At 43.5% G+C, this 1,104,050-nt stretch overlaps 4 protein-coding genes, 1 non-coding gene and 1 pseudogene across 8 annotated transcripts; 3 read left to right on the top strand and 3 right to left on the bottom strand.

Annotated features, from left to right (window-relative positions):
* Window positions 1-210,245: 210,245 nt before the first annotated feature.
* arhgap42a (Rho GTPase activating protein 42a) lies at window positions 210,246-743,436 on the bottom strand. The gene is made up of 24 exons (XM_041199402.1): window positions 742,916-743,436; window positions 559,376-559,471; window positions 537,461-537,522; window positions 442,266-442,337; window positions 389,308-389,409; window positions 381,298-381,408; window positions 366,802-366,906; window positions 364,104-364,233; window positions 350,585-350,685; window positions 348,992-349,098; window positions 322,544-322,622; window positions 314,438-314,474; window positions 303,243-303,305; window positions 297,638-297,712; window positions 283,756-283,840; window positions 271,749-271,807; window positions 251,355-251,460; window positions 237,415-237,574; window positions 235,471-235,621; window positions 228,458-228,850; window positions 228,206-228,368; window positions 221,975-222,037; window positions 220,011-220,090; window positions 210,246-212,139 (listed from the first exon to the last, which is right to left on the bottom strand). The coding sequence occupies exons 1-24, from the start codon at window positions 743,067-743,069 to the stop codon at window positions 212,051-212,053; spliced, it is 2,643 nt and encodes an 880-aa protein (XP_041055336.1). The 5' UTR covers window positions 743,070-743,436; the 3' UTR covers window positions 210,246-212,050.
* Window positions 533,861-534,022, bottom strand: LOC121284520. Its single transcript, XR_005944495.1, has one exon. It is a non-coding gene; the product is annotated as a U1 spliceosomal RNA (small nuclear RNA).
* Window positions 714,311-715,145, bottom strand: LOC121284307 (annotated as a pseudogene).
* LOC121284306 (proteasome subunit alpha type-3-like) lies at window positions 716,843-726,512 on the top strand. The gene is made up of 4 exons (XM_041199692.1): window positions 716,843-716,896; window positions 719,214-719,329; window positions 723,225-723,349; window positions 726,109-726,512. Exons 1-4 carry the CDS (start codon window positions 716,843-716,845, stop codon window positions 726,510-726,512), a joined length of 699 nt encoding a protein of 232 aa, XP_041055626.1.
* Window positions 743,437-815,463: 72,027 nt separating the features above from the next.
* Window positions 815,464-876,086, top strand: khk (ketohexokinase). 4 transcript variants are annotated; one of them, XM_041199957.1, is made up of 9 exons: window positions 815,464-815,535; window positions 823,870-823,968; window positions 824,659-824,775; window positions 848,109-848,243; window positions 855,425-855,497; window positions 858,338-858,484; window positions 865,942-866,030; window positions 871,808-871,962; window positions 873,717-876,086. In XM_041199957.1, the coding sequence occupies exons 2-9, from the start codon at window positions 823,871-823,873 to the stop codon at window positions 873,800-873,802; spliced, it is 900 nt and encodes a 299-aa protein (XP_041055891.1). In that variant the 5' UTR covers window positions 815,464-815,535; window position 823,870; the 3' UTR covers window positions 873,803-876,086. The 4 variants fall into 4 exon arrangements, with proteins under 4 accessions (XP_041055891.1, XP_041055893.1, XP_041055892.1 ...); XM_041199958.1 differs by lacking the exon at window positions 815,464-815,535 and adding an exon at window positions 815,539-815,616; XM_041199959.1 differs by lacking the exon at window positions 848,109-848,243.
* Window positions 876,087-912,098: 36,012 nt separating this feature from the next.
* ccdc82 (coiled-coil domain containing 82) lies at window positions 912,099-1,008,463 on the top strand. Its single transcript, XM_041199488.1, has 8 exons — window positions 912,099-912,386; window positions 924,109-924,671; window positions 928,796-928,973; window positions 948,234-948,326; window positions 955,669-955,793; window positions 959,418-959,588; window positions 984,588-984,773; window positions 1,007,921-1,008,463. Exons 2-8 carry the CDS (start codon window positions 924,114-924,116, stop codon window positions 1,007,987-1,007,989), a joined length of 1,380 nt encoding a protein of 459 aa, XP_041055422.1. The 5' UTR covers window positions 912,099-912,386; window positions 924,109-924,113; the 3' UTR covers window positions 1,007,990-1,008,463.
* Window positions 1,008,464-1,104,050: the final 95,587 nt, after the last annotated feature.

Below are 1,104,050 nucleotides of genomic sequence, written 5' to 3'. Positions count from 1 at the left end.
GAAAATAAAAGTATATGCAAGGTCACAAAAATATTCTATTTTCTGTTTCCCATCCATCAAGAAAATGAAATGTTAAAATGGACTCAAAACTTGCTGCTTTTGGCAAATGAATGCATAACGTGATCACATAAATTTAATGACAAAAATATTCAGTACCATCCTTGAAATTTTAAAATTTTAACCAATATCTGTTGAATTTTAGGTTGAACTATGTTTCAAGAATGTTATTTATTTTACTTGGCTAATTGAAAAAATATATATTTAGCTTGGTTCCTTTATAATGCCACAGAGTACTTCCCGCTAACTGAAATATTTAACATTACAAGTTATGGTGCAGAATAAATTAGTTCCAGCTTAGGCAATGGGACAATATTCCCTTTGTACGCTAGACTTAGCAAAATGATCAGTCATTCATTATGTGTTTTGCTCCACCTGCTGCACAATGGGAATCTTCACCAATGTTTGCAGAATTGATTGCTCCCTGCACAAACAAAACTTTGGCCTCTAATTGTTTAACAGTTATAGAGAGTTCAAACTGACATGAGCTTGAAGTGAGCATATCTATTTTCAGTAGATCTTGAGCAAAAAAACACCCTGAAATTTAATATGAATCAACACAAAGGCAAAGATATTTCACAATTATTCCTCAGAGTAGTTCATCTTTATTTTGTCAAAATGTATCAAAAATGTTCTTTAAAGTCTATATTTATCCCTATATCTATGGATACATTTAAGTACTTGCAATTTCAAACACTTTATTTTGTGTAGAGAACTTGTAAATAATTAATATTTATAGCTTAGCAAATACGACTGCCTCAGTAATCCAAAAGTGCTATGGGGCTTGGTATCATGATCCTTGAATGCAATCATATTTATAAACAAGTCTTTGCTTGCAATGGTAACACAGTGTAAACATCTGTTGTTACATTGCTGCACCAAAAAGGTGGTGAATCTGACACAAAAGCATAAGCATTTCTGGGATTCTACAGGAAATAGGAATGTAGCTAAAGTGGTTCCCATAGTTAGATAAATATCAGTGATTATTAGCATTCGTATCAGTTCGATGGTCCAGACTGCAATTAAAATTAATGTTCATTTACTCTGGAATTCTCTTTTGCATTATTTTTGTTTTTTATCTAATCTTTGTAAAAGTACAATTCATGTGCACCAATTTGATAACATTATTTGCAAAAAACTTTGTCGTTCTTGTCATCTAGTGTATGTGTGTGTATATATAATGTATATGTACTATATACACACACATAAATGCTATGATACCTTGCCAGTTTGGTACTGCAGGTAATATAAAGTGCTGAAAGTTGACCCAATCAAATGTATAATTTTTGTACAATTTCTACCACAACTGGAATACAAATTTTTAATTCACATTTTAAATTGACAAACCAGTACTTGGCCCTCAAAAGGGAAACAAATGTAGATCATAACCTTTATCATAAATCTCTTTTATAAAACTCTTCAGATAGAGATCTTAATCATGAAAAGTCTAATGGATGTAGGGAAAAACTGCATTCAAAACTATAATTTAGGCATATTATGGACAATATAATTTCAGGTTTTCATTAAAGCTGCATTATGCTACACTTGTTCTATGGTGTATAGGGTGCAGAACAGAAAATAATCCATTTCCCAGCACGGTTGTCTCATCTTGGTGAACACATATGCAATAGCTTAATGAGTGGCATTTCAACCACTGAACAAGTATAACTGATTGCCTTGTCAATATTATCAAGTACACACATTTTCAAAGCATAGTTAATATGAATTATAATTAAGACTGACCAATATTATGTCTATGAGCTGAACTGTTGCCAAATCTTCTTTTGCATTGTCCACCCAGCTGAACATTTGATTTCATTAGTGCTATTTTATTCTGTGCTGTAACTCAAATCCATGTTGTTCTGGCACATTTTTTAAAAATCAGCAAATGGCATTCATTAGTCATTGCTTTTCCATCCATGAGACATACCTTGCAAGTAATGGTCACCTCCTAACCAATCAACAATTTTCAACAAGCTGCATGTAGCAGTATTCTATTTAATGGAAGCTTTGTCTTCATCAATTGTATCTTGTGCTTTTGATTGATATTTTCTGGCATCCTTGAATTGTTTTAATTGTTGATTTTTGTACATACCTGTCAGTTTGTAGTTGTTTTGTATGGAGCAACAATATGGCTGTTTGCTAATGTAAAGTTGACAGGTTTTAAAGATTAAAATCTTTGTTTAGTGCATGTCTGGCTCTAAAATGAAAACAGGTCAAAATGTAAAGGGTGTTTTGTGAGTCTGTTTCTTGTGTTATTCTCAATTTTGCTAAACCCAATGTTTGAACATTTATATTATCACTTTTACTTCACATTCATACCACAGTTCAAGAGGAAAGGCAAAATAATGTTGGTGTGTGTTGGAGGAGAACCATAAGCTTATTTTTCAGCACACCATGGAACATGTTTATTTCTGAGTTCAGTAATTTTTTAAATCTTAAAGTTATGTAAACAAATGTTACAATTAAGACATTTTCAATAACAGTAAAACAGCACTTTGAATGTAAGGGTAACCCAGACAGATAATTCTCATAATTTAGGATTTTCTTTTAGCAGCTAACTTTGACCCATTCATAGTTCTACTGTATCAGGGAAGGTAATTAATCCCAAAAACTCTACCTGTCTAAATTTTAAATGTTAATTAAATTCAGTTATGTGGCTAATGCATTGGGACTAATGCATTGTTTGGTAAGCTATTAAAGCCTTTCATCAGATCAGCAAGTAAAATTAGCTCATAGATGTGACCATTATTCATTTAAGTAAAAACTGTAGGATTGATAAAATTGGAATGCCGGAGTTATAAGTTTGCTTGAGATTACACAACCAGATTCTTCTCAAAGTTGGTATAATTCCCTTAAACACTGATTAATGCTAACTCCAGAACAGTACGAACAGAGAAGCAGCATGAAGGTATAAACCGCATATAGTTGACGAATTGTAAACTAGCCTAAAGGCCCATTACAATTGAATTGTCAATTACATCTGGAGGAGTAGTGGCATCCTCAGATTACAATAAGCCCTTGTCAAAAATCAGTGTCTTGCATCTTCTTGTGTTGATGCTTTGTGCCTAGTATCAGCAGGCATTGCTGCATCCTCAAATGTAAAGAAATAAAGAACTTATACTTGCAACAAAATAAAAGCAAAATACTGCACATGCTGGAGATCTGAAATGAAAACAGAAAGTGCTGGCAAAACTCAGCAGGTCTGGCAGCATCTGTGGAGAGAAACAGAGTTAATGTTTCGAGTCCAATATGACTCCTTTGGAACTTGAGAGAGTAGGGGAAAAAAAACTTGGCAGAAGAAAACTCAAAGTGGTCTGAAGTTGTTGAACTCAATGTTGAGTCCAGAAAATACCTAATCGGAAGACGAGGTGCTGTTCCTCCACTTTACATACCTGGGTAATTTTCCATATTGTCTGATAAATGCCGGTGTTGTAGCTGTACTGGAACAGCTTGGACAGGGACGCGGCAAGTTCTGAAGCAGAAGCCTTCAGTACTATTGCCAGAATATTGTCAGGGCCCATAGCCTTTGCATTATCCAATGCCTTCAGCCATTTCTTGATATCGCTTGGAGTGAATTGAATTGGCTGAAGACTGGCATGTGTGAAACTAGAGACCTTAGGAGTTGAGATGGATTATCCAATCAGCATTTCTGGCTGAAGATGGTTGCAAATATTTCAACCTTGTCTTTGCACTGGACTCCCCCATTGAGGATGTTCCTAGTTCCAAGGAAGAGTCATATTGGACATGAAATGTTAATTCTATTTCTCTCTCCACGGTTGCTGCCAGACCTAATGTCCAGCAATTAGTGTTTTTATTTTAGGTTTCCAACATCCATGGTATTTTGGTCTTATTGTATTGAGGATGGGGTTATTTGTAGAACCTCCTCCTCTGGTTAGTTGTTTAAGTGTCTGCCACCATTCATAACTGGATGTAGCAGGACTGCAGAGCTTTGATCTGCTCCATTGGCTGTGGGACCGTCATGTCTATCGCATATTGCTTCCGCTGTTTGACATGCAAGTAGTACTGTGTTGTAGCTTCACCAGGTTGATACTTCAGTTTTAGGTATGATTGGTGATGCTCTTGGCATGCCCTCCTGCACTCCATATTGAGTGGCTGGATGGTAATGGCATAGTGAGGGATATACAATTCTGTTGCTGCTGGCCCACAGTGCTTCATTGATTCACAGTTTTGAGTTGCTAGATTTGTTTTAAACCTGCCATTTAGCATGGAGATAGTGCCACATGACATGATAGAAGGTATCCTCATCATGAAGGTGAGGCTTTCAGTGGAATTCTTTGTGCTTGCATGGTGGACATGTGTGGACAATATGGTGGGAAGACCAAAAATCAGTTTCACAATGTCGTGAAACCAGTTTGCAATTGTCTGCTCCACCCGTCAATAGTGGGCTGTGTTTCCTGCCGCTGTACATCGGGAACGTCATTGTAATACACCTGCATATCATTATAAGCCTTTATAAGACATCTGAACATGTTGGCATGATTGCACGCCAGTGTGTTTCACAACAGCATTTATAAGGTATGCACCTGGCAACCTGTACTTTGAGGGGAATTCGGAGGTGAGTGCACAGTAACACTGCGCAGTACTCGCGAGGTTCGTCTGTTGGACCTCAAGTTTGATGTGCCGCACATTCAGGCAAGTCGCATTTTCCTGGCTGCTTGACAGTGTAGTGCCGGGGTAAGGCCTGCTCTGCAGTTGAGGCAAGTTGTGGGTGCAAGGGCTGCGCAGTAGTTGATAGTAGTGTACAAGCACGTGCGGGAAGGGAAGCGGCCACGCATTAGGGAAATCTTGTATAAAGTGACTATTCCTCTGCAGCTGAGACAGTTAGGGTTCAGCCACATTGACATGCTTGGAGTTGGGCCTCTAGCTTACCTGCCCACTCAAGCAACACAAAGGCATGAAAGTGCCACCAAATGCTCCAGAGCTTTTCATGCCTTGGACACAGACTGCAAACTAATGAGTGTTTTAGTGCACTGCAGAACAGTTGGACGACTGGGCACGTTGTACAATCTCCTTGCGAAAGCTGGCCATGGAGCAGTCACTGGTGGAGGCGCTCACAGACTCCTGCAATGTCCTCATTCAGATTTGGACCAGTCTTCCCCATGGTTCAAGCTAACAGTGCAGCCTTGCAGTACAAGTTAGGAGAATGCACCTGAGCCGAGGGCACAGCATGTAGTCCAGGGAGCTACAGCCAATCGGAGGAGAGTGACGGAGGTGCCTGGCTGGGCAGAGGGAGGAGCCGCACCCTCGGGAAGAAGGGGCAGCTGGGGCTCTCGCACACGCCACTGAAGAGCCACAGTGAGCCGTTGCTGGTAGGCACCTAACTGGACTCACGGTCTATAGATGGTGCTTGTCATTCCTGCAAATGACCAAGAACCAGTGTCAGGTCAGTCACATTTGCGAACTGCTGCGGGATTTGGCGCCACAGGGGCATGGAGTGCATCTGCAGCCAGTGGCCGTGAACGTGACCGCAGAACTCAATTTTAATGACGATGGCTACTTTCATGGTTCCACAGGTGACCTCTGTGGGATATCGCACACCTCCACACACAAGTGCATCCATGAGTTCATGGACACCATCTTTGTGAAGCCACACAACTTTGTGCATTTCGCCTGGGACCAGGAAAGCCAGGATACAAGACGTTTCCCACAGGTATATAGGGTGCCATTGACTGAACTCACGTGGTGCTCAGATCTCTGTGGCAAGAAAGGTCAACTACGTAAACCACAAGGGCTTCCACTCGCTGAATGTTCAGCTGCTGTGCGACCACCACAAACGTACTCTGCAGGTCTGTGTATGGTTCCCCGGGAGTGTCCACGATTCCTACATTCTAGTAGGTCTCAGATCCCTGACGTCTTCCAGGGGCTGCAGGGTTGGCTTCTCAGGGACAAGGGCTACCCCCAGAGTACACGGCTGATGATGTTTGTGTGGCCACCTCAGACTGCAGCAGAGTGATGGTAAAACAAGGCTCATGCTGCAACTTGCACCTTGGTGGAGCAAACAATCAAAATGTTGAAAATGAGGTTCCGGTGCCTGGACCGGTCTGGTGGAGCCCTGCAATATAGTCCACTGAAGGTGTCATGCAGCATCGTCATCTGCTGAGCCCTTTACAACCTGGTGCTGCAATGGGGAGAGGAGCTGACTGAGGCAGAGATGGAGGAGCTGCACGTCTCCTCTGATGAGGATGTCAATGGGATTGAGGGTGAGGAGGTCCTCGAAGGTGAAGATGACATAGTGAGGCCATTGCACTGGCCAGACAAGGCAAGCATTCTTGGAAGGCCCTCATAGCTGCTAGATTCATGGAGGATGGTAAAGACAAACAGTGAGGAGACACCAAAGATCCTCACATTGCATCTGTGAATGTTTGACTCCTGTCTGGCTGATGGCAGCGCACATATCCTCTTTGATAAGGCTCTGTCATGGAAATGCAGTCGATGCCCATTGTCCCTACATTCCAGGAGGATGATGATGACATGCGGTGAGGACACTCCATAGAGCCTCACATAGCTTATGTGAATGTCTAACTCCTGTTTGGCTGATAGCACCTTGCTTGCACTCTGTGAACAGGGGCATATCATGGAGATGCAGTGAGGAAATTTTAACTTCACCTGATCCTATGGCATCCTTTTGTGACCTTTCAGGACCACGTTGTCACAGGTCACAGATGCTGATGAGTTTGTGGGGGGCCAGCTGCACCTCAAAGGTGCTGGGAGCACACAGAGAGGATGACGGAACTCTGTGCTGCTGGCCCAGGACATTCTGGCAGCAATGATAAGCCCATCGAGGTGCAGGCATGATTGATGTATCTAGGGACTGTGAAGATGCACCATCATTGTGCTGGGAAGGTTGCACAAAGCACAGGAAAGAGGCCCTGAACTGAAATACCTGCCTTTATCTTGTGCAGGAACCAAGATTTCACATTTGAACTATGTGAACACTGCTCATCAGAACAAGAAAGCCATGGGATAGGAGACAATCTTGGGAGTTTACTAACAAAGTGAACATTATGTACAAGTGATTAACACCCATGCCCAGGTTGTGCAACTACATCTTCTTAACGCTTGGCCTGAATAGCCAAGTGGTTATGGTACTGGGTTTGTAACCCTAAGATCAAGCGTTCAAATCTCACAATGGCAAACTATAAAACAATGTAACTTCATCTGAATAGGAACAGATGGAAATGTGTTTGTACTCGAAAGAGTTACAAAAGAAACTTATGCTTGGCCTAAATAGCCAAGTGGTTATGGTACTGGGTTTGTAAGCCCAAGATCAAGGGTTCAAATCTCACAATGGCAAACTATTAAACAATGTAACTTCATCTGAAACAGATGGAAACGGGTTTGTACTCGAAAGAGTTACCAGCTCTACTAATTCTCTTTTGGTGGAAGATGGTGGCATAGTGGTAATGTCACTGAGCTAATAATCCAGAGGCCCAGGCTAATTGTTCAGGGGGTACGGGTTCAAATCCCACCATGGCAGCTGGTGGAATTTACAATTATTTGAAAAACCTTTTATTGATGTTTTGTTTGCACTTCAGCCCCACGCTCCTGATCTATGGGCACCCGGTGCGGAAGGGGGTCGGGAAGGAGGAGGACCTCCTCGTGAACCTGCTCCTGGGCCTGGCCAAGTTGGCCATTAACAGGTCCAGGCAGCGGGCGATCGATGGGGGAGTCCCGCCCGATTGTTTGTCCTTCTTCTGTGGCTACGTTCGCTGCCGGATGTCCCTGGAGAAGGAGCACGCGGTGTCTGCTGGCACTCTCGAGGCCTTCCGTGCTCGGTGGGCACCGCGGGGACTGGGGTGTTTTGTTGACCCCTTTACTCACATTTTGATTTAAAGTTTGTAAGTTTCCTTTAAACTTTGTTCTTGGTTTTACAGCTGACCTGAATTAGGGGCTGTGCTTGATTTATCCCAATTTTGTTGATTTGGTTTTCATTTAAAAGATTATCAAGAGTTCATTTTCTTAACGATCTTGTGGAGGCAATTGTGGATTCAGTTGGTTTCCTGATACTGAGGAGAGAAGGTGTGTGGTGTTGGTGTTGCTGCTCCTCAGTGTTTCAACTGTTTCTGCTGCTGCCTTTGGGGTTGTTGCTTCTGCTGTGTGCTGCTGCTGGACCTGCACTCGAGGGTGTTTGCTGCTGCTGCTGGACCTGCACTTGAGGGTGTTTGCTGCTGCTGGACCTGCACTCGAGGGTGTTTGCTGCTGCTGCTGCTGGACCTGCCCGTGTGGAGTAAAGGGAGAGAGAGGGAGAGAAGAAGAACAGTTTCTGTTGTTACAGGACAGGAAGGCCAGGACTGTGTCTAAAAACAACATCCTAGGTGGGTGTCCAACGTTATTGTTTGTGTAAGGTGGGGGCAATAAAGGACTGTGTTTTGTAGGGGGAGGCAAGAAGACTGCCAGAGGGGTTGGGGAAGGAAGAGAGGGAGGGTGATTGTGTGTGCTGAAACCATCTTTCTGCCGCCCCTCCCCCAACCCAGCCCTTTTCCCCGGTAAGGCCAGCAGTAGTTGGTGAAGACATCGCCTCCCCCTGCCTGAAGAACATCAGGCCCCCACCCACCGTCCATCCACCATCGAGGACACCCACCTGGACATTTACCTCTTTCCCTCCTGTGCCTCCCTGTCTTTTACTCCTCTCCCTCCTCTCCTCTCCTGCCTAAAAGAGGGGAGGTTGTTTCTACCTCTCTCCCCCACCCCCTTTCCTCAAACAAAATGGCCAATCCTTCCCAGAGTGGGCGTGGCTCTGGCCCTAAGGCCAATTCACCATCGCCGGTGGCCGGGCCCTCGAGGGCTAATGTGGAGGCGGTTTTGTCACCGGTGGCAGGGCCTCAAAAAAAGAAAACCTATGCGGGGGTGGCTGCTTCTGCAGCTCCAGCTGCTCCCGCTGCCCTGTCACCATTCCGCCTCCTCACCAGGGCCCTTGGGGTAAAGAGTTATGCTCACCCTGAAATGACAATAGAGGCCTGCGTAAAGGCTATGGCTGGGGTCGTCGGCCCCTCAGCCATTGTCGCGGCCTCTAAAATGTATGGGAAGGCCATATTCTTCTTGAGGTCCAAGCGGGCGGTGCACCTCACCCTGAAAAAAGGACTCACTGTGGGCGGGACTTTTCTGGCGGTGGATCCCCTTGAGGCCACCGCCCAGAGAATTATTATTTTGAACGTCCCACCTATTCTATCCAGTGAGCTCCTCCTCCCCCACCTTAATAAACTGGGGGAGGTCAGGTCGGGGGTTGCACCAATCCCGCTCGGCCTCAAAGACTTGGCCCTCCGCCATGTGTACTCCTTCCAGCGCCAGGTATTTGTCCGCTTGGCCCAGGAGGAGTGCCTGGAGGGGGCCTTTACTATCAATTTTGAGGGGACCGCCTATCGGGTCTTCTGGACTGTGGAGGGCGTGCGGTGCCATGCTTGTAAGGAGGCGGGGCACGTGAGGAAGAACTGCCCCGCCTCCAAGGCCACGAGCCCCACCCAAGCGGCCACAGCTGGCACCGCCCCTCCTTCCCCCGCCACCACTCCATCTCCCTCCCCGCAAGGGGAAGCGACGCCGGCGGCCACTGCCATCTCGGCTGCCGGAGAGGCGGGGGGAGAGCCCCCGCGCTGTAAGAAGGCGTGGAGGAAGACCCGCAACCTGGAGGCGGCCTCTGAAACGCCCCAAAGCCCCCAGACACCTGTGGGCACCGGCTCGGGGGAAAAAACATCATCCGGCCCCGGCGTCGTGTCCGTGTGTGCTCCCGGGTCCGTGGGCGCTAAGGCGCCGAGTGCTGGGCCCGGCGTCATCCCTGCGCGTGCTCCCGGGGCCGGCGGGGAAAAGACGCGGGACCCCGAGCCGGGGAATCAAACATCCAAAACCCAGAGGGTGGAGTGTCCGGGAGGGCTGGACAAGGAGGAGGGGGCCTCGGAAATGGAGGTCTCCCTAGCCCCCAGCCTGGCCCGGAAGAGACGTCACGCTTCGGAGGAGGAGGTGGGTGATGCCCAAACTGAAGAAGTTGGGTGTGTCCCTTCCCCCGATGAAGAGGTGGTGGCGTCTCCACCAAGTAAAATCTCGCCCTGTCCTCTGGGGGAACTCAAAACCCCTGCACCGACTCCCACCACTGTTACCCCCGTCAACCTGCTGCAGTCCCCTGAACAGGGCCCCTCGGGGGTCACTGAAGGCACCTCCCTTGAGGTGGTGCCCGACTCAGGAACCCTCGATACCCCCGAGGTACCTTCTGGCTCATCGGGGGACTGTAGCTTTCAAAATTTAACAAATGTTAACGGGTCATTGGGTGGCGGCGAAAAGGAGGGCCTTCCCGCTCCCTCCCAAACCTTAGCACCGGGCGTCCTAGTTTTAGGTCAGGAGCTTGTCCTGAGCTCCCCGGACGACCCGGTGCCGGGAGGAGAGCGGGCATCAGAACTGCCGCTGCCCTCTGACCCAAAACCTTTAGAGGAGACCAGAGAGGACCCCTCTGGCCTTGATCCTGGGGGTGGGATCAAGGTACAGGTGGGGCCAGCTGGCAGCCCCCGAATCAGCCCCCGTACTCAATGCGGGGGAGGGGTCGGAAGCTGGAGGCGACGACCTGGAGGAGGATGGGGTGTCCATGGTGAACGCTGGAGATTATGCTGAGTCGCTCTCAAGCGAGGCGGTGGATCCCCTGGTGCCCTCCACTGACTCCCCCCTCATCCCCCCAAGGGAACCCGGGACTTTTTGGCGAGTCATTGCGGTCGCCGAGACAGGGTTCAGTTGGCCTTGGACTGGTGGCATTCTTTTCCGCTGGTGTTCTGGTCCACTCGCAAGGCTCTCAAGTCTCCCGAGTTGGATAGGAACGCGCGGCAGAGGGTCCAAACGTTTCTCGCTGGACTCCTGAAGGAGAGGAAGGACTAAAAAGTCCTCTTCTTCTTTTTAATGACTTAAGGTGAAGGTTTGATGTACCTTTGACAATGAAGACGACTATAGCCAGCCTCAACATCCGCGGCAGCAGGGCCGCACAGCGCAGGTTCCAGAACTTCTTGGTCCTCAGGGACGGGAAGTATGCGTTGTGCTTCCTGCAAGAAACCCATACCGTTCCGGGAGACGAAGCCACGTGGCTCCTGGAGTGGCGAGGGGTGGTCTACATGAATCACCTAGCCTCCAATTCGGGCGGGGTGGCTATCTTGTTGGCCCCGCATTTTCAGCCGGAGATCTTGGGGGTCAAGGAGCCGGTGCCAGGCCGGTTGCTGCACCTGGCTGTGCGTCTGGGGGGGGGTGCGGTGCTTCACTTTGTGAATGTGTACGCTCCCCTGGGCACGCAGCAGCAAGCGAGCTTCTTTGAAGAAGTGTCCACTCATCTCGGCTCCATCGACGCTGGCGAGTGCATCGTCCTCGGGGGGGGATTTCAATTGCACCCTCGGGATCCGGGACCGTCACAGTACCCCGCACTGCACGCGAGGTGTGAGTAAGTTGAGGGACCTGGTCAGGTCCTTCGACTTAGTGGACGTCTGGCGAAATCTCCATCCTGACTCCAGCGTGTTCACCTTTGTGTCACCTGGAGTCGGAGCGTCCAGACTCGACCGCCTTTATGTTTTGAAGGCGTACGTGTCCTGCGTTCCGGCTGCTTCTATACAGCAGGTTCCGTGCACGGACCACCGTCTGGTGTGGGCGGAGCTCACTTCGTTCTGCGCTCGGACGGGGTCCGCGTACTGGCATTTTAATAACCTGTTGTTGGAAGAGCAGCGGTTCCTGGACTCGTTCCGTCGCTTCTGGGCCGGCTGGAGAAGGAAGCGGGGAGGCTTCCCCTCCTTGAGGCTATGGTGGGACGTGGGCAAGAATCACGTCCGAGTTTTCTGTCAAGAGTACGCGAAGGGGTCGACAAAGAGACGCAAATCCAGGGTCGAGGAGTTGGAGAAGGAGGTGCTCGACCTGGAGGCACGTCTCCGTCAGCCCGACGCGGACCCGGCCCTGCGGTCGGTGTACGATGAGAAGGGCACGCTGCGGGACCTGCAACTGGTCGGGTCTCAGGGCGCGTTCGTGAGGTCGCGGATCCGGTTCCTCGAAGAGATGGACCGCGGCTCCCCCTTCTTCTACTCGCTGGAAAAAAGGCACGGGGTCCGTAAGCAGCTCTTTACGCTGCTGGCCGACGACGGATCCCTTGTCTCGGATCCGGAGGGCATCAGGGCCATTGCCCGAGATTACTACACTGCCCTGTTCTCTCCGGATCCGTCCAGTGAGGAAGCTTGCAGAGTTTTGTGGGAGGACCTGCTGCAGGTCGGCCCGGAGTGCGCCGGAAAGCTCGACTCCCCTATAAGTCTGGCGGAGCTGACCGGCGCACTCGACGGTCTTTCTAGGGGCAAAACCCCGGGACTAGACGGGCTGACCGTGGAGTTCTTCAGGGCGTTCTGGGACGTCTTGGGGAGCGACTTCGCGGGGGTCCTGGGGGAGAGCATTGCTACCGGGGAGATGCCCCTTTCGTGGCGCAGGGCCGTGATTGCCCTGCTGCCGAAGAAGGGGGATCTCCGCCTTCTTAAAAACTGGCGCCCGGTCTCCCTCCTCAGCACGGACTACAAAATCTTCGCCCGAGCCATGTCTTCTCGGCTCGGCACTGTGCTGGACCACATGATCCACCCTGACCAGTCCTACACCGTCCCGGACCAAACCATTTATGATAACATCCATCTGGTCCGGGACATCATCCACCATTCCCAGAGGGCTGGTCTGTCGAGCGCCTTCCTGTCTCTCGATCAGGAGAAGGCGTTCAACAGGGTAGATCACGAATACTTACTCGGAACTCTGAGAGCTTTCGGGTTTGGGACGCATTTTGTCGTCCGGATCCGACTTCTGTACACCACCGCGGAGTGTCTAGTGAAGGTTAACGGGTCCCTGACGGCGCCCCTTCGCTTTGGGAGAGGCGTACGTCAGGGATGCCCCCTGTCTGGCCAGTTGTATTCTATTTGCGTGGAGCCTTTCCTGCGCCTCTTGCGGAGGAGGTTGTCGGGATTGGTTCTGCGCGGGCCGGGCATCGGGGTGGTCCTTTCGGCTTACGCCGATGACGTGCTCCTTATGTTTAGTGACCCGGCTGACCTGCGGAGGATGCGCGAGTGCCAGGAGGTCTACTCTGCCGCTTCTTCTGCCAGGATCAACTGGGGTAAATGTTCTGGACTCCTGGTCGGTCAGTGGCAGATGGATCCCCTACCCGAGGAGCTCAGGCCTTTCACCTGGAGCAGGACCAGCCTCCTCTACCTGGGGGTCCATCTCTGCCCTGCTGAGGAATCCTGGCCGGCGAACTGGCAGGAACTGGAGACGAAAGTCACCGCTCGCCTGCGGCACTGGACAGGACTGCTCCGAGTGCTATCTTACCGAGGTCGAGTTCTGGTCATAAACCAGCTGATCGCCGCCATATTGTGGTATCGGCTGGTCACTTTGACCCCTCCCCCGGACTTTGTCACAAGAATCCAGAGATTGTTAGTCGACTTCTTCTGGGACAAAAGATTGCACTGGGTCGCTGCCGAGGTTCTGAGTCTCCCGCTTAGGGAGGGTGGTCGGGTGCTAGTGTGCCTACGCACACAGGTGACGACTTTCCGCCTTCAGACCCTGCAGCGATACCTCTACGTCGAGCCTCCTCCTAGATGGTGTGCCCTGATGACGTATTTCTTCCGTCAGGTGCACGGCCTGAATTATGATGTGCAGCTCCTGTTTATAGAACAGCTGGGCCTCGGTGGCTCCTTGCAGGCGTTGCCCGTCTTTTACCAGGACCTGATCAAAGTCTGGAAAGTGGTCGCCTCGCGACGCAGCTCTCCCCCGTCAGGAGCAGCGGCTTTCGTCAGAGAGCCGCTACTCAGGAATCCGCCCCTCCGTCCTTATCAGTGGTTGGCGGAGAGGAGGGCTGTGGCCGCAGGGGTGACCAGGATCGGGGACGTGCTGGGTGGCGGAGGACTGGGCTGGATGCTCCCACAGGAGTTGGCACGACGCGCGTCTGTGAGTGTCCAGGTCGCAGCCGATGCCATCCAAGACCTGAGAACGGTCGTGCTCGGACCCGACATTATTTTGGGTCTTGAGGTGGCCCAGGTGCGCGGTGGTCTTCCGTCTGAGCGTTCCCCTGTTCGGACGGAATTCCACATTGGCCCCAAGCCCCGAACCCTCCCTCGGGTGCTGGTGCCCCGCAATATGAGCCGCCTTGGGGACATGCCCTCTGTGCCTTTTGGCACGGCAAAGAGGGGCTTTTTGTACGGACTGCTGCTGCACACCTTCCATTTTCTCGCCCTCGTCCGTTGACCGGACACGCCCTGGCATGCCTTGTTGCCGTCCGGCGGCGGAGGCCCCCAATGGGAGGCCCTCTACGGAGGTGTCCTCCCCCTTTCTATCGGGGACCTGGGTTGGAGGGTGTTGCATGCAGCAGTCCCTTATAATAAGAGGATGCATAGGTTCACGGACTCTCAGGACACATGCCCTTTTTGCTGTCTTGTGGAGTCCGTGGACCATGTATACATAGGGTGTTGTAGGCTGCACTCCCTTTTTAGTTATTTGAAAAACCTTTTATTGATGTTTTGTTTGCACTTCAGCCCCACGCTCCTGATCTATGGGCACCCGGTGCGGAAGGGGGTCGGGAAGGAGGAGGACCTCCTCGTGAACCTGCTCCTGGGCCTGGCCAAGTTGGCCATTAACAGGTCCAGGCAGCGGGCGATCGACGGGGGAGTCCCGCCCGATTGTTTGTCCCTCTTCCGTGGCTACGTTCGCTGCCGGATGCCCCTGGAGAAGGAGCACGCGGTGTCTGCTGGCACTCTCGAGGCCTTCCGTGCTTGGTGGGCACCGCGGGGACTGGGGTGTTTTGTTGACCCCTTTAATCACATTTTGATTTAAAGTTTGTAAGTTTCCTTTAAACTTTGTTCTTGGTTTTACAGCTGACCTGAATTAGGGGCTGTGCCTGATTTATCCCAATTTTGTTGATTTGGTTTTCATTTAAAAGATTATCAAGAGTTCAAAATCTCACAATGGCAAAACTATGAAACAATGTAACTTCATCTGAAACAGATAGAAACGGGTTTGTACTTGAAAGAGTTACATCTTCTTAACCTTCCTAACCCTGCTGCTACATCATGGTGCTATCCACAGTAGAGGTGAAGGCAGCCTGCTGATTGCTATGCCCCTATCTGTGATTAACTTAACGGGCGTCCTCTGGAGGGCCGAGACCTGGAGGACTCCAGCCTGTTTTCGGGGTCCTGCTGTGTGGCAGTGGCACCCTCCTTGGCCTGTGGAGCTGGTGCTGCTGGGTTCACAGGAAGCGGGGCCGGACACTCCTGGAGTCACCTGGGTGGATGGCCCCAGGATAATCACCTGTTGATCCTCCTCCCTATGGGTGCCCGAATGCCCCTGGCTGACTCCTTGAGGAAAACAGGAAACTGGAGTGAGATCGAGCTGCCTGACACCGTTCTCATGATGACACTGTTGGAGGCCAACTATGGCGTCAGCGATGGAGTTCAGCATGCACAGCAGTGCAGGACTGATGTCCTGGACCAAGGTCACCATGGTGGCCGCCGTCCTACCAACGTTCCTCGGCACGTTGGCATGCTGGTGCTATCACCTCAGCCTGAAGATGGACAGACACCTCCATCATGCCTTGCAATTTGAGGAGTGCAATGGACACCCCTCTCTGATGTCCCTGAGCTTGCCTTTGCAGCTCCAGCAACTGAGGTATGACTGAGTCTAGAGACTTGTCATTGGACTCGGACTCAATAGATTTCTGGCCGCCAGCAGTCCTCTGAGTGCTGGACATCTGGGAAGTCCCTGCCACCATCGACTGTGGATCAGACAGTGCGATATACTCACCAGATTGTGATCCTGAGGCTACTATAAAGTTAGGTCCCACCGAGGTGTGTGTCTCTACGCTTGTGGAGGGTATGGGTGAGCGCTGTGAAGGATCTTGAATTAGGGTTTCAGCAGATTCCTCTTCTGAGGTGTCTTTGGGGCTTGAGCCAAGGACCTGGGTCATGGACTCCTTCGGCAGTTTCCTAGCTGTGCCTGTGAAAACAATAAGAGATAATTAGTGCATGGCAGGTACTGTGGAACGGGACACATCACTCACAGCATGGTTCTCTGATGGATGTTGCGCTGCTGGATTCTCACTTGGTAGACCACTGCCGACCTTGCCGTCAGCACTGGAACAGTCCAGATCCTCGCTGGCCAGCTGGATGGCTCTGTTTTCAAACTCTGTGAGGCCCTTGATGTTGGGCATTCCTCCACCGCTCTGTGACCTCTCCCTTTTGTTGTGTGCCAGCTTGTCCTGCATGAATATCCATCTCGGAGAGAGTGTAAGCAGGACACCTGCCGGACCAGAAGATATGAACGCCTGGCATGTGTAGGTGGTGAGTGGTCCCATGGACAGGATGAGGACAATGGCAGTGAGTGTGGGAGAGTGAATGGTGATGTCCCTTGAACTAGCAGTGAGAAAGATCCCTGTGGATGTGTGATGGGTTTTTGAGTGTGTGAGCTGAAAGTGAAGAGAGGAGTGACTTACCCTGGAAGAACAGAGATCATTCATCCTTTTTCAGCACTGGGTGGCTGTCCTCTTTTGAAGAGCATTGGCGCTGACCACTACTGCCACCACCTCCCACATTGGATTGGTGATGTTGCTGCCACTCTTACAGCCAGAGCGGAGGTGGGGGACATCATGGTGGGCCTCCACGGAGTCCAAAAGGTATTCCAGGGACACGTCGCTGAATAGGGGGGCTACAGACTTCGTGCCTTTCAGGGCTATGTCTTCTGTGCAGCAGTCCTGGGTTGGAAGAACTGAGAGCTGTGCATGCAACTGCACTTAAAAATGGCATCCGGCATGAGGAAGCAGTCAGGTGACAGTGTGGTGAGCAAATGAGAAGCCCAGCGTGTTTCCCAGGAATATGTAATTAACGAGGCGGGATTGGGACAACAGGGAGTGAAAAGCTGCCATTGCGGCCAGCTGGTAAAACGTTCTGGGATAATTCCACCCTTTGTCTCCATGAGGACTGTGTGGTGGTCACTCCTACCTATACTGTCATTGACAGATGCATCGGTGACATGTAGATTGGGTGAGATCAATTAGGTTTTACCCCCTTGGTTCCCTCACCACCCGCTCTAGGCCTAGTCTAGCAGCTATGTCTTTCAGGATTCGGCCAGCTCGGTCAGTAGTGGTACTGCTGAACTACTTTTGGTGATGGTCTTTGAAGTCTCCAACCCAGAGAACATTCTCTGCCCTTTCCACTCTCAGTGCTTCTTCCAACATGGAGGAATACCAATTCATTATCTGAGTGGGGGAGTGGGGAGGGTGTGCAGTAGGTGGCAAATAGCAGGAGGTTTCCTTGCCCATGTTTGACCTAATGCAATGAGACTTCATGGAGTCCGGAGTCAATCTTGAGGACTCACAGGGCAACTCCCTGCTGACTGTGTACCATTGTGCTGCCACCTCTGGTGGACCTGTCCTGCCAGTGACACAGGATGTACCCAAATATGGTGATGGTGGCCTCTTGGTCATTGTAAGGTATGAATTGATGAGTATGACTGTCAGGTTGCTTGTCTGGTCTGTGGGTCAGCTCTTTCAAGGCCCCAGAGGGTAGTAAGGAGGGCTTTGAAGGGTTGATAGGGCTGGGCGTGCTGTTGTCACTTCTGGTGCATAGTTTGATGTTGGGTGATGCATTTGGTTTCACTCCATGTTGATTTTGTGGCAATTTAGTGCAACTTAATGGCTCATTAGGCCATTTCAGAGGATATTTAAGAGTCAATCTCCTTGCTGTAGTTCTGAAGTCACATGTAGGCCAGACTAGATATTGACAGCAGATTTCCTCCTCTAAAGGGGCATTAGTGAACCAAATGGGTTTGTATGACAACTGGGCTGAGCTTTTAATTAATTAACTAATTGAATTTAAATTCCACCAAGTGGAACCCATCTCCTCAGAGTATTACCCGAGAATTACTAGTCCAGTGGCATTATCACTATTGTCATGAAGCTATTAATGTATATAATAATATTGGAAAATATTTTTCTTTTAAAATAGTAGGTAAGTCTGTGGTTTTGTCTTGGTTAGATTGGGACCAGCTGGTCTGGGTGCTTTGACGTGTACCAGTTTTGATATGTAAGAGAGGGAGTGTACTTACATTTTTTGAATAGAGCTTTCAAGAAGTGGGGTGAATTCTGGCACCTAGTGAGCAGAGACCAAGCAATATGTTTATATTGCTAATAAAACTGGTACTATGAAAGGAGTTTTATTGTCAGAAGAGGCTGATGATACAATGAGAATTTACATTCAAAAGGCGGTGCTAGGTATAACTTCAGTAGTTTTGTGTTTGTAGAGCAGAGCAATGTGAGATCAAAAGCAGCTGTTAGTCTTCAACTGTTTCTACAGGTACCAAAGTGAAAAGAACCTCATTTTGAATTTGTGAGGTGAAAATGCTTTGCCTGGTGTCTGGTTAAGTCTATGGGTTGCTGTTGCCTTAATGGAGATTAGTTTGGGAATTTGTTAAAAGTTATGATCGTGGTAATTTATAGCCATGTGTATATGTTTAACTTGTGTAAATTAATAAAACGTTTCATTTAGCTTAATATAAAACTTCTCGAGGATGGCTGGTATGATTCCTGAATTTCGAGTTACATCTTAAACATAACACTTAAAGTTATAGGTTATGACAGTGTTTAAAGATTTCCTCTGCGGTTTTTTTTTAAATAACTCTGCTTCACCAACTGCTTGGTCAGAACAATTGGGATAAATCTTGCCAGGATAAATTATATTTCAAATTCCTTGACTGGTTTGGAATTGGTGAATCTTAAGGTTACGAGTACAAGAGGCACTTTGAATTCAGGAGTTAGCAAGGTTTTTTAGAAGTGGTGAGACTGCAAGCTGGCTTTGGCAATTGCTAAGACTTGTCTGGGAGTAGAAGAGATAACTCTGATTGGGTTGGAGAAAATAACCAAAAGTAAGCTAACAGTTGGTAGGTAAGCTAAAATTGGGGTTACCTGAGGGTGCTAGGAAACCAGATATGGTTAAAAATATAGCACAGCATCTACAGTTGGACGTGAAACCTGACACAGCTGGAGATAGTGAGACTTCAGATGCAAATGAAAAAGCTTGAATTAGAGAATTATAAATTGTGAAGATGGAGGAGGAATGAGAAAGAAAGAGAGAATTTCAACTGCAAATGTTGGCAGTTAGAAAATAGATGTCAGTAGATGAGGAAGAATTTATCTCTAGAGTAGAACCCAATTGGGATATGTTTAAATTTGTACAAGCTCTTCCAATGTTTGAGGAAAAAGATATTGAAGCATTCTTTATTTCATTTGAGAAGCTAGCTAAATAAATGAATTGGTCACAGGAAAACTGGACATTATTATTACAGTGTAGGTTGTTAGATAGAGCGCTTGAGGTATATGCTTCGCTATCAGAAGAAATGTTGGTGAATTATGATGTGGTGAAAAAAACTATTTTGAGTGCATATGATTTGGTTCCTGAAGCATACAGGCAGAAATTTAGGAATATGAGAAAACAGCCTGGGCAAACTTATATTGAGTTTGAAAGAATAAAACAAAGTAATTTTGACCAGTGGAAATGGGCATTAAAAATAGAGACAACCTATGCAGCTCTTAAGGAAGTAATTCTTTTGGAAGAATTTAAAGATTCAATCTCTTCGCTAGTGAGAACTCATGTGGAAGAACAGAGGGTTGATTCTGTGAGACAAGCAGCAGGGATAGCTGATGATTATGAGTTAGTTCAGAGAGCTAAACCCCTTTCCCGTCACCCTTTCAAATTGGAAAAGGATAGAAAGTGGGAAGGTGAAAGGGGGCAGGTAGTCAGGGAAGAGAAGGAGTAGCTGGAAGTTCCCAGGAAGTTTTTTCTCAGAATAAAAAGGAAGGTGCTGAAGGTAGAAGTGACATTCAAAAATTGAGGTGTTTTCATTATAATAAAGTAGGGCACACTAAGTCAGTGTGTTGGAGATTGCAGGAAAAATCTGTAGGAATTGTAGGGGTACAGAAAAGCTCTGGAAGTAAAAGTACTGGGGGTTCTGAGGCACAAGTCAAAGCAGTGTTTTGTGTACAGGTGAAACAGGGAAAATCAGTGAAAGGTAAATAAGTGAGAATGTGTTCACAGTTGAATGAAGAGAATTCTGGGAGCAGGTTGCAGGAATGCTTAAAGATTTTGTATATGAAGGGAAAGTCTTTCCGTGTGTACAGGGTGGAGTAGGTAAAAATCTTAAATTTTTAAGAGACATAGGGGCTAGTCAATCCTTAATGTTGTGGGATAGTGATATTTGTTGTTCAAAGGGAGTATTGCAGGAGAAGCTAATAATAAGTGGAGTTCATGGAGATGCTAAATCTATTCCATTGTGGAAGGTAAATTTAAAGAGCAAATGGAAGACAGGTGAAGTTATAGTTGGAGTGGCGGAAAAATTGCCCATTGCGAGGTTCAATTTATTCTGGGTAATGATCACAAAGGTGGGTAATGCCTATGGTAGTTGAGCAGCCTGTAGAAGTGTTTTCAACAGAGGTCTTATAGAAGGAACATCCTGGATTATTTCCTGATTGTGTTATAATGAGATCAAAGGCTTATTGGGATGAACAAAATAAACAAGATAAGCAGGGAATTCAAAGGCAAGAAGAGGGTGTTGAAATCCAATTAGCTGGCATTGTATTTGACAGCATTGTTCAAGAGGAAGGAATGCAGGACAATAATATAAAAACAAAAAAACTGCGGATGCTGGAAATCCAAAACAAAAACAGAATTAACTGGAAAAACTCAGCAGGTCTGGCAGCATCGGAAGAGAAGAAAAGAGTTGACATTTCGAGTCCTCATGACCCTCCGACAGAACTTGAGTTCAAGTCCAAGAAAGAGTTGAAATATAAGCTGGTTTAAGGTGTGTGTGGGGGGGGGGGGAGAGAGAGAGAGAGAGAGAGGTGGGGGGGGGGGTGTGGTTGTAGGGACAAACAAGCAGTGATAGAAGCAGATCATCAAAAGATGTCACAAACAACAGGCCAAAAGAACACATAGGTGTTAAAGTTGGTGATATTATCTAAACGAATGTGCTAATTAAGAATGGATGGTAGGGCACTCAAGGTATAGCTCTAGTGGGGGTGGGGAGAGCATAAAAGATTTAAAAATATTTTAAAATAATGGAAATAGGTGGGAAAAGAAAAATCTATATAATTTATTGGAAAAAAACAAAAGGAAGGGGGAAACAGAAAGGGGGTGGGGATGGAGGGGGAAGCTCAAGACCTAAAGTTGTTGAATTCAATATTCAGTCCGGAAGGCTGTAAAGTGCCTAGTTGGAAGATGAGGTGTTGTTCCTCCAGTTTGCGTTGGGCTTCACTGGAACAATGCAGCAAGCCAAGGACAGACATGTGGGCAAGAGAGCAGGGTGGAGTGTTAAAATGGCAAGCGACAGGGAGGTTTGGGTCATTCTTGCGGACAGACCGCAGGTGTTCTGCAAAGCGGTCGCCCAGTTTACGTTTGGTCTCTCCAATGTAGAGGAGACCACACTGGGAGCAACGAATGCAGTAGACTAAGTTGGGGGAAATGCAAGTGAAATGCTGCTTCACTTGAAAGGAGTGTTTGGGCCCTTGGACAGTGAGGAGAGAGGAAGTGAAGGGGCAGGTGTTGCATCTTTTGCGTTTGCATGGGGTGGTGCCATAGGAGGGGGTTGAGGAGTAGGGGGTAATGGAGGAGTGGACCAGGGTGTCCTGGAGGGAGCGATCCCCACGGAATGCCGATAGGGGGGGTGAAAGGAAGATGTGTTTGGTGGTGGCATCATGCTGGAGTTGGCGGAAATGGCGGAGGATGATCCTTTGATTGCGGAGGCTGATGGGGTGATAAGTGAGGACAAGGGGGACCCTATCATGTTTCTGGGAGGGTGGAGAAGACGTGAGGGCGGATGCGCGGGAGATGGGCCGGACACGGTTGAGGGCCCTGTCAACGACCGTGGGTGGAATACCTCGGTTAAGGAAGAAGGAGGACATGTCAGAGGAACTGTTTTTGAAGGTAGCATCATCAGGACAGTTCAGTTGAAATGTTTAACTCAGAGGTTAGTGGCGTTAGAGAAAATTGATTTTCAATTAAAACAGTTTTATATCAGAAAGCTTATTCAAAGACCCAAAGCAAAATGAATTCCAGTATGTCATTATCTTTGGGAAAGTATTTTGAAGAGAAAATGGAGGTCAGGTCATGTCTCAGCAAATGAATGCTGGAGGGAGGTGCATTGTTATCCCATCAGGGTATAGAAATGAGATTCTGAGGATTGCTCATGAAATTCCAATGGGGGGACATTTAGGAATTAGGAAAACACAGGAAAAGATATAGAGGGTTTTTTTTTGGCCAGGATCGCATAAGGATGTTGTGAAATTCTGTAGAACTTGTTATACATGTCAAATAACAGGAAAACCACAAGCAGTGATTAAGCCAGAGCCTTTAAACCCAATACGAGCATTTGAAGTACCTTTTACCAGGGTCAAGATTGATTATGTAGGACCGCTCCCTAAGACCTGACCCTGATCAATACCCATTCATTAATGTGTTATGATTCCAGCTATGAGAACAATGGACATGCCTGATACTTGTTAGGATCTGGCTTGATTGACCATAATCATTTAAAGGATATAATGGGCAGAATTTTTTGTCCCATGGGCGGGTGCGCACCCAACCCAATGGGAGTGAAATAGTGCGTGATGGCGTCAGGCGAGCGTCTCAACACCATCATGCACTCTTGTGATCTCGTGAGAGCTGCAGCGTGCCCACTGACAAGACGCCTATTAAGGCCCTTAAGTAATTATTTAAGCTGCATTTTTTGCCGCCCACTCAACCATTCGGTTGGTGGGTGGGTGACTAGGCCAGGCGGCCTTTGCATTTTTAACAAAACCTCATCCACTGGTGGGATGAGGTTTCCAATGCTTATTTAAAAAAACGATAAAAAAATGTTTAACCTTTTTTACATATCCCTCTTCATGTTTCTGAGTCACACATGTGGGGACATGTTTATCTCATATGTATAAAGGTTATTATTGCATTTAAAATCCGTCAGCTCCCTGAGGCAGCTCTGTGCCTTCAAGGAGTATCAGTGCGCATTCCTCCATGCCTGTGCACACTACAGCCCTCATGATCCTCCCGCCACCCACCCCGGCAGCACTGAGGCTCTTAGTGCGCCTTTCACACTGGCTGGCTGTTAATTGGCCAACCAGCGTGAATTCGCAGTTGGAGCCCAATCGTGGGCGGCGGTGGGTCTCGCGGCCATTCCTGGGCATGCTCGATGAGGGTAAAATCCTCCCCAATGTGTGCAAGAATCCAGGGTAGGGGAATAAGCGGCATGACTCCAAGAGTAAATTGAAACACCAAAAGAATCTTTACTATACAAACTTGAACACAACAAACACGAGCAGTAATGACTAAATAGGTACCCTAAACAAATAATTAAATAATTCTAAACAATATGAGCTTCTGCCTTAAATTCAATCCAACCGATTTAGCCCAGCTTAACCTTTTTACTGTGGCGTTCACGCTGATAGGCTTTTAAACGTTCTCATACTCTGGGAGGGAGTTACTTTTTCTCTGGGCCTAGCTGAGCAGGTCACAGCTCAGATCTATGGTATATTCCTATCAATATGACCTCCTGGTACAAGTATATGTGTTGCTGATGATCACACCCCACAACCCATCAGACACATATACACACTCCCTTGGAGTCTATTCTGTGGCTGGACTTCTGACTTTACAGAACTACTTGGTCCTACCTAGCTCTCTGGTTAAACACAACAGACTGGATGTGTGCAGACTCCCAGACCAGCTTCTCTCTTATCCTCTTATTTTTCCTTAAAAAAACTTTAGAGCAAGCCCTCAGCAATTTTTCCATAGCAGACTTTCAACTGGTCAACTGGATCAAAAGTTCAAGCATTGTTTATAAACACACAGAGGCAAACTAAACCAAACCAGAAGTACACAACCCCCAATTCACCTTAAACTGAAACCAAAACTCTACATTTTTAACCATTAATATAACCCACAACAAACAGTTATAACAAATGCCAGAAGTGCTCATGTGGGCTGCATGGAGTTAGATTCTCTGATGATACTTTCATGAGTTACACATGAATAATGACGACTTGAACAAAGTAAAGGTAGGGACCAACGCCTGTGAAATCATGACAGTGAGGAGTCAATTTATTCAGAAGAGAAAGAGAATGATGAAAATATAGTTTAAAAAGCGAAGGAAAACAGTGGGACATTTTTATCTCATGGTGTTTTCAGATATTCTAGAACAACAGCTTGCATTTGAATAGGGCACTTAAAGTAATAAGTGCACTATTCAAAAGTAATAAAAGATTCCTAAAGTAATAAAAGATCCCAAGGCATTTTATACTGGAGAAAATAGATCATGAAGTACTGGAAAAATTTAGACAATTGCCTGATTCATGATAAAAATGATATTTTTTGAGGAGACTTTTAAAAGCTGGTGATAAAAACAAAAAACTGCAGATGCTGGAAATCCAAAACAAAAACAGAATTACCTGGAAAGACTCAGCAGGTCTGGCAGCATCGGCGGAGAAGAAAGGAGTTGACGTTTCGAGTCCTCATGACCCTTCAACAGAACTAAACAGTTCTGTTGAAGGGTCATGAGGACTCGAAACGTCAACTCTTTTCTTCTCCGCCGATGCTGCCAGACCTGCTGAGTTTTTCCAGGTAATTCTGTTTTTGGTTTAAAAGCTGGTTCTGGACAAATCCATGTTCCTTGATAATGAGTGCAAGTTTTCTGGGAGGCTTACCAATCCACCAAGCTATCATCCGCCTTCTGTAATTGAAAAGCAGAATACTGGGATGCTGGAAATCTGAAATAAAAAGAGTTCTGATGAAAGGTTCTTGACCTGAAACGTTAACTCTATTTCTCTCTCGATCCACAGATGTTGCCAAACCCGCTAAGTATTTTCCAGCATTTTCTGTTTTGATTTCAGCGGCATGTAGCCTGGCCAATTGATGTGCTCATTAACCTCTCTGTAGCAAAAATAATGTCACGTCATCCTCTGGAGAATTGGGATCTGTGCAATCCTTTTCCCCCATCCTGGTTCCCATATATTTGTGCCCGATGTTTCACCATGTGCAGGTTCCTCCTTTATCCTAACCTCTAAATTAGGCGCAGGGCCAGTTTCTGACCTGGTGACAGTGATTTTAAGATCAAGTGATGTGCTTTTTCATCTTTATTGTTGTCTTCCTCTTCCTCCATTGTTTGGACACTTTCTAGTTCTAGGGCATTTGAAGTGAAACAGTCACAGGGTTGGATTGTAATGAAGGGAAGGAGAAAATTGCAAGTGCATTCTTACACCATTTGCAGCCTCTAAGAGAGACTGCGAGAAAAGGGAAAAGTGGGACGAAAGAGGGAGGATTAGAGTATGCAGATACCTTCATCAGCGAGCGCTTCAGTTCCATCTTATGATGATCCTTCCTATGATGATCAGTACTGTCTTCTTCATGAGAGTAAGGGTTAAAGTACATACTTACAGTTTTCCACAGCTCTTTGCTGCTGTGGCCTTTTGTTATGGGCCATCATCGCCTGCAAGAAAAAAGAAAGTGCATAGTGAATGACCTGCAATATGTTTGACTCAGGTGGCTAAATAGCTGTTAGTGTGTGTGTGCAGTGAACTTGTGTGTGCAAGGCTTGCAACAGTGCTAAATACGTGAGAGTACGGTAAAACATGAATTTTAGGGTTCAGCAGTGATTGACAGAGATTATTGGCAGATGAATAATGGGAGTGTAGTGAATTGAGCAGTAAATGAACCTTCAGTTATATAAGATATGCTATTTGAAGGTAAAGTCACTCACTATGATAATTCATAAGATATCATGGGACTGCACCCATGTTCCTGGAGCAACATTCCTGCATTGACCTCCACCACTACTTTTTTGCGCTGCCTCTTGAACATGTGTCTGGAGGGCTTCATGACTCCCTGTGGATCCATGCTATCATTCCTTCTTCCAGCCTCTTTCACTAAGACCTCCAGTGCAGTGTCTGAACAACTTGGTACTCTTATACATTCAGTAATTGCTCAAAGTATCAGAACAAAGATGCAGTTTTCACATGATCCCCACCATTTATTGCAGCTCCACAATGCCCCTTCCTTTAAGAGGTAGAGACTCCCTTTAAGTAATGCCAACCATTCAATATCATGCCCCTGGCTGATTTGTGCAGCCAATGAACAGCAGAGGGAGAACTAGCTGCACACGGCAAACATGGAAAGTGTCAGGCAGCTTGACTTTACAGTGCTGCCTGCAATGCATTGAATAATTGTATACCCGATCACCATGCCCATTTTCAGGCTTTTCCACCAAACTATTTCCTCTGGTGGTGGAAGTACCGAACAGGAAGATAAGATCATAAGACATAGGAGCAGAAATTAGGCCATTTGGCCCATCGAGTCTGCTCCGCCATTCAATCATGGCTGATAAGTTTCTCAACTCCATTCTCCTGCCTTCTCCCCGTAACCTTTGATCCCCTTACCAATCAAGAACCTATCTATCTCAGTCTTAAATACACTCAATGACCTGGCCTCCACAGTCTTCTGTGGCATTGAATTCCATAGATTCACCACTCTCTGGCTAAAGAAGTTTCTCATCTCTGTTCTAAAAGGTGTTCCCTTTACTCTGAGGCTGTGCACTTGGATCCTAGTCTCTCCTACTAATGGAAACATCTTCCCCATGACCACTCTATCCAGGCCTTTCAGTATTCTGTAAGTTTCAATCAGATCCCCCCTCATTCTTCTAAACTCCATCGATTATAGACCCAGAGTCCCCTAATGTTCCTCATATGTTAAGTCTTTCATTCCTGGGATCGTACTCGTGAACCTCCTCTGGACCCTCTCCAGGGCCAGAACATCCTTCCTGAGATACGTGGCCCAAAATTGCATTCTGATCCTGGTTTTCAAATCTTTCCATGGCCTCGCTCCTCCTTATCTCTGTTATCTCTTCCAGCCCGATAACCCTCTGTGATGTTATATCTTTATACATTATACTTTATACATTAATGATCTAGATGAAGGAACTGAGGGCATCCTGGCTAAGGTAGGTGGAGGGACAGGTGGTATTGAGGAGGCAGGGAGGCTCTAGAAGGATTTGGACAGGTTAGGAGAATGGGCAAAGAAGTGGCAGATGGAATACAACGTGGGGAAGTGTGAGGTCATGCACTTTGGTAGGAAGAATAGAGGCATAGACTATTTTCTAAATGGGGAGAGAATTCAGAAATCTGGAGTGCAAAGGGACTTGGGAGTCCTAGTCCAGGATTCTCTTAAGGTTAACTTGCAGGTTGAGTTGGTAGTTAGGAAGACAAATGCAATGTTGGCATTGATTTTGAGAGGACTAGAATCTAAAAGCAGAGATGTGCTGCTGAGGCTTTATAAGGCTCTGGTCAGACCACATTTAGAATATTAGGACTAAAGTTAGAGGTAGGCCATTCAAGGGTAATGTCAGAAAACACTTCTGTACATAAAAGGCAGAATGTTCTGCTTGTTGGGCTGGCCGTGTGGGAGTAGGTGCGTGTGGGCCAATTGAGGTGTGAAAGATGGCTCCCAAGGACAGTGGGAGTGGGCGGTTGGTGGCGGGAATGCTATGACCGCTGGGTCCAATGGCAACCTAGCGACTTGTTTAAAAGTACTCCTGCAGCCTTGCAAAGGCTGTCAATCATGGCCAGTGGAAGGGCTCCCCAGAGCGCTGCTGGTGAACAGGCCACGTAGGAGGGTAAGCCACTGTGCCCCTCATTTCTCAAACTATTGTCTTGCTGCCCTCCTCGAGGAGGTGGCAGCTCGGCGGGAGATCCTCATTCCAAGGGACGGGAGGAGGAGGTGTGGGGCCCCCTCTCACACCTAAGGGTCCTGTCTCTGACCCACCAGTGTCACACCAACTCTGTCAGGTAGATAATCGCATTTCGGTGGAAATTAGATCACCGGCTAGTGTCCCGGGGCACAGCGGTGAGAGCATTTCACAGCCGCTGGAGGAACTGGTGGAGACAGAAAGTGTCCATGGCACCAGCAGTCGGAGGACTGCAGGGGACCAGACACATGCTCAGTCGGTGGCTGATGATGTACCTCTGGAGTCGACCATGAGGCAGCAAATGCTGGAAGTCCAGCAGGGTGTGCGGGGAGATCTAGCGGAGATACATGAGGCTGTGCTTGGCTTGATCTCCATGGTGGAGTCGTCCACGGACCCTCGCCAATGCAATGAGCCTCATGGCCGAGCACCATGCTTCCTCCATGGAGAGAGCGGCAACTCTTGTGGAGAGGCTCCTCCAGGAGACCAATCAGGACTTCCTGGGGATGCGCACGGACCAGCAAGCCCTCACATCGGCATTGACCTCACCTGGTCAGTACCAGTGTGGGAGATGGTCTGGGCACCAAGTTTCCCAGCTGGGTGCCCATCCACCCACGGTGAGCAGGGAGTTCCGAAGCGACCTCACATCAGCACAGCAGCTGCCTGTTGTCTCTGCGGGCTCCTTTCAGGGCGCTCTGGATGAGGGCAGCAGCTCCTCAGCCACTCTGCCAGTGACCATTGCATCCAATGAGGCTGCCACAACTGGGGAGATGCCAGCTGTGGAACTGACTGCTCCCTCCTAAGTGTGGCCAGCATGGGCTCCACAGGCCAGAGGACGTCCGCCAAGGTCAACAAGGCCAACAGGACAGCACAACGAGCAGGCTGTTTCAGATGCCAGTGCCAGCGAGGGGATAGCACCTAGATGAAGCACCCGAAAGTGTAAATTTAAGGCACCTTAAGCACACCACGGGTTTCTCACTGGTGCTTTTGTGTTGTGCCGCAATGAGGTCATGATTAGTTAGTGTGGTGTTTAACACCTTTGTCATTTTGTTTCCTTAAGATCATTTTGTTATATCATTAAATTTAGACATGTGGCCATGGCTGAGGGTGCTTCTTTTCCTCTGCAGGTGGATTGTCACCCATGATGTTATGAGTGGTTTGTGTCATAGTGAGCTTTATTGACTTGGCCCTTAGTTAATGTTCCTATCCAGGCAGATGTAGCACTCAGGTATCGAGTTTGGAGCCTGCAGCACAGGCTTTTGTTGGAGGTCCATCTGTGGTGTTCTAGCTGAAGGTTTGTTGGATTAAAGCCTCCCGGGTATTCCTACCTCTCTGGAGTATGACCGGGTCAGGGTCTACCCCCTCAGCATTTCCCTGTGTGTGCTCATCCTCGGACTCACTGCTAGACTCATCGTGTGCAGCTGCAACAATTGTGTTTACATTTTCTTCGTCCACAGCATCGCCCCTTTCCAGCGCAAGATTGTGGAGGGTGCAGCATGCAAACACCATCACCGACACACGATCTGAGGAGTATTGGAGTGCGCCCCCCGAACGGTCCAGGAATTGGAAGCGCATCTTGAGAAGATCGATGGTTCTCTCTACCACAGCCCTTGTGGAGACGTGGCTCCTTTTGTACCGCTGCTCGGCTTCTGTTCTTGGATGGCGGAGAGGCATCATGAGCCACCTTCTGAGGGGATAGCCCTTGTCACCAGCAGCCATCCATCCAGCTGGGCTGAAGCACTGAAGAACCCCAGCACCTGGGAGTGTCTGAGGATGTAGGAGTCGTGGGAGCTGCCTGGGTACCTTGCACAGACTTGTAGAATCAGCATCCTGTGATCACACAATGTCTGCACGTTCATGGAGTGGAAGCTCTTCCAGTTGATGAAGGCACCGGGCTCACCCGCTGGTGCCTTGATGGCTGCATGTGTACAGTCTATAGCACCCAGGACGCGGGGGAAGCCAGCAATGGCTGCGCAGCCTCTGGTTTGCTGTGCCTGACTTGCCTGGTCCCAACGGAAGTGGATGAATGTCAATGCATGCCTAAACAAAGTGTCTGTCACCTGCTTGACACAAGTGTGGACAGTTGATTGGGAAACACTGCAAAGATCACCCACCGAGCCCTGGAATGAGCCAGAGGCGTAGAGATTGAGGGCAGCTGTGACCTTTTGAGCCACTGGCATGGGGTGCCCACCCACACAGTTAGCGGGGATCTCAGGGCCTATCATCTGACAGATAAAGTTGACTGTCTCCCTTGAGAGACGGAGCCTCCTTTGGCACTGCACCTCAGACATATTGAGGTAGCTGCTTCGCTGCCTGTATACCCTGGCAGCAGAATAGTGGCGTCGTCTGCAGCCCCTTCTGCCTTGGACTTCCTGTTGGCCCTGTGCCCCTTGTGCCTGCACCTCTCCTCCCAAAGGTGGCTCCCCTGGAGGCTGAATGTGGACTCCTGGCCTCCTCCCCCTTCTGGCCCTCCCTTCCTTCTCAGAGGAGGTGCCTCCAGTGGAGAGCACAACTCCCATTCCCAGGCTAAGGGAAGGCTTCCTGAAGCCTGCAGGCCCCACAAAGGATCTTCACTGCAAAGTGCTGACCTGAAGACTGTTACTCCTGTCCAAGCAGCTGGCATATGAGTTTTGAAGTATTTCTGCTCACACAGGCAAGTATCAGTAACTTTCAAAAATAAATATCTGACTGAGCACATTCGTGACCACACTGACTCCTCTTATCCCGCCCCTGGATGAGGAGTATATAAATGTGTCCTCCCACCTGCCCGTCGCACCATGTGATGACCTGAAGATCGCACAGGCCCCGAAAAATCAGCGTCAATTGGTGCCTCAAGGTTAGTTAATGGTGGGCGCGCATTGGAGATCATCGCGCACCCGCGATGGCGCGTGGTGACGTTGGGACGCTCGCCCGATGTCACTGCACGTCATTTGATTCATCAGCGTGCGGGGCCCACCCCCACACTCCAACAGGAAAATTCTACCCAAAATGTAGTGGAAATCTGAAATTTTCTTCCCCAAAAAGCTGCTGAGGCTTGATCAATCGAAAATTTCAAAACAAAGGATGGTAGGTTTTTGAAAGGTAAAGGTATTAATAAATATGGAACAAAGGTGAATAGAGGGAGCAAAGATACAACTGATTCAATTGAATGGAGAAACAAGTTTGAGGGGCTGAATGGCCTACTCTTGTTCTTCTAAGTCTGAAGGAAGTTCTGGTGGTAGAGTGGGAGGAGGACATGACTGATTTTGAATGAGGACAAAGAATTTAGGTCAGATCTTCAGTGGAGTGGCAATTACAGTCGGATGCCACTCTGCACGTTTTACTTACCCAGGCCAGGAGCTGCACATTTCTCACCTGACCCTCTGACCCGAGCCTCATGAGAAATGTGCAGCTCCAGAGTCCTTCCAGTGCAGGGCAGCAGAATCGGGGGAAGTGAAGCTACATCCCCTTTTTTACGGCAATAGCTTCCCTAAACTGGGTAAGTGTAACGGTGACAGCCGTTGAGAAGCCAGGGCAAAGGTAAGTGGGTGGGGGGGAGGGTGGTTAGGGTGGTCGGGAGAGTAGTCTTATAGTTACCCAAGAGTTAGTAGTGTTTTAAATCTTTCTGACTTTTGATAGATAACTATTCTGCTAAGAGAGTCGGAACCATCCGAAGTCTCCGATTTAAATAAGAGTATTGGATGACTGCAAGTGCAGGGTAGTTGCCCATTGGAAGTTTAAATTTCTGGGGCAATTCCTGTGCAGTTTAGACCAGCTTCTGGGGTACAAACCCCCCATCACCCAGGGAATGGACGTTCTGAACTGCCAGAGAATAGATAACCAGTTGTTAATAAGGACAGGCATGATGGGTACATAGGACATGTACATGGGACATGAGCTGGATTTTTGTGGAGTTGGGCTGACCCCCAGAGGCCTTTAAAATGGTGGTTGGGGCCTGATTCTGGAATTCCCAACCCAAATCCTGGCACTGGCAATTATTGCCATCATTGGATAAGGGTGTGGGTAGTGAGCCCACAACCTGCACTCCCGACATGGCCAGTTGCATTGTGGGGGATGGCATCTCATATCCCCACCACCCCCCTCACCGCAATTTTTGCACAGCTGGGCCAACTTCTTGAGGAAGTGTGGTTCTTTTCCTCTCAGAGGAGTTATGAGCCATAGTTTGAATTCAGGGATCTTTTGAAAGGTATGTTCAAAGGATCTTATCCATGACCCCTCCATGCCTCACATTCCCTACCATGGCCCCCCTGCAACCTCCATGCCTACTTACTCAATATGCACTAGTGAACCAATAAGCCATATAACAATAGCAAGTCTTGAAATGCATTTAAAGAAAATCTGTTTTAGAAAAAAAACTGCTTCTTCTACAACCCTTTAAAAGTATCAAACTGGACCATTTATAGTGTCATTAACAGAAACTTTATCTCATTTCACACCTCATAGGGGTGGATTTTATAGGGGGTTATATTAAATTAGGCATTGCACCAACCAGGAACCTGGCTTCCCTGCAACAGTAACACACTAGGGACAGTCTTATTTGATTTGGTGGGGAATTTCTACCCCCATCTGGGAGGAACTCCTGCCCTGGAGAGCTGCTGGCATATCTGATTGACCAGCAGGTCTGTAGTCTCAGCAGCACCAGAAGTTGATAGTGGCCATTGCTGGGCCTACAAGCAATCCACAAAGAATAACAGTGATGCACCCCAACTTCAGGTAAGTCCGTGATTTTGCACAGGCCTGCCTGATGGACCTAGCAAGGGGGAAGGAGTTTGGGTTTTAGAGACCATGGGGGAGGGATAAAAGGGGCTATTATCTTAGGGCGTGCCATGGATGGGCACAGGGAACCCCTCCCCAAAGGAGGTAGCCCCCCCCTCCCCCACTTTCTGCCCAGCAGCAGCCCACCTTGGCACTTGCCCGCCTCCATTGCTGCATCGTAACTGCTTCCAGGATCAGCAGGCCTGACTCAATTGCACCCCCATGGAGGAAAGATAGTGAGTGCAGGCACAATTGGAAGTAGACAGGTCTGCTGAGTTGGGAAATTTCCCAGGAAACATTACAGTAAGAAGCTCGAGTCAAAAAATTTCTAGACTAGCTTCTTGCTTCAATGACAAAAATCTGTCCCTTAATGCGGGACAGGATATGGTTATGCAAGGCTGGGTAGGGGCAGCTGGAGGAAGAGAATATAGGAACCATTCACCAGAAGATGAGGTCTCTACCTGGCAAATAATGTATTACTAGGGCCATTGATTTTTAATGACCAAATAAATCAAATTGCATTCTTAATGAGAAAGGAAATAAGAGATGCAAAAAGAGGGTGTGAGAAGAGATTGACAGTTAATATAAAAGAGAATCCACAAGTCTTCTAGGCATTTAGAGTAAAAGCTTAGTAAAAGGAGTGAGGCTAATTAGGATTTATCATGGTGGAAGAGGGCATGACTGAAATCATTACCAAGGAAGATGATATTGCCAAAGCCATAGCGAAAGAAGAGGTAGTTGAGACACTTGATGGGCTAAAAATTGATAAAGAGGATGTATTAGAAAGGCTGACTGTGCTTAACTGATAAGTCACCAGGACTATATCAAATTCATCTGAGGAAATTGAGGGAAATAAGGGGGGAAATTGCAGAGGTAGTGATCAAAACCTTCCAATTCTTTTAGATACAGGGGTGGGGCAAGAGGGCTTGAGAATTACAAATGTTACACACTCTCTCAAAGAAAAGGGTGCAAGGATTAACCCAGCAGACTGAGGCCCTTAAGCAGCCATTAATTAATTGTTTGTAATGGGCTGAGTACAGACCTTACTCAACCAGTCAAAACAAAACACCTGTTAGATGTGATTCCACAACAGGGCAGTACTTGCTGAGCAATCCTGAGTGCACTAATAGCTACACTAACAACCAATTTAAGAGAATCAGTCGAGCTCATAATGTGGCTCTTTTAGTCTTGCTAGAAGCGACATACATTCATATGAAGGACCCGTTTTCTGCAAGCAAAAGAAATATGTTCAAGCCTTGTGTCTTTTTTGAATTACCCATTTTGAAAATGCCTATAGTTTCCTGTTGCTTTCTTCATAGCAATGCCTCAGCCAGAGTCGACTTGCAAACCAATTAGCACTCTTTTCTCCTGTAGTATAAATTGTTGTGATCTTTGAAATTTGGCATTCTTCTGTTTGTCCTGATGAGTGCAAGACAAAAAGCTTCAACAACGTGTCTCTCTTTTCAGCAATGTTCAAAGAACTTTAGTAAGTTATAACTTTTTACTGGTTTTTGCACAGCAAGAATAGTTTCCCTTTCTGTTTCCATATAGCATCAAGCATGACCACCTTTGGTGTAGACACAGGCTGAATGCAGTAAAGGTCTCCTCCCATATTATCCTGGCAATCTGCTACAACGCCCACCTCAGAAAGCATATTTTGCTGACCCTTTCAATTAGATTTGAGTTTCATGCCAATTTTTGCTGAATTGAAGATGGTATTATGCTGTGGGCTTGATTGAGATCACCTAAACACATTCCAACTTGAGTGCTTAATCAGTATCAAAGAAACAAGGCTTTAATTCCATCTGTCTGGATTAGAAAGTGTTCACCTGCTATGACATTAACCTTCAAATGGGAAACATTTTTGAGGTAACGTCAATAGCCTTTCGCAATTTTAACAAACGGAACATATGCTGCACCTCCCTACAACAGTATGTTAAATTGCTTCCTTTCAGGTCAATGGATTGAAATATTAAAGTCTAAACCTCATCACAAAGATATTGTGTTTAACAAAAATTAAAAAATTATAATACAATTGCTTATTGCAAATTTAGCAAATCAGGACATTCAGTTAGAAGCAATGTAATGCTTCTAGGCAATGGAAAAATACTCCTTGTCAGTAGCACGGTAGTTATCAAGAGAAAAGGTGAAGAACTCCCTATGTAACCAGCAAAGGTTGACATTTTGGGTGGAATTTTCCATTTATGAGACTAAGTGTGGTGGCAGGCAGTTTTAGCAGTGCCTAACCCGCTGGATGGATTGGTGGGAAATCATGCCCGATTCCGCACTTGGCGGGTCATTAATTATGCACGGGTGAATATCGGGCCAAATCACCTGGCAGGTCGGGGGCCGATTCACCACCCACCGTCAGGTGACGGGGTTGAAGGTCCAGGTACCATATTTAAAGGCCAGTCCAACACACAACCTCACTCTCTTCAGACCACCTGTCTTCCGGACACATGTGGAGATGTCTTGCAGCCAGAAGAAGGCGGCTGAGAGCCTCAAGAAGAAGGCAGCACCCCACTTCACCCACTAGGCCCTCCAGGCCTTGATCAGAGGAGTGCAAGTGCACAGGCAAGTCCTGTATCCCAGGGATGGCTACAGGAGGCTCAACAGCCTCACCTCTCTGGCCTGGGAGGCCATCGCAGAGCAGGTCGTCACGGTTGGCAACCACATCTGAAATGCCATCCAGTGTAGGAAAATGATGAATGATCTCATCCACTCCACCAGGGTAAGTCATCCTTCAACTCCCTCCAATATAATGGCATCATGCACTCAAATGGCTACTCTCTTCAGGGATCTCACACACCATTCGTCAGGGACACATATCAACACTCATTCTCTCACCGAGACTTTCACATCACCCCCATCCCATCTTTCATGTTGCTCACACTCCATCCTCTGGCCCTACTGCGGAGGACTCACCACATACAGGGGATATGCATCTCACCCAGCCTCTGCTGCATCTTTTCTCATCACATGCCTTTTATTTTTTCTTCATATAGGCCAAGCTGGCACACAACAGGTGCGAGAGATTGCAGACTGTGGGAAAAGCTGACATCATTGCCCTCACTGAGTTTGAGGAGGCTGCCTGAGCTGACTGGGGAGGATAGGAAATGCTCCTGTGGGGAAGGGGAGATCGGCTCCTCCCAGCATCCTAGTACAGATCACAGCTCCATCACGTCATCAAATCCTGACATTCACAGTAAGTCACATGCAGTCTTATCTAGCTCATGTTCATTAGCTGAAACATTATTTTCCATTTTCTAGGCATCAGCAGATCAAGGCCTCCAAGACAGCTGAACACCAGTGCGAGCCCCCAGACCGCATCCGAGGAGGAAGCTCCAGAAGAACCATCATGGCACTCACATGCACCCTCCACCAGGGTGGGTGGGGCACAGGTGTAGATTAGGCTTGGGCTCACTTTCTGGAGAACACCTCACTGATATGTCCCTGCATCAGCCGGCAGCAATGACAGCCCAGGTCTCCAGCACTCAGAGGGCTGCTGGAGACCAGCCACCTGCTGAACCCTAGTCAGATGATGAGTCCCTGGAAGCAGCTGCCAACTCAATGCTGGAGATGCAAAGACAGGCAGAGGCAGAACATTAGGCAGCAATTCGACCATCACTCAGCAGACTAGAGCGAACAATGGAGAAGTCCATCAGGTTTCTGTCTGATGTGGCTCTGACATGTGAGCGCCTTGAGGTCACCATGGGAAGGCTGACGACCACCATGAAGACCTTGGTCCAGCAGGTCTTGCTAGATTTGCACTCGGCCCTGCACTCCATGGTCACACACCATGGTGGGCACCATCAAGATGTAGGCGACAAGGGAATGAGGCACCTTGACCTCCCTCTGGGTGCACCATCTCCTGCAGGAGTCAGAGCAGGACTCTCAGGCACCCACAGGTGGATGAGCATCAGCCGGACACCCCGGCGGCCTCCTTTCAGGACATTCCAAGGGTATGCAGCTGCTCACAGCCCTCTCTGCTTCTGACCCCATCCACTCCAGCTTCTCAGGTCACCGAGGGCACTTCTAGCAATGAGCAGGTGACCCTTATCAGGCCGGGGCACTCCAGGCCTTGGGCCACCAAAGGACATCCACCAAGGTCAGCACAGACATGAGGATGTAGCAGTCAGCAGGCTGCCTCCACCTCTGCTGCGGATGTCGGGGCTGCATCAGGCATCACAACAGAGTTAGGAAAATTAAGAAAAATGTCACTTTTAGGCCACAGGTGTGCTAGACATGTAAAGAAATTGCACTTTTGTGAATACATTTGATGTTTATGTGAATATTTTAGGCCACTGAAGGCGTTGTGATTTTTTTCTTTTGAATCCTCTTATCTTGAGGTTTAGTCATCCTCCCACTCAGTTGTCCCATTGTGAGATTCACATTTCTGCGATATCAACCTCAGCTGAACTAGTCTCCGCACCCTTGTGGGATGTCAGGGAGATGTGTTTAAATCTTTATTTGAAGAGTGTGAGGTGTGTTTCTAACCCTTCTTCCTCAAGGATTACCATTGATTGAGGGCAGCTCATCAGGATTGTTATTCTAGCAACATTTGTGTCTCCTCAGTGGTAGCGGCAGAAGAAAAGACATGCATGGGAGGAGGAGATCTCTAGGTATGTCTACATCTCAGTCGCAGCAGTGCTTGCATCATTAGATGGGCATCATCAAGTCTGCTCTTGCATCGCTCTTCTTCCTCAGTGGACTTTCAGTTCCCAGAGTGAGCTCACTCACAAGGCCCCATGGATCAAAGTACATGGCCAGATGATTCATGAGGCCAGAATGCATAAGTGTGAATGCAGGACTCATTCTTGCTGCAAGTGGGTGGACATCCCCTGAGATGAAAGTAAATGGCATTGAGGGCTAGGAGAGATGTGGCCATAGTCCCTCACTTAACTTTACTCTTCCTGGAATCTGTCGGCAATTAAAGTATTGGAGGCACGTCTCCCACGTCTTCCTTCCTCCATGGCATGACCGCCCTCATACTGACCCTCAGCAGCCTCCTGAGTTCCTGGGCCTCCAGATCTTCATCCCCTGGTAAGCACTCATCCTCCTCCAGTTCATCCTCTGGCAGGGATTCAGCTCTTTGCATTGCCAGATTGTGAAGGGCACAACACACTACGATGATGCGGGAAACCCTGTCAAGAGTGTATTGGAGTGAGCCACCTGAGCAGTGCAAGCATCTGATGCGCACCATCTTCAGAAGCCCTATGGTCTGCTCTATAAAGGAAAGTAGGGAGCTGTGAGCAGCATTGTACCTCTCCTCGGATGGACTCTGAGCGCAACGCACCGGTGTCATCAGCCAGCATTTCATTGGGTACCCCTTATCCCCAAGCAGCCATCCCTGCAGACATAATGGCTCCTCAAAAATCTCAGGCACCTGGAAGTGACTCAGGATGTAGGAGTCATGGCAACTCCCAGGTTACCGTGCACAAAACATGCAATATGTGCTTCTGGTGATCAAACACCAGCTGTATATTGATGGAATAAAGTGGTTTGTAAATATTAGGGGCTGCTGCCATCGAGCCCGTAAAGCCACATTGGTGTAGTCTATTGCACCCTACACTCTAGGGAAGCCTAAGATTGCGACAAAACCGGTGAATCTTGCAGCCTGGATATTCTTCATCCAGGGAAAACTTGACATAATGATGGATCTTCCTGTAAAGGGCATCTGTATCCTCCTTTATGCATCAATGTGTTGCGGACTGAGAGATGCCACACAGATCCCCTGTTGATCCTTGGAAAGAGCCAGAGGCAAAGAAATTTAGCACTGCGGTCACCTTCAAAGCCGCTGGTAGGGGATACCCTCCAGCTCCACTTGGTGTCAGGTCTTCACAAAGAATGTGCAGTATGGCAGGTAGTTTATGTATGTTGCACTCACCTCAAAATTACCAGTGAACTGAGGTCCAACTTGTGCATGCCACCCCTTTTCAAATGGGTTTGAGAGCGACATAATTTCCCGCTGGTGTGATGCAAGATTGGAAGGTGTGACAAGATTCCAGCGAGTAGCTGTTTTAATGAAAATTTATGAGATGTTAATGAATGCAAATGGCGTTTGCGCCACCAGTCAGCAGGATAACCGACCTGCCATAAACCCACCGTCGGGAGTATTGCAAGCTATTTTTACACTGGCGGATTTCCAACTTTTTACCTGTCCCTGGATTCTCCGCTCCTGCCCAACATGAAACCCGCCACGGGTGGGATGGGAAACTTCCGCCCTTTGTGTTTCATAAAACTTTTCTCAGAAAATGACAAACCAAACTGACCAGATATTCTGTAAGATAAATTGAATCAAAAAATCCCATTAGATATTATGGGATATATTTGTCGGAACAAATTTAATATAATTGTGTGAAATAAAGTGTGTAGGAAGTTACTACTTTAACACAATTAAATAGTGCCATTTCAAGGGGCAATGTTTTCAGGTTCTTTTTCTCTTTTTGTAGGTTACGTTAAATGTCTTACATTGTCTTCAGCACATGGTTATGATTACCTGACACTAAACTGTAGGAGAGTTATAAATGATGGCTTTAAAACATTGTGCATGTGTAATTGATTTTATGTTGTGCAATCCAAGATGCAATATAAATGTCAGGGAAGGACAGGGAATTCCACATTATCAAAGGACTCAAACAATATTATGGAATTAGTTCTTGAAAATGCTCCACAACACAAACGGGCTACCTGTCAAGAGTTACAAGTGGTTAGAAAGATAACAGCTCAAACCTGTAACTCTGAAGGAAATAGGAACAATCTCTTGTTTGTCCAACTGATAATTCATACAGTGTATGTATCTTAAATTGCCTGTATTAAAATGTCAAAGCACCAATCTATTCCTCAAATAAATATTGTAAATCATTACATTAACCCTGACCAAGTTACGAACAATATTTTCTGAGACTGTGACCTGAGTACATTATCTTTCTTTGTCCTCTTTTACCTTTTGGCAGCCTTCGACACACAATCATATGATCCTTCTTGCTGCTCTGTGGGGCTGTTGTTGCTTGGTTCCACACTTACCTCTCTAGTTGTAGCAAGAGAATCTTTAACAAAATTTGTTTTCCTATGCTCACTCTGTCACCATTGGAATGTCCCTAGAATCCATCCATTCTTGGCCTATCCTCATCCTGCCTCTTAGTGGCATGGGGGGAGATATAACCTGCCATGTTGGGTGGCTTTCTGTGTGAGAAGCAGGTTAAAAGAGTAGAAACTGTTGGTGTGTTTGGAAGCCAGCAGGAACCCATCAACTTCAGCATTTAACCCAGGAGTGTTCACTGGCAAACAAGAAATTCCCATGGTACAGAATTTTATTGAATTCAAATTCCACTATCTGCCATGGTGGGATTTGAACCCAGGTCCCCAGAACATTATCCTGGGTCTCTGGATTACTAGTCCAATGACAATACCACCAGGTGGATCTGAGATAGAAATACGTTAAATGACAATTAAATGCAGTTTCAACACATGATCCTGCCTTTAATTCTGAGTGTGCAGGATTCCTAGGTTTCTTGGAACTCTCCAAGTGAAACAAGTTGACAGTGCAGATTGAAAGGGCTGAGCAATTGATATGAAAGAAGCCCTTTAAATGTTAAGATATGACAGTTTTGTCCTTACCTGATTGAAAGGCTTTGCTTGCAGAATTTGCTCCAAGGGTGTGCTTTCACTGCTTTGGAGGTGATTTCCAACATTTGAGGTCATTTCTGCTCCCTTGGACATTTTAGCCTTTCATCTACATTTCCCAGCTGTTGGCCTTCGCTGCAGCATTGAGGCTCTTCATTGAGGCTGAGGAGTAATGAGGAGTAGCACCAGCTGCCTTCTTCTCAACTACCTGCTGCTCTAAAGGGCTAAACACAGAACTTTAGCTTGTAGAAGGAAAGACACCCAAGATAGGAATACAGTCAGAGAATCAGCTTTCTAGACATAACTGAAAATTGTTTTTCTCTGTTAATCAGGTTTTCCTTCAATTGCTTGTTATCAGCAATAAGCATCTCATTTTTGGCCACAGTAGTTTTCTGAAGTTGGTTAAGATCAACACAATCAATGCCTGCTGCAGTACAGGCATGCCATATTACTGTCTTTACTCATCAAATCATTACCTAGAATAAAATCCATCTCTCAATAGCTGATTTAGGAGTAATTCCCACCATGACAATTCCATTTACAAAGTCATTTTGTAAGTTAACTTTACACAAAGAAACAGGTTCATGAATTCCATTAATATCCCTTATTAATACTTTTCCCTTCAAGAAACTACCCAAAACACAAATTGTATCAGCAGCCACCATCAATGATTGATCTGCCCCTGTATCTCTCAAAATTTTTATCTGTTTACTTATTTTATTGGAGGAGTAAGGAACACTTCTCCCTTAGACACAAAACATTGAGAACCTCTGTTAGCCTGACTTCCTCCACCAGCAATCAAAGAAGAGTTCTTTGGAATATCCTGAACCATAACTCCCTTTCCTATATGTTCTGAGGTAACACGTTTCACCTGTATTACTGCTATAGTTTTAACAACGATTTCCTTTTCTGATGCAACCTTTCCTGAGGATTCCTTTGGCATTCCTACTATTGCAATAGGTCTACCATTTAATCTCCAACAATCTGCCCTAACGGGTCCCACATTGTTACAATGAAAACACTTAGGCTTCCAAATCTCACTTCCATCCTGAATACCTTCCTTTTTGGTCTGAGGAGAAATTTCCTGAGAATTCCCAACTGTCCCTTCTCTTCCCTGGCTACTTGCCTTCCTTTCACTTTCCCATCTTCTATCCTTCTCAGGTTTATAGGGATGATGGAAAAAAGGTTCAGATTTACGGACTAGTTCATAATTGTCAGCCATCTCCGCTGCTTGTCTAGCTGTTTTAACCTTCTGGTCTTCAACATGGCTTCTAACTACAAGAGGGAGTGAATCTTTAAATTCTTTCAAGATAATTATTTCCCTAAGAGCTTCGTACTTCGTCTCTACCTTTTAATGTCTGTATACAACGGTCAAAATTACTTTGCTTTCCCCTTTCAAATTCAGTATAGGTTTGCCTGTATGCCTCAGGGATTAATTCATATGTGCTCAGAAAAGCCTTTTTTACTGCATCATGATTCATTGATACCCTTCTGACAGCGATGCATAAACCTTGTGAGCTCCACCTACCAACCTAGGCTTGTAAAAGTAATATCCAGATTTCTTTAGGCCACTTCATTTGCTTAGCCACCTTTTCAGATGAGATAAAGAATGCCTCTACATCCCTTCCCTCAAACTTTGGGAGAGTTTGCACAAACTTAAACATCACCCCATGGGGCTTTGGGTTTGAGGTTTTTCATCATCTGAACCTTCCCCAGCATCTGGGATCAGTTTTTTTTTTAAACGTTCAGCCTTCTAAGCTGGCATTCCCTTTCTTGTTCCTTCTCTCTTGCCTGAAATCCCGGTTCCAGCTTCCTAAATGTCCTTTCTTTTTCTTCTCTTTCTCTTTCTTTTTCCTTTGCCTCTAGCCTTTTCAATTCCAATTCTCATCCTTTTTCCTTATCGGCCCTTTCTTTTTCTTATCTTTCTCTTTTGCCTCAATTCAAGTATTTCCAGTTCCTTTTTATGTTCAAGTTGCCTCATTCGCAACTCGATCTTAGCCAATTTAACTGACTCACCCCATAGAATACGTAGTCTCTCTGGTATCCCTTCTAGTTTTAAATGTTGTGCTATTATCTCAACTATATCTGCTTTCCTTACCCCTTCGGGCAATTCTAAATCCAGCTCATCCACCAATTCCATTAGCTTACTCTTGGTTAATTCGATGGACATTTTCCATATGTTAGAAAGCCTTAGCAACTTTCAAAGCCATTTTGAATTCCAACCTGTATAACGCACCTCACAGGAACTCCAATTCCTATATTCAGTACCTCTTTACCTCCATGTACTCATTTTAAAGGACTCACTGATCCCAATGTCAAAGATTTCCACCTTATAAATGATAATCCTGGACTAATTATTGTTCTGCGTACAAGCACCCGCTGTCTGTATTTAAAATCCCGCAAGAGCCCCCATTTTGTTATAATCCCAGCTGTGGATAAGCCTGATCCAAGGATGGAACTCAACTTGATAGATCCCAATTTTTAATTTGTTTGTTTAGATATGTGGAGAGTAGCTATTGAACAGAGTCACAGGAGTCAGCTGATGAACTTTTAACAAAAGAATAAAACATTTTCTTAACAAGAAAAGATGAACCATATTACAATACTCTTTCACCCACAACTATACCTTTACAGATATATACAGATTTGTAAGGATAACACAAGTTACAAAAGCTATCTTATACTCTAATATTCACAGTAAGTACACAGTCCATGTAAACCAATAGGCGACCTGTGGTCAGATACATCACACTCTGAAACCAAGTGACAGATGCCACCTCAAACAGATGCTATGGATCTCTCCTCAGCTCTCCAACCCCCCCAGATGATTGTCACACTGTGAGCCAACTGGTCTCACTGAACTCCGCCTTTCACATGAGGGTTTCCAATCTCCAAGAACTCATTTTGGAATCTTCTCCCAAACCAACATTTTCTCTCAGATGCCTTCCACAAGGGTTCGTACTCTCTTTCTGATGTTCCTCTTCCCTGGGTCACCACATGCATTCAAGCTGTCTTCCAGGCACTTTCTCTCACTGACTCAGCTGTTAACAGTACACCACTGCTTCACATGCCCATAGGAAAGAGTTACAGACCTTCAGCCATCTCTTTGGACCTTCTGGCCTCTTGCAATCTGTTCTCGCTTTCAATTGGCTGTCTGCAGCTTTTGTCTCTTTAAATCTGAAGCATGGAGCCTTTCTCTCTGCCCCTCACTCTTAACTTCACTTAACAGGAACTTTTCCAGATTGCTGTCCTTCTCTTTGAATAGAAGGTCTGCTTGGGACTTTTTCCTATTCCAATCTCCTGGATTTTGGGGTCTTTTCTTTAGCTTGGGACTTTCTATCTGTCCCCTTTGTTCCAGTCTCATTGTAGCTACTTTAAAACCAACTGAACTCCAACAGATTCCAAATCAACCTGCTGTTTCCTGTTTCTTCCATGAGTCTGTGGGAGGGATCTGTGTCTCTGTTGCTAGGCAACAGCCCAGTTTCTGTACTCTTGTTAGTTTAACTTAGTTGCAACAGTTATAAAAGTTTCATTAGAAATGCAGGCACCTTTTAAAGTGAAACTAAAGCTCAATTTGACTTCCCTTAACACACAAACACAGAAATGCAAATCAAACTTAAACAATCAAGCTAAAACTCATTCCTAACACCCACAAATACAAATATAACTTACTTAAACTATCTTTATTTCCTATGTAAAGTACACTTTGCAGACCTGATGAAAAAGACGTCTTTATTCCTCAAGACTAGTTTTGGTGAACTCAACAGCTGAATTCGTATGCCAAAGTCATTTTAGGATTCTCTCGAAGGGATGAGGTTTCGACAGGCCCTGAAGTTCTTGCATGTAGTTTCAGTACAGGGGTCAGTTTCAGGTGAACCTGAAAATGCACAGGCTTTAAGATCTTATGGTGTTACAGCATCCAATTCTTAAAACATAGTTGTTATTGCCCTTTCTGCTGCTGCGTCTTTCTGCAGTCAGCTTATAAAGATTATAAAGGGACAAGCAGGCTGCCTTACCTTGTGACTGTTCACAATTGCAGTTCCTTTTCCAAATATAGTGGTGGTCTTGAATTGATAACCACAACTTCTGAAGAAGAGTCATCTGGGCTCGAAACATTAACTCTGTCTTTCTCTCCACAGATGCTGTCAGACCTGCTGAGTTTTTCCAGCAATTTTTGTTTTTATAGTTGATTAACCACATCCTGCTTTTTTTGTTTGAAAACATTCATCCTGAGGAGGTTAAGACAACCCCCTTTGTTTCAAAAAGACCCATTCAATTCAGCAATGTCTCTTGTAGTCTCAGGATGTATAGTTGACATCTTTTCATCTGGGATATTCTCTTTTGTCTGTTAGACAAAGTCAGATTTTGAATACACAAGATAGGTCACCTGACCTTCGGCAGCATTCTTTGCAGCACATTGTCCACGTTTTAAAGGAAAAGTCAATTTCAAAGAGTCCATATTGAATAAAATTTGCTTAAGGTTAGGAATATGACATGCATTTACTGAGCATAATTGAAACAGTTACTTGAAACAGAATTAAAATAAAGCGGCTAAGTGAGTTGGAGTAGCTCAGTGGGTACTTCTCATGCCTCTGAGCCAGAAGGCCCTAGCTTCAAGTTCCCCTCCAGGACTTACTAGCTACAAAATAACCCGGGCAGCCAGTGTATATTGGTGTTGATCCCCAGCTTGGATAAATAGGGACAGTTAGCATTAGGAAGGGCATGTAGCTGTAAAAAAAGCACCTGCTAAATCCAAAAATGATGGTTGATTATGTTGGTGATCAAGCAATATTGTGGTGATCCCATGTAATGTAGGAAAGGTTGAAAGGGGAACCAACCATTAAGTTAAAGTGTCTATATGTGCTTAAGCATTTACATAAGAACATGAGAAATAGGAACAGGAGTAGATCATTCAGCCCCTTGAGCCTGCTCCACCATTCAATAAGATCATGGCTGATCTCTTGTGTTTCGATTGCCACATTCCCACCTAACCCCAATTAACTTTGATTCCCTTGCCTAACAAGAATCTATCTACCTCTGCCTTAAAAATATTCAATGACCCCCACCTCTATCACCTTCTGAGGCAGAGAGTTGCAAAGTCGCACAACCCGCTGAGAAAAAATGTTTCCTCATCTCTTTCCTCAAAGTGACCCCACCCCCTCACCACCCTGACCTCCCTGGTTAGCCTTAATAGATACAGTTAACAGATTCCATTTTTTTCAAAACAAATCGAAAAAAAGATTTTCCATATTCTCTGTAAAACATTACATTACAAGATGCCCCTCTTCTAAGAGCCCCAATTATCTTTTGGCACAAGCATTTCTTTTTGTGAAAGAATCAGGTAACTGTTGGCTTGCATCTACTCATTTGACCTTGGAGATTTCCTTTTTTCTTGAACATCTGTTTCATGCTAGCAAGGTCTTTATCTTTATCCTTAATCTTTTCTCAATTTCATGCTAGCAAGGTCTTTATCGTTATCCTAAATCTTTTCTCAGTTACACTTTTTGTTGAGTGAACATTATCCACAAGGAACAATTATCTATATAACATTCAATGGACTAATTGTTTTCAGTTCTCCCCTTGTAAAGAATTTCCCCTAAAATATTTGAGAAATAGAATCTCATATCCATTGCTTTCACAAGAGCCAGTGTTTCTGCAGCTAAAGTACTTATAACATTTTTAAATATAATTTCTTAGCTTCCCAGGTTAAAGGCCAGCATTTCTCACTTTCACCCACTGAAAATATTATGAAATCAGCTGTATTTTAATACCTATCAGAAAGACTGGCATAAGAAGCATCATAAAAATAATTTCATCGTTCTTGAGTTACCCAAGGAATCACAGAATTGTTACAGCACAGGAGGCCATTCAGCCCATCATGTCAGCACTGGCTCTCTGAATCAGCAATTCACTTAGTGCCATTATCCTGCCTTTTCCCCATAACTCTGTATATTCTTCCTTTTCAGATAACAGTCTAATTCCCTTTTGAATGCCTCCATCACATTCTCAGGCACTGCATTACAGACCTTAGCCACTCACTGCGCAAAAAAGTTTTTATCATATCTCTTTTGCATCTTTTCCAATTACTTTAAATCTGTGCCCTTTCATTCTCAATCCTTTCACAAATGGGAGTAGTTTCTCCCTATCTAATCTGTCCAGATTCCTCATGATTTTGAATAACTTTATCAAATCTCCTCTCAATCTTCTTTTCTTTAAGGAAAGTAGTCCCCACTTCTCCAATTTATCTTCATAACTGAATTTCCGCATCCCTGGAACCATTCTGGTGAATCTTTTCTGCACTTTCTCCAATGCCTTTACATCTTTTCTAAAGTGCAACGCCCAAAAATGGATGCAATACATCAGCTGAGGCCAAACTAGTGTCCTGTATAAGTTTAACATAACCTCTTTGTTCTTGTACTCTTGGCCTCTATTAATAAAGCCTGGGATACTGTATGCTTTATTAACCACTCTTTCAACCTGCCCTGCCACTGTCAATGGTTTATGTACATATACACCCAGATCCCTCTGTTCTTGCATCCCCTTTAGAGTTGTACCCTTTATTTTAGATGTCTCTCCATTTTCTTCCTACAAAAAATAATCACTTCACATTTCTCGACATCAAATTTCATCTGGCACCTTTCCACCCATTCAACCGACTTCTCCATATTCTTTTGAAGCTCTACACTATCCTCCTCACAGGTCACAATGCTTCTAAGCTTCATATCAGCTGCAAATTTTGAAATTGTGCCCTGTACACCAAGATCTAGGTCATTTTAATATATATCAGGAAAAGTAGCTGTCCAAAACTGACCCCTGGGGAATTCCACCACAAACCTTCCTCCAGCCTGAAAAACATCCATTAACCACTTTACTAATCACTATTAACACTAACACACCATCAATCTTTTTAGGATTTCCAACATCTGCAGTATTTTGCTTTTATTATCCATTAATCACGACTGTTTCCTATCACTCAACCATATCCATGTTCCAACTGTCCCTTTTATTCCATGAGCTATAACTTTTCTCAAAAGTCTGTTGTGAGGCACTGGATCAAATATCTTTGGGACTGCAGCCATTCAAGAAGGCAGCTCACCACCACCTTCTCAAGGGCAATTAGGGATTGGCAATAAATGCTGGCCTAGCCAGCAATGCCCACATCCTGTAAATGAAAGAAAAAGTCCATATACACCACATCAATAGCATTGCCCCTATTAACCCTCTCTGTTACCTCTTCAGAAAATTCCAGCAAGTTAAACATGATTTTTCATTAAGGAACCCATGCTGGTTTTCCTTAATTAACCCATATTTGTCCCAAATTATTGTTTCTAGAAGTTTCCCCACCACCGAAGTTAAACTGACTGGTCTATAGCTGCTGTGTTTATCTTTATACCCTTTTATGAAAAACCTTTGCCACTCTCCAGTCCTCTGGTACCACCGCTGAATTGAAGGAAGACTGAAAAATTATGGCCAATGCCTCTACAATTTCAAATGTCAATTCCCTCAGTATCCTTGGATGCATCTCATCCAGTTCCGATGCCTTATCAACTTTAAGTACAAACAGCATCTTCAATACCTCTTCCTCATCAATTTTGAACCCTTCTAGTGTCTGAATTTCCTTTTCTTTCACCTATGTCTGGATAGCATCTTCTTCCTTGGTAAAGACAGATACAAAAGTATTCATTTGATACCTCAACTATTTCCCCTGCCTCCATGCGTAAATCCCCTTTTTGGTCCTTAATCGGCCCCACTCCTCCTTTTTACCACTCTTATACTATTTATATGCCTAAAGACGACTTTGGTCTTCCTTTCTATGTTAACTACCAGTTTCTTTTCATACTCCCTCTTTGCTTCTTTTATTTGTTTTTATTTTGTTTTTTGAGCCTAGTTCTCAATTGTATTTTCTACCTAACATCTGCCATAAGCACATGTTTTCTTCTTTTTCTTAATTTCCATCCCTTTGTCATCCAGGGAGCTCTGGATTTGTTTGCCCTACTTTTCCCTTTCAAGGAATATACCTTGACTGTACCTAAGCTTTCTCTTCTTTGAAGGTAGCCCATTGTTCGGCTACCGTTTTTCCTGCCAACATTTGACTCCAATTTATTCAGCTCAAGTCTGTTCTTACCCCACTGAAGTTGGCCGTCCCCCAGTAAACTATTCTTACTCTGATTGTTCTTTGTTCTTTTCCATAGCCAGAACCTCATGATACAATGATCACTGTCCCTTAAATATTCCTCTACTGATGCTTGATCCACTTGGTGCACCTCATTTCCAAGAACCAGGTCTAGCAGTGCCTCCTTTCGCATTGGACTGGGAATACAATGCTGTAGAAAATTTCTGTGATCACACTCCAGAAACTCTTGCCCCTTTCTGCCCTTTACAGCATTGTAATTACCCCGAATATAGACAGGGTTTGAAGACCCCATTATCATTTTCACACCTTTCTAATTTCCTTGCAAATTTGTTCCTTTACGTTTTCCCACTAGTTGGTGGCCTATAGATTACACCAAGCAATGTAACTGCACCTTTTTTGTTCCTTAACTCTAGCCAAATAGACTCTGTTCTTGGCCCTTCTTGGACATCTTCTTTCTCCAGCACTGCAATGCTTCCCTTAATCAATGCCATCACCCTTCCCCCTTTTCTACCTTTCTTCAATACCTTGTATCCAGGAATATTTAACACCCAGTCCTACCCTTCTTTGAGCCAGATCCCTGTGATAGCCACAACATCATATTTCCACATGGCAATCTGCACCGGTAATTCACCAACCTTAATTGCCACACTCCGTCCATTCACATACATGCATAATAACTCTGGTTTAGATTTATGGATTCAAAACAAACTAAACACATTACTGGTCTCTACCAAGATCATTACAGTATGAAGAGAGAGTTAGTTAAAGTGGATGAGGAAATAGGTTAAAATGGTAGAGAATAGGTAAGATGGTAGAGAATCAGTGGGAGACATTTGAGGAAATATTTCATAACTCTCAACAAAGATATATTCCATTGAGAAAGGAGGGCTATGAGAAGGATATACCACATGTGGCTAACTAAGAAAGTTAAGGATGGTATCAAATTGAAAGAAAATATGTACAATGCTGCAAAGACGAGTGATGGTCTAGAGACTGGGAAAACTTTAGAAAAGATTATTTAAAAAATCAAAGTGGGAAAAGTTGGAGTATGAGAGAAAACTAACTAGAAACATAAAAACAGACAGGGCTGTAATTTCTGAGCTTCCCAGCATCGGATTTGGGGAGTGCCCCAAAGATGGGCTGGGGTACCCCTCTGGAACTTCAAAGGTCAGCATTTGCACGGCAATTGCCCAGAAGTGCAAACTTCCTCTGGGCAATTGCCCTGCTCTGGGAATCGCAAACTTTGGATGGTTCCGGCTGTGTTACACGAATAGTTACCCGGAAAAAAAGTTAGAAGAATTAAAACCTCTTCTAACTTCTGAGTAACTATTGTAAAGACACAGGCCGCCATCCCCTCCTCCAATGGGACTCACCCCACACTTCCAACCCCCCAGGGAACTTCCTCCAGAATCCCAACCCTCCAGGGATATTCCCCGCCGCCTGGCTACCCCACTACACTGTGTTTCCGCCCCCTCCCTGAATCCCCATGGGATTCCCCCTGACTCAACCAGACTCTGTTTACCCATTCCCTGTAGGCCAGACCACCCCGCCCCCTGCCGCAGGCCATACCCCCCTCTCAACCCAACCGGACCTTCCGAATGACCTCCAACACAACCACCAATGTCCAACCACCAACACCACTCCCCATCTCTAACCCCCCCTACCGCCAGATGTCCGACCCCCCCACTGCCTGATGTCCAACCCCTCCATTACATGGAGGCCATTGCAAAATGCACTGAGTTAGATTGACTCCAATGCGGGTCGTCATTACAATCTATAAAGTCCACACTGACCAGTCTTCAGTGCAGAAGCATCAGGAGAATAAACCAGACTGCAAAATCTACACTTCTGAGGCCACATGATATGATCCACTGGTGCAAGTCTAAGATATGCATTACTCAACCACCATGTTGTTCAAGCCAGAGGCTTTGCCTATGTCAATGCTGTGGACATACAGGTGATGCGCTGTAATGAGATGGTGCGAGACACCTTAGACTAGAGACACAATGGGTGATGTGTGAGGAGGAGGAGCATCTGTTACACTCGTATGACCTCAGAGCATTGCATCAGATCCAATAAATGAGAATTTCAGAGAAACACAATATATTTACAGAAGTGCAGAGTATATACAGTGAATGAACACTCGTGCCGCCTCTGCTGTCAAAATTTTTAAACTTTTCTTATCCTATTGCTATGTCTAGGTGCTTCCCTGACATCTACAGCAGAGGTGGAGGCAGCCTGCTGACTGCTACGCCCTGTTGTCTGTGATGACCTTGGTGGGCATGGAGGGCTGAGGCCTGGAGGGCCTGGGCCTGCTTTGGATCTTCTGCCGTGGGCCAGGTGCACCCTCCTCAGCCTGAGGAGCTTGAGTTGATGGGGTCACAGGCAGAGGGGGCTTGGAGCAGCTGGACGGTCCAGGAGAGTCCTAGGGGTGTCTGACTGACACTTCTCTGCCCTGTGGATGCCTGAGGACTCCTCCTGCTCCCTGAGGAGAGGGGGTTCCTGTCGATCAAGGTGCCCCATCCCCCTTTCTCCCAGCCACTGTTGGAAAGCTCTCATGGCTGAAGTGATGATGTACAGGCCAAAGAGCATATCCTGCACTGCTGGACCAAGGTCTCCACTGTGGTGACCACCCTTCCAATGGTCACATCGATATACTGGGATGTTGGTACCACAACATCAGATGGCAAGTGGACAGACTCCTAATCTTCCATTCTAATCTGGTGATGGTCTCTGACAACTCTGCCTGCTGTGCCCCTCCTGTCTTTGAAGCTCCAACATCTCTCTGAGGGCTGATTCTGGAGGCTCATCATCTGACTCAGACTCAGCAGGAACCTGGCCTCCAGCAGTCCCTCGAGTGTCGGTGAACTTGGCTGACATTGCCTCCCCTTGCTGTGGATCCGAATCTGTACTGTCTTCACCAGATTGTGACTCTGAGCCTGCCCTAAAACTAGGTCCTGCCGATGTGTGTCTCTACGTTGGTGGAGGGTGCAGGTGAACGCAGTCTATTTCTAGTGGGACCTCAGCATCTGAGATGGCCTGGGGGCTGAGGCTGAAGGGCTAGCTGGCAGTGTGCCTCCTCCTTTTCTTGCTGGTGGCTGTAATGGAGAGAAGGGATAATGTGATTGACTTGATAGTCACCTACATTAAATAGCACTCACAGTTTCAGTGGATGGGCAAAGAGTAGTGGACGGGGCCTCACTTGCTTGTTGGAGGGCATCGATCTTGCCTTTGGCACAGAAACAGTCCCTGTCCTCATCAAACAGTGCCTTCGCCTGCTCTTCAAAGGGGGTGAGTGGCCTGACCTCCAGCATGCCCCCTCCAGAATGTGATCTCTCCTTGTTGTGGCTGATCTTTTCCTGCATAAAGCCAGATGGAAAGACTGTTAGCAGGACAGATACCAAAGCGGATGATAGACTTGCCTGACATCTGCGTGTGCTGAGTGGACCTATGTAAGGGCTGAAGACGTGACTTGTGCAGAATGTGACAAGAGATTAAGATGTAAAAGTGCATGAGTGAGAATCAGTGATGATGTCCCTTGTGCTGGTAGGGTGTGAGATCCCTTTGGACTGTTACACTGCAAAGAGAGTGTGAGTAGAGGCTGAGGAGAAATTTGACTTACCCTGGTGGAGTGGATGAGATTATTCATCCTCTTCTTGCACTGGATAGCAGACCTCTTCTGGAGAGCACTGGCATTGACTACCCTGGTGACCTTCGTGGTGAAGTTTGTTGACTCCGGCTCCCAGAACGGGGGTAAAGAACCACTTGCCAGTCCTCTATTGCCTGGGGGAGTGCCGCCAGTGCTTTGTTCCTGAACTTCGAGGCACAGCGCTTGTCATTCACCACAAGTCCTAGGCTGCAGAGGGTGAATGTGTGCATAGATGTTGTTTAAATAAGGTGGCCAGAAATAGGGCTGAGGTAATGGTGGGGTGGACGAATCCCATCCCACCCTGCCACAAGATACGGTGTGCTGCATGATGAGCTAAGAAGCAGGCAATCTGGCATGGCAACCCGCCACAGCGGTCAGGGGGAGCCATGCCACCTTATCCTCCTACCATTGAATTTTGTCTCTGGAATGGAAAATTCCACCCAAAGAGTCTGCACAGGGATATGAAAAGGTTAAGTGGGTCAGCAAAAAATTGGCAGATGGAATATAATGTGGGAAAATGCGAGGTTGTCCACTTTAGCAGGAAGAGTAGAAACGCAAAACAAAAACAGAATTACCTGGAAAAACTCAGCAGGTCTGGCAGCATCGGCGGAGAAGAAAAGAGTTGACGTTTCGAGTCCTCATGACCCTACGATCGAAACGCAGGCTATTATTTAAATGAGTCATGCCTACGGGCCACAAGCCGGCCACCAAAGCTTCCGTGTGAGGCCCGCGGACTCCCAGTTCAAACCACAGGTTAAGCTCCATGAAAGAGCGGCAAAGAGCTATTCCTCCAATCACAGGCCGCTGCTCTCCCGCGTTTACTGATGATAGGCTTAGCAGTGAGCCTATCAGCAGCAAATTCGGGAAAGAAACATTCTCTGATTGGAGGAGCACGGAACAGTGGAACGGTGAGGGGCTTCTCTTTTGTTTTCACAGCGCGCGCGCACCCTCCCCCCTGAAGCAGCACAGGGCTGAGATCGCTGAGCTGGAAGGGGAAGCAGCAATAAACGAAGACTGTCTGAGGATGGAAGCTCCCTCCTTTGTTTTAGGTTTGTTATCTCAGGGCTCCATCTCCAATTAATCGGCTGTAGAACGTTTCGACAATGTGGCTGGAAGGCACCGGATTTCTGAAAATGTGAATGCATTGAATTTTTTTTTTAATCTCACTGGTATTCAGCGGGATGGGGGTCTTTTTAAAGTAAATTCAATAATCACACTCCTATGTGCATTGGTCTGGGAAGCCAAACCTGGGACTAAATCTTCTGTGGTGGACTGGTTACTATTTTTTTAATAGAGCCCTGTTGCAATGTTTGAAATGCAGGAAGAACTCATTGCTTGTATAACTTAATTTTTGGAGAGGATTTAAATCTAGATGGTTTGTTCTGACTGTCTGCTGGTGGATGAAATGTTTATAAAATGTTTAAAAAAAAACAGCGCTCCCCCCACCGCCGTGGAAGCTGCAGCTTCTGACAGAGCACTGAGGAAGTGCAATTTGGCATCATCAAGTATTTAAATCTGGTTCATTTTGGGCAATCTGTTACCACACAACAGCTAGTCCACAGCCTCCCCTGAATATGCCCCTTTGGCTGCGTCTTCCTCTTTGTTGTTGCTTGTTTAATTGATCACAGATATATCTTTTAAACAAAAAACTGAAATAAAATATCAAAATCTGGAAATACACACAGCTGGCTGAGAACATGAGATGAAATCATACGGCTCCCTGATGGTACTGATCAGCTGGCTGATCTGTAGGCCATCCCATGGGGGTATAGGGAGGTTATGGCATAGCGGTGTTGTCACTGGACTACAAATCCAGAGACTCAATGTAATCCTTTGCTTTGTTAGCCCATCCCAAGTGCATTGCCTCACACTTTCCTGGGTTGAATTCCATTTGCCACTGTTCTGCCCACCTGACCAGTCCATTGATATCCTCCTGCAGTTTACGACTATCCTCCTCACTACTTATTACCCTACACTATTTACCACCCTACCAATTTTCGTGTCATCCGCGAACTTCTTGATCATACCCCCTACAATTAAGTCCAAATCATTTATGTACACCACAAACAGCAAGGGTCCCAGCACCGAACCCTGTGGAACACCACTGGAAACAGACTTCCAGTCACAGAAACATCCCTCTACCATCACCCTCTGCTTCCTGCCTCTCAGCCAATTTCGGATCCAATGTGCCACTTTGCCTTGGATCCCATGGCTCTAACTTTCTTGACCAGTCTGCCACGAGGGACCTTATCAAAATAAAAGCAAAATACTGCGGATGATGGTAATCCGAAACAAAAACAAAAATACCTGGAAAAATTCAGCAGGTCTGACAGCATCTGCGGAGAGGAATGCAATTAACGTTTCGAGTCCGCATGGTACCTCGCCTGTAGCCAGAGAGGATTTGAAAATTACTGCCAGGGCTCCTTATATCTCTTCCCTTGCCTCCCTCAACAGCCTGGGATACATCTCACGCAGGCCTGCGCATTTGTCCACTTCTAAGGCCGCTCAACCCACTAGTACCTCCTCTCTCTCTCTGTTAATTTCCTCTAATATTTCACAGTCCTCCACCCTGATGTCTATAGCTGCATCGTCCTTTTCCATTGTGAAGACCAACGCAAAGTATTCATTGAGGACTGTAACCATGCCTTCTGGGACCACATAGATTACCTCTATGGTCTCTAATTGGCCCTACTCTTTTCCTAGTTATTCTCTTGCTTTTTATATATTTAAAAAAAACCCTTTGGGTTTTACTTTATTCTACCCACCAATGCTTTCTCATGCACTCTCAACTTTCCTAATTTTGTTTTTAAGTTCTCCCCTGTACTTTTTATACTCCTGTAGGGACTCTGCTGCACTGAGCCCTCCACCTGCCTGGGCTCATTTCTGAATATTAGGCCCAGAACTCCCTCCTTGCTTGTTGGGCTTTCTAAGTACTGGCTAAAAACGTTCTGGATGCAACTTAAGAATTTTGCTCCCTCCCTACCTTACACACTAAAACTATCCTAGTTAATATTTGGGTAGTTAAAATTCCCTACTATTATTGCCTCATTATTCTTACACTTCTCTGAAATTTGGTTAGATATTTAATCCTCTATCCCGAGTGTTTGGGGGTCTGTAGTACACACCCAACAGCATGTTTGCCTCTTTTGTGTTTTTTAATTCTACCCATATGGCCTCATTTGATGATCCTTCCAAGATATCATCCCTCCTCAATGCTATAATTGATTCCTTGATCAATATTGTGACTGCTCCCACCCCCCAGCTCTTCTATCCCCCTCTCTATCTCACTTGAATAACCTATAACTAGGATTTTTGAGCTGCTAATCCTTTTAGCCAAGTCTTGGTCATAACTATGATATCATATTCCCAGGTGTCTTTCTGTGCCCTCAGGCCGTCTGTCTTATTCCTCAGGCTCGTTGCATTAAAATATATTCCATTTAGCCCTGCTAAATTCATTTCTTTCTTATCCCGCCTATGTTTCCTCTGCCTTCCAGGCTCACTTACTAGCGTTTTAATTTCTAATCCCATCTCAGCTTTTTTCCCCTCTGAACTACTTTTCAGGACCCCACCCCCCCTGCCAACTTAGTTTCAAGTTCGCCCCAACAGCATTAGCAAACCTCCCCGTGAGGATGTTGGTCCCGTTCCTGTTCAGGTGTAACCCATCCAACTTGTATGAGTGCCACCTCCCCCAGAAATGGTCCCAATGCCCCAGGAATCTAAAGCCCTCCCTCCTGCACCATCTCTCCAGCCACGCATTCATCTACTCTATTCTTCTGTTCCTATTCTCACTGCTGCGTGGCACTGGGAGTAATCCAGAGATTACTGCCTTTGAAGTCCTGTTTTTCAATTTCCCAACTAACTCTCTAAAGTCTGCTTATAGGACCTCATTTCTCTTTATTCCTATGTCATTGGCCTCAACATGGACCACAACCTCTGGTATTCACCCTTCAGAATGCCTTGCAGCTGTTTTTGACCCTGGCACCCGGGAGGCAACATACCACCCTGGAGTCATGTCCACTCCCCTCACTAATGAATTCTCTACCACTATTGCCCTTCCACACTTCTTCATCCCCCGCCCTGAGCAGCTGGGCCACCCACAGTGCAATGGCCTTGTTTCTGGTTGGCCTCCACAGAGGAACTGTTACTCTCACCATTTTCCAAGGCTGAAAAATGGTTTGCAAGTGAGATGCACTCGGGGGATTCCCTCAGTACCTGCCTGGTCCTTTTCTTCTATCTGGCCATTCCATCTCTGCTTACTCTTCCTTAAGCTGCAGGGAGACCATGTCCTGTAATGTGCTATCCACGAATCTCTCAGCCTCGTGAATGCACCGTAGTGCCCCTAGGTGCCACTCGAGCTGTAAAGCCTGAAGCTCAAGTTGCTCCAGTCGGAGGCACTTCCTTCACACATGGTCATCCAGACTGCCAGGAGCATCTAGGATTTCCCACATAGTGCAGGATGTGCAAACCATGGGACTGAGCTCCCTGGACATAACTAAATAGAATATGGACCCTTGCTTTTATTTTACCTTTACTCCTTTTGAGTCTCACTGTTTTAACCTCCCTGTCCCATAGTCTCCCTGTTTTAACTTCTCTCTCATGAAGTTAAACTCAAGTCCCTGCCGCTCTCTGCACCCTTTTCAAACTGGCCTTTATTGGGAGGGGGATGGAGTATAAAAGTAGTGCAGTTTTTCCAACTGTAAAGTACATTGGTGAGACCAGAGGGTGTACAGTGTACAGATTTTGTTGTCTTACTTAAGAAGGGATATACTTGCATTGAAAGTGGTTCACCAGACTGATTCCTTCGCTAAGGGTTGAGCAGGTTGTGCCTATACCCATTGGAGTTTAGAAGAATGAGAGGTGCTCCCTTTGAAGCATAAGATTTTGATGGGACTTAGAATAGATGCTGGGAGGATGTTTCCTCTTGTGGGGGAATCTAAAACTAGAGGGAACAGTTTAAAAATAAGGGGTCTCCATTTAAGACAGAGCTGAGGAGGAATTTCTTTCCTTAGAGAATCGTTGATCTTTGGATTTCTTTTCCATAGAGAGTTGTGGAGGGTATCTGGTTATTGAATACATTTCTGAGTTAGAGGGGTTTTTGATCAACAAGGGAGCTAAGGATTATCAGGGCAGGGAAGAAAGTGGATCTAAGGCCACAGTCAGATCAGCCATGATCTTGTTGAGTTGCAGAGGAGGATCGATGGGCCGATAGCCTAGTCCTGGTTCTAATTCTTATGATCTTATTACTGACAGGGTGTAGAAGATTGCAGGTGACACAAAGAATTATGGTTGGGGGTTGCCCAGGAGGTCAACAGCAGAAACGTGAAAAGAAAAAAGTACTTGCATTTATATAGCACTTTCCACAACCATTGTATGTCTCGCTGTACTTTATAGCCAATCAAGTACTTTTTTTAAAAGTGTAGTCATTGTTGTTGTGCAGGAAACACAGCAGCCAATTTGCACACAGCAAACTCCCACAACCAGCAATGTGATAACCAGATAATTGTTTTTTTCTGATGCTGTTTGAGGGATGAATATTGGGCAGGAAACTGGGGATAACTCCCCTGCTCTTCTTCAAATTAATGCCATGGGCTCTTTTACATCCACCCAAGTAGGTAGATGGGGCCTCGGTTTAATGTCTTATCCTGAAGTTGGCATCGCTGACATTGCAGCTGTCCCTTGGTACTGCATTGGAGTGTCAGCTTGATTTTTTTTTGTGTTCAAACTGTGGAGTGAGACTTGAACCTGGAACCTTGGGACTCAGAGTCAAGAATACTAGCATCTGGTGATTGAATTAAATATCATGCAGCCACATCATGTACAATACTCAGTTGTGTTGACTTGATGCTAACAACTACTGAAATATATTCATGAGAAGAATGATAACTTCAAGTATTCTCATCTTCACAGTACTCATTCACCCCACAGGTCCTTGAAACATCTATCAGGAGCTGGTTGATGTCACCTATGACGATAATGACACCTCAGGAGAGGACACTGCAACTGGTGCACCATCACAGACTCATGCAGACCCTGCATCAGTTCAGATCTCACACTTTGGTAGGAATGGTAGAGAGTTGGGATTTCACATGGTAATTCATATTTCACAAGTGAGTAAGAGCATATGGTGGAGTGTCCGCTTCAGAGGACGCATGACACTCCAAACTCTGTTCAGCTGGATGCAGATACTGAGCTATGGGGGAAGTATGAACAAAGAGGATACCTCTGGAGCAGCAGCAAAGAATGTGCAAAGTACTGCCAGGCTTTCCAGTCACATGATTGGAGAAATCCATCTCAAGCTCAAGTGGCATGATGTTGCAGGTTTTTGCAATGATATCTCCATCCATGGAAAGAGTGGTCAACTATGTGAAGCATCGAATGAGGCAATCAAATAAGTGCGTGCAGGCCTTCACTGCTGAATACTACCTTAAATAAGATGAATGATAATATAACTTCAGTCATTCATTGCCCCACTGATGTAAGACCCTCTGCCTGGTCCAAAAGCCCTTGTCTTGGATATCATCAGCACACAACTTGGATGAAGTATCACCATGATACATCTTTATTAAGCCAGAGTACATACTCACAATAATACCGGTTGCTTAGCTAGAGTCTGTTAATCCAATGACGATGACTCCACGTACGTTTTCTGAGCAACTGACCAAATTGCTCTAACCCTGCAGTAAAGAATATTCTGTGGGCCCTTTCTTTATACCTTTATTCCTATTGACCTGTGCCATTTAAGGTAAAGCCTGCTTTTAGTCCATTTAATTGTTTTTTAATTACATCATTGTTTATCTCCATGCTTTCTCTAGATGTTCCTTCACTAGGCCCCCTTTGAAGGTCACACTTGAGGTACCATAGCCAGCTTGACTCTGCTTTGTTATCTCCAACACCGTTCTCAATTCCAGAACTTAGAGAAGGTGGCACATTTAGTGCCCTTTAATGAAGCTCACTCTGCTTACCTACTCTGATACGTGTCCTCCTACAGGTTAAGTGATTTTGCAAAACTTGTTGATTCTAGCAAGGCTTTCACTTGACTAAATTAACCATCATGCTTTGTGTTTGAGTCCACAATGCATTTCAGTACAGATCTTTACATATCTTTGGTCTGGGTTCTTTTATACCCTGAAGTTCGATGTTACCTCCATGAGACAGACTCCACACACACAGTTACACTACAGTCAGTCTGCACTGATTAATATAAAAGGAATAACAGTTACATAGTTAAAAAGTGATTGTACATTAAAAAGGGTAAATAATACATTGGCTTACACTGATCTTGGCAGTACATTGGAAGCCGTGAAGTGCAGCTGTGCCAAGAGAGAGATGATGGTTAAAGAAAACATATAAGTCGGGACTTCACTCAAAGCGCTCCCACTTCTGACCTGTTGAGCCCCTGGCTGGTCTTACTGAAGGGCGCCTTCAGATTTGTCCAAGAACCTGAAGTCCATCTTTAGCGTATCAATAGCTTGTTAATGACACACATGGTGCTCATATGACATTCATTGTATCAATCCATTTCCTCACATTTCTGAGAAGTTTTATCGGCCACATTTTAAAGTGGGTATGTTTTCTCTGAGCAGCCAGCCTGTAACGTTGCCCCAAATTGCAAAGAAATCGGGGAGGGTGGGCTGCTACATGATGAAAGCATCATAGCAGCTGAATGTGAATCTTGTACATGACTGCATTAAGAGATTTTCATGGTTGCACTCCAGCTGCACTTTGATGGAGTGGGCACCCTTGTTGATGAATTCAGATTGCTTATGCAAATTAGACACAATAGTAGCCTCAGCATTAAGTATTAAGGTATCCAACTCAGTATGACCCCTACACTTGTATAACACCTCTAACAAGTGCACATTGTATGCTGCGCTCTATCCAATCTCTTATCCAATCTATGGTTAAGCTGAATTCCAAAAGATTTGGGCTTAATTAATAGTCTGTCCTGTGAAATCTTGTGGAAGCTAAGGTACACAATACCATAGAGCTTACCCCGGATAACTTGGACTAGCTCTTCCTCAAAGAATCCGAAGAGTTTGGTGAGGCAGGATCTTCCATTCTCCATACTCCATTAACTTCAGCTCATCCAAAACTGCATTTCAATATCCTTTCCTACAACCAGTCAGCTCACCCATCACCCCTGTTCTTGTAGACCAAATTGTGTCTCTGTTCCCCATTGCTCCAAATTTACCTTTCACATCCTTGTGCTCAAAAACATCATGGCCTTGCCTTTCCCTATCCCTGTAACCTCCTCCAGCCCTACAATCCCTGTCTGAACTCTGTTCCTCTGACTCTAACCTCTTGTGCATCACCCATTTATTGGCAACTGTGTCTTTAGCTGCTTAGGCCCCACATTCTGCTATTTCTTCCCTAAACCATTCCCTGCATTTCCACCCAACCCCCCTCACCTTTCCTCCTCTCTTCCTCGAAGACTTAATTTCAAATCTACCCCTTTGACTAAGCTTTTGGTTTTTCCCTTCTAGTATATCCTCCTTTGGAGCAAATTTTTTATTAGACATCTGTGAAGCACCTCAAACTTTATCTACATTAAAGCACATTATTACTCCAATTATTGTTATCACCATCCTTAGCTGCCTTGAGAAGGTGGGACTGGGACCGTCAATAGCATTAGCTTTTACAGCTTATTAAGCAACTTCAGAGGGCATCAAGAGGGCGAAATTAGGATCACATGTAGTCCTGCCAGAGTCACAAAGCTGTGTTCTTTTTCATGAAGAATATTAATGCACCAGTTGGATTTTTACAACTGTTCAGCAGCTTTCATAATTACTTCTATTAATGCTCTGCCACAGTTGCTAGAATAATGAATTCAATTTCATAGCTTTACAGTGTGATAGGAAGCCACAACATCTGGCCTGCTCATCCAGAATCATAAACATTACGCTATCATAATCTTTCAGCTGTTACTTAAACAGTTCCAGATTTGATGTAGTGACTGTAGGACACTGCCAGAGATGCAAATGATTTCTCGTTCTTTTCCCTTGTGCGATTTGGATTTGCTTCATTTCATCACAATAAAATGACACATTCCATCTCACTTCCCTAAAAAAAAATAACTTTGCTGGGCATTCTTTATAAAGAAAGCGCTGCTTTCAAAATGTATGCTGATCTCCCAGAGCACTAAAAATTAAGAGTGCGCTGATGCTGTTAAATGACGATGAACCTGTTTCATATTGTCAGCTGCAGCTCCCAGTGCTGTAAAAATCACTCCATTTGTATCATCGAACAGATTCAACAGAATCAGATCTAAATCTGCATTACTGTCCGTGTTTGGGATTATGTTTACATTTGTGTTTTAAGATTGCAGCTTGCAGCATTTTGCCGGGGTTCTCTATTTTCCCCATATCATTGGAAGGTAGGAAATGAAATGGCTTCACTAACCTGTACATTGTGAGTACTCCAGCAACTAAGCTTGCCATAGTTAAAAAAAATGCCCCTCTGCATTCAATAGTAACTGATTTTATATTTCCATTGAAGCTGGTGTTGCTGTTGGAGGCTTGAGGTGAAACATTTTGACAGTGTGTGGTGCTGACATGCTAGCACTACATCTACTTGCTAACAACTTACTTGTGTCCTTAGCAAAGATGCAAATTAAATAGGGCATAAATTTCTATATCAATCTTTTAATCTTTCCATGCCTTTGTATTAATTACCATCTACACGGGCAGTGTTCATTAGTCAGGGACTTTTAAGTGCTAAGCCATTTTAACAGTTCCTTTAGGCAATGAAGACATTCATAATATATGCAGCAGATTAGCTGAATCCAAAATAAACTATCAGCACCTAATAAGCGTGCATTGTTTTGGCCCGAAAAGAGTGTCTGTTCTATCTTAGAGTTGCTAATCAACAGCTATTCTTGTATATTGTCACTGATGACAAATGATGTAGCTTCCTTTGCTTTTTAAAATATTTAACATAATTTGTAAAAGAATTTCAATTTTATTTGCAAAGCAAAGGAACATTGGGGATTTGTTGTCATACTGCAGGAGCAGTGAGGTAACAATTTTTCACAGACACAGTGGGAAAATAATTTATACAGAAGCAAAAGTGGAAAGATAACTTTCAGTAGAAGGTTCACATAGGCGTCCTGTGAAAATAAAACAGACCAAAACAGTCCAATGATCGACAGTAACTGCAGTACAATGTGGGGTGTTGCCTACTTATGGTACAAGGTTACAGACCTGAAATTGCAAGAATGATCCTGATACTAAATCTAGCAATTTCAGACTTGGAAATCAGTTACAGATAGGGCAAAAATAGACCAAAAGACTAGTAAGTGTAAACGAGGAGTGGAGCAGTTACAGGGACAACCCACTAAACAGATGGAAACTGTAAGTAAACAATTAACAGAAAATATTGTTCTTGCCTGAACATCTTCCAGTAAACTCTAGTTCAATATGGGTAAATCAGCAGCAACTTTTCATTCAAAGAATTATCCAGGATTTGTAACTGAAGGTGAACAGTTTGCCAGGGGCCAGATAGAAATAAGTTTACAATTGGAAGATCAGCGATGCAGCTTCAACGTGCAGCCAAATGCTTTCTTTCCTTTGATTACATGAAGCAGGATAAGCAGTTAAGATGGGTAAAATGGTTTGAAAGAGTTTTGATTTAGACAAGAAAAGATAATATGATAATGTTTGATAGGCGAGGAAGCAGGATATTTTTGCCCATTGCTGATCCACTTGGCAAGTCCTGTGTAAGTTCATTTACACAGATTATAACAAAGACCAGTGGTGCTGCAAGCCTGAGTTTCCCACTTTTATATTCCGAGTGTGCTCAGATATAATTAGAAGGGGAAGCTATCCCCAGGATCGGTTGAGATTCAGAACGGTTTGTGAGCCTGAAGAATGGGGAGAGTTTCAGTTCCAATTTCTGTAGATGGGAGTGATTTTGTGCAGCCTTTTTCTTTGCCAAAGAAAGTTTGTCATCCTCCAACCTGGGGCATTAATAATAATGCAGAGGCAGGATGTGAATTGGGGGAAGGAGGTGGTAGCATGTGCGAAACATGGAAGATCATGGGACTCATTTCAACAGGGATTTCTCATTATCATTTTACTCCTGAGTTTCAGTTCTCAATTGTGCTTGTATAAGTGTGATGCACACCCATGTGATGTGACTTCACCTCAACTATTTAAAGAGGCAATGCAAAGATGGAATTTGGAGGAGATGGAATAATTTTAAGAACGAGAAAAAAAATCACATATGAACTCAAAACAGCAGAGGATGAGGCTATGGAAATAAGCAACAGCATAAGATTGTGCCCCCACTTTAAGCATCAAAAAGGAGGTAGTATTACCAAGCAATGGCAAGAAGAAGCCTGCTGTTATGATCAAGATCCTATGGTTAGAAATGGCTGAGACATTCAGCAAGAAGCATATAGCTAGATTCTGAAGCAAGTGTTTTAATGGTCTGACCAGGTCAGGAAAGGTGAGTATAATTGCAGGTACACCTACAGTTTGTGGTGCCTCCACATCCTACTCTGCCTAGCCAAGTATACTCTATTCACGTCACTCCTTAAGCCCAATTAAGTTTCAACAACACCCATCGTTCCATTTTTATTCACTTCCTTACTTCTCCATTTGTCCATTCACCACTGCCATTCACCCCAATCCTTGCACAATGTGATACCGCTTCAGTCAACTCAGTTGATTCTCAGCTCATACCCTGGAATGATGTCAGTTCCACTCATGATATATCTGCTGATAAATCATCCTCACCAAGTACACTGCATCCATCAGCTGCACACAGGTGTTACAGTCACTCATGGGTGTTGTGCCTCCTTCTGGAAGAGAGCCAAAAATACAATGGAGAGGAAGGATAGGATCAGAGATGCTCCACTACTGATCATACAGTTGACATCTGCAGAAGATGTGGGTAAGGAAATAAGTAACATATTAGTGACAATGACCAGCATGGCGAGTCTCAGACTTGATGGTTGCATGGTGACAGCATTAACTATCGTTGACCCACATCTCATACAAGACCAAATTTTGTGACTTGGTTTCAGCACCAAATAAAATATGCTCACCTTAATCATGCTCAAGTGCAGCAGTTTTATAATCCCGTGAATAAATTATATTTGTCTCTTCTCCATTGCCATGACATGAAGAAAAGCATCTGTGTCCCTTGCTGACCACATTCTTCAAAGAGGCTGATTCCTGTTGAGATTGCACTGTCATAGGGCACGTGTTTACCAGGCACCAGTGAAGATATGAAAACTTTGGTAAGTCTTGGTAAAGTTAGGTGGGATTTCACCTGGTGAATCACAATTCATAAGTAAAGCATGAGCAGAGAGTGTTGGCAGTGTGGAGAGTCCACATTGGAGAGCATAGTCCTTTCCAAGCTCTGTTCAGCTGGACACAGATGCTGAAGCCTGGGGGTCCATCAATGAAGAGTCAGCAGCAAAAGTGCGAGGTAGTGGCAGTCCTGCTATCCATACTGTCCATTACAGCATAGAGAATAGAGGAGTGCATCTCAAGTATTTGTGGATTGATGTTATCCGTCATCGCATGTCTTCCATGGTTAGAGTAATCTCCACTGTGGAACTTCAATCATGGCATTCTTATAAGCTCCTGTAGGTCCTGACCATGCCAGTATGTCTGTGTCTTAAACAGAATGACAGCTTATCTGTGGCCGTACTGCACATCACTGATCTGTTATTGGGCCAGGAGACTAATTAATGTGAAAGGGCTGATGTGAATAGGAACCCCACTCGAAATTCTCCCAATCTCACCAGTTCTGCGCCCTCTGCGCACCCCCCCCTCTCAGTCAGTACTCAGACATGCTGCCTCCTCTCCTGATGACAGAGTTTGCCCCTGCACAGGTGCAGGTGGAGCAGGCTTTGGCAGACCCTCGCTGGCTCCATCAACCAGAGTTCATTGGCAGTGAGCGTCTCAGCAGTCGGAGTAGGGATCTGAGCAGCCTGCTTTTACCTCTGGTTAGGCAAAGGAAAAGAAAAGTAGAAAAGTATTTTAGTTCAACAAGCTCAACACAAGGGTGTTTGTGAAAATTTTTACTAGTAAGCTTCATTTAATCACAAAAAATTTATTAATGACACCACTTTTCCATGTTCTCCATTCTTGCCTGCTTTGTGACAACTCATGTTTTCTGTTACTTTGTGATGAATGTGAATGCCCCTCACCCACCTTTCGGCAACCTATATCAGCTGTGATTTATATCTCACTGTCACACACTTATCACTACTGGAAGTCATAGACTCACATATCAAAGCTTGCACATACTGCCAGCTATTCAAATATGACAGGCACATAACCTAAACTCACTGATGCACTTCCCTCTCTCTTATAGGCCAACGTAGCTCATGCAGCTAACTGGTGGGAGGGGGGCAAGCATCACTGCATATGTTGGGCCCAGGTGGAGGAGACAGTGCTGGAGATAATTGGTGTGGCGTCACTGAGACCATGACCATTGTCATGGCTAAAACCATCTAGGATGATGGTGTGGTCCTGCCTATTGCACCTTCTCACATCCCGCTTCACCTCATCCCGCTGTCTGTTATGAATTACAACTGCAGAGGGTGTACCATGCACCTTTTACAGTTCCCACTTCTCTCATCCTAACCCTCCTTGTGTCTTTTTCTTACTAATACTCAAGAACTGCTACCTGACCAGTCAGTGGCATCTGAGGCTGAAAGTGTAGAGGAACAAGAGACTGAGGAGAGAGGAACAAGAGACTGAGGAGGGAGAAACACCGTCACTCAGCCTGGCACTCACAGTCACCAGCTTAGACCGAGGCACTGGATGGACATCAGAGTTGGGATCTGCATGTGGTGAGTCACCCAGCATAAATGACCTGCAGCCAGACCAGAGGAAAAGGGTTGTGGGGGTGCTGGCACCCCAGAAGTTGAAGTCAGGAATGGGCCCTGCTGCAGATGACTCAATGGGTGGCATACAGAAAAAGATTGATGGCTATGCACATGGAAATACTTAGTGCATAAGCAAGCCTGCCACAAAGCCTGCGATCACTCAAGGAACATGAAGAAGCCTGGTTCAACTTGACATTGAGCTTTACCAAGAATTTGGAGTCCATCCTTTCCAGTGTGGAAGTAGTGGCCAACTCCATGAGAACGATTGTGGGTTGGACAGCACGTTTGATGGCTGATGTCTCAGCTTCCATTGCAGCACAGGCAGAAATCTACCCAAGGTCTGAGTGCTGCAGTGGAAGCTCAAACTGAGGCCAAGCAATCCCAGTTTATCAGCCTGCAAGCCCAGCTTGGTGTCATGTAGGCTCAGATTGCTGTTGTCATGGCTGCAGGTACCAGTACTCAATAAGGCAGTTCTGACTGTAGCCCAATCAGTCATCCAATAGATTATGAAGAATGCTAAGGTGCCATTCCAGGAGAGTGCCGGTGGTGCCATGCAGCACCAACCTGCTGTTGTCTCTCATGATGACAGCATTCATGCTCTAACCATTGCCACTCCATCTGTGCCAGCCAGCCCAGACTGCTGCCACCCTTGACGGTGTGTTGTAATCCAAAGCAGGGTCTTCTAGTCCCACAGCTGGTTGAGTTCACCCTGCAAGGCTATTTGCAGTCTCCCCCCCTTGAAAGTCAGCAGTCTTTCACCAACTGTGCTGCAACCACTGGAGTGGCTTTGTGTAGGAACATTAAGTGAGGCAAAGGAACTAAGAGAATGCACAGGGGTGACGAGTTGAGTATTGGGACAAGTATTGAATGTTTTATTGGATAAAGTTGGTAAGGCATTGCTTTGTGATTGTTTTTATTTCAGAACTGTGTCTAAGAGGGCACTGTAGTGGTCTGGAATAGGAGGATGATAAGATGAAGTACCTTCCATGACCTCAGGATGTCCCAATGTGGTCCACAACCAATTAAGTACTTTTTGAAGTGTAGCTACTATTGAAATGTTGGTCATGTATCAGCCAATTTGTGCACAGTGAAGTCCCACAAATAGCAATGCGCGATAATGACCAGATACCTGCTTCAAATAATGTCAGTTGAGGGACAAATATTAGCCAAGACACCAGGGAGAACTCCTCTGCAAGTTCTTCTAAATAGTGCCTTATCCTTTCCATCCATCTGAGAAGCCTAGATTTGGTGCCACATCTGAAAGATGGATGACCTGTAGTCCAAGCCAACTTTTATCCTTCAACCAACATCATTAAAACTGATAACTAAATAATTTTTCACATTGCTGTGGGACTGTGCTTTACAAATTTGTGGTCACATTTGCCTATGTTACAACAGTGATCATAATTTAAAAATGTTATTAGTGGTGAACTGCTTTGGTACATCCTGAGGTCACAAAAAGTACTGTTAAAAAAAGTGTGCTTCTTTAGTCGGAGTTGGACAATTATATTGGCAGTTATGATTTCTAATATTTTTAAAAATGATATAATTTCACATAACATTTAGGTTTAGCCATATATAATTTAGGCCTTTGGATTGAAACCTTGATGTTTAACCATCTGAACCATTTCAGTGTTTGAATGACTGCAATCACTCAGTCCTCTGATGCCACTGAAGTTGATTCTCATGTGCAGAGTGACTGCACATATTGAGAAAATGTGGTAGTATTGTGCGTAGAAAGCACTTTAGGTACAGTACATAAGCAACAAGATCTTGTTCTTACATAGCACCTTTAATGTAGAAAAAATTCCCAGGACATTTCACAAAAAGGAGAGAGAATACATACCAAGAAACAATCAGGAGAAGAGTTAAGACAGATGACTAAAGATTTTGTCAGAACATTGGAAGGTCAGGCTGGAACTTGTGAAGCTGGGAAGAGATATAGTAAACTGATTCGATGGGAATACTAGTGCACTGTTTTCAGAGTGCTATATATCAGTGGCAGAATCATCAGTCATTACTGAGACTGCTGGTAATGATAGGGCATTAGTGCTGGAAGAATACACAATGGACTGAGTTCAGAAGAAAAGGAACTGCAAACTAGAATGGAGGGCTGGAGGAGATTCCAAAGATAGAGCACAGTAAGGCCAAGGAAAGTTTTGCAAATGAGGATCAAGATTTCAATATCAATGCTGCATCATCTCATTGTGGGTGGTGCAGTCTGGCTGGGCTAGACAACAGCAAGGGCATTGGTGAAGTGGCAAGAGTGGGAGGACAATGCACTCTTCCTCAGACAGGACAGCAGGTTCATACTCTGTGGAGTCGATGCCAGTCCCCTGGCGCCGCGCCTCAGCAATCCTTGCAATCTGTGGGAGGACAGATTGCTGGACTGCTATGTTACCTTTGAACAATGTAACCTATTGCAATGGTTGCAGCAATCTGAGCTTGCATGATAGCAGTCTGACCCTCTACTCGAGCCCCCAGCGTGTGCTGCAGTGGAAGCTGCAACATTGCCATCAGATGTTGCATCATGGTTGAGTCCTCAAGTGTGCAAACAGTCACTACTTTCATGCTAGGAAGAATGAGTTCTTAGTTGTGCACAAAGCCATATGCCAAGTTGGTACTGAACATTTCCATGCTCTTAGACATTGACTACTGACTTTCTGACAACATTCTCCATGCACCAAGCATTTTGTTCTGCATATCCATCAGCATTTTTCTGTATCCCATACCTTAAAAGTCCCCATCTGAGTCCTCTGCTGTGAAACTTGTGTGTGATCTCACCCTCTGGTGAGCTGGCATCTGTACTAACCTTGCCCCCCACCCTGGCTGCAGTGCACTTGTGCATGTTCCGCCTCTAATCTAACTTTTAAGATATATGCAGTGCCACTGTTTGCAAAATCAAGTGATGGTGCTGACTCTTCACTGTGTCTCTCTTCTTAATGGCCCTCTACCGCCTGGTCAGGCTGCAGCTCTTGTATATCTGAAAAGAAACAGACACAAGTCTAAGTTTGTGTTGTGGGAAGGGAGAAATGTAACATGTGCATGCTAATACCATCCACAGCTTGTAAATTAGAAGAACATGTGTGGTGAGGATGAAGTGGGATGTGAGAAGGAGGTATGGGAATACCGTCATCTTCGGTAGCTTCAGCCCCACCACTGGCTGCAGCCTCAGTAATTGGCATTTCAGTAAAGGCCAACACCATCTCTTCCATGGGGATTAGGACAAGGTGGCACACCTGCCCACTCTTGTTAACTCCTGCTGCCTCCAGTTGTGCACTGCCTTGTCCTGGGTGTGTGTTGGTGAGTATGCTATAATCTGCTTATGTGATGTGACATTGTTGAATAGCTAACAATGTGGGTGTGAGACTTGCAACTAACTGTGTGACAGTGAGCTGAAGCATATGAATATCAGGTATTAGGCTTTATTGATAGTGATTGTTGGTAGGTGAGCAATTGGGGTGAATTCAGCACTGTCTGTGGCTACTGGTACAACTTGCAGGATATGGCATTTGAAGTTACATTCAACTGACCTTGACACTTGTGTGAGGCCATTGAACTTCTTGCAGGACTTCATCTAGGGGCATGATTCCTGATATTGACTTACATGGCTATTTTTTTCCCACTGTCTTTTGAGCATTTTTCTGGAGGTGCCCCTGGTTTCCTGGAGATGCTGGACATCCCTTCTATTTTGGAGCTCACGCTTCTCCATGTTGTGCCATTCTTCACTGTTTGCTAACTCAGATTCCCTTCCTACATGACTACCAGTACCTGCTCCAACCACAATGCATCTCCCCTTTCATAGGTGCAGGCTAGATTTAAGTGGTACTATCAAGTTACGATTTTGAGCCCCTTGCTGATCTGTGCAAGCAGTGAACAGTACAGTTAACATTGACTGCTTGCAGCAATCATACAAATGAACAGGCAGCACCAAATTGGCGCATTGCCTGCATTATAAGTTAATTGCACATTGCGATTCCCGTGTCCATTTTTGAAGGCTAACCAAATTAGACCTTGTATAATTGGCAAAACAAATGTTCATAATTTTTAATGACATCATAACAGGTTACCTGCCAAAAATTAAGTTTATCTTGGTTAGATTATTCCTTCAGGGTTGTGTTAATTTTAAGTACAGAATGTAAAAAGCAGCAATTATCATTAAATACTGCAAGATTCTGGCATATGTTATTACACAAATACAATAATTCAAAGAGAAAATCATCTCTGTAGCATTAACCAGTCTATTAGCAACTAAACAAGATCTGAATCTGAATAGAACTAATCTATGAGAAAAATCAAATCAATCACACACAAATGTAATGAGAGTTGAAATCAGATAAAAACAGAAAGTAAATAAAAGGTCAATATTTATAAAGTTCTCTATTGTTTAAATGATCAAGGCAATGCGCAATTATGTAAGAATACATTCAAAACATTAAACTCAGTCGGAAAAAGTATAAGTTGTGTGATATATTTCTTCAAATATGATATCAGCTAAATTCAAATAGGAATAAACAGAATTAGAAATAAAGCAAAATGTACACGTTATAAAAGAACTCGTAACAAGATACAGTTCAGAGTGCGTCAAAAGACAAAGGCTGAAATATCTATCCCCATAGAGCCTGTTTTTTCGACACTACTGACAACAGTTTGGGCGCAAAATGGCATCTATGCCACTTGCAGACTTACTTCTGGTGTTGGCCATGTTGGGCAACATTTGGGCAAGGGTGTTAACCCCTGCTTTATGAATGAGCACAGAGTAGGTAGGTAATGACGTCAGCGTATAATGCTAGTGTGATGCCGGCATTGCCATTTTCAACCTGTCCCAGCTAACACTCTCTCTTAACCATACACAGCTAAACACACGTTTTAAAGTGATTGTCAACAAATTTCTGGGTAATTGCTGTTTGATTTCTGAGTTAGAAGTGTTCTGTTGGTTTATGCTACTATCTAAGAATAGTGAAGTCGGCAGGGAATGGTGTTGCATTTGATGACGGTCTTGGTTCTCACTTCAAGAATTCTGCTCCCAGTCATGAGTGCTGTATTTGCCATCCCGTCATCCTGCAATGAGACAGGAGATTGAACAGAGGCAACACAAAGAAAGACATGCTGTTCAAAGAGGGAGAAGGAGGAGGGGAAGAAAGTCTCTCGGCAGGTGGCCATTTCCACCCAGGGTCTTAAAGGAGCAATGCTTCTACTTCAACCTCAGAGGAATAGTGTGTGCAACATCTCAATTTTATGAAAGAGGTGCTTACTGAAATCTACCATATGTTTCAGCCAGACCTGAAGCCTTACAGTAGAGCAAGGACAGCACTGCCAGTTTCCACCCAGGGTCTTAAAGGAGCAATGCTTCTACTTCAACCTCAGAGGAATAGTGTGTGCAACATCTCAATTTTATGAAAGAGGTGCTTACTGAAATCTGCCATATGTTTCAGCCAGACCTGAAGCCTTACAGTAGAGCAAGGACAGCACTGCCAGTGGCTGTGAAGGTGACTGTGGCTATGAACTTCTTTGTATCAGAACCCTACCTGGTTGGAGCAAGCGACATCACTTACATCTTGCAGTTTGCCATCCGCTGCTGTATAAGGGATGCTACTGATGCTCTGTATGTTAGGAGGGTCAAATACATTTCCTACTCCTTTTCCAAAGAGAAGCAAGCAGAAACATGCATGTGTCTTTGGGATAGTGGGCTTCCCCACAGTGCAGAGTGACAGTTACTGTACACATGTTGCATTGCAGGCACCCCATCTAAATGCAGCGATGTACGATAACCACAAAGGGTTCTACTCCTTGAATGTGCAGTTGGTGTCTGATCATGCTCAGCATATCACGCAGTCGAATGCCCAGTATTCTGGCAGCTGTCCTGATGTCTTTATTCTGCACCAGCCCACTGTCCCACTAGCCATCATGTCAAACCAGAGTGTGGCTGCTGGATGATGAGGAATATCTGCTGACCATCTGGTTCATGTCTCTGGTGTGCAACTCAATCGCAATTGAATGGCATGTGTATGACCAAAATGCTTTCACAGGGAATGCCATCAAGCTGATTGTTGGGGTGCTTAAGCAATGCTTCTGCAATACCCTCCAGAGTGTGTGTCACGATTCATTGTAGTCTGCTACATTCTGCATAACCTCAGCATCATGATGGCACCAGAGATACAGCAAACAGCTGAGGAGGAGAAGAAAAAGGAAGGGTGGAGACGACCAGCACATCCCTTTCCAGCCAGGCAGTCTGTGATCAACAGGCTGTGCTACCAGTGAACATAACTCTAAGTCCCATTCTTCAAAAGTCAGACTCTTTTACCTACATCTGTTATTATCCATGACATCTCTTGACCACAATGCTAAAATAAATGCCATGACAAAACAAGCATTCCAAACCAACTTTATCAAATAAACCATCCAATATTCCATACAAAAAACAACTAATCATATTTGTTTATTCCCTTATTGCTTATGTTCAGTGCGCCTTTACCTGTCCTAGTGTTCCTACAGTGTGCTACCCCAGTGGCTGCAGCGTAGCTAATGGGTGGCTGCTGACCTTCAATGGAGGAAACTGCAAATAACCTTGTAGGATGACCTCAAGCAGCTCTGGCCCTAGGAGGCTAGACTTTGGACTGCAGCTCCTTGGAAAGGGTGGCATCGGTCTGGGCTGGCTGAGCCACAGGCAAAAGGAAGGGCACTAGTGGAACGGCAGGATGAATGCTGTCATCCTATGGATGAAGTTTGCATGCTGCCTGCATTGGAAGGAACAGGCATGGAGCAATCACACATCGCAACCCCTGTGCCTGCTTTTGGATCTTATCCAATTTTTCCTCCATATCTTCCATCACATACTTCCAATAGGGACAGCATTTGAAGGCAACTTCCTCTCAATGTAACACCCTGCTGGTATTCACTATTTTATACACCCCACTACCATATGGGGCTAACTAGCAGTTATGTAAGCTAGTAGTGCAGCTGCCTCTTGGATATTTGGGGTATATCATCAGGTGAGCAACCCTCAGTCAGGTTTCCTGCCTCATAGACAGACAACTCCTTTCTGCAACCAATGTTTTAAAAACAGAGACTAATCATACTTGCTGTACAATCAGCTCGTTAATGCTTCAAAAACTATGCTAATTACCTGGTGCCATAATATTCTCTGTTCAGGTCTGAATTTAAGTAGCCATTAAAAAGAGGGCAGCCTTGATCTTATATGCACATGCATCTTTCAAACAACAGCAGGGGTAATGTTTACCAAATTTTGGAACCAGGGCAGTATCTTGTGGAGATCATGGGTGTCTTGGTTGTCAACTTGACAAGTTCCCTGTGTTACCTCTTTTCAAGAAGGGCCCCCCCCCCAAATTGTGCCGCTCAGGTACTTAACAGGTCAGCATCGGTCCTTCCCCCAGGTTTAAGGACCCTGAGGGCTGAAGTCCCACCTGTCAAGAGCTGTCAACCAATCAGGTCAGCAGCTCTTCTATACTCAGCAGTGCCACTGGGGAGGCTGTTAACTGTTGTATTCACTGACATTTGTATTTCTAGGTTTGGCTGTAGAGTTGTGACTTTATTTCGACATGAAGTTGAAACCCCATTATGACAAATCTTAATGTTTCAAAAGGAATCTGTGTGTGGACCCGGAAGACGTGGGTGTAGTCCTCGATGAATACTTTACGTTGGTCTTCACAATGGAAAAGGATGATGCAGGTATAGACAGCAGGGTGGAGGACTGTGAAATATTAGAGGAAATTAACATAGAAAGAGAGGAGTTACTAGTGAGTTTAGCAGCCTTAAAAGTGGATAAATCCATAGGCCCAGATGAGTTGCATCCTTGGCTGTTGAGGAGGCAAGGGAAGAGATATCAAGGGCCCTAGCAGTAATTTTCAAATCCTCTCTGGCTACAGGTGATGTGCCAGAGGACTGGATGACTGCTAACGTTGTCCCATTATTAAAAAAGGGAGAAAGGGATAAACCAGGAAATTACAGGCCAGCCTGCCTAACCTCGGTGGTGGGGAAGTTACTAGAAAGAATTCTGAGGCACAGAATATATCTGCACTTGGAAAGACATGGATTAATCAGGGATAGTCAGCATGATTTGTTGAGGGAAGGTCCTGTTTGACAAATTTGGTTGAATTTTTTGAGGAGGTAACCAGGAGTATTGAAGAGGATATTGCATTTGAAATAGTCTGTATGGACTTTAGCAAGGCTTTTGATAAGGTTCCTCATGGCAGACTGGTCAAGAAAGTAACAGTGCATGGGATCCAAAATTGGCTGAGAGGCAGGAAGCAGAGGGTGATGGTAGAAGAATGCTTCTGTGACTGGAAGTCTGTTTCCAGTGGGGTTCCGCAGGACTCGGTGCTGGGGCCCTTGCTGTTTGTGGTGTACATAAATGATTTGGACTTAAATGTAGGGAGTATGATCAAGAAGTTTGCGGATGACATGAAAATTGGTAGGGTGGTAAATAGTGAGGAGGATAGCTGTAAATTGCAGTAGGATATCAATGGACTGGTCAGGTGGGCAGAGCAGTGACGAGTGGAATTCAACCCGGAAAAGTGTGAGGTAATGTACTTGGGGAAGGCTAACAAGGCAAGGGATTACACTATGAATGGTAGGACCCTGCAAGGTACTGAAGATCAGAGGGACCTTGGTGTGCATATGCCTGAAGGTAGCAGGGCAGGTAGATAAGGTGGTTAAGAAGGCATATGGGGTACTTGCCTTAATAGCCGAAGCGTAGAATACAAGAGCAGGGAGGTTATGCTGGAACTGTATAAAATGCTGGTTAGGCCATAACTGGAGTACAGCGTGCTGTTCTGGTCACCACATTTATAGGAAGGATGTGATTGCACTGGAGAAGGTGCAGAGGAGATTTACCAGGATGCTGCCTGGGCCGGAGGGTCTGAGCTATGAGGAAAGATTGGATAGGCTGGGGTTGTTCTCCTTGGAGCTGCGAAGGTTGAGAGAGGACCTGACAGAGGTATATAAGATTATGATAGGGTGGATAGGAAGGCACTTTTGCCATCAGTAGAGGGGTCAATAACTAGGAGGCATAGATTTAAGGTAAGAGGTAGAAGGCTGAGGGGAGTGAGGAGAAGTTATTTCACCCAGAGGGTGATGGGAGTCTGGAACTCACTGCCTGAAAGGGTGGTTGAGTCAGAAACTCTTGTAACATTTAAGAAGTGTTTAGATATTCATTTGCATTGCCACAACCTCCAGGGCTATGGGCTAAGAGCTGGAAAATGGGATTAGTGTAGTCAGATCTTTGTTGACCAGCATGGACAAGATGGGCCGAATAGCCTCTTTCTGTGCTGTAAACATCCATAAGCCTATGAGAATGTGCCCACCTAATGGATTTTATATAAGGTGTGCTTATATTTGCTGCATGTATTTCGTGCTTCAATAATTAAAAGTACTACACTAATTCTAGAAGCAAGTTCACATAGAACAAAGTCCTTCTGAGCAATTGTTCAAATAACCAATGCATATAGAAAACAACAGTGGCATCACCATTATAGTGGCTTTATTGTCCCCGAGAAGGACTTATCCATTCTGTTTATCAATTTAAAAAGAAGTTCCAATTTTCCTTGCTGACGTGATAGAGAAATAAAAACAGAATGCAGGATAAACTCAGGAGGTCAGGCTGCATCTGGGGCAAGAGGAACATAGGGTTAATGTTTCAAGTCAATGACCTTACATCGTGCATTGTGGTAGACAAGCAAAAAGGAGGTAGCCAGCTAATTTAGGGGAAAATGACAGAGGCAAATATAGTCAATAACAATGAAGCAAAACCTTAGAAGTGAGTCCTTTGTCATTTCGATTTTGGATATGAATCAACCTGCTGCACAGTTGAAATGTTTTATGTTTGTAAAACCATAATACACATTTGGCTAAAAATGATGGTTGGAAATAATAACAAATATTTAACACATCGATATGGCATTGCATAGTCTGATGTTTCAATGCAGGTGCTAATCTACATAAAGTAACTGGCTGATTTGAATGGTTCTGACAGCCTTCAGGCTTGTCTTTCAATTGCCTTCAGTAGTAGATTGGCTGCCCAATATACACCCCATCAATTTTCCATTTGCATACCTTGAAACTTTAGCCTCAATCTAGATTCTTCATGTACTCCATTAAGTCGGCATCAAAGCTGTCTTGCAGTTTATACTAATTTCGCCTAACTACATGCAGAACTGCATGTAGTCAACTTGGTGTGCTGTGGACAGGATTTGTTTTGGTAGCCAACCATTTTGCAAGAACACAAGAAATAGGAGCAGGAGTAAACCATATGGCCTGTCATAATCTGCCATTTAATACAATCATGGCCTATCTTGGACTTAAGCTCCACTTTCCTGCCCACTCTCCATATCCCTTGAGTCCCTGAAAGACAAAATATCTGTCTAGCCCAGCCTTAAATATATTCAACGACAGAGCACCAACAACTCATTGGGGTAGAGAATTCCAAAGATTAACAACACCTTGAGTGAAGTAATTTCTTCTCATCTCAGTACTAAATGATCGGCCCCTTATCCTGAGACTGTGTCCCTGTGTTTTAGATTCAACAACCAATGGAAACAATCTCTCATTATCTATCCTATTAAGCCCCTGCAGAATCTTGTATGTTTCAATGAGATCACTTCTCATTCTTCTAAGCTTCAGAAAATATATGCCCAATTGTTACAGACAGGAGAGAAAGACAAACTGAACTTCTTTCCTCTCACCAACTGTCCATAAGCAGAAGTTGTTTTGAATTGTTTTTCCCAAACCCTCAGTTTACGTGTTCCTATTTACTAATAACTCGCAGCAAACTTATGTTATGATCAACTCAGAAGGTTCGTTTACTCACATTCAAACCTGGGGGAAGAGTGTTCTCAACATTCCACTCTACCCCACTCAGTAAGGGTAGATAGAAAAAAGGAAAGTTTTACAACTATGGGTAATAACAGTAAAAGAACTGCAGAAATGAATATTAACTCACATGATTATCACAATCCAGAGTCAAGAGTCAATGACGAGTTCTTTCACTTAGGAGCTTGAATTCAGTTGGCTTGAAGACCGGAGTTGTGGCGCTCTCTGTACAGCTGATAAAGAAAGATGAAGTTGATGCTCAGAGACTGGGTCAGTTCTGCAGGCGATAGGAAATTTTCCAACAGAGACAGACTTCGAGGAGCAGGTTATTGTTCAGCCTGGAGTCCTGCTTCTTGGTGTTCACAAATTGGATGTTAAACAGCAGACTGAGGATTTCTCAGTTCTCAAAGGAATATAGAAGTTTCAAAATGGTCACTTGAGACATGTGACCTTCTTTCTCCACAATGATTTCAAAAGGGATGCCTGGAGCTGGCTTTGATTTTAAAACTGATGATGTCCCAGCTATTAGCTTTTGAAAGAGTAACCATCCGTATTCAGGGCCTTGTGTTGGGAAACCATTGTCTAGGCATTGTCTGACTCTGCTAGAGGGGTAAGCTTATAAAAATGCAAATGAAGTCCATTGTCCACTCAATGGAGCCCTTTTGAAATGGACCTGGACAGTGCCAGGTATGAGATGAGTCTGTTAACAGCTTTGCAGGCATAACGAGTTTCGATCTGCGAGCGCCCTGGTTTCTTGATTATAATGTCTTTACAAATGGATGTGAGATTCTAGATGACGAGAGGAGGATTCTTTTATTCATGTAACTCCTGTTAGCTTCCAAACCAAAGGGCCAATCCTGTGGTCATGTGACTTGTAACAGCCACCTTTTTTGATTCAGCAGGAAGTCCATTTTCAAAAAATTAGCAAAAAACAATAATGTTTTGATATGTCCAGTTTTTGTAAATGTAATTTGTGATTTGTAATTTGTGATGAAAGGAAAAAAAGATATTTAAGGAAAGATGGGTACCTAAGTGGGGGTGGCTGTGTGAGGAAATGTCCTGAAGACTAGATTTGTGTGTTAAGAAAGTATGAAAGTTTTGAATTTGAAACAGTCACCCAGTTTCAAATAAGAAGACTCTTTGTTTTCTGAAAGCAGCTTGTTTCTGAACCTTTTTGGATTTCCACATCTGAATGGAAGTGTTTGAGGAGTCGTGTGGTATGTCTTTATTAAAGTGACAATAATTCTTTGCTTTGGGTAATACTACTGGATTTTTATGGTTAAAAATATATAAGGGGATTGTTGCCAAGAAGTTTACTTGTGTGTTTTGACCAAGTGGGCTTTTTTTTTAGGTGGTTCTGTAAGACTGTGTAACTTTAATCTTAATTTTCTTTCTTTTAATTTTTAAAATCCTAGAGGTGTTATTGGAGTTCTATGCTTTTGGGGGCAGTAGCTTTTCCTCCTTGTTTTCAAAATACAAAATAAAAAGTTTATGATCAGTGACATAAGTTTCCCTCTGGGACCTGGCTTGCTCAGCAATAACATTTGCTGTGGTCGTAACATACAATACTTTTCTAAATGCATTGTTAAGACTTCCCTAATAGTAGATACCAGCATTTTCCCAATGACTGATGTTAGGCTAACTGACCTGTATTTTCCTGTTTTCACTCTCCCCCCTTTCTTGAAAGGCAGTGTTACATTTGCCAATTTCCAATCTCGTGGGACTGTCCCTGAATCTAAGGAATTTTGAAAAATCATAGCGAACCATCCATTATTTCAACGGCTATATCTTTTAGAACCTTAGGGTGTTGGCCATAAGTTCCAGGGGATTTGTTGGATTTTAGCCCTTTAAGTTTTTCTAATACTTTTTCTTTGTTGCTATTAACTATCCTAATTTCCCAACTTTTTAGGCCTGAGATTAACTTTTCTTTCTGATATGTCTTCTACTGTGAAAACAGACATAAAATATCTGTTAAATATCTCTTTTTTATTGGGAGCAGGAAATCGGGGATAAATGAGCAGAAAAGTTCCATTGAAATTTAATGGGGCAGATCTTGCAGTCAGCAATGAAAGAACATCGCCAACTGTCTATTGTACTTAAGTTGGCCACAGATTTTCTGTGGGGCTTTATACTAGAACATCCTACAATTTGAAAGCCATTCAGCACAGCATCCTCTCCAGAAGATCTGGGACTTGTGTGAATAGGGCAAACACATGTGTTGCTCTTTAATAAACCAGATTGAAGAATTGTAGCTGAGGTATACAGGATGTGAACCACAAGGTTAAGCTGGAATAATTAAACTGTGAAGGAATGCACACTTATAAAATTTAATTTTATGTGCTAGAGAACTTGTTTGGCTGTAATTAAGACACATCACATTGTTAAAAAATTACTTACACTGGATTGGACAAGCCCTAACTTTTTCTGGTAAATTGAATGGGTAATTAGTAGAAAGTACCACAACTTCACACCATTCCATGAATTTGATTGCTAGTCTCTTGGCAGGATACTGTTATATTGAAGCTTCTAGAGGAGCAAGGCAAAAATTGATTAGCAACATCCAGATTTCCACGTTTAACTGCACATGTGGAATTGCTGGAAGCTGCTGTTCAATTTACACTTAAATAACAGTGAGCCCTGACAGCCTCACCATTATTTCTACAGTAAAATCCACAAACATAAGACAGTGCATGTAAGAGGAAAAGAATGAACAACATAACCCACCCATGAATTATGTCACAGCAGCTAAGGGTGAAGTTGAAAGAGATCGAGGTGTGATTGCATGCACAACCTACCAGCAATTGATGTGCAACACAGACAAACCATCAGCAACAGAAAGAGTATGTTACTCAGGAGGGCTAAAATTTATAGGGAGTTATTTATAGCTTACAGAGCAATTTTTTGACTCTGGAGTGCACCTAACTTCAGCAAGAATATACTAGCCTGAGATGGGTATAACACAGATTCACCAGAATGATATTAGAGCTTGGAGGGTTAATTTATGAGGACAGGTTTACATAAATTTACCTTGTATTCCTTTGAATGTGGAAAATTAAGGGTTCATCTGTTGAAGTGTTTATGATGACTGAAGAATTTGACAGTGGCTAGAAAGAAATTATTTCCTCTGATGGGAGAATCCAGAACTGGGGAGATAACCTTAAAATTAGAGTTAGGCTATTCAGGATGATGTCAGAAAGCACTTGCTCACACTAAGCATAGCGGCAATCTGGAATTCTCTTCTTCCCCTGCCAGAAGAAACTGTTAAGGATCAGGTGGGGTGAGGTGAGAGTGACTGCACTTGACATCAAAGCAGCATTTGACCGAATCTGGCATCAAGAAGCCCTAGCAAAACTGGAGTCACTGGGAATCGATGAAAGTTCTCCACTGGTTGGAGACACCTAGCACAAAGGAAGATGGTTGTGGTTATGGTCAATTATCTCAGTTGCAGGACAACACTGCAGGAGCTCCTCTGGGTAGTGTCCTAGGTCCAACCATCTTCAGCTGCTTCATCAATGACCTTCCTTCCACCATAAGGTCAGAAGTGGGGATGTTTGCTGATGATTGCACATTGCAGAATGTTCAGCACCATTCACGACTCCTCAGATAATGAAGCAATCCTTTCCAAATGCAGCAAGACCTGGACAATATCCAGGCTTGGGCTGATAACTGGCAAGTAGCATTCACACTACACAAGTGGCAGGCAATGACCATCTCTAACAAGAGAGAATCTAACCATCACCTTTTGACATTCAATAGCTTTACCATCGCTGCATCCCCCATCATCAATATCTTGGGGGTTTGACTAGAAACTTAATTGGACTGGCCATATAAATACTGTGACTACAAAAGCAGGTCAGAGGCTAGGAATCCTTCAGTGAGTAACTCCCTGACTTCCCAAAGCCTGTCTACCATATACAAGGCACAAGTCAGGAGCATGATGGAATACTCTCCACTTGCCTGGCTGAGTGCAGCTCAAACAACACTCGAAGCTTGACACCATCCAGGACAAAGCAGTCCACTTAATTGGCCCTCCATCCACAAACATTCACTCCCTCCACCACCGACGCACAGTGACAGCAGTGTGTACCATCTACAAGAAGCACTGCAGGAACTCACCAAAGCTCCTCAAATAGCACCGTCCAAACCCACGATCGCTAGCATCTAGAAGGACAAGGGCAGCAGACACAAGGGAACACCACCACTGCAAATTTCCCTCCAAGCCACTCACCATCCTGATTTGGAAATGTATCATCGTTCCTTCATTGTTGCTGGGTCAAATTCCTGGAGCTCCCTCCCTAATAGCACTGTGGGTCTACCTACACCACATGGACTGCAGTGGTTCAAGAAGCCAGCTCAAGGGCAGTTAGGGATAGGCAGTAAATGCTGGCTTAGCCAGCGATGTCCACATCCCATAAATGAATAAAAAAAAGTCAATTGAAAATTTCAAAACTGTATGGATAGATTTTTGTTAGTCAAAGGTAATAAGGGTTATGGAACCAAGGCGGGTAGATGGGATTAAGTTATGGATCAGCCACGATCTAATTGAATGGCAGAATGTCTTTGTTTAAAAGTACATGTGAAAATAAATTATGCTTTACTGTGCAATGCTCTTGTCAGACCACACTTTGAATACTGTGATCAATTCTGTTCACCAGGACATGAGAGAGAGATTTATGCCCTTGGTGCAGGAAAGAACCATAAAACTGAAGCTGAATCAACTAACAAAAGGCAAGTTTAGGACTAATGTCACGGAGTTCAAGTCATAGAGGGCTTCAAGGCGAAAATTCTGGGATCATTTAAGAAACAGTTGACTGCTGTCATGGGAGATGATAGAATGGATTCTCCCATCCAGTGGACTTAAAGTGACTGACTAGATGTTAGCTCTGGCAAAAGAGCCACTTCAATTTCAAGCCCAGAGGTCTCATTCACCTCTGCGGCATTGTGAAAAGTGAACAAACCTTAACATTTCGGCTCATTTTCACTCTGTATTCTCCATTCCTACTCTTTCTCACACTCATCTGGCTGTGTGTCAGTTTTGCTACTGGCAAATATCCAAACCTAACAGTGGTTTTTATTTTAATCATTTACAGGGTATGAACATCACAATTTATTGCCCATCCCCAAGAGCCTTGAGAAGTCACCTTCTTGAACCGCTGCAGCCTATCTGGTATAGGTACACACACACACTGCCCTTTGGGAGGGAGTTCCAGGATTTTGACCCAATGACAATGAAGGAACGGTGATATAGTTCCAAGTTAGGATGGTGAGTGACTTGGAAGGGAACTTGCAGGTTCTGATGAGCTTACTACCATTGTCCTTATAGGTGCTAGAAGTCACGGTTGGGAGGTGTTGTCAAAGAAGCCTTGGTGAGTTGCTGCAGTCAGGGTGCTTCACAGGCAATGTTCAAGGTGTCAATGGGGTGCCAATCAAGTGGGCTGCTTTGCCCTGGATGGTGTCAAGCTTTTTGAGTGTTGTTGGAGTTGCACTCATCCAGGCAAGTGGGGAGTATTCCATCACACTCCTAACTTGTGCTTCATAGGTGGTGGACAGGCTTTGTGGTGTCAGAAGGTGAGTCACTTTAGAGAATTCCCAGCCTCTGACCAGGTTTGCAGACACAGTATTTATATGGCTGGTCCAGATAAGTCTCTGGTCAATTGTAATTTCCAGGATGTTGATGGTGTGGGACTCAATGATGGTAATGTCATTGAATATCATGGGGAGGTGGTGAGATTCTCTCTTACTGGTCATTGCCTAGGCATATACATTGTATGCTACTGATCAGCCCAAACTTAGATGTTGTCTTGATCTTGCTGCATATGAGCACAGAATGCTTAATTATCTGAGGAGTTGTGAATGGAGCCGAATGCTGTGCAATCATCAGTGAAAATCCCCACTTGAAATATTATGATGGATGGAAGGTCATTGATGAAGCAGCTGAAGATAGTTGGGCTAGGACACTATCCCAATGAACTCCTACAACGATGTCCTACACTGAGATAATTGACTTCCAACAAACACAACCAGTTTTCTTCGTGCTAGGTATGACTCTAACCACTGGAGAGTTTCCCCCCATCACACCACCCCCACCCTTGAATCCCATTGCTTTCAATTATGCTAGAGCTACTTGATGCCATATTAGGTTAAATGTTGCCTTGATATCAAAGGCAGTCGCTCTCACAAGACCACTGATATCAGTTCCAAGCTTCATGTCTGCTGCAAACTTTGAAATTCTGCTCTATACCCCCAAATTAAGGTCATTAACATAGTTCAAAAAATGCAATGGTTCTAGTGCCAAACTCTGGGGAACCCTGCTACGTAGCATACTCCAGCCGAAAAACATGCATTACCATTACTCTCTGTTTCCTGTCACTCAACCACTTTTGTATCCAGGTTGCTACTGTCCCTTTTATTCCATTGCCCTTGAAAACATGGTGGTAAGCAGCTTTTTTGAACAGTTGCAGTCTAATTCTGGTGTAGGTAGACCCACAGTACTGTTGGGGCGGCTATTCGAGGATTTTGACCCAGCAGCAGTTAAGGAATGTTGATATAGTTCCAAGTCAGGATGGTGACTGATTTGTGGGGGGGACTTGCAGGCAACATTGTTTCCACGTATCTGCTGCCCTGGTTCTTCCAGGTGCTTTGGTAGAAGTTGCGAGTTTGGAAGGTGCTGTCGAAGTAGCCTTGGTGAGTTCCTGTAGATGGTACACCAAGCTGCCACTGTGTGCCAGTGGTGAAGGGAGTAAATGTTTGAGATGGTGGATGGAGTTCCAATCAATCAGATTGTGCTGTCTTCAATGTCAAGTTTCTTGAGTGTTGTTGGAGCAGTATTTGTCTAGGCAAGTGGAGATTATTCCACCACCTTCCTGACTTATGCCTTGTTGATGGTGCACTGGCTTTGGGGAGTCAGTTGGTGAGTTATTTGCCACAAATTCACTCTGTTCTATATAGCTGGTCCAGTTAAGTTTCTGGTCAATGTTAACCCACATAATGTTTATGGTGTGGAATTCTGTGATGGCAATATCATTGAATGTCAAGGGGTGATGGTGAGTTTGTCATTGGAATGGTCATTGCCTGGCACTGGTACTTGCCACTTATAAGCCTAAGCCTGAATATTGTCCAGGTCTTGCTGACTGAGCATGGCCTGCTTCAGTAACTGAGGAGTTTTGAATGGTACTGAACAATATGCAATAATCAGATAACATGCCCATTTCTGACTTTCTGATGGAGGGTAGGTAATTGGTGAAGCAACTGAAGGTGGTTGGTCCTTTGACATTACCCTGAGGAACTCTTGCAGCAATGTCCTGGGACTGAGATGATTGACCTCAATCATATCATACGACTCCAGCCAGGGGAATGTTTTCCCCTGATTCCTACTGACTTCAATTTCACGCTCCCAATTTTGACACAAATCCCCTGATATCACTGAGCAGGGTTGACTGGGCTGGTTATGCCTTTTATTATGGCTAGTGCTTAGCTCGTTGCCAGGTGGTTCCTCCACTTTTATTCTTCTTATACTTTTTTATAATATTTGATTCAACTGAGTTGCCTGCTAGGAGAGAACAGTTAAGAATCAACCACATTGCTGTGGGTGTGGAGGGTCATAAAGGTCAGATCAGGTAAGGACAACAGATTTCCTTCCCTAAGGGGCATTCATGACCAGATGAGATTTTACAGCAGCCTGCTAGCTACTTGGTCACCATTACAGATACTAAATTTTTAATTCCACATTTTTATTTAATTATCACGATTTAAATTCCCGAGCTACCATAGTGGAATTTGAATTCATGTCTCTGGATCATTAGTCAGGCCTCTAGATAACTGGTGCAGCAACATACTCGCTATGTTAGCATTATTATTGATTGACAATATCCTTTTGTCTTTAATTGTGGCGCATTAACATGTTGTAGTGGATCTTTTTAGACCTTATGCTTCGAATGCAGTTTTGAACAGGCTGCAATGCTATTGTGGCTGACCTTTCACCAGCCAGGAAATTTATGTTCTCTGACAGTAAAAGGCTAGACATACCAATTTATGTGCCAATTGCCATGAAACTAATGGGTTCTATGACTTATGGCACCTGTGAAAAGCAATTTCAAAGTGAAGACTGCTTAAATCTATTAACATAGGTTAAGCGTTGAAACAATCCCACAAAATAATAGTGTGAGGTGGGCTTCTTGGAGTGTTGGGTGTGATAGAATCAGCAGACAGTGGGTCACACCAATGCTAAAGTGTGCTGATTTCACACATTAACAGGAGGTCAGCCCCTTTTGGAGCACTCCTGGCATAAGGTGTACCATTGTGTATGAAGCAAATTTATATTCAGTTCCAGCTCTTTGTTAGTGAATTAAAAAGCAGAGTACGAAACAAGTTAATTTGCGAAAGGCAATGGAAACCTTGGGAAAGATATCATTAGCAAATCTTTATGGAAGTATGTTTCTCCTGATTTGTACTCGTAAGTAAATTGTAAACATGTAAATGTATGACAAATGAGTTGTTTAAAATAATAAGCCAACATTTGAATGAAAAGTGTGTCATGGTAATAATGATTCAACAGCGTGCACCATTAATCAAACATAAAACTTCTAGGAAATAATGGAGTGGTGGTGTTTTACAGTTCAATTTGCTGTGGCATTTTTACATGCATGTTGTGGCCTGGAGATATGGATAGTGATTGTAGAGTCTCCAACATTCTTTCCATCACATGGATCTCAAGGAATCTCTCTCACTCTTACAACCTGCCATTGACATTTGTTGGAAGGATTTTCAAGTTGATACTAAACCTGTTTGGCCACTTTATGATACTCAGCCTTCCTTGGCCATCAAGTCTTGGGATGGGACTTGAATACAGATGTGCTGGTTCTGAGGCAGGGAGGCTACCCACTGTGCAACAAGACCCGCAAAGTAATGGAGTAAGCTGTGGTGTATTGCAAGACCTGAGCATTTTGTTATATTGCCCTCTCTGTTGAGGAGGTGTAAATAAAGTCAATTCAATAATGGTTGCCTGCAGTTGAGCTTGTGCTAGTCTTACTCAGAAAGATGCTGACGAGACTGGGATGGAATTTTCTTTTGCATTTCATTTGAGAATTAAGGACTGAAGAACATTGTGACACATTTTTGGAACTTCTAAAGTTGGCTTTGAGGAAATTTGAGCAATTTGAAAGAGTGCTACGTGTGCACATTGTAATCAGGTACACAGTGAGTCAACATGGTAAATAATTGAAAAAAATGGCATATATGAGATAATGACGGAATCCAACCCTAACAATGTAATTATGAATGAAGGTTACACATGTGGCTGAAAGCAAACAAAATAGATGAGAATAAAGTAAATGTTTTCCTCGCCATGATGGGGCCAGATGCTTTTATGGTACAGTCTATCTAATGTTGCCCTCTAGGTTCCAACACTATGGAATATTCTGGAATTAATGAAATTCTGGACTCATTTTATGGTGCGACTAAGAATGAAATTGCATTGAGAATTGCATTCTGTCAAAAGAAGCAGTTACGAAGTAAGATTGTTGCAGATTACATTCTCAAATTAAAATAAATTCTTGTCATTATGGGAATGGTGCAAACTTAGAAGCCGACCTTAGAGTCATGTTTGTAGGAGGCCTAAAGAGAAATAAAATCCAGGGCAAATTTTTCAGTAAAGTCGATAGGCTCAGATGGAAGGAGACCATGAGGAGGCCGCAGCATGAAAATGGCAGAAAATGTTGGATGTAAATTGCAAGGAAGTTCTTTTCCTGAGCCAGCAGGAGAGACCCACCAGTTTTCAGTGGCGGCAGCCAAATTCAGAGCAGAAATTTAGATCTTACCATTGCCATGATAGCCACCAACCATTTAGGTGCCTCCATTTCCAGTCAAAGTGCTCTGCCTGTGGAAAGGTTGCACATATACAGATGGCGGGTAGGACTACTGGAAGCAATAAAGCCCCAGGCCACAGCCATGCACCAGGTCAAGGTCGTGGTAGATTAAAGCTAGTTCAGGGGTCTGGGAATTCTTGAATGTGCATAGACTGGAGTTGTTTTCCTTAGAACAGAGAAGGCTGAGGGAGTACCTGATAGAGGTATACAAAATTATGAGGGGCATAGATAGGGTAAATTGGAAAAAACTTTTCCCCTTAGTGGAGGTGTCAATATCCAGAGGGCATAGATTTAAAGTAAGGGGCAGGAGGTTTAGAGGGGATTTGAGGAAAAGTTTTTCCCCCAGAGGGTGGTTGGAATCTGGAACACACTGCCTGAGCGGGTGGTAGAGGCAGGAACTCTCATAACATTGAAGAAGTATTTAGATGAGCACTTGAAATGCCATAGCATACAGGTCTATGGGCCAAGTGCTGGAAAATGGGATTAGAATAGATAGGTGCTCGATTGCCAGCATGGACACAATGAAGGGCCTGTTTCTGTGCTGTATAACTTTGACTGTATGACTCAGTAAGTAAAGAGCAGAATAGATTAGAAAGTATAAAGGCAATTAAGAAAATGAAAAGCAGTGATTGAGTGAATGTATTAGTTCCGAACAAATCTGTCTACTTTTTGATTTGTGGAGATTATAAGCAATTGGTAAATAAGGTTATTGAAAATGATACTTAAGCAGTGCCGTTTCTTAGATTCTAATTATCAGTAAGACAGAGAAATAGTACATTGTAAGGATGCACAAAGCCCTAGATCAACTTCAACAGTATGGCATCAAAGCCAAAAAGCACAAGTGTTGCTTCATGATGGTGAAGACTGATTCATTTCTAGCTGCTCAGTTACTTGTGAATTACTTCAGTGTTTGCCAGCAAAAAAACAGTGAAGAAACTCACGAGGAGTGCTGCTTCGTAGAGTGCTCAATTATGTCATGAATAGCTGACCTAAAGAGTTTGATGATAAGAAGTTGCAGGTGTACTTCACACATAGAAATTAGAAATTAACCGAGTGTAGACCAAGGCTGTCTCCTTTGGGGGTTTAAGAGTCATTATTCCACCAAAGTTTAGAGAGAGATTGTTAGAGGAACTTCATTAAGAGTACACAGGGATAGTCCATAAGAAAGCTGTAGCAAGAAGCTAATTTTGGTATCCAAAGGTAGATAGAGATATTAAAGAGTTGGTGAAAATTTGTGGTGTGTCTTAGACTGAGAAATGATCCAACCAAGGTTCCTTTCATTCCATGGTTAAACATAAGCAAACAGTGGGAATGAGTACATGTTGATTTCTTTGAGTTGGAAAGGACCTTGTTTTGGTCGATGCCTATAGCAAGTGGATGAGTGTTGAATCTAGTGCCAAAACTATTGAGGTTTTGAGAAGTTTGCAAGTTGTGGGTTGCCAGAGGTGTTGATGTCAGATAATGGTCCACAGTTCATGTCAGAGGAACTTGAAATATTTCTGAGTAAGAAAGTAGTCAAACACTCTTTAATGCCACCGTATCACTCAAAATAGAATGGTGCTGCAGAACAAGTGTACAGATTGTGGTCTTTGCAGAAGTATTCGCTAGGTGACAAGCCAGGCAGTAATCTCCACGTTTCTCAGGTTAGAGAAATTTCTGTTCTCTTAGAATAACCCCACAGTTTACAAAAGATTTCTCGCGTTACAAGATGGTATTTAAACACACTTCAAGGACAAGATTTAGTTTGCTTAAGCCTGATGTCAATAGCAAAATAAGAGAAAAGCAAGGCAAAGTGAAGATGAGTCATGATCACAAGGCATGAAACTTAGGAGAGTTCAGTGCTGGTCAAAAGGTCATGGTGAAAAACCACCAAGGTGATAGGGAGATGTGTGCTATTGGAATTGTTGTAAAGAGACTAGGTGAATATGTGTATCTAGTAAAGATTGGAGAAAGACCCTATCAGTCTCATGTAGATCATTTGCTTGAAAGACGAAATCTTAGAAACCTCCTATTGTCCAAATCCCCCCTACAGTCCAAAGTGAATGTCAGAAAAGAAGTGAAAGTCAAAAAGAAACAAAGTCTGCCAGTATTGCAGAATCCACAATAGAACAAAGGTGACCTTTGAATTGCCATGTTTTATGGCCCTTGCATGATTAGGAGGTCAGCAAAGGAACTAAAGAGACAATCATATGCTCATGGGGTAGCAGGTGATCTGGTGGGCACCAAACCAAATAACAGGCCAGCTACTAGAGAAGGCACACTAGGAATGGCACCTTACCTCTGTGGTGTGGAAATCAGTGTCATATTTGTTTTCTAATTTTGTAGTTTTGCAGTCTATTCTTGCCAGTCTTGCTATCTAAGTCCTGTTGTTTTCATGACAGTTTCATGGAGCAATACGTTGTGGAACTGACTAGGGAGAAAGGTATCTTGGATCTAGTATTGTGTAACAAGGCAGGGTTAATTAGTAATGTCATAGTGAAAGATCCACTGGGAAATAGTGATCATAATAGCTTGCATTCCAAGCTAAGTTTAAAAGTGATGTACTCCAGTCACAAACAATAATCTTACACTTAGTCAGTTGCATCGGTATAACGGGAAAACTGGCTAAGGTTGATTGGGTAAATAGACTAAAGGGTATGGTGATAAACGAACAGTAAGAAACATATAAAGAAACAATTCAAAATGTTCAACAAAACTACACCCTGTTGGAAAAACAAAATGCAGCAATAAAGACCCATCCATGTCTCACACAGGAAACTCAGGATAGTTTTAAATTAAAAGAAGAGTCTTATAATATTGCAAAGTCTGAGCATTGGGAGTATTTTAGCAACCAGCAAAAGGCCACCAAAAAAATTCAGTTTCTTATTGGCTTTCACTTTGGACTGTAGGAGGAATTTGGACATTAGGAGGTTTATCCTGCTCTCCCATTGTCAGATTTCCTCTTTCAAACAAATGACTTATATAACACTGAAGGAGTCTCACTCCAATCTTCACAATGCACCAAAAAGGGAAAAAATACAATATGAAATTAAACCAGCCAAAAATATAGGTCTACATCTTCCACAAAATGGCAATCATTGTAGGATTGCTGCCTTGCTCAAACTTTTTAATATCCCAGTGATGCTTCCCATTTCTGGCCAGGTCTTCCAATCTCGGCTTCTTCAAAAATATGGAGCGTACAGTCCCTCAAAGAACTCCATCACAGTGCGGTAGTGCTGGGGAAGACAAGCTCTACCCCCTTTATACAGCATGAGCTGCCCTAAGGCAAGTTTAAATGTCCTTTGTGAATGGGTGAATTGATGATTGTTAGTGAATGGGCAGAGTTATAGGGTGGGTAGGTGGCTATGGTAAGTGGGTATGGTGGGTAATGTGGTAGGTTAATCGTGCGGCAGGTGGGTGAAGTGATGGAGGGGTAGGTGGGTGAAATAGGTAGGTGGGCCAGAGGAATAGTCAATTCAGGTTGGGAGGGTTGTCAGGGCTCCGTATGAGTGATTAAGCGTCAATTCTGTAGTTATCCAGGAGTTAGACTAGGGACTAATATTTCCTGGGTAATTAATCACATAACTCCCACAGAACTGTCCAAAGCCTCTGCTCAATGTCGGAGACTTCTGCAGATGACCCCAGGATCAGGAGAATTGTCCATCAGAAGTTCAAACTTCCTGTGCAATTCCCATGGAGGTCAGTGCGTCAGGACCTTTGCATGGTCCTGACATGCATCTTGGGTCATACACCTGATCTCCAATGATCCGGAGATCGGAAGATTTGGGCCATTAAAAACAGATTATAAGAGCTTTATAAGTATATAAAATGGAAGAGAGAAGCTGAAGTAAACATTGGTTCCTTAGCAGCAGAGACATGATAAATTATCATGTGAATGAGGAAATCACAGCAGAAGATATAAGTTACATACCAGGAATAGAGGGTAACCTAGGAGCTAAAAGAGTGAAGAAATTAAGGTAATTAATATCAGCAGAGAAAAAGTATTGGAGAAATTTAAAGGACTAAAATCTGACAAATCCCAGGACCTGATGGCCTCTACCCTGAAGTTCTAAAAGAGGGACCTGTGAAGAGTGAGTGCGCTAGCTATGATTTTCCAAAGTCCCTTAGATTCAGGAATGGTTAGAATTCGTTAGATTAGAAATTGGCAAATTTAACACCATTCTTCAAGAAATGAGGATGTGGGGAAACATGGAACGACTAGCCAACTATCCTATCGTCAGTGATTAGGAAAATGCTGGAATCTATTATTAAGGAAATCTTAACAATGCACTTAGCAAAGTATAATATGATTAGAACAAGTCAAGGTTTTAGAGAAGTGAAATCCTGTTTTATTTTTTGAGGATGTAACTAGTAAGATAGAGAGGAACTGGAAGATGTAGTGCACTTGGTTTTCCAAAAGGCATTCAATAAGGTGCCACACAAAAGGTTAATGGCAAGATAAGGGCTCCTGGAGTTTGGGGTACTATATTATCATGGATAGAGGATTGTTTAATGGACAGGAAGCAAAGAGTGGGCATAAACAAGGCACTTTCAAGTTGGCAGGTTATGACTAGTGGAGGATCAGTGTTGGGACCTCAGCTACTTACAATCTTTATTGATGATTAGATGAAGAAACAGTAATGTATCTAAACTTGCTAATGATACAAAGCTAGGTGGAGAGGTAGGCTGTGGGGAGAACACAAGCTGCAAAGAGATATAGACAGGTTAAGTGAATGGGCAACAAGATGGCAGATAGAGTATCATGTGCATAAGTGTAAGGTTATTCACTTTGCTCATAATAGAAAAGCAGAATATTTTTCAGAAGATATGAAAATTGTATATGTTGATTCAGAGAGACTTGGGTGTGCTTGTACAAGGAATGCGAAAAGTTAGCATGCAAGTACAACAAGCAATTAGGAAGACAAATGGCATGTTAACCTTTATTGCAAGAAGATTGGCGTACAGGAATAAAGAAGTTCTGCTACATTTGTACAGGACTTTGGTGAGACCACATCTGGAATACTGCGTGCAATTTTGGTCTCCATATTCAAAGAATGATACACTTGCATTGGAAGCGATACAGTGAGGTTCACTAAATTGGTCCCTGGGTGATGAAGTTGTCCTATGATGGGAGGCTGAGTAAATTGATCCTATATTCTCTGGAATTTAGAAGAAGTGAGGTAATCTCATTGAAACACAAGATTCTGAAGGGAAACAAAAACAAAAATAGCTGGAAAAACTCAGCAGGTCTGACAGCATCTGTGGAGAGGAATACAGTTAACGTTTCAAGTCTGTATGACTCTTCATCAGAACAGATGAAGAGTCATAAGGATTCAAATCGTTAACTATATTCCTCTCCGCAGATGCTGTCAGACCTGCTGAGTTTTTCCAGCTATTTTTGTTTTTGCTTCACATTTCCAGCATCTGCAGTATTTTGCTTTTATCTTAAGATTCTGAAGGGGCTTGATATGGTAGACACTGAGAGATTGCTTCTGCATGTGGGGAAATCTTAAATATGGGGGCACAGTCTCAGGATAAGGGGCCACTCATTTGGGACTGAGATTAGGAGAAATTACTTCACTCAAACGGTTGTTAATTTTTGGAATTCACTACCCCAGAGGGTTGTGGATGCTCCAACATTGTATACATTTAAGGCTGGGCTAGACAAATTTTTGGTTTCTTGGGGAATCAAGGGATATGGGGAGTGGGCGGGAAAATGGAGCTGAAGCCCAAGCTTAGCCATGATTATACTGAATGGCAGAGCATGCTCGATGGACCATACGGTCTTCTCCTGCTCCTCCTACTTGTGCTCTTAAGTGATTGGCTACCAAAGCAAACCCTGCCCACAGCACACCAAGTTGACTACATGCAGTTTTGCATGTAGTTAGCTGAAGTTAGTACAAACCCCAACACAACTTTGATGCTGACAGCTAGCTTTCTCTGTACCTCAGTTGAATCATTCCTGTTACTGAGGTAAATATTTTAACTCTACCTCTCTACCTTTTATAGTAACTCATTTCTATTCAATAAATATCTCATCCAGAAGATTAAGGAAAATTAAAATTGTTGGGAAATTATTGATTTAATTTACAGTAGTTGAATCTGACGTATAATGCAAGCATTACTTTTACCAAAAGGATCCATTAAGCAATGCACAATGATACTTAACAATTCACTTTGCAAATTAAATGAAAACTCTTGGTCCCCACGCAGAGCCTCAGCCAAGTTCATCGTGTTCTTTTAGATAAAAATATGTAAAAAGATTCATAAGAATACTCAGTGACCTTCAGAACTGACACCAGTAGGAAAATCCTTTTCATTTTCATTTAGGGTTACAAATTAAATTTAATGAAGTGTCTCATCAAGACACGGGCAAACTGGTTAACTTCTTGACTGAACAAAATGGTATTTTGTAACAACTGATGGCGCACATCAAATTAAATTCTTGCTGATGAAATACCTCATCAAGTCCACTTCCTCAAAAAAAACACAGAATTAAACAAAAATATTTTTTATCTGCTGAAGGTTGAACTGTGTCCAAGGCAAAGAACTATCTTTGTGTGTGGCCTTAAATCCAGACAAGCTTATTAAGGCAATTATACCTCTGTTAGGCAAGGGGTAGGACAAATGATGACAGAAGATGGTGGATGTGATGCCGAAGTCAGAAGAAAGGTAGAGATAACAGAAGTAATTTCATGAAGATGAAGGATGTGTTAACAGCGAGAAAACTCAAGCCTGTAACAAGGAAAAACTCATAAGATGCTACATTCTATCCACATTCCTGTATGCCTTAGAAACCTGGACAATAAGTAAAGGTCTGTGGAAGAAAATAGAGCCCTTTGAAATGTAGATGCTAAGAAATATGCTAAAAATTCTTTATACAGGCTATAAAACAAATGAAGAGGTGCTTGAAATTGTAAGAGCAAAAGGAACTCCAAAAAGTGATAGCCAGAAAGAAAAAAATAGTATTTTGGCCATTTGATCATAGCTGAAAATACACAGAGATCTCATCTAGAGGGTAAAGTGGAGGGCAGTAGAAAGAAGAGTCGACCTAGGCATAGTTGAATGATGGATGTCATAGAGTGGTTGCAGTTGAGCTACGGTGGATGTGTGAGGATAGTGCAAGACTGATGGGTGTGACGTACCATATGACAGCAGATCTCCTGGGAGGCGTAGTTACAAGCAGCAGCAGCAGCAGGCAAGGGTACTTAAAGTTACAGAACCAAGGAGGATAAATGGAGTTAAGATGTAGATCAGCCATGATCTAAGTGAATGGTGAAAACAGGCTCAGGTGGCAGAATGGTCAACTCTTATTCCTGTGTTCCAGATATTTCACTGTCTAAATGAATTCACTTCAGGCGCTAGGCCAACTAAACACGTGGAGCCAAATTTTCTCATCCCAGAGCGGGCGGGATTGGAGGCAAATGGGGGGAAAAAATGTTTGCCTTGCCACGCATCCAGAACTTCTGCTTCTGTTCCCACTGCCAGTGCCTTTTATGAAGATAGGGTTGAGTGGGGGCCTCAGAACCAACCCACACCTATTAAAAGGCTAATTTGAGCACATAAGGGCCACTTCAAAATGGGTGCACTCTTCAATTTGGCTACTTTGCTATAACTTGTATTATTTGTACATTACATTCAGCACACAAACGCTAAAGAAAAGTGAGAGAGAATGCAAAGGTCTGCACTCCAGTCATGCACAGTATTTGGAAGTCCTCTCTGAACAAGCAAGAAAGGTAAAACTGGGGATTTTCCAGCACTCAAGCAAAGTTCTAAGTGGTTTCCACAACAATGACTGCCGAGGCAGGCCTTTTATCTTGGAGTCAAGCCGCCCCTCTCCCCATCTCCTGTCTGACCTGTCCCTAAGTTCATTAAGGCCCCGATTCCTGCAATACAGTGGCAGTTTTCTGACAGAGGTGGGTTTGTGACCCAGAATGAACCCACCTCCCATATTTCCTGTCACTATTGAGAAAATCTGCCCCATGGTTCCTGAAAATCCCTGCAGGAGGACACATCTCAATATAAGTGAAAGGAGGTGTCTGCTCATAGTCTGTGCTGCTGATGTTGTGTCAGTGAGCTGCTTGTGATATTTTAAAAACACTTCTGCCCTCTCATCTAGTCCCAGTCCAATATGCCCATTGAAACCAGGGGCAGGATTTTCCCTATGGTGGGCAGGCTGGGCGGGAGCAGGTGGGCATGGAACCAATCACCACCCTTGATCTGGAGCTGCCTCAGGGAGATTGAATGGATATTTAAATAATTAAATAAATTATTTAAAAATATATTTAAATATGTCCCCTCATGTGTCACATGAGTGGGGACATGTTTTTATATTTATGAAAATGTACTTATTTAATAAAAGCTTCAGGAAACCTCATCCTGCTCATGGATGAGGTTTCCTGAAAAACGTGAAGGCGCTTGGGTTTTTTGCCTGCCTGTCAACCCTAAGGTTGGACGGGCAGCGTTCACAAATGGTTCGATTAATTTCTTAATGGCCTTAACAGGCCATTTACATTTCAGTGGGCGCACAGCCGACTCTGGCATACCCGCTGAACAAAATATCGCGATGACGTTGGGACACATGCCCAAGTCATTGTGCATCATTTTACACGTTGGTGTGTCAGGCCCCGTCCCCTCACGCCAACCGGAAAATTCCACCCCAGGAGAATTTGTCTACAGCAGGCCCTGATGAGCACAGAAATTCGATTTTGGATGTTCTTTCCCTGGTCCAACGCCTCTAAATCCCTTTTACATTATTGGCCTTATAGGGATAGGCAGAAGCTCTGCTCTGTATAGAAAACTTAATCTGTTACCAGGACTTGGTATATCTAGTTCCCGGACACATTTGGCACTGTCCTACAGAAATTTTGCTGTGGTTATGGTAGTTGTTCTAGGGCTATTAAGGGGAATTGTGTGCTATAAGGCTGTCGGATGTAGCTCAGACAATCAAGCAGCTTACATGGTTATTTCTCTGTACAAGCCTATATCTTGCCATTGTGAGATTTGAAGTCAGAATCATAACCACTAGGCATTGCACAGAAGGCCATATCCAGCGTGAATATTCAGGGAGTACTTCTCCTGCACTAACTTTACTCAGGAGCAATATATGAGATGCCTTTGCTTCACTAAGGAGGCTGGCACTGATCTATGTCAATTGCTGCAGCCACAACTTGTACTTCTGATGAAGAAATGGATAGTACTGTCTGTGGTTGTCAAGGTCACCTTTACCCTCAACTCTTATGCCATTGGTTCTTTTCAGGTTATAACAGGTGACATCAGCAACATCCCCCATTTAGTACTATAGTGATATAATGTCAGCAGAAACAAGCATTGTCTGCCCAATAGACAGAGTGAACCTGAATCAAATTTGGATTTTTTTAAAGGGAGCATGAATTAATATTTACTAGAATTGTAACTACACTTCTGTGATTTATTTACAGTGCTATTATAATGTAACATGGCTGCAACTTTCCTAGTGGTACCAGGAAATGATATCAGCATTGACAATATCTAACTTTTCCACCAAGCTTCACTATTTTTCTAATATACTCACACAAGGTGATATGTGGGCTGAGCACTGGAGTTGCACACTCTTCTTTTCCGATTGCCAAGAGTTTTGTGTTTTCAGATAGAAAAGCAGATTCCTTCCAGTCCGATAAGGTAAGTGTCACACATTATATTATATTTTTTCTTTTTAACTCACTAAGACTTGGGCTTATTCTGTACAATATCAGTAGTGCTTAATGCATTAGTTTTGGAACTCTGCAGTCATCATTCATATGGGCAACATGGTGACTCATTTAAGTTTTCATTTATCATAGATGACATAAATGACATCTGATAGGATCAGGAAGCCTGTCCATTGCATAAGCAACCATACACTCTACTGTTCACATAAGGCTTCAGATATATCCATGTTGGGGAATTTACTCAGTTATGGTCAAGAAGGAACACCTGTTATGCCTAGTACTGGTGAGCAGAAGCAAGTAGAGGTGGTAATAGGAGAGCAGGATCCAGTTAAATGGAATTTAGGTAAACTAGAAAAGTGTCAGAATATGAGGATGATATAAACTAACGTGCATAATCTAGCTTCAGAATGTATCATAAATGCTTCACTTTCTTTAGCCAGAAGCTCTCTGACACATTCTGCCATTGGTATTGAATTTGTACCAAAACACAGTTATTGAGCCTAAGCTAAATGAATTTAGTGGGAATGATTTTATGGAGCCCACAAGAGCGGGAAAGGAGACATGCGAGGATTACTCAATTAGGTGAGATGCGAAATTTTCATTTCCTTGTGGTGGGTTGAGATGCAGAGATAAAGTCAGTGCCGTGTTTGCAATGTGTCAAGCATTACATCAGCCTGTGGCAGGCTCATACTTGTAATATATTTGCATCCATGAATACTCATTGGCATAAAACTTTTTAAAATTATATCCTACATTCAAAATAAAGCCAGTAGCATGAGAATCTAGTGGCACCTGGTTCACAATCATTTAAAGATGGCGTGCACCAGTCAACTTTGTGCATGTGTGTGTTATGATCCCAGCTGATACTACTGGACAAGCCAGATCCCAGGGTGGAATCTGGCTTGATAGATCCTAATGTTTATTTTTTGTTTAGATACATGGAGAGTGGCTGCTGAACAGAGTCACAGGAGTCAGCTGATGAACTTTTAACAAAAGAATAAAACATTTATTAAACAGGAGAAGATGAAGTGTATGACAATACTCCTTCACGCACAACTATACATTTATAGATATATACAGATTAGTAAGGATAACACAAGTTACAAAAGCTATCTTATACTCTAATATTCACAGTAAGTACACAGTCCAAGTGAACCAATAGGCGACCTGTGGTCAGACACACCACATTTTGAAACCAAGTGACAGATGCCACCCCAAACAGATGCTATGGATTTCTCAACTCCTCCCAGACGCTTGTCATACCGTGAGACAACTGGTCTCACTGAACTCTGCCTCCCACATGGGGTTTCCAATCTCCACTTTCGAAAAACTCACTTTGGAATCTTCTCCCAAACTGACGCTTTCTTTCAGATGCCATCTACAAGGGTCCACTTCCAGGATTTCAAGCTCTCCTGGATTGCCACGTGCATTCAAGCTTCCCTCCACCCACTCTCTCTCTCTCACAGACTCAGCTATGCCAACTGAACACCACTGCTTCACATGCCTATAGTGAAGAGTTACAGATCTTCTGTCGTCCCCTTAGATCTCCTGGCTTCTTGCCAGCCTATATTGCTTTAAATCTGCATCCTGCAGCTTCTCCCCTTAAGCTTGGAGTCTTTCTCTGCTCCTCACTTTTAATTTCAATTAACAGGACCTTTTCCAGATTCCTGTTCATTCCCTTTGACTAGAAGGCTGTCTTGGGATGACCTGTTCTTTTGTTCTTTGGGGAAACCCACTTCCTGCAGCTCTCTCCTGTCTAGCTACTCCCGTAAACTCCTTTCAACTTTAGAGCATATTGACCAACTGAACGCAAACTGGTGTGTGTGTCTCTGTCTGTCTGTCTGTCTGTGGCACTGGGGAGGGAAGCAAGAGAATGATGGTTTTCATGGAGGCAATGTCCTTTACAATGCGAAGAAGGGAGGACCAGCTGAGCCTGCAAGTTCAGCCATTTCACGCAAGAGTGGTGAACACAACACTAAACACTAACATGAACATTCAATAAAGAGTGAACAGAAGAAGCACAGCATCAATTCTACTACAGTAAAAGAAATATCCCTAACTCCCCTGTAACCATCAATGTGCCAACCATGAGATGTGTTGGCTTGTGTAGTGCTCTGATTAAGCAAGTCTCAACAAGTAATGATGATGCACGCATGGGTAAAGTGAAACCAATGTTACAGAATTGTTACAGTGCAGAAGGAGGCCATTTGGCCCATTGCATCTGCACCGGCTCTCCAAATGAGCATTATGACTCAGTGCCAGTCTCCTGCCTTTTCCCTGTAATCCTGCACATTGTTTCAATTTAAATAATCATCTAATGCCCTCTTGAATTCCTTGATTGATCCCGCCTCCACCATACTTCCAGGCAGTGCATTCCAGAACCGAACCACTCAGTGTGAAGAGGTTTTTTCTCACAGCACATTTGCTTCTATTTGCAAATCACTTTAAATCTGTGCCCTCTCATTCTCGATCCTTCTACTAATGGGAACAGTTTCTCCCTAACTACACTGTCCAGCCCCCTCAGGATTTTGAACACCTCCATCAAATCTCCCCTTAGCCTTCTCCTCTCCAAGGAGAACAGTCCCAACTTCTCCAATCTATCTTCATAACTGAAGTTTCTCACCCCTGGAATCATTTTTGTAAACTTCTCCTGCACTCTGTCCAATACATTCACATCCTTCCTAAAGTGTGGTGCCCAGAACTGTACACTACCTCCAGCTGAGGTCTATCTAGTGTCCTATACAAGTTCAGCATAACCTCCTTGCTCTTGTACTCTATGCTCCTGTTAATAAAGCCTAGGATACTGTATGCTTTATCAACTGCTCTCTCATCTGTCCTGCAATCTTTAATGACTTATGCACATATACACTCAGGTTCATCTGCTTCTGCACACCTTTAGCCCTTTGTTTTATATTGTTTCTCCATGTTCTTCCTACCAAAATGAATCACCTCTCACTTCTCTGCATTATTCTTCATCTCCACCTATCTGCCCACTCCACCAACTTGCCAATGTCCTTTTGAAGTTCTACACTGTCCTTCTCACAGTTTACAATGCTTCCAAGTTTTGTATCATCTGCAAACTTGAAACTGTTCCCTGCACACCAAGATCTAGATCTCTAATATATATCAGGAAAAGTAAGGGTCGCAATACTGACCTGTGGGGAGCTCCTTTAAAAATCTTCCTCCAGCCCGAAAAATATCCATTATTCATTAATCCTGTTTCCTATTACTGAGCCAATTTTGTATCCATGTTGCTACTGTCCCTTTAATTCCTTGGGCTATAACTTTTCCCACAGGTCTGTTGTTATGTGAAATAATTATGTGAAACTTCATTTTGAAAAAGACGTATGCCAATTTTATTTTCTCAAGTTGATGGCAATGTAGTTGGACAGGGAAGTTGTGCCATGGTGCAGAGTCTCCCTGTTTGACCAGGAGGCTCTTTTATAGCCCACCTGTACCTGCTGCAGTGTCAGCTGATGGCAGGTTTCACTAATGAAAAGCTTCCCTGCTGCTGGATCACACGTGTTTTGCATGCACGCTGCCAGCACTTAGAATTTTAATCGTAATCACGTGGGAAACGAGAAAAAGAGAGACAGTATAAGTAGCCGACAGTTCTGATTACGACATCAGGAATGACACACTTTTGACAAAGTCCTGACCAAGGCCTCTAAGGCACCTATTTTCTTGCTTGCAAGTCAAAAAATTACTGACAGCAGACATTGGTGTGGCTACAGCCCCTGTTGATTTTGTCACCTACTTTTGAAGATTACGAAGAGGACAGCGGGCAGATAAAGTCCGCTGCAACTTTACAAAACGCATTGTGTTGGATAGACCTAACAGTGAAATCTCCAGCAAAAGATGTTCCTGTAATGTCCTGCAATTAAATCCATGTAAAGTTATTTTAGTTGAGCCGCTTCCGTCAACAGACGTTCTTCCTGCTACTATCTTCACTAAGCCTATTTTTATATCAACACAAGGACATTACTCATAACACTATTTATCATTGGAAACTTAGGGCAGGATTTTCCGCACCCACCCACCACCTTGATCTTCTGGTCCCGCCGCAAGTCAATGGACTTCTGGCAGGGGCGCTGCCTCACCCGCGGTGGATTCTGCCCGTGACAGGGCCGGAAAATCCCAGCCTTATTTTCAAGTTAGAAATTACCAAAAGAAAATCTTTAAGCTTGGCTTTATCACCAATAATTGCTTTGTATTTAACTCCCGCCATTATCTTTGTGAAATCCCCTTCCTTCTGCTTATGAAGTAATATCATCAATTATCATCAAATTGTTGTTGTGTTTGTGACACTATCAGAGATCTTCAAACATTTTATTTATTTCCATCCATTTTTTTATTTCCCATTTCGATCCGCACCCCCACTAGGGCCATCTATCACTTGCACATCCTGCTTTCTACCCTTAATGTCGCCATTAGCACATCCTTTAGCTAATATCACCACCGTCAACACCCTTTGACCTTTTGTTTATGACATCTTTGACAATCTCTCTTTGCCTCCACCTATCACTGGTCCTCTATCCAGCTCCACCTGTCCCACCCCCCCTTAAACAGTCATATGGACTCGAAACGTTAACTCTTGTCTTCCTCTCCACTGATGTTGTCAGAACCGCTGAGTTTTTCCAGCAATTTTTGTTTTTGTTTAGTTTTATATTTGTCTAGCCAAGTGAATTTCAGTTTATTCCAATTATTTTAGTTTGCCAGCCCATTTGTTAATTATTCTATTTGAATAAATAGGATATTTCATTGCTTCTGTACACTTATTACAGCGCTATCACCATTCTTTTGTAACTAATTCAGTTGTGTGCTGATGGTTTGAATATTCACACAGGCTGCTTCATCGATTACATAGAATCACAGAATCTTTACAGTCTAAAAGGAGGCAATTTGGCCCATAGAATTTGCACTGGCTCGCTGAAAGAGCATTCTATCTGATCCCACTCTCCTGCCTTATCCCCGTAACCTTGCACATTCTTTCTTTTCAGATAGCAATCCAATTCCCTTTTGAATACCTTGATCGAATCTGCCTCCACCATCCTCTCAGCAAGTTCATTCCAGAATCCAACCACCCTCTGAGTGAAGAGGTTTTTCCTCACATCACTCCTTTTGCCCATTATTTTAAATCTGTGCCCTCTAGTTCTTGATGTACTCTTGAGAGGGAACAGTTTCTCGCTATTAACCCTGTCCATATTCCTCAGGATCTTGAATACCTCTATCAAGTCTTCTCTCAGCATTCTTTTCTCCAAGGAAAACAGACGCAACCTCTCCAATCTATCCACATAGCTTCAGTTCGTTATTCCTGGAATCATTCTTGTGAATCTCCTCTGTACTTTCTCCAGATCCTTCACATTTTTCTTCAAGTGTGGTGCCCAGAGTTGGATGCAGTACTTCAGATGAGGCCTAACTAGTGTCCTATACAAATTCAACATGACCTCCTTACCTTTGTACTCAATGCCCCTATTAATAAAACCTAGGATACCATGTGCTTTATTAACTGCTCTCTCAACACACCCTGCCACCTTCACTCACCCCTGCTCTCATGGGCTGCCTGCAGCCATTAAATGTTCTGGGAAGCATTAAATGATTTGAGCCTGGCCTTCCACCTCCCAGTCCTGGCAGTTCTCTGGTCCCAGAGGACCACTGGGAATGATGACCGTGGCTGGGACTGCATCCAGACCTGAAGAAGAAGAGCCAGGTGACATAGTAAGTTGGGGGTTTTCTTGGCAAGGACAGGACAGGAGGAACCAGAGGGGAGAGGTCTGGTAAGGCTGGGATGCATAGGTTGGGAGATAGGACTCCTGGGGAAGAATTTTCCCCCCATTGGGGGGGAAGTTCAAGAGCGGACGTATGCAGGCATGCCTCCGATTGGCGCCCCCAATTGGGGGCGTGCCGCCATTTTACATCGTGATGTTCGCCAGGAGGAGCTAGGTGCTCCTGTGCTAGGTATTCCCTAAGCCGAGAGTCTATTCTTCTGCGCATGCGCATGAAAGAGCGCACTTATCTCCCTGCGGCTAAATGCTGCCTCAAGGACATCGGCGCCAAATTCAAAAATGTGAAATATAGAAAAATAAAATTTCCCTGACTTGCCCCTTCATATGACACTGTCACATAAGTTGGGACATGTCCATCACTTTTAATCAAGCTTTTATTAAATTTTTAAGAACCTACGTGAAACCTCATCCCGCCCATGGATGAAGTTTCATGCTTTTTCTGAAGCCCTCCAGGGCTCTGGCTTGCCCGCCAACCTTAAGGTTGGACGGGCAGGTCCTTTAAGTACTTCAATTAGTTTTTAAATGGCCTCAATTGGCTGTTGACAGGTTGGCGGGTGCACAACTCATTTGGCTGCCCCCCCCCCCCCAGCTGACCTGAAAATTGAAATGACGTTGGGTGATGTCGGGAGTCCTGCCCGACATCATCCCTCATCATTTGATGTGTCGGTGAGCGGATCCTGCTCGCTGAACTCAATATCCTGCCCCTGTTGTGGCTGGTGGGGGTGAGGGGGCGGGTGATGCGGGAGCTGTAGATTTCTGGGGCGGGGTGAGGGGGTTGGTGCTCCTATGGGAAAAGGAGGCCTTTGAAGGAGACACTCCCACGTTCCAGCCCAAGGCCCAAGTGCTCAAGCAGGCTTATCTGCTGTGCTTCCCACCTATTGCTGGCTGATAAATTGTGGCCAGGTGGGAAGTAGCCCTTAAGTGGACATTAATTGGCCACTTACAGCCTCAATTTGCGCAAACAGTCCAAGGCTTTGCCTGCTGCCCATTAAATTGTGGCCAGATCAGGGCTAGGCAGGTAAGTGGTGGGAAAGGCAACTACAGAATTTTATGGGCCCTCCCTCACCGCAGTCCCTGACTTATAAATACGCCTGCAGGGGACTGTAAAACTCTGCCCTGAGACAAAATGGGGAGTCACCAATCCTCTCTGCTGGTCATTGTCAACTAAATATAAAATTACCAAAAGGTGTGATATTGACTAATTATGTAGTCATGCTACCTGATGTACTATTAGTTAAATATAATAATATGATTAATTTACTGTATCATTATGTTATAAATATAATATTATGTCTGCAAATATCATATGCAAAAACCAAATTACTCAAGTGGCTTTCCAGTTGTTTTTATATGAGCAAGCAGCAGCCAATGTAAACGCAGCAAATCCACAAACAGCAAATAACCATAATAATGGTAGTGACATTCGTGTCAGAGGTTTACAGATTGACAATCTCTTTTGCACCTGCATCGTTTGATTGATTGAGGGAGTAACTGTGGCCAGGATGTCAGGAGAACTCCTTGCCCTTCAAATAGCTCTATGGGTTTCTTTTAATATTCATCTAAGCAGGAGAGCTATTCAATTTGTTTTAACATCTCACTCCTCAGTGTTGCACTGAAGTCCATAGGCAGCTTAAATTTAAAGGATGCAGATTTCATTTCTGTATTTCTGGCTCCACCGGTGCTATAGAAGCCTAGTGCTGTATTTCTGGGGCATGCCATGTCACCAGCTGCTCCCATTATAGCCTACATAGCAGCCTCTTTTAGAAGGTTCCCACTCCGACATCCCCAGAGTGCTCTGGAAGCCTGTGAAGGAACATTGTCCTGATCTCTCTCAGCCCAACTACTGGATGCAATGCCAGCATACTAAATTTGGATCACATCAGTCCATGCCATATATTTGTTCATCACACTGCAAATAACAAGCAAGTTGGGTCCTGTACTTTGCAGGTAAGGTCATTTTAAAGAATCTCTGTTATTGCAAGGTGTCAGAGAGTACTCTGGATTGTTTCTGGAAGTGTTGTGGTGAGTTCCTGGATTTGCCAGAGTTTGTTGCATCCACACAGCAGGGAGAGCAGATTAGGTGATCTGTCCACCCAAGGACTGTAACAAGTATGGAAGCAGCAGTTACAGAGCCTTTGGGTCTACAGCACAATACTGAGATGGAGCAGAGGCCACAATCAGAACAAGGTCTGCAGGATGCAGTCTGCCAATTTGGAGATGCAATCTTTCATGCTCCTTGACAGTGGCAGGAGGCTGCCTGGCACACCAGTTAATGCACACAGAATCTCAGTGTACATACCCATCATTGCTCTCTCGTCTGCACCTCCATCAAGATTTTCAGCTGAGTCTCTGCAGCACAACTCGTCTGTGACCTCAGCCTCCTGTGAGCTGGCAAATGGACCATCCTTTCCCCTGGTCTGGTTGCAGCCCATTCATGCCTGGTGATTCACTACATGCTGATTCCAATTCTATTTTAGCCTCCAAAATAGTTACAGCCCCAGTATCTGAGTTGGTGATTGTGAATGTCTCGTAAAGTGACAGGGTGTCTTCATTAGTGCTGTGCTGTTGCTTTATCTCTTTCTCAGCCTGAGAACTGGGCTGAATATGGAAAAATTAGAGGTGAACTGAAAAAGGAATAAGGGCAGCAAAAAGTATGAGAAGAGACTGGCAGATAACATTAAAGAGAACACAGAAGCCTTCTATAGGCAGATAAATAGTAAAAGGATGGTAAAAGGAGCAGTAGTGTCAAGGGATGTAACATTGTGTGGAATGTATGACTAAGGTACTAAATTACTAGTCAGCATTTATCTTTACCAAGGAAGAAGATGCTGTCAAAGTTATAATGAAAAATGAGGTAGTTTAATCACTGGGCTAAAAATTCATAAATACGAGGCATTAGAAAGACTTGGCTGAACTAAAAGTTGATAAGTCACCAGGACCGAATGAGATGTTTCAGCGGACACTGAGGGAAGTAATGGAGGAAATTGCAGAGCAGCCATAATATTCTAATCCTCCTTAATTACGGATGTGGTGCCAGATGTACAGGATTATCAGTGTAAAATTACGTCCTCAAAGTGATCACACTGTCAGTACCAAGCTTTCTAGAACTCAGCAACATAATACTGCATGGTTGCTATTGGTGGGAATAGAATATGATTGGGACACATGTCATTGTATGGGTACGTCACAGCACAGAGTCCCAAGACCTGAGAGTTCTCTCATGTGATTCCCAGACTTTCTGATCTCTAGGAAGCTGTTAGTGAAGGATAATGGGAGCACTGAGAAGGAAGTGCAAACTGAAAAGAGGCACTAACCTTCATATCAAATGCCATTTGGATCAGTTTGTAGACTTATTGTCTCTAAGTTAAAAGCTGTATGTTTAAGCCCACCCCACAAGTTAATTGCAGAACCTGAACTGACACAGTTTCGCAGTACAAGTACCCTGTGTTCCATGTGGTGTGTAAAATGGCTCCTGCCCAAAACCTTTATTTACGTATCATGACATCAGAAGCCACATAAGTGTGATAAGCCACAGTGTACAAAGGTATTTATCCAAACACTCACCTTTCTTATGTTTTTCTCATAAAAAGAAAAGAAAATTGCATGCACAGCGGGCAGGATTTTTACGTCCAGTCTGATCAGGCGTAAAATAGTGCGTGATGACATGGGGCGAGTGTCCTAACGTCATTGCGGACTAGCACCATATTTCGATTGGCAGGTGAGTGGTGGAGCCGCGCCCTCCATTAATAAAGATGCCACTTAAGGCCCTTAACAGTCCAATTACTGCTGGCCTTTCCTTGCCTGCGTGATTTTGTGCTTGTCGCACAGGCAAAACGGGCAGGCAGCCAGCCGACATGTTCCGAAACCTCATCAACGGAAGGGATAAAAAGAGTCAACAGCGTTGCCAGTGTTGAGTGGTGAGGAGTTTAGGAGGTAGTTTGCTGCTGGTTGCTTATTGGTACTTAGCAGCCCCAAGTCTGTTCAGGGCTTCATTCTTAGCATTTCCGGGCTTCACTTTAGGATTCCTTGCTTGGTGTCTGCAAGGCCCCCAGAGGATTCAGACTGTGTGGATCCTTACAGGTATCAGACGGCCTTCCATTACCCTGCTATTGGGGATTGTGATCTCTGCTGGAGGCACCTCCTCTGAGGAGGAAGAGGGGGCAGAAGGGAGAGGAGGCCATGTGTCCCAATGCAGATTCCAGGGGAAGGGCCTGTGGGAGGAGAGGTGAAGGTACAAGAGGCACAGGGCCAGCAGGAAGTCCAAGGCAGACGGGCCGCAGAAGACACCACTATCCTGCTGCCAGGGTTTATAGGCAGCGATGCAGCTACCTCAATACATCTGAGCTGCAATGCCGAAGGAGGCTTCGCCACTCAAGGGAGAGCGTGATCTCCATTGGCTCGATGATTGGGCCTGAGATCAGCTCCGACTCTGTGGGTGGACACCTCATGCCAGTGGCTCTGAAGGTTACAGTGGCCCTCAACTTCTATGCCTCCCACTCTTTCCAGGGTTAGTGGGGAATCTGTGTGGAGACTCCTAATTAGCTGCCCACAGTTGTGCCAAGCTAGTGACAGAAGCTCTGTTCAGGCGGGTCCTGACCTTTATTCTTTACCATACGGATGAGGCCAGCCAGGTTGAGCGAGCCAGAGGCTGCAAAGCTGGGTCCCTCCAGTGTCCAGGGTGCCGTCGACTGTACACATGTGACCATCAAAGCGCCAGTGGGTCAGCCGGGTGCCTTCGTCAACAGGAAGGGATTCCACTCCATGAACGCACAGATAGTGTGTAACCACTGGATGTACATTCTGCAAGCATGTGCAAGGTACCCTGGCAGCTCCCATGACTCGTACATCCTGAGAGACTGCCAGGTGCCAGGGCTCTTCAGTGCTCCAGCCCGACTGGATGGATGGCTGCTGGGTGGCCAGGGCTACCTGTTGAAGAGGTGGCTCATGACGCCGCTCTGCCACCCAAGAACAGAGACAGAGAATTGTTACATTACGAGTCATCCTCCACAAGGGCAATGCTAGAGAGGACCATGGGTCTTCTGAAGATGTGCTTCCGATGCCTGGACCGTTCAGAGCGGGTGTCACTGATCGTGGTAACATTCTGTGCTCTCCACAACCTGGTACTGGCAAGGGGGGGACCTATTGGAGAAAGAGAACCTTGATGCAGCTCCACAGGCCACAGATGATGAGTCTAGTAGTGAATCCGAAGATGAGCACATTGAGGAAAACATTGAGGGCATGGAGCCTGGCCTTGGTAACCTGCAGGGAGGCAGGGCCACCGCCTTAATCCAACAGTCCTTCCGCTAGCCTGCCGCCTCCATCCCGAATGTCTGGAAGGAGCCTTTCATTTGAACACAAAGAACACTCAGTGCCTGTGCAATGATGTTCAGAGTCACCTACGTCCAGCATTGCAATACTGGCATTCCACGCATCAATGAAACAAAAAGGTGAAGCATACTGAGGCCATGACAACAAAAACACAATTTATCTTATTCTCAAAGTTCAGTAATATTTACATAACTGTTTCTGGTCTTCAACTCTAGACCAGTGTATACAAAGTAAACATAAATGAACGTAAAATCACCCATGACCTTTCCCTCTTGTGCTCATGGTGCCTTTAACTTACGTTTACGGGTGCTGCATCTTGATGCCCCCCCCTTGCTGGCATCAGCATCGGAGACAGCCTGCTAACTCTGCTGTCTTGTTGGCCTTGTTGACCTTGGCGGTCGTCCTCTGGCTAGTGGAGCCTGAGCTGGCCCCGCCTGAGAGGCAGTGGCCAGTGCTACAGCTGGCATCTCCCCAGTCGCCACAGCCTCATCAGGTGCCACGAGGGGCGGAGGAGCTGCTGCCATCATCCAGAGCGTCCTGAGAGGAGCCTGCAAAGATGGCAAGTAGCTTGTGCACCAACATGAAGTCACTCTGGATTTCCCTGCTCACCATTGATGGACAGGCACCTAGCTGGGATACTGGGTGCTTCATCCACCTCCCACACGGTCACTGACCACTTGAGGTCATTGCCTGTATGAGGGCTCGCAGGTCTGAGCACAACCCCAGGAGCCCCTGATTCTGTTTCTGGAGCTGCCTTTCCGTGAGAGTCACCACTCTCTCAATGGAGGAGGCAGTGCACTTAGCCACCTTGGAGTCCTCCATCATGGAGAACATGACATGCATACCCTCATGGATCTTTGCCAGATCCTCCCACACATCCTGCTGGACATCCAGCATCTGCCGCCTAATGGGCAACTCCAGAGGCTCATCAGTCTTCGAATGAGCATCATCCTCATCCCCAGCAGTCCTCTGACTCTGGCTCTCTGGGCACTTTCTGTCTCCACATGCACCTCAAGCAAGTGTGACGTGCCCTCATCAATGTGTACTGAGATACCAGCCGCCGATATAGTGCACACCAGGGTGCTGGTATCTCTGGTGGTGTCTGCTTTAGAGACCGGGTGCAACAGAAGCTCAGTGGTCCTCCAGTGTCGGGAGTGGCCCTTCAGGATCAGCAGAATGCACACCTGCTGGCGAACCTAAAAGGGAGAAGAAGGACATGTCATTAGTTAAAGTCATCACGCTGTCACTGTGCATGCCAGGCACCCTGGTGAGACCATGGAGATCTGCATCATGGTGCCATCTTCTTTCAACGATTAATGGGAACTCCAGGTTCAAGGCTCACATCTTTGAAGAGACTACATTAGAATGATTGCACAAACCGAAAGTCTCACCTCTGTGCACTGCACTCTTACCTTCGTCTGGCACCCCTGCCTCTCCATGTCCAGCTACACAGGGTGCCTGCCAGCTCCAGGGCGTCTTGCTCATATCTGGAAAGGATTAGGAAGCTAGTAGGACCTCTGCTGGTCCATGACCTTTCAATATTGTTGTGGGCCGCCTTCTCCTGAAACAACAGAGGAGCATTGATTAGTCCACTCTGTACCTGGAGCACCATTGCATCCTGGCCAACCCCAGCTGAGGAGCACCAGGCAGGGCACATCCAAGTCGTGGCCTTCAAGCTGCAAGGCACTCAGTCCAAGCAATCAGGGCTCACCCCCTTGGCCAGCTAGGGTGAGATTGACAGTTGGCACTCAGACTCTAGCACCCCTGAGGTCCACGGGGGGACTGTCTGCCCTCAACACATCTGCACACTGACCCATGCCAACATGGTAATCACCCTTCCTGAGTGCAGCAAGTCATTGAAGCATTTCCGGCACTGCGCCCAGGTGCACCGCACCATGCCTGGCTGCTCACCACTGCTCCCACCTCCTCCCATGCCCTCCTGGTGAGGTGCGGTGGCCTCCTCCTCCCATCCCTGGAGACAAGGGTGTCCTTCCTAGCAGCCATTGCATTTGTTGGGGAGCAGTTGATCTCTGGGGCTGATGGTCATTCAGTTCTTTGCTCAGCTGGTGAAATCAAATCTTCCTCATCAGCTGTCTGTTTTGAAGGAGCAGCTTCTCTGGTTGCACATAGATGTCTGCAGTTGTGATGATAGATTTGGTTGTTCAATTTTACTGTGTACAATGGTGAGACAACTTCTCTGCACAGGTCCCAAGTTGCCAAGTGAGCTGATTTTTGTTGGGCGCGTTGAATGTTTGCATTCTGACCAGCTCTGGCAATGATTTGGTAGCTTTAACAAAGTTGAATTTGGCTTTCTGTTGTTTGGTCTTGTCACTCCTGCCTGCTCCTACTTCTGGCTTCAGTAGTTTTTTAGCTGTCGGAAAAGTAGTCTGGGTGAGACATGGCATTAGTTGCTGGACTAGACTATTTTCATCGCCTTCAGTCGGTGTGTTTCTCCACTCTGAGGTTGCCTTGTAAACATCTGTGCTGGATTTAATCGATTTCTTGATGATCCCTTTGGCAATTTTCACTGCTGCCTCAGCCTTTCCAATTGACTGGGGATAGTGTGGAGATGACGTGTAGTGCTGAATTTCCGAATAATTCATGAAGTATCTGAATTCCTCACTTGTGGATTGAGGATCATTGTCCCTCTTCTCAATGTCAGCAATGCCATGATGACGGAAGTGTGCTTTCAGGCATTTTACGATGCACTGGTAGTCATTGACATCAGTTGGTCTAACTCCCAGTAGTCTGTATTAATCGACTGTAATGAGACAATCAGTTCCTGTGAGAGTGAAGAGGTCTACCTCAAGCTCCATCCCATGTCTGGGACGTCATGAACCATGAATGTCTCTTTACCTTGCTTAGCTTGATGTTCATTACAAGTGCTACACTAGCTGATGTGGTCCTTCATCTCATTGCTCACTTGGCCAATAGAGCACTTATCCTTCCTACCTCAGACTGGACTCAATTCCTTAGTGGATGTATGGATGTGCTTCAGCATCTTTTTTCTCATCTCTTTACAGATAATTAATCTAGTCACTTTGTATAAGATACTATCTTGGTGATCACTTCAATTCTGTATGCCCAATACTTTGTTATAGTAACTGGTGTGTCCTTGATGGTTTAAGGCCATTCTCTCATCATAGTTTCCTGTAGCACATGAAGAGTTGAGTCTTGTTGTATAATTTGCTTGATCTGAGCAAGACACTTGTCTGTCGGGATCTGTTTGGTAGTCATTGGCTTGGTGTCATGCGAAACACTGCAAATCTCTTCTAGTGCACATTTGACTTGTTTTACCTGGGATGAGGGGATTCTGCTTAGTGTTCACTATCTGAAACTAGATATTCTTTTTTTCCCATTGAATTAGACTCTCAGCATGTTTTGTCCCGTTGTGGTGAACATCCTGCCATCATAGACCCTCAACTTTAAATTTGACAGCTTCATTTTTGGGTCACTGTCTTGAGCAAGTTCACACAAATCTGCAAAGCTCATGATGTCGCACGTGGCATTAGTGTCTATCTGACACTTCACATTCACTTGATGCTCGCCTTCTGCAGTCATCATTCCAACAGTAAAAGGCCATTTTTTACCTTGATTCTTGATGACCCCAACCTGTTCTAGAGTGTAGAATGATTCGTGAGGTCATTGTCCGACATCACTGCAGCAGCTATCTTTATGGGCTTGCTTTCCAGCTAATCCCTTTGTACAAAAGTGCTTCAGATTTTTGCTTTTGGAGCACTGCTTTCCCCATGTTGGACAGGCTTCCTTTTCTTTGTAGTGGTATCCTCCAACGGTTTTACGCCCAGTACCCTGGATTTGATCTTTCTGCTGGCCCTTCTGTAAATTGTCGTTCATTTCAATCATTGTCTTGTGCTTGGTAGTCTTGCACTGCCTCTCAGCATAGTGCAAAACTACGTCAGGTCTCCCATCAATACACCTTGGTTGATGATTAGCCACCTCAGAGATTGTGCACACGTAAATAATTTTTTGGGGTATGTTTCTCTTCTCTCAGCAGATGTGCTCTCATGGCAGGATCTTTTGTTCCTAAAATAACCTTCTGTCTGATGAGATCATCGTTTAGTTGCCCAAATACACAAGATTCACCTAAACATCCCCGTGCAGTCACATACTGATTAATATTTTCTCTCTTGCTTAGCTCTAGTGTAAACACATAATGTTCATTAATAATGTTAATAGAGGGTCTAAAGTGGGTCTTCAAGGCCTCCAAAATTTCACAAGAGTTGCTTTTCTGCTCTTCAGTGAGATCTAGGATGCAATGCAGCATTTAGCACTCCTCCCCCCAGCACTGATAACAGAGTTGCAACTCTTTATTTGTTAAGGTTTCTTGTTCTATTCTGTGGCAATCTCATAATTTTGCTGCTGAGACTGGAAACATTTCTAATTCAGTCGCAAATCTTCCTTCCTCTTGATTGGAGCAGGAACTGGAATATTCAAAGCTATAATAACTCATCCAGCAGACGATATCCTGCACAAGATTGCAGTCTGAAGTTTTAATTATTCTCTGTTGTTTTTCACAGCTGCTGGCTCTCTTAACAGCTATCAAAATCCCAACTCTGCACTTCTGACACCATAGGTGGAATCATCCCAGATTTTTACTAAGTGCAGTAGCAGGCGTGACAAAAGTCAGTTTACTTGCTGGCTGCAATGGTGGGTTTTTGCACCATATCATCCCATTCCCGGTGTGTCCTGCCTCATTAATAATGGAGTCACGGGAAACATGCCGGATTGCTGGCGGGGAGGCCTCTGATTCGTCTGCCCTGCCATCACTTTAGGCTTTCAAAAACCTGGGTACCATATTTAAAGGGCGCTCCCACATAGAGCTAGCACTCCCTAAGGGATCGGAAGCCGCTAGAAAGTCATGGCTGCCAAAGGGAGGAAACATGCTATTCCCAAATTTAGCAACGTCTCCCTTGGGCGCCTACTGGACGCAGTGGAGGCTCACCACGAAGTCCTCTACCCCAGTCTGGGCAAAGACCAGCAAGCAAGCTCACCAATGCAGCATGGGAGGTGATAGCAGCAGTGACCAGAGCCAACGCCCTGCAGAAAAGCTCAGCCACCCAGTTCTGAAAGAGGATGAATGATCTGCCCTGTTCTGCCAGGGTAAATCACTCTTTTTATTATTCTCAGCTCTCACATACACAAACCCGTCATTCACAACACAGGGATCTCGCTCACTGCCAGTTCAAAGGTCATCATCATTCACTCTCTCACACACACATTCATCTGCCTCGTGGATCGTGTCCTCATCCTGTCCATGGCACCAATCACCACCCACACGTGCCAGGCATCCTTATCATCTGGCAGGCGTCCTGCTTGCAGTCTCCATCTGTATTCATGCAGGACAAGCTGGCACACAACTAAAGGGAGAGGTCGCAGACCGGTGGAGGAATGCCTGACATCAAGGCCCTCAAAGACCTTGAAAATAGAATCATCCAGCTGGCCAGCAACAATCTGGACCATTCCTGTGCTGACAAGGAAGTCAGCGGTGCTCAACCAAGTGAGGATCCAGCAGTGCAAAATCCATCCAACAACCGTGCTGTGAGCAAATTCCCCTTTTCGCAGTCCCCTGCCGTGGATTAATTACCCCTCCTTGCTTTCGCAGGCACGTCTGGGAAGCAGCCGAGGGGGTACACCAGAACCTTGACTCAAGCCCCAAAGACACCTCGGAAGAGGAATCTGATGACACCCTAATTGAAGACACATCACAGTGCTCACCCACACCCTCCACCAGAGAAGAGATACACACCTTGGTGGGACTTCATTTTAGAGTAGCCTCCGGGTCACAATCTGGTGAGCACGGGTGTTAATCACTTGTACATAATGTTCTCTGTTGTAAATAAACTCCCAAGCATGTCTCCTTGTCTATTGCTCCTTGTTATGATGAGCAGTGTTCGTGTCACTCAGATGTGAAACCTTGGTAAGATAAAGGCAGCTGTCTCAGTCCAGGGCCTCTTCCCTGTGCAGTGTGTAACCTTCAGACCAAAGTGATGGTTTGCAAACTTTGCACTCACTGAACACATTAGTAATGTCTGCACATCGATGGTGCTTGTCATTGCTGCCAGAATGTCATGGGCAGATGTCACAGAATTCTGTCATTCTCTCTTTGTGTGCTCGCAACACCTTTAAGGTGGGTCTGGCCCCCTTCTCTTCAGCATCTAAGACTGGTGATGCTATGCTCCTGAATGTGTCAAGTGCTGAAGGCTGACAAAGGATCAGGTGCATTTAAAGTTTCACTACTGTGTCTCCATAATATGACCCTGATCACAGAGTGCAAATGAGCTGCCCTCAGCCAGACAGGAGTCAGGCATACATAGAGGCAATGTGAAGATCTATGGAGTGTCCTCACTGCATATTGTCATTATCCTCCTGGAATCTCGCGACTATTAGGCCTCCACTGCATTTCCATGACAGGAGCCTGAGCACTGGTATGTGCGCTGTCATCAGCCACACAGGAGTCAAATATTTACAGATGCAAGGTGAAGACGTCAGGACTGTCCTCACTGCATCTCGTCATCATCCTCCATGAATCTTGCGGCTGTGAGGGCCTCCTGAGCTCGCCTACCTCATCTGGCCAGTGAATGGCCCCATTGCTGGCAGCCTTGCCTTCGAGGACCTCATCACCGTCATCCCCTTCAACATCCTTTTCATCAGCGGAGACATGCAGCTCTTCCATCTCCTCCTCATGTAGGTCCTCACCTTGTGGCAGCTCCAAGTTGTATGGCACACAGCAAGTGACGATGATGCACGACCCCCTTGGTGAACTGTAATGCAGTGCTCCACTGGACCTGTCAAGGCATCGGAACCTCATTTTCAAAATGGCTATCGCTTGCTCCACCAAAGTCCCGGTCACAGCATGAGCCTCATTACACCGTTGCTCTGTTGAAGTCTGAGGCCACCACCCCGGTGCCATCAGCCATGACCTCTGTGGGTAGCCCTCATTCCTGAGGAGCCAACCTGGCATCCTCTGTGGACCCTGGAAGATGTCAGGGATCTGAAACCTGCTAAGGATGTAGGACTCGTGGACACTCCTTGGGAAACGAGCACAGACCTGTTTGTGGTGGTCGCACACCAGCTAAACATTCAGCAAATGGAAGGCCTTGTGGTTGATGTAGTTTACTGCTTGTTGCCAAGGAGGTCTGAGGACTATGTGACTGCAGCTGATGGGCACCTTGCACCTGTGGAAAACCAGGGATCGGCACAATCTCAGCATTCTTGCTTCCTGGCTTTCCTGATCCCAGGGAGAAATGTACAAAGTTCTGTGCCTTCGCGAAGATGGCGTCTGTGACTTCCTGGATACACTTGTGCCTTGAGGCTTGCGAGATCCTGTACAGGTCACCCGTGGATCCCTGGATGGAGCCACTGGTGTAGAAATTGAGTGCTATGGTCACTTTCATGGCCACTTGCAGTGGATGCCCTCCATGTCCCCACGGTCCAAATCCTGCAGCAGGTGGCATATATGACCAACCAGTTCCCTAGACATGTGCAGTCTTCGGAATCACTGAGTCTAATGAAATGCCTACAAGCGACGACTCTCTGTGGATCTTCAGCTGCCTGTGCAGCAGGCCCTGATTCCCCTCATCTTGAGGGAGCTGCTCCTCTGTTTGCCGAGCCAGGTGCCTATGCCGCTCTCTTCTTCTTCTCTGCTCTCTGTAAGCCATGAGGCATGCTGCTAGGTCACCAGGCTCCATGATCCTGATGTTGTCTTCCTGCAGGATCAAATAGAGCAAAACATGGGTTAGCATGTGTGTCCTAAGAACCTCTCTTAGTTAAGTCTGAAGGCCCCTTCATACATGCAGGAGAGTGCTGGCCAACACTTGGATGGCCAGCGTGTAGTGCACACATTGGCTGTCTGAAATCCCACCCAATTCCACTCCACTTCATTTGATCGATTGGCGGCCACTTCGGCCACTGGACTACATGCTGTACTCTCAGCTCAGGCACAGGCATTCTCCTAACCCACACCGCAAGGCTGCACTGTTAGCAACACACAATTTACAGTCTGCGCTTGAGGGGTGAAATGTTCTGGAGCATTTGGTGGCACTTTCATGCTTTTGCGTTGCTTGAGTGGGCAGAAAAGCTTCAGAGGCCCGACTCCAAGCACGTCACTGGAGCTGCAGCTGAATGGTCTCAGCTGTGGAAGACTGCTCATTTTTGACAAGCTTTTCCAAATGCATGGCAGCTTCCCTCATCTTCCCCTCCCCCAATTCCCTCTCCCTCCTGGCATGTGCTTGAGTACTTACTTCAGTCTGTGCTGCCTTGCACCCCAACCCCCAGCCTTACCTGCACTGGAGCCCTTGCCCAGCTCCGCACCAAAAGCCATTCAGGATAAAGTGACTTGCCTGTGCTCACCCTCCAAATGTGCAGCGCCTCTTCCTTGATGTCCTACGGGCAATGCTTACCGAGCGCTGCACAAGGTTGTGTGAACCCACCTCCGAATTCCCCTCGAAGTTCAGGTCACCAGGTGCATGCCTTTCAAAGGCAATCATGAAGGAAGGCATTTTGAAGTTTTGCTGATGTGACGTAAATTTGATGTGGAGGGATGATTCCGGCAAGCAGGGCTTATAATGAGATGCTAAAGTATTGAAATTAGGTTCCCGATATGCAGCGGCGGCAAATACGGCCCGCCATTGACCGGCGGAGTGGACAATCGCAAACTGGCTTCATGATGGTGTAAAACCAATTTTGGGCCTTCTTGCCATATTGTTGTCCCCCACGCCCGCCAATAACGCCCGACGCCAACAGGACCAGATGATTCCACCCCATGTTCCATGTGATGTGTTAGATGGCTACTGCCCAAAACCAGTTGTCAATGTTAAAATGAGGCCCCAACTGCCTGATTATTTTGGAGTTAAAGAACCCTTTGAGTTATGCAAAGAAGAGCAAAGCTCTGTCAGGTTTCCATGCAGCCTAGGCAGTAACTTGAGTAGCTGCCCACTAATGACCCTTTTAATGATTGAGATTTTCTTCTACAAGACATGTTTGAAATGGCAGATTAATCAGCTCAAAACTATATTACCATATAATTTAAAAAAAAAAATGTGTGGAACACTGTACTAGATAAAGGATTAGAATTACAAGTTGGCAGCAGTCCAAGATCAAACTGGATTCAAGCACTTTTCAGCACTACTGCTCCAATTTTCTAAAACACATATGCCAAGCCAGCTGAAATACCGTAATACCCACAACAGACTCATGACGATTCAGAAAATATAGACCAAATAAAAGAGAAGAATTTGGAGCTTTACAATTCGTCCATAGACAAAAGATGACGTGAATCGCCCTTTGTAATGTCTGGAATACAATTTATCACCTATGGTTTTGGATCTTTGCTGTGTTTGATTGAATGAATCTGTAAAGAGCAGAGATATGATCACTCTATTTACATCTTCATTTCCAAAAGGACAAAATGTGGGCTTATTTTATGATAATGTTTTTAATGGCATCTGTGTAATTTGAAATATGAAGCTTTACTAAGGTAAGGAAGAGCATATGGCCAAAATATATTTAGTAGCTTTTTTAGTGGCCCTCTATCGAGCTCTTCAGTCCTACCCTCTTCTACCAGCATATATTTAATCTCATTTCTATATTTCCTTAGCTCTGATGAAGGGTCATATAGACTCGAAACGTCAACTGTATCCCTCTCTGCAGATGCTGTCAGACCTGCTGAGTTTTTCCAGGTATTTTTGTTTCTGTTCTAGATTTCCAGCATCCGCAGTATTTTGCTTTTATATTTAGTAGCTACCATTTATGTATAATACAATCACCATTTATATTTAATAAGCTATCTTGAATTGCCTTCAAATTACACAATTCAGAGTTTTCCTCTGTTGTAGTGTATTAATTTTATTGTATAATCATATTAACTATGGTAGATTGAGAGAATTTTCCCATGACATACCACTAAATGCTACAACCATTAATACCCCTATTGGCTTGCACTAAAGTTTGCTAACTCTCCTTTTCAGTAGTATTGATAATATTACATTGAGTTAATATTCCTATTTATTGGAATTGAGTGTTAAGAGTAGTGCTACTACTGAATAGTGTTGAGACTGCTCCTACTGAATAGTATGGATATGACTGCAATGAGTTTAGTCTCTTTTAGGTAAAATCAAGTGAAAACCGACACTTCATTATGAATTAGCACAGTTCAAATAGATCTGTGAAAATAATGACCTAGTGTCTCAGTGTCATTTCCTGTTGAACATGGCATGCATCATGTGAGCTGGCTAAATTGAATGCCCATAGAGGATCTGGAGGCCTTTAGATTTCCCGTCAAAATGGATAAGTAGTTAGAGGAGCCGCCATGTGGCTCCACTGAAGTTGGCTTCATGAGGCCTAAATCACTTTCAGTCTAACGCTGTAGTTGGGGATAAATCGGAGGTTGAACTCGGGGTATGGTTAGGCATGGGCTGACAACAGCCTGAAATATTTTTGTAAAGACGAGGCCAAGGGATATAACTGTTCTGTTCCTCCTGGCCTCACAAAAATTTTCCCAAATAGATTATGAGGATCCACCACTCATTTATACCTGAAAATTGCAATCAGAGTCTTACAATTGGTGTAGGACCTCACTATGCATATTAAAGTACTGCCCAGAGGAACAAGAAGGTGTACTGCTCCAGCATATACAGCACCCTCATCTCCCCCCAACAATTGCATCAGGCAAGTCTTGGGCATCAGTGGGGCAGCTGGGTGCCCCCTTTCAGCCCACCCCAAATTTGCAACTATGGCTATCTTTTTCAGGTAATTAAGCAGGTACAATCTTCATCCAAATGTGTTTAGTGAACACTTTTTCTTCTGTCTGGCAAACATTCATAAGGTGATGCAATCTATATTAAAAAAAGTAGCATGGCATCACTTCAGTGTGGTCTCTTGATAGAAGTAACGTATGTTATCCTTCCCAGGCATAAAGACAGAAAATGTCTAATGGCAGGACATACTGTGCTGGTGATGAATGTGTTTGTGTTAAATAGTAACTTTGGCAATTTATGCTGGAAGATTGGCCACTAATTCAACCATTTAACATCAGTACAGTAATTGCATAAATGGTGTATACATCTTATGTATATTCTCTGTTCATACACATCATTGTTCTACTGCACTGACAGTGCAGTAATGTGTTAATATGCTTCATTGATAGTCTGACAGTACAGCAGTTTGATACCTCTCCCATATTAAGATGTACTGATATTTCCTCAATGTGCTAATGCTCGCTTTCAACCATCTACTGACAATAAAATAATTTTATAATGCTCTCCTCTCCAAAGATGTACTTACATAGATGGTATGCCAATAATGTTGAAAATTCCGCTTGTTTGCCTGCAGTTTTATATCATAAAACAATTACCTTTGAGGCCACGGTATATTTTGTGCTTCTCATGAAGTACTATAGGTTTAGGCACAGTTTAGAGTTCATCTTAAGTTGGTCTTAGTGTGTCTAAATGCTAACACAGAGCTCTGTTCTTCAGTCCTACAATGACATCTCTATGCCTTCAGACTCTGCAAATCTCAGATACCTTATGACATGTATATTTTTCTGTCATTTCTCATTGTTCCCAGTGGATTTAGGTTTGAATTTTGATGTTCATTTACCTAATACTTCCTTCAGTTTGAAAGTTTGCTTTTTTTAAATCACAGAATCACAGATTCACAGTGCAGAAGAGGCCCTTTGGCCCATCAAGTCTGCACCGACACGTGAGAAACACCTGACCTACCTACCTAATCCCATTTACCAGCACTTGGCCCATAGCCTTGAATGTTATGACGTGCCAAGTGCTCATCCAGGTACTTTTTAAAGGATGTGAGACAACCCGCCTCCACCACCGACCCAGGAAGTGCATTCCAGACCGTCACCACCCTCTGGGTAAAAATATTTTTCCTCATATCACCCCTAAACCTCCTGCCCCTCACCTTGAACTTACGCCCCCTTGTGACTGACCCTTCAACTAAGGGGAACAGCTGCTCCCTATCCACCCTGTCCATGACCCTCATAATCTTGTACACCTCAATCAGGTCGCTCCTCAGTCTTCTCTGCTCCAAGGAAAACAACCCAAGTCTATCCAACCTCTCTTCATAACTTAACTGTTTCATCCCAGGTAACATCCTGGTGAATCTCCTCTGCACCCCCTCCAGTGCAATCACATCCTTCCTATAATGTGGCGACCAGAACTGCACACAGTACTCCAGCTGTGGCCTCACCAAGATTCTATACAACTCCAACATGACCTTCCTACTTTTGTAATCTATGCCTCAATTGATAAAGGCAAGTGTCCCATATGCCATTTTCACCACCCTACTAACATGCCCCTCCACCTTCAGGGATCTATGGACACACATGCCAAGGTCCCTTTGTTCCTCAGAACTTCCTAGTGTCATGCTGTTCATTGAATACTTCCTTGTTAAATTACTCCTTCCAAAGTGTATCACCTCACACTTTTCAGGGTTAAATTCCATCTGTCACTTATCTGCCCATTTGACCATCCCGTCTATATCTTCCTGTAGCCCAAGACACTCAACCTCACTGTTAACCACCCAGCCAATCTTTGTGACATCCAAAAACTTAATAATCCTACTCCTCACATAGTCATCTATGTCGTTTATATAAATAATAGGGGACCGAGCACAGATCCCTGTGGTACGCCACTGAATACTGGCTTCCAGTCACTAAAGCATCCTTCTGTCATCACCCTCTGCCTCCTACAACTAAGCCAATTTTGAATCCACCTTATCAAATTACCCTGTATCGTATGTGCCTTTGCCTTCTTTATCAGTCTTCCATGTGGAACCTTGTCAAAGGCTTTGCTAAAATCCATATAAACTACATCAACTGCACTACCCTCATCTACACACCTGGTTACCTCCTCAAAAAATTCAATCAAATTTGTTAGGCATGACCTCCCTCTGACAAAGCCATGCTGACTATCCCTGATCAAACCTTGCCTCTCCAAGTGGAGATAGATACTTTCCTTAAGAAATTTCTCCAATAACTTCCCTACCACTGACATGAGACTCACTGGCCTGTAGTTCCCTGGCTTATCTCTATAACCGTTCTTAAATAGCGGAACCACATTAGGTGTTCTCCAGTCCTCTGGCATCTCACCTGTGGCCAGAGAGAAATTAAAAATTTGGTTCAGAGCCCCTGCGATCTCCTCCCTTGCCTCCCTCAGCAGTCTGGGACACAAATCATCTGGACCTAGAGATTTGTCCACTTTTAAGCCTGCCAACACCTCCAATACCTTGCCACTCCCTATATCAATTTACTTAAGAACCTTGCAGTCTCTCTCCCCAATTTTGATACCTTCGTCCTCATTCTCTTGGGTGAAGATAGAAGTGAAGTATTCATTCAACACTCTAGCGATGTCCTCTGGCTCCACCCATAGATTGCCCCCTTGGTCCCTTATGGGCCCTACTCTTTCCTTGGTTATCCTCTTCCTGTTGATATACTTATAGAATATCTTGGGATTTTCCCTACTTTTACCAGCCAGAGCTTTCTCATATCTCCTCTTTGCTATCCTAATTGCTTTCTTAAGCTCCACCCTGCACTGTCTGTACTCCACTAATGCCTCTGCTGATTTGTTTCCCATGTACCTGCTAAAAGCCTCTCCTTTTCCTCTCATCGTAACCTGAATATCTCTGGTCATCCATGGTTCTCTGGACTTGTTACTCCTTCCTATCACCCTAGAGGGAACATGTTGAGCCTGTACCCTCCCCATTTCCTTTTTGAGCACCCCCCCACTGTTCCTCTGTAGATTTCCCCACAAGTACCTGTTCCCAGTCTACCTTGGCCAGCTCCTGCCTTATTTTACTAAAATCCACTCTCCCCCAATCCAAAACATTTTTTTGCAACCTGTTTTTTTTTTCATTCATTCATGGGCTATGGGCTTCGCTGGCTAGGTCTGCATTTATTGCCCATCTCTAGTTGCCCTTGAGAAGGTGATGGTGAGCTGCCTTCTTCAACCACTGCAGTCCCTGTGGTGTACGTACACCCACAGTGCTGTTAGGGAGGGAGTTCCAGGATTTTGACTTATGTGAGATTGTGCCATCAGTACTAAATTATTGTAGTAAATAGTTAGAGAATGGTTTAAGGCTGCCTGAAACTCACCAAAAAGTGGGAGATACAAATAAAATGCGCTGTTCTATGCTCTATTGTTAATGTCCAGCCCACTGTCACAGGAGGAAAGAGGAAAGGTATCTCAGCATTGGATGGAAGCAAAATCAAGTTTGCACCTGACACAATCCAACTACTTGAATGTTTGGGAGTGTAACAGTATTTACCAATGTTTGGTAGAAAATTTCCTGTGTGGCTTCTTGACACTGGTGTATGGATTTGAAGAAAAAAACCTTAAGGTTGGACAGGCAGGTCCTTTAATTGTTAAAATGATCCTGTCAATGGCCTCAATTGGCCATTGACAGGTTGGCGGGTGCATGGCTGATTTGGCTGTGCCCCCGCCTTCCTGAAAATTTAAATGGGGTGGGATGACATTAGGGGGGAACCCCCAACGTCATCCCACGTTGGCGAGCAGGCCCCGCCCCCTGCTCACCGAAAGCAAAATTCTGCCCATGGTGTGTATTATAACACTATTACAGCAGAGCATCCAATGGAACACAAACAGCAATAAACGTGACCAACAACAAGCATACATTTTAACCCAAAGGAACACAATTCAACTAATTAGTCAGTTAATTTTTTGAAACATGGAGCACAGAAGGTATTTCATTGACCGAGTACATGGTGCCATGCTAGAAGGAACCAGATAAAGGAACAAAGGGAGTATACAATATTTGGGGCAATACACCTCTCATCCAGAAGTGTCTGGTGCAACAGCTGTATAAGGGAAACTCAGAGGTTCAATGATGTCTTCCAAACTAATGGCCTGGCAGAATGTCAAACGCAGAGATAGCATACACAAGAAATTTGTCCGCAACAACAATAAATGAGGTAAAAGCAAAGTACTGCGGATGCTGGAAATTTGAAATTAAAACAGAAAATGCAAGAAAAACTCAGCAGGTCTGACAGCATCTGTGGAGAGAGAAACAAAGTTAACATAGAAAAGCCACACAATCTGGTTGAGATGCATCCCAAGGTCCTGAGGCTGGAATTGCAGAGGCTGACCACAATTCTTCAATCTTTTCTATATATGGGTCTGATGCCAGAGGACTGGAGGATTACAAAAGTTATACTGCTGTTCAAAAAGGGAAGAGGCAATTACAGGCCTGTTAGCCTAACTTCAGCAGTCAGGAAACTTTTAGACAGTGGATAAGATAGCTCATTCAAAACCCAGCTACTCGCAAAGTTAAAATCAGGTCCATTAATCAGAGTCAAAATTTGTTGGCACGTGGCAAAATACAGACGAGTTAATTAAAGCCAGCACAGGTTTTATGAAGGCAAATCGTATTTGCCCAACTTGTTTGAGTTCTTTCATGAAGTAAGGTAAACAGTTGATAATGTGTATAAGGACCTTCAAAAAGTATTTGATCAAATACCACATACTTGTTAGCAAAATCGAAGACCCTGGAATTAAAAGGGAAATGGCTGTGTAGATATGAAATTGGCTGAGGGACAGAAAGCACAGAGTAGTGATAAAAGATTGTTTTTCAGACTGGAGGAAAGTGGAAGACCATTGCTCTTTTTGACTTATATTAATGATCAAGATTTGGAAAAACAGGGCATAATTTCTAAGCCTCAAGGTGACACAAAACTCAGAAATGTAGTGTACAGCGAGGAGCACAATAACAGACTTCAGAAAGAAATAGGGTGTAATTTTCCGCTCCGGAGACCAAGTGCGGTGGTGAATGAGAAACATGGCATGTTTCCCACTGGCTGGCGTAATGGGTTTCTGCACCAGATCATCCACTTTTTAGCTCATATGTGCATGCATGTGGAGCGCATGGTTGCAGGGCGGAATGGGATTCGTCAACCCTGTCATGACCTCATTGGATCATCTTTCCGGGCACCATATCTAAACCACACCCATGCACATCATTCACTGCAGCCCAGGACTGGTCATGGTAAGTGCTTGCCCGAGGAGGAAGAAGCTACTGCCTCCAAGGTCAGCGACAATGCACTGGGGGCACTTCTCAATGCAGCTGAGGAATGATGGGACATTCTTTACCCCTGTGACAGCAGAAGGAGGTCCACCAACCTTACTACACTGGCTTGGAAGCAGATCGCCAGGGTAGTAAGTGCCAATGCACCTCAGAGGAGGACAGCCATCTAGTGCAGGATGAGTGATCTCATCTGCTCCGCCCCAGGATAAATCGACCTTCTCACTCTTAACTCACACTCCCATAAGCCGATCAGACATTTGCAGGGTTAGAGTCTACAGGGATCTCTCACACTGACATCACAAGGAACATGATCACTGACTCTCTCACACACACTTTGACATCTTCATCTGTTCTTACATCCTGTGCAGCTCGTGTCCTCAACTCTTACACAGGTCCATTCAGCACTCAAAGAAGGCTGGAATGCTTATCATCTGCATTGCCATCCTTCCTACTCACAGTCCGTCCACTTGTCAATGCAGATGATCGCCTGCAACAAAAGGGTGAGATTCCAGACCAAAGGGGCGATGCCTGAGCTCAGAGCCCTTACACTGTGTGAAGAGCATGCAGCAGAGCTAGTCGACGAGGACCAGAACTGTGCCTGCACCGAGGGTGAGACCGGCGTCTTCCAAGCCAGTGGGGACCTATCACCAGCTCACCACTCACCCGTCAAAGCTGTTAATTATGCAGCCAATCATTAATTATTTCTTCACTCTTTGACAGGCACAAGCAGCAAAAGGAAGAGGCCCACTGGCAGGCAGCCCATCAACCCCAGCTCCCACACCACCTCGGATGAGGATCCTGAAGACACACTGGATGAAGACCCGTCACAGCGTTGACCAGCCCCTCCACTAGCGCAGAGGCACACACATCAGTGGAGCAGGCTCGGGGACACAATCTGGTTAGCACAGCACAGATTTGGGTCTGCAGCAGGTGGTGACAGGGACATCCAAAGTCACCGGCACCCTGAGGTCTGCTAGAGGCCGGGATTCTGCTGAGTCCCAGTTAGATGACGTGCCTCTGTACTCAGCCCTAACACATATGTTGCAGCTGCAAAGACATACACAAGAACATCAGGCAGGGTTGTCAGATGCCATCACCAAATTGAAACGGATGATGGAGGAGTCCATCGGCATTCTGTCTGATGTCGTTGCACCGACATGTCAGCGCACCGAGGTCAATACTAGTAGGATTGGCAAGTGCAATGGAGACCTTTGTCCAGGACATTGTACCTGATATGTGCCAGGATCTTCACTCCATTGCTGCAGGCATAGATGGGATACATCAGTCGCTAGGCTAGAGGGGGACGGGACACCTTGACCTCACTCGAGGTGCCCCTTCTCCTCAAGGAGTCAGGGAAGTGCCCTCTGGCACCCATGGAGAGGAGGACCATCAGCTGGACCAATCCTGGGACCATCCACCAGTTAACTCCCAGAGTATCCAGCTGATCCCAATCCCATCTGCCTGTGATCCCATCAGCTGCAGCTCCACAGGTCCAGGAGAGTGCACTTGCCCCACAACAGGAGACCCAAAGCAGGCTGGAGCTCTCCAGGGCTCAATCCTCCAGAGGGCACCCACCAAGGTAATCACAAACAACAGAGCGTAGCAGTCAGCAGGCTACATCCACCTCTGCTGTGGATGTTGGGGGTGCACAAAGACATAGTAGTGGGGTATGGAAAATTAAGGACTTGGACATGGGAAGATGTAGTGCTGAGCCAGAAGGGTATCCAGCCTCTCGTGACATTAACCCTGAACCAGCTCTCAGATGGACAATTGACGTGGCAATGTGCTATTTACCAGGCATCGGTGTGCCTGGTTTCCATGTGCATATGTCAGACTGTTGGAGGCCCCCAATGGGATCAGAGCAAAGCTCCAGTACATGTGATGTGTGTTCTTTATTATTAATGATTTGGGTCCTTAAGGCCTAGATGAAGCGTCAGCATTTTCAAATGCCACGGCTCGGCAGCCTGGGAAACTGGGAGACTTCAAACAGAGCCATGGTCATGAGTGCTTGACAGAGAACAGACAGTGCCTTTCGTGGCCCACTGAAAGGTGAGCTGAGGTGCAGCCTCGCCTCCACTCCTGAAGGTTATAGATGACTGTGTCCTGATGATATATCTAATGCTGGGGACTGCTGATGAGGCCTGAACGCTTGCCTTGCATGACTGATTACCTGTGTTGACAAACTGCAGTGCGGTTTCAGAATTAACCTCACACATGAAGGTGATAATTGTCCTCCTTGAGGCACCTTGCCAAACTGCAGGCATACTGCAATGAGAGCACAGAGGATTGGAGTGTAGCTCCTGTCTCTTGAAGGCTGCTGTAGGCAGTGAAATGTTATCAAGATGCGTAAAGAAGTTGCACCATCTCAAATCTGCTCACAAAACACCAAGTTGCAGTTGTTATCCCATAACAGGCCACATGCTCTGGAGGCTGCTACCTTCTAAGATGAGGACATCATGATGCAAGAGTGTAAATCCTCATTCGGAGATGCATGTGATGCATTGACCCTATTAGAATGACAACGAAGGTGGTAAGGTGGACCCAGCATGGAGGGCACTGGTCACAAAGGAATATATCAGCTAATTATCAACATCCTCCTGGAACCTGGTGGCTATAAGCATGTCAAGTGCATGCCTGCCTCGCCTAGGCCGTGCTATGGCCTCTTCCCCTGGAGCCTCCACTCCCTTGCCCTCATCAAGCTCAGCCCTCTTGACATCCTCATCATCGGAGGAGACGTGCAGCTCCTCCGTCTCTCATTCTGGCAAAACATCCCTTCTTTGGAACGCCAAGTTGTGTAGAACACAGCAAACCTTGATGATGTGGGATACCCTCTGGAGAAAGCATCTGACCTGTCAAAACATGATGCCAGTGGTGTGCTCAATCAATGAGGATGTTACAGAATGAGCAGTGTTATGCCTCTTGGGGGCATTTTGTGTCTGGTGAACAGGCGTTATCAGCCACGTCCTTTGTCATCGAGGAGCCAACCCTGAGGGCCCTGATATGCTGAGGGCCCTTGAAGATTTGTGGGACCTGCAAGTGACTCAAGATGTACGAGTCCTGGGAGCTTCCAGCGTACCTCACTCGCACATACTTGCGGAATCTGCTTCTGGTGGTTGTAGACCAGTTGAACATTGATAGAGTGAAACCCTTTCCTGTTGATGAATTGTAGTGGCTGCTGCCAGGGAGCTCTTAAAGCCAATTGAGTGCAGTTGATGGCACCCTGCACCTGTGGGAATCCGGAAATTTCTGCAAATCCCACAGCTGTGGCAGCCTGACTGGCTTCATCTAGTGAGGTGATACACTTTGGAAGGAGTAATTTGACAAGGAAGCATGACACTAGGAAGTTCTGAGGAACAAAGGGACCATGGCGTGTGTGTCCATAGATCTCTGAAGGCAGAGGGACATGTTAGTGGGGTGGTGAGAAAGACATATGGGACACTTGCCTTTATCAATCGAGGCATAGGTTACAAAAGTAGGGAGGTCCTGTTGGAGTTGTATAGAACCTCGGTGAGGCCACAGCAGGAGTACTGTGTGCAGTTCTGGTCGCCACATTATAGGAAGGATGTGATAAAAGCAAAACACTGCAGATGCTGGAAATCTACAACAAAAACAAAAATATCTGGAAAAACTCAGCAGGTCTGACAGCATCTGCGGAGAGGGACACAGTTGACGTTTCAAGTCCGTATGACCCTTCATCAGAACTAAGACATATAGAAATGAGATGAAATATAAGCTGGTAGAAGGGGGTTGGACAGGAGAGCTTGATAGGGGGCCAGTGATAGGTGGGGGCCAAGAAGAGACTGCCGAAGATGTCATAGACAAAAGGACATAGGGGTGTTGATGGTGGTGATATTATCTAAAGGATGTGCTAATGGAGACATTAAGGGAAGCAAGCTAGTGGCAGATGGCCCTAGTGCGGGTGGGGTGGGGGGAAGGGATTGAAATGGGCTAAAAGGTGGAGATGAAACAATAGACCTAAATAAATTTAAAAATTGGAGGGAAAACAAAAAAATATAGTTGTAAAAATATTATAGATTATTGGAAAAAGGGGGATTGGAAAGGGGGTGGGGATGGAGGAGAGAGTTCATGATATGAAGTTGTTGAACTCAATATTAAGTCCAGAAGGCTGTAAAGTGTCTAGCTGGAAGATGAGGTGCTGTTCCTCCAGTTTGCGTTGAGCTTCACTGGAACAATGCAGCAGGCCAAGGATGGACATGTGGGCATGAGAGCAGGGTGGTGAGTTGAAATGGCAAGCGACAGGGAGGTCTGGGTCATGCTTGCGGACAGACCGAAGGTGTTCCACAAAGCAGTCACCCAGTCTGCGAGAGACCAAACGGTCTGGAATGCGCTGCCTGGGAGGGTGGTGGAGACGGGTTGCCTCACATCCTTTAAAAAGTACCTGGATGAGCACTTGGCATGTCATAACATTCAAGGCTATGGGCCAAGTGCTGGTAAATGGGATTAGGTAGTTGGTCAGGTGTTTCTCACGTGTCGGTGCAGACTCAATGGGCCGAAGGGCCTCTTCTGCACTGTGTGATTCTGTGATTCTGATTCTGTAATTGTGAGGCTTGCTAAATAGGGTGTTGGTAACCTCTCGGATGCATTCGTGAGCAGATGCTTAAATCCCACAGAGGTCACCAGTGGAGCTCTGGAACGAGCCACTCATGAAGAAATCCAGAGCGGCCATCACATTGAGAGCCACTGGCAATGGATGGCCTCTCAGTCTCTGTGGTGTCAACTCCTCCCAGATAATATAGCAAATGTAAGCCACCACATCCCTTGACATGTGAAGGCATTGACGGCACCCTCTCTCACTCAACTGGAGGTATGAGAAGCGTCTCCTGAACACCCTTGGTCTTGCCAGATGCGTCCACTCAATGGCTGCGTCAGCCTCAGCTTCTGGGTCTGAGAGAGCCCGGCTGGCCCTTGTTGATGAGAGTCTTCCCTTAGCCCAGCCTGGTGGTGATGGGCCCCTCTTCTCCTCCTCCTTAGTTGCCTGATTGCCAGGATGAATGCAACATTGCCTGCTCCATCCATGAGGCACTCGTGCTTGCCTCTGCAAAAATATCGAACAGAAACATAAACCTGCAATATTCACCTTCCTGTCGCTAACTAGGGAGTCAGTGTGGAGCCCATGGGTCATTTTCATCTCACCCATTACATCCCCACTTAGTCCCTTGGAGCTCTATTACAGCCTTCTGGATCACCAGTAGGGCACCCACCCCTCCAACCTCCTCACCCACACCACCCCCAAACGCTGGGCGCATGACAGGGCTTTGACATGGTCTTGGAGTGACTGAGTCCTGCCAGGCGACAGAAGCCTCAGTCAGGGCACTGTCAGACTGTAACCTTTGGATTACACAACAGCCCCAGCTTGCACACATGTTATGAGAGTATTGGGGCCTGCGTCGTTGGATCAGCTTTAAAAGTGGTAATGTTGAGGTTTTACTACCAAACCAGCTTTTAGCGCCACCAACACTCCCTCCCCCCACCCCCAGCATCGAGAGCCCTCTCATCTTGCTGCAGGAGCAAGATGTTCAGGTCTCCCACCTCCTAATCACTCTCCTTCCTCCCCCTCTAATCCTTGATCCAATCGTTATAGTCGCTGATATCCCTGTCCTCCCCCAAGAACCACTTGATGTTGATATCCTGATGTCCCATGTAGACCTGACCCCTCCCCATATTGAGGCCCATTGTACTGTAACTTACAGAGACACCCCCCAAGAGACTATCAAGTTCCTATCCCCAAATTACCTGTTCCCCATCCACGGGTTGCAGATGCCTCCCCTGACTGTGACTGTGCCAACTGTGGCCCAGTATCAAGCTACCAACCCCCAGGACTGATGTGTGTGAGGGACTGACCACACCCTGCGCACCATGCTGGGCACAAATGACACAGGACTGACAGGCCCTCCCCCTCCCTGGACTGGGACCAGGACAGGCATGCTAAGCACGGCCCTCTAACTTATGGTGCACATCCATAGGACTGGCTTTGCTTTGTGGTCCTGACTACCCATTTCTTCATTGCCCAGGACTGTCAATGCTTTCTGGCCCTGAATAATTTCCCCATGGCACCCCACCCCAAATGTGCTCTCTTCCCCAGTCATTCCCCAACCCAGTCACAAGTCTGTGTTCTCTCTCTAACCACTGCCATGCCATGTGGCTGTGCACTCTTCTCCAGACGTCCCTCCCCAGTCATTCCCCGCAGCCCCAGTCAAGCTTCTTATCCTCCAACGCCTTCCCTTGCCTCTGTCTTGTCTCAGCACCCTCCACCCACAATCAAGCTTTTGCCCTCCAGCCCCTTCCACCACTCCCCCCAACGCCTTCCTGCTGGTCTCGCCTCGCATGGTAAGCCTTAGCTTTGGCAACCCCTTGAGTTCCCGCTGGTCTTGCCTGTGCATCCTGGTACAGAGTTGGAGCAGTCACGAACACAGTGCAATGAAAGATATGTGTGAATATTCCTCAGGGTCATGAGTGAAGTGCTGGTCGCCAGGTACGCGTCACTTATATCCGGTCGTGAATCACACCGGTCTGCTTAGCCACCAGCATGGTCATTTAACCTGGAATGGAGGCGTAATTCTGGTGAGCTGCCTTTTTAATGAGTATTCATAATATTCAAATAAATGCTGTTCCCGACATGGCGCGGCAGGTTACCAGAACAGTCATGAAAGTCGGGAGTGGAAAATCGCAGGCTATTTTTACGCCGGTGGGAAACAGACTTTTAGCCATTCTCAGCATTTGTCATGCCTGCCATGATGCCTGCCGCTGACGAGACTGGAAAATCCTGCCCATAGACAAACTGGATAATGGCAGATCAAATTGAACAGAAAGAAGCATGAAGTGATTCATTTTGTTTGGAAGAATGAAGAGAGCTAATATAAACTGAATGGTATAATTTTAATTTGGGGTGCAGGAACAGAGACCTGGGCGGGGGTATGTGTACACAAATTTTTAAAGGTCACAGGACAAGGTGAGAAGACTGTTAAAAATGAATACAGGTTTCTTGGTTGTGTAAATAGTACCATAGAATACAAAAGTAAGGAAAGTATGCTGAACTTTTCTAAAACACTGGGTTAGGCTCCAGCTGCAATATTTTGGCAGTTCTGGGCCTAGAAAAATGTCAAGGTTTTAGAAAAGGTGCAGAGGAGATTTATTAGAATGATACCACAGATGCAAGACTTCAGTTACATTGTGAGATTGGAGAAATTGGCTTTGTTCTCCTTAGAGCAGGGGAAATTTGATATTGGTGTTCAAAAATCATAGATGGTTTTGATAGAGTAAATAAAAAGAAACTGTTTCCACTGGCAGAAGAGTTGGTAACCAGAGAACATAGATTTAAGCTATTGGCAAAAGAACCAAAGGCAACATGAGGAAACATTTTTTTTTATGTACTGAGTTGTTATGATGTGGAATGCACTGTCTAAAATGATAGTGGAGAAGATTAAATGACAGCTTTTCAAAATGAATTGTATTATTAATTGAAAATGAAAAAATTGCAGGGATATGGGGAAAGAGCAGGAGAATGGAATTAATTGAATATCCCTTTCAAAGGGTGGACACAGTTAAGAGGGACTGAACAGCCCCCTTCTGTGCTATACCATACTATAATTATATGAATAATTCATATTTCTGCAGCAAACCACCACCCACCCACCCCATAAAGATGTCACAAAGCATTTCACAGGACAGTGGATGATAGTAATCGCTGAACAAAATACAACTGTTGGACAATGAAAGAATGGTTGAAGAAAAGAGTCTTTAAGATGTTCTTGAAAACAGGAGTTCCAAAAGAAAGAAGCAGCATAGAAGATGGAGAAGCAAGAGGAGCAGAGAATGAGAAGTAAACTGGTAGAAGAGAAGCAAATTTGAGCAGCTGTAGAGGAAATTGGAGCAAAAGTAATTTGGAGCAAAGTACACATTTAAGAAACAAGGCAACTCAAACATTTAGATTGGTGCCTCGTTTGCTAAACTTTGCTGCTACACTGGTGATTAGGCAAATAATTCCCCAATACCAGTTTCACCTTCTTCACATCCAAATTTTCATAAGCTGCTCTTCTTTCACAGTGAAGCATCTTTGTAGAGTCAAATATGCACCTTGAGCAGTTGATTATTCTTGAGGATTGGTTATGGGGATGAAGGTGAGCAGGAAGGGTTGCACTATTTTGTGACCCCTAATTAATCAAGACATCCTAAGTGTGTTTAAATGTTGTTTGGTGTCTCACTAAGAGGTCTGGAGGTTTGTATGGTTGTACATTAACTCCTTGGGCAGAATTTTACGGCCCCGTTTCAGTGGGGACGGGGCTTTAAAATACGGTGCGCCGTTATAACTCCCATTGACGACAGCGGGAGCGTAAAATCCCACTGCCGTAAAATTCTGCCCTTTATTGCTAACACACAACTATATCCATAGCTCCAAGGTATAGCCCCACCTAGGCACTATCTTCATGCTGACTTCTCTCAGACTCTGTACACACAGTCTACTATCGTGTGACTCTCTACATCATAATGTAGGCAGTACTGCTTCCCAGACCCACATTAACTCTTACTGATCTGAACACCCTTATACTGCACCTCCCCTAAGTCCTTACCCAAATATATTTACAAATAATATTTCCCTGCTACCTCTTCTCCCTGTTCTCCCCCCACCCACCCACCCCCCCCCCCCCCCCCCCCCCCCCCCCCCCCCCAAGTCTCAGACTTTACAAACTCAGACAATCTGGAGGCTTTACGACTCTTCCAGATCTCTCTTTTGTTTGGAGGAGTGGTAGCCTCAGTTGCTTTGAGCTGACTATTGATTTGGAGATGAAGTTGTAGTACTTGGTAGTTCAAATACTCGGGTTTCAACATCTGGTTTGCTTCTTGCAATCTTTAGTGCTATGTTTTTCTTTGTTGACCATCTATCTTCATCAGATACCATAGGCTTATCCCATTCCTTCTGGAGGGAATGTTCACTCCTGCCATTCATAGAGTGGACTCAGGATTTCTTTTTTCATGGGGTCAGCCATGTTCTTCCTAGAAGTTGATGTTTCAAAAATGGATCCTTCATTTTCACTTGCTTCACAATTTTAGCCAACTATGTGTGTACTCTCTTATTTTCCAGTTCTTTCTCAAGCCTAATAATCTTTTCATTCAAGCTCAGCAACTATTCTGCTGCGTTGAGTTGTCTTTGTTTCAGTTATCTGTGAAATTCTTATACAAGCTTAACAACTTCACATGACATTCAGTTCCTTTCGGAGTCTTTATTCTATGGTCATTAACTGCTCTTTCAATTCACTCGTTAAATCCCCAATCTGTTTCTTAGAATTTTCTTTATTTGTTTTTAAAGTCTAGATTTGCTTTTCCATGCTGTACATGTCATCTTTCATGTTCTTCAGATTGGATTGAAGTTCAAGAATTTCATTGCTTTTTTCACAATGATACTCCAACATTTCATCAGTTTTGGTAGGTAATTCTGCATTCAACCAACTGTTTTGATTTATCAGCAATTCCTTTTCCTGTTCCTGGCATTTTTCATGGTACTTAATAGAGACTTCTGATATTTGAAGTTAATCAAGTTTTAATTTTTCATTAGCAGACTCATCTTCCACATGTGAAAGGTGATTCTCTGCACTGAACAGTTTCTCTTTAGCAGAGCCTAACTCTTCTGTGCTAACCTTCAAGCTCACATTTTAAAAAATTCTACTTCTACTAGTTGTTTCTGAGATTCTTCACGCTCCTTTGTGAGAACTTCTACTTTTTCTTAGAACTGTTCAACTTTTTCTTGACATTCTAGGTTCTTGATTTTCATTTCAGCCATGTCATTTTTCAACAACTCAATGGTTCTCAGTAAGTTTCTGGCATCCAGTGCTTTTCCTTCTAGTTCCTTGATCTTCAGCATCAGGTTTACATTTCCCAATCTTATTTCTGTCTTTTCTTTCTCCATCTGCAGCAGAGCTTTGTCCTTGTTCTTCATTTTGGAATCACTGTTGCCAAGGTCTGCCTCCAACAAAGTCTTAACTTGTTTCAGTTCTGTAATCATGCTACTCATGGCTTTAGTATCTGCTCACAGCTTGAAAAGCTCTATGGCTTTTCCATTCAATGCCTTCTCTTTTCCATTCAGCTGGTTCTTCAGCCTAACTAACAATATCCATGTTCATCTTCTCTTTCAATTGGGTATGCTGCAAAAGTGGTAGAGAACTCTTTTTCTGACTGTTGAATTGGAGGTATAAGTTTTCTACTTCATGTTGCTCCTGTACATAACATTTCTTCATTTTTTCTTTTTTCTCCTGCAGTCTTTCATTTTGCAGTTTGACCTTCACATACTTCCTCATCATTTCTTCCCCACATACTCATCCTTTTCACACATAGCATTAACAAACTTGCTTTCCATTTCTTCATATATATCTTTGGAAATGTAATGTTTTCTTCAGTCTCTTTCTTGTACCTCTTGGTTTTCTTCTGAATATTGAACATTGCGGCGTCTTCTCTGCCAACTGGTTTTTTAGTTCTTTCAGAGTGATATTGAATTCATTTAGCTTCTCTTCATAATTTTCCAGAGGAACAAACTGCAACCTGAGTGATCCATGGAGTGTTGAAGCTCATTCAACAGGATTCTCGTTTTGCGAAACTCAATTGTTTCTTCTTGAGCTTTCTTGTAATTCAACAGAGTCTCCTTGACGTTGTTCTGCTGTTGTTCCATTCTGTTGTTGAAGGCAGTCTCCATTTCTTAATGCTGCTGAAAGATTATGTACTCCTTTTGCGTTTGATCTCAAAGGACAATTAGCTTTTCTTGCAGCTGTTTGTTTTCTTGTTCAACTCTTGTCATCTCACTCTGTGTTTCAGTGCATTGCTTTGTCACTACTGATAGTTCCACCACAGCTTTTTCTAAAGTAGTATTCAACATCTTTTTTAACTGCTCATGTTTTTCCAGGGGCACATATTGATTCTTCAAGAGTCTTTCTGGGCAATAAATTCTTTGAGTATCTTTTCTGCCTGCTGTTGCGCCTGGCTATACTTCTGATTGAACTCTTTTAACTTAGCTTTGATACAAACATTTTCCTGTGGAATAGCTTCATTTTTTTCTTGCAGGTTTTGTTGCTTTTGCGTTACGTCAGATAACTTTTCCTCATTCACAGACATCTGCTCACTTCGCATTTTTACCTGCTGTTGCAGTTTAGGTACTATGTCGACATTTTCAAAAAACATTTTAAAAGTTAATTCAGCCTTTTTCTGAACTTTGCTCACCCTTTTTGCGATCTAGATAGGTCGTTTGACTCTGCATTTGATCAGGTCTGGCAATAATATTTTCGCTAAATATTTAAATTGTAATAATGGCCTCAATTATTTCTTCAAAAACTTCCCTCAAGATTCTCTGTGGCAAACAACTAGGATCCAATGACGTTTTCCTCAAATATTTTTAATAACGTTTTACTTGCAGTAATAAGCTCCACGAACGGTTCTGCAGTTCTAGAGCAACATAGAATGGTTACAGCACAGAGGAAGGTCATTTGGCCCCTAGTGTCCATGCTGGCTCTCTGCAAGAGCAAATCAGCTGGACCCACTCCTCCATCATTTCCCCATAGACCTGCATTTGTTTTCTTCAGGTAATTATCAAATTCCTTTTTGAAAGGCACAATTGAATCTACCTCCACCCATCTACCTCTCAGGTTGTGCATTCTAGATCCTAACCACTCACTACATAAAAACTGTTTATCTTCATATCACCTTTGGTTCTTTTGTCATTCACCATAAATTGGTGTCCTCTGGTTCTTGACCATTTCACCAATGAAAGCAGTTTCTCCCTCTCCACTCTGTGGAGAACCCTCATGGTTTTGAATAACTTGATAAATTCTCCTCAATCTTCTCTTCTCCAAGGAGCCCAGCTTCCCCAATCTGTCCATGTAACGGAAGTCCCTCATCACCAACATTCAAGTAGATCAGTCCTGCACCCTCTCTAATGCTTTCACATCCTTCCTAAAGTGTGATGCCCAGAATTGGCTTACAGTCCTCCAGCTGAGCTGAACCAATGTTTTATAAAGCTTCCCCATAGCCTTTTTGCTTTTGTACTCTATTCCTCTATTTATTTGATCTAGGATACCTGTATGCCTTATTAGCTGCTTTCTCAACCTGCCCTGCCACCTTCAACAGTGTGCGCATATACCCCCAGGTGCGTCTGTTCCTGCACCCTTTTAGAAATCATTGAGATGTGGGAATTGCTGGAAAGACCAATGTTTATTGCCTATCCCTAATTGCCTTTTGTAAACTGGTGCAATCTTTATAGTGGAAGCATTCCCATAATGCTGATCGGTTGGGAGTTCACCCCCATAATGTTATTAAGTAGGGAATTCAAGGATTTTGGCCTAACAATGATGAATGAAATGTGGTGTTATCCAAGTAAGGATGATGTATGACTTTGAGGGGAAATTGGTGGTGTTTTCTTGCTCTGCTGTCCTTTACCTTCTAGGTGCTAGAGGTTATGGGTTTGGCAAGTGCTATCAAAGGAGCCTAGGCAAGTTATAGCAGAGCATCTTGTCGATGATACACGCTGCTGCCATGCTGCACTGGTGGTGGGAAGAACAAATGCTTAAGATGATAGATGAGGTGCCAATCAAGCAGGCTGCTCTGTCCTGTGTGGTCCTGAACTTTTAAAGAGCTGTTGGATCTGTCCTCATCCAAGCAAGTAGAGAATATTTCATCACACCCCTGGCTTATACCTTGTTGGAGGTGGAGAAGCCTTGGGGAGTCATGAAGTGAGCCACTGGCTGTTGTCCAGTCTTGCTGCATGTGACCATGGACTGCTTCACTATCTGAGGAATTACGAATGGAATTGAACAATATGCAATCATCAGCAAACATCCCTTTTTTTTACCTGAGCTGGCTTAAAGTGGCTTAAGTCACTGTGGTCTAAATTCTTGTTACATTCAAAATTGCTATTCCTTTTTTTAAAACTTTGAACGAATTAATTTACCTAACCTTTAATTAGAAATTATTAAGTTTAAAAGGAAAATTAATTCATTTTTAAACAGCAAAGTAGTTGGCAAAGAAGCAAATGACAATCTGACTTTTTTTCCTGAGAAACCAAGGTGAAGGCCCATTGTGTAGAACATCACTGAGACGGAAATAATGGCAGGATAGGATAACTCAGCGATTAGATAAAAGTGAGCTTGGCTTTAGGGACGATTGTATAATGTCATATGGAGTTCTTGGTAACAGGAAAGAATAACTTACACTAGAACATTATAACTAACCTTGATTTCAACATAGGGGAGGGTGTATGGATGAGAACATGCAGCTTAGAATATATAGGAAAGGAAATTTATAAAGAAAACTGACTATAATAGTAGTGATTAAGGAAGGGAAAGAATGCAATTGAAAGGAGATATTAAAAGCTAGAGGTTAAAGAGAGTTCACCCATCAAACCAGGAGTGCAAAGGAAACAGTACTGAAGCTGTCCAGAAATGCAAGCAGAATTCAAGGGCAGAATTTTGTGTTCCTGAGACTGAAATGTGGTGGTGGGCAAATTTCATAGTGTTTCCTGCTGGCCGGCAGGGCGGGTAATTGTGCCCGATTTCAGGCTCGGAAGCTCATTAATTATGCATTGATGAGTAGCGCTCTGAATTACATGGCGGGGTGGGCACTGATTCTTCTGCCCTGCCTTCACTTAAAGGGATCGGAGGTCGGGGCACCATATTTAAGTGCCACCTGAATCCCTTTGGACTGTCAGGTGTGAAGGGTGCAACAGACCATGATTATGGGGGCACCCTCTGTGGAGAGTAAACTGTGAGAGTACTGCAGAACCCTACCTGAGCAATCCAAACATCGGATGCGCATCTTCAGGATGTCAATGGCCTGCTCGATGATGGATCATGTGGAGCTATTCACCACATTGTTTCTCTCCTCTGAGGCACTCTGAGGATGACACATGCGCATCATGAGCCATCATTTCAGCAGGCACCCCTTATCCCCAAGCAGCCAGCCCTATAATGGCTGAGGCCCTTCGAATATGTGAGACACCTGGGAGTGCCTCAGGATACCTGGCACAAATGTGCATGATGTGCTTCTGATAATCGCATACCAGTCGAACGTTCAGGGAGTGGAACCCTTTCCGGTTAATGAACAGCAGCTGCCATGGAGCTCTCAAAGCCACATGTGTGCATTTGAAAGGAGGGAGGGAGAAAACAGTGAATTACAGACTGGTTAGCCTAACATCAGTAGGGGGAAAAATGCTAGAGTCTATTATAAAGGATGTGATAACAGGACACTTAGAAAATATCAACGGGATTAGTCAACATGGATTTATGAAAGGGAAATCATATTTGACAAACCTACTGGAGTTTTTTGAGGACATATCTAGTAGAATAGATAATGGAGAACCAGTGGATGTAGTGTATTTGGATTTTCAGAAAGCTTTTGATAAAGTCCCACATAAGAGGTCAGTGTATAAAATTAAAACACAAGGGATTGGGAGTAATATGTTGGCATGGATTGAGAACTGCTTAGTAGACAGAAGACAGAAAGTAGGAATAAATGGGTCTTATTAGAGTGGCAGGCGGTGGCTAGTGGGTTACCACAGAGATCAGTGCTTGGGCCCCAGCTACTCACAATACATATCAGTGATTTGGATGAGGGAACCAAATGTAAAATTTCCAAGTTTGCTGACGACATGAAACTTGGTAAGAATGTAAGTAGTGAGGAGGGTGTTAAGCGGCTTCAAGGCAATTTAGACAGGTTGAGTGAGTAGAAAAAAAATAGCAGATGCAGTATCACAGGGATAAGTGTGAAATTATCCACTTTGGGAGGAAAAACAATGGCAGAGTATAGTTTAAATAGTGATAGATTGGGAACTGTTGATATACAAAGGGATCTGGGTGTCCTTGTACACCAATCACTGAAATTAAGCATGCAGGTGCAGCAAGCAGTTAAGACCTTCATTGTGCATGGACTTGAGTACAGGAGCAAGGATATCTTGCTGCAGCTGAACAAGGACTTGGTGAGACCACACCTGGGGTAGGATTTTACGTCCATTGAGCAGGTGAGCACATGACACGATTGGGCATAAAATCTCGCACGATAGCGTTGGGTGAGCATCCTGATGTCGTCACGTACTCTCGCGATCTTTCGGTTGCCGGGCGCACACGAGAGTCAGCAGTGCGCCTGCCGACAATTAAAAGGCCTATCAAGGTCCTTAAGGTATTAATTAATTTGAACTTTTTGCTGCCCGCTCAACCGTTCGGTTGGTGGGCGAGCAGGCCAGACGGCCTTTGCATTTTTTACAAAACCCCATCCATGGGCGGGATGAGGTTTCCAATGATTAAGTAAAAAACACAAAAAAAGTTTCCACTTCATTTTAAACATGTCCCTCTCCATGTGAATGAGTCACATGTGGGGACATGTTTATATAATTTATTATAGCTTTACTTTCCTTTATCCCAGTCTTCAGCTCCCTCAGGCAGTTCTGTGCCCTCAGGGAGCAGTCAGCATGCACTTCCCCGCACTATCCCTCCTCCTGCTCCCACCCCAGCAGAGCTGAGCATTTCAGCATACCTTTCACGCTGGCTGGCCGTTAATTGGCCAGCCAGTGTGAATTCGCGGTTGGAGCCCAATCGCGGGTGGCGGTCCATTTCGTGGCCACTCCGGGCTCACCCACTGTGCCCGCCCAACGAAGGGAAAATCCTAGCCCTGGAGTATTGTGTGCAGTTTTGGTCTCCTTACCTAAGAAAGAATATACTTGCCTTAGTGCGTGTGCAGCGAAGGTTCACCAGACTGATTCCTGGGATGGCAGGATTGTCGTATGAGGAGAGATTGGGCTTTAGAAGAATGAGAGGAGACCTCATTGAAAGATATAAAATTCTGACAGAGATGGACAGACTGGATGCAGGGATGATGTTTCCTCTGGCTGGGGGGCCTAGAACAAGGGGTCACAGTCTCAGGATATGGGGTAGACCATTTAGGACTTAGTTTATGAGAAACTTTTTCACTCAGAGGGTGGTGAATCTGTGGAATTCTCTACCACAAAAAGCTGTGGAGGCCAAGTTACTGAATATACTTAAGAAGGAAAGAGTTATGTTTCTGGACTCTAAAGGCATCATGGGGTAATGGAGAGAGAGCGGGAACATGGCGTGGGGGTAGAGTATCATCCACGATCATGTTGAATGGCAGAGTAGGCTCGAAGGACCAAATGACCTACTGCTGCTCCTAGTTTCTATGTTCCTCAGTCAGAATCAGGAAGGCAGCATTGAGCACAGGCTCCATTATTCAATCCCTCTTCTCCCTGTGGACTGATAGATGCAACAGATTAATGAATAGTGGGCCAATATAGTAAAGCTCCCACTCGCAAACCAAAGCCACCGTCATGCCCAGAGCTGCGTCTGAACTACTAGCTTGTCGCTGATACAGTCTTGTAGCTAAGGCACAAACTCTTAGATCTAGGTGACCAAGATGCCAACCCTGATACTTGACATCACAATCCCACAGAGGTTGGAAGAGGTTTGGATGCATTCATGAAAAGTGCCACCTTACCAATCTCATGCCTGCAATCTCTGATCTATTATACTGATTAAGCTCAACTTGCACTTCAGCAATGACTGAATACCCTTTGGCCTGTTATCCATGGTAACTGGAGAAAGCACATTACAGGCTTTCACTAATGATCTGGTAGATATGCAGCAGCGGTGCTTCCTTCAAGGGTGCCTACATTTTCCATTCTCACATGCTCTAATTGAGCATTAACAGAGGGGTAAGTGTATTCTGAAGCCAATGACTCCTGCAGTCTCTTGTTAAAGCGCACCAAAAGGCACTGGCTCCAATTGCATCTTCTCAAGGAAGACTTCCTCTTTTCTCTCAGCTCTGACTCGATTTCAATGTAGTGACTCTAAGCAGTTTGAGGGTGCCCCCTGAAAGGGCCCCTTAGTCCAGCCGTGGGCTCCTCCCACTGCCTCAGGCCTCTCCTGTGCAGAATCTTTTCCTGTTTCAATTTTAAACTGCAATAATTTCAGGGTTTCAAGATGGTGGTGCAGCATTTCTACTTTGAGACCAGCTTTGACCCTCCCACTGTCAGTGTTTGGGTCCCTCCAATCTTCCTGGAACCTCACAATGTGCAGGTAGACCTCCCTCTGGGAATTCTCCAGCCTCCCCCAGTGATCTTGGATCCCATTGTCATTGTGGTGGATATTCCAGCCCTCCCCGTGAACCCATCACTGTTTACACCCCAATGCCCCATGTGGACCCCATCCATCCCCATCTTGAGGTTGCGTGCACAGTGATATATAGAGGAGAACCCCCAGGAGAGCTTGTGTACCCACCCTTTTGTTACATTTTCCCCACTTACAGGTTGCAGATGCCTCCCCTAATCATGACCATCCAATTTGCAGCCCAGTACCGAGCCAGACAACCCCATCACCATCGACTGTAAAACAATGAACATGCCCTGCACATCAAGCTGTGCCTTATTCCAAGGCACACAGGCCTTGCCCCTCCCTGGACTGGGACTATGATGTGCATGCTGTGCATAGCCCGCAAAGCCCCAGGACTACCTTTTAATCTATCACCCTGACTATGATGTACATAAAGCCCCAGGACTGCCTTAATCTCTCACCCTGACTATGAGGTGCACAAAGCCCAAGGATTCCTTTTAATTTCCCTCTCTGACCTCTTGGCTCCAGACCAGGAACTATAGCTGTTTTTCAGTGAGCTCTCCCATTCCTTTATGACTGACCACAACACGGTCTCCCTTTCCCACCCCACCCCCATAAGTCTGTGCAACCCACCCCTCTTGTGCCACACTAACATAACCTCCCCTGCTATTCCGGAGTATGTGCGCATCCCACACCCTCCCCGTGAATTCATACAGTTCGATTCCCATCCATCCCCTTCTGTGTCTGTGTTCCAGTCCTCCATGTTGGCCCTTAGCTCTCCCCTTCCCCAGTCTCCCATCTGCCCCCCATTATTTCCCCCACCCCCCAACCCCACCCTATCCCAATATCCCTCATGTGCCTGGCTTCCTTCCCCGCCCCCCCCCACTCCTCCAAACCCTCCAAACTCCATTGATTGTCATATCTCTGTCATCCATTACCACTGACCCTCTAACACTGGCCACAATGCTGGGCTCTGTTTCATAGCGCAGCCCAGACCCACAGCACACACTTGAGTGCTATGCTCCCAGCATACGGAGACACTCACTGTGAGCAGACCAACTCCACACCCTGCCAGTATGGCCTGTCACTGCATTGCTGAGAAACTGGAGCAGTGCTGTTGCAGGGAGGCTTTGAATGTTGTGCTCACCTCAAAGTCATGAACGAAGTGAGGGCAGACAGCTGCATGCCACTTATATCTGGTCATGGTCTAATTTCTACTGATATGGCACGTATTTGGGAGGGGGAGCGTGATTCCGGTGAGTAGCGTTTTTAATGAGTATTCATGACTTGATAATGCAGGCAAATGACATTCCCGACATGGATCAGTGGGAAACCCAACCCGCCATCGGCTCACCGTGAAAGTGGTGATGGGAAAATTCCGAACTGTTTCCCCACAGGCGGGATTCCGATTTTTGGCCTCTCCAAATTTTCTGCTCCTACTCGCCATGAAACCCACTGCTGGCAGGACTGGAAAATTCTGCCCTAAGTCTTGGATAGTGCTGAGTTTTTTAGGAGCTTAAAGGATATTGGTAGTTATTTTAACTTTTGGTGGCAGTGAAAAATGAACAATAGTGGATTGACGAATTTTAAAATTTATTTTTGGGATGTGAACGATAATGGTAAATCCACATTTATTTCCCATCCCTAGGTATCCAGAGAAGGGGTGAGGGAGTAGACTTGTTGCTCAAACTACTGAAGATGAAGCCATCAAATTACAGGATGTTCAATTAAAGATGCAGAACTTTCATGATCAAAACAGGAGTAGGCATGTCAGCTCCTTGAGCCTGCCATTTGATTAAATCATGGCCCATCTGTATCTCAACTTCATTTATCAATCAGCAATCAGATTGAGGATATAAAAATTAAGAGTAGATAATAGGGGATAGTAAAATTAAAGAAGTCTGAATTTTTTTCAGCAAATTAAACTCTAAGGCTTTTAGATAATAAAAGTTTAGTAAAAGAGATTTTAGTTAACTTTCCTTTGTTGAGGACAAAGCAGCCTACTTGACTGGCACCCCATCCACAAACATTCACTCCCTCCACCACTGATGCACAGTGGCAGCAGTGTGTACCATCTACAAGATGCACTGCCGGTACTCACCAAGGCTACTTAAAAGCACCATCCTAACCCACAATCCCTACTATCTAGAAGGACAAGGGCAGCAGATAGATGGGAACACCACCACCTGGAAGTTCCCCTCCAAGCTACTCACCATCCTGACTTGGAAATATATTGCCATTCCTTCACTGTTGCTGGGTCAAAATCCTGGAATTCTTTCCTAACAATGCTGTGGATGTACCTACACCACATGGTCTGCAGTGGTTCAAGAAGGCAGCTCACCACCACCTTCTCAAGTGCAATTAGGGATCAGCAATAAATGCTAGCCAGTGATGCCACATCCCATGAATGAATAAAAAAGAGTATAGGCCGGATGGGTTGCAGCTAAATGGAGCCGGGATCATTGTCTTTGTGGGGCAATTTGCTAATACTTTTGGGGAAGGTTTAAACTAACTTGACAGGGGGATGAGAACCAGAAGGTACTATTAGAGAGGAAAAACAAAACAGATGGTACTAAAGTAGGAAACAGTAAGATAGTAGGGGGATCAGAGCAGGAGGGAATATAAAGGACTAAATAAGGTTCACTGTGCATATATGTGAATGTGTGGACTGTGGTAAATAAGGTTGTTGAGCTGCAGGCACAGATAGCCACATGGAAATATGATGTTGTGGCGATAGTGGTAACCTGACTCATAAAGGGACAAGACTAGATCCTAAATAATCCTGAATACAAGGTGTTCAGGAAATACAGGGAAAGAAAGAAAGGAGGGTGGTAGCAATATAGCGAAAAGAGAACATTATAATGATGAAGAGAGAGGATATCCTAGAAGGGTCAGGGAAAGAATCTATCTGGTTAGAATTTGGAATGCACTGTCTCAGTGTGTGGTGGAGGCAGGTTCAATCATGGCTTTCAAAAGAGAATTGGACAATTATCTGAGAAGTGAAAAAAAACATTGCAGGGCTATGGGGAAAAGGTGGGGGAATGGGGCAAGGTAAGTTGCTCTGGCAGAAAATCAGCATGGATACGACAGGCCAAATGACCTCCTTCTGTACTGTGACCATAATAAGATTCTATGATCTTAACTCCTTGTTTGGTAAGACAGATTTCTTCGTATGTCTTAATACAATTCATTGGATAATGCATTGAGTCACAGTAACTACATTTTACTTTTTATGCTGACAAACTTGAATGTGATAAAGAACATGGATAGCTCTTCTCTCTCCCTCAATATAAACACAATGCCTCCCTCTAAGTTATAGTGGAGATAGAAATGGTCCACACAATTTCTCACGGATATCCACAGGCATTCAAAATATTGACAAGTTAAAATGACCTCAACTATGTCACTAATATCAGATGCTTTCTACTCCCCACTGCCTGTCTCCAATATAACCCCTCAGAGCAAAACTACTGGCTCCTGTCCCATTTTAAATCCTCATTACTAATTTGGATGAAGTGGTTATTATTGACTTTTTCAAGGGGATAAGAAATCTGTGAGACAGCTACAAAGCAATTAACCTAACAGTCATGTTAATAGTTTTTAATAGGCTATTCATCTCTGGCTGTCTGAGAGTGTGAAATCTAATAAGTAATTTAAAAGAAACACATGAATGGAGAGGAATCTTCCTCAATTCAATATCTGTCACAAGATAATGAATGAGAGCAATGAATGGTTACGACAGTGCCACAAACAGTGCACAAAAGAAGGTTCCTCTATGAAATGCAAACTAAGCACAGCAGAATGTTTAAAAACACCCAAACCCTCATCACTGAACACTGCCATTTTATTCCTTTAATTTAGGAAGTTTATATTTTATAATTTCTTTCCTTGTACTTTTTACTCAGATTATTATTTTTCTTTGACCAAATCTGTATGCTTCATCTTGCTTGCCTTTTCTTGGTTCCTATGTTAGCCAATATTGTTAATGATTCTCTCTCTTCAGGTGTTGTTCCTCTCTGCTTTAAATCTATCATTATCTTCAAAAAATTAACTGCTGCACCTCCAACCTCCTTTCTCTCGCTAAAGTCCATGAATGTGTTGTCACCTCCCAATTCGGTTTCCATCATTCCTGGAACTCTACGTTTGAACCCCTCTAGTCAGGTTTCTACCTGGGTTATAGTGACAAAACAGCTCCTATCAAAATCATAAAAGACATCCTCTGTGACTCTGACAAAGGTAATCATCCTTCTCAACTTCTCTGCAGCCTTTGGCACGGTTGACTATGTCATCCTCCTCCAACGCCTCTCCACTGTCATCCAGCTATACAGGACTGGTCACACCAGGTTCCATTCTTATCTAATCATAGCCAGAGAATAATTTGCAATGGTTTCTCTTGTTCCCACATAGTTGCCTCTGGTGTGCCCCAAAGATCTATCCTTGGCCCCTTCCTATTTCTTATCTACATGCTGCCCCTTGACGACATCATCTGAGAGCACATTAGTTTTCACATCTACGCTGATGACATCCATCGATACCTTACTATCACCTCACTCGACTCCTCCACTGTTGTTAAATTATCAGAATGAATGAACAGAAATTTCCCCCAATTAAATATTGGGAAGACTGAAACCATTGTTTTTGATCCCTGCTCCAAACTCTGTTCCCTAGCTAATCTTTCTCCCTCTAATCTCTCTCCCTGGCAACAGTTTGAGACTGAACCAAACTTTTCAACCTTGATGTCACATTTGACACTGAGATGAGCTTCTGACACACACTCACACCATCATTAAGACTGCCTATTTCCACCTCAGAAACATTGTCTAACTTTGGTCTTGTCTCAGATTATCTGCTGCTGAAACCCTTATTCCTGTCATCGTTACCTCTAGACTTGAGTATTTCAACACAAACCTGGCTGTTGGTCCACATTCTACCCTCTGTAAACTTGAGTCATCCAAAACTCTGCAGCTCGTGCCTTCACTCACATCAAGTCCTGTTTACCTAACAGCTCACTGACCTACAGTGGTTCCTGGTCAAGCAATATCTTGATTTTAAAATTCTCGCCCTTGTTTTCAGATCCCTCCATGTCCTCGCCCCTTCCTCAACTCTGTAACCTCCTCCAGCAGCACAACCTTTACAAATAATGAAATCAAAATGCACTTCAGTGTCTATAATGTAGGAATGGTGTACTGATTTGAAATTTTAATATGATTTTAATTCAATATTCCTCCTTCTAATACCCCTTTCACCACCTCCCTGTTACCTGTTGAATTTGTTTGTCTATTTTTGTTACTACCTGATTGTCACATGTTTCCATGTTTTTAACTTGATTACTTAGTACGAAAAATATGAATTTTCTTGTCGTAAGTCAGACTGCAATTCAGCCTTTGGGCTGGGAACATGTTCTTGAATAAACTATGATTATTTATTTATTTAAGCCTCCAATATACCTGCGCACATCTAATTTTGGCCTCTTGATCAATCCCAATTTTTATTGCTCCACCATTAGTGGCTACACCTGCAGTAGCCAAGGACCTAAGGAATTCTCTCCCTGCACACCTCTGCCTCTCTACCTTGCTTTTCTCCTCTAAAACACTTCTAAAAAACCTGCCTCTTTGACCAAACCAATGGTCAGCTGACCTAATATCACTTTATGTAGCTTGATCTCATATTTTTAAATGCATCTGTGAAGCATAAGGACACAAGAAAGATGAGCAAGAGTTGGTCATTTGGTCCATCAAGCCTGCTCTGCCATTCAATAACATCTGATTGTAGCCTCAACTCCACTTTCCTGCCTGCCCCCCAGACCCTTGACCCCAGTAGATCAAAAATCTGTCCAACTCAGCCTTGAATATATTCGATTACCCAGCCTCTGCTGCTTTCTGCGGTAGAGAATTCCAAAGATTAGCAACTCTTTGAGGGAAATATTCCCCCTCATCTCCACCCTAAATAGGATTATTATATTCCGAAACTGCTCCCTGATTCTAGGTTCTCGCATGAGGAGAAACATCTTCTCAACATCTTCTCAACATCTACCCTGTTTAGCCCCCTCAGAATCTTACATGTTTCAATAAAATCGCCTCTCATTCTTATAAATTCTAATACATATAGGCCCAACCTGCTCAACTTTTTCTCATAAGACAACTCCTTCATCCCTGGAATCAGCATGGTGTACCTTCTCTGAACTGCTTCCAAGGCAAGTAATGCCCTCCTTAAATAACGAGACCAAAACTGTATGAAGTACTCTAGGTCTGGTCTTACCAATACACCATACAGTTTTAACATGACTTCCCTACTTTTATACTCAAACCCCATTGTAATAATAGCCAAATTCATTTTGCTTTCCTAATTACTTACTGTAACTGCATGCTAACCTTTTGTGATTTATGTACGAGGACACTGGATCCCTCTGTCGGTAGCATTTTGCAGTCTCTCTCCATTTAAATAATATTCTGCTTTTCCATTCTTCCTATCAAAGTGGATGTTATGACATGGCAGATGATGTGTGCCAGGCAGACCAAATCCATAAGGGAAGCTTAATCACGCTATCACAACAGTTTTGTAATTTGTATTTATTTCAAGATGCATGCACTGAATTCAGAAGTATTAAGTCCACCAAGACTTTGAGATTTTTTTAAAATTAAATTAAAATATTTATTAGCAAAAGAAAAGACTTCAAGGACCATACATTGGACTACAAATTACTACTATAATAACTCCTAAAATCCCTAATTAACTTGTCTCCCAGTTACACCCCCTTTAAGGCAACAGCCCAAAAATTTTAGATTTTAAACAGATCCAGCAAACTAACACTATACCCTGGACAATGGAATTCCAAATGGCTTTCTTCAGCTTTAGTTTCGATAGACAGCACACTAATGCACAAATACTGGAGGCTTCGTTAAGGCTATTTCACACACTTCTGTTAGATCTCACAATGCCTTCTCCTGACACATAGCCTCATTCTCCTTTATATATGTTTCTCTCTTCTTAATATGTAAATTATATTGTTTCCTAAGTCTTTGAAACTCTAGCACCCACAAAACAAAAACTTTCATGTTTTAACTACATATTATTAGTAACCCTTGGGAATAATAAACACATTCCTTAGCCTTGCTTATCTGTTTAATTGCAAACACAATTTGAAACCCCTTTGAAATTCAAATCTCCTTCATCTATCTAAAAATGCAATTCCCTTCGCACCTTACATGCTAAGCTAGCATCCATGTTTACTCCCTAGCTTATTTTGATTAGTTAAACCTTGCAGTCTACTTGATTCCAAATGTAATTAAAATCACACACAGACAGACCCAACTACTTGCCCTCATAAACCGACTTTAAATAAACCAGAAAAATATTATGAAAATTATTATACTTTCATGACAGTGGACAACCTCACATTTTCTCACATCACATTCCATCTGCCAAATTTTTGCCTATTTGTAGACTCTGGCCCAGATTTTCACCATGAGGGGGAGACTCTGTATAGTGAAATTAGTGGCCTATAAATCCAAAGTCCTGCCCCTGAACATGGTAATTCCCATTTTCGCGGGAGTGGGATTGAGGTGGTGGGGCAGTTTACAAAGGAAGCTGACCACTTAAATCATCAACTCACCCCCGCCCCCCCGAAGAGGGATTTTGGTTGGCCAAGAGTTTGAAACCCAAAGTGTGCAGATTAGTCCAGATAAGAGCAGGTCTGAACTTAGTGAATTTGTTTGGATAACCAGGTTATGCCTTTGGAGAGGTAAGTTATTCCTTTAGATCTGGTCCTGGGACACCTTTGGGGGAGGTTAGGTGCCCTTTGTGGAGGTCAGGTGCTTTTTGGAATTGTTAAAAACAGGCATAGATGTGCATAAAAGACACATACATTCATTACTGTCAAACTCATTGGAACTGCCAACAGACTTATCAAAATCAACTCTCAAAATTGTCAGAAACACCTGTCAAAGGGATCTGTCAAGGGGAGCTGCCAAGGTTTTTAAAAGTCCTGCCCTTTAAATTTTTGGAATGAAAGTTCTGGAATGTTTAAAAAATAATTGCTTGCAATTTCACTGGTATCTTCCTGGTGGGAGATAGCACCCCCACCCCACCAACTAAGGCTGAGACCTGGCAGCTGCCTGGAGGTGGCTTACCTCGACTGACTAGGGGCCCCCCAGTCCTCTTTCAATTCCCTCTCAGCTGAGGGACAAAGATCAGTGCATTACAGCTGTGGACGTAGGCCTCCCATGGATAGGCTTCCCCTTCACGCTGGTGGCCTGGCAGCTTTATTGCACAAAAAATAAACAAACACATTCTTAAGGAGAGAATTTTCTCTCCATTGGGTCAGTCGGGAGTGAGTGTGGGCAGGCGCGGGGCTGATCACTGCCTGCGATCGGCTGTGTGCCGCCAGTTTATGTGGGTGGGCCAACGAAGGCCCACCCAGCGTGACACACACCCGGAAGTGCTCAACGCTACCTGTGCGGGCGGGGGTGGAGGGGGAGTTGGTGCACGCGCGTGAAAGCGCAGAAATCTTCCTGAGGCACGGAACTGCCTCAGGGAGATTAATTTAATTATGAAACAGTGAAAAACAGAAAAAAAATTCAGACATGTCCCCTCGTGACAGTGTCACATGACTGGGACATGTTTATGAATTTTCATAAAAATTTATATTTAATTAATGAAACCCCATCCCGCCCGTGGATGAGGTTTCATGAAAAACGTGAAGGCCGCTGGGCTCTTTGCCTGCCCACCAACCTTAAGGTTGGACGGGCAGCTTTCTCAATAGGCTTAATTACTTCATTAATGGCCTTAATAGGCCTTTGACAGTTTGGCGGACGCGCAGCGAAGTTGGCTGTGCGCCCGCCGAGTGGAAGAGCAGAATGATGCACGGTGACATCGGGATGCACACCTGATGTCACCACGTGTCATTTTACAGGTTGGCGTGTGGGGTCTGTCCCTGCACGCCAAACAGAAGATTCTGGCCTAAGTGTATTTGCACTCTTCAAATTTTGAATGTTTACAGCTTTTTTGCTGTTTTGTGCAACTAAATGTATGTTTGTTCAAAAGACATTGGACCTGGATATGAGTGCTTACTGAAATATGTTAATTTATTGTCCCCTGCAAAAAAGAAGTGGGCAGTGATTGCATTAGTACTTTATCTGACAGGAACTATATTTGGTATATCTTAAGTATTAATTTTTAAAAGTAAACAAACCTCATTAGAAGGTGCCTCTGGATGGAGGTGCCTTTGCAATCCTCATCCTGCAGGGTCTGTGCTCACTTCTGGATATGGAGGCAGCCAATTACTAGATCGCTTTCTAGAAGATTTTGCTGGTGGGACTGTTGGCAATAAGTGCAGGTTTGGTTCCCAGAAATGGTGCCACCCCACGACTTATCTTGAAGGGGATAAGATTCCACCCTTAGGGCATGGTACTGTACTCTAACAATGGTACAGTGGAACACAGTGGGAAATGTGGGGTGAATGCCAACTACGACAGCACTCCTTCATGTACTAATCAAACTGGCACCACTATGACCAACAGTCAGGGACAGACCTTTCCCATGGTGTACGTAAGAGTAATCAAATAAGAGGTGGTATCTTATTTTTAAGTGGTACGTTTCAGTGATTTATTCAAAGAACTTGCTAGAAACAGCTCTGTCACATAACATTTTATTCCATTGTGATTCTATGGGCAACACTTTCCTCATCTAGCAATTTCTGTTTAGGGTGAGAATTTTTTTCTCTGTCTCTATTTTGTAGATATTCTCACAGATTTTTGGCTTGTAGAAAATATCTTGTCTTTCAGCAGCTAAAATTCTGTGGGAAGTTATATAGCTTGGCCAAAAATATGTATTCTTAGAATCCACTGTGGTAAGTAATGGGGTCAGTGTCACCTTGGAATCCATAAATAAAACCTTTTGCCAAGAGTTCAGAATTCTCTGGCGCTTGTATAATTCAAAACAAATGGCAAATTATTTTATTTATGAGTATGTTTACCATTTTCCATATTATCATATGTTGTAGCACTTTTAACTGAGCATACAATCGAGCAACAGAATGGATTTTAGATGATGCAATTAAATATTAAATAAATCTAAACCAGTAGCCCCCTCCCCAAAAAAACAATGCTTGAAGGAAAACAATGGGGATTTGACACCAATGTTACAGAGAGATGGAACTTGGAATCAATCACGTCAGAAACATTGAGCACAGGCAAAGAGAAAAGAATGAAAGGGTAATGGAACTCTTGCTGAATGATCTCCTTGGTAAAGAATGTTGCTGCATTGCCAGCAAGGTGACAACCCTCTGATCTGCCTGAGTGTTTATTGATCACTGTCTCCGCAACCTGCGCTGAGCTGATGGCACATGTGTGCCAATGCCTGAGTGACCCTCTGTGCCATTCTCCCTTTTATGTGGCCACCTAATTTGTTGGGGTGGCCGTGACTGTCTCCCCCTTGTCTTGCTGCCTCCATGCCTCTGGTCTGTCCCTGACCCAGCCCAAGCGCCTTACCAAAATCTCAACTTGACCCTAGAAATGGTGACGGGAAACTGGTACACTGGCTACACAGGTATTTTGATCATCAACCAGCCTCCATTCCTGCCCTCGGTGAGACCTAAAAATTCAGTGTAACTCTTTCCTTCTTTATGGTGCTCCTCAAAACCCATCTCTTTAACCAAGCTTTTGGTTACTTGCCCTAATATCTCCTTATCTGACTTTGTGTCATATCTTGTTTTAGAATACATGTGAAGCACTTTGGGATGTTTTATTATGTTAAAGGTGCTATATAAACCCAGGTTGTTGTTGTTTTATAGGTAATCCATGTTTGCGTGTGGAAGTGGGCTGCATTTTAACAGGATAGTATCAAAACAAAAGCAAGAAATTGATGTTTGTTTAAACCAGATATGGAGGGGAAGAGAAGGAGAGTGTGATTAGTGATCTGCAGAAGGTGGGAATGGTGAAGGGGAACTTAAAAAATGTAAGTAGAATATAAATCCAATTAAACTTAACAGCCTAAGCAAACAATGAAAAATTGAAAGCCTAAAATAAAGTGTTTATACCTGCATGTGGAGGCATTGGGGTAAGATGGCATGCACTGCAATAGGAAATTGATGTGATTGGGAGTACAGGAACTGGCCATTCGACCCATCAATATCCTCTAATGGTAGCAAATTCAATCTGCTGAGATGTAGGATATTCAGAAAGAATAGAGAAGATAAAGAAGGAGGAGTAGTCTTTTAGGTTTAGGATAATTTATAAATTAAGGAAGCTGATTTGATTCAAGTTTAGGGTGATAACTATAGCTAGAAGTCTGTGATCAGTGCTCCAAATTGACTAATTAAACTGGGCATCAGTTTGTGAAATCTGAAACAGGTTCTTAATAAAATATGCTCCTGGTCATTTTCAAATTCAGCGTCTGCAAAAAATTATGACTGTCACAATCTCCTGCAACTCTCAGTCTTGTTTACCTATGACCTCGTAGTCTGTTTTTACCCCAAACAATCCACTCTGTTTCCCATGCTTAACAGATTCAGCCTGAGTTAGGTATTTTCATCATTAATTATCTGGGTATTGAAACCAAAAGCACCTTTTTCAAATTTGTTAATGACACTAACAGAAGGATAGCTATAGACTGAGGAAGCACAATAAAGATTTGTGGAAGAATTTAGGTCAGCTGTACAATTGGCAAAAAACTGCTGCTCATTGGCCAAAAGTACGTCCATCATGAGTAATAGAATTAATTAAATTGAATTAATCAAAGTGGCAGATGGAAACTTAAAAAATAATGTGACTACACGATTTATTAGTCTTGAAATTTGGCTCCATAGCACCACTGATATCAGCACTATTTGGAAGCCAGGAACTTCAAAGATGTTGACTGGACCACTTATGCCCACTTCCAGAAAGCTGCAACATGGATGTAAGGACTATACCACTGGTATGCTGTGGTAAAAAAACAGAAACATCCAGAGTGGGCAAATTCTGATATCAAACAGTGTCCACCACTGATTTGGTGCACAACCTGTCATTTTTGACACCTCACGTCCTGTTAACGCACTCTCTTAAACACTTCCAGTTGAACCTGCATTCAGTTGCATGACAGACCCCCACCAGCTTATTTAAATGGATCAACGTGGGATTCACAGGCGAGGTGCTTCAGACTTTCTTTTGCTGCTGCAGATTGAGTGGATGTCCTGGGTTGAACGTTGCTGGAAGAGTGTGAAAAAGCTTTTGAATCCACACAGGAGTGATGTGACAATTTGTTCAGAGGAATTGGAAAGCTCTTCAGGAGAAAGCCCATTTTCACTAATAGGGGCAATATTGCCCCTCAGGCTGCATTATGACAGGGCATGGAGTACAGGTAGCAGAAGGGGGAAGCTGTGTGCAAAGGGAGGAGGAGAAAGGCTCTGAATGGAAGTGCCTTCAGAGAGCACTTCTCCTACCTCCACCTCAACCTGAACAGGGTCTGAAGTGGCTATGTTTCACCAGTGAGGTGTCACTGAATTGTACCCCTCCTACAACCAGCCCTAAAGTCACAAAGCAGGACAAGGACAGTGCTGCCAGTGGCCATGAACATCACTGTCACCCTCAATTTCTATGCTAGCAAATCCTTCGAGGTGGTAACAGGTGACATTGTTAATTTTTCACAGTTTGCTGTGCATTACTACATCAAGGAGGTGACAATCTCTGTGTGCCAAGAAAGGGAATTTCATAGATTTCACTCTTACCAGACAGGAGGAGGAGGAGTGGGCATGTGGCTTTGCCAGGCTGGTGTGACTCCCCATGGTGCAGGGTGCAATTGCTTGCAGACACATGCTCTGTGGGTCCCACATATTAATGAGAAGGTGTGCCACAATTGCAAGGGCTACCATTCCATGAACATGTAGGGTGGGACATTCCGGTCTCGTCAGCGACAGGTGTCTTGTTGGACAGGACAGGAAAATTTGGAGGAGGGCCAAATGTCGGGCAGGCCACTGTGCCATGTTGGAAACCACATTTGCATTCACTTAAATGTCATAAATGTTCATTATAAAGGCAGCTGGCCAGAATCATGCTCCCACTCCATGGGTCACCCCAGTGGCTAATTAGACCAGCATAATTCACGAATGGATATATGAGAAGTGCATCTGGTGAGCATCACTTTACTTGTGACCTCGATTTGTTCGCCTGCTTTTCATAGTGCTGTGCTCATGCCTGTTCCAACTCTGTGCCAGGCTGTGCAGGCATGACCAACAGGGAGGCATGAGGCTAAGGCTTACCATTCCAGACCAGTGGGAAGGAGCTGGAGGGCAAAGGCTTGACTGCCGGGGCAGAGGTGCAAAAGACGGGAAGGGTGCACACAGATACGTGATGGGGTGGTGGGGGGAAGACTGGGGAAGGGTGCACACTGACACATGACTGGGGTGGGGGAGGTGTGGATCTTGAATGCAGTTGGGACCAGAAAGCTGAGTCAATTCTAGGCAGTAACACAAGAGGCAGTCGGGCCCAGAAAGCATGGTCATTCCTATGGATCTGTGCCACAATTTAAAGGGCTGTGCTTGACACACCTGTCCTGATCCCAGTTCAATGACAGGGAGGGTCAATATGTCCTGTATCGGTTGTGCCCAGTCTGGTGTGAAGGGCGTGGGTCATTCCCTCACATACCTGGTGGTTAGTGGCTTCATACTGGACTGCAGAGGGCACAGTCACAGTCAGGGGAGCCATTTGCAGCCTGTAGATGGGGAAGAGGTAATGTACGGGTAAGCACGCGATGGCACATGGGGGTGGTCTCTGTACATCACAGTGCAAAAGGCCTCAGGATGGAGCATCAGGACATCAACATCAAACAGTTCAGTGGGGAGGAGAGGGATAGCAACATAATCACAATGGGGTCAAGGAAGGAGAGTGATTGGAGGGAGGGAAACCTGTACATGATGCTCCTCCAGTACAATGGGAGGAATCTCAACAGGGGTGGGGGAGGTGAGGGTCGAAGCCGATCTGGAAGTAAAACCTCAGCACCAGCATTTTTCAAGCTGATCCAATGATACATTTGAAAAACAAACAATTTTTAAAATTGCCAGGGGAGTTCTCTCAGGGCTTGTGAGAGGAGTCGTCTACTGTGGGCCGATTGAAGGCGTACCCAAATAATTTCCACTTTTCCAAGTGGAGAGGAAGGCACAGCTGAGACTTGTTAAGAACAGTCAAAAGCCAATTTAGGGAATGTGGCACCTTAACTCTTGTGGTGCATTGATGCGCAAGTATAATCCCAATTGGAGCCACTGTAGGATTGGCTTGCAAAGACCCTTTGTCCTTCTTGTGGAAAATCCCGAGGGTCAGGAGGAACCAATTGAAAAAGGGCCATGGACCAAAATGCATCTGCCTAATAGCCCTAAGACTTCTTAATTTTGGAAGAGCATGTTCACTTTGTAAAAAACCCCTACCCTCCACAAACCCCAAAACTCTCATATCACGATTGCTAGATTGGTCTCCTGTGTAATTCAAAGCTTGCGGTCTGACAGTGCCCTGAGTGAGGCTTCTGCCAGAACTCACTGACATCCAAGCCCCTGTGTCAATGCATCGTTAAATGTGTGTCATTTTGAGGGGTGGTGGATGCTAGATATGCTAGTGGTGATCTGGAAGCCTGTAATAGTGCTGCAAAGCATCTTTGTGGAGATGTAATGGCTGGGATGATAGGCACCCATGGGCTTCACATAGATTGTCTAGTTAACAAATGTAAGGTGACCATTGCAGCCTTATGTTCATTCATGTTTCTATTCATAGCTTCCGCAGAGATGAGCAGGAGAACACAATGGATGGAACAGGAAATGTTGCGTTCCTTCTGGCAAACAGGCAACAAAGAAGATGGGAAAGAAAGCCCCGCCGCCACCAGGTTGGGCAAAGGCAAGATCCTTACTCTGATGATCAAGGGCCAGCGGGGCCCACTCAATATCCAGAAGTGGAGGCTGCTGGAGCGTTGTGTGTAGATGCCTGGCAAGACCTAGGGTGTACAGACGATACCTCTCATTCCTCCAGATGAGCAAGAAACTGACTGTGTCGTGAAGATGCCTTCACATATCTAGGGATGTGGTGGCTCACATCTGCCACATTCTCCAGGAGGAGTTGCTGCAGGGACTGGGAGGCCATCCCCTGCCAGTGGCAAAGTCACTGCTGCTCTGAACTTCTCCGCAAGTGGCTCATTCCAGGGTTGCACTGAGGACCTCTGCAGGATTTCTCAAGCATCTTCTCACAAGTGCATTCAAAGGGTGACAGACACTTTTTTAGCAAGGTGCACAATTACGTCCAGTTCTCCTTAGATGAAGCCAGCCATGCTGCAAGAGTGGTAGGATTTTCAGCTATCTCCAGATTCCCACAGGTGCAGGGTGCTATTGGCTGCACTTATGTAGCTTTAAGTGCTCCCTGGCAGAAGCCACTACAATTCATTAACAGGAAGGCATTACATTCACTAAATGTGCAGCTGTTCTGCAATCACCAGAACCACATGTGCAGGTATACGTGAGATATCCTGGAAGCTCCCACGACTCGTACATCTTGCATCATTTCTGGCTACCACACATATTCCAGGGCCCAGAGCATAGCCAAGGTTGGCTCCACAACGACAAAGCCTACCTGCAAAGGACATGGCTGATGACGCTAGTTCTGCAGACACAATTGCCTCTGAGGAGAGGTACAATGCTGCTCATGCTGCAACATGCTCAATTGATTAAGCTAATTATTGAGATTCTGAAGATGCTTTGCAGATATCGGGACCGGTCAGGCGGTGGACTTCAGTACCCACCCAAGAGGGTCTCACACATCATAGTGGCTTGCTGCACTCTACATAACCTGGCACTACAAAAGGGGATGTCTTGTTAGAAAGTGAGATGGACGAGCTGCCCATCTCCTCTGATGAGGAGGACACCGAGGGGGCTGATCTGGGTGAGGAAGCGGAGGCTCCAGAGGAAGAGGCTATAACAGAGACCAGATATACAGGCATACATGTGAGGTACTTATAGCTACCAAGTTCCAGGAGGAGGATGATGAATAGCCAATAGTAGCCTCTCGATCTGTGCCCTCCATGCTGGGTCCACGTAACCGCCTTTGTTGCGACCCTCATCATGTGAAGGCAGCATATCAATCTCTGAATGAGTAGTTACACTAGCGTCACAACGGCCTCATCCTTGAAGGTAATGCAGTCTCGGGAACGTGTGGCCTTTCTGTAATGGGATAATAACTGCAACAGGGGTTTGGTGAGCAGAGTTCGGACAGTGCAGCCTCTGCAAACATCCCGGTGACATCCCACTGCCTATGGCAGCCTTCAAGAGGCAGGAGCAGCACTGCAATCCTCATTGCTCTCGTGGCCGTATTCCTGCATTCATGCAAGGCACCTCAAGACAACAATCATCACTCTTTGGTTATCTACTTCATGCCTCAGGGACATTATGCAACTGCCCTGTGGTTTCTCCGCACAGGTAATCGTTCCTGTAAGGCAAGTGTTCAGGCCTCTTCATTTTACACACTCCCCAGTGTTAGATACATCCTCATGACACAGTCATCTATAACTCTCAGTGATGGATGCAATGCAGCAGTTTAACTCACCTCTCAGTGGGCCACGAAACGCTCAGGAGATGCATAGTCTGATATATGTGAAGCACTCATGACCAGGTCTCCGTTTTCAATCTCTCAATATCCTGTGCTGCTGAGCCGTGGCGTTTTTTTGGTCTGAAGATGCTAAACAGTCCACCTGGGCCTTAAGGACACAAATCACTGATAATAAAGAGCACAAATCACATCTATTGCAGCCTTGCCCTGATCCCATCTGAGGACTCCACATTCCCATTCCAATATTCTTACATATATACACCGAAACCAGGCCCCCTGATGCCATTGTAAGTCGCACATTGCCATGTTGATTGACCATGTGAGAGCTGGCAGTGGGTTAATGTCATGAGATGATAGATAGACCTTCTGTCCCTGTGCTACATCCTCCCATGTCCAAGTGAGCTTTCTGGGACCTTTGCAAACACATCCTAGGCTGTACACTTATAACCTTTCAGCAGGAATCACAAAGCTCAGCGTGTTGCTGTGAGATCCATTACTCTGTATCATGGAGGGGGGAAGGTGGGTGCTAATATTGGGGTGATGTTCTAATACACACGTGAACCTGAGATAACGCTGCAGGCAGACAGGAGCACATAAGAGCTGCCGGTTTTTGTTCTGAAGTCAAGCACACTCAAGCCTGTCGGAAGGTACATGGAGGCCAATGAAAGAAGCACCAAGTCCATGCGTGCCACCATTAAATCCTCTAGGATACACATTCATCACTTTACTGTGCAGAAGCATTGGGGGACTAAAGCAGCCTGCAGGTTCTGAACTCATGAGGCACCATGACATGAGCCTCTGAGACAGGACTCATTATTGCCTGGCCAATCAGAAAGTTCTTAGAGACTCACGCTTCACTCAAGTCACTACTGAGTGGAGAACGGGCAGACACTGTAATAAGGTGGTTGTAGAGACCATTGAGCTGAGGCAGACAATGGAACATCTGGAGGGGGTGGGGAGAGGTATCAGTGGCACTTGAGTGATGTCAAAGCACATCATCAGAAAGAAGAGGCATACAGAACATGAGAAGTGGGATGAGTAGAAATATATTTACACATGTGCAACAAACATACAAATATTGTCACCATAGTACCTTTGTGCTCCTAGTATTTCTTAATTTTTCTAAGCCTACCTCTACACCTTGGTACTTCCCCAGCATTCACAGCCAAAGTGGAGGCAGCCTGCTGACCGCTGTGCCTTGTTGTCTGGGATGCCCTTGGCTTGTGCCTTTTGGAGAGATGAGGCCTGGATGGCACTGGCCTGCTTTGGGTCTCCTGATGTGGGGCAGGAGCACCCTCCTCAGCCTGTAGAACTGCAGCTGATGACAACACAGGCAGAAGGGATTGGGATTGGCTGGACACTCTCAGAGTTACCTGAGTGGAAGACCCTGGGGTGTCCAGCTGGTGGTCCTCTTCCCTTTCAATGGCTGAGGGCCTCTGACTTCCCGAGAATGGGCACCTGAAGTGAGGTTGAGGTGCCCCGCCCCCTCTTGCTCAGCCACTGATGAATCCCACCTATGCCTAGAGTGACGGGGAGTGCAGGTTCTGTCGTATATTAGGCCATATGTCCTGGACAAAAGTCTCCATGGCGGTCGCATCCTATCAGTGTTGACCTCTGAGTAACGGAATCAGTCAGAACATGGACGGACTCCTCCATCGTGCGTTGCAATCTGGTGACGGCATCTGACAACCCTGCCTCATGTTCCCTTATCTCCCTTTGGAGCTCCAACATCTGCGTTAGGGCTGTCCAGAGGCTCATCATCTGACTTGGACTTAACAGAATCCTGACCTCCAGAAGTCCTCTGAGTGCCGGTGACCTTGGATATCCCTGCCTCTGCCTGCTGTGGACCTGAATATGTGCTGTGCTCACCAGATTGTGACCCTGAGCCTGCTCTAGAACTAAGGCCCACCGAGGTGTGTGTCTCTGCACTGTGGAGGGTGCAGGTGAACGCAGTGACTGGTCTTCATCCAGTGTGCCCTCAGGATTCTCATTTGAGTTGGTTTGGGGGCTGGGGCTGATGGGCTGGCTGCCTGTGCCTCTTTTCCTCTTTGTGCTGGTGCCTGTCAAAGAGACATGAGATTATTAGTGATTACCTACATAGTGATCAACATAATAATGCACCAAGTTTTGTTGGCTGAACAGTGAGATGGTGATGGGTCCTGACTGGTTTGGGAGATGCCAGTCTCACCCTTGGTGCAGGCATGGTCCCGGTCGTCGCCAGGCAGCCCTGCCGCTTGCTCCTTAAACTCTGTGAGGAGCCTGAGCTCGAGCATCCCCCCTCCGGTCCGGGATCTCTCCCTGTTGTGGATGATCTTGTGGAAGACAGATGGACATACTGTGAGTTTGACGGATGCCAAGGCAGATGATAAGGATGCGTGCCCTCTGAGTGGACCTGTGTAAGGTCTGAGGGTGCAATCCGCACAGGATGTGAGAAGAGATGAAGATGTCAAACATGTGAAAGAGTCAATGGTGTGCCACTGTCAATGCCCCTTGTGTGGCAGTGCCTGAGACCCCTGTGGACTGTAACCTTGTGAATGAGATCATTCATCCTTTTCCTGTGCTGGATGGTGGTTCTCCCATGGGCTGCATTGGCTCTGACAGCACTGGCAACCTTTTCCCAAACCGGAGTGGTGAGGTTGGTTGACTTGCGTCTCACATCATGGGGATAAAAGACTTCCTCGTGTGCCTCCTCCCCATCCAGGAGTACCCTAGCACTTGGGAGCCATCATTTGCCAGGACCAGTTCTGGCTTGCAGAAAGCCAATGATGTGTTCAGGTGTAGTTTAAATATGGCACCCAGAATGACAACCTGAAGAGGTCATAGCAGGGCGGACAAATCACAGTCCACCTTGCCAGGAGGTCTGACGTAGATCACATTTATGCATATATGATGAGCTGAACAGCAGAAGATCTGGCGCTGAAACCTACCACTGGCCAGCGGGAGATGCGCTGCTTTTCCCACCTGCCACCATACTTAGTGTCTGAATTGGAAAATTGCAACCATGCACAAAAGATCATGTTGGCGATTCTGGCACCAGCTATGATGCTTTCATCCTGCGCAGCCAGACACACCTGCCATCTTTTAGTCACCACAGTGCACCAGATGCTGGCTGCTACAGACCAACACAGCATCCTCTTGGCCAAAGAAATTCCATAATCACTTTATCCAACAACATTTTCAACAATACATAATAAATTGAACTGTCCACTTTTATGCATTTCCTTGGTGCCTGCCTTGAAGGTGCCCGGGCTTGGCCTAATGCACCTAAGCAATACTACCCCAGCAACCGCAACATGGCAGTGAAAGGCTGCTGATTTTCAGTTGAGGAGGCAAATGGCCTTGTGAAATACGCTTGAGCAGTTCAGCCTTTAGGGCCTTGCTTCGGACTGTACCACCTTGGTATGGGCTGACTAGTTGGATAAGCGGCAGTTCTTGAGTACGTAAAAGAAAAAATGCAGAAGAGGAAGGCTGGGGTGAGGAAAGGTGACTTGACTGCACAGTAAGAGGTCCATGGTCACACCATGTGCAGCATCCACTTCATGCCAAAAAGCAGGATGGAGGTGAAGTGAGATTTGAGAAGGTGCCTAAAACAGGAACATCGTCCAAAAGGCTCAGTTGATATAGGCTTGCCTGTCTCTGGTCAGTTCTTTGCTGCTCCCTGCACCTTGTCCTGCAAGAGAGATAAATATCAGTGAGTGCTTTGTGATGTGTTTGGGTGATGTGCCTGCCATTACTCAATAGCTGGAGGTATGTGGAATCTATAAGAAGTGAGAGTGGTAACATTGGTAAGTGTGTAAGGGTGAAGTGGAACATCTGCATGTTAAGCATGAATCTTGATTGCTGATGGGCTGTGTGGCATTGAGCAGCATGAAACATTAGTGGTGTGGTGGGCAGAAAGTGGCATTTGAAGATGCATTCAATGACTTTGACCACTTATGTAAGGTCACAGAACTTCTATTAGCACTGCAGCTAGGTACTCAGTGTTTCTACATTGAAATCCACCTGTCATTCAACTAACCTATTAATAATATCTCTTGTAATTTAATCTTCCAACTACACTGCTTAGAATGCCACCGATCTATGTCATCAGCCATCCAAGTCAATAATATGTTCAGTGAACAGTTGAGGTACCAATACATATCCTTGCACAACACCACTAGTCACACCCTGGCAAATGCCTGTCCATTATCCCTACTCTCTGTCTCTATCACTCAGTTGATTTTTTAACCAGGTCAATAATTTGCCTTCAACTTCATGAACTTCATGTCAGCTAACAGTCTCTTATGGGGAACTTAGCAAGTGCTTTCTTGGAGTCCATATCAATAACACCCATGGACATTCCCCTGTCCTCTAGTCACCTTTTCAAAAATTCTGTAAGGTTCACAGCACTTAACCTGCTCTTTACAAATTCATGCTGGCTCTCCCTGATCAACTGAAATTTCTCAGTGTTCAGTCAACTTATCCTTAATTAAGGACTTTAGTAATTTCCCAACAATAGATGTTAGGTTACCAGTCTCAGATATACTGGGTTTCTTCTCATCATTCTGAAATAGTGAAGTGACATGAGCAATTTGCCAATCTAAGGGAACAGTCCATGAATTGAGAGAACTTTGGAAGAGTATAGTTCAGACATATGCAATATTCTCACCTACTTCCTTTAAAATGCTAGGATACAAACCATCTGGTTCTGACTATTTGTTACTCTTTAGTGCTGTTATTTTCTTCATTACTTCTATTTTGCTGATGTTAATTTTGACAAGTCCCAGTTCTCAATTTAATATTGAGCATTCTTGAAATGTCCAGTGTGCTGTCTTCTTTTATTAATGCTGATGCAAAGTAATTATTCAGCATGTCCACCATTTCCTTATTTGCATTGGCATCATAACAATTATCAGTTGTCAAGTTGCCCATTTAACTTCCAACCACCTTCTTCCTATAATTGTGAAACATTTTTGTGATTTTGATATCCCTTTCAAGTTTATTGTTGCAATCCCTTTTTGTAGCTGTTTCTGTCTGTTTGTTACCCTTTGATCAACTAACTCACTAGACACTTCTTTTCAGACTCTAGACACTTCTTCTAAGCCTTGTCTTTTGTGCTTAAGCCAAAATTGTATTTCTCCCATTCACTAGGATCTATGCTTTAAAAAAAAATGTTTTTCTTTTAATTTAGACTACCAGTCATAGCTCAGTGGTAGCACTCTTGCCTGAGTCACAAAAGTCCTGGGTAATTCCCACTCCAGGGCTTGAGCACAAAAGACAAGGCTTATAAGAAGTATCTAGAGACTGCAAAGAAGTGTCTAGTGAGTTAGTTGATGCATTGGTTTTGATTTTCCAAAACTCCCTAGATTCAGGGAAGGTCCAACTAGATTGGAAGATAGCAAATATAACTCCATTATTCAAAGAGGGAAGGAGACAGAAAGTGGGAACTGCAGACTAGTTAGCTAAACATCATCTATTGTAGGAAAAATGTTAGAAGTTTTTATTAAAGAAGTTATAGCAGGGCACTTGGATAAGCTCAAGGTCATCGGGCAGAGTCAACATGGTTTTGTGAAAAGGAAATCATGTTTAACCAACTTATTGGAGTTCTTTGAGGAAGTAACGTGCTATGGATAAAGGGGAACTGGTGGATGAACTGTACTTAGATTACCAGAAGGCATTTGATAAAGTGCCACATCAAAGGTTATTGCAGAAAATAAAAGCTCATGGTATAGGGGGTAACATATTGGTATGGATGGAAGATTGGATGGTTAACAGGAAGCAGAGAGTAGGCATAAATTGATCATTTCCAGGTTGGCAAGATGGTGTTCCACAGGAATCAGTGCTGGGACCTCAACTGTTTACAATTTATATAAATGACTTGGATGGAGGGATTGAAGGGGTGGTTGCCAAATTTGTTGATGACACAAAGGTAAGTAGGAAAGTGAGGTGTGAAGAAGACATGAGGCTACAAAAAGATGTAGATAGGTTAAGTGAGTGGGCAAAGATCTGGCAAATGGAGTATCATGTGGGAAGATGTGAAATTGTCCAAGCTGGCAAGAAGAATAAAGGAGAAGCATATTATCTAAATAGTGAGAGATTGCAGAGCTCTGAGGTGCAAAGGGATCTGGGTGTCCTAGTGCATGAATCAGAAAAAGTCACTATGCAGGTACAGCGAATAATTAGGAAAGTTAATAGAATGTTATCATTTATTGCGAAGGGAATTGAATACAAAAGTAGGGAGATTATGCTTCAGTTGTACAGGGCACCAGTGAGACCACATTTGGATTACTGTGTACAGTATTGGTCATCTTATTTCAGGAAGGATGGAAATGCATTGGAAGCAGTTCAGAGAAGGTTTACCAGACTAATACCAGAAATGGGTGGGTTGTCTTACAAATTAAGGGGAAAGGTTGGCTAGACTAGGCTTGTATCCACTGGAGTTTAGAGGAGTAAGAAGCAACTTGAGTGAAACATATAAGATCCTGAGGGGCCTTGACAGGGTGGATGTGGAGAGGATGTTTCCTCTTGTGGGAGAATCTCAAACTAGGGGTCACTGTTTAAAAATAAGGGGTCGCCCATTTAAAACAGAGATGAGGCAAAATGTTTTCATTCAGAGAATCATGAATCTTTAGAACTGTCTTCCTGCAAAAGATGGTAGAAGCAGAGTCTTTGAATATTTTTAAGGCAGAGCTAGATAGATTCTTGGTAAGCAAAGGGGCGATAGGTTATCAGGGATAGGTGGGATACAGATTTGAGGTTGCTATCAGATCAGCCATGATCTTATTGAATGGCGGATCAAGCCTGAGGGGCTGAATGGCCTACTTCTGCTCCTTGTTCGTATGACACTCCGGTCTGGTACTGAGGGAGTGCCTCACTGTTGGAGGTGCTGTTTTTCGGGTGCCAACCAAAACCCCATCTGCTGCCTCAGGTGGATGTAAAAAAGATCCCGTGGCACTATTTCAAAGAAGAGCAGTGGAGTTATCCCTGGTGTCCTGGCCAATATTTATCCCTCAATCAACATCACAAAAACAGATTATCTGGTCATTATCACATTGCTGGTTGTGGGAACTTGCTGTGTGCAATTTGACAGCTGTGATTCCTACATTACAACAGTGAATACACTTTAAAAGTACTATATTGGCTTAAAGTTCTTTTGAGATGTCCAGTGGTTGTGGAAGCACTACATAAATGCAAGTCATTCTTCTTTCATTTTAGTTTTATGTTGTCTTCAATCACTTTAGTTGTCCATGGCTGGTTATTTTTGGGGCAAGTAGAGCTCTTGTCCCTTTGGGGATAAACTAGTTCTACATCACATCAATTCTTTCTGAACATTGCCCATTGATCTTGTGTAATTTATCCATTAACAGACTTGCCCAGTTAACTATGGACAGTCTGTCTTTTCACACCAAAGTCAGCCTTACCTAAAGCTAGAAACTTTGCAACTTTTTCATATTTCTCCCTTTTAAATACTACATTGATTTTGATCACATTGATCATGATATTAATCTTCACACACTTTTAGGTTGTTAATCTGGGCCATTACTCTCTACTAAATCTACTTCATGGGCAGGATTTTACGACCCTGCTGCAGCGTGTCTCCCCCTGGTGGATGCGGCGAGCCATTTAAATCCCCATTTAGTTCGGTGGGATTGTAATATCCCGCCAGGCAATAAAATCCTGGCCAATATTTCCATAAATTTCTAGCAAGGACTTGTTTTTATTAATGAATCATAGTAAAGACAAAGCTAAGAGAAAATACTTTTCTTTTTAAATTAATTCTTGGGCTGTGGACATCGCTGGCAAGGCTCACATTTAATTTGCCATCCCTAATTGCCCTGAGAAGGTGGTGGTGTGCTTTCTTCCTGAACTGCAGTTTGATGCAATAGAATGGCTTGTTCGACCATTTCAGAGGATAGTTAAGAGTAAATGTAGGGGAAATCTGGAACTCTCTTCCCCAAATGTCCTTTAGGGAAGGAAGGAAACCTGCCATCCTTACCTGATCTGACCTACATGTGACTCCAGTTCGACAGCAATGTGGTTGACTCTTAACTGCCTTCCATAATGACTTAGTAAGATACAGATCAACCTTGACCTGATTCAATAGCAGCTGAATGGCCTTTTCCTCAGTCCAACTACATTGCTGTGGAACTGCAGTCACATATAGGCCAGACTGAGTAGAGATAGCCAGGTTTCCTTCTCTGAAGGACATGAATGAATAAGTTAGGTGTTTCTTTTTTACAAAAGTCCAACAGTTCTATGTCCACTCTTAGCAGTTTTTTATTTCCAGATTTTTTAAAAACCAAGTTCATGTTCTCATAGAGGATGTCAATTTGCATTTCCTGGATAATTATTTCATGGATGCTTCTGGATTACAAGTTCAGTTGCATAAACACTACACTACCATACCTACTTTGGTCAAGTGTCTTGAAGCATTATTAAGTCCCTTGCAGTCAGTGTACATGATTTATGTACAAAGAACTATAAGGATTCCCATTAAAAATTGTTGCTCAAATTAAATTAGCTGAAGCTACTTTTGTGTTTAAACTGAGCCTTTCTCTATTTGTCCGTTATGTACCAAACGCATGAGCCCTATATTGACACTGGGAAGTCTTTGAAATGCTCATGAAGCAGTCAATAATATACAAAAAACCATTCAAAACTTCAAAAAACTATAAGACTATTATCTGCTCATAACACTGTCAATTGAAGACACAGGCATTCAAAAGGCCCTGAGAAAAGCTCACTCCTTTTAAGTGCTTACAAATCTATCAAAATTAACAAACAGCCATTCAAATACCTCTTTAAAACCTGTCACTGAATGAGACTCCCAATTTGGAATAGATTATGGGCAGTTTTATGTGTTAAGAAAAGGGATTAAGATTGTTAAAAATCTATTTCATGTAATAACCTTTGTATCCAGTCATTCATCAAGAACACATTTAACTTAAAGGGAGCTGATATTATAGAGTCAATTGACTGTGCTGCAAAGGTAGTTTGTAAATTGACAATTGTCAAAATTGGCCAGGTTTCGTATTCCAAGAACCAATGGGACTTTTAACTGAATCTTTAAAACAAGCTGGGAACTGTTACAAAATTATTCAGAGACACAGACACAATGGATTGCCTTCATCAATATATTAGCCAGGAAATATCTGGTGCGATCAGATTACACAATGATTTGTGTTTGTCCAGATTTAAGTGATTATCTTGACCAATGAACCCCTGCTGTTAGCAGGATTAACAAAATGACAATGACCATGGTTCCAATGAGGCTGGATCATCCTCCCACATCCTTGGAAATACTAATCTCAAAACTGTTTCAGAGGGTAAAACGCAATCATCAATCTGATAAATAGAACCATAGAGTGCAGAAGAGGCCCTTCGGCCCATTGAGTCTGCACCGACATGTGAGAAACACCTGAGCTACCTACTTAATCCCATTTACCAGCACTTGGCCCATAGCCTTGAATGTTATGATGTGCCAAGTGCTCATCCAGGTACTTTTTAAAGGATGTGAGACAACCCGCCTCCACCACCCTCCCAGGCAGCTCATTCCAGGCCATCACCAACCTCTGGGTAAAAACGTTTTTCCTCACAGGCCCCTTAAACCTCCTGCCCCTCACCTTGAACTTATGTCCCCTCGTGACTGACCCTTCAACTAAGGGGAACAGCTGCCCCCTATCCACCCTGTCCATGCCCCTCATAATCTTGTACACCTCGATCAGGTCGCCCCTCAGTCTTCTCTGCTCCAAGGAAAACACCCCAAGTCAATCCAATCTCTCTTCATAACTTAAATGTTTCATCCCAGGCAACATCCTGGTGAATCTCCTCTGCACCCCCTCTAGTGCAATCACATCCTTCCTATAATGTGGCGACCAGAACTGCACACAGTACTCCAGCTGTGGCCTCACCAAGATTCTATACAACTCCAACATGACCTCCCTAATTTTGTAACCTATGCCTCGATTGATAAAGGCAAGTGTCCCATATGCCTTTTTCACCACCCTACTAACATGCCCCTCTGCCTTCAGAGATCTATGGACATACACGCCAAGGTCCCTTTGTTCCTCAGAACTTCCTAGTGTCATGCTGTTCATTGAATACTTCCTTATCAAATTACTCCTTCCAAAGTGTATCATCTCACACTTTTCAGGGTTAAATTCCATCTGTCACTTATCTGCCCATTTGACCATCCCGTCTACTTCTTCCTGTAGCCCAAGACACTCAACCTCACTGTTAACCACCCGGCCAATCTTTGTGTCATCCGCAAACTTAATAATCCTAACCCCACATGGTCATCTATGTCGTTTATATAAATGACAAATAATAGGGGACCAAGCACAGATCCCTCTGGTATGCCACTGGACACTGGCTTCCAGTCACTAAAGCAGCCTTCTGTTATCACCCTCAAATCCAGAAAGTTTCCCATCAAAACATTTTTATATGCGCTGTTCACAAACCCAGAATGTGCAATTGATACAAGATTTAAAATGTTACAATCAAAAGAGAGAGATGTGTCAATCATTGTTCTTTGTTCTAAAAGAAGTGTGTTTAGGAACAGGAGGAGCAACTTGCAAGGATAACTAAGGGCGAGACATCACCCGCACAGATGGGACAAACTCCTGAGTGCTTGTTAGGGTAAGTACTGTTTGAAATTAAGGAGAGTTAAATTAAGGAGAACAGGGTATGTGGGTATGGATTGGAATTGAAAGGGGCAATTTACTGAATTTTGTATGTTATCCATGGTATAATAGACTGTTAAAAGAATACTGAGTTGTACTGAGCAGTGAGCCTTGGTCATTTAACCTGACCTGGATAGGTTCAGGCTGGATTCTGGAATTAAAATATGAGGAAAGGTGCTGGTCCACCTAACCACAACTCAGACAAAAGATATCGGTGTTGAAAGACATGTTCCACCAGACACTCATTTTTCTGGGAGTAAAAAAATGTTGTTAAACGACACTGATCAAATAAATTTTCCATTACCAAATATGGCTGCTTTATGACCCTAGCTGATAAATCTGATGCCTACCTTCAATTCCACTTAACAACTATTTGGAGTGTTTCTTATAAAATAATGAAGTAGACTTGTTATTTGGACATAAACCTGGAGTTCAGAATCATTTGCTGGTTACAAAAATTGTTCAATTTTCATTTCCATCACAGCAAATAACATTGGGCTTAAGGTATCTTGTTACGCTGAAGAAGAACTTATGGTTATATGACATTGTTTACAGTAATCTTTTCACAAGATAGAGTTTCTTCATGAATATAAGATTAGCGAAAAATTGTAAGGTAAATAAATTATATAGAATTACAACAAATTTGCCAGCATATACTGGATGAAGAAAAACAGCATATCATTTTTTTCATGCAAACTTACATAAGAGCTTCTCCCAAAATGAAAAGAAGTTATTCAAATTTATTTTAAATACGGTTGTGATATAATTAATTATTTATATGAAACAGAAAATGATTAATCTACCGCTGTCATTTCTCTTGGAAAAAGTTATTCCAACATTAGAGTTTTGCTTTTCTTGGCGGTTTTGGCTATTACACTCTCTCCTCTCCTGAAAGCATCAACTTTTGTAGAGGGTTCAAGCACCTACAGTCGCCATCCCAGACCCATTTTTGTCAAGTGGGATTACATTTGCTGCCTTCCAATCTGCAGGCACCCTTCCAGAATCTATAGAATTTTGGAAGATGACTACCAATACATCCACTATCTCTACAGCCACCTCTTTCAACACTCTGTAGAACATCAGATCCAGGGGATTTATCAATTTTCAGTCCCATTAGTTTCTCCAGTACTACTTTTTTACTAATACTCATTTCCTTCAGTACCTCATTCTCGCTAGTCCCTTAGTTCTTTAGTATTTCTGGGAGGCATTTTGTACCTTCCTCCATGAAGACAGAATCAAAGTAATTATTTAGCTTCTCTGCCGTTTCCTTTTTGCCCATTATAAATTTCCCTGTCTCTGCCTGTAATGGACCCACAATTGTCTTTGCTAATCTTTTTCTTTTTACATACCTATAGAAGCTTTTACAACTTGTGTTTATGGTTCACACTAGTTTATTTGATATTCTATTTTCTCTTTATCAATTTCTTGTCCCTCTTTTGCTGAATTCTAAAATACTCCCAATCCTTAGGATTATTACCTTTTTTGCCAACTTTGATCTAATACAATCTTTAACTTCCCTTTTTAGCCATGGTTGGAACATTTTTTCTGTTGGGTGTTTTGTCTCAAATGACTGTATATTTGTTTTGAACCAGGTATTAGTCAGAGCAATGGTGACTTAGCACAAGTAAAATGTAGGTAGCAAAATTTTGGATGAGTTGAAGTTTGAGGAGGGCAAAGGACATCCTCAAGGCTTGCAGAGGAGTATTTGGAGTAGTTGATATTAAGATAACAAATACATGAATTATTTCACTGGGGGTGGGGGGGCTACATGTGATCATGGTCTCACACCCAAGCTTATCACCATGGAGAACAGTTGTAACAAACTGATACATTCTCAACAACAGTAGTAGTTTTACCTTGGGGTTGGCAATGAAAAGCCATCCTTAATTAAATTTTGTAACATTATGTGCTGTTGCTGCTGATTATTTTGTGCTACTACTCCCTAGCACCACTTTTCTGACATTGTCTTCCTCCTTTGAAGGCATTGATCTATGTTGGGATTGGATTTCACCAGTACCTACAGGCCGCGGTAACCTCACCCAGATGTTCATTTCTCACATAAATGGTAGAAAGCTGTTTAACCTTCAGTTAAGTCCATCTCAAAGGCATGCAATTTTCAGCAAGTGTTACACGGCCCGGGATTTCCTGGGGTCCTGCCAGTGGCAGGCATGGTCGTGGGTGGGACAGGAAAATCCTGCCCCAGCAAATTGGGTTCTCACTGGTATTTGACTCTTATGATTTACTATTTTTAATTTGCATACATAATTGCTACTTTTGACTGACAGTGATAAAAACATAAATCTATAAGTCAGAAAACTTTAATATGAAAACAAATTACACTTATTCAGGATCTTTAACATAAATATGTCCCAAGACTCTGGGCTAAACTTTCAGGATCTAGTGCCAAAGATGGAGCTACCTGGAGATGACTGAGACCCAGTGCCAGAGGAGACAGCGACTCTCCAGGCAAATGGTCACAGACATTGACGCCCTTATCACCGAAGTCCTTGTACCTTGCAGCACTGGTTGGCATGCCTTGCCAGTAGCCATCAAAGTCACTTTGGCCTTGAAGTAATTTGCTTCTGGGTCCTTAGACAGATCAGCTGTAGACCTTATTGCATTTTGCAGATGACTGCATCTCGCGGGTCACTGATGCCCCCTTTGCCAGAGCTGGACAATACATTAATTTCACGACAGATAGCCTCACAAGGACAGAGTGCATTGGGTTTCACCGCTATTGCTGAATCCCTCAGATGCAGGGCATCATCAGTTGCACCCATATGGCTATCAAGGCATCCTGTGACTGCTCAGTAATATATGTCAACAGGAAGGACTTCTACTCTTTCAACGTCCACGTAGATCTGTGACCACAATAAGAGCTCCCTGCATTAGTGTGATCGTTTTCTTGGAAGTTGCCATGGCTCCTTCATCCTCCACCAATTAGGGCTGCCTTAGATCTTCACTCCAACCCTCAATATCCATGGATGGATCCTAGGGACAAAGGATATCCCTTGAAGCCATGGCTACTCACCCTTCTATGGGTCCCAGAGGCAGAGGCAATACAACCAATGCCACCTGCTCTGTAGGACAACCATTGAGCATGTCATCAGGGTTCTCAAGACGTGATTCTGGTGCCCAGACCTGTTGGGTAGCCCCCTCCAATATCTTACTGCAAGGGTTTCAGTCATTCTGGTGGTCTACTTTATTCTCCATAACATGGTCCTCCAGACTGGTATGAACTCAAAAACAGTAAGGCCCTGGAAGGAGACAGGAAGGGGAAGAGGCATTTGGTCACTTAAATAAGAAAATCGATTACTATGCTGGTTGTGGGACACAATTATAAAATTCAGCTACAAATGGGGACAGCTTGGACACATGCTTTTTCTAGCTGTCACAGAACTTGAGGGCCTAGCCAACAGACCTGAAAAAGGTCAGAGGTTGCATGAAACAAAAAGGCCCAAGAAATATTCAGTTTTTGTTTTTGTGGGTTCGGAAAAACCGGGTCCACAAAAACTCTGACTCTGACTCATTGCTCTTATGTTCCAGGATTCTGGAATCACTTGCCCCCAATAGACTGAGATCTAGACCAGATCCATTTGATAGCTGGCTGATTTCCTCCCCTCCTTGACCAATAAGCTGCAGTGACCCACTCATTGTTATCTAATCACATGGTGCCTAGCCTCTGGCCTGCACTTCAGTGGCTCTGACCTGCCTTCCTCCTGATGTGGTTCTACCTGGCCTGACACCTAGGAATGGTCCTGACTTACCTGCCTCTTGGTGCAGCTCTACCTGGCCCGTCAGCAGGATGCATCTGGCCTATCTACTGGCAGCTTGTGGCTAATGGTACCTCGCGTTTGGCCTGTGCTCTGGCAGTTCTGACCTGCCTGTCTCTTTCTGGCCTGTTGCCTACGGGTGGTTCTGTGTTGCATATTGGCAGCTCATGGCTGACTGCGCAGCTCCTGCTTCCCCACCTCAGGTTCGGGTCTCTGCGAACTATGTCACACGATTGCCGGATTTTCACCCTAACTTTGGGTGGTAAAGTAAAAGTACTCATCCACCTGATGCGTCCAACTGATTGGTTTCTCAGCCGTGTGTGGAGATCCTGCTTGCAGCGCTAACTGTTGTGGAGTATCTAACAAACACTCGACACCGAGTCAGTTGTAGGTAGAGACAAGCAGCAGTTTTATTCAGTACAAGTGTGCACACGGGGTAAGTGGTCTTTCAGAATGCTCTAAATGGCAACTGAAAGTTACACAATTTCTCTCGGTTATAGGTACTATCTTTGGGACTACTCATCATTAACTCACAATGTTTTTTATCTTGTCTGTCTAATTTGTTACATCCATAATTATAAATGAGTTTACAACATAACAGGAAATGACCTGTTCATCACATCCGCAGTTACTGAGGAATTTGTAAAACAATCACAGAATGACCCGAACTTTAGCACAAATGATGTCCACAGTTCATTCCAAAACATGAACTTTGCTTATCTATCCTGATGTTTCACTGCAGTGCCTGGTCATCAACATTTCTTAGCTTGACCCTGACATTAAGCAATTAAGTTTACGACAGCATAATTCATAGACCATTCATCAACTTATTTTATCCTGGCCCAAAGATCACATTCGTTAGCTTATCATGAACTGGCTCATAGGTGAGTTATCAATTTCCTGGCCTGGCCAAAAGATATTTATTCTATTTTTTTTTTACTGTAAACACTTCTAAAAACTTATATCCACAACTTGGCCAAGCCTGGGTGATCCCATGATGCATCCCGATATGCCGCTTCAGTGCCCCATTTTGGCGCTTGGCTACTAACCCCCTAGATGGCCAACTAATGCTAAATTATCCTATGATCCTCACCCCATCATTGCTGGCCAGGCAGGCAGTTAGATGCGCACGGTTGTATTTTTCTAAATTACATCTGGTATATTCTGTTTCTCCCCAGGACGGAGCAGTGCTTTGGTTACTACTTTAGCAATGGTTCTGTGCCAGTGTTGCCAGCACTGGGTAGCACATTCAATCATAAGTCCTATAGCAATTAGCAGTTGTATTACCATAAATATATGAGAGAAAATTCTGATCCAAGGGTGAATGTCCACCCTAATACCCCAGTCCCAAACTGCCCGCCAGCATGCTACGTCGTCCAGTTCATTTTTCACATCCTCTCCCAGTTGCTTGACTTCCTGTTGGATCTTGTGATGCTGCTTCATTGCTGCCTGGGCCTCTTTCCGCAACTCCAGTAGATGTTCTTGCAACTTCGGGATTCGCTTCCCCTCGGGAAGCAGGTATCTCAGTAAGTCCACCTTTAAATCGTCGGTCATTTTCGTCTGTTCCTTACAAGGAGCCGGATGTGGGTTATTGCCAAATGTCCGATTGTTGTAGGCACCTTGGGGTGGAAGCAGAAACTTGAGTTGATCACTGGACAGTGGATGTTACTGTACTGTTATCGAGGCTCGTTGGTGGTCATGCAGTATTCCTCTTCTCCACGGTATGCCACCTGCTTTTGTTCGTGGTTGATGCTAGAAATTTTAAGGAGACAGCTGAGGATGGTATTAAAACCGCATGTAGCTCTAGTCCCCATCCCAACAGGATGTGGGCAGGCAACATTATTCCCTGTCTCTTTACACCCAACTAGTGAGATTCCCATAAAGAGAGCTCTCCTCTAGGTTGCATATTTGTATACGGGGTAGTTCTTTAGCCAATTGCCATCCTTTATGATCCTGATATTTTCTACCTCATAGAGGAGGACCATTCCTACTAATCGCAAGTGTGTGGTGACAGTGTTTGGCTGTTGGGTACACTTGTATCAGTCCTCTCAGGGTACATAAGGAGCCATTTCCACCTTTGGGCATCCAGGTCTGTTATGTGTCATCCGTGATCGAGTCTGGCACATCTCCACTGTGGAGCTGGGCCAGATTATGGCAGATCTCTCCTGCCAACCATGTGCCACGGGGTATGCACACACAGATCCTGCCTGCACATGGCCTGCTGCAGGGATGCTGAGACCTGATTGATAGTGTAGGCATGGCCTTCTAGAACCTGTATATATCCTAATAAGGTTCCAGCCAGGCTTTTCTCCCCACTGTCCCTGCTGCCTTTCCAATTCATTGGCTTTTAACATAAGATCCCGCAAAGTGGAGGGCAGGTGATTAACTTTGTCATCTATCCCAGCTATGTCCAGGGAGCTAGTGATGGATGTCCCTGCACCATTTATGGTGGAGCGCATTCAACTGTGCGAGCGCCTCGGATGCTCGGAAGGCTTCGGAGACTTCGAGGAGTCAGTGATAGAAGGACCTCGGTCTGTGTCTTACTCCACTCTGGTAGTTCCATCTGACTAATATTAAATACAAATGAGACTATCTCGTTATGTATGTTCTCAAACAAGTTCCACTCTGGGGTACAGGGCAGACTTGGGGGTACTTTTTAAAGACTCCCTGGTGGTTGTAGTCTTGGTCCCAGAGGTTGAGGTTATTGGGATTGTGTAGGTGGTTGTGGTTGTAGGAAAGTCCGTCGGACACACCTTCCAGCTGCCATGCTCCCACTATATCTCCTTTGTACCATTCCCGTGACACATTCCCCAGCCCTTTAGGTTGATGCTCGGGGAATCTGAGATGGTGCTATCAGTTGTTACACTTGGTACACGTACAATATCAAAACATTTATCCCTGACACTTGATGCAAAGCTGAGGAATGTCAGGGACTCCTCATTTTCTTGTCCCATTTACTCAAGAGATTTCAAAAGTACTTCTCGGTGCACCATTGTTCCACTCCCAAGTGTCCTGGGATACATCTTAGGCATATCGGTTTGTTAACAGTGATATTTAAGCACACCTGATCACAGCTGGCATTGCTCCAGCTCTTGTAGAACACACCTGGCTGGGTCCCTTGGTCGACTGTCTTGGTTCCTTCTATGATTAAGTTAATCATGGTTGTCAAATATATTAGCAATATCATCATGGTCTTCATATCCCTGTAGGAAAGGAACATAATGAACATTAGTCATCACTGGTTGGTCCTTATTATTCTTTGCACTTCCACACTTCTTAACCTGTGTCCAGTGTTTCCACTGTCCTGTCCCTTTCATGTCCATGCATGCCCATGTATCCCCGGTCATCAGGGCCTCGTAAAGTCCTTGCCAAAGGTGTGCTAAGCCTGCTTTTGTGAACAGGGCCCTGACCATCACTTGATCCCCTACTTCTGGTAATCTTTCCTGTTCTCCTGCCTCATCGATTTCCATATCCCTGATAATCTGCTGGTCCCTAACTTCCTGTCTCAGGTCATGCAATTGCTTATACAACTCGTTTAACCCTTTCCTGATCTGGGCCTATATCCTCACTGCCTGTACAAATTACAAATGTAATTTGAATTTTAGCAGTTCTTAACTCATATGTTTTGAGCTCCTCCTCAAACCAAGCAATTTGTTGTGCACCTTCTTGTCTGTGGGCATTCCCTGTTTATGCTTTGTGTCTACCTCAATAGTCCACTCCACTATCATCTTGTAATCCCTCCCTACCGGTATTCCTAACTCCAGGACTTTCTGGTGTTCAGCTCCTTTAACATTTTCAGAAACATTGGATCACCCCGTTTGGTTTACTTAGGCCAGAGAAATCACAATAGGCAGTGTATTTCCTAACAGAGTATTCATAGGCACCTTTGTCTTTGTTTTGCGTCACGTCTATGACCGCTGACCAATTGGATCGGGCGTTTCTCAACCCTTCCTTGAATCGATTGTATCTATCTAGTTGTGATAAACCCTGGGTGTTCATCCATCTCCCACTGGTAACTGAATTATTCACTTGTAGTCAAATCTGGCTGGGCACTTTTGATCTTAATAGGATTTGTATATCTTCTGGGAGTGAGTGAGTGAATATCGATTATTTCTTCCAACTTGTTCCAGAAATTTGCATTTGCATGGTTTTGTCTCGAGGTTTTTTGGTCCCTAGTCATCGTTTGTCTCTTGGGCAGGATAAAAGGAACATACTTTACTATCGTTTAGGTGTTCCTCTGATCGTCCTGCCATTGTTCGTATACAACGGGGGCCATGGCCACTGGCCCTTTTGTCTCTGTCTCAGACGTAGCTGAGGGAGCTGCGGCATTATATTCCAGTGGCTGTTCCTTGCTCCAGTCATCGTCCTGTCTGGTACATTCGTCAGCCTGTTTTCCCAGTTCTCCCCAGCCATTTCTTCAATACTCTCTGGGAATGTAAATCTCAGGGCTGGTGCCTATATATTTTATTTTATTTTGTTTTTTTCTCAATTTGATTCTTTTACACATTTACTAAGTCCTGAAAAGCTACTATTAACAATAATCATGTCTTTCTCTTTCTTATCCTTATCCTGAGCATTCCACCCACCAATTCTGTTTTGCTAGGGGGGAGGGGTGTGGGTTTATCTGGATCCCATCCTTTCTTTCTCATTTTCTTGATTAGATTCTTATTTGTACCTGTTAAAAATTTAGTTATCGACCCTTCTGGTCCCCACTCATTTTCATTTGCTCCGGACATGTTATATGGTACCTCGCTTCTGGCCTGTGCTTCGGTGGTTCTGACCTGCCTATCTCCTGGTGTGGCTCTTCCTGGCCTGTTGCCTAGGGACGGTTCTGACTTGCTTCCTGGTGGCTCATGGCTGACTGTGCAGCTCCTGCTTCCTCACCACCAACCAGCTCTCAGGTTTGGGTCCCCATGAACAATGTGACACGATTGCTGGTCTTACACCCTATGGGTGGTAAAGTAAAAGCACCCACCCACTTGGTGCATCCAAACGATCAGTTCCACAGTTGCTGGTGGAGACCCTGTTGCAGTGCCAATTTTTGTGGAGTATCAAAAAGACACTTGACCGTCAGTTGCCCTAAAAGACAATTCAAAGTTACATGCTTTCTGTTGGTTATATATACAATCGTTGGGACAATTCGTTAACTTACAAATTTCTTATCTTGTACCTCTAATTTGTTACATCCGTAATTACAAATGAGTTCACAACATAAGCACGGATGACCGGTTTATCACATCCGCAATTACTGAGGAATTTGTAAAACAATCACAGAATGACCTGATCTTTAGCACAAATTATGTCCACAGTTCATTCCAAAACATGAACTTTGGTTATCTAGCCTGACGTTTCACTGCAGTGCCTAGTCATTAACCTATCTTAGCTTGACCCTGAGGTTAAACAATTCAGTTTATTATAGTATAATTCACAGACCATCATCAACTTATTTTATCCTGACCCAAAAGTCACATTCCTTAGCTTATCATGAACTGGCCCATTGCTAGTTATCAATTTCCTGGCGTAGCCAGAAAGTCATATTCATTCAGGTTTTTTTTTACTGCAAACACTTTTAAAACTTATATCTGCAACTTGGCCAAGCATGGGAGATCCCATGATGCATATCCTGACATACCATTTCAGTGCCTCAGGCTGAATTGTTACTGATGTAGTCTCACTGCCAATTCTCCACAGATAGGGCAGAAGTACCATTGGTTTTGTTAATCAGCATTTGAGGAAGTAAACTAAACTACATTGATATAACGCCACAACCAAAACCACTGAGGATCCATTTTTGCATGATTGATGTTTGTTGGCCAACCATCGTTTTTGCCTAGATCGGTCGTATTCATTTGTAAAACAACCTACTTGTTTTACAAATGTTAATCTGCATTAGCCAGAGCATTGAGAGCATGACAATATGGTAATGATTGAACGCTGCACTATCCAGTAAAACTACAGAAATTTAAATACACGAGGGTAGAGTTTCTGCAATCAGCAAAACAGTTGATTTTCTGAAGTTCAGGCTTTTCAGCTTAAACTTATTTGTACAAACACAAACATAAAATCTTCAATAAACCAGCAACAACGGGCAGCATTTTAGAACCAAATTGTTTATTTTTTCCCTTGCAATAAAAGATATTCCTGGATAAACTTAAAAGTGGTAACTTGGTGCAGTTTTATTAATCCAGCTGATGAGTTTACTAAGTGCCTAGCCACCACCTGCGAGTAACCTGATTTTAAATAACTGAAAATGATCTTTAAAAAATATACAGAACCATTTACTAGTTTCCTTAGTCAGTTTCTGAGTTTGTTTTATATTTAAAAACTTTAAAAAGGTGCCTACTAATGCCTTTGCACTGAAACAAATCTGCTTAATTTTGAAGAGCCTCCTTCAAAGGCCACAAATGGGCACAGTGCAGACTTGTCAGGCTTATTAATTTAATTTAGGGGTATAGTAAGTTGTCTGTGGGTAGGGCCATCTTACTACTGTGTGATTTTATTAAATCAGCTTGAAAGATTGCTATTGCTTAATTTGTGCTGGATGTGATTTACACCAGCAATTCCTCAATCTTTTATGCCAGTTTGGTTGATTTTGGCCGAGAAACTCACTCCACAATGACTAAGGTATTATTTGTTAATCCCATTATTGTGACTAAATATGTAATATTAGGGTGTTCAGGGTTGAAAGGGTTAATGTTTGGAACTGGAGAAACAGTACTGCCCACATGATGATGTAACAGACACATGACCAAGAGTTGGATAGGGAGAATGCTCATGGCTTAGACGTAGTAACACCTAGGCTGGGATTTTCCAGTCCCGTCTGTCATGGGACCGAAAATTCCCGCCTGAAGTCAACACACCTTTGGCTGGTCCATCAAATCTTCTATCCCACCCATGACGATTCCTGCCACAGGTGGAACCGGAAAATCCCGGCTCTAGTCTTGTATACCTATATATAGTTATGTTCATCCAATAAATCAATTATTGTCCAGATATATCTATATCTCAGCTATCATTCCTTAACCTTTCACAACCAACATACACCATGTTCTCAGAGGTGGGATCTTACAATATGATGGGAGTTGTGCAAGAACCCAAAATCTCTGAAAGTCAACTTTAAAAAAAGTTTGCAAGTCTGATCTGAAAAAAGGTGCCAAAACTGAAGACTTTGGTAAGACAGTTGAAAGTCTCCAAAAGAGCTCTGTAGAAGATGTTGAGGCTGAGAGGCAGAGAAATAAACTTACTAAGGGTTGCACCATAGCACGTGGTGATCTGTGAAAAATCCTGATCCAGAAGCACAGTCAAAGAACCTGGTGACGATTGAGGAAGGGTGAACAAACCTTGAAAATGGCTCAAAATCTTCAATTTAACAGCACAATAAACAAGCAACACTGGGCAAATTCCATTTTTAGCAAGTACCCAGGTCCAAGATCAGCGCCATTACACATGGTGACTACGAGTCAGGAAATGAAAAAAAAATTCAGTTGCTTAAAAACAATTCCCCAGTGAGAGGAAATCAGTGAACAGAGCTTAATAGTAAATTTCAGCAACTAGATTAAAAACTTTCAAAGTTAAATAATGATTAACAAAAAGAGTTAGCGACTGCTGTGAAAGGCTGGTCAGTGCGGGAAAACTCTACTAGTGCAATGGAAGGATAAAAAAATTAAGACAAACCTCCTAAAAGCTCTAAGTACCTATGGATTCCAAATTCACATTGGTTATAAGGAAGGACCAAATCAAACACAGAACTGGGAAATATGGAGTAAAAGATTTTTAAGGCTCAGAATTTTTTCTGAATTAGACAATAAATCTGAGCCTGAACAAGTCAATACATTATTGTACTCTATTGGAGTAATTGCGGATGATATTATAGCAAGGCAAGATATTAATGGAAAGTCAGCTAAATTCGATGAAGTCTTAAAAGCCTTTGATAATTACTTTAAGTTATGAAGTAACAGGATATTGGAAGAAAGCCAAGTTTAACAAAAAGGTCCAGAAACCAGGGGCTGAACTTTCTGGCTGGCAGGGGTGGACGGGGGCAGAGCGGGACCAGGCGCGGGTGGGCACAGACCCGATTGATGCCTGCGATCGGGTCCATGCCGCCATTTTATGTGGGCAGGCCAATTAAGGCCCGCCCAGAATGAATCGCAGCTCCCGAGGACAGCAGGAGTGGGCGGGCGGCGGAGGGTTTGCAATGACAGCTGGGTCCAATAGCAACTCGGCAGCCTGTTTAAAAAGTTGCTGCAGTCTTGTCAAGGCTGCGAATTATGACCAGTGGAAGGGCTTCCCAGAGCGCTGCTGCTGAGCAGGCCAGGGAGGAGGATAGGGCAGGGGGGCACTGTGCCCCTCATTTTTCAGATGATTGCCTTGCTGCCCTCCTCGAGGAGGTGGCAGCACGGCGATAGGTCCTGGTACCCCAGGACGGGAGGAGGAGGCCCCCCCACATGTCCAAACGTGCCTGGGAGGAGGTGGCAGAGGTGGTGAGCTCCTGCGAAGTGGTGCAGCCCATCTGGATCCAGTGTTGCAAGCCCTTCAGTGACCTGTTGCACTCAGGGAGGGTGAATTCCATGTTGGCATTGGTCACTCAACCCAGCAGATAGGCTTTCCCCCCTGGTGCTGCGCACCCCCCCCCCCTCCAAAGTAGTGACTGCATTGAATTATTGAGGGCATGTGTCCTTTGCTGGATGGGCCAGCAGATATTGCCCATGCCAAGTTCACTCTGAGAGGGTGGTGAAGAGATGGGTTCTGCCCCGCAGCATGTGGTACACTGGGACCAGCATTTGGCTAAGGGGGTGGGGGGGATGGGGATGGGTCTAGCATCTTTGTGTGAGTGTTTGACAGCAGCAGGGTGAGGAGACACTGGAGCCCTGATATGTCCTGCTCTGGTTGTGGTGGGCCATCCACGAAGAGAATCCAGGTACAATTAGCACTAATCAATGCTCTTCTCTCATTTTCAGGAGAAGAATGCTCATAATGCCGCCGAGTGGGTGAGGACTGGTGGTGGCCCAGCACGGTTAGCGATTCTCAGCCATTTCGAGCAGAAGGCCCCATGTTTGGAGAGGCGCCATACGCCAGGCCCACCAGTGTCGGTAAGGCTGGGGTGCTACAGGCAGGTATGTTTGCCCAGCAGTGAGGTCACCATTGTTCTCCCAGCAGCCATGGCCGTGCTGAATGTCAATGATTGAAGTTTGCAACATGGCTTGACCATTGCTTATGGAAGGATGAGCGCATAATGATCCAGGGGAATAGAGATACACATTGACATTGTCTCAACGTTAACTGATCCAATGTCCTTGTTCTTCCTTTCAGCACCAGTGGAGCAGGGCCAGGAGGAGGAGCAGCAGAGGCCCCCTCTCACACCTGAGGGCCCTGAGGTCTCACCAGTGTCACACCATCTCTGCCAGATACTAGCACCTTAGTGGGAATTAGAACATCGGCTAGTGTCCCTGGGCACAGCGGTGAGGGCATTTCACAGTCACTGGAGGAGCTGGCAGAGACAGAGAGTGTCCATGGTGCCAGCAGTTGGAGGATTGCAGGGGCCAGGCATATGCTCAGTTGGTGCCTGATTTTGTGCCTCTGGAGTCATCTGCGGCGCAGCAAGGTCACGAAATGCGGCCGGGTGTGCGGGAGCATCTGGGGGAGATACATGAGGCTCAGCTTGGCTTAGTGTCCGTGGTGGAGGCGTCTACATGGACTATCGTTGAAGCAATGAGCCTCATGTCCGAGCACTTTGCGTCCTCCATGGAGAGAGTGGCAACTCTTGTGGAGAGGCTCCTCCAGGAGACCCATCAGGGCTTCCTGGGGATGCACTTGGACGCTCATTGATGTGAGATCAATGCTCACATCAGCATTGACCTCAGCTGGTCAGTGCCAGTGTGGGAGATGGTCTGGGCACCAACTTTCCCAGCTTGGTGCCCATCCATCCATGGTGAGCAGGGAGGTCCAAAGCGACCTCATGTCAGTGCGCAGTTGCCTGTCGTCTTTGCGGGCTCCTCTTGGGGCGCTCTGGATGAGGGTGGCAGCTCCTCCGCCCCAGTCCCAGTGACCGTAGCATTGGGTGAGGCTGCGACAACTGGGGAGATGCCAGCTGTGGAACTGGCAGCTCCTTCCCAGGCGGGGCCACTGCAGTCTCCATGGGCCAGAGGACAACCACCAAGGTCATCGAGGCCAACAGGACAGCAGAGTCAGCAGGCTGTCTCAGATGCCACTCCCAGCGAGGGGTCACTACCAAGACGTAGCACCTGAAAATGTAAACATAAGTCACCTTAGGCACACCATGGGTTTATCACTGGTGCTTTTGTGTTGGCCCGCAATAAGGTTTTTGGTGTGATTTTTAACACTTTTTTCATTTTGTTTCATTAAGTTTCTTTGGTTGCAATATTAAATTCGGACATGTCACCATGGCTGAGATTGCCGCTTTTGTTCTGCAGGTGGATGGTTTCCAACAATGTTATGAGTGATTTGTGGAACATTCAGCTTTATTAACAAGGTCCTTAGTTAATGTTCCTAACCAGGCAGATTTTGCCTGGTTATCGAGTATGGAGCCTACAGCCCAGGCTTGTCCTGGAGGTCCATATGTGGTTTGCTAGCTGAAGGTTCATTGGATTAAAGCCTCCCGGCTGTCCCTGCCTCCCTGGAGTATGCCCAGGTCAGCGTCTACCCCCTCAGCATTTTCCTGTGGGTGCTCATCCTTGGATTCACTGCTGGACTCATCGTGTGCAGCCACAGCCACTACATTGACATCTTCATCGTCCACTGTGTCCTTTCCAGCGCAGGATTGTGGAGAGCGCAGAATGCAACCACTATCAGCGACACACGATCTGTGGAGTACTAGAGTGCATCCCCTGAGCCATCCAGGCATCATAAGTGCATCTTAAGAAAACCAATGGCTCTCTGTACCACAGCTCTTGTGGACACATGGCTCCTACTGTACCGCTGCTCAGCTTCTGTTCTTGGATGGCGGAGAGGCGTCATGAGCCACCTTCTGAGGGGATAGCCCTTGTCACCCAGCAGCCATCCATCCAGCTGGGCTGGAGCACTGAAGAGCCCCGGCACCTGGGAGTGTCTGAGGTTGTAGGCATCATGGGAGCTGCCTGGGTACCTTGCACAGACTTGCAGAACCAGCATCCTGTGGTCACACACTATCTGCACGTTCATGGAGTGGAAGCCCTTCCTGTTGATGAAGGCACTGGGCTCACCTGCTGGCACCTTGATGGCCACACGTGTGCAGTCTATAGCACCCTGGATGCGGGGCAAGCCAGCAGTGGCCGTGAAGCCTCTGGCTCGCTCTGTCTGGCTTGCCTTGCCCCAATGGTAGTGGATGAAGGTCAATGCACGCCTGAACAGAATGTCTGTGATCTGCTTGAGACAAGTGTGGACAGCTTATTGGAAGACACCACAAAAAAGAGCCAGAGGCATAGAAGTTGAGGGAGCTGTGACCTTTAGAGCCACTGGCATGGGATTTCCGCCCGCACAGTTAGTGGAGATCTCAGGCCCAATCATCTAACAGATATAGTTGACTGTCTCTCTTGAGAGATGGAGCCTCCTTCGGCACTGCGCCTCAGACATGTTCAGGTAGTTGCTTCGCTGCCTGTATACTCTGGCAGCAGGCTAGTGGAGTCTTTTGCGCTCCCCTCCACCTTGGATGACTACCTCTTGGCCCTGCCCCCTAGTGCCTGCGCCTGACCTCCCAAAGGTGGCTCCCCTGGAGTCTGAATGTGGACTCCTGGCCTCCTCCCCCTTCTAGCCCTCCCTTCCTCCTCAGAGGAGTGCCTGCAGTGGAGAGTTCAGCTCCCATTCCCAGGCTAAGGGAAGGCTTCCTGAAACATGCAGGCCCAAAAAAAATTCCTCACTGCAGAGTGCTGATCTGAAGGTTGTGAGTACAGACCAAGCAGCTGGTATGTGTTTTGAAGTAAGACAGATCACACAGGCAAGTATCAGTAACTTTGAAACATCAATATTTGACAGAGCACACTCGCAGCCCCACTGAGCCCTCTTATCCCATCCGTGGATTAGGTTTATACAAACGTGTCCTACCTGTCTGCTCGCTCCACCCATGCGCCAACCCAAAGATTGCACAGGCACTGAAAAATCATGGTCGATTGGCACTTCAAGGACCTTAAGTGGCTCGTTAATTAATGGTGGGCGTGCATCGGAGAGCATCTTGCTCCTGCCCAATGAAATATCGTGATGGCACGTGGTGACATCGGGACTCTCACTGACATCACCGCGTGTCATTTTACGCACGTGCACGGGGCCTGCCCCACACGCCAACAGGAAAATTCTGACCCAGGTGAACCAGTAAATGCCTTTATCGACGACCGGTATCGACTGCTGAAGATTGCGAATATGGTGAACTTAAAACTGAGCTGATATGAGACCCCATTGTAGTCGGTGCTACCGATGACACCCTATCTGACCGACTGTAATCCAAAGAAGACTTAACTTAGGAGAAGGCAATACAGTTGGCGAGATAAACAGAGGTCTGCAAACAAAATAGAGCCATTCTCAGGGGAGAAGACAAACTGTGGCTCAGAAAACCTCCAGTGATGGTACAGCTTATCAAACAAAAGAATGTTAAAGACACTCCAGGGAAGAAGGCACCTTATGGAACAGAAATTCAAGGCCCTATTAAAGCATGCCAGCACTGTGGCACCAAAAAGCCTCATAAGTGTGAACAGGGTCCTGCAAGCACTGCAGAACGCTTTCATTGTAAAAGGTTTGGACACTTCGAAAAGATATACAGAACCAATCCTCTAGCTACACAGAGGATAACCAGCGTATCTTCACACACAAGGTCATCAATGAAATTGAGGAATCCCAACAAGAAAAGGGAGAACAATTAAAGGCTCTAGATACACATTCTGGAATGCAGGTATTTGTGTCAACGGACATATCAATAATTTCAAATTGAACACAGGAGCAAGTGTAACAGTCTTGTCTGACAGGAACCGTGGTTAGTAACACTATGCCTGAAGCCACCTACAACCCAGTTGTATGGCCCAGAAGGGATCAATCTACAGGTCAAAGGTACATTGCAAACAATGCTCCAGTACAAGAGTAAACAGATACAGGAAACATTATATGTCCTTCACAACCAGGAATTCTCTCTTCTAAGTCATAAAGCCTGTGTCATTCTCAATCTCATCCAAAAGGTTGTGGAAATCAGCCAGCAAGGATCTGGGTCTGACTTCAAAAAGGATTTTCCAAATTCACTGATCTGGGGAGACTGAAGACTGAATACAGCATAATGCTGAGTAAAGTTGCTAAACCTATGATTCTTTTCACAGCAAGGAACTGCTCATGAAACAGGTTCAACAGCAACTTGACAAGATGACCAAGATGGGATCATCTCTCCTATCACCAAGCCGACCGAAGGGTACTCCTGTTCACAAACCAAATGGGTCCCTTCGCAATTGCGTGGGCCTGACTCAGCTCAACCAGGCTGTGGTGAGGGAAATCCACCCAATGTCCTTGGTGGACGACAGCTTGATCAAGCTCTCCAAGAGTACAATATTCTTGAAATGCGATGCCAACAGCAGCTTTTGGTATGTCCAGTTAGATGAAAAATGTAAACTATTGATAATATTTCTTACCCCATTTGGCAAATTTTGCTTTAATCATTTGCCATTTGGCATAACCTCAGCACACAAAATTTTTCAACAAACAATGTCTACCATCGTGCAAGGCCTTAAAGTTGTAATATGCCACATGAATGACATCCTTGTCCATGGAGCAACCACCGAAGAACACGACCAGAGACTTAAAGCTGTTTTGAATCAATTTCAGAAGAAGGACTGACAGTTAATAAATGTGAATTCTCAAAATGTCCATTCAATTTTTAGGCTGCATTGTGAATAGCACAGGCAGGCCCGCAAAAAACAAGGGCCATCAGTGAATCTCCGACCCCTTAAATCAATGATTCCTTGGTATGGTAAATCAGCTGGCAAAATTCCTGCAGGCCCTAGCACAAGTTCACAGGGCCCTTGAGTCACCTATTGAAGATGACTCAAGCATGGTATTGGGATGTACAACAAGAGCAGGCATTCCATCAGATTAAAGAAATGTTACTCCTGCCAGAGATCTTACCTCACCACAACCCATCCCAACCAACCACAATGGCAGCTGATGCCTCATCCGTAGAGCTTGGGTAGTCCTGTTTCAGCAGCAATTGAATCAATGCTGTAAACTATTCTATCATGGATTTTGGGCACTACCTGACCCATAAATGAGTTTTGCAATTATAGAGAAAGCCATGTTGGCTTGTGGGAAATTCTCCAACTATATCATTGGACTATAAGTAGTCATCGAGATGGACCACAAAGCATTAGCCCCATTACTGGACAAAAAGGAACTTGCCAGAATGTCCCCGAGAATCCAGAGATTTCTGCTTGTGACTAATGTGCTTCACTTACAATACACTGTATGTCCAAATCAAGTTACAAATTACTGCAGATATGCTGTCCAGAGCCACAATCCACCATCCTGCACCACAGGACATTAATGTAATCAACAAGATTGAGTCCTATTCCCAATTTGTGGGGGCACAGTTACCAGCAAGATTAAAAAAGCTACAGCAAATACGCTAAGAGCAGATGCAGGATGTGGACTGCATTCACCAATACTGCAAGGTTAGCCACGGCAGTAAACCGGTGGAACAGTAATGAAAATATACTTTGAACAATGAAAACATTTTACTATAATTGATGATCTGCTGGTGTACAACGAGCAGACGGTGATGCCTGTCTCACTCTGACTAGAGATTCTAGAAAGAATTCACCAGGGCCACATGGACATCAAACAATGCAGAGCGCCAGCCCAGACTGCTGTGTGGCGGCCGGAACATTGAGATCTATAGAAGAAATGATTTCTCAATGCCAGGCATGAGCAGTGCACAAACCAGACCAAAGGGCGCCCCTTATCCCCACTCGATTCCCTAATAAACCAGGGGACCATCTGGGAATGGATCTATTTATGTACAATGGGAAATTGTCGACTACTTCTCAAGGTGGATCGAAATGAAACGTTTATACACTACCTCTGAGTTGGTTATTAGATCGTTCAAATAAGTTTTTGCAACAGCATTCTAGACCAGGTGGCGTCTGACAATGGCCTGCAATTTGCCAATGACTTCTTCACCCATGTCGCTGAAAACTACAGATTCCTTTACCTCACTAGTTTCCCGAGGCATCCCCAGTCCAACAGCTAGGCAGAAAGGGCGACCACACTATTAATGCCCTCTTAAAAATGAATGAGGATTTTTCGATGGCCTATTTCCAAGAGAACCATCCTTTGTATATTTGGAAGAACAAGATGTTAAGAATCAAACTGACAATGCAGAAAATACTGCAACTCTTACCAAAAACCAACCAAGTCAAAGCAAAAAAGTCCAAAGGGAGACCACCAAACTTCTAAGTCTGACAAGCACACGATCAGGGAGAGCCGTGAAACTTCCAGGCTGATTGAATCTATGAAGTCAGAGTCTAGGGGGAGATGGAGTAGTATGTAAATATAAATGTAAAGTATATTTGGACAAAGACTTGGGGTGGGAGAGATGTAGTATTAGTGTTCAAGGTTGAAAGGGTTAATGTGTGCCACTGGAGAAACAGTACTGCCCACATGATGGTATAAAAGACACCTGACCAAGAGTCGGGGATAAAGAATGCTCATGACTTAGACTAAGTAACAATTAGTCTTGTATATCTGTATATAGTTGTGTTCATCCAATAAACCAGTTATCGTTCAGACATACCTATGTCTCAGCAACCGTTCTTTAGCCTGCCACAACCAGCACACAATATGGGGTGGAATTTTATGGCCCCTCCCACCAGTGGGATTTTCCAGTCCCACTGAAGTCAATGGGCTTTTGAACAGCTCACCACATCTTACTGCCCTGACCCCACTGCAATGGGGCTGTACAATTCTACCCATAGTCTCAGAGGTGAGATCTTGCAACAAACTATAAGACTACATTTATAATAGAAAAACTCACTGCCCGGCATATCCCCACTCTACCATTCCCATCAAGCCAGGGGTTCAACCTTGGTTCAGTGAAGAGTGCAGGAGAGCATGCCAGGAGCAGCACTAGGCATACCTAGAAATGAGGTGTCAAGCTAATGAAGCTATAACACAGGACTACTTGCGTGCCAAACAGTATAAGCAACAAGTGATAGACAGAGCTAAGCGATCCCACAATCAACGGATCAGATCTTAGCTCTGCAGTCCTGCCATATCCAGTCATGAATGGTGGTGGACAATTAAACAACTCACTGGAGGAGGAGGCTCCACAAATATCCCCATCCTCAATGATGGAGGACCCCAGACCATCAGTACAAAAGATAAGGCTGATGCATTTGCTGCAATCTTCAGCCACAAGTGAATGATCCATCTCGGCCTCCTCCAGAGGTCCCCAGCATCACAGATGCCAGTCTTCAGCCAATTCGATTGACTCAATGTGATATCAAGAAACGGCTGAAGGCACTGGATACTGCAAAGGCAATGGGCCCTGACAATATTCTGGCAATAGTACTGAGACTTGTGCTCTAGAACTTGCCGTGCCCCTAGCCAAGATGTTCCAGTATAGCTATAACATTGGCATCTACCCAGCTATGTGGAAAATTGCCCAGGTATGTCCTGTAAATAAAAAGCAGGACAAATCCAACTCGCCCAATTACCGCCCCATCAATCTACTCTCCATCATCAGTAAAGTAATGGAAGGGGTCAAGCGGCACTTGCTTAGCAATAACCTGCTCACTGACGCCCAGTTTGGGTTCCACTAGGACCACTCAGCTCCTGACCTCATTACAGCCTTGGTTCAAATATGGACAAAAGAGCTGAACTCCCAAGGTGAGGTGAGAGTGACTGCCCTTGGCATCAATGCATTTGACTTAGTTTGGCATCAAGGAGCTGTAGCAAAACTGGATTCAATGGGAAGCAGGGGGAAACTCTGCAATGGTTGCAGTCATATCTAGCAGAAAGGAAGATGGTTGTGGTTGTTGGAGGTCAGTCATATCAGCTCCAGGACATCACTGCAGGAGTTCCTCAGGGTAGTGTCCTTGGTCCAACCACCTTCAGCTGTTTCATCATTGACCTTTTTGTCATAAGGTCAGAAGTGGGGATGTTCGCTGATGATTGCACAATGTTCAACACCATTCGTGACTCCTCAGATACTGAAGCAGTTTATATCCGAATGCAGCAAGACCTGGACAATATCCAGGTTTGGGCTGACAGTGGCAAGTAAGATTTGCACCACACAAGTATCAGGCAATGACCATCTCCAACAAGACAGAATATAACCATCACCCCTTGATGTTCAATGAATCCGCACTATCAACATCCTGGGGATTACCATTGACCAGAAACTGAACTGGACTAGCCATATAAATACTGTGGCTACAAGAGCAGGTCAGAGGCTAGGAATCCTGCAACGAGTAACTCACCTCCTGACTCCCCAAAGCCTGTCCACCATCTACAAGGCATGAGTCAGGAATGTGATGGAATACTCCCCACTTACCTGGATGGGTGCAGTTCCCACAACGTTGAAGAAGCTTAACACCGTCCAGGACAAAGCAGCCCACTTAATTGGCACCACATCCACAAACATTCACTCCCTCCACCACCGACTCACAGTAGCAGCAGCGTCTACCATCTACAAGTTGCACTGCAGGAATTCACCAAGGCTCCTTTGACAGCACCTTCCAAATCCATGACCACGACCATCTAGAAGGACAAGGGCAGCAAATAGATAGGAATACCTCCACCTGGAAGTTCCCCTCCAAGTCACTCACCATCCTGACTTCGAAATAGATCACTGTTCCTGAGCCAAAATCCTGAAACTCCATTCCTAACAGCATTGTGGGTGTACCTACTCCACGTGGACTGCAGCAGTTCAAGAAGGCAGCTCACCACCACCTTCTCAAGGGCAACTAGGGATGGGCTCAGCCAGCGAAGCCCACATCCTGTGAATTAATATTTAAAAGTCATAAAATTGCAGTAATGTCTATTATTTAGTTATTCGTTGAGATAAGCAGTGGCGGTTTTCATCCCTCTCCCCAGTGTATTTTAAATGAGACATTAAACCGAAGCCCTGTCTGATCTCTCAGGTAAATGCAAAAGATCCCATTCCAAGAGCAGAAGGGAAGTTGACACTGGTATCCTGGTCAAAATTTATCCCTCAATTAACATCAGTAAAAACTGGCCACACCATGTTGTTGTTTGTGGAAGTTTGTTATGCACAAATTGACTGCTGCATTTTGGACATTGCAACAGCGACTACACTTCAAAACTACTTCATTGGCTTTAAAGTGCTTTGCAATGTCTTTCTTTCGATGGATCTGGCTTTGAGTTCTAACATGGCTGTTTGTAAGAATTCTTTAATTTCTGAGCCAGGTTACCTGCCGGCAAACTTTGTGATAATAGTCTTTATTCTTCTCTATGGGAATCCACCAGTGTTTTGGCACTACATCTTTCTCTGGTTAACTATTAAAATGTGTAGTAATGCCTTCGTTATCTCTTCTTGAGAATGATTTTTCAAGGTGTGCATGTAATCTGTCCGGATGAGGAATTTTATCCTCTTTGCTTAGTTCTTTTAATATTTCATCTCCTTTTATTTTAAATACAATTACCTTTGACAGGGTTTTCCTGCAGGTTTCTGAATCCCGCTGCTAGGTTCTAATGGGGGATCTTAAACCTGCACTGTGGGGGAAAGAGTCACTCACTTGTGATTTTCCCAAATTCCCAATTAGTGGCCAGAGGGCGGGCTCATCATCCAATTAAGGATGGTGGGCAGGCTCTCAAAGTTGGTGGACCAATAGGAGAGCTTTCAGCTTGAAAGCAGGATGCCATAGTGGGTCAATGAAGGAGACTCCAACTTTTTGAAATTTAAAAATGGCCTTTGCAACAGGTCATCGCTGTGCAGTGGTGGGGATTGAGAGAAACCACTTTTCCACAGCATGGCCTGCAGATGCTGTTGCATCCAGGCAGTCAGAGAGTGTCTGTAAGCCTGCACGAAGCACTGGCACTTGGTCTGCTGCCGAAAGGCTGCCTCCAGACAGCTGCAGTGTCCCCTGCCACCTGCAGAGACCTAGTGGTCAACTAAAAAATCCCAACTGATCTCCTTCAATAGGCCTGAAGTGGCCTTTAACGAGCTGAATTGACTACCCGCTGCTTGGGGCAGGATAATTCTGTCGTGCCCACAAACCGCCCCCCCCCATTCCATATCTGTGGAAAATGACCCGGGGCCAGGGTGGAGACTGGGAACTATCACAGTCTGGCGACATTATTTTACACACCCACCTGTCTCCTTTCCAGGCATTGGCAGGGGCTAAAAACACCATCCCTCATTTCTAAACTCATCATCCAACACCATGTCCACCTGTCCTGTTTCCCTGGTAAATGCTGAAGCAAAATAATATTTTTATAATAATACTCAACTTTTGATTGGCCAGTTTAAGGATTGCTAGGTTTATATAGAGGGTGGTGTTTAGCGCATGCAGAGACACATGGGGAGTGCAGAGGACTGGAGCGTGTGTTGCATGTGCTGCTGTCAATGGTTGGTGGCAGTGTGGTTTGGAGGGGTGGGTCGAGGAAAAATATCACTTATTAGAGAGATTGGTTACATGAGGGATGGGGTGAGATTGAAGGGAGGGATGGGGATAGCAAGGGAGGGATGGAATGACATAGGAGGGATGGAAGAAGTGGGGATGGCATGAGATGGATGACATTGGGAAAATGAAATGGAATGATGGGGATGGCACGTGTGGGAGGAGATGAGCTGATGGAATTGGTTAACTGTGGCAAAATGGCAGGGACAATTATCTGCACAACTTACTATTCCAAAGGTATGCTTTGTGCTGAAAACGAAGATTCCTAGATTTGAATGAAAAGGTTTCAGATAAAGCTGCCAGGTGAACTAAAAACTCACATCAGAGCTGATTCTATAGACAAAGATGACAAGTCTATACCCTCCAGGGTTTCGCCAAAGTCTAACTCTAATGTTGCTATGAAACTTGAATCCTAAACAACTTTGTCATGGAACAAGATTGGTAGTTAGGAAGCTGTTTTCTTTGGTAATAAGTGTTGGAATTAAAACGGGCAGATCTGAAGGAAAAGCACATGCACAGCTTTATGTAGCTTTTTCCCCAGAGCAAGAAGTTTTGATTATGTTTGTTTTTTGTGAAAGAATAACTAGAAATTCTTTATTTAAAGAGGTACTGTTGAAATAAAAGTATTAATTTGACTGCAATTTTTTTGCAGGTCTGTTAGTTATTTAATATTTCTGCCATTTCTCTACCATTGCCTATGACATTGTCCTGTCCATCATCAGGTGCCATATTTCTATCCCAACTTGCCTTTTTTCCCTTTATCTACTTTCAAGCTGGATGGCCTCCTATTTGCCATCCTAATACTTTGTTTTGAGTTCCCTTCTAATCTCTTAAATTCTCCCTTGTAGTGCTCTCCCCCCTTGACTATGTACTTGGTGTTTGTCTCTTTCCTTACATCTTTATTCATCCATAGTGACTCACTGGTGTTCAGTTTGCTCTTGTTTATAATGGAATATATACCTCCTGAATTCTGTTGAACACTTGTTTAAATATTACCCATTGCTTAAATAGAGGGAGAGCCTCTAAAGTAGGTGCAAGAACAGAGGGACCTTGGTGTATACGTACATAGGTCATTGAAGATGGCAGGGCATGTTGAGAGAGCAGTTATTAAAGCATATGGTATTTCAGGCTTTATTAATAGGGGCATTGAGTACAAGAGTAAGGAGGTTGTGTTGAATACTTATAAGACACTAGTTAGGCCTCATCTGGAGTATTGCATCAAATTCTGGGCACCATACTTGAGGAAGGATGTGAAGGCAATGGAGAGAGTACAGAGCAGATTCAGAAGAATGATTCCAGGGATAGAGAATTGTAGCTGTGAGAATAGATTGGAGAGGTTGGGACTCTTCCTTGGAGAAAAGGCTTGAGAGTATACTTGACAGAGGTATTCAAGATCCTGAGGGGTATGGACAGGGTAAATACTGAGAAACTGTTCTCACTCAAGAGAATATCAAGAACTAGAAGGCACACATTCAAAACAATTGGCAAAAGGAGTAAATGTGATGTTAGGATAAAAATTTCACCCAGGGGTGTTGGAGCCTGGAACAAACTTTCTGAAAGGGCGGTGGAGGCAGGTTCGATTGAGGTATTCAAAAGGGAATTGGATTGCTAGCCGAAAAGATAATGTGCAAGGTTATGGGGATAAGGCAGGGAGTGGGACTAGGTCGAATACTCCTTGTGACGAAAGTATAATAATTTTCATAATATTTTTCTGGTTCATTGTGAAGTAGATTTGTGGGGTTAAGTATAGTCGGGTCTTTCTGTGTGATTTAATTACATTTGGAGTCAAGTAGACTGCAAGCTTAAAATCATCAAAATAAGCTATGTGCTTGACATGCTAACGAGTAAACCTGGGCAGGATTTTCAGGTTGTCAGGCGGGCGAGGCAGGTGGGCCTGGGAGCGGCCGGGAAATGGTCTGCTGCCTGTGATCGGCCCCTGACTGCAATTTCACGCTGGCTGGCCAATTAACAACCAGCCAGCATGAAAGGCGCACTGAGAAGCTCAGCGCTGCCGGGGTGGGGACAGGAGGAGGGCAAGCGCTGAAGTCAGCGCAGACCCAGAGGAGTACACAATGAAAGCAGCGAGCTATCTCAAGGATCTAAAGTTTTTTAAACCAATGAATAATGTTTTAAAAATTCCAGAAAATATGTCCAGGTAGCAGACTCACTCACCTGACATAGATTTGACAAATTCTGCCCAAATATTTTTATTTTTTTAAATTTAATGACGGAAACTTTATCCCACCTGTGCATAAGGTTTCTTCAAAAATCCAAAGGCCGCCTGCCGATTTGCCCACCCGCCAACCGTAACATTAGACGGGCAGTTAATTAATTGATCAATGGCCTTAATAGGCCTCTTAATTGTCGGCAGGTGCGCTGCCGATTCTTGCACATGCCTGCCGACTGAAATGTTGCGCAATGAGTTTGGGACATTCGCCCAATGTCATCGCGTGCTATTTCATGCTTGGTCATGTTGGGTGCGTGCCCGCTCACTGAGTGGAAAATCCTGCCCATGGATGCTGGCTTAGTGTTATGACTCAGCAGTTTGTAAAGGCTGAGCTATTTAAAATCCCAGGGGGAAACTTTAAACAACTGTCATAACCTATAATTTCAACTGGTATGTTTTGAGTTGCAGCTCTAAATTCAGGAATGAGACCACCAATTCTCAAGAGTTTTTTTGTATCAAACTAAATTAACTATTTATTAATTTATAAGTAATTAAACACATACATATGGCCACAAATTACTACTATCATAACTTGTTAACAAATTCCCAAATTAATCTCCACCAAGGCAACAATAACCAATAGACTTAAGCAGACACCAGGCAAAGCATTTTTCACCTTACAAATTCAACATGAGGTTCCTTTCAATTTGCTTCCTTTGCAGACAGTTGTAGGCTTACAGCTGCTTAGATATTATATGCCTCTGCCTTGCACACACAAACTCCTTTCTGTTATACCCAGCCTTTCCCTTTTGATTGTAAATTCTCATTGTATCACCAGGCCCTTTGAACCCATTTCATAGTACCAATTTTATTAGTAATATAAACATTGCTTGGTATCTCCTAGTTAGGTGCAAGATTTCATCCCTGGTCTTTGCATGGCTTATTTTACAAAATGTAGATACACCCTTTATCTTACTGTTTACATCTCAAAACTACTATCCATCAAAGCACCCAGACTACCTGGCTTTAATCCAAGTAACACACACACACTCACAGACACATACTAAACCTCTATTTAAAAAAAATTCCAATAACATTACATACTTTAATAACGCTTCATGACACTTAGCATGTAAGGTGTGAGGGGAAATTGCATTTTTTAGATAAATGGAGGGATTATTGGATTTCAAAGGGATCTTAGTCTGTTTACAACTAGCTAGATAAGCAAGGCTAAGGACTGTTTATTTTTCCTAAAGGTTACTGACAATATTGGCAACATAAGAGTTTTTATATTATGTGGAAGATATGGTTTCAAAGACGTATGGAACAATAGAATTTACATATTAAAAAGACGGAAACGTATAAAGGAGAATGAAAGGCTGTGTGGAAGAAGGTCATGTAAGATCTAACAGGAGTGTGTGAAACAGCCTCAATGAAGCCATTTGTGCATAAGTCTGCTTTAAAACAAAACTGAAGTTGGGGAAAAGCCATTTGGAACTCCATTGTCAAGTGGGTATTGTGTTAAGTTGCTGGTTCTGTTTTAAATCTAAAATCTATTTTGGATTATTACCTTAAAGAGGGTGTAACTGGGGAGTCAGGTTAATTAGGAATTTTAAGTTATTATAGTAGTGAGTAATTGTAGTCTTATGTATGTGTTGAAATCTTTTTTGTTAATAAATTTTAATTTAATTTTTAAAATCTGTAACTGTCTTGGTTGACTTATTACTTCTGAATTCAGTGCACATATCTCATAATAAATGCAAATTGCAAAACTGTTGTGATAGTGTGACCAAGTTTCCATTGTGGATTTGGTCTGCCTGGCACACATCATCTGCCATATCATAACAAACTGGAGGGTCTTTGTGGGATATTCTAAATTTCTGATTGGTTTGGAGTTGATGAATCTTAAGGTTACGAATACGAGAAGCCCATTGAATTCAGGAGTTGGTGTAAGGGATTTTAAAGTGGTGAGACTGCAAAACGGGCTGTATCCATGGCTAAAACTTTTTTGTAAGCAGAAGATATAACTCTGATTGGTTTACAAAAAGTATCTAAGGGTAATTTAACAGAATTGGCAGATAAATTGCAGTTGGGGTTACCTGTAGCGGGGGAGAAAAAGCAGACATAGTTGAAGTGATAGCACAGCATTTGAAATTGGAAGTGATACCTGATACTAATGAGTCACAGCTGGAAATAGTGAGACTTCAGTTACAAATTAAGAAGCTTGAACCTGAACAAGCAAAAGAAATGAAAAAACTTGAATTAGAGGTACAGAAAGAGAAAGGGCAGAGAAAGAAAAAGAGAGGGTGTTTCAAAGAGAATTAGAGATGTGAAAACTTGAGCTTCAGAGGGAGAAGTTAGCAATGGAGGAGAGAGAGAAGGAACGAGAAAGGGAGTACATGCTTAAAAAGCTGGACTTTAAAATAGAGATCTCAGATGCTGAGGAAGGTTCTGATGATTAATAAAACTTCAACCTAAAATCCAGTGGCGAGATGTTCAAATTTGTGCAAGCTCTTCTTAAATTTGAAGAAAGGGATGTAAAGGCACTCCTTATTTCATTTGAGAAGATAGCTAAGCAGATGAAACGGCCACATGAAATCTGGACATTGCATTTACAGTCTAGGTTAGTGAGTAGAGCTCATGAGGTTTATGCTCCACTGTCGGAAAATGTGTCAGTGGATTATGATGTGGTAAAATATGCTAGTTAGAGTGCATATGAGTTGATTCCTGAAGCATACAGGCAGAAGTTTAGGAATATAAGGAAATAACCTGGGCAAATTTATATTGAATTTGAGAGAGTAAAACAAAGTAATTTTGACCAGTGGATATGGGCATTAAAGGTAGAGACAGCATATGTAGCTCTTAGAGAAGTAATTTTTTTGCAAGAACGTAAAGATTCAATTCCTTTGGTGGGGTTAAAATGGTAAGACAAGCAGCAGAGATAAGACCATAAGACATAGAAGCAGAAATTAGGCCATTAGGCCCATCGAGTCTGCGCCGCAATTCAATCATGGCTGATAAGTTTCTCAACCCCATTATCCCGCCTTCTCTCCGTAACCTTTGATCAAGAACCTATCTATCTTGGTCTTAAATGCACTAAATGATCTGACCTCCACAGCCTTCTGTGGCAATGAATTCCATAGATTCACCAATTTCTGGCTAAAGAAGTTTCTCCTCATCTCTGTTCTAAAAGGTCTTCCCTTTACTCTTAGGCTGTACCCTCGGGTCCTAGTCTCTCCTACTAATGGAAACATCTTCCCCACATCCACTCTATCCAGGCTTTTCAGTATTCTGTAAGTTTCAATCAGATCCCCCTCATCCTTCTAAACTCCATCGAGTATAGACCCAGAGTCCTCAAACGTTCCTCATATGTTAAGCCTTTCATTCCTGGGATCGTTCTTGTGAACCTCTTCTGGACCCTCTCCAGGGCCAGCACATCCTTCCTGAGATACAGGGTCCAAAATTGCTCACAATATTCTAAATGTGGTCTGACCAGAGCCTTATAAAGCATCAGCAGCACATCTCTGCTTTTATATTCTAGTCCTCTTGAAATAAATGCCAACATTGCATTTGCCTTCCTAACTACCGACTCAAGCTACAAGTTAACCTTAAGAGAATCCTGGACTAGGGCTCCCAAGTCCCTTTGCACTCCAGATTTCTGAATTCTCTCCCCATTTAGAAAATAGTGTATGCCTCTATTCTTCCTACCAAAGTGCATAACCTCACACTTCCCCACGTTGCATTCCATCTACCACTTCTTTGCCCATTCTCCTAACCTGTTCAAATCCTTCTGCAGCTTCCCCGCCTCCTCAATACTATCTGTCCCTCCACCTATCTTTGTATCATCTGCAAACTTAGCCAGGATACCCTCAGTTCCTTCATCTACATCATTAATGTATAAAGTGAAAAGTTTTGGTCCCAACACTGACCCCTGCGGAACTCCACTAGTCACTGGCCGCCATCCTGAGAAGGACTCCCTTATCCCCATTCTCTGCCTCCTGCCAGACAGCCAATCTTCTATCCATGCTAGTACCTTGCCTCTAACACCATGGGCTCTTATCTTTCTGAGCAGCCTCCTGTGCAGCACCTTGTCAAAGGCCTTCTGGAAGTCCAAGTAGATAACATCCATTTATCTAACCTACTCGTTACCTCCTCAAAGAATTCTAACCGATTTGTCAGGCATGACCTCCCCTTGATGAAACCATGCTGACTTTGCCCTATTTTATCATGCATTTCCAAGTATTCTGAAATCTCATCCTTAATAAGGGACTCTAAAATCTTACCAACGACCGAGGTCACACTGATCGGCCTGTAATTTCCTGTCTTTTGCCTCACTCCCTTCCTAAACAGGGGGGTTACATTAGCGAGTTTCCAGTCCTCTGGGACCCTCCCTGCCTTCAGTGATTCTTGAAAGATCACCACTAAGGCCTCCACTATCTCTTCAGCTATCTCCTTCAGAACTCTGGGGTGTAATCCATCTGGCCCAGGAGATTTATCCACCTTCAGACCTTTCAGTTTTCCTAGCACCTTCTCCTTGGTAATGGCCACCATACTCACCTCTGTCCCCCGACTCTCTTGAACTTTGGGGATGTTACTTGTGTCTTCCACCATGAAGACTGACGCAAAGTACCTATTCAGTTCCTCTGCCATTTCTTTGTTCCCCACTACTACTTCTCCAGCGTCATTTTCCAACGGCCCAATGTTCACTTTTGCCTCTCTCTTACCCTTTATATATCTAAAAAAACTCTTACAATCTTCTTTTATATTACTGGCTAGGTTACCCTCATATTTAATCTTCTCCCTCATTTCTTTTTTAGTTGTCCTCTGTTGGTCTTTGTAGGCTTCCCAATCCCCTGGTTTCCCACTGCTCTTCGCCGCATTGTATGCTTTTTCTTTAGCTTTTATGCTGTCCCTGACTTCCCTTGTCAGCCATAGTTGCCTCATCCTCCCTTTAGCATGCTTCTTCTTCCTAGGGATGAATTTTTGCTGTGTCTCCCAAATTACTCCCAGAAACTCCTGCCATTGCTGTTCCACTGTCTTTCCTGCTAGGCTTATCTCCCAGTCAATTCTGGCCAGCTCCTCCCTCATGCCTCTGTAGTTGCCTTTATTCAACTGTAATACCGTTACATCTGAATCCAGCTTTTTCCTCTCAAATTGCAGGGTGAATTCTATAATATTATGGTCACTTCCTCCTAAGCGTTCCTTCACCTTAAGCTCCCTTATCAAATCTGCCACATTACACATCACTAAATCTAGAATTGCCTGTTCCCTAGTGGGCTCCACCACAAGCTGCTCCAAAAAGCCATCTTGTAGACATTCCACAAATTCCTTTTCTTGGGATCCACTACCAACCTGATTTTCCTAGTCTACCTGTGTATTGAAATCCCCCATGATCACTGTAACCTTGCCTATCTTACATGCCTTTTCTATCTCCTGGTGCATCTTGTGCCCCACATCCTGATTACTGTTCGGAGGCCTGTACATGACTCCCATTATGGTTTTTTAACCTTTGCAGTTCCTCAACTCTACCCACACAGATTCTACATAACTGATGATTATGAGTTAGTTCATAGATCTAAACATTTTTCTCGCCACCCTTTTAAATCCGAGAAGGATAGAAAGTGGGAAGGTGAAAGGAAGGTAGTTAGTCAGGGAAGAGAAGGAGTAATTGGAAATTCTCTGCAAGTTTTCTCTCAGGCTAAAAAGGTGCTGAGGGTAGAAATGACACTTGAAAATTGAGGTGTTTTCATTGTAATAAAGTTGGGCACATGAAATCATTGTGTTGGAAGTTACAGGGAAAATCTGTTGCAGTAATTGGAATGCAGAAAAGTTCTGGAAGTAAACGTACTGTGGGTTCTGAGGTCTAGCCCAGGAAAAGCCAGTGGTTTGTGTACAGGTGGAACAGGAAGAATCAGTGATAGGTAAAGAAATGGGAATGTGTTCACAATTTACCCAAGGGAGTTTGGAAAAGCAGGTTGCAGAAATGTTTAAGAATTTGTATGTGAAGAGGAAGTCTTTCCATGCATACAGGACGGAGTAGGTAAAGATACTAAAATTTTAAGAGACAGATGGGCTAGACAAATCTTAATGTTATGGAATAATGGTGATACTGGTTGTTCAATGGGAGTATTGCAGGAAAAGGTGATAATAAGTGGTGTTCAAGGAGATGCTAAACCTATTCCATTGTGAAAGGTAAATTTAAAGAGTAAATGGAAAACAATTGAGGTGATTGTTGGAGTAGTGGAAAAATTGCCCAATGCAGTTGTTCAATTTATTTTAGGTAATAATATAGCTGAGTCACAGCTGTGGGTGATGTATATGGTAGTTGAGCAGCTGTAGAGGTACATTCAACAGAGAGGTTGCAGAAAGCATCCTGGATTGTTTCCAGATTATGTAGTAATGAGATCAAAAGCTCACAGGTTGAAACAAGAAGAAGAGGAAATTAAAAGGCAGGGAGAAGGTGTTGAAGTTCAATTTGCTGCTATTATCTTTGATAATATTGTTCAGGGAGAAATAATGGAGAGAATGAAACTGGAGTGTTTAGTTCAGTTCAGCTGGTAGAGTTACAACCAAAGGATCCACGAATAAAGCAGTTATATCAGACAGCTTACTCAGAGGCAGAATGTAGTCCAGAATGTTATTACCTTAAAGGTAATGTATTAATGAGGAAGTGGTGAGCGTATCAAGTTTCAGCAGAAGAAAACTGGTTGGAAGTGCATCAAATAGTTATATCATCTGGATACAGAAATGAAATACTAAGAATTGCTCATGAAATTCCAATAGGGGGACATTTAGGAATTAGACATCGGCGAAAATACAAAAACATTTTTATTGGCCTGGATTGCATAGCGACGTAGTTGAATTCTGCAGGACATGTCACACATGTCAGGTAGGGAAGCCACAAGCAGTGATTAAGCTGGCACCTTTAATTCCAATTCAAGCATTTAAGGAACCTTTCATTAGGATCATGATTGATTGTGTAGGACCCCCTCCCTAAGGCTAAGGGCAGAACTTTCCATGCCCACCAGCAGCAAGCATGACAGGTGGTGTGCACGGACAATATGGCACAATCTGTTTCATGACGGTGGGAAGGCAAGTAGTGATTGTCTGCTCAGCCTGCCGATGGCAGTCTGCATTTCCCGCCAACGGTTTTCTGAGAGCTTGTTGCGATATATCAGCATATCATTAAAAGGCCATCCTGCCAGGCTCTTGGACCCTCGCCGAATCGTCCGTCGACATCAGTGGAAAAACATGTCAACCTGTTTCACAACAGCACACAGCCATCGTGCACTTGACGGCCAGCACTTTGGGTGAACTGAAGATGAGTGAACAGTATTGTTCTGCAGAGCTTGCCAGGGCCGCCTGTTGCTTTGCAGGCTTCAAGGACACCGGGGGATCAGGGTTAAGTGCCATCCTGCCTTGGGGGCGACTCATAAGGGTGAGTGGAGGTAAGTGTCACCCTGTCTCAGAGGTGACTTTTGAGGGGGAGGGGGAGCAAGTGCAGCCCTGTCTCTGAGGCAATGGGTGAGTTGAGGGAGTGGGTGGGAAGCACAGTCCTGCCTCTGAGGTGACTTTTGAGGGGGAGGAGAGGCGTGCAGCCTTGCCGCTGAGGCGACTTGGTGGGGGTGGAGTGGGGAAAGTGCAGCCTTGCTGCTGGGGCGACTTGGTGGGGGTGGAGTGGGGAAAGTGCAGCCTTGCTGCTGGGGCGACTTGGTGGGGGTGGAGTGGGGAAAGTGCAGCCTTGCTGCTGGGGCGACTTGGTGGGGGGGATGGTTAAGGGTAGCCCTGCCTCTGAGGTGACTGGGTGGGGGGCAGGAACGCGAGGGCAGCCCTGCCGTTGAATGTAGTGCACAAGCATTTGGGGTGGGGGGATAGGACAAGTGAGAGAAGTGGCCAAGCATTTGGGAAACCTGTAGAAAGTGATCATTCCCCTGCAGCTGAGACAGTTCAGGTGCATCCACATTGATATGATTGGGTTCGGGCTCCCAGCTTATCTGTCCACTAAAGCAACACAGAGGCATCAAAGTGCCACCAAGTTCTCCAGAGCTCCCCCCATACCCCGCCCCCAGCACAGACTGCATATTCATGGGCACTTTAGTGGACTGCAGAGCAGTGGGACTGCACACATTGTACAATCTCCTCGCTAAAGCTGGCCATGTAGCAGTCACTGGAGGTGCTCACAGCCCCTTGCAATGTCAGCATCCCAGTTTGGACCAGTCTCCCCCATGGTTCAAGCTAACAGGGCAGCCTTGCAGCACACTAATCTCTGGCCATCTGAGTGATGGCCAGCACTCTCCGGGAAGCGTTAAGGGGCAGTCACACTAACCAGGACAGGTTCTTAATACACCCATGCTAATCACATGCCTCTCCCTTTCATCCTGCAGGAGGATACATCAGGATCATGGAGCCTGGTGACCTAGCTATATTGCCTGATGGCCTACAGAGTGCAAAGAAGACAGAGGAGAGAGTGACTGAGGCTCCTGGCTGTGCAGAGACAGGAGTGGCAACATCAAGAAGGGGAGGCTGGGGCTCCCACACATGCCACCCAAGAGCCACGGCAAGCTGTATCAGGCTGGCGCCAGTGACACCCACGGTCTATAGACACTGCCTTTCATTCCTGCAGATGGCCGAGAACCAGTGTCGCTGAAGACTGCAAATGTCTACGTAACTGATCGCTCACATCTGCCAGTTACTGCAGGGTTTGGTGCCACGGGGACAGGGAGGGCATCCACTGTCAGTAGCCGTGAAAGTGACCATGGTGCTCAATTTCTAGGCCAGTGGCTCCTTTCAGGGCTCCACAGGTGACCTCTGTGGGATCTCACAAGCCTCCACCCACAAATGCATCCACGAGGTCACAGATGCCATCTTTGTGAGGGCACACAACTTTGTGCATTTCGCCCCGGACCAGGACAGCCAGGATGTAAGAGCAATTGGATTCACTCAGATCTCGGGTTCCCACAGGTGCAGGGTGCCATCGATTGCACTCATGTGGCGCTCAGATCTCGTCGCAACACACATGGACTACATCAACCGCAAGGGCTTCCATTCTCTGAAGGTGCAGCTCATGTGCGACCTCCAGAAACGCATCCTGCAGGTGTGCGAATGTTTTCCAGGGAGTGTGCACAATACCTCCATCCTCAGTCGGTCACAGATTTCTGGAGTCTTCCAGGGTCCACAGAAGCTGCAGGGATGGCTCCTCGGGGACAAGGGCTACCCACAGAGAACGTGGCTGATGACACCCATGTGGCGGTCTCAGGCTGAGGCAGAGCGATGATATAATGAGGCTCATGCTGCAGCTCGCACCTTGGTGAAGCAGACCATTGGGATACTGAAGATAAGGTTCCGGCGCCTGGACCGGTCTGGTGGAGCCCTGCAATATAGTCCACAGAGGGTGTCACGCTTCATCATCATTTGCTGCACCCTTTAAAACCTGGTGCTCCAATGGGATGAGGAGCTGGCTGAGGAGGAGATGGAGGAGCTGCAGGTCTCCTCCAAAGAGGATGACGTCGATGGGGATGAGGGTGAGGGGGTTCTCAGAGGCGATAATGTCGGGGATGAGGCCCTTTCACTAGCTAGACAAGGCAGGCGTGTTCGGGAGGCTCTCATAGCTGCTAGATTTGAGGAAGATGATCACAACATGTAGGGAGTTGACCCCATAGTTCCTCAAATCACATTTGTGAACGTTTGACTCTAGTCTGGCTTATGATAGCATGAATACCCTCTGTGAGAATGCTCCTGTCATGGAGAGGCAGTGGAGGTCCTAATAGTCAATCCATTGCAGAAGGATGATGACATAAATTGAGAACACTCCATAAATCTTCACACAGTCTCTAAGAATGTCTGACTCCTGTCTGGCGCTGAGGGCAGCTTGCTTGCACTCCCTGATCAGGGTCATATCATAGAGGCACAGCCATGAAACTTTAGAAGCACCTGATGCTTTGTCCATCTTCAGCACATGAGCCCTTTGGGAGCTGGAGCACAGCATCAGTGGTCACAGATGTTGAACAGATGGGGGTCAGCCCCTCCTTAAAAGTGCTGTGGTGCCTGCCGGTTACATTCTTGGCAGCAATGACAAGCACTGCCAAGATGCAGGCATCAGAAATGTTTCCAGGTAGTGTGATGCCGGACCATCACCTTGGTCTGAAGGCTGCAGAGAACACAGGGAAGAGACCCTGGACTGAGACACCTGCCTTTATCTTGTGCTGAAAGGTTTCACATCTGAGTGACAAGAACACTGCTCTTCAGAACAAGGAAGGGAGACATTCTTGGGAGTTTATTGACAATAGTGAACAGTATGTACAAGTGATTAACACCCATGCAGGCTATGCAATTAATTCTCCTTAACTGTCCTAGCCCTGTCGCTATTTCCTGGTGCTCCCCGGACATCCACAGTGGAGGTGGAGGCAGCCTACTACCCACCATGCCGTCAGTGATGACTTTGGCGGGCGTCCTCTGGAGGGCTGAAACTTGGAGGGCCCTGGTCTGCTTTCAGAGTCCTGCTGTATGGCAGTGGCACCCTCCTCAGTCTGCAGAGCTAGAGCTGCTGAGGTCACAGGAAGAGGGGAGTTGGATGAGCCGGACACTCTCCGAGTCACCTGGATGGATGGGCCCAGAGTGTGCATCTGCAGATCCTGCTCCCAATGGGTGCCCAGGGGCCCCTGGCTGACTTCTTGAGGAGTAGGGGTAGCTGGAGTTAGATTGAGCTGTCCAGCACACCTCTCGAGTACACACTGTTGGAGGCCAACTATGGCATCAGCGATGAAGTTGAGCCTGCACAGCAACAAAGTCCTGGACCAATGTCTCCATGGCAGCCGTGATCCTACCAGTATTGACCTCAGTGCATTAACATATCAATACTATCACCTCAGATTGAAAGTGGGCAGAATCCTCCATAATGCCTTGCAATCTGAGGAGTACAGCGGATATCCCTTCCTGATGTTCCCGGGCTTGCCTTTGCATCTCCAGCAACTGAGGTATGACCAAGTCTGGAGGCTTGTTATCTGACTCGGACTCAGCAAATTTCTAGCCTCCAGCAGTCCTCAGAGTACCAGAAACCTGGGAAGTCCCTGCCACCGCCTGCTGTGGATCAGAGAGTTGCGATATGCTCACCAGATTGTAACCCCGAGGCTACTCTCAAACTAGGTCCCACTGAGGTGTGTGTCTCTGCGCTGGTGGAGGGTGTGTGAGCACTGTGATGGGTCTTCAAGGGGGGTGCCTTCAGATTCCTCTTCAGAAGTTTCTTCGGGGCTTGACTGGAGGTCCTGGGTTACGGATTCCATTGGCTGTTTCCCAGATGTGCTTGCGAAAGTAAGGAGAGAGAATTAGTGCATGGCAGTGGCCTGTGAAACAGGACACATCACTCACAGCATAGTTATTTGATGAACATTGCACTGCTCAATCCCCACTTGGTACAGCACTGTCGACCTCACCATCAGCATAGGAATGGTCCAGATCCTTGCTGGCCAGCTGCTTGACTCTATTTTCAAAGTCTGGATTGGTGATGTTGCTGCCCCTCCTGTGGCCACAGTGAGGCTAGAGAACATCATGGTGGGCCTCCACGGCATCCAAAAAGCATTCCAGGGATGAATCACTGAATCAGGGGGCTGCAGTCTTCTTGCCTTTCAGGGCCATGTCTTCTGTACAGCAGGCCTGCGCTGGAAGCACTGAGAGGTGTGTGCGCAGCTGCACTTTAAATATGGTGCCCGACGTGAGAAAGCGACAAGGTGACATCATGGCGGACAAATGAAAGCCCATCCCCATTGAAACGGTGTGATTCCCAGGAACGCATGATTAATGAGGCGAATTTGGGATGGTGTGAAAAGCTGCCATTAGGGCGGTGGGTAGATTGTCCTTTTTACCATGCGCTACTGCACTAAGTGCCAATCTGGGATGATTCCATGAGTAGCATGGGTCTGCTTTAATATGGACATACAAAGTCTTTGGCCTGAATTTTTGTTTTTGCTTCAAGCGCGCAGAGTCAGGAGAATTCCTGGCTCTGCGAACCTGACTCCTGATAAAGTTCCCTGGAAGTTCATTCTGGGAGAGGGTGGGGTTGTAGGTTTCCATTATGGGGGAGTGGGCAGAGTTTATATGGGAGTCAAGCCTCCCATCCATGGAAAGATTTCATGGGCAGCCAAAGTGCTGTTGCATATGGAGGTGGGCTGGGCATAATGTCCACGTCGGTGGCTTGGCACTTTGTCTCAACTGTAAAAAAAGGAATGAAACAAAAAACATCCCTCCAGCACTGACCCCCAAACTCCCCATGCCCCATCCATGCTCACCCAAGCCATCTCATGCCCCTCATCCACATCCCATGGCCCTTTATACCCTCCAATGCCAACCTAAACCCCTCCACCCATCCAACTTTTATAGCCAATATGCCAACCTAATGCCAGCACATGCCAGCCCATGCCCCCACTCACCACTCTTTGCCCTTGTGCCCTCCATGCCAACTCGCCCAATATCCATAGGACCAAGCTAAGATTAAATAAAGTCCTTAAGTGTCTATTGATTAACTCACTATGTAAGAAATAATTGTCATTGATAAAAACCCATTCACTACATTTAACTTCCTTTAATCCTTTATAAGAACAAGCATTTGTATTCATAGTCCTTATTCAAAGACCTTATAACCATTTGGAGCTATCAATCAAACTATGAACTGCCAGGCACCCCACTGTGATGATAGGTTGTGAAATCAGTTGTGCAGCGCTAATCTTGTAATGGTAACCCTCATGCTTATGTTAACAGGCAGAGTGAAATAGCAAGTACTAATTTTTTTCAACGCTACAGAACTAAATATTTTTCTAATTTTTAAAGGGGAGATTTCAATGCCTTGACAGCTCCCTTTGACAGTTCCAATAAGGTTGGCAGTTCCAATTAGTTTTTTTATGCACACTCATGCCTACTTTTAACAACACCAAAGGGCACTTGACCTCACCAAAGGTGGCCCTGGACCATATCCAAAAGGATATGCTACCTCTCCAAAGAACTCTGGTAAGTTGGAAAAACTCAGCAGGTCTGGCAGCATTGGCGGAGAAGAAGAGTTGATGTTTCGAGTCCTCCTGACCCTTTTCTTCTCCGCTGATGCTGCCAGACCTGCTGAGTTTTTCCAGGTAATTCTGTTTTTGTTTTGGATTTCCAGCATCCGCAGTTTTTTGTTTTTAACTCTGGTAAGTTTATACTTTGTCCTACCCATTCTAATATACGCAGTTGTATTTTCCACTCCCCCTTGCGAAAATAGCATCAGACTGAAGGCAGTTGTGCTCATGTGCAGCTGCCTCATTGAATCATGGGTGTCCAAACTTCAGCTCAGCTGTGAAAATGGTGAAGGTGGGGTTCAGGGTGTGAGGTTACTTATGGATCCAGGACTCTGGCGCCATGTTCACAAAGATGGAAAGCCTTTCAATCTGTGTGAAAATTCAGGCCTTTATTTCAAGGGAGTTATAAAATAAAGGAGGTCAATGTTTCCTCTGAGCTGCACCATTGTGCAGCCAGGCAGCAATTCAGACATACTGTGCAATGCAACAAATAGGCCGCATACAATCTGATGTTCATTTTAAGATATGCACACATGCGCCTGCACAACACTCTTAAATGCACTGAAACAAACAAGCTGCGGACTACAAAGATCAATTGGAGGAGGTTATACTTCAGTTATAAAGAGCCTTGGTGAGACCACATCTGGAGTATTCCATTTAGTTTTGGGCACCACACCACAGGAATATATTGGCCTTGGAAAGGATACAGCACAGATTCATCAGAATTATACTGGGGCTTAGATGGTTAAATTGAGGAAAACTTGGCTTGTACTCCTGTGGGTTAAGGCAGTTGCAGAGTCGTCTATTGAGATGTTTAAAATTACAAGGATTGTAAAGGGATATGGTTCAAAGACAGGTAAATGATGTTGAAGTATAGGTAAGTCTTAATCTCATTGAATGATGGAACTGGCTCAAGAGGATGAATGATCTACTCCTGTTCTTAAGATCGCAAAGTGAGGTTTGTATCAGGATGCTGTTTGAAACTGGCGATTTTAGAGTTTCATAATAATAGGGAAAAATAGTTGGGTACCATATCAGAATAATTTTTTAAATTAATCAGATTCATAGTTTTGTCACAGAGCTTCCTTGTGAAGACTTGTGTCCCATTACTTCGAGAAAGAGACTACTCCAGGTAGTGCTAAACATTGGGAAGATGTATATGCATTTTTCTGATAAAGGGCATCACAGAGTTTCTGTTCCAGGGCTGTATGAAATAATTAATCCCAAATTGTTATTTCTCTTCATTGGGCTACAGTTTGCATCTAGCTCAGACAGATGGGAGAAAATATAGTTTCTCAGATGGCTTTTTTTGGGTCTTGATGAAATGAGTTGCCGTGGCATTACTCCAGTTTCTGTTGAATAGGAGTCCAAAGTATGAATCTCTATTAAACTTTCGTATGATTATTTCCAATCTGACAACTTATCTAGTCACAATAAGGGTAGGCAGTTTGGAGAAAAAAGGAAAATAAAGAACTAGGCAGTTTTACAATAGTGAAGGAAAAGCTGAGAGCAGAATATCTTTGCAAGGATCAACTGCTGCTAATCACACGGAACAAATCAAATCAACTTTCCTCTGTGCAGTCATTTCTCAACTTGCGAAGAAAAATGCAAAATAATTAGAACTACTTTATATGTAACAAATTGTATAACAATTGTGTTAATTAAATGCAAATGGAGGACATTAATTGGGGTTTCAGTTGAGCACATATAAAGAGATACAAAGTCCATGTTCCATGTGTATATAGATTGTGCAATGTTGCAGCCCCCTTTTCACTATTTGAGTGGGTTACTCCTCAAGTTTTGTTTGCACATCAGCCTTAATGCTCTTAATCTTTGGCCACCTGGTGCAGAGGGGTGAGCAAGCAGATCACTGGATCTCCTTGCTAGCCCCCTCCTGGGCCTGGCCAAGATGACCATTAACAGGCCCACAGAGGGAATCATTTAATCCAGCTGCCTGCCCCTCCTTGGTTATGTCCACACCTGAGAGTCCCTGGAGAGGGAGCACGTGGTATGATCGGTACACTTGAGTCCTTCCCGACCCGTGGGAGCTGCAGGGGCTGGAGTGCATCATCAGCTCCAGGAATGTTATTTTAATTGGATAACTTTCCTTTGTCACTTTTGTTTTAGTTGCAGTACTCCCCCTTTAAGAGGCTGTTAATTAGTTAACTTGGCCATTTGGTTTAGTTTTCTCAAAAGACTATAAAGAGTCACTCACTGAAACTATGTGGTAGTTTAATTAGGTTATATGCTTGTAATGTACCTTCTTTTGCACAGATATTATTTGCAGGAGTTTGATACAACTGAAAGGCTTGCACTGCCACTTCAGACAGCAGTTAAGACTGAACCATATTGGTGTTAGTAATGAACTTGTTTAAAAAGTTTCTGTTTTTGTAACATTTTCCTCTAAATTATCATAAAACAGATTGTCTATTAATTGTATGGCAGTTATCACAAAATAAATAATCACCCCATCTCTAAATGATGAGCAGGATTTTAGGTCCTGCGGGCAGCCGTGCGCCCAGCCTGATCACTGCATGGTGACATGAGCGTGAGAGTTGGCAGCACACCCGCCAACAATTAAGAGGCCTATTAAGGCCCTTAATCAATTAATGTTAACCTAATTTTTGCTGCCCATCCAATCTTATGGTTGGCAGGCAGACAAATTGGCCAGACGGACTTTTGATTTTTTTAACAAACTTAATCTACAGGCGGAATGAGGTTTCCACAATTAAATAAAAAAATATAAATTATTGTGCAGAAGTTTTATTCTGTTGATATTATTGTGAGTGAGTCCCATGTCGGGACATTTTTTTCAGATTTTAAAAGTCTTTATTTTTGACCTTAAAATTGTTCAGCTCCCTGATGGGAGCCTTCAGTGCGCGCTCTCCGGACATTGCGCTCACACTCCTCCAGCCTCCCACCCCGGCAGCACTGAGGTTCTCTGTTAATTGGCCAGCCGGTGTGAAATCGCGGTCAGGGGATGACCGCGGGCAGCAGACTGCTTCCCGGCTGCTCCCAGGCCCGCCCGTCGCGCCTGTCCGACAACCCGAAAATCCTGCCTGAAGTGTATAATTCTGTGATTTACAGGATGTCTTAAGTACACAGAGTTGTGTAACAGTGACTAATAAAAGCTTTGGCAAGGAAATCAAAGGCTTGAAAAGAACAAATATACCTCTGTCAATATACTTAGTTTCTAAGATAACAACTTTATCATTTTTTGATAACTAGGAGAACTTTGTGTTTCATTCTTATTACAAAAGTTCTTAAAAGTAGTTCTATTCATTATTTGTATCAAGCACCATTAAAATGCTGACACTGGCATACCATCAATATTGAGCTACATGAAAATGGTGATATATTTTATACCACACAAGTTTTCAACACTAGTTTACATTCGTTAAATGTTACTAATTAATTATATGCTTAGAGATTTAGTTTAAGTATTGTAATTTCTCTTTCACCCTATCTTGAACACATTTTCATCAAAAACATGTTTTGCATTGTTGCTCAACAAAACTAGAGCTGACATTATCATTTAATATTTGATTTGGTACTAGTATTATTACAGCATTTCAGCACTACTTACTTCAGTTTAGTATATTAGACCAATTGCTATCAAAACATTAAACTCCTCCAGCTTTAAAACAAAGGGCCTGGAACGAGAGGTGAGCCAAATTCCCCAGGCCCCATATTTTCCACTTACATTGAAATATAAATCTGTTGTATCATTTCATATCCAATGGCCACAAAATGTAGTCATTATTTGTGAAAGACGTAGGTCTGCTAATCTACTACATAATCCCACATAAATATAATACATTATGCTACTGCATAAAATATCCTGTGACCACTGTGGCAATTAATATACATTGCTTCATATAGTATGAGCATTCACGTTATCCCAAAGTATATGAATTGGCCCAAAATCAGTTGGCTGTCAATTTCTTGTTCATAATATCATTCTTCAGTCTTTAAATACATGTCTAACTTTTTTTTAATACATTGTACTATAAGTACAAGCATTTTCAAAATGATAGCAAAATTGTATAAACTATATACCAAGCCATAGGTACAATCAGGTAATTTGAAACAAAGAATTTTGAATGAACAGAAAAAATTCAGTTGAACACCACTCGGCATTTTGTGACATAATAATTAAATACATTAAAACCAACTAAACTATTTGACAACATATACTTTAAACTATCAATGTAACCATTGAATGATATATAATATCTAGGAAAGGAAATCAACATTTAAAAAAGACACCAATACACCAGTGTACTGGAAAAAATAAAATTAGAGTAAAAAGTGCGGTTTATCCTCAAGGCTAGCACAATTTTCTCTCTGCCCTTTTCACAAAGTGTGGCAGTTATTTTTTTCTTTCAAAAAGTACTGAAATCTTGTGAGCACAATCATTTCCCCCCAAAAAAATTATACTTCAAATTAAAATTACAGAAATAAAATATTTTTTGATTTGTAGCACAATTGTGAACAAGTCATACATATATATTTACATAAATATGTTAACATTATTTTGACCTAAGAGAAACTGAAATTGCCTGAAAGGTAATGCATAGATCTCTTATATGCAACAAATAGATCATAACAAACACTGGACTGTTGGAACATTGGACATGCTGAGAGAAGTTTTTTGCAGATAACTGAAGATCAACACTACACTGGATGTTTGTATCTTATCACTACCTTAAATCTTTGGTGTCATTGGATTCATTAGTCCTCAAGTATTTTGGCATCACAACTACTTTGTTAACCAAAGTATGTTAAATTTACAATTCATACCTCTTCCCCAAATACAACAGTAATGTTTTTACTTGAATATTGAAATAGAGATATATTACTAGTTACCCACGCTAAAGTAACTGAGGACGTCTTTGGATAAATTAATCTTTTGAGATTCAAGAAAAGCATCCAATAACTTGTTTGAGTGACATCTAACCAAAAATGATCACCAGCATCCTATACTCTACTGCAAAGGCCGATCAATTAAGTTAATGGATTACTTATAATTAAAAATACAATTTGGGGATATTTAGCCTGGAAAAGCATCAGAAATTCTGCCCGTAAGAAAATCATGCCAGCTAGGTTCAAATCACAGATGTAAATAAATGCAGAATTTGTGTAGCTACGATGTGACAGCATTCCATCTTGTAAGATGATGGTTTACGCTGTGGTGATCAATTCTGTGTGAGGCATTACACCTAGTGTGGCTCGGAACCCTCACTCTAGCATGGCAGTCTTTGCCATATTTATTGCAGAGGAAGACAGCGGGCTGAGATAATTCAATATATATACATTTTCCTTTCTCCATCCAATGAGACATTTGCCTAACAAGTGCACAAAAATCCACAGCAAGGTAAAACTTCCATTGTTCATACATTTCTAATATAGCCCATATCCAATACTTGGTACTTAAAACAGGGAGTCTTGAAATACAAATGTTACAACTTTATAAAATATATATGTATGTATTTATATATACTTAAATTTGATCACTTTTTCCATTTTCAATACTGCAAAATGAATTGTTGTCAATAACTATGGCTAATAAGATTAGTAATTTTTATTAAAACAATTATTGATGTAGACCACAATCCTGTACTCCATACCATAAAAAGGCATATATTCTTCAGATGCAAATATTCCAACACTTCTGACTGCCTTACATCTGTTTAGCTGTGTTAGAATATTGCATTTTCAGTTTGTAACATTTTGTTCACCATGGATACCATGGAGATTTTCTAGTCTTGCCAGCAGTTATCAAAGAAAGGCAACATAATTTGCAGGTATCAGTCCAGTTTTGCCTTCATATGTTCCCTGTAGCCAGCCTGGTTCCACTGATGCATGTACTAGAATAAACAGAATGAAAATGATTTAATCATCATTAAAGTATACTGCATTTTAACATTAAACTTTTATTGCTGTTGAATCTAAGAGCTGAAGGCAACTTAAGCATTTCCAAAAACAAGCTTGTTTACTGTCAGTGCTTTTGTGTAACTGATATTGTACAAGAGCAATATGATAGTTTAGACATACAAAGTTCAAATAACCATGTAAAGGAAAATTCAAATCCACATAATGAAAAAAAACTGCTGGTATTCCCACAAATAGAATTGGTCTCAAAAACAAAACTCACTCACTCATTTTTCCAAAACTGCTTTATCCAATTCAAGGTCACATGGAATTGGAACCTATTCCGACAGGCAATGGGCACTAGGCGGGGTACACCCAGTCCATCAGAGGGCACACACTCACATGCGTACACACACAGATACACACACACGAAGGGGCAATTTAACTGTAGCCAATCTACCTAACCAGCATGTCTGTGGATGGTGGGAGGATCCCATGAATGAATTTAATAAAAAACCGAAGCACCTGGCAGAAACCTACTTGGACATGGGGAGAATGTGCAAACTCCACACAAACAGACAGCCAAGGTCAGAATCGAATGAAGATCTGTGGACCTATGAAGCAGCAATGCAAACAACTGCGCTACCATTGCCACCCAAAAGCAGAACTGAATGGATTTTAAAAATACGCATAAAACAATGTCTGGTGTTGAAGACTATATATGGAGCACCTTCACCCTGTCCTAATATTTACCTTAATTCATTCTTTTCCTGAATTTTGAAACAGGAGCTCCTTATTTTCCTCAGTCTTCCATTTTTCCTACAATGTGCATGCTTTAAAAACTCAAACTTGGTGGCACTCTGTATTTTGGGCCTTCGCCCATGATCTTTCTAAAACCAGAAACTTTTTCTAACAAGTAGATAAAATTCAAAATCCTAGTTATTTACTTGAAGAATCAAGTCACAAGATTCCATGATTTAAAACAAAAAAATTTACCATACAAAAGTCAACAAAGCAAACACAAAATACTATCTATCCTATACTCTAACATCTAGAATTAACATGGGTTAAAATGAATTAACAGGTAAATATAAACTATGAATTGCATGTTAAATGGAAGAAAATGACTAAGACAGATCTTTTGAATTGGCTCAGCAGTCCACTCAGAATTTGGTGATCACAGTCATAAAGTTCTTCAAACACTCTTCTTCACAAGGAATTTCAGCTTCTCTCCTTCTAAGAGCCAGTCTGATCGACAGCCGAGAGCAGCACACAACTAAACTGAGTTCCATGGGCATGGTCTTCACCACATATGGCACATGTCTGCAGAACCTGCTCAATTCAGCCTGGATGGTGTAGACCCACCAATGCTATCTTCCAGTAACAGAAACAGCCACAGCAACTTGTTCTCAGCTTCTGTATCTGGGCTGTCTTCTTCAGCTTGCTTGTTATGCACCAGTGGACTCATTAACTGCTACTGCTCAGCTTTGGCTGATCTGTGTCCTTACATATCTTTTAACCAGGGTCAATTTGCCCAGAAGGTTTGGTTCCTAAACTTCAGTTTGGTTTTTGTTTCCTCAGGATTGGGAGGGTCAGTTTCCTTTCAATGTTTACCTGTTCTGTTTCCTTTTTCAGTTCAGTATCTGTTTTAGTTAGGGTCTGCCTCAAAAAATACAAGTTCAATTTAAAGACACAGATTCCATCACACATGGAAACCCATTACCTGCAAGTTCCCCTCCAAGTTACACATCATCCCAACTGGGGAATATATCACCACTTCCTTCACCTTCTCTGGGTCAAAATGCTGGACCCCCAACAGAACAGCACACTAAGCATACCTACATCATAAGAACAGCAGCAGTTCAAGAAAGTGGCTCACCATCATCTTCTCAAAAACAATTAGGGATTGGAAATAAATGTTGGCCCTGCAACTGACACTCACATTCCAACAAAGGTTACTGACCCTACTGCCATTGGAAATAGTTTCCCTTTATTGACTAATAAATCCCCTTTGTGATTTTGAACACCTCTATTAATGTTAACCTCAACCTTCCCTGTTCTAACGAGATCACCAGCTTTTCTCATCTTTCCACTTAACTGAAGGTCCACATCCCTTTCTCACTGTTTAACTCAGTACTTTTCTTATTTGTCACTCCTGGTCTAATTACTTAAGTTATTTTGGTATTCCCTTCACCTGGTGCTTCAATATCAAGATTTGTGAATGGAACTCAGCTTAAAGATAAAAAAGGGTCAGAGCAATCATTTTTACTGTTGTATCTGACTGAGGTCTCCATTTCTAGTTTAAGGTCATTTTTATCATACTATTTATCCCTTCCACTAGGCATTGGTTTTCCTTCATTATCGAAGATGGTTGTTTTTTGCACTCGTAGAGTCATTCTAATGTGGCATTCTAATGTGGCTGTGGAGCCCGATTACAGACCTGCATGGCTTTCCACAGGGCAGGCAAGGATGAATTGTTTGATTTTGTTTGGACTTCCTGGTCTTTCTAGCTTGCCTTCTGTCCTTAGCTGTCTGTATTATTTGCAGTTTGAAGGAAACAACGCCACTATTTGTGATCACTCCCCAGGTTGTTCTTCCTTGTCCATTTTCTCCAAGTCCATGGTGGACATGCCACATTCCCTGAGTTCCTGAAACTTAATATCGATCAAACTTGCATGCTGTGTCCAAATTTAAGTTACAAGTAAATGAATACCTTAGGGATTTTATCAGTCCTATGATGAGTGCTCCCACTTCAGACATCTCTGCTCTCTGAGGCACTCTGTCCTCCCATTTGATGCCCGTGTTCCAAATACATCTCATGTGGAATGTGTCCAATTGATCAATTTGTTTAGAGTTGGGAATCTATGACTCACAGGGATATGGGAGGGTAGGTATTGCCACAGCTTTGTACACAATGGGCAGAATGTTCTGCCTACCGCGCATGCACACAAAAGAGCGCATATCTCCCTGAGGCTAAGTGCTGCCTCAGGGAGATCGCTGAAGGTTATACAAACATTAAAAATAGAAAAAAAAAATCCTTAACATGTTCCCATCATGTGACAATGTCACACGAGATGGGACATGTTAATAAATTTCACTAAAACGTTATTTAACTTTTTTAAACCCTACATGAAACTTCATCCCGCTGGTGGATGAGGTTTCATGTTTTTTCTATTCCCCGCCGGAGCTCCTGGCCTGCCCACCAACCTTAAGGTTGGATGGGCAGATCCTTTAATTGTTTTAATGATCCTGTTGATGGCCTCAATTGGCCACTGACAGGTTGGCGGGCCCGCAGCTCATTTTGCTGCGGGCCCGTCGTCCAGAAGATTTAAATGGGACGGGATGACACTGGGGGTTCCCCCCGACATCACCCTGCATCATATTGTGCGTCGGCGAGCAGCCCCGCCCCCGCTTGCCGATGGCAAAATTCAGCCCAACAAGTTTTGTTGTATGTTTGATACCTCATTTCCTCCACTATCTCTATCTTAAACGGGCAACTCTGAGCTTGCTACGGCAATTCTATTTGCCACATTGCTGTTAATACAGTGTCATGAAGATATTAATGTGTATAATGTTACTGGAAATTATTTTAAATTGGACTTGTAATAAGGTCTGTGTCTGTGGGTGAGATTGTGGGTCTTAATTGGATTAAAGCCAGCTGGTTTGAATGCTTTGATGTATAGTAGTTTTGAGATGTTAAACAGTAAGGTAAGGGTACATTTGCATTTTGTTGAATAAACCATTCAAAGACTGGGGGTGAAATCTTGCACCTAGCTAGGGCACACCAAACAATATGTTTATATTACTAATAAAATTTGTACTATGAAAGGGATTTTATTATTAGAAGAGGTGGAGTTCAAAGGGCCTGGTGATACAATGAGAATTTGCATTCAAAGGGAAGGCTAGGTATATACTTAAAAGAGTTTTGCAAGTAAGTCAGAGACATGTAATACCTAAGCAGCTGTAAGCCCTACCACTGTGTCTGCGAAGGAACAAATTGAAAGGAAAGTCATTTTAAACTTGTAAGATAAAATGTGCTTTGCCTGGTGTCTGTTTAAGTCTATGGGTTATTGTTGCATTGGAGAAGATTACCTGGGAGTGATTAATTTGGGGATTTGTTTAAAGGTTATTGTGGTAATAATTTGTAGACTTGTGTATTTGTTCAAATTTGTTGTCAAATTAATTAATGTTTAATTTAATTTATATAAAAAACCTTTTGAGGCTTGGTGGGTTTTATTCCTGAATTCAGAGCTGCATCTCAAACATAGCAATTGAAAATAGGTTATGACAGTTGATTAAAGTTTTCCTCTGGGATTTTAAATAACTCAGCCTTTGCCCTGCTGTGTCATAACAACAGACATTTCTGGAGATTGTGCTTCCGAGATAGGTAAAGTTAGGGCTGCGTTATTGATAGCTATAATAGGTGGGGTATAGTCAGGATTTGGTAGTGGAGTTGGTGAAGTATGTCTGTCTTCCTGAACTTGATGGTTAGCGCATAATCATCAGCTGCTTTTGAAAAACAATCCATAATTCACTGATGGCCATGCTCAGTGTGATACGAGGGCACAATTATCAGCAAACAGCAATTCCCGTATCATCTCTGATATCTTGGGTGAGCATTTCACTTGTCTTAGGTTGAAGAGATTGTCTCAGTTCTGAATTGAATATTCCATCAACATTTCCATCAAGTGCTCAGGAGAACATGGCAGCAAAGAATATAATTGAAGAGCACAGGGGCCATGACACACCGTGGCTTCAGTGTTTTGTCAAAGTGGTCAATGTATGCGCCACAGTCAGAAACTCTGGCCATCATTCCATCATGAAACTGCTAAATCAGATTTACAGCTCTATCAGGACATCTACATTTAGCTAAGACTTTCTGTAAGGTCTCTCTGTTTACTATTTTGAAGGCCTTCACCAGGTCAACAAAGACACCATCTGCTGTTTGCAGTAATTTTCTTATATTTGCCAAAGGGTGAAGATCATGCCACGAGTGTCTCTGCCTTTTCTGAACCCACTTTGAGTTTCTGGCAATACAAGTTCTATATGTGTCTTACCAGTCTATTGAGTAGAGCTTTTGCTAGAGTTTTACCAGCTACCACAAGCGACGAGATTCTTCTGTGGTTGTCACACACAAATTTTTGTCCTTTTCTATTGTACATATGAACAATTATAGCATGCTTGAACTCCTGGGGAACAGTTTGTTGATCCTAAATTCTTTGTGAGTTGTATGAGTTTAATGGCTAGCTGAGGTCCTTTTTAACCACACTATTTCCATTAGGACCTTGAATCTAATCAGGTTCAGATGCAGTCCATCTTGTTGATACAGCTCTCTCTTGCCCCAATACTGTTGCCCATGTCCCATGAAATGGAAACCCTCTTTCCCACACCATTTCTTTAGTCATGAATTCACATTCTTGATTTGTTTGTCTTTATTCTAATGAACAGACGGTTTGGGTACTAATTCTAAGATTACAAGTCTTGGGGTCCTGTTTCTTAGTTTAGCTGCTCACTCCCGATATTCCTTCAGCAGGTTTGTACATTCTGTGCAATTATAATTACAGCATAAGCACTGATGGGTAAAGTATTTCCCTTCTCTTGTTCAATGTTCCCTCTAGTTTCTATTTGTTGTGTACAGCCTGCTTGTTGCACTGTGCAGTTCTTTTTCGATTGCACACAACTTAAAGGGAACATTACCTGTTCATGACCTGTCCCATGTGGCATATTCTCAACTGTTTCACAGCCACATACCCATGCAGCTGAGAGGGAGGACTGGAATTGTTTATGCTTAAGAAGGAAGTCTTCTTTGGTGCACCAGTTTGTTGAAAATCATGTCCCTTTAAATAGCCAAAACATTTGTTGGAATCCAGAGGGACTACTTGTTTCAGATCTGGCTGTTCATCTGAATCAGAAGGTTATGACTGCACAAGTTAATGAAGGGTTGGAACGTTTAACCAACATGGGGATAATTGTTGTTGGGCTTTTCCCAGCTGAAGTCCAGTATTTTTAGGATATTTGATGCGTTTTGAGCTTAATGCACAAAAATGTTTTTCCACTAACCAGTAATTCAGGTAAGGATAGATGTGTGACTTTTGCTTTGCAGGAAAACAGCCTACTTTTGGTAAGCATAATGTAAACACTCTGGTTATGCTGAACAGCAGTATGTGGTTCAGTTGGTAGCATTCTCAGCAGAGTCACTAGGCTGCAGGTCAAGACCCACTACTGACTTGAGTATTGAGAGAATTATTTTGGACACAATGTTAAAAATGGATGTTAAAGATCCCAGAAATTTTCAAACAACAGCAGGTAATGTTACTCCCTTAACCATATCTGGTCATTCATTTGCTTGTAGCTTGTGGGGCCTTGCAGTGCACACATCTGAGTACATAACAACTGTGACAACGTTTCAAAAGTAACCCACTGGTTGGCAAAGCACTTTCGATGTTCCAAGGATATAAAAAGCACTAATTCTGTCTGTCCTTTTATGTTGATAAGATATAAACTCAAAGTGATATTCTATACATGCAGCTTGGTTGTTGAGATCAACTATGTGATACTATCTAAATAATCTGAGGGAGGGTAACCATCTTGAACTCTTCTTAAATATAAGAGTTCAAGAGTCTGAGAATTTAGATCAATCTGAATACCTGTGCTTTTGGGAACATAAGTCAATGCAAATACATTCATGGGGTTTGCTATCAGTGTAATAAATAAGAGTATAGCAAAGACTTTCTCAAGAATTCTTTCAGTCAATATTTTGTTTTTGAAGTAGCCGAATGAGACTGCTGCTTTTGATGGGAACATGTAGTTATGGAACATGTCTTACTCTTGTGCTTTGCTTTGGTACTTACCTGGAACTATATTTGAGCTTAACCCAAGTTTTCTATTTCAGTATGAAGATGAAAAACACTTTGACCACTAGCACAATTGACCCAATTGATTACTGAACATTAGTCTGCATGGGTTAGTGACTAGCGCTGTAGAACATTAACACCATGCAAACTGCCATAAAATACTAATTGACCACAAAATCCTTTTTTGAAGCATTGCTGAGAGTTGACATTGGATTCCGTACCTGATCTGAAGCTGGTGATACTTTTCAGTGCAGAATTGGAACTCAAGGTTTTGTTATGGCTGAAGGATATACTTTCATTCAATGTAGCATTTATTAAAATGGCTGTATCATGCTGTCATGTAGAGTTTCATAATTAAAATAAAAGATAGCAAAAACAGGTTGCAAATATCAGTAACTGGAAAGGTTAAAACCAATAATTAGAACTGGAAGCTGGCATTGACCAGAAGTCAAAGAGCAGTTAACCATGGCTGAGCCAACTAAGTTGGCACATCAATTCAGGAATGCAACAAACATTTGCTGGGAGCTTGATATTTATAAAACTTCACCAGAAGTTAATAAACTTGCAAACCTTTGTTTCTAGATTATTTTCAGAGCATAAAAACGTCCTAAACTGAGCAAATAGACCCAAGCAACCAAGAAATGATGCAAATGTGCAGGGCCACAGCAAAACTGAGTCACACTAAAAGAGACCACACTAAAAGAGATTGGCCTGGAACAAGACCTTGTAGACCACACAGATCACATGATCAAGATGGTTTATAGAGATGAAATTCCAAATCAATTGCTTTTTGCCCCCACTCCTAATGAGATGATGCAAACTCTTAATTGTATGTGAAGATTAGATGAATATGGAACAATTTATAAATCTGAATATATAACATGCATTTGAAAATATAACCTGTGTTTCCAAATAGATAAAAGCACCATCTAAAAATGAAGTTGTATTTGAACAGTTAATGATATAGCACTTGTTACAACAAGAATTCTAATATAAATATTCTTAGTACTCACCATTAGTAAACATTGCCCCCTGTGGGAAAGAAAGTTCATGACTGTGCTCTGCTTTACAAGCATACATAGCTTTGGCTTGGCTGTTTCAAAAAAATAACATAAATCATAAAGCACTTGCAGTACAATTACTAGTGAATCATTTCTTTATAATTCTTGTTAATAAGATAGCTATGAAAAGTAAATATAATACACAACCAATCCTATGGTGCTTTCTTAAGTAAAATACACCATCTCATGACATACTGTTACAATTTTTTAAAAACAAATTTGAATTATTCGAATGCCAATTTGTTAAATGCAATTATGGTCTGGAGCCTATCTCAGGTAGGTTTGCATGCGTCTTCTGCTGCATACAATGTACAGACTATTAGTGAAGCTTTGAGTTTGATGGATGATCAATGATAACCTTCAAATATTGAAACCCTTCACTCAGAAGTGATGGCAATGCTTTATTACTGCTTACAGATCTCACAAATGCTGTAAATCATGAGGCCATGGGAGCTTCAGATTTTTCTTCCTGAAAACAGTCAATTTTACAGAAGTGTTTAAATAATCAGCTAATGGCTAATAATATATGTGGACACAAGAGTATTTCCAAATATGGACTGCTACAAAGGCTTTGATTTTTTAAATGTCATTCTCACTTCAAGTAAAAATCAATCTATATACTTAATTTGCCTCAGTTGGTTCAAAAATATCACAAACATCTTCCCTATGTTGATGGCATTATATGCTATTATATAAGTAATACAATATTCACCTCTGCAGTTACAAGCATTAATCCTAACATTACTGAGTTGAAATGTAGAGCTTATCAACAACATTGGGTGAATCTTAGTTGTGAACTGGCCTTATGAGCAAGCTGCAAGCAAAGGTTAGCTTCAAGTTAAAATTTTGTAATTTTGCTCCAGTATTCCAAGCTTTTCCTCCACCAAGATTTGGCATATCCACTCTGAGTGGAAATTCATCACATTTTTTGTACACTTGGTTATCTTTCAGCTTACGTATTTAGCAAAATATGCTATCAGGTGTCAGCAATGTAAAGGCATTACATGTGTGATCAAGCCTGCTTGTTATTTGCTGAGAACCTACTAATTGACTGGAGTGTAACATAAGAAACAGTTAGCAGCTGATTTTAGTCAGTTTAAAGACAGTGGGTCTGAAATTGCTGGAATTTCCAGCTGTCACTATGCCCTGAAGTTGACTTTGCCCCAGAAGAGAAAGATGCTAATGCTCAAATAGCAAGTGCACATGACCTGCACCTGTAACCTCACCTGCACCCCCAACTCTACCCTGATGAAGCCAGGTCACAGTTCTTACAGGGTGAAGTTGTGACTGACAAATGGAAGAAAGAGAAGGATGGTGGGAATGGAGTGGAAGTTATGAGTAATGCTTCAGGGGTTGAGGGGTATTAATTGAACAAAAGTGGGAGAGTGCCAGCAATAACCTGGGGCGAGATAAATTAATGTTATGGCAGCGTAGACTGGGGGCAAACAGGAGAAAAGCTAACAGCTCGAATTGATGGGATGGGTGGAAGTTAAAAATACCAACTTGAATGGCGGGGGGGTGTGGTGGTAACAGGGAAACAGAACAAGCTTGAATGTAGGATAGAAATAGAATTCCAATTTGGAAATTGGTTAGATGTATGTCAGGTAAAGTGGGTGGGGGAGAATGCAAGAGAGAGAGAAAAGTGTTACTATAAACTGGGAGGATTGGAGGATCAGAATATCTTTGTTAAAAGGTGGGGAGTTGAATGAGTTAGTGTTTCTGTGAACTGGGTCCAGCGGGGTAGGGTGCCTCAATGAATTAGGTTGGGGGCAAAGGGTTACTCAATATTGGTGTCTAAAAGTATTTTAATAAGGAGTCATATGATTAACTGTGGCCATAGCATGCAAGCAAGAGAACTTCAATTATTCCATTTGAACTTTAAAAATGACAATGAGCATATAAAGTTAGGTTCTTACCGTTTGGAGGAAATTTGTTTCGGAGTACCAATATTTTCAAACAACTGAGCTCTGGAGGCAACCCTGGACAGGGGGTAAATAATTTAACAAATCAAGATAATTAGAAAGGATGACCTTTTGATATCACTAATTTAATTAGAATTCACCCTTTTTATATGATGTTAATGCATTGAAGTTCATAATAAACCATTAAAAGTAGACATGCCCCTTGATATAAGAGGACCAATAACATTTATTAGTCTAATAAACAGAATAATTTGAACAAATAAAAGCTTGGGATATAAAGTATTTTCTGTAATGCCCCTTCTTTCAATTTTAAAAAAGTACATCTAACTGTTAGGGGACCTCTCTATATTTTCACCTTGCATGGAGGTCTGCTATTTTCTGTCTTTAGTCTTACCCTCTCACTCACTTGTTCCTCCATCCAGCTCATCCCCTTTCAGCCCCTCAGCCCAAGAGTGCCTCTACATCAGAATGAAATTCTAACTTAAGCCATTGTGGATGCTGCTCCACTAAGCTTTGTTACTGCAGTAAATTAGGACAAAAATATGCTATCAAACAGGAACTGTCATCAATGGTAAGAAATTATACAGTGCTGTTAGGGAGTGAGTTCCAGGATTTTGACCCAGCAAAGGAACGGCTATATAGTTCTAAGTGAGGATATTGTGTGGTTTGGAGGGGAACTTGCAGGTGGTGGTGTTCCCATGCATCTGCTGCCCTTGTCCTTCTAGGTGGTAGAGATCGCAGGTTTGGAAAGTGCTGTCAAAGGAGCCTTGGTGAGTTGCTGCAGTGCATCTTGTAGATGGCACATACTGCTGCCACTGTGCGTCGGTGGTGGGGAGAGTGGATGCTGAAGGTGGTGGATGGGGTGTCAATCAAGCAGGATCCTTTGTCCTGGATGGTGTTGAGCTTCTTGAGTGTTGTTGGACTGCACTCGTCCAGGCAAGTGGACAGTATTCCATCACACTCCTGACTTGTGCTTTGTAGATGGTGTACAGGCTTTGGGGAGTCAGGAGGTGAGTTATTCTCTGCAGAATTCCCGGCCCCTGACCCGCTTTGTTAGAGTGCAACAGATTCCATCAAAATTGGAAAAAGTTAACATCCTGCAGAACTCTATTCAGGATCCCCTTACTCCATTGCTGCAATAATGTTTGAAGTGCTCAGGGATGGGAAAGGTGATGTTAGCAACACATCAGTAGCTTATGTACTGGTGAAGTAGGGCTGCTAACTCTGTTTGGAGGCATTTCAGGAAGCTTGGTTATGTGATATCTGAGCATGTGATGTCTACAAATGTTATTAGATTTGCCTTATAGAAGTTGAGTCCCCTGTAGTTGAGAATCTTTATTTGTGGTTTCACGCCAGCAGCTGTTGTGTGAGAAGCTCCAATAACTATGAGGCCACCCAAGAACAGATAAAGAGGGGTAACAAAGTGTAGGGAAAAGGGAAAAAGATAGTCTCCAACTCTCCCCAGTCTCCATCTTCCCCTGAGCCCCCATTCTCCAATCTCCCTCTCCCTGAACTCGAGTGTCCATAATTTCAGGCCTCTACCTCATGATTTCAGTAATCCCCATCTTTGATTCTCCCCACCTCACTCTTAACTGCCAGCTCCCGGCTTTTGTGTAATGTAAATCTCTACTCAGTATCAACAGCAGCAGCAAAACCTTCTATCCGTGATAGAACTGTGCAAACATTCAATCCTAGAGGAAAAGGGGTTTCTCTGCCGCTATGAATGCTGGGTAAAGAGATCTCCATTACACAAAGCTGGAAGTTGCCAATGAAGGGCAGATGGGGGAAGAATCAGGAATCTGCCTTGCCCTTACCCACTTTTCCTAGGTTGTAAACTAATTGATACATTGAAGGCTATCCATTATTCATAATTTGTGAGTGCCTGTGGTAAAGGAACCGTATCTATTAAAATACAAATTATTTGGCACTGTCAGTTGGTGTTCATTTTTGTTTGTTGAAGGTGTTACTTTGTACAGGTAACAATCTATGTATATATATTTTAAATTGAGAGCATTTCTGTTGTTAATTGAATAGTATTTTATTATTGAGACCAATATCAAATTTTGTACGAAGTAATGCAGCATCTGAAGCATTCCTGAGAGTACTGGAAGGGATGACCATATTTACACACCAGTTCACAGCAACTGCTTACAGTTTCAGAAAGATGGCTTCATGCATCCAATCTTTTCTTCCTAGCTTTCAAATGTTGTAATGTAATTTAAAGTAATATTCCAACTTTGTGCTACCTCCTCATTTGACTGATAGTAGCAACTCATGCTGCTGGCTCACATGCATATGACTAGCATGTGATACACCTAGCCTGCACCTCTTAAACAGGAGCTGCACTCATGATGGAAGCTGCTGCTGACTGCCTGAGCCAGAATTGGTTACAAGTGAAGCAAAATAATGAAGAACCGGGAAAGAGAACAGGCTTCCAGGCTTGGGAATAGGTCTGGAGGCCTTCATGATAGAGGTCAAGAGGAAGAGAGAGACACCATGCATTCATGGGGAGGCCAGAAGACGCTCAAATAACACCCTCTATAGGGAATCAGAGCAGGTGGCCAGGGAGGTCAATGCCTGCAGGCAAACCCCCAGGATTTGGCAGTAGTACCACAAGGTTCAATGACAGCATGCTGGTGGTCAAGGTCAGTGAATGCATCCAAAAAGGAGATTTCATAACTACCAAACCACCAACCATTCACACTGCTCAATGTTCACACCCCCACCACTCACCCATCAGCAGTTCCTAAAAGTCAAGACTTAGGCCTAACATTCAGATGTTCCATCTCATCCTCAACCACCTTCCAATCATGCAAGCCTCACACCCACTTCCCACTACCTCCAGCTTTCAGCTATGGCAGCAACATCAAACAAATACAGTGCAACAGATCACTGAGATTCTTCCCTCTCTCTTGCAGAATAAGGTGGCACACAATAAAAGGGAGCAAAACAGGACTAGCAAGGGGCAGGCACTCCTGCTAAGCTTTAGAGATGGTGCTTTGCATCATGGGACTGACTATGACACAGCCTGCTGCATCCAGCGACATCAAGAACATTGGGGATGATGGTATGTCCCTGCTATATGCGCCTTTTCAAATCTTACCCTCATCTTGCTATCTGGCATGAATTGCAGGTTGCAGATGGTGTGATCTTGGATCTCCTTTGCACCCCAGCTTCCCCTTCTGGTTTTCTGCTTTCAGACACCCAAGAACTGCTGCCTATCCAGCTACAGCAGTGTCAGAATGAAGGGAAAGAGCAATACCACACCATGAAACACAATCACTTGATCTGACAATCACAGTCACCACTCAGATGCTGGCATTGTTCATACCTTAGAGGCAAGTGCAGAATCACATCAGCATGTGGTGAGTCACTGGCACAATTGGACAGCAGGCCAAGAGACAAAGACAGTTAATGTGCTGGAGGGCAAGGTCGCATGCAAGTTCTGCTATCAGGGACTTGGATGAGGACTTCGGTGGAATGGCACATAAGAGAATGCTGGTAAGCATGCACCGAAGTGCTTGGTGTATTGACAAGTCCACCAGACAGCCTGTTGTTACTGTCAACGAGCATGAGGAATCTAGCTCCAACGTTTCAAAAAACATTGCAGAGCTTGGAGCTCATCCTTTTCAGAGGGAAGTAGTAGCCAATCCTTTGACCGTACCTGCAGACCCAGCTGTGATATTGCATCGGGTGGCCACTATCTCAGCTTCCACTGCAGCACAGGCGGATGCCACTCAATGCCCCGGTGCTGCAGTGGAAGTCCAACAGTCACAAGATTAATGCAGGCTCAAACTGCTGCTATCATGGCTGTGCATTTCAGTGTTCAAAAGGGACATGCAGGCTTTTAAAAGCAATCCAGGCAATGTGTCCTCCAAAGGATTATTAGGATTGCTGAGGCATGCCTCGGGAGAGTGGAACTGGCACCACGGAGCACAAACCTGCACAAAATGGCAGAATTAGTGTTCCTACTACTGCACTTAACAGTATTCTTGCTGGTGCCTCTCAGCTAGTGAGCCAAAACTTCTGCCATGCCGAGGTGATGCAGCTCCAAGCCAGGTCCACAAGGTCCAGAGTTGCTCAAGGACATCCTGGATGGCCACCTGCAGAATCCACCAGTGAAAGTCAAAACAAAAACAAAAACAAAAATACTTGGAAAAACTCAGCAGGTCTGGCAGCATTTGTGGAGAGGAGCACAGTTAACGTTTTGAGTCTGCATGGCTCTTCAACGGAACTAAGGAAAAATAGAAAGGGGGTGAAATTTAAGCTGGTTTTGGGGGGGGGGGGGGGGTGGGACACAAGAGCTGGATAGAAGGCCAATGATAGGTGGAGATAACCAAAAGATGTCACAGACAAAAGGACAAAGAGGTGTTGAAGGTGGTGATATTATCTAAAGGAATGTGCTAATTAAGGGTAGAAAGCAGGACGAGCAAGGTACAGATAGCCCTAGTGGGGTTGGGTTGGGGTGAAGGAATCTAAAAAGGCTAAAAGGTAGAGAAAAAACAATGGATGGAAATACATTTAAAAATAATGGAAATAGGTAGGAAAAGAAAAACCTACATAAATTATTGGAAAAAACAAAAAGGAGGGGGAAAATCGGAAAGGGGGTGGAGATGGAGGAGAGAGTTCATGATCTAAAATTGTTGAACTCAATATTCAGTCCAGAAGGCTATAAAGTGCCTAGTTGGAAGATGAGGTGCTGTTCCTCCAGTTTGCGTTGAGCTTCACTGGAACAATGCAGCAAGCCAAGGACAGACATGTGGGCATGAGAGCAGGAGTGTTGAAATGGCAAGCGACAGGGAGATCTGGGTAATGCTTGCAGACAGACCGAAGGTGTTCTGCAAAGCAGTCACCCAGTCTGCGTTTGGTCTCTCCAATGTAGAGGAAACCCCATTGGGAGCAACGAATGTAGTAGACTAAGTTGAGGGAAGTGCAAGTGAAATGCTGCTTCACTTGAAATGAATGTTTAGGCCCTTGGACGGTGAGGAGAGGGGAAGTAAAGGGGCAGGTGTTGCATCTTCTACAGTTGCATGGGAAGGTGCAGTGGGAGGGGGTTGAGGTGTAGGGGGTTTTGGAGGAATGGACCAGGGTGTCACGGAGGGAATGATCCCTACGGAATGCCGCCTGGGGGGGTGAAGGGAGGATTTGTTTGGTGGTGGCATCATGCTGGAGGGGGCGCAAATGGCGGAGAATGATCCTTTGAATGTGGAGGCTGGTGGGGTGATAAGTGAGGACAAGGGGGACCCTATCCTGTTTCTAGGAGGGAGAGGAAGGTGTCAGGGCGGATGTGCGGGAGATGGGCCAGACACGGTTGAGGTCTCTGTCAACCACTGTGGGTGGAAAACCTCGGTTAAGGAAGAAGGAGGACATGTCAGAGGAACTGTTTTTGAAAGTGGCATCATCAAAACAGATGCGACGGAGGCGAAGGAACTGAGAGAATGGAATGGAGTCCTTACAGGAAGCGGGGTGTGAGGAGCTGTAGTCGAGGTAGCTGTGGGAGTCGGTAGGCTTGTAATGGATATTGGTGTACAGTCTATCACCAGAAATTGAGACAGAGAGGTCAAGGAAGGGAAGGGAAGTGTCAGAGATGGACCATGTGAAAATGATGGAGGAGTGGAAATTGGAAGCAAAATTAATAAGTTTTTCCAGGTCCAGACAAAAGCATGAAGCAGCACCAAAGTAATCATCGATGTACCGGAGAAAGAGTTGTGGGAGGGGGAGTAGTCTTCGTCTAATTGTCAGCAGCCTTCCAACAGCCATGCTCCAACCACTGGGGTAGCATTGTGTAGAAGCACTAAGCCAGGCAAAAGCACCTGCAAGTCAGACACTGAGGGAATGCAAAAGGCTGAACAATTCATTTATGTTTACATAATTGGTTATATCATTGGATAAAGGTGTTATGAAAAGATTTATGATGGTGTATTTTATTGAAGGATCTTGGCCAAAAGGATGCTTTGACCTTGAAGGGGGCTGGTCCCAGATGGATGGAAGGTGGATAATATTGGAGTCATGGTGGTGCAGGGAAGTTGAATGTGACTAGGTACTCAGTGATGGTAAAGGGAAGGGAAGTGTGAATAGACACTCTGGGACAGCCCATCTGGAGTGAAGGAGTCCTGGCAGCCTCTTTCTCTTCCAACTTCATGGCCAAAGTGTGCATCAGTAATGATTCTTTGCACTCTAAGTTAGCTACTATTGCAAAGGATCTTTCACAAAAATAGTACTTACACTGATCCAGGTTTCTGATAGCCATTGCTCGTTGATGTGTCTAGTCTTCGTCTAATTGTCATCTTTGGAGGAAGTGCTGGGTTGGATGCAGTTTTAGGTGTATCTTTTAAATCCATTGAAGAAAGATTCTGAACAGAACTGCTAAAAGTTCTAGTATTAGTACCTGGAAAGAATTTAGCAAAAACTCTTAACTTTCTTTTTAATTTTGCAGTTAGCAATTTTAACCAGTTAAAAAAAGACCTGTGAACCTACCATCTGTTGTAGGGAGAGAAGTTAAGGAAGTCGTTACTGATCTTTTAAGTCCAGTATATTTATAGGATCCTTCACTGCACAGATTTAATGGCTGAGATGTGTTATCTACATTGGAAACAGATAACAGACTCTGAGAATCTGCCTGACCATCTGTTTTAACAGTGTCTTCACTGGAGCTTGATTCTGGGCTTGTGGTCCAGACGATTGTGCCCTTTTGTCCAGGTAATGACGCAGGTGCTGACACCCATTGTATTCCGCTATCTGCTATCTCCCTGTGCAAATGACGCTGGGAGGAGCTGGTTTTAGAGGAACTGTTTAGTTCTGATGAATGAGAGGACAGAGACTCTATGCTTCCCATTGGTGTACTGTCTGGGCTGCTGCTGAAAGTGTCACCTAAAAAAAGGGATAACAAGTATGAGAGTATGTCAATCCTAGAAAATGGAAAAAGATAACACTGCTTACATATGTAATTTTAAATTGCAAATATATGATCAACACAATGAGGCATAAGATTCTTTCTTAAGTATTCTCAAGCTTGGCACACCTTTTATCATTAGGAATTGGAAATGTTCCCTATATAACTGAAAAATTATTTCACAAATTAGTGAAGTGGAAGTATCATTTTTAACATTACCAGAACATTTTTGAAAAAGTTAACATTTACGCCAACTTGTAATATTTTGATTAGCATCAATACTAAATGTGAATCTTCAATGTCTTTCGCTTATAGAAATATCCCCATGGAACCATGGAAAATAACCATGTGGCAGAGCAAAATAAAAATGTACTGACAGACAGCAAAATATCAGCACCAACAAAAAGCTGGATATTGTCAAATGAACGTAAGAAATACGAGCTGGAGTAGTCCATATGACCTCTCGAACCTGTTCCACCATTCAATACAATCATGACTGGTCATCATGTTCTTTAATTGGTATCCAGGGGGAATCAACCTCTCAGTGCCTACCCTGTCAAGCCCCTTCAGAAACTTGTATGTTTCAATGAGATCACCTTTCTTTCTTCTAAACTCCAGAGAGTTTAGACCCAATTTACTCAACCTCTTATCATAGGACAACCCTCTCATCCTAGGAACAAATCTAGTGAACCTTTGCTGTACTGTCACCAAGGCAACTAATATCCTGCCATAAATCATAGATTCATAGATGTTCACAGCACAGAAGGAGGCCATTTTGCTCATCATGTCTGTGCCGGTCAACAAAGATCTGACTATACTATCCAATTTTCCAGTGCTTGGCCTATAGCCCTGGAGGCGATGGCAGGGCAAGCATGGCAACCAAAACTGCACATAGTACTCCAGGTGTGGTCTCACCAAAGCCCTGTACAATTCTAGCAAGATTCCCTTATTCTTGTATGCCAGTCTCCTTGCAATAAAGGTCAACATGCCATTTGCCTTCCTAATTGTTTTCTGTACATGCTTGCTAACTTTCTGTGTTTCTTGTACAAGTGCACCCGAGTCCCTCTGAACGTCAACATTTATAAGTTTCATGCCTTTTAAAAAATATTCTGATTTTAGATTCTTACTACCAAAGTGTATAGCCTCACACTTCCCCACATTATACTCTATCTATCACCTTGTTGCCCACTCACTTAACTTGTCCACTCCGTCCCTTCCTCACTAATCATGGCTCACAACCTCGCCCCCTGCAAAGTCTGCAAGGCTGACACTGCACCTGAGCTGAGTTTGCCTCATACACTAACACAGCCCTTACCTCGCTTAACATACCCACACCAGGTTAACAGATTTCTCACTGGTGATTTAACGCTGTATCACTAGAAGCAAAAGGAACCAAATTAGTGCCCTCCAGTTCCCCATTAGCAGGACATGGAAAGGCAGCCATACCCGGCCTGGCATAAGGTTGGGTGTTGGTTCCCCTGGGCCTTCTCTGGCCTCTTTACTAGTGGAGACGCCCTCCTTTAAAAATTTTTTTTGATTCTTCTTCTTGGCCTCCCGGAAGATGGCGAATGATTGGTGACAGTGCAGATGGCAGCCATGGGACCAGCCAGAATAACTGCTCCACCTCCTCCATTCATAAGCTTTCTCCCTCTTGTTCTTGCTACTCCACTAATCATGGAGCGGCAAATAGGTGAGAGACATAATCTGTTACTGGAGGAACAGATCCTCACAGATTCTGTCTCTTCCACCCATGCTGCTCCTCCAAACACAGCAAAGTTGTAATTTTTTTAAAGCACTGTACTAGTCCCAAAGGTTGGAACAAATATTTAAAATGGCAGATTTTCAAGACTCCAATGTTGGATATCCACCAAATGGTAGAAATTTCACATCCCAGAATTAGGGAAAAGCTAGGAATGGTGGATGCCCAAAGAGGTTTGGGGGTCCAGTTCCCCATAAGTATCATCATGTTAAAATCTCATATTGAGTTTGGAAACTATCAAAAATGCTAACAGAGTGCTGGCCTTTAGCTCTAGAGAACTACATTCTGTGGAATAGATCATGCTTCAACTTTACAAAGCCTGGGTTAGATCACACCTGAAATACTGTGAGCAGTTCTAGCCATCTCCCTTAGGAAGGATATATTGGCCTTGGAGGGAGTACAGCATAAGGTACCATGATATCTGGCCACCAACGGTTAAATTAGGAGGAGAGATTATACAAACTAAATTGTAAGCCTACAAGATTAAGATTTGATCCAAGTTTTCAAGATATTATGGAAACAGATAAGGCTGATAGAAGTAAACTATTTCTGCTGGTTGGGACTAGGGGACATACTCTGAAAATCTGAGACAAACATTTCAGGAGTGAGATTGGGAATCACTCCAACACAGAAAGTGTCGGGTTGTAGAAGTTTGGAACCCTCTTCTGCAAATGACAATTGATACTGGATCAATTGTAATTTTTAAATCTGAAACTGATCGATTTTTGTTGTTCAAAAGTATTAAAGGGTATGGGGCAAAGGCAGGTATATGGAGTTAGGACAGAAGGTAAGCCAAAATTTTGAGGTTTTAGGTGCGAAATGGCCTACTGATGTTCTGATGTTCCCAGAAGTACTGGGCCAGGCACCAACCCAGAACATAGGCACAAAGGGAATGCACAAGGATTATTAGTTGACTTTTGTATGGAATATTGCATGGTTTGTTTTGATAAATTTGGTATTGAATGTTTTTTTTGTGGTGGCTTTTATTTCAGCATTGTGGTCAAGCTGATGCTGTGATAATCAGTGACAGAGGGAAGACAAGGTTTGGGACTGTTATAGAATGGGAACTGTGGCTGTGTTCATTGGTACTGCAGTCTGGTGAACTGATCGTGGGCAGCTCAACCGGAAAGGGGATGTATAGGTTGCTTCTTCCCATCCTCCTTCTCCTCTGCTGCTCACCATATACCTGATGGCAAGGGCTGTGCCCTCACAATGACGAAGTTGTACAGCATATAGCAAACCATGACAAATCGTGTAACATGCTCTGGCAAGTACAGCAGTGCTCTTCCAGAGTAATCTAGGCATCAGAAAGGTTGTTTGAATACCTGAATGGTCTGCTCGACAATGGTTCATGTGGCAGCATGCCTCTCATATTCATGCTGCCCATGTGTGGTTGGGTTGCACACTGGAGTCATGCTCCAGGTGGTCAGCAGATAGCCCTTGTTGTCCAGGAGCTAACCTCTGGTTTGATATGGCAGCTCAAATACTGGATCAGAATAAAGCCATCCTGACTGCTTCCACCATACCAGACATTCATCTGCATGATATATTGAGCATGGTCATTCAAGCAATAGATGCTGCGCATACAAAGCCAGTGTGGAGCTGATAGCACCCTACACCATGGGAAAGCCTGTTATTCCAGATAGAATACATGCACACTTCATCAACTTCTCTGGTCAGAGAGAATGCTACATAATCTGCCTGTAAGAGGTGGTATATTCCAGTGAGCATCTCCTTTGGAAATTGGAAACATCACACACACTGGCATACAGAGTTTCAGTAATCTGCCTTACAGCAGTGGATAGCAAACTGTGAGATGTTAGAGATCTTGCCTGCTTCATCTTAAAAGAAACTGATGCAAAGAAGTTACTTTCACAGCCACTGGCAGTGCCGTCCTTGCCCTGCTCTGAGGTTCAAGTCTGCCTGTAAGAGGTGGTATATTCCAGTGAGCATCTCCTTTGGAAATTGGAAACATCACACACACTGGGGGGAATTTAATGTCCTCCTCCAAGGTGTGTTTGTTGACAGGCAACTAATGCCCGCTTAAGGGCCTCATCCTGCCGCAGCTGGTGTTAATCCTGCAGTGGGCAGGGGGCTTGTCATGCTGGGAGCATGACAACCAAACCTATCTGGGGTCGCTTGCGTGCTCCTTGTAGGGGGTTGTCCTTCATTCAGTTGAAACTTAGTGCCTGATCGAGGGACTCAGCATTGGGAAGAGAGCCACCCCCTGCCCTTGCTGCTGACCTCCATCCCCGCTTTCCCCAAAACACCCCTCTGCTGCCATTACTCACCTATGCTGAGATCCAACAATGACACTAGACCTCAGCTGCGTACAGGCAACAGCCACCACTTCACTGGTGGTGCTGCTGTTCAATAGAGCTGCTGATCTCTGATTCTGCCCCTGGGGTCGGGGTGAGACTCCCGTCACCTACATTAAATCCAGCCTACTGTTCCTTGCTGGAGCTGTGTTAAGAGAATTTTTCCCTGAAAACCCTGGGTGGATATGGCTTCCTGTGGAGAGCCTTTCTCCTCCTACTCCGCTGTGAGCAACTTATCCTCTTTTGTGTTGCCTCTACTGTACCTCACTTTTATGCTACAGGCCAAGGGGGGTAGTAATACAGCATTGATAACTGGATCATGTGTTCTGACCAGAACTCAAAGTCAGAACCAGGACTTTCACCACATGCAATACCAGTCCTTATTGTCTTCCCAGCTTTAGAAACTCAGTGCACTTCCACAAGCTCAGGCAGAGCTGGTAGAGATCAATCAGCAACCAACATGAAAATAATTGATGATCCTTTTAATTGGCACTGGTGGGGCCTCTTTCTTGCTACTGAATGCATGTTCAGCTGTGTGAGTTTGAGCAAAGGTGTTAGCTGCAGTAGGGTCAAAAATGATAGTGCCGGCCTCAAATCAGCATTATATGCTGACCGACATCACATCCATCTACTCTGCACACTGCATACTGAATGCAACACATTATAGCCCTCACTGAGATGTCATCAGGCAAGAATTGCACTGAAAGTGCATGCATGACACAGACATAATTTTACAGCTGAAGTGGTACCCATAGTGCTGAAAATATGAGAACTATGGAGCCGGATTTTGCTGCATTTATTTTTCTTATGAAACTTTCCACAATGTCAAGTCACCAGATGGACATTTTTAGAATTATGTATGTTTTCAAGCATTTGGAGGAGACACTAAAACAATACATGCTTGTGTCTTCTGATGGTTACACATCACATGGTACTGTTCAGAAAGCAGGCAGCATCCTGACTTATATTCTTCCCTCAATCAATAACATTGAAAGGGATTAACTGGTTATTCAGCTGCTTATGGTTTTCAGGATCTTATTATGTACAAAATGGCTGCTACATTTGTCTAATAAAAAAGCCACTGCACTTTAAAGTAATTCATCATACACGAAGGGCTTTGAGAAAATTCAGAGAAAGTGATAAAGCATCATTTAAATGTGTCTTTCTCTCTTTCTAAATTTTTAAAGTTGATTTTTGACTTCCGTTTTAGCTATTTCAAAAGGATTTTTGGGGAGTCGGGACGACTTCAGAGCCATTTAAGATTCTGGGATTCCTGCCCCCATTCCTGGTGCCGGCAATTTCCATGGGTTTCCACCTGTTCTCATTATGCATGGTTAGCTGAGAGCCTGGACCAATAAAGGCTTTATCTTAGTAGGTAATCTGTTTAGACAAGTGAAGTGAATTGTCGACTTTGCTTGTTGACAATATATTGTTTTTTCTTTGGGCTGTTTAGTCAATGTCCCAATGTTAAATTGGACAAGATTAAGAGGTGTGAAGTGTTTGAAGCCTTTGTTATTGACACTTTAATGGTCTGTCTGATTGACACTTTTATAGAATAGGAATTGCAGTTTTTTCAAAAAAATTTCTGGATTTTTTTTTCCCCCTCAGCAGTTTCACATTTGCCATTGTTATTATCTAGCTCATTAGTTATGTATATAGTGCATACTAGTTGAATGGGCATGGAAGGGGCATGTGTTAGCATTGAGTTGGCATGGAGAGTATGAGGGGCCATGGGGAATGGCTGGATGGCATGAGTTGGCATTGAGCTGATATGGAGAGTATGAAGGGCCATGGGGAATGGGTGGGGATGAGGTGGTGTGAGCTTTGAGGGCTAGCTGGCCTAACTATATTTATTTCAACAGGAACAAAGTCCCAGAAAACCCAGATGGGCCTTCTAACCAACCCGTCTTGGTACTCGTCCACTCCTGTGGCCACCTAAACTCTGCTTCCTGGGATGGCAGGCCTGACTCTATCCTGAACCCACTCCCAAACTGGAGCAAAAGGCGTTTCAAACTGATGTAGGACTACCGAGTCAGGAAATTTCCTAACTCAAGCTACCCGACTTGGTAGCGAAAATCCAACTCATAGAAGCCAAAGGCTCATTAGATATCTTTGCAATCAAACATCCATTAAAAATCTACTTATGTTGGCATAATGCTTTAGTGTGCTAATATGCCATAGCAGGATGAAGATGTGTGGTCATACATCCTTACATGCAGTTTCTAGCCTCTGTCAATCCTAACCACTCATTTTCTTGAGGAAGCTAGAATAGTCTATGTTGCAGAATGGTGCATTAACTGCATGCATCTGAAAAGAAGGAAATAATCTTGAAAGCAAAGAAAACTAATAAATTATTTGGTACCTATTCCTTACTATAACAAGAGGAGCCTCTTCCAATACATCTCTCAAATGTAGATATTCAGAAGAGTTTTGAGTTTGTGGTTTACATTTTTCATTTGAAGTCAATTTTATCAAAAAAATTAATATAGCTCTTTCAGAGTTAATCTGTATGTTGTCTTACTGTCTGCATCTGCTAGACACAATGTTGGGGTGTAGATGCCTCTCGGTCTTCTAGGGCCTGTCGACAGGCAAGTTGCCTTGCTTCGCCTAGATCCAGACCTCTGCTCAGGTTGAGGAAGAGGAACATTTGGGTCAGGTAGACTGTGGAATATCTATGAATGAGGGAAACAAAACATGTGTTTGTAGATCATTATAAAATAATATAACATGTATAATCATAAATGTAACTGAAATAGAAAATAAACTGCCTACATGGAATTCAGCAACAGATTATTCAATTAATGATTTTTTAAAAATAAGCTAACCTTTGGGAGTCACTGGCTCAGCCAGCATTTATTGCCCATCCCTAATTGCCCTTGTCCAGAGGGCATTTTAAGAGTCAAGCACATTATTGTGGATCTACAGTCACACGTAGGCCAGACCAGTAAGGACAGCAGATTTCCTTCCTTAAAGGGCATTAGTGAACCAGATGGGTTTTTACAACAATTGGCAATGGTTTCGTGGTCATCGTTAGAGTTTTAACACCAGATTTTTATTGAATTCAAATTCCTCCGTCTGCCCTGGAGGGTTTGGAACTTGGGTCCCCAGAGCATTATTCTGGGTCTCTGGATTACCAGTCCAGTGACAATACCACTATGCCACTGCTTCCCCAATAACCTTAAGATACACCAATTAGGAATTCCACACACACACATACATGGACACACACACACACAGACACACACATACACACACGAACACACCTACACATACACCAAGGAGACAATTTGACTGATAATGGCTCTTCCGTATCCTTCCTAGGACAATCTGAAACAAATCCCATTATCCCTTAGCTATTTATCTTCCAAGCCTTCAAATACGTAACCACCTCACCCTTGCACAAGTAACCCATGTTCCAAAGCAGACCCAAGAAACAACGGAGACCTCCCACCTTCCGTGGCCTACTTCGCAGCAAAGCCATGTCCATTAGAATCCATCCAGCATGCGAAGCATGTGTCCCTCCAGGGCCCAGTAGCTGTAGGGCTCCAGCATCTTCAGCTCCTCCGATGTCCACGATCTGACCAAGGCCCTAATGCCAAGTCCCGACTTCAGCACATCACACTTGTCCATACATGTTCTGGACCAGCATGTTTTCCCACTGGCTTAATGGAAAATCTGGCATTGGGGGATGATTCCGGTTGGACTTTACTTTGCATTCCATTAGCAGGTGTGAAACCAATTTTTGGCCTTCTTGCCATATTGTCCCCATGACGCCCAACACCAATGGGGCTGGAAAATTCCGGCCATAGTGTTTCCATAATAAACCAATCAAAACGTAAAATCTCATAACCTTCTTTGCATTACTCCAAATAAATAGTCCCTGTGTCCCAAGTTTAGAAAATCATAATTAAAAATAAGTTGGACCTTAGAGTAGCTATACTATCAAAACAGAAACTACAACCTTGCATTCAATATATACACAAATAAACATGAAGCATATAAAATGCAATGGTATAATCAACCAATAATGAAAACAAATCTTAAAGCCCCACTGCTAGTGCAGTTGCTCTCCATTTCAGGATGTGTAGAACAAAGACATTTTTGCTTTAATTGCATTGAATATTATCGTTACTGAAGACTTGAGTTAGATAGATTTTGATCTATAAGAGAGTTAAAGATTATGGGATCTGGTGGGTAAGTGGACTTAAGGTGACCATCAGATTAGCCATGATCTTATTGAAGGGCTATGGAGATTCGAGGGGCCATATAGCCTACTTTTAGTCCTGTTTCTAATGATCTTATGAAATTATATCAGTAGAAAGATAGATGGCAGAAAGAATATGAAACAAGCAGGGGGACAGCTAATAGAGGCAATTTTGTTTTATTTTTATCCATGACCAATGACAATGAACTACTTAAAATATAAAATACAGCCACTGAAAAAAACAGGCAACTCAAACAGTACCTTTTCATAATTCTCTATCAGAATCTCAACCACAATGTTCTGAAATTTAATGTTCATCATAGCTGCTACGGTCTCCTCTTGGGATCTCATTAATGTTGGTCCAAAAATAACACCCAAGTTGGAAACAGTCATCAGGTTTTTTTGACTGTGAGTGGATACTCTGCAATTACACAACATGAAAATGTTCACTCGTATTCAGCTGTGTCTGTAATTCACATTAATCGTTAACTCAAAAACAGGCACAAAGAAAATCTGACTTCGTAAGAATTATACACAATAGCATATTTTCTGAACTTGAAGCCAGTAGTACATCTGACAGTTCTATCTCTGCTTTATCTGGATATCATTCTTTACTTTACCTAGACCATTTTTTATTGGCTGAATGATCCCTGTTTCAATCCCTGGTCTGTGCTCAGTTAATTAATTTTAATCAGTCAAGATGCTACACTGGGAGTCCATTGAGCAAAGGCTCCCATCTCCGATCACTGTGGAGCAACACTTACTGGAAGTGCATTCTTGGATATTTCAAATGAGAACAGATACAAATGTGATGCCTTTTGAGTGAATAACTTACTGGCACTCATCATTAACGCTCACAATTGTATAATGGTCACTTTGGGCAGTCTAAGTTATGCGGCAGGACCAAAAAAGTGCATTTTTCTTGCCAGAAGACATTACATTTAGGGATTATGTGCAGATCAGCTCATTAGCTATGCATGCCTGGGGAAAACGGCCAATCTCACAGTGGGGTGGACAGTAAGTTGTTGGCTCCGCCACTGCCTCACGGTTTTGTAAAGTTCGGGCACCCAGACAGGAACTATCTGCAGCCCAACAGTATCACTGTTCCTGTCGTTCACGCAACCTTGGAGATATTTTCCCACCTGTGGAAACCAACTGCTGCTACCAGCTGTCTCAGACCAGTCAACGGATGCCCCCACTTTTCAGCAATGCTTTGCTGCAGGTTCTCCTCCAGGCTGTCAAGGACGGTGGGAGGTGCTCTTTCTCAGGAATGGCAACAGGAGTCCCTCCTGCCAAACCAAGACAGCCTGGATGGAAGGTGCAGTGCAGGTGAACTCCAACGGGACCCACAGAAGAACCTGACTCCAGTGCCACAAAAGGATAAACAACCTGCTGTGCTCTGCCAGGGCAAGTGCCACTGTCAACTCATATGTCAAGTCATACTCAAAGTGGAATCAAATATTTTAATTGTATGACTCCAGAGGGATGTCGCACAGGATTATGGGCGGATTGCATCACCATCACAGGGTCCACGTGTGCTGAATGTGTGTTGGAGACTTAATGCTCTGAATGATGTTCAACTTTCAGGACACTGTGGCTGGGTGTCAAACACATCAAGGGGAGGGCACAGGAGAATATGTAGCCACAAATGGTCATAAATGGCTCATGCACTCATGGGCAGCCGATGGTAAAGGCTGGGTTGTTCAAATCCCAGAGGGAAACTTGAAACAACTGTCATAGCCCATTTTTGCAACTTGTATGTTTCGAGATGCAGACTTTGAATTCAGTAGTAACAAGACCGAGTCTCAAGAGGTTTCTTATAAAACTAAATTAAACATTTATTAATACAAGATTGTAAACACATACATGCGTCTACAAAATTACTACTATAAGAATTACAAAAATCCCCTAATTAATCTGACTCTCAGTTACACCCCCGTTAAGGCAACAGTAAATCTTATAGATTTAAAGAGACACCTGGCAAAGCACACCCTGGACATTCACATTCAAAATGAGTTTCTTTCAGCTCTGAGTCCTTGCAGACAGCAGCCTGAGGTTTACAGGCTTGAGGCTGCTCACACTTATTGAATCTTAAAATGCTTCTACCTTACACACAAATCTCCTTTCTCCTTTATCTTTCTCTTTGAATGTAAATTTTCCATTGTATCACTAGCCTTTTAATTTTACTTCTTCTAACAATAATGTCCTTTCATTCTACTAGTTTTATTAAGAAGCTGAAAAAAAGAAACACATTGTCTGATGTCTTCTAGCTAGGTGTGAGATTTCACCCGTAGTCTTGAACGGTTTCTTTTAACAAATGCAAATTTAAACATTACCTTCTTCCCTCCTTATGTTTACCTAATTAACACCTCAAAACCACTATACATCAAAGCACCCAGGCTAGCTGGTTTTAATCCAATTAAGACACACATAGACACAGACCCCACTAGAACTATATTTTAAAAAATAATTTCCAATAATATCGTAGGCAATAATATCTTTTCATGACACATGTCAATCAATGCTTATCTTTGTCTGCTGGAGAAAACCACCAACAATAAAAGGGAGCATTCCAGACGGATGGTGAAGTTATGGACATTTGGATCCTGATCCCCTTTGAGAAGAAGGCAGCTGAATTAGCCAGTGAAGATTGGGAATGTGCCTCTGCTGAAGGGGAGGCTGGGCTTACCCAGCCATCCAGTGAGGATACCACCTGCTTGGTCTTCACAGCTGGACATGCAGCAATAATGATTTTAACATACTTGAGAAAACGGTCATTGATCAAGGTGCAACTAATTATTTTTATTTTCCACTGCAGCTTCTGGCATCAAGTTGCTCAAGAGGAGGAGACAGCTACCCCCCCACCTCCAGATCCACCTCTGAGGAGGATGATGCAGAACCGTCAGAGGGTGCACTGTCATGGCTTCATGGCTTTCTTCTGCACCCTCCACCAATGCAGAGACATTCACCTCAGTAGGTATCTGGAGTAGGCTCAGAGTGACAAACTGGTGAACACATCACAGACACGTGTAGGAGACTGTGGCAGCCTAGGTCTCTGACACTCACAGGACTGCTAGAGACAAGGCCCCTGCTGAATCCCATGTAGATGAAGAACCTCTGGAATTGACCATCAATAACATGATGGGGATGCAAAGAGACAAGCAGGGAAGCATTTGGCAGAGTAGCCAGAGTCCATACACAGGCTTGAACGAAGGGTGGAGAAATCTGTCCAAGTTCTGCCTGTTGTCATAGTTATGGCCAGTGAGCTCATGGCTCATGAAACAAGTGGTGGCTACCACAGCAAGCCAGGTCCAGCAGATCAATATCTGCCTGATACTCACTCAGACTTTCACTCCATCGCCTGAGCCTTGGATGCATTGAATCAATGGCTAGACGAGAAGGGGGCATGGAACATTGACCTCCCTCCAGCTGCTCCTTCTCCTCATGGAGTCAGGAAGGTGGCATCACATACCGGCAGGGAGGAGAAGCGACTGTCAGGCATCCAGGGGTCTTCATCCCAGGACACTTCAAGGGTCCCCTGACTCTCCACTTCCTCTTTGCCAGTGACCCCATCACCTCCAGCAGGTCAGGCTGAGGACTGCCACTACAGCTGTGCAGGAGACCCCCAACGGCCCAGGACCCCCCAGGCTTTGGAACACCAGAGGATGGCCTGCCAAGGTTATCTCAACCAATCAGCCAGAAGGCTGCCTCCACCTCAGCTGTGGGTGTCAGGGCTGCACCTAGGTGTCCTGGTAGGAAAAGAAAGATTAAAGGGTTTTGAAATCACACAGGGGGCCACAGGTACATGCAATGTAAATATGTAAAGCACTTATTAATTTAATGATCGTACTTTAATGTCATGTCTCGGTGTTTGCTTGGGCTGTTATTTGGTACTATAATAATGTTTATTGAAGGGCACCATGAAGCTTAAACTTTCACATCTGTTTGATGTGGATCTGTGCTCGCTGCACATGTTATGTGGCCCTATCTGATGCCCTCTTGGAGGAATTTCACCACGGGGTAGCCCAAACTTAGCCATCAATTGTGAAATCAGAGACTTGCTAGGCATCTTGTAACTCTTTCGAGTACAAACCCGTTTCTATCTGTTTCAGATGAAGTTACGTTGTTTCATAGTTTGCCATTGTGAGATTTGAACTCTTGATACTCTTTTGAGTAAACCTGTTTCCATCTGTTTCAGATGAAGTTACATTGTTTCATAGTTTGCCATTGTGAGATTTGAACTCTTGATCTGGGGGTTACAAACCCAGTACCATAACCACTTGGCTATTTAGGCCAAGCGCTAGGCATCTTGTAGGCCTGCAGCTGCTGTTCAAATACTGAAAAAAAAACCACAGATAATGATGCCTGAGAGCCATCTGCAGCTAAGGCATTACACCTGTAGGTATTTCTCTTATTAATGTTACCCAGGCAAGGCAATGACCCTATTTGCTGAATGTCTCACGGAGACTTGAGTGTATTGCATCCCATTGTATCCTGAGGCACCCACTGCAGCATGCATTTGTGATTTCTGATGGGAAGAGAAAGGGGCATTTCTCCCTGCAGATACGCACTGTCCAGGCGATGTGTGTTTTGATGCAGATTAAGAACCTGGACATGCTGCCACTGACAATGTAGTGTTGTTTGTGCAGTCCCCACTGCGTACTGCAGATTGCCGTAATCTCCAGGAGGCTTTGTCACAGAAACACAAAGCCAGTAGCTTAAGAGTCGCAAAGTAAAATTTATTGCAAAAAACAGATCAAAAGATCACTGAAACAAAACATAAAAGTCCAGCTCCCTCGAGGAAACCCATTTCTCCCAAGCATCATCAGAAAGGAACCCAAAAAGGTGAGTAGCTAAAGTGTTTCCTTATTCGGCCTCAAATTTTGCTGCAATGAAATTATCTTGGGTCTGTCTGCCGCATCACACCGTTGCCCTGGCTTCTGCAGCTTTGGTACCATCCCCTCCCTCATCGTTGTCATCGTCTTCCCCTTCGTCCTCATCGCCTGAGGAGGCATCTCCCTCTACAAATTCCTCAACCCTTTGCTGAGTGAGGTTGTGCAGGGCACAGCATACCACGACTATCTTGGACACATGGTCCAGAGGGTACCCAAGAGCTCCACCTGACCAGTCTAGGCACCAGAACCTCATCTTCAGAAGCCAAAAGGTCTGCTCTACGGTGGCCCTTGTGGATGCAGGGGCTGCGTTGTACCTCTCCTCTGCCTCAGACTGTGGATTCCTTAAGGGGGTCATCAGCCAGCTCTTTTGTAAGCATCTCTTGTTAGCCATGAAACAGCCCTGCAGCCAATAAGGTGGAGTGAACACTTGCGACCACCGGGAGTCAGGCAGAATGAAGGAATTGCGTGAGCTTCCAGAATAGCGAGCACACACCTGCAGGATATGTCCCTGTTGATCGCAAACTAGCTGCACATCAAGGGAGTGAAGCTCTTTTCTGTTGATGAATCTTGCTGTTACCTCCCTGATGCATTTATTTGTGGCCGATTGGGGTATGCCATATAAGTCCCCAGTCTTTGGAATGAGCTGCTTGCACAGAAGTTCAACATCACAGGCATGATATTGCCTCCCAATCCCTGCAGATGCAGTTCATCATGCAGGAGCTGGCATATCTGTGTGACTGCTTCCCATAATGTGTGTACTTGTCTTCAGTATTGCCTCTCACTCATCTCGATGCAGCTGCAAAGCCTCCAATGTATCCGGTTGCAAACGAATGCTTGCTGCCGCCGCTGCTGCCCTTGGGTGCCATCATCATGCAGAACAGGACCCTCCCCAACCACCACCACATGGAATTTGTTGCCCGTGACCCTGGACCTCCCTCTGTCTGTACCTCCCCAGGTGAGCCACAGCCAGTAGAGCTGCCGGATTGGCTACTGTTCTGTGGATCTGTGAGCATTTTGCATGGAATATATAGTCAGCTTTTTCCTGGAAAATGTCCCTCAGGCCCATAGCATTTGTGACCCTTGCTGACTGGAAACTGAACTGGACTAGCCATATAAATACTATAGCTGCAAGAGCACATCAGAGGCAGCGAGTTCTGTGGCGAGTAACTCACCTCCTGACTCCCCAAAGCTATTTACAAGGCAGAAGTCAGGAGTGTGATGGAATACTCTCCACTTGCCAGGATGAGTGCAGCTCCAACAATATGCAAGAAGCTTGACACCAACAAGGACAAAGCAGTCCACTTGATTGGCACCCCATCCACAAACATTCACTCCTTCCACCACCAATGCACAGTGGCAGCAGTGTGTACAATCTACAAGATGCACTGCAGGAAATCACCAAGGCTCCTTAGACAGCACCTTCCAAACCCATGACCACTACTAACTAGAAGGACAAGGGCAGCAGATGCATTGGAACACCACCACCTGGAAGTTTCCCTGCAAGCCACACACAATCCTGATTTGAAAATATATCCCCGTTCATTCACTGTAGATGGGTCAAAATCCTGGAACCCCCTTCCTAATAGTATTGTTGGTGTATATACACCACATGGACTGCAGCGATTCAAGAAGGCAGCTCACCACCACCTTCTCAAGGACAAGGGTTGGGCAATAAATGCTGGCCTAGCCAGTGATGCCCACATTCCATGAATGAATAAAAAACAAAGGCCTACTCCTATCTTTGGTGGAGGCCTGTTCTACACGCACCCCACAATGGTTAAGGCCATCTTGGAGGACCACGGACTAGTTCTGGTCTCCTTTTTGCAGACATGCGCTTGGAGACTGGATCTTTGACCTATATAATGGAAGCCATATATATGTAACCTCCTTCACTCACTTTGAGGTGCTTGCCATCACCCTTGAGATATCAGCCTTTACATCATTCACGACTCATCCAAACCTTTAGCAGCCAGGCCATTCCACTCAGGACACTGGAGGATCCAGTACAGCTCATTGTTGGTTGCCCCCACTAACCCTCCTACCCACCTTGGTGAACATGAGTTGTCCATCAGCATACACCTAAATGCATCACTCAACCTTGGCGGGATCATAGTGGGAGCCATGAAAGTGGGGGCAAAACTGGCGTTCTGAGGGATTCCATACCGAAAGGAAACCACAGCCCAGTAACATTCTCATCATGTTCACTCAATGTTGTGAGGAATTTGGCTTCAGTCAGCCCATGGAGCTGACCCTTAACTCCTCACATCTGAAGTGACCTTCCTCCCATTGCATGTGCTCAGTACTAGCAAGGAACTGCATTATGATCTTGAGGTAGAGAGAATGGTGAATATTACTTTTCGACGTCCACATTCGACCCGCCCCCATCACTCACTACCTTCCTCCCATTACCTTTAAAAGTCTGAATGTTATAATACCCCTCCTCTCTATCACCCTTGAGCCTCCCCCATAACCTTCGACCCATTACTGCCACCAATTATATGCCTGCTCTCCCCACCAACACACACCCGTCACTGTCCCCATTCCCATCCTGACCCTTCAACCGCCACGTGCTCCTTCACCCTCCCAGAACACCACTGTCCCCCACCCCTCCATGATGCCAGTGACCTCCCTCTTATGACCCTGGAACACCCAGCATATCATATTTCATTCCCCCTTATCACTGTTACTTGTCCCAGCAGCTTCACAGTACCCTTAGTTCAATGCCCAGGACCCTTACATTGACATCAGTGACCCCGCCCTTTAGGTTCATCCATCATCCAGCCTCCCTCCCCGCTAATCTGCCCCCTTTCTCAGCACTAATCACTTTAACTTAACACCCTTGTTGCATTCCCTGTACACCCTTGCCTGCACAGCATGCCTACTTCTGTGCACATTATTCCCTTCATGCCTTCCCTGGCCACACTACCTCCTTGGCCAGGCTCCTTGTCACAGATAGAACACCAACCTTGGCATGTCACCCCAATGGACTGCCCCTAGTCGATTTGAACAATGGGCTGGCCTGGACAAACGCTATGCAAAAAGATGAAAGCAGTGGGTACTCACCAGGAAGACGAAGACCTCGCCAGCTGCAAGCCACTTATACGTAGTTGGGTTTCTGAAGGCACTTACTTCTTGCTGATTGAGCACTTAATTGGGAAAGGGTACTTAATTCTGGCAGGCTGGGGTTTTAATGAGCATACATAAGATGCAGACGCCTGCAAAAGGGCTTTCCACCATTAAATTTTAGAGAACCTAATTCCAAAAGTTCATCCCACCATCGGGATTCCAAATTTTGGCCTCCCGCAGAATCAAGGTTGCCGCTCATTTTTTCTCACACTCCTGGCAGCAGTAGAAGATTCTGCACCTTGTGTTAGGCACAAAGAACCTATCAGCTTTCTGGTAATGTACTCCAGAAAGCATTTGAATACTTTATGAAGGAAAGGGGAAGACAAAATAGAAGTTCAAACTAAGACCAAGAGGGCCTAAATGGATGGGTAACTGTATATACCATCCTCTACAGTGACTGATCACAATTAAAACTGACCTTTTCATGTTAATATTTATAAACTGTCATGGTGTCAAATAAGGGGAGTCAAAACCAATTTATGCCTACAGGCTAGGGTAATTGAACCAAGACACACAGATGCAATTTAATCCCCATTTTAAAGATCTACATTCTGTCCTGATGTTGTATTATACTTTGCAATTTTATACATTTTGCAATTTAATTATAAACCAGGTTAATTTGGGAAGTAACGAAGTAAAGTTGGTCGGAGGATAGGCTTTTTTCTGCAGTCCAGGTTGAGGAGCACGCAAAACTGAGATGCCATAGTACCAACGCTGATGTGAGGTAGGTAAACACAAAGGCAGCTTTACAGTAGTTACTTCAACCATAAATTGAAATACAGAAATTCATAATAAAAAAATGGCATAACAATTTTGCAGATTCAAGATTTGTGAGATATTATAAGGATGATTTGTTACAGGACTATTTCCAAAGGAAACTTGAGCTAGCTATAGTAATTTCCATACAGCATAAATAGTTTATGAAATTGCTGAAGGCTGCATTTTGTTGAAGTTTTTTGTCTTGCACTTATCAGGACAATTCGCAAGAATACAATGTAAGGGAAAACAACAAATTTATGCTGTAAGAGGAGAGAATAATGCTTGGTTGGCAAATGGACTAGGATTGGCAGAGGATGCACCAGTTGATGGTGATTGGCAGTTAACTGCCAGGCATTGTTTGAAATTTAAACCAGGCAGTTTGACTCTGATTCATCAAAACATTGCCTTGAGGAATGAACCAGCAAATGGCTGTCACTTATTTTGTTTAACTGAAAAAGGCACAATGTGCGTACATGTTCTTTCTGTCTGCAAAGAACAAGGCCATGTGTATTAATATATGTAGCTTCCAGTACATGCAAATGTGCCACACGGACAATCTTAAACTGGTTAGGGGTAATGAGGGGTAAGGGATGAGGGCTAGACGGCCAATATTTAACAAATCAATTGGGATTAAGTAGAAAAGAACCAAGATGGGTCTTTTAAACATCCTGCCTCGGCACTTGGCAGCCCCTGTGGCTATCTTCAATCTGTGTCCAGGGATCACGGGCTTGACTCCATCCTGCAACAGTCCCTGAAACCCCCAGAACAAAAATCACTCCATTCAAGGCATTTTATCGTGAGTTGGGTGCGCCGAGCCAGGAAATATCCTGACTTGAACTACCCACCTTCGGGGCGAAAATCTGGCCCAATGTTTCAGGTCGATAACCAAAATGCCTATTGACCTGACCTGGCAAGACACTCAGTTGTGAAAGCAATCACTGTAGCAAAAGGCCTACAATTAATTGGCAATAAATGTGGCCTTGCCAACATTACCCACATCTCAGAACAGGTAAACTTCTTTATCAAGGGTCAGCAAGTTTCTTAACACATACATAAAGCATGCCAGTGGTTTGACAAGTGTTCTGTATTAGGACTATCCTGATCAGATTATGTTGTTAAAGTCTGGGTAATATATGTCAATTATTTCTAGATCTACTGGTGGCTGTTTATTTAGATGTGAGAGTTTGTAATCAACTGTATTGACTGTCTTTTTCCTTATCTACTTGATGCAAAAGAATAAAAGCCAGTTTTCCAGTTTGTAAGTGCAGAAGTCATTTTGAGGGCTCTTTCTTTCTTAAGACCTGCTTTTGAAGCTCATAAACTGATGAAAAAAACTAACAAAACTAAGGACAAAATTATTTAACTCAAGGCATGAACTCAATTGGTAAACTTGAATCACAAAAGGTCACCAACATGAAAAGCAAAGACTACATGTATTACCATAAACAAAATACTATTTTAGTTATAGCTTTGTAACTAGTTTCCAGTCATATTATTCTCTGTAACATACATACTGCATTTAGTAAACACTGCTAATTCATTAAGGAGCAAATATGAAGTGGCTAGCATTCTTTTTTTGAAGCCTTATCAAATTTGAGTCACAGTTTTTCATAGCATGGCCAAATGTCAATCAAGAAATTATTTCTAAGAGTATTTAAATTTTAACGTTGAAAGTAAAGTGAGGTTACTGATTAGGGTGGACGTGTATTCATAGCTTTAGAATAGCCAAATGTAGTTATAAGAGTTCTTTCTAAGTGTGATGGGAAATATAGCCAACACATAGGCATGGTGGGTTATCATACCGTGGGAACTCAACTAACAACCACAGGTCATAAAACTTAATGACTTTCACAGGATGGGTAAAACAATGTTAGAGTGATAAGTGCACAGACTTGGAGGCGTTAAAGCCGAGGCATTTCTCAGCCTCTCAGTGAGATGACAGGGACATCTACAGCCAATATAATTCTGCTCATTAGGATGTAACGGGCGGTTGTACTAGGCAATATAGTGAAATGTGATAACTGAAAGATATAAATTTGTAACGCAGCCTTTGTATAGGGGAGACACTCTGTAGAACCAGGCTATGTCCTCCCAGCATATGCTTGTAAATAAAAGTCCTTGGTTACTTCCAGCCTACAGATTCGAGTGGTTGTTTTTACCACAACAATTGGCAAAGTCAGCAGGATCCTCACAATATTGGTCATCGTCTCCAGATCAAATGTTGATAGCAGAGGACAAGTGAGTATATTATTTACCACCCATTAGATAGGGCGGCCAGTGTTCGAGACAGTAAGCTGGTGGGCTGGTTTGAGGATCTGAAGCAGAGTATGGGTCTGAGTGGAGTAGCTAAAGACAGTGTGGCGCCACTTAACCAACGGCCATATGTAGTACAAACCATTTTCTAGAAAGAGTTCTGAGAAAACTGGTGTAGTAAAACAAGTGACCAGTGTACTGAGAAAACTGGAGCAGTGAAATGGTATTGACCGCTTCCTACTGTCCGGTGTAGTGAGAAAACCAATGCGGTAAACCAGGTATTGACTGTTTCCTAGTGCCTGATGTAGTGAGAAAACCATGGAATGGGAAGGGATCTGTATCCTAGTAAGAAAGCAATAGTGGTCGGACTATAAACATATCAACCATGGCGGGCAAAAATTTAGAGTAGAGGCCCAAAGGATCCCCCGCTGAATTTTTGGCAAATAACTTAAAAGGAAAAAAAAATTAAGTGGCTAAGTCACTAAAGCTTTTCTTCTGGGGTGAGGGGGGAAGGAGATGAGGGTAAGAGAGAGAGAGAGAGGGTACCCCATGGGGATAATAAGCAGGGACAGGCAGGGGGCAGAGAAAATATGAGCTTCAATCATTTTGATTGTGCCTGTAGGTGGAACTCTCGAAGATCCCTTTATCCCCCCCCCAACTGTTACTTAAAATTTTCATACTTTGAATGAAACTTCAAGTTGTTACGATAAATGTTATAAGAATGGAAATATTCATATCTTTAGTTGTGTGATATATGTGTGCGTTTGTGTGCAATGAAGATTTTGTATGTGAGCTTTAATGTGTTTTCCTCCCTAAATTGTCATTTGTGTGCGGCGTTTCAGCACTTTTGAGTTAAAAAACTCACATTGAAACTTGTGAGTCAGATTAAAGGAAAGCATAATTAGCCAAACCAATGTATTGAGTTATAAGGTTCAAGTTGAGGTTTCCGGCCAAAAGTCACAAATCAAAGATATTCTAATGAAGATACAGCAGGTTCCAAACTAGCAGGGAGTTAACTCTTTCCAGCAGCACCTTCAGCTTTCAGGCTGCTGAATTAATCCATTACACCTCAAGCAGAGTGAACCCTTGTGCTTCTATTTAGAGGTAGCCACAAATGTAACAACATTTCTAGTAGCTTTAAGAATCTAAGAATTATTAATTATTACCTAAGGATTATTTTCAATGCCATAGCATTATCATGGTTTTATTTTACCTTTTAAAAAAAATTGACTTAACCCATTTAGGAACACACTGACCAATGTGTATCAGACCTTCTGGCAAGTTACTTTTGAAAAACTATGATGCCATCTAAGATAATGAATGTGTTGATAAACATGTGGGACTTTTAATCTGGATACAAGTTCATACACATGAGAGAGCGGTAGGCCGGGATTTTTATTGCACGCTGGCATTGGGCGTGTTCGGTAGCATGAGCAGACAATATGGACAAGGCCAAAAATCGGTTTCATGACGTCATGAAACCAGTTTGCGATTGTCCGTTTAGCCCGTCGATGGCAAGCCACATTCCCCACCATCGGACGTTGGGGACCTCATTGTAATACATGAGCATATCATTATAAGACCAGCCTGCTGAACTCACCCCCCACCGCTGGATCGTCTGCCCACATCAGCGGGAAAATACGCCGATGTGTTTCACAACAGCACATATAAGGCGTCCACTTGGCGGGCACCACCTTGCTTGAGACTTCAAGGTTTGTTTGCCTACCTTGCTTCAGTCAGCACTCGCAGTCATCAGTGCCAGACTTCACAGACAGCACTGCATCATTTTTAGAGGGGTTCACGGGCAGGTCTCTACCTACTGGATCAGCCATATGTGGGTAACTTATCGATGGCTGCTGAGCAAGGGCTTGCTTGAGAAAGGGGGAGAAGCGGCCTCAGGCAAGGGAAGAGGCTGCCGAACACACCCAATGCCAGAGTGCAATAAAAGGAAGGGGTGGAGTTTCTTGGGCGATGTAGAGGGTTTGTTCGGAAGTGCCAATTCAGCTCTGATTTCACTGCAAATCTCTGATATAAACAAAATATTTATGAAGACGTTGCAGTTTAATGAAATTATAGTTCCGGGCCAAGCTTAGGTCATTAGGACTTAGGCAAAGCTCTAAGAGAACAGTACGGTAACAGACCCGAAGCCCACTAGAATCGAGTAGGATCCCTAGAGCTACTGGTGGGCAGAGGGTCTTGGAAATATCCCACGTGAGCCAGATAGTACCTGACCAGGTGTCTAAAAAAAAGGACTGAACTGGGGTAACTGATTAGGATGGGCACGTATTAATAGCTTTAGGATAAACAAATGTAGTTATTAGGGTTCTTTCTAAGCACGATGGGATATATAGCCAACACATAGGCATGGTGGGTTATCGTACTGTGGGAACCCAACTAACAATCACAAGTCATAAAGCTAATGACCTTCACAGGATCAGTAAACAAATGTTAGAGTGATAAGAGCACACACTGGGAGGCATTAGAATCGAGGCATTTCCCAGTCTCCAAGTAAGATAAAAGAGACATTTGCAGCCTGTATAATTCTGCTCATTAAGTATGTAACTGCAGGTTGTACTAAGCTGTATAACGAAACGTGATCACTAAAAAGATATAAATATGTAACACAGCCTTTGTATCGGGGAGACACTCTGTAGAACCAGGTTGTGCCCTTCCAGCATATGCTTGTAAATAAAAGAACTTGGTTACTCACAGCTTAAGGATTTGAGTGGTTGTTTTTACCACAACAAAAGCAATAATATATGCTTTGAGGACTAACCCGCTGAAACAATAAATACTGCAGCTTTTACTTTAGAACAAACTTTAAAACTAAGACTTGAGCTGGCGACTTGAAGATTAATTTGATTGGAGGAAGATATGGACGTTACTAATTTACTCAAACCTCAATCTTGCCATTACTGACATTACCTGTATCCTTCGATTTATAGATTACACCAACCAATTCACACCAAGGTATCCTTTATCAATTGCTAAATATTACTGGAGTGATTTTCAATGTCACCAGACAGAAAAATTATGAAGTGTCAAGGAATAGGAAATTACATTTTAAATCTGTTAAATTAGATTTCTAAAATGTAATATAAATTAAGATTAGCATGATCGCCATTGGCAGAAGACTTGTAATGGCTAAAGAAAGATACAAATACTCACTTCACTAAATGCTTTAGCAAAAGGTCGAGCATCTCTCTGTTCTTTTCTGGCAGTTTATAAACCAGTGCGTGAACAGCACGAACTCTATAATTCTGGTCATCTGACTCTGTAGAAAAGTATAATAGATTCAGTGTATTAATAATTTTTGAAATGCTAGAAATATTAGGAGATAAATTAATATTTCAGTTTTACACAAATACCTGGAAAAGCTCAGCAAGTCTGACAGCACCTGTGGAGAGAAAAACACAGTTGACCCTGAAGGGTCATATGGACTTGAAACATCAACTGTGTTTTTCTCTCCACAGATGCTGTCAGACCTGCTGAGTTTTTCCAGCATTTTCTGTTTTTCTTTTAGATTTCCAGCATCCGCAGTATTTTGCTTTTACACAAATACCTTTTGTTTAAAGAAGAATATATTTTAAAATAATGACTATCTATGGCCTAATACAACCACTCGTTTCCTCTTGACAGGTACAACAATCTAATCAATTTACAGGAAAATGGAAATTGCTCAATAACCCATCTGCAAACTGACAATGGATGAACTACTACTTTACTAATTGAATTTTCCCCATGACACAATTATATTTGATTCTCCAGTAGTCGTCCCAAAGTTTTAGAAATGTTATCATTTCCAAAAAAGTTTTAAGTTAATACCTACAATATATAAATCACTGCCTTCTTTCCTCCACTACCAATTGCTTCTTAAAATCTCTCTGTCTTCTCCCTTTCCACAAATGAAATCTCATTTTATTTATTTCTTTTTTCATTCATCACCATCAAGTCAGAGAGCTCGTGAATATTGTTGTCACTAGTACTGAGACTATCCAAATCATTTGACCTTCCTATTTTCTCTTATTCCTCAAACCAAACCTGCCATAGGTTCCCCTTGATCTAGCTTTGCATCCACATCTCTCTCTACTTTATCTCCTGTCGTCACTCATATCCTCTCCAAACTCACTTAGTCTATAACAACCACCTCCTGTACCCTTGATCCCATTCTCATTAAACTGCAGATCCTGAAACTTCCTTTCCTGGCCCATATACTAGCTGACTACATTGGTTTCTCTTCAACAACTATCCCGTTCCCTTTCATAACCATTGGAATCACCTGCACCCCTAAATCCCACCTTTGACCCCTCTATCCTTACAAATATCCTATCTCAAATCTCCCTTTCCTCTCCAATATCCTTGAAAATATTGCAGTCTCCCATATGTGTCAATACTCCCCTCAAATCCCTGTCTGAATTTCTCCCATCAGGTTTCCACTCCTCCCACAGCACTGAAACAGTCCTATCAGGTGACACCCTCTGTTTTTATGGACACGGTGCATTATTTGTCCTCATCCTCTCCACAATCTTTGAGATGGTGACCATGGGCATCATGGCGGATGGGAGCTGAAAATATTGCGAGATCGGAAAAATCAGTTTACCTCCTTTGTAAAAGCAGTCAGGGATTGTACACTCCAGCTGTCAATGGTGGGCCGCATTTCCCGCTGTGGCATGTTGGAAAATTCACTTTAATATATTTGCATATTATTGTAAGGGCTGCTCGCCAGAAGCATCCTCCCATACTGGATCAAGAGGGCACATCGGTGTCCAATTAAACCAATGTGTTTCATCACAGTACATAAGTGATGTGCACCTGGTGACCTGCACTTCGCTCATGACTTTGAGATTTGTTCACCTACCTTGCATTGCCCAGCACTCCTGGCAACTCAGACTCAGTGCCAGGCTTCACACACACTGCTTTCAGCAGGGTATCAGAAGCAGGTTTCTACCTACCAGACCAGCAATAAGGCAGGGGTGGCTTTTAATGTGCTGCAGAGTAAGGTATCCACTAGGGAAGGGGGGAAACTGGCCTGAGGCATGAGAATTTGCTACAGGACAAGGGCTCCACTGGGGGTAAGAGTGGGGAAGTTTGCACTGACACATGACTGGGGGAGGGGGTGCAGTGGGAAAACGTCCTCAGTGCCAAGATGGGGAGAGAATCAGTTACTGAATGACATAAGCGACTTTGGGTCACAATGGGAGGATTGCTGAATGAAGAAGTGCTTCAATGTTGAGCTTGCAAATACTGTCCTTGTGCCAGTCCAGGCAGGGGGAGGGCATATCAATCCAATCTCAGTTGTGCCCAGGATGTAGTGCACAGGGCTTTGTCACAACATCACGCATGTTGGTTTGCAGGTTTCTGGCATCATACTGGGCTACAGATGGCACACTCAGTTAGGGGAGGCATCTGCAGCCTTTAGGTGGGGAAAAGGTATTGTGGAGGAATTTGAACATGTGGTTAGATTATGCAAGTGTCCTCAAGATGGGGAGGTCCACACGGGGCATAGGCACATCTACTTCACCATGTTCGATAACAAAGGGATACCCACCACAATCACAATGGGATCAAGGGAATACAAGGGGAGGATTGAGAGGTTCATGGAGGGAGGAAAACCTGAATATTAAGCTCCTGCAGGAAGATGGGAGGGATTTACACACTCACTCGGTGGAGGGCGGGGGGGGGGGGGCGCGTGGTGCGTGTGGTGGGGTGGTGGTGGGGGTGGTCAGGGTGCCTTGAAATGAACCCTCCACTGGCCTGGATTTTTGGGGCAATTAGTTCCTGACACTGGAACAAAGCCCTTGAACGCACATTCACTAACGAGTCACTGACAGAAATAGGACCTTTGCTGGCCGATGCTGACTCATGTCTGTTTCTCACTGATGCTGCGGAGAGGAGGCCATCAGGAAGATGGTGCCTGGATTTATTGTTGCCTGCATAATTACATACAGGCAGGAAAGAAGGAGAAGATTGCAACAGAGGCGCCAAGCTTGCCAAAGGGAAGAGTTAAAACCTCAAGACCAAGGGGCAGTAGGGACCCCTCCAGATGCAGAGGATGAGGCTCACAGAGGTGTTGTGCGTAGATGCCGAGGGTGTCTATGAGTCGCATGTCTTACCTGCAAATAAACAAGAGACAGTGTTGCCAACACCTCCACAGGTCCAGGGATCTGGTGACTCAAATTTGTCACATTCTCCAAGAATTGGCACCACAGGGACTGGGAGGGAATCCATTGCCACTGGCTGTGAAAGTAACTGCCGCTCTGAACCTCTACGAGTGGCTCCTTCAGGGCTCTATTAGGGACCTCTGTGGGATCTCTCAAGCATCCACTCACAAACGCATACATGAGGTCACAGACTCTCTTTTTGCCAAGGCCCACAATTATGTCAACTTCAACGGAGATCGAGCAAGTTAGGATGCCAGAGCTTTGCAGCGATTTCCGGATTCCCACAGGTGCAGGGTACCATTGACTGCACTCATGGCTCTAAAAGCTCCTTGGCAACAGGCACTCCAACACAAAAACAGGAAAGACTTGCATTCACTCAATGCATTCACTCACTGCTCTGTGACCATAAGAAACTTATCATGCAGGTTTGCGCCAGATACAAAGGAAGCATCCACAACTCATACATCTTGAGCAGATAGCACATCCTGGATATTTTAAAGGGGCCACACAGGATCCAGGGTTGGCTCCTCGATGACGAGGGGTACTGGCAAAGGAAGTGACTGATGACGCCCATGCGGCAGCCAGAGAATCCTGCAGAGAAAAGGTACGACGATGCTCATGCCGCTACCTGAACATTGGTAGTGCAGACCATAGGCATCTTAAAGATGTGATTCCAATGCCTAGGAAGATCTGACAGAGTACTCCAGTACAGTCCCCAGAGAGTCTCATGAATCACTGAGGCTTGCTACACTGCACAAACTGGCACTGCAAAGTGGGGGGACTTGCCAGACGTCAACATGGAGGAACTACATGTCTCCTCCCGAGAGGAGGACATCGAAGGGGACGAGGGTATTGAATTCAAGGAAGCCGACGCTGCAGGGGAATAGGCCACAGCATGGGCCAAACAAGGAAGGGGTGAGGCCCTCCTAGCCATCAGATTCTACGAGGGGGATGATAAGTTGCAGTGAGTACTCTATTGGACAGATGCCCTCCATCATGGGCCAACGTGAACACCAGCATTGCTATTCCTCTCATTTCAACCATGCACTTCAATATGAGAGTGAATAGTTACACATCAGGCTCACGTTGTCCTGATCCTTTGAAAGATGATAAAGCCTCGGGAGCATGTATCTAACTGGAGGTACTAACTGGAGGAGGGAGTTCCGGCATCAGACATCAGAAGGTGCTGCCTGTTCAAGCGTCATTCCAGCAACCCATTTGCAATGGAAGCCCACAAGAGCCAGGAGCTGTTCCACTAACTTCAGTGAGCTTGTAGCTTATGCCTTCAATTTGTCAAAGCTCCTCAAGGAGATCCAGCTCTAGCAGTGGGACAACGCATTCTGTGTAATGTCGATGGTGAAACTGATAGCTGCCTTGGCCCAAGTGTTACCTGAGGATGTTCCGCAGGTGTGCATCTAATCAGAGATGACTCAATACTCTGTATCACCTTCTTTGCTATCACTTTAACATCCAGTACTCTCAGTTAGGAATATTGGTCCGCTTTTATCTTCAACTTACTATGCATATAGATCACCTGAAAATGATGATGTTCAACTACTTGTGTGCCAGGTGTTAAAATGCCTCCTCTTTAAGACACACATTGTGCCCTTATGGCCAGCCCTGACCTTTGTGAACTCCAAAATGCTCAGACACCATGAGGCCCTCAACGAGTCGATGCTAATAAAGAACAGACTTCAGCTTCAGTACATCTCACTCCTATCCAATTGCTCCTCTCAACATTGTCTAAAGCTACAATGTGCACTTCCAGAGCATGTTCAAAGGCTCTGTTGACTGCCAAAAAGCAGCACTTGCAATTAGCATCACACGTATTGGAGAGTGCTTAGGTGATGGGATGCAGAGCATTGCATTTCAACACTGTGACAAGAGTCTTGTAGCCACAATGCAGACAACAAGGTTGAGAAACGATCAAAGTTGTATGCTCGAGCAACAAGGCAACAATGACACCGAGAGGGGCAGAGCTTCGGTACCTTGAGGTGGCAAGGTGCTCCCACTCATTGGTGAGCTTAGTAGATGTACACTCAAAGTTGGAAATCAGGTTAGCAGTTAGGAGCGCACACGAGGTCTGAGTATGGACTCATAGTGTGAAAACCCTGCCAGGAGACAGACAGCACATGGAGTTGCACGATATATGACCCTTCTCCATGCGTAAACACATCTCTCCTTGTACACTACACCTTCACCTTTCAAGAATGCAGATGGGATAGGCGAACACCTCTGTCTCAATCTTATAGAGACATGAATAAACACGACATGACCTTGCAAAACATGTGAACAAGGTTCCTTTCACAAGCACACTTAACATTAAGGTCAAGGCATCACTGATGTCAAGAATGATCTGAAAAAGGGGCACACTACATAGATGAGAGGCCCACAATAGCGACATCTGCGATAAATCAGGGGAGGCACCATGGTATCGCACCTGATTGACAACAACACAGCTCATCATAAAAAGGAGTTATACAGAAGAGATGTGAAATGGGTGCAATTCTATTTACATTCGTGAACATTATATACATATTGTGAACATCCGTGCCACTGTTATGCTCCTAAATATTTTTAACTTTCCTAACCCTAATCCTGTCTGGGTGTATCCCCAGCATCCACAGTGGAGGTGGAGGCAGCCTGCTGACTGGTACGCCCCTGTGATGACTTTGTTGGGTGTCCACTGGAGGACCCTGGCCTGCTTTGGGTGTCTTGCTGTGAGGCAGGTGGCCCCTGTTCGGCCTGTGGAGCTGGAGGTTTTCGCGTTACAGGAAGAGGGGATTGGGATCAGATGGACACTTGTGGAGTCAACTGGGTGGATGGCCCCATGGGGTCCATCTGCTAGTCCTTATCCCTATGGATGCCCAAAGGCTCCTGGCTGATCCCTTGAGGAGAAAGGGCATCTGGAGTGAGATTGAGATGCCCAGCCCCCTCTCACAAGGTCGCTGACAGGTGCCAACAATGGCTACAACAATGGAGGACCGATGTGCTGGACCAAGGTCTCCATGGCAGTGCCACCCTGCCAGTGTTGACCAGTATGCATTGGTGTACTGGCGCTATCACCTCAGACTGAATGTGGACAGACTCTTGCATCATCCGTTGCAATCTGAGGAATGCACTGATATATCTTTCTGATGTTTCCATGATTGTCGCTGCAGCTCCACCAACTGATTTAGGACCGAGTCTGGAGGCTCATCATTGGACTCGGTACCAGCAGAATTCTGGACTCCAGCAGCCCTCCAAGTGCTGGCTGCCTTGGATGTCCCTGCCTCCGCCCGCTGTGGACCAGACAGTGTGCTGTGTTCACCAAATTGTGGCTCAGAGCCTACTCAAGAACTAGGTCCCACCGAAGTGTGTCTCTCTGTGCTGGTGGAGGGTCTGGGTGAGCGCTTGTAGGTATTTTGCTGTGGTGTCCTCACGATCCCCATTCGAGTATCCTCAGGCTTGAACTAAGTGGCTGGCTGGTTGAGGTTGTCAGGCACTTGGCTGAGGTTCCTATGGAAGAAAGTTGAGATAATTTGTGCATGACAGGCAACTCTAAAACAGGAGAATGCACTCACAATAATGGTTATCTGAGAGCTGGTGCAAGATCCTGGGGGTGTTTGCCACCAACCTCACTGTCGCTGCAGGCATGGTCAATAGAACCATGGAAATGTTAGATCGCAGAAAGAGTCCATTCAGCCCATTATGTCTGCACTGGCTGATAAAGAAAAAAAATTAAAAACCTAGCTGCCCATTTTAATCCCACCTTCCAACACCTGGTCCATTGCCTTGAAGGTTACAGCACTTTAGGTGCAGATCCAGGTGCCTTTTAGATGAGTTGAGCGTTTCTGCCTCCACCAACAAACCAGACAGTGAATTCCAAACACCCACCACCCTTTGGGTGAAGAAGTCTTTCCTCATGTCTGACCTAATCCTGCTACCGATCACCTTAAATCTGTGCCCCCTGGTAATTGACCCCTCAGCTAGGGGAAACAGGACATCCCTGTCTATTTTATCTAGGCCTTTCATAATCTTGTAAACCTCAATCAGGTCACCCCTCAGCCTCCTCAGTTCCAAGGAAAACAACCCCAGTCTATTCAATCTTTCCTCATACCTGCAATTTTCAAACCCTCTTGTTGAATGCAACATTCTTGTAAATCTCCTCTGTACTCTCTTCAGGGCAATTATGTCCTTCCTGTAATGTGGCAGCCAGAATTGTACACAAAATTCAGCTGTGGTCTAACCAGTGTTTTATACAGTTCCATCATTATATCCCTGATTTTGTATTCTATACCTCGCCCAATAAAGAAAGGCATTCCACATGCTTTCTTTATCACCTTATCCACCTGTCCTGCCATCTTCAGGGACCTGTGGACATACCCACCAAAGTCTTTCACTTCTTCCACCTCTCCCAATATCCTCCCATTTATTGTGTATTCCTTAGCTTTGCCCTCCCCAAATACATTACCTCACACTTCTCTGGATTGAACTCCACCTGCCACTTTTCCGCCCACTCAACCAAACCATTGATATCATTCTGGAGACAACAGCTTTCCTTTATCCTATCAACTATAAGGGCAATTTTTGTGTCATCTGCAAATTTCCCAATAATGCCACCCTCATTCAAGTCCAAATCATTAATATATACAACAAACAACAAGGGACCTAACACTGAGATCTGTGGAATGCCACTGAAAACCCTTATCCATTCGCAAAAACATCCATCAACTACTACCCTTTGTTTTCCTGTTGCTGAGCCAACTTTGAATCCAACTCTCCACATTCCCCTGTATCCCATGGGTTTTTACTTTTCTGACCAGTCTGCCATGTGGGACCTTGCCAAATACTCTAGTAAAATCCATGTAGACAACATCCACTGCACTACCCCCATCAAACCTCCTTGCTACTTCCTCAAAAAATTTGATTAAATTCGTAAGACGTGATCTTCCCCTAACAAAACTATGCTGACTCTCCCTGATTAATCCGTTGCTTTCTAAGTGCCAGTTTTTCCTGTCTCTCAGAAGTAATTCCAATAATTAGCTCGCCTCAGGAGTCAGACTGACCAGCCTATAATTATTTGGTTTATCCCTCGCACCCTTTTTAAATAATGGTACAATGTTCACAGACCTTCAATCCTCTGGTACCTCGCCTGTATCTAGTGAGGGTTGGAAAATGATCCTCAGAGCATTGTCTATTTCTTCCCTGGCTTCCTTCAACAGCCTGGGATACAATCCATCTGGCCCTAGTGACTGATCCACCTTCAAGGATATCAGTCCCTCTAGTATATCCTCTCTCACTGTGCTTATTGTATCTAATATTTCACATTCCTCCTCTTCAACTAAAATATCTGCTTCACCCTCTCCATAGTGAAGATGGAAGCAAAGTACTCATTGAGAACCCTGTTCACATCTTCAGCATCACAGCAGAAGTTACCAGGTACTTCACTGATCGACCCTACTCTTTCCTTAGTTATTCTCTTGCTCTTAATGTACTGTAAAAAACATCTTTGGATTTTCTTCGATTTTACCTGCCAATATTTTTTCACATCCTTTCTTTGCTTCCCTAATTACTTTTTTTTACTTCACCCCCTGTACTTTCTATACTCCTTTAGGCTTTTTGTAGTATTAACTTTTTGTAACTGTTATAAGCTTTCTTTTTCTGCTTTCTTACCTTGTATGCTTCTAGATAACTGGTGACTCTAGATTTGGCAGTACTGCCCTTTTTCTTTGTGGAGACAAGTCTACACTGTGCCTGTAGAATCTCGCTTTTGAATGCCTCCCACTTGCCTGTCACTGATTTCTTTTCAAGGAGCTGTATCCAGTCCACTTTCGGCAGATCAACTCTCAGCTTCATAAAATTTGTCTTTCCCCAATTTGGAACTTTTACTCCTGTTCCATCTTTATCCTTTTCCATAATTATATTAAATCTAACTGTATTATGGTCACTATCTCCAGAATGGTCACCTACTGCTACTTCATCCACTTGCTCAGGTTCATTCCCGAATACTAAATATAGAATTGCACTCACTCTTGTTACATGCTGGCTAAAAAAGTTCTCTTGAATGCAGTTCAAGAAGTTTGTGCCCTCGGTGCCTATTACACTGATCATATCCCAGTTGATTTTAGAGTAATTGAAGTCCCCAACTATTATTGCCCTATTGTTTTCACATTCAGAAATTTGCCTACATATTTGCTCTTCTATCTTCCTCTCACTATTTGGGGTCTATAGTACACTCCTAGTAGTGTGGCTGCCCCCTTTTTATTCCTGAGCTTAACCCATATGGCCTCATTTGATCTTTCATTAAGTAGATCATCCCTCCTCATAGCTGTAATTGACTCTTTAACTAATAATGCTACCCCTCACCTTTTTTTATCCCCTCTATCCTGCCTGAAAACTCTATAACCAGGGATGTTGAGCTGCCATTTTTGCCCCTCTTTAAGCCAAGTTTCCAAGCAATGATATCATGCTGCCACATGTCTGCCTGTGTCCTCTGTTCATTGGCTTTGTTTGTTATACTCCTTGCATTTAAGTAAATACCTTTTAACATTGCCAAATTCCTGTGCTGCAAACCTTTTAATTTTTGCTTCTTCTGTCTTTCAGAGACACCAGCTAATCTTCTGTCTCTCACTCCCTGCTCTGAAATTGTCCTATCTGAATCTGGCCTCAGGTTCCCATGCCCCTGCCAATCTAGTTTAAAACCTCCCCAACAACTCTAGAAAATCCCTGCAAGGGTTTTCATCCATGTCCTCTCTGGCCAGGTCAATAGCTCAGTTTTCGAACTGAGACAGGAACTTGAGTTCCAGCACTTCACCCCTGGTCTGGGACCTCTCCTTGCAATTGTGTGCGATCTTGTTCTGCAGAAAGACAGATGGAGAAAGTGAGAGCAAGACGCATGCCAGGCCAGATAAGGATGTCTGGCATCTGTGGGTGGTGAGGGGAGCCATGGACGGGATGAGGACGCAATCTCCAGAGAAGCTGAGCCCAGATGGAGGCGCACCAGTAAGGCATCACTGAATTTGGGGGCTGCTGCCTTCTTGGCTTTCGGAGCCATGTCTTTAGTGAAGCAGTCCTGGGCTGCAGACATTGAGAATGCTGTGCACATTTAATAGGGTGCCCAGAGTGAGGAAGCGGTGAGCCACAGCAGGGCGGGCGAATCAGGTGTTTGTGCATATTCAGTGAGATGGGAAGCAGACGATATGGCATAAAATCCTGCTATTGCAGCCAGCTGATAAAAAAACAAATTTCACACCCGCCACCACACTTACTGCACTGAGGGGAAAATCCTGCTCCGTATCATTCTCCTTCATTTTTATGTTTTCAATTTAGCTAATAATCTCTTACTTTTATGAAATGCTTTCTGAAAGTCCACATAGACAACATTCATTGACACTCTCCCATGTTGCATATTAATGACCTCCTCAAAAATTCAACTAGCTTAATCATACATGACATACTCCTCAGAAAGACATGCTGACTGTCTTTGTGAACTTGGGCAAGTATGAGCAGTTCAGTCACTCCATTTCTGATTATAGATTTTACATAAAATCCCAAGAATTAATATTAAACTGAAAGTCCTGTAGTCACCTGGTTCTTACCTCCCTTCTTAAGTAATGGAGTGAAACTTGAAAGTTTTAAATCCAAAGGCATAATTCCCAAATCTAGAGTGTTTTGGAAAATTATGACTAATGTATCTGCATTTCCTCACTGGTATCTTCTGTAAATATTGTTACTCCCACTCCTTTCCCAATTCTCTAATTCTTTTTCAAGATCCTGTAGTCTGGAATATTTAAGCTCCCAATATGCTCATTTTGTGGTCAAGTCTCTGTAATGGCTCCTGCAGTATATTCTTATACATTTGTGTACAGAACTCTTATTTGAGTAACTTGTTCCCAACGTGTCCATATGTCACTTCCACCACTTTCTACTTTCTACTTTTGGCTTATTGTGGATTTTACCATCCCATCCTGCCGAACAGTTTAAATCTTTTTCCACTAACCTATTTATTCTATCCTCAAGGACATTAATTGATAGGGATTGCAGACTAATTGTTTGATTGAATGCAGTGATTATTACACAATTTCACTATCATTATAACGTGCAGTTAACAGGATGGCAGAAGGTTAACTAGATGGACCTTGGTCTTTTTTCCTATGTTCCTCTGGCAATGGTGCCTCTGAGGTTTAGGTGACGGCCATCCCATCTGTCAACTTTTCTTGGCCCCAAACATAGTCCCTATATCCCATGAGTCTTGAACTGTCCCTTCTACACAGTCATTTCAGCCTAAGTTAACATCTAAGAATAGTTAGATGGCGGGTTGAAGGAAAGCGGAATAAAGGGATATGGGAACAGAGCAATCACATGGGATTACTTCCACTGTTTTTGTTAGAAGAAGCACCAACTTGGACAAGCATAATAGCCTGTTGAAATTTCAGCATTTTTTCCACAATGTGCTGAACCTCCGTTGTAACAGCAGCTGTAGCCAGAAAGCACTCAGACTTAAGGGAAAGGGTGTGGGGAATAGTCATTTGCCAGCCTTTTTCATACTGAATCTTTTTGCCAGTCTATGATCACCTATCAACAGTCTGGCACTGCAAAGACACACACTGGACTGTCTTCAGGCAGCATCTAGCAGAAAACATGACCCACCTGTTCATCCTCTAACATCCTGATGACTTAGAGATGACTGCTATGCAAATGGCTGTTGCACTGGCTGAAGTAGAATAAATAGCAATACCAGTAAGGGAGGGGGGGGGATTCCTCATGATTAGATGTATGTTATACCCAAGCACAATACTAGATTGTTTGGCTTAAAAAAATAGACTGATGAGGGGCTCTATTAAAATGTAGCACAGGGAGACAAAAACGTTAATTATTTACAAACCAAAGTCCAACAGCTCCTCAAAGCCAATAAATAAATGAGGCCTTTCCTGCCAAAGATTTGAACAACAGCAGGATCTATAACCAATTTTTGTACTGGATTCAAAGATACACTGTATATAATCAAACAAAATCATGAGCAAGTCAACAATAGCTGTGAAAACAGACCTTTCCATCTATGCATAACCAGATCTTTTAAAATCACCCTTGCAAGTAACGAAGATAAGAACCCGAATTTTCACCTTAAGTTTGAGAAATGTGAGTAGGGCCCCTTACCGACTTCCAAAGTCTGAGCCCACATCTGAACCCCATTCCTGCCATATTTTTGACTCTGAGTGGCATGGAAGGAGAGAGGTTGTGTTTTGTGAGGCACGATGCTGTTTAGAAGGAATGTGGGTGTGGAGATGGTCTAGTTAAAAGGCCTGCCTTGGTTCTCAAATACAGCAGCAGAGCTCCCAACAACATTCTTATTCCTCCTAAACCTCATCCCTCATATCCTTATCTACCCCAGGCCCACTTCACGCCCCTTCATACACTCCATGCCCACTCATACTCCTCATGCTCTCTCCACAATCCCGATGAATCCTCCATTACCATTACCAAGTATCCATTACAGGCAGACATCATAATGTCTTTGAAATGGACATCAAAACGCAAGCTTCTAACAATCTAATAGAGCTGCTATTCAAACACACTCCATACTGAAAACAAATTCTCATTCGTAAATGCAATTCACACACACTTCATACTGAAAAAAATTCTCATTCATGAAAGCCATTTAAAAATCAAACCCCCTCAAGTGATGAATCTGATATAAAAACAAACACTTATTCACTTAGCCTGTCAAAGGCATTTGTTTAAAATTTATGGTAGCCTTCTATCTTGTAAAATGGTTTACGCTGTAGTGATCAGCTCTATGTTAAGCATTGCCTGGTGTAGCTTAGGAGCCCCACTCTGGTATGGCATTAAAGACAAATAGTCCTTTGATAAGCTCTTAAAAAAGGCAACTAACGTGAACACAGAACCCCCCCCCCACCTGCTGAAATAAGTGGTTCTTGAGATTTTGCAACCCAACAAAGATTCATAATGGGCCCAGGTATAATAATAAAAACCTGGGAAATGTAAACAATGGAGTCTATAGAAACTGTAAGAAGAATGGCCATGTTTTCTTAACTTCACCAGGTGTCCTGTCAATTGAAGCAGCCCAGGAGCAGGTGGCTGCTTTTCCTTTTCCCAATTTAAAAGGGCTTTGGACATCTAAATCATTTCAGATTATTATACTAGAGATTGCAAACGGAGCCTCCTTCAATTTTGAATGCATAAGAGCACTTCTCCCAATGGAAAAAAAAAGCTCTAATGCATCTCAACACTTAAGACAATGCTAGGTAATGTAATGGTCAACTTACTTTTTCAGGACAGAGCCCGATGATGAATTGCAGCATCTCAAACACATCTACATTACAATGCAGCTTCTAATAATGACTTTAAAGTTGTCAATACAGTTAACAATAGCTGTCAGATTATTCCTGACTTCTCAGTAGGCTTTCCCTAGTGGTCACGAACTTTCCAATAAGGTGGGTTTTTTAGGGCTTCCAAAACTCACACCAGCTCAAGGAATTAATTGTGGGGAGGGTGGTGGTGGAGTGGTGGAGAGGAGGAAATTCAAATTTCTTAGTGGGTTCATAAAGGCGAACCGATCTCAGAAGAGGTGTGTGCGAGGTGGTGACCCATGGTCTTCCCGACCCATGAAAAGACCACACAAAAATAACGCGCGGTCGGGAAGGCCCTGTAAATTTGAAAGTAATGCAAAAAGTTCTAAGTTTTTGTCACTCCCAACTCCATTACTGCCTTCATCACCCAACAAAATTCCGACTTAATGTATCGGAGAACAATGAACCAATCGTCTGCTGCATTTGCCCATATTACAAGATTGGCTATCTTTTAAAAGAATTTCATTGGCTGTGAAGAACTTTAGGATGTTTTGAGGACAGAAAGTCACTTTATAAATGAAAGTACCTTCTTTCTTTAACTACACTGGCCATGCAAAGCGCTGTTGCTGAACACCACTTAAGACTACAGAGCATGCAAGAGAAATCCTCAGGAGAGAATGGCATAATTTAATATATGCATGATGAGGCATTAAGCAGGATGCTGGCTGTGAAAGATGAGATCTTCACAAGTAGTTAATGTTGAGCTACTTATGAGACGGAGTCATTATGATCCAGGAGGCCATTTATCCCATCAAGTCCATGCTAGTTCTTGTTAGAGCAATCCAGTCAGTCCCATTCCCCTATCATAACACCTGCAGCCATGCAACTTTATTGCCCTCAAGTGTCCATCCAATTTCCTTTTGAAATCATTGATCATCTCCGCTTCCACCACCCTTGTTGCATCTATCACCCAAAGTCTTAAATCTGTGTCCCCGAGTCCTTCTATCATCAGCTAATGGGCACAGCTTTTCTTTGCCTACTTTATATAACCTGTCATGTTCTTGTCCACTCCTATCAAATCTCTCCTCAATCTCCATTGCTCCAAGGAGAACGACTTCAGCTTCTCTAACCTAAACTTGTAGCTGAAATACCTCATCCCTGGAACCATTCTGGTAAATCTCCTCTGCACCCTCTCATGGACATTCACAGCCTTCCTAAAGCTTGATGACCAGAACTAGAAGTAAAATTTTGCTTGTGGCCTAACCAGAGCTTTGTAAAGGTTCAGCATAACTTCCCTGCTTTTGGACTCAAAGCTTCTATTTATGAAGCTCAAGATTCCATATGCTTCGCTATCTACTCTCTCAATGTGTCCTACCACCTTCAATGATCTATGCACATGGTCCCCCAGCTAACTCTACCCCTGCACACTCTTCAGAACTGTGCCTTTAATCTATATTGCGCTTAGCTATCTCTTTTGCCATAATGCATCAGCTCATATTTTTCTTCATTAAATTTCATTAGCCACTTGTCTGCCTATCCCACTGCAGTCAACTGGTTTCATCCTTACTGTTTTCCACACGTCCAGGGTTTGTTATCATAGGCAAATTTCAATTTACTCTGTATTCTAATATTGGAGTTAATTAAAGCTTTGGGAAACACCACTGTCTACCATCCTGCAATCTGAAAAAGAAGTTTACTGCAACTCACTGTTTTATATCCTTTAACCAATTTTCTATCCAAGTTGACACTGACCCTCCCAATCCAGGAGCCTCAATTTTGTTAACCAGACTTTTATGTGGTACTTTGTCAAGCTTTCTTGAATCCAGAGGGACAGCATCATTGCCTTCCTTTCAACAACCTTCTTTGTTACTTCATCAAAAAATTCAATTAGATTAGTCAACTATGATCTGCCTTTTGGAAATCATTGCTGGCTCTCCTTAATTAATTCAACCCTTTCCAAGTGCCTGTTGATTTTTTACTCTGAGTATTATTTCGAAAACCTTTCTAAAAACTTCCTGAAATCCAGCTGTTGGTAAAGGACAAAGGGCCATAGATTTGAGATTAAATTGAAAAGATCCAGAACCAAGAGTTAGAAAAAACAACTTCACAGAGAGTTGTGTAAGTGTAGAATCCACTTCTCGGGTTAACGGTTGATGCAGAAACTAGAAACTATTGGCAGGATTTTCCCATCCATGCTCTAAGTGCAGTGGTGGGTGTGTAAATCAGTGTTTTTTCCGCCAGCCACAATGGCAGGTTTTAACGTTGTATCATCTGCTACCCATCTCATTAATTATGCACACACGGGAAAAACGTCAAATTGTGGACGGATGGCCTCTAATTCGTCCGCCCTTACCAGTACCTCACTCTGGGCACCATATTTAAAGAACAGCAGTCTCACTGCATGCAGTGCAGGACTCGCTGCACTGAAGGTACGGCCCACTCTGGCTGGAGGAGGTCCACCAACATCACCACTCCAGCTTGGCAGGTGGTGGCTGAGGCGGTCAGTGTGAATGCTGCACAGAAGAAATCAGCCATCCAGTGCAGAAAGAGGATGAATGATCTCAACTGTTTCCTGAGTAAGTCAACCAAGTTATCACTTTCAATTCTCACACTCACAAGCCTATCAGCCATTCGCATACGCTCCACAGGGATCTCACACACCGCCAGCTCGAGGGAGATCACCACTCATTCTCTCACAAACATCTTCACATCGCCATCTGGCTTCATATCCTCTGGAGCCTGCATCCTCATCCCATCCAGGGCTCCACTCAGCGCCCACACAAGGCAGGCATCCTTATCATTTGCCTGGCATGTGCCCTGCTCAGGCAATTTCCATCTGAATTTATGCAGGGTAAGCTCATGCACAGAGGGAGAGGTCCCAGACAGGGGGGTGGAGTGCCCGACAACAAGGTCCTCACAGAGTAGAAGAACCGAGTCATTGAGCTGGCCAGAGAAGAGTTGGACCACTCCTGAGTCAACGGAGAGATCGGTGAGAATCACCTACGTGAGAATCCTGTACCATCCCATCCTCAGACAACTATACTGAGTCAATTGGGCGTTTCTCGAGTCACCTGTGATGCACTAATCATCTCTACTTGATGTAGGAGTTGTGGCAGCTTCTTGGGTTTCTTGTGGTCACAGGACAGCTGAACATTGATGGAGTGGAGTGGAAGCCTTTTCCTGTTTATGTGTTGGAGTGCCCATTGCCAAGGAGATTTGGTAGGCACATGAGTACAGTTGATGGCACTCTGCATCTGTGGGAAACTGGAAATCGCAGCAAAGCCCAGTGCTCTGGCATCCTGGCTGGCTTGATCTCTATCAAAGTTAACATAGTTGTAGGCCTTCCTCTTCATGCCACGATGACATTCTACCAGCAGCAGGGAAGGTGGAGGACAGCCCTCCTGCACAGAGGCCAATTGTGGCACTTAAGTGACCAATTAAGGCCCTTTTGCCACTGCTGCTGGAAAGGTGGGCATTCCACCATGTAAGGAGACCACTTGGTAAATCTGGCAGCCTCCTTGAGGGCTTTGCGTGGAGGTGCCTCCAAATCTGGCATTTTGTAGCCCATGGAGAGGCTCTCCCGGCAGCAATGGCTGCCCCCACGCCAAAACCCAACCTGTCCTCACCAACTACCCTTCGATCCCCCGTGCCAGGGCCTGCCTGATTGGTGTGGGTAACCCCTAACAATAGAACCATAGAACACTACAGCACAGAAAAACAGGCCATTCGGCTCTTCTAGTCTGTGCCGAAATATTATTCCACTAGTCCCATTGACCTGCACCCAGTCCATAACCCTCCAGACCTCTCCCATCCATGTATCTATCCAATTTATTCTTAACACTTAAGAGTGAGCCCGCATTTACCACATTAGATGGCAGCTCGTTCCACACTCTCACCACTCTCTGAGTGAAGAAGTTCCCCCTAATGTTCCCCCTAAACCTTTTCCCTTTCACCCTAAAGCCATGGCCTCTCGTATTTATCTTTCCTAATATAAGTGGAAAGAGCCTACTCGCATTTACTCTGTTTATACCCCTCATAATTTTGTAAACTTCAATCAAATCTCCCCTCATTCTTCTATGCTCCAAGGAATAAAGTCCTAACCTGTTTAATCTTTCCCTGTAACTCAACTCCTGAAGACCAGGCAACATCCTAGTAAATCTTCTCCACACTCTTTCAATCTTACTGATGTCCTTCCTGTAGTTGGGTGACCAGAACTGCACAAAATACTACAAAGTTGGCCTCACCAATGTCTTATACAGCCTCATCATAACATCCCAACTCCTATACTCAATACTTTGATTTATGAAGGCCAGTATGCCAAAAGCTTTCTTTACAACCCTATCTACCTGTGACGCCACTTTCAGGGAATTATGTATCTGAACTCCCAGATCCCTTTGTTCTTCCACACTCCTCAGTGCCCTACCATTTACTGTGTATATCCTACCTTGGTTTGTCCTTCCAAAATGCAACACCTCACACTTTTCTGCATTAAATTCCATCAGCCATTTTCTGGCCCATTTTTCCAGTTGGTCCAGATCCCTCTGCAAGCTTTGAAAGCCTTCCTCGCTGTCCACAACGCCTCCAATCTTAGTGTCATCAGCAAACTTGGTGATCCAATTTACCACATTATCATCCAGATCACTGATATAGGCAACAGACGACAATGGTCTCAGCACAGATCCCTGAGGCACACAAGTCATAGGCCTCCAGTCTGAGAAGCAATCATCCACTACCACTCTCTGTCTTCTCCCCACACAGCCAGTTTCGAATCCAGTTTACAACCTCTCCATGGATACCAAGTGTCTGAACCTTCTGAACTAACCTCCCACGTGGGACCTTGTCAAAGACCTTACTAAAGTCCATGTAGACAACATCCACAGCCTTTCCTTCATCTACTTTCTTGGTAACCTCCTCGATAAACTCTACAAGGTTCATTAAACACAACCTACCACACACAAAGCCATGCTGACTATCCTTAATCAGTCCTTGGCTGTCCAAATAATTGTATATCCGATCTCTTAGAACACCTTCCCATAATTTACCTACTACTGATGTCAGGCTCACTGGCCTGTAATTACCTGGTTTACTTTTGGAGCCTTTTTTAAACAATGGAACAACATGAGCTAGCCTCCAATCCTCCGGCACCTCACCCATGGCTAAGGACATGTTAAATATTTCGTCCAGGGCCCCTGCAATTCCTGCACTAGTCTCCCTCAAGGTCCAAGGGATTATCATGTCAGGCCCGGGGGATTTATCTACCTTTATTCGCTGTAATCTCTATATGTTCCATGACACTACTGCTTGTTTCCCTTCCTTCCTTATACACTATGACAGTTTGCTGAGTAAATACTGATGCAAAAACACTGTTTAAGATCTCCTCCATCTCGTGAGGCTCCACACACAGACGACCACTCTCATCTTCAAGGGGTCCAATTGTGTCCCTTATTATCCTTTTACTCTTAATATACTTGTAGAAACCCTTCGGGTTTACCTTCACATTATCTGCCAAAGCAACCTCATGTCTTCTTTTTGCCTTCCTGATTTCCTTCTTTAGTATTTTCTTACATTTTCTATACTCTACAAGTACTTCATTTGCTCCTTGTTGCCTATATCTGCTATGCATCTCTTCTTCTTAACCAAATCGCCAATATCCCTTGAAAACCAAGGTTCCCTATGTCTGTTAACTTTGCCTTTAATCTTGACAAGAACATGCAAACTCTGCACTCTCAAAATTTCGCCTTTGAATGCCTTCCACTTACTGAACACATTTTTGCCAGAAAACAACTTATCACAATCCACTCTTCCTAGATCCTTTCTCATTTCCACAAAATTGGCCTTTCTCCAATTTAGAATCTCAACTCAAGGACCAGACCTATCCTTATCTATAATTAACTTAAAACTAATGACATTGTGGTCACTGGACCCAAAATGTTCACCTATACATACTTCTGTCACCTGACCTGTCTGGTTCCCTAATAGGAGATCAAGTATTGCATCCTCTCTCGTTGGTACTTCTATATATTGATTTAGAAAACATCCTGAACACATTTGACAAACTCCAAGCCATCCAGCCCTTTTCCAGTATGGGAGTCCCAGTCAATATGTGGAAAGTTAAAATCTCCTATCTCACCTACGTTTCTGTGAGGGTGGCATCTTTTGCTGCATCCCTTAGATGGGTGCAGTCCTAGCAGTGCCAATTGCTCCTGGTGGTGCTGCTGGGACTGAAGAGTTGCTGACCCTCTGATTGGCTTGCAGCTCTTGGAAATGGGCTCTGCCCCTTAAAGAGACTGAGCCTGGACAGCAGTTTATTAGCTGCATGGTGGGCATAATATCCAGACGGGGTTCCCTTAAACGGCTAAGGTGGGATTTCCTCTGGCTTTCTGGCCCTTGCTGCCGGAAAAAGTTCAACCCATGGAGAGTGAAAATATCATGGACCGATTGAGTCAAATGGCCTGTTTCTTTATTGTCATTTTAAGTATTTATATGGTCCAGAAACCAAACAAAATTTCCAATGCCCCCAGCAAACATTGGTCTGTCACTCTGCTGAAATGCCTAAGAAAGTCTAAACATGGCATGGTGACATTGGGTCAGTAATCCAATATCCTGCTAGCCTCCGATAATATTCAAAGCTGAGCGAGTGCTGAAATCGGAAACTTGCCCTTTTGAAAAAAATAATTAACAAACTATCGAGCTTGTTAAAAAGCCAATCAAGTGCAATTTACCATTGTCTGCTCCATTTTTCACTTGTTGCATGGCAAAAATGTTGGGAGTATGTCATGCCAGATAGGAGGAGGCGGCCTAAGGGCAGATGAAAAGGCCTGTAAACGGGACTATGGCTACATGTAGCAGTAGTCTGCTGCTAAAGCTGCCAATGTTTGGCTGTTAGTAGGCTTTATTTATTCAGTTTTTATAAGCTGACAAAGCAATTAAGAACAGGGTAAGAGGGAAGGGGAGACCTTTAAAATGGTGGTCAGAATCAACTTCCTCAGCTGCTAAACTGAGTTGCCACCAACATCATCATGAAAGAATGTAAAGTAAGTACATGACTTTTGAAACTTATGCACAAACAAATATTCAATCTTTATTCATAGGTCACGACAGCTACTCACTGACAGCTGCAATTAAATCCTTATGAAGTTTGTAAGTCATCAATGGTTCCACAAGGCATCTAGGATAGGAAAAAAAGACTTTTGGTTAGGTTTTAGACATTTTGGCAGTCTACAATATACAACTTTAACCTTATTTGTAATTTGATAACTAATTTGGCAACTGAATCAATCTAAATCAGAAGTACTAGTTATACCTGCAAAATATCACTATTTTCACATACGAACAAGGGGCAGGAGTAGGCCATTCAGCCACTTGAGCCTGCTCCACCATTTAATAAGAACATGGCTGATCTGACAGTAACCTGAAATCTGCATCCCACCTACCCCCAATAACCTATCACCCCCTTGCTTACCAATAATTTATCCACCTCTGCCTTAAAAGTATTCAAAGGCTCTGCTTTCACTATCTTTTCAGGAAGAGGGTACCAAAGACTCATGACCCTTTGAGTGAAAAAAATTTGCCTCACCTGTTTTAAAAGGACGACCCCTTATTTTCAAACAGTGACCCCTAGTTCTAGATTCTTCCAAAAGAGGAAATATCCTCTCCACATCCACCCTGTCAAGACCCCTAAGGATCTTATATAAGACTTCCCAAGTAGCAAAAATGTATATTACCATATACATTGCAATGAGCATCTTTTGTGTATTTCTGTAGAATGGTACCAGATAATATTGGAAAACAACATATATTCAGCCAGAGTGTTCTACTTTCTAAACCTTAATTTTAATCCTAACCCAGCTGTCCACAGCGTAATTGAAATAAAACGCAATGGGCTGAATTTTCCTAGCCCTTTGGAGACAGGCTGGAAAGGGGTAGGTCTGGCAATATGGTGGGGAAGGCATCGGTAGGGGAGCCCGATGTCATACCACCGTCACGGCATATTGCCAGCAGTGGGAACCTGAGTGGCGTGGCTCTAGACTGGCTGGCCAATTGAGGCAGTGAATTGCCCAGTTAAGGGCCACCTCCCTCCCCTGCCGACATTTTACTGATATTTCTGTGTGTTACGACCATCAGATAAACCCTGGCGGTCTCCCGGTAGATTACCAGGAGTCCTGCAAAGTGTACACTCATGGCCCACAGAGGCAATGGCCTCCCCATGGCCAAACAGTGCCGGCGGAATAAACCCCTCCCCCACATCCCTGAGGCCTGCCTGTCTACTCAGCTTCCTCAAAGGACTCGCTCAACTTTGGGGGCAGCTCAGCATTGAGGTGCCCTCTCCTTCATAATGCAGCCTCAGCAGTGGTCACCGCTAGCGTCGGTCCAACCGAGGCTACTGAGCTGCTAGTCCTCTGATTGGGCTGGCTGTTCTGCGGGAAAGATCAGTGTCAGCCTGTTAATTGGCCTCAGCTGGCAAATGCTGCCCCAGGTCCAGCTTCCTGCCAGAGCAAGGTCGACTCCCACTTTCAAGACTGGCAGTGGGACCTGATCCTCTTCAGGAAAATTCTGTCCAGTATTTCAGGTTACAATCATGATTTACTTAGCCAAACAAGATTACTTTCTTTGTGGCAATGGACAAGAAAACAATTTATCATTGCCAATGTCTTTGCCAAATATAGCATCAGCCAAAATGAAGGGAACTGCTTTGAAGTTCTACTAATTTGCTATTTTATCAAACATTCTGCCTGTAGCCTGATAACTGACATAGAAGAAAAATATGGGCCAGAATATTCCATTCTGAAGTCTAGGTTCGGTGGTGGGAAAGGAAGTTGGAAAGATTTCTGCAGTGGCAGGAGTGGATGGTGGGGAAGGATGGCTGACCATGCAAGGTCTTGTACAGTTCAGCTCTTTACCTATGAATCTCCGAAGAGCTTGCCAAATCTTGTGGCAGGGGCCGTCTCCACTGTTACTTCATGGGGTCAAAGGTTCGGGTGCCATATTGAAAAGACATCAGTACAGACAGACACTGGGGGTAGGCCTGGAGCTCCAGTTTACTCGTCCAGGATGCCCCCAGACCAAACAACATGTGGTCCCAAGGTTCAGCAACGTTTCCTCCAGGCAGTGCAAGAAAGGTGGGAGGTCCTTTTCCCAGGATTTAAACAGGAGGCCTTCCCGTCTGACCATGGCAGCCTGGACTGTGATTGTAGCAGAGGTTAGCGCCTCCAGCACAGAATCACCCAACAGTGCAGGAAGAGGACGAATGATTTGCTGCACTCCTCCAGGATAAGTGCACTGTCTACTCACTGCAAACTGACACTCAAAAGGTCATTAGGCAGTCTAAGTGTGCGAGTGCACAGGGATGTCAGGCAACAGTTATATTCCAAACACCTCAAGCCATTAATATTCTATCAGTTGCAGGGCATCCTGCTTGTAAATCATTTACTGGGGAGGGCTCAGCAGCTGCATAGGCATGCATGCTTTTGAACTGCTCATGGAACAATTGGGATGGCCATCAATCCTCTGTCGTTCTGCAGGATAAGGATGCCCACAATAAACGGGTCCATGATTCCGGTATCAGCATCCTCATCCTGTATGAGGTGCAGGCTGCTGAGACAATCGGGCAAGAGCCGAGATAGGACTCCCCCAGGAAGTCGATGAGGATGCCTCCAATCTACAGTTGTCAGCTGCTCCCTCAAAGTGAGACAGTGGGTGGAATCATCCCAGGTTTGCATTAAATGCTATAGCGGGGAGAAACAACGTTTTACCCACCAGCCGCAATGGCAGCTTCTCATGCCGTATCATCTCGATACCACCACATTAGTTATGCAATCCCAGGGAACACGCCGTTTCAATAGCGGGCAGGCTGTCATTCACCCACCAGGCCATCACCTCATGACGGATGCCATATTTAAAGTGCAGCCATGCGCACACCTCTCAGTGCTTCCAGCCCAGGACTACTGCACAGAAGACATGGCCCCGAAAGACAAGAAGGCTGCAGCCCCCATGTTTAATGACATGTCCCTCGAGCACCTTTTGGACGCAGTGGAGGCCCTCTGTGATGTCCTCTACCCCTCGCTGGCTGCAGGATGACAGCAACATCACCAATCCAGCTTGGGAGGTGGTCAGCGGAGGACAGCCACCCAGTGCTGATAATGGATGAATGGTCTCCTCCATTCCGCCAGGGTTAGTCACTCTTCTCATCACGCTCAACTCACACACTCACAAACCCATCACACATTCACAGGGATCTCACTCACTGCAAGTTCAAGGGACATCACCATTCACTCTCTCACACACACCTTCATTGTCCTCATCCCGTTCATGGGACAACTCACCACCTACATATGGCAGGCGTACTTATCATCTGGCTTGGCAGGCATCCTGCTTAAACTCTCTCCATCTCTATTCATGCAGGACAAGCTGGCACACAAGAGGGAGAGGTCACAGACTAGTGGAGGAATGCCTGAAATCAAGGTCCTCACTGACTTTGAAAACAGCCATCCAGCTGGCCAGAGAGGATCTGGACCGTTCCTATGCTGACAGTGAGGTTGGTGGTGCTCTTCTAAGTGAGGATCCAGCAGTGCAACATCCATCAGACAACCATGCAGTGAGTGATGTGTCCTGTTTCACAGGCCACTGCCATGCACTGATTATCTCTCCTTACTTTCGCAGGCATGACTGGGAAACAGCTGACGGAGTCTTTTATGACACAGCAGTTAGTAAAAGCTGAGTTGTTTAAATCCCAGAGGGAAACTTGAACAACTGTCATAACCTATATTTTCAATTGGTATGTTTGAGATGAAGCTCTGAATTCAGAAATAGGGTCAATGCCTCAAGCGGTTATTTTTATGTAAAACTAAATTAAACATTTATTAATCTAACAACAAATTAAACACGTTGTCTACAAATTACTATCATAATAACTTTTAAACAAATCTCGAAATTAATCACTCCCAGGTAAATCTTCACCAAGGCAACATTAACCCATAGACTTTAAACAGACACAAGCAAAGCACATTTGACCTTACAAATTCAAAATGAGGGTCCTTGCAATTTGGTCCCTTTGCAGACACAGTTGTAGGCTTACAGGCTGGTTAGATCTTAAGTGCCACTGACTCACTCACAAACTCCTTTCTGTTTATACCTAGCTTCCCTTTTGAATGTAAATTTTCCATTGTACTACTAGGTTTTTTTAAAAAAATTTACCTCTCCTGACAATAATCCTTTCATTCACCAATTTTATTAGTGATATAAACACATGGTGTCTCCCAGCTAGGTGCAAGATTTAACCTGTCCCTTGCTTCAGTGCAGAAGGATCTGGGTGTCCTCGTGCATGAATTGCTGAAAGCTAGTAAGCAGGTAATAAGGAAGGCAAATGGAATCTTGGCATTTATTGCTAAAGGAATAGAGTTTAAAAATAGGGAAGTGTTGTTGCAACTGTACAAGGCATTGGTGAGACCGTACCTGGAGTCTGGCCGCCTTCAGGGTGAGGTGAAAGTGCCAGCATTCTAATGCACCAAGGTCCAGGTGGGTAGGATGGCGGCCGCCATGGAGGCCTTGGCCCAGGACGTCGCTCCTGCACTGCTGAACTCCATCACTGACGCCATATTGCCCTCCAACAATGTGTACATGAGAGGTGTGGGGCGGTGGGGGGGGTGGGGGGCAGTTGGGGCTCACTCCAGCTTCCCCTTCTCCTCATGGAGCCAGCCAGTGGCCCTTGGGCACACATAGGGAGGAAGATCAGCAGGTGCACACTCAAGGGGCCATTCACCCAGGTGACAATGAGACAGTCCTGCCCACCCGAATTCCCTCTTCCTGTGACCCCAGCTGCTCCAGCTCCACAGGCTGAGGAGGGTGCCACTGCCACATGGCATGACCCCGAAAACAGGCCGGGGTCTTCCAGCTCTCACCCCTCCAGAGGATGCCCATCAAGGTCATCACAGACAGGCTGAAGCAGTCAGCAGGCTGCCTCCGCCTCTGCTGTGGATGCCCGAAGAGCACCAAGACATAGCATTAGGGTTAGGAAGGTTAAGAAGATGAAGTTGCAGAGCCTGGGCACAATTGATAATCACTTATACATAATGTTCACTATTGTAAATAAACTCTCAAGAATGTCTCCCTGCTGATAGCTCCTTGCTCTGATGAGTTGTCACTCAGATGTGAAACCTTGTTTTCTGTATAAGATAAAGACAGGTTTCTCAGTCCGGGGCCTCTTCCCTGTGTTTTGTGCAGCCTGCGGACCAAAGGTCATGGTCCAGCCTCACACTCCCTGGACACATTACTGATGCCTGCACCTCGATGGCACTTGTCATTGCTGCTAGAATGTCGTGGCAGGCATCATAGAGTTCTGTCATTTCCCTGTGTGCTCTCAGCATCTTTAAAGTGGGGCTGCCTCCCATCTCGTCAACATCTGTGACCAGTGATGCTGTGCTCCTGAAGGGGTCAAGTGCTGAAGGCGGACAAAGAATCAGGTGCTTTCAAAGTTTCTGAGTCTCCACGATCTGGCCCTGATCACAGAGCGCAGGTGAGCTCCCCTCGGCTAGACATTCTTAGGGGCTATGTGCTCTATGGAGTGTCCTCAAAGCATTTGTCATCATCCTCCTGGAATTGAGTGAATATTAGGGCCTCCGCTGTGTCTCCATGACAAGAGTTTGTGGTGGTCGCACACCAACTGCATATTCAGTGAATGGAAGCCCTTAAGTCGACATAGTTGACCGCTTGTTGCCACGGAGATCTGAGCACCACATGAGTGCAGTTGATGTCACCCTGCAAATGTGGGAAAACGAGATCTGGGCAAGACTAATTGGCCTTGCAGCCTGGCTTTCCTGGTCCCGGGCGAAATGCACAAAGTTGTATGCCCTCGCAAAGATGGCATCCATGACCTCTTGGATGCATCTGTGGGTGGAAGCTTGTGAGACTCCACAGAGGTCACCTGTGGAACCCTGAATGGAACCACTGGTATAAAAATTGAGGGCCATGGTCACTTTCATGGTCGCGGGCAGTGGATTCTCTCCATGTCCCCAAGGCGCCACATCCTGTTGCAACTGGCAGATATAACCGACCAGTTCCCTAGACATGCACAGTCTTCAGTGACACTGATTCTCAGTCATCTGCAGTAAATAAAAGGTAGCATTTATAGACCCTGGTCTAGCTAGGCACTGACCAGCGACGGCGCACTGTGGCTCTTCAGCAGCGCGTGCGGGAGCCCCAGCACCCCCCTTCATCTTGAGGTGCTGCTCCTCCCTCTGTGCAGCCAGGTGCCTCAGTCACTCTCTTCTCCGACATCTCTGCTCTCTGTACACCACAAGGCATACAACTAGTTTAGCAGGCTCCATGCTCCTGCAGGATGAAAGAGAGAGACATGTAGGTTGGCTTGGATGTTGTAAGAACCTTTCTTGGTTAATTCTGAAAGCGCCTTAATGCATCCCGGAGAGTGCTGGCCACCACTTGGTGCGCTGCATGGCTGCCCAAAACCCCATCCTCCTCCACCCCACTCCACCTTACCAATTGGCAGCAGCTTTGCCCACTGGATTGCATGGGGTGATCTCAGCTCAGGCACAGGCATTCTCCTAACCCACACTGCAAAGCTGCACTGTTAGTGTGAACCATGGGGAGACAGTTCCAAACCAGGTTGATGACATTGCAAGGGGCTGTGACTGCCTCCACCAGTGACTGCTCCGTGGCCAGCTTTAGCAAGGAGATTGTATAATGTGTCCCGTCGTCCAACTGTTCTGCAGTCTATTAAAATGCTCATTAGTTTGCGGTCTGTGCCCGAGGGGTGAAATGCTCTGCAGCACATGGTGGCACTTTCATGTCGCTATGTTGCTTGAGTGGGCAGATAAGCTAGACGCCCAACTCCATGCATGTCAATGTGGCTGCATCTGAACTGTCTCAGCTGCAGAGGAAGGATCAAAGTTTCCCTAATGCGTGGTTGCATACGTCTCCCCCCACCCCACATGTGCTTGTGCACTACCTTCAATGCAGGGCAGCCCTTGCTCCCCAACCTAAGTTGCCTCAAGCACAGGGCAGCTCTTGCCCCCACCACCAAGTCACCTCAAGCACGGGGCAGCCCTTGCCCACCCCCGACTAGGCCGCCTCAACCTTGAAGTCCAACAAGCGACCCTCGCGAATGCTGCGCAACATTACTGTGCACTCACCTCCGAGTCCTCCTCAAATTGCAGCCCGCCAAGTACATGCCTTATATGCTGTTCTGAAACACGTTGCGTGCAGTCACACCGACGTGGGTGAATGATCCAGCTTAGGGGTTGATTCTGGCGGGCTGGCCTTATAAAGACGTGCAGATGTATTACAATGAGGTTCCCAATGTCCAACGGTGGGACGGATGATTGCAAACTGGTTTCACGACATCAAGAAAGTGACTTTTGGCCTTCTTGCCATATTGTCCACTCGTGCCACCGAACATGCCCAATGCCAGTGGGTAAGGAAAAGTCCACTCATTGATTTAATTAAGGAGCCTGCTTAGGCAATCACAAAATCTTTCTTCTCTCAATTCCAGTTACCAGCAAGAAAACGGGGAGGCCAACAAGGCAGACCACGCACAGCACCATGTCCAACCCCACCTCTCAGGGAGGATGCCTCAGAGGATGCACCGTCATGGCATTCACCTACATTCTCCACCAACGCTGATACAGTCATCTCAATCGGTCCACATTCTAAAGTAGGCTTGGGGTCACAATCTGGTGAGCACATTGCTGACAGAGGTCCACAGCTGGCGGAGGAAGTTACAGTCGAGGTCTTTAATACTCAGAGGACTGCTGGAAACCAGGCCTCTGCTCAGTGCCACGCAAATGACAAGCCTCTGAACTCAGCCCTAAAAGAAATGTTCCCCTGCCTGACTCTGCATCTCCAACATCAGGTAGAGTTACCAGAGGCCATGCACAGACTGGACCTAAGACTGGAGGAGTCCGTCCATGTCTGCTCATGGCTCCAGCATGCAAGGGCTTGGCTGTCTCCTTGGCTGCCTCCATGGAAAGGATGGCTGCCACCTTGGAGACCTGGCAAAATGCACAATAGATATGTGCTTGGACCTGCATTCTGTCACTCTAGCCGTGGTTACAGTGCAACAGTGGTTAGGCAAGGGGGGGATTGGGCACTTTGAGGAGAAGGGGCACCCGGAGGGAGGTCAAAGAGTCATCGGGCACCCACATGGAGGAGGAATGCCAGCCAGTATCCCAGAGGCTTCATCCCAGCACGCTCCAAGGGTGCCCTGCCACTCTACCTCCCCAGCCATGACCCCAACGTTTCCAACAGGCCAGACAAGGAGGGTGCCCTTGTCTGCACAGCACACCCTTAGCAGGCTGAGGTCCTTTAGGCCTCGGGTCACCAGAGGACGCCTGCCAAATTCATCTCAGTCAACAGGGTGTAGCAGTCAGCAAGCTGCCTCCATCTCAGCTATAGATTTCAGAACTGTACTTAGATGTAGCAGTCGGCAAAGAAGGATTAAGGAGTATTGAAGGCACACAGGTGGCATGGGTGTACAACCATGGCATATAGTTTTGGCGCTGGTAAATATATATTCACCTGCACTGTGTGGAAGTTTCCTGGATTCCCTCTTGTTGCTAGTTGCTTTAATATTCATGGGCATTTCAGGGTGTGGAATTCTGGCCCCCAGAGTTAAATAATGAACTCCTATAGATTCTGTTTTTTATTTGGAATGTGGGCTTTGCTGGCTAGACCAGTATTTATTGTCCATCTCTAATTGCCCTTGAGAAGGTGGTGATTAGCTGCCTTCTTGAACATGTGGGTATGTACCACAGTGATGTTAGGGACGGAGTTCCAGGTTTTTGACCCAGTGACAGTCAAGGAATAGCGATATATTTCCATGTCAGTATGGTGAGTGGCTTGGAGGGGAACTTCCAGATGGTGGTATTCCCATGTGTCTGCTGCCCTTGTCCTTTTAGCTCGGTGATGGGCAACCTGCAGCCCGCATGAGACCCATTAGGGTTCTGAGTGCGGCCTGCAAGATATTTTGTGGACCATTGTCCATGTGTAGGGTTGATTTTTGTCCACGTTGTTTTTTTCCTACTGGTATTACTAAAGTGATATGCATGCAAAGCAAGGGCACGCGAAGTGAGTTGCATGCTGATTGCACACATTGACTGTGAGAGCTGTGAACTCCCTCTGCGTCCAAAGTGCTGTTATGGTTCAACTGGCACACCACGCAAATTCTTATTCATGGGGTCATGGTCAGTGCACGTGCCCGATTTCGATCTATCAGCACACTGAGATGAAGGAGGGCCACTCATGTGGCACACTCACTAGCCTAGGTTGCCCATCACTGTTCTAGATGGTAGTGGTTATGGTTTTGGAATGTGCTGTCTAAGGAGCCTTGGTGAGTTCCTGCAGTGCATCTTGTAGATGGTATACCTTGCTGCTTCTGTGCGTTGGTGGTGGAGAGAATGAATGTTTGTGGATGGGGTGCCAATCAAGCGGGCTGCTTTGTCCTGGACGGTGTCAAGCTTCTTGAGTGTTGTTGGAGCTTCACTCATCTCCAGGCAAGTGGAGAGTGTTCCATCACAGTCCTGACTTGTGCCTTGTAGACGGTGGACAGGCTTCAGGGAGTCAGGAGGTGAATTAGTCACCGCAGGATTCCTAGCTTCTGACTTGCTCTTGTAGCCACAGTATTTATATGGTTAGTCCAGTTCAGTTTCTGGTCAATGGTAACCCCCAGGATGTTGATAGTGGGGGATTCAGCAATCATAATGCCATTGAACGTCAAGGGGCAATGGTTAGATTCTCTCTTGTTGGCAATGGTCAGTGCCTGGCACGTGTGTAGCGTGAATGTTACTCATAAATAATCAACTTAGTGATTACTTTCGAATCCCACTTGTACATGACTAAGCACTGACTATCATTTGCGACTGTGAGGCATAACCACACATTAACCATTGCAAGCAATTATTTGCAGCTCCCCATGTTATGACCTTTGAAAATGTGTTCAGCAAGGTCACTGCAGCCCCTGCTGCTGTTGCCCTGATATGAGGTGTGGGTTAATGCCAGGAGTCCTCAAGGGAAGTTAAACAGGCTGTGAGTGACAAGGACCACTGTAGAAACAGGTTCATGGCTCAGAGAGTGAAGCTCTACACTGTCTACTTAGCAGAAAATCAGATGCTGCCCCACATGTCTGGAGAAAGCTGTGGTGGACAGGTCCAATCGTTAATGGCCTTCCTTGGTGTTATGTCATTTTGAGCTAACATGCAGGTGCAGGCTGCAAGTAAGGAGGCAATGGGCAAATTAGCCTTGAATGCAAGATGGATTTGAGTGTAGGATTTAAGAGGTGTGTTTGCAGTTGATTGAAGCCTTTGCCATGGAGATTTGTTTAGCCTGCTCATCTCCTTATCAAGGGTGGCAGTAGACCTTGTATAACAGGTTTGCAACCAAAGTGCATCGGAAATCATTGAACGACAGGGGTCTTAGTCCATGAGGTGAGAGAGAGAGAGAGAGAGAGTAGAATGGGTTGTGTGCTGGACTGTGCCAAAGTCTGTTATCCATGTGAAGCGTCAGCAGCTCTAATAGACCTCTGCAGGGTCGATGCACGACAGATGTTTATCTTGGCTGGGGTGTCCTCAATGTAGGATCAAAGTCTCACAGCAATACTAAGGCCATCTAAGACTGAGAGCGGGATTTTCCGGCCCCGGCCACTGCTGGAATTGTAAGTCAATGGACTTTTGGCTGGGCTGCCGAATCTCCCGTGGTGGGTCCTGCCACAACAGGGCTGGAAAATCCCGGCCTCAGACTTGCAGGAGTCTCGCTGATTAGAAGTACTGGAGTGATTGCTACTCAGCAATCCATAGTACAGGTGAGCCACTCCCAGTAAGTAGATACCAAAGTAATCTCGAAACTTCTCGGCCTGATAAGGATGTCAAGGGATATGGGTTTACTATGAGTGGCGATTGCAGAGCAAGAACATGATCCTCCCTATTAATTTGCATCTCAAGTGGCTAAATGGTGTTCTCATGCTGTTCCTTCTTGTGGATTCATCTATCTGGTTTTACCTGAAAGAACTCTTTTCCAACTATGTCCCCCTTTGGGAACAGGTGTGAGGGTGACTTGGGTGCATCCCTGCTGAAGTTCGATTTGATATTGTTTCCGAATTGCCATGCAGACGGATCTTGTGAGGACAAATCTCCATTCTACTTACAAGTGCCTGAGGTTGCAGAACGGAGTGTCATGCAGGTTCTGATGCACACATTTAGCACCAGGGCTCTATATATTAGCATAGCTTGGCTCATGCAAAGGATCAAACAACCAATAGGGCAGACAGTAAGTAGTGCAAATTAATTCAGCTATCATAAATGAAAGTGCATTACAGCAAAGTATAATGTCTGTAACCAAAAAGAAGCTGGGGCCCTTCCAGCCAGCTGAGGACAGTAAAACAAAAGTAAAGGAAATGTCTTGGCAGCTCACTCTGCCTGGAATCTGTTTGCTATCAGATGTGCATGGGCCCGTCTGCCACGTCGTAACCCTACCATCTCCTCTGCATGTGGCTCGGTGACATCCTAGCCCTCATCAGCTTCATCCCCATCACCTTCCTCATCGTTAGAGGAGACATCTCAGTGCTCCATGTCTCCCCAGTCAAGAATCCCCCCTTTGCACAGCAGGCAACAATGATCTGGGACAGTCTCTGTGTGAATATTGAAGAGCCCCACCTGAGCGGCCCAAACATCTGGCCCTCATCTACAGGGGACCTATCTTCTGCTCATGGACCTGGTAGAGGCATGGGTGGCATTGTAGCTCTCCAGTTTTTATAGGCTGACATAACAGTTAATGAGAGAGTAAGAAGGAAAGGGGGGCCTTTAAATTGGTGGCCGTAACAGGTTTCCGGTTCACAGCCTGACCCCTCTCCCATTGAATATCCTGCCCTAAATGCCTGATTGGACATGGAGCCCCCCCCCCATAATGCTAATTGGCTGGTGTTGCCACTGGCCGGCCACCTGCCACTTGGCTGGCTGATGCTTGATTAGACATGCTGAATTGGCAGGGGTGATAGCAGGAGCGAGTGAATCGTCACTTCCCATTCGGCCTCCCTTACCCTGCTGGAAACCATAAAATCCAGCCCCAGGTTAATACAGGTTTAGTTTTAATCCCGTTTCTCCCGTTAACCCATACCTGAGATAGTTTTTAAGGCCACTTGTAATTGTCTTCATGTCCCACAATTCAGTGTCAAGTTCCATGTCAGGAGCTGCTTTGGGTGCTACAGAGAGAAAAATGTATACATTAGGTATAAAAGATAGAATGGTTCAACTTTATAAAACATGCAGTAATTGAAGAAGAAAGACAAGGTAAACATCACAGACTCAGTCAACTAATTTGCACAGAGCAAATCATCTTCCAAAAGTCAAGTCTTTTCTGTAAAAAAGCTAACTGCTAACAGTGAAAAATCTACAGGAATACAGTAAATAATTTCTGAGCCATTCAGGATTGTATGGAATAACCTTCAGTAAAAGCAATGTAAAATTTTAATTTATTCAATTTCTTTGTATCGTGCAATGGTTACCCTGTGTAGCAGAATGCATGCAACCATCATCCAATGTTCATACTTAACTTTCAGTACAGCAGTGCAGACTTGAAAATGTTGCACAACAAAAATACTGGACGCAAATCAGCACCGAGTGAAAAGGTTTTATTGCAAGCTTGGCAGATGAAAATCCAAGTAGCCCTATTATATTTTGGCAATAGCTGACAATAGGAATATTGCTTTAGAGCAGTATGACCCAGTGCTTGGAGTTGAATTGTATCACAGTATATGGTCAGGTAATATTGCATAGCACTACTTTCAGGCAAAGTACAGATCAGTGCATACATGTTTAAATAAAAGTAAAAGTACATTTCACTTCAGTTGACAGTATAATGTATTTAAAGAAAGCCAAAGTTCTGTGAGACTTCCTGTTCAAGTAGTCTTGCCAGAAACCAATATCAATGATTTCATTCACCAAAAACGTTGGTATAACAGCTCCATCAAAATACCACCTGGGAGTTCAATATGCTTTGGCAATGTTTTTTTCTTCAATCAACAAGCACTCAAATTGAGGCCCAGCATTCATGTAAGATGCTACTCCAAAAACAGCAACATGCTGGTTGCATTCAATGACTTCCAGAAATTCAATTAAATAGGCAAATTCCTTTCTCCATTTCAGTTTTATACTACTTAGTTTCATAAATTTCCAAATCACCAATTTCATAAATCTAGCAATGAACGAAAAGTAAATGTATTTCGTTACTCAAAAAACAAAAAAGGTTATTCAAACAAGAGTTATTCAGCTTTAACAGGAAAAAAAATCCATATGAAGAATAGGAGGAAAGTCAATGGATTTCTTGTCTCTGACACAAGGATCATAATTAATGTTAGTACGTAACCATACAGTCACTATATTTGACACAGCGATAGTGAAGGAACAGTAATATATTGCCAAGTCTGTATGGTGTGTGATTTGGAGCGAATTTGCAGGTGGTGGTGTTCCCATGCACTTGCTGCCCTTGTTCTTCTAGATGGTGGAGGCCACAGACACAGGAAGTTGCTGTCTAAGGGAGCCTGGCAAGCTGCTGCTCTGCAATTTTAGATGGCACACACCTCAGCCACTGTGCACACGTGGTGGAGAGATGCCAACCAAGCAGGCTGCTTTATCCCAAAAGGTGTGGAGTTTCTTGAGCATTGTTGTAGCTGCACTCATCCAAGCAAATGGGGAGCATTCCATTACACTCCTGACTTATGCCTTGTAGATGGTGCAAAGGCTTTGGGGAATTAATCACAGCAGAACACCCAGCTTCTTGCCTGCTCTTGTAGTGACAGAATTTTGATGGTTGGTCCAGTTAAGTTTCTGGTCAATAGTGATTCCCCAGGATGTTGATGGTGGGGGATTTAGCAATGGGAATGCTATTAAATGTCAAGGGGGGGATAGTTAGATTCTATCTTGTTGGAGATGGTCATTTGCTGGCACTTCTGTGGCACACGTGTTACTTGCCACTGATCAACCCATGTCTGAATATTGTCCAGGTCTTGCTTCATGCAGGCACGGACTGCTCCATTATCTGAGGAGTTGTGAATGGAACTGAAAACTGTGGAATCATCAGCAAACATCCTCACTTCTGACCATATAATGAGGATGAAGCAGCTGAAGATGGATGGGCCTTGGACACTGTAGTATAAGGGTCTGGCACATACAGGGTTAATGAGGTACTGAGTACAGTACTGCTGCAGTGATGTAAAAAGGCACATGACAGACTCAGGGTCAGTGTTGTGTTGAGCCGAAGGGGGTTGAGACCTAATCATGGATATAGTTCCCAGCCTGTACCCTTCATTGTGCCTTGTAAATAGTTCTACTTGTTAATAAAGACTTACAGATATCTTACTGAAGACTACAAAAACTTCTTTAAGAGACTCCACTCTGTAACCAACCCCCTCCCAACAGACATTGAAAAACTCATGCAGCGATGTCCTGCGGCTGAGATAATTGGCCTTCAACATTGGCCTTTGTGCTAGGAATGACTCCAGGCATGGAGAGTTTTCCCACTGATTTCCATTAACTCCAGTTTTATTAGGGCTCCTGATGCCACAGTTGGTCACTTACTGCCTTGACATCAAGGGTAGTCACAATCATCTCACCTCTTGAGTTCAGCTCTTCTATCAATGTTTGGGCCAAGGCTGCAATGAGGTTGGGGCCAAGTGGTCTTGGTAGAAACCAAACTGAGCATTGGTGGGCAGGTTATCAGTAAGCAAATGTCGCTTGATAGCATGGTCGAGGACACCTTCCCATCAGTTTGCTGATGATTGGGAGTAGATGGAAAGAGTAATTTACTGAAATGGATTTGTCCTGCTTTTTGTGGATAGGACATACCTAGCCAACTTTTCATATTGTCAGATAGATGCCATTGTTCTAGCTGTACAGTAACAGCTTAGCTAGGGATGAGGCTAGTACTGGGGACAACTCTTCAGCACTACAGTAGGGATGTTGTCAGAGTCCATAGACTCTGCTGTATTCACTGCAATCACCCATTTTTTAATATCATGTGGAGTGAATTGAATAAGTTGAATACTGTGAAGGTGTGGATCTCAGGGGGAGGCCAAGATAAATCATCCATTCGGAACTTCAGATTGAAAATGATTGTAAGCGCATCAGCATCATCTTCGGCACTGAACTTGTTGGGCTCCGCCATCATTGAGGATAGGGATGCTTTTGGAGCCTCCACTGCCTATTAGTTGTTTAATTGTCCACCACATTCATCATTGGGTGTGGCAAGACTTCATAGGATTGGTTTGATCCATTGATTGTAGAATCACGTAGCTCAGCATGCTGCTTCTGCTGTTTAGCACTCATGAATTCTTGTGTTGTAGCTTCATCAGCTTGGCATCTCATTTTCAGGTACGACTCGTGCTGTTCTTGGCATGCTATTCTACAATTTGCATTGAATCCAGGTTGGTTCCCTGGCAGAGTGAGGGATTTGCTGGACCATGACATTACAGATTGTGGTACAATACCATTCTGCTGCTGCAGATGGCCCAAAGCACCTCATGGATGCCCAGTTTTCAACTGCTGCATGCATTCTTAATCTTAGTCATTTCTTAATCATTTAGCACAGTGGTAGTGCCACACGTAACGACAGTTGCCTGTTCATGCAAACAGGGTTACTAACATGCACAATAGTACATCCAGAGCCCTTGAAGCCAAATATATTACTAATGTGCATTAATATTTAGTCAATTCTGTTCTTCATGTTTAATTCTTTTATGGGATGTAGGCATCATTGGAAAGGCCTTTGTTGCCCATCACTAATTGCTCTTGAACTGAGTGGCTTCTAGACCATTTCAGAGGGCAATTAAGAGTCATCCACATTGCCCTGGGTCTGGAGTCACATGCAGGCCATGGATGCAAATTTCCTTTCCTAAAGGGCATCAGTGAACCAGATGAGTATATACAACAATCAATGGTAATTGCCATGGTCACCTTAACGGAGACCAGCTTTATATTCCAAGTTTATTAATTGAACTTAAATTCTATCAAATCCCTTAGTGGGATCTGAACACAGAGCATTAGCCTGGGCCTCTGGATTACTAGTCCAATGACATCACCACTACACCACTATCCCCCACCTATTGTGGAAGCATCAGTATACACTTTGGCAATGAAATGTGACACGACTGATTTACAAGGTTCACTGCAGGATTTTGATTGTTATTTTGAAATGTATTCTTAAATTTTTCTGGCACTCTCCTGACAGATTTCTACTTTGCACCCTCTGTAAATTTGAGCTCCTCCAAAATTTCATATCCCAAATTGCACAAAATCTAGTTCATCCATCACCCCAGTGCTTTCTGATCTACTCTGGCTCGCAGCAACGCAACATCTTTATTTTAACATTTTCATCCTTGTCTTGAAATCCCTCCATGGTTTACCCCTCCCTATCTCTACAATCTCCTTCAGCCTCTTGCGCACTTTTTCATCAATCTATCAGTGGCAGCCATGCATTCAGTTGTATTGGCCTTCAGTTATAAACCCCCTGCTTTTCTACTTCATTCTGCAACTGCAAGTTGCTCATTAAAACCTAATGCTTTGATTGAGCTTGATGTCAACATTTTATTTAATGATGCTCCTGTGAAGCACCTTGGGATGCTTTATTACATTGAAGGTACTGTATAAATGCAAGCTATTGTTTCTCTTAGCAGCAACAAATATTTGACACTGCTAATATTCCTTCAGATTGATTTTTTTTAAGGTAGTACAATTTTTAAAATATTGAAGCCAACATAAAAGGCTAAAGGTCATAGTGCAGAACACAGCCAATGTTAAAATAGTGAAAGGAAAGCCAAGATGAATCAGGATGCAGTAATTAGATAATATGAAGCTTGGGTTTAAAATACCTGAATATTGTAGGTGGAAGGAAAGAATGATTGAGGTAAAGGAGTTTGACAGTTCCATGGTCCTGGGAAAGAATGCACTAAATCACTGTCCAAGCCTGTGTGACTGTGATTGTGATACATCATTTTTCCTTAACCTCCCTACAGTCTTCAATATAGACAATCAGAACATACACCTCCAATGCCTTTACTCAATGTACAAATTTCTTCTCATCCTCAAACCATTACCTGTACAGTCCTCCAAGGATCCATTCTTGACCCCTTATTCTTTACCTACATGCTGCCTCTTGGCAACATCATAAGATGATGTCAGTTCCCACATCCAAAAAAATCATGAACCTTAATAAATGACCTCAAAAGTAAATATTCTGATGCAACAGTACTGCATAAGGTGTGGAACAGTCAAACCTTACAGAAGCAGGTCAAAGGTTATGCAGGGTTCAACAAATCTCACTTCAAGCACTGCTCCTAATTTAACTTCCACTTTTGGCCAAGTTTGAATATAGATATCACTACAGTTCACTCTTCCTACTTGTTAAATGTTATAGAGTTGATCTTCTAATAACTTTTCTTAGTGGAAACATTTGGCTTTATTTACCAGAAAACAGTAGAAACTACACACATTCATCAAACTCCATAACTAAGAAGTACTTCTCTCTGTACAGGCCCCCGCCTACCGTGCTGCTGACACATTGGTTTACACAGATAATGTGATCTCACATCACTGGATTATTCTTAAAGCTACAGTCCAACACTTTCCAAAACTATAATTACTACATTAAATTTCCCATCATCCTCGTTTATATCTTTCCCTTAAAAGCATTTTTTATATAGACTACTCTTGTCACATAATTTGAATGATTGAATAACTCTTGTTTTTTAGTGCCTAAGTATCTTTAAATGCTATGTTATTTCAATTATTTATTTTGAAATACTGGATTGTTTTTTACTGTGAAAAGTAACTGGATTAACAGGAATAGATTGTGTATGAATTATTAAATCTATTATTTAGCCTTATATTTGTTCTTTGGTACTATCTCTAGCTGCAAAAGCTGTTTTTAACTCTTAAACTATCCATCACTTTGAAAGCTTTGGCCTAATTCATGAGCGCCAGCATGGTTTTGTACATGTTTATTTTTCTGATAATCTTGCTGTAGTTGATTTGCACCTATGGGACTCTGTTCTTGACTACATTGATGAATGATGCATCATCGCCCTGCACATTTCCAAAGCTTTTAAAAAATCTGGCAATATGCAATAAGTTACTATCATATGGTCTCTCACCAAAGTTATGTTCGTAGCTATTCAGCTTCTACTTAAACCTATTTGGCCTGTACTGCAAGTATTTAAAACCTCTCAATAAAGCACTTCACACAATGACTGCTTTTTGAGGTAAAGTAAATGTTACGCAGCTGTAGTTGATGAATTATCCTCTGACATTTTTTCCATTAACTTTTGCACTTTTCCACTAACCCATTCTGCCCTTTCTTCATATCAACAATTTCCTTCATTCATCACCACAGCATGTTAATAATTTCAATTCACCTTCATAATGTATGACATCACAACTTGCAGTACTCTATCAGTACAGTGGCCTAATCATTACCTATGAATCTTCTCCATTGCCCCAAATGGGGAGTGATACTCTTATTTCTTTGAATTCTTAAAATGTATTCTCCATGTCTGGTGAGTCTAACTAACGGGCTACATTCTCTGCATCTTCAATAGCTTTAAACTAGGTCCTTCACTTCTCTCCGTTCTGAGTCACATCATTGCCTCCAAGTTCAAATGGAACTCTCAGATATTCTTCCTTGCTGAGATTGGCGCCCCTAGGTAGCAGCAACCATAATATGCTTGAATTTTACATTCAGTTTGAGGGAGAGAGGAGTGGGTCCAAGACAATGTCTTTAAACATAAATAAGGGCAATTATGAGGGCCTGAAAGCAGAGCTGGCTAAAGTGAACTGGAAAATTAGGTTAAGGGTTAGGTCAATAGAGATGCAGTGGAAACATTTAAGGGGCTATTTCAGAATACACAGAATAGATACATTTCAACAAGTAAGAAAAAGTCCAAGGGATGGACACACCATCCGTGGTTAACTAGAAAGGTTAAAGATGTTATTAAATTTGAAGAAAAGTTATATAAAATTGTGCAAAGCTAGGTGGAATGCCAGAAGATTGGACAGAATATAAGGAACAGCAAAGGATAACTAAAAGATTAACAAAGAGGGAAAAATTAGAGTATGAAAGAAAGGTAACCAGAAATATAAAAACAGGTAGTTAGAGTTGCTATAAATATTTTAAAAAGAAACGAGTTAACAAAGTGAGCCTTGGTCCTATAGCATGTGAATCTGGAGAATTGATAATAGAAAACAAGGAAATGGCAGATGAATTGAACAGGTATTTTGTATTAGCCTTCATTAAAGAGGATACAAGTTAACATCCCAGAAGCAGCTATAAATCAGGATATGGAAGGGAGAGAGGAACTCAGCAAATTTACAATCTCCAGAGAAGTGGTACTGATTAAATTGTTGGAGCTGTGGGCTGACAAGTGCCCGGGTCCTGATGGACTTCCTCCTAGGGTCTTAAAAGAAGTGGCTAATGAGATAGTCAATGCATTGGTTTTAATTAAACAAAAAACTACAATTTAGGATCTATCAAGCCAAGCTCCACCCTGGAATCAGGCTTGTCCATTAGTAACATCAGCTGGGATCATAACAAAATAGGGGGTCTTGTGGGATTTGAGAAGCGGACAGTGGGCGATTGGACACAATAATAACGGTCCAGGATTATCGTTAGAAGATGGGGGTGGAAATCCTTGAACATTTGTGAGATCTGTGAATCTTTTTTAATGAGTACGAGGAGGTACAGGGGTACTGGACATAGGAATTAGGGTTGCTTTGAAGTATATTGCATGGGTTGGAATTCAAAATGGCTTTGGAGGTTGCTACGGCATTTTTTATAGATGGAAACGTAACCATGACTGGTTTACAGAAATTAACCAAGAGTAAGCTAATAGAATTGACGGATAAACTGGAGTTAGAATTACCCGAAGAGAGGAGGAAAGCAGACATAGTTGGGATAATAGCGCAGCATTTGGAACTGGAAGGGGTAACAGAGAGACCACATTCTCCAGGGGGAGAGTCAGTTGTATTGGCTAAAATCCAGTTGCGAATGAAGCAACTTGAATATGAAACGGAACTGAAAAAACTGGAATTGGAGGCGAAAGAAAAAGGAAAGAGAATTGGAATTGAAAAGGCTAGAGGCAATGGAAAAAGAAAAGGAAAGAGAAAGGGCATTTCAAAGGGAGCAAGCAGAAAGGCAGAAGAAAGAAAAGGAGCAAAATAAAGGCAAGAAAACTCAACCTCCAGAGAGAGAAGTTAGCAATGGAAGAAAGAGAGAAGGAACGAGAAAGGGAATACCAGTTTAAAAAGCTGGACCTTAAAAAGAGGCCTCTGATGCTGAGTAAGGTTCTGAAGATGAAAAAACCTCAAACAAAAAGCCCTGTGGGGAGATGTTTAAATTTGTGCAACCTCTCCCAAAGTTTGAGGAAAGGGATGTAGAGGAATTCTTTATCTCATTTGAAAAGGTGACTAAGCAAATGAAGTGGCCAAAATAAATGTAGATATTGCTCTTACAGAGTAGGTTGGTAGGTAGCGCTCATTGAGGTTTATGCTTCACTTTCAGAAGAGATGCAGTGATAAAGGCTATTCTGAGTGCGCATGAGTTAGTCCCTGAGGCATACCGGCAGAAATTTTGGAATATATGGAAATAGCTTGGGCAGACCTATATTGAGTTTGAGAGGGTAAAGCAAAGTGATGTTGACCATTGGATAAGGGCATCAAAAGTAGAGACAACATATGAAGCTCTTAGGGAAATAATTCTCTTGGAAGAATTTTAAGATTCACTTCCTGCTGTAGTTAGAACCCATGTTGAAGACCAGAGGATTAAAACAGCTTAGATAGGCAGCAGAGATGGCAGATGATTATAGGCTTGTCCGTAGGTCTAAACCCTTTTTCCGTCATCCCCACAAACCCGAGAAGGATAGAAGCTGGGGAGGTAAAAGGAGGGCAAGTAGCCAGGGAAGAGAAGATACAGTTGGGAATTCCACCCTGGGATCAAGCTTGTCTAGCAGTAACATCAGCTAGGATCATAACAATTACAACGTTACCAACTGAAGCACGGGAGATACTAATGCGGGATTTTCTGGTCCCTCCAGTGGCGGGCATCATTGTGGGTGGAACAGGAAAATTTGGAGAGTGGTCAATTTTCTCCAAATTTTCCCATCCTGCCCACAATTTTGCTCCAGCTGGCAGGACTGGGAAGTCCCAACCTAAGTCTAAAATCTAATTATATGTACTGTCATTAACTTTTAAATAGGCTTTCAGTTGTGTACCTGTAAACCAGAGTGGTTACTGACAGCATTGTGTCAGTCAATTAGTTAGGAGTGGAGGATCTGAAAACAGTGTATTTTACAGCAAAGAAAACAAAGTTTATTTACTCAGCAAATATATTTGTATATAAAAAGCCTGTTTAAAAATGGGTCTTCAAACAAACTAAACAAAATTCATGCCCAAAACTGCAGCAACCCCTTCTGATAAAAACACAGAGTGATTTCTAAAGGAAAATGCAGTGTGAATAATATACATACTAATCGTCGCATGGTAGTATAGAACTTGAGCATTGCTGAGAAAAGAGTCATGCTGTTGAAGCTTTATGTCTTGCACTCATCAGGACAGATGCAAGAATGTCAAATTTCAAAGGGAGCAACAATTTATGTTGTATGAGAAAAGAGTTCTGGTTGATTGGCAAGTTGACTCTGATTGATCGAGGCATTGTCATGGAGAATACTATTGTACCACCATGCTTTTGTATAATTCAAAAAAGGCACAATGCCTGCAAAGGACAGGTCCCTGCAAATGAATATATGTTGCTTCTAGCGAGTGAAAGTGAGCCACTTTGTGAGCCTGACTCATAACTAAGTTGTTTGACAGGTGTAATTCTCAGCACACTTGGGGCTCTTCAAGAAGTGCTGTCCAATTGTGAATCATACCTAATGTTAAATATTATGTTTTGAGTTTTGCAAGCACTGGCTGGTTGAGTATGGTCAGTACTCAGCATATTGCGGACAGCTGAAGGGATGTGCTGTTTGAAACCATCGGTCAGTCATTGAGAAGTGCGGCCTACATACCTGGCATTGAACTGGTACTGAAATTCATAAACTACATTACACATTTGTGTGGTAAGCAGAACATCTTTTTGGCTTGACGGCAACATCGTGTTAGTCGAAAATAATCACTTTTGATGCTACTGCATTGTAGCAATGTGAAATGGCTGGCTTTGCATGATCAAACTTTTGAGATATCTTAACCTTCCAGGGTAATTTGAGGTAAATGGGGCACTTTTCAGGTCTGAAAGTAGCAGCCTTAAGCCTATTCGTGAGTATGCATGATACATAGTAAGCAATGATCTGACCAGGGTAGCCATTACCCCAGCGGATGGCTTTGATGCGCCCTACTTCAGGGTCAAGCTTGCATGGTGAACAAATGGCTTGGGTCCTATTTACAAGATTACCCATAAGGCCAATCTTATAGTGCGTGGAAATGTAGGAATCCCAAAGCTTATATTGAACAGTTTAGTAGGCTTGCTGTAGGTAGTAGTAAAGAACCCTTTAATGGAATTCTCAACTAGCAAGTCAAGGAAAGGTAGCTCATTAGACTGCTCCATTGAAATTGAGCGTAGCTTGGAGCACATTAAGGTGTGTAAGGGAATTCTTTCATGCAGCTGCAGATTCAAATATAGCAAACGCATCTTTTACGTATCGGATATATTCAAGGGGTAGTAAGTTAGTGGTCATTCCATCGAAAACATGTTTCTTGTGAAAACCTACGTGAATGTTAGCGAGAACTGAGCCTAGAGAGCAGCCCATGGCAACACCATCTATTTGGACATATATAGTGTAATTAAAGCTGAACTCTAATGTGTGCGTTATTAAGTTCATAAGTTCAACGAATACAGATTCAGAAAATGGTGCTGCGTGTGTATTGCCGTACTCTTTGAAATTGACTTTTCCTTTAAAAGTGGACAACGTGCTGCAAAGATGGCCGAAGGTCACATGGTTTACCCTGTATATTTAACAAAAGAGCACATCACTGATGAAAAACTATATACATCCTGAAATCATCAAGAGACATTCCCAAATTAAATGGGCTTTCTTGAAACAAAGGAGGTGACTGTATTAACCCCCTGAGGGTTAATGTCTTCAAACAATAAACCAGGATGTAGCTAATCAAACCAAGACCACCACCATATTTGGAAAAGGAACTGCATTGTAAGGAGTCACATGGTGAGGCAGCCATCATTGTCCCTTTTAATCTTGAAGCAGTGTCTGTAGAAAGACAAAAACAGCAGCAAAGGCAGTAACACCTAAGCCTTAAAAGAACCAGAGACTATAACATCGCCAGGTTTCCGAGCTGTCCTTACATTCATATAAAAGGGAGCTGCCCTCTGCAGATAAGACGGATCATGTCCAAGCATTGCAACTTTTCTTAATTAAATAAAAGCATGGGGGCCAATAGTTCCCTGGGGCAGGATTTTCAGGTCGTCAGGCGGGCATGGCGGGCGGGCCTGGGAGCAGCTGGGAAATAGTCCGCTGCCTGCAATCGGCCCCGACTGGGATTTCATGCTGGCTGGCCAATTAATGGCCAACCAGCGTGAAAGGCGCACTGAGGAGCTCAGTGTTGCCAGAGTTGGGGCAGGAGGAGGGTGAGCGCCGAAATCTGCGCATGCGCAGGGCAGCGCACAATGAAAGCTCCCTGAAGGTAGAGAGCTGTCTCATGGAGCTGAAGAATATAAAACCCTTAAATAGAGATGTGGAAAATGTGAAAAAAATGTCCCCACATAGGATTCACTCACATGAACGCAGACATAGTAAAAATTCAGTCAAAGCATTTTTATTTTTTTAAATTAATGGTGGAAATCTCATCCCGCCCATGGTTGAGGTTTCCTCAAAAAATGCAAAGGCCGCCTGGCTGATTCACCCACCCGCCAACTGTAAGGTTGGACAGGTAGTGAAAAATAGCAGCTAATTAATTTATTAATGGCCTTAATAGGCCTCTTAATTGTCGGCGGGCATGCTGCCAACTCTCGCGCGCACCCACTGACTGAAATATTGCACGAGTGCGCAATGACATTAGGACGCTTGCGGGTCGGGCAGGCGTCTGCCCGCTGAACATAAAATTCTGCCCCTGGTGTATTCTTCATGGCAATGCATCCACCAATCAGAACTCCTTTCTCATGCAGTATGAATTGTTGCTCCCTTCTGGTAAGTGCTTTGACAACATGTCTCTTTTTTCAGCAATACTCAAATTGAGTATTTTCCAGCAAGCGCAGTGAATAGAGGATACTTTCATAGCACAAATTACTTGCATAAAATCAATCCCAATCACTTAGAACAGTGTGGTCTCCAGACATGATTGACAGGGAACTTACCAAATTATTTTCATTTTGGCTAGGGAGGCAGCCCACGTACACACTTTGAACACAGTTCAAAATATTACTCATAAGTTAATTTATCTGGTTAATTCCCATTAACCACATAATTTTACCTAGTGACCTATTCTATTCTAATATAAAAATATAAAAACAAAAAAACTGCGGATGCTGGAAATCCAAAACAAAAACAAAAACAAAAACAGAATTACCTGGAAAAACTCAGCAGGTCTGGCAGCATCGGCAGAGAAGAAAAGAGTTGACGTTTCGAGTCCTCATGACCTTTCAACAGAACTTGAGTTCGAGTCCAAGAAAGAGTTGAAATATAAGCTGGTTTAAGGTGTGTGTGTGGGGGGCGGAGAGAGAGAGAGAGAGAGAGAGAGAAGTGGAGTGGGGGTGTGGTTGTAGGGACAAACAAGCAGTGATAGAAGCAGATCATCAAAAGATGTCAACAACAATAGAACAAAAGAACACATAGGTGTTAAAGTTAAAGTTGGTGATATTATCTAAACGAATGTGCTAATTAAGAATGGATGGCAGGGCACTCAACGTATAGCTCTAGTGGGGGTGGGGAGAGCATAAAAGATTAAAAAAAAATTTTTATTCTATTCTATTCTACCTGCTGCAGGCAAATATAATTTACTTTATTATATTATGCCAGAGTCAGTAGTTGCAAACATGTACAATAGCATATCCTTTCTGCTATACTTAATTACAACAGTGTAACACAGGAATTGATTATTCACAATGCCATGCAAGAATTACATGCATGCAGTATCAAGCATTTTAAGTTTTACTAGGAATATAAGTAAATGCTAAAACTATACCTGACAAAACTCCTCACTGAATAATGAATATGAGGAAAATATCTTTTCAATAGCAATTATGATCCATATTTCTAATTACTTCACCTCCTTTCCCCTACTTCCAAGACCTGATAGTTCAGGTTGGTAAAGGGCTTTAACATGCACTCAAGCTGAAGTCAGTTATTCATCACTGGCTCAGTTCGTCAGCAGCTACATTGACACAAAGACATCACCAGACTTTCAATTTCTGGAAACCTAGTCATAGTAATTAAATATTTCCATGTTCAATACTGAGTGTGGCTGTGTACTTTCCATCAGAATATCCTTCCATTGTAAGGAGTGAAAGAATATTCAAAATTAACATAGAAAGCAGCTAATCATTTCAGTTTTCGTTATGTTTCAAAGAGAAAAGTTAGCTGAAGCAGAAATTTACCTGACTTTAAAAGCACTTCAACTACTATTCCAACCACTTCATACTGTAAAGGAAATAGTGACATGTAGAAAAAAATCTAAAGCATTATGGGCTTATTTACATATAGGATGTGTTCTGTACTGTAGCTGTGTTTTTTGGGAAAATAGATCCACTTCCTTCTGTGGGCAGAAATCTACAAGGAATTAATCTTTACCTACTTACAGCTAGAACATATAATCAAGGAATTTGGGGAATAAATGAAACAGATTTATAAATCTATGTAAAACTTTTAAAGCTGTATTTAAGAATAAGAATTGAGAATTTAAGAGCGAGATGAAAAGTTACACAATTCCAGTATATAAAATGTCAGTACACAGTAAGCATATTATCTCTGCAACAACCTCTTGAGAATTAACACAAAATATCTTACCAAATACAGTGTTCATTAGCTTCTGGACTTTGGAATTTACTCCACTCATTCTGTACAATCCCATGGCATTAATACCTAAAAGTACATATTTCAAAGTTACACACATGGAGAAATCAAGATGAATCAAATAAGTCCGTTCATGTAAATTATAAACATCAAATGGAATTATATTAAATTCCACTTTGTAACCAGTGAAAGTGATTAAAAATAGATTGTGTTTGTTTTTCTCTGATAGAGAGTGGAATCGCCCCAGATTTGCACTAAGTGCTGTAACAGGCAGGTAAAACAGCTACAGTGGTGGCTTTTCATGTCGTATCATCCCAAACCCACTGCAGTAAGTATGCATTACTGGGAAAAACACAGTTTCCATGACAGGCGGGCTCTCATTTGTCCGGCACACCAATATCTTGCTGCTTCATCAAGCTGGGTGCCATATTTAAAGTCCAGCCACACGCGCACATCTCGGTGCTTCCAGCTCATGACTGCTGCAAAGACGACATGGCTCCGAAAGGCAAAAAGACTGCAGCTCCCAGGTTCTATGACACATCCCTCCAGTGCCTTTTGGACGCCGTGGAGGATCACTGTGAGGTCCTCTCTGGCCCCTGTTCTGGCCATATGATGGGCAGCAACCTCACTAATCCAGCTTGGGAGATGGTGGCAGCAGTGGTCTGCAAAAAAGGACTGCGATCCAGGGCCACTACAGGATAAATGGTCTCATCCGTTCCGCCAAGGTAATTCACTCTTCTCATCACTCTCAACTCTCATATTCACAAATCCATCCACAGGGATCTCGCACCTCAAGGGACACATCACTACTCCTCACACAGCTCCTCACATCTCTCTCAGGCTCATACTCTCTCGAGCATGCGTCCTCATCCTGTCCATAGCTCAGCTCACCACACATACATTCCACGCAATGCCATGTGTCCTGCTCACAATCTCTCCAACTGTTTCCATGCAGGGGAAGCTGGCTCAGATCAGCAGGGAGAGGTCCCAGACTGGGGGTGGAGTGACCCACATTAGGCCCTTCACCCACTTTGAGGAGTGTGCCATCGCACTAACTGGTGAGGACATGGACCATGCCTGCAGTGACAGTGAGTTCGCCGACAAACACCCTCGTAAGAATCCTGCATCACATCATCCCTCTTTCAACGCAAATGAGAGTGCTCTCTCTCCTGCTTTTGACTCTGCTGCCATGCATTACTTATCTCTACTTCAGTTCACAGGGGCTCTGCCAAGTGACCAACACCCTCAGTCAACCAGTCCCTCAGTTCCAACCACGTCCTCACCTCCAGCCAAGAGGACACCTCTTCCATCGAAGGGTTGGAAATAAGCAGCCTGGAAGAACCATCACACCGCTTAACCACATCCTGCACCAGCGCAAAGACACACACCCTGGTGGAACATAGATCTAGAGCAGGCTTAGGTTCACAATCTGGTAGTCTCCACACAGACGCATGTCCACAGCAGCAGGAGGCAGGTTTGTGTGAGCGCCCCAGCACTCGGCGGACTGCTGGGAATCAAGCATCTGTGAGATCCGAGTCAGATGACAAGCCTTTCAACTCAAGCTGAAGGGTCAGCAGAAGACGTAGGAACAACATGCAAAGCTGTTGGAAGCCCTCTGCAGAGTGGCACGTGAGTTGGAGGAGTGCATCTGCCTGCTCTCTGATGAAGTGGTGCCCACATGTGCGTGTATAAGACCATAAGACATAGGAGCAGAAATTAGGCCATTTGGCCCATCGAGTCTGCTCTACGATTCAATCATAGCTGATAAGTTTCTCAACCCCATTTTCCCGCCTTCTCCCCGTAACCTTTGATCCCCTTACCAATCAAGAACCTATCTATCTCGGTCTTAAATACACTCAATGACCTGGCCTCCACAGCATTCTGTGGCAATGAATTCCATAGATTCACCACTCTCTGGCTAAAGAAGTTTCTCCTCATCTCTGTTCTAAAAGGTCTTCCCTTTACTCTGAGGCTGTGCCCTCGGGTCCTTGTCTCTCCTACTAATGGAAACATCTTCCCCATGTCCACTCTATCCAGGCCTTTCAGTATTCTGTAAGTTTCAATCAGATCCCCTCATTTTTCTAAACTCCATCGAGTATAGACCCAGAGTCCTCAAATGTTCCTCATATGTTAAGCCTTTCATTCCTGGGATCGTTCTCGTGAACCTCCTCTGGACCCTCTCCAGGACCAGAACATCCTTCCTGAGATACGGGGTCCAAAATTGCTCACAATATTCTAAATGTGGTCTGACCAGAGCCTTATAAAGCATCAGCAGCACATCTCTGCTTTTATATTCTAGACCTCTTGAAATAAATGCCAACATTTGCCTTCCTAACTACCAACTCAACCTGCAAGTTAACCTTAAGAGAATCCTGGACTAGGACTCCCAAGTCCCTTTGCACTCCAGATTTCTGAATTCTCTCCCCATTTAGATAATGGTGTATGCCTCTATTCTTCCTACCAAAGTGCATGACCTCACACTTCCCCATGTTGCATTCCATCTACCACTTCTTTGCCCATTCTCCTAACCTGTCCAAATCCTTCTGCAGCCTCCCCGCCTCCTCAATACTATCTGTCCCTCCAGCTATCTTTGTATCATCTGCAAACTTAGCCAGGATACCCTCAGTTCCTTCATCTACATCATTAATGTATAAAGTGAAAAGTTTTGGTCCCAACACTGACCCCTGCGGAACTGGCCGCCATCCTGAGAAGGACCCCCTTATCCCCACTCTCTGCCTCCTGCCAGACAGCCAATCTTCTATCCATGCTAGCACCTTGCCTCTAACACCATGGGCTCTTATCTTACTGAGCAGCCTCCTGTGCGGCACCTTGTCAAAGGCCTTCTGGAACTCCTTTGTCTAACCTACTCATCACCTCCTCAAAGAATTCTAACAGATTTGTCAGTCATGACCTCCCCTTGATGAAACCATGCTGATTTTGCCCTATTTTACTATACACTTCCAAGTATTCTGAAATCTCATCCTTAATAATGGACTCTAAAATCTTACCAACGACTGAGGTCAGGCTTTTCGATAGGATGTATATCCTTGGATATTTAGCTCCCAGTCCTGATCCCCTTGCAGCCATGTCTCCGTGATACCCACCACATCATACCTGCCAATTTCAATCTGAGCCACAAGCTCATTTGCCTTATTTTGTATACTGCATGCATTCAGATACAACACCTTCAGTCCTGTATTTCCCATCCCCTTTCTCATTGTTGTCCCTTTATCTGATGTGCTTGAACTTAGATTCCTAGAAGTTAGATTCCTAGCCCTTTCCAAACACTCTGTCCTATTTTGAGTTCTGGGGGCTTTAATAGCCTCTCCTGGGCTCTCCGTTCTTTTCATTTTTTTCATAATTTTCCATGAAGTTGAATCCACCCCCCCACATGCTAACCTGCTGCTTTGTTTCCCATTGGTCATACTTCTTGGCGTTTTACCCTTCCTTCACCCTCCCACTTTCTAGTTTAAAGTCCTGTTGACCACTCTATTTACCCTTTTCGCTAGAACATTGGTCCCAGGTCGGTTCAGGTGGAGACCGCCCCAACGCTACAGAACCCTCCTGTTCCAATACTGATGCCAGTGCCCCACGAAAGAAATGGAACCCCTCTTTCCCGCACCACTCCTTTAGCCACATGTTTAGTTCCCTTATTCTTGCGTCCCTATGCCAATTTGCACGTGGCTCGGGTAGTAATCCAGAGTCTCTATGGGGAGGATGGTGGATGCCATGGAGACCTGGTCTAGCAGAACAAGGAGATGCACACAGACCTGCACTCCATTGTGGGTGCCATGAGTGAGTTCCTGCAGTAGCAGTGCGAGAGAGAGAAATGAAGCACCTCGACATCCCTTCAGATACTCCTTCCCCTCAAGGAGTCAGGCCCCTGGGCATCCGAAGGGAGGAGGTGCAGCAGCTGGACACCCCGGGGTCATCTAGTCAGGAATCTCAGAGGCTGTCCTCTCCCTCCGCGTCCCTTTTGCCTGTGACTCCCCCAACCTCGTCCTCTACCACCGCTGGCCAACGTGTGATTCTGGAGGGGGAAGTGTAAGTGTATGGCAGGGCCTTTTGGAGCCTCATGTAAGAACTCTCCCATGCATGGGGATTCTTCACATATCATACTCATCTCAATGTCCTGAGCACTTTGAATGTTGCCTGCTGACGTTTGCTTTCAGTTGTCCATCTGAGCTGACCTGCATCTCTGCATTCCCAATAATCACACACCCGTGCAGCACCGGATCTCGCCCACCACGACTGTCATTTCACTTCTGATTTGGACAGCATAGTCTGGATGCAGTTTTTTGTGCACCCCCCCATCTTTTTCCCTCCTCCAGTCACCCATTTCCTTTCCTCCATCACAGTTAACCCTCATGGCATCGCCTTCCGCCTCCCCTCTGTGACCTACCAGCCACACCCTTTTCCTTCTGGATGTCCAGGTGAACGAGCAGATTCCCTTCCTTCCCAAAAATCCCACCCCCATCCACATTTACCTCCCTGACCTTCTACTTCCCACCCCCAGGGTCCATGTCTGCCTCTGAGACCCCATCAACCACCCTTGCCATCCGTTCTACCACTACCTCACTCTTCCAACCTCACTCTGCCCTCGGTCATTCTCACCATTCCCTCAAACCACGTCCACCCTCAGTTTTGTGAACCAGAATAGTAACAAAACAAACACACTGAATTTTTATTAAAACTGCAACATGAACCTTTCAATGCAGTTTAGCAAAGCTTCCATGCACTTTGACATAGGGGTTAAACACCACTGCCTGACTGTAAATCCTCCTCTGAATTTTATAGCTACTCTGCATGTAGTTTCTTCCAGGTTAACCCTCAAAGAAATTCTGGAGGCCCTCCTCATGCTGGCAGCAGCAAGCATGTTGAAGTAGTATTTTGACCAGCTAAACTCTGCAGCACCTCTGCTGTTCTCAGTGCTGTTCTCCTCTTCCAACAGGTCATAGAACATGCTAATGTCAATCAGAACAGAAGTCATAAGTGCTGTCACCTATTTCTCCAAATGTGAGTCCTGCACTTTCATGAGCAGTTAAATGTTGCCCTCTAGCTGTAATCATCTTCAAGAGCTCAACCACACTCACCCACATAAACGTCTTTGGGACAAAGCCCTTGGAATATTTTCTAATCTCACAAACTCCATCTTCCCTACAGATATATTTTCAGAGCCCGTCAACCTCCCCATCTTGTATTCAGAAACAGAGGGTCTCACAACTCCCCTCCTTCACTGGGACTCTGCAGGGGTTTTGCCCCTCACTCTGCTTGTCACCTGCTTCCAACCATCCACTTCCCCTTTCCATGTTGCAGACCCTGTCACTAGCATCCTCACTTTTCCTCTTTCTTCCTCCTGTCTTTCTCCCCATTTCCTCTCTCTTTCTCCCTGCTCCCTCACTTTCTTCCAATCTAATTTGCCGCCTTGCCCCACTTGGTGCAATTAGCCTCACCCTGCAACACTTCTCACCTGAGTAAAATGCTTGTACTTTAACTCCGAATGCGCAATGTTATGGATAATAGTCTTGTTATTTTAATAAAATTACCATTTTAGAAGTCATTGCTTACAAGTATTAAGAAACAGCAGTCAGTCTCATACCTCTTGTCTCCACAGCTTCAATGCACTTCTTTACAAAATTAAAACCAGCCTCATTAAGGTACACTGCAAAACAAAATTGAGTCCCTTAAGTTTCACAACTAATTAAAAAATTAAGTCAGTAAATTCAGGGAAGCAAAACATTGAAATTACAGTGTCATTCTTGTTGGTCATGCATCTTAAATTAGATTTCACCAACATTAATTTGAGTTTTATTCACACTCCAGCAAATGCCTAGGTAGAATTTTTGAAATCTAAATTTTTAATTACTGAAATTCCCATGCCTACATGTGCTGTCAGTGCCTCCAGTTTTTATGGAATACAGCATAAAATGAACTTGTTAAATACTCAAAAAAGAGGCAGTTAATGCCTTTTCTTCCCTTTGATAAAAGTAATATTGAACAGGTTTTAAACATATCTGAACTGCAAATTATGTTTACTGCAACAGAATGTTACTTTGCCAGCATTCTCAGCCAATTGACTGAGTAAAAAATCAAAATACTTCATATGTAATAGATATTAAAAAGAAAGACTCAACATCAGTAATATCAAAAACTCAAAACATTTATAAAGAATGAATGAGATGGTTTCCCACTGGCTCACAAGCATTTTTAAAATTACCTCGAAGAGTCCTATCCTGTTAGGATAAAGACATAAGAGTGTAAGGGGTGTTGGGTGGGTGGGGAGAGGGGGGAGAGAAATTGAGCTCGTTCGCACGCATTCCTTGGGTGCTACGAATGCCTTTATAGCAATGGTGAGCGTGGCTTACATGTACATTTGTGAACATCTGCTGGAAGTGCAGATTTGACACCATTTTGGATTTCAACACTATGAATCAACAAGTGTTTGCTGTTTCTATGATTATTTCAAGTTACACAAGTCTACAGAGAGTGGTGTGGCAGGTGTTGAAGCCTTTTATGAACTTCAAGGCTTGTGCGCAAACTAATTGCTTCCAGACATGTGTGCACTGGTAAGATTTCTTGTTAGAATACAGCATGACTTGGAGAATGAATGGAGAACACAAAGATCAGAACAAGCAGAGGGAAAGAGGAGGGGCAGAAGGACTCTCAACAGGAGCCACATCCGCCCAGGCTGTTCAAGGAGCAATTCTCCTACAGACCCTCAGCAAAGAACAGCGTGAGAGATGTCTGCACGTCAGTAAAGACATCCTCACTGAAATCTGCCACCTGCAACCACAGAGTGGCTGTGGAGTGGCCATGATGATGAACTTTCATGTGTCTGGCTCCTTCCAGGCTAGAGTTGGAGATCTTGCAGTTTGTCACCCATTGTTGCATTAAGGGAAGTAACTAAAGCTCTGTGTTCAAAGAGAATAAACAACATTTCATTCAACAATTATAGATTGTAACCACCTCACCCATTTTGTTTCATTTTTCTTTGCTGCTTAGGTTTACTCTCTCTTTCTTTGCTTTTGGACGGTAGCTATCTGTGATCCTGCCATTCACACTTCAAGACTCATCTTTTGTTTCTTGTCACATTTACCTCTCCATTTTTCTTTGCGCCATGTACCCATTTCACACTTAATTTCTCCTATCATAGACATTCCCTTTTATTGTTTTTGCCAGCCTTCCACCTTTCACTTTCTCTAAACCTATTACATTTCTAACTTTTCCCAATTTGGATGAAAGGTCATACAGCTGAAAAGTTAACTCTGTCTCTCTCTCCACAGATGCTGCCAAGCGTGCAAAGTATTTCCAGCATTTTCTGTTTTTATTACATGTAATTCCCTTTTGCCAGAAACAAACAGGCAGAGTAAGAATGCAGCTTTGCTAGGATTGCAGGCATTCCTAAGCACAGTGCCATTGAGTGCACACTCATTGCTTCGTGGGCACTGCATGCCCTATACCGGAAATAAAAGGGATTCCATTCCCACAAAGTCCAGCTGATGCGCAGCCATAGGCAGCAAATGATTCCGGTCAATGCCCTGGCTGTAGTTATGATGCCTTCATTCTGCTGGAGTCCACTGTGGCAGCTAAATTTGACCCACCAGGGCAAGCCAAAGGGTAGCTACTAGGCAGCAAGGGTTATCCACTGACAACATAATTGATGATTCTGATATGCAAACCACACACACATGCACAGCATGCATATAAAAAGCCATGCCGCCACATAAAATGAGAGAGAGCTGGCCATTGGTCTGCTGAAACAATGCTTGGATCATACTGGAAGAACCTTGCAGTACTTGACAGAGGTTGTGTCAAGGTTAGGGGTGGTCTGTTGCCTGATGCACAACCTAATAGGTCAGATATTGCCATTGGCTGTAAGGCGAGCAGCTGAGGAGGAGGAGAAAGTAGAGAGCAGGAACAAGATGAGTTGAGGCAACCTAGACAACCACTTTCTGTCCAGGTCCTCCATGAAGAATTGATGCAAGTGCCATACTAGTAACTGAAATTCCAATTCTCCATTTACAACCAGGTCTATATCTTACTTTGCCTCTCTAACTGATGATTGCAGTATACACTTGGCCACAAGGCAAAAATAAAAGCCACCACAAAATACTTAATGCAAACCAAATTCATTAATAAAATCAAGCCATATAGTATACAAAAGTCAACAAATTACCCATGTCTGTTCCCTTATTTTATGCCTTCCATGGGTCTTTGCCTGTCCTAGTGTTCCTTTGTGGTGCTACTGCAATGTTTGCAGCATGGCTGATGGAAGTCTGCTGACATTCAGTGGAAGAGACTCCAGGTGGCCCTTAAGGACAATGCTGAATGGCTCTAGGTCCAGCTGTGGACTGCACCATCTTGACATGGGTGACAGCAGTTTGGACTGGCTGGCTAAAAAGCAATAGCAAGGGCACTGATAGAGTGGCAGGGGTGTGAAGACTGCTACTCCCCTGGGACCTCATAAATTCTCGTAATCTAATCAACCCATCCTGCTCCTCCTCTCTACTTTCTCCTCCTCCTTCTCAGCTGCTCGCCTTATAGCCAATGGCAACCCTAGTAATTTAATGAACGACAGAATGCTGGACTGCTGTGACACCCTGAAACTCTTTTGCATGCTGTAATTCACAACCATTAAAGCAGCAATTTTGGCTTGCATGGCAGCAAGGTGAACTTGCATGACGAATCTAACTGAATATTTTAATAAATCAACAGAGAAATTTGATGAAGGGAATGCACCAATGTTGTCTGAATGCATTTTAAGAAAGAGTTTGATAAAGTACCACATACAAAAACTAGTTAACAAAATTGAGGAATATGAAGGAAGATCATTGTCAGCTTAATGAGAAAAAAAATTGGCTTCAGAATAGAAAAAAACTGAACGAATTGGGTAAATAGTTGCTTTTCAGACCGGAAGATTTTAGACAGTGGTGTCATCGAAGGGTCAGTGCTAGGACCGCTGGTTTTTTGATGTAAATATAAATGACTTTGACATTGGAAAAAAGTAAACTTTTAAAATTTGTCTATGATATCAAACCTGGGAATGTGATAAACATTAAAGATGATAACAATTGACTGAAACAGGACATAGATAGTTAGCAGAATGGGCAAATAAGTGACAGTTACAATTTAATGTAAAATGTGAGGTGATGCATTTTGGCAGAAGTGTTAAGAGGAGGCAATATGGCCTTAATGGCACAATTCGGAAGGGTGTGCAGGAACAGAAAGCCCTGGGGTTCATGTTCATAGATCTTTGAAGGTGGCAGGATATATTAAGAGAATAGTTAGCAAAGCATATGCGATCTTGGGCTTCATAAATCACGGTCTTGAGTCCAAAAACAGGGAAGTTATGCTGAACCTTTATTTACCACATTAGGCCACAAATAGGGTATTGTGAGTAGTGTTGCTTTGAAAAAGAGGGTCCTTGAGAGTATGCAGAAGTAATTTATCAGAATGGCTTCAGGGATGAGGGATGAAAGCTACATCGTTAGGCTGGAGGAGTTGAGGTGAGATCTGAAAGGGGTGAGCAGGACTTTGACAGGTTTAGAAAAGGTGGACAAAGAAAAGCTGTTCCCATCAGCTGACGGTACAAGAACTAAAGGACACAGATTTAATGTTTTGGACAAGAGAAAAAGGGGAATGTGAGAAAGAACTTATTTTATGCGGCTAGCAGTAATGACCTGGAACTTGATGCCTATGAGGCTGGTGAGACAATCAATAAAGTCAAAAGTAAATTGGGTAGATATTTGAGGGAAATAAACTTGGAGGGCTATGAGGAAATGGCAGGGGAGAGGAGGCTGACTAGATTGCAATCTAGAGTCAGCATGGACTCAATGGGCCAAATGGCCTCTTTCTATGACATTGTAACAGCAGTGAATTTTTACTGCAACACTCAAGAAATGGGTGGTTTCTGCTTGAGATGCAACGGAAACTGCTACAACTTCCCCCAGACACTGCACCATGATTGAGTCCATAAGTGTGTGACTGGAACAAAAACAGAATTACCTGGAAAAACTCAGCAGGTCTGGCAGCATCAGCGGAGAAGAAAAGAGTTGACCTTTCGAGTCCTCATGACCCTTCGATAGAACTTGAGTTCGAGTCCAAGAAAGAGTTGAAATATAAGCTGGTTTAAGGTGTGTGGGGGGGTGGAGAGAGAGAGAGAAGTGAAGGGGGGGGTGTGGTTGTAGGGACAAACAAGCAGTGATAGAAGCAGATCATCAAAAGATGTCAACAACAGTAGAACAAAAGAACACATAGGTGTTAAAGTTGGTGATATTATCTAAACGAATGTGCTAATTAAGAATGGATGGTAGGGCACTCAAGGTATAGCTCTAGTGGGGGTGGAGGGAGCATAAAAGATTTTAAAATATTTAAAAATAATGGAAATAGGTGGGAAAAGAAAAATCTATATAATTTATTGGAAAAAAAAGGAAGGGGGAAACAGAAAGGGGGTGAGGATGGAGGAGGGAGCTCAAGACCTAAAGTTGTTGAATTCAATATTCAGTCCGGAAGGTTGTAAAGTGCCTAGTCGGAAGATGAGGTGTTGTTCCTCCAGTTTGCGTTGGGCTTCACTGGAACAATGCAGCAAGCCAAGGACAGACATGTGGGCAAGAGTGTGTGACTGGAGTTAGTCACCACTTCCATGCTGGAAAGGTTGGGTTCCACGGTCTGTGTAGAGCCCTGTGCCAACTTGGTGCTGTATTCTTCATGCTTCTTGACATTGAATGCAGCCTTTCTGGCAGGGCTCCCAAAGTAACAAGCATATCATTGTGCATACCCAGCAATGTTCTTCTGTAGGTTGCCCGATTACAGTTCTTATCCGCACCCTCTGTATCCGAACCTGTGTGTATTCTCACCCTACGGCATCCTGGCCACGCACTAGCCTTGCCCTATCCTAGCTGGAGGTCAGCCATGCCTGGTGTCTAAGTATCTGAGCTGGTGGCATCTTGGTATTGCTCTGCCTACCCAGGCTGTAACTCTTGGGAATCCATAACGGAAAAAGTGTAAGGGGGAGGCTGAGATGCAGTGTGGGGAGGGGAAGGGGGATAAGAAGTGCATGCTTACATCATCTGCAGCTTTTAAATCAGAGTTTGGGATGAGGGGTAAGTGGAGTGTGAGAAGGAATAGATATGAGGACATCATCATCTTCAGTGGTTTCAGCCCTAATGCTGACCACAGCCTCAACAATGGCCAGCAGGATCATCTCCACAGGGGCTGCGACATGCAGGAGTGGCTGTCTCACCCTGGTTAGCTCCTGCTGTTTGGTGATGTGGCTTTCATTGATGAATAGCTGGCTGTGTGTGCAAGTAAGCTGTGGAGTGTAAGTTGAGGCTTGCAAGAATGCTTAGTGTGTGAGGGTGAAGTGAAGCATATGCATTTTAGGTATGATTCCTGATTGATAGAGGTTGCTGGTGAATGTGTGATGTGGTTTGAGCAGTGTTTGAGGCTAATGCTGCAGGTAGTAGGATACGGCATTTGGAGATGCTTTCACTGACCTTAACTATACGTGCAAGGCCATTGAACTTGCGACACCAAAATCAAGTTTGATTTTTATTATTTAATGGGATGTGGGTGTCACTAGCAAGGGCAGCATTTGTTGCCTATCCCTAACTGCGCTTGAGAAGGTGGTAGTAAGCCACCTTCTTGACCGGCTGCAGTCAGTCTGGTGCAGGTGGCCCATGTAACTGCTGGGAAGTGAATCCAAATCCTCAAGGCTTAACTCCTGGGACTGACCTCCACAACTATCTGATCCAACTGCCTTTATAACTGTGTTTAGAGGGCCTGATTTTTCACTCCACCGCGCGCCCCCCACCCCCCCCCTCACCCCCCACCACCTCACAACCCCGCCAAAACACTGCTCTTGTGGATACAGGAGAACTCTCTTCATCTTCTCTAAGATCTCCCATGCAATGTCTGAAAATCATGGAAGCCTGCTCTCTTCCATATTCAGCTATCCAATGTCTTTCCCAGCACAAGCAAGACTTCCAATACCAGCTCTAGCCACACTACACTTCCCCTTTAAGAGGTATAGATAGCTGTAGAACTAGAAAGTATTGATTTTGGGCCTGTTGTTGATGTGAGCAGGCAATCAGCTTCAACCACCTTTTCAGGAACAGCGCATCAGTTCCTGACAATGCTGAGTAAAAAAACACTTCTCTCCTCTCCTCTCTACATCTTTTGCAAATTATTTCGAACCTATGACCTCTAGTTATTGATCCACTCACTAGAGGGATTTTTTCCCCTGTCATCATCTTGGGAACCTCTATTCGGTCACCTCTTAACCTTCTCTGTTCCAAGGAGAACAGTTTTAACTTTCCAACCTCTCCTCATAAGTGAGGTTCTTCAGCTCTTGTAACATTCTGGCAAACTACCACTATACCCTTTCTATTGTCTTTACATGTTTCCTGAATTGGTGCCCAGAATTGTCCATAATACTCCAGCTGAGGCTTAACTAGTGGTAAGGGTGAAATCTTTTTGCAGCAGTGATTGGGGCTTCCGTTCCAAGGCAGGACAGCTGGCCACGCACAAGAATGCTATATACATTCAGGGCACGGCCAATGGTGTGGCGGGGCTGGGCAGGAAGTCGTCAAGCCCACCATTACCTCACAGGCATCCAGTCCCCACAAGCCTGCAGCATCATTCTGGCTGTCTGAGAGGATTTTAAGTGTGAACTGCTTCTACCCCTCCCCACTTGCCACACTTGGATCCCTGGAGTTCATTACCCTGCACCCTCCCTCAGCCACATTTGACATTCCTTCCATCACCCTCGACCCTCAACCCTCTCTCCATCAGCTGCCTTATGTGACCCTCAAGCCACACACCATCATCCTTGATCAATTGTCCATCGAACTAGAGTTGCCACCCATCACCATCAAGTTGTCCCACAGCATCCTGGACCTGCCAACTGTCATACTATCACCTTCGATCTGCCCTCAGTTACCCTAAACTCTTCCAGCCTCAGTATTGACCTGCCCTCAATTATCCTTCTATCATTCTCTAGCTGCCTTGGCAGACACTGACCTTCCCTCTGTCAGGCAGCTCCCTCCCTCTGATCTTCATGACCAGAGCTCCCTCTCTCAGACAGCCATGCCACAGCCTCACTGGACAGCTGCCACCCAAGCTCAATGCATCAGCTTAGCCTCCTCCCCCCGGTCCAACAAAGTAACCCATACAAGAAAAACGGCTCTTTCGTACTACAAATCCACCAGGGAGACTACCTCGCCTGCAGAATGCCATCTTTAACCAGTCATGAATCTGAAGGCACAGGTTTCTAGTTTGCTGCCGACTTAATCGCAAAGGTACAATTTAATCCGGCAACCATGTGTTTTAAAGAGCTTGCATAAAAAATAACCTCCAGCTGCTAGCCGTAGGAAACCACAAACCATCTTTAATCCAGTGCCAACTAACTTCCCAACTTTCTTCCTGCAATTGGGAATTGTGCCTCCTGCACAATTTAGTGGCTCCACCCATCTCATTTCCCATTCCTGGGGGCCTTCACATGTTTAAAAATAAAGCTATAACTATGAGTTCTGTGTGAAAAAAATATATTCATTTGTTCCAGATACCCTTCACATAAGATGCTTTCACTTTGGAGATTATTGCCCATGAATGTCTGGTATCTCTACTTTTATATTCTATTCCTCTGTGTCTAAACCCATATGCTTTTTGACCATCTTCAAATCAACTTGCCCAGTCAACTTTAAGGATTTGTGTATGAGGACTAAATCTAAGTCTTTAGAAACGTTTTAAAGAATAACAGATCCAAAAATGAATTCTTGGAGAACACTGTCTGGACCTGGAAAAATTTATTAATTTTGCTTCCAATTTCCACCCGTCCATCATTTTCACATGGTCCATCTCTGACACTTCCCTTCCCTTTCTTGACCTCTCTGTCTCAATTTCTGGTGATAGACTGTCCACCAATATCCATTACAAGCCTACCGACTCCCAGAGCTACCTCGACTACAGCTCCTCACACCCCGCTTCCTGTAAGGACTCCATCCCATTCTCTCAGTTCCTTTGCCTCCATTGCATCTGTTCTGATGATGCCACTTTCAAAAACAGTTCCTCTGACATGTCTTCCTTCTTCCTTAACCAAGGTTTTCCACCCATGCTGGTTGACAGGGCCCTCAACCGTGTCCGGCCCATCTCCCACGCATCCACCCTCAGACCTTCCTCTCCCTCCCAAAACCATGATAGGGTCCCCCTTGTCCTCACTTATCACCCCACCAGCCTCTGCATTCAAAGGATCATCCTCCGCCATTTCCGCCAACTCCAGCATGATGCCACCACCAAACACATCTTCCCTTCAGCCCCCCGGTGGCATTCCGCAGGGATCGACCCCCCCCGGGACACCCTGGTCCACTCCTCCATCACCCCCTACTCCTTAACCCCCTCCTATGGCACGTCCCCATGCAACCACAGAAAGTGCAACACCTGCCCCTTTACTTCCCCTCTCCTCACTGTCCAAGGGCCCAAACACTCCTTTCAAGTGAAACAACATTTCACTTGCATTTCCTTCAATTTAGTCTACTGCATTCGCTGCTGCCAATGCGGTTTCCTCTACATCGGAGAGACCAAACGCATACTGGGTGACCACTTTGCGGAACACCTTCAGTCTGTCCGCAAGTATGACCCAGACCTCCCTGTCACTTGCCATTTCAACACTCCACCCTGCTCTCATGCCCACATGTCCATCCTTGGCCTGCTGCATTGTTCCAATGAAGCTCAACGCAAACTGGAGGAACAGCACCTCATCTTCCGACTAGGCACTTTATAGTCTTCCGGACTGAATAATGAGTTCAATAATTTTAGATCATGAACTCTCTCCTCCATCCCCACCCCCTTTCAGATCCCCCCCTTTTTTTCCATCAATTTGTATAGATTTTTCTTTTCCCACCTATTTCTATTATTTTTAAATGTATTTCCATCCATTGTTTTATCTCTGCCTTTTAGCCTATTTCGATCCCTTCCCCCCACCCCACCCACACTAGGCCTATCTGTACCTTGCTCAACCCGCTTTCTACCCTTAATGTCACCTATTACTTCGATAATATCAGCACCTCTTTGCCCTTTTGTCCATCTCCACCTACCACTGGCCCGCTATCCTGCTCTACCTGTCCCACTCCCCCTAAACCAGCTTATATTTCTCCTCTTTTCTATTTTTCCTTAGCTCTGAAGAGTCATACAGACTCGAAATGTTAACTGTGTTCCTCTCCACAGATGCTGCCAGACCTGCTGAGTTTTTCTAGGTATTTTTATTTTTGTACTGCAAATTACCTCCTGGTCTAAAAAGTATCAATTCACCACTACCCTTTCCTTTCTGTCACTGAGCCAGTTTTGCAACCAGACATCGTTTTCCCCTTAATTTCATTGGCTTCCATCTTCTTAATAAGCCTCTTGTGTGACACGTTGTTGAATGTCTTCCAAAAGCCTATACATACACAACACCTACAACACTACCTTCATCAGTCTTCTCTGTTTCCCCATTAAAGAATTCAATCACATTAGTCAGACACAATTTGCCTCTATCAAACCTATGCTGGATCGCCTTGATAACCCACATCTTTCCAAATAATAATGATTTACAATTTCCCAGCCCCAATGTTAGACTGACTAGCCTGCAGATCCTGGCTTATCCCTCTCCTCTGACTTGAATCGTGGAATGACATTAGCAACACTCCAATCCTCTGACACTACTTATGTATCCAATGGGAATTGAAAGATTGTGACCAATGCCTCTGCCATTTCTAACTTTGCTTCTTGCAGCAACCCAAGATGCATTCTATCTGGATCAGGTGACTTACCATCTTTCAGTATTGTTAATCTTTCTAGTAAGCATGCTCCATTATAATCCTGTCCATAACTAATTTGATCATTAGATAAAAATATATTAAATTGCAAACAACGCCGAAAAGGAAGGGTGGAAAGAAAATGAGGAAGGAACATCCAGGTTTAAAAATAAAACTGTAACTATAGGTTCTGTGTGAGCAAAATGTATCCATTTGTTCCAGATACCCTTCGCATAAGATGCTTTCATCTTGGAGATTATTTGCTTCTTCGAACAAAGAATAATGGGCCAAGTTGGCTCCTGCTAATCCCAGAAGTGATCAAGTTTCAGTACAGAAACATGAGAAAAACACTCAATGCAGTACTTCAGGAGCACTGCATTGTCATAGGTGTTATAGCTTGCCTACTCAGGTGGATGTAAAAGATCTCATGGAAGTATTTGAAGAAGGCTAGGGAGGTTCTCCTGGCCAACATTTATCCCTTAGTCAGAATTGATTACTGTTTAGCTCATTGTTGCTTGTGGAGCATTGGATTGTGCAAATTAGCTGCTGCATTTGCCTATGTAACCAGTGACTTCATTTCAAAATAATTTATTGGCTGCGAAGAACTCAGGGACATCCAGAGGGCTAGGAAGGCACTAAATAAAGGCAAGTTTGCTTTTATTTTTGACTGACTGATGTATATACGGTTTATCTATTTAATTTATAGAAGGGATTGGATGCTTTTGATATGCCGCCCAATCCACATAAGTTGGTATTCTACAGTTCAAAATAATTTGGATGAATTTTATGGCCTGAAATACACATTCTATTACGTTATTTGGTGTGTACATAATAACAATCTATTCCACTGCACTTTGATAGTTGATTATTACCTGGTAGAGTTACAATCTTATTTTGTTTGTATCCATTTAAAATAAACAGCCATTTGTTAAAACGCTAACAGAAGAGTGTGTGAGGAACAGTAAAAATGTGCATATTTATGAGAAACCAAAAGATTTCTTACATTCTTCTTTCTTGCTAAGAGGAGGCAGAGTGTATATCTGGAAAAAAAATGATATTATTAACAACTTGACAACTTTGATAAGATACCAAACTAACTGGTATTAATTTTTTTATTTTAATAGTTTGATCTAAAATCACAAATGGAACACTAAAAGCATAACATTAAGACTGGAAGAATGATTTACTGTGCAATATTCTGAGAATGAAGACAATTCATAGGGCTGAATTTTCCCCCATTGTGGGGGGAAGTTGAAGGGCGGACGCGCACAGGCACACTTCCAATCAGCACCCCCGATCGGAGGCCCAGCACCATTTTAAGTGGGCAGGCCAATTAAGTCCCGCCTAGCATGAAGTCCGCACAGAAGCGCTATGTGTTCCCTGTGCGGGGTGGGGGGGGGGTGCAATCCCAAAATCGAGAGTGCACTCTTTCGCGCATGTGCATGAAAAAGCGCACCCATCTCCCTGAGGCTAAGTGCAGCCTCAGGGAGATTGGCTCAAAATATTAAAAACCTAAAAATAGAAATGTAAAATTTCCCTAACATGTCCCCTCATGTGACAAACTCACATGAGTCAGGACATGTCCATAATTTTTATAAAACCTTATTAAAATTTTTTAAAACCTACATAAAACCTCATCCCGCCCGTGGATGAGATTTCATGTTTTTTCTAGTTCGTGCTGGGGCTCCTGGCCTGCCCGCCAGCCTTAAGGTTGGATGGGCAGGTCCTTTAATTACTTAATTGGCCTTGTCAACGGCCTCAATTGGCCATTGACAGGTCGGCAGGCGCGCAGCTGATTTTATTGCACCCCCGCCTTCCTGGGGTGCTGTGACCCCTCGACGTCACCAGGCGTCATTTATGTATCAGCGAGCAGGCCCCGCCACCGCTCGCCGACATGTAATTTCCTGCCCATAGAATATTTTTCATAATATACTTAAAATTTTGTTCACTTTGTGTTCCATCTTCCATTAAAAGGGAATAGGTCAATTTCATTCTTAAACTGAAATTGCAACAGAAATATTCCAATTATATTTTATTTCATGATATAAATAACAAAAAGTGTACTACAGCAGGAGTGCCCATTCAGGACTCAAACTTCCAGTTTGGCTTAATTAAAAGAAACCACTAAGCAGACCACAGATACCACTTCAGAAACTGAACATGAGTCCTCGGCACTCTGCTATCATTTTGATCTATAGAATGGTGAATTGCAGCTTCCCTATCCCAAATTTTTTGTTCTAATTTAGCCAGTGTTTTCTTAGCACTATTAACTATGGCAATTTTGTGCCATGTGATAAGAAAAAGTTTTAGAACTGTGTTTTTTGTGGATTTTAGGGTATTTCGAACTATTAACTTTGGATCTTGAAATACATTTTAACGGACCAGAACCAGTAATTTGCATTTGTCATTTACAAGTATGTTAATTTAAATGTGTCATACAATGCATATATTCTCATGTGCTGTGGCTGGGTGTTCCTATAGCCTGTCTTATTGAACTTGTAAAAGGCCAAAAGCATGGTGCTAAGCAATGTGTCTGAATTGAAAAAGCAAATGTGAGATTTAAAAATTATGTTGCATGATGAGGAAAATGGTTGTTCATTTGGCAAATGAGGCTTCTTTTTTATTCCTCATGTAAGGGAGTATGGCCACAGGAGAACTTTACTTCATGATAGCAATATGGATGTTTAGGTTCCAAGGATGGCTGGGCAAATGACTTTAATATCTGTCAAAGTTAATTGCTATTGTCTGCACCCTCTTCAAGTGCAAACATTAGAAAAGCCTGATAAGAAGCTTGTGAGAGTGTTTTTCAGGATGCAAAAAGGTGCTTTATTACAGCACGGCAGGAGAAAATCAGCTCTGTAACTTCTTCTCATCATTTCTCAATTGAAAAGGCAGCCAATCTAATGATCTATTCCTAGAAATATGTCCACACATACAGACCAACTTTGACTTACACAGTAACACACTAAGTATGACAGCAGGATACTGATAAATTTTCAGCTAACATTTAAATAGTTTTGTTCAACTAAATAGCAATATCTGCAATATATTAAACAACATATACCTATGTACACATACAGTCCACACCTGACTTACACAGGGACATGAGGAACAGGAACAAGAGCAGGCGTTCAGCCCCGCTAGCTTTTTCTACTTCGGAAAAGGCTTTTCAGCTTGCTCTACTGTTAAGAATAGGCATTCAGCCCCTCTAGCCTGCTCCACCATACAATTAGATCATGGCTGATTTGCATTTGCCTGTCATGGTTCTGTATCCCTTAATGGCCTCTGGGACATTGAGATTCAAATGCTTAATGCCTCCTTACTACATTCCCCTTTGTACTATATTTAGGCAGACACTAGCCCCTTTAAATTAAACCCTTTTGTTCTTAGGAAACAGCGAGGATTGCTGGGTCCTGGGGAGGTGGACAGAGTTTGTGCTGTTGAATTGAGACACAAACATTAGAAAATCTCCTTCCATTTAAGTTATATGTAAGTCATCTTGGGAGCTTTGGGGTGGAATCACAAGGCCCTTCACAGGTTGAGGGTAGGGCTAGAGCTTTTAGTGCGTCAACTCTCTGCATCCCGAAATTATTTTCCAAATACTGCCTTCAACTGAAGAATTCTCTGCAGCAATATTAGTCTGATATGTCTGTCTTTCTAAATATATCATGCACTTTAACTTTTAAAGAAACTAATTTAAGATGATTAGCTACAATAGATGGATTTCAACAATCGGCGTTGGAATTAATGTGTACTAATTTTCCAGGAATAATGAACTGCCCTCTGTTCCATAACTCTAAATGACTTAGATGGGGTGGGTTGGGAGCAAGCTTATGTGAAGCATAAACATCACCATGAATCTGTTGGGCCGAATGGCCTGTTTCTGTGCTATAAATTGTAGGTATTGGCTCAATGGAATTGGATGAGAATCCTTTGTATTCCTTTGCTTATAGGTGATTGAAGGATAATCTGAGTGAGGATTTCAAAATGTAAAAAAGGATTCATTGAAGTAGATACAGAGAAACTATTTCAACAAGTTACTTGTTAGCACAGAACTAAAATATTGCTAAAAAGACAGACATACTGCCAAAGCTTTACATCTTGCACTCATCAGGACGAATACAAGAATGCCAAATTTCAAATGATCGCAACAATTTATACAATAGTAGAAAAGGTTGCTGATTGATTGGCGATTCGACTCTGACTGGCCGAGGCACAGCAACAAGGAACTATAGGCTTCCCAAACTCCCAGTTAGTTCAAGTAAGGCACAAGGTTTGAACATATTCCTTTTGTTTGCAGAGAACGGGTCCCTGAGCATGAATATATGTCATTTCTAGCAAGAGTAAATGTACCTCAATACGAGCTCAGCTGATTATCTTAAATTGGCTGTTAGTGTATCTATTAGCTATTAGAAACTATTTCCCCTGGTGGGGGAATTAAGAAAGAGGGGTCACAATGTTAAAATTCCAGGCAGGTCATTGAAGGGTGAAACATAAAGCACTTCACAAAAAGGGGAGCAGAAATCTAGAAATCTCTCTCCTAAAAATGCTGTGGATCCTGGAACAATGAGAGCTTGCGGACTGAGATGGATAGATTTTTCTTGACTAAGGCTACCGCGGGATAGGGAGCAAAGATGAGCAAATGGATTTGAAGTGATGATGATGCCATGATCTAATTTAATGATGGAGCAGGCTCAAGGGTTTGAATGGCCTGTTCCATTTTCTGTTGTTCCCAAAGATGGGGAAGTAGGCTCTGTATCCCCATCCCCCACATCTTTCTTATCACTGCTCGACAGCCCATAAATTTCCTACCACAAGTATTGCTACTTTTGTCACACTTACATTTAGAATACATTTTGCCAATTAAATTCATCACTCGGACTGCACAATCAGGCCACTGTTTCCCACTAATCAATTAAAGTGCTTTCTGAAAAAAATTTCATGCTTCACTCTCACCATGACTGACATCAGGGATAAGAGGTTTTAGTTATGAGGGAAAATTGGAGAAATCGGGTTCTTTTCAGAAAGACAGAGAAAGTTGAAAGGAGATTCCAGAAAGGTGTTGTGATGAATATCTAGTTCATGGTTCATATTAATATTTTAGAGGTAATGTTTTGTTTTGGGAAGATTATTGTTGTGAAGGTAAAGTAATTAAAATGCTGGGCTTTAGAGATGGCCAGAACACCTAAAATAAAATGGCAGAGGTTATGCATCTTTGTTTAATAGAATCAAAATAGAAGAGATGGAGGCACAAGTAAGCAGGTGGGCTTACTTAGTTGGAGAACTGGAGACATGATGTCCACATTATTTGCAAAGAAGTGCAGTCCAAAAAAAATGTTTGTTTTGGGAGCTGGAACGAAATAAGTTTAAAAGCATTTAGTGAACCCTGAAAGGCTATAGTTGTCATGGAGATGGATGGAGCTCAAGGAGGTTCTCTGATTTCAATTTATCCATCCGTTTGCTGGGAGAGAGGGTTGGTTCCAGTCTGGACCTTGTATGGTTTGCAGCTCACAGGGAAGCCCTGGGAGCAGTTAGCAGGCTCTGGGTTCTTTGGGCTCAGAAAAGTCCTGGGAAACTGAGAAGGTGCTGAAAGGTTGCTGGTTCCATGCAAGGCAGTTAGGGCTCACAGAAGCCCTGGGAGCTATTTTTAGCTCAGTGCAGCCAAGAGATTGGAGTTCAGAAAAGCTCCGGGACACTGCCAGCTTGGTGGCCTGAGAAAGAGTTGGAAGTGTAATTAGAGATGGGAGTGTAGCTTTGTGAACTAAATGTAATATCTTCAAATTTGCAGATGACACAAAGTTGGGTGGGAGGGTGAGCTGTGAGGAGGATGCAGAGATGCTTCAGTGTGATTTGGACAAGCTGAGTGAGTGGGCAAATGCATGGCAGATACAGTATAATGTGGATAAATGTGAGGTTATCTACTTTGGTGGCAAAAACAGGAAGGCAGATTACCTGAATGACTATAAATTGAGAGAGGGGAATGTGCAACGAGACCTGGGTGTCCTCCTACACCAGTCGCTAAAGGTAAGCACGCCAATGCTGCAGGCAGTGAAGAAGATAAATGGTATGTTAGCCTTCATAGCGAGAGGATTCGAGTATAGGGGCAGGGGTGTCTTGCTGCAATCATACAGGGCCTTGGTGAGACCAACCTGGAATATTGTGTGCAGTTTTGGTCTTCTCATCTGAGGAAGGATGTTCTTGCTATAGAGGGAGTGCAGCGAAGGTTTACCAGACTGATTCCTGGGATGGCGGGACTGAGATATGAGGAGAGATTGAGTCGCATAGGATTATATTCGCTGGAGTCAGAAGAATGAGGGGGGATCTCATAGAAACCTATAAAATTCTAACAGGGTAGATGCAGGAAGGATGTTCCCGATGGTGGGGGAGTCCAGAGCCAGGGGTCACAGGCTATGGATACAGAGTAGACCATTTAGGACTGAGATGAGGAGAAATTTCTTCACCCAGAGAGTGGTGAGCCTGTGGAATTCGCTACCACAGAAAGTAGTTGAGGCCAAAACATTGTATGTTTTCAAGAAGAAGTTAGATATAGCTTTTGGTGGGAAAGGAATCAAAGGATATGGGGAGAAAGTGGGAGCAGGCTTTTGAGTTGGATGATCAGCCATGATCATAATGAATGGCGGAGCAGGCTCGAAGGACCGATAGGCCTGCTCCTGCTCCTAGTTTCCATGGCTAGAATTTTCCTGTCGGTGATTTGGGGGCAGGGCCCGCTCACCGACGGGAAAATGACATGAGATGATGTCGGGAGGAACCCCCGACATCATCCTGGTCCATTTAAATTTTTAGTAATCAGCTGTTCGCCCGCCAATTTAGGCCATTGACAGGATCATTAAGCTTATTGAAAGACCTGCCCGTCCAACCCTAAGGCTGGCAAGCAGGCCAGGAGCCCCAGCGGGTTTCTGAAAAAAGAAAAAACACCATCCACTGGGGGGTGAGGTTCCATCTCAGTTTTTAAAAAGTTTATTAAAGTTTCACTCATATTTATTAACATGTCCCATCTCGTGTGACAGTGTCACATGAGGGGGACATGTTAATAATGTTTTTTTCTCTATTTTAAAGCTTTTTAAACATTCAGCACTCTCCCTGAGACAGCGCTTAGTCTTAGGGAGCAGTGCGCTCTTTCGCCGCATGCGTGAAAGAGCGCACTTTGACCAATGGGGAATCCCTCTACTTGCCGCACAGAAAGCGCATAGCGCTTCCTGTCAGGCAGGCCACTAGGCCGGCCTTAATTGGACCGCCCACATACAATGGCGGCTGGGCCCCTTTCAGCAGCGGAATTCAGCTGCCCGCCTGCCACCAAGCCGCAGGGGCCCACCCACCCACCAAGGTCAAAATTTTGTCCTATGTTTCTATGAATCCCGTGGAACGCAGTCTCAGGAAAAGAGGTTGAACGATTGGAAGGTGAGCCGTTGTTGAAGCAGTTGGAATTGGAGAGGTTTTTGAGGGAATTCAGAGACTAGATCATCAAAAGCAAACTGTTTGAGTCCCTCGTGAGGGAGACAAAGTTTTAAAGAGATATTATGACCATCAGTGGTCAATGACATCTGGGTGGGTTGCTGAGAAGTCCGTGGATCTCTCCTGGTCACATCTGCCATTTAACATGCAGTGTGGAGTGTTCGACCTCAGTTTACCTGTCATGCTTACCTCATCCTTGTTCTGAATGCAGAGCGCAAGGTAGGTAGGGGAGATTGTTTTGCATTTCTGAATTTGTACAGTAAAGCTTATTTTGTTTGTTTAAAATTGTAGAATCTCTGGCTTTATTTTCCTAGTGGGTAACTGGGATTTCAAACTTTGTCTACTTTAAAGAAAAAGTTACTCTTGCCAGATTGTAAAGTGTTAAAAATTACGATGGGCCTGGATTTTTTCCTATGTTGGGTGGAAGCGGGTGTGGAGCTGATCACCGCCTGCGCGCCGCCATTTGTTCAGCGCTACCTGTGCAGGCGGGGGGGAGGAGGGAGAGTCGGGGCCTGCGCTTTTACATGCTTGCATGCCAAAGAGCGCAGCAATCTCCCTGAGGCACGGAGCTGCCTCAGGGAGATTGAATAGATAATAAAATAGTTCAATAAATGATGTGAAAATTTATTTAAGCATGTCCCCGCATGTGACAGCGTCACATGAGTTGGGACATGTTTGTAAAGATGGGAAAATCTTTTTATTTATTTTAGAAAAGCTTCAGGAAACCTCATCCCGCCCGTGGATGAGGTTTCCTAAAAAACTCGAAGGCCGCATGGGCTTTTTACCTGGCCGCCGACCTTAAAGCTGGACAGACAGCGTTCTTACATTCTTTAATCAATCCCTTAGTAGGCCCTTAACATTCCGGGGCGCGCAGCTGATTCTGGTGCCGAACGAAATATCGCGATGATGTCAGGGCGCACGATGATGTCGGGATGCATGCCCGACATCATCGCACGTCATTTTATGCGAAGGCATGTCAAGCACCCCCCCACACACCGACTGAAAGATTCTGCCCATGGGTTTGATAAGGCAATTAGAGGAAGAAAAACTATTCCTGATGGTTGATTAGTGTAAGGACAAAAAACTAAGATGATCAGCACACAAGCTAAATGATGGATGGAGACTTTTTTTTCAAACTGAAAGTATCGCTAGGGCATGAAGGGGCTGATATTTCTCTGCTTCGACTGAGCAATGATTATTTCTCTGATGCAAAACAGAAGTAACTGATACGAAGACCCATAACATTGCATCTCAAATACTTTAGCATTACCTTGAGATTGAAGAGGTTCCCGCACAGCAGGTACTAACATTCAATTAAATGCCACTTAAACGAACCAGGAATGATGTAACACTGCCTATCACCTCATTTTCTTCTCCCCATCTTAGGTGGTTGCCCATTTGAAGAAGCACCGAGAAGGACTAAGCCATAAATTCAGCACTACCCCAGCTCAGATTGCGGATATGAGGAGGGACTGAAGCAAGGAGGAGGGAGCCCAGAAAAATGTCCCCTCCCCAACTGCCCCCAAAATGATGTTCAGGGCATTAATAATGCTCTGGATTCTACAATGTGCAGCATAAGGATGAGAATGACAGTAAGTAGCACAGGTAACTATATCTCTTATATAAAATCTCATACTGGTTCCTTTCCATCCATTGCTTCTAACCAAAGTTTTCTGTTTGCTTCAGACTGAGCCTGGAGTGTAACGATGCCATGCCTGCAAAAGGTAAAAAAGGATATGAAGAAAATTAAAAATACTGAAAATGTTCACAAAAATTTCCTTTTTGTTGTACTGAATTTTCAATATTTATATTCAATGTCAGTAACTTCAAGATAAAAACAAAATACTGCAGATGTTGGAGATCTGAAACAAAAACAAAAATTGCCGGAAAAACTCAGCAGGTCTGACAGCTTCTGCGGAGAGAAAGACAGAGTTAACATTTCGAGTCCGTATGACTATTCTTCAGTTCTGGTTTTGTTTCAGTAACTTCAAACCCAATTACAACACAACTTAAATGCAAGCATTATTACTTCAGCTGTAATGATATGCTTTATCAATCATTCACCAAAACGTTCACTAAATGGCATGAGTATAAAGTTTTCCATCTCTCATATCAACTATTCTCATGTCTGAGATTATCCATCCCTTTATAGGGGAGGGCACTGCTGGTTTTATCAATCAAAACAATTACTTGACTACCCTCTTGGCATTCTTGTGCAAGTAGTTCCTAGCCAGTCTTCTATTTTTGCTCTGGTACAACAGCCAAAATTGCAATATCAGATCTGCTGACCATAAGGCGGCACTGCTTTTTATGGTTCACTCACTAATAATCACTTCTAGTTCTACAATCACTCCTATGGTTATGTCTTCTTATCACTGCTGGACGGGAATAACTCTAAATTCCTCCTGTACAACAAATTTTTGACAATTCAGTACTGTGAATTTTCAGTACTCTGACAAATTTCTACTGTACCCTCTCATCCTCACCTCTGACACCAAATACTCATTTTAGCCCCGTCAACCCTGCAAAGTCCTCCTTACTAGCATCTGGGGGCTTGTGCCAAAATTGGGAGAGCTGTCTCACAGACTAGTCAAGCAACAGCCTGACAGTCATACTCAAGGATTCATGCCTTACAGACAATGTCCCAGACACCACTATCACCATCCCTGCCTATGTCCTGTCCCACTGACAGACAGACCCACCAGAGATGGTGGAACAAAAGGTATACAGTCAGGAGGGAGTTACCCTGGGAGTCCTCAACATTGATTTTGCACCCCATGAAGCCTCATGGCATCAGGTCAAATATAGGCAAGAAAACCTGCTGATTACCACCAACTCCATCCCCTCAGCTGATGAATCAACGCTCCTCCACGTTGAACACTACTTGGAGGAAGCACTGAGGGTAGCTAGGGCAAAAAATGTACTCGGGGGGGTGGGGGGGGTGGGGGTGGGGGGGGGGGGGGGGGGGGGGGGGGGGGGGGGGGCGGGGGGGGGGGTGGAAGGGGAGGGGCCTTCAATGTCCATCATCAGGAGTGGCTCAGTAGTATCACTACTAACTGAGCTGGCTGAATCCTAAAGGACATAGCTGCTATACTGGGTCTTTGGCAGGTGGTGAGGGCACCAAGAGGGAAAAAGACACTTAACTTCGTTCTCACAAATCTACCTGTTGCAGGTGCATCTGTCCATAACAGTATTGTAGGAGCAACCACCGCACAGTCCTTGTGAAGACCAAGCCCCATTTTCACATTGAGGATACCCTCCACCGTGCTAAAAGGGATAGATTTCAAACAGATATAGCAACTCAAAACTGGGTATCCATGAAATGCTGTGGGCTATCAGCAGTAGCAGGACTGTACACAACCATAATCTGTAACCTCATGACCCGGCATATCCCCCACTCTACCATTATCATCAAGCCAGAGGATCAACTCTGGCTGTGCATGCCAGGAACAGCACCAGGCATACCTAAAAAATAAGGTGTCAACCTCGTGAAGATACAACACAGGACTACTTCCATGCCAAATAGCAAAAGCAGCAAGTGATAGACAGGGCTAAGCAATCCCACAATCAACAAATGAGATCTGTCCTGCCACATCCAGCCAGGAAGATGGTGGACAATTAAACAACTAACTGGAAGAGGAGGCTCCACAAATATCCCCATCTTCAAAGAAGGAGGAGCCCAGCACATCAGTGCAAAAGACAAGGCTGAAGCATTTGCAATAATCTTCAGTCAGAAGTACTGAGTGGATGATCCATGTCGGCCTCTTCCTAAGGTCCCCAGCATCACAGATGCCAGTATTCAGACAATTTGATTCACTCTACCTAATATTAAGAAATGGTTGAAGGCACTGGATACTGCAAAGGCTATGAGCCCTGACAACTTCCAGCAACAGTACTGAAGACTTGTGCTCCAACACTAGATGCGCCCTGAGGCAAGGTGTTCCAGTACAGCTACACACTGGCATCCACCAAGCAATGTGGAAAACTGTCCCAGGTATGTTCTGTCCCAAAAAAGCAGGGCAAATCCAAACCAGCCAATTACCGCCCCAACAGTCTACTCTCTTTCATCAGCAAAGTACTGTAATGGGGCCATCAACAATGTTATCAAGTGGCACTTACTCAGCCATAGCCTGCTCACTGATGCTCAGTTCAGGTTCTGCCAGGACCACCCAGCTCCTGACTTCATTGTAGCCTTAGTCCAAATATGGACAAAAGAGCTGAACTCAAGAGGTGAGGGGAGAGTGACTGTCCTTGACACCAAGGCAGCATTTGACCAACTGCAGCATCACGGAACTCAAGCAAAACTGGAGCCAACAGGAGTCAGGAGGAAAACTCTTCAATGGTTGGAGGCACACTTAGCACAAAGGAAGATAGTTGTGGTTGTTGGAGGTCAATCATCTCAGTCCCTGGACATCACTGCAGGCATTCCTTATGGTAGTGTCCCCAGTCCAACCATCTTTAGCTGCTTTATCAATGGCCTTCCCTCCATCATAAAGTCAGAAGTTGATGTAAGGTTGTTCTCTGATGATTGCAAAATGTTCAGCACCATTTTTGACTCCTCAGATACTGAAGCAATCTGTGCCCTCATGCAGCAAGACCTGGACAACATTCAGGCTTGGGCTGATAAGTGGCAAGTACATTCGTGCCACACAAGTGCCAGGCAATGGTAATCTCCAACACGAGAGAATCCAACCATTTCCCTTTGACACTCAATGGCATTAGCATTGCTGAATCCCCCACTATCAACATCCTGGGGGTTACCGTTGACCAGAAACTGAACTGGACCAGCCATATAAATACTGTGGCAACAAGAGCAGGTCAAAGGCTGGGAATTCTGCAGAGAGTAACACACCTCCTTACTCTCCAAAGCCTTCCACAACCTACAAGGCATAAGTCAGGAGTGTGATCAAATACTCTCCACTTGCTGGATGAATAAAGCTCCAGCAATACTCAAGAAGTTTGACACCATCCAGGACAAAGCAACCTGCTTGACTGGCACCCCATCCATTAACTTCAACATTCACTCACTCCACCACCACGCACAGTGACAGCAGTGTGTACCATCTACAAAGTGCACTGCAGCAACGCAACAACGCTCCTTCGACAGCTCTTTCCAAACCTGTGACCTCTACCACCTAGAAGGACAAAGGCAGCAGATGCATGGGAACACCACCACCTGCATGTTCCCCTCTAAGCCGCACACCGTCCTGACTTGGAGCTATATTGCTGTTCCATCATTTTCACTTGGTCAAAATCCTGGAATTCGCCCATTACCTACACCACCATGGACTGCAGCGGTTCAAGAAGGTGGATCACCACCACACTCTCAAGGTCAATTAGCAATGGGAATTAAAAATGCTGACCTAGTCTGTGATGCCCGTTTCCCTGAAAGAAGAATAGAAAAAATTGTCTAAAATCAAGGGCATCCATTCTGCTGCCTCTGGCTCTTATTCCGTTCAGCCAACACTCTCTTCCCCCTTCTTTAAGGCATTCATCCTACATTATTCCATAGCCCCTTCTCTTCTCCTGCAACCACCTCAGCAATTACTAATCTTATTCATGAAGACTCCTATAGCTCTTCCTATCCATATCCTTTACCATTCAGCATCCATTTCCCAGTCCTAGGTCAATGAAGGAAAGTCAGTGAACGTAATGTTACATGGACTTCCAGAAAATTATGTCGAATGTAGCACACTATAGGGAAAGCTGACGTGGCACAGAATTAAGGGAAAGGCAATTTTTCTAAAGTGGTTGGAAATAGGTACTGGTGTACTGGTGTCACATAGCATTCTGTTCTGGGATCTCTTCCATTCATTGTGTACATTAATGATTTGGATATGCAGATAGTGTACAAATTTAACAGTGTTAAATGGGAAGCTTGGCAAATAACGCTGAAAACCAAAATGCTGCAAAGGGATATTGATAAGATGGAGGAATAAGCAGGCATAATTCAACGTCAGAATGTACATTTTGATTTAAAAGCAGGTTATAATTATGATTCAAATAGGGAAGGCTTGGTGATATGTAAGAGCAGAAGGAATTGGGGATTCATATTCACAAAACATCAAAAGCAGCACAAGAGGAAAAGGCCATCATAAAGCAAAAGGAATACTGGGTTCTTCATGAAGTGTAGAATATGAAACTAATTATGTAATGGTGACTCCATATCAAACTCTAGCAAGACTACAGCTGGAATACTGTTTCCTATTTTGGGCTTCACACTAGGAAAGATGTTGAAAGAATAGTGAGGGCACAGTGCATATGCACTGGATACTGTCTGGCATGAACAAATAGAAATTCAAATAAAGACTTGAAAATTGAGCATTTTGTGTTCCAGAAGTTTTGGGGATGTTTTGATAGTTTAAAATTAAGACGACATGAAGCAAGATAGATAAAAGCAAACTTTCCAGTAATTAATAGTCCAAAATGAGGGGACATAGAAAACAGAGTCTAGCTGAGCTAACTGAGTGAAGACTCGATGTTTGGTGAGAGGAGGAGTTTGGTGAAGTTGGGTGGTTGGGGGGGTGGTGCAGGGAGGAGGTCTTTATTCCTTTTTCTATCTTTCTCACTCCATAGGAATTGGTTTTTGCTCTAATACAGGGGAAGGAGTTCACTGTTTGGTGAGTATCTGGTAAGCGGGTAAGTTCTATTCTATCCCTGAAGTTTAGAGTAGTACAAAAATTGATGGCAAAGTTAATAAAATATATAAGAAAGCAACATAAATAAGTGATTAATATAATTAAGTAATTATTTAAAACACATTAAGGATGGCAGGACAGGTGGTGTGTCAAGGCTGCAGCATGTGGGAGCTCCTGGATAACATTGTTACCCAGGACAAACGCATCTGCAGGTAGCGTAAGTGTGGCTTGAGGAATTTCGGCTCAGTCATTGAGCTGCAGACTCTGCAACACATCAGGGAGGGGTAAGTTATCTGGATGCTTTATACCAGGAGACAGACAGTCACACCACTTAGGATAGGGTCTTCTGGTTTGATCAGCAGTTAAGGGCAGGAGAGTATGACTGTGAGTTAGGCAGGTAAGGGGACCCAAAGGGCAGAAGTGTGACCCTCTGCAATTGCCAAATAGGTCAGAAGTTCTCTCAGCTTATTTGGATGAGAGCAGGGGCTACAGGGTGGATGAGCAAGGAACAGGAAACCATTCAAGTGGGGGGACCATAAAGGAACATAGCGGTTGTCGGGGACAATATAGTGAGAGGGATTGACACTATTCTCTGTAGCAAAGAGCGAGAGTCCAGATAGCTGTGTTGCCAGCCTGGTGCCAGGGTTCAGGACATCTGCTCAGAGCTTGAGAAGAACCTGCAGTGGGAGGGGAAGGATCTCGTGGTCATGGAAAATGTGGGTACCAATGACATAGGCAGGATGAGGAAGGAGGCTTTGCATAGTCAGTATAAGGAGCTAGACACCAAATTAAGAAACAGAACCTCAATGCTAATAATTTCTGGATTATTACCTGAGCCACATGCAAATTGGCATAGGACAAATAAAATTAGAGAAATGAATGTGTGTCTCAAACAGTGGGGTGGGAGAAGTGGGTTCCTGTTCCTGGGGCACTGGCACCAGTATTGGGGAAAGTGGGATCTGTACCGTTAGGCCGGTCTACACCTGAACTGTGCTGGGGCTGGTGACCTCACAAGCCTCATAATTAGGGAAGTAGAGAGAGAGTTTTAAACTGAATAGTAGGGGCAGGGGATCAAATTTGGGAAGATGTGGTAAACCAAAGATTAAAGACAAGGCAAGGGAGAAAGTTATTAATATGAGAAATGATAAACAGACTGTGACAGGAAGGGATTAAGAGTACAATGCTAAGAGTAAATCAACTGATAAGGTTAGATGCTATAAAAATAATGAAAGGACAAAAGTAAAGGCTCTGTATCTCAATGCATGTAGCACTCAAAACAAAACAGATGAACTGATACTTATTTCTATTTGTGCTAAGTACAATCTGATAGCCATTAAATGGCTACAGGGTAACAGATTAAGACCTAAGTATTGAAGGGTATATGACATTTAGGAAGGACAAGAAGTTAGGAAATGCTGGAGGGGTGGCTCTGTTAATTAAGGATGGTATTAGCACATTAGAGAGGGGTGACCTGAGTTCAGGAAACCAGGATGTAGAGGCTGTATGGGCTGAGGTCAGAAGTGATAAAGGCAATAAGTCACTTGTGGGAGTAGTGTACAAGCCCCCTAATTGTAAATACACAATAAGGCAGAGTATAAAAGAAGAGATAATTGGAGCCTGTCATAAAGATACAGCAACAATCATGGGGGACTTTAATGTACATATAGACTGGGAAAATTAGATGGGCAAAGGTAGCACAGATGAATGTTTTTGGGATAGTTTCTTAGAACAGCATATTCTGGAGCCAACCAGACAACAGGCTATACCAGACTTGGTATTGAGCAACAAGCTAGGATTAATTGATAACCTCATAGTGGAGGCACCACTAGGTAGCATTGATCATAATATGATCGAATTTTACATTCATTTTGAGGGAGAAATGAAAACATACAAGACTAGTATTTTAAACTTAAATAAGTGCAATTATGAGGGCATGAAAGCAGAGCTAGCTAAAGTGAGCTGGCACATGAGGTTAAGAGATAGGTCAATGCAAGTTCAGTGGCAGATATTTAAAGGGTATTTCAGAATACACAGAATATATTAATTCCAACGGGAAAGAAAAATTCAAAGGGGAGGACCTATCATCCGTGGTTAATTTAAAAAAGTTAAAGACAATATCAAACTTAAAGAAAAAACATTATAATTACGCAAAGATGGGTGGCAGGTCAGAAAATTAGAAAGAATATAAAGAATAGCAAAGGACCAAAATATTAAGGAGGAGGAAAAAGTTAGAGTACGAGAGAAAGACAGCTAGTAATATGAAGACAGATAGTAAGAGTTTCTTTAGATATTTAAATAAGAGTTAACAAAGTGAGAGGTGGTCCTATAGAAAGTACGTCTGGGAAATTGATAATGGAAATTCAGGAGATGGCGGATGAATTAAACAGGTGTTTTGCTTCGGTCTTCACTACAGAAGATACAAGTAACATCCCAAAAATAGCTCTAAATCAGGAAATGGAAGGGAGGGAGGAACTCGGGAAATTTACAATCACCAGGGAAGTGGTATTGAGCAAATTGTTGGGCTGCAGGCTGCCAAAACCCCAGGTCTAGATGGACTTCACCCTAAGGTCTTGAAACAAGTGGCTAGTGAGATAGTTGATGCATTAGTTTTAATTTTCCAAAATTCCCCAGAAGTTTCCATTAGATCGGAAAATAGCAAATGTAACTCCTTCATTCAAAAAGGGAGGGAAACAGAAAACAGGAAACCACAAGCCAGTTGGCCTAACACCGGTCATAGGGAAAATGTTAGAAACTATTATTAAAGAAGTTATAGCAGGGAACTTAGAAAAATTCAAGACAATCAGGCAGAGTCAACATGGTTTTGTGAAAGGGAAATCATGCTTAATCAATTTATTGGAGTTCTTTGAAGGAGTCACATGTGCTGTTGACAAAGGGGAACCAGTACTTAGCTGTCCTGAATGCATTTAATAATGGAAGTGCCACATCAAAGGTTATTGTCGAAAACAAAAACTCATGCTATAGGGGGTAACGTATTGGCATGGATAGAAGATTGGCTAGCTTACAGGAAGCAGAGAGTTGGCATAAATTGATCTTTTTCTGGTTGGTAGGATGTGATGAGTGGTGTGCCAGAGGGATCAGTGCTTTTTACAATTTATATAAATAACCTGGATGACGGGACCGAAGAAATGGTTTCTAAATTTGCTGACTACACAAAGATAGGTAGGAAAGTTAACTGTGAAGAGGACATAAGCAAACTACAAGGGGACATAGGGTTAAGTGATTGGGCAAGGATCTGGCAAATGGAGTATAATGTGGGCAAATGTAAAATTGTTCATTTTGGCTGGAAAAATAAAAAAGCATATTATCTAAAAGGTGAGAGATTGCAGAGCTCTGAGATTCAGATGGATCTGGGTGTCCTAGTGCATGAATCACAAAAGGCTCGCATGCACATACAGCGAGTAATTAGGAAAGCTAATAGAATATTATCATTTATTGAGAGGGGAATTAATTACAAAAGTATGGAGGTTATACTTCAGTTGTACAGGGCACTGGTGATACCACATCTGGAGTGTTGTGGACAGTACTGGTCTCCTTACTTGAGGAAAGATGTAAATGCGTTAGCAGTTCAGAGTAAGTTCACTAGACTAATACCAGGAATGGATGGGTTGTCTTATGAAGAAAGGTTGGACAGGTTAAGCTTGTATCCACTAGAATTTAGAAGAGTAAGAGGTGATTTGATTGAAACCTTTAAGGTCCTGAGGGGTCTTGACAGGGTGGATGGGGAGAGGATTCTTCTTCTTGTGGGAGAATCTAGAACTGGGGATCACTGTTTAAAAATAAGAGGTCACTCATTTAAGACAGAGATAAGGAGAATATTTTTCTCTCACAGTGTCTTTGGAACTCTCTTCCTCAAAAGGCGGTGGAAGCAGAGTCTTTGAATATTTTTAAGGCAGAGCTAGATAGATTCTTGATTAACAAGGGAGTGAAAGGTTATCAGGAGTAGGCAGGAATGTGGGGTTGTGGTTACAATGAGATCAGCCATGATCTTATTGAATGGCAGAGCAGGCTCGAGGAGCCAAGGGAGCCTACTCCTGCTCCTAATTCGTATGTTCATATATAGGATTAAATATGAGAAATTTAGGACAAAGTGCAGGTAAAGATTTTGTCACACAGAGGGTAATGAGGCTGTGGTATGCACTACTTGAGTTAATCACAGAATGGTTACAGCACAGAAGGAGATCGTTCAGCTTGTCATGTTCATGCTGGCTCTCTGTAGGTGCTACTAGCTCGGCCCACTTCACTGCCTTTTCAGCGGTGCAAATTTTCTCTCTTCAGATAATTGCCAGTTCTCTTTTGAAAGCCACAACTGAATCTGCTTCCATCACACTTTCAGGCAGTGCCTTTGAGATCCTAACCACTCACTGCATAAATAAGTTTTCCCTCATGCCATCGTTTTTTTTTTGACGATCACCTTCAGTCAGTGTTCTCTGGTTGTTGGCCCATCTGCCAATGGGAGAAGATTTCCTCCCACTGCCAATCTACTCTGTCTAGGCCCCTTATGATTTTGATCACTTCTATTAAATCTCCTCTCATCCTTCTCTTCCCGAAGGAGAATAGCCCCAGCTTTACCAAACTATCCTCAGAACTGAAGTCTCTCATCTCCAGAACCATTCTCATAAGTCTTTTCTGCACCTTTTTCAATGCCTTCACATCCTTCCTAAAGTGCGGTGCCCAGAATTGAACATAATACTCCAGTTGAGTCTGAACCAATGCAATATAAAGGCTTATCATAACTTCCTTGTTTCTGTATTCCATGCCTCAATTTATAATGCTCAGGATCCTGAATGGCTTATTAACTACTTTCTCAAACTGTTAACAATTTGTATACATCTAGCCCAGGTCCCTCTGCTTCTGCACCCTTTATAATTCACCATTTGTGCCTTTCTTTATTCTTCCTACAGATTGTATCACTTCACACTTCTCTATATTAAAGTTCATCTGCCATGTATTCATCCATTCCATCTGCCTGTCTATATTCTCTTGAAGTTTACCACTACCCTCCTCACAGTTCACAATGCTTCCAAGTTTTGGATCATCTGCAACTTTGAAATTGTCCCAACACACCCAAGACTGGGTGATTAATTTAGATCAGGAAAGGCAGTGGTCCTAATAACCACCCCTGGGAAATCCTACGCTATACCTTCCTCCAGTCCATTACTGTGTTCTGTTTACGGTCAGTCAGCCCACTTTGTACCCATGCTGCTACTGTCCTTTTTATTCCAAGGACTTCAACTTTACTCACAAGCCTGTTATGTGGCACATTATTAAACAACTTTGGAAGTCCATGTGCACCACCTAAACCATGTTACCTTCAAAAATGCTCTCTGTAACTTCGTAGAAAAATTCATTAAAATTGGTCAGACACAGTTTGCTCTTAATTAATCCACTCTGGTTCAAGTGAGTGTTAACTTTGTTCCAGATTATCATTTCTAAAATCTTTCCCACCACTGAGGTTAAATTAACTAGCTGCAGTTGCTGGACTTATCCTTACGTTTTTTCTAAACAATGCTGCAACTGTTGAAATTCTCCAGTCCTCTGGCACCACCCCTACAACGAATGAGTATTGGAAGATTATTGCCAGTGCCTCTGCAATTTCCACTGTTTCTTCCCTCAATGTCATCAGATACATCTCATCAGGTCCTAGTGATTTATCAACTTTAAGTACTGCCAGCCTTTCTGATAACTCTTTATCAATTATTACCCCATCCAGTGTTTTAACTACCTCGTCTTTCACCATAACTTGGCAGCATCTTCATCCTTGCTAAAGCCAGATGCAAAATGCTCATTTAGTGCCTCAGCCATGCCTTCTGCTTCCCTGTGTAAATCTCCATTTTGATCCCTAAATAGTGCTACCCCTGGGGGGAGAATTTTCTCCATCGGGCAGGCTGGTTGGGAGTGGGCGCGGAGGAAATCACCGGCCACGATCTGCTGCGTGCTGCCATTTTACCTGGGCAGGCCAATTAAGGTCCGCCCAGCATGACGTGCTCAGTGCTACCTGTGTGGGCGGGGGGGGGGGGGGTGGTAGGAAGGAGAGTCGGGAACTGCATTCCTTCACATGAAAGAGTGCAGAAATCTCCCTGAGGCATGGAGCTGCCTCAGGGAGATTAAGTTCAAATTGAAAGTTTTGAACAAAGAAAAATAAAAATTATTTAGATATGTACCCTCATGTGACAGTGTCACATGAGCTGGGACATGTTTACAAAAGGTGAATAAATTATAGATTTTAAACCTTCAGGAAACCTCATCCCGCCTGTGGAGGAGGTTTCCTGAAAACTGTGAAGGCCGCTTGGGCTCTTCGCCTGCCTGCCAACCTTAAGTTGGACGGGCAGTGTTGATAATGAGTTTAATTGGCTTTTTAATGGCCTTATCAGGCCTTTGACAGTTCAGCAGGCATACAGCTGCCTTCGGCGCGTGCCCGCCGAACGAAAAATCTGAATGACGCACGGTGACGTCAGGACACACGCCCGACATCACTGCACGTCATTTTACATATCGGCGTGCGGGGCCCGCTCCTGCACGCCGACCTGAAAATGATCCCCCTACTATTACAACCCTAATCATGCTGCAATGGAGTGCATGCTTTAAGTTTATAATTAAGAGCAGCTGCCACCAATTGGGTGAAGGTTAGGGATTTATTGCAAAAAACAATTCACAGTGGGTGCTGGGGGTAACAAGAGGAATCTGTGCCTTTACTGAGTTTTGGAAATAAACCTAGATTAAGGAGAAGACTGGCTTCAGATTTATCTTTTCCTCAATGTGTGAACAATGAGATTAACATGGTAGCAGAGGATGAACATTGAGATCTGATGATTGGAAGATTCACAGGAAGTTGTGTGTGTCTCTCCTCTTAGAGAAGAAAATAAATATACTAATCCTGGCAACCACAGATACAGGATGACTGAGACCCAATGCAAAATCTCAGGCTTTGGTTATCCAGTGTTATTTTTTGGGTTCTGAACCATATGAGCAATGGAAAAATGTGGAAATGTGGACATGGGTTACTTTGTTATCCCGAAGGAAGTAAGGAATGGCTTTGGTTTTGTCATTAACAGAAAAAAGTATGATTAGCAGTAAAGTATTTTTGGAACTGGATGTGGCTGACTTAGTTACTGAAGATGGATTAACCTTTCAATTGCAATTTTTGGATAGGTTTTACAATAAAGATGATTAGTTGGAAGCATGTGGTTGACTTTTGTTAAATTTAAGAAGATAGACAATCAGTCCATGTAAGAGTATATTATGGACTTTGGTAGGTGGTACAAGAGATTGATGAAACTTAACCTTAAAATCCTGGTGTCTGTGCTCGTATTCAAGTTATTGTGCAGAGATTTCACAAATAGACAGACTTTTGGTATTGATCAGGGTTCAATTTCATGGAAAAGTCACTCTCTTAGACCAAATGATTGGTGCCCTAAAACATTGTTGGGAAAGCAGTCATTTCCAGCTACTTTCCTATCAAATACAGGCAACTCTGCAGTGATGCAAAGAATGAAGGACTCCATGTTTGCTGAATTTTGAGATCGCCAAAATATTAGACAAAGGCATCAGTTCAAAGATGGGTTGCTGATAGGCGGTCTGAAGATGGCTGATGGATCGAGGCAGTTGTTTCTTACACTTTGTGGAAATGGCAACTAGATTTAGCCTATGATGATAAATGGCAAGGACAAACAGGCTGGTGTAGACAAGGGCCGGATTTTCCAGTCCTGTCTGCTGTAGGATCAGAAATTCCCACCTGAAGTCAACAGACCTTCTGCTGGTCCATCACATTTTCCATTCCACCCACGACAATTCATGCAGCAGGTGGGGAAAATCCAGGTCAAGGTCATGGAAAAAGTGGACTGGTACAAGACTAGGAACACCAAAGAAATTTTTGATGGAATGTGGAAAAGCATTTGCAAATTATGAATTTTGGGACATGTGTGAGAATTTGAATATTATAGTCATGAATACTGAGGCATAGAGCATGTTCACTTATGTTTCATGTGACAGGAATCATGCAGTAATTGACAAAATCTTAAGTAAGATACTGGCTGACCACCGAATTGCAAGTCGCAAACGGCACTGGCATAAGCAGTACATCCTAAAAATTCTTTGCAAATGATTGGGGGATATAGCCCATATCAATTGGTGTATGGAAGGAATCTGAAGTTGCCTTCAGTGCTGTCGGATGCTCCCCCGCTTCGAAAAAGAACTACCATTAGCTCTATTTTCTCAGTCCACTTGAATGCCTTACATGCAGACAGGAAAGATTTTATCAAGACCAAAGTTTCGGGAAGAATTAGGAGAACATTGCAACATCACATAAGACCATCTGAGGTAGGCTTTATTTCAAGTGATCTGGTTTAATACGAGAGGAGCAAAGGGAATTGAAAGGCCCAATTTATGGGGAAACTTATAGGCTGTGAAGGGATAATTGTGATTATCCAACATGGGAATCAGACAATAAAAGTCCATTCTTCACAGGTCATCAGAATGAATTTTGAATTTGCAGATACTGACAATGTGATAGAGGATGACTAAGCACCTTGTGCATTGCATATTCATATTTTGCAGGCCAGAGCCAAAGGAAAAAGGTATGACAGATCAGGGGTTAGATATCGGTAGAAAATCTGATGGTGGTGAACAGGAATGGGCTATTTTGTTTAGAGGTCAACTACCCCAAGTGGGTTCCCAGGTGTCGCACTGTCCAGAAGGATGGGATAACTGGAGGGATGCAACTGTTAATCTTCAATAGTTGTTTAGAAATGAAGACTGAAACCAAGACCAACTCCTTCAGGAGAGAGTTTTATTGCATGTCATAAAGCTCTTCACAGAGAGAACTAGTCTCAGCTGTTATTCCTTTTAAATAACCCAATGGGTACTTAGTTAAACCACCTAATAATTAGCAATTGAGCTTCTTTAGCTGTTTCCTTCCTTAACAGATTCCCCTCTTCTTAAAAAGAAAATAACCCATAAGTTTATATAATCACAAAAAAATCAATATATATTTTTTCATTCAATAAGTTCACCTTATTCCCCTCCTTGAAAAAGAAAAAGTGAACATGTATAGATATTTCCCCACAAAAGGAGTATTTTTCTTAAAGAAAAAGACATCCCTCTTTAAGGATCTTTAATAACCTCTTGCAGCTCGCTCCTCTTTTGGTGAAACAGTCAGATAATTGGTAGCTGCTAGCAACCCATTTGATCTTGGCAAACTCCTTATTCTCGAGCATCTGTTTTAAACTTGCAATATCAATTCGCAATCTCTTCACATTAACACACTTCGTAGAGTGAACATTTTCCCAAAGTGACTTATTACCTATAAAACATTCGATAGGTACTGTTCCTGAATACCCTTTTCTATTTAAAACTTCTGCCAGTATCTTTGATTTAAAGAATGTTATATCTATCGCTTCAACAAGGGTGAGAGTCTCCGCTGCCAAAGTACTTTTTACAACTCTTCGTATCTTTTTAGATTCCCATGCCAAAGGGCAGCATTTGCCTTTCTCCCCCATGAGAAATATTATAAATCCTCCCGCACTTGAAAATCCATAACATAAATTTGCATAACACGCATCACTGAACACTATCAGTTTCATTTTTTTAAGATCACCCAAAGATGGAAATTTCAAAACACATTTGCTCCATTTTTAATTTTGTCAATGTTTTGTTTGCCCGAATGATTTCTTTGACCTTGGGATTGTTAATTTTAGTGCTCAATTCTAAAATGTGAAAACTGACATCCAGTCTTGTTTGTTTGCCTAGCCAATTGAGTTGCCCAATTAGACTTCTGAGTTCCTGTTTCTGTTTCAGAAGTTGCTGTATCTTTCTGTGAGGTCTTACCACGATGAATTGCAATGGGATTGACGTTCTCTAAATAGGATTGCTGATGTTTGATCCACTCTGCCTGATTTCCAATCCAATGTACTTAAACTCACCAGAAACCTGGCTTCCAATTTTAAACTCTGTCCTGAGCCCATTATTGACAACTGTTTAAAATTTACTACTACCACCCCACAAATAATCATCTACATGCATCATAAAGATGCCTGCAAGTTTCCCTCCATAAAACATTGCTGAGCTCACTGAGAAATACCAAACTCTGAAGGTGTAATTTAAACCATATACACATTTATTTAGCTTCCAGAGAGTCCCTTAGGTGCCTCTTTTGGTGGACTGAGAAAAACTTCCCTTTGAAGTTGGTATCCCTGCAAAAAATGCAGCTTTAATATCAATGACTTTTATTCCCAAGCATTTATATCTAATAGAGCCAAAAAGATCTTCAGCACAACTTTCCCTGCCATAGGTCACCCAATTTTTCTTCAAACCGTCGTGCCATTAGCCTGGCTTTACCTTTATAAGTACCACCAGGACGGACCTTTTTTATGCATATCCATCTTTGAGACAGAGCTGGTTGTCCCCTATCTGGCTCCTCTGTGTATATCCTAAATTCTTTCCAACTATGTAGTTCTTGCTTTTGGCATCCTTTATTAATTTATTGTCTAATTTGTTTGAAGCTACTAAGATTTCTCGATCACATGGGCTTCTTGCTCCTTGTAGTGTTACCAGTCTGTGCCAAATACCTTGACCTTGTTAAGCTACGCCCTCTATCCTGCCTTCTATCATGCTCTGGACTGTTACTGTTTGATCGCCCCCTCCGTTTATAGATGTTCTTTCAACAGATCGCAATCTCTTCCTAGAGGTACGTCCACTCCCAGATCCACTGTGTGAACTGATACTGCATTCCTGTGTGTTCCATTTTTGTACTTCATGTTCCCAATCCATAGGCCTAACTTCCTGTCCTTCATCTCATACATTTAACAGTTTTTATATTTCCTAGTAGTCTTCCCTGCTCAACCTACAATCATTGCATCCCACCATTGACTGGTCCCTTCTGAAATGTATGTAACTTTAGTGCTAGCTTTCGGCAATTGTCCTCTGGAACAAAATGCCTCATCTCCTTTGTCCAAATTACTGTCTCCAACTTCAGATGCACTGTCAACTTCAGCTACCGGGTCCTCACAAAATCATGCAACATATGAGAAGTACATAGCTCCTCATCCCTTTCTACAACACTTTCCGAACCTGCAAATTTGTAGTCTGTGCCAACTAACCTTGAGGAGTGTACCCAAATAGTCTGGTTCCCATGTTGTAAAATGACTGTTTCACCATCTTTACATATAACCTTTCCTGGGCCTTTCCATTCATTAAATTCTTCTCTTTTATAGTGTACCATATCTCCCTGATTGAAAAGAGTTTCCTGTGGTCATACATTGTGTCTTAAAGCGCGCCAAATTCGTTTTGAAACTTTGTCTTTAAGGAATGCTCTTCTACTCGCATGGAGTGTATTTAAATGCTTAGAAAAGGTAGAGATAATCGTAGTTCCCTCCCAAACTGGGGGATGATCATTCAGGACTGAAGGAATTTTTGGGTTTCTAACAAGAACCAACTGATACGGACTATAGCCCCAACCATCTGCAATGAATTCTTGGCATGGACAGCCTATGCTAAGAGCTGATGTTAATTTACAGCTTGATCCCTCTGCCAATATTTTATGAAGCATCTCATCTATAAGAGTGTGATTCCTTTCACACACTCCGTTACTAAAGAGACTTTCTGCTGCTGTATTCATAACCATTATATTCATGTTTTCACACTTATCCCGGAACTTGTCGTGAGCAAATCCCCCCCTATTGTCAGTGAGGAATTTCACTAGTGATCCCAATCTGGTCCCTATCCACTTCTCCATTACCTGAACCACAATTATTTTCTTTTCTTTACTGTATGTGATTGTCAACTGGCTAAACCTTGTTGTCAAATAAAAATGTTTTCTCTATCCCACACCTTTAAATCCATTGCCATAACTTCAATGAAATCCCTTGGCAATTGGTTGTGACGGTGTCCTTCTGTATTTCTTACATATATCACATCTATCACTTTTCTCCTCTAAGTTTAGCGTACTCCCCATCCGTTATTCCTGCATCACTTAACAAAATTTTTGGTGTTTGCAAAGAAGGGTGGGCAAACTGCCGATGGAATTTTAACAAAATTTGCTTTTTGTCTTCTAAATTCCTATCCCCTGACGCTAATAACACTTCTTTAATCTCCTTAGCAGAAAAGTTAGGTTTCATTAAAGAAATAAATATAGTGCCCAGATTGCATAAATTGCAAATCCACAGTTTTTCCAAATACAATGGCCTTGTCGTTTTCCACGTCCAGCTTAATTTTCACTTTCTTCATCGATGGTCCACTCAACAGTAATGGTATTGCGCTAGCCATTACACCCACGCTGATGAAATGATTGACTCCAGCTATCTCACAGGGAATCACTACACTTTTTAAAGGTTTTAAGGTACTATCATCTCCAAATCTAAAACTGGTAGAACTCAAATTCTTTAACCTTATTCCGGTCCTTGTCATTTAAGGAGCCCAGGTAGCATTTTAACCAGTCTATTCAACAGCTTATAGATGTGCATCTGCTATCTAGCACCACACAGTTGAAGGACTTTGCCACCGAGACATTCATCACAGGGCTGAAACTTCTTGTAACTAATACAATGTCCTCTCTTTGGTCAATATCTCCATCTTCCTCTAAGTCGTGTGTCTCATGTTTAATTTTGAACACCTTATTATATTGTTTAGGTCAGTTCATTGCATAATGGTGTTTTGAATCACATCTAAAATACCAATTGACCACACCCTGGACATTTCTGGGATTCATTATTTTGTCATAAATCCCTAATTCTTTTCTCCTGCCATAATTGTCAAAGGGGTTTCTGTCCCCATTGTTTCTAGTTACAAATCTCCTATCGTACTGATGCCTGCGTTCTGTTTCTAAATGATCTCGCCAACCCGTTAACATCGTATCCCACATTATCTGTCTTACTGCTGAATGGCTCCATGAATGCTGCCGGAAAGGAATGTTTTCAGAGGAATTTTTTTTAGAGCTTCCGACATCTGTTCTAGCAGTGTGTGTCTTTCTGCAAACGTAACTCCTGTTAGAACTAGAAGCCTGTCCATATTCGATACTTTGGCACAGTCTAGTAACTTCAACGCCAGCACCGACTGGGGAACTTCTAGGCGGAACTTTTGCAATCTTGCATATAGTCTACTAAATTCCATTATGTAAGCTTCTATGGAACTTTCTTCCAACTTTCTAAATTTGTCAAAATCGGACCATGCTTCGTAAGCACTTAATAAATCATCTTCTTGATAGATCTTATCAATAAAATCTAATAATGTTTCCAAACCTTCATCTGTGTCCAAATGCTCACGCTTCAACTCCAAAAATACTTTGTATCTTATTTTGCTTTTGCATGGTAACAAAAGTGCCAAGGCCATTCCCTATTTTGTCTTTGGCAGGGACGTAACCCATATCCACAGTTACTTAATTCTTTCAATGCGCATACAGTTCACGCTCAGAAAACATAGGTGGGTATACCCCAAAACTCCACATTTTGATTCAACCATTTTCTTTTTCTTTTTGAGTGACTCCAAACCATTCTGCTCTTAACAGTTAGCTCCAAATACAGTCTTTTGTCTGAAGAATGCTTAGTTTCTAATCTTTTACTTACAAGCAGCAACCTTCCTCTGCTACCACTGCGAAGCTCCAACACTGTTTAGAAATGAAGATTGAAATGAAGATTGAAACCAAGACTGACTCCTTCAGACAGAGTTTTATTGCTTGTCATAAAACTCTCCACAGAGAACTAGTCTAAGCTGTTGTCCCTTTTATACAACCAAATGGGTGCTTGGTTGAACAACCTAATAATTAGCAATTGAACTTCTTCAGCTGTTTCCTTCCCTAAAAGCAACAATAGTGGGACAAGCAAGTAAATCTACTGGAAAATATAAGAAATGGTTGGATGCCCAGGATGATGGACAAGCAGTGAAGACCATGGACTGGGATAACGGAATACACCAAGTGTAGCTTGAGTTACAGTAATGGGGCAGGTGATGAATCCCGAGTGAGGAATCTTTCACGTACGGTGGATAGGGCCTCAGTTAGGGTACACAGTATATCTAACGGTATCAGCCTGGAAAGACTTCAACAGGCAAGTGTCGTAGTTTGACTCGATGACAAAGTAGAATGGAGAATGCAGAAGCATCACGACAAAATAGTAGAAGTCATCCCCATGACCGAGAGGTTTATGTAACAGCCAACAAATTAGGGGATAAAGCGTTATGAGAGGGTAAACAGAAGGAGTTGGATAGTTGGAGGGAGTTTGGTATGTACTCAGAGGTCATAAATGGGGGTCAGCCAACATAGGTAGATCTCCACTGAAAAGGTCCTACCAGATGGAACTTATAAGGCCAAGGCTAGGTTATTGGCCAGGGATTTTGAAGAATGCTTAGCAGATAAAGCAGCCAGGGTGGACTTGCCCATAGCAGAGAAGGTCATTTTGAACTTTTTTTTTGCCCTTTTGGTGACTTTTCTTGGGAATGTAAGTTGATAGATATAAAAGCTGCATTTCTGCGGGAGGATCACCTCCAGAGGGAAGAGTTTCTCAAGCCTCCGAAGGAGGAGGCAGAGGGAAAACTTTAGAAGTTGAATAAGTGCATCTATGGTTTAAACCGTGCTTCCAGAGTCTGGTATTCAGTTCAATCACAGAATTGTTACAGCGCAGGAGGCGGCCATTTGGCCCATTGTGTCTGCACCAGCTCTCCAAATGAACATCATGATTTAGTGCCATTCTCCTGCTTTTTCCCCATACCCTTGCACATTGTTTCTATTCAAATAATCATCTATTGTCCTCTTGAATGCCTCAATTGAACCTGCCTCCACCACACTTCCAGGCAGTGCACTCCAACTTGAACCACTCGCTGTGTGAAAAAGTTTTCTCTCACATCACATTTGCTTCTTTTGCAAATCACTTCAAATCTGTGCCCTCTTGTTCTCGATCTCTTGACAAGTGGAAACAGTTTCTCCCTATCTACTCTATCCAGCCCCCTCATTATTTTGAACACCTCTATCAAATCTCCTCTTTGCTTTCCCCTCTCCCAGCCTCTCCAATCTATCTTCATAGCTCAAGATTTTCATCCCTGGAACCATTCTTCTACACTCTCTCCAATGCAATCACATCCTTCCCAGAGCGTGGCGCTCCGAACTGTACAAAATACTCCAGCTGAGGTCTAACTGATGTCTTATATGAGCTCAGCATAACCTCCCTGCTCTTGTACGTGATGCCCCAATTAATAAAGGCCAGGATACTGTATGCTTTATTAACTGCTATCTCCACCTGTCCTGCCACCTTCAATGATCTATGCACATATACACCCAGGTGTCTCTGCTCCTGCACATGCTTAAGAATTGTACTCCTTATTTTATATTGCCTCTCCATGTTCTTCCTATCAAAATGAATTACTTCACACTTCTCCACATTGAATTTAATCTGTCACCTTTCTGCCCACTCTACCAACTTGTCTATGTGCTTTTGAAGTTCTATACCATCCTCCCCACAGTTTGCAATGCTTCCAAGTTTTGTATAATCTGTAAACTTTGAAATTGTCCCCTGCACAGCAAGATCTAGATCATTAATACATATCAGGAAAAGCAAGGGTCCCAACACTGACCCCTGGGGAGCTCCACTACAAACCTTCCTCCAGCCTGAAAAATATCCATTGACCATTACCCTCTGTTTCCTATTATTGGATTGTCTCCAAGTATTTTTTTAATTCATTCATGAGATGTGGGCTAGGCCAGCATTTATTACCCATCCCTAGTTGCCCTTGAGAAGGTGGTGGTGAGCTGCCTTCTTGAACCGCTGCAGTCGTGGTGTAGGTACACCCACAGTGCTGTTACGAAGGGAGTTCCAGGATTTTGATCCAATGACAGTGAAGTAACGGTGATATATTTCCAAGCCAGGATGGTAAGTGACTTGGAGGGGAACTTCCAGGTGGTGGTATTCCCATCTATCTGCTGCCCTTGTCCTTCTAGATGGTAGTGGTCATGGGTTTGGAAGGTGCTGTTCAAGGAGCCTTGGTGAATTCCTGCAGTGCATCTTGTAGATGGTACACACTTCTGCTACTTTGCGTTGGTGGTGGAGAGAGTGAATGTTTGTGGATGTGGTGTCAATCATACGGGCTGCTTTGTCCTGGATGGTATCAAGCTTCTTGAGTGTTGTGGGAGCTCCACTCATCCAGGCAAGCCGGGAGTACTCCATCACACTCCTGACATGTGCCTTGTAGATAGTGGACAGGCTTTGGGGAATCAGGGAGTGAGTTACTAGCTGCACGATTCCTAGCCTCTGACCTGTTCTTGTAGCCACAGTATTTATATGGCTAGTCCAGTTCAGTTTCTGGCTAATGGTAACCCCCAGGATGTTGACAGTAGGGAATTCAGTGATGATAATGCCACTGAACGTCAAGGAGTGATGGTTAGATTCTCCCTTGTTGTAGCTGGTCATTGCCTGGCTCTTATGTGGTGCAAATGTTACTTGCCACTTGTCAACCCAAGCCTGGATATTGTCTAGGTCTTACTGCATTTGGACATGGACTGCTTCAGAATGGTGCTGAACATTGTGCAATCATCAGGGAACATACCCACTTCTGACCTTATGATGGAAGGAAGGTCATTGATGAAGCAGCTGAAGATGGTTGGGCTGAGGACACTACCCTGAGGAATTCCTGCGGTGATGTCCTGGAGCTGAGATGACTGACCTCCAACAACCACAACCATCTTCCTTTGTGTTAGATATGACTCCAACCAGGGGAGAGTTTTCCCCCTGATTGCCATTAACTCAAGTTTTGCTAGGGCTCCTTGATGCCACACTCAGTCAAATGCGACCTTGATGTCAAGGGCAGTCACTCTTACCTCGCCTCCAGAGTTCAGCTCTTTTGTCCATGTTTGAATCAAGGAGCTGAGTGGCCCTGGTGAAACCCAAACTGGGCATCAGTGAGCAGCTTATTGCTAAGCAAGTGCCGCTTGATAGCACTGTTGATGACCCCTTCCATTACTTTACTGATGATGGAGAGTAGACTGATGGGACGGTAATTGACCGGGTTGGATTTGTCTTGCTTTTTGTTTACAGGACATACCTGGGCAATTTTCCACATAACCAGGGAGATACCAGCGTTGTAGCTGTACTGGAACAGCTTGGCTAGGGGCTTGGCAAATTCTGCAGCACAAGTCTTCAGTACTATTGCCAGAATATTGTAAGGGCCCATAACCTTTGCACTATCCGGTGCCTTCAGCCATTTCTTGATATCACGTGGAGTGAATCGAATTGGCTGAAGACTGGCATCTGTGATGCTGGGGACCTCCAGAGGAGACTGAGATGGATCATCCACTCAGCACTTCTGGCTGAAGATTGAAGGAAATGTTTCAGCCTTATCTTTTGCACTGATGTGCTGGGCTCCTCCATCATTGAGGATGGGGATATTTGTGGAACTAAAGATAGATCCTGCAATGTTTTATTGGTACCATGGTGGGAAACGTTCAGTAATCTTCATAATGGTTGATCACAATGTTAATGACAGAATCAGAACAGACTTTAAGGTTGGGAGTCAAGCTAATGGGGCCTTTAAATATCTTGCATTAAAGATAAAACATGATGGGTCTGAGGTTACTTTACACCAACTATCATATTTAAAAAGTGTTAGCCCTGTCACAGTCAATTGGGCTAGGTCCTCACAAAAAATGCAGATGTTTCCAAGGATGAGATGGAACAAGCTGCAAAATCTAATTGGACAATTAAATTGGCTGGGCACAGAGACTAGGCTGGTTGCAAGCTTTAATATCCTTGAACTGAGTACTACAATGAAACATCCCAAAGTCCTGGACATCTTAATGGCAAACAAAACATTGATAAAATTAAGATGGAAAAAAAGGTACCGAAGATTCCAGCTTTGGGTGACTCTAAGGATATAAAATTCATCGAGTTTAGTGACATCTCTCATGCAAACCTTGTTGATGGGTTTTCAAGTGCAACGGGTTTCATAATATTTCTTGTGGGGGAAAATGTGAGATGTTGCCCCTTGGCTTGGGAAGATAAGAAAATAAGGCAAATAGAAAAGAGCACTCTGGGTACAGAGACTCTCATATTTGTAGAGGCAGTGGATATGGCATTCTTTTTAGCTAAAATGTCAGAGGAAATGCAAATGAGGGGAACGATGAAGGAAATGTCCCAATAGAGTGTTATATTGGCAATCGATCCCTTTGGAATAATGTACACTCTGCAAAGTGCAAGTGAAAGATTACGAAATGACATCACAAGTCTAAAACAAATGGTGGAGATAAAGGAAATCTCTAACCTCAAGTGGATTGATACAAGCTACCAGTTCTCATTCTTTCACAAAAAGGAACACTTCTAGTGAAAACTTTTGGGGATTTTAGAGGGATAACTCAGGATGTGAGTCTTGAAAATGTGTGATTTATTTTTCTGTCTTCAGTTTTGTTGCCTGGAAAGAAAATGCACCTGCTATTTGTTTTCTTTAAGAAAGAAGGGAATCTGTTAATGTTGCAATGGAATGCATGCTTTAAGTTTGTACCTAAGAGCATCTGCCACCAATTGGGGATTTATTGCAATTATATAAAAAGCAGTTCATGCCGGGTCGGGTGGGGGGGGGTTGGTGGTAACAAGAGGAATCTGAGTCTTAGAAATAAACCTGGAAAAAAGGAAAGACTGGCTTTAAAGTCATCCTTTCCTCCAAGTGTGAACAATGAGGTTAACTTGGAAGACTTTTGGATTCCCTTTGCATTAGCTATCAATCTCTTCCCATTATCTCTCTTTGCTTCTCTTATTTGGATTTCCAGAAGGCATTCGATAAGGTACCACAAAAAGGTTACTGCATAAGATGGGAGCTCACGGTATTGGGGGTAATGTATTAGCATGGATTGAGGATTGGTTAACACACAGAAGACAGAGAGTCGAGATTAATGGGTCTTTTTCAGGTTGGAAAGACGTAATTAGTGGCGTGCCACAAGGATCAGTCCTGGGGCCTCAATTATTTACCATCTATATTAATGACTTGGGGGAGGGGGCAGAATGTAATGTATCCAAATTTGCTGACGATACAAAATTAGGTGGGAGGGCATGTTGTGATGAGGACATAAGGAATTTACAAGGGGATATAGGTTGAGTGAGTGGACAAAAACTTGGCAGATGGAGTTTAATGTAGGAAATTGTGAGGTCATGCACTTTGGTAGGAAGAATCAAAAGGCAGAGTATTTCTGAAATGGAGAGAGACTCCAAAAAAGTTCAACACAGAGGGATCTGGGTGTTCTTGTGCATGAAACACAAAAAGTTAGCATGCAGGTGGAATTTTGGCTTGTATTGCTAGAGGGTTGCAGTTTTAAAAAAAGTCTTGTTACAACTGTACAGGGTGTTAGTGAGGCTGTACCTGGAGTACTGTGTACAGTTTTGGTCCCCGTATTTAAGAAAGGATATACTGGCATTGAAGGCAGTTCAAAAGAGACTCACTAGGCTGATTCCTGGGATGAAGGGGTTGACTTATCAAGAACGGTTAAACAGGTTAGGCCTCTATTCGTTAGCGTTTAGAAGAATGAGGGGTGATCTTATTGAAACATACAAAACTCTGAGGAGAGAGAAGAGGGGAGAGGAGAGACTCTGAGGGGGCTTGATAGGGTAGATGTTGAGAAGATGGTTCCACTAGTGGGGGTATCTCTAGCTAGAGGACATAGTAAAAGAAACAGGACACTCGCTTAAAACTGAGATGCAAAGGAATTTCTTCAGAGGGTAGTGAATATCTGGAATTCTCTACCCCAGAGAGTTGTGGAAGCTAGATCATTGAAATTATTTAAAGAGGATGTAGATAGGTTTTTGAAATATTGGGGAATTGAGGGCTATGAGGAACTGGCTCGAAAGAGGAGTTGAGGCCTGGGGCAGATCAGCCATCATCTTATTGAATGGTGGGGCAGGCTTGAAGGGCTAAGTAGCCTACTCCTGCTCCTATTTCTTATGTTCTTATTTCTTTTTTCACTACCCATCCAAACTTTTTATATTCGATCTGGTTCTCACTAGTATTATCAACATGACATTTGTCATACACACCTTTTTACTGCTTCATCTGACTCTGTCTCTCTCTCTTTCTCTTTTATTATCCAGGGAGCTCTGGCTTAGCTTGTCCTACCTTTCACCTTCATGGGAATGTACCTTAAATATCTTCTCTTTAAAGGCAGCCCACTGTTCAATTACAGTTTTGCCAATAATCAAGATTCCAAATTACCTGGGCCAGATTCGTTCTCAGCCCATTAAAATTGGCTCTCCACCAATTAATTATTTTTAATCTGGATTACTCTTTGTCCTTTTCCAAAGCTAACCTAAACCTTATAATACTATAATCACTGTCCCTTAAATGCTTGGGCCTGGATTTTCGTTGTGTTGGGATGACTCGGGAGCCCTTTAAAAATAGTGGGTGGGTCCTGATTCTGGGAAGCCTGACCCCATTACCAGACTTTCTGATTGTCTTCTGCCTTGTAAGGGTCACAAGCCCGCAGCCAGTACTCCTGACCTTATCGGCTCCAATGTGTGGATAGGCATGTCCTCCTCCTCCACAATTTCCATGGAGTCCAGGCCAGGTTTTTAAAGAGTTGTAGTTCATGGTACCTCAGAGGTGTAATGAGCCATGGTCTGCATAAAGGAACTTTTTGGAAGTTAAATTCAAAAGGTTTTCCTCATGCTCCCATGCCTGTCTATGCCCCCCACCAACCCCCACAGTCCTTCAAGCCCCCCATGCCATGCCAATCCCATCCATCTCCATGGTCTCTCATAAACCCCCCCTCCATGCCAAGCTATGGCCCTACAATACCCATCGGCTCTATAAAGTGCATGGTGTGGCCAATGAACGCTATAGTGATGATTGGATGATTGAAACCTCTTAATATTGTGTAAATAAGCATTGGGCAATTGACAGCATAGCTCAGAGAGCAGAACTGTTAATCAAGCAATGTTTTCCCTAGGGCTTGAGTGTTTCTACAGGCTAATGAATTTCCGGGCTCTCAGTCAAGCCTCATTATATATTATTGGCTGACAGCCCAGATATCCATTAGAGTACTAAAACATCTGAGCCCCAGGGAAAACATTGCTTGATTGACATAGCTTGGCATGGGTGGCATGAGGTAGCATGGATGGTGCATGGGGAGTGAGTGGGGAGGTGAGGAACTGTGAGGGGTGAGGGCTAGAAGGCTTCATTTTTTATTGCCAACTCCCGGTACCTGCCTCAAAGATGAAAATTCAGGCCTTGATTCACATGCCCACCTTGTAGAGTCTATTTCAACATTTAAGAATAGGTTAGATAGGTGGTTGAAGGAAAGGTGGATAAAAGGAATATAAGAATGGGACAGGCACATGAGAAAAGAATTACTGCTCATATGCAGGACAAACACCAATATGGGCTGCTTGAACTGAAATGTTTGCTTTCATGCAATAAAACTTTATATGTATTGACTTTAATGAAACAGTCCAATCAGTATAAATTTAACTCACCTTTCCACCACTTCAATATCAAAACAGAAGCGCTTATCAATCGAGTCCGTCTTCCTTCGAATGCAAAATTTCAGTTTGAACATTTCTGAAGCTGTTACAAGGCCATTCTATTTAATTACAAATTAATAAGTCAAGACATTTTCAGGGTAAATACAGCATAATTTCAGACCAGCAATTCTATGACAAATCGATAGAGGTAAATCAATATTTGCGCAGAAAAGGATTATATTGTTCTTGACCTTTCAATGCATAACAAATCCCACAATCCTAATTCTGCTGAAAAGGTTTAATACAAACACTTATAATACCAACTACTAATAGTGGAACTAGAAAAGTTAAGGAACCACGAGACTTCCTTTCCATATCAGTTTTATTACAACAACTTACATTTATATAGCATATTTAACGTAGTAAAATAGCTGAAGAAATTTCACAAAAATGTTACCAAACAAAATTTGATGCTGAGCCACTAGGGAGGTTTAAGGACAGGTGACCAAAAGCTTGGTCAAAAAGGTACATTTGAAAGGAGCAACTTAAACATGGAGAGTGATAGAGAGACAGGGGTTTAGGGATGGAATTCCAAAGCCATGGACCTAGATAGCTGAAAGCAAGGCCACCAACTATGGGGTGATGAAACTTAGCGCTGCGCAAGAGCCCTGAATTGGAACAGCGCTGTGACCTTGAAGGGTTGTTCGGTTGGTGGGAGGCCAGTCAGGAAAGCATTGGAATAAACGGTCGAGAGATATCAAAGGCATGGAGGAAGGTTTCAGATGAACTGAGGCAAGGGTAGGGACAATGATTCTATGGAAGTGAAAGTTGGTGCTCTTGGTGATGCAGAACATATGGGGCCAGAAGTTCAGTTCAGGGTCAAATAAGATGCCAAGGCTACAAATGATCTGGTTGAGTCTTAAGACAGTGGCCAAGGAGATGGATCAATTCTGGTGGCTAGAGAACAGTGGCCAAGGAGATGGATCAATTTTGGTGGCTAGAGATTTCGTGGCAGGGATCAAGGACACTAGCTTTGGTCTTGTCCATATTTAACTAGCAAAGCTTCTGTTGATCAAATATTAGATTTGGGACAAGCAGCATGACAGATCAGAAGCTGAGAGAGGAAGTCATGAGATATAGCAAGGTGCTGTCAGCACACATCTTAAATATGCTGTGTTTTCAGCAGATGTTGCCGAAGCATAGCATTTAGATGAGAAAAAAGGGGAGGCCAAGGGTAGATCCTTGATGGACTCCAGAGGTAATGGTGCAGGAGTATGAAGGCAAGCCATTGCAGGTGAGGCTGATTACAACTGGATAGATTGGGCGAGGGTAGTTCTACCCAGCTGGACAAAGGAGGAGTCAATAGTGGAATTAATCACATCAAAGATCACAGATGGGTTGGGAAGGATGAGGACGGATATGACTACTATGATGCATAAGATATAAACTGTGCCTTTCAAGAGGGCCATTTCAGTGCAATGGCAGTGTGGAAACCTGATTAGAGACAAGCATGGCATTGCAAGAAAGATTGGCACAAATTACGTTTTGATAATAAGAAAAAAGTCAATTTTTCATCATTTATATTGGATAAAATTTTGAATTTACCAATTTTCCCCCTGACTTTGGTTCACATAAGGTCATTGAAAATGTCTTTGTTGCTTTGTCGTAGGTACAGTAGTGTTTTATCCATGCAAATCCAAGGGGTCCTAAAAAAAGAAATAACTGCTGGTTAAATAGTTTGCATATAACACAGCAATGCCAGTAAGAGTATAACTGCATCAAAGACTGGATTTTTGCTCCCAGGTCAGGAGGGCAGTCAAGACATTTCCCAACTTCGCAAACCCAATCCAGGAGAAATGCCTGGAAAGTTAGGGTTTTGTTCCAGGGTGACAGGGTTCTTGGAGAATTCGGCCAGGCAGCCCTGAAACAAGTGGAGGCTGCCGGGTGTGGAGGTGGGCTGAGCCGAAGGCCTTTCATTGTGCTATGGCATTACGTTAAAGTGTTAAAATAAACAACAAAACACCCCTGCAGCACTCACCCTTATCACCCCCCCACATGTACTCCCCATACCCCATCTATGCCAACACAAGATCCCCATGAACCCTCAAAACCCTCCATGCCCCTCATGTGCCCCAGCCAGCCACCATTGCCCCTCATATCTTCCATGCCAACCTATGCTCTTCTGCCTAGCCTTCATGGCATTTCAACCCATCCATGCTAACCCATGCCCCTCTGCCCACTCCCCATGGCTACTCATACCCTCCATGCCAACCTATGAACCTCTGCACTTCCCCATGGCCCCTTCATGCCCCTCTGCCCACCGCATGGCCCTTTATAGCCCCTATGCCAAATTAGTACCAACCCATAACCCCCATCACCACCCTTTGCCCTTACATCTACCATGCCAAATCCACCATGGGCAGCCCGCCGTGACCATGCTGAGATGAAATAATATAAAATTCTAAGTGTCCATTGAAAACTTTATTTAAAAAGCACAATCATTAATTAACCCACTTATTCCATTTACATCCCTTCAACTATATAATCCCAATAAGAGCAAATATTTCACTCAAGTAATTTTATTGTTTCATCTTATAAAAACAAGCAATGGAATACACAGTTCTAATTCAGAGTCTATAACTACTTGGAACTGTCAATCAAATTGTGAAATGGCAGGCACCCTACTGTGATAATGGAAGGTTGTGAAATCAATCATGCAGCATTAATTCAGTAATGGTAGCCGTCATTGAAATAGGCAGCAATGGGTTTTTTAAACACGCCAGGCACGTTTTTCAAAGATTTAAAGGGTAGGAGTTTTGAATGCCTTGACAGTTTGACAGCCCCTTTTGACAGTTCATTTTGATACTTTTGACAATTACAATGAACTTGACTGTTAATGAGTTATGCACTTTTTACGCACATTTATGCCTAATTTTAACAATTACAAAGGGCATCTGACCTCCCTGAAGATGTCCAAAGGGGGTACCTTAATGCTCCAAAAGGTCCCCCACCTCTCGAAAGGATACCATAAAGTTCAGGCCTGCTCCTACCAGGTCTAACCTGGTAGATGTGTTTCACACATCTGCCTCCCCGAAACAGGCATGCGCAAATCCTGACCCAGGCCCATTCCCGACCCCACAAAAATGGTAGGTGCTGTGTTCAGGACTTCCGAATTTTGGTCTCTTCCACCATTTTCACAATGATGGTGAGGCTCTCCGTCATTGCGAAAATTCAAGCCCAAGTCTTTTCTTAAATATAGCTGTTGCTTGAAAACCAAATTGCAAGAAGGCATAACTGGATAAATATAAAGGGATAAAGATGAAAGTAATTAGATTTTTATATGCATGTTGTATGCAAAATGGGAATGGCGATTAACCAAGTAATAAGGAACAACCTCTCTACTATAAATTCAAATGTAAAATATTTAAGGTGGTTAAGTAATGAACAAAGGGATTCTTTTCTATTTGGATTCCGTAAGCAAAGTCAGGCTCATGGAACTCAACACTGCTATCTATTGATGGAATATTTATAATAGACCTGTAAATGTATACACACCCAAATTGCTCTTCTCCTCACCTATATAGCATTCAACCAAGATTCAACTATCAAAATTCTGGATAATTGTACTCCACTGCAAATTAAGCTTACCATTAGCATTTGACAGTTCTCCCAATCTAGCTGGGATGCAGCTGAAGTTGCTGTGGGAAGCAAGGGTGGAGATAGTAGAAGCTCTGACTATAATTTTTCAATCTTGTTTGGATATGGGAGCAGTCTGGGAGAACTGGAGCACTGCAAATATTAGGATGCTATTTATAAAAGGCGAGAGGGATAAACCAGGTAACCAAGGCCAGTCAGTCTAATGTCATTGGTGGGAAAACCATGGGCGATCATCAACAAAATTAATTCTTATTTGGCAAAGGTGAGTTGATAAGGGACAGCCAACATAGATTCGTTAAAGGCAAAATGTGTCTAAGTAACCTCAAGTTTTTTTTATGAAGTGAGAGTGTGTTAAAGGTAAATGGTGCATACATACAGGTGAGGGGAGAGGGCAGGGCCAAGGATAAGTTCCAAAATCCAGCATGATGATTGTGATGCATAATTAACCTGCATCCATTCATTGCTATGCAGGCAACACAAACTTTAGGGGGGACTCGGATTTGTGTGGGTATCAGCACTTAAAGCTTGCCTGCACAATTTAAACTCAGCTTGCACCTTTTAAAGAGGCGGCGCATTCTGGCTGCAGCATGTACTGGAACTGCTGGGGAAGAATCTTTGAGCAGGAAGAAGAGACACTAATGGTGCAACAGGACAGAAAGCATGTTCTAAGATATAAAAACAAAAAACTGCGAATGCTGGAAATGCAAAACAAAAACAGAATTATCTGAAAAAACTCAGCAGGTCTGGCTGCATCGGTGGAGAAGAAAAGAGTTGACGTTTCAAATCCTCATGACCCTTCAACACAACTGAATGAATCTAAGGGGAGGGGTGAAATATAAGCTAGTTTAAAGTGGGCAGGAGCGGGGGGGGGCGGGGGGGTGGTGTGGTTGGGTGGGGGGAAAGAAGTGGGGGGTTGGTGTGGTTGTAGGGACAAGCAAGCAGTGATAGGAGCAGATAATCAAAAGATGTCACAGACAAAAGAACACAGAGGCGTTGAAGGTGATGATATTATCTAAACGAATGTGCTAATTAAGAATGGATGGTAGGCCACTCAAGGTACAGCTCTAGTGGGGGTGGGGTGGAAAGGCTAGCAGGGCATAAAAGATTTAAAAATAATGGAAATAGGTGGGAAAAGAAAAATCTATATAAATTATTGGAAAAAACAAAAGGAAGGGGGAAGAAACAGAAAGGGGGTGGGGATGGAGGAGGGAGTTCAAGATCTAAAGTTGTTGAATTCAATATTCAGTCTGGAAGGCCGTAAAGTGCCTAGTCGGAAGATGAGGTGCTGTTCCTCCAGTTTGCATTGGGCTTCACTGGAACAATGCAGCAAGCCAAGGACAGACATGTGGCAAGAGAGACAGGGTGGAGTGTTAAAATGGCAAGCGACAGGGACGTTTAGGTCATTCTTGCGGACAGACCGCAGGTGTTCTGCAAAGCGGTCACCCAGTTTACGTTTGGTCTCTCCAATGTAGACCGCACTGGGAGCAACGAATACAGTAAGTTGGGGGAAATGCAAGTGAAATGCTGCTTCACTTGAAAGGAGTGTTTTGGCCCTTGGATGGTGAGGAGAGAGGAAGTGAAGGGGCAGGTGTTGCATCTTTTGCGTGGGCATGGGGTGGTGCCATAGGTGGGGGTTGAGGAGTAGGGGGTGATGGAGGAGTGGACCAGGGTGTCCCAGAGGGAACGATCCCTACGGAATGCCGCCGGGAGTGTGAAGGGAAGATGTGTTTGGTAGTGGCATCATGCTGGAGTTGGCGGAAATGGCGGAGGATGATCCTTTGAATGCAGAGGCTGGTGGGGTGATAAGTGAGGACAAGGGGGACCCTATCATGTTTCTGGGAGGGAGGAGAAGGTGTGAGGGTGGACGCGCGGGAGATGGGCCAGACACAGTTGAAGGCCCTGTCAACAACCATGGGTGGAAAACCTCAGTTAAGGAAGAAGGAGGATGTGTCAGGGGAACTGTTTTTGAAGGTAGCATCATCAGAACAGATGCGACAGAGGCAAAGGAACTGAGAGAATGGGATGGAGTCCTTACAGGAAGCTGGGTGTGAGGAGCTGTAGTCGAGGTAGCTGTGGGAGTCGGTAGGCTTGTAATGGATATTGGTGGACAGTCTATCACCAGAGATTGAGACAGAGAGGTCAAGGAATGGAAGGGAAGTGTCAGAAATGGACCATGTGAAAATGATGGAGGGGTGGAGATTGGAAGCAAAATTAATAAATTTTTCCAAGTCCCGACGAGAACATGAAGCAGCACCGAAGTAATCATCAATGTACCGGAGAAACAGTTGTGGAAGGGGGCCAGAGTAGGACTGGAACAAGGAATGTTCCACATACCCCATAAAGAGACAGGTATAGCTGGGGCCCATGCGGGTACCCATAGCCACACTTTTTATTTGGAGGAAGTGAAAGGAGTTGAAGGAGAAATTGTTCAATTTGAGAACAAGTTCAGCCAGACGGAGGAGAGTAGTGGTGGATGGGGAAACCACTTCCTCCAAATAAAAGGTGTGGCTATGGGTACCCGCATGGGCCCCAGCTATGCCTGTCTCTTTATGGGGTATGTGGAACATTCCTTGTTCCAGTCCTACTCCGGCCCCCTTCCACAACTCTCTCCGGTACATTGATGATTACTTCGGTGCCGCTTCATGCTCTCATCGGGACTTGGAAAAATTTATTAATTTTGCTTCCAATCTCCACCCCTCCATCATTTTCACATGGTCCATCTCTGACACGTCCCTTCCCTTCCTTGACCTCTCTGTCTCAATTTCTGGTGATAGACTGTCCACCAATATACATTACAAGCCTACTGACTCCCACAGCTACCTCGACTACAGCTCCTCACACCCCGCTTCCTGTAAGGACTCCATCCCATTCTCTCAGTTCCTTCACCTCCGTCACATCTGTTCTGATGATGCTACCTTCAAAAACAGTTCCTCTGACATGTCCTCCTTCTTCCTTAACCGAGGTTTTCCACCCACGGTCGTTGACAGGGCACTCAACCGTGTCCAGCCCATCTCCCACGCATCCGCCCTCACGCCTTCTCCTCCCTCCCAGAAACATGATAGGGTCCCCCTGTCCTCACTTATCACCCCACCAGCCTCCGCCATTTCTGCCAACTCCAGCATGATGCCACCACCAAACACATCTTCCCTTCACCCCGCCGGCGGCATTCCGTAGGGATCGTTCCCTCCGGAACACCCTGGTCCACTCCTCCAACTCCCCCTACTCCTCAACCCCCACCTCCCCATGCCCACGCAAAAGATGCAACACCTGCCCCTTCACTTCCTCTCTCCTCACCGTCCAAGGGCCCAAACACTCCTTTCAAGTGAAGCAGCATTTCACTTGCATTTCCTCCAACTTAGTCTGCTGCATTCGTTGCTCCCAATGCGGTCTCCTCTACATTGGAGAGACCAAACGTAAACTGGGGGACCGCTTTGTAGACCACCTGCGGTCAGTCCGCAAGAATGACTCAAACCTCCCTGTCGCTTGCCATTTTAACACTCCACCCCGCTCTCTTGCCCACATGTCTGTCCTTGGCTTGCTGCATTGTTCCAGTGAAGCCCAACGCAAACTGCAGGAACAGCACCTCATCTTCCGACTAGGTACTTTACAGCCTTCTGGACTGAATATTGAATTCAACAACTTTAGATCTTGAACTCCCTCCTCCATCCCCACCCCCTTTCTGTTTCTTCCCCTTCCTTTTGTTTTTTCCAATAATTTATATAGATTTTTCTTTCCCCACCTATTTCCATTATTTTTAAATCTTTTATGCCCTGCTAGCCTTTCCACCCCACCCCCACTAGAGCTGTACCTTGAGTGGCCTACCATCCATTCTTAATTAGCACATTCGTTTAGATAATATCACCACCTTCAACGCCTCTGTGTTCTTTTGTTCCTTTGTCTGTGACATCTTTTGATTATCTGCTCCTATCACTGCTTGCTTGTCCCTACAACCACACCAACCCCCCACTTCTTTCCCCCCACCCAACCTACCCGCCGCCCGCACCCCCCCCTCCCCCCCACCTTAAACCAGCTTATATTTCACCCCTCTCCTTAGATTCACTCAGTTCTGTTGAAGGTTCATGAGGACTCGAAACGTCAACTCTTTTCTTCTCCGCCGATGCTGCCAGACCTGCTGAGTTTTTCCAAGCATGTTCTAAGGTTCTCTGATGCGACACTGGAGGCCTTAGGGCAGTAGATGATTGGAGGAGAGAAGTCCTCTATCCAGAGAGGGACAGGAGGCCCTCCAGACAGACAGCGACAAAGCAATGGGAGCCATTGCTGCTAATGCAAGAAGTCTAGCGCCAAAGACCTGGATTCAGTGCAGGGGGCCATCTCACATCCTCATACAAGTGGTAGGGTCAGTGATGCTGTGTGTGTGTATGTCTGTAATTAAACTAGAGATGATTAGATTGCAAGATTTCAATTATCAAAGAAGTGAGGTGTAATACAAGCATTTGAAATGGAGATGAGTAAGCTGGGGTGGGGCCTCAGCAGATACTGTATGAATGGAATTAGCATTTTTAGATAAGTGGAGAAGTGTTTGATTTTCAAAAGGACATTGAAGATTTTTACAACCAACAAGATAAGTAAGGCAAAAGTGATTAATGTTGATTTTTCCTAAAAGTGTTTGCCTAATGAGAACATTAAAGTTTTTTTATATTCTGGGAAAAGTAACTTCTAAAGACAAGTGGAAATGATGGGATTTACAAATCAAAAGGGATAAAATATATTTAAAGAAGGATAGAAGGCTGAGGTGAGGTGTGGCCATGTAAGATCTTGAAAGGTGACTACGTGAAACAGATTTGGAGAAAATGCCTCTAGCCACCTTGCAGAAGTTTGCTGTTCCAGTAACCAAAGTTGTGTTAAAAGCCTTTGGAAGTCCATTGTCCAGTGGGTGCTTGTGGGAACATTGCTAGATGACTTTATACATTTGGAATCTATTTGGACTGTTGCCTTAAAGGGGTTGTGTAGTTAGGTGTCTGGTTAACTAGACATTTTGGGAACTGTTATAACTGTGTAACTATAATCTTGTGTGTATTTAAGTTTGTTCTTCTGTTAATAAATGGTTTAATTTAATCTTTAAAATCTCAAAGGTGGTAATGGACCCTTTACTTTCGACTTCAGTGCACAAGCCTTCTCATAATAATTACAAATTGCAAAATTTCCATTGTGATAGCGTGGCCAACATTCCCTCATGGATTTGGTCAGCCTGGCAAATACCACCTGCCATATCATAACAACTTTGACAGGAACATCACCTGAAAACATTCACCGAAAATACTCACTGACTGAGTTCCTTCTCTTCTGCAGAACAAAGCAACACCAGCTACTCAGTGGATGACATGCTCTGCCATGGAGAAGACAGAGCGGCCACTACTGAAGTGGTGGCCAGAAGTGTGGATGAAACCATAGAAAATGATGGCATATTTCTACCTAATCCGGATTTTCACATCCCAATTTCCCGTCAACCCACAATGTCTTCTGATACATAAGCTGCAGATTGTGTAAGCATGAACTCTAGTTTTCCCCAGCTTCCATCACTGCAATCATGCCCCTCCATTTTTCTCCTTTCAGATACCAAAGAATTGTCACCTAGTCAAAACACCGGTGCAGGAATGTGAAGTCCAGGAGGTGCAAGACACATGAAAAAATAAACACTATCACCCAATCTTACACTTGCAGCCACCAGCTCAGGTACTGATATTGCACATACTTTAACAGGTAGTATACAGGCGGAATCTGAATGTGGTGAGTCACCGGCACGATGCCTGCAGCCAGGCCAGGGGAAAGGGTGGTGCAGATGCTGGCTCACGGGAGAACAAGGTCGCACACTAAAATTACTGCAGATAACTCAGATGAGGAAAGATGACAACTTCTATGGAGCAGGTGCAGAAAAAAGCTGATGGATCTGTGCACTGAAATAATTGGCGTATTGGCAGCTCTGTCAGAAAGCCTGTCAGAGAACATGGAGGAAACTGGCACCAATTTGGTATAGGGTTTTGTGCAGAGCTTGCCCATTTTTCCCATCATGGAATTGGTGACCAATTCTATGACAAACTTGTGAACTCAACCATGATACAACATCTGATGGCCGATGTCTTTGTTTCCACTGTAGCACAAGCAGATAAGTTCAGCAATCTTTCCTTCTGTCTAGGATTGCTGAGGTGCTGCACCAGGGGAGGGGCAGTGGTTCCATGGAGCATGAATCTACTGTCCTCTCCCACGATGACAACATTCATTCTCCCACCATTGCCCCTCTGCTTGTGGCAATGCTGTTGGTCAGGCAGCCAACTTAGGCTGCTGTCACCCAGGTCTAGATGCTGCAGTCCAAAGCTGGACTTTCTAGGCCAGAATCGCTCGAGGGCATCCTGAAAGGTGATCTACAGTTTCCCCTAATGAAACTTAGCAGCCTTCCATCAGCCATATTGTTTTCCTGCTGTCGTAGCACTAAATAGGAACGTAAGGCCAAGCAAGGGCATCTGCAAGACAGGCACTAAGGGAAAATCCAAGGGTAGTTAGTTGACTTTTATATGGGATATTGGACAGCTTGTTTGATGAAGTTAGTTTGGATTGGTGGCTGTGGTTGCTTTAAACTTCATAATTGTGGCCAAGAGGATGCAATAGTGGTCAGTGACAGACATAAGATAAGGATGTTGTAGAATGGGATTTGGTGTTGTGTTCAGTGGAACACAGCCCATCAAGAAAGAGGAAGTCTCCTCCCTTTCTACTGCTTCTCCTCTTTCTGAGATTCTTGTTGTATCCCTCATCGTAAAGTTGTGCAGGACACAGTAGATCATGACAAATTGGAAGGTGCTCTGGCTAGTAAAGCAGGGTTTCTCCAGAATCATTGTTTGAGCACCCCAACGGTCAGCTCTATGTTTCAAGTGGTAGCATGGCTTTCATTATATACATGCTGGCCACGTGTAGTTGGACTGTGCACCAGAGGCATGAGCCAAGTAGTAAAAAGATAGTTCTCGTTGTCCAGCGGTCACCCCCGCCACCCCCCCCTGTTTGTTGTGAAGACTCAAATACCAAGGGAACAGCATACTAACACAGAATAAATGCTTCAATGACTGCTACTAGGATAGCAGGCATTCACCTGCATGATGTGCTGAGCATGGCCATATTCAGGGAGTGGAATTCTTTGTGGTTAATGTACATTTACTCATTCAGATGCAGCTCTCGCAAAACCATGTATGTAACATCAATGGCATTCTGCATCATGGAGAAAGCCCACTATCCTGGCAAAGCAATGTCTGCTTCTCTCTGGTCAGAGAGCACAATGCACTTCTCTCTTGCTCTCAGCATAAAGAGAGTCAATCCCCTCCCTTGAGCAGCAATGGATGGCAAACTGGGAGATGTTACAGATGTTGCCTGTTCCAATCTATAAGGATCCTGATGTGGAGAAGGTCATGGCCATGGTCACCTTCATCGCCATTAGCAATACTGCCCTTGCCCGGATCTCAGGTTGCAGATAAGAAAAATGTTCCCAGAAGAACCTAGGTAGATATGGCCTCCTGATGAGAGCTCTCCTCCCTCTCCTCTCTCTCTCTCTCTCTCTGAGCAGCCTGTTCTCTTCCATGCTGCTTCTACACAATCTCCCTCTGATACTGAAGTCCAATAATGATGGTTACTACAGTACCCATGACTGGGAGCGAGTAGCATCACCAGAACTCTTGAAGTCAGAACCAAATCTTTCTCGATGTGTAGCACCAAACTTCATTGGCTTTAAGCAACTCTGGAAAACACCAAGCACTTCTGCTAACTTAGACAGAGGCACTAGAAATTAATTTGCAACTAACATGAGAGTGGTTGACGATCACTTTAAATAGGGCTGGTATGGGATCCTTTCTGTTGCTTAATATATGTTCAGCTGTGCATGTTTAAGAGTGGAATTTCTAGAGTGGCGAAGTTGAAAATGGCAGCGCTGGCCAATATTGCATACTTCCAGCATAAGGCCATGCTACTGACCTTCCCAAAATGTGCCCAAGTATGCCCACATCCCATGAATGAATAAAAAAAATGGTGCAGATGCCATTTTGAAACTAAAACAGCAACCCTAGTACTGCAACCACAGGCACAAGGGAACCAAATTTTGTGGCCACGGGCTTTCCAAAGGTAATGAATAAAATACCATATAGCAGATTTATTTGGAAAATAAAACTCAATAGGATTAAAGGTACGGTGGTAAGTTGGTAAGTAATTCGCTGACGGATAGGAGATAGCAAGTAGTGTTGTATGGATGTTTTCAACTGGAAAGAAGTATGCAGAGGGATCCCCCAGGTATCAGTATTACAACCGTTGTTTTTATGTATAAATGATCTGAACTTAGGTATAGGGAGCACAATTCTTTTTTAAAATTTATTCTTTCATAGGATGTGGGCATCGCTGGCTAGGCCAGCATTTATCGCCCATCCCTAACTGTCCTTGAGAAAGTGATGCTGAATGAACCTCTTGAACCGCTGCAGTCCATGTGGCGTAGGTACACCCACAGTGCAGTTAGGAAGGGAATTCCAGAATTTTGATCCAGTGACAGAGAAGGAACATTTCCAAGTCATGGTGGTGCGTGCCTTGTAGGGGAACTTGCAGGTAGTGGTTTTCCCAAGCATCTGCTGCTCTTGCCCTTCAAGCTGGTAGAGGTCAAGGGTTTGGAAGGTGCTGTCGAAGGAGCCTTGGTGAGTTGCGGCAATGCATCTTGTAGATGATACACACTGCTGCCACTGTGTGTTGGTGGTGGAGGGAGTGAATGTTTCTTTAAGGACGTGGATGGGGTGCCAATCAAGCGGGCTGCTTTGTCCTGCATGATGTCGAGCTTCCCGAGTATTGTTGGAGCTGTACTTATCCAGGCAAGTAGAAAACATTCCATCACAGTCCTGACTTGTGCTTTGCAGACGGTGGACCAGCTATGGGGATCCAGGAGGTGAGTTACTCACTGCAGAATTCCCAGCCTCTGACCTGCTCTTGTAACCACAGTATTTATATGGCTGGTCCAGTTTAGTTTCTAGTCAATGGTAACGTCCAAGATGTTGATGGTGGGGAATACAGCAATGTGATCCTATTGAATGTCAAGGGGAGATAATTACATTCTCTCTTGTTGAAAATGGTCATTGCCCGGCACTTGTGTGGCACAAATGTTATTTGCCACTTATCAGATCAAGCCTTACTATTGTCCAGGTCTTGCTGCCTATGGACTTGATCTGCTCTATTACCTGAGGAGTCAAAAATGGTGCTGAACATTATGCAATCATTGGAGAACATCCCCACTTCTCACCGTATAATGGAGGAAAGGTCATTGCTAGAACAGCTGAAGAAAGTTCGGCCCAGGACATTGCACTGAGGAACTCCTGCAGCGATGTCCTGGGACGGAGACGATTGACCTCTGACAACTATGACAATCTTCCTTTGTGCTAGGTATGACCCCAACCAGTGAAGGGTGTTCCCCTGGATTCCCATTGACTCCAGTTTTGCAAGGGCTCCTTGATGCCACACTCGGTCAAATGCTGCCCAGATGCCAAGGGCAGTCAATCTTACCCCACCTCTGGAGTTCAGATTTTTTGTCCATCTTTGAACTAAAGCTGTAATAAGGTAAGGAGCTGAGTGATCCTGGCAGAACCCAATTTGAGTGTCAGTGGGCAGGCTATTGTTGAGTAAGTGTCATTTGATAGCACTGCTGACAAACCCTTCCATCACTTTGCTGATGATGAAGAGTATGGGTGAAAGGGAAGCACTTGGTATAAGCGGGGCATAAAGTGATATCAATGGGCATGGGAAGGGTTTGGAATGTGGAGGGTGGGGGCTGGTAGGCCTTTGTGATTTTTTTCAACTGGAACAACGTCCCAAAGCACTGACATGGGCCTTTAATACAGTCCTGTGCAGGCTGCCTCCAAATTTCCTCCTGGGTTGGGCAACCCGACTCCAGCCTCCACCCACTCCCTCCCCTTCAGCAATGAAGATCCCGCTGTTGCAGGCATTTTCTCCTGAGGTGGGTGGGGGGAGGGGAAGGGGTGAAAATCCAGATCTATGTCTCTGGCAAATGGATTAGCAACCAGAGGCCATAGATTTAAAATAACTGACAAAAGAATCAGAAGGTAAATAAGGAAAATTTCTTTTCACGCTGAGGGTTGCTAAGATCTAGAACACAGCACCTGAAAGGGTGGTGGAAGCAGATTCCATAGGAGCTTTGATAGGGCAATTGGACATGCGCTTTAAGAAGACTAATTTGTAGAATTATGGGGGTGGGGGGTGGACACTGGCATGTGGGACTAAATTGGAGACATCTTTCAGAGAGCCTGCACAGGCATGGTAGGGCCAAATGGCCTCCTTTTGTACTGTAAGATTCTATAATTTGATGAATCCGGTCCATCTATATTTTAGTCCAAATTACCTCAATTGAACAGGTTTAAAAAGAGCTAATCATGTGTCAACCACTTCATTTACAAATTACAGCTTTGCATATACCCATTAAATTTTTTTTGCAAGGACTGATTAGAACTAAGTAGACAAAAATAGGAAATACATTTTTGTGACCACACAGACTTAACTTTTGCTAAAACTGAATCCCTCTATTTGTTTTGCAGTGTTTATATTGGCAGAGTAGAGGCTAAGGTTATGAGTCCTATAAATTGACCAGGCTTGCAAACACAATAATAAAATGGTACCCAATACATTACTTGAATCGGTTTTCATTTGGGGCAAGGAGGTATTTCACAAGCTGTCCTCAATATGATAAGCAATATATCTAACAGTCATCATAGCACCTAATGTGTTAAATAACTCCAAAGCTCAATAGCATTGTTAGAATTATGCATGGACTCTATTATATTCTCTTTTTATCACTTTTTAAATTTTACATTCTTAATGAGTTTTGGCACTTATTATTGCAAGGAATTTCAATGCTGAGGTACTTGAACACTTTTCAATCTTAGACACTCATTTGCAGAATAAAGTCTTAATTGGTCAGATATACAAGTTACAGCCTTTAAAAAGATCACTTTAATCTTCTAATTTCTTTGAACTCCAATCCCAGAAAATATGCATAATCTGCCAGTGTAAATATTTCTCCTCATATAGTAATAAGCTTTTTGGTCTTTGAGTAAAATCAACATTTGTGTTGAATTATGAGAAATTCAGTATTGTGGACACTTACATCCACCTCCCCATCCCACCAACACACCATTTAGGTGGTACTGGGGTGAGACTGCCCAATAGTATCTAATTTATAAATCATTAACCAGCAGAATGAAAAGACAGTTATCGCATAAATCTAAACTGCAATTGATTCAATAACTTAGAAGTGAACAGGCAATGTGCTACCAAAACACCAATAATTATAAGACTTATAGATATTTTAAAAACATAAAGAAATACAATTGAAAGACCTTTAAAAGGCAGCAGGAAGTCTAGTACTATTTTTTAAAAAGGCAATTGGTAAGAAAATGAGTAACAAGAACAGCTTTTGTGTACTTACGTTTTTCCTGTACATAGAGATATCCCTCCATTGTCCATTGGCCAGGTGGTTTGTAATCCTGAGGGGCTGACTTCATTCTTTGCATCAGTCTTTCCACTTCCTGTCTGGTACTTTCAAAATTGTTTCTGGTCTTAAGATAAAAAATCATAATAGGTTTTATAGCTTAGCAAGCAAAATGTGATGGAACTTTTTAAATATAGCAAAGCTAACTGTGCTCTCCACTATCTTCTCGAATGTGCACATGCGCAGTTAAGTACAAGAATCCGAAAAATTCTCTTGAAGATTGCTGCTCCTCCTTAAGCTAGGCAAAAAACTGTATCTCACCACCTGGATTTCCATTTAAATGTTTTGATAGCGTGAAATTCTGAAATTGTAAGTACGGACTAAACTCACAAGGGGAATTAAGTCAAGTCAAGAATTAAGTTCCAGTCTATGTATCCTTTTTCACATCATAATTACTCCCAAACTATCTCTTTGGCATTGCAAATTAACTTCGACAAGTATGGAATCTCAATCCTTTAGTGGCTTTTGGCCCATCAAGTCCAGGCCTGCTGTCTGGAGAACAAACCAGTCGGTCCCATTCCCCTGCTCTATCCCTGTAGCACTGTTAATCTATTTCTGTCAAGTGCCCTTCCAATTTTCTTTTGAAATTATTTGTTGGTTCTGCTTACCCCACTGAGTTCCAGGTCATTACCACTTGCTGCGAAAAAACATTCTTCCTTACATCCCGCCTGCATATCATGCCAAAAATCTTAGATCTATGTCCCCTAATGCTTGTACCATCAGCTAAGGGATCAATTTTATCTTGTCTACCTTATCTAAACCTGTCATAATCTTGTACATCTCTATCAAATCTCCCTTCAATCTTCTTTGCTCCAAAGTGCACAACTTCAGCCTCTCCAACCTAACCTCTAGCTAAAATCCTTCATACCTGGAATTATTCTGTTGACTCCTCTCACCCTCTCAAGGACCATTGCATCTTTTCTAAAGTGTGGTGACCATAACTGGATGCAATATTCTTGTGGCCGAACATAGTTTTCTAAAGGTTCACCATGACTTGCCTGTTTGTATTCTATGTATGAAACCCAAGATCCCATTTGCTTTGCCAACTACTCTCTCGATATGTCCTGCCACATTTAAAGAACTACACACATGCACTTCCAGGTCCCCCTCTCCTTGCACACTCTTTAGAACTTTGCCATTCAGTCTATAATTGCCTTTCCCTATCGCTTCTCCCAAAATGCATCACTTTGCACCTCCTTTTCAATTCCATCTGTCCCTGCCCATTCTACTAACCTATCAATGTCCTGCTGCAGTTGATTAGTGTCATCCTCAGTTTTTTCTTCCAAGATTGGTATCATAAGCAAATTTTGAAATTTTACCCTGTATTCCAAGATTCAAGTATCAGGGATTTTATGGCAGTAACTATTTTTCCAGATGGTGTAGTACAGGACCAAAAAATCATTATCACAGTAATGACCCTAATATACATATGTCTTTGATTTAATTACTATTAGCTGTAGCTCATTTGCTGATCTGCAAGGAAAATTCACTTATAATGTAGTTTTTTTAAAAAGTGGATCAAAAAGAATGTGTCTGTACATTTCAGGACATGTACAGATATGGATGATCAAAACAGTGAGAAAACATGGCCATGTTCTGCTGGGACCACAAAAGCATCAACTGTGCAGAATGAGGTCTCGAGATATAAAGAAACAATTCAAATTTTTACATAAAAATTTTGAGCACACCATAGGCTTTATAGTTCTAAGATATTCAAAGCACTGATACTGACTCCAGGGCTATTTGTAAATGTACTCAGGTGTTTTTCTTTGAAATAATAGTTTATTAATCTAAACATATTATATTTATATAAATCACTTATGCCCAATATAAAATTCAGAAAACTGCACAACTTTTTTTTAAAACACCTATTGTGAATTATTGAATACCATGCTTATATACCTTGTATCCATTTTATAAAATGCTCCTCCAGGAAGCAACAAAGAAAAAAAGAGCCTTTCAATTATAAATTGCCCATGTTAGGATGATGTAGTTTGAAACTGGATCTTCTAGGCCCAAACCTGCTGGAGGTCATCCTCCAAGGTAATCTGCAGCATCCTCCACAAAAAGTCCATCAGCACTTGGGTAGCACTTTGTAGGAGCATGAAAACCAGCAAAAGTACACAGAAGACTGCTTCATTTAAAATATTTATTAAGGTTAAGGAAATCAGGCTAAAATTGTTCCGCAAACTAGGCATGTCTTATTTTGAATAAATGATTGCAGAGCAAATCATGATTTTGGCTCAAACTTCTGTTTCTTCATCACAACCTTACTTAGCTATTTCTATTTCATTAATAGCACCAAGCTCAGTACTCGAGTAAACTTTCCGCTCTCGTTCCTTCTAAGTTCCAAATACATCAACATAAGCATTCTTCTTCCTCTTAACATCTTTACTATGTGAAAATTGAGGCACTGCATATTTCCTTAATCTTTTCATTGTTCCCCAGGAGCTTAAATATTGCAAAAGTCCTTTCTTTCCAAGTTATTCTTTCCTATTGAAATCTTCAGGCTTTAAAAACAAGCTTGGTATCACTAATTCCTATTTCCTAACTTTGTCTCCTTTTAAATCATGGTATTATCCTGCACCACTGATCTAAACCTTTCACCTTGTTTTTGTAATAGAAAAGATCTTACATTTTGCAGGTTGTACTGTAGCTGCTGTTTGTAAGGTGCAAATTCCTGTGCAAGCTCATAACCTTCATGGTAGAATGTGAATAATCCTTGAAGAAATGCTAACAGCTGTGGAAAAATAGGCAGATTTTCACAGAACAATTAATAAAAAGATAGTGCAATCTGTCAACAAATTGTAAAGCACAATATCTACCCCATTGTACTCCCGCACTTCTAGGGGAATTTATATTTGAAATGGTGTTTACTTATCCATTGGATCAAAGAGAATTACAGAGAACTTAAAGAAAAATACTATTATGAGGATTAATAGATAATTGTTTTCACATTTTCATAAGACATTAAACAGTGTATACAATTTGTCAGTGGGAATCCATTATTTCGAATACTATCCCAAAAACTGCTTAAACAAAACTTCCATATGTTATAGATAAGATTAAATAATACCAAATTTTAAGATGTGAGGTGTTCCACAAAAATCAAATACAATGAAGCCGATGGAATTTATAATGCAGCATATTATATAATCGATGCTATTCAAATCAAGCCATTCAATAATGAACAAAAATATTAACTTCAGATGATTGTGTCACTTGCAAAGTTCATTGGGTCCACTTTGAAAGAACAAGCTTTCATCTAGCACCTTTCATGATCTTTGGATATCCAAAGACCTTAGCAGCCAATAAAGTATTTTTAAAGTGTGGTCACTGATATACAGTAGAAAAAACCAACTTGCACACAGCAAGGTCCCACAAACAACAATGAATAAGCGACCAGTTTTGGTGGTGTTGATTTAGGAATAGGTGTTGGCAAGGACTCCGAACTCCCTAAATCTTCTCTATTCTAAACATTCACACCCTCTTTGTAAAGTTGTTAACTCTCTACAAGTTCCCTCTTGTAAGCTTGAGCCAATATCTTCTGGTTATAAGAATGACGGCAGTGTCAAATATATTTTCTATTCCCTTAAAGAGCTTAACATCTCTCTGGATCTTCATTTCACTGAAGTAAACAATCCTTGTCTCTTTGATCCTTTGTCATAGTTCAGTTATCTTAAACTATCTATCAGTTTGGTTGCCCTTTTTTTTCTGCACTGCTGCTAATGTTCAAACTTTATTATTATAGTGTAATGACCAGAATCTCACACAGATGTGATCATAGGTATATCTTGCACAGATCCATTCCTACTCCTGTGATTTGTACTCTGATACCCTACATCTCAAGATTCATTTAGCTTTCCTCAGGACTGCCGCAAACTGTGCTATTAAGGTTCAGTGAGCTAACCACCATATCCTTGTGTGTTGCGCCCTTTGGTCTAGAGACATTTATTTTATAATCCCCAGTTTATTTCCTTGACAAAATCTCATTACTTTCCATTTGACTACCTTAAATTTCATTTGGCACTCTTCAGCCCATTTCTCAATTTAAGCAAATCTCATAGTAATTGGTCTGCCTATTCGTAATCGTTTGAAATCTACTCCCACTAATTCTTGATGCCATTTGCAAGTTTAGACAGTTCTGTTTCTGTCCTCAACTATAAATCATTTATAGATATTGTAAATCACAAAAAATATCAGCAGTGATTCTTGTGACTCGCACCTGAGACTCCTCCAATTTAGATCCAGCGCCATTCACAGGATACTTTTGCATTCAGTGGGCGGAATAGTCCAAGACTAAATGCTGTAGCGGGTGGGAGGAAAATTGTTTTACCCGCTGGCTGCATTGGTGGCTTCTCACACTGTATCGTCCCAATCCTGCTGCATTAATTATGCATTCCCAGGAAACATGCCGTTTCGATCGCTGCCTCCTCATGCCAGGTACCATATTTAAAGTGCACACCTCTCAGGGCTTCCAGCCCAGGACTGCTGCACAGAAGACATGGCCCCAAAAGGCAAGAAAACTGCAGCCCCCAGGTTTAATGACGCGTCCCTTGAGCGCCTTCTGGACGCTGTGGAGCTTGCCGTGATGTCCTTGACCCCCGGTCTGACTGCAGGATGGGCGGCAACATCACCAATCCAGCTTGGAAAGTGGTGGTCAATGCCAATGCCCTACAAAAGAGAACTGCCACCCAGTCTGAAAAAGGATGAATGATCTCCATTCTGACAGGGTACATCACTCTTCTCATCAGTCTCAACTCACAAACCCATCACACATCCACAGGAACCTCACTCACTGCCAGTTCATGGGGCATCACCATTCACAGTCTCATACACACTTTCATTGTCCTCATCCCATCCATGGGAGAACTCACAACCCCCACATGCTAGGCATACTTATCATCTGGCCTGGCCTGGGAGGTGTCCTGCTTACACTCTCTACATCTCTATTCATGCAGACAACAAGAGGGAGAGATCACAGACTGGTGGAGGAATTCCTGAAATCAAGGTCCTCATGTACTTTGAAAACAGTCATCCAGCTGGGCAGCAAAGATCTGCACTGTTCCTGTGCTGATGATTAGGTCGGCGATGCTCTACCAAGTAAGGATCCAGCAGTGCAACATCCATCAGACAACCATGCTGAGAGTTATGTATCCTGTTTCACGGGCCACTGCCATGCACTAATTCTCTCTCTTTGCTTTTGCAGGAACACCTGGGAAACAGGGCCTCCAATCAAACCTGATGAAACCGCTGGTGTTGCAGGGTTCCGTGATTTTTTCTGTGTGCTCTCAGTACCTTTAAAGTGGGGCTGGCTCCCATCTCATCAGCATCTGTGACCAGTGACACAGGGTTCCTGAAGGGGTCAGGTGCTGAAGGCGGACAAAGGATCACGTGCTTTTAAAGTTTCATGGCTGTGTCTCCATGATATGACCCTGATCACAGAGCACAAGTGAGCTACCCTCGGCCAGGCAGGAGTCAGACATTCTCAGAGGCTATGTTAAGATCTGTAGAGTGTCCTCACCGCATGTCGTTATCATCCTCCTGGAATCGAGCAACTATTAGGGCCTCCACTGCATCTCCATAACAGGAGCCTTATCACAGAGGGTATGTGCGCTGCCATTAGCTAGACTGGAGTCAAATGTTCACAGATGCAATGTTGTCATCATCCTCCACAAATATAGTAGCTATGAGGGCCTCCCGAGCGTGTCTGTCTCGTCTGGCTATTGTGAGGCCCTCATCGTCATCATTGTCACTTTTTGAGGGCCTTCTCAACCCTCATCCCTGCCGACGTCCTTATCGAGGAGACCTGCAGCTCCTCCATTTCCTTCTCAGCTAGCTCCTCTCCCTGTTGCAATATCAGGTTGTAAAGGGCGCAGCAGGCGACAACGATGCATAACACCCTCTGTGGGCTATATTGCAGGGCTCCAAAAGACCAGTCCAGGTACTGGAACCTAATTTTCAGCATCCTGATGGTTTGTTCCACCAAGTTGCAATTCGCAGCATGGGCCTTGTTATACCTTATCTCTGCTGCAGTCTGAGGCCATTGCACGGATGTCATCAGCCACGTCCTCTGCGGATAGCCCTTGTCCTGAGAAGCCATCCCTGCAGCATCTGTGGATCCTTGAAGGCGTCAGGGATCTAGGACCAACTGAGAATGTGGGAGGCGCGGACACACCAAGGAAATTGGGCGCAGACCTGCAGGATGCATTTGTGGTAGCCGCACATTCAGCGAATGGAAGCCCTTGTATTTGACATAGTCAACCGCTTATTGCGTTGGAGATCTGTGCATCACAAGTGCAGTCGATGGCACCCTGCGGCTATGGGAAACCTGAGATCTGGGCAAATCCAATCGCTCCTGCATCCTGCCTTTCCTGGTCTTGGCTGAAATGCACAAAGTTGTATGCCCTTGCGAAGATGGTGTCCTTGATCTCATGGATGCATTTGTGTATGGGGGCTTGTGATATCCCACAGAGGTCACCTGAAAGGAGCCACTGGCATAGGAATTGAGGGCCATAGTCACTTTTACAGCCACAGACATTGGATGCCTCCATGTCCCTCTGGCGCCAAATCCTGCAGCAGCTGGCAGATGTGACTGACTAGTCCTCTAGACATGGACAGTCTTTGGCGATACTGGTTCTCAGTCATCTGCAGGAATGAAAAGGTGCTGTCTATAGACCCTGGGTCTAGTTTGGCACCAACAAGTGACAGCGTGCTATGGCTCTTCAGCAGCACGTGCAGGAGCCCAGCCACCCCCTTATTTCTGAGGGTGCTGCTCCTTCCTCTGCCCAGCCAGGCACCTCTGGAGAAGAGTCATACGGACTCGAAATGTTAACTCCTTTTTTTTTCTTTACGGACGCTGTCAGACCTGCTGAGTTTTTCCAGCGTTTTCTGTTTTTGTTTCAGATTTCCAGCATCCGTAGTAATTTGCTTTTGCCTCTGTCCCTATCTTCTCCGTCATCACCACTCTATAAGCCATGAGGCATACACCTAGTTCACCCGGCTCCATGATCCAGATGTACTCCTCCTGCAGGATGAAAGCAAGTGACTTGTGCATTAGCTTGGGTGTTCTAAGAACCTCTCTTGGTTAAGTCTGGAGGCCCCTTAATGCTTCCCAGAGAGTGCTGTCACCACTTTTGATGGCCAGAGATTAGTGCGCTGCATGGCTGCCTGAAACCCCACCCTCCTCCGCCCCACTCCACCTGACCGATTGGACTGCATGCTGTGCTCTCAGCTCATTTTCAGGCATTCTCCTAACCCACACTGCAAGGCTGAACTCCCTGGGGGAGAATGGTCCAAACCGAAATGATGACTTTGCAAGGGGCTGTGAGCACCTCCACCAGTGACTGCTCCAAATCCAGCTTTAGCAAGGAGATTGTACAATGTGCCCAGTCATCCAACTGTTCTGCAGTCCACTAAAACACTCATTAATTTGCATTCAGTGCCCGAGGGATGAAAAGCTCCAGAGCAGTTAGTGGTACTTTCATGCCTCTGCATTGCTTGAGTGGGCAGATAAGATAGAGGCCCGGCTCCACGCATGTCAATGTGGCTGCATCTGAACAGTCTCAATGCAGAGTAATGGTCACTTTATACAAGGTTTCCTTAATGCATGGTTGCTTCTCTCCCTCTCCATTCCGCATGTGCTTGTGCACTACCTTCAACTGCTGGGCAGCCCGTGCCCTCCTCCCCCACCAAGTCACCTCAATCGCTGGGGGCCCTTGCCCCCACCTGTCCCCCAAGTCATCTCAACTGCAGGGCAGCCCTTGCCACCCACCACACCCCACCCCTCCCCCCACCCCACCCCAGCCCACAACATGCCTCATTTGAAGTCCAGCAAGCATCCCTTGCAATCGCTGCGCAACGTGCACTCATCTCAAAGTTGCCCTCAAAGTGCAGCCTATCCAGTGCATACCTTATATATGCAGTTGCAAAACACGTCGGCGTGATGGGCGGATGATCCAGTGTGGGGGGCTGATTCTTGCGGCTGGCCTTATAACAATACACAGATGTATTATAATGAGGTTCCCGCCACTGGACATCTGGAAATGCGGCCCGCCATTGACCGGCAGAGCTGATGACTGCAACCTGTTTTCATGATGCCGTGAAACTGATTTTTGGCCTTCTCACTATATTGTCCGGCCAGGGCACCAGACATGCCCAATGCCAGCCGGCACAGAAAACTCCATGCAGTATGTAGTCCATTTCAGTTTTTTGACATTTCTAGTCAACTCGGGCAAAAGGAAAGACATAACTAGCTTGGATTTATGTATGGTAACATCTCATCATAACCTCAGGATCTCGCAAAGCACTTTACTTCCAATATATTCCTTTTGATGTGCAATCACAGCAAGCACCCACAAACTGTAAATGAAAAGATTAATCATTCAATTGAGGTAATCAATTCTTAATGATAATCATTGAGGGTGGAATACTGCACTGTTTTAATTCTACTATGGGTTATTTTGCATTCACATGATTAGACAAAAGTTACCTTAATTAAATGGCTTATCTGAAAGTTCACACAAGTGGTATTTTCCACTAACATGGTGCTGCTGTCAAGCCAAAAAGAAGTTCTGCCTACCACACAAATGTGGAGAATAAATTTCAGTGCCAGTATAGGTCCAAGTACTGAAAACTTAAGTCCCATTAACTGGTGGATGGTATCAAACAGCACACAATAGGCAGAGTACTGACCGGACTCAACCAGCCTGCGCTTGCAAAGCTCATAACAGAATTTTCCAGTCCCGCCAGTAGTAGAAATCATGGCGGGCAGGGGAACTTAATTTGGTGGGAAGCCAAAAATTTGTTTCTCAATATCAGGATGAAATGTTGGAATTTTGTTCTTGGGACTTAGTTTGCTGGGAAACTCGACCTTTAATGTTTGGAAGCCTATTTGCATATATCTCGTGCATGCTCATTAATAGGCCATCTTGCCGGAATTAAGTTCATCCTCCACATCAAGTTCCCCACCAGTGAGAATTTAGAACATTCAGTTTTACGACTGTATATATGTGTCGTTCACCTGGCAAGCTTCACTTTTCCCACAACTTTTGAGGTCAGTAGACATTGCCTTCACCTTCTTGGGGATCACTTGGAACCTCACTCATTTTGGGTGCCAACAGCAAAATTGTGCGAAGGCTGGCCACAGGAAGCAGGACCAGTGGGGAAAGGAGGAAGGGTATCGCAAGGGCAGGACACGGGAGGCAGGGCCAAAGGGGACGAGGGGAAAGGTGGAGCAGAGGATGGGCACAGGAGGCAGGACCAGCAGGGAAGGGTGGAGCGGAGGCTAGCCATGGAAGGCAAGACCAGCGGGCAAGGGTGGAGCCCAGACAGAATGGGGGAGGGGTGGAGAGGGCCAGAAAGAAAGATGGAGCAAGGGCAGGACAAGGAGGTAGGACCAGCAGGGTAGGGTGGGAGGCTGTCCTGGGATGGAAGACAGACTGTCCAGGGCATGTTTAGAAGACTGTGCTGCAAAGGAAGCCAGACTGCCTGTCTGACTGTTTGTAACCAGGAAACGGGCCCGTTCTTTCAGGAGTGATCCAATCCTGACAGCGGCCTCCACCCGGGAGACGGCACCTGGCATTTCAATGCAGATGGCTGCTGGAATTGTTCAAGGGGCAGCCGCATCACAATAGAATGTGGTGTACAGGAGTGCACCACCAGTTCACTGAGAGGAAGAAGTACATTCTGCAGGCAAATCCCTCACCCTAGCACTGAGGCGCAACCAAGTTAGTCCACCTCAAGCCTGCTTTCCCCCAGAAAGAACAATGTATTCTGTTTTTTGATTAATTTCCCTTCTTCCTTTGTGTTATCGCAAGCAGCAGTGAATCAGGCAATGGTTTCTATTATAGTATGTAGCTCTCACAATGCAGGTTTTTTGCTAAAGTGGCTTGAAAAATAATGATCAGTGGCCTACAGCAACAAAGAGGGGATGACTTGCCTGAAGGAGATGTGGAGGAGCAAGATGTCTCCTCCGACAAGGAGGACTTTGAAGGGGATGGAGCTGCTGAGGGTCAGGATGTCGCCAATCCACAAGCAGCAGCCAAAGCAGGGGTACGATGTGGCAGACACACCACCAATCTGATAACTACCAGATTCCAGGCAGAGTAAGCTGCTGCTACATTTGTTGAACTTTTTTGTTTTCCATCATTTGCTGGCTGGAAGGCCCCAGCACTTTTTTTTTTTACAGACATTATTTTTCTCCAATATTCCTTGATTTCTAAGAGCTGAATTAATAATCACTGCTTACCGTTTGCTTTGCAGTTAGTTTGATCCTTTGCAGGCGCTAACCTATGCCAAAATGCAGAACCCTGGCACTAAATGGCCATATTTGAACCTACACAGCACTCCCTTCTCCCGCCATCTCTGGCACCTGTAAGTAGAATAGTGATTTCACTCATGCCTTCACAAAGGTTGTATGCATGTCAGCTTGGAATCTATTTCAAGTCAAACACTGCCTGGGACGGATCCATGTCACCCTAACACCTGCTCCCAAAGTGGGGACAACCAGGCAGAGAACTCTTTCAGGCAGTTCCAGCTAGGTGGGTCCACAGGGAGGAGCTGCATGACAGCACCATTTGTCCCCTCAAAATTGACCCTCAAAGAATATTGATGAGGGATGATTGTGTTTCTGCAGCCCCCCCCCCACCTTCCTCCATCACCCCAATCGCCACTCACACATCATAAACCCCTATCCATTGACATCTTAATCATACTGGGAAGTTTCATGGTAACTGTGTAGTACGCTCACTGAAAGGTGTCTCACCTGGACTATGAGTTTCTGATATGCTACCACTCCGGAACCTCGATTCGCAGCAACCACTACAAGTCTCAGTCCTAGATGGCCTTAGCATTAGTTTGAGACCATGATCCTAAGAGTGCTGGGACTTGTAGTAATCTCAGGTTTCCTGTAAGTGTAGGGCACAATTGACTGCACACAAGTGGCTTTGAGATCTCCTTTGCAATAGGCTGTCACACTTATCAATAGAAAAGGATTCCACTCTTTGAATGTGCAGCTTATTTGTGATCACAGAAGGCAAATCTTGCATGTTTGTGCTCATTACACAGGGAGTTCTCACGGCGCATACATTTTGAGCTACTTACAGGTGCCGCAGGTTTTTGAAGGACCTCAAACTCAGGCCTTGCTCCTCAGGGATGGGGAAACCCCCAGAGAAATGTGGCTGCGGATGCCTGTTCTCCAGCCGCAGAGTGCTGCTGAGGGGAGCTACAATGATACACATCCATCCACCAGGTCTCTGATTGAGCAGACAATAGACTTCCTAAATATGAGATTCAGATATTTGGACCACTTGTGGACACCCCAGCCAAGGCAGAATTCTTTCCTGCATGGACCCTGCTTAGGCCTGTTAAGCTGACAATGTTTCATATTGATAGCTTCAAAGTTCTCAACATAGCTCACCACACAGACTCATTCTACTCTCTCCTCATTCACTCAAACCCCTGTCATTCAATGAACTCCAAGGCATTTTGGTTGCAAGTCCTTAATGCGAAGTCTACTGACACCCTTGATAAGGAGGCGGGCAGGCCACACAATTCTCCATGTGAGGTCTGACAAAGACTTCAGTCAAATGCATGCACACATCTTAAATTCTACATTCAAATTCATTTTGGCGTCAAAGCTATAATGTGCCCAATGCCTCCTTATTTGCTTTGATCAGCAAGATGACAAATCACCAAGGAAGGATATTCACAATTGAACATGTTCACCACATCTTCCTCCAGATAGTTACAGCAGCCTCTGGTTTTCTACTACTAAGAAGACTGTGTCAAGCTTCAGTCTCTCACTCCTGAAACTGCAACCACATTGAACGTCACCACTCACATAGCAGATTTAACTCCCCGCGAGTACATGTGCCATCCACCAACATCTCACATCAGGGCAACATCAGGAGATGCAACGACTTCGATGAACACATTTTCAGAGGTCACAACATGGTGGGCTGCAAGAAATGGTTTGTATAAGGAGTGGCCAGGCAGCACACTGCCAACTGATGGCCAGCACTTAATCATGCAAGTGTGGGATTACTGACCAATCACTATGGTGATAATCTATAGGAATTCCTGATGGGACCAAACGTTGCAGAGTCTTAAGTGCCCTAGGATACTGAAGCAACTAGCAGCAAGATGGAATCCATGAGACTTCCAAACATTGAAGCTGAATATATATTTACAGTTGTGCAAATGTTTACAATGAGTGTACACCCGTGCCACCTGTGTGCCTTTAATACTTCTTAATTTTCCGTTGCCTACCACTGCATCTAGGTGCAGCCCCGACATCCACAGCTGAGGTGGAGACAGCCTGCTGACTGTTATGCCCTGTCGAGTGTGATGACTTTGGCTGGCATACTCTGGTGGCCTGAGGCCTAGAGGACTCCAGCCTGCTAAGTGTCTCCTTCTCAGGAACAGGTGCACCCTCCTCAACCTGACCTGCTGGAGGCAATGGGGTCACTGGCAGAGGGGAGGTGGAGTGGCAGCGCACCCTTTGTATCCTCAGACGAAGCCAACAGGATGCCTGGCTGGCATTCCTTCTGCCTGTGTGTGCCTGATGATATCCCCTGACTCCTTGAAGAGGAGGAGCATCTTGAGGAAGGTCGACGTGCCCCATCTCCCTCACACCTCATAGTGGTATTGTCACTGGACTAGTGTTCCAGAGACCCAGGGTAATGCTCTGGGGACCTGGGTTCAAATCCCACCACGGCAAATGGTGAAATTTGAATTCAATAAAAATCTGGAATTAAAAACCTGATGATGACCACGAAACCATTGCCAATTGTCGTAAAAACCCATCTGGTTCACTAACGTCCTTTTGGGAAGGAAATCTGCTGTCCTTACCTGGTTCTGGCCTACATGTGACTCCAGGCCCACCAGCCCCCTGAACAAGGCAATTAGGGATGAGCAATAAATGCCGAGCCAGTGATGCCCACACCCCATGAACAAAAAAAAAATTTAAATATTAAAGCAGATTTTCTAAACATATAAAGTGCAAAATAGTTAATTTGAATATATTCACAGGAAGAATGTTTAGAAATGAAATGTATAGAAAATGATCTTAAGTATTGCTGAAAAAAAGCACAGCATATCCAGCTTCTCCAATTTATCCATGTAATTGAAGTCCCATCCTTGGAACGATTTTCATAAATCTTTTCTGCATGAACTCAGATTGCATTCCCTTGCACATAGTTCACTGATGGGTGATCTGATCGAGGTGTTTAAAATGTTATGAGAATTTGATAGGGTAGATATGAAGAAACTATTTCCTCTGATGGTGAATAAATGATTTTAAAGTTAAAGTTAGGACATTTAAATATGAAATCAGGATGCACTTTTTGCACAGTGTAATAGAAATCTGGAACTCTCTTCTCATAATAGACTGTGGATGCTAGAGCAATTGGAGCTTTCAAGACTCAGTTGACATTGCTGTTAGGTGAGGGTTTCAAGGGTTATGAGACATATGGGGAGGTGCCCATCAGCCGTAATCTAAGTAAATGGTTGAGTAGGCTCAAGGGGCTGAATGCCCTATTTCTGTTTGTCTCCAGCCTTAAGCTTCATTTTCTGCTCAATGAAGGTTGAAAAAAGTTTTGATAGAAGTGTTCAAAACCATAGAGTAGATGGAAACAAACTACTCCCATTGCTGGAAGCATCAAGAACCAGAGGCTATTGATCTATGATGATTAGCAATACGGTCAAAAACCTTTTTACACGGTGAGTAGCTAGGATCTGTAATGCACTACTTGAAATTGTAGCAGAGGCAGATACAACTGAGGCTTTCAAAAGGGGATTGGATAAACAGCTGAAGAGGAAAAATTGGCAGGGCCACAGGGAAAGGGTGGAGAAGTAGGACTAGCTGAATTGCACTTGCAGAGAGGGCATGACAGGCCTAAGGACCTCCTGCTGTGCTATAAAGATTCAGTGGTTATTTACCCAGCATAGTGCCAGACTTGGCATTAAAAATTTGAAAAACAGTTTGGTTTAAGAGTAATTTTAGTATTTTCAGATTCGTACTTTGTTAGTTACAGGTACAAATAAATAAATATAAATAAATTAAATATATAAAAGTTTTTAACAGCATATTATATTGTTAAGCATAGCTTATTTGCTTTATAAAAGCAGCTCCTCACAGTTAACAGTATAGTGCCGAATCCTGGAGTGCTGTTTGCAAAAGATTGTGACAACATGTCACTGTTTAGGGAACTATGGAGCAGGTCAGGATCACTGAAGCGAGACAGAAAACAAAAAACAAACCTTGACATCGCAGAAAGACCTTGAGTTCAGTGTAATAGGGAAACTAATAATGTCTAATTTAGGATTACAGTGCATGTATGTGAATGTGCAGAATGTAGTAAAATAGGATTGTTGAATTGCAGATGCAAATGGTCACATGGAAATGTGATGTTGTGGTTATAACAGCGACCTGGCTCAAAGAAGGGCAGGAATGGGTATGAAATATTCCTGGATACAAGGTGTTCAGGAAAGATAGGAAAGGGAGGAATGGAGGAGAAGCGGCAATGCTGATTAAGGAATAAAGAATGTGCAATTGCATTGCTCGGTGTAGTCTATAGGCCATCAACTGGGGGGAAAGATGTAGCGGGGAAGATGTAGAGGAACAAATTTGCAAGGAAATTACAGAGAAGTGCAAGAATTATAGAGCTGTTATATTAATTATCCAAATATAGATATAGTAGTAGTAGTGTAAAGGGTAGAGAGTGGCAAGATATTTCAGGATAATTTTCTACAGCAGTTTGCTTCCAATCCAATGAAAAAGGAGGCATTGCTGGACCTAGTTCTAAGGAATGAGGTGAGGCAGGTGCATCAGGTATCAGTAGGAGAACATTTAGGGGACACTGATCATTGTAATATAAGGTTTAGGTTGGCTATGGAAAAGGACATGGAGTAATCGCGATTAAGAATAATTAACTGGGGGGGAAAGCCAACTTCAATGGGGTAAGAATGGATCAGGCACAGATAAATTGGAATTAAAAATTAGCAAGCAAAACTGTAACTGAACAATGGGATGCCTTTAAAGAAGAGATTGTTCAAGTATAGTCAAGGCATAATCCCTTGAAATGGAAGGGAAGACAAATAAATCCAGAGCTCCCTGGATGACAAAAGCGATAATGATAAGATGATGAAGAAAAAGTGACAGCTTATGGCCGATGTCAGGATAATACAATTGAGAACCAGCCTAAACATAGAGGGTAATTGAAAAAAATAAATAAGGGAAGCAAAGAGAGAGTATGAGAAGAGACTGACAGCTAACATAAAAGGGATGCAAAAGGCATTGATAGGCATATAAATATCAAAGGATGATAAGAGGAAGATTAGGGCCAAATAGGGACCAAAAAGGAGATTTACGTATTGCTGAGATATCAAATGAATACCTTGTATCTGTCTTTACCAAGGAAGAAGATGATGCCCAGGTCATGGTGAAAGAAGAAGTAGTTTAGACATTTGAAGGGATTCAAACTGAAAAGAAGGGCATATTGGATAGGCTGTCTTTACCTAAAGTTGATGAGGCATTGGATCAGATGCATCCAAGGATACTGAAGGAAATGAGAGTGGAAATTGTGAAGGCACTGGCCATAATTTTCCAATCTTCCTTAGACTCGGGAGTGGAGAAAGGCCACGTGGAAATGTGATATTGTGGAGATAACAGAGACCTGGCTCAAAGAAGGGCAGGGCTGGATATGAAATATTCCTGGATACAAGATGTTCAGGCAAGATAGGAAAGGGAAGAATTGCAAATCTTACACTTGTTAAAAAATTGGTTGTAAAGATAAGCCCAGCAACTACAGGCCAGTCAGTCTAACCTTAGTGGTGCAGAAGCTTTAGGAACAATAATTCAGGACAAAATTAATAGCCACATAGGCAAATGCGGCTCAACTAAGGAAATTTATCATGGATTTGTTAAGAGCAAATCGTGTTTAACTAACTTGCTTGAGTTTTTCTGATGAGGACAATGCTGGTGATGTGTTATACATTGGCTTCTAAAATACATGTGATAAGGTGCTACATAACAGACTTCTGAGCAAAGTTAGAGCTCAAGAAATAAAATGGACAGTGGCAACTTGGATATGAAATTGGCTGAGTGACAGAAAACAAAGAGTAGTGGTGAACTGGAGGATGGTTTACTGTGGAGCTCCCCAGGGACCAGTGTAGGACTCTTGCTCTTCCTCATATATATTAATGACCTTGATATACAGGGTACAATTTCAAAATTTGTGCATGATACAAAGTTTGGAAATATTGTGAACATGAGGAGGACAGTGTAGAACTTTAAAGTACATACTCAGGTTGGTGGAATGGGTAGACAGATGGCAGATGAAATCTAATTCAGAGAAGTCTGAAGTGATTCATTTTGATACAAAGAACGCGGAGAGACAATATAAAATAAAGGATACAATTCTAAAGGGGATGCAGGATCAGAGAGACCTGGGTGTATATATGCATAAGTCATTGAATGTGGCAGGGCTGGTTCAGAGAATGGTTAATAAAGTATACCGTATCCCGGGCCTTATCAATAGGGGTGCAGTTTACAAAGGCAAGGAAGTTATGTTAATCCTCTATACAACACTGGTTCAGCCTCAACTGGAGCATTGTGTCCAGTTCTGGTCACCACACTTAGGGATGATGTGAAAGCATTAGAGAAGGTGCAGAAAAGATTCATGAGACCGAAGTTCCTCACACCTGGAACCAGTTACGTAAAATGATTGGAGAAGTTGGGATTCTTCTTTCTGGAGGAGAGGGTTGAGATTAGATTTGGGAGAGGTATTCAAATCATGAGGGGCCTAGGCAGGGCCGATGGTGAGAAACTGTTCCCAGTGGTGAAAATATTGAGAACTAGAGGGCACAGATTTAAATTAACTGAAAAAACAATAGCAACATGGGCAAAAACTTATTCATGCAGCGAGTAGTTAGGGTTAGGAATGCACTGCCCGAGAGTGTGATGGAGGCAAGGTCAATTGAGGTTTTCAAAAGGGAATTGGATCATTATCTAAAAAGGAAACGGTTGCAGATCTATGGTAAATTGCTCCTTCAGAGGGCAACTACAGACAGAGCAGGCCAAGTAGCGGCTGCTCCTGCGCTGTAACCATTTTGTGATTCTATGACTTACAGGTTCAACAAACTCAAATTTCTTCTTTTCCTGAACTTCTTGAACTTTGAACACATACTCCAATGAAGCTTCATAAAAATTCTGCCGTTCCTTGTCAATTTGTGTGTCAGCCTGTAAATAGAAAGAATTTGCATTTTGTTCAGAATACCAATTCACTTTAATCAAAACTCAAAAGTTTAAAGTTCATTAGATTGATTGGTGCTATGTAAATGGTTAAAAACAGATCTTGAAGTAGTCTCCAATATACCCAAATATAAATCCAGATTGACTCTTGCAATTCTTATGTCATTCAGCATTATTTTAACCTTTTTCCTGCTTTTTTAAATCATGTATTCACAGGTGTTTATATAATGGCAGAAACAAGTTTCCTTAGGTTACTATACCCATTAACTATTTCTGTACAATAGCAGGCAGCAGATCTGACTTGGTTTTTTGCATGTTCTCCTTGTTATGTTCAGCACAATAAGGGGCCTGACTTATCTTCCAGTTATTACCATGGGTTTACACCTAAATTGTTTGCCTATGTTTTCTTTCTACAGAGGCGGATAAACTGGTTGCATATTTTCACTGATTTTTTGAAATTACCATAATATGGGGATTAAGTAAATGTGTAAATTTGGACTTTTCACACTAAAACCAATAAACCAAAAAATGCATCAATTTTGGATTCCGATGTCACTTATTTTAGCAATGTTTTACTTGGTGTTAGATAGATTCTTGAGGTTTTTGCCCAAATGCTGAACAGGATTTTTAAGGTAGGCAATGATATTCTAGAGTTAGGCTGCCCAATATCAGTGTTTACAGATTTGGGGCCAAATTTTTATGAAGGAGATGGAAAGTTCTCAACACTGCAAAACTATCTCCATTAAGGAGGCCCCTGCCCACCATATTTTCGTTCTGGGGAGGCAGGGACGGATTGGAGTCAGGCCCGCCACCTCCATTGGCAGGCCTGAGGCGGTAAGAGAGGTGGGCAGATAGCAAGATCAACAGGCTAAAATGCCCATCTCCATTTACTGGGACACCATCCAGTTGTAATCATGACTGTTGGGCCCTCCACGGCTCTTGGGCCACATCCCTCCAAGCCTCCTCATTCCTATGCCCTCTCATAACCCCACACTCCCTCATACCCCAAAGCTCGCTCAGTGCCCCCATTGCTCCTCAGATCTCCCAACCCCCCAATATCTTCCATGTCCCTATTGCTGCTTCCACGCGTCCCTTGCACCCTCCATCCTCACTCTCCCAGTATCCATTATGTATAGAACCAATGAGCCATTGGGAAGTCTTTGAAATGATCTTGAAATTGACAAAATAAGCAGAGGCTTTGAAAACTGCTCAGTATACAATCTTGTAAAAGTCAATCAGCCACAGCTATTCATGGCATCAATACAAGAAGCTTTTATCCATTTCAGATCTCTTAATTTGGTGTAAATAAACACGGCGGGGCTGACAAAAGAGCAAAGGAAAGCATCAGAGATCAGAGGTTGCGAGGCTGACAAAAGAGCAAAAGACAGCACGAGACTTCGGTGATACAGCGAGGCTGACAGAAGTGCGAAAGAGCATGAGACTTTGGAGACAGACCAAGGCTAGCTGCAGCCAGTCTGTGGATTCAGAGTCCATGTTCAGAAGCAAATATTGAGATGTGATATCAAGGAAAACAGTAGATAATTGGCTATTGAGTGTTTCCTAGAGAATTTCAATCAGGGTAAGTAAAACATAAGTTGATATAATAATAATATAAGCACACCAAGACTAGACACATTAATTAAAACAGAAAATGAAATAAAATAATTATCTAGTTAACTAAAACACAATAAAGTTGGCCAGACAGATAATGTGTTGCGGATGCAGTATGTGGGAGCTCACAGGTGCCTCTGTGATCCATGGCAACCACACCTGCATTAAGTGTTTGCAGCTTGAGGAATTTTAGCTCAGAGCCATTGAGCTGGAGGCTGACACTGTGATGCATTGGGGTAATGGAAGGGAGGGGTGGAAAGTTGCCTGGATACTTTGTTCCAGAAGGCAGTCACAATCCTTAGGCTAGGGCCATTTGATGTGGTCCACGGTCAGGGACAGGAGGGTATGCCTATGAGTGTGTCAGGTATGAAGACCCAGAAGACAGAAGTGAAGAAGCCTCAGCCCTTGCAATTGTCCAACAGATTCGAGGTTCTTGCAGCTTGTATGGAAGAATGTGGGGCCTGAAGGATGGATGAGCATACTGTCCGTGGCACTGTGGTACAGGAAACCATTCAAGCAGGTGAAGTAAATAAGAATGTAGTGGTAATAGGGGACAGTGTGGTCAGGGGGATCGACACAGTTTTCTGTAGTCGAGAATGAGAGTCCAAATGGCTGTGATGCCTGCCCGGTGCTAGGGTTTGGGACATCTGCTCTGGGCTGGAGAGGAACTTGCAGTGGACGGGGAGGATCCAGATGTCTTTGTGCTAACACAATAGATAGTACCAGGAAAGAGGTTCTGCTGAGGGAGTATGAGCAGCTAGGGGCTAAATTATAAAGCAGAACTTCAAAGGTAATAATCTCTGGATTATTACCTGAACCACAAGTTAATTGGCATAGGGTAAATAAGGTTAGGGAATTGAATGTGTGGCTCAAAGATTGGTGTGGGAGAATGGATTTTGATTCATGGGACACCAGTACTGGGAAAAGTGGGGGCTGTAGTCTTGGGACAGTCTTCACCTGAACAGTACTGAGACTACTGTTCTTGCGACTTGTATAACTAGGGCGGTAGAGAGGGCTTTAAACTAAATAGTGGGGGTGAGGGATCATGTGAGGAAAGATGTATTAAATTAAAAGAGAAGGGCATGGCAAGAGAACAAGGTAGAAAAAAGGGTAATGACAATCAGAATGTGGCAGGAAGGGCCAGAGTGTACAAACATATGAGTGCAGCAGCAGATAAGGCCAGAGCTTTTTTTTTAATTCATTCATGGAATGTGGCCATCACTGGCTAGGCCAATAATTATGACATATCTCTGGTTGCCCTTGAGAAGGTGGTGGTGGGCTGCCTTCTTGAACTGCTGCCGTTTGCAAAAATATTTAACAGACAGAACTAAAGGCTCTGTATCTGAATTCTCATCTCATTTCTACAGAATAGGTGAATTGTCAGCTCAAATAGGAATAAATATGTATGACCTGATAGCCATTACAGAGATGCTGTAAGGTGGACAATGCTGAGACCCAAATATTCAGGGTACTTGACATTTTGGAAGGACAGGAAGCTAGGATAAGGTGGTGGGGCTGCTCTGTTAATTAAGGATGGCATTAGTACAATAGATGAAGGATGACCTTAGTTCTAAAGGTCAAGATGCAGAGTCAGTTCGGGTGGAGATAAGAAATAGCAGAGGGAAGAAGTCATTTGTGAGAGTTGATAGGCCTTCTAAAAGTAGCAATGCTGTAGGATTGGGGTATACAGGAAGAAATGATGGGGGCTTCTAAGTAAGAGATTGCCAATTAGCATGAGCGATTTTAACCTATATGTAGATTGGACAATTCACATCGGCAAAGCCTGGAAGATTAATTCATTCCGATGAATTCTGAGTTCAGAAGATTAATCATTTTGGACTCAAAACATTAACTCTATTTCTCTCTCCAAAGATGCTACCAAACCTGCTGAGTTTTTCTAGCACTTTGTTTTTATTTTAGATCTCTAGTATCCACAGTATTTTGCTTTTATTTTAGCCTGTAAGATTATTTCATAGTGTTTCTGGGACAATTTGTTAGAGCAGGCTATTCTAGACCTGGTAGTGTGCAATGAGGCAGAATTAATTAATAACCTCATCGTAAAGGAGCCTCTGGGTAGCAGTGATCATAACATGATTGAATTTCACATTCAGTTTGAGGGAGAGAGAGTGGGTCTAAGACTAGTATTTTTAAACTTAAATAAAGGCAATTACAAGGATATGAAATCAGGGCTGGCTAAAGTGAACTAGAAAAAAAGTTGAGGGTTAAGTCAGTAGAAATGTAGTGGCAGGCATTCAAGAGGATATTTCATAATGTTCAGCAAATATACATTCTAGTAAGAAAGAAAGACTCTATGAGGAGGATGTGCCATCCATGTATAACTAAGGAAGTTAAAGATAGTGTCAAATAGTATCAAGTTGAAAGAAAAAGCATAGAACTATGCGAAGATTAATGGTAGGTCAGAAGATTGGACAAAATTTAAAAACCAGCAAAGACTGATTAGAAAAGTGAGGGAGAAATTAGAGTATGAGAGAAAGCTAGCTAGAAATATTAAAACAGGCTTCAGATCTTATACAACAATTTAAAAAGGAAAATAGTAACTGAAGTAAGTGTGGGCCCTCCAGAGTGAGAGTCCATGGAATTAATAATGGGAAATAAGGAAATGGCGGAAGCACTGGACAGATATTTTGTGTCTGTCTTCACTGTAGAAGACACAGATAACATCCCAGAAATACTTGTAAATCAGGAGGTGAAAGGGATGGGGAAACTCAAAACAATTACAATCACCAGGAAAATGTTACTAAGAAAACTATTAGAACTAAAAGCAGACAAGTCACCAGGACCTGACAGACTTTATCCTAGGGTCCTAAAATAAGTGGCTGCAGAGATATTAGATGCATTGGCTTTAATTTTCCAAAATTCTCTAGATCCTGGAAAGGTCCCATTGGAAAAAAATGTAACTCCTTTATTCAAGAAAGGAAAAACAGAAAGCAGGCAACTACAGGCCAGTTAGTCAGAGTGAAAGTGCTTGAATCTGTTATTAAGGAAGTTATAGCAGGACACATAGAAAATCTTAATGCAATTAGGAAGAGCCAACAGGGTTTTGTAGAAGAGAAATCATGTTTGACTAATTGTCATGAAACTAACATTTTTTCATAATGTTATTATGGCTTATTGTAAAGTAGGTTTATGGGTGTGAATATGTATGATTCTGTCTGTGTGATTTAATTGAATTAGTCAGGTAGACTGCAAGCTTGAAATTATCAAAATAAATTAGGGGTAAAAGGCATTTGAAATGCTAATGAGTAAACATGGATGAGGGCTTAGCATATAATAGGTGAAGGGAAGGAAATTTGCATTTTTAGATATTTGAAAGGGCTGTTTGGGTTTCAAAGGGATGATAGGATATTTACAACTAACAAGATAAGCAGGGCCAAGCCGTATGTTTATTTTCCCAAAGGCACTGACCATATTGGCAACATAAAAGATTTTCTAATTATGGGAAAATTAAATTCCCAAATATATATAGAACAATGGAATTTACAGATTAAAGAGAGAGAATGGAATGTTACGTTGTGTGGCCATGTAAGATCCAACAGGACCATGTAAAATAACCTTAAGGAAGCCTCCAGTCACTTTTGCAGAAGTCTGCAGTGTCCAGTAATCAAAGATGGAGGAAAACCTTTGGAATTCTACTGTCAAGTGGATGCTGTGATAAACTTGCTGGCTTGCTATTTAAATTTAAAATCGATCTTGGACTGTTGCTTTAAAGGGGGTGTGTCAGGTTAATTAGGAATTTTGGGATTTGTTATAGTATTAGGTAACTGTAATCTTATATATGTGCTTGAAATTTTTTTAAATAAATGTTTTAATTTAGTTTTTAAAATCTCTAAAGGTGTTACTGGGTTTATTATTTCTGAATTCAGTGCACAAATCTTCTCATAATAAATAAAAATTGCAAAACTGTTGTGATAGCATAGCCAAGTTTCCCTTGTGGATTTTGTTCACCTGGCACACGTTGCATGACATGTTATATCATAATTATTAGGAAGCAACAAGTAATGCAGATAAAGAAGAATCTGTAGATGTGGTGCACCTGGATTTCCAAAAGGTGTTTGATAAGGTTACATCAAAGGTTACCACATCAAATAAGAGTTCATGGTATAGGGAGAAACGTCATGGATAGAGAATTGTTTAGCTAACATAAAGCAAAGAGTCATTTTCGAGTTGACAAGATGTAACTAATGGAGTTCCACGGGGATCAATGTTGGGTCTTCAAGGATTTACAATCTATATAACTGATGTGGATGAAAAGACCGAGTATATGGTTGCTAAATTTGCTGATGACACAAGGATAAGTAGCAAAGTAAATTGAGAGAGTAGGGTTTTCCAGCCCTGCTCGCCACTGGATAATCTGGTCCACTGGGAGTCAATGGACTTTTGGCAGGGCCACCGCATCTCCTGCAGTGGGTCCTGTCATGATAGGGCTGGAAAATCCCAGCCCAAGAGTCTACAAAGGGATTTAGATAGGTTAAGTGAGTGGGCAAAAAATTGGCAGATGGAGTACAATGTGGGAAAATGTGAACCTGTCCACTTTGGCAGGAAGAACAGAAAGGCAGTATATTATTTATATGAAAAGAGTTTGCAGGGCTCTAGCGTACAGGGATCTGGGTATCCTGGTACATGAATCACCAAAAGTTAGTATGCAAATATAGCAAGTGATTGAGAAGGCAAATTGAATGTTGGTGTTTATTGCAAAGGGAATGAAATATAAAAGTAGGGAAGTTTTGTTACAACTATATAGGGCATTGGTGAGACCACGGCCAGGATTTTCTGGTCCCGTCTGCCATGGAACAGGAAATACCTGACCAAAGTCAATGGGCCTTTGGTTGGTCTGTTAAATTTTCCATCCTTCCCCTGACAATTCCCACCTTGGGCAGGACCGGAAAATCCTTTCCCACATCTGGACTGCTGTGTACAGTTTTGATCTCCTTACTTGAGAAAGGATATAATAGCATTAGAAGCAGTGCAGAGAAGGTGCACAGGACTGGTTCCTGGGATGAAGGGGTTATTTTGTGTAGAAAAGTTTGCCAGGCTGGGCCTTTATCCACCAGAGATTTTAAGAATGAGAGATGATCTTATTGAAACATATAAGATCCAGAGGGGAGCTAACAAGTGGATGCTGAGAGGATGTTTCCCCTTGTGAGAGAGAGAGAGACTAGAACCAGGAGAGAGAGTTTAAAAATAAGAGGTCTCTCATTTAAGGCCGGGATGAGGAGAAGTTTTTTCTCTCAGAAGATCTTTGGTCTGCGGAATTCTCTTCCAAAGAGAACAGTAGAGGCAAGGTCAGTTAGATTCTTGATTGACAAGGGAGTCAAAGGGTATAAGTGATAGGCAGGAGAGTTCACACCACAATCAGATCAGCCATGATCTTATCAAATGGTGGAGCAGGCTCGAGAAACTGAATGGCCTATTTCTTCTTCTAATTTGTATGCACATATGTACTTATATAAAGAAAAATAACTATTACGAGGTATTAGAGAAATCAATCAAAGTTCTCGCACTCTGAAAGTTGCCTAAACAAAGCCTGCTGAGCTGAGTGTGTTAGTCATTTTGGAGCTCAGCCAAGCATTCAAAATGATGCCATCTGGCAACTGTTTCAACAGAAGCAGACATCTGTTTTTCCAGAAATCCTACTCTCACAAGAAGTCAAGAGGTGAGTAGGAAAAACTGGCAAAACAAAACTCATACTCATGTGAAGAAATCTTCCATGACAGCACTGATATCACAAATATTTTTCATTTCTTCTATTCCTCGTCCTAAAATCTTGGTCCAAAAAGATTTTATCGATCTGATGGGAAACTCTTTTTGACTCTGCAACAAAGAAATGGAAGGGCTCCCTTCTAATCTCTTGGCATGGGTTGACTACCATTGAACAATACCAGTAAAGAATTCCAGTACAATGCTCTCTCCTTAACCCTTTGACTTGAGCATAGGTTATAGGTTCATGGCCCAGAACCAGTAAAGAATCCAACTGTCTTCTTAAATAATAGAAAAAAAAAGTAAGATTTTAAATAATTTGAAACCCAACCACTTACATAGCATTAAAATTGGGCCCATTAAAGTCCAAAGGCTATTTTCTCCAGGGCAGATTTTGACTAAAATTTGTGCCAAATTGTATAAATGGGATGTGTGAAAATGGGAATTCCTTGCAGATCTGGAATGATTATTCCTGACAATTAACTAATTAAGGGAATTTAAAACATATTTGCATTTCAGGCTGTAATAAATAATCCTATATGGCTAGAACTTTCTTACCTCTTGTAAATGTGCTTCTTTTTTCCTTGATGACAGATTCAAATGCTTCTCCAATATAGAATAGTATTTTTCACTTTCTTTATCAAATTTTTTCTTCCCATCCTAAAAAAAAATATACTCTTTGAAAACAATTGACTAGAAACAGTTCAGTGTTTTATTCCCTTTGTTTGTTTGACAATGGCAATATTGGGCTGTGGGCAGAATTGATTCTAATTTCTTTACAAGAAGAAATGATTAATAAAAACAAATTAATAAGAATGGAAACAACACTAAACCAATTAATTTGAAGCTACCATGAATCAACTATTAATCTTGTACTGAACTGAATATTACTAGTTAATTGAAGGGTACTAATTTCCTTGACTTTGTAATCTCCTAAAACATTGCTTACCAATACATGCGTTGAAAAAAAATCAATTTTGATCAACTCAGCATAAACATTGTTTCTTAAATCAATCATCTTTTTATGTGGATGACAAGTATGGAAATAAAAAGTTAGCCTAAGTAAGGATTTCCCCTTCAGGAGAATATTTTAATGTATTATATCCAAATGCATTTTCCCTTCAAAATAACTAAGAATTCTATTCAGTATAGAACAACATTTAACAGAATTTGTTTGATCAAAAATTGTTCAAGATTGCTCTATAATGGGTTCATGGTGAGTTTTTGAAAAAGAAAATTAAGGCCGTTACAAAAAAATAAATGACATTTTCTTTTAAGACTGAAATTAATTTTAATGCTTCTGTCATACTAAATCTGCCAGTGACTGAAACAAATTGAACCAGAAAAAAATACATAAGTTTCTTATGTCTGAAATAATTTTCTGAAAGAGCAAGTGGATAAATCCATTTAAAAAATAGTATTTTGGGTTTTTATAAATAGTTGAATGCAGTATGAATAAACAAATAATCAGAATTTATGCAAGATGTTTGTTACATGCACTGCAATTTCAAATGTTCTATTAAAGAAGGGACATTAAAACATAGAGGGTAAACAAAATTATCTCATCAGGGTGATGCCAGAGATAGGAAACTATGAGGAGAGACATGAGGAGCTAGGACTATTTTTACTAAAGCAGAGAAATATAAACGGAAGTTTTTTAAATGAACAAAAGACACCAAGACTGAGGAGACAGGTGAGATCAATTTCTTTCCACAGAAGGTTGTTGGAACATGCTTTGCCACAGGAAGTGGTTGAGGGATTACATCTGGAACTCTAGAGGAAAGGCTGGATAAATATTCTAAGCAGAGGAAGATACTGTACTATGAAGGCAGATCAGGCACTGGGATTAGTTCTAGAATGCTTGAGCAAAAAATTGGCACAAACATGACAGGCTGAATGGTCTCTTGTATTGTCAACTCCTATAAACTGATTCTCTTCTCTTTTGCATGATTGGAATTATATTGCTAGCATGTAATAAAAGTATTTTGACTTCCAGTAAAATTCAAAACCTCACTTCATGAGTTGTAATGTAATTGCATGGATAAAAGAGTGTTTTGAGTTTCTGAAAAAACTGGAATGGGCACTATACACAGCCAATATAAAAACGAAAAAACTGCGGATGCTGGAAATCCAAGACAAAAACAGAATTACCTGGAAAAACTCAGCAGGTCTGGCAGCATTGGCGGAGAAGAAAAGAGCTGACGTTTCGAGTCCTCATGACCCTTCGACAGAACTTCGACACAGCCAATAGTCTGACTATATGCATATCATTTAGGAACTAAGAAGGTAAGCTCAAGCCAATACATAGCTTTAAATCATGATGTACATTGCACCATGTAAGTTTTAATGTTGACTGCAATTGTTGTGAGTGAAAAATGTAGTATCACATGATTAGATTATGTAGCCTACAATTACACAATTTTAAAATAGATAACCATAGTTTAGGTGATATTCACCATTAGTACAGATACTTACAGGATCTTCTTCCCAAGTTTAATAAGATACAACATTCCCTATCACATAAGAAACTGTCTTTAGGGAAAAGATGTGCTCTCTCACATCCCCACACACTTTACACACTAACTTGGGGTAAGGGTAGCATAGTGGTAATGTTACTGAACAAGTAATCCAGAGGCCCAAACTAACACACTAGAGACACGAGTTCAAATCCCACCATGACAGCTAGGGGAATTTAAATTCAATTAATAAATCTAGAATAACATACCATACTCATTAATAATGATCATGAAACTTCTGGATTGTCGCAAAAACCCATTTTCTTTCATGGGAGGAAATCTGCCATCCTTATCAACTGATTTTAGATCTATAGACAATGTGGTTGGCTTTTAACTGCTCTCTGAAATGGTCCAGCAAGCCATTCAGTTGTATCAAATTGCTACAGCAAAAAAACACTGCGGGTGTCCCTACACCGCAGGGATTGCAGCCGTTCAAGAAGACAGCTCACCGCTACCTTCTCAGGGGCAATTCGGGGTCACAATAAGTACTGGCCTTGTCAGTGATGCTCACACCCCAAGGACAAATAAAAAATAACTTTAATTCCCCATCCTCATTCTATCTCTCTTCCAATAGGCTATTAGGCTATAAGATGAGAGTTTTAACAATGACTACACTTCATAAAGTGCTTTAGGGCATCCAGTGATTGTGAAAGCATTATGTAAATGTAAATATTTCCTTTTCCTCAAGGTGATGGTATCCCCATAGCTAATTTTCCTTCTCACATTCCACTTCATCCTTATTCCACAACTCTAGGCAGCGCAGTGAAATGTGATAACTAAAAGACATAAATATGACACACAGACCTTGAGTTATTTATTCAGAGATCCCTGGAAGAGCAACCAAGATGATCTCTCCCAGCAGATGCTTGAATAAACCTTTGTTTACTAGAAACTCACAAACTCGAGTAATCTCATCTTTTTACAACACCAGCGACGTCCATATCCCATAAACAAATAAAAACTTAGAAGCAGCACCTCTCACCCCAATGGCACCACAACCCTACTCTTATGATTTTTCCTTTCAGATGCCCAAGAAGTGCAACTTGGCCAGGGAATGGAGGAATACCAACAAAAGACTGATGAAGGAGAAACCCTGTCACTTGATTTCATATTCACATAGTAGAGACTGAGAGACCAGGCACAAGTGTAATGCAGTCAAGGCAGGGAACAAGGATAACAAGGTGCCAGTTTGTCAGATGATGGGGTCGCAAATGAGTTCTGCTCTAAAGGACTCATTAGTATTTTGATGGTAGAGGCTACAAAGGAAAACTTATGGATGATCAACACTAAAAGGGATGCCTGCTAGAAAGGCTGTGTTCAACAGAAGACTCTGGTCCCAGTTTGGTTCAATGCTTTACGAAGGCCTTGGAGCCCATTTTATCCAGCATGGAAGTCAGTGTTTTCACAAGCGTGTTCTTCATAATGTACTGTCTGATGTCTCAGCTTCCACTGCAGCATAAGCAGCTTCCACCAAAAGCCTGAGTGCTGCAGTGGAGTTCACTCAGACTGAAGCTTTACAAGGTCAGGGTGTTACGGGAGTCCAGCAATTAGTCCTCCCACTACGATTGCTGAGGCACTGCCCAGGGACTGCTCATAGAGCTGGGGCCTACTGCCTTTTCTTAGGATGACAACATGGGTCCTCCCACTCCAGCCACTCCACCCATGTCCTTGCTGTTGTCTGTCAGACAGTCAACTAGGTCTGCTGCTGTCAATGCCAAAATGGTGCACTCTGAATCCATGCCTTCTAGGCTCAGTGTTCCTCGAGGTCATGTCGCAAGGCCATCTGCAGACTCTTCCACTGAAAGTCAGCTTCCTTCCACCAACCATGAAGGAGCCACTGGAGTAGCATCGCATAGAAGCACTAGCACAGACAAAGTCACTTGCAAGATAAGCACTGAGGGAATGCACAAGGGTGGTTGCTTACCTTCGTATACAATATGCCATGATGGTTTGAAATGTTATTTTGTGGTGGCTCTTATTTTTTCAATGCAGTGTGGTCAGTGACAGAAAAGCTTTAAGGAGTAAGCTGAGGTTTCCAATATCATCTTCAGGAGATAAAATGGTTGGCTAAGTTGTACCCTCCCTTTCTCTTCCTCCTCACGCTCCTGCTCTTCAGCTTCTCACCTTATAGCTGGTGGCAAAGGTTGTCCTCTCATGATGGCAGGGTTACACAGTGTACAGCATATCACCCACCAATCTTGAGACCCAGTCTTGGGTTCTGCAGGGCTCCTCAAGGCAGCAGAAGCACTGTCTCAGCACGCCACTGGTCTGTTCTATTCAATTTCTTGTGTCACTCTTTTTCTGTTATTGTACTGATGCTGGCCACATGTGCATAGGTTGTGAACATGAGCCACGCCATTATCATGGCTCAACTGGAAACACTCTCACTCCTGAGTCAGGAGATTGTGGGTTCAAGTCCCATTCCACGACTTCAAGCTGACACTGCACTGCAGTACTGAGGGAGTGCTGCACCAAAGGTGCTGCATCTTTTAATTGAGACACTGAATTGAGGCCCCATCTGCCCTCTCAGATGGATGTAAAAAGATTCCATGGCACTATTCCAAAGAACAGTAAGGGTGTTATTCCTGTTGTCCTGGCCAGTATTTATCCCTCAATTAATGTCACTTAAAAAACCTATTATCTGGTCATTCTCTCCTTCTTCAGAAGTCCCACGGGATCAAGCGAGACATGCTTCCACTCCGGTTCAATGGGTTCTGAGATGGCTGATAAGTCCAATGCACGATCTGCAGACTCTGCCACATGCGGGGCAGGTAAGATGCTTGAAGGTTTAGAGAGATGAGGTGTTTGGAAGTTTTTGCGCTCTTTCCAACACCTTGACTTTACTTCTGCATTCTCTTGACAATGTCTCACATGTGCTCCCAAATAAACTTTCTCAATTTGGTCAGTCACAAGCCAGGACCTCCCATGGGTTGGCAGAAATGTTTGATCTCTTCAGGGATGCGTTGAGGACATCCCTAAAGCATTTCCACCTTCCTTCTGGGAGTCACCTGCCGCCCGCCAGTGAGGCGGTGTGTTTCCTGTGGCTGCATAATTAATGAGGCGGGAAACGGACAATATGACGTAAAAACCCAATGTTGCAGCCAGCAACAGAACTATTCTGCTGAAGGGTCATGAGGACTCGAAACGTCAACTCTTTTCTGTTCCACCGATGCTGCCAGACCTGCTGAGTTTTTCCAGGTAATTCTGAGAATGAAATTAAGTTTGTTCATTATATGGTATATGCAGACAAGAAGAACATTAAAATAATTTTTAAAGTTTTTGGGGAATTGTTTCATCAAGTTACTGTGTGAATTGTTATTTTAAGTATGCCAGCTATTTTGCTTGCTAGTATTTCCACATTTAAACAGAATATGATTGACCCTCAACTGCCCTCTGAAATGACCGAGCAAGTCAATCAGTTAGGGCAATAAATGCTGACCTTGCCAGTAACTGATATATCGTATGAATGAATTAAATATAAATATACATATAATTTGGGAATGGAAGTCCAGGTGTCAGATCGAGACAAAAAGAATCAGGGTGGCTAGACACCAGTGAAAAATTACAACATTCAGGAAAATAGGATTCTTTAGACCTAAACATAAACTCAGCTGCTGATGCATAGATTGGCTCAAAAATTGCAGATATTTAAATGCAAATTCCACAGCAAGTCGATGCGAAGGGCAATGTACAATTAAATGTGGAAATCACAAAGTTACTGTTGGCGATGCGCTGCGACACCATTAGCTTTGCGTAAATGGCATCTTCCCTTCTGCCTGCCCAATCAAAAGCACTGAGAGGCTGAGTTCCTGTATTTGCACAATAGGCATGAGCTAAACTCACCATAGAAAATTAAGTAATGTTATTTCAAGTTTAAATACCCTATTAATGGCATGGTAAGTTTTAGTTACTGCCAAGTCAACCTCTCTGTAAAATAACTAATATTAATGTGGAATCTCATTCTTTACAGTTTTAATTGGCTTTGGAGATTTTCAAAATGTACTTTTTAAACACTTTTGCTGTCCATCTCCAATTTTTCTCTCTCAATCCACTTATTTCTCCCTCTCTATTTCTCTGAATCCAATTTGACATTGAATTCACCTTCTAATTTGCGCTTGCTTCTCAGTCTTTGTGCTGTTACAATAGCTTGCCTTGTTCACTCAGATTCTGTGTGCACTCTGGAGGGTGCTGCAACATTTCAACCTCCCACTTCCAACAACATGTAAGGAAAAGAACTGTCGATATTAAACGGTCAAGGGAAAGTCTAACATCAGCGACTATGCTAATATAAAAGCAAAATATTGTGGATGCTGGGAATCTGAAACAAAAACAAAAATTGCTGGAAAAACTCAGCAGGTCTGACAGCATCTGTAGAGAGAAAGACAGAGTTAACATTTTGAGTTCTTGTCAGCGAAGATTTGTACAAATCCTCATCTGTTTCAATGTGGCACCCTCTACAGGAAATGTGAGGCATCGTAAGCAGGAAAAGCAGCAGCAAAGCTCTTCAATCTATCAGACTGAAGTATTCTCAATGAGACACAGACTGCAAACAATAAGAAATAAATGGGAATAGAAATTACACTTAATTCATTGTATAAAGAGTGAAATGAAGGGTGGGATATATAAATGGGATTAGGAGAGAAAGAGAGAAACAGAAAACTGAAAAAAAAATAAATCTGAAAAATTAATTTTCTCCTGAGGGAATGAAACTCTACACTTCTAAAATTATTTTTTTCAGGGCCAGAGAGTTTGTCCATAGTAATTATCATCCATTATGTCATTAAAAACTCACTTACTCCTGAGAGCATAGGTTAGGCATCCAAAATACGTCTGTCAGAAACTGGAATTGTCTGAAAACAATGCATTTTTGAAAATATTCCATTTGATATTCAGTTAAATGAAATTTGGACTTATTGCCCAAATACCAGGGCAACTTAGTTAGGTGCTCATTCTCAATGGCGCGCGGAGTAGTTATCAGCTTTGTTTTGTTTACGGTGGCGCACTGATCTTGTTCCCGCACTCCAAGTCAACCCAAACGACTCTTGACCCAGGTGTCCAAAATCAAGGAAAATCTGAAATCCAGATTTTGGATGTCCAACATGTTGCCATAATTTTACAGCCATTTTAATGTGGGACAAATGGGCAATTAGCCAAAGTGTACACTATTACAGTGATTTCTGTGCAAATCCTACTGTTGAAGACTGCGACAGCACAGTCAATGGAGGGGGAGCAGGGTAGCCCTGACATCAACTTCTGGATTTCAATGTTTAACTATGTATGCACGGACACCAAATGTTGCTGTCAGATTTACCTTGTAATAACAGCAAGCACTGATTGCCCTGTCATTATTATTACAGAAAAGCCTAGACCTAAGAGATATTATTCTGCTATATTACTATATAGAGCTGTGTGTAAGTTGGTATGTTCCCACAGGATTGGGGATCACAGATATTACATTTTTCTTTTAGATTAAAATAGCAATTAAGAGTTGGATATTAAAGTGTTGATCATTGATTATTTTGCAACTATGTTGTGATGCCTGCACATACTAATGGGATGGTTTTAATATATTCACATTTTATGTTTATGTGTATTCTGCTACAGTACATATTTTTACCACTAGAGACCATCAATGAACCATGAAAAATTTCTAAATTCCATGAGTAGTAGAAAACGTGCCGGTGGTAGTGAATTTATTGTACAACTGTACTGCATGGATTTACATAATTTACGGAGCCACTAACAATTGCACTCATAATTTCTGTGGTCTTAAATTGGTTTAAAAAATTGGTTACAACTTTCAAACCACTTTACAGACCTTGCTTAAGTATCTTAAGTTAATAATTACATCTGTGTATCAAATGCATTCCAGCGTTTTAATGTAGTGGAAAAACTATGTTCTTCCTTGACATTGTTTCATTTCCGTCACTAGTTATTCAGTGACTTCTGTGATATTGTTATTTAATGTCAAATTATCTTACTGCTGTTATCCATGCTGTCTGGAATTAAGCTGAGCAAACTCATTTGACATAGACTCTTATAGCCAGTCAACAGGGCAGAAGTCAAACTCTGGGTCAGATTTGAACCAAGGTCTCAAGGGTCAAAGGTTAGTATCTAAAGCACTGCTCCACTCAGTTCCCCACCATCTTGTCTACCAAAAGAAAAGCATCACTGAAAGAGATGCGAATTAACACTTATCAGCTCTGCCATCTTGGATCTAGCTGCACCTGCAATGCTTGCTTTGCCAGCCTGCACAAGCAAGCAATGCAGTTTTTCCAATTCTGGCCTGTATAGATTTTTCAAGCATATCAGAAAACTCTCCAGCAAGACAATCAAAGTCACAATAATGACAAAGCTAACTGCATAGGCACAAGATTTGTTCATGAAGTTGCTGCAAAGTTTAACTCACTGCTTTCAATAAAAGCTGTTCAGCTTTATTAAAATATCAAAATAGCAATCTGATGATTTTTGCTAAGATTTTCTATTCATCCTTGTCAGAAGGTGCTTGCTTTCTGCTAGGTATCTCTCCATAGAAACATGGGTGAGAACAAGGATTCAGGTAGGGTGCCAACTCTAGTTGGACAGACTCCTGGTAGCTTCATCACATGACCTCCCTCTGCTAACAGTCTGGGCCCGCCTGAAGAACACGACCGATAATATGCTAGTTGATGCTCATTAGCATCAAGGGTGGGTTAGAAGCCTTCTTCTGCCCAATGAATGCTGCAGGGTGGGATGTCCGATCTCCAAGGTCATAAGCCATGATCCTGAAACAAGGTCATGGCCAGCACTTTAAAAGACCCCCTGGAACAGGACATCATCAAGGGACCAGCAGACTAATCATCTTGTGAAATCTGTTTGAAAGTCTAGGATTTGTGCAGTTTCCAGGCTTGTAAGGTGAGAGCATTTAATTTCTAGTTATTGTCCCCAAGCCTTGTTACTCTTCATTGCTGGCATTCTTTTTAAACCTCAACAAGTCTCCCATTTCTTGGCATGGAGGAGTCATAGATCTGTTACATGTATCCCTACAGGGATGCCTGCATCATCGGAGCAAAGGGAGAAGCGGACTAGAAGGGCCAAGCCAGCCCCTAGATTCAATGAGGACTCACTCAGTGCCCTCCTGCGTTCAGTATCAGACTGATGTGAGCAGCTTATGCCCTCCTGGCAAGGAGAGGAAGCCCAGCCAGACACATGCTGCGTGGGAGGAGGTGGCCAAGATGGTCAACAGTGTGGGTTTGGTCAGAAGGACTTGGCCCCAGAGCCAGAAAATAACCTGATGAGCTCAGCTAGTGTGAGTATAGCCTCAGTATGAGCAATCTTGTTCCAGTCTGCTACAGGTCGTGCTCAAGAATGCAGGAGGTAACTGAATTTGGCTGCTCCTCAAAGGCTGCATGATTCCACAAGGACAAAGCTGTTCTTGACCATGCCATTGTGCATTTCAAGCAATGGTCTAGTTATAGGACAGCTGGTTTGCGGGATGAGCATATGACGCATGACTATAGCTTCTAGGCTGGCACGCACTCAGCTGACAATGGATTGGAGGCAAACCATAAGAGTTTTTGAAATTGTTGATGACTAATCTCTCTCAAACTTTTTCAGGAGAAGCAAGCCCACAACGTCTGTGAGAGAGGCCATACAGGCAGGGGACTTCCCAACCTGGAAGTCCCAAGTCCTTTTGAAGAGGAGATGCTGGTGCTAATGGACGCCGACTTCTCCGGGACTATAAGCAGAAGTGAGATTGGAGGAAGGCCTGGGTCTGGTGAGATGGCAAAAGATTCAGACTGATAGAAAAGGGGAGGGGGCTAGCGGAGATATAATGCAGAGCAGACATTATTCCAATCTGGCTGGTGAATATAGTTCACACATTGAAACTATGACAAGCTTCATAATTTGAAGCTTCACATGATTGTTCAAAGATACTTTGTGTCTCCGGAGTCCAACCATTCATGTCGGGCAGTAAAACGACTGACGAGTTGGTTGATAGGGCTAATGTGGCAAGGTCTTTGATGCCTAATAACCCCCTTAATGATGTATCTCTGTTACAGAAGAAATCTCTTCCACTCACCCTTTGCCAGAAGCCGTGCCGCCACCTCCATCACGGGAGGAGAAGGAACTCTCGGAGGATGCAACATCACATACTCTCTCAGCACCAAGCGCCATCGCAGATACTGGCACCTCAGCAGGGACTATCGCCTTGAACAGGGGTCATGCACACACTGGTGAGGGCACCTCACGTTTGTATGTGCAGCTGCTGCACAGTGTGGAGGAGCAGGCCTCAGGCAGTTGGAGGTGAGTTTGGGGTGATCCAGAGACTGATTCCGAGTCAGATGATGATCCTCTGGAATCATCCGTGAGGTAGCAGATGCTGGATTTTCAGCGCAGGTCTGTGAAGATTTGGCAGGTATACCAGAGGAGTTGCGTGCTGTGGTTCAGACTGTGGAGTGTCCACCTTGGCCATGTGCACTGAGATCACTTATTCTTCAGAACGCCAGCTTCCTCCATGTGAAAGACTGGTGACTGTTCTGGAGGGGCAAACCAAGAGTATTGCAGACGCAATCGTTGGGATGCGTTCCAACCTGGACACCTTCACCCTGGCTCTGAGCTCAGAGGAACAGAGTCAGGGCGACAGGGGAACTGGGAGCTTGACTGCACACCCAGCTGCTGGAACCTCACCAGTTGGCAGGGAGAACCAACCAGTGCAAGTGGCGGATGATAACCAGCAGCTGGTTCCATCTGGAAGCTCATCTCATGGCATTTCTGATGGGGGCAGCATCTCCTCTACCTATCGACCATTGACACAGTCCTCAACCAGTACTGCGGCGACTGAAGACTTGCACGGCTGTCAGCAAGAGTCTCCTGGAGTGGCAGGCCGCTCAAAGTCACAGCTACACAAAGGACATCTGCCAAGGTCATCTAGGTCAAGGTGGGGGGGGTGGCAGATCAGCCCTCTCTCTCCAGTGCAGCCGCAAGCAGGGGAGGAGCACTGTTCCAGAGCATCTGTAAACGCATGTTGCATCCTTTGTTTAGCATTTAGCCTTAAGCCGAGTCTTTTCAAGGATTCCAGTGAAAGAGCAGCATAACTAAGAACCAGTTGAAACGGTATCCTCATTAAGTGGTTGGCTTGTGTTAGGAGCATATATAAGTAGCCAATTTAGTGCAACTTAACATTTGAGTGCAACTTACAATACAGTGAGCATGGCCTAAATAGCCAAGTGGTAATGGTACTGGGTTTGTAACCCTAAGATCAAGAGTTCAAATCTCACAATGGCAAACTATGAAACAATGTAACTTCATCTGATAACAGATGGAAATGTGTTTGTACTCGAAAGAGTTACAATACAGTGCTGGAATTGAGCACTTCAGTGTGACTTACAATACAGTGCCAGAGTTGAGCGCTTCAGTGTGACTTATAATACAGTGCCAGAGTTGAGCGCTTCAGTGTGACTTACCATATGGTATCAGAGTTGAGCGCTTCAGAGTGACTTACAGTAGTGTGCCAGAGTTGAGCACTTCAGGGAGTTAAGCAGAGGAAGGGAAAGAGGTTTTTGGTTGCTTTTGCCTTAACATTTTCAGCCTACAGGAATTGATTCTTGCTCTGCTAGAGGAGAAGAAGCATGTTATTGGTGAGTATCTGGTGATTAAGGTTCATTCTATTCCTCAGGCTCAAAACAGCAGCTGATTGGTGAGTATTTCTAGTCTTTAAAGTAAAAGCAAGGTCATATGTTTGTGTTTAGGTCTCTAGTCTTTTTTCTCTCTTTTTCTTAAAAATAGCTTGTTAAGTATAAGGTTGATACTAGTGTAAAATAATAATTACAATAAAGTGTAAAGAGCAGGGAATTCTACAACCGTAAAGAGCAGACATACTAGGGTAATTAATTAATAAACTAAATAAAATATGATAGTGATGGCAGAACAGGTGATGTGCTGCTGCAGCTTGTGGGACCTGCTGGACACAAAGGTGAGTTTGCAGCTCGAGGAACTTCAGATCCGAATTGAGGAGCTGGAGTCTGAGCTGCAGACATTAAGCCACATCAGGGAGGGGGAGACTTACCTGGACAATTTGCTCCAGGAGGCGGTCACACCTCTCAGATTAGGTAATTCAAATTTGGTATGTGATCAAGGACAGGAGGGTGCGACTGCAGGTGAGGCAGGTATGGGGACCCAAGGGGTAGCATTCGAGGAGCCTCGACCCCTGCAATTGTCCAACAGTTATGAAGTTCTTGGTTTGGACCTTTGTGTGGACGAGAACGAGGACTGCTGGGAGGATGAGCGAACTGACCATGGCAACATGATACAGGTAGCCATTCAATTAGGGGGAGAAAATAGGAATGTAATAGTGGTCAGGTACAATATAATTAGGAGGGATAGATACTATTGCCTGCAGCCGTGAGCTTGAGTCCCGAAGACTGTGTTGCCTGCCCAGTGCCAAGGTTAAGGACACTTCCTCAGGGCTGGAGAGGAACTTGGCATGGGAGGGGAGGGATCCAGTTGTCCATGTTGGTATCAACGACATTGATAGAACTAGGAAGGAGGTTCTGCTGAAAGAATTTGAACAGTCAGGAGCTAAATTAAAGAGCAGAAGCTCCAAGGTAATAATCTCGGGAATACTAACTGAGCCATGGGCAAACTTTCATAGAGTAAATAAAGTCAAGGAGTTAAATGCGTGGCTCAAAAGTTGGTGTGGGAGGAATGGATTTCAGTTCATGGGGCACTGGCACAAGTACTAGGGTAGAAGGGAGCTGTTCCGGTGGGACAAGCTTCACATGAACCATGCTGGGACCAGTGTCCTGGCAAATCGAATAACTAGGGCTGTAAAAAGGGCTTTAAAATAAATAGAGAGGGGGATGGGGGGACAGTTCTAGAGAGAGGATATGTAGTCTTACAAAGCAAAAGGATATGGCAGCCTTGTAGGGCAGCTATTTAGGTATTGATACCCAGAGTGTGACAGGGAGGGACAGTGCGTACAAACATTAAAAAAAAAGCAGCAGATAGGGTCAAAGGGGGGAAAAATGGTAAAAAGGCAGAATTAATAGCTGTAGCATTCAGAACAAAATAAATGAATTAACGGCACAAATAAGAGGTTAATGGGTATGATCTTACAGCTATTACGGAGACATGGTTACAAGTAGATCAAAGCTGGGAACTAAATATTCAGGGGTTTGTGACTTTTCGGAAGGACAGGCAAGAAGAAAAGGGTGGTGGGGTAGCTTTGTTAGTATGAAATGGAATAAGTACAAAAGCAAAAAATGATCTTGGATCAGAAAATGTAGAATCCATATGGGTGAAGGTAAGAAATAACAAGGGGAGGAAGACACTGGTGGGAGCAGTCTATAGGCCCCCTAACAGTAGCTATACTGTAGGACAAAGAATAAATCAGGAGATACTGAAGGCATGTAAAAAAGGCAGTACCTTAATCATGGGTGCCTTCAATCTTCATATCGATTGGGAAAATCAAATTGGCAGAGGCTGCCATGAGCAAGAATTCATAGAGTGTATTCAGGACAGTTTCCTAGAACAATATGTTGTGGATCCAATCAGCGTTCAGGTTATTTTGGATCTGATAATGTGAAATGAGGCAGGTTTAATAAATGATCTCAGAGTAAAAGATCCCCTAGGAAACAATGACCATAACATGGTAGAATTTGGCATTCAGTTTGAGAGTGAGAAATCTGGGTCGGAAACAACTGTGCTAAACTTAAATAAAGGTAATTACAAAGGAATGAGGGCAGAGTTGGCTGGAGTGGACTGGGAAAGTAGTTTAGAAGAAAAGACAGTTGATGACCAATGGCAGTCGGTTAAGAAAATAGTTAATGACTCACAACAAAGATATATCCCAGCGAGGAACAAGGATTCCAGGATAGGGATAAACCAACCATGGTTAACCAAGGAAGTTAAGGATAAAATCAAATTGAAAGAAATAACATACAATGTGACAAAGATTAATGGTAAGCTAGAAGATTGGGAAAGTTTTAAAAGCCAACGAAAGATGACCAAAAAATGATGGAGAAAATAAACTTTGAAGGTAAGCTAGCAAGTAACATAAAAATGGACAGTAAGAACTTCTTTAAATATATAAAAAGGAAAAGAAAGGCCAAAGGGAACATAGGCCCCTTAGAGAATGAGGCTGGGAAAATAGTAATGGGGAACCAGGAAATGGTAGAAGAGTTGAATAAATACTTTGTATCAGTCTTCACGGTAGAAGACACTAATAGCATTCCAAAAATACTAAATAATCAAGGGGCAAAAGGAGGGGAGGAAATAAATGCAATAACTATCACTGGAAAAAAGTACTAGGGAAACTAATGGGGCTAAAGGCCGATAAGTCCCTTGGACCTGATGGGTTGCATCCTCGGATATTAAAGTAGCTGTACAAATAGTAGATGCACTGGTAGTAATCTTCCAAGAATCCTTAGATTCTGGAAAAGTCCCAGAAGATTGGAAAACTGCCAATGTAACACCCTTATTGAAAAAGGGAAAGAGACAAAAAACAGGTAACTAAAGGCCAAGTAGCTTAACATCTGTCATTGGGAAAATGTTGGAGTCTATTATAAAGGATATAATATCAGAGCATTTAGAAATACATAATGTAATCAAGCAGAGTCAGTATGGCTTCATGAAGGGGAAATCATGCCTGACAAATTTATTAGAATTCTTTGAGGAGGTAACAAGCAGAATAGATAAAGGGGAACCTTTAGGTGTTATGTATTTGGTTTCTAAAAGGTATTCAATAAGGTATCGCACATAAGGCTACTTAATAAGATAAGAGCCCATGGTGTTGGAAGTAGTTATATTAGCTTGGATAAAGGATTGGCTAACTAATAGAAGACAGAGAGTTGGGATAAGGGGGGCATTTTCAGGATGGCAACCTATAACCACTGGAGTGCCACAGGGATCAGTGCTGGGGCCACAATTGTTTACAATATATATTAATGACTTCGATGAGGGAAGTGAATGTACTTTTGCCAAGTTTGCGGATGACACAAGAATAAGTGGGAAGGCAAGGGGTGAGTATGACACAAAGAGTCTACAGAGGGATATAGACAAGTTAAGTGAGTGGGCAAAAACTTGGCAGGTGGAATATAATGTGGGAAAATGTGAGGTCATGCACTTTGGCAAGAAGAATAGAAGAGCTGAATATTATTTAAATGGAGAAAGACTACATAAAGCTGCAGCACAGAGGGATTTGGGGGTCCTCGTGCATGAATCCCAAAAAGCTAGCATACAATTTCAGCAGGTAATAGGGAAGGCAAATAGGATACAAAAACAGAATTACCTGGAAAAACTCAGCAGGTCTGGCAGCATCGGCGGAGAAGAAAAGAGTTGACGTTTCGAGTCCTCATGACCCTTCGACAGAACTAGTTCTGTCGAAGGGTCATGAGGACTCGAAACGTCAACTCTTTTCTTCTCCGCCGATGCTGCCAGACCTGCTGAGTTTTTCCAGGTAATTCTGTTTTTGTTTTGGATTTCCAGCATCCGCAGTTTTTTTGTTTTTTTCTCAAGGCAAATAGGATGTTGGCCTTCATTTCAAAGGGAATGGAGTATAAAAATGGGGAAGTCTTGCTAAAACCATTCAAGGCACTAGTTAGACCACAGCTAGAATACTGTGTACAGTTTTGGTCCCCTTATCTAAGGAAAGATAACCAGAGAAGGTTCACTAGGTTGATTCTGGGTATAGAGGGATTTTTTTTATGGGGAGAGTTTGTGTAGGTTGGGCCTGCACTCATTGGAGTCTAGAAGAATGAAAGGCAACCTTATTGAAACATATGAAATTCTTAGGGGTCTTGACAGGGTTGATGCTGAAAGGATGTTTCCCCTTGCGGGAGAGTCTAGGACCAGAGGGCATAATCTCAGAGTAAAGGGTCATCCATTTAAGACAGAGATGAGGAGGAATTTTTTCTCTCAGAGGGTAGTGAATCTGTTGAATTCTTTGCCACAGAGGGCTGTAAAGGCTGGGTCGTTAAGTATATTCAAGGCTGAGATAGACAGATTTTTAATCAGTAAGGGAATCAAGGGTTATGGGGAAAAGACAACAAAGTGGAATTGAGGATTATCAGATCAGCCATGATCTCATTGAATGGCAGAGTAGATCGATGGGCTGAATGGCCTACTTCTGCTCCTACGTCTTTTCGTCTTATGGTAAATATCCACATTAGTCACAAAGAGAGCCAGATGGGTGTGCTGCTTATTTATTGCGGTTAGCAGCCATTTGATGTTTGTTAATAAACACTCATATCACATACCCTCATGCTGATGCAATGATTGTTAATGTTGAAGTTGTGCTGCAATAGAGTACATGCTTTAAGTTGGTAATTAAGAACATGCTGTCACCAACTGGGGAGCCATTCGGGTTTCATTACTTGAGTACAAATAGGTGTTCACATTGGATGTTGCAGGCGGGGGGGGGTGAAAGTGGAAAATTCTGTGTATTAATCTGCAGACTTGGAGATAAAACCAATTTTAAGGTACAGGCTGGCTTCAGACTCATTCTTTCCTCAAGCATATGAGAAATGCAATTAATATGGTACCAGAAGAAAGAAACATAGAAAATAGGAGCAGTAGTAGGCCATTCGACCCTTTGAGCCTGCTCTGCCATTCATCATGATCATGACTAATCATTCAACTCAATAGCCTGCTCCTGCTTTCTCCCCGTATCCTTTGAAAACATACAATGTTTTGGCCTCAACTACTTTCTGTGGTAGTGAATTCCACAGGATCACCACTCTCTGGGTGAAGAAATTTCTCCTCATCTCAGTCCTAAATGGTCTACCCCATATCCTCAGACTGTGTACAAAGAAAAAGTTTAACCTTGAAATCCCTGAGTCGCACTTATAGCCAATTTGAGAATAGAGACAAAAAAGTGGGATGGTGGCCATAGGCACTTGAACCTGAGAAATACATGGGATTAATTAATCAGTGTTATCAGTGTGATTTTAAATATCATTAAGCAATGAACTGCCCTCAGCAAAAGAATCACGTTTCTGAAGCAACACGTGAAACAGATAATTCAGACACTGAGAATTATGATGGTGACTGCCATGGAGGAATTGCATTGGTCACGAGGAGTTTGAGTCTGGTGATAGCAGATGATGAAGCTCTATGTGCATCGCATACTCACATATTTTGTGGGGCAGAGCCAGAGGGACAAGATATGATAGATCAGGAGTTAGACATTGGTAGAAAATCTGATTGTGATAAACAAGCAGGGGTTATTTTGTCGAGAGGTCAGGTGCCCAAAATGGGTTCCTGAGTATCGTACCACCCAGAAGGATCGGAAAACTAGAGGGATACAACAAGAGTGGGACAGACTGTAAAATCAACTTGAAAATATAAGAATTGGCTAAACGCCCAGGACAACAGATAAGCAGTGAAGGCCATGGACTGGTGAACAGAGTACAAGAATGGAAAATAAAGAAGCATAGCCCAAGTTATAGTAGTGGGTCAGGTGAGGACACATCTATGTACAGTGGATAGGGCTTCAGATGGTGTATACAGGGGATCTAACAGTAAGAGCCTGGAAAGAGTTCAGTGAGCAAGGAGAGGGTTGCAGCTTGACTAGACAACATAGTAGAGTGGTGAATACTGAACCATTATAACAAAAGAGCAGAAGCAGGAGTCCCCATGACCGAGAAGATTTTGTAATGGCTAACAATTTAGGGAATAAAGCTATATGGGAGGTTAAACAGAAGGAGTTGGATAGTTGGAGGGAGTTTGGTAGTTTTCAGGGGTTCCAAATGGGGGTCAGCTGGCATTATCAGAAAACAGAATAGGTCTAAGGTTACTTTGCACCAACAATCGTATTTGGAGAGGATTGGCCCCTCCATGTATGGATGGGATAGGTCCTTGAAGGAAGTTGCAGATGCTTCTAGGGGTGAGACGGAGCAGCTGAAAGTCTGGTTGGACAGTTGGATTGGTTAGGCAACTGATGGGGCTGGATGCAAGCTTCAAAGTTTTTGAGCTGAGTACTATAACGAAACAGGCGAACAAGGCATATTAAAAAAAAGATGGAGAAATATGTACTGAAGTTTCCATCTTAGGGTGACCCTCAGAATATAAAATTGATTGTATTCAGTGACGCCTTTTTAACAAACTTTGTTGATGGATTTTTCAAGTGCAGTGGGTTTCATAATATTTCCTGTGGGTGAAAATTAGAAATGTTGTCCCTTGGCTTGGGAAACAAGACATGGGGGAAATGACAAAGGAAATGTCTGATAGAATGTTATGCTGACTTATTTTTCTGTCTTCAATTTCTATTCTTTATTATTATTTTGTCTGAAAAAAATGCACTTTAATCTCTTTTTTGCTTTATAAAGAGAAGGAAATCTGTTAATATTGAAGCTGTGCTGCAATAGAGTACGTGCTTTAACTTGGTAATTAGGAATAGTTGTCCTCAGTTGGGGAGGCATTGGGGCTTCATTACTAGAGTATGAATAGGTGTTCACGTTGGGTGTTGGGAGGAACTAGAGGAGTTTGTGTATTTACTCTGCAGTGTTGGAAATAGACCTACCATAAGATACAGGTTGGCTTTAAACTCATTCTTTCCTAAATCATAATGGAATTAACAGTGATGAAGTGCTGTGGTTGTGTCACTTGTGTCTAGCGGTTGAGGGAAGCTAGCAAAGGTTGAGGGAGGGCACGGGGAATCATGTGTTTATGTATGGAGATAGATACTGTGTGGATATGAGGGTGACAGGACTCCCTCATGACACATGGGAAATGGAGTGCCCAGATGGCCCCCAAGCATTTCTGTTGCAGTGGCAACACAGACTACTGAAACCTCTGGTGTCTGGCATACCCTCATCCTCCAGGGTATCCCTCTTTGGATGTCAAAGTTATGGAGTGCACAGCAAACGATGACCATCAGAGCCACAAGTGAGGGGAGTACTGCAATGCTCCTCCAGATCTGCCCAGGCATCCGATGGTCTGCTCCACTATGGCCTGGTACTTGCGAAGCTCTCATTGTACCTCCTTTCTGCCTCAGTTCTGGGCCCCCTCACAGGCGTCATTAGCCATCTCTTCAATGGATTCAATTGTCACCTATAAGTCATTCCTCCAAGGAATCAAGGCCACTGGAAAGGTCTGGGACCTGTGAGTTCTGAAGGATGGAGTCATTACTGCTGCCCAGGTACCTGGTGCCCTCCTGAATAATCCACTGTTGATGGTCTCACACCAGCTAGATGTCAGCAAATGGAATCCCTTTCTCTTGATGAAGTTTCAGGGCTACCCAGCAAGAGCCTTTATGGCAATGCGAGTGCAACCAATGGCTCCCTGCGCCCTGGGAAAACCTGCAATCGCTGCAAATTCTCCGGCTCTATCCAATTGACTTTGGACGCCATGTGTGAAGAAGATGCAATTCCCTGCCCTTTGGAACCTTACATCTGTGAAGACCTTTATGCAGTGGTATGCAACAGGCTGTGTAATGCCACTAAGGTCTCCATGGGCTGTCTGGAAGGAGCCTCTTGTGAAGAGGTTCAGCGCGACAGTCACCTGCAATGCGACACACATCAGGTGTCCCCAACACAGTTGCATGAGATTTCCCCTGTGAGCTTGTCACAGAATGATATAACTTAGGCTTTTGAAAGCCTAAGTCTTTTCCTGCATTGAATCTCTAAAAATTGCAGGTAACTCAATCTCTGCCTGTAGACTCTAGGGGTTGCATAAGACCATCTGCGCCTCTGCTGAGGGCTTCTGAGCACCTCTTGACTCTTGGTGTCTGGCGCTGCTCTGTGTCCTTAATGCAGCACCATTGCATTTTGAGTCTCCCTCTCTGCTGTTCTCCTCCTCACTGGAGCATGTTTTTTTTCAAACCGAGGCCACGATGCCCATCTGTCTCATAATTTATAGCCCCGGGAGATGGCCATGGGGAAAAAACACTCAGCAGAGCACCCCACAGCAGAGAAAAGGTCTCCACTTCAATAATCTCAAAGTGGATAGTCTGCTCAATCAAATGAGCACTCCCTGCAGTCACTAATGTGTTAACTGCAAAGCTGACTCTCTGGTCTCAGCTGCAGCTTTTAAACCTGCCCAAACAAGCTATGCCATTAAAAAAACAGATTCCCCACATGGTGTGATTCTCACACTGAAGGTGTATTATTGCCTTCAGAGCATATTATGGCTCTCAAATGGGTCATTAATGACCTTAATTACACGTTTAATTAACAGTTAAGCAATGCGGGTGAGTTTCTGGCTTTTAGCCCTGCCCGCATAATGTATTATTCCAATACGCCATCTGATGTCACCAGGCCTGATATTACGTTCGGGGCTGCGAGAATCGCGCCTGATCTGGGAGCTTATTATTCAGCCCAAAACGTGTCTTTCATTATTCTGTTTAGTCACGTGTTGATGCATTATCTCAATACTGATTTTCCTAGATAAAAGCCTAAGTGAAAACCTGCCCTTTTTTGTTATGTTACTCTTCCTTGGACTAATTTCTCTTTCACATCTCAAGGTCTGTGGAGGTCTTTTTGGAATCATTTTTGAATGTGTAGCCAAATGCAAGTTCAATATAAATCCAATTTGAGACACGAATCCTTCAGTAAAAAAAAACTGTCCCTGTTTTGTCCACTTTCAGCATTTGCAAAGTTACAAATGAAAATTATGGGCAGAATTTTGAATCCGGGTTGGGACCCTGACAGTGAGTGCACTTCCCTGTCCCAATCCTACATCGCGGCACAATTTTAAACAAGCAGGCTGATTAGTGGCTGGGGCTTGTTGGACACCTAATTGTCTTCTGAGCAATGTGGGAACCAATGGAGCTTCTATAATTTGTTTGCTTAATGGATCTGTACCCTACCCATCCTTCTCTGTTGCCGGGTCAAAATCCTGGAACTCCCTTCCTAACAGCACCGTGGGTGTACTTACACCACATAGACTGTAGCTGTTCAAGGAGGCAGCTCACCAATGGTAATCTCTCAAGGGCAGTTAGGAAGGGCAATAAATGATAGGCTAGCCAGTGATGCCCACATTCCTTAAACAAATAAATAAAAAAAAGATATCAATTGCTACTTGTTTTCCACAACGAGGAGTCCTCAGGAGAAATGTGCCTGAACCAGAGTGTCCCAAATATGTTCCAAATATCCCTGCTTTCCTGATCGTGATATTGAGACCTCAACTGGAGCTCTGCAGTTCATTGCAGGCTCGGTCATCCTCCTTCTCCTCTTCCTCCTCAAAGTCTGCCATTCTTTTGCTTCTCCCTCATTGCAGACAACAGCTGTCTGGAGGGCCATGAGGTGAAGAGCACAACTGACCACTACAATCTGAGACACCTTTGAGGGAGCATACTTAAGGGTGAACGCCCACCCCACTCCGGCCCCCAGCCCGGGCCGGTTAAGGCACTGGAATTGCATCTTAAGCAATCCAATAGCCTCCTCTATGGTGGTCGTTCTACTGAGCAGTTGAAGGATGATGTCTAGACGTTAACAGCCAAATCTTCCAATGGATAGCCTTTGTCCCTGAGCAACCATCCATGTAGTCTCCCTGGTGGCATGAACAGATGTGGCACCTGTGATTGCCTAAGATTAATGGCAGTTGCCCAGATAACATGAAAGACCTGGAAGAGACTGTTCGATTTGGGAAGCTAATTGGTTGCTGGTGTGCCTTCATCACCTCCCAGCCTCTTGCCAGATACCTCTGCAAGTGTCAGCACCCCTGACCTGCACGCTGTGAGTGGTCACTTCTCATTACTGCCTGCGCCCATGTTTGAGTAACTCAACGCCATCTCCACATTTGAATTCCCTTGCCTCCAGAAGGGAGTTCACAGCTGCCTGGACTCCTGCCATGCCCCTGTTGAATCACTCCTCCCGAAGTGCTCCAGTGCTCATCTCTATGCTACCTTTGCATGCTTACTGGCCACTGTACATCACTGCCTGAGTGACCCTCTAAGCTATTCCCCTCTACTACATTGATGGCAAATGGGAAGGGATCTCTAACTGTGCTGTCACCTCTTACTCAGGACATGGTTACGACTTCTTGTGGTCCCTGTGCCTAAGATCAAAAATTATTTGCCTTATTTCCATGCCTTTGGGTGACTTGCCAGTATCCAGGTCCCAAAGCCTCGTGGAACCATATTGGAGAGTTAGCACACTGCACCTATTTCCCATTTTATGCCTTGGTCCGCCTCCAGTTCCACCTCCTCCAGGGATCAAAAATTCGGCTCTATTTCCAGGTTAGCAATTTTCTCAATGGCTGGTGAACACCCATACATGCTGTAGGCAGCAAAATGGATTCACTGACCTGTATGGGTCAAGTATGAACATTCAGCCCTCTGTCTAATTATTTTGTATTTACCATTACAGATGCAGACCATAGCCACCACTTTTGTCATATCTTGAGCATTCCCACCACTGGTGGCCACACCTTCAGCTGCCAAGGCCTAAAGCTCTGGTATTCCCTTCCTAAACTTCTACCCTCTTTACCTATTTCTTTCTTTAAGACGCTCCTAAAAATCTACTTCTTGGACCAAGCTTTTGGTCACCTGCCCTAATATCTTCATGTGACTTGGTGTCAAACTTTGTTTTATAATGCTTCTGTGATGTGTCTTAAAATGTTTTAATACATTAAAGCTGCTATAGAAATACATATTGTTGTTGTTACAGCATTATCATGGGTGGAAGAATACAATTACAACTTAAATTAGCATAGGCAAGTGTTATGATCAGCTGAGATCATAACGCTTGGAAAGTGTTACCATGTCTTACGCCAGTAGATCTCCTAGTATTACTGACAAGGGTTTAAAGGTCAACTTGTTGACAGACGATGAAAGAGGGAGACAATTGCATGTCTCTACTTCCTGACTCGTTGATTCCCTACCTATGCAATACTCCTCCTATCCCTTATACTTGCTGTGGTTATAAATGACTCTCTTTGCTTAGGCGCTGTTCCATTCAAAACTGCCTAATTACCACTTTCCTTTCTTAAAAAGTCTACCTCAATCAATCCAACCTTTTCAACTACCACATCATCCACTAAGAGTCCATTCCTCCCCAAGTTTCTAAAATGTGTTCCAACATCCCAGCTCTCTGTTCACTTCCCAAAACCCTCAATTTAAGACATTTCAGTCTGTCTGCATTCTGGTGAAATTCAGTTTGACTGATTTACCAAAAATCCTAAATGATCTTCTTTGCAACCATGATAGCAGTACTATCCCTGATCTCCTTGACCTTCCTTGATCTCTTTGGTGCATTCACCATGATAATCACAGAAATATTACAGTGCAAAAGGAGGCCATTCAGCCTATCGTGTCTGCACTGGCTCTCCAAATGAGCAATTCACTAAGTGCCATTCTTCTGCCTTCTCCCCATAACCCTGCAAGTTAATTAAACATAATTTTCCCTTAACAAATTCATGCTGGCTTTCTTTAATTAGCCTGCATTTGTGACCATTAATTTTGTCCTGGGTTATTGCTTCTAGAAGATTCCCAGCCACTGAAGTAATACTGACTGGCCTGTAGTTGCTGGGCTCATCTTAACACTCTTTTTCGAACAGTGCAACATTTGCAATTCATCAATCTTCTGGCACCGTCCCCGTGTCTAAGGAAGACTGAAAGCTTATGGCCAGTGCCTTCCAATTTCGACTCTCACTTCCCTCGATATCCTTGGATGCATGTGATTTGGTCCTGATATCCTATCCACTTTAAGTACAGACGGCCTATCCAATACCTCCACCTTATCAATTTTAAACTCTTTCAATATCTAAATTACTTCCTCTTTCACTCTGGCCTGGGCAGCATCTTACTCCTTGGTAATGATAGATGCAAAGCATTCATTTAATATCTCATCTATACCTTCTGCCTCGATGCATAAATCCCCTTGTTGGTCCTGAATCGGCCCCATTCCTCCTTTTATATCGTTTTTACCATTTGAATGTCTTTGGGATTCCCTTTTGTGCTGACTCCAGCTTCTTTTCATCTCTTAAATCCTTTTTCACGTCCCCTCTAAATTAAGCCTGATTCTCAATTGTGTTTTGTACCTGATATCCATCATAAACACACTTTTTCTTCTTTATCTTAATTTCTGTCTCTTTTGTCATTTAGGCAGCTCTGACTTTGTTTACCCTATCTTTCCATTTCGAGGGAATATACCTTGACTGTGCCAAATTCTCTCTGCTTTGAAAGTAGCCCATTGTTCAGCTACCATTTTATCGACTAACCTTTGATTCCAATTTATTCAGCTCAGATCTGTTCTTACCCCAATGAAGTTGCTTTTCCCACAGTTAATTACTTTTACTCGAAATTGTTCTTTGTCCTTTTCCATCGTCATCCCGAGCCTTATGATACAATGATCACTGTCCCTAAATGTTCTCCTATGAGGATTCACTTGGCCCATCTCATTCCCAAGAACCAGGTCTAGCAGTGCCTCCTTTCTTGTTGGACTGGAAATATACTGCTGTAGAAATTTTTCCTGAATGCATTCTAGGAACACTTACCTCTCACTGCCTTTACACTACCACTATCCAAGTGCATATTTGAATAACTAAAGTCCTCCATTATACATACCCTATAATGTTTGCACCTCTCTGTAATTTCCTTGCAAATTTGTTCCTCCACATCTTTCCTATTAGTTAGTGGCCTATAGACAACACCGAGCAATGTAATTGTACCATTTTTGTCCCTTAGCTCTAGCCAAATAGATTCCATCCCCGACCCCTCTGGGACGTCCTCTCTTCTCCAGTACTGCAATGCTTTCTTTAATCATCCACACTCACCCTCCCTTTTCTTCCTTTCCTATCTTTCCTTAACACCTTGCATGCAGGAATATTTAACACCCAGTCCGGCCCCTCTTTGAGCCAGGTCCCTTCTATAGCCACAACATGTATTTCCACATGACAATCTGCATCAATCTTATTTACCACACTCCATACATTCACATACATGCACAGTACCCCAGATTTAGACTTCATTACTTGCTCCCATACTATGACCTCACCTATTAATTTACTATTCCTTATTTTAGTGCTATATACCTCTCCCAGTATCCTGTGTACCTTGGTATTCCTCACTGATATTATCGCTTGGTTCCTGCACCCCTGCATGGTTAGTTTAAACACTCTCCAATTGCACTAGCAAAACACCCCTCTGGGAACAGTTCCGGCTCTTTTAGGTGCAATCCGTCTGGCCTGTACAGGTCCCATCTCCCCCAGGGCTAGTTTCAGTGTCCTAAGAATCTAAACACCTCCCTCCTGCACCATCTCTCCAGTCACACATTGATCTGCTTTATCCTTCTATTTCTCACTTGCGCTTAACACTGGGAGTAATCCAGAGATTACTACTTTTGAGGTCCGGCTTGCTAATTTCCTACCTAGCTACCTAAATTCTGACTGCAGGACCACATCCCTCTTTCTGCCTATATTGTTCGTAGCAATGTGGACCCTGACTGCTGGATGTTCACCCTTTCCCCTCAGGGTGCTCTGCAGCCACTCAGTGACATCCTTGACCCTGGCACCAGGGAGACAACACACCATCCTGGATTCATTTCTGCCACCACAGAAACGCCTGTCTATTCCCCTACTGAATCACCTATCACTATTGCCCTTTCAGCCTTCCTTGAACATCCCCTGGTACAGTTGAGCCACTCATGGTCTTGGCTCTGGCTGCACTCCCCAGCTGAACCATCACTCTCATGAGTATTCAGAACTAAATACTGGATGGAGAGTGCGATGCACTCAGGGGACTCCTGCACTACCTGCCTGTTCATTTTTGACTGCCAGGTGGTCACCCATTCCTCTCTTCCTGCATACTCTTAAGCTGTGAGGCACCACATCTATAAACATGCTTTTCACAAAGCTCTCAGCCTCACGGATGTACTGGTGACACCAGCTGCTGCTCAACTTCCAAACCCCAGAGCTCAAAATGCTGCAGTTGATGACACTTCCTGCACAAATGGTCATCCAGGACACAGGAAGCGTCCTGAAGTTCCCACATAAAATAGGTCACATCATCACTTCACCTCCACTGCTTCTACTCTGTTCTGCAGCTCCATGGGCCGCCATCAACTGCCAACCTGACTCTCCAGAATTTCCTCCCAAAATCCTTGCTCCAATTCATTCCTCAATACACCTTAAACCTTTTCAAAGTCTATCTTTATAGCCAGCCATACCTAACTCTCACGCCATAACCCAACAACTGTTCCTATTTCATCCAAACATTTCTGGTTTATTTTTCTTCCCTCTGTCATGTATCTTAGGGCTAATTATCCACATTAAAGAGTACCTTATAACAGAAGTTTCACTGGAATTTCAGAAGATATTTTAAGACTTCTGCAGAGTGACCTTAAGCATTTGCTTGTAATTAGGTCCTGGAAAATAGCTGGTGTTTTCTTTACTTTTTACACCTAGATAAATAAATAAGTAGGGCAGCTACATAAATAACTCTTTGTGCCAATGATCATTGCTTTATATCTCATAGTATAAACAATATTAAGCACTGTCACACCATACCCCTTGTCATCTCCCTATATTTCCATTTGTTGATGTAAAAATTAAGCATTTTGTAAAATCTTTCTCCTGTACTTTTACCTTAAAATCTGGAACTCATGTGTAGGTTTTGTTTTCAAATTATTTGAAAAAATAAAGTCAAATACTCTTATGGCCTAAGGAAAGGGAGAGATGGATAAATGGGGTAACTAAAACCAGTTAATTTAATATTAGATTTACCCAAAATCTTTGTAGCTATTCAAGATAAAATTTGTAAACATTTAGAAATGCATGGGTAATTCAAGGTCAGCGAGTGCACATTTGATAAAAGCAAGTTATGCTCCATAAATATTAGAATATTTTTTGAAAAGTTTAAGGAATTAAAGAGGTATAGTGTATTTCAATGTTCAGGGACACTTTAATAATGTGTTTCACAAGAGGCTTGTTAGAGAAATTCTGATATATGTGGTAAGAGGTGAAACCTGGCAGCTAACAGGAGCCAGAGTTAGAGTAAATGGGGGTGGCTGAGACTGGAAAAAGATTAGGGGGAGAATTTTCTCCCCGTCGGGCGGGCTGGTCGGGAGCTGGGCCGATCGCCACCCATGATCGGCTGCGTGCTGCCATTTTACATGGGCAGGCCAATTAAGGCCTGTCCAATGTGACACGCACCTGGTAGCACTCAGCGGACCTGTGCGGGCAGAGGGGGCAGGGAGAGTCAGGGCCTGCATTGTTTCACGCATGCGCACAAAAGATCACAAAAACCTCCCTGAGGCAACTTCGTGCCTCAGGGATTAAGTTCAGTTTTAAAGTTTAAAATAAATAAAGTTAGAAATCATTTACACGACCCATCACATGAGCTAGGATGCGTTTACGAAATGTTTAAAAAAAAATTTATTAATTTAATAAACCCATCATGAAATCTCATCCCACCTGTGGATGAGGTTTCATGTAAAATGTGAATGCCGCCTGGGCTCTTCGCCTGCCCAACAACCTTAAGGCTGGGTAGGCAGATTTGTCAAATTATTTAATTAGTTTATTAATGGCCTCAATAGGCCTTTGACAGTTTGGCGGGCGGGCAGCCAACTCCTGTGTGTGCCCACTGATAGAAAGATTGGAATGATGCACGGTGCCTTCTGGACGCACACCTGACGTCACTGTGCGTCATTTTACGCACAACGTGTGGGGTCCGCCCCCGCACACCGAACAGAAAATTCTACCCTAGTAGTGAGAGTACTGAGTTCACCTCTTTTTTAAACATGTATAGAGGATATTGGATTCAGAGTAGAGATTACAATCTTTAAATTTCTGAACACACAAAAGCAGGAGATTTGGCAAAAGTAAGGAGGACTGCAGAAGTCTCCAGGAAGACAGACAATTAAGCAGAATGGGCAGACAGGTGGAAGATGAAATTTAACATGTATAAATGTAAGGAAAAATAATTCCCAACCTCATTCTTCAGACTACCTCTCTCTCCCACAGTCCCCAGTCTTCACCAGACACCCCCATTCTCCAGTCCCCCTCTCTTTACTCAGACCCCATCCCTGGCTTCCTCTCCTCAGATTCCCAGTCCGCTATCATGGGCCACAGCTGGCCACACTTCCGAGCCACTCTCCTGACTTCAGCCTGGATTTTCATTCTTGAGACAGGTGGAGGAAGTCAGGAAAATTCCCAGCTCAACCAGCCCGCCTCGTAGGAAAGTGCCTGCAAAGGCGAGATCTTCATTGCTGGGGAGTGAGTGCAAGCTGGACTTGGGCCACCCAACCCGGGAAGAAGTTTTGAGACTGGCATAGAGGCTGTCGGGTGCGCAGGTGGGCTGTTTAAAAGACCCGCCTCAATGCCTTGCGACTTTGTCCTAGCTAAATTTAAAACACAAAGGCCCTCACCACCCTGCTTCACCCTCCAAACACTCCACCCACAGTTTATAGTGGGTCAATGGACATGGAAGCGTCATATCTTGGCACAGGAAGCATGAGGGGTAATAATGGGTGAGTAAAAGGGCAGAGCTTAGCATAGGGGCATGAGGAAGGGCAGAGATTAGCATAGGGGGCATGAGGAAGGGCAGAGCTTCACGTAGGGGGCATGAGGGGACTTGGGGGATGGTTGGGAGGGCAGAGCTTGGTATAGGGGTCTTGAAAGGCAATGGTGGGGGGGAGGGGGAGGCACAGCTTGCATAGGGGGCATGAGGGGACCTTTTGAACTCACCTTTTATAAGGTCCCCTTCATCAGGCTAGGGTTCACCACCCTTCTGAGGGGTTGTGAACCTCAACTCTTTAAAAACCTAGCCTGACTCTTAAAATTGCAGAGGAGTAGGACATGCCAATCTTGCAGTGTAGCCAGCCAGGTCAGGAGCAGAATGTAGCCTTTTAACAGGAACCAGCCTGCACCCTTTAAATGCACTCCCAAAAATGACACAATCCAGGAATGGCATTGGGAATCCTGGAATAGGGGCCCGCCTGCCATTTTTAAAGGGCTCCCAAGTTAACCCAACTCAGTTAAAATCCAAGCCTCCATTCATGCCACCACCCCACCCCCAACCTCACTCCCCCCACCACTATCAGCTGCTCCAGTTTCTAGACAGCCTAAGCAGGCACTGCTCTCTGTGATGGATGGAGTGAGGTGACATTACCAAGCTGGAGACGTCAAAGTGACAGCCAGCAATATCATGGCCTGGGAATGGGAAACTGTGATGATAAAGTTAAAGTACGAAGATCTCCAAGGCAGCTAAAAGGAGCCTGGGAGATCCATGCTCCAATCCAAGAAATTCCCAGGCAATCCTGGAGAGTTGGCAACCCTGGAGAGTTGGCAACCAAATCCACACTGCACAAACTTGTGATGTGCTGGGAGCTGAAGGCATAGGCCTGGCAATTTACTCTAGTCTGCTGATCGAGTCACAGCTCTGGAAACAATTTCAGTTTAAACCCTAGCCTTTACAAGTGTCTGAGCTATCTGATGAAAGTAGATGGAAAACAAAATATAGTTTTGTTGGTAAATTTAATTATATCGAGCATATAATGTTCTTCTGATATGGTAGTATTTTATTTTGAATTTGTGAGAAAGATAAATGATCAAAATGCTTTAAAAAATTGAGTGATTTCATTGCTTCAGATTCTGTTATTTTTACATTGATAGATTTTCCTGCTTGATATAGTTACATTGAGAAACAATTGGAAGACTGGGTCAATACATTGCTATGTGAAGCATAAACAAACAAGAGAAAGTTTGCCAAATCACAGAAAACTAAAGGTTAAAATATGAAACGTTTTAGAAAATAATTTAATTGAAATTGAGAATTTAAGAAACAAAATATTTTTTCTAATTTCAGACCACAAATTATCTCAACAAGTGAACACAATATTGTGGGAAAACAGGTTTTTCAGTTTTCTCCAGCACATTGTTAAATAAACAAAAAAGCTAATCTGGATGTCACCACATCTGCTATAAAGCAAGAAGCAAACACAAAAGCCCACAATCAAGATTGTGAACATCTGGAAAGATAAAAGTTCATTGACCAACTTTTCCCTGATCTGTGTTTTAAATTCTACAGATTCTTTATCCAGGATTGTATAGATAGTAGTCGGTGAGTAGTTGGGTTCAAAAACTGCTTTTACATTTTATCTAGTAGTTTCTTTTTGTTAATGCCAAAATATAATTCAAAATTCTTTGTAATGAATTTCAACTTGAATGACATTCACAAAAAAATTAACACAAGCAGCATTATTTGGTCAAATCACTTACTTGGAATTTAAACCATTAATAATTCAGGTCAGTAACCTTAAGCATTGATGTAACCAGTTTATAAGAGTCATTACACATTAGTATAAATGTTGTTAAATGTCTGATGAATTCAATGAACCAGGCAAAAAAAATCTCACAATCATCTCCTAAAAGTTATCAGCTATACACCAACAAAACACAATACCAAAAAAGGAAAGCTACTTCGTGCCTGAAATCCTTTCCCAGTTATGTCACCAAGCTACTATTTACATTAGCTCAGTAACTGCAACAGCCACATATCTAAACGGGACCTGTAATTCTTCTGGTTTCACAGAATGAATGGTGCTTTGGATAGCACATGGTAAGTCCATATTATCTTAAGTCTTTATAGACATACTATATAAAAATCCAATTATTAAGGAATCTACAAACAATCTGTGATTGTAAAAACAATTGAGGCAGTACTGCTTCATTGGTAAATGGACAAAATCTTCAAGAAGTAGATTGTAAAAGTACTGCAGCTTTTCTACGATAAGAAACCTTAAGATTTCTCACCATCACTTCTCCATTTCTCTCCTGAAGACCCGAACTCATGCAAAAGTGCAGCTCTATGGACATCAGCAGACTCCTTATCTTGCCCAACTTACCATTTTTCACATACAAGTCTAGGCTCCAAGAGCGGAATTTTCTGTTCTGGAAACCATGTGGGGCGGCAGGCAGGCTTCACACTGCATTTCCTGCAGGGCTGCGGGTCATGGAATTGCGCCCGATTTCACTCTCGGAAACTCACTAATTATGCATCGGCAAGCAGCTCTCCGAATCACATGGCAGGACAGGCACTGATTTGTTACCTAATAACACCATAATTAAACACCCCCTGAACACACACATTACTCTCAGCAGGCCAGTTGTTGGTCAGGAACCTTCTTGGTATGGCTCCAACTAGGAAAAAAGCTGCCCCCAGGTTCAGCAATGACTCTCCTGAGACCCTCATCCGTGGAATCCACCAGCACAAGGATATCCTCTACCCAAGTGATGGTTCCAGGAGGCCCACCAGCCTCATCTTGCCGGCCAGGGAGGCAGCCGCAAGGGAGGTCAGCTCGTCAGGCACCTGCCCGAGAAATGCCATCCAGTGCAGGAAAAAGATGAATGATCTCATCTGCTCCACCAGGGTAAGTCAACCATCAGCTCGCTTCAATCTGATATTCTTATAATGGCATCATGCACTCAAAGGGTTACACTGTTCAGGGATCTCGCACAATATTAGCCGGGGGGACATCAGCACTGATTGTCTCATGGACAATTTAACATCACCAGTATCTCACCTATCATGCAGCACAAACTCCATTCTCAGCCCTTACAGGGGAGGACTTAACACACACACAGCAGGCATGCATGCTTCCCAACCTCTCCTCCATCTCTTCTCATCACAATCTATTTCATTTATCTTCATGCAGGCCAAGCTCGCCCACAACCGGATGGTGATATCTCAGACAAGAGAAGGGTTAGCAGATGTCCCGGTTTGAGAAGGATGCCGCTGAGCTGGCAGGCGAAAATGAAGATCGCTCCTGTGGAAAAGGTAAGATCGGTCTCTCTGAGCAAAACAGTGCAGATGAGTTGATCATATCCTGATGATCACAGTGAGTGACATGCAGTGTTACATTCTGCCTGGTATGAACTAAATACATCTTCTCTCTCTTATAGTCACCAGCAGGCCAAGCCAGACCACCAGAGCTATCATAAGTGCCAGCCCCAGGCCACCTCAGAGGAGGATGCTGAGGATGCGTCCGAGGAAGAACCGTCACTGCCTTCACCTGCACCCTTCACCTGCGCAGAGACACACACTGGTGGGTCATGGATCTAGATTAGGCAGGGATCACGTTTTGGGGAACACCTTACTGACACATCTCCGCAGCAGTTGGAGGCAATGACAGCCCAGGTCTCTGGCACTCGGAGGGTAGCTGGAAATCAGACACCCACTGAATGAGTCAGATGGTGAACCTCTGCAAGCAGCAGTTCCTAACATGCTGGAGATGCAACAACTGGTGGTGGGAAATCAGGTAGAATTGCGAGAGGCAGTCAACAGACTTCAGCGAAGGATAGAGGAGACTGTCCCCATTCTGTCTTATGTCGTGGCTCCGATATGCGAGCAACTTGAGGTCGTCATGGGAAGGGTGGCAGCCACACTGGAGACCTTGGTCCAGCAGATGCTGCCAAATTTGTGCCGTGACTTGCACTCCATCACTGTAGGCATTGGTGGCATCCATCAGTGGCTGGGCGAGAGGGGGGCGGGACACCTTGACCTCCCTCCTGGAGCCCCTTCTCCTCAGGGAGTCAGGCAGGGGCCCTCAGGCACCCACAGGTAGGAGGACCAGCAGCTGCAGACCCTGGGGCCATCCATCCAGGTGACTCCGAGAGCGTTCAGCCGATACCAATCCCCTCTGCCTGTGATCACATCACCTGCAGCTGTACCAAGGAAGGTACACTGCCCCACAGCAGGAGACACAAAGCAAGCCAGGGCCTGTCAGGGTATGGCTCTCTAGAGGATGTCCACCAAAGTCATCAAAGACAACAGGGCATGGTAGCCAGCAGGTTGTCTCCATCTCTGCTGTAGATGTCGGGGATGCACCAAGATGTAGCAATAGGGTTAGAAAAATTAAGAAACTGTGACGTCACTTATGTAACTTTCTAAATACATTTGCTGCTCATGAGAATGGTCTCATCATTTGAAAGCATCGTGCATATGCATCTATGTGCCCTCTTACTGTGAGGGTGAGTCCTTTTCCCAAACAGGATTCACAACCCTTTGTGAGCCTCACTTTCATGTGATGTGTAGCTGGATAATGATACTTACTTGATCCTTGTGTTATGTCAGGGAGATGTGTCGAACGCTTTACTGGAAGTGTTTGCAAAATGCATTAGTAACCTATACTCCTTACAAGACAACATGGGCTTAGGTGTGCTTAGTAGCCTGCGAGGGTTAGCTGCTATTGTTTCTCAAAATGAGATGGCTGCCTTCATTGGAAGTGCCAAAGCACAAGGCCTGCAGCCATGATGGACTCTTCCAACCATCAACCATGCATGCATCTCAGTGCCCACTAAAAGTTTTTCATTAAGGTGGAGAAGACTGCATCAAGTCCTTTGACAGAACGTTTGCATTGTTCTGCCGACTTTCACTTCCCAGAGCTCACAGATACAGCATTCACCGCTAACCTTTCCAAAGATTAGGGCCTAGGAAATCATGAGGGTTGAAGGTGTAACTTGACATTACTGATTGTAAAAGCTGGTATGGCACTAAGGGATAGAAGGAATGTGGCCGTGTGCGTTGCCTGCAACTTAACCTCCTGGAATCTTGTGGCTATCAGCATGGTACGGGCACGTCTTCCACGTTGTGCTTCTTCAATGGCATCCTTACATGGAAGCTGACTCACATGTCCCTCTTCAGTTTCCCTGCCCTTCCTGCTCTTCATTGTCTGAGGAGCTCTCAACTTCCTCCATGTCTCTCTCTGCCAAGAGATTCCCCCCTTAAGCGCCAGGTTGTAAAGAGTGTGACAGACTACAATTATGTGGGACAGCCTCTGTGGAGAGTACTGCAGAGCCCCACCTGAGCGGTCCAAACATCAGAACTGCGTCTTCAGGATGCCAAAGATCTGCTCAATGATGGATTGTGTCGACCTATGCGCCGCGTTGCACCTCTCCTCCAGGGCACTCTGAGGAAGATGCACGAGTGTCATGAGCCATCGTCTGAGTGCGTACCCCTTATCCCCAAGCAGCCAGCCCTATATTGGCTGAGGCCCATCAAATATGTGAGGCACCTAGAACTGACTCAACATGTATGAGTCATAGGAACTCCCAGAGTACCTGGCACAAACATGCATGATACGCTTCTGATGATCACATACCTGTTGAACATTGAGGCAGTGGAGCCCTTTCCTGTTAATGGACATCAGAGGCTGTTGCTATTGAGCTCACAAAGCCACATGTGTGCATTTGATTGTACCCTGTGCACTAGGGAAGCCTGAGACAGCTGCACACCTCAGAAATCTAGCAACCTGGCTAGCTTAATTGAATGTGAACTTCACATAATGATAAGTCTTACTGTAGAGGGAATCTGTCACCTTCTTGATTCTTTTATGTGTTGAGAACTGTGAGATGCCTGGAAAGATCCACAGGCAAATAAATTGAGCATGGTGTTGACCTTCTGGGGCACTGGCAGGGGTTGTCCTCCCAGTCCATGGGGCATCAGGTCCTCCTGTAGAATGTGGCAGTTACGATCCACCACATCTCTTGAAAGGCGCAGACAGGCATTGTCTTTCGCTTATTTCCATATAGGAAAGTCTTCTTCGGTAGACCCTTGGTTGTCCACATAGCCTTTGCGGGATGGGTCTAACCGCCTCTTCCTCTGGGTCTTGTTGCGGTTCTCCTGGACCATGGACCTCAGACCGGCCATCCTTGTGAAGTTGCACTAGATGGCGCCAGGACCTTCCCCTCCTCAGTCTGATCACTGCCACCAAGAAGGCAGCATTGAGCGCAGGCTCCATTATTCAACCTTCCTCCTTTCTGTGAACTGATAGATGCAACAGATTAATGAATACTGGGAAAATATAGCAGACCTCCCACTTGCAAACAGAAAACCACTGTCATGCCCTAGAGGTCGACCTACGCTACTAGCTATTTGTTGATACAGCCTTATAGCTGAGGTGCTACTCAGATCTAGATGACCAAGATGCCAAGCCTGATACTTGAAATCTCAATCCCACAGAGGTTGGAAGAGGTTTGGACATATTCATGAAATGCGCCACCTTACCAAAGACACTCCTGCAATCTCTGATCTGCTATACTGATCAAGCTCAACTTGCACTTCAGCAATGACTGGATACCCTTTGGCCTGTCATCCATGGCAACTGCAGAAAGCACATTAGAGGCTTTTATTGATGATCTGGCAGATGTGCAGCAGCTGTGCATCCTTCCTGCATTTTCCATTCTCACATACCCCTCTGTTAATGCTCAAATGGAGCAAGTGTATTGTGAAGCCAATGACTCCTGCAGTCTCTCGTTAAAGTGCACCAAAAGGCAGTGGCTCCAATTGCACCTTCTCAAGGAAGTCTTCCTCCTTTCTCTCAGTCCTGACTCTACTTCAATGTTGTAACTCTAAGCAATTGGAAAAAGCCCGCTGAAAGAGCCCTAGTCCAGCTGTGGGCTCCTCCCACACTGCCTAAGACCCCACCCGTGCAGATTATTTTCCAGTTTTGATTTTAAACTGTGCAATAACTGCTGCACTTTTACTTTAAGACTAGCTTCGACCCTCTCCCTTTCAGTGTTCGAGTCTGTCCAATATTCCTGGAACCTCATGATGTGCAGGTAGACCTCCCTCCAGTTATTCTCCAGCCTCCTCCAGCTATTCTCCAGCCTCCCCCAGTAACCCCGGATCCCACTGTAATTGTGATGGACAGTCCAGCCTTCCCCGTTGGAATCATCACTGTAGATATCCCTATGTCCCTTCCCATTTGAAGGCTGTGTGCAACCCCCCCCCCCCCCAAAACCACCACCACCACCACCACCACCACCACCTCCAGGACAGCTTTGAAACCCCACCACTTATTACATTTTCCCCACTTGCAGGCTGCAGATGACTCCCTTAACCATGACCATCTCATCTGAAGCCCAGTATCAAGTCAGACTACCTCATTGCCACTGACTGTGAGACAATGAACATGCCCTGCACACCAAGCTGCGCCTTATCTCAAGGCACAGAGGCCTTGCCCCTCCCTGGACCAGGACAATGACATGCATGCAATGAATAGCCCTGTAGCATAGCCTGCAAAGCCCCAGGACTGCCTGTAATCCCTCACCCTGACTATGATGTACAAAAAGCCCCAGGACTGCCTTTAATTTCTCACCCAGACTATGACGTCCACAAAGCCCTAGGTCTGCCTTTAATCTCTCACCTCGATTTCTTGGCCCCAGACCAGGTACTATGACTGTGTTTCAATGAGCTCTCCCACTAGATTTCCCGCCAGCAGGATTCCGACTTTCGGCCTCTCTCTGAATTTTCTGCTCCCATCCGCCACGAAACCCACTGCTAGCAGGACCAGAAAATTCTGCCCCAAGTGTTGAACTATTATAACTTGCATGGTATCATGGTCAAGCCCCATATTGTCTTTGCCTGATATTCACAAACACACAGGTCACCGGATATTAATTAGAGCAAGCTTATTTTTCCCCAAATCAAACCTAGGGCCTTACACTCCTATAATAAAGGCAAAATACTGCAGATGCTGGAAATCTGAAACAAAAACAAAAAATGCTGGAAAAATTCAGCAGGTCTGACAGCATGTGTCAGACCTACTGAGTTTTTCCAGCATTTTTTGTTTTTGTCTTACACTCCTATGTTGCTATTGGGAAAATGTTAATAACTTTTCAAAGACTGCAGAAGTATTTCTGAACAAAAGGTAACAATTGAATTAAGAATTTGAAAAGCTGATTACAGGTACTCTTTCTCCAAATGTTACAATGATCATTACTAAAAGTTTGCAGAAATTACCTTATTATGTTACAATCAATTTTCCTTTCATTGCCTGTAAAAACATTGTAACAGATTTATTTCAATTATCCACTGCCTCTAATTTTATTTTACCTGATTGATTTGTGCAATATGAATAGGAGTGGGGTTTGGTTACAGAGGCGGTGATTCTGTGCTTTTATAGCACCAGCAATGGACATGGGCATTGGTGGATTTGAATAAGAGCCTTAGGCTTTGTCACAACGAATAACTGGGCTTTGTCAGAGCTGCGGTTGGGGGTGGGGGGTGTTCGTGCCTGTGGTTTTATAACACTGACAAGGCTATGGTCCATCAGCATAGGGAGAGATGGTGTTGCCTGGCATCATGGTGAGTTGGCAAAAATTTAATGGAATGTGGACTAATGGGGAAGGGTATGGACGCAATAGCAGTGTGCACGGGTGGAAACATTTCAGGTATGGCAGCACATTCTAAGTTATTTATAATTAATACATTCTAAGTTATTTCTGAAAGCATTAATTTTTTTTTATTGATTTTGGTGTATTCATCTGTCTCTTTTATTTTTGCTCCATCTCGCAGGAATCAGTAATTAGAAGGTTTGGGTCGAATCTTCTGAAGAGTGGCGGTCACCATTGGATTGCCAGTCAGTTCCTTTTTTAACACTAAGATGGAGCTCTGCATTCCTGGCTCAGACCTCCAGACTGGGCCTCTTCAGAAATGGGGAACATACCTGTTCTGGAGTCCTCCTTTGCAGTGCAGGAACTTTGGGGGTGTGGGAGGGGCAGGAGGGGTGGTGGTGGGGGTTGGTGGTGCAAGCTACGTCACATTTTTACGGCACTAGCAGTCATATTTTGCTAAGTCTTCATTCACTTACATGTCGAGAAGCTTTGAGATATTTAAATAGCTTTTCAGTGTGTTAGTGAATGAATGTGAGGTGAATGGGTAAGCAGGTAAGGTGGCAGCATGGTAGGATGGGTAGTGTCCCAGCTGGTTGGGCTGGAAAGGTTGGTAGGGTGACAGGGTGAGTAACATGGTAGGATGGGTGGTTGGCAGTTTGCTAATGTGGCAGTTGGGTAGGATGGTGAGGTTGAGCTGGGGGGACTCAGAGGATTGGGGGGAGTTGAAGGATTGAGGGCGAAAGCAGAGGGTCGAAGGGAGTCAGAGAAAGTCATAGGGTCAGAAGGAATCGGCAGGTTGGAGGTTGTCGGGCAGGGAGTAGTAGGGTCAGGTGGAGTCTGAGGGTCAGAGGGGATTGGAGTGTCAGGGCTTGGAGTCGGCGGGGGAGGTGGTCAGTTGAATAGTTACCCAGGAGTTAGACGTGTTTTTCTCCTGTCTAATATTTCCTGGGTAACTATCCTGGTAACTGAATCGATACCCTCTTAAGTTTCCGACTCCACCTCAAGAGTTAGAGGCTTTTTTGGATGGTTTCAGATGGAGGGGAATTGCCATTTGGAAATTGAAACTTCCTGGACAATTCCCACAGATTGCTTGCTTTGGGGCCTCCGAGGGGTCTGGCAGCACATCTGCCTGGGTATATCCGGACTCCAACCATCCAAAACCAGAAGATCTGAGCCTTTATTTTTTCCAACAATCAACAAAACACAAGGGAAATTCAATTGATAAATAGAGGTTTTAAGTTTTCCTTCATTGGTGAACACTTTAAAGAAAGCTACTTAAATTATGACATAGAAAGGCAATGTATTAAATTAATTTTAATTCAAATACAAACTAAAATTACAACAGTTGCACAACTGCTTAACTATCATGTTTTCTTTTTCTTTTCTCCATCTCCAACCCTAACTCCTTCTCTCCCAAAAAAAGCTCATATTTTACCTGAATAAAGCTTTTGAAATTTGTTCCCCAGCTTTTATTCAAATAGTTTTAAAAACAACCAAATAGATTTTATTGGACAGTGAAAAATATTCCATGGCACAAAGCATAGTTTGATTATTGTTTTAGTTCTGAAAAGAGATCCAAACTCTATGGATGAACTGAAATTTATGCTATCTTATCCTGCATCAAAATCCAGGTAATCATTTTAAAGTATTGGCTTAACTTGAGAACATTGAAGAGCTATGCACAAGCCTAGCCATAGTAACAAATAAACAGAAGAAACTGGGAAGAGAAAGGAACAGATTGAAGATGGAAGATGGGAGCGAGGTATGCCAGGATCCTTAAAGAAGAAAATGAAAAAGGTACAAACTGATAAAGAAACCCAAGAAAGTGCAACAATGGCAAGAGAAATTACACAGAGAGTAGAGCCAAAGTAGAACAGCACCAAAATTCATAAAACAGAAGCATTTCAAACTGGCACAGAAAGATAGATGTTATTGCTTATTAAAAAAAATTGAAAATATGAGAGTTCACAAGATTTAATACTTAATTGCTATATTGAACTGCCTGTAAATCCCTTCAGCCCAGCTTCCAACTTTTTCACAGCATTGGGGTCACCATGGCCAAAGTCACAAATAATAACTTCTTTACCTGCAATCATGGTAATTAACTCCTTTCTTCCATGACCTCTCTGCTCAACACAATTAACCTGAAGCAGTCTGTGGCTCCCATGCAGCAAGACCTGGACAACATTCAGACTTGGCCTGATAAATGGCAAATAACATTCGCAACACACAAGTGCCAGGCAATGACCATGTCTAACTAGAAAGAATCTAACATTCTTTCCTTTATGTTCAATGGCATTATCATCGCCGAAGCCCCCATTAACAACATCCTAGGGGTTAGCATTGACCAGAAACATACCTGCACCAGCCATATAAATACTGTGGCTACAAAAGCAGGTCACAGGCTGCATGCATTGGCAGGAATTCACTTCCTGACTCCCAAAGCCTGTCCGCCATTTACAAGGCAGAGGTCCGGAGTGTGATAGAATACTCTCCACATGCCTGGATGAATAAAGCTCCAAAAACACTCGCAAAGCTTGGCACCATCCAGGACAAAGCAGCCTACTTAATCAGCAATCCATCCACCATCTTAAGCATTCACTCCCTCCACCACTAGAACACAGCTATGGTGTGCACCATCTACAAGGTGCACTACAGTCACCTGCCAAGGGTCCTTCAACAGCATATTCCAAAACCCCGATCTCTACCACACAGGAGAGTGAAGAGCAGCAGGAAAATGGGAACACCACCACCTGCAAGTTCCCCACCAAGTCATACGTCATCCTGACTTGGAATTATATCATCGTTCCTTCACAGTCAATGGCTCAAAAACTCATCACCACATTCTCACGCGCAATTAGAGATGGCAATAAATGCTGGCCTTGCTAGTAAAGCTCACATCCCAGGAATGAATGAAGAAAATCCTCCTCCATCACTTAACATCTGCCATCCAGCTTCACAGATTGCCTCAAAACACAGCCAGTGCACCTCCAGCAATTGTTTCACTTCTCACTCTTGCACCTCCAGGATTCCTGAAGGATCTTCCCTTGGGCTCACTCTCTTCTCATCTATGTGCTGCAATTGTTAGTATTATTACTGTGCAAAGGAATCAAAATCCATATATACATTGGCGACATCTAGTTCAACTTCTCCGTCAGATCCCTCAACTCAACCATCGTTTGGCATTATTAGACTTTTTAAAAATTTTTCTTTCACAGGATGTGGGTGTCGCTGGCTATGCCAGCATTTATTGCCCATCCTAACTGCCCTTGAGAAGGTGGGGGCGAGCCGCCTTTTTAAGCCACTGCAGTACATGTGGTTTAGGTACACCCACAGTGCTGTTAGGGAGAGAGTTCCAGGATTTTAACCCAGCAACAGTGGAGGAATGGTGATTTGGTTCCAAGTCATGATGGTGTGTGGGTTGGAGGGGACCTTGCAGGTTATGGTTTTCTTATGCATCTGTTATCCTTGTCCTTCTAGGAAGTAGAGATCATGGGTTTAGAAGGTTCTGTCAAAGGAGCCTTGGAAAGTTGCTGCAGTGCATCTTGTAGAGGGCACACACTGCTGCCATAGTACGACTATGGAAGAGAGAGTGAATGTTGAAGGTGGTGGATGGGGTGCCATTCAAGTGGGCTCCTGTGCCCAGTATGGTGCCCAGCTTCTTGAGTGTTGGTACAAGTGTACTCATCCAGAAAAGTGGAGTTTATTTCACCACACTCCTGATTGTGGATGGTGGATAGGCTTTGGGGAGGTGAGTTACTCACCATAGAATTCCCAGCCTCCGACCTGCTCTTGAAGCACAGCATTTATATGGCTGGTCCAGTTCAGTTTCTGCTCAATGGTAACCCCCCAGAATGTTGATAGTGGGGGATTTAGTGATGTTAATGCCATTGAATATCAAGGGAAGTTAGTTAGATTCTCTCTTGTTCGAGGTGATCATTGCCTGGCACTTGTGTGGCATGAATGTTACTTGCCACTTATAAGCCCAAGCTTGAATGTTGTCCACGTTTTGCTGCATATGGGCACGGACTGTTTCAGTATCTGAGGAGTCATGAATAGTGCTGAACATTGTGCAATCATCAGCGAACAATTCCACTTCTGACCCTATGATGGAGGGAAGGTCTTTGATGAAGCAGCTGAAGATGGTTGGGCCTAGGACATTACCCTGAGGAACTCCTGAAACGATTTCCTGGGGCTGAGATGATTAACCTCCAACAATCAAAATCATCTTCCTTTGTGCTAAGTATGACTCCAACAAGTAAAAGTTTTCTCCCTGATTCCCATTGACTCCAGTTTTGCTCAGGCTCCTTGATGCCACACTCAGTCAAATGCTGCCTTGATGTCAAGGGCAGTCACTCTCAATTCATCTCGAGTTCAGCTCTTTTCTCCATGTTTGGATCAAGGTTATAATGAGGCCAGGAGCAGAGTGGCCTGGCAGAATCCAAGCTGAGCTTCAGTGAGCAGGTTATTACTGAGTAAGTGCTTCATGACAGCACTGCCGACAATGCTGTCCATTATTTTACTGACGAGGGAGAATAAACTGATAGGGCAGTAATTGACTGGTTTGGATTTGTCCTGCTTTTTATAGACAATACATACCTGGGCAATTTTCCGCATCCGATAAATCCGCTGTTGTAATTGTACTGGAACAGCTTGGCTATAGGTGCAGCTAGTTCTGGAGCACAAGTCTTGAGTATTATTGCCGGAATGTTGTCAGGGCCCCTAGCCTATGCAATATCCAGTGCCTTCAGTCATTTCATGAAATCACGTGGAGTGAATCGAGTTGCCTGAGATTGCCATCTGTGATGCTGGAAACATTAGGAGGAGGCAGAGATGGATCATTTGCTCTGAAGATCACTGTAAATGCTTCAGCCTTGTCTTCTGCATTGATTGTCTTCTCCATCATTGAGGATGGAGATTTTTTTCATTATTTTTTCATTGGAAAGGCCAGCATCTGTTGCCCATCTAATTGTCCTTGAACTCAGTGGCTTGCTAGGCCATTTTAGAGGGCAGTTAAGAGTCAACCACATTGCTATGGGTCTAGAGTCACATGCAGGTCAGACCAGGTAAGGATGGCAGACCTCCTTCCCTATTAGTGAACCAGACAGGTTTTTAAAACAATCAATGATAGTTGTCATGGTCACCATTACTGAAACAAGATTTATAGTCCAGATTAATTAATTGAATTTAAATTCCACCAGTGGTGGGATTTGAACCCGTGTCGCCAGATGATTACTAGTCCAGTGACATTACCACTATGCCACCATCTCCTCCTAATATATTGACATTTGTGGAGCCGCCTCCTCCAGTTAGTTGTTTAACTGTCCACCACCATTCACCACTAGATGTGGCAGGATTGCATGCTTAGATCTGATCCATTGGCTATGGGATTATTTAGCTCTGTCTATCACTTCCTGCTTAAAATATTTGACATAGAAGTAGTCCTGTGTTGTAGCTTCATGCCTCATTTTTAGATATGCCTGGTGCTGCTCCTGGCATGCCCTCTTGCACTCGTCACTGAATGATCCACCTCGGCCTCTTCCTGAGGTCCCCAGCATTGCAGAAGCCAGTCTTCAGCCAATTTGATTCACTCCACGTGATTTCCTGAAACAGCCGCTCAATATTGCAATGGCTAGGGGCCCTGACAACATTCCAGCAACAGTACTCAAGGTTTGTACCCCAGAACTCATGACCAGGCATATCTCCCGCACTACCATTACCATCAAGCCTGGGGATCAACCCTACTTTCCACACAGAAAGAGCTAGAACGGCAGTTTTGAACTCAGTTTTGAAGATTGCTGCTGAACAGAAGCCACCTAGAAGGGACAGATAGCCATTCCCAAGCTAACATTGGTTGAAAGTAGCTGCCAGGAGAGACTGGAGCAAAGGGGACAGATAGCCAGTCTCAAGCTAAAGGAAAACCCCAAAAATCCAGGGGAATGGAATAGGAGAAAGTCCCAAGTTGATTCCTAGAAAAGGTCCTGTTAAGTGAAATTAAGAGTGAGGGGCAGAGAAAGGCTCCAAGCTTCAAGTTTAAAGCTTCAAGCTTAAACAGATAAAGGCTTGAGAAGGGGCAAGAAGGTCCAAAGAGACAACTGAAGGTCTGTAACACTTTGCTATGGGCATGCGACATAGTGGTGTACTGTTGATGGTTGAGTCAGTGAGAGAGAGTGCATGGAGGACAGCTTGAATGACCCAGGGGAGAGGAACATCAGAAGAAGAGTTTGAAACCCTCGAGGTGAACACTTGCGGAGGGCACCTGACAGAAAGCGTCAATTTGGGAGAGGATTCCAAAGAAAGTTCTTGGAGAGTGAAGACCCTTGTGTGAAAGACAGAGCTCAGTGAGACTGGTTGGCTCATGGTGTAACAAGTGTCTGGGAGAAGTGGAGGAGAGGTCCATAGCATCAGATTGAGGTGGCATCTGTCACTTGGTTTCAGAGTGTGGTGTACCTGACCACAGGGTTCCTACTGGTACATGGATTGTGTACTTACTGTGAACATTAGAGTATAAGATAGCTTTTGTAACTTGTGTTACCCTTACAAATCTATATATATCTGTAACAGTATAGTTGTGGGTGAAGGGTATTGTAATATAGTTCATCTTTTCTTGTTTAATAAATGTTTATTCTTTTGTTAAAAGTTCATCAGCTGATTTTTGTGACTCTGTTCAGTAGCTACTCTCCATACATGTAAACAAACAAATAAAAGTTAGGATCTATCAAGCTGGGTTCCACCCTGGGATCAGGCTTGCCCAGGGTAATCTCAGCTGGGATCATAATAGGACATTAGTGAACCAGGTTTTTACAACAATTGTCAATGATTTCATGGTCACCATTACTGAGGCTAACTTTTAATTCCAGATTTATTAACTGAATTTAAATTCCACCAGCTGCTGTGATGGCATTTGAACCTGTGACCCCCTGGGCCTCTGGATTGCTAGTCCAGTGACAGTACCACAGTGCCACTGCCTTAATATTAAGATGAGAATTAATAAAAATTCTCTCTTGGCAGTAAAAAAAGGCCAAAATCATTATTTTCACCCCCTAAAACAAACTTCACTCCTTCGCCACCAACTCCATCCCTTTTTCTGGCCACAATTTGAGGTTGAATCAGACCATGCAAGATGTTGATCTATCCGGACCTCTCACTTTCAGCTGCAACACACCTACCTCCACCCCAACTTCACTCGCATTAACACAGGAAGATTTGACAATGCTTTATGCTCAATTTTCTACAACTTCTTCTTTACTGGGTTTCCATCATGCTGTTTTCATACTTTCAACCTGTTCAAAATACTGCTGCTCATAGCCCGTCTCAATATAAAGCCTGCTCATTCATCACTCAAGCTGCTACAGATATACATTAGCTTTCTGCTCTTCAATGCACAAAAGTTTACGTTCTCATCTTGATCTTCAAATCTTGCCACTGCATTATCCCACTGTAACTTCAACCTTCTCCAACCTTGTGTCCCAACTTAAAGCATTTGGTCAGCCGACTCTGGCTCAGACCCTTTGTCCCATCATTGGTGACAGAGCTTTTGGCCACTGTAGGCACAATTTCAGCAATCAGCTTCCTATACTCCTCCATCTTTCCACCTTTAAGAGCCTTTGTGAAACCAATATTTTCAACCAAGCTTTCGGTCATCTATTTCAACCCTCCCATAATGGCTCAGCGTCCATTTTTCAATGTTAAAAATGCTATATTGATGTAAGCTTTTGTTGTAATTAAATCACACAAGGGGGTTTTCTTTATTCTTTCTTATTGTTTCCATCACTGGTACAGAACAAAATGTAAAAATGTTAAAAATGCAAAATAAACCTACAGATGCTGGAAATCTGAAATTAAAAGAAAATGCTTGAAACACTCAGTATGTCAGTCAGCAACTGAGAGAGAATAAATGAGCTAACTTTTCAGACTTTCTTTGTCAGAGCTGTAAATTATCAAAGGTAAACAGCGCTTAACAATGAACAAGACAAAAGGAAAGGAGACAGAAAGTAAATATGCAAGTGAATGGAGAAATGGAATGACTTGCAAGGTGCTTACTAGGGTCAAGTGGCTGAAGTGATGTTAACATGTGATAAGAGACAACAATGAAATAAATTAACTACATTTATAATACAAATAACGAGTGTGCATGAATAACTGAGGCAGTGTGGGGTAAAGGCTGGACGAAATGGAAGTATAAGAAATAGGCAAAGTAAAGCAAGCTTGAGCAGCACAGGGACTGAGAAAAGCAAAAAGCAAATCAATATCATGGATTAAGACTGCCCTGCCAACATGATGTTCCAACAGTGTCAATACCCCAAGCACCACATTGAAAGCACTTCCGACTAAAGAGAGACTAGTAGCAAATTGTATAGTTTGAAGTTATGAAAGTCAACATCGTACATAATTGAGCAACAGTGGATCTCGTGTAAAAGTCAACCCCCAGCTTTTGGCCAAAAAATCCTTAATTTTTCAGCGATCTCAATTCATTATTTGTTAAAACAGTACTTGCAAAAATGCATCAAAAATTGAGTTAATCAAGACTTAGGTCGAGGGCTTCCCTTCCCCGATCCCTGAGCAGCACAGAAACCGCAGGCCCAGCTGATGCCACTGCGTCCTCTCCCGGACTGTAGGGGGTCAATAGATGCTGATCAAGTGTTTTCATGCATCTCAGCAATGGTTTCCTCCACCAGCTTTTAGTTGAAGGTAAGCCCCTTGAAAAAATTACCTATGTAAAGGTCGACCCCCTAACTTTTGCCTAAAAAATTTTCGACTTTTACATGAGTATATATGGTATTAAAGCTAATAGGTAAACCAACTAAGTTTTTTATTGAATTGATATCGCTGGTTCTGTGTTAAGAAGTAACTAATAACGTAGACAATGCTAATGCTGTGGATGTAGTATGCATTAACTTTCATAAGATACCACATAGTAAACTTATGATCAAGGTCAGAGCACATGAAGTCAGGGAATCAGTAGCAGAATGGACAGCAAGCTGGCTAAAAAGAAATGAAAACAGAGAGTAGGGGTTAAAGGCAGCTATTCAGTCTGTGGAATGTTGGAAGTGGTGGTCCATGAGGATCAGTGCTGGGACCACTATTGTTCACTATCTACATAAATGATCTGGGCACTTGAAGAGCAGGGTGAAAGAGGACCTGGAGGCAGTAACCACCACCTAGAAGAGCAGGTGAAAAGGGGACCCAGAGGCAAGTAACCACCACCATCATGAGCTATCCAATCGAGTCCAGTCTATGGCTCCAGGGTAGAGTGGCTGTGTGCTGAGAGAAATTAAAGTATGACATCACAGGAAACCAGATAAGTGATTGGTGAATATTTTGCTCGTTTATCTTCAAAAGTCATGTAATTTATTAGTAATTGTAAGGTTTTATTAGTTGTAGTAAGTTTTACTGGCAGTAGTAAAGGTTGTTGAGTGTAGCAGTGTTTATTAATTATAAATTAATTAACACATAATAAAGATGGTAGGGCAGGTGGTGTTGTGACTGCAGAATGTGGAAGTTCCTGGGCACTGGAGTGATCCAGGTCAAACACGTCCGCTGTAAGTGTCTGTGGCTTGTAGGGCTTTGGCTCAGTCATTGAGCTAGAGGCCAAACTGCAGGCACTATAATGCATAAGGGAGGGTGAAAGTTACATGGACACTTAGTATCAGGAGGCAATCATAATTCTTAGGATAGAGTCTTCTGATTTGATCAGGGACGGGAGAGTGTAACTTTGAGTGAAGCAAGAATGGAGACCCAGAAGGTAAAAGTGCAGGAACCTCAGCCTTTGCAATTGTCTAATAGATGCGAGGTTCTTGAAGACTATACGGTTGGAAATGGTAGCTGCAGGGTGGATGAGCAAATTGACCGTGGTACAGGAACCCATTCAAGTGGGGGCAGTTAATAGGAATGTAGTGGTAGTTGGGGACTATATAATCAGGGGGATAGACACAGTTCTCTGCAGCTAAGAGCAGGAGTCCAGATCACTGTGTTACCTACCCAGTGCCAGAGTTTGGGACATCTGCTCTGGGCTGGAGAGCAATTTTGTAGTGGAAGGGTAGGATCCAGTGGCCATGCTTCATGTAGGTTCCAACAACATAGGTAGAACTAGGTAAGAAGTTCTGCTGAGGGACTAGGAGCAGCTAGAGGCTAAATTTAAAAGCAGAACCTCAAGGATAATAATCTCTGGATTACTGCCGGAGCCATGGGCAAAGTGGCTTAGGGTAAATCAGACTGGAGAGTTAAATGTATGGCTCAAAGACTGGTGTGGAAGAAATGGGTTTTGATTCATGGGGCACTGGCACCAGTACAAGGGAAAGTGGGAGCTTCACCATTGGGACGGTCTTCACCTGAACCATTGTGCAATCATCAGCGAACATCCCCACTTCTGACCTTATTTTGGAAGGAAGGGTACTGATGAAGCAGCTGAAGATGGTTGGACACTACCCTGAGGAACTCCTGCAGTGATGTCCTGGAACTGAGATGACTGACCTCCAACAACCACAACCATCCTCCTTTGTACTAGGTGTAATTCCAACCAGCAGAGAGTTTTCCCTCTGATTCCCATTGACTCCAGTTTTGCCATCTTGATGCCACACTCGGTCAAATGCTGCCTTGATGTCAAGAGTCACAGTCATAGATAGTCATAAACATAGAGGTCTACAGCACAGAAAAAGGCCCTTCGGCTCATCACGTCTGCGCCGGTCAAACAAGTACCTAACTATTCTAATCCCATTTTCTAACACTAGGCCCATAGCCTTGTATGTCATGGCATCTCAAGTGCACATCCAAATACTTCTTAAATGTTATGAGCGTTTCTGCTTCTACCACCCTGCCAGGCAGTGAGTTCCAGGGAAAATAACCCCGGTCTGTCGAATCTCTCCTCATAACTAAAACTCTTCAGCCTAGGCAACATCCTGGTAAATTTCCTCTGTACTCCCTCTACTGCAATCACATCCTTTCTTTAATGCAGATTCAAGAACTGCATGCAATACTCTAGCTGTGGCCTAACCAGCGTTTCATACAGTTCTAGCATAACACAGCAGAGATGGCAGCACAGTGGTATACAGTCAGGAGGGAGTTGCCCTGGGACTTTGCAACAATGACTCCAGACCTCACTCTCACCTCTTTTGTCCATGTTTGAACTAAAGCTGTAAGGAGGTCAGGAGCTGAGTGGCCCTGGCAGAGCACAAAATGAATGTCAGTGAGTAGGTTATTTCTAAGCAAGTGCCGCTTGACAGCACTGTTCATGACCCCTTCCATTACTTTTACTGATCGAGAGTAGACTGATGCAGCAGTAATTGGCTAGATTGGATTTGTCGTACTTTTAGTGGATTGGACACACCTGGGCAATTTTCCACATTGCCAGGTAGATGCCAGTGTTGTAGCTGCACTGGAACAACTTGGCTAGGGGCACGGCAAGTTCCGGAATATTGTCAGGGCCCATAGGCTTTGAAGTATCCAGTGCCTTCAGCTATTTCTTGATATCACGCAAAGTGAATTGAATTGGCTGCAGACCAGCAACTGTGATGCTGGGGACCTCCGGAGGAGGCCAAGATGGATCATCTGCTCAGCACATCTGGCTGAAAATTGTTGAAAATGCTTTAGATTGATCTTTTGCACTGATGTGCTTCGCTCCCCCATCATTGAGGATAGGGATATTTGTGGAGCCTCGTCCTCCAGAGAGTTGTTTAATTGTCCACCATTCACAGCTGGATGTGACAGGACCGCAGAGCTTATGTCTGATCCAATGGTTGTGGGATCACTTAGCTCTGTCTAGCACGTGCTGCTTATGCTGGTTGGCACATAGGTAGTCCTGAGCTGTAGCTTCACCAGGTTGACACTTCATTTTTAGTTTTGCCTGGTGCTGCTCCTAGTATGCCCTCCTGCAGTCTTCATTGAACCAGGGTTGGTCCCCTGGCTTGGTGGTAATGGTAGAGTTGGGGGGGGGGGGGGTGCGGGGGGGTGGGTATACCAGGCCATGAGGTTTCAGGTTGTGATTGAGTACAATTCTGCTACTACTCTTGGCCTAAATAGCCAAGTGGTTATGGTACTGGGTTTGTAACCACCCCCCCCGCAAGATCAAGAGTTCAAATCTCACAATAGCAAAATATGAAACAATGTAACTTCATCTGAAACAGATGGAAACGTGTTTGTACTCGAAAGAGTTACAATTCTGCTACTGCTGATGGTCCACAGCACCTCATAGATATCCAGTCTTGTGTTGTTAGATCTGTTCGAAACCTATCCCACTTAGCACAGTGGCTGTGCCACACAATACGATGGAGGGAATTCTCAATGTGAAGACGGGACTTTTTCTCCAATGGACTGTGCGGTGGATGCTCCCACCAATGCTGTCATGGACAGATGCTTCTTTGGCAGACAGATTAGTGAGGATGAGGTCAATTATCTTTTTCCATCTTGTCGGTTCCCTCACCACCTACCGCAGACCCAGTCTAGCAGCTATGTCCTTGAGACTCAGCCAGCTCCGAAAGTAGTGGTGCTACTGAGCCACTCTTGGTGATGGACATTGAAGTCCCCCACCCAGAGTACATTCTGCACTCTTGCCACCCTCAGTGCTTCCTCCAAGTGGTGTTTAACATGAAGGAGTACTGATTCATCAGCTGAGGGGGGATGGTACAGGGTAATCAGCAGGAGGTTTCCTTAATCATGTTTGACCTGATACCATGAGACTTCATGGAGTCTGGAGTTGGTATTGCAAACTCCAGGGCAATTCCCTCCCAACTGTATGCCACTGTGCTGCCACCTCTGCTGTGTCAGTCCTGCCAGTGCGACAGGACATCCTCAGGGATGGTGATGCTGGTGTCTGGGACATTATCTGTAAGGTACAATTCTGTGAGTATGTCTATGTCAGGGAGGATTTTCCGCTTATGGGGAGAGTAAAATTTGTGGTTCATAAATACGGAATAGCCATTAATAAATCCAAGAAGAAATTCATGAGAAGCTTCTTTACTCAAAGCGGTGAAAGTGTGCAACTCACTATTAAAAGGAGCGGTTGAGGTGATTAGCATTGTTGCATTTAAGAGGATGCTAGATAAGTACATGAAGAGAAAGGAATAAAAGGATATGTTGATATGGTGAAATGAAGTAAGGTGAGATGATGCTCATCTGGATCATGTGCACCAGCATAGACCAATTGACTGAATGGACAGTTTCTTGCTGTAAATAATTTGTAAATCCATGAAATTTATGTGCTCAGTTGTATCAAGTTAAGTTTGCACAGAAAATACATGAATTGTAATCATTTGTGTGAAATCACCTAAAAGCAGTAACTTTTTTGAAAGCATAATCAGTTCCAAGAGAACACACAAAGGGCAACGCATTTTTCATTTTCTGAAATGATTTAATGTTCAAAACACAAATGTAATCCAGGGCACTATTTCCTCCTTCCAATGTAGTTTTAAAGTCTCAAAGGGCCACCACCAGAAAAGGAATAGGGCTTCATCCCACCCATCTGAAGAAGGGTCATACAGACTCGAAACATTAACTTTTACGTTAACGTTTTTCTCTCCACAGGTGCTGCTGGACCTGCTGAGTTTTTCCAGCATTTTCTGCTTTTGTTTCAGATTTCCGGCATCCGCAGCATTTTGCTTTCATCCCACCCGTCCTCCTTGTTTTTACATCCATGCCCAGTAGCAAAATTTCAACATATTAATTTAGAAACCACACCATTCTGCTGTTTTGGGATTTTTAGACATTGGAATAATAACTTCTCATATACTTTAGGGAAGGAAATCAGCTGTCCTTATCCGGTCTGGCCTAGAAGTCACTCCAGGACCACTTGGCTCCTGACCTCATTTTAGCTTTCGTCTAAATATGGACAATACAACTGAATTACAGAGGTGAGGTAAGGGTGTATGCCCTAACCATTTAAATACTGTGGCTACAAGAGCAAGTCAGAGGTTAGGAATCTTGCAACAAGTAACTCACATCCTGACTCCCCAAAGCCTGTCTACCATCAACAAGGCATAAGTCAGGAATGTGATGGAATACTCCCCACTTGCCTGGATGAGTGCAGCTCCAACAACACTCAAGAAGCTTGATACTATCCAGGACAAAGCAGCCCGCTTGATTGGCACCACATCCACAAACATTCACTCCCTCCACCACCGACGCACAGTGGCAGCAGTGTGCACCATCTACAAGATGCACAGCAGGAACACACCAAGGCTCCTGAGACAGCACATTCCAAACCCATGGCCACTACCATCTAGAAGGACAAGAGCAGCAGACACATGGGAACACCACCACCTGGAAGTTCCCTTCCATGCCACTCACCATCCTGACTTGGAACTATATCGCAGATCGTTCATTGTTGCTGGGTCAAAATCCTGGAACACCCTTCCTAACTGCACTGTGGATGTACCTACACCACATGGACTGCAACTGTTCAAGAAAGCAGCTCATTGCCACTTTCTCAAGAGCAACTAGGGATGAGCAATAAATGCTGACCCAGCCAGCGAAGCCCACATCCCGTGAATGAATTAAAAAACACTTCAAAGCAGCAGTTGACAGAGTGTGGCATTAAGGAGGCATAGTAAAATAGAAGTCAACGGGAATCAGGGGAAAAACTCCCCACTGGCTAAAATCTTTTCTATCACAAAGGAGGTTGGCTGTGGTTGTTGCAGACCAATCATCTCATCCTCAGGACATTGCTGCAGGCATACTTCAGGAAAGTATCCAAGGGCCAGCCATCTTCAGCTGCTTCATCAATTGCCTTTCTTCCATAATAAGTTCAGAAGTATGGATGTTTGTTGATAAGTTAATAGTTTTCACTTCGACTCGCAACTCCTTAGATAACGATGCAGATATTTCCTGCAAGCAGCAAGACCTGGACAATGTTCAGGCTTGGGCTGATAAGTGGCAAGTAACATTTGTACTAAACAACTGCAAGGCAATGGCCATCTCCAGCAAAGGAGAAGCTAACTGCCTCCTCTTGACATTCAACCATTACTATCGCTGAATCCCCACCATCAACATACTGCGGGGGGAGTGGGGTATTACCATCAATGAAAAATTAAAATGGACCAGCCATATAAATATATAAATACTGTGGCTGCAAGAGCGGGCCAAGATCGTGAATTCTGTGGTATCTCACCTCTTGACTTTCCAAAGTCTGCTCGCTATCTGTAAGGCACAGGTCAGGAATCTGTTGGAATACTCTCCACTTTTTGGATGACTGCAACTCCAACATCCATCAAGAAACTTGTCATCATCCAGGAAAATGCAGCCCATTTGATTTATGCCCCATCCACCACTTAAACATTCACTTTCTCCATCATCAATACACCATGGCAACAGTGCATGCCTTTTATAAGATGCATTGCAGCAACTTGTCATGCCTCCCTTGACAGTACCTTCAAAATCTGTTGTAATATGCCCTTAGAGGACTGCAGTATGGCATCATTAGAAAGGAAGTGTGTCACTCGATCCTGTTTAGTTTCACTTTTGCTTTTAAGCAGAGCGCAGCATAGCTAGTTCTGCTGATGTGTCTTCAAGCTTTATACCCATGTATATCTGTTCTCATGTGCCTAGTCTTAATAAAAGAACCCACAACGTGTTTATCCAATTCCTTATGTGTGATGGTGCCTTTATACCATTATAAAAAACAACAAAACCCACAATCACTATCAGCTTGAAGAACAAGGGTGGCAGGTGTATGGGAACACCACCATTTGTAAGTTCCTCTCCAAACCACACATTCTAACTTGAAACTATATCCTTCACTGTCCTTCTTTGTCACTGGGTCAAAATCCTGGAACTCCCTGACAGCATTGTTGATATAGCAATGCAGCAGTTCAAGAAGGCGACTCACCACCACCTTCTCAAGGATGGGCAATAAATATTGGTCCAGCCAGCGATAGCCTAATCCCATGAAACAATAAAAAGTAAACAACTGGGAAAATATATTTGTAATGCCAAATTTAATAGAATGGGTATAAAAAATAAAATTGCATTACTTACCTTTGCTGCACCAATTTGATCTTTACGAAACTTCTCCAGTGGGGCAATTAAAACATCATTGGCATTCTGAATCTAGAATAGAAAAGCAAATCAGTATTTTAAATGATGTAATAGCTTGCACTAATCTGCCATAATGTTTGGTACTAAATTTAAATTGGAATCAGTGATTTTTAAACCAGCATTAAAACTGCAATGGGGTGCAGAACTTAATTTTTCTCGAAATCTTCTCTGGAAAAGTATACTTGCATTCTCACATGGACAATGTTATTGCAGCAAAGTGTTGAAAACATTAGATAAGAGCCTTTTAGAGACTTTTAATACAGCTACTGAAAAAGAAAACTACAACATAGAAAATGAAATAATTCCATCAAGATAATCATCAATATGAAGGGCCGAACCTTCCTCTGGACTCGGAAAAACTAAAACTGTGCACTTTCACGAATCACAAACTGCACACCCGACCCACATGTGACTTCACATGCCATTTTGGTCTTTTTATACTGGAGTTAGGTTTGCAGTACAGTTTGCGAGCCATGCTAGAGTGAGTGAGGAGTGTGGGTGCAGAGGCAGCTTGGTTAGGCTGCCTTGGTTCTCCCACACAGTATTCCAGCTCCCAACAGTGTTTAAATGCCCACTAAATCTTACTTCTCACCTCCTTCACCCCCAGCCAACTCTCCGTGCCAGCTCATGCTCCCTCAGATCACCCATGCCACCTCATCCCACCTCTATGCCCCCATGTATCTTCTGTGCCCCTCAGACCACCCTACCTATATTCCCCAGATGCATCTTCCATGCCCCCTCAGGTCATCCATCTATCTTTCATAGCCACTCATCCAGTAAACACAACGTACAGTCCTCAGATTCCATGCAATATCAACTGAAATTATTTTCCATTCCTTGGGAAAAAATAAACCTGTCACCATCTAATAAAAGCCTCCATATTATTGAATCCAATAAAAAAATGCATTGTCATGTGCAAAATTCTTGTAATCCTATTAGCTTGAGTCAACAAGCTACAAAGGACAATCTGTTATTACAACTCCTTGAAACTGTCATTCATTTCGGACGGATTGCACAGCTGCTATGCTGAAACCCATTAGCACTTGAAACTCAGTCAAGCATTGTTATTGGCCATAGCTATTCAAACAATGGACCACTCTGTAGGAAGGAGAGAATAGTAGGTATTCATTTCAATTTCAAAGCAGTGTCTGCCAATCAATGAGCAGGTGGTTGGATTTTTTTTCAAGTGTCAAAACGTTTTTCATCAGTGAAAGCTATTTAAATCACAGTAGAAAAGATGCGCTTCTGACATGTCTTCCTTACCCAAGGTTTCCCCTGCCATTGTGGTTGATGGGGCCCTCAACAGTGTCTGACCCATCTCCTGCGACTCTATGCTCACCTTACCCTCCCTCCCAGAACCATGATGATGTCCCCCTTGTCCTCACTTTTCACCCCACCAGCCTCCGCATTCAAAGGAGCATCCTCCGCCATTTCCGCCAACTCCAGCATGATGCCCCAAACACATCTGCCCCCTCCCGCAACTCCCCCCCCCACCCCACCCCCGCCCCCCCACTCCATCTCCACCCCATCAGCATTTCGCAGGGACCATTCCCTCCAGGACACCTTTGTGCACTCCTCCATCACCCCCAACACCTCATTCCCTTCCTAACATACCTTCTGTCATGAAGCTGTGATGTATATAATATTATTGGAAAATATTTTTCTTTTAAAACAGAGGTTTAGTCTGTGGGTGTGTCTTAATTAGATTAAAGCCAGCTAGCCTGAGTGCTTTGATGTGTACTAGTTTTGATGTGTAAGAATGATAGCTTCTATTGGCACTTTTTTGAATAGAGCATTCAAGAAGTGGGGTGAAAACGACCATCTAACCAGCAGATACCAAGCAATATGATTATATTACAAATAAAATTGGTACTATGAAAGGGGTTTGATTGTTAAAAGAGGTGAAGTTCAAAGAGGTTGGTGATACAATGAGACTTTACATTCGATGAGCAGTGCTAGGTATACCTTCAGCAGCTTTGTGTGTGTAGAGCAGAGGCAATGTGAGATCAAAAGCTGCTGTAAACCTCGACAGGAACCAAAGTGAAAAGAACCTCATCTTGAATGCGTAAGGTTAAAATGTTTTGCCTGGTGTCTGGTTAAGTCTATGGGTTGCTGTTGCCTTAATGGAGATTAGTTTGGGAATTTGTTAAAAGTTATGATAGTAATTTGTAGCCAAGTGTATATATATTTTAACCTGTGTAAATTAATAAAATGTTTCATTTAATTCAAAGTAAAACCTCGAGAACTGGTGGTCTGAATGCTGGAATTTAGAGGTGCGCCTCAAAAATAACACTTAAAATTCTAGGTTATGACACTTGTTTAAAGTTTCCCTCTGAGATTTTTAAATAACTCAGCTTTACCAACTGCTCGGTCATAACACCTGCCCATGCAGTCGCAGAAGGTGCAACGTCTGCCCCTTTACCTTCTCCCTCCTCACCATCCAAGGGCCCAAACATTCCTATCAGGTGAAGCAGCGCTTCACTTGCACCTCCTTCAATTTGGTCTACTGCATTTGCTGCTCTCAATGTGGTCTCCTCTACACTGGGGAGACCAAACACAGGCTTGGTGACCACTTTGCAGAACACCTTCAAAGGCATAACCCAGGCCTTCCTGTTGCTTGCCATTTCAACACACCATCCTGCTCTCACGCCCACATGTCCATCTTCGGCCTGCTGCAATGTTCCAGTGAAGCCCATCGCAAACTGGAGGAACAGCAACTCATCTTCTGATTAGGCACCTTATAACCTTCTGGACTTAACATTGAGTTCAACAACTTCAGACTATGAACTCTTTCCTCTATCCTCACCTCTTCTTTAATCGCCTTTTTTCTACATTCACTTTTATTTTTCATCCACTGGTTTTACTTTTATATTTATTCATTGTTCTATCCTCCCCTTCTAACCCATTCTCTATCCTTTTTTTCCCTACCACCACTCCCTCCCCCATCTCCAAAAGGGCCATCTGTTACTTGTTCCATGTTGCTCTTTCACACAATGCTACCCTCGTTCTGCTATTATCACATTCTGCTTCCTTAACTTTATGCCACTATCAGCACCTTTTTTAGCCTTTACCACTACCATTAACACTCCCTTTCGCCTTTAGTTCATGACATCTTTGTCAAGCTCTCCTTTGTCCCCAACTATTGCTGGCCTTCAATACAGCTTCATCTGCTCCACCCCTATTAAACAGTATAAATTTCATTACATTTCCACTTCTCTTCAGCTCTGAAGAAGGGTCATACGGACTCAAAACATTAACTCTGTTTCTCTCTCCACAGATGCTGCTAGACCTACTGAGTTTTTCCAGCATTTTCTGTTTTTGTTATGGAAAAGATGCCAGCACAGACTGACAGGATATTTTGTAACATTTGTCACTGAATTATGATCTCCATTGAAAAGTATTATAATGTATGTGAACAATTACACATTGGTCAATGTAAGGATCAACTTATGTTTAAAGAACACATCTCTATGATGAATCCCTGCTTTAAAAACACATTTACATTACAGTACAGCACATAATAGAAACATCTGAAGGTGTGAAAATAGATTACACTTAAACTTCAGAATGTTTCAGACTCCTCAGCAATCTTTCCATTTTCTTCATGAATTCTCAAACCTGACATGATTTTAATGGGCTTCTAAAACCCTGTATCAGCAGACTAAAATGGTGCGCAGGAGGAAATCTGATTTTTATCCCCCAATTAAAACGGGGAATCTGACCTCAGTGGGGCGAGTGTGTGTTGTGTACACGCTAGGCATTCCCGAACTGCAAAAAGGCCAGAGGAAATTGGTGTGGGATCAGGAATCTGGAGGAAAATCAGATTTCCTCCAAAATGACTGTGTGGCCATTTGCGCATTGAAACACGCCTCTGCATCCTGACGAAAATTCGGCCCCGGGCCTCATATTTTTGAAACAAATGTTATAAAGGGGCAGCTGGTTACCTTCAGGGTTAGATTCCAAATTGAGGAAAGTTTTCCAGCTGACTGACTTTTGAATTTGCCAATGCTGTAATTTTCCCAGCTACTGACCCAGGATTCTCATTAAAATTTTGGTAAGGAGTACTTACTAACGTGAGATTTTTCAACATTGAATCTTGGTGTTTTGTGATTGGTTTCTGGAGTGTACTTATATTTGGCTTTGTGTTTCATAGGTGTAAGTAATTAGAATTTCCACAACTTCTAACTTCAGTAAGTCATGCATAACCAGGTAATAGAGGTTTTGTTTGTCTTCAGAATTCAACTGATTTGTTTTATCAAATAAGAACTTGAATTAAGGTGAGGAAACTAGATGTGCTTGTACTTCTAATGGCTTAAGCTTTCTGAAAATTATAAAGTACAATTCAAAAACCAACTAAAGCTATAGTATGTCATGTTTTACTCCCTATCTCTGTCTCTCATGTATGCACACATTCTCCACTTAAAAAACACAATATAATTTAACCTGAAGAAAAGCTTATGATATTTGTCCTCAAATCTTTAATTTATTCAGCTTTGAGAAACAGCTAAGTAAATTGTATTCAAGGCTGTAATAGCTTGTCCTCAAAGAAATTGTGAATACTGCACACGTTCAGATATTGAACCCACGGGAAGCTCAAAGTCACTACTATTGGCAAAAATGTTATACCCAAGCCCAAAGGCAGAAATTTCCAGTCCCACCAGCGGCAGGGATCGTAGCAGGTGAGGGCACAAAATTTGGCGTGATGGTAAAAGTCAGTTTTTCACCGGTGAGAAAATAAGTTGATATTTTCCCCTCCCAACTTTCATGATGGCCTAATGGCGGATTGACTTCCCCACTGATCCAAGTCGGGAACCACATTCACATGTATTTCTATATCATGAATACACAATAAAAACCCAGCTCCCCAGAATCACGTTTTCCCTCCGAATATAATTACCACACCAGCTGATAATTAGATCACTCTGATTCACAAACATATTTAAGTGACGTGCACCTGGCGACCTTCTCTTCACTCGTGACTTCAAGGTTTGTATATGCAGTGTTCACCTGTCTTTAATTGCGCTGCTGCCATATCTTGTGGCTGCTCTGATTTTGCACCAAGGCAGTGTCAGTCATGCACAGCAGGCTGTTCAAGACATGGGTCCTGGGGGTTGGTGGCTTGGTATTGAGCAACAGATGGTACTGCCACAGTCAGAGGAAGTATCTGCAGCCTATAAATGGGGAACTGTAAATAAGGGGTAGTTGATGGTCTCATGGTTGAGGGGCAGGGGGCGCGCAGGGGTGCCTGTAGGTCACTGTGCATATGGCCTCAAGATGGGGAGGAGTGAGTCGACATGGGGCATGGGGACATTGATAGAAAATAGTTCGGTGGGGAGGACAGAAATATTGCCAACAATCACGATGGGCTCCAGGGTTAAAGGATAGGAGAATGATCAGAGGAATAGAAACTTGGACGTGGTGAGGACTAAGGAATATAGGAGGCACTTGTATGGCAACGGGGAGGTTGGAAGCTGGTCTTGATGTAAAAATAGAGCAGCAACATTTCGACAGCTCAATGCAATGACACAGTAGATAAATAACCATGAGAGGAGACTGAGGGTGTGTGGGAGGAGTCGACTACTGCAATTTCAGATCAATTGAAGGGACACCCTAATAATTACCAGCCGAGACATGGAGCTCAAGGCTTAGCCAAGATATGTTAAAGTGAATCAAATACCAATTGAAGGATCTGGGTACCTTAACTCATGGTGTGCATTCTTGCGAGAATCCATTAGGGCTTAGGGCAACATTTGATTTGGTCTGATTGACCATTTATCTGTCAGAGGAATGTAGAAAGGTAAGAAGGATCAAATTATTAGTGGAGCACGGCTGCATATGCAAACGCACAGACATATGCAACATGCTCCAGACAAGCCTACCTACACATTGCAGTTGGGATCTTCATGACTTACAGGGCCAAACACTTTTGGTTATTAAATTAGTGCAAGGCTGGTCTGTAGTCTGGTCAAAAGGAGGCAGCCTGACAGCGACGTGACTCAGATTGAAAGCACATGGCTGTACACACCCAGATCCAAGCCTCATCGTGAATGCACTCTCATGTCAGGGAGTGGGGGTGGTGTGAGAGGGTAAAATCCGCAACCTGTGATCCTTTAGGATGTACTTCAGCTGCAAGGGCGGACCTAAGGATGGCACGTATGGAATGAAAACAGCGCAAGCACTTCACAATGTCTTCCCAGCTTGGCAATGGAGGGTGATCATTGCAGGGTAACGTATACTCATGTTTTTAATCTATTTGTTCACAGTAAGAAGGAGAAGTACAGAATGCAAGCTGCATCAATGCTGCCTTCTTCATGGCTTGGATGCACCTGAGAAGGGCCTGTCGCCATTTGGCAGGACTCAGGGAAGAGCCTTGCCCTGAGGAACATGGCCAGCGGGGCCCCAGGAAGACCCAGATGCTGAGGAGGAGATACAAATTCCATGGAGGCATTTAGTGTGTATACGGAAGACATCGTCACTGGACAAGGAATGTGGTGGTTCATATCTGACACCTTCTTTGAGAAGATCTGACGCCGCATGGACTGGGAGGCCATTCAGTGCCAGTGGCTCTAAAGATGATCACCGCACTCAGCATTTTTGCAAGCTGCTCATTCAAGGGCTCCACTTGGGGCCTCTGGGGAATATCACAATCCTCAACTCGTAAATGCATAAGGGAGATCACCAATGCTCTTTTCAATAATATATTATATCCAGTTCTCCATGGATGAAGCCAGCTAGGCTGCCAAAGCAGTGGGATTTGCAGCGAACTCCAGCTTCCCACAAGTGCAGGATGCCACTGACTGCACACATGGCCTTAAGAGCTTCCTAGCTGCAGCCAGTAAGATTTATCAATATAAAAGGCTTCCACTCTCTCAACCTACAGCTGATCTGTGATCAGAGAATGCAGGTTTGTGCAAGGTACCCGGGGAACTCACATGACTCTTACATCTGAGGGTAGCCAGATCATTTCACACTATATATCACGCAAACTCATGAACAGGCCTAAGACCGTCACTTTTGGCCCTGAAAAGTGCCCAGAAGGGCAAGATATCTCAAAAATTTGAGCAACAGGTGAAGCTAGCTGTTTCACACTGCTACTGTGCAGTAGCAACATATGTGGTATTCGCCACTAACAGGATGCTGCCGTCAAGTCAAAAACACATTCTGCCTATCACACAAATGAATTCCAGTGTCAGTGCGATGCTAGGTACGTAGGCCGTATGTCCCAAAGACTGGTGGATCGTATCAAACAGCATGTCCCAGCTGCTGTTTGCAATGGGCAGGGTACAGACTGTACCCAAACAGTCTGTGCTTGCAAACTCAAAACACAATGTCCAATGTTAGATATGATTCCATGATTGGACAACATTTGCTAAATAATCCTCAGTGTGCTAAGAATTACACTGGCAACCAATTTAAGATTGTCAGTCATGCTTGCAGTGTGGCGCATTTGCGTGTACTGGGAGCTACATATGTTACTATACAGGGCCCTGCTCTTTGCAGACAGAAAGAACATGTACATGCATATTCCTGTTTTAGCTAAACAAAATAAGTGACAGCCATTCGCTGACTCATTCTTCAGGGCAATGACTTGACCAATCAGGGTCAAAGCTACCTGGTTTAAAATTCAAACAGCTTGATAGACAACTGCCAGTCACCATCAGTGGGCAATGCCACTTGCCAACCAATCAGCACTCTCTTCGCAAACAGTATAAATTGTTGTTTACCCCTTATACTGGTATTCTTGCAAAGCAGTCTGATGAGCTTAGACATGTCCCTTTTGTCAGCAATACTCAAATTCTGTCTTACCAAATGACTATTTGTAGACCACTGGAAGCTGAAGATGCCTTTCAGATGTCTGGACTGATCAGGTGGCACTCTCCAGTACTCCCCTCAGAGGGTGTCCCGCGTCATCATGGTTTGCTGCGCCCTACACAGCCTGGTGCTGTAAAGGAATCCTAGTTGCTACATGGTGAGATGGAGGAGCTGCAAGTCTCCTTGGATAAGGAGGACGCAGGAAGGGATGAGATCAAAGAGGGCGAGGATGATGATGGCCCACAGGAAATGACCACTGCATGGGCCAGACGTGGCAGACCTGCCAATGAGACCATTTATAACAAAAAGGTTCCAAGGCAATGAAGACAATCAGTTCAATGAACCCATTTCACCTGTTCCTTTAATGCAGAGTATACATTAAAATCTTCTTGGTAATCCTCAACATCTCAATGAAGGACATCAATCTCAGAATGAGTAGTCACAATTGTGCATTATAGTGGTCTCATCCTTGGAAAGCAAAGAAGCCCACAGAGCATGTGGCCATTCTGTGATGGGATAAGAACTCCACCAGCACGCAATCTGAAGCACTCAATCTGAAGCAAGTAGGCATGTTACTTTCCTTTCAACCATTGCACCAACATTTCACTGGCTATGGCAGCCTTCAAGAGGCAAGAACACCACTGCAAATATCAATGCACTCATGGCAGTGTGCCCGGAGCACTGCATGGCACCTCAACGAGGAAAATAATCAGTCACTGGTTCTCGCTTTTGATACGATCCTCCTGTATGAGGATGGATCTAAATCTGGACAGTGGCATGTCTCCAACTGCCATCTCTCACGCATGATTGATGGTCAGACCTCATCTTGATACTGAGGCCTCAGGATGACATGGCTCTTCAGGACGCTGTGATCTATCACTCTACAGCGTGGAAGCGAGCCTGCGAGTCTGGTTGCATTTATGTGCACTGAAAGTATTTCAGCAGGATAAATTAATAGGGACAGAATTAATAGTCACATGGAAAAATGTGGATTGATTTCGAAGAGTCAGCGTGCATTTGTTAAAGGAAAACCGTTTTTAACTAACTTGCTGGAGTTTTTTGAAGAGCTAACAGAGATGGTTGATGAGTAGTGGGCAGATAGGTGGCTGATGAAGTTCAATGCAGAGAAGTGTGAGGTGATACTACACATTGGTACAAAGCACATGAAGAGACAGTATAAAGTAAAGGATACTATTCTAAAGGGTTTGCAGGAGCAGAGAGACCTGGGTGTATATGTATGTAAGTTATTAAAGGTGGCAGGACAGTTAGGGAAAGCTGTTTCTAAAGCATACAGTATTCTAGGCTTCATTAATAGGGGCATAGAGCAAAAGATCAGAGAGATGATGATGAACTTATATAGGACAATGGTTAGACCTCAGCTAGATTATTGTGTACAGTTCTAGATGCCACACCAAAGGATGGATGTGAACACATTGGAGAGAGTGCAGAAGAAGTTTACGAGAATGGTTCCAGGGATGAGACACTTCAGTTATGAGGAAAGATTGGAGAAGTTGGGACTGTTTTCCTTGGAGAGGTGAAGTCTAAGAGGAGACTTGATAGATTTCAAAATTATGAAGGGTCTGGACAGAGTAGATAGGGAGAAACTGTTCCCATTCGTAAATGGATCGAGAACACAGGCACAGTTTCAAATTGTTTTGCAAAAGAAGTAAATACAAGGTGAGAAAAATCTTTCTCACGCAGCGAGTAGTTAGGGTTTGGAATGCCCCACCTGGAAGTGTGGTGGAGGCAGATCCAACCGAGGCATTCAAGAGGCCATTGGATGATTATTTAAATAGAAACAATAGAAACATTGTACAGGGTTGCAGGGAAAAGGCAGGAGATTGGCACTAAGCTAAAATGTTCAGAGAGCCGGTGCAGACACGATGGACCGAATGGCCTCCTTCTATACTATAACAATTCTGATTCTTTGATTGACAAGAACTCATGAACTTACATTCGTCGGGAGCTTCACAAGTTCAAGTCCAGCATTGTTTTGGCATCTGGGAAAGACATGGTCCAGTCAATGTTGACAATTGGCATTTAAGGATAACTTAGTACCCTCGCAATTACTAAAGACCACTCAGGAAGTGTGCAGGTGCATCATTTTCATCCATTATAGTCCCCCATATTTTCATTCTACCAGAATGCGACGTGTACGAGGAAGCTTAATACACATTGATGGCACTGTTACATTCAGAGATCCATGTCGATTGGCCTTATGAGAACTAGCACAGGCATTCTGTAAAGCCATGCTAGCCAGAGCTGCAGGTGCGAACTACCATCCTCACATGTAATAGGTTGGTATCACGAGGTTAGGCACACACCTATAACATCACATACTCATTGTTGTCTAGCAGACACTTCAACAGTCACCAAGTAGAAACTACGTCCATTGCTCTTCATCTGTAGAGTGGGAACTAAAAGCAGTAAGGTTCAGCCTTAAAGGCAGTAATGCGTTAATGCAACAGGCAGCCAAGAAAGGCTGAAAGTCCTCCACAACTAATTAAACTGTAACCCTAACCTAACAGTCACTACATGGAGGCCATTGACAAGTGCACTTGTTTGGAATGACTCCAAGGTGGCTCACAATAAATACCTAACATACATAGAAGACAGACTTCGGTGCAGCTGTATCAGGATTAAAAATGAACTTCCAAGAATTATACTTATGAGCCATATTTTATGATCCTCTGATGCAAAGCTTACATAAGCATTGTCCAACCACCACGTTCATATAGGAACTGGTTTTGTTCATCTCACTTAAGTGAGCATTAAGGCAACTGGCTGAGCTGAGATTGAGTGAGACAACATAGACCTGTGGGATACAATGCGAGATACTTGAGGTGGGTTTGGGGGGGTGGTCATCTGTTACCCCTGGATAACTATGGAACATTGAATCACATAGAAGAGTCATTCAGTACCTGAGGCTTTTAGGGGTAGATGCGAAACATGTTCCGAAAGGTGCAAAGTATATACAGTGAGTGAATACCCATGCCACCATTGTGCTCTCAGTACTTCTTTACTTTTCTAAACCTACGCTACACCTGGGTGCAGCCCTGACATCCACACTAGAGGTGTCGGCAGCCACTGACCTCTATGCCCTGTTGTCTGAGATTATCTTGACAGGTGTCCTCTGGAGGGTCCCAGCATGATAAGGGTCTCTTGCTCTGGGGGCAGATGCACGTTCCTCTGCCTTACCTGCTGGAGCTGAAGGGCAGAGGGGATCTGGAATGGTTGGATAACCTTGGAGTGGCCTGGGTGGAAGGCCTCGGGGTGGCTGGCTGACGCGCCTCCTCCCCGTAGGTGCCTGAGCCCACCTACCTGACTCCTTGAGGGGAAGGGGCAACTAGAGAGAGATCAAGGTGCCCTGACACCCTCTCACTATAGCTATTGCGATGGTGTGCAGGTGAGTGCATATCTGGCAGAAACTGCTGACCTGGGTCTCCAAAGAGGCTGCTACCTTTCCAATGGAGACTTCGATGCGCTCACACGTCGGAATCACGACATCAGACAGAACGTGGATAGACTCCTCCATTCTTCATTCTAATCTGCTGTCGGCCTCTGACAACCCTGCCTTCTGTTCCCCTGCTTGTCTTTGGAGCTGCAAAATTTCTCTGAAGGCCAATTCCACAGGCTTGTAATCAGACTCAGGCTCAGCAGGGGCCTGGTTTCCACCAGTCCTCTGAGTGTCAGAGACCTTGGCTGTCATTGCTTGTGTCTTTGAGGTGCTCACCAGATAGTGACCCCGAGCCTACTCTGGAACTAAGACCCACCAAGAAGTATGTCTCTGTACTGGTGGAGGGTACAATTGAACACATTGACGGGTCTTTCTCAGATGCTTCCTCAGAATCTTCATCTCAGGTGGTGGGGGCTGGGGCTAATGTGCTGGCGAGCGCTCTGCCTCCACCTTTTCTTGTTGGTGGCTAGAATAGAGAAAAGAGATCATTAGTCTATGGGTCGACAGGCACCTATATTATAGGTCATTCGCAGTATTGTCCACGTATGGCTGATGTATACTGAATGGACCTTCACTGGCTTGTTGCGGGAAACTGATCTCACCTTCCTTACAGGAATGGTTCCAGCCCTCTCTGTCGAGCTCTGCTGCCTGCTCCTTGTAGGGGGAAAGTGACCTCAATTCTGGCATTCCGCCCCTCAGTGTGCGATTTCTTTCATTTGTTGTGGGAGATCTTGTCCTGCATAAAGACAGATGGATTGATTGTGAGCACTATGGATGAAAAGGATCGGAACCATGCATGCCTGCTGTGTGTGCCGAGTCCTCCCCAGTAAGGGCTGAAGATGCCATTTGTGCAGGCTGAGATGGTGATATTGAAGTGTATCAGACAATCAGTGCTGATATCCCTTCTGGTGGTAATATGTGGACTGTAAACCTTAGGCTGCCTGATGACCTTAAGAGAGTGTGAGTTTGGAGTGAGGACAAGATTGACTTACCCTGGTGGATCACGTAACATAATTTATCCCCTTCCTGCACTGCAGGACAGTCCTCTTCTGAGGTCCACACATGCTGACCTCCCTGGCGACCTCCTCACAAGCTGGCATGGTTAGGTTGGTGGACCTCTGGTTCCCATCCTGAGCGTAGAGGATCTCCTGTCAGTCCTGGACTGCATGGAGGAGTCTTTCCGGTGCTTGCTGCTGAACTTGGGGGTGGAAGGCTTGTTTCTTCTTGAAGCCATTTTTGTCTTTCCCACAGCATGTCCTGGGCTGCAGAGAGTGATTGTACGTGTGGGTGCCATTTAAATATGGTGTTCGGATCTTCAACCCCATGAGGTAATGGCGGGCCGAATGAATCCTCATTGATATATAATTAATGAGCTGCAAAGCAGGTGATCTGGCGCGAAACCCCGCCCCACCACCTAGCAGGAATCACACCGAGTTTTCCACCTGCCACCGGTCTTAGTCTCCAGAACAGAAAATTCTGCCTCAAGTTTTAGGGAGAGACAGATATATTCTTTACAGAGGCTATCAGAAGACTCAAAGCAATTAAGCAATTCAACTGATAAATGTAATTATACTATTGTAAAGCATGTCAATTTTAGAGTTTTCGAATGTTACTGAGTTTAAAGCCTTACTTTGGATATTAGAAATTCCAATTAATTGGGGGAAAAAAATGTAAAACTTGTTTAGTTCATTAGCAAATTCTGATAATGGTATGCTAATCAAGTTGACGTTTCCTATTAAAAAGTGTTTATATTGTTCAGTTCAAAACAATATTTACAAGTAGCAGCAAGTCTTCTGTTCGATATTCGCTTATCTTAATCACTTTTCTAGAAAATACTGATGACCTATGATAGAGAACACAAATTTTGGGCCTCTATTTAGACCTATGTCAAGGAAAGTAGTTTTCTTTTATATCCTGTGTAACTGATAAATTATAACAATCATGGTAAGGGCACATGATTTTCTGTGGTGTAACATGCCACAATTTACACCCCATGAGTTCTTTGTCCACGTTAGTCATCAATGTGTTCTTAACCTGAAGAGCAAACTAAGTTTCCATGTGGTCATATAGTCAGCAAAGCACTCAGCTCAGAGACAGCATTTAAAATTAACATCTGGTGGGCAGAGGAGAGCAAATGTTCCTCTGTTAACAACAGCCAGTTTACCCCTATGGACTCAACTCAAACTCCATGTTTATAGGTAGTTGAATGCCAATTAAGTTTAAACAGTGCCGCTGACCTAAGTGTTTGCCGACTGCACAGTCAGCTAAAACAGTGATACGCTGCAAATTTCTTAGGCACGGCGAAATATGTATAATATTAACACATTAATTAAAACTGGAGTATAGGTGAGACTGTGACTATAAGAAATATATATCCTGCAACAGCGTTCAATTTTCAACAAGTTTGCCTAAGGTATAATGATTAGTATTTAATCTTTAGTGCCATATAGGTTCCAAAAAAGGTTTGCAATTACAACATAATATTCGACTTGAGCATCTGCAAACCCACCCAATATCAATTCATGTTTGTCATCAACCATGAAGTACAAGTTTCAGAATTTACACATATGCAATCATAAGAAGGATTATATTTTTAGTATAATAGCAAAAAACTGCGGATGCTAGAAATCCAAAACAAAAATACCTGGAAAAACTCAACAGGTCTGACAGTTTCTGTGGAGAGCAGCACAGTTAACGTTTCGAGTCCGCATGACTCTTCAACAAAACTAAGGAAAAATAGAAAAGAGGTGAAATATAAGCTAGTTTGAGGGGAGGGTGGGACAAGAAGAGCTGGATAGAGGGCCAGTGATAGGTGGAGATAACCAAAAGATGTCACAGACAAAAGGACAAAGAGGTGTTGAAGATGGTGATATTATCTAAAGGAATATGCTAATTAAGGGTAGAAAGCAGGACAAGCAAGGAACAGATAGCCCTAGTGGGGGTGGGGTGAAGGAATTGAAAAAGGCTAAAAGATAGAGATAAAACAATGGATGGAAATACATTTAAAAATAATGGAAATAGGTGGGAAAAGAAAAATCTATATAAACTATTGGAAAAAAACAAAAAGGAGGGGAAAAAATCAGAAAGGGGGTGAGGATGGAGGAGAGAGTTCATGATCTAAAATTGTTGAACTCAATATTCAGTCCAGAAGGCTGTAAAGTGCCTAGTCGGAAGATGAGGTGCTGTTCCTCCAGTTTGCGTTGAGCTTCACTGGAACAATGCAGCAGGCCAAGGACAGACATGTGGGCATGAGAGCAGGGTGGAGTGTTGAAATGGCAAGCGACAGGGAGGTCTGGGTAATGCTTGCGAACAGAACAAAGGTGTTCTGCAAAGCGGTCACCCAGTCTGCGTTTGGTCTCTCCAATGTAGAGGAAACCACATTGGGAACAACAAATGCAGTAGACTAAGTTGAGGGAAGTGCAAGTGAAATGCTGCTTCACTAGAAATGAGTGTTTGGGCCCTTGGATGGTGAGGAGAAGGGAAATGAAGGAGCAGGTGTTGCATCTTCTGCAGTTGCATGGGAAGGTGCTGTGGGAGGGGTTTGATGTGTAGGGGGTGATGGAGGAGTGGTCCAGGGCATCATGGAGGGAACGATCCCTACGGAATGCCGCCGGGGGGGGTTGAAGGGAAGATGTGTTTGGTGGTGGCATCATGCTGGAGGGGGCGCAAATGGCGGAGAATGATCCTTTGAATGTGGAGGCTGGTGGGGTGATAAGTGAAGACAAGGGGGACCCTATCATGTTTCTGGGAGGGAGAAGAAGATGTGAGGGCGGATGCGCGGGAGATGGGCCGGACACAGTTGAGGGCCCTGTCAACCACCGTGGGTGGAAAACCTGGCTTGCTGCATTGTTCCAGTGAAGCTCAATGCAAACTGGAGGAACAGCACCTCATCTTCCGACTAGGCACTTTACAGCCTTCTGGCCTGAATATTGAGTTCAACAATTTTAGATCATGAACCCTTTCCTCTATCCCCACTCCCTTTCCGATTTTCCCCCTCCTTTTTGTTTTTTCCAATAATTTATATAGAGTTTTTCTTTTCCAACCTATTTCCATTATTTTTAAATGTATTTCCATCCATTGTTTTATCTCTATCTTTTAGCCTTTTTTGATTCCTTCACCCCGCCCCACCCCCACTAGGTCTATCCGTACCTTGCTCGTCCTGCTTTCTACCCTTAATTAGCACATTCTTCAGATAATATCACCACCTTCAACACCTCTTTGTCCTTTTGTCTGTGACATCTTTTGGTTATTTCCACCTATCACTGACCCTCTATCCAGCTCTTCTTGTCCCACCAACCCCCCCCTTAAACCAGCTTATATTTCACCCCTTTTCTATTTTTTCTTAGTTCTGTTGAAGAGTCACACGAATGCGAAACGTTAACTGTGCTCCTCTCCACAGATGCCGCCAGACCTGCTGAGTTTTTCCAGGTATTTTTGTTTTTGTTTTATATTTTTAGTAGGCTTCAAAGAAAATCCAAAAGCTGCCATTCATAAAAAGCCATAGTGACCAAAAAAATCTGCATTGGTGAGTCCTCGTCTTCCTCATTCTATTAGTGGAGTTGAATACACACTCTTCCTAACCATATCAATTAGTGAAGAAAGGACAATAGAAACTGTACTAATGGCAGGAATATCCATGTTCAAGTTACAAAAAGTAAAATCTTGTCTGGGGATTTCTTCATTCAGGAATAGTTTGGACTGCAGCAATTCAAAGCAGCAGTTCACCACCACCTTCTACCGGTTAGTCTGTGTTACCTCTTACATCACTGTGCTGTCCTTTTGCCATTCTATCTCCATAACTGTTTTTAAGTAGCATTAGACAAACCATACAGAGCATGGATGTGCAAGATTTGATTCCTTTGTACAAAAGAAGCAGTAGAAATGATATGATTAGACTCCATGTCCTTGAAAAATGGGGAAAAACAGTTGGCCTATTCAAGGTTGCTACATAGTGATCCCTGTTCCAAATGAATATACGTGGACATCAGGTAAGCAAAGGATCAGATTCAGCTTCCATTTATGGTTAAATTATCCATCAGCAATCACTCTTGGCTCAGGTATGAAGAATTGCTATTACAATGCCTAATGAAGAACCATTCTTATATCTTATATAAAAGAAATAGATATGCCCTGAATTTCTACAGAGGATTGTCCTGATTGCTCACCATAACTTCAATGGAAGACCAGCATAAATGTCTGAAAACTGACTTTTAGGCTGCTTCACCAGGGATTCCATCAACCTCCTGTTTAAGTTATAGCAGAAAATTGGGCCATTCCCTGCAGATCATAGTCTTTTAAGTTAATTTAAAACAACAGAAAAAATATTTATAAAAACAAAAAAACTGCGGATGCTGGAAATCCAAAACAAAAACAAAAACAGAATTACCTGGAAAAACTCAGCAGGTCTGGCAGCATCGGCGGAGAAGAAAAGAGTTGACGTTTCGAGTCCTCATGACCCTTCGACAGAATTTGAGTTCGAGTCCAGGAAAGAGCTGAAATATAAGCTGGTTTAAGGTGTGTGTGTGGGGGGCGGAGAGATAGATATTTAGCTCATTTAAGTTAATTCAATTTGATTCTCGCAAATTGTGAATGATTCAGGATTTGCTCTAATTATGAAGATATTTGAGCAGTTTTGATGAGGGACATAAAAGTGTTTTTGCTTTTTTTAAAGCAAATTTTTTCTTTACTGTACTTAAAACCCAACAGAGATTCATTACATCATGTCACAAGCAGTAAAGAGTCATTTTGTCAATGTAAGCAATGAGTACATCACTGAATGAATCTCATAACATTCTAGTGCAGATTGGCATCATTCTCCCAAAGTAAAAAGCAACACACTACCACCCAAACAAGTAACAGCAGCCAAACAACTGAAATTTTACTTAATCGGGATAACCTGGCAACAGGACAGGATAGTATGTTGGTCTACTTCACTATAATGACTGTCACCACCTATGTCCACTGAGTGGAATTAGTAGCAAAGACAAATAATCATTCCATAGGCAAAGGTTGAAGGGACAGTGTTGAAATAATCACTCGCCTAGGAATAAGCAGAAGATGACACATCCTCAATGAAGATTGTGTCAAGGAACTACATTGGTGGTGGAATGAGAAAATATAAAAAGGGACGCAATAATAAAAGAAAAAGCTAAGGATCCATTTCATTCGTGCCTTTGAGGAGCTTGGGAAGTAGCAATGGTGTGACTCAAAAATAATACAACTACTTGTGCACACAGGAAGGAAAGGAGGGAAAAAAATTAAATCATCATACAAACAAGATCAGTGTTTAGGAAATGTCTTAAAGTACTCAGAGTAGGCTTTCATTTGCATTTAAGGAATTCTAAAATTGGGTTCCAAATGTATTTACTCAGCAATTTTGTACAGGATGCCAAACTCGGCTGTAGTTTAAACTTTATAAACATTTTTACAAACAACATGCAGATGTTAATAGATATTTCACATGAAGGAATTAGAAATCCCCTGCAAAGCTTCATGGGAGGTCCATTTTCATGCAAAGAAAACAATGACTCAATTATTAAAAGGCCTGCACATTTATTTAAGTAAGGACTAGATCCTTAAATATTATTGTGTGCGTGGCTTTTTGAGAAATTTGTCCTTCATTAACAATGCAAAAATCTATGGCTGCTAGAAAGAATTCTACTGGATGTGTTTTACTTAAGATGCAATTGCCACGACACATAGTGAAACATCTTACAATATTTTCATTTATATTATCAATGCAAATTCAGGTTAGAAGATGTATTCTTTTCTGTGTCCAAACTAGAAAGCAAATTCAAAAGCCACGTCCAAATCCACAAACAGTAAATGAATTCCGGATGCATGGGCCCTTCTATACCCCAAGCAGCCCTGGCTTATTCCCAGTTGTCAGTTTATGTCTCAGCCAGAGATGGAATTATTAGTGCAAAGTCCATCATTACTGTACTTACTAACTAAATATAGCAAACTGCCTGATGGCTAGTAATGGGCCTGGGGTAAATAAGGTATCTGGAACTGGGTTGCAATAGTTCACACACTTGCTACTATATCTCCCTACTTTCTTGTACTCTTCCACCTTTGTGTGTCTTTTTCACATACTTTATATGCAAATGCTCATGTCATTCTCTCATACACGAGGCTCGATTTCCATTTTTGGGTCAGGATGCTGACATCAGGATCATATCCAGGGCTCAATCTCACATGTTGTGATTTTCAGATGAATGGGCAATTAATGACCAGAGGGCGTGCTTGCCATCCAATTAAGGGCCCTCAATGCTGGAGGGCCAAGGGGGGCCCCCAGAACTTAGAAAGGAGCAGCCCACCCATGCAGGTATGGAAGCGAGAGGAAGCCTCAAGATGGAGACATCCTCTCAGCACTTCTAAAAAATTTTAAATTAAAAATGGCCACATTGTCAGTGTAGTTGTGGAGATGGCTTTTATATGAATAAGCGCTAGCCAGGTCTGTCACCTTCTTCCACTGGCCATGTTTAAACCACCATAGGGTAGCCTGCTTGCTGAATGGAAAATTCCGAGCCTCTTACTTGCCTTAATTAGCTGATAGCTAATTACGGGCAGATAGCCATTTCATCCCCCAAAAATGGCCCAGAGGCAATACGGGACTGTATCGTCAACACAGCATGCCGGCCACAATGGGAATTTCTGGGCCCTGGCCTAACTTGAGAAGCTTCCACTATTGTGGACTCTTCCCATGGCCTTATTGCCTCCTTTGTTTCAGCCTGCTGTGATGGTCCCTCCTAGTCTGAATCCCCTCTTCCCAGTGACTTTCTTACATCTGAACTCTTCACTGGCTCAAACTCAGATGTTTGCTCAAAGTACTCAGAAAACAACTTCTGTCACCTATCCTGCAGTCTCAGCTGCAACCTCCAACTCCTCTCTGTGTTCCTCGCATGATGCCTTTTCTCCTGCCTTGGTACTCTTTGGATAACCCTGCTGTGACTCCCACTGCCAGTGCAGATCATGCAACTACTGTTCAATTGCACGGTCACTGAAAAATTGTGATGAATTGGCAATTTGAATGCCACAATGATTTCATAATTGGCTTAATTCAGATGCTGTTGATATTTTTCCCCGATCCCCTTCCATTATATTCTGTTTGGGCATAATGGCATCAGGGGCTTGACTCAACGTTACCATGCCCAATTTTACGTCAGATTGGGAGAGACATTCGCCCACTCTCTGACAGTCTCACGAACAATGCATGTACTTAAGTCGTAATTTCATCACTATGCCTGAAATATCAGCACGTTCCTTCCATTACAGTTGCTGTCTGACTTGCTGAGTGTTTTCAGCATTTTGTGGGCATTGTTTTCCAGGTTCGCAGCATCTGCAACATTTTGTTTTATTTGCAGTTTTTTGTTGGAAAATCATAAAAAAAGTTTGATAATGATTAACTGTGGGAATTCAGGAGAAAATTCTTTATCAGAGAATGATTAGAACATAGAACTCATTAACAAGGAACAGTTGAGTTGACTTGTACAGATGTCCAACATCCAATAATTGATGAGCAGAAATTTCTTCTGAACAAATACTGGGAAGACTGAAGCTACTGTCTTTGGACCCTACACAAGCTCCATTCCCTGTCTATTGTTTCCATCTATGACCAGTGTCTTAAGTCAAGACCATTCACCACTTCAGTATTGTGTTTGACCTTAAGATGAATTTCCAACCGCATATCTACACCATAACCAAGACTGTAGACTTCCATCTCCATAGCGTCACTTACTCCAATAATACCTTTGCTCATCTACTGCTAAAACCCACATCCATTCCTTTGTTACTGTTAGGCTTGACTATTCCAAAGCTCTACTTGCTAACCTCTTATCTTCAACGCTACATAAACTTGTGCTCATCCAAATCTCTGCTGCCCATATCTTAACTCACTCCAAGCCTCATTCAATTATCACCCCTGTGTTTGCTGATCTTCACTGGTTCCCATCTGACAATACCTGAATTTTAAATTCTACATCCATGTTTTCAAGTCCCTTCATGGCCTTGTCCCTCACTATTTATATGGCCTCCTCTAGTCCTAGAATCCTGCAACACCCCTGCACATCTCTGAATTTAATCGCTCCAGCAATGGGGGCTGCTATGCTTTCAGCTGCCTTAGCTCGAAGCTCCGGAATTCCCTCTCTAAACCTCTCCACTTCTTGCTCCTCTTTTAAGACATTCCTTAAATCATGCCTCTTTGATAAAGCTTTTGGTCATCTGTCCTGATTTCTCCTTCTGTGTCTTGTTGGCAAAAATGTCAAAACTGTTTTTTATTTATATCTCTCTTAGTAAGCAACTTGGAACGTACTACTACTTAAATATATAAGTGTTAGTGGTGTTATTGTTTAAGGAGAAACTAGGTAAACATACAAGGGAGGAAGGATTGGAAGGATATGTTGATTTGATTAGATCAGTGGTTCCCAAGCTTTGGTTCGTGAAAGGGTTTCATGAAATGTTTCAGGGGGTTCACAGGAAAAATCCATAATGGGTGGAAGCTGAAGTGTTTGCACATCAAAATTATAGGAAAATGACAGCAGTCAGCTTGGTGCCTGTCAAATGACTGGAGCCCAGGCTCTTGGGAGGCCCAGCGCTCATTGACCACTCTGAACAACAAGCCACTCAGCCAACGTCCAAAGGAGCCAATCAGGTATATAGACCATCCCGAATGACATGCCGACAATGGCAATCATTGCCAGTAGAAAGCGCCTTGTCTCACACTTCGTGACTGGGCTTGAAATTAGAGAGTCGTCAGTGGTTGGGTCTTCTGCTTGGACTTCGGAGTTGTGTGCTATCTGTGCCTGTAGGAATGTGGCTTTTAGGTAAGTACCTGCATTTTAATTTAACTCCCTGGCTGGCCGCACTGCCTCCACCTGCAAAGGCTGTTTCCCTCCTCCCGACCTCATCTGTAAATCCCTTGCTGCTTCAGTGATGTTTTCTGTGACGCTGGCCTTGGCCCTTCCCCTCTCCACCTCTTATGAGTCTGAAGTCATTCCCCCAGTCCAGTCCCTCGATGATGGGTCTGTGGCCAGGGCCCTTACCTCTTCTCTGGAATCTCTTCTCTGAGTCCTCCCCCAGTCCCTTGACACATTGTCGAAGGACTGGGGGAGGACTTTTGCCCATCAGAATGGTAGGGTGCTGCTTCTCTTGCTGGTAGAAAATTGAGGATGCCTTTAATGCATCTCTACAGACATGTGCCCTCACGCCCAATAGTAAGGGCTCCATTTAGAGGTGACTGGCAACATAATCTGGACAGAATGGAAATGGTTGGGCCATTCCCTCATCAGTCACACCTGCAGTCTAGCAATTCTGTAAGTTTGATTTTGTGCATTTAATTTGAATCAAGCAGCTATTCTTTACTTTGCTAAACAATGATAAATAATAATGTAATTATTAATAATGTGCAACAAAGTGCCATAAGAACAACAAATTTTACATTTCCAAGGTCAGGTCTTTTCTAATTTATACTCAGGTAAGGGAGGAAATCCCTGGATAATATTTTTAGGAGGAGGCTCGCGAAATTTGGCATCTTTATGAAAGGGATTCACAAAATGTTAAAGTTTAGAAACCACTGGTTGGATGAACAGTGCAAGGCATCTCCTGTGCAGCATAAACATTAGCATAGATCTGTTGGACCACATGACCTGTTTATGTACCTAAGTACTATTAATACATGCAACTGTGTCTTCTGTATTTATATGACTGCAAGAATATTCCTAATGGCCGTACTGTATACTATCTGGTCATGCACAGTTTCAAAAGGAAATGATAATTTGATGGTAGGAAGCCATATAATTTGATGATTGTAATAGCATGTCAGACCATTTAATCAACAATCATAGGAAATCCAAAGTTCCACAAGTAGCCATTTCAGCTTTCATCCAGTTATGAACCATTTCAGAAGAAAACAAGATCTTGATAGTAGGAAATCATGTAAACTGTGGTGATGATTGCCTGAATTTACAGTACTTTAATCAGGATATATCACACAAATAAAGTACTTATACACATAACAACACACTTGTATGGACATTCAAGATAAACATTATATTGGGTGCAAGAGCATAAATCTAAGACAAAACAAAATGTACAAAATGACACAGATTGCAGCTTTGTATATGCCACATAATATTGATCAACTTTGTACAGGAGTAGAGTTAAATATAAATTCCAGGATAGTACTGGAGACAGATAGATAAATGACAAACAATATAGTTTTACGGATTAGAAAAATCCTGAATCTTTCCTTCAAAATATAAAACATAATGAGACATAGAAATCAATAACAAAGAAATATTTGTAGATCCATTTTTATATTCCTCAAATTCTGTTTCAAGATAGCAAGCAACAGATTTTAACAAAGTATAGTGCACAAAAATGTAGTACTTAAAAGGTTAGGCAAACATTTTGTTACCATTTGGGCTGTTGGCCGATATTTTGCTTGCAAAAAAAATAAAATTTCCATAAGCAAACTTACCTCTCCAATAACGCAAAATTGTAACTATGTGTAGCAAATGAAAGGGATTCTTTGTCACATGATCTTTATAAATTGCTGGTTAGGTCTCAGCTGAAGTAGAGTTCAATTCTGGGCACCACACTTTAGGAAGGATATCATGGCCTTGGAGAAGAAGCCAAGGAGATTTACTAGAATGTTAATAGCGATGAGGAATTTTGGTTATGTGAAGAGATTAAAGAAGCTGGGACTGTTCTCCTTAGAGAAAAGATGGTAAGGCAAGATTTGATACCAGTGTTCAAAATTATGAAAGGTTTTGATAGGGCCAAAGAGAAGCTGTTGTCACTGACAGAGAGCACAGATTTAAGTACAGGAAGTCCTTACTTAACATCATTAATTGATTCCTGGAAAATACGATGTTATGCAAAATATAGACACAATATTATAGACAGGAGCTACAGCTCTGGGGGAAGGCTTTTGGAATATACATTTCCAAAAAAACATGTACATTAACATCATAAAGTGAAGAAAATACATAACATCAATAATAAATTTATCCTACTGTGAGAAAGCTAAGAAAACAAATTTGGGAATGCACCAAGCTTTGAAACTTCGGGCAGAATTTTAGCCTCACGGGCAGGCGCACGCCTCACCCAATTGGTCTTGAAATCATGCAAGATGACATAGAGATTTACACAATATTTGACTCAACAGGCGCCTGTAAAAGTCGGAGGTGCGCCCACTGACAATTAAGAGGGCAATTAAGCCCATTAACGGCGCAATTGTCTGTAATTTTTTTGGCCCGTCCAACCTTATGGTTGGCAGATGAGCAATTCAGCCAGGCGGTCTTTGCATTTTTCATCAAACCTCACCCGAGGGCAGGATGAAACCACTGTTAGGAAATGAAATAAAAATAAATATCTGGGGAAAGCATTTTTATGAGGTATGCTCTCAGGTGCTTGATTGTGATGCATGGACATTTTTTGCAGCTTTTTACACCTTTATTTAATTATTTGCAGGTCTGCAGCTCCATGAAGGCAGCTATCTGCCTTCAGGGAGCTCTCTTGCAGTGCTCCCCTGTGCCCATGGTGATGTCATCGCCCGCCCTGTTCCTGCTCCCACCCCTGCAGCACTGAGCTTTTCAGTGCACATTTCACTCTGACTGGCTGCTAATTAGCCAACCAGCGTGAAATCGTGGTTAGGGACCATTCACAGCCGACGGTTCATTTCCCAGCTACTCCCGGACCCGCCGATCTCAAGGATAAAATTAAGGCTCTTGTTTCATTTAGGGGAATGGATTACTGGAGATGGGGAGGACGTTTTGGAGAGTTTTTGTGGTGTATATGACTTTTTGCAGCATCCTTTGAAGGGTTCTTGCAGTGGGATTTTTAAAGAATTTTTCCAGTGAGAGCTTCACCTTTGCTTTTCTTGTTTCTCTGAAGAGCTCCCTGGAGTAGTTGGCTGCATTTTAATGTTTCTGTTCACTCTTGAACTATGCTCTCTCTCAGGTCATCTTCATCAAAGGTGGCCATTGCCTCTTCACACATTTTCAAAACATCACCAAGTGATTTTGTGCTAAATGTCTTGGTTAGTTGTTCTTCTTGCTCATCATCCTCCCCCACATGCTCCTCTAGAATTCTCTCCTGGCCCAGTTCTTTCTGGTCCTTGGTAGACAATACCTCTTCATGGGAGGCAAGTAACTCCGCAACATTCTCGGTATTTAATTCATCCATTCCAATTTGCTTGCCCATTTCTACAATCATCTCTTGGATTGTTTCAATAGGTTCCACATAGCCTTTGGCTTTCACAGAATATGGCCAAAACTTAACCCAGACACCATTCATTTTAGACTAGGTAACCTCATTCCATGCCACAGAGATTTTACCAATGGCCTTAATGATATTATAATTCTTCCAAAGTGCTGAAAATAGAGACATGTTGCTGAAGATTTTCGTCTTGCACTCATCAAGACCTTCAAGAATGCTAAATTTCAAATGATCGCAACAATTTATACTACAGGAGAAAACTGTGCTAATTGGTTGAGAAGTTGGTTCTGATTGGTCAAGATTGTTGCCATGGAGAACGCAACAGGGAATTATAGGCTCTCAAGCTCCCAAGTAATTCAAAAAAGGCAAAAGGAACATATTCCTTTTATTTGCAGAGCAGAGGTCCCTGTGTATTAATGAATGCCGCTTCTAGCAAGTGTCTTCCAAAATTCCTTTAGAATAGGAGCATCATCAGATTTAGTCTCCTTGATAGCCTGTCCAAAAGTACTTCTATGGTGATAGGCCTTGAAGGTTCCAATCACTGCTTGATCCATAGGTTAAAAAATGGAGATGGTGTTAGGCAGAAGGAAGATCATCTTGATGTTATCACTGGGGCCATCAAAAGCCATAGGATGGACAGGAGCACTGTCCAAGGGAGTAATGCTTTGTTGGCAAGATTATTTGCTGAACAATAATTCTTGACACCTGGACAAAAATAGGATCAAATCCTCCATTCTTCAACAATTGCTTGGGTTACCCATGCAATGGGAGACAGGAGAGAGACAATTCAAATTAAACTGATTTCCTCTTACTGCCTGTCTGTAAGCAGAAGGCTTTTTGAATTATTCTTTAAAAACTGAGCAGTGGCGTGTTTTCCCAATCCCTCGGTTTTTGTAATCCAATTTTACTAATAATCCACAGCAACCTTGAGTTATGATTAATTCAGAGGGTTAGTTTAACTTATACATTCAAAACCCGTGAAAGGAGTGTCCACAATACTCAGTAAAAGTGCGGGGGGGGGGGGGGGGGGGGGGGGGGGGGTGGTAGAAAAAAGGAGTTTTACGGTATATGGACCGCAGAAAAATGAATGCTGATTTACATGAGTTCCAAAGTCCAAAGTCAGAGTCTAATGAAGAATTCTTTCACATAGGCATTTGAGTTCAGCTGGCTGAAGACTGAATTCGCTTTTTAGTTGATGCTGATGATGCAAGATAAAGTAGGTACACAGAGATTGAGATGGTTCTGTATGCAAAGGTGCAAAATCTTCCAGCAGAGTCAGGTTAGATAGACGGCAGGTTGTTCTGCCTGGAGGAGCCTTTTTGTGGCTTGCCAGTTGGATGTTAAAACAGCAGATTGCCTGTGAGGCTCACAGATGTTAAAACTGTCCAATAGGCTAGAGGCTGGGGTCATGTGACATGGCCTATTAATGGCCAACTCCAGTTTAACAATTAGTTGCTGTGCTCCTGGCCAGGATTCCATTGTTCCTCCTTAGGAGAGAGACGACTTGATGATTAGCATCTTTTCCAGTAACGAGCTTCAAATCGTCTCCTTTGTGAAATTTGAGCATGGGGAAGCCAGTTGTCTGCACTTCCTCTCCTTCCATTGATTACAAGGGGTTTTGTACAATGAAGTATGAAATTCCAGAAACTGAGGAAAGAATTATTTTGTTCTTGAAACTGCTGGAGATAACTCCAAAACAGAAGGCTAACCCTATGATCAGGTGATTTTAATTTTCTTTGTTCAGCAGAAAAGGTCCAGTTTAAAATAAAATAGCAATGAGGATAAAGATTTTAACTATACAGTTGTGGGTTTATTTTCCATGCCGTAGGAACCCAACATTTTCTCCTTTGATAAAAGCAAAAAACTGCAGATGCTGGAAATCCAAAACAAAAACAAAAATACCTGGAAAAACTCAGCAGGTCTGGCAGCATCTGCAGAGAGGAACACAGTTAATGTTTCGAGTCCGAATGACCCTTCAACAGAACTAAGTAAAAATAGAAAAGAGGGGTGAAATATAAGCTATTTTAAGCCGGGGGGTGGGGGGTCGGTAGAGCTGGTTAGAGGGCCAGTGATAGGTGGAGATAACTTAAAGATGTCACAGACAAAAGGACAAAGAGGTGTTGAAGGTGGTGATATTATCTGAAGAATGTGCTAATTAAGGGTAGAAAGCAGGACAGATAGCCCTAGTGGGGGAAGGGTGGGGTGGGGTGAAGGAATCGAAAAAGGCTAAAAGATAGCGATAAAACAATGGATACATTTAAAATAAATTAAAAAATAATGGAAGTAGGTGGAGAAAGAAAAATCTATATAAATTATTGGGGAAAAAAGGGGGGGAATCGGAAAGGGGGTGGGGATGGAGGAGAGAGTTCATGATCTAAAATTGTTGAACTCAATATTCAGTCCGGAAGGCTGTAAAGTGCCTAGTCGGAAGATGAGGTGCTGTTCCTCCGGTTTGCATTGAGCTTCACTGGAACAATACAGCAAGCCAAGGAGGGACATGTGGGCATGAGAGCAGGGTGGAGTGTTGAAATGGCAGGCGACAGGGAGGTCTGGGTCATGCTTGCGGACAGACGGAAAGTGTTCTGCAAAGCGGTCACCCAGTCTGCATTTGGTCTCTCCAATCCTTCGACCTCCATACAACAATGTTACAACCCCCAATTACAGGGAAACCATAAACCAAAATAACCAAATGACCCCAAATAAAGAAATCACCAACAAGGTATCATTTTTTGTAAATTATACTTTAACTGGAATCAGGTTCAATATAAATCAAAATAAATTAACAGGCAAACTATATTTGGTATGAACTATATACATGGAATAGCAGATACAACAAAGACTATTTCACAAGATTACAAGCATTCGGATCATTCTTTGCACAAATGAAGCACCTCATGCAATCTCAGTCTTTCCAACTTGGCCTCCCATATGTTGGATCTCTCACTTTTCTTACTCAATGGATTTGGTCCTCGAGTCACTTGCAACAACAGCTCCATTCCTTCTGAGTTCCCTGGAGACAGTCGTCACCCAAGCGGCGCAAGCGCGTAGAACCTCCTAAGCAAGATTCACAAAAGCCTTGATGGCACAGATTCCCCAGAGATTCTTTTGGCTAAGTCCCTTAATAATCTTTCTAAAATGGTCTGGTTGGTACTGGCAAAACTGAAGCATAACAGTTGAATTGTACAATTCACAATCCCTGCTCTAACGCTGTCTTCACCTTCCTGCCCCTTTTAACTGTACTACACGCACAGCTCCTTGTAAATGTGCCTTCTCGGCAGCTTCTTTGTCTCAGGCCACATGGCTTCTGACTACTGGCTTCATTCCTGTTGGTACTGCTTCCAGGACAAGAGTCACTAGGTCACAGGGACTAATATTTATTATTACCCAAGAAAATTACAATCAATTTCTTTATGAATGATGCAAACTATTAAAAATCCTTTTCAAACATTCCTAAAAACAATTACAGATTCCACAGACATTTTAAAGAAATCCCAAATTTTCCTTACTTTACTGCTTCCGGATAAGGTTGTCACAAGAGGTAGCTTGTACTTTTAATAACCCTCCAATGCCCTGGGTGTTCCCCACTTACAACAAAGTTATACGAGTTAGCACCTTTTTTATACCTTGAAAACCACCCAGGGTTAGCTCTACATGGTTCTGTGTTTGAACTTTCATCATAGTTTTTTGCTTAAGATCATCGTACAAATTCCTAGCCTTTTCTTGAACAAGCATTAAACTAGGAGGCTGTGTTGTTGAGTTTGATCTTCAATCCAAATGATTAGCAGTCTTTCCATGTCCATCATAATTCCACTCTGATTATTTCTACTTGATCTGACAGCAGCCAAAGGAGTTGTTAGCTTAACAACTCTTTTATTTTATCAGTGTTTTTAATAATTGTTCTCACCTTTGTTGTGGCAAGTCAAGAGCTCTAGTGATATCCACTCAATGGTTATCTGTTTCAGGATGCTTTATAATATCTAATTTCAATTGAAGTGTAACTTGTTTTGTTGTCTTTTCTCAGCAGAAACTTATAATCACTGGCTTTTTTAGCTCATTATGAATTAATTTTATGGGTAAAATTAACAAATAACACCACAGCAATTTAAGACAACCAACATGGTTAATTGCTGTTTTGCACTGTTCACAGAATAGCACACAGCGCACTTCTCCCATCTCTACTGTACAAGGCGGTGAGTATTTAACCAATGATCTTTAAAAGGACTGGTGGAGACAGCTACGTAACAGTGCAAACTGGGACCAGCACAAATAAAAAATGGGCAACTTCCAATCTGTCTGAGGCTCATAACATAGTCTCAAGATTGCCTGCTCCCAACCTCACCAGAAACTCATCTCTCAAAGACTCAGTATGGGAGTTATGCAGGAACATCCAGGGATACGGTGACGTTAATGTGAAGCAGCAACAACCCAACACATTTGCAGGGTCTTGTGTTTAGGAAGCCATTATTAAACTAACTTAATTTACACCTCCCCGACAGAGAGGGCAATATAACAAAATGCTCAAATCTTGTAATATACTACAATCCTTCCCCATTTAAAAAAACAACTCATAAATTAAAATGTAAAATGATACAAGCACATAAGTTTCCAGGATACAATGTGACTAAACAAATATCAACTATACATGAAAATTTAACAGTTGGGTTGCATAGTTATTTTTACTATAATCACAATGAAAACATTAATGACTAATACTGCCAGAGTAATTTACATGCAAAAAATGTTTATCCTTAGCACCAGTATGTGTTCAACAAAAATATCATCATGCGACAAGAAATAACAAAAAGAACAACTTTTTTCTTCTTTCTTCCTACATACTTTAAATTAATCTATCTGGCTTCTTTCTCTTTCTGTCTTGGTAACTCATTCCATTTCCATTGGCATGACTCTGCTCTCTCAACAGTTCTGACCATGTCAAATCTGAAATTTGACTTTGTCAACCAACTCCACTTAATGGTTGGCACTGTGACATTGTTTGGTTTGTATTAATCAAAGACCCTGACTCACTTTGCTCTATTGTGAATTCTGTAATAGTGACAGGTTTTCAGGTTCTTTTTGACTTTTGCTTTCTTTCTCACTTTCACTTTCAGTTGTAAGAGGAATTTGGACTATAGAAAGTTGCTCCTGCTCTCCCTCTCTCAGGCTTCCTCTTTCAAGCAAATGATCTAGATGGCACTGATAGGGTATCTTTCCAATCTTCACTAGATGTGTGAATGCACTTGGTCTCTTTAGAACAGCTCCAATCACACGCTTTTCCTCATCAACTTGATGGTTTTTCACCATGACCCTCTGAACAGCACTGTATTCTCAAGTTTCATGCCTGGTATATCATTATTCATATTCATTTTGTTTTACTTGTCTCTTATTTTGCTATTGACATTAGAATTTAAACAAGGTTCAGTTTGATTAAGCCTAACTCGTAAGGTGAGCAACCTGTAACTACACGGTTATTCTGTAAACGAATAGAAAGTTGCCTATGCTGTGTCAAAGAGAAATATGGAAATTATTGCCTAGCTTGTCACCTTGCAAATCTGCAAAGATCTCTTCAAAATCTGTACACTTCTTTCCGCAGCACTGTTTGATGCTGGGTGATATGGTGGTATTAGACTATTTTATTCTATTCTTACTCAGAAATATTTCAAACTTTCCTGACATGAATCGTGGACCATTATCTGACACCAACATCTCTGGAAACCAACTACTCAAAACCTAAATAATTTTGGCACTTGTGCTATTGGAAATAGACTCAACATTTATTCACTTGCTATAGCTATTGACCAAAATAAGATACTCTTTTCCTTCCACTTCAAAGAAATCGTTATGTGCTAGTTCCAACAGTTTGCTTCTTGCTGGAATGAAAGGAACCTTGGTTGGAGCATTTCTCATTCTGAGACACGCTTCATAACTTTTCAACTTTTCAACAACTTGGTTCCCTCCTACTACCACCAATCGCAAGTAATAGGATGCATCATCATATTTCACCCTAACACTAACTTGACCTAGCACTGGAATACTGTTATTGGAGTAACTAGCCAGTTTCATACCAGTTTTGCATAAAGTAATGGGACTTAGAGACTTCTTGTATTCATCTACCGAGATAACAGATGCTGTTGCAGCTGTATCAATTATAAAAGTAAGTTGTAAATCTGAGTTTCATTTCTACTGTGGTGCTGAAATTATACCTTCAGCCCTATTACTCTCATCTCCCGACTGCTGTTTTTCTTGTTCTCTGATTGAGGACAATTCTTGATCTTCCTGCTTGATAACATCACCTTCTATTTCTACATCAATCATATGCACATGTGAGGACTTTCAGACTCCTGAGCTTGCTTTAAATCTACCACATCTCGACCTATGCATGGCTGCAACCTAGACCTTTACCACGACTGTTTCCTGTACTCCTACATGCTGTCCGGTTATGACTGACTTTCCCATACAGGCATAGCGCTTTAAATTGAGACGGGGCATTTAAATGATTGGTGGCCACCATGGCAATGATGGCAACAAAATTTCTGACTCTGAGACTGTGAACTTGGCTGCCGCGACCTCCCCTGGTGGCTCATGAAAACTCACTTGCAATTTGCAAATATTTACTTCTGCCATTTCCATGGCGATTGCCCTATCACAGGCTTCCTTCCACATCAGCCTTTGCTCAAAAGCTTGGCCTGGATCTTAATGTTCCTTAGGCCTCTTCCAAATGTATCTCTAAGATGGATTTCTAAGTTTATGCCATACTCACAGTGACGAGAGAATTTCTTTAATTCGTGAATATAATTTGCAGCAGTCCCATTTGACAACTGCTTCCTTTCATGGAATGCAACTCTCAGTGCAAACTCATTCTTAGTCGTTCCATAATATGAGTCCAGAATCTTATTAATTTCAACATATTCCATAGTATTGGGGTCTCGCGGGCAACATTGGTTAGACACTACATCAAAAGCATCTGGTCCCATCATGATGAGGAAAACATTTACTTTACATTCATCTCCTATTTTATTCACCTTCAGCCAAATGTGTAACCTTTGTTTGTAATTGCAAAAGTCCCCTTTGACAGGCATGAATTCCCCCATTGTCCCTAGGTATGTCTTCAATGCCATTTTTCAATTAAGCACCATGCTAACTCACTTGTGTACCTAATTACAATGTACACAGGAAGCTATTTTTCAAATTGCTCAAACGTCCTCAAACTCAAACTTTAAGAATTCCAAAAATGTGTCACAATGTTCTTCGGTCCTTAATTTCTCAAATGAAATGTAAAAGAAAATTCCATCACAGCCTCATCACCATCTTTTTGTTGTGTATTGCACTGTCTTAACAGGTCAATATGATATGTCTAGTGTATGGGTGAAGAGCATTAGCATGCTTTTGGCTTTAGTGCACGAGTTTACTTCTCTTTTTCGGCCTACACCTACACCAGGCTAAAGCTTCAGAGGAACTCAGAGGAGGTTTTGCCCTCAGACATGCAATGTGTAGGCACACCGGCATGTAGATATGCACTGGCACACACAAACCAAACATCTAGCTATAGGCAAATAGCTCCTCTGTTTTTTGGATAACTTGGGAAAGCTGAAGACTAAGGGAGCAAATCCTGACAAAGGAGCCCAAAGGCAAACTGATGTCTAAGTATGTCATCTTTCCAGCAACTCCTGCAACCAAACTGGTGCCAAACATAGTGCTTGCATTCCTTTGGACTCAATAGGGGAGGTTGAGAAGGGGGACCCTGACATATGGGCAGTCCAGGGTCTCCATAAATTTTTCCCAGTCTTGTGCCATGGAAAGAACACTCCAGCTTCACTGCAAAGCACCAACACAACACAGGAGACACCACTTATGAGTGATAAGCCCAACTTGACTGGCATAGATAATGGGGCTACAGGCTGTCTCTGATGGTGCGAGGGACCATCATGTCCCACTAGTCAGCCAGTACCCATCTCATGTTTGGCAGACCCCGGGTAGTATGGTGCTGACCCACCACGGTCCATCTGTCTCAGTGGGTGCTTGGAGCTTAGAGTCTTTGCTCAACAAATGGACGGAATCCATCACACCAGATGGGGGAGGCAGTTGCACAGTAATATTGTCACTGGACTAGTATTCCAGAAGACCCAGGGGAATGCTGTGGAAACATGGCAGATGGTGATATTTGAATTCAATAAAAATTTGGAATTAAAAGTCTGACCAATGACCACAAAACCATTGCCAATTGTCGTAAAAACCCACCTGGTTCGCTAATCCCCTTTAGGGAAGGAAATCTGCCATCCTTACCTGGTCTGGCCAACATGTGACTCCAGACCCACAGCAATGCGGCAGACTCTTAAATGGCCTCTGAACAAGGACAATTAGGGATAAACAATAAATGCTGGTCTAGTAAGCAATGCCCACATCCCATGAATGAATATATCAAAATAAATTAAAAGAAAGAAGCCAACCCTTCGATTAGCAAGCTGGAACGTCAAGACCATGTGCACAGGATTGATAGATGACCTGTAGCTAGTCAATTATGCACACAAAGCAACAGTGACCAACATGGAATTTGACAGGCTAAAGATTAACATAGCTTCCCTTCAAGAGACCAAGCTCACCAAGAGCAGATCACAGAGAATCCTTACATGTTCATCTAGTAGACAAAGAGTTCAGAATGAAAGCATGAGCAAGGTGTAGGCTTCGCTGTGAGGAACTCGCAAATCTCAACAATGGAAGCTCCCACAAATAACTCAAAACGTGTTCTTTCCATCCACCTGTCAGCTCAAACACGGCCAGGTGATCTCATAAGTATCTTTCTCCAACATTGTGCTCCACTACAATGATAAAAAGAATTCAATAGGGAGCCTGACACTGCCATCAGCAGAATCGCCAAGTCAAAATATTTTTACCTACTGGGAGATTTCAACACAAGAATGAGCTTGGACAATCAGGCATGGCCCTCCTGCCTCGTACGTCATTGCCTCAGAAAAATAAATGAGAACAGACAGAGACTACTTCAGCGTTGCTACAACAAACTTTGTTTAACTAACACCTTCTTTTAGGACAAACCATGCCATAAGGTAACCTGCAGGCGTCTAGATCAAGGCATCGGCACCAGCTCGATCTGATCATCATCAGACCCTTCTCTCTGAACAGAATTCAAAACACATTCCGACTGTGGCACAGGATCATTTCATAGTGTGCACCAGAATTAGAATGCAATCCTTGAAGTTTTCTCATTCAAAGCAGAAACGCTGTCCTCATATCAAAGTCAGCCATACTCCCTACCCAGATAACAACTAACAGTTCCTTGACTCAATTGAAGAGGTGCTTTCCAGCATCCCACACAGAGTGCAAAAGTGAAATGGAACATACTTTGAGACACCATCTACAATACGCACTCAACATATGGGAAGCAAGAGCAGAAAAATGCTGACTGGTGCTAGGTCAACATCACTGTGATGGAGACTGTTGTGATGCAAAGATTGTAACCCTGTACAAGAACAAGGGTGACCGCAGTGATTGTAACAACTATCTAGGTATCTCCCTGCTTAGCATTGCGGGAAAAGTATTTGCCCGTATTGCCCTTATGGGATCATAGCTGTCAGCATCTACCCCAAATTCCAACATGGTTTCAGAACTGGAAGATACACAATTGACATGATCTTCTCAGTCCAGCAGCTGCAAGAAAAATGCCATGAATAAAGAAGATCACAGTATATTGCCTTCATCAATCTGACCAAGTCATTCAACCATGTGAACAAAGGCAATCTGTTTACACTGCGGGAGAAAATTGACTGCATGCTGAAGCTGCTGAATGTGATCTCCTCTTTCCATGATGGGTAAGGTCAACACTGACAGGGCAACATCGAGAGCTGCAGTGGTGTCAAACAGGGTTGTGTTCTGGCACTGACTCTCTGATATATTCTTTTTTTGTGCTGTCATATGCCTTCAGGTCATCTACAGAGGGTGTTTACTTACATACCAGAATTGATGGGTAGCTGTTCAATCTTGCTTGCCTGAGATCTAAGACAAAGGTGCGCCAAGTCCTCATCAAAGAGTTGCTTCATGCTGACGATGCCACACTAGCATGCCATCCAAGGAATATCTTTAACAGCAGATGGACAGACTATAATACACCTGTAAAGAGTGTGGTTTGACCATCAACACCAAGAAGACAAGTGTCATGGTCCAGGATGTTGCCATACGGCTGTCTATCAGTATTGACAATATGACCCTGGAAGTTGTTGATAACTTCACATATCTAGGCTCTACAATCACAATCTACAATCTGTTATTTGATGCTAAAATCAACACACACATTGCAAAAGCTGCAGCTGTTATGTCCAAGCTAAGTGTTGGAAAACAGCAACCTGAGAACACCAAGGTCAGTGACCCTGGCAGAACCCAAACTGAGCATCAGTAAGCAGGTTATTACTAAGCAAGTGCCACTTGATAGCACTGTTGACAACCCCTTCCATCACTTTACTGATGACCGAGAGTGGACTGGTCGGGCGGTAATTAGCTAGGTTGGATTTGTCCTGCTTTTTATGTACAGGACATACCTGGACAATTTTCCACATTGTTGGATAGATGCCAGAACTGCAGCTGTACTGGAACAGCTTGGCTAAGGACACAGTTAGTTCTGGAGCCCAAGTCTTCAGTGGTATTGCTGGAATGTTGTCAGGGCCCATAGCCTTTGCCGTATCCAGTGCCTTCAGCCATTTCTTGATGTCGTGGTGTAAATTGATTTGGCTGAAGACTGGCATCTGTGATGCTGGGGACCTCAGGGGAAGGCAGAGACGGATTATCCACTCGGCATTGACGATTGTTGCAAACGCTTCAGCCTTGTCTTTTGCACTGATGTGCTGGGCTCCCCCATCATTGAGGATGGAGTTATTTGTGGAGTCTGCTTATTTAATTGTCCACCACCATTCAAGACTAGATGTGGCAGGACTGCAGAGCTTAGATCTGATCCATTGATTGTGGGATCACTTAGCTCTGTCTATCGTATGCTGCCTTCGCTGTTTGGCATACAAGTAGTCCTCTGTTGTAGCTTCACCGGGTTGCCATCTCATTTTTAGGTATGCCTGATGCTACTCTTAGCGTGCTCTCTTGCACTTTTCATAGAACCAGGGTTGATCCCCTGGTTTGATGGTAATGGTAGAGTGGGGGATATGCCAGGCCATGAGGTTACAGATCGTGGTTGTAAACAATTCTGCTATTGCTGATGGCCCAGACCATCTCATGGATGCCCAGTTTTGAATTGCTAGATCTGTTTGAAATCTATCCCATTTAGCACAATGGTAGTAGCACACAAAGTGATGGAGAGTATCCTCAATGTGAAGGCAGGACTTCATCGCCACAGGACTGTGCAATGGTCACTCCTATCAAAATTGTCAAGGACAGATGTAACTGTCACAGATCCAGTCTAGCAGCTATGTCCTTTAGGAATTGACCAGCTTGGTCAGTAGTGGTGCATTTGAGCCACACCTTATGATGGACACTGAAGTCCTCCACTCAGAGCAGACTCTGTGCCTTAGCCACTCTCAGTGCTTCCTCTAAGTGGTGTTTAACATGGAGGAGTACTGGTTCATCAGCTGAGGGTGGCACGTGCTAATCAGCAGGAGGTTTCCTTGTCAATGTTTGACCTGATGCCATGAGACTTCATGGGGTCTACAGTCAATGCTGAGAACTCCGAAGGCAATTCCCTTCTAACTGTACACCACTGCACCACCACCTCTGGTCCTACGTCCTGTCCCATCAACAGGTCAGACCCATGGATGGTGATGGTGGTGTTTGGGACATCATCTGTAAAGTATGATTACATGAGTATGACTATGTCAGACTATTGTTTGACTAGTCTTGTGGGATAGCTCTCCCAATTTTGGCACAAACCCGCAGATGTTAGTAAGGAGGACCTTGCAGGGTCGACAGGACTGGGTTTGCCTTTGTAATTTCTGGTCGATGCTAGGTGATCCGTCCAGTTCCATTCCTTCTTGTAGACTTAGTAGCGGGTTGATACAACTGAGTGGCTTTTTGGACCATTTCAGAGGACATTTAAGAGTCCACCATATTGCGCTGGGTCTGGAGTCACAAGCAGGCCAGGCCAGGTAAGGATAACATATTTCTTTCCCTAAAGGAAATTAGTGAATTAGATAGGTTTTTACAACCAGCAATTCATGGTCAGTAGTACCGAGCCTAGCTTAATAATTCCAGATTTATTAATTGAATTTAAATTCCAGCAGCTGCCATGGTGGGATTTGAACCCGTGTACCCAGAGCATTAGTCTGGGCCCTGGACATCTAGTCCGGTGACATGGCCACTACGCCACATTAATGATAAACTTTTGACCATTGGCCAGTTATCACTGAAAGAAATCTCTTGTCTTGGGTGGGATGCTCATCTTGAAGAAGGCATGATTAGTGATGTCAGCTGGCAATAAATTTGTGCCAGTGTCCACTAAAATTGTTCATGCAAACCTAATGCTCTTTGATTATCAGACAGCAGGAAGAAATTATGTCTATTCAGCTGATCTAGAGGAAAGATCTGTTCAAATATAATTATTCCCCAGAGCCTCAGGCTATTTTTGCATCTCACAAAAGCAAAAACTCCCAAATAAGATGAGACATGGAAAAGGAGAGCTCCCTGGAAGCAGCAGAAATGTAAGAATTGACGAGATGATATGGCAGATAGAAACTGAGACTGTAAACAAACTCATTGGGTAGTGAAATGGAAAGATTATTGAAGAACAAGGATAGCAAATAGGTTTGTGAGGAGAAAAGCACCTTACATGTCCACTATTGGTTCAAAAACTCTTATAAAGATCATTAGTTGAAGCTATTCAGATCCTGAGGTACATGTTACAAAAGGGGTTAGAGGGCAGGAGTTGGCAAGTCAGCAAGAAATGCTGAGGGAGAAATGGGAAAGAGATAGAATTGGCAGTAAGGAAGATAAAAAAGAGGAAAATCCTCTGCCATATGGAGAATTCTGATAGAAGTAAATGTGTGATAATGAAGCAATTCATCAATTCATGCAACCACAATGGAGAAGGGGAAATATATTGCAGTTTTGTATACTACTGCAATCATCTTATAGCATAAGAAAGGAGGTAAGGATTCATGTGAATATGCTTGAAGTATCAATCTGGAAAGGTATTTATTGCAATGTACCTGACACAGTTGGCGTTAAACTGAGTTAACAAAGTGAGCACTGGTCCTATAGAAAGTGAGTCTGGAGAATTGATAATGGAAAACATGAATTGAACAGGTATTTTGCATCAGTCTTCACTACAGAGGAAATAAGTAACATCCCAAAAGAAGCTATAAACCATGAGATGGAAGTGGGGAAGGAATTGTTGGAGGTGCGGGCTGACAAGAACCCAGGTCCTGATGGTCTTCATCCTAGAGTCCTAAAAGAAGTGTCTAGTGAGATAGTTGATGCATTGGTTTTAATTTCCCAAAACTCTCTAGTTTTGGAAAAGGCCCCATTTGATTGGAAGATAGCAGATGTAACTCCATTATTCAGAAAGGGAGGAAGACAGAAAGTGGGAAACTACAGGCCAGTTAGCTTAACATCGGCCATAGGGAAAACGTTAGAAGTTATTATTAAAGAAGTTGAAGCAGGGCACTCGAATAAGCTCAAGGTCATGAGGCAGAGTCAACATGGTTTTGTGAAAGGTAAATCGTGTTTAACCAACTTATTGAAGTTCTTTGAGGAAGTAACATTTGCTGTGGATAAAGGGGAACCGGTGGAAGTATTGTACTTAGATTTCCAGAAGGCTTTTGACAAAGTGCCACATCAAAGGTTATTGCGGAAAATAAAAGCTCATGGTATATTGGCATGGATAGAAGATTGGCTGGCTAACAGGAAGCAGAGAGTAGGCATAAATTGATCTTTTTCAGGTTGGCAAGATGTAATGAGTGGTGTGCCACAGGGGTCAGGCTGGGACCTCAACTGTTTACAATTTATATAAGTGACTTGGATGAAGGGATTGGACGGATAGTTGCCAAATTTGCAGATGACACAAAGATAGGTAGAAAAGTAAGTTGTGAAGAGGACAAAAGAAAGCTACAAAAAGATATAGATAGGTTAAGTGAGTGGGAAAAGATCTGGCAAATGGAGTATAATGTGGGAATATATGAAATTGTCCATTTTGGCAGGAAGAATAAAAGAGAAGCATATTATCTAAATGGTGAGAGATTGCAGAGCTCTGAGGTGCAGAGAGATCTGGCTGTCCTAGTGCATGAATCACAAAAAGTTAGTATGCAAGTACAGCAAATAATTAGGAAAGATAATAGAATGTTATCATTTATTGCGAGGGGAATTGAATAGAAAAGTAAGGAGGTAATGCTTCAGTTGTACAGGGCACTAGTGAGACCACATCTAAAGTACTGAGTACAGTATTGGTCACCTTAGTTAAGGAAGGGTGTAAATGCGTTGGAAACAGTTCAGAGAAGGTTTACCAGACTAACATCTGGAATGGTTGGGTTGTCTTACGAGGAAAGGTTGGACAGACTAGGCTTATATCCGCTGGAGTTTAGAAGAGTAAGAGACGACTTGATTGAAAGATACAAGATCCTGAGGGGTCTTGATAGGGTGGTTGTGGAGAGGATGTTTCTTCTTGTGGAAGAATCTAGAACTAGGGGGTCACTGTTTAAAAATAAGGGGTCACCCATTTAAAACAGAGATGAGACTTTTTTTTTCACTCAGGGGGTGGTGCGTCTTTGGAAATCTGTTCCTGAAAAGATGGTGAAAGCAGAGTCTTTGAATATTTTTAAGACAAAGGTGGATAGATTCTTGGTAAGCAAGGGGGTGACAGGTTATCGGGAAGATGAGCTGCAGGTTTGAGGTCACTATCAGATAGCCATGATCTTATTTAATGGTACCTATGGCTAACAACTGAATTGTTGAACATTTCTTACCCTAAGTATCAGGCACAATAATGCGTACTGTGGGACAAGTTAGCAGGCCACCTGTGTCAGTGGTATCCGAAACTTTTCAATGAAAAATTCAGATTGGAATATATCACATCAAGAGGTCCATAGTACAAACAGCCACAGAATATTTGGCAGTATATAATGAAAACAAAACCTGTGTAGCCCAACTGAAAAAACTGAATTTCAGAATCTGTTTGCAATTTGTCACCATCTGTATTTCATCCTGTTTCAAGTGGAAAAGTTATACATTCAAATCAGACAATTTCTTGAATGTGCACATCTGAAGCTAGACCATTTGTTTTTGTTACCAGAATTTCAAGGTGGTTTTCAGTTCTGCTTTTACAGATTGCATCAATATACAATAGTAATGAACCTATTGCTTACATTTCCATAAATAATTCCTAATATAAAATAATCTACAGCACTTGTGAAAGAATGTGAATGTTGTTCTTTCTTAAGAAAACCGTGATAAGAATTATCCTGTATCCTGGTTATTTTATTCAGCAGAGTAAATATGCACACTGGACAGAAATGTTTTACGACTGAAGATGTTTTGGGTGAGGAAACATAAAAACTTTCAATTGCTTTATCAAAGTATAACTCAGATTCATCCATGGAGTTGTCAGGTATACTTCCATATTCTGACCAATATCTTACTTTTATTTAAAGTTCTGGAATCATTTATGCCTGATATTGCTCCTTTGCTAAATGATGACCTATTGTTCCATTAACAAAGAACACAGAACATTTTGTTTTATAAATTCTGCAAATAATTTTATTTTCCTCATTAAACAGCTTCCTAGTATCCAAAGATTCCCTGCCCAAGGCATTTAGCTAATTCAGGCCTAGACAAGGCCTTCCTCTTCAATATATAATACCATGAAAATACCAAAGGATATTATCTGTTTTGATAGCAGTATATTTCAGTTATCAGAGTGTATGAATTTCTTGTATAAAACTTGCACTTATTCAATGTATAACTTAAATTCCTTTGCATGCTCACCTATAAAATTTGGCAGATGGCATATAATGTGGGAAATTGTAAACTTGTCCACTTTAGCAGTAAGAACAGAAAGGAAATATACTATTTAAATGAAGAGACTGCAGAAGTCAGTAGTACAGAAGGATCTGGGTTTCCTGGTGCATGAATCACAATAAGTTAGTATGCAAGTACAGCAAGTGATTAGGAGCACAAATGGAAGGTCCGCGTTTATTGTAAGTGTTACAGACAGGAGAGAGACAGGCAGACTGTACTTATTTCCTCTCAACAGTGGAGTTGAGGTTAAAATCAAATCAGCCATGATCTTATTGAATGGAGCAGCAGATACAAGTAACTGAGAGGCCTACTCCTGTTCCTAATTCGTATGTTCACCAACTGCCCATGAGCAGATGATGTTTTGAATTATTTCTAAAGTATGTAGTGGCCTGTTTTCCCAAACCCTCAGTTTGTGTGATCCAATTTACTAATAACTCACAGTAAACTTGCAATATAATTAACTCAAAAGAATAGGTTATTTCACATTAAAAGCCTGGGGGAGGAGTATTTATAACTTTCCACTCCACCACATACACACGCGCTCACACACAGAGTAACGGGGGAGGTGGGGGTGAGTAGAAAAACAAATTTTATAAAGACGGATAGTAACAGTACAAGAATCACAGAAATTAATATTAGTTTATATGAGTTCCAGGGTCTAAAGTCAGGGTCCAATGGAGATTTCTTTCAAGTAGGAGCTAGAGTTCAGTTGACCAAAATCTGGAGTTATAGAATTTGCTTTATACTATGTTGTGATACCACAAAATGAAGTAGGTACACTGAGACTAGACTGACAAGCTTCAAGGAAAAGGTTGTTGTTCTGCCAGGAGTTCTGCTTCTTGGTAGTTCACCAGTTGGGTGTTAAACAGCAGACTGCCTGTGAGGCTAAAAATCTAATGTTAAAACTGTCCAAAAGGTCAAAGGCTTGGATCATGTGACATGGTCCATTATTGATTAATTGCAGCTTAGCAATCAGTTTCTGTGCTTCAGGCCAGAATTCCATTGTTCTTCCTTGGGAGAGACATGAGGTGGCTATTAGCATCTCTTTTGGTATAATGAGTTTCAATCTCTCTCATTCGTGGCAGTTCAGTTGGGGAGCCAGTGCATCTGCATTTCCTCTGCTTTAATTGATTACAGGGGTCTGTACAATGGGGTGTGAGATTCCACAGGTTGAGAGAGGAATTATTTTGTTCTTGTAACTTCTGGTGGTAGCTCCCAGATCAAAGGGCCAGTTATGTGGTCATGTGACTTGTAGCAGCCATCTTTTCCGGTTCAGCAGAAAGTCAATTTTTTAAACATGGCAAAAGAACAAAGTTTTGGATTTCTTTTCATGTCAGATTGACCCAACAGAAGGGGAATGGAATATAGAGGTAGGGAGGTGTTACTGCAGTTGTGGAAGGCCTTGGAGAGGCCAGATCTGGAATACTGTGTACAGTTGTGGTCTCCTTATTAGAAAAAGAATATAATTGCATTTGAAGCAGTTCAGAGAAGGTTCACTCATTTCATTCCAGGGATGAAGGGATTATTTTGTGATGAAAGGTTGAATAAATTGGGCCTGTAACCATTGCAGTTTAGAAGAGTGAGAGGTGATCTTATTGAAACATATAAAATACCGAGGAAACTTGATAGAGTTGTTACTGGGAGGATGTTACCTCATGTAGGGGAGACAAGGGCTAGGGTACAGTTTAAGGATAAGAGGTCTCCCTTTTAAGATGGAGATTAGGAGATTTTTTTTTCTAAGAGGGTCATTAGTCTGTGGACTTCTCTTACCCAGAAAGCAGTGGCGGCTAGGGTCACTGAATATATTCAAGGTTGAGTTAGATAGATTTTTAATAGAAAAGGGAGCAAAGGGTTATGAGAACCTGACTGAAAGTGGGGTTGAGACCACAACCAGGTCAGCTATGATCTTATCAAATGCGAAGCAGGCTCAAAGGACCAACCTGTTCCTAAGGCCTATGTTTCTATTTAATATCTCCCTTTATACATAGGACAAAATTTGAATTGAACAGTCACCTTCAGGACTAAAGCAGAAACGAATGATTAAAGGTAGCATTTGGTGACTGGTAACAGATTGGGACAATTTTCCCAGAGAGCTGGAGGCAACTTTAGAGGAGGGCAGGTGGGCCAGCAAATTTGTGCCATAGGATAGCATGCTGATTGCTCAATGTGTTGTTGCCTCCTCAATATTTCCACAGGCTGCATCATAGCAAAGATAATTTCTGGCTCTGCCTCAACAGGAATGCAATCAACCCAATTAAAAGGTGACGTGACGATGCTAATTAAAGAAGCACAGCAATTTTGCAGGACTACCGCTATGCCTGCATCCCAGCAAGTAAAAGGTGGTGGTGGTTGCATTACAGATGAAGGATATTTAAATGATACCTGCAGAAAATAGCAATGCTGCTGGCTTCCAATCTCACAGCCTTGCCACTGAGTGTGGAATCCCTGGAGATGGATGTCTCCATTCGACATGGGCCTCACGAGGTCTCAGCAATTCCCCTGATACTGATGGCAGATCCAGTGTCTCCCTGAGCTCCTGCTGCTTGGGTTTCAGCCACCCTCCCACTGGTCATGCAGCAAGGTCTGTCCTGAGCTCCTGCCTCTGGAACCTGCCTGCTATCCTCAGAGACTTACTAAGCCACCTCCTGTAAAATTCAGCCAGCAGGCACACTCAGGCACACTAAGATATTAAGCAAGGTTGGGACCTGGAAATGATCCTAACATTGGGTTCCTGTAGCTCATTAAATGCATAGCCCAAGTGTGTTTAAACTTTTATTACTAGATATGACATAGGTGCAATGCTTAACACTTAACATTTTAATAAATTCCCAACTTAATTTGTTTTTAAATAATGCTGCAGTCCTCTCCAATTATACACCAAACCTCAACTTCTATGTAAGTACTGTTGCTACAAAGCAGTGATCAATGAAGCAATTGGTATGCCGAGGCTCTATAGCCAAACAGGAGGAAATCATTTTAAACTACACAATACAGTAATTAAAGCATCATGAATACTGTAACAAAGTCAGAAATGTTGGAAACATTCAACTGGTCTATGGAATGAAAAAACAAGGAACTCAAATATTAACCACTCACGGGAACCCTCACCCACCCAATGACAGGTGGGAGGAGGATTGGGGTTGGGTGCTTGACAGTCAAATATACGAATGTGACCCTAACCCACACTTACACCAGCCACCATTTTTACAGTGGCAAATATTGGGATGATCGAGTATCCTGCAGTGAAAAGGTGGGATCGTCACAAATATAGCATATAATGTGATTAGAAGCTCAATTTGGAATTCACAGCCACTGCTCGGATTTTCCAGTGGATCAGGAAATTTAGTAAAGAAACTGGGGTGAGAGTGAATGTCACTATATCAAGGTGTTTAAAGGTCAACAGGACCAATCTAAATTAGTGCTCACAGCTGCTTTTTCAGTTTCTTGTCAGAGATGGTTTGATTAGAGTGACTTATGAAGTTCTGAGGTGTTCACATACAGAAGATCATGATGGGTGTCAACATGGGTTACTTTTGATTGAACGTTAAAATAGCAAGAGAATTAACACCAGCAACAGTAAGGATGTGTTGTGGAGGGAGCTGTGTGTGTCCAGCAGAGAAGGGAGCATCAAGGGTATTGAAATCATAGGAGACACTACCTAACAGGGTTTATAGACAGAGACTCAGTTTCCTTAACACAGTGCTTCTAAAGTTAGAGATTGTCATAAAAAATGGTCGCAGGCATCTGCAGCCTCCTAGAAGGTGACTCGATTCCTATTAGGCTATGGTGGCCATGGATTACCATTAGCTATGAAAGTTACCAAATTTCTCAATTACTTTGCCTCAAGTTCCTTCCAAAATGCTACCAGAGACATAGGGTTGAATTCTCCCCCCCGTTGGGGGGGAGGTTAATGGGCGGGCACGCACAGGCATGCTTTCGATCAGTGCCCCCGATCGGAGGCGTGGCGCCATTTTATGTGGACAGGCCAATTAAGGCCCACCCAGCGTGATGTCCGCACAGAAGTGCTATGCGCTCCCTGTGTGGGCGGGTGGGGTGGAATCCCAAATCGAGAGTGCACTCTTTCGCGCATGCGCACGAAAGAGCACACTCATCTCCCTGAGGCTAAATGCTGCCTTAGGGAGATCGGCTCAAAATATACAAAACCTAACAATAGAAAGGTAAAATTTTCCTAACATGTCCCCTCATGTGTGACAATGTCCATAATTATCACAAAAACTTTATTAAAATTTTTTAAACTCTACATGAAACCTCATCCTGCCCGTGGATGAGGTTTCATGCTTTTTGTGGTTCGCGCCGGGGCTACTGGCCTGCCTGCCAACCTTAAGGTTGGACGGGCAGGTCCTTTAATTACATAATTGACTCTGTCAATGGCCTCAATTGACAGCTGATTCCGCTGCAGCCCCGCCTTCCTGAAAATTTAAATGGAACACGGTGACGTCGGGAATTCCCCCCGATGTCACCGCATGTCATTTTACACGTCAGCAAGCGGGTCCCGCCCCCCACTCAACGACGCGTAAAGTCCTGCCCATAGTGAGGGTTTTACAGTTGGCTGCACATAAATACATAAGTTAAATGACAGATGGATTGTTTGCCAATGCTGGGAAGTATATAAACTTCCCTCTGTGGCGAGAACAGCCACAATGATTGGGCATTTAGGCTTGCATCTCTGACTGGCTTTCCATACAAGCAGGGTGTCAACAACTGCACACACATGGCAATCTGAGCAATCAGGACCACTTCTCATTGCAGGGGTTGCCATTCCATCAATGTTCAGCTGATGTGCTGCCACCACAAAAAGATTTGTGCAGGTGCGCGCAGATTTCTTGAGAGACTTTTATACTACTGCAGTCCAACACCCCAACCTATTCGGACTTGGAAGTACCCAAAAGGGTGGCTTCTAAGATGACAAAGGACAATGCCATCATTATTGGCTGATGACATCTCTGAAGAATGCTGCCAATGAACCCAAGAATGCTACAATGTGAGTCATTTTTTTTCCTTTTATTCTTTCATGGGATGTGCGCATCACTGGCAAGGCTAGCATTTGTTCCTCATCCCTAATTATCCTTGAACTGAGTGCCTTGCTAGACCATTTCAGAGGGCAGTTAAGAGTCGAACACATAGCTGCAGTTCTGGAGTTACGTGTAGGCCAGACCAGGTAAGGAAAGCAGATTTTCTTCCCTAAAGGGTTTTGTGATGGGGTTTTACAACAATTGATGATAATTGCCATGGTCAACTGAGACTAGCTTTATATTCCAGGTTTATTCTTTAATTTAAATCCCATCAGCTGCCATAGCGGGATTTTAATCCATGCTCCAGAGCATTAGCCTGGGGCCTCTGGATTACTGGTCAAGTGACATTACCACTACATCACCATCTCCCCCTGATTATGGCAATCATTGAGGAAGCAATCAACATTCTCAAGTTGTGTTTAAGGTGCCTGGAGGTGCATTTTGTTACTCACTACAATGGCCTCCAAGATAATCAAGGTGTGCTAATTTCTAGCCAAAAACTAGAAAGGGAGGAGTAACAAACTGCTCAGCGCTTTTTATCTGATGAGGATTTCTATGGTGGAGAGGAATAGAAGGAAGTTGGGGTGCCCAAAGCCAGGACCAACAATAACATTGTTGTTTCAGAAGCCAACTCAAGGGTTCAGTCAGGATTTTAACCCAGCGACAGTGAAGGAACAGCGATGTAGTTCCAAGTCAGGATGGTGTGTGGCTTGGAGGGAACTTGCAGCTGGTGCTGTTCCCATGCATCTGCTGCCCTTGTCCTGTGTGGTAGAGGTCATGGGTTTGGAAGATGCTTTCTAAGGAGCTTTGGTGAGCTGTTGCGGTGCAATTTGTATATGATACACAATGCTGCCACTGTGCATCGGTGGCGGAGGGTGTGAATGTTTACATTGGTGGATGGGGTGCCAATCAAGCATACTGCTTTGTTCTGGATGGTGTCCAACTTCTTGAGTGTTGTTGAAGCAGCACTCACCAGGCAGGTGAAGAGCATTCCTCCACACTCATAACTTGAGTTCTGTAGATGATGGACAGGCTTTGGGGAGTCAGGATGTGAATTACTCATCGCAGAATTCCTAGCCTCTGACCTGCTCTTGTTGCCACAGTATTTATATGGCTGGTCCAGTTCTGTTTCTTGTCAATGGTAACCCCAAAGATGTTGATAGAGGGGGGATTCTGCAATGTTAATGCCATTGAATATCAAGGGGACAAGGGTGGGTGAGGTGCCTGAGTGGGTAGTCAGGTCGGAGGATAGTTGGGTTGGATTGGGGCGGGGGAAGTTGAAACCTCCTGGTCAATTCCCACATAGGTCCGCTCATCAGGACTGAAACAGGGTCCCGATGCACATCTTCCATTGCTAATCTGATCTCCAATGATCTTGAGGCAGGAAATACCTCCATAAAATACCTCCTTTGATGACTGCCACTGTTTCTCTACTGTCTTACCTTTTAACCTATTTTCCCAATCCACCATAGCCAACTCCGTCTTCATACCTTCGTAATTGCCTTTAAGCTTAAGGCACTAGATTCAGACCCAGTTTTCTCACCTTCAAACTGAATGTGAAATTGTATCATTCTATAATCACCTTTGCCTAGAGGACCCTTTACAGTGAGATAATTAATCCTGTCTCAATACACATTTCCAGGTCTAAACTAGCCTTTCCCTGTTTGATTCCAGAATGTAGCGTTCAAGCAACTGTCCTGAATACACTCTATGAGCTAATCCTCTGGGCCACCTTTGCCAATTTGTTTTGCCCCCTCTATATGAAGATTAAAATCGCCCATGATTATTGCAGTACCTTTCTTACAAGGCCCATTATTTCTTGGTTTATGTTCCATCCTGTATATTGTGCATCTATTACTAGGTGACCTATAAACTGTTCCCACCAGTGACTTCTTTCTCTTGCTTTTTTTTTAACCTCCACTTAAATTCATTCTCTATCTTGATTCTCCAAGCCAATATCATTTCTCACTACTGTTAGAATCATATCTCTTAAGACTGAAGTTTTCTTTTACAAAATGGAAGTATTTGGCATGTGGTTGCTAACCTGGGATTTTTTTTTTAAAAAGGTCATAAATTCACCTTGGAACTGTAGTCAAGCAAGCCTCTTCAAAGAAACCACCTGACCTATATGGTGCTTGAGAAGGAGTTGTTTGTTTGTGTTGAGCTGCAAGGCATTTTAATTAATGAAGCTGGGAATCAAAAATGGCAATCACATGGAAAGAGAAAAAAAGCTCAAGTTGTGAACCTACTTTTTGAAGGCAGTTTTATTGGAGAACAAGCTGAGGAAAAAAGGTCCCCTTCTCTACGTTGCCTGAAATTATGTGTGGCTATCAACCTGTAACCTCATCTAAGTGTAACTGGTCTGTATTTGGAGCTGCTAAGCTGAACCAGCTGGTGGGAACTTCCAGGCATCTATTGGGAACAGCAGCCCTTCTGCACATGAGAGAACTCCAGTTTGACAGCATCAAGACCCTGCGGACTTTATCCTTTTTTTCTATAATGCCCATTCTCCAAAGCCCATCTCTGCAGAGAGAGAGAGAGAGAGAGAGAGAGAGCGTGTGTGTGTGTGTGTACATGCATGTGTGTTGGGGAAATTCTTTAAGAGATAAATAGTTATACTTCTGAATACAATTGTGTGTTAACCAGTACTTCCTTCTTGTTAAAATAAGTTTTGTTTTAAAACAAATTAATCATTTCCAGTTTTTGAAAGAAGCCTGGTCAGAGTTCCTTTTCTGGGTACTAGAGGTATAGGTACACAATTGGCCATTTCGGTGAGAAAATTAAACATTTAAATTAATGGTACGGCCTGCAGAGTAGAGGGGTTTGATGATTAGCGCACTCCTCCCATCCCGGTCATAACAATACTGTACTGATCTCATACTTCATCGACGGAGCCACCTCACCTTCTTTTCGTTTCTTCTAAATGTCAAATTCTGAAATGTCAAATGCCCTTGAGTATTCCATTTTCAGCCTTGATCACCTTACAACCATGTCTCTGTAATGGCTATCATATCATACCCATTTATTTCAATTTGTGCTAACAATTCATACATCTTGTTATGAATGTTGCCTGTATTCAGATAAAGAGCCTTTAATTCTCTATTTACCTTTCTTCCCTTATTCTGATGCTATTTGCTGTTTTGAACGCTCTGTCCTTTCCTGTCACACTCTGATTATCATTCCCTGTATTGCTCCCCTGCCTTGTTCTTTCTCGTAACTTTCTAAATTTCCCCTCACGCAAACCTTCCCCCCACCTCGATAGTAAATTTAAAGCCTTATTCACAGCCCTAGTTACGTAATTCGCTAGGACACTGGTCCAGCATGGACTTGTTCTATCTGTTGCCTTCACTGTATCATCCTGGTCTTTAGGAGGCAAAAGAATAATGTTAATATTAAGTAAAAACTTAAAGTGCTGAAAAAAATTTAACAAGTCTGGCAACATCTGTAGAGAGAGAAGCAGAGTTGAAATTTTGAGTCCAATATGACTCTTCTTTAGAACTGCAGCAGGCCGAGGACAGAAATGTAAGCATGAGAGCAAGATGGTTAATTAAAGTGGAAAGCAACCACAAGTTCGGGGTCATGCTTGCGGACTGAACGGAGGTGTTCCACAAAGCAGTCACTCAGTCTCCATTTGGTTTCCTCGATGTACAGGAGATCTGAAGAAGAGTCATATGGACTCAAAACATTATCTCTGTCTCTCTCCCTCTCCACAGATGCTGTCAGACCTGCTGAGCTTTTCCAGCATTTTTTGTTTTCGTAGAGGAGACTGCATTGTGAGCAGCGATTCTGCAATGTTCCAGTGAAGCCCAACGCAAGCATGAGGAACATCTTATGATTTACAACCTTCTGGAATTGACAGTGAGTTCAAAAACTTTAGCCCATGAACTCTGTCTCCTTTTTGATCCTTTCTCTTGCTCAATGCCATTCTATTTTCATGTTTTTGGTTTCACAAACAGCTGTCCTTTATTCTGCCACTGACACTTACTCTGGACCAATGCTTTATATCTTTACTCAACCATTAACATTTTATTTGCTTTTTGGTCCATGACATTTTTGTCATTTAATCTCTCCAACCCTCTAACCCATGCTTATCCATCGTATGATCTGTGGGCTAGGTGCGGCCAGAGAAGCGTCTCTTATGTGGCCCCCGAAGCCATTTTTCAAAAAGATGGTCAAACAGGTCACTAGTGAGCCTATCAGCAGCAAACGTGACAGAGAAACAAACTGTGATTGAGGAACAGTGAACGCCAGTGGCAGTGAGTTCAGGGCCCAGGGAGCAGAACTGCCAAGCAGCAGGGTACAGGTGTCCAGCATGTGGCCCAGTAGTGCTGCAGTGGGACCCAGGTAAGGTGGAGCAAGACCCTGGTGAGCTGGAGCAGGGTGTGGAGCAGCCAGAGCGGGGCCCATATAGGGGAGTGGGGCATGAGGTAGCCAGAGCAGGGCCCAGGCGGACCAGAGCTGGATATGAGGCAGCCGGAACAGGGCCGAGGTGGGCTGCAGCGGAGCAGGAGGCAGCTAGAGCAGGGCATGAGGCAGTTAGAGCAGGGCCCAGGCAAGCCAAAGCAGGGTGTAAGGTAGCCGGAGTAGGACCCAGGCAGGCCGGAGGAACACAAGATAGCTTGAGCCGGACGTGAAGCAGCCGGAGCAGGGCCAAGGCGGGCCGGAGTGGAAGGTGAGGCAGCCAGAGCTGAGGGTAGGTGAGCCAGAGCAGAATCCACAAACAGAACTGTCCCGGTAGATTGATCATGTCAGCCTGTTCCTGCCCCACGGAACTCATTTCTCATTATCTTGACTCCCTTCTCTCTCCCCTTGTCCAGTCCCTTCCCACCTACATCTGTGATTCCTCTGTCACCTTACGTCACATCAACAATTTCCAGTTCCCTGGCCTCAACCGCTTCCTCTTCACCATGGACGTCCAATCCCTCTACATCTCCATCCCCCACCAGGATGGTCTGAGGGCCCTTAGCCTCTTCCTCGAACAGAGGCCCGAACAATCCCCATCCACCACTACTCTCCTCCGTCTGGATGAACTTGTTCTCACAGTGAACAATTTCTCCTTTAACTCCTCTCACTTCCTCCAAATAAAAGATGTGGCTATGGGTACCCGCATGGGCCCCAGCTATGCCTGTCTCCTTATTGGGTATGTGGAACATTCCTTGTTCAAGTCCTACTCCGGCCCCCTTCCACAACTCTTTCTCCGGTACATCGATGATTACTTCGGTACCGCTTCATGCTCTCGTTGGGACCTGGAAAAATTTATTAATTTTGCTTCCAATCTCCACCCCTCCATCATTTTCACATGGTCCATCTCTGACACTTCCCTTCCCTTCCTTGACCTCTCTGTCTCAATTTCTGGTGATAGACTGTCCACCAATATCCATTACAAGCCTACCGACTCCCACAGCTACCTCAACTACAGCTCCTCACACCACGCTTCCTGTAAGGACTTCATCCCATTCTCTCAGTTCCTTCGCCTCCATCACATCTGTTCTGATGATGCTACCTTCAAAAACAGTTCCTCTGACATGTCCTCCTTCTTCCTTAACCGAGGTTTTCCACCCACGGTCGTTGACAGGGCACTCAACCATGTCCGGCCCATCTCCCGCACGTCCGTCCTCCCTCCCAGAAACATGATAGGGTTCCCCTTGTCCTCACTTATCACCCCATCAGCCTCCGCGTTCAAAGGATCATCCTCCGCCATTTCCGCCAACTCCAGCATGATGCCACTACCAAACACATCTTGCCTTCATCCCCCCTGGCGGCATTCCATAGGGATCGTTCCCTCCTTCCACTCCTCCATCACCCCCTACACCTCAACCCCTATCTATGGCACCTCCCCATGCCCACACAAGAGATGCAACACCTGCTCCTTCACTTCCTCTCTCCTCACCGTCCAAGGACCCAAACACTCCTTTCAAGTGAAGCAGCATTTCACTTGCATTTCCCCCAACTTAGTCTACTGCATTCGTTGCTCCCAATGTGGTCTCCTCTACATTGGAGAGACCAAACGTAAACTGGGCGACCGCTTTGCAGAACACCTGCGGTCTGTCTGCAAGAAAGACCCAAACCTCCCTGTCGCTTGCCATTTTAACACTCCACCCTGCTCTCTTGCCCACATGTCTGTCCTTGGTTTGCTGAATTGTTCCAGTGAAGCCCAACACACCTCATCTTCTGACTAGGCACTTTACAGCCTTCCGGACTGAATACTGAATTCAACAACTTTAGATCTTGAACTCCCTCCTCCATCCCCACCCCCTTTCCGTTTCTTCCCCCTTCCTTTTATTTTTTCCAATAATTTATATAGATTTTTCTTTTCCCACCTATTTCCAGTATTTTTAAATCCTGTATGCCCTGCTAGTCCTTCCACCCCACCCCCACTAGAGCTGTACCTTGAGTGCCCCGCCATCCATTCTTCATTAGCACATTCGTTTAGATAATACCACCACCTTCAACACTTCTTTGTTCCTTTGTCTGTGACATCTTTTGATTATCTGCTCCTATCACTGCTTGCTTGTCGCTACAACCACACCCCCCCCCACCTTAAACCAGCTTATATTTCACCCCTCTTCTAATATTCAATCAGTTCTGTTGAAGGGTCATGAGGACTTGAAATGTCAACTCTTTTCTTCTCCGCCGATGCTGCCAGACCTGCTGAGTTTTTCCAGGTAATTCTGTTTTTGTTTCAGAGAACGAGCTAGCCAGAGCAGTACATGAGATAGCGTGTGCAGGGCCTGCAGGCAACTGAGCAAGTGAGTGAATGGAGACTGTGTGAGAGAGAGTTGTGTGGTGGGGGTAAAGAGCTTGTTAGGGGGGAGAAAGTGTGGGGGGGGGAGGAGAGAGTTTGAGGGAGGCAAGGAGAGGGCGTGAGGGGGAGAAGAGAGAGCGTGAGGGGGAGGAGAGATCTTGAGGGGGAGGAGAGAGCCTGAGGGGGAGGAGAGAGCGTGAGCGGGGAGGAGAGAGCGTGAGCAGGGAGGAGAGAGCGTGAGGGGGAAGAGTGTGAGGGGGGACCGTGTGAGGGGAGGTGACTGTTTGAGGGGGCGGCTGTGTGGTGGGGGGAGACTATATGAGTGGGGGGGGACATGAGGGGGACAGTGTGAGGGGAAGGGAGCGTGAGGCGGGAAAGAAAGTGTCGGGGCGGGAGCAAGATTGTCATGGTGAGAGAGTGTCGGGAGGAGAGTGTGGAGGAGAGTGTGTCGGGGGGCAGAGTGTCGGGGGGCAGAGAATGTCGGGGGGCAGAGAGTGTCGGAGGGCAGAGAGTGTCGGGGGGCAGAGAGTGTCGGGGGGCAGAGAGTGTCGGGGGGCAGAGAGTGTCGGGGGGCAGAGAGTGTCGGGGGGCAGAGAGTGTCGGGGGGCAGAGAGTGTGTCAGGGGGGGAAGAGAGTGTGAAGGGGAACAGAATATGAGTGGTGTCAGAGTGTGATGTTGGCTAGAAATGGAGAGAGGGTTGAGAGAGGGGGATGAGATAGTGGGAGAGGGATATAGAGGGGGAAAGAGAGGGAGAGGCTGAAAGAGAGAGAGAGAGGGGGCAGAGGGGGGGAGAAGAGGAGTGAGAAGGAGGAGGAAGAGAGAGGGGAGAGGAGAGAGACAGAGGGGAAAAGAGATAGTGTGATGGCGTGAGAAAGTATGAGGGTGATAGGAAGTGTGAGCAGATGGAGAAAGGGGTAGGAGTGAAAAGGGGTGTAGAGCAGATAGAGAATGTAGGGGAAGAGAGATGGGGAGAGAGGCAGGGAGAGAGTGTGAGATGGGTGAAGAAAGAGAGGGAGAGAAAGTGAGGGGAAGAGGAGAGAAAGTGAGGGGGAGAATGTGAGGGGAGTGCGGGGGGGGGGGGGGGGTGCAAAGTTTGTCCATAAATCTTGCTCACTCCCAGTATCAGCATTCCCATTCACCCACACCTCCATACACCAACATGCACTCTCAGCCACTCTCACAGTGAGTGAGGGTAAATGAGTGAGCATCCTGAGATTGCAAGTGAGCCAGACACACACAATCTGACCCTATTATTATTACTCATCTTTATTTGTTACCCTTTTTAGTTTGCTCAGCAAGTTGTTTCTTTTCATTCCACAGTTCTTGTTTTAATTAACATTTAATGGCAAATTTGCTCATCGGCCCCTTGAATGAGAAAAATTTTGAAATGTGGTCCCCGGCCTTCCTTTTTGTTCTACCTGACACTCTCCCTTTTATCAACAGCATCAAATCCATCATATTTCAGTTCCGAAGAAGAGTTATATTGGACTTGAAACATCAACTCTGTTTCTCTCTCCACTGAGTTTTTTCAGCATTCTGTTTTTATTTCAGATTTCTAGCATCCGCAGTATTTTGCTTTTATTTGAATGTTAATATTCGACCTTTTCTTAGACATTAAATGCCAAACAAATTTATTAAACAGCAACAACACAAATGAATAGAAGCACTAGGCAACTTATATCTTTAAAGCAGTTGTTAAGGCTAACCAGCTCCTTGTATAGTAAAAGACAGTCGTTTACAAGATCTATTACACAATTTCCTTAAGTGTATTTGGGCTTTCTTTTGCTCAAAATGAGTTTGACATTCTTCCTATGAATGAAGTTGATTTTTTATCCCTTGTGTACCATATAAGATTAAAAGTGTCATATACCAAACAAAATCTTTGAGAAAAATGCTTAATTTTGACACATTCACAACAGATATAGAAAATATGGTGAATAGATTACTTGAGTTTTTGTCTGCTCACGTTCTTAAAGAGCATTTGCTGCTTCAGGGATCTAATATCTTAATATCATATTTCAACTATTTTGGTTATAAGGATTAAAGTTGCTTAAACTATGAGTTAGACTTATAGCTGAAAATGCAAAATAATCAATCTGCACAATCAACTGATCTTGGCTGTGGTTCAAATTATTTTTACTCATTTATCAATAATCTTGTCTGCATTTTGTTGATTAGGGATTAGCTAAGCTTCAATATGCCTAGTTATACCTAACAACTATAGTAATACCTTGCATAATGTTGATCTGGTCAACATTTTCCCATTATAACATTGTCAATGCAATAGAAGGACATATCCTTTTAAAGTCACGATGTTTGTTATTAGGCTACTGACCCCCTCAGTGAACACATCACTATTCTGCTCACTGCTCCATTTGCTGCCTTACTCCCACTCTGCTTCTGCTCTGCTTGCTGCCTCACACCACCTTCCTTCCATCCAGCTCATTGTCCACCCCACCCCCTCCATACCTCATTACAGCCTTGGTCCAAACATGGGCAAAACTGCTGAACTCAAGAGGTGAGGTAAGAGTAACTTCCCTTGACACCAAGGCTGCATTTGACCAAGTGTAACATCAAGAAGTTTCATAAACCTGAAGTCAATGGGAATCAGGGGAAAAACTCTCTACTGGTTGGAATCATACCTAGTGCAAAGGAAGATGGTTGTGGTTGTTGGATGCCAACCATCTCAGTCCCAGGCTATCACTGCAGGAGTTCCTCAGGGTAGTGTCCAAGACTCAACCATCTTCAGCTGCTTCATCAGTGACTTCTCTCCATCATAATGTGAAAAGTGAGAATGTTCACTGATGATTGCACAATGTTCAGAGCCATTCACGACTCTACAGGTAATAAGTCAGTCTGTGCCTATATGCAGCAAGACCTGGATGACATTTAGGCTTGGGCTGGAAAGTGGCAAGTAACACTCGTGTCACACAAGTGTCAGGCAATGACCATCTCTGCCAAGAGAGTCCGAACCATCTCTCTCTTGCGAAGATGGAATCTTTTAATAATTTTGGGAATATGGCGGTATTCTGTAGAGAAGGCAATGTGTGTGCATCCACGGAAACTAAACTGAGGGAAGGTTTGTAAAGACAGCTTGTCTGTGGGAACTGAGAGATGAAAGGTAAAGGTGCTAGATGCATGCATTTGTAATGAGAGGCTCCAGTGAACTTGGAATTGCAAGTAAATAGATTGGATTTAAGTGTTACATTAGTTGATAGTTAGGGACTTGATTTTTTAGATGCTAAGTTACAAGGGGAGTTTAAGGGACTTCTACAATTTACAAAGATTTCAGAAGTAAACAAGGGAAAGTTATTAAATTTTATTTGACCTGAAAGTGAAGGCAACAGGAAGACATGAAAGATTTTTATATTTTGGCAAAATTGAGTTCAAAGAGGTGTTTAGGACAATGGAGTCTAGGATGAAAGGGACAAAAAAAAGATATTTAAGGGAGATGTTTAGTTGAGTTGAGGTGGCTGTTTGGGGGAAGATGTCCTGAGACCAGACCTGTGCTGAGAAAAGTTGTGAATTTGAAGCAGCTATCTAGTTTCAAGACAGAAAAGTCTTCGTCTACAAAAAGCAGTCTATTTCTGAACTTCCTTTGATTTCCACAGCAGTGTGGAAGAGAGTGAGAAGTCCGTGTGGTATACTTTATTAAAGTAGCAGCAGTTTTTGCGTTGGATAATATTACTGGACTTTTATGGTTAAAAATCTTTAAGGGAGCTGTTGCCAAGTAGTTTACTTGTATGTTCTGACCATGTTGGTTTTTTTTAGGGAGGAATGTTTTGTAAGACTGTTTCAATTGTGTAATTTTAATCTTTTGTATTTAAGTTTTTTTTCTTCTTGTTAATAAATCTTTTAATTAGAAAATCCAAAAGTGTTATTGGGATTCTATGCTTCTGGGATCAGTAGTTTTCCCCTCGTGTCAAAATACAAAAAAAAAGCTATGATTGGTAAGACAAGTTTCCCTCTGGGACTTGGCTTGCTCAGCAAGTAACATCAGCTGCAGTCGTAATGCCATTGAATATCAAGGTATTACCTTTGTTGAATGCCCCACAATCAACAGCCCGTGAGTTACCATTGACTAGAAACTTAACTGGACTAGCCATATAAATACTATGGCTACAAAAGAAGATCAGAGGCTAGGAATTCAGCAGCGGGCAACTCCCCAAAGCTTGTCCACCATTTACAACATACAAGTTAGGAGTGTGATGGAACACTCTCCACTTGCCTTGATGAGTGCAGCTCCAACATCACTCAAGAAGCTGGACATCATCCAAGTCAAAGCAGCCTGCTTAATTGGCACGCCATCCATCACCTTAAACATTCACTCTCTCCACCACCAATGCACAGTGGCTGCAATGTATACCATAATCAAGATGCACTGCAGCAACTCACCAAGATTCCTTTGACAGCACCTTCCAAACCCACGATCTCTATTACCTAGAAGGACAAGGATAGCAGATGAATGGGAACACCAACACCTGCAAGTTCCCCTCCATGTCAAACACTATCCTGACTTGGAATCATATCACTATTCCTCCATGGTCACTGGGTCAAAATCCTGGAACTCCCTTTGCAACAGCACTATGGTGCACCTACACCAAATGAACTGCAGCGGTTCAAGAAGGCAGCTCACCACCACCTTCTCAAGGCAGTTAAGGATGAGCAACAAATCCTGGCATATCCAGCGATGCCCACATTCAGTGAAAGAATAAAAAAAAAATAAATGCCAGATGTGAACTGATCAAGGCTTCACTTTGCTGAAGATGTACTCCAGGTGCCTGGACAAATCTGGAGGCCCTTCAGTATGCACCAGCCAGCATCTCCACTATGGTCAGAGTATGCTGTGCTCTGCACAGCACTGAACATGCAAGAGGAGCAAGGTACAGGGCCTCGAGTAGGAGGCAGCAGTGGAAGGTGCTGTGGGAATGCACCACTAGCGGCACACATTTCTGTTTAGGATGCTCTTCTAATTGCAAGATTTACTTAGGTTTCACCAGTGCATCCAACAACTACATTCAAAAGCCACTTTTACACTCTAACATAAAGCAGCCTTGCAAACAAACACCCCCAGTGGTCACTGTCAATTCATGTCATCCAATTTATCATCACATAACTGAAAAGGCCACTTGCCAGCCAGTGGCCAAGAATGGGCAAGACAGAATTGTGGTGAAAAAGAATAATATTTCTATGCTTTAAATAGAATATAGAAACTTAACATTCTAACAATGTGTAACACACCCATGTGTACACCCTTGTACGGTTACAATGCACTAGTTACTCTCTTACTTTTCTTAGCACTTCAGCATGGTGCAACACAAATGGCTTAGCAGAGTTAGAGGCAGCCTCAGATCCCTACACTGATTGTTGAATTGCCAATGACCAACATCTTCTGGGTTTTGGAGCTAGTGAGAGCCCCAGCAAAGAGTGCTCCACCTGCACTCTGCTGGGCAGACTTGGCCATCAGGACACAAGGCTGCACATCAAGTGGTAATTGAGTGATAAGGAAACGGGTAAGAGTAGAAGGACTTTGAGCCAAGGCTCCAAATCCATGATCCTTTTCATTGCCACCTGCGAAGTGCAGCTGGGCCATGTACTGGAGAACATTTTGCTGCAGATCAGTGGGGTGATGAAAACCCAAGAAAAACATTCATCCTATTTAAGATAGCATTCAGTGTAAAAGCCATTGTTGAAGGCCTGCATGCATCCATGTGATCACTGTGTTTGATGCTTCACGTAGTTGGGCACTCTTTCTATGAAAGAAGGTATCACTACAAAGGCCTGCACAACATGCTGTTCAAGCTAAAGATGGACTCTTCCAATCTCTCTGCAATCATGCACAGTGCATCACACATTTGTGCTGTTGCTCAAGAAGTACCCTGTTCATCGAAGACACCCTGGGGTACAGCGTCTGCGTCCAGCTGAGCGGAGCTTGAAAAGTCCTCAATCCTCCAACTGCTGCCACTGGCTCCACCATTTGCTCTTGCTCACTTGTGAAGTGCAAGTCATCAAGTAAAAAACTCAAGCATCTCTAACTAGTCCCCAAATGCGAGAATATGAGCTGGTATAAGGTCTGCACGAATCCTGTGACAGTGCAGAATCAGAGGAAGCGACCTCCTTTGAGAAACTGCTGTAGTCATAGGCAATCTCAACCAACTCCTAATAGATGTGTAAGGGCCCTGTGTGGGAGAAGAAAGACATGAATGAATACTGTAAAGGTAAAAATGCTTGAAGTTATCATTATTGTACATGATCATATTTCAGTAGCTAAATGTCAACGATTGATTGTTGTATGCCGTTTGATTGCCTGATATTTAATTCTCTCACTAGGTAGCTGGAAAGCTCCCATCTCCCCAACCACAATGGCCAGGCATGTTGAGACTCCACTGATTTCCAGCACCACTGCCTCTGCTAGTGCTAGTTGATAGTTGGCTGGACACCAGCCTCCAGTTCTCTGCGTCTCCCTGACATTTTGTGCTCCCTTTTCCCGGAACGAGCCACATTAGTAGCAAGTGGTCAGCTCATGGAGAGCATTTGTTGAAGGGGACTACAGGCATAGGCATCAAAATGGATAGGGATTTGGCTGAGTGTCTATAATGCATGGATAGATGGGGATTTGAGTAAATGTATGCAGAGAGGGATGGATGTACCTGCAAGGTAAGTTTGTGTGAGGAGTGATGTGCTAGTGATAGGCATATGAGAATGTAGGGCAATGTGCCATTGCTCCAACTTTTCCTGCCTTGTATTGGTCATCGAAACTCATCCTTCATTAAATCCAGGAGTATGGCACCACATTCCTGCTGTTGACCTCCTGGGCAATCTCAAACCACGTTTTTTTTTTCAGCAGTGGGCTTCTTCCTCTGATCGCATGGGAATAGTATTTCCCTCCAGGTCCTTAGAGCCATTGAAGCATCCAGGGAAGCATTACTGAAGCAGGCAAAAACTTTGCCCATCTCAAATCCATTGCTTTGTTTCTTCATGTCAAGTACAATTGTTTCAACTTACACATTTGGGGTGTCCCTACAAGTACTGCAATTCAATTTGTATAATGCGGATCATTATAATGCCCATTGACAAGGTGATTGAATTAAAAAGCCACTGACCGACGCATTGCACTTCCCTTTGGGTTTCACATTCACTTTCGCCGCTACGCATTGCCCACAACCGTTTCCAGCAGGTCTGTGAATTAAAATCCAGCACTAAGATTCTGTGATATGAACCAGAGATATGCCACCAATGCATTTGCATTCTGTTTCTCCTACTTTTGATGATTCAATTTTTTGCAACTAAATTTTGTAGAATTTGTAGACCTAAAGTTTAGGTCCATATTGTACAGTCAACAGTCAAAGGATGGCATTTTCCACGGAACTTGAAAAATACCGGCCACAAAGTTTTAGCAGGCTGATGAGTGTAAATTTTCTTATTTTTGATGTCAGGTTCAGTTGGCACCATCTGAAGAGGACCAATGATGTCCAGAAACAGGGCAGACAGCATGCAAGCTGATTGCCCAATCAGATTGATTAATTCTCATAGACAGCAAAGCAAGAGATTGAAAGCACGGAATATAAGTCACATTTAAATCATGGCACAGAAAGCGCAATAAAGGTTGGGAGGTACACAGGTTGGGATTAGGAGAGAAACATAAATACTAGGAAAATAATTAAGTAATTGTAATTCGGTTAAAGTCTGCAATTTTTAAAATGCGCTTCTGAAGAAATGAGGCTTCACTTATAAAATTAGATTTTCAGGGTTGAAAAGGTGGTTCAGCAGTAATTATGACATATTAGACCATTCAAAACTCAGTTGCCTCTGATTGAAGAAGGCCCAGAATTTTCACTCTTCTTTGAAGTGAATATAGTGTTTAAATACTTGAAGGTCACGATAATTTTTTTTTACTCGCTCATGGTATGTAGGCGTCACTGGCTAGGCCAGCATTTATTGCCCATCCCTAATTGCCTTTGAGAAGGTGGTGCTGAGCTGCCTTCTTGAAATGCTGCAGTCTAAGTGGTGTAGGTACACTACAGTGCTGTTGGTGGGGGGGGGTTCCAGGATTTTGACCCAGCGCTAATGAAGGAACAGCGATGTCGTTCCAAGTCAGGATGGTGAGCAGCTTGGACGGGAACTTGGTGTTCCCATGTGTCTGCTGCCCTTGTTCTTCAAGACAGTGGTGGTCGTAGGTTTGGAAGGTACAATCTAAGGAGACTTGGTGAGTTCCTGCAGTGCACCTTGTAAATAATACACACTATGCATCAGTGGTAGAGGGTGTGAATGTTTGCGGATGGGGTGCCAGTCAAGTGGTCTGCTTTGTGCTGGACGGTGTCAATCTTCTTGAGTGTCGTTGGAGCTGCAATCATCCAGGCAAGTGGAGAGTATTCCATCACACTCCTGACTTGTGCCTTGTCGTTGGCGGGCAGGCTTTGGGAAGTCAGGAGGTGAGTTACTCATAACAGGATTCTAGCCTCTGGCCTGCTCTTACATCCAATGTATTTATATGGCTAGTCAAGTTCAGTTTCTGGTCAATGGTAACCCCCAGGATGTTATTAGTGGGGGATTCAGCAGTGCTAACGCCATTGAATGTCAATAGGTGATGATTAGATTCTCCCTTGTTGCAGATGGTCATTGCCTGACACTTGTGTGCCACAAATGTTACTTTCCACTTGTCAGCCCAAGCCTGGATATTATCCAGGTCTTGCTGCATTTGGACATGGACCATTTCAGTATCCAAGAAGTCACAAAGGGTGTTGAACATTGTGTAATCATCAGCAAACATCCCCACTTCTGACATTATGATGAAAGGAAGATCATTGATGAAGCAACTGAAGATGGTTGGGCCAAGGACACTATCATGAGGAACTCCTGCAGTGGTGTCCTGAAACTGAGCTGATTGACCTCCAACAACCACAACCATTTTTCTTTGTGCTAGGTATGACTCCAACCAGTGGAGAGTTTCCCCCCTGATTCCCTTCAACTCCAGTTTTCCAATGAACCTTGATGCCACGCTTGGTCAAATGCTGCCTTGATGTCAAGGGCAGTCACTCTCACTTCACCTCTGGAGTTCAGCTTTTATTTAACCAAGGTTGTAATGAGGTCAGGAGCTGAGTGACCCTGGCGGGACCCAAACTGAGCGTCAGTAAGCAGGTTATTGCTAAGCAAGTGCCGCTTCATAGCACAGCTGATGACCTCTTTCATCACTTTACTGATGACCAAGAGTAGGCTGATGGGGCAGTAATTGGCTTGGTTGGATTTGACCTGCTTTTTGTGTACAGGACAACCTGGGAAATTTTCTATATTACCAGGTAGATGCCAGTGTTGTAGCAGTATGCAACAGCTTGGCAAGGGGCACGGCAAGTTCTGGAGCACAAGTCTTCAGTACTAGTGCCAGGATATCATCAGGTCTCATTGACTCTTCAGTATCCTGTGCCTTCAGCTATTTTTTGATATCATGTGGAGTGAATCCAATTGGCTGAAGACTAGCATCTGTGATGCTGGCGACTGCTGGAGGAGGCCAAGATACTCAGCACTTCTGGCTGAAGAATGTTGCAAATGCAATCTTTTGCACTGGCACTGATGTGCTGGGCTCCCCCATTATTGAGGATGGGGATATTTGTGGATCTCCTCTTCCAGTGAGTTGTTTAATTGTCCAACACCATTTGTGACTGGGTGTGTCAGAACTGCAGTGCTTAGATCTGATCCACCGGTTGTGGAATCGCCTAGCTCTATCTACCACTCGCTGCAAATTTTGTTTGGCACACAAGTAGTCCTGTGTTGTAGCTGCACCAGGTTGACACCTCATTTTTATGTATGCCTATTCTCTCTTCTTCTGTCCTTCTCCAATTTAAAATAGATTAAGCTAAGGAAAGGTAAGAGTTTTAGTTTTTATTTAAAGTACATAAATAATTTAACATTTCTTTACTGTATTTAACTTAAAGTAAGGGTTTTTTTCCAACTAGAGGCATGGCAGGGCAGCTCAGTCCCGTGTTATGTACTGCCTGCAACATGTGGGAACTCCTAGGCATTCCTTGCGCTCTGATCAACCACATGTGCGGGAAGTGCCACCAGCCGCAGCTACTTGAGCTCCGAGTTTTGGAGCTTGAGCAGCAAGCTAGGGGCACTGAGGTGCATCTGTGAGGCTGAGGGTTTCGTGGATATCATGTTTTTAGATGTGGTCACCCCAGAGCGTATGGAAGTTCAGTCAAAGGGGGAATGGGTGACCATCATTCAGAAGAAAGGTGTTAGGCAGGTAGTCAGGAAATCCCTAGGGTGCTTCTCGCTCGAGAACTGTTTTTCCGTGTTGGAAATTGGTGAGAGTGACGGTTCCTCTGGGGAGTGCAGCCACACTCATGGCACTGTGCGTGGCTCAGCTACATGGTGGGGGGGTGGCAGTTGGGAGGAAAAAGAGGGGAATGGAAATAGTGGTAGGAAGCTCGATAGTAAGGGGAACAGATAGGCGTTTCTGTGGCCGTAGATGTGACTCTGGAATGGTATGTTGCCTCCCTGGTGCCAGGGTCAAGGATGTCACTGAACGGCTGCAGGGCATTCTAAAGGGTGAGGGCAAACAGACAGAGATCGTGGTACATATTGGTACCAACGACATAGGTAGAAAGAGGGATGAGATCCTGCATGCAGAATTTAAGGACCTGGGAAGCAAATTAAAAAACAGGACCTCAAAAGGTAGTAATCTCTGGATTACTTCTGGCACCATGCACTAATGAGTATGGCAATAGAAGGTTAGTCCAGATGAATGCATGGCTGCAGAGATGGTGCCAGAGGGAGGCCTTTAGATTTCTGGGACTCTGGGACAGTTTCTGGGGGCAGTGGGACCTGTACAAGGCAGACGAGTTGTACCTGAACCAGAATGGAACAAACGTCCTTGCGGGGAGGTTTGCTAGTGCTGTTGGGGAGGGTTTAAACTAACTTGGCAGGGGGATAGGGTCCTGAGAGGAGTTTCCGCAAGGGGAGATGCACAGCCAAAATTAGAAGAGAGAGCAAGTGAGTCTGGAAGGCAGACAAGTTATAGGCCACAGGCACAAGGGAGTTTGGCAAGGTTGGACAGTATTTATTTTAATGTAAGAGTCTGATGAACAAGGCAAATGAGTTTGAGGGCACAAATTAACACATGGAAATATGATGTCATTGCTGTCACAGTGACATAGTTAAGAGAGGGGTAGGATTGGCAGCTCAATATTCCAGGATATAGGGTCTTCAGGCGAGACAGGGAAGGAGGTAAAAGAGGAGGGGGTATTGCAATATTGATCAAGGAATCAATTACAGCAGTAACGAGGGATGACATCTTAGAAGGCTCCTCAAATGAAGCCATATGGGTAGAACTTAAAAACAAAAAAGAAACAATCACATTGCTGGGAGTATACTATAGGGCCCCAAACAGTCAGAGAGAAATAGAAGAGCAGATATGTAGGCAAATTTCAGAGAAGTGTAAAAGTAATAGGGTTGTAAGAGTGGAGAATTTCAACTTCCCCAACATTAACTAGGTTAGTGATATTGTGAAAGGTTTAGAAGGAGCATAATTCTTAAAATGCATCCAGGAGAGCTTTTTAAGCCAGTCTGTAGAAGGTTCTACAAGAGAGGGGGCAGTCCTGGACTTAATTTTAGGGAATGAAGCTGGGCAAGTGATAGAGGTATCAGTAGGGGAGCATTTTGCAGATAGTGATCATAACTCTGTTAGATTCAAGATTGTTATGGAAAAGGACAAGGATGGGCCAGAAACCAGAGTTCCAAATTGGGGGAAGGCCGATTTTAATAAGATCAAATAAGATTTGGCCATAGTAGACTGGGAGCAGCTACTTTTAGGTAAATCTGCGTCAGAGCAGTGGGACTTATTCAAGAAGGAAATAGGGAGAGTACAGAGCCAACATATTCCAGTAAAGATAAAGGGTGGATCCAACAAATCCAGGGAACATTGGATGTCGAGGAAAATGCAGGATTGGATAAAGAGAAAAAGTGAGGCTTATGGCAGATAACGAGGGCTCAAAACAGTGGAAGCCCTAGAGGAGTATAGCATGTGTAGGGAGAACTTAAAAAAGAAATTAGGAGAGCAAAAAGGGGCACGAAAACATTGGCAGGTAAAATAAAGGAAAATCCAAAGTTATTTTACAAGTACATGAAGAGTAAGAGGATAACTAGGGAAAGAGTAGGGCCCATTAAGAAACACAGTGGTAATTTGTGTGTGGAGCCGGAAGACATAGGTAGGGTTCTAAATGAACACTTCGTGTCGTTGTTCACAAGCGAGAGGGATGACTTGGGTATGGAAATCAGGCAGAAGGAATGTGATATAATTAAAGAAAGTAGCATAGAAAGTGAGGAGGTTCTAAGTGGTCTGGCAGGCTTAAAAGTAAGTAAATCTCCAGGCCCAGATGAAATGTATCCCAGGCTGTTGAGTGAGGCAAGGGAGGAGATAGCAGGGGTGCTGGCAATAATTTTCAATACCTCTGTAGCCACAGAAAAGGTGCCAGAGGATTGGAGGACAGCCAATATGGTGTCATTATTCAAGAAGGGAGGAAGGGATAAACCAGGGAACTACAGGCCAGTCAGTCTAACCTCAGTGGTGGGTAAACTATTGGAAGCAATTTTGAGGGACAGAATAAATGTACACTTGGAGAGGCAGGGATTAATCAAGGACAGTCAGCATGGTTTTGTTAAGGGGTCATATCTGACCAATTTGATTGAATTTTTCTAAGAGGTGACCAGGTGTGTAGATGAGGGCAATGCATTTGACGTAGTCTACTTGGACTTCAGCAAGGCTTTTGATAAGGTCCCACATGGGAGACTGTAATCGAAGGTAAGAGCCCATGGGATCCATGGCAATTTGGCAAATTGGATCCAGAATTGGCTGATTGGCAGGAAGCAGAGGGTGATGGTCGAGGGGTATTTTTGTGACTGGATGTCTGTGTCCAGTGGAGTTCCACAGGGATCAGTGTTGGGTCCCCTGCTGTTTGTGGTATATATAAATGATTTAGACTTGAACGTAGGAGGGTTGATCAGTAAGTTCGTGGATGACAGAAAAATTGGTGGGGTGGTAAATAATGATGAGGATAGCCTTAGATTACAGGAGGATATAGATGGGCTGGTCGGATGGGCTGATCAGTGGCAAGTGGAATTTAATCCGGATAAGCGTGAGTTGATGCACTTGGGCAGGGCAAACAAGGCACAGGAATACACAATGAATGGTAGGACCCTGGGAAGCACCAAAGATGAGAGAGACCTGGGTGTGCATGTCTACCAGTCCCTTAAGGTAGCCAGACAGGTAGATAAGGTGGTTAAGAAAGCATATGGGATACTTGCCTTTATTAACTGAGGCATAGAATATAACAGCAGGGAGATTATGCTGGAACTGTATAAAATGCTGGTTAGGCCACAGCTAGAGTATTGAGTGCAGTTCTGGAATCCGCATTATAGGAAGGATGTGAATGCACTAGAGAGAGTGCAGAGGAGATTTACCAGCATGTTGCCTGGGCTGGAGAGTTTTAGTTATGAGGAGAGATTGGATAGACTGGGGTTATTTTCCCTGGAGCAGAGGAGATTGGGGGTGGGGGGAAACGACTTGATTAAGGTGTATAAAATTATGAGGGGCATAGATAGGGTAGACAGGAAGGATTTTTTCCCTTTGGTGGAGGGATCAATAACCAGGGGACATAGATTTACGGTAAGGGGCAGAAGGTTTATAGGGGATGTGAGGAAAATTTTTTCACCCAGAGGCTGGTGGAAATCTGGAACTCACAAGGGTGGTAGAGGCCGAAACCCTCATAACATTTGAGGAGTATTTGGATGTGCACTTGCGATGCCATGGCATACAAGGCTATGGGCCTAGTGTTGGAAAATGGGATTAGAATAGTTAGGTACTTGTTTGACTGGCGCAGACTCAATGGGCTGAAGGGCCTTTTTCTGTGCTGTAGACCTCACTGACTCTATGGTGCTGCTCCTGGCATTTCCTCTTGCACTCTTCATTGAGCCAGAATATCCCACCATGGTAGAAATGATTTTTAATGCTTCAAACTGTGAAGTTGCAACAGTGCGCCCTGTGGAGGAGCAGGGTATCACTGAAAGCAACTTCTGGGTTTTCACGATTAAATGCACATGCATGGATGCCAGAAGTTGCTGTCAGTTTTATACAATAACAACAGCAGCACTGACAATTTCATCCTCATTACAACTACAAATTCTGGACCATTACGTCACTCCTGATTAGCCTCTGCAACGCTTGGGTGACAGTCTCTGTTGGCCTATTGGGCTCTATTCTGAAAGAGACTATAATGTATGCACAAGTGCTAAGCATCGGACCGAAGCCAAAGTCACAAGTTCAACATTTAGGTGAGCAGCAATTTTTCTAAAACAGTCCATTTAAACTAATTAACCGTCATTGGGGTTTTCCCCTTCTTTTTGAGAGCAGATATTCACTGAGCCTAGGAATCAATGCAGAACTGATGCTATGAATTCTTATGCTGTAGTGTTATTTTCACATGCTACAACAGAAGGTACTTGATGCAAGACCAATTCAGAGTCCCACAGTTTTTTGGTTCTGTGGCCAGGATTATATATTCATAATCATCATGGCATTGGGAGGAATACTCTCTACATTTCCCAGAGAGGCTGGGGGGGTACATTTGAGAGGAGCGTGGGTAGGAGGCATGGGAGGTGTGGCTCACAAGAGTGGCAGAAGGAAAGAAACAACTGTTTATGTTAGGTTGGGGGAAAAACTGTTATGTGCAGTTTCCTAATGTAAATCTACCACTTTTTACACAGATTCAGTTTCTACAATCCATATCATTTGCTGTCCCCAGTTTGGTCTTCTCTTGGTCGTCTAAATGTTGTACACCCCATGAAAGAATAAAAAAGGCGGTACAACAAGCAATTAGAATGGTAGATGGCATGTGAGCCTTTATTGCAAAGGGACTGGAGTACAAGAATCAGGTAGTCTTGCTCCAATTGTACAGGGCTTTAGTGAGACCACACCTGGAGGAGTACTGTGTACCGTTTTGGTCACCATATTTAAGAAAATATTTACTTGCTTAGGAGGCAGAACAACAAAGGTTCACTAGCTTGGTTTGTGGGATGAAAGTGTTGTCCTACGATGAGAGGTTGAGTAAAATGATGCTATACTCTGGGGTTTAAAAGAATGAGAGAAGATCTAAGTGAAAGATACAAAATTCTGAAGGTGCTTGACAGGGTAGACACTGAGAGGTTGGGAAATCTTGAACGCAGGGACACAATCTCATAAGGGGTTGATCATTTGAGTGAGATGAAGAGAAACTTCTTCACGCAAAGGGTTATGAATCTTTGGAATTCTCTATTCCAGAGGGTTGTGAATGCGTCATTGTTGAATATATTTAAGACTGAAATGGACAGAGTTTTGGTCTCTCAGGGCATCAGGGGAGCAGGATGGAAAGTAGAGCTGAAGCAGATCATCAGCCATGATTGTATTGAATGGTGCATCAGGTTCAAGGGGCCATATGGTCGACTGCTGTTCCTATTTCTTGTGTTCAATAAATTGTTAATTTGGGAAAACATTGTATTCATCTGTACACAAAAAGAAGCATAGTTGGACAGCATACATTCCTTTTGCATGGAGAAAATGACCAAGACAAATACAATAATAACTGACTGTCCCATTTTATTATTTTTGTATTATCTTCCCAATATACATACAAGAAAATCAGCACTGCTATCGAATGAGATCGTATGTAGGCCAAGTTCATACTAACTTGCCATTTTAGATGTCACCACTGATCTTTTTCCTCCAGCTGCATAGGTGTGCTAACACTCGGAACTGTTTCACAAATCAATGTATGCAGTCACATTTTTAGTTATTTGGTCTGAATAGAAATCAGCCCTCTGGATTCCTTTCTTTCATAGGTGTTTCATTAAATACATACCATTCAATTACAATTTGACCAATAATAAAAAAGTTAAATGTATATGAGGAATAAAGAGGATTGGCTTTCCTACATGAGAAAATAAATCAAATCATATTTAATTCATTAACAAAAAAGCATGAGAACCAATGTTAACTTGGCAATGTTTACATGCCTTGGGGACTCTAATGGGAAAGTCTAAGAAAAACAATGTTCACAATAATAACTGAAAGCTAAAGATTTGAGTGGGAATGCAATTTAGTTTTCCCACAGGACAGATCAGTTTCTAAAAACAGTTTAAAAGTCTTATAGCTATTTAGCCAATTTTAACATTTCCTTGGAAACGTTGCACAAATTGCACAAGTATAATCATAAAGGTTCGCCATTTTTGCAAGTAATAAAATGCTTTTACTCTTTGATTGGCCACCCTGCCAGTACACTACGGTATGCTTTAAAAAGGTAAAACAATATTACGCTAAATAAAATAGAATCACAGGTTTTCTTTATCCTGGTTCAAAAGGTTGTTGGTGAAAAAGAAGCAGGTACTGAAAATGTTAGGAGGGTTTTGTTTTAAAAAATGGACTAGTGTGTGCAAAAACATGATTTCTGGGGCTGGAAAAATATGTCTTATATGATGCAATTTACAATAGCTTTTTCTTAAACATCAAGGACCAACGTGAAGTTAAATATGCATTATTAAAGATAGTCTGTCGATGCCTTGAAGGCTACGTGGGTGCAGTCAATGAGCCCCTGGACCTGAGAAAATCCATCGACAGCAGCAAAACCCAGCTCCTCTCTGCCTGTGCTGGTCCATCTGTATCAAATTCCACAGTTTCTGGATGAGCTGCTGTTTGAGAGATGCCATCCAAATCCGCAGCATCAGCTGGAACGACCTGAATACCTAAAAATTCAAGGTGATGGTGACCACCACCTTGATGGCTGCAAGTATGGGACTGCCAAGGGGGTCATGATTCATCAGGTCATTGTGGACCAGAGTGTAAACCTCCAAGGCAAACTGCCTGGACAGGCGCAGTTTCCTATGGCACCGGCGGTCTGTCATTTGCAGGTTGCTGACTAATGGGCAGTAGATCCAAGGTCTTGGGTAATGCCTTCTTCTCCTTGCAGCCCCTCTCTGTGCTCCTCAGACCTCTGCCTGAACGGTGGATGCCTCTGCTGAAGTTCCTTCTCACTGCTCCATCCAAAGTTAGAGTAACCTGCTCCTATTTCCACTCCCTCAAATACACACCTTGACAAATACATGCCTCTCAGCTTCAGCGATAGCAACACTGTGCCACAGGTTATGCAGCTAAGCATTATTCTTTCACTTTCAAATGAGTTGACCTGTGTATCCATTAGCCCTCATGGCTCTCTGCTGTGTTCATGCTAGCTGCACCCTGACGTGCCCTGGACACTGCGTGATCCATGTGCCTGCCAATTGAAAGTTTGAAACTGCTCCTCTGAAGCCTGTTAGTGAGCTCTACAAGCACTTAATTGGAGGCATCCAGGTTTCTGAATCCCCCACCTCCAACCCCATTTGCCTTTGAAAATCAAATCACATTTCAAAGGCGGCAGGATCTGGGAATGCAATTTTCAGATTGCACCCGCAATCAAATGGCAATTGAAAATCCAGCCCCTAATGTTTGCTTTATTGTCCTATGAAGCACTGATCTGGCATAGCACCAAAATATCTTATCAAGTGCTAAGATAATTGAAGTAGTCCTCTAATTTGAAGAAGATAGCAGGAGGCAACAATGAAACATAGTTGCTGGCAAACATTGCTCCATAATCAGCCCGCAATAACATCATTGTTTCAAAATAATGCACAGCTTCTGCGGGATGAGAACGGAACAACAGAAACTGATGTGCCGCAATGTTAAGCAGTGAAAACATGATAACTTGACTTGTTTCTGTCATAAGCTACAATTCATGATTTTTAGAGGACCAACAGCCAACATCATTGTAAATCCCAGCACTCCTTCCATACTTGAAGTTGGGCCTTTTTGCTATACTTTGCAATTAGATTAAAGTATTCATTGTGTAATGTGCAACTAGCTGTCAATATGCCTGGTGATTCAAAAATCAAAGAATACACACAAACTTATTTTTAATTTGAAGTTCCTTAAACATGGAGGCAATTAATGCTTTCCAGCCACTTTGGCAGAATAAAGCCTAGTTCCCACCATGGACCAGTATTTTTCCATTAGTTGATTGCAGGAGCATATTCTGTGTTTAGAAAAAATAGAGAAACTGAAAGGGCACATATTTATTCTAAAATTGAGGAAATTGCCTTAACATAATTAAACATTTTCCTAAAGATCATCACAAATTTGGCATTTCATGAACAATGCATGTTTTCTTACTCTATCCCAGAAAATATTATGGAAATAGCAGTTTCAATTTATCCTGTGATAGATTTTCTAAATTTACCCTAACCCACAGTTGACATTTCAGTGGTCTGCATATAGGAGTATCCAAAATTACATCCCCAAATTGCTAAATTTCAAAAGACAAACAAGACATAATGGACACTCATTATTCATCTACTTTGGTGAAAAACCATGGTCCACAAATTCAATTTTTCAGATAAAACGGATGCCCAAGAGTCCATTGTGTCATGCAATATGCATCCCACACCGGAATCGTTTTGCTCGATTGTTGGCTTGGGTTGCTCTGTAGGCACCTCATAATAATATTCAAATAATTGCCCTATGTGGTTGTAAACTGGTCAATCTGACTCACATGATAAACTGGCTCAGCAAATCGAGGTGCTAACAGGCAGCAAGGAGTCTGCAGGAGCACTATTTAAAAGGCACATCCCGTCCACACAGGTTAGTTGCTAGTTTGTCCTTTTTTGGGCTATTCTGCACATTCCAAAAGTAAATTTCAACTTCTGGAAACAATTTTGTGCTGGACTGCTTTTTTCTGCTTTGCAAACAGCTTTTTACAGCCATGGGTGGTCTGACTTTGTGGCTGAAGGATGAGCGGGAGAAGTTGAGACAAGCGAGCAGCAACATCTGGGAGTACAGGGAGGAGGAGAACACCTCACCAGAGGGCCAACCCACAGCGGGTCTTCAAGGAGGACTTCTTCAACTTCACTGAGGAGCAATGCAATTCGCCAAGGAAGCTGACACTGAGGTATGTCATCTGCTGTAGCCACAATTGGAGACCCAAACTACATAGATTATACAGCACAGGGCAGAACTTTCAGACCAACCGGTCTATGTCGGAAATGAGCACATGGACAACTATGCATGGCTGTTAGGCTCACCAAGGGCTTTAACTTTATGCCATGAGACTGTTCCTGCTGCAACAGGTAACTTCAGCAATAGCTTCAGCTTTCTGTGCACTGCTGATACAAGGAAGTCACCAAGACTCTGTGACAGAAAGGAAACCTACATCTCTTACCCCACATACCGACCAAAGCAGGATAAGACAGCATTAGCCTTCACTGTGCCAATATTGCCTTACATGCTCACCACTGCCAACCTGACATCCTTAATAGAAAGGGACACCACTCCATAAATATGCCACTTTTTGCAACCATCAAGCAAATCTATGCCTGGTTTCCTGGCAGCAATCATGACTCCTTCGTCCTGCACCAGTTCTGTGCTGCCTTGTTCTAACTAAGCCACCCAGTCTCAGTTTGGCTAATTTGCAACAAGAGATAACTCTTTGGGACCTGGCTTTTGATCCCTGTCAGGAATTCAGGCACAGGCACAGGAGTATACAGCAATGAAAGCCATGCCACCGTCAGGAATATAATTCAGCAAATGATCCAGAAGCTCATTAAATACTCCTGCTGCCTGAACAGTTTGGGAGGAGCTTAGAAATATATTCCTGACAATGTTTACAGATTTGTGATTATATGCTGTCCAACTTCACTTTACTGAGGGACCAACTTTTACCACTACTAAAGTAGTAAAAATTGGAAGAAGAGCAACATCACCAAGAGGTGTTACCTAGAGGGCATTCAACACCAATGGGGTAAACAGGACATCCCTTCTCCAGACAATCACAGAGGCCAAGGTCTATAAAGTAGCATTGGTGAACCTGGGATCCCATTCTACCATTCTCCCAGCCATTTTCTGTTTACAATCTTTCTTCCTCTCTACAGCCACAATGCACCTTCCCATTAAGAGGAACTGGTTTATTTTATGTGACATCAGATACATTTAATATCTAGTACCTCTCCCCTCAAAAATGAGGCACTTGTAGCATAGAGACATACGCCCTGCTATCTGAAGGCCCATTAGCAGGCATGATCAAATTTCTAGGCGCATAATTTTTCACATGCAATGTATCATGCAAAATATTGTATGCTAGTTGTAAACACTTAGATGAAAATGGTGCTCTAAATTGAATAAAGCACACCCATTTTCAAGGTATATGACACTGATAAAGCAAACCACCTCATAGAATCTGTCAATGCTGCATGGGAGGAAATAGCAGCACTGCTCAATTTCACTCATTCCAGTAAAAAGTGCTGGAGCCGGATTCACAGTCTTGGAGCAGCCCAAAAATCTTCTACATAAAATCGCCCATCAGTCACCCTGAACCAAGTTGCCAGTCATCTGCTCCACTTTAGCCCTCGCCACAGTCATACATAAAATTTTTTTCTCCTTTCTGGATTCACCACACAATCACAGAAGGGCTCGAGTGAAGTGATAACACCCATTGTTGACATCTGGTTACAAATATCATCTGATATTTATGTAGCATGGGTCATTAATATCAAGAACAGTGACAATATAATGCAGTGTCAGTTTGTGTGTAGCCTATAGGTGATTTTTTTCTTATTCATTCACGGGATGTGGGCTTCACTGACTGGGCCAGCATTTATTGCCCAAACCTAGTTCCCCTTGAGAAGGTAGTGGTGAGCTGCCTTCTTGAACTGCTACAGTCCATGTGGTATAGGTACACCCACCATGGTATTAGGAAGGGAGTTCCAGGATCTTGATCCAGTGACAGTGAAGGAATGGCAATATATTTCCAAGTCAGGATGATGAGTGACTTGGAGAGCAACCTCCAGGTGGTGGTGTTCCCATCTATATGCTGCCCTTGTCCTTTTAGGTGGTAGTGATCATGGGTTTGGAAGGTGCTGTCTAAGGAGTCTTGGTGAATTTCTGCAGTGCATCTTGTAGATGCTGCTACTGTGTGTCAGGGGTGGAGGGAGTGAATGTTTGTGGATGTGGTGCCAATCAAGTAGATTGCTTTGTCCTGGACAGTGTCCAGCTTCCTGAGTATTTTGAGAGCGGCACTCATCCAGGCAAGTGGGGTGTATTCCATCACACTCCTGACTTGTGCCTTATAGACGGTGGGCAGGCTTTTGGGAGTCAGGAGGTGAGTTACTCGTCGCATGATTCCTAGCTTCTGACATGCTTTTGTAGCCACAGCATTTATATGGCTAGTCCTGCTCAGTTTCTGGTCAATGGTAACCCCCAGGGTGTTGATAATGAGGGATTCAATGATGGTAATGCCATTGAAAATCAAGGGGCGATGGTTGGATTCTTTCTTGTTGGAGATGGTCATTGCCTGGAACTTGTGTGGTGCGAAAGCTATTTGCCACTTGTCAGCCCAAGCCTGGATATTGTCCAGGTCTTGCTGCATTTGGGCACGAACTGCTTCAGTATCTGAGGAGTCGCGAATGGTGCTGAACATTGTGCAATCATCAGTGAACATCCCCACTTCTGACCTTATGATGGAAGGAAGGTCATTAATGAAGCAGCTGAAGATGGTTGGGCCTAGGACACTACCCTGAGGAGCTCCTGCAGTGATGTCCTGCAGCTGAGATGACTGACCTCAAACAACCACAACCATCTTCCTTTGTGCTAGGTATGACTCCAAACAGTGGAGAGTTTTCCCACGATTCCCAGTGACTCCAGTTTTGCCAAGGCTCCTTGATGCCACACTCAGTCAAATGCTGCCTTTATGTCAAGGGCAGTAAGTCTCACCTCATCTTGGGAGTTCAGCTCTCTTGTCCATGTTTGAACCAAGGCTGTAATGAGGTCAGGAGCTGAGTGGTCCTAGTGGAACCCGAACTGGGCATCAGTGAGCAGGTTATTGCTGAGCAAGTGCCGCTTGATAGCACTGCTGATGACCCCTTCCATTACTTTACTGCTGATCGCGAGTAGACTGATGGGGCGGTAATTGGCCAGGTTCGATTTGTCCTGCTTTTCGTATACAGGACATACCTGGGCAATTTTCCACTTAGCCGGGTAGATACCAGTGTTGTAGCTGTACTGGAATCGCTTGGCTAGGGGCACAGCAAGTTCTGGAGCACAAGTCTTCAGTACTATTGCCGGAATATTGTCATGGCCCATAGCCTTTGCAGTATCCAATGCCTTCAGCCATTTCTTGATATCACGTGGAGTGAGTTGAATTGGCTGAAGACTGGTCTCTGTAATGCTGGGGACCTCCAGAGGAGGCCAAGATGGATCATCCACTCAGCACTACTGGCTGAAGATTGTAGCAAATGCTTCAGCCTTATCTTCTGCACTGCTATGCAGGGCTCCTCCATCATTGAGGATGGGGATATTTGTGGAGCCTCCTCCTCCAATGAGTTGTTTAATTGCCCACCACCATTTGTGACTGGACGTGGCAGGACTGCAGAGCTTAGATCTGATCCGTTGGTTGCAGGATTGCTTAGCTCTGTCTATCACTTGCTGCTTATGCTGTTTGGCATGCAAGTAGTCCCGAGTTATAGCTTCACCAGGTTGATACCTCATTTTTAGGTATACCTAGTGCTGCTCCTGGCATGCCCTCCTGCACTCTTCATTGAACCAGGGTTGATCCCTTGCTTGATGATAATGGTAGAGTGGGGGATATGCCAGGCCATGAGGTTACAGATTGTGTTCGAGTACAATACTGCTGCTGCTGATGGCCCACAGTTGCTAGATCTGTCCAAAATCTATCCCATTTAGCACGGTGGTAGTGCCACACAACACGATGGAGGGGTACCCTCAATGTGAAGGCGGGACTTCGTCTCCACAATGACTATGCGGTGGTCATTCTTACCAATACTGTCATGGACAGATGCATCTACGGCAGACAGGTTTGTAAGATTGAGGTCAAGTATGTTTTTCCCTCTTGTAGGTTCCCTCACCACCTGCTGCAGACCCAGTCTAGCAGCTATGTCATTTAGGACTCGGCCAATCCGGTCAATGGTGGTGCTACCGAGCCACTCTTGGTGATAGACATTGAAGTCCCCCACCCAGAGTATATTCTGCGTCCATGTCACCCTCAGTGCTTCCTCCAAGTGATGTTCAACATGAAGGAGCACTGATTCATCAACTGAAGGAGGGCGGTACGTGGTAATCAGGAGGTTTCCTTGCGCAGGTTTGACCTGATGCCATGAGACTCCATGGGGTCCGGAATCGATGTTGAGGACCCCGACTGTATACAACTATGCTGCCACCTCTGCTGCTCTGTGCTGCTGGTGGGACAGGATGGTGATGGTGGAGTCTGGGACATTTTCTGTAAGGTGCGATTCCGTGAAAATGACTATTGCAGGCTGTTGCTTGACTAGCTTGTGAGACAGCTCTCCCAATTTCGGCACTAGCCCACAGATGTTAGTAACGAGGACTTTGCAGGAAATTGCCGTTGTCATTTCCAGGGCCTAGGTTGATGACAGGTGGTCTGTCCGGTTTCATTCCTTTTTACTGACCTTCCTTTCCCTAAAGGGCATTAGTGTCCAACAATCAACAATGGTCATCATTAGACTTTTAATTCCAGATTTTTATTGCCACTATGCCACTGAATTCAAATTCCACCATCTGCCATGGCGGGATTTGAACCCGGGTCCCCAGTGCATTACCCTGGGTTTCTGGATTACTAGTAAAGCGACAATACCACTATGGCATCGCCTCCCCCACCGTGACTATTAAACAAACCAGACAGTACAAATTTTATTTTAAAAGCATTGTGCAAAATCGTTGATTTGACAGGGAAATATCCCATTAGTTATTTATAATATTGTGCAGACGATAACCCTGATTTTGGTGGCTGCCTTAGTCCTCACTAATATGTTAGCCCTCATTAATATGTTCTGCACATTGCACCATATGGACACGGTGACAGTAAATTCATATTTGGGGTAAGATCCATTACTTGCAACCCAGATAAATGGCACAAAATCTTTTCTCTTCTGTAGAAGTAGAAGACTTTCTTCTGCCTGAGTGTATATTATTCAATATAATCATTTCATAGAAGGGGTGTAATTGGATTCTATTTTATCAGTAATATCACAGGGTAGAAAGATCAAATGACTCCTGAGCAACAAAGTGGAATGATTGAACTTGGTCTTCACTGTCAGTGAGAAGAGTTGAAGCCCTCAGGAGTCTCTGTCCAAAACAAAGGACATAGAGGACAAAGACCAAATGGTTCACATTTGCATATGTTTTCTTGATCAGCAACTCTGAAGACTCTGCTGATTGCTGCTGTTCACTACTCTATATTTTCAAAATCTACTATGTAACTTCATCACAATATTTAAATATCTTAAAAAACACCAAGATAGAGTGGAATAATAGATAAGTAAAAAAAGGACAAGATTGAAGTCAAGGGAAAAGACTTAAGAATCATATGCAGTGCAAACAGGTTACTGGTTCACTATGAAACCATTATGCACTCATGTCTTGGCAATTTTACCCCACAAACCTGCTCACAATAAACTTTCAGTAGCAAAGTAGCAACAAAATAAACAGAACTCCAGCCATGATTCCACCCTCTATTCGCAAGATAATTATGGAAGACAAAGGTCATCTATTCCAGCTCGTCTCATCCATCTTGAATGACATACGACAATTAAGATTTATTAGGACCAGGAGTAGGCCATTCATCCCCTTGCGCCTGCTCCACCATTTGATAACATTGCCTACATTATACAGGTGACTACAACTCAAAAGTTGGCTGTACTTAGTTGGCTGTAAAGCGATTTGGGACATTGTGAAAAGTGCTGTATGAATGTAGGTTTTGTCTTTCATTAGCCCTGCATGCAGTGGGCAGAGTGACGGTAGCAATGGTGAAATTAGAAGCCCAATGCTGAGTCTCCAAGGATAATTAATCACAGAGAAATCAACTGATGCTAGAAAAGTGGCTACAAAGAATTCACTACAATTCAACTATGTAGCTTATAAACCTTACCATTCTGGCTTCTCTGGCGCCAACTCACTGTCATCCAATTGTATTGTGAATTTACAGCCTATCCAAGGGTTCTATATGATGTTGCATTACATTTGTACTAAATAAATGTGCAAATACTACTCTTAAAAAATTGTAATTGTTGTTTGAGATATGAGAGAAACAGCCAAGTAAGAAAGTAGAAAAATTGAATTAATAAATACGAAACTCCAACAGCAAAAAAATGAGTGTGACAGCAAAATCCCACGAGAAATCATTTCTAGACACAATTAAGTCATAGGATTGGGTTTCTTTAAAGACCCTTTTTGGTAAAAGCCCTTTATGCTGTATCTCTGGGATTTCAATGGATTTTTTTTTGCCAAAGTTACAATGGATGATTGGGAATCCTCACCCCAGAGAACTTTTGAGTCCCACAGTGTGACCCCGTACTGCTAGATGTTAAACAGGATGCTGCAAGGTGGGGTGAAACTAGGATGGAGTAGAATTTTGTAAAACCTTTCTTTAAAAAATCTTTGTCATGAATAGGGATTTCATTCTCAGGCTTTGCAAAAGCAATAGAATGGATGATAGTGAGTCAACATCCTGTTTTGCATCAATCCCGGTTTTTAGTTTCTTACATTCACAAGCCATCAACACAGCATGTCATCAGAATTGTGTCTACTTCAGGGCATAATAAAAATTTAGACTGCTATTTATATGGTGGTTTAAGTTCAGAAGAGAATTTTGAGAAGTGGACAGTATTTACACACCCCTCAACTTCCCAGCCAGGAGTGCAGCTCCAACAACTGTCAAGAAGCTTGACACCATCCAGAACAAAGCAGCCCACTTGATTGACACCCCATCTACAAACATTCACTCCCTCTGTGAGTGCTGGCTAGGCCAGCATTTATTGCCCATCCCTAATTGCCCTCGAGAATGTGGTGGTGAGCTGCCTTCTTGAACCCTTGCAGTCCATGTGGTGTAGGTACACCCACAGTGCTGTTAAGGAGGGAGTTCCAGGATTTTGACCCAGTGACAGGGAAGGAATGGCGATATATTTCCAAGTCAGGATGGTGAGTGGTTTGGACGGGAACTTCCAGGTGGTAGCGTTCCCATATATCTGCTACCCTTGTCCTTCTAGATGGTAGTGGTCGTGGATTTGGAAGATGCTGTCTAAGGAGCCTTGGTGTGTTTGTGCAGTGCACCTTGTAGATGGTACAGACTGCTGCCGCTGTGTATTGGTGGTGGAGAGGGGTGAATGTTTGTGGATGGGTGTCAAACGGATTGCTTTGTCCTGAATGCTGTCAAGCTTCTTGAGTGTTGTTAAAGAAGTCTAGTGGTAATGTCTGGAAACTAGAATTGTACAAGGTGCTGTGCCGTTGTGAAATTTTGAGAAGCTTTTCTTTGCCTGACAAGGAATATTTCTCCCAGGCACCCTTGAATAAAGATCTTACCTGGATCTTACGTACTCCAGAGTACGTACCCCCACAACAGGGACCTCAGTACTAACCCCTTACTATTTTTTTGCAAAAATATACTTTATTAATAAATTACGCACTTGTGGATAGACACAAACAATGCTGCACATTACTGACGAGTATCCCCTCTACAGACAAAGTGGTGGACTAATCACCTTAAATTCAGCAACTGAGGAGGCAATCGTTTGGTTTTGGGGATTTGCATTCACTAAATAAATAAAGTTTTCAAGGTACCTAATTCAGCAATCCAGGAGGCAAGAAAGAAAAGTATTGATATTCATCCAAAGTCTTGGATGCTTTGCATACAATTACCAAAAGCAAATGCAGCACTGCTCATTTTATCTACAAGGTCCTACACACACTGAGATGACTCTTCAATTAATCAGTTTTCTGTAGAGCTAGATGAAGGAAGGACATTGACCTGAACACCCAAAAAAACTCTCTGCCCTTCTTCAATTGCTGTTATGGGTCCTTTATCATCCACTTGAACATGCAGTTTGGATGTCAGTTTAATATCTCATCCAAAGAATCAAATCTCTGACAATGCAACACTAAACTCTTTCAGCACTAGATTCTGCAAGCCACAAGCTAAATACTATGATACCTCTCCAAAAGCAAACAACCACCACTAGCTTTTGTATCTTCAGATCTAACTAAACATTTTCAGGTTCTAGATGTAGCAATCACCATTCGAAATTGCTGTGGGAAACCAGATGTCCGAAGGCTTGCATATGTCACTGCAGGTGGAAAATTGAGGAAAGCCAACCTGACTGAAGTTTTTGAGTGGGTGGCCAGTGCTCCATTGCCAAAGGGTTCATAAAGGCGAAAAATCATAATAAGAATATCAGTTTCAACAGACACAACTGGAGGAACAATTGGGGGTTTCAATGGGAGAAAAATCTACAAAGAAGCACTTTGTTGATAACAGTAATGTGAGGACTGAATTCAGTTGTTCCAACTGATCAATTGCAATGAAGAGCTCCTAGAGATTGGCTCATAAAGCATTAATATCCTGAAGTACTATCGTATATTTTATAGCTTATGTATAACTGTGTTAACACATAATAACATTTAAGTTAACCTGTAGATGGCAATGGTGTAAAAGAAATTTGAAAAGCAGCAGAAAACTGGTGAACTGTATTTAGTGTGGGGTGGGAACACAAATATGACTGCACTGTAAATCATTCACCTGACTGTGTCTTAATTCATTTGCATTGACACAAATATACTTTCTGAAAAAAAGATATTTATCACACTTTGTAAAAATGTAAAAATGTAATACATTTCTTAAAGCACTAGCCCCTACATCTACAGAATTGCGAAAACAGCATCAGCATCAAACACCAGAAGTGAGGCCATTTCATTCCACAATCCAAAAAAATGGCAAATTCACATCACAATTTTCTGGAAATATAATTAAAATTTGCTGCAGTGAGCACAGCGGCAGCTTGGGAGCAGCGTTGCCTATATCCAAGGTAGGGTCTGATACAGAAGAATAGGATTGGCACAGATTGTGCAATTATAATGACAGCGAAACTATCAGCATTTGCCGTCAATACAACTGTAAAGCTAGCAACTCCTGGTGTCCATACATGCACAGTTAAACACAGAAATGCAGAAGTTACCAGTGATTTACTCCTCCACAGTGTGCACTGTTGAATTTCCCACGGATGACAGTCTTTAGAAACCAATCTCCCATTTTACGCTGTCATATTGCTTTAAAAAAATCTTACATCTTGCTGAAATTAATTTTCTGGCCTGGAAAAATTGATTTCTATTTGTGTGATGCCAAATTACTATACTACAATAAAAGTTCCTTAGATTTTTAATATTATTTGAAACAAAATTGTTTATGATATTGCAGCTTCTACCAGCACAGGTTGAGAGAGCCATTAATAAGGTATATGGCATCCTGTGCTTTATCAATAGAGGCAGAGAGTACAAAAGCATGGAAGTTATGTTAAACTTGTATAAAACACTGGTTTGGCCTCAACTGGAGTACTGTATCCAGTTTTGAGCACTTTAAGAAGATTGTGAAGGCATTAGGGAGGGTGCACAAGAATGGTTCCAGTGATGGGTAACTTTGGTTACATAGAAAGACTGAAGAAGTTGGTGCTGTTATCCTTGGAGAAGAAATAGATAGGGAGAAACTGTTCCCTTTGATGGAAAGATCATGAACCAGAGGGTGTAGCTTTAAAAGAATTGGCAAAAGAAGCAATGGTGGCGTGCGGAAAAATCTTTTTCAAGCAGTGAGTGGTTAGGATCTGGAATGCACTGCCTGAGAGTGTGGTAGAGGCAGGGTCATTTGAGGCATTCAAAAGAGGTTTGGATCATTACCTGAAAAGTAAAATTTGCAGGGCTACAGGAAAAGGCAGGGTGTGACACTACGTGAATTTCTTCCTCAGAGGGCCAACACAGATATAACAGGCCAATGGCTCCTCCTGTGCTGTGACCATTCTATAATTGTACCTTATTCCTATTTGTGTATCCCAATCTTTATTTTGTTATCTGCAAAATTATTTAAAAAATGAAGAATTATTAATGCATTTTACTTCATGGTTTGCTGTCTTCGAATTCAGCCAAGTGATTGGCTGCTTCGTTTACTTCATGACATCACTGTTGCTGGATGCCCTTAACCTAGCACCAAAAATCAAACTAACATCAGGCCAGGTAAAATCCATGCCACAGATTACGAGATCTTTCTTCAAAATCAGCAATGAGTGCCAGCACTTCATGCTGATCACAAAATCCAGGCCAAAATTTAGCAGGGACTCATTTAGGAGCATTGGCTTTGATCTGATAACACAAGATGGGTGCTATTGTGTGAGGAGAGAATATCCAAGTGGGCTTAATTTGATTGATGAGTTTTACAAAAATATAAATTGGCAATGCAAAAAGTTCTTTACATATAAAGTTGTTTCCATAATATTGTGCAATTCTTAACCATATTGCATTACTGGTCACCATCTATGCTTAGCGCTCAAGCACAATAATTAAGAAAAATTAGCAACAGGAAAATCAGGAGATGCTGCGCTGTCAAAACACTCTTAATTAAGGTTTAGGATTTCAATGAAGTTCCTAGAACAAATTGGTAAAAAAAAGTTACCCTCAAGTAACCCGCTAAGCAGTTGAGTATTTTACTGATTCTGAGTCCTGTAGCGCCATTCGGTAACATAACAGTGTCTGTCACAATCACAGATCTGCCACTGATTTCATTGAAGACAAAATAATTAGCTGTTTAACTTCTTATGTCTGACTACTGCGAGTGCTGTTTTGTATCCAAAATAGCATCTACAGCAAGCGTGCACTTTACTAACCACACTGGATGCCATTTTGATCAGCGTATTAGCACACACACACTGGGAGTGGGAGCATCCATCAGAAGTATGCAGATTGTGACATTAATCAGTGCAATGGTGGTTTGATATGCATTAGATACCATCTTGGAGCACAATCCTCCACCTAATACCACTTATGAAGTATAGCTAAACATGTATTCAGCAGATAGAATGCCCCACTCCACCAATACATTTTAAAGAGGTCAATTATTTTCTGGTTAGTTGCTGATTGCTTTCAGCTGGGACTTGCTGCGATTGTAGAAGTGTTTGGTGGTGGTTTCCAGATTTCTCTAAAGTTGAAGTGTACAAGGAATGGTGGCACATGCTGAAAGACTTTGTTCTGACTTCAAGATTCTACAGAAACCACTTGTTCCCAGCATGGGTGCAGTAGTATGCATCCACCTTGGCCTATAGCATGATGATGAGAATAAGCAAAGGTGACACAAAGCAGGACAAGCTGCCAGAACAGAAAGGAGAAGGAATGGGAAAGTGATCTCAACAGGAGGCCACATCCATCCAAGGTATCCAGGAGCAATTCTCTTATATCGAAACGTCAACTCTTTTCTTCTCTGCCGATGCTGCCAGACCTGCTGAGTTTTTCCAGGTAATTCTATTTTTCTTTTGGATTTCCAGCATCTGCAGTTTTTTGTTTTTATCCCTTATATCAAGCCCAGTGTCGGACAGTATGTCAGAGGTCTGTGCTTCACTTAGGAGGGCTTCATTGAAATCTGACACCTGCTGCACTCATAAAAACAAGATGAGGATGGCACTGCTAGTGGATATGAAGGTGACCATGGCCATGAACTTTAATGCACCTAGTTCCATCAGGCTGTAGCAAGTGATATTTGCAACATCTCCCAATGCATATGGAAGGTTACTAAGGATCTGTGTCCTAAGAATGCTGAATACATTTCATCCTCTTTTGCCAGATTGAAGCAGGGGGATAGACTACGTGGCTTTGTGAGGATTCCAGGCTTTCCCAATGTGCAGGGTGTCATTGACTGCATGCATGCTGCTTTGAGGGCACTGCATGTTAACTCGGAACATACAACTGAAACCAATTCTACTCCATCAGCATTGAGTCAGTGTGTGACCATCAGCATTGTATAATGCAGGTGAATGCCTGGTATCCCAGCAGCAATCACTATCCCTTCATTCTGCAGCAATCTGCTGTGGCCTCCACATTTGAGCCACCACGACAATCTGGAGGGTGGTTACTGGGTGACAGGGATATTCTTTGAAAACATCCTCATGACTTTGGTGCATAACCCAAGCCCACATGGGCAGCATGCATATAACAAAAATGTCAGATTGCCACACTAAAACATGACAGAGCACACCACTGGTGTACTTAAATGTTTTCTGCTGCTGAAGTGCAGCATGCAGCTGTATGAGAATGGTTAATGCACAGGGGGTCATTTGACCTGTGCCAGCTCTCTGTAGAAACAATTTAGCTGGTCCCACTCTCCCACGTCCTTGCCCTGTAGCCATGCAAATATTTGTCCTTCAGGTGCTTATCCCTTCTGCAGTCCACAATTTAATCTTCCTCCACCACACCCAAAGTGTGTTCTAGATCATAACCATTCACTTTGTAAAAATATTTTGCCTCATGACACCATTGGTTCTTTTACCAATCACTTTAAATCTATGCCCTCAGGTTCTTGACCCCTCTGCCAATGAGAGAACATTTTCTCTTTATTCACTCTTTTTGGACCCCTCATGATTTTGAGCACCACTAACAAATCTCCTTTCAACCTTCTCTTCTCTAAGGATCCCATTTTCACCAATCCACCCCTGTAACTGAAGTACCTGATCCCTGGCACCATTCCTGTAAATCTTTTTACACTGTCACTAAAGCCTTCATATCCTTTCTAAAGTCAATGCCCAGAATTATACCCAATGCTTGGTTGACGCTGAACAAAAGTTTTATAATGGCTCTTTTTAATTCCCTTGCTTTTGTACTCCATACTTCTATTTATTTATAAAGCTCAGAATCCCCTATGCTTTTTAGAAACCAAGTTTGGAACCTGCCCTGCCACCTTCACTGACTTTACATATATAACCCCAAGCCTCCCTCTGATCTTATACCCACGTTACAATGTGTCATTTAGTTTATATTGCCTCTCCTCCTTCTTCTTACCAAAATGCATCACTTTACATTTCTCTGTATTAAATTGCACATCACATGTCTGGTTCCACCAGGCTTTGTCCTCCTGAAGTCTATTACTATCTTCCTCAAAGTTCAGTATACTTACAAGTTTTGTGTCATCTGCCAATTTAAAATTGTGCCCTGTACATCCAAGTCTAGTTCATTAATGCAGATCTGGAAAATCAGAAGTCCTAGCGAGTCTTGGAGGACACCACTATACAAGTTTCCTCTAGCCTGAAAATAACTATTCATCACAACTACAGCTAAAGCAAAATACTGAGAATGCTGGAATTCTTAAATAAAAACAAAAAATGCTGGAAATATTCAGCTGGTCTAGCAGCATCTGTGGAGAAAGAAACAGAGTTAACTGCCCAGGTCTGTGGCCTTTCATCAGAGCTGAGGAACATAAAAAATATAATGTATTTTGAGCAAGTGAAAAGGAGATTTGGGGGGTGGGGGGGGGGGCGGGGAGAACAAACAGGAAGATCTGGGTTAGGGTGGAGGGTAGGCCAGTGTGGGACAGATTAAATGGCATATGATTTCATGGTACAGAAGTCAGAGGGAGTTGTGATAGGGCAAATAAAGAATTGAAAGGTGTGTCTAGGGGAGGTGGTGGCATAGTGGTATTGGATTAGTAATCCAGAGACCCAGAGTAATGCTCTGGGGACCCAGGTTTGAATCCCAGTGAAATTTGAATTCAAATAAATTAAAAGTCTACTGATGATTGCAAAAACCTATTTGGTTCACTAATGTCCTTTAAGGAAGGAATCTGCTGTCCTTACATGTGACCATAGCAATGTGGTTGACTCTTAACTGCCATCTGAAATATCCTAGCAAGCCACTCAGTTGTATCAATCTGCTAAAATATCTGAAAGTAATGGAAGCAGCATCGACCTAGGCACCGGAAATGACAATGGAAAACTCAACCCTGTCGACCTGCAAAGTCCTCCTTACTAACATCTGGGGACTAGTGCCAAAATTGGTAGAGCTGTCTCATTGATCGTCAAGCAACAGCCTGACATAGTCATACTAATGGAAACATGCCTTACAGGCACTGTCCCAGACACCACCATCGCCATCACCATCCCTGGGTATGTCCTGTCCCATCGGCAGGATAGATACAGCAGAGGTGACGACATCAGATGGTAGCTCGTTCCACACTCTCACCACTCTCTGAGTGAAGAAGTTCCCCCTAATGTTCTCCCTAAACCTTTCCCCTTTCACCCTAAAGCCATGTCCTCTCGTGTTTATTTCTCCTAATCTAAGTGGAAAGAGCCTACTTGCATTTACTCTGTCTATACCACTCATAATTTTGTAAACTTCTATCATATCTCCCCTCATTCTTCTACGCTCCAAGGAATAAAGTCCTAACCTGTTTAATCTTTCCCTGTAACTCAACTCCTTAAGACCCGGCAACATCCTAGTAAATCTTCTGTGCACTCTCTCAATCTTACTGATATCCTTCATCTACTTTCTTGATAACCTCCTCGAAAAACTCTACAAGGTTCGTTAAACACGACCTACCACACACAAAGCCATGCTGACTATTCTTAATCAGCCCTTGGCTGTCCAAATAATTAAATATCCGATCTCTCAGAACACCTTCCAATAATTTACCTACTACTGACGTGAGGTTCACTGGCCTGTAATTACCTGGTTTACTTTTGGAGCCTTTTTTAAACAACGGAACAACATGAGCTACCCTTCAATCCTCCGGCATCTCACCCGTGGCTAAGGACATTTTAAATATTTCTGCCAGGGCCCCTGCAATTTCTACACTAGTCTCCCTCAAGGTCCGAGGGAATATCATGTCAGGCCGGGGGATTTATCTACCTTTATTCACTGTAAGGCAGTAAGCACCTCCTCCTCTTTAATCTCTATATGTTCCATGAAACTACTGCTTGTTTCCCTTCCTTCCTTATACACTATGACAGTTTCCTGAGTAAATACTGATGCAAAAAAACTGTTTAAGATCTCCCCTATCTCGTGAGGCTCCACACATTGATGACCACTCTGATCTTCAAGGGGACCAATTGTGTCCCTTACTATCCTTTTACTCTTAATATACTTGTAGAAACCCTTCGGGTTTACCTTCACATTATCTGCCAAAGCAACGTCATGTCTTCTTTATGCCTTCCTGATTTCCTTTTTTAGTATTTTCTTACATTTTCTATACTCTACAAGTACCTCATTTGCTTCTTGTTGCTGATACCTGCTATACACCTCTCTCTTCTTCTTAACCAGATCGCCAATATCCCTTGAAAACCAGGGTTCCCTATGCCTGTTAACTTTGCCTTTAATCATGACAGGAACATGCAAACTCTGCACTCTCAAAATTTCGCCTTTGAATGCCTTCCACTTACTGAACACATCCTTGCCAGAAAACAACTTATGCCAATCCACTCTTCCTAGATCCTTTCTCATTTCCACAAAATTGGCCTTTCTCCAATTTAGAATCTCAACTCGAGGATCAGACCTATCCTTATCCATAATTAGCTTAAAACTAATGACATTGTGGTCATTGGACCCAAAATGTTCGCCTACACATACTTCTGTCACCAGACCTGTCTGGTTCCCTAATAGGAGATCAAGTATTGCATCCTCTCTCGTTGGTACCTCTATATATTGATTTAGAAAACTTTCCTGAACACATTTGACAAACTCCAAGCCATATTTTCTCTTTGCCTCTCATTTCTTTTCACTTCCCCTCTAAACTTAAAGTGATTGCGATTCAAAGGACAGCCTGTGTCTATTTAATAAGGTCAGAGTTGTAAGTGGGAAAACATTAAATAACAGGTGCCACTTTCTGAGTTTCTTGGTAGTGACAAGATGTCTTCAGTTGTCTTTGTGAGGTTTTAAATTACTGATATGGTTTCCCAGAACAAAGGAAATGTTTGGGAATGCAACATAATGAGTTTGGATCTCTATCTGGGACATCCCAGGTAAGTCACGTTGCTGTGGGTATAGATTGCAGGGTTTTTCTTTGGTTGGGTTTTATCTGTGTGATTTTCTCACAGAAAAAGGCAGTTGCAGTTGAAGCTTAAAAGCAGCTTTGAGATAAGCAGAGAGAGAAATCCACCAGGAGCTGTACACCAGAAGTAAAAGGGCTATGTTGGAGTCACTGAGCAAGAAAACAGTGAGGGCCATGCTTGGGCTGTGGTGTCCATCATTGTGAGGTGCTTGAAGAGAGTTGGAGGATTGCCCAACTGGATGATGAGGAAGAATTCTAAGAAATCTCATACCTCAGAGAATAGCAGGAATGATGAAGAGAATCAAAGTAAATTCCTGAGAGCTGTGGCACATCAAGGAGAAGTGAAGGAACCCTCAAGAAACTGCAAAATATAGGGGAACTCCTGGGTGGAAATTGAAGGAGAATGGGGAGTGTCCCATTGAGATTTTCAGGCTTGAAGAAAAAGTGCTTATGAAATACTTCATTGGTGACGCAGGTGAAGATAATAGGGCCTAGGATACTAAGGATTGCCTGCAAAGAGATGACTGGCCTTCAACAAACACAACTAATCTTCCTTTATGCCAAGTATGGGTTTATCCACTGGACAGGATTTCTGCTAATAGCCAGACTATAATTTTTCCAGGGTTTCTTATTGCCACACTTGGTCAAGTGCTTCCTTCACGTCATTGGTAATTATTCTAACATCACTTTGTAGAATTCAATTTGTGTTCATGTTTGGACCAAGGCAATGTTGTCCTGGCACAATCCAAACGGAGCATCAGTGAATAGATTACTGGTGCGTAGGTATGGCTTGATAGCACTGCTATGAGACCTTCTATCACCCTCCTGATGATTGGAAGCAGGTCTTCAAACAATGGAGACAATGGCATAGTGGTATTGTCGCTGGACTAATAATCCAGGGACCCAGGGTTATGCCCTGGGAACCAAAGTTCAAATTCCGTCACGGCAGATGGTGGAATTTGAATTCAATAAAAATCGGGAATTAAAAGTCTAATGACGGCCATGAAATCATTGTCGATTGTTGCAAAACAAAATCCCCATCTGGTTCACTAATGTCCTTTAAGGAAAAAAATCTGTCATCCTTACCTGGTCTGGCCTGCATGTGACTCCAGGCCCACAGCAATGTGGTTGACTCTTAAATGCCCTCTGAAATGGCCTAGCAAGCCACTTAATTGTAACAAATCTCTACAAAGTCACAAAAAAGGAATGAAATAGGACGGACCACCTGGCATCGACCTAAACACCAGAAACGACAACGGCAATCTCAGCCCTATCGACCCTGCAAAGTCCTCCTAACTAACATCTGGGGGCTAGTACCGAAAGTGGGAGAGCTGTCTCACAGGCTAGTCAAACAACAGCCTGACATAGTTATTTGCACAGAATCATACATTACAAAAAATGTCCTGGACACCACCATCGCCATCCCTGGGTATGTCCTGTCCCACTGGCAGGACAGACCCAGCAGAGGAGGCGGCACAGTCATATACAGACAGGAGGGAGTTGCCCTGGGAGTCCTCAACATTGACTCCAGACCCCATGATGTCTCATGGCATCAGGTCAAACATGGGCATGGAAACCTCCTGCTGATTACCACATAACGCCATCTCTCAGCTGATGAATCAGTAATCCTCCATGTTGAACACCACTTGGAGGAAGCACTGAGGGTGGCACGGGTGCAGAATATACTCTGGGTGGGGGACTTCAATGTCCGTCAACAAAAGTGGCTCAGTAGCACCACTACTGACGTAACTGGCCGAGTCCTAAATCACACAACTGCTAGACTAGGTCTGCAGCAGGTGGTGAAGGAACCAACAAGAGGGAAAAACATACTTGACCTCATCCTCACAAACCTGCCTGCCGCAGATGCTTCTGTCTATGACAGCATCGGTAAGAGTGACTACTGAACAGTCATTTTGGAGTCGAAGTCCTGCCTCCACAATGAGGATACCCTCCATCATGTTTTGTAGCACTACCACCGTACTAAATGGGATAGATTTTGAACAGATCTAGCAACTCAAGAATGGGCATCCATGTGGCGCTGTGGGCCATCAGCAACAGCAGAATTGTACTCAAACACAATCTGTAACCTCATATACGCATACACCCGGCATATACCCAGCTCTACCATTACCATCAAGCTAGGGGATCAACCCTGGTTAAATGAGGGCAGGAGGGCATGCCAGGGTCAGCACCAGGCATAGCTAAAAATAAGGTGTCAACCTGGTGAAACAATATTACAGGGCTACTTACATAAGAAGTAAATGATAGACAGGGCTAAGCGATCCCACAACCAACGGATCAGATCTAAACTCTGCAGTCCTGCCACATCCAGTCACAAATGGTGGTGGACAATTAATCAACTCACTGGAGGAGGCGGCTCCACAAATATCCCCATCCTCAACAATGAAAGAGCCCAGCACGCCAATGCGAAAGATAAAGCTGAAGCATTTCCTACAATCTTCTACCAGAAGTGCCGAGTGGATGATTCATCTCAGCATCCTCCGGAGGTCCCTAGCATCACAGATGCCAGTCTTCAGCCAATTCGATTCACTCCACATGTTATCAAGAAACGGCTGAAGGCACTGAATAGTGCAATGGCTATGGGCCCTGACATCATTCCGACAATAGTACTGAAGAATTGTGCTCCAGAACTTCCTGCAGCCTTAGCCAAGCTGTTCCAGAGCAGCTACAACACTGGCATCTACCCGGCAATGTGGAAACTTGCCCAGGTATGTCCTGTACACAAAAAGCAGGACAAATCCAGTCCGGCCAATTACTACCCCATCGGTCTACGCTCCATCATCAGTGAAGTAATGAAAAGGATCATCAAGTGGCCGTTTAGCAATAACCTGCTCCCTGACACCCAGTTTGGGTTCCGCTAGTGCCACTCAGCTCCTGACCTCATTACAGCTTTGGTTCAAAAACAGACAAAAGAGCTGAACTCTAGAGCGGAGGTGGGGGTGACTGCTCTTGACATCAAGGCAGCATTTGACCAAATGTGGCATCAAGGAGCCCTAGCAAAACTGGAGTCAATGAGAATCGGGGGAAAACTCTCTGCTGGTTGGAGTCATACGTAGCACAAAGGAAAATGGTTGTGGTTGTTGGGAGGTCAGGCATCTCAGCTCCAGGGCATCACCGCAGGAGTTCCTCAGGGTAGTGTCCTCGGCCCAACCATCTTCAGCTGCTTCATCAATGATCTCCCTTCCATCATAAGGTCAGAAGTGGGGATGTTTGCTGATGATTGCACAATGTTCAGCACCATTCGCGAGTCGCGAATACTGAAACAGTCCATGAACAAATGCAGCAAGACCTGGACAACATCCAGGCTGATAAGTGGCAAATATCATTCACGCCACACAAGTGCCAGGCAATGACTATGTCCAACAAGAGAGAATCCAACCATTATCCCTTGATGTTCAATGGTATTGTTATCATTGAATCCTCCACTATCAACATCCTGGGAATTACTATTGACCAGAAGCTGAACTGGACTAGCCACATAAATACTGTGACTACAAGAGCAGGTCAGACGCTAGGAATCGTGTGACGTGTAACTCACATCCTGACTCCCCAGAGCCTGTCCACCATCTACAAGGCACAAGTCTGGATTGTGATGGAATACTCCCCACTTGCTTGGATGAGTGCAGCTCCCACAACACTCAAGAAGCTTGACACCATCCAGGACAAAGCAGCCTGCTTGATTGGCACCACATCCACAAAAATTCACTCCCTTCTTCAACAACGCACAGTAGCAGCAGTTTGTACCATCTACAAGATGCATAGCAGGAATTCACGAAGGCTCCTTTGACAGCATCTTCCAAACCCACAACCACTGCCATCTAGAAGGTCAAGGGCAGCAGATAACTGGGAACACTACCACCTAGAAGTTCTCCTCCAAGTCATTCACCATCCTGACTTGGAAATATATCGCCGTTCCTTCACTGTCGCTGGGTCAAAATCCTGGAACTCCCTTCCTAATAGCACTGTGGGCGTACCTACATCACTTGGGCTGCAGCGGTTCTAGAAAGCAGCTCACCACCACCTTCTCAAGGGCAATTAGGGATGGGCAATAAATGCTGGCCCAGCCAGCGAAGCCCACATCCCGTGGATGAATAATAAAAAAATATTGGCTGGGTTGGGTTTGTCCTGCTTTTTGTGGGCAGGATATGTCTGACCTATTTTTCACTTGGTTGATTAAATGTCAGTGATGTCATTGTACTGGAACAACTTGGTTAGGGGTGTGTCACATTCTGGATTACTACAGCCAGGATGCTTTTTATGGTTAGTCAAGTTGAGTTTCCAATCAATGGTGACTCCCAGGATGTTGCTTATAGTGACATGACAATGATAATGCCACTGGAACCTAATTAAACATTGGTGAGCAGGTTTTATTCAGGGGAAAGTGCAAACACAGTCCCACACTCCCACAAATTTTGCAGTTGAGTATCCCACACTTGGGGACACGCAGGCATCAGCACAACCGAAGTGCATGGGATAGCCTCACCCTGGGAGCACGATCTTCCTGATCATTGTATCTCCCCTGCCAAGTTGTTGCTATGTAAGTGCTGCTTGATTGCACTGTCAACGGCACCTTCCATCACTTTGCTGATTATGAAGAATAGACTAATGGGATGATAATTGGCCAAACTGGATTTGTCCTGCTTTTTGAGGTCATGTTGTCAGGACCCACTTAACCTTTGCTGTGTCCAGTCACTCAGCAATTTCTTGAGGTCATGTTGTGTGAATTGTGATGTGGGGGCCTCAGGAGGTGATTGAACAGGATCATCCACTGAGCACTTGAGGATGAGGATGGAACAATTCAGCCACTTATATTGCTGGCTTCCACCATGATTGAGGGTAGAATGCTCATGAGAGCCTGCTCCTTCCATTAATTGTTTATTAATTATTTATTTGTCTATCATCAGTAGATGCCCTTGCTAATCTCAGTACTTTCGACAAGGAGGAGTGATATTCAACAAGGATGATTCATCAGTTTAAGACAGGCGGTATGTTGCAATCAGCAAGACATTCCTTACCAATACTAAAACCACGAGACTTTGTTAGGTCTAGAGTCAAGGTTGAGGACACATAGGTGACATAAAAATTAATATTAAGAACACCATGCTAATATTTAGAAATACAGTACCCTAGTGCAATGTCTCTGTCTCTGATCCAAGACTGGGGATAAAAGCATAATTTCAACAAAGTTCCTTTTCTGAGACTTCATGAGAAAGCCAGGCTTGTCCCAGCTTGATATTTTACTGCATTATTTGTTTAAAACTATCTGTTCAACTTCATCATAAGCCTTTCAATAATACTCGTTTTAGGTGCTTCATAAATTCTATAGTAGCAATTTGTAAGTAGCAACTGAAAATTATTAAATGTAGTCAAACTTATTTCTTTATGTATTATGTGATGATATGTCCACAACATACTTTGTTATCTTAGGCCTGCTTACAAGTATAATTATTATGGGCTTGACTAAGATCAATACAACATAGGTCAATAGCTAAGCTATTCAGAAAAAAAAATATGAGAATGGCCAGAATAATATAGTCCTCGAATCCGTTAAGTCTTCAGCAATTTATACTTAACTAATGAAAATTGGAACACGCCTGAATCAACAGGCCTAGTGTATTCTTTCACTCGTGCATTTTGCATGAAGGCTTCTTCTACATCATTTATCATTCACTTACTGATATACACTTCTCAAAATTCTTCTTACCATATTATTTTGCCCATTTTTTGTGTTTTTTTTTAGTAGACAACAGCTTTCTTTATATGTTGTATCACTCAGTTTACATTCACATTTATTATTTACGAAGCTTGCAATTTGAGACTTAGGGAATGCAAGGCAAACATAATTATATATTGAAATTTCATGGCATTATTCTGCTTGCAATCGAGTAAACCAGCTTTAAGGGTTGGTCTCTTGGATTCAATTGGTTTGGGGAGTGAGAACGTCTTGCCAATCAATCAGTGATCCTTTTGAGCACACAACAAGAAGTTTACCACTGATAGGTAATGTTTTTCTTCTGCAATCCCCACCACATACAGAGTCATCGTTTATCCTGGTCAGCTGCCTATGCTAGTAAAATGATGCTGATCATTTGTCATTACCACAAGTATGAAGTACAAAGGAGCTATTTAAATCATGTTAAGTGGACCAGCTTTTTTGGGCAGTTCCAACATCTGTTTGGGCCACCTTCCGTCCACTCCTGTCTATTACTGATCGTCCTGCAACACTGCTAATATAAGAACATAAAAAATAAGAATAGGTGTAAGCCATCTTTCCCTCAAGCCACTACTTAGTAAGGTTATGGCTCATCTGATTGTGGCCTTAACTATACTTTAATGTCTGCCCTTATAACCCTAGACTCTCTTTTAAAGTATATAGTCAGTATCTTCTCTAGAGAACTCCAGACTTTCAGACCAACTGCATTCAGCAAATTTATTTCCTTCTTTCAATTGCCCTTTTATTAAATATTAACTTCTTGAAACATTCACAAACAAAACAGCAGCAATTCGGGAATTTTGAAATTGTCCAGCAGCTTTCAAGTCAAAATTGGTTACATATGTCAAGATGTTCTCTGCTCGCCCATAATGCTTGGCAATACTCTTTAAACTTATTATGAGTGATGGCAGTAACATTATTTTGGGAGCTCACCTACCCCAAAGTACGTCAAACATTATATTGCACACTGGCTCAAGTCAGCAACTTTTATTTGTTCTTTTCTTTCACAAAAGCTGCTAATGGGTAAAATTTTTTTAAGTTAATTTGATCACAGGAGGCCCTTGTCATTTATCTCATTGCTGTCAAACATTATATCAATCAGTGCTAATATTGGGCAAGCCATGTGTGCATGAATACACCCGCTACTAATGGTTAGGGAGGTGGTTGATCTAATATAGCATTTGTTTCGTATTAGAATAATGTCCCTCAAATTAATCAGACTAGTCATGAAAACACATCAAGCATAATGCTCAGCACAACATGGAAGGGCAACTTGAGGTTATTGGTGGGCATACAACAGGTATTTTATAGCCTGTGAACATGATGAGTGGTAAAGGCTCAAAATGGTTAAGATGCCTGTGTGGAATTGGGAAGAAGATGTAGATCAGCATGCTTCAAAGCACACCTCTCTCTGTGAAGTCAATAGCTGAGGCTGCACTGGCCATCACATTCAATCATCGATAAGTCATCTCAACCAAGATATTAAATTAATACTTCTATGCTTTGACAGTGTTAAATTAACTCCTTGTAAACCAACTGAGGGGCTGGTGCAGGATAATGGAATAACAGAATAATAATGGCACTGCACAATAAAATGTTACCGTTTAGGAATAAGTAATCCAGACCATTAATTATGTACCAGTGTTTATCTTTACTTGAGATACCCAATCTAATCCCACTCTCCTAGATGCCACACACATCAATTAATTTTCTTTTTCAAGAAACACCCACTTTTAAAAGAACTTATTGACTTTGTTTCTTAAAGCTTCTTTCAGAGAATTCCCCATGCTAACCACTTCCATTGTAAATAAATTTATGGCCTTTTTGTTTCATTCGTCGGTATTATCTTAACTCTGCTCTAGTTTTGCTAACATCTCACTGAACAGTGAAAAGAATCTGTCACTGTTTACTTGATCATAATCCTTCAAGGCTTTATGCCTGGTAAATTCTAAGGAGTCCACTTTCCTCATTTACCCCAAAATCTATATCCTCCACAGTTTTTCCAGAATTTTCATCATTTTGACATTCCTCTAGCCCAGACTTGGTGTCATTAGCAAATGTAGATATTATTTATCAAGCCCAGTCATTTATGCGTGTAGCAAATAATACTGGCCTCAAACTCATGTAGAACACCACATCTTTTCAATCTGAGAAACTTTCCTTTACACCTAGAGTTTGCTTTCTGCCTCCAAACATCTCTCCATCCAAATGGTCACATTCCTGTTTCTGTAAGAATTTTAAAGTAAAGATAATTCTCACCAATCTTCTTCGCTCCTCTTCAACTGTATGGAGAAGCTGTGCAAACTCTTTGAAGGACTGAGCTGGAAAACATAGGTTTTATGTATTAAGTAAGGAAAATCACATCTCTCATAACTTTTATCGCAGTAGTGAATTGTGGATTAAATAATTTTGAAGAATTGCTTAAAATCAGTAATATGACATTTGTAAATGGCCCAGTATTACATAGGAATGCATTAAGCAAAACTGAGACAGTCAACATCAAGAAGAATGGAGAGGCCCCTCAGACACAGTTTGGCAAATGGCACTTAATACAGACGATGCACTGGTGTGATAAAAAATGATTTTAGTAACACTGCAAATTCATAGAAGCTGGGAAGTATCAAAAATTCATTGAATGTGATGCATGTGTAAAATTATGATAAAAAGGTCATCACAATATAGGAATGCATCACAAAACTGAGCACAGACCGACGGAACTTGTTAACAAGACAACCTTTCCATAACTTATCTAGCTCTGATCATTCTCTATCCAAAGGAATGCTGGCACAATAGAAGGAAAACAAAGGCATAGAGTAAGGAATGTTTCGGAACTCAAATTACTTATACCTTTATTATACAGTGGGCCCACCTATAACATAGTCCATGAGGACCTTATCACAAGACTGCGTTATAGGTAAGGCTATGTTACAATGAGGTCCTTTCAAAAGCACCAAGCCAATAGACGGAATAATGCAAAACTATAGATTTAAATGGCCACAAACAGATAAATCATCTGATCTAGCTAGAAATTCTGTGGCGAGTAACTCACCTCCTGACTCCCCAAAGCCTATCCACCATCCACAAGGAATGGTCAGGAGTGTGAAGGAATACTCTCCACTGCCTGGATGAGTACAGCTCCAACAACGCTCAAGAAGCCTGATGCCATCCTGGGCAAAGCAGCACGCTTGATAGCACCCCATCCATAAACATTCACTCCCTCAACCACCAAAGCACTGTGGCAGCAGAGTGTACCATCTACAAGATGCACTGCAGGACCTCACCAAGCCTCCTTAGACAACACCTTCCAGACTCACAAACACTACCATCTAGAAGGAAAAGGGCAGCAGACACATGAAAACACCACCACTTGGAAATTCCCCTCCAAGCCACTCACCATCCTACTTGGTAATACATCGCTATTCCCTCACTGTCGCTGGGTCAAAATCCTGGAATTCCCTACCTAAAAGCACTGTGGGTGTGCCTACACCACATGGACAGCCGTGGTTCATGAAGGCGGCTTACCACCACCTTCTCAAGAGCAATTAGGGATGGGCAATAAATGCTGGCCCAGCCAGCAACGCCCACATCCCATGAACAGAAAAGGAAAATCTGATGTAAACAAACAAACTTATGCTAACCTGTGGTGTTCAATGGTTTGTTTCATCTGTGTTTGATTATGCTAGTCTAGTAACTGATCCATGTACACTTGCTTGACTGCTTAGTCCTGTGGGTGAAGCTAGAGTTAAGAAATCGGTGAATGCTCCAGAAAGGACCTGAAGCCCCCTGCAAAGACCATGTGTGTTGAAATTCCTGCAAGTTCTGAGATGTTTTGAAGTATTGTAAATAGAGATTTAGAACTAGAGTCATCTCTGCATTTCTCCGAGATAAATAAGATATACAGCAAACTACCAGATACGTATTGTGACCAGAGGACAAGCTTTACCCAGCATTCTGCCTGGTAGCTTCCTTCACAGATGCTGGGTCAAAATCCTGGAACTCCCTCCCTAACAGCACTGTGGGTGTATTTACACCACATGGACTGCAGTGGCTCCAGAAGGCAGCCCAACACCATCTACTCAAGGGCAATTAGGGATGGGCAATAAACGCTAGCCTAGCCACCAATGTCCACATCCCATGAATGTATTAAAAAAAAGCTAGGACAGAAAACAGCCTTTTTCTCTGAAAACCACAACGGTTTCTGTTGTGTCATGCTTTCTCTCTCGCTCTCTCTCTTCAAATTCTCTGAGACAGAAAGTCTGCAACAACAAGAACATCTGCAATTGCCTTTGTTTTCAAGTGTTAAACCTTGCCCGTGTGTTTCAATAATGCACAACCTGGGCCTCCAATCTCTATCGCAGTCAGGCAGAATTCCTAGCAGATTACATGACCCTCTTCTTCACTCCATTTTACCTTAAAGAGGCAGTCCAAAGCAGAATTATCCTTTAAAACCTCATATTCGTAACAATTCCAGCAAATGGATTTTGATTCAGTAACTAGAAAGTGGACAAGAACAACGAGAGTAGCAACCATCTTTTGAAGTCCCTCCTGTCCCAATGTTATGCATCTGCCCTTTGCTCAATATTTCTCCAAAGCTTTCTGACAGAATTGCAATGTAGTGAAGAGCAGCCATATTAAAAGCATAATTAAATGCACATTCCTTGTCCAGCCAGAACCACCCTCCCCTGAGTGCACTCACGTGAAGGAGGGTGGGGGGGTGCTGTTGGGGTGGTTTTCTGCAGCCAAGAATCCTAGCCCCTCCCCCTTGATATATCTATTTTTTTCAGATACAGTTAATCAGCCACATTGCCGAGTCAATCATCATAGTGTCCTGTGGTGCACTAGTCTTGTATGCAAGTCTGCCACATAGGGATGACTTGGTTCCAATTTTCCAGTGCCATGTAGGGTATGCTGATCACCAAGTATTAAAATTCTTCATCTTTTATTGCCCCAAAAGGATAGAGTGGCGAATTTTCACGTTGGCGGTTTAATGGCACCACAATAACTGTAAATTAGTGAGTGGCTAGGGAGAATCTGGTAATATATGAAGACCTTCTGGCAGCAGCTGACACAAGTCTTATAAAGGAGAAGCAGCAGAGACAGGACTTCTCTGAAATCGCTAGGTATGTGCAAAGGCACTTAAAATGATATTGCAGTAGAAAAAATGCCTTAGCTGTTGTTGTTGCTATGTGTAGAGTTCATGAAACTTCTTTTTCACCTACATCCTGCAGCAAAATTAGCATCTCCAAAAAATGCCCAAACTAAACACTTTGTATGTGCAATCTAAATGGCAGCAATAATCAAATAAAAAGAAGAAAGAATCAGCAAGAAAAAAAACTCAAATAATGGTGGGCAACATAGCAAAAATTAAACCAAATGCAAGATTCACCAAAATCTGGTTGCTTATAGGAAAAAAAAATAAAACTAAGAGCTGAGGAACAATAAACCCGCTTTATGATAAAAACAGAATTACCTGGAAAAACTCAGCAGGTCTGGCAGCATCGGCGGAGAAGAACAAAGTTGACGTTTCGAGTCCTCATGACCCTTCAACAGAACAGAGTAAAAATAGGAGAGGGCAAGACACGTGTCCTGCCATCCATTCTTAATTAGCACATTCTTTTAGATAACATCACCACCTTCAACACCTCTTTGTTCTTTTGTCTGTGACATCTTTTGATTATCTGCTCCTATCACTGCTTGCTTGTCCCTACAACCAGCCCCCCCCCACTTCTCTTCCCCCCACCGCCACCCCCCCCCCCCCCACCTTAAAGCAGCTTATATTTCACCCCTCTCCTATTTTTACTCAGTTCTGTTGAAGGGTCATGAGGACTCGAAACATCAACTTTGTTCTTCTCCACCGATGCTGCCAGACCTGCTGAGTTTTTCCAGGTAATTCTGTTTTTGTTTTGGATTTCCAGCATCCGCAGTTTTTTTGTTTTTACCCCTTTATGACATCTATTTGAGCAAATATTAGGATTACCCATGTACTTGATGTAACCATCTTTTTTGGGCAATGCACATTTTGGGGGCAGTGCCTCACTCAAAATTGTACAATTCTGCAAGAAATGTAACTTAAAATAAATGTTCAATGGAAAGGAGACACAAATGATTTTCTCACACCAGATCTTTCCCACCACAAACGAGACTCCGCGCAGCCAGCAGAACCTCATAAAAAACCGACCTTTAAAAGTAAAATTGAAAATTGACTTTTTTCAATTGTCAGGCAAAACTGTGATAAGAAAGTAATTTCTAGAATGTCACGCCAATGGCATCCAGAGGGGTGTAATGGAAGAAATCAAGCTCTAATAGATTTAATTTGCAGGAAAAATAGTATAATAGGTTTTGTTTATTAGAAGATAGCACTGGATTTGAAGTGGTCAGGGGAATTTTCACAGGCAAAAAGGTCAACTGCGACAAGCAACAAAATATTTTCTCATTTCAGAAAGCTACTTCACAATATTTCATTTGTACCACTACAAGCATGTATGATCAGCAACAGCTCAGTTCCACACTTCCTCAATGTCACTTGAACAATTCAAAGGTCGACCTTAAACTAAAACTATTACAGATTTCTTATACAAGATCATCAGGGTTGGAATAAAGAAGTTTAGAGCTGTGCATTCATCAATGCTGGGATTATACTACTTGGATTGTAACACTTAACAGATGTCAGCTCTCAAGAGATCTAATCTACTCTAGTTGACCTTAGATATTTTTGCAATCCTGGTTTTCAAAAGTAAAAGAAATACAGAAAAGCAGACTCTCTGCTCCCCAAGAATTGTCAGCAAAAGAAACAAGGAGGTATTGAATACAGAAGTTTCTAAAATTAATTAAGCAACGGGAAATCCAGAGTGCATAAAATATATCAAGCATGTTTTGTAAAAACCCAAGAGTGAAATGCAGTTTCCAACATGAGTGGGGAAGAGCAGCTAACTAGCAGAAGCATTTTAAAAAAAATTCAAACAAATCAACCAAATAGAGGTATCTAAGATGCTTGCTGTACAGCACTATTGAAATCCTAGGTTAGCATTTTGGACACAAACTATTTCAGTGATGGAGGTGACTCAGTAATGCTCACTAAGTATCCAATGCACTTCCAGGTATTTTTATGCTTACTATATTGAGAGTCCAAAGAGAGCACTGCTCTGCCAGAGATCTCTGACCTCAGTACATTGCCCTCCCTATTTACATTACTTGAGGCTGTCTCGTTTGAGAAGAGTCATATGAATTTGAAATGTTAATTCTGTTTCTCTCTTCACAGATGCTGCTAGATCTGCTGAGTTTTTCCAGCATTTTTGTTTTTATTACTGCCTTATCAAAGCTGAAGGCAAGCAGTTTTATTGCTACCAGCAAAGGAGTCAGTTTAGCACTTTCACTTCTAAATAAAGACCAAACAACATCTCAAGATTCACTAAAGAGTAAATCTTCATTGCGATCAGAAAAATGAACACTGGTTGGCTTAGTGAAGCAATGATGGGAAAACCTCATCTTGCCAGTGGCAGCATTCTTTGAATGTGAAAACCCACTGTCACCACTGTTACTTTGCAACACTAGGAGTTTTGGTGACTTAATGAATTTTGAAGGAAGGGAGCATTGCTGCATTCCGAAGGTCAGGTCAGAGGAGTTTACTGCACTATGTACAGAACACCTGCTAGTTATGGGGACTATAGATGCAGTCCCTTGTGGCTTGCAACACGATAGGGACATGCAGCATTGGCGTTAGAGATGGAAAGCTGTGCACAGAGGGAGAAAGAGGAGGGATCTACACAGATGGCCTTATCGAGAAAGATTTTCAGGGAGCACCTGTCCTGCCTCCTGCTCAGTCAGAAGCAATGTTTGACGTGCCTATGATTCAGCAAAAAGATGGTCACTGAACAATGCTGCCTATTTCAAAGGATCTAGAGCTGCATAGCAAGGTGAGAATGGGACTGCCGGTGCCTATAAAAGTAACCGGCGTCATCAACTTCTATAGAAGCAGGTCCTTTCAGGCAGGAGCAGCCAATAAAGACAACACTTCCCAGTTTACCATCCATCACTCCATTAGGGAGCTGAGGGAGCCCTGTACTCAAGCAGGAGGAACTTTGTCGTCTTCTCTCTTAACTGAGAGAAGCATAAGTGGGTACATGGCTCTGTCAGGGCAGCATGATTCCCAATGATGCAGGGAGCCATTGAGTACATGCATGTGGCTCTGCAGACCCCATATGTAAACAGGGAAAGGTAAAGGAACTGCAAGGGTTACCATGCCATCAACATGCAGTTGTTGCAACATGTCCAAAACAGCAAATCCATTATCCCGGCAGCAACTACAAAACCCTCATCATGAGGCAGATAGCTGTTTCCACCACCTTTAGACCACCATGATGAACCAGAAGCTAGCTGACTGGAGATGAAAAATAGCCTCTGTACACATGATTCATGACTCCCCTTTGTCACCTGACCAGTAAGGACAACACACATATAATGAGAGCCATGATGCCAGAAAAAACATCATGGAGAAAATTATCAGCAAATTCAAGCAATGGTTCCACTGCTTGGATGACTCTGGGGGTGTTCTACAGTACTCACCAGAGAAAGTGACCAAGTTCATGGTAGTCTGTTGCAACCCCCACAATCTCGGTATAATAAGGGTGCAGCCTTCGCCACTAGGCACCTGGAGACTACCTCGGGAGAAGGAAGAGGAAGCAAGGAGAAGGTATGTAGGATGCCTTTGCTCTAGATGTGCTATGAGCAGCTACTAAGACTCTGCTTCCACTAATATCTCATCCAATATCATCATTGCTCCACATTTACCCATCTTTCTGTCCAACTGCCATTCTCCATCAAAGCATCTTCCTCACCAAAATCCTGAAATAAAAGCCCCCAACAAAAAAACTTTCCATATAAACTTAATCGAACAACACACTCAATAATGCATACAAAACTGAACTATTCACCCTTGTGCATCCTGTTTGTGTGCCTTTGCCTGGCCTAGTACGCTTATGCAGTGCTATCCCAGTGTCTGCAGCATGGCTAGTGGAAGGCTGCTGACTTTCAGCATGAAAGTGCTTATGGTATTGCAGGATGACCTAAAACAACTCTGAGTCTTGAGGGCCCAGCTTTGGACAGCATCACCTCAGTTTGACTGGCTATTGTCTGGGCTCCCTAGCTGAGAGGCAACAACTGGTAGCAGGGATGGAAGCACAAATGGCCTCGATCTGAGAGAGGACAGCAGGTTCATCCGCCACGGTGTCAACGCTACTCTGTTGGGGTGATGCTTCAGCAACTCTAGTATTCTGTTGGAAGACAGAACGCTGGATTGCTATGAGAGCTTGCATATTCCTTTGAGCAGTCTGAGCCTCCATGGCAGCAAGTATGGATCTCATGATCTCAGTCTGAACTTCTATTGCAGCATACAGTTATCAGATGGTTTCTACCTGTGCTGCCAAGGAAGCTGAGACAGTGGCCACCAGATGCTGCATCATGACTGGCTCTGAAAGTGCTGTCATACCTCTGGCCACCACTTACAGAATGGTTACAATACAGATCATTCAGCCCATTGTGTCCATGCTAGCTCTCTGCAAGAGTTACTAGACTCATTCCATTCCCCTATTTTATCTCCACAGCCCTGCAAGTTTATTCTCTTTAGATAACGATCCAGTTCCCTTTTGAAAGCTGAATATGCCTTCATCACAGGCTCAGGCAGTGCATTCCAGATCTTAATAACGTGCTGCATAAAATAGTTCTTCTTCATGTCGCCTCTGATTCTTTTGTCATTCACCTTAAATTGGTGTCCTCTGCTTCCTAACCAATGGGAACAGTTTCTACTCTATCCAGACCCCTCATGATTTTGAACTCCACAATCAAATCTCCTCTTAACCTTCCCTTCTCTGAAGAAAACAGTCCCAGTTTCACTAGTCTATTCTCATAACTGAAGTCTCTCATGTCTGAAATCATTCTCATAAATCTTGTCTGCACTCTTTTCAATGCCTTCACAACCTTCCCAAAATGTGGTGCCCAAAATTGAACATAATACTTCAGCTGAGACCAAACTAGTGTTTTAAACATGGTTATTATAACGTCACAAATAGCTGGAAAAAGTCAGCAGGTCTGACAGCATCTGCGGAGAGGAACACATTTAACGTTTCAAGTCCAAATGACTCTTCATCAGAACCAAAGAAATATAGAAATGTGGTGAAATGTAAGCTGGTTGAGGGGGTGAGACAGGTCAAGCTGGATAGAGGGCCAGTGATAGGTAGAGACAAAGAAGAGATTGCCAAAGATGTTATAGACAAAAGGACAAAGGGGTGTTGACAGGGTTGATATCCTATGAAAGGGGTTTTATTGTTAGAATAGGCTGGTGATACAATGAGAATTTACATTCAATAAGCTGTACTAGGTATAAGGATAGCAGTTTTGTGTGCAGTACAGAAACAATGTAAGATCAAAGCAGCTGTAAGCCTACAACTGTCTCCACAGAAACTAAAGTGAGAGGAAACTCATTTTGAATTTGTAAGGTGAAAATGCTATGCCTGGTATCTGGTTAAGTCTATGGGTTACTGTTGCCTTAATAGAGATTAGTTTGGGAATTTGTTAAAATTTTGATAGTAGTAATTTGTAGTCACGTGTATATATTTAACTTGTGTAAATTAATAAAATGCTTCATTTAGTTTAATATAAAACCTCTCAAGAACTGGTGGTCTGATTCCTGCCTTTGAGTTGCACCTCAAACATACCACTTAAAAATATAGGTTTTGACAGTTATTTAACATTTCCCTCTGGGATTTTTAAAAAACTCAGCTTTACCAAAAGGCTGTCTCAAAACACTTCCTTCAGCATCCTCAGATGCATCTCATCCGGTTCTGGTGACTTACCAACTTTAAGTACATCCAGCCTTTCTAATATCATTTCTTTATCACATTTCAGCCCATCTATAGGTTCAACTACCTCCTTTATGATTACGACTTTGGCAGCATTGTCATCTTTGCTAGAGACAGATAGAAAGGATTCATTTAGTATCTCAGCTATGCCTTCTGCTTTGATGGGTAATTCCTTTTTTAAGTCCCCAATTGCACCTCCATTTACCACCCTTTTACTATTTATATGCCTATAGAAAACTTTTGGATTCCCTTTTATATTGGTTGCCAGTTTCTTCTCAAACTCCCTCTCTGCTGCTCCTATTTCTCTTTTCACTTCCCCTCAGAATTTCTATTTTCTGCCTGGTTCTCATCTCTATTGTCAACCTGACATTTGTCCTACACGCCTTTTACCTGCTTCATCTTTCTGTCTCTCTCGCTCTTGCCTTCTTTGGTCATCCAGGAAGCTCAGCTTTGTTTGTCCTACCTTTCCCCTCGTGAAAATGCACCTCAATTGTAAGCAAATCATCTCCTCTTTAAAAGCAGCCCATTGTTCCATTACAGTTTAGCCTACCAGCCTTTGAATCCAACTTACCTATGCAATGCAATTCTCAATGTATTGAAATTGGCCTCCCTCCAATGAATTATATTTACTCTGCAGTGTTCTTTGTCCTTTTCCATAGCCAAGCTTATGATACTATGGTCACTGCCCGCTACATGTTAACGAATGACACTTTCCCCATTCATTTTTCCACCTCATTCCCTAGAACAAAATTCACCAAAGCCTCATTCCTCTTTGGACGGGAAACATAATGGTGCAGAAAATTCTCGTAACCTCACTTCAGAAACTCTTTACGTTCTCTGCCTTTTACACTATTACTATTCTGGTCTAATGAAAGCCCCCATTATAACTCTTTATAGGTTTTGCACCTCTTTGTAATTTCCTTACCAATTAGTTCCTCTACATCTTTCCCACTAGTTGGAGGCCTATAGAATACACACAGTTGTGTGCTGATACCTCTTATTGTTTCTTACTTCTAACAAAATAGATGCTCTCCTTGACCCCTCTATGACAGTCTTTCTCTCCAGCACTGCAATACTCTCCTGCCACCCACTTCCTTTTTTTCCTTCCCTAGCTTTCCTAAACATCTGTATACAGGGATATTTAACTCCAATAGTCCAATTGTGCATGCTGACTTACCATGTGCAGATCCCAACTTTACACTACTCTCTCAGGCATTCGCAGTGTCAGTGTCTGAGCTGTTGGCTGCAAGCATCAGATCAATTGAAGAAGTTTCTTAATCAGAGATCTCGTACGTCTTTTGCCCTTCCTCATGATACTGCAGTGGCTGGCCTGGCAGTTTTGGGTATTTGAATAGATAAATGTAGAAGGCAAGTGTTAGGTTGAGGTAGAAAGCAGAAGATCCATGATCACACCATCTGCAGCTTACACTTCATGTCAGATAGCAGTATGAGGGCAAGGTGGAACTTGAGAAGGATCACTAAATATGAACTACCATCATTCTGAAAGTTCTCACCAATACCTGATTCAATGGGTTGTGTCACAGTCTCCCCATGGCCAGGATTTTTCAGTTGGTGGGCAGGCTCAGCGGGAGCGGTCACAGAGACAGTCGCCACCTGTGATCAGCTCTGCGCCACCATTTTATTCAGGCAGGCCAATTAAGGCCCGCCCAGTGTAAGACGCGAGCCGTAGTGCTCAGCGCTATCTATGTAGGCAAGGGGAGGAGAAAGAATCGGGGCTAGCGTGCTTTTGCACATGCGTGCATCAATCTCCCTGAGGCAGCACTGTGCCTCAGGCAGATTGAAGGGCTTTTGAAATTATTAAATAAATGGAGTAAAAATGTAATTAAACATGTCCCCTCATGTGACTGTGTCACATGAGATGGGACATGTTTTGATATCTCAAGACATTTATTTATTTAATTAATAAAAGCATTAGGAAGCCTCATCCCGCTTGTGGGTGAGTTTCCGAAAACCGCTTGGTGTTCTCACCTGCCCACCAACCTTAAGGTTGGATGGGCAGCATTAACAATTACATTAATTACTTCCTTAATGGCCTTAATAGGCTGTTTAAATATTGGCGGGCATGCGTCGCGAGACAGTGCAATGACATCGGGATGCAAGCTCAACGTCATCATGCGTCAGTTTACACATCGGCATGTCTGGCCTGCCCCCACACACCAACTGTAAAATCCTGCCCCGTGAAACAGAGCATAATCTTCTCCAGACGGTTCAGATGATACAGGCATTCCTGTTCCCTCCAGTTCTGATCTGCTCCTTTTGGTTATGGGCCACATTATCCTGCAGGAGAGAAGAAAGAATATCAGTGATTGTGTTGCAATGTGTTAGGGCAATGTGTCCTACCATGGTTGAATAGCTGGAGGAACATGCAAGCAGCAAGAGGTGGGTGTGAGGCTGGCAACATAGAAAGGTGTGGGAACATGTGGTGGAGTATCTGACTGTTAGGCCTAAGTCTCGCCTGCAAGAGGTAGCTGATGGTGAGTGACTGGGGTGTGGTCCATTGAACAGCGTGAGAGAATGATGGTACGGTGGCTAGGAGATGTCCTTTAAAGATATATTCACTGACCTTGGCCGCCTGTGTGAGGTCATTGAACATCTTCAAGCACTGTTGTCAGGCCCTTGGTGCTAGGTTCCCGGAATTGATCTCTAGGCACCTGCTCACATTGCCTTCTCAGGATTTGTCTTGAGAACCTCTTGGACCCCGGTGGAAGCATTGTTTCTCTCCAATTTCAATCTCCTGCACTGATGCCCTCAGCACCAAATCAAAAATGCTAGGAGTTCACTCTCTCAGCCATTGCTTCATTTGGGTTCCTTTGCTTTGCAGCCAATTCCTGCACAGTCAACAGCAGCCACCTTATAATGAATGCTGTGCTCAGAGGGACAAGTTGCCACTAAGAGATGCAGGCTAGCTGAAGCACATGCTAATAGTACACACTGCTGGGCTCTTCACTGAGTGGGCAGCCAGCCCACATACCATTCAGCATCAGGTTGCATGCTCAAATCATGGAAATATGGAGACAGCATGTTTGCATCCTGCCTCGCTCAAAGCATCCAGGTATGGGCTAATCGTGAATCAGAACCCTGCAACCAAAAATTGGAGCAATCCCATTTTTAATCTTGCATATTTAGCAGTATAGCACAGGCGAGTCATGTAGTGCAGTGAAAGCTAATAACAAACTTCAATTATAATAGTGTTGATGAACAGTTTCTACAAGCAATCAGTAATATCAATAGAGAGTATACAGAGAATTTCTGCAGATTCCAGCTCTTAAATCAGGCTTCTGAGCTTATCCTGCTCAAGATCTCTTTATTCTTGAGATCAGCCTTTTCTCTATTAGATCTAGTAACAGATAACAGTTAAGCTGGCATCCTCTCAGTTGGTCAAATAGTAAAAAGGTTCAGAGCAGCAAGCTGCCTTCTCCAAGTAACTAAATTATACCAAACTGCTCCGGTATACTTCAGGAAGGATTTTTATCACAAAGTAATGGTCTTCTTTGATCACACCCCTCCTCTTGAGTTTTTTCTCAATCAAGACTTTTTTTGGTGGACCTTTCATCTAAGGCAGCAGACATAGAAATCTGTGGAATATATTTCAGTTATGACTGTTGTAAATTACAACTTAGCTTCAGGTATTTACTTTGGTATTTCCCGGTCTACCATTAGTTTTAATGTAATTTCCACTGTATTAGAATTATTTCTTCTGAGAAAATCCAGTCATTTTCAATATATCTCAAGAATTATTTATTTTAAATATTAATTTTTACACATTTTTAAAAAAATATACCTGAGGTTTTATTAATAACATTTCACATCAGTAGATCATTAACCATTGATTCTAGTTTTGTTTGAATTTCATTTTGTAAGAATCACAGTTCAATATTTTCTCCAACTATAGTATTTTTTTCCTCCCTTAAAAATTTAATATCTAGGCTTTTTTGTCAAACAACAACGTGAATGACCCATTAGCCTGACCTATCATAAACATATACATTGGGGTAGTGTGTCCACTCATTTCTGCGTGTGTAATACCAGCACAATCTGAGTGGAATTGGCCAAACCTGTGCATTAGATCAGTGATTTACACTGATTTAAGATTCCATTCATTAGATAAGGCCCTGCCCATAAAGACGTCCATACCTTGAGGTTGAAATTGTGTGATTCTGCTCTTCGAATTACACTCATTTTCTTCGGCACTATTTGACATATTTTTAAAGTTTCTTCATACAAATTTTTTTTAAACTATGAAATTGATTAGTGTATCCCAATTAAACTGTATATGGTTCATTAAAGTTTTAATTTAAGAAATAATTTTCAGTGATTTTAAATCAGGTTATTCAGAGGTGGAGGACGGAAGCCGGCAAGCACATCAGCAGCTTGTGGACAGCAATCCTGGACAGCTGTATCTGCGCCAAGAATCTGTGGCTCAAAGAGCTTCAGCTCAGTCATTGAGCTGCAGTCCAAGCTGCAGGCATTGAAGGACATCAGGAAGGGGCTAAGTTATCTGGACACTTTGTTCCAGGAGGCAGCCACAACCCTCGGATAAAGCAGAACTTTAGAGTTGATCAATGGCTAGGGACAAGGGGATGTGGCTACAAGTTAAGAGGTACTGGGATCTGGGATGCAGCTCTTGACTTTAACCAATGGGTACTTGCTACCTGTGGGGATGAGAACAAGGACTGCGGCGTAAATGGAAAAACTGACCATGGTCGGAAGCGTATTTAAGTATGGGGATGAAGAGGTGAAAAGGGATGTGGTAGTGATAGGTCAGGAGGGACAGAGAATAACAAAGGTCAAAGGGCATTAGTGACCAAGATGACATCAGAAAAATTGATGAAAAGGAAAAGGAGCAAGGGAAATCAAGATGTAAAACCAGTTTGGGTGGAGTCAAGAAATTGCAACTGGCAGAAAACATTGGTGGGAGTTATTTATGGGCCCCTTAACAGTGATTTAGTATAAGCAGAGTCTAAACCAGGAAATTAGAAATGCACGTAATAAGGATAATACAGTAATCATGGGGGACTTTAATCTTCATATAAATTGGGCAAACCAATTTGCAGAAACATGTGGTGAACAAGTTCATGAAATCTATACAAAACAGTTTTCTAGATCAGTATGTTGAGAAACCAACAGGCTATTTTGGATCTAATACTGTGCAATGAGAAGGTTAATTAATAACCTTGTAGTAAATGGGCCCCTGGGGATGAGTGACCATCATATAATTTTATAATGAGCTTGAAAGTAATTTAGTTAAGTCCAAAACGAGGGTCTTAAAACTAAACAGAGCAAACTATGTAGTTTATGAGGGGTGAATTGACTAAGGTAAACTGGGAAACTGCAGTTAAAGAGCCAAGCAATGGCTAACTTTTTAAAAATCAGAACATAATTTGTACCAAATCAATATTCCTTTAATGCACAAAAAATCTGTTGTAAGTTTTCTTGCAGATGTAACTATTAGAATGGATAAGAGGGAATCAGCTGATGTAGTGAATTTGAATTTTCAAAAAGCGTTCAATAAGGTGCCACACAAGAAATTAATACACAAGATTAGGAATCATGGGATAGGGGGTTATATGTTATCATGAAATTAACGGGACATTTTCAGGTCATCAGGCGGTAATGAGCAGTATACTGAAAGAATCAATATTTGGGCCTGAGTTATTTACAAGTTATATTAATGACTCAGGTGAGAAACTGAGTATAACATATTCAATTTTGCTGATGACACAAAGTTAAGTTGGAAAATAAATGGTGAAGAAGACGCAAATAAGCTACAGAGGGATATAGACAGGTTGAATGGATGCTCAAAAACTTGGCAGGTGAAATACAATGTGGCAAAATGTGAAGTTATCCACTTCAGTAGGAAAAATATAAAGAGTCAGAATATTATTTCAGTGGTGACACTGGGAAACATTTGCATTCAAAGGGACCTGGGTGTCCTTGTACATGAATCACAGAAAGTTAACTTGCAGGTACAGCAGGCAATTAGGAAGGCAAATGGTATGTTAGCTTTTGTTACAAAGGGTTTGTAGTATAAAAGTAAAGAAATCTTACTACAATTATAAGGAGCACTGATGGGGCCAGGCCTGGAGTGCTATGTGCAGTTTTGGTCTCCTTGCCCTAGAAGAAATGCAACAAACGTTCACTAGACTAGATCCTGAGATGAAGGGATGATGTGATTATCCTATGAGGAAAAATTAAGTAGGCTAGTTCTGGAGTTTAGAAGAATGAGAGGTGATCTAATTGAAATCTATAAAATTCTTAAATAGCTTGACAGCGTAAATGCAGAGAATATGTTTCCCCTAGGCCGGGGAATCTATAACACATGGTCACAATCATAGGATAAGGGGTTGGCCATTTAGATCATGGAGATGAGGAGAAATTTCTTCATACAAAAGGTTGTGAATCCTTGGCAAAGAGTTGTGGATGCTCAGTCATTGAGTATGTGAAAGAAAAGATTGATAGTACCCAAAAAAACTAAGGAGTTAAGGAACATGGGGATATAGCATGGGAAGGTAGACTTAAGGCGGAACTTGCTAAATGGTGGAACAAGCTTGAAGGGCCAAATGGACTGCTGCAGCTCCTATTTCTTATGTTATGACTGAAAACCCTTATTAAAATGCTTGTTTTTGCTGATCAACTTATTATCAACAAAATTAAGAAAACTGCACCAGGTTACCACTCAAATAAATCAAATATATTTTAATGGAAAGCAAAATAAACAATTGACTACTACAATGCTGCCTTGGACTGGTTGATAGATTTTATATTTGTAATTATACACATTTGATCAGTAACCTAACCAGTGCAATTTCAAGCATATATAGGGTACAGTTTCCCATTTGTGGCGAAAAATGGAAATGGAATGCCATTATGTACATACATATATTGATTGATTCTTATTTACTTATCCCAGATCTCCTATGGTATTGCTCATTGTAAGTCAGAGGATACACCTAGTGCATTCCAGACAGGTCCAAGCCACTTTCATGGTCAGACCTCATTGAAATATTACAGTTGAGGTTTTAGCACTCAGTGAACAAACACTGACTAAATCATGACTGGGGTGGGGGACAGAGGGTTCAGCTGCTCCTCTGCAGCTGAGCCATCAGCCATGTCCTGAATGTACAGGGCTTAGATAATCTAGAAGATGGCACTGAAATACCTTAACTCACATGTGGTCCCTTTACGAATAGTAGGTTAGACTGCGCAATGGTTGGAACTGATGACAGAGAATGTGTGGTGCACATTACACTTAACGCTACACAAATACAATGGGCTGAATTTTCCCCCCTTTGGGGGGGGGGATGTTTAGGAGCGGGCATGTGGAGGCACGCCTCCAATCAGCACCCCTGTCAGGGACGCGCCGTCATTTAACGTGGGTGGGCCAATCAAGGCCCACCCAGTGTCACATCCGCAAAGAAGCAGTATGCGCTCCCAGTGAGGGCGGGGTGGGGGGGAGATTCCCTCAGCCGAGAGTGCGCTCTTTCACGCATGCGCGCAAAAGAGCGCACTCATCTCCCTGAGGCTAAGTGCTACCTCAGGGAGATCGGCTCCTATCTGAAAAAATTTTAAAAACAGAAGAAATAAAATTCCAAGACATGTCCCCTCATGTGACACCGTCACATGAGTTGGGACATGTCCATCACTTTTATCGACAATTTTATTAAACATTTTAAAACCTACATAAAACCTCATCCCGCCCGTGGATGAGGTTTCATGCTTTTTCTTACGCCCTCCAAGGCTCCCGGCCTGCCCGCCAACCTTAAGGTTGAATGGGCAGGTCCATTAATTACTTTAACTACACTGTCAATGGCCTCAATTGGCCATTGACAGGTCGGCAGGCGCACAGCTGATTCTGCTGAGTCCCCACCTACCTGAAAATTGAAATGAGGTGGGGTGATGTTGGGAGTTCTGCCTGATGTCATCCCGCGTCATTTTACGTGTTGGCAAGCGGACCCTGCCACCCCACTCACCAACTGGGAAGTCCTGGCCAATATTGCAGTTCTACAGCCATCATAGGAGTTCAAATTAAATATTTTAATAAGACCCCCACCTCTTTCAAGCAGATATATAGACATGGGGTGAATCTCAAGCCAGTGCCATTTTTTCCATTTTTGTATCATCTCCGCTGCATTGAGAGTAATTATGTTAGGCATCATGGTCATTGATCTATTATGGTTGAATAAATCAAATTCAGTTTTAATTGAATGATATTCTGGAATCTTCACTCATGCATTGGGGATCAAGTTAGTTCTCACTGTTAATTAGCTTGTGAAAGCTGAAGGAGTAGCCTTTCAAAATGATAAAAACAAAAAACTGCGGATGCTGGAAATCCAAAACAAAAACAGAATTACCTGGAAAAACTCAGCAGGTCTGGCAGCATCGGTGGAGAAGAAAAGAGTTGACGTTTCGAGTCCTCATGACCCTTCGACAGAACTAGGCGAATCCCAGGAAGGGGTGAAATATAAGCTGGTTTAAGGTGGTGGGGGGGTGGGCTTGGGTGGGGGGATAGAAGTGGAGGGGGTGGTGTGGTTGTAGGCAAAAGCAGTGATAGAAGCAGATCATCAAAAGATGTCACAGACAGCAAAACAAAAGAACACATAGGTGTCGAAGTTGGTGATATTATCTAAACGAATGTGCTAATTAAGAATGGATGGTAGGGCACTCAAGGTATGGCTCTAGTGGGGGTGGGGGGAGCATAAAAGATTTAAAAATATTTTAAAATAATGCAAATAGGTGGGAAAAAGAAAAATCTATATAATTTATTGGAGAAAAACAAAAGGAAAGGGGAAGAAACAGAAAGGGGGTGGGGATGGAGGGGGGAGGTCAAGACCTAAAGTTGTTGAATTCAATATTCAGTCCGGAAGGCTGTAAAGTGCCTAGTCGGAAGATGAGGTGTTGTTCCTCCAGTTTGCGTTGGGCTTCACTGGAACAATGCAGCAAGCCAAGGACAGACATGTGGGCAAGAGAGCAGGGTGGACTGTTGAAATGGCAAGCGACAAGGAGGTTTGGGTCATTCTTGTGGACAGACCGCAGGTGTTCTGCAAAGCGGTCGCCCAGTTTACATTTGGTCTCCCCCTTCCACAACTCTTTCTCCAGTACATTCATGGTTACTTCGGTGCTGCTTCGTGCTCTCGTCAGGACTTGGAAAAATTTATTAATTTTGCTTCCAATTTCCACCCCTCCATCATTTTCACGTGGTCCATCTCTGACACTTCCCCTCCCTTCCTTGACCTCGCAGTCTCAATCTCTGGTGATAGACTGTCCACCAATATCCATTACAAGCCTACCGACTCCCACAGCTACCTTGACTACAGCTCCTTACACCCCGCTTCCTGTAAGGACTCCATCCCATTCTCTCAGTTCCTTCGCCTCTGTCGCATCTGTTCCGATGATGCTACATTCAAAAACAGTTCCTCTGCAATATCCTCCTTCTTCCTTAACCGAGGTTTTCCACCCACGGTCGTTGACAGGGCCCTCAACCGTGTCCGGCCCATCTCCCGCGCATCCGCCCTCACGCCTTCTCCTCCCTCCCAGAAACATGATAGGATCCCCCTTGTACTCACTTATCACCCCACCAGCCTCCGCATTCAAAGGATCATCCTCCGCCATTTCTGCCAACTCCAGCATGATGCCACTACCAAACACATCCTCCCTTCACCCCCACTGTCGGCATTCCGTAGGGATCGTTCCCTCCGGGACACCCTGGTCCACTCCTCCATCACCCCCTACTCCCCAACCCCCACCTATGGCACCACCCCATGCCCACGCAAAAGATTTAACACCTGCCCCTTCACTTCCACTCTCCTCACCGTCCAAGGGGCCAAACACTCCTTTCAAGTGAAGCAACATTTCACTTGCATTTCTCCCAACTTAGTCTACTGCATCCGTTGCTCCCAATGCGGTCTCCTCTACATTGGAGAGACCAAACGTAAACTGGGCGACCGCTTTGCAGAACACGGTCTGTCCGCAAGAATGACCCAAACCTCCTTGTCGCTTGCCATTTCAACAGTCCACCCTGCTCTCTTGCCCACATGTCTGTCCTTGGCTTGCTGCATTGTTCCAGTGAAGCCCAACGCAAACTGGAGGAACAACACCTCATCTTCCGACTAGGCACTTTACAGCCTTCCGGACTGAATATTGAATTCAACAACTTTAGGTCTTGACCTCCCCCCTCCATCCCCACCCCCTCTCTGTTTCTTCCCCTTTCCTTTTGTTTTTTTCCAATAAATTATATAGATTTTTCTTTTTCCCACCTATTTGCATTATTTTAAAATATTTTTAAATCTTTTATGCTCCCCCACCCCCACTAGAGCCATACCTTGAGTGCCCTACCATCCATTCTTAATTAGCACATTCGTTTAGATAATATCACCAACTTCGACACCTATGTGTTCTTTTGTTTTGCTGTCTGTGACATCTTTTGATGATCTGCTTCTATCACTGCTTTTGCCTACAACCACACCAACCCCCTCCACTTCTCTCCCCCCACCCAAGCCCACCCCCCCACCACCTTAAACCAGCTTATATTTCACCCCTTCCTGGGATTCGCCTAGTTCTGTCGAAGGGTCATGAGGACTCGAAACGTCAACTCTTTTCTTCTCCGCCGATGCTGCCAGACCTGCTGAGTTTTTCCAGGTAATTCTGTTTTTGTTTTGAGTAGCCTTTCAAACCCAGTCAATCTGCTGCAGAAAATCTCATCCATGCCGATATCCAATACTCTCCTAGCTGACCTCCCATCCTTCAAACCCCATAAAATTCAACTGTTTCTATTGTCTATATCCTATCCCACACCAAGTCCCAATCTCCAAGGTCTCTACCTTACATTGGCTCCTGGTTACCCAGAGGCTCAAATTTAGAATTTCATCCTTGTGCTTAAATTCCTCCTTAACTCATTCCCTTCCATTTTTGCAACTTCTTTCAACATTATGAAGTTCCACACCCGAACATTTCATTCCTATGATCCTTGCCTTTGGGTAACCCTCCTCCTTTGCAGTTGTGTTGTCTTCTGCCTGGCAGCATGCTCTGGATTTCCTTTCCTAAAAACCGTCTGACTCTCCACCACACTCTTCTCCTTTGAGATTCATTTCCCTCATCAGGCTTTAGTTATCTGTTTCTTTGTCTCAATATCCAATTTTTCCTTACATCTTTGTACAGCAACTTGTGGTATTAATACATATTAAAACTTAGGAAATGAAAGAAACAGGAGCAGAAGTAGACCATTCAACAAGATCATGGGTGATCTTCCAGCTCAACTCCATCTTCCCATCCTACCTTCATATTCCTGAGCATCCACAGTTTCTGGGTTATAGAATTTCAAAGATTCACAACGCTCTGAGTGAAGAAATTTTCCCTCATCTCAGTCCTAGATGGTTAGCTCCTCCTGTTGAGACTATGACCTGGAATGCTAGACCCTTCAGCCATGGAAATCGCCTCTCAGCATCCACCCGTCAAGTCCTCTATGAATGTTATACAATGAGATAACCTCTTCTGAAGTTCAAAGATGTAGATCCGTTCTGTTCAATCTTATCTCAAACAACAGCCACTATATAAATACAATATATATATATTATATATAAAATGATTCCTAGCATTTTCAAAAGTGAGAATCCATAGTAGGGGCACCAATAAGATACAGGTGGCTGGGGAGGAGAAACATAAAATTTAATTGCACATGGGACCAGTCCTGGGCTTTGATAGTACAGAGGCAATCCGGGCTGGAAATCCTGGAATTTTTGGAACTGCAGAGAGAGTATCTGTGGTTATGCAGAATTAGGGATGGAGTGTGCGTTTTGTCTCACTGGTGAGTCAGCAAGAGAGGAGGTCTGATACCACATGGGGAAGAAGTCAGCCTTACTCACTCTGGCAGCACTGGTTTACTCAGTACAGAGTGGGAGTAAAGGAAACAAAATGTCTTGATAATATCCTCCTTCCCTTTCTAACACAATGTTAAGCCACATAAACAAGGTAATATCCAATGAACTTCAGGATCTGTGTTGATGCAATTGATGCAGCAATTCAATGTGCTTCAGTTTTCATTTGGTTTGGTCGAAGGGAAGAGTTACAGATAAAGAATCAGCCAGTGTTCCTGCTCCTAACTGCAGGTCAGTCACCTCTGTTACAAAGTACACTGACAAACATTGTGCAAGAACATGTCAAGGCTCAACAATGCTGCCCTTGACAGTTCAATAATTACAATGGCCACTCACTATCTAAACTTGCATATGAAGAATGGCCACTTGGAAAAGTGCAGAGGGCTGTCAGCAGTTGTGGAATTGTATCCAAGCAAGAAGCAATGCCTTGGGAAAAGGAGAGGAAAAGGGTGGAATTTTTTCTGCCTTTCGGTTGGGGGGTAACAACCTGTAACTTCCTGTGGAGTGGCAATTGAACTGGATTGTCACTCCGCTCCTAGTTTCTTACCTTAAAATGAAACCCCTCCTATCAAGCCTGACCTGCCAACTCAGGCTGGGTGAGATCTCTCCAGATCTGTCAACGGCAGCTCTGTCAAAGGGAAGTAGGCCACAGCCCATTGTTTGTTTGTTTTTTAAAGAGCCTAGCTGGGTAGGGCCAGGACAGAGGTGGCAACCCTGGGCGCTTGCAGGGGAGCGCAATGTGTGGTGGGTCAGGTCAGGTCTGGCAGGGGTGGGAGGTGGGGAGTGGGTTGAGCCAGTGGGTTGAGTTTGGGGTGGGGAATTGTGGAGGGTGGTAGCAGAGGGAAGTGGGGCAGTCCTGCAGTGGGATCAGGGGTGTAGACGGGGGAATGGGGGCAGTCCTTTGGCTGGCCAGGAGAGGTGCACTGGGGATGGGGCAGTCGGGAGTTGGGGGCGTGGGGGAAGTCAGCATAGGTCAGTGCTATAGTTATCCAGAAGTTAGAAGAGTTTTAAGTCTTCTAGTTTTTTCTGGGTAACTATTGCTGTGTGACAGTCGGAACCATTTGAAGCTTGTGATATAAATCACATTTTCGGATGGTTCCCAGTGCAGGACAACTTGTCCAACAAAAGTTTGAATTTCCCATGTGATCCTTACCTGTGTACTTCCGAGGGGGGTGGGGGGGTTGGCGGGATTCCTGGCCCATCTTTGGAGTACCCCCAGATACATCACTCCAGAGTTTGGAAGTTACAGCTAACATCTTTGAGACCAGCTAAATTGACCAAAATGATCTTTACTATACTTCAGTATATTTAATGATCTCTTAAGTTAGAACAGTGAAAAAGATTTGGGGATAAAACTAATTAGCACATACAAAAGTACAGAAGTATTAATCTTTAATAACAAGTATTTTTTTTAATTGTTCAATACTTACCAATATTAATTTCATCATCAGTCTCTGCATCACCAATGCACTCAAACTGAAAATCCTGCAATGACTGTGAAAACCTCTGAACAGCTGCAGACAGATCTGTAAAGAAAATATATAAATACCAGATTTAACTTAATTTTCTGGAGGCAAAACTCAAACAAGTTGGCAATCTTAACAGTAAATAATTCAAAAACAACCAGTGAATAATGATGCCAATGACCTTTTCTAAATAAAACTCATAAATCTCCACAGATTTGGTTAATTACTCAGTCAATTAATGCACGGTTCTATAAGGACTAGGATCTTAAAGGCGTGAACTTTGTTAAAAATTATTCTGTTGCAGAAGAGATGTTTTGTCCCTTCGAGTCACAAAGGTTAACTGCTGTAAACACTAATTCAAATTAGCATTCAATTACTTCCAGGCTGTGGTCATATCCTTCGCTTTGCCTTTCTTTTCACAACTGTAGCAGCTACAGTGAATTAGGAGGCTGTATGCATTCTGCCTCTGTTGTTTTTTGTGTCCAGGGAGTTTCTCTTTACAATATACTTATATTTGCATGGTGTATACATGTATATTTTAAAACTTTTTATACATTTACTGGTAAAACGGTGAGGTAAAAAGCAATGTGTAAGTAATTTTTTGCAGTTGTGAGCGCCATACTTCCTTGCTTACTAAATGGTGGTAGATGTTTGATAGATAAAGACATATATGACAAATACATTAACTTATATAGTGTGTCTACAGTCAGCGATTTTTATTAGACAACGTGAAGACCATTAAAGAGATGCAGGACGCTCTGCAATTTCTCAAGACCAGTTTACTTTAAGTTGTAGTACAGAATGGCTTGGATCTTCCAAGCAGCATCAATAACAGTCGGCTCGAAGCTGCAGTGCATTTCTTCCTGGGCCTTCTCGCCTGGCTTTCACAGAAATGAGCATTGCAGCCTCCTTCAAGGAACTCTGTCGAAGTGAGGTAGTGTCGGGGAAGATGGAAAAGAACCCTTTTTATGGCAGTAGCTGCCGTATGGTAAGTTTAAAGGTCCAGTTTGAATGTTAGTGAATTGCTAAGTGTGCAATGGTAGGTGGGTTAGTGGGTGAGGTGGGTAGATGGGTGGGGGTTAAGTAAGGAGTAGGTAAGTGAGTGGGTAGTCAGATGGTCAGAGGGGACGGGGAAATCGAGTACCGGGGGTACTCAGGTCAGGTGGTAGTTGGGTCAGGTCAGGGGGGTAGTCAGGTCAGGTTGATTTGGGGGTGCTCATTTGTGTAGTTACCCAGGTCTTAGACTAGGTTTTAATCTATCTAACATTTCCTGGGTAACTACTCAAGTAAGTACCGACGAACTGTCTGCAGTCTTTGACTCTAACTCAAAGTCGGAGACATTTACAATGGGTTCCAGGGAGCAGGGGAATTGCCCATCGAAGTTGAAAATTCCCAGGCAATTCCCACGTAGGTCTCAATGTCAGGACTTTCACGAGGTCCCAACACACATCTTCACTCATAACTCCAGTTTCCGACAATCCGGAGACCGGAAGATTTGGCCCAACCTGTCTACTATTTCTACCTCTGAAGAGGAATAAATGAGGCAGATTTTGCTCTCAACAGCAAACAAAACTTTGCATGGCAAGTTCCTGTCAGTACACCACCACAGGACATCTGGGACCTGTGTGAACAGGGCAAGCAATTGTGCATTGCCTTAACCAATCAGATTGAAAAAAAATTACTGAGTAGCAGGTGGTCTGAACCAGGAACTGCAAGTCAGAATATTGAATTCAATACAAAATCAGGGATTGAAAGCAAAATAAAGAGAGTGAAGGAAAGACTGCATTAAGATAGAGATATAAAAAGAGACAAAAAGAGAAAGCTTTTTTCTAAATTTCTTTTTTTTAATTTCCAAAAAGCAAAAATTGAAGGAATGAGACTCCACACTTGTAACCTTAATTTTCAATGACAGAGTTTGTTTAGCAGCAATTAAGACTTTCCACACCCTTAAAAAGGTTATTAGACTGTAAAGGGAAAGCACTTTTTTAGTGTGCTTAGTCTACATCTATAAATATAGTACTGATTTTACAGCAGACTGGCATGTGGTGGGAAAGCCACCAAACATCCCACTTGAGAATATTCACAGGAGATCCAGACATAAATATACTTATACTGTTTTTGCTAACTGTCTGAAGAAAACAACTAGTATGACATTAAAGTCTGATACTCAAAGCATTATCATGACAAAAAGAAATGCATTCTATCATGCAGTTTTTATTATAGGTAGATAGATTTCAAACTTGCCAATAATGATCATATTCTATAAATACGTCCCATATATTTACGAAGACGGCATTTCATTATGCATACTTAGTGTGAAAACGTGGACTGTATTTAAACTATACATTTAATTTCAACTAATACTTAGAGCAAGGTATGGTTGTATAACATTAGAACAGGAGTAGCCCATACCAAGCCCATTCCATCATTTAATTAAATAATACTGATCCATACCTCAACTCCATTTACCTGCCTTTGAAAAATAATCCCTTGATATTGCTTAATAAATATCTGTGCACATGCATTTCCAAATTTCTCAATGAAATAGGGATGTCAACTCTGGTAGGGCCCATTCCTGGAGGTTTCATCACATGAGCTCCTGCCTCCAAATGCTCAACCCAGTGAAAGAGTCTTCTGTTAAAAAAACTTACAGAAGGGCAGGTAAGAAATAGGAGCATGAGTCGGCCATTTGAGCCTGCTCTGCCATTTAATAAAATCATAGCCTCAGCTCCACATTTATGCCTAAGCGCTGCCCCCACCCCCACCCCAAGAACCTCTTCAATCCTTTATAACCAAATAAACAAAAACGTTGAAAGAAAATGCAAAAAAACATTTTTTTTTAAAAATGGCTCTATGATGTTCCTGCTTGGTTTCCTGCAGCTGTGCCTAGGAGATTAATCTCCATTCCTGGGATCAAGAGGATCCTGGAAGGCTGGCAACCCTACTATTAGTGTCTGGAAAATACTGCTCCCATTACTCATGACGTAAATAACATGCAGTTCACACTTTCAGGTGTCAACAAAAATTTTGAAGGGCTGTTTTGTAAAAATAACATTATTTTTATTGAAGCAATCTTGTAAAATGTGTATTATACCACAGAATATCAAATGGAGGAGATACTTATAAGAAGTCTTACTCTACAGTCACAATATATCACAGCAAAGTGATTACAAGTAATTAAAGCAATTTCTCAGATATAGTTCTGAAATATCTCCTTGCAAATCTCCCAATCTGTTGTTATTAACATTAAATATCTATACTTATTCTCTTCATTACACTGAAGTTATTTTTCCCATGCAAGTGTTTTTAGTTTGCATGGAAAAAAAAAGCAAAAAAAAAAAAAACCAAATATTGAAATCCCTATAGACAGAAGGCTTTCAACAGAAGCCAAGGATCCTAAGTAGTTTAGTTCATCCCTTGGACCATTCTCTGCAAAGCTTGATTTCAGGCACATACAGCGCAATTATTAAAAACCTAACATGAAAATGTTTAATAAAGGCAAATTATTGTGCATGCTAGAAATCTGAAATAAAAACAGAAAGTGCTGAAAATACTCAACAGATCTAGCAGCACCCGTGAAGAGAGAAACAGAGTTAATGTTGAGTGAAATGTGACATTTCAGAAAAAGTTTAAATTTTCTTTTCAAAGAAGTGTCAAACTTCAAACTTAACTTGAAATGTATCCCTTCCACTCACCACCAAAATCAAGCAATCAATCTTTTGCATCTCAAATTTGAAAACTTTTCCATTTCTCATTTGAGCAATATTAGACACTTCTTAATGGAGTAAAACAATTCAGCTGGGTTACATTTGAAGTTTAATGTCCACAAATGATTCCATCTTTTACAGAGTATCAACAAAATGAGAAAAAAGGCAGAACTTGGTCAAGTTTGCAGTATCACATCATCCAAATGCTAAAAGATGTTACAGCAAGTTCAGAACCCAGATTTTACTCATGAGGTTTGAATAACGTGAAAACCCATTAGCTTCCTCTCTCTGATCAAAGTATCTTTTATTTTTCTCCTCATCCTACTAAAATACTTTCCCAACTTTGTTTCCAGTTCTAAGTAAGAACAATATCTGAAAAAAATAAACAGTCTCCGCTTTACAGATTGCTGATTGGCTTACTATTTCCAGAATTTTCTGAATTTATTTCACATTTCTAATGTTTGCAGGTTTAGTTTCTTTTTATTTGTGGTGCGTCATCTGTTGATTATGGGCATTAGTTCTTACTTTTACTCGGGTTTATAAAAAGAGGAATAGAATATAAAAACAAAGAGATCATGCTAGAACTTTATAAATCACTAGTTAGGGCCTGGCTTTTCAACACCGAAGCGGGTAGCAGAGTCAGGAAAATTCCCAGCTCGGCCTGCTCGCCTTGGGAGAAAGTGCCCGCAAAGGTGGGATTTTGATTTCCAAGGAATGGATGCGGGCTATAGTCGGGCAGGCTGATCCGGGAAACTGCTCTAAGCTTAGCTTGAGACGGCTAGAGCAGGAGCTGCCGGTTGTGGAACTGAGCTGTTTAAAGGCCCACCTCAGTGCTGTAGGACTTTGTCCCAGTTAGAATAAAAACAGAAAGGCCCTTCGGCCCTAACCCCCTACACATTTCCCATGCCCCATCCATGCCACCTCATGTTAGGCTATGCCCCACACCCAGCCCCCATGTCCCCTTATGTCCCACACACCAGGCTATGTTCCTCCTCTCATTCCCATGGCTCTTCATTCCCCCATGCTAAGCTATGACACTTATAGGCTCAGTGACCTACTATACACAGTATAGAACCAATATTATACCAATATAGTGACAATAGTATTGTGAGAATAGATTCTTTAAAATATTTTTGGGGAATATTGTGTTATTCTGTAAAGAAGGCTAGAGGGGTGAGGGTGTGTGTCTGTATGATTTAATTAAGCTGGGCAAGAGGTTGATAGGAGTCAGGTTGTCTGGGGGGGGGTCTTAAAACAGGAAAAGGATAGAGGTGTTAGGTTGAGGTACAGGTAAATAGGTTAGATCTAACATTTGCATTTTTAGATAAGTTGAAAGTTTGCTTGAATATCGAAGGGAAGCCAGAGGTAACAAGAAACATGTTTGTATTTGCAGGAGTTCCATAGATAAATAGTGGTGGTTATTGACCCAAAAGTAAAAACAAGATAGAGACATAAAAGATTTTATATTTGGAAGGATTTGAGTTTCAAAGGGGTACGCGTACAATTGAAACTGAGATGAAAGGGGGGAAAATGCATTTTAGAGTTAATGAGGAGAGCTTAGCTTGAGATGGCTAGAGCTAAGCTGGGAGCTGTTAGCTTTGAGCTTAGAAGAGGTGCTGTTTGAATCAAGCATCCAATCAAGCCAGAGAAGTTTTGGGGCTACAACAAGCAGTTGTATTCTGAAGTGGATTCCACCACAGAGTGGGTGAGGGTAGAGGTCATTTGGTATGCCTTTATTGAAACTACAGTAGTTTGCCTTGGATATATTACAGGGTTTTATGGTTAAACATCTATAAGGGACTATTGCCTTGAAGATGTTTACCTGTAGGTTTGACCAAGTAGAATTTTTTTGGGGGGGAATGTTTTGTTAGGCTAACCTTAATTGTGTAACTGCAATCTTGTGTGCTTAAGTTTTCCTTTATTTTTTGTTAATAACACTTTTACTTTTAGTTTTTAAAATCTCAAAAGTTTTACAGGGCTTGTTACTGCTGAGAATGGTACGTCTTTGTCCCGCTTTCAGCATACACAAAAACGGCCCATAAGCCAAGTTTCACTGTGGGATTGGTTTGCGCAGCAATTAACACTGGCTATGGTTATAACAGTCTGCGTTTTTTTTTTAAATCTTTTTTAAAAGTCATTAATTCATCATTTTTTATTATGTTAAAAAGTATTTTTGATGCAGCCTAATAAAAGTGCCATTCACCCAAGGCCCTTTAAAGTATCAATAACAGGAATTGTAGTCACCTGAAACCTCCTAACCATGTGTAAATAAACACTGTGCAACTGACAGCAGAGATCTAAGAGCCAGAGCTGTCAACCATGGAATTTATTTTTCCTGGGACTCAGGTGTTTCATGGGAGTAATGGTTATCTGGGCTCTCAGCTAAGCCTTATTATGTATGCTTTGCTGAGAGCCCAGACATCCATTATTCTAGATAAAACACCTGAGCCACAGGGAAAACATTGCTTGATTGACAGCTCTGGCTCTCTGATCTTTGCTATCAAATGCACAATGTTTATTTACACAACATTAAGAGGTTTCAAGTGCCTGCAGTTTCTGTTATAGATACTTTAAAGGATCTGGATGATTGACACTTTACTCCCCTGCAGTAAAATGACTTCTTTTTAACATAGTGGAAAGTAATGAGTGAATAATTGTGTTTTTAAAGTTTTCTTTTACAAATCCTATTGTCACTATAGGATTCATTAGTTCTATACAGTATAGGGTCAATGGGCATGGAAGTGCCATAGCTTGGCACAGGAGGCATAAGGAGTCAGTGGAGGGCCATACCTTGGTATGGGGGGAGGGGGCATGAGTGGCCATGGGAGGTGGGTGGAGGACCACAGTTGACATAGGGGGCATGAGGATGAGGGAGACCTTTTGAACTCATCTTTTAAAAGGTCTCCTCATGCAGACTATGGCTCACGACACCTCTGAGGTGCCATGATCCACAACTCTTTAAAAACCTGGAACAACACCATGAAAATTGTGGAGTAGTAGCACATTCCTAGCTGCAATGGAGCCAGCCAGACAGCGGTGCCAGATGCAAACTTTTGACCCAAACCCGAACCTGCCCACGTCCTTAAAAGGTGTTCCTGAAAATTGTACAGCCAGGGAATGGGGGCAGGAATTCTGGAATTGAGACTCTCCAGGCATTTTTAAATCCAGGCCTCAGCTGAAGTATTGTTACTAAAGTAACAATTCTGGGTACCGCACTTCAGGAGAGATGCAAGGACCTTAGAAAAGGTATAGAAGAGATAACCAGGCTGTTGCCAGAGATGAGAAATTTTGGTTAAGAGGGATAGTTGGAAAAGTCTGTACTGTTCCAAGAACAGATAAGGTTAAGAGGTGAATTACCAAAGGTTTTCAAGGTGATGAGAGGGTTTTTTTTAAAGAGTGGATAGAATGAAGTTATTCTCTCTGGCAAGTGGATCAATAACTAGAGTTCATAGATTCGACATCATTGTCAAAAGGTCTAGAGGGGAAATGCAGAGAAATATTTTCACTCAGAGATTTGTGGAAGTCTGGAACACTCTAGCTGAAAAGGTGGTGGAAGTGGATCCGTCAATAATTTTTAAAAAGGAGATGGACAGGTACTTGAAGATATTGAATTTGCAGGATTATTGATAAAAAAGCAGGGGTGGGGGCTAATCAAGACTGCTGTAAGACCCAGCACAGGCAGAATGGGCTGAATGGCCGCATTCTGTGTTGTAAGTTTCTATGATTCAATTACTTTACCCCATCTCCCCACTGTATTTTTGAAAGTCTTTCTGATGAACAGTCCCGCCCAATAAAGCAGCCAAAGAAATCTGAAAAGTTCATGTATTTTTTATGTGAAACAAACAGAAGATATTAAACAGCTAACATTTCATGTGGAGTATGATTAATATTTCATTTATTTTTACTTTATTCATCAGGACAGTTGGATATGATATTGGGTGATGAGATTAGAAATGATAATTGCACTTAAAATAAGAAGTGAAATATTAAACTAGTCAAACTTCAGGGATAAAGCCCATCCTCTGGATGGATTATATCCTTGAATTATGAAAGAATATAGGGAAGCAATAGCAGAGACATTACCATACATGTTTAATAACTCGTTATAAAAAGGTGAAAGTGCCAGAAGACTGTATTCAAGAAGGGAGCTAGAACATGGCCAGGTAACTGCATGCCAGTTAGCTTAATATTGGTGATAGGAAAAATAATGGAATCCTACTAAAAGAGAGAACTGAAGAACATCCGGAGGCCAAAAAATAAACTAATGAATAATCAGAATGGAATTCAAAAAAGAAAATCTTGCTTGACAAAACTCGTTGAATTTATTTTGTACAGATGAGAGGGTAAACAAGGGTAAAGCAGATGTAATTTATCTACGTTTTCTAAAAATCTTCGATAAAGTGCCACATAATAGACTAAGGAATAAGCGAAATTAGAGGTTTTGTAGGAGAATGTATAGCTAGCTGGCCTCATGAAAAAAAGCAAGGATAGTTTTCAGAGTAGCAGAAGGCAGAAAGTGGTGTTCCACAAGGATCAATGCTGGGACCATTGTTGTTCACAATTTATATCAACGATTTAGATTTTGGAATCAAAAATACAATTTCTAAATTTGCAGATGACATCAAATTAGGTAGGATAGTCAATACCTAGAAGGTCTGCAACAACTTACAAGAAGATATTAACAAATTTATAGAGTGGGCAGAGATTGGCAACTTAATTTCAACAAAGATAAATGTGAGATATTACATTTTGGCAAGAAAAATAAGAATCAAAATGGGGTAGAAGAGCAAAAGGGCCTCAAAGCACAAACACACGAATCACTAAAAGTAGCAACACAGGTTAAAAATACTATTAAGAAAGCAAACCAAGCACTAGGGTTTAATTCTAGAGTACTATAATTGAAAAGTGTAGAAATTATACTAAACTTGCTTTGACCCTTGATTACATGACATTTGGAGTAATGCATACAATTCTGGTCACCATATTATAAAAATGATGTAGAGGCACAGGAAAAAATGCAAAAATGATTTGCAAAGATTAGTAAGTTAACACTGAGTCTTGGGCTACAGGAAGATATAGATAGGATGGTCAAATGGGCAGGTAACTGGTAGATGGAATTTAACCCTGAAAAGTGTGAGGTGATACACTTTGGAAGGAGTAATATGACAAGGAAGTATTCAATGAACAGCAAGACACTAGGAAGTTCTAAGGAACAAAGGGACCTTGGTGTGTGTGTCCATAGATCTTTGATGGCAGAGGGGCATGTTAGTGGGGTGGTGAAAAAGGCATATGGGACACTTGCCTTTAACAATCGAGGCATAGATTACAAAAGTAGGGAGGTCATGTTGGAGTTGTAAGGAACCTTGGTGAGGTCACAGCTGGAGTACTATGTGCAGTTCTGGTCGCCACATTTTGGGAAGGATGTGATAGCACTGGAGGGGGTGCAGAGGAGATTCACCAAGATGTTGCCTGGGATGAAACATTAAGTTATGAAGAGAGGTTGGATAGACTTGGGTTGTTTTCGTTGAAGCAGAGAAGATAGAGGGGCGACTTGATCGAGGTGTACGAGATTGAGGAGCACGGACAGGGTGGATAGGGAGCAGCTGTTCCTCTTAGTTGAAGGGTCAGTCGCGAGGGGACATAAGTTCAAGATGAGGGGCAGGAGGTTTAGGGGGGGATGTGAGGAAAACTTTTTTACCCAGAGGGTGTTGATGGTCTGGAATGCACTGCCTGGGAGGGTGGTGGAGGCGGGTTGCCTCACATCCTTTAAAAAGTACCTGGATGAGCACTTGGCACATCATAACATTCAAGGCTATGGGCCAAGTGCTGGTAAATGGGATTAGGTAGATAGGTCAGGTGTTTCTCACGTGTCGGTGCAGACTCGATGGGCCAAAGGGCCTTTTCTGCACTGTGTAATTCTGTGATTCTGTGAACTCAGAAGCCACTACTTTACCCAGAGAGAGGTGAGAATGTGGAACTCGCTACCACAGGAAGTGGGGTTGAAGTAAATAATATAGATACATTTACCGGGGTGCAGGGGGCTAAATAGGCATCAGGGATTAGGGATTATAGGTATATGCTATGAAATTAGATGACGTTCAAGTGGAGCACTAAGACTGAAATAGACTGCTTCAGCTGAGAAACCTGTGTCTGTGCTGTATATCATATGTAATCCTATGTATTTTTGCGTTGTTATTTTCCCTATTTGCAATCCTTCCATCTGAAATGCTCTGTTCATTTTATTTTTCCTGCAGTCCTTCATTTAACTTTTTAAACAAAAATTAATTTGCTGTTCACCTCTTGAATGTTCTGGCACTATTGACCTTCTGCAATCAGCAGCAGCAGTACCCTTTTCTAATAACCTGATCAGTTAGGCTGTGATGAGTAACTAACATTATGAGCCTACATCAGGAAGGGAATGAAGCCTGTCCAGAAACACAGGCACCTACGAGAAGGTGAGTCGGTGCAAGGAGATTGTGGATTATTACAATGCTGGTTATCTTTCAAATCTCAAAATACCGAAGGTAAAAAGTTTTCACCATATTTTCACTGAACACTGGTCATAAAGCTTTTTCCTTTCTTCCAAAATGTAAATTTCCAATTACACAAAGAGAAATTTTGCACAAAAATCCATGTGACTATGAGTGTAGAAATTGCAGATAACAAATTCTATCATGTCTGCAAAGGTGCAAGAATCAGGCTATAATTGTTTTTTGCTATATTCATACGTAGTAGATTCATTTTATGAAAGACAAATTTAACAAGCAAAAGGTAAAGAAAAAACTCTCGTGCTTACTGGAGTGAGGAAATTTCTTCAAAGTTATTCAACTCTCTTTCATCTAATAATATATTTCATACTGTTACGAAAGTCAAACTTACCTTAATGTTGAGAGTGCAGGTTGGGAACTGCAACTCCCAACAGACGTTAGAGCTTTTACGAATGTGCAGACCAGGTGCAGGCTGCACATGCGCAGATTGGCATTTTTACGTTCTTTGGACCCAGTGCACCCGCGCAAGAAATAAAAGCAGCACGAGAACCTGGGTCAAGTGACTGGAAGACTAGTGTCCAAGTTCAGTTAAAAGAGAGACAAGGAGAGAAAAAAGGCTCCAAATAGGAAAAGGGATGCAGGTAGCAGAATTTAAGTGAAGAGGGCTCAAAGGAAGCCCTGGTAATCAAAGGGCTCTCAGAAGAAGCCCTTAAAATCCAAGAAGGCAGTTGAAAGTTGATAACTCCGTGCTGCAGGCCGTTGGGGCAAAGATACCATGTTGGAGCAGTTGTGTACTGCTCGGTGTGGCTGAAGATCTAAAATGTGCTAAATTGGTGCTTGAGTGCATACTTGGGAACCCAGGAGAACTAAAGTTGTGTTTGTGAGTTGGTGCTTGAGTGAATACTCGGGAATCCAGAACAACGGAATCTCGGGAGATGAGACAGAAACCCTGCGAGGTGGGTCATTGTTGAAGTGTCTGAGTTGAAGTGACATTTGAAGACAGAGGATAGCAGTGGAAGGGTGCTTTTCTGAATGGAGAGCTGTGACTAGTGGAGTTCCGCAAGGATCACTGCCAGGACCTTTGCTGTTTGTGGTATAACATAAATGATTTGGAGGAAAATGTAACTGGGATAATTAGTAAGTTTTCAGATGACACCAAGGTTGGAGGAGTTGCAGATAGTGAAGAGGATTGGCAAAGGATACAACAGGATATAGATCGGTTGGAGACTTGGGCAGAGAAATGGCAGATGAAGTTTAATCCGGACAAATGCGAGGTAATGCATTTTAGAAGGTTTAATACAGGCAGGAATTACACAGTAAATGGCAGAGCCCTTAAGTGCATCGACAGGCAGAGGGATCTGGGTGTATAGGTCCACAGGTCACTGAAAGTGGCAACGCAGATGGATAAGGTAGTCAGGAAGGCACATGGCATGCTTGCCTTCATTGGCAGGGGTATTGAGTATAAAAACTGGGAAGTCATGCTGCAGCTGTATAGAACCTTGGTTAGGCCACACTTGGAATATTGTGTGCAATTCTGGTCACCACATTACCAGAAGGATATGGAGGCATTGGAAAGGGTGCAGAGGAGGTTTACCAGGATGCTGCCTGGTCTGGAGGTTATTAGCTATGAGGAGAAGTTGGAGAAACTCAGATTGTTCTCACTAGAGCAACGGAGATTGAGGGGCGACTTGAAAGAAGTTTACAAAATTATGAGTGGCATGGACAGAGTAGATAGTCAGAAGCTTTTCCCAGAGTGGAAGAGTCAATTACTAGGGGATATAGATTTAAGGTGAGAGGAGAAAACTATAAAGGTGATGTGCAGGGCAAGTTTTTTACGCAGAGGGTAGTGAGTGTCTGGAATTCACTGCCAGAGGAGGTGGTGGAAGCAGGTACGATAGTGGTGTTTAAGAGGCAGCTTGACAAATACATGAATAGGATGGGAATAGAAGGATACGAACCCCGGAAGTGCAAAATGTTAGTTTTAGTTTTAGTTGACGGGCAATATGATCGCGCAGGCTTGGAGGGCCGAAGAGCCTGATCCTGTGCTGTACTTTTCTTTGTTTTTTTGTTCTTTGTTCTTGAATTTTGGGAGACGAGACTGAAGCTCTGCAAGGTAGGCCTCTGTTGATGCCGTCCAAGTTGGAGCAACGTTTGGAGAGAATTCCAAAGGTAGGTCTTCAAAGGTGAAGACTGGAATCCCTTGTGGGATAGACAAAGATACCCCTTTGGGGCAGTAGTGTTCTACTCAGCATGGCCCAAGAGCTAAAGTTGTGTTCGTGAGTTGGTGCTTGAGTGAATACTCGGGAAACCAGAACAACGGAATCTCGGGAGATGAGACAGAAACCCTGCGAGGTGGGTCATTGTTGAAGTGTCTGGGTTGAAGCGACATTTTGGAGAAAATTCCAAGGCAAGATCTTCAAAGGTGAAGACTGGAATCTCATGAGAGAGAGCTAGAATTTCAGTGAGATTGGTTGATATCTGGGTGGGTTGTTGCAAAATTTGTGGAATCTGTTTTGGTCGCATCTATCATTTATTGTGCTGTGTGGTGTATTCGACCGTAGTTTGCTTGTTAATTCATCTATATCTCATATTAACACTAACTCTCTTCATCATCTGTGCATAAATATATATCAATGAATGTATATAAAAATCATACTTTAATATATATGCAAAAGCAAGAATTCAATAATCACTAAACAAATAATCAGCACTGGTTTCTTACAGCACAATTTAATTGACAAACAGGTTTAGCCAGCTCAACCAGACCACAATGAGGCAATGGATAATACATAATGGATTGTTGCCCAAATACTTAGGTCACAGCTTGAGCTTTAATAAAGTCCACATATGCAGTCTACTTGCAAAAAGTCTGCCTGGTGTGACAAACTCCTTAGGCAGCACCTTCCAAATCCATGACCACTACCATCTAGAAGGACAAGGACAGCAAAAAGATGGGAACACCACCACCTGGAAGTTCCCCTCCAAGTCACTCACCAACCTGATTTGGAAATATATCACTGTTCGTTCACTGTCACTGGGTCAAAATCCAGGAACTCCCTTCCTAACAGCACTGTACCTACACCAGGACTACAGCGGTTCAAGAAGGCAGCTCACCACAACCTTCTCAAGGACAACTAGGGGTCGGCAATAAATGCTGGCCCAGCCAGCGAAGCCCACATCCCATGAATGAATAAAATAAAGAGTTTATTTCTTGATGTTAGGTATATCCTCAAATTAAAAAATAAATTAAAAGAGGTTTCACCCTAGCATGTATGTATTTCAGCTGTTGAATTTAATTGCGCAAACATTGGCACTGTGAACACTATTTCAGTTAACAACAATCCAAGAATAATGCATAATCCAGTTTTCCAGTATGACAGAGTATGAGTATGTCTACATCAAGTTCCTTTACATCTTAAATAGTAGTAGGCAATATTTATAGTGTAATGTCTACTGTTATGATCTCCATAGAGACTGATCATTTTCAAAAAGAGATTTGAACTTGTTGTTAATAGCTGTATGACTGATGTGATTTCAAGTTTTAAAACATTTACTGTAACAAATGACTAAAAAAAACATCAATAACTAAACATTATTTTTCTTCTGTAGGCAACTTATACTTTAACTACAGAAAGTGACATTACCTTTGTGTACTTATCACCCTTCACAATCTCTACGGAACCACAGTCATTATAGAAAAAAGTCCACAATTATTCCCAGTTTCCAATGGGTCCCCGTAAACCTGTTTTGCCAAGTAGCAACTTTGAGTGACCATCTCCAGGCACTTTGCTTAGATTTTGGGCAGTTCCTTCAATCCACCACCAGCAGTAAAGTTTGTTCCAATGATTTTTCTTCTGCCAGCTATGCCAGAACACATCTCCGAGTTCATAGAAGGTTGCAGGATGTCTCCTCGACTAGAGGTTGTCTTCCTCCTGCATCCAATTGTGGTAGCTTGTAAATTCAAGCTGACTCTCTTTCTACTGACCACCCATAACTACTGCTGTCTATTTCTGATATTCACTGATTTGTACGGAGGTCCGTTACCTAATCTCAAAAATTGATTTATCTGCTCTCTTCTCCATGGCAACATGAAACACACTAACCTTGCATCCAGCTCCCTTTTATTGTAGGAGTAAATGGACCTTTTACAGTAAAACTGTTTATAACCAGATAACAACACTATTTTTCTGGGACTTTGGGAGACTCAGAGTTTATTCATGGTAAACACAGAGGCTGTTGCCGTTGTCTCCAAGAATAAATACCTTGTACTCTCTTCTCAATAAAACAATCATAGCCTTTCTTTGGTCTCTAACAATCAAACCAGGCTTACTGTCAGGCAGATTGCAGGATCCCCCTTCCTTTACCCTAAATTTACAGCTTCAGATCCAAAATATAATAATCTTATTGAACTTCATAATTGTAATGTCTGTGCTTTAGAACAGCAAAGAGTAGGATCATCCTCTTAGAACAGTGAGTATTCAAAAAAAAAACACTTTTTTGTACCATTAAGGGATAATCCCAAAACCTAAGCTTCCATATTGTCAATTGCTCAACAGGTAGATTGAATGATTAAAAACCAAAACAGGCACAAAGTTCAAATATTAGGAAACTTCTTGGAAGTTTTTATGTTTCTGTGGTAACAGTCTCACCATGAAATCAAACGGCGCACTCCAGGGTCTTAAGCACAAATCCAGGGTAGCATTTTACTTTTAGTGCAAAACGCAAGTATGAAGTGAATGCTGCATTACTGTAGTGCCATCTATCAAATGAGATATTAAAGCAAGACTCAATCATCTCATTTAGATGAATGAGAAAAAACCCATATGACTTTTACAAGCTGGAATTTACGCAATAATCTAGCCAACATTCATCCGTCAAACGACACTACCGAGTCACAACTAACCATTAATGCCTCTTTTAAAAAAAAAACTGCAAATGGTGGAAATATACACGTCAGTCAACACCTGTGGAGGAGATATATTGTGACAGTGGCACTCACTTCCTCCACCTGCATCTACCATTCAAGCCCTGGTTCATCTAACTTGCCCCTTTCTTCTCACTTTGCAACTGCTGCTGAATTTTTAACCTTCCTGGTTGATCTCTCTCCAATACTGAACACATTAGAACAAGTCACATGCTCCATTCTCTCATTCCTTGATTCACGCCAGTCAAACTGCCCCATGTAGCTTCATTCCTACCTACCCCACAGCTACCTTCAACAATTGCTTTCCTTCCAGCACACTGAAGCATCAGTTTCAGAAGTGCTTAAGTTTACATCTTTTACCTCTCCTCGCCTTCATCTATAAACTGCCTCCTGGTGGCACCTCCATACACAGTAGACCAGTTTATGAAAAGGGCCAGAATTTCCAATAATTGTACAACAAAAGTCTGAAGCAATTATTTTTGACCTGTCAGTCAGAAACCCAGCCATTCCTCTCACTAATTGATCAGTGAATGGCTGCACACAACCATAGCCTTCTGTTCAATCCAGACCTAATCTTCGAACTCTGTATTCCTGACTCTTGCTCTCCAAATCATCCAAACTTGTCATTCTCATCCTATCTTACACTGTGCCAGTTTGCACATTATCTTCATCCATTTAGACCTACCTTCTTTGCTTTCCATCCCATAATGGATCAAATTTCAAATCTTTAACTGTGATAATCCCTCTTCTTAACTCTGCCCATAAAGTTGTCCACCTCTCTATCGCAACACTTTCCGAAAACACATTGCTTCAATTAAACTTTTAGTCATCATCCCTCACCACCTGCAATGATTCATTACTCATCCACTGTCTCCTCTAGTTTTGTATATTTACAATGTTACATAAATGCAAGTTTTGTAGCTGTGACAGGAGATGCAACAGTTTGCATTTTATATACTCCAAGAAAGAACAGTTCAAGCACCAGGAGTAACTATAAATCTGCTACTCTATTTATACATCTAGTTATAATAAATCTATGGTAATTGATAGCCTAAGGCTTGATCCAAAAAGAGTGCAAATTTCACTATAAAATCATCCTATGAGGACACATGATAAATCCAGCTAACGGAATTAAATGATGAGGGTTTCTGTATCACCAAGTGCTCAGTGCAATTACCCAGATATTGGGCAGGTAAAGTCACACTCCCGTTCATAAGCGATTGAGTGATCATTTACAGGGTTTACTTTGGCATTGCGCATGAGGAAAGCAGAGTATAAAACCCCAAAAAATTACAGCAATTTCGCCCCCTTAGCAAAATATTTTTGGTCAGGACAGATGGACTGTAAATTAAATTGAAATTTGAATTAAGTAACATGATCATTTCTAAAAACTCAATTATTAACCAACTTTGCTAATTTAAACAAACTGATTAAATTTCACATTATGAAATGCATTACAATGCATTGTACGTGTGTACAATATAATTAGTTGTACTTCTAAACTTTATTCCAAAACATTTTCATGAATCAGTTTCAGATGCTTAACACAAGGTATCATTTATATAAATGACACAATTCAAAGGTCACATGATTCAGTATATTTGATTTAAAAGCCTTTTTTTTAAACATTGTCAACCGATAAGAAGTAGTAAGTAAAAAATTATACAACTTGCTGTAAAGAAAACATATTGTTTTATACAAACTTAATAAAACAAAAAGAAACCTTCAATAACATTAAAAAGAACAAGAGGCAACTTTGAAAGCTATTGAATCTTCACTATGTTTAACAGGAATCACTTACACAAACATGATATGCAATTTGTCATATTTGATGCAATGAGGAATGGGCAAAATATTTTTTAAAAATAGATGCAATGGAAAGATAAACAATGACTCAAACTAAAGACATACCCTAGAGATACCAAACAAACAAACTCCAAGGCCTACCTCATTTTTCAGTTCTCAGACATACACAGTTCAATGAAAAAAATGTCCACATGTACTGTAAAAGGAGTGTTCTGAGTTGAGAGGTGAAAGTTGAGATCATTTTGACAATAAAGAAAGTGCATCAGACTCAAGGTTTAAAATAAGCCAGTGGAACACAACACAAGGCAAGTAAACAAAAACAGCAGCCCACAGCATAAAAACATAATTCAGAAACCTCCATCAGCCAGGTAGTGCACATGGACCTTTGTGGTCTGCTGAATAAATCAAGTACCTGTAGATTTTTGTACTGTTATGTACAGTAACAAATAGTCACAACGGCATTTTGGCAAAACATCCAATCGGTAAGCTGTCCTGGAATGTCTTCACATCAAAAATTGAGACTTGAACTTCAGTGTATTACATTCTAAAAAGGTATTCAAACAATATCACACCAAATCACCATCATCTAAATAAAATATCCAACGATTACAGTGGAAGATGTAAGTAATCAGACAGATATGCTGTGGGCAGACCTCCACAGTTCCTCCCATTCCTTCTTTAATAAAGTCTTAAATACGTATCTCTCCCAATTTTCCCTCATTTACTTCTATTATCAATAATTTAATAAAGATGTGAACATAATTGAAATAAATTATTTTTGCGAGGGAATCTTCAGCACAACACTTTTTCTTAGGCAATCCCACAGGATTGAGGATGACTTCCTTCCACTCTGATTTGATGGATTCTGAGATGACTGATAAGTCCAAGGTGCAATCTGCAGTCTCTGCCACATGCAGGCGGGTGGTGCTTGAAGGGCTGAATAGATGGGTTGTTTGGAAATGTGTGCACTCCCTCTGATGCCTCAATTTCACCTCTGTACATTCCTAATGAAGCTTCTCAATGTGTTTGGAGCCTCCTCGAATGAACCTTTTCCATTTTGGTCAGTCACAAGCCTGAGTCTCACGTGAGTTGGCAAGTATGTTTAACTCCTTCAGGCATGCTTCAAGGATATCCCCAATGCATTCCTGCTGTCCTCCTGGAGTCTGCTGCCACGACCAAGTTCCAAGAAGGGCAGTTGCTTCAGAAGTCTGGTTTCAGGCATACAAATGACATGTCCCAATCAACGGAACTGGATTCAAGTGATTAGCACCTCAATGCTAGGCATGTTAGCTTACAAGAGTTTGCTGCTGTTGGACAACCTTTCTTGCCACTGGATTTGGTGGATCTTGTAAAGGTGCTACTGGGTAGTACTTCTCCAGTGCTTAGAGGTGCCTGATGTAGGTCGGCCAAGTCTCTAAAACATATAGGAGCATGAGGATCACTGCTGCCCTGTAAACTATGGCCTTAGTATTGGGTTTGAGATCCGGCTCCTCACCTTCCACACACAAAAGAAACATTAGAGGATCTAGTATGCTACATGGTTTATCTGTCAGGTCACCAAATAGCGGAGCAGAAGGTAGTACTTTCACTGCAAATCCATTCCTCTGACAGGTGCATAAAGTATGAGCAGTGAAGATGAGAATATTGAATGAGGCAGTAATGGTGTTAAGGGCTGAGAACAGGAGGAATTTCAGAAGTGTGTCCAGGCGAGGTTTCTTGATCAGTGTGTTCCTATCCAACAAAGAAGGGAGCATTGCAGACCTGGTCCTGGGGAATGTAGCGCATCAGGTGAAGAATGTCACAGTAGGGGAGCGTCTCAGAATTAGTGATCATAATACTCTAAGGTTTAGATTAGTTATGGAGAAGGACAAGTGTGACAAAAGTATAATAATTTTCATAATACTTTTCCGGTTTATCGTGAAGTAGGTTTATGGGTGTGATTATAGTTGAGTCTGTCTGTGTGATTTAATTATATTTGGAGTCAAGCAGACTGCAAGCTTGAAATTATCAAAAGAGGCTAGATGTTGGAATGTGTTTGACATGCTAATGAGTAAATATGAATGCTGGCTTAGCATGCAAGGTGTGAAGGGAATTTGCATTCATAGATAAATGAAGGAATTGTTGGATTTCAAAGGGATGTTAGCCTGTTTACAACTAGCCAGATAAGCAAGGCTAAACAGTGTGTTTACTTTTCTCAAAGGTTACTGGCAATATTGGCAACATGAAAGTTTTTACATTATGAGGAAGATACAGTTTCAAAAACATTTGGAACAATATAATTTACATATTAAAAATATAAAGGCATATATAAAGAAGAATGAAAGGCTATGTGGAGAAGGCTATGTAAGATCTAACAAGAGTGTGTGAAACAGCCTTCAATAAGTCTCCAGCCATTTGTGCGTAAGTCTGCTATGTAAGGTAACTGAGGTTTGGGAGAAAAGCCATTTGGAACACCACTGTCAAGTGAGTACTGTGGTAACTTGCTGGATTTGTTCTAAATCTAAAATCTATTTTGGACTGTTGCCTTAAAGGGGGGGGGGGCGTAAAAAGGAGTCAGGTTAATTAGGAATTTTAGGATTTGTTATGGTAGTAAGTAATTGTAGTCTTATGTACGTGCTTGAAATCTTTTATTTTGTTAGATAAAAACTGTAATTTAATGTTTAAAATCTCTAAAGGTCTTGGTGGACTTATTACTTCTGAATTCAGTGCACACATCTTCTCGTAATAAACACAAATTGCAAAACCATTGTGATAGCATGACCAAGTTTCCTTTGTGGATTTGGTCCTCCTGGTTCACGTCATCCGCCACGTCATAACACAAGGAACAATCTAAAATAAAAATACTTAACAGGTGCAGCAAATTGAGGAAATTCCTAGGAAACTGAAGTGAAAAACTAGCAGACAAAAATGTAATAGACCAACGAGCAGACTTTAAAGAAGTTTGGGTACAATTTAAATACACTTCCATAAAGGAGGGCAACCTAAACAAGAAACCCCTGGATGATAAAGTAGTTAGCATTGGATGAAGCAGAAAATGGCAGCGTATGACAGATGTCAGCTTGATAATACAAGGAAGAATCAGGCTAAATACAAAAAGCACAGAGAAATGAAAATACAAACATGAAGGGAAATAAGACCATAAAAGAATAAATTGGAGGCTAACTCAAAAGGAATCATAAGATCTTCAATAAACATATTAACAGTAATAGGGTTATCAGAGCAGCAGTGGTACAGATTAAAGACCAAATTAGAGATCTATGGGTGGAGGCAGAAAGCATGGTTGAGATTGTAAAATGAGTACTTTGCATCAGTGCTTAGCAAAGAAAAGGAGTTTACCAAAGCGACAGTATTTATTTCTTTTACTCTAATTTGGGATGTGGGCATCACTGACAAGGCCAGCATTTGTTGCACATCCCTCAGTGTCCTTGAACTGAGTGGCTTGCTAGGCCATTTCATAGGGAGGTTAAGAGTCAACCACATTGCTGTAGGTCTGGAGTCACATGTAGGCCAGATCAGGTAAGGACTGCAGATTTAAATCCCTAAACGACATTAGTGAACCAGGTGGGTTATTATGACATTTAATGATAATTTCATGGTCATCGTTGCTAAGTGCAGCCTTCAATTCCAGATTTATTAATTAATTGAATTTATTAATTATTTGAATTTCACCAGCCATAGTGGTGGGATTTGAACCCATGCCTCCGAGCATTAGGCCGGGCCTCTGGATTACCAGCCCAGTGTCATTAACCCTACGCCACCACCTCCCTTGATGAGGAGGTTATCAGGGTATAAAAATAGATAAAGAGAAGGTGCTAGAAAGACTGGCAGCACTTAAAGTGGATAGGTTATCCAGTCCAGATGACATGCATCCAAGGCTACTGAGGGAAGTAAGGGTAGAAATTGCAGAGCTACTGGCCACAATTTTCCAATCCTCCTTAGGTACAAATGGCACCAAAGGACTGGAGGATTGTAAATATTACATTCTTGTTCAAAAAAAGGACAAAAGTATATATCTAGCAATACAGTGAGGCAGCTTTTAGAAACAATAATCCATGAGAAAATTAAGAACCACTTGGATAAGCATGGACCAATAAAAGGGAGTCGGCATAGATCTGTTAAGCGTAAATCACGTTTGACTAACTTGATAATTTTCGATAATGAGGGAGCAGGAAGAGTGAATAAGGGAAGTACAGTTGATGCTGTGCATAGGAGATTTCAAAAGCTGTTTGATAAAGAATCATATATTAGGCTTATTAACAAAATTGAAGCTCAGGGGATAAAAAAGCAGTATTAGCATGGATACGAAATTGGCTAATGGATAGAAAATGGCATTATGGTAAATGCTTTGCTGCTTCCAGACTGTAGGGAGGTATACAATGATGTCTCCCAGGGTTCAGTACTAGGACCACCACTATTTTTAGTGTTCAGTAATAACTTTGACTTGAAGGTACAGGGCACAATTTTGTAATTTGCAGATGACACAAAATTTGGAAATGCAGTAAACAGTGAGGAAGGTAGACAGGCTGCTGAAATGAGCAGACACATGGCAGATGCAATTCAATGCAGAAAAGTGTGAGGTGATAAAATATGAGATAACGCAAGCTAAAAAGGAGAATTTTTAAGGCGGTGAAAGAACCAGGAAATCTGGAGATGCTAGTACACAAATCTTTGAAGAGGGCAGGACAGGTTAACAAAGCAGTTAATAAAATATATGGGATCTTGGGCTTTATAAATAGAGGCAAAGAGTAAAAAACCTAACAAACTAAGCTAAATCCATATAGAAGAAAAAAAAGGTCTTTTTTTTTTAGATAGAGCCTTTTACAACCACCAGATACTTCAAACTGCTTTACATCCAGTGAAGTACTTTTTGAAGTGTAATCACCATTGTAATGTAGGAAAGCAACCAATATCAATAGAAAATGATAGGCAAAAATGGGGAAGGAACTTAAAAAAATCACGGTCACTAGAGAAAAAGTACTAGGAAAATTAATGGGACTAAAGGTTGACAAGTCCCCTGAACCTGATAGCTTGCATCCTAGGTCCTTAAAGAAGTGGCTGCAAAGAAAGTAGATGTATTGGCTGTAATCTTCCAAACTTGCCTAGATTTTGGAAAGGTCCCAGTGGATTAGAAAACCGCAAATGTAACGCTACTATTCAAGAAATGAGGGAGACAGAAAGCAGGAAACTGTAGGCCAGTTAGCCTAACATCTGTCATTGAAGTGGTAGCAAGATATTTGGAAAATCATAATAAAATCAGGCAGTGACAACATTGTTTCGTAAAAGGAAAATCATGTTTGTAACAAGAAAGGTGGAAAAAGGGGAACTAGTAATGTGTCTTTGGATTTCCAAGACATTTGATAAAAGTGCCACATCAAAGGTTACCGCACAAGATAAGAGCTCATGGCGTTGGGGCTGATATGTTAGCATGGATAGAGGGTTGGATAACTAACAGGAAACAATCAGAATAAATGGCAAATGTTAACTAAAGGGGTGCCATAGGGATCAGTACTGGGGCCTGAACTATTTACAATGGCCAAAACTTCCTCGGAATGGCAATCAGCATGGGGTTGCTTGGCAGTGGAGGGGGACATCAAGGGGAATGCGGAGGTCAGAAAATGGAGGGGTGGGGGCGTTGGACATTGGAGGCATGGGTCGCACATCAGGGTGGTCAGGCATCGGGGGATGGCTGCAGGCGATTGGACATCAGGAGCGGCGTTGGTGGGGATCGGATATTGGAAGGTGAGAGGGTCAGACATCAAGGGTGCAGTGGGGATTGCATATCGAATGAGAGGTAAGGGGGGGTGGTCGTACACCGGGGAGGTGCAGTGGGGTGAGGGGGTTGGACACGGTGTGAATGATGCGGGTCAGACATCAGGGGATTAGGGGGTTGTACATCGGCGGGGGGCGGGGAATCAGACATCAGGGTTTGGTTGGGGGGGTTGGACATTTGGGGGGGGGGCAGTGGGAGGCTTAGACGTCAGAGGGATTAGTCAGACATGAGGGGGGCTCAGATATCGGGGGGGGGGAGGAGTTGGTCGGTCAGAGTGGGAGGGTCCAGATGTCAGGGGATGGGGTGGTCGGATATCAGCAGGGGGGTGGCTGTCAGACATCAGGGGGTTGGGGGAGGGAGTCAGACATTGGGGTGGGGTAGTCAGACATTGGGGGGTGGGTGTGCTCATCATCGGGGGTGTGGGTCAGACATTGGGTGGGGGTCAGGCATTGGGGAGAGGGAGTGATGTCAGAGGTTGGGGGAGGCCCAGTCAGGAAGAAAGTACAGGTCGGGATCGGGGTGGGGCCTGTGGTGTGGGTCGGGTTGGAGGGGGGAAATGTATCTGTCAAAGAATCAGTGCTGAGATTCGGATGTTTCAAACATGGATAAACAAACATTGTTCACCGCAACACCCATCGCATGAGCAAAGTACAAAGCGCGGGTAAGTGAAAACACAAACAAGGAAGTTGCAAAAGGCAGCACTTTACTGTACTACATACAATTTGGTCTACTTATTAAGGACATACATGTATGGGCAGCAGTTCAGAGAAGGTCAGTAGATTGATTCCTGGGATGAAGGGTCTTAGGAAGCAAGGTTGAATAGAATGTGCCTATACTCACTGAAATCTAGAAGACTGAGAGGTGATCTATTGAAACATATACAGTTCTGAGCGGGCTTGATGCTGAGAAGATGTTCCCCTCATGGGGAATTCCAGGGAGCAAAGTTTCAAAATAAGAGGTCACCCATTTAATGGAAATGAGGAGGAAATTCCTGGTCCCACAGGGTCATGGGTTTTGGAATTCTCTAAACAAAAGAGCTGTGGAGATCAAGTCACTGAATGCATCCAAGGCTGAGATAGACAAGAGTCATGAACAATAGAAGTGTGAAGGGTTATGGGGAAAGGGCAGGAAAGTAGAGTTGAGGCCAAGATCAAATCAGCCGTGATCTTATTGAAAGGTGAAGCAGGCTCAAGGAGTCATATGGCCTACTCCTTCTCCTATTTCTTATTTTTTAATTTGCACACAAAAGTTCCCCAGACAGCAAGATGACAATGGCCAAATAATCTGTTTTTATGCTGCTGATGTTGATATAGAATACTAGTTTGGCCCCAGTTAACTATTGTGTCCCAATTCTAGGCACCACGTCACAGGAAAGACATGAAAACTTTAGAGAAGAAACAGAAGATATTTACTAAAATGGTTCCAGGGATGAGAAATTACCATCCTGTGGATAGACTGGTGTACTCTTTGAAAAAGGAGAGTTGATCTTATTGACACATATAAGATTGTGAGGTGGCTTGATAGGGTAGATGCTGAGAGGATGCTTCCCTTCATGAGGAAATCTAGAACTGGGGGCACAATTTAAAAAAGGGGGTGTATCATTCAAGAAGGAGAGGCGAAGGAATTTTTATCTCTCAGAGCGTCATTAGTCTTTGGAATGCTCTTCCCCAGAGAGTACTGGAGGCTGGGTCATTGAATATATTCAAGGCTGGGTTAGACAGATTTTTGATCAACAAGGGAGTCGAGGGTTATGGGGGTCAGGCAGTAAAGTGGAATTAGGGCCACAATCAGATCAGCCATGATATTATTGAATGGCACATCAAGCTCGCCAAGCCTAGTGGCCTACTCCTGCCCCTATTTCTTGTGGTCTTAAGGTTAAGGTTGTTTTCCTTTGAGCAGAGGGGTTAAGAGGAAATTTAATAGAGTTTTGAAAACCATGAAGGAGTTTAGACAAAGTAAACAAAGAGAAAATATTTCCAATGGCCGAAGAGTTGAAACCAGAGGATACAGATTTAATGTGATTGGCAAAAGAACGAGATGCGATAGGAATGAGTGGTCAGGATTTGGAACACGTTGCAGACTGGGTGGTGGAAACAGATTCAACATTGCTACCAAGTAGGAATTGGATAAACACTTGAAGGAGAAAAATGATGCTGTACTATTCAATGATTCATAACGTGAATATTTTGCTTTCTCATGTTACTGCTGTCAATAACAGACAATAAAGAGCATGTTTCTGTTGTTGAGGCCATCACCAAAATAAGATGGCAAGGGAACTATTAGAATCCTGTCTAGGGCACCTACACAGCATCACAGTGAGCAGTTTATGTTGGCAAAAACGCTAAATGATTTGTTACAATATAGATACCCGCTTCACTACTGCTACCAAATCCCAGATAACGCAAAGTATTAATTGCCAGTAGATATATTACTGCTCAAGTAGTTCAAATACTATGTGACAATCCTTGCAATTACTGAAATAATGAATGTCAGCAACTAGCCTTTGTATTACCCACGGAGTATGGCTAGTTAACACTGTTCATCTGACATAATCAAAAAATAAAGTCTCAAAGCTAATAAGCTGACTAAATGGGGCACCATCTAGAACACTTCTTCCTTTCCTCCTTTGAGAAGAGGCATATCCCACAGTACTTATTTCATAATGTTTTTTTTTAAATCATACATCTGCACATGGGCATCACACTTTGGCACTCTTGGCAGACTCAATAAGCAGATTTCAGTAAGTGGCTTAAATCTTGATCAGTTTAACATGTAAAAAGAAATTCAATCCACAGTTTTGAGGTTTAACTCTTTTCTATAGATAAGAAAAATGGTGATGCTACAAAAAGCAGGTTTGCATAGAAATTTCTGATAATTTAAAATCTTTATATTACTCCTTTCTTGTGAGATGTAAAAAATCCATAAGCTTACTGGCCTGTCAAAAATCTTCACATATCCAGAACTGCATATAGGTGGGAGTAGGCTTATGAAGGGTTTTTTTCTCTGGGTCAATTTTTGTTCTTGAAAGCTTTGCTCTATTTGATCCTCACGCAGGTGCAGGAAGCTCCTTCAACAAAGCCAGCAATGATCATCCTAACCTTAGCAGCACATTCACCACTGCACGATTTCCATTTGATGTTTCCATTATGTACTGCCATTTTTACGACTCAAGAGAAAGAATTAATATCAAATTATGTATAGTTTGTGTTGCAGATTCACAAATAATATAAAAGTACTCAAGCTTATAACCTGCAACCCTGACAGATTGTAAGGAAATACTTCCAGCAAATCAATATAGATGAATTTGGAATTCAGGTATAAAAGAGTGACTAAATGGGGCACCTTCCAAACCACTTCTTCATTTCCTCCTTTGAGAAGAGGCACATTTCACAGTACTTACTCCATCATGTTTTTAAAAAAATCATACATCTGCACATGGGCATCACACTTTGGCACACTTGGCGGACTCAATAAGCAGATTTCAGTAAGTGGCCTATTTCCAAAATGAACCAAGCAGGCCCTTAGTATTCCAGGGCACTTCAGATTAACCAGTTTAGTTCACCAATAGAACTTGAAATGATAAGCCTGTCACAGAGGCCTTGGATTATTTCCACTCAGACCTTGATAGCCTTGCAAGCCAATGTCTTAATTTTATTCTGACTGAACATCCTGAGCTGTATACTCGTAAACAGCTGTTTTCAGAAAGTTACACTCCAGAAGTACCCCTGTGCACACTTGGAGGTCTCTAAATTTTGGCTCTACTAAGACTTATTAGTTTTAGGTGTATCCCAATAGGAGCGAGACTATGCACTTAAATGGACAAGCAGAAAATGCTACATGTAAATTTCTCAGTTGCTTCTTTCAAAGAGCATTAAATGGCATAATTGGGCAACGGTGAGTCTTAGATATCTGGCAGCCAAAAGCAAAAGGAATGAGAATTACCAGCAAGCAACTAAAAAAAATCAAAAATCAGGAATCACCAAATAGCTACCTACAACAAACACAAGTGAACCATGGATACCACTACAAGTATGTTTTGAAAAATCTTTTAATCTCCGTCTTAGATTGCCCACAAAGTTGAGGACATAGTACTAAATGTATGAGGGCAGAGTTTCTGCTTTGGACACAATCAGAAATTTGGAAGCAATTGCGCTGGTTTTCTGAACTATAAGTTTTGCTCAAGTTTCCGCTCAAACTCGTTCCCACATTGCCAAAAGCAAAATCTTCCATGAACCAGAGCAATTGGGTAGTGTTGTGGAGCATAATCATGTTCCTTCCTGCATTAAAAAAATCCTTAATATATTTAAAGCCTGTTGCAGTTTTATTAATACAGTTGAAATTGATATTTGTCAAAATAATCTTTTCAAAGCAACACAGAAGATCATAGAAATAAAAACAAAAAATGCTCTACAGGGGCTGCCTGATCTGCTGAATATTTCCAGCATTTTTTGTTTCTATTTCAGAAGGTGGTGGTGGTGAGCTGGCTTCTTGAAGCACTGCAGTAGTGGTTTGATACAACTGAGTGACTTGCTAAGCCATTTCAGAGGGTACTTAAGAGTCAACCAAATTACTGTGGGTCTGGAATCACATGTAGGCCAGACCAGGTAAGGATGGCAGATTTCGTTCTCTAAAGGACATTAGTGAACCAGATGAGTTTTTACCACAATTAATGGCAGTTGCCATGGGCACCGTTACTGAGATTAGCTTTATATTTGAACCCATGTCCCCAGAGCATTAGCCTGGGCCTCTGGATTACTAGTCCAGTGACATTACCACTACACCACCATTTCCCCACGTTGGATCAAGCTGTAGGATCCTTCATACAATGTCTGTTGCAAAGACAATGCACTTTGTTTGAACTGGACAGTCATTGCTGTTTTTTTTAAATGAGATAGACAATACAGAGCTGAATATTTCCAGACTCCCAGTAATATCATTCTCTTTCTCACACATAACTGAAATGTTTCAAAGCCTTGCATCAGTTCCTGACAATGTCCCGAGTGACAGCATCTGCAGATGCATTTGCACTACTGAACTACACAGAATCCCACAAAGAACTAATACATTTAAATTCACACAAGACAGCAGGTGTAGGAAAATAAAGATTTCGGCTTTCTTCATTGCAGCATTTGTTTGGTTTCTGGCATAGTATTTAACAAAATAAGAATGTGATGCCAGTTAAATATTTCTTAATTATGCCTGAACAGCAGTTTTACAAGGAGTAAAAGTTTTGAAACAATGAAAACAAAAAGACATTAAGCTAGGGAATATATTAAAGTTACATGCTTCAACTTTAATGTGAAAAATTTCCCATGACATGAATTGTAAAGACATGTAAAAAGGCTTGGTTTTCCGCACCATCCCTTTTAAATACCCTGATATCTCTTACCATTCAATAGGCAAGATGTTCAACTAATGCTGCTTTGTGTACAACCACTTTTCCATTAGCAGTTTAGAATAACAATTTTAAGATTATAAACCCACCACCCTCCTTGCTGAAGCTCGCTTCCATCTGTGCAGACACTGAACTTCTTCTGCGTAACTTTATCTGATGGTATGGACAGGATGAGGTGCAGACCTACATCCTTCAACTCTGTGGTACAGCACATCTTCACACCAACATAAATACCATAATGCCCACTAAACTACATTTATGAAAAATTCGAGCTCCAATAATAGTTTGGTGGGTAAAGCCACCACCCTCTATAGCACAGAATGACAGGCTGTTCATTGCCAAGTTAGTTGATCTCAGCATGGGTAGCATCAGGGTCCACTAAATGGTACCCGGGTTCCTCCGTGTGTTTATTACCCAGTGATTCCTGCATGTCATGAAGAGATTAATGTCTATAAGGTTATTAGAATTTTTTTTTTAAATAGAGTTTTGGTGGGGTCTGTGTCTATGTGTGTGTGTCTTAATTGGATTAAAGCCAGCTGCTCTAGAGGCTTTGATGTATAGAAAGAAGTAGGTTTGAAATGGCAATTAATAAAATAAATAAAATCTGATGATGACCATGAAACCATTGTCGATTGTTATAAAAACCCATCTGGTTCACTAATGTTCTTTAGGGAAGGAAATCTGCCGACCTTACCTGGCCTACCCCTTCCATGTGACTACAGACTCACAGCAATGTGGCTGACTCTTAAAAATGCCCTCTGGCTTAGCCAGCGATGCCCACATCCAATGAAAAAAAAAATGCCATCAAGCCTGTTCCACCATTCAATAAGATCATAGCGAATCTGACTGTGGCCTAACTCCACTTTCATGCCTGACCCCTAATCTTCGACTCCCTTGTTAATCAAAAACCCATCTCACTCAGCCTGAATATATTCAATAAGCCTCCATTGCTCTCTGTGGAAGAGAATTCTAACGAAAAATGACCACCCTCCAAGAAATTTCTCATCTCCATCTCAAATGGTAGACCCCTTATTCTGAAACTGTGTCCCTAGTTCTAGTTTCCCACATAAGAGGAAGTATCCTCTCAGCATCTATCCTGTCAAGCTTCCTTCAAATCTTATGTTTCAATAAAATCACCTCTTATTCTTCTAAACTCCAATGAGTATAGATCCAATCTGCTTAATCTTTCCTCATAAGACAACTCCTTCGTTCAAGGAATCAGCCCAGTGAACTTCTCTGCTTCCAATGCAAGCGTATCTTTCCTTATGTAAGGGGACCAAAACTGCACACAATACTCCAAGTGCAGTCTCATCAACGCCCTGTGGCTGTAGCAAGACTTTCCTCCCTTTATACTCCATGGAGACAGATACAAAATACTTGTTCAAAGTCTCTGCTATTTCCTTGATCCCCATTATTAATTCCTTAATGTCATCTTCTAAGGGACCAATGCTAAATTTAGCTACTCTTTTCCTTTTTATATATTGTAGAAGCTTTTACTCTGTTTTTATATCTATTGCCAGTTTTCTCTCATTCTCTAATTTTTACCTCTTTTCTGTTAGAAAAGAATATGATATCAATAAATGAGTTGTGGATAGGTTGAAACACTAGTCAGAAGCTTCAATGAGTTCAATTTTGCACAAAAGAGTCTGAGATTTCCTCACATTTTGTATCCAAGGTGAATTTAAGGGCTCTAGAGAAGGAAAGTTTAAGGGGATGTTTGTTTGAGGAGAAAAGGAGTTTGAAGTAGTTCTGCTCTCCAGAGTGATTTCCTAGTAGTAAGCAGATTTAGCTTGAGACGGTCAAGCCAGGTTTGTAGGTTATTGCATACTCTAAAGAAAATGGCCTACTGAAGTCATTTCATACTGGTATGGTGAGCATTATTATCATTATTGTAGAACTCTCAGTTGATACCTGTATAAGTGAAGGTAAATTGTCATTAATGTAGACATTGGCCTTCTTTGAAATAATTTTTTTGTGCTAACACTTGAACAAATCAGGATTAATATTATTTAAAAACATGCAGTAGCACAGACCATAAAACTGTCAGTCAGTATAGAATACAACTCAAGATTCAGCAAAAAAAGTGAAGTATCAAGTGCTATATAAATTCCTCCAAGGGTGCAACATCTTGGGCCTCATACCGCATTACAATGAAGACAACACCATGGGAGGAGGCAATAAATGATAACCGCTAATTCAGCAATCCACAGGTAAGTGACTGAAAGTCTATTTTTTAATTCTTGCATTCTTTAATGGGATGTTGGCATTGCTGGTCAATGGTAACACCCAGGATATTAATTTTGAGGGATTCAGCAAAGGTACTGCCATTGAGTGTCAAGGAGACATGGCTAGGTTCTCTCTTGCTTGAGATAGGAACTTAGGAACAGGAGAAGGCTATTCAGCCCATCGAGCCTGCTCCGCCATTCAATAAAATCATGGCTGATCGAACGCTTCAATGTCTTTTATCCACACTATCCCCATAACTCTTTACATTATTGTTAATCAGAAATCTGTCCCTGCCTTAAACATACCTCAATGACTGAGCTTCCATGGCCCTCTGGGGTAGAGTTTCAAAGATTCTTTGAGTAAAGAAATTTCTCCTCATCTTGGTACTAAGTGGCTTCCCCCTTGTTTTGAAATTGTGTCCCCTGGTTCTAGACTCCCCAACCAGGGAAAACAGATTACCTGCATCTACCCTGTCTATTCCTTTAAATATTTTGTAGGTTTCAATGAGATCACTTCTCATTCTTTGAAACTCCAGAGAATACAGGCCCAGCTTCCCCAATCTCTCTTCATAAGAAAGTCCCACCATCCCTGGAACAAGTCTGGAGAACTTTTGTTGCATTCCCTCGATAGCAATATCCTTTCTGAGGTAAAGACCAAAACTGCACACAATACTCCAGGTGTGGTCTAACCAAGCTTCTATACAATTGAAGCAAGACTTCACCACTCCTGTACTCAAATCTTCTTGCGATAAAGGCTAACATTCCATTAGGCTTCCTAATTGCCTGCTGCACCTGCACATTATCTTTCAGTGACTTATGGACAAGGATACCCAGGTCCCTTTGTAAATCTACACTTTCTAATCTCTCACTTTTTAGGAAAAACTCTGCACATCTGTTTCTTATACCAAAGTGGATAACCTCATATTTTTCCATGTTATATTCCATCTGCCATGTTCTTGCCCACTCACCAAGTATGTCCAAATTTTCCTGTAGCCGCTTTACATCATCCTCAAAACACACATTCCCACCTAGCTTTGTATCAACCGCAAACTTGGAAATATTACATTTAGTCCCCACATCCAAATCATTGATATATATTGTGAACAGCTGGGTCCAAGTACTGATCCTTGCGATATCACACTAGTCACAACCTGCCAATGCGAGAATGACCCGCTTATTCTTACTCTATGTTTTCTGCCTGTTAGCCAATCCTTAATCCATGCCAGTATATTGCTTCCTATCCCATGTGTTTTTATTTTGCTAATCAACCTCCTTGGGGGACTTTATCAAAAGCCTTCTGAAAGTCCATGCATACTACGTCCTATATCTCCTTTATCAATTTTGTTAGTAACATTCTCAAAAAACTCCAAAGATTTGTCAAATATGATTTCCCATTTGCAAATCCATGCTGACTATGCTCAATCAGATCATGATTATCCAAGTATCCATTTATCACATCCTTTTTAATAGATTCTAGAATTTTCCCCACTACTGATGTAAGGCTAATAGGTCTGTAGTTCTCTGTTTTCTCTTTCCCTCCCCTCTTAAATAACGGGGTGACATTTGTTACCTTCCAATCTTCAGAATTCCATTCCAGAATCTATAGAATTTTGGAAATTGATCACTAATGCATCCACTATCTCTGTAGCTACCTCTTTCAATACTCTGGGTTGCAGAATATTAGGTCCCGGGGATTTATCAACTTTCAGTTCCATTAATTTCTCCAAGACAACCTTCTTACTTATACTAATTTCTTTCAACTCCACATTCTCGCTATTCCCTTGGGCCTCTAAATCTGGGAGATTTCCTGTATCTTCCTCAGTGAAAACAGACAAAGTAATCATTTAGTTTCTTTGCCATTTCTCTATTCCCATTATGAACTCTCCTGGTTCTGCCTGTAATGGACCCACATTTGTCTTAGCCAAACGCTTCCTCTTTCCATGCCTATAGAAGCTTTTACAGTCCTTTTTTGTTTTTTGCTAGATTGCATTGCTCATTCACACCACACAAGTGCCAGGCAATGTTATTTGCCACTTATCAGCTCAACTCTGAAGTTTGTCCAGGTCTTGCTGCTTGGTAACACAGGGGTCAGGGAGGAGTCAAGGCATCAAACTTGAAATCATGGAGATCACGGAGAGACTTGAGTCCTTGAATTTGGGATTGAAATGGCCATTGAGTATTTGAGGGTCTTGTGGGGAGTTGGAAGTTGAAGATGGGGAATGCCAGGAGTGGTGGCGATCAGGGTAGTGACTGGTGAGTACGGGGTCATTTTTTAAAAATTCATGCAATGTTTACGGTTGGTTTTCCAGGGCTGGCTGCTTCCATCCCATTGGAGCGAAGGCCTAACCAGGCAGTAGCCCATTATCTACATATGCAAAGGGACTAAGGGGATAAAGAATGCCATTTGCTTGTCCTTACTTAATTTGGCACATGGTGCATGTTTGGTCACCATTTTGGGGCCTTAAGAGGTTAAGAGCCACACAGTACCTAAAAGACACACTGTTTGCACCCCAATTTAAACCCACCCCTCACTCCCCCTACCCACCCAACCCCCCCATGTATTTTATAACTTCTCCAGTTATTTTCCTTGCTTAATTCCAGCTGAAGCGTGGCAACCCACTACAAACATTGAACAAAACATCCAAATCGGCAATTGGCATTTAATAGGGGTTGAACCAATGCCAGCAAGGACACTGAACCGCTTCCAACAGATACAATTCTTGTGGTGGGAATAACAAAAGTTCAAATATGCCTGCTGCGGCTTTGTACCAATTTACTATCGCTTGGACAGGATCTATCACACAGTACAGGAGCAAATATATTGTAAAAAAAATGCATTTACAATTTTAGAAAATGAACAGGTTGCAAAATTGTCCTTCTCATAACCAAGAAATCATCCAATTTCTCACTCTTTAAAAAATGATGGTTATAAACATCTTCTTTGTTCAAAATCAAAACTCGAGCACAAGAACTTATAGAAGCATAGAAAAAAGGAGCAGGAGTAGGTCATTCAGCCCTTCAAGCCAGCTCTGCCATTCAATATGATCATGGCTGATCTTCTATCTCAACTCTATACTCATGCGCTCTCCCCATACAGCTTAATGCCTATAAATAATCACCATTTAAAAAACATTTCCATATACTTATGTATTTATATAAGTATACTCTATATACTTTAACATGATCTTAACAAAAATACAAAAGTAAATGGGTGGCAAAAATAAAACAGCTGTGTGTAGTTACTCATATTCATCCTCTATTGCTAATGTGGTATTAAATAATGGAATTCACAGTGAATCATTCCGCACCAAGTTCACACAACCATTAAAGGGCATGTTCTGTAGTCATTGCTTAAACAGATTATCCAAAACTCGGATGTGTAAAAAAAATGTTTGGCTTCATAATCAAATATTTAACTCATTCCTGTACTGTGGTGTCCAGAATCTAATTTTTCTCCTACAATAGGTATTTCTAGCCTTCATAATAATATAAAGCAAATGCCAAAAAGAGACAATACACAATTGTCAATGTTTTCCGCTTGTACACTTGACACCCTGTGACTTTCTTATCCATTAAAATAAATGGGAGAAAGATCACAAGCTGGCAAGTTCAAAAACACAACTATGGCTGATATCTCCATTTGAAACTGTAAACAAATCACAATATCGTTTGGAGGCACACGTTTAAACAATCTGAACAAGATAGTTTTCAGTATATTTCAATTCAATGTTTGATTAGAAGAACAAAAATAGAGAGTTCAATTTGTCATTTTGTTTTTTTAGTTAGATTTGTTCAGACAGGTTTATTCCCCATAATTTTGACCTGAAGATATATTTTCACATACAGCAGAGGAGAATGAGAACCAGATATAGTACATCATCATGCCAGTAGAAACAGTTGTCATCAGTGATGCTGCAATTTAAAACATATTGGGCAGAATCTTCTGGCTGTCGTGCGGGTGGCGGAGTCTGCACGCCAGCGCTTAAAATGTTGCACGCTGACATCGTGCGAGCGTCCCGACGTCAGCAAGCAGCATCGCGATATTTCGGTCGGCGGGCGCACTATGCAGCGGGACACGTGCCTGCCATTAATTAAAGGCCTCATTAAGGTTCTTAACTTGCCAATCGTCAATGATTTTGAGGGGCTCGTGCGAACTTCGGCTCCAGTGGCGGGATGAGGCTTGATAGCTTGATATTAAGTGATAAAAACACTTAATAAAGTTTGTGTTTATTTCATTAACATGTCCCATCTCATGTGACATTTTCAAATGAAAGGGAATGTTAATGAATTTTTTATTTTTCTACTTTTTATATTTGCCAGCCTTTCAGCGGTCTCCCTGAGGCAGCACGTAGACCTCAGGGAGATATGTGCTCTTTTGCGCGCATGCGCGAAAGAGCACACTGACAGTTGAGGAATCCTCCATCCCCCGCACAGGAAGTGCATAGCGCTTCCCGTCAGGCAGTACACTGGGCGGGCTTTAATTGATCCGCCCACTTAAAATGGCAGCGGCAATCGGCTGCCCACCCACTGCCGTGCTGGTGGGGCCCGCCCGCCCATCAAGGGCAAAATTCTGCCCATTATTGATAAAGAGTTATAGTCATATTGTTACGGTACCAGCTGATGTTAATACTGGACAAGTCAAATCCCAGAATGAAACCTGGCTTGATAGATCCTAACCTTTTTTAAAAAACTGTGGAGGAAAGTTACTGAACAAATTCACTAGAGTCTGATGAACTTATAACACAAATAATAAAAGATTAATTAAAATAGAAAAATGAACTATATTCCACCAGACATAAAGGTTCAGAAAATCTCAATGCAAACACAAGATGATGATTCAAATATTCACTATTCCGCCACCGCAGCAAAATCTTTACACACGTACAAATTTAGAAATATAAAACAACTTACAGTATCCAGGCAAGAGGGGAGTATTCCATCAGACTCCTGACGTGCCTTGTGCCTTGTAGGTGGTGGACAGGCTTTGGGGAGTCAGGAGGCGAGTTACTCGTCGCATCCTGAGAGATAGGATTCAATCCTGAAAGATAGGATTAACTGTCATGCGGAAAGGCATGGACTAGTCAGGGATGGTCAGCATGGATTTGTTAAAGGAAGGTCTTACCTCACAAATTTGATTGAATTCTTTGAGGAAGTGACAAGAAGGGTTGATGAAGATGGTGCAGTGGATGTTGTGTATATGGATTTTAGCAAGGCATTTGACACGGTCCCACGTAGCAGATTGGTCAGGAACGTAAAAGCCCATGGGATTCAGGGTAATATGGCAAACTGGATAAAAGGTTGGCTTTGTAACAGGAAACAAAGGGTAACGGCCGATGGATGTCCTTGCTACACCTCAATCAAGTCACCTCTCAGCCTTCTTTGTTCTAAGGAACATAACCCCAACCTATCCAATCTCTCCTCATAGCTACATTTTTCTAACCCTGGCAACATTCTTATAAACATCCTCTGGACTCTCTCCAGCGCTATTACATCCTTCTTGTAATGTGGTGACCAGAACTACACACAATACTCCAGTTGTGGCCTCATGTTTTAGATGGGATTTATACAATTCCAACATTATATCCTTACTTTTATATTCTATACCTCTGCCAGTGAAGGAGAGCATTCCATATGCCTTCTTTACACCTTGTCTACTTGAACTGCTGCCTTCAGGGACCTGTGTACTTGTACACCAAGATCTCTCAATTCATCTACCTCTCTTAATATATTCCCATTTATTTTGTAATCCCTGTAACTGTTTGACCTCCCTAAATGTATGACCTCACACTTCTCTATGTTAAAATCCATCTGCCACTTTACCACCCACTCCACCATCTCATCTATATCATTTTGGAGATTATGGCTATCCTCTACACTATCCACTACTCAGCCAATCTTTGTGTCATCTGCAAATTTCCCAATCGTGACCCCACATTCACGTCCATATTGTTAATATCTAATACAAAGAGCAAGGGTCCTAACACGAGCCCATGAGGGGATCAGATAGAGCGGACAGGATAAAATTGTTTCCCTTGGTGGAGAATTCTAGAACCAGGGGGACATAGATTCAAGATAAGTGACAGAAGGTGTAGGGGGAACATGAGGAAGAACTTTTTTTACACAGAGGGTAGTGGATGTCTGGAATTCGCTGCCCAAGTTGGTGGTAGAGGCAGAAACTCTAAACTCTTCTAAAAAGTACCTGGATCTGCACCTTAAGTGCTGTAAGCTGCAGGGCTATGGGCCGGGTGCAGGAAGGTGGGATTAGAAAGGGCACCTGGGTGTCCTCGGGCTGGCATGGACAAGATGGGCCAAATGGCCTCCTTCTTTGCTGTAACTTTTCTATGGTTTCTATCTATCTAAGACTCTAATATTGAAGGTAAGTATGAGGCACATATGAATTAATAGGTGAACTGTGGTCAAACAAACCACACTCCAAAGTAAATGACAGATGCAACCAAAGCAGATTCTGTGCAGTTCTCAACAACCCACCCAGGCATTCATCACATTGTGAGCCAACCAATCTCACTGACACTTCATCTTTCTCAAGAGGGTTTTGAAACTCCACAGTTGAAGAACTCACCTTGGAATTCTCTCCAAACATCATTCCCACTCTGACAACTGCAACAATGGATCACCTGACAGGGTTTCAATCTCACCTTCCAAAATTCCTTTCCCTTGGATCTCTGAGCACACTTAGGCTTCATCTTCCAAGCACAATTGCAGATCCTCGGCCATGCCAAGCAGAACACCACTGCTCCAAAAGGCATGAAGTAAGGAGTCATCAACCTTCAGCTGCCTCTTCAGATCTTCAGGGCTTCTCTCAATCCTGCTTTGCTTCAAGTCTGCTCCTTGAAGCTCTCTCTTTAACTCGGAGCATTTTGCTCTGTTCCTTTCTTTTAACTTGAATTCTGGGGCCCCTTTCTGATTTCTATTTTTGTCCCCGTGTGAGACTTTCTTCTGGGACCTCTCCCTGTCCCCCTCCCGTGTCCTGCTTTCTGAGAAATACTCAGTACAATGGTACTCTGTTATCAGGTCACCTGACTTGCTTTACATGTCAAACTACTTATTTTCCTCTGCACAGGCGTGCAAGGCCAATTCCTGGCCTGAAAAAAGTAAAATAAACGGACTGCACACATGTGGCCATTTCCCAGCCTGTGCATGCAGAATAGGCCCAGGGCTCATTGAGAACTGGAATTCCCAAGCTCCGGCTTCAAATTAAGTTTCATCACGATATAATACCTTATTAAGTCTCTCGGAAATACTTCAAAGCGCTTCACATATAATTAATTTCTGAAGTAGCCAAGTTCCTCTCCAAATTCCCCACAATCCTGATTTGGAAATACATTGCTATGCCTTCATCAGTCACCGGGTCAATATCCTGGAGTTTCCTATTCAATCAACACCATTGTGCAAACACTATCACTTGGAGCACAGCAGCTTATGGAGAATGCCACCACATCTTCTCAGGGCAAGCAAGCCGGGCAATAAATGTGGGTTGACCGCTGTCACCCACAAAGCCATCAAACAATTTTTTTAAAAGGTGGGTACTTTGTACACAAGAGCCTACAAATAAGTATGAAATGAATTACCAGTTTATCTGTTTTTGGGTGGGTTAGTTGACCAGGGAAAATGTGCTCTTTTTATAGTGACATCTTTCAACATCCATCTCATTTTTTTTAAGAAGGGTCATGCATTGCTAACTAGAGGTTACAAGTTCAACTTAAAATATTTCTACAATTCTATGGGAAAAAAATGTTTCCCCCCCCCCCATGTCCAAAGGTTATGGTTGCATCACAATTTGTTCCATTTTGTTAAATACAAGATAGTTGGGGGGCCCCTCTAACAAGCTTCTGGGACAATAAAAGTCCCAGCCTTATCAACTGTCAAGGAAATAAATCTTAGAGTTATTTGCTTGCAACATGCTTTGGGGAGGCACTTTAAAAATAGAAATCTACATCAGTAAAATGAAGGTAGAGTTATCGACAGCATCAATATAAGGGGGTTTTTCATCTGACTTGACCATCCCCACCCCACAAACTGAAAGATAGTGGAGATTTTTGAAAAATGAGCTAGTTTATCTCTTAAACTGCCACATCAAATCCCAAGCATGTCATAAGCAGACTTTAGGAAAACAAAACTTCACAAGAGTAGTTTGATCTGCGCAGCCCTCATTGATGTTGGGTGCTTTCTAAATGGGATTTTAAAATACAGACACAAATTTAAGCACATAGAATCAAAGGAATGCTTTTCAATTTCACTTATGCAGCTTGTTTCGTTTCTAGCTGATGTAAACATAGTTAAATAATCCTTGCCCTTCAGTTGTTATATTTTTCACTTTCAGTAGTCTTTTATTTTGCAGTGAGAAGAGAATTACAGGAGGGAGGCACATTTTGAAAATTTGACCAACTGCGACTATTATTAAAACTTCTAATATATGAAATACTTTTAATTTGAAGATCATTCCAAAAGCATTTGAGGGATATGTGTAAGAAAAACAAATGCTGAGTCAGGAAGAGAGTAAGAGGAATGGCCAAAGAGGTGGAATTTCAGAGAAAAACATATTAAGACAGAAGTATGGAGGTGGAGAATAAGGGAGCTTTAGAAACACAATTCTCAACACCTCTAGAAATATCACCTCCTTTCTCCATTTTAATTATGTAGTGTTGTGAAAATAAAAAAAAAATCCCAAGCTACTTCATAGAGGCCTAACAGAAAAATGACAATAAGACCAAAGGAAACTTATTCGGATTGGCACAGTCAAAAAGGTGGGTTTTCAAGAGGTTCTTAAAAGGAGAACAGGGAGGCTGAGAGGAGGAGGGGGTCACAGATGGAATTCCAGTTCATAGGGTGTAGATGATATAATGGGACAAATGTAGACAGGATACACAAGAAGTCAGAATGAAGGAGAGGGAGAATTCTGGGTGGGTGAAAGGAGGAGATGGCAGAGATCAGTGACCATGGGAGTAAAGACTCCCAATGAGATGGCATGGTTGAGAAGGTGGTCACAATTATGAGGAACAGAGTTTACATCGAGGTGGATACTTTGAGAAGATGACTTGCAATGGAGGTTGAAATCCCCCAAGAATAAAGAAGAGCCCATTACAGAACCTGGGAAGGACAAAAGGGGGATATATCAGAGAGAAACTCAGAATAGGGCTAGGGGTGGTGGTAGAAATTGAGATCTTAAATGAGAGGCAAAAGAGGTGAAACAAGGCAAGATGCTTGAAGGAGGACAATGTACCAATGGAATAAGGACACACGCTAGGCAATTTTATAAGGACCACACTGCCACTGTGATGGTTAATGCAAGTTAGTGATGGAAAATCCTGCCGTGTAGGGAAGCCTCGGTTACAACACCACTGCTGCAGAGGCCTGTGTCAATATCTCATTAATTACAGTGTTACGGTTCAATGGCAATTATATTATTAAACAGGTGATGGGTATTTGCACACCTAAAAATGGGGTAGCTGGGACACTGGGGGTTGGAGAAGTGTTAACTGTGAACTAAGTCAATAAACTCCAGCAAAGAAAATAGCTGTATCTTAGTTAATTTTCCCAACCGGTTTGGATCTAGTTAACAGCCTGTACCTTAGGGAAGGAGTCAGGAATGCCAGCTCCAAGCCTGAGGCAACAACAGAGGCGGACAGATGGCAAGGCTGGCAGACTGGAAGGTCCGCCTCCATTTGCTAAGACATTGGCCCAGTTGTAATCATGACTGTCAGATGCTCAAGCTCTCATCCTCCCCACCATGCTCCCTCAATGCCCCCATACCTCCCATGCTCCTTGTTACCCCCTGCCCTTTCCATGCCTCACCATGTATAACCTATACCCACACTTCCTGTATCCACTATTTACCGAACCAATAAGCCATTGGCAAGGCTGGCAGATTTTGAAGTGTTTCTGAAACCGACAACATAAGCAGAGGCTTTGAAACAATAAAATAAATTCTCAGTTCACAAGGTGTCAGTCAACCACAGCCACTCATAATATCAATTTCAAAAAGATTTTATTTACATGAGATTAAGTTGTCTGAAATGGATAAACACACACACACGCATTGAAAAACCACAAAGAAAGATCAGGTTATTACAACGTAATAGAGATGTCAACCAAACAAAGCTTGAACTCCCCTTCAAGCTGAAATGTCTACTTCTGTTGATACGGTTGCCAGATGACCTCATTATGGATGCCCAGCTGAGCTCCAAGAATGATTAATCCACTTAGGTCATGAGGTAATGTTTATACAGTTTGAAGGGGAACTTAATTGATTGACAGCTTTATGAAAAGGTAAGAGGGGAAATATGTTTTAATGGGAATGTCAATTGGCTGTTTTATTTTCTGGTTGCTGACTCAGGATTGGAGTTTCCCATGGTTCACAACTCCTCCAAGAGGCTATGAACAATGTGTACTAATGAAATGGGCCCAACTCCATCAAAATTGTCAAGGGGTTTGAATGGCCATGGGGGTGATGGGTGAACAGGATCTGGTGTGAGTAAAAACACGGGTAGCAGAGTTATCAAGTATCTCAAGTTTCCGAAGCATGAAAGGTGGGAGGCAGCCAGCAGTGTGATGCAATAGTCAATTCTAGGAGTAATAATGGTATGGATGAGGGTTTCTGTAGCAGAATAGCTGAGATAAGGGTGAAGTTGAGCAATGTCATAGGTGAAAAACAAACGATCTCAGTGATGGCACCTGATAAGAGCCAGAAAGGAGACAAGAGAGAATCTTGAAAAATTAACTAAAAGTCATTCATATTGTCTCTTGGTAGTGTAGAGCTTGAGTATCGCTGAAGAAAGAGACATGGCCTCACAACTTTCATGGAGTGGCAATCACCACTGGATTGCCACTTCACTCCTTTTTACTCATTCAGGTCAAGACTTCTATCCAGGGCCTGGTGAGAAATTCAGTGCAGCTGTTTCCAGAGTCCTTTCAGTGCAGTGCAGCAGCATTGGGGAAAGTGAAACCACACCCTCTTTTATCAACACTATCGACCGTAAACCAGTAAGTTTAAAGGTCTCAGCCACTTTGAGAAGCCAGGGAGAAGGTAAATGGGTGAGGGGGTAGGTGGTTGGGTTTGGGGGGGTGATCACGGGGATAGGGGCGAGGGGGGGGCATCAGGAGGGTGGTCGGTAGCGGGGTGGTGGGGAATGTCAATACCATAGTTACCCAGGTGTTAGAAGTAGTTTTAATCCTTCTAACTTTTCCTGGGTAACTATTCTGTTCAGAAAATTGGAACCATTCAAAGTCTCAAATTTAAATCGAGGTATCAGATGGTTCCAGATATATGCCAAATGCCTATCAGACAATTCCCATGCATTCCTTGAGTGGCGTCATCCAGGGATACCCTCTGGGGTACAAAGCATATTTGCTGGGATACGAGACCGGCCCCACCCGAGAACGGAAGTTCTGGGCCACGCTGTCAAAGTTTCTTGTCTAGCACTTATCAGGAATCGCAAGAATAACAAATTTCAAAGGGAACAACAATTTATACTGCATGAGAAAAGGGTGCTGATTGGTTAGCAGGTGGACTCTGATTGGTAAAGGCGTTGCCATGGAGAATGCACATGGGAATAGTTCCCTGCCCCATCCCCCAACCTTTTCTTCAGTTGGGAAAAGCACAATGCCTGGACATATCCTTTCTCTCTGCAAAGTATAGGGCCCTGCTTATGAATATATGTTGCTTCTAGCACTCATTTTTAACATTGTGAGCCCAGCTGATAATCTTAAATTGGTTGTTAGAGTCATTTGTCATACAGTTGGGAGGTCCATTCCATATTTAGCTAACACCCATTGAGCTTCATCGTCTGTTGTTCACTGTGATGGCAAAAGATGAATCAGCTGATATACCATAGCTCTGTTTGTTGATGGTTCATCCTTAACAAAGGGATGTATGAATTTAACAAGAGGCTGTGATTGTACACATTTTAATTCGGTATTTGCTCGAGTTTCAGACATGTCTGGAGCTGATACTGCCAAAGTCATACATTGCTAGCCATCATAAAAGCCATTGTGGCCATTTTAAAATACAGCTTTAAAATTTGTAATACAGTGAGTAAGTCACCCCGCTTAATGCTGTTTTGCTGAAACGTCCTCTATCCTTTAGGGCCTTTATTTCGATTTATGTTGCCATTTTCTGTTTTATGTCATCAGCATTCACGCCCAGAGCCCCAAACACACTGCACTCTGGGCCAGTCACCGCCATGTTCTGATGTCAGAGCCACCAAGGTGGTCACCAGAGGTCCAAACTGCAGGGAGAAAGGAAGGCCTGAGATCCTGGAGCAGGAGCGCATGGCAGGACAAAGAAGCTGCCGGCTGCCATTCAGGTGCTGATAACCAAGGGCAGAAGGGTGCTGGAGTGCCCTCCCACAATTGCCGCACTCCAACCATGAACGGCTAGGCTCCATCGGCACCACTGCCAGTGCTGGCTCCATCCATGGCAAGTGTCCCCCAGCTCAATCCGCAGCACAAGACAGGGGACCAGGGTCTGGAGAGGGCGGGCACACATGAGAGATGAAACAGGTGTGCGAGAGGGCGGGTGCATGTGAGAGATGAAGCGGGCATACGAGAGGGCTGATAGGCAAGGAGTCAGGTGGACGGGGGTCAGGTGGTTGGGCAAGGGGCATGAGCGTTCAGGCAGGAGCGAGGGGTGCGGGTGGGTGGGTGCAAGCAGGCGGGCACAAGAGAGCGGTGGTGTGAGAGAGTGGGCGATTGGGCACGAGAGAGCGGGTGGGAGAACGGGTGTGCAAGCAGGCGAGACAGCGCGGGCGGGTGAGTGGGTGTGAAAGCGGGCAGGCACGAAAGAGCGAGCTAGAGAGGGAGTGCATGAGTGCAAGCGAGAGACAGATGGTGCACGAGCAGGAGAGAGAGGGAAAAAGAAAGAGAAAGAGAGAGGTGGGACAGCCAGAGTGGGAGAGACAGAGTGGTGGGGGGGTGGGGGGAGGGACACAGAGTGGGAAAGGAAACGAAGCAGAAAGTTGAGATGAAGTTCATGAGTGCTGTTGGTAAGACAACGAAACTGTGCTCCTCAAGGTTTGTTTGGGTGATTTAGTGTTTTCCAATTTGAATTTATATAGCATTTCTGTTATATTCAGTGATTTATTTTATCTTGCAAGTTATTCCAGCCAGGAATTCGCATTGTTCCACATGTACTGTAGTGTATTTCAACTTGTTCATTGGTTCTTCCAGGCAAGAAAATTCAGAAGGAACCCATCTCCAGCTTCAACGTTGATTCTTAAGGGAACCCATGATTCTATAAAGTTGTTTCACTTAGTTTCACTCAAGTCATGATTTTCAGGAATATGACCATAACTTTAAATGAGGACTCTTATCTTCATGCCTCTACTGGGCATGACAAAAGGAAAAGAAATCTTGATATTTGAATATTTGTATATGACATTTGATTTTTCCAAAACTTACTTCACATTTGTTGATGAAAATGTCTGTGCTGAAAAGGGGGAGGTTTTTTTTAGTGCTGAGCTCAAGACTGCTTTCCCTGAGTATGTTGCAGCTCCGACAAAGAAGGAAGCCTATTTGACCTGGTTATTGATTGTGGAACAAAGAAAGTAGGTGATCTGGCAACAGTTGGTGAACAGTAGCCACAATATAATTACATTGAAACATAGCACCAGGAGGCAGTTATTCAGCCCTTCCAGCCTGTTTTGCCATTCAGTTTGATCATGGCTGATCTTGTTTCACAACTCCATTTACCTGCCTGTGGGTATAACTTGGCTTTAATTAGGTTGAGTATACAAATAAAAAAAGGGGAAAAAAGACAGCTTAGTATTTTAGAAACACTCAGCAGGTCAATCAACATCTGTGGAAAAAACAGATAAGTTCATGTTTCAAGTGTGGATCTTTCATCAGAATTGTAGTCAACTTGTCTTGCCAATTGATTTGCTGCTCGGTGTTTCCAGCATTTTGATTTTTGTTTCAGATTTCCAACATCCTTTGTGTTTGTAAGAGAAAAAAGCAAGTTAAGGACAAAGGCACTTGACTGGAAAAAAGAAAATCATAGCGAGGTAAATGGGTCTGTGCTCAGCTTAAATGTAAAGAAAAATTGACAAATCGTAGATCAGCAATAGGAAAATGTAAACAGAAAGTGATGAGAGCGGTCACAGTTATGAATTGAGGCTTGAGAAGTCAGAATCTTTTAAATGGAATTAAGAAGGATGAGGAGTAAACATGACAGGATTTCAGAACTGGTAAACATTTTAAGGCATAAATAAAGATGTTTCCACTGGTTGGCATATTCATAACAAGATGGAATATATTTAAGGGGCAAAACAGACATAATATGAATATATTATGATAAAAGTTACTACACTGTCCAAAGAACCATGGTCATGTACAACAGTCATTCTGATAGTATCTAATTGCTTCAGTTGTTGCCATCTTCACTTTCACCACTATCCTGATCAAAAGTCCCATCTGGAACTTTGAGGGTTTGTTTTGGTCAGCTTTTTTAATTTGTCACATAAATAAAAGTGAACATTAGCCCCTAAAAATAGGTTAAACATTTAATAAACCTACATGAAACATCAATTATGTTTCTAATCACTTTGTCTTGGTTATTACAATTCCTCTCCTTTCCTCCAAAATCAGTAACTTGATCAAAGTAATAACTTTGTGGCTTTGTTACATACACAAGATGCTTGTTTACGAGCAAATGATAGGCACCAGCATCTTCAAAGAACCAAGATTTTTTAAAAACATTGTTACGTTTAGCAAATGCAAAACCAGGAGGAGAAACTGAGAACCAGTTACAAAAAAAACCTCATTTATAAATGTTCATTCAGGAACATAACTATGCACCATGCCAGAGAGTAGGCGAGTATTCGTTCATCCCATAGATTCACAAGATTTTGCGTTCTTGTTCTTGGGTACATAGTTGAGGCAAGTGCAGGAGAGGAGAAAAAATAAAACATGCTTCACGGGTAATTCAACAACATATTGCATTGGGATGTCAATTTATCGTGGCAGTGGTGTTATTCCCCATTCCCATGTACTGTCAATCTCAGTACACCTAATGGACAAGCATCTGCTGAGGCAACAGAAGTCACTCTGCAGCTGCTCTTGTACCTCCTACCAGGCTAAGGGCACCCTATCAAAGGCCAATTTGCATTTGTCTGCAGAGAAACTGAACAGATTGGTAGAATATAAGGACATATCTTCAATTTAAAGTTTAAAAATACTGTATTATTCCACTTCAATTTCAGTGGGTTCATTATTTTGGGAAGGACGAGAGCACAGTGAGACATAAAAGAGCAGCAGAGAGAGTGAGACCTCACATTGGGAAGGAACAGGAGTGGAGCGAGAAATGAAGAGTGGCGGAGAGAACGCGAGACTTCACTTCAGGAAGGAGAGATAGCAGGGCAAATCATGAAGAGCAGTAGAGAGAGAGACTTCACTTCAAGAAGGAGTAAGAGCAGAGCGAGACATAAAGAGCAGCGGAGGGAGAGACTTCACTTCAAGAAGGAGCAAGAGCAGAGTGAGACATTACACAGGTTCAGAGCTCACATTCAGAAAGAAAAATCGAGGCGAAACAACACAGGGAAGCAGCTAGGTAATTGGCTAGTGAGTATGCCCTATTTATCTTATCTAAACCAGGGAATTTTACTGAGGGATATTAGAACATAAACTAAAATAATAATATAAGCACAATTAATTCAATGATTATAGATACTGAATCCCATATCCAGGAAGCTCAAGACTGGATATGTACCGGATAAGGGCATTTTCCAGATTTTGGGTCCTGCGGTGGGGGGTGGTGGGATGGGGGAGAGATAGGATAACTTAAAGCCGGGCTGATTTCTCTGCTGAGCTGAATTCAGCCGGGACACGAAAAGGAAGGGATGACTGGCAGATGGAGCCACCTTCCTCCATTAATCCCAGACCCAAAAAGCAGGGATCAGTGTGCCGTGACCTGGATACGACAGACAGCAATGCCTGGTGGGGATTGTCATTTCCAGGGCAGGCCTGGTTTGCGGGTCCTTCCGGATTTTGGGACGCCTGGTAAGGGGTCTGGTACCTGCAGTTAATTAAAACACAATAAAGATGGCTGGGCAGGTGATGTGTTACAGCTGTAGCATGTGGGTATGATGGAAATCTGTGAGATCTAAGGTAAGCGCACATGCTGCTCAAGAAGCTTTGGCTCAATGAGCTGGAAGCCAAGCAATTGACACTGTGATACATCAGGGGAGGGGGAATGTTACCATAAACTTTGTTCCAGAACACAGTCACACTCCTTAGGAACACAGGAACAAGAGTAAGCTATTCAGCCCTTCGAGCATGCGCCGCCATTCCATAAGATCATGGCTGATTCAATTGTGGTCTCAACTCCACTTTCCTCTCGGCCACATATAACCCTGGACTCACATGTCTATCCAAATCAGCTTTGAAGAAATTCAATAAGCCACCCTCCACTGCCTTCTGGAGAACAGAATTCCACACAACTAACGATGCTTTGAGGGAAAAAAATTCTCTTTATCTCCATCTTAAAAGGGAGACATTTTATTTTTAAACTGCATTCCCCAATTCTAGTCCCTCCCAGAACAGGAAACATCCTCTCAATATCCATCCAATCAAGTCCCCTCAGGGTTTCATATGTTTCAATAAGATCACCTCCTATTCTTCTAAACTCCAATGCATATAGGCTCAGCCTGTTTAATAACTTTTCTTCATAAGATAAGCCCTCCACCCGAGGAATGAGTCGAATGAGCTTTCTCTGAGCTGCTTCTAACATATTTATATCTTTTTTAAATAAGGAGACCAAAGCTGTATACAGTACTTCAGATGTAGTCTCACTAATGTCCTGTAAAGCTGCTGTCTTAGGGTCTTTTGATTTGGTCCATGGTCAGGTGCAGGATGGTTTGACTTCGACTAAGGCAGGAGTGAATTTTGAGAAGGTAGAAGTGGAGGCATTTCAGCCTTTGCAATTGTCTAACAGGTTCACGGTCCTTACACCTTGTATGGATGAAAGCAGGGGCTGTGGGATGGATAAGCGAACTAATCATGGCACCATAGAATAAGAGGCAAATCAAACGTGGTGAACAAAGAGAAATGTAGTGGTAGTAGGTATGGTCAGGGAGATACAGACAGTTTTCTGTAGCTGAGAGCGAGAGTCCAGGAGGCTGATTGCCTACCCAGTGCCAGAGTTCAGGACATCTGCTTGGGGCGGGAGAGAAACTTGCAACAAGAAGGGGTAGATCCAGATGTCATGGTCTGAGTTGGTACCAATGATAAAGGACTAGGAAAGAAGTCTGATTAGGGAATATTAGCAGCTCGGGGCTAAAGTAAAAAGCAGAACCTCAAAGGTAATCATCTCAGGCACGAGCAAATGCCTGCCACAAAGTTTGGTGTGGGAGAAGTGGGTTTCAATTCATGGGGCACTGGCACCAACAGTACTGGGCAAAATGGGGCTGTACCACTGGAACAGTTTGCACCTGAACCTTGCAGGGACCAGTGTTCTGACAAGTGGTATAACTAGAGCGGTAAAGAGCACTTTAACTAAAGAGTGAGGGTGAGGGAACACGTGAGGAAAGATGTGGTAAATTAAAGGGAAAGGACTCAAGAGAGCAAAGTAGCAATAATGGTAATGCTAATGAGAGAGCGGCAGGAAGGGACAGAGCATACAAGCTTAAAAAGTGCAACAGCAGATAAGGCCAGAGGTTGCAAAAATTGTAAAAAGACAGAACTAAAGGCATTATATTTGAATAGGTGTAGCATTCATAACAACACAGATGAATTGTCTTCTCAAATAGAAATAAATATGTATGACCTGATAGCCATTGGAGAGACATGGCTGCAAGGTGACCAAGGCTGGGGCCTGAATATTCAAGAGTTCTTGACATTTCGGTAGCACAGGAAGCTAGGAAAAGGAGGTGGGGTAGCTCGTTAATTAAGGATGACAACAGTACAATAGTAAGAAAAGACCATAGTTCTAAAGGTCAAGATGCAAAATCAGTTTAGGTAGAGATAAGAAATAGCAAAAATAAGAAGTCACTTGTGGGAGTAGTTTGTAGACTCCTAACAGTAACTACATTATAGGAAGGGGTACAGGAAGAAATAATGGGGACTTGTGAGAAAGGTACAGCAATAATCATGGACGATTTCAATCTACATATAGATTGAATGAATCAAATTGGCAAAGGTAGCCTGGAAGATGAGTTCATAATGTTTTTTTAGCCCATACTAAAGCCAACCAGAGAACAGCATATACTAGATCTGGTAACGTGCAATGAGGCATGAGGCCTCATAGCTTGTGAGTGAGAAGAGTGGATCTAAAACTACTGTTTGAAACTAAATAAATGCAAATACAAGGGTATGAAGACAGAGCTGACTACAGTGAACTGAGAAATTAGGTTAAGGAATTGGTCAGTTAAAATACAATGCAGCCATTTCAGAATTTATATCATAACACTCAGCAAAGATAAATTCCAGTGAGAAAAAAAGGCTGTTGGAGAAGGACGCACCATCCATGGCTAACTAAGGAAGCTAAAGATAGTATCGAATTCAAAGAAAAAGCATACAATTCTGCGAAGATTAGAGATAGGTCAGAAATTTGGACAGAATTTAAAAACCAGCAAAGAATGACTAAAAAAGTAAAAGGAGTGAGAAATTAGAGAAAGCTAGCTAGAAATAGAAACACAGATAGTAGGAGTTCCCTTAAGTATTTAAAAAGGAAGAGTAACTAAATTGAGTGTTGGTCCTCTGGAGATCAGGTCTGGAGAATTAATAATGGAAATAAGGAAATTGCAGAAGCACTGAACATATTTTTTTTGTCTGTTTTTGTTGTGGAAGAGACAGATAACATCCCAGAAATAAGTATGTATATAATGTATATAAGAGGTGATCAAGGACTTTGATGAAGGGGCCGAATATATGGTTGCTAAATTTGCTGATGACACAAAGATAGGTAGGAAATAGTTGGTTGTGAAGAGGACTTGAGGAGTCAACAAAGAACAGGTTAAGTGAGTGGGCAAAAATTTGGCAGATGGAGTTTAATGTAGGAACTTGTCCACTTTGGCAGAAAGAATAATTAAGCAGCATATTACTTAAATGGAGAGAGATTGCAGAAGTCAGTAATACAGAGGAATCTGGGTATCCTGGTACGTGAATTACAAAAAGTTAATATGCAGATACAGCAAGTTAGGAAGGTAAATGGAAAAATATTGTTCATTCTAAGGGGTACGGAATATAAAAGTAGCGACAGTTGTATAGGGAATTGATGAGATCACATCTAGAGTACTGTGTACTGTTTCAGCCTCCTCACTTGAGAAAGGATATAAGTGCATTCGAAACAGTTCAGACAAGGTTCGCTCAACTGATTCCTGGGAAGAAGGGGTTATCTTTTGATGAATGGTTGGACAGGTTGGGCCTATATTCATTAGAGTTTTGAAGAATGAAAGGTAATCTTATTGAAACGTATAAGATTCCGAGGGGGCTTGACAACTGGATACTGAAAGGATGTTTCCCTTTATGAGAGAAACTAGAACTAGGGGACAGAATTTAAAAATATGGTGTCTCTCATTTAAGTCAGAAATGAGATTTTTTTTTCTCAGAGAGTCATTAGAATGTAGAATTCTCTTTCTCCAAACAGCAATGGAGGCAGGGTTACTGAATATTTTTAAGGCTGAGTTAGGCAGATTCTTGATTGACAAAGGAGTCGAAGGGGCTAGGAGGAAGACAAGAAAGTAGAGTTTTGGCCGCAATCATGGGCTAAATCCTCCTGCGTGGGCCCAACACGCCGACGCATAAAAAGACGCATGATGACGTTGGGCATGCATCCCGACGTCACCGCAATATTTCATTCAGCGGGTGCGCACCGGAGTCGGCTGCTGCCTGCCAAAATGTCAACGGCCTATTAAGGCCATTAAGAGAGTAATTAAACTAGTTAAGAACACTGCCCGTCCAAATTTAAGGTTGGCGGGCAGCTGAAATGCCTAAGCGGCCTTCGCGTTTTTCAGGAAACATCGTCCACAGGCAGGAGGAGGTTTCCTGAAGCTTTTATGAGATCAATAAATTAATTTTCCCACCTTAACAAACATGTCCCAACTCATGTGACACTGTCACGTGAGAAGACATGTTTAAATAAATTTTCACATCATTTATTAAACTCTTTCATTATCTATTCAATCTCCCCAAAGCAGCTCCTTGCCTCAGGGAGATTGCTGCCCTCTTTTGCGTGAATGAGTGAAAGAGCACAGGCCTCAACTCTCCGTCCTTCCCCACCCGCACATTAGCGCTGAGTGCTATCGGCCGTGCATTACGCTGGGTGAGCCAATTGCGTAAAATAGCGGCGATCAGCTCCACCCCCGCCCACTCCCACCCAGCCCGCCCGCCATAGGAAAAATCCAGGCCCATCTTACAAATGGCAGTGCAGGCCTGAGGGGGCCAAATTGCTTACTCCTGCTCCTAATTTGTATGTTTGCACATATGTATGTACAATAATCATTCATTTACCATCAATGTTTTCTGTCTAAAACTGCAATAAAAGTTCGATTTTTTTTAAGTCAAGCCAATACAGATGAAAGAATTCCACTTTAAATTGAAACAGGCAAGAGCTGCTGTACAACATAGTATGCAATATTATCAGGTATGCATTTCAGTTTTAGGAAATTAACTGACATTTAAGAACAGTTATCAATACTTAATTTGTTCTTTTTAATTCTAAATGACAGACTATTACATTAAATTTTGAATAAAAACAAAGGAATCCACCATGGCCATCACTGGCTGGAAGTCTCACTCACACAGGGAATGAATCTCACAGTGGGGCGCTCTCCATGGCTAAAGTTTCCAAAGGGAAATTCGATCCCCAAATAGTGCAATATTTCAGAGACAAAAAATAAAATGTGAGTAATAGCAATACTATAATCAATCCAGGTTACATGAAAGTATTTCAAAAAAGAAGCAACAAGTAAATTGCATCACTTTTCCATAAAAATTTGAGGAGAAATCACAAATACCAATTTTAAGTCAGTTCAAATTCATCTTTACTTGTCAGGTCAACAAATCACTTGCAGGGAGGAATAGAACAAAGTCTTCAGACCTTAAAAACAATGAATATCTCCAAAACAGCAAAACGGTCAGGTCGACAGTTTCAAAGATTTTGTGATCACATAAGCCTATAAGCTCAATTTGACCCTGTCACAATGTTGTTCAAGTAATTTTTAAAAAGATTAATATTAACACTATTTTACCACAATGCAGTGGGCAAGTGGAATGTTCTATTCAGGGACAGAATGTAATCAAGCCTTCCTTTTCCTAACACACTTGTGACATTTTACACAATAATAGAATCACAGATGTTTATGGCACAGAAGGAGGCCATTTAGCCCATCATGTCTGTGCCAGCTGAAAAAGAGCTAACCAACCTATGCCCACATTCCAGCTCTTGGCCCATTGTGTTGTAGATTACAACATATTTCATATTTCTTAAATGGTGAGAGGCTAGGAAGTGTTCAACTTCAAAGTGACTTGGGCATCCTTTCTCATGAGACACTGGAAGCCAACATGAAAGTACAGCAAGCAATTGAAAAGGCAAACGATGCTGTTGGCCTTTATTATGAGAGGATTTGAGTATAAGAGTAAAGATGTCTTACTGCAACTAAATACAGCTTGGGTGAAGTATTGTGTGCAGTTTTGGTCTCCTTACCCAAGATATACTTTTCATAGACAGAATGCAACTAACATTCAAATTAATTCCTAGAATGGAGGGATTGTCCTACGAGAAAAGATTAAATGGACTAGGCCTTTATTTTCGGGAGTTTAGGAGAATGAGAGGTGATCTCATTCAAACATACACATTTCTTAAAGGGCTCAAGAAGGCAGATGTAGGAAGGATGTTTACCCTGACTGGGGGTCTAAGGGACACAGTATCAAAATAAGGGGCAGGCCATTTAGGACTGAGATGAGGAGAAATTTTTTCACTCAGAGGGTGGTGAATCTTTGGAATTCTCTGTCCCAGAAGGATGTAGAGGCTCAGTCATTGAGTATGTTCAAGACCTAGATTGATAGATTTCTACTCATTAAACACATCAAGGGATAGTGCAGGAAAATTCTGTTGAAGTAGAGCATCAGGCATGATCTCATTAGATGGCAGAGCAGACTCAAAGGGCTGTATGGCCAACACCTGCTCCTATTTCTTACGTTTTTAAGTAATACTTCAAGTGGATATCCAAGTAGCTTTCAAATAAAATGAGGGTTTTTACCAAATACCACCCTTTCAGACCCCCACCTTCTGGGTGAAAAACATTTTCTTGAGCTCCCCCTCTCACCCTTCTACCAATTACCAATGCACTCCGGTTATTGACCTGTTCACTCAGGTAAATAGGACACTCCATTTTCTTCACTTACAATCCGAACAAAAATGCATTAGAATGCTTTTCAAGCACTAAAAAACAAAATATGACATGGAGCCACAATGGAGATATTAAGTCAGATGATCAAAAACTCGGTCAAAGAGGTGGGTTTTCAGTTGTAGCTTAAAGGAGGAAGTGAGGTGGAGAGGTATGGGGAGTTTTATGACCACAGCTGGTGTTAATTGCTATGCAAACCAAATCCCAGAGGGAAACTTGGCTTATGAGCCATACTAATTTTTTTGTATTCTGAACATGAGAAGACGACATACCGATCTCAGCAGTAAGAGGTCCAGTGACAAGTTGGAGATTTTAAACATTAGAAGTATTATTAGCAAAAATAAAAGAAAACTTAAGCACACAAGATTACAGTTACGCAATTAAGGTTAGTCTTACAAAATCTTCCACCAGAAACTCTTTACTTGGTCAAACCCACAAGTAAACACCTTCTAAGCAACACTCCCTTATAGATGTCTACTATGAGATCCAGTAATATTACACAAGGCAAAGTGCTGTAGCTTCAATAAAGGCACACCACATGACCTCTACTCTTTTCCACTCTGCGGTGAAATTCAATTCAGAATGAAACTGCTTGCTGCAGCCCAAGGCTTTTCTGGCTTGACTGGATGGGTGATTCAAACTGCATCCTTCCCAAGCCCAGAGCTCCAGCTATAGCTCAACAGCTCAAACAGCTCCAGCTATCTCCACCCGTCTCAAGCTCAACAGTTATATCCAGCTATCCACAATAACTCTAATATACTTTTTTTCCCTTTTATCTTCGTTCCATTGTACTCACACTCCTTTGAAACTCAAACCCTTCCAAATGTAAGATCTCTCATGTTTCTACCTTGTCTTTGCTTTTGGGTCAATAAAATAGAATATCCCCACTAATGTTTACCATTGGAACTCCTGCAAGATGCAAACATGTTTATTGTTACCTCTGACTCCCCTTTGATTTTCAAACAAACTCTCAACTCATCTAAAAATGCAAATGTTAGATCTAACTACTGCAAACTTAACATCTCAATCTCTTTTCATGTTTCAAACCCCCCACAAGACAACCTGACTCCCATCAATCTCTTTCCCAGCTTAATTAAATCTCACACACAGACACCCAGACACCCAGCCATCTTTACAGAATAACACAATATTCCTCCCAAACAAATCAATTTTCACAGGAGGAAATTCCAAAGCTTGGACCTATGTTAGTTAAAAGCAAATCCCGGGGGGAAAAAAATGAAAGACGAAGGAAATAAATTGGCTGACCCAAAAAATTGCAGAGGTCATTGGGATGTTTAAAGGAAAATAGATCTTACTGGGGAAGCAACGGTTTCAACTATGCAAGAACAGGAACATACCAGATGTTAGGCAGTTCTTCCTTTCCCACAGAGTAACAAGCTACTGGAATACATTGCCATCTGGTGTGGTGGGTGTTCACTCCTTGTACGTTTTCAAGGGGGGAGCTGGACTGCAGCCAAGAAAGCATCATTGCCATGTGTCAGTTTATTCTGAACTTCAAACTAGTTTTTATATTTAACAAAAATTGATTACAATAAGATGGCTGCCCAATGATTATCTGACTTCTCACGAATTGAAACCAGTCCCGTCTCAAGCGGAAACAAAATGAACCTTTCAGACTGATGTTGACTCAATGCCTTTTCCAGAAACTAATTCAAAACCTGATTTTAAATTGAATAGTTCATTCAGATACAAAGACACTGGCTGTCTCAAACTCACAAGGTGCAAAATCCACAACTTAAAATGTTTAATCAACCTAACCGCCCACCTTATTTGGAGAAGGACTTTGGACTTGTAAATGGTCATATAATAAGACAGCCATGCTTACTGATTGCTTTTAAAGTAACAGCAACAGCTGTTCTGCAATCAGGGTTCCATCAGAAAGCCACTGAATCAGCTGCAAGACATTTAAGCTGCCAAAGTAATAAACAACACCACCTTGAAATTGGGAGAAGGACATCCCCTACATGTTTCAGCTTCAAGTTCATCTGAGAACCAACCTCCTGGAAATTCTACAACAAGAAGCCTCACAAGCTTACTGAGAGCCCTCTGCTTTACAAGACATTCACTTCAACTAAAGCATCAATTCATCTAAGAAACTACAGGCCTGCCACAAAAGAGACCAAGACAATTATAATTTTTAATGCATTGTTTTACCTTCATCTATATCTAAACTTGGCGTGTGTGATAGTGTGTATGAGTCGAGTAAGTGAGACATCACAGTTAAATATCTGGGGCCAACGTGTAATAATAAATAACCTTCTTTATTTTAAAACTTGCAAAAAGCTAGCTGCTGAAAATTACTTAACTGGGTCAATCACTCTGGGGTTAAGGAAATACACACTCCTTACATACAAACATATTGAACATGGGCAGTAAAAACAGACACACAGGTTTTATCTGTGACAATCATATAGAAGTGCCTTTAAGGTATCACTTGGTCCAAGTGATCTCGTAGAATAGATTTTATCTCCAGAGAGGGTTAGAGAGGAATTTTACAGGGGGCAGAATTTTCTGCTCCCGTCAGCAGCATGGCGGGCGGGGGCACTAAATTTGTGGTGAGGGAAAATATCAGTTTCCCACCAGCAGGAAATTAGTTTGGAAATTTGTTTTCCCGGCTTTGATGTTGGGTTAAAGGCCAGTCAAGTTTCCCGCTAATCAATGTCAGGAATCACATCTGCATTCATAAATACTCATTAAAAGGCCAACTCGCCGAAATTACGCTCCCCCCCCCCCCCAAACTAAATGCCCTGCCAGCGGATAATTGGAACAGTCTGTTTCTCCACTGTATGCATATGTCGTGTACCTGGCAAGTTTCATTTCATCACTGACAGGCATGGTACTGTGAGGCAAGCGGGTGGTGTGTGGGGGATGGTATTGGATGGTCTCAATGGGGTGGTGGTAACTCTTTCGAGTACAAACACGTTTCCATCTGTTTCAGATGAAGTTACATTGTTTCATAGTTTGCCATTGTGCGATTTGAACTCTTGATCTTGGGGTTGCAAGCCCAGTACCATAACCACTTGGCTATTTAGGCCAAGCGGGGTGGTGGTAACTCTTTTGAGTACAAACCCATTTCCATCTGTTTCAGATGAAGTTACATTGTTTCATAACTTGCCATTGTGAGATTTGAACTCTTGATCTTGGGGTTTCAAACCCAGTTCCATAACCACTTAGCTATTTAGGCCAAGCGGGGTGGTGGTACATTAACACTGCTTTCACCTGCCTTTAAAAGCATTGCTGAGAGATTTCAGGTGTCTGTATTACAAACTGCACCAAGGCTGTGCATGGGAGGCAATACCAGCAGGGAAGGGAAGACTGAGGCAGGGCCTTGAGGGAGGGGAGCAGAAAGACAGAGGCAGGACTAGGGTGTGGTCATTGAACAGAGTTCAGTCTGACTATCCTGGGACAAGATGCAGGAAAGGTGGGGGAGTCCAGAACCAGAGGTCACAGTCTGAGGACATGGGGTAGACCATTTAGGACTGAGATAAGAAATTTCTTCACCCAGAAAGTGGTGAGCCTGTGGAATTCGTTACTACAGAAAGTAATTGAGACCAAAACATTGTATGCTTTCAAGAAGGAGTTAGATAGAGCTCTTGGGGCGAAAGGATCAAAGGGTATGGGGAGAAAGCGGGAGCAGGCTATTGAGTTGGATGATCAGCCATGATCATAACGAATGGCGAAGCAGGCTCGAAGGGCCGAATGGCCTACTCCTGCTCCTAGTTTCTATAAGGCTGTCAAAGGAAGAGTAAAGACTGTCCTGGGGCTGAGGCCACACTGTCGGATGCATCTTGTAGAGACTGCCCTGAATCACGTTTGAGGGCTCTGCATGGTGTGCATGCCTTGGTCCTGTTCTTGGGCAGGATAAGGCCTCTCTAGGCAGTGACAGTCATGCCCAGTATGGTGTACCAGGGCATGGCCAGTCACCTAAGAAATTTGGTCCAGGGGTTACAGGCATGGTACTGTGAGGCAAGCGGGTGTGTGTGGGGGATGGTATTGGATGGTCTCAATGGGGTGGTGTCAGGTCAATAAAGTGCATGGGGACTTCAACATTAAAGGCTTCCACAAGGAGGACCCCCTGTTCCTATCCCTTGCAAACAGGATCTCCTGCCTTTCCTGGGCAGCCTGGAGGAGAACGCCCAGCGAGGACTTGCTGAACCACGGAACAGAAGGTTTGGAACGTTTGGTCAGCAGGTTAATTTAGACTTTCAGCACACACCTGGCCTGCAGTGAGTGGATGTCCGTGTGGGTGCCTTTTAACTATGGCGCCAGGACCTTCGACTCCATAGGGTAATGGAGGGACAGACGAATCACTGCCCGTCCCATCGCGAGATTAAACGAGCTCCTCGCTGATATATAATTATGAGTTGAAAAGCAGAAAATCAGGTGTGAAAATCTGCCCCCCCATCCAGCAGGAATCACGCTGACCTTCCCGCAAACTACCACGCCTCGTCTCCAGAATGGAAAATTCCATTCGCTGTACTTTTCCTTATTGCCCTGGGTTTTTTCCTCTGCTTTTTTCCCCTCCCAACAGATTACATGGCTGTAGGATTGGGAGAAGGGAGTGAGTGCTTTGCCACGATACTCCGACTATCATTGTGGGGATCAGGCTTGATGGATCAGCTGGTCTTTTCCTGCCTGTCATTTTCACATGTTTATATAACAGAATCCAGAGAAAAGGTAGGAACTGGGTTGCTTTGGCTTGGAAAATGACAGACAGATTTTGGCTAAATGGCTTGTTCCTGTGCTCTTACTGATGGAAAAAGTAGGGACTCTCAGTACCAGACTGACTGGTTTTACATCATAAAGGTGTCAAACCAATTAAGCATTAGAATAGTGCATGAGATTTAGTGCTTTATAGTGTGTTTAACTGAAATTATGTGTGTAAATTGCTTGTAGATAGGTTGATCAAATGATCACCAATAATTAGTGAAGAGGTTGAACAACACGTTATTTGACCTCTCCTAAGAGATTACATGGCTGTGGGAGTGGATAATAAGTAGGGGGAATGGAAGAAATATTTAGTCATGATGCTTCACCTATCAGGTTTAATGATCTTGATACCTTAAGCATTAAAACTGGATTGTAAAACAGTACTCAAATTCTTCTGAACACTTGTTGGGATCATTCAAGAGCTCAGAAAAAGCCCCTAACTCAAGATGTATGAAATTTTTAAAAGTCTGAATTTACCAATCAGAAGTATAATTTTGTTCAATATTTATTAAAGATTTCATTTTGCAGATATTATCAAAGGTAATTTACCAATTTTGAACTTTGCTGTATTCTTGTATGTATTGCATTTTATTATCTGCCAATTCTGAGAATATTTAATAACTGTAAATATAAAGTTGCTTTAGTTCCCAAAATATAGTTAGTGTTTAATAAATGTTATCTTGAGGCGATTTTTGTGCAACAAGAGATGATACTAATTTCAAAAACTGGAAATTAGCCTCAGCCAGGAGAACTTATAGCCATGATTTTACAGGGCCCCTGGGACGACTCCGAGGCAGGAAGGTTGGCAAAATGTTGTGTGAGGTGGCAGTAGGTCTGTCTACCTGCTGTCATTTTGCCAGTGGCAGGGAGGTTGCTGGCTTACATGTCCACCCAGAGCCCAACTGAGCCACTTAAGTAGCCAATTAAAGGCGTCTTCTCCCTCCATGGCATTTCACCAACAGCAACAAGCCCTCAGCCAGGTGGGGAAGCCACCAGGTAAACCTGCGGGCTCCAGGAAGGGAACAGGCCTCCTTTTTAAATATTCTTTGGCCCTTAAATGGTCCCCCAGCAGCAATGGCTGTAAATGTTGGAATTGTGCTGCAAGACTGCATGCTTTAAGTTGGTAATTAAAAACAGCTGCCCAAATCATTGCAAGATATTAAAAACCAGTTCACAATGGGAGTTGGGGGAACCAAATGAATGTGTGTGTTTACTCTGTAATCTTGGAAATAAACCTGTCTTAAAGAAAAAAACTGACTTCAAATTCATCCTTTCCTCAATATACAATTAATGAAATTAACAATGGTCTCCCCATCTGAGCTTAGCAACACCAACCCTGCACACCCCTTGCCAGGGCCTAGTTGACAGGCCCTAGCATCCCCAGACCCCAATTATTAGCTTACTTTTAGGGAACACATCCATCAATAAGCCCTTATCCTCCAGGAGTAGTCCCAGCAGGGCAAGTGCTCCAGGTGGCTACCACCCTCAGTGGGGTTCCTGAGACTGCTTAGCTACCAGCCATCTGATTAGGCCAGCAGCTCTTGGAAGCAGCCACAATCACTAATTGGATGGTATTCTGTTAAGGCACAGTGGATGGCAAATGCCAAGCTGCTCAAATCCCAGAGGAAGCTTGAAATAGCTGCCACAACTGTTTTGCAATTTGTATTTTAATTCAAGAAGCATACCTTGAATTCAGTAGTAGTAAGTCCACCAAGACTTAGAGGTTTTTTCACAAACTTAAACTAAATAGTTATTAATAAAAGAAAAGATTTTAAGCACATATATAGGTCTACAAATTACTACTACAATAACTCCTAAATTCCCTAATTAGTCTGACTCTCAGTTATACCTCCATTAAGGCAACAGTAAAAACAAATAGATTTAAACAGACCCAGGCAAAGCACACAATATCCTGGACAGTGATATTCAAAGTGAGTTTTCTTAGCTTCGGTTCCTATAAACAGCAACTTGATGCACAGAGGCTGGAGACTTTTCACACTTGTGTTAGATCTCCCCCTTCCCCCTTACACATAACTTCATCTCCTTTATACATGATTCTCCCTTTTAATGCAAATTACATTGTTCCCATATATTTTTGCAACTTTTCTTCTAATATAAATCTTTTCATGGTACTAATTTTATCAGTAACCTTTGGGAAAAATAAACACACTGTTTGGCTTAGCTTCTTCTGGCTAAGTATAACATCTTACCCTCTCTTTGAAATTCAGGCTACTTGGTCTGTCCTACATGTGACTCCAGGCCACAGCAATGTGGTTGTCTCTTAAGTGCCCTCTGAAATGATGTGGCAAGCCACCTCAGTTCAAGGGCAATTAGGGATGGGCAACAAATGTTGGCCTTGCCAGCAATGCCCACATCCCATAAAAGAATAAGATGTGGCTCCTGGCCCTGCCACCCACTGACATAGGGTCGCCTCCAGTTTTTGTCCCTGTCGCCTCCAAAAGGTCCCAACTTGTGTGTGGACTCTTCACTTCATCTGCAGCCAAAATCAGTAGGTTCCCCAGATGTAAGTACACCATTAATTTAAATTAAAAGGGGTTCAGGTGATTAGGTGAAAGCCCCTTCAGACACGTTTATGCTCGATCATATTGTGGAACACTGGCACCCATGCACCTGCTCCTTGCATCTACACTGTTAAATCAACTCAATTTTTCTTGTCCCATCATTGACTCACTTTTTGATTTGCAGTTTAAACATGTGAAGTCGGTGAACAGATGCATCTCTTTTAATCCAAACTAAAGATGCACAAATGTAAAATTTGTCATCATGTGGAGTTCAGACTGAAATTGCCCATACAGTTGTAACTAGAAGGATCCAAGCCAGCTATTAGACTGTAGCCCCGGTGCAGGAGGGAAGGCCGCAGATCGAAGTCACACAAGACAGCTATGACTGTTCCAAAAAAATGGGAGTGTCACGGGAAGCTTAAAAAATAAAGTTAAATTTTAATTTCAACATCTGGTAAGTTCACAAATAAACACTCTCAAATATCAATAGTGTACCTTTTTAGGACCTGGCATACTCTGTCAAATTCAATCTCCATTTGACATTTCCAGGGTGAAGGGAGAGAAGCAAGTCACAAACTAAAAGGAAATATAAAAATACCAGACAAATTATAATAAAACAACTACTTCAAAATATGTTAAGAGTTACAAAAGAACTTTGCCATTATGGGAAGCCCATTAAATCCAGAGCCGTGCAGGACTGCTCCTTTGCTCTGGTAAAGGGACACACCAACCAGCAATATAGTTCTGTAACACAGATTCAATAAAAAGCTCATCTGTCTGTGACATCCGTCTCCACTATTATTCTATTATGCTAACTAAAGCCCAGTTAATGTAGAATACATTTTTCAAATCATTTACAGTAAATGAACAGCCAAACTTTTGCATTGTAAAGTTTTCAACTAGAAAGTGTATATCCAGTAAAAAGACAGTGATAGCTCTTCATCGCCTTGTTATAGATATTACAATGTGGATTACCACTTTCCAGCAATCTTTTTCTCTAATCCACTGCATTTCTATTTGTAAAATGGTTGTAAAGATGCATCTTTCATTCAAAACAGTTTGAAAATACTGTTGTTTCACTTTTGTTAGCTGCATCAACAGTTTTCAGCAGTATAAGCATTTAAATAACCACATAGTGCATGTCACTAGCAGGCCTAATGACAAAATCACTCTCATTAATTATTTCATTTACTATTTTTATTAAGCTAGCCATTGATTAATTCAGTGACATAGCCCTCGTGAAGAACAGACCTTTGAAACCAAAACTGAAGTTGTCTCATGCCTGCTTCTCAGCTATTTTGAATCTAACCTAAAACATTCTAGACAGTGTCATTGGGAATTTCTGCTACATTATAGGAAAATCATTGAAAGCCTGGTCATGTTACTGGCTTTTACTCTGTATTGGAATTTGAATAGTTTTTTGTTTAATTTGGATCCAGAAATGAAAACTGTCATGTAATATTATTTCCACTGCAGCAGAGGATCTGCTTCATCATGTGGAGAAAATTTCTATTCACCAGGTGGGAAGGAGTTACAATCACACAGAATATATTTGTCTCATCACTCAGTATGCACTAACCTTAAGGTTTCCCAAGTAAAAGAATATGCAAGTAAGGACGGTTGTCATCTGTAATGCTGCCTTAACAAATGAACTAAATGGTATACAAAAGTTCTTCAAAAAGGTTACCTGACAAATTCTGGAATTAAACACTAAAAACAATTTCTATCATGTAAATATTGAATGGAAGAGAGTTTTAATTGTGGATCTGTACATTCATACTTCATTAAAATAAGCTTTTTAATTGGATAAATGAATAGTTCCGTTTTTTTGTTAATTAATTCAATCAGCATTATGTCAACAGCATAAGCAACTTCACAGATGATTTATCATGCAGTGCCTTGTATCAACCTAGTCTTTACTTGGAAGTAAATTCACATAATGCTTTGATTCCACTATATCCAATTTGTACAGCACATGATAAAAACAGCTCTCAAAGAACAAAATGTCTCTCTACAGGAAATGATATAATGTATATAGTTAAGAATACCCAGCAAAATCTTTAATATCCTGCACAAAGCAACAGAAAGCTGCAAGTTAGTACTGTTCATTTCTTTTAGTTTGATAATAAAGTAGACAGGAGATCTGGGAATCATTCTAATTGAAAAGCAGCCAAAGTGGTTCTGGGATCCACATAGTACTCATTCATAACTCTGTATGGCGTTTTACATCCTGCAATGTGTATTATTAATTGTGGTCATAACCTGAATACAATAGCACATGATGTGTTATGCAGGTTAAACAAGAACAACATTACCTATGTGAGAACAAATCACAGATTTGGATCCAGATCATCTGCATTTGGTACACTGCATTAGTGTGCACGTGGACAAATATGAAAAGCATGAGAAAAATAAAACTACATTCAGAAAAACAAGAGAATAGCTGTTGCTTAAATTCTAAATACACATGCATGTTACAAGAAATAAGGGCCAGTAACTATAAACAATAGAGCAAACAGATTCTCAACCATCAGCCATTTTTAGAGTGTATTCATTTTTCTACAAAAGGGGAAATACAGTTACCATATGTGGAATTATTTTTCACTTGGAGAGTAGTCCATCCTGCAATCATCTCCATTCAGCAGTACAAACAAATTAAGCTGGTAAAAATGTTTCTTCTAAAAACATTTTCCATTTTCCCATCTGTTCCCAGCTTTACTAAATAGATTGACCTCAATAAATTCTCCCTAAGCTACCCTTGCAGCAGACTGAAAAACATTCTGATTCCTAATTTTCCAAGGCATATTTAGGAGCATTTAATGGGTAAATAGGAAAATCTGCAAACTCAGAATTGTTAGTTTCCATTCTCTGAATTATGACTAACATAATCAAATTTCTGTATCATAAATCTTACATTTGACAAACAATGAAGAAATTTTGCTTCCTTCTCCCCTAGTCAATATGAGAGGCTGACCTTCTCAAGACTCAATATTAGGCTTTCCTTTTTTATTTATCTCTTGTCTGCTGAAAACATTAGACATAGTGATTTTTTAAGCTTGAATTTCATCTACTATACGTAAGCCATTGGCATTTTGACAAGAAGGAATCCTTCTCTTGTGAGGTGCACTATTGGGCCAAGCAGATCAGAAAGGTTCTGGGTCCAATCATTTGTGATCTGTGCAGAGTTAACTGATTTGAGCTAAGTTGACAGCAATAGTACTATAATTTGTATTTAAGCTGCAGTGTAGAAAACACAATTCAATTAGCGATCCTACTCGCTACCTAGCGATCCTTGCTGAAAACTGGAATGTGGGAATAGCTCTTGATACTTGCACAAAGTACCAGAGAAAACCAAAATATATCCCAGTTTCTGTCAGCATTTTTCAGGAGAGAAGCTATGGTGAGGGAGAAAGAGAGATCAAGGTTGGATGAAGAAAACAAATTGAGGCTCAATATTTCCACACAAATGAGCTGGAAAAAGTTGGATAAAACATAAATAGGCACCATTCAACAACTTTCTAGCACCAGTATTAATAATAATAGCAAAGTCAAGGGCTAAGCAGCCAGTTTTATGGACTTATTAAGGAACAAAATTCAGGTGATCTTGGAGAAGACTGTAACTCAAAACTATACTGCATTACTACAAGGTATTCAGAGGGGATAGGAAAGGAAGGGAAGGAGGAGGGGTGGAGATACTGGTTAAGGAGAGCATTGCAGTGCTGAAGAAAGAGGATGTCCCAGAGGGTTCAAGGACAGAATCAAATTGGCTAGAACTAAGGAACAAAAGGGGTGCAATTACATTGCTCGATGTGGTCTTAAGACTGCCAAGTAGTGAGAAGGGCGGAAAAGAACAAATCTGCAGGGAAATTACAGAGAGATGCAGGCATTATAGAGTAGTTATACTGGGGGACTTTAATTACCCGAATGCAGACTGGGACAGTGGTTGGGTAAAGGGTGGAGATGTGCAAGAAGTTCCTAGATTATGTTCAGGATGATTTTCTACAGCAGTATGTGTTCAATCCAACAAGAAAAGACGTACTGTTAGATCTGGTTCTTGGAAATGAGGTGGGCCAAGTAGATCAAGTGTCAATGGGGGAACATTTAGGAGACACTGATCATTGTACTGTACGTTTTAGGATGACGATAGAAAAAGGTGATAGGCAATCCTGAGTAAAAATAATTAACTGGACAAGAGCCAACTCGATGGGGCAAGAACAGAGCTGGGGCCAGATAGACTGGAAAGAAAAACTGTAGCTGAACAATGGGCTACCTTCAAAAAAAGAATTGGTTTGGGCACAGTCAAAGTACATGCCATCGAAAGCGAAAAGTAGGACAAACAAATCCAGAGCTCCCTGGGTGAAAAAGGAGATTGAAATTAAGATAAAGAAGAAAAAGTGCGCTTATGACAGGTAGAAAATACAATTGAGAAACAAGAGGAATACAGATTCAGAGATAAAATGAAAAAGCATATTAGAGAAGTGAAAGGGATTATGAGATAAGACTGGCAGCCAACATAAGGGCAATCTCAAAGTCTTCTATAGGCTTAAAAAGTGAAAAGGTGGTAAAAGGAGTAAGGCAGATTAAGGACCTAAAAGAGAATTTACACATGGACGAAGGGGCCATGGCCGAGGTATTAAATGAATACTTTGCATCCGTCTTTACCAAGGAGGTAAATGCTACCCAGGCCATAGTGACAGACAAGGAAACTCCATCACTAGAAGGTTCAAAATTGATAAGGAGGAAATGTTGAATAGACTGTTGGTACTCAAAGTTGACAATGCATTGGGACTGAATGAGATGCATCCAAGGATATTGAAAGAAGTGAGAGTAGCAATTGTAGGGACACTGACCATAATAGACTCAGGGGCGGTACCAAAGGACTGGAGAACTGCAAACGTTACATCCTTGTTCAAAAAAGGTCATAAGGATAAGCCTAGCAATTACAGACCAGTCAGTTTAACTTCAGTGGTGGCCAGGATTCTAGAAACAATTATTTGGGGTAGAATTAGTAGTCACATGGAAAAATATGGGTTGATAAGGAAGAGCCAGCATGGATTTCTAAAGAGGAAATCACGTTTAACTAACTTGCTGAAGTTTTTTGAAGAGGTAACAGAAAAGTAGATGAGGGCAATGCTGTTGATGTGGTGTACATGGACTTTGAAAAGGCATTTGACTGACTGCCACACAATCAACTTGTGAGAAATGTTATTGCTCATGGAATAAAAGGGACAGCAGCAACATGGATATAAAATTGGCTGAAAAATAGGAAGCAACGAGCAATGGTCAATGGGTATTTTTCAGGCTGGTGGAAGGTTTTTAGTGGAGTTCCCCAGGGGTCGGTATTGAGACCCTTGCTTTTCCTGACATATATTAATGATCTAGATTTGGGTGTGCAGGGGACAATTTCAAAGTTTGGGATGATATGAAATTTGGGAGTGTTGTGAACTGCGAGGAGGATGGTGTGGAACTTCAAGAGGACATAGACAAGTTGGTAGAGTAGGCAGATAGGTGGCAGATGAAGTTCAATGCAGAGAAGTGTGAGGTGATGCATCTTTGTAGGAAGAACATGTACAGACAATATAAAGTAAGGGGTGAAATTTTGAATGGGGTGCAGGATCAGAAAGACTTAGGTGTCTATGTGCATGGATCATTGAAGGTGGCAGGACAGGCGGACAGAGCAGTTAATAAAGCATATGGCATCCTGAGCTTTATTAATAGGGGCATAGAGTACAAGAGCAGGGAGGTCATGCTGAATTTATATAAGAAACTCGTTAGACCTCAGCTGGGATATTGTATACAGTTCTGGGCACCATATTATAGGAAGGATGTGAACACAGTGGAGAGATTGTAGAAGAGGTTTACGAGAATGGTTCCAGGGATGAGAAACTTCAGCTTTGAGGATAGATTGGAGACATTGGGACTCTTCTCCTTGGAGAAAAGGCTGAGAGGAAATTTGATAGAGCTGTTCAAAATCATGAGGGGGCCGGACAGAGTAGATAGGGAGAAGCTGTTCCCACTCGTAAAAGGATCAAGGATAAGAGGGCACAGATGTAAAGTGATTTGCTAAAGAAGCAAGTGTAACGTGAGAAAAAATATTTTCACACAACAAGCGGTTCAGGTCTGGAATGCACTGTCTGGAAGTGTGGTGGAGACAAGTTCAATCAAGGCATTCAAGAGAACATTAGATGATTATTTGAATAGAAACAATGTGCAAGGGTACGGGGAAAAGGCAGGGCAATGGCACTAGGTCATAATGTTCGTTTGGAGAGCTGGTGCAGACATGACGGGCCAAATGGCCCCCTCTGTGCCGTTAAGCTTCTGTGATACTAGTTTGGCTGGGAGACTGCTAAGGGGACAGCAAAGGTAACAGGGGTTATTTATTTGTGTGCACATATGTGGATAATAAATCACATCAATTAATGCTAACTGTAATAAATGAGATACCACCCAATAGGTAATCATTGCGCGAAGACACAACACATTTGTTTCACATGCAATTGTGGGAAATCTTACTTTGTTGCTTGTTTTTTACTTAATTGTCTGCGCATATTGGAACTATGTGAATGTTTACATTAACCATCTGTTTCAACTGGATAGATACAGTGGATCAGGGTCATGCTTAAAAGTAATGTAACAGCATCACTAGGTTGGATGTAAGCCAGAAAATGTGGAACAGGTTGCTGTTTGTCTGGTGAATGCCAATTCAACATCCTCCTTCAGGATGCATTTCTGACTGGGGTGCAGATCAGCTACTAGAGGCAGATGTCTATAAATAAGGATAAATCTGGTCTTCTAGATTAGTTTTGACTGGTCTGTGAGAAATTTTCCAGGTTACTTTTATCCTTAATTAGCCTAGGTTTTTATTTTTTTTTTACCTCTCCTGGGATTCAACCATGGATCATTGCATATAAGTCAACCTTTGAAGTCTTGAAAGATTCTTCTAAAAATGGGAATCGACTTATATGCCAAGTATAAAATGTGAACTGGCGAGGTTGGTGTATGTGATCACCATTTTGAAATGTGAGAGAAAACATAACGCCAGTAATTCAAATCAATGCAACGCGTTTTATTGAACGAATTAATACTACAAGCATAACTTTAGCCACAAGCAAAATAATTTAAAAACCATCAGGGTGGCAAGGGCGCAGAATGTACCAAGAGTGGCTTGGTAGCACCACTACTGACCGAGCTGGCCGTGTTCTAAATGACAGAGCCGCTAGACTGGGTCTGCAGCAGGTAGTGAGGGAACCAACAAGAGGGAAAAACATACTTGACTTCATCCTTAACAATCTCCCTGTTGCAAATGCATCTGTCTATGATGGTATGGGTAGGGGTGACCACCCCATAGTGGTGGAGATGAAGGCCCACCTTCACACTGAGGTTACCCTCTATTGTGTTGTGTGGCACTACTACTGTGCTAAATGGGATAGATTTCGAACAGATCTAGCAACTCAAGACTGGGCATCCATAATGCGCTGTGGGCCATCAGCAGCAGCAGAATTGTACTCGAACAGAATCTGTAACCTCATGGCCCGGCATTTCCCCAATTCTACCACTGCCACCAAGCCAGGGGATCAACTCTGGTTCAATGAAGAATGCAGGAGGGCATGCCAGGAGCAGCATCAGGCATACCTAAAAATGAGGTGTCAACCTGGTGAAGCTATAACACAGGATTACTTGTGTGCCAAACAGTATAAGCAGCAAGTGATGGACAGAGCTAAGCGATCGCACAATCAATGGATCAGGTCTAAGCTCTGCAGTCCTGCCACATCCAGTCATAAATGGTGGTGGACAATTAAACAACTCACTGGAGAAGGCTCCACAAATATACCCATCCTAAGTAGTGGGGGAGCCCAGCACAGCAATGCAAAAGATAAGGCTGAAGCATTTGCTACAATTTTCAGCAAGAAGTGCCGGGTAGATGATCCATCTCAGCCCCCTCTGGAGGTCTCTAGCATCACAGACACCAGTCTTCAGCCAATTCGATTCATTCCACGTGATATCAAGAAATGGCTAAAGGCAATGGATAGTGCAAAGGCTATGAGGCCTGACAATATTTCGGCAATACCACTGAAGACTTGTGCTCCAGAAGTTGCCATGCCCCTAGCCAAGCTGTTCCAGTACAGGTACAACACTGGCATTTACACAGCCTTGTGGAAACTTGTCCAGGTATGTCCTGTACAGAAAAAGCAAGACAAATCCAACCTGGCCAATTACCGCTCCATCAGTCTACTCTTGATCTTCAGTAAAATAATGCAAGGGGTCATCAGCAGTGCTATCAAGCGACACTTGCTTAGCAATAACCTGCTCACTGATGCTCATTTGGGTTCCGCCAGGGCCGCTCAGCTCCTGACATCATTACAGCCTTGGTTCAAACATGGGCTAAAGAACTGAACTCCCATGGTGAGGTGAGAGTGACTGCCCTTGACATCAAGGCAGAATTTCACCGAATGTGGCATCAAGGAGCCCTAGCAAAACTGGAGTCATAGGGAATCAGGGGGAAATATCTTTGCTGGTTGGAATCATACCTAGCACAAAGGAAAATGGTTGTGGTTGTTGGAGGTCAGTCATCTCAGCTCCAGGTCATCACTGCAGGAGTTCCTCAGGGTAGTGTCCTGGGCCTAACCATCTTCAGCTGCTTCATCAATGACCTTCCTTCCATCGTAAGGTCAGAAGTGGGGATGTTCAATGATGATTGCACAATGTTCAGCACCCTCCGCGACTCCTCAGGTACTGAAGCAGCCCATTTTCAAATGCAGGAAGACCTGGACAATATCCCAGCTTGGGCTGACAATGACCATCTCCAACAAGAGCGAATCCAACCATCACCCCTTAATGTTCAATGGCATTACCATCACTGAATCTCCCACTAACAACATTCTGGGGGTTACCATTGACCAGAAACTGAACTGGTCTAGCCATATAAATACTGTAGCTGCAAGAGCAGGTCAGACGAGTAACTCACCTCCTGACTCACCCCAAAGCCTGTCCACCATCTACAAGGCACAATTTAGGAGTGTGATGGAATACTCCACACTTGTCTGGATGAATACAGCTCCCATAACACTCAAGAAGCATGACACTATCCAGGGCAAGGCAGCCCACTTGATTGGCACCATATCCACAAACATTCACTCCCTCCACCATCGACGCACAGTGGCAGCAGTGTGTACCCTCTACAAGATGCATTGCAGGAATTCATCAAGGCTCCTTCAACAGCACCTTCCAAACCCATGACCACCACCATCTAGAAGGAAAAGGCAGCAGATAGATGGGAACACCGCCATTGGTCATTCCCCTCCAAGTTACTCACCATCCTTACTTGGAAATATATCGCTGCCCCTTCACTGTCGCTGGGTCAAAATCCTGGAACTCCCTTCCTAACAGCATTGTGGGTGTACCTACACCACATGGACTGAAGTGGTTCAAGAAGGCAGCTCACCACCACCTTCAAAAGGGCAACTAAGGATGGGCAATAAATGCTGGCCCAGCCAGCAAAGTCCACATCCCGTGAATGAATAAAAAAAATCTTCTTCATGGTGTTAATATGGCAATCATCTTGTTAAAACCAATTGCTAGTTAAACAGGTGATGGGCATTAATTATCCCATCTAAATAGAATTAAAAGGTACAGCTGGAATACTTACTGTGGAAGCTACTAGGATATTAGTAGTGCTGAGGAGTTGTCTTGGAAATAAACCAGCTTTAACCAAGCGACCAGCCTGGATTAATTCTTCCACCACAACCTCATGTGAGTATCAATGTAGCAGAGGATGAAATTTAAGCTTTGCTGATTGATTGCTATATATGAAGTTTTCTGTCTCAGTCCTCTGAGGGAAAAGAAGTGTACTGTTGCTAACAATTTAAGTTATGGAATGGTGGAAGGATGGTGCAAAATTGCAAGCTTTGACAATCCAATTTTTTCTGACTCTGAACCTTATCAGCAATGGAAGGCTGAAGTTGAAATGTGGACCTGGGTTACTGCTATGCCCCAGATAAAGCAAGGTAAGACTTTGGCTTTATCATTACCAGCCAAAAGAAAGATAAGGAGTAATGTAGTTTCAGAGTGGAAAGTGGATGATTTGGATCATGAAGAGGGATTAAACTGTCTGATACAATTTTTGGGTAAGTTCTACAAAAAGGATGAGTTATTGGAAGTATAAGAAGCTTGGATGAACTTTGATAGGTTTAGGAAATCAGATGATCAGTCCATGGTAGAATGTATCATGAATTTTGATAAACGGTACAGGAGACCTACAGCGATCTGAACTTTAAATTCCAGAATTGGTATTGGCATTTAAATTACAGGACTGTGCTCACGTTTCCCATGTTGATGGTCTTTTTGTACTAACAAGGGTTCAGTTCTGAAGGAAAGAATCTCTCTTAGATCAAATAGCAGCTGCCCTAAAAAAAACTTCTGGGGAAAACAGTCGTTCCCTGCTACCTTTTTAGCAAATGTGAACAACTATGCTGTAAAACAAAGGAGAGAGGATTCAATAGTGACTGAATTTAGTGGTCGACCAAATATTAGATGAAGATTCCAATACAAAGATGGGGTTAATGACAAGAGGTCTGAAAATGGTCGTAACCCTAGCTGATTTGAGAGTCAGGACAAAGTGTGTCTGGGATGGTGACCATAGACGTTTAAACCCAAAAAATGCACGGGGAATGGTTAATCGGTGTTTTCGGTGTGAATCCCAATACCATTGCACAATGAACTGCCCACAACAAAGGAATTGTGTTTTTGAAATAACCCATGAGACAGATTCATCTGAAACTGAAAATGATGATGACTGCCATGATGGAATTGTATTGATCACAGAGTTTGAATCTGGTGATGAGTATCTTGATGGTAGATACTTTCAACTGTGCAGTTCTGGAGGGGTCACACTTCTACATTGTGTGGCATGGACTGGCTTAATTGCTGATTGGAGTCTCTCGATGAGGCAGACCGGCAGAAGGTCAAGGAAGCTCTACCTGCTTCAGGTTTGGAGATGACAATACATTAACATCCTCCAAACGGGTGGTCCTCCCATGTAAGATAGCAGGGATCAATCTGTTTATCAGTACTGATGTGGTTTCTAGCGAGATACCGCTATTGAGTTGATCTGTGATGGAGGATCAGATAACGCTAAATACGAAGAATGATAGAGCAATCGTGTTTGGGGAAAAATGTGGATCTCCATTTTACTCAGTCAGGCCGTTGTTGCTTGCCGCTAAGAGAGCCAGAGATTTCTCATCAAAAAGTTCATGAAGTTTTGTTAACTGCTGAGAATGAGAATTTGGTGGACAAAAAGGTCATTTGTAAATTACGTAAACAGTTTGCACATCCGGCACGACAGAAACTGAAGACTCTGCTTCGAGATGTGTGAGTGGCCGATAAAGGATATGATGATCTTATTGCATGAGTCAGTGTGAAATTTGCCTTAAATATTGCAAGATATCACCATGGCCTGTTGTGAGCTTGCCAATTGCCAGGGAGTTTAACGATGCAATGAAAATGGACTTAAGTTTGGGACAAGGTTAGGGTTTTTTTACTATGCTTATGGCAACCGGGTTTAGTCTATCCACTATAATGCATAGTAAAGACAAAAGGACCATTGTCGATAAGGCCATGGAGAAATGGGTAGGAACGGGATTAGGAATACCAACTAAGTTCCTCATAGAAAACGACGAGGAATTCGCCAATGAGGAATTTCGAAATGTGCAAAAATTTAAACATCATAGTTATGCTTACGGCAGCTGAGATTCTGTTTAGTAATGGTCTTTGTGAAAGAAACCATGCAATAATAGATGACATGTTACATAAAATATTAGCTGATCAACCAGGTTGTAAACTGCAAATGGTGCTAGCATAGGCGATGCACACAAAGAACTCTCTGCAAATGGTTGGGGGGTACAGTCTGCATCAGTCGGTGTAAGGAAGAAATCTGAAATTACCTTCAGTGTTGTCAGATGCTCCCCCTGTTCTAGAAGGGATTAGCATTAGCTCCACTTTTTCTGCTCATCTGAATGCTTTGCATGCGGGCAGAAAAGCTTTCATTAAAGCTGAGGTTTTGAAGAAAATTTGGGCCCTACGCCACTGCATAAGACCATCAGGAATACAGTTTAGACAAGGAGTCATGGTATTATAAAAGGGAAGGCCAGAAAGAATGGAAAGGACCTGGCAAGGTTCTAGGGAGTGATGGGAAAGTAGTAATTGTGTAACACTGTAATCAAACTGTTAGGGTACATTCTTCACGGTTGATTGGTACTGACTATACCTTTACAGGTTCTGAACAGGACATAGGAGCCAAGGAGGCACCATGCACTTCACAAGCACATACACTGGGTAGGTATGAGGAGCAGACAATGGTAGATACAGGGTTGACTGACTATGAACAAAGTAATACTGAGGCACAGGACAACACTATTTGTCCAAAAGGGCAATTACCCAAAGTAGGAACAAAGGTAACATACATGCCAGAAGGGACCATTGTGTGGAGGGATCCCATCATGATAGGGAAAGCAGGAAATGCCACTGGTAAATACAAACATTGACTAAATGTGCAGGATGAAGGACAGGAGACAAGGCCTATTGATTGGCAAACCGAGGTAAAGATGTGGAAACGCAAAAAACGCAGTGAGTTCTGACAATGGAGCAGAAAGTGGTCGTGACCCTGGGGGGAAAAAAAAATCATGAACTTGCAAACGGAGATCTGTTCGCATGGGAGGATGATCATATAGTAGTAATCCAGAAAGGGAGAGGAATGTGAGAGGAGGCTGCAGCTTAACAAGGAGGACTAGAGAGCAAGCTAGCAATCTCAATAGAAGTAGAAGTCCTTATGACAGAGATTCTAGTAGCTGCTAATAAATTAAAAAGCAAGCTGATAAAGGAAGCCAAACAGAAAGAGTCAAAGTTGGAAGGTATTTGGGGTATATTCTGAAATGACAGGTCAGCCAGCTTTATCTCACAGATGGATCTGTACTGAAAAGGTACTACCAGATGGCACATATAAGGCCAAAGCAAGATTAGTAGCCCAAGGCTTTGAAGAGAGACTAGGAGATCAGGATAAAAACAGAATTACCTAGAAAAACTCAGCAGGTCTGGCAGCATCGGCGGAGAAGAAAAGAGTTGACATTTCGAGTCCTCGAAACGGCAACTCTTTTTTTTCCTTCTCCGCCGATGCTGCCAGACCTGCTGAGTTTTTCCAGGTAATTCTGTTTTTGTTTTGGATTTCCAGCATCCAGTTTTTTGTTTTTATCTAGGAGATCAGGATGTCAGTGGACTCGCCTACTGCGGGGAAAGTGAGTTTGAAGATTTTTGTTTTTAAGCTATTTTTGCATCCTATTCCTGGGAGTGCAAATCCATATAGAGGCTGCGTTTTTACAGGGGAAGAAGTTTCAAAGGGAAGTTTTTTGAAACCACCCAAAGAAGCAGGGGGATGTAGAAGGAAAGCTATGGAAATTGAATAAGTGTGTTTATGGGTTGAATGATGCATCAAGAGTATGGTATTTTTCGATGAGGTCTGTCTTGTTAAAAACAGTTTTCATTCAGTTAAAGGCAGGCCCCGCGATGTTCTACTGGTACCATAAGGAGAAACTAGCTGGGATCTTTATCATGCATGTTGATGATTTCCAGGGGGGAGGGTCCAATTTGGACAATGGGTAATCGAGAAGATAAAGAAGGAATTCCAGGTCGGAAGTCAGGCATCTGGAGCCTTTAAATACATAGGTTTAGACATTAAGCAGAGCAAGTTAGGAGTGACATTGGATCAACAATCTTATTTAGAAAATGTTAATTATATCCCAATAACTCGTGATAGATCCTCCAAAAAAAGAAGATCCTGCTACCAAGGAAGAAATGGAACAGTTGAGAAGTTTGACTGGGCAGTTGAACTGGTTGTGCACTCAGACTAGGCCTGACATTAGTTATGATGTGTTGGAGCTGAGTACCATGATGAAACATGCTACTGTTGAGCAAGTTCTGAGAGCAAATAAAACACTTTTTAAAAAAAAAAAATTAAATTCTGAGATGTGTGCTCAAGTTTCCAGCCTTGGGTGATCCAGAAGATGAGGTTGGTCATATTTAGTGATGCTTCAGATGGCAATCTTCCAGATGGGTACTCTAGCACAGCAGGGTTCATCATATTCTTGGTGGGAAAGAATGATAAATGTTGCCCACTGGTTTGGGAGGCCAAGAAAATAAGGGTAGTGAAAAGCACCTTAGCTGCTGAAACATTAGCCTTAGTAGAAGCATTAGGTATGGGGGTTTACTTACCTAATATATTGACAGGAATATTATATAAAAGGGCAATGAGGGAAAGGTTTGTCCATAGAATGTTATTTTGATAACTGGTCTCTGTGGTACAACGTTCATTCTACGAAAGGTGTCACGGAAAAAAGGGTATGAATAGATCTAGCCAGCATAAAGGCGATGTTAGAGAAAGAAAAGAGATCTCTCAGATAAAATGGGTTGACACAAGTCACCAACTATCAGACCGTTTTACAAAAAGAAGTGCTTGTTCAAATAAATTAATAAACGTGTTGGAAGAGGGGTGTCTTACAATGATGCAATGAAAAATTGTTATTGTTTTATAATTGTGTGTAAATATGTGGCGAAAGAAATTTGGAAATTATAGACATGTAAATACATGACTATTTCCTTTTTTAAAAATTGTTTTAAGTTTTTTTAGTTTTAATTTAAAAAGAAAAGAAGGGAACCTGTTAATATGGCAATCATCTTGTTAAAACCAATTGCTAGTTAAACAGATGATAAGCATTAATTATCCCATCTAAATAGAATAAAAAGATACATATTTTGTGTGGAAGCTAGTAGTTACTTTTCTTGTGAGTAACACATAGCCTATTCCTCCTCCTTCCATTTCTGGCACTGGTTTTACACTGATACTGAATTTCCTTGTTGCAGCAGATATTTGACAAGTTAGCAAATATTATGCCTTTTTAGCTTGAAATCAGCTTCATAACTCATTCTTTTTGCCAGAGTACCCAATTCTGATCATCATTTGCCATGCACAGCCTGATCTATGTGGTCAGGTCTTAAATTCTCATGCAATTTCTTGGCAACACAACCCGTGTCATCTGCTTGATCCCATGCACCGACTTAAAAGGTGAAAAATACATGCATTTCTGAGTTGAAAAATTGAGGCCAACTCCTAATACGAGTATAGCATGTCTTAGCAGAAAAGTGAAGGTTGACTTACATGGTGAGCCTAGGCCTAAACATGATTTTTGGTGCCAAAAGTAGGGTCATGTTACATACCATAATCTACAGTACATGCTCTGAGGGAGTAGGAAATATCTGTATCATCATGTATGGAGTATCACAATTATAAAGGGGCAGGCTAGAAGGACTAAGTCATCTTTTACCGTCTGTCATTTTCATTTGCTTCTTTCCTCATTGAGTATTCCATTGTAGTGGCCATAGCACTTAGTAATTCAAAAATATCAAATGTTTATTAATTTTCTAAATATCATCTTTGTTCTCCACACCAAGTATCATGGCATAAGCCCCTGTGCCTAAAGGAGAGGCAAAAACCTTGCACTTTGGTTCTGATTAATGCCACTCATCAAATGGCTAATGAATGTTTGAAAAATACTAATGTGACTCAATTATATTCCCTCCTTGTGACCTACCATCAGATACCTCCAATAGTGGGAAATTGAAGTGTCAAACTGGATCCTACTACTTCATTCCATGTTTAAGTGCATACTATTGTCATGAAACAAACATTTTTTCATTATATCATTTATTGTAAATTAGGTTTATGAGCATGAGTGCAGATGGTTCTGTCTGTGATTTAATTGAATCAGAGTCAGACTGCAAGCTTGAAATTATGAAAAGAAGATGGAGGTAAAAGACATTTGTAATGCTAATGAGTAAACATGGATGAGGTCTTAGCATATAAAGTGTGAAGGATGTTAGGAAATAAAATCAGTTTAAGTAAATTATATTGGTATTTTTGGGTGTGAGGAATGAGTTTTAGCTTTAATGTTTAAAGTTTGATTTGTATTTCTGTATCTGTGTGTCAAAAGACACATGGAGTTTTAGTTTCAATTTAAAAAGGTGTTTGCATTTCTAGTGAGAGCTTATGACTTAAGAAGTTAAGCAAACAAGGGTGGAAGAATTGTGCTGTTTCCTTAGAACAGGGAGGCAGGTCGCTCCCATTGACACAGGCAGAAGGTAGAAACAGCAGTTTGATTTTGGAAGCTATTTGGAGTGCAGTTGAAAGTAGCTGCCAAGAGAGACTGGAGCAAAGAGGACAGAACCAGTCCCAAGCTAAAGAAAAGACCCTAAAATCCAGAAGTGTAGAACAAGAGTCCCAAGCAGACCTTCTAGTCAAAGGAAGGATCAGAACCTGAGAAAGGTCCTGTGAAGTTAAGAGTGAGGGGCAGAGAGAGACTCCAAGCTTCAGATTTAGAGACAAAAGCTGCAGAAAGCAGATTTAAAGCAAGAACCACTTACAAGAAGGTCCGAAGGGAATAATTGAAGGTCTAACTTTTTTGCTGTGACACAGTGGTATTGTTGACGGCTGAGTCAGTGAGAGTGAATGGAAGATAGTTTGAATGCATGTGATAGCCCAGGGAAGAGGAACATCAGAAGGAGAGATTGAAACCCTGGAGGTGAACCCTTGCAGAAGGCATCTGAGAGAAAGTGTCAGTTTGGGAGAACATTCTAAGGCGAGGTCTTAGAGGGTGGAGATTGGAAACTCTTGTGCGAAAGACAAAGTACAGCAAGACCAGTTAGCTCACGGCATTAGGGAGAGTTGAGGAGTGATCCATAACATTTGGTTAAGGTGGCATTTGTCACTTGGTTTCAGAGTGTGGTGTGTCTATCACAAGGTACCTATTGGTTTACGTGGACTGTGTACTTAATGTGATCATGAGAGTATAAGATACCTTTTTGTAACTTGTTATCCTTACAAATCTGTATACATCCTTCTGTAACTTGTGCTATCATAAATCTGTAAACATTTGTAAAGGTATAGTTTTGGCTGTAGGGTATTGTAACATAGTCCTTATTTTCTTGTTGAATAAATGTTTTATTCTTTTATTAAAAGTTCATTAGCTGGCTCTGATGACTCTGTTCAGTAGTCCCTCTCCATGTATCTAAACAAAAAATAATAAGTTAGGATCTATCACACTGGGTTCCACTCTGGGATCAGGCTTGTCCAGGGGTAACCTCAGCTGGGATCATAGCAAGGAAATTTGCATTCTTAGATAAGTGAAGAGTTGTTTAGGTTTCAAACGGATGATAGGATGTTTACAACTGGCAAAATAAGCAAGGCCAAGCAGTGTGTTTATCTTTCCCAAAGGTATTGACCATATTGGCAACATGAAAGACTTTTATATTATGGGAAAAGTAAATTTGCAAAGACATAAAGAACATTGGAATTTACAGGTTAAAGAGAAACATATGACAAGAATGGAAGGCTATGTTGTGGGGGCATGTAAGAGCTAAAGGACCATGTAAGGCCTTGGGGGGAGCTTCCATCCACTTTTACATAAGTCTGCTGTGTCTAGTATCCATAGGTGGAGGAAAGTATTTGGAATTTCACTGAGTAGGTGCTGTGGTAAATTTGCTGGCTTTTTTTTTTAAATTTAAAATCTATTTTGGACTGTTGCCTTAAAGCAGGTGTGTAATTGGGAGTCAGGCTAATTAGGAATTTTTGGAATTTGTTATAGCATTATGTAACTGTAATTTTATGTATGTGCTTAATCTTTTTTGTTAATGTTTTAATTTAGTTAAAATTTCTAAAGGTGTTAGTGGACCCATTACTTCTGAATTCAGTACACAAATCTTGTCATAATAAATACAAATTGCAAGACCATTGTGATAACATAGCCAAGTTTCCCTTGTGGATTTGGTCCACCTGGCACACATCACTTGCCAAGGCATAACAAAATCAGGGGCTCTTTGCTTGATTTTTGAAATTCCTTGATTGGCATGGAGTTGGTGAATCTTAAGGCTACAAATACAAGAAGAACATTGAACTCAGGAGTTGGTATGAGGGATTTTAAAGTGGTGTGACTGCCAAATTGGCTTTATCCATAGCTAAGACTTCTGGGAGTAGAAGACATAACTCTGGCTTACAAAAAGTATCTATGGGTAAGTTAGCAAAATTGGCAGACAAGTTGCAGTTCAGGTTACCTTTAGGGACAAAAAAGATAGGCATAGTTGAAATTGATAGCACAGCTTTTAAAATTGGAAGGGATAACTGAAGCTAGTGAATCACAGCTGGAGGTAGTGAGGCTTTCTTACAAATGAAAAAGCTTGAGCATGAACAAGCAATGGAAATGGGGGGGAAAAACTGGAATTAGAAGCAGAAGGAAAATAAAGAGAAACGGCATTTCAAGGGGTGTAAGCAGAAAGGCAGGACAGAGAAAACAGGAAAGGGAATTGGTACTGGAGAAATTAGTAAAGGAGGAAAGAGAAAGAGGTGGAGTGAATATTAGCTTAAAAAGTTGGAAGTCAAAAAAGAGATCGGAGGTTGAGGGAGGTTCTAAGGATGAAATTATCACTTCCAATCTAAAGCCCAGTGGGGAGATGTTTAAATTTGTGCAAGCTTATTTGAAGTTTGAGGAAAGGGAGGTAAGGGCATTCCTTATCTCGTTTAAGATAGCTGAGTAGGTGAAATGGCCACAAGAAATCTGGACATTGCTTTTACAGTCTAGGTTGGTAGGTAGAGCTCATGAGGTTTATGCTTCACTGTCAGAAGTATCAGTGGATTATGATGCAGTAAAAGAGGCTATTTTGAGCGCATATGAGTAGGCTCCTGAGGTGTACAGGCAGAAATTTAGGAATATCAGGAAACAGCCAGGGCAAACTTTTATTAGGAGTTTGAGAGAGTTTTTAAAAAAAAAAAAAATAATTTTGACCGGTGGATACGGGCATTAAAGGTAGAGACAACATATGCAACTCTTAGAGAAGTAACTCTTTTAGAAGAATTTAAAGATTCAATTCCTTCAGTAGTGAGGAGTCATGTGGAAGAACGGAGGGTTAAAATGGAAAGGCAGGCAGCAGAGAGCTCATAGATGTAAACTTTCTCATCACCCTTCCTAAATCCAAGAAGGATAGATGGTGGGAAGGTGAAAGCAAGCTCGGTAGTCAGGGAAGAGGAGTAGTTGGAAATTCTCAGGAAGGTTTTTCTCAGACCAAAAAAGGATAGAAATGACACATGAAAACTGAGGTGTTTTCATTGTAATAAGGTTGGGCACATGAAGTCAGTGTTGGAGGTTATAGGGAAAATCTGTTCCAGTAGTTGGAATGCAGAAAAGTTCTGGAAGTAAGAGTACTGTGGGTTCTAAGATACAGGCATAGGAAAAATCAATAGTTTGTGTACAGGTAAAGCAGGAAGAATCAGTGATAGGTAAAGAAGTGGGAATATGTTCAGTTTACCCAAGGGAGTGCTGAAGGTCAGGTTACAAATATTTAAAGGTTTTGTATGTGAAAGGGAAGACTTTCCATGTGCACAGGGTGGAGCAGGCAAAATATTAAAATTTTGAGACACGGGCTACTCAATCTTTAATGTTACGGGATAGTGATTTGTTCGGGGGAGTACTGCAGGAAAAAGTGATAATAATGGGATTCATGGAGATGCTAAACCTATTCCATTGTGGAATGTAAATTTAAAGTGCGTGGAAAACAGATGAGGTGATTGGAATTGTGGAAAAATTGCCCACTGCAGGGGTTCAATTAATTTTAAGTAATGATATAGCTGGGTCACATGTTGGTGATGCCTATTGTATTCAAGCAGCCTGTGGAGGTGCATTCAACAGAGGTGCTGCAGAAAGAGCATCCTGGGTTGTTTCCAGATTGTGCAGTAACAAGATCACAAACCCTCAGGTTAAATCAGGAAGAGGGGGAATTTAAAAGGCAGGGAAAAGATGCTGATATTCAATTAGCTGATACTAGCTTTGATGTGATTGTTCAGGGAACAAGGAGGGAGGAGAATGAAGCTGAAGTGTTTAGCCTGAGAAAGTCAGTAGACTTACAGCAGAAGGATCCACAAATAAGTTATATTGCCCAGCTTACTCAAACAGAGGCAAAATATATTCCAGAGTATTGTTTCATTAACACATTACGTTTAATGTAGTGGAGACCATCTCATGTTTCAGCAGATGAAAAATGGATTGTAGTACATCAGATAATTATACCATCTAGATACAGAAATAAAATAGATTAGTTCATGAAATTCTAATAGGGGGACATTTAGGAATTAGGAAGATTCAGACAAAAATTCAAACGTTTCTATTGGCCTGGATTGCATAAAGATGTAGTCAAATTCAGTGGAACTGGCACACATGTCAGGTGACAGGAAAACCTTAAACAATGATTAAACTCACGCCTTTAATTCCAATTCAAGTATTTGAGGCACCTTTTCACTAGGGTCCTGAATTTGTAGGGCCCTCCCTAAGATGAAAAGTGGAAATCAGTACTTTCTGACAAATGGATGCATCTACAAGGTTTTTGGAAATGATAACTTTGTGAAATATTACAGCAAAGAGAATTGTGGAAGAGTTGACTAAATTCTTTATCAGGTATGGTTTTGCAAAAGAATTACAATTTGATCAGGGTTCAAGTTTCATGTCATAACTGTTTAAGGAAGTAATGAACAGCTTGGGGATAAAAATTTAAGTTGCCAGCCTACCATCCTGAATGATAAAGTGCTTTGGAAAGATGGCATCAAACTTTAAAAACCATGATGAGGGCTTAAAGTCAAGGCTATCCACAGGATTGGTATAGAGGAATTACATTGTTATTTGCTATTAGGAATGCTCCTAATGAATTTACAGGTTTTAGTTCTTTTGAATTAGTCTATGGTCATGAGGTAAGGTGACCACTGAAATTGATTCAGAAGAAATTAGTGGATCAGAATCGGAAACTACTCTCCTAGATTATGTAACAAGTTTCAGAGAGACTGAACAGAGCATGAGAGTTAGCTGAGGACCATTTAAAGATATCACAGCAGGTGATAAAGGCGAAGGCAGATAAGAGAACCAAAGCTCGTAGTTTTGTTGCTGGGGAAAGTTAGTTTTATTACCAGAATTGGGTGAACCATTAAAGGCAAGATTTAGTGGGCCTTACAGGATTGAAAAGAAACTGAGTGAAGTAACTTATTTAATAAATACTCCAGACAGAAGCAAGCAGCAGAGAGCCATGTAAATATGTTTAAGTACTTTGACAGGGAAGATGACCAAAAGGAGGTATTAGTGGTGGTAGATAAGGCGGAAGAGGTAGAAATGAAGGAATTAACTTGATTTTCCTCTAATCAAATTGGATAATGATGGGGTTCTTACATTTAAATGTACTATTGAGTTACCTTCCAGACAAGTATCAAAGCAATTTGGAGAAGCTATTGCTGTAACACAAAGCTATTTGTGGGAATAAGTTGAGGACAAATTTAGCTACAAATGATGTAAATGTGGGTTGATTCTATTTCAATAAGGCAACATTATTATATATTAAATCCAGAAAAGTTATCCCAAGTACAGAGAGAAATTGAATTTATGCTTCAAAATTACATCATTTAGTTGCAGTAACTGGAGTTCACCTATTGTGATGGCACTGAAACCGGATGGAATACACAGGCTGTGTGTGGTTGTAGAAAGGTGAATGCAATGACCAAAAGTATATCCTATACCATAGTTGGAAGATTGCAATGAAAAAGTGGGACAAAGTTTATCACAAAGATTGACTTGCTGAGAGGATATTGGCAAGTACCGTTATCAGAGAAAGCAAAGGAGGTATCGTTTTTGAGATAACAGATGGGCTGTATCAATTTAAGGTTATGCCAATTAATGTGAAAAATGCACCAACATCATTTCATAGACTGGCAAACAAAGCAATTGCTGGGCTGAACAATTGTGTTGTTTTATATTGACAACTTGATAGTTTTCAGTCAAACATGGGAGAAGCATTTACAACATCTGAAAGGACTGTTTGACTACGAGAAGCTAATTTGGTGGTAAACTTGGTGAAAGGTGAGTTCTCAAAAGTACAAGTTGCATATCTAGGCCATACCATTGGACATGGTAAGGTAGCTCTGAGATGTGAAAATAAAAGCTGTTGTGATTTCCCCGTGCCTACAATAAAATGAGAAGTTTTGAGATTTCTTGGCACGAGTGGATTTTACCAGAAGTTTGTACCAAATTTTAGCGGTGCAGTTGTTCCATTGACTGAACTATTTTTAAAAAAAGAACAAAATGTTTCAATGGACACAAGTGTCAAAATACATTTGATAGTTTAAAAACTGTATTGACCACACACCAGTTTTGGTAGTACTAATTATGCCAAGCAGTTTAAGTTGGCAGTTGATGCAAGTAACATAGGTATTGGTGCTGTATTGTTATAAGAAGATATCACTGGAATTGAGAAACCAATGGGATCATTTTCACGAGCGCTAAATGTCCATCACAGAAGATATCCAACCATTGAAAAGGAAACTCTGGGTCTAGTTAGTGTTGCAGCATTGAGGTTTATTGTTGCAAGCAATTTGTCAAATAATTGTTTACACAGACCACAATCCTTTAAAATTTCTGGACAAATTTCAAGACCGAAATCTAAGGCTGTTCCAATGGGGTTTATTACTACAACTGCTTAATTTACAGATTATACATGTGGCTGGATGAGAAAATCTAATTGCAGGTGTATTGTCGAGAGTTTAAAGCTCAAAGGAAACTCCACATTTAAAAATAGACACTGGACTGAAATTACTTCTGATACAAAGGATTTGTATATATTATGTTAATGCATGCACCTGGTAATATAATAGTTTATGTATATAAATAAGTATAGTAAATAACGAGAGGTTCAAAAAATGAAGCAGTCTTTTAAAATTAAGACAGGTCAATTTTCCATAAGGATGGAGGTGTCTTAAAATTAACTTTTTCATATTATTGTAGTTTATTGTAAAGTAGGTTTATGGGTGTGAGTTTAGATGGTGGTGTGATTTAACTGAATTAGAGTCAGGTGGACTGCAAGCTTGAAATTATCAAGAGAAGTTAGGGGTAAAAGGCATTTGAAATGCTAATGAGTAAACAAGGATGAGGTCTTAGCATATGAGGTGTGAAAAAGCTTGGCCTAAATAGCCAAATGGTTATGGTACTGGGTTTGTAACCCCAAGATCAAGAGTTCAAATCTCACAATGGCAAAACAATGAAATGGACGAGACATTGAGCTTGGCCTAAATAGCCAAGTGGTTATGGCACTGGGTTTGTAACCCCAAGATCAAGAGTTCAAATCTCACAATGGCAAACTATGAAACAATGTAACTTCATCTGAAACAGATGGAAACGGATTTACTCAAAAGAGTATCAAGAGTTCAAATCTCACAATGGCAAACTACGAAACAATGTAACTCCATCTGAAACAGATGGAAACAGGTTTGTACTCGAAAGAGTTATAAGGTGTGAAAGAAATTTGCATTTTTTTTAAATAGATGAAGAGTTGTTTGGGTTTCAAAGGGATAATAGGATGTTTATAACTAACAAGATAAGCAAGGCCAAGAAGTGTTTATTTTTACCAAAGGTACTGACATTGGAAACATGAAAGATGTTCATATTATGGGAAAAGTAAATTTCCAAAGACATAGAACTAATGGACTTTACAGAATAAAGCAAGAGAAACATATATAATGAGAATGGAAGGCTATGTTGTGAGGCCATGTAAGATCTAAAGGACCATGTAAAACACCTTCGGGGAATCCTCCAGCCACATTTACAGAAGTCTGCTGTCAAGTAGTGCTGTGGTAAACTTGCTGGTTTGTTGTTTTTCAAATTTAATATATATTTTGGCCTGTTGCCTTTAAAAGGGATGAGTAGTTGGGAGTCAGGTTAATTAGGAATTTTGGGACTTGTTATAGCATTAAGTAACTAATCTTATGTGCTTAAAATCTTTTTTGTTAATAAATGTTTTAATTTAGTTTTTTAAATCTCCTAAAGGTGTTAGTGGGCTCATTACTTTTGAAATCAGTGCACAAATCTTGTAGTAAACACAAATTGCAAAAATGTCATGATAGCATGTCCAAGTTTCCCTTTATGGATTTGGTCTGCCTGGCACACATCACCACCTGCCATGTCATAACACCATTCACACTTTATCTATCCACCAACTGACTTCACTTATTAGGTGGTGATTGATTATGCATGCAAGTGGCCATTACAAATACATTTCTTTACAATTATCTATAAACACAACTCCAAACCAGCTCAAAAGTCCACTCCAAAGCCATACTTGCGAGCTTTCTGACTAAACTTCATCTTATGTAAAATTCCAAAACCCTATGCACATATCCTGTCCTTCATTTAAGTACCATTTTCTCATTACTCTACACTTGCCAACTTCAAATGGCTCCTCTTCCTCCAGTGCATTGAATTCAACACCTTTTTGTTCTTGTTTGCAAAATCTCCACAGCTGTAACTGCTCCTGCTCCTACCAACCTCTGAGAACTTCTCAGCACTTTAGCATTATACACATCCTTTTGTTTTTGAACTCAGATTTACACACTCTCCTCCCCCTTTTCCAACATGAGTGAAATGGTTTTCAGTTACCTCACACTAATCTCTGGTGCTACAAATACCACTTGCTACTCTTCATGTCACCTTCGAGGCTCTTAAATTCATCTCTTAATCATTTCCCTAATTCTTTGACAATCGTTTAGCCTATTGTTAGTTAAAAATAGCTTTTCACCAAGATTGAGTGCCAAATCATTCTTCAAATATAGACATTTTAACAAATTACCAAGCCAGAACCAACAGTAGAACTTTTTTTTTGAAGACAGGACCTGGGTATTTTTTCTTACAACTGCCTCTATGTAACATAACACTTTTTCATAACCAAGTGCTAATCTGAATAAAACTTCACCATGGACAATCATACCACACTGGGTCAACAGTTTCTTTTCTGAAGAAAATTTCAAAAATATAGCAGCTCAAAACTTAATAGGAGATCATTCTACAACCTAATACATCTAAACCTATTGCCAACACCACTGAAGCAAATCATCTTGCAGTACCTTGTAACAACTTTGTTCGCTACACCATACTATCACACAATATAACTAATGGCAAGATAACCACTGAGTGAAACCACAGTACAACTCGAGCATCTCGACCATACTCCATCATACTTCAAAAATCAATATACCTTAAAAAGCAAAGAAGTTGTTTTGCTGAACAATTCTGCAGATCGAAACCAAATGTCCTTCACATAAATTGATAAATTTTCATTAAATGTGTTTTATAACATAAGTTTAAAAACTTTTTTTTTGGGGGGGGTGTAATTTCAACCCGGTTGTAATACTGTAAAGGTTAAAATGCAAGTCTATATCCAATGAGTACACAAGACATAAATTATACTCCCTCGCAACTTAAAGTGCTATTAATCAACAAGGCTATGATGACATCATTTACACCAAAGTCAGTGCAATGCAAGTGATAACAAGCAGTTTAAAACAGGGAATGAGTTAAACAATTCTGAATGTACGATAGGATAGACTTTTTTTAAAGTTACCTTAACATCTGTCTGAGACCAAGAGCTTTCCATGAGCTAATAATAAAAGATTATTTCCGAGTTGTAGTAGACAAGCCTGTATCAATACCAGAAGCAGTCTTAGCTTACATGGCACTTTCCCACAACCTTTAGATCAACATACAATTAGGGCATCTGGTTTCTTTCAAATACCAAATCTCCTACACAGCTGCACTGGCATTGTATACTGCTCTGTATAGACATGTTTCACCAAGTACTAAAAATAAAATTCAAATCACTGATGTTAACTCTCATTCATATAATATACATTTTATAAAGAGCTATCTAATACCAATGTGTAGCTGGAGCTGGTGACATAACCGTATAATACTTCAGTCCTTTCCAAAAAACCATGAAGTTATATAAATATCTAGAACATTCCAATACTCCACCAGTTCTTTGCCACTTCTCTTAACCCTTCTTTCCTGTGTTTATGTAATGTCCAAATGAAGCAGAAAAGGAGTTAAAGCCAGATGCACTGCAATCCTGCTGGCCCCAGGGAACACAATTTAAATTAAATATACAGTTCATATTATCTTGGTCAGCTCATCAACCTTTAAGTATCAAATAAGAATTACATGTTAGTAGTAATTTAGTTCAGAAAAAGGAACACAAAAGCTCACAACACAATATTTTGATACTACCTTATTAGCAACATTCATAAACTTTAGTTAGTTATTGGCAACCATCCATCTCAGGAGGTGTGGGACTGTGCCAAGGGTGTAGGTCACTTCTATATTGAACAGTATCTGTTGTGGCTACAGAGGCCAATTTGTGAGTGGCAGTCCCTTCCCGCAGCTGACAGATAAACAGCATTGGCCTGAGGTCCACTGATGTTTGTTCCTTTCGTTGGTACCTCTTTTCTGCCATCTGGTCATTTCTTTGGTCCACTGCTTTTTCCATGCCCTTCCTAACTGCTCATCTCCAGGCATCCTGGTTAGCAGCAGGAACTTTCCATGCATCGACTCCAATCCTGGTCAACTTGCCTGCAGACATCCTTGTATCTCAGAAGTAGGTGACCTCTTGGTCTCATCATAGTAAGGTCAACCTACTTTGGGGTTGCAGTCATCATCCTTTCGGCTCCCGTGACCTGACTAACCGAGTCGCCACTGACTCAAGAGGACAAACATGCTGGGAGTCCCTACACACTTGTGTACTTCCATATTCAGTACTCTGTCTTGCCAAGAGATACCCAATTTTCATCTGAGGCAGTAGAAGCTGTTCAGCCGCTTTTCTTGGCTTGCATTAGCTGTCCACGCCTTCCTACTGTAAAGGAGAGGCTGAGAACACAGCCCTATACACATAAGAGTTCTGTATTTTTCAGTTAGTTTGTCGTTGGCCCACACTTGAATTTTCAACATTAACATGACAGCTACAGCCTTGGCAATTCTGATTTTTGGTTTCTGCACCAAAGGACAGGTTGCTGGTAATTGTTAATTCATGATGTGCGAGTTGTCAATGACACCCAGAGTGAGATCCTCAATGTTGATGGAAAGCAGAGTCTCCACCCTGGCCCATAACTTTGCACTTCCTTACGCTGGTTGTCAGTCCAAGCTCTTTGCAGGCTCAGGAGAACCAATCCACAGCGGTTGCAAGTGATTTTCAGTATGGGATGCCAGAACAGCATCTCATGAACTAGAACATAATACACTTTGTTCTTTTATAAACTATAATGTATTATTGTACTATTGTTATTTTTAAAACTTTTGAGGATGATATTTACCTATTATCTATTAAATGCAGTATGTGCGACATGCATTTCATTGGAAACTCGAGCATCTGTAATACCTTTTTAATCCTCTAGGCAACATTGCAACAGGTTTTTCAATCTTAAAGACATCATGCTTTGTGCAAAATGCAACAGCTTTTTACTTAATTGGGAAATTATGTTCATCCTGTGATTCCAGGGTCCTAACTTGCTCAAAATGCTTTCTTGAAAATAAATTTCACTCAACTATTTTTTTTCTCCAACAGATGCTTCCAAAGCCCAAGATATGGGTTTCAACAAACTTAAATATTTAAAAATGCATATTTCATAATAAAGTTTTCAAGAAAGTATGTGAATAGACTAGATGGAGAGAAACTAGTTCTGCTGTTTGTGGAGTCTGGGACTAGGGCACCTAGTCTAATTATTAGAACTAGACCTTTCAAGAGTGAAATGAAGCAACATTTCTACACGTAAAAGGTGATAGAAGTTTGGAATACTTTTCTATAATTGATGCGAGATCAATTGTTAAATTTTAAAACTGAGGTTGATAGATTTTTGCTATCCGGAGATAAAGAGATAGATATGAGGCGAAGGCAGGTATGTGAAATTAGGTCACAAATCAGCCATGATCTTTATTGAAGGGCAGAACTGGCTTGAGCGACTAAATGGCCTACTCCTATTTCTACATTCCCATACTAACAGTGGGCGCTTGAGTAAGAAAGTGTTTTCCAAAACCTAACGAAAATGATTTGAAATCATAATAAACCCTAACTGTCAGCTGAGATTTAATAAAATTGCATCTATAGCTTAACTGCACCACTGCAAATAAACATACATCATACTGAGGGAGACAACATCAAAGACCAGTAACCACTAAAATTTTCAAGGAAACCATGCTTTGGGACTATTAACCAATTATATACTTCAAAAACCACAAACCCTAAATGATTTGAAACAGTTCACTTCAAAAGAAAGGCCGATTTATCACAATTGGAGGTGATACAGTGCACAGCAACAGAAACATCTGATTGCACCCAAAACAACATTTGATTTAAGCGATTTATACCAGTTGTGAATCATCATTGTAACATTGTTTCAAGGGCTATTACATCTCTTCTAATGAATGGCTTGAAGAGCAATGTAGTTGCTAAAGAAACATTTGCTGTTTAGCATATGATTTTCTGTAGCACACTGATGAAAAAGAAATAGCTGTATAAACTTAATTCAAGTTCTGAGATGTTCATGCAAAGACAAAATAGTTCAACGAAAACAGTTTACATGGACAATGTAGTCAATGGCATCAAGAAATGATGGGGGCTTATAAGAAAGGCACGGGAGATAATGCCATTTCTGCATTGTTGCTACATGATATAATCATCAGTTAGTTGCAATACTTACCTGGCAGGGGAGAGACCTTGATCACATTTATGCCAGGGAAAGGTCATGAAGCAATGGCTATAACCAATCGAACCCCATACCATGGGGTACCTAACACCATCTGAGTCATGGTGAAGGGCAGCGAAGGAGGAGCACCTATGGGTCGGGCCTTCTTCACCCAGAGGATCCTGTTAAAGGTGTGGATTTCTAGCTGCAGAGATCTACTGCCTGCAGGACTTCCCCAGCGCTGGATATTTTGATGTGAAGTTCAAGCGAGTGGCAGCTTGCGTCAAGTTCCTGAAGGTGTTTGAGGAGAAGAGAGACCTGCCGGAGATGAAGATCCTGATGGTGGTGCTGCTCTTTGCTCTGCCGTTGCAACGGGTCCAGGTGGTGATGGTGCATCTTTATGACCCCTACGTCCCTGTCGCCGACGTGCTCACCTTCCTCAACAGGTACTTCGACAAGGTTCGGAGCTGCACCGAGGTTAGAGACGCTGTGGGGATCTGGACATTCAAACGCCAGGTTAAGGTCACACTCAGAACCAACGGTAAGGGAGCCATCTTCCTCCTTCGAGCTTCGCTATCGGGGGAAGCTGTTGCTACCTTGTCTACGCTGGGCAACCCAAACTTTGTTGCCCATGCAGCAAGTCTGGTCATGTGGCGGCCAACTGCAGCGCCGCCCTCTGCAACAACTGCAAACAGGAAGTCTGTTTGCAGTCTTTTGTCTGGTGCCCTAAGTGCTGCAACCTATGTGGCGAGGCGGGTCACCTCCACAGGACCTGGCCCAAACGCTGCCGTACTTACGCACAGGCAGCCAAAGCCAACGAGGGGGAAGCAGAAGAAATGTTTTGTGTCACTCCAAGGCCCCCAGGGAGAACAATGGGACAAAGGAGGACACACAGATGGACAAGGTGGAGGAAAAGATTGAGGCAGAAGACAGTCAATCAACAGCACTGCCCCCTGAACCTCCCACTCCTCAGGAGAGCGAATCAATGGAGGAGGGGGAGGCAGCAACGGAAAATCAGCAGGGGGAGGGGCTGCTGGTGAAGAGAGCCAAGAGGAAGAAGAGGCTAAGAAGGGACCAAGCCACTTCCCAGACAAGTGGCAAGAGGCGTATCCCATCTGACATGGATGACAAGGGCAGCTGCTCTTCGGATGAAGTGCCAGGGCGGCACTGACAGAAGAAGCGGCAAAGCCCTAGGGAGTTGGAGGACGAGACACTCGAGCTTCAGAACATTGGAGACAATGAGGAGACCAGAGCACCCCACCTTTGCCCACAACCCGAAGAGGCCAGCGCACCACAGTCCCAGGAATCTGGGAGCAGTGAGGCGCTCAGCACACGCCAGGAGCAGAAATGCCCCAGAGGGGGAGAGGTTTGGAGAAGCTTCTCCAATAAAGGTCATTTCAATTCCCACTCTCTCCACGAACCCCCCGATGCCACCTGAGCAGAACACTGCCAATGGGGAGTTTCAGCACTTTTTCCTCAGCCCATCCAAAGTGGGGCAATTTGAGCAAACTATATGGGTATGAAGGAGCAGACCAAAGGTCTGGGACTCTGAGACAACAGGTTTGGTAAGAGAATAAATGCTTTAAAATGGGTTTAAAGATTATATCCATAAACATGCGTATCATTAAATCTACCATGCGATGTGTTGCGACCTTGGACTACCTTGCCAAGGTCAAAGCTGACCTGTTTCTGCAAGAGTGTGCGATACCACACCTCAGCTCCTACAGGCAATGGTCACGATGGTGGTCTTACAAGCCATCGATCTGGTCGGGCAGAAACGACTCTCATTCCTCCAGCCTGGGTATTCTGGTGTGGGAAGGCAACTTCACCGACTCCCAGGTTAAGGAGGTGGTGGGCGGGCGCCTCCTCATAGCAGATGTAATGTACAAGCACACTCCACTCCGGTTAATTAACGTGCACGCCCTGTCACAAAGGGCCGAGCACTGGAGGTTTTTCAGCAGCTCCCACTGCTGCTGGCGACCTCCAGGCTGGTCATTCTGGACAGTGACTTCAACTGCATCATCGATGCAGCTGGACAATCCAGCAGGGCTGACAGCAGATTGGATGCTACATCCAGATCCCTGATGGAAACAGTTAAGGATGCCAAGTTGCACGATGTGTTCAGCAACCCTGCTGACTGAGCGCAGCATAGATACACCTGGTCGCGGCCTGACGGGTCCGTCTGTTCCAGGATAGATTTCCTGTTTGTATCCCATGCATTCGCAGTCAGATCCACCGACGTCAAACCGGTGTTTTTCTCTGACCACTGCCTCCTACTGGCTGACTGCCACTTAGAGAAGGACCAGAGGATGGGCAGGGGGCTATGGAAGCTAAACGGGCAACTGCTGTCCCCAGAGAACATTGAGGAGCTCAAGAGGGATTACAAAGGTTGGAGAACCATGAAACCCCTCTGAGTCCCTGACACACTGGTGGGAAGCGATCAAGGGAAACATCAAGAGGTTTTTCATCCTCAAAGGCACCCAGAAAGCTAGAAAGGAACAGAGGGAAATGTCCCGACTCCAGAAAAGCATGCAGAATCTGCTCCAGCTGCAGTCGATGGGGGTCAATGTCAAGGAGGAACTCCAAGAGGTGAAGAGCCAGCAAGCCTCGCTCTTTGCCTCGGAAGCCTCCAAGATCATCTTCTATTCCAAAGTCCACTCCATGGAGCAGGATGAGATGTGCTCACGTTTCTTCTTCCAAAAGGTACACACAGAGAGAGCTCTGTGATCAGCAGCCTAAAGGAAGAAGATGGCTCAGTAAAGTCATCTCAATCCGACATTTTGAGGATCAGCAAATCCTTTTATGCCGGATTGTATGACGTGAAGCCCACAGACAGCACAGCCTCCCAGTCCTTCCTGTCCTCTATCACGGAAGTCTTAGATGACAGTACACAGGAGAGCCTGGACAAACCGTTAACTCCTGACAAACTGACTAAGGCCCTTGAGTCCTTCGAGCAGAGCAAAACTCCCGGAAATGACAGCTTGCCAGCAGAGTTGTATTCAGCTCTGTGGGACTGGATCAGCCCAGACCTGCTAGAAGTATTCAAGAGTATGCTCCTAGCCAGCAGTATGTCAGAATCCATGAGGGAAGGCATTATCACCCTCATCTACAAGCACAAGGGGGAAAGGGAGGAAATTAGAAATTGGTGACCCATTTCACTGAATGTGGACTATAAGATTCTGTCCAAGGTCATCGCCAACCGGGTAAAATCCGCTCTGGAATTGGTGATCCACCTCAACCAGACCTGCACTGTGCCGGGCAGGAAGATCTCTGACAGCCTCATGCTGTTCAGGGATACAATTGCCTATGTACAGGACAGGGGTGTGGATATCTGCCTCATCAGCCTGGATCAGGAGAAGGCCTTTGACAGAATATCACACCTACATGGTGGATGTACTCTCCAAAATGGGGTTTGGGGAGGGAACTCACAATTGGATCCAACTGCTCTACACTAACATCAGTAGCGCAGTTTCAATCAATGGGTGGGAATCAGATAGCCTTCCTATTAAATCTGCAGTCAGGCAGGGCTGTCCTCTCTCGCCTGTTCTCTTCATGTGTTGCATAGAACCCTTTGCTGAGTCCATCAGGAAAGATCCGAGCATAAGAGGAGTGACGATCCCAGGCAGTGGAGGCACTCAGATCAAAGCCTCCCTGTACATGAACGATGTCGCCGTCTTCAGCTCGGATCCACTGTCGGTGCGCAGACTGATCTACATCTGCGACCAGTTCGGACTGACCTCGGGAGACAAGGTAAATCATGGGAAGAGCAAGGCCATGTTCTTCGGGAACTGGGCTGACCGATCCTTTGTCCCCTTCACTGTCAGGGCTGATGGCCTTAAGGTGCTGGGGATATGGTTCGGAGGGACCAGGGCATGCATTAGAAACTGGAAGGAGCGAGTGTCTATGGCGAAAAGGAAACTGGGCATGTGGGAGCGACGCTCCCTCTCCATTGCAGGTAAGAACCTGGTCATCAGGTGTGAGGCACTCGCTGTTGCTGTAGGTGGCGCAGGTCTGGCCCATTCCACACTCCTGCGTGGTGGGGATCACCCGAGCCATCTACCGCTTTATCTGGAGGTCGAAAAATGGATCGTATCCGCAGGGACACGCTATACAAGCCGCTAGATAGAGGGAAAAACCGTGCCCAACATTGCCCTCATAATGATGGCCACCTTGTGTGTGTGGCTGCATCAAGCAGTGCGTAGACCCTCAGTGACACTTGGTGTTTTCATACTATGTGCTGAGATTCTATCTGTCCCCGGTGTTGCAAAGGATGGGTCTGGCCGCGCTGCCGCGGACGCTCCAAGTAGTTGGACCTGTCATACCACCTGTCCCTCGTGGAGAAATTTATGCAGAGAAACAGCTTTGAGCAAAAGTCCATCAGGCAGTGGTCGGCACGTAACGTCTTAGAGGCCCTGCGGGAAAAGGAGGGTGGATCCTGTGGGATGGTTCCCTGAGCAGACTCTCAAAGTCATTTGGCAGAATGCCTCATCGCCACAACTTTTCAACAAGCACCAAGACGTAGCTTGGATGGTGGTGAGAAAGGCCCTCCCCGTCAGATCCATCCTACACGCCAGGAGTCTTACCCCCTCGGCACGTTGTCTTCGAGGTGGCTGTGGTGGGGAAGAGACCGTTGTCCACCTCCTTGTAGATTGTGCCTTTGCAAAGAAGGTCTGGAGAGAGATACAGTGGTTTCTGTCGAGGTTCATCCCGAGCAGTTCTGTGACACAGGACTCTGCTCTACGGGCTGTTCCCAGGGACACACACCAAGACAAACATCAACTGCAGCTGGAGGATCATCAACTCGGAGATAGACGCTCTTTGGTCTTCCCAAAACTTGTTGGTCTTCCAGTGCAAAGAGTTGTCCCCGACCGAGTGTTGCAGACTGGCACATTCCAAGGTCCAGGACTACATGCTGAGAGACGAACTAAAGCTTGGGGCAGCCGCCGCAAAGACGCAATGGGGAAAGGTCGCTGTCTATGACCTTTTTTTGCCACAGTGCACAGTGGGAAGTGTTTAGAACCCCTCGGGCTGTACAGCTCAAAATGAATGTCTGCAAATTATTGTAATATTCATTTATTGTATTGATGCATTTCGTGAAACACATTGTAAAAGTTGAACCTGATGGTACTTTTGTGATGGTGATTTTGAAATGGTTTGAAATGTTGTTGAAGATATTTCATGAATAAAGTATATTTTTGCAAAAAAAAGTTAGTTGCATAACCTCCTGTGTAAACACTTTTTACAACCTCAGAGCACCTAACTGACTTTGTATAGAATATTTTATTTATATAACTTGCAAATTCAACTTTTATATTTTGAAATTTGAAATAAACTTATTAACAGTGGCATTTTGAGCTAGTACACTGGCTGTTTCTCTTCTGCAGTGGAGCACAGATTCATTAGATTCATTGTTCCGTCATTGGGCAGAAATGCTAAGGTATATTTATCAACTAACTGGCACTCAAAGAAAAATAGTTTGATTGAAGTTATTACCTCACAAAAATACCATTTTATACATAGCCTATTCCTTACCTGTTATACCAGTCACCACAAATGCTGTATAAGGATTGTTTATTCAGCAAGTTAAAAGGAACAAAAGCGCCTTGCAAAACATTTCACAAGATATATACTAGTACTTAAAATACTAATCATTTCTGAAATAATCAATGAGCTTAACATAACACTTTCTGTAAACCTTTTGAGCAATAAAAATATTTCAAGCACTGTCATTAGCCAAGAACTCCTGATTTTTGCTGTGGAATGTTTACTAGCTGTTCCAGGTATTTACTCTACCTAAATACCCAATTCAGTGTCAATGTCCTTTTAAAGTGAAAGCAATATTTTGATTCCAAACATGGAAGAACATTAGTCCATTTTTCACACCTACACAAGTGATTCCTTTGTCCTGTCTGTCTGTTACAAAATACACATATGTACCCATAGCAATCATCGTGTCAGAAATTGCAATTTTTCTACATGTATCAGCTTGGCAGTATAACTTTGATAAGATAACAGGGTCGTTAAGCAGGACAGGGTTATGAAACATCCATCAAATTCCAAGGCAATATCAACTTTCCATATAGAATTTCAGATGAAGCCAATATACAAAGATCTATTATTAAACCTAGATTAACTTTGAATAGAGAGATCCTCATTGCATTGGTATGCTGGAAGACAAATTCTTAGCTACTGTACAGGAAAGGGAAACAAAGGATACAGGAACAGAGCTGTCACATGGATTTAAGGCTGCTGCTTGTGCAAGACCAACAACACAGACTGCTCATGCAGAGAAGAGAATTTTCATTTTGCACCTTCTACGTAATCCAATGTTGGATGGTCGGACTTGAGAATTGCAATTGAATGCCATGTCTTCTCAACCCCGGAACTTACATTTGAATCTGGTTACAACTAATAGGATGTTAACCAGAGTGTGACAGAAAGGGGCAGAGCACACAAATACAAAAAAGTGCACCAGCAAATAAGGCAGAGTAGGGAGAAATAGTAAAAATACAGAATTAAAGGCTCTTTATCTGAATGCACACAGAATTCATAATAAGATGGATGAATTCATGGCACATGGTAAGAAATAAGTATGACAAATGGATGCAAAAGTGATCACAGCTGGGACCTGAATATTCAAGGATACTTAACATTTCAGCATGAAAGGAAGAAAGGAAATTGAGGTGTGGTGGCTCTGTTAACAAAGGATGAGATCAGTACAGTAGTGAGAAATTATCTTGGCTCTGAGGATCAAACTGTAAAGAAATAGCAAAGGGGAAGTCACTGGTGGGATTGGTTTACACGCTCCTGACAGTAGCTACTGTCTCGGGCAGAGTATAAATCAAGAAATAATGGGGACTTGTAAGAAAGGTACTGTAGGGTCATGGGATATTTTAATCAAGTAGATTGGGCCAATTAAATTTGCAAAAGTAGCTTGGAGGATGAGTTCATCAAGCATACTTGGGACAGCTTCTTAGAGGAAAACACTCTAGAACCAACAGGCTATTTTAGAACTGGTAATGAGACAGGATTAATTAATGATGTCATAGTAAAAGATCCTCTAGGTGAGAGTGATCATATCATAGAATTTCACATTCAGTTTGAGGGTGAGAAATTTTTGTCTGAAACTAATGCCTTAAACTTAAAGGCAATTAAAAGGATATGAAGACAAAGTTAGCTGAAGTGGAATGGGCAAATAGGCTAAAAGGTAAAGCATTAGAAGTAGCAGCAGACATTTAAGGAAACTATCGTAACTCTCAACAAAGATATATTCCATTCAGAAAGAAAGATGCAATGAGAAAGATGAACAATCATGGTAACTAAGTAAGTTAAGGAGGCGTCAAATTGAAAGAAAATGCTGCAAAGATTAGTGGTGGCACATAAAATTGGGAGCACTTTAGAAAAAGGCAAAGGAAGACTAAAAAAATAAAGGAATTGGGGTATGAGAGAAAACTAACAAAAATAAGAGAACAGACAATAAATCTTCCACAAGTATATAAAAAAGGAAGAGAGTAGCTAAAGTAAGTGTCGGTCCCTTGGAGGGCAAGCTTAAAGATTTAAAAAGGGAAACAAGGAAACAGAGCTTCTGAATAATTAGTTTGGGCCGGAGCACCAGCCTCAGGAAAAAGTGCCCCGTTAAGCCCAATTTACACTCTAGGGTTGAGTGCAGGATGGAGTCGGGCCTGTCACCCCGAATGCAAACTCAAGGCAGTCAACAGTGCTGAGATGTGCTGTTTAAAAGACCCACCTTGGTACTCAGGAACTTTGACCCAGGTTTGTTTCTTAAATTTTTGGTCTACAGCCCTCTGGACATGGAAACGTTAACAAGTAGTGAAGAGGGCACTCAGCAGAGTGCCAGGCTGTGTTAACTCAACATTATTACATAGATGCTGGAATCTATTATTGAGAAGCTGATAGCGGGACACTTAAAAAATCTCAATGCAATCAAGCAGAGTCAACATGGCTTTGTGAAAGGGAAATCACGTATGTCTAATTTATTGGAGTTCTTTGAGGAAGTAACAAGCAACATGGTTAAAGGGGAACCTATGGATGTGCTATACTTAGATTTTCAAAAATGCATTTGACAAGGTGCCATAACAAAGGTTACTATGCAAAATAAGAGCTTGTGATTTAGTGGGTAACATATTAGCATGGATAAGAGCTAACAGGACGCAGTGAGTAGGGATAAATAGGTCTTTTTCAGGATGGCAAGATGTGACTAGTGGAGTGCCACAGGGATCAGTGCTGGGGCTTCAATTATTTACAATTTATATCAATTACTTGGATGAAGGGACTGAATATATGGTTGCTAAATTTGCTGAATGACACAAAGATAGTCAGGAAACTAAGTTGTGAAGAAAACAAAGAGTCTGCAAACAGACATAGGTTAAATGAGTGAGCAAAAATTTGGCAGACAGTATAATGTAGGAAAATGTGAACTTATCCACTTTGGCAGGAAGAGATTGCGGAACCCAGTAGTACAGGGAGATGTGGGTATGTGAATCACAAATACTTTGCAGGTACAGAAAGTGATTAGGCAGACAGGTGGAATGTTATCGTATATTGCAAGGGACCTGGAATATAAAAGAGGGATGTTTTGCTACAGTTGTACAGGAATTGGTGAGGCCACAACTAGAGTAATGTGTACGGCTTTGGTCTGCTTATTTAAAAAAGAATATAAATGCGTTAGAAACAATTCAGAAGGCTCACTCAATTGATACCTGGAATAGGGGTAAAGGAGAGTTATGAAGAAAGGTTAGATAGGCTGGGCCTGTGTCCATTGGAGTTTAGAAGATTGAGAGGTAATCTTACTGAAACATGTAAGTTCCTGAGAGGACTTGACAGGGTGGGCACTGTAAGGATGTTTCCCCTTGTGGGAGAGACTAGAACTAGGGTATACAGTTTAAAGCTAAAGGGTCTCCCATTCAAAATGAAGATGAGAAGATGTTTCCTTCTCTGAGGATTATGAATCTTTGGAATTCTTTTCCCCAGAGAGCGGTGGATGCAGAGTCAATGAATATTTTTAAAGCAGAAATAGATAGATCCTTGGCTAACAAGGGAGTCAAAGATTATCAGGCTAGAGAGAATGGGGATTGAGGCCACAGTCAGATCAGCTATGTTCTTACTGAATGGCAGAGCAGACTTGGGGGGCTGCATGGCCTACTCCTGCTCCTAATTCCTATGTTCGTATATTAGATCTGCAGTCCTGCCACATCCAGTCGTGAATGGTGGTGGACAACTAATTAACTAACAGGAGGAGAAGGCTCCACAAATATCCCTATCCTCAATGATGGGTGAATCCAGCACATCAGGGCAAAAGACAAGGCTAAAGCATCTTCAGTCAGAAGTGCTGAACAGATGATTTATTTTGACCTCTTCCACCATCACAAGTGCCAGTTTTCAGCCAATTCAATTTACTCCAGATGATATCCAGAAATGGCTGAAGGCTCTGGATACAATGAAGGCTATGGGCCCTGACAACATTCCAGCAGCAATACAGAAGACTTGTGATCCAGAACTAGCCATAAGTCTAGCAAAGCTGTTCCAGTACAACTAATAAAAAAACACTAGCATCTACCCAACAATGTGGAAAATTGCCCACATTAGTCTTATCCAGAAAAAGCAGGACAAACCTATTCCAGCCAATCTAACCCAACCAATTACCACCCCATCAGTTTACACTCAATCATCAGCAAAGTCATGGAAGATGTCATCAAATGTGCTATCAAGTGGCACTTACACAGCAATAACCTGCTCACTGACCCTCAATTTGGGTTCTGCCAGGGCCACTCGGCTCTTGACCTCATTACAATGCTGTATAACCCTGACCCCATGTCCGAACATGGACAAAAGAGCTGAACCAAGAGGGGTGGTGAGAGTGACTGTCCTTGATACCTAGGCAGCATTTAATCGAAAATGTCATCAAGCAGCCCTAGCAAAACTGAAGTTAATGGGAATCAGGGGAAAACACTCTGCTGGTTGGTCGGAGTCATACCTAACAAAAGAAAAGGTGGTTGTGGTTGTTGTAGGTCAATTATCTCAGTCACAGGACATCACTGGAGGAGTTTGTCAGGGTAGTGTCCTAGGCTGAAGCATTTTCAGCTCCTTCATCAATGACTTTCTCTCCATCTTAAGGTTAGGAGTGAAGGTGTTCATTGATGACTGCACAGTGTTCAGTACCTTTTGCAACTCCTCAAATATTCAAGCAGTCTGTGCTGTTCCTATGTGTTCACAACCATATGCAGCAAGGCCCGGACAACATTTAGACTTGGGATAATAAGTGGCAAATAACATGCACGCCACACAAGTGCCAGGCAATGACCATCTCCAACAAGAGAGGTTCGAACCATCTCCCCCTGATATTCAACAGCATTGCCATCGCTGAAAATCTCTCTATCAACATCCTGGGGGGTCACCATTGACCAGAAACCTAAGTGGACAAGACATAAATACACTGGCTACAATGCAGGTCAGAAGCTGGGAATTCGACAGTGAATAACTCACCTCCTGACAAAAGCCAGGAATGTGATGGAATGCACTCTACTTGCCTGGATGATTGTGGCTCCAAAAACACTTAACAAGCTCGACATAATCCAGGGCAAAGCAGCCCACTTAATTGGCAACCTATCCACAATCATAAACTCTCTCTCCCTCCTTTGACAGCAATTTCCAAATCCACGACCTCTACGACCTACAAGGGCATTAGACTCATCGGAAAAACACCACCTGCAAGTTCCCCTCCAAAACACACACCATCCGAACTTTGGATTATATCACCATTCCTTCATTGTCATGGGTCAAAATCCTGGAACTCGCTTCCTAACAGCAACGTGGGTGTACACACACCGCATGGACTGCAGTGGTTCAAGAAAACAGTTCACCATCTTCTCAGAAGCAACTCGGGATGAGCAACAAATGTTGGCCTTGCCAGTGATCCTCACATCACACAATTTTTTAAAAACCTATATAGACCAGAAAGCCTGTATCCAGTATTTCAGATGATCTGCATTATCTTGGTTTACATTCTACATGACCTGTCTTGCATGACCATCCTGATATCTCTGATGACTACATCCCAGTAACTATCTATAATGTTGCTGGTACTGTGTGGTTAACATTCCTTCTCTTCTTTACTGTCCCCCACTGTGTGTTATATCCCCAAATATGTGTTAGCCATGACCAAAATTGAGGCCAACAGAAGCTGACCTTGAGTGGAATTAATTGGTCACTTAAAATTGAGGCAAGATTGGGGGCAGTGAGAAGGTCACCCGGGAGAATTTTACAGCCACCGCCTGCAAGACTGTCTGCGGGGAACAGTAAAATTCTGCCCTCCGTTTCTCAAGTATTTTTTTTAATCTAGCCTAATGCTTACAGTTCTCGTACTTAGTCTGAAAATTGTACCATATGAGAATTAAATTGATCATACCAATAGTATAATCAATCATTAACACCCTCCCCCCACCTATCCCATTCCCCACCCGACAGAGTAACTATCAGGAGCAATATTAAAGATGAAGTCATTAAAATATTGCTGCAAAGAGAGACATGTTTCCAAAGTTTTCATTTTGCACTCATCAGGACAAACGCAAGAATGGCAAATTCCAAATGATCACAACAATTTCTTCTACAGAAGAAGAGTGCTGATTGGTTGGCAAATTTATTCTGATTGGCCGATGCTCCGGGGAAACTCAAAAAAAGGTACAAGGCTTGAACATATTATTTTTATTTGCAGGGAATGGGTCTGTGCTTATGATTGTATGTCACTACTAGCAAGGGTAACTCTTTTTTAGAGTCTACTACCAGCAATGGTAAATGAACCACATTACAAGCTTGACTGATTAACTTAAATTGGCTGTTCGTGTAGCTATTAGCACACTCAGGATTGGTCAAGTACTGCCCTATCACGGAATCACAGCTAAAAGTAGGCATTCTCTTTTGGATTTAGCAAGCGCAGGCTGGTCAAGTATGGTCTGTACTCTGTTTGCTATGAACAACTGAAGGAACATGCTGTTTGATTCGATCAGCCAATCTCTGGAACACATGGCCTACATCCCTGGCAGCACGCTGGCACTGAAGTTCATACGCTATTTTGCTCAATTGTACGGTAAGCAGAACATCTTTTTGGACTGACAGCAACATGCTGTTAGTGGAAAATAACACCTGTGTAGCCATTGCACAGTAGCAGCATGAAATGGTTTGCTTAAACTGTTGTTAAAATTTTTCAGATACTCTGCCTTTCCAGGATAACTTGAGGTAGACCAGGCACTTTTTCAGGACCGAAACAGATGACCTTTGACCCATTTGCGAGTTTGCACAATTCACAGCAAAATATGAACAATACACAGTGAACAAGCTTGATACAAAAATAGAGCATATCAAAGTTATCCAGCGGGACAATGGCGATCCTGATCAGATCAAATCTGCTGCTTCCTCCATGGCACTGCCTCGATCAGAGTTGATTCGCCAATCTTTTCCTCCTATGATATAAATTTTTTGAGATAACTTGGAATTTGGCATTCATGTTTGTCCTGATGAGTACAAGATAAAGTTTCAGCAACATGTCTCTCTTTACAGCAATATTAAGATATTTATGATTATGATGTACAAAGATTTGGGAGGTTCCCTAGTATTTGTAAAATAAATGTCTTGGATATCAATCATTCATCACACTTCTAAATATTCTCAGCATTTGAATGTGTTAAAGGTGCAAAACATATGTATCACACTTCACTTAAAAAGGCAAGGAGCATGTTTAAATGATTTCGAAGTCTTGATACAATTTTAGATATCAATTAATAGGTTTAAAATTTCTGCTTCTATGGAAAATCATTATATCTGCAGCAAAAGGAATGTAGATGGGTTGCCTGGCTCAAAACCCAAAAAGACTTCAGAGTCCAGTCTAATCAAATTATTAGCCCTTAGAATAACCATAAAGAAAAATAAAATTATAACTAAAACTTATGAGACAATAAATAAAGCAGCAAATTGGAGGCTCTATAGTTTTCTAAACAGTAACTCTGAACAGAGGTATCCAGTTGTCTAATTGCAGAGTAAAAGTTTACAAGCATAATTTCATTAGAAATTTGGACAGAGGAAATTATAATGGAGAAAAATGTGACAAAAACATGTCAATAGGATGCCAAAAAGCAGGGACAGAAGTGTTTCCAGGCATAACTTTTTAACTACATCATTGATGAATACATATTGTGCAGGTCAGGGGTTGCACTACACTGTGTCTAACTGCGCTGTACATTATTCCACCTATATGTAAACCAGATTTAATTTAGTCACAATGTGTCTGACCGCCTCTTTGGGAAAAGAAAACAATGTAACAGGATTGTTATGAACAGGAGGGAGGTTAATTTAAAACAGCCCTGATTTCTCCTCTCATCACCTGTCCGTAAACAAACTGTTTTTGATTTTTTTCTTTATTTTCCCCCCTTTATAAGTGGTACCCTTTTCCCCAACCCTTCAGTTTTTGGAGTGATCCAATCCACTATTAATAACCCCACAGCAAACTCAAGATACAGTAAAATCAGAGGGTTAGTTTATTTTACACACTCAAAACACGGGATGGGGGTTCACAAAGTAGCCCCCAATACATTTGCACAACAAAAGAGGGATAAGGAAAGAAAGGGGTACAGGGCAAAGACACAGACAAACTAAGAATTATCCTTTCACTTGAGTCCAGAGTCCAGAATCAAAAGTCCAACAGTGTATTCCTTCAGATAGGTTAACCTGCTGAAACTAATGCGGGGTGATCCACTTTTCCAGTAGCACTGACATCCCAATGAGAGAAGCAAGTACAGATGAATCAGTCTTTCAGTAGGCACCAAAGTTCAGGCGTTCCAGTAAAAATCAGGATAGATGAGGGCCAGGCAATTTTAAACCTGAACAGAGCTGTTTCATCTGCTTTGTTGATGGAAGATGGCAGACTGACTGGATTCATCTCCACAAGGCAATGTTATAAGTTCTATGAGCTTGTGGGGGAGGTGTGGGGTTATGTGACATGACTCTTACAACTTCCCCTTGGTTTGGACAAAGGATGTACATTCCTGATCTGGATTCTTGAGATGGTTAATGTTGTATCCTTTAATAAGTTTCAGTGGTTTCAGGGCCCCTTTGTCCTTGCAGACATATCTGCCTTAGAGACGTAAAGGGTCTTTGTGCATTTCCTTGGAATTTGATTTCTGCAGTTACAGGGGGCATTGGCACCTCTTTAGAGCTAACGAGATCCTTGCTGCTTTCTGAAGGCTAGGAATTAATTTTGTCTGAGCTGTAGCTAATCAGGCTTCAATCAGTGTAAAGCCTTTGTCCACTTTTTTTTCAACAATAATAATTTTATAAAGTAGCCAGGATGATAGACATTTTTTTCCTGTCATGTCTTCCAGGCGTGACAGTATGCATTCCAGGCAAGTTCTGACGTGTCATAAAGAAGTTAGAAGATTTAAAGTGAATGATGTGCTAACCCATGGCACACATCTTTTTATGCTTATAGGAAACTCTGCTAATGGATGTTGCCCTTCTGCCCCAGGCTTAAGTATTAGGGGACAGTCAAACATTAATACCCTGCAATGAACATGTAGGATTGAAAAAAAGGATGTTTACAGGATGTTACTGCACTTCTTCACAAAGAGTAAATGAGCAAACAGATCAGATTATTCTTCTAGTCTAATTATATTTTGTGCCTTAAAGACTAATTTAGTTGCAGCAGATAGTTTTCCTTAAGGTAGCATTTTTACTCCAAGTAAGGGAGGGCCATTAAGACAAGGATTGCATTACTGAGAATACACTACCGTGTGTGTTACATGATATAAAATTCATCATTATAAATTTTTCCAACATTCAGCAAAAAACAGATCAAGAGGTTTGCACGTGTAAACAAATATCTAATTTTCTTTGTCAGCTTTGGCTGTGTCGGCATGACAAACTAACATCTGTATTCCGCCAACATTTATGAACACAGTTAACAATGGAGGCAGGTTCAATCATGGCATTCTAGAAGGCATCAGGTGATTATTTAAATAGAAACAATGTGCAGGCTTACAGAGAAAACGCAGGAGAATTGCACTGAGCCATAATGCTCATTCGGATAGCTAGTGCAGACACGATGGGCCACATGGCTTCCTTCTGCACTATAACAATTCTATGATTCTGCGATAATGACCAGATAAACTTTTTTTAATGATGTTGATTGAGGGAGAGATGTTGGCCAAGATAACAGGGATAACACCCCTCTTCAAAATAGTGCCATGGGATCTTTTAAAAAGCAGACAGAAGGGATCTCGGTTCTAAGGTCTGATCCTAAAGACAGCACCTCCGACAGTGTGGTGCTCCCCCAGTACTGCAAGTGTCAGCCTTGATTTTATGCACTAAAGCCCTGCAATGGGAGTTAAACCCAGAACTTTGCAACTCAGAGGCAAGAGTACTACCAACTGAGCCACTGCTTAAAGACTAATTTCTATTTATAAATTAGCTGGTAGTAGCAATGTAAAATTCATGTCCTCTCTAATATACACAATTATTTCTAAAAGAACAATTAAAAGGTTTTAAAAGGCTATTGAAGCACACATGAAAACAATAATTTCATCAACAATTCCATTAAAAACAAATGAAGAGAGCACTCAATAGAGTGCATACCTCTGCCAAGCCGTATTAAAGTTATTACAGTTATGTAGTTCTGCCTTGAGGCTATTCCTGCCTGGTTGCTGTTGATACAAAGCTGAAAAAAGAAATATTTTTATAAGAGCTTCCATCTCACAGAGGAGGCTTCAGTCAATTCACATCCAGCAACCTGCTCTCAAAACTCTGCTCAAATTTTGACAGCACTGAGTCAATCCACAACATTCTAAAACAATCAACAACATTCTAAATAAAACAACCCATAACATTCTTAAAAAAAAATCAATTCACCCTATTCCCCGATGTTTGCAGGTGGATCCTTTAAAAAAATTCCAGGATCTGGATTCAGATCTTTGCCAAAAATGATCAGTTCTTTCCTGGGTCATATCCTGTGTACCAAGTTTCATTGAAATCCGTCATTAATTTTTGAGATATATTGTTTACAGACTGGCAGACTAACGGGCAAAAACATTACACCTTCACCACTGAAGGTGGGCGGTGGTAATGAACAACTGAAAAAAGAACAGCAAGTGCTTGAAATACTCAGTAAGTCTGGCAGCATCTGTGAAAAGAGAAAGAGGGTTAACATCACAAGTTCAATGTGACTCTTCTTCAGAACTAAAGGAAGGCAGAAATGTGCTGAATTTTATGCCATTGAAAGGTAGGGTCAGGAAGAACAAAATAGATGATCTGGGATAGGGTAGAGGGCAGGAGATTAAATGATAAAGATGCCCTGGAACAAAAGGCAAAGGGAGTGGGAATCATTGTAATTAAGAAACAAAGTGTTTGTCCACAGAGAGAGTGTGAATGACAGAATAATGAGCAGCTCTGTCCAAAAGCTAAAACAAGAAAAGCAAGAGATTAGTATGTGGTAATAAAACAGAATCAAAACGGGTGACAGAGTTCAAGGTCTGAAATCGATCAACTCAATATTGAGTCCAGAAGGCTTTAATGTACCTAATCGCTGCTTTGCGTTGAGCTTCACTGGAACATTGCAGCAGGCAGAGGTCAGAAATTTAAGCACGAGTAAGATGGCAAGCAACCAGAAGCTCAAGGTCATGTTTATGCAATGAGCAGAGGTGTTCTACATAGCAGTCATGCAATCTGCATTTAACCTCCCGAATATAGAGGGGACTGCATTGTGAACAATGAATACGGTATCCTAAATGGAAAGAAGTACAAGTAAATCACTGCTTTACCTAGGAAGAGTCTTTGCGGCCTTGGACAGTGAGGATAGAAGAGGTAAAAAGGTAGGTGTTACACCCCCTGCGATTACATGGGAAAATGCAATGGGAAGGGGGCATGAGGACTGGGCCAGGGCGTTATGGAGGCAACAGTCCTTGGAATGCTGACAAAGGAGGGGAGGAGGAGATTTATTTCATGACATCATGCTGGAAGTGGTGGGAATGGCACAGGATGATCCTTTGAGTGTGAGGCTCATGGAGCAGAAAATGAGGACAAAGGAAACCCTATCACAGTTCTGGGAAGGAGGAGAATGGGCGAGAGAAGTACGGAAAATAGGTTGGACACAGTTGAGGGCCCTGTCAAACATGGGGTTGGGCAGGGGGGGGTTCCTCAGTTGAAGAAGAGGAGGGCATACTCACAGAGGTACTACTGTGGAATGCTACACCATCGGAACAGGTGCAAAAGAGACAAGAAACTTGGAGAATGGAGGCAGGGTGTGAGAAAGCGTAGTTGAGGTAGCTGTGGGAGTCGGTGAGCTCAGAATGAATATTAGTAAACAGTCTACCCATAGAAATAGGGATAGAGAAGTCAAGGAAAGCAAGGTAAGAGTTGGAAATGTAACATGTGAAGGTGAGAGAAAGGTGGAAATTGGAAGCAAATTTGATTAAGTTTTCCAGCCCCGGGCAAAAGCAAGAAGCGGCATCAATACAGTCATCGAAGTACTGGAAAAAGAGTTGAGGGAGCGGACCTGAGAAGGAATGGAACTAGGAACGTTTCACATATCCCATAAGAACATGCATAATTAGGACCATGCAGTACCTATAGCAATACTATTTATTTGGAGGAAGTGAGGAAAGTTAAAAGAGAAATTGTTTAATAAGAGAACAAGTTCAGATGGGGGCCGAATGGGCCCCTGTTCAAGGAAGAAGCGGAAGCCCTCATATTGTCCTAATTTGGTGTAGAGGGATTGGGCATCAGTAGTGAAGAGGAGGTGGTAAGGGCCAGGAAACTGCAAATAGTTGAAATGACATAAGGGATCAGAAGAGTCACGGATGTAGGTGGGAAGAGAGTGGACAAGGGGAGAAAGAATAGAGTCAAGGAAGGAAGAAATAAGTTGAGAAGGGCTGGAAAAGGTTGAAATGAAGGGTCTACCAGGACAGTCCTGTTCATAAATGTTGGAGAGGAGGTAGAAGCGGGCTGTACGGGCTTGGGGGACTGTGATGTAGAAAGCTATGGAGGGAAGATCTCCAGAGGAGATGAGGTCATCGACAGTCCTGGAAACAATGCTTTGATAGTTAGTGGTGGGGTCATGGTCCAGGGTGAGGTAGGTAGATGTATCTAAGATAAAAGCAAAGTACTGCGGATGCTGGAAATCTAGAACAAAAACAAAAATACCTGGAAAACTCAGCAGGTCTGACAGGATCTGCGGAGAGGGATACAGTTGATGTTTCGAGTCCGTATGACCCTTCATCAGAAGGGTTCTGCTGAAGGGTCATACGGACTCGAAATGTCAACTATATCCCTCTCCGCAGATGCTGTCAGATGTATCTAAGAGTTGGCACTCAGCTTCTGCAAGGTAATGGTCAGTATGCCAGAACGTAATAGCACCACCCCTGGCAGCTGGTTTGATAACAATGTCAGGGTTAGACTGTCAAGGTGCCGCTACCTGAAATGTTTGACATCGTCTGTGTTCAACAGCATTTGCACTCATTTGATATCAATTGTGCTCAAAAGCAATCATTTGACATCTCTTGCACTCAAAGCCAATCTCTTAGCTATTATTTAACCTTATAAGTATCGCAACTGACACCAATGTCTTCAATTGCCCCAAACCACAAACATTTTCAAGGAGCAGCATCACTTACTCGGACACCACAAACAATTAGGGTTTTTTCCCATGGGGAGAATTTTTCCTATGGCAGGCGGGTTAGGCGGGAATGGGCTTGGAGCTAATCGCCGCCCATGATCAGCTGCGCACCGCCATTTTACGTGGGTGGGCCAATTAAGGTAGTGTCAGTAGCACTCAGTGCTACCTGTGCAGGCAGGGGGAGGAGGGAGAGTCGGGGCCTGCGTTCTTTCACGCATATGCGCCAAAGAGCACAGCAATCTCCCTGAGGCATGGAGCTGCCTCGTGAGATTAAGTAGGTAATAAAGCAAAAAATTATTTAAACATGTCCCCTCATGTGACAGTGTCACATGAGCTAGGAAATGTTTGTGAGGTAAGTAAAATTTATTTATTTATTTAATAAAACCTTTAGGAAACCTCATCCCACCCGTGGATGAGGTTTCCTGAAAAACGTGAAGACCGCTTGGGCTCTTTGCCTGCCCACCAACCTTAAGATTGGATGGGCAGTGTGGTTAACAACTTTAATTACTTTTATAATGGCCTTAATAGGCCGTTGACAGCTCAGTAAGTGCGCGCCCACCGTACGAAATATCGAAGTGACGTGCTATGACGTCAGGATGCACGCCAAACATTATTGCGTGTCATTTTTAGGCATCAGCGTGTCAGGCATGCCCTGACACACCGGCAATATTCTGCTCAATATTTCTGAATTTTGATAGCTTCAAACATCATAAAATCAAGCTAACCTAGAAAAGGCAGGTCCTGTTTTGATGAGGTGTTTTTATTGTAAAGCTTTAATTCGTGCAACACAACCAGCCCAGCACCATCCCCACACCTCCCTTGGTGCGCCCAACCCCTCCCACCTGGATTGCTGCTGATCCCTCCCCATCAACCTCCCTCCGAGAAATCTTTTCCCCCACCAACCACCCCCCAAAAAAAGTTTTCTTCCACCACCCCCTCAAATCCCACCACCTCAGAGAAATTTTCTTCAACACACACCACCCCACCACCCTTCCATCAAAACTTTCAAAACTCAAACTTTTCAGGTAGGGTGAGCCAACATAAGGCAGTATTAGGTCATATGACCAAAAGCTTGGTCAAAGAGGCTGAATGGATTTTAATGATTCAGGGAAAATCACCAACCACTTTCCCCAAAATGCAGGCTTATGACCCCTATTTAATACTGATGTCGGGATCCTGAAGCCTGTGGGAAAAATCCTCACCTATATCATGAAGATATCAATGAATATAATGTTATTGGAAATTATTTTAAATTGGACTTGTAGTAGAGTCTGTGGGTGTGAGTGTTTGTATCTTAACGGGATTAAAGCCAGCTAGTCTGGGTGCTTTGATGTATAGTAGTTTTGAGATGTTAACAGTAAGGAAGAGGGTATATTTGAATTTTGTTGAATAAGCTATTCAAAGACTGGGGATGAAATCTTGCACCTAGCTAGGAGACACCAAGCAATATGTTTACATTACTAATAAAATTGGTACTATGAAAGGGGTTTTATTGTTGGAAGAGGTGGAGTTCAAAGGGCCTGGTGGTAGAATGAGAATTTACTTCAAAGCGAAGCTAGGTACATACAGAACAGAGTTTTGTGTGATCATCAGAAGCATGTGAGAGCTAAGCTGTCTGTAAGCCTACAACTGTCTGCAAAGGAAACAAACTGCAAGGGACCTCATTTTGAATTTGTAAGATAAAATGTGCTTTGCCTGGTGTCTGTTTAAGTCTATGGGTTATTGTTGCCTTGGGGAAGATTACCTGGGAGTGATAAATTTGGGGATTTGTTTAATAGTTATTATGATAGTAATTTGGAGATGTGTACGTGCTTAATAACTTGTTAAATTAATGAATGTTTAATTTAATTTATATAAAGAACCTCTCGAGGTCTGTTGGTTTTATTTCTGAATTCCGAGCTGCATCTCAAACATACCAATTGAAAATATAGGTTATGACAGTTGTTTTAAGTTTCCCTCTGGGACTTTAAATAACTCAGCCTTGACCAACTGCTGTGTCATAACACCTGGGTATCTGTAATTTCCATTGGTGGGATTTTCCAGTCCCGACAGCGGTGGGGCCCACTACTGGTGGGACCAGAAAATCCCAGGAGGAAGATCGTTCAGCCTTTTAGATTTTTAGACTTATCAAGGTAAATACAAACCAGAAAAACACCCTGATACAAAAACAAAAAATGCTGGAAAAACTCAGTAGGTCTGACAGCATCTATGGAGAGAAAGACAGAGTTAATGTTTCGACTCCGTTTGACTCTTCAGAAAAACACCCCATTTTCCCCCCTTCAGCCAGATTGGAGCAGTTCTCTTCCTCTCTTGCCCAACCCCCCTCTATATCACTCCCTTCCCTCACCCCTCTTATTTCCCTCTTCCTCTCCCCCTTTTACTCCTCACCTCTCTTCCCTGATCCCTTTACCCCTTCCCCTTTGCCCACTCCCTCCTTTGCCCCCTGCCTCCCCCCTGTTTCCATCCTTCCCCTATCTTCCCCCTCCCCTCTCCTCCTTTTCCCCTCTCTCCTCTGCTCTGCCTCCCCGCTCCCACCGCACCACCATCCCCCCACCCCATTCAACCGGAGATCCCCGTTTACAGGGTCGGCCAGAAACCAGAAGAGACGTCTTCCAGCTAGCTTTCTCTGAGTTTGAAGCTGGAGTGAGAGCAGTGAGGTTAATCGCAACAAAGTGAGTATTGGGGATGTCAGGAGGCAAGGTGTTGTGTTTGAGGGAGAAATCGGTGGAGGAGTTGGGGGGGTGGCATTTCAGAGGTTGGCAGGGGGCTTGGGGGTGGTGTTCAAGAGGTTGGGTGGGGGGGGGGGGGGGTGATGTTTGAGAGAGATCGGCAGGCCTAAGATAGAGGTCAGCGGGCCCTGCAGCTTTGGCGAGGCCTAGAATTTGGTAGGGCACAAGGCCCAGAGATTAGAAGGAGGGCAGGGGGGCAAGAATTTAGACCCCGAGACTGGGGAAGGGGGAGAATTTAGGCCCAGAGATCTGAGTGGGGGGAGGTGACTGGATGTATAGATCCTGAGACTAAGTCAATCTGGAAGGCAGGGCAAATATAGACCTGTTAAGGCAAAAGAGAATAATGCAAGGCTGGATTGCATCTAACTTAACGCAAGGAGTCTTACAAGTAAGGCAGATGAATTGAGAGTGTTGATTAACAGATGGGAATATGATATTGTTGCTATCACAGAGACATGGTTGATGGAAGGGCAGGACTAGCAGCTCAATATTCCGCGGTATAGAATCTTCAGGCATGACAGAGGTGGGGGTGCTGCTGTAAAAAGAGAAGGTGGCATTGTACTATTAATCAAAGAGTCAATCACCACTGTAAGTAGGGATGGTATCTCAGAAGGTTCCTCAAATGAGGCCATATGGGTAGAACTTAAAAACGAAAAGGGGGTAATTACTTTGCTGGGAGTGTACTATAGGCCTCCAAACAGTCAGGGGGAGATAGAGGAGCAGATATGTAGGCAAATTGCAGAGAAGTGTAAAAGTAATAGGGTAATAATAGTAGGGGATTTCAACTGAACTTAATATTAGGGATTGAAGCTGGGCAAGTGGCAGAAGTGTTAGTGGGGGAGCATTTTGGTGATAGTTCCATACTTTCACACTGGCTAAAATCAGTTAATTTGACACACAGCCAGAATCAAAACTAAGATCTTCCTGGGTGTGTTTGTACTCAAAGGAACCAACATAATGTTTCTCTGGAAGAAAAATGTCAAGTTAAAATAGGGTTTAGCTTCTCCCATATCAGAACCCTCCTCATAGATATGGAAAAATGCTGTTATGACAAATTTACCAAACATTAATAACCTATCGTTCTTGCCTGTAAAAGCAAGGTATGCCTGCTAAGAGCTTTGTCAGCAACTTAATCTATTCTAGTACTAGCAGCCAGCATAACCAACCCAAACGGTTAGCACTGTTTATGCAAAATTGAAGCAAATATTAATTGTAACAAAGGTATCAAATTACAATCAACATCTGAACATACGAATTAGGAGGAGGAGTAGGCCACTTGGCTCCTCGAGCCTGCTCCGCCATTCAATAAGATCATGGCTGATTCAATTGTAACCTCGACTTCACATTCCCGCCTACCCTCAATAACCTTTCACCCCCTTGCTTACCAAGAATCTCTCTATCTCTGCCTTAGTAATGTTCAAAGACTCTTCCACCAACTTTTGGGGAAGGGAGTTCCAATGGCTCATGACCCTCAAAAAAAAATTCTCCTCATCTCAATCTTAAATGGGTGATTGTTTATTGAACATATTCACACAAGTTATACCAACACTCCTACTTAATTAATAGTCTAATTCCAAGTGCTTCTTTGTACAAATAAAATGGCAGGTTTGATATCCGGAGTTTTGGTCTGAATTTAGGTCATTGTAACTAACTCTACAATGCAAGTTTTGCTGAATATTAGCTGAAATTCTGCAACAAGTGTGAATATGCAGCTGGAGTACATATTGTCTTCATGGGTACGATTTAAACGCAATTGCATCACATTCCTTTCTACATACCAGTTTCCTTTCAGGTGATATTCATTTCAGGGAAATACTGGTTTAGAACCAGATAACATGTTTAAATTAAAACTTTGATGAAAACTTTCATCTGTTAAAGAAAAGGTTTCTTTTCCTTCAGATATCATGTCCTAAGAGGGCTTTGGTGACCTTGGACTTCCATGTTCATGTTACTCTGGAGGCGCGGAACACCTTCATTGGCGGTGTATTCATCCAGTTTGTAAGGCTCTTTAGAAAGATTGTTCTTTGTCTACCTCTATCTCCTTTACCATCAAACTTTCTAAATCATGATTTCTTATTACATGCCCAAGAAATTTCAACTGTCTCTTCTGATCTTGGTCAGCAAAGTTCTTTCAGATTTTACTAGCACCTCTTCATTGGTAGTGTGATTGTCCAAGATATCTTCATTATTCATATCAAAAACCACAACTCTGCAGCCTCAATTTTTCTCTGCATTGCTTCACTGATTGCCCAACACTCACTTCTGTCTGTCAAAATAAGCATGATGTAGCATTTCAGGATTCTCAGCTTTGTTTTCAGGGATAAATTTGAGTTGATCATAATCTTTTTCATTTTTTTGAAATGTATCTTCAGTCATTCTAATTCTTCATCTTATTTCTTGGTTGCACCTTCCATCTGATGTTAACATTTCCTAGGTAATAAAATTTGTCTACTTGTTTGACCTTTTCATTCTTCACTGTGGTCTTACATTCTGGTATGAAGGGAAGGGAAGTGTTGCTTCATGCTCTCATCTGGACCTGGAAAAATTTATTAATTTTGCTTCCAATTTCCACCGCTCCATCATTTTCACATGATCCATCTCTGACACTTCCCTTCCCTTCCTTGACCTCTCTGTCTCAATTTCTGGTGATAGACTGTCCACCAATATTCATTACAAGCCTACCAACTCCCACAGCTACCTTGACTACAGCTCCTCACACCCCATTTCCTGTAAGGACTCCATCCCATTCTCTCAGTTCCTTCACCTCCGTCGCATCTGTTCTGACGATGCCACTTTCAATAACAGTTCCTCTGATGTGTCTTCCTTCTTCCTTAACCAAAGTTTTCCACCCACGGTGGTCGACAGGGCTCTCAATTGTGTCTGGCCCATCTCCCGCGCATCTGCCCTCACACCTTCCTCTCCCTCCCAGAACCATGATAGGGTCCCCCTTGTCCCCACTTAACACCCCACCAGCCTCTACATTCAAAGGATCATCCTCCACCATTTCTGCCAACTCCAGCATGATGCCACCACCAAACACATCTTCCCTTCACCCCCCCTTGTCAGCATTCTGTAGGGACTGTTCCCTCTGGGACACCCTGGTCTACTTCTCCATCACCCCCTACACCTCAACCCCCTCCCACGGCACCTTCCCATGCAACTGCAGAAGGTGCAACACCTGCCCCTTTACTTCCCCCCTCCTCACCATCCAAGGGCCCAAACACTCCTTTCAAGTAAAGCAGCATTTCACTTGCACTTACCTCAATTTAGTCTATTGCATTCGCTACTCCCAATGCAGTCTCCTCTACATTGGAGGGACCAAACGCAGACTGGGTGACCGCTTTGCGGAATACCTTCGGTCTGTCCACAAACATAACCCAGACCTCCCTGCCGCTTGCCATTTCAACATTCCACCCTGCTCTCATGCCCACATGTCTGTCCTTGGCCTGCTGCAATGTTCCAGTGAAGCTCAACGCAAACCGGAGGAACAGCACCTCATCTTCTGACTAGGCACTTCACAGCCTTCCGGACTGAATATTGAGTTCAACAACTTTAGATCATGAACTCTCTCCTCCATCCCCGCCCCCTTTCCAATCCCCCTTTTTTCCAATAATTTATATAGATTTTTCTTTCCCACCTATTTCCATAATTTTTAAATGTATTTCCATCCATTGTTTTTTCTCTATCTTTTAGCCCATTTCGATCCCTTCCTCCCCCCCCCCACCCCCACTAGGACTATCTGTACCTTGCTCATCCTGCTTTCTACCCTTAATGGCACCTATTAGCGCATTTCTTAGCTAATATCACCACCGTTAACACCTCTTTGTCCTTTTGTCTATGATCTCTTTTGGCAATCTCCACCTATCACTGGCCCTCTATCCAGCTCTACTTGTCCCACCCACCCCCCCCCCCTTAAATCAGCTTATATTTCACCTCTCTTCTATTTCTCCTTAGTTCTGTTGAAGAGTCATACGGATTCGAAACGTTAACTGTATTCCTCTCCGCAAATACTGTCAGACCTGCTGAGTGTTTATTTTTGTTTTTGTTTTGGATTTCCAGCATCTGCAGTTTTTTGCTTTTATGACGTTAGAGAATGTCGTCATGGCTTTATTGTGCCAAGTAGGCCAAATTCAGACTTCCTGCCTGGCTGGCATGGCCTGCATGTAAATACAGTTCCATGTTACGTGGTTGAGTACCAGGAATTAACAGTAACTACTACTTTTCCAGTGGCACCAACATTCTAAGGAGAAACAGATATAAAAGCAGGCATAACTTAACTGGTAACTGCATTTTTACCACAAGCAAACCTTATTAACTCTGTTTCTGTACCAAATCAAATGTAAAACCCAAAGGAGCAGAACGTTTTTGAGCATTAACTTAGTAAATCAGAGTGATGATGGAAGTTTCAAACTCACTATTGTCATGGGAAAGCGCACCAAGGATGAGCTTATCATCAGTTTCTCTGCCCTGTATCTCAGCTGTTATGATACAAACAGTAGATTTCTGTGCTAGCAAAAGGTCACCTGCCTACCCTTACAGGTGGTTCGGAGGAGAATTCTAAAAGGGAGTGATATAATAGGAAATGTTGATAAAGTGAAATCCAAAGTGCATTGTGTTGAAACAAGCAAGGTATTTCATGAGAAGCGACAGAAAGATCAATCCACACTTAGTGTTATGATATGACAGATGGTGTGTGCCAGGCTGACTAAATCCCAGAGGGTAACCGGGCCACGCTATCACAACGATTTTGCATTTTGTATTATCAGGAGAAGGTTGTGTACTGAAGTCAGAATTAATGAGTCCACTACCACATTTAGGGATTTTAAAGATTAAATTAAAACTTTCATTAAAAAAAAAGAAAACTTAAACACAAGATTTCCGCTACACAGTTAATTTAGTTTTATAACAATTCTCACAAGATTTATACTTAACCAGACTCCCAACTACAAACCCCTTTTAGGCAACAATCCAAAACAGATTATTAATCTATGAAACATCCAGCAAGATTACCACAAGCACCCGCTATTGCTGTAAGGGAGGTATTCCACAGCTTCTTTCTCCCTCTCACTTGACAGTGAAACTCCAAAGGCTTTTAACACAACCTTGGTTACTGGAACAGCAAACTTCTCCAGAGTGGCTAGAGGCGTTTTCCCCAAGTCTGTTTCACACAGTGCACCTTTCAAGATCTCACGCGGCCACACCCATACACTTTCCACCCTTCTTTAAATATATTTCTCCCTTTTTGATCTGCAAATTCCAACCCGTCTTTGGAAATTACTTTGCCCGGAACATAAAAATCTTTTACGTTGTCATTATGGCCAGCACTCTTGGGAAAAATAAACATAATAACTTTCCCTTATTTATCTTGCCAGTTGTAAACATCTTACCATGTCCCTTTGAAAAGCCAACAACCTCTCCCCTTATCTAAAAATGCAAATTCCATTTTACATTGCTCATTCATAAGCATTTCAAATACCTGTTTTTTCAGTTAACCCCTTTAATGATTCAAACCATGCAGTCTAATAGTCTGCAGTTTACTTAAATTATTCACACACACAGAAACATAAGCCTGCTTTTAATATCAGGAAAAGCATGAAAGTTCCCTAACACTTCATTATGTATAATTTCATTTTTAGCTGAAAAACATTAGTGGCAGAGATCCAAGATCAAATATCTGCTCACCCTTAAATATGGGCTACACTGGGAAGAGAGCAAATTACACTATAAGGAAGGGGAAGCTAAATATAATTCTCATTTATTTTGAATGTTAATTTCTTGCAAACCATTTGATCCAAATTTAAAATATTCTTCAATGTAATTTATGTCCTTAGAAAACTAGTATTTTTAATGAAGCAATTTTTAAGACTGGTGTTATTTCATTTTCATTAAAGGTTGCATTTTGCTCGTGGCAGCTAGTCTGTTAACAGTAGACTCCCACAATAACATTGAGCAATTTGAACCACATTGATATTGTACCATGTCAAATCAACTGAGATGTTACAGTACCATGACTTGAATTGACATAGTATTGAATTTTACTTCAATGTACATTACAGAGGAACAGCATATTTCATACTGCAACATCCTGTCACCCCAATGGAGACAAGTTCAAACACAGGCCAAAGAAAATGAATATCTACCCTCAAAGAAATCTAGTTAAGTGCCTCTCCCTTCACTGACAGCTGTTGAGGGTCATTGGTAAGCAGAGTTCTCAGTTTGAATCTAAACCTCAGACATGACTCAACTGCTGAAAGCATAATCCATCTGTAAAAACAGCTATGTTTGGAATTGAAAAGAAAGGACATAGCCAGTGAATGCTGGTTACCTCCTCTAACGGGATCCAATAAACAGTACAAAATTCAGCAGTCTTAATTGCAAGAGGTCATGATCAAATTGGAAGAATGAGAGCAAACACCTTTAATGCTGGATTTTCAGTGCACAATCAAGGTCTATATTAAGATAAGAACAAAATACTGCGGATGGAAATCTGAAATAAAAACAGAAAATGCTGGAAAAACTCAGCAGGTCTGACAGCATCTGTGGAGCGAGAAACAGAGCCAACGCCTGCAGTCTGCATGAGCCCCCTACAGGTCTAGATTAATGTTTGATAGCAATAATTTGCCACGCATTCTCGCCAGTAATCCTTAATTTTTTTTTAGAGCAAGCTGATAATATTCAGTAACAACCAAAAATGCTGGAGATAAAAGTACTGGGGGCAGTGGTATTGTCACTGGACTAATAATCCAGGCACCCCGGATGATGCTCTAGGGACCTGGGTACGAATCCCACCACGGCAGATGATGGAATTTGGATTCAATAAAAATCTGGAATTAAAAGTCTAATGATGACCATTAAACCATTGTCATAAAAGCTCATCTGGTTCACTTATGTCTCTTAGGGAAGGAAATTTGCTGTCCTTACCTGGTCTGGCATACATGTGACTCCAGACCCACAGTGGTTGACTCTTAAATCTCTAAAATGGCCTAGCAAGCCATAAATGAAAGGAATGAAACTGGACAGACCACCCAATATCGACCTAGGCACCAGAAACGACAATGACAAACTCAGCTCTATTGACCTTGCAAAGTCCCCTGCAAAGTCCTCCTTACGAACATATGGGGGCATGTGCCAAAATTGGGACAGCTGTCTCACAAACTAGTCAAACAACAGCCTGATATAGTCATACTCATGGAATCATACCTTACAGACAATGTCCAAAACACCATCACCACCATCACTGGGTATATCCTACCCCACCACAGTACAGGCCTAGCAGGGGTGGTGGCACAGCGGTATACAGTCAGGAGGGAGTTACCCTAGGAGTCCTTAATATCGACTCCAGAGTCCATGAAGTCTCATGTATCAGATCAAACATGGGCAAGGAAATCTCCTGCTGATTACCACATGCCAAATCCTCAGCAAATGAATCAGCACTCCTCCACGTCCAACACCATTGAGGGTAGCAAGGGTGCAGAATGTACTCTGGGTGGGGGACTTCAATGTCCATCATGAAGAGTAGCTCAGTAGCACCACTACTGACCGAGCTGGCGGAGTCCTAAAGGACACAGCTGCTAGATTGGGTCTGTGGCAGATGGTGAGGGGACCAACAAGACGGAAAAACATACTTGAAATCATCCTCACCAACCTACCTGTCGAAGGTGCATCTGTCCATGACACTATGAGTAGGAGTGACCACTGCACAATCCTTGTGGAGACAAAGTACCATCTTCAAATTGAGGATACCCTCCATTCTGTTGTATGGCACTCCCACCATGCTAAACGGAACAGATCTAGCAACTCAAGTCAGAGCATCCATTAGGTGCTGGGGGCCATCAGCAGCAGCAGAATTGCAATCAATCACAATTTGTAACCTCATGGCCCAGCATAGACCCCACTCTACCATTACCACTAAGCCAGGGTATCATTCCTGGTTCAATGAAGAGTGCAGGAGGGCATGCCAGGATGAGCACCAGGCATACCTGCAAATGAGGTGTCAACCTGGTGAAGCTACAGCATAGGATTACTTGCGTGCCAAACAGCAAAAGCAGCAAGCAATAGAGAGCTAAGCAATCTCACAATCAACAGATCAGATCTAAGCTCTGTAGCCCTGCCACATCCAGTGAAGGACATAGCCAGTGAATCGTTGTGGACAATTACACAACTCACTGGAGGAGGAGCCTCCACATATATCCCCATCCACAAAGATAAGGGAGGCCCCCAATGCATCAGTGCAAAAGATATGGCTGAAGCATTTGCTACAATCTTCAGCCAGAAGTGCCAAGTGGATGATCCATCTCGTCTTCCTCCAGAGGTCCCCAGCATTAGGGATGCCAGTCTTCAGCCAATTTGATTCACTCTACGTGATGTCAAGAAACAGTTGAAGACACTGGATACAGCAAAGGCTATGGGCCCTAACAATGACCCGACAATAGTACTAAAGACTTGTACTCCAGAGCTTGCCGTGCTCGTAACCAAGCTCTTCCAGTACAGTTACAACACTGGCATCAACTGCAATGTGCAAAATTGCTCAAGTATGTCCTGTCCACAAAAAGCAGGAAAAATCCAAACCGGCCAATTACTGCTCCATTGGTCTACTCTCCATCATCAGTAAAGTGATGGAAGGGGTCATCAATAGCGCATTCAAGCAGCACTTGCATAGCAATAACCTGCTCACAGACACTCAGTCTGGGTTCCACCAGGATCACTCAGCTCCTGACCTCATTACAGCCTTGGTTCAAGCATGGACTAAAGAGTTCAATTTCAGAGGTGAAGTGAGGGTGACTGCCCTTGACATAAAGGCAACATTTGACTGAGTGTAGCATCAAGGAGCCCTAGCAAAACTGGAGTCAATGGGAATCAACGGGGAAACCCTCTGCTGGATGAAGTCACACCTAGCACAAAGGAAGATAGTTGCGGTTCTTGGAGGTCAATCATCTCAGTTCCAGGACATCACTGCAGGAGCTTCTCAGGGTAGTGTCCTAGGCCCAACCATCTTCAGCTGCTTCATCAATGACCTTCCTTCCATCATAATGTCAGAAGTGGAGATATTCGCTAATGATTGTGCGATGTTCACCATTCATGATTCCTCAGATACCGAAGCAATCCATGTCCAAATGCATCAGGACCTGGACAACATCCAGGCTTGGGCTGACAAGTGCCAGGCTTTGGCCATCTTCAGATGCCTGGATGGGTGCAGCTCCCACAACACTCAAGAAGCTTGACACCATGAAGGACAAAGCAACTCGTTTAATTGGGACCCCATCCACAAAAATTCACTCCCTCCACCACCAACACACAGTGGTAGCAGTGTGTACCATCTACAAGATGCACTGCAGGAACTCACCAAGGCTCCTTAGCCAGCACCTTCCAAACCCACAACCATTGCCATCTAGAAGGAAAAGGGCAGCAGACACATGGAAACGCCACCACCTGGGAAGTTCCCCTCCAAGCCACTCACCATCATGACTTGGAAATATATTGCCTTTCCTTCACTGTCACTGGGTCAAATTTCGGGATCTCCCTTCCTAACAGCATTGTGGGTGTACCTATACCACATGGACTGCAGCGGTTCAAGAAGGCAGCTCACCACCACCTTCTCAAGGGCAATTAGGAATGGGCATAAATGCTGGCCTAGTCAGCAATACTGACATCGCATGAATGCATTTAAAAAATCAGAAGGGCAAAAATAATCGCCCTATGACACCAGGAGCCCCACCCTCCTATTGCCTTGGGTTAAGCTAAGACTGCTGGAATTTGTTTTGTAGCACTTTTGGGGCTGTGAATAACATTTTTAAGCAAACTCAACAGGAGTACCCTACCTATCTCCAAAGAAATACACCAAGTTCAAACCTGTTCTTCCCAAGTCTATAATGCACACTTTGGGTTCCACACTCCACACTTTGGCTACCGAAATCCAACTAGAGTGGCCCCAGCTGATGATTGAAACAGCCATCTGTGTCCATAAAGCGCACGTGTGGAATGTGCCCCGCCCCGATAAAATGGGAAGTGCCGTTTTCGAGAAAGGAACCTACAATTCGGGCCAATAAGAGTGCTATAACCACAGCAGAAAGGAAATCCCAGCTAAGACACAGACTGAAGATAAAGAGTGCAGCCATCAAACCATAAATTCTCAAAATGAGAAAATAAGTTATTTAATGGCAGTCACTGCACAGCTACAACAGAGATTTAAAATGATCACCTGTGTAATTTAAAACAAAAACAGAATTACCTGGAAAAACTCAGCAGGTCTGGCAGCATCGGCGGAGAAGAAAAGAGTTGACGTTTCGAGTCCTCATGACCCTTCGACAGAACTTGAGTTCGAGTCCAGGAAAGAGCTGAAATATAAGCTGGTTTAAGGTGTGTGTGTGGGGGGCGGAGAGATAGAGAGACAGAGAGGTGGAGGGGGTTGGTGTGGTTGTAGCGACAAACAAGCAGTGATAGAAGCAGATCATCAAAAGATGTCAACAACAATAGTACTTTTTGTTTTTGTTTTTGTTTTGGATTTCCAGCATCCGCAGTTTTTTTGTTTTTATACCTGTGTAATTTATCTTTTGAAGAGTAAATTAGAGAAAAACATCAGACATCAGTGATATTTCTATATGGAATCAAACCTCATCAGGTTCACAAATCTTGGTGACATAAAATAAAATCACCAAAGTTTGCAAGTAGATTCATTTTTATTTGGGGAGAAATGTAATAAACTGCTTAAGAATCAAAAATATGAGGGGGGAAAATGGGGATATTAGGTCAAAACAGAAGACTTAAAAACTTGTGTGGTGACAAAACATGCTTAATTATTTTATTTTAGAGCTTGTAAGTGGGTTTGTTTCTAGCGCAATAAACTGTTGGCAAATGTGCACTGGCTGAAACTACACCAGAAATCAACATGCTCCATTGTTCATTCAGTGGGTCCCTAAATTTTAGAAAATTAACAGGAATATATAAAAGACTCAGACAATTATTTGTTGGGATAGACATTTTTGAAGTTCTCACCACTATGAAAATTAGCCAAGTCCTGAATAACCACCAATCCCAATGGAACTTATTTTTGTAATTTAGTAACTTATCAATTCCAGGAAGAAATCAAACTTATTAGAAATGGAAAACCTTCACAGGATCTTGTGAAGGCACTGTTGGTGGTACTTCTCCAGTGTTTTGAGGTGCCTGCTGTAGATTGTCCACGTTTTCAAAGCGTATGGGGTCGTGGAGATCTCATACTTGCTTGGTAAGCCATGATCTAGTCTCCTGGCCACCCTAACTTGTTGCTGTTTAATAACTGACTATCTCGTTAGACAAGATGAAAAGTCAGGTTACTACTTCAAACAGGTGGCAGTCAATATGACAATGACCCAGAACTTCCAATCTCTGGGGGAGGGAGGGGGGGTTGTAGCTCAGAGATACCTCAGGAGATGCACTGCTGAAGTCCCAGAAGTCCCCAGGCAAGGGTTAAGTGGTAATTATCCGGGAAGTTTAAACTTCCAAGGACAATTATTCTGTACCACGAGCCATCTAGCACTCCAATTTAAATTGGAGACTTTGGATGTTTCGACTTTCTTAGCAGAATAGTTGCTTGGACAAAGGTAGAAGGATTTAAAACCACTACTAACTTCTGGGTAGCTATAGTACTAATGTCCTCTGATTCCTACTGACCCCGCCCCCCACCTCGAGTAACCTCCCACCCCTCAACACATCACCATACAGGGCAATGAGCTTGGATAGTTGAGGGGGTAGGATGGGTCGAGGGGTAGTCAGTGGTCCAGGTGTAATCAGGGTTCAGGGAGTGGTCGGGGGGTAGTCGGGGTGGGGTGGTCAGCGTGTTGGGGGGTCGTCGGGGAATTCGGGAGGCGGTCAGTGTAGTGGGGAGTAGTCGGCTGGTTAGGGAGGTTGTCAGTTGATCGGGACGCAAGTCGGGGGGCGGTGGTCAGGAGGGTAGTTGTGGAGTGGTGGGGGGGGGTGTTGTTGCAGGAGGGGTGGGATGTTAGTCGTGTTGGATGTTAGTCTGGGGGGGTGGAATCCAGTAGGGGTCGTGGGTATTAGTAGTATAGATACCCAGGAGTTAGAAGTGGTTTTAAATCCTTCTAACTTTTTCCAAGTAACTATTCTGCCACGAGAGTCAGAACCATCCAAAGTTTCCAATTTAAATCAGAGTACTGGATGGTTCACGGTACAGGGTAATTGTCAGAGGAAGTTTAAACTTCCCGGGCGATTGCCGTGCAGTCCTTGCCTGGGAACTTCCCAGACTTCCGGGGGTCCCCCAGCACATCTTCTGAGTAGCTCTGGGGTACAACCCCCCCCCACCCCCACCTCACCCCCCCCAACCACCCTGCCTGCCCTCCAGATCAGAGGTTCTGGGCCATTGTCACATTTACTGTCCACCTATTTCAAGGAGTAACCTGATTTTTCATCTTGTCTAGAGGGACAGTCAATTATTAAAAAGCAGTGATTTAGGATGGCCAAGAGGCTAGCTCATTGGCTTACCAAGCAATAACGATCTCCACGATCCTATATGCTTCGGAAACTTAGACAATCTACAGCAGGCATCTCAAAAGTACTGGAGGAGTAATGATCCTGCAAATCCAGTGGTAAGAAAGACTAACCAGCAGCACCATCCTCTCACAAGCCAACTTTCCCAGCATCATGGCCCTAATCACTAAAAATCAGCTTTGCTGGGTGGGACATCATTCATATGCCTGGCACCAGGCTCCCAAATCAACTGCTCTACTCGGAATTTGGTCATGGGTGGAGATGCCCAGAGGACAGAGAAAACGCTTTAGGAATGGCCTCAAAATGTCCCTGCCAAATCACTGGAGACCCTTTCTATGACCAACCAAAATGCAGAAGGTTCATACAGGAAGGCACCCACACACTGAGAGACTTTGTCAGTAATGTGTAATGGCGAAGTTGAGGTATCAAAGGGAACACAGGAACCTCCAAACAACCCATCTACCCAACCCTTCAAGCACCACCTGCCTGCATGTGGCAGAGTCTGCAGATTGAACATTAGATTTATTAGCCATCTCAGAACCCATCCTACCGGAGCGGCAGCCAGTCATCCTTGATCCCAAGGGACTGCCAAAGAAGAGGAGGAGTTAAGATGGCTAAGTGTCAGTAATTACAACAATGTATCTTATTGAATCGTACAGACTAAACACCAAGAGAATCAGCAGATCTGGTAAATCTGTGGAGAAAGTTGATAACCCTTCATCAGGGCTGGGAGGACTTAGGAATACAACAGTTTTAAAAAAGGAAGGGAAATGGGCGAGGGGTGGAAATAACAAAACGAAATATCAGTAATCGGGTAGAAGGCAGGAGTTTTTTTTAAATTATATGACAAAAGGGATGATAATGAGTGGCAAAAAGAGATGGTAATGGAAGATACAGAAACAAATGGTGTGTCTAGAGGAAGTGTAATGAGAAAAATAGAAACATCCTGAACAGCTGCCATTTTTAGAGCACAGGCTTAGCAGAGCGTCAAATAGTGGACTTGAAGCTCTGTAGGACTACCTGATTAAGCAGTAAAATCAATGGGAATTGAATCATTCTTACGTTCACACTATGTTCATGTCATCTGCCTAGCAAGTTAGCATTACCTCGCCTATAAATACCAATAATTGGGTATTCTGAAATCAAAATGTTGGCAGATAACGGATTTTCTAACACAAACAAAAACACAAAATGCTGGAAAAACTCAGCAGGTCTAACAGCATCTGTGGAGAGAAAAGAAGAGTTAACGTTTCAGATTTCCAGCATCCGCAGTATTTCGTTTTTGTTTTAAGGATTTTCTAAACCCCATTGAACCATTAATCTTAAGCAAATTCCACCTGCTGAACTGGATTTATTGGTAGAGTTATATAATTCATTTGCCTTTCACACCTTCACATTTTATCCACTTAAAGCATGAAGGACAAACTGTGAATTATACAGCTAATATTCCCTGGTGCCAGGACACCAGATTTTGGTATAATAAATTTTCAAATAAATTCTAAAACAGCAACCTTGAGAAAGTGTTCATGGAAATAAAGAAAATGGCAGAGAGAGCTTCCACAGCTGTGGAATCAGAACAACATGGAGCTAAAAGAAAACCTCAATTAACCAGTCAATTCTGTGCCAATTTCTTAACAGAGAAATGGAACTCTGCAAACACAAGCACACATATTCAGAGCTCTATTTAGAACCATTCAAATGTCAGTTAAATTTGAATGTTGGCAAAGAATTGTCACTTGAGAAAGCTTGAAATTTCACTTCACATTGTTTCCAGTAATAACTGAGCATGTGCTAAATGAAGTAGTCAGAACATTTCCTCAGCGTAGACTAACGCTGCTTGCTGAAACTGTGAAATTATATGTGTTATGCTGCCATTTTTTTTCCACCCCTTGCAGCTGAAACCACTTTATATTAATGCAAAATGAGTGTAAAGTTGGCCTATTTCCATTGACAGCATTTTAATTTTAAAATGATTAATTACAGAATTAGCCAGCCAGCATCCTTCCATCTACAAAAGATGAGGGACACGTGGCAAACAAATCCATTTCAGATGGATGTCTTCATATGACGCACCTTTGCTGATAGCTAAAGAGGCCAAAGCTTAAGAGGCAGGTGCTGGCACAAGGGCCACACATGAAGCCAGCAAGTTTCATTGCGGGTTGTTGTCAGCACTGACATCTGGTGTCAAGCCGCTGTGGACACTTGTCATCATGGTGGTGCATACCAACCCACAAGACGTGTCGCCATCTTTCTCTGTCATCAGCTAGTAACTTGCAGAATTTGATTTTGTTAAAAACACCAAGTACTGTTCAGTATACTGTGGTTTGTACCACTGTGAACTTTAATTTGGTTATGGCTCAATTTGTCTAAGATTTAAATATTTCTGTATTTTTAATGTCAAATTTCTAGAGGGCACACCATCTAAAAAAAACAATTAAAGAACTCATTATCTCCAGGTCAATCGAACTCTTCAATCGAACGTTGCTGGGAAAAAAATTCTCCACCTGCCCATCTTCATAGTGGTGGCCCTAGAAAATTAACAGGAATACTACAACCCACAATGACTAAAGAATGAAAGGAAGAGTACAGAGAGTGTTCAAAAGCTACATATGTGTCCTAGCCGAACAGGCAGACAAGTGGCAGACAAAATTTAATAAAGAGAAGTGTGAGGTGATGCATTTTGGCAGAAGGAGTAGGGAGAGGCAACATTGACTAAATCGAAAGTTCTAAAAAGTATACAGGTTCAGAGAACACTGAGGTTTCATGTGCATAGACCTTTGAAGATGGCAGGTCATATTGAGAGAGCAATTAGCAAAGCATATGGGATCTTGGGCTTCATAAGTAGTGACATGAAGTACAAAAGCACCAAAGTTACTCTGCAAATGCATAAAGCTCTATGCAGGGCTACGACTAGAGTATTGCATCCAATTCTGGCCTCCACATTTTAGAATAGATGTGAGGGTCCTTAAGAGGATGCAAAAAGATTTACCAGAATGGTTCCAGGAATGAGGGATTTTTGCAACAAGCTTAGGTTGAAAAAGCTGGGGTTATTTACCTTGGAGCAAATGAGTTTGAGGGAAGGTTTGAAAGAAGTGTACAAGGTTATGACAGGTTTAGTTAAGGTAGACAAAGAAAAGCTGTTCCCATTAGCTGATGGTGCAAAGACCGGGGGACACAGATGCAAGGTGATATGAGGAGGAACTTCTTTAGCGAGTGAGTGATAATGACCTGGAACTCGCTGCCTACAACAGTGATGGAAGCAGAGATGATGAATGATTTCAAAAGGAAGTTGGATGAACATTTAAGAGATGTGGATGCTAGTATTCTGAAAAATGAATATATATCACAAAAACCAAACATTTAAAAATTAGCACCAAACTTCAAGAAGTTTGCTATAGATATGGTTCCTTTACTTCTTAATGTCACCCCCCCCGCCATGTAGCTGACAAGAAGTCATGTAAAACTTTGCAGAGTTATTTTCACTTTGAGGTGGTGATTTTTGCCTCAATTTGTGTCACTTTCTTCATTTGAAAAATACATCAGATGCTGCTGGACTATTTCCTTTCTTTGATTGTAATACAAAAGAAACAACTATTTCACTCTCCCACTGCTTCACAACTATTTAATATATTCTTGGGCGTCAACTGTAGAAACTAACATTGCAGAACAACAACAGCAACCACTTAAACTCTGCAACATATGCCTGCAAGGCACTTCTATCAAACTTCCTAAATAAACTCTGCTGATACACTCTTGAACAACTTCTGTATGTTCCCTTTTGCTTCCCTTCCCCCAGGAATTTTCCAATCAGTTCCCTACTTCATACTGTTGCTAAACCCTAGTAGAATCAAACATTATTATCCACAGACTGCAATTTTTACCTTTCACGGCAGGCACACTAGCTTAGGCCTTAGGTGATCATAATTTCAGCAGTTACATTAGCTTCTTTAGCACAGCAAATGACATGCTTTTCTCTGGCCAGGGGCTTCATTCATCCAAAGTAGGTAACCTTGATATACTTGATTAAAATTTGCTGAAAAAAATGCCACATGAATGACACACACACACCATTATTAATGTGCAAATCAACCTGTAATTTGAGGTGCAGAAGAGATACTCTGAATTGTGTATCACCTCAAGCTGCTAGATAATTTGTACCATTCCAGTGTTACCTTTGCAAACAAGTCATCCACTTGCCCTTAGCCTCTTCTTGCTTTTCCTGAAGCGGTTGTACTTTCACATTAATTGTCCATTAAACTCACCACAGAAAGTTAAGTCTAGTAATGACTGCCATTCAAGCTCTTGTCCAGAAAGTGAAAATTAAAAGCATGTTGTCTCATTCCTCGTGGCAGTGTATTGTTGTCGGAGGTTTAAAAAATGTCAAATTGTCACTTGGTAGTACAGAGCTTGAACATTGCAGAAGAGAGAGACATGTTGCTGAAGCTTTCCATTTTGCACTCATCAGGACAAACAAAAGAATGCCAAAGTTCAAATGATAACAACAATTTATACCACAGAAAAGTGCGCTAATTGGTTGGCAAGTTGACTCTGATTGGCTGAGACATTGCCTCGGGGAACTATAGGCTCACCAAGCTCCCGGGTAGTTCAATAAAGGCACAAGGCTTGGAAATATTCCTTTTGTTTGCAGGGAACAGGTCCCTGTATATGAATGTGTTATGTTTTAATATTGGTATGGCCAATAATTTTTTAAAGTCTAATCAATACTCATGGGGGCTTGGAGGTGATTGAACATTGCAGCTCTTGTTTTTTCTACTGCAGTAATAGAACTAACCAAATTCTGCAATCCCATAATGCACTGGCTTGCAAAGACATTCAATACATAACATATTCCTCCCCCTTTATTGGAAATGTCAGTTTAACAAAACAGTTCCGGAACTAGGGAAAGTGGGCAGACTGCCTCTATTTCCGCTGAACCCATCTCGAGTTTCTAATTTTATAAATTCAGACGCTCAGGAGATCTTCTCCCCAGTGTGGGTTACAGCGGACTTCTGGTGCTTTTACAGAGTAATGTTCATCAGAAACAGATGGCAATTTAGGACTTGTAGCGGAATCTGAAGTTATGTCTACTGCAGGTGAAGGTGAGCTGGCTTCAACTTCAGTTGAGCTAGACTGAGGTGGTGAGACTGGAGTCGACATTCCTTGATTTGGAGATGGCTCTTCCACAAGAGGTGCATCCTTAGATGGTGCTTGACTTGGCAACAATTGGCCAACATGTATCTGCCAAGTGAGCTCATTCAGTTTGGACTGTGTACAAAACAGGTCCTGCCTGAGCAATCACCATAGCAGGAGCCCATTTAGCCCCTGTAGCATAATTACGAGTCAGAACTTCTAGTCCAGAACAGAAGATTTTTGGCTTTGACCTTTGTGCTCTTCTCTCCACTTGGTCTTGCTGTTGATCTTGCACAACTTGTTGTGTTTTTGTTGGTCTCAGCAGGTCAAAGCAAGTGCGCTGTTGCCATCCCATTACTAGGAATGCTGGAGGTGCTTTAGTTGTAACGTGTGTTTCGGTATGTAAGCAGAAATATGTCCAGACGCTTTTGAATGGAGGAATGTCCGCATGCCGAACTTAAAGCATGTTTTATGGTTTGAACAAATCTCTCAGCTAATCCATTGGTGGATGGGTAGTATGGTGCTGAGTTGATGTGATGAATTCCATTACTTCTCAAAAAATTCTCAAACTCCTGCGAGACAAACTGTGGCCCATTGTCGGTCACAAGTTGTTCTGGTAACCCATAACAACTGAACAGTTCTCTTAGCCTTTGAATTGCACTTTCAGCTGCAGCAGAGGCCATCATTGAAACTTCTGGCCATTTGGAATGAGCATCCACAACCACCATGAACAATGTTCCTTCAAATGGTCCAGCAAAATCGACATGAATGCACTGCCAATCCCATGGATGGAAGGGTGCCAACTGAAGTACGTTTCTCACACTCTGTCATAAAGGACAAGATCTTGCCTTAGCTTCAATGTCTTGGTCCAGGCCAGGCCATCAAAAGTAGCTTCTTGCAATCTCTTTCATGTGAACTATTCCACAGTGTCCAATACAGTTGGTTCAAAACTGGTTTCCTCAATGTTGGTGGAAAAATAATAATTAATAATAACAACAATAATAATAATAATTCGCATGCTCCAAAGCAAATATCCTGAAGTGACTGATAACTACATCCTCCTGGAAATGAAAGAATGAACATCAGGTGAGACTCGGAAGTTCGGGGAAGAGTTGCCATGCATCACAAGGTCCATGACTTTGGACAATGTTGGGTCCACTCGAGTGGACTCCTTGATTTGGACTGAAGTGATGGGTGTGTTTTCCATGTGTGCAGAGTAGAAAATGTCTTTCTGAGCAGTGTCCACATGGCGCACAAAGTGTGTCAGTACCTCGGAATCTGTCAGGCTTCTGTCCATTTCCAGGCTTTATTCTGACACAGAAGCTCATGCAGGGGTTTCAGCAGGGTTGCCAGCTGTGGAATAAATCTGCCGTAATAATTCAGCAGCCTCAACAATGAGTGAAGCTGGCTGGTATTCAGAGGAGCTGGAGCACCCATAATAACCTTAACCTTGGAGGGTGCTTTGTGAAGCCCAGCAGCATCAATGATATGCCCAGAATTTTCCACAGTGGGCTGAAAAAACATGCATTTGTCTTTATGAACCCGTAGGCCATTCTCCTCTAACCTTTGTAGGGAGGCATCCAAGTTCTTGAGATGATACTCATCAGTCCAAGATGTGGTCAAGGTAGCACTGAGCTCCAGGAAAGCCCCTCAGGATCTGGTCCATGGTCCTCTGAAAAAAGGTTGGCTCTGATGTTTTTCCAAAAGGCAAACTGCAATATCAGTACAGTCCCTTGAGTGTTGTGATGGTCAGATATTCTTGTGACTTCTCATCAACATGTATTTGTAAGTAGGCCTGGAATAGATCACATTTGTTGAATTTCTGTCCATCAGCCAGGCCAGCCAAAAGGTCCCAATATGTGGAAGTGGATATTGTTCAGCACACAACATGGGGTTAACATTAACCTTGAAATCTCCACAGATGTGTATGGAGCCACTTTTCTTGAGCACTGGAACAATGGATATGGCCCACTCACTATGAGAGACAGGTACCAAGACTCCTATCTTGACCAGAGGTTCCTAGTTAGCTTCAACTTTTGGCCATATAGCCTAAGGCATGGTTCTGGCCTTCAGAAATTTTAGTTGAGAGTCAGCTTTGATATTCAATTTTATGGTGATTCTCTTCGTCCTTTCCAAATCTCCTTTGAAAACAACAGCTGTCAGACCAGTTTCTTCTTTTGCAATGCTGTGTACTGCTGCCCAGTTTAACCAGATGTTCCCGAGTCATGACCATCCAACTAAAGTTGGGTAGTTGCTTTCACCACAAACAATGGTAACTTAGCAGTCTATCCGTCTAGTTCTGTTTTAACTTCTGTTCTGCCCATCAAAGGTACAGATTCCCCTGTATATGCTTTCAGAATGATTTTTGCAGGCATCAAGGGAAGATGTTTAAGCTTTTCCTTATACACAGCATTTGCTGCCCCTGTATCCAGTTCCATTCATACTGGTTGGCCCTCCAGCAGCAGTGTTAACCAGTTGCCCTGTGAAACACCTGCCACTGACAAGATGTGGAGGGGCTCTTCTTCTTCAGACTCGGTATCACTCTGGTCCACCTGTTCCTGCTGTATGACATGCAGATTTTTCCTCTTGTTACGCCAGACGGCAGATTCCTTTTTCTCTGTTTTGCCTTTCTGATTCACTTATACTTTTTTTATTTTTACAGGTATGCTCAATGCGTCCCTTCTTACCACACTGATGGCATTCAAGGTCTCTGCAGCAACATTTAGATGGATCGTGACTAGGCTTTCCACAATGATAACATTCTCGACTGCTTGTTATCTTGTGTGCACACTCAGCTGTCACATTATGCACTTGAGTTGATGCACTCAGCTGCTGTGCTTCTTTTGCAGCCAGCTCCATGGAGACTGCAATCTCTATGGCTTTCTGCAAAGTGAGGTTAGCTTCTATCAGGAAGCGTTTCTGGATTGCTTCAGTACGAAGGCTACAGACCAACCTGTCACGGAGGGTATCGTTCAGTACTTCCTTGAATTCACAATGCTCAGTGAGCTTTTTAAGTACTGAAATATACCGCACAATTGTTTCCCCCTCTTCTTGGTTTCTTTTGTGAAACCTATGACAAATGCCTGAGAGGGAAAATGTGTCTCCATGACTTGTCCTCATACTATTTTGTGCCAGGTTTGTCAGGCCGCACCAAGCTTCTTAATAAGCCAAAGGTTTTAGCCCCCATCACAAGTTGCAAGGACAAAAACGCATTCCAAATAGGAGCTTCACTGTTCCACAGTCTCATCAAAATGTCCCATTGGTCTGGTAAGTGAGGTCAGTTTCTGCCTTTTTATTTTCTCTTCTTCATCAGTTACTGTGTTTACTGTTGTTTCCTTTTTTTTGTAGTTACCACGATAAATGCTGATACTGCTTTTAAGACAGTAACCATTTTTTTTTAAACTCAGACTGTCAGCAGCTGCCGGTTATGTCTCTGTGGTTTTTCCCATGCTTTTCAGGTTTTGGCGAGCTCTACAGTGATCGTAGACCTTCCCCGACTGTTTTAAAAACTGCAGCACGTTCTTCTCTGTCTCTTCTTTGTCTGAACTTGGGAGGGCTCCGGGAGAGCAGGAGCACTTTTTTTTAAACTAGCTGTTTCATTTTTCGAGTGGCCTTACTGCAAAGGTCCATTGTCCTCATAACCAATTTGTTATGTTTTAATATTGGTATGTCAATAACATTTTAAAGACTAATCAATACTCACAGAGGCGTGGAGGCGATTGAACTTTTCAGCTTTAATTTATTCTACTGCAGTAACAGAACTAACAAAAAAACATAGATTCTGTGATCCCACAATGCACTGGCTTACAAAGTGCAGCAAGCTAAACAAGACATTCATTACATAACAGAACTTATGTCGCTTTTCAGCAATATTCAAATTAAATTTAAAAATATATATTATTTTTCCTTTCTCTTAATTTTGCTTTTGGTACCTGATTGAACATTGAATTAGAGTGGGTGAATTCATTCTCTCAGTCCTTCCTCTGTTTAACTTTCAATCCTTTAATTTCATTGGCTAAGCAGATAACTTTCTCCCGATGTTTACTGAGGTCCCAGATGCCCTGTTGCCCTCGCTGTAATCAGTTAGTAGTTCCCACAACTTTATCGGAAAAAATTATTTTGAGTTGAAGGGTGCAGGAAGAAGTTTGAAATGTCCCGCTTCAAAAAATTCTGACTGCACCCTCATGTTCTATCCTTAGCACTGCAAGTAAGAATTTTGCTACTTTTTGAGCTTAAAATAAATCACAATCATAAAATAATTAAAGTAAAAGCTAAGTACTAAACACAATATAGATATAGTTCTGACACTATTCTCATTTCTAATTCGGCAATGAATATTGCTAAAACTGTTATGTCACAGCAAGGTTCTGACAGAAATACAGAGGTCGGCTTTTATTTTCACCTGAAACCTCAAGAATTAAATTTAAGCAAAGAAGAAAGTTTCACCAAGACATTTAATCTGAACAAATGGGCTCTTGATTATGAATATAAAATCTAGACATACAAAGTCTTTAGAAATATTGCTTTCAAAAGGGCATTCTGCCAAAATGCTCCGCACAAAGCTGCAGATAATTTTTAGGGCTTGCACATCACTTAAATAAAAATGTATCAAACTTGTTTGATTAAAAGTATAATTAATAATCTGCAAAGCACCTTTGCTACAGCACAGAATTGTTCACCTAAGAGAATACAGACTGTATAGAAAATACAGAACTCAATATTTCCTCTTCACTATTTTCTTTAAATATGCACATTTGCTTCAGTTTGACCCTAGATTTAACTTCTACAATAAGTTAAAATGATATTTCATCAACTTGGGCTTGGTCCTGAGTATTGTAGTATTAAGGGGTAACAATAAATTTACAAATATATGATCTACATCATTAGTGATGCAAAACCACGATAACAGAGCATGGCGAAAGATAGTTCTATGTAAAGCTTTGTGTAAAGACTACTTTTTAAATAACTAGCATAACGTTAAATAAAAAATCTAATAGCATCAACTCCAGCCTTATCTGTAAGTCCAGGACCACAACTACCATATCCTAAGACCAAAGACACTGACAGATGGTGGCAACAGTTAAACATGACCCAAAGAGCAACAAGTGAAGAGCCCAGCAACTGGAAGGGACAGCAAGGGAACAGACTGCTGGACAAGAACAGCACAGAAAAATCTTCAACCTAACTCCAGAAGCAACAGATGAAAAAAATCCTAGCTCTGCCAGAGTGCTTCAACCATGGAACGCTTGGATCAAGTGAAGAAGTAGCAAAACTGGCCTCAGCATTTTACCAGATAAAGAATTGCATCAGGACCAGCAGATAAGGCTGGCAAATAGCAGGTCAGTACCTTACTATATGCCATCAGCAGCAGTGCAGATGACATTATGGTGTGACAGGGCATAAACAAAGACACAGTAACTTGTGAAGAAGCGATGAAAGCCTTCAATTACTTATTTTAATCTTTGCAAAAACACCATCATAAAATGAGCAAAATTTACTAGGTGCACCCAAAGACCAGGAGAAGTCATAGCTTCCTTTATTAATGAGCTATATCGATCAGTAGAAAATTGTGATTATAGAGCCCTGAAGGATTAATTAATTAGCGATCGCATTGTCATGAGTCTTAAAAGAGACACTCCCTGATTTTTTGCAGTGATATAAGCCTTGATCCTATCGAAAGCAATACAGATAGTGAGGCAGGCAGAAGAGAGAATGCAAATTAGCTTTATTCGAGGCGGCCAAGAAATCTTGTGGAGAAACCAGGCTGGCACAATCCAGGTTAAAGCACAAAAATATTGCAGCGCACCTCACCCCAGTCAGAGAAAAGAAGAAAGAGGCTCAAGTAGCCTCCATTATTCAGTGTTCTCATTGTGGTGGGAAAAGGGGCAGCAGCGCTAAGTGCCATTCCTGCAAAAAAAAACATTTTAAATCAGTTTGCCACAGCATAAAGCTTTTAACCAAACAATTAAAGGAGAAACAGCCAAGATTACATACCATTCAGGAAATTAAAGAAATTCAAGAGATTGAAGAAAAAAAAAGAGCCAGAAGTACCATTCTTGGGAGAAGTCACAGGATCAAATGGAAATTATTGCAATGTAGATGTCAACTGACATAAAACAAACTTCAAGTTAGACACTGCAGCAGGTATTTTAACTTTGTCAGATACAGACAAGTGGTTAAAAGCAGAGATACTCCAGCCATCAACCAAAAGACTCCATAGGCAAGGAGACATTCAGCTGAAAGACAGTTGGCTGCAAAACTCTAACATAAAGGAAGGGAAATCACAGAAACATTGTATGTCATTACAATCAAGAACACTCACTTATAAGCCCGAAAGCTTGCACAGATTTACAACCCATCTACAAAGTTGATGAGCTAGGAAGCTCAGAAAAAAGCAACAGCATTCGGAGCAGAATTCCCAAAGCTATTCAGAGGTTTAGGAAAGCTGAAAGTAGCCTATCACATCACATTGAGACCAAGTGCAAAACCAACGTGCTTGTTCACCCCAAGGAAGATTCCACACACACTTTTAAAGAAGGTGAAACAAGAAATTGAATCCATGCTGCATTAGGGAGTCATCTCATCTGTCATCATACCCACAAATTGATGTTGAGGGTTCCTGTACCCAGTGGCTTAATACGCATGTGTGTTGACCTCACACAGCTAAACAAGGCAGTGGAAAGGGAGATCCACCCAGTGGCATCTATGGATGAAAGTCTGGCAAAGCGAGCAAAAAGTACCATTTTTACAAAGTTGGATGCCAACAGTAGCTTCTGACAACTACCTCTGGATAAGGAGTCCAAACTACTGACTATATTTATCTGGAGAGATTGTTTTAATCGCCTACCTTTTGGAATTACATCAGCTCCAGATTTTCCAGGGAACAACTATTTCGCCCAGATAATGGTGAGCAAATGGTGCTCAATAAGCAAAAGGTGAGGCCAAGAGAGGAGTCGAACAATCAAAACTTTGTTGAATAAGAATGATCTCAACTTATCACTGTTGAGTTACCCTTTCACACCGCTACAGAAGGGTTTAGCTCCTTTAGAACCACTACTGGGAAGATGATTATGCACACAACTCCCTGTTCTAAATGTCTAAAATCCTCTGACATCAAGAGAGTAGGGGAGGAAGAGGGTGAATAGTGTGCAAGTCAGATACAGAATTACAGTCAACGCTATAAAGTGTAGGAGTCACCAGAACTTCAACCAGGTGAACCAGCCTGGATCAGAGATCAGAATAGAGAAGGCCAAGTGGTGGAAAAGACACGAAGTCCGAGATCTTATCTGGCCAAAACAGAGAATAGGGGTTAGAGAAGTAATGGAAGAGCACTCATATCAACAAGAAGACGACAATCAATTGAAGGGACTCAAGACAATTGAAGGGACTCCAGCTCACCAAGATACCCTCAAGCCAATTGTGAGGCTGAAACAGGAGCGCATAAAGTGAAAGCAGTGCTAAAGAAGAACGATGATATCCAACTTACATTTCTGAGCTATCGTTCAACGTCACTCCAAAATGGTTTAGCACTATACGAGCTCCTTATGAATAGACAACCAAGGATTCAACTTCATACTCTCCCACACATACTCGTGTCACGCGTACAAACTGATGACTTGGACAAGGTGAGGGGAAAGAGTATTGTTCCACCCAGATGTGGTACTATGACAAATATTACAAAGCACAAAACCTGCCAGACCTCCAACCAGGAGAACCAGTTTGGATCAAGACCAAGTTCTCTATGGACAAGTGATTGAACAGACACTACATCCACGGTCCTACCTCATCCAAACAGATAATGGTATGGAATGGTATGGTGAGACAGAACAGACGTGCACTAGCTTCCACACAAAAGTTACCTTCTACACAGTCAAAGCAGTCATCTACAAATCAAACAGGCCAGAGCTGCAGTATTCATCTACCAATACAGGTGACTATCAGACTGGTGAACCAGTGACATCTGCCAATTCTCCTTTCACCCAGCAGAGCCCAAGATCATCCAGACAACTCAAATTCCCAAACCTCTCTAAAGGAGCAGAGGACCCAGATAGGTAGATAACGAAACCGCCACAGTGGTTGTCCCTATATTAAAAAAATGGAAGTCAGAGACTTTGGGGGGGGGGGGTGGGGGATGTAGCACAATGGGGAGAATCAGAGACTTTGGGTAGATTAGTGTAAGGGGTTAAACCTAACTACATAATATGCTGAGACACCATATACGTCATCACAGGAAATGATGCAATGTGTTCTGATCTTATTCTTTTTTGAGTTCCTCATGGAATGGAAGCCACAGAAAGTAGTTTCTAAAGTTAATGTTTTCCTTACCTCAGCAGACATTAAATATTCTGTTAGCACAAAGTGACCAAGAATATCATAGATTCTAGGTGAGAAGGGCTATCCTTTGAGGAAGCTGTTTCTGCTACTCATAGAGGGGTGAGAAACCAAGACACAGAGGCATTCCAATGACAGTCATCTGCTCACCAGAACCCTCATCAGGCTGCTAAAGATGTGCTTTTGCTGTCTGTACTACTCAGGTAGTGCCTTGTAATACACACATTCCAGTATCTCTCAAATGGTTGTGGTCTGTTGTATTCTTCATAACATGGCCCATCTTTGAGGAGTGATCCTTGAAGATGCGGAGACTGTGGATGTCTGAACTCATTGGAGAAAGAGGGGCTGCAGGACCTGGAGAAGGATTCTGAATGGGATGCGGAGGAAAAACCCTCTGCTACATGAGGTGATCTAGCTGAACATGGAGGTGTCCAGGCCTGGGGTATAATAATAGTCCTTCCAGGAAGCCATGATTGCAAGGGACCATCTGATCCAACAGAGGTTCAACTAAGGCAAGAGGAACTTACCCAATTGATGTGAATGTTCCTAACATGTGCTGACACAAGGAACAACATCCATGCAAGAAGACTATGCAATTTTCAAGTAATAGAGGGCCAGAAACTGCCTGGAGTTTTCACTGTTGCCAATGCGGAACTACTGTTTTATACACACACACACAGTTATTTCTGGATAGCACAAAGATCATATAATCATGTATGTCATGGTAATGAAAATTGATTTTATTTACAGCTTGATCTTAACTAACTAACTAAGTACTGGTGACATCTATATAACACACAGTGACCCTCTCAGTGCTCAGACTAAAGTGGTGCCCTCTGTTTGGTCTTGAACACTTCTAAGTAGTGCTACCTTTGTTCCCTAGGAGGATGTAGAGGCAGCCTGCCCATGTCTCTGCATTGTGACTGTAATGACTGAGGGGGTCATCCTTGTTTTAGAGGGACCAGTTGGGGTCTCTGCTGAGGCTATTCTGCCTGGATCTCTGCAAGGTAGCCCTTGTCACTGGGCCCTGCTGCATAGATGCTGTCAGAGAGGCTGAGGAAGTCTAGGATGTTAAGGGAGCCAGGAGAGTTGTGTCACCCCTCATCCTTTTCTGGTACATCCTCAGCCTTCAGTTGATACTCCTGAGAGAGGATGCCATTGGGACACTACTGGCATCCCCTCCAGTCATCCCTGGGCACCTGCATAACTGAGCTGTGCAGCCTGCAAAATGTTTCATGTATTCCAAGGACATCAATACTCAGGTTTTGAATGATTTGTCCAGGCTGTATAAAGAGAGATAGTCGAGCTCGCCTGCTGCATGGACTGCTCCATTCACAGAGCACGACCTGCACAGGGTCAGGGAAGTCCAAGAGATGAAAACACATTAGTTCCTGCTGCTCCAAGTGCCAAGCCCCAAATTGTGTCTTTCAAGGCCCTTCACAGGAACTTGGACATGTGAGCAAGAGCAGACCATTCAGCCCACCATTCTGGAGAGTTTCTGCCGAGGCGGGTGAGGTGAGCCGGCAAGTTTCCCGGCTCATGCCACGCGCCTCGGGAGCGAAAATCTACAATTTTGTTTTAGTGTCAAAGGTTTCTATTTACTGACAAAGGTTTTAAACATATGATCATTGTCAAGGAGTGTCTAAAAATTAGAATTTAAATAAAAATTGGATGCCTCACTGGAAAATTGTAGCTTATTGTCCAATCAAAATGGAACTTAAGATCTTGTCAATGAAAATATCCTGCCCAGCTTGGAAAGAAAGGGAATCAGTGCTTAACCAAAGTAGCTTGATCAGCTGCGACAGTGATCAACCGAAAGGAGGTTTACTGCTTGCTGTTGATCAAATGCATCATTTCTTGTAATGTACTTGTGACTAATAGGCATATTGTAACAGATGAATTGTATTGTTAAGGAGTAACTCCACAAAACCTAGTAAAGATATCAGTATTTAATTTAAGCTTTCAGTGTTGTTCCCTTATTGTAATTTTCATCTCCAAACCATAGAGTAACCTGTCAAAAGTTAAAGGTTACTTCTTATACCTCAGGTCAATCCTAAAGCCATCAGGTTCTGCTTGAACTGAACTCTTCTCTCTATAAATCATGTAATTTCACCAGAATGTGGGTCATAAATCATGGTAAAATAAAACCATTTTAACCATTGTTTCACAGATCTTTTGACCAAATGATTGTCCTACTCTCCTATAATAACATTACAAGGGGTTTTGTATGAGAAAATGTCGAGAATAAATGGGAAATGAGTTTTTTACACAGCGAACTGTTATGATCAGATACATACCACTTGTAAGGGTGGTGGAAACTGATCCTTTCAGTATCCCATAGTTACAGCCTGCAAATGCCAAAATAATTTATTCCTATTCCATTTATTCCCATTAACCAGTCCTCAAACCATGATAATGTTTTGATCTCAATCACCTGAGCCCTAACTTAGTAAAATAGGCTCTTGGTGGCACCTTTTTGAATGCTTTTTTGAAAATCTAAACACACTACATCCACTGGTTGCCCCTTATCTACACTACAAGTTACAACCTCAAAAACTAACAAATTTGCCAACCAAGATTTCTCTTTCATAAATCAATACTGAGGCTGCCCAATCATATTATTGATTGCTGAGATTTTCCAGCAATTTTTGTTTTTATTTGTCAGTGTCAAGTTGGTTCCATAAGTTATTGAATGATCACAATTCAGTTTTCATTGTGATCCATCAGATTTCCATGGTCCCTATTACATGAATATTACTAAAGACAAAGCTCTACTGACGCTCTGTGAAAGCTCACTTTCAAGCTTGCTGGTTCCAAGCTAACTGGCCCTTTAGTCTGTCACAGGCAACTTGGAACAATTCTACTATTTAAGTGTATGAATGAGAGACAACAATAGTGAAAGACAAAGATGAAGGAGGGCATGTGTGAAAAATTCATATAAAATTGGGGGGGGTTGTGGTGTGGGTGGTTTGGGGGTTTGATGGATGGTCTATGGTTACACTCTGGGCTATTCTACTGTATAATTAGATATTGAGAAGTATACCCCACTCCTGAATGCTAAACATTTAAAGGGCTAGCAAGGGTGACCAGGCCACTGAAGCCGAGCAAATTTCAATCCATCATAAACAGCAATAACTGGCACTGAGTTTAAGCCAGTAATTCAGTCAGACGTCTGCTGCTTATATTGACAAACTACTCTGATAATTGTCTATTTTGTATTACATTACCCTTCAATGAGTTTCACATGTCTCTGGGACAGGCATGATGGGCAGAAAGGCCTCCTATGCCGTTTCATTTTATGTACTTCCACTTGTGGTTTAAGTGTTTTTCATTATAAGAGTATATGACCACTTCTCTACCAACACAAAAAGATAATTTTCAAAACAAATTTTGATTGCTGTACAATTTGCCAATATTAAGTGAGGTTTCAAACTGGATCTATCATGAGATCTCTGCATGACAGGTAATATTACCACACTAATGATGTCACAATGTAACAGGATCACCAGATCAGCTACCCTGATATCACAGTTTTTAAAATACTACAGAAGTAAGACTGATAGTGGAAAATGAAAGCCCTGAACAAATTACATTATGTTCATTCACCAGTACGATTACAACGTATTTAGAAAATTAAACTATGAATATAGCAAACAATCATTCAGATTCCAGAATTTTTTTCCCCCCAAGTTGAGGCATGCAGTTCATAAGTGGAAGTAAGTCCTCCATTACCTCACCCATATGGATGCTCTTCATGCGTGAGCCTTTGGCAGGCAGTTCAGCCAGCCCTGATCCTGTCTTCATCACACATCAAAACACCTACACATCCCAATAGGGACCACTGCCTAGCAAATCAAGAGGAGGAAACCCAGTTCATTCTTTCCCCCTGCCTACTCCAAAGCCAACAGTAGTGCCCTACTGTCGCAATGTCTAACCTCAAGTAACTCATCAAGGACCAGAGGTCATACCTAGACCATTCTTGAAGGTTTGGATCAGTTTCTCTTCACCCCACACTTACAAAAGAAAATTCATAAACTCTTTCTCCAAGTTATACCCTCCGCTTCAACCGCTGTAGTTAGCGGTTAAGCGGAGGCGTACACTGCTAACTGCATTTTAGATTATGTTCTTACCTTTTTCACAGGCTGCAGCGGGAACTTGCGCCTGGCTGCAGCTTGGATCCATCAGCGAAATTACTATGGAGACCTTGTGGTAAGGCACAATTCCAGCAAAGCCACACCCCTCTGACATTGCACCCCTTGATGTCAGCTTTCAGCTCAGTGACAAGTGTTGTTAAATGATTTGAATCATTTTAAATGTTTTCTCCCACCACTGCATCCTGACTTTGCTCACCCCCATACCACCCCGGGCTCTGCCCTAAATAAATCAGCGTAAATAGCAATGTATGTGCAGGGTAATCAGCCCAAGTTTACACCTTGACAGGTCCCAGCAAAACCATCAGCATGGGCTCCCCTAGAGCCATTTCTGGTGAACCACAACTTCCAAGTTCCAGTATAAGTTGGCTCACTAGAATTTGCAGTTCCTTTGCAGCTTGCAGCCTTCAATAAGTGCAAACGTCTCAGCATTCATTTCTATTGGAACTGCAAGATCCGGGCCATAAGTTTTATAGCAAATTGTGTTATATACCTGTTGTCTGATTCAATAATGAGAAAATACTAATTTGTGAGCTTAGGCAATAGCTCTTAATAGATATTGCCCCAAACTACGTGGCACGAACAAAAGTGAGAATCTCAGATATAAAAGCAGAAAATGCTGGAAAAACTCAGCAGGTCTGACAGCATATGTGGAGAGAGAAACAGAGTTAACGTTTCGAGTCCATATGGCCCTTCTTCAGAGTTAAAGAGAAGTAGAAATGTGATAAAATTTATACTGTTTAAGGGGGGGGTGGAGCAGGTGGAGCTGGATGGAAGGCCTGCTATTGGGCAGGGGCTAAGGAAAGATTGACAAAGGTGTCATGCACAAAAGAAGTGTTAATGCTAGTGGTAAGGGCTAGAGGAAGTGCTGATAGTGGCATAAAGGTAAGAAAGCAGAGTGTGTTAATAGCAGAACGAGGGTAAGCAACCTGTGAAAGGAAAACATAGAACAAGTAACAAATGGCCCTTTTAGGATTGGGAAGGGGACGGTGGTTGGGGAAAAGGGATGGAGAAGGTATATTAAAAAAAAATAAATAATGAATGAAATGAAAATAACATGAAGCGACACCAAAACAGTCATCGATGTACTGAAAAAAAGAGTTGTGGGAGGGGGCCCGAGGAGGACCGGAACAAGGAATGTTCCACACACCCCATAAAGCAACAGGCATAATTGGGACCCATGCATGTACCCATAGCCACACCTTTTACTTGGAGGAAGTGAGACAAGTTTAAGGAGAAATTGTTCTGTGAGAGAACAAGTTCAGCCAGAAAGAGGAGAGTCGTGGTGGATGGGCATTGTTCAGGCCCTGAAGCAGAAAGCCCTCAGACCATCCTGGGTGGGGATAGAGGTGTAGAGGGATTGCGCATCCATGGTGACGAGGAGGCGGTTAGGGCCAGAGAACTGGAAATTGTTGATATGACATAGGGCATCAGAGGAATTGCAGATGTAGGTGGGAAGAGATTGGACAAGGGAAGAGAGAATGGAGTCAAGATAGGAAGAAATCAGTTCAGTGGGCAGGAACAGGCTGACACGACGGGTCTACCTGGACAGTCCTGTTTTTGGATTTTGGGAAGGAGGTAGAAGCGTGCTGTTTGGGATTGGGAGGCTATGAGGTTGGAAGCTGTGGAGGGAAGATCTCCTCTATCTCTTACATTGGGGAGACCAAAAGCAGACTGGGTGACCACTTTGCAGAACACCTTCAGTCTATCCGCAAGCATGATCCAGACCTTCCTCCCACTTGCCATTTCAACACAACATCCTGCTCTCATGCCCACATGTCCGTCCTTGGCCGGCTGCAATGTTCCACTGAAGCCCAACAGAAACTGAAGGAACAGCACCTCATCTTCCGATTAGGCACTTTACAGCCTTCTGGATAACACTGAGTTCAACAACTTCAGACCATGTACTTTCTCCTCTATCTTCACCCCCCTTTTAATCCTATTTATTTATTTTTTAAAATCCACTTATTTTCATTTTTATTCATTTATGAATTGTTTTGTCCCCTTTTTTAATCCCTTTTTCTATCTTTTATCCCCAATCACCACCCCCTCACCCCACCCCACTCCAAAAAGGGCCATCTGTTACTTGTTCCATGTACTTTCACAGAGTGCTTACCCTTGTATTGCTATTAACACATTCTGCTTTATCTTTATGTCACTATCAGCACCTCCTTTAACCTTTACCACTACCAATAACACTCCCTTTGACCTTTTGTCCATGGCATCTTTGTCAATCGCTCCTTAGCCCCCACCCCATGGCTGGCCTTCCATCCAGCTTCACCTGCTCCATCCCCCCTAAACAGCATAAATTTCATCACATTTCTACTTCTCTTTAGCTCTAAAAATGGGTCGAAACGTTAACTCTGCTTCTCTCTCCACAGCTGCTGTCAGACCTGCTGAATTTTTCCAGCATTCTCTGTTTTTATTTCAGACTTCTAGCAGCCACAGTATTTTGCTTTTATCTTAGTGAGAATCTCAGTACTCACCATTATTATGGAGCAAATTGGACAGCAACATCTAGTATCTGCATATGCACAGTTAAAAGTTGAAATATGAAGTTGCTTTCCTAGTTGTCCTATTCCTCCAGAAGCTTTGCTGTGGAGATTTACCATTCATTAACTCAGCACTCAAATGAGTGTGAAGTTGTGGTATTTGCCCAATAGATACCCACTAATCAGGCCAGAAAAAAAATTATGATCCGTGCCTTTAAATATAAATGTGTTTTTGAAGAAGTGTTATGCCAAACAACCTCTCTGGCACTGGAAATTAACAATTGCAAATGTGGAATCTCATTCATTCAGATTTTAATTATTGTTGGAAATTTTTAAACACTGAAAAGATTTTTAAGAACGTTTTCTTTCTTTCTCTCCATTTTGTTTCTGTTTAAGATTTGGTATTAAATATCCTAATTTGCATTTTCTCATTTAGACTCTGCCTGTCTCAGTGAGGATTCTCTAATCTGACTGCTTAAGGAAACACACCTCTGCTTGCCCTATTCATACAGGTTCCAGAGAGACCTGCACAGCTCCAGTGCAAAAGCCCACAAAGTCTTTGGATAATGTAAATATAATGAGCACCATTCCATCACTGACCATAAAATCAGAGACATTATGAAATTCATATCAGTGATATGTTCCATTCCTACTCCTGTATATTACACTTCATCAGAAGCTGGGTTTGTAATTTTTATTATTAATTCTGCAATATAACATGTAATAAGAATATAGAAAGAAAAGTTCAGCTTCTAAAGATACCACCTCAGAATCCCTTAGATGAAATTTGTCCATTTCTGCAAAATATTATTAGGAAATATTCTCATCTTTATTTCCTCTGATAAATAATAACTGTTTATTTTCACTAATGAATTCCATATTCTCCCTTATGTGCAATGTCCTTCAGATTTTACTCTTCATATATTCACTTGAGTCTTGTGTTATCTCAGTGCCAGAGGCTTTTAGCAACATGGTGTTACTCTATAGGAGAACTCTCCTCTTATCAAACTGACTACTTACATTCATTATACTGGGCATGGGAGATGTGAAGGAGATTTAAAAAAAAATAAAAATGTTACTCAATCAAAAGACAACAAGGGTGGATCTTTGGATGCAGTTGAAGAAATTAAAGCATTAGAATTGTTAAGTACAGTTTGTGCAAGAATTGAATGGTTCAACTGTATGTGCATATTAAATTCAGATAGGTTTTGTCTAGCTGTGGCGCACTGAAGATTTTTTCCAATACCAGCAGGAGAGTAACAGGTGACTTAATTGAAACCTTTAAGATCCTGAGGAGTCTTGACAGTTGGAAGTGGAGAGGGGTTTCCTCTTGTGGAAGAATCTAAAACTAGGGGGTAACTTATTTAAGACAGAGATGAGGAGAAATTTTTTTTCTCTCAGAGAGCTGAGTGTCTTTGGAACTCTTCCTCAAAAAGCGGTGGAAGCAGAGTATTTGAATATTTTTAAGGCAGAGTTAAATAAAATCATGATTAACAAGGGGGTGAAAGGCTATCGGGGGTAAGCAGGAATGTGGGGTTGAGGTTACATTCAGGTCCGCCATGATCTTACCAAATGGCAGAGCAGGCTTGAGGGGCTGAGTGGCCTACTCCTGCTCCTAATTCAAAAGTGCATATGTTCTCCCATAATTACATTGACGGAGGAGGAGATGAGGAATCCTCTCTGGAAGGGAACAGACCATATTTATAGATCTAGATCCTAAGTGCTGACAAGGTCAGGGAGCAACTAGATCCAAAACCAAAAACCACATGCCAATCAGGAGAAAAGTTGCACCAGAGCGTGAAAGAAACTGAAGGACAAAGAGGAATGTAGAGAAAACATAGCTTATTAGGAGGTGAATGGCCCAGATTTTGCAGTAAGTGGCAAAGGAACAGCACTTGCTGTTCACCTCATTGACAACTTCCCATACACTTAATGCAGGCTTTTGAGCAGACTTGCTCAAATCTGATCCAACATGGCATTTTCTACAGAACATCAGTGAACAACATAAGAAGCAATAAGGCTCTTCAACCAATCAGGATTGAAGAATCCTCATTGAGGCACAGAGGGTGGAATTTTCTGCTTCTGTCAGTGGTGGGAAATGTGGCAGTAGAGCAAGGAGCACAAAATTTGTTATGATGGCAAAAGTCAGTTTCCTGCCAGAGGGAAAATAATTTGGTATTTCCCCCTCCTGACTTTCATGGCAATTTGGGTATCCCACTGCTCCATGTAGGGAACCATATTTGCATCCCTCTGCATCTCATGAATGCTCATTAAAAACCCAGCTTGCGAAATCATGTTCACACTCCAAATCTAACTGCCCTGCCAGCAAAATAATTAGACCGGTCTGATTCACAACTGGATATAAGCAGATGGATGACTGTGGGCAGGGTGGGTTGACTGGACAAGTGGCAAGGGAAGGAGTGGAAAGCAGAACCATGACTTGGGGCGGGGGGGGACGTGGTGATGATTAAAGGACGACGGGAGGGAAGGGGTGGACAAAGATACATGACGGTGGGGCGGGTTTAACGGAAGATATGGGAAATAAGGGTCAGAAAATAGCAGGAAAGGACAGAGAGAAAAAAACCTAAAAATACATCAATAGTCAAGACTAGATGTTACAAAGATAACAAAAAGAAAAAAACTAAACGCTCTGTATCTGAATGCATGTAGCATTCCTAACAAAGTTAATAAATTGATAGCGCACACTGAAGTCAATAAATATGATCTGATAGCCACTACAGAGACATGGCTACAGGATCACAAGGATTGGGTCCTGAATATTGAGGGGTATATGACATTCAAGAAGAATAGGAAGCTAGGTAAAGGTGAAGTGGTAGCAAGGTTGATCAAGAGTGGCATTGGTGCAATAGTTAAAGATGACCTTGGTTCGGGAGATCAGGATGTAGAATTGGTTTGGGTGGAGATGAGGAATAGTACGGGAAAGAAGTCACTAGTGGGACTGATCTACTAATAGATGTAGGACAAAGTATACAAGAAGAAATATTGGGTGCTTCTAATGAAGGGGTGACAATAATCATGGGCGGTTTTAATCTATATATAAACTGGCAAAACCAGATTGACAGCAGTAGCCAATGGATGAGCAGTTCATAGAACGCTTTCAAGATAGTTTCTTAGAGCAACACATTCTGGAACCAACCAGAAAACAGGTTACATTAGACTTGGTATTGTGTAATGTGACAGGATTAATTAACGACCTCAGAGTCAAGACACCCCTAGGTAGCAGCGATCACAATATGATTGAATTTTACGTCCAGTTCGAAAGGGAGAAGACTGGGTATAAGTCTAGTAATTTAAACTTAAATAGGGGCAACTATGTGAGCATGAAAGCCCAGCTGGCTGAAATGAACTGGGATACTAGGCTAAGGGATAGATCAATAGAGAAGCAGTGGCAGACATTTAAGGGGATAATACAAAATGCTCAGAATAAGTATATTCATACGATAAAGAAAATTCTAAGGGGAGAACCCACCATCCATGGTTAAAGAAGTTAAGGAAAGCATCAAACTTAAGGAAAAAGCATAAAACTGCGCAAATGGTGGCAGATCAGATAATCAACAATGGCCGAGAATGATTAAAAGGTTAACCAGGAGAACGAAATTAGAGTATGAGGGGAAGCTAACTATAAGTGTAAAAACAGGCAGCAAGAGTTTCTACCGGTATTTAAAACGGAAAAAAGTAAAGTGAGTGTCGGTCCACAAAGAGTGAGAATGGGGAATTAATAGCAGAAAATAAGGAAATGGCAGATGAAATTAGCAAATATTTTGCTTCTGTCTTCATTATAGAGGATACAAAAACATTCTAGTAAAAGCTGTGAATCAGGAGGCGGAAGGGAGAGAGGAACTTGGTGAAATTACAATCACTAAGGAAGCAATACTGAGCAAATTGATGGAGCTGTGGGATGACAAGTCTCCGGGTCCTGATGGACTTCATCCTAGGGTTTCAAAAGAGCTGGCCAATGAGGTGGTAGATGTGTTGATGTTAATTTTGCAAAATTCACTATTCTGGAAAGATTCCATCAGGCTGGAAAGTAACAAATATAACCCTCTATTCAAGAAGGGAGGGAGACAGAAAACAGGAAACTATAGGCCAATTAGCTTAACGTTTGTCATGGGGAAGGTGTTAGAATCGATCATTAAGAAGCTTATACTGGGTACTTAGAGAAACTCAAGGCAATCAGGAAGAGTCAGCATGGCTTTCTGAAAGGGAAATCATATTTAACCAATTTATTGGAGTTCTTTGAAGAAGTAACATGTGCAATAGATAAAGGGGAGCCAATAGACATACTGTACTTGGATTTCCAGGAAGCATTTGATAAGGTGACACATCAAAGGTTATTGCAGAAAATAAAAGCTCATGATGTAGGGGCTAACATATTACCATGGATAGAAGATTAGCTGGCTGACAGAAAACAAAGTATGCATAAGTTGGTCCTTTTCTGAGCGGCAGGATGTGACAAGTGGATTCCTGCAGGGGTCTGTGCTGGGGCCTCTACTTTTTACAATTTATATCAATGACTTAGATGAGGGGAGCGAAGGCATGGTAGCTAAATTTGCAGATGACACAAAGATAGGTAGGAAAGAAAGTATGTTGTGAAGAGGACAAGAAGTTTGCAAAGAGGTATAGATAGGTAGAGTGAGTGGGCAAAAATCTGGCGAATGGAGTATAATGTGGGAAAAGTTGTTCACTTTGGTAGGAAGAATAAAAAAGCAGAGTATTACTTAAACGGAGAACAACTGTAGAATTCTGAAGTGCAGAGGAATCTAGGTGTTCTAGTGCATGAGTCACAAAAAGTTAGTATGCAGGTACAAGAAGTAATTAAGAAAGCTAATAGAATGCTGTCCTTTATTACAAGAGGAATTGAACATAAAAGTAAGGGTGTTATGCTTCAGTTACACAGCGCATTGAGGAGACCATATCTCAAATACCGTGTGCAGTTTTGGTCTCCTTATTTAAGGATATAAATGCGTTGAAGGCGGTTCAGCGGAGGTTCACTAGATTGATGCCTGGAATGAGCGGGTTGTCTTATGGGGAGAAATTGTACAGACTGGATTTGTTTCCACTGGAATTTAGAAGAGTGAGAGGCGACTTGAATGATGCGTATAAGATCCTGACCTGTCTCAACAACGTGGGCATGGAAAGGATGGGTGAGTCCAGAACTAGGGAGCACGTTTTAAAATTATGGATCGCCCTTTTAGAACAGAGATGAGGAGAATTTTTTTCTCTCAGGAGGTCATGCGACTTTGGAACTGTCTGTCTCAGAAGGCGGTGGAGGCAGGGTCATTGACTATTTTTAAGGTGGAGGATAGATTCTTGTTCAGCAAGGGAAGCACAGGTTATTGGAGGTAGATGGGAATTAAAACCATAAACAAATCAGCCATGATTTTAGTGAATGGCGGAACAGGTTCGGAGGGCCAGTGGCCTACTTCTGCTCCTATTTTGTATGGTCATATGTCTGTATGTTCATAAAAGAGGGTAGAAGTGTGAATCAGTCCTGGTGTGTGGAGTCATGTCAGGGCCAGCATTTAAAGGCAGTCCTGGGGCAGTGCAGACTATGCTACAGAGCTATGCCTGACACACGTGTTTTGGTCCCGGTCCAGAGAGGTGAAGGCCTATCTGTGCAGCGTTGGTCATGCACAGCATGATGTGCAGGGTGTGGACATTCCCTCACACATTTGGGTTCTGGGTATGGTGGCTTGGTACTTAGCAGCAGATCGCACTGTCATGATCAGACAACCATGTCGATTGCCTTTATGAGATTATGTCAAGCCACACTAGCCAGACCTTCAGGTGCAAACTTGTATCCTCACATGTAATAGGTCAGCATCATGAGGCTAGGCACACATCTATAACTTTGCATTGTCATGGCCATCCAGCAGACATTTCAAGAGAGTCATCAGGTGCAAACCAGGTTCATTGCTCTGCATCATGCAGGTGAATAGGCTGGGAATTAATAGAAGTGTAATGTTTAGCCTTAAACGTGGTCACGTGTTAATGCTGCAGGTCAGCATGAAAGGTTAAGGACCCTGACCATTACTTAAATTGTAACCCACACCCAAACCTGACAGTAATTACATGGAGGCCATTGAAAAGTGCACTTGGTTAGAATGACTCCAAGGATGGTCGAGTTTAAAACCTATAACATCCAGAGAGAACAGAATTCAGTGTAGCAGCATCAGGAAAATAACAAACTTTCGAAAATCTGTACTCATGAGGCCGCATTATATGATCCTCTCACACAAGTCTTACATATGCATTGTCCAACACCATGTTCATACAGCATCTTGCTTTGTTCACGTCACTTCTGTGGACATAAAGGCAAGTGACTGAGCTGAAATTGAGTGAGACACCATAGACCAGTGGGACACAAAGGGAGATACTTGGGAGGAAGGGGTGGCATTTATTATACTTGGATGACCTCCAAGCATTGCATCACATGGAAGAGCTGTTCACAAGCTGAAACTTTGAGGCAAAATAGCATAATATGTTTAGATGTGAAAAGTATATACAGTGAGTGGACACCCATGCCACCACTGTGCTCCCAGCACTATTTCATTTTTCTAACCCTACCGCTACATCAAGGTGCACCCGTGACATCCTCAGCAGAGGTGGACTCAGCATGCTGATTGCTACGCTCTGTTTTCTGAGATGACCTTGGTATATGTCCTCTAGAGGCCCGAGGTCTGGAGGCCCCCAGCCTGCTGAGGATCTCCTGCTCTGGGTCAGGTGCACGCTCCTCGGCTTGAACTGTTGGAGTGGATGGAGTCACGGGCAGAGAGGATTTGGAGCAGCTGTATATCTTTGCAGTGTCCTGTGTGGAGGCCTCTAGGGTGTCCGTCTGATGCTCCTCCTCCCCGTGGGTGCCCAAAGGCCCCTCCCTGACTCCTTGAGAAGAGACACCTGGAGGGAGATCAAGGTGCCCCATCCACCTCTCGCCTAGCCACTGATGGATCCCACTCATGGCTACAGCGATGGTGTGCAGGTCCAAGTGCATATCTGGCAGAAACTGAGCATTCTACTGGACCATGGTCTCCACGGCAGCCGGCACCCTTTCAATGGTGACCTCAAGGCGCTTACATACTGGAGTCACAACATCAGATGGCATCTGACAACCTTGCCTGTTGTTCCCCTGCCTGTCTTTGCAGCTCCAACATTTCGCCAGAGGCTCATTATCAGGCTCAGACTCAGCAGGTGCCTGTTCTCCAACAGTCCTCTGAGTGTCAGAGACCTTGGCTGTCACTACCTTCATATTCTGTGGACCCGGTTCTACGCCATGCTCACCAGATAGTGACCCCAAGCCTGCTCTAGAACGAGCTCCCACTGAGGTGTGGGTGTCTGTGGAGGATGCAGGTGAACGCAGTGACAGGTCTTCCTCAGGATCCTCATCCGAGGTGCTCTGAGGACCAGGGCTGATAGGCTGTAAAGAGAGGAGATAATTACTGATTGGTTAGAGTCACCTACATTAAAGCGCACTCACAGTCACTGTCCATGGATGGCTGATGAATATTGCACCCTCACTGGCTTGTTGAGAGATACCAATCTTGCCATCTGTACAGGAACAGTCTCAGTCCTTGCCAACCAGCTCTGCCACCTGCTCCTCAAGAGGGTGAGTGGCCTCAACTCCAGCATCCCCTGCTCCAGTCTGGAATCTCTCCCTCTTGTTGTGGGTGATCTTGTCCTGCATAAAGACAGATTGGTAGACTGTGAGCAACACGAATGAAAGAGAAGATCATAAGCATGCATGCCTGCTGTGTGCGCTGAGTGCTCCCCAGTAAGGTCTGAAGACATGACTTGTGCAGGATGATACAGGAGATGTTGATCTTCAAGTGTCTGAGAGACAATCAGTGGTGATGTCTCTTCTGCTGGTAGTGTGTGAGAGTCCTGTGGACTGCAACCCTGTGAATGCCTGATGGCTTTATGAGAGTGAGAGTTGGGGGTGAGGAGAATGCTGACTTATCCTGATAGAGTGGATGAGATCATTCATCCTCTTCCTGCATTGCAGGGCGGTTCTCTTTTGTGGCCCACTCCTCCCAGCGACCTCCTCCCAAGCCGGCATAGTGAGGTTGGTGGACCTCTTGCTGCCAGAGGCCAGCAAGGTTATTTGGGAGTTAAGAATTCACTTATTCCTGTATGGACCAGTCCTAACTTTTTCTGGCATGCTTAATAAGTAACCACTGGTAAGTGCCCTAACTTCATGCCATTGCATGCATTTCAAAGCTGAGTCTATTCACAAGGTTGGTATAGCACAGTCTTTGGAAAAGCAGGGTAACTCAAGACAGCTTTTATCTGTGCATATATGTATTCCAGATGTTGTTATTCAACTTGGTTCATAATAAAGATGAGCATCGACAGCCTCACCAATATTATTAATGCCAAATCTGGACCAATGCATTTTTATATGAGAAGAAGGTCAGAAGTGCATAACCGAAGTTGGAACATTGTTATTCCTGGCCCATCTCAAGGAATCTATATGTCATCTAGATATATGTGCACCCATCTATGAATCAGCTGCACTCCCATGAGACAGACAACTCTAAGTCTGCATTTGATGCATTCCCACACAGTTTCCTGTCATGGTTGAGTTAGACAAAAAGCCTTTATCACTTGAGTACAAAGAGACCAATGACTGAATATCAGAATGGCACCTGGCAAGGACGGGATTCCAGCCGAACTGCTTAAACATGCAAAGTCCACCTACTGCCACACATTCCTGACCTCCTCCTCCTCTGTTGGAAGGTAGAATCCATTCCACAGGACATGCATGACCTAAAAATCATCCCATTACACAAAAGCAAAGGCAACATAGGAAATTACAACAACTACAGGACCATTTCACTCCTTAGCATCACTGGGAAAGCCTTCATTAGGGTTATGCGTAAAATGACTCCATCTACTTACAGATGGAGTGTATCCAAAAGCACAGTGCGGTTTGTGTTAGAATACAATGGACATAACTTTCTTCAATAGACAGATACAAGAGAAGTGTATACCTCTTTACCTTACTTTAGTAGATATCACTAAAGTATCCAACACTGTCAGCAGGGCAAGACTAACTGGCTGTCCACCAAAGCTCCTCAGTCTCATCCACTCCTTTCATGATAACATGAACTGCACTGTACAATAGGATGGCACCATTTCCAACAGTTGCAGGATGAAGAATAGGGTGAAGCAGGGCTGTGTCCTCACCACCACTTCGGTATCTTCTTCTCCATAGCTCCTGAACTATGTCTTCCCTGCAGATATGGAAGGAGTTTGCATGCATACCAGGACAGACGGCAAGCTCTACAATCTATTCAGACTGAAAGTAAAGTCAAAACATAGCATGTCTTGATCAGAGAACTCATCTATGCTGATGTTGCTGCATTAGGCACTCACACAGAACTCACCACAAATACTCATGGATTGTCTCTCTCAAGCCTATAACTTGTTCTACCTGACTAAGTATCAAGAAAACATTGGTTATAAGACAGGGTGTCACTCTCCACCCCTGATCTCACTAAATAACACCCAGCTAGGGGCAGTTAGCTAATTCTGCTATCTTTGGTTCACGGTGACAGACAATCTATCTCTTAACGCAGAATTCGATATACACATAGGGAAAGCAGCTACCATCGTTGGCCAACTTGCAAAACATGCATGTAATAACATCAAGCTGACTTTTAGGACCAAGATAAGGCTTTATGAGGCCGGCGTTCTCAGCATTTTGTCGTACAGCTGTGAAACATTGACAAATTACAGCTATCAAGAAAGGAAGCTAAACGACTTTTATCTTGCTGTTTGCAGCACATTCTGGGGTATTTCATGGGAGGACAGAATCACAAACGTGGCAGTCCTCTCATAAACGAATCTCCCAGGTATGTTGGCAATCATCGAGTAGAGGCAACTTCGCTGGCTTGAGCACATGTGCAGAATGTTCGACGGTCACATACCTATGGATTTTCTGTATGGCGAGAAAGCCAGAGCCAGATGACTAGTAGGATGCCCAAAGTCCATTTCAAGGATGCTCGTGTGACAGTAAGGCCACATCGTCCGCATGCCTGACACAAGGCTCCCACAGCAACCTCTCTACTCCATGCTTCGTCATGGCAAGTGGTTACCAGGGGGGCAGAGGAAACGTTTCAGGAGTGTCCTCAAAGCCTTCCTGAAAAATGTACCATCCCCACTGATATGTGGGAATCTCTTGCTCAAGGTCACAAACTGGAGAAGAAGCTTCCGCGAAGGTGCTAAACATTTTGAACGTCTCCGACAAGCCCAGTTGGAAACCAAGCACAAACAGCAGAAGGAGCAAACCAAAATCTGAGCACCCCACCCGCCTGCCTTATCAAGCACTACCTGCGCTACTTGTGGCAGAGTGTGAGCTTGGATTTTTAGTCACCTCAGAACTTGCAACGCCGGAGTGGAATAAAGTCATCCCCAGTCCTGAGGGGCTGCAGAAGAACAAGAAGAAGAAGAAACATTGATTCTCACATCTGGAAGACAATAGCTGATGACAGTGCAAAACGGTGATATCACTTGTGGGCCGGTGTGCGCCACCATGATAATCGGTGTTTACAACGGCTTGGCAACAGACACACAACGCCAAAAATGACAACCCACAACGTCACCTGATAACCAGCCTACACGCAGCATTTGTGACAGGACCTGCTTCTCACAGATTGGTCTCTTCAGCCATTAGCAAAAGTGCACTATTTGAAGCTACCCCAGCCCCAGCAGACTTGATTTGCTGCATGTCTATCACCTTACATAAACGGAAGGATGTCAATGAAGATATATATACACACACACACATATATAAATATATACAGCATTTCACTCAAAGATCACTGTTTTGATAACACATAAATATTACCAAAACCAATTAAATATTACCAAAAACAATGTCTTTTAGTGGTTCTCAAATATTGTTGGGTTCAGCACTGCTAATAGAGCTTTGTTAAAGAGATAGGTTTACAAGGCCATAAAGGGAGCCAATTTAGATCAGCAAAGACAGGGATGAAGGATGAGCAGAATTTGCTGCTCACAAGGATGAATATAAGCAGCAGAATTTTGGATGAGCTATTTAACCGGCTGGGAGATGATCAGCAGACACTTGAATAATCAAGACGGAAGCTCAGGGTTTCAGCAGCAGATATGTTAAGGTGGGGACGGTGGCAGAGGACATTACAGGGGTAGAAAAACATCTTTTTACGACAGAGAGGATATGGGAACAGAAGCTCAGCTCTGGTCAAATAAAGTACCAAAGCTACAAACAGTCTGGTTTAGCATAAGCTAGCATCCAGGGTATGGAGTTCATGGCAGGAATTGAAGAGGATGGTTTTAATCAGTAGAACAGGGCTTTCCAAACAGCGGGTCATAAGCTCCAAGTCAGCAATAGCTGTCGTGGAGCTCAGACTGATTTCTGACAGCTTCAAGGCCTCTTCTTGGTGAGCATGGTCTGATTGCTGCTACAAGAAGAGCCTATAAAATAGTAGATGTTAATTTTTTTGTAGAAAGCCTATTTCTTCACTTATCAGGATCATCAGGCATTAATAATCATGATTCTATTACATGAATAATTGGGATCCTATTGCATCAATAATAAGGATTCTATTACATCAATGATCAGTGATCTTAATACATTCATAATCAGAGTCCTATTACTTTAAGGTTCAGGATACAAATACATTAATCAGGATACTATTACTTTAATCATGTTTAACTAATTTATTAGAGTTCTTTGAGGAAGTAACAATCAACATGGATAAAGGGGAACCTGTAGCTGTAATGTACTTGGATTTCCAAAAGGCATCCAGGGATGAAGCACTTTCCCATAAAGAAAGGTTGAGCAGGTTAGGTCTATACATATTGAAGTTGAGAAGGAGGAGAGAGGATCTTATTGAAACATATAAGATCCTGAGGGGACTTGATAGGGTCGATACTGGGATGATGTTTCCTCTTGTGGAAGAGACTAGAATGAGGGGACAAAGAGGTCTCCCGTTTAAGACGAAGATGAGGAGAAATTGTTTTCTCTCAGAGAGTTATTATATGTGGCATTCTCTTCCCTTAAGAGCAGTAGAAGCTAGGTCATTGAATTTATTCAAGGCAGAGTTAGATAGGTTTTTGATAGAGAAGGGAGTCAAGGGTTATGGGGGGCAGACAGGAAAGTAGAGTTGAGACCATAATCAGGTCAGCCATGATCCTACCAAATGATGGGGCAGGCTCGATGTGCCGAATGGCTTCCACCTGCTCCTCTTTTCCATGTTCCTATAGTCTGGGTATAGAATAGTCTGGTGCCTATTGCATCAACAATCAGGATCTTTCTTTTTCATGGGCAACAGGTCTTTATTTTATACTTTGTATAAACAACTTTATGTTGCTAGAGCAACAGCCGACTGGGACCTTTGGACAGACACACGGATGTGGGTCTTGGCCAGATGATCAGTGAATTCCTGGTATGGGGCCTTTCCACAGATCCAGGGGTCAAGTAACTGTAGGTCTTAGAAATGGCATCAAAAGTAGCTTTAGCAAAGTTGTCCAGTGTGGCTGAGCAGCCTCTGGCTGAGATGTTGCAATCGTCGATACCAGCCATCTGAAGCAGTTTCTTGGGTACAGGGGCTGAGACGATATCAGTACCATGGGGTGCAGGGATAAGACACACCAAGACTGAACCGCAATGGCCAGTCACCTTGCATGGTACGGTGTGTGGCTTTCCAATTTTGTTACCCAAGTAACCCCAGTAACCCCTCCTTACAGGGATGATTGACAGCTTCACCATAATAATAGCTTCATGAATGGCAGTGGCCACTTCCTTGGAAGACTTGACACCCAATGCAACATGTCCGTTATAGTCACCAATAGCAACAAAAGCCTTGAACCTCTGGACGGGCATGATCTTGAGAACCTTGTCCTTCAAGGACGATCCCAGGAAGAAGTCAATGATTTCAGACTGTTTGATAGGAAGTGAGAAGAGATAAATTTCCTCCAGAGTTTTGATCTTCATATCTTTCTTCAAACACCCAAGCTTAGTTACTGGCACCCACTCCTTTTCTTCAGCCTTTCCACCATGGCCTCTGCCACGTCCTCTACCGTGGCCTCGACCCCACCCATAGCCACTGGAGCCAAAGCCACCACAGAAACCTCCCCTACCACTGGCGTCGTCTGCTATTTGGTGATTATTTTTTATTGCATAAATAATCAGCATCCTACTAAATTAATAATCGGGATCTATTTAAATTAATTAGATGGTTCCTATTACATTAATAATCAGCTGCCTATTGCTTCAATAATCGGGAATATATTTCATCAACAATCAGAATGCCAATACATTAATGATCTGATTATTAGTTGAAATAATTCTCAGTCCTATTGCAGTAATAATCAAGATGGATAGACTTTTTATTTATTTAGATTGATAGGTAGATTTTTGATAGACAAGGGAGTCAAGAGTTATGGGGGGGCCAAACAAGAAAGTGGAGTTGAGAACACAACTAGATCAGCCATGATCTTATCAAATGGCAGAACAGGCTCGAAGAGCAGAAAGGCCTACTTCTGCTGCTACGTCTTATGGTCCTGCTCCTAAGTCCTATGTTCCTATGATTAAAGTAATTTCCTATTACATGCTATTAATAATCAGAGTCCAAATACACTAATATCCCATACAGTTTTTCGCCAATCAATGGTCAATAATGTGGATCCTATTACATTAATCACAGTCTTACGACATTAATAACCAGGATCCTGGCACATGAAAAATAAGGTTCCTATTAAATTCATAAGTGTCCTAATGCTTCATAATTCAGGATACTGTTACATGCCTTTCCATCAACTCCACCCGAGCTCAAATCCTGTCCTTCCCACCCTTCTTGGTCAAAGATAAAAGCCCCCCGCAGTCAAAGATAAAAGTCCCTCTCAACCGACTCAACAGCTGAAACCTCCATTCCATCAAGCAATGAAGCCTCCTCGCCCCACAAATTTGATATTCCCCAGATTTTCACTCTGCGGTCACACAAAGTCTTAGATATTAAAGTGGGGTCACACCAGGATAAAGTTTGGGAAGCACTGCTGTAGAAACTGACACCATGCTAATGAATAACTTGGCAAAGGGGCAGTGTGAAAATGAGGAATAAGGAGGGAACCAAGGAGACGTGTTTGAGAAGAACAGCATGGTCAGCCAAATCAAAGGTTGTAGAGAGGTAGAAAGGATAAAAACATTATGCAACACACTCAGTCACAGAGGATTTCGTATGAGACTTCAATTAAGGCTATTCAGTGCTGTAGCAGAGACTGAATCTCTTCAAATAGAGATTTCCAACATGGAGTTGCATGATAGATGGTCATGTTTCTGTGAGGCAGAAACACTTGAGAATGTAGGGAGTCTGAGATTGGATGGTAAACAGAAGATTGAGGTTTTGTTTTTAAAAAAAAAACAGGGCCTTTGAAAGATAGGTATCCAGTACTTCAGGGAGCAAGGACACCTAGGTGAGCTAGGTGGTCTGCAGCACAAAATCACCAACCTTCAGCTGCCTTTTCAGATCTTCAGAGCTTCTCTCAAGCCCACTTTACTTCGTCTGCTCCCTGCAGCTCTTTAATTTGGAGCCTGTCTTTCTGCTCCTTTCTTGTAACTTAACTTAACAGGACCTATTTCTGATCCCTGTCTTTGTGCTTTTCTTTTTGGAAACTCTCCTGTTCCCCCCTCCATTGCTTGGGACCTCTCCTTGTACCCCTCCCTGAGACACCTATTTGATAATGACTCTCCCTTCTAGGTCCCTTTACCTGGATTTTCCCATCTTTTCCTCTTTCTTCCTCTACACAGGCATGCAGAGCCAGTCTCCCCATTCTGAAGAATGTAAAATACCTGAACTGCGCATGTGCGGCCAGTTTCCCAACTAGTGCATGCGCATGAGGCCCGAGGGTCGTCAGGAACCAGAATCCCCAAGCTCCAAAATAAGAAAGGTAAGTTTGGGCTTCTTAACACCCTTCCCCTTGGAAGAAAGCAAGCTTCACTACTGTGAAGGTTTCTTTAAAATAGCTTTAAAGTTTCCTCACAAGAACTTGACATCTTAAATCTCTAACAAACAGCTTATTGCATACTATACCGATAAACTTTTCATTCTGTTTCACAATTACATGTCATATTACACAATTACAAAGGTTTAAGCAAAACAAAAGTCAATACATGTAACAAGTAGGATTAGCAAAATTTATGCATCATAGAATTATCATAACTCAATACTTGCATTTCTTTTTTCTCTTATTCCCAGTCCGTAACTCGACAACGAATGTTTCATTTCAATACCCAATTGTCATCCTTTTTATTTGCTGTACGAGTAATTCCATCTTCATTCTCCAAATTCAAACATGATAAATTCTCATTTCAAAGTAATAAGGTCAAAATAGCTTCTTTGTGCATTAACAATTTATTTCTCCTCTAATCAAAATTTCTTTTAGCTATTTCAAGGATGTTATTGAAATGCTTTTTATGTTCACATAGAAGTGTTTCATACTCATGCTTGGTTTGATCTTTGAACTTTTTAAGATCATGTAGTTTCTCCTGATCTCATTCCAAACAGGCCTTTCTTAATTCTCTTCCCGCAACATCAACCACATCTTCCCTCTGGATTTTTATTGTTGATTCCAATATTTCAATTCCTTCACACAATTCACAAACCATATCATTCCACTCTTTTGCAGGTTTCAAATGGTCCTTTGTGAACTGTCCATTTGCCTGGATTCCTGCTGCTGTACCCTATGTGTCAACACTGGCAAACACTTGTAATTTAGTGTCCACAATCACTGACCCTTCCAGTTCTTTCCATTGGCAACTCTTAAACTTCAATTCTGCAGGCACTTCTGTTGCTTCTGTACTGTTCATTACTAAGGTTGATGTATCAGATTTGTTATTTGGATCAGTTCTTAGCTCAACTGAATCACAATCGGGCAAGGAGTTTTTATTCATCGAACAACTTCAGAACTGTGACGCTCCATCCCAGGTTGTGGAAAAACCATACTGCCTTCTATACCTTTGCCCATTATAAAGTCCATATTTGCAATAGGTAATTTTAGAACAACTCCAATTACACAAGGCCCCTTCATCAGGGCACAACTTAAATTTACTATATGCAATGGTAAGACACACTGTCCCTTAATACCTTGAATTGATACATACTAATTCAGCAATCTTCTGAAGAAAGGTCCAAATCCTTTGCTACCAACAAGCTCTGAGCTGAACTAGTATCTCTCAGGATAACAACTTTTCTGGGTTCTTTCTTGGACAAAAATGGCGTGATTTCCCCTTCAAAAATAAGCCCCTTGTAATCTTTTTCAGTTCCACCTACTCCTACTGTAAAAACATTAGAAGCACTGGATTTCACACAAGTTTCACTTTCTGGTGCAACTTTGTGGAAGTCTGTTACTTGCGCCAGTGCCTCGGTTTTAACATCCATTCCATTTTCTTGGAAGGCCTTTTCTAAAGACTCCTTTAGTGTTCTTATTACTGCCACCAGCTAATCATTCAGTTTAAAACAATGGACTTTGAGATGCCTGGTCTTATGCCAATAAAAGCATACTGGTTTTTTACATCGCTTTTACACTATCATTTTTCTTGACTGGAAAATCTTCTGCCTCCTCCCTGTTCCTCCAGCTTCCCTGCGAATTTATAGATGAAGATCTACTGTCCCCTAGCTGCTCATGTGATATATCAGACGTATCTGCCAGAACTGCTACTTCTCGTACCCTAGAAACCCTAAGGTCTTCCAGGTGTGAACTGATAGCTATTGGGATGCTATTTCAAAATTCTTCCATTATCATTAGCTCCAAAATTCTCAAAATTTTGTTCCAACTTCAGTTATCGAAACCACCGATCCCACAGCATTTCTTTTTCCCTAGCAAATTCTACAAACATTTCATTTGGTCTTTTCTTTGAAGTCTGAAATTTCAACTGATAAGCTTCAGGGACAAGCTCATAAGCATTAATTACTGCTGTTTTGACTACCTCAATCTGAAGATTGTTCTTCTGAAAGACTAGAATATACAACAATATCCTTCCTGAACAAAAGACTTTGCAATATGAGAGTCCATGAGTCCTTAGGTCACTTTAGCTTTGTTACCTTTTCAAATGAGATAAAATAACTCTATTCCATCTTGTTATATTAAACTCCAAATGGGACACAATTCCTCATCTGAACTGCTAAACTCTCTTTCGCTAGGTAACCTAAGCTTTTCTTGTGCCAGTTCATGCTGTCTGATTTCTTTCCCTCTTTGAAATTCTCAGGGATCACCTAAGTCTTACATTTCCAGAAATTTCTTAGCAATTGACAAAGTCATTCTGCTTATCAATCAGTATAGCAAACTTCACCATGGAAATCTTGTAAACCGTAACCTCAACAAGTATCAGCTTGTTTATCTGTAGATTCTAAATCCTACAAGAGCCTCCAATTTATGTTGTTATGATACTTGCCAGACTCCGGGTTACAGGGGTAGATCTGGTTAGGGACCAATCGTGTTTTGTTTAAAGTAGGTGAAGTTTGAGATTCAAGACATTTACTAAGTGAATAAAGCCAAAAGATTCCATGGATTTGGAACAAAAAAAAACTTTACTCTACAAATTCATAAAGATAAAATAATTTACAATATCCATATTACACTTTAACATTCAGGGTAAGTATGAGATACAGGTGAATTAGCAAGCAAACGGTGGCCAAACACATCATTCTAGACAATAAATAACAGATGCAACCAAACCGGATTTCACAAATTTCTCAACACACCCAGATGTTCGTCACATTGTCAGCCAACCAATTTCACTGGAACTTCATTTTTTTCACAAGGATTTCCAGTCCCCACATTTGAAGATCGTGCCTTGGAATTCTCTCCAAACGTCACTCCAACTCCAACGGCGTCAACAACAGCCAACCTTGCAGGGTTTCAATCTCAACTTCCGAGACTCCTTTTCCTTGGATTTCTGAGTACACTCAAGCATCACCTTCCAAACACAATTTCAGATCTTCAGCTGTGCCAAGCAGAACACCACTGCTCGAAAGCGATACCTATGCCCCATTGGCCCGCAGCATGGAGTCACCCATCTTCGCTGCCTTCTCAGATCTTCTGGGCTTCTCTCAAGCTCACTTTACTTAGTCTGCTCGCTGTAGCTCACTCTTTAATTTGGAACCTGCCATTCTGCTCCTTTCTTGTAACTTAACAAGACCCATTTCTGATCCCTGTCTTTGTCTCTAACCTGCAACTCTTTTTTGGGACCTCTCCTTGGTTTGAGACCTCTCCTTGTCCTCCCTCCAATTTCCAGCTCTGAAACACCTACTTGATAATGGCACTCCCTTCTAGGTACCCTAACCTGGGTTTTCCCACCATTTCCTCCTTCTTCCTTCTGTGCAGGGGCACAGAAACAGTCCCAGGCCTGATGAATGTAAAATGACTAAACTGCATGTGTGTGGCCAGTTCCTGGTCGACCAGTGGGCGGGAGGCCCAAAGTTCATTGGGAACTGGAATTCCTGAAGTCCGATCTCAGAAAGTTTTGGTTTCTTAACACTATCCAAAATAGCGAATTAACTGGTGAGTCTTTTTTTTAAAGTAAGGTTTACTACTACTATTAATGCGTATTAAGTATTCTTAGGGTTTAGCATTAGTGAGATTTATTAGTATTGGGAATGTTTATTAAGAGTAATAAGGTTTATTAGTATTGATAAATGCTTATTAGCAGTAGCAAGGTTATGAACTAACAGATAAAGGAATGGCTGCTTAAACCTCTAGAGTGCACCCTGTGCTATGTGAGAACACCTGGACACCTCCCACGTCCTGGATAACCATTTGTGCAGGAAGTGTCATTAATTGCAGCAGCATGAGCTCTGGATTTCAGAACCTGTACAGCAAGTCACTGTGGTGCATCAGTGAGGCTGAGAGCTTTGTGGATAGTGCAGGCATCCCCTGAGTGCATCCCACTCTCCAACCAGTATTCTGAATACTGATGAGTGATGGTTCATCTTGGGAGTGCAGCCAGAGCCAGGTCCATGGCACCACAGGCGGCTCAGGGTCCATGGCACCACAGGCGGCTCAGCTGTACAGGGGGCTACAAGGAAGATTGGAAGAGCAATAGTGATAGGTGATTCGATAGTTAGGGGAATAGACAGGGGTTTCTGCGGCCGTTGACCCGAATCCAGGATGGTGTGTTACCGGACTGTTCCGGTAGACCGATCGTGTCAGCTTGCTCCTGCCCCACAGAACTCATCTCTCATTATCTTGACTCCCTTCTCTCTCCCTTTGTCCAGTCCCTTCCCACCTACATCCGTGATTCCTCTGACACCTTACGTCACATCAACAATTTCCAGTTGCCTGGCCCCAACCGCTTCCTCTTCACCATGGACGTCCAATCCCTCTACACCTCCATCCCCCACCAGGATGGTCTGAGGGCCCTTAGCTTCTTCCTCGAACAGAGGCCCGAACAATCCACATCCACCACTACTCTCCTCCGTCTGGATGAACTTGTTCTCACACTGAACAATTTCTCCTTCAACTCCTCTCACTTCCTCCAAATAAAAGGTGTGGCTATGGGTACCCACATGGGCCCCAGCTATGCCTGTCTCTTTATGGGGTATGTGGAACATTCCTTGTTGCAGTCCTACTCCGGCCCCCTTCCACAACTCTTTCTCTGGTACATCGATGATTACTTCGGTGCTGCTTCGTGCTCTCGTCGGGACTTGGAAAAATTTATTAATTTTGCTTCCAATTTCCACCCCTCCATCATTTTCACGTGGTCCATCTCTGACACTTCCCTTCCCTTCCTTGACCTCTCTGTCTCAATCTCTGGTGATAGACTGTCCACCAATATCCATTACAAGCCTACCGACTCCCACAGCTACCTCGACTACAGCTCCTCACACCCCGATTCCTGTAAGGACTCCATCCTATTCTCTCAGTTCCTTCGCCTCTGTCGCATCTGTTCTGATGATGCTACCTTCACAACAATTCCTCTGACATGTCCTCCTTCTTCCTTAACCGAGGTTTTCCACCCACGGTCGTTGACAGGGCCCTCAACCGTGTCCGGCCCATCTCCCGCGCATCCGCCCTCACGCCTTCTCCTCCCTCCTAGAAACATGATAGGGTCCCCCTTGTCCTCACTTATCACCCCACCAGCCTCCGCATTCAAAGGATCATCCTCCGCCATTTCCGCCAACTCCAGCATGATGCCACTACCAAACACATCTTCCCTTCACCCCCACTGTCGGCATTCCGTAAGGATCGTTCCCTCCGGGACACCCTGGTCCACTCCTCTATCACTCCCTACTCCCCAACCCCCACCTATGGCACCACCCCATGGCCACGCAAAAGATGTAACACCTGCCCCTTCACTTCCTCTCTCCTCACCGTCCAAGGGTCCAAACACTCCTTTCAAGTGAAGCAACATTTCACTTGCATTTCCCCCAACTTAGTCTACTGCATTCGTTGCTCCCAATACGGTCTCCTCTACATTGGAGAGACCAAACGTAAACTGGGCGACCACTTTGCAGAACACCTGTGGTCTGTCCGCAAGAATGACCCAAACCTCCCTGTCGCTTGCCATTTTAACACTCCACCCTGCTCTCTTGCCCACATGTCTGTCCTTGGCTTGCTGCATTGTTCCAGTGAAGCCCAACGCAAACTGGAGGAACAACACCTCATCTTCCGACTAGGCACTTTACAGCCTTCCGGACTGAATATTGAATTCAACTTTAGGTCTTGACCTCCCTACTCCATCCCCACCCACCCCCCCTTCTGTTTCTTCCCCCTTCCTTTTGTTTTTTTTCCAATAATTTATATAGATTTTTCTTTTTCCCTCTATTTCCATTATTTTTAAATATTTTTAAATCTATTATGCTCCCCCCACCCCCACTAGAGCTGTACCTTGAGGGCCCTACCATCCATTCTTAATTAGCACATTCGTTTAGATAATATCACCAACTTCGACACCTACGTGTTCTTTTGTTCTGCCGTCTGTGACATCTTTTGATGATCTGCTTCTATCACTGCTTTTGCCTACAACCACACCACCCCCCTCCACTTCTCTCCCTCTCCCCCCACCCAACCACACACCTCACCCCCCCACCCCCCCCCCCCCCCCCCCAACCTTAAACCAGCTTATATTTCAACCCTTCCTGGGATTCACCTAGTTCTGTTGAAGGGTCCTGAGGACTCGAAACGTCAACTCTTTTCTTCTCCGCCGATGCTGCCAGACCTGCTGAGTTTTTCCAGGTAATTCTGTTTTTGTTATGGTGTGTTACCTCTCTGGTGCAAGGGTCAAGGAGACTACTGAAGGGCTCCCTCGGGGTGTTCAGAAGGAGGATGAACAACCAGCAGTTGTAGTAGACGTTGGTTTGAACGACATAGGCAGGAAGCGGGATGTGGAATTCAGGGAGCTAAGTAGGAAATTAGCAAGCAGGTCCTCAACAGTAGTCATCTCCAGATTACTCCAATTACTATGAGCAAGTGAGTATAAAAATAGGAGGATAAAGCAGATGAATGCATGGCTGGGGAGATGGTGCAGGAGGGAGGGATTTAGATTCTTGGGACAATGGGACAGGCTCTAGGGAGATGTGACATGTACAGGACAGACAGGTTGCATCTAATTATTGAGGAAGGTTTAAACTAACTTGGCAGGGGTGTGGGAACCAGAAGGAATTATCAGAGGTAAATCAAAGTGCACAGAATACCAGGAGAGATAGCAGAAGAGTAAGAGTTAATAAGTTATTCAGTGCAGTAGGAGTGAGGGAGAAAGTAACAACATCTAAATCAGGGTTAATGTGCATATATGTTAATCAGCAGTCAAATACAGAACCATTTGGCTAGAGCTAATGAACAAAAAAGATGCAATCACATTGCTTGGTGTAGTCCATAGGCCACCAAATAGTGGAAAGGGTGTAGAGGAACAAATCTGGAAGGAAATTACAGAGGTGCAAAAATTATACAGCAGTTATAATGGAGGACTTTAATTATCTGAATATAGACTGGAATAGTACGAGTGTAGAGGGCAGAGGGCAAAGAGTTCCTAGAGTTCATGAAAATTTTCTACAGCAATAAGTTTCCAGTCCAACGAGAGGGGAGCTGGTTCTTGGCAATGAGGTGAGCCAAGTGGATCAAGTGTCAGTAGTAGAACATTTACGGGACAGTGATCATTGTATTCATTTAATACCTCAACAATTCCCCTGCCTCCATGCATAAATCCCCTTTTTAGTTCCTAATTGGCCCTATTCCTCCTTTTGCCACCCTTTGCATCTGTCTTTACCAAGGAAGAAGATGCTACTCGAGCCATGGTGAAAGTGGAAGTAATTAATACACGAGAAGGATTTAAAATTGATAAGGAGGAGGTATTAGATAGGCTGACTACTTAAAGTTGATAAAGCATCAGGACGAGATGAGATGCATTCAAAGGTACGGAGGGAAGTGAACATAGAAATTGCAGAGGCATTGATCATAATTTTCCAGTCTTCCTTAGACTCAAGGATGGTGCCAGATGACTGGAGAATTGCAAATGTTCAATGAAGATAAGCTCAGCAAATACAGGCCAACCAATTTAACTTCAGTGCTGGGAAAAGTTTTAGAAACAATAATTCGGGGCAAAATTAATAATCACATGTACAAATGTGGGTTAAGGAAAGCCAGCATAGATTTGTTAAGGTCAAATCAGGCTTAATTAACTTGCTGGAGTTTTATGAAGAGATAACTGAAGAGTGTTAATGAAGGCAGTTCTGTTGGCATGGTGTACATAGAGTTCCAAAAGGCATTTGATAATGCAATACTGCATAGCAGACTTGTAAGCAAAGTTATAGCTCATAGAACAAAAGGGAAAACTGGCTGCGTTAGTAAACAGAGAGGAGTGGTTAATGAGTGTTTTTCAAATGGAGGAAGATTTGTAGTGGAGTTCCACAGGGGTCAGTGAAGAGGTCTATGTAGAACTCCAAAAGGACATAGACAAGTTGGTGGAAAGGGTGGACAATTTGATGGAAAGGGCTGACAAGTGGCAGATGAAGTTCAATGCAGAGAAATGTGAAGTGATTCATTTTGGTAGGAAGAACATGGAGAGACAATACAAAATAAAGGATACAATTCTGAAGCAGGTGCAAGAACAGAGGGTCCTGAGTTATTAAGTAATTGAAGGTGGCAGGATAGGTTAAGAGCAGTTAATAAAGCATACAGTATCCTAGGTTTTATTAATAGGGGCCTAGAGTACAAGAGCAAGGAGTTTATGTTGACCTGTTATAAGATACTAGTGCCGCCTCAGCTGGTTTGTATCCAGTTCTGGGCACACTAGGAAAGATGTGAAGGCATTGGAAAAGGGAGGTCTGGAATGTGCTTGATTGATCTTTGGGACAGTTCTCCTAATTTTGGACCCAGATGTTACCGAGAAGGACAGGGTGACTGGCATGGTGTGCCTTATTGCTTCCAGTGCCTAGGTCAATGCCGGATGGTCCATCTGGTTTTATTCTTATTCACCTTTTCTATAACGCTTTGATACAACTGAATGGCTGGCTAGGCCATTTCAGAGGACAGTTATGAGTTGACCATATTGGGTCTGGTTTGTAGTCACTTGTGGGCCAAACCAGGTAAAAACAAATTTCCTTCCCTAAAGTTTTTATGACAATCCTGTAGTTTCATTTTTTAATTCCAGGTTTATTAATTAAATTTAAAGTCCCCCAGCTGCCAAGGTGGGATTTAAACACATGTCTCCAGAGCATTAGTCCAGGCTCCAGATTGCTAATGCAGTAACTATATCACTATGCTACTTTTCCTGACAAAGAAATAGGATCAATTTGAGAAAATACTTTTCAGGGAGTTACAAGAGCATAAAGGCAATTCTAAGAGCAAAATTAACGTTTTTTAAAGAAAAGTTTGAAGTTTTTTTTATACATAGTTATTAAATTGTAAATGCTATTTTTACCAGTAATTAAACAGCTGGAGGAAATCTTGTAATGGTGGCTCAACTCAACTTTACTGTATTTTTGGAGCAATTTGACTTTTTCCCTTTATCCTTCCTTTTATTGATATATTTTGCTGATGCTCACTTTAATCATTTCCTCCTCTCCAGTCTATAATACTTCCTTTTACCTATCCAATTTCCTTGCCTTTAATGTGCACATTCCCCATCCCTTCAGCTGTGATGGGTTAATGATTTGTGAATACAGAATTTTCACCATATAGTGCTGAGAGGCCATTTGGGAGCAGCTTTATTATGGGGTCTTATGGCAAGGACAATGGAGCTCAGATGTACGTGATTGACCCTTCAGCAGTGCTCCATGGTTACTGGGGATGTGCAATTGGGAAAGCTAAAGAAGAAGCAAATACAGAGATCGAGAAGCTGCAGATGAAAGACATGACTTGCAGGGAAGTGTTTAAAGAAGCTGCAAAAATAATCTACATAGTCCATGGTGAAGTAAAGGCTAAGTCTTTCGAGTTGGAGCTAAGTTGGGTTGAAGAAATTACAAAAGGCAGACATGAACTTGTACCTAAAGATATCAAAGGGGCACCAGAAAAATATGCCAAAGAATCTCTTGAGCAAGATGGTGAATCTGATGAAGGTAACATGTAATTAATTTATTTTTAAAAATACAGTACTGTTTGAAACAACTCCTGCCTTTTCCTTTGTATCAAGTTTATAGCTGGTTTTCTAATGTCTGTAAATTTAAACTTTACAAAATACATCAGAAGGCAATTGGTTAAAAGATTAAATGCTATGTTAGAGTGACCAAAATAAAAATCTTACCGATTGACAAAAAATAAAACAAGAAATATGTATACACATGATAGAGGAAATGTCATGTAATGAACCAAATCACCTCTGGATGTAACATTATTATTTACAGAATTAATTAGGATACTAAACTGAACAGGAAATAGTTTCCCATTTTGGAACTTCAGGATAGAGCATGACATGATACAAAAATTCAGTAATTGAGTAACAGAGTCATTAACGCACAGGGGGAGGCTGTCAAACCAGTTTAAGGCTCTGGGAACTGATTAACCAGTTGCTTTTATCATTTAACTCAGAAAAACTGCTTACAGTAACAGTCATTGTTCAACTGGGAAAATTTCAAAACCAAAATGCACATCCTATGACAAAATTATTTTGGTAAACAAAAAAAATACTCTTGTGAAACACAAGAGAGGGAGAGAGGGAGGGGGGTTGTGGGGGAACGGGAGCTGGCGGATTAACGGGAGAGGGCACGTGTGTGTAGGAGAGAGCCACTCACTTAAATCGGTACTAAGACCTCAAACTCTATATTTGTATGAAACATATAGATATCTTCACGGCTAATTTCTAACATTTTAAGTAATGGACAAAGACCCTTTTTAATGGCTGACACTATGTCTGTCTGTGACCCTCAAACAATATTAGCTAAAATCACATTTTCACAGAAATTATACCTCATTATCTCTGAAAAGACCCAAACAAATCCCTGTGGGCTGCAGAGACCAAATTCAATGGGAACTACACAAAGGCCATCTACTCTTCATAAGCCAGGCCTGACCAACCGGAGCCGATTGGTCTGCTAGGACAAAGGACCTCACAACCTCCCGTTCGACACTTAATTAGAACAAGAACAATCTCAGGGATCCAGGCAAAGGATTACACACCCTTTGTCAAAGCCAGAGTAGAGAGGTGGGAGTCATGTGATATGACCCCCTAGTTGCTGGAACCAGTAATGTTGCCTTGTCGTACTAAGAAACCTCAGTCTGCTATATTTCCATCAACCTAGCAGCAGCACTGAAAAAGGTCTCAGCCTACGATGAATACCGGGCTCCGTCTATACTGTTTCTACTGGAACTTCTGTACCAATGCCTACAAAACTGATTCATCTCTGCGTGCCTCCCTCATTGTGGAATTCAACTCTACTGGAAAAGTGAATTATCCAGCTTCAGTTTTCAACCTGTCAACTTCTGTGCAGAAATACCTCATTAGACTTTGATTCTGGGCCCTGGACACACATGAAACAATAACTCTTTTCTCTGTGGTCTTTGCCCTGTAAATCTTTCTTTCTCTGTCCCTCTTTTACAATATGAGTGCATCAGGGGCTATGTAGTGACTACCTCTCCCATGTTTTGTGTGTGTGCAAATAAACTAACCCTTTAAGTTCACCCTATCTCGAGTTTGCTGTGGAGTCATTGGATCACACCAGAACTAAGGAACTGGGAAATACTCCACTGTTTATAAAGGGGGAAGCAAATCAAAACACCTTTCTGTTTGCAGTTGGGTGGCGAGAGAAGAAATCAGGGCTGTTTAAATTAACTCCCCACCAGTCCATAGCATTTAGCCTGTCTAAATCCCCTTGAAGCCTCTTTGGTATCCTCCTCACAACTCACATTTCCACCTAGTTTTGTGTCATCAGCAAACTTGGAAATATTACACTCGGTCACTTCATTCAAATCACGGTTATAGATTGTGCTTACCTAAGGTCCAGTGCGGCCCAAACACTGATCCTTTCATTGGTCCACTAGTCTCAGCCTACCAAACTGAGGATTACCCATTATCCCTGATCTCTTTTCTTTCTGTTACCCAATTCTCAATCCATGCCAGTATATTACACCCAATCCCGTGTACTCCAATTTTGCTTACTAACCTGTGTGGGACCTTATCAAAAGCCTACTGAAAATCCAAATACACTACATCCATTGGTTCCCTTTTATCTATTCTGCTAGTTACATCCTCAAAAAAACTCCGACTGGTTTATCAAACATGATTTCCCTTTCACAAATCCATGACTCTGACCAATCCTACCATTATTTTCGAAGTGTCCAGTTATCACATCTTTTATAATAGATTCTAACATTTTCTCTATTTCTGATGTCAGGCTATCAGGTCTGTAGTTCCCAGTTTTCTCTCCCTTCTTTCTTAAACAGTGGGGTTACATTTTCTACCTTCCAATCTATAGGAACCATTCCACTAACCTTTTGGAAGAAACTTTGCATTTATAAAGTCAGATTATCTCATCAAAAGACAAGTTCACCAAAATTCAATTTAGTTAATGGAATGCTTCTTGCTACTTCCACTTAAATTTTATTAAAGTAAAACTCAAAGATACTAGATTCATGTCCACGATCAAAGTATTTGGAGTCTTTCCCACATCAATTCAAGTTATGCAGCAATGACATCTGTAAACACTTCGCCGCATTCTGTTTATACTGAAAATTATGAACCGTATCAACCAAATGCCTTAATGCAAAATGAAGACCATCACTATTCTGCTTAAATGGTATAACTATGACAACCACAGTAAAGATTAGTGTCAGAACTATGTTCAAAATAAAATTAGTTACCATAATATTAATTCCATGCTTTTAGATCATTTAAGTAAGGAGGCAATGAAATTAAGTTTTGAAACTTATTTTGAAATTTTGTGCTCAAATGAAAAAATCACTTCAGACAGCCAATGTCAGATAAAACAAATCTAGCTCCATGTTGCTCCAAGTTCTTAGCAGTGTGTTTCCATCCAAGCCTCAAAATACACCCCACTCTGATATTCCCATTTCCCACACCATCCATCTTGCAGGCTCTCCTAAATTGGGAACACTTTCATCCTACGACCAGGGATGTCCAAGCATTATATTTCTGTGCACATCTGTGTGTGCCATAGAACCTCAGTTCACAACGGTGTCCCAAAGCTTGCATAAACAGGACATTTCAAGTTGCTGACGCAAACAGACTTACAACTTACCTAACAAACTGAAGAAGAAAATCACAAAAACTGCTCCCTTCAAACTTCCAGACCTACAAAATTCAAACAGCACAACCTGGCAAATAAGAAATGCAAAAAGGGCCGAATTGTTGCTATTCAAGGGACAAATTGCTAGGTTTCGAGGCCCCCATCTTATCCACGAATCATAGTTTGGACACTTGTTGTGGTTAAATACTTATTAGTAATTGGACAAAGATTTTCCAAACTAATAGAACACTTAGTCCAAGTAAGATTTAAACTCAGGTTGCAGAGTTGAAAGAATAGTATGCTTGCCCACTGTAACAATTGTCCCCAATTTTTCTACTTTACATATACTAGTCCTAGTATTTTTACAAATCTTAAAGATGCAACCTATAATTTAAATTTGATAATACTGTCTGTAATTAGTGGTGACATTCCATCACTACATACAAGAATACATACCAATAATTAGTACATTAGGACCTGAATGAGCTGAAATGTTAATAAACCAAAATATTGGAAAAAACAAAGCTGTCATTTTGAGCTGTCATCTGCATCTTTGACATGACTAATCTCCCCAATTTACAGATAACGTCCCAGACACCACCATTAACATTCCTGGGTGTATCCTATCCCACCAGCAGGAGACCCAGCAGAGATGGCGGCACAGTAGTATTAAGTCGGGAGGTGGTTGCCCTGCGAGTCCGCAACATTGACTCTGGACCCCATGAAATCTCATGGTATCAGGTCAAACATGGGCAAGGAAGCCTGCTACAGATTATCACATACCACCCCCACAGCTGAGGAAGCACTGAGGGTGGCAGGGGTGCAGAATGTACTCTGGGTGGGGGACTTCAATGTCCATCAACAAGAGTGGCTCTGTAACACCACTACAGACTGAGCTGGCTGAGGCCTAAAGGACATAGCTGCTGGACTGGGTCTGCAGCAAGTGGTGAGGGAACTAACATGAGGGAAAAGCCTACTTGACCTCATCCTCACCAACCTACCTGCTGCAGATGCATCGGTCCAAGACAACGTTGCTAGGAATGACCACCGCACAGTCCTTGTGGAGATAAAGTCCTATCTTCACATTGAGGATACCCTCCATTTTGTTGTGTGGCACTACCACTGTACTAAATGGGATAGATTTCGAACAGATCTAGCAACTCAGGCTGGGCAATCAATGGGAACTGTGGGCCATCAGCAGCAGCAAAATTATACTCAAACACAATCTGTAACTTCATGGCCTAGCATATTCCCCCACCCTGCCATTACCAGCAAGCCAAGAGATCAACCCTGGTTCAATTGTGCGGGAGGGCATGCCAGGAACAGCACCAGACATACATAAAAATGAGATGTCAACCTGGTGAAGCTACAACACAGGGCTACTTGTGTGCCAAACAGCATAAGCAGAAAGTGATGGACAGAGCTAAGCGATCTCTCAACCAACAGATCAGATCTAAGCTTTGTAGTCCCGCAACATCCAGTTGTGAATGGTGGTGGACAATTAAACAACTCACCGGAGGAGGCTACACAAGTATCCCCATTCTCAATGATGGAGGAAGCCAGCATATCAGTGCAAAAGATAAGGCTGAAGCATTTGCAATCTTCAGCCAGAAGTGCCTAGTGGATGATCCATCAGCCTCCTCCAAAGGTCCCTGGCATCACAGATGCCACCCTTCAACCAATTTCGATTTACTCCATATGATATCAAGTAACATCTGAAGGCACTGGATACAGCAAAGGCTATGAGCCCTGACAATATTCCAGCAATAGTACTGAAGTGCTCCAGAACTTGCGCCACCCCTAACCAAGCTATTCCAATGTAGCTGCAATACTGACACCTACCCGGCTATGTGAAACAGCTATGTCCTGTCCACAAAAAGCAGAAAAAATCCAACCTGGCCAATTACTGCTCAGGTCAGTCTACTCTCCATCATCAGTAAAGTGATGGAAGGAGTCATCAACAGTGCTATCAAGTGGCAACTGCTTAGCAATAATCTGCTAACTCACGGTCAGTCTAGGTTCCGCCAGGATCACCCAGCTTCTGACCTCATTACAGCTTTGTTTAAAACATGGACAAAAGAGCTGAACTCCAGAGGTGAGGTGAGAGTGACCGCCCTTGACATCAAGACAGCATTTGACTAAGTGTGGCACCAAGGAGCCCTAGCAAAACTGGAGTTAATGGGATTCATGGGGGAAAACCCTCTGCTGGTTGGAGTCAGGCCCAGTACAAAGGAAGTTGGTTGCGTTCGTTGGAGGTCAATCATTTCAGCTCCAGGACATCACTGCAGGAGTTCCTCAGGATATGTCCGAGGCTCAACCATCTTCAACTGCTTTATCAGTGACCTTTCTCCCATGATAAGGTCAGAAGTGGGGATGTTCATTGATGATTGCACAATGTTCAGCACCATTCATGACTCTTCAGAAATACTGAAGCAGTCCATGTCCAAATGCAGCAAGACCTGAACAATATCCAGGTTTGGGCTGACAAGTGACAAATAACATTTGCGCCACATAAGTGCCAGGCAATGACCATCTCCAACGAGAGAGAATCTAACCATTATCCCTTGATATTGAGTGGCATTACCATTGCTGAATCCCCTATCAACATCCTGGGGGTTACCATTGACCTGAAACTGAACTGGACTAGCTATATAAATACTGTGGCTAGAAGAGCAGGTCAGAAGCTGGGAATTCGTGATGAACAAATTACCTCCTGATTCCCCAAAGTCTGTCCACTATCTACAAGGCACAATTCATGAGTGTGATGAAATATTCTCCACTTGTCTGGATGAGTGCAGCTCCAACAATGCTGAAGAACTTTGACACCATCTAGGACAAAGCAGCCCACTTGATTTGCACCACATCCACAAACATTCACTCCCTCGACCACCAAAACACAGTGGCAGCAGTGTGCACCATCTACAAATGCACTGGAGGAACTCACCAAGGCTCCTTAGACAGCACCTTCCAAACCCATGACTGCTACCATCTAGAAGGACAAGGGCAGCAGACACATGGGAGCACCACCACCTGGAAGTTCCCCTCCAAGCCACTCACCATCCTGAGTTGGAAATATATCACCATTCTTTCACTGTCGCCGGGTCAAAATCTTGGAACTCCCTCCTTAACAGCACTGTGGGTGTCCCCACACCATATGGACTCAGCGGTTCAAGAAGACAGCTCACCACTACCTTCTCAAGGGCAATTAGGGATGGGCAACAAATGCTGGTCTAGCCAGCGACACTACATCCCATCAATGAATTTTAAAAAAGGAAAAATAGCTATGAACTTAGGCTAGGCCCAGAGGTCATGGACTTGGGTTGTTTTTGTTGGAGCAGAAAAGACTGAGGGGCAACCTGATCGAGGTATACAAGATTATAAGGGGCATGGACAGGGTGGATAGGGAGCAGCTGTTCCCCTTAGTTGAAGGGTCAGTCACAAGGGGGCTTAAGTTCAAGGTGAAGGGCAGAAGGTTTAGGGGGATGTGAGAAAAAACTTTTTAATCCAGAGGGTTGAGGACAGTCTAGAATGCACTGCCTGGGAGGGTGATGGAAGTGGGTTGCCTCACATCCTTTAAAAAGTACCTGGATGAGCACTTGGCACGTCATAACATTCAAGGCTATGGGCCAAGTGCTGGTAAATGGGATTAGGTAGGTAGGTCAGGTTTTTCTCACATGTCAGTGCAGACTCAATGGGCCGAAGGGCCTCTTCTGCACTGTGTGGTTCTGTGATTTCAGCCTGTGGTCAGAAATGACACATAGGATCTTGTGTTCAGTGTACTTCAACCAGTGGTCAGAATAGGAAAGACTGGGAAAAGCTGTTGAACAGTCCTGGCTCGCTGAGGAGCTGGGTGTTTTTTTTTAAACCAGAGCCAACTATTCCATGCACCTTTGTTTTATGGAGTGGTCGGATGCAGTGACTCTGGGAAAGCTACGCCATCAAGGCTGTTGTGAATCAGGTGAAGGCGGTTCTGCAGATGGCTCCTTGATGATGATAATTATATCTGTGGAATTCAGATGGAGTAAGGCTATTGCTCAGAGACTACCTGATGCTCAAAATGTGTAATGGCAAGTAGATGAATTCTACTGGAGGAAGATAGAGCTGGGAAGGACTTTAGGACTGGACTGTATGTGGTGCCACATAACTTGCTTAAGAGGGGTGGTTGAGAAATCTATGTATCCGCTATTTTATAGTTTCTGCTGAATACAATTTGCCTGTTAATTCATGATTAACTTATGTTGATTTTGGTCTGATTGTTAAATAACAGATTTAAAAAGTGAAATCTTATCCAACGGTTTCTTCCATTGTGGTCATTTGGGAAGTTTGGTTCTTTCATGTCATTGATCTCCACAGGGATTGTAATACTGTTTAGAACTGGGGGCAGGAGTGCAAAGACAAGTGCTAATGCCTCAAAAACCACATCGCTCCAGGCAGGTGGGGCTCATCAGCCTTGATCAGCAGCCTATCTAAGGGAAGGAAAACTCTGATTTTAAAGCCCCAGCTCTGGGCCAAATTGTAAAGTCTTCATCGGCTGACAGTGCAGAAGAGTATAGACAGTGTCACCAGACTGGATGGTGATGCGGAAGAGAGAGGTGAGACTTTGCAGTTTGTTTGGCAGCTCATCTAGAAGGACAACTCCACAATTAAAACCTGCATCCTTCTAGCTGCTGCACTGGTGACACAGGTTAGCATTAGCTGCCTTGTACAAGAGTGGGAATGACTCCACACAAACCTCACCCATTTAAATATACCAAATGTGCAGGCCATCCATGAAATCAGCCCCAACATCAGGCTACCAAACCCTGTGCTGATGGGTAAGTGGCTACTGGAACAGGATGCTCCTGGCAGTCTTCAATCATAATCCTGCACACACATGAGGTTATGCACTTTGGCAGGAAGAATTGAGGAGCTGAATATTATTTAAATAGAGGAAGACTGCAGAAAGCTATGGCACATAGGGATTTGGGGGTCCTCATGCATGAATCACAGAAAACTAGCGTACAAGTTCAGTAGGTAATAGGGAAGGCAAATAGAATGTTAGCCTTTATTTCAAAGGGAATAGAGTATAAAAATAGGGAAGTCTTGCTAAAACTATACAAGGCACTAGTTAGACCGCACCTAGAATACTGTGAACAGTTTTGGTCCCCTTACCTAAGGAAAGATAAACTGGCATTGGAGGCAATCCAGAGAAGGTCCACTAGGTTGATCCCAGATATGGAGGGGTTTTCTTATGAGGAGAGGTTGAGTAGGTTGGGCCTGTACTCACTAGAGTTTAGAAGTATGAAAGGCGACCTTATTGAAACATTTAAGATTCTTAGGGGGCTTGACAGGATGCTGAGAGGCTGTTTCTCATTCTGGAAAAGTCTCAGACCAGAGGGCATAATCTTAGGGTAAGGAGCCACCCATTTAAGACAGATGAGGGGAAATTTCTTCTCTTGGAGGGTAGTGAATCTGTGGAATTCTTTACCGCAGAGGGCTGTAGAAGCTGGGTCATTAAGTATATTCAAGGTTGAGATAGACAAATTTTTAATCAGTATGGAAATCAAGGGCTATTGGGAAAAGACAGGAAAGTGGAGTTAAGGGTTATCAGATCATCCAAGGTCTCATTGAATGGCAGAGCAGACTCGATGGGCCGAATGGCCTACTTCTGTTCTTACATCTTATGATCTTATAGGCAGCCTCAGGGTGATGGTCGCTCTCCAGAGATCAGGGCAGATGTGGAGCTTATATCCTCCTGAGGCGACAGAGCAGACTTTTTAAGTACAGTGTTGCTCTCCCCAATCCGAGAAATGGGGAGCAAAGGAACCCTAAACACAGCCTGCCCTCCCTGAACCTGACAGGTCATTCCTCCTGGCAGATCTCCAATAACTGCAGTCGAAATAAAGAAAACTCCCACTCTCAGATAACACTTGGCTCATGAAACGTCAGAACACTCCTATACAATAATACAAGACTGGGGTGTAGAACAACCTTCATAGCCAGAGCGCCGGGCAGGTACAATATTGATGTAGTCGCTCTAAGTGAAACAAAGTTTTCAGAGGAGTCTCATCTTGAAGCAGGTGCCAGCTACACATTCTACTGGATTGGCAAGTCTTAGGACCAGCCTTGAAAGTCAGGTGTGGGGTTTTCATATTGAACTGAATTGGCACATAAGTTCAACTCAGTTCTCAAGGGTATCAATGACCAACTCATGGTACTTTAAATGTGTCTTGCTGCAAACCAATATGCAAACTCAACAGGGTCAATGCACGAACAATGGCACACACAAATGAGGTCAAATGATTTCAACAGGAGTACCACACCAGGAAAAACTCATTACACTTGGTAATTTTAATGCCCATGTTGGTACAGATTGTAATATATGGAGGGGAGTACTGGACACCACGTTATTGGTAAGCTCCACCATCTAGCTTCTCCCCTCTGAGTGCAGCAGGTCTGACCTCACCATCACAAACTCACTCTCCCAAGAAGCAGATAAACTAAAAACAACATGGATGCATCCCAGATCTAAATATTGGCACATGTTGAACTACATTATTGTCCATCAGAGACACTTCTCAAGGGCATGCACTCTATCTGCTACCTTAGAGGTGCTGATTGCTAGTCAGATCATCGGCCTGTCAGCAGTATCATATCATTCAAGATAAAGTACTATGACGCAGTGTCAAATCACAAAGGAAGCTTGATTTAACTGTCCTAAAAGACTCAGCCAAGAGATGGGAATTGGAACAAAAAAATAGCCATAGAGCTTGCTGATATCCCAGAAGATAACACAGACCTTGAAAATTCTTGGAGGAAGTTAAGGAATGTCATTCATAGCATAGCATGAGGTCCTTGGATTTGTCAGATGGAAGCACCAAGATTGGTTCGATAAGAACAACCAAGATATAACCAAGCTACTAGATGATGTGCACAATACTCACAAATCCTACATATCTCACAAAAAATCACCAGCAAGAAAAGCCAGATACCATCAAGTAAAACACATGCTGCAGGCCAAACTAAGAGAGAAGACAAACAAATGGTGAGAGAACAAGGGTGCAGAGCTTTAGTAAGCTGTGGATAAGCACAACCTGAAAGCTCTCCAATGAAGGCCTCCAATCTGTCTCTGGCCTCAAAACTGACAGTGCGACACATGTCCTTTCAGCAGACAGCAATCAGCTCTTAATGAAAAGGCATGAGATTCTCTCTCATTGGACAAGAGCACTTTAACAATCGCCTGAACCAAGGATCCTGACACCATTGAATCACTTCCACAGCATCATGCTCTGGACAAGCTCGCCCTTGATCCATCTCAAGCCAAAATCAACAGGCCATAAAACAACTGTCTGAGGATGAGTCTCCAGGAGCCAATGGCATTCAACCTGAAGTTTTCAATTATGGAAGAGCTCACATGATTAGGAAACTCACTTGCCACTTCTCCTTAATCTGGAACCTGTGCGTTGTGTTCCCAGATTACAAGGATGCTTCCATAACTCACCTGTGCAAGCGCAAGGGAAACTAATCCATTGTAAGCAATCATCATGGTATTTCACTTCTCTTCACAGTAGGAAACATTCTTACAAGTGTTATTCTCAACAGGATTGTCACTCATTTTACATACTCCATGTGCCCACAAACACAATGTGGCTTTTGTGCCGGGTGAGGAACAGTCAACTTGATCTTTGTTACAAATCAAATTCAAGAAAAGTCCAGCAAAAGAAAAAACAAGGACCTCTACATGGTGTTCACTGATCTGGCCAAAGCCTTCAACACAGTAAACTGTGAAGGCCTATTGGAAGGTGCTGTTCAAACAAGATTGCCCTGAAAAGATGATCAGGATCATCCGCTCATTTCATGATGGCATGATAGCCAATGTGATGCCTTACCAGATGCCTTTCCTGTCACCAACAGCACCAAACAAGATCGGCTCTATTTGCCAGCTACTTTTCAGCCATGCTTACATATGCACTCAAAGATCTTGATATAGGAGTACAAATTCAGTTCAGGACAGATGGCAACCTCTTCAATCTGCAAAGGCTCGAGGCTGGCACATAGATCACAGAACAGCTACTAAATGAGCTCCTGTTTGCAGACAACTATGCTCTCATGGCACACACTCCAGAGGACATCCAGTTGCTTACTGACTACTTTTGCCCAAGCCTCAGAACGCTTTGGTCTTACAAGTCTGAAAAAGGCAGATCTTGTACCAACCTGGCCACAAACTCCAAGATCCCATAGACACAATCGACAACAGATCCCTCACCTCAGTTCAGAAGTTTTGCTATCTTGTAAGAATCCTCTCCAACACCACCACTTTGGATGATGAAGTTACCCATCACCTGGAAAATGCAAGCTCAGCATTCAGCAGGCTCACCACCAGGCTTTGGAGAGAGGATGGAGTTTGTGTCAAAGCAAAGATCAAATTCTACTAGGCAGTAGTTCTTACATCACTTCCCTCTGGCTATGAGGCATGCACAAGCTACTAGTGTCACATAAGGCTACTAGGTGCATTCCACCTTCATTGCTTAAGATCTATCTACAGCATCAAGCAGCAGGACAAAATCCATAAGAACAAAGATTTTGCAAGCGCATACCTGGTATCGAGAACATGTTCATCCCAACTCCGCTTCACTGGATCAGCCAAGTGGTTCGCATGGAGGATTCCCGCAAACCAAAGGCAGTATTCTACAGCCAGCTGAACACAGGAACCCGCAGCATAGGAGGCCTCAAACTTAGATACAATGACATTCTAAAAGCCAAGCTCAGAGCCTGTAAATTGGGTCCCACTAAATGGGCAAAAAACAAACCTGGATAGATCCAAATGGAGAAGTCTCTGACATCGATCAACCTTAACATTTGAGGAGAACAGAATCAAGTCGCTACAGGTCAAGCGAGCATGCCACAAAGCCAGTGCCTTCACCCACCCCTCCAACAGTGACTACATATGTAATATCTGCAACTGGATCTGCAAATCAAGATTGGGTTTAACATCACATATGAGATGACGCCAACTTAGCCAGTTAACAACTGGTTTCCTTGCTGAACATTCACCCGGAGTTATGGAAGAATCAGTCAGTCAGTCAGTCAATCACTTCAAGGAAGTTGGAGTGTAAGAGTAATGAAGTCGTGGCACATTTATACTGGGCTTTTGTGAAATCATATCTTGAGTGCTGTTTGTAAACCTGTGGTCTCTTGGAGGGAGTGCAACGATTAACACTGAGATAAGGAGAAATTTCTTCCCTCAGAAGCTTGTGAATCTTTGGAATTCTCTTATCCACATAACTGTAGATGTTCAGTTGTTGAGTATATTCAAGGCCAAGCCTGACATATATTTGAACACCAAGGGAATCAAGGAAAATGAGGATCATAGGGGACAGTAAAGTTGAGGTAGAAGATTAGCTATGATTTTATTGAATAGCAGAGCAGGACTGAGAGCCTAAGATCTACTCCTGCATCATGTTCTTATGTCTTGGCTAGCAAAAATCTACCAACCTCAAATTCAAATGTATTAAATTTAGTGATCTGCTGCTTTTTGTGAGAGAGAGAATTCCACAATTCTACCACCCTCTTCCCCAATTTACAGGCTCTGAGATTGGCTTTTAGAATGTCATTGTATCTAAGTTTGAGGCATCCTATGGTGCGAGTTCCTGTGTTCAACTGGCTATCCTGCCTCTGGTTTTAAGGTTATGTCTCCTTATCCTAGGCTCCACCTCCAGCAGAAAGTTTTTTTCTCTATCTACCCTAACAGTTCCTTTCAAAGCTCAATGAAATCACACCTTAACCTTCAGGGAATACATGCCTAGTTTGTATAATCATTCTTTGTAAATAAAATCTTGGAGTTATATCCACTTCACCAGACCAATATATCCTTTCCAAGATGTGGTGCCCGGAACTGTACACAGTAATTTGGATGTGGTCTAACCAAGGCTTTGTATAAACGTGATAAAAAAAACTTTCCCCCATTTATATTCTAGCCCTCTAGATAGAAAGGCTAACATTCTATTAGACTTCTTGGTTTTTTTTGTACATGACTACTACATTTAGGGATCTATGTACATGAAATCCAAAATCTCTTTGAACCTCCATTGTTCCTAGCTTACCACTATTTCAAAAATACTTAGATCTATCTGTTTTTGGCTCAAAATGAATGAGATCATATCATCCATCTGCCACAGCTCTGCTCACTCACTTAATCTATCAATACCTCTAATGCCTCAGCTGTCCTGCAAACCCGGATATGTGGATTTCTATTATGTTGTCCAAGTCATTAATAAGTATAGTGAACATTTAAAACCTCTGCATGGATCTTTGTGGATCACCAATAGTATCTTCTTCCCAATTCGAGTTCAATACTATTTACTGTCTTCTACCAACTGTGTCCTGGCCAGTATTTATCCCTCATCAACATCACAAAAATAGATTAACTGGTCGTTATCACAATTCCACTTGTGGTGCACAAATTGGTTGTCAAGTTTTCTACATTACAACAGTGCCTACATTTCAAAAGTATTTCATTGGCTGTAAAGCACATTGGGATGTCCTGAGCTCGTGAAAGATGCTTCAGTGCCTGTCTTTCTTTTTTTAACCATCTACTTTTATTCTCTTCCAAATAAAGAGCTCCAAGATGTTACTCAATACATGAAAAGTATTATAAAAACATAATTAGTCATTATTTGTTGCAGTACCAATGTTTGCACAACTTGTCTGACTGATATTCTGACAATAGTTCAAAATAAATTTGTAGAATTATGCATGAATGGGGAAGGGTGATCAGGGCCAGTTATGGAAGAAAGACCAAATCATTAAGTCTAGGAGCCAGTCAACTTCATCATGCAAGCAGGTGCGATGTTTTACATACACTTGTGCTTATTAGACTAAAGATTCCCAATAACTTCACAGGGTTGTATTTAACACCAATTATTTTAGAGAACTGCATCAAGTCAGAGCAGAATCAACACCCTTTACATTGTAGAACAAATTCCACAGCACCAAACATAATCAATTGCAAATCCAAAAGCTCACACAATTTGTAACTTGACTTCGACATGTCCTTCTTTCCCTGCAGTCAAGAAGATTTATACAGTCCAATGTCTGGAAAAATCAGACAACCATATAAAAAGAATAATGCTGGCAGGTACAAACTCTAGCCATTTGCATCACTGCTCTTATACTACACCCTGCAGAGGCACAAGAGCAGGTAATTTCTTCAGGGAGGTCTAGACACTTCTGAAGACACAAGTACCATCTCCTACATTGCATTAAAATCTAAGTGCAGTCACTCTGCAGTAAATGCAACACATTTTTTATAACTGTTAGTCATTTAAGATCTTTCAAAAGTTTGTCATGATATATACAACCAAACAAGCATCCACCAATCCTCTGATTCAGAAGGTCACAGGTTCAAGCCTTACTGCAGAAACTCAAACATTGAATCTCAGCTGAAATTTCAGTGCAGTAATCATAAACTGCTGGTGGTGTCATTTTTCAAATGAAACATTAAACTAATGCCCCACCCACCCCCAAAACACCCAGCCCTCTCAAATGGGCACAAAAGATCCTTTGGCACTATTCAAAGAGGAGCAGGGCATTATTTGTAACTGGACATTACTTATCCCTCAACCAATAGCTAAAACAGATTTACCTGGTCAGTTATTTCATTGCTGTTTGGAGTCATGCTATTCACAAATTGACTGCCATGTCTCCTACATTGTAACACTGACTACACTTTAAAAGTGTAGAAATGCCCCAAAACTGTGAAAGATGCCAAGGAAGTGTGTTTCTTCTTTCATAATATATATTTTCTTCTTTGCACCTTCCCAATCCCTCTATGTCTTTTATCTAATATGGATTCCAAAATTGTGCCCAGTATTTTAACTGTGGTCTGCCCAAGTTTAACATAACTGTTTTGAAAATTTATTCCAGAAATGACTGCAGTGCTTTGACTTTTTTTTTTTTTACAGATTTATTAACCTGCATTGCTACTTTCAATGATTTGTATGTCACCTTAGATCCTTTTGAGCCTCTACTCCACTTAAAATGTATTCCTCCAACCAAATGCAAGTCTTTTAATGTCATTTTATACTTTGTTGCAGTCTTCCTCAGTATTAAATATACACAGCATGTGCTGTTAACCACAAATTTTGATAATACATTGATTCATGAATCCAAACCATTTATGTAAATAGTGAACTGTGATCCTAGTACCAAGTCTTGTGGAAGACTAATTCCCATCTTTCACTAGTCGTTGTAATTCAGTTTTTAGCCAGGTCACTAGCCATTCTACATACTCCAATTCCACGTGTTCCAATCCTGATCATGAGTCCAGCCAAGTGGTAATGGTACTGGGTTTGTAACCCCAAGATCAAGAGTTCAAATCTCACAATGGCAAACTATGAAACAATGTAACTTCTTCTGAAACAGATGGAAACAGGTTTGTACTCGAAAGAGTTACCATGAAAACCATTTGCTTGGCCTAAATAGCCAAGTGGTTATGGTACTGGGTTTGTAAGCCCAAGATCAAGAGTTCAAATCTCACAATGGCAAACTATGAAACAATGTAACTTCATCTGAAACAGATGGAAACAGGTTTACTCAAAAGAGTATCAAGAGTTCAAATCTCACAATGGTAAACTATGTTGTGGTTTTTGAAAGCCCATGTATATTTCATCCACAACATTACCATTGTTTATTCTTCCTGTTATTTCGTCATCAATTCAATAACGTACAATTCAATAAAGTTGGTAAAACATGACTTCCCCTTTTAAAATCAGTATTGACTACACTTTATAGTATTTTCGATTTTTAGATGTTATTTCTATTACATCTTTGAGTACAAATTGCAAAATCTTGCCACTGATGTTAAGCTAATGGTTTACAGTTTCCTGGAATTTTTTCCTATTTTCTTTGAATATAGAAATAACATTGTCTGTTATTAGTTGCGTTCCAGTCATCCGGCTATCTCTTGCTTAACGGCTGTCAGTATGTCTGGATGCAATTCCAGCTTTATCCTCTCTGGATTTGATCTAGTTTATCAATTATCTCCCTTTTATCTATTATCAACAGTAACTCTGGATGATTGCCCTTTTCAATTATTCATATAAACATCAAACGTTGTCACATTACTTTATTATAAATAGACTAAAGAAGCTGCTTATTTCATCCCTAGAAAACATTTACTCTTCAAGCCTCGAAAGGTTCAAGAAGGCAATTTCTACGGATGTGTTGGCCACAGCCACGAGGAGCGCTCTTTCCCATCCATTCAAACTTTTCCCACAGTCTCAAACTCGAGCGATTTTTTTAATCCACTTACTTTTCAGCGCGTTAATCAGCATAAGGCCGTCTTTAATCAGCTCCTTGATGAACTTGTTGGTGCGCTCGAGCTCGATTTCATGTGCTTTCAGTCGATCCCTGAAATCCGGGCTGTCCAGGGAACAATCGGTGAACTCCAAAGTGGGGAGCCCCATTGTAGCTTGCGCCCGGACCCCAATTCCAACTGCCGTCACTCAGCCTCGCGCCAGCCGGGAGACCGCTGCCGTCACAAAGCCTCGCGCCAGTCCGGAGCCCGCTGCCGTCCGCGCCCGCAGCTCGAACTGCTCCCGGGGAACGCTCCAAATGTGCAGCAATGCACCGCAATACTTAGAAAAGCGCAGCACTTTAATCAGACAACTCCCAGCACCTTGTCCACACACAACCAATCCCGTATTTGTTTTTCTTTGTCCCTATTTTGAAGCCAGGACTTAGTGCGAGAGGCCTTGAGTTTTTATAGATTTTTAAGCTGGGAGGAAAGCAGAGAGCCGTCTATGTATTAAAAGCCGTCATACTGCTCGCTTTGATTCTGTCAGTTCTATAGTTTAGTTTTGGTGTCCGCACCGCTCTTGGTGCCGCCCCCGAACAGAACACTTCCGCCTAGTCTGATGCATAACTAGCCCACCAATTTACATTATTGTAGGGGGAGTACTTTGTGAGATTCATATTTTGCACTTTGAATTTTGGGTACTCGATACTTAATCATGTTTAAGGAACTACAAATTTCTCGGTGCAGGTGGCGTTCATCTGCAGTGGTTGATTTCTAGACTGGACGATAGTAATTTAGCAATCCCTGTTTTAGGATTTCAGTTTCCGAAATGGCCAAGTGGTTATGGTACTGGGTTTGTAACCCAAGATCAAGAGTTCAAATCTCAATGCTTGGCCTAAATAACCAAGTGGTTATGGTACTGGGTTTGTAACCCCAAGATCAAGAGTTCAAATTTCACAATGGCAAACTATGAAACAATGTAACTTCATCTGAAACAGATGGAAACAGGTTTGTACTCGAAAGAGTTACAGAGTTAGGTCGCGGGCTTGGCCTAAATAGCCAAGTGGTTATGGTACTGGGTTTGTAAACCCAAGATCAAGAGTTCAAATCTCACAATGGCAAATGATGTAACTTCATCTGAAACAGATGGAAAATGGGTTTGTATGCGAAAGAAGTTACTTTGTGCCTGATTTATCCCAATTTCTGAGGTGTTTTGTTGACCCCTTTAATCACATTTTGATTTAAAGTTTGTAAGGTTCCTTTAAATTTTTGTCCTTGGTTTTACAGCTGACCTGAATTAGGGGCTGTGCCTGATTTATCCCAATTTTGTTGATTTGGTTTTCATTTAAAAGATTATCAAGAGTTCAAATCTCACACTGGTAAACTATGAAACAATGTAACTTCATCTGAAACAGATGGAAACAGGTTTGTACTCAAAAGAGTTACAGAGTTAGATCGCATTATCTTTTATACTTTAAGTGCATTTCTTTAAAAGAAAATACAACATTAACATTTGAAGCTTCGCTTATGCATATAGGAATATATTTAAGTCAATTGCCCTTCTCAAGGGCAACTATGGATGGGCAATAAATGTTGACCATGCCAGTGACACTCGATGGAACATTCTCATTGTCCAAGGGTTGCTAATTATGGCTCTCCAACCATCTCTGTGCCATGATACCACGTTGGTTAAGAGGATGAGGCAGGCCCCAGGAGCTATCTTAGTCCATGCAGATTTTGAAACTGTATGCTGTCAGTATTATTGAGGACTACACTCTAGTCAACTGAGCTACCAGGCCCCTCAGTGACATTCACATCCCATGGATGAATAAAAAACACTTAGCATCATTAAGTACCCAAAAATCCAGCCTGGGTATGTATAGATATTTGATAAAAGCATAATACTGCGGATGCTGGAAATCTGAAACAAAAACAAAAATTGCTGGAAAAACTCAGCAGGTCTGACAGCATCTGTGGAGAGGAAGACAGAGTTAACATTTTGAGTCCGTATGACTCTTCATCACAACTAAAGAGAAATAGAAATGTGGTGAAATATAAGCTGTTTAAGGGGGGTGGGACAGCTGGAGCTGGATAGAGGGCCAGTGATAGGTGCAGGCAAAGGAGAGATTGCCAACGATGTCATAAACAAAAGGTCAAAGGGGTGTTGATAGTGGTGATTTAGCTAAAGGACGTGCTAATGGTGACATTAAGGGTAGAAAGCAGGATGAACAAGTGACAGGAGGCCCTAGTGGGGGTAGGGTGGGGGGAGGGAATCGAAATAGACTAAAAGGTGGAGATAAAACAATGGATGGAAATAAATTTTTAAAATAATAATAGAAATAGGTGGGAAAAGAAAAAAATATAAAAATATATATTAATTATCAGAAAAAAGGGGATCAAAAATGGCATGAGGATGGAGGAGAGAGTTCATGGTCTGAAGTTGTTGAACTCAATTTTAAGTCCGGAAGGCTGTAAAGTGCTAATTGGAAGATGAGGTGCTGTTCCTCCAGTTTGCATTGAGCTTCACTGGAACATTGCAGCAGGCCAAGAATGGGCATGTGGGCCTGACAACAGGGTGGTGTGTCGAAATGGCAAGCGACAGGAAGGTCTGGGTCATGCTTGCAGACAGACCGAAGGTGTTCTGCAAAGCGGTCACCCAGTCTGTGTTTGGTCTCTCCAATGGAGAGGAGACTGCATTGGGAGCAGCGAATGCAATAGACTAAATTGAGGTAAGTGCAAGTGAAATGCTGCTTTATTTGAAAGGAGTGTTTGGGCCCTTGGATGGTGAGGAGGGGGGAAGTAAAGGGGCAGGTGTTGCACCTTCTGCATTTGCATGGGAAGGTGCCGTGGGAGGGGGTTGAGGTGTAGGGGGTGATGGAGAAGTAGACCAGGGTGTCCCGGAGGGAACAGTCCCTACAGAATGCTGACAAGGGGGGTGAAGGGAAGATGTGTTAGGTGGTGGCATCATGCTGGAGTTGGCAGAAATGGTGGAGGCTGATCCTTTGAATGTAGAGGCTGGTGGGGTGTTAAGTGGGGACAAGGGGGACCTATCATGGTTCTGGGAGGGAGAAGAAGGTGTGAGGGCAGATGCGCGGGAGATGGGCCAGACACAATTGAGAGCCCTGTCAACCACTGTGGGTGGAAAACCTTGGTTAAGGAAGAAGGAAGACATGTCAGAAGAACTGTTTTGGAAAGTGGCATAATTGGAACAGATGCGATGGAGGCGAAGGAACTGAAAGAATGGGATGGAGTCCTTACAGGAAGCGGGATATGAGGAGCTGTAGTCGAGGTAGCTATGGGAGTCAGTGGGCTTGTAATGGATATTGGTCGATAGTCTATCACCAGAAATTGAGACAGGTCAAGGAAGGGAAACGTCAGTGATGGACCATGTGAAAATGATGGAGGGGTGGAAATTGGAAGCAAAACTCATACATTTTTCCAGGTCCAGATGAAAGCATGAAGATATTTATGTGTCGGTTTACCAAAAGTTCCAGATTTGATGTTGAAGCATATGCTGTCAATATTCCTCTCCATATTAGGAAGTTGTATGGGAATATTTTTAGCTCTGTTTGTCTTTCGATGTTTCAAACAAACCAAAGGTCATGCTGGGTCAGACAACTACAGACAGAAGGAAGAGGGAGGGATCAGGAAGGGTAGAAAAGAAGGGGAGTGGAGTAGTGCAAGGAGAGGGAGAGGGAGACAGAGAGCTGGCCACCATGGAAAGAAGAGGGAGACTAGGGGAGATAGATAGAAGGAGGGAAAGATAACAGTGGCCAAAGCATTAGGAGTTGAGACAGGAAACATGAGTTAAAGTGTAGAAATACTAGAAAGGAAAGGGCTTTCTAAAATACTGTTTATTGGGACTGATCACTAAGTAAGTGGATGTGCTACATAGGGCAAGTGTTGGTATGGAACTCAAGATAGTGCTGAATGGGAGATAAGTAATTTCATATAAAGCTGCTTGGTGGAGAGGGTCGTGGCAAAATTCCTGATGAATGGCAAGAGGAAGGCTTGAACGTAATCTGAAGAAGGAAGAATGTGTTGAAATCATAAAGAGAGAAATGTAATTTCTAAAATCAGCCAAAAGTATGGCCCGAGCTAGTTTGGTGCATTTGACCAGATGGCCTATGGATAAAGGCTGTGTTTGCAGACCCTGACAAGCAGGGGACCCATGGAATTGGTTTGTATTATGGGACCAGGGAGTAGTGTGCAGAACAATGGCAGTTTAATGGTGATAATCACCTAGCATCAACCTGTAGCTAGATGACTGAGCTTCTGACACCTCTCATTGGTCCACGGTAGAAATCCATTTGAGAATAGTAGAAGTCAAGGTGGAAGAATGCTGTCCAGGAGAGCTGGGACCAAATTATTTGCATAATTTAAAAATTAAAATAATTAAAAACTAAAACTCTTACCATTTATTTAACCTATATGAACATGGCCACTGTCTCAAAAATCCAGACTACTCCACAATAACATCATATGACTACTACATGCAGGCTGAACCAGCATTATTGATGTGTCTGCTCAAATAGTGTTTGATATGTCACATAACATACTAAAAACAGTGGGGTGCTACCTCTCATCTAACATTACATTTGTAGCACCACCAACCCATACAATACCATTGGAAACTTAAGCCAGCTCACTGTTTAATATATACAGGAAAATAGGTATCACAGTATAATATATACATATTTGTCCTAACTCAGGTATATGCGTTTTGATCCTCAGAAGAGTGGAGCAGACATTTCTCTCCTGAGATTTTCAGGCAACTTGCTGCATGATACTGTCAGTGGTGGCCCAGTCCCTTCTGAGGTGCAAGCGTCCTTTAAATAGGGCACATGAGCTGCAGGCAGAAAATGGGACCTTCCCCAGTGCAGCCAGTGGCCCTGGGCTGCCGAAGCATCTAGCTGCCTGTCTTCCAGGTTGGTCCGAGATGTAGAGGTTCATTCTTGGGTCAACCCAATGTAGCAGTGGACCAGGTTGTTTTTGTGGAGCACTTCAGGTCTTCCTGACCCCACAGAAATAAATTAAAACTTATCTTCTCTGCCTTTTTATGGCTGAGCCATTAATTGCAAATGGGGAGAGTGTGAATAAAGTGCACACTCCATCCAATTAATTTCTAAAACGACAATGGAGATCTCAAATATGTCATAGGATCTTGGTTTACATCTTAAAAGAACCTATTGACTGACTCAGATAGACAAGCTCGTTGGCCGATGGTAATTCCTTGGGGAGATAGTATTGACCATTTGCCATTGGGAATAGGGCAATAAATTATATCACACCATTTTAAGGGTGCTATTGCCCTGTTTCTTCACAACAGGTAGCCGATAAGTCAATAAAAGATCCAGTAATCCAGGCCAGTCTAATCTTGCAAAACTATCTTAGACATTTAACTTGGAGGAAAGGTTATTTCCTAACAGCATTGTGGGCATACCTACACCACATGGACTGCAGCAGTCCAACAAGGCAACACACCACCATCTTCTCAAGGGCATTTAGGAATGGGCAATAAATACTGGCCTATCCAGCGTCATCCACACCCAGTGAAAGAGTAAAAAAAGACTCTAGGGGTGATGTTGGAGTGCTTTGACACTGATTAAGTCTTGGGCTCCTGAAGCAAGCTGTACACTTGCTTGGAACAGCACTAATAAATCTGTGTAAAAACAGTAGGGAAATCCCTGGCAAACAGCCCAAGTTTATGTGCTGACAATCCCAATGGGACCATCAGCTGGGGCTCCCATGAAGACATTTCTGGTGAACCAGAAGTTATGGGTTTGGGTATAAATTGACTTCCCCAAACTGCCAATGCTGTTGCAGCCCTCAATAGCAGCAAACATCTCAGAGTTCGCCATTATTTGAACCAGAAGATCTGGACCAGTAAATGAGAATGAAAGAAGTAGTAAAGGAAAGGGAACAGATTACAAGTGGGGCTTTGTACAAGTGAGAACAAAGGTTACAGAGATTTGGGTGGCCTCAACTTTATGGAGTGTAGAATGTGGGTAGCCAGCCAGGAGTGCATTGAAATAGTCAAGTATAGAGGTAATAAAGGCATGGATGAGGTTTTCAGCAGCAGACAAGCAGAGGCGGGGCAGAGTCGGGTAATGTTATGGAGGTGGAAATAGATGTTCTTAGTAATGGTGAAAATATGTGGCTGGAACCTCATCTTGAGGTCAAATATAACATCAAGTTTGCAAACAATCTGCTCAGCCTCAGACAGGGGCCAGGGAGAGAGATGGACTCAGTAGCTAGGGAGTGGAGTTTGTAGCGGGGACCAAAGACAATGGCTTTGGTCGTCCCAATATTTAAATGGAGGAGACTACTGTTTTCCCAATACAGGATGTCAGAAAAGCAGTCTGATAAGTTGGAGGCACTGGAGGAGTCAAGAGAGATGGTAGTGATGTAGGGCTGAATGTTGTCAGCATACAAGTGAAAACTAATGCTGTTCTTTTAGATTATGTCACGAGGAGCAACATGATGAGAAATAGAAAGGAATGAAGGATAGATCCTTGGGGTATATCAGGGGTAATGATACAGGCATGGAACAAGAAACCATTACAGGTGATTATCTGGCCATAATTAGATAAGACTGGAACCAGGCAAGTTCAGTCCCACCCAGCTGGATGATTCTGGAGAGGTGTTGGAGGAGGATAATGTGACAACCAATTTAAGATTGTTAGTTAGGCTCACAGTGTGGTGCATTTGCATGTACAAGAAGCTGGATCTATATATATTAATACACAGGACCCTGTTCTTTGCAGACAGAAAGAACATATACATACATTGTACCTGTTTCAGCTAAACATAATAAATGACAGCCAGTCGCTGATTCATTCCTCAGCGCAATGCCTTGACCAATCAGTGTCAAACTGCCTGGTTTAAATTTCAAACATTGCTTGACAGTTAACAGTCAGTCACCATTAGTTGTGCATTTTCCATGGCAACGCCACTTGCCAATGAATCAACACTCTTCACATCCATTATAAATTGTTGTTTTCCACTTATATTGGTATTCTTGCGAGTGTCCTGATAAATGCAAGTCGAAAAGCTTAGATATGTCTTTTTTATCAGCAATAATGTGATTCATTGTTTCAAAAATTATAGACAGATTGAGAAGGCTGAGGCCATGGAAGGATTTGAAAGCAAGGATAATAGTTTTAAAATTGAGGCATTGCTTAACTGGGAAGGTTTAACATTGCTGTAGTCACACAGGATGTCATTTGTGACTATGATAATAGGCATTTTGGTCCTATCGCAGGAATGGAAACTTGATTGCAGGGATTCAAACATGGAGTTCTGGGACAGATGGACATTGATTTGGAAGGTGACATATTCAAGAACTTTGGCGAGGAAAAGGAAGTTGAAGAAGGGCAGTAGTTCGCAAGGATAGTCAAATTGTTCTTTTGAGAAGAGGGGTGACAAGGGCAGATTTGAAGGAGAAATGAAGAGTACCTGAAATGAGAGAACGATTAACAATATCAGCTAGCATGGAAACTGGGAAGGGAAATTGTGTGGTCAGCAGCTTAGTGAAAATAGAGTTGAGGGAGCATGAGGTGGGACTCATGAACAAGATGAGCTCAGAGTGGGCATGAGGGGAGATGGGAGAGAAACTATAGAATGATGCAAGTTCAAGGCTAGATCAGGAGGGGAGCTTCAGAGAAAGTTAGGCCAGGTGGGACAGGTGAAGGGATGGAAGTAGCAAACATAGCTGATGGTTTCAAAGTGACAAAGAAGCCCATGAACTCTTTGCACTTGTTAATGGAGGTGAGGGTGGAGGAGATAGGAGACAGATTTAAGAATACAGTTCACAGTACAGAAAATAAGCCGAGGATTATTTTTGCATCCCAGGATGATCATGGAATAGTGAGCAGCTTTGGCAGTTTAAAACAGGATCCAATAAAGCAGGATTTTTGTGCTTATATGGATAAGCATATGAATAGCGATGGCTTTGTCCATCATTATCATTGTATTCTCCTCCACAAGGGGGCAAGAGGTGCTGCAGACATGCTGAAAGGCTGTGGGAGCAGATAACTGTGGAGGTCAAGGCCAGAGGTTTAGACACAAGAACCTGGGTCCAGTCCTGCAAAAAGTTTAATGGCCTCATGTGGGTAGTCAAGGATAGTGAATGCATCTTCAAATGGCATGTTCTACCAAGTGTACTAGTAACCTCAGCCTCTGCTCAAATCACCACACTCTATCACTCACCTACCAACAATCTCTCCAATTAGGAATCATAGTTAACATGCATGTGCTTTACCTCACTATTACACACTCAGCACTGTTGCAAGTCTCAAGCTTACATCTCACAGCTTGCATAAACTGCTAGCTATTCAACTTTGACAGCCACATCATCCAAACCTATTACACAACACTCACTGGGACACTTTGATCTCTCTTACAGGGGAAAGTGGCACACAACCAAAGGTAACAGCAACTAACCAGAGGTGTAGAGGCATGGCTGCATGTCCTAACTCCCTTAGAGGAAACAGTGTTGGCCACTATGAGAAAGACCATCACTGAGACTGGGCCAGCTGTGGGGTTGAATCCATTGAAGATTTGGTATCCTCAAACCAAACTCTCCTTCTTGCACCCCACTTTCCCCTCAATGCATAATCCCTTCTGATCAAACTGCAGATCGTATAAGCATGCATCTCTTTCTTTCTCCCTTCCTTCAGCACAATCTTAGCATTATGCCTTTTCCTTTTCTGACAACCAGGGACTGCAACCTGCCCAAGTAGTGGGGGAAAACCAACAAGAGAGTGATGAAGACACACTGTCACTTGAATTCACACACACAGACAGCAGCTCAAATACTGGCACTGATACTGAGTGTTTCTTAGAGGATGGATTAAAGCCAGAATATGCCTATGGTGAGATACCACGCTCGAATGCACTGAAGCCAGGGCAGAGGGCAAGGGTAACACAAGTTCTGTTGCAGATGAGCATTTCGATGTGGCAGCATTCAGTGGAAGGCAGATGGGGATGCACAATGAAATACTTTGTGCTTGAGAAGCCTGTGTTCAATGTTCAAGGAGCATGGCGGAGTCGACACCAACTTGGAACAAGGCTTTACGCAGACATTAGAGACCATCCTTCCCAGCGTGGATGTAGTGACCAACTTCATTAACACACTGGTGGATTCAACTATGATGAAGCATCTAATGGATGATATTTCAGCTTCCATAGAAACATAGAAAATAGGAGCAGGAGTAGGTCATTCGGCCCTTCCAGCCTGCTCCGCCATTCAATATGATTATGGCTTATCCTCCTTCTCAATGCCATACTCCCACTCTCACCCCATACCACTTGGCACATTTACAATCTAGAAATCTAACTATTTCCTTCTTAAATATAATCAGTAACTTGGCCTCCACAGCCTCCGTGGTAGAGAATTCCACAAGTTCACCACCCTCTGAGTGAAGAAGTTTCTCTTCATCTCAGTCCTAAATAGCCTACCCCATATCCTGAGACTGTGACCCCTTGCTCTAGACTCCCAGCCAGAGGAAATATCATCCCTGCATCCAATCTGTCCAGCCCTCAGAATTTTATACATTTCAATGAGATCTCCTCTCATTCTTCTAAATTCCAGTGAATACAGTCCCAGCCGACCCAATCTCTCCTCATACAACAATCCTACCATCCCCGGAATCAGTCTGGTGAACCTTCCCTGCACTCCCTCTTTGTCAAGTATATCCTTTCTTAGGTAAGGAGAACAAAATGCACACAATTTTATAGGTTTTCTCATCAAGGCCCTGTACAGCTGCAGTAAGACAACCTTGCTCCTGTGAGGACTCAAGTCCTGTTGCAATGAAGACCAACATGGCATTTGCCTTCTTAACTGCTTGCTGCACCTGCATGCTTGCTTTCAGTGGCAGTGTACAAGCACACTCAGGTCCCTTTGTACATCAACATTTCCCAATCTATCACCATTTAAATAATACTCTGCTATTCTGTTTTTCCTACCGAAGAGGATAACTTGATGCTTATCTACTTTTACTGCATCTGCCATGTATTTGACCACTCACTCAACCTGTCTAAATTGCCTTGAAGCCACAGAACATCCTCCTCACCACTTAAATTCCCATCAAGTTTCATGTTGTCAGCAAACTTGGAAATATTACATTTGGTTCCTATATATATTGTAAAAAGCTGGGGCCCAAGCACTGACCCCTGTTGTGTCCCACTATTCACTGCCTGCTACTCCAAAAAAGACCCATTTATTCCTACTTTATGTCTGCTAACCAAATCTCACTTGATGCCAATATATTACCCCCAATTCCATGTGATTTAATTTTGCACACTAACCTCTTATGTGAGGCTTTATCAAACGCGTTCTGAAAATCCAAATACACATCCACTGTTTCTCTCTTATCTATTCTGCTAGTTGTGTCCTCAAAAAACTCCAGCAGGTTTGTCAAACATGATTTCCCTTCATAAACCCATGTTGACTTTATCTAATCATGTTTATATTTTCTAAGTGTCCTGTTATCACATCCTTTATAATAGACTCTAGCATCTTCCCTACTACTGATGTTAGACTAATCAGTCTGTAATTCCCTCCCTCCTTTTTTTTAAATAGTGGGGTTACATTTGCCACTTTCCAATATGCCAAGTCTGGATCTACCAAATTTTGGAAGATGACAACCAACACATCCATTATTTCCATGGCTACCTCCTTTAGAACCCTGGGATGTAGATTATCAGGCCTTGCAGATTTATCGGCTTTTAGTCCCATTAATTTCTCCAGCACTTTTTTTTAGTAATACTGATTTCCTTCAATTCCTCCTTCACCCTAGACCCTTGGTTCCCTAGCATTTCTGGGAAGTTATTTGTTTCTTCCTCTGTGAAGACAGAAATAAAAGTTGTTTAATTGCTCTGCCATTTCCATGTTCCCTATCATAAATTCTCTTCTTTCAGACAGTAAGGGACCTACATTTGTCTTCACTAATCTTTTTCTTTTTACATACCTATAGAAGCTTTTATGTTCCTTACAAGTTTACTCTCATACCCTCATATATTTTCCCCTCTCAATCAATCTCTTGGTCCTCCTTTGCTGAATTCTAAACTGATCCCAGGCATGCTACCTTTTCCAGCAACTTTATACTACTTCTTTTTGGATCTAATACTACCCTTAATTTATTTTGTTATTCCTGGTTGGGCCACTTTTCCTGTTGTGTTCTTGTGCCAGAAAGGAATGTATAACTGTTGCAATGCATATATTTGTTCCTTAAATATTAGCCATTGCTGTGCAAAATCATGCCTTAAAATGAAGTTCCTCAATCTATCTTAGCCAACTCATGCCTGAAACCTTTGTGGTTTCATTTGTTTAGATTTAGGACCCTAGTTTTAGATCAGACTACTTCACTTTCTTTCCTAATGAAGAATTCTATCATGTTATGGTCACTCTTCCCTAAAGGACCCCACATAACAAGATTATTAATTATGCCCCCTCTCATTGCACAATACCAAATCTAGGATAGCTTGTTCTCCAGTTGCTTCCTTGATGTACTGGTTTAAAAAACCATCTCATTCACACTCCAGGAATTTGCCTGCCACAATATTATTGCTAATTTGGTTTGCCCATTCTATATGTAGATTAAAGTCACCCATGATTATTGTAGCATCCTTGTTACATGCATCTCTAATTTCCTGTTTAATGTCATCCCCTACCTTACCACTACTGTTTGAAGGCCTATAGACAATTCCCACTAATGTTTTCCTCCCCTTGTTGCTACTTAGCTCTGCCCAGACTGATTCTACATCCACATTTTCTAAGCCAATATCCTCTCTCACTATTGCACTGATTGCATCCTTAACTAACAATGCCACCTCCTTTTCCATCTTTCTTGCCCTTCCTATATATCGAGTACCATGGATATTCAGTTCCCACCGTGCAGCCATGTCTCCATAATCACAATCATATTGCATCCATTTACATCTATTTGCACTGCTAATTTGTCACCTTATTGCAAATGCTCTGTGCATTCAGATACAATACCTTTTGACTTGTCTTTCAACATTTTTACACATTTTTTTTGTACTATGACCCCATTTGCTGCTGGCCCTTGTTTCCTCTGCCTTCCACTTTTGCTTTCTACTTTTCTGTCTTTCATTCCTATCTTTGTTTCCCTCTCTTCAAGAAGTGAGGGAGGCAGAAAACAGGAAACTATAGGCTAGTTAGTTTGACATCTGTTTTGGGGAAGTTATTAGAATCGATCATTAAGAAGGTTATAGCTGGGCACTTAGAAGAGCGTATTTATCTGGTCTATTCTTATATTCCTGATCTCGCTAGCATGTGGCACTGGGAGTAATCCTGAAATTGCTATCTTTGAAGTCCTGCTTTTTAATTTATTTCCTAGATCCTTATATTCTGCTTTCAGGATCTCATCTCTCTTTTTACCTATATTATTGGCACCAACATGAATCACTACCTCTGGCTGTTCACCAGAATGTCCTGTAGCTGCTTAGTGACATCCTTGACCCTGGCACCAGGGAGGCAACATACCATCCAGGTGTCACGTCTGCGGCCACAGAAACATCTATCTGTTCACCTTATGATAGAATCCACTATCACTATTGCTCTCCCACTCTTTTTCTCCCCCCATGCAGCTGATCCACTCATGGTGCCACCAACTTGGCTCTTGCTGCATTGCCATGAGAAACAATCTCCCCCAGCATTATCCAGGAGACTCCTGCACTACCTGCCCAGTGCTTTTACTCCGTCTGGCATCACCCATTCCCTTTCTGTCTGTGCACTCTTTACCTGTGGTGTGACTACCACGTGCTATCCATGAAGATGATCCACAGTGATTCCAGCTGCAGCGCCAGCTCTGAAATGCGGATTTTGAGTAGCTGCAGCTGGAGACACTTCCTGCACACGTGGTTACCCTGGACACTGGAAGTGTCCCTGACTTCCCACATTGCACAGGAGGAGCATTCCACTTGGTCAAGCTGCCTTGTCATGACTTACCCTTAAATTACTCCCTTTACTTTTACTTCCTCTAGTTTAGAAAATATTAAGTACAGAAGAAATACTCACCAAGTCCCAGTTACCAAGACTGCCGCTCTTCTTACTGACGAAAGGTAGAAAATGTAAGGATCACCTCCTTCCCTCTTCACTGGACTTCCTCTCTCAGCAAACTCCACCTTAAGCATTTTAATGCAGCCCAAAACAGCACTCCAGCGCTGAGCAAAAATAAATATATTTTTTTCCTGGTCCCAGTCTCTCTACTCCAGTTGACAGTACTGAGTGCTTCAACAGCCCACCATAGGTACTATTCCACACTCCTGTACATCTGCTTCATGAACTACTCCACTACTTAGTGTGGGCCTCCTCAGTAAAGTGCAGCGGTCTAAAATATTGGTTGTCATTGAGGTTCAGTTAGGAGAATTTCTCCATGAGTACCTTGGAAAGATATACCATCCTGCACTTCTCCCACTCCTCTCCTCCCTCTTCCAGCAACATGCTCTGCTTTGCATGATCTTTTCTCACCCTCCCAGTCATATTGTTTTCAAGGAGAAATGCATACTAGTGCACCATATCTGGGATCAATTAGTTTCTGCTGAAGCCTTGAAGTCAGCAAAAAAAAAATCAGCTTTTGCCACACAGCCACCTGTAGACTTTTGAAACTTGGGGTGGAATTTTCCCAGATTTGCACTAGGTGCGGTAGCAGGCAGATAAAATGACATTTTACCCATTGGCTGTGATGGTGGGTTTTCATGCCATTTCATTCCCAACCCGCCACATTATTTATGCACTCCCGTTTCCAACGCTAGCGGGCTCTCATTTGTCTGTCTGCCATCACCTCGCTGCTGCATCACGCTGGGCACCATATTTAAAGTCCAGCCACAAGCACATATCTTGGTGTTTCCAGACTACCACTGCTGCATGGAGGACATGGCCCTGAAACTGAAGAAGGCTGCAGCCCCCAGGTCAGCGATGTATTCGTCAAGCACCTTTTGGATGCCAAGGAGGCCCACCAGGAAGTCTTCTACCCCCTGCTCTGGCCACGGGATGGGCAGCAACAGCATTAACCTAGCTTGGGAGGTGGTGGCAGCGGTGGTCAGTGCAAACACCCTTCCAAAGAGGACAGCCACCAGTGCCGTAAGAGGGTGAATGATCATTTCACCAGGATAAGTCACTCTTATCACTTTCAATTCACACACGCACAAACCTATCATCCATCCACAGAGATCTCACTTACTGCCAGGTCAAGGGACATCACCATTCACTCTCTCACACTCACTGTCATTGTCCTTATCCTGCCCATGGGACCACTCGCCATCCACACAGGCCAGGCATACCTGTCATCTGGCCTAGCAGGTGTGCTGCTTACACTTTCTATATCCCTATCCATGCAGGACAAGCTGGCACACAGCAAGAGGGAGAGGTCACTGACTGGTGGCAGAATGCCTGAAATCAAGGTCCTCAAGGACTTTGAAAACAGAGCCATCCAGCTGGCCAGCGAGGATCTGGATTGTTCCCGCGCTGACGGTGAGGTTCGTGGTGCTCTACCATGCGTGGGTCAAGCAGTGCAACATTTTTTTTTATTCATTCACGGGATGTGGGCTTCACTGGCTGGGCCAGCATTTATTGCCCATCCCTAGTTGCCCTTGAGAAGGTGGTGGTGAGCTGCCTTTTTGAACCGCAGCAGTCCTTGGGGAGTAGGTACACCCACAGTGCTGTTTGGAAGGGAGTTCCAAGATTTTGACCCGGCGACAGTGAAGGAACAGCAGTATATTTCCAAGTCAGGATGGTGATTGACTTGGAGGGAAACTTCCAAGTGGTGGTGTTCCTATCTATCTGCTGCCCTTGTCCTTCTAGGTGGTAGTGGTCATGGGTTTGGAAGGTGCTGTCCAAGGAGCCTTGGTGAATTCCTGCAGTGCATCTTGTAGATGGTACACACTGCTGCTAATGTGTATTGGTTCTGGAGGGAGTGAATGTTTGTGGATGTGGTACCAATCAAGCAGACTGCTTTGTCCTGGGTGGTGTCCAGCTTGGCTATGGGCACGGCAAGTTCTAGAGCAAAAGTCTTCAATACTATTGCCAGAATGTTGTCAGGGCCCATAGCCTTTGCAGTATCCAATGCCTTTAGTCATTTCTTGATACCACATGGAGTGAATTGAATTGGCTGATGATTGGCATCTGTGATGCTGGGGACCTCCGGAGAAGGCCGAGATGGATCATCCACTCACCACTTCTGGCTGAAGATTGTTGTGAATGCTTCAGCCTTATCTTTTGCGCTAATATGCTGGGCTCCTCCATCATTGAGGATGGGGATATTTGTGGAGCCACCTCCTCCAGTGAGTTGTTTAATTGTCCACCACCATTCACGACTGAATGTGGCAGGACTGTAGTGCTTAGATCTGATCCATTGGTTGTGTGATCACTTAGCTCTGTTCATCACTTGCTGCTTATGCTGTTTGACACACAAGTAGTCCTGTTTTATAGCTTCACCAGGTTGACACCTCATTTTTAGGTATGCCTGGTGCTTGCTCCTGGCATGCCCTCCTGCACTCTTCATTGAACCAGGGCTGATCCCCTGGCTTGATGGTAATGGTAGAGTGGGGGATATGCCGGGCCATGTGGTTGAGTACAATTCTGCTGCTGCTGATGGCCCACAGTGCCTCATGGATGCCCAGTCTTGAGTTGCTAGATCTATTTGAAATCTATCCCATCTAGCATGGTGATAGTGCCACCCAATTTGATGGAGGGTATCCTCAATGTGAAGCGGGACTTCGTCTCCACATTGACTGTGCAGTGGTTAATCCTACCGATACTGTCATGGACAGATGCATCTGCAGCAGGCAGGTTGGTGAGGATGAGGTCAAGTATGGTTTTCCCTCTTGTTGGCTCCCTCACCACAGACCCAATCTAGCAGCTATGTCATTTAGGACTCAGCCAGCTCGGTCAGTAGTGGTGCTACAGAGCCACTCTTGGTGATGGATATTGAAGTCCCCCACCCAGAGAATATTCTGCACCCTTGCCACCCTCAGTGCTTCCTCCAAGTGATGTTCAACATGGGGGAACACTGATTCATCAGCTGAGGGCAGGCAGTACGTGGTAATCAGCAGAGGGTTTGCTTGCCCATGTTTGACCTGATGCCATGAGACTTCATACATCAGACAACCATGCAGTGATTAATCTGTCATGTTCCTGCATTTATTATCTCTCCTTGATTCCGCAGGCAAATCTGGGAAACAATTGATATAGTCCATGATCCAGGGCCTCCAATCAAACCCGAAGAAACCCTTGAAGAGGAATCTGGAGGCACCCTCCTTGAAATCCTGTCACAGCGCTCACCCACATCCTCGACGAGTGCAGGCACACACCCTGGTGGGACCTAGCTTTAGAATAGCCTCGGGATCACAATCTGGTGAGCTCATTGCACTAAGGTGGCAACAGGGACCTCCCTGGCGTCTGACACCTTGAGGACTGCTGGAGGCCAGAAATTTGCTGAGACCGAGTCAGATGACGAGCCTCTGGACTCAATCATGTCAGTTGCTGAAGCTGCAAAGGCAAGCTCGGGAACATCAAGAAGGGATGTCCGCTGTACTCCTCAGATTGCAAGGCACGATGGAGGAGCCTGTCCACGTTCAGTCTGAGGTGATAGCGCTGGCATGTTAATGCACCGAGGTTAACACTAGTAGGATGGCAGCCCCCCCATGGAGACAATGATCCAGGATGTTGCTCCTGCGCTGTTGCAGGGGCTCAACTCCATCACTGATGCTATAGTTGGCCTCCAACAATGTGTATGCAAGAGGAGTACTGGGCAGCTTGATCTCACACCAGCTACCCCTGCTACTCAAGGATTCAGCCTGGGGCCCCTGGGCGCCCACAGGGAGGAAGATCCACAGGTGCACACTTCGGGCCCATCCATCCCGGTGACTCCAGGAGTGTCCAACCCATCCAACTTCCCTCTTTCTGCGACCTCAGCAGCTCCAGCTTCACAGGCCGAAAGGAGGTCAGGGCTCTCCAGGTCTAGGCCCTCCAGAGGACCTGACCAAGGTTATCACAGGCAGGGCGTCACAGTCAGCATGCTGCCTCCACCTCCGCTGTGAATGTCCAGGGAGCACCAAGACGAGCGGCAGGGTTAGGAAACGTAAGGAAAATTAATTGCACAGCCTGGGCACAGGTGTTAATCACTTGTATATACTATTCACTATTTTAAATAAACTCCCAAGAATGACCCCCTGCCTATGGCTTCCTGTTCCGATGAACACTGTTCTTGTCACTCAGATGTGAAACCTTTCTGCACAAGATAAAGGCTGGTGTCTCAGTCTAGGGCCTCTTCCCTGTGCTTTGTGCAGCCTTTGGACCAAAGCAATGATCAGCCTCACACAACCTGGAAACATGACTGATGCCTGCACCTTGGCGGTGCTGATCATTGCTGCCAGAATGTAGTGGGCAGCGCCACAGAGTTCTCTCATTCTCTCAGTGTGCTCTCAGCACCTTTAAGATGAGGCTGGCCCACCTCTTCAGCATCTGTGATCAGTGACACTTCAGTTCCTGAAGGGGTCAGGTGCTGAAGGCGGACAAAGAATCAGATGATTCTAAAGTTTCATGGCTGCGTCTTTATGATATGACCCTGATCACAGAACGCAAGTGGGCTGCCCTCAGCCAGACAGGAGTCAGACATTCTCAGAGGCTCTGTGAAGATCTATGGAGTGTCCTCACTGCATGTCGTTATCATCCTCCCACAATCGAGCGACTATGAGGGCCTCCACTGTGTCTCCATGGCAAGAGCATTCTCACAGAGGGTATTTGAGCTGCTATAAGCCAATTGGAGTCAAACATTCACAGATGCAAAGTGAGGAACTATGGGATCACCTCACTGCATTTCGTCATCATCCTTCACAAATCTGGCAGCTATGAGGGCCTCCTGAGTGCACCTGCCTCGTCTGGCCAGTGCAAGGGCCTCATCCTATCATCATTGCTTTCGAGGACCTCCTCACCCTCATCCCCGTCAGCGTCCTTTTTATCAGAGGAGACCTCCAGCTCCTCCATCTCTTCCTCAGCCAGCTCCTCTCCCTGTTGCAGCACCAGGTTGTAAAGGGTGCAGCAGATGATGACAATGTGTGACACTCTCTGTGGACTATATTGCAGGGCTCCACCGGACTGGTCCAGGCACCAGAACCTCATCTTCAGCATCCCATTGGCCTGCTTCACCAAGTTGTGAGCTGCTGCATGACCCTCAATATAGCATCATTCTGCTGCAGCCTGAGGCCACTGCATGGGTGTCATTAGCCACGGCTGCTATGGGTAGCCCTTGTCCCTGAGGAGCCATCCCTGCAGCCTCTATGGACCCTGGAAGACCCCAGGGATCTGTAACCGACTGAAGATGTAGGTGTCCCTGGAAACCATGCGCACACCTGCAGGTTGCGTTTTTGGTGGTCGCACACCAGCTGCACATGCAGAGAATGGAGCCTCTTGCAGTTGATGTAGTCCACTGTGCATTGCAACGGAGATCTGAGTGCCACATGAGTGCAGTCAATCGCACCCTGCACTTGTGGGAAACCCGAGATCTGGGCGATTCCAATTGCTCTTACACCCTGGCTGTTCTGGTCCCAGGCAAAATGCACAAAGTTGTGTGTCCTCGCAAAGGTGGCATCCAAGACCTCATGGATGCCTTTGTGGGCAGAGGCTTGTGCAATCCCAGAGATCAATTGTGGAGCCCTGAAAGGAGCCACTGGTGTAGAAATTGAGCGCCGCAGTCACTTTCACACCCATTGGCAGTGGATGCCCGCCATGTTCCCGTGGCACCAAATCCTGCAGTAACTGGCAGATGTGACCTATCATTTCTCCAGACATGCAGAGTCTCCGGCAACACTAGTTCTCCATCATCTGTAGGGATGAAAGGCGGTGTCTACAGACCCTGGATGTCGCTACGCGCCGGCCTGCGAAGGCTCGCTGTGGCTCTTGGGCAGCGTGTGCAGGAGCCCCAGTCAACTATTCTTCCTGAGGTTGCTGCTCCTGCCTCTGTGCAGTCAGGAGCCTCAGTCACTCTCTACTCTGTTGTCTTCATGCTCTGTAGGCCATCAGGCATATAGGTAGTTCACCAGGCTCCATGATCCTGATGTACTCCTTCTGCAGAATGGGTGCACTAAGAACCTGTCCTGGTTAAGTGTGAAGGTCCCTTAACAATTCCTGGAGAGTGCTGGCCACCACTTGGATGGCCAGAGATTAGTGCGCCGCATGGCTGCCCAAAACCCCACTACTTCCACGCCAATCGACCTGACTGATTGGCAGCAGATTTGCACATTGGATTGCATCCTATGCTCTCAGCTCAGGCACAGGCATTCTCCTAACCTGCGCAGCAAGACCGCACTGTTAGCTTGAACTATGGGGGAGACTGGTCCAAAGGATGCTGACGTTGCAAGGGGCTGTGAGCATCTCCAGCAGTGACTGCGCATGGTCAGCTTTAGTGAGGAGATTGTACAACGTGTGCAGTCATCCAACTGTTCTGCAGTCCACTAAAATGCTCATGACTTTGCAGTCTATGGCGGGGGTGTTGCTGCAGTGTAGATGGGAGCAGGGTGAAAAGCTTTGGAGCGCTTGGTGGCACTTTGATGCCTCTGTATTGCTTGAGTGGGCAGATAAGCTAGAAGCCCAACTCGAATCATATCAATGCGGCTGCACTTGAACTGTCTGAGTTGCTGAGGAATGGTCACTTTATACAGATTTCCCTAATGCGTGGCCACTTCCCTCTCCCACCCTACTCCCCCACCCCAAATGCTTGTGTGCTGTTTCAATGGCAGGCCCTTGGACCCCACCTCCACAAGTCGCTCGAATGGCAGGGCTGGCCTTGCCCCATCCCCCCTCACCCACAAGTCACTTCAATGGCAGGGGTTGCCCTTAACACTGAAACCCACCCCCATCCCCCCCAGAGCCCCTCAAGCTTGAAGTCCAACAGGCAAACCTGGCAAGTGCTGCACAATGTTACTGTGTACTCACCTCCGAGTTCCCCTCAAAGCGCAGGCTGCCAAGTGCGTGTCGCTGATGTCCTGTTGTGAAACACATCGGTGTGCTTCCCTGCCAATGTGGACAGATGATCCAGCGGGGGGGGGCGCCACAATTCCGGTGGACTGCCTGATAATGATGTGTTAATGTATGATAATGAGGTTCCCGACGTTGAATGGTGGGAAACGTGGCCTGCCAATGGCGGGCTGAGCAAATGATTGTGAACTGCTTCCTGCCATCATAAAACCAATCGCACCATATTGTCCATTCACGCCATTGATCACACCTGAAGCCGGCGGGCACAAAAAATTCCGCCCTTAATGTGCGGAATTGTGGCAATATCCAGAAGAAATCAACCAGCAACTCACTTGTAGGTTTGTTGATAATTCCTATAAATAGCATTTATGGGGGAATCCTTCCTGCTGTTTAACATATCTTCCATTGTGTGAGTTTAATAGTAGAATTAGCTGAAGTTTTGAGTTCCAAAATGGCACTGCTGCCATCAATCAAGATTGTATACTGATCAATGTCATGATCTGCCTTCTCTGCATACTTCCTACAGATGTTAACTGCACATGTGCTAGTGCTTTTATCAAGATGGTGTGGGGCGTGCTTCACATCAGAAATGTGCATGCACCAAGGGTGCCCTTTTCGAATTCTAAGAGCACTCATAGCACTCAAAGAAAAGGCACTACCAAGCCCAATTTCTTGCCCCACTGTCCACAAGATAGGTCAGGCACTCCATTACTTAGAATTATCAGACTTGATATGACTGCAGAATGATTTTCAACTTCAATGCAGCCACATGACCATTTGCAAAATGGCATTCTTATTAGATGTTTTGCACCCTTTTAAATTTCTCTTGAGGTTTGCTGGGGCTGCATTCTTTCTCTACAGTGCATGTGCTCAAAAATATTGCGTGTAGGCAAAGGGCTGATTGCACGTGACAAGCTGGATTGTTTAAGCATGTTTAGAGTGTGCTTCACCTGCCAAAAAGATCATCAGGCACCACTCCTAGTCTATGGCACACAAATTGGCATGCGGTTATCTTTTAATGGTTAATCCTCACCTGAAATATGGAATTAAGCCTGGAGTTTAGCAAGAAGTAAAAGAGGGACTCTGGGTCTTGATTGTTGCTGTCACTCTGTATGTAACTGAAGTGTGTCCAGAGTTGGTATTGTTTGTATAGAACAGGTTTTACAACATGTTTATGACAATTTTAGTTTTGTTTATTCTTGAGTTTAACTTTTGAATTAATACTGTTTTATGTGATTTTTCTACTTGCTTACAGGAAATCATTTGTTTTGCCTTTTGGTGCAGACTATAGGATATAATATATACTATAGCATATGTAGCAATGCAGCTGGACTATGACTTCCTCAACTGGTTTCCTAATCAATAGGATTTAATCTGATAAACATGGTTCACTTTGCCACATCTCAATTTCCTGAAGCTTATTATAAGGTGATTGTGATGATGCAACTCACTGAGACTTGTTTAAACTTCCACAATTTTGTCACAATTGATTCGAATTAGTTGTTTTTTTAAACTGGTAAATCCATGGGAAGAAACTAAAATGATTATATAGTCTCTCTCGCTCATTGCAATAACTTATAATACCACCTGGAGAAGAAAACTTCATGTTACTTTAGAGTTGTGAAACAAATGTAACCTCAGATCAATGCAGACATTCTTAAAAAAAAAGCTTTGATTGTTTGTGTCATAATTTTTTCAGAGAGGATTACAACAGTTATACAGGATTTTAAAATCATATTAAAACATCATATCCTACAACAAACTTCTAAAAAGAATAATTCAGAACACAAGAAACTGCCCAAAATATAAAGTGACTGTATTATGCCACACTCGGCTATTTTGAACAGACCAAGTCTGCATATATTCCTTCCCTTCTTAAATGTCTTCGCCACTTGATTATTGTTTATGTAATTATGAATGCTCTATGGACTATAGTACAAGTAAATTATTCTGTTGGTATTGAAATTAATTTCACATCTTATGGTTATAAAAATAGTTTTCCTATAATTACAATCATATTCTGCAATGAATTGCATAGACAAATATGGTGCTGTGTTATTACATACAATTACATAGAATTTAGAGTACAGAAACAGGCCATTTGGGCCGACTGGTCTTTGGCAGTACTTATGCTCCACAAAAACCTCCTCCCACCTGACTTCATCTAACCCTACCAGCAACTTGTTCTAATCCTTTCTCCCTCATGTTCTTATCTAGCAACCCTTTGCTTGATAGCCTCTAATTGTTCTTTAAATGAGTCCCCAGAGTTTATGGATTTTTTTGTCTGAAAGAGTAATAGCATCCTTACGGAGTCTCTCCTTCTGTCAACCATCTCCTAATCTCTCAACTCACCAGATCGTAATCTCTGTTATTTAGCAGTTGCTCTTTCATCTCCCCACACCACCCCCCCACCGCACCCCTCCCCCCACCCCCCCTCCCCCACCCCCCACCCCACCACCCCCCAAACCCCCTTCTTATTTAAATAAAAGCAAAAAACTGCGGATGCTGGAAATCCAAAACAAAAACAAAATACCTGGAAAAACTCAGCAGGTCTGACAGCATCTGCGGAGAGGAACACAGTTAACATTTCAAGTCTGTATGACTCTTCAACAGAACTAAGTAAAAATAGAAAAGAGGTGAAATATAAGCTGGTTTAAGGGGGGGTGGGACAAGTAGAGCTGGATAGAGGGTCAGTAATAGGGTGAAGATAACCAAAAGATGTCGTAGACAAAAGGACAAAGAGATGTTGAAGCTGGTGATATTATCTAAGGAATATGATTATAAAGGTACAGATAGCCCTAGTGGGGGTGGGGTGGGGGGAAGGGATCAAAATAGGCTAAAAGGCAGAGATAAAATAATGGATGGAAATACATTTAAAAATAACAGAAATAGGTGGGAAAAGAAAAATCTATATAAATTATTGGAAAAAAGGGGGATCAGAAATGGGGTGGGGATGGAGGAGAGAGTTCATGATCTAAAATTGTTGAACTCAATATTCCGTCCGGAAGGCTGTAAAGTGCCTAATCGGAAGATGAGGTGCTGTTCCTCCAGTTTGCATGAGCTTCACTGGAACAATGCAGCAGGCCAAGGATGGACATGTGTGCATGAGAGTAGGGTGGAGTGTTGAAATGGCAAGCGACAAGGAGGTCTGGGTCATGCTTGTGGACAGCCCGAAGGTGTTCCGCAAAGCAGTCACCCAGTCTGTGTTTGGTCTCTCCAATGAGAGGAAACTGCATTGGGAGCAGTGAATGCAGTAGACTAAATTGAGGGAAGTGCAAGTGAAATGCTGCTTCACTTGGAAGGAGTGTTTGGGCCCTTGGACGGTAAGGAGAGGGGAAGTAAAGGGGCAGGTGTTGAACCTTCTGCAGTTGCATGGGAAGGTGTTGTGGGAGGGGGTTGAGGTGTAGGGGGTGATGGAGGAGTGGACCAGGGTATCCCAGAGGGAACGATCCCTGTGGAATGCTGCCGGGGGGGTGGGGGGTGAAGGGCAGATGTATTTGGTGGTGGCATCATGCTGGAGTTGGCGGAAATGGCAGAGGATGATCCTTTGAATGCGGAGGCTGGTGGGGTGATAAGTGAGGACAAGGGGGACCCTATCCTGTTTCTGGGACGGAGAGGAAGGTGTCAGGGCGGATGCGCGGGAGATGGGCCAGACACGGTTGAGGTCTCTGTCAACCACTGTGGGTGGAAGACCTCAGTTAAGGAAGAAGGAAGACATGTCAGAGGAACTGTTTTTGAAAGTGGCATCATCAGAACAGATGCAACGGAGGCAAAGAAACTGAGAGAATGGGATGAAGTCCTTCCAGGAAGCGGGGTGTGAGGAGCTGTAGTTGAGGTAGCTGTGGGAGTCGATAGGTTTGTAATGAATATTGGTGGACAGTCTATCACCAGAAATTGAAACAGAGAGGTCAAGGAAGGGAAGGGAAGTGTCAGAGATGGACCATGTGAAAATGATGGAGCGGTGGAAATTGGAAGCAAAATTAATAAATTTTTTCAAGTCCAGATGAGAGCATGAAGCAGCACCCCTTCTTATTTTCCAAGTTGATCTCTTCTAGGAAACCACCTTCTGCCCCTTTGATTCCTTCTCGATTCAACTCCTCACATATCAATTATCATTTTCAATAACCCCTTTTATTAGGTTTATCCATCAACCTATTGAAACCAATAATCACCACCTCCTCAAAAGTATCCCCTTAACCCCCCCTTCCCCAACTACTTTCCAATCTCTAATATCTTCTCAAATGTGGTATTGCCAGGCAGCTGCATGCTCACAAGAACTCACAGTTATAGAACATGTTAACTTAGACCGACAGGGAGTGAAAATGACATGGGTGCAAATTCAAGCAGGTGGCATCACATTGGTTGACTGTTCTATGTTCTGCCCGAACGACTTGAATAGAACTGAATATTGGGCCTGTCTAATCCTATCTCCCTCATGTTGGCAAATGCAATTCTGCCTGATTTGTGTTCTGCCTTTTTCCAGTTTCACTCCACCTGTCACATCTGCCTCTATCCTCACATGACTTACCTGTTAACAATGACAACAATGAAAAGAAAAATCCACATGATTGCAAGATTTGCATTTGCAGTGCATTCATACCATTGCCCCTCAAAAGATTTCAGGGCAGATTTTTCATTGGAGCCGCATTGGCTTCTAGGCAAGGCACAGGGAAAAATCAGACAGGGAACTGTCTGCTGACTTCTCATGGCCAGCTGCCAATTTCACATTTTTTTGCTGGACATTTAATACTTTCAAGGTATTTAATTTCAGTGCAATTAATTTATTCTCTGCAGGATTTCTTTTTTTAAAAGATCTGCTGTGGAAACAGTCCACTGTGCTCTGTTGTTGCAAGTGCCCAAAAATTACAGCTCAAATTTTCCTCCTCCCAAAGGTAGCTTCCCGATTACAAATGGAAACTACCAGGATCCTGCCCAGATGACACTATAGAGGCTAATACTGGTAAGCAACAGAATATACAGATGGGCACAAAGTCCATCCATAGGTTTACAATGTGTGGAATTTTCCACTCCTGCCTGCAGTGGGAATTGTATCATCATTTAATTTGACAGGAGGCAAAAAATCTGTTTCCTGATGGTAGGATAAACTGCAAATTTTGTTCTCACAATTTGCAATGCGGGTTGTAAACGGGTTGGACTTCCCAACGAACAATGTTGGGAAGCCCATTTGCATGCATTAGCATCTCCTGCATGCTCATTAAAAGGCCACCTTGCCAGAATTAAGTCTGCCCTCCAAATTAAACTCCCTGCCATCGAGAAATAAGAGTTTTCAGTTTCTTGACTGTATATAAGTGGTGTGCACTTGTAGAGCTTCACTTCATCCATAACTTTGACGTCCATAGATGTTGCTTTCTGCTTCTTAGGGACCTCGTATCACTTCACTTGAATGCCACTAGCAAACACTGAACCAAGGCTGGACAAGGGAGGCAGGCGAAGGCTTGTAGGAGAGGGTAGGGTGGAAGGGTGGAGTGAAGACTGGACAGCGGAAGCAGGCTTAAAGGGGAAGGGTGGAGAAGGTGAGCAGGGAAGGTGGTGGGAATGTCTGGGGAAGTGGGGGAATGTTCAGGGAAGAGGACAAGGCGTGTTAGAGGGTGTGGTCAGTGGTGTCAATGGTAGGGTTCCCAGGGGAGTACTCAGTACTTACTGGTGATAGGAGGGAAAAGTCACAGAATGGGGAGTGGGATGCAATGGGGTGGCAGGTCCAGGGTGAGAGCCTGTTAGGTGAAAGTCTCATCAGGTAGGTCAAGGAGAGGAACACGACAGGCGGCTTGGATAAAGAGAGGGGATAAGGTCAGGGTGGGCATGGGGATGGTAATGGGTGTTGGCTCTGAGGGGGAGAAAGGCAAGTGAATGTGGATCGTGATAGGGTCCAGGGTAACAGGGAGATGTTCAAGGGTGACAGTGGGAAGAGAACTGGTGATATTGAGTGGGTCTATGGTGATGGAAGGAAGTTGGTGGGTGACATGGGTAGGATAGAAGTGGTGGAGTGGGTCTGAAAGGTGACATGCACTATTTTTCCAAACTGACCTTGACCACCCAGTCAGTCAGTGAGGTTCCTCGAGGTGGGAGGAGTGTCTTTTCAGGGGCGGGAAAGTTCAAGATCAGCACAACTGGCCAACTAAAGGGACACCCTCATAATTATGGAGAAACTGGATGTCAAAGATGCTCAGCTGTATTCTCCTCTCTATGGCAAAGCTTACATTGCAATAGGTTTGTTTCTGACTCATTGCTGGGATCCTCCGTTCCGCTGCAAGTAAATGGACTTCTGGTGGGGGCATGGCTTCGTCCGCGACGAGGCTGGAAAATCTCAGACCATGGGTTTCATAACATCAAGTACTCAGCAAGGTGTGGAGCTGCTGTTCGTTCTGTGCCATTGGCTGCTGTGAGATGCAGGGAGGGAGGAAGGTGGATGCCTCAAGTGGCACGGCTGGTGGACAGTTGCAAACTTACAACTCCAAACCTCCATCCTCCCAGGTGAATGTTCATGACTGACAGAGGAATATGTGGTTCATCTTTCTATGCTGCTAAGGCAACGGTCTCACTATAGAGTTTCAAGAGAAGTGGAGATAAGCGGCAAAGTGTCCACATGAGGCTTCTTGCACAAGGCCCTCATCACCTGGTCAAAGAGCAATGTCTCCATTCGCACTCATGTGTGAATGGCAGGAACGCCCATCTCTAGTCCTCCAAGGTGTCCTTTACCCAGAAGGGTTGGGGTGGGGATGCCATGTCTAGATGAGGGCACGTGAAGGGTTTAGCATTTGTGTGTTGGCTTTCAGATGGAGGGAAACCTGTAAAGGACATGCTGTTATGACACAGCAAAGGATATGTGCCAGGTGGATCAAATCCATGAGGGAAACCTGATCACATGATCACAATGATTTTACAATTTGTAGTTATTTCGAGATGTGTGCCCTGGTTTCAGTAGTAACAAGTCCACCAAGACTTCAGAGATTTTTTGTAGAAAACTAAGTTAAAGATTTATGAACAAAAAAAAAGATTTCAAGCACATACATGGGTCTACAACTTACTGCTATAGTAATTCCTAAAAACCCCTAATTAATCTGGCTTCCAGTTACATCTCCGTTAAGGCAACAGTGAACAAAATATAGATTTTAAATAGATTCCAGCCAGTTAACACAATACACCGGACAGTAGAATTCAAAATGGCTTTTCCCAGCTTCAGCTTCTGTAGGCAGCAGCTTATTGCACAAATACTGGAGGCTTTTCACACTTCTGGTAGATCTTGTAATGCCTCCTCTAACACATAACCTCAATCTCCTTTATACATGTTTCTCTCTTTTAATACAAACTCCATTGTTCCCATATGTCTTTGGAACTTTACTTTTCACATATTATAAATCATTGCATGGTTAATATTATCAGTAACTTTTGGGAAAAATAAACACACTGCTTGGCCTAGCTTTTCTGGTTAGATGTAACATCCTACCACCTCTTTGAAATTCAAACTACCCTGATCTAAAAATGCAAATTCCCCTCACCTCACATTCTAAAACTTCAGCCATGTTTACTTATTTAGCATTTTTAATCTGGCTTCTTTTGATGAGTCAAAGCCTCCAGACCAGCTGTCTCCAATTCAAATAAATCCCACACACACAGGGAAAATATCCAAACCCCACTATTAATGTACTTTTACAATAAATCACAATAGTATTATGAAAATTATATTTTCATGACAATGCGCACTTTATGTATCACTTCAATTCATTCACACATCCACTGAGGCATCGGTGATGCAGGCTGCAGGCAACCCTGCGCTGTAATGGCTCTCATCCAGATGAGAAGAAGGAGGGCCCATCGCTAGTTGGCACAGCGCCATGAGGAGCAAGGGCCTGAGCAGCAAGCGACAACGGGGCCTCATTAAGGTCAAGAGGCTGGTGAACATGGACCACGGCAACAGTGAGCATTTGCCCAACCATGGGTATCGCAGGCGGTATTCTTATCTAGAAATAAGCAAAAGGCAATGCCAGAGGCATCCTCGTTTGCCCCAGGATGTGGTTGCATACATCTGCCAGCTTCTCCAGTACGTGCTGCAGATGTAAGACTTCTGGAGGAGTAATGCAAAGCTCCTGGCCTGCAGTGAGTGAATATCTGTCTGAGCGCCATTTAAATATGTATCCAGGACCTTCAACCACATGAGGTAACGGTGGGGTGTGTGGTTTCCTGCCTACCCAGCCACAAAATTTGTGGTGTTCCTCACAGATGTAGAATTAATGAGCTGGAAAGTAAAAGATTATGCATGTTTACCCTCCCCGCCACCCAGCGGGAATCACACCGACTATGCTGCCCACCACGGCACTTAGTCGCCATAATGGAAAATTCTGCCCAATAATTTAATTCACATCTCAAAGGGATCACATCTTAATAGTGTCACATAAAGCATCATACCTCAAAGCCATCATATGTCCATAAAGGGGAAATATGATAGTATCAACTAAATATTTGACCAAATGCCAATCAATAAAATTGATTAAAAGTTCCATTTATATGATAGGTAGGAACAGCTGACAACAACCAGCAAAACTAAGCATCTGAGATGTTCATTTTATTTTGGAAAACTACTATTCACAAATCAGTGAGTATCACAAAACTAAGCTGAAAACTTTCACTCCAGCTTCTTTTAGTGGTCATATTGTTTTTTGAGCCATTGACTATAAATATCAAATAATGAAATAGTAATATAACCGCATAAATAAAATTGTCAAAAATCATTAAACTTATCCAAATACATTGTAAAAACTTCTTGAAAAAATTACTGAACTAAGCATGCCAATTTATCTTTGAAATCCTTATAATAATTTTGCTCTTCACAAGTCTGCTCCTTTCTCTAAGATCTGCACTGGAGTTCATACCAAGGTCACAGACATGATATATTCTACTGATATTTCACAGCTTCTGACCATGGTCTATCTCAATAAGCAGTCTGTTTTTGCAGCTGTGATAATTAGAAGGTTTCCATTTTATACCTGGCAAAATCTTACTCTTGGCAAAATCTCATCCTTCTTCTGGCAAAAATAAGTAATTGAGTAAAGTCAGACCATGCTTTAATAGTAAAGTGAATTAGCAGACAACATTTAGTAGGCAGAGTTTACAAAGTCCTATGTGTGAGATGCTTTTTGGGCATTTTAGATATCAATAGTGGTTATTGCAGCTAGAAATGTAACTGGATTAAATAAGTTAGGTTTTTATTACTTCTCTGGTGAATTTGTTTTAAAGGTAGCAAACCCCTGCAGAAAGACTATAACAAGGCCAAACTTATTACATTCTTATTCATTTATGTCAGCAGTGATCTTTTTGCCTTCCAGCCATATTGGCACAGCCTTTCAGCCCAGCCTTGATTTAATGCATGTGAGGTCTAGCCATGAATTTGCTACTTTCCAGCTTTTAGCCTTGTATTAGTTCTAGTTTTACCAGGCCCCATTTACCCACTTCAGTACATATACTTCTCCCTTCTGACAGAAATAATACTACAGCTTCTATTCATAATGATAATGATTTTGCTGCAGAAGTAACAGTGAGGCCAAATTGGACATCAACTTCCTGCGCAGAACATGACCAGTTAAGTGTGAAATAAGTAACAAGGCCTGAATTTTCTCATCGGTGGGCTCCGCATGCCGATACATAAAATGACATGTGGTGATGTTGGGCGATCCTCCATTGTGATATTTAGGTGGGGAGGCGTGCAACGTTCTCTGATGTGCACCCGCCATTAATTAATCAGCCAGTTAAGACCCTCAAGGCAGCAATTGCCTGCTATTTTTCGGGGCCTGTGCGATCTTCAGGACGTTGCACGGGCACAATGGGCAGGTGGGTAGGACATATTTGTATAAACCTCATCCATGGGCGGGATAGGAGGGGTGAGTGGGGTCGTGAGTGATATTTGTCAGATATTTAATTGTGAAAGTTACTGATACTTGCCTCTTCACAGCTGCTTGGACAGGGATAACAGCCTTCAGGTCAGGACTCTACAGTAAAGATCATTCTGGGGCCTGCAGGTTTCAGGAAGCCTTCCCTTAGCCTAGGAATGGGAGTTGTGCTATCCGCTGGAGGCATCTCCTCTGAGGAGGAAGGGAGGGCCAGAATGGGGAGGAGGCCAGGAATCCACATTCAGCCTCCAGGGGAGCCACCTGTGAGAGGAGAGGCACAGGCACAAGGGATGCAGGGCCAATAGGAAGTCCAAGGCAGAAGGGGCCGCAGAAGACGCCATTATCCTGCTGCCAGGGTATACAGGCGGCGAAGCTGCTACCTCAACATGTCTGAGGTGCAATGCTGAAGGAGGTTCCATCTCTCAAAGGAGACAGTCAATATATCTGTCAGATGATAGGCCCTGAGGTCCACGCCAACTGTGTGGGTGGGCACCCCATGCCAGTGGCATTGAAGGTCAAGGCTGCCCTCAACTTCTATGCCTCCGGCTCTTTCCAGGGATCGGTGGGTGAGCTTTGCGGAGTCTCCCAGTCAGCTGTCCACACTTGTGTCAAGCAGGTCTCAGATTCTCTGTTCAGGCATGCATTGACTTTCATCCACTACCGCTGGGACGAGACCAGTCAGACACAGCGAGCCAGAGGCTTCACAACCAATGCTGGCTTCCCCCGCATCCAAGGTGCCACTGACTGCACACATGTGGCCATCAAGGTGCCAGCAGGTGAGCCCGGTGCCATCGTCAACAGGAAGGGTTTCCACTCCATGAACGTGCTGATAGTGTGTGACCATAGGATGCAGATTCTACAAGTCTGTGCAAGGTACCCAGGCAGCTTCCACGACGCCTACATCCTGAGACACTCCCAGGTGCCGGGGCTCTTCAGTCTGGATGGATGGCTGCTGGGTGACAAGGGCTATCCCTTCAGAAGGTGGCTCATGATGCCTCTCCGCCATCCAAGAACAAAAGCTGAGCAGCGGTATAATAGGAGCCACGGCTCCACAAGGCTGTGGTGGAGAGAACCATTGGTCTTCTCAAGGTGCGTTTCTGATGCCTGGACCGTTCAGGGGGTGCACCCCAATGCTACCCCAGATCGTGTGGCGCTGATAGTGGTTGCATGCTGCGCTCTCCACAATCTTGCGCTGGAAAGGGGGAACGCAGTGGACAAGGAAGGTATAGATGCAGTTGCTCCGTCTGCACATGATGAGTCCAGCAGTGAGTCTGAGGATGAGCATGCACAGGAGAATGCTGAGGGGGTAGACGCTGACCCAGGCATACTCCAGGGAGGCAGGGACACCCAGGAGGCTTTAATCCAATGAACCATCAGCTAGCACACCACAGATGGACCTCCAACACAAGCCAGGGTTGCAGGCTCCATGCTCGATACTTGAGTACAAAATCCGCCTGGATAGGAACATTAACTAAGGGCCTTGTCAATAAAGCTCAATGTCGCACAACTCACTCATAACATCATGGGTAACCATCCACCTGAAGAAGAAAGGAATCACCCTGAACCATGTTCACATATCAAAATTTAATGATATGACAAAATGAAGTTCAGAAAAAAAACATTACAAATGTGTTGCACATCACACCAAATGGTCATGAACTAATAGTGGGGCAACACAAAAGCACCAGTGAGAAACCCGTGGTGTGCCTAAGGTGTCTTATGTTTACGTTTTCGGGTGCTATGTCTAGGTGCTGCCCCTTCACTGGCACTGGCATCTGAGACAACCTGCACACTCTGCTGTCCTGTTGGTCTCGATGACCTTGGCGGTCGCCCTCTGGCTGGTGGAGCCTGTTCTGGCCCCACCTGGGAGGGAGTGGCCAGTTCCACAGCTGGCATCTCCCCAGTTACTGCAGCCTCATCAGATGCCACTGTCACTGGCAGAGGGGCGGAGGAGCTGCTGCCTTCATCCGGAGCGCTCTGAGAGGTGCCCGCAGAGATGACAGGTGGCTGCTGTGCCAACGTGAGATCGCTTCAGACTTCCCTGCTCACCACAGATGGATAGGCACCGAGCTGGGATACATGGTGCCCAAGCTATTTTCCACACTGGCATTGCCCAGCTGAGGTCAATGCCACTGTGAGGGCTTGCAGGTCCCAGCGCAATCCCAGGAGGCCCTGATTGGTCTCCTGGAGGAGCCTCTCCACAAGAGTCACCATTCTTTCCATGGAGGAAACATAGCGCTCGGCCATGAGGCTCATTGCATTGGTGATGCTCTACATGGACTCCTCCAGCATGGGCATCATGGCACGCATTGCCTCATGTATCTCTGACAGATCTTCCCGCATGCCCTGCTGCACCTCCAGCATTTGCTGCCTCCCAGACGACTCCAGAGGCACATCATCAGCCACTGACCGAGCATGTGCCTGGTCCCCTGCAGTCCTCTGACTTCCGGTGCCATGGGCACTCTCTGTCTCCACCCGCACCTCAAGTGAGTGTGAAGTGCCCTCTGTGCTGCGCCCCGGGACACTAGCTGATGATTGAATTCCCACAGAGGTGCTAGTATCTGCGTTGGTGCCTGCCTGGCAGAGATGGTGTGAAGCTGGCGAGTCAAAATGTTCAGGGCCCTCCTGTGTGAGAGGTAGCCTCTCTACCTCCTCCTCCTGGCCCTGCTCCAGTGACGCTGAAAGGAGGAACAAGGACATTTGATTAGTTAAAGTGGAAACAATGTCAATTTGCATGCCTGTCCCCCGGATCAGTATGAGCTCATCCTTCCATAACTAGTGGTCAACCCACGTTGCAAACTTCAATCACTGAGCATTCAGCAGTGCCATGGCTGCTGAGACACACATGGTGACCTCAGTGCTTGGCAAACATACCTCCCCGTGGCACCCCAGCCTCACAGCCATCGGTGGACCTGAGCGCATGGCGCCTCTCCAGATCCATGGCCTGCTGCTTGAATCGAGTCACAATGGCCAACTGGGCCTGGCCTCCGCCAGTCTGCATCTGCTCGGCGGAATTGTATGAAGTCTCCTGAAAAGGAGAGAAGAGCATTGTTTAGTCCAGCCTGTACTTGGATTCCCATCTCATCCCTGCCACCCCAACCAGAGTCGGACATTGCAGGACTCTAGTTCTTTGTCACCCTGCAGCTGCTGCACACTTATATAAAGAAGACAGGGCTGACCACCCCCCCTTGCCCAAATGCTGCCTCCATCACATGTGGCACCACACGGTCTAACCTTGCAAAGCAAGGAGGGACAAGCACGTGGAACGCAAAGGCCAGCAGATGGATTGGTGCCCCACGATCTGGAAGCTCCCCTCCCAGCATGTTAGCACCCTGACTTTGACATGCTTCCCAATTCCAGCACTGCGCCTAGGTGCAGGTCCTTGAGTTTGCCCCCGATTCTATACTCTGGGTGTCAGTGTCACACAAGCTGCGGGTGCAGAACTCATCTCAGCACAACCCTCTCAGTGTGAACTAGGCTTGGGCAATATCTGCTAGCCCACCTAGCGAGGGAAACATGCCGTGAAGTGTTGGGGATCGGGGTGGGGGTGGTTGGGGGATAGGGTGATGGCTGCACTATGTGACCTCTGCCAACATGGTACTCACCCTTTCTGACCACAGGAGCTTGTTGAATCTCTTATGGCACTGGAACCACGTGCGTCGCACCACATACTACATCATCCATCTGAAAACCGGGGGACACACGGCTCTGCTGCCCTACCCTCCGGACTGCCCTGCTCCGCTGGCCTAGCCTCCGGACTAGCCTGCTCACCAGAAGCCCTCTGGTGAGTCCTTCTACTTGCCATTGTCTGCAGCCTTTCCAAGGCTGCCAGTGCTTCATTTAAACAGACAGCCCGGTCCCCATTGGGCCGGGCGGTCATTGCACTCCCGCCGCTTCCCACCCGCTCCCGCTATCCTCAGGAGTCGCGCATTATGCCGGGCAGGACTCAATTGGCTCGCCTGTGTAAAATGGTGGTGCGGACCCCATCACAGGCGGCGATCGAGTCCACGTCACCCATGCCTGCTCCTGCTTGGACCGCCCAACATGGGGAAAATTCTCCCCTTGTTGTCTCTATGTTGTCCTGCTCCTTCAGAAGCTTTGTAACCGGTACCTTGCCGAGAGACTGGCATTGCAACACGTGAAACAATGTAAAGTTTCTGTGCTAAACTCAACAGAAAAAGTTAGGACTTGGCCAGTTCAATGCTTGAGCACTCCACCTGTCAGCCTCTATGCTTCTATCTCCACAAACTATAACTTGGTTGGAATGATATAGGCCACATACTCTTTTGCGCAAAATGCACCACCTATGGTTAACTATATTTGTTTCCTGCAATCAACAAGCTGATTATAAGATCCATTCATGGCATTTCCCCAGCCTACCTCTCTGTCTTAAGGTAATGCATTCCTGTACACACTCTCTCCTCCTCCTTTACCTTTCTCTCCTCTAATTCATTATTAGTGACTGTTCCTTCAACCACTACACCCTATCTCTGGCTGTCAATCCCAAATCTCCTGACCTGCTTTGAAAAGCCTCCTCAACATCCTTAATATTGAACATTTCTTCACCTTCCTTGCTAAGCTCTTTTCTCCTTCTTTACCATTCCTCTTCAGCTTAATATTCAGTTTTCTGTAAATCTCTCTGGGAACACGCAAAAGATGTTATATAAATGTAAGTTGTTATTGCTGTACTGCCAATACTGCAGCCTAGTAATGGTCATGGATATAACAGCAATAATAACAGTGGAGCAGTCCATATCCCATATCCTTTTCTTTCCTATCCAAGCTTCAGCCTTCAAATTCCTACTCCCGTCCAGGCCCTAATTCCTTGTGCAAAATGCCAAAGATGACACATACTCTAACGCCTATTCCCAGAGACATTTGACATTATTTATGTGACTATCAGAAGTTTGGAACAAAGTTCACCTCCAGGTCTCCATAGCAGGTGAGTTGAAATGAAGACAATACAAGAATGTACAAAATATGCAGAAAGACAAATATATAGGAAGGCAGCTGGATAATTTTATGTTTTGCAGATAGTGTAGAATAGCTAATGTCAAAGCAACTGTCCATTGCACACTTCTCCAGATTTTCACTTTCACAGTGGAAATGGACGCTGGGAGGGATGTCCAGTGGATGACGAGTTTAATATTGACCACTTAACATTATAACCCAAAGTCAAAATTACCCCCAATGTGATAGGCAGACATATAAAAAAGTTTACAAAAGAAAAGGTACAGAGCCTGTAGGGGACATACTGAAGAGGAGAGGTTTACTTTAAAGGAGAGAGTAAGTGAGAATTAAAATTCTCATACCCAAAGAATCAGAGACTAAGGAGGTGTGCAGAAGCATACAGATAAGGAAAAAGTAAAGTGACTTATTAGCAAAATGAAGGCAAATTGATAATGGTGGGTTAAGGTTATGGACAGGCCATGGTATAATGGCTACAAAAATGTATTCGAGGTCTTATATGAAATGCACCTTCCATGCTGAAATGATAGGAAACTTATTCAGAAGTGTCCTCAGAGCCCTATGATTAGGAGGGTAATGACAGTGATTTTGGCCACATTTTCCGTGAAGGGTGCCTCATCTGTTAATCACTGTTACAGAAGGAGGCCATTTGGCCCGGCCATGTGTGTGCCATCTCTCTATAGGAGCAATTTACCTAATGCAATTCCCCTGCCTTCTCCCCATATCCCTGCACATTATTCCTTTTCAGATAACAACCCAAATCCTTCTTGATTGCCTCGATTTTACCTGCCTCTGCCAGGCATTGCATTCTGGATCTTAACCATTTGCTGTGTGAAAAAGTTTTTCCTCATGTCCTATTGCTTCTTTTGCCAATAACCTTAAATTGGCGCTGTCATGTTCTCAATCCTTTACGCAATGAGAACAGTTTTTCCCTATCTGTCCAGACCCCTCAAGATTTTGAATACCTCTATCAAATCTCCTCTCAACTTTTTCTTCTCCAAGGAAAACAATCCCAACTTGTCCAATCTACCGACGTAATTGAAGTCTCACCCTGAGACCATTCTTGTGTATCTTTTCTGCACCCTCTCTAATGCCTTCACATCTTTCCTAAAGTGTAGTGCCTGGAAATGGATGCAATATTCCAGTTGAGGCCAAACCACTGTTGTATACAAGTTTATCATAACTTCCTTGCTTTTATACTCTATGCCCCTTTAATAAAGGATAAATACTGGATGCTTTATTAACTGCGCTCTCAACCTGTCCTGCTACCTTCAATGATATATGTACATATATACCCAGGTTCCTTTGCTCCTGCACCCCCTTTAGAATTGTACCCTTTATTTTACATTCTCTGTATTCTTCCTACTAAAATGAATCAATTCACACTTTTCTGCATTAAATTTCATCTGCCACATGCCCACCCATTCCACCAACCTGTCAATGTTCTTTTGAAGTTCTATGCTATCCTCCTCAGTATTCACAATGCTTCCAAGCATTTTTTAATCTACAAATTTTGAAACTGTGCCCTATACACCAAGGTCTAGGCCATTAATATATATCAGGAAGAACAAGGATCCTAACACCGACTCCTGGGGTATTCTGCTACATACCTTTCTCCAGCCTGAAAAACATCTATTAGCCACTATTCTTTGTCACCTGTCACTCAGTCAATTTTGTATCCATGTTGCTACTTCCCCTTTTACTCCACGAGTTATAACTTTGCTTACCAGTCCGTTGTACGGCACTTTATCAAATGCCTTCTGGAAGTCCATGTACATAATATCAACAGCATTACCCTCACCGACCCTTTTACCTCACCAAAAAACTCCAGCATGTCAGTTAAACATGATTTGCTATTAAGAAATCCATGGTGACTTTCCTTAATCCACATTTGCCCAAATGACAACTAATTGTGTCCTGAGTTATGGTTTCTAGAAGCTTCCCCATCACCAAGGTTAAACTGACTAGCCTGTAGTTGCTGGGTTTATCTTTACACCCTTTTTTGAAGAAAGATGTAATATTTACAATTCTCCAGTCCTCAGGCACAACCCCAAGTCCAAGGAAGACTGAAAAATTGTAGCCAGTGCCTCTGCAATTTCCACCCTCACTTCCCTCAGTATCCTTGGATGCATCCCATCTATTCCTGCCTTATCAACTCACACAGCCTTATCCAATTCTGCCTTCTTAGCAATTTTAAATCCTTCAGATATCTATGTTACCTACATTTTTACCATGAACTGACATGCATCTTCTTCTTTCATAAAAACAGATGCAAAGTATTCATTTACTACCTCAGCTATACCTCCTGCCTGCAAGCATATATCCCCTTTTAGGTCTCTAATTGGCCCCACTCCCCTTTCACCACCCCTTTACTATTTATACACCTATGGAAGACTTTGGGATTCGCTTTTATATCAGTTGCTAGTTTCTTTTCATACATTCTCTCTGCTTCCCTTATCTGCTTTTTCACTTTTCCTCTGAACCTTCTATATTTAGCCTGGCCCTCGGTTGGTTGTATTGCTTGCCTGTCATGGGCACGCTTTTTCTTCAGGTTAATCTCTAGCACTTTTGTTATCCAGGGGGCTCTGGATTTGTTAGCCTTGCCTTTCCATTTCATGGAAGATACCTTATCTATGACTAAACTATCTCTTCTTTAATTCTTGTTCGGATACAGTTTCACCTGCCAACCTTTGATCCCAGTTGATCTAGCCCAGATCCATTCTCTACCCATTGAAGTTGGCTTTTCCCCAGTTAATTATTCTTACTCTGGATTGTTCTTTGTCCCTTTCTATAGCCAACCTAAACCTTATGGTACAATGATCACTGTGGCTTAAAGGTTTTCCTACTGGCATTTGATCCACTCAGTCCACAGCATTCCCGAGAACCAGGTCTAGTAGTGCTTCCTTTCTCGCTCAACTGGGAACATACTGCTGTAGAAAATTTTTGTGAACACACTCATCCACTTTGGCTCTCTCTGCCCTTTACATTACAACTATCCCAGTCTATATTTGAAAAAATCTCTCATTTTAGCTATTCTGTAATTGTTGCAGCTCCCTGTAATTTGCCTCTAATCTTTTCTGCTGCTTGGCACCCAAAAGTACGCCAAGCAATGTAATTGCATCATTTTTGTTCCAAATAGTTTCTGTCCTTGACCCCTCTGGCACATCCTCTTTCTCCAAAATGGTAATGTTCTCCTTAATCAATGGCACCACCTTATTCCCCTTTATTTCCTTTCCTATCTTTCCTGAATACCTTGTATCCAGGAATATTTAGTACCTAGGCCTACCTTTCTTTAAGCCAGGTGTCTGTTATAGCCACAATAGTTCCACATGGCAATCTGCACTTGTAACTCACCTATCTTACTTACCATGCTTCGCACATTTACGTACATGTACGGAACCCATATTTAGAATTGATTACTTTCTCCAATACTCTGAACTCACCTAATAACTTAATATTTCCACTTAGTCTGCTCCTATATATATGAAACTATTGTCCTCTTTTATATTGCCTAGTATTTTAACTTTATGCACCTTATTCTTCTTTTCAACTTCTATATGCTGGTGTCCACCCTCCCTGCAAGTTTAGTTTAAACCCTCCCCAACCACAATAATGGACCTCCCTGTGAGGACTTCGGTTCCAGTCCTGTTGAGTTGCAACCTGTCCCTTTTAAATAGATGTCTTTAGTGTCAGAGCTGATCCCAATGTGCCAAGAACCTGAAGTCCTCCCTTCCTCACCATGCTTCAAGCCATGCATTGACCCTCACAATCTTCCTACTTCTACTCTTGCTAGAGAGTGGCACTGAGAATAATCCAGAGATTATTGCCTTTGAGGTCCTACTTTTTAATATCCTCCCTAGCTCCTGAAAATCTGAACTTAGGACCTAAATGCCTGCCCTCTCTATGTCGTTGGCACTGCTGTGTGCCACAACTTCTGGCTCACTCCCTTCCCCTTGCAGAATATTCTACATCCACTCTGTGATGTCCTTTACCCAGGCATCAGGGAAGTAACACATCATGTGGGGCTCACGATGACAGTCACAGAAATGCCAATCTGTCCCCCTGAGCGGGATTTTCTGGTGCTGCCTGCCACCGGGATCATCCTGTCCCACCAAAAGTCAATGGACTTATGGCTGGGCAGTCAAATCTCCTCCAGTGGGTTCCACCCTGACAGGTCCAGAAACCTGACTATGAAAGCTCCTATAAGAACCTGCACTTTGCTATTCCCACCTGTAGGCTCTGAATCTCGCGGAGTCACTGAGACTCCGTGGACCTTTAAAAATGGAGGATGGGGCCCAATATTTGGATTCCCAGCCCCGGTCCTGGTGCTCCCAGTTTTCTTCAAGGGGAGAAGGGTGCAGGCACTGAGCACACATCCTGCATTCCCAACCAGGCCAGCTCTATTACGAGGTTAGGCATCTCCTAGTACCCCACAATTTTCATGGAGTCAGACCAGCTTCTCAAGGACTCATGGTTCATCGCCCCCAGAGGAGGCATGAACCACAGTTTGGGTTCAGGGACCTTTTGAAAGATAACTTCTAAGGGTATTACCCATGCCACCCATGCACTCATGCCCCAACCCGTGCCACCCCCCCTCCCCCATTGGCCCCTTATAGCATTCTTGCCAACTTATGCCCACTCATTCCCTCTACCCAGCCCTATGGCCACTTATGTCCTCTTGCCAACTCATGGCACTTGCATGGTCATTCACCCGTATGCATACTGTACAGATCTAATGAGCCCTATAGTAACAATGGCATATGGGGAACTGCTTAAAAAAACTTTTCATAATTTTCTTCAGAAAACTGTTGTTACTACAACCTATAAAAGTGTCAATCAATCAGACCTTTAAAGTTTCAATAAGAGAAACTATAATAGATCTAAGATAAAAAAAATGTTTGTAAAGCTGTTAATCAAGCAATGTTTTCACTTCTGTGCATCTGTTTCAACAAAGGGAAAGCTTAATGAGAGTCTGGGCTCTCAACCAAGTGCAAATTATGAATGTGTGTTTTTAAGCAGTTCCACATGTGTCTTTGTTACTATCGAGTTCATCGGATCTGTACAGGGTGTACACAGGCTGAATGATCATGGACATGCCATGAGTTAGCAAGGGGGCTATAAAGGGCTGTGGGGTTGGGTAGGGGACATGAATGAGCACAGCGGGTATGAGGGGTGATGTTGAGTGGGTTGAGGGGGGAGTGAGGGAATGTGAGGGTTGAGGGCTAGAGGGCCTGATATTTCACAAACCAACTGAGATGAAGTCACAGAGAACCAAGGCAGGCCTTTTAAACCGCCTGCTTTGGCACTCAGCAGTTGCCTCCACTGTGTGTCTGGGGGAGGTGGGCCTGTCTCCATCCCGCACCCACGCGCCAGCCCTCCCTGAGTGAAAACCGCACTGTTAGGGGCACTGTTTCCGGACACAGGTGTGCTGGGCTGGGAAATTTTCCAACTTGAGCTACCTGCCTCAGTTGTGAAAATCCAGCCAATACAGTTCCTTGGCCATAGGTGCCAAGATCAGGACTGCAGTCGTTCAGAGTTCTGTCATTCCCAGCAGTCTCCAATGCTGAGTAACTGAGAGTAGCAGAAATCTCCTTGACTCTTTGCCTCTCCCTACTCTTCCTGATGGTCATCCACCTGCTATCCTGAACTCATACTGCCTGTCAGGTGGTCACCTCCTGGAACATACAATCCAGGAAACTCTTATTCTCCTTGATGCTTCACAATGACTCAGAAATCCTAAACTCAAGCTGCAGCAACTGGAGACACTTACTCCACACAGGATCCCCAAGACATGTGAGTGTCCTGAAGTTCTCACACGACACAGGAATTGCAAACATTCATGATGTAAAAAAAAATTTCTATTCCCTCTTTAACAACCTAGGAATTATTAATTTCAAATAATATCTCTAGACTTGCTCTGAGCTTATAACCTTATTAATTCACTTACCACTATAGTGATCTGCTTTATATTCTTAATTTCCCAGCTCCTAGCTTAAAACAAATACCCATGTTGCGATAGAAAAGAGAAAAATACTCACCAACCAATTACTTAACCAGTTCCCTGTGACATCACACATTGATTTTCTTTGAAGACTTGTTGGTCTCGTAGCGCCTATCGCGCTCTCCTTCACCACTCCTTTTATCCTGACCGTGCTCTTTCCTCTCCCTCTTATCTCACAGGTGACTCTCTCATGCTCTTTCACAACTTCTTTTATCCTCGCTGTGCTCTCACCTCTCCCGTTGATCCCACAGTGACTCTCTCATTCTCTCCATCGTTCCCTTCATACTAGCTGTGCTCTTGCACCCCCTGCTGGTTTTACATTGACTCTTGCTCTTTCAGCCACCCCTTTTATCTCCAATGTGCTCTCATCTCTCCTGTTGATCTCACAGTGATTTCCTCTAGCAGTCCATCCAAGATCAAGAACTCATTAGCTCTGATGTGTACTTAGGGCTGTGAAGAGAGATGGATGCTGGGGTGGGTGTGATGGTGAATGGAGTGGGGGGGTGGGGTGGGGGGGGGAGCAGGCACAGTAACATAGTGGGTTGTGTTGAGGAAATTTCCAGACCAAAAACCCAAAAGTGTGGATTTCCCCAATGTCCTGCAGAAATTAATTGCAGGATGTCTTTTAAATTTTTTCCATTAACTTTCCCACCGTCAGCCTGTTGGGAGGAAAAGGACGTGGGAAGAAGGTAGGTAAGACTGACATTGCAGGATGTGGAGTGGGGGATGGGGGGTTACAGTTGTTTCAACTGATCAAGGAGGTGGAGGAGAGTCTTAGTCAGAGCTGGGGACTGGAGGGGGAAGTGTGAAGAGGCTCACTTGTTGGGTCAGGGAGAAGCACCTCTGCTCCTCATCCATCTCTTCCCTCCTCCTTTCAACTACCACAATTCCCAAGCACTGGCAATCCCAGTCTCCAATGTGTGAAAAATAGGGCTATAAAGCCTCCTAAAAGATAACCCTGATCGACCCACATCTTGAGAGCAGATTGTTTGCCTGCTCCCTGATAACAGCATTCACTGAAACTGGGCCCATTGGAGGTGGTTTAGTACAAAAACGAAAATCGCTGCAAAAACTCAGCAAGTCTGACAGCATCTGTGGCAAGAAAGACAGAGTCAACGTTTCGAGTCCCGATGACTCTTCTTCAGAACTAAAGAGAAGTAGAAACGTGGTGAAATATATGTGGGACAGATGAAGCTGGATAGAAGGCCAGTGATAGGTGGAGGCAAAGGAGAGATTGCAAAAAAGGTCATAAACAAAAGGTTGAAGGGGTGGTGATACTGGCTAAAGGAGGTGCTAATGGTGACATTAAGAGTAGAAAGCAGGATGAGCAAGTGACAGATGGCCCTAGTGGGAGTAGGTTGCGGGGAGGGGACGGTGTGGGAGAAGAGATCAAAATAGGCTAAAAGGTGGGGACAAAACAATGAATAGAAATAAATTTTTAAAATGATAATAGAAATAGGTGGGAAAAAAATGTATATATGAAAATTTAAGAATAAATATTTGAAAAAGGGGATCAAAAAGGGTTGAGAAGAGAGTTCATGATCTGAAGTTGTTGACTTAAAGTGGGATGCATAGCTAATTGTAATGTGTGATACATGCCTAATGCATAATTTATAATTATAGTGATATATTTCTTTTAATTTTCTTTCCTTTCTCGTCTTTCTCTGCCTCATGACAGACACTCGACTCCAACTAAAGAAATGATCCACTGTAGCACCTCTCTTGAAGCTGCCACCAACTGGGTGTGAGGAGCGAGGCAGGTTTCTGCCTCCAGTACAGCTGGGATAAATAAACAGGATTCTGGCCTCTGAACATAAAACGAAGATGTGCAATCCATTTCTTTGCAGAACTTCAAAAGTTTGCTATCACAAGTTCAGCATGGGTCATAGGAGGTGGCTTGGTGTTGGGTTTAAAATTTTTAATTTTTTTTTACTTTCCCTGTGGCTCAATCCACCTTTCCTTGTTTGTTAAAATTACTCTCATTGTGAAATGAAACAGGAATTAATTGTACAACTCACAACCTAAAACTCACTCAGCAAAACTTTCTGTGTAAACAGACTGCCCCTACAAAAGTGTTTTACATATAGCTTGTTCACCAAAACAGGCATTTAGCATATCTTAGCATAAATAACGTTCCTTATTTTAGTCTTAGATACACCTCATGGCATTCTTTTGTGCAATGATGTTAATACTGAGAATAGATTATCTGGCAGTGTTTTGCTGATGGAACGTAGTTACATCATTTGGAAAGTTTGTCCAAATATTAAGATTTCCAAAACAGTGTATGTAAAATATTCTGATTACTTGCTTTAAGTGAATCATCATGCTGAACTTGTGATAGCAAACTTTTGAAGTTCTGCAAAGAAATGGATTGCACATCTTCGTTTTATATTCAGAGGCCAGAATCCTGTTTATTTATCCCAGCTGTACTGGAGGCAGAAACCAGCCTCGCTCCTCACACCCAGTTGGTGGCAGCTTCAAGAGAGGTGCTACAGTGGATCATCTGGCCATTTCTTTAGTTGGAGTCGAGTGACTGCCGTGAGGCAGAGAAAGATGAGAAAGGAAAGAAAATTAAAAGAAATATATCACTAGAATTATAAATTTTGCATTAGGCATGTATCACACATTACAGTTAGCTATGCATCCCACTTTAAGTCTGTTTATTAGTTGGGTTAACTAAACATTTTGATATGCTCAAACATCTAACTGCTTTCACTACCAATCAGAGATGAGGAATCTTCTATCATGAAGCCAAACAAAATACTGAAATAATTATGATAAACTGCGTTTGACCGTTTTCCTTTCTCTGCACTCCATTTAGGATAGACAGCTTAAAAATAGCATTTAAAATATGATACTTCAAAATGAACCATTATGAGAGTTTCTAAACTTACTCACACAATTAATAAATTCATTTAGAAAATGCTTCCAAGAACTTTTCCCTAGTTAGGGTTATCCTTCTCCAATTGCCTGCACAACTTGGGCTTCAATCTCAATGTTTGGGCCCAGGGCATGGGAAATTCCAGCTTCTATTGACAAACTCTGTGGGCTGGATTTTCACCACAAAGGCGGGAAGCAGGTTTCAGGGCTTTTTGGGCCAGAAACCTGTCTCCAGTAGGAAACTGATTATTTTTTTCAGGGGGTGAGTCCTTAATCGATATGGATATCCTGTCCACTTAGAGTCACTGGGGGTAGGAATGGAGCTGGCTCAGATGAAGTGTGGGACTGATTTAGATTCCACACAGCAGCCGTCACTGGTTGTCTTAAGGGGCAGTCTGCAGATTGTGCCAAAGTCTTCCACAGCACCAGAAGGAAGTAAGATATCTCACTTCATCAATGCCAACCTATATTTAATGCTGGAGGCTGTGAGGGAGGTCCTCTTCCCAAAGCATGACAAGAGCAGGCCACTGCTCCTGGGGGGGGTTAGCTCTGTTTACCTCCCTCTGCACTCTCTTCCTTCTCCTCTCTCAACTCCTGCTCCTCCAAAGATAAACCATGTCCTTCCAGGGCCTCACCATCCTTAATGTCTACATCTCTCTGGAGGGCCATGTTATGAAGAGTGCAGCAGTCCGTCACAATGACTGAGACCATTGCAGGAGAGTATCTGGGACACCAACCAATCAGGTAAGGCACCAGAATTGCATCATCAGAAGCCCTATAGCCCGCTCAGTGGTTGTCCTAGTGAGCAGATTGCATCGGTTGTATCACCTCTGTGCCTTTGTCTGGGGCTCGTAGCGGGGTGAATTGCCATATCTTTGAGGGATATCCTTTGTCCCCTAGGATCCATTCATGTACTTTGTAGGTTGGAGTGAAGAACTGAGGCAGTCTGGATTGCTGGAGGATGATGGAGCTATGTCAGCTTACACACATGGAGATAATTCTTGTGGTCAAACCAGTTGGACATTGAGGGAGTGGAAGGCTTTCCTGTTGATGGATTTCACTGGCTGGTCTCTGGATGCCTTGATTGCCACATGTGTACAACCAATGATGTCCTGTACCTGGGGGAATCCAGAGATAGTGCTGAAATACATTGCTGTCTGTCCCTGTGAGGCCATATCTGTCATGAAAGGAATGTACTGTCCCGTTCTGGGAAAGAGGGCATCAATGACCTGCAAAATGCAATGGTGTGCAGCAGCTTGCAAGCTGTCACCAAGAAATGCAGAAGGTCCTTGCAAGGAGCCAGGATCAAAGAATTTCTAAGAGCAGGGCACAGCGAGCAGTGCTGTGAAGTGCAAAGTCTTAAGTCACCAAGCCACAGATATCTGTGCCCATCTGCCTGGGCCATTGTAGTATCGTGTGGCACTGGGTCTTGGTCATCTCCAGCTAGTTCCATCTTCGACGGTAGATCCTGTGGTGAGGGTACGGCCTTTATTACCTTCCTGCCCCTCTTTATTTCCCCTTGCCTTCCTGTTACTCAGGGTTCCATCTTTCCTCCAGAAGATGTTGTCCCTCATCGCCACTGGGCCAAAAATCTGATAGTACCTCCATTTCCAGCTGCCTCCTTCCTTTTGGACAGGTGGCCACTCCATGGTCCTTGGCACCCTCGTCCCCTGCTCTACTGCCCTCATGATGCCAGATGAGTGATGACCCAATTCAATGCTTGAACATTGCATGACCACTTTCCATGCCACCAATGCAGAGCCAAGGACATTTCTTTACCAAATTCCAAGTCCCCCTTTACCTTACTGACACTCTTATGTGGCAGGGGAAGATATCAGGTGGCCCACTCACCCTTGGGCCCTATTGAGGCACTTCATTGGCAAATTAATGGCTACATTAATGGCCTAATCCTGCCTCCATCGCTATTTTATCCATGGTGGAGAAGGCGGAAGCCATGCAGGAAACCCGGCAGCTTTAGCTTTGAAGGTTGGTGTTGGGCAAGTGGTGTGGGGAGACCTCCTTTCTGGGTTCCCAGGGCCCATCAGAGGCAAGCCCCCAAGGTCTTCCCCCCTTTGATCCTCCCCCTACCCCGGCTTCTTGAATCTGCGCCCAATCCCCACCTCACCAACCCTCACTGAGACCCCTGACCCTGGACTTACCTGGGCTCCTCAGTGTGGTGAGAATGCCCGCCTGGCGCTGCTGGTACTGTGGAGCAGCTGGCCACCCAATTGGCCAGCAGCGCTCTAAACAGAACTTCCTCCCGAGTTAGAGGCAGAAGTCTGGCCTCAAAGCAATTAACGCTGCTCCCAGTGTTAAATTTCTGCAGGGCAGCCATCAGGATATCGGGCAAGCTAGCCCACAACATTTTAGTCTGGATGGGGAGGTGGGGAACTGCGCCCCACACCCACCCTCCACCTGTTAAAATCCAGCCCATAGAAAATACCAGACAGAAACAGGCTATTCAGATTAACCAGTCTGACTTGTTGTTTATCCTCCATATGAGCAGCAGCCCCACATCACTTCGACCACTTATCTAACATATTCTTAAATGTTAAATTGGTTTCTGCTTGAATCATCAACTCTGGAATTGAATTCCATAGGCCTCTGTGTATAAAAGCTTCTTCTCTTTTCCATCCTAAATCTCTTAACATCTATCAATTTCCCCTCATTTTAAATGTCTCATTCACAAGAAAGAGTCTCTTTCCACCTACTCTGCCCTACACTTTCATAATTTTAAACATATCTAATCACCCCTTAATCTCCTCTGCTCCAACAAAAATAGTCTTACCTTGTTTTTTAAAATCATTCTTTATATTTTTAACGTCCTCATGCCAGTCAGCATCCTAGTAAACCTGCATGGTACTCTCTCTAAAGCCTTGAGTTTTTCTATGGCCTGCAATTACTTGGGTTGACTCTCTCCCTTTTTGGAAATTTTATTGGCCGCTTTCCAGATCTTTTGCACAAATTCACTTTCAATATAATTTCTGCCTCATTTCCCTCATGGCACTTGGATGTATCTCATCAGAACTTTACCCTCCTTCATATTAAATAGCTTCTTTATAACAATTTATTATAATATCTGTCACATTGTTTTTAACCAATTTCAAGACAATGCATCCCCAACGTCCTTCTCTTTTGTTAACACTGAAGCACTTACCATACTTGTTAAGTATCCCAGCCAGTTCCTGCTTACCGTTTGCTAACAACAACAAAAACTTATATAATGCCTTTCAGGACCTCCCAAATCATTTCACAGTCCATTAAGTATTTTTTGATGTGTAGTCACCATGCTAATGTAGGAACCACAGCAGCCAATGTGTGTGCAGCAAGGTTCCACAAACATCAATGAGTGACCAGATAACTTGTTTTTAGATGTTGCTTGCATACATTTATAAAATTGCAACATGGATATACAAACCCACAAATCCTAAATTCCCCAGCTTACATATATGTAAAACATATACATGAAAAACGGTACTCAAAGAGTTAATCTTAAATCCGTCACAAACTTCAAAGCACTCGATGGTGCAGTTTAGAAAAAAAACATTAAAATCTATAATTTTTTAAACTATTTTCTGTACAATTCCGTGGATAGATAATGTTAAATATTTAGTTTAAGAAATATTCATGCAACATAGTTATAAGTAACATTTCTATCTTTCAAGGTATTCTTTTCACCACAAAAAGAAATGCATACATTAAGATGAACAATAAATCCTTTGAAAGGTGCAGAGAATTGAACGTTTTTAGCTGAGACCTATTTCAAGCACTGCTTCCTGCTGTTGATTTTGTGCCGAGCGGCTCCTGGTAATTCATCTCGTAGCACAGCGGCCTCCAGTGTAGCTAATAGGAACTTCAGCACAAAGGCGATCCCTTGGCGAGCATTCAAAAAAACAGGTCCTGCACCTCAGACCTGAGGAATTTTCGACCCCTGGAATGTCTGGAAAATCATTTTGTTTTGCGAACTTCTGCATTTGATTTATAAACCTTTTTTCCGACTTTACAATCCAACGGTAGTCATAAATTTGGAGCATTTTTTTTTCCGAATGCCTTCTCGGCTTTCTTTTCTCGAGCACAAAAGTCTATGGAAAAATAGAAAAAATGTGGGACACATAAGGAGAAAAGAGCGCAACAAAATTAATTCAAAGGACCAGTAGCACAACAACTCTATTTCAAAGTACATACATACAATTGATATATTTAGAAAATTATTATAAGATTAAGTCGATCACTGATTTTCAATTCCCACCCAAGATAACATTGTTTTCTGGAGATGCCAACGCGTGCCAGAGACACGTAAAACACATTACCTGCCATGGCAACACCAGACCAAATCCAATGCCATCAGCACAAGTGGCATGTTTCTTTTTACACTGGATCACAGGTCATTTTTCTGTTAGAAGGGTTAAGATTGGTAAGTATTATTGCGAGAAAGACATTTTGAACACTTAATGAAATAGGAACATTTGCTCCTTCTAGCATAGTGGCAGTAAATTATTTTGGAGAATTAAGGCGTTGTATCAGTTTCTCCTTCACTGCACTATATTGAAGCAGTTTCATTTCACTAGGTAAAGGATTTCCTTTCTGTACTATTTCAGTGTTTTTGCAGCAGCGAGTTCTGTAAGTTCCTTAGCTTCGCCCACATGAGCATTGTTAATGCCGATGTTTTGTCTTTTGAACTTCCTTTGCAGTAGCTTCTGACTTTCCGGTTGAAACCTTTGATTCTGGTGCACAGTCAGCAAGTCATCCACTTCTCCTAAATTATGGTGATACAGCATCACTTTCTGAAAATATAGGGGCTACCGTTATAATTGTGGGAATCTGAGGGCAGTTCAGGAGATGTTAAGTAGCTGTGCAAATTAAGGATTAGTTGTACAAATTAATGGATTATTGTGGAAATCCAGTGACATTTTGGGAAATGCAATGGATATTTACATTGTCACTGCACTTTGACTGTACCATGTGCTAAATTAATGTGATAAATAATTGAAAAGAGATTGTACATCACTCCTCTTGAAATTCCTGTATCTTCTTCCAAGTTTCCAAAGGCAGACAGAATCCTAACAAATGCTACTAAACCTATATAAGGTAAATTGCCGACTGAAACAGACAGAATTTTACCATGGGCTTCAGACCCAGATTTTGGGACAAAATGGCGGTCCTGAGTATTTGGGAATGTAAGTTTTAAATTAAGATCAGAGCTGCCAAGCAGGTAGGCCGCTCTCAACAGCCCACTGGGGCTGTGGTGATGGCCTTCCCTGCCCGCAACCCCCTCTTTGAACCATGAAACCTCCAGCTCTGATGGCATTCTGGGGTGCTCCTGCCTTCATGAAGCTGGCATCCTCCTGCATGGTGAGGGGACCACTCCACCACTGACAAAACACAAAACAAAGCACGTTTTCACCTGCCAAATATATTTAAGTTAATGTGACCATTGACTGCACTCATTGTGCACTTTCTGTGAAAATTCCCCAGTGGAAGACTACAGAGAGAAACCTTATCAAGTACTGAGTACCAAAGTATGGATTGATTATGTATTATTTACAGTGTAGTTACAATTCTGGACTGTTGCAGGTACCTTCTTGGGTTCAGTGGCATCAGCACTCCCATTAATCGTCTGAGCATCTTACTTTTATGGAAGTTGATACACATTGCCCTTGGTCTACTTGAACAATTGTGCAACTTGTGAGAGGGAGGATGGGTGGATGCAACAATAATACCCCCTTGTGTCCTGGACTAGAATCTTGTGCCCATTGCACATACACTTCTTTCATCTCTCCTCTGGTGGGCTGAGTAACCACTTGGGGAAATTCTAACCCCCATCCCACATACCACCTCCATCCCCAAGACAGTTGAGAGAAGGTTGTGGGTGAGCTGCTGCTTCCTGTTTAACTAGTGAGTTTGGGGGTGTCCAAGTAGCCCTCACTTTAGAAAGGCAGGTTAGTGACTCTAATCTTTACATTTAGGTTATTTAGTGAGATTACTACCACAATTTGAACTAAACGCCTCATGCACAGTTTTCGGGATTTGACAATAAAAAGGATGCAGAACTGAACAAATGGCTAACTCCCTGTTCCTTTTTCTTATGATTTAATGGGCATGGTTAAAAGTCAGGAGTCCCAATCTGAATAAATGATCAGTACTCACAGGTATTTTCGCAGTTCACTTTGGAAGATGGTTTGGTCAGTGTACTTGTTCTGAGAGACATATTAGTACAGTTTGAAGTCTTCAACAGATAACTTTAGGAGTGGTGGTACCATGGATGAGGAAGACAATCGGCAGCAGCAGCAAGGGCTATGGAGAGTGAATGAGGTGGATATTAGAGAGGGGAACAGAGAGGTTGACTTTGCCCTACATGCCTAATAAGGTTTACCTTGACCTCTTGGAAGAGCAGTGCTTTCATAGACTGAGGTTGTCACATCAGCTGTTTGCAGACATCTGCAGCTTTCTAGAGGAAGACCAACTCCCTGCTGGACCTGGTTACCACGCATTGCCAGCTACTGTGAAAGTTGTAACAGCCCTCAACTGTTTTGCCTTTGGTCCCTTTCAGGGCACAACTGCTGCTACTAAAGTATCAAAGTCATCCTCTGCTGTACATAAATGCATAAAGCAGGTAACAGATGGATTGTTGCAGCACTGGGAGGTTGTAAACTTGTGCTGTGATAGATGGAGAGTTAACTGAGTGAAAGGAAACAGAGCACAGAGGGGAACAGTTCTTTTGGACTGGAGGAAGGTATAAAGTGGGGTTCCCTAGGGCTAGTTGCTAAGACCACTGCTTTTTGTGATCTATACTAATGACTGAGACTCGGGTTTACAGGGCACAATTTCAAAATTTGCAGATGACACAAAACTTTGAAAGTATTGTGAACTATGAGGAGGGTGGAGATAAACTTCAAGGCGACAAAGCATGGTGGAATAGATGGACATGTGGCAGATGAAATTTAATGTAAAAAAGTGATAGGAAGAGTGAGGAGAGGAAACATAAAATAATGGGAAAATTTCTAAAGCAGGTGTAGGAGCAGAGGGCATATAACAAAAAACAAATCTTTAAAGGTAACTTATCAAATTTAAAATAAAATCCCATTTTGGGGACTGATGATGCAGTTCAGCCCCTCCAGTGCCCACCGATTGCAGAAGGTGGGACCTGGGGCATATGTACACAAATCATTGAAGATGGTGCAGCAAGTTGAAAAAGTGGTTAAAAAGATATTTGTGATCCTGGGCTTTACAAATAAAGGTGCAGAGTACAAAAGCAAGGAAATTATAGTGAACCTTTATAAAAACTCTTTTGGCTTCAACATTCAATTGGAATTTTGTCCAATTCTGGGCACCTCACTTTAGGAAGGATGTGATGACTTTAGGGACAATGCAGGAAAGATGTATGAGAATGGTTTCAGGGATGAGGGACTTCAACCATATAGATAGATTGAAGAATATTGGGAGGAGATTTGATAGAAGTATTCAAAATGATGAGGTGCCTGATTGTTTTCATTGGTGTAAGGGCCAGAGGACACTGACTTAAAGTGATTAGCAAAAAAACCATTGGCAACATGAGGAAAAACCTTTTTAAGCAGCATGTGGTTAGATCTGGTATGCACTACCTTGGTGGAAGCAGATACAATCCTGGCTTTCAAGAAGGAATTAGATCAGCAACTGAAGAGGAAAGGAATTTAAGGCTTCAGGGCAAGGGTTTGTGAGTGGGACCAGCTGAGTTGCTTTTGCAGAGAGCTGTCAAGGACATGGCGGGCTGTATGTTCCCCTTCTGTGCCCCAACTATTCTATGATTCTATGACAGTCAAAATAATTAGGCAATTGGGTTTGCATTCTCTGACTGACTTCCCACAAGTACACTGTTCCATTGATTGCACACACAAGGCAATCAGAGCATCACGTGATTTACCAGGAGCATTCACCGATCATAAGCAAGTTAATTCCAGCAATGTTCAGCTGCGGTGGAAACAGGGAAAGGTTCATGCAGGGTGAGCATTGGATGCTTTCACACCGAGGTGATTAAACATACCCAACCTGTTCGAACCTGGAACAAGTCTTAAAGTGTGGCTGCTAGCCGGCAAAGAATACCCCATAAAATCTGGTTCATATCACCTTTATAACATAACATTTTCACAAGCATCCATGTGCATTTCTTTGGAGAAGTGTAAAACTTTTTTCTTCTTTGGGGGAAGAGAAGGAGTTGGAGTTTGGGAGAAGCTGTAGTTGTAAAAAAGGAGTTACAGAAATGTAATGAAAATAGTTAAAGATATAGTTTTATCTCATTAGAGTTTTTAGATCTGAAGAAGAACAATATGGACTCGAAACATTAACTCTGTTTCTCCCTCCACAGATGTTGCTAGACCTGCTGAATTTTACCAGCATTTTCTGTTTTTATTTCAGATTTCCAGCATCTGCTTATGTCTATGCTGTAACCTGTTTAGATGTATTAGTACTCAACAAGTGTTAAGCAAGTACCAGAGTATGGCCACAGTAGCTAAGTGCCGTGCCTAGAGTCCTCAGATAAGAAGGACCATCTTAGAACAACTTTAGGAAAAGGTGATCAAAATTTTATTCAAAGAATTGAATTCTAAGGAGGTTCTTCAGGGAGGAGGGGGAACTGAGAAGGTGGTAAGGTTTAGGGAGGAAATTTCAGAACATGGGATCTAGGTAGCAGAACGGGCAGTCACCAATGGCAAGGTGAAAGAAGGGAGAGGAATGCCTGAAGTCCGGGTCAGAGAATGGGAGAGTATGGGGATAATGGGTTGTAGATGGTAGGATGTTTCAGAGATAGGGAGAGGAAAGGCCATGCAGGAGTTTAAACAGAAGGATAAGAATTTTAAATTTGAGTGTGGTGGCTGAGCATGACTTGGAGTGAGGTAAGATACAGGTAACAGAGTTTTTGGATAATCCAAATTTTATGGAGGGTGAAGGATGTGGACCTAGTAAAGTAATTCAGTCCAAAAATGATAAAGGGGTAAATGAGAGTTTCATTGGCAGAGGGATTGAGGTAAGTTCAGAGGCAGGCAATGTTACACAGGAAGTAGGTATTCCTTATGAGCTTAAGAATATGAAATTGGAAATTTAGGATGGAATTTTCCGTGCCCATTAGTGTCAAGCATCAGGGTGGGCGTGAGCGGACAATGTGGCGGGAAGGCCAAAAATTGGCTTCACGCGTTGTGAAACCAGTTTGCGGTCGTCTGTTCCACCCGTCAATGGCGGGCCACGTTCCCTGCTGCCGGACATCGGGAACTTTATTTTATTACATCTGCATATCATTATAAGCCCTGCTTGCTGGTGTTATTCCCCCCCCCCCCATGCTGGATCATCCCAGCACATTGACATGATTGCACGCTGATATGTTTCACAATTGTACATAAGCAATGTGTATCTGGCGAGCTGCACTTCACTTGGGACTTTGAAGTTTGTTTGCCTAGTTGCTTTGGTCAGCAATCGCAGTCAACAACACCAGGCTTCACAGGCAGCACCACATCACTTTTAGGGGGGGTCACAGGCAAGGGTCTACCTACCAGACCAACCATAAGGCGGGAGTGGCATTTCAACGGCTGCAGGGCTAGGACATGCTTGGGGAAGGGGGAGAAGTGGCCTCAGGCAAGGGAAGAGGCTGCAGGGAGAAGGTTGTACTGGGGAAGGGGGGTATTCCAGGATGTGTGTGAGGGCACATGTTGATCTATGCAAGTGGCCTCAAGATAGTGAGGGCTGAAGAGGTAGTCTCCAGAGGAGATGAGGCCAGGTAGAGATGTGAGGGTGTGTGTCCCTTCAGCTGGCAGTGAGTGAGATGCTAGTGATTTGTGATGGGCTTGTGAGTGTGTGAGCTTAGGTGATTGCTTTACCCTGGCATCACGGATGAGATCATTCAACGTCTTTCTGCACTGGAAGGCCAACCTCTCTGTGCAGCATTGGCACTGACCACCACTGCCACCGCCTCCCAAGCTGGAGTGATGAGGTTGCTGAACCTCCTGCGAACAGAACAGGGGTGGAGGTCATCACTGCAGGCCTCCAAAAGGTATTGCAGTGACGGGTCACTGAACTCTCATTGGCTTTCAGGGCCATATCTTCACTGGAGCAGTTCTGAGCTGCAAGCGTTGAGAACTGTGTGTGCGGCTGCAGTTTAGATATGGCACGTGGAGTGAGGAAGCGGTGAGGTAATGGCATGGCGGGCGATTCAGAGGCAACCCACCAGTGAGATGGCATGTTTCCTGTGGCTGCATAATTAATAAGGCGGAAAGCAGATGATACAATGTGAAAAGCCGCTATTGCGGCCGAGGTGTAAAACTTCCTTCTTCCCGCCCACTTGCGCATTTAGTGCAAATCTGGGACGATTCTGCCCCTAGTTTGCGATTGAACAGAATGCCAAGCCCAACCCAGTTCATCCTGAGGCATGTCAGGGAGGGAGATGAGATCAGTAGCAAACATATGGAGTTTGTGAAGGGGGGACGAAGATGATGGTTGCAGGCTTCCCAGTGTTTAGCAGCTCATGAAAGACTGGATGTTAGATAAACAGTATAATGGTTCAGAGTAAGTAGGGAGAGAGCTGGTGCAAAATAGCAGAGATATAGAAGCTGATTATGTGGCTTTGGATAAAAGTTGCAAAGGATCAACATACAGATGACAAAGTCATGCATATCAAGAATGAACCCAGTCACACTTCACTAACCTGGAAAGCACTGCCATTTTTGTGCAAACTACATGCAGTGTGACCTTTCTTATCGACCTTTTATGATCTTAGATTACATCACCACCTGGAATTCATTCTTTGATTTTAAGCCAAGCAGCCGAACATACGTGTTTTGTACCACGGGCTTGATTTTAACCCATTAAATCCCACCCACTTGCACAGAGTTAAAATCAGACCCAAGCATTAGTCAAGATGACACATTGCAAATTTTTGCACAATTTTACCTTGTTTAATTTCATTAAAGACATGTCATTGGTAGTGACATTGATGCAATCAGTGCTATTCTCCAGTTTCATTTGATGAATTTGTTTTTGGATATGTGTGTATCAAACAGAGGAGAAAAGGGGTGCAGAATGCATTCACATTTTTCCCTAAATGCTCTGCATCAAAACATTTTTGCAGATGAAAAGACTTCCATTTATGGAGTGAAAACAGAGAATCTAAAAGCCTCCATCCCTAGTAAAGCCAAGTGTCATGATACAGATTCTTGGCATTTTCTAAAAGGTTTCTAAATGTAATTGCACAATTGAACAGCATCAGTGAGCAGCTGAGGGATGAGACTGTTGAATGTGAACCATTGTTGAATACTCACAAAAACTGAAAAAATACTTAGCAAGTGCTGGCACTATGCCTGTATGATGAAAGGTCCAAAGAATTAAGCCTGTCTGGATTCCTGATGTTGAGCAAACCAGGTACTGGCTGTGTCCCACGGTAACGTGGTCACTGAAAACTTATCCAGTGAGGTGAATAGGACAGGAACAGAGGGCGGAATTTTCTGTGCCCGGTGGCGTTGGGTGTCTTGGCAGACATGAGTGGACAATATGGCAGGAAGGTCAAAACTCGGTTTCACGATATTGTGAAACAAGTTTGCAATCGTCTGTTCTGCACGCCAAAGGCGGGCTGCGTTTCCTGCTGCCGCACGTTGGGAATTTCATTGCAATACATCCACATATCATTATAAGCCCAGCTCGCTGGAATCATCCCCCCACGCTGGATCAGTAACATTGCACAGCACTCTCAAGGGTCGCCTGTTGGACCTCAGCGTTGAGGCACCGCGTATTCAGGCTGGGGCACAGGCAAGTTGCATTTTTCCAGCTAGATGACAGTGCGGTGCCAGAGCAAGGGCTACACTGTGGTTGAGGTGAGTTGGGCAGGGTGGGGGGTAGGGGGGAAAGGGCTGTATTGTGGTTGAGGCAAGTTGGTGGGGGCAAGGGCTGCACTGCAGTTGAGGGTAGTAAACAAACACCTGCAGGGGGCGGGGGTGGTGAAACGAAGCCACACATTAGGGAAACCTTGTATAAAGTGACCATTCCTCTGCAGCTGAGACAGTTCAAGCACAGCCTCATTGGCATGCTTGGAGCCAGGCCTGTAGCTTATCTGCCCACTCAAGCAACGCAGAGTCACGAAAGTGCCGCCAAGTGCTCCACAGCTTTTCACCCCTTGGGCACAGACTGCAAATTAATGAGCGTTTTAGGACAACTGGGCACAATGTACAATTTCCTTGCGAAAGCTGGCCATGGAGCAGTCACTGGTGGAGCAGTCACGGTCCCTTGCAATTGTTTGGACCAGTCTCCCTCATCGTTCAAGCTAACAGTGCAGCCTTGCAGACCGGGTTAGGAGAATGCCTGCTCCTGAGCTGAGAGCACAGCATGCAGTCCAATGGGCAAAGCTGCTGCCAATTGGTCAGGTGGAGTTGGGTGGAGGTGGGTGGGGTTTTGGGCAGCCATGCAGCGCATTGAACTCTGACCATCCAAGTGATGGGCAGCACTCTCTGGGATGCATTAAGGACCTTCAGGCTTAATCAATAGAGGTTCGCAGTACACCCATGCTAATCCATGCATCTCTTTCTTTCAAAACAAAAACAGAATTACCTGGAAAAACTCAGCAGGTCTGGCAGCATCGGCGGAGAAGAAAAGAGTTGACGTTTCGAGTCCTCATGACCCTTCGACAGAACTTGAGTTCGAGTCCAAGAAAGAGTTGAAATATAAGCTGGTTTAAGGTGTGTGTGTGGGGGGCGGAGAGATAGAGAGAGAGAGAGGTGGAGGGGGGGGTGTGGTTGTAGGGACAAACAAGCAGTGATAGAAGCAGATCATCAAAAGATGTCAACGACAATAGTACAATAGACCACATAGGTGTTAAAGTTAAAGTTGGTGATATTATCTAAACGAATGTGCTAATTAAGAATGGATGGTAGGGCACTCAAGGTATAGCTCTAGTGGGGGTTTTTTTTTTAAATAATGGAAATAGTTGGGAAAAGGAAAATCTTTATAATTTATTGGAAAAAAAAGGAAGGGGGAAACAGAAAGGGGGTGGGGATGGGGGAGGGAGCTCACGACCTAAAGTTGTTGAATTCAATATTCAGTCCGGAAGGCTGTAAAGTCCCTAGTCGGAAGATGAGGTGTTGTTCCTCCACTTTGCGTTGGGCTTCACTGGAACAATGCAGCAAGCCAAGGACAGACATGTGGGCAAGAGAGCAGGGTGGAGTGTTAAAATGGCAAGCGACAGGGAGGTTTGGGTCATTCTTGCGGACAGACCGCAGGTGTTCTGCAAAGCGGTCGCCCAGTTTACGTTTGGTCTCTCCAATGTAGAGGAGACCACATTGGGAGCAACGAATGCAGTAGACTAAGTTGGGGGAAATGCAAGTGAAATGCTGCTTCACTTGAAAGGAGTGTTTGGGTCCTTGGACGGTGAGGAGAGAGGAAGTGAAGGGGCAGGTGTTGCATCTTTTGCGTGGGCATGGGGTGGTGCCATAGGAGGGGGTTGAGGAGTAGGGGGTGATGGAGGAGTGGACCAGGGTGTCCCGGAGGGAGCGATCCCTACGGAATGCCGATAAGGGGGGGTGAAGGGAAGATGTGTTTGGTGGTGGCATCATGCTGGAGTTGGCGGAAATGGCGGAGGATGATCCTTTGAATGTGGAGGCTGGTGGGGTGATAAGTGAGGACAAGGGAAACCCTATCATATTTCTGGGAGGGAGGAGAAGGCGTGAGGGCAGATGCGCGGGAGATGGGCCGGACACGGTTGAGGGCCCTGTCAACAACCGTGGGTGGAAAACCTCGGTTAAGGAAGAAGGAGGACATGTCAGAGGAACTGTTTTTGAATGTAGCATCATCGGAACAGATGCGACGGAGGCGAAGGAACTGAGAGAATGGGATGGAGTCCTTACAGGAAGCGGGGTGTGAGGAGCTGTAGTCGAGATAGCTGTGGGAGTCGGTGGGTTTGTAATGGATATTGGTGGACAGTCTATCACCAGAGATTGAGACAGAGAGGTCAAGGAAGGGAAGGGAAGTGTCAGAGATGGACCACGTGAAAATGATGGAGGGGTGGAGATTGGAAGCAAAATTAATAAATTTTTCCAAGTCCCGACGAGAGCATGAAGTGGCACCGAAGTAATCATCGATGTACCGGAGAAAGATCTCTCCTAACCAAAATCGACAAACAGAACTGCCCCGGTAGACCGATCGTCTCAGCTTGCTCCTGCCCCACAGAACTCATTTCTCGTTATCTTGACTCCCTTCTCTCTCCCCTTGTCCAGTCCCTTCCCACCTACACCCGTGATTCCTCTGACACCTTACGTCACATCAACAATTTCCAGTTCCCTGGCCCTAACCGCTCCCTCTTCACCAAGGACGTCCAATCTCTCTACACCTCCATCCCCCGCCAGGATGGTCTGAGGGCCCTTAGCTTCTTCCTCGAACAGAGGCCCAAACAATCCCCATCCACCACTACTCTCCTCTGTCTGGCTGAACTTGTTCTCACCCTGAATACTTTCTCCTTCAACTCCTCTCACTTCCTCCAAATGAAAGGTGTGGCTTTGGGTACCCACATGGGCCCCAGCTATGCCTGTCTCTTTATGGGGTATGTGGAACATTCCTTGTTGCAGTCCTACTCCGGCCCCCTTCCACAACTCTTTCTCCGGTACATCGATGATTACTTCGGTGCCGCTTCATGCTCTCGTCGGGACTTGGAAAAATTTATTAATTTTGCTTCCAATCTCCACCCCTCCATCATTTTCACGTGGTCCATCTCTGACACTTCCCTTCCCTTCCTTGACCTCTCTGTCTCAATCTCTGGTGATAGACTGTCCACCAATATCCATTACAAACCCACCGACTCCCACAGCTATCACGACTACAGCTCCTCACACCCCGCTTCCTGTAAGGACTCCATCCCATTCTCTCAGTTCCTTCGCCTCTGTCGCATCTGTTCCGATGATGCTACATTCAAAAACAGTTCCTCTGACATGTCCTCCTTCTTCCTTAACCGAGGTTTTCCACCCACGGTCGTTGACAGGGCCCTCAACCGTGTCCGGCCCATCTCCCGCGCATCTGCCCTCACGCCTTCTCCTCCCTCCCAGAAACATGATAGGGTCCCCCTTGTCCTCACTTATCACCCCACCAGCCTCCGCATTCAAAGGATCATCCTCCGCCATTTCCGCCAACTCCAGCATGATGCCACCACCAAACACATCTTCCCTTCACCCCCCTTATCGGCATTCAGTAGGGATCGCTCCCTCCGGGACACCCTGGTCCACTCCTCCATCATCCCCTACTCCTCAACCCCCTCCTATGGCACCACCCCATGCCCACGCAAAAGATGCAACACCTGCCCCTTCACTTCCTCTCTCCTCACCGTCCAAGGACCCAAACACTCCTTTCAAGTGAAGCAGCATTTCACTTGCATTTCCCCCAACTTAGTCTACTGCATTCGTTGCTCCCAATGTGGTCTCCTCTACATTGGAGAGACCAAACGTAAACTGGGTGACCGCTTTGCAGAACACCTGCGGTCTGTCCGCAAGAATGACCCAAACCTCCCTGTCGCTTGCCATTTTAACACTCCACCCTGCTCTCTTGCCCACATGTCTGTCCTTGGCTTGCTGCATTGTTCCAGTGAAGCCCAACGCAAAGTGGAGGAACAACACCTCATCTTCCGACTAGGGACTTTACAGCCTTCCGGACTGAATATTGAATTCAACAACTTTAGGTCGTGAGCTCCCTCCCCCATCCCCACCCCCTTTCTGTTTCCCCCTTCCTTTTTTTTCCAATAAATTATAAAGATTTTCCTTTTCCCACCTATTTCCATTATTTGAAAAAAAAAACACCACTAGAGCTATACCTTGAGTGCCCTACCATCCATTCTTAATTAGCACATTCGTTTAGATAATATCACCAACTTTAACTTTAACACCTATGTGTTCTATTGTACTATTGTCGTTGACATCTTTTGATGATCTGCTTCTATCACTGCTTGTTTGTCCCTACAACCACACCACCCCCCCACCACCTCTCTCTCTCTATCTCTCCGCCCCCCACACACACACCTTAAACCAGCTTATATTTCAACTCTTTCTTGGACTCGAACTCAAGTTCTGTCAAAGGGTCATGAGGACTCGAAACGTCAACTCTTTTCTTCTCTGCCGATGCTGCCAGACCTGCTGAGTTTTTCCAGGTAATTCTGTTTTTGTTTTGGATTTCCAGCATCCGCAGTTTTTTTGTTTTTATCTCTTTCTTTCATCCTGCAGGAGGAGTACATCAGTACAATGGAGCCTGGTGACCTAGTTGTATGCCTCATGGCTTACAGAGAGTGGAGACGAAGGAGAAGAGAATGACGGAGGTGCCTGGCTGTGCAGAGGGAGGAGCAGCACCCTCAGGAAGAAGGGATAGCTGGGATTCCCACGCACGCCACTGAAAAGCCACAGCACGCAATTGCTGGTCAGTGCCAAGCTAGACCCAGGGTCTATAGACAGTGCTTGTTACTCTGCAGATGACTGAGAACCCCCACCGCAGGCGTTTGTGTACCACACTCAGCCGCAGTGCAGCCCTTGCCCTCCCCAATTTGCCTCAACTACAGTGCAGCTCTTCCCCCACCCCCTGGCCCTGCAACTCGCCTCAACCATTGTGCAGCCCTTTCCCTGGCACTGCACTGTAATGTTGCCGAAGACTGCGCATGTCTAGGGAACTGGTCGGTCACATCTGCCAGTTGCTACAGGATTTGGTGCCATGTGGCCATGAAAAGGACTCTGGCGTTCAATTTTTACATCAGTGGCTCCTTTCAGGGCCCCACAGGTGACCCTGGGGGGAGGAGATGGTGTGATGGTATTGTTGCTGGGTGAGTAACCCAGAGGCCCAGGGTAATACCCAGGGGACCTGGGTTCAAATCCCACCACAGCAGATGGTGGAATTTAATTCAATAAAAATCTGGAATTAAAAGTCTGATGATGACAATGAAACCATTGTTGTAAAAACCTTTTTGGTCCATTAACATCCTTTAGGGAAGGAAATCTGTCATCCTTATCTGGTCTGGCCTATATGTGACTCCAGGCCCAAAGCAATGTGGTTGACTCTTAACTGCACTCTGAAATGGCCTAGCAAGACATTCAGTTGTAATAAACAGCTACAAAGTCACAAAAAAGCAATGTCACAAGAGCCAATGAATTTGTACGATTCACCATTGACCCTGAGGGTCAAATCAGCCCAGATTTGCACAAAGTGTGGTAGCTGGCAGGAAAAGGGATATTTTACCCATTGGCCGCAATGGCGGCTTTTTGCGCTGTATCATCCCATTATCGGCACATCCTGCCTCATTAATAATGTATTCCCGGGAAACATATCGGTTCACTGGCGGGGCAAGCTCTGATTCGCCTGCCCTGCCTTCACCTCAGGCCTTTAGTAATTCTGACACCAAATTTAAAGGACGCACCAGCACGGAGATAGCTCTCTCTAAGGTATCGGAAGCTGCTGGAAAGTCATGGCTGCCAAAGGGAGGAAACATGCTGCCCCCAAATTTAGTAATACCTCCCTCGGGCACCTACCGGATGCCATTGAGGCCCGCTGCTACGTCTTCTACCCCTGCTTTGGGCAAAGACCAGCAAACAAGGTCCCCAACAGTGGTCAGTGCCAACGCCCTGCAAAAGAGGACAGCCACCCAATGCTGAAAGAGGACGAATGATCTCCATTCAGCCAGGGTAAGTCACTCTTCTCATCACTGTCAACTCACACATTCACAAACCCATCACACATCCACAGGGATCTCACTCACTGCCAGTTCAAGGGACAGCACCATTCACTCTCTCACACACACCTTCATCTGCCCTGCAGACTGTGTCCTCATCCCATCCATGGCACCACTCACCACCCACACATGCCAGGTATCTTTATCACCTGGTCTGGCAGGCATCCTGCTTACATTCTCTCCATCTGTATGCATACAGGACAAGTTGGCACACAACAAGAGGGAGAGGTCACAGACCAGTGGAGGAATGCCCGACATCAAGGTCCTCACAGACTTTGAAAATAGAGCCATCCAGCTGGCCTATGACAATCTGGGCCATTCCTGTGCTGATGGTGATGTCAGTGGCACTCAACTAAGTGAGGATCCAGCAGTGCAACATCCATCAGACAACCATGCTGTGAGCCAGTTCCCCTGTTCCGCAGTCCCCTGCCACACACTAATTTTCTCTCATGGCTTTCGCAGGCACATCTGGGAAGAAGCCAAGTGGGTACATGAGCCAGGTCCTCAACTCAAGCCGCAAGGACACCTCAGAAGAAGAATCTGATGACACCCTAATTGAAGACCCATCACAGTGCTCACCCACACGGTCCACCGGCGCAGAGCCACACATCTCGGTGGGACCTAGTTCTAGAGTAGCCTTGGGGTCACAATCTGGTGAGCACATTACACTCTCTGATCCACAACAAGCGGCATCAGGGACTTCCCAGTTTTCCAGCATTCAGGGGACTGCTGCAAGCCAGAAATCTGCTGAGTCCAAGTCAGATAAGGAGCCTCTGGACTCAGTCATACCTCATTTGCTAGAGCTGCAAAGGCAAGCTCAGGAACATCAGGAAGGGATGTCTGCTGATCTCCTCAGATTACAAGGCAGATGGAGGAGTCTGTCCACCTTCAGGCTGAGGTGATAGCACCAGAATGCCAACGCACTGAGGTCAACATTGGCAGGATGGCAGTCGCCACAGAGACTTTGATCAAGGACATCAGTCCTGCGCTGCTGCGTGGGCTGAACTCCATTACTGATGCCATAATTGGTTTCCAACAGTGTCAACGCGAGAGGGGTGCGGGGCAGCTCAATCTCACTTCAGCTTCCCCTTCTCCTCAAGGAGTTAGGCTGCGGTCCTCAGACATCTATAGGGAGGAGGATCAGGAGGTGCACACTCCGGGGCCATCCACCCAGATGACTCTAGGGGTATCTGGCCCATCTGAATCCCCTCTTCCTGTGACCCCAGCAGCTCCAAATCCACAGGCCAAAGAGAATGCCACTGCCAAAAGTGGGCCGGGCCCCCCAGGTCTCAGCCCTCCAGAGGATGCCCATTAAGGTCATCACAGACAGGGCGTGGCAGTCAGCAGGCTGCCTCCATCTCTGCTGTGGATGTTGGGGGAGCACAAGACGTAGCAGCAGGGTTAGGAGGGTTAAGAAGATGTAGTTGCATAGCTGGGCACGGGCGTTAATCACTTGTACTTAATCTTCATTTCTATTGGTAAATAATCTCCCAAGAATGTCTCCTTGCCCATGGCTTCTTGTTCTGATGAGCAGTGTTCGTGTCACTCAGATGTGAAACCTTGGTTTCTGCACAAGATAAAGGCAAGTGTCTCAGTCCAGGGCCTCGTCCCTGTGCAGTGTGTAACCTTCAGACCAACGTGATGGTCCGGCTTCACACTCACTGGACACATTAGTTATGCCTGCACATCGATGTTGCTTTTCATTGCTTCCAGAATGTCATGGGTGTTATGACACAGCCAATGGTAAATGCTGAGCTGCTCAAATCCCATAGGGAAACTTGAAACAACTGTCATAACTAATTTTCAATTTGTTTAAATTTTGAGATGTGTGCCTCGAATTCAGAAGTAATAAGACCACCAAGTCTTAAAGGTCTTTATAAAACTAGGTTAAATATTTATTAATAAGAGAAATGATTTTAAATACACACATATATCTATAAATTATGAAAACTTCTAAATTCCTTTAATCAATCTAACTCCCAGTTACACTTTAGCTCAGGGAACACTAAGACACAGATTTTAAAAGACCCAGGCAAAGAAACATGATACCCTGAACAAGTTGAATTCCAAGTGAGTTTTCTTAACTTTAGTCATTGAGGATAGCAACTTGAGGCATAGATGCTGAAGGCTTTTCACACACTTGTAAGATCTTAAAAAGTGTCTTCGCTTACAAACAGTCTTCTCTTCTTTATATGTATCTTCCTCTTTGAATGCAAATATCCATTGCTTCACTCTGTCTTTGGACTTTATCTTCCTGATAATAAAACCCTCTCATAGCACTAAGTTTTATCAGTAATCTTTGGGAAAAATAAACATACTGTTTCTAAACTTCACCTGGCGAGGTGACACATTCACCACCCCCCCACCCCGCCCACCTCCTCTGCCACCCCCCCCCACCCCCTGCTTTGAAAACAATCTAGTCTGGTTTATCTAAAAATGCAAATGCTCCCTTGACATCTATGTTTTTAAACTTCCCAATGTTTACCTAATTAACATTTCAAACCTAAACACTCTCCTTAGATCAAAGCACTCATTACTCTATTTTACAATAAATTCCAATAACATTATGAGAATTATTATATCTTCTTGACGGTGGGCAGGCGTCACAGAGTTCCATCATTCTTTCTGTGTGCTGTCAGCACGTTCGAGGTGGGGCTGGCCCCCTATCTCTTTAGCATCTGTGACCGATGGTGCTGTGCTCTTGAAGGAGTCAGGTCCTGAAGGCTGACAAAGGATTAGGTGCATTTAAAGTTTCACGACTGCGTCTCCATGATATGATCCTGAACACACAGTGCAAATGAGTTGCCTTCAGCCAGACAGGAGTCAGACATTCACAGAGGCAATGTGAAGATATATGGAGTGTCCTCACTACACATCGACATCCTGGAATCTAGCGGCTATTAGGACCTCTGCTATGTCTCCTTGACATGAACCTGAGCTCTGAGGGTATGCACACTGCCATCAGCCACACAGAAGTCAAATGTTCACAGATGCAAGGTGAGGATGTCAGGACTGTCCTCACTGTATCTTGTCATCATCTTCCACAAATCTTGCATCTATGAGGGCCTCCCAAGTGTGCCTGCCTCGCCTGGCCAGTGCGATGGCCTCATCGCTGGCATCCTTGCCTTTGAGGACCTCCTCACTGTCAACCATTCAACGTCCTCCTCTTTGGAGGAGGCGCGCAGCTTCTCCATCTCCTCCTCAGCCAGGTACTCCCTCCTTTGTAGTGCCAGGTTGTGGAGCAAGGCAGTAAGTGACGATGATGCGTGACACCCTCAGTGGACAGCATTGCTCCGTCAGACCTGTCAAGGCATTAGAACCTCAATTTCAAATGCCTATTGCTTGCTCCGCCAAAGACCGGATCACAGCATGAGCCTCGTTATACTGTCGCTCTGCTGCAGTCTGAGGCTGCCGCACGGGCGGCATCAGCCATGTCCTCTGTGGGTAGCCTTGTCACTGAGAAGCCAAACCTGCAGGCTGTCTGTACCCTGGAAAATGTCAGGGATCTGAGACTTGCTAAGGATGTAGGAGTCATGGACACTCTCTGGGAATCATGCGTGGACTTGTAGAATGTGTTTATGGTGGTCGCACACTAGCTGGACATTCAGCGAGTAGAAGCCCTTGAGGTTGACGTAGTTGACTGCTTGTTGCTACGGAGATCTAAGTGCCACGTGAATGCAGTCGATGGCACTCTGCACCTGCGCAAAACCTGAGATTGGCGCAATTTCCAACGCTCTTGCTTCCTGGCTTTCCTGACCCCGGGCGAAATGCACAAAGTTCTGTGCCTTTGTGAAGATGGTGTCCATGAACTCCTGGATACACTTGTGTATGGAGGCTTGCGAGATCCCACACAAATCACCTGTGGAGCCCTGGAAGGAGCCACTGGTGTAAAAATTGAGCACCGCAGTCACTTCCATGGCCACTGGCAGTGGATGCCCTCCATGTCCTCATGGTGCCAAATCCTGCAGCAGGTGGCATACGTAACTGACCTGTTCCTTCGACATATGCAGTCTTTGGTGACACTGGTTCTCAGTCATCTGCAGGAATGACAGGCGCCGTCTATAGACCCTGGGCCTAGCAAAGCACCTACAAGCGACGGCTCTCTGTGGATCTTCAGCTGCGTGTGCAGCAGGCTGCCCCTTCATCTTGAGGGAGATACTCTTATTTTGTTAAGCCAGGTGCCTCCACCACTGTCTTCTTCTCTGCTCACTGTAAGCCATGAGGCATTCTGCTAAATCACCAGGTTCCATGATCCTGATGTTGTTCTCCTGCAGGATTAAAGAGAGAGGGACACATGGGTTAGTATATGTGTCCGAAGGACCTCTCTTGGTTAAGTCTGAAGGCCCCTTCACACAAGCAGGAGAGTGTTGGCCACTGCTTGGATGGTCATTGTGTAGTTCGTTCATTGACTGTCTGATATCCCACCCAATGCCGCCCCACTCCACTTGACCGATTGGCGGCAGCTTCGGCCACTGGACTGCATGCTGTGCCCTCAGCTTAGATGCAGGCATTCTCCTAACCCACACTGCAAGGCTGTACTGTTAACTTGAACCATGATGGATACGGGTCCAAACCTGAATAAAGACATTGCAAGGGGCTGTGAGCACCTCCACCAGTGACTGCACCATGGCCACCTTTTGCAAGGGGATTATACAACGTGTCCAGTTGGCCAATTGCTCTGCTGCCCACTAAAATGCACATTAATTTGCAGTCTGTGCCCGAGGGGTGAAAGGTTCTGGGGCATTTGGTGGCGCTTTCAAACTTTTGCGTTGATTGAGTGGGCAGTAAAGCTTCAGAGGCCCAACTCCAAGCATGTCAATGGAGCTGCAGCTGAACATTCTCATCTGCAGAAGAATGTCTACTTTTGACAAGCTTTTCCAAGTACGTGGCAGCTTCCCTCACCTCCCCCCCCACCAGCAATGTGCTTGAGTCTTTCCTTCAGTCTGCACAAGTACAAGTGCACTCTCATCAGCCTCACCTGCTGGAGACAGTGGGGTAACTGGCAGAGGGGAGGAGGAGCAATAGTGTACCCTTGGATCACCCTGAGATGATGTCCCTGGTGTGGCTTGTTGGCATTCCTCAACCCTCTCGGTGCATAATGGCACCTCCCTGATCCAAGGAGAAGGGGCACCTGGAGGAAGGTTGAGGTGTCTCGTCCCCCTTTCGTTTAACCAACGCTGTAAAGAGCCTATGGCCGGAGCGATGGAATGCAGACTGAGTGCATATTCAGCCACTGAGTGTTCTGCAGGACATAGCTCTCCTTGGCAGTTGCCAACCTCTCCATGGAAGAAGCCATGTACTCAAATGCCAGAGCCATGACAGCGCTCAGAACTTGGACAAAGTCCTCCACCTTTCAATCAAGGCTGTGCATGGCCTTGGACATCTCCTCCAGATCTTGCCCCTGCCTGTCTCTGCATCTCCAACAGGTTTCTTATGCCTGTTTCCATAGGCATGTCATCAGTACAGGGCTCCAGCAGTGCCCAGTCTTTCAGGGACCTTGATTGTCACATCCTCCATCAGCTGCGGTGAGGCGCCTGTAATGTGCTTACCAGCTAGCGACCCCCAAGACTAACTGCAAATGTCTACCCACCGATGTGAGTATCTGTGCGCAGTGGGAGGGTGGAGGGGAATGATGTGACGGTGCATCAGGGTCTTCTGCCTCTTCATCCTTGGGGGTGGAGGCGGAGTTTGGGGAGGGCTGCCTCTTCCTTTTACCCTTGCTGCGTGGACCTGCAGTGGACAACACAGAGAATTATGCACAATAACTTTTCCCAACATTGTATCAGGCGTTAATCCTGAATGCCCAGTTGTCAGCACCAGGCTGGAGGCACCTTCACTCAAATGCACTGAAATTCTCATCTCTCCATCTGCATAGGATTGCCTTTGTTTCTTGCCGGCCGATTCGTCAGCCTTTTCTTCTTCGGGGGTCAGGGTTCTAATACTAGGGACACCACCACCAGTCTTTGAGTGCTCCCTCATGTTGCTCTTTTGTCCTGCAGGCAGACAGAAGGATTGTGTGTTATCCCAATGGCTGCATAAGTGCTTTTTGAGCATGCTTTCCCATGACAGCTTCTGTGCTGTCCCTTGTAAGTACTCCAAACATGTAATATCCTGCCACAGGTACAGCTTACAGAGCATGAAGTGGCTCCTACACATTTAGTCCACAATTTCCATCTGATGTTAAGGCCTGCAACCCAAACTCCTGCCTAGCATCCTTCACCCTTCACACATTTACATTGCTTGATGTCCTTATGAGTGCCACTTTGCAGTGATTATGGAGAGCACCCTTCTCCTGCACTGGAACCAATTTCCAATGTAGGGCCCTTGGCTGCAAACCTCCACTGCCACCTCCTCCCAGGCCACCGTGGTCAGGCGGAGGGCCTCTTGCTGCCATCCCTGGGGAACAGCGCCTTCCACTGTTCACAGATAGCCTGAAGGAGAACCTGTAGGGAGGTACTGCTGACCCGTGGAGTCACTCATTTTCTGCTCTGAAACATTATTCTAGTAGGGGAACTGATTGAGGTTACGTACAGGGGGTAGTGGAAGATTAGGAGATTCAAAGAGCAGCTCACCCACTCACACAGCCAAACTGATGCTGCTGGCTTTCAGGGAATGAATGCCTGTCCGGGTCCCTTTTAAATGTGGCACCCAGACCTTCGACCACTTGAGGTCATGATGGTTCGTTGACTTCCTGTCCCAAACTCATGATTGGCCTGGCTCCTTGTGCACGAATAATTAATTGGCTGGATGCTGGGTCATCCTGTGTGACCAGCCACCCCACCTATGAGGGGAAGTGTCGTGCACTGTTGGTCCCACTGTTGGGCCCCATGATGCAAGAAGAAGATTCCGCCCAAGGAATGGACCTTAAATGCTTTATTGTGACTGGTCTTTGATGAGGCTGAGAATTAATGCTTATGGCTCGGACCTTCAGAAGAAATTGTTTCATTTGTGAAGTCTGAAGAAAAATACCTTGCAACATTGATAGAAGTGGAGCTGATTTTAACAGTTTGCTCCAAGTGTTGATTTGCTGCCTGTCAGAGGCAGTAGGAGGCTAAAGCAATGTTGATGTTAATGATCAAGCCTCATTTAAATATTGCCAGTCCATTTTCCACTGAGAAAGGGTGTCTGCTGAGAGGTAGTGATCAGGAAGCCCTTGGCCACCTTTCAAGTTCTAGGTGAGTGGCAGGGAGAGGGAGTTTGGGAAGGACTTGTGAGGTGGGAGGGACAAGTCGAGGGCAGGAGAAGCAGCAACTTCCCTTGTTCCTGGGAAGGAGAAACACTGCTGCTCTTCCTGGCTCCACAAAGCAAAGTTTTAGGCTTTCTGAAAGAACCAGCTGTAGATGTTTCTCTGCCTAGTAGGATACAGCGGCAGTGACAGCAACTTCCTTTCTGAAAACTTTGCAATTTTTACATATTGTTTTTGAAGCTTCATTCATTTAATTTTGACACGGTAGTTTCAGCTGTTTATTCATGATTCAAATGATGAGAACTTGGATTTTCTGTTTAAATCTATTTGCCCAATAATGGAATGTATTTTTCCCAAGCCTTTGCCTTTCCTATTGAAACTGTTCATGACTGGAGAAAGTGGTGGTGCTGTTAAGCATTGCCCACCCATCCAGGACGTGGAATTTTACTTGCCAGGGCTAGCAGCTCTATAACTGGGTGAGGAGATGCTGAATGAGAGAAAGACGCTTCCCCACAACATGTCTGATAAATGTCATACTTCAGCCATCATGCATTCTTCTTCTTTTGGCTTCTCCCATTTTACTTAGAGTAACCACAATGCTGGTTGATCACCCTTCACCAACTCCTTCTGTCTGTCATCCATTCCTCTTCCAGTCTTTTGTTTGTTGTCCCTCCTGCCAGCTTGGCGCACAGATCTTCAATTTTTGGAATGGGGTACCTGTCCAGTTTGGCTGCTTCTGTTAACCATCATTTTGTAGTCCCCACAAATTCAGATGCATTGGTCGGGTCTAAGGATGGGGACCGTGGGTGCTGCCCATTCTGACAACTGAACAGCTTTTATAACTTCAAGTTTCTCTAGCCTGTTTAGCTCAGTGTTGACTTTTTTTCTCAGGGCATATGGCATCGGTGTCGCCTTCATGAAGTGAGGGGTTGCTTCCAGATCCACATAAATCTTGGCCTGCAGGTCCTAGATTTTCCCCAGTTCATCCTGGAAGACAGTGGCATACTTTTTAAGTAGTTCTGGTAGCCCACTTGCTCTTAACTGAAGGACTTCAGACCATTCTAACTTAATCTCCTTTAACCAATTTTGCCCCAGGAGGCTTGGCCCTTCACCTGTTACCACCATCATGGGGTAACTGTGCTGATTGACTTCCATAATGGACAGTTACACTGCTTATGGCTTTTACTTGAACGTCTTCACCTGTATATGTTTTTAACTTGGCCAATTGTTTCAGTCTACAAGCCACTGTTAGGTTTATTTAGTGAGGAAAAGGCTATACCACCCATAGCCTCAGCAAGAATACAGTGATGGGCTTTAATTCTGGCAGCATACGAATACACTTTTGTACATAAGCCTGGCAATCAAATCACAAACGCCGATGCCCTTAGTTGTTTGCCTTTACAAGAAAATGATGAGCTCATCCCAGCTAAATTGATGTTCACCATTATTCAAATATCTGAAGGTATGTTCCCCAATTACTGTACTGGAAGCTCCCATGTCTACTTCCATTTTAACAGGTTTGTCATTTACTTTCACCGTGACAAATATTGGTTCTGTCTTTCCAACTTTCAGATTAAACAATGAGTAAATGTCAGAACTTGTTGTTTCAGGCTCTTCGATATTGTAGGTTTCATTGGGCTTCTTCTTTTGTTCACAAGCCTGCTTGAATCTTTCCTTGCACTGCCTCATTATATGCCCATTTCTGTGACCATAGTAGCATTCGATTTTTTTTAAACTGCCAATCACTAAAAGACTCATTGTTTCTACCTCTATTACAATTATTCTTCGATTTAGCTGTTAAGCTACTTTTCTTTATTTATCGGCTAGCAGGTGCTGTTTCCCGCTTCTCAGCAGAGAAGCTTTTTTACGTCACTTTCGGCTGAGGTTTCCTGCCTGATGTGGAGAACAGCACCATTTTGCGCACCCCATGTTGCTTGTGAATCTCTTACAGCGCTTTCCGTAGACAGCGCTATCTCTAGCGCCTTCTTGAAATCCAGATTTATTTCAGACAATAATATTTTCTGAGTAGTGACATCTTTCACACCACACACTAAACGATCTCTGAGCATATTGTTCAGAGTCTTACTGAACTCACAATGTTCCATTTGCTGCTTCACATTTGCCATGTAGCATGCAATTGTCTCACCTGGGGCTCTATTTCGTGAATTAAACCTAAACCTCTGCGTGGCTGAGAGCTTGGTTTGAAAATGACCCTTCACAAGATTCACCAATTCATCGACTTTCTTTGAATCTGGGGCACTGGGCACCATCAAACTTCGAATCAAACTATAGGTTTTGTTCCCTCAAGTGCTCAAGAGGATCACTCACCTCTTTTCCACTGTAATCTTATTTGCTTGAAAAAAGAACGTGAGATGCTCTATGTATTGAGACCAATCATTTGCGGCTGGTTCAAAAGGATCAATTCTCCCAAATTGTGGCATTTTGAGAGAGGATAACTTCTTCAATTCTAATGGAGCTTGCTACTTACAATCAGTGGATGAGGTGCAGTGCCGATTTCTTTTTAACTTGATTTCTTCTGTTCAATTCTGTTTTATCCTTGTCGCCAGTTTGTTGTAGGGGGCTGAGTTGTACTATTAGTAATAGAGTTGAATTGCAGACACTCCTTGAGTGGAAACATTAAGTTTATTCACAATATATTCAACAGCAACTACACGTGTGCTTTCAACTCTAACTCCATTTTGACACTGACTGCTAAGGTAGCACACATTACTCTCCTATTGGTTACTACAGATCATGTGATCTCTCGTAACAACTATTATTCTTAAAGGTACATTACACACTAAATAAAACGATAATTACTACACCATGTATAATATTGGGGTATTCAAACTATCTAACCTCAGCTTAAACATTTACAGAACAGAGATTCTCTATTCTTACTTTCTAAATATTTACGCTTTTAGCTTTTGGGTGAGAGTTCTGCCTACATCTTTTTCCAGATAAACATCTTGTGGGAGGGACTAGAACTAAGAGTTTAATCCTACAGTTTAAAACTAAGGGGTCTCCCATTTAAGATGGAGATTAGGAGAATTTTTCCCTCAGAGGGTTGTTACTATGTGGAATTCTCTTCCCCAGTGAGCAGCGGATGCAGGGTCCTTGAATATTTTAACGATTGAGTTAGATAGATTCTTGTTTAACAAGAGAGCCAAAAGTTATAGGGGTAGACAGGAAAGTAAAGTTGAGAACACAATCAGATCAGCCATGGTTTTATCAAATGGCAGAGCAGGCTTGGGGGGTAAATGGCCTACTCCTGCTCCTATTTTGTGTGTTCGTATATACCGCTCCTTCTAGAGTGGTGGTTTTCAACCTTTTTGGGTTAAAGAACCCCCCCAATATATTGTGAAATTCCGTGGAACCCCAACACTCTCCCCCTCCTCCCTTCCCACCATATAATAAAATTAAGATGAAAACAAAGTAAATCACTACTGAATGAATGAATGATTATTTTTCATTAAATGTAAGAACAATATATCTTGAATAATTGAAGAATTTGGTACAATTTACAAATGACCTGAAACTTGTGTGGAACCCTTAAGGGATGCTCAGGGAACATTGTTGAAAAACACTGCTCTAGAGTAGAGTTATACCTCCAGCCAGCTGAAGCCAGGCAATGCAAATACTGTTCAACCTGGCTGGAACTTCAACTGAAACTGAAACAATCTTGTCTAGATATTGAAAATCACCATTACTCCAAGTCTCAGTTTAAGGCTCCCTGTGATAATGCAAACAAGAGGAGACTCTCTGCCTTTTCTGTAGTCTTCTTGGATGCACAAAATTCTGAAGAAAAATATTCAAAAACTCTATCTCAAAAGTGAACGTCATTTTGTAGAAGTGTCGGCCTTTCATCAATAGATGGTGCTGTGTGGGAGATATGAAGTAAGTTCAGTTTTGCCACATCCTTCTTGTTCACTATTACTTTCATTCTTTGGTCGACTGTAATAGCAGTCTAGTAGCGAGGTGTCTACTGTCAGGACAAGCAAGTGAGTTTCCCTTGCTTGTCATTTTGTGTGTATTCTATTTATATATTATTATTCCTCTGACTGTCTTGTGCTTTAGTATTTGTGAGTATCTCTATTTTACGTATTATTTAAATTTTATTACATTTTCCTTGTTTCTCCTGTCTCACCTGATTTGCTGAGCTTTAAATTGTACAGGGGAGTCAAACCACGAAATGCTAAATGGTACAAAAGAATGACCCAATTAATTGAGCATATTAATTTTCAAGATTGTTTAGCTTAAAAAAGGCAATCATTAAAGCAACTCGGAAGCAACTTCTTGCTTTCTTTAAAGCAAGGCCGTGCCATATGCTCTGAGGGAGAAGGTTGACACCGAATTGAACCATTTAGAGAGGCTGGGGGTCGTACAGCCGGTTCAATTCTCAGAGTGGGCAGCACCTATAGTCTCTGTCTTAAAACCGGATCAGACCATCCGGATCTGTGGGGACTATAAGCTAACAGTAAACAAAGCTGCCAAGTTGGACAAGTACCCTATCCCCAAGATTGAGGATCTCTATGATAAATTGGCAGGAGCAACAATTTATACTAAACTAGATATGAGTCACATGTATCAACAGCTGGAACTGGATGGTACTTCCAGAGAGTTTGTGACCGTAAACACCCATGAATATATCAATACACGTGTCCACCCTTCGGGGTTTCTTTGGCCTGCGAGATGTTCCAGATGACGATGGAGAGTTTGCTACAAGGACTACCTCAAGTTGTGGCCTACATGGACCACGTCCTAATAACGGGGTTCATGGAAGCTGAACACTTGGCTAATTTGGAGGAAGTCTTGAAACGATTTTTGGAAGCAGCGGTGCACTTAAGAAAAGAAATGTGTACCGTTCAGGCAAGTGAAGCCATTTATTTGGGCCACTGGGTGGATGCCCAAGGATTATACACTGTAGAAGAAAAAGTTAAAGCTATTAAGGAGGCATCTTTGCCTAAAAAGATCTCTGAACTCAAGTCACTCTTAGGTATAGTTAATTATTATGGTCAATTCCAAGTTATCAACACTCATTATTAAAGAAAAACCAGCGTTGGGTTTGGAGGCCATCCCATGAAGAAGCCTTCATGAAAGTTAAACAACACTTGCACTCTTCAAACCTGTTAGTACACTATGACCCTGGTGTTGGTATTAACCTGCGACGCATCCCCCATGGTGTGGGAGCGGTACTATTGCACAAGATGGATGACAGTTCAGAAAGGCCGATAGGCTACCTGTCCAGGATCCTTTCCACAGCTGAAAAAGGGTATTCGCAAATCGATAAAGAAAGGTTATCAATTATTTCTGGAGTTAAAAAATTCCATCAATATGTGCATCGCTGACAGTTTACGATAGTGTCTGACCACAAACCACTCTTGGGTCTGTTCAGTGAAGAAAAAGCTATCCTTCCCATAGCTTCCGCGTGGATTCAAAGATGGGTTTTAATGTTATCCTCATATGAATACACTTTTGTGCATAGACCAGGGATGCATATAGCCAACGCTGATGCCCTAAGTCGCCTTCCTTTGCAGGAGAACATGCCCCAGTTCCCCAAGAGATCATATTAGCAATGAATTTCCTGGATTCCTCACCAGTCTGCACAAGGCAGATAAGAAACTGGATGAATTGTGATCCAGTTCCGTCTAGATTGAGAGACCAAGGGCAGAATTTTTTGTCCCGCAGGTGTGCTGGCGCCTGACCTGAATGGGAGTGAAATAGTGTGCGATGACGTTGGGTAAGCATCCCAATGTCATCGCGCACTCTCACGATATTTTGTCCCTTAATCAATTAATGAAATAGAATTTTTTGCTGCCTGTCCAACCGTTCGGTTGGTGGATGGGCAAACGGGCCAGGCAGCCTTTGCATTTTTAACAAAACCTTATCCATGTGTGGGATGAGGTTTCGGAAAGCAAATAAAAAATTTTTTTAAAACTTGTTTTTAACATGTCCCTGCTAATGTGACAGAGTCACATGAGGGGGGACATGTTTTCCTTATTTTTTTCTTTTTAGTGTTAAAAATTTTCAGCTCCCTGAGGCAGCTCCGTGCCTTCAGGGAGATTTCAGTGTGCGCTCCCCCGCACATATGCACACTTCAGCGCTCACACTTATCCCGCCCCCACATTGGCAGCGCTGAGGGTCTGAGTGCGCTAATGACCCACCAGCATGATCACAGGCGGTGATCAGTTTCGCTGCTACTCCCGGGCTCGCTCGTCGTGCCTGCCGATGAGGTAAAAATCCTGCCCCAAATGTTGAAAAGATGGTCCCAGGAACCAGTCCCTGATGAATTGAAGCCCTTCCTCACTCGAAGGAATAAATTGAGCAGTCAAGGTGGTATCCTGTTATGGGGTGTGCGAGTAGTTGTTCCTTCACAAGGAAGGGAACCACTCTTTGCAGAGTTGCATAGTGCACATCCGGGAATCTCAGGAATGGAGATGATCACGCCAAGTTATTATTGGTGGCTGGACATGGATGGTGATATCAAGAAGGTGGTTAAACGCTGTATATAACTCCAACAGCTACAGAAGTTACCTGTTGTGGTCCTACTACACCCGTTGGGCCCTGGGTGAGACTGCACATAGATTACATCGATCCTTTTTTAAGCGCCGTGTTCCTACTAATGATTGATGCACATTCCAAATGACTAGACGTGTACGAGGTTAGGTTGCCAACGTCAGGTGTAACTATAAAAAAGTTACACCAAAGCTTTTCTGTACATGGATTGCCGAAGTAATCATCCCAGACAATAGTACTGTGTTTACTAGTGCTGGATTTCAAAGATTTGTGAGCCTAAATGGTATCAAGCATGTAAAGATGGGACCATATCATCCATCATCTAACGTATTAGCTGAGAGAGCAGTACAGATTTTTAATGCTGGGGTGAAAAAATTATCAGGAGGAACATTGGAGGCTAAACCTTCACATTTTCTGTTTCACTGTAGAACATCCCCCCACATTACTACAGGTTCAGCACCTTCAGAGTTACTTATGAAGCAACACCTTCGAACTAGATTAAGTCTGGTACTTCCCAGTTCAGAGGGGAACGTGGAGAAAGGTCAAGGGAATCAAGAAGTGACTCATGGGGCAGGATTTTCCTGTTGGCGAGTGGGCCCCGCCCCCCACTCGCCGACGCGTAAAATGATGCGCCATTGACAGAGTCATTGAAGTAAATAATGGACCTACCTGTCCAACCTTAAGGTTGGCGGGCAGGCCAGGTGCCCTGGCAGGCTTCAGAAAAAGCATGAAACCTCATCCATGGGCAGGATGAGGTTTCATGTAGATTTTAAAAAATTTAATTAAAGTTTTTTAAAAAGTTATGGAAATGTCCCAACTCATGTGACAGTGTCACATGAGGGGACATGTCAGGGATCTTTTTTTCCTATTTTTAATAATTTGTACAGTAGAGATGATCTCCCTGAGGGAGCACTTAACCTCAGGGAGATGAGTGCGCTCTTTCATGCACATGCGCGAAAAAGTGCACTCTTGGGTTTAGGGACCCCCCCCCCCCGCCCACACAGGGAGCGCACAGCGCACATCATGCCCACGTAAAATGGCGGCACACCCGCACGTCAACTTAAAATCCTGCCCATGATTTGCATAGTTGTGAGCGAAAATTTACTGTTGATGAAGCAGCATACGTATAAAACTTGGTAAGTGGATTGAGATGGTTACCTGCTGTAATAGTTTCTGTGACTGGACCCTTGTCGTACCACATAGAAATGGATGGCCAGATCACCGGTAAACATGGATCATTTGAGAAGAAGGGAAATACTCCAACAAAATGACCTGTAAGCATTGTAGAACCAGTGGTCCATGCTGAAATTGTTCAACCAAGGATAGACATACTAGATGTCTCTGTCAGAGTAGATAACACTGAACTGCCTGTGCCTGAAGAGTTACCTGATGTTGCTGTGGTTCCAAATAATGTGGATCCTGTAAAAGATTCAAAAATCATGGAGTTATGACGTTCCACCAGGATCAGGAAACCACCTGAGAGATTGAACTTAATTCCATAACCCATGAATATACTTGTAATGTCATGAAGGTTCTTGTTCTAGAGTTGTTCTTCTAGTTGTGGAGCTTGATGGAAGCATGTAACTACTGCTGCAGCCTGTAAATAAAGTTCGATGTTTCTAATGAGAAACCTGTCTGGAAAATGAAGTCCACAACAACCGTAACAATTACATACTGCATTCTGGGATGGAGTTATTGCTCTACTTTTATAATCAGTTCCAGCCTAATTCTGGCCTCACAGTTCAGGCACAAACACTTCCTGGCAGGATTTGTGGATAGTAATTAGGAACAAATGATAAGGTTGATTTCCTTCTCATAGGCAAGATGGCTGACTCTAATTCTTATTCCTCTATTGAGGTAGCCCAGACTGAAATCAGCTAACATAACACTGACCATTGAACAAACTTTGGACTTTCCTGCTCTTTTTGGCTCGTTTTTACAGTAGGTCTACTAACTGAACTATGTGGATGCCATGTAGTCAGATATTATCATTCTTACAGTTAACCTTTGGAAAGGGAGGAGAAAGTTGCTGCTGTGAAAACAAATAGCCAGTGTAGAATGCCCCAAATTGGTCTCTGTTGCAGAAGGGAGGGCAAAGGGTTCAGATATTGAATTACATTCTCGAGCTTCAAAACAAATTGACATTCATGGGCTTTAGTTTTTTTTTTACACTAATGGTTGACGGTGCACAAGTGACATCCGGTCACTGGTCTCTCATTAACCTGAGTTAACTAATTTTCACAAAGCAATTGTGCAATGAGCTCTCACAGTTACTGCAATTTCTTACTGGGGAGAAAAACAAATATATTCTGATTGAGAATGGTTGTATGATTGTAGAACTAGATATATTTTTAAGTGAGGTAAAGAAAGGAAATACACTCCAGCATACCACAAGAAGTAACTAAATATAAGAAGATTGTGTACTGGCGGTTAGTGTACTGCTAACCAAATGTAATCATGTTTCTCTGCAAATTTGTGATATGGAGTATTTTAGTATGGATATGACAGATCGCTATTAAAAACGGAATCTGGGAACGAGGAGGACAAGTAGTCAATATCCTGAATTCAATTACACAGCTACAATTCTTTTGGGCTTGAAGATTGATATTCCTGAGCTTTAACATTTGCTGATGGCTCAAAGTGAGGAAGTAGTTTATGCTCTCCTTTTATTCAGTACTTGACAATATTAATGGTAGGTCATGGAGTAGGAAATGTACACCCTGGACTTAAAGAAAGACTGAAATACAGCAAGGGTAGATGGTGGTGTCACTGGACCAGTAATTCTGAGGCCAACGTTCTGAGCACATGCCACTGTCATGGCAGTCGGTTGAATTTAAATTTAATTAATAAAAACCTGGAATTGAAAGTTAGTCTCAGTAATAGTGCTGTGAAGTTATTGTAAAATATCACCTGGTTCATGAATGCCTTTTAGGGAAGGAAATCTGTCATCCTTACCTGGTCTGGCCTACATGTGACTCCAGACCCACAGCAATGAGGTTGACTCTTAATTGCCCTCTGAAAGGACCTAGCAAGCCACTCAGTTGTACCAAACCATGACAGAAAAGTCAAAAAGTAATAAAATGGACCACCTGGCATTGACTTAGGCACTGGAAATGATAACAGACACCCAATACTGCAAAGTCCTCCTTACTAACATCTGGGAGCTTATGCAAAAATTGGGAAATCTGTCCCACAGACCAGTGAAGCAGCAGCCTGATATAGTCCCAGACACCACTATCACCAGCCCTAAGTATGTCCTGCCCCACTAGCAGAACAGACCCAGCAGATGTGGTGGCACTGTGTATAAAGTTGGAAGGGAGCTGCACTGGGAGTCCTCAAACATTGACTTGCGATCCCAGTAAGTCTCCTGCCATCAGATCAAATATGGGCAAAGGCACTTGCAACTGATTACTACCTACCCACCGTCACCCCGCTATCCCCCCTCCCCGCCCCCCACTGCCATAACCCATCTAGCCGTCTGAACCAGTACTCCTCCATTTTGGACACCGCCTGGATGAAGCATTGAGGTGGCAAAGGCACAGAATGTATTCTGGGAGTGGGACTTCAATGTCCATCACCAAGAGTTGTTTGGTATCATCACTACTAACCCAGCTGTCTAAGCCCTGAAGGACATATCTGCCAGACTGGGCCTGTGACAGGTGGTGAGGAAACCAACAAGAGGGAAAATCCTATCAGACCTTGTCCTCGTCAACCTTCCTGTTGCAGATGCAACTACTCATGGCAATATAGTGACCACTGCACAGTCTTTGATATAATGTCTTCACAACGAGTATGCCCTTCATTGCGTTATGTGGGACTACCACCATGCTAAATGGGACAGACTCAAAACAGATCTAGTAGTTCAAAACTAGACATCCATGAGGCATTGTGAATTACCAGCAGCAGAATTGTAACTTCATGGCCTGGCATATCCTTCACTCCACCTAACCATCAAGCCAAGGATCAACCCAAGTTCATTGAAGAGTGTGGGGAACATGCCATGAGCAGCACGAGGCATACCTAAAAGTAAGGTGCTAACCTGGTGAAGCTACAATACAGGGCCACTTGCATGCCAAATAACAGAAGCAGCAAGTGATAGGCAGAGCTCAGAGCTAAACAATTCCACAACCAACAGATCAGATCAAAGCACTGCAGTCCTGCCTCATTCAATTATGCATAGTGATGGACAATTGAACAACTAAAAGGAGGAGGAGGCTCCACAAATCTTCCTATCCTCAATGATGGGGGAGCCCAGCACATCAGTGCAAAAAACAAGACTGAAGCATTTGCAACAATTTTCAGCCCCATGTGCCAGGTAGATGATCCATCTCAGCCTCCTCCTGAAGTCCCCAGCATCACAGATGTCTCTCTTCAGCCAATTCAATTCACTCCACATGATATCAATAAACGGCTGAAGGCATTGGATACTGAAAAGGCTATGGGCCCTGACAACATCCTGGCAATAGCACTGAAGGTTTGGATCCCAGAACTAGCTGTGCCCCTAGCCATGCTGTTCCAGTACAGCTACAACACCAACCATCTACCCAATTTCCCAGGTATGTTCTATCCACAAAAGGCAGGACAAATCAAATCCAGCCAATTATCGCCCCTTGGCCTCCTCTCAATAATCAGCGAGGCGAAAGTGATGGAAGGTGCCATCGACAGTTCTATCAAGCAGCACTTACACAGCAATAACCTATTCACTAATGCTTACTTTAGGTTCCATCAGGGTCAGTACAAGGTACAAGTCAGGAGCATGATGGAATACTCTCCACTTACCTGGATGAGTGCAGCTCCAACAACACTCAAGAAGCTCAACACCATCCAAGATAAATCAGTCCACTTGCCTTCCACCAACTTAACCATTTACTCCCTCCATTACCAGTGCAACATATAGTGGCAGCAGTATGCACTATACACAAGATGCACCGCCGGAATTCACCAAGACTCCTTCGACAGCACCTTCCAAACCCACAACTTCTACCACCTAGAAGAACAAGGGCAGCAGGTGTATGGATACATCACCAACTGCAAGGTCCCCACCAAGCCACACCATCCTGACTTGGAACTATATCGCAATTCCTTCACTGTCATTGAATCAAAATCTTGGAACCCCCTTCCTAACAGCACTGTGTAAATAGTCGCACGAGATGGACTTCAGTAGTTAAGAAGGTGGCTCACCACCAACTTCTTAAGGGCAATTCGGGATGAGCAACAAATCCAGGCCTTGCAAGTGACACCCACGTCCAATGAAAGAATAAAAAAAACTAACTGATGCTGTGATTTGGCTGATGTTTGTGTAAAGGAATTTCTGGAAGACAAGGAGCACATTCCTGAGGAGATTGTGCCTCTCACAAGGACACTGACTTCAAGATCATTGCTTGGCAAACCTTTTATTATTGAGTGGAACAACAGATGGATGAATTGCGCATGTTGAAACAATGTCACATACAGGCAGTATTTGTGATCCACTTTCATTGACCCTTTATTTGCAGATGAATAAAGGTTTGTTAAACACATTTTCATGAAGACAGCATGCTTTCAAATTAAATGTTATTTCCACAAACAATAAAGATTGAGCTTGTGACACGACACATTTTCTATACAGAGAGGACTCTGAAAATTCCTTGGCTGTAAATAGAAAATGTGGAAATACAAGGGTCCCAACCGAAGTATTGAATCATCTCATCTTATAGATGCTGTGCATTCTTTGTTTTGATTTCAGATTTCCAGTGGTTACAGATTTTCTCCAGAATTTTGGTTGTACAATTGCAGTGCAGATAATTAATGAGAATATTGTTCAATGTGTGTTATTACAGAATGGCTGCAAAAGAGAAGCAGATCCTCTGTGTTGGGCTAGTATGTTTGGACGTTATTAATGTGGTCGATAAATTTCCAGTTGAAGACACAGATACACGGTAAAAAAATATCATCAATGAGTTGTGCAATGAGTTAAAAGTTTTCAATCTTTAGCAGTTTTATTGGATTCAATTAACTCATTTTAAAGACTAATTGAGATTTCTACTGCTTTTTGTCTGATCTTTGACACATTTGCTATCCCACTATGTTCCAGAAATCCGGCAAGATTTCGTTTTGTTCGGTCACCGCTTTCATTTGAACATGGAAATTAAACTCTTGTTTTTTTTTTATCCAATGTATTGGCATGAATGAAAAAGAAAAATATATTTGCATTTATATGATGCATTTCATGACCTCAGAATGTCCCAAAGTGGAATAGGACTCATGAAATACTTTTGTAAAATAGGATATGTGGCAGCCAATTTTCACATTGCAAGGTCTCACAAATAGCAATGTGATAATGACCAGATAATCTAGGTATGACTGTTGGCCAGGACACTGGGAGAACCTCCCTATTCTTCTTTAAAAAGTGCCATGGGACCTAGCGGGGAGACAGGCCCTCAGTTTAACACCTCATCTGAAAGACACCTTTGACAATGCAGCTTTGCTCAATACTGAGCTGGAATATCTGATTGGGGCTAGAATCCATTGATTGCAAAAATGCTATAAACTTATCAAAATAAAACTAGGGATTTTGTTTTGAAACTATATAACCAAATTTCAATTCTCACTTGCATTTATTTTTTTAGATGTTTAACTCAGAGATGGCAACGGGGTGGGAATGCCTCCAATACATGTACAGTTCTGTCATTACTCGGTGCTCCCTGTGGATTCATGGGCTCTCTGGCGCCTGGACGTGTTTCAGAGTAAGCTAGAATAATTGTTTTTATTACGTCACTAAGCATTTTTGTATCTTGTTGTCAGCGTGACACACTTCTAAAAGTATTCTTTATGCTTAATGATACTTCATACATATTCTTCAGTTATGTTTAAAATTAATGTATGAATAACATCCATGGTGACATGGATCAACAGGGTTGTAATATGTGAAAGGCCGTTTGTACGGATTCCTAAGTGTAATGGGATGGACAAGCAAACTGTATTACCACATTTATGTACAGGAAAAATAAGAACATAAGAAATAGGAACAGGAGTAGACCATTTGGCCCCTCAATCCTGCTCCGGCATTCAATAAGATCATGGCTGATATTGTGTTTCGATTTCCACATTTCCATCTAACCCCGATAACCTTTGATTCCCTTGCCTAACAAGAATCTATCTAACTATGCCTTAAAAATATTCAATTACCCCGCCTCTACCACCTTCTGAGGTAGGGAATTCCAAAGTCGCACAACGCTTTGAGAGGAAAGATTTCTCCTCATCTCTGTCCTAAAACCCCCTAATTTTAAAATGGTGCCCCCTAATTCTGGACTCACCCACGAGAGGAAACCTGACTTTAACTGATCAAAACACGAAATGGAATCACCCAGTTTTAATTATTTCACTTTTGCTAAAAAAAAGACATGATGTGGAACTTTTTATCTTGCACTTATCAGGACAGACAGAAGAATGCCAAATTTCAAAGGAAGCAACAATTTATACTGCGTGAGAAAAGAGTGCTGATTGGTTGGCAAGTTGACTCTGGTCGAGGTGTTGCCTTGGCAAATGCACCAGGGAACTATTGTGCCCCCAAGCTTTTGTTTAGTTCAAAAATGGCACAATGCTTGGGCATGTCCTTTTGCCTGCAGAGGACAGGTCCTTGCGTATGAATATACATAGCTTCTGGCAAACATAAGTGAACCACATTGTGTGCCCAACTGATCATTTTAAATTGGTTGTTAATGTAATTCTTAGCACACTTGGGATTGTTCAGTAAATGCTGTCCAATCGCAGTATTACATCTAACATTAGATATTATGTCCTGAGTTTTGCAAGCATGGGCTGGTTGAGTACAGCCTGTTGTGTAGACTTTGAATTACAATACACTCTAAATGGTGAAAATACAACAAAACGTCCAAAGATTGCAGCTTTTTATGAAAAGGTAAAGTAACCATGCACCTTCAGATCTAAAAAATCTCAAATTCAACCATTGCAAAAAAACCATTGTCTTTATTTCCTTTCAATAAAAATGGTACAATTTTACCTTGAAGGGATTCAAACTCTAGTACTAAACCCCAGAGTAAGACTTATTGGCAAAAAGGACAATCACTAATTTAGAATGCAAAGTAGCAAAGTTTATTGGACAATAAAGATTAATGTTTAACATTCCACTAGTTGAGGCGTGGCATGATTACAGCGTCTTTTCTGTGGATCTGAGGACTTCTGGGGTCTTCTCTTCTTGATCCCTAGGACCTAGCCTCTTGACTCTCGAAGTCTTGAAGATTCTATCTTAGTCAACTTACAAAAACCTCTTTGCAGTGTGAAGACTTCTAATTTCCTAGTCTATCTATTTTACAGCTGCTTACTGAATGCTTTCTCGTTTTCTCTGTCTGTCTCTCTCTCTCCCCTAGACTACAATTGCTGCTGAATGCTGAAGGCAGCTTTCACTTTCACTTTCTTCTTAAAGCAACTACATCTAGTCCTAATACTGAATTCTAATATTGATCTAATACTGATACCTTGGACTTCTTACAGCAAATCTTCATCCTTACTTCTGGATTCTTACAGAAATCCATAGCCTATAATCAACTCTGGGCTTCTTGTGGCAAACTCTAAAGCTATATTTACCTCTGGGTTTCTTGTGGTCAACTCCAAACCTTGGCTGTCGACTGGCACAACTGCTAACTCCTAACTCTCTCCTGGTAAGAGCCCCTTTTAGCAAATCCCCTGAGGCCAATGCTACCCTCTGGCAAATGCAAAGACCTTAGTGCTACTTCTCTATTTTTATACCATTTTCTCAGGCAGCTTTTGCAACATTCAGCCCAAGTCTGAGCACCATTGTGTCAATGTAACTAATAACTTTACCCAAAAATTGGTACCTCCTGATCAATAGGAAGTGAGCTCATGGCTTCCCTACAACAACCTAACCTCAGCTTACACCCTATATTTACAATTCTTGACCAAGAGAAGTGCTTATGGCTTCCCTACAATAAAGTAACATTGACTTGTACCCTTTTCTTACAATTCTAACTCTCAGGCCATCCTTTTATCCAATCAGTATTCCAGTTTTCGTTTCTGTTCACTGTTAATGCCGGACTCATTGGAGCCCAAATGCAACATGTGTCCCAATTACAACCTTGGTTCATTTCTGTGTATTTTTTCTTCCTTAAAGCCATTATATAGTTTTATACTTAAAGAAGTGCCAACTTAAAAACTTCTTAATAACATTCCAATAATACATACAAATTAAGACTTTCCATCACTAAGCTTATGTACAGTACAATTTGATAACTTAAGCCTTATTAATTACACAGATGTGTCAATGAGGTAAAGTCTAACAACCTGAAAGTTTGCACTAGATACTATCTCAGATTTAGCATTGCCAATCATCTGTAAGCAGAGCCCCACATCATCTACAACCAACAGTTTATTGTTACTGTCCAATATGTAGTTATGCAGTATATGCGTATCCATTTGATCTCACAATTAAACCAGCTGCCTTGACTCAAAAACTGTTTAGGGCTGAATGGCCTACTCATTCCCCTTGTTTTTCTGTGCAGTACCCACATGGTCAGTTCAACTAAGATCCCATGCTGTGCTTAATGAGGAGAGGCCATTTCAATGTTATGTCCAGCCTCCTGTGTAGCAAACCGCATTGTCTCAAACTAATATATGTGAGAAACACAATTCTGTTCAGACACTTCTGTTCAGGCCTGGTATTTCCTGGAAGGTGCAAATGGATAAACGCTGGTGTATGCTCTGATCCTTATGTTGATAACCTGCACCAAAAATTCCCAGAAAAGTCATCTGAATATACAGCAGCATGCTTAATGATGGATCAGGGACCTTATGTTGAAAACGCCAACTTGCATTTAACATCAGAAACCCAACAGTGTGGCACCATAGAAGTTCAGAACTGGCACAAAAGTTCAGAACAAGGCTTGAAGTGGAAGGTAAGGGTGGCATCTCTATCTAATCTGAAATTACTTCAAATTACTTCACACTTTATTTTATTCTGGAAATCACTGTAAAAGAAGTAATATCCATTATCTTTATATTCTCACTTACACAGATAATATCACAAGAAGAATCTTGTGAATAGAAGAAACAGGGGTATTGTCACTGGATTAGTATCTCAGAGACCCAGGGTATTGCTTGGTAGACCTGGGTTCAAATCCCACCATGGCAGATGGTGAAATTGTAATTCACTAAAAACCTGGAATTAAAATGATGATAACCACGAAACCATTGCTGATTGTTGTAAAAACCCATCTGGTTCACTAATGTCCTTTAGGGAAGGAAACCTGCTGTCCTTACTTGGTCTGGCCCTCACGTGACTTCAGACCAGGTAAGGACAGCAGATTTCCTTGTGTTGATAACCTGCACCAAAAATTCCCAGAAAAGTCATCTGAATATACAGCAGCAAGCTTAATGTTCCATGTGACTCCATGTGGTTGACTCTTAACTCATTGTCTTAATTTAATATTGCTCTCTGAACAAGGGCAATTAAGGATGGGCAATAAATGCTGGCCTAGCCAGCGAGGCCCACATCCCATGAATGAATAAAATAAAACAAGAAGAATCGAGAAGGAGGGTTTTGAATCTCAAAAGTAAGGACCTGTGGGTTCTCCACTGTGAAGTTCAGTGGTGCTGAGAGCAACAGCTGGAGACAGAAAAGGGGAAAGATCCCTATAAAGTTGCCTATTTGATACCTAAGTAGCTAGAATGGCCCTGACAGCCACCTCACTGCTGCTATATGTTGGTGACCAGTGCCACAAAGAGTACAATGACCTGTCCAGACAAGATAAAAAACTTGGTAATCTCTTTAAATTAATAAAACGAAACTAAATCAAAGTATCTTTTATCTTATTATCCTCATATAATGCTATCAGTATGTCCTTCTATTCCTTTCTTGCTCCTTATCTAGCTTACCTGTTAATGCATCTATGCTAGTCATCTCAGCTACTCATTGTGATAGCAAATTCCCCACATTCAAGCTATTCTTGCCATAATATTTGCAATTGCTGCATATTGCAGTATTGTTTCATGTTGTTTAAAAGCTCAAGTGTTGTGAGATACAGTTTTTGAATACTGAATAAACAATAGTGAAAGATAGGTCTTGACATTTTAAAAAGGATTTCCTTGCATTGGAGGTGGTACTGCAAAGGTTCACTAAATTGGCCCCTGGGATGAGGGGGGATGTCTTCTGATGAGATGTTGAGTAAATTGAGCCTATATTCTCTGGAATTTAGAAGAATGAGAGGCAGTTTCATTGAAACCTACAAAATTCTGAAGGGGTTTGATAGGGTTGTGCTGAGAGATTGGCTGGAATTTCCTGCCTTTTTTGACATCAGGTGTCATGGCATGACAATTTGGCAATAAGGCCAACAATCGGCTTTACGCTGTTGTGAAACCGATTTGCAACTGTCTGGTCCGCTCATCAATGGTGGGGCACGCTTCCCGCTGCCAGACATTGGGAATGTTATTTGAATACATTTGTTTCCAATTATAATCCCTGCTTGCCGGAATCATCCCCCGACACTGGATCATCCCAGCACGTTAGCATGATTGCACGCCGATGTGTTTCACAACTGTACATAAGTGACATGCATCTCACGAACCGCACTTCACTCCGGACTTGGAGGTTTGTTTGCCTACCTTGCTTTGGGCAGTATTCATAGTCATCAGTGCCAGGCTTAGCAGACAGCACCATGTCACTTTTAGGGAGGCTGACAGGCAGGTCTCTACCTACCAGACCAGCTTAAAGCAGGGGTGGCTTTTCAACAGCTGCAGTGTGAGGGCCATACTGGGGAAGGGGGATATCCCAGGGTGTGTGTGGGGGCACATGTTGATCTGTGCAAGTGGCCTCAAGATGGTGAGGGCTGAGGGTTTGTGTGAGAGAGTGGGTGGTGATGTTCCATGAGCTGGCAGTGAGTGAGATGCTAGTGAATGTGATGGCCTTGTGGGTGTGTGAGTTTAGATTGATGAGATGGTTGCCTTACCTGGCAGCACAGATAAGATCATTCATCTGTTCTCTGCACGGGATGGCTGATCTCTTGTGTCCAGCATTGGCACTGACCACCTCTGCCACCACCTCCCAAGCCAGAATGGTGAGACTCCTTCGGCCAAAGCTGGGGTAGAGGACATCGTGGCCGGCATCCAAAGTGTCCAGAAGGCGTCCCAGAAATGTGTCCCTGAAGCAGGGGGGCTGCATTCTTCTTAGCTTTTGGGGCCATGTCTCCACCAGTGCCCTCCTGGGTTGCAAGCATTGAGAAGTGTGCGTGCAGCTGCAGTTTAAATATGGCGCCCTGTGTGAGGAAGCGGCAAGGTAATGGTGTGGTGGGCAAATTGGATGCCACCTGCCAGTGAGATGGCATGTTTCCTGTGGCTGCATAATTAATGAGGTGGGGATGGGACGATACAGCACAAAAAGCTGCCTTTGTGGCCGGGGGTAAAATGTCCTTTTTCCCACCTGCTACTGCACATAGTACAAATCTGGGACAATTCTGCCCATTGTTTTTGCTGGTTGGGGAATTTAAAACACGGGGACACACTCTCAGGATAAGGTGCCGATCAGTTAGGACTGAGGTGAGAAGAATTACTTCACTCAAAGGTTTGTGAATCTTTGGAATTCTCTACCCCCAGAAGGTTGTGGATGCTCCATCATTGAATACATTTAAGGCTAAGCTAGACAGACTCTTGGCCTTTCAGGGAATTAAGGGATTTGGGGAGCAGGTGGGAAAATGGAATTGTAGCCCAAGATCAGTCATGATTGTATCGAATGGTGGAACAGGCTTGACAGGCCGTATAGTCTACTCCTGCTCCTATTTCTTGTGTTCTTGAAGATACACAATACCGTTTAATATAGGAGTTTGGGAGAGGGTAACAGAAAGCTGCTTTCAGATTCAAATGTGTTTGTTTATTCAACTTGGTGCCCAGTGTTGACAAACTCCTGTTGCCAATCTCAGTTGCTATGGGAGGGATGTTTTTATAAAGAAGCAGCAGAGCCCCTAAGCATGCTGGCACTTCAACACCTGCAACTAACACACACTAGGTCAATGTTCTGTGCACCTCATCTATATCCCTTTTCCCTCCACAAGACAAAGTGCTGTGTAACATGCGCAAAAGCCATCTTTCTCAAAGCACCCACAATACATGAAGAAATGGCCTTCTGTCTCTAAGGATGGCATGGTGCCTTGCCGGTGATGCTTTCTGAGGTTGGCATTGTCAGCACACTGTAAGCTAAGTTAAAGAGGCCTTTGGTTTGTTTCTTGAGCAGCAGTCTGCGCCAGTACACTGTGATTGAAGTGGAGGAGAGGGGTGACCAGTGCTTCCTTCCTCACTCATCAACTAAGAGAGTTGCCCCTTTGTCAGCTCCCAGCCTCCCGAGTCACAGCCCGAGCCCTCATCAAGGCAGTGGTGACTGAGGTTTATTCCCTGTTGTCCGACCAGAGTTCATCAAATTATGAAATGAACAGAAATGCAACCCTGAGTGCATACAAGCTGGTACTGGAGGCGTACTGCCAAAAATTCCGACCTTTCTGCAAATGGCTTGAGCAAGCTTACATCAAGTTCAAAAAGGTTAAGCAACCTACTTTTAACTGATGGATACAGGTGCTTAAGATGGATCCCACCGATGAAAACCTCAGAGATGTGATTCACCTTAAGGAGTTCAAAAACTCACTCCCCCTTCCCGTAAAAACCCATGTTGAGGAACAGAGAGTCTTCCAAGTCAGACGAGCAGCCAGCATAGGAGAGAACTATGAATTAACACACAGACCCTATCACAAGATAAGCTGAGATCTGATAACTCTTACAGGCTAAGGAGAGATAGGGTGGATGTAGACAAAAAACAGTCTTAAGAGAGTAGGGAAGGAAAACAGATCAGCCTCCAACTTTTGAAAGAAGGAACCAAGATGGTAAACTGGTAGGGGCATGCCTGGTGCATTTTCAGTGTGTAACATATGGACAAAAAGGGAAGGTAATATGCACCCTAAGGGAAACTATTAAACCCATGTGTTCTAGAAACAGCAATTAAGGGGTTAAAGACTTTACAGACAGTACAGTAACAGAAATTTGCATATTACAAACCTTGAAGCAGAAAAGACGTCTTCTCAGCAGCCTGTGAAATTTGATCCCCACCAGGACTTAAGAGATGAACTTGAGTTTCCACTTGGCTGAAAGCTCACCTAAGGCCCCAAGTCTGTTGGTATTAAAATTCCCAAAGCACTAAGAACAGATGCTAGTGAAAATCCGAATCTGCTGGAGAACACATAGCTGGGATTTAAAGGTGGACAAAGGATAGAAGTCACCAAGTTTTCTAAACAAAAGTCTTTCTAAGGCCAGACCCCTGACATCAAAAGAGATTAAATTAAAATTGTACCTCATCCAAAGTAAGTGATGAGAAACTCAAACTTTATGTTTGGGTGCCTGAATGAATGTGTGTCTATTTGATTTTTTTTTGAATGAAAATTGTAATGAAATGCTTGCTGCATTTCATTTCTGGCAGGGAGGTGTTATAAAGCCAGAAAGTGCTGGAAAAACTCAGCAGGTCTGGTTGCATCTGTGGAGCGAGAAACAGAGCTAATGGTTTGAGTCCAATATGGCTCTTCATCAGAACTGTCAGTTGCCAGACCTGCTGAGCTTTCCCAACATTTTCTGTTTTTATTTTGGATTTCCACCATCTGTAGTATTTTGCTTTTATATAGGTATATATCGAAAATGTCTTTCTTTATTGGGCTGAACCCACTGCTTGGGCTTTAAAAGAACAAACAACAGCATTTCAGTGACTTAAAACAACAGCTTCTAACATGGCTGAATATTTGCATAACTGTACCCTACAAATTCCAAAGCCATTAAAATGGGGTCAGCCTGTCTAGAGACAGCCCATCTTAAAGGTGTGTGAATGAACCATCCAGAAAACATCCAGGCAACCTGTATATTCAACTGGGTGTGGACCAAGCCATCAAAAGCAATCACTTTGGACAATGAACCCTGGAGCCATTCTACCACCTTTCACCTGATTGTAACACCAGCTTTGAATTCCAGATTTATTTGCTGATTAATTTAGAATTCCACCAGCTGCCATGGTGGGATTTAAACCTGTACCCCCAAAGCATTAGCCTGGGCCTCTGGATTACAAGTCCACGACATAACAATCCTCCTGTGTTTACATCCATAGAAGCAGCAGATGCAGAAAGGAAGGAATGGAACCAAACAAATATATCTATGGTCTGAATGATACTTCCAGAGTGTGGTATTTTTGAATGAGATCTGTTTTGCTGAAAATAGATTGTGTTCAACTAAAAGCAGTGCAATGTTTTATTGGCATCATTAAAGGAAACCTTTCTGGAATCTTCATGATGAATTGTTATGACTCAGCAGTTGGTAAAGCTGAGTTATTTAAAAATCCCAGAGGAAAACTTTATACAACTGTCATAACCTATATTTTTAAGTGGTATGTTTGAGATGTAATTCTAAATTCAGGAATCAGACCACTAGCAGTTAAACATATACACATGGCTACAAATGACCACTATCATAACTTTTAACAAATTCCAAAACTATTCCCCATTAAGGCAACAGCAACCCTTGGACTTAACTAGACACTAGGCAAAGCATTTTCAACTTACGAATTCAAAATGAGGTTCCTCCCACTTTGGTTCCTATGGAGACAGTTGTCGGCTTACAGCTACATTGGTCTTACATAGACTTTGCCTCTGCCTTGCACACACATAACTGCTATCGGTTATATTCAGCACATCTCATTGAATGTAAATTCTCATTGTATCACCATCTTATTTGAACTCCACCTCTTCTAACAATAAAACCCCTTTCACAGTACCAATTTTATTAGTGCTATAAACATTGTTTGGTCTCTGCTAGCTACGTGCCCGATTTCACCCCACTTCTTGAAAGCTCTATTCAAAAAATGCAAATGCACTCTATCTCTCTTACATCTCAAAATTAGTACACATCAAAGCACCCAGACTAGCTAGTTTTAATCCATTTAAGACACACCCACAGACTAAACTTCTATTTTAAAAGAAAAATATTTTCCAATAATATATACATTATAGCTTCATGACATGAATGTTGATGATTTCTTATGTTGTGCACTGTGAAATTTGAGAAATGCATAATTAATAAGATTTGGAGCTAGGCTTCTGGAGTTTTTAACTATATTAGATTAGATATTAACCAGAGTAGGTCTGCAATAACTTTAAATCAATAATCTTAGTTAGAGAGTGTTACTCCTAACCTGGTCAATTGAACTTTATCATCAGAGTAAGATGATGTACAAAGCAATTGTAAAACTTGATTAGTCAGTTGAGCTGCTGAGGCATTCAGCCCTACCCTGGATCTAACTCTAACCCTAAATCACAAGCTAGTTTTGGTATATTGGAATTGAGGACTACGATGAAACACCCTGATGTTGAGAATATTTTTTTTATTCATTCTTGGGATGTGGACTAGGCCAGCATTTATTGCTGGAACAAAAGGAAATATCTAAAGTTAGATGGGTGGATACTAGTCATTAATTGGTGGATTGTTTTCCAAAAAGAAATTAATGTAGGAAGAAATTATTAAGGTCTTGGAGGAGCGGTATCTCACAATATAATGCTTTTACAGAATTAATTTTAGATTTAATTTGTTTTAAAATTTCAGTTGCGCATATTAACTCTAATTTTTTGCTGAAAGAGAGAGAAGGGAACAAACAGTTCATTTTTGTATATTAATTGTGTTTAATTGTATGCAAGTGGAGATCATTAACTGGGGTTTCACTCGAGTTCATATAAATAGACACAAACCAGAAAGTGGGGGCTGAGTTAAGAGGTGCATACTTGTAATGTGTAACTTTGTAAATAAATATAAAAGTGTGTAAAGGTTGCTTCCAGTTCTATCCTTCAACTGGCTTTCACAGGGGGCCACCACCTTCTGCCCTGCCTCAGCAACATGCAGGTCAAGATTCTTCGGCACATTTTGTTATTGTGCAATGTGCAGCAAATCAATATAATCCTTACCATGGAGGTGTACTATACCCACCCTACCCTGATCTGACCATTTAGCTCCCCGCTGATCCTTTTCACTATCTATCGAGTTGCTGTATGTGCACAGTTGGACTTGCCTGTGCTTCGTTTTTAGCAACATAGAATGGTGTCAAAAGCCATGGCTTCAAGGTAGGCTTTGTCAACCAGGATCCATCCAGCACTTTGCTTGACCTGATGAGTCATTTGTAGCTGGTACAGTGGCAAGGAAAAAGACATTATGATAGCCCCCCACCCCCCTCCTTTTCAGAATTTAGGCGCAGTATCCTTTGATGGGCATCACAAGCAACTTGCATACTGAGCAAGTTGAATCCCTCCCTGCTGAGAAATGTGACTGGTTCCTTGAGTAGAGCCTTCAGTGCCATATGGGTCGATCGCCTCCTGCACCCCGAGGAAGACAGAAAAGTTTATGGCCCCGTCTCTCTGTTTCACAAGGGGCATATTTGATAAAATCAGATGCTCTATGGAAGAAGATGGTGGGAAAGTAAGTTGCAATGAAGAAATAAGAAAGTTACAAATGGATATGTGAATTTATATATGCGTTTTGAATTGAATTAGGTGAATTTGGCAAATGGAGTTTAATTATATGGAGTATAAGTGTGAGGTTATCCATTTTGGTCAGAAGAATAAAAAGACAACTTATTATTTAAATGGAGAGAAACTTCAGAATGTTTCAGTGCAGAGGGATTTGGGTGTCCTCTTGCATGAATCGCTGAAAGCTGGTATGCAGGAACAGCAGGTAATAAGGAAGGCAAACGGAATTTTGGCATTTATTCCTAAAGGAATAGAGTATAAAAATAGGGAAGTGTTGTTGCAACTGTACAAGGCATTGGTGAGACCACACCTGGAGTACTGTGCACAGTTTTGGTCCCCTTACTTGAGGAAGGATGTAGTTACATTATAGGTGGTTCAGAGGAGGTTCACTAGATTTATTCCAAAGATACACGGCTTGTTTATGAGCAGATAGGCCTATACTCGCTAGAGTTTAGAAGGATGAGAGAAGATCTAATTGAGGTATATAAGATGCTAAGGGGGATAGACAAAGTAGACAGGGAGCCTATGTTTCCCCTTGTGGGGCATTCTAGAATGAGAGGCCATAGTTTTAGGCTAAGGGATGGTAGATTTAAATCAGAGATGAGGAGGAATTACTTTTCTCAAAGGGTCGTGAATCTGTGGAATTCACTGCCTCAGAGAGCAGTGGATGCCGGGACGCTGAATAAATTTAAGGAGGAGATAGACAGACTTTTAATTAGTAATGGGTTGAAAGGTTATGGGGAGAAGGCAGGAAATTGAAGTTGAGGCCGAAATGAGATCAACCATGATCATATTGAATGGAGGGGCAGGCTCGAGGGGCTGAATTGCCTACTCCTGCTCCTAGTTCTTATGTTCTTATGTTATGTTAAGAGGTCATGTATTGACATTGACTGCAGGCCCTCCAAGCTCCTTGGCTAAAATTATAGAAATCTCCAGTGGATGACTGGAAGACACTGAAACTCTAGAAATTGAGGGACGTTTTCAGCTCATCTTCGCTAACAAGGGCCTGAAATGTCATGGCTTCAAATTTTCCTTTCATAGAGGTGGCCAATCCCTCCTAGCGGCCTGTGTACACACAGCTGCTCCTACAACATGTTGGAATGACATTCATTCCCTGTACACTGTATGAGGCAGGTTGGTGGTGGTGGTGCAGGGTGGTAGTCGCATGTTTGCTACAGTATTCTGCCATGATACCTCACTTGCTGTGCCTGCTGCCTCACCTCCTTTTCCTGATCATCTATGATAATACAGAACAGGGAAATATGCAGTCGAAAGGTCATTTCAACGTTTTGACCTTTTGAATGCTTTGAAAGGGGCGGAGGTCCTAAAACTATTGTCTTCAGACACTCAGAATGTACAAAACAGTAACAGAAAAGTGGAGAAAGCACTCTGAAATATCAATTCCAGAATGCAGAGATGAAGTTTCATTGCTTTCTGCTTATTTAATGGTCCTCGAAGGCAGCAAATTATATGAAAACCGTAGATCACTTCGATAACAGGTGACCAGGGACCCATCTGTGCTGTTATATATTTGTCTGTTCTGGTTGTCAAAGCTAAGTATCAATTTAACTGGAGGCACTAGCTCCATGTCCTTCAGGTTGAAGATTTCCTATGAAGTCAAGCCATTGAGGAGCAGCACCTGGTCATTCACTGCATTCGAGACCTCTCTCTTAGCCATCCATTAAGGCAGAGCTATCAAGTTTCATGAGAGTGCACATCTTTATTGTTTGGCCCCTGACAACACAAACGCAGAAAGCGCAGCTTGAAGTAGTGAGCATGAGAGAAATCTATCTGACAATTTATGAACCGCAATTAACAATGTCCCCTCATCTAACATGCTAAGAGGAGGACACATTCCTGCACTTATCAAACTTCTCTCTTTCCTCTACTTAAAAACTGAAGCATTATTGATGGGAAAGAGGTTTTCTGCAATGTTATTTTAATGTGCAACTTTGGTCAACCAAATAAAACTTGGAAAAACCCAAATTGTTCTGTTTGTAAATGTAATGACTGATTGCTTCTTGAGTTGTGTTTAAGGAAGATTGTTCTCATTGCAGCCTAGTACTCATAATGACCTAGACAATATAAAGGAAGTTGAACTTGTAATATCCCAGGAGAACATTGACCACAGAATCATTAAATTCAATACCATCTGTGATTCAGAAATTCCAATATATAACTTCAAGCAACTGCCTTCAAAAAAATGATGGAATAATGCTGGGTATATCAAGGATAAAAACATGCTTAGCATCAGAAAGCTCTGACTAAGCAAGTGTGCCTCTAAATAGATCAGTAAAAAAAATTAAAAGGGTAAGTATTCTGTACAAATCCTGTGAGAAGAAAAGTTTACTGGGAAGAATGTATGAACACGCCAAAATGTGATGAAAAGGTGATCAGAAAGGCAAAGAGAGACTTAAAAAAAACATAGCTGGAGAGGCAAAACATAACAGCATGAAATTCTCCCAGTACATCAACAGTAATCAGGTAGTCAGAGAACAGGTGAGAACCATAAATTTTACTAATTGACTGGAAACAGAGTGAGACAATAAACTTTCTGAATGATTATTTCCCCCAAACATTCACAAGGGAAGATAATGAGAAACATACCATTCTCAAGCAGAGATAAATTAGGCAAAATTAATGACATTGACATGTATATGAGATGGAAGTCTGAAGCTGAAAGGGCCCAAAACTGACTAATCACCAGGAATAGATTATTTATCACAGAATCTTTATAATACAGAAGGAGGCAATTTGGCCCATCGAGTCCGCACCGGCTCTCTGAAAGAGCATCCTACCTAGTCCCACTCCCCTGCCTTAACCCCACAACCCTGCATATTCTTTCTTTTCAGATAGCAATCCAATTCCCTTTTGAATACCTCGATTGAACCTGCCGCTACCACCCTTTCAGGAAGTTCGTTTCAGACTCCAACCACCCTCTGGGTGAAAAAAATTTTCTTCACATCACTTTTACTCCTTATGCCAATTATTTTGAATCTGTGCCCTCTAGTTCTTGATGCTCTCTTGAGTGGGAACAGTTTCTCACTATTTACCCTGTCCATACCCCTCAGGATCTTGAAAACCTCTATCAAGTCTCCTCTCAGCCTTCTTTTCTTCAAGGAAGACAGCACCAACCTCGCCAACCTATCCTCATAGCTGCAGTTCTTTAACCCTGGAATCATTCTTTTGAACCTTCTTTGTACTTTTTCCAATGCCTTCACATTCTTCCTCAAGTATGGCACCCAGAACTGGCCCAGTACTCTAGATGAGGTCTAACTAGTGTCTTTAGTGTAACTAGTGTTCAACATGACCTCCTTACTTTTGTAATCAGTGGCCCTCTTAATAAAGCCTAAGATGCTGTATGCTTTATTAACTGCTCTCTCAACATGCCCTACCATCTTCAATGACTTTATGAACATATACACCGAGATCCCTCTGTTCCTGACGCCCTTTGATGTTTCTCTCTTTATTTTATGTGTCTCTCCATATTCTTCCTGCCAAATATTTATATTTATATAAATTTATGTACCAAAGTACTAAGAGAAAGAATAGAAGATTTACAGTACATCACCAATCAATACAATGGAAAGTGGGGAGCTGCTAGAAGATTGGGAACAGGACAATGTGGTATTCATGTTTGGAAAGGATGACAAATCAGGCAAGGACAAGTACAGACCCATTAGTCTGAATTAAGTTCTGTGTAAAATAATGTGTTTTGAACATTTAGTTTGTGTTTCTTAGTTTTAGAATATAACTTTTAGTTTTAGGAAATAAAGTTTTAACTGTAGAAAATGGGGGCATCTGGATAAGCAACCCTGAAGTAAATGCAATTCAAACAAGCTTGGAGCTTATTACACTTAAAAGGTTGGGGCAATTTTGATTTAAGAGGTTAGCAGCTAGAAGAGTGACATTATAAAAAGGCAGGTGGGTTTACTTAACTAAAGAACTGGAAACATGGGGGAGAATTTTCCCCAAGTCGGGCAGGCCGTGCAGGACCGATTGTGGGCGGGTGCGGACCCGATCGCCGCCCACGATCAGATCAGCACTGCCATTTTATGCGGGTGGGCCAATTAAGGCCTGCCCAGTGTAGTTCATGACTCCTGAGAATAGCGGGAGAGGGTGGGCGGCAGCGGTCATGCACAGACCATACGGTCCAATGGTGATCTGGCGGCCTGTTTAAATGAAGGCCTGGCAGCCTTTGCAAGGCTGCTCAGAATCGCCAGGAGAAGAGCACATCAGAGGGGTAATGTGTATTATGCAAGCCCGAGGGTAGGTCAGCAGGGCAGTATGCCCCTCGTTTCTCCGATGAGTACCTAGCTGCCCTCCTGGAGGAGGTGGCAGCGCGGTGGGAGGTCCTTCTTCAGAGGGACGGGAGGCGGAGGCCTCCCCACCTGACCAAATGTGCGTGGGAGGAGGTGGCCAAGAGTATCAGCTCCCATGATGTGGTGCGACGCACATGGGTTCAGTGCCGCAAAAGATTCAATGACCTCCTGCACTCGGGAAGGGTGGGTGCCATGTTGCCTCAGGTCACTATATACAGCTGTCACCCTTCCCCAAAGTCCCCCTCACCCTTCTCCCCAGCAACTCTGAGTACAGTAACGGCATTGAATCCCTCACGGCATGTTTCCCTCGCTGGGTGAGCCAGCAGATATTGCCTATGCCTAGTTCACCCTGAGACGGTAGAGCATAGATGGGTTCTGCATCTGCAGCATGTGTGACACTGACACCCAGAGTATAGAATGGGGGTGAAATTCAAGGATCTGCACCTAGGCAAAGTGCTGGAACAGGGAAGCATGTCAAAGTCAGGGTGCTAACATGCTGGGAGGGGAGCTTCCAGGTGGTGGGGCACCAATCCATCTGCTGGCCTTTACGCTCCGTGTGCTTGTGCCTCCTTGCTTAGCAAAGTTACACCTTGTGGTGCCAGATGTGAAGGAGGCAGCATTTGGACAATGTGGGGGTCAACCCTGGCTTCTTTGGGTGAGTGTGCGGCAGCTGCGGGGTGCCGAAGAACTGGAATCCTGCAATGTCCCACTCTGGCTGGGTTGGCAGGTATGTGATGGGAATCCAGATGCAGGCTGGACTAATCAATGCTCTTCTCTCCTTTTCATAGAATCACAGAATCACACAGTGCAAAAGAGGCCCTTTGGCCCATCAAGTCTGCACCGACACGTGAGAAACACCTGACCTACCTACCTAATCCCATTTACCAGCACTTGGCCCATAGCCTTGAATGTTATGACATGCCAAGTGCTCATCCAGGTATTTTTTAAAGGATGTGAGGCAACCCGCCTCCACCACCCTCCCAGGCAGTGCATTCCAGATCATCACCACCCTCTGAGTAGAAAAGTTTTCCCTCACATCCCCCTTAACCTCCTGCCCCTCACCTTGAACTTGTGTCTCCTCGTGACTGACCCTTCAACTAAGGGGAACAGCTGCTCCCTATCCACCCTGTCCATGCCCCTCATAATCTTGTACACCTCGATCAGGTTGCCCCTCAGTCTTCTCTGCTCTGCTCTTTTCAGGAGAAGACTGTGCACACTTAACAAGAACGGCTGCGGACTGGCGGAGGCCAGGACCAGTTGGCGACCCTAACATCTTACGAGCAGCAGGCCATGGATCTGGAGAGGCGCCATGCCCCCAGGTCCACTGGTGGTGGTGAGGCTAGGGTGCCACGGGGAGGTATGTTTGGCGAACACTCAGGTCACCATGTGTGTCCCAAAAGCCATGGCACTGCTGAATGCTTAGTGATTGAAGTTAGCAACATGGGTTGACCATTGATTATGGAAGCATGAGCACATAATGATCCAGGGGAGCGGCATGCAAGTTGACATTGTCTCCACTTTAACTAATCAAATGTCCTTGTTCTTCCTTTCAGCATCACCTGAGCAGGTCCGGGAGGAGGAGGCAGAGGGCCCACCTCTCACCCCTGAGGTCACAGAGGGAATCCACTCGCCAGCGTCACACCATCTCTGCCAGGCAGGCATCAGCGCAGATACTAGCAGCTCGGTGGGAATTAGATCATCGGCTAGTGTCCCAGGGCACGGCGATGAGGGCACTTCAAACTCGCTTGAGGTGCGGGCAGAGACAGGGAGTGCCCAGGGCACTGGCAATTGGAGGACTGCTGGGGACCAGTTACATGCTCGGTCGGTTGGTGATGATGTGCCTCAGGAGGCGTCTGTGAAGCAGCAAATGCTGGAAATGCAGCAAGTTATGTGGGAGGATCTGGCGGAGATACATGAAACTATGCATGGCATGGTGCCTGTGCTTGAGGAGTCCTTGCAGAGCATCATCGATGCATTGAGCCTCATAGCCGAGTGCCACGCTTCCTCAATGGAGAGAGTGGTGACTCTCGTGGAGAGGCTCCTCCAGGAGAACAGCCAGGGCCTCTTGGGGTTGTGCCGGGACCTGCAAGCCCTAACAGTGGCATTGACCTCAGCTGGTCATTGTCCGTGTGAGAGATGGTTTGGGCACCAAGTATCCCAGCTCAGTGCCCACCCATCTGCGGTGAGCAGGGAGGTCCAAAGCGACCTCATGTCGGTGCAGCAGCTGTCTGTCATCTCTGCAGGCTCCTCTCAAGGCACTTCAGATGAGGACAGCAGCTCATCTACCCCTCTACCAGTGACAGTGGCATCCGAAGAGGCTGCGGCGAATGGGGAGAGGCCAGCTGCGGAACTGGCCGCTCCCTCCCAGGCGGGGCCATCAAACGCTCCACAGGCCAGAGGAGGTCCGCCAAGGTCATCGAGGCCTGCAGGCCAGCTCAGTGAGCAGGCTGTCTCAGATGCTAGTGCCAGCAAGAGGACAGCACCTAGATGTAGCACCCGTAAACGTAAATTTAAATCACCTTAGGCACACCACTGCTTTCTCACTAGTGCTTTTATGTTGGCCCAAAGTGGTTTATTGAAGACTTGGGGTAATGTCCAACACTATTTTTTTTTGGTTAATAAAGTTACATTTGTACCTTCAATAAATTTTGACATGTTGCCATGGCTCAGGGTGATTCCTTACTTCTGCAAGTGGATGAGGTTTTATACGAATGTCTCCCACCCGCCTGCCCATTGCGCCCATGCAACGTCCTGAAGATTGCACAGGTCCTGAAAAATTGCAGTCAATTGCTGCTTCTCGGGCCTTAACTACATGATTAATTAATGGCGGGCGCGCATCTGAAAACATTGCATGCCCGCCCACCCAAATATCGCGATGGCGCACGGTGACATCGGAACGCTCGCCCGACATCACCTTGCGTCATGCTGTCCCCGCATGCCAATGAGAAAATTCTGCCCATGATGTTTGCAGTTATTCCAGTAAAATGCAAATTATTTACGTGGTTCCCCAGAATTAAGGAAAGCTTTGGAATTAAAAGGTAGTTAATTTGCATTTCTACCTGAGAACAGGCTGACTGTGTCTCATTGACATGGAGATGGGTGGAGCTTAGTGAGATTCTTTGTTTTTAGTTTATCTCTATGAATTCATTTAGGGCAAAGCAGACACAAAGGTTGATGTTTTGAAAAGCAGCTAGATGTATGTGTAAGCTTTTAGTCTTATGTAATTTGTAGCTCCTTGAAAGTCGAGATGTAAAGCCAGACCTACACCTGAAGTAGAGTAAATGCTAGATCTATCGTCCATGACGCAGCCTGTGATTGGAAGCTGGTATTCAGTATAAGACAAAGTTGGAAAGGGGAAAAACAACTGGAAGATGTGTTTAGTTTGAAGCTAAAGGAAAAAATCTATGTGATCCTCAGTGAAAGGCAGTTAAACTTGTTGCAGTTTGAGTTTTGGAAGTAATGAGCTTGTTTGCAGCAGCGGGCTATTGGAAATCAAGGGTGTTTTCTGGTGTTTTAAGCCACTGTGCAGGTGTCACATGGGGGGGGCCATACTTGACCTGTAGAATCCAGAGCCTGTGAAGAAATTGGAGGGTCGCTTAGCCAAAAGCTAATGGAAGGACCACCATGAAACCTTGCACCCTGGAGAATAGCTGGAGCAGTGAATAGAAATCAGAATGAATTCCATAGAGCAGTAATATACCTTTGGTTCGGTCCAAGAGCTAAAGTGAATGAACATTCATGATTAAGATAAGGGAACTTCTTGGCGGAGGTTGGGGAGGTGGTGGGGGATGTTGGGATGGGGGTTAATTAAAAAGTAGAATTGAGTTTACAGCATAAGTCTCTATAAGCTATAATGTTAAGTTGATAGTGCTTACTTTGTTTAATTCTTTTTGACATACAATAAAGTTTGTTTTTGTTTAAAAAGGTGTAACCTTGTGGCAAAGTTCTGTCGATTAATTGCTGGTTGTTTGATTTCTTCTTTAAATGTTAACAGTCCTTAACCGGATCATAACAAACAACATTGGTGATTAGGAGTAAATTTGAGGATTAACAGTCCAATAATGATCTAATAAACAGCAATAAACAGAGGAAGAAATTCAGCCTGACCAAACTCCTTCATTTCTTTGGAGAAATAACATCCTAAATGAACTGGGGAAAGCTAGCAATATGTTTTGTCTAGACCTGCAAAAAACATTTGACAAAGTTCCACATAAAAGGCCATTAGTCACACTCAAAATCTCCTCTAAGCTGTCTTTGCTCCAGTGGAAATAGTTCAAGTATCTCAAGTATCTCATCAACACTATAGTTTCCCATCCCTGGCATTATCCTGGTGAATGAATCTATGATGTGCACTGTTTATGGCTTCACTGCCTTTTCAATAAAGGGGTAGCCTAAAACCTAACCTTTTTTTCAAGTCTTTGTTAATTCTTTACTCATGTGTTCTGATGCCCTTTTTTACGAAATGCTATTGGCCTTTTTTTTGGCTTTATTGACCTGCACTCATGCTTTTAAGGAGTTATGTGTTTGACTCTTATTCCATTGAATCATTCACACCTTTTTGATTATGTGTATAATCCCCTTCCTTTGTTTATTTTTTTCTCGCAGAATGTATGTTTCACTCTTATCTACATTAAATTGCATTTAGCACTCATCCACCACTGTCAAATCTCCTATTTTTGTCAACAACTCTTGAAATTATGTTTTCTATAACCAAGTCCAAACCGCATAAGTATACAAACATAAGTAGACCCAGCAGTGATCTCTGATGTACGCCACTCCCAACTCTCCTCTAATCCAAGCTATACCCATTGAGTCTAAGTTATTCTTTCCAGTCTGTCAGCCGATTTCTTATCTATGCTCCTATATTTCCTCTTATATGCCTCCGTATTTCTAATAAACTTCTTATGACACATGTTATCAAATGCATTCTGAAAGTCCATATATATTCCATGCATTCCCTAGATTAATCCAATCATGTACTACTTCAAAAAAACTCTTAAATTTGTCAAGCACAAGTTCATTAATTAATGCATTTCTGAATGCTTACTAGTTTTATCTTGAATTATGACAGCTGCTAGAATGAGATGCTCTGAAAAGCATCAGTTTTCAAATTCAGTATTTTCAAAGGTTGTTGTGTGTTCATGACATATTTTCTCATCTAAAATCAATTACATTGCTCTGAATATTTACAAGCATAATACATGCCAAGTGGCCCATGATAAATGGTCAAAACCTCTTTTCACTTTGTCTTCCTCATAGCTATGGAGGGCCTCAGTGAAGGAATTTCACTGGGTTTTCTCCTTTTAAACTGCATGAAACCAATTTAGCCCTTTGGGAAACTCTGACATGAATGGAGAAAATAAAATAATGGTTGTTGAGTCCATAAAGACAGCAAAGCGATTAAAGCATTTGTTACATTCCTTCCATTACTTCATGTTCATATGATTCATGTTGGACATTTTGCTCCTCTCACCCATTCTAATCTCTCTCTCTCTGAACTTACTGCACTCCATTCTCTCAGGTCCAACCCTGACATCGTCATCAAACCCGCTGACAAGGGTGGTGCTGTTGTTGTCTGGCGCACTGATCTCTACCTCGCGGAGGCTGAGCGTCAACTCGCAGACACTTCCTCCTACCTCTCCCTGGGTCATGACCCCACCACTGAACATCAAGCCATTGTTTCCAGGACTGTCATTGACCTCATATCCTCTGGGGATCTTCCTCCCACAGCTTCCAACCTGATAGTCGCTCAACCTCGGACGGCCGGCTTCTACCTCCTACCCAAAATCCACAAACAGAACTGTCCCGGTAGACCGATCGTGTCAGCTTGCTGCTGTCCCACAGAACTCATTTCTCGTTATCTTGACTCCCTTCTCTCTCCCCTTATCCAGTCCCTTCCCACCTACACCCGTGATTCCTCTGACACCTTACGTCACATCAACAATTTCCAGTTCCCTGGCCCTAACCGCTCCCTCTTCACCAAGGACGTCCAATCTCTCTACACCTCCATCCCCCACCAGGATGGTCTGAGGGCCTTTAGCTTCTTCCTCGAACAGAGGCCCAAACAATCCCCATCCACCACTACTCTCCTCCGTCTGGCTGAACTTGTTCTCACCCTGAATAATTTCTCCTTCAACTCCTCTCACTTCCTCCAAATAAAAGGTGTGGCTTTGGGTATCCACATGGGCCCCAGCTATGCCTGTCTCTTTATGGGGTATGTGGAACATTCCTTGTTGCAGTCCTACTCCGGCCCCCTTCCACAACTCTTTCTCCGGTACATCGATGATTACTTCGGTGCTGCTTCATGCTCTCGTCGGGACTTGGAAAAATTTATTAATTTTGCTTCCAATCTCCACCCCTCCAACTTGTGGTTGTACAGTCAAAGGTACTTGAGTCATTGGCATGTAGCCCCTCAGTTCTGATGTGAACAACCTGTTACTCCAGGGTGTTGCTGCCATCAGAACTTTGCTGCTATGTGGACACGTTTATCAAAATCCATCTGGTTTAAATATTGCAATGAAGTGTGATTTTCACGTGGTCCATCTCTGACACTTCCCTTCCCTTCCTTGACCTTTCTGTCTCAATCTCTGGTGATAGACTGTCCACCAATATCCATTACAAGCCTACCGACTCCCACAGCTACCTTGACTACAGCTCCTTACACCCCGCTTCCTGTAAGGACTCCATCCCATTCTCTCAGTTCCTTTGCCTCTGTCGCATCTGTTCCGATGATGCTACCTTCAAAAACAGTTCCCCTGACATGTCCTCCTTCTTCCTTAACCGAGGTTTTCCACCCACAGTTGTTGACAGGGCCCTCAACCGTGTCCGGCCCATCTCCCGCGCATCCACCCTCACGCCTTCTCCTCCCTCCCAGAAACATGATAGGGTCCCCCTTGTCCTCACTCATCACCCCACCAGCCTCCGCATTCAAAGGATCATCCTCCGCCATTTCCGCCATATCCAGCATGATGCCACCACCAAACACATCTTCCCTTCACCCCCCCCTGTCGGCATTCCATAGGGATCGTTCCCTCCAGGACACCCTGGTCCACTCCTCCATCACCCCCTACTCCTCAACCTCCACCTATGGCACCACCCCATGCCCACGCAAAAGATGTAACACCTGCCCCTTCACTTCCTCTCTCCTCACCGTCCAAGGGTCCAAACAATCCTTTCAAGTGAAGCAGCATTTCACTTGCATTTCCCCCAACTTAGTCTACTGTATTCGTTGCTCCCAATGTGGTCTCCTCTACATTGGAGAGACCAAACGTAAACTGGGCGACCGCTTTGCAGAACACCTGCGGTCTGTCCGCAAGAATGACCCAAACCTCCCTGTCGCTTGCCATATTAACACTCCACCCTGCTCTCTTGCCCACATGTCTGTTCTTGGCTTGCTGCATTGTTCCAGTGAAGCCCAACGCAAACTGGAGGAACAACACCTCATCTTCCGACTAGGCACTTTACAGCCTTCCGGACTGAATATTGAATTCAACAACTTTAGGTCCTGAACTTCCTCCTCCATCCCCACCCCCTTTCTGTTTCTTCCCCCTTCCTTTTGTTTTTTCCAATAAATTATATAAATTTTTCTTTTCCTACCTATTTCCATTATTTTAAAATATTTTTAAATCTTTTATGCGCTCCCCACCCCCTCTAGAGCTATACCTTAATTCCCCAACCATCCATTCTTAATCGTTTAGATATATATCACCAACTTCAACACCTATGTGCTCTTTTGTTCTGTTGTCTGTGACATCTTTTGATGATCTGCTTCTATTACTGCTTGTTTGTCCCTACAACCACACCAACCACCTCCACTTCTCTCCCCCCACCCAACCACCCCCCCAACACACACACACACACACAAACACACCTTAAACCAGCTTATATTTAACCCCTTCCTTGGATTCACCTAGATCTGTTGAAGGGTCATGAGGACTCGAAACATCAACTCTTTTCTTCTCCGCCGATGCTGCCAGACCTGCTGAGTTTTTCCAGGTAATTCTGTTTTTGTTTTGAGCAATGAATAGTTAATTTAGCAAAACTGTTGTTCTTTTGTATTTTGTGTTCTGCAATTTGGAAGTAAGTATTGAGCTCTCAGTAGATTAACATCCTTTTGGATTGATAGTTGTTCTATTGACAGTGACCTGTCTCCCTGAAATTCATTTCTAAAATCTTTCCTCTATAAATATCTCACAGTTTTGTTTACGATGACATCAGACGTTATGGGATTGATGTGACTAATGTGATTGTTCATGCAGAATCATCCTTCCCAGCCTCCATTGTCATCAGCAACATAAGCAACGGTTTGCGTACCATCCTTCATTCAAACAGGTTTGTACGTGCAACTGTGAAAGCAAGTCAAACTTAGTAATGGAACAAGAGGAAGGGCTTTATCAAATGACATGATACTAACAGATTCTTGTCATGTGTTCAGCTGGTTGAGGTTTGTTATGCAAGATTCCTGTTTCAGTTGCCTGGCAAGGATAGATTCCCATAGGGTTCAAGTCTGAATATCATACTGCTTTATGAGCGTCTTGAAGCTGTTCACTGGAATGGATTTGGTTAGATTTCCACCTAGTGACTACAAATGGTTGGAAATCTAGAAGATGGGACCAAACTTAACTCTCCCAGAATATATCGCTCATGTAGAGTATTTCAACTCTAATTATACTTTAAAACACTACTACATTAAATGCAGAATTTTAACATTTTAATCATAGAAACCACAGACATTTTAACTGTGCTAAGGGAGCTATATAAATGCAAGCTGGTGTTGAAACAAATCTGATACAGTATAGATCTCTTCCTCCAGGAGGAGAAGAAGAATTAGGGTAAGACTAAAAACACTGTTCTAATCAAGATACCTGCACAGGCTACGAAGGTTGGAATGGGTATCAGTGACCAGGTATGTAATTAACAACCTCCAGCATTAATTTAATAATCACTATCGGTGTTTGGACAAACAGAAATGGTTTCCTCAGAGGTAAGGAAGCTTTTGCAACCAAATGCACAGACTAGTGGTTCTGTATTTTCATTTCTTATTACACAAAATGCCAAGTAACACCAGCTTTTCCCAATCTTTCTGTCTCCTGCCTTTGCCATTTTCCTTGGCAAAGTTTCATAACAGATGATTTTCAAAGCCAAAGTGTTAACATATCGAATATTGTGTGGCAGCGTGTGGGAATCACACCTTGTGCTTGCTGCATCGTGAACCTTTCCAATGGCTCGCGAACAGTCATACTGTCTGACATGTAAGATTTGTGGACACTTCAATCTTAATTGCATATATTTTGAAAAGTGCCAATGCAGAAATATTCCTTTCATGGTATTTTAACATTTTAAGTAGTCAGTAACATCAAGTAACTGGTTCAGTGAATAAATACGGTGAGCATTGAGCTACACAAAGAAGGTCCAGGTCACATGCAAACTGTGTGCTGAGCTTACTGAGCAAGGTGAACTGGTGGCAGGAATGCTGTAACGTGCAGCTGGTCGCTGTGTTAGTTAAGAGAAAAGAAAGAATCAGTCAGAATTTCTATTCATGATCATTGCCCTGTGCACCTCCCTGCTAGAAAATATGCCTTTGTGGCATGTCAGGTGACTATTGGTTTATGCTCAGCCGTGATGACCTGTGTGGTGAAAGGGCTTTTTGTAACATTCTTTAGATTGCACAACTGATGACAGGAATACTGTTTAGTTGAAATACCAAACAGTAACTGCCACCTCAAACCCACATTGCAACATATGAGGTCAGTACTTTGAAGAGTATGAGGGAAGGAGAGTTTCAATTCAGATGGCCTGGATTTTGCAGTAGTAATAGCAAAACTGTCAGCGTCCATTGTCATTACTCTTCTGAAACTGACAGCAGCTTCTAGAGTATGCACATGCACAGTTAGACATGGAATTTCAGAAGTTGCTGTCAGTGATTCTAGACTTCTCAACAGGGATGTTTTCCCAGAAATCACTAAACTGGCAAGAGCTTGTCTTTTTCACTATTAGTTTTCCTGTAAAAACCCTTAAAAGAAACACCTTGTTGAATGAGCTGTAACTGGGATTTTCACAATGCACTGAGTTCATAATAATTCTGAAAAATCTCCCTGGCCCTGGAAAACTAATTGTATAATTGTGAGATGTCACATTTTTCCATTATGCTAAAGAAAAGAACATATTTCTACTTTTTTTTAAGTTTTTTTCTGATATTTCAGCTTCTACCTTCATCTCTGTGTACGTCCCAATTATCTATTTCACTGTTAAACTTGATTAAAAGCGAAGGATAATCATACATTTTAACTCCTGGTTTACTGTCTGTGAGAATGCTTCAATATTATTGGCTGCTTACCCTGCTAGATGACATAACTGTTGCTGGATGCCTGCAGATCCCCTTTACTTGGTGCTAGAAAGGTGAAATCCAGAAATTGTTGTGGCAAGTTTTCTTTGATGTCAGTGGCAAGTGCCATCACTTTGTTCCTCACCATGAAATCCAGGCTATTATCTGTAATCTTGTAATCCACCTTCCTAATTATCCACCAGAATATTCATCAATCAAAGGTTTGTAAAAAAAAACCTTTAAGTCCCCTGTAAAAGCAGTTTTCTCATGTTTGAGATAAAATAACTTTAAGTCCCAAAGCCCAAAGGAAGATTCAGTTCAGTTTGTGATATTTGGTTGTTCATTCATTCATTCATCTGTGCTCTGCCCTGGCTCATTGCTGGTGCTTCATTCTGAGCCATTTTCTTGGCAGTTTTTGTCAGTGGTGGTTTGCTATTGCCATCCACTCTTAGTGGCAGAGCTGGGAGGCAGGTCCCAAATTTATCTCGGCCGGAACAGGAATCAAATCCGCACTGTTGACGTTATTCTGAACCACACACTTGCCATCTAGCCAACTGAGCTAAGCAGCCCTCATTTATATTGTATTTGTCTTTATTTGTGTTTCTTAGGTAATGCTATACCATACATGTAAGACCAAAATTTGGGGATTAATTATTCAGAAGTTCCCATTAACCAATTAGCTCTTCCTCCATTATGGAGGCTCCACTGTATTTACTAACATTGAAAGTTGCTCACAACTTCCAGGCAGTATGTCTGTTTTTAACTTAGGAATGCAATTAAAAATAAGTTGCAACAAACATTCTTTGGATTCTTTAATAGCTAATGGCAATTAAGGATTATAGGTTTCAAGTAATACAAAGGAATGAATGATGAGTGAATAATTGAGTGAGCTGAAATGTAGCAATATGATCATTATTTATATTTTGCCACTGATTAATGATTCTGTATAAAATCTGATTTAATGCCACCAAGGGGGAGGGAGGCATAGCTATGGCTTTGTTAATATGAATCTAAACGTTCTTGGCATGTCAAACTTGGTTTCAAAATTGGCTTAGTTGTAGGAGGCAGAGTGATGACAGAAGGATGCTTTAGTGACTGGGAGCTAGTGTCATACCACAGGGATCTGTGCTCGGTCCTCTATTATTTGTCATTTATATAAACGACATAGATGACTATGTTGGGGGTAGGATTAGCAAGGTTGCGGATGACACAAAGATTGGCCAGGTGGTTAATAGTGAGGTTGAGTGTCTTGGGCTACAGGAAGATATAGACGGGATGGTCAAATGGGCAGATAAGTGGCAGATGGAATTTAACCCTGAAAAGTGTGAGGTGATACACTTTGGAAGGAGTAATTTGACAAGGAAGTATTCAATGAATGGCATGGCACTAGGAAGTTATGAGGAACAAAGGGACCTTGGCGTATGTCTCCACAGATCTCTGAAGGCAGAGGGGTATGTTACTGGGGTGGTGAAAAAGGCATATGGGACACTTGCCTTTATCAATCGAGGCATAGATTACAAAAGTAGGGAGGTCTTGTTGGAGTTGTATAGAACCTTGGTGAGGCCACAGCTGGAGATGCAGTTGTGGTCGCCACATTATAGGAAGGATGTGATTGCACTGGAGGGGGTGCAGAGGAGATCCACCAGGATGTTGCCTGGGATGAAACATTTAAGTTATGAAGAGAGGTTGGATAGACTTGGAGCAGAGAAGACTGAGGGGGCGACCTGATTGACGTGTACAAGAATATGAGGGGCATGGACAGGGTGGATAGGGAGCAACTGTTCCCCTTAGTTGAAGGGTCAGTCACAAGGGGGCATAAGTTCAAGGTGAGGGGCAGGAGGTTTAGGGGAGATGTGAGGAAAAACTTTTTTACCCAGAGGGTGGTGACGGTCTGGAATTCACTGCCTGGGAGGGTGGTGAAGGCGGGTTGCCTCACATCCTTTAAAAAGTACCTGGTTGAGCACTTGGTACGTCATAACATTCAAGGCTATGGGCCAAGTGCTGGTAAGTGGGATTAGGCAGGTAGATCAGGTGTTTCTCACCTGTCGTTGCAGAATCGATGGGATTCTGTGATTACAATGGGGTATAATTACATAGATTTACATATAGCATACCATAGAAGGAGGCCATTAAGCCCAGCTGGTCCATGCTACTGTTTATCCTCCTCCCATCCCTCTTCATTTAAACCTACAAGCATAACCCTTGCCATCAAGACAGCATTTGAGTGAATGTGATACTAAGGAGTCCAAGTACAGCTGAAGCCAATGGAATTCAGGGCGTTGGGGGAGGGGGGGGGGAAGCTCTTCACTATGTGGAGTCATACCTAACCCAAAGACAGTGGTGGTTTTGGCAGCCAATCATCTCAGCCCCAGGACATCTCTGTAGGAGTTCCTTAGGGTAGTATACTAGACTCAACCACACACAACTGCTTCATTGATGACCTTACATTCATTATAAGGTGAGAAGTGAGGATCACAAAAGCAAGAAACTGCGGATGGTGTTTTTCACCACAGATGCTGCTTTACCTGCTGAGTGTTTCCAGCATTTTCTGTTTTTATTTCAGATATTCACTGATGATTGCAAAGTTTTCAGTTCCATTCATAACTCCTCAGATACTGAAGCAGTCTGTGCCCGCATGCAGCAAGACCTGGACGACATTTGGGCTGCTAAGTGGCAAGTAACATTTCTGCCACACAAATGCCAGGCAGTTACCACCTCCAACCAGAGACAGTCTAACCACCTTCCCTTGACACTCAATGCCATTACCATCATTGATTCCCCAACCATCAACATTCTAGGATGCAGGGAGGGAGAGTGTGGGGCATGGTCACTATTGACCAGGAACTTAACTGGACCAACAAAATAAATACGCTGACCACAAGAGCAGGTCAGATATTGGGTATTCTGTGGTGATTGAGTCATCTCCAAAGACTTGTCACCACTTACAAGGCACAAGTTAGGAGTGTGATGGAATACTTTTCACTGGACTGGATAAGTGCAGCTCCAATAATGCTCAAGAAGCTGAACACCTTTCAACACAAAGCAACCCATCCACACCTTAAGCATTCATTCCCTCCATCACCTGAGCACAGTGATAGCAGTGTGTACTACCTGCAAGATGTGCTGCAACAAACAGAAGCTTCTCTTACAGTACTTCCCAAACCCATAACCACTATCGCCTAGAAAGTAAAGGGAAGCAGGTGCATGAGAATGCCACCACCCCCATGTTCTCCTCTAAGTAACATGTAATCTTGACTTGGAAAATATCACCTTACCTTCATTGTTATTGGTTCAAAATCCTGGAACTCCCTCCCTAACAGGACTATGAGTATACCTGCATCTCATTCACTGCAGCAATTCAAGAAGACAGCTCGCCACCTCCTTCTCAATTTGGAATGGACAATAAATCCTGATCTTGCTAACAATGCCCACATCCCATGAATGAATAAGTGAAAGAAAATTAAATAACGTTATATTCCTTTCTTTTTTTGATTCAGCTTCCCTTTAAATGCATCTATGCCATTCCTGTCATCTACTACTTGTGAAAGAAAATAGAGTGAAGAGTACACTGAAAGATGTACAAAAATTTTTAGCATTCAGTTAATATCCTTAAGGAGTATTTCTGCTTTAGCACATGTAATACATGGTACCAAAATCAAAGTATTGCACTATCTTCAATAATCAATTCAATAATATGTTAAATTGCATTTTTAATGGAAAAAAAAACTAAACCTAATTCACACAATTAATGAAAGCAAAAATGAAATCAGCTTTGTTCCCAGATCAAACAATCCTTACTTCAGCTGTTCAATTTCTGCCTAATGCAGTTAGTGCCTGGTTATTGTATCTTGTTCATATCTCCACTTTTCAGATTCTACATAAAATTTTTTTTAGACTCCTAAGTTAATTGAATAATGAATATTATGCGTGGAAAATTCTCTCCATGTGGTTTCAGTTAAGTAATCCTATGACTTCAGGTCTGAATTTTATTTTTCGTGCCTGTGATTTGTGTTTGGAAGGAAGTGCTTGGAGCCACTTCAAACTTCTTCCCATTGTCCTTTTTGTCAGGTGGGTTTTTCACAATCAACAAACAGAACAAATGCCTGAAATTGGCATGACTTCAAACCTTGATAATTAAATTCTGTTTTCTCAGAATTTTTTGATGACATGACCTTTACCACTGAGTGAATGCCAGACAGAATTTTGTGTCAAATCAAGTCCATTTGATTTGTGTTTGTTCAGTGATAATGGGTCTAATAAGGACCTTGGCACTGGAGAAACTTTGAAATGAGTCTAAAATTTAAATTTGGATTGGACTATGAATTAGTGGAGTACAATAATCATTGAATGTGCTGACACGTTTGTAATGCAAGTTTTTAAAAAGGACTATTGATAGAGTTAACATTTACCTCTAGAACATATGTTACTATCACATTAGTTTTGCAAATTAGGTTCTGAGTACATTCTGATCTACCATCCTCTACTTGTGAGATATTTATTAATTGATAGGAGCCATACCTTCATGTGGAAAACTGACAAGAATCCAGTTCAATAGACACTCATCTCTGGGCAGAAGTCTGCCTGCTTCCTGCCAGCGGATTAATAGTGTAGCATAAGTGTCCAAGTACAGAGCCTAACCTTCCTGGAGAACACTGACAAGAATTCTGTTTTTTTTGTAATATCTGTCTTTGGGAAAGTGCCCAACTGCTTAAGGAACTATTTGCCACAGCAGCACAAGTGTAGTGTGGAGCTTGAGGTTCGGCCTGCACACTTGGTGGTTCACAGTGATTCGGTTAAAACACTTAAAAACAGTGAGAGTTTAGAGGCAGGGGGAAAGAATCCAGAAGGGATGGCAAGGGAGAATCATAGAGGAGGAAAGAAACAAGATATTTTCTATTAGTAGGGTTTTAATTATCTTTCTGTGAAATTTAAAATTTTTAAATGAATGTTGCAGTAATTTTGTGCACGTAAATTGAATGCATAACATTTAATTTGCTTGATCCTTATTATGATTACAACTTAATACAATGTATTCTTGCTGTTAATTCAATTTCAAAGCATTTTAAATAATGTAACTTTAATCCATGTAAATAAATACTTGGTGTGTTCAAAAAATGGAATTTGTCCTCTAAATCTTAATACCACTGCCAATTGCATAATTTTTGATTTAACATGTGGTTATATTTAGGAATTTACCTGATGTTACCTCAGAGGATTTTAGGAAAATTGATCTTTCACTGTACAAGTGGATTCACTGGGAGGTGAGTGCTGGCTCCAATATTGATGTTTTATAATGGGCCCTTTCATCGTATGCTGCTGCTACTGGCATTGCTATAATGGAAATGAGATGGCACTTTCCCAGGCTTTTCTAGAGCCAGTCGTGCTATATTTGTTACAATGGGCTTGCAATGTCTCACTGTTTCACTTTGACCAAGAGCTTGTTTTTGATATGTTTGAAGTAGGAAAGAAAGAGTGAGTTGGTTGAAGAAGAGGCCTAAAGTAAACATGTGGACCTATATAATTAACATCACTTTAGTGACAACATAGTCTGAACATTTTTTGTTGTTTAAAGGCAGATTTTGTATTCTGCTGATCTCTTCCTAACATTATCCAAAGTGCCAATTTGAAATCAGGATTTGGGTTTTGTATACAATCATCTGCAATGTGGTTTTAAAGTAACCATGATTTGCAAGGATCCTAAAAATATAGAAATTGCTGTCTCAAATTGCCAATAGATAACATTTCAGCAATTTATGTCCCTTTAAAAATAATATTTGTTAGTCCCCATTTATGGGATTTAGTCATATTATTAACCCACATATCAAATCAAATCGCTATATTTTGCTTATAAAATGAGGCTGGTGAATTCTGCCCACTGTTATTTTCTTTGAGTCATGTGAAATATGGGAAATCTTACTGAGCGTTCAGCTTTAAAAAGAGTCGTCAGTCTTACAAAATTCCAAGTTTTCTGTCCCGACAGCTTCTTGGTCATGAAAAGAGCTTAACTCTAAAGATTTGAAACCTCACCCCACTCTTCACAAATATTTATGCCCCTCCCCCAACAACAGGTTCCTGGCCCTGACCCCAAATGATAGAAACATTTCTCCATATCAATGAACACAGCCCAACTGTTCCAAAATGTTGCCTCCTGCAATCCTGGCCTCAACACTTGAACATTTTTCTGCAATAAAGTACTAACCACACCCCATGTTACTTTTAAATGTTGCTTCCACCTTCTCCCATTCAAAACTATTTCCTCCACCCACCTATTTCCTGATTATGCTCCCAACCAAACCTTTCAACAAGCTATGTGTAATTCCATAGACAATCCAGTAGTCTTAGAAAAAGCACAACAAAGCTTGTGATTTCCATGGATCCTTAAATCTACAACCATTTTCCAATCTACAGTTCCCTAACCAAGCAACAATGGAAGCCTTAATATGAGCCTTAACAGCAGTTAAAATTTGTGATCTTAAGAGGGCATAACTGCACTTTAGCAATAGAATCATACTGTGATTACGTGGTATTGCAGTCCAGTGCTTATTTAACTCAATATATACAACATTGAAAAGAGGTTGTTAGCTTAAAAATAGACACTGAGTGGTTGAATTCTTAACCAAATGAGTCTGATTTCTCTCCTGGTGAGATGCAGGGACGGGCCTATTGAACAAAGAACCACTTCTGCTTGTCTTTGTGTTACATACCACTTGGGAAATGAAGCCTGGTCGCTGGTGAATGGGAAAATGCTTCCTGTGTATTCCATCATTTTCTATTTTTATTTCAGAGCTTCAGCATTTGCAGCTTTTTTCTTATTTCTGCATAAGGTAGTTTGTTACATTGAGTACTTACAATTTTTACATGTATCACTGGTAAATAAGAATTGCTAGTTACACAGTTTAAAACTTATTTTTGCCTGTAAAAGCAGATCTTATACCACACGGTACCTGCTGGTGGCACTACTGAACTTGCTGTTTTTAGCAGCACCACCAGCAGGCTGTTTATGATCCTGCATCTTTGATTTTGGACCACTGTCTAATATTCTTGATTTTGCACATCTATCACCCATTTGCGAACCTTTATTTTAACTTTATATCTATATTGAACAGTGGACAATCAAATAGCCAGCAGCTTTTTAACAGTGATGGTGTCACTCTTCATCCCCTTCCAATATCCCAGGATTACATTAGGACCAGAGTCAGTATCATATATTGGACCAGATGTTGCTGGAGTGGGACATCTCTTGCACCATGGTCCAATTGTTAGAGTTACAATTGCACATTTAGGTTTTCAAAAATTTTGCCCACATAGTTTCTGGGATTGTGATCTGATAACAGCATAGTGAGAGCAAAGGACATTTAGGACCTTGGTGAATAGTGGGACCAATGTTGTATCTCAGTAGTCAGTGAGATTAAAGGATGAAAAAAAAACGTTGGAAGGAATGAGGAGGAGAGTGGATTAGAGTTGGTGAATTCAGCGTCAAATCAAACATAGAAGGTCAAATGAAGAGGGAAAGAAAATTGGAATAAGGGCAAGAGAATAGACAATTATGTCTACAAATGCAGCAATTTAATGAAAATTGCGGAGAAGTTAAGGGCGAGATGCTGTATTTCAGAAGCCAATGGTGGAGTGGTGCAAATCAACCAGCATCTTGTGGCAATTTGTAAAATGCTGGGTATCTCCCCCTTGCCACATGCTGTTAGCCAACTTGCAGATAATAACAGCATGTGTTGTTCAAATGCCATTATTTTTTCAGCAAATTCTGGGCCAACAAATTATTTGCTTCAGTGACTAACTTAGAAGTCCCTGGATTGCTGACTTCCTGTTTTCTTTGTTGGGAAGTTATGTCATCCACCAATGAAGATCTGCAATACCTTCTCCCCCGACCTCATTTCTTCCAACTTTCACATCTGTCATCCATATTGTGGAGTATACAACTCCAGTAGTAAAAGCCAGATGGATCATCAACTTCCAGCCTCCCATCAAAGCTCTTAAGGAGTTATTCACGTTGTCTCTCATATCCTTGTTTGTCAGTGTACTTTATTTTAAAATTACAAAATATCAACAATAAAACATGTGTTTTATAATTATCATCGATATCTAGGGCAGAAATGCATCTGAGCAGGTTGCTATGATACACCAAGTTGAGCAGTTCAATGCCACTGTGCCAGCAGAGCATCGAATTACCACCTCTGTGGAGATTGAGAAAACAAGAGAAGAACTTTACCAGCTCTTTGGGCATGGAGATGTGGTATGTTTTACTTAGAAATGTTAAAGAATAAGCCATTATATGAACTGGGTAAATTAAACTGACCTGTTTATTAACATTAATAGTATTTCAATTTATGTAACATTATATTGCAGTACCACATCTCAAAAGTACTTCATGGAATGAATTACCCTTAAATTTTTGTGATTGGGTTTTTTTGTGGGTGAATAAAATAGCCATGATCCAGCAGCAAAACCCCACAATCAGCAATAATGGGATTGAGCAGTTGACCAGGGTTTTTATTGTATTAGTTGACAGAGTGGATAGGAGTGGGGTCCAGACATCAAATTAAATTCATGATCTTCTTGCAATAGCATCATTTGTAATGCACACCCCAACTGTTAGAACAAGCAGTTAGCACCTCAAAAGACCTGAACTCCCGCGGTGAGGTGAGAGTGGCTGCCCTTGACATCAAGGCAGCTTTTGACCGAGTGTGGCATCCAGGAGCCCTAACAAAACTGGAGTCAATGGGAATCAGGGGGAAAACTCTCCACTGGTTGGAGTCATACCTAGCACAAAGGAAGATGGCTGTGGATGTTGGAGGTCAGTCATCTCAGCTCCAGGAATCAGTGCAGAGGTTCCTCAGGGTAGTGTCCTAGGCCCAACCATCTTCAACTGCTTCGTCCTTCCATCATAAGGTCAGAAGTGGGGATGCTCACTGATGATTGCACAATGTTCAGCACCATTTGCGACTCCTCAGGTGCTGAACAGTCAATGTCCAAATGTAGCCAGACCTGGACAATATCCAGGCTTGGGCTGACAAGTGGCAAGTAACATTCGTGCCACACAAGTGTCAGGCAATGACCATCTCCAACAAGAGAGAATCCAACCATCACCCCTTGATGTTCAATGGTATTAGCAAAGCTGAACCCCCCACTATCAACATCTTGGGGCTTACCATTGTCCAGAAACTGAACTGGACGAGTCATATAAATACTGTGGCTACAAGAGCAGGTCAGAGGCTAGGAATCATGTGACGAGTAACTCATCTCCTGACTCCCCAAAGCTTGTCCCCTATCTACAAAGCAAAGTCAGGAGTGTGATGGAGTACTCCCCACTTGCCTGGATGAGTGCAGCTCCCACAATGATCAAGAAGCTGGACACCATCCAGGACAAAGCAGTCCACTTGATGGATGCCACATCCACAAACATTCACTCCCTCCACTACTGACGCACAGTGGCAGCAGTGTGTACCATCTACAAGATGCACTGCAGAAATTCACCAAGGGTCCTTAGACAGCACCTTCCAAACCCATGACCACTACCATCTAGAAGGGCAAGGGCAGCAGATAGATGGTAACACCACCACCTGGAAGTTCCCCTCCAAATCACTCACCATCCTGACTTGGAAATATATCGCCATTCCTTCAATGTGGCTGGGTCAAAATCCTGGAACTCCCTTCCTAACAGCACTGTGGGTGTACCTACACCACGTGGACTGCAGCGGTTCAAGAAGGCAGCTCACCACCACCTTCTCAAGGGCAACTGGGGATGGGCAATAAATGCTGACCCAGCCAGCGAAGCCCACATCCTGTGAATGAATAAAAAAAACGTTCTTGCTGAGTACTGCAGGCCACCTGCAGAACATTCCAGACAATGAAAGCATTGTTTCAGTACCAGATGGTCTCATCTATCTCATTTTGTGTGGCAGCATGTCTTTTATTGTATTCATGCTATGAATGTGTGCATTAGTTACACATCAAAGTCACCAGCCATATAGTCAATGGTTAATCAGTAGCCACCCTTTGTGGTTAGGTCCAATGTACCTGTCACAATGGACTGCCACAAAACAAAGGCATCATGATTGCTGCCAGGATACTGGACATTTTCCTGTATGATTCGTTGCCTATGGTCACACATCAGCTGGATGTTGATGGGAATGGAATCCCTTTAAGCTGCAGTATTGGGTGAAGTTAACATGCCACAAAGCGATGTGCGTGCATTCAATGGTCCTTTGCACCAAGGAGAAACCTGCAACCGTGATATAGCCACATGCTCACTCCTCTTGCTTCTCTCTGGTGGGTGAGAATGAAATTTAGTTAGCTCTCAATGAATAGAGTTAGGAACCTCACTTACACAATAGTGGACAACAAACTGTGAGATCTTGCTAATATCTCCAGCTCCAGCCTGGAAAGAGCTAAATGGAGAAAAGTTTATCGCCACAGTCACCATCAAAGCCACTGGCAATGCAATCCTTGCCTTTCTTTGAGGTTGCAGTTGGAGTTACAGCAGGTAGCAGATTTGAGTGAGGGTGTCCTTACAGAAATGTAAGTGTCACATACATTGTTCCTCACTGAGGTTCAGGTAAGAGAACTACTCATTGAACACCCAAAACAGATATGGCCTCCTGCTGGGAACCTTCCTCCCCCTCCAACTCCTCCCTCTTCCATCAGTTATCCTGCTTTGTTTGACCACTGTTCAGTCTTCCAGCCATGCTGTTTTCCAAGGGGAATGCACAGAATCACAGAGTTGTTACAGCACAGAAGTAGGCCATTTGGCCGTCATGTCTGCATGAGCTCCCCAAATGAACAATTCATGTAGTGCCATTCCCCTGCCTTCTCCCAGTAACCTTTCACATCCTTCCTTCTCGGAAAACAGTCCCAGTCTCTTTTGAATGCCTCAACTGAACCTGCCTCCACCACAATCTCTGACATGGTGTTCCAGACCCCAACCATTTACTGCGTGAAAAAGTTTTCCTCATGTTGCTTTTGCCTCCTTTGCCAATTACTTTAAATCTGTGCCTTCTCATTCACAATCCTTTCACGAGTGGGAATGGTTTCTCCCTATCTACTCTGTCCAGATCCCTCATGATTTTGAATACCTCTATCAAATCTCCTCTGAGCCTTCTCTTCTCCAAGGAAAATAGTCTCCAATCCATATTCATAACTGGAGTTTCTCTTTTCTGCACTCTCTCCAATGCCTTCACATCCTTCCAAAGTGTGGCACCCAGAACTGGACGCAGTATCCAGCTGAGGCTGAATTATTGTCTTATACAAGTTCCACATAACCTCCTTGCTCTTGTACTCTAGGCCGTTATTAATAAAGCCTAGGATACTATATGCTTTATTAACCTCTGAACCTGTCCTGCCACCTTCAATGACTTATGCATATATATACCCAGGTCCTTTTGCTCCTACACCTCTTCAACGTTTTATCCTTTATTTTATATTGTTTCTCTTAGTTCTTCCTACTGTTATGATTCCAGCTGAGGTTACCACTGGACAAGCCTGATCCCAGGGTGGAACCCAGCTTGATAGATCATAATCGTGAACATAAAGTTCACAGTAAATACACAATCCTTGTAGACCTATGGCGACCTGTGGTCAGACACATCACACTCTGAAACCAAGAGACAGATGCCACCCACACAGATGCTATGGATCTCTCCTCAACCCCCCTACCCCCACCCCACCAAATGCTTGTCACACTGTGAGCCAACCAGTCTCACTGAACTTCATCTTTCACATGAGTTTTTCCAATCTCCACTCTCCAAAAACTTGCTTTAGCACCTTCTCCCAAACAGATGCTTTCTCAGACACCTTCCACAAGGGTTCACTTCCAGGGCTTTGAACTCTCCTTCTGATGTTCCTCTTCCCTGGGTCAGCACGTACATTCAAGCTGTCTTCCACACACTCTCTCACTGACTCAGCTGTCAACAGTGCCACTGCTTCGCATGCCCATGGCAAAGAGATGCAGACCTTCAGTTGCCTCTTTGGACCTTCTTGCCTCTTGCAAGCTGTTCTCACTTTAAATCTGCTTTCTGCAGCTTTTGTCTCTTTAAATCTTGAGCTTGGAGCCTTTCTGTCTGCCCTTTTCCAGGTTCCTGTCCTCCTTTTGACTAGAAGGTCTTCTTAGGACTTTCTTCTGTTCCACTCCCCTGGATTTTGGGGTCTTATCCTTAGCTGGCTATCTGTCTCCTAGGCTGCATGTCTGGTAGCTATCTTCAAAACCAGCTGAACTCCAGCAGCTTCCAAAACAAACTGCCCTTTCTCTTCTTCTGTGTGTGTCTGGGGGAGGGACCTGCCTCTCTGGTCCTCTGTTTTTAGGCAACAGCCCAATTCTTCCACCCTTGTTTGCTTATCTTAACTACAACAGTGGTAAAAGCCTCATTAGAAATGCAAGCGCCTTTTAAATGTGAAACTAAAACTCAATTTGACCTTTTCTTAACACACAAATACAGAAATACAAATCAAACTTAAAATAAAGCTAAAACTCATTCATAACACCCACAAATACCTACATAACTTACTTAAACTCTTTATTTGCTCCCACTACCAAAATTTCTCCACCTTGAACTTTATCTGTCACTTGTTTGCCCATTCCTCCACTTGTCTATGCCTTTTGAAGTTCTATACTATCATCCTCACAGTTCACAATGCTTCCAGGTTTTATATCATTCGCACATTTTGAAATTATGCCCTGTACACCAAGGTATAGGTCATTAATATATATCAACACTGGGCAACTCCACTACAAACCTTCCTCCAGTCTGAAAAGCATCCATTAACCATTACTCTGTTTCTGGTCACTCAGCCAATTTCATACCTACGTTGCTACTGTGCCTTTTTATTCTATGAGCTATAACTTTGCTTACAAGTCTGTTGTGTGGCATTGTATTGAATCCCTTTGAAAGTCCATGTACACCACCTCAACCAGTCATCAACCCTCTCTCTAACTTTCATAAAACACCAGCAAGTCAGTTAAACACAAATTTTCCTTAACAAATACGTGCTGGCTTTCCTTATAATTGTGTATATCCATGTGGCTATTAATTTTGTCCTGAATGATTGTTTCTAGAAGTTTCCCCACCAGCAAAGTTAAACTGACTGGCTTGTAGTCGCTTGGCTTATCTTTGCACTCATTTTTTGAACAATGATGCAACATTTGCAATTCTCCAGTCCTCTGGCACCACCCCTGAGTCTAAGCAACTCTGAAAAATTATGGCCAATGCCTCTGCAATTTCCACTCTCACTTCCCTCAGACCCTTGGATGCATCTCATCTGGTCCCGAGGCTTTATCAACTTTAAGGATAGACAACCTATATAATACCCGCTTCTTATAAATTTTAAATCCTTTTGGTGTATTAATTACCTTCTTTTTCACCGTGGCCTGGGTAGCATTTTCTTCCTTGGTAAAGACAGATACGAAGTATTCATTTAATACCTCAGCTAATCCCGCTGCCTCCATGTGTAATTTTTTTTCATCCCTAATTGGCCCTATTCCTTCTTTTACTACCCTTTTTATATGCCTATAGAAAACTTTGGGATTCCCTTTTATGTTGGCTGCCAGTCTCGTTTCATACTTCCTCTTTGCTTCTGTTATTTTTTTTTCACTTCCGCTCTGGACTTACTATATTCAACTTGGTTCTCCATTGTATTATCTATCTGACATCTGTCATAAGGATACATCTTCTTCTTCATATTAACCTTTATCTCTTTAGTCATCAGGGAGCCCTGGATTTGCTCGCCTACCTTTTCCTTTTGAGGGAATATACATTGACTGTGCACTATCTACAGACCGACTCCTGATGGTAGTGGATAGCCCCACTCCACTCTCACTCTTCCCCGCTGTTCACCAAGTTTAACCTTGGAGAAAGGAAAAGCAATACTTATCAACTCACAATTTACCAGTGATTTAACAGTTTAATTTTTTTTTCTTACTTCAGTGTTGCTGACCTGCTTCACACTCCTCCTGGTCTCTCCATAGTGATGCTGACCTGCTTCACATTCCTCCTGGTCTCTCCATAGTGATGCTGACCTGCTTCACACTCCTTCTGGTCTCTCCACAGTGATGCTGACCTGCTTCACATTCCTCCTGGTCTCTCCATAGTGATGCTGACCTGCTTCACACTCCTTCTGGTCTCTCCACAGTGATGCTGACCTGCTTCACATTCCTCCTGGTCTCTCCATAGTGATGCTGACCTGCTTCACACTCCTTCTGGTGCACAGTGATGCTGACCTGCTTCGCACTCCTCCTGGTCTCTCCACAGTGTTGCTGACCTGCTTCACACTCCTTCTGGTCTCTCCACAGTGACGCTGACCTGCTTCACACTCCTTCTGGTCTCTCCACAGTGATGCTGACCTGCTTCACACTCCTTCTGGTCTCTCCACAGTGACGCTGACCTGCTTCACATCCTTCTGGTCTCTCCACAGTGATGCTGACCTGCTTCTTACTCCTCCTGGTCTATTCACAGTGATGCTGACCTACTTCACATTCCTGGTCTCTGCACAATGATGCTGACCTGCTTCACACTCCTCCCGGTCTCTCCACAATGATGCTGACCTGCTTCACACTCCTCCTGGTCACTTCACAGTGATGCTGACCTGCTTCACATTCCTCCCGGTCTCTCCACAATGATGCTGACCTGCTTCACACTCCTCCTGGTCTCTCCATAGTGATGCTGACCTGCTTCACACTTCTCCCATTAAATGCCTACTGGTGAACCCATCTTTGGGAGCAACTGGTTTGTGCAGAAGTCTGATGTCAGCAAAATGTCCTTCAGGTCTTGCCGCACCACTTGCCACACCAGTCCTTAGACGTTTGATACTTGAAACAACTACTGAAAGAACCAAATACAGTCAGAAGATATCAACCAGCAACTATCCTGTAAAAGGTGCTGAAACGTGCTTAGTTGTGTATGGTGAAAATATGCCATTAGCTACAATGTTGACCTCCAAAATGGCAGCACTGGCATCAAATTATCCTTTGTATGCTAACTGACTTTATGATCTGCTTACTCTACATACCCCCAGTGGGTGTTCACAGCGCACATTCCTGAGCTTTCATGAATATGGTGTCCAGTGCACCTCACACCAGAAGTGTTTGCATGCATCTGGGATACCACTTTGGGCCTGAAATAGTGGCCATAATACTCGAACAATGGATGAACTGGAATTTCATGCTGTATGTCCCTATAAAAGGTAAATGTGCTTTGGTGAGAAGGGAGTTAAGTGAAAACTGCTGCAGTATTAGGCCTTAAATGGGTACCTTAAAAAGGAATAGAGAATATTGTCAGGAAAAATATCTTCAATGTCTTGTTTAATCTTGGATCTGTATAGTCCAAAGTTACAGTTAAAAAGGAAACAGATGAAAGATATGAAGGCTACAATTCATAGTGTTCTGAAATGTCACGGTGATTTCGAATATGAATAGTGGCTGGTGCATTCGTTTCAAAAAGTCAGGATATCTCTGTAAGGCAACAGAATGGGGAGTGCAACTTATAAGAAAATAGCTTGGACATTAGGATGCTATTAATATCATTTTCAGGAAGCGAAGAATTGAGTTAAACATATTTTTAGTGGCCATTACTATGTTTGTTATGAAATATCTGAAACAACCTTTAATAAGAATATAAAGAAAGAATAAAATCCATCAAATTAAGCAATGCCTGCATGTTTTCAAGATAAATATACTTTTTTTTGTCTGCGTGCATGCCTTAGGTTTTTGTCAGCAAAGATGTTGCCAGACATTTTGGGTTTAATTCGGCATCAGAAGCAGTAAAAGGACTTTACAACCGAGTAAAGCCAGGGTAAGTACAACCAGAGACATGAATTCAAGTGTATTTTCTGTCACAATCCATTGATATAAATAGGATTTTAATGAAAAATATATGATGCAAATAGGGCTTTCTTATCACACTGTCATCTGTCCTCCAGGCCATTGCAACAGACATCTGTGGCCAAGTATTTGCAGCAGTGGGATTTGAACCCTTGTTCCCAGAACATCAGCCGGGAGCTCGGGATTATTAGTCCAGTGTCATCACCGCTATGTCACCATTTCCCCCCGAAGGTGCCTTCAGAAGATGTTTTTTATTCATTCATGGGATGTGGACGTCACTGGCTAGGCCAGCATTTGTTGCCCATCCCAAATTGTCCTCATTCAGAGGGCATTTCAAGAGTCAACCACATTGCTGTGGGTCTGGATTCACATGTAGGCCAGACCAGGTAAGGACAGCAGATTCCCTTCCCTAAGGGATAATAGTGAATCAGATGGGTTTTTACGACAATTGACAATGGATTCATGGCTGCCATTAGACTTTTAATTCCAGATTTTTTATTGGACTCAAATTTCACCATCTTTGGATTGGAACCTAGGTTGCCAAAGCACTACCCAGGGTCTCTGGAATACTAGTCCAGTGACAAAATCGCTACGCCACCACCTCCCCGAAGTATTTTTAAAAAAATACTTGTGGTCACAGCTGCCAGGTCATGATTATGGAGGGCGTGGGCTGGGCCAAGGTTGTGACCCTGTGGCAGGAGTGAGGCTATAAGTATCAGAGGGCTCCCAGATCCCCCAGGCCAGCCACTGGCAAGCCTCCTCCAGATACCTGCTGGGAACCCATCCATCACCAAGAAAATCCCAGCAGCGTCCCCAATCTGCTCACAAGTGGGCACTTGAATATTCAAATTGTCTCCCCACTGATGCCAGGCAGGTAGCTCTTGCTGCTTCCACCCCGCTTTTGGCAGGAGCAGCTAGGGCAGGAATGCGTCAGCCTGACAATCCAAATCCCTCCTGTCCTACCTTCCTGCTAATCCCACCATCAAAGCTGCCTCAGTGGGACCAGAAGCTTCCACCCATTGACTCTATACCTTGATATCCTTCTTATAATGTGGCAACCAGAATTGTATACAGTCCTCCAAATGTGGCCTAACCAAGGCTCGATATAAGTTTAGTTTAACTTCTCTACTTCTAAATTCTATTCCTCTAGAAATAAACCCTTTAGCGTGGCTTGCTTTTTTATAGCCTCATTAAGCTGAATTTTTAAGATGATCTAGTATCAATCGCTTTGCTTTTGGTACTCACAGTCCCAGAATGGAATTTCTCCTTTGGCGTGCGGGAGCAGGCCCCACACGTTGGCATGTAAAATGACGCGCGGTAACGTCAGGCCAGTGTCCAGACATCACCACGCGCCATCGCGATATTTTGCTGGGCGGGTGCGTGATAATGTCCAACACGCGCCCGCCATTAATTAACGGGTCACTTAAGGTCCTTGAGGCACCAATCGACACCGATTTTTCAGCACCCGTGCGATCTTTGGGTCGGGCACGGGCTTTTTCTGGGGTCTTAACCTTCAGGTCAGCACTCGGCAGTGAGGAATCTTTTTTTGGGCCTGCAGGTTTCAGGAAGCTTTCCCTTAGCCTGGGAATGGGAACTGAACTGTCCACTGGAGGAACCTCCTCTGAGGCGGAAGGGAGGGCTAGAAGCGGGAGGAGGCCAGGAGTCCACATTCAGCCTCCAGGGGAGCAACCTTTGGGAGTACAAGCGTAGGCACGAGGGGTGCAGGGTCAAGAAGTAGTCTAAGGTGGAAGGGGCCGCAGAAGACATCACAATCCTGCTGCCAGGGTTTACAGGCGGCAAAGCAGCTACCTCAATATGTCTGAGGTGCAGTGCCAAAGGAGGCCCCATCTCTCACAGTCAGCTATATCTATCAGATGATAGGGCCTGAGATCTTCACTAACTGTGTGGGTGGACACCCCATGCCAGTGGCTCTGAAGGTCACTGCTGCCCTCAATGTCTATGCCTTTGGCTCCTTCCAAGGGTCGGTGGGTGATCTTTGCGGTGTCTCCCAATCAGCTGTCCACACTTGTGTCAAGCAGGTTCCAGACGCTCTGTTCAGGTGTGCATTGACCTTCATCCACTACCATTGGGACCAGGCAAGCCAGACACAGCGAGCCAGAGGCTTTGCGGCCATTGCTGGCTTCCCCCGCATCCAGGGTGCTATAGACTGCACACATGTGGCCATCAAGGTGCCAGCAGGTGAGCCCGGTGCCTTCGTCAACAGGAAGGGCTTCCACTTTATGAATGTGCAGATAGTGTATGATCACAGGATGCAGATTCCAACAGTCTGTGCAAAGTACCCAGGCAGCTCCGACGACACCTACATCCTCCGACACTCCCTGGTGTCGGGGCTCTTCAGTGCTCCAGCCCAGCTGGATGGATGGCTGCTGGGTGACAATGGCATTCCCCTTAGAAGGTGGCTCATGATGTCTCTCTGCCATCCAGGAACAGAGGCTGAGCAGCTCTACAATAGGAGCCACGCCTCCAAAAGTGCTCTGGTGGAGAGAATCATCGGCCTTCTTAAGATGCGCTTCCGATGCTTGGACCGCTCAGGGGACGCACTCCAGTACCCCCAGATCGTGTATTGCTGATAGTGGTTGCATGCTGCGCTCTCCACAGTCTTGCGCTGGAAAGGTGGGACGCAGTGGAGGATAAGGAGGTTGATGCAGTGGCTGTGGCTGCACACGATGGACGCAGTGATTCCGAGGATGAACATGCACAGGGACATGCTGAGGGGGTAGCTGCTGACCCGGGTATACTTCAGGGAGGCAGGGACACCCGGAAGGCTTTAGCTCAATGAACCTGCAGCTAGCAAACCACATTTGGACCACCAGCACAAGCCTGGGTTGCAGGCTCAATACTCGACACCTAAGTGCAAAATCTGCCAGGTTAGGAACAGTCACTAAGGGCCTTGTTAATAAAGCTGAATGTTCAACAAAGCACTCATTACTGTTTTGGAAACCATACACTTGCAAAAGAAAAGAGGCATCCTCAGGCATGGTGACATATCTGAATTTATCCTGTCAAGCAAACCAACTTATTCCAAAAAAAGGAGAATAGTGTTACCAAACCAAGCAAATCATAAGGACCTCATCTTGGGCCAACACAAAAGCACTCGTGAAAAACCCTTGGTGAGCCTAAGATGCCTTATGTTTTTGTTTCCGGGTGCCACGTCCTGGTGCTGCCCCATCGCTGGGAGTGGCATCTGAGACAGCCTGCTGACTCTGCTGTCCTGTTGGTCTCAATGACCTTGGCAGTTGTCCTCTGGCCCGTGGAGCCAGAGCTGGCCTCACCTGGGAGGGAGCTGCCAGTTCCACAGCTGGCATTTCCCCAGTCGCCACAGCCTCACCGGATGCCATGGTCACTGGCAGAGGGGCAGAGGAGCTGCCACCTTCATCCGGAGTGCCCTGAGAGGAGCCTGCAGAGACACCAGGCAGCGCCAACGTGCAGTCGCTTTGGACCTCCCTGCTCACAGTGGATGGATGGTCACTGAGCTGGGTAAGTTGATGCCCAAACCATCTCCCACACTGGCACTGACCAGCTGAGGTGAATGCCAATGTGAGGGCTTGCTGGTTAGAACACATCCCCAAGAAGCCCTGATGGGTCTCCTGGAGGAGCCTCTCCACAAGAGTCGCCACTCTCTCCATGGAGGATGCAGGGCGCTCGGACATGTGGCTCATTGCTTCAACGATCGTCCACGTAGACTCCTCCACCATGGAGACCAAGCCAACCATAGCCTCATGTATCTCCTCCAAATGCTCCTGCACACCCAGCTGCATTTCCAGCAGCTGCTGCATCGCAGACAACTCCAGAGGCACATCATCAGGCACCGACTGAGCATATGCCTGGTCCCCTGCAGTCCTCCGACAGGTGGCGCCATGGGCACTCTCTGTCTCTGCCAGCTCCTCCAGTGACTGTGAAGTGCCCTCCTCACTGTGCCCCAGCACACCAGCCGATGTTTGAATTCCCACTGAGGTGTTCGTATCTGCGCTGGTGCCTGCCTGGCAGGGATGGTGTGATGCTGGTGAGACTTCAGGGCCCTCAGGTGTGAGAGGGGGCCTCTGCTGCTCCTCCTCCTGGCCCTGCTCCAATGATGCTGAAAGGAAGAACAAGGACAGTGGATCAGTTAACGTGGAGACAATGTTAAAGTGCATCCCTGTCCCCGGATCATTATGCGCTCATCCTTCCATAAGCAATGGTCAAGCCATGTTGCAAAATTAAATCAATTAACATTCAGCAGTGCTATGGCTGTTGAGAGAACAATGCTGACCTCACTGTTGGGCAAACATACCTGGCCGTGGCACCCCAGCCTCATCGACACCAGTAGACCCTGGCGCATGGCGCCTCTCCAGATCCAGGTCCTCCTGCTCGAAGCGGCTAAGAGTGGCTAATCTGCCGTGTTATGAGCATTCTTCTCCTGAAAATGAGAGAAGAGCATTGATTTGTGCAAATTGTACATGGACTCTCTTCGCCTGCAGCCCACCCCAACCAGAGTGGGACATATCAGGGCTCCACAGCCTCCTCGCCCCAGTGCTGCTGAACACTCACACAAAGATGCTGTGCCTGCTCCACAACCCCCCCAACTTCCCTTGGAGTTCACACTAGGCACCACACGGTATATCCTTCCATAGCAAGGAGGCACAAGCACGTGGAGTGCAGAGGGCAGCAGATGGTTCGTTGCCACAGCACCTTGAAGCTCCCCTCCCAGTATGTCATCACCCTGACTTGGACATGTCCTGCGGTTCAAGCACAACGCCTAGATGCAGCTCCTCCAGGTTGCCCTCAAACCAGTCATGTGGGTCTCAGTGTACCACATGCTGCGGGGGCAAAATCCACCACCCTCTCAGGCTGACCTCAGCATGGGCAATATCTGCTGGCCCACCCAGCAAAGGACAAATGCCGTCAATGATTCAATGCAGTCACTACACTCAGTCTTGCGGGGGGTGGGGTGGGGTGGAGGGGACTGCAGGTGGCGGGGAGCAGTGGGAGATAAGCCGACCTGTTGGGTTACATGACCAATGCCAACATTGTCTTCACCCTTCCAGAGCAGAACAAGTCGTTGAAGCGCTTGCGACACTGGATCCAGGTGCGCCACAGCACGTCACAGGAGCTCATCACCTCCACCACCTCCTCCCAGGCACATTTCATCATGTGGGGGGAGGGCCTCCTCTTCCCATCCAGGGGAACCGCCGTGCTGTCAACTCCTCGGGGCGGGCACTAAGCCAGTCATCCAAGAAATGGGGCAACACTGTCTCCCCAGCCTAGCCTGGCCTGCTGCTGTACCCGCCAGCCTGTTCTGCTCTGCTGGCCTACCCTACCCTCTGGACTGGCCTGCTCACCAGAAGCCCTCTGGTGAGCCCTTCCAATTGCCATTGTGAGCAGCTTTGCAAAGGCTGCCAGCCCTTCAGGTAAACAGGCCGCCAGGTCGCCATTAGACCTGGTGGAAAATGCACTCCCTCCGCCGCCCGCCCGCTCCCGCTATCCTTGGGAGTCATGCACTACGCTGGGTGGGCCTTAATTGGTAGGCCTGCGTAAAATAGCGGCATGGACCCGATCGCCCGTGCCCGCTCCGTCTCCCCCCCCCCCCCCCCCCCCACCGAAAAGCAGAAAATTCAGCCCCTAGTTATTTTGATAAAACTTCTCCATAAATTATTACCCTTTTATAAAGGGTTAGAAATGAAATTACCATTGAAAGTACAAAATGACATTGTAATGGTCTGTAAACTTGATTCTCTTTTTGTCCTTTAGTGCTTACTTAATCTGTGCCTGGGCTGAGAAAGGAGCTGATGCAATGGGTCCTGACGGAGTCTTTCATTCAAATGCCTTTCCTCCTGAAAAGCTTGTGGATACCCTTGGAGCAGGAGATACATTCAACGCAGCTGTATTACTTTCACTGTGTAATGGTGGGTGACTTTGATATCTAGTTTTATTTTGGAGCTAAGTAGTCATGTATAGTCATATTTTGTGTTAGGGGAGGGTGTGGTTGTATTTTAATGAAGCTAAGTTAGCTTTAAGAAGAAAAAGCTTTCTCCAAAGGTAGAATTGTCCTTTATGCACATGAGTTGGAGATTATGTTGTTCTGCTGTTTGTCAAGGCAACCAATGGCTTTTTAAAGTTAATACTCCACAGTGATGCCCAACACATTGTACAGTCGACACATAAGTTATACATTTTATTTATTCTTTCACGGGATGTGGGTTTCACTGGCTAGGCCAGCATTTATTGCCCATCCCTAATTGCCCATGAGAAGGTGGTGGTGAGCTGCCTTCTTGAACCACTGCAGTCCATGTGGTGTAGGTACACCCACAGTTCTGTTAGGAAGGGGGTTCCAGGATTTTGACGCAGTGACAGTGAAGGAACAGCGATATATTTCCAAGTCAGGATGGTGAGTGCCTTGGAGAGGAAACTCCAAGTCACTTGTGTACTTGTGAGTCATCATTTGGTGAGTTCCCCATCTCAACCTGGCTACAAGGGAAGAGAGGAGACAAGATTCTTTTCCAGAGAGACAGAGAGAGAGAGAGAGGGGGAGAGAATCAAATTATCTCAGATTTATTGGGTTATTTACTTCTCTCCTTGCTTCAGCTAATACTATTTTGAATGAAGGTAGGATTGAGGACATGAAAACATCCTTTAAATATTGAGACATTCTATCCTTGCCCTTTTTCTTTCGTTAAGGCATAGACATACATTGTGAGATAGTACCTTGGGTGTCACTTTGCTCAAGTCAATGTTTATATTTGGAAAGTGGGCGGAGTTATTTGGTTGTGGATAACATTGCAGTCAAGCTTGATCCTCTCCTCACGCCGATACCCATACATGCAATTGTTTTTAATACTAGTAATCACTAGATTAGGAGTGGAAAGGTGAATGAATATTCCTTTCCTCAGCCAGAGTCACTGAAGCTAATTGTAGTTCGCTCCCAGGACCACCCTGCCTGAGATCAGTCAATTGAATACAAACCAGCATCTTGGACCTTCCATATTTAAATTGCCTAGTAACATATTGCATATTGTATTTACAAACTAAGCAGCAGGAATGCTATTTTTGTGGGATTCTATAACATTGCCATATGATCTTGTTACTCAAAGGGTAGAATCTTGTGGAGGCTATGGGGGGCCTTGGCTGTCAGCTGGAGGATCTTTCGGGATGGCCTGCGACATCTTGTGCCACTCAGGCACACGACATGTCAACGGCAGAAGTCCTGCCAACTAAGATCTACCGGCCAATCAGAGGCTATCAACTCTTACTCAGCAGGGCCACTCTCAAAAAAAAACCCACAAGAGCAGGTTAAAACCTACAGTGGCGCTCTGAGATCCTTAAGTGGGCATTAATTGAGATCCTTAAGGGTCTCAATTGGCAGCAGAGCTGGAAGGCTGTCCACAAGCCTTCCTGCCATGGACTTAAATGGCGTGGACGCAGGAAGATGTCGACACTCTCCACCCTCCCACCCAATTAAATGCCCCCCGTCCCTCGCCACAAGACTCACCACAAGGGAAGACACAAGATTTCACCTTCAGTATTTACATTGATTAGAATATGACTCGAAAGTAAAAAGAAAAGATCACAAAATGCTTGATTCTTAAAGTTATGTGGATAAACTGGTTTGTAATGATATGCAATGATTAACATGATACTCTGTGCTGTGATTTTCCTACAGGCAAATCTATCCAGGAATCATTGACGTTTGGATGCCAGATTGCAGGGAGAAAGTGTGGGATTCAAGGATATGATGGAATTGTCTGACGAGATATGTTGGAGGAATGAATAGTCACATGTCATAGAAATGAGAAAGGTCTACAGAAGAACCTAGATATTCACTCATGCATCCATCTGATATGCAAATTGATAATGGTTTTGATGATTTCCTTTGATTTTAAAACAAACACAATAATTAAAATTCCAAGAAATGAAGGGAACAGTTAGGCTAGACTGAGAAAAACCATTTATGCTGGTTGGAGAGTCTAGTGTTAATTATATATTAATTGTATGTAGGTGGTAGATATTAAATGAGGATTAATTTGTGCTCCCATAAATAGGAACAGACTAAAACTGAGGTTATTGAATTAGGAGGTGCACATTTGTAATGTGTATCCCTGTAAATAAATGCTTGTAGATGTGTGTAAAGATTGGCTCCAGTTCTATCCTTCACTACCTGGCTTTCTGGAGTATAACATTCAGGGTTAGACTACATAGTTCAAAATATAGAGTTAGCCCTTTCAGGAGTGAAGTTAGGAAACAGCTCTACATGCAAAGGGTGGTAGAAATTTGGAACTCTCTTCTGCAAATGGCAATTGATGGTAGATCAATTGTTAATTTTAAATCTGTGATTGTTAGATTTTCATTGACCAAAGGTATTAAGGGAAAGGGATGGGGTGGAGAGGAGGAGCTGGTTGCAGTTTGGCATGACCACATTGAGTGGTAGAACAGGCTTGAGGGGCTAGATGGTCTACTCCTATTCCTATGTTCTTTTACTTGAGAACATAGCAATTGCTGAACGAAGACCATAGTCATTCGAGTTTGCCTTCTACCATCCTGATAGCCACATGATATAATAATAATAATGAAGTTGTTGACTAAGCATAGCAATCAATCTCTATCAATTAACCTACAACAGACCCAGACATGGGGCATGGAAAACTCCATGTGGCAGGAAGCTTTGGAAACCGTAGTTCTAAAGTCATCTGTTCCAGCTTGCTACTCTAAAGTTGAATATATGAAGATGAAAGTTTGCAATGTAGTGAATCCACTGAACTTTGGTCTCTAGATCCAAAGACATCACTAATTGACTTGAATTGTAGTTGGTTCCTGAAAAGTGAGTATAATGTTTTAGTCACACATGGTTGCTTGCATACCTGGCCGTGTGACATCAGTTTTTTATTTGGAAATCTTGTAGTTCAATAAACCGGAGGATCACACTGAATGTTGGTAAGATTTGATAAATCCAGGTGTTATTTGGTACAAAGAACTTCACCCACTTCCCTTCCTATGGAATTCTAGTGTGGAAGATTGGGAATGTTAGTAAGTAGAACAAATTAGCTGATTATTATTTTAAACATTTGTTCAATCAATGGAGGAATTTGTGCATTTTGGATTCCACGTTTACAAATAATTCATGTCAAAATTACAACTGCAACAGCAGTAAGCAGTTTACAATATTGTTGGTTCACCATGCAAAAATTCCTATTCCTTATCTGAGATCCATCATTGAAAATTTTAAACACTGTAATATGTCATTTATACTTCTGTTTTTACCTTGATCAGTTATCATATAACAATTTTTGATTTCCATTCCACAATGGAAGTAATGCATAGAAAGTTTCAGAAAATATTGTCAAAGGCATACAAACAAAATGCAGAGTTCAGGGTGTATATTCTAATGTGCATGCACTGTTAAAATCTGTCTCCATACCTGAAAATGTGTATGGACTATCAGTTCTATGTACATCATATGGCTATGTTCACTACAGTAGTATGCAAAAGCATATGCTATAATGTCTTTGTTCACTTTAATGCCTGCTTACAACCAATGCATTTTGTGTACAGTATCAGTTTTATCTGTGTGCGCTCATGTTTCATTACAAGAACTATACTGTCTGCCTGCCAATTGCCATCTACATACACTGTAATGAATTTGTGCTGTTAGCATTTGTCTCCATACTTAATTTTGCAGACTGTGATATAACTTTGCAGGAAACATTCAAAGCTTTGGATTGAGACACTGGGCTGAATTTTACTGCCTTGTTGTGGTGAGGTCAGTGCCACAAATTGGGGAGGGCCATTCAAAAGTCCATTGACATTGGCAGGACCATAAAATCCCTTTAATGTAAAATCCTGCCTATGAGCTCCATTAGGATTGGTATCTGAAAGGAAATTTATGGGCAGAATTTTCCCATTGTTGGGCAGGCGCAGGCCCAACCCGAACGGGAGAAAAATAGTGCGTGATGACTTTAGGACGCTTGTCTGACATCATCACACATTCGTGTGATATTTTGGCCTGCTGGCGCACATGATAGGTGGCAGCGCGCCCGCCGACAATTAAGAGGCCTATTAAGGCCCTTAATCAATTAATTGGATTAAATTTTTCGCTGCCCATCCAACCTTACGGTTGGCAGGCAGGCGAAAAGTCCAAGTGGCCTTTGCAATTTTTGTGAAACCTCATCCACGGGCGGGATGAAGTTTCAACCATTGATTAAAAAAACAATAAAAACTTCTTAAACTCATTTTTAACAAGTCCCTGCTCATGTGACAGAGTTACTTGAGGGGACACGTTTTCCTTATTTTGACAGTCTTTATTTTTAATGTCAAAAATCTTCAGCTCCCTGAGGCAGCTCTGTGCCTTCAGGGAGCTTTAAGTGAGTGCACCTGCATGCATACGCACATTTCCACACTCACCCTGCTCCTCCCACCCCCGCCACCCAGGTAGCACTGAGCATTTCAGCGTGCGATTCATGCTGGCTGGCCATTAATTGGTCAGCCAGCGTGAAATCACGGTTAGGGCCCGATCGTGGGAAGCGGTCGGTTTTCTGGCCGCTCCTAGGCCTGCCTGCTGCGCGCCCGTCCAATGAGATAAAAATCCTGCCCAATGTTTCACAGTTACAACGTTCCTAACACTTTTACCAAAAAAGGAGCCAACCAAAGTCAAAATAAAGTAACTGAACAGAAAATATGGCTGGGATTTTATGAGATGGCAGTGGCACCGTTCACCAGCCAGTAAGGTGGGGATAAATCTACTCCGGGTGGCCATGGAAGCTCTGATAGGATTTTACAATCATCCTTGCAATTAATTGCCTGCAGTCAAGGATTCTGCTCCTTATTGAAAAGAGGCCTCATTCCCAAGAGCTGTTGGCCAGTCGATAGGCTGGCAGCTCTTCACTCCCAGCAGTGCCTCTGGGAGCTGGGACTGCAGCAGAGCCTGACCAGCAAAGATCCAGGATACCCCAGAATTAAGTTAATTTCTTGGGCTCGCCAAGAGCCAGTCAAGCTGTCTCTGGGAATGGGGTTGATGGTGAGTATGGAGTGGGGGCAGGAGGGGAAAGGGTCTTTCAGTGGAGGCAGCCTTACCACGGGGAGCGGGAGGGACTTCTGTGAAATGCCAGAAGTGGCGGGAAAAACCCTTAAGTTACCTTTAATTGGCCACTTAAGGGCATCAGTTGCTAAATTGGCTAAGGATGGGGAGCTGTTACCCTTCTTCTCCACCACTAGTAAAATGTCAGTGATGGCGGGAAGGCAATGGGAACACCACTTCCTTGCTATCCCATCAGATTTTACACCTCCACCTCCCAGCATGCTCCCTCAGGCCCTGTAAAATCCTGGCCTAAGTTTCAAAATATCTTGAGACAAAAATATGTGTACGCACATTTTGTGATCCCTTGCATTCACTATTTTTTTAATTTACAAATTGCACTGTCTCAGTTTAACACTGGTAATGTCACTATAATAATCACTCACTAATAAAATTAGTTCCACAACATGAAAATGTTTTATGCTACACTGACGGTAAACAAATAAGTTTGTCCGGATAGTGGACAGCGTTCTTAGTTTGGATATATTTGGTGTAAGATGTGATCAGTACCAATAACAGTATTTTGTAATCAATGATCTGGATTAAGTGTCCCAATATTTTTTTTTACATTTTTGAAAATTTATCTCCTCCTTGGCTAGTAAATTTCCAATTCCAAGGCTTAGGTGCTTTTCTACAGAAGAGGGTAAATTGGTGGGTGAGTCAACACATGAAACTCAAACATATCCCATTGAAGTTGCTTGTCAGAACATGATGACAATCATATACTAAGGGGATACTCAGAGAACAGACTCAGCATTTGAAAGGGCTGGGGGAAGAAGGGAGGAAGCAGTAAATCCAGTGGATAAATGTAAGTCTTGACTGTTTCTAGAGAAATGGACAATTCACATCGAGCCACTGACAGGGTAACTGTGCCAATTTAAAAAGTCAGCAGTTGTAACATACTCAGTGGCTGACACATTAGACCAGTGAGTATTGTTGGCTGAACTTCTGGGGGATCTATCTTGATCTCAATAGAAATTTAGTTTGTTAAGGCATTTGATGAGGCACCACCAGCTTTGTATATCTCAAATAAGATAACATCAAAAGCTTTCCATTTGACAGCAGCCAGGTGGCCTTTTCAGTCTTTAAGATAGTGGGTTCTTCTGCAAAGATGTCATTGATGGCATATTGAGACCTCATTATTGACAGCTGATTTCTTGTTTAGAAGGTTTCAGAAATTGTCAGCCCATCCTTTCAGGATCTGATTTCTATCTGTGGAAACAGTAGTTCATCAACGCTCGCATAGAGCCACTAGATTGTGGGTTGTGTATGGCCGTAAGCATATTATAGTTGTTTATATCCTTCGAGTCAGCTTAGAATTGTAATTAACTTGTCTTTTTTTTCCAGCAGGTGTCACCCATAGGCAGTAAAATTGGTCTACTCCATGGGAAGGGTTTTTGGGTCTGCGAGCAGGGGCAGGGCCTGCTCGACGACGCGTAAAATGGCGCGCGGTGACGTTGGGCATGCGTCCCGACATCACTGTGCATCATTCACAATTTCAGTTCGGCGGGTGTGCACCCGAGTTGGCTGCGTGCCCACCGAACTGTCAAAGACCTATTAAGGCCATTTAAGATCAATTAAAGTTATTAATTGAGCTGCCCATCCAACCTTAAGGTTGGTGAGCAGGCGAAGAGCCCAGGCAGCCTTCGCATTTTTCATGAAACCTCGTCCACGGGTGGGATGAGGTTTCATGAAGGGTTTATAAATTAAATACATTTTTTCATTAATGTTCCTTGACACTGTCGCATGAGGGGTCATGTCTTAAAATATTTTATTTTCTTTATTTAAACTTTTAAACCTTAAATTAATCTCCCTGAGGCATCTTTGTGCCTCTGGGAGATGCCCTGACTCAGGGAACCCCCACCCGCACAGGGAGCACTCAGCACTTCTGGGTGCATGTCACGCTGGGTGAGCCTTAATTGGCCCGCCCACATAAAATGGCAGTGCAGACCCGATTGGGGGCGCCGATTGGGTTCACCCCCGCCACTGCCTACCTCCCCACACAACCCCCCCACCCCCCCCAAACCGGCGGGGGTGGGGGGGGTGGTGGAATTCTCTCCCCCATGAGCATGAAATGGGCTTGTAGTTCGGCAGTCTGTTAAACACCATACCGGTTTTCATTTTCTATTGACTTGGAAAATATTGTCAAGATTTTTAATTACAAACCAAGTCAAAACAACAGTGAGATTAGGAAACAAATCTCCAACAAGAATTTAAACTATTGTTCTCAGAACTTCAACGAAAAAAGCATCGAGTGCAGTTAAATATTAGCTGCTGATTCACTATAAGCTGGGCTTTTTCTGGCATAGATCAATTGCACCCCTGCCATTTTTTGTTCTATTTACAAATGTTATCATATAAATGTTTCTACTTAAATGATGACATATCCTTTATCCCTGATGAGTGCAGTTGGTGTTTCTCATTGGGTAGTCTTTTTATATCATTATTTTTATCAAATCAGTCTTAATGTTTATGGATAGTTGGGCTCAAGGGTTCCAGAGCTGCTTTGCAGACTGTCTTTTTGAAGCATTTCTAGTCAGCATTAAATGTTACTGCATTTACGGTGATCAAATGATTTTGATTCGCTGTGCAGAGTACTTGCCTTGAGCAGACTTGAGAGTTCTTGTATATTTTGTTCGTCCTGGGTCCTCTGAGAATTAATGTGAACATCGAATTTTGCGTGAATGCCTTTGCAAGTCAACAATTGAATTCTACATTTTGCTCTCTACATTTTTCTTGGAGATATCTTGTTGTGAAGATCCCACCAATTGTGCCTTTTCCCTAATATAAAATAAAGAGAAAATGCTGGAGACACTCAGGGTATTCTGATGATAGGTCATCATTGATCAAAAACATCAGCTCTGTTTCTCTCCACAGATGCTGCCTGACCTGCTGAGTATTTTCAGTAATTTCTGTTTTTATTTCAGATTTCCAGCAGCTACAATATTTTGCTTTTGTATTTGTGCCTTCTCCCTTTTTGAATCCGCATTGACTGTTAGGATTCTTTGGAAAATGTGATGAATAAAGTAATGGATTGACAGTTTTTCAAGGATCTTTCCATGATGATGCACAAACAACCATGAACCCCTTGGCAACTTGGCATGACTATGGTATGCTACTAACCAGCCCCAGGCAAGGATTACATACCATTTTCACTAAAGCTCTTTAAAAAAGCTGACATGCCAAGCATAGAAGCTCTGATCGTGAATGCAAAGCTACACCAGCCAGGTCATGTTGTGTGAGTATCTGATGAATGATGAAAATCTTTTATGGTGCACTCACCACTGGGAAGCAATCTCATGGTGGACCAGCAAAAGAGATATAAAGACTACTTAAAAGGGCCACTGAAATAGTTGGGAATACATATGAACAATTTGCTCAAGAAGGAAAGCATGGCAAGTGAAACATCTGTGAAGGTACCTCCTACTTCTGCTGCTGAATGTAAAGGCCAGCTGAGGAAGTCACATCTAAAAAATCAAGGTCTCCACCTAATGTATCTGGGCTCCGCTGTTCACTCTGTATATCATGCAAATTAAAGTATCTTGTGAAATATAATCAAGATGTTTACTGAATGCAGCGGTGGTCCTGTGGGTTTAAGATGTATGATTTATTTTTTTAATGTGGTGATTAAATATTTAATTTCATCAAAATGAATCTTTGACTTCGTATCTAGAGGCATAGAAAATTGAATTTGTACAAGACTTGAGTTAAGTGTAGTTGGTGAATTGTGTATTGTTTTGCACACCACGAAAGGAAGAATTTAAAAACAGTGGAACAGGAGATAGACTCACTATTATCAAAGGTGAGGGTTAGCTTTATGAAGAGAGGCTTGAAAAGTTAGAATTTTCCTCATTACAGTGGAGAAGGTTTATAAAATCATCAAGATAATGACAAGGTAAGTATTGATTTTATTCCACTGGGCCGCACGATGGTCATGAAAGAGCATCACAGAAAACATTAAATGAGAGGTTTTTAAAATAATGAATTCTTTGCAAAAACAGGATAAAAACCAATTCCATTAATTCTTTTAAAAGGAAATTAGCTGCTTCGAAAAGTCAAGTATTAAAGGGTCTGGGAAATGAGCAGGAAAATAGAGTTAGATAAGGATACCATATAGAGAAAAATATCAGCACAGTACTATAATATTCTATTCTGTTCTACTCTAGAATATAATTTATGTCTCTTTTCTCATATGTGGTAGTTTTTTCCAAATAAATCAACCTAACACAAGAACAATCCTAAGATTATAGTTTATAATTCCACAAATATTTGTTAATTTAACTTGAAAATCATACATGATAACAATAAACCATTAGGAGAGAGACATCAACTGACACTGCTAAATTGACTTCATGGTATTACGATACAGTGGAGAGAAGATATCATCATCAACAATAATTTGCATTTATATAGTGCCTTTAAAAGTAAAATAAAGTCCCAAGATGCTTCACATATGCCTATTAAAAAATGGCAGAGTGAGAGAAGGAGTTATTGGCCAGGCACCTGTCATTTTAATTCTTTATCTTGTTTCCACTCTCCCCTTTCTGACCTTGACCTGCTGCAATATTCCAACAAAGTTTAACACAAGATTGAACAGCAGCACCTCATCTTTCAACTTGACACTTTACAGATTGCTGGGCTCAACACTGAGTTCCACAATTAGCGATCAGGTCCGTGCCGCCATTTTATGCGGGCTGGCCAATTAAGGCCCGCCCAGTGTGAATTGTGGCTCCTGAGGACAGTGGGAGTGGGCGGGCGGCGGCAGGTCTTCAATGACCACCAGGTTCAATGGCGACCTGGTGGCCTGTTTAAAAAAGTTGCTGCAGCCTTTCTAAGGCTGTGAATCATAGCCAGTGGAAGGGCTTCTCAGAACGCTGCTTGTGAGAAGGCCAGGCAGGGGGGGCAGGGCAGGGGGGGATACTGTGCCCCTTGTTTTCCTGATGATTGCCTTGCTGCCCTCCTCAAGCATGGCGGGAAGTCCTCGTAACCCAGCATGGGAGGAGGAGGCACCCCCACATGACCAAACTTGCCTGGGAGGAAGTGGTGGAGGTGATGAGCTCCGGCAATGTGGTGCAACGCACCTGGGTCCAGTGTTGCAAGTGCTTCAACGAACTGTTGCACTCAGGAAGGGTGAGGACAATGTTGGAATTGGTCACTTAACCCAGCAGGTAGGCTTTCCCCTCTGGTGCTGCCCCCTAAGTCTGGGTGTAGTGACTGCATTGAATTATTGACAGCATGTGTCCTTCGCTGGGTGGGCCAGCAGATATTGCCCATGCTGAGGTCACACAGAGTGTGGTAAAGAGATGGGTTCTGCCCCCGCAGCATGTGGTACAGTTACTGTTTTGGAGGCAACCTGGAGGAGCTGCAACTAGGAGCGGTGCTGGAACTCCAGGACATGTCAAAGTCAGGGTGATGAGATGCTGGGTGGGGAGCTTCAAGATGACATGGCACCAATCGATCTGCTGTCCTCTGCGCTCCACGTGCTTGCGCCTCCTTGCTATGGAAGGTTAGACCGTGTGGTGCCTAATATGATGTAGGCAGCATTTGGCCGAGGGGGTGGGGGGGCAGGCCTAGCATCCTTGTGTGAGTGTTTGGCAGCAGCTGGAGCCCTGCAATGTCCCACTCTGCTTGGGGTGGGCCGTCCGCAAAGAGAATCCAGGAACAAGTAGCTCTAATCAATGCTCTTCTCTCCTTTTCAGAAGAAGAATACACATAATGCTGCCGAGTGGGTGAGGACTGGCAGCGGCCCGGCACGGTTGGCGATTCTCAGCCGCTTTGAGCAGGAAACCCAAATTTGGAGAGGCGCCATGCGCCCAGGTCCAAAAGTGTCAGTGAGGCTGGGGTGCCACAGGCAGGTATGTTGGCCCAGCACTGAGGTCACTATTGTTTTCCCAGCAGCCATGACAGTGCTGAATGTTAATTGATTTAATTTTGCCACATGGCTTGACCATTGCTTATGGAAGGATGAGCGCATAATGATCCAGGGGACAGGGATGCACATTGACATTGTCTCCATGTTAGCTGATCCAATGTCCTTGTTCTTCCTTTCAGCATCAACAGAGCAGGGCCAGGAGGAGGAGCAGCAGAGGCCCCCTCTCACACCTGAGGGCCCTGAAGTCACGGACTCACCAGCTTCACACCATCTCTGTTAGGCAGGCACCAGCACAGATACTAGCACCTTGGTGGGAATTAGAACATCAGCTAGTGTCCCGGAGCACAGCGGTGAGGGCACTCCACAGTCGCTGGAGGAGCTGGCAGAGACAGATAGTGCCCATGGTGCCAGCAGTCGGAGGCATGCAGGGGACCAGGCACATACTCAGTCGGTGGTTAAGGACATGCCTCTGGAGTCGTCCACGATGCAGCAAATGCAGCCAGGTGTGTGGGAGCATCTGGGGGAGATACATGAGGCTATGCCGTGTCCATGGTGGAGCAGTCTACGCGGACTATTGCTGAAGCAATGAGCCTCTTGTCCTAGCACCGTACGTCCTCCGTGGAGAGAGTGGCGACTCTCGTGTAGAGGCTCCTCCAGGAGACCCGTCAGGGGTTCCTGGGGATGTGCTCTGAACAGCAAGCTCTCACATTGGCATTGACCTCAGCTGGTCATTGCCAATGTGGGAGATGGTCTGGGCACCAAGTTTCCCAGCTCGGTGCCCATCCATCCATGATGAGCAGGAAGGTCCAAAGCAACCTCATGGCGGCGCAGCAGCTGCCTGTGGTCTCTGCGGGCACCTCTCAGGGTGCTCCGGATGAGGGTGGCTGCTTCTCCGGCCCTCAGCCAGTGACCGTTGCATCCAGTGAGGCTGCGACAACTGGAGAAATGCCAGCTGTGGAACTGGCAGCTCCCTCCCAGGCGGGGCCAGCACTGGCTCCACGGGCCAGAGGACGGCCGCCAAGGTCATCGAGGCCAACAGGACAGCAGAGGGAGCAGGCTGTCTCAGATGCCACTCCCAGTGAAGGGGCTGCACCAAGACGTAGCACCTGGAAAGGTACACATAAGGCACCTTAGGCACACCTTGGGTTTATCACTGGTGCTTTTGTGTTGGCCTGAGATGAGGTCTTTATGAGTTGGTGTGATTTTTAACACCTTTGTCATTTTGTTTTCTCAAGTTCCTTTGGTTGTAACATTAAATTCAGACATGTCACCATGGCAGAGGATGCCTCTTTTCTTCTGCAGGTGGATGGTTTCCAAAAATGTTATGAGTGCTTTGTGGGACATTCAGCTTTATTAACAAGGACCTTGGTTAATGTGACATTGGGATGCTCACCTGATGTCACCACGCGTAAAGGTGTGGGGGGTTCTCCCCCGCATGCCAACGGGAAAATTCTAACCTCGGTTTTGTGTGTATACGGGATCTCATTTTTCACCCAGTATGTAAGAATTCATAAAGAATGTCTTTACTACAGAATGAGTTTAAAAATAATATTAATATATAGTTTGGTTGGGAGGGGAAAATAATTGACAAACTAATAAAACTGAAAATATGGGAAAACCCCATTCTGGAGGGTATGAACCCCACACACTGAAGGAAACCAGGAAGGACTTAGCAGAGGTACTCGTTAATTTCTGTAGAAAAAGATTTCAAGGTAGATGGTGCCAGAGGATTGGAGGAGAGCTAATGTTGTTCCTATATTTAAGAAGGGAGAGAGAACAAAATCTGAAAACTGCAGACCAGTGAACTTAACAACAGTGATAGGCAAGGAACTGCAATTAAAAACTGGGCAAATGTAAAATGAGTTGGCAATTTACTATCACCCAAATTACACTGTTGCACAAAGTCAAAATTACCCCACCTGTATGCATTGCCAAGGAAGAACAACTGGCGTGTACATTTTTTATATAACTAAGTATGGATGCCTCTCATTAGCAACTCACAATGGGGAGGAAATACAAGCCAGATTTACCACTCCCAATTACTGCTTTCTTCTGTAAATTAAGTTTTTCTGGTCATTTGGTAAGGACAGGATGTACTTGACCATGAATGATGCAATAGGTGGATAATCTTTAAACTTACTCATATTTGGGTGTGTATATATTTGTGGCCACGGAGAAATACATCAGCGAGGAATCACTGTCTTAAGGATAAGTGAAGGAAACTTTTAAAAAACCCCACAGAGGTTCATTTCCAAAAATACAGAAGAACTTCATAGCTATATGAATTAACTAAACATCATCTTGCTGCCATTGATACTATCATAAATAAATTCTTAGGATTTTTTTCCCTTAAAAATATTACATAATAACATTATTTATGACATAAAGGTTGTGTTGCATGTGGTGATGTAAATGGAGCAAGATGCTACTGCCTCCAAGATAAATTTTGAAGCAGTCCAGGGAATTGGAGATATATATCTCGTTGTTTCTTGTTTTGAATTACACTTCACTGTCGCATTACACTACATTGCCATGAAGGTGTGCTTTATGCCAAATAATGATTTTTAATTGAACTGATTGAACTTTAAAAAGCAGACCTTTTAAAAACAGAGAAAGTGATTTGAACTCACAGCCCAAGATGACTAACCCCAATTTGCATTACTATACATTCCACACACCAAGTAATTGGAGTGAAGTCAGTCATCTGCAAAACCCATCAAATACAATAACTTAAGGGGAGCATGAAGGACTCAGATTTCCTGACTCATTAGCAAGGCATCTATGGCAAGCACCTGAGGTAAGCTTCCAGACATGAACTAATCAAGTCACCTCTGGAACACACTAGCAATGTCATTTTTAGAATCTGCTTAAGAGTTGGAGAATGAAGATCGCACTACAAGGCAACCCTTTGTATGTTTTAGGCATATGTTTTCTCAGCAGAACTGAGGTCATGCTGATTAAGGAGAAGATCTGATTCTTCCTGCCTTCTCTTTTCTCCAACCCACCTGGTAAACTTCAAGACCTATTCGCTGACTTTGATCATCCACTACAGACAGAGATTTCTTACAAGATTCCAAACCAGTACTACCATCTCCTGAAGAACAACCAACGCAATTGTCTGCATCTTTAAATTGGAAGCATCGAGACAATTGAATTCAGCTTGAAGGCAGCCGAGGCACCAAACTATAAACTGTATACTCTTTTACTTTTTCTGGTGACTCTAATTTGACCAAACTATCCTTCCCCATTCTGTAATCTGTGGGGTGGGGTGGGGGGGGGGGTCAACTTTGAGTGTGTGTGTGCAAAGGTTGGTGTATATCTTATCATTTTACTTACATCAGTTTAAGTATAATAAAGCTAATCTCTTTCTTTGTTAAGTTCAAGAAAACCTGTCCTGTTGGTTCTTTTATGGTCACATTGTGTAAACGTTTAAGTGCTTTACTGAATTGGCAAGTATATCCTTTTCAATCAAAAAACCTGTTGCAGTCAAACAAGGAGATGATAAGAAGTGAGCCACTCAACCCCTCCTCACTTGGTCGTAACAGAAATTTGGGGGATGCATCTATGATCAACCCACAGACAAATGAGAAATTGGAAACATGGAATCAAATTGATCCCTAGAAGTAATTTACAAACCTCAACACAGGTTTTCTTGTGACTTGCAGTGCTAGAGTACTAAAAATGTCGAGGTTTGAAGCCAGTACCTTGAAGTTACTTGGGACAGTTTAAAAGCCCCATCCATTGAAGAGTTAAGGACTATAGCTAGAGATAAAAATCTGTGCAAAAGCTAGGAATTCAAATTCCTAAAACTAATGGTCAGCCATTTTGAAATTGAACTTGAAGAACCAGAGATGGGCGTAGAATCTGAAACAGACCAGGTAGCATTAGCAAAGATACGCTGGAACAGTGGAGGCTAGAGCTAGAATTCCAAGAAAGGGAAAGAAAAAGAGAGAGCCAAGAGAAAAAAGGGAGAGACAGGAACGAAAAGAGGAAGGAGAGAAGATAAAAGGAGGAACGAGAGTTCCAAAAAGAGGAAAGGCAAAAAGATTGAGCTTTCCAGGGAAAAAAAAAACAAGAAATGGACTTAAGACAACTCAAACTGAATAAGGAAGGGGCCACTGTACCCAGTGAAGGCACCACAAGTGGGAGAACTGCCCAGAGCTCAGGACTGAGTGTTGAGCTCTTAAAGTTCTCCCAATTGATACCAAAGTTTGATGAGGGAGATGGGGAAGCATTTTCATCTCATTTTAAAAGCTTGCAAAACAGCTGAAGTGGCCAGTAGAGGGCTGGACTAAGCTACCACACAGCAAACTATTATCTGATGAGAGTTTGTCAAATTATGAGATGACCAAAAATGCTATCCTGAGTGCAAACGAGCACGAACTGGAAGCAAAAATGATGAACTCTCCAAAATGGGCCCGAGCAAACTCACATTGAGTTCGAAAGAGTTAAGCAACTTGCTTTTGACTGGTGCGTATGGGTGCTTAAGATAATGTCCACCTATGAAAGCCTCAGAGAGGTGATCTTTCTCGAGGAGTTCAAAAACACACTTGTCCTTTCGATAAAAACCCAAGTGGAGGAACAAAGAGTTTCAAAAGCCAGGCAGGCAGCAACTCTGGCTGATGATTATGAGCTTGTCTACAAGCTTTTGCCCCAAGGGAAACCCTTCTCTATTCCCCCCAAAAACCTGAAAAGAAGGTAGGAAGGGTAATAGGGGGATGAACAACCATGGGCAAGAAGGGAAAGCTGGAAACATGGGGGCCCTGTGAGAAATGAATGTTATTTTTAAAATATATATTTTGGGGGATATTTTGTTGTTCAGTGAAGAAGTGTGTGTGTGTGCATATGATTTAATTGAACTAAGCAGAGATTAACAGGAGACAGGTTATCTAGGGGTTTTAAAACATGAAAAGGATAGAGGTGTTAGGTTTGAGGCACAAGTAAATAGATTAGATCTCACATTTGCATTTTTAGATAAGTTAAAGTTTGTTTGAATATTAGACTAAAAACGAAGGTACAGAGGCTAGGAGTGAAGCCTGAAAGCCTGAGTGTTTCCATTGCAACAAGCTGACTGCAGGAAGTTATAGGGAAAATCCGTAGGATTTGTCAGGGTACACCAGACCAATGCAGATAAAGGGGCCCTGATGGAAAGCACAGCAGATAAGGCTGTAGCCCTAACAGCGGCAGTAAGTCCCTGCAAACGTATTGTTGCGAATGCAGGAGAGTTTAACAAAATCCTTAAGAGGTACCAGGATTTTGTGTCTAAAGGAAAAGCGACCCCATGCCCCTCAGGTGAGCCAAGTAAGCCCATAGTCACTATTGGAGGTACAGGGGCTACTCAATTCTTTCTGCTGGGGAAAGGCAAGACCTTTTCATCAGAGGGCACATTGAATGCCAAAGTATTACTGAATGGTATTAGAGGTAGGTATATGTTGATACCTAGGAGAGGCTTTTAGAGTGATGGGAAGAATCAATCATATTAGACTACATGTTTGTGTGCCAGGAGCGGCTCAGAAGAGCCTGTGCAGTGGCTGAGGAGGACCTTAGAACCTCCCAGGCAGCTTTGAAAGGGCAGACAGGTAAACATGCCAAGGCCAGAACATTTCAGCCAGGAAACCATGTGTTAGTACTACTACCAACACAGCGTGAACTGCTGAAAGTCCAATTCAGTGGCCCGCACAGAGTGGTGAAGAGAATTGATGAGGTGAATTATTTAAATGACACCCCAGACCATAGCAAAAAACAAAGGCTGCGTCATGTCAATATGTTGATGCAATATCACAGTCATGAAGAGGACAAACAAGCAATGGTCTATCAGGCAGTCAGGATAGAGGAGGGCAAAAGGGGCAGTGAGGAGAAGTTAGAGGGAGGGCCAGGCGATTCCCAAGTCGAACACCTTACTGTCCGGTTAGCTAACAGTGAAATGTTAAGAAGGTTAGACACCATACTGTCCTATTTAAATGCAGAATAGGGAGAAGACCTGACAAGGCTGCCCACAGGGTTTAAAGAGATTTGTAGGGACTAATGGGTTAAACAACCCTAACCCTACATGATGTGGGCGAGACACCTCCAATAAAGCAAAATCCCTATCACCTAAAGCCCAAGAAACTGCCCCAGGTTCGGGAAGAAAGTACATGCTGGACCACAACCTAATTGAGTCCAGTCAAAGCAGCTGGAGTTCCCCAGTCTTGCTAATGCCTAAGCTCGATGGCTCAACCAGGCTCTGCATTGACTACAGAAAGATTAATGCAGTGACCAGAGAGATTTCTACCCAATTTCCCACCTAGAAAATTGTATTGATATAGTATGAAACCCACTTATATAACAGAAGTAGACCTGTTAAAAGGATACTGTCTGGTTCCCTAACCACCAGACCAAGGAGAGTTTGGGTTTTGTCGCCCCAGATGGCTTATCTCAGTCCCGAATTATGATATTCGGATTAAGAAATGCCCTAGCCACCTTCCAAAGGCTGATGAATCTGGCCTACCCAATTGTGTAGTGTACCTGGATGACAAGCTAGTTTACAGTGACACCTGGAGAGATCACCTAGATCAGTTAGAAGGCCTCTTCGTAAAGTTAGTCAGCTGAGTTAGTGGTAAATCTCACAAAAGGCAAGTCTGCTAAAGTTCAGGAAACCTACTTAGGTTATGTTGTAGGTGTTGCCCAGCGCAGCAAATGTGCAGGCATTGATGGATTTCACCGTCCCTGTGACTAAATGGGAAATAATGCGATTTTTGAAGATGTGGGAGTTCTGCAGCATATTCATCCCAGACTTCAGCACTGTTGGACTTGTTACAGAAAAAAGCCAAGGTTGTATGGTCAGAGAGGTGCCAAACATCTCTCAAGAGGCTAAAAGCCATCTCAACCGAAGTACTGGTGTTGGCCACTGCAAACTTTAACAAACCATTTAAAGTGGCCATCAGTGCTAGTGACCTAGGGGTAGGTACTGTCCTGCTCTAAGATGATGGATCAGGCATTGAGAGGCCAGTTGGGTATTTTTCCAAAAAATTAAACAGACACCAAAAGTGATACTCCACTGTGAAGAAGGAAACTCTGGGACTATTACTAGCTTTCAAACCCTTTGAAGTATATGTCCAAAATGGATAGAAAGAGACCTTGGTTTATACAGATCGCAACCCCTTGACATTTATGGAGAAATTCAAGAATGCATTACTATTTAGATGGAGCCTGCATTTACAACCCTACTGCCTAAAGATTACACACATTGCAGGGAAAAACAAAGTGATGACTAACACTTTATAAAGAGCTTAACTCAGCACAGAACCACCTCATTACGAACATAGCTGTAACAGTGTAAGGATGAGAATGTTTGAGGATGAATGTATCTATGTTTTTTTCATAACAACCTTATAATGAAATGTTCCTGTCATCACATTTTATTTTGCATGGTGTGGAGGTATCGTGAAGATGTGCTTTATGCTAATTAATGGTTTTAGTCCATCAGCTGGAAACCTGAGTTGAATTTTTAAAAGCAGACTTTTTAAAAATACAGAGACTAAATTGATTTGAATTTACAGCCTAAGATGACTAATGCCAATTTGCATTACTATACGTTACACATTCTAATTCATTGGAGTAGAGTCAGTTGGTCTCCAAAATCCATTATAGACAATGACTTCAGGGAAGTGTGAATTACTTATATCTCTTGTCTCATTAGTAAGGCATCTATGGCATTCACCTGGGGTATTCAACTGTTGGAGATGGGTAATTAAGACTAATCACTTGGACAATGCAAACCTGGCCAAGTTAGCTTCCAGACATGAGCTATTCAAGCCACAATTGGAATACACAGGCAATTGCTGACTTTTGGCCACTCTTCAAATTTTCCCATCCCGCCTGTGATGATGCCCGCCTCTGGTGGAACCAGGAAGTCCCGCTCAATCCTTTTTTGAATCCCCCCTGGCTGTTGGAGAAGGAAGATCCCATGACAAGCCAACCCCTTATACTTTTTAAGCACACATTTTCTCAGCAGAACTGAGGACAAGCAGCTTGGGGAGAAGACCTAAGTGGGATCCTTCCTGCTTTCTTTTTCCTCCAATCCACCTGGTAAATGTCAAGCTCTGTTTGCTGACTGCGATCATTCAGGGATACCCTGCTGCAGACAGAGATTCCTTAAAAGAATTCAAACTAGTACTACTGTCTCCTGAAGAACAAACAACTCAGTTGTCTACATCTTTAAATTGGAAGCAACAAGCCAACTGAATTCAACCTGAAGCCAGCCTAGTTGCCAAACTACAGGCGGTATACTCTTTTACTTTTTTTTTTGGACTCTAATTTGGCCAACCTAGCCTTCCTAACTCTGAAATCTGTATTTGTGTGTGTGTAAACTTTGTGTGTGTGTGTGTGTGTGTGTGTGTTTGTGTGTGTGTGTGTGTGTGAAAGGCAGTGTGTATTTTGCCTGTAATTTGTGAGCCCTAGGGCAGTGCAACTGGGGATACCCCAAAGATGCGATGGGGAAACCCCCATCCCCCTCCAGAGGTTCCCAGGTAAAGATTGCACAGCAATTACCCGGGAAATACGAACTTTCTTTGGACAATTACCGTGCACAGGGAACCATCGAAAATGCGATTTAAATCACAAATTTCGGATGGTTCCAACTGCGTTCCATCAATTGTTATGCAACTTAGAATAAATGTACAGAACCACACCAACCCCCTCCCGGGACACCTGCCAGACTACCCTCCGATGGGACTCCCATCACACATGACTCTCACCTCAGCTATAGGACTCCCCCCATGCCCTGACTACCCCCTGCCATGGGACACCTGCCCTCATGGAACACTCCTAAACCTCAACTACCCCGCCCTGGGACTCCCCACCCCCATAGGACTCTTTCCCCCAACTGAGAGAACTCTTAACCCCCATGGGAACTCCCTCCCCTCGTCCCCAGCCCAACTACCTCCCCCACTTCTCCATTCCCCAACCCGACTGCCAACCTCCCTCCCAACCCCCAACCTGACTGCCTCCCTTCCCCACCCCCTAGCCTGACTGCTGACCTCCGCCCCTCCCCAGCCCGCCTGCCTCCTTGACCCCCAAGCCAACCGTCAACCTCCCCACCCCACCCTCAGATCTGACCATGTCAAACCTAAAACATGTAGAAGATGGTGCACTTTAGGGATCATTATCTTCAAGCACCTCTACAAATAGAACAGGAGGTGAAAACCTATAGCTCTGTAGGTGCCATGTGGATTGTGTATGGAACTAAACTGTGATGAAGGTGGAATGAGTAATAGATCAGTAAATGTCATTCAATTAACAGATTCATTATTTGATCAGGTGTGTGATATAGAGTCATAGAATTATTATGGCACAGAAGGGGGCCATTCGGCCCCTCATGTTGGCTTTCTGCAAAGGAATCCAGTCAATCTCATTCCCAAGATTCCCTGCAAGTTCACTTCTCTCAAGTGTCAATCCAATGTCCTTTGGAAATCATGAATCATATCTACCTCCACAACCCTTGCAGGCAGCAAGTTCTAGGTCTGGAAATTGAATTTTCTTTTCAAAGGGAGAGACCTGGAGAGGCTCACATAGGCCAATCTTGGATGGTGGCAGGGCAAGTTGGTAGGGTTGTTAATAAATCTTCCAGCATCCATATACAGGCAATTATTATAAAATAGTGGATCTCCTCTGATATTTCTCATTGTTAAGTTGGAGGATTTGAGGCACAATGCACAATGTTTCTCTGTCATTTTCCGTCTTCTTTTCTTTCGCTTATTTCTTCTTTACTCACCTTTATGTTTTGCTTCTTTTCTTCTCTGTCTGTGTACTCTTCTTCTTTCCCTTTCTTCCATTATTTCAGACCGGATCTGGTGGACGAAATGGCAGAAAAGGAAGTTGCTAAGTTTGAAATTCTCTGGTGGCAAATACGAGAGAAGTGCAGCCTCCAGACCTCCTCCCCTCCTTCACTGTGTTCTTTTTTTCTTTACTACCCCTTTCCCTGTTCTACAACCTCCATTTCTCAGCATCCCCTTTTTCCCAGCACACTCCTTTTCACTAGCACTTCCACTTCACACCCTGTATGATCCCCTACCCTTTCCTGATTAAAAAATTCAATAGGACAGGACAAAAAGATAAAGTGCTTTTAGTGCTGTGAACTATTAAACCATAAATTAGTGGTTTCTGGCTTTGCACTGGGAAATTGGGGAAGAAGAGAGTGCCCAACAGCATGAGAATGGGCTGAGGGTAAGTATAAATGAACATTCTTGTAGGCAGATAAGCATTAGGTACGCTGGTTGCCCAAAGCTTATATAGTTCAGAGAAGTGAATAGACAGAGGGCAAATGAGACAGCATCAGAGAAGGCGGTCAAATATTTGGAACCCAGGTAAATGCCTTGAGAGCTGAAAGGAGATGTAACCTGGGGAGAACAGTGCATCTCAGCTAGGAGACTAAAGGCCTGAAGTGCAGGAAGAACAAGGTGGCTGGGTAAATGGTATTGGTTTAGGGATGGTGGAGTATGTATATTTCAGCCACATAAGTGTGATCTCTGCATAATTAAATTCCCAAAATGGGTCCATTCCTTCCATTGGTTGAAAACAAGAGATCAACATCCTGCCACCACTAGGAACTAGCACTGCCTCACTAACTGCAATGACTGACCAGAGGGAATCTTGGGGTTACGTGGATCCTGATTTGAACCAGTGCAGCCATTAATAGTTTGGGTATTCCTTTGGGAATGAGTTTGTGAACTGGGTGCTCCACCAGGGATAATGTTTGCTTGGGACACAGTGGGCAGAATTTTAACTGTCAAGGAGGGGTCAGCAAGAGGTTAAATCCCCAAAAAGAAGCAATGGGATTGGGGTCAGGATGGGAACCTGACATGACACCATTCACTTCTGGGATTGACCTGGACTGTTTGCAGGCGAGGGGGGAACCCTTACGCAATTGTTAGGTAAGTAATTATAATATTGAAACAGGTAATTAACTTGAGCTTGAACTGCATTCTGGCTTTAACAGCAGTGCAAGGGTTCCCCAAGCTTTCTATCTCGCCAGGGTCATTGAGGTGAGTGCACCACCAGGGGGAGCGATTGTTTAATGAAATTGACAAGCTGTACAGATTTAATAAGTGAAATCGATAAGCTTGTAGCCAGCCATTATGAAAGGCTTGTGCTTGCAGGAATGCTTCTGACAACCTAAATCACAACTTTGAGTGCAAATTTCAGCTGTCACTGTGAAGTACCTTATTGCACACTCACCTTCATGTCAACTTCCCTGCAGTTAGCCTTCACTGCAGCAACTTATGCAGCAATAGTCTGGATCTCTGATGAGAAACACCAGGCTCAGCAGCAGCAACAACAACAACATCTGCCTTCTCTGCAGCCATGCTGTTCCACATGTCATAGGGATGAATAGAGAGCTCCAGTTCGAAGGAGGCAGTACCAGCAGCTGCTGCTGATGTTGTTGCTGCTGCTCCTGCAGTTCCTCCTCAGGGGTCCAGGCTGCTGCTGCAAAAGTGGCTCCCATGATGCAGAAGGTGAGCTTTCTCAACTGTGACAGAGTAGCCAGTGCCTTAGGAGGCTCAGGCTTTCACGACAGGTCATTGTCAACATATGCAGGCTCTTGCAACAGGATCTCCTCCCAATAGGACCAGCTAGGCCACTCGTTGCCAGTGACCATCAAGGCCAAGGTCACTACAGCCCTGGATTTTTTGTGCCTCCATCTCCTTCCAGGGATGTGCTGGTGGCATCTCCAGGATATCAATCTGCTGCCCATAGTGCATTACAAATGTTATCAAAGGTTAACAATTATAACAACTTTACCACAAATGAGGCCAGTCAACCACAGAGGGCTATCATTTCAAAGTTAAACTTGAGTACAGGATGGAGCCCGCTAAGAGATGTAAGGAAGTTGTTACATGCAGCTGAGAGTTTAAATATAGCAAACGTAACATCCATATATCGGAAGGAGAGGAGCTGAAATTTCTTGTTAGGAAGGCAGAGATTGAAGGACTTTTTGACTGAGTGTGATCATCAAAATCTAAGTGGATGCTGAGCTTATTCATAAGATCCATCTCAGCAACATCTACCATTTAATGTGAAATTCATAGTTTATATTCAATCACAATTTGTCTGTTAATTAATTTTTAACTTACATTGATTCTGAATGCTAGAATATAGGATAGATAAAATTTAGTGTTTGCTTTGTTGACTCTTGTATAGTAAAACTTCTTATGTATTAAACCATGCAATCTTGCAGCTGCATTTTTTTAGTAAATAACCATGATTTTGTATTTCTTCTTTTCTTGAAAAAAGTTTCCACTGAGATCATAACAAAATGCTTTAAGAAGAGTCTTCACTTCCATCTATCCTTGATCCACTTCCCTCTCATGGCTCACCTGCAGTTCCCTGCTATCCAAGAACTGGTGAACACTTTGCTGCATTTCAGTGAGGAATTGAACCATCAAGACAAAGTTTTTCTATCAATTGGCAGAAAGCTATGCAGACCATTGGTCTGGGTCAGCATGTGCTTGGTGGCATGTCACATTTGATTCTCTATGCAGTTGGCCACGCTCCCCTGGAGTGAGACACAATGGCATTTATACTAGAGATGGGCTCCTCCAATCTCTTTCAATGGGTCCTCACTTCCTCTGGGGATGCTGACAGAAGCTCACAGAATTCCCAGTGCTGCTGCACAGTTCCCTTTTTGGGATGACCCCTGAGGCTCAGCATCTGTGTCTCACTGAGCAAAGGTTGAAGTGTACTGCATTCTCTGAAGGGGACCCTCCACTGCTGTCCCTGTCACCAGCACTGCTGCTGCTCCCATATGATGTGTTGCTCACTATGTGACAAGTTATCTCCACCGCAGTACCCAGTGAGTTGTGTGTATCTTCGCTGGTGCAGGATGTGCATGAGTCATGTCAAGGCATCAGGCCTCCTCTGAGGATTCCCTGGTCTGATCCATCAGCATCTCTTCCATCAACCATGAAGGACATGTGGGAGATGAGTTACTGACATTGAGAAAGGGTACAAACTCAGCATAGTGCATATCGTGACAGCACATTTTGTGGTAACATCAATTCAACATGAGTGGCTGTTAAGTGCCAAGTGGCAGTGCATTATCAATTACTGTCAGCAAATCTCTTGCTCACCCACAAATCACCATCATGGATGCCTAGTGTGCGTGTTGCATGAGTGTGTCACCTTGCCAATCTTCAAGGTGTCTTCCTCCAATGTGGTCAGGATGGTTATGGCTGCAGGCCTGCCTCTCCCTGGAGTTGTGTGATCTCTTCTGCAATGAGAGAAAGAAGGATCAGGAATGTGATAAGTGGAATGTGCAGAGAGGATGGAATGAGAATATTTGAAGAGGGTGACTGGGAGGGGTATGAGAGGGCAATAGGATGAGGGTGAGTGTGAGTGCTCTCTGTTGAGATGGAGATGGAGGTTTGAGGAGGTGCTTGGAGAGAAAGGAGTGTGTGGAACTGCAAGGTGTGTCAGGAGAATACTAGGGAGGTCTGGGAGAGCTGGATGTCACCTGAATGTGACACGACCCTCACCATTCTGGACCTGGTAACTCCATTAAATCTTTTATGATATGGTACCTAGTCCTGGCACAACACTCCTGGCTGCTGACAGCCTCTGGTGCTTCCAGTCTCACCTGCTTAATTTGGCTGGCCTTTTCTTCTCAACCACAGGAAAGAGGAGTTCTCTCCTGGTCCTTACCACCTCCAGCACAACAGAGACCTGGAGATAAGCCTTCTCATGGCTTCCTTCCATTCTTCTGCTTTTCAAAATGCTTCACCAGCAAGACTTCCAGCAACCATTCAGACCCCTGCCAGCTGGGGTATCTTTAAATAGAGAGCCTTCATTCACAGTGTGCAGGTCATCATCACAATTGATGGTTACTCAGAAGTGGGATGCTAATGCTGTGCTGAATCAAACAACCATGGCAAATCTCGTTACTTAAACTCGTTTCGGATCTACTACCGGTCTCTGCTGTGTGGGGGTCAATTCTGTTAAGGGCTTGGTCTAAATAGCCAAGTGGTTATGGTACTGGGTTTGTAACCCCAAGATCAAGAGTTCAAAATTTAAAAGATTTAAAAGATTATCAAGAGTTCAAATCTCACACTGGCAAACTATGAAACAATGTAACTTCATCTGAAACAGATGGAAACAGGTTTGTACTTGAAAGAGTTACTTTTAGGTTCCTTTAAACTTTTGTCCTTGGTTTTACAGCTGACCTGAATTAGGGGCTGTGCCTGATTTATCCCAATTTTGTTGGTTTGGTTTTCATTTAAAAGATTATCAAGAGTTCAAATCTCACACTGGCAAACTATGAAACAATGTAACTTCATCTGAAACAGATGGAAACAGGTTTGTACTTGAAAGAGTTACTTTTAGGTTCCTTTAAAATTTTGTCCTTGGTTTTACAGCTGACCTGAATTAGGGGCTGTGCCTGATTTATCCCAATTTTGTTGATTTGATTTTCATTTAAAAGATTATCAAGAGTTCAAATCTCACAATGGCAAATGATGTAACTTCATCTGAAACAGATGGAAAATGGGTTTGTACTTGAAAGAGTTACTTTGTGCCTGATTTATCCCAATTTTGTTGATTTGGTTTAATTGTTTTCATTTAAAAGATTATCAAGAGTTCAAATCTCACAATGGCAAACTATGAAACAATGTAACTTCATCTGAAACAGATGGAAACAGGTTTGTACTCAAAAGAGTTACAAATGACTGTTGAAGAGAGGTCAATTCTATTAAGATTCCTCCTAGTGTCTCATTCGGGATTGTCCCAGGAAAATGGGTCCTATGATCACTCTTGTCTAGTCTCTATTGTGATCATTTTAAATTGATTGCTACTTGTTAGAGCAGATGGAATGCACATTATCTGGCCAGAACTCCCAGGAGCTATGACTCATAGACTGAAAAATGGAATGACTTTGGATTCATTTACTTTTCTGATATCTTTAATTACATATGAGGAAAATATGCATGGCCACATTTGAATTGAAGGATGACATAGTTGTCAGCAAACTGTAAATTGATTACTAGAAAGAAATCAACAGCACATTGATGTAGATCACAACAAATACTTGTGCTATGAATGAAATGCACATGTTGTCAACTGTACCAGGAAGTCAAACAAAAACTTAACAGATGGAAAAGACAAGATTTTACTGTTTAACTTAGCTTTTGGCTCATTAAACCAGGAAACCACAAACTGGTGGAAGGAGATAGTTTTCAAGCATCTACTGATTATAAATTATTTGTGTGCCCTTCTCCATAAAAGATTTCTACTTCAAATTGGACTATACTCTGGAATTTGACATCCTAGGATAGCACTAAACCCCTCTCCTCACTCAATGGGGAGATGGCCAACCTCCAGCAATGTGTTTGAGATCAGTAATTCAGCAACATGGGAGATAATACTTACAAATTTCTGTATTACACTACCCTCACTCTTATAAATTTGGGTTTGGAATGGTCCTCTCAACCCCACAGGCTCTCTGCCATTCTGCTGACCAATCCACCACCCTGGATACTGAAACCCTCCTGTCTACTGATTGAGTCCCTACCACCCAGGCCACACAAACGCAGCTATGGCATCTCCCCATCATCCCCCTGAGCACTGATTCCTCATAGGCTGCTGATTGCCCCCATCCCCACCCAAACTCAAAATTCTCCCCCTGGCTACAGACCCCCCTTCACACATCCTGACTACCAATTCCCCCCTATAGTTCTCCCTCTTCTAACACACCCTAACCCTCTGCAGCTTGTCCTCTACATGGCACCAATCAGCTCAGGGATTGTACCCTATACACCGCCACCAGCCCCCACCGACCCTCCACCCCCTCACCCAAATTGGGTACACCTGAATTTCTAGGCCATAGGGTTTAAGATGTTCTTTCAATTAGACAAGCTACCAGGCTGCTTATGATATGGTTTCTATTTCTAATATACATATTATTTTCAAATTCCCTCTGTGGAAGATTGCTCAAAAAAATCTTAAAATGTGACGCCATCCAACTAATATTTGGTTTTAATCCAAGGCACACTTTAAAGATAACTCATTTTAGTGGCACCCAAAGTGCCTGGTGTTGTGCTAAAGATTCATGGCTAAAAATTGGTTTGCCCTGCTTTTCAGACAAGATGGACGTGCTTTGCAACCTGCCCCTGCTGACGCTGGTAGAGGTAGGTGGGGTGTAACTTTGCTGCTGCCACCTGATGGTCATGTTGGGTTGAGCATCTCCAGCTCTCTGGCTACCTGAGCCGAGCAGTGTTGTGTTGATCATACATGCTGCAGCAGCCTTCTGTTCTTAAAGGCAGCCTGTCCCTCTTAAAGGGAGGGTGCTGCTGAATATTTTTGCTGCAATTCTAAATGAGGAAAATGAGCACCAAGGGCTGAGAGAGGGCTCCAGGATTATGGAAGTGGCACTGGAGTCTTAGTGGTGGGGGTGGACAGGAAGAGAGACAAGTTGGTTCTGTGGGGTTCAGGAGGCCCTCAAGGGTCATCCTTAGAAGGAATTAGGATAATATGGCCAAGGAGACCTATTTCTGGAGTCTGGACATGAAGATTTGGTAACAGTGCCACAAGAAGTCTAATGAGCTCAAACAGGTGGTCAAGATTGGTGAATGCATCTTTACGTGATATCTGCTACCCATGACACCAATAACCTCTCATGCTACTCAATGTACCACCTTCCCATCATTTACCCAGCAATAGACCATGGCACTCAGGATTCAGGCCTTATATCCAGATCCACCTTGTCCTTACACACCTACCAATGCTGCCAGCCACATACCCACCTTTCAGTGTCTCCACATACTTCCAGCTATTCAGCTTTGGCAGGTACATCACCCAAGCACAGTACAATGCAATTAATGACATTATTCTCTCTCTCTTGTCACACAAGGTGGCACACAATAGAAGGGAGCAGAGTAGAGCTTGGTGGGGGAGCAAGGATGCCTGCCCATCTGCCTTACAGAGCAGAACACTCTCGGCATCATGGAACCGACTGTGACAGAGCTGCTGGCATCTGGTGTAGCTAGGAACATACAGTATGTTCCTGCCTCTCAACTCCCAGCTCACCCTTAACCTGTTATCTGGCATAATCAGCAAGCTGCAGATGGTGTGGACACAGGCCGCTTGCTTTCAAACCCAACCCCCTTCCTTTACCCAAAACTTCCTCTTATTTTCTGCTTTCAGCCAGCCAAGAACTGCCACCTGCCCAACCACAGCAGCTGCAGGAGAAGGAGAAAGAGCAACACCACACCACTGCTGAAAAGACACCATCAGATGGTTGGAAAATTGCAACCACCAGTTCAGGTACTGATGCTGCATACACCTTGGAGTGTGGCATAGAGTTGGGATCACCCTGTGGTCACTGGGCATGAGTGAGCTGCAGCTCAGCCTCCTGTGCATTTCCAAAACCTTTTGTTTCAAATTCACTGTATTTGTTTCTTTTACTTTAATTTCTATATTCCTATTTATGTTTTGAGCAGGTTCTATGGGAATTTGCAAGGAGCTTCAATGGATAAACAGCTCTCATGTAAATGTTTTTATTACCGCAGGTGACAGCTAGATTTCAGCCCATGTCATTTATGGTGCAGGCATCATTGTTCAAAATGTCACTTTTTTAATTAAATTATTGATTAGCTCGATCAAAACAGTATATACTTTTGATTAACTTTTGAATCTTCAACATCAATAAGCATGTTATTTTATTAAATGCCATAAATCATATGAAAACAATAAAACATTTCAGGAGAAATTGAAATCTGCTACATTGTGGTACTATCTTTTCTTTATGAACCAGTATATCAGTGTGTACAATACGTTAAATGTAAAGTGAATTGGATTAAGATAATATACTGGAAGAAAGTTGTTTGATGGGCAAGAAAAAAAGGTTTAGCATTGTTCGGAATGGAGAAAGGTTGGAATAGTGCGTCCTAACGGCCATTGTTGGATCCACTTTTGCTTTTGCTTTGTGCATATGATTTAGGGAGCATAGGGAGCATGACGTCAATATTTGCTGATACCACAGAAGTAACATTGTTCTCAAAATGCATTACCTCACTCTTCTCTGCAGCAAATTGCATCTGCTATCCAACTGCCCATTGCACTAAGCTATCTATTTCCGCTGAAGTTTACTTAAAGTCTATCCCACAGTTTGCCAAATTTGCCCTTTACGTCATTGGCAAATTTTGCTATCATGCTCCCAATGTCCAAGTTTGAATCATTTATGTATAGCATGGAAGTATACAATCAAAATAAAGGTGCTGAAATGTATGGCTGATTAGAGCAACCTCAGGTTCATGGTTCCATAACAACAACATATTTATACAGTGCTTTTAACATAATGAAAGACCTCAAGATGCTACACAGGAGCAATATGAAACAAAGTATGATACTGAGCCTTGTAAGGAGATATCAGGTCAAATGACCAAAAGCTTGATAAAAGAAGTAAGGTTAAGAAGTGTCTTAATGGAGGAGAATGAGGTAGAATGGTGGAGAGGTGTAGGGAGGGTGATCTAGAGCTTGGGGCCTAGTTAGCTGAAGGCGCAACCTCCAATGGTGGAATGATTATATTCGGGAATATACAAGAGGATTGTGGGGCTGAAGGAGATTACAAAGATAGGGAGGGGTGAAAAAGGATAAGTTTTAAAATCAAGACATTGCTTGACTGGGAACCGCAGGTCAGCAAGCACAAGGACAATAGGGGAATGAGACTTGGTGCGAATTAAGGCATCAGAGTTTCAGATGATCTCAAGTTTACAGAATGTAGAATGTGGGAGACCAGCCAGGATTATATTGGAATAGTCAAAGGCATGAGGGTGTCTGCAACACGTGAACTGAGACAGGGATCAAGTCAGGCAATGTTATAGAGGTGGAAATAGGCAGTCTTATTAATGGCGTGAATATGAGGTTGGAAGCTCATCTCCAGGTCAAATGTGACACCAAGTTTGTGAACAGACTGGCTTAATCTCAGGTTGTTGCCAGGGAGAGGGATTGAATCATTAGTTAGGGAACAGAGTTTGAAACGGGTAGTGAAAACAATGGTTTCTGTCCTCTCAATATTTAATTGAAGGCAATTTCTGTTCATTCAATACTGGATGTTGGAAAAGCAGCTTGATAATTTAGCAACAGTAGAGGAGTGGAGAGAGGTGTTGGTGAGGTTCAGCTGGGTGTTGTCAGTAAGTATGTGAAGATTAACACTGTGCTTTCAGATGATGTGCCAATGTTACGATTTCTGTAGGGACTATAACTTTTAAAGAAAAGATTCTAACTTCCAGTTGAAGCTGAAAGAATGACATGACACGACTTCATGTTTTAAATCTCTTACTGTAACAAATGACTAAAAACAGCATTATTGGCTAAACCCTGTTTTCTTTTAAGGCAACTTATATTTTAAACTACAGAAAGGAACATTCCCTTGTTATACTTACCATGCATTGCACCTTACACAAGAATTATAGTCCTTATAACAAATAGTTGATTCCAGCTTCTGACAGGTTCCCATATCCCCATTTCACTGAGGAGCAACTTCGAGTGACGGTCTTCAGGCACTTTTCTCAGTTTTAGGAGAGTTTCCTAAATACACTACCAGCAGTAAAGCCTGTCCCAATGATTCTTCCCCTCTGACTATGCCAGGGCAAATCTGCCAGAATCCTTTGATAGATGCTGGAGGCATCTCTTTGATTAGAGACCACCTTGCTCTCACATCTAGGTATGGTAGTTCACAAAACCAAGTAGCCTCTTCTCTCTGCTGACCACACAAAACTGCTGACTGTCTGTGATCTTCATTGATTTGTAAGGAAGCCTGTAACCTGATCTCAAAAATAGTTTCCTCTGCACCCTTCCCCATAGTAATGTGCATCCAGGTATAAGTGCTTGACCCCTACTCTCATCTTGGATGTAAATGGACAATTTACAGCACAACTGTTTACAATCCAATACTTTTAACACTTTTCTGGGACCATGGGGGACTCAGATTTTACCCATTGTGAACACAGAGACCGCTGCCTTGCCTCCAACTATGAACACCTTACACCATCACCCCAGTAACACAATCTGCACCTCCCTTCATGACTCCCTTCAGTTTACTTTAATTTTAAAGACACAGTCCAAGACATAACAATCTTATAAACCTCATAATTGTGACACCGAGGAGCAGCATGTAGATGAGCAATAGGAGGGAGCCAAGGATAGATCTTTGGGGGATACCATAAGTAATGTTGCAGGAGCAGGAAGAGAGGCCATTACCAGTGATTCTCTGGCTACACTTAGATAAAAATGGAACCATGTGAGAGGAGTACCACCCACCTGGACAATAGCGGAGAGGCAATGGAGGAGGATCGTTTGGTCAATGCTGCATACATGTCGAGAAAGATGAGGAGGAAAAGTTTACCTTTGTCACAGTTACTTAGGCTCTCATTTTCCTAGAATAAATTAATTTGATTATGATGCTTGGTCATGAAAGGTGCTATATAAATGCAAGGCTGTTCCTTTTCTCCAACAATAAATTCATAATTTTATACCTGTGACTCACAATTTTATCAGTCCATTGCAGTTGACTCAGTTCCCAAATACAGCAAAGCATTCATAATTAACCGGGCAAATTGCAACGCCTTGCTACATTAGAAATTGCAAAGTATCACTGTGAGAATCAGGGCCAGTGCAACCACTAGGAAAATTAGGTGGTTGCCTAATGTGGCAAAATTTGGGGGTGGGGGGAGGTGGGGGCAGCAAAAAACTGAATGACTATTCATGAAACTACATAAGTAAACAAATAGGTTTCAGCAGTGGGAATGAAAGTCCTAGATCCACTGATATACATCTGCATATCTTCTTCTTCAGTTCTCTGCCCGAAGGCAGATCCAAGTCATAGGGCCATAACTTCTGACTAGCGTCGGAAAGTGCTGGCCCATGGAAATTAGAAGAAATAAATGCACATTTACCAGGCCTTGAAAACTGCGTGGCCACTTCTGTTCGTTGGGAGTTGCTTTCGAAAGAAACCTCACAGGCTCCAGTGAAATCTAGATCCAGCATATTCAAGGAAGCCACGCCCCCATTTTACAGCACTAGCTGCCGTAAAGCAGGTAAGTTTAAAGGGCCAGGAAAATTGGCAGGCCAGGGGACGGTAAGTGTCTAAGGTAAGCAGATAGGATTTGGGGTTGGGAGTGTCCGGAGGTTGGGTAGGAGTTCCAAGGTTGGGGAGGGGGTCTGAGGTTGGCGGTGGGAGGGGCGGTTCTGAGGCCACTGGGGGCAGAGGGTTTCCACGGTTGGAGGCAGTAGGGGCGACGGGGGTGGGGGGAGTAACAGGTCCAAGGTCAGTGGGGGAAGGGGGGTCTGAGATCAGGAAGAGGGCCTGGGGTCCAAGGTCGGGGGGGCTGGGGGCAGGGGGGCGGAGGTCAAGATCAGTGGAGCGGAAGGTCTGAGGTTGGCGGGGGAGGGGGTGGTCCAAAATCATGGTGGGGTGCTAGGGTCCGAGGTCGGGGGGTTGTGAGAGGGGTCCGAGGTTGTGGGGGACAGAGGGGGTCTGAGGTCAGTTGAGGGGGGGATCCGAGGTTGGTTGGGGAGGGGGGGTCATTGGTTGTGGGGTTTGTGGACGGAGTGGTCCGAGCTCGGGATGGGTCCAGAGGTCGGGGGTGGGGGGGGTTGTCCAAAGGTCTGGTGGGGATGGGGGTTTCCAGAGGTCATTGGGGGTGGGTCCAAAGGTCTGGTGGGGGTGGGGATTTCCAGAGGTCGTTGGGGGGAATCAGGAGGTTGGGCGGAGTGAAGGGTTCTCGAAGTCGGTGGCGGGGTCTGGAGGTCGGGGGGTCTGAGGTCTGGTCCGAGGTCTGGTGGGGAGAATTGGATGTTGTGGGGTGGGGGGGAATCGGATGTCTTGGGGTGGGGTGGAGAGGGGGTGGGGGTGGGGGGGCGGGGGTGTGCGGGTGGTGATGGTGGGGTTTTTGTGGGGGGGATGTGGGGAACTCCCATGGGGTCAGTCTGGATCTTTACAATAGTACCCAGAAGTTAGAAGAGGTTTTAATTCTTCTAGCTTTTTCTGGGTAACTATTGGTATAATTTCAGTGGAACCATCGAAGTTTGTGATTTAAATCACATTTTCTGATGGTTCCCAGCACAGTGCAATTGTCCCGAGGAAGTTAGCACTTCTGGACAATTGCCGTGCAAACCCTTGCCTGGGAATTTGCCAGTGGGATTCCCCAGCTGGGGAGCACGGAAGTTACAGGCCAGTGTGTCACAACTTCCACCACAGATAGATTAAGGAGGCAGGTTTTGAATCCAATCAGCCAGAACAGGCATCGAACCCTATGCTGTTGGCATCGATCTGATCCACACCAGTCATCCAGTCAACTGGCCCCCACCCAAGGAGTCCAAGTTGCAATGGCAACATACACTCTTACATGCATGTTGTAACCTGGAGTTATGGATAGTAATAATAAAGGCTCCAATTACTTTCCATCCCATGGCTGACCAGGAATCTCACCTACTCTTACCACCTGCCATTGACATATGTTGGAAGGATTTACAAGTTAATACTCAACCTGTTTGACCGCGTTAAGAATACAACTTGTGTGGCCATCAAGTCCTGGAGTGGGGCGTGAACCTGGAGTTTCTGGCTCAGAGGCAGAGCGCCACCCATTGCATCACAAGACCTCTTCAAAGCTAGATTATCTACACAAATTGTACCACCAACTAAATCTGCAGACCCTGGCATCCGTAGCTGGGAATGACCTTTGGGAATAGATCTGTGATTGGTTTCAGGTCAGGAAGGAGCCAGCTGGAGATCCATGCCACCTGCTGAATGAACTCCTGCCCATTTCAGTTACTCACTTGCTGCCTGAACATTTTTTGTCTCCATCTTCATCCAGGCTAACAGATGGATTACCTGCTTTAGTAAGTTTAGTTTACTTACACATGTGTCAAACACAGACTGCAGTGTGGTTAGAATTCAAATCTTTCCCACTGAAAAAAGCAACAGCATGACATGGCAGCCCAATCTCAAATACCACTGCACGGCATTTCCCAAAATAGAGGAGGCATTGATAGGCATCCTGCAACCCCTTTCCTGTATCAGCAGGTTGCCATGCATCATGCAGGTAGGTTATATTATAATAATATTATATGTGAAAGTAAGTGCATGTCAAAGGTGTCAGTTGTAATTTGCAGTTTAAATATACACCTTGATAAAGGATGAACACACATGATGAACAATGAAAGAGCTTTACGATTATGGTGGACTTGGTTTGAGTTCACACTAAATGTGGAACAGATCAGCAGGCATCTCTCTCCCATGGACACTTCAGTTATCCACATGATGGTCTATTGGGTAGCCTTACTGTGGCAGATTCCTTAAGGTTTATCATTTTTCATGTCTGTTCCCAGGTTGTGCTGTGAAGTAACTTGTCGTGTATAGCACTCCACTTGCATGCCCAACTCTCCTCTTCCAAGAGGACAGCAAGGTAGCATGCCTGAAAAGAAATGGCAGCCGGGTCAATACATCCACATATACCGACATATATATATAGATTTCCATGAGTTTACTGTAGTGTAAAGGATTAACAGATAGCATTGCTAATATATGACGTAGATGATGATGCATTGCTGACATCAGTCAGTCACATGTTAGACTGGCGAGAGAGAGGCTGGAACACCATGCCTAGGAGCAGCATGCATACTCTGTAACCTGTTTAGATGTAGTACTAATAAACAAGTGTTAAGCAAAGACCAGAGTATCATTACAGTTTGTCTAGTAACGAAGTGCCATGCCTAGAGTCCACAGATAAGGAGGACCATCTCAGAACATGGTGGCAGCAGTAGAGACATTGATGTAAAAAATACATTGGTATTATCGAAGGAACCACAGAATGAAGCAAAACTTGATAGCAGTTTGTAATGTCCTTCTACAGAAGGAGGAGGCAAACTAGAACATGGTGAGGAAAGCAAAATACTGCGGATGCTGGAAATCGTGATGATGATGGCACCACTCGAGCAGTTCCTGCCTTTTCCACAACCATTCAGAAATTTTGAGGGTCCACAGAGAGGCCAGAGCTGGAAATTTTGGAACAAAAACTTCCTCAGATATTAGGCAGCGTTGGGATTGTATGATAAAGAGCAGCAGAATCAGGCCTGTTTATTCCTTTGTGCTGTGGGTCTAGTAGCAGACAATGTTTTCCTGAGGCAGGGGGTCGAAGAATCCATTGCAGACTTCCTCAAGCCTTCAACACATACTTAGCCTGCCACAGAGCCCCATTATTGACCAAACTATCCAGTATGTGAGGCGGGTTGAGCTTACAGAAAGAAACAGGGCTATAATTTGATGTAACTCTGAAGCACATAACTCAGCTAACTGGGTAGGCCCACAGGCAGCAATCCCACTCATAAGAAGCAAAAATAAAAATAGCTGGAAAAACTCAGCAGGTCTGACAGCATCTGCGGAGAGGAATACAGTTAATGTTCCGAGTCAGTGTGACTCTTCATCACCCATAAGAAAGCCTGTCAAACTGGGCGAAAGGGCAGGAAACTCCACAGTGGTGTCCATTTTGAGATGCTTGCATTGAGGGACAAGAAACCAACATAGACGCCAGGACTGCCTACCAGGGGGGCACGGAATGCTTCCAGTGTGGCAAAACTGGACATTTCAAGCGTTTCTGCAAATCCAACACCTTTAATTGAGGTAAAAGACAATAAAGTATATGAAACACACTCCATCCTTGAAATTGGAAATCAAGATAAAGACAAAATTACAGAGTTCCTAGGGGAAGTTAGTCCAGACTATTGCAAATTAAATGTTTTAATACCACATTTAAAGCTGATACTGGAGCTGCTGATGATAGCAACTGGCTACAGCCAACATTTCTTCATTCATCAGACATCAAATTACAATGTCCAGGTGGCACAGACTTTCCGTTTAAAGGCAGGATTATTGCTCCTGTTCTTTACAAGTGGATGACAGATCTTTGATTCTCTCTACATTCGTCACAATCAACATACATCTTTATTGAATCGTGATGTTGGCATGCTTCTAGAGCTCCTAGAAAAAGCAGATGTTGTCCAGCATTTGAACAACCTAATGTCTTTCATGGAACAATTTTTACTGTTTTATTTAGAACCAGTGGAATTTCAGCCTGCAGCAAATTCCTTTCCTTCACAGAGACATCATCCACTAGACCCTGGGTGGAGGTTGAAGTTATGAATCTCTCAGTTCTTCATGAAGTTAGGCCAGAGGTGATAGATACAGAAGGCACTGCAGCAGGCAGTGACTATCTACATGAAGACCTGCTGGGCCTGAATTGGCTCTTTCCAAAAGAAAGTGATAAGGAAAGAGTCATTGAATGGTCTGTTGGAGGATGAGGTCCTAGAGGTTGGTCTGTTTTTTCAATCAATAGATGCACTAAACGAAGTCTCTGTTGTCTTTTTAGAGGAGTTAGCTGTGTTTCCAGCAGCTGCGCAGCATTCAGATCCTTGTTCCACTGAACCTACCAATATATTGTTATGATCCCAGCTACGGTGACCCCTGGACAAGCCTGATCCCAGGGTGGAACCCAGCTTCATGGATCCTAACTTTTATTATTTTGTTTAGATACGTGGAGAGGGGCTATTGAACAGAATCACAGAAATCAGCTGATGAACGTTTAACGAAAGAAGAACATTTATTTAACAAGAAAAGATTAACTATATTACAATACTCCTTCACCTACAACTATAACTCTAACATATATATACAGATTTGTAAGGATAACACAAGTTACAAAGCTATCTTATACTCTAATGTTCAAAGTAGGCACACAGTCCATGTAATCTCATTTAAACCTGTGGTCAGACATACCATACTCTGAAACCAAGTCACAGATACCACCTCACACAGATGCTATGGATCTCTCCTCAACTCTCCCCCCAGACACTTATCCCACCATGAGCCAGCTGGTCTCACTAAACTCCGTCCTTCGCACGAGGGGTTTCCACTCTCCACTATCCAACAACTCACTTTGGAATCTTGTCCCAAACTGACGCTTTCTCACAGGTGCCTTCCACAAGGGTTCACATCTAGGGTTTTGAACTTTCCTTCTGATGATCTGCTTCCCTGGATCACCACATATATTCGAGCTGTCTTCCACAAACTCTCTTTCACTGACTCAGCTGTTAAGAGTACCACTGCTTCACATACCCACAGCAAAGAGTTACAGACCTTCAGTTGTCTCTTTGCACCTTTTTGCTTCTTTCAAGCTGTTCTCGCTTTAAATCTGCTTTCTGCAACTTTTGTCTTTTTAAATATGAAGCTTGGAGCCATTCTCTCTGCCCCTCTCTCTTAACTTCACTTAACAAGACCTTTTCCAGGTCCCTGTCCTTCCGCGGACTAGAAGGAATGCTTGGGACTTTCTCCTGTTCCACTCTCCTGGATTTTGGGACTTTCTTCTTTAGCTTGGGGTTGGCTATCTGTCCCCTTTCCATTCACCTGGGAGCTACTTTCAACCAACTTTAGCTTGGGACTGGCTATCTGTCCCTTCTAGGTTGCTCTACTTAGACTTCAAAACCAACTGAACTCCAACAGCTTCCAAATCAGAACTTCTGTTTCTAGATTTCTGCATGTGTGTCTATGCGAGGGACCTGCCTTTCTGGAACTAGGCAACAGCACTGGTTTTTCACTATTCTTGTTTGCTTAACTTAGCTTACGGTCGTAAAACTCTCATTAGAAATGCAAGCACTTTTTAAAGTGAAACTAAAACTCAACTTGACCTCTTCTTAACACACAGATGCAGAAATACAAATCAAACTTAAACATTAAAGTAAAACTCATTCCTAACACCTACAAATACCAATATAACTTACTTAAACTATCTCCATTTCCTGACAATATTGGCTGGTCTATCTCTTGTTGTCCATGAAGAGATTTCCATAGAGAATGCCTCACCTGATTCCATGTCATAGTCCATAGAGGATCGTACTGCCAAAGAGCTGGTAGCTTCCAGGGATGAAAGCCAAGCAAAACCCATGCTTCAGTTCCAGCTGAAAGTCTTCTTCCTTCAAGAGCTGTATGTTAGCACAGGAGCTGCGGCAGAATCGTTAGCATTTCTAAAGCTGCCGAATCCTGTACAGCAATCTTGTCTTCGGGTTATTTGTCTACAGGGAATTTGTCTCATTGCAGAAGATGGTGTGTCTTGTCTTCATATCCTCAACAATTCTTCCTATTGTCCAGAGTGGAGCAGCCTCACACAGAGAGGTTTGGCTCTCTTACCACTGCCTACAGAAAATAGGTAGTCCTGCAGAAAAATCATGGGGAAATCATCTCTTCTTCTTTTCTTGAAAGGTTTACAGGAATGTTGTTGTTTTCTCCTTTGCTGTTTAGGTTCATTGAAATCTCAGATCTTCAGTACCTTTTCAGTCTTTGATGCAGCAGAGAATGATGCAGTTGTGACAATCTTCCCTGGAGTTGAAGATCATTCCAGTTCTGAAAGTTTTTTCCCTGTGTGCTTTGAGGGAGCAACAAGTTTCTCAGAGTGTCCTGAGTTCTTCTCTTTTATTCCCGCGGAGCCCACAGGTCGATGCTCTTCACTCTTCTCTCTTGGATCAATGTTTCATTGAAAGGTCTTCATCTTCCTTGCAGTTCAGTCATCCTGAAACCTACACTCTGCTTTCCAGCGGTGCTGCTAATTTACTGTTATATTCTGTTGATGTCCTCCTAGATGCAGAAGAAAACTCTCATATCTCCAAGATGTCTTCCCTGTAAAGGGCCAAGAATACTGTGGACTAAATCCTTCAGGACTGTGACTTGGGGAGGGGGAAGAACAGGAGTTGGAGGTTGGTAAAATCTATTGTTGTAAAAAAAGGAGTTACAGGAATGTAAAGCGAATAGTTAAAGATATAGTTTCATATTGTTGAAAATTTGATAGTACATTGGGAAGGTATAGTATAAAGGGTTAACAGATAGGATCTGCTGATGTATGGCATAGATGGTGATGTATCACTGACATCAGTCAGTCATGTGTTAGCTTCTCGAGAGAGAGGTTGGAACACCATGCCTAGCAGCAACGTGCCTACTCTGTAACCTATTTAGATGTAATACTAATAAACAAGTGTTAAGCAAGGACCAGAGTATGACTACAGAACATCTAATAGCCAAGTACCACACATAAAGTCCACCAATAAGAAGGGCCATCTCAGAACATTTACATTACAATCTTTACCAAAATTTCATATTTTTTTCTCATTCTATTTATGCAAGTTTAACAAATTTGTACATTTACGTCTGTTCCAAAACTGCAAACCAGTGAACAATATCAAAGAACGTAATTTAATCTAGTCCAATCTATCGTAATGATTATTGGTTGTGTAAATTGCACATAAAATTATCTAATAACTGTTGCAAAAACATTACTGCTTCAGAAGCCATATTACATTTATAATGTGCATTTCTTCTGGCACACATCCTGTGAAAAGTGTGGAACAATGAGAATGTACAATTGGTATCATAATGTTCTAAATTTTCATGGAAAATAAATCTGTAATTATAAATACAGAGCTTTTATTCACACTAATAAACAATATTCATTTTTGAAAATTAACGGTCGGTGTTGGGGCACAGCTGAATGTTTGTCCAGGGACCTAATACTCTTGCATCAGCCCTGGTGGAAACTGAAAATACAATTTGTGCAATTTCTTGAGAATCACATTGTGCAACCAATTTTGATATTCCCAGAAGGCTCTATTTACAACTCAGGTGAATGTCTAGCAGGTTCTCTGCAAGTGAATTATGGTAGTCAAAGAAAAATCGTATATGCTGAAAATAACTGAAGGGAGGAATAGCTATTACTTCTTGTTTTTGGAGAAAAAAGTGACAATATAGCTATTAGTTACTGAAGAAGTCTTTTCAGAAAATATGTTGGGATGCTGTATGTGCCAAGTATCAAACGTTTTGAAAGTATTACACTTTAAAAAAAATCTGAATTTTCTGCCACATTTATTCGAGTTATATGAAATGATCGCAAAGTTATGGGTGGAATCTATATATCATGCAGCTGTACGTCTGCAAATGCGGTTTCTCGGAATCCATTGGAACAAGCGATATTACTTTCAGTTTTATACTGAAAGCTGCCAATGGCCATTTTGCTGATGGGTGCTTCCATTTTAGATGCGACTTCAGTTCCCCCAACGTTTGGTATTCGCCGGGCGGTACTTTCATTTCATTGTGTAACTGTTTGTCCCGCCCGCCTCTGAAACTGAAAAAAAAACAACTGGGCGTGTTTGAACCCATGATTAAAGGCGGGTTAACTTTGATAACACAAACCGACGATCGCTCTGGCAAAAGGAAAGGCGCAGAAACGGAAGTGTTGTTGCTGTTTCAACGAGAAAAAAAGCTAGAGCCAAAATCCTTCTTTAATAAACTGAAATCTGAGGAGCCATTGCTGGAGCAAGACATTCGCCTGGTGAGTTCAAGGATTACTGGTTGTAGATGCTGTAGGAGCAATTACGCTTGTAAAGAGAACATTTTTAAAGATTAATCATCCCGCCTCCTTTTTTTCAAAGGTTTATAGATTGACCTGCTCTGTGAATATCCAAAGCTCCAGGTCCCGCCAGCCAATCCCAGGGCAGCCCCAGAATGGCTACACTCCGCTGGGGGCGGGGCCGTAGTGACTGACATGACTCTGGCTCAGCAGCAAAATGCAGAGCTCTTTCTAAGTCTCTGGATGTTCAGCAGGTCAGCTGGTTAAAAGAAAGTTAACAAATCAGGGTCTACTGCTACACAGCAACCTGATGTCACAGGTATTGCTTGGAAAAAAATGTTTTAAAGAACATCAAAAATTCACTGTCAATTAATTAAAAGTGAAATCAATGAACAAATTATACCAATTTTACTTGCAGTTCATGCCATCGTTGTACAAAAGAACATTAGAATAGGAGCTGGAGGAGCCATTCAGCCCTTAAACCTTGCTGCACCATTCATTAAGATCGTGGCTGATCTTCTGCCTCAACTCCACATTCCCACATTATCCTCATCTGTCCTGCCCTAGATATTCAAAAATCTGTTGATCTTGAACAGAACATCCACAACTCTCTAGGTAGAAAATTCCAAAGATTCATAACCCTTTATTAAAGAACTTTCTCCACATCTCAGTCCTAGATGACCAACCCCTCATTCTGAGGTTGACCCCTCATCTTAGACACCTAGGTTTGACAACAATCCCCCCCCCCCCGCCCCCCCAAGATTGGCTCGGAGTCTCCAGGATTGAAGATCAATCTCCAGGACACACCTGTGTGCAATTCTAAAAAAAACCTTGGGACATTAAAAAAGATTTTCTTTAATCATTTTCTTTGAATACATTTCTCTTTACCAGATATAAAAATATTGAAAAGGGGGGAAAAACAGACTGTTTGACTGACAGTCAAGTATCATCTAATTTGGCAATTAATCTTCTGGAATGTGGGGGAAAGTCATGTGATGAAACCTTCAGGAATACATTTAATTGCAGTAAAAATGGACAAGGGCAGCAGATAGATGGGAACACCACCATCTGGAAGTTCCCCTTCAAGCCACTCACTGTCCTGACTTGGAAATATATAATTTCACAGTCACCGAGTCAAAATCCTGGAGCCCCCTCCCTAATAGCACTGCGGGTGTACTTACACTACATGGACTGCAGCGGTTAAAGAAGGTAGCTCACACCACCTTCTCAAGGGCAATTGGGGATAGGCAATAAATGCTGGCCTAGCCAGCAATGCCCACATCCTATGAATGAATAAAAAAAAAAAGTTGGCAACCTATGGACACCCAACTCAGAGTGCATATCCTCCTAGCAGTTACCCTGTCTTTTAAGAATTTTGTATGTTTCAATGAGATAACTTAATGATAACAACTTGCATTTATATAATGCCTTAAAACTTTGTAAGGCACTTCACAGGAGTGTTATCAAACAAAATTTGACAGGTCAGCAAAAACTTGGTCAAAGGGAAATGTCTTATTGGAGAAAAGAGTGGTGGAGAGGTTTGGCGACAGTGGGGAGATGGGGGGGAATTCAAGAATATAGGGTTTAAGCATCAGTGGTGGAGTGATGAAAGCCTTGGGTGCAAAATAGAGTTCCAAAACCTCCAGGAATGACCAGGAGTTTCCCAGAATCATGGGCACCTCTCCCGAGTTGTACTGGCAGTAACCATGGAGATCAGCTATGTAAATTTTCCACCGTAGTACACCCCTCTCCCCCACCCCTGCTCTGTGATGATAAAGGCTGCTGTGCAAGTCTCAGGTTCAGTGACATCACCCAACCAGCGCTGCAAAGAATTTCGGCCATGTGGAATGCAGTCAACAGGAGACTGTAGAGTCAAGGCTCAGGAACCTTGTATGTCAGTATTCTGGAGTGCCTGAACTCATGAGAACTCTGAAATTGTGGGGAAGGGGCATGTTTGAAAGTGGGGAAAGAGAAGATCAAGGGGGAATGGGGAATCAGGAGGAAAGATGGAAACTAGGCATTGGGGGCTCGAGGGGAGAGATGGAAATTGGGAAATAAGGGCTCGGAGGAGAGATGGAGGCTGGAGAATAAGAGTTTGAGGGGGAGAGAGGAAGATTAGGAAATAGAAGCTCAGGGGAAAGGTGGAGATTGAAAAATGGTGGCCTGGGAGTCACGGAGACTGAGGAATGCAATCTCGGGGTGTCGGAGATAGATACAGGGGAATAGGGGCTCTGAGTCTGGTTGTTGGAGACTGAGGAATGGGGGCTTGGGGGTAGTTATGGGAAGTTAGGAGATGTGAGGTTTTGGGCTAGAAAGGCATTCTTTTTCAGAAAGCCAGTTGGTAAAGGATAGAACTGGAACCGATCTTTGTACACTTTTTACATATACTTACAGAGTTATACATTACAAGCATGCACCTCCACAGTTTTGGTCGATGACCAACGCATTTGACTCAGTAAATCGTGAGGTGCTCTGGATTGTGTTTCAAAGATTTGAATGTCCAAGAAATTTGGTCACAATCCTGAAATTGCTTCATGATGATAAGACTGCAATTGTTTTGAGTGGGAGAACTGAAACAGATGCCTTCAAAATCTGGACCAGGGTCAAACAAGGCTGTGTGATAGCCTCTATACTATTTACAATCTACTTGATAGTGGATATTCACCTCACCAAAGATCAACTGCCCTCTGGTGTCAGTATTAAATGCCATCTAGATGGAAAACTTTTTAACCTCAGTTGCCTCTGTGTTAAAATTAAACTGACCACCATAGATATACTTAATCTACAGTTTGCAGATGACTGCAGTGTCGTTGCCTACTCTGCAGGAAATTTGCAAGCTACTCTTGATCTCGTATACAAGGAACTTGGCCTGTCCTTGAATGTTGCCAAAACAACATTCATATCTTAACCTGGTCAACCAAATATTCCACTTCTCATATATGTTGAAGGGGAGACTCTGGAATATGTTGAGCACTTGCCATACCTTGGCAGCCACCTCTCTCAAAAGGCCACCACTGATGAGGAGATCCGACACTGGATCAACTGCACCAGCTCAGCCTTCTGCGCTCCATGGCAGTAGGTGTTTGACAACAAAGACCTCCACAAGTCAACAAAAGTTCTCGTGTTTCGAAAAGTTGTCATCACCACACTCCTGTACTGCAGTGAGACTTGGACCGTGTATCAGTGACTCAGAAGAGCGCTAAAGAAATTCCATCAGCAATGGATGCCGCTGCTGCATCCTCTGGATTCAATGGGAGGACCATTGAACAAATGCTAGTGTTCTTCTTGAAGCTAACTCCACAAGCATTCAGGTAAACCTCCTGCAAAATCAACTTTGATGGACTGGACACTGTGTCTAGATGGCCAAAAAGCATCTCCTTTGCCAGATCCTGTTTTCTCAACTCTCAAATGGCCAACATTCCAGGAAGGATGAAGAAAACTCTTCAACAGCTGTCTGAATCTCTCCTTGAAGCATGGCAGCATTGACATTAATGACTGGGAGGAGCTTGTTACCTATCGTTCCATCAAGCTGCATCTTGCTTTGAGTCACAACGTCTTAATGATGAGGCAGAGCAGCAGGAGAAAAGGAAAGAAAAGGAAACAAATCTTGCATTCCGGAGCACAATACCTGTCAGACATCCTGCTTATGTGCCCATGTGGTTTGAGAATCGGCTTCTTCAGTCACAAGAAGATCATGGCAGAAGCTCACAAACCTGAGTAGACATCATCCCCAAATCGGGAGACAGCTGACAACGAAGAGTCTGTTTTTTTATAGACATTCATGTAAATCCCCAGTGAGTGCCCACCGTCTGCACATAATTAAACACAATTAATTTGCAATTAATAGATTCCCTTCTAGCTCTTTAAATAAAAGTTAGAGTTTATATGTAAAATTCCAAAAAAATGAAATCAAAAACCCCCATATTCTGTCCAATATATTACATTGCAATTCAGCTCTTCTTTAGGTCCCTAACCATTTTTTTGTACAAGTGTTTTTTTTATAAATACAGTTTTGTCTTTCATCAATTTTAGAGATTTCCTTTCTCCCCCAGCATTTGTTTCAAGCCAGCAAAGTGAATCAGTGACCTTTTCTCACTACACTTTAGATACAGAGTACGTTATCCCGCAGTAAGTAATTATCTATAGAACAGTCAATGGGTGTATCATCTTCAGTAGGTACATTGTAAAGAATGTGACTTAAAACATTTGACGCATATAATCCCATATACTCTGCCACAGAAGAGCCAGTGGTTCAGCAGCTAATGTACTTTTAACAGCCCTTTTTTTATTTTCTTAGCTTCTCAAGCTAAAGGACAACATTTCTCATTTTGACCCATAAGAAATATTAAGAAATCAGCTGCACTATAATACCCAGCCGGAAGATTAGCATGTGATGAATCGCTAAAAATAACTAGTTTCATGTTCTTTGGGTCGCCTAAGGATGGGAACTGAAGTGCACATTTCTCCAGATTTAATTCTTTCAATGTTTTATTTGCCCGTAAAACATTCTCTACTTCAGGGTGTTTCATTGTAGTATTTAACACCAAAATATCAAAGCTAACATCTGGTCATTCTGAATGCTCAATCAGTTCCTTAACCTTACATTGCTCTTCACTACTAAATGAATCAAGGCAACATGTTAAATCTATTCCACATACAGTTAAAGTGCAAAAACTCTCTAGCATGAACAGTTAAAATGGGCCCACAATGAACACATTCATCAAAGGACTAAAATGCCTTTTGACCACTATAATTTGTTCACATTTGTCATTATCTTCATCTTCTTCCTCAGAAATCTATGCTCATGTGTCATTTCAAGAACCCAACCTCCCTGCTGTGAGGAGTTCATTGCAAAATGATACTTTGGATTAAACCTGAGGCAACCATCACCACCAGCTCAAAGGCAATTAGAAACCATACATGTTGTTGGTGTCCATGAGTTATTGGGTCTCACACGCTCTTTCAACCCATTATTCTTTATGTTGCGGGTTTTATGCTATACTGTTGCCTACGCCTATAGGACTGCAGTTTTTCTCTTGAGATGGGGTGAAGTTTATAGTCTGCACAAGTTTTGCACTTACTCTTTATTGGGTCCTATATCTCTAGGTTGTTTTCATTAAACCAGATATGTTTCCTGGTAGAGAGGACTAGGGCCTCTTCGCAGGCTTGTTAGGGTGAACTTTAGGTTCGACCCGGCATTATAGGCACACGGTGGCTCCTGGTGACTGGAGGTTGAGAGGTTGCCAGTGAGGTGCTGACTGAGAAGGGCCGATTTGTTGGGATCTTTTGAGGCATTCCATACTAATTTTCTTGTGGCATTGCTTCTGTTGCCTCTGTTGTTAGGGAGCCAGGTTGATGGAGGTGTTAGCTCGGTTAAGGCAGTGATTGGTCCAGCAGTCATTGGTACCTGTCATGGGGTGGGTGACGTTGACATCTCTGCAGTTCCTTGCTTGAACAATGATGTTGTCAAGCAGGTGCAAGTGTTTGGTCTGTGGATGTTGTCATGAAGTCTTGTGCTTGTCTCACTGGTGGAACAGGCTGTTAGTTGTGACAAGGTCATGTTCCAGACATTCTGTCAGGTGAAGGACTCTGTTGGAGTTTGCTTCTTTGCCAATCACACCTTCCACAAGATTCTTTCCATAACCTTCTAGTAATTTACGCACAACTGAATCCTGACAGTCCTGTTCTGGAAACAACATCCAGTCTCAAGTATTTGTCTCAGATTCAGTGGAATCACCTTCCACATTCTCTAAGATGGATCAGTTTGTCACTTGCTGGAACTCGGTCTAGGGATTGCTCAAGGTCGGTGTTAAATCCTTGTTTTTGCCTCATCTGTTGCCTCAAGTGTGGGAGCGAACGTGCTGATAACAGTGGCATCCTGATTCTTCATTAGGGTGAGCTGGGCAGTTATGGGACACTCGCTTATCTCACAGGGGGAGTCGCTGAGGCGCCAAACAAGATCACTTTTGATGGCAAAGACCAGCCTGTGGAAGTGTTGATCCTCTTCTGTAAGGGTCTTCCAGATAAAGGTGGACTTGCCACCTTACTCCTTCAGTTGGCCTTCTCCTGCAAAATGTGCCTTACTTAGGGCAGCAACGTTGATGTCAAGATGCCTGAGTTCCTGAGCTATGCTGGTGGTGCGACACTCAGATCAGTCACTGTTGGGCTTGTCCATGGGAGTCCTGACAGTCCAGATTTCAAACTTCATTTTGATGAGTGGAAGATGCCAGTGCATGAATTTTTTTTTAATGTGGGTGGCCATTGCATGCCAACCACCACACTGCCTCAGCAGAGTGTTGCTGTAGCTGGTCACCCGGAGACCAAGAGTAATTGGAAAAACTCAGCAGGTCTGGCAGCATCAGTGGAGAAGAAAAGAGTTGACGTTTCGAGTCCTCATGACCCTTCGACAGAACTGTTCTGTCGAAGGGTCATGAGGATTCGAAACGTCAACTCTTTTCTTCTCTGCCGATGCTGCCAGACCTGCTGACTTTTTCCAGGTAATTCTGTTTTTGTTTTGGATTTCCAGCATCCGCAGTTTTTTTGTTTTTATTTTTGTTTTTATCCAAGAGTAATTGATCAGCCCCCAACACCGCAGGACTCGTCACTTGATCCTGGTCCCCCGAAGCTACAGGGTTGCAGCCGCTCCCCTCCTCACCTCTTGACCCACAGCCAGGATTGGGAGAAGTAGGCATAGGATTGATAAGTGTGTGCAGTTGTGCAAAAAAGTTTAAAGGGACTGTGTACTAAAATAAAATGGGCTATGCACAGCAACTAAGTTTTAAAGAGAGCATTGATTACACCAATTACTACCAGTTACATATAGACTTTCAGTGAGGTAATGTATTACTGTTGGTTGTGAAGGAAATCTGAATGTTATCACTTCACTATTGGTTATCAGTGCAATTTCAATGAGTTACCATTAGTTGGTGCTGGGAACGCAGTTTGTAGCAACAATGCCTTTAGTCTTCTTATTTTAATTTCTGGAAATTACTGGGTGTCGGACAAGCAGTGTGACAGGTTAGAGACTGGAGGTGTCGAGACACATGGTGGTGAGGTAAAGCTTGTTGTCATCAGTGTACATGTGGAACCTGATGTGTTTTCAGATAATGTTGGCGATGGGTATCATGTAGATGAGAATTAGGAGGGAGCCAAGGATGGTTTCCCATGGGAACCCCAGAGGTTTTGGGGTGGAATTAGGAAGAGAAGCCATTGCAGGTGATTTCCTGGCTCCAACAGGTGAGAAAGGAATGGGACCAGGTGAGAGCAGTTACTTGCCACCCCCCATCCCCAACTGGATGACAAAGGAGAAAAATTAGAAAAGAATGATCAACCCACACCCAGGGTTACAGACCAATCAAAAAGCACTAGGAAGGATAGTTAACCACAGTCATAATTACAAAGGATGTCATTTGTGAATTTGCTAAGTGCTGCTTCATAATGCAGTAAGGTAGAAGTTTGATTGGAAGGGTTCAAAAATGAAGTTGTGGGAAAGATGGTTGTGGATTCAGCAGGCAGCACGACATTTAAGGATTTTGGAGAGGAAAGAGAGGTTGGGGATGGGGTTTTACCATGCTTATGTCTGCTAAACAATTTACTGTTAATGAGCACTGGATTATCAATGAACTTGCAGTGATTAATCCTTCATTATGGCCATTAACATACTTCAGGAAAATGAATGCACAAGCTAGGATGATTTCAGTTAAATTGAAGAGACCCAAAATGGAATAATCTCAAACCTTGAACTTCCTGAGCTTCAGATCATGTGAAAAGCATTTGAGCATTGCTGTTTTTGGCATCATTAGAAACTGAGATTATACCTTATAATAGCTCCCAGCTATCTATTATTTTTATTTAAAATAAAAGCACACAATGGAGCTACTGGAGATGGGATTTTCTATGTTATTAAATACAGAATGTTTAAGTATTACTTTACTGTAATGATATTGCAATTATTAATGTTCCAGTGTGCATCAAGCACATTGATTATATTGACAATTGTCACCTGCACTAATACCCATGAAAATGGTGTAAAATGGTGCCCGTTGATTGTAATACATGCAGCATGCCAACCTTTTGGTGCCGGTGCATTTCAATGTTTCACTATCTAAACAGCATTAACCAAGCTGCTCATTGGCTGGATGCATCAGCAAGGGACCAATATCATGATTGACTAGAATCACTTAAAGCTTACCTGCACCTCTTAAAGGGAAAGTGCATTGTGTCTAAGCAGGTGCTGGCATCAAAGTGACTTTGACCTGGGAAACACTTAAGAATGCCACAACATGGGAGAGCTGGAGCCTCAAAGTTTTGCAATGTTACACTGGAGTTAATTTTCCTGACATGTGTCCTCAGGGAGCGTCCTTGTTACAAGGACAGGAAAGGGGTTAGAATTCATTTTGCTGGATTTCTGCCTTTTTCACATTACTCCAGAATTCCCAGAGAAGGACAAGCTGTGTTTTCCTCTACAGTAGGCACAGGTTTATTGTGCCAATCAGTGATAGCACTGTTACCTTTCATTTGTGATCCCCCTTCAGGATTGCAACCTATAATCTGGGTTGACATCTCAGTGCAGCATTGACAGACTGCTACATTATTGGAGGTACAGTCTTTAAGATGAGGATTGTTCAAGTGGGTGTAGAAGATCTTGTGACATATTTGAAGAAGAGCAGTGGAATTCTACCAATGCCCTGGCCAACATTTATTCCTCAACCAACATCACCAAACAGATAAGCTGGTAATTTATCTCTTTGCTGTTTGTAGGACCTTGCTGTGTGCAAATTGGTTGTCATGTTTCCAATATACAACAGTAACTACAGTACAAAAGTACTTCATTGGCTTTGGCAAGTCCTGAGGAAAGACATTATATAAATCAAAGTCCTTTTTTTCTTTCTTTACTGCCTAATTGTCCTGGAGGAGTAAAAACAAAATAACTGCGGATGTTGGAAATCCAAAACAAAAACAGAATTACCTGGAAAAACTCAGCAGGTCTGGCAGCATCGGCGGAGAAGAAAAGAGTTGACGTTTCGAGTCCTCATGACCCTTCGACAGAACTTGAGTTCGAGTCCAGGAAAGAGCTGAAATATAAGCTGGTTTAAGGTGTGTGTGTGGGGGGCGGAGAGATAGAGAGACAGAGAGGTGGAGGGGGGGGGGGCGTGGCCGCAGGGACAAACAAGCAGCGACAGAAGCAGACCATCAAAAGATGTCAACAACAATAGCACAACAGAACACACAGGTGTTAAAGCCAAAGTTGGTGATATTATCTAAACGAATGTGCTAATTAAGAATGGATGGTAGGGCACTCAAGGTATAGCTCTAGTGGGGTTTTTTTTATAATGGAAATAGGTGGGAAAAGGAAAATCTTTATAATTTATTGGAAAAAAAAAAGGAAGGGGGAAACAGAAAGGGGGTGGGGATTGGGGAGGGAGGAGTGATGGAGGACACCCTGGTCCACTCCTCCATCACCCCCTACTCCTCAACCCCCTCCTATGGCACAACCCCATGCCCACGCAAAAGATGCAACACCTGCCCCTTCACTTCCTCTCTCCTCACCGTCCAAGGACCCAAACACTCCTTTCAAGTGAAGCAGCAATTCACTTGCATTTCCCCCAACTTAGTCTACTGCATTCGTTGCTCCCAATGTGGACTCCTCTACATTGGAGAGACCAAACGTAAACTGGGTGACCGCTTTGCAGAACACCTGCGGTCTGTCCGCAAGAATGACCCAAACCTCCCTGTCGCTTGCCATTTTAACACTCCACCCTGCTCTCTTGCCCACATGTCTGTCCTTGGCTTGCTGCATTGTTCCAGTGAAGCCCAACGCAAACTGGAGGAACAACACCTCATCTTCCGACTAGGGACTTTACAGCCTTCCGGACTGAATATTGAATTCAACAACTTTAGGTCGTGAGCTCCCTCCCCCATCCCCACCCCCTTTCTGTTTCCCTCTTCCTTTTTTTTCCAATAAATTATAAAGATTTTCCTTTTCCCACCTATTTCCATTATAAAAAATACCCCACTAGAGCTATACCTTGAGTGCCCTACCATCCATTCTTAATTAGCACATTTGTTTAGATAATATCACCAACTTTGGCTTTAACACCTGTGTGTTCTGTTGTGCTATTGTCGTTGACATCTTTTGATGGTCTGCTTCTGTCGCTGCTTGTTTGTCCCTGCGGCCACGCCCCCCCCTCCACCTCTCTGTCTCTCTATCTCTCCGCCCCCCACACACACACCTTAAACCAGCTTATATTTCAGCTCTTTCCTGGACTCGAACTCAAGTTCTGTCGAAGGGTCATGAGGACTCGAAACGTCAACTCTTTTCTTCTCCGCCGATGCTGCCAGACCTGCTGAGTTTTTCCAGGTAATTCTGTTTTTGTCCTGGAGGAGTGTTCACTTGGCATTGTGATGTCAGAATGCTAAATGAAACATGACACTGTGGCCTGTCACTAAGAGCCTGCAGGATCCCTGGGGCAGGCCAAAGACTTGCAGTTAAAAGCTCCGCATAATCAAGCAGATCCAAATCTCTGCTGCAAATTCCACTCACCCCCATCAGCCTGCTGCTCACAGTACTTCATTGGCTCCTGGAACACCAATGTATTAGTTGTAAAATTCTAATTCTCATATTCAAATATTTCCTCGGCCTTGCCTCTCCGTCCCTCTCCAACTTCCTCCAGCCTTACAAACCTCCATGAATTCTGAAGGAAAAAAATCTGAAAGAAAAACAGAAAATGCTGGAAAAACTCAGCAGGTCTGACAGCATCTTGGAGAGAAAAAGAGAGTTGACGTTTCGAGTCCGTATGACCTTTCTTCAGAGCCACGGAGAAGTAGAAATGTGATGAAATTTATACTGGTTATTGTAGTCGTTTAGCATTATAGCTAGAATTCCTTCACTAACTCTCTGTTTCTCCACCTCTCCCTGCATCTTCCTTAAAACTTACCTCCTTGAGAAACTCTCCTAATTACTCCTCCTTTGACTCAATGATAATTTTTGTCTAATTATGCTCCTGCGAAGTGCATTAGAACATTTTCCTATATTAAAGAGGTGCATAAATGTAAGTTGTCCTTTTAATTAAATAACTGTTTTTGTTATGAAATAACTCTCCTGAAAGTTTTGAGAGTAATCGGGGATTTCTAACTGCTGACCTTGATAAAAGGTCCTTACCTCTGAGGTTTGTCTGCACCTGCATGCTGACATTTGCTCCTTTTTCTAGACTTGTGCAGGAGATGGATCCGCCTCAGGGCAGTGAGCTAATATAGATCTCAGTGCTCCTGTTCCTGGTTAGGAACAGCAGACTACATTGCTTCTGTCCAGCATGCTGATTGGGAGGAACAGGAAAATCTCCTTATTGTATAAAAAGCTTTAAAAACAGTTATTCAAAGCCACAAAAAAAGGAAATGAACAGATATCAGTTGTGAAATGTGCTTTATCTACTGTTTATTGCTGTGTTCTTCTGGAATCAGTTATTTGCCTAAGTTGTGTAGTTTCTCCTTGACAGTTTTCTAGATCTTTACCTTCCATACTACTGATTCTGATTTGCTGCTGTTTTATTTTGAGCTAATTGTCAAAGTGTGCCTAGAAGGGAATGTTGTTATACAATAGGACAAGCATGTGGAAGCTAGGTGTATAGTATCGAATAATAGATATCGTAAGCTTGATATTAATATTTTTATAATTTCATACCATCCCTGTTTTCTTCTTAATCAGAAACAATGGCAGCTGCAGTAGTTCGATACGAAACAAGAGCAAGAACCAGCAAAACACAATGTTTACCCAAAACACGAATTGACCGAAGGCGCACGCGGATGGACTCAGTTTCTCTTTTGTGTGATACGGATGAGGAAGAGGAATCTTCACATGAGGAGAGTGATGATGAAGAGCCAAGAAGCAGTACCTCAGACAATGAAGAAATGCAGAACACAGCCCATAAAACAGACAGCTCAGATGAGGGTAACGTTATTCGAAGGAAACGCTTATGTTTGAGCAACTTATTGACAGACAGTAACAGCAGTTCAGATAGTGAAATTTATAGCCAACCAGTCAGGAAGTTAAAAGGCAATTCACGTCGTATTTATATACAGGATGTGGATGAAGGTGGTGAGGAGGAGAGAACTTCTGTTACTAATTCCTGTGTAAAAATTGAAGATGTCTCTCAAACAGAGAAAGAACTCACAATTGCTCGAAAGAGGAAACGACAGATGGAGCTTGAACGGTTGTCAAAGAAGAAACAGCCTCACTGTACAACCAGTGGTAGCTGTGAGTTATTTGAGGTTTGTTTTCTACAATAATTTATAAATAAAAGACTCACGAACACCGCATACTCTGTTTCCTGTTCCAGGCTCCATCCTCCCTCTTCACTGTTCCAGGCTGAACAGTTTTTAAGTTCTGTTCAACTCCAAACTGTGCTTCAAACCCCATATCTTCCCCATTCAAGAACCATATGCTTTCAACTCCATGGCCAGGATTTTTAGGATGGCAGGATCATCCTAACACCAAATCCTAATTGGCTGGAGACATTACTTCTGCCCCTCTCTCGAGAGGAAGTCCTGTCTCAGAGAGCTGTTAGCCAATCAGGTTAGCCGGCAGCTCTCTAGTCCCTGCAGTGCCGGAGCCTAAGCCCTGGGAATCCAAGACCAGGTAAGTCTCAGGGCAGGGAGGAGAGGGGACATAAGTCCGAACGGAGTGGGGATGTTGGTAGAGAGGCCGGGAGGGCGAGGGAGCCCCCGCAGGGGTCAGGGAGCAGGGGTGCTTTGCCGATGTTAAAAGGGCACTGCTGTTGGAGGCGCTCCTTCCCCGAGCCCTTCCTGTCCAAGGCCTGAACATGGTTTATTTCCGGACTTCCCCCGCCTCTGAACTCCTCCTACCAGCCTGAAAATTGAGGCTGGACAGGAAGTGGACCTTAAGTAGTCATTAATTGGGCACTTAAGGGACTCAGTTGACGTAAGGATTGACATCTAGGCCTCTCCTGTCCAATCGTAAAGTTACAGTGAGGTCGGGGTTGGACACTGCCCAGTGAGAAGGTGGTTGAAGAAATTTTATGATCACCCACTGCCTACAAACCCACTGGCAGGGGAATGTAAAATTCTTTCCCATAGTATTACTATCCCAGTGCTGTCCCTGCCTCTCATTACTGCCAAAACCATCATACATGCGGTCACCACTTCGCGACCCACCTAATCCAGTTCATTTCTTGGTGCTGGAGGGAGTGAATGTTTGTGGTTGTGATGCCAATCAAGTGGGCTGCTTTGTATTGGGGGTATCAAGTTCCTTGAGCATTGTTGGAGTTGCATTCATCCATCACAATCCTGACTCATGCCTTGTAGATGGTGGACAGGCTTTTGGGAGTCAGGAGATGAGTTACTTATTGCAGGATTCCTAACCTCTGATCTGTTCTTGTAGCTACAGTATTTATATGGGTAGTCCAGTTCAGTTTCTAATCAATGGTAAGCCCCCAGGATATTGATAGTCAGGGATTCAGTGATGGTAATGCCACTGAATGTCAAAGGGGGAATAGTTAGATTCTCTCTTGTTGGAGATGGTCATTGCCTGGCACTTGTGAGGTGCAAATGTGACTTGCCACTTGTCAACCCAAGCCTGGATACTGTCCAGGTCTTGCTGCATTTGGACATGGACTGCTTCAGTATCTGAGGAGTTGCAAATTGTGCTGATCATTGTGCAATCATCAGTGAACATCCCCACTTCTGACCTTTTGATGGAAGGAAGGTCATTAATGAAGCAGCTGAAGATGGTTGGGCCTAGGACACTACCCTGAGGAACTCCTGCAGTGATGTCCTGGAGCTGAGATGATTGACCTCCAACAACCACAACCATCTTCCTTTGTGCTAGGCATGACTCCAACAATCAGAGGGTTTTCCCACTGATTCCAATTGACCCCAGTTTTGTTAGGGCTCCTTGATGCCACACTCGGTCAAACCCTGCCTTGATGTCAAGGGCAGCCAGTCTCACCTCATCTCTGGAGTTCAGCTCTTTTGTCCATGTTTGAACCAAGGCTGTAATGAGCTCAGGAGCTGAGTGGCCCTGGCGGAACCCAAACTGAGCATCAGAGAGCAGGTTATTGCTAAGCGAGTGCCACGTGATAGCACTGTTGATGACCCCTTCCATCACTTTACCGATGATGAAGAGTAGACTGATGGGGCAGAATTTGGCTGCGTTGGATTTGTCCTGCGTTTTCTGGACAATTTTCCACATTGCCAGGTAGATGCTAGTGTTGTAGCTGTACTGAAATAACTTGGCTAGGGGCGTGGCATGTTCTGGAGCACAAACCTTCAGTCCTATTGCTGGAATAATGTCAGGGCCCATAGTATTTGCAGTATCCAGTGCCTTAAGCCATTTCTTGATATCACATGGAGTGAATTGTATTGGCTGAAGACTGGCATCTGTGATGCTGTAGACCTCCAGAGGAGGCCGAGATAGATCATCCACTTGGCACTTCTGACTGAAGATTGTAGCAAATGTTCAGCCTTATCTTTTGCACTGATGTGCTGAGCTCCTCCATCATTGAGGATGGGGATTTTTGTGGAGCCTCCTCCATCAGTAAGTTATTTAATTGCCCACCACCATTCATTGGATATGGCAGGACTGTAGAGCTTAGATCTGATCCCATTGGTTGTAGAATTGCTTAGCTCTGTCTATCGCTTGCTGCTTGGCACGCAAATAGTTCTGTGTTATAGCTTCACCAGGTTGACACCTCATTGTTCGGTATGCTTGGTGCTGCTCCTGGCATGCCCTCCTGCACTCTTCATTGAACCAGGGTTGATCCCCTGGCTTGATGGTAATGGTAGAGTGGGAGATATGCCATACCATGAGGTTACAGACTGTAGTTGAGCAGAATTCTGCTGCTGCTGATGGCCCACAGTGCCTCATGGATGCCCAGCCTTGAGTTGCTGGATCTGTTCAAAATCTATCCCATTTAGCATTGTGTGCCATACCACATGATGAAGGCTATCCACAATGTGAAGATGGAACGGCTCCACAAGGGCTGTGCAGCGGTCACTCTGACTGATACTGTCGTGGACAGATGCATCTACGCTGAGGATGCTTATATTTTACCTCACCATCTGCTGCAGACCCAGTCTATCAGCTATATCTTTTAGGACTTGGCCAGCTCGGTCAGTAGTGGTGCCACTGGGCCACTCTTGGTGATAGACATTGAAGTCCCCCACCCAGAGTACATTCTGCACCCTTGCCAACCACAGTGCTTCCTCCAAATGGTGTTCAACATGGAGGAGAACTGATTCATGATCTGAGGGTGGATGGTATGTTGTAATCAGCAGGAGATTTCTTTGCCCATGTTTGACCTGATGCCATGAGACTTCATGTGATTAGCAGTTGATGTTGAGGACTCCCTCCCACCTGTATACAACTGTGCCGCCACGTCTGCTCAGTCTATCCTGCTGGTGGGACATGACATACCCAGGGATGGTGATGGTGGTGTCTGGAATATTATAAGGTTTGATTCCATGAGTATGACTATGTCAGGCTGTTGCTTGACTAGCCTGTTGGACAGCTATCCCAATTTTGGCACTAGCCCCCCAGATGTTACTGAGGAGGACTTTGCAGGCTCAAAAGGGTTGAGTTTGCTGTTGTCATTTCTGGTGCATAGGTCCATGCCAGGTGATCTGTCTGGTTTCATTCTTTTTAGACTTTGTAGCAGTTTTATACAACTGAGTGGCTTGCTAGGCCATTTTAGGGTCATCCACATTGCTGTGGGTCTGGAGTCACATATAGACCAGACCAGGTGAGGACAGCAGATTTCATTCCCTAAAGAGGCATTAGTGAACCAGATGGGTTTTTCCGACAATCGGCGTTATTAGCCTTTTAGTTCCAGATTTTTTTATCTGCCGTGGTGGGATTTGAACCCATGTCCCCAGTACATTACCCTGGGATTAGCAGTCCAGTGACAATACCCCTCGCTCATTCTTCTGGGAGTCATTATAATGCATTTATTTAACAGCAACCCACTTGGAACCAGAAAGGTAAATCTGGGTGGAGACCAAAACTATCTTCTTCACTTCAGTCGCAGCTGGTAATTCCTGTATGGTGCATAACCAGAGATCATCAAATATAACAGTTGAACAGGATCATTCATGTGTCACTGTGAATACAGTTGGGGTCAGGCTGAATAATGTGTTTTGCTATGTTAAATTAATAGCCTGAGATTTACTTGACTTCATTTAGAATCAGGAAAATATTTCACAGACTTTAATCGCAGTGGTCTTATGTGTACTCAGTTACATCTTCTAAGACACTAAATTAATAGGGTAAAATGATAGGATGGATTTATACAGGATTGGATTCATTGTGTAAGTGGCATTAACTCGTGAATCCCTTTGATTTTCAAGATATTGTGATATCTATCTTGTCTGCTCATCAGGAATCAGAAGAAGAGTCTAGGCCATCTTCTCTGTCCCAGGTGGAAAGCACCTCTGATACAGAGTGGGAAAATGACAGTTTAAAAGACTTCATTGTTTTTGATGAAAAAGAGCCCCATGTGACAACACCAGGGCAACCCAAATCATCAAAGTCTCTCCTGGCAAAGCATCTTCCAAAGCGTAAGTAATAATGGGCTTTCTATTTTCATGAGATTTCTCTTACTAACCTAGTAGAATCAGGAGGCAGGAGATAAATGTCATTAACTCAATATGGCCACAACACTGACCAATTACATCCTAATTCCATGTATTGTTGTTTGCAGAGTTTTGGAGAAAAATTAAATATTCATTTATTTTTAACTGGATTTTGATTTTCTTATATTTGATTTCATTAAGATGAAAGGACTGGAGTAATTTTATGTTTTGCAAGTGATGGCAGTGTTAAGTTTTCTCAAGTTAGATAAGTTTAAGCTAGGTGCAGAAATGTTCCAATTTAACACTTGTGAGCAAATAACAATTTAAAAATCAATTCCAACTGATCAAGGACTAATGAACTGTTTTTAAAAACATTGATCTCCTGTGTCATAGTCAACTAAATTTGAAATAAAGTGTCTGTATCTTCCTGCAGTATCACTCACTCTCTAATTGCTTCTGAAAATTCTTTCCATTTTTCGGCTTGTCTTTCACTTATTCTGTCTTTCATTCTCATCTTTTCTTCCTTCCTCTCTCACATTTTCTTTTTCTATGGTTTCTGTATCTTTGAAAGTCATTTGACTTATCCTGTCCAGTAGAATCTGATGGTATCGGATTGGATGTCTATTTTACACCCAGCCAGATTTTACTTTTCATCGACTTCATTTCTCAACTGCCTTCTGCAGCTCCAATTCTCTGGGCACTAATGCATTTATTGTGTAGGACACAGCAGTTGAGTATTATTTAGGAACTCTGTCTGGAACATATTGCAACTAGCACTAGGAATTGAAGCATTGCTTAGGGACCCTGATGATAGTTCGATGACTCTCCTCTTGGTGACTTGGTTTGCATAGTGTCTGATTGCTGTGGCACTGTGGGGTTGAAGATTGGTGTCATTAGCCATGGTTGAAGGGGGTAGCCCTTAACCCCAAGCAGCCATCAATGAACACCCTAGGTTGAAACAGCAGGGTTACTGTTAACAGGCACAAATTGAAGTATTCATGGCAGCTGATTTAGGTGGGAATATTCGCCTCGTGCCTAAATTTAGTGAGGAAGGAGTTGAAAGGTACTTTGTGTTTGTTGAGAAAACTGCCACAAAACTAGCTTGCCCATAAGAGAAGTGGATCACTCCTTTGCAAAGTGTCTTAGTAGGGAAAACATTGGATGTTTATTCAAGCCTGTTGGATGAACAATCTTCAGATTATGAAATGATTAAAACTGCGGTACCTATTGCTCATGAGCTTCTCCCTGAAGGCTATCAATTAAAATGTTGGCCTTTGAAGAAAAGACAGAATCAAACATTTGTAGAATTTGTTATGGAGAAAGAAATATTGTTTGACTGGCAATTTTGGTCAATGAAGTTCGAGGAGACTTTTGAGAATGTGAAAGAAGCAATAATAATGGAAGAATTTAGAAAGAGCGTACCGATGGCTATTAGGTCACACCTGGAAGGCCTTGGGATTTTCAAAATAAGGAAAACTAAGGTTCCGGCAGATGGATACAAATACTCCACAATTGAGAAGGAAACAGTGGCCTGTAACTCCCGAGCTCCAAGGCAGTTTATCTGGGGGGTACCCCAAAGTCTGGGGAAGTTTTCTAGATAAGGATTGCACAGCAATTGCCTGGGAAGTGCAGACTTCTGATGGACACTTGCCTTGCACTGAGAACCATCCAATAATGTGATTTAAATTGCAAACTTCGGATGGTTCCGACTGTCAAACAGCAATAGTTACCCAGAGAAAGTTAGAAGAATTAAAACTACTTTTAGCTTATGGGTTACTATTCTACTAACTATCCCAGAACTCCCAACCACTCCCCCTATCCCCTTGACCCCACAGGACTACCCCGCTACTCCCACTGACTGCACAACCACCGCCCCCCCCCACCCCCCTGGAACATCTGGACCCCTCCCAACCCCGACCCACTTCTCATACAAACCTACCTTCTCCATGGCTTGAAAGTGACTGGACCTTTAAACTTACCTGCTTTGCGGCAGCTGGTGCTGTAAAAAGGGGGTGTGGCCTTCTTGCATCCGACTCTGCAGCCCTCAACAGAAGGCCTCAGGAGTGTGCTGCACTACAGAGTTCTCGCCTGGTCTGAGTTGGAAGGCTAGGTGAGAAAGGATTGAAAGGACTTTGCTACTCCGCTCCTAGTTTCTTATCTCAATCTGGCTCTGATTACCGCTCCGCGGAAGTTGAGGCTCATTATGTCTTGTCTGGGCTCTTCAACAATTTGAAATGCATGTTTCAAATAAACAAAGAGAGACATTAATTTACACTGATCATAATTCACTGGGTGTTTTTGGAAAGGTTCTGCAGAAAAAATCTCCAGTTGTATGTAATAAGCTATTTGTTAAAATGTTTTGGATGATAAGAACTTGTCATATTTTGAAGCTGTTGTGAAGATAACCTTACCACAGTAAAGCTTTCTTCTTCCCAAGGTGGGGAAACGTGATGGAATCCTTGGTTTCAAACCATCTCTTTTGAGACAGACACTAATTGAAAAGGGAAACTGAGAAAGGAAACTGACCCTTCCAGTTTCTCAGGAAACTAAGACTGAAACTGGGATTGGAAACTAAAACTTCTGGGAGACCGAAGCTTATACATTGTCCTCGCTTTAAGCTGCCCCATTTAACGTTGTTTCCTTTCAAAGCCATTTAGTTTTCTGCGTCTGTTTCTCTGAATTACGTTGCAATTTCCATTTTTCTGTCATTGTGCGTCGTCATTGGCGTCCTCATTGCACATAAAAAATCCAAAGGCCGCTTGGCCTTTTTGCCTGCCCGCCAACCAAACACTTTTACAGGCAGCGAAAAGTCCTATTTAATTAATTGCTTAAGGGCCTTGGTAGGCCTCTTAATTGTTGGCAGTATGCTGCCACCTCTTGTGTGCACCCGCCGAGCAAAATATCGCGAGAGTGCGTGATGACATCAAGACGCTCGCCCGACGTCACCGCGCACTGTTTTACTCTTGTTTGGGTCGGGCTGCCCGATGAGGGAAAAATCCTGCCCATACAGTTAACCTACTTAAGGCCTCAAAAGACTCCTTTAAGACATACTGAACAGTATCCTGCACCCTACAACATGGTGGCAGTGAATGAAAAAGCCCCAAATCCCGCAAAAATAAAATCCTGTAGACTAAAGAAAAATTTGAAGAAGTATTCTGACCAGAAGAAAAGCTCAGGAAGCAGGTGTATAGTGGAAAATTGCCAGGGAAATGCTTCACAGAGAGGCTTGGAAGCTGAAGGCAGAAATATAAAATTCTTCACTGCAGCAGAAGACTCTGTAGAATCTCTTGGAAGTCCAGCTTCAATTCCCAGAGGGCAGAGTCAGCAGACCTAGCAGGGGTGAGCTAAACCTTTTAAATTCCAGGATACTGCAAGTCCTGAGAAACTTTTGAATAGTTCAGTGGTCAGAAATTGCCGTTTAAAGATTCAGCCGGAGAAAACAGATTTCCGAGCCGGCGCTCAGAGTGGGAAAAAAAATTAATTCTGAGGAATTAGGAGAGCAAAGAGGGGATATGAGAAAGCTCTGGCTGGTAAAAGTAAAGAAAATCCCAAGATATTCTATAAGTATATCAATGGGAAGAGGATAACCAGAGAAAGAGTAGGGCCCATAAGGGACCAAGGGGGCAATCTATGGGTGGAGCCAGGGGACATCGCTAGAATGTTGAGCGAATACTTCACATTTGTCTTCACCCAAGAGAATGAGGATGAAGGTATCTAACTCAGGGAGAGAGACTGTGAGGTTCTCAAGCAAATTGATATAGGGAGTGACAAGGTATTGGAGGTGTTGGCAGGCTTAAAAGTGGACAAATCTCCAGGTCCGGATGATTTGTGTCCCAGACTACTGAGGGAGGCAAAGGAGGAGATCGCAGGGGCTTTGACCCAAATTTTTAATTCCTTCCTGGCCACAGGGGAGGTGCCAGAGGACTGGCGAACAGCTAATATGGTTCCGTTATTTAAGAAGGATTGTAGAGATAAGCCAGGGAACTACAGGCCATTGAGTCTCACGTCAGTGGTAGGGAAACTATTGGAGAAAATTCTGAAGGAGAGTATTTATCTCCACTTGGAGAGGCAAGGTTTGATCAGGGATAGTCAGCATGGCTTTGTCAGAGGGAGGTCATGCCTAACATATTTGGTTGAATTTTTTGAGGAGGTGACCAGGTGTGTAGATGAGGGTAGTGCAGTTGATGTAGTTTATATGGATTTCAGCAAAGCCTTTGACAAGGTTCCACATGGGAACCTTATAAAGAAGGCAAATGCAGATGGGATACAGGGTAATTTGATAAGGTGGATTCAAAATTAGCTTAGTTGTAGGAGACAGAGGGTGATGATGGAAGGATGCTTTAGTGATTGGAAGCCAGTGTCCAGTGGTTTATCACAGGGATCTGTGCTGGGTCCCCTATTATTTGTTATTTATATAAATGACATAGATGACTATGTGGGGCGTAGGATTAGTAAGTTTGCGGATGACACAAAGATTGGCCGGGTGGTTAACAGTGAGGTTGAGTGTCTTGGGCTACAGGAAGATATAGACGGGATGGTGAAATGGGCAGATAAGTGGCAGCTGGAATTTAACCCTGAGAAGTGTGAGGTGATACACTTTGGAAGGAGTAATTTGACAAGGAAGTATTCAATGAACGGCATGACACTGGGAAGTTCTAAGGAACAAAGGGACCTTGGCGTGCGTGTCCATAGATCTCTGAAGGCGGAAGGGCATGTTAGTAGGGTGGTGAAATAGGCATATGGGGCACTTTCCTTTATCAGTCGAGGCATAGATTACAAAAGTAGGGAGGTCATGTTGGAGTTTTATAGAACCTTGGTGAGGCCACAGCTGGAGTACTGTGTGCAGTTCTGGTCGCTACATTATAGGAAGGATGTAATTGCACTGGAAAGGGTGCAGAGAAGATTCACCAGGATGTTGCCTGGGATGAAACATTTAAGTTGTGAAGAGAGGTTGGATAGACTTGGGTTGTTGCCGTTGGAGAAGAGAAGACTGAGGGGCGACCTGATCGAGGTGTACAAGATCATGAGGGCCATGGACAGGGTGGATAGAGAGCAGCTGTTCCCTTTAGTTGAGGGGTCAGTCCCGAGGGGACATAAGTTCAAGGTGAGGGGCAGGAGGTTTCGGTGGGATGTGAGGAAAAGCTTTTATACCCAGAGGCTGGTGACGACCTGGAATGCGCTGCCTGGGAGGGTGGTGAAGGCGGGTTGCCCCACATCCTTCAAAAAGTACCTGGATGAGCACTTGGCACATCATAACATTCAAGGCTTTGGGCCAAGTGCTGGTAAATGGGATTAGGTAGGTAGGTCAGGTGTTTCTCACATGTCGGTGCAGAATCGATGGGCCGAAGGGCCTCTTCTGCACTGTATGAGCCTGTGATTCTGTGAATTATGACAAAAGAATCAGCTTAAAAGACCAGCAAAGGTCATGATTGGATGCTTTTGTGACCCTAAAGCATAGTGCTGAGATGGAGATGTCTGCTGCTAGTTTGATTCAAGCAGCTATTGTTTAAAACTGTTTCAAGGCTGAGTGCGAGTACCATTGCAGCGGAAACCCGCCAAACATGGATAAAGCCTTTGTCTTCAAACAAACGGCGGCGCCATCTTGAATTTCAGCACTTCTTAAAGCTGAAACTCCACTTTAAAATTTTTTAACCACAGATCAGAAATCTACTCTTCCAGATCAATTTGGACTTATCCAAAGCCCGGATCAATCTGATAACTGGGGACTTTAGAGAAAAAAAATCCTTTGATACAGGATTGCTTCAGATCTGGATGAAAAGACAGAAGTTGAACAAGTTAACACACTGCTTTATTCAGTATGGCTGATAGCGGACAGCATTATTGTTACACAAGGAAAGAATGAATCATCTGCTTCATTTGAAGAAGCACTAAAATCATTCAATGTTTATTTTAACCTAAGAAGTAACAAAATCTTCAAAAGAGCTAAATTTAATAGTGCGTTTAGCAGCCAGGAGAACCTGCCGACTCATTCATTAATGATGTGTACAGGGTGGCTGAAGGCTGCGAATATGGAAACCTGAAATCTGAACTTATCAGGGATAGAATAGGAGTAGCAGAAGACACACTCTCAGACATGCTGCAAGCGAAGGAATATCTAACCCTTGAGAAAACTATCCAGATTGATAGGCGGTCTGAATTCTGTGTGCAGCGCAGGTCCATTTTAAGAGGAGAAAGTAAACTGTGGTGCAAAGGAAATGCCACCGTCCAGTTAGTTAAACAGCACAGAAACAGGGAGACTCCAGGCCAAGGGAAGCAATACCCTAACCGGCTGCACACCGAAGAACACACAACAGAGCTTCTTGGGTGAGGTCAAAGATCCTGGATTTTCATTTTGGAATATGGACATTTTGGTTAACGGCCATTTCACAAACTTTAAATTGGGCACAAGGGCAAGTTTCTGTCAGACAGAGAACCATGGCTGGTGACCCAACAGCTGATGTCACCGACGACACACCTATACGGAGTGGGAGGCATAAAGTTCCTGGTGAAAGGCACCCTGCAGGCGACACAGATAGAAGAACCCAAGAGACCCAGTTCATGGACTACTCACTACTAAGCTGCAAGCCTGTGTTGAACTTAACCTTTTTATAAAACATTGAAGAGATCAACCAACAAGGGCCTGGCTCCATGTATAAAAGTGAGCTCCTGAAGCTCTTTACAGGACTGGGGCGACTGAAAAACATATACACGGTCAAACTGAGGGAGGATGCTAAATCTGTGTGCCTATTCACACCACAAAAGATTCCCCAGACACTCAAGAAACAAGTGCAGCAGCAGCTGGATGAGATGAGACACATTTAGTGTCATCTGCCCATCACACAATCAACCGTATAGTCTCAGTCTCAAAAAAGTATTTATGTCAACCTGACACCGCTCAATAAAGCCATAGTCAGAGAAATCCATTTCAGGTCCTCAGTGGATGAAAAAACCAAAAAACTGCAGATGCTGGAAATCCAAAACGAAAACAGAATTACCTGGAAAAACTCAGCAGGTCTGGCAGCATTGGCGGAGAAGAAAATAATTGACGTTTTGAGTCCTCATGACCCTTCAACAGAACTAAGTGGAAATAGGAAAGGGGTGAAAAAAAGCTAGTTTAAGGGGGTGGGGGGGGTAGGGGGGAAGGTGGGGGGTGGCGGCAGGGCAGGGTTGTTGGGACAAGCAAGCAGTGATAGGAGGAGATCTCGTCGGGACCTGGAAAAATTTATTAATTTTGCTTCCAATCTCTACCCCTCCATCATTTTCACATGGTCCATCTCTGTCACTTCCCTTCCCTTCCTTGACCTCTCTGTCTCAGTTTCTGGTGATAGACTGTCCACCAATATCCATTACAAGCCTACCGACTCCCATAGCTACCTTGACTACAGCTTCTCACACCCCTCTTCCTGTAAGGGCTCCATCCCATTCTCTCAGTTCCTTCGCCTCCGTCACATCTGTTCTGATGATGCTACCTTCAAAAACAGTTCCTCTGACATGTCCTCCTTCTTCCTTAACCGAGGTTTTCCACCCACAGCAGTTGACAGGGCCCTCAACCGTGTCCGGCCCATCTCCCGCACATCCAACCTCACGCCTTCTCCTCCCTCCCAGAAACATGATAGGGTCCCCCTTGTCCTCACTTATCACGCCACCAGCCTCCACATTCAAAGGATCATCCTCCGCCATTTCCGCCAACTCCAGCATGATGCCACCACCAGATACATCTTCCCTTTACCCCAACGGCGGCATTCTGAAGGGATTGTTCCCTCCGTGACACCCTCGTCCACTCCTCCATCACCCCCTACTCCTCAACCCCCACCTACGGCACCTCCCCATGCAAATGCAAAATATGCAACACCTGCCCCTTCACTTCCTCTCTCCTCACCGTCGAAGAGCCCAAACACTCCTTTCAAGTGAAGCAGCATTTCACTTGCACTTCCCCCAACTTAGTGTACTGCATTCGTTGCTCCCAATGCGGTTTCCTCTACATTGGAGAGAGACCAAACGCAGACTGGGTGACCGCTTTGCAGATATGTCTGCATTACCCAGACCTCCCTGTCGCTTGCCATTTTAACACTCCACCCTGCTCTCTTGCCCACATGTCTGTCCTTGGCCTGCTGCATTGTTCCAGTGAAGCTCAATGCAAACTGGAGGAACAGCACCTCATCTTCCGACTAGGCACTTTACATTACTGAATATTGAATTCAACAACTTTAGATCTTGAACTCTGTCCTCCATCCCCACCCCCTTTCCGTTTCTTCCCCCACCCTTTTGTATTTTCCAATAATTTGTATAGATTTTTCTTTTCCCACCTATTTCCATTATTTTTAAATGTATTTTACCCTCTGTTTATTTCACCCCACCCCCACTAGAGCTACCTTGCTTGTCCTGCTCTCCACTCTTAATTAGCACATTCTTTTAGATAATATCACCAACTTCAACACCTCTTTGTTCTTGTGTCTGTGACATCTCTTGATTATCTCCTCCTATCACTGCTTGCTTGTCCCAACAAGCCCCCAGCCCCCCCACTTCTTCCCCCCCACCCCCCCCAAACTAGCTTATATTTTACCCCTTTCCTATTTCTACTTAGTTCTGTTGAAAGGTCATGAGGACTCGAAACATCAACTTTGCTCTTCTCCGCCGATGCTGCCAGACCTGCTGAGTTTTTCCACATATTTCTGTTTTTGCCTCAGTGCACGAAAGCCTGACTAAACTCTCGAAGAGCACAGTATTTTCAAAGCTAGATGCCAACAGCAGGTTTTGGCAACTTCCCCTTGATGAAAAATCCAGGCTGCTGACCACAGTCATTACCCCCTTCGACACATTCTGCTTTTCCCGCCTGCCGTTTGGAATCACTTCAACCCCAGAAATATTTTATGTCGGCCATTTTGCAGGGCCTACAGGGGGTCATTTGCCACATGGATGATGTATTGGTTCATGGGACAAGGGTGGGGAGATTCACAGAAGTCTTAGGGAGCCTGCAGGAAGCAGGGCTGATGTTAAATGAGAAATGTGAATTCTCCAAAACATTTATTCAGTTCCCTTTTTTAAATTCATTTACAGAATGTGGGTGGTGCTGCCTGGGCCAGCATTTATTGCCCTTCCTTAATTGCCTTGGGATGGTGGTGGTGAGTTGCCTTCTTGAGCTGCTACAGTCTATGTGGTAGGAAGGGAGTTCCAGGATTTTGACCCAGCGACAGTGAAGGAACAGCGATTTATTTCTAAGTCAGGATGGTGAGTGGCTTGGAGGGGAACTTCTGGGTGGTGGTTTTCCCATGTATCTGCTGCCCTTGTCCTTCTAGATGGTAGTGGTCGTGGGCTTGGAAGGTGCTGCCTAAGGAGCCTTGGTGAATTTCTGCAGTGCAGCTTATAGATGGTGTACAAATCTGTCACTGTGTGTCTGTGGTGTAGGGAATGAATGTTTGTGGATGAGGAGCCAATCAAGCAAGCTGCTTTGTCCTGGATGGTGTTGACGGAGTGTTTGAAGTGTTTGTTTGAAGACAACGGCTTTATCCATGTTTGCCGGTTTTGGCAGGTTTCCGCTGCAATGGTACTCGCACTCAGCCTGGAAACAATTTTAAACAATGGCTGCTTGAATCAAACTAGCAGCAGACATCTCCATCTCAAGCTTCTTGAGTGTTGTTGGAGCTGCAGTCATCTAAGCAATTGGAAAGTATTCCATCACACTCCTGGCTTGTGCCTTGTAACTGGAGAACAGGCTTTGGGGAGTCAGGAGATGGGTTACTTGCTGCAGAATTCTTAGCCTCTGACCTGCTCTTGTAGCCACAATATTTATAAGGCTAGTCCAGTTCAATTTCTGGTCAATAGTAGCTCCCAGGATATTGATAGTGGGGGTTTCAGCGATAGTAATGCCAACGGGTGATGGTTAGATTCTCTCTTGTTGGAGATGGTCATTGCCTGGCACTTGTGTGGTGTAAATGTTTCTTGCCATTTGTCAGCCCAAGCCTAGATATTGTCCAGGTCTTGTTGCATTTGCACATGGGCTGCTTCATTATCTGAGGAGTCACAAGTGGTGTTGAACATTGTGTAATCATCAGCGAACATCCCCACTTCTGACCTTATGATGAAAGGAAGGTCATTGATGAAGCAGCTGAAGATGGTTGGGCTTAGGACACTACCCTGAGGAGATCCTGAGCCACATCGTCAGTAATAACGGCATCATGGTGGACCTACAGAAAACTAAATCCATTAGTGAATTTCCAGCTCCATACTTGATTCCAGAGCTCCAGTGATTCTTGGGAATGGTGAACCAGCTGGCAAAACTTTTACCAAATTTAGCACAGGTAACAGAACCTTTGAGGCATTTATTTAAGAAAGGTCAGACATGGTCCTGGAACTCACATCAAGGACAAACATTCACTCGCGATGCTACTCGGCACTGACATTCTGCCCCACTACTACCCATCCCTGCCCAACACCATAGTAACGGATGCCTCATCCACAGGCGTACAGGAACAACTGGATGGAAATCACTGACCAGTTTATTATGCTTCCAGAGGAGTGTTGGACATAGCGATGAGATGCACCATTACAGAAAGGGAAGCCCTCGCAGTCACATGGGCATGTTAGAATTTTTTGGATTATATTGCCAGTTGAAACAGACCATAAGCCACTGGTCTCATTAGTAGATGAAAAGGAGCTGGCAAAGATGCCTTCTAGAATCCAGATTCCGCCTATGCTCATGAGGTTTACCTCCGAGACGGTATGCATCCAAGGCAAAAACCAAACAGGCAGACACACTTTCCAGGGTGACAGTAGCCTTCCAGCAAAACAGGATGTCAATCTCATTGAAGAGCTGGAAGCGTATTCCCAATTGACAAGGAGACACCTGCCTGCAAATACAAGTAAACGCAAACAGATTCACCAGGAACAAATATGAGATGAGCATGGCACTTGCAGCCACCGTTACTGCCAACAAGGGTGGCCACCAGTCCAACTGGTGGTACCATGAAAGCTTAGTTTGACCAACAAAATCACTTTACGGCCATAGATGATCTCCCGGTCTACAATGAGCGGCTTGTCATCCTAGTTTTCCTTCAGCCGGAGATCCTTCAAAAAATACGCCAGGATCACCTGGGCATCACCAAGTGCCGGGCATGGGTTCAGTCCGCTATCTGGTGGCCAGGCATTTCCAGGGCTATTGAGGACATCATAGCAAACTTTCAGGTGTGTGTGCTGCACAGACAAGGCCAAAGAGAGCCCATCATTCCCACACAATTTCCCACCAGGCCATGGGAGAGGCTAGGCAACAACTTATTTGTCTGCAACAGCATACTGCTGCTTTTAGTGGTGGATCACTTTTCCAGATGGTTTGAGGTGAAGCAACTATATACAACAACCACAGAGGCAGTAATTAGGGCACTGAAAGAGATGTTCATGAGTCACAGCATCCCGGACAGGATTGTGAATGTTAATGACCCACAATTTTCAAATGAGTACTTGTGCATTTTGCCACCACATCTGGTTTCCACCACTGTACCAGCTCCCTAAGATACCCACGGTTAACTGGGAGACCGAAAGAGGGGCCCACACTGTAAAAGCCCTCCTAAAAAAAAGAATGAGGTCTTTCCCACAGCACTGCTAACCTACAGGTCCACCCCGTTACAGTGCAGCCTCACCCCACCAAACTCCTGGTTGGCGAGGCACATAACTTCCAATCTGCCGAAAATACTAATATCAGGATTGGTAATCAAGGATTATCAGGACATCCAAGCAAGACAGCTTCCCTACAGACAGGCATAAGCTTCTACCTACAACAAAAGGCACCGCGCCAAATACTTGCCACAACTATGATTGGATGACAAGATCTCAAGGATTAAAGACCTCGAGAGAGAGAAGGTACTATTGTCAGGAAGAACAATGTCCAACCCTGATCCTACCAGGTTGGCACCCCAGACAGTACAGTCAAGAGAAACAAGAGAGGTCTCCTCCTCATTTCAGGACCCATAGTACAGTGGAGAGACCTTGAGGAAGATACCCAGATGCCAGAACAACCTTCCAGTCAACAGAGTTTACTTACAATGAAAGATCCTACCACTCCTCTGCCGCTGGTGCGACTGAGATATGGAAGGGTAATAAGGCCTACTGACTGCCTGAACCTATAAACTCAGAGACTTGAAGGGGAAGATGGGGTGGTAATAACAATGTAAGTACATGGGCCTGAATTCTACCCTTTGGGTGCGCCTGAAGTTGGCCCGGCTGGAAGCAGAGTAAAATCTGCTCCAGGCCGAGATAGTGCTGTGAATGCGATCTTACTCTGGGCAGCCAATTAAAGCCCAGCAAACGTGAAATGAGACTGCTGGATGTGTTTTCCGTGTGGGGGGTCAGAAGCATCGGATGCCAGGTCCAGTGGGGACATGGCGGGTGTTTAAAATATGGAAGCTCTCTGAAGGCTGCCAGGAGTTATGGGGCAGACTGAGGGAGCTGTTTGGAAACAATCCAAGAAATGTCCTAGTGTGCAGTCATGGCCTTAGCATCTGGTGGTTTTGGAAGGTGGGAGGGCAAGCTGGGTGGGCAATCTGCCCCCCCACTCCTGTTTCTCAGATGAGTGCCTCGGAATGCTGGTCAAGGAGATCATTGCTAGGCGTCATATCCAAATGCACAGGGACAGCAAGAGAAGGTGAAGAAAGCCTGAGCAGAGGTCACCACCCAGGTCAGTGGGCGTGAGGTGGTGCAGCACAGGCTTGTAAAGGTATGATGTGGTGCTGGTGTACTGGATTTGGTTCTCATTTACTGATTGTTAGCAAAGGAGACAGTGCCATTGACTTGACGAGGAATCATTGCCTTGGATGCCAACTGAAGGTTGCTGGGTCAAAGTATCCCTGGTGCCCCTGCCTCCAGGAGGGTTCCTGTCTGTTTTCTCGAGGTCCTCATCCTGCACCTCCCCAGGTTCTTCCTCTGAGCCATCACTTGAGTCACCCTCTCTGGGCTGTGGAGCTGCCTCACTTTCCTCAGCCTCCAGTGGGTCCCCCCTTGACAGAGACAGGTTGTGCAGGGTGCAGCATGCAACGAATATGGGGGAGACAGGCTCTGGAGGATACTGTAATGCTCCATCTGATTGGTCCAGGCATCTGAAGCCCATCTTCAGCTGCCCAATGTCCCTCTCCACCACTGCCCTGTGGAGGCATGACTCCTGCTGTATCCCTCTTCGGCCTCAGTTCTTGGGTAATGAAGTGGGGTCAATCAGCCACCTCTTCAAGGGATAGCCCTTGTCACCCAGGAGCCATCCGTCCACTTGTGCAGGAGCCACAAACAGCCTTGGTACCTGTGAGTGCCGCAAGACGTAAGCACCATGTGAGCTCCTAGGGTAATGGGCATAAACTTGGAGAATCTGTGTCCTGTTGTCACAGAACCACTTTCTGTTTACAAAAGCTCCCGGCTCACTGGCTGGTGCTTTGATGGCCACGTGAGTGGAATCTATTACACCCTGGATGTGGAGAAACCCAGTCATCTCAGTGAAGCCTCATGCTCTCTCTGCCTGGCTCGCCTCATCTCTTCAGAAGTGGATGAACTTGCAAATCTGATTGAGAAATGCCACACAGATCCCCCACTGAGCCCTGTAAAGAACCAGAGGCAGAGAAGTTGAGGGCCACTGTGACCTTCAAAGTCACCAGCATGGGGTAGCCGCCCATGCAGTTGGAGACGAGTTCCGGACCTATCATGTGACATATTGCTGTCACTGTGTCCCTGGAGAGGGGAAGTCTCCTAAAGCACTGGACCTTGGACATCTGGAGGTGGTTGGAGAGCTGCCTGAGCACTGTAGTCGCTGGTTAGTGGTGTCTTTGGCGTACCCTCCTGTCTTGGCCTCCCTGCTGGTTCTTCAGCAACTGAGCCTGTGCCTGTCCTCTTAAAGATGTGTCCCTGGAATGCTGCACATGACCACCTGGCCTCCTCTCCCTCCTGCCCCTCTCTTCCTCTTCAGAGGAGGCTCCACCAGCAGAAAAACTATCCCCATTAGATTGGATGCAGAGGAGCAGTGCCTTGGAAATGAAGGAGCGTTGTGCTGCAATACTCAGGGGAACCTTCCGGGGAAGATGAGAACCTGAGATGCTGAAAGGCAGGCTTGACAATCAAATGAGATGCAAAGAAACTCTGGGCCAACTCTGTACTCACACAGCAAAGGACTGGCAATGACAGAGAAAGTGCTGCTGCTCCAGGGGCCTTTTATTCCGCCCATGGATGAGGAAATGATTAAAATGTGATTTCCGCCCACCTGTTTTGCCTGTCTGATGAGCTAAAAATTGCTTGGGCAACATAAAACCGCGGTCAATAGGCTTTTTAATGACCTTAATTGGCCTTTTAATTGTTGGCAAGCGCTGCTCTGACTCTCGCACGTGCCCACTGACTTCAGTAGTGCATGTGTGTGTGATGACATTGGGACGCACGCCTGACATCATTTCGTACAATTTTATGTGAATTATGAGCCCGACCTCAGAACGCAAGATTCAGGCCATGGGTTAAACTGGAATGACTCGAAATACGTTGGTTAAGGACTTGGAGGGAAGTGTAGTATAAGGGTCTGGCAAATAGGGTTAATGTGGGACTGAGCATAGTACTGCCCACACACTGATGTGAGACAGCACATGACCTGCATCAAGGGGTCAGTCTCGTGTTGGACAGAGCCGTGTGCACAAGCAAGCTTGGAGACAGCTCCTTAATTGTAAATGTGTATAGTTCTTGTTAATAAATACATACAGTTAACCTACTTAACATTACAAAGAATTCATTAACACCTACCGAATGGCATCCAATACCCTACAATACTCTTAGAGCTGGAATGAGTGAAAAATACAGGGTGTACCCTTCAGGAGACTGACAGCCTTGTTGAAGTCTGCAGCAGGTGAAGCAGAGGAGCAATTTTAAAGCCCCTTGTTTCAGGCTTGTGATTTGGGCTGCAAAATCACCTTGGAATCGCCTTTAAACATAAGCCAGAAATGTCCAGCTAGTGGTGGTAGTGAGCCTGCTGCTGCAAAGAAAACAAGAAAAATTATCAGCCTAGCAGTGAACTTGGATGTTTTAGAATGTCTTGTGGCTGGAGAATGAGCAGTCAATATTGATAGAGTTTTTGGGCTACTCCCTACAACAATAAGAACAATCCATAGTAACACTGAGAAAATCAAACAAAGTGTCCAAAGTGTCACATCTTTAAATGCTGATAGGGTCATTCAGTCTAGAAGCAGCACAATGGAGAACACTCGGCAGTCTGGATCGAAGACCGAAACCAACGCCAGGTGCCTCTTAGTTTGATGGTCATCCAAGAAAAAGCCAAAAGCCTGTAAGAAAACTTACAGAATAAGCAGGGTGAAGTTCTCAGTCAGAAAGTTTCATCTATAGTCATGGATGGTTCGAGCGTTTCAAGAGGTAATCCTATCTGCACAACATTAAAGTGACTGGCGAAGCAGCTAATGCTGATACATTCTTGATGAATTCCTTGCCCGTTTGAAGAGAACCTTTGGAGATGGTGGCTACTCACCAAATCAAGTTTTTAATGCTGATGAGACGGGGCTTTTTTGGAAATGTTTTCTGCAGAGGATTACATTTTGAAAGAGGAGAGGACTGTGCCAGGATTTAAAGCTGCCAAAGATTGCCTGACTATGCTGCTTGATGGAAACACTGCAGGAGATTTTAAGTTTAAGCCCTTAATGGTATACTAGTCTGAGACACCATGGGCATTAAGGGGTTATTCCAAGGCGCATCTGCATGTCATTTGGCGTTCAAATAAGAGAGCCTGGATGACGGGAGCACTCTTTCAAGAATGGTTCCCTCTGTATGCCAAACCTGCCAAAGAAATTCTCGCCTTCAAGATATTGCTCCTCTTGGATAATTGCCCAGGTCATTCTGTCAGCCTTGATGAGTTGTCTGAAAATGTGAAGATGATTTTCCTGCCACCCGACACAACTTCATTCATCTAGCCAAAAGGTCAGCGAGCAATAACAACATTGAAGTCTTACTATCTAAGCCATACCTTCTCCCAACTCATCAAGGCAGCAAATAGTGGGAATGTGCCATCACTCAGGGAATTTTGGCGTGACTACAACATCCTCAAGGACATCAACAACGTTGCTGATTCATGTGATGAAGTCATGTCGTCGTGTCTGAACATTTTGTGGTGGAAATTGTGGCTCAAGTGTGTTAGTGGCCATGGAGAATCTCACGGCGCTGCCCCTGAGATTCACTGTGAAGTAATTAGCTTGGTGAGGGAGGCTGTCTTTGATGAAGTGGATGAGGCTGATGTGGTGGAATTGCTTGCATCCCATGAGAGGAATTGGTCAATGAAAACTTAATGCAGCTGGAGAGTCAATGAGCTGGCATGCAACAGCCAGGTCCTGGTGGAGTTAATGGGTTGAAGGGCCAGGATCGTCCACAACCTTGAAAAATTTATCCAAGGACTGTTGAACTATTTTCTTTTGCTTCTCCTGCACAACTGCTCTGTAACAGTTAATACCATCACTGATCACCCTGTTCACTTTGGCACAGTGCTCTCTGTTTGGGTCATCCTCTGTGAAGGTTTCCATTGCCTCTTCTATGAGTTGGAAAGTTCTTGACAGTCGTTTCATTGACAAAACCCGAGAGGGAGGTTTTTCAGCATGATCTTCCCCTTCAATGGCCAATTAAGGCCATTGACAAGTTAATTAAGATAAGTAAAAACCTGCCCGTCCAACCTTAAGGCTGGTGGGCAGGCCAGGAGCTCCAGTGGACTCCTAATAATTCATGAAACCTCATCCACTGGCGGGATGAGGTTTCATGTCCGTTTTTAAAAAGTTTAATAAAGTTTGTCCTTTTTATTAACATGACCCATCTCGTGTGACATTGTCACATGAGGGGGACACGTTAATAATATTTTTATTTTTCTATTTTTTAAGTTTTTTTGCACTGTCACTAATCTCCCTGACACACCACTTAGTCTCAGGGAGCAGTGCGCTCTTTCATGCGCATGCGCGAAAGAGCGCACTTTGACAGCTGGGGAGTCCTCCCACCCCCCCACCCCGCACAGAGTGCTTCCTGTTGGGCAGGCCGCTGGGCGGGCCTTAATTGGCTCGCCCACTCAAAATAGCGGCGGGCCCCGTTTTGGTGGCGGGGGTCGACTGTCTGCCCGCTGCCGAGTCGGTGGGGCCCGCACACCCACCAAGGGCAAAATTCTGTCCAGAAGTTCCAGTAGAAACAATGCAGATGGAGCCAGGTATTCAATCTGGAAAGAGCCCCTTTTCTGTGTTGCTGCTAGTTAGATGGCAAAATGACAGACTGAGATTTTGTTGTACAGCAAGGCAATATTGCTGGTTACACAAGCTAGAGCTCCATGTTACATGACTCTGAGCTCTCCATATTATCGTTGACAAGGGATGTGTATCCCTCATCAGGGTTCCTGAGATGGTTAAAGGTTCCAATCATTAAGACTTGAAAGGGAGATTTCAGGGCTCTTTGTCTTAGCAGACAAGCAGACTCTGGTTGGCGAGCCTGGCTTATGAAATGCAGATGGTCTCTGCAGCCCACAGGGGGCCATTAGTGTCTCTTCAGAGATAACGAAGTGCAAGTTTCTGCGATATTGCCATGGTAGCTCGTTTTGTTTGAGGGTCACAGACAAGTATAGCTTCAGCCATTTTAAAAGGTCTTTGTACAGTTTTTAAAATTTTAGAGATAGCCATGAGGAAATCTATATTTATAAAGAATGTACAGGGTGAGGTCTTAGTCATCTCACACAAAACATAACAGTCTTATAAGCCTCATAATTGTAACAATGTGCCCTCTCAACAAGTTAAGGGCATCAAAGTGGAAGATAGTCTCACTGATTTTACATCCATTAAGAAGCAAACACTTTAAGCCTAAATGCTTCAAGGCAGTAACATGAAAACAATAAAGTGATGTGGGTGCAGAGGTGGCTACAGACAGACTGGGGAACACAAAGTGTTATGACCAAGATGGGAAGAATGCACTGTCGATCTCTTGTTTCACTACTCCACGGGTCACAAAATATATTTAAATGCTTTTTCTAGCTGGCTATATGGCCAAATATATGCTTTACCTATTAATTTCAGAATGATCACTCAAAGCCCAGGTTTCTTCAATAAACAACAAAATTATTAGTTTAATATAAAACCAAATGGCATCCAGGTTACATGGTTGGTTTCTCAGCACTGGCCTGGGAAACAATCGATGACTCTTGCCATACCTTTCAGGCTGACTTCAAAGAAAACTTACAGTCAGTCAATTTCAGAATGTAGAGCAACTTCTATTCACTCTCTGCTTTGGACTGGGTCTGGAGCTTCAGGAGCTGTTGTCTCCTTTACCCAACCAGTTGATCCTTCTTGTTTCCTCCAAAGCAACAACAGCCTACCCGCTTTTAAATGCAGTTTTCCAAAGCATGTTTTTTTGCAAGGCCATAAACCATCATGTGACCCTTTTGGACACAGTTCACCGGGGTCAAGAGGCTTCCAGCTTCTTTACAACTGCTTAATTACCTTTTCTTGTAAAATGCTGTCTTTTCCAGGAACAGCATCAACGAGAGCCCTTGCATTAACCCTTTCAGGGACAGTGTCTTTTAAAAAACCCAAATTCTTCCAGATTGTTCTTATTCCTTGGAGATGAATCATTTTCCATGATTAAAGCGTTTATAGCAAAAGGGAGTTGAAATCTGATGGTTTGAAAGTGGTCAATTTGGGTTCTATTACAAAATTGTTGGCTTATGCTTCTCCTACCTTCAGCTATATCCCTAGACTTTGTCCCCTAATACACCGAAGCCCTTTGCTTACTCTTACTCGACTCAAAGACACTACTCACTATATTTTTCCCACATTGCCCAGATCCTGTGAGCCTCTTTAAGTATTCATCAATACCCAAACCACGTTCTCCTCACTACAAGACTATTGAATTCTGGGCCCTGAAATCTTCTCCAATTTGCCCAGATCTCTGCACCCACCCCATTGTTCCTAGAACATCTCAGTACCTTGTCTATTCCCACCAACCCCACCCATCACCCCCACTCTAAATCCTGAGACTAAATCCTGAGGCCCCATCCAGTACTATCAGAACTTGGGTCTGTTCCTAGTGCTTTCCCACCAAAGGGACACCCTAATGTTGGTACACCAGTGTCCCTGATAACTATTAGGCATAATAGCCTTGATCTTATAAAAGCACTGACGCACCATGATCAATGCTACAAGAAATCTGCCAGTATTTAAGTCAGATTAAGAATTAAGGACTTATATAAATTTATCTTTCTATTTATGTTTTTAGTACTCATCAATGATCTCTACTCCCACTTCAGAAGAGTTGTTAAAGCTTTGGTGATCAATGCATTTGATGGCAATTTCCTCAAATCCTTGTATGGTGAGTATTGCTTCACAAAGGGAAATGGGAGATCCCCATATTTCAATGAATAAAGGCATTGTCCACTGTAGAACGGAGTCATATAGATGGGAACATTTGATTCCTATTGTGTGCTGAATTAGACAATCTTAGTTGCAGCAAAAGGAATAATGCAGTATTAAATTTGGACTCCATGCATATTGCTTATGGAGGGTAAAATGAGCCTGGAATGCTATTCAGTGACCCACTGCTGAGTAAGGACAGAACCAAACTCAAGTGTGATATCTCCATAAATTCAATAATCTACTAGTAGTACTGTCAGGCTTCACACATAACAAATGACCACTAGTGGGGGACTTCCGAATCCATCACCAAGAGTGGTTCAGTAGCACCACTACTGGCTGAGTCCTGAAGAACAGGACTGGGCCTGCGCTTGGTGGTGAGGGAACCAACAAGAGGAAAAGACCTACTTGACCTCACCCTCATCAATCTATCTGTTGCAGATCCATCTGCCTATGACAGTATTGGTAGTAGTGACTACCACATAGAGCTAATGAAGATCAAGAGCCGTCTTCAGAGTGAACATACCCTCTATTATGCTGTGTGGCACTACTGCAGTCTTAAAAAGGGATAGATTCAGAACAGATCTAGCAGCTCAAAACTGGGCATCCATGACGGGCTGTGGGCCATCAGCAGCAGCAGAAATGTATTCAATCACAATTTGTAGAGTCATGGCATAGCATATCCCCCAACCTACCATGACCATCAAACCAGAGAACCAGGGCTTTCTGGTTCAGTAAGGAGACCACACCAGAAGCAGCACCGGACATAACTGAAAATGAGGTGCCAACATGGTGAAGCTATAACACAGGGCTACATGCATTCTAAACATCAGAAGAAGCATGTTAAAGACAGAGCTAAGTGACCCCACACCAAGGGACCAGATCAAATCTCTGCAGTCCAGCCACACCCTGTCGTGAATGGTGGTGGGCAATTAAATATCTAACTGGAGGATGAGGATCCACAAACACGCCCATCCTCAATGATGGGAAAGCCCAATACATCAGTGTAAAAGAGAAGGCTGAGGCATTTTCAGATATCTTTGTCAGAAATGCCAAGTGGATGATCCATCTCAATCTCCTCCTGCAGTCCCCAACGTCACAGATATCAGCCTTCAGCCAACTCAGTTCACTCCGTGTGATAGCAAATAAAGCCGAATGCTCTGTATATAGATAAAACCATGGGCCCTGATAACATCCCAGCTGTAGTATTGAGGACTTGTAGTTTAAAATTAGCTGTGCCCCTAGCCAGGCTGTTTCAATACAACTACAACATTGGCATCTACCTAAAATGGTGGAAAATTGCCCAGGTATGGCTTGTCCACAAAAAGCAGGATAAATCCAATCCAGACTCTCCACCAGTCTACTCTCAATCAAAAGCGAAGTGATGGAAGGTGCCATTGGCAGTGCTATCAAGTGGCACTTATTCACCAATAACTTGCTCACCGATGTTCAATTACATTCCTTCAGGGCCACTTGGCTCCAGACCTTATTATAGCCTTGGTCTAAATGCCTGGGAATGACCATCTCCAGGAAGAGAGAATCTAACCATCTGCCCTTAACATTCAGTAGCTGAAGCTTCTTTCATCACCATCCTGGGGGTTACCATTGACTGGAAACTGAACTGGACCAGCCATATGTGTACTGTGACTACATGTGCAGGTCAGAGGCTGGGAGTTCTGCGGTGAGTAACTCACCTCCTGACTCCCCAAAGCCAGTCCACCGTCTACAAGGCACAATTCAGGAGTGTGATGGAATACTCTTCACTTCCTAGGATGAATGCAGTTCCAGCAATGCTTAAGAAGATCAATATCATCCAGGACATAGCAGCCCACTTGATCAGTACCGCATCCACCACCTTAAACATTCACTCCTTCCACCACCAATGCACAGTGGCCACAGTGTGTACCATCTACAATATGCACCACAGCAAGTCACCTAAGCTTCTTTGACTGCACTTCCCAAACCCATCTCCTCTACCACCTAGAAGGATAAGAGCAAGATACATGGGAACACCACCACCTGCAAGTTCCCCTCCAAGACACACACCATCCTGACTTGGAAATATATCGCCATTTCTTCATTGCCAGTGCATTTCCAGTCTTTAACTCTCTTCCTAATAGCACTGTTGGCTTATGAACACCACATGGATTACAACTTTTTTTTTATTCAATCATGGGATGTGGGCTTTGCTGGCTGGGCCAGCATTTATTGCCCATCCCTAGTTGCACTTGAGAAGGTGGTGGTGAGCTGCCTTCTTGAACCACTGCAGTCTATATGGTGTAGGTACACCCACAGTGCTGTTAGGAAGGGAGTTCCAGGATTTGACCCAGCGACAGTGAAGGAACGCAGATATATTTCCAAGTCAGGATGGTGAGTGACTTGGTGGGGACCTTCCAGATGGTGTTGTTCCTTCTACCTGCTGCCCTTGTTCTTCTAGATCGTAGTGATTGTGGGTTGGAAGGTGCTGTTGAAGGAGCTTTGATGAATTCCTGCAGTGTATCTTGAAGATGTTACATATTGCTGCTACTGTGCATCAGTGGTGGAGTGGGTGAATGTTGGTGGATGTGATGCCAATCAAGTGGGCTACTTTGTCCTGGACCGTGTCAAGCTTCTTCAGTGTTGGAGCTGCACTCATCCAGACAAGTAGGGAGTATTCCATCACACCCCTGGCTTGTGCCTTGCAGATGGTGGACAGGATTTGGCAAGTCAGGAGATGAGTTACTCGTCGCAGGATTACTCATCTCTGACCTACTCTTGTAGCCACAGTATTTATATGGCTAGTCCAGTTCAGTTTCTGGTCAATGGTAACCCCCAGGATGTTAATAGTGGTGGTAATGTCATTGAACATCAAGGGGCGCTGGTTGGATTCTCTCTTGTTGGAGATGATCCTTGCCTGACACTTGTGAGGTGCAAATGTTACTTGCCACTTGTCAGCCCAAGCCTGGATATTGTCTAGGTCTCGTTGCATTTAGACATGGACTGCTTCAGTATCTGAGGAAATTGCAAACGATGCTGTGCAATCATCAGCGAACATCCCCATGTCTGACCTTATGATGGAAGGAAAGTCATTGATGAAGCAGCTGAAGATGTTGGGCCCAGGACACTACCCTGAGGAACTCCTGCAATGATATCCTGGAGCTGACCTTCAACAACCACAGCCATCTTCCTTTGTGCTAGGTATAACTCCAACCAGTGGAGAGTTTTCCCCCGATTCCCATTGACTCCAGTTTTGCTAGGTCTCCTTGATTAAATGCTGCCGTGATGTCAAGGGCAGTCACTCTCATCTTACCTTGGGAGTTTAGCTCTTTTGTCCATGTTTGAACCAAGGCTGTATTGAGGTCAGGAGCTGAGTGGCCCTGGCTAGACATCAGTGAGCAGGTTATTGCTAAGCAAGCACCGCTTGATAGCACTGTTGATTACCCCTTGCAATCGTTTACTGATGACAGAGAGTAGACTGAAGGGGTGGTAATTGGCCAGGTTGCATTTGTTCTGCTTTTTATGTACAGGACATACCTGGGCAATTTTCCATATTGCCTGGTGGATGCCAGTGTCGTAGCTGTACTCGAACAGCTTGGCTAGGGGCATGGCAAGCTCTGGAGCTCAAGTCTTCAGTACTGTTGCCGGAATGTTGTCAGGGCCCAAAGCCTTGCACGATCCAGTGCCTTCAGCTGTTTCTTGATATCACGTGAAGTGAATCGAATTGGCTAAAGTCTGTGATGCTGGGGACGTCCGGAGGAGGTTGAGATGGACCATCCACTCTGCACTTCTGGCTGAAGATTGTAGCAAATGCTTCAGCCTTATCTTTTGCATTGATATGCTGGGCTCCCCCATCATTGAGGATGGGGATACTTGTGGAGCCTTCTCCTCCTCCAGTGAATTGTTTAATTGTCCACCACCATTCACGGCTGGATGTGGCAGGACTGCAGAGCTTAGATCTGATCCATTGGTTGGGGGATCGCTTAGCTCTGTCTATCACTTGCTGCTTATACTATTTGGCATGCAAGTAGTCATGTGTTATAGCTTCACCAGGTTGACTCCTCATTTTTAGGTATGCCTGGCTCTGCTCCTGGCATGCCCTCCTGCGCTCTTCATTGAACCAGCGTTGATCCCCTGGCTTGATGGTGATGGTAGAGTGGGGGAATTGCCAGGCCATGAGGTTACAGATTGTGATTGAGTGCAATTCTGCTGCTGCTGATGGCCCACAGTGCCTCATGGATGTTCATCTTGAGTTGCTAGATCTGTTCAAAATCTATCAGCATGGTGGTAGTGCCACACAACACGATGAAGGGTATCCTCAATACAAAGGCAGGACTTTGCCTCCACAAGGACTGTGCGGTGGTCACTCCTATCGATACTGTCATGGACAGATGCATCTGTGGCAGGCAAGTTGATGAGGATGAGGTGAAGTGTGTTGTTCCCTCACCACCTGCTGCAGACCCAGTTTAGCAGCTCTGCCCTTTAGGGCTTGGCCAGCTGTGGTGCTACCGAGCCACTTTTGCTGACAGATGTTGAAATCCCCCACCCAGAGTACATTTGGCCCCCCTTAATACTTCCTTCCTGTGGTGTTCAACATGGAGGAACACTGATTTATCAGGTGAGGGAGGGCAGTATGTGGTAATCTGCTGGAGGTTTCCTTGCCCATGTTTTACTTTCATGGATCCAGAGTCAATGTTGAGGACTCCCAGGGCAACTCCCTCCTGACTGTATACCACTGTGGGACATACCCAGGGGTGATAATGGTCATGTCTGGGATATTATCTGTCAGATATGATTCTGTGTTTCTTGGCTAGCCTGTGAGACAGCTCTCCTAATTTTGGCACTAGCTCCCAGATGTTAGTAAGGAGGACTTTGCAGAGTCGACAGGATTGAGTTTGCCATTACAAAAACAGAATTACCTGGAAAAACTCAGCAGGTCAGGCAGCATCGGCGGAGAAGAAAAGAGTTGACGTTTCGAGTTCTCATGACCCTTCAACAGAACTAGATGAATCCAAGGAGAGGGGTGAAATATAAGCTGGTTTAAGGTGTGGGGGGGTGGGGGGGTTGGGGGGGGTGCAGTTGGATGGGGGGAGAGAAGTGGAGGGGGGTGGTGTGCTTGTAGGGACAAGCAAGCAGTGAAAGGAGCAGATCATCAAAAGATGTCACAGACCAAAGAACAAAAGAACACAGAGGTGTTGAAGTTGGTGATATTATCTAAATGAATGTGCTAATTAAGAATGGATGGTATGGCACAGAAGGTATAGCTCTAGTGGGGGTGGAGGGAGCATAAAAGATTTAAAAATATTTAAAAGTAATGGAAATAGGTGGGAAAAGAAAAATCTATATAAATTATGGGAAAAAACAAAAGGAAGGGGGAAGAAACAGAAAGGGGGTGGGGATGGAGGAGGGAGATTCCAGTGTCTTGGTGTAGTTTGACTGAATGCCTTGCTAGGGCATTTCAGAGTCAACCACATTGCTGTGGGTCTGAAGTCACATGTAGACTAGACCAGGCAGATTCCTTCCCTAAAGGGGTATCAGTGAACCAGATGAGCCTTTACAACAATGGTTTCATGGATTGCCATCCTTAGACTTTCAAGTTCCACCATCTACCAAGGCGAGATTTGAACCTGGGTCCCCAGAGCATTACCCCAAGTCTCTGGATTACTAGCCCTGCAACAATACCACTGCGCCATCGCCTGCCCCGTTCAAGAAGGTGGCTAACCACCACCTTTTCGAGGGCAATTAGGGATGGCTAACAAATCCTGACCTAGCTAGTAATGCCTACATCCCACAAACAAATAAAAAAAGAGTCCTCAGCAGTGCCTGCTCACTGTATCCCAGCATTCGTCAACAGAGAAGAGGAAGTAAAGGAGAAAACTGGGAAAAGAATTGAATGATAATTGGTTACAATAACATAGTCAAAATGTTGAAAGGTCAATAACCTGAAATGTGAACTCTCTTTCTCTCTCCACAGATGCTGCCAGACTGCTGAGTATTTTCAGCATTTTCTATTTTTATTTCAGATTTTCAGCATTTGCAGTATTTTGCTTTCGTGCTACTGAGGAATTTATGCAGGTTATGTTACTTAGTAATCTCTACAGGTTATGTTACTTAGTAATCTCTACAGATTATGTTATTTAGTAATCTCTACAGGTTATGTTACTTAGTAATCTCTACAGATTATGTTACTGAGTAATCTCTACAGTTTATCTTTCTGTTTGCCCAGTATAGAGTTTGTGCTCCACAAGCACAAACCCCATTTACCCAAGTCCAGAGATTTTAGGTGCAGGTTGACAAGAGCCAACATTTAGGGATGCTGTTGTTGTTAATCAAATCAACAAGATTCTGGTAACATCACCATTTGTAATTTTTCTATCTTTTCCATCTTGATATGAATATACCCTGCTGTTCCTTCATCATCACTGGGTCAAAGCTCTGAAATTCATTCCCTAGCACCATCATTGGTGCACCGTCAGCACAAGATCTGCAGCAGTTCAAAGAGAAGGTCCACCAGTGTCACTTTTTTAGACAGGGACAGACAAAAGAGTCGCTCACATTCTGAGAAATTTTTTTAAAGCATGCAATTTACCAACACACAGCATTGGCAAACTTTTACTGCTTGTCCAACCGGTACCATCCCTTTTGGACCCTCAGTTGCAGGGTAATCTAGAACTATGAGAGAAGATTACCAGTTCCCTGTGACATAATTACCCCTACAGGTCTATATTATGTGTGTCCCTCCCTTCTATAGCCTGAGACATTTTATGTGTGAAACTTCACAAAATTCATATTGAATGGTCAATAATCAACAACGATCTGGTGACCATAGACATGCATGGCTCTGGTATCTCAGATTTTAATAATTTTATGTTGGATCGTGGAAGTACCTAGAAGCCAAAGCATAGTAGTTTTCACAAAAGCAAAATAATGCAGATGCTGGAAATCTGAAATAAAATCAGAAAATTCTGGAAATACTCAGTCGGTTAGGCAGAATCTGTGGGGAAAAAACAGCATTAACACAATATCATATGAAATAGGAGCAGGAGTAAGCCATGCAGTCCTTCGATCCCGCTCTGCTATTCAATATGATCATGGCTGACATTCTGACACTACTTCACTTTCCTGCTGGCTTCCCATTTTTTTGATTCCCTGAGAGAGCAAAAATCTGCCCATCTCAACCTTGAATATACGCAACCACAGCCCTGACAAAAGCTCTCCGACCTGAAATGTTAGCTTTGCTTCTCTTTCCACAGACGCTGCTAGCCCTGCTGAGTATTTCCTGTATTTTCTGATATTATTGTCCTCTTTACTGTGTGTTCTAACAGAGGGAAGCAGGAAAAAGAAATACGCACAAGAAATGTTGAAATCACTGAATCATTTCGATGACCGGTGTATTGAAATACGTCTTGTAAACTTAAGGACAACGAGTCGATTGAAAAAACGCTACCAGGTCAGTTTTAAGAATGTAATTCTTTTGTATTTTCTCTGTATATCAGTTAAGGATAGGATTAAGCTTATACATACTACCAAATGTCCCACCTCAGGCTGTCTCCTTGCTCAAATAGCCCAATGACACTCATTGCTGAGGGTCAAACATGAAGACAAGTCCTTGGGTGAGGGATTGTGCTGTGAGGGACTATGCAACTGTAATATCATGAAAGTTGCCTTCTTGAGAGAACAGATAAAAAGACAGAAATGGAATTTAGTAGGATGGAATTTCTCTCTAATATACTTCCTCTGTCCATTCCAGAGACCTGTGTTTTGGACAAGATTTATACACTCTTGATTTACAAGTTCTGGTCCACTATGACATTGTTTAAAATGAATCTCCAGTGAAGCATGTTATTTATAAATCATTATATCACATCTAACCAATTGATTCGGTCATTAAAGGTATGAAATGTATTGACGATTGCTTCCAGATCACTTTCTCACTGGATAGAACAGTCACCATCAATGTTGACTCCCAGGCTATTGATGGTGGTGGGGGGATGGTGGGGGTGATTCAAGGACTGCCCTTGTACTGATGAATGCTGGACCGATCACTGCCTTATCCGATCTGCCATCTCCATCAGCCTGGCTCTCAAACAACGGAGGCGACAGAAGCAATACTGCAAGAAAATTAACGTTGAAGACCTCAAAGATCTCACCTAGTGGCTCTTCCCAGTTAGCACCTCACTATAAACTTCTCAATCTCCAGCCACCACGAGTTACAGTGTGCCCATAGTGCCTGCTCGACACTGACGTCCACCATTACAAGCCTGCAAAGAGCTTGAAACATCTTTCTTGGACTCGAACGCAAGTTCTGTCGAAGGGTCATGAGGACTCGAAACGTCAACTCTTTTCTTCTTCGCCGATGCTGCCAGACCTGCTGAGTTTTTCCAGGTAATTCTGTTTTTGTTTTGAAACATCGAGTTTGTTGAAAATGACTAAGAGATACAGGACCTAACTAAGCATAAACACGAAGCTTTCGCAGACTGGAAACTTCACCACACCTTAAGAGAAGTACAGCAGTCCTACAGGCTGCTGAAGGCAGCCCTATAGCATTAAACCCACAGCATAAAGAACAAATGGTAGATAGAAAGAGCACGAGAAGTCCAAAAACTCACAAAAACCTAACAACATGAATGGTTTCTTCAGTGAACCAGTGAACAATCAATAATAGTTTCATGCTCACCATTACTGAGACTAGCTTTGAATTCCAGATTTATTAACTGAATTTAAAACCCACTAGCTGCCAAAGTAGGATTTGAACCTGAGTCTCCAGAACTTTAGCCCAGGTCTCTGGATTACTAGCCCAGTGATATAACCACTATGCCACTTCTGCCATACGGAAGATCATTGCAAGAATCCTCCTCAACCGCCTTCCCAGTGGCCAATGAACTCCTTGCAGAGTCACTAAGCGTTTTCATCCATAGGGAAGCATCACAGACATGATTGAGGCAAATTCAAAAAAAATGCAAGGAACAGAAACAATTTTTGTACATGTTCTTTTTCAACCTCACGAAAGCCATTGACTCTGTCAATTGTGAAAGCTCATAGTGTGGTCTCCTCAAATTTTGCTGTCCTCAGAAATTTGTCACCATCCTCTACCTACTCTACCAACAGAATTACCACAGACTCTGCCTCAATGAAAATAGAAGTCAAACAAGGTGGCATCATTGCACTTATCCTTTTCTCCATTTTTCTCACTGCAGTCCTGTACCTCACCTCCAGCAATTTACCCACAGGTGTGGAGATAATCTACAGAACAGACCAGAAACTGTTCAACCAATGCCGGCTTCAATCTAAAATCAAAATCACTCCAACCTCATTCATTGAGTTTCTGTATGCCTTTGACACTTGTGAGTGCACTTACTCAGAAACAGAGCTCCAGGTCATTGTCAACTCCTTCGAAGCATATGAGAAAATGGGCCTTTTGCTAAACACCTGGAAAACTAAGGTCCTCTTCCAACCAGTCACGCAACACAACACTCCCTTGTTGATAAAGATCAATGGTGAGATCCTGGAAAATGTGGACTGTTTTCCATATCTTGGGAACCTCCTTTTGGTGAAGGCAGATAATAGATGACAAAATTCATCATTGCCTCCAATGTGCCAGTTGAGCCTTTGGTCAACTGAGGAACAGAGTATTTAAGGACGAGGATCTCAAACCACATAATAAGGTAATGGCTTACTGGGTGGCAGTGATCCCTAGGCTCCTATATGCTTTGGAGAATTGGACAACCTACGGCAGAGATTGGACAATCTAAACCAAAGCACAGGAGAAGTACTATCATCGGTGCCTTTGGAAGATCCTCCAAATCCGGTGGCAAGAAAGTTGGTCCAATAGTAGGCCCCTCTCCCAAGCCAACGTTGCCAACATGAAGGCGCTGATCATTCAAAGCCAGCTGCACTGTGTGGGATATGTGGTTCATATTTTTTTATTAATTCATGGGATTTGGGCATCACTGGTTAAGCCAGCATTTATTGCCCATCCCTAATTGCCCTTGAGAAAGTGGTGGTGAGCTGCCTTCTTGAATTACTGCAGTCCCTGTGGTGTAAGTACACCCACAGTGCTGTTAGGGGCAGGAGTTCCAGGATTTTGACTCAGCGACAGTGAAGGAACAGCGATATATTTCCAAGTCGGGATGGTGAGTGGCTTGGAGGGGAACTTTCAGGTGGTGGTGATCCCATCTGTTTGCTGCTCTTGTCCTTCTAGATGGCAGCAGTCGTGGGTTTGGAAGATGCTGTCTAAGGAGCTTCCCCAAGCAACTGTTCTACTCGGTACTCGGTCAAGGCAGGATATTCCAAGGAGGATAGCGTAACCCTTCAGAAATTTCCTCAAAACACCCCTGAAGAGGTTAAACATCCCCACCAATTCATGGGAGTTTTGTGACCGACCAAAATGGAGAAGATTTTTTCAGAAGGCACTGAACGCATCGAGAGACTTCGGTGGGAGGACACAGAAGTGAAGTTGAGGCATTGGAGGGAGCGCAAACCTCCCAACACTTCACCTGCCCGACCCTTCAAGCACCACCTGCCTAACATGTGCAGAGTCAGCAGATTGGACTGATCAGCCATCTCAGAACTCATCAAACTGGAGTGGAAGCAAGTCATCCCCAATCCCAATGGACCTTCTAAGAAGAAGAAAATAGCAGTGATCACACTTTAAAAAATTACTTCAATGAATGTAAAATACTTTGGAGCGTTCTAAAGTTATGAAAGGCGCTAAATAAATGCAAGTCTTGTTTTTTTTTCATTTCTTTTTATGGCAACCGACAGGGAATAATGTATGTGGCTGCAAGGTGCAGGAAAAAAGTTGAGATCTTTGCTCCAACTAATTCCACTCTTTGTTTTCTCACTCAGTCATCTCACATAAATAAAACCCTTTATCATTAAATTTGATATGAATACATATTCTGTTTGTTTTTAAAGAATGAAGAGTTCTGTGCCAGCAACTGATACACCCTTGCCATTCTACTCTGATGTGATTCTTGTGCTTCTTCAGCTTCTTTTGTTTTGTTTAAAATAATGTTGGATTTCACCTAGCTCTTCCTATTCAATGTTTTATTTCTTTTTATTATTTTTATAGGAACGTGTAGATTGTTACCCTAAACTGCAAGTAAAAGAAAATCCAGGCTTCAAAACATCTTGTCAGGCTTGTGAGTTGCAACGCTACTGTAGATTTACAATTACCCTATCAGGACAGCTATACGATAGCAAGAGTTTGGAACAAGACAACTTCATGTCAAGTGACAAACAGGTAACCCAAAGGGATACAGTGATAAAGTATGAAATTCACTGGACTAGTGATGCAGAACCCAGGCTATTGCGCAGGGTACATGGGTTCAAATCCCAGCATATCAACTGGTGGAATTTACGTTCAATTAATACAACCTGGAAAATAAAGCTAGTTTCAGTAATTGTGAGCATAAAACTATCATCAATTGTCATAAAAATCCCTCTGGTTCATTTAGTGCCCTTTTGGGAAGGAAATCTGCCATCCTTACCTGGTTTGGCCTGCATGTGACTCCAGACCCACAGCAATGTGCCTGACTCCTAAGTGCCCTCTGAAATGGTCCAGCAAGCCACTAATTTCAAGGGAAATTAGGGATGGGCAAAAAATGCTGGCCTTGCCAACAACATCCCATCAAAGAATTTTTAAAAACCACAATGTTGCGTTGTTAAGGAAGCTATCACAGCTCTGAAAGTCTTGCAAGAGGGACAAACTCTGTGTACTACAATTATGATTGTACTTAGATACACTAACCAATGATCATTTTTTTGTAAATTCCCTCAAATGAATCCATAGATGGCTGGAAAGATCAGAGAAATGACCATCTCCCTCTGCTGGCTAATTTTGTAGCTTTTTTAGCTGATGCACAGTGACTTGAAAGTTGCGCTAACACAGTTAAAAAAAAGTAGCATCACAACTAGGTTTGAACTTTTCATCAACCATTATCCACTTACACAGACACACACATGCACACACACACAGGCGCATATACACACATGCACGCACACATACACACACACAGACCAGACACACAAACATGCACAGACACACAAACACACACACACACATACATATATACAGACACACACAAATACTCAAATATACACCCCCACCCCCACACATACACACACTTACATATATACAGACACATACACAGATACAGACGCATACATACAGAAACACACATACACTGATTCACACAGACAGACACACAGATGCACAGGCGCGCACACACACGCACACACACATAAATGCACACAGATATTCACAATCACACACACACACACACATACACACACACAGGCACGGACACACAGATGTACATCCAGAAACACATATACACACACGCGCAGATACACACATACACACCCACACACATACTCACACACATACATACAGATACTCACACAACCACACACAGATACGCACACACACATACACACACACATTCTCTCTCTCTCACTCACACACACACACGCACACACACACATACACATTCACACACACACACACACACACATACACACAGCCACAAACATGCACACAGACAGACTCTCACATACACAGACACTTTCTCTCTCACACATACAACACACAACACACAAATGCAACACACACACATGCACACAAGCAGGAGTAGTCCATTTGGCTGGTCAAACCTGCTCTACCATTCATTACGATTATGGCTGATCTTGGGCTTCAACTCCTTTCCTGCTGGCTCTCCATATCCCTTGATTCCCTTTGAGACTAAAAATCTGTCTATCCCAGCCTTCAACATACTCAACGATAGAGCAACCACAACTCTGTGGGGTAGAGAATTTGAAATATTCGCAACCCTTTGAATGAAGTAATTTCTCCTCATCTCAGTCCTAAGTGATCATCCCCTTATCCTGAGGTGGTGTTTTAGATTCCTCGACCAGCAGAAACAATCTCTCTCTGTCTACCCTATATTAAAACACCTTCAAAATCTTTTATGCTTCAGTGAGATCACCCGTCATTCTTCTAAGCACCAGGGGTAGAATTTTCCCCCCGTTGGCGGGGGGTGGGGGGTGGTGTTGTGCGTGAGCTGGCGCAGAGTCGAACAGCGCCCCCGATCGGGTCCGCACTGCCATTTTACGTGGGCAGACCAATTAAGACCCACTGAGTGTGATGTGCACCCGGAAGTGTGTACGCTCCCTGTGCGGGCGGGAGGGGGGATTCCCTGAGTCGGGAGTGCGATGTTTTGAGCACGCATGCGAAAGAGTACAGAAATCTCTATGCCTCAGAGAGATTAGTTTTAAGTTTTAACAGTTCAATTAAGTGTTGAAAAAATGTTTATGACATGTCCCCTCGTATGAAACTGTCACATGAGCTGGGACATGTGCATTAACTTCAATAAAAAATTTTGAGAAAATTTAAAATCATTCATGAAACCTCATCCCGCCCGTGCAGCTCCAGTAATTATTTTAATTGTTAGTTAAATGGCCTTAATAGGCCTTTGACAGTTCGGCGGGCGCGCAGCCAACTTGGCTGCGTGCCCACCGAACTAAAAATCTAAATGACGCACGGGGACATCGGGACGCATGTCTGACATCACCCTGTGTCATTTTACGCCTCGGCGAGTGGGCCCCACCCCCGCTCACTGAGCCAAAGATTCTCCCCCATAGAATATAGACCCAATTTACTCAGCCTCTCCACAAGACAACCCCCTCATACCAAGGACTAATGTAGTGAATCTTCACTGTACTGATTCCAGTGCAAGTATATCCTTCCTTAGATATGAAGACCAAAGCTGCACACAGTACTCCAAATGTGGTCTCACCAAATCCCTGTACAATTTTAGCAAGACTTCTTTATCCCTGTACTCCAATCCCCTTGCAATAAAAGCCAACATGCCATTTGCCTTCCTAACTGTGTGCTGTTTCTGCATGCTAACTTTCTGCATTCCTTGTACCAACATACATACCTAAGTCTCTTTGAACAACAACATTTACAAGTTTCTCACCTTTTAAAAATATTCTGTTTTTCTATTACGGCCAAAGTGAATAACTTCACATTTCCCACATTAGACTCCATCTGCCAATTTGTTGCCCACTCACCTAGCCTGTCTATATCTCTTTGCAGCCTCTCTGTGTTCTCCCCAAAGCTACCTTTCCAGCTAGCTTTGTATCACCTGTAAACTTAGATACATTACCCTCTGACTCTTTGTCTAAGCCATTAATATAGATTGTAAAAAGCTGAGGCCCCAGCACTCATACCTGCAGCACTCCACTAGTCACAGTCTGCCAATTAGAAAATGGCCCATTTAAACCCATTCACTGCTTCCTCGCTGTTAACTAATCCGCTATCCATGCTAAAATATTACCCCCAACTTCATGAGCCCTTACCTTGCCTCTTAACCTTTTGTGCGGCACCTTATCGAATGCCTTTTGGAAATCCAGGTATACTACATCTACTGGTTCCCCTTTATCTGGCCTACTAGTTGCATCCTCAAAAAGCTCTAATAACTTTGTAAGACAGGATTTCCCTTTTGTAAAACCATGTTAACTCGTTCTAACCATGCTATATTTTTTGAAGTGCATTGTTAAGACTTCCTTAATAATCAATTCCAGCATTTTCCCAATGACTGGTGTTAGGCTAACTTGCCCATAGTTCCTTGTTTTCTCTCTCCCTCCATTCTTGAAAAGTGGTGTTACATTTTGGAAGGGAATCTATATTTTTAGATTTTTGCCTGTGTGTGCTTTAGGTGTGGAGCCATTCTAAGTGGGAGTAGTTAACTGGATATTGTAACATTAAGGTGCAGAATGTACCCAGCTTTGTTATATCAGATCCTGCCACAGGGCAGGTGCAGAACTCTTCTGGGAGATGTTAATAAGTCCCATAGCAGCTCATGGGCAGTGAACAACAGCCTGTGGGCAGCAGACAAAGAGGAAGATCGACCCCATGCAGCTGTAGGGACTTGCTAAGGTTAAGGCAAACAGGACGTCATGGTGAATTTCATCGTACTTATTGAAAAGCAGGATGGCTTTGTCAGTTGCGTTGATTTTTCTGGAGAGGAAAGATTTGTCCCTGAGTGTTTTGCAATAATTAACCAAGGTTACATTGATAGCATTAACAGAAAAGTTGAAGATTAAGTTAAAAGCCGGGGCTAAAACTGCAGCCATGATTGCGGTAATAGTCAGCGCTTGGAGTTAGAAGAAGAAAAGCCTGACACAGGTATAATGCAGCCTGAGTTGACTAAAATTTAGTTGCAGATGAAGCAGCTTGGAATAGAAAGAGATAGAGTAAAACAAAAGTTTGAACTTGAAAAAGAAGAAAAAGAAAGAGCAAAATAAATGGAAATGCAAAGGCTCGAACTGGAACTCCAGAGAAGAATTAGCAATGGAGGAAAGAGATAAAGAAAGAGACAGAGAGTTTCAAAGAGAAAGGGAAGAGAGATGGTTTGCCCTGGAAAAAGGAAAGCTTAGGTTATGGGGCGAAAGAGAGGCTAATAGTTTGGGTGATGAGCCAAATCCAAATTTTGGTTGAACAAGGAACCTTTGCCTAGTGCCTGAATTCACTGAGGACAGAGTTGAGAGATCTTTTATCTCATTTGAAAAAGTGGCTACAAAAGTTAGGGTGGCCAAAGGATACATGGGTCAGGGGAATTCCCGCCAAATCTCAATGGATGTTTTGTTAGTTCGCCAAATTTTCTGTCCTACCAGCGATGGGACCCGCCACAGGACTCTAATTTTGCAGAGGGTTTTAGTGGGGAAAACAATTAATGTTTATTCTACTCTTTCGGAAGAACAATCTTCAAATTATGAGACAGTTAAAACTGTGGTACTTAATGTTTATGAGCTTGTTCCTGAAGTGTATCAATTAAAATTTTGGACTTTTTAGAAAGGACCAAATTAATTTCCCAGGGAGAAAGAAATATGGGGCTGGTAGTTTTGAGCCCTGAAACCTGAACGGAATCTAAAGAATGTAAGAGAGCTAATGGTAATGAAAGTATTTCAAACAGCATCCCAATAGCCATCAGGTTACACATGGAAGACTGTAAGGAGACTCTGGAACATACAGTACCAGTAAAGGAAATGGGTGTTAAAACTGTGATAATAGTACGACTGAAACATGCTCCCTCATAACCTATAAGAATGGGGTATATAGCTCAGGATAGCCAAGGGAGTTTTTCCCTAGATACTGATGAAGCAAATCAGGTTACTGGAGTGATATAGGTTTAGTCTCTAAGGGAGAAGTATTTCCTTACTCCTCAACAAAAGTAAGCAAATTAATATTTTGAGAGACACTGGCACAGCTCAGTCATTGGTGGTGGCTGGTGATATTATTTGTATTTCAGATGGCGTGATAAAAGAAGAAATATTAATGGGGGTATTCAGAGGACTCAGAATCTGTTTCCTTGTACAAAGTTAATTTACAAAGTTTTAGGAAATATAGTATTAAGTACATTATATGTGTATTTGTTAGGAATAAGCTGTAGCTTTAAGTTTAATATATATATTTTCTATTTGTGCGTTAAAAAGGTGAAACCTGGGATCTAGTTTCATTCTAGAATGGAGACAGCAAGTCTAAACTCTGTTTGTATACCTGCATTTTTAATGAGTTTTATGACCCTCGAGGTGGAGAACTGTGTTATCACGGCGAGGGCAGGGGCGCGGGGTGGAGGTGTGGGTACTGGTTTAGGGAAGTTAAAACAAAGTAGAAAAAACAGTGCTTTGCCTAGTAAAGGGGTACAGAGAGACAGAGGAAACCAGAAAATTAGTTTCAGCTCAGTTGAAAGGAGTTGCCAGCAGAAGCAACATATGAGAGGAACAGATAGCAAGTCCCAAACCAAAGTTCAGTTGGTGATTATGCTCTAAGGTTGGAAGCAACTGCCAGGAGAGGTTGGACAAGAAGGAGCTGCAGGAAGCAGGTTTCCTCAAAGAACAGAATAAGGAAGTCCCATGAAGACCTTCTAGCCAAAGGACAAGGATGGGAATCTGGAAAAAGATCTGCTTTAGTGGAGATGAAAGTAAGGAGTGAAGACCAAGGCTCCAAGCTTAAATGGAGAAAGCTGCAGGATGCAGACTTAAAGCAAAATAGGCTTCCAAGAAGCCAGAAGATCCAAGGAGACAGCCAAAGGTCTGTAACTCTTTACCATGGACATGTGAAGCAATGGCATTCTGTTGGCACGACTGAGTATCTGAGAGAGAATACAAGGAGGGCAAAGCTTGAATGCACGTGGTGATATATGGGAGAGGAATATTAGAAGGAGAGTTCAAAGCCCTGGAGGTAGGCTCTTGCAGAAAGCATCTGAGAGAAAGTATTGTTTGGGAGAAGATTCCAAAGTGAGTTCTTACAGAGTGGAGATTAGAAACCCTCATGTGACAGACAGAGTTCAGTGAGACTGGTTGACTCATGGTGTGACAAGCGTTTGGGGGGAGTTGATGAGAGATCCATAGCATCTGTTTGGGGTGGCATCTGTCACTTGGTTTTAAAGTGTAGTGTGCCTGAAAACAGGTCACCTATTGGTTTACATGGACTGTGTACTTACTGTGAACATTAGAGTTTAAGATAGTTTTTTAAACTTGTGTTATCCTTACAAATCTGTATATATCCATAAAGGTATAATTGTGGGTGAAGATTATTGTAATATAGTTCCTCTTTTCTTGCTTGATAAATGTTTTCTTCTTTTGTTAAAAGTTCATCAGCTGACTCCTATGACTCTGTTCAGTAGACACGTTCTACGTTTCTAAACAAAAAAAATAAAAGTTGTGATCATCAAGCCGGATTCCACCCTGGGACCTGACTTGTCCAGTAGTAACATCAGCTGGAATCAGAACAGAAGTGATTAGTAAACAGAGTTGTTATTGTGGGAATTGTTCTTAGTTTACAGATGGAAGGGGTAAATTTTATATTGGGTAATGATTTGACAGGTACAGGCAGAAACATGCTGGTGACTGTTGCAGCAGTTGTCAATCATGCTGAACTTGCCAAACTCCCCAGAAGTATTGTGGCCAAACTCGAGAACACTGATAGAGCGACTGGTGGAAAAATGACTAGCCCAGGGCCAAGTAAAGTTATATCAGAGATTTTTAAAAATTATTTTCATGGGATGTGGGCATCACTGGCTCAACCATCATTATCGTCCATCTCTAGTTGCACTTGAGAAGCTGGTGGTAGTGGTAAGCTGCCTTACTGAACCGCATGTAATATAGGTACATCCACAGTGCTGTTAGGAAGGGAGTTCCAGGATTTTGTCTTAGCAAAAGTGAAGGACTGGCGATATATTTCCAAATCAGGATGGTGTGTGGTTTGGAGGGGAACATGCAGGTGGTGGTATTCCCATTCATCTGCTGCCCTTGTCCTTAAAGGAGGTAGAAGTTGTGGGTTTGGAAGGCGCTGTTGAAGGAACCTTAGTGAGTTGCTGCAGTGCATTTTGTAGATGGTACACACTGCTGGAATATCAAGAATGCAAAAATGTCAAAGGCCACATGAGGAACTTTCTGTACTTAAAGAGCGATCGAAGGATAAACTGATCAGTGCAGAGAGCCAACTTTCATGGACAAAAGATGGGGTAGATAATAAAAAGGAGAGCTGGTTGGAACAGCTGAGCACGGTCTCATGAATGAGGTTTTGAAATGTCTACATGATAAACTTGTGGAAGCAAATTCCACAAAGATAGATCTTCAGTTAAAACTTGATGAACTTCAAGTATCGGAGGTCTCTATTATCTTGAAAAACACCTTGAACAGGAGAAACAAGTACTGATGAATCAAAACAGTTGGTTGAATGTAAAATTTCAAAACAAAAATTTTCAATGAAAAAGACCATGACCGCAAAGTGACCCTGAAAGGTCAAGGACACTTGATACCAAATCAAAAGTGCTCTTCAGTGTTGAGACACAGGATTAGCAGCTGGAATCCAGGCATATGGATGTTCACAGAAGATCCTTTAAAGCCCCCAAATGATTGGAAAGTTGTGGTACTTGGATTGTGAGGAAGAGTCAGAAATGTTGGAAAGAAAAATAAAAGTTAAGAATGAGGAAGCTGTTGAAAATAATTAATTAAGGCACGTTCTGAATAGGATCAGGAAATATTGAAAGATTACAATATTTAAAGAGCAGACCAAACAGGACTATCACGCCTCTCTGCTTGAGCATAAGAAGCATCTGAATGATATTCTGACAATGGCTAAGGAAGATTTTGACCAAGGGAAAAATGAGCTGTTGGCACCAGGAGAGGTCATTTTGAACACGATAACTCAAAAGGAGAATTTAAAATGTTCATATCTGAAAAATGAACTTAAAAAGGAAGATACGCCTATAGTTAAAGAAGAGGGCAACAATTTGACTGTGGCCTTAGCTGAAACATTATTTGCAGAGTTAAAGAAAGGGCAAAGGAGAAAACACAGGCTCCAAGTAATGACAATTCTATTATGTTTAAATCCTGCTAATTCTACTTGTCATATGTACTTGCTTTTGTTTTGGTTATGTTCTTATAACTCCGTAAATACCATATGTGTAATTGTGAAAAATGAAAAGGTTACCTGTATAATATGTAATAAGCTATTTGTTAAAGGGGTTTATGATGATAAGCATTTTTTGTAAAGAAACTGTAGCATGAATCTTCTGGTCAGTGAGCGGGGACAGCTTCCATTCGCCGATGCATAAAATGACGCGCGGTGAGGTCGGGCGTGCGTCCCAACACTACCGCGCGTCATTCTGATCTTCAGTTTGGCAGGCGCGCACCGGAATCGGCTGCACGCACACCGAACTGCCAAAGGCCATTTAAAAACCAATTGAAATCATTAACAGGGCTGCCCATCCAACCTTAAGATTGGCGGCAGGCGAAGAGCCCAGGCGGCCTTCGCATTTTTCATGGAGCCTCATCCACGGGCAGGACGAGGTTTCATGAAGGCTTTATAAATTAAATTAAATTTTTTATTGAAATACGTAAACATATTCCAGCTCATGTGACACAGTCACATGAGGGGACATGTCTGAGTAATTTTTTAAATTAATTTTTTTCCATTTTTCATAATAAAATTACTCTCCCTGAGGCAGCTCCGTGCCTCAGGGAGATTTCTGTGCTCATGCGCGCAAGAGCTCAGGCCCTGACTCTCCCTCCTCCCCCCTTGATTGGCCCGCCCATGTAAAATGGCAGCGCGCATCTGATTGTGGGCAGCAATCGGCTGCATACCGACTCCCGCCCAGCCCGTACGACAGGGAGAAAATTCTCCCCTGTAAAGCCATTGCAAAGAAACCAAGAGGGAACCCATGTTTTTGGATTGTTGTCTGTGTGTTTTTTAGGCGTGGAGCCATTGTAAGTTAGCACCTGTGGGAGTGACCTTTGGTTAACTGGATATTGTAATATTTAGGGTATATTATGTACCACGCTTGGATACATCAGATCTTGCCTTAGGGTAGGTGAGGAGGGAGAACCCTGTTGGGAGATATTAACAGGTCACACAGTAGTGCGTGGGCAGTGAACAGCAGCCTGTGGGGAGCAGGCGAAGAGGATGGTCAGCTGTCCCTTCCTGTCCCCACTCTGCTTGTCTTGATTCACATTGCTACACTGTTCCATTCCCTCAACATTTTTCTTTGGATTTCTAAATATCCCTTAATCCAAACTCCACCTCAACACCTCCGCCACACCCCTATTAGTTTAAAGCCTTGACCATGGCCCTATTATACGATTGGCCAGGGCACTGGTCCTAGTCCAGTTTAAGTGGAGCCCATCTGAACAGAATAGCTCACTCTCCCCTGAGCACTGATGCCAGTGCCCCATGAATCAAAACCCCTCCTTTCCACAGCACTCCCTGAGTCACACATTTAATTCTCTAATCTGCTTGACCTTATGCCAATTGGCACATGGCTTAGGTAACAATCCAGAAATGATTACCTTTAATGTTCTATGTTTTAATTTGTTACCCTGACTCCTTAAACTCTCTTAGCAGAACATCATTCATGGTTCTACTTATGCCGTTGGTTCCCACATGGATCAAGACAACTGGATCCTCCCCCTTCCACTTAAATTCCTCTCCAGCCACGAGGAGATGTCCTTAACCCTGGCACCTGGCAGGCTATATAACCTTTGGAGCTCCAGATCGCAGCTGCAACCTGGAACAGTATCTATCCCTCTGGCTATACTGTCTCCTATCACATTCCTTTCACTTCCCCCATTTAAACGGAATCCTTCACCATGTTCAATCTGCTCATCCAACCTGCAGTCCCCTCCTCATCCACACAGATATCAAGCACCTCATACCTGTTTGACTAAGTCAGGGGCCGAGGCTCTTCCATCACGACCTGCTCATTTCCCATACCTGCCTGAATTGCAGTCACACCTTCCTGCCCCTGACCATTGACCAACTCTAAAGCTATGCCTATCCTAAGGAGTATGACTGGCTCCTGGAACAAAGGACTTAATTTTCCATGTGTGAGACTAAGTGCGGTGATGTGCAGTTTTGGCAGCATCCACCCCAATGTCCGGGATGGCAGGAACTCGCGCCCAGTTCTGCATTTGGAGGGTCATTACTTACACAAAGGTTTGTATCAGGCTGAATCACCTGGTGGGTCGAGAGCTGATTCGACTGGCTGTCTTCAGCTGGCAGATTCAAAGGTCCAGGTGCCATTTTTAAAGGCCAGTCCAACACACAATCTCACTTTCTCCAGCCCACCAGAGATGTCTGGCAGCCGGAAGAGGAAGGCCAAGAGCCTGAAGAAGAAGGTAGTACTCTGCTTCACGCACCAGGCCCTCAAGGCCTTGATCAAAGGGGTACAGGTGCAAAGTCACATGCTCTATCCCAGGGATGGCCGCAGGAAGTGCAGCAGCCTCGCCTCTCTGGCCTGGGAGGCCATCATGGAGCAGGTCAGTGTGGCAGGCAACTGTACCCAAAACACCACTGAGTGCAGGAAGAGGATGAATGATCTTATCCGCTCCACCAGGGTAAGTCATCCTTCAACACACTCCAATATCAAACTCTCGTCATGGCATCATGCACTCAAATGGTGAATCTCTTCAGGGATCTCACACAACTATTGGGGGGAGGCCACATATCATCACTTGTTCTCTCACCAAGACTTTCACATCATCACCCCCATTTGTCATGTTGCTCACACTCCATCTTCTGGCCCTTCTGGGGAGGGCTCACTACATACAGGGGACATGCATCTCACCCAGCCTCTGCTTCATCGCTTCTCATCACATGCCTTTCATACAGGCCAAGCTGGCACACAACAGGCATGAGAGATCACATACCCGGGGAAGGACGGCCGACATCACTGCCCACACTGAGTTTGAGGAGGCTGCAGCAAGCTGGCTGAGGAGGACAGGCATCGCTCCTATGGGGAAGGGGAGATCAGCCTCTCCCACCAACCTAGTACGGATCACAGCTCCATCACCTTATCAAATCCTGACATTCACAGTGAGTCACATGCAGTCCTATCTAGGGCACTTAGAAAAAAATCAAGGCAATTAAGCAGAATCAACATGGTTTTGTTAAAGGGAAATCATGTTTAACCAATTTATTGGAGTTCGTTGAAGGAGTCACATGTGCTGTGGATAAAGGAGAACTGGTGGATGTACTGTACTTAGATTTCCAGAAGGCATTTGATAAAGTGCCACATCAAAGGCTATGGCTGAAAATAAAAGCTCATGGTGTAGGGGATAACATATTGGTATGGATAGAAGATTGGCCTGCTAATGGGAAGCAGAGAGTTGGTATAAATGGGTCTTTTTCTGGTTGGCAGGATGTGATGAGTGGTGTGCCACAGGGATCAGTGCTGGGGCCTCAACTTTTTACAATTTATATAAATGACTTGGACAAAGGGACTAAAGGAACTGTTGCTAAATTTGCTGATGACACAAGGATAAATAGGAAAGCTAATTGTGAAGAGGATGTAAAGAGACTACAAAGTGACCTAGATAGGTTAAGTGAGTGGGCAAAGATCTGGCAAATGGAGTATAATATGGGCAAATGTGAAATTGTCCATTTTGGCAGGAAGAAGCTTATTCTCTAAATGATGAGAGATTGCAGCGCTCTGAAATTCAGAGGGATCTGGGTGTCCTAGTGCATGAATCACAAAAGGTTAGTATGCAGGTACAGCAGGTAATTAGGAAAGCTAATAGAATGTTATCATTTATTGTGAAGGGAATTGATTATAAAAGTAGGGAGGTTATGCTTCAGTTATACAGGGCATTGGTGAGATCAAATCTGGAGTATTGTGTACAGTACTGGTCTCCTTATTTAAAGAAAGATGTAAATGCGTTGGAAGCAGTTCAGAGAAGGTTTACTAGGCTAATACCTGGAATGGATGTGTTGTCTTATGAGGAAAGGCTGAACAGGTTAGGCTTGTATCCACTGGAATTTAGAAGAGTAAGAAGCGAATTAATTGAAACCTTTAAGTTCCTGAGGGGTCTTGACAGGGTGGATGTGGAGAGAATGTTTCCTTTTATGGGAGAATCTAGAACAAGGGGTCACTGTTTAAAAATAAGGGGTCGCTCATTTAAGACAGAGATGAGGAGAAATTTTTTCTCCCAGAGGGCCCTGAGTCTTTGGAACTCTCTTACTGAAAAGGCAGTGGAAGCAGAGTCTTTGAATACTTTTAAGGCAGAGGTGGATAGATTCTTGATTAACAAGGGAGTGAAAGGTTATCGGGGGTGGGCACAAATGTGGGGTTGAGTTACAATCAGATCAGCCACGACCATATTGAATGGTGGAGCAGGTTCGAGGGGCCAAGTGGCCTATTCCTGCTCCTAATTTGTATGTTGGTGTGTTCATGCTCATTAACCGAAACTCTACTTTCTATTTTTTAGGCACCTCCAGATTGAGACCCCCAAACTAGTCCAACACCAGTGCAAGCCCCCAGACCTCACCCAAAGAGGAAGCTCCGTCACAGCGCTCACACGCACTCTCCATCAGCTTAGAGACACACATGTCAGTGAGGCACAGATGTAGATTAGCCTCGTGCTCACTTTCTGGGGAACACCTCATTGACATGTCCCCGCGGCAGTGGGAGACAAGGACAGCCCAGGTCTCCAGCACTCAGAGGGCTGCTGGAGACCAGGCACCCACTCAGTCCGAGTCAGATGGTAAGCCTCTGGATGCGGCTGCCAAATCAAAGCTGGAGATGCAATGACATGCGGTGGAACATCAGGCAGAGACTCAATCATCACTCAGCAGACTAGAGCGAACGATGGAGGAGTCTGTCTGATGTCGTGGCTCCAACCTGTGAGCACCTCGCGCAGCTCATCAGGATTGATATTCTAGCAGCATTTGTGTCTCCTCAGTGGTAGTGGCCAAAGGAAAGACATGCACGGGCTGAGGAGATCCCTAGGCATGTCCACATCTCAGTCGCAGCAGGGTTGGCATCATTAAGTGGTGGTGAAGGCTTCAAGTCTTCTCTTGTTCCTAAGAGAGCTCTCAGTTCCCGGAATGAGCTCACTCACAGGGCCCCATGGACCAAAGCAAAGATCATGGCCTTGCGATTCATGAAGTCAGAGCATGGAAGTGTGAATGTGGGGCTTGTTCTCACTGCAAGTGGGTAGACATCCCCTGAGATGAAAGTAAATGGCATTGATGGTTAGCGGAGATGTGGCCATATTCCCTCATTTAACTTTACCCTCCCTGGAACCTGTCAGTAATTAACGTATCACGGCACGTCTCCCACGTCTCTCTTCCTCCATGGAGTGATCGTGCTTATACTGACCCTCAGCAGCCTCCTGTGGTTCCTGGGCCTCCGGATCTTCATCCTCCAATGAGCTCTCATCCTCATTCAGTTCATCCTCTGGCAGGGGTTCGCCTCTGCATTTCCACATTGTGAAGGGTACAACACACTGCAATGATGTGGGAAACCCTGTCAGGAGTGTATTGGAGAGACCCACCTGAGCGGTCCAAGTATTTGAAGCGCATCTTCAGAAGCCCAATGGCCTGCTCTATAAGGGAGCGCGTGGAGCTGTGAACAGTGTTGTACCTCTCCTTGGAAGGACTCTGAAACCGAAGCACCAGTGTGAACAGCCAGCGTTTCATTAGGTGCCCCTTATCCCCAAGCAGCCATCCCTGCAGGTGTAATGGCCCCTCGAAAATCTCAGGCACCTAGAAGTGACTCAGGATGTAGGAGTCATGGCAACTTCCAGTATGCGCTTCCGGTGATCACACAGCAGTTGTACATTGAGGGAATGATAGCCCTTGTGGTTTATAAACATTAGGGGCTGCTGCCATGGAGCCTGTATAGCCACATGGGTGCAGCCTGCACTCTTGGGAAGCCTGAGATGGCAGCGAAGCCGGTGAATCTCGCAGCCTGGCTATCTTCATCCGGGGCAAACCTGACATAATGATGGGCCTTCTTGTAAAGGGCATCTGTGACCTCCTTTATGCATCAATGTTTTGCAGACAGAGAGATGATTTTTTCCAAGAAGATCTTGAGAACCTCACGAGTTTTCTCGTAAATGAGGCTGGAGATGCATCTAATGCCTCCACATCGAGCAAGGCGGTGAATAGTGGGTTTAGTGATTCTCTGGATATTATCTCAGAGAACTTTCCAGTGCCGTTTAGCACCACCTTTACCGAGACCTTTAACACCTTTGCCTCTATCAGACATCACACCTGGAGACAGAGCCTTGTAATATGCTGCACAGGTCCCTTGTTGATCCTTGGAAAGACCCAGAGGCAAAGAAATTTAGCGCTCTGGTCACCTTCAAAGCCACTGGCAGTCACTACCCTCCAACTCCACGTGGTGTCAGGTCTTCATGAAGAATGTGGCATATGTGATGTACCAGATCTCGGGACAATCATAGACGTGCATGACATTGTCTCTCACTCATTTGTGAATAGGAGACTCTTCTACGATAAACCCTAGGTCTGGTGAGTCGTCCTGGTTATCTGGGTCCCTCCTCCTGACTCTCCTATTCATACTCTCACTCCGCTTGACCACGTCCCTCCTGCTGGAACTATGTGCGGAGTCACCTCTCCCTCCTTCATCTCCTCCATTGCATTAGGACCCTGACAAAGGCAGCATTGAGATCTGGATCCATGTGTGCTTTTGCCTTCTGTCTGAAAGGAAACATTGAAGACATTAAAGATTCACGGGGCAAGAAAATGAAGCTCAGAAGGTAACATGTTTGGGAACTGTAAGGGTCAATAGTTTTTCCTGCCCTACTTGTATGGTGACTGATGTCACCTTGCCCCTGAGACACTAGCACACACATCAGGATGAACAAGATGGCATCGCAGATATGTAACATCTTGAGCCCTGCGTAGGATGCTAAAGTTTCAGTGACCCAACCTAGTTCTGTGCTCCAATCTCTGCTGTGGCATATTAATAACCAATCAGTTGCTCATGGTCAATGAGTGGATGTCCTTTGGCCTGTTAGGAGTGTCAATTCATGTGAACATGTGACAGGCCTTCATTGATGGAATGCCATATATGATACAGCTGCCCCTCCTTCACTATTGCCTTCATTCCCAAATTCTAATTTCCTGTGTGTTACTTGTGAGATGCAGCGACTGTTGTGTGAAGCCACTGAGTCTTGAGTAGCCCTTTAACAGCGCTAATGAAGCCATTGTCTTTCAGTGGCTTTCATCACAAGGAGGACTTCCTGCTTCTTTCGAAGCAGACTTCTGCTCAGTCCTGCGGCAACAAGATGTTAGAGGGTGACCCCAGAAAGGCCCCCCTCGTGTTCATCCTCCCCTCTCACTGCCATTCCACAGCCTTCCTTCCTTGTTGCCCCCCTCGTGTTCGTCCTACCTCCTCACTGCCATTCCACAGCCTCCCTTTCCTTTTGCCCCCCTCGTGTTCGCCCTACCTCCTCACTGCCATTCCACAGCCTCCCTTTCTTGTTGCCCCCCCTCGTGTTCACCCATTCCCCTCACTGCCTTTCCGCAGCTTTTCCTCCCCATTGCCCCCGTTGTGTTTATCAACCCCACCCCCAGTTGAAATGCTAGCTCCTAAAAGTGGAGGCCTGCATGAGTTCCACAGCACAGTGGTGTTCCTCGGGACAATGTAGGTAAAGAGCAGGAGCAGACCAACCCTACAGCCCCGGCAGTGTGGCGTACATTGCAACAAGACCAGCGCAGCATTATGGCAGGTAGACTGTGTATGTTCCACTCACCTTGAAGTTACCAGCGAACTGAGGTCCAACTTGTGCACGCCACCCCTTTTTAAACGGACTTGAGGCTGACGTAATTTACTGGCGGCATGACGCAAGATTGGAAGGCCTGTTTTAATGAGCATTCATGAGATGTTAGTGGCGTTCTCGTCACTAGTTGGCGGGATAACCGATCTGCCACAAACCCACCTTTGGGAGAATTGCAACCTGTTTTTACGATGGCGGATTGGTGACTTTTTGCCTGCCACTGGATTCTCCGCTCCCGCCCACCAGGAAACCTGCTTTGGGCGGGATGGGAAAATTCTGCCCGAAGAGTCCAGGTAACTCTCCCCATCCCTGATGCCCCATGATGTCTGCAACTTAGACTGCAGCTCAGCAACTCTGAGCGAAGTTGCACAAGCTGCAGGCACTTACTGAAGATATGGTTGACCAGGGTTGCAGTGCATCCCACAGATTCCCACGTGTTGCAGTTATGGCACACCACAATCCCTGCCATGTCTGACTAACCTTATTTATTTAATCAATTAGTCATTCATTTACATTGCTAAAGTAATAGAAATTTACAGAATTAACATTTCAAATCCAATTCTTCGGAACTGAAGAAGAAGAGTTCTGATGAAGAGTCATATTGGACATGAAATGTTAACTCTGTTTCTCTCTCCGCAGATGCTGCCAGACATGCTGAGTTTTTCCAGCACTTTCTGTTTTTATTTCAGATTTCCAGCATCTGCTGTATTTTGCTTTGATTATTATATGAGAAAGTTACACGCTCAAAACTTGGAGACAAAGGAAAAAGACTCACCAGCTACTGGAGGCTGAAAAAAGGTAGAAAAAGGAGCACCTCTTTCCCCCTCTGCACCAAATTCCCATGTGAACCAAATTCTCGATTTCACACTCAGTCTACATCTCACTCAAGTGTAGGCTTCTCTCTGTGCATCCCCTTACTCCCCGCCAATTTACAGAATGAAGTGAAAGCTTCAACCAGACACCACTGCAAGCTCCATAACAATAAATACAAAATAACTTTAAAGTTGACTTACTTCAGCTCTTAACTGACATGCAACTCCACTTTAAATATAAGAAGGTAAGAATGGTCAGTGCAGTGCTAATATGATGTTGCAATGAATTGAAGCACTGAAGTGCTTTGCTAATTGATAAGTGGGCAAAGGTTCACATTTGTAATTTCTGTGCAGTAAAACCCTTGGCTGTATCTCTGCATGGTGTTAAGCCAGAGTGCTTCCTCACAGGAAATAAAAGCGAGGAAGGTACCTCAACCACTCACATGCCTTCGAGTCTACAGAGTAATATTTATATCAGTAGGGGGTCTCTAGACTTTTTTTGGCCAAGGAAGAACTGTGGCACAAGAAGTAAGGAAGTGAAAGAGGAGAAAATACTTGACCATACAAAGGGAAGGTAGGGTTAAGAAAAGCACATTTAGCTAAGTTAGTTGACATTTAATGATAGGGGTTCTGTTACTCTCATTCTGTCTCCCTGACAGGACTATAATTTTCCTTTCCCTGGAGACTTTTCTCTTCTGCCTTTCAGCTTCAAGACAATAACTTGTGTCTAGTTCAAAAGAAGGAAAATGAAACTTCTATTTATAATACTTCATCAAACCTGTTTGGATGGCTCAAAACACTTTGACATGCAATGAATCACTTTGAAATGCAAAGAATTGGTATGTTGGCAGATGTGGTGGTCATTTTACATACACAGGAGGCCACAAACAGCAACAAGATAAATGATCAGTAAATGTGTTTGTTGTGGTTAAGGGATAAATATTGGCCCGATGGCAAGAAACTCCATGTTCTTCAAATTGTGCCATGAGACCTTCAATGGTCACTCTAACCATCAGAGCAGGCAGATGGCACTTGAGTTTCTTCAGATATTTCTCTTGTACTCAGCACCTAAGATCAGGCCCACATGGGATCCGTCGTTTCCCAGAAACTACAGTCTTCTTTTATGTAGTATTGCAGAATTGTTCCAATGTTAAATGCAGACCCTTGTTACTGTATCTATCTCTGGAATTTGAATGCATCCTTTTGTGTTTTTCAAGCCTTTGGATCGTAGTGTTCAATTGTTCAGTGTTTGCTTGTGTGTGACTGTTAACTGTTCTCTGTGCTGTGTGCTCAGGTGCCTGTAGGTGTAGTTATGGTGAAAGATAAACTAAAAGCAAACAGTAAGCTTGTCTCTGCAAATGTTTTAGAAGCATCGTAAATAAAACTCCAGCTCACACATAGAAACCTGGTGTGTGTCATCTCTGCATATCTCTGAGGCATAAAACACAACATGGGTAACAGAAGAAGCACTAACACTTGTGCCTTAAGCTATAAAGTACAAATCATGTTTATTGAAAAACAGCTGGCGAGTTGCAGAAATTCAATGAAACAGCTTTGGAGAACTGTTACACTTCCTTGGATACAAAAATATTAAAACTTCAACATTTTGCTAACTCTCTTAGTAGTTTTAAACCTGGTCGAGGTTTAACCTGTAACAAAGCTTTATGTCAGTTTTATCCACAAACACAGAGGCCCTGATTTTGAAGAAGGGATGGGTGGGTACATTGCGCACGATGGTCCACAGATCTGGTCGGTTGTGCCTGGCTAGATGCTTCACCTGGCTGGTGGCCTGAAGCAGGTGATTATGGCAGGGGGCCCCAGCCAAGTACCAGGTTATTAGTCGAGTAGCATAACCACTACAATACCATTCTTAGCAGTTGTGTAGTGGTAAGATGGGGTGGAAGCGGGGTGGGGCTCAGGGAGTGAGGGTCCGAGGGCATCTTGTGTGACTTCAGCATTCTGCAGTCTACTGTGGAGAGTGTGGGCACCTCTAACAATCTTGCAGCCTGTCCCACACAAAGGGAGCCAGTGTCACCAAGCTTTGTAGCTGCAGCTAAAACTCCAACAGTTGTCACGCAGACTCTGAACTCCATTTTGAAGAGACAAAGCTCACCTTATTGTTGGACTGAATAGATAGGGGCTTTCAAGGTGCCTCTCATTTTCTATAGCCTGCGTTCCTGCAGATCAGTGGAAAGTGTGAACCTCAGCCCCTCAGGAGTGACAGTGGCACAATGACAGCAGTGTGCATTAGCCTCTCTCAGGAAGTCAACATGTCTGCACATTCCTCTGCCTGGTTTGGTGGTGGAGGAAGAAACCCTCAATTCATTCAAAAGGCACCTGGATCTGCACCTGAACTGCTGCAACCTGCAAAGCTACGGACCAGGTGCTGGAAGGTGGGATTAAAATGGGCAGCTAGTCTTTTTATTTTTTATTTTTGGCCAGTGCAGACATGATGGGCTGAATGGCCTCTTTCTGAGCTGCAGCTTTTATATGATTCTATGGTTCTATTTGTTCTCCCCTCAACCAATACTTGTATTGGTTCCACCAAGTCAGCTGGGCCAGACTTTGCAAACAGCAGCTGAGGTGAAGTCATTTGCAGCCAGGCCTGCACAGGCTTGAGCACCTAGAAGCCATCAGCCACAAGCATTGCAAGGGTCCCAACATGAGCAGCAGCTGCCTTCCATCTCTCTGCTTAGGCTACGAGCAAAGCATTTCATAGAGTACAAGCACTAGAGGTAGGAAAGATATCAGAAAGATATCACGGCTTGTTGCTTAGATGAAAAATAAAATGCATTATTTTGTTGGGAATTAAACTCATCATCTATATCACATTTGGTAATTTGGAGCAGCTTCTCATCCTGCGTGGTCAGTGTGTCATTACTGTGGAAGTTGGTTTAATGGTTTCATTGATCTTTAATGAAGGCTTAAGGGAGTGATGGTGGAGGTATCAAGGATTGTTGATGCAGAGAAACTTTGTGTAAGTTTACTGGGAAGGGGAATAAGTAAATGACTGGAATTGCCAAGCAATTAACTCATCACTACATCTGACACGGCAGGGCAATGAAGTGGTGCTCCTTCTGCTGCCGTTTCCTTGCTTTTTACTCTGGTCGTCTTCAGCATGCGGACATCTATTGATGATCTGCTTCCTCCAAATACATGTCTGAATGGCAAGGGATTTTCCATTCAGTCACCTGAATGTCTGCTTTGGTAGCCCTATGATGAGCCACATCATGCATCAGTGGTGACTCAGTGGTAACACACTCTGTGTCACGTCCTACTCCAGAGACTCGAGCACGTAATCTGTGCTGACACTTCTACGCAATACTGAATGATTGCGGCACAGTTAGAGATGGCATCTTTCATTAAACCAAAGCCCCATCTCTTCTCCCAAGTGGAGGTAAAAGACTCAGTGATACACTTTGAAGAGCAAGGGTGTTCCCTCAGTGCCTTGTTCACCATTTATCCATCAGCCAACACCTTAAACAGATTATCTTTTGACTGTAAATTGGTTTTCATCTTTCCTACGTGATAGCTGGTACTACACTTTAGAATCACTTCATTGGTTATAAAATGCTATGGAATACCCTGAGGTTGTAAAAAAAAAAATGGGGCGGAAGTTTACCCCAGTGGATTTTACAGTCCTACAGTCAATGGAATTTTGAACGGCTTGCTGCATTTTACGGCCCTGCCCCTGTCCCAACGGGTCCGTAAAATTCCACCCATGATTTAATTGCAAATCTTTCTTTCTTTCCTTTGCTCAATATCATTCTGGTAATTACATGGAACTACTTATCCCTGTGTGGCTTCCGTGATTCTAAGACACTAATCTCGCTGGGAATCTCACTGGCGGATTGGGCATTGGGAGGACCTTTGTGTTTTCAACTTAGAATAGCACCAGGCTCCCAGTTGTATCCTGGCAGACCGATTTTCATGTTTCCATGAGGCCCCTGATGTTTCTGTTGGCCATCTCGACTGATTCAGAAAATTCTGGCTAAAATGGTGAAAGGTGAGAATGTATCCAGAACAGAGCAGTAAGTAACATACAGCAATTTTAACCACCTGTCCTGTTATTCTGGACAGGCAGGGTTAAAAACGCCCTGATAGAACCTTCCAGGTTCTATGCCTCAGAGCAAGTTGGTAGAACAGGACTATATAGTTAAATGTTGACAGATCTTGTTTCTGTTGCATATTTTGATTTCTTTTGTCATAAAAATGCAGCTTAGGCTGAGGACAGTTACCACTGTGAGGGTGAACCAGCAAACATTGTATGCAAATCTGAAACAATTAGGTAGGGGTATTGAAGTTATTATACGGAGCCTACTCAAGAATATGTTTTTATCATGGGGCTGAGGAATGTCCTTAACATAGGCGATACGATCCAAAAATGTTCTGTGGATGCTAAAAATTGTTTGAATCTTACCATATATAGTGTGCTAATGTAAAAATGCACACATTGTATTATAATTCTTGTTTTTTACTAGTAGAATTATCACTCTGTTCCATGAAAGTAAAAATACTATCCTTTGAAAGCAATGATGGAGTGAAAGCTCCAAGCAGTTATGTGCAGAAAGTTCCATCAGATGGCACTGTAGTACATAGGAACATGGGAATATGGGAACATAGGAGCAGGAGTAGGCCATTCAGCCCCTTGAGCCTGCTTCACCATTCAACCATCTTCCTGTATTATCCCATATCCCTTGATGTTATCAATATATAGAAACCTATCGATCTTTGTCTTGAACATACTCAATGACTGAACTTCCACAGCCCTCTGGGGTAGAGAATTCCAAAGATTCACCACCCTCTGAGTGAAGAAATTCCTCCTCATCTCGCTCCTAGATGGTTTGTCCCTTATTCTGAGACTGTGTCCGCTGGTTCTAGACCCCCCCACCTAGGGGAAACATCCCTCCCACAGCTTCCCTGTCTAGCCCTTAAAATTTTGTAAGTTTCAATGAGATCACCTCTGATTCTTCTAATCTCCAGAGAATACAGGCCGTCTGCTTAATCTCTCCACATTGGATGATCCCGCCATCCCAGGGATTAGTCTGGTGAACCTTGGTTGCACTCCCTTTACGGCAAATATATCCTTCCTTAGGTAAAGGGACCAAAACTGTACACAATACTCCAGGTGCAGATTAACCAATGTTCTATACAATTGAAGCAAGGCATCTTTACTCCTGTACTCAAATCCTCCTGCGATAAAAGGCCAACATACTATTTGCCCTCCTAATTGCTTCCTGCACCTTGCATGTAGCTTTTAGTGACTTATGAACAAGGACACTCAGGTCTATGGACATCAACACTTTTCAATCTTTCACCATTTAAGAAGTACTCTGCACCTCTGTTCTTCCTACCAAAGTGGATAACCTCACATTTATCCACATTATATTCCATCTGCCATGTTCTTTCCCATTCACTAAGCCTGTCCGAATCCCCATGAAACCTCTTTGCATCCTCTTCACAGCTTACATTCCCAGCTAGTTTTGTGTCATCAGCACACTTGGAAATATTACACTTAGTCCCCAAATCCAAATCATTGATAATAATTGTGAACAACTGGGGCTGAAGCACTGATCCTTGTGGCACCCCACTAGTCACAGCCTGCCAACCTGAGAATGACCTGTTTATTCATATTCTCATAACCAATCCTCAATCTATGCCAGAATTTTACCCCAATCCCATGAGCTCTAATTTTGTTTACTAACTTCCTGTGTGGGACATTATCGAAAGCCTTCTGAAAATCCAAATGCACCACATCCACTCGCTTCCCCTTATCTATTCTAGTTACATCCTCAAAAAACTCCAACAGGTTTGTTAAACATGATTTCCCTTTCATAAATCCATGTTGACTCTGCCCAATCATATCATTATTTTCTAAATGTCCAGTTGTCATATCCTTTATAATCGATTCTAGCATTTTCCCTACTACTGACATCAGGCTATCAGGTCTGTCGTTCCCTGTTTTCTTTCTCTCATCTTTCTTAAACATTGGGGTTACGTTTGCTACCTTATGATCTGCAGGCACCATTCCAGTGGCTATCAATGCATCACCATCTCTATAGCTACGTCTTTCAACACTCTGGGATGTAGATCATCGGGTCGTGGGCATTTATTAACGTTCAGCCCCATTAATTTCTTCAATATTACTTTTTAACTAATACTAATTCCTTTCAGTTCCTCATTCTCACAAGTCCCTTGGTTTGCTACTATTTTTGTGGGATTTCTTGTATCTTCCTCCATGAAGGCAGACACAAAATCCGGGGTTGAGTAAAACTTCCTTTGACTTTTGGCGGGAAAACCCTGGCCAAAGGAATTGTTTAGCTTCTCTGCCATTTCCCTGTTCTCCAATATAAATTCTCCTGTCTCTGCCTGTAATGGGCCCACATTTGTCCTTGCTAATCTTTTCCCTTTTACATACCTATAGAAGCTTTTACAGTCTGTTTTTATGGCCAGGATTTTCCCCCCATCAGGGGTGAAGTTGAAGAGCGGGCGCACACAGGCAGGCCTCCGATCAGCGCCCTCGATCAGGGACATGCCGCCATTTTACGTGGGTGGGCCAATTAAGGCACGAAAGAGCATACTCATCTCCCTGAGGCTAAGTGCTGCCTTAGGGAGATCAGCACTACTGTAAAAAATATTAGAAATAGAAAAAAAAAATCTCCTGACATGTAACACTGTGACATGAGTTGGGACATGTCCATAGCTTTTAAAAACACTTTAATTACATTTTTAAAAAACTACATGAAACCTCATCCTACCCGTGGATGAGGTTTCATGCTTTTTCTAATGCCCGCCAGGGCTCCTGGCCTGCCCGCCAACCTTAAGGTTGGACGGGCAGGTGCCTTAATTATTTAAATGAGTCTGTCAATGGCCCCGGACCCCTGCTCGCTGACGGGAAAATCCTTGCCCATGTTTCTTGCTAGTTTACTTTCACATTCTGTTCTTCCTTTCTTTATCAGTTTCTTGGTCCGCCTTTGCTGAATTCTAAAATGCTCCCAATCCTCAGGCATGCTACTTTATTTTGGCAACTTTATAAGCCTCTTCCTTTGATCTAATACAATCTTTAACTTCCTTTATTAAACACGGTTGAATCACTTTTCCTGTTGTGCCTTAAAGGGATGTATATTTGTTATAGACCAGAGTATTAGTTCTTTAAATACTAGCCAGTACCTTGGCATAATCACATTTGCGCAAATTGCCATCTCACCATCAGAATCTGTTTAAAATCCAACTGGTTAAAATAATTAGGAACACATTTGCCCTCATTTTCCCCTCCCATTTCCTTTTTAAGAGAATTATTCTATTTTTGTTTCAATATAGAGCTCTGCTTTGGAGGAGTTAACTGAATCCACTGAGTATCTTGGCCACTTTTCGCATAATTCAAAACCAACATGGACATTGAAAATGTGATGTGAAAACGTGTGAGGCAGGCAGTTTATGCTTCTGCGTAATAAGAGCTGTTTTGTTAATGAGAAATACATCCTCAATTAACGCACACTTGATTGGACCGTGTTGCAAATGCACAGATACTGTTTTTAACGTCCAACATTGGAAACAAGACTTTTTATTCTGTCCGCTGTCCACAAACTCCTGACTGTATTGTCTGGATTGAATCTGAACAGGTACATACCCTACACTGTAATCTGGAGGAACTGAATTAACCTGCACACAGCTGAACTTAAATCAGGTTTGTGCTAGGGTGCTGTCAGCTGATATTAATTCAGTTCCCTGTGGGAACTGGTAAGTCCTTCCGGCTAGTATCTAACCGATGTCAGCTTGACTGATTACTTTTCCCCCATCCGCAAAGCTGCTGATTTATCCTGTGAGGCAGTTCCACAGGCTCCAAGCATTCTCTATTTACTTCATTCAAAAGGCCATCCTTATTGTGCGAACCTATATAGTGAGTGTCAACAAGGTATTTACTGTGTGGGAAGCTTCAACCAACATCGGAAACAGTGTCCAGTAGAGGTCACTTGAGTGATGAGTAGCTGGTTGATGTTTTGTCACCCAGCTAAGGATTACTGAGGGCATCTAATTTCTTGCAGATCAAATATTGAACCAGAAACCTTGTCTGTATGGATCAGTTGCATACTTACTCTACTAAAGTAGCCTTTCGGAGATCTAGTATATACTGTTTAAACAATATCTTTTAAGAAAATAACAGTTTTTAAAAAAATCAAAATTATTCAAATAATTTCTTGTCATATTTTTGATTTTGAAAGCATTGCTGATGATAAAACTCTCTCTTTGATTTACAATTAGATTAATTCATATTGAAATGCAATGCTCTGGATATGTGTTCAATCCATCAATTTTCTATTTCCTTTAAAATATTCTAGGTGATGGTAGTTGGCAGAGTGTGTGCAGAGAGGACAGAAGTGTACCACAATCTAAAACATTTCAAATACAGCCTGTATCAGCAATGCTGTTTTATTGCACAGAGTGATGATAACCAGGATGAAAATGTGAAAGACACTGTCAATAGGATCTACGAGCGCCTGGAAGAACAAGCCTGGATTGAAGAGGTAAGCCTTTCCTTGAAATGTGGCATGTTGTTAATTTGTTCCACAGGGAAATTAAAAATTCAATCTGAGTAAGTAAAACAGTAAGTGAATTAATAAGAGTAATAAGATAGTAAGTCCAGAGGCATTAATTAGGTAGGCAAGTAGATGATTGGTTGGTGAGTTTTAAGATTTTTTTCTTTAAACTGGGGCAGTATAAATTAGTACCAGGTTAATATGCATGCTGAATTAAATTTATATCTTAAACAATTTAATACAGCTATAAATTATTATTGAATGGTATTTCTAAACTTGACACCCTAATTAGTTAAACAAAATACAATAAAGATGGCAGGGCAGGTGATGTACTAAAGCTGTCGTGTGTGACCAGCGTGATTCGCAGCAACCACATCTGCGTTAAGCGATGCAGCGCGAGGAACTTTGGCTCAGAGTTGATGAGTTGGAGTCCGAGCTTCAGACATGGCGATGCATCAGGGAGGAAGAAATTTACCTATACACTTTGTTCCAGGAGGTTGTTACATCCCTTAGGTTAGGTACATCAGATTTAGCCCATGGTCAAGACCAGGAGGGTGTGAGTATAAGTGAGGTTCTTCAGCCTGTGTGGATGAGGGCATGGACTGCAGGGAGAATGAGCAAACTGACCGCAGCACTGGTGGTGGGAGTGATGGCGAGTGTTGTGTTGGGGTGGAACCGCGTTCAGGTGGTGGGATTAAAAAGGAATATAGGAATGTAGTCATCATAGGGGGCAGTATAGTTAGGGGGATGCATACTGTTTTCTGCAGTCGACAGCGTGAGTGATGAATGCTATATTGCTGCCCGGTGCCAGGGCTAAGGACGTCTCTTTGGGGCTGGAGATGGACTTGGAATGAAAGGGGAAGGATCCAGTTGTCATGGTCCACATAGGTACTAACACCATAGGTACGACGAAGTAAGAGGTTCTGCTGAAAATTATGAACAGCTTGGATCTAAACCAAAAACCAGAACCACAAAGGTAATGTGTAATCTGTGGATTACTATCTGAGCCACAAGCAAATTGGCATAGGGTAAATAAGATCAGAGAGTTGAAAGCGTGGCTCAAAGACAGGTGTGGAAGAAATGGCTTTCAATTCATTGGACACTGACACCAGTACTAGAGAAAGAGGGAGTTGTACCATCGGGACGACCTTACTTGAACTGTGCTGGGGCCAGAACTCGGGCTGTGGAGAGAGCTTTAAACCAAATAGTGGGGTGAGAGCTTTTGTGAGGGGAGATTTAGAAAGTTAATGAAAAATGGCAAAGCAATAGCGGAGGGTAATAAAGATATTATGGCTAATGGTAACCAGAATGTGACAGGAACGGACAGAGTATACAGACATAAGAGTGTACCAGTAAAAAGGGTCAGAGTAGGAAAAATGATAAAAAAAGACAGAATTAAAGGCTCTTTATCTGAATGCACAAAATTTCCATAAAAAGATGGATATGTTGATAGCACAAATAGACATAAATAGACATGATATGATAGCAATTACAGAGATGTAAAGCCAGATTTTGTCCTTTGAGGTGGGAATTGGGACTCGGACCATTTCCCGAGGTCATGATTTTGCCCCCAGAGTGGCTGTGCTTGCCCACCATATTTTCCTCACTCAGAGTCAGAGGTGGTCTGGAGTCAGGGCCATGGCCTCTCAAAGCAGGACAGAGGTGGGAACGGAGGCGGGTGAATGTCAAGGCAGCCAGGTTAGAAGGCTCACCTCCATTTGATGGGATATTGGCAAAACTCTGTAGATTATGAGTCCACCCTCACTCCCCCATACTCCTTCAACCCTCCATGTCCAGTATCTATATGTACAGAACTTCTGAGCCCTATTTGAGATGCTCATGAAACTGTCAAGATAATCAAACACTTATTGCATAATCAATGCAAAAAAATATAATCTTATTAAGTGGCCATAAAACTGTCAAGGTAAATAAACTCACAGCCCCCTTGAAAAATATGTCAACAACTCCTGTTGAGCTGAATCCATTAGTGGGGTATGGAGTCTAGACAAGCATTCATAATGGGATTCCTTTGCACAGCTGTATAAACAAAGCCTCCTGTGCTGAATACATTAAAATCTTTGAAGACATTGAACAACCTCAGCCATTTTTTCAAGCTTAAAAGGGAACAGATGTCTGAGCTGTGCTATGAAAGCTATACTTACCTTGTTGAGCTCGGAGGTCGGGAACGTCAACTCCCAACGAACCTTGGACTTTCCGCACATATACAGGCCAGGAATGTCCTGCACAAGTGCAGTTTTGCATCTGTAACTTCTTCGGGCCTGGGACAGGCCTAGCGTGCCTCTGCATAAAGAGAAAGGGAAAAAAAAGTGCAAAAACCCAGGTCAGGTAACTGGAATGGAGCACCATGAAAGACTAGTGTCCCAGACAGGGAACGGGAAGAGGAGACAGGGAGAGGTCCCAAAGAGGGGAGAAGGGGACAGAGAGATGTCCCAAAAGGAAGTCCCAGGTAAAGAAACAGGTCCCAGTTAAGTTAAGGAAAAAGAGTAGAGCAGAGAAACAGGCTCTAAACAGGAAAATGGCTGCGGGGATCAGATTTTAAGTAAAGAAGGCAGCCAAAGTTTGGGGATGGCTTGCTGAGGGCTGCTGGGGAAAAGGTACCCCTTTGGAGCAGTAGTTTTCTGCTTGACACGGTCGAAGATCTGAAGTTCTGCCTGTAATTTTGTGTTCGGGTGAATACTTGGTTAATTAAGGGAACAAAATCTTGGAAGATGAGATTGAAACCCTGCCAGGTTAGAAGGCTGTTGTTGATGTTGTCCAAGTCAGGTAATTGAAGAGGGTCCAGAAGAGGCCTTGAAGAATCATAAAGGCAGCCGAAGGTTGGTGACTCCTTGCTACAAACCACTTGGGCAAAGGTAATCTTTCAGAGCAGTAGTGTTCTGCTTGGCACTGCTGAAGAACTGAAGTTGTGCTTGTGAGTTCATGATTGAGTGTAAACTCGGGAATCCAGGGGAACGGAATCTCAGGAGACGAGATTGAAACCCTGAGGGGGGTGCATCATTGATGTCATCTGAGTTGGAGCCACTTTTGTAGAGAAATCCAAGATGAGATCTTCGAAGGTGAAGATTGGAATCCCTTGTGAGAGAGAGAGAGACGGAGTTTCAGTGAGATTGGTTGACTAACAGTGTTGACTAATGTCTGGGTGGGTTGTTGAAAATCCACGGAATCATTTTAGTTGCATTTGGCATTTATTGTGGTGTGTTCGACTCCAGCTTTCCTGTTAATTCACATGTACCTCATACAAACCCTGAATGTTAGAGTATAAGATAGATATTGTAAATTGTTTTATCTTTCTGACCTTGTATAGTAAAGTTTATTTTTGTTTGTTTAAAACCCGTGGAATCTTGTGGCTTTCTTCACCGAACAAGTGTCTTAAATCTCAAACTTTGTCTACCTTAAATAAAACATTATTGGTCCCTCACCGGATCTTACCAACAATTTGGGGGTCTGGCCAAAGATCATAACAGTTGTCAAAGACCACAGATCTATTCAAGTTTAACCACAGGGGAACAAATATCTGAGCTGTCAATCAATTAAAAGATTAGTCACAGGGAACAATTGATACAGTCAAAACTGAATATTAATACTATTCAATGCACAAGAGATCTTTGTCCATTGGATAATGTGTTCTTATGCATCTGAACACTTTTCTGCTTTCACATGCTAGTCAATTTAATGGTCACTTACCTTTTAAGAATAAAGCCCTATAATTAATCACTGTATTATAAACGTATTTAACTTATCATACAGCATTACATTAAGACATGTAGAGTTGTCACACCTTTTAAATTCACCAGTCAAAAGGTTCCTGACTGCAGACTAGAGTTTCTGCATGGTTCACAAGACCCCTGAGTTGTTGCGAACCGCTTTGCCTTCAGAAGCCTGCCCAATCTCATGTAAATAGTGGGGTGTCTAATGTGCCCATACCTGCAATGGAGCGGCAAGGGCGAGAGTGCTGCATATGGTCTTGAATCCCACTCCCTTTCCCAAGTTGATCAAAATAATCGGTGATAGGAATGGGGGCTGGAAATCTGCATACGGGGGCATTCATTTCCACCTGCCTAACTCAGGTTTTCTGTGTCAGGATGGGAAAATCTGGCCCTTTGTTACACAGTGACCAAGGCTGGGAACTGAATATTCAGGGGTATTTTACATTTCAGAAGGATAAGAACAAAGGAAAAGAAGGTCAGGTAGCTCTGTTAAAGGATGAGATCTGTACAGTAGTGAAAAATTATCTTGGATGACGATAGAAAGATAGGTAGGAAAGCAAGATGTGAGGAGAACTCTTAAGAGTCTGAAAAAGGATATAGATAGGTTGTGAGTGGTCAAAAAGTTGGCAGATGGGGTATAATGTGGGAAGATGAGAGGTTTTTTACTTTGACTGGAAGACTAGAAAAGTAGAATATTATTTAAATGAAGAGAGACTGCAGAACACTGTGGTAGAGAGGGGTCTGGCTGTCCTCTTTGTTAATTGTATCAATTAATGTTAGGTATATCCAGGTGGAGGATATTGATTGGATGGGTACTTGAGCACATATAAAGAGACATTTACTAACACAAGATAGTTGTGTATCAAGATAGTTGCTATATACCTGTGATAAATCATCCTGTGTTGTTAGGACCAGGTGAGAAGGAGTGAATGGGCCCCCCTGTATTCAACCTCCTTGGTTGGTCACAACAAAGGTTCAAGTTTCTTTTCATGAAGATATGCCTTTTCTGAATCCAAATGTATTTAACTATTCAAGCTAAGAGCAATAAGGACTTAAAGAAGGAGCAAATTTATTAACTACTAAACCCAAGAAAAAGTAATAAAAATGTAACTTCAAGCATTCAGCCCGCATGCCATCATTTGCACACACACACATGCACACGTATCAGAGGTAGGGGAGGTGGAGTCCAATAAAAAAATTAAAAGAAGATACTGTTAAGCATCCTTGAGGTGTAGATTTTAAATGTTGCGGCCTATTTAGGTTAGCTGGTTTCTTGAATGCAGTCAGAGGTAGATGTTGCAATTGTTATGAAATCTCAGTTCACTGGTAGGTTTCTGGTGAACATTGACTTATTGAATGAGGTAATATTCTTCTTCTAAAAGAGAGAGCTTTTGCTGAAAACTTTCTTGCAATTTCTCTGCAGTGGCTGCAGCCTGGCCTGTCATACTTCACCCATTGTGTATTTCCAGGGGGTTTTGGGTGTGTCTGTTTACGGCAGCCATTGTTTCAATATCCAGCATTTAGTAATTTAATGTCTTTTCCATAGACAGCAATGAGTTTTGATGGATCATTCCATTATAGGAAATGTCCCTCTGTTCACATTCCCCTGACGGTGTATTGTTTTATTGTTTGCTTTTTCAACTTCGCCTTGGAAGGTGGCCTTGTTGCATTTTTAAGTAGCTTGTTCTGTCTCATTTCGAATTGCAAAATTTCCAGTCAGTTGAAAGTTAAAATATTATATTTTTTAAAATAAAGGAGCATAGCCTCCTGATAGTGTCTGTACCAAGTAAAGATTGGCTCTGGTTTCTTCCTTCACTGACTGGCTATCAAGAATATAACACACGTACATGAATCACAAAAAGTTAGCATCATAGTAATTAAGAAGGCAAGTGGAATGTTGGCCTTTATTGCAAGGGGGATGGAATTAAAAAAATAGAGAAGTTTTGCAACAACTGTACAAGGCATTGGTGAGAGCGCGCTGAGAGCACTATGTACAATTTGGTCTCTTTAACCAAGGATATATTTGCATTGGAAGCAATTCAGAGAATGTTCACTAGGCTGCTTCCTGGGATGAAGGGGTTGTCTTATGAGGAAAGGTTGAGCAGGTTGGAACCATACTCATTGAAGTTTAGAAGAATGAGAGGCGATCTTATTGAAACATATAAGATTCTGAGGGGCTTGACAGGCTAGATGCTGGGAGGATGTTTCCCCTCGTGGGGGAATCTAGAACTAGGGGCACACTTTAAAAATAAGGGGTCTCCCATTTAAGATGGAGATGAGAGGGAATTTTTTTTCCCTGAGTGTTGTTAATTTTTGGAATCCACTACTCCAGAGAACAGTGGAGGCTGGGTCATTGATATAGTCAAGGCTGAATTAGAGAGATTTTTCATTGACAATGGAGTCGATGGTTATGGGTCCCGGCAGGAAAGTGGAGTTAAGTTCACAATCAGATCGGCCATGATCTTATTGAATGGCGGACCAGGCTCAAGGGGTTAAATGGTAGACTCCTCTTATTTCTTATGATCTTATGATGAACTTATTGAAAGGGAAGTAAGCTGAAGTGGTCAAATGGCATGCTCCTACTAATTCTTATTTTCTTATTAGCACAAAGCATCTTTAGATCATAGATGGACAACTGAGAACTGTTGCTTACAATCCCTGCAGCATGTGGGAACCTCAGAATATTTTGTTGTCTTGAGAGAACCACGTGTGTAGGAAGTGATGCCACCTTGAAGGACTGCAGTCCAACCATGGGCACCAATTGGCAGCAGACTGAGCAAGAAGGAACTGCTACATGTGGAAATGCATTTGTTATAGGAGATTCCATTGTTGGGGTCAGACAGGCATTTCTCTAAGCGTCCATGATTCCCTCATGATGTGTTGCTTCCCTGGTTCCAGGGTAAGGACGTTACAGGGAGAGTGTTGAATATTCTGCAGGGGAAAGGGAGTGAGCCAGAAGTTATGGTGCACATTGACACCAACAGATACCAATAGCAAGGGCAACTTTTGAGGTGCTACGGAACAGATTTTCAGGAGCTAGGGAGGAAGTTATAAAGTAAGACTCGAAGTTAGTAATTTCTGGGTTACTCCCAGTGTCACTCCCTAGCAAGAGTCAAAATATGAAGACAGGGAAGATCAATGCGTGGCTTGAGGCATGGTGCAGGAGGAGGGTTTCAGATTCTTGAGGCTTTGGGACTAGTTCTGGGCAGGAGGTGCTTATTTAAAAGGGACAGGCTGTACCTCAATGGGACTTGGATCAGTGTCCTCGCGGGAAATCCACGAGTGTGTTTGGGAGGGCTTAAACTAATTGGCAGGTGAATGGGCACCAGCATATAGGAGTAGAAAAGAGAAATAATGTTTGTAAAGTGAAAGTGTTGGATAGTATTAGAGAAGGAATCAGAAGCAGACGAAAAAGGACTATGAGGAATACAAGGACAGGTTTGGAATGCACATATATAAACGCACAAAGTGTGGTGAATAAGGTTGGTGAGCTACAAGCCCAAATAACCTTGTGGGAATATGATGTTGCGGCAATAATGGAAACATGGCTTAAAAATGGTGATGACTGGGCACTTAATGTTCACCGATCCAAAGTGGTTAGATAAAATAGAGAAGGAAAAAAGTGAGCTGGGATGGGAGTACTAATTAGGGAAGACACAGTAGCGTTGGAAAGAGAGGATGTCTTTGAGGGGACAAGGACAGTATCTATTTGATAGAATTGAGAAGCAAAAGGGATATAATCATGCTACCAGGGTTATTCTGTCAACCTTAAAATAATGAGAGATAGCTAGAGGAGCAAATCTGAAGAGAAATCAGAGATGTGGAAGAACTGCAGTATGATGATATTGGGTGACTTCGATTGCCCAAATATTGGTTGGGATAATGTTAGAATAAAGGTTAGAGAGGGGGAGGAATTTCTGAGAGGTGTCCATGAGAACTTACTTGACCAGTAGGTTCTCAACCAATTAGGAAACCCACATTGCTGGACCTGGGGAATGAGGTGGACCAATGTCTGTGGCAGAACTCTTGGGTAAGTGTGGTCATCTTATCATAAGATTTAGATTTATAATGGAGAAGAGCAAGGAACAACCTAGAGATTCTACATTGGAAGAGGGCTAACTTCAATGAGCTGAGAAGGGGTCTGGCCAGGCTAAAATGGAGACAAAGTTTGACAGGAATCATGGGTGATCTTTAAAGAGGTACAGGTTAGGAATATTGCAACTAGAGTGAAAGACAGGGGAAACAAAGCTGGGATTACCTGGATGATGAGGGAGATATAGGGTTTTGCAGAGTCGGGAAGATGCCACAACTGTTTAAAATGGCGGACAGGACCTGGATGTGGAAGTCCCACCCCAATTCCTGACATCCCATTTTTACCAGCAGGGGAAAGAGAGTGGGGTGTAATTCACAAAGGAGGGAAAACTGAACTCAGCAGGGCCATTTAAACTTGATGCTAAATTCAGACAGACCCTATTTTGGCTGTTGCAAAGGCCTTAACCAACATTGTGGGAGTCATGAATTGATGGAGTAGATGTACACTCTCTTGAAGGGTGGATAAGATGTGTTTTAAATCCCCCCATACTTTAAACTATAAAAAAAGGCTGCAGCTGTCATTGATTGTTTTTTAAAAAAAACTTCTGGTGGACTGCTTTGATTGACATCCTATCTGGTGTGGCATCTGTTCGTGCAGTTTCACTAAGGTCCTTTATTGGAATTTCCTTAAGAGCTGATTCATTATATATGCTTTGCTGAGTTTCAAACGTTATAATTATCTCAGCAGGGATTGTGTTCTCAATTTACAGTTTGATTGACAGCTTAAAGAGGCTATTAAAAGATTAGGGGTAGGAACAGAAATTTTTTTTCATAAGAGAGTAACCACTTAAGGGGATTTTAAAACATTGATGCTTTCGTAAGTAGGAGTTAGTATAATGAGAGCAGTATTAGATTTTTTCTAAGCATATTTTATTTCATCTCCATATAGCTCCTGAGGTCTGCCTGGTGTATACTGAGTGAGTGGTTATGGCATGGCATGGCATTGACACTATGAGTAGCCATGGCAGGTGGGTGGGGGGGTGGGTGTGAGGAGTGAGGGCTAGAACATGTAAAATCTTCAAAAACAACTGGGACAAAGACCCAGGGTACTGAGGGGGGCCTTCCAACCAGCCCCTCCAGCACTCGTCTGTCCCTGGGTCTGCCAATGTTGTATTCTTAGGTTGCCAGTGCCAACTCTATCCTGCACATGGCCCTGGTGGAACACAAGTTAAGTGTAAGTGAACAGGTTATTGCTGAGTAAGTGCCCCTTGATAGCACTGCCAATGACACCTTCCATCACTTTGCTGATGATCGAGAGTAGACTGATGGAGTGATAATTGGCCAGGTTGGATTGGTCCTGCTTTTTGTGTATAGGACATACCTGGGCAATTTTCTGTAACTGTACTGGAACAGCTTGGCTAGAGGCACGACTAGTTCTGGAACACAAGTCTTTAGTACTATTGCCAGAATATTGTCAGGGCCCATAGGCTTTGCAGTATCCTGTGCCTTCAGCCATTTCTTGATATGACGTGGAGTGTATCAAATTGACTGAAGATTGGCATCTGTGATGCTGCACACCTCAGGAGGAGGCTGAGATGGATCATCCACTCGGCGCTTCTGGCTGAAGATGGTTGCAAAGGTTTTAACCTTGTCTTTTGCACTGATATGCTGGGCTCCCCCATCATTGAGGATGGGAATATTTGTGGACACTCCTCCTCCTCCTGTTAGTTGTTTCATTGTCTACCACCATTGATGCCTGGATGTGGCAAGACTGCAGAACTTAGATCTGACCCGTTGGTTGTGGGATTGCTTAGCTCTGTCTGTCGCTTGCTGTTAACGCTGTTTGGCACACAAATGGTATGTTGTAGCTTCACCAGGTTGACACCTCATTTTTAGATATGCCTGGTGCTGCTCCGGCACTTTTCTTTGAACCAGGGTTGTTTTCCTGGCTTAATGGAATGGTAGAGTGGGGAATATGCTGGGCCATGAGGTTACAGATTGTGGTTGAATACAATACTGCTGTTGCTGTTTGCCTACAGCGCTTCATCGACGCCTAGTTTTGAGTCGCTAGCTCTGTTTTGAATGTAGCATATTTAGCATGGTGGCAGTTCCACATAATATGATGGAGGATATTCTCAATGTGAAGGCAGGACTTTGTCTCTATAAGGACTGTGTGATGGTCTCTCCCACCAATAATGTTATGGACAGATGCATCTGAAACAGGTAGTTGATGAGGACGAAGTAAAGTAGATTTTTTCCTCTTGTTGGTTCCCTCACCATCTGTTGCAGACCCAGTCTACAGCTATGTACTTTAGGACTTGGCCAGCTTGGCCAGTAGTGGTGCTACCGAGCCACCCTTGGTGATCAACATTGAAGTCCCTCTCCCAGAGTGCATTCTGTGCCCTTGCCACCCGTAGTGTTCCCTCCAATTGTTGTTCATCATGGAGGCGTACTGATTCATCAGCTGAGATTGGGGGTTTGTCAGGGAGGTGGCGGGGTAGGTTGGTCAGTGCCCATGCTTGACCGGGTGCTCTGAGACTTCATGGGTCTGGAGTCAATGTTGAGGCTTCCCAGCGAAACTCTATACCAACTGTATACCGTTGTGTGGCCACCTCTGCTGGGTCTGCCCTGTTTATGGGACAGAACATACTCAGGGATGATGATGGTAGTGTCTGGGACATTGTCTGTAAAGTATGATTTGGTAAGTATGACTATGTCAGGTGGTTGCTTGACTAGTTTGTGGAACAGTTCTCCCAATTTTGGCACAAGCCACCCAAAGTTGGTAAGGAGGACTTTGCAGGGTCGACAGGTCTGAGTTTTCTGTTGTCGTTTCCAGTGCCTTGTTTAAAACCAGATGGTCCCTCTGATTTCATTCATTTTTGACTTTTCTGCAGCAGCTTGGTACAACAGAGTTGTACCGAATTCTGTATACAGCCTTACCCACTACTGATCTTAAACTGACAGGCCTGTAGTTACTAGAAATATCTTTATACCCTTTCTTGAATAAGGGTGTCAACATTTGCCACTTTCCAATCCTCTGGCACCTTCCCCATATCCAGGGAAGATTGGAAGATTATGGCAAGGCCTTCCACTATCTCCACTCCCACTTCTTCTAACAAACTGGAATGCAAGCCATCTGGAACAGGTGACTTATCCACTCCTAGCATAGCCAGGCTTTCTAGTACATCCTAACTCTCAATCTTCATCCTATTCATTACCTCTACTATTTTTGCTTTGATGGATATTTGTCAACATCCTCTTAGCAAACATCGATACAAAGTACTCATTGGGCAGAATTTTGCCATCAGCGAGCAGGGGTGGGGAACCCCCGACATCATCCCGCCCCATTTAAATATTGAGGAAAGTGGGCGGACAGCGAGATCAGCTGTCCGACCACCAACCTGTCAATGGCCAATTGAGGCCATTGACAGGATTATTAAGCCAATTAAAGGCCCTGGCAATCCAACCTTAAGGCTGGCGGGCAGGCCAGGAGCCCCAGCGGGCTTCTGAAAAAACATGAAACCTCATGCACTGGCAGGATGAGGTTTCATGTCGGTTTTAAAAAACTTTAATAAACTTTCTGTGATATTTATTAACATGTCCCATCTCGTGTGACATTGTCACATGAGGGGGACATGTTAATAATTTTTTTATTTTTCTATTTTTAAACTTTCAAAAATTTTCAGCGCTCTCCCTGAGGCAGCACTTCGTCTCAGGGAACTGTGCACTTTTTTGTGCGCATGTGCGAAAGAGCGCACTCTGGCAGTTAGGGAATCCCTCCCCCCTGCACAGGAAGTGACAGGAAGTGCATAGCCCTTGATGGGTGGGCGGCCAGCTGGGTGGGCCTTAATTGTCCCGCCCACTTAAAATGGCGGTGGGGCCCGCCCACCCATCAAGGGCAAAATTCTGCCCATTAAGTATATTTGCCTTGTCCTGCATCTCTAAGTATATGTCACCTTTTTTGTCTTTATTGGACCCCATCTTGCCTCTTGCTACCCACTTATATTTGCATGCTCTAAGAAGGGGGAGGCAGTGGTGTAGAGGTCATGTTACTGGACTAGTAATCCAGAAGCCCAAGCTTTAGTTCTGGGGACAGGGGTTCAAATCCTGCAGCTGGTGGAATTTAAAATTCAATTAATAAATCTGGAATCAAAAGCTAGTCTAAGTAATTGACCATGAAACCATTGTCAATTGTCATAAAAACCCATCCAGTTCACTAATGCCCTTTAGGGAAGGAACTCTGCTATCCTTACCTGGGTCTGGTCTACATGTGACTCCAGGCCCACAGCAATGAGGTTGACTCTGAAATGGCCTAGCAAGCTACTCCATAGTTTTGAAGAGCAGTGACTGTTGCAATGCAGAAATTCAGCAGCCATTTTGTGCCTAGCCATGTCCCACAAACAGGATTGCAATAATGACTAGACAATCTGCTTTCATCGTGACATTTATCGAAGGATAAATCTTGACCAAGACACCTGGGAAATCCTCTTGTTCTTCTTGAAAATAGTGCCTTGCGATCTTGACGGAGCCTGTGTTTTGGGCAATATAAAAACAGTTTAAATAGTACGGCTGAGTTATGAAAGGAAAGGCATGCAGGAAGAGTGGGAAAGGAAACAGCAGAAACATGCTTTGCCAGCTTGGAAACTCAGCAGCAGGTAGCAAAGCACAGTTTAAGTTGTTTGACCTTATTTTTAAAAATAAATATATATTGCTTCAAGAGTAATAACAGCTAATGCAATAAATCGTGCATTGTTCTGAAAAACAGTGAGAAGTTTATTTTTTACAACGCTGACAGCATTTAAATCCAACAGCTGTTGTCCCGCAGTTCCCAGGCCATACAAATGGTATCTAATGCAGCCATTATCACTTATGGTTATCTTAGAAGACATAACTTTCACAATTACACCATCTGTTAAACTTCCTCTTCCCCTGTACTCAACTCTAAATATTGTCATTTGTTGGAAATATGCCATATATTTGCATTTCCCCTGTGCATCAAGATTTTCTCTTCTAAGTTAGTTTTGAGAGGCTGAGTTGCCACTGCAAGGTATCTCACAGGGCTGATGGGAGCATCATAATCAACTGGTGAAATGATAATCGCAGTTGGGGTTCCAGTTTATTAATTTTAAAGCGAAGGTAGTACTAATGCTTGTACTTTGTAGGTTTAGTGTATGATGCAGCAATTTTTGTAATGTGGGGTGACTGTGCGAGGAGTTGAAACTGCTCAGAATTCCCTGCTGCACCTGTCATTTGTTGACTGCTTTTGTGGCTGTATTTTCTCACTTGTTTGTTAATCAATGCCACAGCACCGTACAAGAATGTGGGGTTTCCAAGTGATACTAATAAACATAGGCCTGGATCTTCTGGTCTCCAGATAGTTGGAGACCGGATGTACCCCAAAGATATGCTACAGGACCCCTTGGAAGCCCCAACATAATGACTCCGTGGGAATTGCCCAGGAAGTTTGAACTTCCAATGGGTAATTCACCTGCTCCCTGGGACTCTCCAAAAAAATCTCCAGCTCTGAGTTAAATGTTAGGAAGATTAAATCCCAGTCTAACAACTAGGTAACTGTACAACTGACTCCCCCCCCCCCCCACCCAACAAATAATCACACTGATCCTCCTGACTCCCCCCCTCTTGACCCACTTGACACCCCAACTCTCCCCTGACCCTCTGACTGTCCTCCCTGACTGGACCTGACTAGCCCCTACCCCCTACCCCCTCCCTCACCCTACCAACTGAACCACCCTACCCCCTTACCCACCCTACCCTCTTTCCCACTTAACTTAACCATAATACCCTCCTATTCTGCCTTATTCTGCCTATCCTATCCCTTCACTCACTTACCTTACACACCGTCCTGTCCCCTTACACACTTACCTTACCCCCCCTACCTCCTTACCCACCCTACCCCTTTACACACTTACCTTCTCTCCTTAGCTTTTCAAAGAATCTTCGGGGCATTTTAACTTTACTTAGACGTAAACGACAGCTATTGCTGTAAAAAGTGGTTTCTGCGCAGATTCTCTCCCCTGCCTCCTCCGAGGTTTCCTGCACTGACTGAGTTCTGCAGGCCCTCCATCGAAAGACTGCCCTGAAAAATTGGAGAAATGTAAGTGGGAATTTTTTTGGCTGTTCATGGTCAGAAATGGGGGCTCCAACCTTGAACGGAAGACACAGGCCATAAGGTATCTGTCAATGCATTGAACACCTGCTAACACATTGGAACAATAAATTGTTAATCTTACTAAGACTATTTAGAGGAAGGGAGGAACATGTAGTTGTTAACTATCCATAAAGTTACATTTTGAAACTTATATTTTTAATCGCCCATTTTTCAGGAAAGAAACCCTAAACCAGGCCTATCAGTTTTAAGGAGGCAGCTTGTCCTGCATTTTAAAACTGTTCACAGGATGGAAGAAGGACAGATACCACTGTCCCCTATTACTGTACTACTGTACATCATTTCCATAGCTTGAGAAACTATGAAGCCAAACTATATGTGGATTGACAAAATAAGGTTCCCATAAACAAATTGTTTTTTTTTCTCTTTTTAACTAAAGGATTTTGTTTCTTTTCTAAGAAAGTAAAGCTAGAAATAAAGTGAGGAATTTACAGAAGCAGCAGAAAGGATTTACAATTGCTAATGATTTGTGGCTTTAGGTGGGAATGAGGCTTAAGTAATATTTAGGTAGGTGCAGGCCTGAAAATGGATTAAAAGATTAAGTCTAATTAGGGAATTGCCACTTTGGATAAGCCAAAATATAATTTAAAGATTTGTATTTGTTGAGTCACAACCCAGAATTCTCGAAGGATGAATCAAGCTGGAACACAGGCATGGAAAATTGTGTTTTTAAACTGATAATCCATAATATTTAATTTGATATCAGGAATATACATTTGCTTTCTTGCCAAAAGAGAAGATTGTGATATTCACCACATTTTTTCAGCTGTTTCGATCACTTGTTGTGCATGGTTTGCCTGACACCACAATCATTTAGAATTAACTCTCAAACAGGCTAAGTAAAAAAAAAAGCCAATGGTTCCTGCTGCTTAATTGAACTTGAGTATCTGTAGGACAGTGGACCAAGAAAAACCATGTGTGTTCAAATGATTTGGTTCCAGCTGAACCCATGAGCAATTACCTTTTAGAACAGTACCAATCACTGTCAGCAATTAAACGATTATTCACAGGTCTTGCTCGGAAAGTATTGAAGATCTTTACCTGAGGGTCAGGGAGCTAAACGGATTATGAAGAGGCGCCGGGTGTGAGCATGTTTCATTGCATTGTTTAGCAAGTTTCACTCTGACATCTAACTTGTTTCACTGTGTTTTTTCCTTTTACAAATGCCATGTAAGTTGAACGTTAGAATCTTTATTTTATTTTAAAAATTAAATGTTTATTCAAGTTATGTGTCTTGAGAACAAAGTCTGGAGTTTTAAGCTTTTTCAAACAGAGTCCAGTTTAAGGCCCAAGCACTTTCCCTGGCTTAGCCTGAATGTACTGCCTGGGTTTTCTATTCTATGCTCATCAGCCTGTGATTTTTTGGACATTTACTTCCATGGGAAGTGCAGAAGTGGAAACCCCCAGCCAATTTGTTCAAAAACAACTATACACTAGCAGTACTCCCATTGTAGTACCGTGACCTGTTGACATGCAGTGGAGTAAATACAGATTCAAGCTTTTGCCCATTGCATTCCTACTCAATTCATTTTGGGCTGGCACTGAGCACAGGAGGGGCAAGGGTAATCAATTGGCAAATCTCCAGTGGCATTCCTTGGCACCTCCTGGTAATTAAATGAAAATTGTCAGTAAGATATCCACTTGATAAAGGTGCACTGTGAATATTGTAAAAAAAAACAAAAACCATAGAAACCGAAGTGGCTTCTCCAATACGCCAGTGAATGAAGGCGTTGTGTGGTATGCTATAACACCATACTGACCAGGAGGGTCCCATTAAAAGATTCATATTCTTGATGACTAGCAAAGGGAGGAAAAGGGGGGTGTAATGGCTGTAAGTCTTCTCAGAAGAGTAAATAATCTCCAAGACAACTGTTAGTACATATCATTTAGCTGCTTGACAAATAAGCCTGTAAAGTATTACTTCAAGAGCAAATGTTCTTTTATGAACTGCACCCATGAACCCTGACAATTCCCTTGAGGAATGTTGCTTATGAATTTCCAAAAAGGACAGTTTGAATAATTGCTATAGCTGTTGTAGAAGAGTGTGTTCTTCCTCATCACAATTCCTATATTTGGATAATGTTAGGATCCCCGTAGGGACCAATAACTTCTCTAAAAGAGATGAGCTTCCCAAACAATCAATGGAAATAAACCAGCGGACAAGGTTTCACTTGTAAAACCTTTACTGTGACAAACAAACCAAACTCAACATAGATCAAACATTAATTACAAGGTAGCTACTATATCAAACTGAAGAACAAGTTGTTCATATTCACTAACAAACAACCAAAATATGTCTTATGAAACTTCTACTGCCATGTTTCTAGCTGACATGTAGCATTAGAGGAACAGTCCCACAGACACCCCCAGCTCACCAGCAGAGGTTCACTTCTCCCTGCCATGCCATGCCAGGTTGAAATTTCCAGTGTCCTTCAACAATCATTCTACTCAGCCCTAGCTTTTTCTAGATATGATTACCATCATCAAGGCACACATTGGCAACTCTCCATTCCTTAAATCTTCAAGAGCCTCTGTGTTCTGTTCCCTTTCTTTTGAACAAAAACCGAATGCTCACCAACATCCTCTTTGGGTGTTAACCCAAAAGCAGTAGCTCCTTTGTTTCTGCACCTCAAACAGCAGCTCTCCTTTTTTTTGTGAGATGGTGTGAAAAGGTGTTAAAACTGCCACCCCATTTCAATGGTTTTCTATTTTAGTTTCTTTCCCCATGACAACTGGATCACATGTGAGCTGAGGTGTTTATTTGGAATTATTTTATAGACAGATTTTTAATTAGTCAGGGAATCAAGGATTATGGGGAAAAGGCAGGAAAGTAGAATTGAGGATTATCAGATGACCCATGATCTCATTGAATGGCAAAACAGACTCGATGGGCCAAATGGTCTACTTCTGCTCCTACTTACATCCTTATCTATTTTACTTTTGAGTTAAAGGTACATTTCAAAACATAGACTTATAAAGGTTTACAAGGCATAAGTCATAAGTCAATGGAGTTTAGAAGGATGAGGGGCGATCTGATTGAAACTTACAGAATACTGAAAGGCCTGGATAGAGTGGATGTGGGGAAGATGTTTCCATTAGTAGGAGAGACAGGGACCCGAGGGCACAGCCTCAGAGTAAAGAGAAGACCTTTTAGAACAGAGATGAGGAGAAACTTCTTTAGCCAGAGAGTGGTGAATCTATGGAATTCATTACCACAGAAGGCTGTGGAGGCCAGGTCATTGAGTGTATTTAAGACCGAGATAGATAGGTTCTTGATTGGTAAGGGGATCAAAGGTTACGGGGAGAAGGTGGGAGAATGGGGTTGAGAAACTTATCAGCCATGATTGAATGGCGGAGCAGACTCGATCGGCTGAATGGCCTAATTTCTGCTCCTATGTTTTTTGGTCTTATAAGTCTTGAAAAGTTCAATAATGCCATAACTTTGAAGCAGCTTGATTCTGTTTTATATTTGATATAAGACCATTAACAGTCTGGAGTTCCTTGTAACTCTGCCATTTATTCATTTACCAAGTAAAGGTGAACAGTTGCCCAGCCAATGAGAGCTCCATGAAGCTATGGAGCTAATGGGTCTCTACCCAGTGAGAAGAGGGCGATAGCAGACAGAAAATGACAGTACAGCAGTTATTGCCCACATACCCCCGATACAGCCACAGCTATTTCCAACTTGCCTGTATCAGGTGGAAATTTCCTTTTTAATTGGAGCTGAATGCCAGTTGTGGGACCGTGATATTTTAATGTATGAAGGGGCAGTAAGGGGCCAAACCAGCTATCTTTAAAAGAACAGCGGCAAGGAACTCTGGGAGCAATAGGGTGAAAGCTTTGTGCATGAATGCTCCTTGTTGCCCACAACAATCACCTAACCTGATGCTGACCCATATGTGCGCCCTGTGCCTCTCTGCCAAATGTGGAAATTTTAACCTTGATCTGTAGATGAACCACTGGAATTCCTGCCCTCCCTCCCTGATTGAAAAGCTGCCTAGTTTGGTGCTTGTGTTCGCCATTTTTATCCAAATGAATCCTGGCCTTCAAAATGGCTTCAACCTCTTGGCGAAGACATTGAGAAGGCAGTGTAATTGTGCCACCTGTCTGAAATCAAAATTGGTCTCTATGGCCAACATTCCACCCCCCCCCCCCCCGCTGTTGGGGGGGAAGAACAGGAGCGGGCGCCAGCGGGTGGGCCTCCAATCGGCGCCCCTGGTTGGGCGCGCGCAGCGATATTACGTGGGCGGGCCAGTTAAGGCCTGCTGATTGTGACATGTGCCAGGAAGCGCTAAGCACTCCCTGTGCGGGCATGGGGGGGGTTGATTCCCTCAGCCTGGAGTGCGCTCTTTTGTGCATGCGCACATAAGAGTGCACAGATCTTCCTGAGGCAAAGTGCTGCCTTAGGGAGATGGTCTCCAATGTAAAACTTGAAATAAAGAGGATAAAAAATTTCCCTGCCACGTCCCCTCTTGTGACACTGTTACATGAGTTGGGACATGTCCATAACTTTTATTGAAACCATTCGTAAAAATTTAAAGACCCTCATGAAACCTCAGCCCGCCGCGGATGAGGTTTCATGCTTTTTCTGAGGCCCGCCTGGGCTCCTGGCCTGCCCACCAACCTTAAGGTTGGACAGGCAGGTCCATCAATAACATTAATTGTTCTTTTTCATGGCCTTAATAGGCTGTTGATCGGCTGTGCGCCCGCCAAACTGACAATCTAAATGACGCGGGGTGACATTGGGCCCTGCACCCGTTTGCCGACAGTAAAAAACCTGCCCTATATTTTTTTATTAATCTTGTTTCCCACCTCTCCTAAAAGCATTGACTTGCTGAAGGCTGCAGCTTATACCTACAGATCTCAATCAAGTAGCTGTTCTTTATCGCTGCACTTGACCGTGAATGTCAGTTGGTGCATCACAGTTCATTCATGACAACAGTGACAGGAGGGACACTGATGATCAGCTAATTCAACATAAACTAGATATCAAACCTGGGAACCGTCCTGGTCTGTTTTCCTCAGTGCTGTGTCATTTAGGATATTTACTGGCCAGGAAAATTAACTGGGTTTATAATGGTTAGGTATGTATCTGTGTACCATAGCCTGGGTTTGAAAATCATTTTGTTGTAAGAAAGAGCTTGCATTTGTAATGACTTCCAGCACTTTAAAGCCAATGAAGTACTTTTGAAATGAAGTTACTGCTACAATGTAGGAAAATGAGTAGCCAATTTGCACACAGCAAAATCCCAGATAATCTGTTTAAAGTGATATTGGTTGAGGGATAACTATTGTTCCAGGACACTGGGAGAGCTCCCTGCTCTTCTTAAATTATGCCAAGGGATCTTTCATGTGCATCAGAGGGGACAAATGAAGCCTCATTGAGTTTAACATCTCATTCGAAAGGCTCCTCAGTACTGCATTGAAATGCCAGCTAGATAAAATGTACAAGTGTTGGAAGTGACACTTGAACCCACAACTTTCTGACTTACAGGCAAGAGTGTCACTGCTGAGCCACAGCTCAGTGACTCATTTTAGTATATCATCTGAGGCTTTTAGACAAGATGCTAAACAAAGGCCTATCTGCCTATTTAGGACGATGTAAAAAATCCCTTTACATATTTACAGTAGGGTGTTCCCTTGATATCTTTGCTAAGGTTCAACTTTCAGCCATTAACACCAAAACACTGCAGCTTGTGAAACCTTGCTGTGTTCAAGTCAGCTACCGCATTTTCATACAATTGCCAATAACTTATGGACTGTGAAACATTTTGGATATCTGAAGGACATGAAAGGCTGAATACAAATGCAGGTTCTTTCTTCTTTCTTTCTTAATGGTTAAATTGCAGTAAAATATTGAATAAAGTAGTCTGTGGAAAGGGCTTATTGTTATAATAAAAACCTTGGTTCGTACAAGTTAAACTTCCTTCTGATGTTGTCAGAATGCTTACCGTTTGGGAGGAAGGCAATCCCCAGAGCTCAATGGTTGAGGTGTGTGAAACGTAGATGGACTGACCATATAACACTTTGCATTTCTGCACAATCAGTATGAATATAGAGTTGTGTATGAGTTTGCTTCTGTTCAATACCACACTGAGTTCAGACTAAACCTACCTTTGCATTTTGATTTACCACCACAGTAAAGAATCAATATCCTTTCCTGAATTTTGAGGCCAGTGACAATACTCATTGCTGACCTCGAAGAAAACTGCCCACAAAGATCTGCCAATCTCTGTGGCATGGATTTCAATGTTCCCAGTGTTAATCTCATTTTGACGACAGCTCTAGGGGATCTCCAGCATCCCTCAGTGGTGATATCATCAAGCAGCCAATCACATTGCAGCAAACCAGCAAGTTCAAAGCTCTGATTATCCTTCAATTTTTAATCATTTTGCAGAGGGTGAAATAGGGTACAAGTTGAAATATCATAACTCAGTTTTAAAAATGTATTCTTTTAACAATCAGTGGAAGTTTTGTATCGTAATTATGGAAATTTGACATTTCACAAATGTTAAATTAGTGTTTTAGGACCAGAGAGGTTGTTCAGGAATAATTATGAACTTAGTATGCTGTTAAAAATGCATCCAATTGAGGAGCAGAGAATTGCGGAGAAATCTCTGGATTTCCATATTTAACTGCGCATATGCAGATGCCAGAAGTTGCTGTCAGTTTCACAGTTGTAATGACAACGAGCGCTGTCAGTTTTGATCATTCTTAATTCCCAATTCTTAAAAATCCCAATCCAAATTCTTAACATGCATCAGGAATGATAATGACTCCCAACGTTGTGGAATATAATTCAAACCAGCAGTAAGAAAGACACAGGCAACATATTTGGCCTTTTCATGTTTTTTAAATATGAATACAGATGACTCACAGGGCACAAGAATTGCTCGGTAACAAAGAACTACACAGTAAAAAGCTCTCTTGCTTCTCTCCCACGTCTGCGGGAAGGGAGAAACTCTGCGTCAAAGAGGAATATTATCAGGTTTGGGAGTAAGCAGTCTAGTCTACAGGCTAATATGACCAGAGACATTCAGGCGATTATACAACAAGATCAATAACAAATTGCATTTAGGCACTTCACAGGAGTATTACCAAACAAAATTTGACACCAAGCCATGTTAGGAGATATTCGGGCAGTGGCAAAAATCTTAGTCAGACATCTTACAGAGAGGTAGAGAGGTTTAGAGAGTAAATCCCAGAGCTTAGAGCCTAGGCAATGATCGAGTGATACACAAGTGGTCAAGATTGGGGGAGTGCTGGGATCTCCGAGTGTTGGGCTGGAGGAGGTTACAAAGATAGGGAGAGGTGAGGCTATGAAGGGATTTGAAAACAAGGATGAGAACTTTAACCCTGAGGCCTGGTTGCGCTGGGATCTAATATAGCACAGGGGTGTTTGGTGAAGAGATCAGGTAACAATGAGACTCCTGCCTCACTGATCAAGATATCCAAAAATATTAAGGTACTAGCCCAGGTATAGGCAGATTAGACAGTACTAGATTTTTAAAATATGGGCACATACTGAAAGCCAAACATTTGTCATATTTTATGGTTAGAACTAAACTTAAGAATAGCAAACCTACATGTTTTGACATAACGGTTCAGTGTATTAGTTGCCCACTAAGTAATGTTTAGCCAATATTGATTTTAGTTTTTTTTGTTAGAGTAAAAGTCTTAAAACATGAAATCTTGACGCTTGATCCTTTGAGTTGGTCATTGGGAATTCATATTTCCTTTTAAAGTTATCGATCTCCACATGGAATATAACACACCAGATAACAGAATTGTGCTCAATTATGGTGCTCCCAATTGTGAGGCTACCAGAGAGTGGTCAGTGCCATGTACTCCAGCAAGACCTGGTGCCTTCTGAGAGAGAAAATGCTCTACTGTAATAAAAACAGAAAGCACTTGGGGGAAAAAAACTCAGCAGGTCTGGCAGCATCTGTGCAGAAAGACACAGAGTTAACATTTCGAGTACAATGTGATTCTTCTTTGAAACTGTTCTCAATTCCTCTGAAGAAGACTCACATTGGACTCGAAATGTTAACTCTGTTTCTCTCTCCAGATATGCTGCCAGATTTGCTGAGTTTTTCCCGGACTTTCTGGTTTTATTTCAGATCCCTGGTATTTTGCTTTTATTTTATTACTCTACTGTATGCTGGTTTTCAGGTATCAGCAGAAACTGGAATTTAAGAAATGAGACCAATGAGGTCAATATGGCTCTTTGCTACACTGGATGCGGGCTTTATCAATTAGATTATCAGGGAATTTTAAAACAAATAAACAACGTGCCAATTCACTCTGACACCTGATCCTTAAAGTCAGTCCTAATACCAGAAAGGTATTTAGTATGTCAGTGCTCTACCACCTTATGCTAGAGAGTGATCGGATGTGGGCTTGACTTACAGTTCATCATGTTTCATATTTCAACCCTGCCATTAGGAAATATGCCAAGTTGGGGCCAGATACTTCCCCAGAGGGAATGAGGGGAAATCCGTGATCCAATCACCCTGAGCCATCTTGAGCATTTCCTTAACAGCTGTTTAAAGTGTCAATGCTGGAAAATTTGGAGTCTGTTACCTACCTACCCTTTTGGCTGGATGAAAATATAGAAGCTCCTCTTTATATCCTCTGTCTCTAAAAAATTAATTATCTTTTCCTAGTTCATTAATTTTAATCAGGGTATCATTTATTGCTGTACAGTGTTGTGATTGATTTGTATTCCTGCCCACCAGTTTTGCTCACGCTCTAGCTTAGTTTTGCCCTGACTACCTTTGTGGAGAAAATCTTCAGCAGTCACCTTTGTGCTTGAGCTATACAAGATGGATAAAGCTACTGTTGAATGCAGGGAATGACTGAAATGTCCTTGTCTAAACCCAACCCCCGTGACAATGTTAAATCGACACTGACTGTCTTAGTCAGGGCTGTGTAATTGGTTCCATTTGTGTGTGTTACTTGCATGTCTTTCTGACTAGCAACTGTGTCTGTGCTAGCAGGTGGTAACTTAATACTGTGAATGCATGATTGGTTCTCGGACCAATTAGTTGCTTAGTTGTTCAGTGAAGCTAACCAGGGCAGGCATCACTGTATGCAATGATCTGCTTTATTAGTCATGTTTTTCCTCTACTTTGAATGTAAAACATATATTAACAAAGCTTTTGTTTTGTTTATTTCTTGCCCTGCAGCAATATACACGTCTTGAAACAATTCTGAATGATGCAGACTATTTCTGTGAAGAGAAGCTTCTTGAATAAGCCACTAAGAGGCAGACAGAAGGAAGAAAAAAAGGATGTCATTGTATTTTATCAACTGTACATTCCAGCACCCCCCTCCTCTTTCTCTTTTGGAGTTTGGAACAATCTGGGCTGCAGGCTGCCCTATCACTACCCTAAAAGCTACACTGATTGGCCAAAATTAAAGGTCAACTGTGGGACAAACTTCACAATTGTCTGGTTATGAAACAGGCACCGCCCTCACCCCACCCTACAACCAGTGATTCAAAGCTGCCCATTTTTATTATAGAAACTGTTTTTCAAAATTTCACATGTCGACCATAAACTGATTTGACGATGCAAAGGATATGGTTGAAGAGAATTGGTATGGAGTGTGTTATATTCTTCAAACACAGAATATATTTTGGCAATCAGATCTTTCATATTCATTTGAAATTACTGAGCTACATCAACATAGGTTAATAAAAAAAACCATAACCAGTGAGCAACCAAAAATTGGAAACCTCCTGTCATTTGTGGGTTACAGGCTATATAAGGTATGATATATAATCCAGCTCTTAGGATATTTTTTTACTTTGAAGATAGCTGTGTTAATGGAGAGAGATGTAGAGTGAATATCAGTTATTTCTCCACTGATAAGGAAACATTTTGTTCACAGGGCAATCTGTCCCCTGTACCTTTCAGAACTTGGACAGAGCCTGGGAAACATTGCTTCTTGCCAGCTTAGTTGGTAACCTTGAGGCATGAAAACTTGACGCATAATCCTTTCAGTTGGTCATTAGGAATTCATATCTCTTTTTAAAGTTATAGATCTCCACAGGAATTATAAAAGCTTAAGTAGCAGGCATCCATACAAGACAGTGTTGTATTCCAATGATAAGTCTGTGAAGGCAGCCCCAGTCCTCAGTTTCCAGGCTTCTGGAATTCTGTTTCATGTTCATAGTAAGTGTATGGACCTGGTCAGAGTAGCCTCTTCCTTCTCTGAAGCCGGCCTGCTCGTTTGGGGTGGGGGCGCTTCTTAAACTGGTGTTATCAAGTTAAGATGAAACATTCGATTGCTTTGTAAGCCATAGAAAGAAGGATGATAAGACAGTAGCTTTTTGGATCGTGAGGTTGTTTTCCTGGCTTTAAGATGGCAATGACTTGGGAACAGGACCTGACTTCTGGGATTATCCCAGTGTAAAGGATGTTGGAGGCAAGCTTAGCAAGCCACATATGTTCTTTTTGGGCCTTGGTTCTTGAATAATTCTGTATGGATGCCACCAGTGCCAGTGGACTTCCCTGATTTGATGGCTCTCAGCACTCTGTTCACCTGTTTGGTGGTGAAGGCTGGAAAAAGACGGTGTGTGAAATGGCTTTTTATAGAGAGGGCTTAAGCAGCTTTTTCATTCTGTATTTGTTCTTGATGATAGCCATTGCCATTGAGCTGGTTGGGAAGCAGGCTGCAATGGCATCAGTACTGACCTTTGGCACCTTGTGAGTCCAAGGAGGCGGCTACAAGCCAGCGATGCACTTTTCAGGATTTCCTGCAGGAGGCGAGAAATCCACATTCTCAGTGGTTTCTCATCATTGCGCTAGTATGGAAAATTCATGAGCAACTTCAACCTTCCAGAATTGAAAATTACTATCGAAACTGCTTCCACCACCACCACCATCCTTTCGGGTCATTTGTTCCAGATCACAGCAACTCACGCATAAGTCTCCATTTTGTTTCTGGTTCTTTTGGACCATCAGACACTGGAAACAGTCTCTTCCAAAGCCCACTCACAATTCCGAATATCTCCATGAAATCTCCATCTAACCCCCTCACTCCGCCAACCCTTTATGTTGTGAGGAGAGCAGCCCCAGTCTCTACAGTCCCTCCATACATACAATCCCTCATCCCTGGTACCATTTCAACAAATCTCCTCTGTACTTCTCCTAGGTCCCAACATCACCCCAAAGCATGGTGCCCAAAGCTAAACATCACAATCCAGCTGTGCCTAACCAGTGTTTTACAAAGATCTTGTATAACTTCCCTCCTATAATCTATGCCTCCACCCATAAATCCAAGGATCTCGCATCCTCCCCCAACAACCTTCTCAACTTGTCCCACCACTTACAAAGTTGGGTGTACATACACCCCTACAATTCTTCATTCTGCAACCCCCCCTCCAAAAAATTGTACATTAATTTCATAATGTCTCTTCTTATACTTCCCACCAAAATGTGTCATTTCATAGTTCTCTGCATTTAGATTTTCATCTGCAAGATACCTGTCCATTTCATCAGTCTGTTTTTGTTCAACTGAAGTCTATTGCCAAGAATAATTTGTGTTCTGGAGCCAAAACCATGGAGGTGCTGAAACCATTGTTGTGCTGGACCACTTGGCTGTTTATAATTCAAAGTACTGACTTCAAGGAATATCAATGATATGAAAAATTATTGTAAGAAAAATGATTATTTTTGTTGTTAAAAGTCTCAATAGCATTTATGCTCCTTATTGCACATTGTAATTTTTATTTTCTTGGACTTTTTCAGTAATTCACAAGACTAATTTGCACAGTTTTGTAATATTTGTGGTATAGTATACAAATTAGCAAACATTGCTTGATTTTATGGTTGCCTTTTGAAACTGCTAGTTGTATTTTCGTGCTGTTGGTTGATTTGTTTAGTATGCTTCTTTTGTGTTGAGTTTTAAAATTTAAACAGACAAGCTCATCAGCATATAAAATAAAAGTGCAAATAGAAAATGAGTCACTGGGACTCTATGGGGCTGCTAGCAAGAGTATTACAGAGCACATATGGTGCATGGCCACTTCTTTGACACCTCAACAGTATGTTAGAGAAAAGGAGTGCACTTAAACTTATTCGTTGTTTGTGTGATACTCTTATGACGTATTTAATTCATCTCGTAAATTGCTCACACTACTATCACTCATCGGTGGCAAATACGTAACAACAGGACTTTGCCCTAGTATTGTACAGCTCAAATGGTTTCCATTCAGCCTGAGTTTGTTAGGACAATATCTACATGCCCACAATTGTATTTTACTGAAATCTCAGTGACAGTTGTTGAGGACTTAGAAATGTTGAACCAGATACTTTGGTTAAAAGTTTGATGGAAAGTTATCTAGACTTTGTAATTTTGGATTGCTTTGCACCACAGGCTGTCTTACATATTCAGATTGCTGTGTACATTGTTCTTTTCCCACACTAATTTTCAGATCACTATAGGACTTGGGGAAGAAATTGCAGGTTGAATGGGCCTGCATGCTGCTCAACCTTAGCAATAAGCTTGATGCTCAATAAAATAGAACAATGAAAGTGTTATACTGCCTTTGTAACAGACAGTATTATACATCTTGGGGGCTAGATTCTAACTGAGCTAACCCGCTGGAAGTGGAGGCGTTGTCAGTAAGGCATGGGGAACCTGGAACCCAGCATGCATGTGCTGTCACTGAACAGTTCCCCACCCAGAAACTAGGCTGATCGCCAGGTTTGGCTTCCAGTTGGGTGGGAAACATTTCTTTTAGAGCTCATAGGACAAGATAGATCCACACCCTGGAGGAGGTAATCCAGTGATAAGGCTGCTGGATCTGGGGTGGGGGGCCGTGATCCTGGATTTCCAGGTTTCCAGGAAAGGTGACCGGATCGCATTCCGGAGGGCAATAATCAGAGCGGTGATCAGAGGCCTTGGAGGAAAGGTTTGGGGCAGATAGGATGCAGGGTTCAAAATACAGAGGTGCAGTGAGTGAATTCTTCCTCGCAATGTCACAAGTAGTCCACGCAGAAGCAAAGACAGGGGCAAAAAAATTCAGGAATGGTTGCCTCCATACGATATTACTTTACAAAACGGCTCCTCCATGGCCCGGGGCTGAACATTTGCAGGCGCATGCATCTTGTTGAGAGCAGGAAAACAATGCAGAGTTTGATTGGAGGACTTGTTTAGTAGCAGGAGGTTGAAGACATGTTGAACGTCACCTTGGATTAGCTAGGTCTAAGGAATTTAAAGCTGATATTATTGTGTTGTCAGAATTTGCAATAGAAAAGAGAGACCCTGCACTTTTCACAATTGAAAATGTCTTCAAGAGCAGTAGTCAGTGGAGAGGCATGTCATCCCATTTTAATTTTCCTGTAAACCCATGGTGGGTGGGGAAGCAGTCTTAGCTATTATTTCAACCCTTCCTGGGATTCACCTAGTTCTGTCGAAGGGTCATGAGGACTCGAAATGTGAACTCTTTTCTTCTCCGCCGATGCTGCCAGACCTGCTGAGTTTTTCCAGGTAATTCTGTTTTTGTCTTAGCTATTGTAAGTTGGGAATTGTATTTAGGTGTTGACCTTTTAGATGGCAGGCAACCCAAACTCGTGGGTGATGAGACCTTGCTCCTTTACTGTAGCTTCTCTGCCTATAATGTACATAATCCAACAAGGTTATGTTCTGTTGTCAGTATGGATTTCATCCTGTATTACATAAAAGGCTAAAATGTTGAAATGCTGGGGTTGTTTTGGTACCCCCCTTGAAAAAAATCAAAAAGTAGCCCTTGAGAAAATCTCAAAGATAGCCCTTTTAAAAAAAAAAGCAATTTTGATCCCTGATTGGAAAGGTGGGTGGGGCTTGTCCAGAGTGGGCACTTTGGATCCAATGGGTAAAGGAGTCAGCTCTTGAACCCTGAGCTTAGCTCCCGGGTCCACCAAGGCACAGGAAATGCTGCTGGCCAGTGTTTAAATTTCAAATGGGGGATAACAAAGATTCTCACAGACTTATTAGGAGATTCAAAATGCCAGCCTGCCTCTTTGAGCTGATCGCTGGCTCACTCTCGCACCTCCATTAAAACCAAAAATGGATGGGTTGAGGCAAGCATGAGTCGGGATTCATGTTTTTAACACTTTAGCCTCTCATCTGACCAAACCTCCCTGTTTTTTGAGGTTAAAATTCCCCCACTAACCCTATGCAGCATATTATGGGATGGTGGGCAGGGATGGCAGGCGGATGGTTCCTCCCCACCCTGGAAGCAGATTCAGTGTGAGGCTGGTCACCAGCCTGATCCCCAATTGCGGGCAGGCTAAATAGGCAGCAGGTGGGACTTCTATCCCTCACTGGAGGGAAAGTCCCACCCTCAGGAGCTGCCAGTCAATTGGATTGGCCAGCAGACCTAGCAGCACCAAGAACACATTAGTGGGCAATGCTGGGACTGCAACTAGGCCCAAGAAGAAGGTCCATGGATCCCAGCACAAGGCACCGTGGCATGGGCAGAGTATTCTCAATGTCAATTGGCTTGTTAATGAGCTCAACTGACCCTTGATTATTTACTTAAATATGGTGGATGGGCTGCCAATTTTGGCATCCACCTACTCCCCCCACCCCCAATATTATGGGGGTGAGCTCCAGGGTGGGCAGTAAGGTGGTGGGATTAGCATCTGCCCTATTTTACGTGGCCCGCCCCCACCAAAATCACACCTCGTGGAGTACTTAAGATCTGGCCCCTTGTGTCAGCGAGAGATAGAGACTGTAATACCACAGTGATATTCAATGGGACAATCATTGGTGCAAGAAATGAGAGTTCGAGATTTGACATGAATATACTTGCAGAATTTTGCAAGAACCCCCCACGGTCCCAGAACAGACTATTATTAAAAACTTAAAATGTTCAAATTCTTGCAAATAAATATTTAGTTACATTTTGCTTTGTTTCACATAATTATTGCAAAATTCTTGCATAAAATATTGAGATAAGATGGTAGACAGCCTTTTGCCTTTTTTTGAATATGTTGAAGAGGTTTATTGTCAGTCCTTTCCAGCTCAATGGAATTCAATTCTGACATTTACCTTTTTAATACAAGGGCCTGAATCTTATGCTCGTCAGGCACATGCTTGGTGGGCAGGGAAGGCGATGTGAAATGCGCTTCCGCCTGCGATCGGCCCCCGACTGCGATTTCACACTGGCTGGACAATTAGCGGCCAGCCAGCGTGAAACACTCCTGGAGAAAGGTCCAGCACTGCCTTCGGGACCAGGAAGAGGGCGGATGCCGACGTCACCACTAGTGCTGGTGAACGCTTCCACTGAGCTCCCTTTAGGCAGGCAGCTGCCTTAGGGAGCTGCAGACCTCCAAATAATAAAATAAAGCACAAAAATGCTGCAAAAAAATGTCCATGAAAGCACAATCGAACACCTGAAAGCATACCTCGTTAAAAAAATGTCCCCAAATATTTCTTTTTAATTTAAACCCTAATGGAGATTTCATCCTGCCCTTGGATGAGGTTTGGTCAAAAATATGAAGCCCGCCTGGCCGATTTGCTTGTCCGCCAACCGTATGGTTAGATGGGTCTCAAAAATTCGCATACAATTGGGCTGTTAATGAGCTTAATTGCCTGCTTAATTGTCAGCGGGCGCTCTTCCAACTTTTGTGTGCGCCCCCCCAAGCAAAATATCACCCAAGTGCGAAATGACATTGGGACACTCGCCCAAAGTCATCTCACGCAATTTTACGCCTGCTTGGGTCAAGTGCGTGCCCACCCCCAGGATGTAAAATTCTGGCCGATTAATCCGTTGAAGAAATTGTTGAAATTTATTTTAATAGATGAAGAAGCAAGAATTGGGTTATAAATCTGTCTTTAGCAAGAGTACATAACAAGCGGTAAGTGAATCAGCACCCTGTTTTGCCCTCCACCCATATTTCTTTACCATTGACTTCAAGGGTGGAGAAATTTGGTGGAATGTAAAACGGACTCCTGATTTGTTATTGCCATTCTGCTCTACCACCCAAGCCCACTTTATATCCTGTCATAATCCATCTGCGGTCGAGAAAATGTCAATGTTAACAACATTTTCTTCTTTCCCTCAGAAAGTGTGGAGCAGTGCTAAGTTGTTTCCTTGCTCAGTACAGTTCCGTGAATCCTGGAGCTCTTCAGTATCTTGGTAGCTTGTTAAGTGTCAATATGTGATTCAAGACAATGAATCAATAGGTTCTATAATCATGAGGGGATCAAAACTCGATTTGATTTTGGCCTCACGCATGCACTTTGTGTCAGAAGTCAACAGTAGCAATTAAAACAAGGAACTTTGATTTTCCATCCACCTGGAAACAATGGTCAAATATATTGTGTTTTATGCCTCGGAGTTATGCAGAGATGAAATACACCAGGCTGTATGTATGAACAGGGCTTTATTACAAATCTTTTTTCTAATGTTGGCAGCTACCTGCTTATTTTCAACTTCTCTTTCTCTGTAACCACCCCCACAGGCTTGATTAACAGCACAGAGAACAGTCAACAAACACACACAATCAAACTGAACAACTGACCACATTTTTCCCTCCACCCAACTGCCCCCGTAAAACCATAGGACCTTATTTTAAAATAAATCATCGAAACAACAAATGTATGTACATCAAGTTCAGTTTAGAGTTCAGCTGTCCAGTTTCTCTAAGTACCGAAATGTTGCCGATGATGGTGCTGAGATCTGCGAACTTGAAGTTGTGGTTCCACACAGTCACTTTGATGAGACGGATGATCAACATCGCTTTCACTCATCAGAAAAGGAAATGTATTCTCATTATTACTGACCTCGAAATATCCTGATCTGCTCATTATCAAGTGTCTCACGTTCTACTTTATGTTGTCATCCAACAGGTAAGTGTCGGTGTTGAGCAACCGCTCAATCTGCTTTAGTTCAGATAGAGATGGTGCAATTTTGTGGTCATGTTTTGGCTGTTTGATGTGAACCCAATCTTCAATTTCAAATTGTGGCTTCCTTGCACATGTTCGTTTGTTGAAATATGCTTTTGCTTTACATTGTTGCTTTGTGATTTGTTCTGGTTTCACTTTGACATTCTTGTTGGATAGCAGTGATTGGTGGTTTATGAATGGTCAGCAGCATGCTAAGGTTACCACGCATGACTAAGTTTGGCTGTTGTCTTTCCGGTCAGAGAGTGTGGGGTGAATCGATAAGTGCGAAGTAGGATGTGAATGGATTGTTCAAATGTTTTCCCCTCCAACTTTCTAGCTCTCAGACTGTCCTTCATCACTCTGTTGAATTATTCAATGGTACCATTCAATTACAGGCAGTATCGTCAAGTCAAATGGTGATGAGTTCTGCAGCTTGCTAGGAACTCTGAACTGACTGGAAACAAACTGCATTCCATTGTCTCTGGCAAACCCCATTTTGTAAACAGCTCGCCTAAAATGTCAATGACCGAAGCGGTGATGATAGAATTTATTGTAGTAATTTCCAGCCACTTGCTATGTAGATCATGAACAACAAGCCAAAATCATTCTTTCCTAGGTGCTGTTGCACTTCTCCAGAAGTATCTACTTGGAGTTGTTGCTATGGTTTTGTTGGCCATGGAGTCAGTTGTAAAGGTGTGGAACAAGGTCTAACAGATCTTTCACTGAGTGTACAAGCTACGCAGTTTCTAATGAACTCGTCTATGCAGTGATCTATTACTGGCCATCAGACTGGGATCATTGTTTCATTTTAACAACATCCCGATGCCCTTCACGGACAAGGTGCAATATGTGTTGCTGATGGGATAACTGCTTAAGTTCCTCGTGCGATACAGTTGTCTTCAAACAATGCAAGCTCATTGCATACTCTGTAGTACGGGACCAATTCTTCCTTTATTCTGCGAGGCTGCTCTGTTTTTAGCTACTGGCTTAGCTTCTACAGCACGCTGTCTGTTGTCGATTCTGCTTCAACTGCTCTCATATAACAAGATTCACAGTTGTATGTGAAATCACCGCAATCTTATAATTTTCAATGTTTGCAAGTCACTTTACTATCACCAACACTGTCTGCAGTGGTGGCATTGCCAAGTATGTCAGTTATTCAGTTGCATGAACTCACGAGATATTCGGCCTCAAAGTTGAACTGATGAAGATGATCTGACCATCTGCATCGGTTAATGACCAGTTCCTGACATGCCTAATAATGTAATCAGTGCTTGGTGATCAGTGCGGAGAGTGAACTTTCTACCATAGCGATACAGGTGCCAATGTTCGCAAGCCGAGATGCAGGCTAGTGCTTCCTGCTCCCCAGTAGAGTATTTGCATTTGGTTCCCAACAAGGGGCATGATGCATACACGACTCATGTCAATTCCTTCAATGTACTGTGAGAATACAGCTTCAATCGCATTTTCTGTTGCACCTGCTGTGACATATGTATGCTGGCTTATTGGAATTATAACTTACCACTGCATGATTCTCTTTGTCTACAGTAGATAGAGTATACATTTGTCCATCAGACCAAGGGTGAGGCTAAAGTTAAATCTCTTGAACTTTTATATGACAGGTAATTGAACAATATTTGCTTTGTTACCTAGCATCATCTTCCCGCAGTAACATAGTTGCGTCCAGGAATTCAGTTGAGAGGGAATCAAACCTGCACTTCTTTAACCTATGTTTTCATTTTTAAAAGACTAAACAATAAAGATAATCTCTTTGAACTACCTCAAGATGTACATTGAACCTTGAAAATGGATGCTAACTTCTTACATGGTGAAATGGTACCAGGGTTGACGTAACCCAGACTTTCTGCTAACTGTGAATTGATAGGGCTAATGGCTGAATATAAACCTACAATTACACCCGCTGGCTACAGAATTATTCATCAAAAATTACCACAGCCAATCAATGGCCCTGCTCTTTCTTAGACCCTCTTAGACCCAGTTGCCTCCAGGCTGTTCTAATTCTAGGGGTGGAATTCCTGGCCTCACCTGCTGCTGGGATTGTTCAATCCCACTGAATCTACAGCGATGGATGCTGCCATGGCAGGGCCGGAAAATCCCAGCCCATGATGTGTATTGGATGACTTGAAACTCTCAGCTTCAGAATCTACAGATATATCAGAACAAAAGGCATTAATATACTGGCACATTTAATTACTAATGTCATTCTCTATCAATTATATATGATGGTTTGTTGCTTAGTTTGAAACATCTGTGGTAGTTGGAATTTACCAATTTGTCCAGCTGTCGATACTTACAACCCAATGCCTTCTCATTAAATTCTATATTAACATATTAAAACCATCTCCTATCTCAATAGGAACCAACCACAGGCTTATAAACATCCTCCCATCTAATAAAAAACAAAATACCATTGATCCTGGAAATTTGAAACAGAAAATACTGAAAATACTTAATAGGTCATGCAGTATATGTGGAGGGAACAAACATTTTGATTGTGCAAAACTCTTTGCCAGGCTATCAATTTCCCCATTGATACCCATTCTGGGTTATCATCCATGTGCATGGCAACAATCACTTGGACAATCATACATATTCTGCCTTAGTCTTAGATGTGAATATTAGCAGTTCTGTAAAGCAAAATCGTTCCAGCTTTCAGAAAACAGCCAGAAATCAAAGGGCTTACTGTGTTTACTGCTGCAAATAATAAAGAATCTCAATCAATAATCTAATTTTAAAAAATACATTTTTTCAAAATTGTCAAGTGAGGCAAAGAGATTCAGAAGCTGGTAATGCTCACCCAGGTTCTATGGCCTTAAACTATACAATACAAGGAGCACAAAAATGAAACTTCCCTCTGATATTTTCCATCATCCATTCTCCTACTTCAGGGAAAACATGCGCTTTGTTACTTATACTTAGCATCTTCCCTCGAAATTTTGTTGAGCCCGGGACTCAGTTGAGTAGGGGATCAAACCTGCATTCCTTCAATCTGTGTTTTCATTTGTAAGAGTCGTAATAACTATTTATATTTGAAGGAAAATAGGGACAAGAGTAGATCAGCCAACCCCACATGCCTGATTCGCCATTCAGTTAGATCATGGTTGATCTGTACCTCTATTTTGCTATTTTTGGTCCATGCTCTTTGATACTCTTGAGGCGTAGGTTATCATTTCAGATGAATTAACCACTTTCTTTCTTTCTGTATGTGGGTAGTGTGAAGCACTCTCAAGGAAGTTCTAGAATTTTCTAGATGTAGTATAAAGCTATAATCTGCCCCCACACTGTGCCATAACCCCAACCTCAGAACTGTAGTACAGGACTGTCAGCCTCTGCAATTGTCGAACAGGTTTGAGGTTTTTGGTTTGTTTGGATGAGAATGGGGGCTGCAGGGTGTTGAGCTGCCTGACCATAGCACCGTGGTACAGGAAGCCATTCAAGTGTGGGGAGCAAAAAAGGATGTAGTGGTTGTAGGGGGCAGTATAGTGAGGTGGATTGACATGGTTTTCTGCAGCAAAGAGCGGGAGTCCAGATGGTTGTGTTGCCTGCCTGGTGTCAGGGTTCAAGATATCTGCTCAAGGCTGGACAGGAACCTACTGTGAGAGGTGGAGGATCTAGTTGTCGTGGTCCATGTAGGTACCAATGACATAGGCAGGACAAGGAAGGAGGTTCTTCAAAGTCAGTATGAGGAGCTAGGTACCAAATTAAGGAGTGAAACCTCAAAGGTAATAATCCCTGATTATTAATCCCAGGCATAGAGCAAATAAGATTAGAGAAATGAATGTGTGGCTCAAAGACTAATGTGGGAGAAGTGGGTCCCAGTTTGTGGGGCTCTAGCATCAGTACTGGGGAAAGTGGGGCGGTCTACACCTGAATCATAATGGGACCAGTGTTCTAGTGAGCTGTGTAACTAGAGATGTAGAGGGGGCTTTAAACTAAACAAGGAGGGGTGGGGGGGTGGTGGTGGGGTGTGTGTGTGTGGTGGTGAGGGATCAAGCTTGGGCAGATGTAGCAAATCAAGGAGTAGAGTCAAGGCAAGAGAGCAAAATATGGGAAATGAGGGTCAGAGAATGGCAGGAATGAACAGAAAGAAATAAACCTAGGAATACACCAACAGTCAAGGCTAGATGTTACAAAGATAACAAAAAGGCAAAACTAAAGCTCTGTATCTGAGCACAGCATTCATAACGATGCAAATGAATTGATAGCATACATTGAAGTCAGTAAATATGATCTGATAGCCATTATAGAGACGTGGCTGCAGGATGACAAGGATTAGTTCCTGAATATTGAGGGATATGTGGCATTCAAGAAGAATAGGAAGCTAGGTAAAGGTGGAGAAGGAGCACTGTTGATCAAGGATGATGTTGGTGCAATAGTTAGAGATGACCTGGGTTCAAGAGATCAGGATGTAGAATTGGTTTGGATGGAGACAAGGAATAGTAGAAGAAAGTAGGAGTGGTTTACTGGCCCCCTAACAGTAACCACAATGTGGGGCAAAGTAGACAAGAAGAAATCTTGGGTGCTTGTGATAAAAGGACAGCAATAACCATGGGTGATTTTAATTTACATTTACATTTAAACTGGAAAAATCAGATTGGCAGTAGTAGCCTGGGTAAGGAGTTCATAGAATGCTTTTGAAATAGTTTCTTAAAGAAATATGTTCTGGAGCCAGAGAGCAGGTTATATTAGACTTGGTGTTGTGTAATATGAGGAATAATTAATAATCTGAGAGTAAAGGCACCCCTAAGTAACAGCGACCACAATATGATTGAATTTTATGTCCAGTTTGAAAGGGAGAAGAGTGGGTCTAAGACTAGTATTTTAAACTTAAATAAGGGCAGCTAATTGGGCATGAAAGCTGAGCTAGTTGAAGTGAACTTGGATAGTAGGCTAGAGGATAGATCAAGGGATGCATTGACAGACATTTCAGACGATATTTCAGAATACTTAGAATAAGTATATTCCTATTATAAAGCAAAATTCTAAGGGGAGGACCCACCGTCCATGATTAACTAAAGAAGATAAGGAAAGCATCAAACTTAAGAAAAAATATATAACTGTGCAAAGATGAGTGGCAGGTCAGATGATTCGTCAGAATATAAAAGAATGAAAGAGAATGACTAAAAGATTAATCAGGCGAAAGAAATCAGAGTATGAGAGGAAACTAGCTAGAAATGTAAAAATGGATAGCAAGAGTTTCTATAGGTATTTAAAGAGGAAAAGAGTGAGTGTTGGTTCTCTAGAGAGTGACAATGGGGAGTTAATTGTAGATAGTAAAGAAATGGTGAATGAAATGAACAAATATATTGCTTCTGTCGTCATTACAGAAGATACAAAAACCATTCCAGTAATACTTGTAAATCAGGAAGTGTAAGGCAGAGAGGAACTTGGTGAAATTACAATCAATAGGGAAGATGTACTGAGCAAACTGCTGGAGCTGCAGGTTGGCAAGTCTCCAGGTCCTGATGGACTTCATCATAGGGCCTTAAAAGAGGTGGCAAATGAGATGGTATATGTGTCGGTGTTAATTTTCCAAAATTCGCTAGATTCTGGAAAGGTTCTATCAGACTGGAAAGTATTAAATATAACCCCTCTATTCAGGAAGGAAGGGAGGCAGAAAACAGGAAATTATAGGCCAGTTAGCTTGGCGTCTGTCATGGGGAAGGTGTTAGAAGTGATCATTTAAGGAGGTTGTAGCTGGGTACTTAGAGAAACTTAAGGTAATGAGGAAGAGTCAGCATGGTTTTGTGAAAGGGAAATCATATTTAACCAATTTATTGGAGTTCTTTGAAGGAGTAACATGCACTGTGGATAAAGAAGAGTCAGTAGACATGCTGTACTTGGATTTCCAGAAGGCATTCTATAAGGTCCACGTCAAAGGTTACTGCGGAAAGTAAAAGCTCATGGTGTAGGGGGTAACATATTAGCCTGGATAGAAGATTTGTTGGCTGGCAGAAAATAGCGAGTATGCATAAATAGGTCTTTTTCTGATTGGCAGGATGTGACGAGTGGTGTCCTGCAGGGGTCTGTGCTTGGACCTCAACTTTTTACAATTTATATCAATGGCTTGGATGAGGGGAGTGAAGATATGGTAGCTAAATTTGCAGATGACACAAAGAGAGGTAGGAAAGTATGTTGTGGAAAGGACATAAGGAGGCTTGAGTTGGGTATAGATAGGTTGAATAGGTGGGCAAAAATCTGACAGATTTGGAAAAATATGAAGTTGTTCACTTTGGCAGGAAGAATAAAAAGCAGAGTATTACTTAAATGGAGAACGGCTGCAGGGATCTAGGTGTTTTAGTGCATGAGACACAAAAAGTTAGTATACAGGCACAACAAGTAATTAAGAAGGCTAATGAAATGCTATCCTTTACTACAAGAGGAATTGAACATAAATGTTAAGATGTTATGCTTCAGTTATACAGGACATTGGTGAGACCACACCTGGAATACTGTGTGCAGTTTTGATCTCCTTATTTAAAGAAGGTTGTAAATGCTTTGGAGGTGGTTCACAGGAGGTTTACTAGATTGATACCTGGAATGAGCTGGTTGTCTTATGAAAAAAGGCTGAACTTGTTTCCACTGGAGTTTAGAAGAATGAGAGGCGACTTGGTTGAAGTATATAATAGCCTGAATGGTCTCGACAAGGTGGATGTGGAAAGGATGTTTCCTGATGTGGGTGAGTCCAGAACTAGGGGGCGCTGTTTGAAAATTAGGAGTCACCATTTTAGAAAAGAGATGAGGAGTAATTTTTTCTCTCAGAGGATTGTGTAATTTTGGAACTCTCCATCTCAGAAGGCGGTGGAGGCAGGGTCATTGAATATTTCTAAGATTCTTGTCAGACAAGGAAATCAAAGGTTATCAGGGGTAGATGGGAATGTGGAATTCAAAACACAATCAGATCAGCCTTGATCTCATTGAATGGTGGAAAAGGCTGGAGGGGCCAAATGGCCTAATTCTGCTCCTATTTTGGATTTTCGTATCTTGTATGTTAGGTGTGCCAAGCGCCATCATATATACCTTAACTTCAAAGAAAACCGCGATTCCATTCATTAGAGCAATCTGAGTGACACATGTCTGTAGGGTTTACTCCACAGCTGCTCGATCTTTTCTTTAACAATGAGTCCTACAGATGACTCGATAAGGCACAATGTATTTATTTTCCACTGATGAACTATCTCCGGGCCTGAGCTTCAAAATGAGCCTTCTGTCACTCGAACAGAATGTTTTATTTATAAACACTAGCTTTAGAAATTTTCATTGTTTTAATTAAATTTCCCAGCCATTTCTGTGCAGTCAGTTTAACTACCAAACCCATTCTATTTTGGACACAAAAAGCTAAAATACCATTTTGTTGTCTTTGGTCAAGGAAAGATGGATTAATATCCTCAACTGCTAACTTCAAGAGAATTTCTGCTTTCTGTTCTCTGCATTCACTGTACTCCAATCATCATACAGAGTGAATCAGTTCATAACCAATGCCAATATCATTGATTTCATAAATATACATTTCCCAGAAATGAATGGTTTGAGAACCAGAGATTTTCTGTCAGAGATGAAAAAAAAACCTACTGCAGTCTGTGCAATTTAACATCATTTGGATGGAGTTCTTAATAGCTAGCAGTGACCTCTAAAACTTTAACTGAATATTTCTGACAATCTCAATCGGTGAAAGCAAAGCCTGAGAATTAAGAGTTGCAAAATTGAATTATTATTTCAAATGCGAAATCACTAACTGTTAATGTACTGTGTAGGCTTGGTTTTTCTAAATTATGTCTATTTTTACTTTTTTTTCCATGATGTGACTCTTGTGATAGAGGTGGCACAACTTGCTGAGACTATAAAGCTGTCAATGATGCAAAAGTGAAAGGTGTTTGACAGCAGGATACTGGTACCAGTGTGTCCAAAACAGGTTAGCTGACTTTTCATATTTATTTTCTTTATACAAATGGGTGGGAAGCACGAGTAAGTTTTTTTAAAAAATAGTGAGCTGTTAAGACACTTTGGTTCAAGGTTGTTTGAAAAGTACTGAAAATGAATGTGTAATAAATGGAATAGTACATTTTCAGGTATTATAACCCTGGATTTACTCACCATTTTTTGCCCAGCTCATAGCTTAAGATATGTTTTTGGAGGGGGATTCTGGAGCAGGTCCAGTTTCCACCAGGTTTCAGTCCTGTAATGGCCATGCTTTCATTTCTAGCACAGTCTGGGGTCTTCCATGTGCCTTGACTGATACAGCTGAGCACTCATTAGAATGTTTTACAATTATGAAGAGCAGCACTGTATCTCTCTAGTCCTTAGCCACAGTGCAGTATGTTAATGTCAATAGGACAGAAGGAAGAAAAGGTATTGCAAATAACGGCCTGAAATCTATCAAATGGACAGATGATCCCAATAGGGTTGGCAGCATTGAGCAATGGGACTCCCTTGGCAATTTTAGAAGGAAGAGCCAATTAAGGGCCAGCAGGCAGGAGAATGGCCAATTATAGGTGGTGGGCAGATCATAGTGCTGGCAGATCATAGTGCTGGCAGCTAGCACTGAGGTGCCATTTTTTCAAAGGCACACGTGCAGCAGTTGGGCAGGCTGTAGACACAGGCAAAAAACCTTTCCTCTACTGTAATGGAGGCAGTAGAGAAATGGCTTCAGCAAAGACAAGGATCATGTCATGATTCAGTGACATCTTTCTGAATGTACTTCTGCAGACAAGGAAAAGAGAGATGTCCTGTTTCCAGCAGACAGGAGGAGGAGGACAAAAAGTCTAATGAAGGAGGCATATCCAGAGGTGACAGGCATTGTATGCACCTGAGGAGTGGAAAGCTCAGGGGATGTATTGCTACTCAAGACACCGTCACTTCATTCCAGTGCACCCTCCACCAGGGTGCATGTAGAATGGGTGACATAACCTGGTGAGCACTGCACAGACACGCAGGGAGAGGTAACAGAGGCAGTGACAGCTGCAGTCCCTCCCCCTCAGAGGACTGAGGTTAGACTCAACTCCATGCCGATGGCAAGTCTCTGGTGTCATCAGCAAAGTGGCAGATGGTTTGGCAGCAGTTCAAATGTGTGAGCATCTGTTGGAGTTTTCTGAGACAGTGCAGTCTCATTGTCAAATGATAGAGGAGACCATCCATTTCATGAGTGTCACCATATCTCTGGCATGGGAGAACACCGTGTCCTCCATCGGCAACCCTTATGGGGCATAACATCAAGTGAATGCAGGAGGTGCTCAAAGGCACCTGCGTTGCCTTATCCATGTATGCAATGATGGGTGAGAAAGTTGGATCAGGCATGCATCTTCCTGTTGCCAGGAGCTGAATGACTCCAGGCAACTACAGGATGTATTTGGGGCCTGCAAGGGCTGAGATGGGGAAGGATGAAGGCACTGAGAGTTCTTCTCAAGGTGCTTCAATAGGTGAAGGTAGACCATTGACCCCTTTGATGACATTAAATCTGCATTTTGGTCTGATTAATTAGATAGCCACTGCACAGATTCACTTGGCCGCGAATATGCCAGGCGCTAGTAGGGCTCAGACACAGAGGGTTCAAGTTATGACCACTTAATGCACTTGAACAAGAAAGGCAACAGCCTGCCCACACATCAGCTCCAGATGCAGGGGAACATACAGTAGAAGTTACTGCCAGCGCATGTGTAACTATTTGGACCAGCACTTGGGTTTCACTGGGTGATAATTATTTGTTATTTGCAAAAGCATTTAATGTCTTATGACAGTTAAAGGTCTTGGCATTCAATGATTAAGTTTTGTGCACTGATGGACAGCGATCATGTATGAAATCAAATGCATGGATGCTGTGTAAAGCCGAGTGCCTCATGAGCACCCGTGTTAACAGAAGGCTTTACCATATAGTGCTGAGGAAACAGAGAGATGGGAAGGGCCCCTTATGAAAGACCAGCTAGGCTGCCTATGGGAGAAAATATCTTGGTTTGGTGGCTTCTTGCACTTGATCTCATGTGAGGCACCTGCTGACTCAGGAGCCTCCCTACCATGCATGTCACTATTGGGTGATCTGGGCCTCATGGCACCATCTTCATTGACTGCATCTGCTGAGTTCCCTAAGCTCACCCTCCTCCTGAAGATGAGCCTCATCAGTGCCTCCTGTTGGCTGCAGTGCTGGTCCCTCTGGAACCCCAGGTTGCGCAATGTGCTGCAGACAACTGTGATGCAGGAAAACCATGAGGTGCATATTGTAGGGCTCACCCCTATTGATCTGTTGAGGAATCTAAACCTCATCTTCAAAAGGCCAATGGCCTGCTTTATGGTGGTCCTGGTAGTCATTTGGCTGCCGTTGTATGTGTCCTTCGTCTGGGTGTTGAGTTTGTGTATGAAGCCATGTCTTCAGTCGATATCCCTTGTCCCCCATGATCCAAGCAGGAGGGCAATTGGATGGCCTGAAGAGCTGAGGCAATTGGGACTGTCTAAGGATTTAGGAGTCATGGTAGCTTCTTGGAAACCTTACACACCACCTTATTATCTACTTATGGTTGTCGCAAACAACTTGAACATCAAGAGAGTGGAACCCTTAAACTGCACAAGGACACCCAGTTGCTCTAAAGGAGCTTTGATGTCCACATGGGTACAGTCTATGAGTAAACAATCCAACCAGGGTCCCAAAGCCAACTGCCCTCTCGGCCAGACTTGCCTGATGGGTTGTGAATTTGATATGTTGGCCAGCTCAATGGTACATCACATCTATGATCTCCTTTATACAGCAATAGGCTACTGACTAGGTGATGCCACAAAGGTTTCCAGGCGATCCACAGAATAAACAACAGGCAAAAAAGTTGAACACCAAAGTCACCTTTAATGGTATAGGCTTTTAGAGTCTGACACTTCCCAAAGATATCGAATCCTCCTCCAGCAAATTTCACAGCTCTGCCACCACTTGCTTGGAGAGATGCCATCTTTGTAGATATTGGTATTCAGACACCTTCATGAAGCTGAGCCTCTAATGGTACATCCTTTGAGTTGGGTAGTGCCTTATACAACCATGAGACTACCATATGTCCTCCATACCCACACCCAATGGCTTCCTAAACCCATGGGAGCTCCACTGGCTGCTGTTCATTCACACATATGGCTCCATCTCCATTTCTTTGCCACTTTCCTCTTCACTGGAAGAGTCAAAGTTTGAAAGCATTGACCCCATAGCCAGATGAAGCCTCCACTGGGATGAACTTCTCAAGAACCTTGTCCTGCCTCCAGTGATTGCTATGGTCCTAGGAGACACCTTTGCAAAGAGCACTTCACTTTGTCCCCACCCTCTACACTGTCTCCAAATTTGATAGTGTCAATTCTTGAAGACACAACCTGTAGACAGCTTCATGGTTGCTGCCTGTTCCCTTCACAACTTAATTGTTGCTCAGATCTTGCCTCCTTTGAGCCCCATGCATTCCATACACTAGTCAGAAAGTCAGAAAAACCTGATAATTGACAGTTTAACGACCTTAATGTCCACCACTGATGTGTCTGCCACTGGTCTCTTCTGCTGTATGCCAGGAATGTCTGAACATTAGTCCCACTGAATTTCTGTTCTCTTCTTTTCAATGCCCTGCTCCTTTATTTGGCAGCCTCTGCCAGGTCCTCCACTTGAAAACATGTTTTTAAAATGCCATAAAATCACACATGAACAATACATTTAAGCTACCTGAGAAACAACTCACTAAGCCAAATGTTTTTCCATTTATCTGCTGTTCCACTCTTCAGCTATTCTTGTTTTTTTATAGGTTTCACTCATAGGCTGGGATTTTATGGGGCAATGGTGGTCCCTCCTCCAAAACCTGTTGGCCAATTGGAGCCAGAGGTGCCAGCACCTCAGTCCGAGCAGTGCCATTGGGAATTATGTCTGCTGCTGGGACTGCAGCAGGTGAGGATCAGCCAGATGGAAAAGGACCAGGAATGAAGCTGAGCTTATGGGGCTCACTGAGGCCGGTGAGGAAGGCCCCAGCGAGGGTGTTGTGGGTTGGTTGTGAGTTTTGGTCAGTCGTGAGGACTGGGAGGGGGTCTTTTCACAGGTTGGCTCTTGCCACAGTGTGGGGTCTTCCATGGCCTACATGGAGTATGAGCAGGCTACCCCACCCCCCGAGCCCACAGGATAAAGCTGGCATCTCCCCATGTATCAATGTGCCCACCCCTTGCTGATAAAATACCAATAGCAAAGGAAAGAAGCCCTTAACTGACCACTTAAAGACCTCAATTCACCTAAGGGTGTAAGGGTATGCACAAAGAGGAGATGACGCCTGAGTGCGATGTAGACCTAGTGCAAAATTGGGAATTTGGCTTGAGTGGTAAACTCTGTTAAGTTTATCTAAAGTTGAAATTAAGGTTAAGAGTCAGGCTCTGAGAAAGAACTTTCAAACTGCAAAGTTATTTAAATAAAAACAAAAATACCTGGAAAATCTCAGCAGGTCTGACAGCATCTGTGGAGAGGAATACATTTGACCTTGCGAGTCCGTATGACCCTTCAGAACTAAACAATATAGAAATGAGATGAAATATAAGCTGGTAGAGAGGGATGGGAGGGACTGGTAGAACTCGATAGGGGGCCAGTGATAGGTGGAGGCCAAGAAGAGACTGCCAAAGATGTCATAGACAAAAGGACAAAGGGGTGTTGACGGTGGTGATATTATCTAAAACATGTGTTAATGGGGACATTAAGGGTAACAAGCAGGACAAGCTAGTGGCAGATGGCCCTAGTGGGGGTGGGTTGGGGGGAAGGGATCGAAATGGGCTAAAAGGTAGGGATGAAACAATAGATCGAAATGAATTTAAAAATAAGTGGGAAAAGAAAAATATATTTGTTAAAAATTTATGAATTATTGGAAAACGGGGGATTGGAAAGGGGGTGGGGCTGGAGGAGAGAGGTCATGATCTAAAATGTTGAACTCAATATTAAGTCCAGAAGACTGTAAAGTGTCTAATCGGAAGATGAGGTGCTGTTCCTCCAGTTAGCCCATTTCGATATTTTCCCACCACCCCACCCCCACTAGGGCCATCTGCCACTAGCTTGTCCTGCTTATTACCCTTAATGTCCACATTAGCACATCTTTTAGATAATATCACCACCGTCAACACCCCTTTGTACTTTTGTCTATGACATCTTTGGCAGTCTCTTCTTGGCCTCTGCCTATCACTGGCCCCCTATCGAGCTCTACCTGCCCCACCCATCCTCCTCTACCAGCTTATGTTTCATCTCATTTCTATATTGTTTAGTTTTGATGAAGGGTCATACGGACTTGAAACATCAACTGTGTCCCTCTCCGCAGCTGCTGTCAGACCTGCTGAGTTTTTCCAGGTACTTTTGTTTTTGTTCTAGATTTCAGCATCTGCAGTATTTTGCTTTTAACTTAGTTAAATAGTCTAATTAAACAAGGAGTTGACTGGCAGTGGCAGTTATCTGTCAATAAACTGAAAGTCGTTGCCTTGAAAAGTTGTTAATTATTGTGGCAGGAAGGTGAACTAGCATTGCAGTTTGGGAGTGAGTCACCAGTGGCTCTATTAAAGCAGGCAGGTTTACAAACCAGAGAGAGTAAGGAGATGCATGGAGAGGAACCATGCCAGAGTCCAATGTAGACCAAGTGCGAAGTTGGGAATTTAGTTCATGTGGGAACTTCTGCTGCAGAGGGGGAAAATGGTGCTCCATCTTCTACCTTTTTACAGCCCCCAATAGCTCTAGAAGACAAAAATTCCACTAGAAATAGAGGGTAATGGAGAGACAGCGGCAAGCGTTTGAATAGCTGGGGATGTGGGTGGTGCTTGGTGGTGAGACTGAGAGTCCAGAGCATTCTAAAGAAAATCAAAATGTGATGTAATGGGAAAGATGAAAAGTGATTGGTTGATGAGAATTTTCTCTTATCTAAACTAGAGAATTTTAATTGGGACATCATTTCAATTAATGTTATGTGAGGGGAAGCGGCATAGTGGTATTGTCACTGGACTGGTTTTCCAGTGACCCAGGGTAATGTTCTGGGGACCTAGGTTCGAATCCCACCATGGCAGATGGTGAAAGCTGAATCCAATGAAAATCTGGAAATAAAACTCTGATGTTGTTGTAAAAACCCATCTGGTTTATTAATTCTTTTCAGGAAGGAAACCTGCCATCCTTACCTGGTCTGGTCTACATGCGACCCACAGCAACGTGGTTGACTCTTAAATGCCCTCTGAACAAGGCCAATTGGGAATGGGCATAAATAATAAAATATAAATAATAAAAAAAAAGCTAATTTTGATTAGGAAAATAATGAATTAGTAAATTGAAACATAGTAAGGATGGCAGGAACGTTACAGCTGCAGCATTTCAGTGGAATTCCCAAGCCTGGTTGTGAAGAAGACTGAGACTCAGATGCTTTGATGGAGACTGTTTATTGCTTGCCCCAGAGCTTACTTCTCCACTCTCACACCGGACCGCCAGTGCTGGCTTTCTCTTCTTTATATACACATTGGAGTATAATTAACTAATTAATATCCAACACCTGTTCTCCTGCTGTTGATGATTTAACATCCATCAACAAAATCTGTGAGATACTATTAGAAACCCTTTTTCTTTAAATTAAATTGATATGCTAACAAAAACTACTCATCAGAAAAAAATACAAAATGATGATACGTTATCTTATATAAAATCAACCTTTAACATATTCCATATTCCCCCCTTGTCTTGCAAACAAAAACTTAATAAGGTTACAATATGGAAGTTTCCGTCATCTCATAATCCATTTTAGGACAAGGCATTCCTCTTCAATCTTATCCAACAATTTCTTTGGACAAGCAGTTCATCTTGTGAAACAATCTGGCAACTGGTGACTTGCGTCGACCCATTTTATTTTTGAAATTTCCTTCCTTTCCAACATCTCTTGTATACTTGTGACATCAATCCTCAACCTTCCTTCTGTAGCACTCTTTGTCGAATGGACATTGTCTCAGAGCGAACAGTTATCCATAGAGCATTCCTCAGGTACAATTTTCCCCAGTGGCCTCTTATATAGGAGCTCCTTTAAAATACTCGATAAATACATAGCCATATCTGTCACTTCTACCAGTACAAGTGTCTCTGCAGCTAAGGTACTTTTAACCACTCTATTTTTTTTGATTCCCATGATAATGGAGAAGATTTATTGCTTCTTCCCACTAAAAATATAATGAATCCTGCGGTATTCAAATAACCATCAGGAAGATTAGTGTATGAGGTGTCACGAAAAATGACTAATTTCATCTCTTCTGGGTTACCAAAGTCTGGAAATCTGAGCATACGTTCTTCTAAACTTAACTCCTTCAATGTATTATTTATTTATAGCACTTCCCCAACAGTCGCATGGTGCTCAATTCTAATAAATCAGACCAGATGCATGCTCTGATGTGTGTGCATAACCAGTTTAATTGGCAAATTAAGCTTCCTAATTGACTTGCTTCTTCCTTGGTTGTAGAGTCTTCCTTTTGTGAGGATCTGGCCTGATTTATTGGGAGCCTATTGACATTCTCTAGGTAAGACTGTTGGGTTTGGGTCATTCCCACCTTAGTCTGCCTAATGACCAACCCTAAATACTTAAAAGCTCCAGAAGCTGACTTATTTTGAATTCATTTATAATTTTGTCCATCACAAATTTCTCAAATATTGCAGATCCCACCCCCCAGCACAGGAAATCATCTATATGCATTCAGAAATGCCTGCTAGTTTTCCTTCATTGTACCAGTAAAACATTGCAGGATCTACAACTAGCATTTAGTTGGACAGACCTAACTGAAAAATACCATAGGTAAAAACAAAAAACTGCAGATGCTGGAAATCCAAAACAAAAACAAAAATAAAAATACCTGGAAAAACTCAGCAGGTCTGGCAGCATCTGCGGAGAGGAGCACAGTTAATGTTTCAAGTCCGTATGATTCTTCAACAGAACTAAGTAAAAATAGAAAAGAGGTGAAATATAAGCTGGTTTAAGGGGTGGGGGAGGGTAGACCTGGATAGAGGGCCAGTGATTGGTGGAGATAACCAAAATATGTCACAGACAAAAGGACAAAGAGGTGTTGAAGGTGGTGATATTATCTAAGGAATGTGCTAATTAAGGGTAGAAAGCAGGACAAGCAAAGTACAGAAAGCCCTAGTGGGGCTGGGGTGGGGTGAAGGAATTGAAATGGGCTAAAAGGTAGAGATAAAACAATGGATGGAAATACATTTAAAAATAATGGAAATAGGTGAGAAAAGAAAAATCTATATAAATTATTGGAAAAAAAAGGGGGGATCGAAAAGGGGGTGGGGATGGAGGAGAGATTTCATGATCTAAAACTGTTGAACTCAATATTCAGTCCGGAAAGCTGTAAAGTGCCTAGTCGGAAGATGAGGTGCTGTTCCTCCAGTTTGCGTTGAGCTTCACTGGAACAATGCAGCAGGTCAAGGAGGGACATGTGGGCATGAAAGCAGGGTGGAGTGTTGAAATGGCAAGCGACAGGGAGGTCTGGGTCATGCTTGCGGACAGACTGAAGGTGTTCTGCAAAGCGGTCACCCAGTCTGCGTTTGGTCTCTCCAATGTAGAGGAAACCGCATTGGGAGCAACAAATGCAGTAGACTAAATTGAGGGAAATGCAAGTGAAATGCTGCTTCATTTGAAAGGAGAACACCTTCGGTCTGTCTGCAAGCATGACCCAGCCCTCCCTGTCACTTGCCATTTCAACACATCACCCCGGTCTCATGCCCACATGTCTGTCCTTGGCCTGCTGCATTGTTCCAGTGAAGCTCAACGCAAACTGGAGGAACAGCATCTCATCTTCCGGCTAGGCACTTTACAGCCTTCCGGACTGAATATTGAGTTCAACAATTTTAGATCATGAACTCTCTCCTCCATCCCCACCCCCTTTCTGTTTCTTCCCCCTTCCTTTTGTTTTTTCCAATAATTTATATAGATTTTTCTTTTCCCACCTATTTCCATTATTTTTAAATGTATTTCCATCCATTGTTTTATCTCTACCTTATAGCCCATTTCAATTCCTTCACCCCACCCCACCCCCACTAGGGCTATCTGTACCTTGCTTGTCCTGCTTTCTACCCTTAATTAGCACATTCCTTCGATAATATCACCACCTTCAACACCTCTTTGTCCTTTTGTCTATGATATCTTTTGGCTATCTCCACCTATGACTGGCCCTCTATCCAGCTCTACCTGTCCCACCCCGACCCCCTCCCCCCACCCCTTAAACCAGCTTATATTTAATCTCTTTTCTATTTTTATTTAGTTCTGTTGAAGAGTCATACGGACTCAAAACGTTAACTGTGTTCCTCTCCGCAGATGTTGCCAGACCTGCTGAGTTTTTCCAGGTATTTTTGTTTTTGTTTTTGTTGTGAATAATACCATATCCTGGATGCTCTGTTTAGCCCATAAACACATTTATTTAGCCTCCATAATTTCCCCTCCTATATCTCCAGATTCTTTGAGGTTTTAAGAACATTTCTCTTTGAAATTGTTCCCCTTGCAAAAATACTGCTTTAACATCAATGGATTCCTATGAGCATGTCACGAAATGTGTTCAGAAAATTTTCAAACTTATTTTTCCCACTCTTGGGAAGTGTACTTGGATTTCCTGGTCACCCAGTTGTTTCTCATATCCCCCGAGCTACTAGTCTGGCCTTAGCTTTATATGTACTATCGGGAAGTACTTTTTCCATACATTCATCTATGGGGCAAAGCTGACTGTTCTATGCCTGGCACCTCTGTGTAAATGCCAAACTCTCCAACGGTCAAGTTTTTTGTTTTGCCTCCTTTACCAATTTACCATCTAACTTGTTAGCAGCTACTAGAGCTTCTCTATCATCAGGCTTCCTACTTGTGTTGCTCCTCGCCTGTTCTTTGGTCCTTGCTCTTGTTAAACTATGTCGCCTACTAAATCCCCAGCCCAGACTACTACTACTAGTCACTCCTGCGACTAGACTTCCTTTCACAAGGTTTTGATCTTTTTCTTGGGCAGTGACCACCCTTAGGTCCACTGTCTGAACTTATACTATGTTTTCTGGCTTTCTGTGTTTTTACATCCTTCTGCCAATCCATGGATCTGACATTCTGCACCTTGTCTTGTATAATCAGCTAGTTTTTGTATTTCCCTGTATTGTATTTCAGCCAGTTCACTCTAAGTGATATCAAGAAACGGCTGGACGCACTTGATAGTGCAAAGGCTATGGGCCCTGACAATATTCTGGCAATAGTACTGAAGACCTGTGCTCCAGAACTTGTCGCTTCCCTAGCCAAGCTATTCCAGTACAGCTACCACACAGGCTATGTGGAAAATTGCCTTGGTTTGTCCTGTGCACAAAAAGCAGGACAAATCCTACCCAGCCAATTACTGCCCCATCAGTCTACTCTTGATCATTAGTAGAGTGACAGAAGCTGTTATCAATAGAACTATCAAACGGCCCTTGCTTAGCAATAAACTGCTCACTGACACCCAATTTGTGTTCTGCCAGGACCTCTCAGCTCCTGACCTCATTAGAGCCTTGGTTCAACATGGTCAAAAGAGCTGAACTCCCGAGGTGAGGTGAGAGTGACTGCCCTTGACATCAAGGCCGCATTTGACTGAGTGTGACATCAAGGAGCCCTAGCAAAACTGGAATCAATGGGAATCAGGAGGAAACTCTCTACTAGTTGGAGTCATAGTTAGTACAAAGTAAGGCGTTTGTGGTCGTTGGAGGTCAGTCATCTCGGCTACAGGGCATCACTGCAGGAGTTCCTCAGGTTAGTGTCCTCGGCCGAACCATCTTCAGCTGCTTCATCAATGACCTTCCTTCCATCATAAGGTCAGAAGTGGGGATGTTTGCTGATGATTGCACAATGCTCAGCACCATTTGCGAATCCTCAGATACAGAAGCAGTCCATGTCCAAATGCAGCACAACCTGGACAATATCCTGGCTTGGGCTGACAAGTGGCAAGTAACATTCATGTCACACAAGTGCCAGGCAATCAACATCTCCAACAAGAGAGAATCTAACCATCACCCCTTGACTTTCAATGGCGTTACCATCACTGAATCCCCCAATATCAACATCCTGGGGGTTACCATTGACCAGAAACTGAACTGGACTAGCCATATAAATACTATGGGCAGGTTTTCCGGTTGGCGAGCAAGGGCGGGGCCCGCTTGTCGACGCGTAAAATGATGCAGGGATACATTGGACATGCATCCCGACGTTACCCCGCGTCATTTAGATTTTCAGTTTGGCGAGCACGCAGCTCAAGCAGCTGTGGGCCCACTGAACTGTCAATGCCCTATTAAGGCCATTAAAAAACTAATTAATTTAATTGATGGACCTGCCCATCCAATGTTAAGGTTGGCGGGCAGGCCGGGAGTCTAGGCGGGCCTCAGAAAAAGCATGAAATCTCATCCATGGGCGGGATGAAGTTCCATGAGGGTCTTTAAATTTTTACGAAAGGTTTCAATAAAAGTTATGGACATGTCTCAACTCATGTGACGGTGTTTAAAGTTTTAAATCAGAGACGATCACCCTGAGGCAGCACTTTGCCTCAGGGAGATCTGTGCGCTCTTTAGCGTACATGCGTGAAAGAGCACACTCCTGGCTGAGGGAATACCCTCCATCCCCGCCAGCACAGGGAGTGCATAGCGCTTCCTGGCGGATGTCATAAAATGACGGCGTGCCCCCAACTGGAGGCGCTGATCGGAGGCCCACCCACCCTCGTCCACTCTCATTCTTCCCCCTCAACAGGGGGAGAATATTGGCCTATGGCTACAAGGGCAGGTCAGAGGCTAGGAACCCTGTGACTAGTAACTTACCTCCTGACTCCCCAAAGCCTGTCCACCATCTAGAAGGCACAAGCTAGGAATGTGATGGAATACTCCCCACTTGTCTGGATGAGTGTAGCTCTCACAACACTCAAGAAGCTTGATACCATCCAGGACAAAGCAGCACACTTGATTGACACCACATCCACAAGCGTTCACTGCCTGCACCACTGACGCACTCTAGCAGCAGTGTGTACCATTTATAAGATGCATTTCAGGAATTCAACAATTCATTTAGATGGCGCCTGCCAAACCCATGACCCCTATCATCTAGAAGGACAAGGGCAGCAGATAGTTGGGAACGCTACCACCTGTAAATTCCCCTCCAAGTCACTCCCATCCTGACTTGGAAATATATCACCATTTCTTCACTGTCGCAGGGTCAAAATCCTGGATCTCCCTTCCTAACAGTACTGTGGGTGTTCCTACACCACATGGACTGCAGCTGTTCAAGGCAGCAGCTCACCGTCACCTTCTCAAGCGCAACCAAGGATGGGCAATAAATGCTGGCCCAGCCAGTGTTGCCCATATCCGGTGAATGAATACAAAAAAGTTCCCTGTGGCCTTTCCTGCCCTTCCTACTATGGTGGCTTGCTTCCTTTCACTTGTCTCTTCTGGAATATATACCACCTGTCAAGAAAATATAATAATTTTCATAGTATTATTGTGATTTATTGTAAAGGTAGGTTAATAGTGGAGCTTGGATTAATTTCTCTGTGTGGATGTGTGTGTGTGGGGGGGAGGATTTAATTGAATTGGAGACAGCTGGTCAGAAACTTTTGAGTTATCAAAAGGGAAGCAAGGTTTGAAATGCTAAATATGTAAACATGGTTGAAGCTTTATAATGTGAGGTGTGAGGAAAATTTTCATTTTTAGATAAATTAGGTTAGTTTGAATTTCAAAGAGATGGTAAGATGTTACACTTAACCATAAGAAACTAAGCCAAACAGTGTGTTTATTTTTCTCAAAGGTTACTGATAATGGGTGCCATGAAAGATTTATATTATGAGAAAATTAAAGTTGCAAAGACATATTGGACAATGCAATTTACATTAAAAAGGGAGAAACATGTATAAAGGAGATGAGGTTATGTGAAATGGGGAAATAATTCTAAGATCTAACATGAGTGTGAAAAGCCCCTACCCTCTATGCATCAAGTTGCCATCTGCAGGAACTGAAGCTAAGAAAATTCACTGTGATTATCAGGGTCCAGTGTATTGTGTGCTTTGCCTGGGTCTGTTGAAATCTATTTTGTTTTACTGTTGCCTTAATGGAGGTATAACTAGGAATTAGGAGTTATTGTATTAGTAATTAGTAGACCTATGTACGTGCTTAAATGTTTTTTTATTAATAAATCTTTAATTCAGTTTTGTAAAAACCTCTAATCCTTGGCGGACTTATTACTACTGAATTCAAGGTTTGCACCTCGAAATACAAATTGCAAAACAGTTGTGGCAGCTGTTTCAAGTTTCCCTCTAGGATTTGAGCAGCTCCGCATTTACCATCCGCCGTGCCATCACACACCCTAGTTCCAACTTTCGGTAGTTGATAAATGGCCCTATCCTGATCTTCACTGTCACTTGGTCTACTCTCAGTTAACCCATTATCTGCCATGATCTATTGTTCATACAGGCCCAGCATAGATGTGTGCGAAGTGAATGGCACATCTTCAATTTCCATCCTCTGTTCAGGTTCCATAATCAGTGCCAGTAAACATCATGGAATATACTCTAACAGTTTGGTTATCATGTTGCAAGATTATAGTTTTCCTGTTAGTGCTATAACTTCTCCTGGGCGTCTCCATTCTTTCTGCCCTTCTCTTTTATAAATGCCATGTCCCAAGGCTTAAAATTAATTTCTGACTGGCTGATTCAAAGCTCTCCTGATTTTTTCCTGAAACCTCTGCCTTAATAAATGCTCGCCTCCCTGCATGAATGGCATTCAAATGTTCTGCAAAAATTGAATTAAGGGTAGCTTCCTCCAAACCGGGAAATGGTGCCATATTATTGAAAGTATCTTTGGATTCCTGCAATAGACGAATTGGTAAAGGCTGTAGCCCCCAACCATCTGGAGCATGTTTTTTGCATGTACTGCCCATGCTGGTGCAGTTGTCAATGTAGCTGACCAACTGAATTGTAAAATTTTTTGGAGAACTTTGTCAATCACGGTTTCTCTCACATATCCCATTGCGAACAGAACTTTCTGCTGCTGTGTTATTGGTACAATATTCAAATTTTCACATATTCCTGAATTCATTATTGGCAAATTCTCTTCCTTGACCATTAAGAATTTGGCTGGTGCTCCCAGACCCGTTCCTATCCATCTTTCCATTATTTTATCAATAATTACTTTTTTATCTTTACTAAAAATTATGATTGATGGACTAGGCATAGTGACTAGATTTACAAAATGTAGAAGAAAAGCATTTTTTTCTTTATCGCAAACTTTGAGGTCGATGTCTATGGTTACTTTAAAGTCTCTCGCCAATGGAAGACTTGCTACTGTTGTGTAGGTTTTCTCCTATATTTTTACAAATATCACATTTTTCACTAATACCCTTGGCAAGTCTAGTGTATTCCTCAGCCAGTACCTCACATCCTTTAACAGAACCTCAACCTATGGCCAGAGGGATGAGCAAATTTTCCATGTAGTTTGCTAATAATTTCCCTCTTCTCTTTTAAATCCCTATCCCCAGCTGTCATTAATACCTTTTAACATTCTGTCTAGAGATGATAGGCCTTAAAGGGACACAATTATGCCCTGACTGTGCAAATTGCAAATCTGTAGATCTACCAAAAACAATCGCTTTATCATGCTCCATGTCCAACTTCATTTGGGCCTTTTTCATTGAAGACTTAGTTAACAATAAAGGTATTTCACTCGATACCACATCAGTACTGATAAAGTGATTCACCCTTGCTATTTTACATTGAATTACTATTCTTTTTAGTGATTTCAACATATTATCACCGAAATTAAAACAAGTATAACTGTTATATTCTTTGACTTTGCTTTGGTCTTGCTTACTTAAAGAATCCATATAACATGTTAGACAATCCATTCCACATATGGTGGACGTACACGTACTATCTTGAACAGCGCATTGAAAGAATCAGTGACTAGGCTACTCATTACCAGCCTTCTAGTGATCCTTTTGATTGGTCAATAATGTCCTCCTCACTTTCTGTACCTTCCATGTCATATTGTCTCAAAAGTTCTCTCATTTTTGATAAATTCAATGCAGAATGACACTTAGTCACATTTGAGACACGTGTTGACCACCCCTCGGTTATTTCTGGGATTCATCCTCCTTCCATAATTGTCCAACTTCTGCTGCCTGTTATAGCTGCCAAAAGGGTCACTGACTTCATACTTATTGTTTGTAGTTCTTCTTTCTTTCAGACGTTTGGGCTCTATGTTCGAACAGTCTTGAAATGCTGCTAACGTTTAATCCTCCATCTTTGGTGTCACTGCTGAAGAGCCCATTTGCACCATAAAAGCCAGAAATGAATGCATTCTCAAAATTGTTTTTAAAATCTCGGATATTTGATCCAAAGGTGTATCGCTCTCTTTGAATCTAAATCAGATTAAAGCAAAGAGCCTATCCAAGCACAGACCAATAATTTAAAGGCAGCTACTAATTTAGGAATTTGGACAGCTAAGCGATTCCACAACCAATGGATCAGATCTAAGCTCTGCAGCCTTGTCACATCCAGTTGTGAATGGTGGTGGACAATTAAACAACTCACTGGAGGAGGAGGCTACACAAACATCCCCATCCTCAATGATGGGAGAGCCCAGCGTATCCATGCAAAAGGTAAGGCAGAAGCATTTGTTACAATCTTCCTCCAGAAATGCAGAGTGGATGATCCAGCTCAGCCTCCTCCAGAGTTCCCTAGCATCACAGATGCCAGTTTTTAGACAATTTGATTCATTCCACGTGATATTAAGAAACAGCTGAAGGCACTGGATATTGCAAAGGCTATGGGCCCTGACAATATTCCGGCAATTGTACTGAAGACTTGTGCTCCAAGACTTGTCATGCCCCTAGCCAAGCTGTTCCAGTACAGCTACAACACTGGCATCTGCCCAACAATGTGGAAAATTGCCCAGGTATGTCCTGTACACGAAAAGCAGGACACCTTCCAGGACACAGCAGGCCACTTGATCAGTACCCCATCCACAAACATTCACTTCCTCCACCACCAACGCATAGTAACAGCAGTGTGTACCATCTACAAGATGCACTGTAGAAATCACCAAGGCTCCTTAGACAGCACCTACCAAACTAACAACTACTACCATCTAGAAGGACAAGGGCAGCAGACAGATAGAAACACCATCACCTGGATATTCCCCTCCACGTCACTCACCATCCTGACTTGGAAATATATTGTTGTTCCTTCACTGCTGCTGGGTCAAAATCCTGGAACTCCCTCCCTAACAGCACTGTGGGTGTACCTACACCACATGGACTGCAGGGGTTCAAGAAGAAAGCTCACCACCACCTTCTCAAGGGCAACCAGGGATAGACAATAAATGTTGGCCTAGCCACATCCTTTGAATTAATTTTTAAAAAATTCCAAGTGAAATCACTGCAATCTCATATATAATCAGTTAAACACCATGATGTATTCTTCTATGGAAGCTTCATCCATTTTAAAAAATTTATCAAAGTCTGACCAAGCCTCATACGCATTGCATAAGTCATCATTCATATAAATTTTATCCATGAATCTCAAGAGATTGTCCAAACCTTCTTCATTATCCAGTTCCTGAGTGTCTAGTTCTGAGAACTCTGTGCAACTGATCTTGCTCCTGCCAGGAAGTTAAAGTACCAGAGCCAACCCTTGCTTTCTTTTCGGTAGAGACATAACCTGTGTCCATGCATCGACTATTTTCCCATTGATCACAGTGTTCCATTTCACAAAAGAGTGGTGGAAAATCATATCCTGCCACCCTATGGTTTCAGGCATCTTTCATCAAAGAATCTCCAATTACAGTATTCTCTCTCAAAAAAAAACTCCAAATCTAACCTTCTGTCTGGAAGTAAATCTTAGTCTCCAATCTTCAATTTCAGATAACCATCCTCTGCTACCAAATCTTGATGGAATTCCCAAGCTTGGCTGGGAAGAAGACACTGAGATTCAAACACTTTAATGGAGACAGTTTATTGACCCCCACAGATCTTACTTCTCCACCCTAACACGCACTGGCTGTCTCTTCTTTATTCTCTTTTTCGTTATATCAGATTAACAAAAAATGGGGACAAATTAACAAATTAGCAAATGATCAAATGAACAAAGTAAAGGGACAGACCCTTAAAGGGGAACTGCAACAAAAGACAAAACCACAAATGTTACAAAGGTTAGACCAAAACATGATTGTGGGGGTCAATAATGCACACCAGTCCCCATTGTGCTCACCGGTCATGTAAGGCCTCTAATGTGCCAGTGGACACTGTGTGCTCCCTCTCCAGGGACACCCGGCCACAAACATAGCCATGGAAGAGGGGCAGACATTCAGACTAGATGATATGCCTTTGTCGACCACAGCCTGGGCCTCCTGCCTCCCTGCCCCCCTCTGCACCGGGTGCTCAAAGATTAGAAGCATAGGACGGAAATGCAACCAAAAATTAAGAAGTAAATGTTTAAGGTAACTAAAAAGGGATTGCTTCTTCTTTATATACACATTAAGTATAATTAATCAATACCCAATACCTATTCACCTTATTACCTTAAACTACTGGGTATTAAACAGTAGAACCTGTTAGATATTAACATAGCATGTGGGGACAGGTGGACGCCAGTGTGATCCATGGCAACCAGGCCTGCACTAAGTGTCTGCAGCTCGAGGAACTTTGGCTCAGAGTCATTAAACTGCAAGCCGAGCTTCAAACACTGTGATGGATCAGGGAGAGGAAAGTTACCTGGACACTTTCTTCCAGAAGGCACTTGTACCCTTTAGGTTAGATACTTCAGATTTGGTCCATGGTCAGGGACAGGAGGATATAACTGTGAGTGATGCAGGAATGGGGACCCAGAAGGTAGAAGTGGTGGAGCCCCAGCCCTTGCAATTGTTCAAGGTCCCTGCAGCTTGTATGGGCGAAAGTGGCAGCTGCAGGGAGGATGAGTGAACGACCCCATAGCACCAATGTGCAGGGAACCATTCAAGTGGGGGGAGTAAGTACAAATGTAGTGATAGTCAGGGCTAGTATAGTCAGGGGGTTAAACAGTTCTTTGAGAGCTAGAGTTCAGATGGCTGTGTTGTTTTCCCAGTTCCAGGGTTTGGGACTTCTGCTCAGAGCTGGAGAGAGCCGGAGGGTCAATAACATTAGAGAGTTGAACGCATGGCTCAAAGATTGGTTTCGGAGAGTTAAGTTTCAATTCATGGGGCACTGGCACCAGCAGTGCGGAAAGTGGGAGCTGTAACATTGGGATGGTAATCGCCTGAACCATGCTGGTGAGTCACATAACTAGGGTGGTAGTGAGGGCTTTAAACAAAATAGTGGGATCATGGGAAGGGAGATGTAGTAAATTAAAGAGAAAGGACAAGGCAGTGGAGCAGGGTAGCAACATGGGTAATAATAACCAGAGTATGGAAGGAAGGGACAGAGCATACAAGCTTAAGAGTGCACCAGCAGATAAGGCCAGAGTTTGCAAGAATGATAAAAAGACAGAATTAAAGGCTCTATATCTAAATGCTCACAGCATTCGTAACAAAACAGATGAACTGATCACACAAATAGAAATAAATATGTATGACCTGATAGCCATTTCAGAGACATGGTTGCAAGATGACCAAGGCTAGGACCTAAATATTCATGGATATTTGACATTTTAGAAGGACAGGAAGCTAGGAGGTTAGGTGGTGGGGTAGCTCTGTTAATTAATGATGACCTTAATACATGGGACAGAATTTTCCGTGCCCGCTGGCATTGGGCATGATCGGAGGCATGAGTGGAAAATATGGTGCAATTGATTTTACGTTAGCGGGAAACCAGTTCGTGATTGTCCGCCCAGCCCACCAACAGCAGACTGCATTTCCCACCATTGGACACGGGAATCTCATTGTAATACATCAGCATATCATTATAAGGCCAGCTGCCGGAATCACCACCATCCCGACTCCCTGATCATCCGTCCATGTTGGTGGGAAAGCACGCTGACTTGTTTCACAACGGCACATAAAAGGCCTGCACTTTGAGGGGAACTTGGTGGTGGGTACACAATAACGTTGTGCAGCGCTTTCCAGGATCGCCTGTTCAACTTCAAGCCTCAGGGGGGTTGGGGTTAAGGGTAGCTCGGCCGTTGAGGCAACTTGCGATGGGGGGGAGCAGTAACGTGGTTAAGGCAGCCCTGCCATTGAGGCGACTGGCAGTGGGGGTGGGGGGTGTTAAGGGCAGCCCTGCCATTGAAGCAGCTAGTGGCGGAGAGGAGCAAGGGCAGCCCTGCCATTGAATATAGCACACAAGCAGTCGGGGTGGGTGTAGGTGGGCGAGGGAATTGGCCACGTATTAGGGAAACCTGTATAAAGTGACCATTCCCCAGCAATTCAGACAGTTCAAGCACAGCCACATTGATATGATTGGGGTCGAGCTTCTAGCTTATCTGCCCACTCAAGCAACACAGAGGCATCAAAGTGCTGCCAAGTGCTCCAGAGCTCCCCCCACCCCATCCCCGACACAGTCTGCAAATTCATGAGCATTTTAGTGGACTGCAGAGCAGTTGGACTGCACACATTTTATAATCTCCTTGCTAAAGCTGGCCATGTAGCAGTCACTGGAGGTGCTCACAGCCCCTTGCAATGTCAGCATCCCAGTTTGGACCAGTCTCCCCCATGGTTCAAGCTAACAGGGCAGACATGCAACACACTAATCTCTGGCCATCTAAGTGGTGGCCAGCGCTCTCTGGGAAGCGTTAAGGGGCCGTCACACTAACCAGGACAGGTTCTTAGTGCACCCATGCTAACCATGTGTCTCTCTCTTTCATTCTGCAGGAGGATACATCAGGATCATGGAGGCTGGTGAACTAGCTGTATGCCTGATGACCCACAGATCATGAAGTCAATGGAGCAGAAGAGCAACTAAGGCTCCTGGCTGCGCAGAGGCAGGAACAGTAACCTCAGGAAGAAGGGACAGCTGAGGCTCCCATGCACAGTGCGCAAGAGACACAGTGAGCCATCGCAGGCTGGTGTCTAGTGACACCCAGGGTCTAGAGATGTGACCTTTCATTCCTGCAGATGACCGAGAACCAGTGTCACCAAAGACTGTACATGTCTATGGAACTGGTTGGTCACATCTGCTGCTGCAGGATTTGGTGCCACGGGGATAGGGAGGGCATCCACTGTCAGTAGCTGTGAAAGTGACCGCGGCGCTCAATTTCTATGCCAGTGGCTCCTTTCAGGGCTCCACAGGTGACCTCTGTGGGATATCACAAACCTTCACCCACAAATGCATCCATGAGGTGACGGACGCCATCTTCATGAAGGCACAAACTTTGTACATTTTGCCAGGGACCAGGAGAGCCAGGATGTAAGAGCCATTGAATTTTCCCAGATCTCGGGTTTCCCACAGGTGCAGGTTGCGATTGACTGCGCTCGTGGTGCTCAGGTCTCCGTCGCAACACACGTGGACTACATCAACCACAAGGGGTTCCATTCGCTGAATGTGCAGCTGGTGTGTGACCACCAGAAACACATCCTGCAGGTGTGTGCACGGTTTCCAGGGAGTGTGCAATGCCTACATCCTGAGTCAGTTACAGATCCCTGGAATCCTCCAGGGCCCACAGAGGCTGCAGGGATGGCTCCTTGGGGACAAGGGCTGCCCACAGAGGCCGTGGCTGATGACACCTGTGCGGCGGCCTCAGGCTGCAGCAGAGCGACACTATAATGAGGCTCATGCAGCAGCTTGCAACTTGGTGAAGTATGAGGTTCCGGTGCCTGGACTGGCCTGGTCGAGCCCTGAAATACAGTCCTCAGAGGTCGTCACGCATCATCGTCGTCTGCTGCATCCTTTACAAACTGGCAGTCCAACGGGGAGACGAGCTGGCTGAGGAGGAGCTGGATGTCTCTCCTGATGGGGAGGATGCCGATGGGGATGAGGGTGAGGAGGTCCTCTGAGGTGATGATGATGGGAATGAGGATCTTGCACTGGCTAAACGCAACAGGCACACTTGGGAGACACCCATAGCTGCTAGATTTGTGCAGGATGATGATGACATAGCCTCTGAGAATGACTGACTCCTGTCTGACCGAGGGCAGCTCGCTTGTGCTCTGTGATCAGGGTCATACCGTAGAGACAGAGCTATGAAACTTTAGAAGCATCTCATCCTTTGTCCGCCTTCAGTACCTGTCCCCTTCAGGAGCATAGCATCAGTGGTCACCGGTGCTGAAGAGATGGGGGCCAGCCCCACCTTAAAGGTGCTGAGAGCACATCTAGAGAATGAGAGAACTCTGTGGTGCCTGCCCACTGCATTCTGGCAGCAATGACAAGCACCGTCGAGGTGCAGGCATCAGTAATGTTTCCAGGGAGTGTGAAGTCGGAACATCATTTTGGTCTGAAAGCTGCACAGAGCACAGGGACGAGGCCCTGGACTGAGGCACCTGCCTTTATTTTGTGCAGAAAGGTTTCACATCTGAGTGACAAGAACACTGCTCATCAGAACAAGGAGCCATAGGCAGGGAGACATTGTTGGGGGTTATTGACAGTAGTGAACAATATGTATAAGTGATTAACACCTGTGCCCAGGCTGTGCAGCTATTGACCTTGTTAATCAAATTTTGGAGAGAGAGAGAGAGAGAACGAGAATTACTGCTGCAGGACAGGGAGGCCAGGAGGCAAAGACTGTTGGTTTAACATCCTAGGTGGGTGTCTGGACTTATGTTTGGTGGGGGCTGAAGAAAATTGCGTGTTTTGTAGGGGGAAAGGAGAAGACCACTGCAGAGGCTTGGGGGAGAAAGGGTGTGTGTGTGTATGTGTGTGTGTGTGTGTGTGTGTGTGGTCTAAAACCTTGCCGCCACCACCACCCCCACTCCGTCTCGCTTCAGCCAAGCGTGAGTCCAGGTAGCTAGTGCTGCCTGGTGAAGGGGAACAGGGCTGACTCCTGTGTGCCAAGCAGCACTGGCTGCCTGGTGAAGACATCACCCTCCCCCTACGGGAAGAACATTAAGGCCCCCACCCACGCTCCAATCCACTGAGCGACACCCACCCATACTTTACCCTTTCCCTCCTGTGTCTCCCTGTCCTTTACCCCTCTCCCTCCTCTCTTCTCTGTTTGTTGTCATCCCAGAATGGGGAGGTTATACCACCTTTTTCCCCCACCAGCCATGGGGTGGGATACCTATATTTCTCGGGTGTGGCTCAGCCCCAATGGCTGCCACACAGTCACCTGTAGCTGGGCCTTCACGGGCAAATGTGGAGGTGGTGCTGACACCGGTGGCAGGGCCTCCCAAGAAAACCTATGTGGGAGCAGCTGCTTCTGCAGCCCCTGCAGCCCCTGCTGCTCCTGCGGCCCCGTCACCTTTTCTGCATCCTTATTAAGGCCCTAGGGGTTAAACGCTACACCCACCCCAAAATGACAATCAAGGCCTGTGTGAAGGCCATGGCTGGGGTTGTCGGCCCCTTGGCCATCGTTGCAGCCTTGAAAATCTGCGGCAAAGCCATAATTTTCTTGAGGTCCGAGTGGGCGGTGCACCTGGCCCTAGAAAAGGGGCTCACTGTGGGCGGGACCTTGAGGCCATCGCCCAGAGGCTCATTATTTCCAACGTCCCACCCTTTGTCCGCAGTGAGCTCCTCCTTCCCCACCTCCATCAACTGGGGGAGGTCAGGTCGGGGGTTGTGCCGATCCCGCTCGGCCTCAAGGACACAGCCCTCCGACACACGTACTCCTAGAGAGAGTGCAGAGGAGATTTGCCAGGATGTTGCCTGGACTGGAGAGTTTTAGTTATGAGAAGATATTGGATAGACTGGGGTTATTTTCCCTGGAGCAGAAGAGATTAAGGGGGGACATGATTGAGGTGTATAAAATTATGAGGGGCACAGAAAGGGTGGACAGGAAGGATCTTTTTCCCTTGGTGGTGGGATCAATAACCAGGGGGCATAGATTTAAGGTAAGGGACAGGAGGTTTAGAGGGGACGTGAGGAAGAATTTTTTCACCCAGAGGGTGGTGGGAATCTGGAACTCACTGCCTGAAAGGGCGGTAGAGGCAGAAACCCTCATAACATTTAAGAAGTATTTGGATGTGCACTTGTGATGCCATGGTATACAAGGCTATGGGCCTAGTGCTGGAAACTGGGATTAGAATAGTTAGGTACTTGTTTGACCGGCGCAGACTTGATGGGCCGAAGAGCCTTTTCCTGTTCTGTCGATCTCTGTGACTCCTTCCGGCGGCAGGTTTTTGTGCACCTGGCCGGAGAGGAGTGCGTGGGGGGGGGCCTTTAACCTGGAATTCGAGGGGGCCGCCTACCAGGTTTTCTGGGCCGCGGATGGTGTGAGCTGCCGTGCCTGCAAGGAGGTGGGGCATGTTTGTAAGAACTGCCCCGCCTCCAAGGCCGACAACAACATCCGGGCAGCCGTGACTGGCACCGCCGCTCCTCACTCCACCACCCCCCCCCCCCCCCACCCCCCACCCCGACCCTCTATCTTTCTCCCCGCAAAGGGAGGTGCCACCGGCAGCCACCACCACCTCGGCTGCCGGTGGGGTGGGGGGGAGAGTCCCCATGCCATAAGAAGGCGTGGAGGAAATCCGACCCGCAGACTCCCTAGACCCCTGAAAACCCCCCCCCAAACCACCCTGAAAACCAGACCCCTGAAAATGCTGGCTCATGGGACCAAAAATCATCCGGCCACGGCGTCATTTCTGCGCGAGCTTCCGGGTCCGTGGGCACCTCAGCGCCACGTGCTAGGCCCGGCGTTGTCCCCGCGCGGGTTCCCGGGTCTGGCAGCGGTGGGGTGTGCAACCCCGAGCCGGTTGTCCTATTAAAAAGGGTGGATTTGCCCAATTCCCAGAGGGCAGAGCATTGGGAGGCCGGGATGAGGCAGCGGGGGCCTCCCAGATGGAGGTCTCCCCAGCCCCCAGCTTACCCCGGAAGAGATGCCACCCCTCGGAGGTGGAGGCCATTCTGACTGGTGATGTTGGATGTGTCCCCTCTCCCAGTGAAGTCTCTACCCCTCCCCACCCATAACCCTCGCTGTGCCCTCTGGGGTGAGCCCAAGCCCCTGTTTGCTCACTGCAGTCCCCTGTGCAGGGCCCATTGGGAGCCGTGAGGGTACCGCCCTTGTGGTGGTGCCCCACCCCGACCCACCTTGTTCTCCCGAAATGTCATCTGGCCCACCAGGGGACTGCAGCAGTCCCTTCTTAGCCCCGATAACTGGATCATTGAATGGCGGAGGCACGGAGGGCCTCCCCGCTCCGTCTCAGCCTTTGGCACCGGGCACTACTGGGGCGGAACTCTTTCTGGATTTGTCTGGTGGCCCGGTGCCTGAGGCAGAGTGGGTCTCTGAGCCGCTGCCGCCCTCTGACCCAGAAGCCGAAAAGGAGACCAGAGAGGACCCTTCTGGCCTTGATCCTGGAGGTGAGATCGAAGCAGAGGCAGAACCAGTTGGCGGCTCTGAATCAGCCACCGCACTCAGTGCAGGGGAGGGGTCGGAAGCTGGAGGCGACAACCCAGAAGAGGATGGAGCATCGAAAGTGAGCTCCACCATTGACCTAGAGCCATTGGAGCCAGGTGAGGTGATGGGAGCTTCGGTGCCCGCTGTCGACTCCCCCCTCATCCCTATTGGGGAACTCCACGATTTTCTGGCAAGCAATCGTGGTCACTGAGACAGGGTCAAGTTGGCCATGGACCAATGGCATTCATATCCGCTGGTGTTCTGGTCCACCCAAGAGGCCCTAAAGGCTCCCGAGTTGGACAGGAATGCCCGGCGGAGCGTCCATATGTTTCTCGCTGGGCTCCTGAAGGAGAGGAAGGCTTAAAAAGTCCTCCCCTTGTAGTTAGTCTGGCTGATGTAGTACATATTTCTGACAATGGAGACCACCATAGCCAGCTTCAACATCCACGGCAGCAGGAACGCACAGCGCAGGTTACAGAACTTCTCTGACCTCCGGGATGGGAAGTATGCGGTGTTCTTCCTGCAGGAAAATTATACCGTTCCAGAAGACAAAGTTACTTAGCTCCTGGAGTGGTGAGGGGGGGGTCTACATGAGTCACAGAGCCTCCAATTCTGGTGGGGTGGCTATCTGGTTGGCCCCACATTTTCAGCCGGAGATCCTGGGGGTCAAGGAGCTGGCGCCAGTTCAGTTGCTACACCTTACTGTACCCCTAGGGGGCGCGGTGCTTCACTTTGTGAATATGTACGCTCCCCTGGGCTCGCAGAAGCAAGCGAGCTTCTTTGAGGAAGTGTTGCCTCATCTCGGCTCCATCGACGCGGGCGAGTGCATTGTCCTCGGGGGGGTTGGGGGGGGGGGGGGGGGGGCGGCGGTGGTTTGTGGGGTGCAGTTTCAACTGTATACCCGAGGCCAGGGACCGTCATGGTACCCAGCACTGCTTGCTTGGTGTGAGTAAGTTGAGGGACCTGGTCAGGTCCTTTGACTTGGTGGACATCTGGGGACATCTCCATCCTGACTCCAGCGTTTTCACTTTCGTGTCACCTGGAGCCGGAGGGTCCAGACTCGACTGTCTTTACGATTCGAAGGTGTACATGTCCTGCTTCTGTGCAGCAGGTGCCGTGCATGGACCACCATCTTGTGTGGGAAGAGCTCGTTCCGTTCTGCGCTCAGACGGGGTCCGTGTACTGGCACTTTAACAACCTGTTGCTGGAGGACGAGCGGTTCCTGGACTCGTTCTGTCATTTCTGGGCTGACTGGAGAAGGAAACGGGGAGGCTTCCCCACCTTGAGGCTATGGTGGGACGTGGGCAAGACTCACATCCGCGGTTTCTGTCAGGAGTACACGAGGGGGTCGACAAAGAGGCGGATATCCAGGGTGGAGGAGTTGGAGACAGAGGTGCTCGACCTGGGGCATGCCTCTGTCAGCCCGACGCGGATCCGGCCCTGCGGCTGGTGTATGAGGAGAAGAAGGGCGCGCTGCGGGACCTGCAACTCGTTGGGTATGTGAGGTCACGGATCCGGTTCCTCCAGGATCTGGACTGAGGCTCCCCCTTCTTATACTCGCTGGAAAAAAGGCATGGGGTCCATCAGCAGCTCCTTACGCTGCTGGCTGACGACGGATCCCTTGTCTCGGATCCAGAGGGCATCAGGGCCATCGCCCGAGACTATTACACTGCCCTGTTCTCTCCGGATCCGTCCAGCGAGGATACTCACAGAGTTTTGTGGGAGGGCCTGCCGCAAGTCTACCCAGAGGGCGCCGGAAAGCTTGATTCCCCTATTAGTATGGGGGTGCTGACTGGTGCCCTTGACAGTCTCTCTGGGGGCAAATCCCCAGGGCTGGACAGGCAGACCGTGGAGTCCTTCAGGGCATTCTGGGACATCCTGGGGAACGACTACACGGGGTCCTGGGGGAGAGAATCGCGACTGGGGATATGCCCCTCTTGTGGTGCAGGGCGGTCATTGCCCTGCTGCCGAAGAAGGGGGATCTCTGCCTGCTTAAAAACTGGCGCCCGGTGTCCCTCCTCAGCACAGATTATAAAATCTTTGCCAGGGCCTTATCTTCTTGCCTTGGCACCGTGCTTCTTCCGCCAGGTGCACGGCTTGAATTATAATTTGCGGCTCCTGTTTGGGGCCTTCGTGGCTCCTTGCAGGCATTGCCCGGCTTTTACCAGGACCTGATCAAAGTCCGGAACATGGTAGCCTCACGACGCAGCTCTCCCCCATCAGGAGTAGCGACTATCGTCAGAGAGCCACTGCTCAGGAATCCGCTCCACCGTCCCTTTCAGTGGCTGGTGGAGAGGAGGGCTGTGGCTGCCGGGATGACCAGGATCAGGGACGTGCTGGGTGGCGGAGGAGTGGGCTGAGTGATTCCACAGGAGTTGGCGCATCGCATGCCCGTGGATATCCGGTTCGCGGCCAGTGCCATTCAAGACCTAAGGACGGTCGTGCTCGTCCCCGATGTTATATTGGGCCTTGAGGTGGCGCAGGTGCATGATGGTCTTCCATCTCAGCGTACCCCTGTTCGCACAGAATTCCACATTGGCCCCAAGCCCCAAACCCTCCCTCAGGAGCCAATGCCCTGTAACCTGAGTCACCTCGTGGAAATGCCCACCGTGTCCTTTAGCATGATGAGGGGGGAGGAGGACCTCCTTGTGAACCTGCTCCTGGGCCTGGCCAAGTTGGCCCTTAACAGGTCCAGGCAGCAGACGTCCAACCCGACTGTCTGCCCTTCTTCTGTGGCAATGTTCACGGCCGGGTGTCCCTGGAGAGGGAGCACTGCCAGCACTGTCGAGGCCTTCCGAGCTTGGTGGGCACCACAGGGACTGGGGTGTTTTATCGACCCCCTTAATCACATTTTAGTTTAATATTTGCAAGTTTCATTTAAACTTTGTCTTTGTTTTGCAGTTTCCCTAATTTAGGGGCTGCATTTATTTTGTCCCTCATTTTATTAATTAGTTTGGTTGACTCAAAAAGAGTTAATTCTCCTTAACTTTCCTAATCCTGCTGCTACGTCTTGGTGCTCCCCTGACATCCACACAGAGGTGGAGGCATGCTGCTGACTGTGATTCCCCGTCTGTGATGACCTTGGTGGGCATCCTCTGGTGAGCTGAGACCTGGAGGGCCCTCGTCTGATTTCGGGGTCCTGCTGAGTGGCAGTGACACCCTCCTCAGCCTGTGGAGCTGGAGCTGCCGAGGTCACAGGAAGAGTAGAGTCGGATGGGCCGGACTCTCTCAGAGTCACCTGGATGGATGGCCCTGGGGGGTACATCTGCTGATCTTCATCCCTTTGGGTGCCCCAGGGCCCCAGACTGACTCCTTGAGGAGAAGGTGTAGCTGGAGTGAGATCGAGCTGCCCGGCACCTGTCTCGCATACACATTGTTGGAGGACAACTATGGCGTCAGCAATGGAGTTGAGCCCACACAGCAGCACAGGAGCGAAGTCCTGGCACAAGGCCTCCATGATAGCTGCCATCCTGCCAGTGTTGACCTTGGTGCGTTGGCATGCCGGCGCTATCACCTCAGAGTGAAGGCGGACGGACTCCTCCATTGTGCCTTGCAATCTGAGGAGTGCAGAGGCCATCCCTTCCTGATATTCCCGAGCTTGCCTTTGCAGCTCCAGCAACTGTGACATGACCAAGTCCAGAAACTCGTCATCTGACTCAGACTCAGCAAAGTTCTGGCCTGCAGCAACCCTCCAAGTGCCGGACTCCTGGGAAGTCCCTGCCTCCACCTGCTGTGGATCAGACAGTGCGATGTGTTCACCAGGTTGTGATCTCAAGGCTACCCTAAAGCTAGGTCCCACCGAGGTGTGTGTCTTTGCGCTGGTGGAGGGTGTGGGTGAGCGCTGTGACAGGACTTCAGGGAGGGTGCCTCCAGATTCCTGTTCAGAAGTTTCTTTGGGGCTTGATTGGAGGCCCTGGGTTGTGAACTCGATCAGTTATTTGGCAGATGTGCCTGCGGAAGCAAGGAGAGATACTTAGTACATGGTGAAACAAGACATATCACTCACAGCATGGTTATCTGATAGATATTGCACTGCTGGGCTATCACTTGGTAGAGCAGCGCCGACCTCACCATCAGCACAGGATCCTCATCGGCCAGTGGATGGCTCTATTTCCAAAGTCAATGAGGACCTTGATTTCGGGCATTCTGCCCCCAGTCTGCAACCTCTCCCTCTTGTTGTGTGCCAGCTGGTCCTGCATGAATAGAGATGGAGAAAGTGTTAAGCAGGATGTCTGCCAAGCCAGATAATAAGTATGCCTGGCAGGTGTGGGTGGCGAGTGGTCCCATGGAAGGAATGTTGGTGCATGTGAGAATGAACGGTGATGTCCTTTGAATTGGCATTGAGTGAGGGCCCTGTGGATGTGTGATCAGTTTGTGAGTGTGTGAGTTGAGTGATGAGAAGAGTGATTTACCCTGGCGGAATGGAGGAGATCATTCATCCTCTTGCAGCACTGGGTGGCTGTCCTCTTTTGAAGGGCATTGGTGCTGACCACTGCTGCCACCGCCTCCCAAGACAGGTTAGTGTTGTTGCTGTCCAAACTGTGACCAGAGCGGGGCTAGAGGATACCTAGGCGGGCCTCCACGGCATCCAAAAGATACTTGAGGGACACGTCGCTGAACCTGGGGGCTACAGTCATATTCGGTTTCAGGGCCATGTCTTCCGTGCAGCAGGTGGTCTGGAAGCACTGAGACGTATACTTGCAGCTGGACTTTAAACACGGTGCCCGGTGTGATGCAGCAGCCACGTGATGGCAGATAGGTGAATGACAGCCCACCTGCCATGGAAATGTCATGTTTCCTAGGAGTGCATAAATAAATAGGAAGGTTTGGGACGCTATGCCATGAAAACCCACCATCCCAGCCAGTGGGTAAAATGTTGTTTACCCACCTACAACGGCACTTAGTGCAAATATGGGACGAATATGTCCATGATCTTAGTTCAGAAGATCAAGATGTAGAATCAGTTTGAATAGGGATAAGAAATAGCAAAAGTAAGAAGCCACTTGTGAGAATAGTTTACTGGCCTCCTAACGGTAGCTGCACTGTAGGACAGAATATACAGGAAGAAATAATGGGGGCTTAAAAGAAAGTTCCTGCAATAATCATGGGTGATCCTATTCTTCATATAGATTGGACCAATCAGGTTGGCAAAGGTAGCCTGACAGATGACTTCATATTCCTCTGACACCTTACGTCACATCAACAATTTCCAGTTGCCTGGCCCCGACCGCTTCCTTTTCACCATGGACGTCCAATCCCTCTACACCACCATCCCCCACCAGGATGGTCTGAGGGCCCTTAGCTTCTTCCTCAAACAGAGGCCCGAACAATCCCCATCCACCACTACTCTCCTCCGTCTGGCTGAACTTGTTCTCACACTGAACAATTTCTCCTTCAATTCCTCTCACTTCCTCCAAATAAAAGGTGTGGCTATGGGTACCCGCATGGGCCCCAGCTATGCCTGTCTCCTTATGGGGTATGTGGAACATTCCTTGTTCCAGTCCTACTCCGGCCCCCTTCCACAACTCTTTCTCCGGTACATCGATGATGACTTCGGTGCTGCTTCATGCTCTCATCGGGACTTGGAAAAATTTATTAATTTTGCTTCCAATCTCCACCCCTCCATCATTTTCACATGGTCCATCTCTGACACTTCCCTTCCCTTCCTTGACCTCTCTGTCTCAATCTCTGGTGATAGACTGTCCACCAATATCCATTACAAGCCTACCGACTCCCACAGCTACCTCGACTACAGCTCCTCGCACCCAGCTTCCTGTAAGGACTCCATTCCATTCTCTCAGTTCCGTCGCATCTGTTCTGATGATGCTACCTTCAAAAACAGTTCCTCTGACATGTCCTCCTTCTTCCTTAACCGAGGTTTTCCACCCACGGTCGTTGACAGGGCCCTCAACCGTGTCTGGCCCATCTCCCGTGCATCTGCCCTCACGCCTTCTCCTCCCTCCCAGAAACATGATAGGATCCCCCTTGTCCTCGCTTATCACCCTACCTGCCTTTGCATTCAAAGGATCATCTTCCGCCATTTCCACCAATTCCAGCATGATGCCACCACCAAACACATCTTCCTTTCACCCCCCCGGTGGCATTCCATAGGGATCGTTCCCTCCGGGACACCCTGGTCTACTCCTCCATCACCCCCTACTCCTCAACCCCCACCTATGGCACCTCCCCATGCCCACGCAAAAGATGCAACACCTGCCCCTTCACTTCCTCTCTCCTCACCATCCAAGGGCTCAAACACTCCTTTCAAGTGAAGCAGCATTTCACTTGCATTTCCCTCAACTTAATCTATTGCATTTGTTGCTCCCAATGCGGTCTCCTCTACATTGGAGAGACCAAACGTAAACTGGGCGACCGCTTTGCAGAACACCTGCGGTCTGTCCGCAAGAAAGACCCAAACCTCCCTGTCGCTTGCCATTTTAACACTCCACCCTGCTCTCTTGCCCACATGTCTGTCCTTGGCTTGCTGCATTATTCCAGTGAAGCCCAACACAAACTGGAGGAACTGCACCTCATCTTCCGACTAGGCACTTTACAGCCTTCCGGACTGAATATTGAATTCAACAACTTTAGATCTTGAACTCCCTCCTCCATCCCCATACCCTTTCTGTTTCTTCCTCCTTCCTTTTGTTTTTTCCAATAATTTATACAGATTTTTCTTTTCCCACCTATTTCCATTATTTTTAAGTCTTTTATGCCCTGCTAGCCTTTCCACCCCACCCCCACTAGAGCTGTACCTTGAGTGCCCTACCATCCATTCTTAATTAGCACATTTGTTTAGATAATATCACCATCTGCAACACCTCTGTGTTCTTTTGTTCTTTTGGCTGTGACATCTTTTGATTATCTGCTCCTTTCACTGCTTGCTTGTCCCTACAACCATACCACCCACCTCCCCAACTTCTCTCCCCGTCCCCCCCGTCCCCCACCTTAAACCAGCTTATATTTAACCCCTTTCCTAAGATTCACTCAGTTCTGTTGAAGGGTCATGAGGACTCGAAACGGCAACTCTTTTCTTCTCCGCCGATGATGCCAGACCTGCTGAGTTTTTCCAGGTAATTCTGTTTTTGTTTTAGATGACTTCATAGACTGTATTCAGGAAATTTTTTTTAGAGCAGTACATTCTTATGCCAACCAGGGAGCAGGGTATTTTAGACCAGGTAATGCACAATGAGACAGGATTAATTAATTAATTCATAGTAAAGGAGCTTCTAGGCAACAGTGATCATAACAGGATAGAATTTCACATTTGGTCTGATTGTGCAAAGCGTGGATCTAAGACTAGTGTCTTACACTTAAATAAAGGCAATTGCTAGAGTCTGAGGACAGAGTTGGCTAATGTGAACTGGGAAAATAGGTTAAAAGGTAGGACAGTAGAAGAGCAGTGGCAGACATTTATGGAGATAAATGCAGCAGAGATATATTCCTTTGAGAAAGAAAGACTCTAGGAGATGCACCATCCTTGGTTAACAAGCAAGTTAAGAATAGTATTCAATTGAAAGAAAAATTGTACAATACTGCAAAGATTACTGGTAGGTCAGAAGATTGGACAGATTTTAGAAACCAGCAAAGCATAAGTAAAAAAATTAATGAGGGAGAATTTAGAGCATGAGGGAAAGTTAGCTAGAGATATAAAAACAGATATCAAGAGTTCCTACAAGTATTTAAAAAGGATACGAGTAACTTAAGTGAGCATTGGTTCCTTAGAGAATAATGCTGGGGAATTAACAATATAAATGGCATTGATCAGGCAGTTTGTATCTGTCTTCACTGTAGAAGACACAACAAACATCCCAAGAAAACTTGAAAATCAATACGTAAAAGGGAGGGAGGAACTTAAAATAATTACAATCACCAGGGAAAAGGCACTGGAAAAATTATTAGAACTAAAGGTTGACCAGCCTCCTGGACCTGATGACTTGCACCCTAGGGTCTTAAAAGATGTGACTGCAGAGATAATAGATGCATTGGTTGTGATCTTCCAAAGTTCTGGCGAGGTCCCAGTGGATTTGAAAATCATGCATGTAACACTTCTGTTTAAGAAAGGAGGGAGACAGAAATCAGGAAACTATAGGCTAGTTAGCCTACGATCTGTCATATGGAAAATGCTAGAATCCATTATTAAGGAGGTAATAGCAGGCCATGTAGAAAATCACAACACAATCAGGCAGAGACAACGTGGTTCTCACAGAATCACAGAAGTGTTACAGCGCAGAAGGAGGCCATTTGGCCCATCATGTCTGCATCAGCTCTCTAAATAAGCAATTCACTTACTGCCATTCTCCCCGTAACCCTGCACATTCTTCCTCTGCAAATGACAGCCCAATTCCTTTTTGAGTGCTTCGATTGAATCACACTCTCAGGCAGTGCATTTCAAACCTTAGCCACTCACTGTGTGAAAAAGTTTTTCCTGATGTTCCTTTTGCTTCTTTTACCAATTACTTGAATTCTGTGCCCTTTTGTTCTTGATCCTTTCACGAGTGGGAACCATTTCTCTGTATCCACTCTGTCCAGCCCCCTCATGATTTTGAATGCCTCTATCAAATCTCCTCTTAGCCTTCCTTTCACCAAGGAAAACAATCCTAACTCCCCCAATCTGCCTTCATAGCTGAAGTTCCTCATCTCTAGAACCATTCTTGTGAATCTTCTCTGCAGTCTCTCTAATGCCTTCATATCCTTCCTGAAGTCCGGTGCCCAGAGCTGGATACAATACTCCAGCTGAGGCTGAATTAGTATCTTACACAAATTCAATCTAACCTCCTTGCATTTGTACTCTATGCCTCTATTATTAGGAAAAAGAGATAGTTTAAGTAAGTTATATTGGTATTTTTTGGTGTTATGAATGAGTTTTAGCTTTACAGTTTAAGTTTGCTTTGTATTTCTGTTATGAAAGGTCAAATGGAATTTTAGTTTCACTTTAAAATGGTACTTGCATTTCTAATGAGAGTTTATGACTTAAGAAGTTAAGCAAACACAAGAGTTGAAAAATAATGCTGATGCCCAGCAACAGGGGGCCAGAGAGGCAGGTCCCTCCTATAGGCACACACAGAAGAAGAGAGACAGCAGTTTGTTTTGGAAGCTGTTGGAGTTCAGTTGGTTTGAAGACAGCTGTCAAGCAGAAGCAGCCTGGAAGGGACAGATTGCCTGCCCCAAGCTAAAATTGGTTGAAAGTAGCTGCGAGGGGAGACTGAAGCAAAGGGGACAGATAGCCAGTCCCAAGTTAAAGAAAAGACCCCAAAATCCAGGGAGTGGAAGGTGTCTGAGAGAAAATGTCAGTTTGGGGGAAGATTCCAAGGCAAGGTCTTGGAGAGCGAAGATTGGAAACCCTCATGTGAAAGACGGAATTCAGTGAGATTGGTTGTCTCACGGTGTAACAAGCTTCTGGGGGGAGTTAAGGAGAGATCCATAGCATCTGATTGAGGTGGCATCTGTCACTTGGTTTCAGAGTGTGGGTGTATGACCATTGTGTGCCTATTGGTTTACATGGACTGTGTACTTACTGTGAACATTAAACCATAAGATAGCTTTTGTAACTTGTGTTATCCTTACAAATCGGTATATATCTGTGAAGGTATAGTTGTGGGTGAAGGAGTAATGTAATATGGTTAATCTTTCCTTGTTGAATAAATGTTTTCTTCTTTTGTTAAATGTTCATCAGCTGACTCCTGTGACTCTGTTCAGTAGCCACTCTCCATGTATTTAAACAAACAAATAAAAGTTAGGATCTATCAAGCTGGGTTCCAGTCTGAGATCAGGCTTGTCCAGGGGTAACCACAGCTGGGGATCATAGCACTATTAATAAAGCCCTGGGTACTCTATGCTTTATTAACTGTTCTCTCAACCTGTCCTGTCTCCTTCAGTGACTTCTGCACATATACATCCAGGCCCCCCCTGCTCTTGCACCTTCTTTAGAATTGTGCCCTTTATTTTATATTGTCTATTATTATGTTCTTCCTACCAAAATGAATCACTTCTCATTTCTCCGCATTGAATGCCATCTGCCACTTGTCTGCCCATTCCACCAACTTGTCTATGGGCTGTATCTTCCGGTTGGCAAGCAGGGGAGCGGGACCCACTCGCTGATGCATAAAACGACACAGGGCGAGGTCAGGTGGGTGTCCTGATGTCACCCTGCGTCTTTCACATTCTCAGGTCAGCGAGCACGCAGCCGACTCGGCTACACTCCTGCCGACCTGTCAACAACCTATTAAGGCCATTAACAAAGTAGTTGAAGTCAAGAATGGACCTGCCCATCCTTAAGGTTGGTGGGCAGGCCGGGAGCCCTGCTGGGCTTCTGAAAAAGCATGAAATCTTATCCACGGGCAGAATGAGGTTTCATGAGGATTTAAAAATCTCTCAATATTTTAAAATAAAAGTTATGGACATGTCCCAACTCATGTGACAGTGTCACATGAGGGGACATGGCAGGGAAGTTTTTTTCTCAGCTTTATTTAAAGTCTAAACTGTGAGCCAATCTCCCTGAGGCAGCACTTTCCCTCAGGGAGATCTGTGCACGCTACTGCGCGCATGCACAGGGAGTGCATAGCGCTTTCTGGCGGATGTCACGCTGGGCGGGCCTTAACTGGCCCACGTAAAATGGCAGCGCACCCCTGATCAGGGGCGCTGATTGGAAGCCCACCTGCTCGCTCCCGCACTTCCCCCCTATGGGGCGAAAATGTTGCCCTATGTCTTTTGAAGTTCTACACTATCCCCCTAATAGTTCACAATACTGGTGGATTAGGGGAACCTGTAGATGGTGTACTTGGATTTACAAAACGCATTCGCCAAGGTGCTACAACAAAGGTTACCACAAAAAATAACAGCTCATGCTGTAAGGGATAACATATTAGCATGGATAAAGGATTGGTTAGTTAACAGGAAGCAGAGAGTAGGAAATAAATGGGTCATTTTCAAGTTGACAAGCTGTTACAAGTAGAGTGCAACAGGGATCAGTCCTGGGCCCTCAACTATTTAAAATGTTTATGAATGACTTGGATGAAGGGACCAAATGTATGGTAGTTAAATTTGATGATGACACAAAGATAGGTAGGAAACTAAGTTGTCAAGAAGACATGAAGAGTCTGCGGAAAGATTAAGATAGGTTAAGTAAGTGACAAAGATATGGCTGGTGGAGTATAATATGGGAACATGTTAACTTGTATACTTAGGCAGGAAGCATAGAAAAGTAGCATAATATTTGAAGGGAGAGAGACTGCAGAGCTCTGCGGTACAGAGGGATCAGGATGTCCTAGTACATGAATCATAAAAGTTAGTATGCAGCTGCAGCAAATGATTAGGAAACCAGATGGAATGTTGTTGTTTATTGCAACGGGAATTGAGTATAACTGTCAGGAAGTGTTGCTGCAGCTGTGCAGGCCCTTAGACTGCATCTGGAGTATTTGTACCGTTTTGGTGTCCTTACTTGACAGGATGTAATTTGATTAAACGTAGTTCAGAGAAGGTTCACTCGACTGATTGCTGGGATGAAGGGATTGTCTTATGAGGAAAAGTTGGACAAGTGGAGCTTATACCCATTGGAGTTTAGAAATTGAGAGGTGATCTTACTGAAACATGTAAGTTCCTGAGGGGGCCTGACAGGGTGGATGCTGAAAGGGTGTTTCCCTTTGTGGACAAGTATAGAACTAAGGGACATGGTTTAAAAATTAGGGGTGTTCCATTTAAGACTGAGATGAGGTGAATTATTTATTCTCTCAGACGGTCATTAGTCTGTGGAATTGTCTAACCCAGAGATCAGTGGATCAATGGCCATTGAATATGCTCAAGGCTGAGTTAGATTTTTGACTGACAAAGGAGTCAAAGGTTCTGGGGGATGGTCAGAAAAATGGAATTGAGGCCACAATCAGATCAGCCATTATCGAGTGGCAGAGCAGGCTCGATTGGACAAATGGCCTACTCCTGTTCCTAATTCTTGTTTTCTAAGGACAGGAGGGCCATCAGCCATTTTCCTCACCGCTGGTAAAATGACAGTGGGAAGTCAAAAGGCACACCCCACCCCCCGCCATTCCAAATGATTTTACGCCACCTCACTTCCCAGCACATTCTCTGGCGTCCCATAAAATCCCAACCCTAATTTCCAAAGTCATTCATGCATGACTCCTATAGAACATAATTGATCTGGATCAATTGGCACCCGTAAAAATGAGTTGGATTGATATTCATTGAGAAGTGGATGAGGGTTATTATAGATACGTAAAATAGAGTACATGATTATTTTTTTTCTAAGGAAAACCATAGGAGCAAATTAACGTTCCATGAAGCGAAGCATCAGAGGTAGTTTGGAAGGGAGTCTATAATCAAATAAACATGCAGCATTTCTTGATGGTGTGGGCCACTTTCAAATGGACTTTCCTATGTTTTTATAATTTCCTTTCATTAAGCACCGAAGACGTTTTAAAATGAGTCTTATAATGTTGACTGTATGCTGCACGGTTTTCTCCAACTTCCAGGATGCTATTGCTAGTATTCCTGGTCTGACATTCTTGCTGCTGGAAGCATTGTCAGGGGTGTGGGGGGGTGAGCATTGTTGGGGTGAGGGGGGGTGAGCATTGTCGGGGGTGTGGGGGGCTGGGCATTGTCGGGGGTGTGGGGGGGTGAGCATTGTTGGGGGTGTGGGGGGTGAGCATTGTCGGGGGTGTGGGGGGGTGAGCATTGTTGGGGGTGTGGGGGGTGAGCATTGTCGGGGGTGTGGGGGGGTGAGCATTGTTGGGGGTGTGGGGGGTGAGCATTGTCGGGGGTGTGGGGGGGTGAGCATTGTTGGGGGTGTGGGGGGTGAGCATTGTCAGGGGTGTGGGGGGCTGGGCATTGTCGGGGGTGTGGGGAATGAGCATTGTCAGGGGTGTGGGGGGGTGAGCATTGTTGGGGTGAGGGGGGGTGAGCATTGTCGGGGGTGTGGGGGGCTGGGCATTGTCGGGGGTGTGGGGGGGTGAGCATTGTTGGGGGTGTGGGGGTTGAGCATTGTTGGGGGTGTGGGGGGGGTGGTGAGCATTGTTGGGGGTGTGGGGGGGGGGTGAGCATTGTCCGGGGTGTGGGGGGCTGAGCATTGTCCGGGGTGTGGGGGGCTGAGCATTGTTGGGGGTGTGGGGGTTGAGCATTGTCGGGGGCGTGGGGGGGTGAGCATTGTCAGGGGTGTGTGGGGGTGAGCATTGTCGGGGGTGTGTGGGGGTGAGCATTGTTGGGGTGAGGGGGGGTGAGCATTGTCGGGTGTGTGGGGGGTGAGCATTGTCGGGGGTGTGGGGGGTTAGCATTGTTGGGGTGAGGGGGGGTGAGCATTGTCAGGGGTGTGGGGGGCTGGGCATTGTCGGGGGTGTGGGGAATGAGCATTGTCGGGGGTGTGGGGGGGTGAGCATTGTTGGGGGTATGGGGGGTGAGCATTGTCGGGGGTGTGGGGGGGTGAGCATTGTTGGGGTGAGGGGGGGTGAGCATTGTCGGGCGTGTGGGGGCCTGGGCATTGTCGGGGGTGTGGGGGGGTGAGCATTGTTGGGTGTGTGGGGGGTGAGCATTGTCGGGGGTGTGGGGGGGTGAGCATTGTTGGGGGTGTGGGGGGTGAGCATTGTCGGGGGTGTGGGGGGGCTGAGCATTGTCCGGGGTGTGGGGGGCTGAGCATTGTTGGGGGTGTGGGGGGGGTGGTGAGCATTGTTGGGGGTGTGGGGGGGGGTGAGCATTGTCCGGGGTGTGGGGGGCTGAGCATTGTCCGGGGTGTGGGGGGCTGAGCATTGTTGGGGGTGTGGGGGTTGAGCATTGTCGGGGGCGTGGGGGGGTGAGCATTGTCAGGGGTGTGGGGGGCTGAGCATTGTCGGGGGTGTGTGGGGGTGAGCATTGTTGGGGTGAGGGGGGATGAGCATTGTCGGGGGTGTGGGGGGCTGGGCATTGCCGGGTGTGTGGGGGGTTGGGCATTGCCAGGTGTGTGGGGGAAGGCTGAGCAGCGTCATGTTTGCAGATGGATGTGAGCATTATCGAGTGGGAGGGGAGGAGGGTGCTGTACGTATTCTTTATGCCTTCCTCATACAGCTCTTTCTGTTACTCGATGTCAACCCAGATCCTGCGGCTGAGATTAGCAGCAGGAGAATTAAGGGTGGGGAAAATTTCTACTTAACTTTAGTGCATCAAGCCAAACCTCTGACACTGAGGTCAACAAGAGGTCAGAGAGGAGAGTGTATTCCTGCCCATTGGAAGTTTAACCTTCCTGGTAGTGTGCATGTGTGCAGATTGGGACTTTCACAGGGTGCCAATGTGCAACAGCAGCAAACGACTTAACATTCACTGCTGTTGCCATCAGAAGTTCTGGGCCAATGTGTCTGTGCCTGTTGGAAACATGGTGAGTAAGATATAGAATTTGTCTGCTCACCTCATTTCCATGATTGTTGTGTGATCACAAATAGCTCCCATGTAGATCTGGTTTCCATTTCAGTGCTGGTGTCCTCTGTACTCCAGGGGCCAAGTAGCATTATGAAGAAGACCCGTGATCCAGGCAGCTTCCCTTTTTAATTGCACAATTTCTTGAGACGGAGATTTGCAGCCATGCACTTCAGGCTTCAGTTTTTTCCCTTCAGGGTCTAGCAATGACGCACTACAGAGAGGAGACTGTTCCCAGATTTTGTGACACTGCTCTGCACTCACTCTGTCAGGTGGTCCTGGCCAGAAAAGAAGCCATGTTCCTGGTGAAGGGCAGCAGGTCCTCCAGTCTAAACCTGCGAAGGCAGTTGGAGCAGGTGGGCAAGGGTTGAGAATGCTCAAAGTGTGGGACCATTCAATGCCTACTCAGGTGGTCAAGGTGAGCGAATGCATCTGTACATCACATTTCACACCCACCACACCATCCACCTCTCACACTGCTCAATGCATCACTCCCTCATCACTCACTCCAGCAGCACTCCCTGATACTCAAGACTTACACCTAACATCCTTATACTGCACCTCATCCACACAAAGCTTTCATCCATGTCAGCCAAATACATACCTCTATTTGCCTCTACAAACCTACAGCTATTCAGCCAAGGCAGGTGCATCACCCAAAACACACTGATCCATAGCCACTAACATCCCCCCCTCTCTCTTGCAGAATAGGCAGGAAAAACAAAGAGTAGGTGGAGGAGCATATAGAATCCATCCCCTCAGCAGCCCTGGGGAGATGGTCCTGAAGATCATGGGCAGCAGTGCCATGAAGCCAATGGCACCCAGCACTGCACAGATCATCCCAAAAGATGATAAGTTGTTGCCTTATGCATCTTCTGCACGAACTCCAACCCTTGTCCTGAAAGATGGACAAAATGGAGACTAATGACCATGGGCCTTGTGCTTTCCTCCCCACTTCCCTTCCCTCACCCCTGACCCTCCCCTTATGATTTGTGCTTCCAGATAGATGCAAGCTGCCAGCTGCCCAGCCCCTGCAGCCTCATCTGCAAAGCCGAGAGCAGGAAAAGAGCTCTGAGGAGGAAGAGTTGTCACTTGATCTAACAGTAGCAGCCACCAGTTCAGTTATGGGCACCACTCAAACGTTACAGGTTGCTTTAGAGTCAGGATCTGCACATGGTGAGTCACTGGGCATGAATGAACTGCAGTCAGGCTGGAGAGCTAATATGCAACTCCCTGAAACGTGAGGTCACATATTAGCTCTGCTGAAGGCTAATCAGAAGAGAACCTTGTTGAAACAGACTCGAGGAAAATGCTGATGATCATGCACATTGAGATGCTGTGTGTATTCATAGATCTTTCAGACAGCCTCAGTCAGTGAGCATGTAGGTGTCTGGCTCCACGATGGTACAGAGCATCACACAGAGCTTGGAACCTGTCATTTCAACTATGGAAGTAGATGGACCATGGCAGGTCAACCCATGATGGAGTGTCTGGTGGTTGCTGTATCAGTTTCCACTCCAGCACAGGCAAAGGACTCCTCTGGATGCTCACCTCAGTGTTTGTTGGGACATGCAGAATCTTACAGCAATCCATCAATCTCTGCTCCATTAGATTACTAGGATTGCTGCTCTGAGGGAGTGGCAGTGGCTCCTTGGGGCACGAGTCTGCTGTCCTCTCTCATGATGACAGTTCTGGGTGCATCACAGGCCATGAGTGAATAGAAAGATATAGGTGACAGTTGCAGAATAAAAACAAAACGACTGGCCCGAGAGCCACCATTTCTGCTGCTGAGCCGAGTGGTTAGATCCCATGATGCCTGTTCCTAAAGATAGTTTCATACTTGAGCGTGAAAGTTTCCATTTGAATATGCATCGAATACCTTGCAAATCTAGCGGTGTCTCTGGAGGAATCCGCTAGTCATATCTACATCGTGATACTTGACCATCCAATTGAACTGCAGAAAACCATGAAGGGAGTAGCCACTTGACATCCATCTGCAGTAGAGCTGCCTGTGACAGAGATTTTCAGTTCATTCCTCAGCCTGGCAACAATCTCAGCAGTTCCAACATGCTGCAGGATTGGATTGAAAGAAACATAGCACTAGCCTTCGCTGATTTAGTTGCAATTCAATGGTCTGCTCCCATTCAGCTCATTGAACAAGCTGATGAAGGGCCTAACAGTGGGAGCTGGCAGGAGCTGTCACTGATGATGAATTTGTCTCTCAATGTGATGCCACAACTATCCCATGCAGCTACTGCTCAACTGGCTTGTGATGTATAATATACTGAGCAAGCAGTCACATCACTTTTATTACTTGCATTTTCAGGGCTATCTTCTGACACTACACAATTTGATAGGGGAGTAATTTCATTCCAGGAAATTAGACATTGACACTCAACCAGGGAAAGCCCTGTGATAAAGTACAAAAAAAACTCCACTGTATTAGGAAGAATAAAATGGGTAGATTTAGCTTGAATTGAATTGCAAGCATGTGCTTGCAAAACACTAAACAAAACGTCCACTGTTAAATGTGATCTCAAAATTGGGCAGCACTTACTAAACAACCCTGAGTGCACTAATAGATACACTAACAACCAATTTAAGATAATCAGTCAAGCTCGTAACATGGCTCATTTTTGCTTGCTAAAAGTGACATAAATTCATATGGAGGGATCCATTTTCTGCAGACAAAAGGAATTTGTTTAAGCCTTGAACCTTTTTTTGAATTATTGGGAGCTAGGGGAGCATATAGTTTCCCATTGCTTTCTCCGTAGTGATGCCCCGGTCAATCAGAGTCAACTTGCCAACCAATCAGCACCCTTCTCTCCTGTAGCATAAATTGTTCTGATTATTTGAAATTTGGCATTCTTGAGTTTGTCCTGATGAGTGCAAGATTAAAAGCTTTGACAACATGTCTCTCTTTTCCTGAAAGTTTTTTTTTGGGTTAGGCAGTGTAAAGTAGGAGCTGTAGAATGAATTAGTATTTATGGTAGCTATTGTAGGAAAGAAGAAAGAGATAAGGATAAAGTACTAAAAATAGGGAAAAATTGGTCCACTTTATTGGGCACACAGGAATATGACTATTTGTATATTGGGCGCAATAAGCATTTATGAAAACATTTCAGTGATGAAACCCCACCTTCGACTCTTTGTGTTGGATGTTATGCTTCCCTGGAGGTATGTTGGCAGGTGGGCCGGGGCATGAATTTGGCCACCCATGGCCCAACTGAGGCCTTTAAGTGGCATTAATTGGTCACTTAAGGCCTCTCACCACTACTGCCACAATTTTTATGGCAAATGAAGCTTAACAGCTTTCAATACACTCCTTTCAGAGGCCCACCCCAGATCTTTACCTCCCCACTGACCTGCCACCCACCGCCCCCACCTTGATTTCCACCCCCAAATCCCATACCAGCCTGTCCACCCTGGCTCCCCATCCCCCTCAACTCCTCTTTACTGGGGCCTGGGAAGCTGGTCCTGCCACTACACCCCCTCCCCTCCCCCTCCACTTACCTCAGTGCCTGGCTCCAGTGATGACCTCCATTGGGGACTGGATACAGTCTCAACAGTAGCCACCACTCTTGGGCGGGACTTCCCCCGAGATGGAGGCTTTAGCCAATTAACAGTCCACCGACCATTAACTTGCTACGGGGCGAGTTGGGTTCGCCCCTGACATTTGTGCCAGGTATGCAGCGACTCCAGCTGAGTGTAAAATCCAGCCCTTTATTTCTGCAACTGGGATTCAGTAGGCATGTCTTCTGGGGGTGGTGTGAGGTACAGGATCACAACCTGTAATGATCTTCAAGATATTTTTGAGATGTTCTGTAATGTCTCTTTATACAAAGAACTGTGAGAATCTTCGCTAAGCTGCCCTTGATGTATGTTTTGATCTCTGGATTTACTTTTAACTGGCTTAGTTTTCATTTTAAAATGATGTTCTGTTGCTTTGAATTCCAAAGAAAGGAGGATTCATTTCCCATTTAACTTTCCAACCTCCTTCATTATTTTAAGCATCTCCATCAGATTACCACTTAACCTGCTCACAATCAGGGAGCCTCCAAGTTTACCCAGTCTCAATATCATTTTACAGCTCAAATCTCCCCATAATTTGGAACAAATTAACCCACTCATCCCGGAGAGATGATAGGTTATGTACGGGAAACAGAAAAAAATAATGGTGCTCGTTTGAGGTTTATATTCGAGGACATTGGAATAAGAAGGATGCTATGGTTAGCAACATCAGGAATACTTTGGTGAGGATTTCCTCTATTTGCAATGTCTCCCAATAAAATAATCATTTTCTGAAGGATTTGACAGCTAAGAATTATTACACCATTATTCGGAAAATATAAACAGAGTTCTCCTCTCTATACTGCCTTTAAGGATCCTATGTGGAATTATTGGTTTAAATATTGGTCAAAATAAAAGTGAGGCAAATAACGCTCACTGTTATTTAAGTACAAATGCTGCAGAAACTTCTGGTTATGGCAGATGCACGATTAAACACAGAAACCAAGAAGTTGCTGTTGGAGGTGCACCATGCACTCAATTGTTAACTTCATGAAAATGGCATCTTGGAGGTAGGCTCCCATTACATGGATTGAACAGCTTGAAATTCCTGTACTTGTACTGCAGGTACAAAGTAAACTCACTCAGAGAATTAGCCCCATTGCCCTCAAAGCCCCTTCACCAATCAGGGATTGTTTCGTCAGTCCTCAATGGCAGTTTCCTGCTGCCCAACATTGCATTCCCACCAGCCGACCAGTTCCTGCTTACCAAACCTCCCGCTGCCAAGGTCTGTCATAGCATAACACTTACAACCTGCTTGGCCCCCCACCCACCCGACTACTGCCTGATTGCTACTTGTATTTTTATAATATAATTATTCCTAACCTTGTTTACTTGGAAAAGACTAACTAAAGTGAATAAGTCTTACACAGAATACTCTAAGGAAGGAAAAATATGTTTGTGAGTAGTTTTCAAATGAACTGTCATTTACAGTGATACACATCAAACAAACTCAGCAAAAATGACTAAAAGGAAAGATTAAAACCCGCACACTGTTCTCTGATCTTTAATAGGCTCCTATCAGTGAATTTTTAATTTGTAAATGTTAAAACATTTTTATGATGGGATATGTTTAGAGAAGCTTGTTGGGCACATGCAAGCACACGTTCCCTGTATTCTTTGGCAGCCAGCTTAAAGGAGCTGGGAGTCTGCACATTTGTCTGTAATCCACTGTGCTCTTAGTGGGACAGCGGGCTTGAAATTCCTCGGAGTGGCAATCAGAGTCGATCCTGTCTCTCCCGACCTTCCAACTCAGGCCAGGCGAGATTAGTGCAGCGCATCCCCAACTTAATGTCAAGTGCAAATCTAATGGATGCAAGGAGGACACACCTCCTGTTTTATGGCATTAGCTTCCATAAACTAGTTAAGTTAAATGTCCAGCCATGTTTGAAGGTCCTTGACTGTGGCAATCTGATGTGTAATATACCTTTAAGAAGAATGTTATAGTGGAAGATCACATGATCTTATTATCCAATAGATGAGTAACATGCGCTACCTCAGCAGTCAGTAGTCAATAGTCAGAGTCTGTAGCGTGAAGACAGGGTTGGAGTTGAAAACACACAAGTGTAGCTGCTGAATACGTTTGTAAATAAACAGAATGTGTTCCACTTAAAAAGTGTCCACTGACCTACTCTGTCTATTGTACCAATTCGGCCACCCCAAAACAAGTGTGCAACCTGGATCTATAAGTCCCAACAAACCGGTGACCAAGATCCAACAAACTGGCGAAGAGAGAAAAGCAAGAAAAAACGAGGAAAACAGTGAAAATACAATAAACTGGCTTTGAGAATAAAACAAGTTAACGAAAGAAATCAAGAGAAACAAAATTGGGCTGTACCTTGCACAGTAATTGTAAGTATAATTTCCGTCCTAGTTATCAAAGCAATCCCCTCACAGAATGCCACAATTCAGAAGAATTGATCCTTTTGATCCAGCCATGGATGATTGATCTCATTATGTTGAATGCCCCATGTTCTATTTCCAAGCAAACAACATTGTGGGGAAGAGAAGTGGCAAGCAGTCCTCTTATCCACGTGTGGGAGTAAAACCTATGAATTGATTCGAAGTCTGATGGCACCTGATTCAAAGAGCTTTGAGGAACTGGTGAACCTCGTAAAAGGTCATTACCAGACAAAACCCTCAATAATGATGCAATAGTTCAAACTTAACTCAAGAAATAGAGCCCTGGGAGAAACGGTTCTTTATTATGAGGCAAGTTTGAAACAATTAACAGAACATTGTGAGTTTGGTACATGCTTAAATTACGTGCTCAGAGATCGTTTAGTGTATGGTATAAATGAGTACACAATTCAGAAGAGATTGCTGTCTGTAACAAATTTGGATTTTAAGAAGGCGCTAGAAATAGCACTGGCCATGGAAAGTGTAGTAAGAGATTTGAAAGCCATACAGAGAGCACAAATTGGCGCCATCTTCCATGTTGGGTGGGAAGCCCCAGCCAAAAAGGGCACAAAAATATTCTGTTGAAGGGTCATGAGGACTCGAAACATCAACTCTTTTCTTCTCCGCCGATGCTGCCAGACCTGCTGAGTTTTTCCAGGTAATTCTGTTTTTGTTTGGATTTCCAGCATCCGCAGTTTTTTGTTTTTACAAAAATGCAAAGCTCTACTGAGAAGCGGGAATCAGCCACTGCTAGCAGAAAAATAAAAAGAAGTGACCCAGCAGTGAAAACATGAAATAATGGCAACAGAGGTGGAAACAGACAGCCTTATTATGATTGTCAGTTTAAAAAAATCAAACGTTTTTATTGTCATCGACACGGACACCTAATGAGACAGTGCAAGGGAAGGATCAGACAAACTTTCAAACTTAACTCTGTGTGATTTACAATGTAGAAGAGCCTGAAGTAACAGATTCAGATATTTATTCATTGTATAACTTGAATGTTGGGAAAGCAGAACCAGTATATGTAACAGTGAAGGTAGATGACAGACCTATTAGAATGGAAATGGACACAGGAGCTTCCACTACAGTAATCGGTGAACACACCTTCATATATCTGAATTATGGTGAGCATAAATTAAATTTGGAAGAAACAGATATCAAATTAAAATGGGAGAAGACATCAAAGTCAAAGGCATAAGCAGAGTTATTGTTCATAATGGAAACCAATCAGTAAAACTGCCCTTGATGGTGGTAGCAGGCGAGGGGCTTCCTTGGACAAAACTGGCTAAAGGAGATTAAGTTAGAATGGACTGAAATTTTCTAGCTGAGAGCAAGTGGGTTACCAGAGCTACCACAAAAATACACCTCAGTTTTCAAGGATGAACTTGGGAAGATCCAGGGGCTGCAGGCAAAAATTCATGTGGACCCAGAGGCGATCCCTGAATTCATAAAGGCAAGACCAGTATTGTATGCATTGCGGGAATAGGTCGATACTGAACTGGATAGATTAGAGAAACTGGGATTTATACAACCTGTGCAGTTCTCAGAATGGGCAGCACCAATAGTGCCCATACTTAAACCCAAACAAAGTGTTCAAATTTGTGGAGGCTACAAATTGACAGTTAATAAAGTGACTAAGCTGGACAGACACCTCATACCAAAAATTGAAGACCTTTATGCTAAGCTGGCAGGTGGAACTGCCTACACGAAGCTTGATATGAGTCATGCTTATCAACATTGTTAGAGAAGGTCTCCCAGGAATTTGTCACAATTAATACACACAAAGGGTTGTACCAATATACCTGTTTGCCTTTTGGCATCACCTCAGCTTATGCCATATTACAGAGAACAATAGAAAGTTTACCACAGGGACTGTCCCACGTTGTAGTTTATTTAGATGGTGTTCTGGTGACAGTACTCACTGAAAGGAGCATTTGGCAAACTTAAGAAGAAGTCTTAAAATGCTTCTTGCAGGTTGGAGTGTGTTTAAAAAAAGACAAGTGCATGTTTCAAGTGAAGGAGGTAATCTACTTGGGTCACAGTGTAGATTCACACCCAGTTCAGGAAAAGGTGAGAGGCATCACCGCCAAAGAATACGTCTGAGCTCAAATCATTCTGAAGGATGATCAATTACTCTGGATGTTTCTTACCTAATTGGCATACAGAACTGATACCCTTGTATAACCTACTCAAGAAAACCAATGTTGGTCTTAGCAAACACCTCAGAAAGAAGCTTTCATAAAAATAAAAAATTGTTGCACTCACCCTATCTATTAGTACATTACGACCAGAGAAAAGAATTGATGTTGACATGTGATGCATCTCTCTATGGAGTGGGAACAGTGCTCTCCCATCGAATGGATGATGGCATGGAAAGGCCTATAGGATATGTATCAAAAACGGTCACCGCAGAGGAAAAGGGATACTCACAGGTAGAAAAAGAAGGCCTGTCAATCATCAGTATGTACATGGTCGTCATTTTACTATCGTTTCAGACCACAAGCCATTGCTAGGATTGTTCAGTGAGGACAAGGCTATACTACCCATAGCCTCAGCAAGAATACAAAGATGGGTGTTGATCCTGGCAGCGTATATGAGTATACTTTCATCTGCAGGCCTGGAAATCTAATTGCAAACGCTAATGCACTTAGTCATTTGCCCTTACAAGAAAAAGATGAGAATGTCTCAGTCATTCAAGAGCTTGTTTTATTGTTGAACTTCTTAGATTCATCACCAGTATGTGCGAAACAGATTGAAGAATGGACAAGTCAAGACCCAGTCTTATCCAAAGTATGAGAACAATTTTTTCTTGGTTAGTCACAAGAGCAAGTATCTGATGAAATGAAACCATACTTTAACAGAAGGCATGAAATAACCAGCCAGGGTGGTATCTTATAGTGGGGAGCATGACTGATTGTTCATCCAAAAGGAAGAAAGCCATTGTTAATTGAACTACATAAAGCACATCCAGGAATTTCCCAAATGAGGACATTAGAATGCAGCTATCTATTGTAGTCTGGAATGGATGGAAAAATAGAGAGCTTAGTGAAGAATTGTATGCAGTGTCAGCAAGTTCAAAAGTTACCTTCAACAGCTCCATTACACTCTTGGGAGTGGTTTGGAAGACCATAGGTACGATTATACATTGACTATGTGGGACATTTCATGGGAATAATGTTTCTATTTATTGTTGAAGCCCACTCAAAATGGATGGACATATATGAGGTGAAGTCACCAACGTCTTCTGCTACAATTGAGAAGCTACATCAAAGTTTTGCCATTCACGGACTACCAGAAGTGGTCATGTCTGATAACACCATTTACCAGTGCTGAGTTTCAATGGTTTATCAGCCTCAACGGTATTACTCATGTAAAAACCACCCTTCCTCAAATGGACTGGCCAAAAGGGCAATTCAAACATTCAAGTCTGGCATGAAGAAATTAACTGGAGATTCCATAGCAACCAAACTAGCATGCTTTCTTTTCCATTATAGGACCACCCCTCACACAACAACAGGTGTCACACTTGCGGAGTTATTGATGAAATGCTGCCTCAGGACGAGATTGAGCTTAATAATGCTGAATTTAAGGGGGAAGGTGGAAAGGCGTCAGGGAAGTCAGAAAACTAGACATGACTGGCATAGTCGTGACAGGAATTTAACCGGAGAGACAGAATATGTGAAAAATTTTGGAGAAGGGTGAAATAAGTGCAGTGACTGGACGTCTTTCTTACCATGTGAAGGTGGAAGACCGAGTCTTACGGAAACATATGAATTATATAAGGAGAGAAACCATTCACCAAGAAATGATTCCACCAATGTCCATGACCAAGTCAATGTCTTCTGTTGAAAGAACTCAGCTGAGTACAGATCTGTCTGAAGAGACAGCTGTACCTGCAAGAGTTGAGGAAACAGATTTTCAGGTGCCCACCAAAGAACCTGTTGTTCAGAAAACTCCAGAAAAGGAGGTTCCTGACAAAGCTTCTGAAGCGGTAGAGCTGAGACATTCTACATGCATAAGGAAACCCCCAAAAGACTGAATTTGTAAATTACTTATCTGTGTAAATAATTTGATATTTTGAGAAAAATGTAATTGTAACTGTAAAGTATATTTCTGAGTAAAGGGGGAGGGATGTGGTAATCTGATATATAATATACCTTTAAGAAGAATGTTATAATGGAAGATCACATGATCTTATTATCCAATAGATGAGGAGCACAGGCTACCTCAGCAGTCAGTAGTCAATAGTTAGAGTTTGTAGTGTGAAGACAGGGTTGGAGTTGAAAGCACACAAGTGTAGCTGCTGAATACATTTGTAAATAAACAGAATGTGTTCCACTTAAGAAGTGTCCACTGACCTATTCTGTCTCTTGTACCAACTTGGCCATCCCAAACCTGGATCCATTACTCCCAACAAACTGGTGACCAGGATCCAACATTGACAGACCAGGGAGAAGAGTGTATAAGGTAGGTGGGGAGGAATTTGGGGGAGAGTGGTCAGGGTGGGCTGGATTGGGCCCTGGGGGGTGTGTTTGGTTGGGTCAGGACTCTGGTGGGGGAGGGGTGGTGGTGTCAGGTCAGATCAGATGTTGGGGGGAGTGTTTGGGTGTTCGGTGGGACTGTGGGGAGCGTTTCGGATAAGGCCGGGCCTTGGGTGGTTGTGGCTGGTCAGGTTAGACCTTGGGGGTTGGGGGGGCGGTGGGTGTCGGGTCGGGTTGGCCTTCAGGAGTTGGAGGGTGTCGGGGCAAGTCTCGGAGGCAGTTTCAGGTCGGGTCGGGTCTCGGGGTGGGAGAGTGTCGGGTCAGGTTGGCCCATTGGGGTGGGAGGGTGCAGATTCGGATCTTTGGAGGGCAGTATCATGTTGGGTTAGGTCTTGGAAGTGGGAGGGTGTCGGGTCAGGTGGCACCTCATGAGGGGTTCAGGTTGGGCCTCGGAGGTGAGGGAAGATGTGGCGGTGGGGTCGGGTCAGGTCAGGCCTTGGTGGAGGATGTGCTGGGTTGAGCCAGGCCTGGGGGGGGGGGGGGGTAGGTGGTGAGTGGCAGGCCTGGCGGAGGAGTAGGGGAACCCCATGGATTGTGGAGTTCCTGTCGGGGGTGTAGTCCTTTGGGGGTGTGGGGAGTCAGGGCATGAGAGGAGGCCCCTGGGAGGTCGGGGTGGCCGAGGAATCCCAGTTATAACTTTTTCTGGGTAACTACTGACGTAATCCAATTGGAGCCATATGACTTTTGCGATTTAAATCACATTTTCGGATGGTTCCCATTGTAGGGCAATTTGCCCAGAGGAAGTTGCACTTCCAGGCAATTGCCGTGCTAACCTTAGCTGTTGAAATTCTCAGGGGGTGGGGGGCCGTCCCCAGCGCATCTTCGGGGTACCCCCCAATACAATGCCCTGGAGCTCGGAACTTAAGGCCCAGTGTTTTCTAGGTGCAGAAAGTGCCAACCCTAAAAATGTAACTTCTTTGTTGTACATTTATAAAGTAACAGAATGTGGGAAAGCTTTTGTTACACAAGCCAGCTATTATATTCACAGAGATCCCAGACCATGAAGAGCTTCTCTCTTATAGTATGAAAATGAAAAGGAACTTTATGCAAATACAATTAATCTTATGAGTAACATGTAATGTATTGTGAATAACTTAGTCTGGCTCTTAAAGGAAATTTTTGATTTACTAAAAGTGCTGCTTAAAATCCAAAGGAATCCACTAATATCCAATTTCTAATCCTAATTACTTATCGTTCATATGCATACAAAGTAAAATAAAATAAAGCTTTGCAGTGAACAATCCCTCCCCCACTTTTTTTGAGCTTAATAGCTTTATCAATCAGGAGGTTCCTTGCTTCTGACCAAAATATACGAAACCAAGATTTTTTATTTTGTAAATATTTTATGATTATACTTGTACACACCTTGATACTGGTTTTAAACATTATAGTTGAAATAGTTTGGTTCCAGATATACCTTCGCATATGGCTTACAGATGACCTGGTCAGCTTATTTAAGTGTTGAATATGCTTCTCTTGGGATCCTCTGTGACAGGGGCTATGCACTGGATAAAATTTATTTCTATTTTCATAGATGCAGATACCATTCAAAAAGATCTTGATCAAATAATTGGATTGGCTAAATAATAGAAGATTGATATTAATATGGGTAAATGTAAGCTGATGTAGATTGGAACAGAAAATGTGAATGAAGTGTTCCAACAAAAGAGTCCAGTTATGCAGGGGGCTTAAGTAGAACTGCAGAATCCCACATGGATGCAAGAATTGCCTTCCCTAAACTGGAGCTTGCTCCCCCAACAGGCTGTGAATGTTGGGTCATTTGAAACTATCAAGAATATGACCAATTGATTTATGTTAGCTAAGGATATTGAAGGATATGGAGGGAAGGCAGGTAAATGGAATTGAGTTACAGATCAGCCATGATCTATTTGAATGGTGGATCAAAGAGCTGAATAATCTACTGCTGTTCATATGATACCACTACTAATTACTCATGGAGTGGTGTTCGAGGAGATATGAAAACTGATGGATTTTTTTTTGCATTTTGATCAGCATCAGCTTCTTCTCAGAGTTTTTATCAAAGTTAGTGAGTAGGCAAAAACAGAATTACCTGGAAAAACTCAGCAGGTCTGGCAGCATCGGCGGAGAAGAAAAGAGTTGACGTTTCGAGTCCTCATGACCCTTTGACAGAACATGTTCGACAGAAGTTCTGTCGAAGGGTCATGAAGACTCGAATCGTCAACTCTTCTCCGCCCATGCTGCCAGACCTGCTGAGTTTTTCCAGGTAATTCTGTTTTTGTTTTGGATTTCCAGCATCCGCAGTTTTTTTGTTTTTATCTTAGTGAGTAGGCAGCCTGCCACAGATCGTTGCCAGGTTTCCCTACAACCAGAGTCAGAGGCTAGGAATCCTGCAACGAGTAACTCACCTCTTGATTCCCCAAAGTCTGTCCACCATCTACAAGGCACAAGTCAGGAGTGTGATGGAATACTCCCCACTTGCCTGGATGAGTGCGGCTCCCACAACACTCAAAAAGCTTGACACCATCCAGGACAAAACAGTCCGCTTGATGGGCACCACATCCACAAACATTCACTCCCTCCACCACAGACGCGCAGTAGCAGCAGTGTGTACCATCTACAAGATGCACTGCAGGAATTCACCATGGCTCCTTCAACAGCACCTTCCAAACCCACAACCACTACCATCTAGAAGAACAAGGGCAGCAGATAGATGGGAACACCACCACCCGGAAGTTCCCCACCAAGTCACTCACCATCCTGACTTGTTTCTTCATCTGTCACTGGGTCGAAATCCTGGAACTCCCTCCCTAACAGCACTGTGGATGTACCTACACCACAAGGACCACAGCGGTTCAAGAAGGCAGTTCACCACCACCTTCTCAAGGGCAACTAGGGATGGGCAATAAATGCTGGCGCAGCCACGATGTCCACAGCCCGTGAATGAATTAAAAAAATGCAGGTAGATGGCAAAATCAGCAAAAAATGAAAATTTTCCTTAACAATTGCCTCAATCCCTGTATCTAAATTATCCTTTCCCACAAAGCCACTAAGGTTGATTTTTGTCTCTAGTTTTCACTGCATTATGGCATAACCGACCTAGAAGTGCTAGTAACATGTAATTGCTGTGTCTAACTAATTTGCATAATGATCATAATTTGAAATGCAAACTCAGCTGGCTCTACTGTAGTAGGCAATGGAAATTTTAATTGAGACAATTAGACTCATTGTTACAGGAGAGGTTCAAAAAATTAACAGGCCTCTGGAGGACATTAAAAGGTATCTTAACCCATCAGTAACTATAGCCAAGGCTGATGGGGCACGGAACTAAGAAATGGAAGGCCAGGATGAAAGAAACAGGCCTTATAGGTGCAGGCACAATTCTGGAGACAAGTGACAGTCAGGTTCAGCATTTGATCTTTTTTTTAGATAGTTGCTGAGATTGAGATGGGGTTGCATAAGATGCGTGTGAGGAGGGTTTCTCCCTGTGCCCTATCTGAAGGGCCAACATTACTACATGCCAACAAATTTGTGCAACCACATTTCAGGCCACAGCTGCCCTCCTTTCCTGTACACCTTACAAAGCATGGCATACTGCGATTGTGGTATGTCTGAAGAACCTACCAGTGTAAGGGATTGACAGGCATTCACATCTCATTCTGATGCCACTGGTGCAACCAACATTAGAAAGATGAGACTCCACCATTTTTTACAAATTCATTCATGGGATGTGGGCATTGCTGGTTAAGCCAGCATTTATTGTCCATCCCTAATTGCCCTTGAGGAGGTGGTGGTGAGCTGCCTTCTCGAACTGCTGCAGTAGCGGTTCGATATAACTGACTGTCTTGCTAGGCCATTTCAGGCTTGTTGTGGGTCTGGAGTCACAGGTAGGCCAGACCAGGTAAGGATGGCAGATTTCCTTCCCTAAAGGACATTAGTGAACCAGATGTGTTTTAACAACAATCGACAATGGTTTCATGGTCACCACTAGACTTTTAATTCCAGATTTTTATTGAATTCGAATTCACCATGGGATTTGAACCCAGGTCCCCAGGGCATAACCCTGGGTCTTTAGATTACTATTCCTGTGACCATGCTACTGCCACCACAAAAGTCTTGTTCACCATCTCTGAATGCAATGTTTGGGTGCAGCTATGGATAGGTTAGCCCGAAGCACTTCTTGGGGAGTCTGACGTGCCTGATACTTTCTACTTCTCCCCTTTTCCTCTGAACACATCACCTTCAAAGATTCCTGGTGGTAAACCCGCTGCTGTCATTAAAGGGAGCTCCAGGAAAAACAACAAACCAACTCCACTGGCAGCAAGGGTCATGACAGGAACAGAAAAAGACAACAAGAAAAATTTTTAAAAAGCTTCATGCACCTGCCTTGAAACCTTGTGTGCTTTTTAAAGTCTGTCCTCTGGCAGGTCTGCCCAATATTCCAGATTTCACTAGGAGATAAAAACAAAAAACTGTGGATGCTGGAAATCCAAAACAAAAACAGAATTTCTGTTCCAGATTTCACTGGTGTGCTGGAGACTTAGTGTGACACGTGAACTGCTCTGAGGATTCAGAGTTGAATAGAATAAATGATGACACTGGCAAAGACATAGGATTACAAAATTCTCAAACTACCTTTATTTAACTATTTTTCAATATCACAAAATTACACACTGATAAAGAGGTGAATAACACCATGCAGGACCTGTCAATGCCAAACAAAAATCAGAAACTGATCTCTTTCAGTTGAAGAGTGTCCTCATTTTATAAATATCCCACAGAAGATGAATTCTCTCAGTTCATGGGACAGCGTGCCTGTCTTACTTTAGACTATGAGATCAAATGTTTACACATCCCATTATCTTGATGATATCCACAAAGCTGAATCTTCCACACAGTCCCCACCTTGCCCTTCAATCTCTTCACTTTGATCCACAGAAAAACTGGTCTCTTTCACCCTGGTATTATCTTTAACTTAACCATGGAAAACTGGGACCTCTGCTCCAGCTTTCTGCTTTGACTCACCCAGAGACTAAGGGGTTACACACTTCCTGAACAATATTCATAAGCTTTCCTCTCACCCAGCCCAGCTGGTCCCCTCTAGTCTCTGTTCAGACCTGGAGTGCTGATCAGACACCCAGGACAAAAGATGTAACTTCTGACATGTTGTCCAATGTCCAGCTGTACAATGAGAAACAAAGGAAAGTACATTCAAGCATGTGTTCAGAACCTGTAGCAATCGGGATTAGTTACTCCCTGCATGGTCAGCTCTCTGAGTGGCCAAGGGTGATGTCATGGACAGAGTCCCTATGAACTGTTTCAAAATGCCCTTTTTGACTGGTACAAAACTCCCAGAGGCCAAACAATCCACATGTTTGACAAACATCACATATGGATGTATCCTTCACACTGTTTCGAGGTTCTTTGCTGTCCTGACCATAATAATAACCATGAAATCAGACAAAGTTACAAGATCCCTTTTAGGTTTTACCTGTCAGTGGTTTGATAATTATAGGAATTTGTATCATTGGAATGTTTGCAATAAGGACAGACCCCATACCTGACTTATAATCACAGGCTTTTGGTCAATTAATTACCCATATCTTGACTTAGGAATGAAGCACATTACAATTTTTACTCCCACAAAGATCAAGCTAGCAAATTCAACGGTGACCAATTTGACTTAATATAGCATTGCCGTATGTACAACCACACAGCACAGTCGGCATTACTGTAGTCATGATATGCAGCTGAAAACTGATCAGTGACATCGTCAGTTCAGTAGTTTCAGTCCATATTTACACAGGTATCCAGTGCGACACTGGGGCCAACAATGCCATAAAACCCTTCAATGTTCCCTTTTCAATCTGATAATGAAGCTCTCACCTGCTTCCACCTAGATTTTCAAATGTCCATCTCAGATTTGACACAAGTACCAAGCATGGCTGTAACTAGGAGGAATTTGGCAGAGTTGAATTCAGCTGGATTTTTGTTCCTTTCTCAGTGCCTTGCTGGCCTAACTTTAGGGGAGTAGCACTACGAAAACTGCTCTGCTGTGCACCCTCAGCTTGGTCCCTGACTATTCCATTTGGCTATCACAAGAGCTAAGGCTAGAAGTTCTTCAAAATTACTTCTGCACCTTTAAAAAAAAATGATCTGCCAGTGGCCTCTAGAGGGAAATGTACACAAATTTCCTGAGTCTAATCATTCATATTTTCTTCAGTGCAGGCATTGGTGTAAATTGTATCAAAGCAGGTTAAGTACCAGGAAACTGCTGTGCAACCTTTAAAAAGACAGTCCAACCTGCACGCTTCAGCAGCAGACTAGAAGACAAACAGCTAAGAGAGGAAGAGTGCACACCACTCCCTTAGAACTTCACTAAATCTCTTGCAAATATTTTAATTATATTTATTGATAATTATGAATGCTGAAGCATCATCTACCAAGCAAACCAGAGAACAAGAATGTACAAATTGCCATGACTCACTGGGGCGAGTGCACTGCAATGTCAAGCCCCACTGCTCTCTGAGCCATGACAAATCTGAAAAAGTTTGATCCACCCACCTAGTTGTTTAATTTAGATTAACAGAATATGTGCACCAGGTTTATAAACTTGATAAGTAAATAATTGTTTATTGAACAAATTGTCTTTAACCAGTGGCAAAAGAAATATGAACTGCTAATTTATAACTTTCTTTCTAAACTCTATAACCTAAACTCTACCCCTTCTTAAATCCCTATACACACACACATACAAGACACAAAAGACACACAAAAACATAGATTTTAAGGGTGGGAAAAAACAGTTCAATAGCACCAAGTACAGGATTTGATGGGTTGATTTTGATTGGTGTTTTCCAAGTTCCTTTCAGTTCTTTGTTGATGACACAAGGTGGTCTTCCAGCACTTTCAGTCTTTAGTTCACTGGTTGAGCACTTGCCTTTCAATGTCTCTGACAGTGATTTTCCCCTTTGCCTCTTGACAGTGGTTTTCAGAGAGAGAGAGAGCAGGTTATAGAGATTTGAGAAGAAAAAGTCAGCTAGCTATTATTGTAGAATTACTGGAATTTTACACACACAGGAGAGAGAGGTTTTAGGTATTTTTCCCTTCAGGCTAAGAGCTATTCTGCTGCACTGCTCTTACACAAACCCTGGTCACCTGGTCAAGAGCCAGTTAAAACTTTGTTGCCAGGCAGTTCCCCATTAGACCAAACTCCTCTTTAGCACTATCCTGTCTTTCAAGGCACAGTCTGTTCCATTGTATATATCCCCCACACTGTTCCAGTAGACATGTCTCTCAAACTGCAGCCATTGTAATTTTAGTCCACAGTCCAACAGAGTTAAAAAGATATGTTCCTTAAAATATTCACTCATTCAGACCTCCAAATTCTCCTGGTGTATAGAATGATATACCCTTGGTGTGGGTGCTATCAAGTTATGTGTATCACATGTGTCTGCTGGAGGGAGATGACATTGGCACTGACTGCTATATTCCTCACCTCCAGCACTGCATAAGGGTGCTACATAAAGGCCCATGTCTTCAGAAGTGCAAGCAAAGTCACAAGCAGACCCCTCTCAGATTTCTTCTTTGCCCATCTTGTGCACTAAAACACTATTTGTCACCTGCTCAGCTAATCCTACATTATGTGTGCTACTTAACTTGGTATCTTGCACCAGGGCTAACCAGTCCCCTTTGCTGCAATTCCTTACGTTCACAACCCTTTTCTCCATTCTCCACTTTTCTTTTATCCTTTCATGGGACGTGGGCATCAATGGCTGGGCCAGACTTTATTGCCCATCCCTAGTCACCCTTGAGAAGGTGGTGGTGAGCTGTTTTCTTGAACTGCTGCAGTCTATGTGATGTAGGTACACCCACAGTGCTGTTAGGGAAGGAGTTCCAGGATTTTGACCCAGCAATAGTGAAGGACGGTGATATAGTTCCAAGTCAGGATGGTGAGTGGCTTGGAGGGGAACTTTCAGGTGGTGGTGTTCCCATGTGTTTGCTGCCCTTGTCCTTCTAGAAGTTATTGGTCATAGGTTTGGAAGGTGCTGTCTAAGGAGGTTTGGTGAGTTCCTGCAGTGCATGTTGTAGATGGTACACACTGTTGCCACTGTGCGTTGGTGGTGGAGGGAGTGAATGTTTGTGGATGGGGTGCCAATCAAGTGGGCTGTTTTGTCCTGGTTGGTGTCAAGCTTCTTAAGTGTTGTAAGTTGAGTGTTAACAAGCTCCTACCCTTACATCTCCTACTTCATTCTCCCATGTCATTTGGCACACAATCCTCAGCTCCTGGCCTTACCCTTATTTACTCTATTTTCTTGCAGGACAAGTTGGCACACAAAGCTTGCTAGCTTGCTAACTCAGCATTTACACTGGCACCTTCATGAAGTGCCACACAGACACAATATTCCTCCCTCTTCTTTATCTCCTTAATCCCAAGGGATTGATACCAGCCATTCTTAGCTTCTACCATCTTTTCCTGTAGATCCATCTCTGCAGCAGGCAGCATAGAAAGAGGTAGATGATGACAGTGGTAAAGAGAGTGATGAGAACAATCCACTCTGCTGTTGCAGATATATACTTCTGATATCGCTAAGGATATGCAGAAGCAGATGCCAGGCCTTAAGCCATCTCCCTCATAGCAGTACACTGTGAAATGTGGGAGGCAACACTAAGCTACCAAGAAACGAGCTGACAAGAGAGAAGTGCTATGGGCCTTCTGTAGACCACAAGCAGCCAATCACCTCTCAGGATCCAGGCCTTCAGTTGGCACTGAGAAGAAACACAAGATTATGTGCCCACTGGGGATACCATACCTGATCCCAAGAAGCTCTGATGATGGGTAAAGAATGTAGGTGATCATGAGAATCTTCCGATGGTCAGAGCCAGTGAGAAGCAGTTGAAGCAAGTGCAGGTGTCTGTAGGCAGAATCGTAACAGAAGAACTGCTTTAAAATAATTTCCTATCTGTAGAAATCTGAATTTAAAAATCTCCAGCCAGTTCTATTTTAGGAACTCTTCATTTCCGCCTTGAACAGCTGATTCTGACAGCTGCTGTTCCTCACTGAACTGTGTCTAACTTACCCCAGGCAGAGCAGTAGTTCAGCTTCAGGAAACTCGGAGGTGTTTCACCACTGGCTGTCACTTTGACATACTTAAAGAAGGCCAGTGGTGATTCTGTGGGCGGAATACAGGAAAGCTGCAGAAATGTGAGGGAACTCAAGCAAAGCAGAAACAGCTTCCATCCAACCTTCCTCACACAAAATGTTTCTTACACCATGCCAGCTCAGTAAGTGCACTGGAAACAGTGGGGCAATTCACCCCCAAAATCTTTCCACTGTGTGGCACTGTGTTATTGATCCAACAAGCAGCACCATGGCTTGTGAATACAGAATGGTTCAAGCTTTCATTCAATTTATTCATAATTCAATGCAATTTAATGCAGCTAATATACCAATCACGGATAATGTAGTGGTTACTGCTTTGCTTGTTCAATAAACATGGTAGAGTGGTAGGATGTGGCTTTATGTTCGTTATTCCCCCAATTACAAGTTGCAGATTCTGTTGTGCCATCTGGCAAAGTAGAAAATAGAAGCTAGGTATTTGTGCACAGTGAGAAAGGAGGGAATAATTAATGGAGGAAAGCACTATGAGCCATTCTTGCACATCACCTAGTGTCACGGAAGAATGAAAAAAAAGGAGATAATTTACATTTTAAAATAAAGTAACATTTATAATAACAAGAGCATGCTTATATATTTCTGAGTTTAATGCGCAAGACCTAACAAATTAAGAAGTAAAATCACCAAGGCAAAGATTTTCCACATTACATTTCAATTCTTTTAAGAATTACTAAAAATGATCCATGGAAAATAGAATACCATTCATCACCATATTGATTATAAGATATAATGATATTACAATTAATGAGATTTAAAATACTAATTTATCAATTGTTTGCTGATTCGGCTTGAATTTCAATAAGTGACTCAAAAGCACTGTTTCATATATTTGCGGGTACAGGTTTACCATTATTTTCCTCCAAATAGTGCGTTTTGAACCTGGATGGTGGTATTATGGAATGGCCAGAGGTTTCCGGCTGACATACAAAACTGAAAGAGCAGAGGCACCCTAAACTGACGTGATGCATCTGCTGGTGGCCAGTTACAGGGCAGCCTTTGCTCCTGTACAAGTAACTGTGAAATATGACAATATTTACTAGCCCCAGCAATGTATTTACTACACTATAAAAATGGCACTTTAGGGGAATAAATTAATGCAATACTCATTTATCATGGAAAAGAGAAACTAAGGGCCATTAGATACATTTTTGAAACTTTTTTCCATTTGAAAATGTCTGAAAGTGTTCTGGGGTGTTTTTGGAAGTGTTTGGGCGAGTTCCTTCATTTGCGAGCCTATGCTGTCTCATCCTCATATGGATGGCAGTTGAGTAGATGACCTGTGTACACAAAGGGCTTAATTTAATGGCCATAATAGTGGCCCCGACCGTGGAACGGAAAGCCAGGGGCAACCTTGCCCTGGCCATTTCTGGAAGTCCTGATGCAATTCAATGCCCATTAGCCAGTTAACTTCCTGGCATCAGGGCTTCCATCCCACTAAAAGCAGCGATTGGCTCCCATTTGGAAATTTTTGGAACTCTCTATCCCAGAAAGCAGTGGATGCTGGGTCATTGAATATATTCAAGGCTGAATGTGACAGGTGTTTGATCAACAAAGGAACCAAGGGTTATTAGGGAGTCAGGCAGAAAAGTGGAGTTAAGGCCACAATCAGAGCAGCCATGATCTTATTGAGTGGCAGAACGGGTCTTCTGCTTCTGCTTTGATTATGTTGGCATCACAGACTAACATCATATGCTAATATCTGTATTCCAGCAACATTGATGTAGTTAACACTAGCTGAACCAGACATGACCTGCTGATATGATATGATTTGGCTCGAGGGGCCAAATGGCCTACTCCTGCTCCTGTTTCTTATGTTGTTACATTCCATGGGCTGCCAGCCAATTAGAGGGCCAGCAGCTCTTCACTCCCAGCAGCACCAGCTGGAGATCAATGGAGGAGGCCCCAGAACGGAGGTAAGTGTATGAGGCTTGGCAGGGCACGTCAAGCAGGCCCTGGCGAGGGGGGAAGGGAGGGGGGCTTTCCAAAGGGGCAGTGCTCACCACCAAGGGCCACAGCATTCCCAATCAGGAGGACGCCCCCCCGAGCCCATAAGGAGGCCGCCAGCTTTTATCGAACAGCTTCCCCATGCAATGTAGGCCCCCTCTGCTGCTGGTAAATTACCAGTGGCAGGAGGATGAGGCCTTCAAGCATCTATTGATTGACCATTTAAGGGCTTCAATTGGCCTCCAGAAAAGAAAGCCATCCTCGACCTTCCCCATGCCAAAATCGGATGGAGTCAGGAAAGTGATGGGCACTCCACTCCTCACCTTCCCTCCCGATTCTATGGCTGTCCTCCCATCCCTGCCTCCCTGCACAATCTCGAGAATGGAATTAAATTCTGCCTAAAAGCTGCAAAAGACATGGTGTCTGCAGCATGGCAGGTAGATGGAGTAGAGGGTGCAGAGAGGGCAAGGTCTGCGTGATGCCCTTTGTTAAAGTTAGAGCCAGATTCCTCCATGCTCCTCAGCAGTAACAGGAGATGTCTGGCAGGCCAGCCAATGTACCCATGATGTCAGTGTGCATGCCCATTAGCACTGTTCTATATACCGGCCCACAGATGTCTTCTTCTGAGTCCCCTTCCAGTGAACTGACAAATAAATTATTCTTTTACTCTGGCCTGGCTGTGGCCCAATTGTGCCTGATGATTCACTATGTGATGATCTCAACTCCAAACTTGCGTTGAAGTGCAGTATCTGAGCTGCTGCAGGTCAAGTGATGAGGTCTTTTCATCATTGCTGCATTGTTGCTCCCTTTCCTCCTCTTCATGGGGCTCCTCTGGGCTAGGTAAGCTGCAGCTCTTTGGTGCCTAATGGGAGGAACTCAGAAGGGGAAGTTTGGAGTGTGGGAAGTACAGTGGGATGGTATGCAAAAGGTCCATGCTCAAGTATCTGCAGCTTGCTCCTCACGACAGATATCAGGATGAGGGTGAGCTGGGAGTTAAGGGCATAAAGCAGGAAGATGCTGCCACGTTTAATGTTCTCAGTGATGTCAGATGCTATAGGCCCCATGATGTAGAGAACCATCTCCTCTGTAGGACTCAGGAGTCCTTATTCCCTGCCAGCTCTACTCTGTTCCCTTCAATTGTGGGAATTTATATTTTTGGATTTTTGACTGTGTTTTTGTAAATTCGCACCTATGGGGGTGACCTTTGGTTGACTGGAGATTGTAACATTGAAGTACAGAATGTACCGAGGAATGATACCTTCGACCCTGCCTCAGAACAGAAGTTGACTCTATTGTAAGATTTAACAAGTTAGTCTGGAGCTGGAGGGGCAGCAAAAAATTGAAACAAGAAGAATGTAGCTGGAGTGCTGTGGTTAGCTCCCTGCAGTTGGCCTCAGAGAGGCTCAAGAGCAGTAATTTCACACTGCAGCTGGGGGGGATAGGGGTTCAAAGAGGCCCAGAAGCAGTAATTGTTCAATGAAGTTGTCTACTCCGTGAAGCTGGCAGTTTTTGGCAACAGTGTGGCTGAGGAACTGAGACCATGGGCAGACTTTTCCGTAACCATTGGTGGCGGGCGTGTTTGGTGGTGTAATGGACAATATGGTTGGAATGCCAAAAATTGGTTTCACAAAGTCATGAAACCAGTTTGCAATCGTCTGCTCTGCCTGTCAATGACGGGCTGCTTTTCCTGCCATTGGACATCGGGAATTTCATTGTAATACATCTGCTGGAATCATCCCCCCCACGCTGGATCATCCGGGCACATCGGCGTGATTGCACACGGACGTGTTTCACAATTGTACATAAGTGACATACACCTGGCGAGCTGTACTTCACTCGGGACTTCGAGGTTTGTTTGCTTACCTTGCTTTGCAGCACTCGTGGTCATCAGCGTGATGCTTCGCAGGCAGCACCACATCACTTTTAGGGGGGCTCACAGGCAGGTCTCTACCTACCAGACCAGCCATAAGACAAGGGTGACTTTTCAATGGCTGCAGGTCATGACCTTGCTTGGGAAAGGGGGAGAAGTGGTGTCAGGCAAGGGAAGAAACTGCAGGACAAGGGCTGTACCGTGGAAGGGGGGTATCCCAGGGTGTGTGTGTGTGGGGGCACATGTTGATCAGTGCAAGTGGCCTCAAGATGGTGAGGGCTGAGGAGGCAGTCTTCAGAGGAGATGAGGCCAGATGGAGATGTGAGGGTGTGTGTGAGAGAGTGAGTGGTGATGTCCCTTAAGCTGGCAGTGAGTGAGATGTCAGTGAATGTGTGATGGGCTTGATTGTCAGAGTTTAGAGTTATGAGATAATTGCCATACTCTGGCAGCACAGATGAGAGCGTTCATCCTCTTTTCTGCATTGAATGGCCAACCTCAGCTCAGGCTCTCTGATCTCAATTTCATAATGTTTGTTGACATAAGTTATCATTTCAAGACTTTGTGGTTTGTGGTTTTTGAAACTTCAAAGGGCCTAGAAGATTGACACTTTCATTAGCTTGCTGTCCAGACTTTTGTTTTCAAGCATAAGAGAAAGTTATCAATAAATTACATTTTTTCAAAGCTTTTTGTTTTGCACATACCACAATACAATATGTTGTCCATTGGTTCTAGAAAGTGTACAGTTGGTCAATGGGCATGCAAGTGCCAGAGCTTGGCACAGGGGGCATAAGGTGTGTGAAGGGGTGGGTGGAAAAGCAGAGCTTGGTATAGGGGGCATGAGGAGCCATAGGGGGTTGGTGGGGGACATGAGGTGGCATGGATGGGGCATGGGGAGTGTTTAAAGGGTGAAGGGGGTGTGATGGGTGAGGTCTGGAGGGCCTTTGTGATTTATTTTCACTGGAACAAAGTTCCACGGCACCAAGGTAGGCCTTTTAAACAGCCCACCTCCGTAGCTGGCAGCCCCTGTGGCTACCTCTGCACTTGTTCCTGGGTTGGCTGGCCCAACCCCAGCTCACACCTGGCCCCCAGAAATGACTTTCTCCTATGGCAGGCGGGCTGAGTGGGTATTTTCCTGACTCCCCCTACCCGCCCCGATGACGAAAACCCATGCCTATCAGACAGGAACTGCTCTCCTCTGAATAATGCTTTTATGCCCACCTAAGAAGGCATCAGGTCAACATCGTGTCTCTATCAATGCAACATTCCTGAAATGTCAGCTGAGATAATATACTGATGCCTTCAATTGAGGCTTGAACCCACGACCTCTGACTCAGAGGCAAAAGTATCACAATTGAGTCAAGGTTGACAGCTTTGTGGTTTTTAGAGAGATCATTTCCTGAATGTTTACCTTTAATCTGAGGTGAGAGTGTTGAGACTGTCATGGGATCTGCAGGATAGAAAGCTCTTCCATTGGGCCAATTATATTCTTTACCATTAAAAGCACAAAATTATTCAATGAAAATGTAATACTGATGGCACCCTCCCTTTTTAACCACTTTGAATTCAGTATCACATACATACACAAAGAAATGCTTCTCCTGTACCTTGCCTTTCTACTGAATGTAGACTATTGTAGTCCATTGGACTAGTAAGTTCTTCAGAATTATAAATTTTTCGCATCGTTCCAACTAAATGTTTCCAACTGAACGATAAATTTATGGTCTTTCACTCTATTACTGTAATAACAAATATGAGTAAAGAGAATTGTGATTATCACAATTGTGAATGTATTTATAATACTAAGATACCATGTTTACTGTACAAAGCACATTAAATGCCTGCTGAATGTTATTACAGATTGGGACTATTTCCTGTGGCCAGAATATTTTTGTAGCTCACATGTTTTACTGCTTGGATTAGATTTCATTTTCCAGAAGCTGTTCTTTATTCCTATCCTTGTTCATTTCCTGTTTTAAATTCTGTACTGCTGCCTCCCACCATCTCATTTTAGCCATGGCATCCACACTGTGATTGGTTGACAGACGATGGACTTCTACAAATTGAAGTGGTGTTGCCTCTGCACCTACTAGAATGGAGTACTCCAATGCATTCTACTGTTTTATCTGTTGATCTCTCCAAGTACTATCCATGGTTCATTCCTTAGATTTCATTTTCAAATGAAGCCTAAGCCACAATAATTCATCTATAAAAGAAAATGTGTGTTAGATTCACATAGGTTTCATTTGAAGCCAAAAATTGTTTTACCAAGGGTTCACAAACTTGTTCTCTCATATATAAGATTTTTTTCAGAAATCAACAGCTATTCTCCTACAGTTCAGTAGTTATTATATTTCAGTGGCTGTCTTTGGTTGTCAAGTACATTGGAACATTCTGACATCATGAAAGATGCTGTGTAAATACAAATCCTTTTCCCTTTTTCTCTCCCAGTGCTTTCCTAGTCATACATGTGCCCTCCCATGTAATGGTTTACCTCTCAGTTTAACTTAGTTACCTATGGCTTGGTACCAGTAACAAATTCCAGGTACAAATAGGAAAATCTAGAGAGAACCTAGTTCCTCTGTTGTAGGAAACCAGAGCAGGGGAGCATAACTTTAAAATTAGAGCTATGCAGTTCAAAGATGTAATATGTTATGAGCATGCCCAGCATGTGATGATCATTAAATACGTGATCTGGCCACGTTGGTTTCTTTGTGTCTTTGCAAGTGTCTCACAATATATAACAAAGAATGCTGTCAGGGAGTACTTCAAACAAAGTGTAGTGGAAATCTAGAACTTGCTCCCTCCAACCTTTTGGGGCTAGGTCAATTGAAAATTTTAAACAGTTTAATAATCCTGCCTAACAAAAGTCTATCAAAGATTACAGAATCAAGGTGGAGATGAAGTTAAAATACATATCAGCCATGATCGAACTGAATGGCAGGTCAGGCTTGAGAGCAAAGGGCTCCTGTTACTATGTTCCTAAAATATTGAAGACAAATCAAAGTGTTTCATAACCTATCCAGATCTCATGGTGTAGCTCGATTTTTGACACCTCACAAAATGCATCACAGCACAGCAGTTTATTGTTCTCTTCCTAACTATACCCCCTCTTCTCGCCTGCTGGTACTCATTACTTAATGGAATAGTTCAATGTCTTCCAGTTGCTCTCTTGTATCTTTATTTCAAACGATTACTATCTACACATGTACTTTGCCAGTGTCAACATGTTATTTTAAGTATTTCTTTGTCCTCTTTCCTTTTTGAAATTTTACTGTTCACTTCCAAAGGGATGAACTCAAGACTTGAATCTCTAGCAATGCCATACTTAATCTACCGCAAGAAGAAGCTTCACAGGGACCGGGATGAATGATTTTCATTTCATTCCCAGGGGTGATCTTTAATCCTTGTTTAGCACCTTCCCATAGCTGTGACTGGGTAGCAATTTATAAACAATGGGCAGCATAATGAATCTTACCACTAACTTCAACTTACTAACCTCCCAGAAACCAGACACCTTTTCAATACTTCTGCAGATTAATATCTTGTACAGATGAAATGTTTTTTCTAATGTTAGTAAAATACTCCGGTCAAATTGTATCTTTTTTACAATTACAATGGTGTTAACAACGCATGTAGAAAATTCATGGGCCATAGACCAACTTGGGTTAGAGTCACATGGGGCAATACCTCAAATTGCACCCAACAATTCGAACACAAAAATTACTATTTATAATAGGCTGTAACTTCCGAGTTCCCTAGCACGGATTTGGGTGGTACCCCAAAGATGTGCTGGGGAATCCTCTTCGGAAGTCTACAGGTAAGGGTTTGCATGGCAATTGCCTAGAATTGCAAACTTCCTCTGGGCAATCGCCCTGCGCTTCGAACCACCCGAAAATGAGATTTAAATCGCAGCCTTTGAATGATTCCGTCTGTGTGACATTGATAGTTATCCAGAAAAAGTTAGAAGAATTTAAACCTCTTCTAACTTCTGGGTAACCATTGTAAAGACCCAGATTGACGACCCTGCAGGACTCCCATCCGCATATCCCCGACCGCCCCCCAGTGGACTCTCACCACCACCTGACTATCCCCCTAACATGGGACTATCCCACCCCCCAATAAACTTTCCCCCTTGATATTGCCCACCGCATCCCCCCCCCCACTCCGTATGGGATTTCCCAAGACCCGACTGGACCATCCCCACCCCCACAGGTGCAACCCCCCCTCCCCACCCAACCCAACCCAATCCCACCCACTTAAGGTCTGACCCCCCACAACACCCCCTGAGGTCCGACACCCTCTCCACCACGACCCCCAAAATCTGACCCCCACCAGCCTTCCCCGAGGTCAAACCGCCTCACCTCCCCCTCGAGGTCTGAGCCCCTCCTCTCCTCCTGAGGTCTGATCACCACCCAACAGCCCCACAAGGTCTGACCCACCCCAGAGTCCAACTCACCCCCAACGCCCCTTGAGGTCCAACACTTCACCCCCCTCACCAGTTCCCGACCCACTGTCCAACTGTTCCCACCACTCGAGGTCCAACACTGCCGCCCCAACCATCCCCCCAGGTTCAATCACCCCCAACCCCACCAGCTCTTTGAGATCCGACACCCCCAACCCCCACCAATGTCCAACCCCCTCCAACCCCCACCCGAGGTCTGACCCCTCCCCCCGGTCTGCTCGCGCTGCAATCCCAAAGTTCTGACCCCCCTACCTCCTCCACCCCTAGCTCTGACCACACCCCCCTGCGAGGTCTGATCCACCTTGCCCTCCACCTGCCAGAGCTCAAAACCCCTCATCCCCCACCCCACTTCCCCACTCCCCACCCCCAGCCCCCAAGCTCTGACCTCTGATCCCCACCTCCCAAATCTTATCCACTTACCTTAGAGACTTACCTTCTCCCTGGCTTGGGAGCTTTAAACTTACCTGCTTTATGGCAGCTAATGCCGTAAAAGAGGAGGCATGTCCTCCTTCGATTCGACAGTGCTAGACTGCGATGCTGGGCTCCGGAGATAGCTGCCCTGCCTGGATCTCTCCCGGCCTGAGCTGGAATTTCGGGCAATACAGGCACAGGAGAAAATCCACGCAGGTAATTGGGCAAGGAGTGGCAATCCGACACTGATGACACTCCGAGGAAGTTACTGCCTTATATTATCATACATAGGATTAACCTGGTGCTGGTACCGCCACTATTATAAAATTGCTTCTTGATATCCCTCATACCCCTCTGGTTGCCACTCCTCCCCTTACTTTTTTCCATCACTCTAACATAAAGAATCACATAAACACTTAGGGTTTAATGGCATTCCGGTCCTGCCAGTAGCCGGAAGTTTGACGGATGGAGGAACTTAATTTGGCGTGAGACCAAAAATCAGTTTCCCAACTGCAGGATGAACTTATGCAATTGTGTCCTTGGGACTTTAAAGGTGAGTCAAGCTTCTCAACAAACCATGTTGGGAAGACCTTTTGCATGCACAGCATGTCACACTTTCTCATTAAAAGGCCACCTCACCAGAATAAGCTACCCCTACAAATTAAGTTTCCTGCTAGTGCGAAATTAGAATGTTCACTATTACAACTGAACATAACTGGCATACTCCTGGCGAGGTAGACTTCTGCCATGATTAACAGCAAGTTGCAGCTGCATTCCCCTCTTTGGGGAGCGTCTATAAATGCCAGTCTGTGCTTGAGCCTGGAGGGATAGTGCCGGCTGTCCAGGGAGGGATAGTGCCAGGTGTCCGGGGAGAGATAGTGCTGGCTGTCTGGGGAGAGATAGTGCAGTCTGTCCGGTGAGGGATAGTGCAAGCTGTCTGGGGAGGGATAGTGCTGGCTGTCTGCAGCCAGGAATGGCAGGCTGATTCACTCATGCGGGTGTTGGTCATGTTTTGGTTGGAGGTGGGGCTGTCTGGGAACTGATGGTTGCAGAGTGAAGCCGTGGATGTTGAGGTTTTGGTGCTGAGGGTTCAAATTATGCTACTGGGAAGCAGATGGTATGGTGACAGTGATGCAAGGTGTTGGATCCGGTAGGGTGGGAATGGCAGGGTCATGGTTAGGTACGGAAGGGTTTCATTGGGGTGATTGTAAAAATTCAGGCTAACACTGGCCTCGAGGATGGGAGGGGCCAGGGTAAGAATGGGCATCTGCACTTGGACAGTTAAGGGCTTGGGGTATAAAGACATAAAGTATTATAGGATCAAGGGTAATGGGGTAGGTACAAGGTGAACAGTGGGGAGATGAAGGTTAATGTGGTGTTGGTGAAGGAAGACAGGGTGAGTGCCAATAAGAGATATGCACCATTGTTTTACTGGAATGTTGCAACACAGTCCCACGGTGAGAGTGAGAACTCAAAGTGTGAAAAGATTCTTCAGCGAGGGGTGGAGTTACTGGTGTGCTTCATGGGCCAACTGAAGGGGCACCCTAATAATCATTAGCCAACCATGCTCAGTATGTTCTCATCTCTATGGTCAAACACCTAAGACAACAGCAACATTCCTCCATAACTCCTGGGTCTCATTGCAGCATCATTCCAGCAATGTCTGGAGCAACAGTGAAGCTTGAGCTGAAGGCCATATCCTCTTGACTGAGGCAGGGATGGCCAGAGTGGGAGAGGGAAGAGGAGTTCCACTGGGGGATGGCCCCAATGTGCCGGGTTGGAACCTTGAGGTGTCCGGGTAGATAATAATGGCTGAATTGTTCAGGGATGGAGGGAAAGTTTCAAATAATGTGATGACTACATGGGTCGCTGCAATGTGTTCACAGAGCACCTCAGGCATCCCGGAAGATGACCGGCACAACCTTATCGTTTTTCTAGCCTTGGTGCAACTGAGGAGGAACTGGCTCAAGGTGGCTCAGCACCAGGAACAGCAACGGCCAGAGCAGCAAGAGGCAGCGGCTGCTAAGGCTGCTCAAAAAGCATTCTCAGAGGGATCCGAATGGGGTCACCAGAACCTGCTGGGTGGCCAGATTCATACCAAAGCCTCAACTCCAACAGTGATGTACAAGGATGTCACCCACAGAGTTCAGGATCCTTATACCTTGCACAACATATGATGTGAGACAATAAATGGTGAGCGAGTAGACCCACATCATCCACGAGTGCTCAGCAATCATTTCAGCAACTAGCATCGTAATGAGAATACCACAAGCATAAACATGGTGCAATTATATATATATTTACAATTCTAACTGATATTTACAGTGATAGAATACCTGTGCCACCTATGAATTATAATGAGGCATCATAAAGTGGCAGGATTTAGTTTTATTCACGTTGCGAACAAATGAATTAGGAGGAGGAGTAGGCCACCTGGCCCCCTCGAGCCTGCTCCGCCATTCAATAAGATCATGGCTGATCTGATTGTAACCTCAACTCCACATTCCTGCCCACCCTCGATAACCTTTCACCCCCTTGCTTATTGTGGTAATTAAGGTTTTCTGTAATGTGTAATATGACTTTAAGAAGAATGCTATTAAGGAAGATCATGTGATCTTTGTATCCAATAGGAGAGTTGCAAGGGCTTCCTCAGTAGTCAGCAGTATGGAGATAGGGTTTGAAGTGAAAGTCCACATGCTGCTAAGTACCTTTGTAAATAAACGTAATGGGCAGGATTTTCCCTTCGTCAGGCGGGCACGGGAGCGGCTGCAAAACTGACTGCTGCCCGCGATCAGGCCCCGACCATCATTTCATGCAGGCGGTCCAATTAAGGCCTGCCCAGTGTGAAACACGACTCAACACAGGTCTGGAAGGGCTGAGTGGGGACGGGGGCCTATCGGCCGCTGAGTCCAATGGTGACCCGGTGGCCGGTTTAAAAGTGGCCCAGGCAGCCCCAGAAAGGCTGCCAGGGAAGGACTTCTGTCTGCAGATCTAATGATGGACTCAAGTGCGGCTGCAAATGCCAGGCGGGAGGGCAGGTCAGGTGGGCACGTGCCCCCCCTCACTTTTCTGATGAGTGCCTCGCTATCTTCCTGGAGGTGGTGACTGCCAGGAGGGACACCCTTGTCCCCAGAGTTAGGAGGAGGCCATTGCACCTTACCAAGAGGGCATGGGAGGAGGTGGCAGCCTGGGTGAGCAGCCACCAGGTGGTGCGATGCTCCTGGATGCAAAGCCAGAAGCGCTTCAATGACCTGCTACGCTTAGGAAGGGTGAGTACCGTATTGGCATTGGTCAGTGTGGAGAAGTGTTAAGGTGTGGCCATCCCCATATGGACCTCAGGAGTGCTAGAGTCTGAGTGTCAACTGTCAGTCATGCTGGAGCTGGCCAAGAGGGTGAGCCCTGACTACTTGGACTGAGTGCTTTGCAGCTGGAGGGTTATGACTCGGATGTGCCCTGTGATGTGTTCCTCAGCTGGCGTTGGCCAGGCTGCAGGTAGAGAGTGGACTAATCAATGCTCCTCTGACCTTTCAGAAGAAGACGAGCCATAACCAAGCTGAGAGGACACTTACATGTAGACGCCCGCCCAATATGCTGTTACTCTCCCGGTTCAAGGACGACGCCCTCAAGCTCGAGAGCCGGCATACTCCACGCGCAACTGGACGTGGAGAGGCAGGGGTGCCAGACGAAGGTAAGACCGCAGTGCACAGAGGTGAGACATTCAGCTTGAGGAACCATTTTAATGTAGTCTCTTCACTGATGTGGGCCTCGAACCTGGCGTCCCCTTTAATCATTGAAAGACGAGGGCACCATGATGCTGATCTCCATTGACCCACCAGGGTGCCTGGCATGAGCAGTGACAGTGTGATGACTTTAAGTAGTGGCATGTCTTTCCTCTCCCTTTTAGGTTTGCCAGCAGGCATCCAATCTGCAGACTCCGAAGGGCCACCCCTGACTCCAGAGGACTACTGGGCGTCATTTTCACCTGCGTCACACCCACTCTCTGAAGCAGGCACCAGCACAGATACCATCCCTTGGGTGGGCACTATATCAGTGGCTATTATCTCGGTGTACATTAGTGAGGGCACTTCAGTCATTTGTGATGCAGGTGGAGACAGAAATGCCCAGGGGGCTGGAGGACTGCTGGGGACCAGCACAATGCTCAGTCAAAGGCTGATGATGAGACTTTGGAGTCATCCATTAGGTGGCAGGTGCTGGATGTCCAGCGAGATGTGCAGGAGGATCTGGCAGAGATCCATGAGGGTATGCGTGCCATGGTCTCTGTTGTGGAGGAGTCCCTACAAAGCATGAGCACTGCATTGACCCTCATGGCTGAGCGTGCTGCTCCTCCATTGAGAGGGTGGCGTCTCTCATGGAGAGGCAGTTCCAAGGACAGAATCAGAGGCTCCTGGGGTTGTGCTCAGACCTGCAAGCCCTCACACAGACACTGACCTCAGGTGGTTAGTGTCAGTTGGGAGATGGATGAGGCACTCAGTATCCCAGCTAGGTGCCCGTTCATCATTGGTGAGCAGGAAGGTCCGGAGCCACCTCTGGTTGGCGCATAAACTGCTTGTCAGCTCTGCGGGGTCCTCTCAGGACACTCTGGATGATGGCAGTAGCTCCTCCATCCCTCCACCAGTGACCATGGCATTAGTTGAGGCTGTGGTGGCTGAGGAGATGCCAGTTGTGGCACTGGCTGCTTCCTCCCAGGTGAGGCCAGCACAGGCTCCAATGGCCGGAGGATGACCACCAAGGTCATCAAGGCCAACAAGGCAGCAGATTCAGAGGCTGTCTCCAATGCCGGTGCCAGCGAGGGGGGAACACCTAGACGTAGCTCTCACAAATGTAAGTTAAAGGCACCTTGAGCACAAGAGGGAAAGGTCATGGGTGATTTTATGTACATTTCTGTTTACTTTATCTATACTGGTCTGGGAATGAAGATCAGAAACATTTATGTAAAATGTTTTGAACTGTCAAAGGAGATAAATTTTGTTTTTGTCATCATGGCCTGTGTGTGCTTCACCATTTTGTTTTATTGGTGCAGGGTACACCAGTATGTAATGCTGGACATAGGTGGCTCTGAACTTTATTGCACAAGCACTGAATGTTCTTTGAGTTCAAATGAAGGGGTCATTTCACACATCCGGGATAGAGGAGGCAGCCCTGGCATGCGCTTGAAGCTGATCCTTGTTAGCCTTGCTGAAGGAGTGTTGGATCAAGGTGTACCTGGTGTTCCTGCCTCCCTGCAGGTTACCAAGGTCTGCCTCCACACCCTCAGCATTCTCCTCACCGTGCTTCTCTTCGGTCACCAGTGGATTCATCCTCTGTGGCCTGTGCAACTGTGTCAAGACACTCTTCCTCCAATGGGTTCCCCCTTGCCAGTGCCAGATGGTGGAGAGTGCAGCATACAACCACAATCAATGACACCCACCCTGCGAGGGTGTATTGTAGTGCTCCCCCTGAACGGTCCAGGCATCAAAAGTGCAACTTGGGAAGACCAATGGTTGTCTCTACACCACCCTTGTGGAGGCATGACTCATATTGTAACCTTTCTCTGCAGCTGTTTTTGGGTGATGGATAGGCTTCAATGGATAGCTCTTGTCGCCCAGCAGCCAACCATCCAGGCGGGCTGGAGCACTGAAGAGCCTTGGCACCTGGGAGTGTCTCAGGATGTTAGCATCATGGGAGCTGCTGGGGCACCTTGCACAGACTTGCAGAAACTGCGTCTTGTGGTCACACATTATCTGCACGTTCATGGAGTGGAAACCCTTCCTGTTGACGAAGACACCCGGCTGACCCGTTGGTGCCTTGATGGCCACATGTGTGCAGTTGATGGCACCCTGGACGCGGGAACCCAGCAATCGCTGCAAAGTCTGTGGCTCACTCTGTCTGGCTGGCCTTGTCCGCGTGGTAAAGAATAAAGGTCAGTACTTGCCTGAACATAGTTTCTGCCACCAGCTTGACGCAACCATGGACAGCTGATTGGGAGACTCCACAAAGATCCCCCATTGAGCCTTGGAAAGAGCCGGAGGCATTGAAGTTGAGGGCCACTGTGACCTTCAGAGCCACTGGCATGGGGTGTCCACTCACAGTCGGAGCTGATCTCAGGCCCAAGCATCTGACAGATGGAAGTCATTGTCTCCCTTGAGAGATGGAGCTTCCTTTGACATTGCACCTCAGGCATTTTGAGATAGCTGCATCGCCACCTGTAAACCCTGGGAGCAGGATAAGCCCATTCCACCTTGCACTTTCTGCTGGCCTTGCGCCCCTTGTGCCTGCACCTCTCCTCCCACAGGTCCCTCCCCTGGAAGCTACATAGGGACATCTGGCCTCCTCCACCTTCTGCCCTTCTCTTCCTCCTCAGAGGATGTGCCTCCAGTGGAGACCACAATCCCCATTACCAGGGTAAGGGAAGGCTGGCTGATACTTGGAAGGGCCCACACCGTCTGAATCCTCTGGGGAACTGGCAGACAGCAATGAGTCCTGAAATGAAGTCTGGGAATGCTAAGAATGAAGTTCCGAACAGAGATGAAGCTGCCAAGTACCAATAAACAACCAGCTGCAAACTATCTCCAAAACTGCTCGCTGCTCATACTGGCAATGCTGCCGACCCTTTTTATCCCGTCCTTGGATGAGGTTTGTGAAAATGTTGGCTGGCCGTCTGCCCGTTTTGCCTGTGCGACGAGCAGAAAATTACACGGCCAATTAAAAATCACAGCCAATTGGACTGTTAAGGGTCTTAGGTGGAGCTGTTAATTAATGGCGGGCGCTGCTCCCGCACCCGTGCGTGCCTGCCAAGTGAAATATTGCGCGAGTGCGCTATGACGTTGGGACGCTTGCCCAACGTCATTGTGCGCTATTTTACTCCCGATCAGGTGAGATGCGCGCCCGCCCATGGGACAAAAAATTCTGTCCAATATTTTCCACCTAAGAAGGGTCTGCTGATCAACTCTATCTATAGTACCAACTCGGACACCACTTACAACAAGCATGCGACGAGGATCCACAAGATCCAACACTTATCAAGAATCTATCTAGCTCTGCCTTAAAAATATTCAAAGACTCTGCTTCTACTGCCTTTTGAGGAAGAGAGTTCCAAAGTCTCACTACCCTCTGAGAGAAAAAAAATCTCCTCATCTCTGTCTTAATTGGGCCACCCCTTATTTTTAAACAGTGACCCCTCATTCTAGATCCTTCCACAAGAGGAAACATCCTTTCCACATCCACCCTGTCAAGACCTCTCAGGATCTTATATGTTTCAATCAAGTCACCTCTTACTGTTCAATCTCCAGCAGATACAAACCTAACATGTCCAACCTTTCCTCATAAGACAACTCATCCATTCCTGGTATTAGTCTAGTAAACCTTTAGTGTACATCTTCTAATGTATTTACATCTTTCTTTAAATAAGGAAACCGTACTGTAAACAGTACTCCAGATGTGGTCTCACCAATGCCCTGTATAACTGAAGCATAAACAAAAAATGCTGGAAAAAATCAGCAGTTCTAACGGCATCTGTGGAGTCAAAGACAGAGTTAACGTTTTGATTCCGTATGACTTTTCTTCAGAGTTAAAGAGAAGTAAAAATGTGATGAAATTTATACTGTATAAGGGGGGTGGGGCAGGTGAAGCTGGATAGAAGGACAGCGATAGGTAGAGGCAAAGGAGAGATTGATAAAGATGTCATAAACAAAAGGACAAAGAGATGTTAATGGTAGTAGTAATGGCTAAAAGGGGTGCTGATGGTGGCATGAGGTCAGAAAGCAGAATGTGGTAACAGCAGGACAGGGGTAAGCACCCTGGAAAGAACAACATGAATAAGTGACAGATGGCCCTGGTGGGGGTGAGGTGGGGGGAGGGGATGGTGGTGGGAAAAAAGATTGAAAATAGGATAAAAGGTAGGGGTCAAACAATGAATGAAAATGAAAATAAAGATAAAAATAAGTGGATAAAAATTTTTTTAAAAAATGAATATTAAAAAAAGGGATTAAAAAAAGGGGTGAGGACGGAGGAGAGAGTTCATGGCTTGAAGTTGTTGAACTCAATGTTAAGTCCAGAAGGCTGTAAAATGCCGAATCGGAAGATGAGGCGCTGTGCCTCCAGTTTGCATTGGGCTTCACTGGAAAATTGCAGCAGGCCAAGGATGGACATGTGGGCATGAGAGCAGGATGATGTGTTGAAATGGCAAGTGACAGGAAGGTCTGGGTCATGCTTGCGGACAGACCAAAGGTGTTCCATAAAGTGGTCACCCAGTCTGCGTTTGGTCTCTCCAATGTAGAGGAGGCTACATTGGGAGCAGCAAATGCAGTAGACCAAATTGAGGGAGGTGCAAGTGAAGCACTGCTTCACCTTAAAGGGGTGTTTGGACCCTTGGACGGTGAGGATGGAGGAGGTAAAGGGGCAGGTGTTGCACCTTCTGCAATTGCATGGGAATGACAAGCCCACCAACTCCCACAGCTACCTCGACTACAGCTCCTCATTCATTGTTTTACCCCTACCTTTTATCCTTTTTGATCTTTTTTCCCCTCACCGTCCCCTCCCCCCCACCAGGACCATCTGTCACTTATTCATGTTGTTCTTTCCAGAGTGCTTACCCCTGTCCTGGCATTACCACATTCTGCTTTCTAACCTTAATGCCACCATCAGCACCCCCTTTAGCCGGTAATACTACCTTTTGTTCGTGACGTCTTTGCCAATCTCTTCTTTGCCTCCACCTATTGCTGGCCTTCTATCCAGTTTCACCTGCTCCACCCCCCTTAAACAGTATAAATTTCAACACATTTTTACTTCTCTTTAGCTCTGAAGAAGAGTCATACAAATTCGAAATGTTAACTCTGTCTTTCTCTCCACAAGATGTTGTTGGACCTGCTGAGTTTTTCCATCATTTTCTGCTTTTGTTTCAGATTTCCAGCATCCGCAGTATTTTGCTTTTATCTAACTGAAGCATAACCTCCCTACTGTTGTATTCTTTCGTGCCTCAATTTGCGACAAGGAAATGTGGCAAACTAGGGGAGAAATGGTGGGGGAGGGGAAGGGGAAACGTATGGGTTATTCTCGACACCCCTTACTAACAAACTTCAGGGTGACACTGGCAGAGACGGACAAACAGCAAGATGTTTTTGTTTACAGAGCAAATGCTGATGGTGTCATTGAGTGATAATGGCTTTAGAAAGATTGGTGCTGAGATAATGGTGCACTATAGGTTTCATCCAATGGGATTAATAAGCAGTTTGAATGCTGGATAGTGAATCTGTTGCATTCATGGAGGAAAAGATTAGTAATTAAACGAGTCAGTTCTGCATGGGTCTACTCAATAGTGAGAGGGAAAGAAAGATTGTATTCAGAGAGAGGTAAAAGAGACAGAAAGGAAAACTAAGAAAAATTTAAAACTTCAATATTTTTAAATAGCCCCAAAATATTCAAAACCTAAAGAAATTGGTTTCTGTACCTCCAATAATTAATTTGCAGTGCATGAGGTTGATTGGCAGCAATTAACAATTACCACATTGTTAAAAGAGTACTTATGCTACTAATTACTTGTCCTAAATATCCAGAAGTAGTTTATCTATTGCATAAATACAGCAACTTTGTAACACCAAATGCCAAGTATTGGTGAGGCAGATAGCAAGATGCCCTTTATCTGAAGCTAAAGCTAGAGTGGGGAAACTCAAACAGCAACTTGTGCTCCTTTCTTAAAGTTGATGCACCATTTATCCAAATAACGATGAGTACCATTAGCCTCATCATTCCACAGTAAATTCTGGACTAATGATCTCGATTACTGCTATCCACTAGAGTGTGATTGATTGCCTCCAGGAATTGGAGAGGAAAATTCCAGAATCTTTTCTCTACCTTTCTTTTTCCTCTACCTAAAAATTGTTTGATGAGGGGCTGGGTGAGGGGACGTTAAGGGAGATTGACAGTGTTGACCCTGCTACAATTCAAATGGTTAACTCATTTGCAGTGCCTTAAGTTGAGGTAGAGCAACTGCTGTGTAAAATAGGAGTAGTGGGCTGAGAGGGAAAAGGAACAAGTTTGTTCCTGCTGTTTTTAAAAACATGCAGCAATTTGCAAGAGCAGCTGTAGACTGAGGGAGCAGCAGCTAAGTATTGACAGTGCTAATAACTCAATTGTATGTTAGATTTTGTGGATAGAAGTCTTACCTGCGAATTTTTATTATTTTCTATGAGTCGCTTCAACTAACAGAGCAACCAGAGTGACAAGGGGAGGAGCAATCATTTGAGAGGAAGTAGAAAAAATTAGTTCCTCACTTTGAATCTGATCTCCAGACCCTTGTGGATGAAATGCTAGCAAGGAGAGCTGAGTTCTTATGGTTTTCAAAAAATGCTTTTCCAGTGACGTGGAAAGAGATGATGATGATGATGATGTTGATTCCAAGTGCCATCTCTCTGATATTTATCACTTCCATTAGGTACAGACCATAGAGCTCTTGGAGAGGCACTCAGCTCTAGTTGTGAGAGATGGCAAAATCAATAGGATTCATAAGCTGAAAGTTAGTAGGTGCAGACTTAGCCATTCAACAGTTGTGGGCTATTCATGCGGAAAGGTAGAAGAATTATCTGTACCTTTTATGGCCTTCTCAATATCTTTAGGTTCCACTCACTCATTTTCAGCTCAAGGTCTCTCTTTTCCTGCAGATCCATCATAGCAACTGGGGGAAAGATGAAGATTATGGATGAAGAAGAGGAGGACGGAATAAGTTTCTTCCTTGTCAATTATAATGATGAGTTTGAGGACAGGAACCAGTCAAGCAAAGAGTGACTTGATCCAGATTCTACCCACTGCTCCCTGCCCCAAGCTCCTTGATATCACACTACATTTTTCGCACCTACACACCAGTTCAGATACTTTCAACCTATGTAGATAGACAGTGGAGAAGTGGTACTGGCTGATGAAGTAACATCAGAAACTGGCCTAGAGTGTTATACAAAGACTGTTGGAAACAAGGCATTCAGGAACTTGCAAATGCTTATTAACTATTTACAACTATGTACAGGACAGATAATCACAAGGCTCCTTCTAGAGACATCTCCTTCTGAGTTCTAGAGACATGTGATCTGATTACTGATGATGTGTATAAGCTATTAACACTTTATACTACATCTCACCCCCCACCTCCAAGTCTTTCATTCTACCCATTAACATTAACACATCCTATTGCCTCCCTCTCAGTCTCTTGCACAAGTGGCGTCAATCTCCATTGCATTCTCGGCTCTCTTAGAGGACGTGTAAGATGTATGTTCTCCATAGTCTTCCTAGGATGCATGTGAATCAGTAGACAGAGATTCCTGTTTCTGGTGTATAGCATAAAGGTGATGAACAGATGTTCTCTGTTTCTTCTTCTTTGTATCCCTATAGAGGTCATGCAGTTGGCTGCTCCTCCTTGAAGGAATGAGACTTGATCATCTTCTGTTAAGGTTTGTATATCTGTATTGAGTCTGCAATCTTCTGATCCAGCAATTTTGTTGCCTGGCAAAAGTAACTGTGGTTTAATTATTTGCAGTGATTCCTGCACACTGAATGAAGTGCTGTGCCATCCCAAATGTTTCATTCAAGGATGAATCCAATGGACAAACAGAAGAATGAAGATTATTCTCAAATAAGGTTACTGATCTTTCTGTTAATAATGTGGGGTTTTGTCTTTCTGCTTGTGGTTGTTTAGCATGTACACACACTGCTTTCATGTCAGTGTGAGTTTGCTGTTCACTAGCTATTGGCATTTCAAGAGCTTCAACAGTCAAGACAACATCTGGGATAGAGCAGAATGTTGCCTTTGGATCTGTAGCTATACCTTGTTTTACTGGGTCAGGTTGTTGTTCTGCTGCATCTACTAGATTCAGAGGAGTTACATTTCCTCGTACATCTGAAGTGTGTGTGAGCTCAGTAGCCAGTATTTCAGCAGTTTCAGTCACTTCTTCAGCCTTGACATCAGTGTGTGTGGAGGTAGCATTTTGTTCTGCAGTTCTCTCAACTGATCATTGTCAGAGCTAATGTTCCTGGCTTCACTTTGTGAAAATCAGTGCCTGCATCAGGTTGTCTTGTAGCATCGGTGTCTTTACCAGAATAGTAAGGTAGGTTGGCATCCTGGTCACATATAGCAGTAATGTTCTGGTCACACTCATTAGTGGTATCTTGGTTATAATCCCCATCCACTATTTCTTCAAAAAAAGTAGTCTGAGGTCCAGAATATCTTCCTCTGATCACCGAGGTCAGTGGCACTCTGGCCTCCTTCTTTGTTTGCCTTCTCCTCAAAGAGGAGGTCTAGTTCCAGAATGTTGTCTTGTGGCTACAGTGAGGAAGTCTCCATACAGGGAGCATGTCAAGCCATCCTGGGTTGACTTGGGTTTCCACTACTACTGGTGAATAAAGAAGCTGCAAAGCTGTACAAGCTTTTCTGCTTAATAAAGAGCAAGTTTGATTATTCACAAATTAGTGACAATGTGAAGAGTGTTGGTAAGTTCTCTTCCATTACATCAAAGTGTGGCAGTCAGCTGCCCTTGCACCTTGAATGGAGTGACCCCTGAATTGTGAAGCTGGGTTGTAGATGGTTTGAGAAATTCAGGCTTCAGCCACTGTACCTTATCAGAAAGAAAGGATGCTCTTGCACCCATGATCAACTTAAAATTGGTTTTGTGGCCAATGACTATGATCTCTACCATCCAAAAGGTGCTCTAGGATTTTGCAATTTCACCCAAGAAAGGCACTTCATGTTTCTCTGTATCTTCTATTTCTTGGATACTGCTTGATCTGATTGGTCTCCCTTCAAAGTTTCGAATAGGAAGCTTGTGGTTGCAGCGTACTGCTTTAAAATGGCCCTTCCTCTGGCACCCATATCACTCTGCATGTATGGCGGGGCATTCTTCCCACATATGGGGTATTTTAGCACCACAATGGGAGCACTGGATAATGGTGGTGACCGCCCTCTCTTCATTCTGGGTCTGCTTTTTAGTGAATGTGCTCATACTTCTATTGCTCACAAACTGGACTGAATCAGTAGTCTGGGTCCACAAAGGTTCGCCATCACCCTGATTAAAAGTCAGTTCTGTTTCTGATGCTCAGCCTGCCTCACTAATTAAATTGCTTCGGGTAATGTTTGCTCTTCTTTTGTCTATAGAAAGTCTAATAAACCTTCATTAAGGATGCCAACTGCAAAATGGTCTCAATGAGTTCCTCTTTTAGAGCACCAAACTTGCAACCATCATATCTCTGTAATCTCCTCCAGGCCTAAACCCTCTGAGGT

Source organism: Carcharodon carcharias, chromosome 11 (assembly GCF_017639515.1).
Source record: "Carcharodon carcharias isolate sCarCar2 chromosome 11, sCarCar2.pri, whole genome shotgun sequence".
In the NCBI taxonomy this organism is placed as follows: domain Eukaryota; kingdom Metazoa; phylum Chordata; class Chondrichthyes; order Lamniformes; family Lamnidae; genus Carcharodon; species Carcharodon carcharias.
Note: the sequence above shows the minus strand (reverse complement) of the source record. Positions and strands in the feature narration are given on the sequence as shown.

Coding starts and splice junctions, on each gene's coding strand:
- LOC121284306 (XM_041199692.1), top strand. CDS start 716,843: ATGAGGCCCGAGGGTCGTCAGGAACCAGAATCCCCAAGCTCCAAAATA. Junction 716,897..719,213: donor CAAGCTCCAAAATAAGAAAG/GTAAGTTTGGGC, acceptor TGAAATTCTCAG/GGATCACCTAAGTCTTACAT. Junction 719,330..723,224: donor GTAAACCGTAACCTCAACAA/GTATCAGCTTGT, acceptor CTCTGGTGCAAG/GGTCAAGGAGACTACTGAAG.
- arhgap42a (XM_041199402.1), bottom strand. CDS start 743,069: ATGGGGCTCCCCACTTTGGAGTTCACCGATTGTTCCCTGGACAGCCCG. Junction 314,475..322,543: donor CAATGGATGGAAAGGAACCA/GTATGAGATTTT, acceptor TTTTTTTTCCAG/ATATACACTCTGCCTCCTCT. Junction 212,140..220,010: donor GGGGGCAATGTTTACTAATG/GTGAGTACTAAG, acceptor TGTTTATTCTAG/TACATGCATCAGTGGAACCA.
- khk (XM_041199956.1), top strand. CDS start 824,691: ATGCCTCCAATACATGTACAGTTCTGTCATTACTCGGTGCTCCCTGTG. Junction 824,776..841,465: donor GCGCCTGGACGTGTTTCAGA/GTAAGCTAGAAT, acceptor TCTTCCTTTCAG/CATCACCTGAGCAGGTCCGG.
- ccdc82 (XM_041199488.1), top strand. CDS start 924,114: ATGGCAGCTGCAGTAGTTCGATACGAAACAAGAGCAAGAACCAGCAAA. Junction 924,672..928,795: donor GTAGCTGTGAGTTATTTGAG/GTTTGTTTTCTA, acceptor TCTGCTCATCAG/GAATCAGAAGAAGAGTCTAG. Junction 955,794..959,417: donor GATTGAAAAAACGCTACCAG/GTCAGTTTTAAG, acceptor TTATTTTTATAG/GAACGTGTAGATTGTTACCC.